Here is a 1,116,699-nt window from a genome sequence, read left to right as displayed (position 1 = left end):
GAAGGTGGAGAGGGGGGAGTGTGTGGGGAGAGATTAATCAAAGAACTTACATGTTTATAAGCATAACCCATGGACACAGACATGGGTATGGGGAAGGCCTGGGGGTGGGGTGGATGCGGGATGGAGGGGATCAGTGGGGATAAAAAAGACATCTGTAATATTCTCAACAATAAAGATAAAGAAACAAAAAATAAAATAAAATAAAAGCAAAAAAATTTAAAAAATGAAAGGACAGATAGGTAGATAAGCTGCTTTGAACATATATAACATTGATATTTGTTACCATCTCTGATTATTATCTTAAGGAAAATTCCTAGAATTAAAATTACTGGATCAAAAGTCTTTTTTAATATGTTTTATTTTATTTTTTTAAATTAATTGGGGTGACATTGGTTAATAAAAGTTTCAAGAGTTCGATTCTATAACACTTCATCTGTATATTGCATTGTGTGCTCAAACCCAAAGTCAAGTCTCCTTCCGTCACTATATATTTGACCCCCTTTCCCCTCTTCAACCTCCTCCCCACTCCTTTCCCCCCACCCCTTTCACCCTATGAGTTTTTTTGTTTGTTCATTTGTTGCTTTCTGTTTTATATCCCGCATGAGTGGAATCATAAGGTTCTTGTTTTTTTCCATCTGGCTTATTTCACTTAGCATGATACTCTCAAGATCCATCCATGTTGGTACAAGTGGCAGTATTTCACCTTTTTAACGGCTGAGTAGTATTCCATTGTGTACATGTCCCACATCTTCTTTATCCAGTCCTACACTGAAGGACACTTAGGTTGTTTCCATGTCTTCGCTACAGTGAAAAATGCTGCAGTGAACATAGGGGTATATACATCTTTACGAATAAATGTTTTCAAGTTTTTAAGGTAGATACTCAAAAGAGAGATGGCTGGGTCATACGGTAGCTCTCAATTTTTTGAGGAGCCTCCATATGTTTTCCATAGTGGCTGCACTAATTTACATTCCCATCAGCAGTGAATGAGGGTCCCCTTTTCTCCACAACCTCTCCCACACTTGTTATTGCTTGTCTTGTTGGTAACAGTCACTCTAATAGGTGTGAGGTGGCATCTCATTGTATTTGCATTTCCCTTATAGCTACTGAAGTTGAGCATCTTTTCATATATCTGCTGGCCATTAGCGATGAAAAGTCATTTTCTCCAGTGATTTTGTTGAGTGAAACACTGAGGGACTGTAATTATCCAGTCGTGCTTCCTAGAGCTACAGCCACATTCGTGCATGTGCAGCAGGGGTAACTACGGCATGACTGTTACCTAGCCTACAGTGACCGTAGAATGTCATCAATTTTAAGGCACATTCCAATTTTAGAAATGAAAAACTGAGAGAAGCCTTGCTGGGCGTGGCTCAGCGGTTGAGCATTGACCTAGGATCCAGGCGATCGGGATTCGATTTCTGGTCAGGGCACATGCCCGGGTTGCGGGCTCAGTCCCCAGCAGGGGGCGTGCGGGAGGCAGCCGATCAATGACTCTCTCATCATTGGTGTTTCTCCCTCTGTCTCCCTCTCCTTTCCTCTCTCTGAAATCAATAAAGATATATTAAAAAAAAGAAAAACTGAGAGAAAAAGTTTTCGAACTAATGAAATATGGTAACACATTATTTTGATTAAAAAATTTTTTCCTGACAAGTGAGTTTAGCATATTTACACTGTTGAGGGATCATTTATTCTTTTGTCATCTGCTTTTGTTACATCCTTTGTCATTTTTCTATTGAGGCGTTTTCTTTTCCTTCTTACTGTGTAATAGTTCTTATATATAACAGATATTAACTCTTTGTCATCCTCAGTACCACAGTTCTCCAAAATCTATAATTTGTCTGTTGACCTATTGGATCTTTCTCATACCAAGTATTTTTACTTTTATATAGTAAAATACTTTTACTTTTTTAAAAAAAATATTTTTATTGATTCTAGAGAGAGAGGAAAGGAGAGGGAGAGAGAGAGAAACATCAATGATGAGAGAGTCATTGATCGGCTGCCTCCCGCAGGCCCCCGACTGGGGATCGAGCCCACAACCCGGGCCTGTGCCCTGACCAGGAATCGAACCCCGATCTCCTGGATTCTAGGTCGATGCTCAACCGCTGAGCCACGCTGGCCGGGCTGTTTTATTTTTCAATTACAGTTTTGCATTCAACATTATATGACATGGTTTTGATTGAGAGTGTGTTGCATGTATAGATTTATCTCTCCATAAAGATATACTTCCTATAATATGTTTCTCCATTTACTAAAGTCTTATTTTATGTCTTTAATAGAGTTTTGTAGTTCTCTTAATTTAGTCATGCATATTTTTGTTAATTTTATTATTTAATATTTTTCTTAGTATTATGAAGTTTTTTTCCATTTTATTATCAAATGAATCATTGCTGAAATATAAGAAATGCATTGATTTTAGTATATTAATGTCATAGTTTTGTACAGATGCTCCTCAACATATGATGGGGTTACATCCGATAAACCCATTATAAGGTAAAAATATCGTTAAGTCAAAAATGCATTTAATTCACCTAACCTACTGAACATCATAGCTTAGTCTAGTCTACCTTAAAGATATGCAGGACATTTACATTAGCCTACAGTTGGGCAAAATCATCTAACCCAAATCCCATTTTATAATAAAGTGTTTGAATATCTCATGTAATTTATGCAATTATGACTTGCTGCCTTCATGCTGGGCAATTAACTTGAGTTTCATCTCAAGAGTAATTGCCTTCCTCTTCTCACCAGAAACAGGAGATACACATGTTGCAGACATGAAAGGATGTGAAAACACAAAACTCAATATCCAAAAAACGCTGGCAACCCAGGAAACTGGAGAGTATGGGTCGTTTACTATTGTGAGAGAGTCTTGTACCACATACAGCTAGCCTGGGAAAGGATCAAAATTCAAAATTTGAAATACAGGGTCTACTAAATGTGTATTGCTTTCACACCATTGAAAAGTCAAAAAATTATAACTCAAACCACCTGAAGTCCAGGACTCTCTGTACTTCATTCTCCAGGGGTTTGTAGACAGAGAATTACACCACCTATAAGTAATAAAATTTTCCTATTTTTTATTTATATTTGATTTGTATATTTATATTTTATAAACTCATTGACAAACATTCATATTATGTTTAATAATAGAGATAATGGTAACGAATCTTATATATATTTTCTTTTTTTAAAAAAGTATATCTTTATTGATTTCAGAGAGAGGAAGGGAGAGGGAGAGAGGGAGAGAGAAACATCAATGATGAGAGAGTCATTGATCGGCTGCCTCCCGCACGCCCCCTGCTGGGGATCGAGCCCGAGACCCAGGCCTGTGACCTGACCGGGAATCGAACCGCGATCGCCTGGATCCTAGGTCGATGCTCAACTGCTGAGCCACACCCAGCTGGGCTTATTCTATATTTTAATGGGAATGTTTCGAGTTTTTCTTCATTAAGTATGATGCCAGTGTTAGTTTTCAACCAGTGTTCTATACAAATGTCTGTTGAATTTTCCCTCCAAAAAGGATATATAAGCATATGTTGAAGTATTTTTATCTTGATGTGTTATTATGAATTATTATTAGCTTCTTAATATTGAGCCATCTGTGCATTAGTGGTATAACATTTACTTAATCAGCAAATATTATTCTTTGATTATGTTACTGGATTCAGTTTGCTTTGTCATTTAGAATTTTTTGCACCAATTTATACAATTGGTGCTAGACAGTTGTTTTTTATTTTTGTGATGTCAAATTTTGGCAACAGATTCATATTAGCTTTGTAAAATGATATATGGAAGCTTTCTCTGTTTCTCTATGATCTGTTATTTGGAGGTTTGAAATAACTTACTCCAAAATTGTCTTGGCAGTTGGTTTCTACAAGATGTTTTTTGTGGCAATTCTCAATTACAATCAAGTTTTCTACCTCTACTTGGGTTGATTTTAATAATTAGTATTTCCCAAAATGCTCACCCATTATATTGAGATTTTCAGATTTTTTAATAGTTTTTTTAAAAAGCATATTTTTATCTGTAGTTACACCATTTCTTTACTTTCAACAATCACATTGCTGTTTCTTTTTTTCTCTTTTGGCCTTGCTAAAAGTTTGTCCATTTTATCCCTGTCTCTGAAAAAATAGCTCTTATACTTGTTTATCAACAAAACTGTATATTTTATTGAATAAATTTTTGCTTTGAATTCATTTATCCAGTTTTTTTCCGTTTTTATTTTCTTGCAATCTTTTCTGAGGGTAAGGAAGATTGCTCTTTTTTCTAACCTCTTAAGATAAATGTTATTTTCATTCTTTTCTGTTGAATAGTAAATGCACTGAAAACTAGTAATTTTTCTCTGAATGCACTTTTGGTCTCATAAAATTCGATTGTATTGTTTTCACTGTATTATTTTCTAAATAGTGATTTTGGGGAAGCTTGATATTCTCTTAGATCCAGTAGTTATAGGAAAATTATTTTTAGTTGCTTAATGGTTCAAATTTTTCTATTTATAACTCTGCTATAAATATATGGTTTTATGCATTCTTGTCAAAGAATGTGGTTTGCACAATCTCCAGTTTGAGGAAAGTAGTAAGGTCCTCTATGACTAATTTTGGTAACTGTTCTGTAGATATTTGGGGGGAAAAAGTGTATTTTCTATAGTATAAATGTGTGTCAGGTTGATAGTATTAATCTTCCTTTACTTCTATTTCTATTTAATTTGTCAGATTAGGAGAGATGTGCAACTTTCCCTTATAGTCTAACAACTTCTGCATTATATATTTGATGTTATTTTAGAGACAGAAACATTGTCTCATCCATAAAAATTGGTCTTCTTAGTGTAGTTTTGTCTTCTTTGCTTTTAATTGTACTTTGCCTGGTGTTGAATTTGTAAATCATTTTTCCTCTCATTTTCATTTGCCTGGTATAGCTTTGTTCTTTGCTTCATTTTTTGAAAAATAATTTTTAATTTTTCAATTACAGTTGATGTACAATATTATATTAGTTTCAGGTGGACAACCCAATGATTAGACAGTTGTATAACTTATGAAATGATTACCCCCATAAATCTAGTACCCAGCTGATAACATATGTAGTTCTTACAATATTACTGACTATATTCCCTATGCTGTATTTTACATCCCATGACTATTCTGTAGCTACCAATTTGTACTTCTCAATCCCTTCACCTTTTTCACCCAACCTCCCCCCCATCCCCTTTCCATCTGGCAACTGTCAAAATGTTCTCTGTATTTATGAGTCTGTTTCTGTTCTGCTTGTTTGATTATTTTGTTAGTTAGATTCCACATATAAGAGAAATCATATTGCATTTTCTTCCTCTGTCTGACTTATTTCACTCAGCACAATACCCCTATGCACCCCTATGATGCGAATGTTGGTACACTTGATGTTGTCACAGAGGTCCCCTAAACTATCCTCATTTTTTAAAAATTCTTTTTGCTGTTCTGATTGGGTGTTTTCTGCTATCTTATCTTCCAAAGCACAGATTCGATTCTCTGCTTCATCTACTCTACTGTTGAGTCCCTCTCATGTATTCTGTATTTCAGTTACTTTATTCTTCATTTCTGACTGGTTCTTTTTTATTGTTCCTGTGTCTCTTTTATGCTCTTGAAGTTCTCACCATGTATCTTGAGCATCCTTATAACCATTGCTTTGAACTCTGTATCTGGTATTTTGCTTGCCTCCATTTAATATAGTTGTTTATCAGGAGATTTCTCCTGTTCTTTCATTTGGTACATGTTTCTTTGCCTCCATTTTGGCTACTTCTCTGTGTTTGTTTCTATATATTAGGTAGAGCTTCTATGTCTCCCAGTCTTGGTAGAGTGGCTTTATGTAATAGGTGTCCTGTAGGGCCTAGTGGCACAGCTTCCCTGGTTACCCCAGCCAGGTGCTCCAGGTGCACTCCTCCTTTGTGTGCATTGTGTGCATTCTCATGTTGTAGTTGAGCCTTGATAGCTGTTGGTGTGTCAATGGGAGGGATTTACCACAAAGCCAGTCAGCTATGAGAACTGGCCAAGACCACAGCAGAGGAGCTGCTGTGCAGAGTCCAACCCTATGGAGCAGGACCCGCTACAGTGCAGTTCTGGTGCTCACCACATCTGCCTTAAGTGTGTTCCTCGTGAAGCTAGTTGGATGGTGCTTCGGCACAGTCTGAAGCTGTTCACTGGGCATGCTGGCTCTGGGGCTCCAAGTAAGTGCAGGCCAAGGCAGCCACTGTACTCTACCTGAGGCTACCTGGCATGAACTACAGAGTGATCTGTAGATGGCTGCTACTTGTATTGGGCTTGGAGGTGTCTGGGAGAGGTAAGCTGTGAACCTAGGCTAACTGCTACTAGTTCTATGCCTGGGTCCACTTAGCAAGAGGTATGGGACATCCTGAGGCCAGATGCAGTTTGTTTGGGGTTTGTGAACCTTTGAAAGATTTTAGGAAAGTCTGCAGCATGAGCCAAGACAGGCCATTTGTACAGAAACGCCACTGGAAGCAGCTTGAGTGGGCTGGCAAGTTGGGTGGAGCAGGGTCTCAGGGAATCACCAGCGTGGGGCAAAAAGTGTGAGCTAGGTTGATGGAGACTCAGATATGGCACCTGCCTGCTGGTTCTGCTGGGGGAGGGCTCAGTAAAGGAACAATGGCTTCTGCCAGCACTTCTCTCTGGGAGAAAACTGCCCTTCCAGACCTTGCCCCAAAGCCAGACAATTCAGTTCCTCCCCTATGGCCCTGGTGCCTTTCGAGCTGCTGCCCCAACGCTGGAGCTCAGAGTGAGAATGTCAACAAGTAAGTGTGTGTGTGGGCCCTGTAAGAGGGATGCCTGGGTCTCCAGTAGTCCTCCATCTCAACTGGACAGAATCCCGCCTGGTTTTCACAACCAGAATTTATGGGAACTTCTCTTCCCAGCCCTAGAACCTTGGGCTGGGTGACCTGGTGTGTGGCTGGGAGTCCCTCACTCCTCAGGGGGGATGTCTGCAGCCAAGATATCCCTCTTGATTTTTAACCACCACACGCGAATGTGGGGCCAGCCTGTTCTACATCTCCGTCACTCCTATCAGTCTTGGCATGGCTTCTCCTGTATATCCTTAGTTGTAGGACTTCTGTTCAGCTAGATTTCAAGAGGTACGGAATGATGGTTGTTCTGTAGTTTAGTTGTAATTTTGATGTGGTTGTGGGAGGATGTGAGCACTGCATTTACCTATGCCGCCATCTTAATTGGAATCCTCTTTACTTCATTTTTAATCTTTCTCCAACGTAGTCTTAGAATATTGGTCTTGTATTGGAGGGGTTTAGTCCATTTACATTTATCATAATACTGTAAATGATATATTTGGTCTTAATTTTGGCATGCTATTTGATGTTTCAGTATTTAATATGTCCAGATTTAATGTACCATTGATTTTTTTGTGTTTTTAAAATATGTTTTTATTGATTTCAGAGAGAGGAAGGGAGAGGAGAGAGAGATAGAAACATCAATGATGAGTCATTGATCCATTGATTGGCTGCCTCCTGCACACTCCCCACTGGGGATTGAGGCTGCAACCTGAGCATGTGCCCTGACTGGGAATCAAACCGTGACCTCCAGGTTCATGGGCTGACACTCAACTGCTGAGCCACCCTGGCCAGACCGTACCATTTATTTTTTAAATGTTTCCTCATTTTCTCCAGTTTTCCTTGTGCTCAATTTCTGTCTTTCTCCTTTTCATTTAGTGATATAAAAGTTGTATATGATAGTATTACATGGTTTTCCAGTAAATTGGTCATTCCAAAAAGCTGTGATTTGTAGTGTTTTTGTGATGTTTACAAATTGCTGATTTTGGTGGTGTAAATACTGACACCATGGCCAATTTCAAGTTACCAACATGGTATAACTGAATTTAGAGAGAGCCCCATAATACCGTTGGATTTAGTCTACAAATGCTTATGTTTATATTTTAAAAGTTGATCATCTATATCTCCACAAACATCAAAAATATGTTAGTTACTCGCCCCTATATAGGATGGGAGGCTTATATGCTTTTATTCTTTGTTACCACTGATTTCCACTAAACTTTGAGTTTTATTGAAATAACCTGATCTCTTAAATTGAAATTATGAAATCTTTTTTATTATATAATTTATTCTTTAGTAATTATTTTGAAATTACTTATATTTTATAACCACACCAATAATAATAATTTATATATTAGCTATATGGTTTTCTGATTAAAGCACTCATAACCATATTTTATGATATTCTTGGGGAATTATTCAAATGGTACTAAGATTTCTTTTCTGGATATTTTAAATTCTACTCTTGTATTAAGCTAGACTATCTGGACAGTATGTCTATGCCTTATACTACCTTAGACCTTCAGAAATAACCTTCATCAAGTCAAATGTGTGTTAACATCAGGGTAATTTTCAAAGGCCAACACAGCAACAATAAAAATTTCGCTATAGACTTTGCTGCAGATTGAAATGGTTTTCCAATATATCACTCAATATTCTTCATAGAAAGCTCCATGTGTGGAATTTCCTTTGGAATCCAATTGGTACTTGAAAAGCTTCCCTGAAGATCATTAAAACGACTGGGATTTTTTCTCCTTTGATTTCCAGGAATCTCAGCTAAATTCAAAGCTCAACTTCAGGAGTTAGTAAACTCTTGTGCCCTGATTTTCCCTGATCTTGACTTTCTGCTCATAATTTTATTTTGGCTTGCCCTGCGAATTCCCTCAAAAGGCCACTTTATGTTCTTTGCAGACAAGGAGAGGAAAAAATGAATCAACAGAAACTCTATGGAAATTACATATTTTTGTTTTTTGGTTCCTGAGTATTAAAATGGAATTTAACACTGTTTATATTTGTTCAAGGTCCTTATATAAGACAAAAGCTACAGTTTGGGGCTTTTTTTTTTTTTTTGGTTTATGAATACTTGTGTGTTCATCCATCAACTGATTTCTTCAGATCAGTGGTCAAAAAGAGACAAAATAGGCTCTCCACTCCTTATCTAATGTGTTCTCTGTTTCAAATAAAGTTAAATTTAAATTAATTTTGTTTTTGTTTCCATGATGATGTTATAGTAGTTTGCCTCATAAGCTCCACTGAATTTGATAAAAACCTCATGGGTGATCCTGAGGATATCTTATTTTTAGTGATTTGAGTAGTGGCACAATATAGTAGAAAGATCTCTGAAATAAGAGGCAGGCGTGTTGGTTCCAGTTCTAGTTAAGGTTGAGCTACAGATTCACCTTTTCATTGGTGGTAAATCACTTTACCTGTCTGAGCCATTAAAAGAGGGGATAAAATGATATGCATTTTAAGGTCTCATCCAGTTCTAATGTCTTATTATTTGATTTATGAAAAAAAAAAAGTTAGTGAATACTTACTGATAAAATATGTCCCTTACACCTTTATCAAATCTACCATATTCCATCTTTGGCCATGCCTTAAATTTATATGAGTAAGTGTGCTTACTAATATAGTTAAAATAAGAGGCAATAAAATAATGAATATCTCATTTATGCATGCATAATTCTTATTCTGATGACATTTTTGAAACCCATGGCATTACTATAAGCACTCTTCTTCCTGTTTCCATAATGACAAAATAACATTAATAGTACATGCCCTGAATATTAGCTATGTTGTGCTAATGAGGACTTTAATAGCCTAAAACCCTCTAACAAATAACTCATGATTGTGTTTTCTGAGTAGTTCATTCACTTTTGTTGCTCAGATCATCCCTGCAATGCCATGGGATCCTAATGATGTGACTCCAATGTGTAAAATTATTATTCCTGGGAACACCTCAGAGGAAAACAGGCTTGTCGAGTTGGAAGGATCCTTAGAGGTTATTGTCTCTTATACTGAACACAGATGCGTCCTTTCACTAAGTAGTGTCAGAAATGTTCACATGACAAGAAGTACTCCCTACGGTATATAAAGTGTGAATTGATTTTGAAAACAGAGGTTTCCATTGATATTGTCCTATGCAGGAGCTTACCACAAGGAAGGAAATTGCATTGTTTGTAAGATCAGTGATAGAAATGATAAATCCATTTAATTCTGGTTTACTGCCAATATAAGCAACCAGCCACCAAAGTAGTCCCCAATGATGCTCACCTTCTGGTATTCACACTCCCCTCCCAGATTGTACCAGAGTTGGTCCGTGTGACCCATACTATATGACAGAAGTGATGATACGTAAATTTTAAGATCAGGTAACAAAAGACTGCGACTTTGGTGTTAGCCCCTTCTTCCTCAGAACACACACACTGGGAAAGCCAGGCCATGCTGGGAGCAGCCCTTTGGAGAGTTCCAGGTGGCAAGGAACTGAAGCCTCCTGCCAACAGCCACGTGAGTGAAACTCTTGGAAGACAATCGTACAGCCCTAGTCAAGTGTCCAGGAACTGCGGGCCTGGCCGACAGCTTGACTGCAACCTCATGAGAGATTTTTTTTTTTTAAATATATCTTTATTGATTTCAGAGAGAAAGGGAGAGGGAGAGAGAGAGAGAGAAACATCAATGATGAGAGAGTCATTGATCGGCTGCAGCCCGCAACCCGGGCCTGTGCCCTGACCGGGAATTGAACCCCGATCTCCTGGATCCTAGGTCAACACTCAACCCCTGAGTCACGCCCGGCCGGGCATCATGAGAGATCTTGAGCAACCGCCCAGCTGAACTGCTTCCAAATTTCTGGCCCTCAGAAACTGTGAGATAATAAATGCTCACTGTTTTACCTGCTAAGGTTTAGAATAATTTGATACACAACAATATGCGACTAATACAGAACATTCTACTTTAATATTAAACGATATATTTAAATATAGTTTTCAGAGTGCTTCTAGATCTTTCTCAACTTGTCTGCATATAAAATAACACTAAGCTTATTCTAGAAAAAATGTAATTGTTTCTAACTAATTTTGCAAATAAAATTACTATGTAACCGACTCAGATTTATCAACAAATAAATAGAGTGGGGGGAAAAACGTTAAGAGGAAACTATTTTGACTAAAATAGATTTAAGAGACACCTCGATTGGATCCTTACTCAAACAAGCCAAATGTCAAAAGAGATGTTTGAGCCTGGCCAGGTGGCTCAGTTGGCTGAGCATTGTCTCATACACCAAAAAGTTTGTGGTTTGATTTCTGGTCAAGGCACATATCTACATTTTGGGTTCAATCCCAGGTAGGGGTGCACAAGGGAGGCAACCGATGGCTGTTTCTCTCGCACATCGACATTTCTCTCTCTCTCTCTCTCTCTCTCTCTCTCTCTCAAATCAATGGAAAATATATTCAGGTGAGGCTTAAAACAAAAACGAAAACAAAAAACAAAAAAAGAGATGTTTGAGATCATTGAACACAATTGCTCTTACTTTTCTTGGGATGATAATAATATTGTGGTAATCATTTTTAAAGTCTTATCTGTTAGAGATATATAATGAGGTAAATACGGTTGCAAGGACATCATAGCTGAGATTTTTCACATGCTCCAACACAAACAAACAGAATGAAATGTAGATGGAGAGGGATAGAGGAACCAAGCATGGCAAAATGGTGATAATAGTTGAAGTTGGGTGGTAGATACGTGAGGATTCATTGTACTATCATGTTTAACTTTTCTATCTGAAAATTTCCGTAATAAAAAGTTTTAAGAACACTGAGCATCATATACTTTATTTAAAAGTTACATGAGAGCCTTGGCCAGTGTGGTTCAGTGGTTAGAGCGTCGGCCTGAGCACCAAAGGGTGTCTGGTTCCATTCCTAGTCAAGAGCATGTACCTGGGTTGCAGGTTTGATCCCACCCTGGGGGGGGGGGGGGGAGGCAACCAATCAAGGTATCTCTCATTTCTCTCTCCCCTTCCCTCTCTCCCTTCCACTCTCTCTAAAAACCAATGGAAAAATCTCCTAGGGTGAGGATTAACCAAAAAAATAAAAATAAAAGTAATATGGGAATATGAAATTTTAATGTTTATGGTTGGAAAATATGACACATTTCCAAAAATTTCTCCTAATGAAAACTTCATCTTAAGATATTTTAAGGGCCAACAATTTTACAGTGGTCATCCAAAGTTCAAGAGGTTTTCTTTTACACCATAAATAATTTTATTTATTTATTTTGGGGGGAAAAAGTATAATTACAAATCGTCGAAAAAATAAGAGGCTTAAGGTGATATGGCATAGGGAAAGTCACAACTGTCATTATATCCCCTGTTTTAAACACTTTGCAATTCTAGATAAACTATATAAAGATAAAAGTAAGAAGACAACTAAACTAGATCAAAAGCAAGAAAAACATCTCTGTCAATTCAAAATTAAACAGAAATAAAAATGACAGGGACATACCCTTTGAAACAGTATGGAGGGACCTGGAGAGTATTATGCTAAGTGAAATAAGCCAGGCAGAGAAAGACAAACATCACATGATCTCACTTATATGTGGAATCTAAAGAACTTAATAAACTGATGAACAGAACAGATTCAGTGACATGGAAGCATAGATGAGACTGACGAATGTCAGAGGGATGGAGGAGGGCGGGTGGGTGGAGGGGGAGAGAGTAACCAAAGAATTTATATGCATATATGCACAGCCCAAGGACACGGACAATGGTGGGGAGAGGGACTGGGGAGGGGGGTGGGACGGGGTGGAAGGGTCATTGGGGAGAAAAAGGGACATCTGTAATATTTTAAACAAAACAAAACAAAAAAATGACAAGTAGTCCCAGAGCCACTGGCCTGCTAGTTCTAGGTCTTGGAAGCAAAGTAGGAATGGGCAAAAGTTTGCCTCCAGTGGGGTAACATGGCCTGAAAGAGCTGTATGAGAAGAGAAATGAGCAAGGTTAATTGCTTAAAGCCAAGATTTGGGATGGATTTATCATGCTCTAGAAAGAAGGCTAAAGAAAATAAACAACTGCCTGCAGATACAGCTAAAAGAAACTACAAATCTAGTGAGGTGAGAGGCCAATGTACAGACTCTTTTTGTTTGTTTATACAAAAGACTTTTGCTTTTTGGCCAGTAATTTTAGAGACTCATCTGCCAAAGATTTTTAGTATGTTTAGAATCCTTACCAAAAAAAAAAAAGAAATCATATTTATCAAAAACAGTAAATTAGGGAATAAAAATAAGCAGTACTGAAATATGAAAAGGCAAATAAATGTGTAAAAGAATCAACCGGAGCTCGGCCAGTGTGGTTCAGTGGCTGAGGTCAACTCATGAACCTGGAGGTCACGGTTCCATTCCCGCTCCGGGCATGTGCCCGGGTTGCGGGCCCAAACCCTGGTGGGGGCATGCGGGAGGCAGCCGATCAATGACTCTCTCATCATTGATGTTTCTCTCTCTCTCTCCCTCTCCCTTCCTCTCTCTGAAATCAGTAAAAACATATTTTTTACAAAAAGGAATCAACCAGAAATCCTAGAAATGAAACATCTAATCTTTAAAAAAAATAAAGATAAGTCAATGGATAAACAGTAGGATAATTTAGTGAATTAGAAAGTGATACTGAAAAATTCACCTGGTATGAAGCACAGACACAAAAAGAAGAACATATGGCCAAGATATGGAGAAAGCATTGGGAGATCACAACATCCCTTTAATAGAAGTTCTGGGGGGCGGGGTGGGGGGGAAGGAGAGAATTGTGTAGAATTAATATTTGTAGAGTTTATGACTGAAGTTTTTCCAGAATCTAAAGACACAAATGTTTAGATGGAAAGTATACTCTGAGTACTGAGTAAGACAGGTATAAATAAACCTACATATAGACAAATAGTAATTAAAAAGCATAACATAAAATATAAAAATAAAGTAATAAAAGTTACCAGTAAAAAAGACCTATTACCTTAAATAGGAACAAAAATTAGGCTGAGCAACTTATTCCTTAGCAATAATAAAGGCCACTTAAACTGTCATTCAAAAATGATAGCGAAGGAGGGAGGGAAGGAAGCATGGCAAGAAAGAGGAAAGAAAAAGAACCCAGAAGGAAAGCACTGGATAGCAAAACACAAGGCCGAACAAAGAAGTGGTTAGTAAAACAAATTATAAAAATAAAATATACCTATTTTTGAGTTTTAGAAAAACACTTGCTATGACAAGAGTAAAAATGGGTTAATGCATGTTAGGGTCCTTATCATCAAGAAGAGAAAACCTGAATTACTTGTTGGAAAAAATATTGAAAAATGTAAGGTTTAATGTACATTTCTACAAATGTGGTGGACAGACTAGAGAACCCGAAAATTCCCCAACCACTAAACAGCTGGGAATGCTGGCAAAAATATAGCAGACATCCTTTTTGTTGTTGTTGTTAATCATCACCCAGGGATATTTTATCCATTGAGTTTTAGAAAAAGTAGGAGGGAAGGAGACAGAGAAAAAGAGAGAAACATTGATGTCAGAGCAAATCACTGATTGGTTGCCTCCCTCAGGCCCCCTGGGCCGGGGATCGAACCTGCAACCCAGTTATGTGACCTTGGCCAGAATTGAACCTGGGACCCTTCAGTGCTCAGGCCGATGCTCTAACAACTGAGCCACACCAGCCAGGGAAACAGACATCCTTTTTTTAAAAAAAAATTATCTTTATTGTTGAAAGTATTACAGATGTCCCCCTTTTCTTCCCCATTGACCCCCTCAACCTTGCACCTGCCTGCCGCCCCAGGCCTTCAGTGCACTATTGTCTGTGTCCAGCGGTTATGCGTATATGTATATAAGTTCTTTGGTTAATCTCTTCCTGCCCCCTCTCCGCCTTCCCTCTGAGCTCCCTCAGTCTGTTCCATGCTTCTATGTCTCCGGATCTATTTTGTTCATCAATTTATTTTGTTCATTAGATTCCACATATGAGTGAGATCATGTGATACTTGTCTTTCTCTGCCTGGCTTATTTCACTTAGCATAATACTCTCCAGGTCCCTCCATGCTGTCCCAAAGGGTTAGAGATCCTCCTTTTTTATAGCTGCATAGTATTCCATCATGTAATTTGACAAAGGAGGCAAGAGCATACAATGGAGTAAAGACAGTCTCTTCAGTAAGTGGTGTTGGGAAAATTGAACAGGTACATGCAAAAAAATGAAACTACACCACCAACTTACATCATACACGAGAATAGACTCACCCGGCCGGGCGTGGCTCAGCGGTTGAGCAGTGACCTAGAATCCAGGAGGTCGCGGTTCGATTCCCGGTCAGGGCACAGGCCCGGGTTGCGGGCTCGATCCCCAGCAGGGGGCTTGCAGGAGGCAGCCGATCAGTGACTCTCTCATCATTGATGTTTCTCTCTCCCTCTCCCTCTCCTTTCCTCAATCTGAAATCAATAAAGATATATTAAAAATAAATAAACTCAAAATGGATAAAAGACTTAAATGCAAGCCTTGAAACCGTAACAATCCTAGATGAAACCATAGGCAGCAAAATCTCAGACATCCCTCATAGCAATATATTTGCTGATACATCTCCTTGGGCAAGGGAAACAAAGGAGAAAATGAACAAATGGGACTACATCAAACTAAAAAGCTTCTGCACAGCAAAAGAAACCATCAGCAAAATGAAAAGGGAGCCCACAGTATGGGAGAACATATTTGCCAACGACACATCTGATAAGGGGTTAAATTCCAAAATATATAAGGAACTCATACAACTTAACAAAAGGAAGACAATCCAATTAAAAAATGGGCAAAGGACCTGAATAGACACTTCTCCAGAGAGGACATGGAGATGGCCAAGAGACACATGAGAAAATGCTCAACGTCGCTAATCATCAGAGAGATGCAGATTAAAACCACAATGAGGTGTCACCTCACACCTGTCAGAATGGCTCCATCAACAAATTGAGAACAAGTGTTGGCGAGGGTGTGGAGAAAGGGGAGCCCTAGTGCAGTGCTGGTGGGAATGCAGACTGGGGCAGCCACTATGGAAAACAGTGTGGAGATTCCTCAAAAAATTAAAAATAGAACTGCCTTTTGACCCAGTGATCCCACTTCTGGGAATATATCCTAAGAAACCCAAAACACCAATCAGAAAGAATCTGTGCCGCCCTCTGTTCATAGCAGCGCAATTTACAGCAGCTAAGGTCTGGACACAGCCCAAGTGCCCATCAGCAGATGAGTGGGTAAAAGAGCTGTGGTGCAACAGGCACCCTTTTAAAAGCGTAGCTGTGCTCCAGTGAAAGGAAAGGAAATCACCAGTGGCAATGAATGAAGAGAAAACGGAAAGCCAGAAGTTGTGGTTTTAATTCATGTTACCTGTTTGGTCTATTTTAAGGAATTGACTCACATAATTATGGAGGGTGGCAAGTTGAAAATCTCCAGCGTGATCTTGTAGGCTGGAGAATCGGTGAAGAGCTGATGCTGCAATTCGAGTCCAAAGCTCAATAGGCTGGAGACCCCGAAAAGAGCCAATGTTACAATTCAAGTACGGAGGCCACCTGCTGCAGAATTCCCTCTTGCCCAGGGGAGGCCAGTGTTTGTGCTAGTCGGGGCTTCACCTGATTGGACAAGGCCCACCTACATCAGGGAGGGTGATCTGCCTTACTCAAAGGGCACTAAGTTAAGGGCTAATCTCATCCAAAAACACCCTCAGAGAAACATCTAGAACGTTTGACCACATATCTGGGCACTGCGGTCCAGCCTTATGAGAAACCTTGAGGCAGAGACACCCAGGTGAGCTGCACACCAATTCCTGACTCACAGAAACGGAGATAATACATGTTTGTTGTAAGGCTTTGAGGGCTGGGGAAATTTGTTAAGCGGCAATAGGTGACTGATATAGCGTGAAAAATAAATAACATCTCCCACACAATTAGCTACAAAATAAACTATTAGGATCCCCTACTTTTAAAATTGAACCAGCACAATGGGAGAGAGGGAGAGAGAGAAAAAGGAGAACTAATTTACTTTGAAGATTTGGGGGACATGCTCTTACTTTCTGCAAAACTATAATTCTTCAGAAACAGACGAGGGGAGAGGAGCTTGGCTCAGTCTTTATTCCTCTCTTCTAGTTTTGGGGGTGACCATCAGCCATTATGAGCCCCTTGTTGACTTAAGATAGAAATATTCAATACTAACCTTATCTCATGATCACCCTAATTTCCTCACATCTTCCAAGACTAACCAGTCACATTACAGGCAATGTCCTGGAAAATACTAGCATTTTACTTCGCCAGTTTCCATCCCTTTAAACAGAGGTGGTACAGCGCTGAGCCACAGTTTCCTTACTGTTGTCATGACAACACTCCTCATTTTCAATACATTATGCTGTATAAAGCCATTTATACGATGCCGTACAACGGGTTTAGGGTTAAGCAATTTAGAACACTGCGTACACAGTTCCCACCCTTCCATAAAGGGTGTGTGAACCTATGTGTACGTACATGTTAAAATTTCACTACATAGTGATAAATAGAAAAGGAATTGCCATGTGGTATGGTGGAAAAGAGCAAATTTTTAACTATTTTTCAAAATCCATGTTTTCTACATTCAAGCATATCATTTAGAAAGCACAATAGAAATGATAGTACATATCATGCAAAGTATTCATGAAAAATTGACCAGCATCAACTACATTACCTACCAGTACAACATCATCAATATTTGGCATTCAGTTTCAGACCAAGATTGATTCCTTTCATGTGCTTTAACTTTTTTTTTTTTTTAATGCTCACCCAAAGATATCTTTCCAGTGATTTTTAGATAGAGTGGAAAGGAGGGGTGGAGGGAGAAAGAGAGAGAGAAACATCGATGTGAGAAAGACACATCTATTGGTTGCCTCCTGCACGCTTCCTGACCAGGGTGGAGATTGAACCTGCAACCCAGGTACCTGTCAGGAATCGAACCCGGGACCCTTTGGCACACAGGCCAACGCTCTAACCACTGTACCACACCGGCCAGAGCTGCTTTAAGTTTTTGATACTGTGGTTAGATAAACTACTGAATTCTGGCTCCCCTTAATCTTTAGTTACACCTTAAAGTTAGAAGTGGAAGAAATTTTGTATTTTTTTCCTCGATAAAAATTATGCCGAGGCCAAATTAGTATAAAGTTTACATTTTAAGTGATGTTTTACTAGCAGATGTGATCTGAAAGTCCTCCCACACGAACTGATTGTGTTAAGCTTCATCTGCTTTCTTTTTTTCCCTTAATATACATTTTTGATTGATTGATTTAAATATGTCTTTATTGATTTCAGAGAGAGGAAGGGAGAGAGAGAGAGAAACATCAATGATGAGAGTCATTGATCGGCTGCCTCCCGCAAGCCCCCTGCTGGGGATCGAGCCTGCAACCCGGGCCTGTGCCCTGACCCGGAATCGAACCCCAATCTCCTGGATCCAAAGTCTATGCTCAACCACTGAGCCACTCCGGCTGGGCTGGTTTTGCACAAGTTTTGTGTCCTTACCCAGCACTGCTGTTTCACCATCTCCTTCTACTGCATGCAATTTAAGGGAGTGATTTTTTCCATTATTAAGAATTATATCTAAACTGAATTTTTTTTTGTATTGCAGATACTCCTAGTGAATTATGCATGGGTCTGCCAAGGAAGTTATAATTCTGTCGTTCCAAATCCATTGTTCAACCCGGAGACCTGGACTGATTTAGAAGGACGCTGTGATTGTAAACCACTTCGGAATCCTCTGGGAGGGAGCACAATGTGTAATAATGTTACATCATATGGGAACAGGTCGGAACAGGAAGGACAAACCTATGAGGTGTTAATCATTCAATATTATTTCTAAATTATTCAGAGTGATTCCCAAGACAAATGTTATCTTCATTTTGGCATCGAATCCACGGAGAACTGACAGGTGGAAAGCATACTGTGGCTTTATATCTCCCTGCCTTTTTTCTTCAGATTCATAAGTTGGCTCGCTTCTTTGCAAAAGACACAACTACATCAAATGATAGCATCCATGAAATAAAACTTAGATCGCACCCCAGGGAAGCAGATTTCCCCCCAGATACTCTTAAAATCCCCACAGTGGTCAACACACTGTGCCACCCTCTCCGTCTTCTGCCTGGACAGGAATTGCTTTCTTTCTTTAATTCAATGGAGATTTGGCATTTTCCAAGGCAGCCCTCTGGGACATTCTGAAAGCTTTCTCAAGATTGTATCATTTATTTGTGGGCCACAAAGAAATGCAAGCAAAAAGCCAGGCCGTAGGTAACAGCTACACATTCCGTGGGAAGGCCCCCTCCCCTCGCGTCGGCTCCGGGCCTGGCTGTTCGGTTTCCATGCACAGAAGGAGTTACTGTTACCGTTTGGCAGAGGGGAGCAAACCGAGGGAAAGCGAGGCAAGGCTTTCAGGGGAGGGCCGCCCAACTGCCGGCCTTCGTGGGCTGCAGAAGCGGCTTTCATCTTTCCTTTCAATCAAGTCAATGAAAATTGCCCTAATGTTGCTACGAGCGTTCTGAAGACATTTCCAAATGAATTTTGCCATCGTTTTTTTACGAGGAAAGGAAATACGTTTAAATGAAAGTTGGGAAGGTTGCAGCAAAAATCATCAAAACGAAATTCAGCATTGCAGCTTAGGAGGCATCTCGTGTCGGTAGATTAAAGGCTATTTTTTAAAATATGTCTTAATTGATTTCAGAGAGAGGAAGGGAGAGGACGGAGAGAAACATCAATGATGAGAGAGTCATTGATCGGCTGCCTCCTGCGCGCCCCCTGCTGGGGATGGAGCCTGAAACCCGGGCCTGTGGCCTGACCAGGAATCGAACCTCGATCTCCTGGATCCTAGGTCGATGCTCAACCGCTGAGCCATGCCGGTTGGGCAAGACAATTTTACGTCCTGTCTATTATAAAAACTACCAACTCTATAAAAGGTTTGTTTCAAATACTCAGTGAGGCTTCAAAGAACATAGCACCCAGCACAACACAGGCAACCCACCTTACTGGATGACTCAATGAATCAAGAACGCCACATTTTAGTGTTTCACGAATACATTAAGTGATACTTTGCCTCAAACATGTGTATAAATCTGGGTCTGTCTGCAAACTAATATACACTAATGGCATGTCTGTACAATTGAATTCTATATGAACCGTAGGTATTTCTTCTCTTTACAACTGCATATGTTTCCAGGAAAACTCCACTTCTTTCTCTGACTGCTTTCTTTTTTTATATATATATATATATCTTTATTGATTTCAGAGAGAGAGAGAGAGAAACATCAATGATGAGAGAGTCACTGATTGGCTCCCTCCTGCACGTCCCCAACCAGGGACAGAGCCCGCAACCCTGTCATGTGCCCTGACCGGGAATCGAACTGTGATCTCCTGGATCCTGGGTCGATGCTCAACCCCTGAGCCACACCGGCTGGGCTTGCCTTCCTTTTCAAAGGTGATTTCTCATCTTCTTCGTTAAGGTTTTGAACATGATAGAGACTGGGCTCTCTATATGTATGTGGGGTAGGAGAGGAAAACTTGGGCCGTCTTCCCTTCTAGGTTCTCGGGCACACGTAGTAATTAAGTTGAGACAGATTAACAGGAGACAAAAACAAATGCAATTTTGTACCTATGGGAGCTCGTAGAAATATGAGACTCAAGGAAGTGACTAAAGCAGGCAGCTTTTATACCATTTAGACAAAGAAACAATAAATTTGTGAAAAATTGGCAAGACAAAGGGGTTTGGGTGCCGGGTAATAAATTCATGAAAAAGTAACAAAATTAGTTTATACAGCCTTCTTGGCCCTAAATTCCCTGCCTTTGGTGATAAGGATGCTTATTACCCTTCCGGTAAGGGCAGGTGCCTTTCATATGGGAAATTTACTTCCTGCTTTCAGGGAGGCGAAGGAGGGTAAATGTTCTTTTTTGCATTGGCTGCTTCTTAAGTAACTTTAATTCAAAATTATCAACATGCCAAAGTGGCATATTTTACTCCCACTCAATGTCTCCCACTATACTAGAAACTTTTCAAAGAAAGGGTACATTTATTTCAAATATATAAATTTTTAAATATATCTTTATTGATTTCAGAGAGAGGAAAGGAGAGGGAGAGAGAGAGAAACATCAATGATGAGAATCATTGATCGGCTGCCTCCTGCACGGCCCTGATTGGGGATCGAGCCCGCAACCCGGGCCTGGGCCCTGACCAGGAATCAAACCCCAATCGCCTGGATCCTAGGTCGACGCTCAACCACTGAGCCACACCTGGCCAGGCTAAAATATGTTTTTATTGATTTCAGAGAGGAAGGGAGAGCGAGAAAGAGAAAGAAATGTCAATGATGAGAGTCATTGATCGGCTGCCTCCTGCACGCCCCCTGCTGGGGATCGAGCCCCAAACCCGGGCATGTGCCCTGACCGGGAATCGCAGGGTGATCTCTTGGTTCATAGGTCAACGTTCAACCACTGAGCTATGCTGGCCAGGCAAGAAAGAGTACATTTTATTTTGTTTTCTATTCTTGTCACTTCTGCTCTAGCATAGCACCCTGTGCTTAACTCTATCATTGTGTATTTGTTTGTTTTGATTTTTTTTTTTTTTTTTTTTGAAAGAGAGGAAGGGATGGAGGGAGGGAGGGAGAGAGAGAGAGATTCGTTTTTCCACTTATTTATGCGTTCACTGGTTGAATGTGCCCTGACTGGGGGTTGAACCCACAACCTTGGCGTATCGGGATGACACTCTAACCAACTGGGCTGCCCAGGCAGGGCCTCATTCTGTATTTCAATTGCTCATTTGCTTAGAGAGGGGCAGCACTCTTACGATTTGAACCTTTGTATTCAACCATTTTGGAAAGTCTTCATTATGTGAGTCAATAATTGCAAACAAGTTTGAATTGAGTTTCCGTCCCTTGCAACACAAATACCCCTCATAAGCTTGATATTGATATCCAGAAGAGAGGTATTGGAAAGTAACAAATCCCAAAAGTAGAACCGCTGATTGCAATCGGAACGTGGGACACTAGATTCTCCTGCCTCCGGCTGTGAAAGTGGCAAGCTCTGCTGCACAGGAGCTCATTAAACAGCCCCTGTTGCATCTTAGGATTCAGACTGTGGGCTGGCCAAAGTGTAGGAACTTGATATGACTACTTCGGGATATTGGATTTGCACTGACTACTGCTTTTGACCTTGAGTAACTGCCTATCAGGGGGATGAAAGCTGTGGTCGAAGGTGGTGTGTCTGAAAGCAGACAGGGAAGAAAAAAGAGACACTTTCTGCTTGTGGCCAGCAATACAAAAGGGTTGACAGGCAGATAATCATGAATCTTACCGGGTTGGAAGTGCTGTATACTTTGCTCCAAGCTCAACAGTGCGAAAGCACTTGGGAGCACAGCACTCCATTAGGATTCTGCCTTGGGCAGGGGGCAGATCAACTGTACCTGCACCACACCCTAGCCTGCTAGAGTAGCCCCCCCTTATCCACGGTGTATCTCTGTTCCAAGGCCCCAGTGGATGCCTGGGATCGCAGGTAGTACCAAACCCCTATACATACTATGTTTTTTCCTATACATACACACCTACGGTAAAGGTTAATTTATAAATTAGCACAGTAAGAAATTAACAACAGTAACTAATAATAAAATGGAACAATTATAATAATATGCTGTCATAAAAGTTATGTGAATGTCCATGTGGTCTCTCTCTGAAAATATTGTACCGTACTCACCTTTTCACTTAAAGGAAGCGCTTTACGACTTCTCTTCGGCAAATATGAGTTGCCAGCAGCTCTACTCTAGCGCTTCGGGGCCTTTATTAAGTAAAACACAAGCACTGTGACACCTCGACAGTCAATCTAATAACCCAGATGGCTACTGAGTGACTGACGGGAGCGGAGGGTGTACAGTGTGGATCCACTGGGCGAAGGGACGATTCATGCCCGGGCAGCACAGAGCAGGACAGCACTAGACTTCATCACACGCCTCAGAATGATATGCAATGTAAAACTTATGAATTGTTTATTTCTAGAAGTTTCCATTTAATTTTTTTGGACCATGGTTGACTGTGGGTAACTGAAACTGTGGAGGGGGGGGGGGCTATTATATTACTTGTATTGTCCCAAGAAATAGCAAGACGGAGATGCCATTTAACATCTGGGTTGGTCAATGGGCAGTGCAGCTTGGTGTGTTGCTTAAAGGCAGAAACTTTAAGGCCCAGAGTCAAGGACTGTGACTTAAAGAGATATGTATCCTTGGTTACCAGCCCATGAAGCTGACCAGATGCAAATTAGCAAAAAGCCAATTAAAATTTTAAAAGGAATGGATGGATAGTCTGCCTGAAAATAAGCCAAAACAGTGGAAAGCAGTGCCAAGAGATAAAAAGACATTCAAATAGCATTGATGGAACCCCCTGAATTCTCCAGTTAAATGAACGAACATATTCCTTTTTTTAAAAAAAAAATCCTGTTTGATGTAGATTTCCATCACTTGAAAGTATGAGTCCTAACTAACACAGGCTAAGGGGAGTGGGAAGGAAATTAAACAGTATTGAGAAGCTATGATATGCCAGAAACTGTGCTAGGTGCTTTCTAATTAGTCTTTTTTTTTCCTTTAAATATATCTTTATTGATTTCAGAGAGAGGAAGGGAGAGGGAGAGGGAGAGAGAGAAACATCAATGATGAGAGAGTCACTGATCGGCTGCCTCCTACACGCCCCCTGCTGGGGATCGAGCCCGCAACCCGGGCCTGTGCCCTGACCGGGAATCGAACCCCGATCTCCTGGATCATAGGCCGATGCTCAACCGCTGGGCCATGACAGCGCGGCTCCAATATTCTTAATGCTCCCAATAACCTGGTGAGGTACATAGTATCTCCCCTCATTCTGTTTAAAGGAAATTGAGGTTCAGAGACATAAGTATACATTAAGTGCCCATGGCCACATGGTTAGTAAGTGGTGCATTAAAGATTTAACCTGTTTGATGCTAAAACCAATCCTATTTTTACTATGCCACACTCTTCAATAGAATGGGTATCACAACAGTGCTTGCTTCATAGGATTATTGTAAATGCTTAGAATATTGTTGGGCACATAGTAAGTGCTAAATAGTTAAATGAAATGCAAAAGAATACAATAAATTAATAAACAGTGGATCAAGGGGTCCCTACGTGACATGAGAATTTAATATAATCTATGAATGACATGCTGTTTGATCCTGGCAAATCCTACAATGTCTAATGGCCTCCATTATTTAGAATCTGTAATTAGAAGATGGTTATATTCCCTCAATAGCTTAAAAACACTTACAATTGCTGTAAACTTTTAAATACAAAAGCTACATATAGTCAGAGTATATTTATTTGCCCTTTTCTCGGCAAGGCTAAAAAAATTAAAATATGTGAATTATAAAAAAATATTATTTGGACATTGTAATTATTTTGCAGTCCCAAGCTGAGGATTTTTAGCATGAATATTATCAACTAAGAAGCATTAAATGCATGACTTTTGTAATGAGATTTCTTGCTTAATGTACAGTAGCCCCCCCACTCCTTCTCCACAAGGGATACCTTCCAAGACAGCCAATGGATGCCTGAATCTACAGATAGTACCAAGTCCTGTATATGCTATGCTTTTTCCTATACATACATACCTATAATAAAGTTTAATTTATAAATTAGGTACAATAAAAGATTAACAATAATAACTAATAATAAAATAGAACAACTATAACAATATATTATAATAAAATTTATGTAAATATGCTCTCTCTCCCCCTCCCTCTATCTCTGCTTAGTAATATATATATATGTGTATATATATATATATATATATATATATATATTTTTTTTTTTTTTTTAAGATGCCCCTGAAGCTTTTTTTAATTTATTTTTTTATCCTCACCTGAGGATATTTTTTTCCATTGCTCTTCAGAGAGAGGGAAATGGGGAGAGAGAGAGAAACATCAATGGGAGAGACGCGTTTATTGGCTGCCTCCGCATGCCCCAGCTGGGGACAGGGACTGCGCCTGCACTGAGGTATGTGGCCTTGGCCAGAATCGAACCTGGGACCCTTCAGTCCACAGGCCGATGCTCCATCCACTGATTCAAACCGGTCAGGGTGATTTTGATATTTTTCAGTGCAAACCTGTTCCTGATAACCACCCCTTACTTGCAGTCAATGGCTTGGTGTCACTTGTCTCGGGGATCCCTTCCTGAAGTCCCCCTATAGGCTCAATGCTTTCTGTGGCAACACGTTGCTGTCAATCGAAACACGTTTTCTGTTCGTGTCTTCCACCCACAATTTAACGCCTTTTCCATCTTAACCAAGCCCTCATCACTCACTGTGGCCCTAACTTTTGCAGTTTAAGGCACAACAGCAAAACCAGCAAAGCTTTCTTTTCCTTCTTCATAATTTCGTGGATGTGCTGGACAAAGGGACAATTCAAGTCCCAGGCGGGCCGAGCAGGTCACTGGGAGATTTCATCGTGCTACTCAGAGCAGCATGCGATTTATACTTTATGAATTGTTTATTTCTGGAACTTTCCATCTAATATTTTTGGACCATGGTTGACTGCAGTAACTAAAACCACAGAAAACAAAACCACGGAGATGGGCAGACTCCTGTGTAATACCAGGCATTTGACTTGAACCGACAGCTGCCTCAACCGTAATCTGAAAATTTAAGCAACATTAACTTTGCTTGGCACAGAGTTTCAAGCTAAAAAATAAATTATTCATAATGAGTTAATTATCATCTCAGTGTACCATCATTCCTATTTTCAAAATGATATTCAAAAGATTAAATACCCAGCAATTTAATCATAATTTGCATACACTGGTTTTGAAATTAAGTAACAGTCTCTTGATCAATGCAAAATTACAAAATCTTCCAGATGAAAGATAACCTTGACACCACGATCAGACAGAAAAACAATTTCCCTATTAAGAAAGGCTAACGACCACCCCCAATTGCTTGAGGACATTTTACAACTTATTTTAATAAATCCCCTCGCATTCCCTCTTCCTATGAAAAGAGGGACATTATGACTCGAATTCCGTGTGAGCCTTTGATTTTCAGCACATGGAGGCCTGAGCTCAAATAATTGTCTGAGTTCATGCCTCTGCTCTCTTATCCCCTCAATATATAGGTGCTCGCTAATTACTGAATCTTCTAGACACAAAACACTGACTGATGTGCAGTGCTCCCCTCCGAATTACTTAGACTGGTATAGATAAGAAACTACCAGATCATCGCAATAATTATTATTTCCTCCCTGAAGCCACTGTGAAACATAATGGCTGAACAGTAGAATATAAACCCAGGCATCTGTCACCAATGAGCCTTTGTGACAACCAAGCCCCACTCCAAAGCAAGAAGCAAGGACCAAACGCTAGCAAGTAGGAGACATAACATCCCTTTCACTTTGAAAACAAGGGATATATACATTGATGTGAAAACTTTGTTTAGGTTAGTAACAGATTATATTTTGCTCTAGTACATCTTCCTGCACAGAAATGCACATAATTATAACATCCTGAGAAATTATACAGAATTAAACCTGTTAATTTTACAAGCATATTTATTCCTTCGTTGAACACGTGACAGATCACAAACAAGCCTACCTGTTATAATTTACCACTTAACCCAAGAAATGTATTTAACCAAAATTTATTACAAATTCAAAGTGTTAGTGTCTGAAGATTCTGATATTTTCCTATTCCTATTTTATATTTTATCATAGTGTTGACAAAATATCCCAATTTTTCAAAACCAAAACATGTTTGCTATGATTCTAATCAAATAGTGTCTAGACAGCAAAAGAAAAGTTTTTTCCTAATCTTTCCACTTTTTGAAATACTCAGAGAATTTACTGGAGAGGAAGAGAAGACTAGATCAGAAGTTTAACATTTTTAAAGCTGTATGTTCCCATTTCTTGACAGATAAAGAGACAATAAATAAGATCTGCATCCTGTGATCAATAGAAATATAGAGGTTAGAGCTTTACTATTTTTCTCTTGCCTTTAAAAATAAACAGAGCTTGCCAATGACTTCATTACACACAGCCCTTCAAGGTAAACAGAATAGAATTCTACTTTACTGGCACTTTGCGATGGCACGTTCTTCGAGGTAAGTAAAATATGACATTGAATTAAAGAACTTATTCCTTCATAGGAACTCAATTGTAGTCTTCTCTGGTGTTTTCCTGAATCAAATCCAGTGCTTGAGTTAAAATTCTCATACACTCCCTTGGAGCAGAGGTACAGAAAGGTTTCTCTGCCCTCCTCTTTGATTTTCCTCTCCAACCAGGTCAAAAATCCAACCCAGGATTTTTAAACAAAGGCAGCTATATATGAAACAATAATTGCTGAAATAAATAAATAAATAGTAAATAAATAATAATTGCTAGAATATCCATATGTTGCCAAGTCCTCCAGTCTTCTGAAGCCACCGTTTCGTTTACTATCCAACTATAAAATGACTTAAATGGCCACTGCTCATACAATAAGTCCAGCGCCCTCCCTAAAATCCAGGGGTTCCTGGGGTGGGGGTTGGTGGCTGCAGAATGCAATCTCATCCCAAAATATGGCCCCCCCCAAGATTTCTCAGTCCCCTTATCCTACTTCTGAAAGCTGCTGACCTCTTATCTCCCCACATTGCAAGGCTTCCATCTCTCCCAGATAGCACTGCTCCTCCTTGATCCCCAAAAGGGACACTGACACGTACAGTATGGAGTTCAAGGAAGGTTTGGGTTAGGGAACTAAAAAAAAAATCAAACAGGAGAAATGTCAAACCAGAAGCCTAAAAAAAGTGACAATGAAGACAGAGGCGTAGCTCAGAATGTAAGAGAGACGGCCTTGGCCTTCAGGCAGCACCTATGCAGCCCACTGGGGCATTCTGAGGCATGCCTGAGCACGGCTGAGGCTCCAGCCGGGACCTTTGTTATCTATTTTATGTATTTTCAGGATGGTGTTTTTTCCCTTTAATAAACCCGGTGATCAGAGATCTGTCAAAGTAAATAGGAAACCGGAGAGCAACCAGGTAGCACGTGCTGTGCTTTATACCCGGCCGGGTGACTGCAGACCTGTCTGCAGTGAGCCACTGAACGGGCACTGGGCAGGGAGGGATAACACTGTCAGAAGGCCTCCCTGGGGGGCACTGTAGGTTCCCATTGTCCAGCCCGATGGCCATTATCTGCCAATCATCACAAGGAGTCAGTAAGAAGAAAGGATTGGTCAGCCGGATCGATGCACCGGTGTGATGATAATAATTCGGATTTCTGATCAGAATTCAGTGGCTCCGTAAGAAGCCATTTCCAAATGAAGTGTTACTGTTTCATCTTGCTGATTTTTTTATTCCTTGCTCTTTAGAGCCAAAGAAATGCTTGCTACAAGGGTAAAAATTTCTTAAATATTGTTAGCTGAGAATTCAAATAAGTGCTGGATCCTAATTGTAAATAGAACAAGTGGTAAAGAAAGGGCATCTTATCATTGGAAAGTAGAAATATGTAATCAGAGTTGGGAATATAGATATAGAAATAGGCGAGACTGTTAAAAAAGGGGGGAAAAAAGAATATTTCAGGCACTCTTGTAATCTACTTAGATATTTCAGTGTTTGACCTTGAAGCAACTTCTGGCAAGTTAGATGGCATAATTTCCTAGAATATCATAGTGGATAAATCCATTAGCCTGATGACCCTCACTTGGCATTTTCAAAGAAATTTACTGCTGGTAGTGATAAGGTTGTGAACACTAAAGCTGCCTGGCTGATGAAAATCCTGTTTGGAAAAAAAAAAAAATTCTAGGCATTTCACTTAGGAGGTCCACCAAATACACTCACACACCCATACTGTTACAATGTATAGATTTCAAAAATATGTATTAAGGTCTGAGGATATCGTGGGCATTACAAATTCTATTTCATCTTTGACATTACTTTCAATCCACCAAAAATGTTTCGAGACCTACTACGTGCAAGCCACATGCTAGATGCTGAGGGGAAAATAAAGATGACTAAGAGAGTCCCTCCTTCTGTCCTGAACCAGAAATAAGACAATTAGGCAAACAACTAAAGCAGGATAATGAAGTACTAAATCAAGGTACAAATATCCAATTGGAAGGGCACAGGGAAAGAAGTGATTGATTCTGACCAACAAGGATTAGGGGAGGCTTAATTGAGGCGAGAATTGACTCATAGAAACCAAATTAAGACGCACCCTTTCTGGGATCAAACAAGAATCCTCATTCTTTAGCTGGATTTAATACACAATGGGAAACCTGCTCAGAGACTGCGAGTTCTAGAAAAGGAGAGCTGTTACTAATGGAACAAAAAAAGAACTTTGGGGCCATGTCATCATGCATCATGCAACCTAAAATGCTATCAGTGAATAATACCTGTTCTCATGGGAACTGCAACGTGTTACAAAAGTATAAAATATTTGCCTGGCCCGGCGTGGCTCAGCGGTCAAGCCTTGACCTGGGATCCAGGAGATCGCGGTTCGATTCCCGGTCAGGGCACAGGCCCGGGTAGCGGGCTCGGTCCCCAGCAGGGGGCGTGCGGGAGGCAGCCGATCCATGACTCTCTCATCACTGATGTTTCTCTTTCTCTCCCTTTCCCTTCTTCTCTCTGAGATCAATAAAGACATATTTATATATTTTTTTTAAAGTATAAAATATTTAATTCAAAATGAACGGTCATGGCTCTTAGTTGTAGAAAAATAACATTTGAACACTGTTTAAAGGAGCAGGAAGACATAAATATTCTGCTGGAAAACTGTACTAAAGAGTGAAACAGGAGTGGCTTGCTTGGCTCAAGCATAACTGAAATGCACTCTTCTCCCAAGACTACCAATTATCTTGTTCTTATTCCATAATTACCTAGTAACCTTTTGATTACTAATGCAATCATTTGCCCTAATATCAGAACAGAAATTATTTTAAGGATAATCTTTGAACTTCTTGGGGGCAGGGACTATATACTGGTGGGCATAGATCGATAGGACAGTGCTTGATGACTGGCAAAATTGCAAATTCAGGAAACTGTCAAAATCACAATTCTAAGTACTAGCAAGGTACGATTGACTCTTGATTGTCAGTTAACTCTTACACATCTCAACAGACTTACAAATCTAGCGATATTATATCCTTATTTCCCAAATAAAAGAAAGCCGGTAGAAAATTATAGAAGAAACCCACATAAATAATCTGATATATATATCATGAGCCTATATTTTCATTTGGCTACAAGTATTTGATATCAGAGTGAAGTAGAAGGCCAGATGGTCAAGGATATATATCAATGTAAAAAAAAATTATATCAGGAATATTTTAATAATAAATATGATGAGAGAACATAAACTATTTTTCAAGCACATCAAAACTAGAGCACAAATTAACTTAGGGAAAAATTGAATGAAATTATTATATCTTGACTCAGTTAAAATTATTTTGAAGACTTTTATGGCTCAAATATTTAGAAATACTTCTTGTTTAGCAAAAATTTAATCCATTTATTCATTTGAGAACTATTTATTAAACATATACTGAATATTAGGCATTGAGTGCACAGTGATGACCAAGACAGGTACCACCCCCTGTCTTTTTGAAGCCAATTTATCCATTAGGCATGGTAAACACAGTGCCTAGGTCCTATAATATTTTTAGGGGTCCATGAAAAACTGTCATAATTTCTTTTAAAATGAGAAAGAAAGAAAAAAATCCTGGCTCAATTGTATTAGTCTTTATACCAATGCAGTCTAAAATATAATTTTAATATTTTTATGAAGAAAGAGGCCCATGAATGTTGCTAGGGCTCATTAAAAACATAATGTGGGCCCGGCTGGTGGGGTTCAATGCTTGAGCATCGACCCATGAACCTAGAGGTCACGGTTCAATTCCTGGTCAGGGCACATGCCCGGGTTGAGGGTCCGATCCTCAGCAGGGGGCGTGCAGGAGGCAGCCGACCAATGACTTTCTCATCATTGATGTTTTTATCTCTCCCTCTTCATTCCTTTCTCTGAAATCAATAAAAAACCCCACAATATTAAAAAAAATACGCCATAATGTGGGCATGTTTGGAGTTTACCTTCTATTAGAAAAGACTGGTAAATAGAGAAAATATAATCCAGTGTAAAAAGTACTGAGATCAAGGTAAATGCAGGGTGCTATGGGAACCCATCCTGAGGGATTGTGTAGGGTTTCTCGAAAGCCTCAGAAGAAACATGGAGGGTGTTAAGAGTAGGAAAGAAAATCACTGGAGCGAGAATATGCATAGATCTGAAAGTAACTGAGATCAGGGTGAGTGGGGAAAGTGCCAAGTACTTCATACCCTTAGAGCAGTGGTTCTCAACTCCAGGAGATTTTGCCTCCCAGAGGACCTGTGGCAATGCCTGGAGACCCTTTTAGTTGTCACAAAAGGAAAAGAATGCAACTGGCATCTAGTGGGTAGAGGCCAGGAATGCTGCTAAACATCCTACAATGCACAGGACAGCCCCCCACATCAAGGAATTATCCTGCCCCAAATGTCAATAGTGCCAAGGTTGAGAAATCCGCGTTAGAGAATTAGAACTGGATCTCTTAAATTGTGAGATTTTTTGCAATTTGACAGCTAGAGGTGATAGCTTCTTGCTTAGATGTGCATTTCCTTGATTTCTAGTGAGCTTAAACATTTAAATATACTTATTAGCTATTGTATTTCTTCTTTAGCACATTTCCTATTCGTATCCTTTGGAGATTTTTAACTGGTTATTGATCTGTTGCTTAGTGTCCTGGAAGAACTCTTTACATATTACAGATAGAAAACCTGTGTGTCATATATGTTGCAAATATTTCCCCTACTTTATAATTTTCCTTGATATTTTGTTTTTCTTCCTGTGCAGTTTCCAACTTTCATGTAATCAATATTGTTTCATTTTTCACATTTTCTGCCTTTATAGTATAAAAACTGTTTTCAACCCAAATTGCCTAAGCAGATTATTTTAATACAGTGTGATAAACAGGACAGTACAACAGCATGTCCCATGTCAACAGTGTGGAGGCACAAAAAAGCAGTCAATTAAAATGGGCAGAAGAGGCAGGATTCATTTATTATTTTCTATTGTCCTATGTATTCTAAGTACCTAGAAAAGTGACTGATACATAATAGGCTACCAATAAATATTCATTAAATACTGAATGAATAAATAAGTGGTATTGAATTGGTCATATAATTGCAGTTCATGAAATAGTATAAAATATTTATACTTACAAACGTCCTTCGCAGAATTGGATAACGAGTGGAAGAGCTTATATAGTTTTCCATTACTTCTAGTTCATCCACTTCAAAGCTATATCTGAATCTAGGGCTTCCAGGTGCTCAAAGTTATCCTAGGAACATGCATCAGGCTTAGGACTGATCCAGATGACCTTGGAGATAGCCATGCGTCTCCAGCTCCTCTTCTCAACCCAAATGGACTTGTGTGTTTGTTTTGAAAGGAAAAGACTATTCTCCTTCTCCCTCAGATACACACACATGCCCATATATTTTAAATAAAAAGTGGAAGCTCCTCTAGCCCCCATTCCACTTCCCAGAGGCTTGATGTATCTATCCTTTCATTTTAACATGATCTCACTTCTATGTGGAATCTAATGAACAAAATAAACTGAACAAAATAGATCCAGAGACATGGAAGCATGGAACAGACTGAGGGATCTCAGAGGGAATGGGGGGAGAGATTAACCAAAGAACTTACAAGCATATATGCATAACACAGGGACACAGACAAAAGTGCTTTAGGCCTGGGGGGGCGTGGTGGAGGAAGTCAGTGGGGAAAAGGAGACATCTATAATACTTTCAACAATAAAAATAAATTTAAAAAAAAATATTTGTGAGCCTGGCAAGGTGTGGCTCAGCAGCTGAGCATTGACCTAGGATCCAGGAGATCACGGTTTGATTCCCCCTCAGGGCACATGCCCTGGTTTCGGGCTTGATCCCCAGCAGGGGGCGTGCAGGAGGCAGCCGATCCATGACTCTCATCATTGATGTTTCTCTCTCTCTCTCTCTCTCTCTCTCCCCCTTCCTCTCTCTGAAACCAATAAAGATATATTTAAAAATTTATATTTGTGATAGACATGAATTTGTTCCCCTTGGTTCTGAGCCTTCACATTGCTCGCTGATAGGACACTCACTATAGTCATTATTACAGTGTCCTTCTCTATCACATCCTACAGGAATCCCAGAGCTTCCTAAGTCACAGGGAAAGGAGAGAGAAGGGGCTAATCCTTCACAGTTGGGGGTCACCATCATTACTGATGATTGTGCTACCCAACGATGCCCTTGAATTCTGGTTCTCTGCCATCTGCCAGGCCCCAGTGCTTTGTAGTACGTACGGCAGGAAGCAGGATGATGCATCGATTTACCCAGGGATATCCTCACTGGTCCTCTTAAGGAAAGACACAGGTCGTTTTGATCAGTCCCTAGCATATACCTCCCCCAACAGTTGTACTACCACCCGCCTGACTACAGTCTCAAGGTAACTCTTCCTCTCCAGCAATAACCACACACCAAGAGGATAGCAAGTATGCACCTTTACCCACCCTTGCCCTCTAGGGCAACTCCAGGCTTTCCCAATAAAGACCCGGATGGGTGGTACTGTTTGTTTTAGGAGTGGTTTTAGTTTATGATTTTTTCTTCTAGAGCTGCTCCTATTACAGAAAGAAAAGGAGGGAGAGAAAAAAGAGAAAGAAAGGGAGGGGGAGGGAGGGAGAGAGGAAGGAAAGAAACAAGGAGGGAAGGAAAGATAGGTGAATGGAAGATTGAAGGGAAGGAAGAAAGAAAAAGCTGTTAATTTTACTTACCCTTCCACTTCCCATCTCCAAGAAAGAGATTCAGTCCTAGAAATGAATTGGCTTTGGGACAAGCAAGATAGGTTTAGGACTCTAGGAGCTGTACTCGTCAATAAGTCAATAAACAACAAGTGTTGGTGATGATGTGGAGAGAAGGGAACCCTAATGCACTGTTGGTAAGATTGAAAATTGGTGCAGCCACTATGGAAAACAGTATGGAGGTTCCCCAAAAAATTAAAAATAGAGCTGCCTTATAACCCAGCAATCCCACTACCAGATATTTATCCAAAGAAATAGAAAACACTAATTCAAAAAGCTATTATGTGCCCCTATGTTCATTGCAGCAGTATTTACAATAGCCAAGATATGGAAGGAACCTAAGCGTCCACCAATAGACAAATAGGTAAAGAAGATGTGGTACATATATGCAATGGAATATTACTCAGCCATAAAAAGAGTGGACTCTTCCCATTAACTGCAACATGGATGGACCTAGGGGGTATTATGCTCAGTGAAATAAGTCAGTCAGAGAAAGACAAATACCATATAATTTCACTTAGATGTGGAACCTAAAAAACAAAATAAGTAACAAACAAAACAGAAACAAACTCAAAGATACAGAGAACAAATTGGTAGTCTCCAGGTGGGAGGGTACTGGGAGGGCAGGGTGAAAAAAATGAGGGGATTAAGAAATACAAACTGGCAGTTACAAAATAGTCACAGGGGTGTAAAATACAGCATAGGGAATATAGTCAATCACATTGCAATAACTATGTATGGTGTCAGATGGGGGTACTAGACTTACTGAGATGATCACCTCATAAGATACATAAATGTCTAATCACTATGCTGTACACCTGAAGCTAATATAAGATTGTATGCTAACTGTAATTGAAAAATAAATTTTTAAAAAGTACAATATATTATAATTCACCAAAAAATTCCTCCTGTAACATATTTAAACTCTATTCAAAGTAAAGGGCTCAGAAGTTAACAAAATATTTCCATCTACTCACCAAGTCCTCGAGATACAAAGCTTACTAATTTTGACAGGACATCACAATCACTTCTCTTTTCTCTCTCATGCTGGCAATGACCCAAATACTTTTTGATTGCTGAAAAGGATAAGATCATGTGGCCTGCTAGGAGATTTTCAATCAATGAAAAAAGAGCAGCAAGCACAAATGTATGGAGTTTATCAAACACTGGAGCAGCAACTTAAGATTTGATTAGAGTGGATTTCGACTTAAAATGACAACATCAAGCTACTGTATTATTGGAAAACCATTACAAGTAAGGATGAAGCAAAGCATGAGCTGCTTTAGGAATGGTCTACTTTAGAACCCTTTTGCAATAAGTGGAAAAAGTTATTTTATGTTATCTTCACAAGGCTTCACTTTTCTGAAAATATTCAGAGTTCCAGTCAACTTTAACATGAACTAAAATATTTTTCCAAGAATATTCTGATGCTAATTTTGCATCAAACTCATTGGCATGGTTTTTGAGCCTCAGTGTATTAGCTCTATAATCCCATTGCCATGTAGACTGTCAACTGTGGATTGATTGCACCAAAAGTTATGATCGGAAAAGATGGGCAAGTATTCTGTCGCCTTAAAGCAGAAAGGCCCCGTTTCAGGGAAATGAATCAAGTACCTTATTTAGGTTAGTTGGTGAATCACAAAGATTGAGGGAAAGAATTATTAAACATTAGATTATTAAACATTAGATGATATCTAATCAGTCCTCACATCTTTGAAGGAGCTAAAAGAATCTCAACACACACACACACACACACACACACACACACACACACACTCAAAAATATGTCTGAGGAAAAAGTACTTGCCAACACCCATATGCAACTACAGCAACTTCCTTTTCTCTGTTTGAGTGGGAGCAGACCTCCTCATGGCCCATTCTTAAGGACACTTACTGACTCATAGATGAGCTCCCTTGCCCAGTCTGTCACTAAATAGTTTTAGTAAGTTAAATTTAGTAAATTAACTCATCGCTCTAGATCTTGGTCTTCTCATCTATAGAATGGTGGTAATAATAAACTACCTTATCCACGAGTCCACAAAGCTCATGAAAGGCTGAAATGCGATGGGGTACACAACACTCATTCACCAAATATAAAGCTGTTCGTTTGTCTAGTCCACATTCCTTTAGCCAGGAATGTGTATAACTCAAGATATACAAATGAGTTTCCCAGAGTCACTGTTCTCATGGATCTATAACACAAGGTGCTAAGTCAATCGGCTGACCTATTTGAGTACCTGATATTACGGTAGTCACTGCGCTAAGTGAGAAGGTTATAAAGATGAAAGACAGGGTCCTTACTTTCAAGAAGCACAGGGTCCAAGCAAGAGGGATGCCCAAAAGAGGAAAGGCTTCCATTCATTTCCAAGGTACTCTGCCTACAATTTGGGGACACCACCGCTGAGTCATCGGCGCTGACTTGTATATGCTCTTTTGACTTGAACTGTCGTGTTCCCCACATGGGCAGTTAACTGAGAAAGAAATTATCATACTTTACACTCAACTATCCATTTTATGATGAAAACAACAGAAATTTTTATTAAACTAGGTTAAGCGTAGACATTAAAAAGTAAAACAGATAGTCATCCAAGGCAAGATTTTAAAAAGACATTAACTCCTAAGTACGATTTGTTTTCTCTCCCTAATGGTTACAAGCGCAGTGTATGTTGGATCCACAATTTTTGCACTGTAGTCCTCAAGCCCAGAGTATCTGTTTTATTGTTGGAAAACATCTAAGAGTAGAACTGCTCTTATTAATTACATAATTTAATCTTCCTTGAAATATTTAAAGCAAAATAAATTTAAAACTCCAACTAGAAGCATACAAGATTCATCAAGGAAACTTCTACCCTAAGCACGTTAACTGACATGAGATACTGTTGTGCATGAGCTTTTTTTTTTAATAAAGTATTAAGTTTTCCCAAGATAACATCCCATGGGAGCTGGGAAATTTATTTTTAAAGGGTATAATTTTTTTCTTTAATATGCCGCTATAATTCTAGGACAGCAGTCTCTCTCTGGGAAAGAAAAAAAAAAGGCATTCGAGTGGCTGCCATCTGTATAGCCCCATCCCAAATGATAGGGGCAAGCTGGTTCAGAGGCTGAATGACAGATATTATGAATCTCAAACAAACCTAAACCTGCCATTCTTTTCAGCTCGGATGCTCAAGAAATCATTTAAAACATTTGCTAACCGTGTCATCGCATAGCTTGAGAGGTGGTTTGATTTCAGGGATTACAATTACCTGAGAAACACAGAACCATTTGCCTCACGGAAGCGATTTCAGTTTGCAGATCTCTTCATCACAGCCCAGGAACTTCATCTTACATCATCTCCCGACGCGGGCTGACTGCATTATGCGGGGAGCTGCCGCGGGAGCCGCGGCGCGACCCTTACTGCGGGTTTGTTTCGCTGACAAGTCTTGCAGGCAGCGTCAGTGTGATCGGCTGTGGCACATACAGAAACTTTCGAGAAGGGAGGTTAAATCCTACAGGGAGCAGGGTTTGGGGAACAAATGATTTCGCAACAGGAAGAAATCAGTTAGCCGGCAAAGCAGCAGGACTTGAACAGGTATTTAGCTCTTCAGGGAAACAGCCAGCTATGTATCAAGGTCAAGAAAAAACAGGAGATCAATTAGAGTAGATATTTAAAGGCGCTTAATATTTCATGATGCTGATATTTAAAGAGAAAGGACAAAGAATTCATCTTTTCTGTGTGCCATTAATTTATAAATCTCCTGCATTTAAAATAAAGTTTTTCAGAGAAACGATGCCCTTTTATCATCTTTCTTTTTGGAAGCATATTTCTTGTCGGATTTGTTTTCAATAATTGAACTACATTAGAGCACACCATTTAAAATGCTTCTTCATTTAACCCCAAAGTAATTAAATCAGCAATAGGCATGTATTATGAATAACTTGATCAATCAATGTCAGCGTTTCAAATGTTTGAAATTGTGCAGTAATATCCAAGAGAGTGATTTCAGAAATACAGGAGAGACATCGTGATTTTTAACGTGTATTATGACATTTATGAAATGTTAAGGAGGAAAAGGGTGAGAAAGGGAAAAATGGAAAATGAGCTATTAAAGGTACGCATGTCAATTTCATGAAGTGGTTCAAGATTAGCATTTTATTCAGAATGAGCTAATTTTATTATTATTTTATAATCCTCAGACCAATAGACCGGTCTCCACTTCAGAGATGTTCAGATAACATTTTTCTAATTTAAGGTTTCTCTCTGCTTAAAGTTTACCTATCTGAAAAATAAGACTTGAAACAATTACAAGTCTTTATCTATTTTTACCTCACCAGTAATAGGCTCCAAAGATTTCTTGCCTTCAAGGGCTTGATTGTTTTTTCCAAGACTTGAGTTATAAAAGTTTTAAATTGTTCCCTGGGATGTGTGGGGATAATTAGATTACTCCCTCCCCTCAAAATCTGAATTCAACGGCAATGATTTTATTTCAAGTTTTAAAAGAAGTAAGACAGCAGTTATTTCATTAGAAGTTCATTGGATATGTCTTTACCCCAAAACAAGTTGTTTCAGGGGTCATTTTATTTTTTATTACAAGCCTAATAGATTTATTCTAAAATCCAAAAAGTATAAATCTATACCCTTCCAAATTCTCAAATATATTTGTTAGAAAAAAAACTTTTTTGTGTTGAATTGGTTTCAGCATAAGAATCCTCGTTTTAGAAAATTCTCCCCCTGCCCAGCCGGTGTGGCTCAGGGGTTGAACGTTGACACATGCACCAGGAGGTCACTGGTTCAATTCCCTGTCACAGCACATGGCTGGGTTTTGGGCTCGAGCCTCAGCAGGGTGCGTGCAGGAAGCAGCCAAGGGATGTTGATGTTTCTCTCTCATCCATGTTTCTATCTCTTTCCTTCTCCCTTCCTCTCTCTCTAAAATCAATAAAAACACATTTGGAAAAAAGAAAAGAAAATCCTCCCCTGTGTCTTGTATATACAATTACATTTTGCAAAGATGATACATGCAGTCATCTTTGCATATATCTGTGTATCATCTTTCTATACATTGTGTTATTACTATAAACTTGGGACGTCAAGGGTATTTTCAGTCTTTAAAGCACTTTGTTGATCTCTTGAATAATAAAGTGAAACTGAGGTTAATATTATTTCATCACCGCCCCCTTTTTTCTATTTCCGTACTCCACATGAATCATTTATTCAATAACCATTTTTGCTAAACATTGTGGGTAACACGAAAGAAGCGTAATGCATAGTCTTTGCCCTCAAAGACACACACACTCTCTAGAAAGTCAAGACACATATACCATTTAGGAGGGGAAAAAAATTATTAAGTGCCAACGCACATAATATAGCAGGAGTTAGAAATTTTTTTTCTTAAAAATGAGATTCATGTTTACTGAAAGGTATGTAGACGATTTCACAGAGGTGGTGGGATTTGAACTGGGTCTTAGGGGATGTTGGATGAAACTGAAATGAAGGGAGAGGGTTTGCACAAGGAAGAGGAAAGAAACAAAAGAATGAACGTGGCCAAGAGAGGGCGTGGAGACTGGTTTACATATATGGAAAGGCCTTGATGGGCAGTAGGGAGAGATGAAGTTGGAAATAAATTGGGGTCCAGTTATGGAGGACCTTAAATACTAAAGGGGGGAGTTTAGATTTGATATTATTTGGCTTGGGCTGGGCTAAGAGTGAGAATGGGATTAAAGGTTGGGCATAAGTAGCCTAGGGGAGGAAGCGTCTGGAGGGCTTTTATCCCTTTTTTTAGCAAGCATTTGTTGAGTACCGTTTACTTGGCAGAATGAGTAAAGAATTCTAAGATGGCTTTACGCTTTGAGATTTCAAAAAAGAAGTGTTTATATTAACAGAAATTTTACTATACCCTCTGGGCCCTTTAGAAATAAGACTCTAACCCCCACGCTGAGCCACCAGGAAGGGTGGTGAAACAGGTGAACCAAATTTGCGTAACTGGTTCCTGAACTGGCCTTCAACTCTGTTGGGCTTTCCCTTGCCTTTGAATCTTTCCATTTCCAAACCGTCCTGCTTCCAGCCCCTTTCCAGCCTCACCTCTTCAGCCTCCCAGGCTTCAGCTAGTTACTTCCTTTCCAGATTTTGCTCCCAATCTTGGACACTTAGATGGACTCAGGCAAAGCCTAAGTCATCTTTCTTAGTCAAGGTCAACTAATAATGTGCCAAGTCTTATCTCATTAGGTCTTTGCAACAACTCTATGAGGTAGGAAGGTCAGACAGATTATGTATAATTTCTCATTAGGATTCTTTTTTTCTCATCTGATCAAGAATTTGATTCACATTAAGAATTATATATATATTTATCCCAGACTGATTTCTTCTAAGGCCCTATGCACATAGACCAATCCTTATTTTCATGACTGGTCTAATTATTCCTAAAATCGGCTGATTCTGCTGTCTTTCCTATCAGCATGCACAGTCTTGCTCTCATAAATAACTGTGATTAGAAAAATTGCATATGTTACAAAGAAAGCTAGATTGAGGAAACTTTGGTCTATAACACACAGATCCTCTATTCAGCTAAAAATAAAGCAAATATGTAAGGGAAAGCGTGAAGGAGGAAAAGGCTTGTTATGTTTTGAGGGATAAGTTTTGAAACCATTGGTAACTGTGCCTGGAAAAACAACAGGTTGTGGGGAAAAAATCTACCTTTTTATTCTTTATATACTAATTTTCTACTGAACATACCACACTGTATTTGAGTTCTTTAAAAAAAAAAAAAAAAAAAAAATTCACCCAGCCGTTCACGGTTCAGCGGTTGAGCGTCGGCCTAGAATCCAGGAGATCGGGGTTCGATTCCCGGTCAGGGCACATGCCCAGGGTGCAGGCTCGATCCCCGGTCGGGGGAATGCAGGATGCAGCCGACCAATGGCTCTCTCATCATTGGTGTTTCTATCTCTCTCTCTACCTCTCCTTTCCTCTCTCTGAAATCAATAAAGATATATTAAAATATATATATATATATCTCGCCTGGCTGTCAGTGGCTCAGTGGTTGAGTGTCGGCCTAGGATCCAGGAGATCGCCGTTCGATTCCTGGTCAGGGCACGTGCCCAGGTTGTGGGCTCAATCAATGACTCTCTCATCATTGATGTGTGTCTCTCTCTCTTCCTCTCTCTGAGATCAATAAAGATATATAAAAAAATAAATAAAAAATTTTTAAAAGTCACTTTGTAGGCCCTGCCCATGTGGCTCAATTGTTTAGAGCACTGTCCCGATACTCCAAGGTCATAGGTTCAACCCCAGGTCAGGGCACCTACAAGAAGCAGCCAATGAGTGCATCAATAAATGGAACAACAAATCGATGTTTCTCTCTCTCTCTCTCTCACCCTTTCTCTCAAATCAAACAATAAAAAATTTTTAAAAAATCATCATGCTGTAGATCATCAACCAGAGCCATAGATATACGTTCCAGAGGCTGACAGAACATTCAGTACCTATACGGCGTGGATGGAAAATTAGGCACATAGAGGACTCTAATTCACTCCTGCGGATTACCGAATCATAGAATTGAAAGGAATTTGAAAAAAAAACAGGTAGCTGAGGCACCTCTGTTTTAAAGAAGACACTGAAAGACTATGCAAAGTTCAAGGTCATGCAGCGAGCCGCTGGCAGGGCTCAGCCTGGAAGCCAGTCCGCCCGACTTGTGGCTCAGCGCTCATTCCACGGCTTGCGGTCCCCACGCCTGGCTGGCCGAGCGACCCCAGGGGTGATCGCTGAGTTCTTACTCCACGCTGACCGGTGTGGCCTGTTAAAGGGGGAGCTAAAGTTTGAGGAACAACAACACGGCTTTTAAATGTGAAGCCTTCGACCCTGCGGCCGGGAGCTTTAAAACTGATGGGAGGTCAGCACACAAGGAGAAGTTAACAAGCAGCGTCAGAACTGATCTCTAATGAAGTGCTGGGTGGCAGCAGGGCGTGGACCAGGGGAGAGGAAAGGGGCGGGGGGAGGAAAGCGCAGGCCAGGGAAGCCCGGACCGTCTGCTCCCACGCTGCTGGACACGGCCCTCAGAGCCATTGTTCCACAAGGCCTGTGTCGTCAGCACTACCCCGGAGGGAATGGACACTCTATAGCCACTTTCCTCGCAGGGCACATAGAGAAGAGTGGATGAGAGCTGAAGTTTGCTAAGGAATTTTCAATCCTGCCTCCCAAAATAGGCTGTGTTTACTCTCACTGGGAAATTATTAAAATCCCTGCCAAAGTATTAAAAAGTCGTTTGCTCAGCTTTAAGATCTCAGATCTCACTAACATTGGATAAATATTACAGTTTCCTTTTTATGGCGAACAGCATGTAACTCCAGAAAAATGTCAAGTAAATTTTGAACAGAAGCCCTCGCTGAGGCGGAAGTATTCAGTGCCCCAAATTGCTTTAAATTGATAGTTACTACCAAAAGGCGAAGGTAAAAATGTATACTTAGCAAATAATTGGAGGCGACCAAAAGAGAGAAAGAAAATATAGGCAAGTTTGATTTAACATCACTTAAAATAAAATTATTATACTGCAGATATTAAGCCTACCAATGTATATAACCTGCTTCAAGAAAAATTTACATCATCTATTGAGGAACTTTAAAATGCATTTTTAAATTGCCATTGAATCAGTTTTTAGTAGAAATACACCCTTTTTTGTCTTTACTTTTTCCATCTGTTTCATTCACGGCTGTGTTCCCCTTGGGCCTACTATGCTGGCACGTAGTAGGCACTCCATAAATATTAGTTTAATTTTTCTATATCAGGCTCTTTTCTCTCACTAACTGTAGTAACATTTAATCATGATTGTTGCTTAGGCCACTGGGGCTACACAAAGACACTAACAGCAATTTGAAAACATACTTTCAAAGTCATTGCATAAACAACGCTAAAATTAGATACAGTCCCCTGGAAAAATAAAGCCATTTCTCTTCTTGTGGAAAAATTAGGAATTAAAACTGGTGAGACCTTTCAGAGCCTCAGTGTGAGAGAATAGCCAAGAAGAGGAAAGAAGGAAGGAAGGAAGGAAGGAAGGAAGGAAGGAAGGAAGGAAGGAAGGAAGGAAGGAAGGAAGGAAGGAAGGAAGGAGGGAGGGAGGGAGGGAGGGAGGGAGGGAGGGAGGGAGGGAGGGAGGGAGGGAGGGAAAGAAAGGGGGGAGGGGAAGAGAGAGAGGGAGAGGGAGAGAGGGGGAGAGAGAGAGAGAGAGAGAGAGAGAGAGAGAGAGAGAGAGTGAGTCACCATGAAACAAAATAAGAGGGTCAAGAACCATTCCTATCACTAACCCCCAGAAAAAATGTGAATTAACAGAACCAAAAAAAGAAAGTTAAATACTGTTCCCCAACAACAGAAAACTGAAATTGTATGAGGCGGCTCCCAGCGGCTACCCCTTACCTGCTTGACTGGGAACAAATTAGAGGCAGTTGAGGGCATTGGTTTTGCAGTCAGACCAGGATGTGCATTCCAGTTCTGTACCCTCACAGGTGTGAGGCTTTCGGGGTGACTGTGACATTGGAGGCCATGTCAGTAAATAGCAGCTATCAGTAAGTATAGCCTTTTCAACTTCCTAAGTTACAATTAGTATTTAGATTATAGACAACTGTGCTGCATTTAGTCCTAATAAGGCCATTTCTTCTGCCTAAAACAAATATCCACACCATAGGCGACATGAATGTGTCAGTAAAACCTTGTTAGCATATTTCTAAGCAAAACTTTTATCACACTAATAATATCCCTCAAGTCAGTGCAAACAAAAATTGTTGCTAAAGTCCAATCGGTTGTTCAAAAAATAAATATGAAACGAGTGCCTACTATGTGTCAAGTGCTTTGCAAGACACTGAAGATGCCACAATAGGTGAGGTTTAATCCTTGTCCTAATATTTTGGTGAGAAGGCTCATAAACATTTATAAAATGGTAATGAGAAAGTCCACTGTTTTAAGCTCACTGTGTCATTTGGCAGAAAAAAGCTCGAGATCAGAAATGGGTCTGCAGATCCTCGGTCCCACTTCTCATAGCCCTGCTCACCACTGTTCGAGATGTCAAGTAGGTCGCCGCTAAAATGTGGACCATCTGAACTCACTGAAAACAATCACATTTAGAAAACAGAGCAGAGTCCATATGTCCAACTAATGAACTCGATTACTCTTTAAAAGATTAAAGGTAAGAGCTAACATTAAAATTAACATTTTTATAGAGGATACAATTTACAAAGGACCTTACTTTATATAATTTCATTTGACACTCTAAATCCATGAGTTAAGCAGACATTGGCACATTTTATAGGTAAGGAAACAGGTTTTAAAAAGTGAGGGGGGCAAATGACTCAGCACACTGGGAAATAAGAGCAGGTGCCCTTGAGGACTGGAAAAATAAATGCCCAAAAGACAGAAGGCAGATGGGATCAAATTAAAGAGAGAAAAAAAACAAAACTGGAAGGAAAGATGGAAGAGAGGGAAAGGGAGGGGGGGATGGGGGTGCACAGGAGAGGCTCCTAATAAGTGAGTAGAGCTTCAGGCGTGCTTCTAGCACAAAGATCTCAGACTCTGGGCAACCAAATGATAACAGGTTTGAGCCCTACAGAATAAGCAGCCAGGACCTTTGACTGCCAAGTAATGCACCTACCATGATCTGGGGCCAAAGAGCAAACAACAAAGTTGCCTATATTTCCTGTCTCCCTCTTCTCTCCTCCTCGCTCTGTGGGCTGCTCTAATCAGCTTCTAGCCCTCCCATCAACTCCCCCAACCTTGCTGTCATCAAAGCGACTAATGAGCTCCAAATTGCTAAATCCAACGCTTAATTTACCATTCTCATCTCACTTGACCTACGCTATGGTCTGAATGTTTGCGTCCCCTAAAATTCATGTGTTGAAATCCTAACACCCAATGTGATATTAGGAAGTGGGGTCTTTGGGAAGTGCTTAGGTCATGAAGGTGGAGCCCCCATGAAAGGGAATAGTAGCCCTACAAAAGAGGCTCACAGAGCTCCCTAGCCCCGTCCACAGTGGGAGAATACAGCAAGAAGTCAATAGTTGGTGACCAGGAAGAGGGCTCTATAAAAATTCTATGAACTGCCTGGCCTGTGTGGCTCAGCAGTTGAGCGTCGACCTATGATCCAGGAGATCGCGGTTCGATTCCCAGTCAGGGCACAAGCCCGGGTTGCGGGCTCGATCCCCAGCAGGGGGCGTGCAGGAGGCAGCCAATCAATGACTCTCTCATCATTGATGTTTCTCTCTCTCTCTCCCTCTCCCTTCCTCTCTCTGAAATCAATAAAGACATACTTAAAAAGAAACACACACACAAAAAAATTCTATAAACTGAGACACTGTAAACTGGAGTCAGAGCTGTCATCCCTAAGGAACTACCTTGCATGTCTCAAACCTTCAGAATGTTAAAACAGGGTAAATGAATCTTTGGACTGAGCCTAAAGCAACGTTGTGTCCCAAAGAACTGTTTGCAGGGATACCAAGCTAGTAGATATGACTACGAGACAGAAAATTGAAAACACTGTTGAGAATTAAAACCACTATGTTAGCTAAGTGCCCCAATAAAAATGCCTTCCTTCTACTGATATAGCTCCTCCCACTTCCCCTTCTGACAAATACCCATTCCTTTTGTTTCCAAACTAGAATTGCATTCGGGCTTCTTTCTGCCTGAATCAGTGTTTCCAGAATAGCAGTTCTTTTTTATCTCACATAAATGCTTGTTGCCTCTCACTTTGGCCTTTTATTTTTAGGTTAACAGCTCTCACCCGGCCATGCTGTCCCTCTGGTCTCAGACTTCCAGTCTCCAGAATTGTGAGAAATACATTTCTGTTGTTTTTAAACCACCCAGTCTGGGATTTTGTTATAGCAGACAACCTATTAGAAGGATTGAGCACAATAATTGACATCCCTTCCTGCATACCTAAGAGACAGCTCAAACTCAACACGTTCAAACCCGAACTCCTGTTCTTCTCCCCAAACCTACTCTACCTGCAGCCTCCTTCATTTCAACGGATGGCAAGTCCATCCTTTATCAGGCCCCAAACCTTGAAGTTATTATTTAAAAATTCTTTATTGAAATAAGTATTTATATCAGGAATATAATGCTTCAAGAATTTTCACATATTCAGCAAACTCATGTTACCAGCCTGGGATCAAGAAACAAGACTTTGATACCCCAGATGCCATCCTTAGACTGTCCCCTTCAGGTCACTAGCACTCCTTGATAAAATGAATGTGTCTCTCAGGATGCAATGCAGGGGAACAAGGAGGGAAAGAGAGGAGGCAGAGTATATATACCCAGAAGTTACAGCATTCACCTACTCTCAGGGCCAAAGGAAAAAGAGGAAACTAGAAACAAAACAATAATAGAAGAAAATTTCCCAGAACCAAAGAAAGACTTGAGATTTAAGAGGCCCATCAGGTGTCAAGCAGGATGTATGAATAAAGACCCATACCAAGTCACACTGTGGTAAAATTTCAGGACAAAACAAAGAAAAAAACTCTCAACAGTTTCCAGAGAGTAAAACATTGTGCTCATAGAGCAAGCATCAGTGACATCTGAATCAATGACATCACTGACATCTGAATCAGTGAAACCTGATTGCAGGTAATACTGTACAGGAAGAAGATGGAATAATATTCAAAATAAGAAAATAAGATTTTCTTGAAGGTTCTTGATCATCTTTATATTTGTGTACATTATGGAAAAAATATATTAAAATGGCTGTATCCCAAAACAGAAGTTGTCCATAATGCCATCACCTAACCAAGCCTATGTTTTCACTTAGCCAGGTTTCCTTCTAGTCCTTGTTTATATGCATATTCAAATTTTACATATTTGTAATAGTATTAAAGGTAGAAATTATATTCTACAGATTTACTTTATAATATGTCATGGGAATTGTTCTGTTTGGTAGCCTTTCTTTATTTCTTCTCTTCCCCAATACCTCCCTCCATTACTCATGGTAACATCACTCCTTCTGTTTCTGTTACTTTTTTCCCCCAAAAATTTCTTAACTCTTCTCACTTATTTTCTATACCTCTTAAAAAATTGGAGTCAGCCTGCCACACTCCATAACAAATTTCTGTCAGGCTTTAATTGGAACTACATGGGACTTATGGATTAATTTGATGAGAACTGCCATCTTTTAAAAATTAACTTTTCCATCTGGGAACATGGCATATCTCTCCATTTATTCAAGTTGCCTTTTGTGGGGAGAAACTACTAGTGTCACTGTTGTAGATATTTGTGAAGACAGTTTGCCCATGTCTATTACACAAAAAATGCATGCATCCTGTGGACCTGCTGGAGAAATATCCATATTCACACATGTCCTACAGTATTCTCTATAGTACAAAAACAAAGAAAGAAAGAAAAAAGAAAATAATATAAGTGTTCATTAATAGGGAAATGAATAAAGAACATATTACTTGACAACCTACTGAATGGGAGAAGATATTTGCAAATTATATATTCAGTAAGGGGTTAATATCCAATATATATAAATAACTCAAGCAACTCAACACACACACAAACACACACAAATCTGATTTAAAAATGGGCACAGGACATCAACAAACATTTCTTCAAAGAAGACATACAGATGGCCAACAGACATATGGAAAGATGTTCATCATCACTAATCATCAGGGAAATGCAAAAGAGCCACAATGAGATATCACCTCACACCGATCAGAATGGCTATATCAAGAAGTCAACAAATAAATATTCTTGAGGCTATGGAGAAAAGAGAAACTTGTACACTCTTGGTGGGATCGTAAATTGGTGCAGCCAACATGGAAAACAGTATGGAGATTCCTCAAAAAATTAAGAATAGAGCTACCATATGACCCAGGAATTCCACTTGTGGGTTTTTATCTTAAGGAAACAAAAACACTAATTTGAAAAGATATCTGCACCCCTATGTTAACTGCAGCATTATTTACAATAGCCAAGATATGGAAGCAACCTAGGTGCCCATCAATAGATGAGTGGTGTATAGATATATACAATGGAATATTACTCAGCCATAAAAAAGAATGAGATCTTGCCTTTGCAACAACACGGATGGACATAGAGGGCATTATGCAAAGTGAAATCAGTCAGACAGAGGAAGACACGTGTGGAATCTAAAAAAGAATGAAACAGATTGGAGAAACAAGATAGCAGCGCAGGTACCAGCTGCACCCGCCGCCTCCCGCAACCACATCAAAATTACAATTAAAATCCAGAACCACCATCACTCAGAGCCTCCTGGGATTCGGCCGCACAGACGCCCCGCAACCAGGGAGCTGAGGCGGCCCCGAGAGCGGGAGGAGGGGCGGGGACGGGGCGGGCGGGGCCGGATCCCGGAGACAGGCCGCGGGCCACACCCGGGGCCGCGGGGAAACCCGGAGGGAATCTCGGGGTGGAGGTTTCCCGGAGGAGGGAGGGTCCCAGCCCCACAGCAGCCCCCAGCCCAGGGCTCCAGGCCGGGAAGAGACGTCCCCACAACTCCGGGCTGTGACACCAGCGGGACTGTCCCTGAGGGTCGCGGAGGCTGCGGGAGCCCCAGCAGCTCCTCTAAAGGGCCCGGCACCGACTCACTCGGACGCTCCCTCTGAGCCCAGCGCCCGGCAGCGGCCTGAAAGGACCCGGGACACTCGGGGAGGAACTAACCTGCCTGAGATCCGGGTGAGAGGCGGAGGGCGGCTTCCTCCCAGGCAGAAGGGCTGGCGGGGGCCATGGCTCCTGTGGCGAGTCCTCCCCGCACACAGCCGGTAGGCAGGCGCCATGTTTGAGTCGCCAGCACCTGACTCCCACCTTTGGCCCCGCCCCGTGATTCCCGGAGGCCCCGCCCCTCCCCACCTGCAGCTCATCCAGGCCCTTTCCAGGGGCTTTTCTGTGCAAGTGGCCTCTCGAGCCTCACGCTTAGGACTTTCCTAAAATCTCTCAAACAAGCAGCAGCGGGCCCCATACGGCTTGATAAGCGGCCCCAGGCCTGGCACTAGCGGCAGCCTGCACTGGCTCATAGCTGGGCCTCTCCTGGGCACCTCCAAGCCCAGCACAAGTAGCAGCCACTACGGTTTGCGGTGTAGCTCATGCTGGGGGGCCCTGGGCAAGGCACTGGCACAGGCTGACTTTGCACCACCTCCCAGGAAGGGAGGCCCCAGAGACAGTGCACCTGGTGGTCAGACTCAACCACACTGGATTCCAACCCTACCACATCCACGAGTGACACACTCAAGGGGTGCACTTGGTGAACACCAGAGCTCCACTGAAGTCAATCCTGCTTCATAGGGGTATCTCCAGCACAGCAGCCCTTTGGCTGTAGTTGCAGCTGGTCCTCACAGCTGATTGGCCTGGGGGTCAGTTCCTCCCAGGGACACCAACAGCAACCAAGGCTCAACTACAACAGGACAGTGCACACAGCCCACACAGGGGAGCACCTAGAAGGCCCAGCTCAGGTGACTGGGGAGGCTGAGCCACTGGACCCTACAGGACACCTACTACACAAAGCCACTCTACAAATTCCAGGACACATAGCAGCTCTACCTAATACATAGAAACAAACACCTGGAAGCAGCCAAAATGTGGAGGCAAAGAAACATGTCACAAAGGAAAGAACAGAAGAAATCTCTAGAAGAGGAACTAAATGAAATAGATCCAAGCAAGCTAACATATACAGAGTTTAGAATTTTGTTTATAAGGATATTTAAGCAGACTATTAGGGAAATAACTGAGAAAATCGATAACATAATAAAGTACCAATTTGAAATGAAGGCTACACGAACTGAAATGAAGAATAATTTACAGGGAATCAACAGTAGTCTAGAGGACGCTGAGAGTCAAATCAGCAATTTGGAACATGACGAAACAAAAATACCCAACCAGAAGAGCAAAAAGAAAAAAGAATCCAGAAATATGAAGATAGCATGAGGAGCCTCTGGGACAACTTCAAGAGGCCCAACATTTGTATTATTGAGGTGCCAGAAGGGGAAGAAAGAGACCAAGAAATTGAAAACCTATTTGAAAAAATAATGACAGAAAACTTCCCCTACCTGGGGAAAGAAATAGACTTACAAGTCCAGGAAGCACAGAGGGTCCCAAACAAGAGGAACCCAAAGAGGCCCACAGCGAGACACATCATAATTAAAATGCCAAAGGTTAAAGACAAAGAGAGAATCCTAAAAGCAGAGAGAGAAAAGCAGTTAGTTACCTACAAGGGAGCCCCCATATGACTGTCAGCTGATTTCTCAACAGAAACCTTGCAGGCCAGACGGAGTGGCAAGAAATATTCAAAGTGATGAAAAACATGGAATTACAACCAAGATTGCTCTACCCACCAAAGTTTTCATTCAGAACTGAAGGTCAGATAAAAAGCTTCACAGATAAGAAAAAGCTAAAGGAGTTCATCACCACCAAACCAGTATTACAGGAAATGTTGAAGGGTCTTCTTTAAGAAGAAGCTAATGAACAAAAGAATCTGACAAACTAAATAGATCCAGAGACATCGACGCATGCAACAGTCAATCATATTTCAGAGTAAAGAGGGAAGGGGGGTGGAGGGTGAGAAGAGATTAACCAAAGAAGTTATATACATATATGCATAACCGATGCACACAGTCAATAACGGGGTGAAGGCTTGGGGAGGGGCGGGAGCGAAGTGGATGGGGTCAATTGGGAGGGAAAATGGGACACCTGTAATATTCTCAACAATAAAGATAAATTTAAAAAATAAAATAAAATAAAATAAACCAAAATGAAACAAACAAACAAAATAAAATGGAAACAGACTCATAGATACAGAGAACAAACTGATGGTTGCTGGAAGACCAGGGGTGGGGAGATGGGTGAGAAAGGTAAAGGGGAGTAAGAGGTACCAACTTCCAGTTATAAAATAAATATGTCACAAGGATGTTATGTACAGCTCAGGAAATATAGCCAGTAATATTATAATAACATTGTATAGTGACAGATGGGTACTAGACATACCAAATGGTGAGTACATTGTAAAGTATATGTGTCAAATCACCTTGTTGCACATTGGAAACTAATATAATATTGTATTTCAACTATACTCTAATAAAAAATATATTGCCATCTACGCTTCTGCGGCAGGTAAATAGAATGAGGTATATCTGCATGTTTTGGCATGGAGCAATAACTAGGACATTAGAGAATATATATGTTTATGTAAAGCACACACACATACACACAAATCAAAAACACGTATTTCTACAAGTACATATATGCATAGAAGTACAAAGGAAAATATTTGGAAGGATACACACCAAACGAATAAAATGGTTAATGACATACAAAGGATTGAAGGGGAGATATATTGTTTTTACTTTTTTACAATGAAAATTTATTCATGTATTATACTGTAATAAAAAATTTGGAGCCCGGCCAGGCGTGGCTCAGCGGTTGAGCATCAACCTAGGATCCAGGAGATCGGGGTTCGATTCCCGGTCAGAGCACATGCCCGGGTTGCGGGCTCAATCAATGACTCTCTCATCATTGATGTTTCTGTCTCTCTCTCTCCCACTCCTTTCCTCTCTCTGAAATCAATAAAGATATGTTTTAAAAATAAATAAATAAATAAATAAATAAGGTATTCAGAAATTAAAAAAAAAAATTGGACAAGTTGGGGGGATGGGGGGAAGGAAAAAGATTAACCAAAGAACTCATATACACACATGCATAGCCCCTGGGCTCAGACAACAGTGTGGTGCAGGCCTGGGGTAGGGCAGGGGCTGGGAGTGGGGTTGGAAGGGGAGGGGAATGGGGAACATCTGTAATACTGTCAACAATAATAAATAAATAAGTTTTTATGCTCAAATGATTTGAAAATATTTTCATTAGACCACATCTGTTCTCGCATATTGCCCCATAAAAAGGTGCAAGATATCCATGCACAAAACCCACATCTTAATTCAATGTATCTGCTGTTCCGATTCAAAGCAAAAAGAAGGCAACCTCATAAGTATACGCAAAAGTGAAACAACATCTTAAAAAGCAAAACGTTGGAATAGAACATAACGGCTGAACTCCAAGAGCAAGGAACTTCTTTTCTTGGCCAATCAGGATCTGTCTTCAGGTAATTACGTGTTTTTTTTGTCCAGGCTATCTTGTAAAACAAAATATTTCTTTCGCCTAATAATATATATAGGTGATCCTAGTGGTTAAGGCTCTGGAGTGGCGAGTTTGAATCCTGCCACTTGCCAGCCTCACAATCTTGAACACACGTGATTTGCATAAATTTGAATAGGCGTGTGGGGAGGGTGAAATGAATGAGCCCTTCTCAAGTCCTTAAAGCAGGGCTTGGTACAAAGTGACTGCACTCCGTGTTAGCTGTGATTGTTATGAACGTGACGAGTCTTAGTTCAAGTCAACAAATGCTCATTAACTCGCCTCCAGGAGTCAGAGGCTCCGCTAGTCATTGTCGATCCAGAGGCGACTGAGAATCGGTCCCCACCAGGGCGAAAGCTTACACAAGGCAGAGCAAATAGACACATCCATTCACAATGTCAACACCGTGTGGAAACAAGCACACTGAGAAGGATCGCGGGGTGCTGTGAGCCTGCTGAGGGGGCTCACTCAGCACAGTCTTGGGAGGGGACGGGAAGGGACAGGAAGGGTGGGAGAGGGGGGCACTTTGACATGGAAATCTGGAATAAGAACTTTCTCTCCATTCCCTTTGCTCATGAAAGGAAAGTCTCTGGAAGCTTCTTTCTGTCTCTGCACACTTAAAGGTGACCCACCAAAAACTGTCACCACGAGATTTTCTGATTACAGCTCAAGGCTGGCAACCAAGAGTAACCACTGAGACGTGACAAGGCTGTTCCGCAGAACAAGTTGCTAAAAACTACAGCTCGTGCTGTAAACCTCCCAGGGAATCGACTCTGTTCCACAGGGTGCCAGCCTTTCATAACATAGTTTCCACACTCAGAGAGCATTTCATGGGAAGTTTCCAAAGACTGTTTCACAACAAACATCTAAATCCCCGCCAAGGACTCAAGATTGTATAAACTCGAGATACACATGAGTCAGCACGGCGTCTCTATCTAAAAAAAAAAAAAAAGAAAAGGCATGGTGATGGCTTGTATGAACTAGAGTGTATTATCTAGGAACTATTAATTAGGTAGCTTGCTAACTGCAGTTCCCAATCTTACATGGTTCAGACCGAATATTCAAGAGAGAGAAAATCTGATACTGATTAAAACACCAGCCTATAAGATTGCAGCGGGTTCAAGGAATCAGGAATGCTTTCTGGTGAGGTCAGTAACAACTGCCCACTCCAGGACAAGCAAAAGGAGGGGATCTCCTGCCCATAGAGCTTCTGATTTAGTCAGAAAAACAAAGAGCACCTATAGAGAATAGAATTCTGTCCAGTCTTATATAATATAACTTTAAGTATAGCTTTGAGCCTGGCCGGTGTGGCTCAGTGGTTGAGCATCGACCTAGGATCAGGGAGGTCGCGGTTCGATTCCTGGTCAGGGCACAGGCCCGGGTTGCAGGCTCGATCCCCAGCAGGGGACGTGCGGGAGGCAGCCGATCAATGATTCTCATCATTGATGTTTCTCTCTCTCTCCCTCTCCCTTCCTCTCTCTGAAATCAATAAAAACATTTAAATAAAATAAATAAATATAGCTTTGAGCAAGTGGAATTTTAGCTGGATTTTGAGCAAGGATTACATATCCCTTATGAAAAACTTGTGATGGCTTCTCGTTGCCGCCAGGATAAATCTGTTCTTCTCACTTTAACCCACACACCATATCCCAACGGTAATCCTCTTGTCCAGCTAGAATGGCTTAAGGAGCATGCTTCGAGTTTCCCATCTGGAATATTTTTCTGTACAAACCCTAACCATAGGTAGCCAGAGGAATCCCACCTCTCCCATGAAACCTTCCCAGTCCCAGCCCCTGTGCCTTCTTCCTCTAACCACTTGCGGCCTGCAGTCTGACATCTCCAGGCAACCTCTACCTCCAGCTCTACCACAAGAACTTGGCCGTGAATGAGGGAAATTTATAAACAGGTCAGAACAGAAATACACAAAGTCACCTTGTACGGTCAAAATGACTCACAGGCTTCCAACAGGGGACTGCATCCTAAGTGAATTAGTTTAAGTCTGGAAGGAAAGCAAGGCTGGAGCGAAAAAAGGCTAACAAATCTCAAATGCTAGACCGGCTTTGTCCAGACAGCACTTTCCTGGGGAGGGGGAAGCTTGAGCCCTGGACTTGGCTATTTCTATTTCCTAAGGTGAGGCATCGTTCACGTGGAGACACTGCAGGAGCTTCCAGACAAGGGACTTCGCATATTTCTAACCCCACCGGTGCCAGCATTCCCCACCCACTGAATGAGAAACTCCAGTGAAAGGTGTCCTATCATCTGCATTGTTTACAATCAGCTTTATCCTGGGATAATTTCCCTACTGTAAAAATCCCTCCTTTTAAGGCTATAATTCTAGGAGTTTTGACAAGTGCATATGGTTGTATAACTACCACCACAATCAAAATATAGGATATATGACAACTTCTTGTTGACAAGGGGAAAAAATGCACTGTTCATGAAGACATGCCTATAACAATTATTTTTCACACACACAAAAAAAACAAACCCCAAAAAACAAAAAAAGCTGTCCTGTTAGCTTGGCTAGAATGAGTCTATTTTTAATTTATTAAAAATAAGAGAAAGACAATTGCCCATTCAGACATAAATTGTATCAACACAATGTATCAGATCAGAATGACAGAAAGTTCCCTTAAAGAGATACAGGCCTGCAAGCGTTGTTGATCATGACCTGATTGCAAATTTTGTATTAATCTAGTGTGTCAAACAAAAGAGGTTGCTTTAGTCAGACGTTTCCTAGACAAGTGTTTCTCAAAGTATGATCCTTAAGCTGGTGCCCCTTACGCGAATGGTTCGTTATGGGTTCATGATGGATCTTTTATTGCAACTTGACAAAGTAATTTGATATTGGTTGAACTAATAGTAAAAACTTTGTCCTAGCCTGTTTGGCTCAGTGGTTAGAGCTTTGGCCTGCAGACTAAGGGATCCCAGTTTGATTCCTTTGCAGGCTCAATCCCGGGCCAAGTGCGGGAAGCAACTAATCGGTGTGTCTCTCTCGCATTGATGTTTCTCTCTCTCTCTCTCTCTCACTCCCTTCCACTCTCTCTCAAAAGCAATGGAAAAAATATCCTGGGGTGAGGGTTTAAAAAAAAACACTAAAACCTTTGGGCTGCATTGTGTATATCTTTGTTTCATTTTTTTCAGTTATTTATTTTTATTGTATTTTTAAAAGGTATTGGTCCATGATGGATGAGGGGCAAAAAAAACAACAACCCTGGTCCTTCTTTACACAGATTGAGAAGCACTTTTTAGTTGAGGCCCCTGCCACTTCCTGCTAATAGCTAGTCAAGTTTGACCACTCAATTAACCCTTAGTCATTTACTGCCTTAAATCAAGGGGCAGCAAACTGTTTCCATAAAGGGTCAGATACTAAAAATTTCCGGCTTTGCAGGCCGTACAGTTTCAATCATAACTCCTCTACTCTGCTGTTGTAGACTAAAAGTAGCCGTTGAAAATATGCGAATGAATAAGCTTGACTGTGTTCCAATAAAACTTTATCATAATGGGGACAGGCTGGATTTGGGCCACTTCTTACCTTATGTTATTACTTAATTTTGTCAGATTAGATTACGAAGTCTTCATCAATAATTAAATGTTTTACAATTCAAGCAGTGACTACAAATGCCAACAATCATTTTGGAATAAATGAAAAAATGGTGACTAATAAATGAGAAGGGTGGGAGAGAGTATTCTAGGCAGTGGGGACAGAAAAAGCAAAGGCAGAGAGTTAGGAATAGAGGAGAAGGCAGATGCGGCAAAGCCAAGAAGCCTGAGGGTCATTTCCATGCTCCCATCAACGGTATGGAGTGTCTTACAAAGGACATTTCCCTTTCTGTCTTCACTGAAGGTAGAAAAGAGGAAACAAGCTGGATTTTCTCAGAAGGGTTTTTCATGACCCATAAAGAACTTCTGGTAAACTTTAGACCGGGTTACCAAAGGAACTTGCTCAGCAGGGAGATCTCTCAAAATAATATTAACACAAACTAGCCTGAACTGTTTGAAGAGATTATGGTGGGTGTCTAAGAAATATCCCAGATAATCCCTCAAGGTTGTTTTCCAGCCTATGAATTCACCAGATGACCCATTTCTTTCCCAGCTATAAGCTCCATGCTTCTCTTAAAGAGGTTCAAAAAGGAAGCATAATATTATGTTTAAAAATAATTAATACTTCAAATTATATGATAGAGGCTAATTATATGTTTTTGTGCCCAGTAAGAACAAATTGTCGAAAAGAAAAGATTTTTAAAAAATTATTCACTGTAATGGATGCCTAAGATTTAATCTAAATTTGATGGCTTTCGCCTCGGGTCATATAAATTTCCATTTGGGCATTAATACTTAAAGAATTGAAGGAAGGAGAGTAGGTTATAAATACTGCAGAGGTGGAATATGAAGAGTGCTAAATAAGGGAATTGTCAGCTTTCATTACAGCAGCAAAACCGTAATGCAATGGCACATTCACTTAGTGTCATCTGAGCACCAAGGGTGCCACGAGTCGTGATGCATCAGTCAGGGCCCTGCCTTCAGGAAGCGTGTCCTCTGGGCAAAGTGCAAACCATGAATGAAGTAGTAGGACTGAGAAGTCAAACTTTATTCCCATTGCACACACTGTATTGGTGTTTTCCCAAAGCTGTCAACAAAGTCCTTCAGAAACTACTCAAGTAACTTTATTTACACATTTTATTGGGGCTTTTTTGTTTGTTTGTTTTTAAATATATCTTTATTGATTTCAGAGAGAGGAAAGGAGAGGGAGAGAGAGAGACAGAAACATCAATGATGAGAGAGTCATTTATCGGGCCTGCAACCCGGGCCTGTGCCCTGACCGGGAATCGAACCCCGATCGCCTGGATCCCAGGTCAACGCTCAACCGCTGAGCCCCGCCCGGCCGGGCTGCACATTTTATTGTTGCTGTATCTTCCCAGAGTAGAAGAGCGGTTGTCTTGGCAAAAGGAAACAAACAAACAAAGGACCACAAAAAACAACAAACCACACCCAGGCTTTTTGGAGCAACAGAAAGTTGATTGAGCCAATGTGATTGCCTAAAAAAGCGTGTCTAGTGGAAGAAATGTAACGGGAGAGCAAAATAAGAAAGTTTCAGACCTAAGAAACTCATTCCAACGCCTTCTGATCTATGCCTCACGTCCACAGTTATTTTTAAAAATCGTTTAAGATTCCTAAAAGTCACACTACTCATAGCAAAATTCCTGGCAGCTGAAATATTTACAAATGTAAAGCGAGTCATGCTGTGAAAGACCAATCTGCAGCTTCCTTAATTAAATCAATTGTCTATTGATTTCTACATTAAAGCTAAAATGTAATGTATATGATAAGGTCACTCCTTGGGGGTACGGAATGGCTTTATTAACCATGAAAATCATCATTAAAAAGAACCTTTTAAAAGGCAATTGAATATGACAATTTTGATTTTTTTTAACCACATGTTGCATTATGCTCAGTTTTCACAAATAAGAGCACTTCGAGCTGATCCTCCTGTAGCAAAGCTGAATGCTGATCCTCCCATAGCAAAGCTGAATGCAAATATGGTGACCCCGGTGTAGCAGCCAACTGCACCTGCCAGCTCTCTAGATCTAACTCAGTCTCTCAGATTCTACCTGTCCCAGTGCTTGTCCTGTGTGAGGCCCAGAAAACAGGCTTCATACAGCCTTTGGACATTGCCACTCAAGCCGAAGGGCCTTGACTGTTTCACCAACAATAGCCTCCGTGTATTTGAAGGGACCCAAGTTTTGCCACCCTGAAGCTGCCTTTTTGAGATACTGATTTTAAGCTGTTTATTAAGAAATGAAAGACTCAGAAGGAAGCTTTGACCTTCCTCCCTCGCCTGCCCTAGAGATTCAGACAGAGAAGCCGGGCTCAGGAAGATCTTAGGACGCAGCCTTAGCCTAATTTGAATGAAGCGTGGGAAACAAGAGGGCATCAGGGAGGGGCCTGTCAGCTGCAGACCCCCTGTGGCCCATTGAAACTGAGTCTCCTAGCAAGGATTTTCCTGCCAGAATGTTCTGCTCATCCTCAGCTGCCTGCAAGTCGCCCATCCTCACATCTGGAGGCTGACACCCTGGACCCTGCCTTCTCCAATGTTCAGGAATGTCTTAGATCCCCAACGTTGCCTCGCTGTCTTTGGAATTTTCATGCACATGTATTTTTCTCCTGTGAATCTGTTTCTGTTAACTTGGTTGTTAAACCAGCCTAGAAGAATTTAGAAGGTGGGAAAAAAGGTATTAATCTTTTCTGTAGTCCCCCCGCCCCCCCACACACACACACATTGTCTCCATATTTTGGTACTCACAGTCTTAACCTTGTTCAGATTAAATATTTACTCTGGTTTGTGATCTTGGCTTTTCTGTTCTATGTCCCTAGGCTGTTAATCCCGTATCCTGGGCCTTAATCACATCACACTGTGTTTCTTTTTACCTTGTCTTGTCTGATACTTCGATTCTAGTAAATTACTTTTCTTTCCTAACTTTGAACCTCAGTCTCTGGGTTATTACATATGTTCCAATTTCTGCAGGGTGGTATACTGGCCAGAGTCTTAATGATGCAATTTATATCCATTTGTTCCTTTAACAAGCATGTATTTACCTGTGCCAAGCTTTGGTGATACAGGGATGGATGAGATAAAGTCCTCAGGGAGCTTACAGTGTAGAGGAGGGTACAGAGAAGTTAATCGACAACTGTAATAGAGTGTTATATGAGTGTTACATCAAGGGAGTCCTGCAAACACAAAGGGGGCTATTCAGGAAGGCTTCCTGGAGGAGGTGATACTTAGACTGAGTCTTGAAGGCTACATAGGAGTTCGTAAGGCAGAGGAACTGAGTAAGTAAGAAGGCAGGAAGGGTATTCCAAGAAGGAACACCATATGCAAGCAAGAGACAGCATGGCACGTTAGAGAAACCACAAGCACTCTAGTATGGCTGAAACATATTTGCTGCAAAGTGGTGAAATATGAGGCTGAAAGCAGCCAGATCATGAAAAGCCTACCTAGTAGGCAATAGGAACCCACTGAAAGGGATCAGCCAGAGGAGTGCCATAATCAGAAGTGCGTTTCAGATCACTCTCCAGCACAGTGGAAGGCAAATTAGAGGCAGGTGAAAGCGGGAGGGCAGAGAGGCCTAGTACAATCCAGGTAACATGTAAGGAAGGACCAAACTAAGATGGATGCAAGCGGCATGGAAAGGAATAAGAGGAAGAGATGCAGCATTTGATCATTCAGAACTTGACAAATCATTGGGCACAGGATAGAAAAAAAATCTAAACTCACCCTGCGGTTTCATATTTGAGGTATTAGTTGTAGTTGAAAGTTTGGTGCAGAAGGTGATCACTTCTTTAATGATGCTGAGTGTGTTGGTGTACACAGGATGGGGCAAAAGTAAGTTTGTAGTTGTTCACATGAAAAGAATACAATAGTTATATTTTCCAAGGATGTATCTGATAAGGGGCTAATTTCCAAAGTGTACAAAGAACTCATACTACTCAGCTAGAGGAAGGCAAACAACCCAATTAAGAAATGGGCAAAGGACTTGAATAGACACTTCTCCAAAGAGGACACACAGATGGCCAACAGACACAAGAGAAAATGCTCAACACTAATCATCAGAGATGCAAATTAAAACCACAATGAGGTCTCACTTCCCACCTGTCAGAATGGCACCATCAACAAATCAACAAGCGACATGTGCTGGCGAGGGTGTGGAGAAAGGGGAACCCTGGTACACTGCTGGTGGGAATGCAGACTGGGGCAGCCACTGTGGAAAACAGTATGGAGGTTCCTCAAAAAATTAGAAATGGAGCTGCCTTTTGACCCAGTGATTCCACTTCTAGGAATGTATCCTAAGAATCCTGAAACATGAATCAGGAAAAAAATCTATGCACCCCGATGTTCATAGCAGCCCAGTTTACAATAGCTAAGATCTGGGAACAGCCCAAGTGTCCATCAGTAGCTGAGTGGATAAAAAAGCTGTGAGACATTTACACCATGGAATACTACGCAGCTGTAAAGAAGGATCTCGTACTCTTTGGGACAGTCTGGATGGACCTGGAGAATATTATGCTAAGTGAAATAAGCCAGGCAGCGAAAGACAAACATCACATGATCTCGCTTATATGTGGAATCTAAAGAACTTAATAAACTGATGAACAGAATAGATTCAATGACATGGAAGCATGGATCAGACTGACGAATCTCAGAGGGATGGAGGGGGGCGGGTGGGTGGAGGGGGAGAGAATAACCAAAGAATTTATATGCTTATATGCACAACCCAAGGACACAGACAATGGTGGGGAGAGGGACTGGGGAGGGGGGTAGGACGGGGTGGGACAGGTCATTGGGGAGAAAAAGGGACATCTGTAATATTTTAAACAAAAATAAAATTTAAAAATATTAAAAAATAAATAAATAAATAAAGGTCACATTGATCAGCAAAAAAAAAAAAAAAAAAGAATGCAATAGTTAAATAATAACACAAGAATAAACTCTGTTTCAAGTACTCACAACTGTAAACCTACTTTTGACCCGCCCTGGCTGAGGATCCAAGCAGAGATAACCCACAGGCAGGTGGCTCAGCGGTTGAGCATCCACCTAGGAGCCAGGAGATCGCGGTTCGATTCCCGGTCAGGGCACAGCAGGGGGCGCGCAGGAGGCAGCCGATCAATGACTCTCTCATCATTGATGTTTCTCTCTCTCCCTCTCCCTTCCTCTCTCTGAAATCAATAAAGATATGTGTGTGGTTTTTTTTAAAGTTATGGTTGGGATCGATTTGAGGGTTGTCTGCACAGAAGTGATAGCTTCTAGGAATGAATACATAACAAAAATCTGGACAGGTCTTCAAACGAAAAATGAAATCCTAGATGACGCTGGAGTTTCCAGGAAGTTAGCACTGTTGATGTACGGCTCGTACACTGTCACAAGGAGAGTCATTCTCTTACCTCTTCTTTTCAAGAGTTGCAACGAATTCTTTCAAAGTACTGCCTCGTACTGTGGCCCTCTTTGTGGGGGTCACTCTTCTGCGCCTCTCTTCACAAGTGCCCAAGGAAGAAAGAAGGATGGCGGACCTCATGTCTAGAGCTCTTGGTGCTACATTTTATGATGAACTTTCCAGGAATCCATCTAGTTCACAGAGCAAAGCAAAAAATAGTGGTAACGTGGCCGGTGTGGCTCAGTGGTTGAGCGTCGCCCCATGAACCAAGAGGTCACGGGTTTCCGGCTCGATCCCCAGCAGGGAGCGTCTGGGAGGCAGCGATGGATGTTGATGTCTCTCTCTCATCGATGTTTATCTCTCCATCCCTCTCTTTTCCTCTCTCTAAAATCAATAAAATATATGTATTTTTAAAAGAACACTGGTGCCAGGCTGGGAGTGGCTCAGCGGTTGAGCGTCGACCTGGGATCCAGGAGATCGGGGTTCGATTCCGGGTCAGGGCTTGATCAATGACTCTCTCCTCATTGATGTTTCTATCTCTCTCTCTCGCTCTCCTTTCCTCTCTCTGAAATCAATAAAGATATATATATTTTAAAAAAATTATTAAAAGAACACTGGTAATATTAAATTTGAATATACGTGTATGGTTCCAAAAAACTTATGAATTATATACACATGAGCGAAGGTGGAAAATTTTAAACACGTCACAACTAAGATTTCTTTTCACTTTTTTACTAACCATGTTTTACTTTCCACTTGAAATCAGTTCCCACATGGAAATCTCTTTCTCGCCCCCTCTCAGTAGAAAAATATGGTGAAGTTCCTAGCATTTAAGGACTTAAAAATTCCTGTTCAAGTGACCTAGCATACCCTAAAAATAACCAGGGGATTTTCACAAAAACGCAAAAGGCAGAAACTACAAAAGAGAGAACTCCCGTCTAAAACATAATGAGGTAAGGTTTCTGCGTATTGCAGACCGCACGTGGAAGAAAGGGGGACCTGGGTAGAGCCCACAGTGAGACACCTTCTACAAACTCGAAAATTCTTTCATCATCCAAGAGTCAAAAGGATAAAATCAGGGCCTAAGGGGCCGTGATAGGTAGGCAAACACAAGCTAAAGAAAGCGAGTGGCCCGCAGGCTAGATGGAGACAAACAAAATATATTAGCATATTTAAAGAAAGAAGGGTCCCTGCCAAAGCCTGCTGGCAGACAGGAATTTAGGAAGAGAGTGACAAAGGCCATGGGGATGCTGCCCTGGGGAGAGAGCGCCAGGGCCAGAGGGCGCTTCAGGCCCCTTAGCAGTTGTGTGCGCCTGTTCCAGAAATAAACACATTGGCCCTTCACAGTTAGTTGTCATTACACTTAGATTTCATCCCACCAATACTCTTTGCAGGCTCCTCAAGCTGTCCTCTGGGGACAGAGCACTTTGGCCACCTCGACGTGCTCATTCCTCCCCCATGAGAGTTGCATTTTGTGCTGTCAATCAATTGCTGGCTTTCTGAAAAGCTGCTTATGGATTCAGTCAATGCGAGCTCATTTGGGGGCCACGGAGCTAACCTCCAGGTGCAGACGAATCACGTTTCGGAGGCTACCCTGCGAACTTGACCAGCAGCAAGCTTGGCAAGTGCCTTTTATTCCCAGTCGAAGGGGAAGAGATGGGCCTCATCAAGGCCTTGGTGATTGCTCTGTGGCCTGCTCGAAAAGTCTGGGTGCCCGGCCGGGCGTGGCTCAGCGGTTGAGCGTCGACCTAGGATCCAGGCGATCGGGGTTTGATTCCCGGTCGGGGCACAGGCCCGGGTTGCGGGCTTGATCAATAACTCTCTCATCATTAATGTTTCTATCTCTCTCTCTCCCTCTCCTTTCCTCTCTCTGAAATCAATAAAGATATATTTTTTTCAAAAAAGAAAAAAAAGTCTGGGTAACGAGTGAAATCTGTGTGTGCCATTGACAGAAACGTGGTGCTGAGAATTGAGAATGGTTTTTAGATGGTTAGGTTTCAAAAAATATGAGTGCTCAGGTACAGTCATGTCTTTGGGCTGGATCCGATCACGTCGCATCTACCGCAGATACACAGGTACTGGCCGTGCAGCCCAAGCCCTGTATGTAGCACGGTATGGATGACAGGTTCACGCACTGTCCTTTCCTCTCCTCCCCTTCTTTCTGAAAAGCAGATTAGTGGGACAGACAGAATTTTGCAGGCACAAAGATCTGGGTTTTTATCTCCGTCCCACTAGTTTTCAGTTTGTTTTCTCTGGGCCTCAGCTTCTTCCTGGCTAAAATGTAGATAATAAATACGTATCTCATAGAATTGTTGTGGAAATGAATTAATATGTGTACAAGTACTTAAATTTTGGTTCAATTCTTGTTCCTTTCCCTGCATCGGCTTCTTCATTTTAAAGGCACACACACACACACACACACACACACATTCCACATGACTGTGAGCTTCATGAGAGCAAAGATCACAAGGAATTGTTGTTTATCACTCTATCTCTAGTGTATGGCTTTTTAGGGGGTCCTCAAATCTATTTTGAATTATAAAACCAGGTTGATTAAGAAGCTGACGTTTCGTTTAACTGAAGTTTCCAGGCAGTTTAGGGATCTCTCTTAGTTAAACTTAAAAAATCTACCATATACCCTAAAGGCCGTATCATGTGTCGCTTCTGTAGTCTGTTTTATGACTGTTGATTAATCAATGTAATGTGTATTTAAGTGACTTTTTACGCTATTTGTTTTTAATGAAACTTCAGAAGGGCAAGTGTATTCATTTGGTAGGGCTGCCGTAACAAAGTACCACAAACGGAGTTGCTTGAATAAGAGAAATTGACTGTCACAGTTCTGGAGGGCAGAAACTCAAGGTCAAGGTGTCAGCAGGGTCGGTTCCTTCGGAGAGCTATGAGTGAAGGACCAGTTCCAGGCCTGTCCCCCGGCTCATATGTGACTGTCTTCTCCCTGTGTGCCTTCACATGATCTTCTCTCTATGCATGTCTGTCTCTGTGTCCAAATTTCCCCTTTCCATAAAAACACAGTCTTATTGGATTAAGGCCCGCCTGATGACCTCATCCTCACTAATTCCAAGTGCAATGACCCTATTTTCCAATAAGGTCACATTCTGAGATAGTGAGTTAAGATTTCGACACATGAATTATTGCGGATACATAATTCAACCCATGGGAGCAACTTCGGAGTGATTATCTTTAAAGCTTCTGGGCATAGCCTTGTCCCTGGACTGCTTTTTTCCTTTCTGCATACAGAGAAAAACACTTGACATTTACCGAATTACATTTTAGGATGTTTTGACTATTTTCAAATAATCTTAAAATGCACGCAGTAGCGTGAGCCACTAAACGCGTGAGGGTATCTAGCTATCTGCAAGCAACTGTGTCTTAATTGACTTCGCTGTTTTCTACTCCTGAGAACACTGTGCGTTAAATGGCACAGACAGGAGAGACGGTCATCAAGCTAGGAAAAAATTGTAGTGAATTTTGAAAAGCCAGTATATGAGGATATGCCAAAGAAATAGAAATACTCAAGAGAAATGAAAGGAAGTGTAAAAACATGAAAACATGGTCATGAACTTGGGAATAGGTGAATTTCTGAGGACCGTCAAGGACCTTCTGGACATAGGACAAGATTAAGCCTCAGTCATGATTATATATTTTCCCTAAAATGAATCAAAGTGGAGTTGTTCCAATAATTTTGGTCATCTTCCCAATGGATTTGGATGCAGGTGAATTGACACAAATATTGATCTTTAAAATGGTTAAAGTCATTGCTTTTTTAAAGCTACAAAAGAATTTCATTGACTAAAATTGAAAGAGTTTCATTGAGCACGTGTCCTGTTCCCCATCAGGTCATCCAGATCGAAATAAGGAAAGTGTTTGCTTTGCTTGATTTGGGAGAACAGGGGAGGAATTGATGCAATGGCCTTATGAAGGATAGATTTTTATTATTTTTTTTAATAATCATGCCTCATTGCCCATCAGTATAAGGGGAGCACTTTGTGTTTGGCATTCTGGAAATTGTCATCTTTATGCTTAACTTGACTTCTAAAAATCTGGAGTGCTTTGTAAAATTGCACTTTTGTCTCAAATGCAGAGCAATATGTTACAGAGGAATGAGTTTTGGACCAGGAGAGAGAAAAATCTAGATTCCAGTCCAAGCTCTGTCTGTGGCCTTGGCAAAGTCACACAGAGTTTTTGCTCTGTCTCAGCAAACTAAAGGGTTCAGTCAGATGATATTCAAGGTCCCCTTCAACTCAGAGGGTCTATAATTCTGTTATATAAAATTATCATATCTCTAATACAATATGTCCACTCAGATGCCAAGTATATCAACATAAAAGAGGACTTTTTGCTTTGCTGGGTGTAGGGTGTGGAAATAGAGGCTATTTCACTTGAGAACTTAGATCAGTTTTTAAGTCAGATTATTTTCATATTGTACTTCGTAAGGTCTACCCACATAAAATGCTACATGCTTTGGAATATTTTTGTCTTTTCCTCCAAAAGATTAAACTCCCTTTGTTATGTCAACATTACCCCACCAAGATGCCACGTAATTTTATTTCCCATAAATCTTGGCAGAAATTACCTTGCTCGTTTTGTCTTGGCCAAGAACCAGGTACATTTGTACTGAATATATACCAACTGCTCCTTTTATTTTAAAACTTTACACACGTCCTATATAATTGATTTTCCCACCTATCTAATTAGCCTTGATGATATTATAATTCTTTTAAATAATTAAATGGGCTCTGACTAATTTCAATACTGATAACAAAATTTTAACTCCATCCTGCAATTTTAATATTGGCTGTGCAATACCTGGAATGTAAATGCATTTAGCCTGCATTCCAAAGGTTTCATTTGTGACACTTATATTGAATAATAAAGTGTTCAATATAATACAACATTTATAAATCTAGCTCTTTAATAAAAATGGGGCCATATATTGATTAGTTTATGAGCAGAGTTGTAATTTTTGAGATACACTATTTAAAACTGAAGATTAAATTTGTATAACTTAATTCATAAAGAAATCCGTTCTATTACTATAGATCTTATTGTCTCTTAATCTGATAACCCAAATTAAATACTTTCATTTTGTTTTCTTTGTTGCCTAATATAATAGCCAATGACCTCTTTGAAACAGAATTTTATTTTCATTTCTTAATGTGTTTCTCTTACATTCCCTGTTTGTTTTAGCGGCACTCAAATATTTTGTCATATTTTAAAATACTCATTGGATAGGTTTAGTTTATTGCAACATCTTCTCCAATTCAAATGTACATGAAACTACATGGATTCAATCCATTTTCCTTAATTTTGAACTGAAAGAAATCTATGCAACTTTCTCCATCATATGCAATAATGACCCCCCCCCCCCAAAAAAACTTTCGATACTTTGGCCAAAGTTTCTTGTGCTGCCGCTGCTCCCCCCACCCGGCTTTATAGAGCATTTACACAACGTGTGTAGTTTGGTTTTCTTTCCTTTAGAAACGAGTTGCCTCTGGAGAAATTTTTTTTTTTAACTTCATCTCTACTACTGTGTCTCAGGACTTTAAGTCATAAACCAAGTGTTTTTGTTTTTTAAAATATGTTTTTATTGATTTTTTTTTTTTTTTTAAGAGAGAGGGGAAGGGAGAGGGAGAGAGAGAGAAACATCAATGATGAGAGTCATGGATCGGCTGCCTCCTGCGCGCCCCCTGCTGGGGATCGAGCCCGCAGCCCGGGCCTGTGCCCTGACCGGGAATCCAACCGTGACCTCCTGGTTCATGGGTCGGCGTTCAACCGCTGAGCCACACCAGCCGGGCGTAAAACCAAGGTTTAAGATGTCTTGTGAAACTGGGAAAGTCGCAGTCCATATTCTTACCTATTTTCCTCATGAGTAAAACGGTGAGAATTATCCTCACCTTGCCTACTTCATAGAGTTTTCCTGAGGTTCAAATGATACAATATACACAAGGCCCCTGAGCATACCTAGTTAAAATGCTATGCAAATATATGGGCTGATGTCGTCGTTGTCAGCACTGTTGTTCTATTATTATTTAATTATTAAGATGTCTGAGTGGGAAAGGGAAATAACTTGGTTAGCAAATAATTCTATCTGGTTTTACCCATATGTCATGGGTATATTTTATGAAATATTTTATTTCAACGAATAATAATATCTTGTGATTATGAGTTTCCTATATAACATCGTATTGGCTCAAAGATTTTTGGAGCATGACTTAAACTAAAGAGGAAAAGTTGCAATAGGGACAGGCTTAGGGGAGAAAGGACCACGCCAAGCCTTCAGCACCAGGAGCCCGTGGGGAACAGGGTAGACAAGAGGCCGCCTCCACGAGTCTCCCTCCGCACGTGCTTTAAGACAGATCCAGGGACCTCCTCCTCCGGGAAGCCTTCCCTAATCAGCATGCAGACTGCGTCTGAGCCATTCGTCTGTGCTCCTATGCTTCGTGCCCACCCACACCACACACTGCAGTGACTCAGCCATTCGTTCAGTATCTATGAAGCAGCCACTGTACACCAGGCATCGTATTAGGAGCCGGGGATACAACAGCGAAACGAAACCAAGCCCCTGCCCCTGTGGAGCTTACACGCTAATGAAAGGAAAGGACGCAGGCAGTTAGAAATAAAAAGTAAAGCCCGGCCCGGCGGGGCTCAGCGGTTGAGCATCGACCTAGGATCCAGGCGATCGGGGTTCGATTCCCGGTCAGGGCACAGGCCCGGGTTGCGGGCTCGATCAATGGCTCTCTCATCATTGATGTTTCTCTCTCTCTCTCTCCCTCTCCTTTCCTCTCCCTGAAATCAATAAAGATATATTTTAAAAAAAGAAAGAAAGAAAGAAAGAAAGAAAGAAAGAAAGAAAGAAAGAAAGAAAGAAAGAAAGAAAGAAAGAGAAAGTAAATATCAAGTAGGCCGTGGTGATAAGTACTGTTAGAGAAAATGATACAAGATAGGGGGGATAGAAAGTGCGGGGGAGTTGCTGCTTTTATGTGTTATACTTTCATGTAATCTTCTTTGTAAAGTTAGCTTTACCTTTGTCAAGAAATACAGTGATCACTCTAAAACATTGCTGCTCTGCCTGCGTATGCCTTCCCTTACGTGGGTGTGGGCAGCACACCTGCCTAACTGTCCCCTGCTTGTCGGGCCTTTAGCTTTTTTCTCTGGAGGAAGCAACGTTGAGCAGAGCGTGCTGAAAGCTGCCTCTTGGGGCACATCCTTGGTTATGTCCACAGGGTAAGTTCCTGAAAACAGAGAGGTTGTTCCTCAGCTGCTGCCTTGCCCAGCAAAGTCCGTGTCATCCCCAGCCCTTCGGGCACCGGTACTGGCACCCAGGGCCACCTTCTGTCGCCGTCGATGCCACAGCTTCGTTACTCCCCCTGATCCCGCCCCCACCCACTCCCCTTTCTTTCCCCAGTGACCCACAAAAAAAGCATCAAGCAACTTAGTGCTGGAAGCCAGGAAAATGAGGATACTGAAGCCAGCTGAAACTCCCCTGAACTTAGGGAGACCGCCTCAATCTAAAGGTCTTGGTGCTTTCGAGCCTAAAATTTTATTTTTTTAAAAAATATATCTTTATTGACTTCAGAGAGAGGAAAGGAGAGGGAGAGAGAGAGAGAGAAACATCAATGATGAGAGAGTCATTGATCGAACCCACAACCCGTGCCTGTGCCCTGACGGGGAATCGAACCCCTATCGCCTGGATCCCAGGTCGACGCTCAACCGCTGAGCCCCGCCCGGCCGGGCTCGAGCCTAAAATTTCTGCTGCAGGTACGGATGGTGTTGAACATCAAAGCCGACTGCCAGCGTCTCCAGCTTGGCTTCAGCTGCATCTTCAGTTCCATGCGGGGCAAACGCAGGTTCTGGGAAGCATTTTAGAGTCTGCCTTGAAGCGATTGGCATTTAATTACTCTAACCTTGATCAAACAGTATTTCCTGACCTTCGCCTCCCAGAACGTGTCACTTGCCTTTCTGTTCATCTTCCCTGGACCTCGACCTTCCTCCTCTCCAGTCCCCTGGCTGACCTCCTGGCTCTGGGCCCTAAGCTATACCTTGGCCACCCATTCTTTTCATCTTCCATTAACAGGTGAGTAACCTAGGTACTGGCCCAGCAGTGACGACCATGGCCCTTGGTCCTGGAGGCCAGAATGAAATAACAGGCCGCTCCCTTTCCTCTTTACTCACTGCCACCTCCTTAGTGGGCACTGTTGTGCTGAAGAGCTGCAGGAGATTGCGACCGTGTCAGCGCTCTCAGTACACATGTTCCCCTAAAGCTTCAAGAAGTGGCCGCGAGTGTGCAGATGAAAGACTAGAATTACTAGTCAGCTTAGCTATTTATTGGCAGCTTTTTGAAGAACGAACAACTTGATGATTAAGGAGGTCAAGCTAATGATGAAAATAGTTTGAGAGCAGAGTTTGTGTTTGTCGTCTGTCCGTGACTTCATTTTTTCTTATAATGGTTAAAGGATTACGAATTGTCTCTGGCCCAGCCAGCTTGGCTCAGCGGTTGAGCAGCGGCCTAGGATCCAGGCGATCGGGGTTCGATTCCCAGTCAGGGCACAGGCCCTGGTTTCAGGCTCCATCCCCAGCAGGGGGCGTGCAGGAGGCAGCTGATCAATGGCTCTCTCATCATTGATGTTTCTCTCTCTCCCTCTCCCTTCCTCTCTCTGAAATCAATAAAGATATATTTTTTAAAAATTGTCTCTAAACTATTCTATTTTTCTAACAGAGTTTGAGTAACCCTAACTTAGACTTTCGGAGAACTATCAGTCATGTTAGCATAAAAAACTACTGGAAAGGAAATAAAAAGACCAGTCAAGTGAAAAGAATTAATTGGATTTTAAACATATGGACCCTATTGCATACACTGGTTCAGTTTGATCAACTCAACTTTAAGAACCAGAGCTTAAGAAGTCACACCAAAAATGCAAGACCATCCAGGCACGAGAACTCCCGTACCCTGGAGGAAATGTGTCTACCTTAGATAAATAGATTCACTTTTCTTAATCTGACTTTTCAGTGGGTGATGCTACTATTTTCTTTTTCTCGTCTAAATTGAAGAATACACAAAGCTACCCATCTTCAGCTGGTTTTCTCAAGGTGATAACGGGGAAATTGGAAGCCACAGAGCCACCCGCAGGTGTGGCTTTCCCACTGGTTGGTGTCTCTTCCCTTCATCACTGCCTTTATCAGGCGATGGTCCTCAAGCACCACCACCATGCTGGACACAACAAGCTCGCATTTTCACTTTCAACCTCCCGGATTGAGAACAGAAGTTACCGGCCCCTGAGTTATCTGTGAACATCTTTTATTATTTTCCTACTTTCATGGACACACAGAACAAAGAAACAACTTTAATAGGAATGTGAGATTTACCTGACCTGGAAAACAATATACTACACAGCATGAGCAAAGCCAGTAGGTGTAGCAGATCTTCCCAGAGATGATAAGTGGTGTCTTCCCGCCTATAAATCATGGGTCACACTATCCAATCTCCTCTATTCCTTGAGTGATGGATTTCACAGGGTGTTGTCCATCATATAATCTATACACTGCTATTCCTTTCACTTTCACCTGAAAATGGAGCTGACAAGACCATCTAACTTTGGTACTGGGAAAAGTGAGTGTAGAAAATACACTGAGAGAACCAAGTCGCTGTGTTCACATTAGCTGGGAAGCATTTTCGAGTCTGCCTTGAAGTGATTGTCATATACTTACTCTAACCTTGATCAAATGTGACAGGTTTCCGTTGAAAGCAAGACAAGTCCAAATTGGAGTTGACCAAGGATCAGGAGACAGGACTGATTCATGAGGAAATAACGGAGATCCAAAAAACAAGCCACAGAAGGTAATGCAGATACATGGACAGGTAATGTCAGGAAGAGCCAGAGGGTAATAATAAATAAGATTCCTGAAAACACGAGAAGTATGACATTAGGAATATATGAATTAGAAATTATATTCTGCGGTTAGTATTACAGGCCTAAAACTATTGGCTTATATGAGGGTGCTTTTGTTTCTTTTATGTCACTAAAAATCTGGAGATTTTTACATCAGGGCTTGTATGACAATTTTCTATGTCATCAGTTTCCCCTATTGTCTTCATTTATCATCCATAGGATGAGTCACCTTCATCTTCATGGTTTCATAATGGTTGCTGACACTCCAGCCATTACATCTGCCTTCACGTAGGAAGAAAAGACCAAGTGGGGAGGGACACAGCAAACTCTTTAAAAGAGATTTTCAAAAGATCCTGACTACTTCTGCTTATATGTCTGCTTATAGCAATTTGATCTGTAAAGGAGACCAGAGACCAGAACATATAATTTTTCATCTTGATATATGGATATTCTCAAGTGTATAGAAATTCTGTTTGCAAGGATGAAGGAGAGAATAGATACTGAGTAGAGAACTAGCAGTCTCTACAACAGTCCAATCCAGTATTCGGTGGGAGGCTTTCATTCAGTGATTCAAGGACCCAGGCTCCTTCCTTCTTACAAGCTATTTTCATCACATGGCTTCAGTGGTTATTGCAGACAGGATATGATAAGGTAGAGAACACATGTCTGCTGGGCAACAGAAAGCAGGAGCCCAGCCACAGGTACAGGTTCCAAGAGCAGGACACTCCTCCACGAAAGGACTAGAGGAGTGCTTTCACAGCTTGGCTGCAAATTAGAATTAGTAGACACAGTAGGGCTTTTAACCCATGTCAGTGCCCAAGCCCAAGCCAAATGGAGTGGAAATAGGTAGGCATCAGTACTTTTTAATGTCTTCCCAAATGGTTCTCTCTCGTTCATCTAAAGGTGAGAACCATGTTCCTAGAAGAACACAGCTGGACCTGAGACCCAGAAGAACTGAATGCTGGCTAAAGATCGAAGATAGAGACTTAGTTCATTCATCTTATATACAAATTCACGGAACCACGCAGCGAAACAAACTTGATATTTGAGTCTGAGAACTTGAGCCTTGGTCTACTCAGACAGTTGTATCCAAATGTCTGAGGTGCGGCTAATATAAATAGAGGGCTCGGGGCCAAGGAGCCAATCACACCTCACACACACACACACACACACACACATACACACACATCAGCCTCCTGGAATTTTTGGAGCATATGCTACACAAAGGAAGGGCTTTAACAATTTCACTTATTAGGCTATCCTCAGGGCCTAGAACAGACCCTGACACAGAGCCATTACACAGCAAATATTTTTTTAATTAACGAACTAACAAGTATTTAGACAGACTATTCTATATACTCAGAGGGTTATTATTTTTAAAAATGTAGAGGTATAGAAAAATACAAAAATGATAATTACCCTCAAATGATGAGATTAGATAGACAGATAAGATGATAGATGATAGAAGATAGATGATAGATAGATGATTGATAGATGATTGATGATAGATAGATAGATAGATGATAGATGATAGATAGATAGATAGATAGATAGATAGATAGATAGATAGACAGATAGATAGTAGAGTCAAAATTTAACACACAGTGACAGAAATCAGACAAATGGTTGCCTGCTGGGGTTCAGATTGATGGTACAGGAGCATGCGGGAATCGGGGGCACTATATTAATGTTCTATAGCTTAATTGTGGTAGTGTAAGCGTTTGTCACAACACATCAAACTATAAACTTAAAACGGGTGAATTTTATTATGTGTAAAGTGTATCTTATATTAGTCTTCCACTGCTACATAACAAATATAGTGGCTGCAAACAACACTTATTTATGAGGTCACAGTCCTGTGGGTCATGAATCTGGGCGCCTCATGGCTGAGTTCTGCGCACAGGGTGGGTCTTCTCAGGCTAAAATCAAGGTGTCCGCTGGGCTCTGTTCACACCTAGATCTCAGGATCCCCTTCCAACTTCACACGATTGTGGCATATTTCACTTCCCTGCGACCGTATGACTGCAGTCCCAGCCTCCTTGCCTGCTGAACGCCGGGCCCTGCTCTCCTCTAGAGCTCACGTCGCTGGCTGCGTGGATCTTGAAATCCAGCAAAGGCTGGGCCTCTCTCGCATCCAATCCTGAGATCAGCCAATTCCATCTGCACAATCCCTTTTCCTATGAAGTATGACAATCACAGGAGTGCTGCCACACATTCACGGGTCCCGCCCAGACTGGAGGGGAGGAGATTGTAAAGGCGTCCCTGTGGTCCTCTTGGCATTGTGCCTGCCGCCTACCCAAACACGTTCATCATAAAAGTAAATCAGCACATAGGAAGCTGAGGCTACTCGGCTGTTGACTGTTAACCACTCCCTCCCATGCCCACATCTTGGAGCCGATCACCATCCAGAATTGCTCCCCTTCTCAAATCTTAATCAGCTTCTGAGACGTAAAAAGCAGACAGACATACAGCTTGTCGATGGCAATGGAGCAGCTACCCGAGGGGCAGGGCCCGGTGACAGGAAAGCTGAGCTACCCCTTGGAGCGTTCATTTTCCTCTCGTTACAGTTGACACATGTGCTTCTTTTTCGTTCAGCTGGGATCCCATTCCAGCTGTCAGGAGGGCCCTTGGGGGGGGGTGGGGGGGTGATTCAGCAGCGCCCCCTGACTACCTCTTGCTTCTGCCACCGGGGACGGATCGCTGGCCAATGCTTTTCAGCTGTGGAGAAATTCTGGCTCTTCGTGTGCGTGTGCGTGTGCAAGCGTGCACACGCGCGGGGTGCAAAGAGATGCCTCCTTGGATTTATGACTCCGTGCTCATGCGGGTCCCGCTTTTTCTGGCAGGGAAAAGACACACTATATAATATTTATTGTATAGTCACGGATTCGAGGAACCGACCTTTGGGGCAACTGTCTAGCCCTGCGATTGTCACTCGGCTCCTTTGAATTTATGCTCAGCAACCACTACACAAAAGCAGGCGCTATATTACTGCCTGGACGTTATCAGGGAGCATGTGTTATGGGGCTCTGCTCACTTCACAATAGTTGTCTGTTTGAGGGAAATGATCGCCTCTTCTATCCCGAGCCATGAAAGATTAATTGCATTTCAGTATTTTTATTAGAAAGAACGAGAAGCCGTAAGCGCACTTGACTTCTCGCAACTTAAAAACTCCAACTTCATCACTAGGCATTTTTAAACCCTCAGAAATATTTTTCCCTCAAAATACACCATGATGAGCTCATTCTCAACGCTTTAGGTTAAATTACAGTAGTATTTATATTTAGTAAATTACATGGCAGCTCGGGATGCTATCATAGTTTCAGAAATGAATCTTGATCAGTGATTTGTGCTTTTTATACATCCCTCCATTTTATTAAATATAATTAGACTGTGTTCAAATATGAAGATGATATTAAGACTCCGGATAAGTGACATGCCTTTCCCATTAGCATATTATTCTAATGATACAGGGCCTACTGCTTTTCTGGTCAGAATGATAAATAATGAGTTTGTACGAGCTAATTTGGAATTTGATCCTTAATTTTCATTCATTTAATTACAAAGCAGCATTATAAAATCCCTACTAAAATAGTTCACATAGCAGTCTGCAACGAGGAAGCTTTTGTGTGAAAGCGCATTGTATAAGCTTGGGCAGTGGCCAGAAGTGGTAGGATTGTGCTGAGTAAGTCGGGGCATTATTAGAGGATGCTGGCATAAACAGAAATGCAGATCAGTAAATGAAATGGAGAGAAAGAAACCAATAAAGATGGTGTATTAAAAAAGTTGAATGTAGCTTATTGGCCTCGGCGTTTCATAGTTCAGTGTGAGTAAAGACCTGAGGAAATGACCTTTCCCTTCGGTATAAAAGAAATGTAATTATAATTTATTCCAACTGTGCTCTTTTACAATAATACGGGATCATTTAGACTTGCCCGTGAAAATGGTTTTATTGATAGGCCGGCGCTAATGATAAATTAACTCTTCATAACACGCTGCGTGTTGACTGGTAGAGAGGTTCGGAGAAATGAAGAGCAGACTTTTAAGAAGAGCTGCGTCCTCAGCAGGATAAAACAATGAGGAGCTTATACTAGGAAAAAACAATCCGGCTTTTTATGATGTTTATATCTATTGCAAAACTCAGGCTTCCAGCCCTGGCTGGTGTGGCTCAGTGGTTAGAGCATCAGCCCTCAGACTGAAGGGTCTCGAGTTTGATTCTGACCCAGGCCACGTACCTGGGTTGCAGGCTGGATGGCAGCCCCCAGTTGGGGCTTGTGTGGGAGGCAACTAATCGATCGATCTCTCTCTCTCTCTCTCTCTCTCTCTCTTCCTTCCACTCCCTGTGAAAGGCAATGGAAACAATATCCTCCAGTGAGAATTAAAAAAACAAAACAACAACAAAAATAAAACTCAGGCTTACAGAAATAGCATGACAGTCAAAATTCCTTTTAAAAGATAAAATGAGCCCTGGCCAGTGTGGCTCAGTGGGTTAGAGAGGCATCCTGTATTCAGATCACCGGTTGGATTCCCGGTCAGGGCACATACCCAGGTTATGGGTTCGATCCCTGGTCAGGGTTCAGATAGGAGGCAACCATTCTATGTTTCTCTCTCACATCGATGTTTCTCTCTCTCCCTCTCCCTCTCCCACTGTCTCTAAAATCAATAAAAGCATGTCCTTCTGTGAGGATTACAAAAAAAAAAAGATAAAAAATGAATCTTAGGAACAACTTACCTGTTCAATTAATATAGTGGTATTATTTCATTTTCTAAAAGAATTTATGTATTAAGGTGTTATAATCAGATCCTTTGCATGAAACAGGCTTCATCCCTATATAATCGAATGTAAAATATGTCACATATGTTAGTCCTAACACTGATGGGAAGAGATGATGGGAATCTTCAGGTTCCATCATGCTTCTTGCTCCTTTATAAGGCTCCTGAGGAGTGTATGTAGCACATAGGAGACCATGGACACACACACGCCTCACTGTAGCTAGAGCTATGGCCTCAGATCTTTATGTGCTCAGGTTAAACTGGGCTGGACCATAAGTGAAGGAAGGTGACTATCTACTTGACCCCCATCCTAACCTAGGGCCTAGACTAGCGCTTTCTCCAGGGACCAGTTCCTGGTCTTGACCCCTCCCCTCCCTCCACTTTCAGGTCTTGCCCTCTGATGACGAGAGGATGGGCAAAGAGAAAATCTTCCCAGGAAAACCTGGAGTAGAATTTACTTAAACTGCTCCCTGTGTCCCAGACACTAACTTTACACACACTTGGCTTTACAGGAAAGAGTACGGGGTGGGTCTCATCACACCACACCCGAAACCTTGATGTATCAGGAGGAAGCACTAACCTACAGAGCTGCCTGGCCAGGACCTAATTGTTTCTATAAAATACATCAATTTATTTTTTCAATATGGAAATATCCATATTATGATACATATTTGGAGAAATATCAATCTATTAATTGGTATGTTCCTTTTTAAAGATCTACTTCTACAGCTAATCAGGTATTCAAGATAAACACATTACATAAAAAACTTATAAATACGAAAGACTGTGATAAATATTGTAAGAGATGCAGAGAGGATATGAGATATGAAATACATGTTAAAAAGAAGAGCTATTATTCTGAGGGAGAAAAAATTGCTATATGGAAGAGGTAGGATTTAAGGAGAGACTTGAAATACACTGTATATGTAATCTTTCATCAGTTCAAATTCACAAATATAGTTTAATCCAGTAATTATCATATGTGGTTTGGGGACCAGCAATATCAGGATCACCTGGGAACTTGTTAGAAATGCAAATTATCAAGCCCCACCCCAGGCTGAATGAATTCTAAACTCTAGGGCTAGGGCCCAGCAATCTATGATTTTTCAATCCTGATTCATGCTAGAGTTTGAAGACCGCTGGGCTAATTAATCAATAAGCCTACGTATATTGATTGGCTTATGTGCAAAGTGCTAAATAGGCACTTGGGGAATAGAGATAATTATAAAATACAGTTCTTATTATTTAAAATGTTCCGATTGAATTAGAATAGTCACCTTAACAGGAACACTGCAAGAGAAAGCTAAAGCACAAAGTTGTCGATAGGCCCAAAGCACTCACAGTGAAAGGCAGAGACTGCGGAGACCGTCTACCCCAGTGGAAAGTTCCAAGGTACACAAAGCGGGATTAGAGTCCTAGGCAACCCCTCCCTCTCGTCAACATGGACTTTATCATTCCCTTGGTCCAGATGGCAATCAGTTTTGAGAAACCAGAAAAGATCCTAGATCAGGGAGCTGGAAACAAGCTAAAAAGGAGCTAAAGGGCCAGAATACAATTCAGTTCACACGTCAGGATTCAGGGGACAATCAAACACACACAAATGGCCACTTAATCCTGCTTTGAGGTTGTTGAGCTCCTTAGATGTGTACATTTATAGTTTTCATCAATTTTGGAAAACGTTCGGCCATTATTTCTTCAAAAAAGTTATTCCTTCCCCCTCAGCCTCTTAGGATCCCAATTACAAGTATGCTAGGCTGCTTGGTATTGTCACTGCTCGAGGAGGCCACTGAGACCCCTTTCCCTCCTTTAGTCTTTTTAGTCTCACTCCAGGCTTCAGTTTGCGTAGTTTCTATTACTGTGTCTTCAAGTTTACTGCTCTGTTCTTCTGAAATATCTGATGTTGTTCATTCCACCCAATGAAAACTTCATTTCAGATACTGTATTTTTCATCCCTAGAAGTTCCATTTGGTCTTTATTACATCTTCCATTTCTCTTTTCATGATGTTTATTTTTTCCTTTATGTTGTTAAGTGTATGGAATATAAATATTATAGATGTTTTAACATCTTGTCTGCAAATTCCATCATGTGTCATTTCAGCATCTGCTTTCCTTCTGCTTATGGGTTACATTTCCCATTTTCTTCACATGTTATTATTTTAAAAGTTTTAATAATAACTAAACACTTTAAATATTTAAATAATTAAGTAGCAATTATTTTACTGAGTGCTGGACATTTTTAATTTTAGGTTGTTGGGTAATAGATTTTTTTTTAATTTTATTATTGTTTAAAATATTACAGATGTCCCTTTTTCTCCCCAATGACCCGTTCCACCCCGTTCCTTCCCCCTCCCCAGACCCTTTCCCCACCATTGTCCGTGTCCTTGGGTTGTGCATATATGCACATAAATTCTTTGGTTACTCTCTCCCCCTCCACGCACCCGCCCTCCTCCATCCCTCTGACATTCATCAGTCTCATCTATGCTTCCATGTCATTGAATCTATTCTGTTCATCAGTTTATTAAGTTCTTTAGATTCCATGTATAAGCGAGATCATGATGGACTTGGAGAATATCATGCTAAGTGAAATAAGCCAGGCAGCAAAAGACAAATATCACATGATCTCGCTTATACGGGTAATAGATTTTATAGCATTCCTTTAAAGAGCATAAGACTTTTTTCTGTCAGGCAGTTAAGCAACATGAAGATTACTTTCAATGTTTTTGAAGCTTGTTTTTAAGCTTCTTTCAGCTCCACTACTCAGGTATGATCTTCTGAGAACACTACTAAATGCCCTGGACATGCAACAATGTCTCTCCATTCTGGTCAGTTGGAACCAAAGTGATTCCCAGCCCTGTGTTAACTCTGGAAACTGCCTGGCTTACAGTAATTGTTCTTTCGCTAAGTTTTTCTTTGCCCAGCTTGATGGAGTTTCACCCTACATATGCATAGGCTGATTTTAGCCAAAGACTTAAGGAGACTCCTGTGCAGATTTCCAGAGCTGTTTCTCCATGTAGCACTGCTCCAGTACTCACAAATTCTAGTTGCGTTGGCCTCCCTGAATTCAGATCTCCTCAGTTCGGTCAGATTCCCTTTCCTTGTGCTACTGTCTAGGAAGTGTCTTCACCACAAAGCCAAGGTCATTGTAGGGCTCACTCCATCTATTTCCCTCTTCCCAGCCTATTGCCCAATGTCTGAAAACAGTTGTTTCATCTATTTTGTGAATCTTTCTAGTTTATGGCAGGAAGGCAAGTCCCACAGGAGATATCCTTCATGGGTGGATGCAGAAGTCCTCAAAATGCCTACTCTAAAACACGTAGGAAAAATATAGCCATAAACAAAAAGGTCTTAAGGATGGGGAGCTGAGAAAGATGCACTAAAATGTATTTGGTAAACATCTTTTGGCATAGATCAATTGTTTCCCGCAGAACCTGGTTCGTTTTAAAGGTGTCCTGACCCCAAGTGACTGGGCACTCCATAAGCACGGACATTAATAATTGCTGCTGTACACATTAAGTGCTTCTGAAGCATTGCCTAATTTATTCTCCTTATCAAGTCAAATAAAATGCAACATTTGCATTATCTAGTAGATTTTTCTGTTCCTTTTGAGAGTGGCCTTTTCAGTATATTAATAGGGTATACTTATAAAAAATTTCAAACAATTCAGAAATATATAAAAAGAGTAAAACCAGCCAGGCCGGTGTGGCTCAGCAGTTGAGTGTGGACCTATGATCCAGGAGATCGAGGTTCGATTCCCGGTCAGGGCACAGGCCCGAGTTTCAGGCTCGATCCCCAGCAGGGGGCGTGCAGGAGGCAGCCGATCAGTGACTCATCACTGATGTTTCTCTCTCTCTCCCTCTCCTTTCCTCTTTCTGAAATCAATAAAGATATACAGTATTTTTTAAAAAGAGAGAGAGAGAATAAAAACAAAAATCTCTCCACTCTCTTATTGACTGCTGACAGTTTGGTGTATATATCTATACCTATATCACCTTATCACAAAAGTGGATTTTTCTACCATTGTCTAGTCCCACTGAAGAACAAGTGACAGGACTTCCCCTACTTCACCACCATCACCCCTCTGTTTTGGAAGACTTACCAGAGTCTTGGGCTATTGCTAAGGAGAAGTATTTACAAGACACAGCTTGGATGGCACTCAGAAAAGCTCAGAGTCTACTCCTGTTGGATGAGCAACAGTGAGGACCACAGGCAGACCTTAAAGGGCAGTTTTATCTCACAGCTGAAAGGTGACATGGCTCCTTGACATGGTGATGTGCTTTCTTGACTGGTGATGAATGTTTGCTGGTATCAGTTTAGCCTTCACTTGCCTCCCTGACGGAGGTTACCAGTAGAGTCCTGGGTACCCTTCAATGCCGATTCCCTGCCCTCACCCGTATCCCCCTAGGTCTGGTCTTTTTGTCTCTAGCTTATGACCACCTTCAAGGACTTTTCCTTTACTCCCTGCAAACATACTCACTCCTACACTCTAGTCTCTTCCCAGGACTGGCGTGCAGTGGGTAGATAGGGTCCTTTCTTCTAGGATTTTCTTTGTAAGCTTCGAACATCACCAACTCTGTGTTCTGTTTTCCAGAGGGCCTTCCTTTTTGTTTCTCCGAAGACTTGTTTGGAAGTAAAAACAAAATGAAAGAAAACAAATAGTGTATGTCAACTCCTTCCCTTTTAATTCTTACTATAATATGCATATTTACCGCCAAGCCATGTAGGTGACTATGACTGACCAAGGCAAGGGTCAGGAAGTTTAGAAAGTAAAAGAAAGGAACTAAAACACAAATATAAAGTTCAAGGTTATATTCTGCATCCTGACAAGCCACTGCATATAGAAATGCTGCATAATATTAATATATCATTATACTGTGTAAATTACTATAATAGAGTGAACCAGTCTCTTACTAATGCACACAATGAAAAAAAACCACACCTCGAATCTGCTCAAGCTTTAAATAGCACTTACTTGTTTATTTCTGCAGGAAAAACTCCTGAAAGTAGAAATGCTGGATCAAAGGGTATGTATTATTTAAATTTCAAAGAAAATATCAGATTGCTTTCCAGAAAGATTGCACCAATCTATACTTTTATCAAAGTATATAAGATTGTCAACACTAGATATTAATAATCATGTCATTATTTGCCAATGTAATGGGTCTAAATTAGATAAAAATACCTATTTTAAAAAAATTCTATTCTTATGATTAGCAGGTTGAAGATATTTTCATATGTGGAGGAGTTCATTGTACTTCTTCCCTGAATTGTCTGTTCATGTCCTTTGTGCATACTTGATTTTGATGTTATACTTTTATTTATTAATATGTAGCAGCTCTCTGTATGTACTGTACAGACATCAACTCTTGAGTTGTTGTAATGAGCCCATAGATCGCACATTTGTTTCTAGTTTGACATTTGCATTTTAGCATTATTTGCAAAGTGGTTTTTGTTTTGTTTTTTTTTTTGTTTTGTTTTTTGCTATGCAGAGATTAACCCATTCAAGAAATATTTGCAGAGAGCCTATTATGTGCTAACCACCAGTCTGATTTATAGGGACATAGCGATGCTCAAGACAGACAAGGTCCCTGCACTCAGGGCACTTACATTCTAACGGAGAAGCAGGAATATAAGTAAACAGGAGATGTACAGTTGTATGGTAATGAAATGAAAATAAACAGGGGGCCAAAAAGTAAATAGGAGAGCCGGGCCGGTGTGGCTCAGTGGTTGAGCATCCACCTAGGATCCAGGAGATTTTGGTTTGATTCCCGGTTGGGGCACATGCCCCCCAACAGGGGGCGTACAGGAGGCAGGCGATCCACGACTCTCTCATCATTGATGTTTCTCTCTCTCTCTCTCCCTCTCCCTTCCTCTCTCTCTAAAATCAATACAAACATATATTTTTTAAAAAGTAAACGGGAGAGAATGGACAGTTAAGTTCTTCCTGATATGACATTCGAGGTAAGACCCGAGAGATGAAAGTGAGACAAGCAAGTGAAGCATATGCGCAGCGGAGGGGGGCTGCGGGGTTAGGGAAAAGCTTGTGTGGGGTGGGAACAGCGACCCAAAGGCCCAGGGGCAGGAAAGGATCCCCGGTGCTCAAGCACAGGAAGAGAAGCAGGGTCGCTTAGCCTCACGAGGGACTCGGCCAGCGACATGAATGGGGCCGGGGGGGGGGAGGGGGGGGGCCGGGGGGGGGGCGGGGGGCGGGGGGCGGGGGGGGGGGCTGGGCCAGAGGAGGTGCGATCTTACCTTAGTCCAAGGGGGCAGCAGGTGGCCAGTGAAGAGACCGAGGTACCGAGAGGCAGGATTGGGTTTCTGTTCTTAGAGCCCATGTGTTGGAGCTACGCAGAGAATCAACTGGAAAGGAGAAAATGCACAAACAGAAAGGAGGCAGCTCTTGCACTAGCCTAGACCAGAGATTATAGCGCCTTAGATTATGGCGGCGGTGGAGAGGAAATAAAGTAAAGGCGGGAGGGGAGTTTTTAGGCAATCCAGTTAGCTCTTTTATCCTGTCTTCCCACGCGTGACATTATCTTCATCTCCTCCTCTCCTCCTTTGTGTCCATCTCTTTTTTAAGACCAGCCTCTCAAGACACAGCACAGATCACCTCTTCAAGTTTTTCTCCAACCTTTTGACTGTGCCGAGAGTCACTAATGCGTGCAAACCTCTACCGAAGCATTTAACATTATATTTTAGTTATGTTCATTTGTCTTTCTTTTCATTTCACCATAGGCTTCAAAATGTAGGTGATTATATCTTTTTTAAATTTATTTTTAATATTTATTGATTTCAGAGAGAAGAAGGGAGAGGAAGAGAGAGAGAGAGAAACATCAATGATGAGTCATGGATCGGCTGCCTCCTGCACGCCCCCTGCTGGGGATCGAGCCCCCAACCCGGGCCTGTGCCCTGACCGGGAATCAAACCGCGATCTCCCGGATCCTAGGTCGGTGCTCAACCGCTGAGCCATGCTGGCCAGGCTAGGTGATTATATCTTATTCCACTATATAACACAGTTCCTGGGTCAGTACCTGGTACCTAGTAGGTACTTAGTTATTAATTATCTTTGAATTGAAGAAGCGGATATTAAATTTTACCTAAGATGCATATGGAGATACTAATTAATTGTAATCTATTGGTGTTACATATAAATAGCTTATCTTGAAAGAAGCCCTATATAACTATGATAGATTGTTATTTCCATGTAATACCAAATATGATCGACTAATATTTTATATAGTTATTTTTCATCTATAATTTGAATTTGGTATACCTTGTTCACATTTTGGGACCAGAATTATGCTGACTATAAAATATATTGAGTAGGTGTACAGTTAGGGGGCTATTACTTTCAAACAGCAGAAAATGACACTGGTTAATACAAACAAAGATGGAGTTTATTGGCAGAATGCTGGATATTTCACAGAATGTATAGGAAGGTTGAAGGAATAGGATCAGTATGAAGCTGGAACCACAGGAGTCAGCACTACAGCTGACATCATGCTTCTAGAACAGTCTGGTGAACACACCACTGGGATTGCTACCATTGGATACAGGATATTGTGGCCAATAGCCAAGGTCAGAAGTCTTCCCTGTTCCTGCTTCTTTGGTTTAGATGTCTCATCCCCGGTAGGAGAATCTGATAGGTTTAGCCTAAGTCTTGCATCTATAAGTTAGGGTTTGGAGGTAGAGATAGTGATAGTGAGTATCTGGCCTTTTTCGTTTCTGTGGTAGAAGGCAAGTAAGTCCTGCCTTCTCCCAATGCTCTGTGGGGAATTCCTCAAACCTAAAAAGGAGGTTCAGATGTTGGGCAGCCACAGAACATATGCAAGAAACTCATCCCCCAAAGCAAAACAAAAACTAAAGTTCACTCCAGATGATTTTAATTATTTTTGATGATCTGAGTAGACTACATTATATGAGAGATGGTCTATAAACCTGCCAAGGCCCAGAAGTTTTCCTGGGAGAAATTCTTGGATAGTTGTTTTTGTTTTGTGTATGGTTATTGCTTTTTTCAAGTTGTCTATGATTTTTAAAAATTATCTCCTAAATGTACAAAAATAAAATACAAGCACACAGGTGTAAAATGCAAACTATTTACATATGGAGAGAGTAAAAAGGGGAGTTTCTTATTTCTTCCTCCTGAGGTAACCACTTTTGACAGGCGTTTCTCTATGTATTTACACAGAGAATGTGTATATACATTCTATGTAGTTTTGCCTTTTTTATTTTTATTTATTTTTTAATTTTTTAATATATCTTTATGGATTCCAGAGAGAGGAAAGGAGAGGGAGAGAGAGAGAGAGACACCAATGATGAGAGAGTCATTGATCGAGCCCACCACCTGGGCATGTGCCCTGACCGGGAATCGAACCCCGATCGCCTGGATCCTAGGTTGACCTGGATCCTAGGCTCAACTGCCGAGCCATGCCCGGCCGGGCAGTTCTGCCTTTTAAAAAAAGTAGCATTATCCTGCCCTAGCTCAGTGGTTAGAGTATCAGACTGTGAACTGAAGGGTCCTGGGTTCGACTCCAGCCAAAGGCACATACCTTGGTTGCAGGTTCGATCTCTGGCCCCAGTTGGGGCAGGTGTGGGAGGCAACCAATCGATGTCTCTCTCACATCGATGTCTCTCTGTCTCTGTCTCCCTCCCACTCTCTCTGAAAAGCAATGGAAAAAATATCCTCGGGTGAGGGTTAAAAAAAATTTTTTTTAAGTAGCGTTATCTTAAACATATTACCCTGATTTCTTTTCACTTGATAACATAACAAAATCTTTCTGTACCATTGTATAGAGACATCACATTTTTAAAGGGCTTTATGATGGTCCATTGTAGGTATTAGCATAATAATACTCAGCCAATAGTCTCTTGATGGACATTTAGGTTTCCAATTTCTTGATATTACATGTTATAATACAGTGAATATTCTTGTACCCTATATTTCTCTATTTGTAATCTGCTTTAAAGTTAGAGGCTAATGATGGTATGTTAAGCTTTTGTAATTCTGTTTCTGTCCATTTCTCTTTTTATGTTTAACATCGTCATTGTATGCTTAATGAATTTTGATATTACTTTTTTAGTGTGTAAAATTCATAACTAAAATACCTTCGTTTTGGATATTTTAAATGAATATAAACTTATTCTGCCCCTGGAAATGTTTGTTCTTAAATTGTCTCTTATCCGACACCAATATTAACAGAAGTTTTCCTTTTGGATGTGATCGCCCACATGTATTCACTCACCCATGTATTTGTGACGTTCCTAGATGGCCAAGTTTTAGGGGTCTCTCTGAGAAACAGCATGTGGGCAGGAGAGCATTGCTTTCAGTATTTTCATCCTGTGTGATCTTGTCTCCCAGAAGTTGGAAGAGAGGGCCAGGCCAGTAAGACAGTCCTATTCTGAAAGAAGTCTGTGTGGAGTGCACATACCACTTCTTGTTATTTAAATGAGCCCAATAAAACACTTTTAAAATCAGTTGGCCAAGCTGCAGGAAAGAATAGTCACATAGATTGAATTTGATCAGGCTCAGGGAGGCAGTAACTCCTTTGCTACCCACAGATGAGGTCCTAGATGCCACACAAAATGTTGCTGCCTCTATATCCTAACACACAAGGGTGAGATTTCCTGGAACCTTTCCCTTATCCTGCCTCTCAGCATGCTTCCTCCTTGTCAGCCTTCTGATTGCAGTCACATTGTTTAATTCTTGCCTTTTTTTTTTTAAATATATCTTCATTGATTTCAAAGAGAGGAAAGAAGAGGGAGGGAGAGAGATAGAAACATCAATGATAAGAGAGTCATTGATCGGCTGCCTCCTGCACGCCCCCTGCTGGGGATGGAGCTTGCAACCTGGGCATGTGCCCTGACCAGGAATCAAACCTTGATCTCCTGGATCCCAGGTCAATGCTCAACCGCTGAGCCACCCCAGCTGGGCTGCTTTTTCTTTTTTAAACCTCTCTTCCCTGCCCCGTTGTCTTAGCTCTCTATATGACTTACTTGCTCTGCTCCCATGGCTTCATGCTCTATAGGCCAGAGGCCAGATCTAAACTTCTACTATGCCCAGAGAGAGCTTAAAAAGGGCTCTTTGGGTCTACAATCTTCAGCATGAAGATGATCTGAGAGCAAAAATTCTGAAGTTTGTAAGTATGAGAGATTTGAAAAACCAAGTAATCATTTGTCTCTCTTGCTCTCCAATCCAGGCAGGAATAGTACTGAATGTGCCACTAGACTGGAATACAAAAATGGCCCGTCCACTAACTTGAGAACACGAGTGATATGAGGTCCAGCCATTACTCAGTACTATTCCTGAAGGTCTCCGTCTTTTGGATGCTGTTTTATATTTTGTGGCTATGTCTGGCTCCTTTACTAGGCTGAAAGTGCCTTTGTCTTATATACCTTTTTGTATTCCCCACCTGGCCTACTAGAACACTGTACATGTATAGGCACTCAATAAGTGTGTAAAATAAAGAAGGAAATAATAAAATAAACTATGAGAAAAAAAGAGAAGAAAATCAATAATGAATGGAAGCATGATTATTTAAGAACTGTGTTTACGTAAAATCGGGATGTGATCAATTGAGTGAGGATTTGTCTAGATTGGTTGGTTTGCGTAATGACAGAAAAATAATTGTAAATATCTATAACATGTGTGTCACCTTAGTTTCTTTAGACTCTGTAATGAAGCTGGGATAAGAGCATCTAGTGGTAAAATCCTATCAATCGCAGCCTCCAAGAGCTGTATCCCTGGAATCCATTCCCCCTTCCAATTCAAGGGGGTAGAGCAGGATCAAGGAGTGGCTCATAAGGTTTATGATAATGGTGATGGTTTTCCTCCCCTTTATGGCATTTGTCATCTCTGCCTCTGCTGCTCCAGGCCTGTTCCCTAGTGGAAACTACTGCTTCTGTCATACTTCTGGGTGCCAGCCATGATGTTGTAGCCTTAGTTGCCTTTCCATTCCATTCCAACAGTCATTTCTGCCCTTACTTGTACATCAGTGCATTACTAAGCCACAAATAGCACTGCTTTGTACTTCCAAGCTCTTTTTTTTTTTAATTTTATCTTTATTGTTGAAAGTATTACAGGTATTCCATTTTTTTCCCCCATTGACTCCTCCCACCTCACTCCCACCCCCTCCCCAGGCCTTCACCCCATTATTGTCTGTGCCCATGGGTTATGCATATATGCACATAACTTCTTTGGTTAATCTCTCCCCACCCCTCTTCCCTCTTCCCTCTGAGATACCACCGTCTGTCGCATGCTTCAATGTCTCTGGGTCTATTTTGATTGTCAGATTATTTTGTTCATTAGCTTCTTCTTAAAGAAGACCCTTCAACATTTCCTGTAATACTGGTTTGGTGGTGATGAACTCCTTTAGCTTTTTCTTATCTGTGAAGCTCTTTCTCTGACCTTCAGTTCTAAATGATAGCTTTGCTGGGTAGAGCAATCTTGGTTGTAGTTCCCTGTTTTTCGTCACTCTGAATATTTCTTGCCACTCCCTTCTCACCTGCAAGGTTTCTGTTGAGAAATCAGCTGACAGTCGTATGGGTGCTCCCTTGTATGTGATTAATTGCTTTTCTCTTGCTGCTTTTAAGATTCTCTCTTTGTCTTTAACTTTTGGCATTTTAATTATGATGTGTCTTGCTGTGGGCCTCTTTGGGTTCCTCTTGTTTGGGACCCTCTGTGCTTCCTGGACTTGTAAGTCTATTTCTTTCCCCAGGTAGGGGAAGTTTTCTGTCATTATTTTTTCAAATAGGTTTTCTATTTCTGGCTCTCTTTCTTCTCCTTCTGGCATCCCTATAATACGAATGTTGGGCCTCTTGAAGATGTCCCAGAGACTCCTTACACTATCTTCATATTTCTGGATTATTTTTTCTTTTTTCTCTTCTGGTTGGGTGTTTTTTGTTCCCTCATGTTCCAAATTGTTACTTTGATTCTCAGCGTCCTCTACTCTACTGTTGATTCCCTGTAAATTATTCTTACTTTCAGTAAGTGTAAGCTTCATTTCTGATTGGTACTTTATTATGTCATTGATGGTCTCACTAGTTTCCTTAATAGTCTTACTAAGATCCTTGAGCATCCTTATAACCATTATTTTGAACTCTTTATCTAGTAGCTTGCTTGGCTACATTTCAATTAGTTCTTTTTCTGGAGATTTCTTGTTTGTTCTTTACTTTGTGACATGTTTCTTTGCTTCTACATTTTGGCTGCTTCCTGGTGTTTGTTTCTATGCATTAGAAAGTGCTGCTATGTCTCCTGGAATTTGTAGAGTGGCTTTGTGTAGTAGGTGTCCTGTAGGGTCCAGTGGCTCAGCCTCCCCAGTCACCTGAGCTGGGCCTTCTAGGGGCTCCCGTGTGGGCTGTGTGCACTGTCCTGTTGTAGTAGCCTTGGTTGCTATTGGTGTGACTGGGAGAAATTGACCCCAGGCCAATTGGCTGTGAGGACCAGCTGCAACTACAGCCAAAGAGCTGCTGTGCTGGAGACACCCCTATGGAGCAGGATTTACTTCAGTGGAGCTTTGCTGTTCACCAAGTGGGTCCCTTGAGTGTCACTCGTGGATGTGGTAGGGTTGTAATCCAGCGTGGTAGAGTCTGACCACCAGGTGCACTGTCTCTGGGGCCTCCCATCCCGGGAGGTGCAAAGTCAGCCTCTGCCAGTGCCTTGCCCAGGGCCACCCAGCATGAGCTACACAGCAAACCGCAGTTGGCTGCTACTTGTGCTGGGCTTGGAGGTGCCCAGGAGAGGCCAGCTATGAGCCAGTGCAGGCTGCCGCTAGTGCCAGGCCTGGGGCCATTTATCAAGCCATATGGGGCATGCTGCTGCTTGTTTGAGAGATTTTAGGAAAGTCCTAAGCATGAGGCTCCAGAGGCCACTTGCACAGAAAAGCCCCTGGAAATGGCCTGGATGAGCGGCAGGTGGGGAGGGGCGGGGCCTCCGGGAATCACGGGGCGGGGCCAACGGTGTGAGTCAGGCTCTGGCGATTCAAACATGGCGCCTGCCTTCGGGCTGTGTGCGGGGAGGACTCGCCACAGGAGCCATGGCCTCTGCCAGCTCTTCTGGGAGGAAGCTGCCCCTCCAGTTCTCGCTCCGACTTCAGGCAGGTTAGTTTCCCCACAAGTGTCCCAGGTCCTCTCCGGCTGCTGCCCGGCGCTGGGCTCAGAGGGAGCGTCCGAGTGAGTCCGTGCCGGGCCCTTTAAGAGGAGCTGCTGGGCCTCCCTTATCCTCCGCGACTCTCAGGGACAGTCCCGCTGGTTTCACAGCCCGGAGTTGTGGGGACGCCTCTTCCCGGCCCTGATGCCCTGGGCTGCGGGCTGCTGTGGGGCTGGGACCCCCTCCCTCCTCCGGGAAACCCCCACCCCGAGATTCCCTCCGGGTTTGCCCGCGGCCCCGGGTGTGGCCCGCGGCCTGTCTCCCGGATCCGGCCCCGCCCGCCCCGTCCCCGCCCCTCCTCCCGCTCTCGGTGCTGCTTTACCTCCCTGGTTGCGGGGCTTCTGTGCAGCCAGATCTCAGGAGGCTCTGAGCGATGATGTTCTGTATTTTAATTATAATTTTGATGTCGTTGCGGGAGGCGGCAGGGACCACGGTTACCTGCGCCACAGTCTTGTTCCCTCCTCGAGTTCTTACCGTGACCCCCAGGCTAGAACTCTTCTATTTGCCCTATTATCTAGGGGAGCCAGCACCACCCCTCCACCCTGAGCCTGCAGCACAGCACAGATCCACATGTGCCCTATGCAACCAACCCTTCCCCCCTAACACACACCATCTCTTTTCCTGATCAAACCAGTTCGGCTCAAGAATAACTCCCCTCAAAGTTGGTTCTTTCCCATCTCTTAAACTGAATTCTTGTTCAAAGGTCTGTTCCTATTTTCCAAAACTCAGGGAGGGGTCTTAGTGCTTGGGGCAGATACCAGTTTCAACTTTCCCAGTTATTATAACTCTAGGACTCCTGCCACACTTGAGAAGCTTTTATAATTAAAAAATAACAAACTTCTGAGAACAAAATGAGAGCAAGCATGTGAAAGAGCTTTGCAAATGCAATGTATTCTAATTAGTTCATTATTGTTTGTTTGTTTGTTTAATAGAAATCTATGTCCATGGGGAAACTGAAGGCATCAAATAGGGAAGGTTAAAAAAAGAAAAAAAAAGACAGGAATGATTAATTGAGGGAGAAATCAAGTCGATAAACACATGGATAGTAATTCAAAATTTATGTACTAAATAGAATTTCTCTGAGCCTATTTGAATGCAGTAGACACTTGGCAAATGAACAGAGATAAAAGTTGAAGGATGAGTCTGGAGTGCCTAAGTGTGCAGTCCTACTCAGCCTACATACTTTAGGTAACAGAAGCCTAAGTGAAGCCATATAGCATGGGGAACGACAAAGCCTCACCCCAGAGCTCAATTACTTGGGTTTAAATCTGAGCCCTACCACTTATGAACTCTGAGTGAATTTTGACAAATTACCTCATCTCAGTTTTTCATCTGTAATAAATTAGAGATATAACAGTACCATCTCCCCCGTGGGTTTTTGCAAGTATTACATGAGTCAATACATAGAAAGCACTTGCTATCACATCAGACACATCACAAGTGCTCAATAGAAAATTTTACAATTTATCTACTCATGCCATCGTATTTCACAAAAGTAAATTGAGCTAGAGTTAATGCAAATTTTCACCAAAACAGAAATTTAGAGGCTTGTATTTTTTAGTTAGGTAGAATTTGATGAACGTATTACCTGCAATTAAATTGAAAAGTATTTCTTTACTTGTGGTTTTTTTTTTAATGTTTTTATTGATTTCAGAGAGAGGAAAGGGGAGGGAGAGAGAGCTAGAAACATCAATGATGACAGAGAATCATTTATTGTCTGCCTCCCGCCCCCCCCACCAGGGATGAAGCCCACAGCCCAGGCCTGTGCCCTGACCGGGAATTGAATGATGACCTCCCGGTTCATAGGTTGACATTCAACCACTGAGCCATGCCTTCCAGGCTACTTCTTTAATTTTAAGCAAAAGTTAGGGAGTAGTCCAGAATATTCAAGTGGCTTAAATAACTCACATTATATAACCCTAGTTCATTGTCCCTTTTGCTCATAATATGGGCGAAGAGACACACTATCCTAGGACAAGATCAAGAAATAACAGTTGATATTAAAATGATTAAAAATCTCATTTACTCAAAATGACTGCTATAAATGGAGATTACCCTCAGCATTGCTATCGAAAACATAATTAACATTCATGTGCAGATAGTTTTATTTACAAATATCAGATAGTTTACAATGTATTTTGTTTTAAATGACTGCCATAAATGGAAATCGCTTCCACTGCCGATATAGAGAGCTCCATGAACAGTCACATGCAGATATAGTTCAGGCTCCGAATAGGAGTGAGTGTATCAAGTGATTTGTCCTAAAGTACAGCCTTATAAAGGGAAATTACTTTCCTAACCATTTGAGAGCTTAATTACTAATCAAACACAGATACAGTTTCAGTTACAAATATTAGAGTTTATTGTGTAATGCTTGAAAATAATTGCACTCGAAAAACATTTATTTTCAACAATTCTCGAAAGCCAAATGCTTAACCTAAACCCCAAAACGATCACCATAACAATACTTTCAAAACGCTGTTTACTAAAACATGAATGTGAAGCAATAATTAAAAAAATAAAAGATTTTGGATACCGGCGGTGCTCAGACTCTCTCCCAGAAAGGCGTGGGAGCGAGCCAATAACACTGCCCTTGGCCTAAGAGCGGGGCTGTCTGCCAGAGTCCTGACTCATAAGCAGCCTGTTGGCCGTATTTAGCAACGGAGCCTGCAGTTGATTAGCTGTGCTCTGGACGAGAAGTATCCTACCACTGCCACCCGTGGAAATCACCACAGTAGAGAGAATTTCTAAGACGATACCATAATCCACACCGACCAAGGTAGCCTGGGCACCCCATGTGGAGACCTGGTTTCCCAACATACATCCTCATGGAGCTTCGTTAAGCAGATATTTAATAGGCGATCCTCACTGCAGCCAACTCGACCACTTTGGGGCTGATTACTCAGTGTCTGGGTTAGTGTGTCCTGCTTTTGCTCCTACCTTTTCCTCTGGCTGACAGCCTTTTGACCATGTCGCTGTGCCCCAGCGCCTGTAAAGAGGAATTGAGAGCCGATGGGCTCCAAGCACTCAGTGACGCTGCTCATTAGCAGCTCTGCTGCGGGGTTCTGTCCAGGGGGTGGTTGCAACTATTAGGTAGACTCAGGTTTCCGGATTATCAGTGGATTTTAATTACCCACGTTGTTTCTGCCCCCCACGCCCCTGCATAATCTAGAGGTGGCCGTATATGCCTTATTGGCCTTGCCCTGTAGAAGAAAAAGTGGATCTTTAATGGGAAAAAGAAAGGCCCTGGCGATCTGTTCTCCTGTTTCCATTGAGAATTTCTCCCCAGTCCCTTTCAGTGGAGCGAACTAAAAAGCACCTAAGGGCCTGTGAGAATTCATACTAATCGTTATTTGTTTAAATTATTGCTGTCATTGGTAAAACCCTGAAAGTGATCTTATAGGCCTGTGAGTATTTAGCAACATTCCTTACATCTGAAGGGCTCTTTGCGAGGGTTTTAAATGCTTAATTTGGCGACTCATTACTTACACTAATCTGAGCAATATCGTCAGCCAGGGAGTGGCAGGAATAATACGCTGCTGAAGGTTTAGCCTATGATGCGTGAGCAAGGGTGTGTCTCCAGGAAAAACATGACTCGGGTGTCTTTCTAAATCACGGCAGACTGCGGTCGATGGGAATCTTTGCTGTTCCATGCATTTGAACATTTTTATTATAAAAGTATCACAGGTGGTTTTTTTTAGAAAATAGAAATAACCATAAAAGTTGCCCATAATCCCACTAGTGAGAACCAGTTACTATTTTGTAGTATACACTTGCAGAATTTTTCTGTTCATAAGTAGATTAATCCACCAGCCTTCGAGTGCAGAGGTGTCACATTGTTTCCTAACTTGCTTTGTTCACTCAATGTGTCAGGCAGGTTTCTCTGTACCAAATACACTTGAATGACATTCTTTAAATTGGCTGCATAGTAATCCACTTTATGAGTGTGCATAATTTATTTAAATACTCTAGATTTGGATATTTAAATGGTCTTCAATTTTTGTCAGTATAACAAAGCCATAAGAAACACTCTGGGGTGTAAATCTTTGTGCACAGTCTTAATAATACCTCAAGAAAAATTAGTAGAAGTGGAATTCTGGATCAAAGGATATGGGCGTCTCTCCATTATTATGGTTTTTTTGCTTAACAAATGTCCTATATTAGCCATACTGAGATTGTACGGATTTTTCACAAGAGTGAAATCAGTAATATACTGCTTAGAATTTAACATTCAGAAAGCAGTGTAACTTCTGAGTTGTGTAACTTGTTTTATTGAATTTTTTTTTTTTCTGAGACAGAGAAATATAGATGTGAGAGATAGAGAAACATTTTTTCGGTTGCCTCCTGCATGTGCCCTGACTGGGAATCGAACCCGCAACCTTTTGTTGTATGAGATGACACTCTGAGCAACCGAGACACTGGGCCAGGGTGTGTGTAATCCGTTTTAGTTTAATCTAGTGTGGCTGATTGTCACCCTGATCTTGTTTTTGCTACTGGTTCCCCCTTGTGCATGCGCGCACACACACACACACACACACACACACACACATTTGACCCTTACAGTTTACTGGTTTCAATCAACTTAAGAGGACAGGTAAGCACCAAAATTACGTAATTTCTCTTGGTGAATTATCACAATACAACATTAAATGAACTTATTTTAATGTGCTCATAAATCTACGGTAATAAAAATCTATTCCTGCCCGGCTGGTGTGGCTCAGCGGTGGAGCGTCCACCCAGGAACCAATCGGTCCCGGTTCGATTCTGGGTCAGGGCAGGTGCCCAGGTTTCGGGCTCAACCCCCAGCAGGGGGCGCTCAGGAGGCAGCCGGTGGATGATGCTTCTCTCTCATCAATGTTTCTCTCTCTCTCTCTCCCTCTCCCTTCCTCTCTCTCTAAAAAACAAATCAATAAAACATATATATTTTTTAAAAATCTATTTCTTCCTTGATATTCTGAATATTCTTTGTACTGCATCATTTCAATCTCAGAAGTAAAACCAAAAAACAACACCCCCCCCCAAGTCCCTACCAACAGCCTTGTTTACTTAGCTAAATAACCAACAGTGAAATGACCGCCACCACCCTGCCCCCTGAAACACATTATCTGAAAATATATTGAAATCTCCAACATATTTTTATCCCCAATCTTCCAACCTCGCAAGTTGTTTCCATCTCAGTAAATGGAGCTCCATCCTGCCATTTGCTCTGGCCAAGGCATTGGTGTCACCCTTGCCTCCTCCTCTCATGCGCCATATGGGACTCATCAATCCCATTGGCTATATTTTCGGAATATCGCCTGGATCAGGCCAGTCCTCAAAACCTCCAATGCTACCTCCCAGGCCCGAGCCACCATCACCTGTGCTTTGAATTATTGTAGTAGAGTCTTTTTTTTTTTTTTAAATATATCTTTATTGATTTCAGAGAGTGGAAAGGAGAGGGAGAGAGAGATAGAAATATCAATGATGAGAGAGTCATTGATCAGCTGCAGCCCGCAACCCGGGCCTGTGCCCTGACCGGGAATCGAACCCCGATCTCCTGGATCCTAGGTCGATGCTCAACCACTGAGCCACTCCCGGCCGGCCCTACCCATTTTTTAACCTCACTCACCTCATTCATTCGGTCAGCAAATATTTATTGAGAGCCTTTATGTTCCTGACACTATTGTACATGGTAGGCACACATCAATATACGAAACAGACAAAACTTTCCACCTTAGTAGTTTCCATTCTATAGGGAGAGAGCGAGTACATAATAAGTGAACTGTGATGTATGTTAGAAAGCGAGAATGCAATAGAAAATATATAGAACAGAGCTGTGGGGTTGGGAGTGTGTGCGTGTGTGCCTGTGTAAGTGCTGTGTGTGTGTGCAGTTGTACTGTGGTTGCTACCACAGTGGCATGCTTGGATTTCACAGATTTCTTGGGTTGTGTTCTGTATAGGTCCCAGATTCTCTCTCTATCAATATCCTGGTTTCTGACATGGTTCCCCCATAAATTGGCTCTTATATGTGGTGATCTTCCCGAACTTTCCAGCATAACCTGTTCCTTGAATTTATTCTTGCTCAGTCTATTGTTTTAACAGCTAGTGCATTTATCTCCCTGCCCTCTGGGCCATTGGTAGAAATTACGGATGACATCTTAAGAACTCGTAATGTTCTACCACTTCTTCCTCTCTATTTGGCTCTCTCTCTTGTTTATGCCTCAGGCCCCTGCCAGTGGCAGGCAGTGACATCCACATGCATTCCTTAACCCCAAAAGTTTGATGGAAACTGCCACAGTCAGAAATGAATTATTGACCGGCAAGAAATTAGACGTGGTGAGTCCACTGGTTATTTTCTTAGCAATCTGTCCAATTTTAGTGAGAACCAGTGTATTTAGGTTTATATCAGTCCATCGCTGATCCTGAAGATGTAGGAGTAACCAGGATCGTTCTGGGCTTCCTTGATTTCTCAGTTCTGACGTTTTTAACTTACTGGAGGACAATGTTTTGGGTTATCCCTAAGGGTTTTGGGTAAAAGTGAATTTCTTAATCTACTGAACAGCCTGACTGTTCAGATAAGAGGAATTTAATTGACATCTATTTAGGAGATTCTGCCTGGAGATGAGCAATGGCAAAATATAACTCCATTAGAAACTTTTTACTTTTCTTGCCTCAAACCTGGTTTTCTCCTAGTCCAGCCATGCTCACAGGGGTTTTAAGCGGATTAATTAGTGCTTGAAAAGCACCTTTATAAATGAAAGGTAGCTAAGTACTAATATAATCTTTTAAACTCTGGATGTTTGCCTTTTTCAATTCACATTACGGTTCTAATTTCATACTTTTTTCCATAGTGTCACCAGATTGTAGGTGAGCTCCCAAAATAGACAGCTACTAGGACTAAAACTGTTACATGACCCAATATGCAAAATAGCTGTGGGAAAGGAATGCTGTGATGGACTTGACTAAAGCAATGGCCTATTCTTTTAAAAGGAGTTTTGTTTCTTCAATGTCATCACAAATAGTTTTTCAGGGATTTGGAAATGAGAGCATTTTGTACTTGGTGTAGTACAAAAAAAGCTATTTATGTAGCAGTCATTGCAGATTAGCCTATAAGGCCGTAGAAAGTTTCTTTCCGAACTCAGACCTGGAACTTGAATCTAGCAATAGGTTCAGGTTCATTTCCATGCAAATCTAGGTACCATAAGTCTCTCTCTTCCTCCTTCCTTAAACTTGTCGTTACATTTTCACGAGTAAAGCTTAACAGGTTGTGGGGAGATATTTCTCTTCCAAGACTGATTAAAAATATTCCTTTGGATGTATAAGCAAGTGTCTGTGAGAGAAACAAGTCAAAATATTAAACCTACAGGGCAATGCAGAAATACCATTACATTGTAATGATTTTGTATCTTTTCTCACCTCTCCCAAGTATCTTGCAGGGGGAAAAAAGTCCAAGCTAATAATATGAGCTGAAGCTCCCAAGGTTTGAAGCAGGCAGGTTCCTGAAAGGTGGCTGAAAGAGCATGTGGGTGTCTCATTGTTTCTAGCTTTGCACACGTTTCAGCTCCGGTAGCTCCTGTGTAATTAGCACCTAGACGTTATAATAAAGGAAGATTTGTTGGTTTGTTGCATCTACCTGAATGGAAAGAAGATCTACTGTTCTACATAAGACAGATTATGATCGCTTAATGGTCTTCCGGGCTGGCTCTGTGCATTACAATGCTAGGACACCAGAATTTAACTCCCCTGTCATATTAATGTATTAATTTTGCAGACCTTTCCTGAGGAAACAATGCTTTCTTTGTTTTTGTACTTTTAGGAATGCTGTAGTACAGCCTCTGAAAAATTAAGTGAAGAAAATTGGTATGCTTTATCACAACCAAAGATGAATACCTGAAATCCTGATCTAGTTTTCTAAACTATGGCTACATGAAAAAAAAAATGAGGCCCACATTTATTTACACCATCAAGTGCATTATGACTATGTCTTCAAGATGAATGCGTCAGATACATTTAGGCAAGTAAAGCAACAATAGCAAATACGTGAGCGGAGCTGGAATACTGGACAAACTCTTCTTAATGGCAAAAGTCAGAGAATGATCTCTATGACATTCAGTGGATAAATAAATGGCTGACCTCTAAGAAAAGAGGCGTTTGCATCTATGAAAATGCTACTATTCTCACATCCTTTGGTGCTTATGTATTATAGGTAGTAACTAAAGGGTGAACATGTGCTACTTTAAGGAGGGATTATAAAGTGCTTAAGAGGTGGAAAGCGAATTATAAGAATGAACGACCACCATTCAGTGCATAGAAAGACTAACAGGGAGGTGCCCAGCCCTTTGTATGGCCGGTGGGGCTGCAGTTTTATCAGTTTACTAAGAACCAGAAGAAGGATGACTATCAGAGCTCGTCAAGATGAGACGAGAATTACAAAACACTCCTGGGGAACTAAGCAAATGTTATCAGCAGGCAACAGATGAACAGTGGCAGATACAATTTAATATCTCTGTGTACAAGTCAATGCGCATTGGAAAAAATTAAACTGCTCGCATACCCTCAAAGCTCCCGAAGTAGTTAGCACCTCTTGAGAGGGAAACTAAACACAAAACCCTTAAGTGTCCAACACGGACAGTTGGGTGAGATTGGCGCGGCTCAGGGTTCAGCTGTGCTTGGAAACAAAGACTTATTCAAAAGGTATAGTGATCTGCCACAGAACATATGTCTAAGCTTTGCGATCACAGCACATGCACAAAATGATACATGCGTACATGCAAACACGTGTTTCCCAACTTTATTTTGGTATCGTGAAAGACAGTTAAGGATATGCTTAGTCTTTCACGTGGTGTCATAAAATAAACTACAAAAAGAAAATATACAGAACCACAGGGGTTTAGTGTAAGTAGGTGAGGAAGAGAGGATCTAATCATCACGGAAGGTAAGGCCAGAGAGTGGCTACGAGCACGGCCTTTGAAATCAGACTCAGCAAAGGTCCAGTCCCACCTCGCCTCTACAACAGCTCTCCTCAGCTCCCGAGGTTGATCCCAGTGTGGTTTATGATACCCAAGCAGTGAGAGTTAGAAACAAATGTAGACTCCCTGTCATAGATATTCTGATAGCTCTTACAGATCTCAGGAGGTCCCCCTGACTTGCTTATAAGTTTCTTTAATCAATATTTGGACTGAAATATAAGGTACAGAAATCGCAAGCAGACAGCTCAATGAATTTTCACAGAATGAAAAGATCTGTGTAACCATCACCCAACCCAAAAAGCAGAGCATTACTCAAACTCAGAATCTCCCTCTTTCCCCTCTCCAATTACTATTCCCCTTCTCTCCAAAGCTAATCACTGTTTATGACCATAGATTAGGTTTGTGTTTTTGAACTTCATGTAACTGTCATCAGAGAGTATGGAGTCTTTTGAGCCTGGCAACTCTCACTCAATATTACGTTTGTGAGATTCATCCATGCTATTGCCTCTGGCAGTTGTCTGTTCATTTTCATAACCATGAAGCCTGACTATACCTTAGTTTATGTACCCATTTTCCAGTTGACAAACATTTATTTTCTGGCTCTGAGCAATGCTGCTGTGAAATGTCTCGTATATGCTTCTGGTGAATATATGTATGCATTTATTGGGAGTGGAACTTCTGGGTCATAAGTTAAGCATATATTCAGCTTTATTCAAGACAGAGAAGCAGTTTTCCAAAGGGGTTACACCAATTTACACTTCCACCAGCAGTGTGTAAGAATTCCAGTTGCTCCACATCCTAGCCAGCAATTAATTTTGAAAGGTGGTTTGTTGTCTTTATTTTTGTTTAATTTAGTAAGTCTGCTCGGTATCATCATTTGCTAGTAAATCATGTTTCTTGTTTTATAAAGGGCAAACAATGGTGGGAGACCTTGGTTATCCAGATTAAGCAAAATTCGGCATGCTAAGTAGCATTTGTTGAATATACCTCTACTGCCCATTCCATTTCTCAGGCTCAAGTTTCATAATTGAAAATTTTCAAAGTAAAGTAAACCCCAGCAAATATTTTGTGGATATCAACAAACTGATGATAAAGTTTTTAAGGAGAAGCAAAAGACCCAGAATAGCCAACACGGTAATATTCACGGAGAAGAAAAAAGCCAGAGGACTGATACTACCTGACTTCAAAATTAACTATAAAGCTACCTTAATCAAAACAGTGTGGTATTGTGGAAAAAATAAGCAAATAATTGGTGGAACAGAAGAGAGAGCCCAGAATTAGACCCACACAAATATAGTCAGCTGATCTTTAACAAAGGGTCAAAGGCAATCTGATGGAGAAATGACAGTCTTTTCAACCAATGGTGCTGAAACAACTGGACAGGCAGATGCAGAGAAATGAATCTAGATACAGACCTTACACTTTTCACAAAAATTGCCTCAAAATAAATCATAAACACAAATGTAAAAAGAAAAACTATAAAATTTCTACAAAATAACTCAGGAGAAAATCTAGGTGACTTTTGGTTTGGCAATGACTTTTTACCCACACTGAGGCTTGATCCATGAGAGAAATCATTGATATTAAGATGAACAACTTCTGGTTTGCAAAAGACACTCTCTAAGAGATTAAGAAGACAAACTGGAGACTGGAAGAAAATATTTGCAAAACATATATGATAAAGGACTGTCACCCCCAAATATAAAGAACTCTTAAAACTCAATAATAAGAAAACAACACGATTAATAAAATGGGGAAAAGATCTGAACAGACATCTCACCGAAGATTACAGATGGCAGATAAGCCTATGAAAACATGATCAACATCATATGTAATTAGGGAACTGTGAATTAAAACAACAATGGAAATACCACCACACGTCTATTAGAGCGACCAAAATGCAGAGCACTGGCACCACCAAATGCTGATGGGGGCGTGGAGCAACAGGAACGCTCACTCATTGCTGATGGCACGGTATTTTGGAAGACAGTTTGATAGTTTTTTTATAAAATGAAACATATTCTTACCATACAACCCAGTCATCCCGCTCCTGGCATTTACCCAAATGAGTTGAAACTGTGTCCACCTAAAAACCTGCACAAAAATGTTTTATAGCAGCTTTATACACAATTGGCAAAATTTGGAAGCAACCAGAATGTCCTTCAGTAGGTAAATGTATAAACAAACAGATATATCCAGATAATGGAACATCATTTAGTGCCAGGAAGAAATGAGCTATTAAGTCATGAAAAGACTGGAGGAAACTTAAATGCATATTACTAAATAAAAAGCTCATCTGAAAAGGCTACATACTGTATGATTCCAACTGTTTGGCATTCTGAAAAAGGCAAATCTATGGAGACAGTAATGAGATTGGCGGTTGCCTGGGGCTGGCGGGGAGGGAGAGATGTAGGAGGGGCATGGAGGATTTTTAGGGCGGTGAAACTATTCCGTATGAAACTACAATGGTTAATACAGGTCATTATACTTTTGCCAAAACCCACAGAATGTACAACACCAAGAGTGCACCTTAATGTAAACTTATGGACTTTGGGTGATCATCATGTGTCAATGTCAGGTCATCGACTGTCACCAATGTGCCACCCTGGTACAGGATGTTGGTAGTAGGGGAGGCTATGCATGTGCGGGGGCACGGGGTAGATGGGAAAACTCTGTATATTCCATTCGGTATTTCAAAAAATAAAGTCTATCAAAAAAAAGTGAAGCAAAGGCTAATGGTTCCTGGGGGTAATGCTAAGGAAGTAGCCGTTAGTGGGCTTTGTCATTAGAACATCGAAAGGCCAAGCATTGCAGGACTTTTTCAAAGCATGCAAGCTTTTATTCAGACCTATCAACCTCTCGATTAAAATTATGTTTTTGTTGTCTTCATTATCTGAGAATGAAGGGGGAAAACTGGGAAGACATTTCTAGGCCTCTATTTATTTTCTACCATGTGGAGTAGGGGTGGTCTTTATGTAGGTGGTAATAATTTACATGGTAGGATATGAGAGATGCTTAAAGGCTACATTTGGCCTAAAATCTCACCAAACCTCTGTCATGGTGTCTCTTAGATTGAAATATATATTGCCTGCTTCTCATTTTTAACATGTCTAGTAAGTAGCCCACCACCAAATGACACACATGAGGTATTCAATCATTAATTGTCGATTCTGGTTTTTCTTTTCTATCGAATTTATTGGGGTGACATTGGTTAATAAAATTACACAGGTTTCAGGGGTACAATTGTATAATGCATCATCTATATATTGTATTGTGTGTTCACCACCACAAGTCGTCTCCTTCCATCAGATTCTGATTTTTAAAAGAATATTATAAACACCCCCTAGACAATGTAAAAAAAAAAAAAGTTGAATACTCTTTTTACCTCTTGAACTTGTCAAATTCTTAAAGCTTGAATATCTCACAACTTCCTTTTAAACTCCTTTGCTTTTTTTTTTTTTTTTTCTTACAAAGGCAAATAACATGACTTTGAAACAAATAGGCTCTTTCAAGGTGAGTTCACAGTCCAGTCGATCCCGAATTCACTGAAGTTGTAAGCGCGCTCAGTCTCAGATGGGCTGCTTTCCATGTTTGGGGTATAAAGTGTACCTATAAATGAAAATTATTCATACTTTTTATTTACCATTTCTTCTGGTAGAAATGTCAGCCCAGCCGGGCGTGGCTCAGCGGTTGAGCATCGACCTAGGATCCAGGGGATCGGGGTTCGATTCCCGGTCAGGGCACAGGCCCGGGTTGCGGGCTCGATCCCCAGCAGGGGGCGCCCGGGAGGCAGCCGATCCTTGACTCTCTCATCATGGATGTTTCTCTCTCTCTCTCCCTTTCCCTTCCTCTCTCTGAAATCAATAAAGATATATTAAAAAAAAAAAAAAAATCTTCCATCTTTAAAAAAAAGAAAACAAAAGAAATGTCAGATGGCACTGTGGAGCCTTTACATATAATGAAAGGCAAATTAGAGGCCATTTCTATGAGCTCAGCTTCATTTCTGCTCTTTTCCTTTCCGTGACACTCCTCCGAAGTCATCATTGCCTCTCCCTGGCCTTCCCGCTTCCATACAAAGTGTCAAGAGCGCGCATCTTCTGACATTACGGCCGCTGCCTGACCACCTGGTCTGGCCCCAAATCACTAAAATGCCTTCATAGCCAGACACCCACTTCACTCCCACCTTTCTGATGGGCGAGCCTTTCATTCTGCACTGATATATAACGAACCTGCTTTGGCGCTAAAACAGTCTGAGATTCCACAAAGTACCCGAGGAAGTGACAGGTAGAAACAATAATTGAGGTAAATCAAATAAAGATCACGCACTTGTCTGAAAACCATCTGTGCCGAGGTTGTGGTTGCGCAAGAGGAGAGCTGAATGCGAAGGGGTCCTTGGCGTTTTGGGTGGCAGGTGAATGTGTGGGATCAGGAGACAAATCCCCTTGGAGTGTTTTATTGTCCAGTCCCCGGGGGTGGGATTCATGCTTCCCCTCGGTGGTGGGCGCCGGGGCAGAAAAATGCGAATTCAACAGGTAACTAAAAATACCTTCGATGCCTCGGGCTCCAGGCCTTGAAATGATCGTTTAGCAAATACTATCCTAGCGTCTGACTTCATTTCAAAGGCTGTTTTACAAAGTTGCGAGCGTGGCCTCCAAAAAGAAAAAAATTTTGTCAAGTGCTCCTTTCTTTTTCAGGTTTTCCTGACCCAGCTGGAGCGACCAGTCAACAGCTTCCTAATCCAGATTTCTCAGCTCCTAAGAACCTAGTTATTTCACCAATACCTGTTTTTCTACCATCACCAATATCCTCTCATGTATTAGAAGCAGTCTTCCACTATTTAAGAATAGCAGTAGCGCATCTATGATGACAGCAGCTTTTCTAAGTCTTTTAAGTGTCATTTTTTTAATTGACTTTTTTTAGAGAGAAGAGAGAGAGAGAAACATCGATATGAGAAACATCTATTGGCTTCCTCCTGTATGAGCCCCAAGCAGGGATTGAACCCGCAACCCGGGTATGTGCCCTGACCAGGAATCCAACCAGTCACCCTTTGGTGTAGGAGATGCCACTCCAACCATCTGAGCCACACCGGCCAGGGCTTCCTTAAGTGCCTCCTTTAGGTTCATTTAATTCAGAAGGTAGTTGCTAGAAGCCAGATCCTACGATGGGACAAATGATTAATGGGACGAATGATTACTGTTCTCGAGTGACTTTGTCCAAACACGGGCTCCCGGTTTGTGCAGTCAGGCGCAGGAGTTCAAGCGCCACCAACCCCTTCCAGTCATTGCCACTTGCCTTTGGACAACACCGTGGTCGCCGTGTAGGTAACACGTGCCAGCTTCCTCTGCCCTCTATCCAGACTGGGCCCAACCAAAGAGGACATCTAGGCAGAAAAGAATGGGGGTCGTCTGCATCGCCCCCCCCTGCTCTAGGGCCTTTTAAGGCGAGTGCGCCTTAGGCTGGATCGAAGGAGCACAGACTTTGTGAAAAGAGTTTAATGGAAGAATCAAGTAAAACGCAAAATTGTATCATTACTCAGCAGCGCCTGGAGCGTGCATCTCCCCGCCGCCGTTATCACAGTAAACTCACAAAGGTGTAAAACTATGCAGAGCTATGTCAGACACATTAAAATAACATCTGCTAAATGTCTCTGATGGCACATTTCTCTCCCTCTGACTCTCCCATCGATCATTTTCTCCTTACCGAGCTCCGCGCTGGGCTGAAGGGAAAGAGAGAGACAAACAGAACATGACTGTGGTTCCTCTAGTGCGGCTGTCTTGGCGCTGTTATTTCTGTCGCTTTATTTTGGTTTTTTTTCTCTCACAGTGTTCTAAGAAATATTAAACATAGTATTGTGTCAAGGTAAAATGCCGTTATCTCTGTCTTCTTAGGAATTCTCTGAAGATAGGAAGCTTATTAGAAATGTCATCTTTAGGAGCTGAGGGCCGCAGTGTCACTACTTGTAGGAGATCCCGCTCCAATTGGCAAGAATACTTAAATGTGCTTTGGCAACAGGGCTCCCAGAGCTCGGGTGAGTAACCTTCATCTCCTCCTGTAGCGCCCACCTTGGTGAACCAGCTGGTCACCCAAGACAGAAACCCCAGAATCTTCGTTGAGATGGTCTTCCCTTTAGATTCACACGTCCAGTTTCTGTTGATTCAACCTCCCTGATATATTTTGAATCTCTTCTAGAGACCTAGAATTAGAAACCCCAAGTTTGTCCATCAATTCCCATTTCTACTACCTTAGTTTTGATTTTCAATCACCTTAAGGATTATAAATCTCCTATCTAGTCTCTCCTCTCCCAAACACTCCTAAATAGCCTAACAAAATGTTCCCTTTAAAATGCAAAATAGTAGGTCATTTAAAAATCTATAAGAGACTGTCTCTGCCTTTACAACAAAGCCCACACTCTTTAATTATGGGTTCCAAGGAACTGGTCTTTATTTACCTCTCCAAATTCATCTCTGGCCACTTTTCCTTCATAACTCCAACCAGTTTGGTCTCCTTACAGTTCCTTTTTCTTGAAGGCATCTGTCTCCACACCTCTGTACAAGCCATTGTTTCCTATGTCTGGGAAATTTCTCTTATACTCTCTACGACCAAAGCCCAGTACTCTTTCTATTGTTTAGAATTGTGCTTAAGGGCACAGAATAAAAAAGTGACTACAATAGCTTACACAAAAGTCCACAGGAAATAGAAGTTGCATAATATCATCAGGGACCCAGACTCCTACTATTTTTTATTTTATTCTACCATTATTGTAATGAGGCTCTGGTACTCATGGCTGCCAGATGATGATTCCATCTCTAGGTCCCATACCTGCATTCCAAGCATGAAGAAAGGGAAGAGTGTAAAACCTATCAGTTAAGTTTGTTTTCATCAGGAAAAAATGATTTTCAACAAAGCCCCATCCAATAGACTTTCACTTACATGGTCACTCACACCTGGAACGGTATATGGAAGGGTAAGTAGCTTTTAACTAGATACAATGCTGCCTCAAAAAATACAGGGCCCTGGCCCTAGCTGGTTTGGCTCAGTTTCTGGAGTGTCAGCCCAAAGACTGAAGGGTCCTGGGTTCAATTCCAGCCAAGGGCACATACCTTGGTTGCAGGCTCGAACCCCGGCCGTGGTTGGGGCATGTGTAGGAGGCAACCAATCGATGTGTCTCTTCTCACATTGAAGTTTCTCTATTTCTCTCTGCTTTCCACTCTCTCTGAAAAGCAATAGAAAAAATACCCTTGGGTGAAGATTAAAAAAAAAAAATGGTTCTGTTTGTATGCAAGGAGGAAAGAATGAACACTGCCACGTTATTTTACCTGGTTGCCTCTTATAAGATTCAGATCAAGCTTCCCCTTCTCTTGGAAGCTATTCATGCCACCACAAGTTTAGGCTCAGGGTCTTCCTCTGTGTTCCCAGGCTAGTATCTGGAAAATAGAAGGCACTCAATACATATGGTTGACTGATTGAATGAATGAATGAATGAATGAATGAATGAATGAAAGTTACCTCTATTTCTTACGCTTTTAGCACACTATAATGTGATCATCCGTTTAGATGTTTGCTCCTTCACGAAACTACATTTTTTAAGGCCAATGGCTGTTTTTTTCATCTTGGTACTCCACAGTTTCTGAAATATAGCAGTCATTTAATAAATGCTCGTTAGATGAATATGTAACAGAACTCACTTTAAGATGAGATTGCATGAGCAAGTTGCAACATTTAGGACATAAAGATTAAATTTTCCTCTGTGTTGGGAAATGGCAGTAGGCATCTATCTAAATTAAGTTAGCACAGGAATATACTAATCTTAGTATCTAGCTTAGAACCCCAACAGCTAACTAGTCCTAATAGCTGAAGCCACTGTATTTCTGCCCTTGGGTTCAACTTCATCCCTAATTCTGGACCCATAACCTTTTGTGTGTTTTTTTAAAATATATTTTTATTGATTTCACAGAGAGGAAGGGAGAGGGAGAGAGAGAGAGAAACATCAATGAGAGAGAGTCATTGACCGGCTGCCTCCTGCACGCCCCCTGCTTGGGATCGAGCCCGCAGCCCGGGCCTGTGCCCTGACCGGGAATCGAACCCCGATCTGGTTCATGAGTCAACACTCAACCACTGAGCCATGCCAGCCGGGTGAAACCAAACTATTAAATACAGAATTGCCTCAACTAATTTGCATAATGCTTTCTGTTTCTTAAAAGTCTTAGGAAGTCAACAACTGCATTTTTCTTTTTCATACAAGTGGTGGCTACTAGCAGCCTTTCTACTTCGGATTTATGGTTGTAGCGGCAGGAAAGTGTAAGCTTCATGCTTTTTAGAATAGTCAACTACCTTGTTTTCCCCAGTGGCGATTATTAGTAAAGTGGAAGTATCAGTAAGAAGACAAAAAAATGACATTTCCAGAACATTCCACCCCAAAGCTGCAGAATAGACATTCTCCTCAAGTGTATATGGGACATTCTCAAAAATAGAATACATGTTAGGACACAAAACAAGTCTCTACAAGTTCAAGAAGATTGAAATCGTATCAAGCATATTCTCAGACTTTTACACCATGGAATACTATGCAGCTGTAAAAAAGGATCCCTTACCCTTTGAGACAGCATAGTGGGACCTACAGAGTATTATGCTAAGTGAAAATAAGTCTGTCAGAAAAAGACAAGTGTCACATGATCTTACTCATAGGTGGAATCTAATGAACAAAATAAACCAATGAACAAAATTGATCCAGAGACATAGAAGCATGGAACAGACTGAGGAATTTCAGAGGGAAGGCGGGGGTGGGTGGGTGGGGAGAGATTAATATAAGAGTTTATATGCATATGTGCATAACCCATGGACACAGTAGTGTGGTGAAGGCCTGGGGGGAGGGGTACAGGGTGGAAGGGATCAATAGGGAAAAAAGGGGAACATTTGTAATACTTTCAACAGTAAAGATAAATTTAAGAAGACAAAAAATCTAACATATCTGCTTTTTTATGAAATACCAACATATGTAAAGTCAAATTCTTTTCTTTACATATGGATGGCTCCACCTCTCTGCCCTACTGTCTCTACAGGGAACAATTTCTCCTTACTCCTAGGATGCTTATACACAGATTCCCCTGAAAAAATATGTGTACAGGTAGGTAGCAGATAATTCATGTCTAACAAATATTGTGGAAGTGGGCAGATTCATTCTCATTCAAGTTTCTATGCCTCACACACTGGGGCCTAGACACTAGTTTTATCATTACACAGCCCAAGGATGATTTCTTCTCTTCAACTCTTGTGAATGAGACCTGCTAATGTTCTTAGCACTCCACCCATTTTGCTAATAACGATTCAACTATAATCAACTCTAAATATCACAGCTTGCCCAGCCGGGCATGGCTCAGCGGTTGAGCGTTGACCTAGGATCCAGGAGATCAGGGTTCGATTCCCAGTCAGGGCACAGGCCCCGGGTTGCGGGCTAGGCAGCCGATCAATGACTCTCTCATTGATGTTTCTATCTCCTCTCTCTCTCCCTCTCCTTTCCTCTGTCTGAAATCAATAAAGATATATTTATAAAATAAAAAAAAAATCACAGCTTAAGGGTGCATAATATAAATAGCAAGTGCTGGGGCAGATTTGCCAAAATTGTACCATCCCTTATCCTATGCTGCTCTGTCTTAGAATACAACTAAACACAGTGGAGTGGACCTGTGAGATCCTTTCATTCCTCTCACATCAGTTAAATCTTTACTGAGAGCCTGCTAAATGCAACATCCTGTGCTAGATAGAGAAATCTGAGATAAGGCGTCTGCCCTCAGGAAGCTTATTATATAGTTGCCTGAAGGGGAGACAACAGTCTCAGTAATAATTACCAGTCAAAGGCTTAAATAACAATAGAAAACCACAGTAAATGGGAAATCTCAAACTCAATTTCTTTTTTTTTAAGTACAAGTTAGAGATATATTTTATTTTTATTTATTTATTTTTTAAATATATCTTTATTGATTTCAGAGAGAGGAAGGGAGAGGAGAGGGAGAGAGAAACATCAGTGATGAGTCATGGATCGGCTGCCTCCCGGGCGCCCCCTGCTGGGGATGGAGCCCGCAACCCGGGCATGTGCCCTGACCGGGAATCGAACCCCGATCGCCTGGATCCTAGGTCAGTGCGCAACCTCTGAGCCATGCCCGGCCAGGCTCAAACTCAGTTTCAACTGCCAGTAGGAGCTATGCCCTGTGGCTACCCCATTAATAGAAAAGCAACCAGTCCTACCTTACCTGGCTTTCCGCAGGTGACGGACACTTCCTATAAAATAATGCCATGGTTTCACAAAACACACAGTATGACAAATAGAAACATTTCCTTCATTTTTCAACTATCACTGAAAAAATATTCCTCCCTCACTTAAAAAAACGCCTAAGTGCCTTTGCAAACAGTGTCCACATTGTACACCTTGTTCTTGCATTTCAAATGCATTCCTGACATAATTTAACGATGAATAATATCCAGGAGTTACTGTTACAGAGGAAACTACTTAAGCCCAGAGAGAAATAAACAAGAAGAGGGGCTTGAAGAAGTCAAAGGAGAAGTGCTTATATTTCAGATCTTTCCTATCCCTCCCATTCATATTTACCAACTAAAAAAAGAACTCGTGCCTGCCGGCTAGGGGCCTGACCTTGGACCGAGTTGAATTAATTAGCTGTCTTCTCCAGCTGTCATCTGGCCTCATTTACCTAGGCTGGAACCACAGCTGAGGACATTACTGAAGCTGAGACTCCAACCATGACCTTTTTGGTCCACTGAACTGCTGATCGAATCTACCTCCTCTTTCCACTGTGCGGCAAACCGCCTCACTCCTGCCAACAGAGGCCAACTTGAACGTCCTCAAAGTGTGGTTTATGGATTAGTGCACTGCCAGTAACTGTGTTGTTTGTAAAGTGGCAGGTCCCAGGGGCCCTGTTCCCGGAGAGTCCGATAGAGTAGCTATGGGATGGGGCCTGAGAATAAGCATTTTAACATGGTCTTCTTTGTGAATCTCTTGCTACACTAAATTGATGGATGTGCTGATACAATTAGGGTAAAAGTCCTAAAGCCTGTAGGAGCCAAATGGATATGAATAATTATATTTGCTCGTAACACATTTAATGTGAATAAGAATAACTCAGGCCCGGCTGGGCATGGCTCAGTGGTGGAGCATGGGCCTAGGATCCTGGAGATTGCGGTTCGATTCTGGGTCAGGGCACATGCCAGGGTTGTGGGCTTGATCCCTGGTCAGGGGCGTGCAGGAGGCAGCCAATCAGTGACTCTCTCGTCATTGATGTTTCTCTCTCTCTCTTCCTCTCCCTTCCTCTCTCTGAAATCAATAGAGATATATATATATTTTTTTAATTAAAAAAAAGAATCACTCAGGGAACTTGTTAAACATGCAAGGGTCCCACTGCCAAAACCAAAGGAATTATAAAGGGGGCCTGGACATCTGTATACTTGAAAGCCTCTCCTAGGCCATTCGGATGCATTTTAACAGTTGAGACCCACTGCACTAGATCAACTGCTTTAAGGTATCCAGCAGCCAGCAGAGTGAAACAGAAGATCCAGCCACCTGTTCCCCATTTCTGGAGTCTACAGGTTTTAAAGAACAAAGCTGCACACATTTTTTTAAAAAATAGATATTTATTGATTTCAGAGAGAGGAAAGGAGAGGGAGAGAGAAAGAGAGAGATAGAAACATCAATGATGAGAGAGTCATTGACTAAGCCCACAACCTGGACATGTGCCCTCACCGGGAATTGAAACCCCGATCGCCTGGATCCTAGGTCGACGCTCAGCCACTGAGCCACGCCCGGCCGGGCTGCACACATTTTTTTATGTGCATAAGGGATACTTTCCACTGAATGTGGTTGGAGTAAACACTCTACAGGTCTTGGGGATGGAGAGAAGCAAACGTTTGCAACATTATGGAAGAAAGGCGGAGGGAATGAAAAGATACCATGGTGAAAGGCAGGTGATGACAAGTCCTGAGATAAGCAAGTGTTTCTGTATCTGGCCTCGCGCCCTCTATATTCACAGCAAATCACACCCCTACCCCAGCCCCGGGTTATGAAGGGCTGAGGAAGAAGTAATTACCCATGTGGAGGCAGTAGGATTCTGTCCTCAGTCATTTTAACTAGTCTGTCAGTTCTGTAAAATGTATCAGAATACACCCTAGCCGGGTGGCTCAGTTGGCTAGAGCATTGCCCAGTACACTAAAAGGCCGAAGGTTTGATTCATGGTCAGGGCACATACCAAGGTTGCGGGTTTCGTCCCCAGTCTGGGTGAAACCTGACACAATGGGTCTGAGGCCGCCTGTCACTACTTGAGCCAAATTAAGCAGAGACAGGGTTGAATCATATATGGGCGTTTATTCCAATAATGTCAGCAGTATGAGGAGAGCAGTCGATCACCGTGGAAATTCTGCTCTGACCCCCCTCGCCAGTTGGCTGATTATATACCAGTGAGGGAGAAGATGACTACATGCAGCTTCAAGCTACAAGTGTAGCAGGGAAAGGGGAGGGCAGGGTCTGTAGTCTGGCCTTCAGGAGCTCAAAGTGTGATAACCAGGTGGCTAATCTCCTACGATGTTACAAACAGATCAGCCTGTTCCTGGGACCAGAGAATGGTCAGTGTTCCTGAGGCAAACTCCCGAAGGGAGACAGGGTCCAGGCACAGCAACCAAATCAAAGCATGTCCTGTCCTTGGCCTGTTCTCAAAATGTATTTCTTTTTACAGCCTTGTTTTCCTTCTTGCAACACATCCCTCAGTTTCCCAGGGTCTGTAAACAATTGTGGCTCTATTTCTTTTACGTGCCCTCTGCCACTATCAGGGGCGCATATGAGAGGCAACCGATCGATGATTCTCTCTCTCTCTCTCTCCCTCCCTCCTGCTTCCTAGCTCTCTAAAAATCAATTTAAAAAAACACACAACATATCGTCAGGTGAGGATTTTTTTTAAAAAATCATCAGAATACCCTCTTCCAAGCTCCAGGAGCAAAGTAGGACAGCATGAATAGACACAGAGCCATCTCACGTTGTCACAAGTATTCTCACACCATCTGCTGATTACTCTGTGCTTATCAGTTGGAGTAACCCATCTAGGCAGGGAGGTGCCATGCTCTCCTAGGAAAAAGAGAACACATCATCTCATGCCACTGACTATATCTCATGACTGTCTATTCCCCTTCTCTTTTCCCTCTGGGTCTAGAAGGGTGTCTTTGCCCGGCTGGGCGTGGCTCAGCGGTTGAGCGTTGACCTAGGATCCAGGAGATTGCGGTTCGATTCCTGATCAGGGCACATGCCCAGGTTGCAGGCTCGATCCCCAGTCAGGGGTGTGCGGGAAGCAGCTGATCAATGACTCTCTCATCATTGATGTTTCTCTCTCTCTCTCTCCTTCTCCTTTCCTCTCTCTGAAATCAATAAAGATATATTTAAAAAAGAAAAAAAAGAAGGGTGTCTTTGGAGTGGAAGTGACAATCAAGTAGAAGGGCAAAACTAATTTAAATCTGCTACTGAGAATCACGATATCTTAACACATGGTTCCAGAGGCTAACTGAAAAAGAACTCAGGGTTAAAAGGAAATGTATAAGAACTCTGCCCACAGAGCCCATTTCAGTGAATCTCCCGGAACACATCAAAATTCACCTCCAGGCTTTCTAGCACCAAACTCGCTCCAAATGTCCAGATCCACAATGCAATCACCTCCTGGACATCACTGAAATATTGCACTAGCATCTCTAACACTACATATCAAAAACTAAACCTACCTCCTCCAAACCAATTTCTGTTAATGACATTACCATCCTCCCAATTAGAAATCTACAGGTTGTCTTCAGATCCTCCCTGGAATTTATCTTCTACCTTTAATCAAGACTGTAGACTATTACTGATTGAGCAGTAATGACTAGGACACTGGGGGACAGAGAGGGAGAGATGTTCAGGTGACAGTTGATGGGACCCACCTCCTGAAACAGTCTATACTTCTTCACTTCCAGGTTCCTAACCCCCTCCTCTTAATTCTTCCCATCCACAAACTGGTTAGTCCCTTACCCCAAATCCCTCACTTGCCCCCGGCTACCTTTAACCACTCTTCCTGCACACAAAATGACTTTTTTGCTTTCTCTCACTATTCCCCTACCATTCTTTCTTTCCTGAACGTGCCTCTTGTTTCCCTTGCTCCAAGTTTTTGCTAGTGCCCTTCCTATTGCTTGAAAATATCTTCCCCTTCCTTCTGTTAAATCCTATTCATCCTTCAGAGTCCAGATCCACTGCTGCAACCCCCCACCCCCAGCCTCCAATTCAATACATTCTTTCCTTCCCTGGACTAAGAAGCACTTTGCATTTTTCGTGACCCTTATCAGATTCTGCCTTACCGCACTCTTCCCCCACCTAAGGGATGGGAGGCTTGTAGTGCCACACAAGGCCTAGCAGCACCTTTGCCATAGTAATTACTTTAAAATTATGTTGAATAAATGAATTTGCCCTTAACTTCTAGGGAAATTCCCTAAATTAAACCTACTTTTATTAATAAAAGAGAAGCATCCATTCTAGCACTTGTCTTATTCTCTTTATCTTTCTATCTGTGCTTGTCTTTCTCTATGTCTAGCTCTCCCTGTAGCTTTCTCTTTGTCTCTCTGCGCCTCCTAGTCCCTCCTCTTCCTCTATCTGGCACCATCTATCTGTTTGTCTCTTTTTCACGATCCTTTCCTTGTTATTGTCAGTATGTCTTTGATGTTTGCCCTGCATAGTCTTCCTCTATCTATTTCTGTTTCTCTGACACTGCCCCCCTTCTTACCTGGAAGTCAGTCTCTGAAGCTCTTTCGAGGCCTTGCTTCAACTGTAACTCAAAGTAGGGTGTTATTGGGCCTTTTCAAGTTGGAACTCAACTTTCTAGGGACAGGTGGCATCAGTTCCCATAGTTAAGGGTTTGAATAGCAATCTTCAGATACTCCAAATTCTTAATTTCCATGGTAAGACATAAAGGTATACAAGGTGACTCAACAGCTAATCATAATAACAATGTTAATTTCTCTAACTCTGGCTTCAAAGATAAGAATATATTAGAAAGCAAATGAAAAGTTCTATAAAATCATTTACCATTTTGGCACCTTGCCCAGGAGACTCTAAGGATTCACATATAAGTATAAATGAAATGGAACTAAAGACACGTAATAATAACAACGCCAACTGTCTTTTCAGTGTCTACTGTGAGACACATGTCTTGTAGGCATGAATGTATTTAATCTCCAAACATTTTATGGAGATAGAAACCAAGGTTTCGGGTGGTTGATTAACTTCAGGATCAGTCATCCCTAAGGAGAGAGTTACGATTTGAACCTAGGTGTTGTCTGATTCCAAAGCCTGGGCTCCTGAGCTCTCCAGCTTTTTTCAAACATGCCAGGTCTTAAGAATCCCCTGGATGCTGATGAACCCTTCAGATTCCTTAACTCCTCGCTAAAATTACCAAATCCCAGGGCACAGCCTAGGAGTCTGGTTTGTTTAACAAGTGACCCAGATGATTCTTTTCTTTCTTTTTTGTTCTTGTTTGGTTGGTTGGTTAACCCTCACCTGAGGATATTTTTTCCATTTATTTTTAGAGAGTGGAAGGGAGGGAGGGAAGGAGAGGGAGAGAGAGAAACATGTATGGGAGAGAGACACAGGAGTTGCCTCCCGCACATACCCCCAACCCCTGGCTGAGGATCAAACCTGCAACCCAGATTATGTGCCCTTGACCAGGAATCAAACCCGAGACCTTTTGGTGCATGCACGGGCCAACACTCTAACCATGAAGTCATACCGGCCAGGGCCAATCAATGGTTTTATTGAGTGAATTTTTTTATTTTTTTACAGTGAAATTCTTTTTTCTTTCAATTACAGTTTACATTCAATATTATTTTGTACTGGTTTCAAGTGTACAGCATAGTAGTTAGACAACTATATACTTTACAAAGTGATTCCCCCCGCTCGGTATTTCCAACACCCACCTGGCTCCATCCATAGTTATTACAATATTATTGACTATATTCCCTATGCTGTACTTTACATCCCCATGACTACTTTATAACTACCAATCTGTACTTCTCAGTTTCTTCACCTTTTTCTCTTGGTCCACCAACCCCCTCCCCTCTAGCAACCATCAGTCTGTTCTTCGTGTCTATGAGCCAGTTTCAATTTTGTTTGTTTCTTTTGTTCTTTAGATTCCACATATAAGTGAAATCATATGGCATTTGTCTTTCTCTGACTGGCTTATTTCACTTAGCACAATACCCTCTAGGTCCATCCATGCTGTCACAATGTAAACTATCATTCTTTCTCATGGCCTAGTAATATTCCATTGTATATTTGTATGACCCAGATGATTCTTATCAGCAGGCCTGTTGAGGAGAGTGCACTTCACTAACTGCTTCCCTAGCCATGACAGAAAGGAGGGGAGGGTTCTAGTTCCCTGGTAGTTACTCGTATTCCCTGCCTCACTCTCCTCCATTCAGTGCCTTTCCTAGTCACTCCTGCCCAGAGAATCACAGTTAGCCTTAGATTCTTCATTCGGTCTATTGTTGAAACGTACAAAAATATCCACCCTGACAACCCCTGAATTTTGACAAAAGTCAATAAAAAAAAATGGAGCTTTATTGGTGGAATGAAAGTGGGTAGAAGAGCCGGCTGTGTTTATGTGGAGGGAGGGAGAGCCAGGGGGTTGGAATCTTTCTGACACTCTTAAAGTCATACCATGTAGGTGATCAAATAATTCACCTTTTTAAAGCTCAGCCCTGATTATGAAAAACAAATTTTCTTTTAATTAACAGAATGGACTTGATACAAATGATAGAAAACACTAAGAAATCGTGCAGGCTGAAAATTCAAAATAACAATGAGTTACTATGCAGTGATTGTCAGGCCCTATGCTTAATGATTTGCATGAATCCTCTCATTGAATACTCACAGTACATTTCTGAAGAGCTACTTTAGTTATCTGCATTTTACAGATGACAAGAATGAAGTTCAGAAAAATTACTTGTCCAAGATCTAAGATTCCAACCCACGGTTGTTTGACTGCAGCTTGTGCCCTTAGCACTCTGCACAGCCTCCACTCCAAATAGGTCAAAGCAAGATTTAGGAACACTCATTGATTGCCGATCACTAATGACACCTCAAGGGCTATTTTAGGATATTCAGGGTGTTATAAAAATTATTTTGAGGCTATTACTTTGGAGGAAAAACACAGCATTCTTCCACCAAAATATTCCTTGGTATCTTGGAGTCACTGACTTGACCCAATATGGCATTTCCTGTGTTCTTCTTAGGTTTACCAGCAACTAATTCCTTTAGTCCATTAGGGTACCATTTGGAGCAATCTTCTCAAATTCACTATGAATTCAGGACCCTTTTCTGAATTCTCAGAACCTCAAGTTTCCCAAACTTATGGACTTTAAAACATATATTTTTTAAATTTCCTTCACAGACAATAGACAGGTGAAGGCCTGGGGTGGGGTGGGAGAGGAGTAAAGGATGGGAAATGGGGGACATCTGTAATACTCTCAACAATAAAACAAATTTAAAAGAAACTTCTCACACACACACACAAAATTTCCTTTACAGTGTTCAAAGTTTCCCCCAAAGTAGAGTCATAAGGAGAGAGAGTATAAAGATATTCTTTTTCCTTTTTTGAATTCCCTCCTGTTCTGAAATTTTTCTTGCATTATGTAAGGAAGGAAAATAGTAATGTAGAATATAATAAAAACACTTCTCAACTAGAAGTACAAGATATTTGATATATATGTATAAGGAACTTATCAACAATTCTTTTTATCTCATGAAACCCAACCAAAATTACACATTCTTAAGGAAAAGTCTAACAGCTTTCAAATATCTGAGTACTTATCTCTAAATTTAGACTCCTTTTCTTCTACCAAAATTGTAAAAATAAGAATAAATCAGAAATTTTAAAAAAACAAAACTTCAGCTTTCAAAAATCAAGTGATTATTAAAATGGCTAAATTTACTGCATGAATCATTAACTGATTTGTACAACTCGGTAACTTCACATAATGAAAAAACACTTTTTTACATATGCCTGATGTTGGCTTTCTGCAAAATTGTTTTTATTTTTAACAAAGCAATACACAAGCTGGGTACAAATTTAATAAGTAAAGAATGGCTGCCCCTTTTTTCCACAGTTCCATTCCCAGTAGGCAACCATTTTTATTATTATTTTTCTCATTTTCATTTTAATTTTTTAAAAATTCACCTTTATTGTTGACAGTATTACAGGTGTCCCAGTGTCCCCGCCCCCCCCCCAATTGACCCCATCCACTTCGTTCCCACCACCTCCCTAGGCCTTCACCCTGTTATTGACTGTGTCCATGGGTTATGCATACATGCATATAACTTCTTGGTTAATCTCCTCCCACCCTCCACCCCCCTTCCCTCTTTCCTCTGAAATATGACCATCTGTTACATGCGTCAATGTCTCTGGATCTATTTAGTTCATCAGATTCTTTTGTTCATTAGATTCTTGTTAAAGAAGACCCTTCAACTTTTCCTGTAGTGCTGGTCTGGTGGTGATGAACTCCTTTAGCTTTTCCTTGTCTGAGAAGCTCTTTATCTGACCTTCAATTCTAAATGATAGCTTTGCCGGGTAGAGTAATCTTGGTTGTAATTTCATGTTTTTCATCACTTTGAATATTTCTTGCTACTCCCTTCTGGCCTGCAAGGTTTCTGTTGAGAAATCAGCTGACAGTCCTATGGGTGCTCTCTTGTATGTAATTAACTGCTTTTCTCTTGCTGCTTTTAAGATTCTCTCCTTGTCTTTAACCTTTGGCATTTTAATTATGATGTGTCTTATTGTGAGCCTCTTTGGGTTCCTCTTGTTTGGGACCCTCTGTGCTTCCTGGACTTGTAAGTCTATTTCTTTCCTCAGGTAGGGGAAGTTTTCTGTAATTATTTTTTCAAATAGGTTTTCAATTTCTTGCTCTCTTTCCTCTACTTCTGGCATCCCAATAATATGAATGCTGGGCCTCTTGAAGTTGTTCCAGAGGCTCCTTATGCTATCTTCATATATCTGGATTATTTTTTCTTTTTGCTCTTCTGGTTGGGTGTTTTTTGTTTCCTCATGTTCCAAATTGCTGATTTGATTCTCAGCATCCTCAACTCTACTGTTGATTCCCTGTAAATTATTCTTCATTTCAGTTCCTGTAGCCTTCATTTCACATTGGTACTTTATTATGTCATCGATTTTCTCAGTTATTTTTTTCATACTCTTACTAATATCCTTGAGCATCCTTATAACCATTATTCTGAGCTCTGTATCTGTTAGCTTGCTTGGATCTATTTCATTTAGTTCCTCTTCTAGAGATTTCTTCTGTTCTTTCCTTTGTGACATGTTTCTTTGCCTCCACATTTTGGCTGCTTCCAGGCATTTGTTTCTATGTATTAGGTAGAGCTGCTATGTCTCCTGGAATTTGTAGAGTGGCTTTGTGTAGTAGGTGTCCTGTAGGGTCCAGTGGCTCAGCCTCCCAGTCACCTGAGCTGGGCCTTCTAGGTGCTCCCCTGTGGGCTGTGTGCACTGTCCTGCTGTAGTTGAGCCTTGGTTGCTGTTGGTGTCACTGGGAGGAACTGACCCCCAGACCAATCAGCTGTGAGGACCAGCTGCAACTACAGCCAAAGAGTTGCTGTGCTGGAGACACCCCCATGGAGCAGGATTGACTTCAGTGGGGCTTTGGTGTTCACCTCGTGGATGTGGTAGGGTTGGAATCCAGCGTGGTCGAGTCTGACCACCAGGTGCACTGTCCCTGGGGCTCCAGGGAGGTGCAAAGTCAGCCTGTGCAAGGGCCCTGCCCAGGGCCACCCAGCATGAGTGACACAGCAAACCGTAGTTCACTGCTCCTTGTGCTGGGCTTGGAGGTGCCCAGGAGAGGCCCAGCTATGAGCCAGTTCAGGCTGCCGCTAGTGCCAGGCCTGGGGCCTCTTATCGAGCTGTATGGGTCCTGCTGCTGCTTTTTTGAGAGATTTTAGGAAAGTCCTAAGCATGAGGCTGGAGAGGCCACTTGCACAGAAAAGCCCCTGGAAAGGGCCTGGATGAGCTGCAGGTGGGGGGGCGGGGCCTCCGGGAATCACGGGGCGGGGCCAAAGGTGAGAGTCAGGTGCTGGCGACTCAAATATGGCGCCTGCCTGCGGGCTGTGTTCGGGAGGACTCGCCACAGGAGCCATGGCCTCCGCCAGCCCTTCTGCCGGGAGGAAGCCGCCCTCCGCCTCTCGCCCGGATCTCAGGCAGGTTAGTTCCTCCCCGAGTGTCCCGGGTCCTCTCAGGCCGCTGCCCGGCGCTGGGCTCAGAGGGAGCGTCCGAGTGAGTCCGTGCCGGGAGTTGTGGGCTCCTGGAGCCCTGGGCTGGGGGCTGCTGTGGGGCTGGGACCCCCCCTCCTCCGGGAAACCCCCACCCCGAGATTCCCTCCGGGTTTCCCCGCGGCCCCGGGTGTGGCCCGCGGCCTGTCTCCGGGATCCAGCCCCGCCCGCCCCGCCCCCGCCCCTCCTCCCGCTCTCGGGGCCGCCTCAGCTCCCTGGTTGCGGGGCTTCTGTGCCGCCGGATCTCAGGAGGCTCTGAGGGACGGTGGTTTTGTGTTTTAGTTGTGATTTTGATGTGGTTGCGGGAAGCGGCAGGTGCAGCTGTTTCCTACGGGCCATCTTGTTTCAAAAATAAATCGGCAACCCATTTTAAATGTATTTAGTTCTTCTGTTAACTCATATGCTAAGCTAATAACATGTTTTCTATAATAAATCTCATATCCCATCAGCTACAAGCATTATGAACATTTTGCCAATATTATTCCATCTAGAACCCATCTCCCTGTTTTTCCTCGAGTTTCTTTGTGTTTCAGGTTTTATCTCCCTGGCTAACCAGTCCTGGGGCAGGGGTCAGCTCTAACTTTTAGCTCCAACATCCAGCTCCTGAGCCTTGCTCAACATCTGGAAACTATGCCTTTGCTCTACTGGTTACAAAGCAAACAATTGAGGTTGCTCAGAACACAGAGGATAAGGTAGAATCTGGGATGCTGGGCCACTCTTTTTTTTCATAAATGGCATTTATTCTTTTTATAATTTTTGTATAATTGATGCAACGAATTGCATATATTTAAAGTGTACAATTTGATAAATTTTAAAATATTTATACCCCTGGGAAACCATCACCGCAAAGTCATAAAAACACCCCTTATCCCATAATGGTTTTTAATATCCTGCCTCTCCCCACACCCCTTCCCCAATCAGGAACCACTGATCCGCTTTTGACACTACAGATTAGTTGACATTCTCTAGTATTCTAAGCAAGTGGAATCATACAACATGTACTTCTTTCGTTTGGCTTCCTTCATTCAGTATAATTATTTTGAGATTTATCCATATTGTGTGGATCCATAGTTCTTTCATTTTAGTTGATGAGTAGTTGTCCATTGAATGGATAAACAACTATTAGGTTCTCCATTCACCTGCTGATGGACATTTGGATTGTTTCTGGGTTTTAGCTATCACAAAAAAAGCTGTTATGAACATTCATGTGTAAGTTTTCTTTCTTCTTGGGTAAATACCTAGGAGTGGAAAGTCTGAATTGTGTGATAGATCTCTGTATAACTTTTTAAGAAACTACCAAACTGTTTTTCCAAAGTGATTGTACCATTTTGTGTTTATACATGCAGTGTCTGAGTGTTTCAATTCCTCTACATTCTTGCACTTGGTATAATCAATCTTTTTCATTTTAGTCATTCTCCTAGGTAAAAAATAGCATTTCAGTGTGGTTTATTTTGCATTTCTCAGATGACTAATGTTATGAAGCAGCTATTCATGTGCTTATTTGCCACCCTTATATCTTCTTTGGTGACATTTCTGGTTAAATTCTTTTCCTATCACGTCAGGGGTCTCAAGACCACCCTCAAGTTTGCTAATTCACTAGAAGGAGTCACAAGAATCAAAATAGGTTTTACTCATGGCTAATATTTGTTACAGAAAAAGTATAAAGAGCAAGAGAAATAGGAACAAGATATCCATTGTGTGGATTCCAGAGTGGTTGGACACAGGCTTGTATGTCCTTTCCCGTCTGGAGTCACATAGGATGTACATTTTTTCTGGCTGTGAGCTTCAGGGACATACGTGAAGACTCTGTGTATAGCCCGTTCACGTCTCAAAGTCCAAGGTTTTTATGGAGGGCTGGGGACCGAGGCATATTGTGTTAGGCAGCTAGCTATGGCAACCTGAACTCAGGACCCCAACAATGCAATCAGCTGCATATCACCAATCTTGAGTTTTGTGCAGAGTAATTCTGGCAAGATAGTATAATGTGATCCATTGTTCCAGGTGTACACAATAAAACCCTCACTCCTTAATGTAAAGAACCATCCAAGTACCACATTTTCAGAAGTCATCCAATGATCAGTAATACTCCAGGTTGTCTTGTAGATGTATGAGGAGTAGGCAATAAGACCTACCATGTTAACTCTTTTTTCACACTCATTTTATTATCAAATTGTTTGTTTACTTATTATTGAATTTTAAGAGTTCTTTATATATTCTGCATACAATCCTTTATCAACTATATGCTTTGCAAAGATTTTTCTCCCAGTCTTTGGTTTGTCCTTTTACTTTCCTAACAATATCTTTTGAATAGCAGAACATTTTAATGCTGATGAGGTCCAATTTACTGATTTGTTATTTTATGTATTCTGTTTTAGGTATCATAGCTAAAGAATCTTTGCCAAACCTGATTTTAAATAATTTTCCTATGTTTTCTTCTAGCACTTTTATGGTTTAGGTTTTTACATTTAGGTCTACTATCCATTTTGAATTAATTTTTGTATATGGTTTGACCTGGAGTGTTTTAAAGTACATCTTTGACACCAGATCTTTTTACTCATAAATAATTAGGTATGTATCTGTGTCAGATGAGAAGAATTTCTAAAACATAATCCCGATACTTTTATAACAATAATTTAATAGCATCCAGTACCCAATTCGTGTTCAATTTCCTCAGAGTATCTTCTTTTTTTTTTTATTTGAATTAGGATCTAAAGAAAATCAGCATATTGCATTATATTGAAATTGTTTCTTTAATCTCTAGCAATTGGTAACATTCTCCTTGTCTCATTTTCTGATGCCATTTATTTATTTATTTTCATAATCTTGGTCATTTGTGCCAAAGAATTTCCCACATCCTGGATTTGGTTGATTGTATCCTTGTGGCATTTTTTAACATGTTGCTCTGCCATTCCCTGATTTATTGATCTTCAACATTAGATAATTTATGCTATGAAAGGTGACGGTTTGACTAACAGACTATTCTCTACATCCCTCTCTCTAGTGATCCCTTCATGGAAGATTTTCAAAGAATCAATACCTATGATTATTTGCCTTTAGCAAGTAATACGTTTATTTAAGACTCGGCTCTACCATAATAGAGATGTGCGAAATATCTCAAAATATCTGATAGTGTTGAATGAGGGAAGGACTGTAGAATGACTGCTCAGTTTCTGGTTTCAACGCCTGAGTACCTGGTGGCGCCATTTAGAAGTAAAGAAAAGAAGGAACAGGTTGGGGAGAGGGGTTGGGGACACAGGAAGTTTCTGACACTGAGATCCAGGGTAGCTTTAAACGATCAAGCAAGGGCGTGCTACGGGCCACTGGAATTCCGGACCTGGAGATTAGGAGAGAGATGTGGGCTAGAGCTGCGCATTTGAAAGCCATCAGTTTTATGGGTGACAGTGATAGCTGAAGCCATGGGTATGGGTGACATTGCACGGGGAATATGGAAGGAGGAAGGAAAGGGGAAGGCAAACAACAAAATCTCAAGAAACTCGAACGTGTAAGGAGAGAGACACAATTGTAACAATGCGTGATAAATACCATAATAAACACGCACGACAGATTCCCTGGTGATTCAAAATAAGATTGATCTTCTGGATGCGGAGAAGTTATAAAAGGTTTTACTTTGGTTTGGATGCTGAAGGATGTCCCGAAGTGTGCCAATTGGACGAGGGGTGGGAAAGCAGACAAACTCACCCGTTTTCCAAGGACAACAGAAGTCTTCGCTGCCTCAACCTCGCCGCACCCGGAGACGCTTGTGTCTAGAGCAGCGCTCCTTGAAGTGGGGTCAGCAATTCACTTGCGTGAGGATCACACGGGGGCTTTATCAAAATGAATATTATTGGGTTCTACCTTAAATCTGCGGAATCAGAATCATGGGGGTGGTGCTGAGAAATCCTCATTTTAAACAAGTTTCCTGATCCTGAAGCAGACGGTTTGCCAGCTCAGTTTTGGACATACTGAGGCCCGATCATTGGAAAGTTCAGCTAAAGTGTAATGGAGATCAAAGGCTTTGGGCTTGATGAAGTCAAAGAATTGTGACCTTCAAGTTGCTGCTCTCTTCTTGCCGGCTTTAGAAGGAAGGCCTAGTGGGAAAACAGGGGACGGAGAGGTTTTGCAAGAGTATAATTTACTCCGCCTGTTTTCTTTCATTAGCAAGGAAAAATGATCCAGATGACACTAAGAGCAGAGCAGTTTTTTGTGTTTTTTTAATATATGTTTTTTATTATAGATTTTTAGAGAGAGAGGAAAGGAGAGGGATAGATAGAAATATCGATGAGAGAGAAACATCATCGATCAGCTGCCTCCTGCAGCCCCTGCTGGGGATCAAGGCTGAAACCGGGGCATGTGCCTTGACCAGGAATCGAACCTCTTGGTTCCTGGGTCGACGCTCAACCGCTGAGCCACACGGGCCAGGCAGAGAAGAGCAGTTTTCCACTGAGCTGGTCCCGAGTCAGTGAGAAAGTACATACAGGCACCTCGATGGAAAAGAAATTGGTTCAGTTCATTGAATTTGGTTGTTAACCAATAACAACGATACCACACCCACGAATTCCCCTGATTTTATTTTATCTGGCATTTTATACTCAGCTTTTTCTAGTGAATGCATCTTACCTGAAGTCACCAAATGTTTAGTCTTTCGCTTGCTCAATAATTCCAGGGATAAAAATTTCCATGTTTCCCATAATTTTTATCCTAAAATGAGAAAAATCTCAAATCAAGTCATTGTCTATCATTCAATCAGAAAATGTTTCTATCTGTGTCTTCATAAAAAAGATAACTACATGTTTGGGAATACATTACTTGAAGTTCATTGTGAAATCGATTACTCTTGAGAGTTAATTCATTTGTATCCGTATGGAATCCCAGGGATGTACTCTCAAACTGAATTTCACGGCATATGAATATTCTGCTATGGCCAGAAATATTCTTCTGAGAAATCAGCTAACGTGTTTTGTTACTTGGTCAAAGCAACTCTCTACATGGCTCTCCAGAGTTGGGTCTATCTTGCTAGGAATATGCTATCTAACTCCCAAAGATTGTAACATATTACTTCATTTCGAGAACATTTTTATTCATTCCTTGTCATTTTTCCAGACCAAAAAATCATATTATAAAAACAATTGCTTCCTTTGAAAAGGCTGCTGTGTTAGGCCCTTCCCTGTGATAAAATTGTCAATTCTGATTACAGAATTAAACATGAAGAATGATGAGATTTCATAAGAGAACTAACTCTTTCTGTATTTGCTATCTCCACCTATCAGTCGGAGTTTTCTAAGATACATTTCCTGGCTCACATGTTGTGCTAGTAAGTTAGTAACACGTGAGAAGCAGATGAGAGGCCCTGGTTACACAAGAGTTAGAAGGCCCTTTAGGACGTGTAAGAGGCGTGATGGGGAGATAACCTGTCATCACTTCTACTGCGATTCCACCCAGGAGCTGAGGGATTATGCTGTAAAAAAATGACCCAAAGAACTATGAAACTTAGAGAGCTAGAGAAAAAAAGAACTACTGGGTCACTGTGGAGGCGGAAAGGCTCTAATGGAGTGCGTATAAATATTCCCATAGGAGCACGAGATTTCTGTTTTTTTAAATTCCATACTTAGCAAAACAATTTTTTAGTTTTTGTATGGTTTTTCTAGCTATTACATTAGCTGGTAAGGCTGTCACAGACTGGGTGGCTTAAACAGAAATTTACTGTCTCGCAGTTCTGGAGGGTAGAAGTCTGAGATCAAAGGAGCAGGGCCGGTTGCCTTCTTTTCAGGCTTCTCCTCTCGGCTTGCAGGTGGCTGTCATCTCTCTGTGTCTTCACGTTGTCTTCCTTCTGGGTGGCTCTGTCCTAATTTCTTTTTACAAGAGCAGGGATCATTGGATTAGGGCCTACACTAATGACCTCATTTGAACTTAATTACCTCTTTAAAGACCCTACCTTCAAAGAGTCATATTCTAAGATATTGGTGGTTAGGGTTTCAACATATAAATTTTGCGGAGATACAATTCAGAGCATAACAGTTATTATTTCAGGTTGTGGTTCCATTAATACAAAGAAAGGTCCCTATAAATATATCACCCAATATATATTTAAAAGTTGAATTTTTAGCAAAACCTAGTCAACTGTGAGTTACCTTTCAGAAAGTCTGTTCTGTCTGGGGAGGGAACATCTATTTCCGAAAAACTCCTCTGTTCCAAGTACCGGCACAGGTGCTAGGGCCTGAAAGACAAAGGAAACGCATTTCTTATCCTCGAGAAGTTTGCAGTCCGGGGGACAGGAGACAATATAAACAAGCAGGTATAATAAAATGTGCTAACATCATTACAGAGGAAATGAAATGTTGAAGGAGCAAATTCAGCCAGACCCATGGTGACCTAACCAAGATAAAGGAAAATATTAAGCCCTAGAATATTGCCTAATTAATAATACTGCATAAAGTATTCGAGCTTATGATTTTTGACTTAATTTATTCATGTATTTAGATTTTTTTTGCCTGAAGTCTTAAAACCCTGTTCATGTAGAATAATTAAAAAAAAAAAAAAGCTATACAAAATGCCGCTTATGTTTGTAGAAAAGAATCAACAGAAATGTGTTCACTTTTTTGTCATAATATGATGGCCAGGTCTTTGCAGAGTGGGTTATACAAAATAAAAATCAGTCTTGCCCGTCCAGCATGGCTCAGCGGTTGAGCATCGACCTAAGATCCAGGAGATCAGGGTTCGATTCCCGGTCAGGGCACAGGCCCGGGTTGCGGGCTCGATCCCCAGCAGGGGGCGCGCAGGAGGCAGCCGATCCATGACTCTCTCATCATTGATGTTTCTCTCTCTCTCTTTCTTTTCCTCTCTCTGAAACCAATATATAGGATACTATAAGATAAGCCATCACTGAGCACAAGGCTATCTATAAGAATTCTGAAATCTAAGGACAGTTTAAAAAAAATCAAACTATGCATATATTGTTTGCTAAGAACTACAACAATCCCTAATGATATATAAAAACCAGGGTATCAAAGTAGTGAGATAACCCAACTCATTATCAAGTACTGTATCACTTAGCAGATATCTATCTTATAAAAGCTATCCTGAACTTATGATACACTTCGAGAAGCATTCAGAGCATTTTAAATTATTTTTCATGATACCACCATTTTTCTGATAATCAATGATAAATTGATCACAAATCTCTATACACACCAGTGAATCTTCATCACAGATCTGTTTTTCTCTTTAGTCCTTCAAAGATGCTGTTAGGAGTGAAAAAAGAAGGTTTAGGTCAGCAAATGCCACCAAGAAAAAGTCAGAGAATTCTCTTTGGAGCTGTGTATTTAAAATGGTACCCTAATATAAGTCTAACAAACAAAAAGAAACATGGCATGACAAATGTTAACAACTTAAGGACAAAGTTGTCAAGGTTTGATAAACCCATCCCATGAGAAAACCACTTTTTACTTCCTATTGGCTTTATCACCCTAGGCTTTCCTGAAATAAAATACATAGATATGTTATTTAGCTTTGAAATATGTAAAATGAGAAAGTTGAACTAAATTAATTTTATGGTCATCGTCAATGAAGAATCTAAGATTTTACCCTATGTACACATTAACAAGTTAGTCAGCCACAGTTTCATAATTGCTGGCAGAAGACACAAGACTCCAGGGTCAGAGACAAAGGACAGTTAATTATCAGCAGTAGCAGTTAGAGTATCAGCATTTGTACCAGTTTCCTGAGCCCCAGTTCCCACAGGGTGATGCAAGGAGAGCTAGAAGATACCTGCCCATGCAGTAGGGTGCATTATAAAAGAGGAATTCTGAATTTACTTTTTATAATGGGCAGTAATCTCTGGAGGGAAACACTATCTCTGCTTTCCATGGCTCTTTATTATACAAAAAGTCTTTTTATAAATTGAGATATAATTCACATACCATAACTTTTTCAAAGTATATGAAATAAAATACATAGATATGTTATTTAGCTTTGAAATATGTAAAATGAGAAAGTTCAATGGTTATGAGTATATTCACAAACTTGTGCAACCATCACCACTCTATAATTCCAGGACATTTCCATCATCTGAAAAATAAACCTCATACCAATAAAAGTAAAGTTAAAAAATAAAATAAGTACTGAAAAGATAAAAATAAATGAATAAATAAATACATCTCATACCCATTAGCAGTCACTCCCCATCCTCCCTCCCCCAAACCAGTGGGAGCCACTAATCTACTTTTGTCTCTGTGATTTTATTCTGGACAGTTCATGTAAATGGAATCATATAATATGTGACTTTCTTGTGACAGGCTTGTTTCACTTAGCATAATGCTTTCAAGGTCCATCCATGTTGTAAAAATGAATGAGTTCTTCATTTATTGTGGCTGAATAATATCTATTGAATAGATATAACACACTTTGCTTATCCTTTCATAAGTTGATGGACATTTGTGTTATTTTAATAATCCTTTGACTATTAAGAATAGTGGTGGCATGAATATATATGTACAGGTTTTTGTGAGGGCATATATTTTCTGTTATCTTGGGTATATAATTAAGAGTGAAATTGCTAAGTCATATGGCAACTCTATGTTTAACTTTTTGTAAAACTGCCAAACTGTTTTCCAAAGCAGCTGCACCATTTTATATTCTCACCAGCCCTGAATGACAAGTTTCAATTTCTCCACATCCTTGCCAACATTTGTTATTTCCTGTTTTCTCGATTATAGCCATCATAATGAGTGTGAAATGATATCTCATTGTGGTTTTGATTTGCATTTCCCTAATGGCTAATGATACTGAGCATCTTTTCATGTTTTTATTGGCCATTTTCATATCTTCTTTTGAGAAATGTTTATTATAATCCTTTGCCACCTTTTTAACATTGGATTGTTTGTCTTTTTATTGTTGAGTTATAAGAGTTCTTTATATATTCTAGATACTGAACCCTTATCAGATACATGATTTGCAAATCTTTTCTGTGGGCTATCTTTTCACTTTTTGATGGTGTCCTTTGGGGCACAAAAGTGTTTAATTTTAATGAAGTTCAATTTATCTCTTTTTTTTGGTTGCTTGTCCTTTTGCTATTACACGTAAGAAACCAAAGTCAGAAATATTTACAACTGTTTTCTTCTAAGATTTTTATACATTTAGTTTTTCCATTTAGGTGTTTGATCCATTTTGAGTTAATTTTTATATATGATGTGAGATAGGGATTCAACTTCATTCTTCTTCATGTGTATACCCAGTTGATGCAGCACCACTTGTTGAAATACTATTTCCCATTGAATAGTTCCCTTGTCCAAAATCAATTGACCATAAGTTATTGGCATATTTCTGATTTATTTTTATGAGAGTACCACAAAGCCTTGATTACTATAGCTTTCTACTAAATTTCCAAATCAGAAAGTTGACAAAATTCAACACTCTAGCCACTTTTATTCAGTGTTATTACTAGTAGTTCTAGCTTGTGCTATCCAGCATGATAAAGAAGTAAAATACATCCAGATCGCAAAGGATTAGGTAAAACTGTCTATTTACAGAAGACATCATTGTTTGTGTGGAAAAACCAATTGAATCTAAAACTATACAACTTCTGAAAGAACACAAAAGAGAAAAATTTTGTGAACTTGAGTTAGGCAAAGATTTCTTAGATAGCATACCCAGTGTACAGTCCATAAAATAAAAATCAGTAAATTGGACTTCATCAAAGTTAAAAACCTCTGCTTTTCAAAAGACACTGTTAAGGGAATGAGAAAACAAGACACAGGCTGGAAGAAAATATTTGCAAAACATATATCTGATCAAGGACTTGCATTCAGAATACAAAAAGAATCTCAAAACTCAATAATGAGAAAACCATCAACCCAATTAAAAATAAATATTTGAGCCCGGCCAGTGTGGCTTAGTTGGGTGAGCATGGTCCCATGCACCAAAAGGTCACCAGTTCATTCCGGGTTGGGGCATATACTGGGGTTGTGGGCTCGATCCCTGGTGGGGGGTGTGCAGGAAGCAGCCAATTGATGTTTCTCTCTCATCAATGTTTCTATCTCTCCCTCTCCCTTCCTCTCTCTCTAAAATTAATAAAAACATATTAAATAAATAAGTAAATAAATATTTGAGCAGACACTTCCAGAAGATATTTTGATAGGAAATAAACATGTGAAAAAATGCTCAATATCATTAGTCATTAGGAAAATACAAATTAAAACCATGAGATACCACCACACATCTATCAAAATGGTTAAAATTTAAAAAGAATGGCCTTAACAAGTATTGCCAAGGATGTAGAACAACTGGAACTTTTGTAAATTGTTGCTGGGAATATTATATAACTTCTTTGGAAACAGTTTGGCAGGTGTTTTTTAATATCTACAGAACATTTTTATTCATGACATGCTTTTAACAGCTCTATTGAGGCATTGTTGACATAAAATAAATTGTATATATCTAAAAGTACAATTTGATACCTATGACATATTCACAAGTGAAACTATCCCCACAATCAAGATAATTAACATATACCTCAGCACCAGCAGATTCCTCAGTCTCTCTTTAATCCCTCCCTCAAACCCCCATTCTCCCTTCCCTGATGCCCAGGCAACTACTGATTCCTTTCTGTCACTATAAATTATTTTGCAGTCCCAAGAAAATTATAAAAATGGAACCATATAATATGTACTATTTCCCGTCAGGTTTTTTCACTCAGTATAATTATTTGGAGACGCATTTATGCTTTTTTGCATATTAATTATTCATCCTTTTATTAATGAGTGGTTCTATTTAATGAATTCACCATAATTTTGGTAGTTTTTTAAGTTAAATGTACACCTACCATATGACATGGCCAATTCCACTCCTAGGTATTCTCTCAAAAGAGACAAAAGCCTATGTATACACAAAGATTTATACTTTAGTGCACAAACAGTGGTATGTCCATACAATGGAATACTACTCAGCAATAAAAATGCAACAGCATAGATTAATCTCAAAATAAATATTCTGAATGAAATAAGCCAAATAAAAGAGTATATACCATATAATTCCATTTATATAAAACTGTATAAAATGGAAACTAATCTACAGTGACAGAAAGTGGATCAGTGTTTGCTTGGGAACAAAGCTGGGGTAGGAGGAAGAAGCTACACAGGGGCAGAAAGAAAATCTTGGGGGCTGATGGATATGTTCATTTTATTGACTGAGGTGATAGTTGCACAAGGTTATATACATATGTCTTTTGAAAATACTATTTTATCGTGGTAAGAACATTTAACATGAGATCCACCCTCTTAAAAGATTTTTAAGTATACAATACACTATTATCTGCAGGCACGATGTGGTACAGCAGACCTCTAGAACCTATTAATCTTTCTTTTTTTGTATAGTAGTAAAAATGGTTTACCCACATTTGTTCAGATCAGAACTGAAGTGACATGTAAAAAGAATAAAGCTGTTCTTTCACTACAGTCCATTGTATCATTAATGTTCCACCCCCTGCTTCCAGCTGATCAGGACAAGTGAACTCGACAGAGCAGCTACGTGGACTCAAATCATCTCAACTGGAAGCACTCTCCATTTCAACGTTTCTATTAATCTTGCATAACTGAAATTTTATACCTCTTGATTAGCAACTCCCCTTTGTCTACTTCCTCCAGCCCCTGGCAACCACCATTCTGTTCTTTGCTTCTATGAATTTGACTATTTTGGATACAAATTTTATCAAATTGTACACTTAAATTGACGTAGTTTATTGCATGTCAATTATACCTCAATAAAGCGTTTAGGGAATTACACGTACATTGAGGAATAATTGTAGTTAACATTTATTGAGCATTTACTATGTGCCAGGCACTGTAGTAAGCACTTTATATGCATTAATGAATCTCATTCTGAAAGCAGCCTGTGATGGAGGTATTAATCTTAACCCCATTTTATTTACGAGGAAACTAAGGCCTAGTAAAGTTACTTGGCCAAGGTGACAAAGTCTCATAAAAGGTGGAGTAAACCATATGTGTGCTTCCCCTCACCATAATAGCTGAACTGTATTCAGCACTTTCTGAGGCAGACCCCGAGTCCGTCGTTTCACACGCACCATCCCATTTAGTCTTCATATCGGCGCCATGAAGTAGGTGCTGTTTTACAGATGAGGACACAGGCACCATAGAATTAAGCCACATGTTCCACATTGTATAGTGAGTGGGGATTTGAGGAGGAGCAGAGATCTGAACCAAGGATCTTCATCCATCAGGTGAGTTTCAATGGAAAAAGGCTGAGAACTGTGGTGTATGCTGGTGGATCTGATTTGCCTGATGCTGAACACAGACATTTATTGTGTGGATCGCTCACTGCCTTAACCCACCTTCCCTGTTAGATACTCAGACGCTGACTACAGCTTGCATTGCAGCAGAGCCTTCCAAGCCTTCGTATCTGATTGCCCACCTCCTTGCCCTTCCCCCCCCCCCAAGCCACACTGTGCAGATGAGTTGGTTCCTCCAGGTCCTTGACCTTAAACCCTTGGGCCTCTACCAGCGGCAGTTTCCTCTCCTTACAGGCTTTGTGTTACTGATAACCACAAAGCCTCTCAGCGGAGTAGATCCAAATTAAGATGAAGGCTAGTTCACAAACCATCTTATTCAGATTTAAATATATCTCCTTTCTCATAGGTCCGTGCATTCATGTTGGCGTTAGAGACTCCCTGCTGAAATCCCAAGGGCCTGGCTTACAGGAAATGTCTTGTTTCTTTCCAGCACCCACTCAGATAATTTTGAAACATAAATATATCCCCTCCCCTTAATCTTATCTCTCCTTGGGGCTGCCTGTTCTTGTCTCTGGCAGTACAGAACTGAGTGGCAGGCGCCTCAAGTCTCGCTGAAACCATCAGAAGCAACCAATTCACCTCTTTCGCTCACCTACCACCACTGTGCTTTGCTCTGACAGCTCCTGCTGCTCTGGATTTGATCCAGCTCTTGTACCCCTTTAATCTCAACTCTGTTCTGGCCTTTCATTCAACACTTGCTCTCATTCCCATTGCACTCCATTTATTGCTACATTTTAAGCATGCAGCTCAGCGCTTAAAAAACATCTGAGTAGAAGAGTTGTTCTTAGGAGCTCAGTCTCAATGTTACAATTCAGGGTACAGCTCCTTCAGCACCCTCCCCCCACAATCTACTCCCTCTCTCGCTGCTACCTTGTTTTGCTTTTTCCTTCCGTCTATACACCTCTTGCTCGTGATTTGTTTTCTTCCACCTCAGTGGTTCTCGCCCTGGAGCATGCATCAGCATCGCCTGGAGGGCTTGTTAAAACACATTTGGCCGGATCTCACCACCGAGTTTCCGATCCAGTCGGTCTGGGTTGGTGCCGGAGAACTTTTAGTTCTAATGAGTTTCCAGGTGATGCTGATGCCCTTGGGCTGGGGGCTACACTTTGAGAACTAGCTCAGCGCTGTTCATGTTGCCCACCTGCCCACCTCTCTGGCTTGTGCTCTAGGCCCTTTCTTGTGAACTGCCTTGGTGTGCAAAGCTGGCACGTGTGGCTAAGAATCCTGACCTCTGCCCAGCCGGGGTGGCTCAGCGATTGAGCATTGACCTAGGATCCAGAAGATCGCGGTTTGATTCCTGGTCAGGGCACATGCCCCTGTTGCGGGTTCAATCCCCAGCAGGGGGCGCGCAGGAGGCAGCCGGTCCATGACTCTCTCATCATTGATGTTTCTCTCTCTCCCCTTCTCCCTTCCTCTCTCTGAAATCAATAAAAAAGATAAAGAAAAAAAAAAGAAAAAAAGAATCCTGACCTCTGAGGCCCATGTGTTGAACCCTTGGATAAGGCCAGAGGCAAGTCTTGAAATTAGAGCCAATGATTTTGGGTTACCCTAAACGTAGAAATTTAATGTGCTCTCTAGAGGTAAGAACTCAGACTCAAGATGTTGGATTTATGTTCTAAAGCTCTTGAAAAAAATCTTTCCAAAGTGTAGTTCACTGTCCAAATTAAGCTAGTTCTGCTTTCTAGAAGTACCAGAGAAAGAAGAATAAATTTAGAAAATGAAATGCAATCTATTCCTGAATAACTAAAATAAATCTGGTCTCTCCATATCCATATCCATATCCTCCCTCCCTCTCTCTTTCTCTCTCTCTCTTTCTCTCCTCTCTCTCTCTCTCTCGCACACACACACACAACAGCTATTAAAATGCTGTTCCCTCTCCCTCAAATGCTCTTTCCTCTAATTTCCAACTTTTGGGATCCTACTTATACTTAAAGGCCCAACTCTTCCATGAAACCCTTCCCTGCCTTCTTCCTCTTTGACGTTTCTGTAACATTCTTCTGCAGTTGGATGTGTACTTGCCCGTTGCCTTGACAACATTCTAAGCCTGTTGTTTGAGATCGTGGTAGACTCTGAAGTTTCAGTAACGCGTGACAGGGAGGGCAGTGAGACCATGATACTAGAATGTAGATTGGGGATCTAGGAAGAGAAACATTTTTGATATTGGATGGCTGGATACTAAGGAAACAATTTAGACAGGTAGGATGGGATCCAGGTGAATGCAATAACCCACACGACGTACATTAACTTTAAAAAGATGGTAGCCGGCCCTGGCCGGTGTGGTCACTGGTTCAAGCCCTGGTCAGGGCACATACCTAGGTTGCAGGTTCCATCACCGGTCAGGGTGCATACTGGAGGCAACCGATAGATGTTTCTCTCTCAAAAAAAAAAAAAATCAAAAAAATCAATAAAAACATTTTTTAAAAAAGGAAATAGATGGTAGCCAGCAGAGAAGTTAGAAAGTTTGAAGTCTTTGGTGACCTTAAGGAAGAAATTAAGAAACTGATGAGAAGGTTTCTTTTTGGAAACAATATACACTTGGAAGACTAGACACATTAAAATCAAGCTAATGTTGCTCAGAACTGCACTTCTGAGAATGCTTTGGGAGATAGTTCAGCCTAGAAGGACAGTGTCTCCATAGTCCCAGCGTGCTCCCTCTTGACCTACACACGCGACTGTCGGTTTCTTGCTCTTTCGCTCTCTTACCTTCTCTCCTTTGCTGCGCTTCATTCATTATTCTCTCCCTCCTGCCAGATGCAGTAGTTTGAACCCCTCGCTCCCTGTCCCATGGGAGTCTCTGCTGGTGTTGGCCTGTGACCAGACACAGGGAAGAGGGGCTGTCTCGGGTGGAGGCCAGGTCCAAAGAGCCAAGTTGAAGCTAAGCGCCAGGAAGGGCAGTGCTCGGAATGTGTCAGAAAGTAGACTGACTGCCATAATTTTTTTTGTATGCTGGGAGCCTGCTCTAAGTGCTAGAGGTTTATAACATGCAAATTACAGTAAGTAAATGATTGCCCAGGCATATCCTTATATATTAAAAAGCATACACAAAGCACACAAATAAACACATAGATCATTCTTAATTTATCATGTGAATGTATATGCATACAAACATGTCTATAAATACTGTATTCATATAGCCTTAGCACCATGGCCTGGGCATAGTTACTACTCAACATTTGTTAATATAGTATTAACTAAAATCATATGCATAAGTTCTAATATTCTAGCTACAATATAATCGAATTACTTTATAGTCCTACATTATGTTAAATATCAAAAATAGTGTAAAAGGCTCTCTCATCATTGATGTTGCTCTCTCTCTCTCCCTCTCCTTTCCTCTCGCTGAAATCAATAAAGATATATTTAAAAAAAAAAAAAAGCAGCCCGGCCGGGCGTGGCTCAGCGGTTGAGCGTCGACCTGGGATCCAGGCGATCGGGTTCGATGCCCGGTCAGGGCACAGGCCCGGGTTCCGGGCTGCAGCCGATCAATGACTCTCTCATCATTGATGTTTCTCTCTCTCTCTCCCTCTCCTTTCCTCTCGCTGAAATCAATAAAGATATATTTAAAAAAAAATAGTGTAAAAGGAAAAAAAACCCTCACTCCTCTAATAATAGTTATGTAATTGTCACAGGGCCATATATGGGGCTGTGCCTGCAGCGGAAAAGCTTTATTCTATAGATTTGTGATTAAGCTCAGCCCCGCGCATCTTTGAGTTTGGCCACTAATGAAGCCAAGGCTTTGAGGCATTTTGATGGTGCAAAAGCAACAACACGGTGAGGGATGAAAAGATGATGAGAAGTTTCCTGCAAATCAGGGTTGGCTCGCAGGGTTGAGAGGCAGGTCTGCCTTTGTAAATATTAGGGTGCGAGATAGAGCTGCCAGTGCTGAGGAGACGACAGCGCGCCGTAGCCTGAAGCCCATGTTACAGAGCTACCAGAAAAAAATAAATAAAATAAAAGCATCAGCAAATAGATATCCTTGCACCTAGTTCTCAAGAAATCATCCGGTGACCAAAAGCCTTTCCCCCAAATTTTCTTAAACATTCATGTGCAGCCCCTGCCGGATGGCTCAGTTGGTTGGAGCTCCGTCCCCTACACCAAAAAGGTTGTGGGTTCGATTTAAGCCTCCCACGCCAACATTATGAGAAGCTAAAATATACATCTACATTGGCATCAAATTTTTTTGTGGGGTCGGGGCTTGTTCAGGAGGTGGCTAGTCCATGTTTCTCTCTCACATTGATGTTCCTCTCTCTCTCTCTCTCTCTTTCTCAATTCTTCTCTCTCTCAAGTTGATAAAAAAAAAAAAAAAATCCTCAGGTGAGGATTCAAAATAAAAGAAAAAAAATCCATGTGCAAATCTCAAAGAAGGCCTTCTGAAAGAATTTGATGCTAATGTACATGTATATTTTAGCTTCTCATAATGTTGGAGTGGGAGACTTAAAAATAAGTAAGACAAGACCTATATATTCTCTGCTACTGTATTACATAAAATATAATTTAATGTAATTGGTTTCTGTGTTGACCTGTTTAATTAATATAAACTTCTAAGCGTCGTTCTGGTACATGATGTATACTTGGTTTAATATGGTGGTTGTGGTCGTTTCCATAAAACATCAGACATCAGGCCTGGGGCAGAAAGAAATTCTTCTGTTATATTATTGTATAGGAAAATCAAACCCTAAATCTCTTGCTTTTGCCAGGAGAGGAGGGACAAGATTGGTGTTCACATGAGAATATCAACTCTTTGGAACTGTAAGTAGGTATATGTTTGTCACTGTGTATATAGTAGGGGAGGTGGCTTAAATAACTGATCTGTGTCCAAGAAACAAACATGTAATAACAAACACATAAAAATTGATGTGGAACAGATGAGACTTGAAAATATTATTCTCAGTGGAAGCAGCCAGTCACAAAACATCATATATTGTATGATTCGATTTAAGTGAAATGTCCAGAATAGGCAAATCTACAGACATAGAGTGGATTAGGGGTTGCCCAGGGTTGGGGAAGGGGTAATGGCTAAGAAAGGGATTCCTTTTGGTGTGAGGAAAATATTCTAAAATTGACTGCAGCTGTGGTCGAATATACTAAAACTGATGAATCGTACACTTTAAAAGGTGAATTGTATCATATGTGAGTTATATCTCAATAAAGCCATTAGAATTTACGTGGGAGAATATATAAAACAAAAATAATCCTACTTCTTTCTTTTTTTAAAGAATCCTTACCCAAGGATATTTTTTCCATTGCTTTTCAGAGAGAGTGGAAGGGTGGGGGAAGGGAGAGAGAGAGAAACATCGATGTGAGAGAGACACATGGGACCCGCCGTCCAGGGGCTGGAGCCTGCAACTGAGGTACGTGCCCTTGGCCAGAATCGAACCCAGGACCCTTCAGTCCATGGGTGGACACTCTGACCACTGAGCCAAACTGGCTAGGGCAAAATAAACCTATTTCTAAGACTTACCTAACTACTGATGCCCAGATATGAAAATCGGTTTTTATTATTCCCAGATGTCAAACACGTGTTCCTATATTTTCATGTAATTAATTATATTTTGAAAAGGTCAGAAAATAAACACAAACCACAAAGTAAAAGAGACAATAAATTTAATTGCATAATTGTAGCCTACTTTTGAACTATATTCATCTTCGAGAGACTGTTTATACTGATTATAAAAAACCCTCCACTTCATAAAATAAATAGCATCCCTATCAACACTCATGTGTGTTTCTTTATTGATCCACATACTTTAATAAGCAAGTTAAAAGTTTTTCTCTCACCGTTTATTACTACGCCTATGTCTTAGTAACGTACAGATTGGACAATTACCATTCATAATCTGTTAAGTCACTTTAAAAATATATATATCCTTATTGATTTCAGAGAGAGGAAGGGAGAGGGAGAGAGAGAGAGAAACATCAATGATGAGAGAGTCATTGATCGAGCCCGCAACCCGGGCCTGTGCCCTGACCGGGAATCGAACCCCGATCGCCTGGATCCTGGGTCGATGCTCAGCCACTGAGTGCGCCCGGCTGGCCTGTTAAGTCACTCTTGAAAATCACTTTGGGGCTTTGGTTAATCTAGAAGAGGGAAGACTGTTCTTTGTTAGAAGCATATCTTGCAGATAAAATTCCAGGGTTGGTTGTCACATACTGTATAAAACTCTAGGTGGCGTGAACCTGGGAATTCTCAGTCTCCGTCAGTCTCAGCACTTTTGCCAAAAGGATAAATGGGCATTAGTGTCTCTGGGGCTAACTCTTGTAGGGCTGTGCTTTAGCTGCTTGGCAGCCTGCTCCCCAAACCCTGTCATTCAGCTGTGACTGAACACATTAACCTTCACCTCCAGGTAAGTGACCATTATTGTCACTTACCTGTTTCCTCGCTGCCCGCCTCTCCCCACGGGGACCAGTCCTGCTCCTGGTCAGAGAGGATTTGAGGGGCGGTATTTCAGGGGCTTAGTCAGCATCGGGTGGATGGACCTATTCTGGCTCTATTCTGATCCCACAGGCCGGTTGGAGTAACGGGGCGTCTCGAGCGCCAGTTTTCTTTGCCCATGTCTGTCCCTCTTCATGGACCGCATCTCATGGGCCGATTCCCCTTGGCCTGGTGTCCCGCCTCGTTAAGCGCTGTCTTGCCAGATCTCTTACGGGATTGCTAATTGGTTTCTTAATCCCACTCCCCATGAGTAGATTCCTGCTACTTGCTGCCCGTGGTTTGCCTCGGGCTGTCCCCATTCTGTCCTATGCCTGCTCCCGGGACTGCACCTGAGAGTGGGGCTGCCCGCCGGCCCACTGCCTCCTGTCACTCGGCCCCTTCTGTTTTACCTGCCTGTCCGGAGTGGTCCTGTGGGTGACGACAGAAACCTTCTTAGCTTCGTTGTCCTGCCCTAATTAGTGTCTTTGCTTTCTGGGTACCAGGCTCCTTGGCAGACTCTGCCTGCCAATGACAAGCACCTGCTGCGATAACATCTCCGTGTACCACTAGGTTTTCATTTCCTTGGGCTAACAATATCAGTAATTGTTTTTCTTCTAGTAATTCTTTTTCCCCCTTTGTTTCCGGTATATAAGGGGTTTTTGTGTGTGTGTGTGTGTGTGTGTTGTTTGTTTTATTTATCTCTTGAATCCTTTTTTTTTTTTTTAAATCCTCGAGGATATCTTTTCCATTGCTTTTCAGAGAGAGTGGAAGCGGGGGGGGGGGGGAGACATTGATGGGAGAGAGACACGTCGATTGGTTGCCTCCTGCATGTGCCCCAAGAGGGGTCAGGGATCGAGCCTGTAATCGAGGTACGTGTCCTTGGCTGGCGAACCCGAGATCCTTCAGTCCACAGGCTGATGCTCTAACCACTGAGCAAAACCGGCCAGGGCTTGGGTTCATTCCTTTTTCCTCTGGGGTCGCTCTAGTTCCAATCCTCACACTTGTCCCGTAGGATTTTATCTAGTCCCAGCCGGAGCTCAGCAGTGGGGCCTCAAAGGCTCACCTCAGAAGACGAGAAAGAAGCCAACTGCACATGACAGGGCTACGGTCTCTGCTCCCACGCTAATTTCAAACAGGTCATTTTGATTTGTATCCGCTGTATATATTGGGGTTCTGTGAAGAGTTTGATCTAGAAAAATATAACCCGTACTAAGGAAGAATACGTTTGAAAATCAGTGTCCAAAGTTATTCTGCCAGACCAGCTCCTTAAAATAACTTCATTTTATAACATTCCTGCTAAAGATCCTTATCAGTGACTACTAAGGTATCTGGCATTCACATCTGATTACACAGCGGGAAAGCGCTATGGGGATAACCATGTTTCCTACTATTATTCAACTTCTGTGTTCCCACCATTCTTGTCAAGCCCCACTGGCCCCTCAACATTACTCCTCGGTATTGTTTCCAGGCCTTTCTGTGTGCTGTCTTTTCCTTACTTCCTTTCTTTGCTTTGCCCATTCAAGTCTGATTTCTGCTTCATAGCTCAGCGGCTCAGGTTTTACCTCTTCCTTAAGAACTTCATTTGTCCTAGGCCCAACTAACCTCACCCCTTCACCATATTCTGTTACCCACATTGGTTTTCTCAACTAGGTTTTATGCCTATGGACGGCAGAGATTTTATATTTGACCACGAATAGCACAGTAGCTATTGGTAAATAGAAGAATGGTGTTAAAGAAGGTGGGAGTCCAGCTGGTTGGTTCATGGATGAATTTTCTCAGCATTTTTCGTTTTGCAGTGATCTGGAGCAAGCTTTCTCACAATTAAGGAGAAGTCTCAGCAATCCATGAAGACTTCCAGAAAATGAGAAGAATTCTGCGTAAAGACTCTGCCCCTTTAGTGTGACTGGTTTATTGGCTTCGACAACTCTAAATTTTCCACAACATTGGACTATCTGATGAAGCCATGAGTACTGACCATGAAGCTGCGAACACTTTTCACCATGTCTTTAAAAAGTTGGGTCTTCCTCGATTAGACTGTTAATTCTGATGAAAATGAAATCTATTAAAAGTGACTGCCCTTGAGGACCCACGCTGGGAAAGAGCAAGCATGCAGACTACCGAGCACTGATGACTGTGATGCTGGGTGCAAAAGCCAGTGGAGATGTAATCTCACGAGTGTTTTATTAGGATAGTTATTGTTTTCATTAGTGCTCTGATTACAAGGCTGCATTGGATTTAAATGATCTTCCCAGACCATATTTCCCCCAGAAGTCCTGTTATTTTTAGTGTGCAGTATTTGCTGAACAAGAGATTTTTTTAGGGCCTGGCCAGCGTGGCTCAGCGGTTGAGCATCGACCTAGGATCCAAGAGATCACGGTTCGATTCCCGATCAGGGCACATGCCCGGGTTGTGGGCTCGATCCCCAGCAGGGGGCGTGCGGGGGGCAGCCGATCAATGACCCTCTCATTATTGAGGTTTCTCTCTCTCTCTCCCTCTCCCTTCCTCTCTCTGAAATCAATAAAGATATATTTGAAAAAAAAAAAGATTTTTTTTTAGGAAGACATACATGACAGTGTCACAGAATGTCTGGTACTTTTTTTATCTGCTGGACATCTAGTGTGGTATTGGCCATATAGTGCATGCTTAATAAATACTGGTTTATTTGTAGGCAACCTTTAATTCATAAATATTTTTCCATGACCCTGAAGGTGGATACTTCTCATATTTTCTTTAACTTCTCCATCGACGACCCACATTGTTTAGATGAGAACAAGCAGCAGAAGGGAGACAGCGGAAGCCAGGGGAAGACTGTAAGGATCATCAGAAACCTCTGGGGTCATGGATGGGTCTAAGGTCAACTTGAAGAAAACTAGAGCCTAGCAGCCTTTTATCTTTCTATTCTCCCAGGGCTGGCTTTTTAGTGTTCACTGGGTGCTAAACTCATGAGAGGCCAGAGGGAGAGACCAAAAGCTCAGTGGCTCTAACATATATGTTTGATATCCCAGCTGATGGTGGTAACCTTCTTTCTTCAGCGTCCGAGAAAAGCTGTCTGTCCATCCACCAGCTTACTTGTGTGTCCCAGAAAAGCAAAAATCAAGAAATGCAGCTGCAGTCAGATCAGCCTGGGGAGTGCACTTGGTGAGGTGCCTGCTTCATAATCAGTGGACAAAGTGTCCTAGCGAGAGAGCAGTGGCTCCTTTGTCTGTTAACTTCCAAGAGAGGCCAATGACCCTGACGCCTGAAAGAAGGGCGTTTGTTTGTGATTACTGTTTACATTAATTGGGGCAAAATGCTGCAAAACAAACATCAAGAATTAAGACAGGGCTGAGATAACCAGCATAAAGTCAAATAAATGTAAGCCATATCAGGGACAGAGTTTTTAGCTTTTTGCAGTAAAGATTATGCATCTTTCACGTGTACCTCTAACTTGATTTTAAATGTAGCTTCGCCTGGCCTGAGGGTGGTGAAACGCAATCTTACATTCAAAATAATGTCGTTCTATTTTAAGTCTATTTACACCCTCCAAACAGAAGTCTTCATACTACAACACCTCCCCGCCTTGTAAAACCACACCAATGTGACCTACAAGTAGGGACCTTCTTGATCTGGAGGTTGCTTATGTGTTCTAAGTGGCAGAAACGATGTCCCCTTCATCTTTCTAACCCACCACACTCTTTCTATCAGCTGGTCTACTCTAAGGAGCTCGAGAAAAGTCTACTGAGTAGATTATAAGCAACATCTGAGCTTGGAAAACCCTCAGCCATGGCCTACACGTACATCTCCCAAACAGGAATTAAGTGAAAGCATTGGACAAACAGGTCAAGCCTTTCTGTAGCATCCATTTTCAAGCAATTTTTCAGGAGAGACATTTAATTTAAATCTTGTGTGTGAACTCACGCACATGTGTAGTGAGTCGAATTCAAGACATACATCCAAATTTAAGTCAAGGAGGAGCTCCAACAAAGCAAATTTACCTTAGGGCTCCTTGTCCACCCTCTCTGGGAGCATATATTCGCTCTTTTCTGCTGTCCCTGGAAAGTTTACCATCTGCATGATTGAAGACAGTTAATGTTGCCCGGCCGGTATGGCTCAATGGTTGAGCATCGACCTAAGACCCAGGCGGTCATAGATCGACTCCGGTCAGCAGGCAGGGCACATGATCCGGTTGGGGGCTCCATCCCCCGGAGGGGGCATGCAGGAGGCAGACAACTGATGATTCTCATCATTGATGTATCTATCTCTCTCCCTCTCCCTTCCTCTCTCTGACATCAATAAAAATATTAAAAAAAAAACAACCCTTTAAAGACAGTTCATGTCAATGCTGGGATTAAAACTGTTTTGATATCTAACGTTCTTTTCACTCTACTGTCCAAGTTCATTGCCTCATCATGCCTATAACCGGGTCAAATTTATTCTAATGCACTCAATAAATATGTTCATAAGCAAATCGGATTCAGCCGAGCTGAATTGAGGTTGAAGGCGAGAAGGGCAAAAGGAGTCACAGCCTGAGGATATCTGAGTAACAGCCATAGGAACATGTTTGGACCTGGTATCTGAACTTACATTTCTCGTAGCTCCCCTTAGCATATGCGCTCTTAGTCTATGACGGTGGTTCATTCAAACCCTGCCCTGCCCCTTGAATGTTCTCAGTGAGAACATTCTTTTAAAGGGCCCTGTTTAAAAAGGATGGAAAAAGTATTGCGTGGGCCACTTCCTGACAACTCAAGGTTTAATGACTAACAATACTGGCAGTGCCCTGCTGCTGCTGCTGCTGCTGCACAAAAACCCCGAGCATTTATCTAGAGGTTTACATTTTAAACAAAGTTTTGACACACATGATCTAATTCACTCCTCACAACATCCCTAAACCCAAAGCAGTTGGGGAAACGCCCAAAGTAGTTGGGGAAACTGAGACTAGCACTCAATCCAATTGTTCGCTCTCTACAGGTGCTGTGGTTCAAAGGCCTTGCCTTCCCCCCCCCCCACGGGGGGGGGGTTAAGTGGCAGGTGTCTGCTGCTTCTACCACCCAGCAGCATGGGAATAAAGGAGAGGCTGTATTTCTTTGGCGCAATGCAATCAGGCAGTAGAAAGCACCCACTCTTTCCACTTTGACCCGTACAGTCAGCCCAGGCAATTAAGCAGCGCTCCCCGTGGGGCTTTTCCAATGGGATGCCAGCTGCCGGCCGAGCGGCCCTCCCCCGGAGCGCGGCGGGGCCACACCCCCAGCGGGGCCTCCGCCCGGGAAGGTGCCCCGGCCTAAGCGAGTGGAAGCTGGCACTCGGGGAGAGCCTCCGGGGAAACGCCCGCGTGAAGCCTCCCGGGCCTCAGTTTCCCCATCTCTAAAATGGGCTCCACCTCCCGTCTCTAGACTAGTTCGCCCCCATTTCACGCAAGGCCCCTTGGAAGTGAAATCGGTGCTGAGCCACAGCTTAAAGTCCTCTCGCCCGGCTCGGGTGGCTGCGCCGGGCATGCTCAGTAGCCGGGGCGGCTCGGCACCGGGAGTAGCGAGCAGTTCTCAGTGCCCAGGCGGCTGACTGCGGGCACTTTGATGAATCACGTGTGTTGAGGTTCCCTTAAAGAGATAGGCACGCACTTTCTCCACCCTAAACACCGCCCTGAGGGCGGTGGCGGCGGTAATTGCAGCTGCTCAGGGGCAGGGCTTGCCCCGGCGCCGAGTAGTGGCAGTGGCAACGGCGTGTGGCGTCAGGGGTGCCTGGGAGCCCCGAGTCCCCGGGGCCTGAGATCCGCAGCTCCCCAAGGCAGACACACGCCCTCCCAGGCAGAGGTGCTCTCGAACCCGCGCGGGGCCCCGGGACCGCCCCGAGGGGCTTCCTCAGTGCAGGGGAGAGGTGGGGTTCCAGGGCACAGGTGACAGGGCCGGAGAAAGATGGAGCAGCCCGGGGCGGCGGCGTCGGTAGCGGGAGGCGGCGGCGAGGAAGCCGGCGGGGGCCGCAGCAACAAGCGGAGCGCGGGGAGCCGGGCCGCCAACGAAGAGGAAACGAAAAACAAACCCAAATTGGTGAGTGCTCCCGCAGCCCCCGCCGGCCTTGGGGACAGCGCGAGCCCCGGGCTCCTCCTGCCGTTGAACGCGGGGGCACCCGGGGCCCCCCTCCCAAGCGTGACCGCGACCTCGCTGTGCAACTCGGGGAGCCGCGGGCGGAGCGGCCGCGCCGAGGCGCGGAGACGGCGTGGGGGCGGAAGAGCACCCCCGCCGCCACTTAACCCCTTTGTCACTCTTGGCAGCCAGGGAGGCATCGCGGGAAGGAGAAAGGCCCCACCCCAACTTGGGGAGACCCCGAGATCTGGGCAGGGTCTGTTGTTTGTCCAACTTGTGGGGCGCGAAGCTTCTTTGCGCGATCCGCTCCCCTCCCAGCCCTGTCGGTTGCAGGGTTTTGCCTCGTCCACGCTTTTAGGGTCCGGGCAGGGAAATCGCTCTTCTTTGCAGCCCAAATACTTAGGAGCCCACCCACAGACTTACCCCTCAAATCCTCTAAAACAACACACAACGTAGCCCCCCCCTTCCCCCCAGTCTTTTTACTTTAGCAGAAATCTAAGGGAGAGACGCCTACGTGCGCCCCCCCCCCCACCTCCCTTGCCTCTCCATGTGCTCTCCCAAGAAACGTTTCTTTGGAAGAGTGGGGGCAGCGTGGGAGTTGGAGGCCGGGGCGAGGTACCACCAACTGTCGTGTGTGAACAGGCGGAGGCAGACGACACTTGCACTTCGTCGGTTCAGAGCTCTCAGGCTTTCTGGCTGCACAAGCCTCACCGCCCGAGACTGTGTGAACCATTTCCCGAGAGTGGCAGCGGTCCATTTCCTGCCACGGGCTTCATGTGCAGAGGAATGAAATCGATGGGGCCCGATATTAGATTGGGAAATACTGGAGTTTCCTCTACTCATCAGTAAAAAGGGTTCCTCTTTTAGGGGAAACTTTCTAATTCGGGTGGCATGAGGGGAAACGGTTTGCCTGCACGAATTCTGCAAACGCTCCCGTCCGAAAGTTCTCGGTCTAGCTCCAAAGCGCAAGCCACGTGTTGCTCATGTAGTTTTCAGTTTGAACCCGCAGCTTGATTATAATTAGGAAGGACGGGGTGACTTAATGAACTGAAGCCGTTTCTCACGGCCCCTGGCCAGTGTGGTATGTACCTGTTGCACTTCTTTCCCTCGCCTCCTATTTGCCTTTCACGTTGGAAAACAGTGGTCAAAAGTGTTACAGTTTCAGGTTGGGCAGAATAAAATGACAAGTTTAAAGTCTCATCAGTTCCACCCGAAGCTGAGGGGAGTTGAGAATTTACTTACTTGCTGTGTCCTGTTACCCCAGTAACTACAGGTGAAGCAACTGAGTCAGGAGGGCTTTGGGAATTGCCCACGCTGGGTTTCATGGGTGCCCCCACCCACCGTCATGAAAGTTAGAAAAGTTCTGTGAGTGTATCACCAAAGTTGAATGTACTTGAACATTCTGATGTAGTGATTTTGAAATTTATCAGTTTGTGGTAAGAGAGTGGTCATATTTCCTTTTACTTTTGACCCAGCACAAAACTGTGGTTTAAGCAGGGATGAAACGTTGAAGCCAAAATTAAAGCGACTTGATAGTTTCCACAACTAGTTTGATACAACCAGCGAGAACCTTTCATGCTCCCAAGAGAAAGCACTTATCTCTACCCCTCGGTAAATAACACTTTGATTACATTCTTGCCTTCCCTTTGGTCCTTTGTCCCGGTCCATCTTTTATGTTTTACCTGCTTTGACAAGGTAACTGGATAGTTATGAGGTGTATCGCTTTCAGTTCCTAGCTGCCACTGTTTGGTGTTGAACATAGCTTGAGATAGTAGAACAGGTATTTGAATCCAAGAGTTTGTTAATGCCAGTGGGAGCTTCTTTCTGTTTCACTCAAGTACAACTTTGGAGCCTTACATGATTTTACAAGCAGGTGTGTCAGAGTTAATAAATACAGATTTCAGAAGACATTTCAGCACTTTTTAAGGCAAGCAAATCGACCAAACAATAAGCCTTGGTAAACTTTTTTTTTTAATAAATGCCTTATCAACTCAGAACTCCTTACCTTGAGTTGTCTTATAGAAGTGCTCAACATTTTCTTCTAAGGCCTTTTAGAGAAAAGTTTATCTGTGATTCTTAAAATATTGCCAGTAAGATAAAGCTTTACCTAGACTAAATTTTATTATTTTGGGTCTTATGTTATTCATCAGTGTAATAGTCCTTAATTGTGTGCATGTGTGCGTGTGGGATTATAAAAGAGCCATATGGTAATAGAAATTATTTGTGTAGGTGATTGTGGGGGAATAGCAGTTCTTAAGCTCCTGAAATTGCATGAAAAAAATTGGTACGTTGGTGCATGCATTTTTCTGGGCCCCATAGCTTTCATCGGTTTCTCAAAGACATCTGTCACCTATAGAAAAATAAGAACTATTGGGTTACCAGAGAGAGACAGAGAGAGAAAAGGAAACACCAGTTGATTCCACTTAAAGCTACTGGGGAGAGGAGGCCAGTGATGAGGGGAATTATCAAAATAGCACTGACTACAGGAGTGATCGATATGGAAGAGAATTCACCTGGGGGTAGAAAGAAATGATACAATATCAATACAGTATTAGCTAAGGGGAAAGTTTCCACTTCCTAGAAAAATTAACTCAGTAGCTGTTGTATAGTGTATTCATAAAATATAAGGCTTGTGATTCAGTTGTTTACATTTAGTTCCTCATTGTTCTAGAAAATTGGAGAAGGAAGGAATGTTTTCTATACCGAAGAACTGTACTTTTTTTTTTTTTTTTTTTAATATCCTCAGCTTTTGATGGGGTGTTAGTGAGATTTTTTTCGGACAGATATTTCAGGACCTTAACCACTTCTGTTTAAGATTAATTCAGTCAAAATTTAACAAAATTCACTTCAATCTTACCCGTGCCTCCTCATAACAATCCTTTTATTTTCATTTTAACGAAGGCAACCCTGTTTGGGACTCATCACACTTTGAATAATGCACTAGTAGTAGAGCTTTGTATTTTATGTAACTGTCTGGTGAGGCCTCGATAGTAGCATCTCATCAAACAGCATGAGTATTAAATTAATTAGTAACTTGATGTCAACCACGGAATGTATTTTGTCAAATCGAGCAGGAGAGAGAGCTCTGGAAGTGTTATGATTGACTCCCACATGTTTAAGGCAGAGCCTTAACTAGTATTAAGGTAGAACTAACACCCCTCACACACACACACACACACACACACACTCTCTCTCTCTCTCTCTCTCTCTCTCTCTCGTAGAGTGGCTTAACATTCTTTGGTGTTTTTGTGTTTTGACTTGTTTCTTTGCGATTCCTGAAGCCTTCGGTTCTTTCGATTGTAGGGTCAAATTAGTAAGTTGAAGCAACAGAAGTTAATTTTGCGGTTGTTAAACAACTTCCCGAGTATCGGTTATTGGATTTTAATTGGATACATCTTGTTTGATTTTAACTGATAAAGTCTGAGCTTTCGGATTGCATTTGTGGAACAAACATTTACTGAGCACCTAGTGTGTGCTAGGCATTATTCTGAGGGTTGGCGATGTAAGGGGAGGAAGAGTGACGGGGACAGGAAAGTTAATTGATGATTCGAGAGCTGTGTGATAAGGAATGATTGGAATACGCGCAGGAGAAAGGTATACAAACAGCCTGGAGAAGCCGCTAAGTCTAATTGGATGCCTGAGTGTGGTCAGGAAAGGCCACTATAGTAGGTGACATTGGCACCAAGGCTTGAGGAATAGGCCATTAGTTGAAGAAGGGGAGGGAAAGACATTTTATGTTGAAAGAGCCACATATGCAAAGGGGGAGAGGAAGGGTGGCCTGTCCAGGAAAGGAACCCTGGGCAGATGTGAACGGCTGAAACAAAGGGTATGGATCCTGATGCATAATTTGTATGCCATGGGAGAGGTTAGGCATCCAAGAGATTGAAGCAGGAGCCTGACTCCATCAGAGTTGTGTTCCAGAAAGAAACAATACAGCGGGGAATTGCCTGGAGAGGGTGCGGGATGGAGGCGAGAAGGCCTGTTAGGAGGAGCAGAAGGGGCCAAAGAGCTGCTGGATGTTTCGCGTTGGGGCCCTGGGTTCCAGTTGCAGCTGCTCCATTTACTCGGCATGTTTCTCTGCGTCTCAGTTTCCTCCTGTCACTTCCTGTCACCCACCCGGATCACCTTCGCCAAATCTGAAATGCCCACCCTGGCCCTCACCTGAGGCTCCCAGCCCAGCTGGTGCCTCAAAATTCATTCTTTCCACTGAACATTCTCTGATCACTTGAGCTTCCTGAAGGCTCTTCCTTAAGCTGAGTTCCTAGCTATCTTGAGTCGGAATGTTCTCTGCTGATCTTGGATCCGCAAAGATTTTCAAGTGCTTCTGGGCAAGGGTCCTGCCGCCTGCCTCTTCTTGAAAACTTTGCAGGCCAGTGCTTGGGTGCAAAACTACACGGTGAATTATTATTAGCTGGGAATTCTTTCCCTGCAGGCCAGACATTTTGAGAGCGTAAATTGTTGAAAAGAGGCTTTAAAAAAAATAAATGTTTACTTTCGTGTGCCGTTTTGTTTCTACTCAGCACACGCGCTCCATCCAATGAACCGATTCTGTACATTCTTCTGTGTCCTTTCTCTAATTTTGAAATTCAAGAAACTTCTTGGCTGGTACAACTCCTTTACCGACCCTTGTTTGTTTGAACTTTTGTGATACCGGAGCCTGAACTTCCGCGCAGGGAAACAGTATCAAAATCGCTGATGACCCAAATAAGATTTTATTGTTATGAGTAGTAGGCTTCATATTATTGGCAAGAGAGCACCGGAGGGCCAGAGGACCTGCGTTCCAGTGTTTGCCCCGCCTCATTTGCCTCTGATCTCTGATGAGCCATTTACCACCAGAAGTTTGAGGCCTTTGATGAACAGCTGCCTGATTTGCTTCACAAAGTGGTTTAGAGCAACACAGGAATCGAATGAGAAAGCATTAGGAAATTCTGTATTGCTTTGCAAATATAGAGCCTTGTTGTTGACCTATTATGTACCTGAGTCAAATGTATTGTGGTCGGACGGTTTAATGGCTTTCTTTGCAGTGATCGTTCTAACGCTATTATTATATAAAGTACCATAATATGGTTGGTTCTATGTTTATTGAGTCCTTATTGGCTCCCCGATTCCGTTTGTCCAGTTGGAGGATTATGCATTCTCTCCTTTTACTACTCAATCCTTTCCACTGAATGAATATAAGATGTGAGCGTAACTTTTTTGTCACTGTAGTTTTTTTTGTGTTTTTTTTTTTTTTTTTTAAGAACCAGGCTACCCTTTTCTTTGAACTTGCAGCATTTAAATTTTTTCTTAAAAAACTTTCCTTAGGTATTTATGATGTTCGTCTTGTTAGGCAGCGTGCTGCTATTGTACAAAGAAGGAAACTGAGCCACTGATGTGTTAAGGGGTCTGATCTAGAGATGTTGAAAAGCTGGCACTTTTATTGTCAAAGTTAGCTATAGCACTGAGTCATGATGCTTCAGGGACTGTGAAAAATTATTCCATCTCTTTTTTTTGGTTCCTTTTGGGAACAATTATAACTGTAATCCACCCGGCTTTCAGTAGCAACATGTCATTGAAGTGAAATCGTATTGTTTTCCAACCTGGCCACAAAGAACACTGTAAGTAACATGATGCTCTGCAAATAGTCCATACATGACACATGCTAATTTACACGAACCAGCACATTGGCCTAAATATTCCTGGGTATCACTGGCACCATAGGGATTGTTATGGAAGACCCAACTCCCTCCTATTCCTATATTCAGTCTGCCATGCGGGAGACACCAGCTCCTTCGGTTAGATTTTGGCTGTTTGGTACCTGATTTTTGTCGCAAGCCTGAGGAAACTAAGATGATGGGCCTGGTGACTTGAACTCTGGTTATATACTTGCTCTCCAAGTGGGCATCTTGTGGAAACACCCATGTGGAACACCGCTCAAAAATGATGCATGCAAAGGAAGGCTCCGATATATTTTCACATAGCTATTTATTATTAACGTAAGTAATAGAAAGAAATCAATTTGTACTAATTTAAAACTTACCTGACCGGGCCGCATCGGTTTCAGTCTAAATGATTTACTCCAGCTGCAGCTTGGACGGACACTCAGCCGAGTCCCGATGCTTGCCTCTGGGAGGTGGCCTGGGGAGAAGGGCCTTGTGCCTTTCTCGTGCAAGAATATAGAAAATAGCCCGGCCGGGCGTGGCTCAGCGGTTGAGCGTCGACCTAGGATCCAGGCGATCAGGGTTCGATTCCTGGTCAGGGCACAGGCCCGGGTTGCGGGCTGTAGCCAATCAGTGACTCTCTCATCATTGATGTTTCTATCTCTCTCTCTCCCCCTCCTTTCCTCTCTCTGAAATCAATAAAGATATATTAAAAAAGAATATAGAAAATAGAAATTCTTACTAATCACCATTTACACAGGCTTCGGCTTAACGAAGCTTTTCCTGCACTGCTTTTGGGAGAGGAAGCTACGTTGCCACCAAATACAGACCAGCAAACTGGCTGCCAGGCTGTCCCCTTAGAGCTCTGACAGTTGTGGTGCCCACTTCAAGTGACAGCGTCGGTAGGAATCCAAGACCTCGGGAGGACTGGATTGTTCCCCAGAGGCTGCTGAATCAATCACCTGGCGATTCTGGTGCTCACCCAAAGGAGAAAAGACATGGGGCCCAGGCCTTTAGAAGAATTCTGATTTCTTGTTTTGTGATAGAGAGCCACACGCTCCGGTTAAGATCTGCTCAGGGTTATGAGGAATTTTTAATCCGCCCTTGACTTGTTAGTCTCTCTCACCCACCGAAAAGTAAAAGAGGTAAAATGAAGTTGCCCCTTTCTTTGTAATAAGGGCTAATTAAGACTTTTTAATAAAACGTATGGGGGGGGGCAGGCAAAAGTAGGTTCACACTTGTTCATGTGGAAAATAGTACAATAATTAATAAGTAATAATATGAGAATAAACTCTCACCTGTAAACCTACTTTTGCCCCACCCTGTACAGTATTTATCTCGATTTTCAACATTAGCTTCAGCCATCTTTTATTTTCTTCTTGCTGAAGTCTTTTAATGCAAATCCCAGATATCATGTCATTTTACTCCTACGTACTTAGTGCGCATCTCTAAAAATGACTGACTTTAAAAAGATTAAAAAAAAAGTAACCACTATGCCACTGTTGCATCTTTAAAAATTAACATATTCCTTGGCATCACCTAACACTCAATTTATAATCAAATATCCCCAATAGCCTCAAGAATAATTAGATTTTAATCTAATGTGTGCCTAATTAATGTACATGTCACTGAGCTCCTTAAGCAAATACAGCTTTAAATTAATGGTAAAATCGTAGTCAAAGTTATTCCACATAAAGTGCTATCATAAAGTATCACATCCAATTAAGTTCTCTTCTGTCTTTAATTCTGTAGAAGTGTCTGGAAAGGTTGGCTGTGTAAGTGTGGAGCGATTCCTTAGAATAGTTACTGTGTACCATAGGAAACAGACTAAATTAAGACTTGGCTCCACTCGCTGGTTGGGTAATCACTCACTCTTCATTTTGCAATTTGTCAAGTGGGGTGGGGTTTCTGTGGAAGAATTTTCCTCCCAGGGAAATGTTGTAGATAGTTGGGCGAAGGAAATGTGTCCTGGAGTTGCCTAGGTAAAGGGTTCACGCACGCACAACACACAGCTAAGGTTATGTTACTAACTCTAGTTTTCATTTCAGTACAAATGCCATTTTGGTACTTGAGGTGCCTTTGTTTTTAGCGACCTTCCTACACTCCAGGTTGCTGAGTCCCAATCAAGAACCCTGAACTGTTAAGGTTCCTTATTTAACCCTTTGCGGTCGTTTGTCTGCTCTCAGCCACCACAGCAAGGAACCATAGGAATCTTAACTCTATTCATTCATGTATCAGTTCATAATTTCTCTGAAAGCTCTTAATTCCCACCAGTACGACACCCATGTCCAAATTTAATACGACCGCAAAGGGTTAAACACTTGTGGGGTTAACATTGAAAACAGGGCTCGAGCAGGGCCTGGGTGGAGGGGGTAAGCATGAGAATTAACTTGAGCCAGCGGCCTACCCTCCACGCAGATTTACCAAAGAAATTGTGTAACCTCTGCCTTCCAGAGAGCAGTTTAGGGCTGTTATTGCGCTGGGAGGCCATAGGCTTAGAATTTCTCAACTTGGTGGATTTAAGTAGACTTAGCTTAGTAATTCATCTCTGCTCTGCAACTTCTAGGCTGCCCTTGACTGACCCAATCAGGTGGGTAGCTTTCCTCAAAACAGGAGATGAGTGATAATTGTTGGGGCTGGACAGGTGGCCTTTCCCCCTCTTGTTTTGTCCCTGGGAGAGAAAGCTGCGGAGGTGTTGTTTTATGTGCTTTGAAATCAATCTCTGATAAAATCTCAAATGCTTAATAGCCTATTATGCTGGCTGAAGCTGTTTAGGAAGATTCTGTATGTAGCAAGAAAGACCTTTTGCAGACCGTCCACTTATATTTTGAACTTTAACAGAGTAGATGTGTAATAGAGACCAGGGCCACTGTGTATGGTGGGTGAGGTCACCTCACTTGTGCCCAGTCACAAGACTGGCTTCAGGAGGCCACTTCTGGTGCACACCAAGGTGCCACATGGGCTGGCTGCTGCACTTGAAAACCAGATGGGTTTTGTTCTGAAACCTGGTAGGAAATTTCACAAGGCACAGGACAGAGTTTAAGTATCTCATTTAGAATAGGTATTTTCCATTTGTCAATGATTCTGAAAAAAAAAAAGAGAACATAAGGCGTGTATCTATGCAACATGTTGTCCTAAACCCGACTACGTTTGCTTTTAAATTATTGCAGCCCTCAAATGTAGAGGCCTGTGTCCTTGAGGACCTAGGCTACAGGTTCGGTATGTTCTTACTTTCTCTTACTTAAGGCTCCTCCCTTTCTGCACTTTCCCAGTAATATTCTTGACGTTACTGTTCCACGGTGCTTCCCATGGTTACAGATGGTGCCAGATAAGACTGCATTTTTGGGAAGTTAGTGTCATAACTTCAGTTTATTTTCATTTACATTGCCCAAGATATAAGGCGAGAACATATAGCAAGTTAAGATGGATTAAAATAAATTTGGCCGAAGCATTTCCTCTAATAATATGCTCTGCAGCTGAGCACCTCGCGTTACAAAATCAATGTTTTCTAGAAGAGTCGGTGTGTACATAAAACATTTGTGAGTAGAAACAATCTTTTCTTAGGCTGACCTCACAGCTTGTTTTTCTTGGGCAGTGCCGCGTTAGCTTACATTTTTCCTCCCCTTTGGTTGAGTAGCTAATGGTCTTTAAACAAGCTATTAAAAGGTAAGAATAATTTTACAATGCGCAAAAGTAAAAATGGCCTGGATTTTAGCCATGCTGGTGGTTTGGCCCTTCATGTATTTGTTTTACCAAAGCAGGGCCAGCCCATGTTCTCTAATCTCTCAATTCTTAGGCTTTCTCAGCAAAGCCTATACTTGCGTCATCAGATGGTCTTGTGAGTTTCTCTTAGATCCAGGGGCTCCGTTTTTATGTAAGCGGAGTAGGTCTGAGACCAAATACTAAGTTTTTAAGTGGCCGTATCTCTGTATAAAACGGAATTGAGGCATTAGTTACACTTTCAAGTCTGAATTGTGCAGGGCTCAGCGCCTGATTTTCCACACTCTTCCTACTAGCTCTGTTGTAGCTAATTGTGGATCAAGATCTGTTCTATCACAAATCCCTGCTTTTGACCCCCTCCCTTTAAATAGTCTCTTATCACTTGCATGTTTCTGACTCTGAAGATCATCCGATTCCTTGTGGTTTTTACTGATTTCGGTGAATATTATTAATGGTGAATACTATTGCCTGGCCACAGAAATAACATGCGGAACGATGGCCGTTGGGTGGGAAATCAGTTACTGAATGTGACAGAGATTTATTTAAAAGCATTTCCCATCCACACCCTTCGCCAACCATGTTGCCATAAACTAGTAGAAACTACATTTTGATCTTAGTACCACTGCTTCATGTTTTCAAGACCCCACATTTTATTTTATAGAATCTCAGAGTATTTCATATGCTATATACAGGGCTCTATAATAGGCTAAATAGGATTTCCAACCGATCCTGTTAAATCTTTTTTTTTTTTTTTAAGAGTTAGTCCCTCTTAAAGAGGTTTATATAGAGGTTTAAAGAGGTTATATAGAGAGTAAGGTGACTACTTTTAAAATGTAACTCTGGGTAAGTCATTTATCTGTCTTCCCTCTGGGTGTCCGTTTGTTCCGTAAAATAAGGGAGTTGAAATAAACAGTTTTCAAGGTTCCATTCAACTCGGACGTACTGGGAATCAAAGGTTATTGAGAGCGGTAATGAATCTGCCCTAGCATAAATACATGGCATCTGGGCTCCAGGTAGACGGAAAGTTGACAGTCATGAAAGATGACCGTTTCATGCCAAATGCTAATGGGTGAAAATCCCAGTTCACTCTGCCTCCCTGCTTCTGGAGTCTGAGTTCGCCTAGTTCAGTGAAGGTCACATCCACGTTGTTTTAACCATGCGCCGCATGCGGGGCCCTGGGGAATGCTGGCCCTGGCCTAGGTCATCCTAATCCTGGGGTGGTTTGCCTGGGTTCACTGACCAAGGCCAGAGGTGCTTCTCAACGAGCAACCTCACGTGTACCGGTCGCTATTGTTAGTGTCTTGAGTGTATTTATCAAGAACTGTGTAAGGTCTGGGATTTAATCCTGCTTCCCCACCTATCGCCGTTTCCTGGATGGTTGCAGAAGACACAAGACTCCTGGGTCAGAGACAAAGCACAGTTTATTATTCATTGCAAAAGCCAGAATGTCAACAGGACACGCTGGTCCACTATGGTCTTAGGCCCCATGACATGGACCAGGATGGATGCTTACACAGGTAGTGAGTCGCATTTCAGGAGAGGAACACTGAGCTTAGGGCATTGGCCACTTTTATAGTAAGCAGACGCAAGCTTGCTCTACGTCTGGGGAGGGGAGATATTATTAATCCCATCTTTAGGATCCCTGGCTACAAACAAAGCCCTAGGAAATGGCCTGGGGAAAGTGCTGTCAGGGCCTTTCATTCTTGGCATCCCCAGCAAGAATGTGCATGTGCGGGGGTGCTCAGGGATTGATTTTAGATATTGTCCCCCATCGACAGTAACTCATTTGATTTTCACAGGTAAGGAGAAAGGCCAGAGCACAGAAGTAGCTTGCCCTAGGATATACAGTGGTGAATTTGGAGTTCAAGACCAGTGTGACTATAAAATCCCTTGTTTTTAATCATGATTTTTTATTGCACCTAAGACCCTAAACTTCAGAGTAGCTTTTCCTTTTGTTTTGTTTTTAATCTTCACCCAAGGATATTTTTTTCTGTTGCTCCTCAGAGAGAGTGGAAAGGAGGGAGGGAGAGAGTGAAACATCAATGTGAGGGACACATCGATTGGTTGCCTCCCTCGTGCACCCCGACCAGGGCCGGGGAGTGAGCCCGCAACCGAGGTACGTGCCCTTGGCCGGCGTCGAACCTGGGACTCCTCAGTCTGAGGGCTGACGCTCTAACCACTGAGCAACCCGGCTAGGGCCTGAGTAGCTTTCAGTTTGACCTGAAGACCTAGTTAGTGGTTCCCTAGACTGGTGACGGTTGGACCTGGCCTAGATTTTGCAGTATGCTTCTGTATAATTTAGAAGACAGAGTTCAGGGCTGTTCATTTTAAAATGTGCCACTGATAATCAAAAGTTAAGATTCTTTGAATCACTGCCATGAAGTGTGGTGGGTGAGAGATGTGACCATTGCTAGAAAAGAGCCATGAGGATAAAAGCGATTGGCCGTGGACTTTAAGGATACATGAACACAGTTCTTAAAAATGCCAGTGTGGCAGTCTGGCCTCTGTTAAACAATGTCACGGTCAACACAAGGCCTGCTCTGCTTGCCTCCTGTCGCATGTTGCATGCAGTTCTCTGTGAGCCACGAAGAGAGTCGCTTCTGATCAGTGCAAGCCCTGCTGCCTGCCTCATCTCTTAGCTTCTCTCGTCCCCTCCCCATTTCCCGTCTGCTTGTTTGTGAAATTGTGTGTGCAGTAAAACTGCTTTGGAAAAGTGAATGCTCTCTCCTGTTACACGAGTACACAATATGCATTATTTCTTGTTTAGAGGAGTCGGTGCCAGTGCCAAGAACCACCTACCTTCTCCTGCTGCTTCCTGTGCCTGCTTTGCCTGAAGATTGGCTGCTATAAAAGTGTGACATATTCAGCCAAGCACTATCTTTTTTTAATTAGGCCGCTGAAAGTGTTGTGACAAACTCTTTTTTGCGCTGACGTGTGACGAGTAATAGAGCCCTAAACTATGGGCTTAAGCGCCAAATAATCTGGAAGTGCGTTAATGTGATTTGAGTTGTCAGTCCGTCAGCCTTAAGCATCATCCCTCCCAACAGGCGAAGAGGGCCTTTAGCTGTGGAAACCGTGACGAGGACAGTAGGTCATGAATTCACCAGTATGTGCCTGGAATCGGGGGATTTCACACTTAGGATCACTAATCTTTTTATTTATTTATATTTTTTTAGAGAGAGAAGAAGGGAGAGAGAGAGAAGCATTGATGGGAGAGGGAAACATTGATCAGCTGCCTCCTGCACGCCCCCTACTGGGGATCGAACCCGCAACCTGGGCCTGTGCCCTGACGGGGAATCCAGCTGGCAACCTCTCGGTGCACAGGATGGCGCCCGACCACTGAGCCACACTGACCAGGGCGGATCACTAATCTTAATGAGTTAAAATTTCTGCATTTGTTCTTTTCGTTGAACTATGTACAATACATATGGAAGGAGGTAAAATATGTCTTAAGCTCTCATAATGATATAAACGTAACTGGGGCCCTGGCCGGTGTGGCTCAGTTAGTTGAGTGTCTTCCAGTGCACCGAGAGGTCGCCGGTTTGATCTTCGGTTGGGGCGCTTGAAGGAGGCAACCGATTGATGTTTCTCTCTCACTCCCTCTCCCTTCCTCTCTTTCTAAAATCAATAACAACATGTTGAAAAACACAAATAAACATAACTAGGAAAGTTGATAATTAAACAGACCAAGTATTTTTTAAAAATTGTATTTTTTAAATCTCTCTCTTACCTATTCTTACAGATCCATATTGTCTCCAGATATGATCCTGGTTGTTGATGTCCTCTTGTTTTTGACCGCATCTAACCCAAAAAGCTTTGTGTTTTCCTCTGTCCCCCAAAACATTTCCTTCTTTTTCTTTACAGCAGTGGTTCTCTGTGGGGGACAGTTCAACCTCCCAGGGGACATTTGGTAATGTCTGGAGACATGTTTGGTTGTCACAAGTGGGGGAGGGTTCTACTGGTATCTAGTGAGTAGAGGTCAGGGATGCTGCTGAACATCCCACAGTGTGCAAGAAGCTCCCCACGACAAAGAATTATTTCATTCCAAATGTCAATAGTGCCAAGGTTGAGAAACCTTGCTTCGGATCCTGTGACTTTTTGTTCCAGGATGAAAAGTTCCTATGGCTCCTTAGCCTTTCTTTACTCTCTGTTCTGCTCTTTCCTCTGTATTGAGATGGGGCCAGATAATCCCTGTCTCCAAGGAAGGCACCGCTTGTTTCATTGACTCCCACCAATTTTATTTTCATTTATTTTCTTTCCACTCCTGGAGATCTGCTGGAAGGGATTGTTTCCAATTTTGTAGTTGTAAACTCTACCTCTTATCACTTAGCTCATTTCTGACCTCCAAAAAAAATTCGTTCTCATCTTAATGCCTTTGAAAGGTGATTTTTCTACCTGCCAATTCCATGATACCGCAGTAGATTTTGATGCTAGTCACTTTTAACTCTTCATCCGTGTGGATTTTAGATTCCATGGTGGAGAATTATCTGGCAGCTTCTGCCTCTTGATTTGTTGACTGCCCAAAGTAACCGCTTTCCTTGCCTCCCGTCTCAAAAATTTCTCACTATTTCTCTGCCCTTCCCCATATACAACTGCAGGCAGTCACAGGCCTTTTCAAAAGCTGCCTGAATGCGGTCAAGGCCAAACCTTTCCAGCTGCTTTGACATCTAAATTCTATACTTGATTGTTGTTTGCTGAGGGGCGTCTCCCAGCCATGATGCAGTTTTACTAAAAACAGCAAAAAGTTCATTCATTTCTCTCACCTCCATCCCGAAACCCAGAATTCTTTATGGCAGTGATTGTTTTAATAATCTCTCTGTTTTCAGGAAAAATAAAAATTAACTTGAATGGCACTCCCCTGAACACACACACACACACACACACACGCACACACACAGAGCGAGACACCCACGCAGACACACACAGACACACGGTATTTATAAAGTTTACTTCAAGATAAGGGTTGCTCTTGCCTGGCTTTATCACCAGACCGTACACTGTGCCATTAGTCACTGAGTGACCTTTATTATTTCTCGTTTAGCTGGATCAAGGTTAACTTCCCTGTTTGACCAGTGAAAGTCAGGGGCTAGTTCTCGCTCAGTTCGACGGGATCAAGTTTATTTTTATATTTAGGGTTACTGTTCGGCTGCCTAATTCTGTCTCCTTTCCTTCTTTCAGTTTGCCCTGTTGTTGAAGGGAGGCCACTAGCTTCCTCGCCCCGTGTGCCTGAAATACCCTCTTACCCTTCTCTGTCTTCGCAGTGAATTCTAAGGACTCTCCTCCTATTTCTTCATATAACTGCTTAAAAGCTGAATTGCCTGTTCGAAGGCGACATGGTCAGCTCATCCCCCTTCAACCTTGAGTGTCCCGCGGAGGGCCTGTGCATTCTGCGGCATGCGTGGCCGTGCTCACACTTAGGCTTCTTGTAACTGTTCCTTACAGCGTGGGATCCTTCCACACACGTCACATCCTCGCTGTGAATGGGGCATCACACCGAGGGTGCAAACACAACTAGACGTGGGTCTTACTCTTGGGGAGTGTGTGGCCTAGCGAAAAAAGAGGGACGTGTGGGTCTAAAGGCAAGTCCTGTAATAATAGGTGTCAGCCGAGGGCTCTTAAAAGGCCACCTACAGTGCTGGGTAGGGAGAGGAGAGGCCTCACAGGGGTCACGCTTGCCTCTGGGTCTTAGAGAACAAAGAATAGTTTGATAAGGTTACAAGAGAGGACAGTCTCGGTAGAGGGATCATCACGTATGCAAGTTTAGAGTTATGTAAAAGCAGGTGGTGGTGTTAAGTGTCATTGATTTAACAGTGTTCTGTCTTGGAGGGAAGGCTGTGACTGGACTTGCTTTGTAACCAAATATGGGTGATCACATGAAGCATTTTTCAGCAACTCAAAAGTGAGGTAAAGAGAGGGTAATGCCATTTACTGAGCGCCTGCAATGTTTCAGGCACTCTTCTGGGAGCTTTACATCACCGTCTTACTTAATTTTTTATCATAAATGTGTATGGGGAGTATAGTTATTTCCCTCGTTTTCCAAATAAAGAGAATGAATCTCAGAGAGGTTAACTGATCCCAATTTCAAAATACATGCTCTTTTGTGGTAGTGTGCTGCCTCATTCTTAGAAATAACAGACTATATTTAAAATTTAAGACTGAACTATCATGTTTTTTCTGTTTAGTTAAAATATACTTCTCATGTTTTATATTTTTATATTTTATTTTTTCCTCCTATCACAAACCTTATTCAGAGTCTAATAAATGCATCCGAGCACATTTCATCGTTGTTGGATTAAGTTAGGGAAAAATAATAGAGATTGAGAATTTGGCTGGGAGTTGTCCACAAACATCTAATTTAGAGCTATCTACAGTGAGTTTACTACTGAGGATTTGGACAAGCTAGCAGTTGGAAAAGTTCTAGCTCTGAAATTCTTCTTGATCTCCTTTAATAAATGTTTTGGAGAAACCCACATCAGTACTGTACTAAGCATTACTAGGGCATTAAAATAAATAGTCCTTGCCCGCCAGGAACACAGCATTGGAGAGCCTGATGTGTACAAAACTCTGGTGTGAGGTGGAATGTGGTAAGTGCTACTGGAGAGGTAAAAAGTGCTGGGAGTGTTAGGGCTGACTTTATGGAAAGACTGGCAATAGAACAGAGTCTTAAAGTACAGGGAATTTTCTTAAACAGTGCTGGAGAGAGGAGAGGGGACATTCCCTGTAGTAAGAGCAGTGTGCCCAACTCCCAGGGGCTAGAAAGTTCGGGCAAGTTTGAGGAATGAAGAGCTAGCCTAACCAACAGTCTGTACATCTTAATCCCTTCCCCTTTTCCACCCACCTCCCCAACCCCCATCCCATCTGGCAACCATCAAAATGTTCTCTATATCTATGGTTTGTTTGTTCATATATTTTGGTGTATTTTAAATTTATTTCACATATAAGTGAAATCATGTGGTATTTGTCTTTCTCTGTCTGACTTATTTCACTCAGCACAATATCCTCTAGGTCCAGCCGTGTTGTTGCAAAGGGCAAGATTTCATTATTTTTTATGGCTGAGTAATAGTCCATCGTATACATGCACCACTCCTTTATCCACTCATCCACTGATGGGCACTTGGGTTGCTTCCAGTTACAAAAACAGTCACGGGGATGTATAGCATGCGGAATATAGTCAATAATACTGTAATAACTGTATGGTGTCAGATGGGCACTAGACTTTGGGGGATCACTTCATAAGTTATATGAATGTCTAGTTACTATGTTGTGCACCTGAAACCAATATAATATTATATGCCAACTGTAATTGAAAAATTTAAGAGAAGAGCTGGCCTAGCGAGGCCCTGATGTACATGTGAGAGCTGTGAAGGTCAGTCTGGAGGGAGATTGCAGCTCCATCATGGTGAGCACCTAATGCTTTTCTAAACAATTGGGACTTCATTCTGCAACCCAGGTAGAGTATCTGAGCAGGGGAGTGATGTTATCAGACCTTACTGTAGACTCTTTATAATTGGAAATATCACAAAGTTTGAAATCTCTTGTCAAAACTTTGTGGTAATTGGCCTGTTTGTAGTGTAAATATAAAGGCATCTTTTAATTCTGATACCTTTTTGCGTGCCTTAATTTGATAGCTCTGAACTTGTGAAATTAAACATGTACTATAAATAGCGTGCACTTTGCTAACTTAGTTTTGTAATGACTTCATCGGCCCTTGCTCCCAGCTACTCTTCTGTAGATCTGTGTCTCTAAGTCTAAAGTTTTTGCTTTTTTCCCTTTTTTGCCAAATAGATACTTCTCCAAAGGTCAGGTAGCTTACTTAGCATGCGAGGCTGCTGTCAAACTGAATGTGTTGTGTCTAGGCTGAATTACAGTCCCCGGAATAGTCCAAGAGAAGCTGCAAGATTTGTGATGTACAAAACTAGGTAGAATTATCCTCATCGAAGTGTTGTCACGATTTGGTTGTTTCCATTCTCACGTATGAATCTCCTGTGACAAAGTAAGAGAGAGACGTTGCTCACAACCATGACAAAGTAGTCTTAGGGTTATGATTTGAACTTGAGTCTCCTACTTACAGCCATTCACTTAAACAAGTGAACTTTGTATTAAGAGATACTGTCAACTTAGTTTTATTACTACAGCTTTTAAAGCCTTTATTACTACAGGGGTCCAAATGAATTCGAGATAAGAGCCAGAGAACTGAAAATTTGTCCATATACAAAGGATTTCATATACCCAGCATATCAAATTCTGTGTTAATCTGTGTTCAAATCTAGTTTTTACACGAAACCGGATTTGTAACATGTGAACGAAATAACATCTGTTATCATTGTTATTATCAATGATTATGTTTATTTGAATGTAAAACTTTAAAATTACATGTAGGGCTTTAAGGTTTAGCTGCTCCCTTAAAAGTAAAAACAAGCTCTTTCTTTTACGGTGTGCAACTGCTATGCAGTGTTTGGTTTAGTGGAAGACCAAGATAATTGACCAAACTTGAATGTTTTCTGATTATTTTCTGTTTCTTGAGTTTAGAGATATTACCTATCACATGGTTTACTGAAAGCTAATGGTTATTATTATTATTTATTTTTAATCCCCACCTGAGGATATTTTTCGATTGATTTTCAGAGAGCGTGGAAGGAGGGGACAGAGAGAGAGAGAAACATCAGTGTGAGAGAGACACCTTGATTGGTTGCCTTCCCCCCACGCACCCCGACTCGGGCGGGAGATTGAGCCTGCAACCGAGGTACGTGCCCTTGGCCTCGGGTGGATGCTGCAACCACTGAGCCAGACGGGCTGGGGCGTGAGTGGTTATTTTTTTTCTGCAGCGGTTCATAGCTTTAGAAACAGGACATGGCCCGGCCGGGCGGGGCTCAGCGGTTGAGCCTCGACCTAGGATCCAGGCGATCGGGGTTCGATTCCCGGTCAGGGCACAGGCCCGGGTTGCGGGCTCGATCCCCAGCAGGGGGCGCGCAGGAGGCGGCTGATCAATGACTCTCATCACTGATGTTTCTATCTCTCTCTCCCTCTCCCTTCCTCTCTCTGAAATCAATAAAGATGTATTTAAAAAAAAAGAAAAAAAAAAAGAAACAGGACATCATTTTGCGAGGTACAGGCTGGGAAAATTTTCAAGCTCCTTGCTGGGTTGCAGAATTATTCGGAAAAGGCATAGGTCTTTAGGACATGAATCATCCCCTGCCAGACAACTTTCTCACGAGAGATCTGGGATTCTTGCAAAATCCCTTTTGAGCCCTCCAAACACGAAGAGTATTACCACCAAAGCAGAGGACAGGAACTGTCTGAGTTATAAATACGTGGCCACACCAGAGGCGCTCAGGCAGGGGCTCCCCTGCTCCGCTCGAGCCAAAAATACTTGCCTGGCCTTTTCCCTCCGCACCGAGGGAGCCTTGGGACTGGGAGGCCCAGGCACGAGTGGAGCAGCCTCTGCTCTGTTTGCTCTCAGTGACCTCCTTAAATGTGACGATTCTGGAAACAGCTCCCCTCGCAGCCCCTCTCCCACTTGCCCTCCCGTCTGACTTCATTGCCAGGGCCTTGGGGCTGCTGCTGGCTGTGAACTCTTCCTGCTGCTGGCCCGCCTCCTTTGTGCTTATTAGTATGGGACACAGTTTCCCATAGCCATCCCTTTATTTGGTACATATTGTAGTTCAGTTTCCTGATCTTCTATTTAGGACTGAAGGATAGAGAGTCATGAAATACAGACACTTGGTATCAAAGGAATTTGCAATATTATAAAGAAAATAAGACGTGTATCCACATCAGTATTTAATTAGTGCCCTACTAATGGCTGGGATTTGGAGACTGGAGAGATTAATAATTTGGGTTAAAATAGGCTAGGAACTGAGTCACTAAGTATTTCTCCCCACCCTTCCTCCCTCCCCTCCCCCCCAACATTCCCCATGGGAAAATGCCTTTAGAAGAGTAAGCTGAATCCATGGATTATAGAATGCTCAGTTTCAGCATTTTTATAGAGACTGGGTCAGTGAAAATATTATTAAAACTACATTTTAAGTAGATTTTTTTTAGTAAACAAGATAAAATGTTTCTGATTTTTTTAGAATACCACCTTGTATTTCAATGATAGGCATTGCTATACTGTTGATGTGATACGTCCAGTACACTGAAAAAAGTAACTTATGAATAAGTCTCACTGGTTTCACATATTACTTGAAAATATGTTTATGAATGCACACTGTTGTTCAAAGTTGAAACAAGTATGATACTAAATTGTATTTCCCTGGGACTGCAAATGAGAATATTTAGTCTTTTAAATGCATTAGAAATAGAGTTTCCATTTTTACCATTCTTCTCATTCCTTTTAATCCCTTAAATTTTTTTTTTTTTTTTTATTGTTGAAAGTATTACAGATGTCCCCCTTTCCCCCCCCACTGATCCCTCCAGCTGCATCCCCCCCCCCCCCCCCCCGGTCTTCTCCACACTATTATCTGTGTCCATAGGTCGTGGATATATGCATCTAAGCTCTGTGATTAATCTCCCCCCCCCCTGCACTCCTCACCCCCACCTTCCCTCTGAAATTCCTAGACTGCTCCATGGTTTTATGTCTCTGTATCTATTTTGTTCATCAGTTTCCTTAAATTTCTTTTCACAGAGACTTAGTTTAGAGTGGTTTTAGGACCACTCGCCTGAAGGCCACATGAAAGCTTGCTAAAAAGCATAGAGTATGATAGATTGTGGAGCCCCAGTGGACCTGCTGAATGAGAATCCTTGTGGTGTGGGGCCCAGGAATCTGCATTAGTTAAGCTGCCTTGATAATTCTGTGCTCTCTGGCCAGAGAACCACAAATCGCACGCACAGTTCGTACAATGGCAGCCCTGCAAGTTATGTCTGGCCCACAGGTTTGTTTGGCTTGGCCTGTAGCATTGGCAGTATGGTTTTTAAAAATTGGATTTGTTTGTCAGCTCTTAAAAAGTGGAAGTTTACACATTCAGATCCAGATTTCTGGTTTCCCTGGAAACAGAGTAGTTTTGCAGTACCGAGCCTGTGTCCCCACGTGGCTGTCCGCAGTCTCCTATACCCACATAACATCTGTCCCGCTGGAATGGGCCAGGTGCTCTTGGCTTTGCCACAGTCCACCCCTTACTGCCTTTCGTCCTGGGGCCGAGCGTTAGTCGACGCTGACTTTCCTACAGTTGAAAGGAATCACTCGATTATATCACCTGCTTAAAATCTGTATACGTTTGAGTGTTTGACTCCAGATCCGAAAGTTAAAACGAGTGAGGAGAAGCTGTTGGAAAGAGGTGAGAGAGGAGGCTGGGAGAAACAAGAGACTTTATGACAAGAGCAAAGGTAATAAGTGAACTTCGGAACTAGGACAGTGATACTGTGGATGGAGGAAAGGAGGGAGCTTCAGACTTCGAAGCTACTAACCTTGATTATTGGCTGGATGGGGATGGGAGCTGGATGGCAGGAGGAGGAACAGGCATGGAGGAGTGGGGGGAGAGAGAGAGTAGGGGGGCAAATAAGTTTTTGGGCACAGTAGCTTGAGGTGATTACGGGACATCATTGCTAGGCACGGAGGTATAGCTTGTCCGGGAGCAGATCTCCCCATCCTGTGTTGGGGGAGACCAGGATGACTTCCTAGAGGAGTGTGTAAAAATCTCCAGGGTGTACATGCTTAGACTGAAAAGCATATTCCAGCCCGGCCGGGCGGGGCTCAGCGGTTGAGCATCGACCTGGGATCCAGGCGATCGGGGTTCGATTCCCAGTCAGGGCACAGGCCCGGGTTGGGGGCTCGATCAATGACTCTCTCATCATTGATGTTTCTATCTCTCTCTCTCCCTCTCCTTTCCTCTCTCTGAAATCAATAAAGATATGTTAAAAAAAGAAAAAAAAAAAAGAAAAGCATATTCCAAAAGCTACCCGCTTTTTCTAATGCAAGCTGGAAAAAAATCCTACTAAATTGTGAGTGGCAGGAATAGACTGGAAATAGCACAGCCTCACCTTAACCTCGCGGGTGGAGGCGCTGCACGCACCGGCCCCGCTGGAGGTGTAGCAGAACCCTCGGGGCGCCTGAGATGGTTACCTAAAGGGGTCAGAGGTTAGCCAAGGCCCACGCTTTGCTGTGGCTCATCACGGTGCCACAGTGATGTAATGACAACCACTTCTTTCTCGCAAATGGTAACTTTGCTTTCTTACTCCCTTTCGATCTTCTCTATTTAAAGTTTCACTCTGTATTTAGTACTGGCTCATACTAGGAACATGCTATATTCCCAAAGGGCTTTGCTGGACATTTTTCCTTTCTTTTTTATCTCTCTGATAACATTGTTTCTTTGGGAACAGGTTATATAAGGAGGCCAGGTTTGCAGGGGTAGCTCCCCTTTTCACACTCGGTGTACATTGTAGATGAGCTGCTTTATTAATAGTATGAGGCCCGGCCGGGGGTGGCTCTGCGGTTGAGCATCGACCTAGGATCTAGGCGATCAGGGTTCGATTCCCGGTCAGGGCACAGGCCCGGGTTGCGGGCTCGATCTCCAGTCGGAGGTGTGCAGGAGGCAGCGGATCAATGACTCTGTCATCATTGGTGTTTCTCTCTCTCTCTCTCTCTCTCTTTCCCTCTCCCTCTCCTTTCCTCTCTCTGAAATCAATAAAGATGTACTATTTTTTTTTTTTTTAAATATGAGTCTGGGCTCTGGGAGCAGTCACCAGCCACGTAGTACAGGAACCATGAAGAGAGAGTTCCTTTCTCTTTTCTAGGTACAGGGCCGATCCTAGGCAATATTTTGGAAGTGGTAGGTTTTACCTTTGGGATTCCCCAGATCCCTTTGTGTACTACCCCTTTTCCATATAATGGTGCCCTCCCTTCAGGTGACACCCGGCCTTCGGTGGCCCTCCTCCCAGATCGTCCCTCTTCCTCGGTGTTCCAAAGTTGCCTACCTCCTGTCCCCTCTTCTCAGACCCTTTCTGCCGTACAGCTTCTCTCTCCCAACTATCAGACGAACTAAGGTGCGCTAAAGCCCTTTCTGGGTTTATTGTTGTCTTCCAAAGGTGGTCGTTAACACAATTAATTGCTCGGTAAAATAGCCAGCAGGTAGCACAGGAAAGTGAATGGAGAATGTTTTGGGGGAGCGGGTAGTCACATGAGCAGCCCCGATGTTAGGTTCTCCCTTGGGCGTAATTGGCTCTAAACTGTTTCTATTCTCCAAGTCTTGCCTTTTTATTTTATATCTTTATTGATTTCAGAGAGAAGAAGGGAGAGGGAGAGAGAGAGAAACATCAGTGATGAGAGAGTCACGGATCGGCTGCCTCCTGCACGCCCCCTGCTGGGGATCGAGCCCGCAACCCGGGCCTGTGCCCTGACCGGGAATCGAACCGCGATCTCCTGGATCCTAGGCCGATGCTCACCCGCTGAGCCAGGCTCAGCCAGGCATCCAAGTCTTGCGTTTATTCACTTACGAACCCATCTCTCTCTCTCACACTCATGACGTCTTCCAGATAGCAACAGAGAGGCTTCTGGAGTTGAGGGTGGGCAAATAGGGTAAAAAGAATGGGTCTCCTAAGTTTGGGACTGGCCTTTTAAGTGAAGGGTACATTCCAAAATGGCTTAATATAAGCAGTAATTAACTAATAAAAAGGCCTGTCATATTTCTTACCCGCAAATGGTGACTCACAATTTCTAAGCTTAGACAATTTGATCATTGAGGCAAATGATGACTATCATTAAAAACATTGGTTTCTAACAATTTATAAACTGCCTTCTGTTCCTGTCTGTTGAGTTGTAATCTTACCAGAGTCCGTTGTATTTGTTCCCAAACCTGTAATCTTAGCTATAATTGCCATTGTAATGATTTGATTTAATTAAACATCATGAAATGGATGAAATGTGAATGTGAGGAGAGAGAGCCTTCTGTGAAAATTAAATAGAAGTCTTTTTCATGAGTTGATAAAGCAGCTAAAAACATTGCCATTGAATTAAGCCTCGGTGAGGCAACTGAAAGCCTAGGAAAAAAATAACAAAAATCTAGAAGGATTCCTATCTGTGGCTTTGCAGGTATCTTCAGGTTCATTCTTTGAAAGAAAATGCAAATCATAGAGAATGCATTAAGGGTGTGGTCTATGAATGGATGGCTGCTCTGAACTTCAGCTAAGAAGCCTATATTAAACGAAAAGGCCTGGCCCTGCCGGGCGTAGCTCAGCAGTTGAGCATCCACCTAGGATCCAGGTGATCAGGGTTCGATTCCCGGTCAGGGCACAGGCCCGGGTTGCGGGCTCGATCCCCAGCAGGGGGCGTGCAGGAGGCAGCCGATCCATGACTCTCTCATCATTGATGTTTCTAGCTCTCTCTCTCCCTTCCTCTCTGAAATCAATAAAAATATACTTAAAAAAAAAAAGGCCTTAGCTCTACATCAAAAGATTTATGAACAAAGATATATGTCTATGTTGTAAGTGACAATAAAATGTTGAAGATAATTTTTACTTTTAATGATTCCTCACTTTAAACAGTCTTTACAAAGTAACCACCTACTGGACCATATCGTATCTGTACAGTGCAAGCTCCTTTTCCATGCTGTGAAATGGAGTGCCAGCTAACACGTGTCTGGCATTTCTAGGCATAGCCAGGGACCAATGTGCCTTCGAAGTGTTCATCCAATGTGCATGGTAGTCGAGCAGATTGTCTTCCCATTCTTTAAAATTTACGAATCCCACATTAATTTATTGTAATATCCTTTCCATGACACCGGAAGGCATTTGTTGAAGGTGGAAATTTAATTTTGTGGAAATGATAAAGTAGGGAATGATTTTAATATATAGTGACTACACTTATCCAGGGATGTACTTTCTGGAACATTCGTGTTCTGCTTAGGCAATCTGGAGGGATTCTATATATTTGTACCTTGACATTTGTCTTCGTATTTGTCATTTTTAAGGGGATTTTTTAGTAGGGAGTTTGCTAAGTTATCATTTACAAGTGAAGTCTGATAGGGGTGTTCTGGAACCATTCTCCTATGACAATAGTTCTTTTAAATGCAGATGAACTGTCTGTCATTCGACTTGACTTCCTAGGCTTACTCTGATCTGGCTCAGGCTGCAGGGTAGGATGAACACAGCAGTTTTGTCCCCAAGGAGCTTGCTGGATTGATTTTTTGTCCCTCCTGTATTGAAAAAAATAACATACTTAGCCACTGACCCTTTATGTATTTTTAATGATCATATGGGTAATAGTGAAGTGGTTAGAATTCACATGCGGAGGGATGGGCCACATCCCAATTTATATTCCAAATTGCTGCTTCCCTGTCCTGTCTGCCACATTCTTCCTGGCGATTTGAAATTGGAGTTGATTGCTTTTAATGAACAAAAAAGAGATTTCCACTTTTCTCTTGCTCCTTTGAGTGGTAATTAGTATGCTGAACTGGAAGGGTTAGTGCTAGTCAGTTTTTGGCTAACGTATATAACACCCCCATGACCCTTCTCATCAACCTTCCACATTAGGATAAGAGGGAAAATTAGCAAGTGCTTAGGATCGTTTGTGTATAAGGTTCACAAACTGCTGCTTAGGAATTTGTGTATAAGGTAAGGATTTTGCTGACCCAAACTGTGCTAGCTGGATAGTTAAATGGGTGAAATATTAGAGAAAGCATATGAGGTAGAGGAGAATGTCTCATTAAAAAAAAAAAAAATTCCCCTCTTCCTCCCTTTCAGAAATAATGTGCTTTTTCTTTTAACTCCACTCCTGCTGTGCTGATCTAGATTCATTCTAGATGGGATGGGCTATTCAGGTGTCATCATATTTGCTAGCACCTTCTGTTCTTGCACTTAAAACAGGGTAGACTTCCTATAGAAAGTAGGTCTGCAGTCAAAACAAAACAAAACAAAATTCGAAATCCAAAACTTTTAAATGAGCAGCATCCTTGGCAAACCGGAGCGATTATCTGGCTAGATAACGAATTCTTAGAATTCGGAACTCTGCTAAATAAGCAGGTTTATTACAAAGAAATTGTAAAAGGGTGGAGCCGGGTACTAGTCTCCACTCTCCTGTGACTTCTGCCACATCATTTCACTGCTCTGGCTCTGTCTTGTTTTCCATATCTGTTATCTTCTCTGTGATTATTATATTATGTTTGTTGCAGTTTTGTTTCATTTGACTTCCTCGAGCCTACCAACCGTGTCCCTAGCTTTCATTTTTAGATGTTTCATCTTATTTATTATTCTTGCTGCTTTTGTGGATTTTATTCCTAATTGTTTCACTCTTTCTTTCCAGAACTCTGCCAGCTTGGTTTTTACTTTCTCTTCTTTCGTCGTTTTTTGTCTTAAAAGGATCTTTATTTGTATCAAAATACTACATACACATAAGTCAGTGGAACAGAAGGGCTTGTAATAAGTAGGAACCATCTCATGCCCCATCTGTCTGTCTCCTTAACGCTGTTCACCGGTGGCAATCCCTTTGAACTGTTTTGTCTGGTAGGTTTCTCCCTATCTCTAAATAATATGCTGATACTACGTCTCACCTTATTTATTTTAGATGTTATCCGTTGACTTCCTGCCCTGATAGAAGAGGGCTCAGAGAAGACAGAGCAGGGCTCACGCCACCCCTCAGCCTCCTACCCCCCTCATCGCAATCCTGTTACCACTAGTTTTAGTTTCTGTGGCCTAAGAATACACTTTCTTTCTCTTTTCACATGATTCCATATAACTTAGTTGAGACAATATCTGAAGTCCATCTAGATTTCTTTTTGCAATTTTTATGCATAGATCCTCTGTTGGTTGTGTTCTGATCACTTACTCTTTGAATTGGCCCGGCTACCCCCGGTGGAGAGGGGCATGATGTGTGTGCATGTGCGTGTGTGTGTGCACATGTTTGTTCATGGGGGCACATGCACACCCTAGTACATGTTTCCAAGCTCATGCATGCCAGAGGGGATGGTGGAGACCAGCCAGCCAGCCACAGCCCCAACTCGAGCTTGTTTCCTCACACACATTCTCTGCTAATTTTGTTTTCCTTTACCCTGAGAGCATGTCTTCCTCAGATTTTGCAATCAGTGGTCTTCGCAGCAGTGTTAAGCTTGCTCCTGCCTCAAGGGTTGTGTATGTTTATTTTATTTTTATTTTTTATGTTTCTTTATCTTTATTGTTGAGACCATTACAGATGTCCCCCTTTGAACCCCACTGATCCCCTCCACCCCACACCCATCCCACCCCCAGGCCCTCCCCACACCAATGTCCACGTCCATGGGCCCTGCCCATAAACATACAAGTTCCCTGATTAATCTCTCCCCACCCACACCCCCCTCCCCGGGGGGCTGATTTTTTTTTAGGGCCATTTTAGGTTCAAAACTGAGCAGAAAGTGCAGAGAGGTCCCATGTATCCTCTGCTGCCACACGTGCACAGCCTCCCCTTGTCAACACCCTGCATCTGGGTGGCGTCTTTACTACAGATGACTCTGCATTGACACATCACTATTGCCCAAAGTCCATACTTTACATTAGCTTCACTCTTGGCGTTGTACATTCTGCGGGCTTTGACAATGTGTGATGACAGTGTCATTATAGTATCCTACAGAACAGTTTCGCTGCCCTAAAAATCCCCTGTTCTCTCCCTAGTCATCTCCAACACCCTAACACCTAGCCACCACTGATGGTTTTTACTGTCCCCATAGTTTTGCTGTTTCCAAGAATGTCATAGAGTTGGAGTCATACAGTATGTAGTCTTTTCAGATTAAGCTGCTTTCACTTCGTAATATGCATTTAAGGTCCCTTCAGTCTTTTCATTGGCTTCATGGCTCATTTCTTCATAGCGCCGCAAACTATTCCATTGTCTGGACAGAACACAGTTTGTTTACCCATTGACCTACTGAAGGAGCTCTTGGTTGCTTTTAAATGTTGGCAGTTATGAATGAAACATCTATAAACATCTGTGTGCAGCTTCTTGCGTGGACATGAGTTTCAACTCCCTTTGGGTAAACACCAAGGAGTGGTAAGAGTGTGTTTAGTTGTGTTTAGTTTTGTAAGAAACTGCCAAACTGTCTTCTAAAGTGACTCCATCAAGGATTTTGCACAGGCTTTTTCCTCTGGCCCCCACTTTTTCTCTAATTAACCTCTACTTTTCTTTAAGGCCTCAGCTCAGTTCTCCCATTGCCTCAGTGAGTCATGAATTTCCTCCCTTGCATGCTCTCATAGCAGAGGCACCTCTCCTGTACAGAATTTATCATAAGTTTGTGTGTGTGACCCTTTCATGTCTGTCTTCCCCACTAGTTTATAAGCTGCACGGGAGCCCGGATCGGGTTTCATTTTTTGCCCCCATTTTCTCTCTGGCACCTGGCACACAGCGCCTGGCATTTTGGTGAATATTTATTAGCTATGTATTAAGTGAACGAATGAATGAATGAATGAGTGGATTAATAAATTGCATCAGTGTTCTTTTCCCATGATGATTGATAATTATGTTTGGATTTGGCAAGTTTCTTTTCCCTGAAGAATTTTGCCTCAAATTCTGCAGAAAAACTAGGCCAAACCTTTTGAAACTGCATGTCAGAAGAGCCGAGCCACAAAAGGTCCCCTAAACGCCACACTCCGTGTATGTCTCTCTGTACACATATGTACACATGTTAGCGTATGTTTACGTTTAGGCATTAAAAATAGTGTGCTTTCAAGTGATTTAATCAATCTGTGGCGACTGCCGACCTAGCAGAGAAAATACTAGGTAACTCTTTTAGACAAATGTGTTGTTAGAAAATAAGAGATAATTAGTGACTTCTCTTAAAGGGAACGGTTTAATAGTGAGGTGGAAAGCTGTGTTTTTTAAACATTAGTACATTAAAACTTCGTTTGCATTCTTAAAAGATAAATGTGTACCGCGCAGTAAAAATACACATGTGATTTAAATCTTAGGACTTGCATGTAGTTTATTTCTGATTATCACTCGATTGCTCATTAATGTGAAGGGAAAAAAGGTCTAGGGAGCAAAGCATTTATTCAGACCGTTCATTTTTGTGCAACACAATAGCCTTGAACTTGAAAGTGAATTGCAGAACAAGGATTGTCAACTTGGGGCAACATTTATTGACTAATGATGCAAGCTATTAATGGAGCCAAATCCCCTTGCAAGTCACACTCTAGGGACACTCACTGCAATACTTCCCTTCTTATGGCTGGCTTGTATATGCTGCCACGTGGCAATATTGATTAGACAGTGAAGATTTATCCTCTGTCATCGCTGGAGTTAAGCAGTCACAGCTAAGAGGAAGTGGGGCGCGCACAAGATGTAAAGTGATGCTTTGCCTCATGCTTGTTTCTCTCTCAAGCGTCACCGAACGAAACTAGAGTATTTTGCAAGGGGTTTTACACGTAATTAAGAATGAGTGTCTTCATGTTTCATTATTGATGAGAAAGGATGGGGGTTGAGGGAGTGGCTGCTACTGAATGTGTATTTAAACATAGCCCAAAGTAGGAGCTGTATTCCAGAATTCTTTCATAAACATGGGAAGAGAATCAGAGGCCTCCATTGTCTTCTTTACTTTTGGATTTACATATATATATATGTGTGTGTGTGAGTGTGTGTGTGTGTGTATATATATATATATATATATATATATGTATTTTGCTCTTGTGCTGTGTCTCCAAAACAAAAGGCATAACCTAGACCCTTTTGTGTATTTTGGGTAACTTTCTCTGATCTGGGTCACCCGTACAACTCTTTCAGTCAATGGTAAGACCTATTGTGCCACGGTGTTAAAATAATCAGATTTCTGCCCGGCCGGCGGGGCTCAGCGGTTGAGCGTCGACCTGGGATCCAGGCGATCGGGGTTCGATTCCCGGTCAGGGCACAGGCCCGGGTTGCGGGCTCGATCAGTGACTCTCTCATCATTGATGTTTCCATCTCTCTCTCCTTTCCTCTCTCTGAAATCAATAAAGATATATTAAAAAAATAATAATAATCAGATTTCAGATGGTAAACTAAAGCTTCAGAATCATAAGCCCACCAATCCTTGTATGTTCAGTTGTCCCTTCGGTATAGTCGCGCTGGGCGCTGGGAGTTTTGTTTTTACTTTGTAATGACGCTGCTGCCATTTCTCAAAATGCTGTTTGGAGTGTCTGGGAATCGAATTCAGAAGTTTATAAGAGACACGAGAAAGCCACTCTCAAGGTCGCATTTCGCTTTGAGTCTAGAGTACATTTGCGTGTCTGCCGGGATAATCAGAGTTTAATGTTTTTGAAAAGAAACAAGTGATTTGATTATGTACATTCTCGCATGTTAAAGAACAAATTCAGTTATTTTGTTTTCGGTTTTGTAAGTGGAGATAAGTTGTTGGTATGTAGTCATGATCTGTCTATTCTATCAATCAGTTTAAACAGCTTTATTGAAGTATAATTGAGATACAACAAAGCATGCATATTTGAAGTGTGCAGCTTGCTGAGTGTTGCATATGTGCACGCCCATGGAACCATCACCACAATCAAGATAATGAACATATCCACACCCCCCCAAAGGGGCTATGCCCCTTGGGAGTTTCTCCCTTCCCCCCCATCTCGACCCCAAACCAAGAATCAGTTTACATTTTCTTCCGTTTTCAGAAAATATTTCTGTAGAGTTGATTTTTGGTATAACACACAAGTGAAGCCATAGTGCTGGGTTCTGTCTCTCCCTCCCTCCCCCTCTCCCCCCCTCCCCTTCCTCAAGGAAACAACTTTTGGTTTTATTGATTTTTCTATATTTTTTTTCTATTTCATTGATTTCCATTTTGACTTTTATGATTTCCTTTTTGCTTGCTTCGGATTTCATTTTCTCTTTTTTCTATTTGCTTAAGGGGCAGCTCAGGTCATTAATGTGAGAACTCTTATTTTCTTTCTTTTTATTTAATTTTTAAAATATATCTTTATTGATTTCAGAGAGAGGAAGGGAGAGGGGGAGAGAGAGAAACATCAGTGATGAGAGAGTCATGGATCGGCTGCCTCTTGCGTGCCCCCTGCTGGGGATCGAGCCCGCAACCCGGGCATGTGCCCTGACCGGGAATCGAACCCGATCACCTGGATCCTAGGTCGACTCTCAACCGCTGAGCCACGCCCGGCCGGGCTAAAATTTATTTTTTGATTACAGTTTGCATTCAACATTTTCTTTTGGTATTAGTCTCAGGTGTACAGCACAGCAGATAGACATTCATGTAGGTTACAGAGTGTTTCCCCTGATAATTCAGTTGCCTGCCCGGCACCGCAGACAGTTATTACCGTACGGTATTGTTAACCATGTGCCCTGGGTTATACTTTACACCCCCGTGACTATTTTGTAACTGCCAATCTGTACTTCCCAGCCCCTTCACCTCTTCACCCCTTCACCCAGCCCCCAACCCCCCCTCCCCTCTGGCCTCCACCAGTTTGTTCTCTGTATTTATAAGTCTGTTTCCATTTTGTTTATTTGTTTATTTTTTGGATTCCATATATACGTGATATATGGTATTTGTCTTTCTCTGTCTGGCTTATTTCAGTTAGTATAACACCCTCTAGGACCAATCCACGCTGTTGCAAATGGTAAGATTTCCTTCTTTTTTATGGCTGAGTAATATTCCATGGTGTGAATGCCCCACAGCTTTTTTAGCCACTCAGCTACTGATGGGCACTGGATTGCTTCCATATCTTGGCTATCGTAAATAAGGCTGCAATGAACATAGGGCTGCATAGATTCTTTTGAATTAGTGTTTTGGGTTTCTTTGGATAAATTCCCAGAAGTGGAATCCCTGGGTCATAAGGCAGCTCCATTTTTAATCTTTTGAGGAACCTCCACACTGTTTCCCACAGTGGCTGCCCCAGTCTGCATTCCCACCAGCAGTGCACCAGGGCTCCCTTTTCTCCACACATTTGTAACACTTTTGCTCATTATGTCTTTAACATATTATTCCCCCCTGCCCCTCTTTTCCTTTGGAACATCAATTACAAATATATTTGGTCAATTGGAAATTTCCCCCATATTACTGAGGCTCTTTTCATTTTCATTTGTTTTTTCCCCCCTGTTTCCTTTTGGATAGCTTCTACAGGATATGTCTTCAAGTGCACTAATCTTTCCTACTGTCTAATTGGCCATGAATCCTACCCAGTGAATTTTTCTGCTCATATAGTATAATTTTCATCTCTAGAAGTTCAGTTTGGGCCTTTTAGTATCTGCCATATCTCTACTTAACTTTTTAATTCTATGGAACACAAGTAAAAAATAACTTTTAACGCCCTCACCTGTTCATTTTAACAATCTGGGCCAGTTCTGGGTCAGTTCTGATGGACCGGCTTTCTTCCGCTCTCCAGTATATGTCATATATTCCTGCTTTTTTGCATGCCTGGCAATCTTTGATCGGATGCCAGATTTTGTGGATTTGACCTTGTTGGGTGGCAGATATTTTTGTAGCGCTATAATTAGTGTGGAGCAGTGTTCCCGGATGCCGTTCTGTTACTCGGGAACAGGTTGATCCTCTTGGGTCTTGCTTTTCAGATTTGTTTGGCAAAACCAGGGCAAGGTTTAGTCTAGGGCTAAGGATTCCCTTACTTTTGAGGCAAGGGCCTTCTGAGAGCTCTGCCCAAAGCCTGGTTGATGAGAGGTTTTCCCGTTTGGCTGGGAGAAACAGGTTTATTCCCAGCTCTGTGTGGGGCCTGACAGTGAGTGCCGCCCCCCCCCCCCACCCCCCTGGACGGCTCTTTCTACCCCGTCCTCTGGTAGTTTCTTTAAGACACGTGCCGAGGGTACAGTTGGGCCCTCCACGGGCCTCCCGAGGTCCCTCTCTGGCTGGCTTTCTGCTTTCTGGGTCTCTGCCGTGTGAACCCCGGCGGCCTGGGGCCGGATTCTCACTCAGCTCCGGCAGCCTGGCTGCAGAGCCCCGCCGGGGCCCTCCCTGGGCAGCCAGCGGGGCGCTCTTGAAGGCGGGGTGCCGGGGCAACCTGGGGCTGGCCTCATCTGTTTACCGTCTTTCAGCGATCACTGGACTTTGTAGCCTGAGGTTCAGTGTCTTGAAAACCATTATTTGAAATACTTGTCTGTTTTTTTCCCGTTTGTATATTTGTTTCTGGCAGTATGGCAAATCTGAGCACAAGCGGAAGTCCTAGACACATTTTGTTTATTTTTTTAATTTATCTTTATTGTTGAAAGTATTACAGATGTCCCCCATTTTCCCCCCCATTGACCCCCTCCACCCCCAATGTGCCCCACCCCCAGGCCTTCCCCACACTATTGTCTGTGTCCTTGGGTGATGCATTTATGCAGAGAAGTTCTCTGATTAGTCTCTCCCCACCCTCTCCCCCACCCCTGGCTTCCCTCTGAGATTCCTCAGACACTTAAAAAAATTTTTTTTTAATTAAAAAACAACCACCAATTTGATAGAGCTCATTGAAGTGAGATTTTTTTATGGTTCCCTTTTGCTATCTCTTCCCCCCTCCTCCACCCCAGCACCTGGCCAGCCTTGGCTGAATGTTAACCAACACCTTGCAAGTTTTCAATTTAGTTTCCAGGTGTAATCTCTCGGATTTAGGTAAACATTACCTGCGTAACCATGATCTTACCCTCCATCTGGTAGGCTCCCTTTATTTTAGTCAATAATCGTTCGGCAGTTCCCCCCTTCGCTGAACTTGGTTGGTTCGTAAATGTTGGGTCCATGTGGCTCCTCCCAGTTGCCACACATCTGTCCTAACTGCTGTCCTGCGGGTCATGCTGTTTGTTACAACGCCCTTCCCAGCCTTGGTCAAAATGTCACCCTTTCGGGTTCACCATCAAAGTCTTCAGCTCAAGCAACGTATATTTTTACTAGAAATATAGCACAGAAGCAGAATTTTCGTGCTAAGGAGAACCTTACTGTTTATCTCTTATACTTTAAAAGGTTGAGAGCATACCCATCTAGGTTTTGCCTTGTCGTGCAATATTTAAGATACTTATTTTCATCTTTGATTATTGTAAAAACTCAGAGAGGGCCTTTTTAGGATATTTTAAATGCATAATATAATTTAGGGATCATTCGATTAGTACAACCTCACATGTTCTTTAAGCTGGAACATTCCCATTGGTCACGCTGGCAGGGCGAGGGGAAGGCAGAAGAAAATCCAAGTCACCAGCCACTGAGGACAAATGTTGCATTTGTGCCGTGGCACAGATTTTGGCAGGAAACTTCCCATCAATTTGACAGATTTTACTCCTGATAAATGTACTTCTAGAGCGCTTGCAACAAACCACTCAGCTATAAATGGATATTTCTGAAGTGATCTTTGCTGATTTGTTTTCAGCTCCAGGTCCCCCCAACCCCCTTTGAAACTGTACCCTATGATTTAGTTAAAATGTATTGGATGTAGAGACTAGGAGCATCTTATACACGTGATCTCATCTTATACTGGTTTCCCCCCTCCTGATTCCATTTGGTAAGACTGTTTGTGGCTCTGCCTTCTTTCTGGAATTCAAGGGAAGCTTCTGTCTGACAGGGCGAGGTCAAAAAGAATGACCTCTTCATTGCCGGCTGTCTCCAAAGCTGATGTCGAAGTCATCAAGTCCCTGAGGGGTTAAATTAATATACTCACTTTGCTATGTTACTGCAGCTAAACTTAGGTAGATGGAAGCAGTAACTGGGAAGGTTTTTAACCTTTATAATAGGATTTATTATGTAAGATGGGAATGCCTCTTTTTTTCCCTGTAATTTAAATAAAGAGAAGAAATATTTTTAATGCAGATCCAAACTGAGACTTCATCTTAGAGAGGTCGTGAACATTTTTTGCACGGCCGTTTTCCTTCTACATCTGTAAAATGCAAATCCCACGGGGAAATCTCCCAGTATATGTTCATGAGAGTGCAGGTCGGTGCTTACTGAGTATTTTGTATTTTACAGTTGGTCGGTCAAGTGCTGACGAGTGAACGCCTGAGAAGGTCTGTGCGTTGTTGGTGTCAGAAAATAAATTTAATAGCTTTTATACACAAGCTAAGTCATACAAGCTAAGTTCAGGTGAGGGATCTGGGAGGCACATGCGTGACCTTTGTGCTTTATAGCTCTTGCCTGAATTCTGAAAGTAAACTATGCAAATAATCTAGGATGTCAGCTGACAAACTTTCTTTGAGTTTCACCCAAGGGAACTCTTGAATACGCTGTGATGACTAGGAGGGGTCACACCGTGCCCCAGTCCTGTGTTCGTTGGCGTGGCGGTGCTGCATACAGGCCAGAGGATGTTATAAAATGGTTCTGTTTAACCTCTGTGTGCCTGAGTTTTCCAGTCAGTACCGTGAGGGTAATGATACATACATAACAGGTTTGTTGTGGGGATTAATTAATTAAACCAGTGCACTAAGAACAGTGCCTGGCATATAGTAGGTGCTTAGTGAATCTTAATTAGTAGTACTAAGAGTAGTGATGATCTCTCTAGCATTTGTTTATTGACCCCCACCCCTTCTATTTTTAATATATAAATCATTATTTAACACCATTCCTTATTAGGTATCCGCCTCTCTGCAATTTGGCAATTTAAGAGATTCTCATTCATTCATTTCCTTCCCCTCTCTGCCTGCCCTTTCCCTTCCTTCCTCCCTCCCTCTCTCCCTCCCTCCAGTCTTCCTTCCTCCCTTTATTGTATTTCTTGGACTTGTTGCTGTCTAGCTGGAGTAGTAATAGGCTCAGGATAGAAATGTTGCTCCATGAATGGTAGCAGTTTGATTAGGAGATAGAATTTGAAGCCATATATCCCAGAAGAGAAGAGACCCAGACATCCCTTTCTTTGGTTTTTAATTCGTGTTTTTTTTAAAAAAAGAATTCAGATTAAAATTTATAGTTCAAATGTATTTAAACATATCTCAGAGGAGAGAGGTGGGTGGAGGGTCCGGGAAGAGATTAACCAAAGAACATAAATGCATAACCCGTGGACACAGCCAGTAGTGTGGGGAAGGCCTGGGGTGGGGCGGGGGCGGGGTGGAGGGGGGCAGAGGGGGCAAACGGGGACACCTGTAATACTGTCCACAATAGAAAAGGCATTTAAACATTGATTTTAAAATAAACTTCCTATTTGTTTCTTGTAATTTTATTACCCTGCCTAAGAAGTAACCCATCAGCTGAGGTGAGGGGGGTGGTGGGAGGTTCCTTTCCAAGCAAACCCCCACGGCTTCTGAATATTTAGGTTCCGGAGGTGTGTGTGTAATCATTCCTTCCTGAAAGATCCCCCCACCCAACACACGTACCTACTTTTGATCAGCCCCATAGGTAGGGATGTGGGTAAACCTAACCAGCTTGTCTGGATGGTTAATGGAAACCATAAAGATTACAGATATTTCTTATAATATGTTTAGGTAAGTGTCATGACCATGTTTTGAAGGTTAACTGTTAACTTCACTTTTGTAAGGGTGACGTTAATTCTTTGCTAATCTGGATTTTTCTCTGTAGATTTCTTTTCTTGATTTTAAAATTCTCCTGTGTCATTTTTTTATTACTAAGTTTCGAACCGCACCCCCTTTCCCTCTCACTGACTTAGCTGTGGTATCCCTAAATGCCTATTATGTGCTCTCTTTTCTAAGATCAGCCCCATTTTTTCTTAGGCTGCTGCTATTTTTTGAGATGTCATCAAGTTCTTGGTTACTTTTACTTCTTTAATATGGACTATTGTTTAAAAGTATTGGCTTTGGCTTGGCTGGTGTGGCTCAGCGGTTGAGCATCGATCGACCTAGGATCCAGGAGATCCGGGTTCGATTCCCGGTCAGGGCACAGGCCCGGGTTGCGGGCTCGATCCCCGGCAGGGGGCGTGCGGGAGGCAGCTGATCACTGACTCATCATTGATGTTTCTCTCTCTCCCTCTCCCTTCCTCTCTCTGAAGTCAATAAAGATACATTAAAAGAAAAAAAAAAAAAAAAAAGTATTGGCTTTGGAGAGTAAGAAACCTGGATTATCTTGCTTCCATCTTTCAACAGCTGTGAGCCGTGATTAAGTTACATTATATCTATGAGCCTCAGGTTCCTCATCTGTAAAATGGGGATAAGTAATGGAGTATACTTAAGGGTTGTTGCATAAAGTAAATCTTAAAATATATGTAAAAGTGCTTAGTATGGTACCAGGAACATAGTTAACCTTCAATCAATAATTATAATTATACTTTTGCTGTTGGCATCTGGGTATGGCTACCTATCCCTTCTCCTCTTTTACCATTTCAGCTCCGTGTCCACCAGCGCTCCGTCTCGAAGGGTCTTTGGGATCGACTGCTCCAGTGGTAGGAAGGGCTCTTGTCAAACCTGAGAGATCCTGTTTAAATTGAGAAATTACCAGCTTCCAATCATTCATTCAGTAAACGCCTGGCTGCTCCAAGGGCCATTCGAGGTTCCGTATATATAGTGAGTTTGAGGGATTTCGGGGCCGTTCACAGGAAAGAGATGTGCCCAGGAGATGAGAGGAGCATGCAATGAGCTTTATTCCAGGGATGCTTTAACAGGTTTGCAGGCGGGGGAAGCTCCTCAGAGCCGGGGACCTTCCGGAGATAGCAGCAGGGGCCTGCGCCCCAGAAGGGGAGGAGGGAACGTACAGGGTGGTGCAAAAGTAGGCTTACAGTTGCTCCTGTGGAAAATAATACAATAATTAATAGAGAATACAAGAATAAACCGGCTTTCGCGTATTCACAACTGTAAACCTACTTCTGCCCCACCCTGGTTACGTCTGGATGATGTCACCCAGCAGCCCAGGGGAGAGCGCTCCGGAGGGCAGTAGCTATTGGGGTCTTTTAGAGCTGTTGGGTTTGTTTTATCTTTGGCTGGCAGATGTTAGGTGGAGTTTCACATTGTATGCAAAGCAGGCTGGCTGGCTCTCAGTGACTGGAAATGTGCTTACTTGAGCTATATTTAAAACAACCGAATGTGTAAAAACTTGAGCTTGGCATCCTGGGGCATTTAATGGGTCTTAGCTGTTATTTCTTTATTTATTTATTTTAAATCTAATATACTTTTTTTAAAAAAAATATATCTTTATTGATTTCAGCAAGAGGGAGGGAGAGGGAGAGAGAGAGAAACATCAATGATGAGAGAGTCATGGATCAGCTGCCTCCTGCAGGCCCCCTGCTGGGGGTCGAGCCCCCAACCCGGGCCTGTGCCCTGACCGGGAATCGAACCCCGATCTCCTGGATCCTAGGCCAATGCTCAACCGCCGAGCCTGTTATAAAGAATAAATAACATGGGGCCAATATACAGAGGCCGTCTTATGCGCATTTCCATACCATCTCCAAGGTATTTAAGACCCAGTCCCCACCTCAGGAAATCCATACTCTCTAGCAGGAAATAATATTTTATGGTAAATGGTATAACCAAGGTTCAAACTAAGAGGGATATCAAGAAGAATACCCTCTGGGAATTAAAAAGAAAAATACCACCACTTTTGTGGTGTTTCCAGGTTCTATGAAGCATCCTCCAGCTGAGGGAAGCATTCAGCCTCGTTGGCTCCTGGTGGCTGACACCATGCTTCATTACTCTTTTTTAGCTCTTGGAAATACGTTTATTTTGCAATTAACGCAAGGTAAGGAGAAGATGAATTTCTTGGATTTCCACCCCCCTCCCCCATCCCATGGGTGCTTTTTAAAAAACAATTTTTTGGATTACCTTTTGCATTCAACACTATTTTGTATTAATTTCAAGTGTCATTCCTTTTTGGGCTTTTTAGAACTTTGCCACCCCGTCGGTTACATGCTCATGTTGAGTCACTGTCTGCAGCTTTGGGCCCACGTAAAGTTTCATTTCTGCATTTCACGTGAAGGAAAATGCCTCTCTGAGCATATTTTATTATGGTATTACTAGAGAGGAAAGAGGCCATTTTAGTACGTTCCTGAAATAAACGGGCACAGTGCAAAGCCTCAACTAGAAAGGTGCTTTGTGTATAGTCTGTGAGCTTCCAGGCACTCAGAACTCAATAGGTATCTGAAAATGGAGAGATTTTTCAACCTGGTAGATCAAGCTTATACTAAAACTTAAAAAAAATAAATAAAAAAAAAATAATTATTATTAAAATTTTTTTTCTCTTTTTATTGTACTAAAACTCTTGAACAGATTCACTGTAAGTACTCTAGAGGCGGTCTTTATGAAGTGGTTTAGTTCCCAGGACAGTTTTTTTTTTAATGGCCGGGGTGAATTGTTCTGTTTCCCAGTTAGGACCCCCCAGGAGCTTGATCCCTTCCTGGGTTAGGCTTTGAAGCCTTGCACTGAAACGCGAGGCCAGTTCCCTGCCAGCTCTGCCAGCCCCTGGCCACAGAAAGGAAAATACCAGGTTTTTGCCATCCTGAGCCCGAATGTATATTTTCTGTAGAAAGTGTTTTAAAGAAGGATGCAGTTGGAATACTGCCAGTGCTAATCTGAAGGTGTATTATTGATGATATTAGAGTCTGTAAGCTGACTGGGGAGTCAGCCGTCATTGAGAACATTGTTATCTCCGTAGCAAAGTATAGTAACAGAACTGAGTCTCCGTGCTGAGCGGGGCTATAGAGGCCCTGTGTGTGTCGAAAACTTCAATAGTATTGATTATGGCCATTAAATGAGTAATTTCGTTTAAAATAAGTGGAATATTATTAGCAAATAGAATGGTGCTTGAAGAGAACTCAATTTAGGAATATTGTGAAAACCTGGCTATGCTTCTGGTGCTGGCTCATTAATTTGGAACTAGAACTCATGACAGCACAGTAGGAGAAATTCTATAAATGTTTAAGCACATCTATATTTGTATTTCAATGATCTACTGATTATAAATCTTTCTGTCAGTTGCATAGTAATGTTTTTCAAACTTTCTAATCCTTAATTGGCTAAACTGTTATAAAACCAAATTACTCAGCAGTGAGGAAAATAGAAATTTGCCCAAATTGCTATTAAAATAAGTTCAGAACTTCTCAGGTTTAGCCTGCAAAACTTCAGCTCCCTGTTACCGGCCTGTTTAAGATGTGCCTAGAGATCTATGCATCTCTCGTTGGTTTTTAGGAACCCCCATGAAAGGACTTGATTTGCTGGTCCGGAGCCTTTGTTGGTGTCAGCAAAGTCAAAGAATTGCAGAAGAGGTTACCAGGCCCTTCATATTTTTCGGCTTTCTGCAAAGTTTTGATCTCTATGTTGATGTATGGGAGAGAGCACTGTTGTCGGAAAGTCTGGTTGGGAAAGAAAAGAAAAGAGCATGTTTTCTATGTAAGAATCTGAAAAATTGATGGGATTTTGTAATATTAAGAAAAAACAAAACAAAACCAGAATCATCTGCTTTGACCTGTATGTGTGTAAGGGCCATTATGTTAGTTCTTGAGTTGCCTGTAGTGGCAAAGGGACATGCAGTTAACCGTTTCTTATATTGTAGATGATACAGTGATCGCACACTACGTAGAAGGCCTGCGTTAAGGAGAGTTAGTTGCTCAGTTAATTCAAATACATGAAGAGTCCGTTGTGGACAAAACAGTGTTAGAGCAGAAGAAATGCGAGTTCTAGCAGAATAAACACTAATACAACTGTTGCTTTGCCTAAATTCGAGAAAAGGTCAAAAATTTAAAACTACCAGTCAGTTTGTTGTGTTAGTGCTTGTAAAACACAGTGACATAAATGAAATGTTTCTGCGGTGTGTTTTTATTTTACTCTGACAGAGTTTGTCACTGTATTTAGATAGAATCCCTTATCCAAATTAAAGCTAAGTGAAAACTCTTTAAGGAACACTATGGGACAAAAGCTTTAAAGGGAGTTATCACTGCTCAGCACAGACTCTGAAGTCAGTGGGGGGAAAGTGAAGGTTACAGAATTTAATAATATTTTGTTAATCCTAAATTCTTTCAAAGATCCTTCTTAAGTTTTCTGCATCATTTGTGCCTAGCTTATGATCATGTTTTGCTTAAGTTTTTAAGTGCTCAATATTTGTTATACTATGTAGTTATTTAAAAAGTTCTTATATGAGTCTAAATGAGCAGTTTTTGTTTTGCACGAGGAGAGGGTTATCTACTTTCACTTTGGAAACCATTTTTATTAGTTTTATCTTTAGAAACGTGTTCCAGGACCTAAACAACTGCCATACAAATGAACTTTCAGACCACAGCCCGTTCCCGAATTGGGAATTATTAGCAAATTCAAGAATATCAGTTAAAGCTACTGATAGTGAAATTAACTTAAATCATTGGTTGGTTTATGCATCTCTTCCTACCAAAAGTATGTTATAATAATACCTTATTCACAACTCGGGTATAATTTTCTGGTTTAGGCGATTCATACTCTTCAGTCTTTAAAGGAGTGAATCATTTTGTTTTGTCAGATTAATTTTGCAGCTACATCAGAAAACTAAATGATGTGGTTATTTATAAAAGCTACTTGAAGTAGATACATCACCTCACAATGATTTGCCATGTATCTCCAGAGAGATAATCATAGCCATTTAGAGGTTATTTGTGTGTTATAAAGATAGTAATCACAACAACAGATATTAAATTACTCTATTTAATACAAACAACAATCATATGTCTGGGTACATTGCTTCAATAACAAGTGTAATTTTAAACAAAATTATATATAGTAACTGCCTTCCCTATTCCTATGCTACTATCCGAGTCTAAGCTCTTATCAGCCCACAACGGGATCTCTCTCTCTCTTCTCCCCCACCCCCCTCCCTCTCCAATTCAGCAAGTCGTGACAGCTTTGAATGCTAACCCTGTGCTAGAAACAGCGCAAAAAACTGAGGACACAGTTGGGACCAAGAGAGACCTAGTACTTACTACACTGAGTTTGCAGTATCGCCAGGAAGACGGGCACTGATAGGGAACTGTAGTTTAATAGCTGGGTGTCACAGAGAGAGAAGCCTGCGACAGTGGGAGATGACACCAGGACCAATTGTAACCTTAGCTGAGATCAGAGCAGAGGAGTGCCAGGGGCCCGAGGAAGAAGGGAGGGGGCGTGGGGTGAGCACTGGAAGCAGAGCAGAGTTTCAGTACAAAGCATGGAAAGGCCAAGGTCGAAAAACATCCGGAGCTCTAATCAGTATTGTTACACTGACAAGACTGTTGCAGACCAGAATGTAGATGGAGGTTTCTGAGTCCGGAGTCTACTCAGATTTAAATGCTAATCCCCATTTAAATGCTAATCCCAGCTGCGCAATTTATTACCTTTGTGACTTCAGGCAAATGACTTAATGACAGTAAACCCTCCATTTCCTGACCTACAGTATTGGGACGGGAAATTCCTGCCTCGCAGGGTAGCTGGGAGGGTTTAACTGGGGCATTGCATGGAAAACTCTTGGGATAGCGCCTGCACATAATAAATGCTCAGAAAACGGTAGCTGGTGTTTAGGTAGAACAGGCCAAAAATCTCTGATCTCTAAGAGCTGCCCTTGAAGCTTTGAGCTCCTCCTGCGATCTATCCTGAATATTACAGCCTGCAACCCTTCTCTGAAACCCTAAAATCTGAAAGCTCTGAATACAGAATTGTAGCATTTCAACCTCCAAACCGGACCTGTCTTGAGGCTGTGCTTGGTCATTGCTTATCCTGTTTCGTGGAATCTTCATGCTCCACTGCTAACCCTGAGTGCGTTTGATTTAGGGTGCTCGCCCGGACCTTGCTGCGTGTATTTTGTGATACTTAGTACCCGTACCATCCCCCTTTCTAAAATACGGGACCCCCTGAGTTGCAAAGCACATCTGGCTTCAAGGGTTCCAGGGAAGGGGTTAGGCCCTGTCTGTACCACCTTGGAGTCCTTCCCCATGCTCGTCGGAATCGGGGGGTCACAAGGACAACCAGGGGCTGTCAGGCTTAGTGTAGACTCCCCTTCTGCTTCTCAAGCTGTCTCACCTGCATGCTCTAAACCGGGGACCCTTCCCCTGGGGCCCTTTGTTTCCTAAGGCTGTTTCCCGAAGGTCCAGTATTAGGGCTGCTGCTCCTGCCCCATTTCCTTCTTTCGGGCTGTTCAGACCCTGCCCAACAACAACTGGGGTACAGTTCTTTATATAGTTTCTTCTTTTTTTAAATACATCTTTATTGATCTCAGAGAGAGGAAGGGAGAGAGGGAGAGAGAGAAACATCACCGATGAGAGTCATTGATCGGCTGCCTCCTGCACGCCCCCTGCTGGGGATGGAGCCCACAACCCGGGCCTGTGCCCTGATGGGGAATCGAACCACGATCTCCTGGATCCTAGGTCGATGCTCAACCGCTGAGCCACGCCCGGCCGGGCTCTTTATATAGTTTCTTTTTTTTTTCTTTTAAGTATATCTTTATTGATTTCAGAGAGAGGAAAGGAGAGGGAGAGAGAGAGGTAGAAACATCAATGATGAGAGAGTCATTGATCGAGCCCGCAACCCGGGCCTTTGCCCTGACCGGGAATCGAACCCCGATCGCCTGGATCCTGGGTCGACGCTCAACCGCTGAGCCACACCGGCCGGGCTCTTTACGTAGTTTCTTAACGAAGCTGCGTTGATCTGTTTCTTCTCGGGATACTTCATTTGTTCCCCAACCATGTGAGCAGCTCTTCCGGGCCAGCGGCTGCTCTGAGTGTCGGAGATGCAAACGTGAGGAAGGCAGGGACCTTCTTTTCTTGAAACTGTCACACAAATAAGTAAAGCAGTAGGCGAACAAGGCAGCTTCCCACGGGGGCGGAGGCTGCGCAAGTGGTGCCGCGGGCCGTGCGCTGGGGCGCGGGGAGCAGGCGCTGCGGACGCAGAGTCGCCTGGCCCAGCATTTGGTGACCTGCTGGTTTTCAGGCGGTTGGCTTTCCTTCCCCAGTTACGGGGTAGATTCCTGAAGGGCAGAATCTTAAACTTCCGTGCGCCTTCAAGTGCTGGGCATATAATGGCTACTCAGACATATTAATGTTTGGTTGAGACATTTGTCTTTTTGTTTTTTTAAACAGAGAAGGTACACATTTCTTTATTAAATACTGAGCCCCACTCGGCTAACTCATTGATCTATGAGTATCTGTTAGCACAGGGTCCTGGGCTGGGCTTTGAAACATTTGTATTTGTATAAAGCCAGCTTTGTTTTCATTCCCGTTGCTCTTTATTTATAGGCTAAGAGAACTTTCACGTCCAAACCGGTTTCCCATTTGAAATGGTTCAGTATAAGGCAAACGAGCAGGATTTCTATGCCTGCAGGGAGAAGTTCCTACTCTTAAAAACCAGGATGATTCCTGCAGTTGTTTCTGATTAATTCAGGCACTAAGTGACTTCCTCCAATTCATTAGTGTTAACATTTTTAAGACCTTAGTGGCAAAAATACGTTTCCGGAGTACTTGGCCCTTAGCCCTGAAACCGAGCATGCGTGTCACACAGGAGAGACTGCTGGATCCCCATATGACAGTCACCTGCATCGGAAGTAAAAGATTGGAGTTCATGTCAGGATAGTCAATTTAAGGTTGAGCGTATCCGTTATGACAGGTTTATGAAACTTATCCAGTGCAGTAACATGGTCTTTTGCATCTGGAAGGAAACAGGCCCTGTACGTTGATGTCATTTGATTTTTGATAGGTACAGATTTTGTTTGTTACAAATTGGAAGAGCATCTTGAGAAGGGAATCCTAAAAGGAATTTTTTTCTTGTCATAAAAATGGTGGAGTTTTGATTTTGTAATAGCAAAAAACTCTGGTGGGTTAAAGTGTGAGGCTTTTGACTGAAATGCTGTCCTTATGGTTACAAGAATATAAAAGTATTGCTTTATTAAAGTGATGAAATGGCCAGTTTTAGATGCTAACAACAGCATTAATAAGGTGGAGAATAGGCGCTTAATGCCTGTAACCTCATCTTAAATTAGGCTTTGCCTTCGGAGGGTGGGGCCGTGTCTCTTTAAATCCCAGTGCCTAGCACACTGCCCATTGATCTGAGTGCCCGAGACTACCCGAGGGTGCCTACAAATGACCTTTACCGTTAGAAAGGAGATGAAAGAAAGTTTTGGAGTAATTTTAAATACAGGCAGTTCAATGCTTTTGAAAGCCAAAATTTGTTTTCCTCTTGTCTTCTTAGAATCAAACCTCTATATTGATCTTATTTCTAAAAAATCAGATTACATATAACTTTCTTGGTGAAATAAACGCAACTGACAAGTACTCAACTACAAAAATCTTTATAATAGAGTATTTGTGTTTTTTTGTGTGTGTAATGTATTATCATCATTGAATGCAATACAAACTTACATTTCTCACTTTAATTTCTAAAACAGTAAATATTGATAGACATAATTCACATAAACAAAAACTCTTTGGGGGAGGAATCTCAATTTTTTTCTCAGTTCTTTTTTAAAAAATCTGTCTTTATTGTTGAAAGTATTACAGATGTCCCCCTTTTTCCCCTATTGACCCCCTCCACCCTGTCCCCTGTCAGACTTACCAGGGGATTCAATGGCTCGATTGGTTTTACTGGTTTATAAAGTTCAGGGTGGGTACAGAATCTGAAAAGTTGGAAGGCAGGTCTTCCTTTTGTTCCTGCCACCGATCTGAATAGGTATTGGGCCAGGCATGTTGTCCAGAAGTCAAACCCTGGATGAGTGATTGATATGGATGGCCTTACTTAAGGGCCCTTCTCACATGGAAATGACATGGAGGTTGTGTTAGGGACCACTCTATCAGAGCTCTCAGAATTTCTCTATTGTGATTTATTCTTTCATTTATCTTATGTTCAGCTAAACTGCAACCTCCTTAAGAACAGCGCGTTATGATTGTATTCCTAGTGCCCAGCACTGAACAGGTTCATAGTAGGTGCTCAAGTATTTGTTCAGTTGACTTGAACATGGTTTTCTGTGCCATATTGCCCTGCCCTTCTCAGCAAGAAACTTAAAGCTGGGTAAATAATTGACCCTTCATGTTTACTGTGTTGGCCAAGTTACTTATTTTCTCTAAAAGAGAAGAAAATAGTCGAATAGTGTGACTAAGTTTTTGAGTTGGTGGTGAGACTTTTGAATTATATGCTATTTAGTTGTCCAATTTCTGTGGCACTAGAGTAATTGTACGATGTTTATAAGACATTGTATTACCATGTAACATTAGCCATAAGAGAGTTGAATCTTTACATCTTGCTGTTTTTGTTAATTTCTGCCTGATTGAGAGAATTAAAACTTAATTTTCTTGCAATAATGACTCTTGCATTTCCCTCAGAATTTCAGCATTAGAGCTTATAAGTAAATCAACCATTTCTCTTATTCTTAAGGGGTTGAGACTTTGGAGTGATACTTTTATAATTATACAATACTTATATAATACTGTACTAAGTTATATTTAATATAACTTATTATAAATGAAGTTTAATAAACTCTGATTGCCTTACTAATACACAAGCTTACAGCTTTTCCAGAGTTGATTTAAATGAAAATATATGGTCACTAAACTTATTGGTGTAATATGCCCTCATCCTAATGACCATTATCATTAGATTTCCACAATAAAAACTTACTAAAATGACTTTAATCAGTGCTTTTAAATCAGGGGTGTGACTCAAGTTTTTTTCGTGATTTTTTAGAACTCCACAGTTTGCACCCACGGGTAAAATCCACAATATCTACTTGCATGCGGTGTGAGAGAGAGATGCATGCACATATATAAAATTTGAGAGCTTGTTCCTGTAGAAAATTATTACAAATGAGACTGTATTTTAATACGACCATGTAAAAATACGTTTTAAAGGTCAGTTTACATAAAAATAACAGTGATTTATTCTTGTCAAAGAAACAGCTCTTTACAGTTCTCTGAACTTTTTCTTCTTGGTGTTGGTTTTTGTTATTGTTCTCAATTCCTTTTGTAGCTTTTGTTTTTTTCTTTTAATCCTCACCAGAGGATATATTCTCATTGATTTTAGAGAGAGGGAGAGAGAGAGAGAAACATCCATGTGAGAGAGAAACATCGATCGGCTGCCTCCCGTATGCACCCCAACCAGGGATCGAACTCTCAACCTGGGTATGTGTCCTGACCAGGGATCGAACCAGCGACCTTTTGGCGCCCTGGACGATGCTCCACCCAGCAGAGCCACCTGGCCAGCGTGTACCTTTCATTTTTGACTGCTATAGAAAGTTGTGTAGCAGAAATAATTTATTTTCTATTTTAGATAATTTAATTGTAACTAATACAATAATTTCAGCATATTTTTCATGTCCAGTGGCCCAAAATCACCCCTTCTGAAACTCAAGCTCTTCAAATCCGCTTAAAGATTTTCCTTTTCAATAGACCACATTTCTTTCTTTTTTTCCTGAACAGTTATAAAGAAGAGTTCTAAGTAATGGTATCAAGAAGATATTTATGAAAGCAGATTTTCACATGAGGGAAATCTATGAGGAAATATCCATATTAGCCAAATGTGCAGAGTTATACAAGATACACGCTCTGTAGTTGAATGAAACTTATAAATCAAGAAATCACAAGCAGAATGTTTTTCTTTATGGTTCCCTATCACAAGTAATTGCAATAATTTTTTACATGCCTATAATTTCCTATGTGCCTTAGCGTGCTCTATCATTCTCGAAGATGCCTGTTAGGGACAAAACAAATCTTTAAGAAAACACTAAAAAAAAGCAGAGGCCTTCTCCAGTATTGGTTTTAACTTCTGGTTTATCAATAATCAATCATTAAACTCAAGGGTAGCCCTAGAAATAGAAATTTATCTGGCTAGATGGGCATTTCAGGCAGAGGCAACAATGGGGTCACAAACAGGGCATGCTGGGCCATGCTTTGGGCAAAGGTTTTCCAGATTTCCTTTCTTGTTTTCTGTAGCGTGTGGGTCATGGGGGAAGGATAGTAGAAGAAATAGAACCAGGCCTGAACAATACAGGACTTTGACCGCTGCATTCAGGCTATTAGTCTTTTTTTTTTTTTTTTTTTAATATATCTGTATTGATTTCAGAGAGAGGGAGGTAGAGAGAGAAACATCAGTGATGAGAGAATCATTGATCGGCTGCCTCCCGCGCGCCCCCTGCTGGGGATCGAGCCCGCAACCCGGGCCTGTGCCCTGACCGGGAATCGAACCGCGATCTCCTGGATCCCAGGTCGATGCTCAAACGCTGAGCCACTGGGTCCGGGCCAGACTATTCGTCTTTATCCAGTAGGTGATCAGGAGCCTGTGTATATGAGCAGCCCTGTGACAGTCCTTTGTCATTTCCAGCGTGCCTTTGCCAAGCAGCGCTGTAGGCATTAGGGGTGTAACCCTGAACCAATCAGCTGAATAGCCCTGTTCTCAGGGAGCTCACAGGCAAAAATAATAATAAAGCAAATTATAGGCTGTGTTAAAATGGTACAAGTCCTACTGAAATGGGGCAAAGCAGCTCGCAGGAAGGCAGGCTGGGGGGGTGGGGGGGTTTGCAGAGGAGGTGGGGGTTCCCCTTTCAACAGGAGGACAGTAGGCCTCCCTGAGCAGGCCCTGGAAGGGGAGCGGGGGAGCATCCGGGCAGAGGGGGGAGCTAGTGCACATCGCCTATTGCCTTAGTGGGGGACAGCGTGGTGGCCAGTGTTACCGGGCCAGAGTGGACGGAAGGGACGGGCAGGAGGTGAGGTCAGAGGGAGCTAGGGGGTGAGCAGAGCCGTAGGGCCGCCTCGTAGGCGTTGTGGGGGTGCTGGCTTCCACTCGCAGTGAAAATAGAGAGTCATCGGAAAGCTTTGAGCAGAGGGCCACGATCTGATTTTGTTGTTAACGGTATCACTTTGGTCTGTTCAAAATTAAGTGTAGGTGGGTGAAGGTGGAAGCAGGGAGGCAGATTAGGAGGTGATGAGAATTCTAAGAGGGGGCGGTGGCTTGCATCAGATCTCTGCTTTGAGAAGATGACTTGGGCCTGAGTGGAGAAGGGAAGCCCAGGTGAGTATCAGGGGGCCGCTGCCTGCTGCTGGTTCCAATCTAAACTGGGACAGTTTCCCTGAGGACAGAAGGAAGAGGGCACTGCGGGCAGGTCCCCGAGGGCCTAGCCAGCTGCTTGGCTGCGGTGCAGGGAAGGAAGGAAGGGGAGGAAACCAAGGGGCCATGGGAACCTTAAGCCTGGATAAATGGAATGCAGATGTCACCATTAATAAATGTCACCCTCCCTTTGGAAGGCCCGGCTGACCCTCTGAGACATTTTGCCCACTTTGTGCTCGTGCTGTGTTCCCACTGGGTTATGAATTGTACCCCTGCCCCCCACCTAGAAGTGGTCTTTTAGAACTGTGGCAGTGTTAAGGAATAATTAGGAAGGTAAAATTTAAGAATTATGAAAGACTGACGAGTCTAAATTAGCATATAGTTTGTATAGGGAGCATAATTAATTAGCCACTGGAAGACCGTAAAGTGTAGTGGTCAAATTGAGTTTGGGAGGCGGCCTGGAAGATGTGTATGTGGAGGAAGGCCCGTGGGTGCCAGGGGAGTGCTCTTCGGGATGATGCCTGACCCCCTGCTTACACAAAAAGGGGTGTCTGTGAATTTGAGATGACCACGACCTGTTTCAATTCAGTAATTCAATCCTAACATCCTAGAGCTTAATTACACTCACCGAAAAGGTCATATCTTGACTAAGATTTATTATCAAGTACTAACCAGATCTGTGGTCCTTTGGCAAGTCACTGATCGTCTTCAAGCTTTAGTTTCATCATTTGTAAAATGAGAGCTTTTGACCAGATCTCAAATTCCACCCAACTTTAATAGTCTCTAACTCCATAAGGTGTGATTTAATATGGACAAAAATATGTTAATTTAAAAAAGAAAAAAAAAAAAGCAAGTCTCTTCCTATAGACAAGGTAAAAAGGTTGCTAGCAATACTTTTTTCCTTGTGTCTGTCCCCCCATATTAAACCGTCAACATATATTCAGTTGAGAGAGAGATTTAAAGCATCCCAGACATATGTGTGCCTTACCTTAGAGTATTTCACCAAATCCAATTCTATTTTCCCCTGATTTACATTCTCACTTAGATATAGATCTGTTTCCAGGACTTGCTTGAAGAATGTACAATCCGTCCAATAATAACACAGGTGGACAGGCCCATATCTGGATGGTAACTGGGTAGCTGAGGCACTTTTGAGACTTTGGCACTTTGCACTCTGATTTTACATTACAGGAGATCACGAAGCTTGTTACTGTGTATAAAACACCTTTGGGTAATCCACTGGGAAAATTAAAGAGAAAATACCAGCTAGAGATAGCCCCATGGAGATCTCTCTTAAAATGGCTTCAGTTCTGATATAACACCCCCCCCCCCCCACCCCCCCCCCCGTCTCTTATTTTCCTGGGGCGGTAAAGCTTGATTGGGATCTGTGTCAGCAGGATGCAAGGAAGACACTGCATGAAGATGTACAAGTGTAGATCCCTGAGGGAACCAATGGATCGAAAGTAGAAAATGAAATGTACACGTAATAGAGTGTTTGTCCCAGCCCATCCACGGCAGGGTGATCTGTACCAGCATTTGGTTGGTGGTGTTTCAAGGTGATTTCGTGAGATCCTGAGAGCAAATAATTCTCACTTCCTTAAAACTCATAATGGACTTCTCCCCATCAGCGAGGAGACCGTATTCTTAGTACAAAGGCCCGCGAGCCTGCGTGCCCAAGTCGATGTCTGTGGTTAGTTTATGTTGGAGGGAAGAAAGGGGCAGGATGGAGCAGGAGGTTCCTTGCCATTCCTAACAGGTGATTTAAACAAAACCTCTTCTTTCCTATCATGTCTCTCAGTTGGCCCTTCAACATATTTATAATATAATAAAGACTGCCCTTCATGCTGATCGTATGTCATTGTAAGGTCCAGAAGTATCTTCTGAATCACGAAGGATTACTGAATTGTTAGATATTATTTTGCTTACTTTACCATTGCTGTGTTAATTCTTCAAATCAGGGTGCCCGTGTATGTTACGTGGTAGTTTCTATTAACCACTGTATGTTATGAATTAGAATACACCGTTTCCAATGATTCTCAGTATTAGAAGTAGAAAACCACGTCCAAAAAGTGTTGGAGTTTTGGATAAATGGGCATGTATTAGAAGAATTGCTAAGTTCAGTTTTATCTAGACTATTTATAAAGGTGTCCTTTAAGTATCCATCAGGCGTAACGGAGTTCTAGACTGAGCTGTTTCATTATATTTCATTACTATCAAATGTGGCATTTTCCTGTTTATATATTTTTAAACTTATGTGTTGTAAAAACACGATCGTTCACTCTAAAACTCTGAGAAAACTGGACAGGGCTTGTGACTTCGCTGTATGTTTTCTCATGTTTGAGAGTGGTGATCACCATGTCTGACCCAAATGTGACTTTGGGACCTCGGGCATCATCTTTAAAAACAAATGGACCCCTCCCCCAACCCTTCATTTTTAATCCTGAAAAAGTTGTTTTCCTTTTGTAAAAAATGTACTTGTTTATATATTTAAATGGATTCTTTCTGACTAGTTGTACTTGGTAAAGTAAAAATGAGAATCATTCAATTATTTTCTTGTTTTGTCTATGAATTTCTCTTATTGACAGGTTGTTTTTTTTTTTCTTTTTCGGTTTTAATAGAACATTCAAATAAAAACTTTGGCAGATGATGTGGTAAGGTGGCCTTAGTAGCATGTTATTACATTACTTATGCATGTTGCCTTTTTATTAAAGTGAGTGGACATTAAAGCATTGACATATGTAAAATACAGAAGGGATGTTTACAAAGTACAGTAGAATGGAGGAATTTTCAAGAGAGTGGCTTTTTTGTTTGAATTTTAATATAAACAATTCTATGAAATCCCAACAAAATTTTGATATTATCCTCTTGATATATACCTTAACCAGATTTTAAAAATCTCTATGCAAATATCACTCTGGAAAATCCAGATGTTTCCTTTTTTGATAGCCAGGTAAATTGACTGTGAATATGTTAACTAGTAATATGAATATTGGAAGAAATTAATGTAACATAGAAAGGAAGTTAGGTTCATTATGTTAGTCAGATACTTAAAATCCTTAAATATTTTGGAGCTGAGTCTATCATAGTAAAACTTATTAAAAGTTATGGGCTTTAAAATTGAAATGTGCCTTTTTATAGCTAAACTTTTAAAAGGTATTTTAAGCAATGCCAATTTTTTACTTGGTGAAATTACCTATCTGCAAATAATGTAAAATACTGTTGTGATTTAAGGAGGTGAAAGTATGTGGCTTAACTTCATTTTCTTATCAAGATATAGCTGAAAGCAAAAGCCAGTTTTCTATATATATGTAAATAATGCTACTCAGTAGAAAAGCCAGCACTGCAAAAGTAAATATTAAGTGATATGAAGGGACAGGAACAGAGATATGTTGATTTAATGGTTGATTGCATATTTAAATGCTTTTATGTCCACCATATCTGTTACTGAAATATGACTGTTGGATATGTTACTCAGCTTATTTGGGATTGCTTAATATTTTTTTTTCTTCCGTTGTTGGAAGATATACTACATCAACTTAATTTTCCTCAAAGAGTTAAAAGAAAATTTGAAAACATACTTCAAGATGATTCTGAAAAAGAATCTTAATGTGAACACTGGGACAGGAACCCAGGGACTCGTGCATTTCGCTAGTCACTTTTTCTGTGAAATGACAGTTGGTCGGGACGATTGTTCAAGTTTCTTCCCAGCTGTAAAATATTACAATTGATATCATCTCTTTGTGAGCAACCATGTACTAAAATCATTTCTGTAATCCTAAATAAGCTGCTTAAAACTGCTCCTATTTCTTTCAAAGCACACCTTTTAATTAAAAAAAAAAAAAAAAAAAAAAGGTGTTCTTTGAATCAAAATGAAAAGTACGTGTTTTTAATGGGGGTCAACAGAAACGGTCATAAGGTGCGGTAATAATGTCCCGATGCTTTTTGTGTCGTTGAAGTCATTTCTGAGGACTCGGTGACGTCTGCTTGTTTCACGTGAGCTGACAGTGTGCATGTGCTTCCTAACAGAAACCAGAATAAAACTGTGCCGCATCCAGTTTTACGGTCGTGACTAATTCCTGACGGCTAAGGTTTCGTGGTTTAAAACAGAATGGCCTGTTTACATGCAGCTGGAGTCGTTAACCCACTTTATTTATGTGAAAGAGCAAGCTAATTATTAGAGATTGTACATGGAATCAATGGGTCAGAGTCAATAGCCATTAAATGGCAAGTTCTTCATAATAGTGTTTGTGAAATTAAGGTATTTCTGCTTCTGTTGTGTTTCCAGGAAAGGGAAAAGGTGATGTCTTGTTGGTCCCACTTTTTTAGGGAAGAAAAAGGTAGGGGAAATAATAATAATAAAAATGAGAGTAATAGTAAGAACAACACTAATGAATAGCAGCTAAGTGCACTAAGCGTATCAATTTATTTTAATCTCACAATAACCCTGTGGTGCAGGTAACATTAGTCACTTGCGGAACATACCTTAAGTCTTTATTACTATTTTAGAGCTGAGGAAGCAGAGAGCAGCTGATTTGCACAGGCTGAGCGGGTAGCCTGGCTTCAAGCCTGTGCTCCCAACCATGATTCTCCGCCGCTACCCTGACAGAGTATTCACAGACACTTGTCACAATTTTTGGCACTTTTGAAAAAGAGAAGCATTACTGTAATTTCCCTATAGAATTGGATATCAGAAGCTCTTTTTACTTTCTTTCTCTTTTTCTCATGGTTGGAAAGTTACCAACCAAGACACATTCGCCCTGAAATGACCACATGACTTGGATGCAGGACTTTTTTTTTACCTACTTCCTGTGCAAAACAGAAGTGACAGAGGACTAAGTTTTACTCTTTTATTTATTTTTTTTAAATTGATTTCAGAGAGGAAGGGAGAGGGGGAGAGAGAGAGAGAGAAACATTAATGATGAGAGTCACGGATCGGCTGCCTCCTGAGCGCCCCCTGCTGGGGATCGAGCCCCAACCCGGGCCTGGGCCCTGACCGGGAATCGAACCCCGATCTCCTGGATCCTAGGTCGATGCTCACCCGCTGAGCCACACCAGCCGGGCAAGTTTTACTTTTGAGGAATACTTTTCACCCCCCAGACCACTGAGGCAGAAGAGCTACTTCAGGATTTCACAATAGTACAATCTCTAACTGGAGCTTGCTACTCAAAAGCACATTTTGTCAAAAGGCAATAATGATGTATATCATTACTAAGTGCCATTTTGATGTTTCCGTTCTTTATATTTGTGATTCCTGATCTCTCTCTCTCTCTCTCTTTTTTTTTTTTCTTTAGGGCTTATTTACTTATTTTCTTTTTGTGTTTGCAGCGTGACCGACTTACAAGTTTTAGAAAATCTACCGTCAAAAAAGAAAAACATCTTATCCAACACCCTATTGATTCTCAAGTCTCGATGAGTGAATTCCCAGCGCCTCAGCCATTGTACGATGAACGATCTTTGAATCTGTCAGAAAAGGAAGTACTGGATCTCTTTGAAAAAATGATGGTAAGGTAAACCCCTCATGTTGTTGCAGTTTTAAAATGCGTGTGCCCAGAAGCAGCCTGGGTTTTAAGGAGGGCTGTTTGTATGGCCTGTGTGGACATCCCGTAAAGGAGAGATCAGAAACTTGTTGATGCCGTGGAGCTATTTTCCAAAGTGTCTGTTTTTTGAGTTCAGCTTTCTTACTTCCTCTTTCCAGTGTGAGCTCCTAAAAACAGGGGCTGTCTTATGCACTTTTGTTCTCTAGTGTTTCATAGTCTCCGGCGCAGCGAATCTGTTTCTCAGTGAACTAATTTGGGTTTCTGTTTCTACAAAGCAAAGCAGGCCTAAGTCCCCTTTGCTGCACAAGGCATCTTGTTCGGTGTATGAAACGGAGCGGGGATGGAAAAAGGTATAAAAACAGTGGTGGGGGCAGAGGTCTGGATTCCTCCAAGTCTGTTTTATAGCAACAGTTACACAGCCATCCAGCGGCCTAGCATGTTGCTTCCTATTTTATAGCTTGTGGTCTAGATGATTCCTCCTATCAGATAATAAATATAATATTTTGAGTATTTGGTAGTTTATGGTCGGAGAGGGGAGAGGGGAGGATTTGGGCCATATGACATTGGTTTGCTTGACCAGCAAAGAAGTGGAGATCCCGACTCATGATTCCTTCGTTTGCAATTCTGTCGCACTTAGCGTTGGACGTTTTTCGGGTGCGTGTCTATTTGTCCAGAGTTAGAGTTCACAGGAGTTTCCAGGGTCCGTTCGCCCACGCCCAAATACAAGGCTAAAAATCACTGAAAATCCAGACCCTTCTACGCTGCTGGTTATGGAACAGCTTGTCCCCACCCGCTCCCCCACCCCCACTGTTTCCCTCCTGTGCCTAGAAGAAGAGTTAATAGGCCTTCAGTAAGCATCAGTGGACAGTTGTTGAATGAAGACAGACTAATTCCCTTTATCTTGACACTTTTCCTTGACTATCCCTTCTGTCCAGCTGCAGATGGCATCTGGCTGGGCCCCTGACCCAGTTCCCGACATTGCCGCCCCCGCGGCCCTTCCTCCTGGGCCTGCCCTGCGGCTCTCTCTGCGCCTGCTCCTTCCATGCCATCTCGGAGGCATCTCTCAGCAACCCTTTCTCTTGCCAGGTCTGTCATCTGCTGACCTTCCTTGATGATGAAAGCACCTGGCTACCCTTTTGACGTTTCCCTGGATTTTGGGGATTTCAACTATTATGTTGACAACCCCGTGCTTTTTTGCTCTTAGTTCCTTGATTTCCTAAATCCTGACTTCTGCACCTGTGGATTTAGGTAGTTACTAGCATGCGTACACCTTGGACTGTGTCATTTTTTGGCGTGATTCCATCTGTGTAAGATCTTTAACCCTGACATTCTCCTCAGAAGCTAAAAAAGCTACGCTACCTCTCCCAGGCCCCTAATTTTACGAAGTATGTATTGTGTGGTGGTTATGAACATGGACTTTGGGGTCATCCTGATTTGGATTCGACTTCTGGCTCTGCCATTAATCGCATTACCTTGCAAAGGTTACATAAACCTCTCTGCACTTTATTTTCCTCAACTGTAACAAAGAAATAAAAGGATCTACGTCATCTGGTTATCTTTAGGATTTAAGGAGATGATATTCCTAGAATAGTGCCTGGCATGTAAGCTCTCTGTATAAATAACTTCATAAATGTGTGTTATATTCCCTTTCTTTAGCAAATAAAGGTCTGTTCTTTCTTCAGTTGCCAGTATTTCTAGATCACCCGATTGCCCCTCAATTTACCACTTGGGGGCCTTATCTTAACCACCCAAAACAGTGATGATCAGAACAGAAACAGAAACATTCCTTGATAAACACTTACCATTTTTTTTTAATAGATGATTTTTTTTTTTCTTTTCCCACTTCACTGAAGCCTCACTCAGATTATGTTTACCGCTTTAATCTGCCAACTGGTTACTAATTTTTATAGGATTAAAATCGTTCTTCGAGTTTGCCGGTGGGCCTGCCCTCCTTCAGTGCCCTTCAGCTTGCCATTCCGGGCCACCTCCCACCCCACTGGGGCTGTCACTCGCTTTTGCAGCGGCTCCTACGTCTGTTGCCTCAGTTGTCCTCCAGCTGCCCTTGCCCTGGTGTCGACAGTGTCCCTCTCTGCTTGTTTCCTGTAGGCTGCCAACTGGCCTTCCTCCCGTCCTTCTGGTTGTGCCTGTTTTAATCCACTAAGGCCCTGTTGAGGATTTGGGACCATTGCTTTTCCAAAGCCCCAGGTGGGCCCCGATGTTTTCAGTTCTTTTATAGGTTCCCAGCGCCAGTCCCTCACCTGTGCTCCCGGGGGCCCGTTTCACACCTTTGCTTTGACCTTCAGTCCCCAGAACTCTTACCAGTCTTTATACTCTGCCGATGACCTTGCTGCCGAGTTTACAGAGTAAATCGAAGCGATCAGAAGAAGACTTCCCCCACCATGTGTATCTACCTCACTTTTAGTACCTGCACCCACATAGTTTGTCTTCCTGCCTGTCGCCGTAGATGAACTTTTTACGTCCCAGATCCCTCCCTTTGTGTATAAGGTCCCATTCCTTTTCAACTACTCAGGGACATTGCTCCAATCACTTCTCTCCTCTCTCTTCTTGCCATTCCCGGCAGCACAGAAATAACCGGTCTCATTTTACAAACCCTTTTCTTGACCTCATCTCCCTTGCTAGCTATTGCTCTATTTTTACTCCCCTTTGAAGCAAAACACCTCCCCTCATTTTGTTTCTATTGATTGCTTCTGATTTCTCACCTCTCCCTTTCTCTCCGAAACTCCAGCCAGGCGTCCGTGTGGCCCTTCCATCAACACTGTTATCATTGTCACCAAAGATCTTCATGCCGCTGAACCCCGTGGTCAGCTCTCACCCCGACTTAGCAGCGGCCTTCCATGCAGTTGCTCTTGCTCTTCCATTTGAAACGCTTTCCCCTCTGCCCCCGACATTGATTTCCTTTCCTCCTATGTCTTTGGGACGCTTGACAAGAAATAAGTTACCTTAAACATTGCCGATACAATGCATGATTTGGAATTTCTGGGTAATGAGATATTTCGGTGAAACTTTTGGTGAAAGCTTAAATAATGAAAGGCGATACTCAAATATAACCCTATCTTACTCTGATAATTGAAACTCTTGTGATGCCCGAGGATCATATCTATTAACAGCAGTTCTCATTGTACAGGCTTGTAGATGGAGATGATAGGGGATCCTGGGCTAAAACTTTAATTACTGCAGGGCTTTTTTTTTTTTTTAGTATTAACTTTTGATTATTAGAACTCTTATTTAATTACTAATAGTTCGTTTTAAGAATCACTTGGCTCTTCATAGCTAAGTGAAATCCTGGGATGAGTCCAGTTAACTCAGATCTGCGTGGTTAGGTTTTACTTTACTTAGTGTTTTCGTAGATTACTAATGTTTCATTGATTGACATCTGTTCTGTGCATCGGTATGTCATTTTTCAGATTGTGGACACTCAGTGAAACAATAATAGACCTTCTGCGTAATGGTATCAGTGGCTATTGCTGACAGATTTAAAGCTCCAAATTTGAAACTTTTAGGTGATTGCTTATTTTGTAGAGCACAAGCTATTTAGAAGCAGTGTGTCTTCAATAGTTTCTAAACGTGAATTTTGTAGAGTGTCGTCACTGACTATCGAAAATTAGCAAGTGTTTCTTTGATTAAAACTTTTGCTAATAAAAATCCACTTATTTTTATATGATTTTTATAATTACCTGCATAGAGTAAATTATAATTGCTCTGTGATTCCCGTTCCCCTGCTCCCCCAGAGTCATGTTTTCAAATCCTACACAAGTGGATAAAAGTCGTAGGACCAAAACCACAATACTGCTTCCACATTTTGGGGGGATGACTTTAAATGATGACTGAACAAATCCAAACTGCTATATTACATATTATCTTTAACCCCAAATTCAAATTTGCATAACGTTCATATTAGTAGCCTTCCACGTGTTAATCAGAGGCATTTTGAATGGCCTCTAAGTAGTATTGGTGAAATATCTCCTCCGTGTCACTTTAACTATCCTGAGACTAACTGAACTGGTTTTTGCACACTGAGTATAATGCAGTTAGAGCAAGGAGAGAAATGAGTCTTAATACTTAGCATTTGCTTTTGAATATTGTTGCTCTTTTGTATGCAGTTTTTTTTTTTTTTCTTTTTTGGCTGAGTAATAGGGGATTTCCCTTTTTCTACAAAAATGTTTTTATTGAGTTTTTAGAGAGAGAGGAAGAAAGGAGGAGAGAGAGAAACATTGATGAGAGAGAAACATCGATCGGCTGCCTCCTGCACACCCTCTACCGGGGATTGAGCCCGAAACCTGGGCATGTGCCCTGACCGGGAATCAAACCTGTGACCTCTTGGTGCAGGGGACGGCGCTCAACTAAATGAGCCATACCCACTGGGCGAGGATTTGTATTTTAAGCTTAAAAAAAGTAAACATAGAGACTTCAAGTTGTAATTTAATTTCCATTAGCGGAGGTCCAGCTTGCACTGGTAACATTGGATTCATATAAATATGACAATAAGGACTGTGTTCTAATTCAGGTAATTAAATAGTTTGGTTATATGCAAAAGATGACGCTAGTGATGATTTATGATTAATGATTAATTTCTAGGCACACTTCATTTCAACTTCATTTATTAACGACAATATGTACTATATGATTCCATGTGCAAATTTGATGTTTTATACTTTGTTTCTATTCAGCAATTTATATTAATGTATTTTGCATTTTTGGCGTAATTTAATAAAAGTGTGGTTATATGCGACAAATGCTAAATTATCCCATATTCCATTTGATTGAACTCTTGATAAATAACCCCAAAGCTTTTAATTTTGTTCTCTCACTTTTGCCTTTCATCAGTTAAGAGACTAACTGACACTCAGTGGTTGAGCATCGACCCATGGTCCAAGAGGTCGCTGGTTCGATTCCCGGTCAGGGCACATGCCCTCGATCCCCAGCAGGGGGCGTGCAGGAGGCAGCCGATCAATGACTCTCTCTCTTCACTGATGTTTCTCTCTCTCTCCCTCTCCCTTCCTCTCTCTGAAATCAATTAAGACATATTAAAAAAAAAAAAAAGAGAGAGACTAAGTTTGAACCGCAGGCGTACTTTAGTGTGTGTGCTTATTCACGCCTGACTGCTATCATGGGCCTGTCTCACCCAGCACTAGTTTTTTAGGAGTTGGTTAGCTTGGATGAGACCCTTTTAATGCTTTCAACATAAGTAATTTTAATTAATGGTGAAGTTTCATTGAAACAAATTATTGGTAAAGTAGATCTTCAAATCTATAATAAAGCCATGGAAATCGTTTTCAGAAATGACTAGATCCTTAAAAACTGTCTAGATAGCATAATTTCCATTGGTTCATTTCCATTTCCGATATCCTTACTCCACATCATTACACTGAGAGAACACCAGCATCATTTCTAGTCGACAGAGACTCCTAAAAAAGCTTAGGAAGGAGGAGCAAAGTTTACCCAATATCAGGTCTAAAAGATAACTAAATGTGGGTCCCTTTTTAATGTCCCTACCAAGTATAATTCTCACGAAAGGTTTCACAACTGAGAGAGTAGTAGGCTAGGGGTCCCGTGAAGAGGAATGAAGGGAGCTAATCTGTTCTGATTTTAGTTGCTAAACTTCACAGGTCACCGCCTCTCTTCTTTGTTTGTACATAGAAATGTTTTCCAAAATATTTTTCCTGTTTGAAAGGTTCAGCTAGTATTGATTGCCAGTGCATTTTCACAGCCATTTATTGGTATGTGCGATGTGCCGGGCCCTACGCTACATGCCAGGGGCACAGAGACGAATGCAACGCCTCCCTTTCCTCCATAGAGCTCAGAGCTTCGTCAGGGAGACAGGCAAGTAAACAGGTGATTCCCATGGTCCTGGAACAGCTCGGGGTAGGCCCAGTGCCAGGGGCTCAGGAGGACACAGACAAGACCTGAATATGCTATGAAACCCAGCGCCACTTCTGAATTTTCAGTCTTTATTTCTTTCTTTTTTTTTTTTTTTTTAAATCTTCATTGATTTCAGAGAGAGGAAGGGAGAGGGAGAGGGAGAGAGAAACATCAATGATGAGAGAGTCATTGATCGGCTGCCTCCTGCACGCCCCCTGCTGGGGATCGAGCCCGCAACCCGGGCCTGTGCCCTGACTGGGAATCAAACCGCGATCTCCTGGATCCCAGGTCGATGCTCAACTGCTGAGCCACGCTGGCCGGGCTCAGTCTTTATTTCTTAAAGTGTTAAAGCATCAGTCTCAAGTTTGAACGGTTTAGTTCATCGAAGTCCCCTGCCTCCCGTATGCCAGGCAATGTTCTAAGCTCCGAGGAGAGAGAGCAGAGAGCAGCACAGGGACAATCCCTCCCGTCAAGGAGCCTTTGTTCTAATAGGGGTGACACAGCAGGACACAAGGTGTACTTGTGAGAAAGGAACAGCCAAGGCGAATGTTGTGTCGCGGAGAAGCCTGAGCGCTCTGTGCCGACCGCCAGACGCTTTATTCGGTGCAGGGAACACAGATCACAAAGGCACCATCCCTGCCTCTAGGATTGCATTTTGTACGGCTCGCAGGGTAAGAATGTTGTTATATACTTTAAAAAATTTAAAAATATATGTTTTGATTTTTCGAGAGAGAGGAAGGGAGGGAGGGAGAGAGAGAGAGAGAAACATTGATGGGGGAGGGAAACATCCATCAGCTGCCTCTGCACACCCCCTGCGGGGCATGGAGCCCGCAGCCTGGGCTTGTGCCCTGACTGGGCACCGAACTGGCGGCCTTTCAGTGCCCAGGATGATGCCCAGCCAACTGAACCACACCGGCCAGGGCTCATTTTTTTATATATTTAAATAGTTAGGGGGAAAAACATCAAAAGAAGACTGTTTCAAGGCAGTCGACAATTATATGAAGCTCAGTGTTCGTAAATGAAGTTCTGTTGGACGCAGCTACAACCATTTGTTTACATGCTGTCGATGGCTCCCTTTGAGCTACAACCACACACGGGTGGGCAACAGTGGGTTAACAATCATAATGTATAATCGATAATAAATAAATAATAATACAAGAATAAACTGTTTTGCGTACTCACAACTGTAAACCTACTTTGCCAATCCATGTGTGCGTGTGTGCATTTATACACATATATACACACACACATTTATACACACATATACACACATACATATATATACACACACACATATATATGTGTGTGTGTATATGTGTATGCATATATATGTTTGAGCAAGTAACCCCAATATATTTTATTTAATAATTATATACATATATGTATGTACCAATGCTATGTACATTATAAAATACACAATAAAAAATGAGAAAAGCATGAAATTAACAAGATTTTTAAATGATTTAAAATGAGTTTATTTTATTTATTAATGGCACAGAAGCTTTTCCTGTCATGGTTAATAACTTTTTAGAGAGAAAATGACAGTGTCATTTTTTTATGTCTTGTTAAAAAAAAAAAAAAAAAGACAGTAATTAGGAGGTTTAGTTCCCAGATCATTTTATTTTTGATATTTGGTTTGATGTCTGTTACGGTTGAAACATAAATCTGACAAAGCCGTGGCGGTGCAAGTGGAACAAGCACCTCGCGAGCGGCGCTTATTAGGTCACAGCGCTACCGGCCTGGGCGCGGCTTCCTGCCACCGCCGCCGCTGCATTTCCACCTGCCTTCGTGACACTCAGTTGCTCTCGCAGCTCATCCGGAGTGTTGCATTTTTATAGTTTCATATAAACGGGCTCAACATGGGCCTTACAGATGGGCTTCAGCAGATGCCGTCGGGGACATGGGCTCTTTGCATGTTTTCCTGCTGAATGGGGCGACCCTCACCCCCGTCTGTCTCCTGGCGGCCGCCGCAGGCGCTGCGTCTAATGCCAGGAAGGGGGAGGAAGTGAATCATGCGGGGGTCAAGGGCTCAGGCCTGCAAGTGGGGGGGGGGGGGTGTTTCCCAATGCAGTGCATTTAAATAGTTACATTTTTTACTAATTGTTAAACTATCAAGGGATCACTTGTCTTTTTGTGAGTGGAAATGGCCTAAGTCACGGTAAATTTCAGCAGTTTTTAAAATACTTTGACTTGAGATAACCACAGCTGTCTCCGGAAGGTCCAACATCTTTTCATGCTCACATCCTAGCTCATTTCAAAATATTGTAACTATTCCACTGTATCTGAAATATCTTAACTTTTATCAAAAAAGAGCTACATTCTTGACTCTACCTAGCACTCCGTGTCCCTTTGGTTTCAGCTTCTTTCTTGCAATAGCTTGAATTTCACACGTGGGGTAGCCTCACGTTTTTTCATAAAGCATCTTTTTTATTAAGTAAATCATTTATTTTTGTAATATGTTTTCTCTATTAGATTGTTCCGTTAGTGACTCAAAGAAAAGCAGTGTCTATATTTTGTTATTGAAACAGTCTAGCAAATAATAGAAGCTGAGTTGTGTTTAAAAACAACTATTTTCATTTAACTATTTGATAAACCTTTTACTCAGTTTTTTTTTCTAATACCCGTTTTAGCAAATGTTCAGCAGTGATTTCTAAGTGTCTCTTAACAGTATTTGCTGACACAGGCGTTCGTTCTAGGTTTCTGACATGTTGCTCTGCATGTATTATTTCAGCTGCTTCTACAAGTGTTTGTTGTTAAATGGGTTTTAAATGGTCTGCTAAGTCGAGGTGGCTTCAAGTGGGAGTCATCATTGCTAACTGATAGCCATCCATATTTCAAAGTTAATAATTTTCTATCTGGTGGGATCAGCTTCTTATTAGCCTTAGATTTTCATTATTTTTACCATATTGGATGACTGATGAAAGGCTCAGACTTATGAGTAGGATATAATGGTCTGGCATTTTCTTGTCCCCTCCTGTTTGCATTGTTGGTATTATGCTATTATCCTCAATCTGTTGTCTTCACAGGGAAATTTCAAAACCACTTTTTCATTGTATTGTTTTTTTTGAGGGTTGATTTAATTAAAATGACATAAAACAACCTGAGAATCCACGCAACTAGGTACATGTAAATGCAGTACGTTGCAGTGCACCGACGGTGAGCAAATACACAGTTCGAATGCCCCACCCTTCCCTTCAGATACCTCTTGGCCCGGCTGGTGTGGCTCAGCGGTTGAGCATTGATCTAGGATCCAGGAGATCGGGGTTTGATTCCCGGTCAGGGCACAGGCCCGGGTTGTGCGCTCGATCCCCAGCAGGGGGCGCGCGGGAGGCAGCCGATCAATGACTCTCTCATCACTGATGCTTCTATCTGTCTCTCACCCTCTCCCTTCCTCTCTCTGAGATCAATAAAGACAGATTTATAACAAAAGATACCTCTTGGACCATTTGGACCTATGGATCCATGAGGGCTCCAGTGTTATACTCATGTTAAATATTAAAGCTTATTTTCTTGTAGTTTTTGAATACAAACAAATCTTTCACAAACTGCAGTGGATCCTTTATGTAATCTCGTGACTCTGGAAACCACTGGTTGCAGGTTTAGCTCAGGATTAAGGATTATGGGAAAGTGAAAATAATAATTTTGTTTTCCAATATCTAAATATATGTTCTGAATTTACCCTCATGATGGTAAAGAGATATATGTAGGAATTTAAAGTTGGATCCCTCTAACAGGACCTGAAGCAGAATTAGATGAAGAAGTTTTGTGCCATACTCCGTGACTTTCATTTCATATCATATCATGCTTTTGCTTCCATAACATTTGTAGACATAATGTATTTGGACAATATTTTTCCTTTGACTTTGTTTTCCTTCTGAGCTTCTATATGTTACATGGCTACAGGTCTATATAAGTTAACTGGATCTTTTGAAAACATGAGGTAATTCTTTAATGCCAAGTAGAATTGGCCAGTTATTTAATTATGTAGAAAATCCCTAATACTTTGATTGGAGTTTTAGAAAGAAACGTCCTATCCTTTCCGGTCCATAGAAGCTAGAGGAATTAGGGAACCTATCTTTAGAAAAGAATAAATTAAACAAGTGCTGTAAAAGTTCATTCCTTTATAACCTTGGAGTAATCAAATGTAACTATAATCACTGTTCATGCTAGGGCATATTTTTAGGTACTAGGGTATTATTGCTGCATTCTCTTCAGGTCCCCTAAACATAGAAGTTAAAAAATACCTGAATAATCCCTGTTGAGAAGCAGGAGCAGGGCAAGCATTTGATGGTGATGTCAACTCACATTTTAAAACAGCTGGTGGAAAATCCAGCCTTAAACTGGGATCAAGACTTGTTGCAGAAACAGAAATAATTTATAGGAAATATAGAAATTTTCTTAAAAAAATTTTTTTAATTGATTTCAGAGAGAGGAAGGGAGAGGGAGAGGGAGAGAGAGAAACATCAATGATGAGAGTCATGGATCGGCTGCCTCCTGCGCGCCCCCTGCTGGGGATCGAGCCTGGAACCTGGACATGTGCCCTGACCGGGAATCGAACCACGGTCTCTTGGATCCTAGATCAATGCTCAACCGCTTAGCCACACTGGCCGGGTTGTTCAACTTTTAACTTCCTTTGACTCTAATATGGTTCCTCAGTGGTGACTCCCAAGAATACAAGATTTATTTGCTGAGTAAGTGAAAGAATTGGTCTATAACGGGGAAAATCACATCATGGCATGTGTGGAAGGAGAAAAAATGGTTTAATGCTTACAAATATGGCTTTAAAAATATAAATGGTCAATTATTTAGACTTCAAGCAACATTTTAAAAAAACTACAAGACACTAATTTCTTCTCATGTGTTGTAGAGGCGCTAACTAAATGTTAAACATACCGAAAGTTTGCTTTTGCGTTTTGAGTACTGTACAAACTCAATGTGTTTAGAAGTAGTTTCATATTCGATTACATTGTTTAGAATTAATATTGAGTTATGAGTATTGTTCTATTTAGTTTTATGATTGTATTATAAAACTAGAGATAATGACTTGGAAGTATTAGCTGCCGAATTAGTAGTATATTTCTTATTTCTATAAAAATAAAATGAGTCATTACTATGGTCTTTTCTGTTTAGATGAATGGTACCTATTCCCAATCAACTTATGCAGCAGATTTATAGGTATAAAAAATCGTGGTGGTTATAAAGCAAAAGTATTTAGAGAAAAGGTCCTAAGTATCACATCGATTCAACAAATACTTATTCAGTCCAGGAGCTCTGCTCTTTGCTGGGGGGACACAGATCTAAAAGACGCAATTTTTGCCCTCGCTTAGCTTATAGTTTAGGGGAGATAGATTTCTCAGGTAGTTTGAGCTTAGGCGCTGCAATATCAGAATTAATATGAAGAATAGAATGAAGACAGTCATTTCTCAATGAGGTGATCTGGGGGAGATATGAAGAATTAGTATATGCGTGAGTTATTCGCATATGGATCTGGGTGGGGCGAGCGGGGTGAGATGAGATGGGGTTAATCGCCGGAGAGGGTGGTGGAGAGGACAGTACAGGCGGACAGAACAGCATCACGCGCACAGTCGTGGCAGGGTGTAGGCATCATGTACGTGGGAAAACTACAAATGACCTCGCATTATTGCAACATAAGGGGAAGAGAAAAGTGGTAAAAAAAAAAAGAGACTGAGGAGGTGATACTAAAGCTAAAAGCTAGCATTTTTGAAGGTTAATTAATATAGAGGGCGGGGCCAAAGTAGGTTTACAGCTGTTCATATGGAAAATAATACACTAATAAATAATACCAAGTATAAACTCTGTGGTTCACATACTCACAACTGTAAAACTACTTTTGCCCCACCCTGTGCCCCGGGCTTGAGGTGCGTGAACATGCTTCGTCTTGACAACATTCCTCTGAGGTCTGTGATCTCATCTTCCCCTGTTGCCCTGCCTGCCTCCTTGCAAAGTGATTCGCTCGGATGGTGTGATCTTAGCAGTGCGTGCCATTCAAAATCGAATGGAGGTGCATTGTAGTGTAGAAATGTCGCTGGAAGGAGAGCAGATTCTCTGCCTAGAGACTGCCAAAGGTGGCACTGCCACACTCTGAGGCCTGGCGGCAAAGTTCACAAATCTAGACACTCAATCTTGTGAGCGTCCAGAGTAGATTGTACTTGGGGTATGCAGATTTATGCTGACCCCATTTGCAGGAGACTGTTAATTTAACCAGAATGTTTTGAGACAGTAGAGACATAGCCTAGCATATGTGAGCAGTACTTAGGGGTTTTGATGGAACCGGGCACAATGTGAGTTAGTACAACGAGGTGCTTGCCAATAAGGTAATAAAATCAGAGGCTGAATTAATAGAGGTATAGTATTTCAAGATGAAGGAGGTGGAAGTCCCTTGCTTGCTTGCATTTATCAAACCACAGAATATTTGAGAGAGAGAGAGATGGACACTAAGTCATGTCACATGAAGATAAGTTGAACCTGTAGGTATACTTTATCCTGAAGGACAGAATGCTGCCTTCAAATAATATTTACATGGTCGTTGACTCTGTCCAATCTACCATCTCTCTTAGTTCAGACTCCTATCATTAGTCACTTGAATTACTTTAACAGCCCGAATTATGGAACATAAGAGAATCTGCTCTGGCCATTTTAAATAGAAAAAAAAAAAAAAGCTATTAACATACATTAGGTAGCTCTCTTGAACAAGATAGTTTGCAGAAACAGGCTCCAGATATCATTATAGGAATAACTTCCAGAACCACACATCTGAAATACAGCCCTATTAAGGAGGCTGTTGCTACCCCTGAACCATTTGGTCAAACTGTCATGATTAGAAAGGTATGGCCGCTGCCATCAGTTCCATAACCGCATCACCTCTGTTGCCAACCACACCAGCAAAATGGATGGCTTCCTAGTGGCCACCTCCTTACATAGTTCACTTCTGAATCTGTACCTCCCAGCGATGCATTTCCTTGGTGGAAACTCAGTCACGTGCCTGTACCCTAGTTATAAGGGAGCCCGGCAAATGTAGTTTTTGTAGAGTCTTCCTTGCTGAGGTCGGACTGACACGGTGAGGGTGTAATAAATGTAGCGGGCATGGTTGAAATGCTGCTGGGCAGCCACACGTGACAGCAGACCATTCCGGTCTCCTAGCTGGTCTCCTTGCCTTTGCTTAGATTTTTCTGGTCTTTCAAAACCCAAATCCTGGTGGAGGCTTCTCTGACCATTCCATCCGCCCTCTGTGTTTCCCTAGCATCAGATTGCCTCTATTATAATTATTAGAGGCCTCTATTATAATTATTTCTTTACATATCCATTTCCCTTACTAGGCCGTGAGTTATTACTCTTATTTAATAATGACGCAGTCCTGCCACATTCATACACTGTTAGGATTCGGTTGTACATATTTCATATCCACTCGTCCAAAGAAAACCTTAGCAAAAATTAAACTACCCTAAGATGGGAAGGGTGGCCTGCCCAGGTGGTGGGTTCCCTGTTAGTTGACATGGATGGAGAGCGTAGGTGAGTATCTGTGGATTATTGCATCAAAAGTGCTGTGCAACTTCATTTCTGTGGTTCTACTTTGATTCAATAGGGCGAGATCTAGCCTATGAGGGCGAGAGGGAGGGAAAAGGTGTCTTCTGCCTTTAAGTAAGTCATTAACAAGTACGATACACAAAGGAGATAGGGTCAGATAGGAAAGGTAGGGGTAGAGGCGGTGTTGAAGATGATAGGAGGAGCCATCATGTGGACAGACACTAAATTTATAGGAACCACCCGTGGGAGTCACTGCAGTGGGTGCAAATATAGACCGTGAGAGTCTGGCTGTCAACCAAGTTACTATTCAACAGATAGGTGTGGTTTGAGTACTTTCCATGGATCCTTTGTATGTTTTTTCCCCCTCCCACATTCTCACGTATGAGTCTTTAAAATAATTTTAATATTTTTCTTTGCCCATTAGTTTACTTGATTAAGAAAACATTAATGCCAGGATTACTAAGACAATAAAGGGATCAAAAACCAATTAAAAATAAAGTTGAGATACAATTCACATACCATAAAGTCTACTCTCGAAGTGCTCAGTATGTTTTTTAGTATAGTCAAAGCGTTGTGTCACCATCACAACAGTAAATTTAGAACAGTTTTATCAACCTCTGAAAGAAAGGCCATACCCATCAGCAGTCACACCCCAATCTCCCCATCCCCTCCTTCCTGGCCCCTGGCAACCCCTAACCCTCTGTCCCTACAGAATTGCCTCTTCGGGACATTTAATATAAATGGAATTCTACAATATGTGTCCTCTGCGACTGGCTTCTTTCACTTAGCGTAATGTAATTTCTTGGCGCGTGCATGGGTCAGTATTTCATTCCTGTTTATGGCTAAATAGCATTCCATCGTGTGGACATAACACACTTGTTTATCCACTCATCACCTGGTGGACATTTGCCTTATTTCCACTCTTCGATAGCGCTGCTATAAACATTCACGTACGTACAAGTTTTTCACGTGGACAAATGTTTTTATTTCTCTTGGGCATAGTCTGGGTCAGGCGGTGACTTTTTGAGGACCTGCGAGCCTGTTTTCCAAAGTAGCTGCGTCATATCACAGCCTTCATCGCTCCACATGCAAACTGACATTTGTTGTGGCCTCTCTGCCCCAGCCAGCCTAGGGGGAGTGAAGTGGCCTCTCACTGAGGTTTGGGTTTGCATTTCTCCAATGGCTAGTGATGTTGGGACAGCACGTGCTTTTGGCCAGTTGCAGATCTTTAGAGAAACGTCTGTTCAGGTTCTCTTCCAGTTGGTAATTGGTTACTTATCTTTTTATTGTTGATTTGTGAGAGTTCTTTTTATATTCTGGATGCAAGTCCTTTATCAGACATATGATTGGTAGGCGTTTTCACCCATTCTGTAATTTGTCTTTTCTTTCGATGCTGCTTTTTGAAGTATGGTCATTTCCAATTTGATGATCCCCCAAGAGCGTCTCAATATTTTGCGAGGGTTAACATGAGTTTCAAAATGAAGAAAGATGATTTGTGTGGTGAAAATGGTGTATGTGTGTGTATCCCAAAATAAAGGAAGATTCCCAACAAAATTAAAGCTTATTGAACCTCAAAACAATATGTTCTTGTAACGTAACATTTCCCCCTCCACTGAGGGATTTTTGTTATTCCAATATAGCTAACTATATTTCTACCTTTTTTTTCTTTTTTTTTGCTTTTCCAAATCCAGCAATTTCTTATGAATTTTTCTTCAGTGATAGATTATAGATATATATTTTCTGTTAATTTATAAATCATATTTGGTCCTTTAAGTAACAGTGATCCTCAGGGAGCATACACCAAATAATAAAGTATGTGTTCATTAGTTATTTTATTTATTTTTGCTATCAGGGCAAATAAATAGCCTTGCTAAGGTATATGACGTATATCTGTGCTGTAAATTGCCAATTTATTCTATGGGATAGTTAAAATTTTTCCTTTCTGCCCCTTATTTGACTAGGTAGAGATATGAGCCATGAATATATGGTAGATTTTATTCAAACTTATGGTATCTAGAGTGGAACATAATAGCGAAGGAGCCACAAAAATGATTATTGTTTTTAGTCACAGCATGACTTACTATTTTAAGACAGAACATTAAAGTTTATTAATCACTTTTGAAACTGTTGAGCAGAAATCTGCTAACGCGCCCCCCAAATGTTCTTTCTAACAGGAGGACATGAACCTTAACGAAGAACGAAAAGCTCCTTTACGAAACAAAGATTTTACCACCAAGCACGAGATGGTTGTCCAGTATATTTCTGCTACAGCCAAATCTGTAAGTAGCGAGCCCTTCCCGGCACCGGCTTAATGAGCTTAGCGTTATCTGCTTAAAGATAAACCTCAGATCTTCAAGTTCTTGCCTCATTGTACTTATATGGACTATTCAGAAAAAAATGATACATGTGTTTTTTTGCACATTTAGTATATATTTCAAAAGTGTTCATAATTAGAATTCCGTTATAAACAGGACAGACTAAAGAGAGAAGGCCCTAAGCTAATCCAGTGAGTCTTGGAGTGAAGGTTTTGTGCACTTACTAAAAATGCACAGCAGTTTGCAGGTATTCCACTTAATACACAGTTTGTTACATGAAAATTTTGGATTTTCAGGGCGGACACACAAGCCTAGTCACAAGCTTTAAGTTTACATTAAAGCTACACGTCTGGTGTCTGCTTGTATGAATATTTTAACAATTTTTTAAAAAAATGCATCTTTTATTGATTTCAGAGACAGGAAGGAAAAGGGAGAGAGAGAGAGAGAGAGAGAGAGAGAAACATCAATGATGAGAGAGTCATGGATCGGCTGCCTCCCGCACGCCCCCTGCTGGGGATCGAGCCCAAAACCCGGGCCTGTGCCCTGACCGGGAATCGAACCCCGATCTCCTGGATCCCAGGTTGATGGTCAGCCTCTGAGCCACGCCCGGCCAGGCAACAATATTTTTAATATGCAGTTTTGTTAGCTGTTTTTCACTAGTTTATGTGATACTGACTTTGTAAACTGCCTTCTAATTGTCATTACAGCTTAATTTGATATGAAGAAAGTTGCTTAAAAGGAGCTTGAATCAAATCTGCGAATCTCAAAAGATTTGAGAGTAGGGTTCATTGAAAAGACTTATCAGAAGGAAAAACATAGTGTTTTAATGGAATATGCTGCTTTGTTGACACCTTAAGGTGCTTCCAAAAATAGTCTCCAGGATTGATTTTTTTTTTTGGGGGGGGGGAAGTACTTTTGAAATGGGGAAATGTTTACATTTGTATAAAGAAAAACCTTTTCTTATCTAGAGATGATAAAATCATTATGTATATATTATATATGTGTGTGCCTGCACACACACACACAGTGATTTTATGTATGTGGTATATATATTATATATGTTTATATATATAAATAATGTATATACATACACATTTACATTTAAAACATGCATATTTTAAGTTTAAAAAGCTGACCAGAGAAGAAAATAGTTCTCCTTTGGAAAAATATATTCTAAAATTATTTGGCTATCCTGTTAATGCTATTTCAGTCCAGTAATTGCAGTGGCAATTGCCGATGCATTTTGCCCTGAATTCTACGATTGTATTGATTCCATATTATACTTTAAGCAAGCTAAATCTGAATGCTGAACTATTTAAACATAACGCATTGTAGCTCTGCCAGAGCAGAACAACAGCATGTTTTTTAATTTGCTTCTGGTATCCAAGGGCAGAAATATGTTTCTAGTGATAAGTGAAATTTGCCATGAGCGTCGTTTTCAATAGAATTAGGTGATGCGTAGGGTTTTACTTTGAAATTCTGATGAATCTCTTCTCATTTTTCACTCAAGTTATTCTCAGTAAAATGCTTTAGGAAAATGCAGGGTGTACACTCAGTGTTATTTTTCTAATACCTAAAGGCGAATACAGTAGTAAATCTATATAACCAAATCTGAGTGCGAAGTACAGATAATAATATATGAATAATCATGTCGTATTTTTAATGAGATGATTTTGTTAGTGTTTCTGGCTCATTTCTTGTTGTTTTTGTTTGTGTAAGTGGGGCTGAATGTCATGAAGATTATATGAAGCGCTTCACTTTTTCTGATTTTCACTCTGCCGCTGTGTAGAACTCGTTCCCATTTATTCTCAAATTGTTTCCTTTTCAAATGACCAAAGAAATGCACACGTGAAGTCCTACACTCATTTTTCAGATTAAAATGCTAAAATTTGGGGAAATGTGGGATGAGCTGTCTTGAATTGCTTTGTTAAAAAAGTGGAAATGGAATATTTCTCAGAAGACATTGGAAATTCTATGTTTAAGGCATTTGCCTCAAAGTCAGCACCTTAACTCTTTCTCGTATGGCCTTTGTATCATTCAACACACATAGGAGCACCTGACAGGTGGCCCCCACTTTTTATTAGAGTTTCAAGATTATACATTTTATTTGCTAATATTTTTTATGGAGCAAATATGATGATGAAAGAAAGCCGGTTGATAAGCATGTTTTAAAGCTTTCTCACCTTGGGGAGACATTAATTAGCACTGTGTTTTCTGTTGTTAAAACAAAGAAAACTGCTTATGTGATTTCTTTTTGAAGGCGAGAGGGATGCCGTTCGGTGACACACAGTCCTCTAATCTTTTGACCTCTCCATGATTATGACAATACAATTTGCATAAATTAACAACCTAACCTGTAACTGTTTACCTGTGTGTACCTAAGGTTTCCATCCTGCTCGCATATCTTATACTTTTTTATGCCTACTTTTTCATTAGATTGACACGCTGATTAAAAATGCTCCCTCATTTAAAGTAGATCGGATTGTAACCACTTCTTTACGCAGATGGCTTATAAAGTAGTCAAAACTTTCATCTGGAAGTAAAAAGAGAGTCAAGGGCTAGAGTCCCTGGTGGAAAAAAAAAAAAATGTTTTCTAGTCCCATGCGAAACGTGAGAATTACAGGTAAATTGAAACATAAAATTGTACATTTTCCCCTCTCGCATCTGCAATCAGTCATTTCATGGGTCATTGCCAGACAAACAAAATATGAAATATGAGCTCGGTCAGAAATGCCCATCGCTCCGCTGGGCCCCTGTAAGGACAGGAAAGCAAAAGGAAAGGCCGCAGGTATGTGCGCAGAACCTGCTTCTAAAGCAAACGAGCGCCTGTTGCTTAATTAGCTTTGCTAAGATTAGCCCAGAACAAGAGAACGCAAAGGAAAGGAGAAGATAATAAAGCTATTGCTTAGTGTCCCCGCTTCAAGCCCCGCAGTGGAGAATGGAAGTCGTGCGACCTGGGGGAGCGGGGCCCCCGGGCTGCTCTGCTCAGCTCAGCTCAGCCGCGGGCGTGGTTCTGGGCCTGCCTGAGGCGCCGGGGCCCCTAGATCCTTGGGCCACAACTAATCCCGAAGAGTCTGTGTTTTAAACACCACCGTATGTTTTCAGAAATGGAAAACCAGGCTTCGTTAACATGGCCGCTTCATAATCCTGAAAGAGGGCAGAAGGCACCCGTGGTTTGGAGGGCATCTTGCGCGCTCTGTCAGAGCAGCCGCTCGAGACAGTTTTGAGGAAAAAGTAGCCACTGAAATCCTGGCCGTAGTTTGCCACACGCCAGTGTCCTCCTCGTTAGAATGTTAGGAAACCGGTTTGTTCCTAACTTAAATCACAGTCTTCGAAGTTGAGATTTTAAAATATATAAAAGTGTGTTTTTGAAGACTGTTGAGCCCTTGAGAGGTATGATTGATTGAAAAAAAATCTCAATAGGAAGTAATTTCAAATAATGATACCAAATACATCGATAGATTATTTAATTAATTAATTAATTTATTTATTTTTAAAATATATCTTTATTGATTTCAGAGAGAGGAAGGGAGAGGGAGAGAGAAAGAGAAACATCAATGATGAGAGAGTCATTGATCGAGCCCGCAACCCGGGCCTGTGCCCTGACCGGGAATCGAACCCCGATCGCCTGGATCCCAGGTCGACGCTCAACCGCTGAGCCACGCCCGGCCGGGCAATGTTTTTTTTTTCAGATTGACCCATAAAATAAGCAAAGTTTCAGTATGTCTGTGTGTGTATTTGTATACATGCATCATGGCTTTGCTTTTGCCGTTATCAGATATTTTTTTTCTCAGGTCTTCTTTTCCAGGCATGGTCTGAATTCGGTGAAACAACCGAACCCAAACATGACCAAATCAGTTCTTCTGAGCTTCCCTTTGCCAATCTGATCCGTTTGCTGTATGTGCTTCAGCTAAATGCAGTCATTCTGCAATCTGAATGAATCATTAAATGGGCCATATTCTGGTCATTTCGCTGGGTATAGACCTGCCTTAATTGTTAAGACAGGCTGGCATTCTTTTTTTAGTCTCATGTCTGTGCTAAATAAACAAGGGACAAATAAGACCTCTGTCTTTTTGGAGGGAGGAAATAATTTAGGTCAATAGCATATCTTTCAATTCAGAAGACTGCTAATGGCACCAAAGACGCTTTTATTCAACTAAATAATCATTGCCTGTAAATAGTCTGTCAAGCGAATATTTAAGAAAGCTGCTTCTCTCTTTGGAGATTCATGGATTCCTCTGAAATAATTTACTTGGAAACTGTCATTATCTTTTTGTATCTGGCAGTATCCTGTTCAATTTAGGATTCTTACTGGGATTTCAATTATATTTATTTTTAAAGTACAAGCTGAAAAATAGAACACATTGATAATAACTTCTATCAAATTAATGGTTTTAGATTGTGCATTAGCTTTTTTTGGACATCGCTTGATATTCAAGTGCAGAAATCTGATTACAATGATTTGATTTATATTTGGATTTTGGCATAAAATTACATTTACGACTATATGATTTTACTTCTTGCTTTTTAAAATACAGTTCTGCCTCTCAGAAATTCTCTTATCTCTTATCCATTAGGAAAAGCTCAATCGAAGTTACAATTTTGAACTGCTTCCTCTTTATGAATATCTGCATGTTTAGATATAAAATGCTTCTTTGTCTTTACATTATATGGAAAACTCTGATCTTAAAATAGAAATGCTAGGATGACCTAGAAAACTAGAATCGTATGCAGTTGATCTTCCTTGTAATTTTCAAGTGGAATACAAAATATTATAAACCTTAAATTTATAAAAATATTAAATATTCCAGTTTTCAAACTAATTTTCCTTTCTTAACTTAATACATGACATTGAATGCAACATTTGTATTCTAAAATACCTTATTTCAGCCTTAAGAGCATACTTTTTATAACAGTAAAAGGGAAAAACTAAGCAATATTTGGGGGAAAAATTAATTTTCTATTGACAATTTTTTTTGAGGGGCTGTGGGCTGGTAAAATATCTGATGCCTAATTACACTTAATCTTGCATGACTTGTTTTGATTGCACTATCAGTACATTTTAAAAAAAATCCTCAAATTGTGATCACCTTTCATTTGGGAGACCTCATTCCACAGACTTTATGGTAGAAATATGGTAGAAATGAATAGTGATATATTTGTTTTAGTCTTTAGATCTAAAGTATTAAAAGCACACATAGGGTTAGCTATATACTAATTTACTAAACACTTAACTTGTGTGAAGAGCTTCTAATTACTAATACTGTTGCTGTTTGTTTTTGTTTTTGTTCTACACCGTAACCACTCTCCGTTGACCACTGCATGCAGATAGTTGGAAGTAAAGTTACGGTGAGTACAAAAGACATGTTTTACCCTTAGATGTGAATTTGTGCTTTTTGGAATCGAGTGACTTTTGCTTATGGTATTTTATACGTTCAGTTACTCTTTTGGTGTATATTTGACCAAAGCAGTGAGGTAAATATTAAAATCAGGAGATTAGAATTTGGCCATGATAAGTATTTTTCCTGTGGTTTTGGGAAATGTTTTAGAACTAGAACATGCTTGTGTATTTTGTCTGAGAAAGTGTTACATTTGCTTCTTTGGAACTGTGCCTGTCGGTCTTTATGATCCTGATGAAACTGCACGTTGCACCTCAGTGTCTCAGAATGGCAGGGGGAGACTCCTGAAATGTTGGGATTCTTATTAAAATATCTCACTTTGATTTTAGTATCACTGCGCTCGTAGAGTAATGAAAACAACCCTTGACGTCCAGTCGGGAGGCCTGGGTGCTAGTCTCTGCTGCGTGCTGCTAGTCGGCTGTGTGACTTTGGGAAGATCATAGAATTTCACTTCGGTTCAGTTATTAAATGGATAAATTGAAGCGATTGGCTTATATTATCTTTTAAAAAATAGTTTATTGATTTTTAGAGAGAGAGAGAAACATCGATGTGAGATCGTAACATCAATCAGCTGCCCACTGCTGGGGATCGAACCCGCAACCGGGACACGTGTCCTGACCGGGAATTGAACTGGCGACCTTTTGGTGCAACCACCTGAGGCATACAGGCCAGGGCCTATTATCTTTTAAGACCCCGTTGCTGTCTTTTAAAGGTGTTATATTCAAGGCACTGTATTTCAGTGTTGTAATTACATGATGCTCTATTACATAATACACCAAAATGGCCTGTATCGTAATTGAGAGCTATTTATAACTACCTTGCCTTCGTGACTAAGCCGGCTATAGCAGGGAACATCTTTAACCTCACCAAGTGCCGTGGTATCTAGAGTAGCGAATGCATTTAATATTTGTTTTGCTTTTAAATTTTTATTTCTTCTGTTCTCTTTTTTATTTCCACGTGACATCTGGGGGTGGGGCGTGAAGCCATCGATCTTTCAGGATAATTTTAAAAAATCAGCACATATTTCTTAAGTGCTTATTATGTGCCAAGAACTGTGCTAGGTGCACCGATGACTGGACAGTAAGAATAAGACCTTTCCGTTTCAACAGTATGTGTTGAAACCTTCAGTGGCGCGTGCTGGTTGTAAGCGTACAGCAGGCCCTCGAATAATGTTTCTTCCAGCGTCGTTTCACTGTGACGCTGGTGAGATGCTGTGGCAGCTGGACTCTTGTGTGTATCAGTTAGTCTGTGGGAAGACTGGTTTCGTTACATGTCGTATCGCTTAAAATTGCGGTTCCCAAGAGCCTATGGACAATGTCAAGTGAGGACTTACCCTAATAATAGGGATTTGTATGCAGGAGAGAGAAGTAGGGTTAGAGGAGAGAGAACTCCATGCCAGTTTCTGGACTTAAACTGGGCATTCTGGAATAGTTACGATGGCTGGGATTGGACTAGGGAGAGGAGCCCATGGAGGCTCCCAGATGAGGGAGGTGACATTTAATGCAAAGGCTTGGAGAAAGAGCCAGGTCGTGTGTGATCCCGCTTGCTTGCTTGCCCCTGGAGAGTGGTGGGGAAGCAAGAGATGAGGGTGAGTTTGTTGGAACAAAGACTGCATATTGCAAAGAATTAAAAAAATCAAGTTGAAAGGGGATCTCGAAGTCCAGGCAGAATATTAGACATTAGTTTGAATTACATGAAGCAGGGTTTAAGAAAAAGGAATTTGACAGTAGTAGGTAAGCTGGATTAGTCTAATGGCTCTCAAACTTGAAAGTGTATCAGAATGCAGTTTTTGTGTTTTATGGGGATAGGGCCTGGAACGCTGCATTTCTTATCAAGCACCGCAGGAGATTCTGTTAAGGTGGGCTGAGGAGCACACTTTGAGAAATACAGGATTATGATAGAGAGAGATTTGTTTGGGGGGCTACCTAGGAGGCTTGTGTGGGAGTCAATGAGGACCTGTATTGAACTGGAGGGTAGGTATAGAGGGATGGGGTTAAATCATGGCATTTTGTGCAATAATCTTTTTTTTTTTTTTTTAAATATATTTTTATTGATTTCAGAGAGAGGAGGGGAGAGGGAGAGATAGAAACATCAATGATGAGAGTAATTGATCGGCTGCCTCCTGCAGGCCCCCAACTGGGGATCGAGCCCTCAACCTGGGCCTGTGCCCTGACCGGGAATCGAACCTGCATCTCCTGGATCCTAGGTCGATGCTCATCTGCTGAGCCACGCCCGGCCAGGCCAATAAAGGGATCTTGAGCTTATTTGAATGTGGGCCGGAGCCAGCCTACATTTTTGGTCTTGGCACCATAAGCCATCCAACGGCCTATGCCAGAAACCAGTGAAATACTGCTGATTCCACCGCATCCAGTTACCAGGTTCTATTGATTATTTATCCTAAATAACTCTCAACTCTCTCCCCTAATCACCTCCACCACAGCTCCCTCGGTTCCGGGCCATCAGTTAACAGACCTGTGATTGCCGTGGCCTGTGGGTAGTCTCCTAGTCTGTTCTCTCACCTGGTTCAGGCATGTTCTACACTGTGACCAGAGATCATGTTACCCCCTTAACACTGTCAGGTGGCTCCCTGTTGCCCTTGGTGACCTTATCCCCGCCTCCTTTCTGATTTCATCTCCAGCCCCATTCTTACACGCTTTTCTGTCTGTGCAGGAGCACCGGGCAATTCCTGAACACCCTACTCTTTTACCTCTAAATCAAGCATATTCTATTTCTTTGAGCTGGAATGCCCTTTGATTTTCTAGCTTGCCCAGCAAGCTCCTAAATATCCATCAAGATTAAACTCCATGTCAATCTTCGGAGAAGCTGTCCTAGATAATTCCTTCCTTCCCATGGCGCTGTGTGCATAGCTGTGTTATAATATTGAACATATTTTATTTTAATAAGTCACTTATATGTCTCTCTTCCCCAATGAACATAGCTCCTGCTCGCAAAATAGTAGTTCTAATGGGGAAGGCAGACAGGTAAACACAATAAAGGCAGGGCCTGAAGATGCGGTATTGTAAACGTTGCACTGTGGCAGGCCAGCAGGCTCTATGTGGCTCACGGGAAAGTCTCATTTTGTCAGTGTTTTGAAAGACACTGTAATGAGATGGGTGTTATGATCGATCTGCAGTATAAGCTGTTCCCTACCCATTGTCTTGTCTACGACCTGTTTCTCACGTTGGAGTCTGCGAACCCTACAATAAAGGGAGCAAACCATACGGGTCAGCTTGCAGAGGAACTGATGAGGGATTGGTTCTAGAAGTTTAGGTGGGAGGGGTGCCTAAGTGGAGGAGTTTGTGGTGGTTGTCTTTTTTTTTTTTTTTTAAATATATCTTTATTGATTTCAGAGAGAGGAAGGGGGAGGGAGAGAGAGAGAGACAGAAACATCAATGATGGGAGAGTCATTGATCGGCTGCAGCCCGCAACCCGGGCCTGTGCCCTGACCGGGAATCGAACCCCAATCGCCTGGATCCTAGGTCGACAGTCAACCGCTGAGCCACGCCGGCCGGGCAGTGGTGGTTGTCTTGAGACGAGAGAGAGGAGTGGAAAAACAGTATTTAAAATCACTCTGGTGAAAGTCAGGTCCAAAAGGCCGTATTTTTCATGCTCTCATTCATCAGAGGAAGGGAAGTATCTCTTCATTGATAAAATGGGCAGGTCAGAATTTCACAGAGGTGTCCCAGAGAGGAATTTCCAGAATAACCACTTTAAGGGGCTGCCTAGAAATGACCTACGTTGATCAAAAAATGAGTGACGGAGAAGCCAGATTGAGGTGGGCGAGGCGAGCGGGGTCATGAACCGGGCCTGTGTGACCCTGCCTCTGTTTCGTCTCTTCAGTGCTGATTGGGAGCAGAAATGGAGGCCTTTGAGGCAAATGCCACTTTTCCACGAACCAAACAGAACTACCGTCACTTTTGCTTTCCACGCTTCCCTTTAGAAGTTTTACTTGGAAAACCAGGCTGCCAACGGCCTGTTACCTGAACCAGCCTCTCGGCCCCCTGCAGTCTTGCCTCTGACTCTGCTCAGCTGCTGTGTGTTTTGCGCAGAGCCTTTCCCTTCCTTTGCCAACATTCTGCGCCCCCTCTCCTGTGAATCCTCTCCTGGTCCCCCCATCCCGATTTCTACCTAATAGTTTATCTGAATTTCTGTAGCACTTCCTTTTTCATCTCTTACGGAATCGCTTTCTGCCTCGCCTTATGCTTTCTATTACTTTATATTATATGTTCCTTAAGGGCTGCTCTTATAATACTCCTATTTTACTTTATGGCAGCGATTTTCAGCCTCGTTCAGCTCATGGCACATAAGCTAATTACTCAAATTCTGCGGCACACCAAAGAATGTATTTTTTGCTGATCTGACAAAAAAATAGGTGTAATTGTGATTTATTCACACCAGATAGCTGTGGTTGTGTTGGCTGTCATTTTTTTAACGTTTGACAATATATGGGAAAAGAGGTCAGGGCCCCTGACTAAATAGTCAGGTATTGCATGTTTTAAAAATTCTTGCTGCACAGCGGTTGAAAATCGCTGCTTCATAGTAATATATAAGCCTTGAATAATATTGTCACCCTATATCTGTAGTGTAGACCCTGTGAAGGGATGTAAATTTGAGCAGAGGTCATGGGTTTAGAGGCAAGTAGACCCGGGTTCATTTTCCCACCCTGTTACATACTAGCTGTGTGACCTTGGATAATTTACTTAACCTCTCTGAACCTCAGTCTCCCCATCCATAGAATGAAGATAATACTAAATTCAGAATGGTTTTGGAACTTATTGTTTATATTTACTATATTTACTGTATAAAGAGGTTTGCAAACAGGTCTAAATTATTTTTATTTTTTTAAATAAATATTTATTGACTTCAGAAAGAGGAAGGGAGAGGGAGAGAGAGAGATAGAAACATCAATGATGAGAGAGTCATTGATCGAGCCCGCAACCCGGGCCTGTGCCCTGACCGGGAATCGAACCGCGATCTCCTGGATCCTAGGTTGATGCCCAACTGCTGAGCCACGCCAGCCAGGCTAAATTATATTTTTTGTTAACAAATGTATTCTTCAAAATTTTTGGTATGAAAAAACCTAAAAGCAGGAAGATGACACAGTAAAATTAGGTAAGAGTATGAGCTGCTTTTTTTGATTGGTGAAATATTCAAAGTGTATGCTATTTGCTAGCATTTATTCTGGGTCAGGAGTGGTGGGAAGATGTGTAACTGGATGGAAAAAGAATATTTCACCCATTTATTGGGAACTGTGTGTTATGTCGTGTAGATTATTGTTGGGCTTGAGAAAAAAAATGCGTATGTGGTCTTAAGATAATATTGACAAGGTTATTTTAAAGATTTAGTAAAATAGTTGAAGATCTGTTACGGGTACCATCTCTGCAGGGAAATGATAAAACATCTTTGTGTAGATATCTTAAAATAGCAGAAGAGAGTTTAAGGGAAGGTAGAGATAGAAAAACTGAATGGCTTTTCCAATGGCTTGTAGTTCTAAATAACCGTTGGACAACTTTTTGAACCAAAATAAATTGTTTTCATTATTTAGTAACACATTGCATAAAACAGATTTAGAAAACAGCGAAAATGATTGATTTGATTTCTCTGCAAGCTAGGAATAATTTATCCACAGGTTGAAAAATCACTATTCCTCTGTGGAGACAAAAAAAAAAAAAAAGAGTTCACATGATTACATATAATTGGAAAATAGAATTAGAATGACCAGACCTTTACAGTGTTAAATGTAAGGTAATTTAATGACATAAATAATTGGGTGCCTAGTGCAGCAGTAGGATGCTTTTGGGATAGTGTTTGTTTTGGCATCAGAAAGACCTCAGTATGAATCCCTGATTCACACTCATTCCCTGGGACCGGGTGGACCACTCCAGCCACAGTTTCCTTCCTTCCTTGCAGTTACTGGTTCCCTCTTAAATGCCAGGCCCTATTCGGGGTGCTCAGATGATGAGCCACCCAGTGCAGTTCTTCATGGAGCTCACATGCCAGCTGGGGAGGTGGACAGTAAGACACATGTCAAATATAATGGCAGGTAGTGGCAAGTGCTGTGAAGGGGGGACAACCAGACCAGAAAGCTATGATCAGGGCTGTGCCATGATTTAAGTAGGTGAGCTCTCTGAGCAAGTGGCAGAGACCTGGAGTTGGGGGGAGCCATGCAGATACCTAAGGAAGAGCTTTACAGGCAGAGAAAACGTTAAGTGCCAGGGCCTTGAGGCCAGGAGTGTGGCTTGAGTATTTGAATAGCACAGGTCACCTTGGCTGCAGTGGGGTGAACCATGGGAAATACTGGGGCATTTAATAACCAACCCGAGAGCCAGTTAAGGTGACTAAAAACATAGGTTCATCATGGCTTTGGGTAGTAGATTGGGAAAGGTGGGCTCAGGTCATTTTAGAAGGGCTGTGCCGAGGAGTGGTGAGGAATCCTGGAAGGCCCTGAGCCATGGGATGACACACTCTGAGCTGTATTTGGGGAAGATTAATGGAGCAGTGGAAAGCGGAAAGGTTAGAGAGTGGGGCAGGGAGATCAAGCTGGGGGTTGGTGAAGTAGTTTAAATAATAAGACCCTGAACTGGAGAGTGGTTAGTGAGAGCTTAATGGAGGGTATGGATGAGAGAGAGGGAGATTGTGGCAGTGGAATATCTCAGCCTCGGCAAATGATTAAAAAGGGCAGAGGAGCCGTGTGAATCGGTAATGACTGAAACTTCAAGCATGAGGGACTGAAATGATGGCCACTTGAGCATTCACAGAGAGGTCAGGAGCAGGACTGAGTCTGGAGGAAAGATGACGAGTTCAGTTAGGCGCGCCTATCAGGGAGAAATTAGTAAAATCTGCAAAACAGGCCTAAAGTTACCGCCAGGCGAGACCATTTCATTAGCACTTGTACCATTAAGAGTAGAATTCTAGCCCGGCCGGGCGGGGCTCAGCGGTTAAGCGTCGACCTAGGATCCAGGCGATCGGGGTTCGATTCCCGGTCAGGGCACAGGCCCGGGTTGCGGGCTGCAGCCGATCAATGGCTCTCTCATCATTGATGTTTCTAGCTCTCTCTCTCCCTCTCATTTCCTGTCTCTGAAATCAATAAAGATACATTTAAAAAAAAGAGTAGAATTTTATAGTTTGATTCTCTATTTTGGACTCTGACTTTTACTGTTTTATTTATTTAAAAAAATTTTTTTTAAAAAATATATCTTTATTGATTTCAGAGAGAGGAAAGGAGAGGGAGAGAGAGAGAGTTAGAAACATCAATGATGAGAGAGTCACTGATCGAGCCCGCAACCCGGGCCTGTGCCCTGACCGGGAATCGAACCCCGATCGCCTGGATCCCAGGTCGACGCTCAACCGCTGAGCCACGCCGGCCGGGCCGACTTTTACTGTTTTAAATATGCCCTCTGCACATTGCTTGCCGCTGGACATAATGTTGTTTCTCACCCTAACGCCACTGACCTGTTGATAAACTGAAACCTCAGTGCCTGTCCTAGGCAGCGAAGGCCACGTGTGCTTCTGGTTGGCTCAGTGGACCCGGGGAGAAAAGGGCGAATTAATTTGCCGGCCGCTGGGACTGCTTAGCAGATAAGCCAGTTTACATAACGGGGATGCCACATTTGTGCATTTTGCTGCGCTTCTGAGTCATCTGAGTTAAGAGGACAACCGCATCACAGGTGAAGGTCAGATGCAGATGCGTGGTTTTGGGCCCTAATTGGGGCGTGGGACTCCTGGGCACTGACTGAGCGAACAGTGCAGAACCGTTTTCTCAAAATAGAGCCAGATGGATTCGTTTCCCCTGGCTGCTGAAGAAGGAAGGTCATGCTGAAAGAAAGTTCCTGTTAAAAGTATAAGCTTATGGTCAAGCTCAAAATAATAAATTCAAAATGCTACTGATGTGTGCTCCTTACTGTAAGCCACTAGTAATCATAATATTCATAAAAGACCACGATTGTGACGGTATGCATTTGGGGCTTAAGCTGCTATTGCATTACGGAATTGAAGTTTTATTAGTTTACTGATCGAATAGCGTCTTAATGATTACTTCATGTGATGTTACACTTGTGTCAGGCCAATTATTTGAACAATCCTGTGAAAAAAGAGAAAATCTTCTTTGCCTTTAAAAAAAAAAAAATGTATAGTCCAGAAGGGGGAGACAAAACATTGATTATTGAAGCTTGAAGTAGCTGCTTCATGATAAACCGTGGCTTTCTTGATCTTCAATTTGATTGTTTTTTTCGTAAGGGTTTAGAAATTGTAGGATGGTTGCGACTCTAAAATATTTAGTTTTATGGCGGTAACAATTTTGTTAAAAATCTAAATTCAATCAGAATAAAATAATCAAGGCAATTATTTTTAACTAATATATATATATATATATATATATATATATATAAAGTAGAAAAACTCATTTGGTAATCAGATGAAAATAAGAACTGAGACTGTTTAATGATGGTATATTATAAGTGATCTTTTAAAAATAGCACAAGCACTATTAAAGTTCCAATTTCGCTCTTTTCTAATTTCACATTCATTATGTGCCAGGAGTAGCTACCTTCCCATTTCCTTAGGTTTTACTACTGCAAGCCAGCTTGAATATTATACTTGTTTTGGATAGGAGCATCTGAAAATGTTTTGAAAGGTTTTATTATTTAACTCTCCATTCATTCTTACATCAATTTCTTATCAATCCCTGTCTTTCCAGTGCATTGCCATAAATTACATTATTTCATCATGCCAGATTAAATTCATTGTTTAAGGAATGCTAAGATAGTGTAGATTATAAAATATTAGCAAGTCATCTTGGACTTCTGGAAACATCTGAAAGACAGTATGAATATTGACTTCCTGTTTAGACATATATTTTGTAAATTGATTGCATTAATATTTATGAGTATGGGATAGTTATGTTTTATAATATATCCTGATATTGGAAACAAAAAGATGTACTTTTCATGTAGGATTCTGCACTGTAAGTTTATTTTATATGTACTTTGATTGTGATTGTGTTAGAAATTTCTATTAAGGCTTTTTCTCTGTGTGTGTAATCAGGGAAAAGAATACATTTAAAAGCTGATGCTTGATTTAAGACATTTCAAATGAGTATAGCTATCATTTCATATTGCATCGATTTTTTTTTTTTATGTTTCAACTATGGCAAAAATTTTAATCAGCCATAGAGCATGAGATAATTGTGTGTTTTTTGTTTGTGTGTGTTTGCTTTTGTTGTTAAGTAATATAGTCTCTACATTATGTATCTTTTTAAAGTCTGTGCAATAAAATAAAATAAAATAAAATAAAATAAAATAAAATAAAATAAAATAAAAGCTCTGTGCAAAATTTAATGTTGCCTTTATAAAACTTAAAGTGGCATGCACGCCACCGAGATATTTTTTATGAGGCAATGCTTTCTTGATCCATGTAGTCTTGTCAGCACTGGCAAAAATGAAAACAGTAAGGTAAGCATCAATATTAAAGAGTTCTCTTAACTTACTATGTATCAGATTTGGGGTTTTTTCTTACATATTTGATTCCATTTCCCATTTTAGTTAATCAAGTTTCTTTTATCAGCTTATTGGTTAGGAAAGGACTGTTTGTTTGAATGAAAATTAGCTCCATTGAATGGGATAAGGGCAAATAAGATCATCTTTAAAATGCCACCTTAGATTTATAAAGGGCTTTAGAGTTTTTAAAGCCTTATCATGTATTTTCTCATTTGAGCTACATATGACATGTATTCCTGTAGGTTTGTGCATCAGTTTTTCAGGAAGATATTGCCTCTGTTCTCTGGGGTCTGGCCTTATCCCATGGATTTTTTTATTTTTTATTTTGAGTAGTATATACTTGCCAAGTTGTCAACTGATATTCATAATTTGAATTAGTATCCAGTTTATCTGCTTGTATGTCCTGCTTCATGGGCTTGCATCTCTAAGTGATGGTCATGTGACTAGTAACGTTTAAGGTGATTTTTTTTTTTTTTTCCTGTGGTTCCCATAACTCAGATACCAGGATTACTACATTAATTACATATGCTATTATAGATGCAACCACAATTACCTATCAAAACAATAAAGAAAACAAAAATGAATTTCAAGAGCATCAATCAGATGCACAAAAGGCTTTCTGAGCTCAGTTTTTATGCTGATCTGTTTGTAAATTTTGCTAACCTGTCGTGGTTCCTTTCTTCAATGAACTTGTGATCTAAGGAGGAAGTAATTGCCTGTGCAATGTAATTCTTGTGCTCTGAGTATTGTAACTGCTTTGGATGCTTCAGGTAAATCCTTTCTTTTCATGGAGGATGATGCTTTTTTGGCGGAGCGGTTTTGCAGTGCTCGTTTACAAAGTGTGATTGGCAACTGTATCCTAGATATTGTGTGTGTATGTGTGTGTGAATCTTTTTATCCATCTATCCTCTCAAAGTTAAATTAATGTAGGTTCCTTTATGTTTGAAAACTGAGACATTTTAAGAGAACAGAGACTTTTCCTCAAGATTATTTAAGATTTTCTTCTTGTGTGGAATGCTTTTGCTTAGAATGAGAGAAGGTATACGTTATGGGCTGAGTTGTGTCCCCTAAAATTCATATGTTGAAACCCTAATCCCCACTACCTCAGAATGTCACTGTATTTGGAGATAGGGCCTTTAAAGTGGTGAAGTTAAAATATGGCCATTAGCCTGGCCAGTGTGGCTCAGCGGTTGAGCATCGACCTGGGATCCAGGTGATCAGGGTTCGATTCCCAGTCAGGGCACAGGCCCGAGTAGCGGGCTCGATCCCCAGCAGGGGGCGTGCAGGAGGCAGCCGATCAATGACTCTCTCATCATTGATGTTTCTATCTCTCTCTCCCTCTCCCTTCCTCTCTCTGAAATCAATAAAGATATATTTAAAAAAAATAAAATGAGGCCATTAGGGTATTTAAGAAGAGGAAATCTGGACAAAGGAACACCAGGGGTGGGTAGAACATTTGAGGACACAGAGAGAAGGCAGGCATCTGTAAGCTAAGGAGGGCGGCCTCAGAGAACAACCCTGCTGATACCTCGATCTTGGGCTTGAATCCTCGAGAACTGTGAGGAAATAAATCTTGGTTGTTTCAATCTCTTCTTCTGAGTGGTTTTTGTTTTTGTTTTTGTTTTTTTGTTATGGCAGACCTAGCAAATAATGTACTCTATAATATTCATTCCATTGTAGTGAACACTTCATAATAGCTAACCTCTGTAGCTAACTTTGTGTCCAGAACTGTGCTAAAAACAAATCCCATGGAAAAAGGAACTCCCTTCTTCATAGCAATCATCACCCCCATTTTATAGGCGAGGAAAGCGAGGCATAGAGAAAAGCAAGTGCGCTGTCCGAGGCGGCACAGTGAGTGGGAGAGCCAGGACTCGAATCCAGTCGGACTGACCGCAGAGCTTGGCCTCTTGACCAAAACCTAGGAATTGGGGGATCCCAGGCAGTTGTGGAGAGTGATCACCACCATGGCTGCTTACCTTTCCTAATGTCGTTATTACTTAGCCCTTCACCCATTGCTCAGAGGTGATTGTCACCTTCCAGCAGCTGGAGATGCTCATAGCCACACCCTCAACCGAGAGAGAGAGAGAGAGAGAGAGAGAGAGAGAGAGAGAGAGAGAGAGAGAGAGAGAGAGAGAGAGAGAGAAAGCCCTGCCTGCGGGCAAGCTATTGTCACATGTTGCTCTATGGGGCAGAAATGACTGAGCAGACATGGTCTGTGTGGTCTCAAAGCAGCTGTTCCCAAACAGGTAACATCTACTCAGATGCACAGAACATACTGAGCAACTTAAATGTGAGGAAAGAGACACTGCTGCTTTATGAACCAAACAGAAGGATTAAAAATAATCCCATTTTTAGCAATGGCCTTTAATTCCTCTTAAGCCATTTTCCCTGTTTCTAAAATAGATTAAGCATTGTGTCTCTTCAAGCTTTATATCATTGCTGTTCACCTTTCTTGCGCACTCTTGCCTTTTATAATTAATTTCAATTAAATATTAGTTTTGTTTAATTAATATTATATAATTAAAATGCATATAAGCTCTCGAAAGGGCAGGGACTATGTCTTCATATACCTTAGACACTTAAAAACACACTAGGCTATAGCAGTGATAAAATAATTAAACAGCCTTTTGTTCAGCCTCTACGTATCCGCAGCTCCTCTGACGCTGAACTGGATATAAACTGAAATCTGAAAGCTGCCTTCATAATGCTCGTCAGGAACAGAAATCCCCTTGCCTTGGAAATGCACTCCAGCACCTTAAAGCCTTATTTTTTCCAAGAATAAACTAAATTTCTCCCGTGGCAGTTCAGGCCCCTCTCCTCTTGAGACGTTTCCTTCTTCCACCGAGGACGACTGTCCATCACTCATGCGGTCCCTCTTAGATGGAAGTGGCCCTTCAGCTGCAGCTGCTTCTCCCACTTGCTTTAACTTTTCCATACAGTCCTGCCTGCTTTTTAATTGGCTGGGGACTGGACAGTTTGTGGCCTCAGAACCGCAAGTGCTACTTGATGATACACCCAATCTAAATGCTGTCACTCTCATTTTACTCCGTGTGTGTGCGCGCACGTGCAGTTCCTTAGCTGTAGCGGTGACACTGCTGTTGATAGCGATTGTGATTTTTCTGTACAGACGTGACTAAAAAAATACTGAGAACCCCCCCATCCCCCCATTATCTAGGAGGCTCCAAAAACATCATCACACCAGCTAGAAACGTTCTGGATGTTCACCTGGAGTTTCCCTCCAGTTGTTTTTGCCCACAGCTTGGTGGACAGGGTGAATCACACCCACAGGGGAGCCACCACATGAAATGGTTGCTTATAGCATAAATTGTCACCTGGTGAAAATGACAGTGTTTGGCCTCAGAAGACCTGGGGTTTGGCTCATGGCTCTCTCTCTCAATGGCTGAGCGATTTCGGGATAAAACACTCACCATTTTGCGAGTCCCAGTCTCTTTATTTTTTTCCTCCCCTGCCATCCTAATAGAGTCATGAAGCACTTTGTTTGTAAACTGCAAATCGCACTACACAATGAAATGATTGTCATCGTGGTTCCTAATATACATTTTTGGGGAAGAGAGCGCTGAACCACGACTACTGCCAGCTTGTGGCGCCGCATGCGCGCATGAGCTTCATCACTCAGGGTCCGGCCAGAAGCCAGTTAGTTATAGCCTTTGTGAGAGCCCAGGTCTTCTAAGGAGGCCCCTAGGCCTCAGACTACATTTAAAATTACCTCTTTTTTTTATTTTATATATGTCTTTATTGATTTCAGAGAGAGGAAGGGAGAGGGAGAGAGAGAAACATCAATGATGAGAGAGTCATTGATCGGCTGCCTCCTGCACGCCCCCTGCTGGGGATCAAACCCGCAACCCGGGCCTGTGCCCTGACCGGGAATCGAACCTTGATCGCCTGGATCCTAGGTCGACGCTCAACCGCTGAGCCACACCGGCCAGGCTAAAGTCACCTCTATATGAAAAGAGACAAGCAGCCACGAGGATTAGCCCCAATCCTCCATCTAAATATTAAAATGTCTGCATTTTCAACAGCACAGCCTGGCACCCTTTCCTCATTTTATTTAAACCCTTTTCTCCACTTGAATATTGTATATAACCTACAAATAGATTAAGGTTTTCAATAACTACTTCCAAACTAAGGCCACACAAATGCAGAAATGGGAAAGTGTCGGGAATACTATTTTAAGATTCGTGATAATAGGAGTTTGGCTTTAATTTTTTTTAAAAGTAGTACTAAATGTTTAAATACAAAAAGCTATGTTTCTTTTCAATGTATGTTTTAAGTCATGTGTGCGATTTAAAGCAAACCCTTTTCCAATTTGTTGTTCTCACTCTAAGAGTATACAGTACGTTTCAGAAAATTGGATAATGGATTTAAGGAGAGAGAAGGGAGACACCCTATACCCCAGACCCCTAACATGAAGCGGTTAGGAATTTGGTACTGATATCCACTCACCTCTCTGCTGCCTAGTTATATTTTTAACCTGGCTCCTACCGCCCTTTGTAGCTATATCCCCTTCAGAAATGCATCCCTATGCTATGATGGGGTAAACTGATACAGATAACTTTTGGTAGATTATAGCTTCAGATGGCAAAGTAGTATTTTACTCAATCCTGGCCCCCTTACATCATTTAATTACAGTCTGGGTACTATAAACTCGATCTAGAAGCATTTGATTCCTTGGGTAGTTCTGGCACAATTGTATCTTTAGTAATGTTTGAGCCTGTGAACAGTTAGAGGTCATTTTTACACTTAAAAAATGTAATGAAAACTGTCCGTGATCTATTTCATTATTGAATGAACATAACCCACAATTGCCATCAGGATATGAAACAGCACTAAATGTCAGTCGTCTCCAATAGGTATCTATTTGTAATGATTCATTTTCCATATTTATGAGACATGAATAATTTGGAAAAAATTCTAAAGGTGTTGAATGGATACAAAGCAGCTGAAAAATGTGTCAATAACTCACGAAATTTTGTAAACCTCAATCTTCATGACTTTTGAGGGGGCACTGTTGAATTACTGTTGTGCAGGAAGCAAGACCTTCATTTGGAAAAATTACTTGTATTAAACAGATGACTAGGTTGAAATAGCTGCTAAACAATTTCATGTTTTTGTTTTTATTGTACTCCAATTATAAAATATCACATCAGATTGTAAGTATACAAGTGCACAATTCTAATTTTATTTCTGAGTTAGCACATTCTCGAGAAGTTGATTGAAATCACCCCAAATATTTTAAAGGGTTTCTTATATAACAGTCTAACCATTTGAATTGAGCTAAAGCAAGACTGGCATTTTAGCAGTTAACACCTTTATTAAAGGAATTGATCAATTATTTTATAGTTACCCATCGTGTTTCCACTTTTTATTTCTGAAGGTATAAGGGACTCATTACCACGTTTTGTTATTCGTTCTCATTTCTTATTTTGAGAAATTTCACACCTACAGGGTCATTATAAGAATGTTACCATAGCCACACCCCTCACCTAGATGCCCTACTTGTTACCATGTCATATTTGCCAAATCCTCTCTTTTTCTTTTCCATTTCTTCTCTTTTCTCTTTTCTGAGTCTTAGTTGCCGGTTTGTAACACTTCCCCCCTAAACCCTGGGCGTCTCTTAAGAACAAGGACCTTGGGCACAGGCCCGGGTTGTGGCTCGATCCCCAGCAGGGGGCGGGCAGGAGGCGGCCAGTGAGTGACACTCTCATCATTGATGTTTCTCTCTCTCTCCTTCTCCCTTCCTCTCTCTGAAATCAATAAAGATATATTTAAAAAAACCCAAAAGAACAAGGACCTTCTCCTATATAAGCACAATAGAATTTTAAAACTCAGAGACTTTGTCACTGATACAACGGCCTGTATTCAAATTTCCCCACTGCTACCCCAGTTATGTCCTTTGTGACTTCTTTTCTCTGTGGTCCAGTGAAGGGTCATGTGTTACATTTATTTGTCATATCTTCCAGTGGTCTTTCATCTAGAACAGACCCACCGTAGACTTTAAAAAACTTTATTTCATTAACATTTGGATGAGACCAACCCAGTCGTTTTGCAGAGTGCCCCTCAGTTTGCATTTGCCTGATTGTTTCCCCCTAATCAGATTCAGGGTGAACATTTTTGTCAGGGACGCTCTGCAGGTGCTGTTTGCCCCATTATTGGTGATGTCAAGTGTGATCATTCGGTGGAGAAGGGATCTTGCTTATTTGTCTTTGTAATTAATAGGTAACATGCGAGGGTGTTCTTTGCGATCATGTAAATAACCTGTTCCCAGCAACATTTCACACGGTTTTAACATCTGTTGGTGATTGTTGCCTGAATCAGTTCTCACTGGGGTTTTACAAAACGGTGATTTCGAATTTCATCACTTTTCCACGTTTATCATCTGGCATTCTCTAAAGTAGAACTTTATTTCTCCTTCCTTTTTGAATTTTTAAAGAACACTAGTGTGGACTACTGGATTCTTTCTTTAAATTTAGTTCACTGCCATAGTTTATTGAGGAAAAAATGTGTTAAAACCTTTCAAGTACTTACTGAAAGTAAATAAAGAAGTTAAACAATTCACATCTGTCTGGTTGGAACTTGGTGAGGTAATTACACTCATCCTAATTTATTAACTCTCATCCAGTAGTAGTTATCTTCCCCACTCCCACCCTCCAGGGAAAAAAACCCCAAAAAACATTAAACAGGTATAGTAGAATTTGAAGTAAATGTCTGATGGGATCCATTTCTTCACTGTAGTTGTTAAATTTGGCCTTCTTTACGTTCATTGCCGCATAGCCCTGAATATTCTTAACATTAAAACCTGCTTTTGTATCTTACCAGACGTAAGAGATCTCCTCTCAGATTGCTGTTTGAAATAGAGCGCCTTTAGACATCTTTATTTTCAGAGCTCCACTATCCTCCCAAAGTCATGGCAGTTTATCTTTAACTGTTATCAAGCATGAATCTATAAATACCCACAAATGTGTTTTCTGGAAAAAAAATAAAAAATATGGCATTTGCATATAGAAATGCGGGTTGCCATAGCGTTTGATCCTCCCAGGCAGCGCTCTTCCCCCAGGCCTCTGTAGAGGTGCTTCGTGGGTTCTGCAAAATGCTCCCCCTGTTCCACGTGCAAGGAGAGCTTTACTTATTTGAAAAGGTTACAAAAATAACACCCCTCTCCAGAGACACCCAGCTTAGCAGTAATTTATAAGACCGGATCATCGCTTTTTGTGTATGCCTCGGAGTGTAGCCTCTCTCGGGGTCTTTGGTAAAGTAGCCTAAGATTGCAAGAGATGCTATTTTAAAACTCTTAACATTTACAGGTACTTATTTGTGAAAATCTGGGTTTTCTTTATACAGTGCAATTAAAACAGAATGTCTAAATCATCCGTATGCTTTGTTTAATAGGACTGTAGCTCGTTCATGAAATGCCTGCTGTTAGATGTTTCTGTTTATCCAGTCTTACTGTCCTTCTTGATTGACTTATAGAACCAATTCCTACTGATGGGATACTTCTTTAAATATACTTGAAAAAATGATTAGTCTTTGAAAAAGTTTTTAAATTGCCAATCTTAGAGAAAATATCCATTTCAATATGTAAATTTAATATACCCATTAGTATTTAAAGTGTCTATATATGTGTGTGTGTGTGTGTGTGTGTGTGTGCATTTTAAATGTATTTCCTTTTGTTGGGCATTGAATTAGGACTTTAAAATTAGCTTTCTCTGAGTTTAATATAATGAGATAAAGGGTAGAAATTAGGAATTTTTGTTGCTCCTAAGTAAAAACAATAATTTCAGTGATCTGGATCGGAGGGTCGTGAAAAGCAGCAGTTACACTTAGCTGTAAATCTGCATGGCTGAAGAATATAGATTGTGGCAAAGTGGTCAAGGAGCTACGAGGGGGGCAGCAATGTCATGGCATTACGGTATTGCAGAGCTGACTTTGCATGATCTATAAGAGTTCGCGTAGTCTATAAGATCAAGGCAAAGTTTAGCCAAAAGCTTTATGGGCCTTCATAATCCATTTCCTCCACCCTGATGGAACATTAGCTTTCCAACATAAAGATTTCCCTTCTGATAGAAGGTCCTCCTTATTACCTCTACCACATTCAGCTGTCCATTTTATATCTGTGTCCTGATTTCTGCCCGTCTAAATAGTCTACCTTCAGTAATTAAGGTAAAGCTTTTCTGAGGTTTCATTACAGGAACATTATTTGCTGCCTCTTAGGGAAAAAAGAATTTTCCAGTCACATTTTCCTAATTGCCAAAATTATCTTTGGTTCTACACTCAAACTATTTTCCTAGAAATAGTATATCATGTAAATTAAACAAAAAGGGCTGCTTAAATGTAGATGACCAGTTTGTGGATGAAGGTAGGACAGGAGATCATTTCCTTATGTAAAGGATAATTATGAATAATTATCATTCGTTAAGATCCTGTTTATATAGCTCTCTTATGCAAGGAGAAGAGCTTAGGAAAGCAGCATACCTGGGTAACTAATGTAGAAATAGTGAGAGACAGCTATTACTAAAGTGTGTTAAAACACATGTATTTATAAACTCAGGCCTCTCCTCTTGCTTATAGACTTCAGTTTTAAGAAATAGTTAATACTGTTGAAAATGGAGGTAGGAAAATGATCCTATTTTGCTTTTAAAAGGACAGAAATTTCCCTACTCAAAGGCGTGAAATCTATATTAATGACTTTCTACTGCTATTTAATGCTCTATAAGCCCCACTCTTGATTCTCAATATTTCTTATAGTATTTATTTATTTATTTAAAAATATTTATTGAGGACTTCTTGAATGTGCCCGGTATTTTTCTAGGTGCTGATGGAATAAACAGTAATAGGGGGGAAAAGCCCCATGGAGCTTCAGGTCTAGTTGGGCTACTGTTAGAGTAGATCGTTGATAAATATATTTGTGTTTTAAGCCTCAATTCCTTCATCGTAAGGGGAGCGAGTGTAAATTGATCATATTTTATAAATTTGCAGTTGTATTAATCTTTCATAAACTATTTTGTTTCCCCTCAAGGGCTTATTTAGTATTAAGCATCCAATGCATAAAACCAGACCACAGTGAAATCTTAGTAGTAAAGCAGCAAGTGCCTTTTTGCATAAAGCCACCAGAACAGATAGCATTCTGCAAGGTGGGGTGGGGTGGGGAGGGAATCAACTGTGGTGCTGAGAAAAGCCCTGAATATCTGAGTTATGACTAAAATGGGAAGGAAGGAGGGAGGAGAGAGGGAGAGAGAGGACAAGCATACGAGCAGTGTGCCAGTCAGAGCTGGGGCCAAAGAAGACTTGGGGATTACATTTTACACATTAAGTCACTGGTTTGATGACAGGGGAGAAAGGCATGTTCTGGCTGGTGACTGACTTGAAAAGCCTCGCCTTCTTGCACAGAAGCGAAAGAGCAAAACTAACAAGGGAGAAAAGAGGGGACACGATCACTGACAGCATGAGCGTCAGTGGCTCGCAGATATTAAAACCATCAGCGACAGATGCAAACTAGAGATGGGGATAATGATTTTCCAGTGGACTTTATTTGATTGTGGTAGCTGGATGGCGAGAAATGTAATAAAGACACACATAGAAGAGCTCTGCACAGCAGCAGGTCAGGGGGCAAAGGGGCTCTGAGGCAAAGTCACAAGGCCTCTGGGACTCAGCTACAGACGAGCGGTGGCAGTTTGAGATGCCCGCTTCCCTCCCGCCCGCCCTTGATTCTGAGGATGGACATGTGCCCCTGGAAAAAGTCCCCTCTCTTGCCCTAGTGGGAGTTCCTCCTCTCTTCTGTGTGTTTGTGTCTGCGCAAAAAAACAACAACACCCTGCCGGTACCGTAATAACTTCTAAGGATATTGCATGAATGCGGAGCCTGTGGCACACCCTAGTCAGTCGTTTGGCCTTAGGTGCCATCCATCTGCATCTGAATCTCCCAGTTTTATCTGTGGCATATTGTAACATGTTCATGTCACTGGGAAGTATAATAGTCATCGTAGACAGACAGAGACGTATTTCAACCAAAACACTGATAATGCGTTGGAGTGGAAACTTTCATGACCCTGGAATTCCCTCCCAGAATGTCTCATTCCCTACTGATTCTAGGTCAGGAGGGATTTTGTCTCATTGATCTGCTTTCCAGCTATTTGGGATTTTAATATTCCACATGGGTGCTCCCGTTTTCTTTGTGAATGGCACCGCCAGATTACAGAATTACAGATACAGAATTCTCTCAGTTACTAAAAATAATACTGGGACAGGATGAGTGTGTATACCATCTTAATGAATAAGCCATTTATTTTTATTAAAATATTAAGATTCATATTAAGACCTCATTTAATTTATTTGTTCATTGTCTACTGGTTTGAATGAAAAAACACATTCCGGCCTTTGCTTTCTTATAGTTATAGATTGTACGCAATTGCTCATATTGATTGGAATAGAATCCAGGCCTTTTAACTCTGGTACGTTAGGAGGAGGCTCCTCCATACACTAACATTTCTCAAATATATGCAAAAACAGGACTGTGAATATAAGCATCCGCAATTAAATGGGCGAAATGCAACCCGTCCATTTGACTATCAGGGTTTTAAAAAAGGTGTGCCATTTCAAAAAATTAATCTGGAGGTGGTCACATAGCCAGACAACTTAAACATAATCCTGTTTCCTAATATCCCCGCACCGTGTGTGGCATTTGCTTAATTAGAGAGCGGAAGAGGTGATGGTTTGTGGTCCCTGCGTTTAAAGAGCAGGGAGCAGCACCCGGGCCTGGCTGGTAAAGCTGGACTTCAGCGGAGCCCGTCTGAACTGTCTACACTCTGGGTGGCCGTGGAGCTAGTCACCCGTGCCGATGGAGACCTTGGCGAGCTGGCTAGACCCTGGCTGCGTTTTGGAGAATAGCCGCTTTTGTAGGGTTGGCTAAATCACAGTCAGATCGTCTCAGACACGGTGAGCAGCAGCGGTTAAGGAGACAACTTCCAGAGGCAGGCGGCCTGGCTTTGACTCCTGGCAGAGTGTATATAATGCTGATTTTCTCATCTGGAAAATGGGGTGAGAAAATACAGCATCTACTTCCAAGCTGTGTTGTGAGGATTCAGTGTGAGCCGCTGTTGCTGTTCCTTGGGGAGTGAACCAGATTTGGTTTTGGACACACACAAAAATCAACCTGGCCTGTGCAAGGGGTCAAACACGGGGGGGTGCAAAGCTCAATGGAAATAAGGCAGAAGGGGAGAGCAAGCGTTGCTGTTTTGTGAGTTCTCATTATGGGAGCGTGGTCCAGATGTCAGAAAATTTGGGGCTCTGTTGAGGGGGGAGAGTGGATGGAAAAGAGGAGAGGGACAGAGCCAGGGGAATGCTCATGTTTAGGGAGGGGAGGGATGAACTTGGAGCTGCTGGTTCAAAAAGGAAAGGAGACCAGGGTGTCCTTGAGGAACAGAGGGAGCAGGGAGGTGAGCAAAGTCAAGTAGACTTTCCAAGGTTGAGGAAACCTGTTTGGGTTTGAGGAAGCCCAGGGAGTTAATCCAAAACATGATTGTACCCGCAGGCCCTTTTCCACAGAAAGGTACTAAAAGCACCCTGTCTGCCATCAGTGAAACTTGACACTGTTGCGTAGTAAAAAAAAAAAGTTATTTAGTGCAGCAGTAATCAAGGATTTGGCAGCTGAAATGAACGGACTGGCCCCTCGATAACCTCTGAAGGAGCTAGTACCCTACTGGAAGCGCTCACCCCATTACCAGGGAGTCATTAAGGGCCCTGGAGAATGGGGCTTCGGGTAATTAGAACTCGGAATTAGCCCTGGCCCTGGTGAATGGCTGAGATCCTAAGCAGGTTTTGTGAGACTGTCAAGCAAGGCTGGGAACAGAGACAGCTGAGTTAGGCCGCATGTAATTCCTGCCACAGAAAAGGTAACACATGCATTTAGATCATTTTCTGTGTGTGTGTTTTAAAAAACACACACCCATCAACTATCGATTCCAAGTTGATGAGCATTGACAGTGTCACTTGCGTAGCTGTAGCTGTTTAATAGAGGAAAGAAATAATTAGAACAAGGGAGGGAGCCCCACACTGAAACACCTATTCTGCTCTCCTTTCAGTGATGAGGATTCTAATCCTGTTACTTCAGGAATAATTTCATGTTTTGTTTTGCGGACTAAACTCCTTAGGGTATTAGGAAGACTTCATAAAGGTAAACGAGACCCCTAGTCAATACTGTATATGTTATTGCTAGTAAATTATCTTTCAATATAGCCGGTGCCGAATTTCAGAAAATGTAATAATTGAAGCTAGTATGCAAGCAGTACCTGCTGTAATAAAATAATTTTGTATTATGTACCATGATGTAAGCCTTATTGCTTGCTTTGATGTATATGCAAATATTTCTTTTTCTTACAGTTGACACTGCTTTCAGCTGCTATCTTAGTTTCCGTGCCCTAGACTCTCTCCATTTTTTTCATGATTACCGTAATAAAATAGGCAAGCAGGAAAAATTATGGCTGCCTCCTGCCTCATTCCCTGTATTTGTTTCAGTAGCAGTACCAATCTTTTAGGCAACCAGTGTTGGCGATGGCATGAATTTACAGTAAACCTGTGGCATTTACATATATAAAACATAGATGTCATGCTGGTGAATTCAACTTACAAGCCATGGAATAGAACTCTTGCAGTGAGGCTATTAGTTTCAGGTAATTTAAATCTCAGTGGGAGGCAAGAAATGGATTTTGAACTAATATATTTTTCAAGTCTTCAAAGATAGGAGATTGTAATATTCTATGTAGAGAGAAAAAAAAGTTGCTGATTTTTTTAAGGTAAAGAGGTTTAAATGTAATGAAGTGATTAAAAGTAATTTCAAGATTTATTTCCCCTCTATAAAAATAGCTTTTCGTTGGTTTAAAGGAAATTGGTTAAAAACTTAGGTTCTTTTTCAACATAACGCCTAATAGAACTAAATATACCTTTTAATGCTGGGGACTTTTTGTGACGGAAGGAATGCAGAATTGTATGTTTGTGAGGGCCTGATGCAATTTATTCACCAATGCCATTGTAGACATCACTTTAAAAAAAAAAAAAATTTTATTGATCTTAGAGAGAGGAAGGAAAGGGAGAGAGAGAGAAACATCAATGATATGAGAGTCACTGATGGGCTGCCTCCCGCACGCCCCCTGCTGGGGGTCGAGCCCGCAACCCGGGCCTGTGCCCTGACCGGGAATCGAACCGCGATCTCCTGGATCCTAGCTCGATGCTCAACCGCTGAGCCACGCCGGCCCAGCACAGGCATCACTCTTAAGGACTATTTTATACCGGCTTTTGTGTCAGGTAAAATTATATCTTAATAAGATGTTTTTCTAATTTTAGATCTCGAAGGAAAATGTGTAAGCATTTTAAAGTATAGGTAGTAGTAATGTTATAATTAATGTTAAGACTCTGCCACTCAGGTGTTGTTACCATTGTTAGCTCCTTTTCACACGTTTGTTTTCTAACAATCGTGGTGCCTAATGGTGGAGATCATTAGTTATGCTCCTCATCTGCATTTGTCATTGCCACCTCCTGCAAACTTCTCACACTTGTAACCTGGAATTCTAACAATTTCTTTACCCCTTTGTCTCTTTCAGGAGACTGTGGGATCCTTGAAGTTTGGGGCTGCTTTTATATTTCTATTCCAAGCAAATCTAGCATAGCGCTTGATACTTGGTTGATAGCTGATCAATTTTAGAAAGGCTCCTATAACAAATATCGAAAGGGTCTGGCGAGACTGAGGGCGCACCGTCCTGCCCTTTTGAAATATTTTGAAGAAAATTAGCTAACACCCCTAGTATTACCCGAAGAATCATGTAAACTGCGCAAGTCAAATGATAGGCCAGAGAAAAGGGGACTGTCCATAATGGAATAGTTAACATCTTTTGGTTTCAGACACTTCAGGCAGTGTCATTTCCGAGAGGCCCATTTGTTACTGTGTCAGTTCTGTTAGCACTGTAAGCCCCGTACTACAAAGGCCGTGTTTCATTTGTGTATTTGTTGTGCTTGTTACCTGACATTGCCAGTCGTACAAGAGATGCTCGTTAAAATTTTGAATGAATGATCAGTATTTACTGTTTTTCTGCCAGCGCACCCTCCCAGCACTCCCACTAGATGATCAACAGTTTGAGGGTGGGACCCAAGTATTAGTCATTTTAAAATTCTTCTAAACCATTCAAAGGATTTCCATGTGTGCAGTCCAGGGGTTCCCAAGACCACTCCCACATTTGGAGATTTACTAGAAGGACACAGGACTCGGAATATAGTTCTACTAACATCTAAGGTATATCATGATGACATAGTAAGGATACAGAACCAGATCATCAGGGGGAAAGCACAGGCCGATTCTGGAGGAATCCATGGGCAGGCTTCCCTCTGCTGTCTCCCTCCCGTGAGGGGTCACATGCAGTGCGCTCTCTCTCTCAGTGATGAAAATGCAGCAGTCCCTCTGCAATGTTCCTGCCCGGGGAAGCCCATTAGGGAGCCAGTGCCCAAGGTTTTTTCTTGGGGGCTGGTCATGTAGGCACTCTGTTTAGCAGGTCCCCAAAATCCAGACACCCCAAAGTAAAGCAACTATTCAGTATAATCCACGTTATTTGTAGAAGCAGGCACAGAAGACCATCCTTATCAGTTAGGAAGCAGGGGAAACACTTCCCAAAACTAGTTCCCAGACCCCAGCCAAGGGTCAGCCTTGCTCTGGCGCCTTAGTCTTAGACCTGCTATGTTAACGCTTTTCTGCCCAGCATGGACTTGTATGAATACCACTTTGGGCAGGGAAAGGAAACTGGATGACATTTCTTTTAGTACTTCAAACTAGTCTTACGCTTAATTCGTTACATAGGGAGATTAAGGTTCCTATTCTTTATTAGGGTGCCTCTAATGCCTTGGTGGTTTATTTTTTAAAATATATCTTTATTGATTTCAGAGAGAGGAAGGGAGAGGGAGAGAGAGAAACATCAGTGATGAGAGAGTCATGTATCGGCCGCCTCCTGCACGCCCCCTGCTGGGGATCGAGCCCGCAACCCGGGCCTGTGCCCTGACCGGGAATCGAACCGCGATCTCCTGGGTCAACCTCTGAGCCACGCCCGGCCGGGCTGCCTTGGTGGTTTAGATGCCTGCTCATTAACTTGCATTGTTGCTAAATTCCCTTCTTGAGTTTTATGAAGGCATCCAACATTTTGTCCTGCATTCCCCCCCCACCCCCCCCAAACACAGATCTTGCTACAAGCACAGCTGCTTATATTGTATGTGCCCTTGCAAGTACGGTCAGCTAGGCCATACTCTGTTGATTCCTGTCTGCAGATAGTTGTTAGAGACCCACAAAATGTTACATTGGCTTTTATTCACAGAGTGCTTAATTTTCTTTATTTTGGTTAGTGGGTTGGAGTATTTGTAGGATTGGAGCTAAGAAAACAATAAAACAGAAGTGAGGATTCTAGAAAATCTGGGCATACTGTCGTAGTATCACATGCCCTAAAATGATCAAAGCTTAATTTCGGAGCTGTTTGGATGGGTCCCTGATAGGTGGCATCTCCATGGTGATTGATGGAAAACCCCGTTGATTACTGCTTCATGTAGTTCTCTGTGATAACATGTTATCTGATTTTAAAGGTTTCTATCAATCGCGTCTTACCGTGTTGCTTTTCGAAATACAATTATGGCAGTTTTGCATTCAGTAGAGGCCCCCCTATCAAGAACTCGGTATTCTGACCCGTCTCAACTATTTGTACTAGTGCCTGCATTTCTGCAAATTAAGGCGAAAAAAGACTCTAGTGTGTCTTAGAGAATCGAGGGTGTCAGCTCAGGCTCTCACCTAGTTAATCTCGTGTTTTGAAAAGAAAAAAAAAAAAAGGTGCTATTGACAGTGAGATGTGACAGCTAATAGCAGGAGGAGGAACTATAAAAATCTAGTAGCCTTCAGTTATTTCACAGAGAGAAAAGCCAATCCAGTGCTTGCTCTTCGGTGGTTTTGGAGAGCATCACTGTATTATTGCATAGGGTAGACATTGATTCTGATGAAGTTATCAAGGGAAGATTCACTGTAGTCTTCATCATTGCAGTGTGGGCGTAATATATTTTCAAAAAGTTTCCATCAGGAACAGTTAACTTTTTTTTTCTTCCCCTTTTAGTTATATTTAAAGAAGTATCTTTCAAGTACTCAGGACGCATTCATAGATCACTGATAATGCTGCATGAAGGACTCGGATTTAGCTTCCCTTATGAGAGCTCAGGGGGAAAAATGACTTATTTGACACTCAGTATAATTAAGTATCTTATGGGCGTAACTACAGAGGAACTGCATCTAGCGAAAGAGGGAAGTTTCCAGAAATATTTTTGCATGTCCCTCCCCCTTGCCTCACATTAATTTTTTTGAGATTGATGTCCAAAGAGAGCAATCGGTCACAAATAAAATATATTGTTTTTATAAAACATGTTTCTGGGCCTTGATGAGGCAGCGCAGTTTTAACACTTTGCAGGGAGAGGAAAGGGAATTAAAAAAAAATACTTGAACCCGGTGCCATCTCATGGGGAGGAAAACTCTTTTTCAGACTTCAGGGATGCAGCGCTTTGGAAGCTGGCAGTTTTACTTCTCAACCGGGAGAGGAATTGGGCCAGTCACGTTATAAAAAGGCCCACCCCTGTCCCAGCAGCTTTTCTAGGTAACAACTGTCCAGTAACGTTCCCCGACCCCCTACAGTGTGTGCCAGCCACTGTGCCACGTGCTTTTCGTGGATGACCACGTTGAACCCTTGCTGTGACCCTCTGGGGTGGTCCTTGTTTTGACCCCCAGTGGAGGAGGGGACTGAAATGCAGAGAAGTCAAGTCGCCCAAGGTTAGTTGTCCCCGATGCTAAGCTCGGTGTCCTAACCGCCGTGCTGGTCGCTTCCTACCCAGATGCCGTCCCCGGTGCCACGGCGCGAGGCCCAGCAGGTTTTGCTCAGTCGCTGCGGGCCAACAGGGACAGTTAGAGATGCAAAAATATGCGACACATGGAAAATAGCTCCTATTCTTTCAGGAGTCTCTCATGGGGGAATCGACTTACGGTAAATACAGACCGATCGTTCCTTATTTTTAAGTTTAAAACTGTGAAGGAATGCTTTGTTTGTGGGCCCTTAGTGGTCTCTATGTGGTTTTCTTTTCCTCTGTTGTTTTGATGCTTTCTTACGAGAAGTCCTCCATGACTCATTTTGCACGTACCTTATTTATCCTTTTGAACTTGGGGGCTTGGCCCCCATGATGCTGGCAACTCGCCGTAGTACGTGTAGGGTTTGAGATTATCCGCGGTTTCAGGCATCCACTGTGGGTCTTGAAACATCCCCCTGCAGATGAGGGGGGACTGTTGGACAACCCACTTGTAAATAGGAACTCTTTGCTTTTTGGCCTCTGCTGCTGCCAAAGCTGGGGCGGTGCTCCCCGCCTCCCCAGCGAGCACCTCCTTTTTCAGGGCTTCCTCTCAACCCCATCCCTCCCTGCCACCAGTTGGGAGTTCAGAGCTTAGAACTTCTATTACTGTGATAGTACATTATTTTATGGGTTAACTGTATTTTTCAGAATAAACTTTGCATTTTATTGAAACCTTTTTTTTTTTTTAATTAATATATGCCAGCATTGTTTGCCAGCTGATTTACAAACAGACTTTAGAATACAGTAGTGCCCCCCTTATGGACAGTTATAGTTCCTGTGGTATCCGCAGTCAACTGTGGTCTGAAAGTATTCAATGGAAAATTCTAGAAAGAAACAATTCATAAGTTTTGAATTATGAGCCTTTCTGAGTGGCTTGAAGAAATCTCCAACTGTCCTGCTCCATCCTGCCCAGGACATGAGTCATCTGAGTCTGGTGTATCCATGACATAGATGCTCCCTTTCTGTTAGTCACTTAGTAGCCGTCTTGGTTATCAGATGACTGTTGCAGCATCTCAGTGCTTGTGTGCAAGCAACCCTTATTTCACTTAATAACGTCCACAAAGCACAAGAGTAGTGATGATGAGAGCTCAATATGCCAAAGAGAAGCTCTAAATTGTATGCATGTATAGGAAAAAACATAGTATGTGTAGGGTTTGGTAGTATCCGCGGTTTCAGGCATCCACTGTGGGTCTTGAAACATCCCCCTGCTGATATTGTACAACCCACTTGTAAGTAGGAACTGCTTGTATAACACGTGTAGAGTTGGGGATACTTTTTCTATCAGATTAGATTCAATATTCATGTTAATTCGAGTCCTGTGATATCCATGAAATGGTGTATGCTGCAGTTAATTTAACACCTCAGTTGCTATAAAAGTATAATTTCAATGGTATGTAAGTTTAATGTCACTTTGGAAACTTGGAGTTGGTTTGTTCATCTCAATGTTAATTTATTTAAATTTTAGCTATTTTAAAACAGGTTTGTTTGTGAAGGCCGGTAATGCTTTTATTTATTTATTTCAATATTATTACATTTTGAAATGAAAGATACTTCAAACGAGGCTCTGAGGAGGTGTTAAATTACTAGTAATGAGTTTGTTTGCCTTCGTTTAGTTAATAGACTTTGGAATTTTTGTTCATTATTTTCTTGGGCGTTGCATTTTAGGAGTAACTCTTAATTCAAGGACAGAAATATAATATATATATATAACCACGAAGTAATCCTAGAAGTTTAATCAGTCGTACAGACTTCTCTGTGGGTTGTTTTTTGAATTCCTATATGTACGAGAGACATGCACATGCTGAATTTGTATGTAGTCTGCTTCAACTAAAGAAAATCATTACAATTGTGACCTACTTTTTCCCCATTGCATTTTGTTCACTAATAGCCAAGTGTTTTGATAGAGTATAGAGCAACATTTTATTAGTGTCATAGTGCAGAACATAGAATATGAAAATATAATTGTCCACCCCTCTTAACTGCAATTATAATTTGAATAGTCTCCCAAGATACATTTCTTTTTCCCGAGACATAAGTGAAGCCTCTTTTGAGTTCAGAGCTAAAATTAAGGGCTATTTTAGATTGAGTCCCCAGGACACTCCGTTTTTCATTCTAGGTAGCACTATCTCATTTTTACATTTCCTGCGTTGTCTCTGTAGATGGTTAGAAAAGCAATACTTCATCACGACGATGGGTTACTGCCAGCACCCCTCTGTGAGATGGTTATTAAAAGCATGTCCTTTCCTCTCCAATTCAGAGAGCAAGCTTTTCACTGATGTTATATACTTGAGCTCCTCTGGCACAGGGAGAGGGTGGCCGCAGCAGCTCTCAAACCTGGGTTTATAGCCTTTGGTGCCATTCGGTGTTTCAGTGAACTGGGTGAGGCAGTTCTTCATCTTTCCCTTCCTCTCTCTCGTTAACATGGTTGATCGTCAGTGAGAGCTGCAGTCAAACAAAAATGGAAACTTTGTAATTTATGTATAGCCTTAAAAAGGCAAAGAAATGAAGGATTATTGCAGTTGGTGCAGTCGCCGATACAATTAATATAAAATGCATATAAATCCTATTAGAGATCTGTCATGGGTGAAAAAGGAATATGAAAAATGCGTGACCTATCTTTATTAGATTCAGTTAGAGAGAGACCGTACAGAGCGAAGGAGCTTTCCCAACTGCATATTAATCATAACCAGTCTTCTGAGATAAACCGATTTCTTGTAACTTATCAAAGCTGTACAGTGGATTAGTCATTCCCTTTGGTAAAGGAATGTTTTACATATTGTTCTGAGTTTTGAACATTGCAGCTTTAAAAACTGATTAACAGATATTTTAAGACTAAAATGTGTCCCACTGAATTATATAGTTTAGGCAGTTAGTTATAATCCTGTAATGCCACCTCAACAGGGAGATGGGCTCTTTGTCAAAACCTCCGCATCAGTGTTTTGTTATATATCGAACAAGACACTTAAGGGTGTTGTATTAGAGGCCAGACAAAAGAACTTTCTTACAGCAAGCAATCATTAAATCACGCAGAAATATTTCTTTCTTAAATCTTTACTTTAAGTAACAATTGGGAGATGCCAGCACCATTTTTTTCATGTCACTTTCAATTCCTGAAGTCTTTTATCTCTTTGAAAAGGAGGGGAATTAGCTCTAGGGGACGGTTAGGACCATCATGTTAATGTACAGTGTGACTAAAGAGAGGGGATGTATAACAGCTATAATCTGACAAAGATAATTAAGATCCTGTTTTAAAAACGTGAGAGAAGGTTTTACAAGATATGACACTTTCAGATAAAACATGAAGAGTAATAGGTATAAAGTGTACCTTGGATTGTTGCTTAACAAAACTCAGAGATGGTGGGTGATTTAAGCATTTAGTTTCCAACCGCCTGTTGCCACTTGAGTGCCTACGATATATCAGGTCCTGTCAATAAAAATATAGCACTGTATCGCGATGAAGATATCATGATATCTGTTATTTTATTACTTTGTTTTTAAATTTCTAAAATAATAGGATTTTTTAAAAAGTTAAAAAAAAAAGCAAAAGGATATACATTAAAAATAAAATCATTCTGCCCATCCTGCACGCTAGGGGCAACTATATTAATAATTTGGCGTATGATCCTTCTAAATATGTTTTCAAAACTCATTTATTGAAGGAATACACAGAAAAGTGCACAAATCATAAGCATACAACCCAGATGAACCATCTGAGAGTGAAACAGACCATTATCAGTTCCTGCCAGTTCCTGTTGCCTCCCTCCTCCCCAGAGATAACCAGTGATTTGACTTGCAGCACTGTACAGTAGTGCCCCCTTATCCGCGGTTTCCTTTTCCGCGGTTTGTTACCCATGGACTACCATGGTCCAGACATATCAAATGGAAAGTTCCAGAAATGAGCAATTCTTAAGTTTGAAATTGCGTGCCGTTCTGAGTAGCATCATGAACCCTTGAGTTGTCCTGCTGTCCCCCTGGGACATGAAGGACCCCTTTGTCCAGCGTATTCACACTGTACGCTACTCTCCAGTTAGTCCTTTCAGAGCTCTCTCAGTTTTCAGATCATTTAAAAAAAAAAAAAATATATATATATATATTGATTTCAGGGAGAGGAAAGGAGAGGGAAAGAGAGAGAAACATCAATAATGAGAGAGTCATTGATCGGCTGCCTCCTGCACGCCCCCTGCTGGGGATCGAGCCCGCAACCCGGGCCTGTGCCCTGCCCGGGAATCGAACCCCGATCTCCTGGATCCTAGGTAGATGCTCAACTGCTGAGCCACACCGGCCAGGCCAGATCAATTATCAGAGAGTCTGGGGGTGGGGGATGAGGGGGAGGCCACATTCACGTAACTTTTACTAGAGTATATTGTTATAATTGTTCTATTTTGCTATTAGTTATTGTTAATCTCTTACTGTTCCTAATTTATAAATTATATTTTATCATAGATACGTGTGTGCAGGGAAAAAGCGTAGTATATATACATATAAATGGTTTGGTCCTATCCACAGTTTTAGGCATCCCTGGGGGGGTCTAAGAACCTCTCCCTTGTGTGTAGGGGGGACTACTGTAGTTCAGCACTGCCTATTTTTGAACTTTATATAAGTTGAGTAATAGCGTGTCCGCTTTTCTGTACTGGTTTCTTTCACTCAAACCCATGTTTGTGACAGTCATTTATAGTCGCAGTTGGTCATTTTATTGTTCTGCAGCCGGTTTATTGATCAGTAAACATTTTCTGTAAAGGGCCAGACAGTAAATATTTCAGGCTTTGTGCATCATGCAGTCCCTGTCACAACTGCTCAGTGTGGCCGTTGTATTGCACAAGCAGCCATAGCTAACATGTAAATAGATGAGAGTGGTTGTATTCCAATAAAACTTTATTAGCAAAACTAGGCTGCAGGCTAGATTGGGGTCATGGACCATAGTTTACCAACCCCTGCTCTAGAGTTTTCCATTATATGAATGTATTGCAGTCAACTAACCCATTCAGATATTGATGTGCATTTCAGTCTTTGCTAAGAATACTGTTATATATGTGTTTTTGTATAAATCTGCGTGCATTTCTGTTTGGTATATGAATTTGCCACATTATAGGTTACACGCATAGGTTCAGCTTCGGTTGTAATGCCAAATGGTTGTCTAAAGTGATGGTTTCAATCACACCCCTCCTCGCGGTTACACTCCTCATCAGTTGTTACTGTCATCAGTCTTTTTAAAAGATAGTTTCTTTACTAACTTAAGTTATATATAATAGATGATGATCTTTTCATTTTAAAAATGAAAACATTAGAGACTGCATATATCAATTTATATTTACCTACTTACAGGACTCCATTTAGGATATTTGATATACGTTAGCCTCTAATTTAACCAGTTACTTTCCTTAATCCTGCTGTGCTGAAGGAGCTGCACAGCACACATTATGTGATTGATGGATTATACTGACTTTTATTCTCAACAAATGTCTAACAGTAGCATTGCTGTAGCCGCACAGAACAGAGAATACTTAAATCCTAGATAATCTACTAAGAGCCTTTTCCATGGCTGTCTGTGACCTTCATCTTAGTGTCCAAATCCAGAGGCCTTTCCTCAAATGTCATCTTCAGACGCCTTGCGGCATCCATTCTTTCTTGAAACTCCTGTGTTCTCTACCTATCTGTACCCTGTTTCCATTTCCCAGCTTCCTGCCCCAGTAGTTTTGCCCAATTCTCGAGTTTTTGTTCAAGGCCATGTCTTCCCTGTAAACTTTGCCATGATGACTGTGCACGTACCGTCGGCCTTAACGTAGATGCTCCTAAATGTACATTTTGATCCAGGCCCCTCACCTACTTTCTGGTCTTATAATTCCAGATACCTAGAAGGGATCACTATTTTATCTCGTTTTCTCAAATTTGAATATCTAAAGTGAAACTCAAAACATTCCCATCTATTCCCTCTTCTGTTTATTACCCCCAAAGTCCCCACCTTCCCCATTCAGCGAATCCAGGGAGTAGAAAGAGGTGTTTCATCCAACACCATTAAGTAGCCAGGACTAGAATCATTTCTCTTGTTGAGAAAATAAAAGGGAAGGGAAGGAACAGCACGTTTTATAAAACTCTTATTAGGAAAGATTTGTAGCGGTACTCAAGATAATAGGAAATATTGTTGATTTTAATATTTGCTCTCTAACTATAAATCATTTTCCAGCCATCATTTGGGATGACTCAGCATGTTAATTTTGGAAAACAGTACAAAAGTGGCGCTTGATCACTCAGGTAGAAAAATGGGCACCGTTCAATTCTCTGTAGTGTTCCAAAAATAAAGTTATAAATATATGCTAAAATTTAAAAATAATTTATTCAGCATAAATAAGTGATAACTATCATTTGGAAAAAGGAATTGCTTCTGGGTAGTAAGAAAAAGCATGTCTTTCCAGTGAGGCGCTAATATCCTCCGATTCTAAATGGAGTTAGTTTAAAACTTTCGAGGGAAGCACGTAATTTATCAGAATGTCGTTTCCAAATGTGGAAGCCCTCGATCTCATTGAGAATGAGGGGGAGTCACCGAGGTCCTTCGGTGTCTCTGACGTGCCGCCAGGATGCGGGGCGAGTTCCCCGACGCTCACCCCGGCAGCCTGGTAGAGTGTGACATGGGTAACGCGACACGTTTGGATGCCAGCTGTGTTCCAGGCATTGTTGTAGCAGCTTAGGTGTCAGCGATAGTGAGGACACAGGAAAGAAATACACACACACACACACATCCATGTACACACATATGTGTATGGACACACGCATGTAGATAGGTAGGAAAGTAGATAAAATCAAAGAGCTTGTGCATAAATGCATAAGCCATGGACACAGACAATAGTGTGGAGAAGGCCTGGGGGGGGGGCAGCAGATTCGGGCTGGAGGGGATCAATGGGGGGACATCTGTCATACTTTCAACAATAAAGGTAAATTAAAAAAAAATCTCAGGTGTCAATGCTGTGGTGAAAAGAGCTGAAACAGAGCAGGGTAGACAATATCAGGGGTGAGGGCTACGCTCTCCAATAGGACGGTCAGGACGGGCCTTGTCGTGATATTGCAGCGAAGCCAGGAACAAGGTGAAGAGCGAGCCAGACAAGCAGCGTGGGCATGGTGTTTATTGAGGGGTTTTTATTTATTTCTCATTTCATTCTTGAAAGGGTTCATTCGGTGCCCAGATCATTCAATAGATCAAAACTAAAGAAAAACATGAGGCATTGACTTTTTCTGCCTTTGATAACATAAGGGAACCATGTAGGGAAAACTTAGTCCACTCCGGGGAAGTCCTGGCTGGCTTTTAATTTACTGTCAGCGCTCTCATGGGGGTTCCGTGCAGTCCGCAGCCACGCAGCGCTGGTGTTTCACTGTAATGTTTCCACACCGAGGGAAGTGGACTCAGATTAAAAATATCCCATCAAAGCGCGGCTGGTGTGACTCAGTGGGTGAGTGTCGTCCCGTGCACCGGAGGGTCATGGGTTTTTGTGGGATTTAAAAATGTTTTTTTATTTCAGAGAGAGGAAGGGGAAGGAGAGATGGAAACATCAACGATGAGAGAGTCACTGATCGGCTGCCTCCCGCACGCCCCCTGCTGGGGATCGAGCCCGCAACCCGGGCCTGTGCCCTGACCGGGAATCGAACCGTGATCTCCTGGTTCATGGGTCAATGCTCAACCCCTGAGCCACACTGGCCAGGCAGGGTCAGGGGTTTGATTCCCAATCAGGCCACATACCCAGGTTTCTGGTTCAATTCCCAGTTGGAGTGCGCGTGGGTGGCCGCCGATCGATGCTTCTCTCTCTCTTTCTCTCTCCCTCCTTCGCTCCTCTAAAAAAAATTTTTTTTAAATATCCCATCATTTCAGACCTTAAATCTGGTCCTTTCTGAATGAAGATATTCTAATCTAAAAATCAAATGAGAGGAACTGTGAGAAGGTTTCCTGGAAACAACTACATAACGTGAGGCCTTTGTAACAGCGGCTCTTTGGAAAGAGTTCTTCTGATGTTATTATCTATTGAGGGGAACAGCGGCGGGTATTTCTGGCAGGGAAGGGTGAAGGCAGGTGAGACCTTAGAGTGGTCCTCAAGTCACACGCAGGGGAGGTGACCCATCCCAGTGATGGAGCATCTGCCCAGGTAGCAGGCTTTCCCAGTTTCTCACCTTCACTGTAACTGGGAAACCTGGAAAACCTGGAAAACCTGGAAAACCTGGAAATGAAATTTGCATAGCACTCCTTGTTTGCCATGTTGCTGCTAAATATCTTTGGAATAAATACAGGTGTAGTTTTACAGGATGTTTCGTGGTTACACTGCTTCACAAATTTCTGCCTCGGTGTTCGGAATTCTATAATCCATTGGGGGAATTTTTTTTTTACTTTTATGTAATTTTAAAGATAAATCCTTAGTTTTCCAATATGGCGATGTGTCATTGATACCAAAGTGAGAACACACAGGTTTTGTAATTTGAAAAACTGGAGATTAGAAATGACATTTTATAGGTTCTAACTGTATATGGTTCCATGTACATTTTTTTTTTAATATATTTTTATTGATTTCAGAGAGAGGAAAGGAGAGGGAGAGAGATTAGAAACATCAATGATGAGAAAGTCACTGATCAGCTGCAGCCCACAACCTGGGCATGTGCCCTGACCAGGGATCGAACCCTGATTGCCTGGATCCCAGGTCAACACTCAACCGCTGAGCCCCGCCTGGCCGGGCTACATTTTTTTTTTTTTTAAATATATCTTTATTGATTTCAGAGAGAGGAAGGGAGAGAGAGAGAGAGAAACATCAGTGATGAGAGTGTCATTGATCGAACCCGCAACCCAGGCCTGTGCCCTGACCGGGAATCGAACCCCGATCTCCTGGATCCTAGGCCGACGCTCAACCGCTGAGCCACTCCCGGCCGGGCCCATGTACTTTTGCTTCATTTCCTGGCTTCTGGTTTCTGGTCAACTGGGTGGACATGCTACTTGAACATTAAACGCATTTGTATTTTTGGTCAAACAATCGTATGTTTTCCTGTGGCCACAAGGAAGGAGAGGTACAGACACCCTGGACTCATTGGTGAAGGAAACAGGTCAATAACGATCCAGGTGGGCCAGGGGACAACTTTAAGGAGGGCAGAGAATCTAGGTAAATGATGTCCTTGGTCCAGACACGTAGGTTTCAGTGTTGAAGAGGAATCATTAATAGTCTAGGAAATTGAGAGACAGGGTCCAGGACCCAGGAACAGGGCCTGAGCTAAGGAAAAAGTCCTCAGTAGAGGCCAGAGATGTGATGCAGCAGAAAACAGGCGCCAGGAATTCCCCAAACTGGATATGGAACTAAAGGTTTTATAGACCAGGGGCTTTCCTGTTGAAAGGCACATTAATGCAGAAGGGACACTTAGGGGGAGCCTGGCCCTTGGCGCCCTGACTGGGGAGGGGGTGCTCCTCCGTCTGCTCTCCACCGCAGATGAGATTGGGTGGCGCAGAGAAACAACCAAAAACATCTCCCGTGGACCTTAAAAAAGACGTGAGCCCTTTTGAGGTCCATTTTTCATACTAATTAAAAATAACTAATTATATCTCAAAGAACATTTGGTATAACACTTGTGTATTCTTTGGCCCACTTTTAACTGGGAAGCTTTAGTTTCATGACCCTTCTTATTACATATAACCCTAGTTCCCAGATACTTTAAGAAAGGGGCCTCAGGGGGAGCACTTCGTAAAGTATATGCTTGTCTAACCACTGTGCTGTACACCTGAAACTAAAAAAAATAATATTGAATGAAAACTGTAATTGAAAAAAAATTTAAAATATTTAAAAATAACCCCAGATTTAAAAATATACTATAATTATAGAAAAAAAAACCAGAAAGGAAGGCGCCACCCTTCCCACTGGTGTATCTTCATAATGGGGTTGATTTAACAAATTCTCGGTACATAGACAGAATCCCACACAGCGTTAACTGTTAACTCAAATGAGGCTTAGATGTGGACCACATAAAGAAGAAAATGACACAATTTACAAAATGCCATCGCTTGCACCAGGACCTGTATCACAGACTAATTAGTATTCTGAAATTGCAGGGACAGAAGATTTTCTACTAGGCAGAAGAAAAATGTGCTCTCTTCCCCCATCCCACCTCCTCTTTTCGAACATATCTGCAAGGCCGGTTTAAATCTTGCTTAAAAGTTTACATTAAAAAATGTATGCACTTCACATAGACGTGGTGATGCTTAATTGTCCATTAAAGAAGACATTTCACATTTTCAACATGAATGGTTTCCTACTCTAAACATTTTTATTAAGCCATTTATTCAACAAAGGAAGGCCGGCGCAGCAAGCAATAGTGTAGATGCTTTTCAGCTACTCCCCTGTCAGGGACGTACGTGGAAACACAGTCGAAATACCATGTTGAGGAAGGAACCCTTTAATGGAAATCCAGGTGACATCAAAAAATAATCACCGCCACTGAACTGTAAGATTTGTCTAGAGTTTGATTTTAGGACTTTTTAAGGATATCCACATTTAAGGAGAAGCTCATTATTTTCTCTTAAATTTTCTTCTGTTGGTGATTGTTTTAAATTACACGATGCCAGAGATCTGGATTATCTTTCTCCACTCAAAAGTGGCTCCTTTTACTACCTTGAACAGTGCCATGTATTTTAAAAGTGTTTAAAGATGCACTTGGCAAAGATGCTATTAATTGCTTATGCATAGTTTGTTGATTGGCGTATAAAATAGTAAATTATGAAATTTTTGGACACCCAGTCACAGTTATTTCATAATATTCCACAGTGATTTTGCACACTGCTCAATTAGGTGTTTGTTGTAAAGGAGATCTCTCTCTCTCTCTCTCTGTCTCTCCCTGTTCCACCTTTTATGGAGACTTAATATGATCTCTCTTTTTCTTTCTAGTCCAATAGTAGCTGGAAGAGAACACGTCTTATTCCAAAAAAGTAATCTCCCTATTTCAAAGTAGGAATGAATCAATATGTTTGCACAGACCAACTCTGTTTTATATGCTTGTCTTAAAAAATTACTATTGTGGTAAAAAATATATGAGATACATCATCTTAAACTTTAAAAAAAAAATAGATCTTTATTGATTTCAGAGAGAAGAATGGAGAGAAAGAGAGAGAGAGAGAAACATCAGTGATGAGAGGGTCATTGATCGGCTGCCTCGTGCACGCCCCCTGCTGGGGATCGAGCCCGCAACCCGGGCCTGTGCCCTGACTGGGAATCGAACTGAGATCTCCTGGATCCCAGGTTGATGCTCAACCGCTGAGCCACTCCCAGCTAAGCTATCATCTTAAACTTTTAAGTGTTAACTACAGGCACAGTGTTGTATAACAGATCTCTGAAACTTTTCATCTTGCATGAATGAAATTTTTTATCCATTAAACAGCAATTCCCCATTTCCCTCTCACCTTGGCCCCTAGCAACCACCATTCTCTTTCATGCTTTGGTGAGTTTGACGACTAGAAATACCTTATATAAGTGGAATCATGCAGTATTTATCCTTCTGCTACTGACTTATTTTACTTAGCATAATGCCCTCAGGGTTCAAACATGTTGTAGCATGTGACTGGATTTCCTCCTTTTTTCATGGCCAAATAATATTCCATTGTGTGTATTTACCATATTTCCTGTACCCATTCATTTGTTTGTGTACATTTAGGTTGTTTTCACCTTTTGTTTATTATGAATAATGCTACATGAACATGAGAATGTAGATTTGTCTTTGAGATGCTGATTTCAGGTTTTTTTGTATATATTCCCAAAGTGGGATTTGCTAGATCGTATGGTAGTTCTGTTTTTAATTATTTGAGGAATCCCCATACTGTTTCCCACAGTGGCTGCACTATTTTACGTTCCCATCATAAGTGTTCAAGGATTCCAATTTCTCCACAGCCTTCCTTACCAACACTTACTATTTTCTGTTGTGCATTTTCTTTATAATGGCCATCCTAACAGGTGTGAGGTGATCTCATTGTGATTCTGATTTGAATTTCCCTGATAAGTGATGTTGAGCATCTTTTCATGTACCTGTTGGCCATTAGCGCCATTAGAGAAATGTCTATGCAAGTTCTTTGCCCATTTTTAATGCCAAATATAAGCCATACAATTCTTCCTGTAAGGGAAAGGGTGTGTATATGTAGGAGAAAACATAATGCATATAGGGATCGGTGCTGTCTGTGGTTTTAGGCATCCACTGGGGATCTTGGAACATACCTCCTATAAATAGGGGGCCTACTGTGTTCTCCTTATTTCTTTTTCTTTGTGGCTTAACAGCCGAACCCATTGGTTATTGCTTTACTCTAGATTTCAATCTCTGACTTCCTTGCTTATGAGCACGCAGGGGAAGCTGTGACAGTCCTTGAGCCGGGGGGGGGGGGGGGGGGGGGGGGGGGGAGGAGTATAAAGCTTTTGAATTTGTTGGATGAGCATTTGACCAACAGTGATCACATAAGTGCCTCCCAGGTGATTGAATCAAAATGTTTAACATTTGGAAGTTGTGAAGACCAATTGGAATTAAAGTAAATTCTCTAAAAAAATGTACTAAAAGTTTTCAAAATAAAGATTTTTTTTTTGTTCTTTTAAGTTACTTTTTGGCCAAAGTGCAAGTTTTCAGTCTTAAGTCTAGCACCGGTCCCCCTCCCATAACTTTAAGACTGGGGTATTTATTTGGTTCTATTATATAGTTTTTTATTCCCTTTGAAGGTGAGCACCTGAAAGTAACTCTGATAGTTTGCTGTCACAAATACCGGTATCGAGTCTGACTTTTAGCTCTTAAAAAGGTTATTTTCACTTTGGAAATACTTTAAAGATGCATTGAACTTTTTCTAAAGCTCTATAATCCATTTGTATACATAAGACATAGTAGCATAAGTCTCCCACATACAAGGCTCACAACAGGCAGAATTCTATATGTCTGCTTTAGATTTTCCTGTAGAATACATTGTTTTGTCTGCTTTTAAAGCAACAAAGACGCACCTGGTAGTTTGTGGGGTTTTTTGTCTTGACTTTTGGAAGTTTCTATACTACTCTTTCTTAGGTTACATATAGATTATAAAGTGTATTTAAATCTTATGAACAGTGATCTTTTAGACATTCTGAACATAAGAAACCATCAAATTCACATTAAACTCTATATCCTTGAATTATTTATTTCAGTAATATCAAAATAGCCATTATGCAATGATACAACATTAAAACAAAGGAATATTGGATTTAGTTTCCTGGATAATTCCTCTATTTCCTAACTTCCCAGTACCCACTGGCTTGCTGTTAGATTGTGCATGAAATCGAAGGCAAATTGAATATATAGATGGTACCCTGGTGGTGTTTGAAAGAAAGGGATCATTTTAATTCAAGGGTGGGTTTTGATGCCCTTGAGCACATACATAAAGTGTTTAATCAGATAGATAGGTGGCTAGTATTCACAAATGCTGTTACTGGTATATTTCTGAGAATAAAATGTGTCAGAGAAAGCATTATGGCAGGAGAGTTTAATTTTAGAAATTATATTAGAGGTTTTTCATATCATTAGGGAAAAGTGTTGCTGAATCAATTTACAAATTACTGAAGGGAAAATATGAATTGATTCCCTACCTCACACTATACATTGGAATAAATTTCAGAACAATTAAAGAGTCCAGTGTAATAATATAGAAGCCATAAAAGGAAATGTATTTTTGACTCTGCACAAATTAGAAACTTTTCTACACGAAGAATGTAGTATGAATTATTAAAGGACAAATGATGAATTTGGGACAACTTTATAAAATGTTGATAATGGATTAATACTTTTATATATGAGTATTTTTATTCAGCAACAAGAAAAATAAATATCCTAATAGAAATATGGACAAAGGTAATGACCATAATAATCACATAGCGTAAATGATATAGATGATGTACATAGTATGTATGGCATGTACTGGTGGGCTCATGTGGATATATATCGACATGTGTGGGTGTGCCTGGGTGTGCATATGTTTAGCCTTACTAGTAATAAAAGAAATGCCTATTAAAAGAATGGTGCAATTTAATAGATAAAAAAGATCTAAAATAATGATCTGCTTGGTGAGGGTGCCAAGAAGCATGTACTCTCATTTGAAAAAACAACAACTTGTTTTTATTGATTTCAGAGAGAAGAAGGGAGAGGGAGAGAGATGGAAGCATCAATGATGAGTCATTGATTGGCTGCCTCCTGCACGCCCCCTGCTGGGGACTGAGCCAGCAGTCCCGGCATGTGCCCTGACCAGGAATGGAACTGTGACCTCCTGGTTCATGGGTTGATGCTCAACCACTGAGCCATGCCGACCAGGCTGTACTCTCATTTTTTGATGGTTGATTTATAAAATGGTACAACCTTTCTGGAAGGCAATTTAGCAGAATGAAACACAAACAGTAAAAATGTTTATACAGACATTTTGCAATTGTATTTCTAAAAAAATTTCCTAATGAAGCTAATGTATAAAAAAAAGGAATCTGTATATGGATGTTCACTTCAGCGTTTTTTCTAATAGTGAAAATTTGGAAAGAGCACAGATACCAAATAAGTGTTCGTGAAGTAATTATTCCATGATATTAAAACCAACCTTTGATATATTTAATAATATGAAAGATGCTCATGATACAGTATATTAAGCAGGATATAAAATGTACATACAACATATAGCATGACCACAATTTTGTTTAAGAATATATTGTACATCAGAAAAAAAAGACTGTGCTAAAATATTATTATTATTTTTTAAATATATCTTTATTGATTTCAGAGAGAGGAAAGGAGAGGGAGAGAGAGAGATAGAAACATCAATGATGAGAGAGTCATTGATCGGCTGCCTAGCCAGCAACCCAGGCCTGTTCCCTGACCGGGAATCGAACCCCGATCGTCTGGATCCTAGGTCGACGCTCAACCGCTGAGCCACGGCCGGCCGGGCTGTGTGCTAAAATATTAACAGTGGTCTTGCTAAACGAGAAATTACAGTGATTTTTTTTTTTTCTTCTCTTATGTTAACTGTATTTTCCGAATTTCCCACAGTGAGTTTGTCTTAGTTTTGGAATGAGACAAAAGGAAAAAATGATCAAGAAGGAGAGGTTGGATTGATTACATTATATTTATTCCCTCTTAGTGTTCACAGTGTGGCATTCATTGATAGAATTAATAAACTCTCTATAGCTGCCTTGTTTATCAACTCTCAGTTTAATTCTATTTTGTTTGTAAAGGATAGAGATTATATTTCTGCTCTTGCTTTTTATTTATTGTCGACACTATTACAGATGTCCCCCATCCCTCCCCTTTACTCACCTCCACCCAGCCCCAGCCCCTGCCCGGCTCTCCCTCTGGCCATCACCGCACTGTTGTCTGTGTCCGTGTGCTATGGGTGCATTGTTCTTTGGCCAATCTCTTCACCTTCTTTCATCCAGTCCCCCCCAGTTTCCTTCCCCTCTGACATCTGTCAGTCTGTTCCATGCATCCATGGTTCTGGACCTATTTTGTTTGTTAGCTTCTTTTGTTCGTTAGATTCCACATATAAGTCAGATCACGTGGTATTTGTCTTTCTCTGACTGGCTTATTTCACTTAGCGTAGTACTCTCCAGGTCCATTCAGGATGCAGAGGGTGAAGGAAAGGAACTCACAACAGTTCTTTTACCTACCATTTAAAAAAAAAATTTTTTTTTAAGATATTAAAAAACGCAAACATGTTGTATATCTGTTGATTTGACTAAGGGAAAACAAGAAAATAGATTTCCCTCCACACCCTGATCTTCTAGTCACATGTGGCTTTCAGCTTTTGCCAGGACATTGTATTAGTAATTTATTTTGACCATTTGGGGGGGGAGGGGGCGGTATATATTTGGGTAGGCTGTAATGATAATGGATTTAATGGGAGTTAACATTTAGAAGTAGATTTGGAGCCAGGTTTTGTGTTTTGTTAATAGGCTGGGAAGCTAAAAATAACACCTCGTAAGGGAAAAAATTGCAAACAGATGAAATTTAACTGAGCACCAGACATTCAAAGTTGAAGAGCACACATGGGGGAAATCATACGCCCTTAAATTATCAACTTATTGGAACTGAAATGCTCCGGTGCAGATGTGAAGAGTGGAACAAAAACAAGGCTGATCGTTGATAACGTCTTCCCATCTGCTCTCTGTGTTACAAGTAGGAGCCCCACTGCCCATGCTCATGGCAGTGAGCTCTTATTTTTCAACCAATAAACGCTTGGCGATTTCAGTTTTAGATAATGTATTCAGAAGCAGATGATAACATCATGCATAGTTGTAAGGGACAAATATACTAGTTTAATGCACCTACAGATGTTCATCAGGATGCTTTTCCTTCAAAGGGTTTTTGATTTCCTCCAAAGACCAATCTCCTGAGCTATTTAAGAAGATGCCAGTTGATTTGCATATGTAAACAATGGGGTCCATGGACCATCTGATTTTCTCCCTTAATTATTTATGGAAAGGTTTAAAATGAACAGGCACCCACATATCACAAACCTGTGCAGCATATTATCAAATGCATATTAGCAATTGCTTTGCTTAGGTATTTCTCTGCAGGTGAGACATTGTAGAGAAATGGTTACTTATATGGAACTAAAAGAACCTTTCACTCCTCGCAAGTGTTAAATACTTTTCTAATCAGCTAAAACTTTTTGAAAAACTTCAAAATTTTGATGTAAATTCTTTGATTACTACACTTATTATTATTTTTTTATTTACCATTTTGCTAAAGAATATTGTCAGTTATAAATTGGTACTGTGTATATCTTCATGGAGATGTTTAAGTGGATTTTTGACTGGCCCTGCTTATGTGGGTAGAGAATTATACTAAGTCACAAAAGTAGAAACGAGAGCTAATTCTTGATCCGTAAGCAGGTCTATTAGAAATCTAGATAGCTATAATATTCTCTTAGGTTAATCTTTTTTTCTTATTTTGTTTTCTTTTTTTGTTATATAAGAATATGCTTTATTAGCTATCCCATAAAGATGATTACTTTAACCTATATTGAAATGTTCTACTGGCACCTTATACTTCATATATCTAATATAGACGCCATCATTTTTCCCTAGCCTCCCGTCATCTGCTTTTTCTCTGTGACCCTTGTCACTGTTAGCAGCATCACCGTTCGCCTGTCACCCACACCTGCGCTACCCCTCACTCAGTCCCCTCCCCGTGCTCTCCAGAACCACCCACTGCCCAGAGTCTCTCAGTCTCTGAGACTGGTTCTTGTATTTTCACCTTCACGTTTTCCACCTCTAGTAGCTGATTCGTGCCGCAGAAAGCCTTCAGAATAATTTTTATAAAGCTTAGTATTCTCTCTACCAGTTATTTTACATATAGAATTATTTCAATCGTGTCCAGTGTTCAAATAAATAAAGTACTGCTGAAAAACACTGCTTCTTGAAGTCCTATTTGTCTATATGGCTATTCAACATTTATTTCCATCGCAGTTTTGTATTTAAGTCCCCATATAAACCATCATATCTTAAAGTGAGTTTAAGATATGATGGTTTTAATGGTTAAAGGTCATTGAAAACCTTGATGAAAAGTGAGTAACAGTTTTAACTAGAATAGCATGGAAAGATGCTCTGTCCTGCCAGGTACCTATATGTGGGCTCCCACCATTCTGCATTACCTGTGAGCGTCAGCCACAGCCATTGAGTTGAATTCGCACCCACTTCGCTGTGGGCAGGAATTGTGGCACTGCCCTAGCTTAAGGGTAAGGGGCATCCTGACTTGCAAGGTCAGAAACAGATCATTCAGTCCAGTGCCCTCCTTTAAAAGCAGGAAAGGGAAGGGATTTACCTACCCCAGGTTATATAGCTGGTCATAGAGCTGCGTAGCTGGTAGTAGAGTAGTTGAACTTAGTATATGAAAGAGTTAAAGTTTGGATTATTTGGGGGAAATGATTACTTAAACATTTGAAATAGAATTACATGTAGCAGAGTGACAAATACATATTATTATAAGTTTAAAATATTTTGGAAAGCATATTCCTTTACTTGGATATGCTATCTTGGTTCAATATTAGTGTAGAGCCTAGAATGACCCATTAAAATGAAACATTCTTAGAAAACAAAATGAGGTAATAATTAATAGTTAATAGTTAATCTGCATCCACAGTTGAAGACTAGGTTAGGTCATAATTTTATTTCATTCCTCTGATTTCCAAGCTCTGTCTGTTATTTATATAATACTTTTTAAAGGATCTGAATTTCTTATTGTAAAGGAAGGGAAACGTATTAGCTAAAGATTTAAAGAGAGAAAGCAAACCCAGGGCTTGAAGGTTTTCCTTGAATGGCAGATTGGCAGAGTTAAGGCGGCTATTGCAAAGAAAAAGTATTATGTATCTATTAAGCCAGAGTCCAGGTGAAGAGAGCATGTTAGGTTCAAAACAGAACTAACAACCCAAAAGCTCTGGAGGGCTGCTTTCCAAAAGATAGCACAACCAATTGTGTCAGAGGGACAAAGCACACCTAGAGCAGTACCTTATAATGCCTTTCAGATTATTTGGTCTTTGGGCGCTTTACACTCTTAAAGTCATTGAGGGCCCCCCAAAAGCTTTTAAAATGTGAGTTATATCTATTGCTATTTTCTGATTAGATTTGAGACCGAGGGAAACATTAAAATACTAGAACATACAGGCACACACTTCGTTTGCTATCAGAGGGATGATTTAGCCCGAGTCATGTAGCCTCTGGAATGTCTTAGTATCAAGAGAACAGTGTGCACCTCGCCTCCACCCCTAAAAGGGCCTCCGTGACACCCAGGAGTCCTTTGAGAACTGTCGTCTGTGTGTATGGGACCAGTAGGGCTGAGTGAGGCTTGAGAGAATTAGAGATGAGAATGGTACTAGAATTTCATCTTTTTTTTTTTAAATTTTCCTTTCTCAGTGAGTCAGCCTAATTCTCACCTGCTGGAGAGAGGCTTCTTGACTTGGCAGGTATCTTGGTTATGAGCAGCAATAAGAGCAGACAGATCTGCTGGACAGCCATCCCAGAGTGTATGTTCGAATGCCAGTGCCCACTGAGATGCCATTTGTTTACATGGGAGGTGTCTTGACCAAGTAATTTTGGGAAATCTTGCATGCTATACACGTGCGTCCCTCCTAACTGCGAAGGACCACAGTGCACATTAATCTAGCAAATAATACAAAACGTCCAATAGTGGACAAATTAATTAACCTTCGTTAACTCAGTATTTCTAAATCTTAGGTGAATCCAGGGCATTTATTATCATCTCATGGATACTAGTGTCTCACAAAAGACTTTGTGAAATCTTGATTTGCAGGATATAAAGCTTTGATTCCATTTTTACACTGTAGAGTTTACTATTCCTCCTTGCATAACAGGGAAGTCGGCGTGGTTCATGTTAATAAGGAAGGAACCACAGAAATTTATACGGATACGCCTCATTAGGTGGAAAGGTAGTGCATTGTTGCCAGGGAAAATTGCGCCTAAATCATATGTTTAGATTTTGGGGGGAGTATAAATAGGTAGATAAATGAAACCTGGTGAATGCACTCTACTGAGACTTTTTAAATACCACAGAAGAAAATATTATCTTAATATGTGTTATCAAAAGGTCTTTGATAAAGTTCAGCATGTGTTCTTATTTTTAAAATGTATAATACAGTAGGAAAAGTTACTTATTTCCTTAACATGATGAAAGTATATATCTCAAACCAAATCTCACTGTTACAGTTAATGGTAAAATAGTTGAAGCAGTCCCATTAAAGCCAGGAACACGATAAGGTTGTTCACAATCACTGGTAATTTTTAGCTCTTTGTTCTTTCTTATTTGTGCAGGGGAGGAGGGCAGTGTGTGTTAAGAAATGCAATGAGGCAAGAGAATGAAATATAAAGATTAAAAGGGAATATGTAAAATTATTTGCATATTCTGTGGATATCTGGTAAAATAAATAATCAAAGTTAATAGCATTTCAATATACAAATAGTAAGCTAAATGGTAATTAATGGGAAAAAAGTCCTATTTCTTATAGCAATAAGAAACGTTTAATGACGCACCAATAAAAATTTCAAAAGTTACTTTTAGAAACTGGCAATAGAATGTTACATTTTATTTTGCAGACTAAATATTTGAGAATAGCCTGGAAAACACTTGGACAGACATGCAGGTGAAGGGGAACTAATCCCACAGAATAAGAAAAAATGTTGGAGCTATAGTCATTAAAATAGTTCAATTCCGTTTTAGGAATGGACAGATGGATTACTGGACAGAACAGAGAGTCCAGGAATAGACCTTAATTTATATGGGAATTTATGACATAAGAGGCATGTGAACCCAGTAAAGATGTTATTTAATCTCCAAACTTTATTTGATAAAAAGATCATGAACGCAGTTAAATACTGCATTACAGAGTGAAAAAATACATCAGCAACACATGTGACTAAGGGCTCATACTCTTTTTTAAAAAATCCTCACCAGAGGATATGTTTATTGATTTGAGAGAGAGAGAGAGAAAAAAAAACATCCATGTGGGAGAGAAACACTGATCATTTGCCTCCCATAGGCACCCTGACTGGGGATCCAGCAGTAGTAACATAGTATTTTTTTAAGTCGAACAAAATGAGCAAAGGTCAAAACATCTGATAATGACTTAGGACAGGGTATGGGCAACAAGCGCCAATTTTCCCCCTGTCCTCTTTGTAGAGGTCAGATTTCATGTCATCTGTTAAAATTGGGCCCAGCAATTCTGGCTGATGGGATTTATCCTACACTTTATCCTACACAAACACGCAAAGATTCCTGTACGAGAATGTTGGACGTAGCGTGTCTCGGGGGAGGAATGGGAAAGTAGATCTGCTTCATTCTTTGCCCGGCTCAGTGCGCTCCCAACCCCCCCAGCCTTCTGTTTCTTGAATATACCCAGTCGTTTCTAGGTTATGGCCTCTTCACTAGCTATTCCCTCCACTTGGCAAGCTTTTGTGCCAAGATTTTTTTTTTTTAGCGTGACCCACTCTTTGTTGCCATTCAAGCCTCAGCTTAAGTATTACTCCTCCAAGAAGCCTTTCCTGATACCTCCCATAAGGTTGCTCCCGCTCCCTGTGGTATTCTGGTCTTAGTTTCATCACTGTAGCTCTTGCTATTTGATATTTTCTTGCATGTTGATGTAGTACCTATTTCCCTTGAGTCTGAAAAGGCAGTACGACTGGATGATTAAAAGCACTGACTCTAGAGCCATAGCTGGGTTCGAATTCTGTCTCTGCCTTTTACTGTCTGTGGGCACTTGGGGGGCAATTTTAACTTAATCGTGATGCGTTTCACTTTCCTCATTTGTAAAATGGGGGGGGGGGGGTGAGAATAGAATCTGTCTCACAGACTTGCTGTGGGAATAAATGAACTTGATCATCTAAAGCACTTAACGCAATAGCTAAGGCATGGTAGACGCTCACAAAATACTTGTTGATCCAGTGAATTAAATCAGTCATTCATGCAAAAGAACATTATGCTATCATTTCAGCGACTTGGGTAGATCTGTGTGTGCTGATATCAGTCGATTTCAAGATGTAGTATTGGTGAGGATCGGCTAGTCACCTCGGAGATGTTAACCTCCAGATCTCAGTGTCTTTAAACAGCAAAGGCTTATTTCTGGCTCATGTGTCAGTGAGGGTCTCCACCCCATGTTACTCTCACCCAGGATTCTGGACTCCACCCTCTGACAAAAGGAAGGGGAAGATACGTACATAATGGCCTCTCAGACGCTTCCATCTAGGAGTGCCCTCTTCCGTTCTACTCATTGCATCGGCCAAAATAAGTCATGTAGCCGCAGCCAATTTCAAAGGGTAGGCAAGTACAAGTCTATCATTTTCCTCTAAGGAGGAGAACCCGAAATATCAGTGATCAATCATTATTAATGGGAATATAATAATTGAGAAAAAAGGTACAAAAGAGTAGGTATGGTAAGGACCTATCTTTTCAAAGATGTGTGTGTGTGTGTGTGTGTGTGTGTGTGTGTGTGTGTGTGTGTGTGACACAGAGGGAGGGAGGGAGGGAGGAAGACAGAGAAAGAAAGAGGGAGAAAGAGAGAGAATGAATAAAGTACTTGGATTTGTACTATAAAAATGTATGGCCTGGCCGGCATGGCTCAGCGGTTGAGCATTGACCTAGGATCCAGGCGATCGGGATTCGATTCCCGGTCAGGGCACAGGCCTGGGTTTGGGGCTTGACCCCCAGCGGGGGGCGTGCAGGAGGCAGCCGATCAATGACTCTCTCATCATTGATGTTTCTCTCTCCCTCTCCCTCTCCCTTCCTCTCTCTGAAATCAATAAAGGTATATTTAAAAATAAATAAATAAATAAATAAATGAATAAATAAATAAATAAATAAAATAAAAAATAAAATGTATGGAACAATCCACAAAACACTCTTAACAGTGATTTGCTCTGGGGAGTGGGATGTTCACTTTCCCCAGTATATCTGTGTACTGTTTGATACACTTTTTAACATGCACATGTATTACTTTCATAACTAAAAACCAGTCTTCCAACTTTCCGTCACATATACTTTGACAGTGTGCCATGGCAAATACTATTAATGTCGAGCCAATACGGGATGATTTATATTGTATACATATGGAGATGGACATTGATTTGGCAATGAGAAAAAAAGGGCGGGGGTAAATGGATTATTTTCTGGATAGAAAACGGGGCTCCTCTAGGACCAGTGGCAATACTCAGGCTCTGTAACCTACCCTGTGGAGGGAGTTGCATGGTAACATTTCCAAGCTTCCTAGTAACAAAGTCTTCTGGGTAGTTAAATGCCAAGCAAGTTGGGGCAGGCCACACAAAGATTTTTATATCACTTTGCACTTGGGTAGAAAACATGATCCAGGTAGATAATATATTCCTGATCTCTTAAAGTGGTTGTTGGCAGTCATTCCAGGGCTTTTCACAGCTTGAAAATCCCTAATTTTCATATTCTTAACAAGTAAGACATGACCTTACAAATCATACACTTGTGTATGATTTGTAAACAATGGAAGAAGCATTGACTTCAGTTAAAAATCAGTTCTTTTTAGATTTGTGTTGTTACTTGTAACAATTCAGGTAGATACACATGCCTAATTATTTCCTGTTTTGGTTTTTGTTTTTCGTATTTCTTGGAAATGCGTACTTTTTGTGGGAGAGATACAAATATGGGAGGTTCTGTAAGGAGGCACAGATTTAGCTATAAAGAATATGAAGTGGTAAATTGAAGGAATTTTGAAATTAAAAAATTACTGAATGATTTGCAAAGTAGTATAAGAGACTTGTATAGAGAAAGCACTGAATTTGAAGGAAATTTTTCTGATATCCTTAATCACTCTTTGTAATATATTTAAAAAATTGGTATTATGTATTTATTTTGTCTATATTTAAAACTATAGTTAAGGTAGAAAATTACGATTTAGTATATTTTACATACATATTTGTGTTTCCTTTTCATAGACTTCTGTTAAAATCAGTAGTATAATACATTTTACATACGAAGGCAGACACAATCCAATTCAAGACTGGTCAACATTTTTAAAGGATTAGGTTCAGGTATTACAAAAATCAATATTTCACTATGTGAGTGAGTCCAGAAAAATCAGATAGGTCCACAGGTCTTTCACTTACTCAACCTGGTGACTTTTCAGAGGGTTTGATTGCCATGCAGAGATGTACCCAAGAGCACTGCTTTCTATTCCTATCTGATCCTATGGAAGACAATAGGATTTTCTCAGTGTTACTGAGCACCCCGTATGCCAAGGACTGTTACAATTTAAGTGTCATTTCTTAGGATCAGCTGCATTTAGATTGTGCTGCTCGCCGTATACTTCCCTGCTGGTGATCTGTGCCGACTTAGTGAGACAATATTCCTGCTCAACAACTTGAGAGACATCTTGAAGTGTTTTGAAATAGGTGTCATGCTCTCCCTTTACTTACATTTCTAGTAATGCTAAGCTTTTCCCTTTCCCAATTGCTCATGCATAATTAACGAGTTTAAGAAAATTACCAGATGCGGTATTCCAAATGTATATCAAAAGCAATGTGGTAAAAAATAGGAACACATAACATACAAGCTTTCAGGTTCTTTATATACCTAATACAAAGGGAAACCCTTATTTAAATTTTTATAGTATGCTCCATTAGGAAAAAAAAGACATAATTCAGTAAATTTTACTTTTACCTTTGGGCCATGTTTACAAAAAAAACAAAAAATTCTTAATGGAAACTAAAAAATGGTCATAAATAGCTTTTCTTGCATATTGAGATATAAAGCGCGCCAGGAAGACACAAAGAACACAGGCCTACTGTTCAGCCCACAGTTATTTATTGAGCTCCTATTATTTACTTAGCGCTAACCTTAGGTATGGAGAATATAAGAAAAAAGGGTAAAATATCTTGATTTCAAGGAAGTTAAAATTTCCCCGTTTGATCTGCTGAGAGAGGTTAGAGAATTCATCCAAGGGATTATGGTCGGTCAGTGTCAGAGCGGAGAGAAATTCTTCTGACTCCAGAGGCATTTTTATTACTGTGTTAAATTACCTCTTCAACAGCTGGAAAAACTTCATGTAGTAGATGACAGTCGAATTGGACTTTAAAGTATGTTACTGGGAGAGAAAGGACAAAAATGGAATTTAAAAAAATGGTAATGAGGAAACTGGCCCAAATCTTGAAAGAAGCCATGACTTAGGAAGAAAATATTAATAATAATATAAAAATACTAACGGCAACTAATATTAATTGGACACATATTATGTGCTGAGCACTGTTTGAAGTGCTTTGAATACATGAACTAATTGCACCCTCACGACAGCATGAGGTATAATTATTATTTCCATTTTACAAATGGGGAAACTGAAGTCCAGAGAGGTTAAGTAGCTTGCTCAGAGTTCCACATCTAGTAAGCGGTGGAGCCAGTGTTTGAAGCCTAGGGTAGTCTAGCTTTGGGGTTCATTCTCTCATTTTTATGCTATGCTGCTTCTGTGATGTTTAGTAAGGAGTGGGAAAACCAAGCCATTGTAGCCAGTCGGTGTGGTGAGTCCACTGGGTGTTAAGAGCCCATGGGGCCCGGCCAGGTGTGGCTCAGCAGTTGAGCACTGACCTGGGATCCAGGAGATCACGGTTTGATTCCCAGTCAGGGCACAGGCCCAGGTTGCGGCCTCGATCCCCAGCAGGGGGCGTGCAGGAGGCAGCCGATCAATGACTCTCATCATTGATGTTTCTCTCTCCCTCTCCCTTCCTCTCTCTGAAATCAGTAAAGATATATTTAAAAAAAAAAAAAAAAAAAGCCTATGGGAACTGAGAGCAAGGGCTAGGGCAAGATCTAGTGAGATCCCCCAGTTTCCACTGTTATATGTAGCCAGAGCATGGGCCTGAGCTTTTTTAAAAAATATTTTTAAATTTTTCAAGTACAGTTGCCGTACATTATTACCCAAATTACTAAATTGAAAAGACATAATATACATCCATATGTTTGTTGCAGCATTATTTATAATAGCCAAGGTATGGAAGCAACCCAAGTGCCCATCAATAGACAAGTGCATAAAAATGTTGTGGTACATATATATATAATGGAATATTACTCAGCCATCAAAAAGAATGACCTCTGACCATTTGCGACAGCGTGGATAGACCTAGAGGGTATTGTGCTGAGTGAAATAAGCCCGACAGAGGAAGACACATGGATCTTACCTTTTATCCTCTACTTGCCCCCTTCTAAGTAGAGGAGAAAGATCTCTCCCTTCTGCCATGGCCACCTTGGCTGACCCTACGAGGGCATTAAAAGTACTAAAGATTCCTGGGTTGAATGGAAAATCCACATTTGGTGATTTAAAAGACCTTTCCAAAAGAGAAGGGGCCCAAAAGAGAATGGTCCAGGGGCATTTTCTAGTCACCATTTCACCCCATCTCCTACCTCATCAGGCCTAATGCCAAAGCAGAAGATATTCCTATATTTTATAAATTTTAAATGGTTGTTGCCCTCAAAGTATTTTGTCTCACTAGCTTTTGTTTTAGATTTTATGTTTAAAAGATTTTTTAAAAATTTAGTAGATTTTTGCCTTTATCCAAAAAGAATGTTACTTAGTTATAAATACAGTTATCTACTTAACTACAATAAAGTAAAGTCTTTCTATTGTAGTGTGGTTGTGGTGTCTGAGTAGCACACTTGACCTTAGCCTAACTTTTGCAATAGAACCACTGTAGTTAAGAATGGGATCTTAACTCCGCTGGTGTTAAAGGCCTTGAAAGCTAGGCAGGAATTTATACCCGGAGTCCTTGCCTTATAGGATTATATAATCGAATGATTTAGAGAACTTTTGTTATCTAGAGTTTAAGGTACTCATAAAATGCCATTTGGTTATGGAATGAATTTCCTCTTGATAAATGACTGTTCTCAAAAGTGTATTGATTTCCATATAATTATATAACTAGTTATACTCTAGTTTATTAGCAAAACAGTCTTGGATTTTGCATAATTTTAATGAATATAATTAATGACTAACTATTCTTCTTTCCTCTGATAGGCTAAGTCATCAGGCTGACCTAGACCAATTATTTATACTCATTATAGAATAGAAAAAAAGTGCTGCAAAATGTTTTGCATGATGGCTCTATTTTTCTCAACTTCCTATCCTAGGCACTTGATTAATTTATTTTAAAGTGGCACAGGTATACTTCATATAAGGAATAGAGAGACTCTAGCCAAAATAGTGGTAAAGTAAAAGTCACATGTAACGTAGTCCTTTTCTTGTGTGCCTAAAATTACAGTGATGTCACTGAGAAGACAGGTACTGGTATGTTGGATATTATTTTATCATTTAATGATTAGGTGAGGGTGTTTTATTTTGTGAAGCATGGATATAAAAATCTGAACCATAAGTCATATTAGATAATGACCGGTTCTCAGAGGAACCTTATCAATAGCTTCATGGATCAACATGTTTATACTTTATTAGCAGCTTACTGTGTAAAAGTGTGTGTGTGTGTGTGTGTGTGTGTGAGAGAGAGAGAGAGAGAGAGAGAAAAACATCAATTGGCTGCCTCCTGCACTTGCCACTCCCTGGGATCGACCCTGGGTACGTGCCCTGATCAGGAATCTAACCCCCCACCTCTCGGTGCAGGGAATGATGCTCCAACCAACTGAGCCACACAGGCCAGGGCTCAATTCTTCTTAAGGGTAGAAATTAGATTTTATTCTTCTCCTTAAGTACCTAGAATAGTGCCTAGAAATAGTAAATGCTCAAAGTTTTGATTGTACTGTTGTAAGTAAAATGGAGATTCGGATTTGGGTTATAAAAATGTTTATGCTACTTTCAGGTGTGTATATATTATATCAAATAGGATAATTGTGTAGTTAAAGTGGAGCAGGCCTTTTTGTACTTTTGTACCATTGTCAACACATCTTTGCTAAGCCTTTTCATGTGTGGCTTCTAGAATTAATTTCCCACAGTGTAAATACAGTGTTTTCATCTATCGATCCTTTACTTCTTATTAGGCATCATGCTGGTACTTTTTACAGATGTCATCTTATTTACCAGATTATATGTCTGAGAATAGATATTACAATCTTAATTTTTCCAGTTGGGGGATTCTAACTCAGTATTTAAGTAGTCTGCCCAATAAGTTGCTGGGTAGTAAGCGCTGGGGCTTTTATTTTATTTTTATTTTTGAAATAAATATATATTTTTATTGATTTCATGATTATATATGATGAGTGAGTGATGAGCAATATAGAAAAAAGGGTATATGCAATGGAAGGAGTAGTGTAAGCATTTAGCAGGGTGATACATTTTTAAAAAAGATCTTTTATTGTTTTGAGAGAGAGAGCTGGAAACATCAATGATGAGAGGGAATCGTCGATCGCCTGCCTCCCGCATGTCCCCTACTGGGATAAAGCCCACAACCCAGGCATGTGCCCTGACCGGGAATCAAACTGTGACCGCCAGGTTCCTGGGTCGACACTCAACCCCTGAGCCACACTGGCCGGGCGCTTTTATTTGAATTCAAGCGCTGCTTCTCCTGAATATTCTTGCTAGTAGTACATCTTCTGAGAATGGAAATAATGTTTGGAGATAGCCAAAATTTTGGGCCTTAAATTTGATGCATAAGATGGGCAACGAAATTAATCAAACCCTAGCCTTAAAACATAAAGCAATGAGACATGTTTTATTGTTTGGGTGGTAAACTGTCCCTGAAGGTAATTCCTTCTTCCAAAAAGGAGGCTCCGGGTGTTTTCAGCAGTGGCAGAATAATTATAGCGCGTACACAGCCCCTGAGATAACTGTGATAGACAATACGCATTTGGAAGATTAAGTCGTGTTTGTTAAAGAACCAACCAGGATAGTTATTTTATAGTCACACTTGGTGATGCCAAAGTAAATCACTCCTAGGCTGTTAATTGTATACATTGTTTCAAGAGATGCAAAGAAATATTAGAGTACAAAATTACACCATTTATGTCAGTATGGAACATTCGATCATTTCGAAGGGAAAATTTCCAACTGTTTAGCTCACCTCAGTTTCTATCGCGCAGTCTCTAAAGTCTCATTTCTTTAACAGGGCCTTGTGGGTGTACTGAAGGAATGATTGAAATGAAAAGAAATGAGAGAGTCAAACAGTGTACCGTAATAGATGAAATGGAAAGTAATTATGTTAATGTTGACTCATTATGAAGCTCCAACCATTTTTACCTGCTCATTTCTGTGTGGAAACCTGTGCAGCCGAGATGCTGAATACGAAATTCTTGTACAAATGAGCCTAGAGGCATGTTTCTAATATTGGAGCTAAGCCTATGCAGGATTGTAATGAATTTCCCTAAGTCAGTATTTAAATGTGCTATCAGAAAGGTAGTTCTCCTGCCGGAAAATTTGGAGTCTAATGTTTGTCATCAAAATGTTTAGCTATATACTTGAGTCTTCATAGCTGCATATAACTCTCATTTGTTGATTATGGTGGAAGAAACATAAATCCGTACTACATGTACATCACATACATGGTCATATCTTTCAAGATATGCTCACGGAGGAGAGGTGTTTTAGAGAAATTGTAAGAAAGGGATTTATAAGGAAAAAAATATTAGCGGGGCAAAATGATGCAGATAAATACATCTTGGGAAATACATGCTCAGGAGTATTTTGTCAGGAAGCCATTGCAGATTAATCAGTCAAGAAGTTTGGCCAATAGGTGAAGAGCACATGTATGTGTTTACACACAAATCCATAGTCATTATCATATACATGTATGAAGATATATGAAATACTTAAGAACATGGAATTTCGAGTCAGGCAGAAGAGATTTCAACCAAGTCTGTTTGACTCCCATACTGAAGCTTTTATTCAAAGTCAGAGAAAATTAAAAGTATTGCTCGGCCAGTATGGCTCAGTGGTTGAGAATTGACCTAGGATCCAGGAGACCGTGGTTCGATTCCCGGTCAGGGCACAGGCCCGGGTTGGGGCCTCGATCCCCAGCAGGGGGCGTGCGGGAGGCAGCCGATCAATGACTATCTCATTCTTGATGTGTCTGTCTCTCTCTCCCTCTCCCTTCCTCTCTCTCTCAAATCAATAAAAGATATTAAAAAAAAAGTATCACCCTGCTAAATGCTCACACTAGTCCTTCCATTGCATATACCCTTTTTTCTATATTGCTCATCACTCACTCATCATATATAATCATGTTTAATGCTCTTAACCTCTTATAACTCAAATGTCCTGCCTGTATTCAGGAAAGAAAATATTATAGAGAAATATTTCTATGTTCAATTGCCAGCTATGGTTTAATTACTTCTTAGAAAAATGGTATATTGTCATTTTTAATTTAAAGAGACTTAATTTTTTTAATCTTATGCCAACGAGCGGCTTCTAAAACAAGTTAATTCTTAAAACAATTAAATACCTAATTTTTGTCAAATTATGTTAAACATTAATTTAAGGGTTTAATTAAAATGAATATTTTACCTTGGGCATGAATTTTTCCTTCCTACTGTCAGTGTGCTAATGCTTTTTAGTAATAATCTTAAATTTTATATTCCTTTTCTTTCTTTCTAAATAAGTTTTTTATTGATTTCAGAGAGAGGGAGGGAGAGAGAGAGAAATATCAATGGTGAGAGTCATTGATCAGCTGCCTCCTGCGCGCCCCCTGCTGGGGATCGAACCCACAACCGGGGCATGTGCCTGACCAGGAATCGAACTGTGACCTCCTGGTTCATGGGTCGACACTCAACGTCTGAGCCACGCCAGCTGGACTAAATTTCAGATTCTTAAAATTAATGTTGGTCTTACCATATTCTGTTATATTTGGTGGTATTTAGTGTTGGTTTGGTATTTTATGTCAGCCTTTTGTGTTTGGAAGTTTTTACAAATTTTTTATTATTTCCCACAAAGGTACAAGAAGTACTTATACTTTCTTTTAGCCTTTTCGCAGTGAGGTCATGATAGCATAGAGGAGGCATTGCATCAGGAGAAATGTAAAAAAATCGTCCAGAGCAGAGCTGGCTAGAAGAAATATAATGCAAGATACATGCAATTTGAAATATTCTAGTAGCCACATTTAAAAAATAAAAAGCAAAAGGTGAAATTTATTTTAATATATTTTAAATAATCTAATAGCCCAGCCGGGCGTGGCTCAGTGGTTAAGCGTCGACCTAGGATCCAGGCGATCGGGGTTCGATTCCCGGTCAGGGCACAGGCCCGGGTTGTGGGCTGCAGCCGATCAATGACTGTCTCATCATTGACGTTTCTGGCTCTCTCTCTCTCTCTACTTTCCTCTCTCTGAAATTAATAAAGATATATTTAAAAAAAAATAAATAATCTAATATATTCAGGACTTTATCATTTGAATATGTAATGAATTCAAATTAGTAATGAGATATATTGCATTTGGGGGCACTGACTCTTCAGTCTGGCGTATGTTTCACGGGTACAGCACATCACAATTCTAACTCGCCACGTTTCAAGTGATGGGTTTCCAAGCATGACTAGTGGCTACCCTATCGGACAGTGCAGATCTAGATTCTTGATTTCTTTTCCACCCAAATGTCCCCAGTGACGTGGTACTTGAGAGTAGTGCTAGTGGCTCACCAAGTAGGACATAGCACCCTGAGAAGGCATTATCAGAAAATCCGGGTGAGAGGATCTGTGTTCCGCAGTTTTTCTGTGGTTCGTGCAGGCCGCACGGTCCTGATGTGTCCCCCACCTGAGGGAGGGGACCTTACCCACTCCAACTGAGAATCACAGACCTTATTCGACCTCCTACTTTACCCGTGAGGAAGCAAGGCCCAGATTCATTCCAGGGCTTCTGTTCTGCAATAAAGCTGGCAGTCTCAGATTCCTTTCTACCCGCAGGTACCTTTCCCCATGTCTCTTGGTTCATTTTTGGGTGTAAATCAGTTTTCCTTCTGCTCCAGTCTGGCTGTCTAATGGAATGGCGATATTGGGCCATTAATGATGGTTCTGTGGATGCTTTTTTTTCTTATTAAATATCCATTGCCTCTATTCTCTTTGAGTCTCTACCTGTCATTTAAGCCAAACCCTATTGTAGGCTCAGGAAATGAGAATTAATTGTTTTGCGTTTTGAAAACGAATCGCTGACCTATTCTCTGCCTTGAAACACATCTCTCCTCCCCCTTGTTAATTGGCAACGCCTTTTTATTTCTTTCGAAAGTGTGTTTCCACTACGCCGTTCCCACCCGATAACAGTCACTGATTATATGCCTAGTGCTCTCTTAAGGCCTTTGCCTGGATCATCTCACATGATCTTTGTAACAACCCAAGAAGCTGGCTCGTGCTGTTATCTCTTTTTAAAGGGAAGCACTTGGAGCTCAGAGAGTTTCAGTGACTTGCTTAACTTCATATGGGTCCTGCGGGGCGAGGCCGGGAGCCCATCCAGGAATCAGCCTCCAGAGCCACACTTAACCCGCAGTTTCTGCACAAGCCCTTGCCCTTCATTCTTTCCCGCGCTTGGCGGGCGGCCTGGTGGGGACCGACCCGCGTGGGCCTGGGCTGTACTTTCCGCGCTTTCTTTATCAGAGTGCAATGAGGTACGCTGCCTCTGCGTGGTTCTTTGGTCTCTTCTAAGCCTTTGCAGGGTCCTCTTGCCCTCACGTTCATGCTGGCAGTCCCCTCTTGCGAACCAAGGTGATGCAGAGCCCATCACGTGAGCAGGAATCGAGAAATTCAGAGTGGAGAAATGGAAGGCGGACAGAAAGATCTGGGGAAGCGACCGACCGTGGCTCATTGTGCTCCATTCATCCATAGTTTAAACTCTCACCGATGAAATATCTCTTGAAATAACTGCCTTTTTTTTTTTTTTTTCCATTCCCTCCCCACTTCCATATTTTTTAGCCCAAGACTTTTAGGAGAGCCTCCCAGATAGTACCCCTGACCCCTGGAAAGTACCTCCAGAGTTATCTTTCTGAAAATAAATCTAATCGTGTTGCTTCTCGTTGTCTAGCAATGGTCCAGCGCAGTGTCACCCTCAGGGTCCTTAGCAGGGCCCTGGCTTTCTTCCTGCAATACCTGTCATTCCCTTCCTGCCGCTCCCCATCCCCCTGCAAACCCGAACACCCGGCCCTACCCTGACTGCTACTCAAAATTTCCCAACGCGCTACTCGCTTTTCCGCCTCTGCTCATGATCTTCATTCACAGAATGCCCTCCTCCAGCAAGCCACCCTAAAGGTCCAGTGTCGTCACTGTTTCCATAATGTCCCTCCCCTCCATTGGAATTACCCTTTTCTTTGTAGGCTAATAAGTCTTTTTCACTTACAGGTTTCTTGCTTTTCTTATTGTATGGTAGTTTTATGTTTCTTACTCGTTTGATAGTAAACTCCTTGGTCTGGAAACAAACACACTGACATTTATTGACCGTCTAGATGTCAGGCCCTGTGCTAGCAATGTTTAATTTATAGCTGCAGCCTCAGCACCGGAGTAGAATATAGGAGTTATGTAGTAAATATTTGTGGAGTTAATGTTGTTTACAGCTTTTAAAATCTGTTGTAACACCTTTGGAAATCCCAGCTTAGTACCATATGGGGAGGAAACCGACATGTACCAAATGCCTACTAGGTGCTTCATGTACATAATTTCATTTAGTATTGGCAATAGCGCTGTTGGTGGAGTCTCCCCATTTTCCGAATGAGGAAATTGAAGCTAAGTCAAGTCAGCTAGTTACCCAGATCACTCACCTAGTCAATGCAGAGCTGTGATCCGAATCCAGGTATAGCTAAAGAATGCTTTCTTAGATTTGAAAGTACAGACTCAGCATAAAGAAATCAACATTGGGCCCCAACCGGTTTGGCTCAGTGGTTAGAGCATTGGCCTGTGGACTGAAAGGTCCCAGGTTCGAGTCCAGCCAAGGGCACATACCTCAGTTGCGGGCTCAATGCCCCGCCCTGGTTGGGGTGCGTGTGGGAGGCAACCAGTCAATGTGTCTCTCTCACATCAATGTTTCTCTCTCTGTCTCTCTCCCCCTCCCACTCTCTCTGAAAAGCAATGGAAAAAAAATCCTCAGGTGAGGATTAAAAAAAAAAAATCCACATTGGTGGAGGAAAGAGGTAACAGTCCTGGCTAACTAGATCCACTGACTAAAGCATGATGAATATCATAGTGCTGGCATCTGATCTGCTAACCCTTACCTTCCCCAAGGTACTAGTTTAATCATGTTGCTTATGTTCCATTTCCTCAAGTTGGTGTATGCTAACCTTTGGACAGGTTATTATTAGTTGTGTACTTGTATGAAATGCAAGTTAGTTACACATGCCTGTAGAAGGAAAGACTCTTCTAAATGAGTAAAACGTCTGAATTACAGGAGTTTTCTTTGGAAGAAATACAATGATTGCCTAGTAGAGGGCCTTAGGACACAGGCTTTACTGAATGTATAAAAGCTCTTAGTAATTAATATATCAATTATTTGTCAGTAAGAAGGGGCTTCAGAAGTATTTTGGAAAGGGGTACGAACTGGCATTAGTTGACTAGCATAATTTATGAAATGCTCACATTGCCCTATGAGCTGGGTAACCAGAGATTTGTAAATTGAGACTTGAAGAGGTTAAGTCACTTGCTTAAGTGACAAAGCAAATAAGTGGCGGACTAACATGTAAATATACGTATCTCATACTCCTCCGAAGCACGCTTTCAGATACGCCAGTAACTAATTTCAGTATTCTTTCTGTACCCTTTGTTACTCCATTAATTTTATTAGCAAACATATTTCATAAGTAGTGCAAAGATGAATTTCAAAACTGCTCTATCAGTAGGCACCCAAAATCCACATATATAATTCTTGACTACACATGCTAAATGAAAACATATTGTAACCATTTAAAATGCCATCAATCAATTCCTTCTTTTCTGTTATGCAGAAGCTCTCCTAGGTAAAATGGCTTATTTTTCATTGAACCCACTTGCTTAAATGCACAGTTTAAACGTAATAGTCACTCTGTCACACCTTTTAAATGATATTAATATTCTCCACTAAGTCATTTATTTCAATTTTCCTTTACTTTCAGGAAAGTCAAGTTTTTTTTGATTCAGCTTCAGCCAAAAGAAGATCAAATAAATCTCATCTTTTTTAGTGTAAATAGTAAAATCATCATTGATTTATATATAAACTCTGAAGATCTAAATACTAAATTGTTTTTGGCAATCAAATTTCTTAACCCGCCGTCGTACATGGTGATAGCTCAGTTTCAGATGGTTTTGTGAGTAGCAGTAAACCTGAATGAGTCTGGGAAATTTATGTCGACACACCGATTTTTCAGTGATATTTAGCATATTGCAGAGGAAGTGCCATTTCACATCAATATACTAACCCTCTCTGAGCACCCCCGTTCATTGAAAACACTGAACACACCATTCATTACACAACCCAGGACTCTTAAAAGCTAGCAAGCTTTTAACATTCTCCTTATAATTCAGTCGTGGTTGTGAAATATGAAAAATAATATTTTAAGATTTATTTAAAAAACACTTCGGTAAGGAAAACACATTTCTTCTCAGCCCACCATTAATCTGGTTTTACATATGGGCCGGTCCCACTTATCCTGGAGGCAGTTAATCATTAAACATTTTTAGTGGCAAAAAACCCTCTCCTTATAAAAAGATTTTTGTCTTCCTGTCATAAATTTCTCATTTTTCTTCCCAGACTTTTAAGTTAGAAAGTGCTGTAAATATCTTACGGTAGCATCACAGTTTTTCTGCCGAATTAAAATGATAGCTGCCTACCATTGCTTGGCCTTGTTTATAAGTGGCATATTGTTTACTGGTTGATGACTTGTCTCTTTAGAGACACTTAGATACCCAACCCTTTGCAAACACACGCAGATTACTCCTTCCTAGACACTAGATTGACTACCTGATTAAAACAACGTTAATCCTAGCAGCCAAATCCAAGGCTAACTGCTAGTGAAAAGAGCAAGCTATCAATAAATGAAAGAACATTACCATCTTGGTGGGCTTTCCTTTCAAGTGTGTAGAAAGTCGATTTATTGATGCGGCACCCTTTCTAGTTCAAAAGATAAGGATGTGTTACCCTTTTCTTTAATGAGATGATTAATAATTTCCCCCGTTTCTGTCTCTGTTAAGCCTGATTAACAAATAATTATCCCATGTAGGGAAGCAGGGAAACTGTGCATTTCCAATTACGTATTATTTGGGGGGAATTGTATTCAGTGAAGTTCTTGACACTGATTTGTATATGGGAAGAATGTTTTTTTTTGTGTTTCACCTTTAGTCTTTCTAATTTCACTTAATATAACTTATAAATTAAAGTGAAAGAGCCATTTACAGTTGAATGTGAAAAGTCTTGCAGTGGTTGAAACAAAAAGGATTTGCTTCAAGCAGTGCATTGCTTTGGAGCTCCATAATAGCACTATACTTTATATATATATATGTGTATATATATATACATATATATATACACATATATATACATATATTTTTTAAAGTTCTTTTTAAAAAAATATGTTTTTATTGATTTCTGAGAGAGGAAGGGAGAGGGAGAGAGAGAAACATCAATGATTAGAGAGAATCATCGATCGGCTGCCTCCTGCTGGCGATCGAGCCCGCAATCCAGTCATGTGCCCTGACCGGGAATCGAACCACGATCTCCTGGTTCTTGGGTCGATGCTCAACTACTGAGCAACACCAGCCGGGTGTATTTTATATATTTTTATTTGAGTTTCCTCAATTATGAAGTCTGCAATATCAGGCCAAGTTAAACTTTGAACTGAAAGGAATATATAAATTTACCCAATTATATTTATATTCACTTGGTCCAGTTTCTCATTTGACACATTTAAGGAAGCAATGATCAAATATGCATGTATTGAGTATTATAATTTGCATTTGAAACTCTGCAGAATTTCTAGCCAAATGAATCAATAGTGCAAATATTTTTCTAATTATATATTTAGTGTTCTTTAATAGCATTTTGTAAAGTCTAAAGTGTTATGTAAGATACAGTCTTTCTTTTTAAAGGGAACCTGACAGAGATTTTGGTCCCATGTTTCAAAGTGCAGTATGAAATGAACCCCCTGAAATTTCAGTGGCTTTTGGTATACCTAATTCGAGTTCTGCATTGTACCTGTTTGTTTTTTTTAAATCCTCACCCAAGAATATTTTTCCATTGCTTTTTCGGAGAGAGTGGGAGGGAGGGAGAGAGGGGGAGAGAGAGAGAAACATCGATGTGAGAGAGACGCATTGATTGGTTGCCTCCCACACTTGCCCCAAGGGAGGCCAAGCCTGCAACCGAGGTTCTTGCCCTTGGCTGAAACCGAACCCCGAGCCCTTCAGTCCATGGGCCGACGCTCTAACCACTGAGCCAAACCGGCCAGGGCTGCATTGTACCTGTTTTAATGCTGCCGTCACTGTGACTGCTGGAACATTCTGGTCTAGTAGAATCAATACCTATGTTAATAAGTATTTCTTGAGAGAGAGGATTTCCTGGCTTAGATGCATCCCTTATACATGCATTGCCCCTTACTGCCTTATTGTCATTCTAATTGCTACCACTCCTTTGTCCCCTTTTAGATCCCCATGGCCCTTACCCTTTGCTGCTGCCTCTGTGGGTGGAAAGACAAAATATAAGGAGAAATGGGGGTGGGGTGGGGTGAGGGCTTATAGTTATTTCCAGTATCTAAAGAAGTATGGTGCAGAATTGTTTTTCTGTAGGTCCAGAAGGAATATGCAGAAGCACAGAATAAATTACTCTGAGGCAAGTTTTTCATCAATAAAAGAACTAAGTGTTAACTCAAGATGCCCAGATTTGGCACAGCTGCCTTTAAAAGAGATCCTGAAAGGCGTGCTGGCGAGGCAGTGAGGGGTAATACGGGGAATGCCCGCGAGCTTGGGAATCGGGCGGATCCGCGTTCCGGTTTCAGCCCTACCTCTTCCTAGCTGTGGAGCCATAAGCAGAAGTCGCTGAAGAACAGAGCCTCAGTTTCTTCATCTCTAACGTGGGAGGCAATGCTCGCCTCGTAGGTTGGCGCAAGGGTTAGGAGATGATGCGTGTCAAGGTCCTTAACACTATGCCTGGCATGTAATAGGGGCTCAACTGTTTGATTCATTTTATGAGTGACCGAAGGCCACTCTTTAGAAATGATGTCACTGGGTACGTATGTTGTTTTGGACTGAGGAGAAAGGGAGGGAATGGCATCTTGGACTTCAAAAGCGAGACCAGGAGCCCGGCCGGGCGGGGCTCAGCGGTTGAGCGTTGACCTGGGATCCAGGCGATCGGGGTTTGATTCCCGGTCAGGGCACAGGCCCGGGTTGCGGGCTCGATCAATGACTCTCTCATCATTGATGTTTCTATCTCTCTCTTTCCCTCTCCTTTCCTCTCTCTGAAATCAATAAAGATATATTTAAAAAAAAAAAAAAAAAGCGAGACGAGATTTGCAGGTAGTTGAGGATGAGCAGAAGCCACATGGCCGGTGAATGTTTGCTGGGCAGCCCGGGCAGCAGGGGGCATGGGCGTGGGAAGGGGCACTCAGTGAACAGGCTCCTGCTGGAAGCCTTGCTGTCTGTCTAATGCTAAGGTTCCCTTCCTGAAGCAGGTTTTTCTATTTGAATCTCTTAGGCAGGAAAGGGGGGGAGGGTCAAAGTTCTTTCTGAGTCCCTCTCCCCCCTTAATAACCAGCTTAAAAGCAACATTCCCGAAGGCAAATGTTTGGTCCCCTTGCTAGCAACATGCATGCCCCACCGCAAGCGATATAAATGTTTTTGTTGAATAAATGGTTACAGAAGTTGACCTGTTTGGCAATTTGGTGCATTTTTAGCTTGTTATAACTGAATTGACCATTTTCTCAAAATCAGTTCATATGAAGGTATTAAAGTAATTTTCATGTCTGTAGTGCTGATAATTTTTTTTTTTTTTTTGGAAAAAGTAGGAAATTGAGAATGGTAAATGGTCAAATGCATTTACTTTTATTTTACCTTTTTTTGAAGAGAATCGTAAAGGGCACAAGCCTCTTGTTGGCTGAGAGATTCTAAAGAGATAAATGATAGTGACAGGAGTGGTGATGATTTTTTTCCCATCAGAGTTTTGGGTATCAAGTTATGTCAGTGAGAATGATACCCTAAACCTGAGCTTCATTAAATGCCAACAGAACTGTCATTTGTCTGTGCTTTGGCCGTGAGAGGTATTGTTTAGAACATTATCTACTTAGGACTATACACTGGAGTAATGGATTTTGATTTTATGTAATATACTTCTCTGGCATTGGGTTTTCTTTAGTTGTTGTTTTGTTTCTTTCAATCTGGTATGTAAAGCATGAGCATTATTTTCAAAGTTTTCTCATTTTGAGGTGCTGCTTTCTTCAGGGATGCCTATGGTTTGGGTAGGGCCAATGTTATCAGAGCATCGCCCCGGTGAAATTCCTCTATTGCTAGCGGGAGTGGGTTCTTGTGATATCTTGAGAAAATGAATTTTCTAAGACTCGCACAGGAGGATGAGTGGTTTTTATTTGTGTAGAGTTATATTCCTTGGTTTGCAAAGTCCCATTTCCCTTAACCCAATCCTGGAAAATGTACAGCTGGGGCTTCAGTAGAGCTAGAAGCAAAGCCAGTGTCCAGAGTTTCCGTTCGATGGTGGAGCTGGGTCCGAGGTAGCATCAGGCTAAAGACCATTACTCCATTGTGTGGAGTCCACATGGCTGTGGGCCACGTGGGCAAATGCAGGGCATGCAAACCCCAGGGTCAAGAGAGCCAAAAGAGAGACGACTCCTTTTGTTTAGGAGTTTAAATATCCAATCTTCCCACATTTGCAGTGGCTACGCCTATTCTGGCCTGCGACCTGCTCCCAGGTGTGACTGAATTACCTTCCCATGTCACCCAGACCTTAGTGGGCAGGCGTCTAAATTGCAGCTTCCCTTTGCTCCTTTCCAGTTATTAATTAATAACCAGGTCATTACAACGGTATCACCAAGACTTAATGATATTTCTTCTCCTGACTAATAGTCAAGATATTATTTTTTGTTACTTACTCTAATTTAAAAATTGGCTGCTTTTCCTCTCCATACCTGGTGAAAAATCTTCCCTCGTGAGTGATGAAGTCACCAGAAATTTGTAATACTTTTGGTATGAAAACAGTTACATGGTAAGATATTGCAAAAAGTACCTGAGTGAATGAGTAATGAACCAATACTACTTCTATTCATTTAGAACATAGCTAATAAAGCTCTTCAGAGAATGCAGTAACCTTTAGATAGCTTAATAGCTCGGCCTTCTGTGCCTCCACAAACATAGAATACTTCCTTAAGGAAGCATGGCAGAAAAATCAGAAAAGCCGCTATTGTTCTTAGTTTAGCACTAAAGTGAAATCCCCCCTCCCCCGCAGTTCCATTCTTCCAGTAAAAAAAACCTAGGAAAAATGATTTCTGGACCTTATGATATTTCTGAACTTAGGTTCCTACTGCACTTATTTCAGCAGAGTCCTTCTGGTGCAGTAAATCGCGTGCCCCATGGGACCAGATCCTTATAGTATTTGGGGTTTTTTTGTGTGTGTTAATCTTCACCCTAGGATATTTTTTTCACTGATTTTTAGAGAGGGTGGAAGGGAGGGAGCAAAGGGGAGAAAGAGAGAGAAACATCAATGTGAGAGACACATCCATTGGTTGCCTCCGGCACACACCCTGACCGGGGTGGGATCAAACCTGCCACCCAGGTACGTGCCCTTGACCGGAATCGAACCCATGCCCCTTCTGTGCACGGGGCCGATGCTCTAACCACTGAGCAGCATCGGCCAGGGAGGATCCTTATGGCATTAGCTGTCATAACATAACATGGTGTTTTTATACCTAATTGATCTCATCTCTAAAAAGGCATTTCTCTTCATACTTCATAGATGCGGCCCAGAGGTAGATGAACCGGTGAGAGTGTAACAACAATATAAAATTTTTGCCGAACACCGACGTGCCAGACATTGTCCTCAGTGTCTTAACTCACTTGTCACAATATCCCAATGAAGTAAATAGTATTTTCTTTCCATTTTATAAAGGCCTGAACTGAGGCACAGAGAGGTTAAACAACTTTCCCAAGATTACATAGCTAGTTAAGCGGATCCAGCCCAGGACATTTCACTCAGTTATCTCTTTTCTTAACTATTATTTTGCATGGCTGGTAGATACTCTGAGCGGCTACCGGGCTTCCCGCTTTCCCCCCGTTGCGCGTTCGAGGGGCCCCTGGTTCTCCGGGGAAGCGCAGGAGCCCCTCAGTCTCGGCTCATCGCAGCAGCTCGGCCCGTGGCGTCCGCCTCCGCGCGAGCTGCCCGAGGCCGGTCGGAGCTGTTATTACACCTCGTGTTTCCAATCCCCGCAACTGCTTCGGTCTCGGAGGCTCGCGACATTTGAAGTTATTTTCAAACATATTGATTTTCCACATTTACAAACGCTAGTTTAAATAGCAGTTGAAATAGAAACTAATAAAGCAAACAGTGTTTGCTTGGCATGGAGCCTCTGATCTGAGATTAAGTAATGAGATGCGCGAGGATTTTGCCTCGATCTTACCTTTCTTGCCCCCCTCCCCCCCCCCACTTTACAGCCATAATTGTTATTCGTAATGATGACCCTGAGAAGGCATCGAGATCTTCGTTCCTGAGAATATACTTATAGAAGCAGGAATGTGGAGGCTTCTTTTTAAGAAGTAGTTTTATTAACATGAGTTTAAACAGCAGTAACAACAGCCAAAAAAGGTAGTGCTGGTGTAGTCAGGAACGGTTTAAAGCACATTTACTACAACATACCGTAATTCGTACCGAGCAATCGTTGCGGTTAATCAATATTTGGATCTGGAAAGAAAACGAATTATACACATGCCGTAAGAATCCCGCTGCCGATGAGTCACAGAGCAGATTGCTGCTGCCGATTCAGATTCTTATTTAGTACTGAATGAGTTCACGGTATCTATTACACATATATTACACATCTTTAAAAACCCCCCTAGGTTTCGAATGTCAGCTCTCTGGTCCATTTCATATTTTAAAGCTGAAATGTTAATTGATTTCAATTAAACCTGAACGAGTTCAAACAAAACAGACATCAGATTTTGCTTTTATTTCATTCCCTTTCAGCCTTACGATGGGCCAGGCACCGAGCATTACATTAGGAAGCGGTGCCTGGGCTTCCAGGCTTTCGCGTGCGTCTAGTTGGTCAAATTGATCACATTCACCAAAACGTTGTTTTAACAAACACTTTCCTTGAAATTATTACATGACTGTGTTCTTCATTCTAGTCTCCCATTAATATATTCAAATACATTCACTTCAAAGATACCTACAGTGCTAAACAGATTCACCACCGTGTCTTACTGTCCTCTATTTTAGGACCACGCTTCAGAAATAGCTGCAAAACTTCCTTAAGCTTTTTGAATATATTTCCGAACTCATCTTAAAAACATTTACTATTTACTATATCTGTCATTAGCTGGAGCTTCTAAAATGGATTAATTGCACCGCAAGACTATAGCATTTCATTGCTTTTATTTTTTTCTGCCAGCTGGTTTATGTTTCATAGTGTAATGGAGGCTAAGTCACCAGTCACATGCGATATTGTGCATATGCTGCTAGATTTAAATGTTTAGTGCTTGCTTTGACAACTGAGTAAAGAAGATCTATATACTAGCCCTAGATTTATTTTTGAAATTGAAAAATTGTGCTTTTAAAATTATTGTGAGTAGCTTCAGTTTGTATGATAGCATACCAGCGCTAATACATTGCTGGTGTCACCTTATATGATGTATGAAAATATTAGGTACTACAGTATTGGCAAAGTTCTATTTCCCCCTGTGTTCTTATTTGTTTTAATCCAAAGCTAAGTCTTTTCTACTGGTACTACATATTTCCTTCCCATCACAATGGGAGAGTCTAATAAAATTGTATAAAATTTATATTGAAACGAAGGAAAATACATATAGCCTCATTTATCTTTTCAGCAGTTAAAGGAAATGAACCAAAATGTGCCAAGGAGTGACATGGAGGGTAAAAAACACTCAAACCTTATTTTCTTTGCCTAGCCTAGCTTGTTCTGGTATGGGTTTTATATGAACATACTTTGAAATGAAATGCCATTAGTGAAAAACAAAAAAAATCAAGCCTTAAACAACCAAGTAGCAGGCTTAAAGCTTCATCTTTGGTTTTTAGGTACATCTGAGATGCATCTGAATTGACATTCGAGTTACTGAGTGACTATTTTATAGCAGCTATCTGTCTTTAAATTTAGGCTTCCTTCTTAACTCTAAAATTATTCATCTAATTTGTGTTATGTTCTACACTTTAAGTTTCTAAATTTTTAAATTTTGTATGTTACAATGAGTTCGTCTTTCTGTTGTTTAGAATATCTTTCTGAGGTAATTAGAACTTTCTATCTCCTTTGATTTTCTCTGCAATGTTACAGTATGATAGTTTTTCTTCATTTAATCAATTAGAAAAATTATAGTATTAAATCGAACATATTCTGTCCAAATGAACAGAACCCGGAGGGTCTAGCTTTGGCATTAAAAACCCAAATGTCCCTAACCCTTATTGTAATACCCTTCTTAATTAGGATTGGGCTTATCAGGTAGCTTATGAGAGCAAGGGTTATGTAATTGTCTGGTTTCTAATTAAATACGTTACATATTAAAAAGGGATATATTCTGTTGTTCTTCATTTATTGCATACACTTTTTTTCTGTTGAATATTGCACAGGCGTATGAAGCAGTAACTAAGTATAGCATAGTACCTGTGCACACGAAGACAGGGGAGACAAGACCCATTCAAAACCAACCTTCATTTTAATTATCCTAAGTGCTTAAAGGAGACATCCAGGATATGGGAGGAATGTAGCTTGGCAGACAGGGAAGGCTTCCCGGAGGAATTGATATTTAAGCGAAATCTTTGATGAGTGGGGAGTAGTTAGGCAAAGAAAGTAGGAAGAGCATTTTCCAATGCGTGCAAGTAAGAGTCTATTTAAAAAATATATATATATGAAGAGAATCTGAGATGGAGGAGAAGGAAAGCTAAGAATTCAAGTTGTTTAAACATTGTAAGGCCTAGAACATCATGGAAGTAACAACATGGAGCAGCTTGCTGAGGATTAATGCTAGTGAATGAATCTATGTTGCATTCTGAAATATGCTTTAGTTCAGGGGCCTGTAACTGGAGTATTGGGCTAGAGAGACGGCCTCGAGCCAAATGGCAGTGGCTGCTTTGATTAAGAACAATGTGGGAAAACAAATACTTAAGAAAAGCAATCCATTAATGTGTGTGGGGGTGTGTGTGCATGCAGTGGGGGTGCAGAGGAAAAAATCAGAACAGAAAAGATGTTTGTAAGGAGCCACTGTGGTACAGGGTGCTCCGTGTCATTTAGTAAACAGACCAGCTGTAACTGAGTGTCTGACCTGTTGACCCCAATAATAACTGTCGTGTTTCCTAGATAATTTTCATCCAACAACAGATTTCAATATGTCTAGGCTAGGGAACTATATGCTTAGGCCTCTGGGTGGTAAGAGATGTCTTATTAGCTGTCTCCAGACTCCCCAGTTCTCACAAAGTTGCGTGGCTGCTAAATGAGTTACCAGAAGATTTAAAAATAAGTTTGCATTGTTTTTTCAGCCGCAGAGGTCCTAATTAGTTTGATTTGTATTCTTTGGGAGAGTTGAATATTTGTCCTAATATTTGAAAGAAGAAGAAAAATCTTGTTCAGAGGCAGAGAGGAGAAAACCCACGAAGCTTTCTGATAATTCAAGGCCGCCTGTACCTGTTCATTCACTCCTTCAGCAAGTATTTAGTGCGTATCCCGGGTGTGGGGCGGTGAAGGCATAGCTTTAAGAAACCGAAACAGCCACCACCCAAAAAACCACCAAAAGAAACACCCCCACACGGTCTCTGCACTCGAGGAGTTTTCAATATAACCAGTGAAATGAAAGAGACGCACATTCTCACCAGACCATGAGATGGAAACAGCAAGTATCTTTTTGAGTTCAGGGTCTGTTTTGTTCTGTCTCGTTTTTAAATTAGGGAGAGATTGAAAACACTTGCCTTAGTGTTTTAGTACCAAACAAAATGTGAATGTTCCTGGAGTACACATGTCAGAGCACTTGTTGAAACTTCTGGGGGTTTGTTTACATCCGCTGCAGGTGTGTATTATTTCCTTTTTTTTTTTTTTTTAAATCTTTATTGATTTCAGAGGGGGAAGAGGGAGAGGGAGAGAGAGAAACATCAATGATGAGAGAGAATCATTGATCGGCTGCCTCCTGCACGCCCCCGACTGGGGATCGAGCCCGCAACCCGGGCCTGTGCCCTGACCGGGAATCGAACTGCGATCTCCTGGATCCTAAGTCGATGCTCAACTGCTGAGCCACGCTGGCTGGGCTATTTCCATTTTTATAGTAAAGAGAGAAACAATATACTGAAGAAGAATAGTTAACCTGATTTAAAAAATGTTCAGAAATTGCCAATTACGACTTTAACAATAAGTTAGAATAGGTTTATCATAGTGGCGAGAGTTGGAAAATACCACTTCTAGAGATAATGTCTGTATTTCAAAGAAACATTTAAAATCCATAAATAGACTTCTAAAGTTTTTCCTGCAATATATGTTAAATATCTGTAGAAAAATCTATGTTTCCAGGGCATCACACCAGGAAATCTTAAGTGTATTTCACACATTTATTGAAAATTATGCTCATTTTATTATGTAGATGGAAGTTTATCCCCATTCAAATAAGCAGATTTTTCTTTAGGGTTACAAAGGCTATTACATAATGTAGAAAACACTGAGCCAAGAGTAGCCAGGACACCTGGGTTCTATTGCTTCAAGTGATGTATCCGCAGGAGTTTCAGCAGCACAACTCAGCTTGCTCGGGCCATGTTTTCTCTTCTTTTCAGCCCTGAATATCACACATGCTTATTATGAGGATTAAATAACATGATACATGTGGAGATGTTTATGAGTTATAACTTGCTATGTAATGTAAGGTACACCTATCATATGGAAGCGAAGCTATTATAAGTATTTTTATCCAGTAGAGGGAGTTAACCATATGCATGTTATAAAAACCAGATCTAAATTTCTCTTCCTCTTAAAATGATTCATTTGTATGGCAATGTCAGTTTTTGAATCAAGGTATATGCTTGCAAAAGTCCTTTTTTTTCCTTGATATACCGATGATAAAATCTTTGATGAATATAAAGGGATTTAATAGCACATTAGGTAAAATAGCAGCGCTCATTTATCTCCTTTGAAGTACATATCTAGATAGCTTTAGTTTTGGATTCCAGGGTCCTGGAGAAACTGATTCACAGTGGACACTGGTTATTTATGTTATATATTGAGCTGTTGTAGCCCTTCAGGCCTGCTGTGACCACCTGTGTAATAGCCAGTGGTGAAAAGGGAGTACACTGATAGCCATGAGTCGGAGTTTTGGAAATTGGTTGAATCTCAAGTGGTTTGGCCGTAGATGAAATCAAGGTTCAAAGAGATGTGGGAAGTGGCATTTTATCTGGCCCATTAACATTATTCAAGGAGTCCTCTAACCTAATAATTAGGATGCAGCTACTTGATCTTCTAGGCAGACCTTTGGCGGCATTGTAGTTGCAGGTGATCAGTCTGGGTTTGAGCAAAAACTGCTGCGGAACTTTGGGATTCATAATCTAGGATGCTGCATGCAATTCCTAGGGCAAAAGGTTAGCATGATGCCCAGATAGCTAGGGTTCAGGGCAAGTTCCTGTCCCAGCAGGGGCCGTTTACCGTAAGTATATTGGACTCTAGACTTAGTATTAGGACAGCAAATCAAAATCTAGACTCCACTTACAGGCAATGATGAGGATCCTCAATATTTCGAGTTCCCTGGTCTTAATTGAGCCTCCTGATTGAAGGTGTCATTGCTCGGAAGTAGCATTTATAAACCTGATAGAACATGCCAGCAACATGAAACATGCATCTGTAATGTGTCACGTACGACCACTTCTCGCTGCTTCTGTTGACCGATATGGAGACTGATTGATACAACCAATTGAAATATACCTCGAAAGACAATAAAACCCTGGGCTAGAAATCACAAAGACTGGAGTCTTGTGTGTTGTTTTGTGTCATTTTCCAGTTGAAGGTTGGAATTTTGAGAGTCAGAAGGATAAAGAAAGTCATTTGCTGATTATATGCCCAAATTGAATGTTAACATTTTAATTTTATATTTAGTAAAGAATACAGTGAAATGGCTAAGATGGTAAATTTTTATGTTATGTATATTTTACTATAATTAAAAAAACAATAAAAAAGATCATGTTCATGATAGTAATAAAAGATAAGATGATTTGAATGAACTTAATAGGAGAAATATATAATCTACATAAATAATTCTACATCACTTTGAGAGCTATAGAAAAAGACTAGAATAAATGGAAAGAAAATACAGTTTTAATTGGGATGAATAAAGACCATAAAGATATAAAATTTCTCTTTTTTAACTTATGCACTTAATGCAATTATGATAAAGACAGGCATTTTAATTGACTTTATTAAATTTAACAAGATTATTATATATATGGAAAAGGAAGCTGACAGGAATGGAGTATCAAATACTGTTTGGAGAACCAGGAGCAATATTTTGGTGGTAGGGAACTCTCCCATAAGACAGTAAAGCAAAAATTTTTAAAGGGAGATAGTTGTATTAGCACACACATTCATGTAGATAAGTGAAAGTAAAAAGAAAGTATATGATTGATATGCTGATAAGTAGAAAGAATTAGTATTTTGTAAGGATATAAAAAAGGAGAGGAGATAGGCATCCCAATACCATTTATTAATCTGACTCAAAGTCTGGGGGAGGGGGGAATAGGTCCATAACTCATATACCAAATCCATGTAGAGAGATTAAAAGTAAATTTCAAAGTGAAAACTTTATAAGCTTTGAAGTAACTGAAGTTTGAAAAGAAAAGATTTACTCCTTTGAATAAGTAAAAGCTAAACTGTATGGAAAAGATAAAAAATAAAACACTGAGAAAAATATCTACAAGTTTCTCAAACAAGGGATTAATATTGTTAGTATCTAAAGCACTGCATAGAGCGTGCTGAGAACATTTAGGTTTGGATAGATAAGTGTGCAGAAATCCCAGGCAGTGCACTTAAATCGAAATAAAATCAGTAAAGTGGGGGTAAATTTAACATACCAGATGAGAAATGCAAATGTAAAGAAGTATCATTTTCCATCTATTGAGTAGGAAATAATTAAAATGACATTACCTAATGCAGTGAAATTTGTTCATTATAGTGCTGGTAAGCGTTACATCTGTTTGAAAAGCAATTCGACAGAATATGCAAAATGTTTATACCCTTTGACCCTGTTATATAGTACTTAGGAGAATTATAAAAAAACTTTATTGATTTCAGAGAGAGGAAGGGAGAGGGAGAGAGAAACATCAATGATGAGAGAGTCATTGATCGGCTGCCTCCCACACGCCGCCTGCTGGGGATCGAGCCCGCAACCTGGGCCTGGGCCCTGACCGGGAATCGAACCGAGATCTCCTGGATCATAGGCTCAACCAATGAGCCGTGCCAGGCCAGGCTAGTACTTAGGAAAATTTATCCTAAGGAAATTATCCAAAAGAAAAACAATGATTCTCTGCAGGATTGTTTAGACTCATGGAAAAGTGGGGTGGGTGGTGACCTTAATTCTAAGAGGAAGGGAATGCCTAAATTATGGGCCAAACGCTTAGAATATCAGGTAGGCACTAAAATGATATGTAGGCTGTACAGAAAAATGAAAACATTAATCTGATACAATGGGCAACAGAAATTACATGTGCCATACCGTGAATGCTTTCAATTATGTAAAATGTAAGCATGTAATCCAAGATTAGATGACATTGTAAAAACTACTTGCTGGCGTGGTGGTATTTTTAATGATTTTTTTTTTTTTTTTTACATGCTCCCCAGGCTTATTTTTAAGGGGAGTAGAGAGAATGTGAGAATGGCAAAGACTCCTAAGAACAATGTTAGGAAGGCTGAAGCATGCGGCTAATTAATAATAGTTAACTCGTATGGATCATGTTCTGTGGACCGGGGACAACCTTAATTGTTTTGCATGTGGTCTGTCAGTCTTGAAATGTTTGAAAGCTGAAGAGAGAGGTTTAGGCAGGAGGAGGTACTTGTTGCTGATCACTGAAGGGCTGTGATAGGAAAGCATAGTAAGAATTGTCCTGGCCCGGCCGGGCGTGGCTCAGCGGCTGAGCATCGGCCTAGGATCCAGGCGATCGGGGTTCGATTCCCGGTCAGGGCACAGGCCCGGGTTGCGGGCTCGATCCCCAGCCGGGGGCAGCCGATCACTGACTCTCATCATTGATGTTTCTCTCTCTCTCCGTCTCCCTTCCTCTCTCTGAAATCAATATATATATATATATATATATAAAGGATTGTCCTTTCTTATTCCACTGGGGTAATAACACAAACAAAAACAGCTATTATCAACAGTGTCAAAAATGATAAGAACACAGATTTTTGCTCAGTGCTAACAAAACCAAACAGCAACAGCATACGTGTCCCTCTCCCTGGGGAATGGACACCGCCGCACAGCCCCAAGTCCGAGTCAGAAGCTTGGCCTTCACACTGAGTCCTGGCACTGGGTCATTTTCCGCCTCCGTCCCCGTGATCTGTGGGTTTTAACTGCTAGCGTATTTCCGAGACATCCTTCCCTCCTCATTCCCGCTGTTCCCTCCCAGTTTGGGCCCCCACCCCCTTCACCTAGGTTAGTGACACCCAGCAGCCTCCTAACTGGTTTCTTTTCCTGCAGCCTTGCCCCCCTTTCTGCTACTTTCTGCGCAAATTTAAAGCAAACCTATCCCCCCCCCCCCCCCCCCCAGTTTAAAAATCGTCAGTGATTTCAGTTTGCGGGATAGAATCCAGAGCCTTTAATGGAGCTTTCACAGGACTTCATGCCTTGGCCTACGTTTACTGCACCAGCATCTGCTCCCCTGCAAATAAACGCTCTTTCTTTCCCTCTAGCACACAGGCACACATGCACACACAGACTCACACATATGCGCACACACACACCCCTACCTCCATGTCCAGCCGCTTCTATTTCCATGACCGTTTTATTGTCTCCCATGACTGAGTCTTCACAGGTGCTGTGCCCTCTTCTGGAACACCCTCTCTCGCCTGTCAAACTTCCCGTTTTCCTATATTCCCTAATTCCGGCTTACTCTTTAGTTTTCATCTTAGACACTCCTTCTTCCAGGAAGCCTTCCTGGATTTCTGGGTTGGTTCTTCCTGGGGACTCCCATGTACCCCTTTCCATTCCCTTTCTACTTATGTTACTAGGAAAGAACCACCACCTGAGTAGAGGCCACTGTCTTGCTTTGCCCTCACCTCCCCAGGGTCAGCAGAGGGTCTGGCATGTGGGGGTTACTCAATATGTACTCGCCAAATGAATGTCTCTGGTTTGGGCCTACAGTGAGTATTGTGAACTCTTTAAGATTTATATTTTCATCTTCCAATTTGAGCACTGTCCCCTTAATCATCAATTCATTAACACCAAGCACAAATGCCACACACAGTACATCTTCAGTAATGGTTTGAAATGAATGAGTAACTCGGTATTTGAATGAATGAATCATTGTAATGGTGACACCTCACGGAGGTTAATAAGTATTCCTCCTCTCTTTAAGTTCCTTGAAGGCAAAGACTGTCTCATTTGTCTCTGTTTTACCTGTGGTACCTAACATAGTGACTTATATATAGTAGACACACTGTGAATAATTACCTTGAGCTCCCAAGACCGAATATTAGCTAGAGAGTTCCAGCTAATGCTAGTGTTAATGAGGTGATCTTGATCATGTCTGAATTTGGACTTTAGCTAGATTTCTCTGTATATTTATGAATGTGTGCATGGTCCTGTCAACATACTTTATTTAAAGGTACAAGACTGGTTTCATATTCATTTATGCCAATCAGTGACCATTAAAATGATGCCATCACCGTACAAATAGTCAAACTTTTCATTGTTAGGTTGTTGACTTGTTTTACTGTGGCTGTTGTTGTGTTGATTGTGCAGAGAATTCTGGGTTTCTTTGCATCTTTTAATGCAAAGTCTAGAGCCTGTCCTAATCATTCACTGTGTAATCAATGGGAGGGTATTAGGGCTTAGGAAAGAATTTTTAACTGAAGAGAATAGATGCGGGAAAGGTCTTTTTTTCTTTCTTTTCTGCTTGAGTGTAGAACTTCAGGTGATATGTAATCCATATTCCTTCACCATCCCTCCCCTCATCAATATGTTTTACTTATCAATGTCTGTCTGTAGGATGTGTCTTGAAGCCTGTTTTAACAGACACAAGGTGACGCGTATTTGAATAGGCATCCTGTTTGTGTTCGAAGTTGAAAGGGTACAAATCTCTTTTGGTCAAAGTCAGAGAGCTTGTTCCTGCTTTGTTATGAAGGAAGGGGTTTTCTTACCTGCCCTCATTATTTTTTATCCCTTCCTACATTTTTTTCCTGAACTGTTTTGTGTCCCTCCTTTATTGTTAGCTATTTATTTTATTGTTTCATCCCTTATCTCTTTTATTCTCGCTTTTTCTTTGTTCAAGGCTATACTTACCTATATGAGTAAACTGGACCAAAACAGATGGTAGGCCTTTCGTGTGTGTCTGTGTTGGGTTTCTTTTGCTCAGCTTTTTGCATTTTTGATTTAAGATTATATACATCTTGCCTAACTGCAAGTAGTAGATGCTTTACTTGTTATTTTAGATAAACTTTAATGATAGTCACAGATTGTCAGCAAGTTCACAAGGAGAGAGTGAAGACACACGTATGTATTTAAGAGAAGAGGGAGCCTTCCAGTAATGTATTGGCATTTCACTGAATCCATGCCTTCTTCTGATTATCATAAGGCAGAGTAGCCTACTTCTTTGAAGTTCAGGTTCTGCCATTTGTTAAATCTGCGTGCCTCTGGGTGAGCTGCCTCATCATCCAAATGTGGCTTGGAGGGTTAAGTGGGATGTCAGGGCCCTCTGTAAACTGTAAAAAATGCTCTGCGTATTTCAGGTGTTGGTGATGAGGGGCAGCTTCAGGTGCTGATGATTCTTTGAGTCCTCAGGATAATCTATGGGAGCTCGTGGACTTGGGTAGAAGCTTCCTCAGGTCAAAGGGGACCGTATATATACAGTGTCCCCCCAAAATGTATACACACTTTAACAGCTGATAGCTCAATTTTGAAAATGAAATTATTTTAATAAACACTGCCTTTGTAATTATTCAAAGTGTGTGTATACATTTGGGGGGCATCATATATTTTATAATACATATATACATATGTGTATATGTGTTATATGCGTTGTATGTGTGTATATGTATATACATATGTGAATGTATATACATATGTGAATGTATATACACACACACACACATACATACACTAGCGGGGGGAGGCAGAAAGGTAGGTAATACTGGCCACAGAGATTTGGAAGAGTGGTTATAGCTGTTCTTGGTTCTTTCTTTTTTTAAATATATTTTTATTGATTTCAGAGAGAGGAAGGAAGAGAGAGAGAAAGAGCCATGATGAGAGAGTCATGGATAGGCCGCCTCCCGCACGCCCCCTGCTGGGGATGTGCCCTGACCCGGAATCGAACCGAGGTCTCCTGGATCCAGGGCCAAGGCTTAACCGCTGAGCCACGCCCAGTGGGCGGGGCTTAGCCATTGTCCCATCGCGTGGACATCCGCGAGAGTTCTAAGCTCCAGTTGCCGTGGAGATCAACCGTCATCCTCTCATTCCCCCCGCCTGAAGCGGCCACGTTTGTCGGAGGCGGGCGGGGTGGAGGGGGCGTAGGTCAAACCCTCCAGCCTTGCCGAGGGAGAGGGCGACAGTAGCGAAGAGCCTGGAAGGTCTCGCAGCCGCCATGGCAGCCGAGGACCCAGGCAAAGGAGCAAAGGCTAAGGCCAGTCGCATTTCCAGAATTCCTGTCCGCCAGCGAGTGGTGCCCAGTCGTGGCGCGGCCGCCGCTGGCCTGAAGACAGAGGGAAGCTTGGAGACGAAGGTAGGGGGCAGTGGGGCGGGCTCGGGGGGGGGGAGAGGAGGACTCGGGGGCCCTCGGGGCCCCTCGAGAGCGTTTTGGGGTTGTGGGCGTCTGCCTGCCCACCCGGGGAGCGGGGGTGGTGTGGGGACGCGCCGCAGGGGCCTCCATCTCTGGCCTTGGGCGGCCCAGCCATCACTCCCTAGAGCTTTCTTTTTAAAACAATATTTAAAGTATTTTAATTACAAAAGTAATAACCTTCCATTTAGAACACAGCGGGCTTTAAAGAAGAAGAAATATCTATGTGAAATTCTGTTACTCGGGGGTAATTACCATTAAAATGGCGGCCATGGATTGTCGGGGGTGATTGCCGTTAAAATGGCGGCCATGGGTTGTCGGGGGTGATTGCCGTTAAAATGGCGGCCATGGGTTGTCGGGGGTGATTGCCGTTAAAATGGCGGCCATGGGTTGTCGGGGGTGATTGCCGTTAAAATGGCGGCCATGGGTTGTCGGGGGTGATTGCCGTTAAAATGGCGGCCATGGGTTGTCGGGGGTGATGGCCGTTAAAATGGCCATGGGTTGTCGGGGGTGATGGCCGTTAAAATGGCGGCCATGGGTTGTCGGGGGTGATGGCCGTTAAAATGGCGGCCATGGGTTGTCGGGGGTGATGGCCGTTAAAATGGCGGCCATGGGTTGTCGGGGGTGATGGCCGTTAAAATGGCGGCCATGGGTTGTCGGGGGTGATGGCCGTTAAAATGGCGGCCATGGGTTGTCGGGGGTGATTGCCGTTAAAATGGCGGCCATGGGTTGTCGGGGGTGATTGCCGTTAAAATGGCGGCCATGGGTTGTCGGGGGTGATGGCCTTTAAAATGGCGGCCATGGGTTGTCGGGGGTGATTACTGTTAAAATGGCGGCCATGGGTTGTCGGGGGTGATTACCGTTAAAATGGCGGCCATGGATTGCCGTTAGGGGATAGAAACGCTTTTACATAATCGGAATCATACTGTACGTAGAGTTTTGTATCTCATCACACATAACATGAGCCGAGAGATACATTTCCATATCATGAAGACATTTTAATGGCTGCGTAATATTCTATTTCCAGTAGGTACCACAGTTTACCTCTCCAGGTCCCTACATTTTGTCTCTTGATGGTGTTTACAAATTTCCATGCTAAAAAATGATGTCATAAACACCTTAGTATGTAAATCCCGCGCTACAATTAAAATGCTTTGAAAAATAATTTTTTTATTTGAAAAAAATTTCTATCTCACCACAGGAGCAGGGCTTTTAGTTTCTTTAACTGTATAGTTTCTTTAACTGTATTTTAAGTCAATAAGTGCATAACTTCTGTATAGCTGTGTGTGCTGCATTATTACATTAATCCATTAAACAAAATATGTTATTTTATGTACATATTTGAATTTTACACAACTTATTTGGAAGGCAGTGAGTACAGGGTGCATTTTTTCTATCCTGGGAATATTTTTGTGTGCTGGGTTATTACTCTGTGATATTACACTACTCTGTTAAATCCCCAGACTAAAGCAATAATTTTTTCCCTAAGGTTCTGTATCTTTGTGGCCTTGACCAGTGAGCCAGTGCTTTGGAGAGTAAGCTATCCAGGACTGCATTTTAGGACAATAAGTGCCAAAGGCATGAGAGAAAGACTAATGGGTAGGGCACTGGACCAGAAATCAGATGCTCTAGGTTCTATTCCCAGCTCTATTTGTCATTGTATATCATGGCCAAATTTGATTAAAGGACTTGCCCAATCTGTAAAACGGGGACAGTATATATCCCCTTACAGGGATGCTTCAGGGATTAATGCGATATTTTTTTAAAAATACATTTTGTCTTCTTCCAAAAGAATTCTAACTCTAGAGACCAAAAACTGAAGTCAGTCTAAAATTTCAAAGTAGAAATTAATTTTTACACTTTCAAACTTATACATCTCTAGTGTATTAAATCCTTTATTGGTTACTTATACAAAGTACAGATTGACTACAGGATTTCCCCGAATGTAGGAAAAGGTGATTTTACATATATTCTTTTGTATTTATCATATATTACATTAAAATGTAAGAGGGAGAATCAATTCTTTAAAAAACCCACAATGAGTTAACATGGTGAGTCTAGAAATAGTATGAAAGTGTTTTGCTTTATGAATTTATATTTTCATTTAAGAACTGGCCTGTGAAGCAGTGGCGTGAAAAAGAATTTCTATATCCTCATTGCTCGAATCTGTGTTTTTTCCTGAATGTGGCAAAGTTCTGTCATGAATTGATCTCATTTATTCTTTTTTTTAAAAAATATATTTTTATTGATTTTCAGAGAGAGTGGAAGGGAGGGAGGGAGAGAGAGAGAGAGAAACACCTCGATGTGAGACACATTGACTGGTTGCCTACCACACACCTCCTGACCAGGGCCAGGGATCGAGCCTACAACCGAGGTACATGCCCTTGGCTGGAATAGAACCTGGGACCCTTCAGTCCACAGTCTGATGCTCTAACCACTGAGCAAAACTGGCCAGGGCTCTCACTTATTCTTATCTAGAATGAGTATTTGCTAAAAATACTTTTATCAAAAATTCTTTTGATAAAAAAAATGCTATCCAATCTGACTTTGAGTTCTTTGAGGACAGGAGCTGTGACATAGACATCTTTGTATACCCAGTGTCTAGCACATAGTAGGTGCTTAGTAAATGTTTACTGAAGAAATTAACCTGTTGGTTGAGATAAAAAAATAAAAGCAATGCATCACACTACATATTTCACACATACACCACACTTTTCTAAGAACTCAAGGCATTTACCACCCTTCAAAATTCACATTTTCAGAGATTATGTGAGAAGTAAATGAGTTACAGGTGAGTTTTCATGAGACACAAATATGGTAGAATTTGTGGTACGTTTCCCTGAGATACCACACAGTTTATTTGACACTCATTAACCTGCAATGAGAACAAACTTCTCACCGTTGGTCAAACTGCCTTACTTTTAGAAAGCTAAAATATCTGGGTGCAGATATTTCATATTGGTTATATTTTGACTACTAAGAGCTCATGCCATGCAAGTAACTATTTCCTGGGACAAGAGTAGAACTTTTGCCCTTTAATTTTTGTTTTATTTTTGCTTTCAGGCACTTAGCCAGATTGATACTTGGTCTGTAGCAATTTTTTAGTATTCTAAGAGAAACTCTTTTTTGAATGCTTTGGAATATCAGTAATGTTTCAAAATAGTTTTAATTTGGAGGAGGGGCTCAGTTAGTGGTAATGGCACGTACCATTTTGTTTGAATTGTCGCAAATAAGTTGAGATCGATATCAATATGTTTACTAATGTATGTGATATTTCTCATAAAAATGCTTCCCCTTGTGAAGATTTTTGTGCTTCAGTAAGCGAAAAATATATTGGAGGAAAGAAGTCCCCACTCCCGCCCCTAGGATTTTGTCAAGTTCTAGTAATATAAAGTGTGTCACTCATTGAACAATAGGTATATTCCTAAAGAATTATATGAAACATTACAAAAAATTCACTGCCCTTCAGGAAGTCCGCTGCAAGGGTAAAACTTAGAGCAGCTAGTGGATGCAGTCAAGAACTATGCAGAAAAATGGTGGAGCGGTAAGTAATCTCAGGAGCAAGTAATATGTTTACTCTGGTATCTACACAGGGACAGAGAATCAATTGAAATTTTGGTAAGTCGTATGGGACTCAGGATCCACGGAATATCGCTTCTGGGGAGAGACTTATGTTCTCAGGGATGTGTGTGCTTCTGCCCCATTTTTTGTTTTGATAGTGGTTACTCTTAGAGGCTCCAGGAAGTATCTTTATTCCTTAATTTGTCACAGAACTGGGGAATCTTCAATCTGCAAGTGACCTTAGAGATAGTCTTCTAGTCTAACACCTCATTTCCCGTAAGAGGGGGAAATGGAATCACCCAAGGACCTGTGTGTGTCTCGTGGCACAAAGCACACTGTCACTGAGCAAGGCTTGACATTGAAGTGGTGTAATTTCCACTCCAGTAAGCTTCCCTCTTTAGCACACTGCCTCCTTAGTATTACTGCTGTTGTGTGTTTTTTGTGTTTCTTTAATCCATTGGATACTTTTTTCCATTGCTTTTCAGAGAGAGTGGAAGGGAAAGAGAGAGAGAGAAATATCGATGGAGAGAGAAACATCGATTGGTTGCCTTCCGCATGCACACCCCCTACCGGGGCCAGGGATCGAGCCTGCAACCGAGGTACATGCCTCTGGCTGGAATCAAACCCAGGATCCTTCAGTCCTAGGGCCGACGCTCTAACCACTTAGCCAGACTGGTTTGGGCTGCTGTTGTGTTTTGATCGTCAACCAAGCATAACAAAATCTCTCATACCAAACTCTGCTCATTTGAAATGACATATGTGGGATGTTGACTGGTCAGGAGAGCAGACAGATCAAATGGGCTGATTTCTAGATCCCAATGTGATGAGGAAGGAGGGTCGATCTGTGGGTTTCTGTAAGATCAGGAATCTAGAGTTTTCTTTCCAGGACTCATAGAGGGTATAGGATACAGCTTTCTAAATGTAAGGGAGTTTGACTGAAGGTGAGAAGTTTGTTCTCTTTGCAGGTTAATGAGTATGTCTGATAGACTATGCGATATTTCGGGGAAACATGCCACAGATTCTTTTACCATATTAGTGTCTCATGAAAACTCACCTGTAACTCACCTACTTTCCAAGTCTGGTGTGCATTTGTGCTTATATTTATGTGTATTTAAACTGAGTTAAAATCTCAGGTTGTTCATCCATCCATTCATCCATCCAACGAATATTAAGAGTATCTCCTGTGTTCTAGGCACTGGGGGGGATACAGCTTGTAAGAAGAGAGACAAAGCCTCTGCTGCCATGGGACTTATCTTTTAGTGAAGGGGGACAGATAATCAAAAGATGAGTAAACAAAGAAAATAGCAGCCCTGGCTGGTTTGCCTCAGTAGTTAGAGCACCGGCCCTCGGACTGAAGGGTCGCAAGCTCGATCCCTGGTCCTGGTCTCACATAGATGTCTCTCTCCCCCCCCCCCACCCTTCCATTCTCTCTTAAAAAAAATAAAAAATAAAAAAATCAATGGAAAAAATATCCTCGGTGAGGATTAACAAAACAAAAAAGAAAATACCAAATAGTAATAAGAACCCCCAAAAGACTAAAACAGAGGGATGTGGGTTTCTTTAGAGTGCTGTTTTAATGGCGAGCTGCATCACATAAGATCGTCAGAGAATGCCTCTGTGAGGAGGTAGTATTTGAATAACTCGGAGACAACCATGCAGAAATTCAGGAAAGAGCCTTCAAAGCAGAGGGGAAAACACATTCAAAGGCCCTAATGTGGAAATGGGCCTGGGATGTTCGAGCGCCAGAAAAGAGACCGATGTGGTTGTGATAGACCAGAGAGTAGTGAATAGGAATGGGGGGTGGAGTCCCATGGAGTTGCCGGGGCAGGTAAGGGCAAAGTTACAGAGGGCTTTGCAGGCCCCAGCATGGAGGTCAAACGGACCAGAGTTTTGACCTCTACTACTTACTGGCTCTGTAACCTCAGATAAGTTTCTTAACGTTTGTGAGCTTCAGGTTTTGTCATTCGTGAATTGGGGATAATTATTGCTTTTGCAGAGTGGATTATAAGGATTAGGATAGTAAATGTCAAGTGAGTTTGAAGTGACTGGCACAGAGTACACTCAAGAATTTGGATGTCAACGATGATCAGACAGACAGTAAATATTCATTGTATGTTAACTGTGCATCAAGCATAGTGCTGGCCACTTTGCACTTACTCATATTTCAGTCCCCAAAACAATTCTGTAAGACAAGGAAACTCACAAAAATTGTTACGTTTTCAGTGCAGTAGTCCTAAGTAGCAGATACTGGATTCAAAAACAAATCTCCATGACTCGCGCTATATCAAGTGAGCAGACCAATTATAATGTGTTGGTTGGTTTGTATGTAAACACAGTTTGTGACTCTGCGTGCTTTTAGTGAAGAAATCTATCTTTGATATTACATGAGTACCTCTTGCCAGTCAGGAACTTGAATGCATGTTTGCTTTCCTCTCAAGGCTTAGGGTAATGTCTTGTTCCGCCTAGAATCTCTGATTATATTCTTTGACTGACTGGATCCTGCATAGCAATATTAATACTTGCCAACAACATGCCACAACTTTTGAAGAAACCTATGGATTGTTTAGGTTTTTGGGGTTGTTTTTGGTGAAGATTCCTGGTTTTTTCCCCAGAGACGCACATCATATTAGCAGCCTCTTTGAAAGCGTTTCGCCCTTAATTGTACTAGTTGGCAATGTCACAACAGTGTGCTAACCTACGGAGCTCCAGATGGCTGACTTTCTCTTCTTTTGTTTTGTTTTGTCTTGTTTTGTTTAGAGGCATGCAGAATTGGCTGCAAAGCCCTTTGACTGATTTGGGTGGTGTAAATTGTGTTTGTAAACGTGCACTTAATAAATTGCAAGTTGTGCTTTTCATTCTTTGCTGTGTAAAACCCTCACTGAATATATTTGATAAGTTGAAAGGCTCATTCATTTTGTGAGCAAGTTTATAAAGACATTACTGATTGCTTTATTGAAGATATTTAACGTCGACATTTTACATTTGGTAGTGGAAGGAAATGAAGCCTTTTAGAGAGGTGTTTGTGTGCGTGTGTGTGTGTTGTAGTGTTAGATTATATTAATTTTCTCTCTGAGGAGTGACAGGCTAAAATAATAAGCCATCGAATGTAGACCATGAAGTGATGTTATTTTTAGAATAATTATTTTGATGAATCAGGAATGTGTTGGTTTCTTGATGTTTAGATTCACAATTTAGGTCTTTAGAGGTAAGAATGTTGTCAACAGAAGCAGTGGATAATCTCTGGACGTAATGCCATCAGATTGGGTAGTATTATACTGCTGCTCCTATTGGTATAACCTCTGACCATAGCATGATATATATTCCCTTTTGAGCCAGGACATTGTTTGAACTTTTATTAAAAACCCTATGAAGACTACATGCTCAAGTACTATGTGCTCAGCATTCTTACCAGGTTCTTTCAAGTGAGGCTAGGGCTTTGAGCAAGCAATATTTTGTGCTATTTGTTGTATACTACTTGGGAAGTAGAATTGGTTCTCATGCCGCATAGATGAATTATTTATGACAAAAAAAGCTTGAATAAGCTATAAATCCATCACCACTGTAGAAAATACAAACAAATGTTTGAGTTTGTTAGGTAAAAATCAGTTGACAAATGAAACCAAAAAAGATCAACTTCCAGGTATTCTTAGAGTTTACATGTACTAACCTAAACAAATCATTCCTCTTGCAAACACGAACCAGAAGACTATCCTACTAAAATACTATTTAATCCCAAAGATGTCAGTTTCTTTAATAGAACTGAACATTTATGGACTAGCTGGTTTTATTGTAAATAAATTGTCACTTTTAATGTTGCAATAATTTTTTAGAGGTCAGGTCCCATAAAGGGAAAATTGAGTATTCAGCTGTATATATACAAATTAAAATTTACCCATCTCATTCTTCTATATCTATAAAATATTCTATTTTGTACTTCCTAGTGTCTGCTTCTAAATGTAAACACTGCTCAGATTCTCTTCCTTGGCCTTGTCTTCTTCACTTTCTATATGCTCTGTGGAAATCTTGAACACAACTTTATTGATAAGAATATGGAAGAAATGTTGCTCAGTGGTCAAGCACACGGACCTCAGAGTCAGACACATGTGGGATCAAGTTCAGGCTCTAGCACTTTTAGAAATGGGGCCCTGCTCAGGTTTTGTAAGCCTCAGTTTCCTGATCTGTAAAAATGCAGATAACATCATCGCTTAGCTCAGAGGGCTTGCCTAAAACTGGGAAATATCTTAGTTCCTCCATCTTGCCTAGCCCGGCACCCTCATTCCCATACTAGGTGAAATAAGACTATGTTCTAAAAAACTCCCTCATCCAGTGTTGTCTTTCTAACTGCGACGATTTAAAAAGACTCAATACATCTACTGCTTCCAATCTCTCCCCCAGCTGCTCTTCTACACACCTCCTTGCCCAACCTATCATTTACAATACAGATATATTTGCCACTCCACAGCCCAAATCCTTCCAGTGCCTTTCTCTTACCTACAACAGTTTTTCAAATTTGAGCAAAATACTCTTTTTAAAGGTAAAGCCTTCTCAAAGACTGCTGTTGGCTTAAAATATTTTAATTATACTGTTTAAGTATGTGCCAACACAAAATAAGATACAAACTATGCCAATAATTCTTATATAATTTTTAAAATTACGCACACTAAAGAAAAAGATAAACCAATGAAATTTAATGTGATGTTCTTGTAAGGGATAAACAGTGTTTTGCTGAACCTAACTTGCTGCTTACAATGTGAAGATATTACAGTGCAGGCATTTTTGAGTTCTCTGTGCCCCTCTGTGACTAGAGTGTTATAGGATGACACAGTTGTACCACCACCGGCTTTCTCTATTTCATCTATGGTGAAATTTTGATGAGTACAAATATGCTGAAATGCCAGTTGGTCTTTATTTGATAGAAATACATTGTTTTCATTCTAAGGCCATCTCTGTTTTCATTAGCCTGAGAATATGAAAGTCTTCCCACTAGCAATGAGATTCTAAATGCAAATGTGGATACTGACACTCGATGGCAGGACTTGGTTATAATGTGGTTATCCCGATGATCCATTTAATGCCTAGCTTTATCACATCATCTTAAGAAATGAAACTACAGAATTTTAAAATGACCCTACACAACTCAGAGGCCATTAAGAATATATTTGAGCCTGGCCAGGCGTGGCTCAGCGGTTGAGCATTGACCTAGGATCCAGGAAATTGGGGTTCAATTCCCGGTCAGGGCACAGGCCCGGGTAGCGGCTGATCCCCAGCAGGGGGCGTGCGGGAGGGAGCCGATCCATGAATCTCTCTCATCATTGATGTTTCTCTCTCTCTCCCTCTCCCTCCCTCTCTCTGAAATCAATAAAGATATATTTAAAAAAAGAGACAAGAATATATTTGAGTATCCCAGTTTGAGGAACATTACACTTGACCTCCAGGGTTATTGGTCCACTAACAAATCCCCAAACTGGTGCCTCAATGTTTGTTGTAACTTCTGACTAAAATAAATTTACCTGCTTTGGTGAATATGTCCTCCTCACTTTTTACAACTTACTGGACAGTCTTCCCCCAAAAAGGATCAGACAGTCAATCCTGCAAACCTCCCCTTATCTGCTTCTCTTATCACCTGTCACTGTTAATAAGAGTCTGCCTGTTGCCCCTCTCCCCCACCCTCAAGAGCTCTTTGCTGGCAAGGGCGTGTCTTGGCTTCCCTCTGGCTCCTGTTCCTGGAACCCCACAGGGACTCAGTATTGAGTGGGGCTGTTCTAATATTCAAAGGACACAGTGTGCACAGTAAGAGATAGATGCCTCCTCTCTTTGTGCTACTATACTGAGAGTGATGTGAAGTCTGACTGACCCATGTATGTGCAGAGATCATGGTGGTCAATGAAAGTTTTATACTTTAAAAAAGGCAAGTTTAGTGTGTGAATGGTGGGTATTCTGAAGCAGGTTCAAAAGGGCAGGGCCTTTGAGATCATCTAGCTCAGGGTTTAAAACTACTGAAAATCAGAGCAGTTCATCCCTAAGGAATCATACCTGGAACAGGACTATGTAAAGCAGATGCACATGCAGGTGTCTTCATTTTTGGGGGAGGAGAGGATCTAGAGACTTCCTGATGAGCCTTCCTTTAGCACATCTCCTCCTTGGTCCCCACATAGCCCCCAAAACACCTTAAGGAATTTTCTGATTCTTCAGAATATAGTTTGAAAATAACCTAATCTGCCTAAGGTAGAAATCCTTTCTTATGCATCTCAGAAAGATAAGCAGTCCACCTGAGCACCACCTGAATCATGTAACCAGAAACTAATCATTTCATCACACCAACATTTCTTTCACTAGACCATTTTGAAAGAAAGTACTCATTAAATTAATGATAAAATAATATATGATGGCAGCAAACATTCACCAAGTGCTTATTATTTACCAGGCACTGTCTTTTACTTGGATTCTTCTTTCATTTACAACAACCCTGAGGGTAGATACTTTACTATTCCCATTTTGCACATAAGTAACCTGAGGCCTAGGAGGTCAAGTAAAAACTTGATTAAATTCACACAGCTGTTGAAAGTAAAGAATATTTCTGAAACTTTTGCCCACTTTTCCTCTTCTTGTTATAATTCTACATTGAGAGCAAATTATGCCCGTTCGAAGAGAGTTTTGTACTGTCTTCAGAAAGGAACTCTCTATTTAGGGTCTAGCCTGTTTCTGACATTTGCTAGTTATCTAGTTTCAGACAAGTCATGACTTCTCCATGGCTCAATTTTCACACTGTAAAAAAAGAAAAATGGTTTTAGTAATATTTTCTGCTGCAGGTTAGATTCAGATGAAAGCATACACAGGAAAAGTTGTGAAAGCTGTTGCTGCTAGAGAAATGTAAGACACTTTTGATATCTAAATCTGTGGATCTCATTCAGTGCTGAAAACACCCCCCCATTTATTCACATGTCAGCTAATCACAGGTCTTTTCCTTTTCTTTGTTTTCTTATCCTTTGCATATTTTACTAGTGATGCACTATTCAGACAGGTGAGCAAGGAAATGCATAAAATTCAGTGTATGCATTTTGGCTGATAGCACTAAAGTGTTTGGAAGGCTAGGGGTTTGAAAATAATGGGGTAATTTTTTGTTTGGTGGAAGAAATTTTTCTTTACTTCGTTTACAATTTATAGCTTCATTACGTACTTAAAATATTGTTTCTATCTAGGCTGTAGGAAAAATTTATAATCTGCAAAAGTGTTATTAAACCAGCTTTGTTATAGTGTCTAAACTTATTCTGAGAACTGGATCAAAAAAATTGTAAAGTATGAGGAAAAACATTATATTTAAATATCTTCATTGTCTTTGCCCAAAATAACAAACCCTGATAAAGTTTTCACTATTGTTTTTATCTTTAAGTGGTCCAGTGAAGAAACTGGCTATGCCAAATATTGGACATTATTATTGATCAAATTCTGCTGTTTCTTAAGTCATTATGTTATTGGAAAAATCTGTGGATTGTTTTTCTCCGTTGCTAGTGGGAGTGGGGTCCTTATGATACCTTGAGAAAAAAATTTTTCTAAGACGAGCATTGGAGGATGAGTGATTTTTATTTGCATGGAATTATATCCCTTGATTTCTAAAGTCCCATTTCCCTTAATCCAGTCCTGAAGAGGTGAGGCTGGGGATTCAGTAAAGCTTAAAGCAAAGCCAGTGTCCAGAGTTTGCGTTCCATGGTGGAGCTGGGTCCAGTATAGCATTAGGCCAGTTGCAGTCCATTCGTCCATTGGGTGTGGGGTCCACATGGCCCTGGGCCATGTGGGCGAATGCAGGGGAGCTAAGCGAGTATGCCCCCTGCAACAAGTGTCCCAAGAGAATCGAGAGAGAACTCCCTTGTTTAGGAGTTCACATGTATCAAATCTTCTAGCGCTTGCAGCGGCCACTCCTACTCTGGTCAATGACCTGTTTCCAGGTGTGACTGACAGGTAAGTACCTTTCCCATGTCTCCCAGATTTTACTGGGCACTCATCTAAACACCCTGTCCAATCCCTTCCCCAAGCTATCTGGGGGAATAGACGAGTGGCATTGCAGCTTCCGGGCACAGCTGCACTAATAGCATGCCCATATTTGGCCTTCCCTTTGCTCCTTTCCTCATCAGTAACTGGGTTCATTACAGCGGGATCAGTTATTTGCATAGGTGAGCTTTCTCTATCTAAAATGGGAGCATTCTTTCTCTCCCTTCCCAGGGCAATAGATAGAGTAAATGTCGTGAGATTACAAAATAAAGGAAACGGGCTACTAGAAGGGTCCTTAACTTGCTTTGTGCCATGGGCTCTTTTGGCAGGCTGGTGAACCTATGGGCACCTTCTCAGAATCACCTTTTTCAATGTAAAACATAAAATACATAGGATTAAAAAGGAAACCAATTATATTAGAATATACTTATTAAATTATCTTTTAAAAATTTGACCCCTTTCAGAGAAATAGATTTGGAACAAAAATTGGAAACAATAACGTGCACAACAGGTGAATGGTTAAATAACTGCAGTTCAGCCATACCATGGCATACTACTCAGCAGTGACCAGGAACAAACTCACGATATGTGCAGTAACCTGCGTGAATCTCCAGGCATCATGCTGAGTGAAAACAGCCATGTCAAAAGATTACTACTGCATGATTTCCTATATAGGACATTCTTGAAAAGACAAAATATGTAGACGTGGAGAATAAATTAGCATTGCCAGGGGTGGAGGGTTGTGGGAGGAATTTGAGTATGGTTATGAAAGGGCAACATGAGGGATTCTTGTGGCCATGGAACTGTTTGCTACCTTGATTTTGGTGGTTGGATACCTGAATCTACATATGATCAAATTGCATAGAACTAAACAACTCCCCCCCCCCCCCCCAAGTGCAAGTAAAACTGGGGAACTCTGAATAAAACAGGTGGGATTTCTCAATGTCAGTATTTCAGTTGTGATACTGTAATGTAGTTTTAAGTAAGCTGCTACCATTGGGGGAAACAAAGGATTTCTCTGCATTTTTCTTACATCTGCATGTGTATTTATAATTATCTCAAAATAGAAAATTTAATTAAAAAATTGAGACAGTAATATGCTTCTTTACAGTATTTGGTAAGTAACAAGACAAAGTGGCAGCTTGTATAACAGGTAATTTTGAAGAAATGGTGAGTATACGTGGTATTTTGAAAAACTGCCACAAGTGTGGTATTTGTGGTGTGACAGGAAAAACCTGTGACTCCTATGGGTCCTAGAGACCAGGTTGTAGGTACAGCTTATACCACTGTGGTGTGTTGTCTACATTGAGAATTGAAAGAGATGCTGAATTCAAGTGAGCAGTTACTGGAAATAAAGATGTTGTTTTTCCCCTTTCAAGTTTCCATAGTTCCTGAATTGGGACCCAGGGTTAAGAACCCCTGGGTGAATCTCTGTCTGTTTACATTTCATTATCTGATATATCTCAGGAGCCTCTGTCAAATAAAAGATAAACATACTGCATAAGCTTTCTTTATCAAGTATTGTGGGTGGTGATAAAGGCAAAAAAAAGACTAGTAACACTTAAGTTTTAAAGACTTGGTGTCATTCACACATTATTTACCATAATTGCTTAATATTAATTTTAAAAGGCGAGTATGGGTAGATTTTAAGTATGGTATTGACCACACATTTATTGTGTCTGCTATGACAGAGAAACATGTTAGATTGATTGCTTATTATACAGATTGACTAATTTTGAATATCATTATATATTTTAATTAGCTTTCACTAGCAAATCACTTAACAGTGGCTTAGCTTTTTGTCGTTGATGGGTTTTGAGAAGCATGTAGATCAAATGCAATTATTTTACAAGAAGTGAAGTTCAGTGTTTTGGGATCAACATTCTACTTATGAAAATATTATCCTTTTATTAATGTTAAAAATTAAAACTTATTGTGTATTTAATGAAGTGTTTTCCTTCATACTTTATAAATTATTTTTTTCATACTTCATAAATTAAATATGTGTTTCTTTTTTTTTTTTAATATATCTTTATTGATTTCAGAGAGAGGAAAGGAGAGGGAGAGAGAGAGATAGAAACATCAATGATGAGAGAGTCATTGATCAAGCCCACAACCCGGGCATGTGCCCTGACCGGGAAGCAAACCCCGATCGCCTGGATCCTAGGTTGATGCTCAGCCGCTGAGCCATGCCCAGCCGAGCAAATATGTGTTTCATAACAAAAGAAATACCAATAGGGTGACAGAATTTAAATATATGTTTAGAGTTTCTTTGTGTACTTGATATTTCTAACAGTACATGTGCTGAAAGAATAACTTAAATATTCTTTCTGTGATGGTCTTAGAGTCTGTAATTTGGAGATGAAATGCTCAATCTGGTGTTTAATATTTAGAAGTTTCAGTAAGTAAACAAAAAATGATTTCTCATAGAAAATCTTATACTTTTAAAAAAGCATTGTAGTTCATCATATTTAAATAAACTTAGATCCTTTTGGCACAAGTGGTACGTACAATCTGAAGGATTATGATACATCTACATTGCTATGATTTTTTTTTTTCTGTACTAAAATTTAGGATATACTCTGATTTTGCATATTATGGTGTGTTCTGCAATGGAAAGAACACTATCTAGAGTTATCTCATAATCGTAATTTTCTGTGTAGGTTTCTTTCCTTAGAGACCCTGAATCGATAATGTGTAGTATTTTTGTGCTATATTTTTCATGCAATTTGTAAGAATTTTCACTGCAAATGGCATATACAATAATTTGAAATGTTGTAATATACTTATTTTAAAATACATTTTGTATTTACTGGGTAAATGAATTACTTAACTCTAGTAATCTCCCTTTATAAGATATTTTTCTTATATAACTAGAGAAAAGCCATCTAAGGTTTAGCATTCAGAATTGTAGAGCCCACCAAATGCATCGCTAATGGAACAAATAGGTAGATTGACTTGGATCAGGCACTTCTTTTGTGTTTCCTTCTCCTACTGGAACTGAAGGAACTGATGAAGAGGAAAATGGCTTTTTGAGTTCCTGTGCTTTTAAAGTTTTAGGAGCCTCTCAAAGCACAACACTGGGACCTTTGTAAATATCATTCCAAATTTCTTACTCTCTGACATTGCTTTTCCAATGAGAGATAAACTCCCTAGACTGAAGTAGCCAAAATGACCTGACTACATTAGGGCGTATAAATCATGGTCAATAAGAGTAACAATATGACTGTTTTCATGACAATAATATTGTGCTTACTCTTTGAAGATGACACCACTGGTAGTAATTGCTATTTGTGTACACATTATAGTTGAAAAGATATGTGTATAATCAATAGTTCTTCCCAGCGTCTGCAGCAAGATACCTTCACAGCTTAGAACTATGAAGCCTTTCCTCAAATTGTAAGTAAATATGTATTTACATTAAACAGTGACAGATCGTGGTCAGAGTAAGTCAACCTAAACTCACAAGTGGCATCTCCACTGCAAACTTAAAGTGATCCTTTTAGAATATTGCTTGTCTGGTTTTGATACTAACATTTCATATTAGGGTAGGAGGATGTGATTATTATACTGACCCAAACTACATTTTGGTTCTCTGTGCAGTGTTTTAGAATATACAAGCACAGTCACACTGAGAAGTGTCTCAATCCTAATGATTTTCAAATTAAGAAATGGTTTCAAATTAGGAAAGCTTTTTGTTCACCTAGCTTTGGAGTAGCATGATGTATGCTAATTGCTAACTTTGTCTGCATTATTTTTTAAAGATCAAATGGGCACAGTGGTAATTTTCATTAATCTCATACAGAGCAGCTAATTAAAATTTCCATTATTATCCATCCATTATCTAGTTGTTTCCTTTGTTCAGTATCAGAACAGGGTGTTAATAATAAGCCATTCTTGTATTACAGCCCTATTAAATATAGTGAGAATTAGTTTAATCTATTGAATTGTTTTTTTTTGATGATTTCCTTAATATTATGTTGCACCATATTGATTATGCTGAAGATTCTTGACACTTTATAATAGAGATTTCAGAATGAAATACTTGCTTTAATTTTTTATTCAATATTGGGAAAAAGTGACAGTAGAAAAAGAAGTAAGTGGAGGACAAGAATATTAGGGTTTCATTCTCGAAACCTTACTAATTATGTGAACTTGGGCAATCACCGTGATTCTCTAGTTCTATAATGAGGGTATTAGAATAGCTGATGTTAAAGGGCCAGTCCAGCCTTTATATGCGATTGTGTTTTCATAATTATCAAATATGAACTTATGTTAAAACCCCTAAGTCCTTCTAAGCTTGGTAAAAGGCATTTGTTCTGTAAGGCTATATATTTTTTGTGTTGCTCCATTAGACCGTTTACTTCCACTCCTTATGACCACAGATTATCCTCTTTAAACTTGTTTCTAAGACTTGGGAGAGGGATGAGTCCCAATTTGATGGGCTGGCCCAATTGTTCCATAAATAGTATCTCAGCCAGGACTATAGGAAAACAAGGAACTAATAACATTTTCTGAGCAGCTTACTCTGTCTGTAAGACGACATGTACGAAATGCCTGTTTTAGGCACTTTATATGCATTGTCTTAATTTTCATAACATACATGAGGGCGCTAGGTGTTTATTACCCCTATATCATACATGAGCAAACAGGTTTATAGAGATTAGTTCAACAGCCTGCTCAAAGATTACCTGGAAGGTAAGTGAGTGGGCCATGATTCAAAGCCAGCGGCAGTTTGAGTGGTCCCCAGCATGCCATCATCCACTGCCTCAATTTACCTATTCTACACTAGCGTCTCTGAATATATTTTAATGGAACGTCTCAGAAGTGTAATATTCTGCAGCGAAACTAAACTGAGTTTGGAAGCTTCCACATGTTGAAACTCATCAGTCATTCACCCATTTGTTTTCCATCCACCCGTCTGCCCATCCATCCACCCACCCATCCACCCATCACCCATCCAAGAAATATGTACAGTGGTGCCTCGGTTTTTGAACATCTCCGTTGACAAGCATTTTGGTTTACGAACGCCATAAACCCAGAAGAAAATGCTTTGGTTTTTGGACACACCTTGGAAGTCGAACATGCCATGTGGCTTCCACTGAGGGCAAGATCCTGAGGCCTAGCTGTCCGCTGTGGATCCCTCAGTTTGCGAACATTTCAGAACTTGAACAGTCTTCTGGAACGGATCACATTCGAAAACCGAGGTACCACTGTATTGAGTAATTATTACATGCCAAGCACAGTGTTAATTAAGATCTGGAGATACAGCGGTGAAAAAGGCAGGCACGATTCCTGCCTCATAGAGCTTGTTTGTAATGAGGAAGACACGGTAAACAAAGGAAGTGCTAAACAAGATCAACTTATGTAAAGCTACCACTATAAATGAGGTTTACAATGGCGGTGTGATGATAATTGGTGTGTGCAGGGGAGAAGACTGTTGGGCTGAATCTTAAATGATGAGAGTCAGCAATGGAGTGATTAGGGGTCAGAGTCTTCTGGGCAGAGAAAACAGCAAATACTAAGTTCATTCTACAGGAATAAGCTTTATATAAAAGCATCCAGGGGGATCAGTAAAGCCTTCTTATCCATTAATTAAGAAAAAAGTTTGGGGATCATGTGAAAGTGGTACGGCCCAGCCAGGTGTGGCTCAGCAGTTGAGCATTGACCTAGGATCCAGGAGATCGGGATTCAATTCCCAGTCAGGGCACATTCCCGGGTTGCGGGCTCGATCCCCAGTAGGGGACGTGCAGGAGGCAGGTTGATCAATGACTCTCTCATCATTGATGTTTCTATCTCTCTCTCCCCCTCTCTTTTCCTCTCTCTGAAATCAATAAAGATATACTTAAAAAAAAATATGTAGCAGTAAACTGGCACAATTTTATGCTATAAATGTTTACTTGTGGAATTCCTTGTGAATTTGTAGCCTTAAGAGGTGGGTAAATAAGTTACAGAAATGTGGAAATGATTTCACGGTGATGGTTTTACTTTTACTGTGGCATATATGCAGTGATTTATCTAGTAGACTTCTTGAACATCTGTGTATCCTAACAAAGCAAGGAAAATCAGGTCAGTGGTCAGTAGACAAAATATGGGTGCTAAAAGTCTGAAATTGTATTCCTTGTTCTGTAATTGTTATGGACAGATTCAGTAACAGCGTACTTCTGTTGAGGCTTATTAAATTCAGTTGCTGTGTTAGGTACTTTGCATACATGGACTTCACAGTCTAGAAGAGAAACACACAAATGATCTCTGCCCTAACGTCTTAAGTGCTATAGGAGTGATAGCGCCACAGTGCTATAAGGGAATAGAGTTTCCATACATAAGACTTTGTCAGACTTTAAATGTTTACTATTTCATGGGATTTTGAAAAATTCAGACATTAGGAATGATTGACAATTTCTATATTGAAAAAGTATTCTCAATGAAGAGCCAATAGTTTGAAACCCTAGGGAACCCATTTTTCATTATTAACACATTGTTTTTTTGTAAAACATCCTCTAATAATATGACTTCTACCAAATGGGAGAAAAATTCCTTTCCTTATTATAGTTTAGATACTTAGCAGAAACTGAGTATCATTTGTACTTAGAAAATGGGAATCAAGTTTTCATTCAGAGGGATATGCTTGTAATATAGGAAAGGTGCAGTTATGATTACATGTGTCTAGAAAGTCAAACAATGAGTTAGTAGTACAATGAGTGTTGATACTTTCCTCCCAGCCTTTTCCCCAAACTACTTACGTAGTTATGGCAAGGTGATGAAGCTAAAGAGCTGTGATACGATCATGAGTTCTAGAAATAAAAATAACCCCATGTATATTGGAATTTAAGCTAAAAACTAGTCTTTATCAGATAAATGCATTTAGTGACTTTTTAAGATTCATCTACAACAAAGGTGGAAATAAATACTTGGGAATTGAATGTTTTTTACTAACTTGATTAGCTAATGTGCTAATTGGAGACTTTTACATTTTAATAACCATTTTCACTTGTTTGTTGAGTTAGGCTGATAACTCTGATATTTCAATAAATGTGAGTTATGTATAATGTTTTATATTAAATTTCGCTCACTGTATTTTGTGGAATAAAATATAAATCTCTTAGCTAGGAAAATTAATAAAATGATTGCTAAATGTTCAACCTGTGGGTTAAGGACCGGCTAATGTTAATCCTAGTGCCTGGATTATAAATTTAAGCATTCCTGTCACTGATAGATACTTTATGCAACTGAAGTCCATATTCTATTCAGGTCATGGTCACCAGCAGTGTCATTTTCTTTTAAATAAGGCTGAAGAGAGAGTGTTAAGATATAGACAACATGATTTTACTACTTCAATTCTATGATCATGAATTTTTAAGTGCCTAGCATTCTGCACACATTTTTATACAGCAAAATCTTAGCATGTTCTATGCATTATTTTATTTTAAATGTTTTACAAAAATCCCGCTGTTTGTCCTAAATGGTATCTTTTTTTTTTTTTTCCCATAGGGAGGGCTGAAAAACAGCAAACATGAGTGCACCCTGTCTTCGCAAGAGTATGTTCACGAATTACGATCTGGTATTTCAGATGAGAAACTTCTTAATTGCCTAGAATCTCTGAGGGTTTCTTTAACCAGCAATCCTGTCAGGTAGGTGGTTCTTAAGTTGTTATGGTATGATTCATACAATTTGTACTGTATATAATTGTTGGGAATATAATCAGTCACATCATTTGAACCTCAAGATTTTTCTGACCAGAAATCTGATATTAGCTAATAAAACAGCAATGTCTGATTATGAGGTGGTAAGCATTTAAAAAATGGAGTTAATCTGATCTCTAATAATGTGTAATTTTAAGAATACAAATATTACTTCGATGTTTGATTCCTCTTTGAGTATATAAACATGGATACAGAAGTTAAATATGCACATTTACATGTAAATCTGTGTACTTAGATAATGATTATTATATATTTATTTGTTAAACAAATTTAGTATATTTGCTCTATGATACTCCTTTTTTAACTTGAGAAGTAAATGTAACTTTACATTCTATAAGTTTTAGATATACGACTCATACATTTCTGTAATTTGGGATAGCAAACATGTAATTATTTTAACCAATAAAAGAAATAAGAGAAAGTATTAATATACTCTTCAAAATTGTTTAAAAGGATTTTTAAACAAGTTCCTTGCCAATGGTGTATTCTAGTAACTGATGTTCCTATATTAACCATAAAAAGCCTTTAAATTAATTACACCAAAATTAAAATGTTTTTACAAGGAAAATAGATTTTCAGTGTAATATGAAACTATTTTGGGATCTACTTACATAATTGCTAGACTCAAGTTCCGAAATTAATGCACAAGGGTATATAGAAATTGTATTTTAATTTTATCCATGTTTTTCTTAATACATAATGGGGTCACACGTCTTGTACTTCTCCGACCTAGCCATAGAGCCTTGAAAATAACTTAGAGCTCAGTCATTCTGTTTTTGGATTTATGTATGAATTGAAGTAGACCATTGCCAGTTGACCCTTGAACAACATGGGGGGTAGGGGCGCCCGCCGCCCATCGGCTTGCAACGTGCTAGCTCTCGGCCTAACGTGGCCTCCCAGCACCAGCTAACCCTTGAACAACGCAGGTTTGAACTACACGGGTATCCGTAAACCCGCATCGTCAACTATATTTCTATCTATAATGCATTTGGCGGAGAAAACTGGAAAATTATAATTCTACAATAACAATTTTTAAAAAGAAAGCAGTAAGATATTAACTTCCATTTCAGTACAATCATTCAAAGGTCGCTCTCTTGCTATTTCTTCCCGAATGCTTCCGGCTTTAGTGATTAGTGATGTGAACAGGGTGTGAGTTCTTTGAGGCCAGTAACCCTGGTGGTGATTCCCCCCCCCATGCCAACCCCGCCTCCCCCTGGATGTGGGCCCCCCCCCGCAGCTGCCCCTCAGCCCCTAGCCCCCCTCATGCCCTGCCTCTTCCTTCCCCACGTAACTCCAGCACTCCGCCATGGTTCACTTCAGTGCTCCAAAATTTCCCTTGAGTGGCTGGCAGAATGACTGAATAAATGATTCTTTAAGAAGTGATCACAGAAGAAGCATGCTGCCGGTTTTAATGATTTGAAGGAAGACTTGCGCTCTTTCAGAACAGGAACTATGGTGGTGGTTCCCCCCCTCCCCCGCCCCCCAGTCACTCCTGAGCTCGCGTCCCCTCAGGTAACCTATGGCACTCAGCCACAGTGCACTCGTGTGTCCCCAAAGTTTCTTTGAATGGTTACTGATTGAAAGGATAAATGATTCTTTAAGAAGTGACTATGGAAGAAGTGTGCTTCTAGTTGTAATGATTTCAACCAAAAATGGAGTCCTTTCAGAACAGTAACCATGATGGTGGTTTGCCCGTCGTCCCTGCTGCCCTCTTCGATCCCCCCCCGCCGCCCGGTCACCTGCAGCTCTCTACCACAGTGCACTTATGGGTTCCGAAGTTTCTCCGGAACGGTTAACTGAATCAGCGAGTCAGTAAATTAACCTTTAAGAAGCGACTGTGGAAGGAGTTGTGAAATTTCGGAATGGAGGGGCTGGGGGGAGTAAGCAAAACTGTCTTTCTATTAGATGGTAGGAAAAGGCCTGAAACTATCCACGGGCCCTCTAGAATGTAGCCCAGCAAATACCAGACGGCTCCAAAGAATTATGGGATCAGACGTAAAGCTGGCAGGTCCTGATTGGCTGGAGGCAGCTGCATTCTGGTAGTTGATTGGCTCCACGGGTGAGGCGAGGCTGCGTACGGCGTCAGAAGCCACGCACTTGCGGGCAGCGCTCGGTGGAAGCCGGAGCTCTCTTGAGGACCTCGCTGACGAGAACCAAATTCCGCCGACTCGTCCACCCGCGTTGATAAGATGAGTGAGTTTGGGAGCCATGGTGGGTTCTCTGCCACGAGTGGCGCCAGCGGCAGCCATGACAGACCCTCTCAGGGCGGCACAGCTCCTGTTCTGAGGGCACCAAGATCCAGGGCTCGAATCGAGACCATTATACCTTGTTGCGTAAACCAGCTGCTCACAGCCACTCTGGTCGACAATGTTTTCAAGGTTCGGGGAATAGTGGTCTCCCAGGTTTCGATCGTGGGGCTCATCAGGAAGGCAGAGAGAGCGCCAAGCCACATTCTTTACAAGATCGATGATATGACCACCAAGCCTATGGATGCCCGTCTCTGGCTTGGCAGAGGCAGAGCAAAGCAGGAGCTGACTCCCTGCCCCGTGGGAGTATATGCTAAAGTGTTCGGTATCCTCAGAGGCTCTGAGGAGGTGAAGATGCTTGAGGTGTTGCACATCCGGGTCCTGGAAGACATGAATGAGTTCACCTCCCATATTCTGGAAACGGTCAACGCGCACATGATGCTGGCTAAAGCCCTGGAAGCGGCCCGTGGGCAAAGTGCGCCTGCTACTCCATCCTTGGTGGATCAGGCTCCAGCCTATGGCGAGCCCCGCCCCGAGTTAATCCAGGAGGAGGTGCGGCGCTTGATTCATGAGTGTCCTCAACAGGAAGGCAAGAGCATTCGAGAGCTCCAGACCGAGCTTGGCAGCCTGAGCATCAAGGCCATCAAGGAAGCCCTCGAATATCTGATGGTCGAGGGCCACATCTACCCCACTGTGGATGGAGAGCATTTTAAATCTGCTGATTGATGTGGCGAGAAGCTTTTTCATTTTCTGAAGACCCCTGCCTCCAGCTGTGCCTGAGTTTGACCTGTTGACTTTTAGAAAGTAGGTTTATTTTTCAACAAAACTCTTAACTGGCATCCCTTTGGAACCTCACTGCTTTTCCAACTGCTTTGAACTTCTCAGTTTTTCTACCTATATTTGAAGCTCAGAGGGAGATCGCAATGGATAAATTGATTGGACCTTTGTAGGATTTACCAGCAAGCATATGAAAACACGTCCAATCAGATGAATTTGGGGGAGAAGAGTTACAGAAAAAGTTGAAAATTATTATTTAGTTGCGTGGGAGCTTCTTTTTGAAATATCTATGTATTAGGAGAAAATAGATGTAGTCACGGAGCCAGCTGAGAGACCAAAAAAAATATTCTGTTGTTTTTACATTAGACTTATTTTCTATGTTGCAGTCATTGTTATCTTTTGTTAAATACAGTCATGGATTAATTCAAATGTGCTAAAGTTAGCAATTTGTGAATTCAAATGGTAAATCCAAGTGTTTATTGAATAATTTACTTTTATTACCACAAGTTTATTGTTTTAAATAAAGTTATACTGTGTTTAAATAACAGGGTCATCTTTGAATGTTTCTTTTTAAAGTGTTCAATGGATATTTCAAATAAGATGGGGTCATATTTGGATTAAATTACTATGTGGTACATTTATGCCTGACTTTCTGTAAGTTTGATGTTCTAAAGTATTACCTATAGTCGTAAATGTTCTGTTTTACACATAACAAGGTTTTATTCTTACAGGTTAGGCAAACAAAGAAAATGTAATTATAGGAATATTAAGCTTAGTAAATTTAACTGAAACTTATTTGAATGTTTTATTAAAGTACTTTTGTAAAATCTTTATTGTGTGATTTCTCCCCCCCAAAGATGCTTGAAAAAAACCTTTTGTTTTGTTTTAGAGGATAATTTTAATTATCCAAAATTTATGTCTTCTCTGTATAATACCAATAATATATGCTATATCTTTGTTTTATTAATGCTTTTTAATATAGATTATGTTAACTACGTGGGACTTTTAAAAAACAGAATGAAGTAAGCCTTTAATAATACACCAAAGACGGTATCTTCCAAGTTACTAATTTTATTGTGTTAGATTTTTAAAAAGTATATATAGTCATTCAGACGGGTAGAAGAATAAAGCTTCATTTGTTTTAGTTGGATTACAAAAAGAAGGTGCAGAAACAGAGAAAATGCCTTAAACGCACCATTGCCAGTAATCCATACTGTCAGGAAACTATCAGAATATGCCTTCTCATTGTCAGCCTTTACAGTCATATCACCAATTCTTTCTTAAGCATTCTGAGGCATAGACTTCACTTTTCTTCCCCTCAAAAGAAAGAAATGGCACCCTTTTGAAAAACTACCAATGGTTAACATACTATAAACCTGTTTTAATACTCTGTTGATAAAGGTTGCCTGCTTTGGGGAAAATCATACTGGGGGAGAAGCAATGAGGGGCATATTTCTTCCTCAAAATCTCAGTGCAGAAATAGTCTAGGAGATACAATGTTTTTGTGTGATATTACCTATAAAAATGCTGGAACCCCGAGATTAAAATCTAATATTTTTATGACTTCATAGTCACTCTCATAAAAGTCCAAGTTTATTCAATTGGCCATTGGATGGGTAGCCACTTTTTCCCTCCTACTCTAGAAATACTCATCCAGAAGTAGGAAAACGGCAACTAACGAAAGCTTTTTGGGGTTGCCTTTGTACCTGGGAACTGATGTTGTGATATGTACACCTGAATTTAAGGCCCAGGACCACCCCCTCTCCCTCCCAATCCTCTGAGGGGAATGGTCCATCTATGTTCCTTAGGTATGGTATTAGGTCTGTTAATTATTCCAGTACCCCTCCTCCCCTTACTCTTCTGAATGGAATCAGGTGCCTTGATGGGATCGTGCTGCAGGTAAGGGACTGCAGTGAAAAAATAGTAAGTAGGGCTAACGCTATGTGGGTTGAAATCAACAAACATTTTTAAGCAGAATATAATTGCTAGACTATCTTATACATGTCAATTTGGTGCATGTTAGGGATAGAAGATTTTAAAAAATTCATTGTAATAAACCATCTACCTGCACTGTATATTTCTTTTTCAGCTTTGGTTAGATGGTGAATGACTCGACCTGTGCTCCCCTTCCTCCCCAGTCTTGCTCTGTATGTGAGCCAAGCCTTTGAGGATAAGATACAAATACTGGGGAAATGCTATCAACTATTTTGGGCAGAGACATTTAAGCCTAAGGAATCTGAATAACTTAAATGATGATTATAGTCTACTTGGGGTTTTTCTATTGCTCATAGGCATATGAAATATATGCATTTATATTGTAGCTGATTCAAAATTAATGGAATAAATAAATTTGAAAATGTTTTCAACTCAAAGCTAATATTATTACTATTGTCATAAGTGTTAGTAATTGTTTTACTACTTTTACCTGCTAAATTTAGATTTAGGTTTTGAGTATAATCGGAGAAATATTCTTGTGGGTTTTTCCCAATTTCAGTCTACTTTTTATTATGATGAATCAAAAAAGGTAACCACCAAGAGTTACTTACATTCATCAAACCTTTAATGAGCCTACTATATGCATTTAAGTGTTAACTTTCATTTTAATAAGCTTAAATTCAATTGACTTCTAAAATGGTAATTAAAATAACAATAATTGGATAATATTAAAATAATAACATTAGCATTTACATAGTACTTATCTGCCAGCACTGTTTTAAGTGCGTGTGTATGTGTCTGTGTGTCCATCCATCCCTCCCTCCCACTGAAGCCTAGATTTATATTCCCAGCTCAGACCTCTCTTAAAATTCAAACTCTGTCTCCAAATGCCTTCCCGGATATCCTACAGACTTCTTTAAAAACATTAAAAAAATAATAACAAGGAACACTATGTAGCTTTTACTATCCCCCAGGAAATGTTCTCAGAACTTGAAATATACACATCCAACCAGGTTATCTTTATTATTAGTATTAGTATTGTTCTCATTTTATAGATGAGAAAATTGAGGTTCAGAAAGGTTAGGTAATTTTTTCCATTTTAATGTTACATGGCTAGTAAGTGTCAGAGCTAAGATTGCATTTCAGACAGTGTGTCTCCAGAGCCTGGACCGTTAACCACTTTTTTATACTACCTCACAGTAAGGACCATCTTTCAAAATACCTCCTTTTATTCTTGTCACATACTATATATTTTGACATTATTTCTTTCGTTAAAATTTACCTGACTTAATTAAAAAAACTACTATGAAATCTTTCAGCCAAAGTATGAAGAATATAATAAAAACAGCTGTGAACTCATTACCAGTTTAATAAATAAAACTTTATTGTGTTGTAGAGAACTTAGCCATATAACTCAGATTAATTTTAATGATACTAGAATACCTCTTGAGCCTGTATTTGCAATCTGATTAAACAATCTGAAAAGTCTATATGTTCTATAAACTATTGCATTAATTTTTTTGAAGTGTAATATCTTAAGAATATATATTATTGCATTGAAAAGCTGCTTCTGATGACCAGATGGCTCTGTATAGTGAAATTTGGGACTTATTTGCCCTTAGGGATGATACCTGTAGTAATTCAAATGCCATTCATATGATGTTTATTTTACATTATTGCATGATAAATTAAGAAAACTTTTTTTTTTTTTTTTTTACTATTGTACTATTGAGTTAATTTTCTTTGGTAATACCATAAAGTTGGAATAGGTCAATGAGTAGCACTTAATGTTATGCGCTTTGTTTTTCCATAGCAGAGTTATATCCCAAAAAGGAGTAACAAAAAGAAATTATTCTTGCCCATGTGGAGCTTACATTCTAGTAAGCTTGGACTGTTCCCTCAGAAGATGACACTGGGGAGTGTTCCCCTAAGAAGGGGATATAAGCTTGTCAGGCACCGGCCAGTAGAGCAACTTTAGTAAGATGAGAAGGAAAGTTACTGTATGGAAATACCCTGAAGGTCAAGGGTTATTTTATTCATCCCCTATGTCCAGCATTTAGTGTTGTTCCTCAGGGCCTTGCGAGTTGAATGAATGAGAGAAAGTACTTGCTAATGCGAGTGCCTCTAGTGTTCTTGCATATGTATGTGCGGGTTTCGGAAAGAGGAGAAAGAAACAAAGGAGCACCAGTGTCCCTGTTTTTCCTTTGTGTGGCCCTAGAATTCTTGCTGAATGTCTAGTAAGCCACCTCCAAGCAGTGATCTCTCCTTGGACTTTTATCTACCATTAATGTCTGTCCAAAAATCTGTCTTTCTGATACGGGGATATTCTCAATCTACCCTCAGAAAACCTGAAAAATGATGGTGGTAGGATTTGTGTCTACATCACACCGCTAAATAAATTCTGGAAGTGCAGTGCATTTTCCTCTCTTGGGGACTCACAGTGAACATGAGCATTTTTTTTTAAAGCTTTTAAATGTCCTGCAGGCTTAGAAATGCTTATAGCCATTTCATAGTCGAAACCATACCTTCTTTTCCACCAGATTTAAACCCACCAACAGCTATAAGACCTTTGTTAACCTAACCACCTCCTACTTTAAAATCTCCCTCACAGAAACCAAAAAATAGGTCATCAAACCAACACAGCAAACAACTAAACAATCTTCCTTTTGGACAGAAACGAGTAAGCAGATGAGAACAGTGAAACAAAAACAACAACATGAAACAACAACAAATCAGAAAAAGGGGAAACCAGTGTAAGAATAGACCCAAGAATAATTTGTATAACAAGAAGGAAGTTACAGAAAACAAGAAAACTAATCTATGAAAGGATAAATCACCTTGAATGCATAGTGTTTTATATAGTAAATAACCCTTGCAAATCAACAGGAATCATTTAGTATTGTTTTAGTTTCCCAGGACTTCCATAACAGTTACCAAAAACTGGGTAACTTCAAAACAGAAATGTATTCTCTCTCCAATCAGGTGGCCAGAAGTCTGATGTCAAGGTTTTGGCAGGAAACTCCCTCCTAAAGCTCTAGGGGAGGATCTTTCTGGCTTCTTCCAGATTCTGGCATTCCTTGGCCTGGGGCAGTGTAACTCTAAGCCTGTGTCTCTTGTCACATCTCCTTCTCTGTGTCTCTGTGTGTCTTTCCTGTGTCTTGGCATAAGAACACTCTTAATGGATTTAGGGCCCCCCCTAATCCAGTATGATGTTATTTCTACCCTTAATTTGCAGATACGGATACCCTATTTCCAAATAAGATGATATTCTGAGTTCTAGATAGTTTTCAACCCGCGACAATCATGCAAAGGACAATTGTCCTTAAAACCCTTGAATAACAAAATTAAGCTAAGTTCTGTCTGGGTATCTAGGTAAAAACATAAACTAGTTCAGGATATCCAAGAAAGTAGAGCCAGGTACTACTTCTAGATTTCTTTTAGGTATAATTATTCTTAATGAACTTAAATTTTGTTGGCCTCATTTCATTTATGAAGAAAATGTTCTGTAGTACTAAATTCTAGAGACAACATGTTATAAGATAGTCACACTAGAATGCCAGTCATGTGATCTGGTTTCTAGTCTTAGATCTCTCTCTCTGTGACCTTAGTCTAGTCAGCGAGTGACCTCTTGGAGCCACAGTTTCACCATATCTAAATGAGGTTGGAGTCTTCTAGCTCTAAACTTCTATGTTTTATGTTGTCATTTGATTAGTTCCAATTTATTACGTTTGCTGTTGGAACTACATTAGTGTTCAACAATGATTTTGCTTCCTTAAGACTGAAAGATTTCTTAGCATTCCATTATTTTCTTGCCTTTCTAAATATTCTATTTAACCAATGCCAGACAGGTATTTATCATTTTCTTTAAAATATCGAAGAAAGCAGTTTCCAAATATGTTACATAACTATTTTCTAAACCTGATGTTTGTTAGAATCCGGGCATTTGCCCTCTCACAGCTGGTTTCCTTCCATACTACAGTTTTCACTGGTTCTTTTCATTCAGCCCCTACTAAAATAATAAATAAATATAAATACACAAACACACGCTAATAGCTTTACTAAACATTCTCAAAGCACAGTCATATCAGAATATTAAATGGAGTCATGAATTTTAAATTCATATGGTATTTAATCACTCAGATGATAAAGGCTCTAAGAGAGTCATTTTATTGTATTGTATTCTGCTAAAGGCAAGTATTTTAAAATTCCTTTTATAAACCATTAACTGGCTATATCCCAAATCACTCCCTTACTACAGATTCCTTCAGCATTTATTTTGTACTCTGTATGTTCACCTGCACCTGCTTATGCCCTATAATAGTTTCATGCATGCATGTCTGTTTTTCTCATTTAGATTTTAGACTCCTCTGGGGATGGGGTACTCTTGCCCTCATATTGTTTCATGATGGCAGGTATAGTGCAGTTTGTATACAGTAGTGTGTGATTTGATGTGGATATTGACCCACCATCAATAACAACCTCTGGTTCTCCAGCAGTGAGAATGCATTAGCATTAATCAGGCGCTATTTTGTGGCCATGCATTTTTAGATGTAATCAGAGAAAAAGAATGGAGCTAACTTTCTCCACACAGGAGTGGAAGCTCTTGGTTTGATTCAAACCATTTTCAGAAGCTACAGACAATATAGCATGCTTTTTGCAATGGTCTTTTTACCATTGCATGATGAATTAATCAAATTGAATGTTTAGAACTCTATTTGACACCCTAAAAGTTCGTGAGTTTTGACTATGAAATAAATCTCAGCCTGCCATCACAAATTGTGTTAGACTCTGCACATACCCTGATCCGTGTGTTTTAGAATGAGAAGTATGTTATTTACAGATTTTTGTTCATATTTCTTTACTAAAGTTTATGAAGGGAAGCAGTGCCTGCTGAGAAATGACCAATGAGTTTGGACAATTTTATTCCCAGCCAACCCATTACAGGATGTATAAGTATTTGGTGCAGTACATTTTATGAAGATCCAAAGAAATGTGTATCAATAAATCATTGTGACTAAAGTTTCTCAACACATGACAAAAACAGCAAATACTGGTTTGAAGAATAGTATCAGAGAGTCGTGATTGTGTAGGATTCTTTGCAGAGTTGTTGCAGAAATTGCCTTACAGCTTGAGGGGTATTTTTACCCCACTAGGAAATTGCTTTCTTTTTTGCTGAGAATCTTAGTGATTGATCTGCCAAACTCATGGCATAGGGTGTAGATTCACTTTCTGGGCTTGTAATTTCTGCAGCCAACGCTTTTAAGGATGTGAAAACAGATAAAATATCTTCTAGAGTTTACATATGTATAATTATTTGCATTACCTCTAGAATATTTGTTTTTACCTGATACTTTCTAACTTCCCTTTAGATTTTTTTGGTATTAACTAATGTGCATTTTAACATAATCATAATGAAAATAGCTGACTCTTGACAGTAATACAAATTAGGAATAGAAAGCACTTTCCAAATTATGGGTGTTAATAACTATTTAAACAGCTTGTATTAAACTTATTAAAAGCTTGGCAAAGGAGCTAACACTATTTAGAAAGTTAATATAAAGGTAGGTACAGATCAATACTCTTAGAACGTTTTGCATTGATGCAGAAATGTGAGCAAGACTTAAAATAGTGAGCTCATCTTATAAGGCGGTATGACTAAAGCATGGTTGTTTAATATTGGTATTTTAAGTTTGTTTGCTTTAACTTTCAAGTGCATAAATTATTAGAAGATCCTAGTACATTTTTACATAGGAGAAAAATAGTAAATTCAATGCACTAATGTTAAATTTATGCTTTCTTTTAAAATCTTGGCCAATATTTTGAATTAACAGCAACCATATCCATGTTCACTTAGTTAAGTTGGTACCATATATATTGACATTGAATATTTATATAATTTTAGCTTCAGAACACACCTTTAAGTTAAGGCAGATCCAATATTACTTCTCATAATAGAAGCAAACTACTAATTAAATGGATTCCTTAATGGAATATTAACTTCCTTTCATTTGAAAACATTTAATGTACATTTTATTACATTTCCATATGTTCATAATTTGTCTTGGGAAGAAAATGCTTATAAATATGTGGCATTTGAAATATTTTTATTTTGATTTATATGAATTAATTTAAAGGTTTTGGACACATACTTGAGTTTTACATACTTCTCTTATTATTATGGAACTATTATTAAAAGCACTTGCGTCTTACAATAAGAGGTGCAGTTATCCCATCACCATTAATATGAGGGTCAAAATACAACTCCCAGTAAATGAGGAGGGAATGTGGTACTTTTCAAAAAGCCTAGGACAATGCCAGGTAATGATTCGAGTATAAAACAGTTCCAGTTTTTTTTGTTGCCAAGGGGAGAAAAAAGGCAGAGTATTGAGAGACACAGCTGTTATCTGATGAAGGACAGTGCATCTATTTTTCAGGAAGGCCACTCCTAATTCTGAGCTCAGAGAATTTTATTTTGTGGTTTCTTAAATGAAGGATATTGCACAAAACAGTACAGTGAGTCTTTGATGGTTTTCCATACAGTGCGGTTGATTTCTATGCATGTCAATTTCCTACATGGGGCCTTGAGTTAGGGAAAAAAAAAATCAGGGTCATGATGTTTCTGCAAAGACCCAGAGTAAGTACTGGTATGTAGCTTCCAGTAATCCAACCAGATACCAAGATGTCCTTGAGAAATGTCCCTGAGGCTCTTCCCCTGGAATATCTATCATTCTCAGCTGGACTTTTGATAGGAGCTAGATAGCTGACAATTCACAATTAAGGTGCTACCTAGCCCCTGGAGTGCAGGTACGCTGTGTGGTCGATTGAAAGATCCTTGTGCACTGGATAACAGTGTTTGCTCTATGACCCCAGCTGTTCAACTGGTGTTAGATAATGGACAGCTAATTTGGGGAGATTTCCCACCTGGGCAGTAAAGCTGTAGGTGTACAGCCTGTCACATCAGGCAGTTTAAACCTGAAAGTCTCCTGTTGAGAGAGAATCCATGAAGGCAGAATATAGAAGGCATTATAAACTTAATGTGCTTTGGAAATCTGAAGCAACTTCAGGTGAGATGCTTAGTGGTCTAAATGCTTGAATCTCAAGCCTGCATATACTCAGAATCAGCCCACTCCTGTTTGTCAGGTCTGTTCTGCAGCATCGAGTGTTACTGAAAATATGCAGGATGAATACAGTCCTGTCTATTTCGGAGGATACTGCTTGAGTAGAGTGCTGCTCTGGATATTTTATGGGGCAAGTCTATAGTACCATACCACCCTTGGTAACAGTTTCTAAAAGAGTTTTCTGGAGATCATTTGTTAAATTGGTGCATTCAACATCTACCAAAAAGTAGTGAAGACCAAGTGCTAAAATGGATTGTTAAACAGATTTTTTAAAAATTGGGTTATCATAAATCTCCATATGTGAATTCGCATTGTCAGAGAATCAGAATGCCCGAAATGGATCCAGGACTATAACTATATGAAGCATTAATGAATTTTTTATATAGAAAATGCTTAAGAATTTTGTAGTGTCATTGAGGTCACCATTATAAACATCAATTAAAATGGCAAAATAATTTTATAATGTAAATGGTATGGGACATGTACCTGCAGATATTCTCTGACCTTATGATATATTTCATACTGTAGAAAAACCCCTTTCCTGTCAGTTTATTTACTCATTTTCTCCCAGGACTAGAATGCAGTCTGTGCTATGTCAAGTTGTTGTTATGTGAGCTTTTTGTCAGTTTTGGTTATTTTTGTATTGATATAAGTTACAGTGATGTGTTCACATGTTGAAATCATGTGTCTTAATTTGCTGATGACAATTGTTTCATGCAATCATTCACCTTACTGCATTTTTTAACTCTTCCAAATGATCTTGGAAAATTGGAGTAATAAACATAGCAGACAGGTATAGAGGATTAATTTTGAGGAGTAAGAACAAATTATATGCATATTTAATTTTCAAATATGTGGCTGGAAATTTCTGGAACTATTGATATGAGAGATACTAGATACTGTGGAGCTATAAGCAACATGCTGGATACATACTGTAGAGCTATATGTAACATGATACTGGACTTTTTAGTTTGTGAGCTCAAACAGATTTGAGATTATATAATAGTAGTCAATCATTTTTGACTATGTATTATTATTTGTGTTAGAGAACTTATCGATGGTTTTGGCTCAGATACCTGTGTGTGTGATTTGGAGTCATCTTTGACACTCCTTGTTCATTAAATTTGCCTGTTTTCTTTTCAAGGGAAGAATTTGTTTTATTTATGTTTTTAGAAATTTTTAACAAGAATTATTAGCTGTTTTTGAAAATATTTTACTGAGAGCAATGCATTTTTGAAATTCAGTTCACCAATATGTCACTTGTAGGTGCAAACATCAGCTGTTCAACTAAGTCCTTTAGTATGTATAGTCATGTCCAGGCATTTAGACATAGAAATACTTACTACAGTCATACATCAGTTGGTTTTTCTAACACCATTTATGGAAGAGACTGTCCTTTCCCCATAGTATATTTTTTGCTCCCTTATTGTGAATGAATTGACCATATATGCATGGGTTTATTTCTGGGTTCTCTATTCTGTTCCATTGATCTGTACATCGGTTTTTTTAATGCCAATACCATACTGTTTTGATTTCTGTAGCTTTGTAATATAGTTTGAAATAAGGAAGCATGGTGCCTTGAGCTTTGTTCTCTCTTTTCAAGACTGCTTTGGCTAGTCAGAGTCTTTTATGGTTTCATACAACATTTAGGATTATTTGTTCTATTTCTGTGAAAAATGCCCTTGGAATTTTGATGGGAATGGCATTGTATAGATTGCTTTGGGTAGTAAGGATATTTTAACAATACTAATTTATCTAACGCATGAGCATGAAATATCTTTCCATTTATTTGTGTCTTCAGTTTTTTTCATTTATGTCTGTAGTTTTCAATATGCAGGTCTTTCATCTTCTTGGTGAAATTTGTTCCTGGGTATTTGATTTGATGCCGTTGTAAATGGGGCTGTTCTCCTAGTTTCTCTCTCTGATAGTGTTAATATATAGAAATGCGAAAGATTTTTGCATTTTTTTGAAAGTGAGAGATTTTGGCGTTAATTCATCTTTTAATGTTTGATAGTATATACTAGTGAAGCTGTCTAATCCTGGACTTTTGTTTGTTGGGAGGTTTTTGATTACTGATTCAATCTCCTTACTAATAATAGGTCCGTTGAGATTTTCTGTTTCATCATGATTCAATTTGGTAGGTTGTATGATTCTAGGAATTTATCCAGTCTAGTTTGTCCAGTTTGTTAGTGTAAAATTGTTTATATTAGTCTCTTACTATTATTTGTATTTCTGTGCTATCAATTATAACATATTCAATCTTATTTCTGATTTTATTTACTTCTATCTTTTTTTTGGTGAAACCAGCTATAGTTTTGTTAATTTTATCTTTCAAAGGAACTAGCTCTTAGTTTTATTGATCTTTTCTGTTGTCTTTTAAGTCTCTATTTTATTTAATTTTGCTCTAATTTTTATTTTCTTGCTTCTACCAACTTTTTGGGCTTTGCTCTTTCTCCAGTTTTGTGAGGTGTAAAGTTAGGTTGTTTATTTGAGACCTTTATTGATTTTTGTGTTAGGTATTTATCAGTGTGAATTGCCCTCTTAGAGCTCCTTTTGCTGTATCCCATAAATTTTGGTATGTTATATTTCTATTTTGATTTTTCCCATGATATTTTTTTGAGTTCTCTCTTGATTTCTTCCTAGACTCTTTGGTTGTTCATAACATGCTATTTAATCTTTATATATTTGTAACCCCCAGACTGTTATTCCCAAATTAAGGTTGAATGGCTCTATTTTTGAACAGGTGCTTCCTAATACTTGAATTTTGTATCAGGCCATATATCAACTAACAATTGATACATATTTTTTGAAGTGGATGTTTATAGATCTGTGCTTCATTGATACAGTCTACAATCCATAATAATGAATTGCAGTATGATAGGGCTCTGTATCTGTGCTGAACAAGTAACTTTTATTTATTGGTAAATGGGAAGCAGAAAGAAAGTATATTTTTGGACATCTCCAATGTTTTTAGTATTTAAAGTTTCCCTTACCTTGATGTTGGAATCAATAATAAATAATAAAAATACCTCCCTGGCATTGCTTTCACTGCTGAATATACACATTAGTGATATTTTTATAAATTGTATGTTTCTTCCAGTATTTCTTTATGAACAAAAAATAACCAAACCACTTGTAACCACTAATTGATGATTTTTTTTGTTAGTTGTTGAAAGTATAGTTGAATGGGAGCTGTGTAAGGATTGAGGAGTGGTGAATTTCAATCATAGTTTTGCCATTAACAGACTCTATGATCTAAGACAAGTCACTAAAATTCTCTAGTTTCTTCATCTGTAAGATGAAAGAACCAACATGGGGTAACTTACTTTGATTTCACAACCAGTAAAGCTACTGTGTTCAGTGCATGTTCTTTCAGTGAGGTTTGCTTATAAGTGACGACAAAACCATGTTGTCAATTTATGTGTTAGTGTCATTTTTAGTTTTTAACTATTCCAATTGAAAAGAAAGTTCTTGCAATTTTGAAGAAGGCCAAAGATACTTGAGCAATTAAAACGTTATGCTTTCTTTAAAAAGCATTTGTATGTTTTGAAAGACTTACATATAAACATGTATCTTTTAGGAGTAGCTATGTTTCTAGATTTTTCTGAAAATGAGTGCCAGCCGGGTTGAATATAGTTGAGGGCTAATATCTCTTTCTTAGGGACTTTTTACTGCATTGTAGTCCTATAAAGATTTTTTCTATAAGTCCTGTAACTGTTTTGTTGTTATTTTGCTTTAAATGGTTTTATATTACTGTGCAAGAGAAAACTAATGAGCATGTTTGGCTTAATTTTTCTTAGGTAAGCCTTAATATTTCCCAAGTTGTGTAATGTGGGGTTATTAAAAATGTTGACTCTTCATTGTTCAATAATTACGTTTTGAAAAAAATGTATTAAACGTGAATGCATTAAGATATTTGACTAGGTTGAGAGTGCATATATGCGTACACAGCTGTATATACTTTCCAAAGTACCTTTCTCAGTTTTAGGGGGAAGGGGCTTTACATTTTTATATAAAAATAAACCAGAAAAACCCCCACAACAATTGCCATTACAGATCACATTCTGAGACAGTAAAACAGTTGGACTTGCTGAGATTTTCTTTGACATCCACAATGGGGACACAAAGAAATGGTTCTTTTTGGTTTGGTTGCAGTTATCCTGTGCTAAAAATATTCCTGAACATTAAATTTCTTTGATCTTTGTCTCTGTATTTATCACACTCTATAATGAGTCTTTAATTATATGTTTTTGAAATTGCACCTGCTAGGTGAGAAGGATGTATGCATTTCTGTTTAGTCATCAAGTAGTAATTACCCTTCAACTCTCCTTACCTGTTACCATGAAGGAAAATTCATTTAACTTTTCCACTGCCCACCAGAATCAGATAGTATAACGTACAAATTGGTGCAGCAAAAAAGGAAAGGGCCGGGGTGGTATGTTCTTCTGCCTCTGTTTTCTTCCTTGCGTTCAAAGACCTTCTTACATTATACAGATAAACGTGATGTCAGCTCCGTTTCGTTTTTAGGATTTACAGATTAGGAATGTGATTTCGTGGAGTAGGTTCATTTGAACACAATTCCACCAAATTGAAAGAAATTGAATGTCCTGTGGAGTGTGTGATAACTTAGGAAAATGAACCAGTGCATTTTTCTTACGGAAGTTAACATTTCATTATAAGTTTGACTAGTTATGTTACTAAGGCAACCTTAGTGTCCTAACATAATTATATTCATAATTTCAAACCTATGAAGAAAATGTAAAAATATGACTAGGACCATCTCTCAAACTTTTCTAACAATTTTTAAAGGAGCGCAGGAGAGGAAAATATTTTTTCTGTAGCTTGTTGGGTATTTTAAATGATTTGGACTTGAGCCATTTTCGACTGTCTCCAAAGTAGTTTTGAGAGCTTAAGAAATTGATTTTAATGAACAAGGAACTGTATCCTTTGAGAGAGCATTTTTACTTAAACTATTGCCCTCAGGAGATTTTTACATGTAACTCCAGCATTTGCAGCTTGTTGTGAATAGAGAAGAGGAATTTGTTTTTATATTATATGAGCAACTAGAAGGAACACACATTTCTTCTTTTGTGAGGAAGTCTTAAAAAACCTGTGAGTAGAATGAAGCAGAGCAGGATGGTCCTGGGAAGAACTGATTGGGGGGGTAAATGTAGCTAGATAAGACCCTCTGAAGCAAATAACGGCGCATAGAGAGAAAGATGGAATTTCCTCTGGTGTTTGCTAGGACATTTTCATCTATCTCAGCACTGAAGTAAAAACCACTGAGAGGCGGAGCTGGAAAAGTGCATAGTCCTGCTTTCTGTGAGTTGGGTGGAGTAACTGGAAAGTGAATGTTGTGCTTCAGAGGAATGTATTCAGATGTCTGGAAATGGCAGTGTTACACCTAATAGATACCTTTGATTGGTAAGAATTAGCTCATGCATTAATTTACCATGATGAATAGTCCCCCAGGGCATTCAGATGCTCTTGCGTTTACTTTCATGTAGACAAACCTGAGTAGATAGATGTATTTAGTTTTATTGGACTAAGACCATGGCAGTCATAGCATATACAAATCCATGTGGTTGTTTTTAACATTGCATTTTTTCAGTGATGGTATATATTGATAGTGGAATTATCTAAGAAGTTGATTTAGCTGAAGAAATTTTTTTTTTAAAAGGCTGATAAAATACTAAGTTTTTTTCGGCTGCTGTTTGGAGATACCAATCCAAGGACTGAATGTGTGATAGTATTATATTAGCATTGGGCTGTACATTGGTTTGAATCACCTGGGACCCCTTCTTTCCCCATAAGTGCATATAACTAAGGTTTGGTTTTAATTGCATTTGAAAACATTACATTGTCAACATTAGTATTAAAATGAGATGTTTTCCTGCTATGAAGTGAAACATGTAAACACCATTTACAGTCATCTTTAAAGTCTTTTCAACCCTTTGAATTAGTTGTTTCATGTCTTATAATTTTACCAATTTTCTGATTGCCCCAAGAAACTCGGAACTATCATTTGTTTTATTTGATATTCCAGTGATTTGGGTTGCAGTGTGAGATTACACGAGCATAGAACACCATTAGAGGGAAATAAAATTCTTTGTACAGAACACATAACCCTCTATGCCAGCCTTTATCGCTGTGCAAACACTGAGAGAGGGATGACATGACTAATTATTGGCCTCCTGCACCTGAGACCAATTGCCTTTACAGCTTATGGGACTCAGGATAGAACTTTCTAATTTTAGCTTTAACCTTTTTGAAAGATGGTTATGAATTCAGCCAATCAAATCATAAATGTGCGTGCAGTCACTCCTTCCCGTTATGTCTATATTGTGTATAGTGTACTGAACTCACCGTCCACAATATCTTTGATTTTAACTTATATTTACACGAACTGTAACTAAATAATTCAGAATCTGAATCTCCAATTTATGATGAAAAGTTGAAGTTTTGGGAAACCGTGAAGGGTTTTCCTTTAGATGTGTACGTGAGGGAGCAGAATCTCATCCCCTGTTCAATAGGTCCATTCATAGAGCTTCCCTCACTTCGTTTTCCCCTGGAGAACTAGAGAGGAGAGAATCCTGCTTTTCATGGATTTAGGGTTCATTGACTCCTCTGCTACTTTAATTAAACATAAGATTTTCTTTCCTTTGATTATGGCAATCAGTATAAGTGGGCCCTTTAAAAACAGTGACCTCTTTGAGGAAGGCACAGTTGTAACTGCAGCAAAGTCCATCCTGCCCGCTGCTCACCTCTGTTCACTCGCCCCAAGGAACAGGCCTGTCGGAAGCCTGGCTGCGGCCAAGGCTTTTAAAGGTTCTGGAAAGACACTCGTGGAACCAGAGGTGGCGATGACTCACCGAATTAGAGTTACTCTAACCAGCCAGGGAAAGTCTTTGGAGAAGGTGTGTGTTGACTTCATCAGCGGCACAAAGGAAAAGAATCTCCAAGTGAAAGGAGCAGTTCGGATGCCTAACAAGACTCTGAGAATCACTACAAGAAAATCTCCCTGTGGGGGGGTGTCTTAAGACTTGGGATCGTTTTTTTTTTTCCAGATGAGGATCTATAAGTGACTCATTGACTCGCACAGCCCTTTTGAGATTGTTAAGATGACAACTTCCATCAGCATCGAGCCAGGAGTCAAGGTTGAAGTCACCATTGCAGAGGCTTAAATCAACCTATTAAATAAATATCAATTAAAAAAATGACCTCAGGAGTTCTGAAGGCTCAGGATAGATTTATGTTTTAAACCTTAATTTTTATATAATTGTGATATTATTTTCTCTGTCAGGATTATGCATGAACTATAAATAGACTCTCTCTGCACCATCCCCTAGCTCCCCCCCACTGCAACTTCTGTCTCTATTCCAATGTGAATTGGCAAGCTCTAAATATAGTGAAAAAAATGTATTAATTAAAACGATGTTCAATAAATGAATGATAAAATGTTATTAAGTATTAATATTATTGAAAAATAGTCTTTATGCCTAAAATTCATACTTTATTTTGGACTTAATGATTCAAAGAGCATTCAAGTTCTTGGTTTCTAATATTTTCACAAAATTTTAGTACAGGCTTCACTGTGCTATTTCATAGGCATTTTATTTAGTAGTCACAAAGACATTATGGGCTATAGGTACTGTTCTCCTTCCTATTTTGAAGATGAGAAAACAAGCTTAAAGACTTCAAATAACTGAGCAAAAGAAACACAGCTAGAAGATGGTTGCAATGGGATTGGAACCTAGATCTGTCTTCTTCTAAAGCACATGCACTTAACCATGCCCCTTTGTGGCCTCACAACATACTCCGTTGATGGATGGAGTGGTATTTTCATGACCTTTGAGTAAACTTGGGGAAGGTCTTTAATTTTTAACTTCTTGAGCAGTGTACCAAGCATCGAACTGCCTGGGAGACATAGCCAAGCCATTTATACCTAAGTTCAGACAACACCATCTCACTATGGGTCAGTTCCTCTATCCCCTAGATGATCTTCCTGGCGGCTCCAGTCTTGAGGCCTAATCCTGGCTTCATGCTCACCCATGCATTAGTCATCCTGACTGATCTTTCTGTTGGTTTTGTTTGGCTGGTTTATTTGTTCTACCTGCTCGCCTGACAGGTGATGGCTACAAATATGTCCATGCTCGTGTATCATGTCAAGACAGCTCTTTCAGTGAGGTAACTTGATAGCAGAAAATCGCCAATATGTTAATACCTAAAAATGAAATTGTGGATTATATAGCCCTTAAAAAAAAAAAAAAAGTGTAAGCTACATTCTGGCTCTGTTCTGATAAGGTGCCTTACCTAAATCTTGATTGGAAGTTTTAGGTGAAGTTTCCAGATATCTTTTCTTAACATTATTTGGTAGATTTGTTATGAAGTTTAGGACTTTAAAAGATGATAGAAACATAGATTGAATTGTATTTATCACACCTAAATGAATGAAGTAAACTGTCAAATAATACAAAGCATATATTAGTGTGTCTTTATATAGACATGAAGTTATAAGTTCAGTGCAGTTCTGAACAACCAGTGATTCTTTTTCAATGAATTATTGGTGGAGCCATTCATTAGCCAGATGCTGTTTTAGAACTTTGTATACTGGTCCTGTTATTAATTTCTAATGGGGTGATTCAGATAAACATGAGCTTTGGAGTCAGACCTGGGTGCGAGTCCTAGAAATGATAATCGTTGAGTGAGGTTTGGGAAGTTACTTGACTACTTTGCTTCTCAGTTTCTTTGTCTGAAAACAGTTTTCAGAATGGCTCAGGTTAAAAAGATGGACAGTACGAAGTGCCTGGAAGGGTTTGGAGCAATTGGAACTGTTATACTTTGCTGAAGGAGTGCCACTTTGGAAAGTGGTTTTGTAAAAAAGTTAAACATATGTCTACAATTCCACTCCTAATTATTTTCCCAAGCCAGTGAAAACATGCTTACACAAATGCTTACGTGCGAAACTTTCAGCAGCTTTGTTCATCATCAAAACCTGGAGACAGTCTAGATGTTCATCAGCTGATGAGTGTGTAAGCTGTGGTGTAGCCATACAATAAAAAGAACTAGCTTACTGATGCATGCACCCAGTTGTTGAATATCATCATATTTACGCAAAGTTAAAGAAGCCAGACTCAAAATCCTGCACACTGTTTGATTCAATTTCTAGTGACATTCTGGAAACAGCAAAACTATAGGAACACGAATCAGATAAGTAGTTGCCAGGGAGCTGCGAGTGGGAAAAGGGATTGACGGCAAAGGAAAAGGAAGAAATATTTTAGAGTGATGGAAATGTTGCATATTTTGTTTATGTCGGAGGTTGCATGACTGTACCTTTGTCAAAATGATTAATTTTACTCTATGTAAATCATATATCAGAAAAAAAGGAAACACCTTGTGTTTCAGAGTGGTTATGGAAATCATGAGAGCTCATTTTCCTCCCCCATATTTTCTCCTGTTCGGTTCATTATCCCCTGGCTCCTTCTGTGGCTCTTATAAATGTAGAGACCATAATAAATTGCAATTTCTTGTTTCAGAGTTGAGACACTACAGAAAATTTATGTCTTTATCTGTACCTATCTGCAGTCTTGGAGTCAGATTTTAAATTGAGTCACCAACTGTATTTTCATATTTCTAGGTATTCCAATTAGTACTGAATAACTCAGAGCTGGAATTTGCATGCTCTGTAAAATATACCGAGGACACTTGCTTTGACTGGATTCTGGATCTCTGTCCTGGGGCGGTGGAAGCTCTCACTATGGTCGGGAGGGCCTGTGAAGAAGCCTTGAGTTTCTGGCCTCAGTGCTCCCTGGGAAGGGCTCTTCCGCTTGTTAACAAACCATTGCTCTCTACCGCTGGTTCTCAAACCTGAACAGGCATCAGAATCGGCCGGGGTAGTTAAAACACAAATTGCTGGGCCCCACCCCCAGTTACTGATTCCATATGTCTAAGTTGGGGTCCAAGAATTGCATTTCTAATGAGTTCCCAAGATGACGTTGATGCTGCTGGTTTGGGGCGCACACGTTGAGAACCACCGATTTATGCTCTTTGTGTTAAGTATCAAGATTCCTGCCTAACTGGAGTAGCCAACGTTTTGTTTTTAAACAGCTTATGGGACATGGGGAGGAGGAGAAAGTGAGAGAAAATAGTGTTTGGCCAGAGGCCACAAAGTGTCTGATGCCTGAAAGACACAGAAATGGTGCTGGCAAGAGAAAAGGGTAAAAAGGTGTGTCTAGGTTTCTTTTAACCTCTAGAATGTCTTCATGCTACGTCGGAATTATTTTATGCCCCTAGCAACAGGCTCCTTTTGGACTCCCGTTCTAAAAGTTCTGAGGATTCTTATTAGGCCTCCTCTGCCCGTTGGCCTAAAATGTTCTCAGTTAAGCCTTTTCACTGCCTAGTTTGTAATAAATTGGCCCTCCTCCTCACACTTAAGTTTTGTGATTGTGCTCTGTTTATTTCAGACCAATAGTAATTTTCACTGAATGAGATCAGAGTACCATAAACTGCACAATTTGAAGCAGTCTGGGGTGTGTAGGTGGGTGACTGATTTCAAGTGAACAGATATAAATCATGTTCTTGTATCAAACAGTTCCCTAGACCCAGGAAGAAAAAACCCTAATAATTGTAATAGCACTGGATATAAAAAGAATACAAGTAAAATTTAGAACCCTAAAAACAGTTTGTAAGTGTTAAATGTAAGGAAGTCAGAAATCATTTTATCTTTCCCAAATGCCAAAGCAGATCTGAGGGCTGAATAGATAAATTTGGTCAGAATTCCTTTTATTTTTAAGGTTGCTGTAGAGTATATTGTGCAGTAATGATATCTGCTGATTTCTCTATGATAGATTAAATACAATGTATTATGCTTAGAGCTGATGTCCTTTTGTCCTTCCACCTCTACCCCACTGATTAGCAAGAGTCTTTTAGAGAAAATAGCTCATTGTACTGGTTGATTACATGCCTCAATTGAATAGTAGCTTGCTGCCAATTATCATTACAATGCCATATTGATTTTTTTTTTTTTTTTATCTCCGATATGAAAATTAAAGCAGAATTTGTTTAAAATGAGCTTCCTGTATATTGTGGATGTGATTGGTTTGGAATATTTGTGCTATTTTTAAAATATCTTTTCAGTGATCTGATGTTTTTTACTGATATTTTCTTAGAAATTTAGGTCTCTATTTTGTTGATAAGCTTTACCTTAGGTAGACATGAAATGTAGTTGAAAGACCTTGAAATAGGAATATAGTCATGGTTTAAATATGTATAGATTTTTAAGTTTTGCTTCATAAGAGTCTGCTATATATTTAAGTTTGCCAAGTTCTTGGGCAATATGAGACTGCTGATTCACTTAATCACACAAGCCAGTAAGTTTATTTAGAAAAAAATTTTAATATATCTTTATTGATTTCAGAGAGAGGAAAGGAGAGAGAGAGAGAGAGGGAGGGAGAGGGAGAGAAACATCAGTGATGAGAGTCATTGATCGGCTGCCTCCTGCAACCCCCCCTGCTGAGGATTGACCCCGAAACCCGGGCATGTGCCCTGACTGGGAATTGAACCTCAATCTCCTGGATCCTAGGCCACGATGCTCAACCGCTGAGCCACTCCGGCCAGGCAAAATTTGAATTAGCAAATATTTATTTAGTGTTGACTGTATATAAGCTACTCCACTAAGTAATATAACTGTCTTCAGAGAATTTTTAATCCGGAAAGGAGTGTGAGACATGTGTGGAAAGAATCGCATTACCAAGCAATAAGAGGTAAAGATACATGGGTGTTCCAAGGAAAACGAACTCATATTTGGATGGAACACGTGTGGGGGGAAAAAACATTAATGGAGGAATTGACAGTCACTTTGAGCCTCAACGGTTTGGAGAGGTGGAATTGGGGTTGCCTTCTGGAAAGAAACACAAATGAAGAGACGCAGGGAAGTGCAGGGAGGACTCCAGGAAGGTGACTTTGATTTTTACTGGAACATGTGGTACCAGGCCTGAGGCTGTAAAGGAAGGGTGACACTAGATCAGGATCAGGATCAGGATCAGGATTTGAGGTGTGTTAGTTAGGTAGTCCAGAGGAAAATTTCAGACAGAAGCTCAATCAAATTCTGTATTTTATAAAATGAGTAAAAGAAACTGCAGAGGCCCCAGTTGGGAGGCTCCTGGCATAGTAAGGTGACTAGGGCTAAACTAGAATGTTAGCAGCAGCGAAGGAAAGGAGGGCCGGGCCTGGGTGGCAGCCGTTCTAGGAGAGTATTCATGGCCAGGTAACAGAAAGTCAAAGGAAACTCTCCATGATCAGTCTTCCAGCCTCGTACCACACATGGGACTTCAGCTCCTGCTGCTCACCCAAGCCCGCTTACTGGGCCTAGCCGCTCACATCCCTCACAGCTCCTGGAATTTCTAAGCACACTGGCTACTGCCCCAGTACCCGGTTGCACTTATTCCCTCTACTGGTGAAAGTCCTCCCTTCCTTCCAGGCTCTGCTCAAACACCACCTCATCAAAGACTTTTCCCCTGACCACACATTAAAAGAGAACATTCTGGCACTCCTTATTCCATTTAGCAAGGTTTATTTTTGTTCATAGCACCAAAATATATATATTTATCTGCTTGTCATCTGTCAGCCTCCTTTGAGATGCTGCACTATCTGAGGGTAAGGATTTCGTTTTGTTGCCTGTTAACAGCTGTCACCTGGGGCACGCTGGTACTTCATAAGCACTCAATAAATATTTATTGAATGAACAAGCTGTATAAGTGCAAAGGTCAGAGAGATGGGGGATCACAAAGTATGCCAGTATTTCAAGTCCAAATGATTAAAAGGACAGTGGTGTAATTAGCAGACTATGGAAGAAAGGAGGAGGAGGGGTTGATTTCGGAAAGCAGCAACAGAGGAAGATAATCTTGGCTTACAAATTCAGGCTGAAGTACATGTCGCTGGTGAAACAACCAAGGCAGGGCTGTGGAAGGGACAGTCATTATGAAGACATGTCTGAGATCGAGGTAAAGATCTAGAGTCATCCTCACAGAGGATGCTTGAAGCAACTGGAGTAGAAAGGATAAGCAATATAAAGATAGGATTATCATATTTGAAAATCACAATTTCATTTTAGATACTTCGTGTTTTCAATATACATACTTATTTACACTTTTTTCCGGTTTATTTCCTAGCTGGGTTAACAACTTTGGCCATGAAGGACTTGGACTCTTATTGGATGTATTGGAAAAGCTTCTGGACAAGAAACAGTAAGACTATAAACATGAAAAAAATCACTGAAGGGGACATGTTTAAGCACAGAGTAATATGTTTCTTTCTTTCATTCAGGCAAGAAAATATTGACAAGAAGAACCAGTATAAACTTATTCAGTGCCTCAAAGCATTTATGAATAATAAGGTAAGTAATGTTTATTTTGGCCTCTGTCACAAAAGGTGAGAACTTGCCCAACAGTAGGAAAGGCTGAGAGACGAAACTGTGCACACATTCAGTTTACAAACAGGTCTTTATGATGCAAATCATGGTTCATCTAAGCAGTATTTAAAATATATTTGGGGGAAAAAAAATATATATATATATATATTTGGCTTCACAAAATACTTATTGGTAGGTTTTTACAGTCATGCAAACACACAAGTCTTGTTCTCAAATTAGATAATACTTTATTTTTTCTTTTATGGTAGTAGGAAAATTGAAATGTCATAAGTTGAATACCATTTTCTTAATGTTTTTATGCCTTTGAAAAGGAAAATTCAGGGCCATGGTTTGACTTGTTTGCTAAGAACATTGTAAGGTTAAGATTTCTCTTCCTTTTATGTGCAATTAATGTCAGTTAACATACGTAAAAGACATTTCTGGAAAATTGTGGGTTTTCTTGCATTATGAGGGACTCAGTGAAATAATCTAGACAAGGGTTTTTCTTCTGAAAGTAGTCTTTGCTCAGGTTATGAAGTCATAGCTATTTTTTCTATAAGCTATTTTGTTACTGTCTTAGAAATGATTTGCTCTGTGTTTCTATAAGTAAACTACCACTGCTTAATTCACTAATTACATAATTCCCTTTAGGTGGTGTTTTAATAATCTCAAATATTAATAGAGATAAATAATTATAACAGTAAACAAAAACTTGCCCAATGTGAAATATAGCTATTAATAACCAATGCAATAAGATTGCTTAAGCAATCTGCAGAGGCTTTCTTAAGTATATGGGATTACATGTAAGTGTGTATATACAGGGTGGGGCAAAAGTAGGTTTACAGTTGTGAGTATGCGAAACAAGAGTTTATTCTTGTATTATTTTGTTTTAATTATTGTATTATTTTCCATACAAACATGATGCTTTGACTTAGATTTTTCTAAACTAAGGTTAAGCTTTAGTTAGGGCACCTTAATGTCTTGCACATAGGGGTTGAGAACATGAATAAATGGTGGATCTTTTAAATTATAGGCACATGAAACAATAGGCCTAAAGTATGCATTCAAAATAAAAAATATACAGTGATATATCCATTTCATGTTTGGATAAATTGTCATAATCAAGGAATCAAACTTTCATCTGAAATAACTTAAACATCAAATTTCTTAACCCCGAGGAGTTTATATTACCTACCTCAAAAACTCTTTCCTTATACAGCGCATGTCTGCATAGGATCATAAAAAGCCACCTATCACTTCTTAACTTCCTTTGCTGTAATATTGCCCTGAGGTTTAGATTTATGGATTTTCACCATTAGTCCTATCTTCATTTTTATTTTCAATATTAGAAAATACTTTTTAAAAAAATATGTCTTTATTGATTTCAGAGAGAGGAAGGGAGAGGGAGAGAGAGATATAGAAACATCATTGATGAGAGAGTCATGGATTGGCTGCCTCCCACACGCCCCCTGCTGGGGAGCGAGCCCGAAACCCCAGCATGTGCCCTGACTGGGAATCAAACCACAATCTCCTGGATCGTGGGCTGATGCTGAACTGCTGAGCCATGCCTGCTGGGCTTAGAAAATACTTAAAAAAATTAGTGGAAATTTGAAAATTTTAATGATTTCACTTTCTGTCTTACTTTTAAAGTTGTCTTTTTAAGTTTGGTAATTGCATGGTAATCATCTCTCAGTTTTACACCTGTGTTTTTCACTTATTTTTCTTACTATTTAGTATTAGTATCTGTTGGCCACCTTTATGCATACATATCCCTTCTGTTTTCTTTGCTTCTTTTATATCTTGTCTCTTCCATTCCTGTTGTTTTGTTTTTTCTCTGTGTATTTCCTTATTTATTTCAACCTCTGGTACAGTCACATTTAAGAGCTTTAACTATTTCCCCCCATGAATTCTTTTAGAAGGTAAATTAGCAACCATGAAAGTCTTCATATGCTTGGTACTTAACTAAAGGTTAGCTTGAAATGGTAATTTTGTTCCAATGAAATGTTGTCAGATTTTACTGTTAGACTAAAAAGCAGCAAACATTTCATAAGAAATCTGAGAAACACTTTGTAGGACAAGAATCAAAGAAAATACTGCCTTCTTAATGTAGTGAAAACCCAAGTTTTGGGCTTTCTTTAGAATTTCTTTACCCATTCATTCTTATAATGCGTACTTGTGTACACATATTCAAGACTAGAAAATAAATGAAAATGGAATATTCTCTGCCTGGTTGAATGTGACACTTACTGAAATCCAGGTGCCATTTCTCTGGGCTCCTAGCTTTTGGAAGGTGGCACCGCTGCCTGACAGTGAGAGGATAAGAGACAGAAGGTATAGGCAGCTCTGTACAGGGGTTTAATGCTGTACCTGGCACACAGTATACAAAGAGCTTTTCAACATTTTACCCTTTTTGTTCAACTTAATTTTCCATACAAACATACTGGAGAATTTAACAATGAATTCCAGATATCTCCAGGGAGACCCAGTGACATCAGTCAAATTACTTTAGAAAATCATATCAGTGTGTGCTTTATGGGTTCTTCTTTGTTGAAAAAATGCTGATTGTTCCCATATTTCCCCCAAATCTTTATGGAATTTTTAGGCAGGCTAATGGAGATCATATCTGATCAAGGGCCCAAAACTCCCAAGATGCAGTCATTTTAAATAAAAAACAAAGACTAATAACTGCTTGTTTGAAGAACATTCATAGAATTAGGTAGAACCTCATTGTGGAGGGATGGGTTTTTAGAAAATAAAATAATTGTTAAGTTTTTTAAAATTGAAGATATGTTCCGAAGACATTTTGAATGAAAGTTCTTTTTTTCTTTTTTTTTTTTTAAGTTTGGATTGCAAAGGATTTTAGGAGATGAAAGAAGTCTTTTACTATTGGCAAGAGCAATTGACCCCAAACAACCCAACATGATGACTGAAATAGTAAAAATACTTTCTGCTCTCTGCATTGTTGGAGAAGATAACATGTAAGTATTGCTGTGTTATTATATTAACTGCATGGAAAATGACACTTGAGAAATTAACAGGTCCTACTTTTGTGCTTTTTATTTAGATAACTTGCATGAAAAATAATATGAAATGTTAGAAAAAAATTAGTAGCTTTCTTATCTCATCTATTTACATTTTAGCTCTGTTTGATTCTTTGAAAAATAGGTTTAAACAGATAGACTCCTAATGGGAAATTCTTCAAAGTTGAATTCAGAGTGAAAGAATAGAATTTTGTCTAGCTGAAGGTAAAGCAATTACTAGAAATATAGGGAAAGAATCTGAGAGTAATTTTGACTGCACACACACACACCCTACCCCTGCACACACAGCCCCTACACACATGCACATCACAAAATTTAACTTCTTTAACTAACTGAATCAACTAGATGCTTTAATCTTATACTATTATTTTATAGTAGTATTTTACTTTATCTGCCTATAGTGAAAAGATAAAGTAACTATTCATAGAATGAAATAAACTAACCTGTTAAAAAGAACAAAAAGGCTGTTGGTAATTTTTCAAAGTGCCAGTTTCAGCAGGTTGTTGCTGACTATGCATTAGATCATTTCTTCTTATGGAAATACTGAATCAGGAGGAAAATTTGAGATTTGCTGTCATTAATATGTCCAGCTGATGAGAAACCATTGTGATAAAGAATGAAATACTGCTGAGGACATGGACTAAAAAGTTTCATCTAAACCCTTTGTGTGCCAGCAATGATTTCAGTTTGAATCAGAACAGGGCTATAGAAAGATTTAAGGATATTCTAATATGTTGATTATTTCATATCTGCTAGAATAAAATGAGATGTTGCTCAGTGCTGGCTACTGCCCTTCGAAGCCAAAGGGCAAACACTGAACAAAAATATTATCATATAGCATTAAGTCTTATCTCAGCAAGAGCAAACTGTAAATGACATATATGAAAAAGTAAGGTTTCCTTAGGTTTTATAGAAACATGAGTTTATACGTGAGTAAGAAATATTTGTCTAGTCAAGTAGATTTTTCAGTACTTAATTCATATAATACAACCTACACGGCTATACTTTTTATGATTTGATTAGAATTTCAGATATAGTTTTGTAAGAGTAGTATACTACACAGAGTTTAATTTGATTCAGACACTGTACAGATAGTCTTCATTATTTTTCTTTAGGTAACTAAGTTTCTTGTGCTAGGTAATTATAGATGCTTCTCTAAATTACCTAGGCTTTCTCTTTCAGGTATTATTTTTTCGTTCCATTTTCAAAAAATGTTAATGTTTTTAAGTTATCTTAAAAAAGTTTTACTCTTTTCGGCACTTTATTATAAAATTACAGTCGGGAGAGCATTCAAGATCTTGCTCCCCAACATATGTCGTCAGTTTGGTTCAAATAAACTCACACATAAAAAAATTAAAATTACAGTCAGGTTACAGTTGAATAAACTTTTAAAAATTGTAGATGCCATTTTGTGTTGAAGGGATATTAATTATAATATCGATTACATGAAATATCAACACCTGAAATTTAAAATTTCAGTGTTTTTCAATTAAGTATCTTTTAAAAAATGTCACCCAGAAAAAATACTTTCCTCAAGATTTTTAAATTGCATTTTCATTTTGATGCCCTAAAAGTTATTTACCACTATCAATATCTGGCATGTCGAAACAGGCAGACAGGAACACAGTTCTTTAATTGCAATGGTCTTTATAATGATCAAGCACTGAAAAGAGAACAGGGCAATCTGAAAGGGAAAACCCATATTCACAGTTTGTGTATGAGATACATTTGTCATTCCTTTTCTATTTTCTTTTCTCTACAGCCTAGAGAAACTTCTAGGGGCTATAACTACAGCAGCAGAAAAAAATAACAGAGAAAGATTTTCACCAATTGTGGAAGGATTAGAAAATCACGAAGCTTTGCAATTACAGGTGAGTTTAGTTTTGTCTTAAATTGCACCTAGGGTTATATTTAGAGGGTACTCATTTTGTGCGACACCAGCTCCAGTTGAGCTAACACTTAAATTGAATGGAACATAAAGAAAATGAAATTCTTCCTGCTGCTTGGTGGTTCATAAAAGCGAGAAGTTTTGTCTGTGAGGATAACAGTTGGTTTAAAATTAGAAAAAAGTACTTTGGATTATTATAAATATGGTGATTATGCTTATCATGATTATTTGGGTAGAAATTTAGTAACTAATGCAATGAACTGCAGAAATTAAAGCCTTAGCAGTAATTAGGGCAAGAGGGCAGGTAGTTCAGCCAGTGTCATTATCCTAACAAGTGTTCACGATGTCTGTGGGCCTGTAGAAATTTAGGAAAACTAAACGCATCTCTCTTGGAGCCATACACACAGCATTCAGAAGTCTCACTCACCAGATAGTGAGGCTTAAGCTGCAACTCTTAGGACAGGGTTTATCCCAGAGCCCTGTGTAGACCCAGCCTAAATGCTTTCTTTAGAACATGACACAACTCAGTATCTTTTCTTACATGAGTTCAGGAAATGACCCATTTTATGAATGATAACTCTGTTGTTGACTGGCGAGAACTCATATATATATTTAAAGATATCTTTATTGATTTCAGAGAGAGGAAGGGAGAGGGGAAGAGAGAGAGAAATATCAATGATGAGAGTCATTGATCGGCTGCCTCCTGCACGCCCCCTGTTGGAGACTGAGCTTGCAACCAGGGCATGTGCCCTGATCGGGAATCGAATGGTGATCTCCTGGATCCTAGGTTGGTGCTCAACCACTGAGCCACACCTGGCTGGGCAACTCATATTTTATTGATACTTGTAGCAAGGCTGGACTCAATCTTTTAATTTACGTCTATTATCTGATTTAACTCTCACAACACCCCAGCTATGTAGGTACTATTATTTAATATTGAGTGTTTAAATATTAAGATTTCTTACATGATATAAAAGAGACATTTTCTTTCCCTCCTTCCTGTTGTATTATGAATTATTGGTATCTTTTTTCACCAGAGTTTGAAGCTACAGCAGGTTGATAAATGGCTTGCCCAAAGAGAAGACTGTAGTGTTACAAAGCTATAGTCTCCAAATATTTAAGGAAGTTGGTTCATTGTTAGCTCTGCTCCAGCTATAGTGAGCAGTTTGGATAAACTTCTATGGTGTTGCTTGTATGTCCAGGGTATTACATTTTTTTAATAATTAGAGTATTTACTTCCAGTGTTTTCCTTTTTGTAGTACACATCTTATTATAAAATGTGTCTCAGTAAAACTTAATATCTCCTGAAAGGTTTGCAATCTCTCCTTTTAAATGACGTCCTGAAACCTTTGTCCTTGTTCCTCTGGCTTGCCTAACAAAATTTCTTTGACTTTCAGTCACATGTAGGAGTTTGTACTTGTCTTGCAAAGTTCGTTGAGGAGGAACTAGGTGTTTTAGATATATTGAAATTTTTCATTACATCACTCACTCAGAATCACACAGCTGTTGAGAGGTAGAGCTGTGATTTGAAGCCAGGTCTTTGTGGTGTCAGCATTGATGTACTGAATTGCCTGACCTTGAAAAGGACACCTCCGCCAGAGAGTAGTTCACCCCAAACCATGAGAAAAGAATGGCATTTTCTAGCCTTCAGGACACTGAGCTGAATGGAATGATTGATAAAATGGCAAGTTCTTAACAGGTAAACATACACAAGAATCATAGACATCTTGGTAGATATTCAAGAAATTGTTGAATACTTACTACAAATGCAAACATATGCAAGTCACAATTTGAAATTTCCTATTCTAATGAGCTACAAAAATCAGTAATATGTTGTATACAGAGCCTGTTACTCTCACAAGAATTGCAGAGTGGGTTTGTTTATTTGGACTAGTTCATGTGAATGAAAAAATATCATCTAGAAGTTCAAAAATATATGCCGAATGCAGAATGAAACCAAGTTTAAATCTATTGTTTAAAAAAATATAATTAGTGCTGTATTTTAACAGGATGACTTTTCTATTTTGGTAGTATCCTGAGACTTCTCAAAATGTTATTACAGTCTCAGGAAGTAATTCTGTTAAAATACAGGACTAATTATATTTTTAAATAACAACTATATACCTTTTTCCCCCTTTTTTGTGTTTTAAAACAGGTTATTAACTTCTCACAGAGGTTTTCGAGCTCATCTTTAAAGTGGAACTTTATACCTGTGATAGGATTCTCATTATCTTTAGTACTTCAAAAAATAGATAACACAGTAAATCACACACCATCATATACTCTCTTCATTGACTTCCCTTAGGCTTAGTGGATTCTCGTTTCCCTCATGCGACACCTTCTTCTGATCCAACTGATCCTTGAACTAGCTTCTCATCTTCCTTTCTCATTTTATAGTTTAAATCTCTAAAAGAATCATCGATACTTGTTTTCTCTGTTTCCTAAATTACCTTTCACAGCTTAGCTTTTTCACAGTTCACAAAAAGGTCAACAGTGATCCTCTGGTTTCCAAATCCAGTGGCCTATTTCCAGTCCCGATCAGTTGGCACTCTTGATCCCCTCCCTCCTTGAAAATTTTACTGCCTTTGGCTTTTCAGGCACCGTGCTCTCTGTTCTTTGACTACCTTTAACTATTCTTCCATTACCCTCTTTGTGTGTTTCTCTTCTTGGGTATTTTGTTTTCTGTGCTCTGTCTTTGGTCCTCTTCTGTGATCATTTTTGTATAGACATACCTAAATGTACATACATATATGCACACACATATATACTCATGTACACACATATCTTTTATTTTCCTCATGAATGTTCTTAATTGCTTCTGTAGCTTTAATATCCACTAGGTTCTAGTGATTCCCCAGATTTAAAATTCCAGCTCATCTCTCTCTCTATTCAAACCCACACGTCTAATTGCCTAACTAGATGTCTTGTAGGCATCATAAAAACAAGAAAGGAAAAATAGCGTTTATAAGCCATGTGCCAGTGTTCTAAACCCTTTACATATGCTGCCTCATTTTGAAACATCACAGCAATTCTATGAGAGTGGTAATAGTGTTCCTATTTTAGAGATGAGTAAACTGAGGCTCACAGAGGTTATGTAACTTGCTCAGGATCACCAAGTGAATTGGAGGCAAAGCCCAGATTAGACCCTGGGGTGTCTGGCTCCAGAGCACATGCTCTCAGCCACCACACAGCACCTCCTGAGCTCACGCTCTCTGCCTCTTAACCTGATTGCCCCCAAAGAAGTCTACTCCTCGGCCTGTCCTTCTCAGTCTAGATTATAGAGTAATCATCATCTGCCTAATCTTTAATTTTCTTCAATCCTTTGTTGTTCTGTGGCTTGCATCCAGTCAATCATCAAGTTTCATAGGACAGACTAGGAATCTATCCTAGTCTCTCTATCCCTATTGCCTTTGCCTTCTGCCACCAACATTAGTCCAACAATTCTTTAATTAGTACCCCACTGATACATTTGTCCCCGCCATACAGATATTCTGTACTGTTTGTCAGTTATCCTTAAGGAGTAAATCCAAGTCTAACATAGAAAGCCGCGCTTAGGACCATTTGCTACCTTGATAGAGGTGAAAAGCTACAGAAGCAATTAAAAAAGGTCATGATGTATGACCTTTTTCAGTGTGGCCTCAACTTTGAGCCTGTCACTTTCCTAAATGTACCATATTTTTTAGCCATACTAAACCTGGTGCTTCCCAAATATGCTGTAGACCTTTAAATGGCCTCAAATATTTTATAATGTTGAACATTTTACTTGAAATACCAACCCTCCCACACCCATATCCCTTTCCTCCTGGAAAGGTTTAATGAGAGCACAAAGGAAGGCACTTTTAGGCATGTCCTGCATAAATCTGGGAAGGCTTCAATGAGGAGGTGATGCTATAACTAGGTCCTGAAAGATAAATAGGAACCAGTATTATGGTAGGATGGGAGACGGGGGAAGGGCTTCCAGAAGGTAAAAATTGAGACCAGAGTAGTCTGCCAATCACTTCACAAAAGAGAACAGAGTGAGGTAATATCAACATACAGCTGAAACTGATTTCTGCATAGCCCAGCAGGAGAAGCTAGGGTACACCGAACATTAATAATAGTTGTTTATGGAAAGAGAGAGTAGAATAGTTAACCTCCAGTGATGCATTATAAAAAGAGCCCAGTCTTTACAGGCTGAAAGGTGCCGTGTCTTAACATTTTTCAGGAGCTGTATGCAGAAGTGTGTTTAGCATGACTTAAAACATTTTAAAAATGTTTTCTAACATGCCAAAAATAATAATAAAAAATGTGTGTGTTGTCATTAGATATGGTACACAAAAACACAGCCATAAATACATACTTCACTAGTGTGTAATAAGTTCGCTTATCCTGACTACCTATTGGAGAGGTTGATCATTTTGGAATATAACTGAGAGCCAAAAAAGAAATAAAACAAAAATAAAGTAAAACAATCATCAGCCTACAGAATTTCACCACATCCATCAAGTTAGCCCTGTGACGACAAAGACCTTTTGGCCTTTAATTGGAGCCTGTTGACTGTTTCTTTCTGCTGTGCCTCAGTGAGCCCAGTGACCTGTTTTCTGTCCACAACAGACTGGAAGCAGAGGTTGGGAGGGGGTTTATTTCAGGCTGGTGCACTGAGATAATCAAGAAGAGAGAACTGATAGACTAAAAGCAAGGGAGGAGGAGATGGAAACATAATAAAGGACTGGAACTAGAGTGCAAAAATTGTAACGTTTGATTTCATTGAGTGTCAGAGCAAGTTGCCCTAAACACCTCAATACCGTATCCTGAGGGTATCTCTATGTTATACCATAGCTCACTAAGTCACATATTTCATCATGTCGCTGAGTCAGCAAGAAAATAAGTTATATTTAGGATATTTCGTTTAAGAATGTGGCAGCCCCAGCCAGGTGTCCCAGTTGGAGCATCTTCCAGGACACCAAAAAGGTTGTAGGTTCCATCTCAGTCAGGGCACATACCTAGGTTGCGGGTCTCTCTCTCTCCCTCACTCCCTCCCTCCCCCCCTCCCCCCCTCCCTCCCCCTCCCCCCTCCCTCTTTCTTCCTCTCTCTCCCTCTCTCTTCCTCTTTCTTCCTCTTTCTCCCTCTCTCTCCCTCTCTCTCCCTCTCTCTTCCTCTTTCTTCCTCTCTCTCCCTCTCTTTTCCTCTCTCTCTTCCTCTCTCCCTCCCTCCCTCCCTCCCTCCCTCCCTCCCTCCCTCCCTCCCTCCCTCCCTCCCTTCATCCCTCGCCTTTTCTCTCTCTCTAAAGTCAATAAACATATCCTCAGGTGAGGATTAAAAAAATGTGACAATTGTATAATTTATTTTAGAAAGAGTTTAATGTAAAAGCACATGATGCTTAAGTGGACAAATCATCAGATATGTGCACTGATCCTTTGTAGCTCAATGCTTTCCACGGTGGCTCTCGAGTTGAGATTTTACGTAAGCATGCTTGTCAGTCAGCTCTTAGTGCACTCAGACCATCACGTACGAGGACAAGGCTTTGGATAAGCCATTGATCATGTGTCCGTAAAGGTACATTTATAATAAAACATGACACTGTAGCTTATGAATAAGGAGAATATTTGGGAAAAAATAAATACATACGTTAAATATCATGCGGAAGGAATGCCCGATATTACTTACGAAGCTTGTTCTGCGGATTGACAGCTGTATATTATTACCATTTTAAAAGTAGAATTAATACAGTGCAGGGATTGTATAGGGATATTTGTACAGTGCATTTTTCAAGTTGTGTTGACTTCTCCATCACCATGTGACGGTATTTGATCTCTCCCTCGACTTCTATGATACTAAGCTCTCCTGGGTTTTCTTTTACCTTATGTTGCATTTAAAATCTCCTGTCTCTGTGCTTGGCCTTGAAACATACTGATTCCTAGAGCTTGGGCCTAAGTCCCTGGGTCCTTTGCTTCGCTCATTCTGTATGCTGTCCTTAGGCAGCCACATCCACCCTTATGACTTTAACTAACGCCCCTGTAGGATGCATCTCTCGGGACTCTTTATTCCAAATTCCCGCTGGCCTGCAGACCCCATATGCTCAGCTGCCTCTCGACTGGGTTTCCAATTCAATATTGCCCTTTGCTGTCCATACCTTCCTTTCCTTTACTTTTCTTCCTACTCCAGATCCCTATTGAACCTTACCCTGAATTTTCTGGTGTTCCCAATCCTTAGCATACTCCAGAGTAGCATAAGCCAGAAACGTAATAGTCATCTTCAAATTGACTCCTGTTTTGTCTACCATTTCCTTGGTCATCGACCCCTACCAACCCTGTCCTTAGTGTTGTCCTTCCCTTCCTGGATATGGTTGGCCTCCTCTATTCCTGCTGCCACTTCTTTGTTTCAGGGCACTCTTTTATCCACTATTTTATCATTTCCCTGGACTCTTAAATATCGTCTGCCCTTCATGTGAGCCCCTTTGAAATCGTCTTCCACAAAGTTATACTTCTGAAGGGCAATTCTTGTATCACTGCTTAAAATCCTGCAAAGGCTTCCCATAGCCTCCAGGGTTAAAGCCTAGTCCTAGTCCACACAGACGGTTTCATCACATGACAGTTTGTTGCCTTCTCTCCAGCCTGGTATTCCATTACCCTTCTGCAAAAACTTTTGGATCCAGTCCTACTGTGCTCAGATTCCTGAATATTTTATGCTGCTGCATGCCTCTGCCTCCACACCTCTGTCCATGGTCTTGTCCTGCCTGTAACCCCTCTCCATTTCCTGACTTAATTAACTTGCTCGGCACATTCATATTTTTCTTGTTTGGTACTTATTTTGACTTAAACCATCTTTTTTCCCTACCTCCTGCTGGGCGGGGATAAAGAAAGACCTTGTTAATTTCGACAAAGTACTTAATAAGGTCAAATGTGTGACAGTGTCAATAAAATTTTAAAAGGGCTGTTTGTCACAGCCAATGGCTACTCTGTCTGAGAATGCCCTGCAGTTGGAAATTATTGTACTCCACAGCTCTACGAATTGTGATCAAACTGGTAGATGTTTGTATAGTTTTCAGAGCCGATAAGTTAAATAAAAAGGTCTAGCATTTTCCCAGTAATTTTGTGAAGATGTTTCATGTTTGAGTATTTCCCCTCTCTACCGCTTAGGGAAGAAACTGAATGCAATTTCTTTTTAAAATGATATCTCTCTTGCCAATACAATTTCAAATATTCAAATCCTAGTCACCCATTATATTTAAACCAATTTATTGCGGGCAGTTAGGGGTGTGGCATCCTGTGATTAAAGAATGGAGGTGATTATTGTAGAAAGATCATATACTGTTACAGTAAAGGAAGGATCATGTGGGAGGAAAACTGATAGTACTGCAGTTTAGTATATAATTATTCATGGCACAAATTACTGGATGTTTTATCACATGCACAAAGTTGGTGGTTTTTGTCTATATTTGTGCATCCATTCAGGAGCTAATATAGATATCATATAGAAATCTCCTTATGATGTGAGGAGGTTACTGAATAAAAATACAAATGCGCAAACTAGTTTTCACTGGTTTAAAATCGGAATTGTGGTCCTAGCCTAGCATATTTATTAGCAATGGAGGAAATTCACTGATTTCCTGTTATTTTTAAATTTTAATGATCATGGAAACTGTATTTAAAACAAATAGATATGGCAGACCATTTTGAACGTAAAGCCTTTATAAAGAAACTAAGCAACAGAAGGAGCCTGGACAAAGGGATCTGTGATGGTCAGTGCAAGGGTACTTGATTTCTTTCTCTAGTACAAGAAGAGGTGCTGTTCTGCAGTGCAGATGGGGCACCGTGGTGCGGTGGACAGAATCCCAGAGGAAGAGTTAGGGAGGCCCGAGTTCCATTCCAGTCTTCGTGGTTTATTATTAGCTCTATGATCTTGAGCAAATTATCTAATCTCTCTAGGTTTTCAGCTTCTTTATCTCTAAATGAGATATTGGACCAAAGTATTTTATGTTCTCTCTAGCTTTAAAATCCCATGATTCTTTAATTTCTCTCTCTGGAGTTGATTTTTTTTTTTTTTCAAAATATATTGAGAGGTTCAGTCATCCTCTTAAAGATTTATATACTTGAAAGTTGAGCATACCAGTTTTGAAACTTTCATTACTTAGTTTTGTACTTTGTAGCTCAGGTTTTAGAGATGTGGACAGAAGCCTTTTTCTTTCAAGTTCCCTGTGCAGTGCTACCCAATGGAACTTTCTGCAGTGTTCTGTATGCAGGCTCTGCAGGATGGTAGCCACGAGTCACATGTGGCTCTTGAACCCTTGAGCTGTGAGCAACTGGATTTTTACTTTTATTTAATTGCAGTTAAGTTACATTTATTTATTTTATTTTTATAATTTTTATTTTTGTTTAAAGTATTACAGATGTCCCTTTTTCTCCCCAATGACCCCCCCCCCCCCGTTCCTTCCCCCTCCCCAGTCACTCTCCCCACCATTGTCCGTGTCCTTGGGTTGTGCATATATGCATATAAACTCTTTGGTTACTCTCTCCCCCTCCACTTCCTCTCCCCCTTCCTTCTGATATTTCGTGAGTCTCATCTATGCTTCCATGTCATTGAATCTATTCTGCTCGTCAGTTTATTAAGTTCTTTAGATTCCACGTATAAGCAAGATCATGTGATATTTTTCTTTCTCTGCCTGGCTTATTTCACTTAGCATAATATTCTCTAGGACAATCCATACTGTCCCAAAGGGTATGAGATTCTTCTTTACATTGTGACTCATGTCTCCCTATTGAGCAGCACAGCTCGTGTGTGTGTGTGTGTGTGTGTGTGTGTGTGTGTGTGTGTGTTTGCATGCACCTATATGCATGTATGTAAATAAGGAGCAGGGTGACAGTAAGTAAATGAGAGTGAGAGACCATTACTTTGGATGCTGGTATGCTGCCCATACTTCACTGTTTATGATATATAGAGAAAGTGGAATGTAACCCATTTCAGGTACCATTTTCTACCTTTAAAAAAAATTTTTGCATTCCCTTATATATTATGATTACCATTTAATTTTTTATTGAGTTATAATTGACATATAAGATAACCATTTTATATACTAGATAACAGCTTGTTAAAATAATTGTATGTTTTTCTAATTAACCTGTAATTCCAAAGCTAGGTATTCCCAGTGTATTAAACATGATGCACTAGTTAAATTTTATTATCTTACCTGTCCTTAAAATCTTTTGTTGAATGGATCTGTGAATGGAGTTTATGAAGCATCTGGAATGTGCTGAAAGTTATTCTATGTTTGCAGTGAAGTGATGTGGTTTAGAATCATGAGTTTCCTTCTTGCAGTATGACCTTGTGTAAGTTATTTATCAGCTTTAAACCTCAGCTTCATCATCTGTGAAACAAGCATAATAGCAACACTTATATGATTTTTATGAGGATGAAATTAGATGGTGAGTTATGTAAGGCACCTAATATTGTCTGGTAACTAATAATAATAATATTAATAATGATAATAATTTGAGATTTTGTATTTATCTATAAATTCAGAATCTACACAATGAGAATTTCATGTTTATAATTAATAATATTTTCTAATTATATTTTAAAATCTAATTCCATTTTTAAAATTTAATTTTGTAGTTATAAGTAGTGACAATTATTTTGATTTTATTCTAGTCCTGTGAAAAGGGCGGTAATTGTGTGGTACTATAAAAGGAATAGAAATAATTAAGATGACTGTTCTTCACATTTTTACAATGTAAATATTTCTATAAAAGAGCATTATTTTAGCAGATTATGTTGTAAGGTGACATGATAGTATGACTATTATTCATACATTATTTGTAATTAATTAGATATCTATTAGAATTTGAAAAACAACTAATAGTACATTGACAAACCATTGCCATTACCTGTTTACTGAATTCAGTATCTCCTAATTATTTTATACTATAGTCAGTGGATGCAACTTATATTTTATTCAGTTATATATTCACACATTATATGTAAAGTATTTAATAGCATTGCAACACTTATCTTGTTAAATGTAAAGTTATTTTGATGTTGATACATTCATTAATTTCATTGACTTTTACTGTGTTTATCATCTCCTGATCTAAATACTTTTATTTGTTTAAAGGTACAATTTCAAAACTCATTAACTTGTTTCTTATGGAACTGTTCCCTTTACTTGTAGGGTATTAATACAAGCCATTAAGCTAGAATTTCTTCTGGCAAAAACAATCCTAGCAGATGGCAACTCTTCTCTCTATTAATTTTGGATTGGACATGTACTTTGGCTTGTTCAGTCATGTCATAGTTGTAACATAACAAGGATCATTCAAGCAAATACAATAACGATATAGCGATGGTCATGTAGAATATGCAAACTTATATTCCAGCCTATTGTAACTATGAAGACTTCACTTTTTTTTTTATTGTAAATAGGAGGATTATGTAATCTATTAAGGCATAAGTGTAATAATTTGTCTGATACGTCTTTTAAAATGTTTTCAAAACAATATATCTTTATTGATTTCAGAGAGAGGAAGGGGGAGAGAGAGAAGCATCAATGATGAGAGAGTGATTGGCTGCCTCCTGCATGCCCCCTGCTGGGGATTGAGCCTGCAACCTGGGCATGGGCCCTGACCAGGAATCGAACTGCGATTTCCTGGATCCTAGGTCGATGCTCAGCTGCTGAGCCATGCCCGGCCAGGCTGTCCAATATGTCTTTTGTAATGCCAAGTCTATGGCAAATATTTAGTCAGTTGTATAAGTGCTTTCGCTTGACATTTGACCCTTGGTACGAATTAGACTACATTGTTAATTTATCATTTAGATATCTAGTAATGTTAGAAGCAACCCCAGTCGTCCCCTTTAAAGCATGTAACTTGATTTTTGAACCTACATGTGAAGTAAATGGGCTAATCTCCCAAAGAAACATCTTAAATGCATAAGGTTTAGATATAAAAATAAAAGCAATATATCTTAACCTTTTCTCTTCACTTGAGAAAATAACTATCATAATACTAGGTCTGGACAAGTCAAAATACATTTGAAATACATTTTTTGCTAATATTTTTTTTCTGTAGTACTTTTTGTGTGAGTCAATAAAACTTCATTGGTACAAGCAGGCAGCACGCCTGATTAGACCAATGGGCTGCAGTTGGCCCCTGGTCCTTAGCTTGCCAACCCCCCTGTCTCTATGCTCATTTAATCTTGGCAGCCTCAGGAGATCGGTTGTCACTTGGAGGGAAGAAAGGAGGCTTGGGGATTAGCAGGGTTACCTAGTCCGGGGGGGGTCTCTGTGGGACATCCAGGAGCAGGTATATCCAAGTACAGCTGGATTTGTAGGTGGGGAACCTAACAGGGGAGAAGGAGGAGGTCAGGGTCCCAGCCCAGAAGAGGCCCCAGGGTTTTGGGTACATACACAAAGCAAGTAGAGTAGAACCCGCACTAACTATGGATTCACCTGTGTTCCCTTGTATGTGTACTTGACGCCTTGACTCAGTCTGGCGTTTTGTAGTTTTGCAGGAGTCCCCTTGCGCTCAGCTCCTAGAGTGCCCTACTGCTCAATCACATGCTTTCAAAATAACCAATTAAACGTGCAGCCCTTCACTTAAACCATTAGCCAGTTGCCTTCAGCTTGAGCGGTGTTTTCTAAAAATGGTCTTCACAAATAACGTATGGAACACCCGGCAATTCGCATTTTTCGATTCCCTTTAAGCTGGTAATTACCAGAAAATAATTCGCCTTTTATAGTAGAGAGCCTCAATATCAGAAGGTAAGAAAAAGTGAAACCCATTTTCCAGTGGCAATGTAATTAATGAATTACCTTCACCTGAAAAGAAGCCCTTATATTTATTTCATGCACATTAGTATTGGTATCACAGTGCCTTCCAGTTGATCTTCATTCACTTAATTCATTTTATACATAATAAATTAATTCATCTTAATCATGTATTTTAATACTCTCAATTTTGTGCACATCCATCCCATTAGTAAGATAGAGAGTATAAATCGATGTAATGTTTTCTCTAAGTTATCACTGATGCCTGTTTAATATCATGGTACTTTTATAACTTTACTAGATTTATTTTAAAAAAAGTGTTTATAACCATACAGAATTGAGGCTATGTCCACTCTGAGGATAGCTGGATATGCAAGATAAATTTTGTGATCTTTTTAAAGGACTCTCTATGCATACTTTTGAAACTTTGAGTTTCTCAGGAGAGAGTTTCATATTCCTTCATACTGTTTAGCAAAGGATAGAAGTACTTGACCATCCATCATATCTTCATTGGAATTATTCTGCACATAAGAAATTTTATTACTCATTTTGTTGTTTATACTTGAAAATCACCATCGTCCTTAAATTTGTATAAATATTTGTGTTTATTTTTATAGTATATGTATATATGCCTTTAGTAAATGGAAAAAGAATGGTCTGAATGCATTAATGAAATATTTAATTAAAAATTTTTTTAAAAATACGGTTTGCTTTCTATTTGTAGGTGGCCTGCATGCAGTTTATAAACGCCCTTGTTACTTTTCCTTACGAGCTTGATTTTCGAATACATTTACGGAATGAATTCCTCCGTTCAGGACTAAAGACAATGCTACCAGTAAGTTGAGTGTACACATTTATTATGCTGATGACCTTTAACATTTTTCTTTCTTTCAACAAAAGTACTTGCAACAGAGTAAATAAATGTGCCTTGTGATTTTCTTTTGTAAAGTTTGAAACACTTTGTAAGCTTTTTTTATTGCCGTAATATCAGTCTTTGTATGCAAGTGACGATTCAGAATGCAACTGATGCTGTGTCCAGATCTCCAGAAGTGCTGTTTTCCTTCCTAAAATCACAAGGGAACTTCTTTTCTTTGAATGTAAATACTGAGAACATAAAAGAAGACATTTAATTTTTTTTGGTAATTTCAATTTTCATTTAAATTTTTTGCTTTTTTTCTTTGATCGCTTAGATTGATTTCATTTATATTCAGCATAAATATGCATAGAATTTTGATTAGTATATTCTGGACACACTACTTAAGATTGGCATTCTTGTTATAGCACCGTGGGAATTTTTCTAAAGAAAAACAGTTTTATTTCTTGAATATGAACATTTGCTGTAATTATGATATTGTTAAAAAACATGTTTGAAGTAACTTTATAGGCTTGATCTGAGATAAATGAGCACACTTATTCTTTGAGTACAGATACAACTGTGACTTTATATTTTATTTAGTCTTTCAACTGAAGAGGGATTTTGTCCCAGACCATAGCATTGTTAGAGGAGACAAGTAAAATCTCACTAGTCTTTTCATGTAAGCTACTCGTGTCACACTTGAGAAACAAGAATTAAAAAGCAAGGGAGGGAAAACACAAAAACAAAACAAATGTCAGTGAGCCTGCATGTAAGACTTAGGGTACTGGAAATACCCAAACCTGGGACATTCCCTGGTGAGGAACCAGCGTGTAGCTTGCGTCAGCTACTTGTGGCGTGACAGTCTTAACTGGAAGTAGTTGGAACACATCATCATAAAATGGACGATTGAGTCTATTGAAAGCAGTTTTCATCAGATGTATGATTGGCTCTATTTTAGAAATTTCTGTGTCAGTTCCACTTTGAATGGCTCTTTAACCCATGAATTTAAAAACCAAGGAATTGGTTGCAGTGAATCAGAGCAACATTTTAAGTGACCCGTAGAGAGGTTTCAATGTGCAGTTAACATAGGCACATTCTATAACTACTTACAGGGTGTGCAACACATTGATTCCTGCTTTGTCACAAATCTTTCTTCATGGGAAGTCTTTGGCCTTCGGTAGCTGGAGATAATGTTATAGTCTTGATTCTAGTTTGCGTTTGAGTTGCCTCCTCATTGGTTTTCATGCTTGTCCTCCCTGGGTTAGTTGAATGGCTGGTCAAGAAAACTGTGACTCATTTTAATTTATTGCACTTCTGCACTTTTGTCTGGGTCTCTTCATTTATGCCAGGCTCGAGGGTCTCACGGTTTGCTCTTCTTTTGATGACAGGTGACAGTGAAGATTTTGCATCCGTGTTTCTAAGCTACACTTTCCCGTTGGCCTTATGGCCCTATAAAAAGCCTCTTGTGGCACCATGTACTCCTTAGTAGATGTATTCTTAAGATATTCTTCCAGTTACACTTTTGTTTAAGAACCATCTCTCTTTAATGTGGCCTGCTTCTCAGATCTTGGTGATTCTGAAGCTGGAGAAATGTGGAAAGTGTCATGTCTCTGCTCCTGAAAATTTTGGAATAGAGCCTGCAAGGATTCTCAATTTCTTTTCCTCCCTGAAAAGTGGAGTGAAATATGGCTAAATGGGGCTCTGGTTCTCAACCAAGACATTGGCCATGACCTCCTAAGAAGAGACTGTCAAGATCTTATTGAGGGTGGGGAAGAGATGTTTGGCTTGGAAAAAAAAAATCATTCCCAGGTACCTCTGATTAGAAGATGAGAATGGCAGTTCAGCAGACCCTGAGATTAGAGCTTGATTCTTAAATAACGTAGATTTCACTGCTACTGCTGCTGCTCTGACAGTTTTATTATCAAAAATGGAGCAAGGGCCAGAATGGTCATGCTTTAATGTATACTAGACATACCTACCATGGCAACTGTCTTATTAACTCACTATTAATTTAGTAAATATTTAAATTTAAAACCACTAGAATTTATAACATTCAACATCTTTTATGCATGCAGTGAAACTTAATATAATAATAGATGAGTCTTTAAAATCCTTGCAGTTTTATGCTCTTGTTTTATACCCTGTTCTGACAAGAGGAGCTCCCTATGTTTCTAGAACATAGCAGCCAATTAGGTGTGGTTGTGGCTAATAATAGTAGTTGGTATATGGATAAAAAATTACTACCTGCGATCGTTAAGTGATAGGGGAGGAGAGTTCTTAGTAGTTCCGTAACCCCAAGACAGTCATAGTATTATAGTAGAGTAAAACATTTTTTCATATAATTATCAGGCGCCTCAAGGACAATTATTTTAATTATATTCTGTAAAAATTTAATTTCAGAATTCCCCCATCTCTATGGATCAATTGCAGTATTTAAAGGGAGTTTATACCTCATTTATGTAGGAATTCACTTTTCATCAGTTCGCTTTAGTAATTTGCGATAAATGAATCGTTACATACTCTAAAGTGAATTTTCAAATAGTTAACTTACATTGACTTCTTGTGAAGTCCTCTCCTGCCTTTTATTTAGTTGAATAAAGTAGGAAAATATTAGGTAAATCAGATATGAGAAGGAGGAGCATGATAGTAAGAAGTTGTGTCCGTAGGCAGCAGGTGTTTTCTTTTTCTTTTTTTAATACGTCTTTATTGATTTCAGAGAGAGGAAGGGAGAGGGGAAGAGGAGAAACATCAGTGGTGAGAGAGAGTCATTGATTGGCTGCCTCCTGCACGCCCCCTGCTGGGGATCGAGCCCGAAACCCGGGCATGTGCCCTGACGGGGAATCGAACTGCGATCTCCTGGATCCTAGGTCGATGTTCAACCGCTGAGCCATGCCGGCCAGGCCAGGCCAGGCATTCTTAATCTCTTTTAAAAGCCTGACAAACCCTTCCTTATTCGTTTGAAGACTCAAACTTGATTGCTTGACTGGTAATCAGCCATGTATTGGTAATAGACTTTGATTTCCTTAGAAGTACACTGTTTTATAGAGAATTACATGCTTCAGAGGATCTGCCTAAAATGTGCCATGTCTATATAGCAAGTCTGTTTAAAAAATATCCGAAACATGTTTACAACATTTCACACAATTAGTTGTAGTGCAATTCAGTAATTTTAAAGTATTGTACATTTTTATTATTTTTTCTTTTTATTGAATTTATTGGGGTGACACTGGTGAACAAAACTAAACAGGTTTCAGGTACATAATTCTATAACACATCATCTAATATTCTACATTTTTAAACATAAAACTTTAGTTATGCATTTTCATTTACTTTTATAGGATATCCATCACATTTGGGATATATAAAAGCATTATTAATTTATTAAATGATTATTTTATCAAGAATTTATGGATACATATTTCAAGGTTGTACAGTTGACTGAAAGGAAGTTATATATATGTATGTGTGTATGTATGTGTGTATGTATATGTGCATATGTATTTATTTTAATGGATCATTATTAATACACAATACTTATACTGCATTTATACATGTCCATATTTGTATATTGTGCTGTATATGTTCACACACTATATATAATATAAATCATGTGTTGTCCTAATTCAAAACCAAATTAAACAAAACCAATGTCACCAATTATTTTCACTGAAAATGTTTTTTGTCTTATTTATCTTTTATTAAATTTATTGGAGTGACATTGGTTACTTACTGAAAGCATTTAAATCATGAATACCGATTCCATGTTTTATACATTTCTGATGCTAATTAAATGACAGTATTTAAGTTGGATTTTTCTCCTTTTCAAACATTCATTTGAATGTGTTCAAGTTTCATAGTGAACACCTGAGAAAAAGTAGAATGCAACATAAGAATAAAGAAGGGTTATATTCTGAAACTTGCTAAAGTGGTTTCTGCAGTGACCAGCCTCTTGGGTATGTCTGGGGCCTGCTGTTTCCTGAACAGAGTTCAGAGGTCACCTAAGACTATGACCCATCAATGGCAGACAGTTGTGCATTCCAATAAACACCTTCCTTCCCCTTCAAAGTGGAAAACTAGACCCAAAGCAAGTTATTACTGAAAAGGAAACTAGTATAAATACATTTATTTGTTACATCTTTATACGAGATTATATAGATATATATTAATAAGTATTTTCACATGCTATTTAGGTAAATTTTCACTTAATTATTATGTTTGAGAATATTGGGAAAAGAAACATCTAGAAATTGCATAAACTTGTGTTTGGCTTCAATCTGCACCATTACATCTCCATTGATGATTGTTCTGTTGAATAAAAATAGAAACAAGAAATGCATCCTCTTTTGTTTGACTGACCTAATTTGAAGTACACCCTACTTGCATTTCCTTTTAGAGTTCACGCTCAGCTCCGAAAATCCTAGTCCCACTTTTTGGTACCACCCTTGAGCATCCACAGTTGTGATTTTCCATTTGGGTTTTGAAAGCTGCAACTTAATGGACGCATATTAAAAGCTATCCCAGGTGATATATATTAAGCCCAACAATCTCTAGTGTGGCATGCTTCCAAAGATTTTGTTTATATTATTATTTTGAAAATTATCAGAGGTTTGTAATGCATGTGCTTATAATGTATTACAAAAACAAATCTTTGATGCCCAAGTTGGTATTTTGTGATTAGGCTAAACAAAGATGAAAGGTGGGGGAGGAGGCTAGATACGTAGCCTGAGAAAAAGTCCTGATACCTTTTTGCTTCAAATCACAAAATATCATTTAAAATAAATTTGTCTATTCAACTTTTCCAGCCATACTTGGGACTGTTGTGCTTGAGTATATCCTTGTATTTGTTCTTTATTAATACAGTTGATCTATATTTGCATTTTTTGCCAATGGCATATGTGAATGTCCTAACTGCATGAGTTCCTTTGCGATCTTTGATGAGTGTGTTTAGTCAAAACGACATCATTTAATTTGGGTTGTTAGCAATTAGTTGTGTGTTTTTTTCCTTTGTAAAAGTGACTGTTAATTTTTTAATGTCAATAACCAAAATATGGGGCATGAAAAAAATGCACTGAATGCACCGAGGTTCTTTTATTTTAAAATAGAAAAACATAGTACATTTCCTTTCAGGAAACCAAGTGCGCGCGTCGGTATTTGAATTGCTTCTGTGTATATGAATAAATAATGGTGGCTGGCCTTTATTACCAAAATAGGCTGTTGCCAAACTGTTATTCATCTGTTAAATTTTATCTTTAAATATTAGGATCTGAAAGAAAAAGAGAATGATGAGCTCGATATTCAGTTGAAAGTATTCGATGAAAACAAAGAGGACGACCTAACTGAGTTATCACATCGTCTCAATGACATTCGAGCAGAAATGGAATATCCTTTTGACAAGCCAGGCACATCATTTTGTGTGTACTGTGAAAAAGGGATTCGTGGGTGATATTGCGAATCGTTATTAGAATTCTTTTCTGCAAGCCCAGTTTATATCCATTTATTTATATTAGAACCTCACTTTGATGCTGTCCTTGAGACTCATGTCGAGGAACTGTCAGACTGTCCTGATGATTTACACAGGCCCTATTGAAATCTGCACAGTGGCCGTATATTGTGCTCAGTGGTCTCGAAAAGAAAGAGCCTGAGGGAACATACCTCGTGCATAAGGATTTTGGGGGAAAAGTTCACTGAGTTCATATGTGCCTATAGGTAATATACCTTTTCAATTTATTAAGTGGTACTCAGTGGTTTAGAGAGAGAATTCAGTTCAAATAAATGTCTTGTTCTCAATCCAGATATTTTGCTCCCTTAGCAAAACAAAGCACTGTTTAGATGTGGTAGTAGCTGACTGTAACAAAGCTCTGCGCTAGAAGCATCCGAGTCAGATACAGCTGGCATATAATCTTCCTATGGCAGTGATTTAATACAAACGGAAGTGATTTTATGTCTAAGATGGTCTTTACAGCACTGGGCCATTTGTTTCACACCCATTCAGTTTCTCCCTGATGGATTCTAAGGAAATAGAGAAATGCTTCAGAACCAAAATGACCTCTGAGCTGGACTTTGCCCTGTGATGTCCTTTCCTCTTCCTCCTTCCCGCTCAAAACTGGAAGTAGTCCCTTCCTTGAAACTCCTAGAGTGGTTGGTTTGTCCTGGTCTTATGTATGTACCCTTCCGTGCCCCTGTGAGATGAGGCACGAATGTCCTATTGCATTTTTCCCCTCCAGTAGCTCCTCCCCAAGTGTCTTACACGTTGGTACTGGATGGGGAGGTGTGCATCGAATGACAGTTTCGTTACTATGAGGGATAATTGCTCATAATTTTTTATCCATCGTTAGGGACCCTAATCCACAGGGTTTCCATAATATTAAATACTTTTCATGTCAATAAATATCTTGCTTTTTGGCCTTACATAGATTTTTCTCATAATCATACTTCACAAAGCTATATTTGGAGCCATTTTGTAACCACTTAAAGGACCTTACGAGACTTGAACACAACCCTCTTACATGGGGGGCTAAGAAGTGATCTAGCATACACTTAATTCCACTTCAGAGAAAATGTTGACGTTTCCGGTTATTTTTAGGGTGTTGGGATTACATCTCCTCTCCTACGTTTCTTTGACATCAATTTTCCTGATCCATTTTTGCAATCTGTTTTCTAGTTTACTAAAAGCATTTAAACTTCTACCATTCCTCTTACATCCTAAGAAAAATGTTCCAGGTTTCATTCTTTGCTGTCCATGTTTTATTAAATAATGAAACACAAATGAATGCAAACATTAATAATTTCAGATTTTGTTACATATTTCATCCATATAAAATAAAACCAGTTTCATGATCTTTTAATCAGTCCACAAAATGCTCATTTGCCTTTTTTCTATTTTATTTCACTGGGAATATAGAGGAGTACTGGCTTTTGTGACCAATATAGGTCCTCCCTCTCAGAAAGATTAAGAGAAAACCATTTTCATTAATGACATTGCTGTTCCTATGTACCAGCTATAATCTGGGCTTTAAAATATTAACCGAAGAACAGACATGCATATATTCATAACCCATGTACACAGACAATAGTGCCGTGAAGGCCTGGGGAGGGGGAGGGGGTGGAGTGAAGGGGGTCAATGCGGGGGAAAAGGGGATATCTGTAATACTTTCAACAATAAAGATAAATTTAAAAATACATAATGAGTAACAGATCACTTAAGGTTTTGATGGTCAAATGGTCTTGAAAATACTCTTTATTTCTCCTGTCAAAATATAAACATGTTTCCATAGATTATATTTCTATGTGTAAATGTTTAAATGCGGGATCACGAGTTGAAGGTTTAGAAACAGTAGTAGAGACAAGATGATCCATCAGTGAATGAAATTTTCATGAAGAATCTTTGAGTTTTTTCCTTGACTTACTTTTCACTGATATGAATGAAGTATACCATCTTCTGTATAACATGTTGAAGGACACAGCTGCTGAAAATTACTTACTATCGATTCTACAACATTTTTTGCTCATCAGAAATGACTATTATATCAGGTAAGGAGCAGTTCTCAGAGTACTACTTATATAATTTGAATTAGATATTAAAGAAAAGTTAACAATGTAGTGGGGTCCAGGCAGTGCATGCATAACATGTAAGAGCTTGATGACTTATGGTAACACTTTGTAAATGACGTTAATTTATTTTAATTGAGCCAGAAGAATTTATTTGTAGAAATGGGGTACCCCAGCACCAGGATGTTTTTTTGTTTGTTTTTAAAATATATCTTTATTGATTTCAGAGAGAGGAAGGGAGAGGGAGAGAGAGAGAAACATCAATGATGAGAGAGTTTTTGATTGGCTGCCTCCTGCACGCTCCCTGCTGGGGATGGAGCTCGAAACTCGGCCATGTGCCCTGACCGGGAATCGACCGGCGATCTCCTGGATCCTAGGTTGATGCTCAACCGCTGAGCCACACCCGGCTGGGCACACCAGGGCTTTTAATAGCATTGAGCCCACATTTTTTATTGACGCCATGAAGAATTTTTCTTGCTAGATAATGGTTAAACAGAGCCAGCACTAAAGAGTCTATGGTAGAACTTTTAAGTTCTTATTTTAATAAGTAAAGTTTTACCGTTATTTGTTTTATAGTATTTATCTAGCAATAGATGTGTTCTTATCTAAGAAAATAATAATGCTAATATTTCAGCTTTACATTAAACAATGTAGTTCTTCAAAATAAATGATTATGAGAATAACTCATAAGGTTAGAAGTTTTAGTGTCTAGTAACTCAGAATATTATCTGAAAACCAGAAAATTAGAGAAAGGTTTCTGAGCGACTGAAATTAGCCATCAGGTGGTGACCATGTTCTGTTCAACTGTTTAAGAGACTCTTAGGTCTTCTTTAGGGTCAGTATGCATGACATTCTGGCAGCCTAGGCTTTCTGATTTCTCAAAACTTGCTTAACGGGGAAAGGAAGTTTACCATGGGGTGAGGTACAGTTGCAACAAAAATGACAGTTCTAAAGCCATGTAGAAAACTATTATAGTTCAGACCAGTACAATATCTGATGGACATCATGATTTTACAGAGACATAGAAAAGTATTTAAAATATTAAATGTTAAGCTTTTTTTAAAGTCAGGAAGATGGCAATACACTTGAAATTATTGTTGTTTTCTAAAGGAAGTTCTAGTAATTAAACGGGTACTGTAGCCATGTGTACACAGTTACCTGGGAAAATTGTGTAAAGCCATCCATTTCTCAGGAGCTGATGAAATGAGGACTTACTCTAATATGACATCCTTTTCATCCTGAGAACATTCATGTGAGGTAGAAGTGTGACACGCACTTACATTCTACTTAGAGATAATGAGCCTGTTCTCAGGGAGACCAGTTGTGTTTTCCTTATTAACCCAAAGACTCATTGACTAGACTGATTATGAACCCATATTATTTACCTGGGACCAGATGATGACATGAAGAGTCTCAGATTTGTAATGTACAGGGGTGGACAAAAGTAGGTTTACAGTTGTGAGTATATAAAACAGAGTTTATTCTTGTATTATTTATTAGTTATTATATGATTTATTTGTATTAACACAATAAAACTACTTTTGCCCACCCCTGTATATTACTGTTTATTTTTATTGACACCAGCCCTGTGACAAAGGACATATAAGAGCAATTAGAATCTGTTTGGCTTCATTGGCAAACTTTTAGTAGGTTGGCTAGTTATTAGCACACGATTTTAGGGACGTTTATGTCATAATTTGTCTATAAGAGTATTTCTTTCTGATTTTTCTCTGTCGAATTTATTATCCACTGATCAGTACTCAATTTCCCCCAAATATTAATGTAAAACGTGCCTTTTAAAAAAATTTTGAAGTATGCAAGTAGTCATTTTTAAGGCCAGAATTACCTTGGTAGATTATACAATTAGGATATGTTTTAGAACTTTAGACACTTTGAACGAATTGAGGCTCTGCCCGTGCATATTAAGTGTCAGTGTGTCTATAAAATGGATCTTTTAAAATGCGTGCATAAGTAGATCTTCGGAATAGCCTGTAGTATAACTGGCTCAGTCCAGTTTTGTAAGGTGTTACAGCTAATCTCAAGTAAGTGTATTGCAGTAAATTGAAGACATTGCTTGCCACCAAATGCCAAGATACCCACCCCTTATTAAAATTGAGAGCATGGAGAGGCCTAGAATTCTTTCTGTATCCACGGATGTAGGACTAACAGGTCATTTATTTTCATTAACTTTAGGAACAACAGCTTAAGTTTAAGTAGATAAGGTTGATAAGCATTTTTGTACTCAAGCATGAATCCCTGCAAACTAGAGTGTTAAGTCACTAAGTGGTCACAGTTGATTACATCACAGTGGGTTTTGCACTGTAACATCCAGACCATCTTTAAACGTAGGCATATTTCTTCTACGGGAGTGTAATGTCTGGAAGGATTTTTTTAGAAAACAATGCTAGAAAAAGACAGTTCTTATATCACGCTAAATCACCTCTTATGAAAATTGATTTGTATAGGTAGAAAGGGTATTTAAGAATGCTTTCTCTCTCTTTCAGACCACAGTATTACAAAATAATTGAGGAGTGTGTTTCACAGATAGTGCTGCACTGCAGTGGTACCGACCCAGATTTCAAGTATAGACAAAGATTAGACATTGATTTAACTCATCTGATAGGTATGTAATATAATCCTCAGTGTCCATTCATTGTGTTTTACTCTCTTCTGTATGATAAGCACTTTTTAAAAGTAGCTCTCTTACTGAACTTCCTCTATTAATATCTGATAAATCATTGTGTTGCTGGGTACTTAATCACTATAATTGTTAATTATGATGATCATGAGAGTTCTGCCTGTGTGATTAAAACTATGAACCTATTTGATAGGTTTCAGCACTCTTGAATTCAGGTTAAAATTAATACCCCACAGAAAACCATTGTATTATTACAGACGAACGCCCTGCTGTAGAAACAAGACTAAAATCCTTTGATTCAGTTTTTACTGGTACCTTAATGGCTTAATAGAAATCCCATGTACAGTAGGGTCTAGTTAGTAATATGGCTGTGTTATTCATGTTCAAATTTGAAAAAGAAATACAGGATTATTTCAGTAACTTCAGACCATTTAATTCTATCAAAGTAGAACACTTTATAGTTGATAGACTTTAAAGCTAGAAAAGAATTTGAGAAGATCATGGTCATCGACTTGTATGGCTGAGGAAATGCCCTTATATCATCCATACTGGTAATTAGCTGTACTTTCTGGAACAGTCTCTGGATGATGTGAAGCCTCTCTTCTGAAATATGCTCTGCTATCTGACCTTACAGTTAAACAGTTTTATTTATACCTAATGGAAATCACTATTGGTAAGATTCAAGCCTGAATTAATTTGTCTTGTCTTTAAAAGAAGAAAACAGCAGCTGTTGGATGCCAATTACATACTATCCTTTACCCCATAGCACAGGGCAGGCTCATAGTAATATTCAGAGATGAATTCCATTTCATTATTGATCACGTATTATTATTTTTTAAAAATATGTTTTTATTGATATCAGAGAGAGGAAGGGAAAGGGAGAGAGAGAGGGAAACATCAATGATGAGAGAGTCATTGATTGCCTCCTGCACGCCCCCTGCTGGGGATCTAGCCTGCAACCCGGGCATGTGCCCCCACTGGGAATTGAACTGTGACCTCCTGATTCATAGGTTGGCGCTCAACCACTGAGGCACACTGGCGGGGCTATCATGTATTAGTTTTTAAATTTTTTGATGTAAGAGAGAGAGAGAGAGACATCCATTTGTTGTTCCACTTATGCATTCATTGGTTGCCTTTTTTTTTTTTAATATGTCTTTATTGATTTCAGAGAGAGGAAGGGAGAGGGTGAGAGAGAAAGATAGAAACATCAATGATGAGAGAGCCATTGATCAGCTGCCTCCTGCATGCCCCCATGGGATAGAGCCCGCAACCCGGGCATGTGCCCTGACTGGGAATCGAACCTCGATTGCCTGGATCCTAGGTCGATGCTCAACCGCTGAGCCACGCCCAGCCTGGCCATTGGTTGCTTCTTGTATGTGGCCTGACTGGAGATCGAACTCACAACCTTGGAGTATTGGGATAATGCTCTAACCAACTGAGCTACCCAGTCAGGGCTATTCTTTTCTGGTTTTAAATGCCTGCTCCTTTATTCTAGGCAATGTAGAGGCTGATGTGACAGTGTAAACCACCAACATTACTTTTTAGCTTAGTGCATTCTCTCTCTCTCAGGAATTTTCATGGAGCATTTGTATTACAAGAACTTCCATGTTAACCTTTAAACTGGGACTTTGATAATTTTTCCATGTTAACCTTTAAAATGTGACTTTGAATGTCTGCATAACATTCCATTTATGGAATACCATATCATCTTGACTGTTTTTTTTCTTATTGTACATCTAGATTGTTTTTGGGCTTCCACAATTAAAAATGAATCTCATGTGAACATTTTTGTATAAATGTTTAGCTTTTTCTCATTATTTCCTTAGGATTGATTTCTGTAGTGAGGGTATGACTTTTGAAGGTTAAATGCTTTTTACCTTGTGTAGCAATTAATGTGAATGCTGCTATCACTGCATATTTTTCATTGAGCTTGATAAACTCAGTAATTCATTGCACATTTTGTTGAGAGAGTTTTCAGGGACTATTTCCAAATATTTGTATTGGCTTATATTCTATTATAGACCATAGTTGGCACACATACTGTACTGTTGATTTTGGCTAGGTCGTTCAGTGTTCACAGACATTTGTTTTGTGTTCTGTGTGCCAGGTATTTATAATTGTGTACTGTTAATCAAGAGTATTGGGGTGGGGAGGGATGAAGGGATCAAGCGAGAGAGGACAGTCAGCATCATAGACTCATTATTACCTGCCCAAATCACTTCTCTAGGCTTCAGTTCTCATCCTCTAAATTCAGATAAGTCAAATATATGTGTGGTTCTTAATATTTTATGGTCAGAGGCCTTTTGCAGTAGCTGATGAATGCTGTGGAACTTGCACTAGAACATGCGCTTGCACACACACACATACATTCACAAAAATTTGCAGGTTCTTCAGGAACTTCTAGAAAATTTATGGATCTCTATTTTAAGATCACCTGGACTTGAGGAGCATAGAATCTCTTTTGATTTCACAGTTTTGTAAATCTTGTATGTTTTAGAAGTCAGATTCTATTCCTGCCTAATTTCTGATACCTTCCAACTGAAATTTAAATCAAGATTATTACCAACCATTGCCAGCATAGCACCGATCTGGCCCCTCTTCCATCTCATCATTTACCAGTTTCCTCCTTATTTGCCTTGCTCCAGCCAAAAAAAAAAAAAAAAAGCTATATCAAGGTATACTGGACATGAGAAAACTACCCATCTTTAAAGTACACAGTTTGATAAAATCTTGATATTTATGTACACTGAACACCATCATCCCACTCAAGACAGTAAACATCTCTTCCACGCCCAGAAGATCCTAAATTCTCCTTTGTAGTCTCCCCTTCCCATGGCTCTCTGCCTCTGCCATCCTGAGACAATCACTGATCTGCTTTCTCTTAATATAGATTAGTTTCATTTTCTAAAATATTAAATAACTAGAAATGTGCATGTACTCTCTTTCTGCCTCGCTTCTGTCATTCGGCAGAATTATTTTGAGATTCATTTATGTTGTTGTATTATAGGTTTTGATAGTTCATTCCTTTATAGAACTGAGTGGTATTCCCGTATATGCATATAGTGCAATTTGTTTATACATTTACTTGTTGATAGACATTTGGGTTCTTTCTAGTTTTAGGCTATTATAAATAAAGTTGCTATGACATTCATATTCAAGTAGGAGTATAGACATATGTTTTTATTTCTTGGAGATAGATACATAGGTATTGAATGGCTAGGTACAGGAGAGGCTGTATGCATAATAATGAGAATATTGTCCAAAAGAGGCTCTTCAGGTATTTATATTTTAGAGTATTTAATTCAGGTATTTAATTAGATGCGAGTTTAATGTTTATTTCCTTATTTACATAATATATTCTGTCCCCATCAGAAGTTATTTAAGTGATGTCTTTATTTAGGAAACCTGAATTAATGAATGTTATTGTATCTCTCCCTCTCGCTGTATTTTACGGGTTATTTCAAGTCTTAATAATCTTAAGCACAGATTCTTGGAGACCTCTCCACCCATATTAGCTGCAAAACAGTTTTTAAAGAATTCTATGATTGTAAAAGTTGCAAAATAATTGAATACCTTTAAAACAACGATAATTTAGTCAAATATATATTTGGATGTTTAGTTTGTACTTCAACAATACTATCAGTGAATCCAGTTGGTATGCAAAAAAAAAGAAAATTTATGTTAAATTGTTTGTTTTCTGTGTAGTCTATGTCAATTTCCCTTTAATAGCAGTTGACATGCAGATGATTGTCTACATAGTAGAATTACAGGCTGGCAGCCATGTTTTACCTAGAGATCCGATGCAATAATTTCTAATAATTTTTTGGTCAATCTTAATAGATTCTTGTGTGAACAAGGCAAAAGTTGAAGAAAGTGAACAAAAAGCCACGGAATTTTCAAAGAAGGTAAGGCTTATAAAATATTAGCCATAATTGGTAAATTAATAATTTAATCACAATATGTATTCCACTTTGTTTCTTTATGTGAGGCCTTATAAATGTTGCTTCAGTTCCATAGTACTTCATGTTTCTGGATTCAGACATAACCTTTAATCCATAATGGAAGAAAAACACCATATTCTAGTAAAGTGATAAATGAAGGATATAGTTAGAAGTGATCAACCAAAATATATTTCTCCATTGCCTTCCTGCAGCTCTCACAATAGGTATCTCCTTGGAGAACCCCGAGATGTTTAGCTCACCTCATCTGTTGTAAAGTCATTGCTCTTGATAGCAACAGAGTGACGCAATGTTTTCTCTGTATGTGCGTTTCTCTCTGCTTAGACTTGCCTTCTTTGAATTTTACCATCATTTTTTAAGTGATGCTGCTGCTGCTTCCTGTAGTTTTGGTGGAATCTGAGGTTCCCCTTATGCACATGCCAGCTTCATGTATCAATTTTATTTAGATCTTAGATTGTCTCGTTTCATGAAAAGCAGAGTTACCATTTTATTAGTGTCTACCAAAAGTTGCATTTGTTGTTGTTTTAGACCCCAGGAAGTGTTAGCATAGTGTTTCTCTGCTGTTGGTGGCAGGAAGAAGGATCGAGTCTAAAAGCTCTCCAGGTTTCAGCCTCTGACAGCAAGATGAAGTGCTTACATATTGCTGTCTCTTCAAAGTTATGACTTACCTTGGAGATTAGATAATCACTTTTGCTATCACTCCAGAAATTATGGAGTATTACTGAAGTTACTTCAGGGCATCTGAAGAAATGGCTTCGCTCTTTCAGTTACTAGAATAGGTTTTTAAGAGCTGGAGCATAAAATGTTTGTGTGAAGCTGTCATTTTTATTGGTGAAAGAAGATGTACGCTTTTGATTAATAGACCTTTATATTTCTAATGTTCTTGTTTTAAGGAGCACATTTAAAATTCCCTTCGATAATCTTAGAATCTCCTTAATTTTTCCCTGACACTGTGATTAGACACCGCAAGACTGGAGCAAATTATGATGATCTATCCTATGAAATTTTCTGTATGCATATGTTATGGAAAAAGGCGTCCTGAAATAAGAAAAAAAAATTTCAGTGTTCGGTGCTTTGTTATCATCATCATCAGCATTTAGAATGAAAACATGTATGGTCTCCCAGTAGTTGTCTGCATGCCTTCTCTTATTCTGGGTGATTTTAAGAGGCAATATAAAACGGTTAAAAAAAGAGAGTGAGAGAGTAAGGGGGCTAGAATGAGAAGCAGTAGTTACAAGATCTGATCTCTCAACCTTGCCACTAATTAGCTGTGACTTGAAGTAAGCCTCTTACTCTCCTTGGATCATAGTTTCTTTGTCCTTCAAAGGAGTGGATAAGTTTAGTGGATTTGTAAGGTTTTCCAGCTCAAATATCTCAGGCTTCTCGGATTCCTTCTGTGAGTTTATAGATTAAGATCATTTCAAGCAGAAACACTGTGTCCCTCTCTTCAGAAGTACTAACAAACCAACCATTTGTAGAGGAAAACTGTACAGTATGCTTGTGTAGACACTGTGCTTGAGAAGCACACAGGAGAAGCTAACTTTGGGAGGGAGGGAGGGAGTATAGAATCAGATAAATCCTTTTTTTTAATGGAGGTAACATCGGTTAATCAAATGATATAGGTTTCATATGTGCATTTCTATAATACGTCATCTGGATATTGCATTATGTGTTCACCAGCCAGAGCCAAGTCTCCTTCCCCCACCATTTATCCCCCCTTCATGCTCGTCCACAGGGGCAGTAGTGAAGTAGAAAAAGCTCCGTCTTCTCAGTGAGCTAGAAAACAAGGTCATTTGCTGATGAAGGATCTGGAGTGGGTATGAAATGTAAAGAGATTAGAGAGAATTTGGACCAACCTGTGTGGGACATTTTTCTAGGACTCAAGTAGAGATGAACAAATGAATTAACTAAGTAGTATTTCAGGTTTGACCCAAACACTGTGATTTCCAGTTTGCTCACTCATTCTTTCTTCAGATTCAGGGCTGAGTGGCACTTTATGGCTTCCAAAGGTCAAATCTACAGTGGGGATGAATATTTATTATAGCGAACATACTTTATTGTCTCACAATCTCTAAAGACAGTTCTATACCGTAAAAGATCACTTAAAAATAGAAATAACCTCATTGGGATAATGGATAGACCTCTAAAATGACTTGAAGTGATATTGACAATAGTGGGCAAATGTTCTTCAGCTGGATATAAGCAGTGTTCAGTTGGTGCAGGCTTCTTTGGGCTGCTTAGTGGGCTAAGAGCCGGGCAGGATGCAGTCAGTGGGTGTTCACTATTCAGATGGTCTCTGCCTTACACACTGTAGTTTAACCCCTTAATTTCCCTCTTTGAACATTTTGACAAGTGTTTTTGGTTAACTACGTGTGGGAGAATGCCTGTGTCATTGTACTGGCAGATTTCATGGAGCACTACTTTTTGGATGCTAGGCAGTGAAGATTATAATAGGAACTTTTTTTTTTTTTTTTTAATATATCTTTATTGATTTTGGAGAGAGGAAAGGAGAGGAGGGAGGGAGAGAGAGAGACATCAATGATGTGAGAGTCATTGATCGGCTGCCTCCTGGAAGCCCCTGACTGGGGATTGAGCCCGCAACCCGGGCATGTGCCCTGACCTGGAATCGAACCCTGATCGCCTGGATCCTAGGTCAACGCTCAACCGCTGAGCCATGCCCGGCCGGGCAGGAACATTCTCATTTGTGTTAATGCACATCCAAGTGCAGTTTCTTTTCAAGATTAAATACAATTAAGGAGTTGAACGCCTTGATGGCTAATTTTTTGGTTGCATTTTGTAATTGAATAAATGTGGAAATATGGGATGAAACATTAAAAAACATGAATAATTCTAAAACATAACTGAAAAACAGAAAAAAAAGATCCATTACTGATATGAAGAGAGACTTCTCAGTTCACCCTGTTAAACTTTGTTTTGTATTTTCTTTCAGAAGTGAAAATGGGGTTTGTTTACCTTGGGTTGGGGGCATATTTCTTCTTTTCTACCACAACAATACCCCACCCCCACAGGGTGTGGAATTGGCATGAAAATAATCGAGCTCTGATTTTTTGAGTGACCTGAGAATTCAGCGAAGCAAGAGACATTCTACTTATTTAATACCTAATGTTGTTTAAAGCTTTCTCATAACTATATTCTGAAGTGTACATTTATGGTGGTGATCATTGCAGTTTGATGAAGAATTCACAGCTCGACAGGAAGCTCAGGCTGAGCTTCAGAAAAAAGATGAGAAAATCAAAGAGCTTGAAACTGAAATCCAGCAACTTCGAACCCAGGTAATGAAACAAGATATAGACTTTGTGTCATGTCACAGCGAGTTTGATGGTGGAAAATTATCTTGTTAGATGGAAGGAAAAATATGACCAGAAGCAGACTTTTGACAGTTTCACAGTTTTGTTGAAATAACTACAGATTTGATTACCCAGGACAATAAATCATTTTAATGTTTGGATAAAAATAAGGCATTAGTCGCCTGAAATGCCCTGAATATCCGTAATTGTATATATTACACAAGCAAAACTGTTTCTGAGATGAAATTTTCATGATGATTTGAAAAATTAGATGCATGCTATTTCCTTTTAAAACTAACATGAAAATGCTCCTTAATTTTAATTATCCCCAAAACTTTCTGAGATCTTTTTCAATCTTGACTACCATAGTTTCAAAAACTTTCCATTTACACCTACATTCTCTGTGATGAAAAGGTCCCATATACACTAAAATCTTGATCATGGTGTCTACACTTAAGAACTGAATAAGTACTCTCTCAACACATTTCTTTGCTTTAAGTGAATATTCAGAAATGTTAGATAACTTCATAACATAGTGGATGCCCAGGTGTTGGTTGATTGATTAGGTCTGTTGCCATCAGTCTACTGAAAAATGACTTCAGAGTCACCACAGAACTCCCAAGTACCCAAGGCGATGGCCTTTTCCTACCCTTAGCCTGTTTCACTCATTTCATTTCTTTGTACCAGACTGTCTGTCTTTCTCCTTTTTGCTATCATCTGACTTCCCTTTTTCCATCTGTGAGAACTCTGTTTCTCTTGATGTTTTTGACCCCCAAATGGTGACATATCCCAATGTTCTGTCCTCTGCTCTTTTTTCTCTGTATGTCCTTATACTAATATCCCATTCAATATTATAATTCAAATACCACCTTTTAGTAGGTGTCACGCCTCCTGAGTTTTTCTTGTATTTCCAGCTCTCGATTATTTTTCCACATGGATGTTGAAATCAGATGCATTATTTGTGGTCATCTCTATTTCCTCAAACCAGCTTGATCTCCATTCTTATTTGTTTAAATTTTACCACCAATTTTTTTAAATGGAGCTGGAAGGATATTTGCCTTTTCCCTGCCCTGCCACCTGACAGATTTAGCTGGCCACTTTTTTGTGTGTGTTTTTAAAAAAATTTTTTTTAAATGTGTTTTTACTGATTTCAGAGGGAGGAAGGGAGAGGGGGAGAAAGAAACATCAATGATGAGAGTCATTGATCGGCTGCCTCCTACATGCCCCCTGCTGGGGATCGAGCCTGCAACCCGGGCCTGTGCCCTGACCAGGAATTGAACCGTGACCTGGCTCATGGGTCAACACTCAACCACTGTGCCACACCGGCGGGGCAGCTGGCCACTGTTTTACATCTGTCCTTTCTCCATCTTTTTTCCCTTGCATCAAAACCCAGAACCACTCAGGGTCACTCTCATTACATCCTGACTGGAATACTACAATTGTTTTTTAACTTTTTTCCCTGCCTTTAGTCTCTTCCTCCTCAGATTCATTTTTTTTTTTTGTCAGTGGCAAATTAATCTTCCTAAAACACTGCCCTGATTATTGTCACTCTAGGCTTTAATATGTTCAGTGGTTGCCTGTTGCATTCAGGATCAAATAAAAATCTCCTTACCAGGAATTTGAAGGCCTTCTCTCATGGGGTCCCTTATCTCCCCTTCGCAGCCGAGTCTCTGACTGCTCCCCTAACTACAGCCTCTGTTGCAGCTAAGTCACCTTGCCTCCCTTCAAATTTAGAATTTACTGTCTCCACACTTCCTTCCACCAGCATTTCCCAGACATTAGTTACAGAGATGCTAATAGGTCTTTCATGAGGAAACCATTCCATAGTCCAATAAATCTGGGACACTTAAAATGCCTTCTTGGTGAATCAGCCTGCTCATTAGCATATTAAAGGCTCTGAGGTGTCCCACACTGAAGACACCTACCTGCCCACCTCTTTCCTATGGCTTTCCCAAACTCATTCAGACACAGAACCCTTTACCTCAGACCACCTATTAACATCTCCTGGAAAATAGTGTTTTCATGGAACTGAGTTGAGAAATGCCAATTTAATGTTACTCTGTCAGAAATGCCTTCCCTTGTTCATCTGGGCCTGTGAAACATATTCTTTAAGGGTAAGCTCAGTAAAATATCCTTGGGAAAGCATCACCAAAAACTCCCTTAAGGAATTTTCTATTATAACTATATTATAATATAAATTATAATTAAATTATAGTTTCTGTGGACTCCTATATCACTTTCGCAGACCACTCATGCCATATTTGTTTTTTGTTGTTGTTTTTTAAATATATATTGACTTGAGAGAGAGGAAGGGAGAGGGAGAGAGAAACATCACTGAGAGAGTCATTGATTGGCTTCCTCCTGCACTCCCCCTGCTGGGGATCAAGCCCAGAACCCAGGTATGTGCCTTGACTGGGAATCGAACCTCGATCTCCTGGATCCCAGGTCGATGCTCACCCACTGAGACATGCCGGCTGGGCTCATATTTGTTTGTGTGTCTGCTTTGTTTCCTCCCCTGGACCATAAACACCTTGAGGACAGTGTTTTTACTTACTATTCTTACTCAAAGCCCTACTGCACCTAGCACAGGGCTATGCCCTTTAGCAAGTAGTTGCTGATTTATTATTAAAGGCACTAATCTACACATGTGCAGACTCACGCAGTACTTTCTAGTGCACTCAGAATTGTGTCAAATATTATTCATTTGCAGTAGTCAGTTCTCAGTACTCCATCGTAGCCCAATTCAGTTGTTCCATTCCTGATGGTTCATTGGACAGAATAAAAGGGCTGATATGCTTTGATTTTGAAAGGCTGATGGCATTTAATGGAAATATTAGAGATTCTTTATTAAGTTTGTAAAATATGTATTTAACTTGAGTAAAATCCTGTTTTAAATAGTAGTAAAATTGTAGTGGTTGCACACATTTTATATTATAAATACGACCTCTAATAGAGGCAACATTTATATTTACAAACAGGTATTACTTTAATTTTGCTGTCTTGATATAAAAATGGGATACACATTTTACCTTTCAAATTACTTAACAAATAAACTTATACACAAATGTAGGGTAATTTACTAATTTCCTGAATTTTTCAGAAAAATTATTTTAATTTCCCCCACAATTTTTTTGATCTCCATCAAGATGGCAAACATCAGTCTGTTTTCTATAATTTTGCATATTTTAATCCTCTCTTTAATTCTTCCTAACCTCTGGGGAGGGTTGCATTGCTCTAGAGGACTGTCATTTGTTAGGTGTATGAGCACCTACCTCGGTTGTATATATTAGACACACATGTATAAGTTCATATATGAGAATAAATTATATGGACAATGCACATTCGAATTGTATCTACTCATGGTTGTTAATTTTTGATAATCTTGTTAATAGATCAGCCCTTTAAGTTGATTATTCGAAAAATATGCTTCAACTAATTTATTTTATAAAGACATTTCTAAGTTTAATTAGCCCAATTAAGTAGTCCAAGTAGGAAATTCATATTGTTAGTGACGATGATAAGCCTTGGTTTTAAACCTTTCACTCAGTTAATCTAATGTCATATCTTGATTACAAAAGATGGTAGAGCTTCCTAGAATGTTTATAATAAACAACTTCACTTCCATGTTCATTTATTTCGGGAAGTGAATCGCTGTGATCAGTAATTAATCAGCACACCAGCAGACCACATGGAATGCTGTGTTCTCTCTCATCCCTCCCCCCTCCTCCCTCAGGTTAGACAGTGAATTCGAAGCCCCTTTTTGGTAGTAGTAATGAGTTTCACTCTCCCCATAATCCAGTCCTAGTGAATGAATTCCCCTCCTGGCAACAACACCCATTCCTGAGGAGCACAATGAGGGCTGCCTCGGGAATAAGAGGGACCACATTCAAATCTGAATCATGTTTTCGACTCTGCGACCCTTTTTTAGTCGTTGAGCAGTTTTGCAGTTACTGTTTCCTCCTCTGTAAGCAGTGAGATAAAAATGCCCTGCCTGCATCACAGGGTTATAATAACAATGAAAAGAAATAATAGATGTAACAACATTGATAAACGTATTAATATGCAAATTGATGTTACTTAGTATTCATTATTGGTGTTAGAAGACAGCTGAGGTACTGTTGCTCTGAGCTAGACTCTTTGTGTAAAAGCTGGTTGGCCCAAAGGAAATCACATCTGTGACCTTTTAAGTATTAATTATCTCACTCAAACCAACTAGCCTAACGGGCCTGAGCTATATATAATACTACTACTTTGCATATAGTTATAATGAAAGTAAAATTTTTTCATTATTTTGGGGGAGTGTTCCACAAAATCTTTGAGGATGCCAACTTTCCTAGCATTAGTGTGTGAGCAAAAGTAGTCAATGTCCAGAGTTTATAGTGCTTATTGAAAATCTATGCAAGTCTAGCCTGGCCGGCCTGGCTCAGCGGTTGGACATCGACCTATGAGGGGATCACGGTTTGATTCTGGGTCAGGGCACATGCCCAGGTTGTGGGCTTGATCCCCAGTGTGGGGCGTGCAGGAGGCAGCCCATCAATTATTCTCATCATTGATGTTTCTCTCTTTCTCCCTCTCCCTCCCTCTCTCTGAAATCAATAAAAACATATTTAAAAAACAAATCTACGTGAGTCTTTATCATTGTACTGTTAAGCCCTTAGATGTTGCTCAATTAAATAAAGTGCAGGTAATCTTAAACAAAGCACAAGTGTCTCCTGATAAGTTTTCTTTGCTGCTATATTTTACTGTAAGCATTTAAACAATTGGATTATTTACCTTTCAGGGCCCTGGACTCTCAGGCGCATCAGGAATTCCAGCCCCTCCTCCACCACCTCCCCTGCCTGGTGCTGGGCCACCCCCCCCACCCCCCCCACCTCCACTTCCCCCCACAGGAGCCCCCCCGCCTCCCCCTCCTTTGCCTGGAATGGCTGGTGGCATACCACCACCACCACCATTGTTTGGGGGACCTCCTCCGCCACCTCCCCTCGGTGGCATTCCTCCCCTTCCAGGAGCACCCGTTGATCTGCCTTACGGAATGAAGCAGAAAAAACTATATAAACCTGAGGTGTCCATGAAAAGAATTAATTGGTCAAAGGTAATACTACAACTAGAGTTTCTTGGCTTTGTCTGGACCTAGGTGATCATTACTGTGCAAGGAACTGTGTTGCTGCATATGAGTGTTGTGTCACATTTCAGAACACGACTCCTGACTCCGCTTTTCTTCCTGAGTCCACTGTCCCATGTTCATCTTAGGACAAAGTGGAAACTCCACAGATAATTTGAAATTAATGTAGAAGGCAAAAGGAAAATCAAAGTGATAGTGGTATTAGAGAATAAAATATTTGAAAGATATCAGATGAAAAAGAATTTTGATTCTTTTACCGTTCACTTTAAGTACTGTAACAGTAAATACAATCTTTTATATTATTGAACCTTTTTATCTTATTTTGGTTCATAGGGAATTTTTTTTAGTTTTTAGATTGTTTGGGATAGGTGACAGTAGTTGTTTTTTGATAGGATATATGAAGTTTTCTTCTTTTGAATATTATTTTGCTTTATTATTACCAAATAATATGTCTTGTAAAAAGCTTATTATCGAGATTGACCGAGTCCCCATTCACTAGGAACTAATTTTCTAATGAAAATACAATAACCCGAACTACCATTTGGGGAAATGACTCATCTAAGAACATAGTGATACCTGACGGTATCTACATAGTAAATTGGTTTGACTGGAATAATGGTTAAATCTGTTTTAACATTAAGTATATACTTATGCTTTGCTCATAAAAGTAAATGAGGTATAGATGGTTTTAGAATGTAGATTTTTAAAAAAATTAGGCACAATCTGGTAAACTATAGGATCCTGGAGCTGTTGGTTCAGTTATTTGTGTGGGTAAATGTAATGATACATTAATTTAGCATGCAGTGTAATGGTACGTAGGTATCATGAAGCATCATGATGTCCTGGAAAACGCACAGTTGTACACTTGGGTTTCAGTGTAGCGGCTAAGGGCAATTCTCTGGAGGTATACTGCCTCGGTTTAAATCCCATCTTTGCCATTTACTGGCCTAGACAGCCACTTAAGGTCTCTGGGGCTCAGTTTCCTCACCTTTATCGTGGAGATAATAATAGGTCCAGCCTCAAAGAATTATTGTGAGGATTAGATTAGATGAGTTGATCAGACACATGGTAGGAGGCATGTATCAACTATTATTATGGTTATTGCCTTCAGCCTAGTCAGTGAATGTGGGGAATTCACATTTCTGAATCTCAGTTTTCCCATTTTTAAAAATTTAGGAGCAAGAAGATGTGAGTTGTATGTATGTGAGATATATGTGAGTTGGGGAGGGATTTACTAAATTATTGTTAAGATTTCTTCCAGTAGAAGACTTTTTATTTCAGTGGAAGGTTTTTTTAAAATGTAATTTGCGATCTGTCCTATTGCTGTCATGTACCTTTTCTGTATACTAATAGAATTCTGTGCCTTTCCCAATGAATATTTACTTAAAAAGTGTTATTTTGATAGTTCCTAAAATCGATTTAGTAGGTAAATGCATAAAGGAACTATCATTCAATCTTGGTGAAAGTGAATTCTTGAAAAATTAAATATGAAGTAATGTCTTAGAAACTTACCTTTGTTATTTTGTTCCAGATCGAACCCAGAGAATTATCTGAAAACTGTTTCTGGCTAAAGGTTAAGGAGGACAAGTTTGAAAATCCAGATCTTTTCGCAAAATTGGCATTGAACTTCGCTACCCAGATGAAAGGTACATTTTTTTTTTTTAATATAAATTCTTTATTCTGATATATTGAATTCATTCCTTTTCTAAAATTTCTACTACTGTATACATGCATCATCTTTCCACACTGGACAGAGTCAAACGTGAGTAGATTAATACATTAAGTGTAATGACCTAGCAACTAAAGAAAGTAACTCTTTTCCGTTTTAATTTTATTTTGCATAAATGTTATTTGTCTGAAAACCTAGGTTTTATTTTTATTGTTTAATATGTGTTATTCCCTCTCTATTATAAAGTTGTCATTTTTACTGAGAAGCAGAGGAGATGCTAATGGCTTAAAGTTTTCATGATATTGGAATAAGGTTGATGGTCTAGTGCTTAAGTAGTCTTTCCTCTTACATTTGTACTGCTTATCAATTTGGTTTCCTAGGAATTTTATAGTTTCTTTTTATAAGCAGATTTTCTTCGGTAATATCAGAATCTGGTACCTAGTAAGGATATTTTACTGAGTTGATAATAGAGTGCTTTGTTTATGATTAGATCCTTAGGCTCTTGTGAGTGTCCCACCCCACATAATTTTGGTGCTATAGAGGTGATTTCTCAATCTTATAATTAAACATTGTGGTTTGTGAATTTTAGAATTTATATTAATATTATTATTTTGCTCATTATTGCAGACTTGATAGTTTAGTTAAGCATAGGATTTTTTCAGTCTGAATGAGTCTTTACAACGAAGAAATTGGTATTCCATATTCCCATGCCCTTAGAATTAGCACCTTTACCATTCATTAGTCACAGCTTTCCCTAGCATGTGGAAATGTGACTTTTGTAAGATTCAGTGTCCTGGGGTATTATTCTATAATAGCTTATTTTCATCTCCTGAGTTCTTTTCATATACTGCATAGAATACTTTGGTCTGGGCTTGTTTGAATTTATTTAACCATTCCCCTAGTAATGGATATTTAGGTTAGTTCCGGTCTTTTGTGATTTCAAGTGATGTTTCAGTGAACATGTACCCACACATACCTTTGTGCACACAGGATCTATCTGTAAGATAAATTCTAGAAGGGAAATTCCTGATAAAATGCTGTGTACATTTATAATTTTGATGGATATTGCCAAATGGCCTTCCAAAGAGTTTGCGTTCTTTTATACTGCCACCTAAAACATATGAGTATCTGTTTCCCTCAACCTTTGCTCATCGCAGAGGTGAAAATGGAAAATCACCCATGTTATAATTTTTACTTAGAAATTAGGAGTGAAGTTGAGCAGCTTTTCTTCTATTCAGAAGCAATTTTATTTTATTTTTTCTGTGAACTTTTCCCTGCAGTTCTCTGCACATTCTGTATTGAGCACTTGATCTTTTACTTATTGATGTATTTGTATTGAGTCCCACAAGAATCATAGGTTTCATAAAATTTTAGCATTAGTCTGGACCTTAGAAGTGACTATTTTATCAATGAAGGAAATTAAGTTTGAAACATAGAGGTAACTAGAAAACCCATTGGAGAGTTTCTAAAAGTAGTGTGGCATAGTGGGGGAAGCCAGGGAAAATGGAGTTACAAATATTTGCATTCCAGCTGTGATACCTGTAACCTCTAAGACTGAATTTTCTCATCCATAAAATGAGTAGACTAATGTTTACTTAGTAGTGTTGTGAGAATTAAGTAAGGTTATGTATTTTTAAAGCACCCAGCACAGTGCTTAGCATAGCAGGCACTCAATAAATATTAATTCCCCTTTCCCTTTCATTTAACATGGTGTGTGCGTGTGTGTGTGTGTATTTCGTTTTAGTTATTGACACTTAATACAACTGTTAATTCAGCAAGAGAATTTCCTGTTCTTCAGAGCAGCATTTGGTAGAGCCAATCAGTTACAATAGAAGCAATTCTTACTGCGACTTCTAAAATCTAATCGAACCAAAGTAAAACTTAACAAAAATCATGTAAAGGCTCCCATGTACTCACTGTTGAGAATACTGCATTTCCTTTCCTCATAACTCCAAGTTTCTGAATTTTCTAAGCAATGGTGCTACTATTTCTGTCCTAATTTTGAGTATCCGAGTACAGATCAGACCAGGCACACCTTTCAGTACCATCACTTCTACTAAGATTTATTTCTGAAGGGACCTTTAAGGGAACAATTAAGCATCATAGCATATTCCAGACAAATATAATGTAGCCAAAACATATGTTCATGATACAAAACTGCCATTTCTTTTAATAACACTTAATAACTATTGATTGATTTTACCGTAATCGCTGAAGTTCCTTGTCATTTGCAAGGCCTTGATTTATAATTTGGTCAGCAGGTGGCAGGATCAGTAAGAAGTCAGTAGGAGTCTCTAGCTCCAGGGACCCCCCTCTGCCCTGGCATTCTTAGCTGCAGTTTACCAGTCACTCAGCTGCAGTCAGGACTGAGCCACACACTCATTGTTTCTAAGACCTATTTCCAAAGCTCTTAGACCCACTGTTCTAAAACCTGAGAATTTCCTCCTACTGCAAGGGGCTTGGAGAGCTCACGTCTGTTTCCTAAATGCATTGGAAAGCATTACTGATTGTTTTAAGAACATGTTTAATTTAGGCATTTAAAGTTGCTTAATCTGGATTGCTAAATAGAAGTGGTAAAATATGCTAGTTCTGATACCTATAATATTTAAATGTGTAAATATTTAATATAGGAAAGTACCATTAAATTATACTTTCTATTTGAATTACTTATCTTAGAGTTGTAGGGGAACTTATTTTTAATTTTCTATTATAAACCAAATTATGTTTATTTTAGGAGAGAATGGATCTCTCATTTTATTCAATTTCTATTTGTAAAGTCCCCAATATGTGCAAGGAGGGAGAGACAAGAATATATCTTGTTCTTTTACCGGGGAACTCATCAGCTAGCCAGGGGGAGAGGAAGAGGTGCACTACATTTAATCAAGTTGTTTGAAATATCAACATAGATCTTTTTAAAAAGCCATAGCAGCACAAATCGGAAATAGTTAATTATGTGTAGGGCTAGGGAGGTCCCAGAGGTGGTATCATTTCACCTGGGCCTTGATGTTTTAAGTAGAATTTCACTAGGGGGAGGAGGAAAGAAGGCCTTCTAGGCATAGAACACTATTAGCAAAATAATGGAGGGGGGAGAGGGGGCCCATACTGGGTTGAAAGCACAGTCTGTTGGGTCAGGACTTGGCTGCCCTGTAGATGGTAAAGTGACCTTCACATTGAGGAAATGGAGTTTTGTTTCTTAAGTGTTAGGGGCCCTATAATTTGATGATTAACGATTGAGCAGGTGTTTGGCAGACATATGGGTGATGGGAATTCACAGATAGATGAAGGAGCATTGATGTGAATAGGCTAGGCAAGATATGATGGCCACTACAAATCCTTGGCCTCTAATGTGTTTCCCAGTTCCCAAATCCTGTGTTCCCACGCTTATAATATTTGGGTGCTCCTTACAAGCCATAATTATGCTTTATGGCAAGGTATATCTCAAAATGATCTCTGGATTAGTGAAAAAAATTATGTATCTCTATATATGGGAGACAGCTGGAAAAGGCCCTGTTAGTACTTTTGAATGTACATCATATATGCAGCTCTTGGGGTTTGTATATGTGTTCTAGTTTCATTATTTGATTTGATGATATTTGGCAACACAGAAACATCAAGGCTATAATAAGTGTCATTTTCCTTAAAAATTTATAGTAATTAATGATAATAGTGATATTATGTAAGAATTAAAGCAATGATTAACTAAATTTGAAATAATAATAAAATATGTAGGTTATAACTGCTAATTCTAATTAGAATTTCTACGGTTCTCTAGAGGCATTAGGAAGAACAAAGACTGTGTGGAAGTGGTAAGCAATTTCTTGGCTTTAATGTCGCTTCGAGGAAATATAAGAAACAAACATGAGAGGTTAATAAAATTTAGTTTCTTCAATAAAACATTTCTGTAGGACAGTTTTGCTTTAATAACAGAAAGTTGAGGTCTTTATATAATAGCACTTTTCCTCTAGGATCATATTTTAAATTGTGTTTCTGCATTTCGGAGTCCGCTGGCTGCTTTTGAGGATACCTGCTTTTCTTTGGTTGCTTAATGCAGCCTTCTGTATTTAGTAAAGCAATGCAGAGACAAAAGAGGTAAAATCCAGTTCATCTCTGTGTTTGCAATATAGGAATTCTTGGAATTGACTTGAAAATAGTGAGATGTCATTCTCAGAGTACACACCCCCTAGAAGATGGTGCTAACGTGTCCTGAGAGACCTGGCGTCCTAATAAATAGTTTGTCATCTTAATGATGCTCTGTAGTGTAAGCTTTCCTACGGAGAGAACAAACCGAGAAGACAGTTCTTTCAGGCAGCCAACTAAAAACCACATATACCTGTTCATAATCGTGTCATTTTATTACATCTAAATTCTTTGGGTTTCTATATATAAACTAACTGATTAGCTTTGTCTACCACCTTACCAAAGCTTTTAAAAATTAAGGACATTTTAAGTGTTTTAACTTATGCTGACACATTACATTCATTTCCAGCTGTCCTGTTCTAGCATTGATCAGTCGCTTTCTTTCTGTAAAGAAGGAACAAGGAATTTGTGAGCCAGAGATACATGTCATTGTTTAATTATAAGTCGCTAATTGAAGAGAGAAGTTGAGCCAGTGCATCTTCAGCCTTCTAAATGAGTAGGCTTCAAAATGGCTCTGTCTTTACATATTGATGATGCTGTGGTGATTGTACCACTTCTACTAGCACAACCACTATTAATAACAGTAAGAGCAATCATAATAACAATAATAGCAATAATAGCACTTTTATTAAGCGCTTATTCTGCTGGGGATCGAGCCCGCGACCCGGGCATGGCCCTGACCGGGAATCGAACCTTGATCTCCTGGATCCTAGGCCGATGCTCAACTGCTGGGCCATGCTGGCCAGGCCATGATAAGTATTTTAAATCCATATCATTTAGTCCTCACACCAACCCTAGATTCTATTAGTATTGTTTTATAGGTGCAGAAACTGAGGCTATGGGAGATTAAGCAGTGTGTCTTGTTTACATAGTAAGTGGCAAAGCTGAGGTTTGTCGAGCACTTACTATATGCCAGCTACTTTTTAAAGTGTTTTACATGGATTATTTCATTTAATTTTTTTAATCTAGTCTATGCTGTAGGTACTAAATTTTGCAGATGAGCAAGTGGAGGTGGAAATCCAACTCAAAGTGTAATTGCACAGCCTGCGTGCTTTACCACTTTGCTGTGATTCCTGTGTGAGCAGAGGCATGGAAACAGGGTGCCTTAGAACAAGCCTGAATCTGCAGCCTGTGCTTTTGACAGAACTGAATGAATCAGTTTTCTCACTAAGTAATTCTTTACAGTCTGTTGAAAAACATATCTCCCAATATAAAATGAATCTGGAAAGAGTGAAAATATATTGAAGTTGCTAGCAACCCTTGGCTAAGTGCTCCACGTTTGTGTGGTCTGCCTTTGGCTCATCCATGGCCAAATATATATAGATATATTTTAATCCTCACCCAAGGACATTTTTTCCATTGCTTTTCAGAGAGAGTGGAAGGGAGAGAACGAGAGAGAGAGAAACATCAGTGTGAGAGACATATCGATTGGTTGCCTCCTGCACAAGTCCCGACCAGGGCCAGGATTGAGCCTGCAGCTGAAGTACATGCCCTTGGCCGGAATCGAACCTGGGGCCCTTCAATCATAGGGCCGGTGCTCTAACCACTTAGCCAAACGGGATAGAGCCATGGCCAAATATTAACACTAGTCTGATTTCTCCCTGCCTCCCCAGCATCATTTTTTCATGTTCTTTGTCATCTGTTGCTAGTGGCTTAAGGATTATACTTTTAATTTAAATTAATTTTATAGGAGCCTAAACAAGCTGTGTGTTGCATTCAAATGGCAAATATAACTATTGGGAATTATCAATATTCCCTGCATTCAGATGGTTCACTGAGGTTTGACTGTGTCTGGCTTCATGTGATAAGAATAGACTGATAACATGCTCCTGGCAATGTGAGAGCAACATGCTTTTCGTAGCATGTAATTGTTTTTAATAGAAGGCAACAAAAGCAACTACTCTGTCATATGTGATGCTACTAGGATATTTGTAATTGTCTTTGAAATGAGAAGCTGGGGTGATTAGGTACCTTTTGTTCCATTAACAGCAATAATAAAGATGCTATCACTGCTCTCCTAGCTTTCACCTATGATTTGTTTTTACAGTATCAGTCACATCACATTCTTGTTAATTATTGGCATTTTTAGTCTATTTCACATGCTGCTGTTTTCTCAATGCTGAGAACTTAAGTCTTTTAATAATTTAGTGTATTATTAAACGTTAATACGATATATCTACATGGTAGATCAGACTATGGTCCTAAAATCCTTGTATCATCGTTTATAGACCTTCATTTTATTAATAATATCACTTGGCATTACACAGTTTCTTAACTCATTTCAGGGCATATACTGATGAACACATCCCATATAAAGTAAAATCATAGGAAATTAATTTCTTAGGTTTGAAACAGAATTTAAGGACACAAGTCTAGTCCTTTTTTACTATTTCAGACTGAGGCATAATTTAGCTAAGGGATTCCTTTAGAATTTAAAAATTTTTTAGAAATTTCGAATTCTTGACCCTTTCCTGAGATGGCTTCTGAGCGGCCATATTTCTCATGTTCCCTTATATATAACCAATGGAGGCAGTGAGATTTTTCATATTTTCTCTTTGAAATTTATTCGGTTTACTGATGTTGTCCATCATCATTATGTAAAGATGATACTACCCACCGTAATTAATTGAACATGAGAATATTTTGAATAATACGCGTTTATGACGACAGTGGGTTAGGGGTAGAGTTTGTGTCCATGGTACAGAACCAAGGTGTCTGACTCAGTAAGCATCGAGCTCATGACCTTGGTGTGGTGTGTTAGCCAGTTTAAATAATTGGCCACAGGTAGATATATAGGATGACAGAGATCACTGTCAGCTGTTTACAACAGCGTTTGCTAGAGTAGATATAAACTTGATAATATTTGCTTTCTGTAATAGTGGTGCCTAAGAACAGCTTTAATACTATAGGGCTCTAAATTGTTTAATATTTAAGACTTTTTGAAGAGCTTTTTAAATTTAGTATCTTACCAGATCAGGATGTAACAGAATATCATTAATCTCACAGAACAAAAAGACAAGTCAACAACTTCTTAAATTTGCTATTTCCAGGGACAACCTGAATATATTCTAATTAAGCTTTATTGAGAGAAATAGTTACTTGTACAAAGCCTCTTCATCATTAGCCTGATATCATGGTGTCATTTTCTCTGTTGCAATGATTGTCTACATTTCTTTATACCTTCGGAGACATTGAAGCAATTAATTATTATTATCAGCTCTCTCAGATGTAATGCTTTTAAGAACACCATTGTCAGTTTTCCTGGTGGGCAGGTTACATTTGTGCTTCAGCATTTATATATTGTATAATACTTGCTTGAGAATAATTAACAATCAATGAGTTTAATTAATTTGACTGGACCCTAGTTAGCACTTAATAAAGTAGTAGCCTTAAGGGCTTGCTCTGATTTTTATGAACATTCCAAGTGGCTATATGGGTGATCTCTTTTTATAATTTAGTACTTATGTGATATATATAGCAGCTCTCAGTTATCTGCTTTGGTGGAGTAGAGTGAGTGTATGGAACATTTGGGGGTATATGTGGAAGGTAAAGACAATTATGGTAGTCCCCCCTTATCTATGGTTTCACATTCCACAGTTTTAATTACCCTTGGACAAACATGTTCTGAAAATGGAAAATTCCAGAAATAAACAATTTATAAGTTTTAAGTTGTGTTTCATTCTTAGTAGCATGAGGAAATCTCGTGCTTTGTGTTCTGTCCTGCTTTGTCTAGCTCCATCCCACCCCAGACGTGACTCATCCTTTTGTCCAACTCTACCCGCCCTGGAGTGGCTCAGTAGTTGTCTCAGTTACCAGATCTACTCTTAATGGTATCACAGTACTTGTGTACAAGTGACCCTTATTTTACCTAATAATGTCCCATTCCCATAACTTTTATTACAGTATATTGTTAAAATTGTCCTATTTCATTATTAGTTATTGCTGTTAATCTTTTACTCTGCCTAATTAATAGATGAAACATTATCATAGGTATATGTGTATAGGAAAGTCATAGTCTGTATGGGGTCTAGTACTGTCACGGTTTCAAGCATCTGCTGGGGGCTCTTGGAACTTATCCCAGATGAATGACAGAGGACCTACTCTAAATGTTTTCATAGCAGTTTCTTTCCTTGTATCTCACTTTCTTTAGCGCTGGTCTTTTGTTTTCTCTTGGACCAGGAATAGCAAAAGTGGTGAAAAGAACCTTCGTGTGGCCAGATGTAGTAGGGCTTGTTTAATGCTTTTTTTCAAAGATAATCTTAAACCTTTGTCAGCAGAGAGGAAATGGGCTCTTGTCCTTTAGGAAACATGCCGCATAGGCACTCTCATGCCTTAAGATTCTCTTGCGCCACATTATAGCAAATCCTATACCTACCATTGAATCCCTTCATGTTCATAAGAATTGCAATGGGCTTATGCTGTTTTGAGTGTTATTTTAAGTTGTAAGACTCTTTTTTTCCCCTTTTTAAAAAACATATGTTTTTATTGATTTTCAGAGAGAGAGAAACATCAGTGATGAGAGAGTCATTGATAGGCTGCCTCCTGCTCGCCCCTTGCTGGGGATCAAGCCCGCAACCCAGGGCATGTGCCCTGACTGGGAATCGAACTGAGATATGGATCTTAGGTCAGTGCTCAACTGCTGAGCCATGCTGGCCAGGCAAGACTCTCCTTTCGTAGATTGTTTAATTCCTCCACCCCCATTTTTCGTCTCTTGCAGCAACAGTGATATCCTTGGTGAGAGTCCAACCAAAACCTCAGGACTGATCTGGTTAGAGTTGCAGTAAACATGAAATCATCCGTGAACTGTGCTAGATTCAGCTTGGTTTTCGAGCATTCTGTTGGCTGGTTACCGAGGGTACGCTACATTCCTTAGCCACTAAGCTAGAGAGTTTCAACCTTTTTCATCTCATGGCACATAAACTAATCACTAAAATCCTGTGGCACACCAACAAGTATATTTTATTGCTGATCTGACAAAAAAATAGGTATAATTTTGTTCATTCACCCCAGACGGCTATTGTTGTGTTGGCTGCTGTCATTTTTTTATTTGACAGTCTAAGGGGAAAGAGGTCAGTGCCCCTGACTAGACAGGTATTGCATGTTTTAAAAATTCCTTTGGCGTACCGGTTGAAAATCGCTGCACTAAGTAACTGACCACCAGGAATGTACATATGAACTGGAAATTCAGCTTTTATTAGGAGAGTAGACACAGAGACAGAAAAGGGTTGACTCATAAAGCATACCACACATTGTTCTGACCTTTTTACATATGTTCAATCATTCAATTAATCCTCATAAAAGAAAACTGAGCTAATGCTATCTCCATTTTTAAACATTAGATGACTGGGTCACAGGGAGATCAAGTGACCTGGCCAGAGGTCGCAAGGGTAGTCAGGTAGCAAAGCTGAGTTTAACCCAGTGCTTTTAATTGCTATACAAACAGCCAGGCTCCAGTTCATTTACATGGTGTAAATCTAGTTGGTAATCTAGTTCCCTTTTGCATATTTATGAAGCATATATCGAAGAAGCCGCAGTCCTGTTGCACGGGCCTGATACATGCCCAGGCAGGCAGTTCTGGGGTTTATCTGAAAGCCAGCATGGGTGTGACAGCCGGAAAGAGAATGGCCCAGTGACATCCTTGGGCTGAGGGAGAATTTCTGGACTATCCACATTTCTGTCTGAGTTGTTTTTGAGTCTGAACACCTGGTATCTAAGCGTACTTATTTTAGAATCAAATCTTGAGGGTGACACTTGCAGTTTGAGAAGGACACGAAAAAGCTTTAAAAGAAGTTGCCGTTGTTGTTTGAACCCCTCCGATTGTGTAGTGATTCTTACCCAAAAGTCTTTCCTATTGAAACTGCTGTCGCAGGGGTTTCAGAATTCTTTTTTAAGGAAATGCTACAAGATGTTTTGCAGGTTTATTTCACTGCTATATTAAAAGCTGAAGATTCTAAGCTGATATCACCATGTCTTGATCTGTATCTATATAGATATATATAGATGTAGATATATATTTTGCTTTATCCCCTACCATCCACTCTAACAGGAGGGGCCACATAGGGTTAGATTCTTTCAGACATATTCTTCTACCTTCTTGAAGGAATCCAGTTTGTGTGACTCCTAGAAATGCTGTAATCTAACTACCTAAATTACTCTTCACAGCTGTTATGCAAATATTAATGCTTTCTTAATAGTGTGGGGCTTTGAGATCCAAGGTCATTTCCACATGTCCGCGGGGAGGTGACTGTGTGTGGCAGTTGCAGGCGTGCCAGCCTGCTTGTTTGACTGAAAGGAATCAATATGCCAACTTATCTAAGTCAGTCAGAGAAAGACAAGTATCACATGATCTCACTTATATGTGGAATTTAATGAACAAAATAAACTGATGAACACAACAGATCCGGAGACATAGAAGCATGGAACAGACTGGGGGAATCTCAGAGGGAAGGCAGGGGTAGGTGAGGAGAGATTAACATAAGAATTTATATGCATATATGCATAATCCATGGACACAGACAATAGTGTGGTGAAGGTCTGGGGGGGTTCAAGGTGGAGGGGATCAATGTGGGGGAAAAGAGGACATTTGTAATACTTTCAACAATAAAGATAAATTGAAGGAAAAAAGAATTCTAAAAAACAATATGTCAACTTAGCGTCCATCTTTTTATACTGTTTCAAATAGATTGCTTTAAAAAGTTGGGGAAAGCTTAATTTTCTAACGGTTGTCAAATTAGTTATTAAATAGAAATCATGCTATGTCACTTTTGTTTTTTTTATAAGAAGCACCTGATCATTTATAAGAATCACTGTTTAATGGCCATCAGTACTAGCTCACTAAAGTGGTTGGTATCCATATGCATTCCCTTTACATTTTCTATAGTTTCCAATTTTGAATCAAGGTCAGACAAGAGGGTTTACATAAAATATTTTAAATGTGAGCCATCAAAAGAGGTTATATAAATGAGATTTGATATGTGGTGATATTAATAATATGTGCATTTGCAATATATTAATAGTTACACATTAATAATTAAATCTATCATAATTACCCAGAATGAGCTTGCTTTGAGTATTTCTGAGCAAATTTTAGCTTGAACACTTCCATTAAGGAAATTTACCTTGGAACCAAGACATTCCATGTAGAAAACAAGAGTTGCTAGGACATTGGAGTTTGTGGAATGGCTGCTTATGGACATCAGTACTTACCGTATTAAAATTCATCGTTGTGATGTTTGGGAAGGAAATGAAAATATGCCCTGCTTTATTACTTATATTATGTATACTTGCATCATAGAAATACAAAAATAGAAGTACAAAAGTACAAATGGATCTATTAACAATACTTTTACTCTTAAAGACGCATACCCTGAAATTTATAGAATTAAAGCAACCTGTTTTCCTTACCATGTAGAAGTAGGCAACTGGGGCACATGTAATAATAGACAATTCTTTACCAGTCAAAATAGACAATATTTTGATGCACTAATACCTTTTAGTGAAGGCAACAGCTTCACGTGAAATAAACCATATAGTAATAGGCTAACTGCTCTACAGAGTTTGCTGGTGTGGACAATGCATTTCTAAAGAGATGTTCAATACTGATCTCCATTACTAAGTAGTGGAGATTTTTTTTGAGACTAAGTTTTAATGAAAGAGAAAACTTTTTATCAACCTTGCAGATAGTGTAATAAGTCTAAATTCAGTAATCCTGAACTTTGTAATATAGTCCCCCTTCCTCCTGTTTCCCTCAGACATCTCCTTTTCCTCAGTGGACCCAGATACCTGCATCATCAACATAGTGACTCGTTCACATTTCACAAATCTTGGATCAACCAATGCTCAGGTCTTGGGAGCTACATTGCCTTGGATTCATATTAATAAATAATGATGGCCTATGTAGAGACTAATTTACTGTAGAACTGAGATAGCAGCATTTTTCTAGCAGTGCTTCCAAACTGCCATTCACGCTTTCCTCCTTGTCTCATTTGCTCATTCAAGAAATAGGTATTGAATTTCTATCAGATGCTATATACTACTAGTTTTCACAGATTGCTTATTGCTCCATTAGGCCTGTGACCCACAGAATGAGGAAGTGTGAACTCTCCAAGTGGAAAGGGATTTGTTTATCTTGTTTTATCCTGACAGCATCTCTGTATTTCTGTAGTTTAGGCCCTTACTTAGACTCAAGATAACTATTTCTTCAACTACCTTCCCGAATTTCCTAGGATCTCAATTATTTTGATGTTGTTATTTAGACCTGCTTACACTGTTGTATGTTAACTGAGCCACTATATGTACAATAGAGAATATTTTCCAGAAACCTTCTATTTTGCTATTCTCTTATTTCTGCCCCATTTCTATCCCAGGGCGCTCGTCGCTTCCTGTTACTTAGTATGATCAAAAAGGTTCCAGTGGACTTTGGGGTCGATCCGTATTTTGAAGTTTGGAAATGGGAGTGGAGAGGACAGCAATTAGAGTATCCAATAAAGGGAAAACTTGGATTGTGATAAAGACTGTTAAGGGTGGTGTACTATGCTTGCTACTATACTAGGCATTTGTTCACAGAATTAGTAATGGATTTTTTTGAGGGAGCCCCTTATATTTTCTCAGAAATGTATGTAATAAATAGCCTAGAAACTCTGAGTCCCTTAATAGTAATCAGTAAATTTATTATCTATGCATTCTTATATTTATGAGTGTATATATTAAGCACCTACTCTGTGCTAGATGCCAGTCTAGGCCTTGAGTGGGGAGAGGCTATAGTTGTAATTAAGGCAGATGTGATCTTGATTCCCTTAGAAATTACAGTCTAACAGAAAAGATGTAATAATAGCATATAATTAAATTAATATGAATTTCAGATAGCATTAAGTATTCTAAAGAATATAAAATACAGTAATATGATAGAGAATTATTTAGGTGGAAGATTAAGTGTGATGGTTATGGAAAGTAATTTGAAAAGCAATATGAGTAGGGGAATTTAAAACACGAGTCTTCAGAAGCAGAGACCTACAGGACTTAATGGGTTGAGTGCAGGGGATAAGAAAAACACAGGGAAATCAGCGATCACTTGTAGGTTTGAGGCTCCACCAAATAAAGTGCTGGCCAGTAAACATCCTCTTTTAGCCACTGAATCAGAAAAGGCCTAGGGCAGTAGTGTTGACGGAAGAATGGGCAGAGGCTCAAAGCCATGTGATAATCGACATAAAACCACCTTTGGCTGTAATATGCTAATATTTCCAAAGGTATTAAGGGCAGTGCAGCTTGAGTTAGCTCAGTGCTGATGCACGGAAATAAAACGTGTCACCTTAGCATTAACCTTTGCTCGAACTCTAGGGGCTTGTGCCTCTTTCGATTTGAACGTAAAGACAACCTTGACTTTTTGCTCTGTGTTTAACTATTTGGTCAAGTGAACATTGCACCTCATTTGACCAAAGTGTTTCTTTTGATTTACTCTAGGCTGAGGTCACACTGTGTCCCAGGTGTGAATTAATTAGGAAGAGACCAATTTTGTTCTGGTGAAGAGAGAATTTTATTCTTATTCCGCCTAAATCTGTGATCTAAGGAAGAGCTTTCCATTCTTTGTGTGCCTCAGGGGCACTGAAGGTGTACTGATAGAAAGCCCATCAAGTTCAGAAAGAAGTGCACCTTATTTCTTTTGGTGTGTCCACTAAATGACTTGAAGCTCCATATTGCGAAGTCTTCTCTGCAGCTAGAAATAATACCCTTTCTCCAGGGAATTTTTAAAGATTATTCATTATCTTGTTCTAGGAGTTGAGAGTAAATTTAGCATTTATTAATAATTGAGAAATAGCTCAAACGGATTATACATATGTGACAAAGACATTCGTGTAAACTTGGAAGTATATTCTTGCTGTGGCTGCATTATTATTTGTGATAGATACCAAAGGGCCCTCTCACTCATTTCTTGGTGCTCCCATGTCTACGCAGCCATGTCTCTGATAACTTCGTCCTAAGAAATGGAGTTGGTAAAGCAGCTGTGATTGTTGGTTACTTCTCTTTTATAGCCTAGAAAACTGAGCACCAAATCGGAATCCTTTCTTGGGTTGGTGGAGATTTCTAAAGCTGTCAGTCACCATTGAAATCCAGTTGTAATATTTTGTTTCATTTCACTTTGGCAGAGAGGTATTTTAGCACCAGTACAACAACTTCATTGGTGAAAGCATTGGAGATGTGCATGGAGAAGATAATGTAACTTCTCTGTACGATGTTCTCAAACAGCATTCTAGAGCTTGTGGAAAGTATATTGCCGTTGCGATGTGCTAACTTGCATCTGAGATAGCTCAGTTTGTTTGATGAGTCAATGCCAAAGAAATTCTTTTGGAAGGCCTCTGGAAAGTACATAAGAAAGTTTCAAACCAACTCTTTTAGGTAACTGGTCTCCTTTGTTTCCAGTGTTTGCTTATCATTTGCAATTAGTAATTAATATATGAAAGGAATCACACAATTCTAGGAGTTGTGTGGGTTTTGGGGGGTTTTAGAAATGGTATCATAATGGAGATTTTAAAACATATATATGTTTTATATATATATACGTGCACGATTATGGATATATACGATATATATGATATATATAGTTATATATATACACATACATATATATAATCATGCATGTGTATATGTATTTGGAAGGGTAGCCAACATGTTTTATCATCTTGTGTAAGTTGCCCACACAAACACATTCTTAAATTTATATAACTTGTCTACAATTCTACATCAAATCTCAGTTGTTCTTGCATACTTTAGTTTAAAGCGGATTTTGAGCTGCTCAGTAATTTTCTCATGCTGGGACTTTAACAAAGGGAAAAAGCCAAGCTCAACCTAGGGCAAGTGGAAAGCTGAGCAGTAGAAAAAGTGATTAGTGGCAGTCTCAGAAGATCACAGTCTTCCCATTTCTAGATTCCCCAAAAGCTCCTGCTAGGGGTGTGGCACTGAAGGTCCAGGGCTTCCGTTATGGTTGTTCATTGAGCAAGGGTGTCCTGCTGAGCATCCCACTAGGGGCTACAATTTGGCATAGACCCTATTTGACAAACTGTACCCACAGGTCTGCATCCTGCCAGAGACCGCGCTTCTCTAATTTGCACAATAGTGTCATAGCTCCAGAGAGCCCAGTCAGGCCATACAGTGGGCGGCCCCAGCACATGGCTCCACTGGCCTTTACTCCTCATGCTCCCCTTGAAGTGTTTTCTCTTGTGCTTCCTACACTGTGCTTCATTCGCTACCTGTCCTTTGCTTGCAGGAAGCTAATTCCACAGAGGGCGTTTAATTTCTCTTCGTTGGGAATGAGGCAGATGTTACCCTGGAGAGTTCTATTTGCTATAATTACTATGTCAATATCATTGGGATCTGGAATATATCTCAGCATCTTCTCTCTTTTCTCAGCAGCCCCTTCAAAATGCAACAACTTGAATTGCAATTTGCATACCTTCTGACCCCTGGGGAATGATCATAGTCTTGTACATTACAAAGAAAATCCAATTTTAAATAAATAAATTTACAAGAGGAGGCTGGGAGAGAGGTGAAAAGAACGACTTATGCTTACCTAGCACTTACTCTGTGCCAAGAGTCCTTATGATTGCCTGATATGCGTGACCTCGCTCTACCTTCCCAGTAACTCTTCCAGGTTACTATTATAGTCCCCTTTTATAGACGAGGAATAGAGGGAACAGAGAACTTACATAACTCGCCCAAGATCCACACAGATAATAAAGGGAAGGATGACGATTCAAACCAAGGCATTCTGTCTCATGGCCTCCTTTCTTTTTTTTTTTTTAACTATAATTTATGAATTTGCTAATTGCCTCGGTATCATTTTCCCTTTAACATTCCATCAGGCTCTGCAATAAATCATCACTTAGTTTTTTCTTCCTCTTCACTGGGGAGAAAGTAACACCATAGCAGTAGCTGTAAGAGGTTTTCTGTTTAACCAATGTAGTGCTCTTAGAAGTCAGTACGTTACAAAAACTCCATTTCCATAATGGACGACTGGGGGAAACAACTCATTGTGTGTAAGTGAGCACATACACAACCAACAGTTTGTTTTCTCCATCTCTGAAGTACTGGGGTGGTACAAACGTCAGTGTACCTTAAGTGCAGTTACTGTGCTTTGACTTACAAGTATTTCTTTAGAAAGAAGACTCCTTTGACTTACAAGCATTTCTTTAGAAAGAAGATTCCAAAGGATCTAGAGCACAGCAAGGGAGTAATGAAAATCCTGGTCTGTGATGTCTTTCCAAAGAGTTGCCCTCACTGTCTTTTCCCCTGGAAGATATATATATGCATCGCCAGGTGGTCATGCGCATTAAGACCCACATCCTGCCTAAATGTTCGTAATTCCTGAGGTTTGCAATGCTAATTGAAAGTTCCTAGCTATATGCTTCACAAGGACAGGGGGGTATCCTGGTGAGCATGCTGCTAGGCCACTGTTTAGCCTGAAATGTTAAGTGATGAGTACAGGGGACTTGGATCCATTTGGACCTATCAAACAAGGCAGATTATTGATGATGGTGTCCTGATTGGTTAGTTGGCATTAAACCTCCATAGAACTGTCAAACGGTTATTAGATAAAGAGCAGTGATAACCAAGATAAAGAAAGCATAGTGGAGACAGATATCTATACTTTCTCTTTTTACCAGCAGCCATATTATCTGCCATATTCCTTTTGATGCTCTAATTGAAAGTATTTTCGGTAGGAGATTTAGAGAAGAATTCGCCACACAAAACTCAGATAATGGGTAACATTTTATAACAGTGTGCATGTTATATTTCAGACCAGTACGCTTCTTTCCCTTTTTGGCCATGGTCATGGTACAGAATGACCCGCCTGCCCATCCTTTCCCTACTGTGCCCCCAAATGTCAGTAGTTTTTGCATTCCTTTTATGTGAGGTTTTATTAGTGTTTTTTGTTATCAGACAGTCTGCTTTTGCTTTGCATTTTTTACGTCCATAGTTATCCATGTGTGATGGTCACAACTGGTTGCAGCTCAGGGGATGGTACTGGGTAGTGATATGACCAGTGCATACAGGCAGAATTAATGCAGGAGACTTATGTGGAAGGTAGTATAAGGGCAGAACACTGGCAGTGTCTCTATGTGGGGAATCAGAAAAAAGGTCTAGAGCCCTGCCAGTGTGGCTCAGCAGTTGAGCATCGATCCAGGAACCAAGAGGTCACCGGTATGATTCCTGGTCAGGGCACATGCCCAGTTGTGGGCTGGATCCCCATTAGGGGTGTGCAGGAGGCAGCTGATCTATGATGTTTCTCCCTCATTGATGTTTCTCTCTCTCCCTCTCCCTTCCTCCCTTTCTCTAAAAATCAACGTATTTACAAAAAAGAGGCCTAGAAATTTCCCCCTAGTAGAAAAGATGTATGGAAGAAGATCCAGAGCAGATCCTGGCCTAACAGTTGAGTTTATAAATAACCATATCATGAGTGCTTCCATGGTCCTATACAAAGTGTTAGGCAGTTACTCCTGTGCTAGCAACAACTCCTATGTTCTTTCTCAAAAGACATGTTGGAATGAGCAATGTTAGAATGACTTTATGATAGAGAAAACATGGAATCTATTTCGTTTTTCTTTGATTTACAAATATCAATAAAGTATTTATAAAAATAAAAACTCTTTGCCTTTTTCCTTGGAACTGATAACCACACTATTGTGACAAGACACTCTGGTTGTGGTCTATTAGAGGGTGCTCGATGCTAATCCAGGGGAGAAGCGCCTCCTATTATAGGTTTATTGGTGAAGACAGGCAATAGCCAATACCTCAGCTCTCTCACCACCTTGCTTTTTACAGTTAGGCATACGGTAAGATGAGCAAGATACGGCATGCATCCTCAAGGAGTATATTATTTTTCAAAAGAAAGGCAGATACATAAAAGATCTGCTATAAATAAAGCAATTGCTATAATACAGTGTGATCACTGCCATAAAAGGGCCATGAAAGGGTGATATTCTTATTACTGAACAATAATTAAAGCTGTGTCACAAAAGACTTTGAATTGGGACTTGAGGTATATGTACATTTTTTCTAAAAAGAGAAGGGCATTCAGGGTAGATGGAACTATGTAAATAAGCGTAGGTACGAAAAAGCATCTCATGCTGGGGAGCAAGGTATAAAATGGTTGGTTGGAGAAAGTGGTGTGAAGGACAGGAGGGAGATGGCAGCTTAGAGTTTGGTGGCAAAGCACCTTTTTCCTGTGGCCTATGGTTGACCTTCAGTGGATTTATAATTAGGGTTTTGTGATGGTATGATTAAATTGTGTTTTAGAATGGAAAGTGAAAGATTTGGGAGAGCATTTGGGAGGTTTTTTATTTATTTACTTTTTGCTTTTATTTGTCTTGGATTTATTGAGGTGATAGTACTTAATAACATTATACAGGTTTCAGGTGTATAATTCTATAATATATCATCTGTATATTGTATTGTGTGTTCACTACCCCAGGTCAAGTCTCCTTGTATTGCCATTTATCCCCCCTTTATTCTTTCTTACCTCCGCATACCCCCCTTTCCCTCTAGTAATCACCATACTGTTGTCTGTGTCCAGGAAATTTTTTTTTCTTAATCCCTTCACCATTTTCACCCAGCCCGCCATCCCCCCCTCCCCTCTGACAGCTGTTTGTCTGTTCTCTATCTTTGAGTCTGTTTCTATTTTGTTAGTTTATTTAGTTTATTAGATTCTACATATAAGTGAAAACATATGGTACTTGTCTTTTTCTGCCTGGCTTATTTCACTTAGCATAATACTCTCCAGGTCCCTCCATGCTATGCCAAAGGGTAAGAGATCCTTCTTCTTTACAGCTGCATAGTATTCCATGGCGTAAATGTCCCACAGCTTTTTAATCCACTCATCTACTGATGGGCGCTTGGGCTGTGTCCAGATCTTAGCTATTGTAAATTGCTCTGCTATGAACATAGGGGTGCATAGATTCTTTCGAATTAGTGTTTTGGGCTTCTTTGAACATATTCCCAGAAGTGGAATCACTGGGTCATAAGGCATTCCATTTTAAATTTTTTGAGGAGACTCTCCATGCTGTTTTCCATGGTAGCTGCACCAGTTTGCATTCCCATCAACAGTACATGAGGGTCCCTTTTTTCCACATCCTTGGCAGGGAGATTTTAAAATAATAGTTGAATTGAGGGATTCTAATTACTTGAACTAAAGCAGTGGCAGTGGGAATGTAAAGGAGGAAGCCAGATATTTAGAAAGTGAAATTAACCCTTATTAATGACATTAACCCTGGGGAGGTGAGACGGGGAAGAAGGCAGTAAAGGAAGATCTGTTTTGCAGGTGGTGGATAATAGTGCTAATTATAGAGAAAGGGAAAAAGGAAAGTCAGGTTTCTACCAAGTGTGAGCTATAAGATAAGTGGCTCCATCTCATGGGCAGTTGTATATGGATAATTGGGGCTCAGAAGCATACCTGGGTTTGAGAGAGACATTCATCTACGTGTATATGAAATTTAATACCGTGAGAATGGATGCAATTACTGAAAGGGACACAAGTTTTGTCACCCTAAAACCGCTCTTTGCGATAATGATTTTAAGCTGGTTATTAAGAAACAAACAACTCAGAAAGAACCTTGGACCCTCCCCCTTTCCTGCCCTAGAGGTTCAGATGGAAAGGCTGCACCAGGAAGGAAAGCTTGGGGTATCCACTTAGCCTGATTAGAACTGAGAACTGAGGATGGGAGTGCTTCCGGCAAGGGCTGGGTCACCCTTGTGTCCCATTGTTTCTGTGTCACCAAGTGGGAATTTTTTTTGCCACACTCAACTGCCTATAAATTGCCCATTTTAAGTCTGAGATCCAGCTCTCCCCTTTTTTCCTTATTCCAAAGCGTCATACCTGCCTAATTTTACCTTACTTTCTTTGGGATTTTCGTGCTTACGTGAATTCCCCTTGTACATGCATTAAAATTGGATTTTTTCTTGTTAATCTGCTCTCTGTCATTTGAATTATTAGCCCAGCTAGAAGAACTTAGAAGGTGGGAGGAAAAGGTATTAGTTTAGCCTCCACGTTACCCAAAGAAGAATTGTATTGAGATAAAAGAGAGGGCCCAGGATTAATCCCTGGGAAGCACCCACGTTTCAAGGGCCAGTGGAAGAGAAGCCAGCACAGGAAGTGCCAGCAAAAGAAGTGGCAGAACAACAAAAATGTGCATCGCAAAAGCCAAGAGAGGAAAATATTTCAGGAAGAAAGAAGAGACAGGGTTTCATCATGTAGAATATTGCCGAGAAGTTAGATGAGGACCACAGAAAATCTTTTAGATTTGGCAGCCTGGAGCATGTTAGTGAGACTAACATTAGGACTTTCCAAGGGTTGGCTTGGATGGAAGCCAGATTGGAATTCTTTGGAGTTTAGGACCATTGCCGTTACCTGGGGTCCCGGTCATTAGGAATGTAAGGAAGGGATCCAAGCTTTGGTAGGAGAAAGAAGGACTGAACTGTGGATCCTGTTTAGTATGATACTCAGGTGGAGATGTTCAGCATCTAGAAAAGCGTGTGGTCTGGAACTCCCAGAGCAATCTGGCCTGGAGATGAGGATTTGGGAGGTTGTTTAGTAGTTGAACCCTCACTGGATATTCTCAGCCACACTTTGGAATATAATTCATTATGGCCAATTGCCACATTTTATTAATGCAGAATCCATTATAGCTATGCACACGTACATCACAAGTTGCAAAGGTGACAGTCGACAAATAAATGGCATGTGTTAGCTTGGCCTCCTCTAGAGATGAAATATTCGAATGTGTTCTTATATTGGTTAAGGCAGTTAATACCTGAAGAATATATTTTTTGAATCTAGGACTTTAGTTAATGAAAAATATTGTAAAAATCTGGCATTCTCAGAAACCCAAACCTAATCTAAGCAGACAGTCCTGTTTACGTGACCAACCTTGAAAAAAAGAGAAAAGCTTAAAAACCCAAATCACTCTTTTGTTTCCATTGTACTTATACCCTAGATTTTTATGAAGTGCCTTCTCAAGTTATATGCTTATTTATCTCTACTAGTTACATAGAGATAAAAATACAGTCAGACAAATAGCTGAGAACCTGTGAAATTCAAAGTAGTTCTTTTGGAAGTTAGTTCTTCAGTAAAAGATCCAGCCTTAGACTACTTCATTCACACTTGAATACAATGGTCAGATGCGGAAATGGCCATTTTTGATTTAAATTATTTTTGTCACATAGTTTTTGATGCCAGTAAAGAAAACATTGAATATGATTGACCTTATTAATTTTAATTTTGTAGAATTTAATAAAAGTTCTGTTAGTGATTTTACAGAATGGAACCTTTATCCATTTATGTTTCTGAAAAATGACCTTGTAAAATGTCAAAATTGCTGTTGTATGCTTTTGAAAAATACTTAATGATTTGTGCTTCATGCATTTAAACTCTTTATTGAAGGTCAAGGATTCTATTAGGGCATTTTTGTCAGTAAAATGTTGACAGAAATTAACTAGGTAGTTGAATTCTCCCTGACGATACTGTCACATTTTTTAAGAAATTGTCTAATGATAAGGCCAGATTTTGCTCATTATTTTTCTTAGTAACAACCACTAGTTCATTAAATATTGCCTTAATTAGAGTGTGTAAGTGTCAAAACTTAGTGGTCACAGTTACAGTTCTTACTTAATAGATATTTAATTTAAATTGCTATAGATACGTCATCCTCAGTGACTATGTATATATGCCATGTGTTTTGATGAGACGTAGTTGTGTAGATATTCCAGAAGCATTGGTAATTATTGACCATAATGTGTTCTTGATATTTGATGTTGAATTTAGCCATCTATAATTTTATTTACAAAGTCACACTTCAAACTAGTAAAGTCTCAAAACAAAGGCAATAAAGAAAAGCTGTTTTATATATATATATATATATATACACACACACACATATATTTAAATATATATATGTTTTTAATCCTCACCTGAGGATATGTTTTTTAATTGATTTTTAGAGAGAGAGGAAGAGAGAGCAAGAGAAACACTGATTGGTTGTTTCCCATATGTGCCCGTACCGGGGATTGAACCTGCAACTTGGGTATGTTCCCTGACTGGGAATCGAACCCTCATCCTTTTGGTTAAAGGGTGACACTCCAACCAACTGAGTCAGGGCTGGAATATATTTTTATTTTCTTGTTCAAAATTTCCCTGTCACCTATTTACTACAGTAAATTTTGTCAGCAGATAGATTCGTCACCTACCACCTAAACAAGGATGATGTTATGTGGTGATGTGTTGTTGTTTTTTTTCCATCCTGATCCTTTTTAAGGAGATGGTTATACTAAACATAATAGTTTCAAAAGGCCTAATACTGAAATATAATGAGTATATGGTGTAAGGGAGGAAAAATAATTTTCCCTCTACCATTCTAGGTTCTTCTTGGTTGAGACCCTCTAATAAAAGGCAGATTAACAAAAGAAAAACAAACGAGCTTACTAACATGGGTAGATACCTCTGAGGTGGCCCAAGTACCACTTTGCATACCATCTTCAGCTAAAGACAAAAGATGTTGAGTGGGGTGGGGAACCAGTGGAAGGTGCCCAGGAAAAGCCTGGTAAACAAGGGCAAGGTTGTCAGGCAGATTTAAGTCTTAGCCGCCTTCTTTGATAAGTTTGTAGAGTTTTAGGCATCCTCTCTTTCCTGATACAGAGAGGCAGACACCTTTACAAATGGAGATTTCCCTGATTAATGTATATTTCTCTTACAAAAGGGTAACTTCTACTTGGTTTTTGGAGCATCTCCTGTGTCTGCAGTTCTCAGAAAATAACAGCCCAAAATAACCAATATTCCAGAGAGGTGTATTGTAGGGTGGACATGAATATAGGGGACATGTGAATATAGTGGCAACAGATCTAGGATTGCCTCTTTTACTTATATCAGTAAATTACTTGAATAGAAAATTCTTAGGTTAATCTATATAAAGATCACTTTCTCTGTAGGTCTTTCTCCGTACTTGTTTGCAAATGTATGTCCTGGTGATGTAGCATATGGAGAAGTATTTTAAATTCATGCATCCTTGAAGATGCATTGATTGTGGTGTTAATGGTGGGGACAGGACCATGTCCCCATCTGTTGGTCATGGGAGTGGGTTTCTTGCAATATCCCGAGAAAAAGAATTTTCTGAGACTCGCACAGGGGGATGAGTAATTTTTATTTGTGTGGAATGAAATCCTTGAGTTTACAAAGTCCCATTTCCCTTAGTCCAGTTATAGAAGTGTAGCTGGGGCTTCAGTAGGGCTGGAATCAGAGCCAGTGTCCAAAGTTTCTGTGACATGTTAGGCCATAGTCCAGTCCAGCATCAGGCTAGCTTAGTTTGTGTTTCTTGCTGCAGTCAATCAGTCCATTGTGTGTGGGGTCTGCAGAGCCACATGACTATGAAGGAAACATGGGCAAATGCAAGGAAGCCAAAAGCAAGCCACAGGACCAGAGTCATAAGAGAGTGAACTCCTTTATTTAGGGGATTATGTATTCCCCAATTTTACTGGGCTTTCATTGGCTCTATCCATTCTGGCTAATCCATGGTTCCCCAGGCTTGACTGATAGGTACCTAACTTCACTGTGCATGAATCTGTCTCCCCTTTGTTGGACCCCTTCCCCCAGTGATGTGCAGGGAATGGGCCAGTGGTTCCCTGGGGAGTGCAAAGTTGCAGCTTCCTAGCAAAGGTGCCCAAATAACATGCCTGTAATGTCTGGCCTTCCCTTTGTTCCTTTCCTATTATTAATAGATAGCTAATTACAACAGTATCAGCGGTACCTGGAAGTTATATAAGTATTATGAAATTACCCCTCAGAATTCTTTGTCCTCAGTGTGTGAGAGAGGCTTGGATGGTAAGTACAACATCATATTTCCTCATCCCTGCAGTTCCATGGTGTAAATGACCTTTTAACTTAGGTTTTGGATGCATACCCTATGGCTCGCCAGTATCTTGGTTTTTAGTCAAGGTTGTCATTGCAGTATTAAATCCTATTAAACTTTGTATAGCATATAGGAATTTCATGACTCTTTTGGTTACTATTGGTTATTGATGCATCTCAGAGTCTCCAAAGTTTGCACAGAGATGTTCTTTATTTTCTGAGAGGTTGTGAGTTTCATGGGTCTTCAGAAGACCTTGAGCCATCATTGCCCTTTCTCTAGGCAAGGCTGTATTTATACCCCCATCTCCATATCATCTCCATTTTCTTAACAATCTTCAATGTCTTATGTACTTTGTTGGATCTTCTCATTTCATCTGATGATTGTGATTATTTTGATTATATTAAATGTCATGCTTTTAATATTCCTGCCTCGAATAGATATTTCAATAGATAGCATAAACATTAAAGGTAAGATGGGGAACTTAGTGCTGCAGTGTCTAAGGTAGGCAACAGCTATCATTTGTGTAATTCATGCTTTTATGACAAATGTCATTGTCCACTAAGGCTGGCTTATTTTTATCAGATTAAATTGTGGGAGGCTATATTCATAGTTAAATGACAGCACTTTACAGAGGAAGGAAATGCTTTTTCCTTAAAGGGCATTCTTAGCTTCTAGTTCCTGTGATTTCAGCTGCGTGTCTTGCCAGTCAATAAAGATAGTTATGCACTGAAGAAAATTTTATACTGTACCTAAATAAAGGTAGTAATTAATATATATTAGCCTTTAAACATTGTAATATTTCTGTTCAGAATATGCGAATAGACTGTGGTGTTATCACGAAAGAAGAAAAAACACTAAAATTTATTTTATGCCCATTTTTTGCCATAGTTTTCTGAGAATATGTTTGATTTTGGGGCGGGGGAGTGACAGTGTGTTAGAGAGAACCAACTCATATTAATGATTCCCCCCATAAAGAAAAGAAATGCTCAGTTTATGGAAGACACATTAATCATTCTTGGTGTGGAAAACTATATCCCTTTAGTATTTGTAATAGTTTTTATTGTTGTTGAATAAAGCCAAGCTCATATATTAGTTTTCTAATTGTCTTTAATGATAAAAATGAAACAGTGAATAGACGCGTTTCTCTGGCCAAGGTAGCCCCCTTTATGATAGAATAAAAATCAGTGACCTTCACTTAGGTTTTTTTGTACTTTATGTTCATCAGCAGGTGGTCATGAGAAAAAGGGAAGTAAAGACCCACCAACAGATAGAACTGGGTTGGTTAGAGAAGCAGAGTTAGGAAAGGAGGCTCTGGAGCCAGACTCCCTGGGTTCAAAACCCACTTCTACCACTTTGTAACTGGTGTGATCTTGGGTAAGGTACTTAATCTGTCAGTCTCTTTGTCTCTAAGATGGAGGTAATTATGAATCTACCCCTTAGGCTTATGGTGGCCATTGATTTAATATTTTGCAGTGTTTGAAATAGTGCTTGCCACATGCAAGACGTGATCATTTTTCTCTCTGTCAATAACGTTTGCCTATCGTAGCAGCAGGCATTCTTTTTGGTCCAGGGGCGCAGTCAGTTCTTTGTCATCTGTTTGCAAAGAATATGTTCCACACCACGGACACCATGGCTACCTGATCAGCCTCCCTGCAGAGTCTGTTACCTGGCTAGCACTTACTACAGCAATCCTATTTTGCAGGCAGAGAAACTGGGGGCCAGAAAATGATTTTGCCTGTTGCCCTTCTGAAGGATGGCCCGGCGCCGCTCGTTCTTTATGGTTTGTTTGTGTTTTTCTCCATTTTCGAAGAATGAATTCTTTCGGTCTAAGCACCATGTAGTAAATACAAGAGATGTTAGTGTGGGTATCAGTTGTTCTGGTTTTTCCACGCAAAATGTGAACTTTAAAATGCGATTTATGGAATCATCTTTCTGTGGGTATCTGTTATAAAACTGTTTATTTGTGCCCTAATGCGCGATGAAAGGTACACTTGAGAATGGGGGGGGGGGGGATAAGTTAATGACAAATTAAAGAAGGCAGTGACTCAGGGATTGGCTTTGACTGCTGTGAGGAGGAGACATAGGCTACAAAAGAAATCAGTGATAACAATGTAATATTTTCTAACAGTTCATTTTCAAAATAAAGGTGGAAGGTAGTATTTCTAAATTGTCCACTTTTAAAGAAAAGATCTGACCACTGTGGAGGGGAAAATTCTTTCATTTCCAGTAAACAGAGATTGCTAAGAGTTTCACGATTCATTCAGTCCTGCAGCTTCCAAGTGGAATATTATTGATTCTTCTGTCTCAGCTCTTAATTTAGAGGCTCAGGTCTCCATGAACAAACGTTTCCATAAAACATTTAAAATATAGGCCTATTTTATACATTTTATAAAATTATAATATTTGTTTTAGATGAAAAATAGCCATAGCACTGTTGATTATGACAAAAATTAGTAATTCCTCACATGTTTCTGTTGTTTGCCATGGTTACCTAGAAGTTCACTGTCTGACCCCCATTGTTTTCATACTCAGTGTTCAGTGAATTTGAACTGTACTTTGATTTGAGCCAGGCCAGTCTGGTTGTCCTCACTTGTGCACAGAGTTACATAGTCTGTTAATGTGCCTGTCACATACTACTTCCCCAAATGGAATACCTGATGCCTCTGACTCAACTAATCACAGCACTTACCTCCTTCACAATCTTGTTTACTGTTTCTAATTATTCCTGATACCAGCTTTGAGAATACTGAAGAGAGCTCACATGCCTGAGCTCTTTCATTTTCTTAATATGCATTTTATTAAGGTCTGCATTTTGCTTTCTAAATGCTCTTGACTTATTTTTAAATGTTCTCTTTGGTGTCCTCAACCTGTTTCCAGCTTCCTGAGGTTAGGAAACAGATAATATATTTGTTTTGTTTCCTTAACAACATCATTGGGTGTTAGTTCAAGCTATTTCCTGACTACCTTCCTCAGTGGGGAAATGCTCAAGGTGTAAGGATTTATTTTAAATTAGCTTACACAATACAAAACTAGGTAAGTGCGGGAGTTGAGAAGATTTATGATCTCTTTAAAATTCCCAAGCCAAATGTATTCGTTATTAGTATAGAGCATCTCATTGTTGCACTCTACCTTTGCCTATCCCTCATTTTTGACCCTAAAAATGGGAGCAGTCCTAGAAATTTTAGGCAATGAAGATTGTGTCTGTAGCCTTGATTTTTTTTTTTTTTTTTGATTTTTTTTCCCCCCTCCATCTTTTTTGGCAAAGGTAGTCCGATTTGGCTACATGTTTTAGTAGTCCTGTATTTGGAAGAATGTTGATTTTCCCGATTTGGTTCAATATTTTATGCAAGTTATTTTTTTCTTGAAGTCAGAATGAACATTCCAAGATCAGAGAGAGGAATACTTCATAGATATAATTAGCTTTTCTGTAAAAGGAAAGGCTGATGAACAAAACACTGTCTTGGTAATTCAAGTCGTTAATCCATGAATGTGTATGAGTCTCACTGGCTGAGTCTGTTGTCACTCAGTAGGTCAAATCTAATCCATGTATCTATAGTCTTAACTGCTCATTTGCACATTGGCTTAACTCTGTGTATTTAAGCATTACGTGTTTTTATAGATCTAAGCTTGAGTGTGTTATTAAAAGTTTTATCCACTTTCTTTACTTTCCAATGACAAGAAGTGATAACTTGTAATGAATACATGTACATTTGCATTAGTGTAGTGTGGCCCACCCCTGTGCAGACTGTATCAAGGACAATCAAAATACCAGGGAGAGCCTGGCTCGGGTGGCTCAGCAGTTGAACATTGACCTAGGATCCAGGGGATTGTGTTTTGATTCCCAGTCAGGGCACATGCCCGGGTTGCGGGCTTATTCCCCAGTCGGGGGCCTGCAGGAGGCAGCCCATCAATGACTCTCATCATTGATGTTTCTCTCTCTCTCTCCCCCTCCTTTTCTCTCTCTGAAATAAATAAAGATATGTATAAAAAAAAAAAAATTTTCCCCCTTATGTATCTTTATTGATTTTCAGAGAGAGGAAAGGAGAGGGGGGGGGAGAGAGAGAGAGAGAGAGAGAGAGAGACATCAATGATGAGAGAGTCAATGATTGGCTGCCTAGACCGCAACTGGGGCATGTGCCCTGACCGGGAATCGAATCCCGATCTCCTGGATCCTAGGTTGATGCTCAACCGCTGAGCCATGCCTGGTAGGGCAAAAAAAATGTTAAAAAAATACATATATTTGGAAGAGAAGCTACAGTTTCTTTTACACCTATTGCAATGCCTTGTGTGAGTATAGCCAACAAATAAAGCTGACATTTCCCTGAAGCATTACCACATTGATTCCATAGAAGATTTTAATTGTGAATTGTTAGTTCAAGATCTCAATATCCTCCTCTTTTCACTATATAATTATTTATGAGATGGGACAAAAATAAACTATGTTCTAAGTTCTCTTAACATTTCTAGTTCTTGTGTTACTATATTTGTTTCAGTGTCACCAAGTAATGGGAGAGGGAAATAGCAGAGAGTGATTTTTCTCAAAGGCAAATATTAAGGACATTATTTTCATTGTTATAAACTAAATTTAATACTTGTGAAAACTGTCAGGCTGTCCAGTCTTAGATCAAAGCCAGGCAACTCTGTAGTCCAAATTCGAGATGACCTGTAGATCTTTCCCATTGTAGTTTTGGAATGCAAACCATGTTCCTTTCTTGATTTTATCTTCGTGTCTGCATTTGTCTTCCCCTTTGCTTCCCATTTCCAGCCTCCTTCCTATGCTCTCTCTCTTGCCTCTAGAAGTGTGCACTGAGAGGAAAACTATAGCCTGCACTCCAGGAGGGAGCAATCGAAATCTCTGTCTGTTTTTAAAATCTATCCCCATGGAATATTATTTATGATGATGGTGAAATGATCCAATGGTTCTGATTTCTAAACAGCTTAAGACAAGAAACAAAACTTTATTTGCCCCAACTCCAGGTGTCTACCTACATATATACTTTCTTGTAATCCCTTCAACCTGAAATGATGCCTGAAGACCCATTCTCAAAATACCTGGCTCTATACTATAGGAGTCACAACAATTCATGCCTGGTGACCCGAAGCCTGGTTAGTTCATAATACTTCAAATTCCACTGAACGAGTATGTTATGTGTTGTTTAGCCCCTGCTCCCTTCGTTTGTTCATCAGTCATTCATGCAAACAGAAGGTTCTTGAGCATCTGCCATATGTTCTGTTCTACATGGGCCGGGCCTAAAACAAGGAATAGAATGGGATTTCTGACACGGAAGAGCCCACAGTCTAGTTAGAGAGACAAGGGTATAGATGAGTAAATAAAACGATGGTGAGGTAAGTACAATGGTCGAGGTGTGGAGAAACTGCTCTGGGAATTGCAACTGCCCGAGACAGCGAGGGGGCCTCCGGTTGGAGTGGTAGTTTCTTGCTGAGGGATGAACGGGATTGCCGCAGTAGAGGAGAGAATAAAGGGTATCCCAGGCGGGGGCTTATGCGCGCATGGGAGGCACGGTAGATGATGCTGGGAATGTCTCTTGCAGCCTGGGAGATAGACACTGAAACCTGCCATTTTGTGTAGCGATAATGGGGGTTCAGATGTAGTAGGAGCATGGGGGAGAGATTCCTAATTATGCTTCATCTGGGAATGCTTTGCAGGACAGCCAGCCATAGCGCCGAAAGAAGTCCTTCCTGAGCTGAATGACCTCACCGATAACAGTAAGAGCCACTCATTTTAGCAAAAGGTTTATTTTGTGCTAGCCGTGTCACCTGCTTTCTCAATGAATCCTCACAGCCCTCGGAAGTACATACTACTACTGAAGTCTAAATTTATTAAAAAAAAAAAAAAAAAAAAAGAGTAAAGTTCCTAGTAGTTACATAACTCTCCTAAGCTCTCAGGGAAATGGCAGAACTGGGGCTTGAGCCCAGCCATCTGACTCCAGATCCTTTGTCCACATGTACATCCCATGCCGTGGGCCATCTGGTACATTACAGCGGAGATGAAAAGTGTAAATATTAAATTTGACACCATCTCTCTCCTTGAGGATTTCACACTCTAGGACTTGTGCAAGACAACTCAGCAATAATTATAGAGGGAAATGATGTATGTAAGCTGTGCTGGAGATACTTTTAAGGTCCTGGGGGCGGATTTCTAATTGCGAGGAAACCACCACCAGATTTAATGCAAAAGATATAGGTGTAAACCCTGCTTTTGTTACTTATTACCTCTGTGACTTTCAGCAAATTATCTAGGTTCTTTGATGCTCAAAATGCTATAAATTGCGTTTAATAATACCTGTCTTACAGGGCTGTTAGGAATTATAAATAAGATAAACAAATGAGTTATACAAAGCACTGAGTGACTGTTGAATGGAATATCTTAAAATAATAACAAATAGAAGTTCTTTGGGAAAACATCCTAGTGTTGGTGTTCAGTGTTGGTCTCAGCCTATGCATAGTGATACTATTGGATAGAAATGCCTGGGGGCACTCACCTGGACCCTGAAGGGAGATCCCCCCACAGACATTGCCCCTTTAGGAGCTGATGTTGTGGCTGGACCAGCTCTTGTGGTTCATACTATGATTCTAAGAAGCATCTCAGCAACAACCATCAGGGAACTTTGAAAAAAACAAGGTTTATTACTCACAGGTCCTGGAGGGTACATTCCTGAGTCCCTCACAACAAGGGGGAGGGGTAAGGAGAGAAAAGGAGGGACAGGCCTGGGATTCTGCCTTTATTGGGGGTTGAGGGTAGGGTACCTAGGGTTTTAGAGGTTCCTTCTTTATTGGTGAATTTAAAAGGTAAGAACAGGAATTAAAGCTCAGGAAGGGAAAATTAAGAAATCAAACAGTAATCTAAGTCCAGCAGACCTCTCCAAAAAGCACTTCCTGGGGAGGGTGGCCTGGTTCCTTATCTAGTCCGTAGCCGACAAGGCAATGTGTTTATTGAGATGGATGTTATTGAAGCAAATTCCTGGGCAGTCAGAAGCTCCATGTCAGGCCTTATGTTGACATCAAAGAAGTGAATTGTCAGGAGCTTACACTACACTTGGGAAGAACTTGGCATTTGAAGTGAGAGAGAACTTGAAAGCTCTTGACCTTGGAAACCTGGAGTCCAAGTAGCCTCAGCTGTTAAATGGGTAGTGCCACCAGCTTCTTGGGGTGAGTGCGCATCTCCTGATCTACATTCCCTTGGGCTTCTGGGAAAGCATTGGAGGAGAGGCGGCCTTGGGCCTTGAAGTGTGTATAAGAGTTCACTGCAGAAAAATAGTGAAAGAACAGGCCGATGCCTTAGGAGGCCTCCTGAAAAACACATGACATTTGTTAAGAATTGCTGATTGCGGAGCGTTGCCTTGGTGTGTTACATGGACATCTTTACAAGCAAAGGGAGACAGTCATGGACTGATACAGACAAAACTGAAGGGACCAGAAGAAAATGCTCCCCCCTTCCCTTCATGTGTTTGAGCAGAAAATAGGAAGAGCAGGGGGCTGTGTTTGTGCTTACAGTGCTCCCTTGAAGAAGAATGCACAGAGAAAATAGCAGAGGCTCATGCTCCTAGGCCACTGTCATTTAATAGCTTCCGTGTCTGCTTTTTATAGGTATCTGGTCGTCTTCCTGCTGTCAGCTGTCACTTTGTGCACTTGTCAGCGTGATGGCCGTACCTCAGTAGTCAGGGTCCCAGCGCTGGCGTTAGAGAAATTAAAGGCTACAACACCTTTGTTTCTAAGTTACTGAGTTTGCCTGGATGCCCGAAGCTTCCAAAATCCGCGGGCAGACAACGGCTACAGTGAGGAAGGGACGCGGCTGAGTTCAGAGGGGCAGCGAGATTTCCTTTGGCTTCCAAATGGGTTGAGAGATGGACTGTGCCAAGGAAGAGACTTAGGAAAAGCAGTTGGCATGAACTTTGGACCTAGAGTCTGCTCTGTGAACTTAGACAAATGGTTTAATGCCACCATTTGTTGTGAGGGATAAAATGGCTTAATAATACTTGCTCTGCAGTAGTGAGGTGAAGCCTAACCTAGCTAGCACAGGTTCCTTCTTTCACTTGGGCACACGTTCAGTAGATGTGAAATTTTCTCCAGTCCCACACCCCATAAATAAATATGAGTGGTTAACTATTCAAAATACCCAAGGTCTTGATATTTTAAGTTGTTTACTATTGAAGGCACAGAGGTAAGGGGTCCACAAAGATGAGAGATGGGAGTGCACAATTTAGTCACTTTGACGGGATTAGGAAATGCTTCTTGAAGAATAGTGAGAAATGCACTTGAGGTAGCCAGTGGTAATGAGGGTGGGAAAACTGTTTAGGTGGTTCTTTGCAAATAAATTCTGGAGGTTAAGGTTGTATCCACCCGGCATTGGGGAGCCTTGGGCGGATCTTGCAGGGCGATGTTCCAGATGAGCTGATCTGGCAGTTGGACATGGGCACAGGAGAGGGAGAAGCTTTGGGCAGGCGCATGAGCTATGCAACTGTTCTAGCAATTGGGGCAGGTGGTGAAAGCTTCGAAGCTGTGTTTATAGCAGTGGGCATAGGAAGGAAGGGGCATATCTTAAAGGATCAGTGAGCATTGACTGTGGATGGAACTAAAGGGTCCACTGGCCCATTCACCGAAGGCAGGAGAGAATGGCCCTGATGATGGAGAGGTGGGAAGGAGCCTTTTCCTGATGCAGTGTGCTATTTCTGCTTTTTCTCCGTTTACTTTTATGAAACGTTGCGATGTATTAGAGATAAATTTTTGGCAACTAAAAACATAGATGTGGAAAGTCAAGCTTTCTAAGATTGTCACTGAGGAAGGGAAACCAGAAATTCAGTGTGGAATCATGGGAAGTAGCCTCGGTTCATGGCCAAGAGAGAAAACGAGCTAGAAAAGCAAAGATGATGACCAGTGGTTGAAGTTAGATAATAGCCCAGGAAGAGAATGGAAAAGAATTTTGGGGAAATTTATGGGCAAAACTAGCAGCTTCAGGGAAGCAGTGTTTCTGAGAACTGGTTTGTTGGGGGTTAAAGGTGGAGTGCGGTGTGTTTCTCGACTTTGTTTCTTAGAGTAACTTTATTTTTTTGAAAAAAAAATTCCTTCTATTTTTGTTTCACATTTTCAGACTTGTTTCTTTGTTGTGTACTTTCCTTTGCCTCCATCTCTCCCCACACTTATTTCCTCATGAAAAATCATATTCTTATCTTTTGTTTTTCCTAATCCTGTCACACATCCTGAGCATCCAGCTTTTGAACAACTTGAACCTTACTCCTCTGAAAACTAGTTGTAGATATTTGTGAGTTAAAAATGCCTTTGTGAGATACCCCCAGCTTTTTCACAGTGGGTAGGAGATGGTGCAACTTCAGTGGAGTGCTTGAAGGGTTCACTCAGGAGTCAGAGTGCTTGCTTGGAACCTGGCTCTGCCACTTACTAGCCAGGTGACCCTGGACTCGGCAGGTTACCTAGCTTCTTACATCTCAGTTTCTTCATCTGTAAAACAGACAGAGCAGTAATCGTCCCTCATAGGATTTCATGAGGGCTGAAAGGATTAAAATATTTAGAATAGTTGCCTGGTCCATAGTAAATGTTATGTGTTGGGTTCATTAGTTTCTTGTTGTTATTTTGATTTATTATTATCTGGACTTGAAGTATGGGTATGAGTTAGGAACATAGCCCCCATTTGGACTATTCTATTCTATTCTATATTCTATTCTATTCTATTCTATTCTATTCTATTCTATTCTATTCTATTCTATTCTATTCTATTCTATTCTATTCTATTCTATTCATTCTATATTGGAGAAATTTATTCTCAAAAGTAATTGATTTTATTTTACTTTTTTAAATAAGATGTTTAATTCAGTCTCTTTTAAGATCGGATAGTGAGCACATTAAAGAAACACTTCAGGAAGAATGGGGATAAATAGCACTTTTATTTACCTAAAAATTATATAAATAACATGAAAGTTACACAGAAATGAGACTATATACAGCATCTTCCAGTCATCAAAATGACCATATTTAACTTAAACTATTTTTTTTAATATAACTTTATTGATCTCAGAGAGGAAGGGAGAGGGAGACAGAGAGAAACATCAGTGATGAGAGAGTCATTGATCGGCTGCCTCCCACACGCCCCCCTCTGGGGATCAAGCCTGCAACCTGGGCATGTGCCCTGACTGGGAATCAAACCCCGATCTCCTGGATCCTAGGTCGGTGCTCAGCTGCTGAGCCATGCTGGCTGGGCAACTTAAACTATTTTCTAATACCAACTTTTATATGTGAGCCAGTGAGCATTTTTAATGAACATTGTTTTTAAAGGGGCACTTGGATATGTCATTTCTTACTTTGTAAATGTGTTGCCCTACACAACTCCTCCAGTGTTTCATTTTAGGGAAGGCATCATTTTGATTTTCAAGAATGCCCAATAAAAAGTGACCAAATTCAATGGTTCCCACAGGGCCTTTCCTAGCTGCATTCACTATTTGTTCTTTAAGTGACCTGGCTTCTGGCAAACCTTGCAAGCTTCACAGGGTAACAAATATCATCTGGTTTGCTGATCTTATGTCAAACTTACTTTTTTTTCTTCCTATTTAAATTTTTTTAAAATCCATGCATCATGACTCACATGCAAATACGTGCCCATGTATATGTTAACATGGCATGTTAAAAAATACCTGGTGGCTTTGTAACATCTTTCTCACTTAGAGCAAATACCCATTTAAAAAAAAAAATCTCTTTTATAAAAAGTCCTCTTCATCTGGGAAGTTCGCAGCAGACGATTGGTGGAAGAACATGAGTAGCTGTAGTTATAGTGGCCTGACTTCAGACGCGAGCGCTGAAACTGGGCATTGATCAATTCCTGTATGCTTGCTTTTGATCTGAGCGAATTATATCTAAATAGTTCTGTTGCTAGGGCTGTCTTAGAAAGCTACTCGGCCTTTGTGTTCAGAAGTAAGTAAGACACTTCTGTCAGTTCCTACTGTTCACTGGGTGTGGTGGGGATATGCTATCCTCAGACTAGGATCCGGGTGAAAAGGTGTGTCTCGAAAGAAATCACAAGCTGTCAATATGTTGGCCATGGATTTCTTCATGTTTTCATCTGGATCAGTAGGTGGGGCAGTTCACCAAGTGTGAAATTGACATTTAATTTTTCTTTTTATGAAAGGCAAGCCCACCGGTGGCTAATTCATGAAAAATTGATGCTCGGCTTTTCTTAAGGTTAAGTTCTCGTTTGTCTCGGAGAGCATCTCACTTAGCCCATGCTTTTATATAATTTGGCAGAAAGTGAAAAGGTATTTTGAAGTATTAAAATTAATGCATTCTTGACCTTTTATTTTGGAATGGTAATTTTAGTGTCATTAGCATGTCTTTAGGAAAAATTAAAATGAGAAGAAATAGACAATCAGCTTTCATTATATTGATAGATGTGCTATGTATCATAGGTTACTTATCATTACTGTGTAAGGAATTGGTCATATTTATGGCTTTGATTCTTTCTCTAAGTAGGTGTTTTCTTTCTTAAAGATCAGGATATAATCTTTAAGAGGATCCTTTATTTTTCTTCTTTATAATTTGAGACTGCAGCCACTGCTTATAGAATGGGGTGCTGTGTATACCTTTAAGTTGCTTCCATCTCTTCCCAAAGAAAATTGTTCAAAAGGAGCCACACCCAGTTGTTAGCTGCTACATATTTCGCTGTGGCCACTGTTCCTCTGGTTTCCAGACTGCCTACCACAATGGAGTTTGCTTTCATCTCTTAACTGGTAGCCTTTGCATTCGTCTACTTTGATTACAGTTGTCTTGGCTCCCAACACAGGTCTTCAGGGGAGATAATATAACCATTTCCTAGCAGAAATTTGTTAGCGATCTTGTCTTACTGGCTAATGTTAAATGTGACCGGTTTTTGTATGTGGGGAGGATGGGAGTCTATGGGGTCTGTCACCGGCTCCCATCATGAAGCTGGGTATGAAGTTGTGCATCTCTTCTGCTTTTAAGGCTTTTTTTGGAGCTGCCTGAGGTCAGTTGCAGGGACTTCTTAGGTATGTCTATTGGGACCTGCTTAATTAAAGATTTGTCAAATGTAATTACCATAATACCTTAACCCTAAGGTGTGTCGCTCAACACAGACTTGGTAATTGCTAAACCTTTTTAAGGTAGCCAGTTGAGGAAAGGGTTATAAACAGTTCCCATTAGTCTGTTTTTTTTTTTCTTTTAAAGATAACTTTTTTTTTTTTTTTTAAATATATCAGAGAGGAAGGGGGCAGAGGGAGAGAGAGAGAGAGAGAAACATCATTGATGAGAGAGTTATTGATCAGCTGCCTCCTGCATGCCCCCTGCTGGGGATGGAGCCCCAAGGGGGTTGATGCTCAGCTGCTGAGCCACACCAGCCGGGCCTATTAGTCTTTTCATTCTGCTGTAAGAATTTTACCTACTGGATGCCAGCAGTTTAGAACTTTTACCTTTGGTTGATGGTGGTAAGGAAACAAACTCATTTTTCAAGGATTATAAATAGTATATTTAGTCACAGGTCAAGCGTATAATAAACCTGTGAGAAAGCACTGCATAGCTTGAATTCTGATGTTACCCAAATGGGGTAGGAGGCGTTATGAAGTGGCTACAGCTCAGGTTAATTTGGGATCTTAGTTCACTTTACAGTCATATATGTTCAAGGTAAACTTCACTGAATTTGTTTTAGTGCTTTTTTTTGAGACAGTCAAGATGGATTGAAATATACGGTTTTTAGTTAAATTCGTAACATGACCCTCCATTTAATGTAATTTATTTTTAACCACACCTGTGAGCTCATGATGCAGCTTAATAGTAGTTGGAGATACAGGTAGTTCTTAGTAATGAGTTCCTTTAGCATTTCCTTTTCAAATGTTTCAGTGATGATGAGATAAAACAAATAGAAAGTCACAGTGCTGTGACTTATAATTACATGACTTCCTCCTCTCTAGATTACTGGTAGATCTTTATGAAACCCAAATAAACTTAATATGTGGAGGAAAAGCCATGTGAGCGGATCTGATGAGCTACAAATTAATTGTACTTAGCACTTCATGCTAAAATGACATGACCTGAGAGCCAGGAATGGAGAAAAATACATAAATGCAGCAGAATCTTAGTTGCCTAGGAATTAGGAGCAAGGAAACTGCTGTGTGCAAAACCTGTTGGAAGTTATTAGATGTTTTAGTATTTGCATTTATTAATCTGATTTATGCATTTATGGTATGTTTCTATATTTTGAACACAAGATCAGATCTAGAGGAGGCTAAATGCCCCAAGTTTTCCTTATCACCAACATCATATGCTCAAATATTTTCAGTTGATTAATAATTAAAAAATTTTTTTAAAAATATATTTTTATTGATTTCAGGGAGAGGAAGGGAGGAGGGGGGAGAGAGAGAAACATCAATGATGAGAGAGTAAGTGATCTGCTGCCTCCTGCATGCCCCCTACTGGGGATTGAGCCCACAACCCGGGCATGTGCCCTGACCGGGAATTGAACCCCGATCTCCTGAATCCTAGGTCATGCTCAACCACTGAGCCACACTGGCCTGGCGATTAATAATTTTAAAGTATAGCTTTCTTGCCATGTTAATAAGCCTCTAATTTTATTTGCCTGTTCATATGCAACTTAGAACTTTAGTATGCAAGTTTGTATGTATATATGTTTATTTTAAGAAGCTTTAGGGTTGTTTTTTAAAACATATCCTCCAATCATTGCAAAGTTTGATGGTAAAGGAAGATTCAGTTATTACTGGTTCTTAGTTTTTATTTTTATGAGAAGCACTGTATTTACTTTGCTGCTGTTTTGACCGTAGTACCATTATAGCAACATATTTCATATATTATACTTTTCCATCATGCTTAACATACATCAACTTTAATAGAGAGAAATTAGTCATATATTATAAACCCCTGTGGTTCATTAGGCATTCATAAATGGCTAGTGTTATTTTTATTTTTTATTGTTTTAATTAATAGACTCTCCTTTGGACTAGTTTTAGGTTTATAAAGAAAGTTGAACAGAAAGTACAGAGTTCCCCATGTATTCCCTCACTCCACCCTAGTTTCCCATGTTATTAACATCTTGCATTAATGAGGTACATTTGTTCCAGCTGATCGGCCAATATTGATATGTTATTATCAAGTAAAGTGCATAGTTTACCTTAGGATTACCTCTTTGTGTGGTTACAGTCTATGGGTTTTCCCAAATGTGTGAAGCCATCGTTCCACCAGTGCAGTGCCACAGGGAACGGTTTCACTGCCCTAAACATCACCTGTATTCCACTTGTTCTTCCTTCCCCCCTGCTTCCCCCTGATCAGTTTACTTTCTCCATAGTTTTGTCTAAGCTTTTCAGATTGACGTCTTACACTCAGCGATATGCATTTAAAGATTGTTCCATGTCTTTTCGTGGCCTGAGAGCTTATTTCTTTCCTCACTGAGTACTATTGTCTTGTATGGATCTACCAGCGTTTGCTTATCCATTCATCTATTGAAGTTCAGCTTTGTTGCTTCCAGGTGTAGACAGTTATGAATGAAGCTGCTGTAGACATTGGTGTGCAGGTTTGTTTTGTAGATATAACTTGTCACCTAACTTGAGTAAATACCAAGGAACATGAGAGCGAGACCATATGGTAATAATGTGTTTAGTTTTCTATGGCTGGTGCTATTTCATTCCTCCAATACACAAAATTAGACTAATCTCAGCCCCTTAGTGCACACCCCCTCATCATTGATTTGTGGGTGACTCACTTTTAATTTATTCATTTATTAAGTTAATAAGTTGTTTTTGCTAATACAGTAAGTTCCACTGGCCTCCCCATCCAAAACAAAATCTATTGTCTTGATAATAACCTATTATTTGACTATGTGTATCCATTTCCCAGTCCATCATTTGCCTTTCCCAACTGTGCCATGTGCTCTTTTAGTATTAGATTTAAGCATGGTTCACTGTGTGTTTTCAGTGTTTAAAAGTTAATTGGTTATTTAGGACACACTTCTCAGGAATAATCAGCCAGATGATTTTAACCAGTTTTATCCCTCTGAATCTGTAATAGGCATTAATTGATTTTCTCTTGAACTGTCTTATATTAATTGTATCCATTTTGACACCGTTCTAAGTATTAATACATTTTCCATTGGCAATGCAAAAAGAAAGCATTTTCTGCTAAGAAAACGAAGGCCATTAGTGAAGTTATAAAAATCAGCAAGGACTGGGATTGTCACATCATTATGTGGAACAGACCCTTGGGGGCACTCCTCAAATCGTTAATGCCAGGACTCCTGTATTTTAAATCTACCTGCTCCCTAACGCTAATGGGAATGACGCCAGGTGAACTGAAACAGCTGCTGGATGAGTAGAAATCCCGAAGAGCAAGGGAAATGGAAGCTTTTGCCCCTGCGGTGCTGTGGTTGGCCCACCCGCTTCTCTTTTCAGGCACTCCAGTTAACACAAGCTTCAGGATCAACACATTTTCTCCAGGGATGGTTAATGTCACCTTATAAAACCCTTTCTAGCGAGAGTCAACCTGACTCGTACTTTAAATTAACTGTTGCTTGTGCTGATTTGGGAACACAATTTCTAATTTACTTTGTGTTCTCTGCACACATGTGCGTATGCAGCTACAATATACGGGGTTTCCTGATTAACAGTGGTTAACTTTTGGATGTGTATTTGTAGCAGCAAAGCGATTTTCAGTTGTACCCATTATCACTACCTGAAAAATGTTATTATACGTAAGATTATTTGAGTCATCAAAAAGGTAGTTGCAGGTATGAGGATAATAACTCTTGCTTTGTTATGATGGCCTTAATTCTGACAATCAAATTGTCTTTCTTTCTGTCAGGAGGTTAAATCTTCATGGGTGGAGACCATCTTTTATTCGTGTTCTTAGGAACTTGCACAGAGAAAGTCGTTTTGAATTTTTTTAACATATGGCTTTATCGACTTCAGAGAGAGGAAGGGAGAGGGGGAGAGAGAAACATCAATGATGAGAGTCACTGATCGGCTGCCTCCTGCACGCCCCCTGCTGGGGATTGAGCCAGCAACCGGGGCATGTGCCCTGACCAGGAATCGAACTAGCTGAGCCAGAGAAAGTCTTAAAAATTATTGTCATATGAATGGATATTGAGAGCCCTGAGTAATGTGTTCAGAGTAAAGGTTACACAGGAATCTCCCAAGGCCCAAAGAATATAGTTCAAACAGTGTTAAGGTCTAGAAATAAAATGAATAATGTTCAGTGATACTGAAATATAACTAAGTAGAATCTGAATTGATTAGGGAAATAGTTAATAGGTAACTAGTCAGTCGTTACTTCGTCAGTCCTCTGAGGCAGGGTGAGTAGAATATGTTGTATGCATGTAAACTACAGAGTAGTCATTCAGAAAGTATTGACCAAGAGCTTCCTTTGTGGAGTACTTTCCCGTGTTTTGGAGGAATGAAGATGAAATGACATAATTACTATGATCAGGGAGCTCATAGTGTAGTGGGAAAAGCTGCTTGTATAGTCAGATAGTTCTAATGGAGGCAAGCACTAAGCATAAGAGTAATGCCTCCATAAGTGTTAGAGGCACTGCACTAAGCATAAGAGTAATGGGGACAATTGGGAAAGAACACATACGTCGACATGACTGGAGGTGTAAGGACTTACAGCTAGATTGTTAAATGCTCTGGATGACGTGGAATGTGATGGAGAGTAGTATCTGTTACCGGACTGGGAAGGAAAAGACCCAGGATGGACATAATCCCAGCTTTGTACCTTTCCAGCCCTGGCACCAAGTGAGTCAATTTACCTGTCTGCAACTGTCTCCTCCAATATAAAGTGAGGATAATGATACTGAGTCTACCTAGTTTTAGGGTTATTTTAAGGGTAATGGGTAACTGCGAAAATGGTTCTCCTATAAAGGCTGTAGACATTTGCACATGCATTGGTGTCATCGTTGACATTGTGTGGTGGTGTCTATCCCGAACATCTGTGTTTGGAGTATGTGCAATACTGTTTTCCTCCTGGTAGGTGAGACAGAGAAAGTTCAGCAAGGTGGCTTTTACGATGAGCTTCAGTGGAAGAAAACCTCTGTTTATGCTCTAGGTAGATGTCTGTAGGTATGTGATTTAAAAAAAAAAAATTGCAGTTTATTTATATTGTTACCTTTTTCTCTGAAAATAATGCTTTTACAACTATCGAAGAGCAATTCATTTTTAGTAAAGCTATTTTATGATAAAATTAATGCTTGTGGAAAATCAGGAAAAATCATTGGCAAATTTAGAAAAAATATATAAATAAAAAAATAATGTCATCTGCCATTCTGGCATTCCAAGATAATGATTTTTAACTTTTAAATAATATTCTGAAAAACCTATCTTTTCAGACAAATATATATTTCTTAAAATATTACATACGTGCATGTGTGTTATAGGGATGTGGTAGATATTTGGCAATCACAGATTTCATTCACATGAGTATACTATTTTATACATTTTTATTATTTTATTATTTGAGTTTTGATTCACAGTTATTAGTTTGAAATTATTCATAGTACTGTGTTGCTGTTACTAATGATGCAGATTTTATTTTCAGATTTTAATTGCTTTATGTTGAATATTAGACTTGCTATTTTTCTCATTCCTTCATCGTTTCCAACATTTTCTTTGTTTACTTTTGTTGAAAATGTCATGGTTTTAGTATTTTTCTGTGTACCTGCTGATTGATTTAAATTACTGTAAAGGCTCTGACAATAACAGCCAACACTTATCTTGCACTTGCTGTGTGCCTTGCATTGCTCTATACATAGCAACTCATTTAATTCTCACAATAACCCAATGAAAGCTGATTATATCCCCATTTTATAAATGATAAAAGTGAAGCACAAAGAGATTAAGCCAACAAGCTGAGGTCACATAGCCGGTAAGGGAGAGAGCTGGAGTTGAAACCCATGCTGTCAGGCTCCGAGGCTCATAATGTTAACTCCTTTATCACCTGGACCTCTGGGATATTATGTCAAGTGAAGAGCATTACCAGTGCAAGCAGCTCATTTTTTGTTTTCTATTGTTATTACATGACAGATGTAGCTGTGCATTTTCGCCTCTATAAGTATTAACTGTTTTTGAGGATGACATATATCGGAAGCATTTTTGGATTGATGCCTATGGAATTAAGAATGTAATCATTAAGAGAAAAGATTACAGTGTGTTTGTGTAGATAAGATTTTTTGATTCAACATTTTCTTAGCAATTTACTTTGTACCTGATAAATTAACAGTTTAAATTTATCTTGGCAGTGACACTATGCATAAAACATTTTCCACTGAAACATAGCTAAAGATGATAAATCTACTTCACTATTACTAAAAGGAAGTCAGATTTCAGTTGGAATGAGCACCAATCTATAAGCAGGCATTTAAAAAATATACACACGCTATTTGTTCTTATACATTATATTCTATTGAAAAGTGTATAAGTACTAGTCTAGGAGGAAATATTAGCCATCTGAAATACAGTGAGATACTAGAGGTTTTCTTATGTACCTACTTATATGAAAAGATAGACATTGTTTCTTTACATAAGGGCTAAGCGAAGTGGATTAGAAAACTTCACATTTATATTTAGGCAATTTTATCTGGAAAAATATTGCTGCCATCTGCATAGATTTTGCTAAAAGTGTGATATGGCCCTTAATGTTAATATTGTCAAACTCTTGGAGATGGAGACATTTGTAAGATCCTTGGGTGCCTGTGAAACTTGGTAATTATCTTCAAATGAACACCCAAGAGTAGTAATTCATATCTGTGCGTATTCCAGAGCCAGTGTCTCTAAAAGAGATACAGGTTCAGGCTGCTCCCACATCAGAGCCATCCTTTGGCGTGTGTAGGCTCCAGAGGCAAGAGTAGCTGTCTGTGTGCCAGTACTTTCTACTCCTCCCTCCAAATGACGCCCTGCTCCCTGCCGCCCCCCCCCCCCCCACTGTAGTGTTTGGGAGTTTGTGTTCAAACACAAATTTACCAAAGCTATACTTGGTAAATTTATATATACTAAGTTTGAATATTTTCACATATATTTCCATTTCTCCCGAGTATGATCTGATGAAAAGAGGTAAAGGAACCAAGCAACCAGCCAATGCGAAAGCTGGACAGTCACTTTCTGGACCAGATCTGATTATGCTTAATTCCTGTCTCAAAATAGCTGATTTATTTCTCAATAAATTGATTGACTTATTTCTCTGTTATAGATTGGTCAGTTCTTTACCTCTGACTACATCTTTTAAAAGCCAGTAGGCTCCTGTTGACTTGACTCTATTTCCTGTATTTATTTTTCTAATATCCTGGATTGAGTAGGGGGTGTTTTTCCTCCTGAGAAAGCGGGCTTATGGTTATATGAGGAAGCTTTGCTCATGGTGGCAACAGTCTTGATGCTCTATCAGGTTAGGTTTCAGAGCTATTGACAGCTTCAGCTCCTAGCCTGTTTTCCCCAAGTGTTGATATCGTTAGATTCTGGGATCCAGAAGAGGCTTAGTTGCCCACACTAGTGTGGCATTACCTCTTAATACTCCAAGCAGACTCATGATTCCTAATAGCCTATGCCCTTACCTGACAACTTTGTGTGTTAACTGGGATACATTTGTTTGAGGGTGTATTTGGTCCAAGCCACGAGGACATTATGTGTGGTACCCAACTAGAGATAGAGGGAATAAAAGCGTTTGAGAATCATTATAAGGAACTTGAAAATGGAAAGTGCACTTTAAAAAGACATGGTAAATTTGTGTTTTGATAGCGTCCCCCGGACTTGAAGGTCATTCTTGTGAGGAACAATTATGGTTGCATAGAGGATAGGAACATATCCCTTATACAAATCCAGTTGCCACTTATTTAGAAAATAAGTAATTAATGTAGTAGGTGCTCAATAAATGTTTCAAGTCTTTGTTGACTACATTAAACATACAGTTGTAAATTTTAGAAAAAGGATTTAGGTTGAAATAATTATACAATTTAAAATGTGAATTTTTTTTACAGCATATGTGGGTTCTATTGTGTTGTGCTTTTCTAACCAAGTCCAACTTAATCAGATGCTCCTGGAGTATCATTCCCTTAATCAATGTTTCTAAATAGAAGGTCAGGGAAATTTTCATATTTCTGGACTTCAAGCTGCAGGTGGCTCTCTTGATCTTTTGAGTTGTAAGTTTAAGTTAAGAACCACTGCTCTACCTTTTTCCTGACCCCTAACTGCTTAGAAAAATATTTTTGCCCAGATTATCAGACCTCCTCTTGAAACTTTCTGATAATTGTCTTGTTATTGGATTGTAAGCAACATGGCTTTGTTTTCTCACTGTAGAAGATGCCTTTTTTTATTTTTCAATTACAGTTTACATTCAGTATTATTTTGTATTAGTTTCAAGTGTACAGCATAGTAGACAATCATATGCTTTATAAAGTGATTCCGCTGATATTTCCAGTACCCACCTGGCACCATGCATAGTTATTAGAATATTATTGACTGTTTCCTATGCTGTACTTTACATCCCAGTGACTAATTCTGTAATTACCAATTTGTACTTCTTACTCCCTTCACCTTTTTCACCCAGCCCCCTCCCCCTAGAAGATATATGTATTTTTAAAATATGTTTTTATTGATTTTAGAGAGAGGAAGGAAGAGGAAGAGAGAAACGTCGATGATGAGAGAGTGTCATTGATCGACTGCCTCCTGCACACCCCCTACTAGGAATGGAGCCCCCTGCCCGGGCAAGTGCCCTGACTGGGAATCGAACCATGACCTCCTTGTTCATGGGTCAGTGCTCACCCACTGAGCCACGCTGGCCAGGCTAGAAGATGGTTTTTGAAAAACAAATTGGTCAGCCTTTCTTTAGAACACATTTGATTTTCCTTTGCGTATCTTATATGTGGATTTTCTAAATATCAATTATAGTGTTGATAATGCTTCTAAATGACTATACTCGTATTCTAACATTATTTTTAAATAATCTTTTCATTTTTTCCTTCTCAGTTTCAGAGTAGCATTGCTCTTTTATGCCATAATTTACTTTGAACACACTTGTTACTGTAGGAATTTTACAAGGATCAAAATAATTGGATATAAAAACCTGTTGCTACAACTTCAGGTAGAAACATAAGCCTCATCTGTACTTTCTTTCATTCTGATGTTTATTTTAGCGACATTGAAACCATGAAGGTTTTGGCAATACAAATATTTATGCAAATTATGCACAGAAGTAAATTAGAAATAACATAGCCCTTAGCGTGGATTGTTGAATTTTCATTAATAATAACATCACTTTACACTTTTATAAGCTGCAAACCTAATTCTCCCTTTTGCAAAATAGGTAACGTATATGCAGTGGCTACTTTTTAAGACAATAGATTAGTCTAAAATACGATAGGTGATAGAGAAAGTGCTATAAAGCTGTTTCTTGCCAATACTTAATTGTGTTAAAGCTGTAAGCACCAACCGTCAAAAACTTGTTTGCAATAAAAGTCTTATACCAAGACATTCATTGAGCAGTGAAATATAACCCCAAATGTCAGCTTCTGCGTGATGTGTGCATTAGAAATATGCTTGTAGTAGTGCTACAAAAAAAGGCACCAATACCAGACTGACCTGAAGAATGACACATGTGGCATTACTGCAGCTGGGCTATATCTAGGAGATTCACAGAGGAGGCCTCCCAGGAATTATTTGTATGTTCCTTTTTGTGTAAAGTTTTTCCCCCCGGAAGTCACTGTGCAAACAGTAGCTGCTCCATAGCACCTGTTTCTGTTAAGGGAGAGGTAGTCTTTTATTTAGAGAGCATCAGTAGCCAGTTCATTCATCACTGTACAAAGGACCCACATAAAGAGTAGTGTCCTGGTGATGCCAAAGGAAACTAGTTCCAGCAGGCGTGGCGTTTGTAAACACTGAGTCTGTCTGTTTCTTTTTTTACTTTTCATGGAATTACACCCAGGTCTTTATTTCCAGGAAAGAAATAATTGATTCAGAACAATAATGGGGAAAGTTCTAAAATGCAATTTTAAATTTAAAAAACCGTATTAGGTGAGATGCTGTGGCAGTGTCATATATAAGCTTGGTCATTTGCATAAATATTACTTTAATCTTCTTAAGGTATTAGGAAATCAGTTGTATTATAGAAGTAACAATGCCAAGATATTCCATAGAATGTCTTTGAAAAAATGTTATGGGATTGTTTTCAATGTGCCTACTATCCTAGCATCTAAATGGTGTTTTTGTATTTCTTTCATGGCTAATCATCTTCAATAATGTTGTCTCCATCCAGTGCCCCCCTCCTTCCCAGCTGTCACTGGCCCCTGGCAGTATGCTGACTGTGTTTGCTGCTTTGTTAAAACTACCCTCTCTGTGGCCTCTAGTTATTACCTCCCAACCTTCTCTGTTAGCACACTCTTTCTTTCTCTCTCTTCACTGGAGGATATATTTTCCCTTTGCTTTTTAGAGAGAATGGGAGGCAGGGAAGGTGGGTGGGTTGAGAGAGGCAGACAGACAGACAGACATCAGTGTGAGAGAGACACATCTACTGGCTGCCTCCTGCACGTGAATCGATCGGGGGTTGGGGATGGAACCTGCAACCCAGGTATGTACCCTTGATCGGGAATCGAACCCACAACCCTTTGGTACGAGGGCCGACACTCTAACCATTGAGCCACACAGGCCAGGGCTCTGTTAGCTATTTCTTATCATTCTTCAACATTGTTATTTTTAATAATTCAGAGGTTTTAGTATATACACAGAGCTGTGCAGCCATCATGACAATCTGATTTTTAAAAAAAATATGTTTTTATTGATTTCAAAGAGAGGAAGGGAGAGAGGGAGAGAGAGAAACATCAATGATGAGAGTCATTGATTGGCCGCCCCCCCATACCTCCCCATTGGGGATTGAGTCCGCAACCTGGGCATGTGCCCTGACCTGGAATCGAACCTCGATCTCCTGGATCCTAGGTCGATGCTCAACCGCTTAGCCATGTCCGGCTGGGCAGTCTGATTTTAGAACATTGTCGTCACCCGAAAAGAAACCCCATGCCTGACAGCAGTCACTCCTCGCCTCCCATCCCAGATCCTCTGCCCTCATTCCCTGATCTACTTTCTGTGGGAACTTTCTTACCCTGGACGTTTCCTGAAAGTAGAATCCTATTATCTGTGGCCCATTGTGTGTGGCTTCTTTCACTTGGCATGTTTTGTCCAGGTTCATCCATGCCGCAGCATACATCAGGACTTCATTCTTTGTTCCAGCTGAGTAATATTCCATTGTCTAACCACCATGTAAGAAACCTGCTTCTCAGCCCATGGGCACTGGGGTCCTTTCCACCTTTGGGCTCTTGTGAGGAACGCTGCTGTTGAAATCCATGCACAAGTATTCGTGCAGATGCTTGTGTTAGGTTCTTTGTGTATGTAACCGGGAGTCGGACTTTCTGGGCCACATGGCGATTCTTTGTTTAACCTTTCGAGGAACTGCCAAACTCATTTCCAAAGAGGCCGTGCTATTTTACATCCCCACCAGCAGCTTCCTTAATGCTTGTCATTGTCTGGTTTTGGGTTGTAGCCACCCTGAGAGGCTTGCGATGCTGTACTGCTGCGGGTTTCATTTAAATTCTCCTGTGGCTGACGATGTCAAGCAGCTTTTCCTGGACTTGTTGGCTATTTGTATATATATACATTTTGCAGATACCTATTCAGATCCTTTGCCCAGTTTTAATTGTGTTGTCTGCTACTCTGTGGATTGTCTTTTCATTTTCATGATAGTGTCTTTCAAAATACAATAGTTTTAAACTTTCATAAAGGCCAATTTATTCATATTTTCATTTGTGGTTTGTGCTTTTTGGTAGCATATTTATGAAACCATTGCCTAATCCAAGGCCACAAAGATCGCGCCCGTTGCCTTCTAAGAATTTTACTGTTGAACTAACTTTATTATTTTCCTTGCGACTATCTGGTTGTCCCAGGGCCATTTGTTGAGACTGTTCTTTCCCATAATTTTCTTGGCAGCTTTGTCCAAAATCCCTTGACCATAAGTATAAAGAGTTATTTCTGAGTTTTCAGTTTTTTTCCTTTGATCTACATCTTTATGCGAGTGCATCATTGTCTTGATTTCTGTAGCTTTGTAGTAAGCTTCAAAGTTGGTAAGTGTGAGTCCTCCTTTGTCTCTTTCTTTTGATACATACTGTCTTACCCTTCTGCTCTCTGGTTTTTTTTTTGTTTTTAATTTTATTTCAGGTGTACAGCATAGTGGTTAGACTTTTTTTTTTAAGTGACTTCTTTTTTTTTAAATATATCTTTATTGATTTCAGAGAGGAGGGGAGAGAGATATAGAAACATCAATAATGAGAGAGGCATTGATCGGCTGCCTCCCACAACCCCCCTGCTGGGGATCGAGCCCGCAACCTGGGCCTGTGCCCTGACCAGGAATTGAACCTTGATATCCTGCATCCTAGATCGATGTTCAACCTCTGAGCCACGCCTGGCCTGGCTAGACTCTTTTTTGATGGTCACGTTTGTGACCACTGAGTCTTTTCTCAAGTTCCTCTTTAACATCCTTCATTGGTCCCCGTCACACCAAGTACCTACCGTTCTCTCCTCCTCTGATGATTTTGTATAATCCCATTTTCTTCACATAGGCACAAATCTTACCTGATTATTTCCTGTGGGCTGAGGAGTAGGAGATAGAGGGGCAAGACAAATATCTCAGTACCATGTTTAACCACCCCTGGATTTCCCAGTTCACATGACCCAGAGCTGAAGGGAGTCGCAGTGGAGGAGCCGAAGGTTGCAGGAATGGAGAGAAGTTACTGGGAAATTCTTACAGGTTAGATGAGCCAGACTGTTGTCGATAGAGGAATAATTGGATACTTGAGAGAGAACGGGAAAAAAAGTCAGGGTTTGCTCTATATTAACAAAAATCACAATCACCACTATTTTCACTTTTTCTGCCATTAGTCTGACACTTAGTTATGTTTGAGTGCAACATGACAATATTATTTCAGTGTAATGGGCTAAAGCACGATATGAAATTTGGCTTTGTTCTGCTTACTAGTACTTTAATATTATGATGCTACTCTGTATGTACCATGCATACCCGGAATCTATAAACTATATTTGGTAACATGGAGAAATATACAAATCACAGGAACGAAGAGCTCATATTTTCACATTCAATTTTAGTTTTACAGTGACTTTAGTGTCTCCCCTCATGTTGTCCATGTGTGTTTGAAATCGCCTTATTGAATTTTACTACATCTGATTCCGATAAAATGTACTGTACGTGTAATAGCTCCGATTTCATTTTTAGAGAGAAAATGACATTAACCCATTTTGGTGTTTAGTGCAGTGGTTTTTCATGGCACTGTAAAACCCCAGCAGTTTCAGTTGTATCACAGTGGTACAGCTAATGATTCTAAACTGAGTCATGGCTTAAATTTTAGCGAGTAGAGAGACATACAATTAAAATAATTTTAATATATGAAAGTATACTTTAGAGACATCTTATTTCCTATTTCCTGCTTTATTCAGGAGTTTAAGATATTTGTCCAGCTCAGTAGTTGATACTTCTTTTACCCTCTTCATGCATCCATCTTGACTTTTTGGGGATTGTCAGGGCCTGCTGATGATCCACCCCTTGTGGTATTTCTGGTGTGTGAGTTTGAGTCGCCCTACTTAGGAGGACATTAGGTATGTGCTGCAGCTGGTATGTCTACAGTTTACCCCATTTATGCTTGGAGGTCATTGACTGTTAGCACTCCACAAGAGATCTTCACATGTAGTTTTCACCGTAATGTGAAATGATAAAATGTTGAGGAATGACCTTATGATGTCTTCATTACAGCTTGTGGGAGAGAAGAGAACCCAAAATCTGATGACACTATATAGAAAGTTAAAGAAATTATGAACCCCTGCATAATTTCATAAACCTTTCATATCTCCCCAAAGGATGTTTTTAACAGCATAATGTATTCCTGTCTTTTGTTCCAGCATCATTCTTTTTGGGGGCAGCCTTCCTATATCCAGTCTTGTTAATAGGATTTTCCTGCAAATGCTAGTTGTGTTCGCTGCTTTCTTTAGTCAATACACGTTTGTTAAATGCCTACCTTTTTCTAGGCACTGTGCTGAATGCTGGGGATGCAGAAATATGACTCTGTGTCCTCAGGGAATTCTAGTGGAGATGATAGACAGTCAAACAGATTGTTATCATAACACGTGATCAGCCCCGGAATAGAGACGAGGAGGGGGTACTGCAGGACTGCAGAGGAGGGAGACCACCGAACTCAGATGAAGGGAAGGCAGTGAGACTTCCCGGTGGACACTGATGTCAGGTCTGCATTTTAGAGGCCTAATAAGGATTAGCCAAAGGAAACTCGAGATTGCAGCATCAAGGAATCCTAGACAGTGCAAGTACACATTGAAGCATGTGTCAAAGTACGAGAAATTGTCCTGTATTCAGGAAGCTAAGTTGTTTGTTATAGCTGATGGATAGTGTGCTTCTAGGGAATCTAGGGAAAGTGGTAAGAAAGGAGTGTATAGAAGCAAGAAGGGACCAACTCATGAGCGGTCTACTATGAAATATTTAGGAGTTTGGGTTTTTATCCTAAAGGCAACATTGAATATGAACTTGGAGCCGAGAAGGGACATTTTCAGATTAAAACAGTGGAAAGATCACTCTGATTATGGTATGAGAGATCATTGGGACATGGTTGATGGTGTGGAGGGGACATTTGGACTCGAGGCACATAGACATGCCTGGCACTTACCAATAGAAATCTAGGCAAGACAGTGCACATGTCTAAATAAAATTGTGGGAATAAAGACTGGTACAGATTCTATAGATGTAGAAAGTATAGCATTTAATTCTAACAACTTGATAAGGGCTATTATGTTATATTACTCAATTTACTAAATTATAGTTCCCTTTCCTGAGGTTATCCCTGTCATTTTGATTTGAATTTTGAGTGGTAGTTGGGTAATTTACTGCACAAATCTTAGAACTAATCCTTAGTTTTATGTCACTAAATAGCTAATAATAGCTATTATGTATAGATTTTTTTCTTTTACTAGACTTATTTCCTTAATTTTTAAGCTCTTGGGGGCTGGTGGGGTATCTCATTCTTGTCTCCTTTTACATCTCCTATTACTGGCATATTACACTTACGAAAGCACTCAAATGTACAAATTTTAGTGTCAGAAAAAAGGATTTGGAAGAGATTATCTCAATTACCACAAGGACTTGCTTGTTTCCTAGAACATTTTGAAAAGAGTATAGTATAAAACTTTATTTTATCTTTACCCTTTCAGTTTCTTTTTAAGGATGGAACTCCTATATTTAAAAGTCTAACATGCACGAGACCGTTAAGAAAATCTGAACACTGACTGGATATTAGATCATATCCAGGAACCACTGTTGATTTTGTTCGGTGGGATAATGGTATTGTGGTTATATTTTTAAAAATCTTTTTCTGTTAGCTACTTATACTGAAGTATTTATGAGTAAAACATGTCTGGAATTTTTTTTAAATACTATAGTGAGAGAAAGAGATGAGGGAGGAGAGGGGAGAGGGAAGAAGATGGGAAGGAGATCAGATGACAAATAAGGCTGTTAAAGGACTAATAATTGCTGGAAATGAGCGATACCTCATTATTCCTTTCTCTGCGGTTATGTATGTTGATATTTTCCATAATAAAAACATTTAATGAATGGATCAGACTAGAATGACTGTTAATATTCTTTCCAGCTCTCAAGTTTAGGGTTCTGTATTTAATTTCCTAAAATATATCCCCTGCATGCTTGAGACTACATATGTGTAACAAAATATCAGGGCTATTTCTTTAAAAATATTACACAACCACAGTGATTACTGGGTGATAAATGTGTTATCTACAACAAAAAGTCTAAGAATCAGGCTATATTTTTCTGTGGAAAACATGGAGAATTCCATAAATGCTTCTAAATACATAAGAAATAAATGAGTCTGACTTATATGACTTGACTACCTAGTTTGGTTGTTTTATGGTTTTCCTGAAACAATTCAGTAAATCTATTTTGGGTCAAAATAATTTAATTTCACTCACTAGCATCTCTGTTGGGATGATTCATTATGTCACACAACCATTTACTGTGTTCAAAGGGCTGTAAATGCTACATGAGAAACCATGATGCTCTTGAAACATATGTGTAAACCATTGGTATCCTTTCCAAAGGTCCTGGATTCTGTATTTTAGAAAGCCTCAAACCCACTGCCACCCATCCGTAGAGACTTTTTTCTCTAATATAAAAACAATTACTAGGATGCTGTTAAAATATGTTACAAATAATCGATCTTCAGACATGGTTATGTTTCCAGAGACAATCTAGATTAGACATTCATTCCCTGTCAAGAAATGAAAATGTGAGATTACTTGTGAGCAAAATTAGAAAACAATTAAAAGCAGTTAGCAGCTTTCAATATGTAGGCTCCTCACATTCAAAATGTGCTTATCTTCCAAAGGAAGAGAATAGCATTGGACCAGATGACTAGACCAGAAAGATGCCAGGTCTCATAAACGGAGTAAGTTGTGTGAGAGTGCTAGTAAATGTCTTTTTGAAAGGTCATCTCCATTAGTTACTGTTTCCATACTGGTTTTTTTTCTCCCTCTCTTCTTTTTTCTTTTCTTTTTAAAATGATCATTAGTGTACCATAACTGACTTTTAACGAAATAGAGAACTTTATGAATTATTTAAACCCTTTGTGTATAAGCAACATAAAGTAATAGAGAATGTCTGAATAGTAAAACAACATGAGTAAACACATGGTTTTTTCAAAGATGTTAGAAAGAAGAGCTGGAAAACTAAAATCACTGTCACAAAGATTAGCAAATTCCCTTAGGATCAGTTTACTCTGTGCTACATATGAATATATATATTTTTAAGAGTTGATGGATGAAGTTAACTTGAAATTTAAAGAACTATAAATGTTGCATAAGTACATATATTGATGATTATGAAGTTATAAGTAGGTATTAAACATAATGACCCCCAATAGAAAATATACACAGGTTTAAAGGGCCAAAGTGATTTAACTTGTGATTTTGATAACAACTTACTTTTTATGTCTACATTGCTGTAGTAGTTAGCCTGCAGGGAACTGCTCTTCCAGCAGGGACTGTCTTTTTTAAAAAAAAAATTATTGAATTTATTGGGGTGATATTGGTTAATAAAATTATATAGGTTTCAGGTGTACAGTTCTGTAATGCATCATAGGTATATTGTATTGTGCGTTCACCACGCCAAGTCAAGTCTCCTTTTTATGGTTTCGAGTCTAACATTTAAGTTTTTAATCTGATTTGAGTTTATTCTTGTTTATGGTAAAAGAAGATGGTCTAGTTTAATTTTTTTGCACATATCTGTCTAAATTTTCCCAACACTGTTTATCGAATAGACTATCCTGACCCCATTGTATGTTTTTGCCTCTTTTGTCAAATATTAATTGCCCATAAAGGCATACATTTATTTCTGAGCTCTCTGTCTATATGTCTGTTTTTATGCCAGTACCATGCTGTTTTGATTACTGTGGCCTTGTAGTGTAGTTTGATATCAGGTAGGCTGATTCCTCCAACTTTGTTCTTCTTCCTTAAGATTGCTTTGTCTGTTTGGATTCTTACTTGGTTCCATATAAATTTTTGGAATATTTGTTCTGGTTCTGTGAAACACACCATTGTTGTCTTGATAGGAATTGTGTTGACTCTATAGATTGCTTTGGAGGGGGGGGGTTAGTATGGACATTTTAATGATGTTAATTTTTCCTATCCATGAATATGGTATATGCTTCCACTTAATTTGTATCTTCTTTAATTTCTTCCCCAGTGTCTTATAATTTTCTGAGTACATGTGTTTTATATCCTTGGTTAAATTTATTCCTAGGTATTTTGTTTTTATTTTTTTGATGCAACTGTACATGGGATTATTTTCTTGGTTTCCCTTTCTAATAGTTCATTATTGGTGTATAAACTGCAACTGATTTCGGGATACCTATTTTGTATCCTGCTACTTTACTGAATTCATTGATTAGTTCTAGTAGTTTTTTGGTGGATTTTTTGGGTTCTCTATATACAGTATCATGTCATCTGCAAATAATAACAGTTTAACTTCTTCTTTTCCAATTTGGATGCCTTTTATTTCTTCTTCTTGCCTGATTGCTGTTGCTAGGACTTCCAGTACTGTGTTGAATAGGAGTGGTGAAAGCAGACATCCCTGTCTTGTTCCCTATCTTGAACAAAACCCTTGTAGTTTTTGCCCATTGAGTATGAAGTTGGCTGTGGGTTTGTCATGTGTGTCCCGTATTTATTTGGGTCCTCTCTCTCTTTTTCTTAATGAGTTTGGTTAAAGGCTCGTCAGTCTTGTTTATCTTTTCAAAGAACCAGTTCTTGGTTTCATTGATTTTTTGTTTTGTTTTTTAGACTGTATTTTGTTATTTATGCTCTCATTTTTGTTATTTCCTATCTTCTGCTGACATTGGGCTTTGTTTGTTATTCTTTTTTCAGTTCCTTTAAGTATAAAGTTCGGTTATTTATTGGAGATGTTTCTTGTTTATTGAGGTGCACCTCTAATGCTATGAATTTCCCTCTCAGGACTGCTTTCTCCGTGTCCCATAGATTTTGAGTTGTTGTGTTTTCATTTTTATTTGTTTCAAGGTGTCTTTTGATTTCTTTCTTGATCTCATCATTAACCCCTTCATTGTTTAGTAACATGTTATTTAGCCACTATGTGTTGGTGTTTTTCAGTTTTTTATTGTAATTCTATTTTCATACAATTATAGTCAGAGAAGATGCATCATATGACTTCAGTTTTGTTAAATTTATTGAGAGTTGTTTTGTATCCCAACGTGTGGTCTTTCCTAGAAAATGTTCCGTGTACACTTGAAAAGAATGTATATTCTGCTGCTTTGGGGTGAAAAGCTCTGAAGATATCAATTAAATACATCTGATCAAGTGTCATTTAAGTTCACTGTTCCCTTGTTGATTTTCTGCCTGAAAGATCTATCCATTGATGTCAGTGGGGTTTTAAATCCCCCCTTATGACTGTATTACTGTCAGTCTCTCCCTTTATGTCCATCAAGATTTGCTTTACATATTTAGGTTCTTTTATGTTGAGTGCATAAATGTTTACAAGGGTTTTATCTTCTTGTTGGATTGCTCCCTTTATCATTATGTAGTGTCCTTCTTTGTCTCTTAGTGTAGCCTTTGTTTTAAAGTTTATTTTGTCATGTGTAAATATTGCTACCCCAGCTGGGAATGTCTTAAGTCATCTTCTTACTGCCTTCTATGAAATGTTGTCAGTAATTTAATCGGGATTTCAAATTTAAATTACACAAGTTCTGAAGTCATTATTTTTTAAAATTTGTGTAGTGTAGGCATTTTTAGTGTGTGCATTTCTTAGATTGTAATATTATTTTGTGAATTAAACTCAGTAATGCCACATGCTTTTATTACTGGTAGAAATGTAAAATAAAGGAGTATAGATATTGCCAGATCAAATTTGGTCAGTATTGTTTGTATATAGAAATTACAATTTTAAAAGTCCATGAAAAATAGAATAGAATTATTCCAATAATCATTGCTATTTACTTTTGTTATTGATAGATAGATAATTAGCAGTTACAAACCTATTCTGAGTACAAACCCATAGGTGACATAGATTGGTCTTTAAAACAATCTATGTGGTGTGTTCAGGACAATTTTTTTAATGTTGTTAGCCTACAGTTCTAAAAAACAGGAGAGTGAAAATCAATGTGGAATTGTCAAGTCTGCAAAATATCTTACCTTGGGATTGTACAAAATTGTTTCTGAAACAAAAGTCAAAAACTTCATCCTTCAGCAGTGTTCTTTCATAACGTAGGAGTAGAAAAAAGGTAGAAATCAAACTATCACCATGTAACGATTTAAAAATTAATACATACTTGAGACCCTGCACTACTGTGTTAACATAACCTCTTTCTGTCACTTACAGAGAACTAGATTCAGAACATTATAGTTCAGGCAGGAGGAATATATTACCATTGTAACCACTGAACATTCTCTACTACTTAATTAAAGAGAGAGAGAGACAGACAAGAGAGTGTGAGTGAGTGTATGTGGCCTGGATATACAGTAATCTAGGAAAAGTCTCTGTGTAACAGTGAGCAAGGTATTTTTCTAGACCTTGTTGGTCTCAGAGGTCCCCATTAAAAAGAATAAGGATTGCTACTTCTCAGACCTTGTCAGAGACTGGGCATATTACCTACGTGCACAATGGAGGTATTGAGGATGGCAGTCTACCTTTGTGATAACCTTGTTTGTACACTTACAGAACATATCGACTACTGTGTGCATTACTTCTACAACACTACTGGAGCTTTGCTTGTAAGATTTTGTAAGAAATGCACAAGAGGAAGGAATCATAGGCCTTAGATTCTGAATTGTCTAAGTCACAGTGATGCAGTGCTCAAATGAACTATAGCAGATTTAATGAGCAATCTAGGACAGAGACACATGTACTGGACACACCAGGGAAAGAGATTACGTGTACAGGGACTAATTAGCATGAAATATGAATACATTCATATAAGTAGTCTTGATCTATGGGACCCCTTCATTATTGGGAATGATTTTTGCATGAAGTTAATGAAGAGAAATTCAGGAGTTATGCTGTATAAAGAATTTTAAAATAGGATTTTAACTTTTTGATTCTGCAAAGTCTCAATTTCTGAAGTAAAAAAAGAAATTGCATATAATGAAATCATATGATCAAATGAAATGGGTCTACTTTTTTTTTTTTTTTTTTTACAAAGTCTCCAGTGTACAAGTTGGGAAATAGTAGCTATCTTTCATGTAACCAATTAACTTAATTAACAAGTAGTTTCATTTCAGTTTCTTGAATTAGAGATGCTCTGATATTGAGTATCACCTTAATATTTTCAACATGGTGGTCTCGGCACATTATATTCTAGAATATGTACCTCTAGGCAGAGAGTTGAAAAGCTTGGATTCAGTTCTTTGGGGGTTCTAAGATGTCTTTATGAAAGAACTTATCAATCTTGAGGAAGGATATTTAGTGAGAGAATGGAATTAATTTGCTTTAAGTTTGTTTAGGCCCTTGATAAAGGGGAACCAAAGAAGTCGTCTGAGGAACAGTATTAAAAAATAGATTGAATTCCCATTGAAAAAAATCAGGGGTATAATATCCATTTGAATATTAGACATCTCAGTTAATTTAAGCAGTACTTTTATTCTTAATTTAAGGTTTGAAGTTTAGTTTATGAACACTTAGAATTTAAAACTACTTTTGATAATAAAACATTCAAGTTTGAGAAATGAAGCTTATTTTCACCACATCCCTACATTAGATTGCGTAGTTAAATATATGGCTTGATTTTATGTAAAATAGACAATGTTAATATTTCATTTTATATCTGACTTCAAAAACCTTTTCATGTGCAAACATCTCAGAAACTGCCACAGGAGTCAATATTTTTGAAGGAAAGTCAGTGTTTTTGAGATGGGAAACTCGAACAGAAACACCTAAGATAGCCTATACATTTATTTTATAGAATATTTGCAAGAAACAGATCGTTTGCATGGAGGGTCATAGGGCTGTGTGCCATCTAGTAGAAAAACAGGCTCTGTATGGTGCTTACCAAGTTCGGTGCTCCAATGGTTGCCCTAGATACTAACTCATACCTTTATGCAAATGCAGTAGGTACAAACGGAGCAGGGGGTTGGTGATAACAGAATAGCAAGAGAAATAAATTTAGAAATAACCAGCATTCTCTCAGTCCCAGGTTTGACCAAGTCAAAAGCACATGACTTCCTTTCATTTCCTTATTAGGGCATGTTTGAGGAGAGAGTTGACTGATCAGACATGGGTCCTGAGTCAGACTAATTCTTTGTGTAACTGCTCTTTACTTTATCGAAACATGTTTAACTTTAGGTACATTCCCTTTAGGGGGGAGTGCAGTAGATCCATGGCAATCTTCAAAACAGCAAGAGGACGCTTGCTGAGTGTCAAGCATTCAGGTTGTGCTACTAATGTGTTAGGTGAGTTTACCTCACTCCCTTTGAATTCTAGCAGATTCCATGTGAGTTATAAGTAGTAGGCATTTTAATCTCAAGTTTCCAGTTGAAGAAACAGAAGTTTAAAGAGCTAGGTGTTTGGCTTGAAGTTAAATCTGTTAAGTGTAGATCCAGAATTCAAATCCAAGTTGTATACCTCACTTTTTTTGTTTTGTTTATAATTAAACATTGATGAACAAAAGTTCTCTTGAATCAGCTTTGCATTAACTGGGCAATAGATGACCTTGTTCCACCTTTCGTGTACTGTACTGAATTACTGCTGGTAGGAAATCATGCTGGGCTTTCTGGTGCTTAGATCTCAGTACTGTATATGAATTCCCTGCTGCTTCTCCAGGCACCTTTTGCTCTCGCAGATACTTGTAATCTGGCTTATGTGTCTTGACACTGTAGTTGCTACAACATAGGGTCACTTTCCCCCAAGAGTTACCTTGGGGAATATTTTCACATTTTCCTTCGTGTCCATTTCTATCATATATATGTTCATTTTATACCATTTAGAAAGTATAGAAGAGACCTTTTTTAAAAAAAAATCTCTTGAATTTATATCACCCGACTGTGATAGCCAATTTACCATTTTGTTATATATTCTCTCAGTGATAGTTCTCTTTTTTTAAATTTTTTATTTATTTTTTTAATATATCTTTATTGATTTCAGAGAGAGGAAGGAAGAGGGAGAGAGAGAGATAGAAACATCAATGATGAGAGTCATTGATCGGCTGCCTCCTGCACGCCCCCCCCCCCACCGGGGATTGAGCCCACAACCTGGGGATGTGCCCTGATTGGGAATCAAACCCTGATCTCCTGGATCCTAGACTGACACTCAACCGCTGAGCCACGCCCAGCCGGGTGTTCTCTTTTTTTTTTTTTTTAAATATATGTTTATATCCTTATTTTCTTATAAAATAGCATCTTACTGTATATATAGCACAGTATATACTATTTCCTGCTTTTTTTGACCTAGTATATTCTTGGGTATAAACTAATATTTTGCAAATACATGATTTTAATGACTATATAAAACTCTTGTAAGGCTATACCATGATTTATTTAACTGTTCCCCTGTTCAGTATTTAGATAATTTCCAATTATTTGAGCTAACTATGTCACATGGAATCATTTTGTATATATTAATCTTTTTGTAAATCTCTTAGTGAAATTAATGGAAGGGTCTGAGTTATTTTAAACGCTTGTTATATATTCCTAAATTGTTTCTAGAATGGCTATTCAAATTTTCATTCCTACTAGCCGTAAATGAGTAGCAAGCAATCATTTAGAACCATCACTAGCCCTGAGTATCATAATTAAAAACTATTTGCCAAGTTGAGTGAAAAACTGTATATTGTTTTTGTTTGTGTGTATTTGCTTAACAGTTTTACTACATATTGACCTTTTGTGTTTCTTTGTCCATACTTTTTACTCAATTTTTTATATTACAGGGATAGTATTTTTATTATTTTTTGTAAAGATCTTGTTATATGTTTACATTAACCCCTTGTCAACTTTGTTACAATTTGCAATTTTTTCCCAAAGTTTCCAGTTGCTTTTTAATTTTGTTTTGAAATATATTAAGATGAGCTAAACTTTTATCATTTATTTGTTTTTGTGGAAAGTTGGTAGATCCATTGAAACTAGAATTTCCCATTAGATAGAAAAGTTTTACTTTAGCCACTCCAGAGACACAGAGGGGAGAATCTAATTATTGTAACATAGACTCCAGAGAAATTATACAAGTAGAGCTACCTATTCATTATCCCTGGCTTCCATTCAAATGGAGCTAGCTTTGTTATTTTCATATTCAGCTTCCTGAGTCTCCATGTGTGACAGTCTTTTGGCGAGATTTCAATCCACTTTTATCTTTTATATTTGTGGTTGGAGCTGATCCAGCTTCTGCTGTTTTCTTGAGGGAGTTCCCTGTCGTCGTACGTGCACTGTTGGAGCTCTTATAATGGTGGACCAGTGCATGCCCACATGTAGGACATTTATGTTTCCTAACACTCAGGTGGGTCATATCCATGTCATCAAACCAAAGCATATTAAATCTGAAAGTGACCTTAAAGATCATGGTCTAAAAATCTCACTGCGCAGATAAGTCAAATCCAGAGACGCTGCTCTCGCTTTCTTGCTCAGGCACACAGAGCTTATTGAACGATGAGGAACTTGGGTGATTCCCCTACAGTCACATTATATTGTAGAGACTTTGTTGCTATTGATCTCATTACACGTTTACTTTCTACTGGATATATGGGAGTATAATATTTTCTTAATCTAGTAAACCAGGCTATAATAGAGTGTGATTTCTTCTTGTCATAAACTCTGTATGACGAGACTTGGCCCATAACCTAGCCATCTGAGCTTTTTTCCAGAACGTGGTGTGTCTGTGGTGGTGTTCTGTCTACGGCATTATTATGAAAAGCATTTATTAAACACATTATATGTTTGTTAACATTACCGAGATAGAAGAAACTGTTTTTCACAGTTTACATAACTTAACAAATTTACCACAGTCCATTCGGGTGCTACTTCCAGGTCTCCCAGCAGTTAGGACTAGCCGTGATTTCCCAGCTTGGATTGTTGTAGATGTTGTAGGCTAGAAATATGTTGGTCCCTCAGGTGAAATATATTGTCCTCTTCTGACCTGACAGGACTAGAGCTCATATAATCAGATGTCAGGGCTTTGAGCAAACCCGCCTCTGGGTGGTTTATCTCTTCCAGGGATTTGAGACATGTACTTGTATTGAATGGGCTCGAATTTCCTGTATGTGTCCGCTTTATTAGTCTCTGTTTGGGTTGTTTTGAAGGGTTTTCATTCTAATATGTAGATTGACACATTTTTATACATGTTGCTGGAGGCGCTTTGGCACCGCTACACTTTCGAAATAAAAATAATAAATAATCCATATGGTGCTCATTGTTTTCTCCTCTTTGTTGTCTTATTTTTTATGACTCTAACCTTTCATTGGAACTGTTAGTAACATTGTTTAACTTTTTGTCTTCTCACTTTTTTTTCCCCAGTTTTAAAATAATAAGAAAGGGATAGCTTTTCAGATAGGCCTGACATTTCCTAATTTGAAAATATATACTGTACCTTTTTTCACAGACTGTCTTTTTTAGAGCAGTTTTAGACTCATAGAAAAATTAAGAAAATTCAGAGTTCTCATATACCCCTTCCCTTCCCACACAGAATTTCCCCTAATTAACATCTTGCATTAATGTGGTACGTTTGTCACAAATGATGAACCAGTATTGATAATGTTATTTTTAACTGAAGTCCATAGTTTACATCAGGGTTTTTGTTGTACAGCTTTGTGGGTTTTGATAAATGCATAATGCCCTGTATACTGTAAACTGATACTTCACTTTTCCTTTGATGATGGTACTGTCCTTTCTTGGTTCGTTCGTTCGTTCGTTCGTTCATTCATTCATTCATTCACCATTTCCATCATATCTGTCTCCTGTAACTACTCACTGCGTGCCCTCTGTGTTAGCACACTGGCAGGTGCTGCCGGCCCTTGACCGCCTCTGCATCTCCAGGGATGAAGTGAGGTCATGTGTGAGACAGGCTTTCAAAGGGAAGCCTTTTGCGGACAGAATGTTGTCATAATGAACTGATTACTGATTTCAGATTTCTGCTTCTGAAGTATTTTCCTAAGTTAAAACAGGGGGAACTCGTTCCAATTATGTTTTAGACATTTATTTGCAAGGAAGTGGGGGACTGTTTTGACTGTGTCTGTTGTGGGCATTTCCCTGTTAGTAACGGATATTTATTTCTTTGGATCTTCCCTATTAAAAGCTAGTGAGGCAGTAGGAAAAGCAGTGCTTTTTCTTTGGAACTGATTATTTGTTGATTCTGGGAAAGTGTAACTTAGTGGGAAATTTTGACTTCACTAAATGGATTTCCCTTTGTAAATTTTCTGAAATAAATCTGTTGATTAGTGGGAAAAATTTATATGTACATTCCCTGGGTGGGTCAACAGTGAATGGATGGGTCATTTTTGTTATTGGACCAAAGCGTTCCAAATAAATAAATGAATATGAGCAGAAATAAAAACTATAAATATAGACTTTTTGGAGTTAATTCATCTTCTAGTACTTTCCTTCTTTGTCTCTTTAGTTCTAAGGTTCTACATTGACTAAGCTGGCCGTGATGCCTCCAGGCTAGGCGTTAGCATGATTTCTTGGTAAATTCTTATATAATCTGCTGACTGTTGCTCTTACAGAGGTTAGTTGTTGCTGTTCTTAGAAGTTTAATTGGCAGCATATGATTTGAAATCAGGAAGTCTGAGTTTGAGTCTTAGGTGCTTAGGAGCCAGGGGCAAGTACCTTAACCTCTCTGAATCTCAATTTCTTCTGATTCATGATAATAATACCTTTCTCATATGGTTGTTAGTGTGAGTAAATGGAATTATGTACATAAAAAACATTGCCATTAATCATTACTTACAACTTGTGGTGACAGTAATGACTATATATATATATATTTAATTTAAAAAAAATTTATTAATTTGAGAGGGAGGGAGGGAGAGAGAGATTTGTCATTCCACTTAATTATATATCATTGGTTGCTTTCTGTATGTGCCCTGACTGGGGATTGAACCCACAACCTTGGCCTATGGGGGCCATGCTCTTAACCAACTGAGCTATCCAGGCAGGGCTTGACTATTATATTGTAATACACCAGGTTGAAGTTCTTTTTGATCCGTGAATACATTTCTGATGTTTATTTTATGAATTTATTGAATATGGAAGAGCTTTCTCTTCAGGTTAATTAATGTCTATGCTTTGGAAAAATATCCTATGAACTGTAGAACTACAGTAATCCTTCTGTGTGAATTGGGAGGCTCATAATTTATCTTCTCCCTCTCAGGCTTCTGAGTTATATGTTTTCATCGAGTTAATGCCGGACCATTACCAATATCATGAAATAAAATCCAAAAAATAGACAAGTCATTTATTGAAAATAAAGTCTAGTCAGAATTCCTTCAGCAGTATCACATTTTCAAATAAGAATGCTTGGTCTTTGAGTTGTACTGTCACAATAACAGCTTTTCTTTTTGCGTATGTTTATTTGAAACTAAAGCGACTGAAATGCTATTTCTGATTTTTGTTTTGTGAGGTCAATTCAACTTTGATAGTCCCATAAGATAAGAGAAATGGAACCATTGTTATCACTAAACTGGAGAAACCAGTGCTTCTTATGGTCTTGCTTATTTTGTTTGCTACTTAAATTGACATGTAGGCAAAATTTAAGTGAATTTATGTTGGAAAACACTGCTGAAATTTGTAACTTCCCATAGTCCGTTAAGATATATCAGAAACAGCCCTGGCTGGTGTTGCTCAGTGGTTAGAGGGTCGGCCTGCACATGGAAGGGTTGCTGGTTTGATTCCTGGTCAAGGGCATGTGCCTGGGTTGCCCCGCCCTAGTTGGTGCGCATGGGAGAGGCAACCAGTTGATGTCTCTGTCTGTCCCCCTCCCACTCATCCCCCACCTTCCTCTCTTCTACTCTCCCTAAAAATCACTGGGGGAAAAAAAAAAATATATCAATTAATCAGTTACTTTTAAGTAGGTATAAAATCCATTGAAGATGCTTTTAGTTTTGAAACAACCTTAAATTTTGAATTTTTAAAACATGCTTGTCTGGCAGTATCTATAGGTTAAAATACATGAACACTAGTTCTGATCTTTCAGTTGTCCTTATTTAGGTGTTTAAAGGAGATTTATTTTATCAAAGTAAAAACTGGCAAAGTCAAGTGGACATTGTTGTTTTGATTATAAAGTTCACAAATGTATGGCTGCAAATATGACTGGGATTAGAACTGCTGTCCCTGTTGGTAGTTTCTCAAATGAGTGAATATGCTTTTTTTTGTGTGAATGGGAGCAAGCTTCGCCAGTTTTAGCATTTCCGCTTTGGAGAACCTAAGATGAGTCATTTTGCACCAAAGGCTTTATCTCTTTGAACTCCTTCACTACCTTCCCTTGACAGAGAGAAAGGATTTGGTGCTTTTTTGCCAACTCCCACCTGCGGCTTAGCCCCATTGTGTTTCAGTTGTCCTGTAATAAAAATGGCGCAGAGAATTGAAAGGCCAAAGCAGAAGGAGTTCTATAGCTTTGGATATTTTAAGTTTCCTGAATTTATTCTGTATTTAAATACTGTAGGGTGGGGGCAGGGGAGGGGAGGAGCGAAGGAAAAATTTCTGATACTGCTCATTTTTTTCTGTTGGGATAATCAGTTCACAATATCAGTTTACTTCTTTATATAAAAATAGTAGTCTTTTGCCTTTTTTTGGAGGATGATTTTAATTCTACATTGCAGATATTTAGCAGGAGGGAATTGTAGGCATACTTTTTAATATTTATAAAGTATTTTAAGGGCCATGCATGAAGGCTGTATGTAAATATACTACTAATAAAATAACACCACTAATACAATTGAGATATTATAAAAAGGAAAAAAATCTACTTACAATCTAGTGAGCAGAGACTTTCTTTCCCTAATTTGCATTTAGAAAGCTCTAAATTAAAATGCTAAAAGGAAGGCAAACAATTTCAGCCAGTGCTGCTGGTATTGTAAATATAACTTGCTCACTTGATGTAATTTTAAATAAATACTCTTGACATTAAGACATCATGCTTTCTGATCATGTAACGGTAAACCACAGAATAATAGAAACATGTTGGAAATGGGCCTCGTTTTTACCGCAGTGCTATATTAATTGCATGCTTCTGTATCGTCAAATTAATTTGTGACATCTCCATACAGAAATAGACTTGCATGAAGAAAAACAAATAACTTGGTTCTCTACAAGAGTGTCATTTCTTTTGTGAGCCATTATAACAGTTTTCTATTTGAGCATACAACAAAGAAAATATGCAGTGTTGTTTTATCTTCCAAAAATACTTTGCTGTATAATAAAAAATTGTAATTTTGCAATAAAAGAAAATAAAAAACCTGCTAACCTGCGCTCTCTCTCTTTCTCTCTCTCTCTCTCTAGTTTGTTCAAATCCTACACATGACCAAATGGGTAGTATTGTCTTGTAAATTTCCTAATATACCCTCTTTAACACAGCTAATTCATACCTTTTCTCTTCTTCAGCTTTTTTCATGCCCCACTCGTCAATCCCCAGTGCACACCCCACCCAGACACATGGACACACAGGCATACACGTGCTGAGACCTCCCTCATAATTCATTGACAAATGCAGAAGTGCTCAATTAGGAATCTTTTCAGCTTTCTCTGCAAAACCTACCAAATTGCCCTGCCTCTGTGCCTGTGTTTCCTGTTCGTACTATGGATAAAGAGAGTCCCTGCGCCTGCGGAAGAGAAAGCTGTCCACTTGGGCAGCAGTCCCCACCCCTTAGTAATTTCTCTTCTTTCCTCGCGCTATAGTTATGTTTTCCGCACAGTCCATCATTTTCAGCTGCACGCTAACATGCTCTACTGTCTCCTCTCTTGAAAAAAAGAACCACTCGTGCCCTCTTAGCCTCTCTAGTCCCCATTTCTCTGCTTTCCAGAGCTGAAAGCCCTTGAAAGACTTCTCTATTAGTCTTTACATTCTCGCCTCGCTCTGTCCTCAGTCCACTCCAGATAGATTTATATCCCCATCACTCCACAGAGTCTGTTATTCTCAGGATTGCCAGTGACCTTCAGTGTTTGCTTCTCCATTATTGTTTTAACCTCTCAGCAGCGTTGGCTGTAGTTGACCACTCCCTCTATGGTACAGGGAGTTTTGTTGCCTTGAGGGACTCCACACTTGCCTGGGTTTTCTCCCTCACCGGCCTGCTCTTTCTCAGTTTGCTTTGTTCACTGTTTTGGTGGCTTTTGAGGTATGTTTTGGGCCTGGAGTTAACAAGACTTGCTGATAAATTGGATATGTGGGATAGAAGATAGAAAGGAATAAAGAAAGGCTCCTGATTGTTTGGCCGGAGCAGTTGGATGATGGCGACATTTATTGAGAAGGGGAGGACTTGGGTAATGGTAGGGACAGGGGTAAGGATAAAGAGTTTTGCTTTGGCCATGCTATCTTTAAGATACCTGTTAGACAGATATAATGAAGATCTCAGGTAAGTAGTGGGATTTTGAGTCTGGAATTTCAGACAAAAATTAGTCATAGCTAAATATGTCAATTTGAGATAATTGTCACATAGATGACATTAAAATAATGTGTCTGGACGAAGTCATTTTGTGAAAGTGTGTACATGGAGAAGACAAAGAAGTGCGGGACCAAGCCCTGGTGTATTCTATCAGAGATTGGAGAAAGGAGGAAGATTTAGCAAAGCAAATTGAGGAAAGCATGACCAGGAAAAGTGGAACAGTGCACTGTCATGGAATCAAGATAAGAAAATGTTCCAAGAAGGAGGGTATGATCCGAGAGATTTCGGTAGAAAGACTATGACATATGCATTGAGTTGGCAACATTGAAGCCATTGATACCGTTATGGAGTTTCAGAAGAGAGTTTGACCTAGATGCCAAGTGGGATTGAGATAAAAAGTGAACTAGGAGGTGAGAGAATGTGTGCACAGTGGCTATACCGCTCTTGAGAAGCTTGGCTCTGGAAGAGCACAGAAAGGATGGTGTCTGCAGGGTGCATGGTATTAGGGGGTTGCGTTGTTTTGTTAGGGTGAGAAACACTAAAGCAACTCGGGACACTGATGGGAATGATAGAGTTGGGAAGGATGGGTTGAAGTTGTAGGAAAGACATAAGAAAATAAAAAATGCAAAAAAGGAAAAAAAAAGAAAATGTAAGACCTATATGTGGAAGCACTTAGCTTTCACAGGAGGGTCCTTTTCTCCTTAGTGATAGGAAAGGAGATGCTGTAAATACAGCTGTTTTCTGGTGACATGATTAAGGTGTTTCTATTCCATGGTTTCTTTTCCTCATGAGTTAGGCAGCAGGGTCATCACCAAACACTTTAGCAACAGGGTATATTGGTTTGATGAGTAGACCATTTGAAAAAAAATTTGAAATAATTCTTGGGATATTATTGCCATTATTGCTGGGCGATATTGAGTGTTCATTTGAACTTGATGATAATTACTTTAGAGTGATATGACTCTTCCCAGCTATGTTCCCCCCCCCCCCCCAGAAAAGCTCAGCTGTACAAATGTAGGCCTGAAGAATGTAGTAGAAGCATCAAGAGGAAAGTGTGTTGAGTGTGTGTGTTAGACAGTGATCACTAACGCTTAGTAATACTTACTTGGCCATGGAATTTAAACTAGATGCTGAGGGAAGTGAGGACATGACAGATGGTATGTCAAAAGATTTGTGGTCTTGATGACAGTTAAAGATTGATTCAGCAGGGTTATTTGATCGATTAAGGTGGGAACTATAGGAGATAAGGTAATCAGATATTGTGAGTGAATTGGGATTTGGGAGGTTGAGTTGTTTTTGGTGACTGCTCTGTGACCATAGGATTGAATGGCTATGGCTGAATTCAGGAATAGCTAGAGATGGAGAAACACAAGGAAGTGAGAGTCTAGACAGTTCCTGGATGTGTCTGATGAAGTCAGTGAAAACAACAACAGAAGGTAGAGTGGACAGAAAGATTGAATCAGTTGCTAAAGTCCTCAGTAAATGAGCGGGAGTGACTACAAGATGTGAAGATAAAATGGAAAAAGTGGTATAGCTGGGTTATGTCAGCTACTACCTGTTTATCTCACAAGTGTAGTATGAAAATTACATATTGGCAAACCAGTTACCTCATAAATGGAGTGAATGCAAATCACTCCGTGTATTCATTGTTAGGTGTAGCCCAGTGAAGATGGATTCCGTTGCGTTCATCTAGCTCAGATGGTATATTTAATGAGGACTGTTTAAGTGCAATGACATTAATGATTGCTAGCTAAGATTATAATGAATTTTTGAAGCATAATCATTTAGATTTACATAATACCCTTTATCTAAAAAAGCATGTTGTAAAGAAAATAAACGTATAAGTGCAAACTATTTTAAAATAACCACTTCAAATATATAATAGTTATTATCATTTCCTTGATAAAATATGCTTCGTACTCTGTTTCATAGGAACAGTCCATACAGGATTTACTTGAAACATTTCAGATTGTTCAAGTTAGCCAAGTATTTACATTTTGGAAGGCAACAAGGCTCGAGAGGAATTCTGGTGGTTTAGTTTTGGTTCTCTGTGACCTGGTCACCTCAGTCCCATACACAGAAAAATTGAGGAGGTTGTAGTAACATATTTTGAAAGGATCCTCCGATTCTGTTCTGTGTTCAATTAGAAATATTTCAAATATTTGTATCTTAGCTTTCAGTGTAGACAAAAATATATGCCATGTTTATTTCTACCCCATTGATGCAGGATTCCAAGCTATTTGTCATGGCCTGATCTAATGCTTTTGGCTTTCCTCTTAATCTGTAACATCATTCAAGCAGTCACTTCAATAATTTTCTCTAAGACCAGGAACATGCATAACATAGTAAACTAAGAAAATTAAGAAAACACAAGCTATGTTTAGGTTTATTGGAGGAAATCATTTCAAACCTATAGAAATCGCCAGAATCAGAATACAGTGGTACCTTGTTTTCCAATGTAATCCGCTCCGGGAGCCCGTTTGAGCTCTGAAATGATTGGAAACCGAGGGATCCACAGCTGACAGCTGGGCCTCAGGCTCTTGCCCTGAGCAGGAGCCGCGGGGCATGTTCCACTTCCAAGGCCTGTTGGAAACCGAAGCGTTTCCTCCTGGTTTACGGCGTTTGTAACCCGACAGGGAGACGTTCCAAAACCGAAGCGCCGCTGTAGTATAGAGAACACTTGTATACATCCTTTATCATCCAGGCTCGCCCACCATGGACACCATTCATTCTCATTCATTCTTTCTCCCTCCTTCCCTCCCTCTGCCTGCAAGAGCTCATGCCTGCACACACACACCTCCCCCCCCCCGCCTCTCTCTCCCTCCCCCCTCTCTCCTCCCCCCCCCCCAAATCTCTGTCTCTGTTTATCTCACAAGTGTAGTATGAAAATTACATATAGGCTGTTTCCCTCCTTCCCTCCACCCCCACCCCCGCCCCCATCTCTGGGTCCATTTCTTATTCTTTAGCTTCCTTTAATCTGGTGGAACATTTCCCCAGGCATTCTTTGTCTTTTATGACATGCACATTTTTGAACAATATAAATCTCATTTTCTTTAATAGAATGTTGTTTTTTTCATCCTGTGGATGTCTAATGTCTCCTCAGGATTAGATTCAGGACACGCATTCTTGGCCAAGATTACACATAGGCGATGCTGTGTCAGATGTCACGTTCTGGAGGCACAATATCTGTCTGCCCCTTATTGGTGATATTAATTTTGACCACTTGGTTCAAGGTTATTATACAATTTTTCCCGTGTGTAATCATCATTTTCCCACTGAAATTAATAAGCAGTCTGTGGGGAGACACTTTAAGGCCATGCAGATACCCTGCTCTTCATCAAAATGTTCCCCTGGGTTGTCCAATACTTACTCTAATGGTTGTAAAATGATGATTTTTCCAATTCCAGTCTTCCCTTGACACAGTTAACACTCAGCATTCTACTGCATGCAAGACTCCTTCTTTCTCATCGATTGATCAATTGATCTATCTACTTACTGATTGATTTGTGATCAATATGGACTCTTAAATTTCTATTTTCCAGTGGTTTATAATTCATTACTGTACTGAATTATTTTGCTGCTAAATTTATACCAGATTTGGCCATAGAGACCCCTTAAGCTATTCTTGTGACATACCTCCCTTCCCTTATCTTTTCTCAGCACTACCTTGCTTTTCCATATAATGACATTTTAGTTTCATCTTTTACCTACCCTTCTATAGCCCCAGGATCAGCTGTGTTTCTAAGGAACCTGGTTTCTTTTAGTGGGGAATTGTATGACAGGTCAATATCTAGATACTAGATGTGTATTTCTTGTTACTGGGATACAAGAAAAGACAAGTTACTTTTAAATTAACAGAGTACAAAGTGTTAAAAATGTCATTAGAATATGTAATTGGCTAAATCATGGGACTTCACTTCTACATACATCCCATTGGTGTGATAGAGGCATGAAATGATTTCAAACGGACATATGGCAGCCTAGTTATAATTAATAATCTTAATTTTAAAAATAATAGTGTGTGAGGTGAGAACGTAGCAAATATTTGACTGTCCTAACATAAAGAAAACACTGCTAACATATGTAATAGCCATATATTCTTACTCTAGTTGAGTTGCTTCTGTGACACAGTTAATTAAATAAGAAATTAAAATGTCACACACAACTGGAGCAGAGATTTTAGTGAGAAAACAGAATCTACTTGCACCTCAATTAGCAATTATTGTTAATTGTTCCACCTTAAACAATAGTTTTAATAATCCACTGTGGGGCACTGTAAATGGACAAAACTCTTCTTGAATTTATTTATATTTTCAGCTTTAAAAATCTCTGATTATGTGGTTACATAGAGTTCTATGTGTAAATATTTCTTTGCTTTTTTTGAACATATCTTTATTTTAGTTGGAAAATAACATTTGATGAAACAAACTCCTACACATTCATTGAATTGAATAATTCAGTTTAAAATTCAATTCAAAACTCCTACCTTTAATGTTCTACATCATTTTATGAAATCACTCTATTTTCATTCCTCTTCTCTTAAGCTTCTAAATTTTTCCCTTTCACTTTTGCATTGCTTGATAATTGACCTTTCTAGAAATCAGCATAAACTGAGCTATAGCAACAGAAACCTATTAACACACTTAGGTACTTTTTACTATACTCAAGATATTAATGATATTAATGAAGTACCCTACTATATGCAAGTCACTGTCCAGGGAACTGATTTTTTAACAAGTTGTTTCAGTTAAAGTTGGTAGTAGAGTCTGCTCTGTCCCTGACAAACTGCATCAGACCAGCTTGTCAGATGTGGTACTCATTAGGCTGCCAAGGCGTAAGGCCAGACCTTGAGGTTTACAGCATGATGACATTTGATGGTTTTCTTCTATTCATTATCTGGTACTGAAAAAGGTATACTTTTAATCTCTTTTTTCTCAAAATAGATTTTTCCTAAAATCCCATATTTTTAAGCTATTACCTTTTCTCTAAAACATATCTTGGAACTGATGGTGTACTGTTTCCCCCTTTACTATGACAGTGATAATCAAATGTTTGCGTTTTGAAATATTTTCCTGACATGTCTGAACTGTTGTGTGGTGTGTTTTTTCTCTCATTCTCTTTTCCTCTTACTGCCTCTTGCCTTGTGAACAATCATGTATTCTCACTTGGTTCATTAAGTAGTAGTAGTAGTATAATTATGAGAGTATGTGAAATGAATTTCTTTTAGATTGACCCAACCTGTATGAGAAGTCAACAACTTACAAATAATTGCACCATGTTTGTTTTTACCCCCCTCTGGAAAGGAAATACTCTTATTAACATTGAAACAGGAGTCATTGGACGTTATTCCAATATGTCAGCTTTGTGAAACCGCACAAAGATGTTCACTTAGCTTAAGTGAGCAGAACTGTGTTATGCTCTTTGAGTGTTACATTAAACTTGATCACTGCCTCAGGATCCTATTTAATATGTCCATCTTATTTATGATTTTTTTGTAGTCCTTTTTCTTTGATTTGTTTCCTCTTTGGAAAACTTGGAATTTATTTCTGTTTTATTTTTTATACTGTCTCAATGGTTATCTATGCATTCATTACTCTCAATGGTATTATTTGCTGAATTTAAATCAGATTATGTAGAATATTGTATTTTCAATTTACAATCATGTGGCATGAAGGAGGAAACAAGGTTTGTAGGTACACAGAAGGATTTTTTTTTTAAAGTGTCAATTTCTATAAATTCTTAAAACACACTGTGTTTATGAACTTCCCTCTCAGGACTGCTGTCCCTGTGTCCCATAGATTTGGGGTTGTTGTGTGTTCAATTTCATTTGTTTCCAGGAAGTGTTTGATTTCTTTCTTGATCTTACTGGTAACCCATTTGTTGTTTAATAACATGCTATTTAGCCTCCATGTGTTTGAACAACCCCAAATCTGTGGGACACAGCGACAGCAGTCCTAAGAGGGAAGTTCATAGCACTGCAGGCCTACCTCAAAAAGCAAGAAAAATTTTTAGTAAGTTATCTAACCCTGCAACTTAAAGAACTAGAAACCTCCCCTGTGAAGCCGTCCAGACCAGAGCTTTTGTTTGCTGGGAATTTTTTTTTTACTGCTTCAATTTCATCAGTTGTTATTGGCCTATTCAGGTTTTCTGACTCTTCCTGATTCAGTTTTAGATGATCTCACTTTTATATGTGGAATCTAATAAACAACATAGACTGAGGAACAAAATAGATCCAGAGATACAGAGGCATGAAACAGACTGAGGGATCTCAGTGGCAAGGCGGGTAGGGGTGGGAGAGATTGACCAAAGAACTTATATCATAAATGCATAAGCTGTGGACACAGACAACAGTGTGGGGAAGGCCTGGGAGTGGGATGCAGGGTGGAGGGGATCAGTGGGGGGAAAAAAGGGGAAATATCTGTAATACTTTCAACAATAAAGATAAATTTAAAAACAAACAAACAAAAGCACTGTATTTAGTTTGGGGGTCTTATGTAATACCTAGAACAATATGAATGTTAAATATACTTTCATTCTTTATTATTAACTTAAAGAGACTAATTTCTACAGCAGATCACGTTTCTCCCTTTCTGGCCATCTATCGTATAATTAAGATGATATCAAAGACTGATTAGTATTTAAGTCATTAAGATTTTAATTCTTAATTATACAATCTCTCTTCGCAGGGTTGTTAACGTTCATGATGGGAGCATCATGAATGGGATGGGATGGGGTGGGGTAGGGTAGAAAATCAGCAGAGACATTTATTTATTTTCTTTTAAGAGCATGGCTGTACAATTTGCATTTTGCCAGGTGGTACTGGGAATATGTTAATAGATCACACAGCTGCTGGCTTGGTAGGTTGGGGGATATGTTTGGCAGATGCTTGTGGAATCTGGAATTTCAAGTATTTTCAAATATATCTACAGACACATATATCTGTTCTCTGGTTTAACATTTCATATAATGTCTCTGTCTTTGGTATCTCAGCGGTATTTAACTGTCTTGCTTTGTTTCTGTTTTTTTTCATTCCCTACCCACCAAATATATTTTAATGACTTAGGGGCTAGGTCTACCATAACCTTTGGATTAGATGGACATTCCTATTAAATAGCTGAATATATTTTTAGGATAAAGCGGGATTTCTATGATTAGCTAAGTAGTTTACCTCTTGAAAATGAAAACTGCAGCCAGCTTCCTTTCCATGGCTCATTTCTATAGTAAAATCACCTATAGAAGCACTGTTTTCCCCATTTCATCTGACATGAGACAGCCTGAGAAGAATTTGGGTCAACCTGATATTTTTATCATTTACCTCATTAGCTGCATATGTGCCCTGACCTGGAATCCAACCGGGTGACTGGTGCATGGGACGACAGTGCAACCGAGCTACGACGGCCAGGGCTGAGCATCTTTTCATGTCTCTTGGACATCTGTATGTTCTCCTTGAAGAAGTGTCTATTTAGGTCCTTTGCTTATTTCTTAATTCGGTTGTTTGTCTTCTTGGTTTTGAATTGTAGTTATTTATATGTTTTGGAAATTAACCCCTTATCAGATGTATCATTGGCGAATATGTTCTCCCACACAGTGGGTTCGATGGTTTTTTTGCTGTGGTAAAGCTTTTTATTTTGATGTAGTCTCATTTGTTTATTTTTTTCCTTTGTTACCCTTGCCTGAGGAGATATATCGACAAGAATATGGCTATGAGAAATGTCTGAAATATTACTGCCTATATTTTCTTCTAAGATTTTTATGGTTTCACTTCTTACATTTACATCTCTAATCCATTTTGAGTTTATTCTTGTGTATGGTGTAAGTTGGTGGTCTAGTTTCATTTTTTTGCACCTATCTGCCCAGTTTTCCCAGTGCCATTTATTGCAGACTGTCTTTACTTCATTGTATGTCCTTGCCTCCTTTGTCTAATTGACCATAAATGGGTGGGTTTATTTCTGTGCTCTTTGTTCGTTCCATTGATCTATGTGTCTGTCCTTGTGTCAATACCATGCTGTTTTGATTACTATGACCTTTTGGTATAGTTTGATATCAGGTAGTGTGATACCCCCAACTTTGTTCTTTCTCAAGATTGCTGAGGCTATTTGGGGTCTTTTGTGGTTCCATGTAAATTTTTGGAATATTTGTCCTACATCTGTGAGACATGCCATTGGTATCTTGATGGGAATTGCATTGAATCTGTAGATTGCTTTGGGTAGTATGAACATTTTAATGATGCTAATTCTTACAATCCATGAACATGGTATATGCTCCCACTTATTTGTATCTTCCTCAGTTTCTTTCTTCAGTATCTTATAATTTTCCGAGTAGAGGTCTTTTACCTCCATGGTTAAATTTATTCCTAGGTGCCTTATTTATCTTTTTTGTCCCAATAGTAAGTGGGATTGTTTCCTTAGTTTCTCTTTATGATTGTTCAGTATTGGTGTATAAAAATGCCACTGATTTCTCAGTATTACTTTTGTATCCTGCTACTTTGCCAAATTCATTTATTAGACCTTTGTATTTCTGTGATGTCAGTTGTTACTTCTCTTTCATTTTTTATTTTATTTAATTTATTTGGGTCCTCTTTTTTTCTTGATGAGTCTGGTTAAAGGTTCATGAATGTTTATCTTTTCAAAGAAGCAGTTCTTAGTTTTGTTGATTTTTTTTTTTTTTTTTTGGTATTTGTTTTTAGTCTTTTATATCATTTACTTTGGCTCTAATCTTTATTTCCTTCCTTCTATTTATTCTGGGCTTTGTTTTTCTTTTTCTAGTTCTTTTAGGTATAGGGTTAGATTGTTTACTTGAGATTATTCTTGCTTCTTGAGGTAGGCCTGTAATGCTATGAAATCCCCTCTCAGGACTGCTTTTGCTGTGTCCCATAGATTTGGGGTTGTGTGTTCATTTTCATTTAGTTTAGTCTTGTGCAAAAATTCTTTTAAAGTATATTCCTGGGAGTGAAATTGCTGGGTCATAGGATAGACACAACATCAACAAAAGTAGTGTTGTTGTATTGTTTTATGAATTATTTGTTTAGATTTTCTGACTTTTTCCTTCTTTCTTTGCTCAACGTGGCTTTGTGTATTTTTGACATTCCTTCTACCGTCATTTCCTTTATGGAAGTATGTCCTTTAAATTTTCTTCTACTGAGGCTCTCTTGGTGGCAAACTTTCAGTTTTTTAAAAAAATGCCTTTGTTTTGATCGTTTTTTGAAAAACATTTTCTTTGTCTACTCTAGGTTATTATTTTCTTTTAACACATTGAATATATCATTCATCAATTTTGGCTTCTGCTGTTGTTGATAAATAAGCTCTCTATATTTTTCCTTTTAAAGTAATGTCTCTTCTATGTATTTGATCTTCAGATCATCTATTACCTTTGGTATGAAAGAGTTTGTATCACTACGTTTAAGTGTTGATTTCTTTTAATTTAACCTTCTTGGGATTTTTTAGCTACCTGAATCTGTGTATTTGTATCTTTCTAAAATACTTGAAAATTATCAGCCGTTATCTCCTCAAATATTGCCTCTGCCTCATTCTTTCTTTCTTTGTTTAATTTTTTTTTCCATTGACTGTTAGAGAGACAAAGGGAGGAGAGGGGGAGAGAGAGTGAAACATTGATCAGCTGCCGCCTGCATGCCCCCTACCAGGGATCGAACCAGAAACCTGGGCTTGTGCACTGACCGGGAATCGAACCACTGGCAACCTTCCAGTGCACAGGAAGACACCCAGCCAACTGAGCCACACTGGCCAGGCTGCCTCATTGTTTCTTTTGTGACCTACTGAAAACTGGGTTTTAGAAGTTACACCTTGTCACTCTATGCTACATTTATCTTAACCTTTCTTTCATATTTTCTATTTATCTCTAAATGATACATTCTGGAAATTTTCTTTAGTTCTGGATTCTACTTCATGAATCTTTCTTAAGCTCTGTTTTATCTGCTGCAAAACACCCCCCTTCCCCAAGTTAAAATTTTTAATTACCTTTTATTTTAGCTTTTAAGAAATTTTATTTGGTAGTTTTCTAGATTTTGCTTAATCATTTTAATAGTTTCTTGCTCTTTACTAATAATGTCAGTCTTTTTTATTTCTTTAAACATATTAAACCTGCTTATTTTTTGTCCTTTTAATGCCTTATGTGAAGGTTAATATCCTACAGAGTTGATTTATGTTTGCATTTGCTAGGTTGCTACCAACCGAGGATTGTGCCAGAATTTTGGCTTCAGGTTTCTTTAGACTATTGAGGAAGTGTGAATCCTGGCTGCATGAGGACTGGCTTTTCACTAGGAATTTTCCAAGGATATTTACCTTCTCCATTTAGCACCAAGGTTTGATATGGACAGTTTTTTTCTCAGGCCTCTTGGGAGAACAGCAAGTTTCTTTCCAATTTACTGTTAAACTGCATTGCAGCCCTTTGGGGTTCACAGAGCCTTTTGGTGTCACTCTTTCCTCTTTGATCAGGCCCTAGGCTTGGTTTCCATTCCCCTGTACTTGACGCCTTGAAAACTGAAGCTCAGGTTCAGAGCTGGCTCTACCGATGTTTAGCTCTCCGAGTTCGCCTTTTACTTAGTCTTTGGCCTCTGCGTATTCCTTACTTTCTTGACAGAATATCTATGCGTTTAAAATTATTTAAAAAATATTTATTACATTTAATTTTTTTCAGTGGGTGGTGGGTAAGTCAGGGTATGTAATCTACCTTACATTCAGACACAGAAGGTTTTTTTCCCCCCTTTATTTTATTTATTTATTGTTCCCATCACCATTTATCCCCCCTATACCCTCTTCCACCCCCACCCACCCCCTCCCATTTTTATGTGGGCATGTGACATCTCAAAATGACTTTCTTCTTATGTTGCATTTTCCTAAACACGAGACATCGGCTCTTGAGTACAGACATCATGGTGCCCAGTCTTTTTCTCATCCAACTTAGTTACTAATATTCATTTTTAGAACAGGGAAAATTATAAACACCTACTGAAGAATCAGATGATTCAAGGGTGATTTCATGAGTAAGAACTGTGTTCTGTCAATAGTTGTAGCTTCTAGTCACTCTTTCACAAAATTCTCCCCTTCCCCATGCACAAAATACATTTTTAAAAGGTTTGTGTGTAGGGGGGAGACCAAGTAAAAAAATCAATGCAGTCTACAGAGAGCAGCATCTTCCTAATGGGCCCTTAACAATGAATGCACGCCTGCTTCCTTATGTGTGTGGCTTCCAATTTACCAGCTCAGGACTGGAGGGCATGGAGTGAAAGCTCCCTGTGTACCATTGCTCCAGGCTCTGGAAGTACTCATAGAGGCTCTGCTTATCATGTAGAGTGACTTGACACTAGGATTTTGCCCTAGGAAAATCTTAGTTGTTATCTGCCTCTAATAGCGGGTTTTACCAGGGAAGCTCATGTGCCAGCTCTTAAGTTCCGTGCTAGTGGTAGAAATAGGAAATATAAATGAAACATAGAATCACAATTATTGAATGCAGTATGTAGCAATGAGTGACTGTGGCATCTTTAATGCAATTTAATTATGGGTATAAGGGTTGATGTCCAATAACTATGAAAAGGTGGCTTTGCATTTTTTAAAAATATATCTTTTCTGAATCAGGTGGATTGCTCTAGCCTAGAAAGGGACATATACGATCACTTCTCTGCTTCTCTGTTGTTGTTGTTTTTTAAAAATATGTCTTTATTGATTTCAGACAGGAAGGGAGAGGGAGAGAGAGAGAAAAACATCAATGATGAGAGAGTCATTGATCGGCTGCCTCCTGCACGCCCCCCACCAGAGATCAAGCCCGCAACCCGGGCATGTACCCTGACCTGAAATCGAACCTCGATCTCCTGGATCCTAGGTCGATGCTCAAACCACTGAGCCATGTCAGCCAGGCTGCATTTTTAAATTAGAATGCATTTTATTTTCTAATGCATAGAATTTAAAAGTATTTTTATAGTTTGGCAAAATAGTATTTTTATTCAGTTTAGCAATAAAAAGATTTTTAATGTCCATTATGTACCAAATTGGTACTAGTTACTGGTGATACAAGTTTGGTCAATATATGGCTGATGACTTTAAGAAGCTCACACTTAACTGGGGAGCTGCATGTCTGAACTAATGATAAGTCAGTATGTTAACTTCTACATCCATGATAGGAACAAAAAGCTATAGAGGCCCAGAAGAAGAAGTGATTAATGCTGCTTGGAAGAGTATAGGAAGGCACCCCAGAGGAGAAGGTATTTTAGCTCAGCCAAACGTTTTTAGGCTGAGGAGTGGGATTATAAAGAGCTTTCAGCAAAGACATACAGGCTTGAGATTTCCTGACTTTCTCAGGGATGTGCTGGAGCATTGGGATACCAGGGGGCTATTACTTTAACCTCTAGCCAGGTTTCAAAAGGCCCTGCGTGCCATGATTATTGCTTAAGCTTTGTCCTATAGGTAGTGAAAAAGGCAAGTATAAATCAAACATCATAATAGTTTTTAAAAGTAACCCCAGGAGTGAATATGTAGGAGAAATGAGAGTAGAGTGAAAAAAAATGCGAAACAGAAATCCCGGAGACTACTGCATATTCACAGCTTTTCCGTTCATCTCAATGCTTGTCATGGTCGTTCACCTGTTCCCTGTCAAGACAGAGGTTCTGCTTTAGTCATTTTTGCATCCACATTGCCTACCACAGTGCATAGCTGTATGAACGAACGAACGAACGAATGAATGGCCTAAGCAATAATTGTTGAAGACTAAAGTAGGGAGTGGAAATGGAGGCAGACTTGCGGGGGCCAGGCAGGCTTAGGGAGAGAGGGACCCACAGTGACTTGATAGCTTCTTACCTGTGTGATATATATTGGGTTACAATGCCTTTAACCAACGTAGGGAACAGGCAAACCACTTTTCATTTGACTGGATGTGAGTTCATTTTGGAGCTGCTTTATTTGAAGTTCCTGTGGTAAAAAATTGGGTTTGTGACTCTGAAGCTCAGGGGAAAGGCCCGTATCAGTGCTTTCCTATATTGTTGTGTGCGATATTATGGGTATATACGTAACACACGTATATTAATATAGATTTGGAAGCTAGCAAGATCACCCATATCTGCTGTTAAATAATTTCAGATTACAGCAATGGGACAGTTTCTAGGAAGGATTAAAGAGAACAAAGAGCATACACTTCTTGATTCATGTTTCATCTAACAGAATGGTGCTCTCACTTTTCAAGTGATCAGCTAGAAGTAGTTTTTAGTTTTTTTTTTCATTATGTGTGTTTATGCATTTTCGTTTCATTGATTACGTGCTTTTAAAGGTTTTAATGTGGCCAAGTATTGAGGATGTAGCTGTAAGAGCCTTTATGTGGTGGTAAACTGCAGCATTTAATAACTGCTGAAAATGCACTGTCTTCTCTCTTATTGTATTTGACAGGTGTTTTGTTATTATTTTGATACTCTTTATTTTGCCAGGAGGTAACTCATTCCCAAAGGTATTTCATGCCAGGGAAGTTTTATTTTACTTTGTATAGAAAGTGAGGTTTTATACTATCTTTTGAGTGTGCATTTTTACTGCCGATTATAAATTACTGGAATTACTTAAGCAGAATTCATACTGAGAGTCTTTATTTTCAATCTGATAATGACCAAATGCATTAGAAAGCTAGTCCAGAAAACTGCCTGCAAATAATCAGCCTTGTGTTTGGGACATAGTTAAGTTGGTACATCATGCTTCAATTACCATTAAATATATCAGTGGATATACTTATCGTTTCATTTCTGTTCTTTTTGTTAAACCAGATTTTTCCTTTATCATATTTAGCAATGGAATTTGGTATGTCTGATATGCTTACCTATAACTTTACAGAACCCCATTTCTTTGTATAACTCACTTGGTTAGACTGCATGTGTTCAGCATTTGCAGAATGATTGTTGGGGGGCATTGAATAGGAATCAGCATTGACTGAGGTTCCTAAGTGCTGACCACTGTGCTTCATGTTTTACTCGTGATAATCTACTTAGTGAAATGACAGGCAGACACACCAAGTGAGGCATCCTGCTCTAGTGGAGGGAATGTGGACTGTATAGCTCTGCTTCTTTGAGTTTGAATCCCCAAATTATTGCTCATTAGATGGACAAAGCTACTTCACTTCCCTGAGCCTAAGATTTTATCTAGTAAAAATGGGGTATTTACTTTGAAGAGTTATGATGATAATTAAGGGATGGAGATGTATAATCTTAGGCACTCATTAAATAGGAGATAATAGAGTAATCAACATCATTAATAATAACTGATATTAGAGAGGAAATTAAATGTTTGATTTTCTTTGGGTATTATTACTAAATGATAATTCATGCAGGGAGTGCATGCAGAGACATGGGAGGGTATAAGCAATGGCCTTTTAAATGAAACTTAAAACAAACATTTAATTGAAATGTTAATTTGGCAATTAAGTTGGGTACCATGGCTTTCTTAAGGCAGTGAGTATTTCTTGGAACTCTTTTACTTCCTAGGTAACCCCTTGCCCCCTGCTAGGAACTTAACTATTTCTTTAATTATATTGCATTGAAATTGTTGGAGATAGCACACATTTGTCACTAAATTGACCCAGAAAATTTCATTTTCTCCTTGGATATTTTCTCTTAAGACTACAAATGCAGCCAGTAGATCGAGAAAGCCACCTGCTGTCTTGTTGTTACGCCACCTCGCTGGTCCATCTGTGCTCGGCATAGAGGGGAGCTTTAATATCTACCATCAGGTCTGCATATGGTCAGATTTTGCATTTTCAGGACACCATGGGTAATTGGGTGACAGCCAGTCTCTTTCCTTCAGCTAATGGTGTAGATAAACACTTTATATCTTAGTTTAGCCCTGATATGACACATTTAAAGAGTGTTCTAATGTTCATTCAGTAACTTGTAATTCAATAAAAATGGCAAAGGCTGATGCTTGTGGAGCATTTTCCATTGAACATACCAGTTTTGTTCATTTGTTGACTAATGTAGATGGAGTTGTTTGTTTTTTGCCATAGATATCGACAGGGCTTAAATATAAACATTTCGTTCTCTAAACAGTAATTAATTTTGAGCCTAGTTTTGTTAGTACTGCTGCATACTACTTTCCTATTCCTGTAACACTGGGAAATGGTATTTTGTTGTCAGTAAAAAGAGGGCGTGGTACTTACTTCCTCTGTGGACTTCGTGTTCTTGCCTGATTTCGTTAAGGAGCAATTCCAGGACGCTTCGGGCCATTGTATCACCTCGTCTCATTCCGTTACAGATATTGACGCAACATGGATCGCTGAACAGCATAATCTCTTTTGCACGGTTTTTATTGATCTTGTCTAGTAAGTCATCATATCCTGGGTTTGTTCTGAAATCATTTGGGGAATAAAAAGTGTTGTTGAATTTGACAATCAGGCACCTTTTTGTAATAGGCAAACTTACAGAAACCTGGGACTCAATCCCATCGTTTCTGTCTCCTTCATACTATGCAGTTATTTTCCTACTAAACTTGTCCAGTGAGTGGTCCTGACTCACATCCTGTAATACGGCCTCTGTTGTCATTGCTCTTGAAATTGCTCTATATGGTCTGAAATATTTTCTGTGTGGTCTGTATAGAAAATTCTATTTTTAGAATTTAATATAAAATATATTTCTATATTGCTCTATGTGGTCTCTATATTTTCTTCTGGTCTTTTTTCCCCCCAGGACTTAGACTATGCTTGACCTTCCTTCTGTGTTTGACACTGTTGATGACTTTCTCTTATTGAAACATTTTTCTTTCTCACTGTGGGGACAGCGTGCTGCCCTGTTTCTCACACCCTTTCGGTTGCTCTTTTAGTCCCCTTCAGTGGCTGTTCATTCCCCTGTGTGTCCATGACCTCCCCAGGGTGCCCTCCAGGGTCTGATCTTATGTCAGTTGGGCTCTTTTAGACTGACCATTCCCTGCTTAAGCTTTAGTTACATCCCGAAGACAGGCAATCATCAAGCTCTCCTTTCCCCTTCTGCACCCTCATCAGTTTTCTGCGCCAACATTTCACATTTTATCCACATGATATTTCGTGAATATTATTTTCTAGGTTCTGTGGCAAGTGCGATGGAGGCGAAAGCACGGTGGTCATTTTCCCTGTGAACTTGTCACTTAGGAAAGGCAATAAAATGCCTCTTGAAACTTAACCCTTTGCGGTCGTTTGTCTGCTCTCAGCCACCAAAGCTTTTTTACCGTTCCGGTTGTATGTCTGCTCTCAGCCACCACAGCAAGGAACCGTAGGAATCTTAACTCTATTCATTCATGTATCAGTTCATAATTTCTCTTGTTTATCCTTCATAATCTTGCATGTTATGTATCACTGCTCTTTCAATGGAAATTAATTCCGACCAGTACGACACCCATGTCCAAATTTAATACGACCGCAAAGGGTTAAGGAAGCAGAGCAGCATGTGGAAAATGCTTTATCAGTGATGTCCATAGGCAAAGCCTATACTGGTCATTGGAGAACGTTCTAGAGAAAGCGGTATTTTATTTGGGTCTTAATCGAGAGATCTGGGTTTGACAGCAAAGATGTGTGGGGAGGCGAGCTTCAAGTCTTTTGCAAATATTCAGTAGTCCTGTCATACCTTTTCTATCTTTCGGTGGACTTGTCCTAGGTAGACAGTAGGCAAAGTCACTTAAAACTAGAACCTGGAACCATTTCTTAATAGTCAGCACAGAGAATCACCATATTTGCAGTAACTCATGTCATACCCATAATATATTAAAATATATATATTTTGGATGCAAAACTTCAAGTGCGATTTTAAATAAGTATAACCTCCCCCCCCCGTATTCACTTATTCCTATTGTATCTTGTATGCCTCGTTTAAAAAAAAAATACTGCACCAGATATCAGGTATAATCTCTGCCCTTTTAAATGTCTTATCAGATTTATTTCCGTGAGATCAAGTGGAAAGCTTCTTCATGGATTGTCACACCCAGCTTTGCTGTTCATGTTTCTTACCTGATATTTTAGTACGATTTTCCAGCAAGAAATAGGAATCCATCATTTCTTATTAGCCAATTTGAAGCTTTTAATATGATTATATTTCTTTATGACTCTTCTGTTCCCAATTTTATGTATTGACTTCCTGCTCTCTCTGTAGTTATAAGCAGTGCTTAAGTTCAGATTCAGAGCATGCTAGGCTACAAGCTGAGGGAGGTTTGGTGGCAGCCGTGAGGAAAGCAGTGATGAGCCCCCCCCTGCGATAGGACCGAAGTGGTCGGGTGAAGGAGAGGCCAGCCCAATGGCAAGCACAGCAGGCTTGAAATAGTTTGCTGGGAAAAGGACTCAGCAGGTTGCTGTCCTGATCCAGTAAAATTTATTTGCTGTCTGAGACTATTAGCAGCTGCTTCTTACCTGGGTTACTGTTTCTTTTAAATTTCCAGTAAAACCTTCAATTCAAGGGATGTCTGATTTTTTTATTTTACATAGTGCAGGTTTCATTGTAATCTTTATGAGGTGTGTTTTACTTTCTATGGTAATAGGTCCATCTCATTCTACCGCTTTCAGAGGATTTGGGAAACTGTATGTTGAGGTTGCAGTGGGCATTTGAGTTTGTTTTGGCCTGAGATTTAGTGTTTAATTTTAAACATTGTTTTTAGCTTATATATGCCTTTATAAACAATACAGTACCCTCTCTTATGTACCTCTTGAGCTAAAAAAAATTAATAAAAGGTACACAATATGTAATTACCAATTATTCTACAATAAATGACTAGGCTTATGTTCCTGTTTTATAGTATATCTTTTGCAGTATATTAAACATGCTCTACACCACTGAAGATAATATTATTAAGTGATAGTTCTCACCGGAGACAGTTTCTCATAGCTGGGCCCTCATCCAAGAACGTTTTTTTAAACTTCTTAAGAGCTGCAACCCAAATTGTTTCTGGCATGTGTAGAATAAAGTACCTCTTGGAAGCTCGTTGTTAAACTGAAGCCACCCAACTGTGATATATTTAATCACACACACACACACCCCCCAGTTATGCTCATCAGTGACTCAACCTCAAACCACGTGCAGCTACTGAATAGGTTTCCTAGAATTTGACTTAATTTACTTTGATAAATAGCTTACATGTTGAACTCAGGTTATTTTCATTCTCATTGTTGGGAGCATAACGGAAATTGGCCTTGACATAAACAGAGCACTGTATTTAGACATATGAACTTTCACTAGAATTTGGTTCTTGAGATCTACTGTTTGAAGACATACAAACTTGAAAATGGCTACATGGTTTCCAAAAGCAATGAAAGGAAGCTACGGGTGTGCTTGCTTAGTATTTTGTGTAGCTCACCTGGATTTTGGTTAGATTGCATTTTTTCTTTTTTGAAGACCCCAGTTTTGATGGAAAATATTTAGTCTTTCCCTAATTTGCATCTTCCAAGTCCTTACCTTATTGGTTGTTTTCAGTGACTTGGTCCAATGGGAGCATGTTTACATGCAGCAAGGGTCAATCCATCTTCAACTACCTTTCGCTTTTCTTTTCAACAGCAAATTATTGGATCCTTCCCTTTCCTTCTCTGCTAGCATGGTGATAACTACATCTATAAACAGGAGAGAAAAAAAAAGCAGTGTCTGTTATTAATTTTAGTATCTATTACGTGCATAGGTGTTTTTAATTAATGCATAAAATGCATTCTTATTCCTAAAACGTCTATGTACTTAGCACAGTGATAGATTATAGAAATATATGACAAGGTCCTTTCTGTCAAGTTGGTAATTGATTTAAAAATAAACAGAATGTGCCTTGTGTATCCTTCGCTTTCTCTTAAAATCTCAATTACTTCTCATTAATTGTTGACCAAGGGTTGCCTTCCGTGTTACATTTTGACCTTTAGAAGAAATTACAAGCAGGACTTCCATTGGTTACTTTTGATGATATTTGCATATTCAATTTGGGAAGTATTTATTGAGCTATTAGAGTGTTGAGCCTTAAAGCAGTTGTTCCAAGCCTTCCTAATATCCAGAATTTCCTGGGGAGTTTCTAAGAGAGAGGTCCTGAGGCCCTGCCTACAGGCATTCTGCCATCCTGATTCCATGGTTATGGGTGGGTTCAAATCCAGATCCAAGCAGATGAGAGAATGGGGAAGGTCAGGGATGTGGCATCCTACATTCTTGGTACTGTAACAGAGAGGGTGACAAACTGGGAAGGAAGAGGGTCATGAGTCCGTCCTAAAAACGATAACTTTAAGCTTCTTCAAATGTTGTTCTTAATATGTTTTTCCACATTTTCAATATAGTCTCAAATGTTGTTTACAGCTTTCAAATAGAAAGTCCCCAACAGACTAAATTTGACTTAAAAGAAAGTAAGAAAGAAGTGAAAAGTTCAGGTACTTCCTCTCCTACCCTTCTCAGTTGTTCTAATGCTTCGATTGCCTTCAACAGAATACACTGATGTGGTTTTGTGAACTAAAGAAAATTTACTGCTGGAAAGATAAAATTGAAACCAGTTGGAATCCAAAAGAGAAAACAGACCAATGTAACTATGGTTGTTTCCCATTGAGCTCAGCCAGCAACAAACCAAATTGAAATACTCAGTAATATTTTTATGTACATAGAGTAAGAGAGCTGTATTACATGCAATTCAGTGGCCTGATTTATGTTTGTTTCTTATAGAGCTCAGATTTTCATCTTATCATAAACCAGCATATCCCAAGTGCAGCATTACCAAACATTGTAGCCCCTGATGAGCTCTCATTCTACCTACCTACTGATGGGATGGTAGAACCTAATTTTATAATTTTATTAGGGTAGATTTGTTTTTATGGTCATTTTGTATGTAGACATGTAATAAAATCGTATGAGACTGTATGGTGAGGAAATACACTTTGGGATCAAGTCATTGATCCCTGTAGGATTGACTCATTTAAACAGCATGAGGAGTAGAACTGCATTTGATTATGTGAACTCTATTGGGAGAACCAAATTATCAATCAGCAGTTACAGTGAGGCACTTCTACACGCCATGATGTAAGGAACAGGTTGGACATTTTCAAAGGCTGAAACAAGAATGAATTGTCCTCAGTTTCAAAGGGAGAAAGATGATGGGCCAGGCGCTTACTGAGCATCTGTGATGTCAGGGGTTGGCAAACTGCGAAGGCCATCTGGCCTGCCACCTATTTTTGTATATAAGGTGTTACTGGATTGCTGCCATGTTCATTTGTTACTTAATGTCAGTGGCTGCCTTCATGGGACAATGCCAGAGTTAAACAGAGCTGCAACATAGACTGTATGCCCTGCAAAGCCTAAAGTATTGACTGTCTGGCCCTATCCAGAACTCCCACTTACACAATTCCTAGAATTTGCCTTAATTGTTTTTCAAAGGATCTCCTAGTTCCTTCCAGGGCCCTGCAGGGTGGAGGTGATCACCACGTATCAGCTAATGTTCTTTGGCTTGGGCTTCCCCACCAAGCCTATGCCTCTTATGAGCATATTGATCCATCCTGCACAACCATTTTTTTTCTTTAAAATCTGGTGACTTCCCTGAACCCTTGGGTCCCTGACATAATCTCTAAGCCTCTCTCTCTAGTTCCTCATCCACAAATTACATGAAAACCGATTTATAAGCCTGGACCAGGTAGGAGCACATACCCCAAGCCAGGGCTCTGTTCCTGGTCCTGTTTTTTTACCTTCCCCTGTCAAACATTATAAAATGTTTGATCGCTATAGGGATCATTGACCCCTAAAGAATTCCAGCTTGGGCAAGTGAGGATGCCAAGCCATGCATAGGAAAAGAAACCACAGCTTTGATTGAGTAGTCTAGAAAGCACAGCAAAACATTTTGGTTAGACTACAAGAAAGAACTCTGTGAGGAATTTTAAACCGTGGGGTATTTTCAGCATCTCCATTGAACCCTCTTTTCTTGAATTATTTAGTAAGTTATGGGAGGCAACCGTGAATCTCCTCCTCTGTTCATGGAGAATGGTGGAGCCTTGTGGCAACATCGTGAACTTTGGGTCAGACAGCCTGGGATTGAGTCCCAGCTCTATCATTTAACTTTTCTCTCAGATCTTTTGCAAGTTTCTGGGGACGTCAGTTTCCTTATTTGTAAAATTGGAATAATAATACTCTTATGGAATGAATGTTTGTTTCCCAAATTGTATATATTGAAGCCCTAACCCCCACTGTGGCTGTATTTGGAGATGGGGCCTCTAAGGATGTAATTAAGGTTCATTGAGGTAAAAAAACATGAGGCCCTGATCCAGTAGAATTAGTGTCCTTATAAGAAGAGACCACAGAGCTGGTTCACTCTCCCTTTCCCTGCGCATGCACCAAGAAAAGGCCATGGAGCACAAAGTGAGATCATAGGCACCTATAAGCCAAGAGAGAGTAGGCCTCCCAATGAAACTGACCTTGCCACCACCTTGATCTTGAACTTCCCAGGCTTCAGAACAGTGAAAAGTTTCTGGTGTTTAAGCCACCTAGTCTGGTACTTGTTACGGCATTCTGAGCAGACTAGTACAAATATCTACCTTGCACGGTTGCTGGGAAAATCCATTTGGTGCAGTGTCTGGTGATGGTTGTATGTAGACTCTTAATCATTATGGATAGCCAGTATTTTCCCAGGCCATCAGAGTCTGGGGATGGAAATAAAATGACAGAAACTATTGTGGGAGTAATGTACCCGAATTGGCCTTGCAGGAAGTAGTTGTCTCCAGTTCTCCCCAGCTGGTTTAGGAATTCCCCAGGGGACGCCTATTTGTTTATATAATGTCTAGGTAGCCCTTCACTTTTATATATTTAATCTCCAGAGTATCTTTTGCTGATATTATAATTCATTGCAACTCTTAAATTGCCCTCGATACAATGAATTCAGGCATTTTTACAGACAGGATAGTGCTTTATACCAAGCAATAGTTCAGTGTTTGTAGTATTGCTGTTTTTGCCTGTATAGGAAATATTTGTGCAGGTATTTTAATATTTTATTGGACTTTGATTTCCTTTGATAAATCATAGGTGGTGAATAAGAAAATGAATGTGGCCCAGCCAGTGTGGCTCAGTGGGTGAGCATCGACCTGGGATCCAGGAGATCGTGGTTTGATTCCTGGTCAGGGCACATGCCTGGGTTGAGGGCTCAATCCCCAGCAGGGGGTGTGCGGGAGGCAGCCGATCCATGACTCTCTCATCATTGATGTTTCTCTCTTTTTTCCCCCCCTCCCTTCCTCTCTCTGAAATCCTTTTGTTTCTTTCTTGGTTTGTTTTCCTGTTCATTTTTGAATTGATAATATATTTACATGGTTTAAAATTTAAGAGGCACAGAGATAGCATAGAGTGAAATTTCTTCCTCTCACTTCTGTCTCCCAGTTACTGTTTCCTCCCTAGAATTAACTAATGTAGTACATTTCCTATAAATCTTCCCATAAGCATTTTATGTATATGCCAGCCAATACATAAAAATATACTTCCCTCTTTTTTTCCATAAATGATAGCATGTGCTGTATAGTCTTGTATACCTTGTTTGCTTCATTTAACAGTATTTATTGAAGATCATGTCATATCATTCTGTAAAGAGCTTCCTTGGTCATGGCTAGAACCACTGCCTAGGCCATTGAGTGGGCATACTATAGTTTAATCAAGCAGCCTTCTAATGATGAGCTTTTAGGCCATTTCAAATCTTTGCTTTTATAAATTATGCCCAATATACCATAATTTATTAAATTTACTTCCCGTTAATGAACACTTATAATCCTTTGCTATTAATAATACTGGAGTACATAGCCTCATACATCAATCATTGTGCACAAATGAGAATATATATGTAGGATAAATGCCAAAATAATTGCAGGGCCTGTTCTTTTCCAGGCACAATTCTAGGCGCGAGTATGTAACGGTGAACAAAACAGCCACCAATCCCTCTTTTTAACAGAACTTACATCAAAGTGGAAGGCGTGGGAAGTGAACAGATAAGACAGGCATTTTGTCAGGCCGAGATGATTGCTAGGGAGAGAAATGAAGCGGCCAAAGGGAAAAGGGGTGCCAAGTGGGAGGAGCTGCGAGTTTGAAGCCCATCACCAGGAAAGGTCTCCATGAGAAAGCAAAATTGAACCGAGATGTGAAAGAAGTGCGGGCAAGGGTTAGACCTGCAGAGGAGAGAGCATCCAGGGCCCAGGCCCTGCTGTGCGGGTGGGTCTGGTCTGTTTGAAAACGGCGAGGAAGCTGGTGTGGCTGGAATAGAGGGAATGAGAGGGAAGATGGAGGCAATGAGGGCAGGGGAGCCAAGGAGACTACCTGAAAGATACGGCAGCATGTGTGAGGCTGTTGTAAAGACTTTGGTTTTTACTCTGAATAAGACAGGAAGCCATCGGAGGGTTTTGAACAGAGGACAAACGTGAATTAATTGACAGAGGGCAAAGGCAGGATGGCGACTGCTCATTAGGCTACTGCCCTAACCTAGGCTAGAAGTCACGGCGGTTTGGAACCCTTAGTAGAAGTGGAGGTGATGACAAATGATAAAATACTGGATTTGCCCTAGAGTGGGATGTGACCCTGCCTGGGACAGACAACAGTAAATGTTGATGCCTCTTTTTGTGTGTGTGTTTTTTGTTTTTGCTTGAACAATTAGGATTGAGTTGCCATTTGTTGAGAAGGAGAAGACCGAACAGCGGTTTGGGAGTAAGATGAGGAATTTGGTTTGGGTTGGGCTAAATCTGAGACTGTCATTAGACAACCAAGTAGAAACAATCAGAAGGTGAGAAAGTTGCTTTTATGAGACATATTTTCCCAGTGGTCTTTCTTTGGGAAAAAAATCTCTGGGGAGATCTACAACACTGACTTTATTCTAGACATGCTCAGGTATTATCTCCAACACAGACTGAAAAATCCTACGTTGTCAAGTTGAGACCCTGGCTACAAATATTTTGGGGTGTTATTTCTTTCAGTCCTGCTAAGCAAGGTTAAACTAAATTGTGTGCAGAATCGTACCAGTCTTTGATGGACCACATTAAATAGAAAAGCCTAGGTCTAATGAATATCCACATTATATTCTCGACAAGCTATGCCCCATCAGTCTAGTGGTACTGGGTTTTGTCTCCCTGACTTCTCCTGTTAGGTTTTTCTTAGTATTGCTCTTTGACACACGTAGCCCTTGGGGTTCTTTGCTGGACTTAGGATTTGTGACTTGAATTAGAAAATTTAACAGTAATGGCAGGTTCTCTGAGAGCATGAGATAGCCAGAAAAACATCAATCCATTCTGACAAAGCCAGAGCCAACTTGCCAATAAAGGAAATAAGTCTAGTCGAGTAAGGTACTTCACATAGGTTCAAGGTTAACAGGGGAACTCCCACAACCTCATTTGTCAACCTCATAGGTTGAGGTTACAACCATATCAGTTTTGGTATTTAAATTGTCACTTCAAACAAAGGACGTTCTCTCCAAAACCTCTAAGCCAACTTTATTTGTCCTTTCTACAATATACATTACCTGCTGAGCCATCGAGGCCCAATTGGAAATATACATTAGCTATTGCATGTTGTTAAACATAGCATTCCGGTGACATTTAGCGGTGTTCAGTAATTGGCTTAATGAACAGGTGTATAAGCATATTAGTTATGCAGATGTTAATTTGCAGTAACATGTGCTGCCTGATTTGGGGAGTTCTTGTCTAAACTACAACCAGTAAGATTTGTTCCTTAATTAGGAAATCATTACGAAGTATGTGTGTGTGATTCCCACCGTTAGAACCATTCCTCTTGTTTAATGTGCTCTAAACTTCGGGAACACTTCCGGTACCTGCTGCAGGTACGATGCAAGTGTCTGGAGGAAACCCACCTTTCCGTGGAACGCCTTCCGAGTGCACAGCTGTAGGCAGCATGGAGTGCGGACGCTTCACAGCTGCACTCTGCCGCTCGCTGGGGGAGGCGGCAACGCAGTGTCCTGCCGCACAGCACATCAGCTTTTCTTCCCAGCCTTTGGTAGATAAATGTGTTATTCCTCACAAAATGCATTCAAAGCCAATTGGAAAGAAAATTGTGCTTGCTTACCAAGTGGATTGATCTCTCCCTGTATTTTTTATCATTCTCTTGCCTATTTCTGATTGCTATGAACACTTGGTCCTCGGGATTGCCAAAGCTAACAGTTTCTACACTATGGAAAGGGGTGGGTTATGCACTGCAGGTCTTTGCTTTTAAAGAACTAAAACATTAGAGATAAAGGGGAAGTTTCATATCACTTTGCTCCCCCAAGATAAGCCCTGTCAACAATCTACTATCTCCCGTCTTTTTATAATTTTGTTACATGTATGCCTATACTCATCTTAAAAGCCTTATAGTACATAAGACTAGTCTGTGTTTGACTTCTCCACGGATTCCTCATAAGATGATGGAACACAGTATTCTCTAATGTGGAACTGTGGCTCTCAATAACAGAAAGCAATTTGCTTAGTGATAGGCATGTATTCTTTTAAGCTATATTGTTATTGATAAGAAAATTACAAATGTTAGATATCTTTTGGAGATACTTCCGTAATTAGTAGTTCACATATAACCATGTATTTAAGAGTATGAGTAGAATCCTGGCCGGTGTTGCTCAGTGCTTAGAGCGTTGCCCAGTGCACCGAAGGGTCACGGGTTCAATTCCCAGTAAAGAGCTTGTACCTGGGTTGCAGGTTCCATCCCTGGCCCAGGTAAGGGGGCGTGCAGGAGGCAACCAATCGATGTGTCTCTCTCACATCAATGTTTCTCTCTCTCTCTCTCCTCCTCTCCCCCTCCCTCCCTCCTCCTCTCTCCTTTCCACTCTCCCTTCCACTCTCTAAAAATCAATGGAAAAAAGATCCTCAGGTGAGAAGTAAAAAAAAAAAAAAAAGACTATGAGTAGACATTTCAGTCTTGTGTACCATTGTACACTCATGCTAGGCTAACACATTGTGTAGGTGACCAACAAGTATTTGTTGGATGGTTGGCTGAATGAATGAATAGTATTGGTGCTGACTTTAGGAATCAATCTTTCTCTGGAATTTTGAAATAACTTATAATGGTCATAAAAATTTTATTATGATTTATGGTTATCACTATGTAGATCATTCAGTGTTACCCATTTATAATATCTTAATATTTGCTACAAATTACACATATTTTGTCACATGTTCTCTGTGTCCCCTGGGATAGTGGAAAGTAATAGGAGAGTTCTGAACATTGCCTAAATTAGATTGGGGAAAGAATATAACCATGTTTACTTGGTTTATGCTGTTAAGGAATAAATTTATACTACAATTGCATGTAAAAGTCCATGTATTAAAGGAAACATAAGAATACTCAGTGGGCATTTTATCTTAGATGATTAGTATCTCCATGTTAGCATATCTTTAAAAATAATACAGATGTCTTTATCATTACATTATCTTCCTACAGACAGTATTTTATGATGATTCATTATATTGTTTGGTCCATTAGCAGTGCCAATTTATGCACTTACTTCAGTCCATTGGACTCAAACCTAGTGGCTGTATGGTTTACATATGCACAGGGAGAGATCGCATTTGACTGGAGGCTTCATTTTGAGCCCGAGGGCCATAGAGCCATTGATGACAAAATCAGTTCTTGAAGTTTTTGTGTTGAGACTTAAAATCTCTTCAGTCCCCTCAAAGTAATTTCAAATAATTATAGAATCTCTATAATTTATTTTAAGTTTTTAAATTAATTTACATTTTATTGTTATAAGCACATTTAACAAGAGAGATACTCTCATAAATTTTTAAGTGCACAGTACAGTACTGACAGCTGTAGGCACAGTGTTGTCCCGCAGATCTCTAGAACTTACCCATCTTGTATAATTGAACCTTTACTCCATTCCCCCCACTCTCCAACCCCTGGCAACCACCGTTCTACTCTTTGTTTCTGTGAGTTTGTAATCTGAAGCATTTACATAAAGCATTTAGATTACTTACATAGGCATTTATATAATCATTTATATCAGCATTTATTCTTCTGTGATTCGCTTATTACACTTAAAATAATGTCCTCCAGGTTCACCCAGGTTGTTGCATATTGTGGGATTTCCTTCTTTTTAAAGGCCGAATAATATTCCTGTGTGTGTGTGTCTGTGTGTGTGTGTGTGTGTGTGTGTGTGTGTGTGTGTGACATTTTCTTTATTCATTCATTCCTTAATGGACATTTAGGTGGTTTCCATATCTTGGCTGCTATGGATAATGCTGCAGTGAACATGGGACTGCAGATATATCTTTGAGATCCTAATTACAGTTCTTTTGAATATGTACCCAGAAGTGGGATGGCTGGGTCATATTTTTAATTATTTTTCATTATTTGAGGAATCGTCATTACCTTTTTCCAGAGAAGTTGCACCATTTTATATTCCTACCAACAATGTACAAGGGTTTCAGTTTCTCCACACCCACACTAACAATTATCTTTCAAAAAAAAGAACAGCCATCCTAATAGAAGTGAGGTGGTATCTTATTGTGATTTTGGTTTCCGTTTTCCTGATGATTAGTGATGTTGAACATCTCTTCATATACCTGTTGGTCAGTTGTATGTCTTTGGAGAAATGTCCATTCAAGTTTTAATCAGGTTATATCATTGTTGATTTTTTAATCAACTTGTGGAATATTAAAGTTTTGTGAGCATTAGAAACATATATGGAATAAAAGCCTATTAGGACAAGTGGCATTTTGTAGTCATTATGAAAGCAAGGAATTTTTAATATATAAAGCCTTTAATACTATTTAGGTAATTTTTATATATCATTGCCTTTCTTCAAATTCTCTATCTAAGCCTGTGGTTGTGATTGCTAAGGAATGCTTTTAAAGACAAGAAAGCCAAAGGCAATAAACTAGCTTTTCTCTGGTAATTCTCACAACAGCAGTGCATACTCATGGAATTCTTACCATTTCTTGAACCCAGGATAATGCCAAATTGCATACATAATACAAGGAAAGTATATTAGGATTCAAAAAACAAAACTGTGAACTCTAGATATTTGAGATATCTAATCTTAATTTTAAATAACTTGTTCATTTAAAGAGAAGAGAGGTTGAAATGTATTTTAATGCAAAAATGCAAAAATAAGGCATACAAAATGAACATTATGTATATCTGAGTTAATCAGAAGGCTGTTAGTTTGCAGAATAATCTTAATATATTCTTCATACTACAGCATTTTTATTCTGTGTATACTTGGTTAACCAGCCTCCCATCCTGGGGGTTAAGGCATATAGAGAGATCAGGACAGTTTTCTTGACTATTACTTTGGGTTAAAATTACTTAATGATTCTAGAAATAATTTCAATATGATTCAGATAATTTTTTTATTGACAGAGGGAATGACTCTTGGACTGTCACTTCTCTATATAGAGTTGCCTTAAGCTGGGGGTGGCTTGAAAGTTAGAATAAATTAAAATGCTGATTATTGCATAGGAAAGACACTGTGCTCTTAGAAAGATCCTTTGAGGAACATATGTGATGATTTTAAAAGAAACACATTAAAAGTCATTTTTTCTTCCACTACTAGCAATAACTCTATTGTGTTGAGTAAACATGGCAAACTACTTGTCATTGCTGAAAAGATTATGATTTTCAAGTGGAATTCCTATCTAGTCTGCTTAGACTTTGTGTCATTTTACGTTGACGATATTGGTAAAGATGTAAACTAACTGTTAGGACTTAATTATTCTGAGGATTTTACTTTATCTGTTATTTTATAGTAAGTTTGTTTCATGTTCATACACTTTGCTCCATTAAAACAGAGGTGGTGTTAATGGACTGGCATTATTTTGATGCCTTTTGTTAGGTGTAGAAAGTGTTCCAGATGCGAACATCTTTGAGCATATAGCTTAGCAAAAATGTACTGTGGTTGTGTTGATTTTCCTCTAATGAAAATCAATAACTCCTTCGTGATCTCCTCAACAAAGATTAGATAAATTAAAATACTAAAAATAATTATTGCCTCGAACTTTAAAGTAGCAAACAAAGAGCAGGATTATGGCCATTTGATTCCGTGAGGAAGTTTAGGAGCATGAGTTTGGAGGCAAACTGATCGAAAAAAAATGTTGCTGTATTTTACTCATATTTTCTTATGGTTTTATTGCCTGCAAGCTTATTTTTATATTGGAAGAGGTAAACTGGCAACACATGGGCTCTAGAATTTAGAATTTCTGTATAGGAGGGGTTAGTGGATTTGGCATAAGGCTTCATTTTCATAGCAGCCAGCCTGCCAAGTTGTTTTTGACTTTGGTTTTTGGCATGGTTTATTTGGGGGAGGGCTGATGGAGGTCACGGGGAACTGAGGCCTCTCCTTGGAACTGCCACTCGTAACAGTTTCAGGTTAGTTAAATTGTTTTTGAACTACAGGACTACCTTCTGAATACAGCATAAGTATATCTTTTGTTCTAAGAAAGCAAATAGTGCTAAAAAAATGGTGAGGGACACAAAGCTAACTTAACTCAGAAGACCCTGCCTCTGAGGTTTGTTAATTAGGTATATGCAAATAGTGCTACTGTTGGGCAACTTGCAAATGGTTCATATCTATTCCTCAAAGCAGTCTCAGCAGGAATTTTTATATGGCAACCTGTTTAGCAGTTCAAGTTACCTTAGGTATTTCAAAGCAGTTTCACTGAATTAAAGACATGCCTAAATTTTAACATGTTAGGATAAATGCATGTCTTTTTCCTCAATTAGTCCAAATTAGGGAGATTTTCTATATATTTAATTCCAGTGCTGCTTGGAGGTACCTGGTAAAGGAGTAATTAATGTTGCACATTAGTTAAGAAGCAGCAATTGATTTTTGGTTCTATTTGGCTTATCTTTTCTGCCTAAGTGCTGATATTTAATTTGTAGGGAAACCTCTAAACAGGTCTATATTTTTATGTGTATCCTCTTCATCGAACTAATGAAATAAACACATTTATTGATTTTGGCCCGCACTGTATTAATGTAGTTAATATGCCTTCCTAATGTTACTCCGTGCATTTGGATTTGTGCCATTATTGTTTATGAATCAACATCTTTCTTTCAGTTCAAAAGAGCGCAGATGCCTTGGAGGAGAAGCCCCAGCCTGCGAAGAAGAGAGTGAAGGAGTTGAGAGTTTTGGATCCCAAAACAGCCCAAAATCTGTGTACGTGTCACTCCCTGCGTGGGGGGCGGTGGTAAGAGGGTGGTGGTTGAAGGTATTCAGACAAAGTTGTAACTTCTTTGAACACCTATATTTAGCATCCACTAGAACCAAAATACCAAAGGTGATTAGGTTTCCCTCTTTGCCATTCAGCCAGAATGGGTGCCATCATGGTTTAGGCTTCCCCGGGCTCGGTGCATTTTATGAGCGATGAAGCTTCAGCAAGTGCTGATAGAAAACCCGGCATGGTCCGCACGCAGCGAGCCCCAAGGCCGAGCTGGAAAGTCCAGCGGGAGTTGGTTTCCTCCGGCCTGCCCTTGGCCGTGACAGGCAAACCCTTGTCTGCCCATCCTTTGCATTTGAAGTAACTGTGGCGGGAGCTAGTTAAAGTGTTAACCACTGCACTTTAAAACTGGTTACTGAACCTGAAAGCCTTTAACAAACCAGCCAGCCCTGAAGTATCCTGTCCAGACTACCACAGCCATCGTCATTTAGGTGGGCCTGAGGTTTTACTCTGACCAATTTTCCCCTCAGCCTGGAATCTAGTGTTCTTTTTTCCCCACAGTAGACTATGTTTATATTCCAAGGATAGTAAAACACTATGCATGAGAAATTGCGACACATCAAGCATTTCTAATTACGCACAGAGATACCCTAGGAGTTTCTTTTGTGGAAGAGCTTGCTGTAGGAAATCAGATGAAAATAAACAGCTCGCCATCCTCCTGTCAGTCGGAATGTTGCTGACACAAAATTGGTCTCCTAATAGCTGTTGTGAATGTGTACTTTGTTTATCTGACAGTACATTTTCTTTATTTTTCTCCTAAATATGTTATTGATTTTTTTTTTTTTTTTTTTTTGAGAGAGAGAGAGAGAGAGAGAGAGAGAGAGAGAGATTGATTGATTGATTGATCGGCTGCCTGCCGCAGGCCCCCATTGGGGATCAGCCCACAACCGGGATATGTGCCCTGACCAGGAATTGAACCTGCCTCCTCCTGGTGTATGGGATGATGCTCAACCAACTGAGCCACACCAGCCAGGGCAGGCAATACATTTTCTTTATAAAGTGGATGTTCAGAACTTTTGTAAAAAAAACACAGTATGATCTTGGCCCAGCCGGTGTGGCTCAGTGGTTGGGCATCCACCCATGCACCAAGAGGTCTCGAGTTGGGTTCCCGGGTCAGGGCACATCACTGGGTTGCGGGCTCGATCCCCAGCAGGGGGGGCATGTAGGAGGCAGCTGATGGATGTGGATGCAGCGTTTCTATCTCTCCCTCTCCCTTCCTCTCTCTCTAAAATCAATAGAAACATATTTAAATAAAAAATAAAAAACACACTATGATCTTAATTGCTAGTTGATATCTGTCAACATTATTAATTTTAATTATGGAGATCTCATTTGATGTTTACATCTAGGTAATCATATGCCTAGACAGTTAGACAGTGACGATTTTTTTTTTTAACTGTCAGTGAAGTCATGTGGAGCTTTTCATGAAAAAAAAAAAAAAAATTCTTAGGAATATATTCCTGTTCTGATGATAAGAACTCACAAATGTTTTTTCAAAGGTATGTTTAGTGGAGGCTAAAGTATAATGTATTATTGAAAAATACTTTCTGAGTAAGCATAAGCTTTTTAAGATATAATTTGTGGATTATTTCAATAGGAAAGAATATATATTTAATTAAGAAGAAGTTGGCAAGGTAAATAGTGATTCAACATATAAAGCAACTGATAGTGTAGCACGTGAATGTCAGCAGAATGCAGAGAGCAATGATGGTTTCAACACTTTAATTCTTTCCTACGTGGAGGAGCTGCAGGGTAGATTGATATGCTTCCCTTGTATTTGGTTACTCTATTGTCATTCCTGAGAAGTGCTGTGTTGGATGCATCTGACAATTCCCATTGTACTTTGAATTAAAAGGCCCACTTGAAATCAAATCTTTAACTTTTCATGGGTCATTTTGTATCAGCTCAATCTAAAATGCTTAAACGTGTAGTCATCACTGCTATTAGTAGGAGTTTTATTTTGTATATAAAAATGTGTTAGCTGTAAACATTAGGGCCTGGGATAATAGGCCATTTTACCTAGATGAGTAGTGTAGTCCATCGAATGAGAAGTACTTTTGTTTGTTCATAACTCTGTAAATTAATATTAGTGACGGAAGTTGCATATTTCAAGTATGAAGTGGGAACCAGGTATTTATTAGGATGCTAAATTTTTGATGCTGCTGTATTTTTAATAAACTCAATTTTTATTTTAGCTATCTTCTTAGGATCATATCGTATGCCATATGAGGATATAAAAAACATTATTTTGGAGGTCAATGAAGAAATGTTGACTGAGGCTTTAATTCAGGTAACTTGCATATTTTCCTTTTAAAATTCATTTTCCCAGGTATTCCCTGGAGCTGTTAGAAAATGGCCTTCTGTATTTGGAGACTAGAATCAGGAGTATCTAGCCGTGTTGATAGAGGACTCAACATAGAAGATCTAGGTTCTATTTCCATTTCTACCATTGATTAGAGTTGTGTGTTTTTTAGTTTGTTTATGCATATGTAGACATATCATTCCCTCTTATTTATTGTAAAGAAAATTGCACATATTTCATCATCATAATGACTCTGTAAAGTAGATATTGTTACCATTTTATGGATGTAAAAGAGGAGTGGCCATCAGGTTAAATAGCATGCTCAGGATCAGTGGGCAAATGGTGAAGTGATCCTTTGTTGGGTACTTAACCATATGCTGGGGATTGTCCAAGTACTTGATATGTTTCATCTCATTGAATCCTACAACAATCCTATGAGATAAGTACTAATATCCTCATTGTCTGATTAGGGGAACTGAAGCTTAGAGAGATCGCCCAATGTCACATGGCTGGTAAGGGCCAGAGTAGCAGAGCTGGGCTTCAGAACAAGGTCTATCATGGCTCTAAAACTGTTGCTCTTTCTAACCTATTCTGTCTCCTATGGGCAAACTTTCAGCTGGCTATACCTCTGTGTTTTCATGAAATCACAGGGCCACTATGACAATTAAACCCAATGAAGTGCTTTCTAGAGTAAAGCTGTATACAAGATCTAACATATTATTAGAATTTTTGGTATGTCGGCCCCTGTCTGGTTTAGTTTCTAGGAGGAAACACTGCAGAGATTTTTCCAAGAACAGTCATAGTTTTTTTGTTTGTTTGTTTCAAAGTTTGCTTTGATTTTTAAGAAGACTGACAATTTATGCTGTAATAATTTTGCCATATTTTCCTCAAACTGTCTCTAAATCTCAGAGAACCAGTGTTTGTCATTTGAGCAGACTGTGTGTATATGGGATTTCTGTTAACCTAAAGGTAAAAAGCCTTTTAAAGTGAGAGGCAAACAAGTGTTTATTTGAGATCAATAAAAACTCCTATTCTGGAGACACTGATTCAGGCAGAAGCCCAAATGGTCTTCTGGTTTGGAGACAAAGGCAAAGGGTATTTAAGAGGAAGGGAAGGCGGAACAATTGCATTAGTAGAAGGAAGGCATCTCTGTTGGTGCAGATAACATAACAAACATAGTGGTATTAATTCTAAACGGTGTTTTTAATTTTTAATCCTGTAGTCCTCAGCCCAGTAGTCATAATAATTGCTTTCTTGTTATCTTTGCAAACAGGTCTTTTGCAAGGCACAAGATTGCTCAGGTCAAGTCCAAAGGTTATTCTGCCCTGTTTTAACATCCTGAGGATTTAGGGCATTAGATGTGCAAGGCAGTTTCTCTGGCATGGCAGCTCTGGCTCCATTTTAAAGTGGCTCCATTTAGATTATTGTGTACAGTTCCTTCATTTCATGGTGGAGGCGTGCAGTACAGTTTACCTCACGTATATGTTTTAAATATACATATAATCACTTTCTGTAGGATTAAGACTTAATCATTTGATACAGGCTCTGTTTTATCATGACAAGCTTATATTAATCTCAGTGAGTTACACTTTGATAAGAAATCCCCTTGTGGTAAAGTTTTTAGAGAAAAGTTTTCCTCTGTGCAGCCAGTAAGTCTGTAGTTCCCTGAGTTAAAATGGAGAGCTGATCACATCTTTCCTGTCCCTCTTGGTCCCACGATTCTTTGTGCAATAGTCAGAATGAGCAGTGCATTAAGCCTAAATTTGATTTAGGCTTCCCCCCCCCCCCCAATTGGGCAGTTTAAATTTAAATTACAAAAAGCAAACAAATTTCTGACTCCTACTTAATAATTAAAGCTTTGTAGTCTTTTCTGTCTAATCAAATTATAGTAAAATAGAATCATATTTTGTAGAATTAATCAATGTCATTTATTTTACCCATTAAAACTGCAGTGCTTCCTTTATATGCTTTCCAATATGCAGAATGCTACTGTGCTATTTATTTCCCAGTAACATTCAAAACATTTAAGTCTGTTTTCAATTCTTTAGGGAATGTAGGAAGAGAAAGATTGTCCCTATGAATGTCCCTCGACTACGCAACAAGGTTTTAACACACACATATAGAAGTGCATTACCTGGGAATTTTGTTAATGTTTCACTTTGTTTTGTAGCATAAACAATATATATTTGTTTCCCTCTTTAAATCAGGTAATCCTGGTCCAGTTGGGAGGAATGAATTGCTTACAATTTAGAAATGGCAGTAAATTATGTCTAAATTGTTGAATTTGTGGGCTTAATCTTATCCACCCTGACAAAACAACTGCTTGTTAAATCACATTATTGTGCTAAATTTTGGGTCATGCTCTGGGAAGGGGAGTGAAGGGAAAATCACAGAGGGCAGGCCCTCCCAGGCTCCATTTGTGCATCTCCTACCTTATGTGTCCCTGCATCTCCGGTTTGCTGCATGTCGCCCCACCTGGGCCTGTCCTGTCTCCCTCTTTTCTAGACCTCCCTTCCCTTTCTAAGCCTTTTATCTCTCAGCTTTTTTCCCACATGGGTGCCTTTTACCCCTTGCATCTTTTGCCACACCAATTTTGTGCCTGCTTTTTGTCGAGGCCTTCCCCCCTCCCCACCCCAGCCTGCTTTCCTTCTCAATGCCAGATACTCTACAGTTTTCTCTCATTTCTTACCCTTCTCAATCAAAACTCATTGTCTCAGTTCTGATGGCAGGAGAAAACAGTTTAATGTGCAATTTACGAGTATGCATGATTGGAATTGTGCCGCTTGGATACATCCAAGGCACAACTGGTGAGTATCGCACCAGAGTTATTGAAGTTAATATCGTGTTACTCCAGACCAAGCAAACTTCTCAGTATCTCCTGGGACGGCGGAGGGTCCCAGGTTGAAGCAGTTATTTCCTTTTCCAGCTCCCAAAACACTGCCTGCACCCTCAGCAAAGAAAAAACAACTAGAATCACCAGTGCCTCCTTCTCCATCCCTTCACAGAAGCATTCGCTTCAGTGATGCAAAAGTAACATCAGTTTGCCATTCACAGGAGCTGCTTGCCATTTATGTCTAATTACCATGTAGCACATCGATAATGCATATCATTAAATATGTAACATCAGATTAACTTTGTTGTAAGCTCTATTTGATTACAGTGCTCAAGTCCATCCATGCATAAACATAGTTTGTTGCTTATGTGGCATGGTTGTCTCCTCATAACAACAAAACAACAAAAAACAATTAAGGGCACATTGCTTTCCAGGGATTTGAATTAACACCAGTACTCTCTGTCTTGGTATGGGCCAGTAGGCTCTTCCTGCCAGACAACTAATAGATCTTAGTTATCTGGCAGGTTAAATGTCTTACTAAAATAAATAAAAGAGTCATCAGCAAGATCAAGCTCAGATTTTAAGGTTATTCATAAATAAAAATACTAATATCTCCTCTATTTCAAAATATCTAAATCTAAACTAGAAACTGAGTTTACTATGTGGAGGGAGTTGAAATGTACTAAACTACTTTAAAAAGTAATCATATCTTGAAATTGAGGGACTTTTAATATATGCAATAATAAGTTCCAGAGACTGTGTACTAAATTTAGGTGATTCTTGGAGTCATTATTTCATCTTTGAAAATCTGCTTCAGTGTAATTTAATTTTATTTATTAAGAGAAAAATCTAAGACCAGTGAGTGTTTTTAGGGTTTCAGTGGTAAAAATGAAGTATTTATAGACACGCTTACCTATAGAACATTGACAAAGAAATGAAACCAAGAGTTTCACAAGTTTAATTCTAGTCTTAAGGAAAAAAAATGAAAGTGTGTTCTATTTTAGAACATTAGTACCTGCGTAGGATACTTAGGTGCTGTGGAAATTCATGTTGGTAGGGATTTTATGGTGACATTCATAAAGCACATGCAGAAAAAAGGTGATTAACATAGAAGGCAGTATAATATTACTGCAGAGTAACTTGCAAAGATACTTATAAAGCAGATGTTGATAACCCCCGAGATTCAGAGTCCCCTTTGGGGACCCATTAGGAAAATTCAGGGGCTCCTGAACTTGGATATGAACAGTATTGCATCTTGTTTTCTTTAACTTCGAACTAATATTTGATATTTCATTTGATTAACAATGTGAGCAACAGGCCAAAGTAGTATTAACAGTATCTCTAACTTTGTCACTAATAGAAATAATACATTTTTTCATATCACATTGAATTTGTGGTAGATATCTTAAAATACTGTTTGTAGTCACTGCTATTTCAAAATTATACTAGTTACTGAAGCTGCCACTAGATCTTATTTTTGAATGTTTTAACCAAGAAGCACATCCACGATATCACAATGTTTTTTGTGAATATGTTGATAACTATTTCAATGTAATTGTTTGTTTTTGTATTTTTATGTATTTATTCTGAGCAGGGATCCATAAACTGGTATAAAGGGTTCATGGCACAAAGAAAAAGGCTAGAAACTAGTACAGAAAAGTTTCCCAATCAAGATGGTGGACCTAGGTCATTTTCAACTTCAGTTCCCCCTCATAGCTGTCCATAGAAAGGACACCAATGTAAAAATCCCAGAGCCAGGCTTTATTCTAAAGCACCCTGCTAAACCAGAGAGACCGAGAAGGGCCACATTAGCAGGATAAGAGGAACAGCTACATTCTGACCATATTGCCCTTCCCAGCCTGGCGCAGTGCTGCATGGAGGGTCCCCTCAGGCCTGTGGCTGCTCCAGTGCAGAGAGCCCTAGGTGGACGTCCAGCTATCGCAGCAACCCAGGCACGTGCCCTTGACCGGGAATCAAACCCACGACCCTTCAGTGTGTGAGCCGACACTGTAACCACTGAGTCACACCAACCAGGGCAAGGAAAGCATTTTTCAAAAAGAAAGGTTTCCCAGTTAAAGGCCTTAGAAGAGTCCCTTAAAAATATTGCAAGACAGTGAAGTGATCAGTGGTTGCCAGGCATTAGTGGGGAGGGAGGGCTGAATCGGCAAAGCACAGAGAATTTTTAGGGCAGTGAAACTACTGTGTGTGTCACTATAATGGTGGGTACATGTTCATAGAATCTATTACAGGGGAGCGAACCCTAATGTGAACTGTGGCCATTGGGCAATATGGACATGTCACTGTTGTTACCAATGTGCCACTGTAGTGGGGGGTGTTGATGGTGAGGGATGCTCTACATGGATAGGGGCAGGAGCTACATGGGAACTCTCTGTACTTGCTGCTTAACTCTGCTGTGAGCCAAAACTGCTCTAAAAAAAATAAAGGCTAGGATGGGCTGTGGTTAGGCTGTCTTCCTGGAACAAGTAGAACCTGATTTGGACTTTGAAGCAGTAATAAGATTCAGCTAGAGGGCTAGGAAAGGGTCTTGTGGGCAAAGGCAGGGACATGTAAAGGAAAATATTCATATTCTGGTATAGCTCAGAAGTCATGTACATTGGCAATAATGAGAAAGCATATAAAAATCGATTGGGGTCATATTGTAGAAGCATAGAAATCACAAATTACCCATAATATGTTTTCTTTGGCCTTTGTAGTGCTTAAACGGTGGAATTTAAATGTTGCATTCTGTCCCGTTTGCCAGAGGCCCTTCCATCCCCCAGTGCACTTTACCCACTCTGATTCATTCCTGGCCCCCATAAGCATCAGACCTTTTGATCCCCAATGGACAACTTGGATACCAAGCTGCTGAGTTTGTACATGGTCAGATGTATGTCTAGGAAGATTACTGTAGCTGCAATATGCCACATGGCTTGGCGAAAAGGGATTACAGATAGGGAGATGATTGTAACATCCAGTATAATTACAGTGAAGCATCGACATATATTTAGGGGTAGAGAAAACAAGTGAAGGTGGGTAATTAAGTTTAAAAAACCCGACTCATTGAAAAAGATCTTGGTGATAGATTGGTTGGTTGTACTACTAACAAAAAGCGGCAAATCAGGTGGAGAGAAAGTCCTTCCTGGCAGAGGAGAAACATTTTCTGGATACATTACGTTAAGGTTATGTATTGGAGCAGGACTGAGTCATTTGCAAAGAAGTGATTGTTGGAGTAGAGAAACCAAAGAAATTCTTGAGGTTGCTTGTGAAAAAAGTGACAGATGGAAGGTAGAGTGCCACATTTCTGTGTGGTGGAGCGATGCCACACAGGTCAAGGGGTAGATGGCGGTAGATAAAACAGAATAAAGGGAGCCAATGTCAGGGAGAGTGCCGGGCGTGGGGTGTGTCACAAAAACCAGCACAGGAGAGAGTTTTAAGGAGGGATGAATGCGAAAACAAGACCAGAGGAAATGATATTTTTGATGTTCTGAATTGCAGTGAGTTAATTTTCTTGTACTGTAGTTCTTTCTTAAAACAAACCACACTACATACCAGACACCTGTGTTCCTTAAGCAAATTTTATTGTTTTTGGTGCCTCTCTTTTTTTATGTATATGTATTTTTTAATTGATTTTACAGAGAGGAAGGGAGAGGGAGAGAGGGAGAAACATCAATCAGAAAGAAACATCGATCTGCTTCCTCCTGCTTGCCCCCTACTGGAGATCAAGCCCACAACCCTGGTGCATGCCCTGACTGGGAATCCAATCTGCATCCTCTGGGTGCATGGGATACCTACCACCCAACCAACTGAGCCACACCGGCCAGAGCTGTCTCCCTTATTTTTAAGGGACAGATGCATCTGCTGGTCATGCAACTGCCTAGTGTCCTATTTTCTGTTCCTCCTCAACCTGCTTCATTTTCTCTGACCTTTCTTTTCTCTTTCCCTCCCTCCCTCCCTGCTTTTCATCCCTCCTTCTTTCCTTTGTTGTTAACTTCCCTTCCACTTTAAATAATTTTTAAACAAAGGACACTGATCTTTCTTAATAATAACCCCTCGGTGAAATACAGCTCTAGGGTATTTCCTTCAGAGCTGGAAACGACAGAAATAGCTCATAGATGTCTTTCTGCAGTACCCGCATGAGGATTGTTTAGCTTATGCTCCCCCCACCCGTTAATTTCCACTGAGAGTGGCGGTATTACTTTTCTGAAACCCTTTCAAGTATCCAGCACTGAACCCAACGTGTGGGGTCTGCCAGTAGCCACAGGATTGTGTTTTTCGGAATGTTATTTTACATCTCAAAATAGATTTATATGGTCTCAGTAACTTATTACTGGGCTCTGACAAAATGACTCAAATGAAGCAAAGGTCATTGAATCCATTCCCTTGATTCCAGACAAGGCTACTCCGAAGCCATCAAAGATAGATGGGTATCTATCGATTCTGCAGGGAAAAGAGATTCTTCAACTTCCCTCAATTAACCAGTTCTAGAGTATAATTATTCTTATAGTCAGGAAGTTCATGCATGTGTAATAGTAGAGCTCGTTTTTGTCTCTTCAATCCATCTTTGTAATCATTGATCTTTGTGCACGGCTATCGACCCTCTGCGTCTTATGCAGGCTGTGCGTCTGCCTGCGCTCGTGCCCTAGGAGAACACAAGTGTAGCAGTCAGAGCTATAAAGGCATTAGTATTGGAGAATTTGGAGACATTTTTTCTCTTGAATAACAACTCGTATTCTCCACGCTCATTTTCATAATTCTCTAGGGAACATGAAGCATTAGCAGTGACAGCAACAATCATAGGACGTTTCTCACCCATTTCTCATCACAATGGGATAAGTAATTTTGTGGCATGCGTGTTGCAGCCTAAACATACTTTTGTCCATGAGCCACTCTTTTGTTTTCATCTTTTGCTTGTACCTGGTTGGTTGAATGATTTTATTTTCTGTTACCTTTCTTCACTGAAGATTTCTTTTGCTCTCATTTGCTGCTTTCAGTCTGTTGCTCAGATCAGACCTATTCCAAGCAAATGTGATGACAGCTGAGTTTTACCCCCTCTGTGTCTTGTCGATCAATACTGAAAGTTCACTTGTCACCATCACTGGTTGTGGTGTTGTCCACGCGCAGCTCCACAAGCTTAACAAAGAAAGGAAAGATACCTTTGAACAAAGAATTTTTCTTGTACCAGTAGGATTATAAAACATACTTTGAAAATGTAAAACATTTAGCCAACTTACACTTGGAACAAAACCTAAGTCTTATCAATAGCTGAGCAAGATGTGACTTGAAAAGATCACGTTTTATGCTGCCTTGTAGACTTTAAGCCACAGTCGTACTGCCTTAAAATTCTAGTTCTTTCCTACTGTCTGGATTCATTGGGTCTATAGAAGTGAGCTGATGTTTTGGGTAGACCAGGAATTCCTTTGCAATTGTAGAGCTTGGAAAATGGCCTCAGTTTCCTCACACGGACTCCCAGAGCCCTGAACTAGAAAGTGAGAAGCAAGGTTAGACCCAAACTCCTGCTCTGACTTGTAGGTGTGTGGCTACCTCTGGACAAAATGCAGAAGTCCCTGGGCCTGAGAGAAACGGAGGGCAGAGTGTCTAGGCTTTAATGCCCTTGATGAAACAAAATGCGATGGAGAATCACTCCACTTTTTTCCTAGGCTTTTTTTGGTATTATATAAATTTGCTTTGAATCCAAAGATCATTGGCTAGTTACATAAAGTATAAGTCTTTTGCAATCAGTTATATCTTTAAACCACTTCCTCTCTGATATGTATCCAGGGGGTTAAGTAATGAAAACATTCCTTCTTATATACAAGGAATAGGTATTTACTTGCCAGATGGTCCTTGCAAAGTTCTCTTCTAATTCTAGATATCCTATGTCAAGTAGAAATGTGCCTAGTCTCAAATCTGTTAAAGTCATACGATACTTATAGTATAATTTAACATAAAATTCTGTAGTTAACAAGCTATGGCATACTTTAACATAGTATAATATCATTATAACATGATGAGATATTTTAACTCATTTCTTTAAAACATATTTTAGAGAGAGGCAGCGAGGAAGGAATACACAACAGGGATTGAAAGCTTTTTACTTATTAAGCTCAGTAGTGGGCACAGAGAGTCATTGTCTTAGTATATAGTTTTGCATGTTTTAAATATTACACAATATCTAAATTTTAAAGGATTTGACAAATACTGAAAGCACATGCTGAAGGTAGGGTCCCTCAGCTTTGGCAGTATTGACGGTTTGCACCCACTAATTCTTTTTCGTGTGCAGCGCTGTCCTGTTCATTGTGGGAAGTTTAGCCGTATCCTTGGCCTCTACCCACTAGATGCCAGTAGCAGCCTCTCATAACCAGTTGTGACAACCAAAAACACCTTTAGATATTGACAAATGTCCCGTAGCAGGCAAAGGTGTCCCTGGTTGAGAACCTCTGTCTTAAGAATTACTCTTATTTCTGAAATATAAGTAGTAAAGTTTCTGAATTTAATTTTCAGATTTAATGAAAATTAAATGAATCATTTTAATGATTCAGAATTCCAATCATTTGCTTTTATTTTCTGTGTTAGAAACTCCATGACAGGGTTCTGGACATTTGATTAGTATTGGCAAAAACAAATCCAAACTCGATTTCCTGGGTTTAAAAAAATCTTTTTCCCAGAAACAGAAAGAACGTATGTTAAGTTGAAATTGCAAATGCCCCTCATCAAGCATTATTGAAAATATAGACCATAATTATTTTTCAGTTGTGAATGCAGGCAGTCATAGTAGTGTGAATTGACTTTTATCCTTTATCACATAGTAGGTGTGTTTTTGTTTTTTTACATTAACAACTTAGTAGTGTTGAACAATTCACTTTACATCATTTACAAAACCTTGTGTCATTTTAGGTGAGTCAAATAATGTAGTGATAACTTGCAGTTTGCAGTCAGAAAGTTGGGTCTGAGTCCAACTCTGCCACTTATACACCTTGTGAACGTTGATCACGGTGTTGGTCACATGGTAGGCACAACACAAAGTGTCTCTGGGAATGAGTAGCATCAGTTCAGTTAGGGTGGGTACTTTTTTGATATTTTCTTGGAAACTTTTAGTTGAATAGTCAGCCATCCAGTTTTCTATGGTAATGGAAAGCATTATCAGCTAGGTGACAATTCTCCTGGGGCTTCTCCTTTCTCTACACTGTCTGCAATCCCAGAAATAGAGATATCAGCTGGGGGCAAAGGAATGGGAGGACGGTCTAGAAATACTCTACTATTTTTGAGAGGCTAATTCAGAAACCTCATTTTGGGGGACTTTGATAGATGAAAATGCGAACTTTCCAATGTTACCAAAACCTTTTAATATTTTTAAAACATGTTTTGTAGGTTTTGAATATTCCACTCGAATAAGTGAAACAATGATATCCATCAATTGTTTTCCCACAATTTTTAATGTTGTTGAATTTATATTATTGTAAGTTACTCATGTCTTCTTTTTAGCATTGTAAAATTTAGCTTTTGACGTTCATGCCATTACTAAGCATGAAATCTGTCATAATTTGAGGTCCTTAGAGCATATGATCTGAAAATGTTTTATTGAGGTACCTGACATTTTTGTATTTTCATGTGATTCCTTTAGGATTGTTTTATTTTAGTATGTTGGGTAATATTAGAGTCACATATTTTTATACTGAGGTCATTTAGAATCTGTGACAACATATATGAAATCATGGATTTATAAAATTGCTAACATTTATTATGGATGAAATTCATATTTTAGTCTGACTATTAGTGAACAGTATTTTGTACAAATCAGAGTACTGGGACTTGAGAATGTGACTTTGTCTGAAGGTTTGGTGGTAGGAGAATTTGTCATATTAAATAAAGAGTCAATCAGAAATGGTGTGATCCATTCTGAATAGTTATGATATAATATCTATATCGGGTATTTGTTCTAATAAAGAATCACAAAAGATAGTCAATAGGGCTAGTAAACTTAGATGACAGTGCTAAAATGTGGCTTCCAGAGCAATTTTGGTTCGCCCAAAATAGAAGGATGGGATTGCTATACGACAGCAAAGAAAGGGGACACTTGTGAGAGGGGTGTAACCTGCAGAGGTGTGGCTTTACGTGAAAGATTACAAGCAGGATAACTCTCAGGAATGGTAAGAAAGCATATGGAAGAAGGCAGATATGACTCCTGGTGGAATATTTAAAGTACCTTATTTTTCTTCGTCTTCCAGTTGTGGTAACCTGTCCTCTATGAGGTATTCGTAGGGTATGACCATTCTCTCCCAAACTACTCGTTATGCTCAAATTTAATTTTATCTTTGTATCTTGATTGTAAAATTAGAGACCATCAAAAGTTAAGACTATCCCTGGCCAGTGTTGCTAAGTGGTTAGAACATTGGCCAAGCACTGAAGAGTCGCGGGTTCAATTTCCAGACAAGGGCGAGAATGTGGGTTGCGGGTTCAATCCTGGGCCCCGGTGGGGCACATGTGGGAGACAGCCAATCCATGTGTCTCTCTCACATCAGTGGTTCCCCCCCCCCCTCCCTCCCTTCCTTCCTCTCTCTCTAATAAAAGGAAATAATGGAAAAAATATCCTCCAGTGAGGATTAACAACAAAAAATGTTGCCCAGTTGGAATGGTTCAGCAGGTGAGCATCAACCTAGGATCCAGGAGATCGAGGTTCGATTCCCCGTCAGGGCACATGCCTGGGTTGTGGGCTCGATCCCCAGCAGGGGTTGTGCAGGAGGCAGCCGATCAATGACTCTCTCTCAGCATTGATGTTTTTCTCTCTCCCTCTCCCTTCCTCTCTCTGCAATCAATAAAGACATATTTAAAAAAAAGAAAAAGTTAAGGCTAAAATAAAATTTATAAAGTATCCTATTTGTTTCCCTGATTCCATGGAAAGAGAAACTGAGGCTTAAAGAGGATTATGTTGCACAGCCAATATGGGATCACAGGTCACCTCATAGGAAGCCCAGTTCATGGATTTCTTTTTTTACTCCTATTGTCTGACCTGTTTTTCGCTGCTGTTTTATGCTGATGGGTGAATAGGTTCTGGATTCCCTGCTGGACAGGAATAAAAAAGTGGCCACGAAGTGTTTCCTAATTAAACAGTTTGTGAAATGCCTGTCATCGGAAGTCAGGGAAGAAATTACATTACCCTTTTAAAATATCTTCTTCTAGTATTAGACAGCAACACAAATGTCTTAAATGCCATTCATTATTGTTTGTGCTGTGAAATATATAATGAGGTGCCAAGAAGTAGACTTAATTTTACTTAATGCTATATAAGGGACATTGGATTCCATTTCTGCATTAATAAGCAGCACTTTAGTAAAATGAAAGTATAGTTCAAGCACTAATAAGATCATCATTTGTTTTATCCATTACAAAGAATGAGGAGTGATGGGCCCTTTTAATGAAATCAAGTCTTTCAGCATTGTAAGAAAAACAGGAGGAAATATTTTGGCCTTCCTTTTATAATTTCTCTTTGATGCATATAGCTGAACAGAGTTGAAAAATTAGTTGCTTCTCAGGAAAAGCAAATAAGGTGTCTGCTTTTATTCCTGGAGTGCTGTGACTAATTGCTACATCGTCTCTTTGGAGTTTCCACTCTTTAGTGGTTTGTTCTTAAAATACCACTGTCAGCATTGTGTTGGGGTTTCAGTCTCTCATACCCTGTGCGGTCTTGGGAAGTTGCTTACCTTAGCCTTAAAGTTCTTGCCTATAAAAGTGATGGTGGTAGCACTGGCCAGTGTGGCTCAGTTGGTTGGGCATCATCCCATGCACTGAAAGGTTGCCATTCGGCTCCCGGTCAGGGCACATGCCCGGGCTGCGGGCCTGATCCCAGGTGGGGGGTGTGCAGGAGGCAGCCGATCGATGTTTCCCTCTCACATCGATGTTTCTCTCTCTCTCCCTCTCCTTTTCTCTCTCTAAAAATAAAAAAAAATCTTAAAGTTGTGACGGTATACTGACCCCACTGGGTTATTATAAAAATTAAATATGAGCAGTCTTGAAATCACTTGCAAACTGTAAAATGCTAAACAAATAGAACACAAATATAAATGAGTCCCTTAGAGATCTTCTTAGCCCTAACCTCTCACCTTTTCTAGTTGTTTAATAAAGATAATTAACTCTCCACTTGAACATTCAACCATCACTTGAAAGAGTATCCCAAAAAGAACTCATATTGTTGTTCCTTCCCCCAAATAAAGACCTACCTTCCTTATCTCCTGAAGTCCTTTTCTTTTTTTAAAAAATATATCTTTATTGATTTCAGAGAGACGAAGGGAGAGAGATAGATAGCAACATCAATGATGAGAGTCATTGATCAACTACCTCCTGCATGCCCCCTGCTGGAGATCGAGCCCCCAACCTGGGCATGTGCCCTGACTGAGAATGGAACCGTGATCTCCTCTATCCTAGGTTGATGCTCAACCCCTGAGCCACGCCTGGCCGGGCTATTTTAGTCATTTTTAAAGTTCTTTTAGAACTAGTCAGATACATGATATAGTGTTCTATTTGAGAAATATTACCATATCATATGATTTGGTGATATTTTAAATTAGGAATCGTGGAATTGTTAAACTGACCCTTTCTGTAGGACCCTATTGAGAGGTTGAGCATCCATGCTAAGCTTAGTGTCAGGTCTGCGATTTCCTCTTTTTGACTATTTAGATCTGTGTTATCTCTCAAGGATCTCTGAGAATTACAAGAGCCACCCCAATCTCTGTTATAGAACTAAAGGTCTTTATGAAGATAACAATGATTCCATATAGTATCAAAGCAGTACTTACATAGAATCATGATTAGTGGTGGGTATTTCTGCTGGTCCCAAACATTTCTGTCATAGGTTATTCTGCTCTGAAAGATCTTGAGCACTGGAAGCTGAAAACTACACAGTTTCCCTGGGCCTAAACTGCCTGTTTTGGGGATTGTGTTTCAGCCACTGGAATATTGGTGGTCTCCATTAGCCAAGGTTCATGCAAGCAGTGTTTTTGGCCCACTAGATCCAAAGGGAGTAGCCGCTAGGTCCAGGATATCTTAGTTTTATGTTGTATATAATTTTAGAAACCATATTGGGACTACTTCTAGATGAAGAGATTTTCTGTTGGTGACCAAGAGTAGCACACATAGGGAAGCTTTTGTTATTAGTTGCTATAAATCCACGAAGATCATCTGAACTTATATAAAGACAGCAGATGCTGCATGGGATGTGCACAGAGGGAAGGTATGCTTCCCTATTGGACAGGGGACATGCCACAGGTCTAGGAAAGGGTTTAGCTTGCCTGAACAGCAGTTTGGCAGTATTTACCAGTTATCTGCCTTAGACCTGAACATGTGGACTGCCCTTATCTTATGCCCAGGTTTCCTCAGAAGGACAGACAGGCCAGGTGTCGTAAAAAAAGGCCAACCTTCAGAGGATGGATAGTTAGTTGATGATGGAGTGAGTAGCTCTATAGGAGTGGCTGGTTGGAGGGGGGCTGCATCTGAAATGAAGCCAAGATTCCCCAAAGCTCTAAACTCTACCTAACCAAGCAAAAACAAGTTATGAGATAACAAATGTATTTGGTCACTGAATATTGAAATGTTGTGTTATATTTATGATAATTAATACTCATTTTATTTTTGTGGAATTTGGCATTGGCGTATATTCCACATTCTGTGTATACATAATCTAATTCATTGCTCTTATTTGATGGTAGAGTAGTGGTAAAATTTGCTCAATGAATGTTTATAAATAAACATTAACACATGTTGCTAGTTGGGAAAACAATCAATTTTGGAGGATTGCAGGGAAGACTGTTATGGTTTTATATCTGTTACAAATTCAGTGCCCCGAGCCAAATATACTTTATGAGCTATTTTCATAGATAACTTGAATACTGCTTCGAGGGGAAAATATTTCAAACAAAATTTGTGATTTGTTGTAGGACTTGTTCAATTTTTGTTTGACTAACTCCTCTTAATTTATGGTACACATGAATACCTAAGCATAAGAGCTGTCCAGGATTATCGGATTGTCACTTACCTCATCTGTTTAAACTCAACTGACAGTTCTTCATGGGATATTTGGAAAGGGTCCACAAAATGTCAACAATTATTTTTCCTTAAGAAAAGTCTGAAATAGTTGAGTTTAAGCCTTGGGGATTATTGCTTCGCCTGTGGAGGAAAAGGGAACTGAAGAGTATGTCTAGACATTGGACAGGTGAAGAGTTGTTATCTAGATGATGATGACCAGCTGAAAAATGGCCCTGACTGGCTCGACAGAAGGAATCAATATTGAACTGAGTCAGATGAGTAGAAGCCTAAGGCCCAGACTGTAAAGTTTTAAGGCAACAATGGGAACTCTCCCAGAGGGATCAAGAACACCTGAGGACAAAAGATTGCATTAAGTTTCACAAAAGGATCCTTTGGGATACTTCTCTAATATATGACTGTATGTGTACAGTTCAAAATATAGCATGAGTCAAATGTAGCTGTATGTGCCCACACCACCAATATCTATGTAGCCCGTTGTTTAACCTTTTCCCCCCGGAAGAAACCACTGTTGGGAATCTTGAGCTTATTTCCCCCATGCTTTTCTTTATAATTTTATCACATATGGATGTATCCCTAAGATATATGTTTAGCGTTTGCCTCTCTTGAAACACTGTATGAGTGGAATCATATTGCATACGTGTTCTATTACTAAACTATTCACTATTTTGGAGATTCATTTATTTTGATGTGAAGGGTTTCTGAAGGCTCCCTCTTTGTAACACACAATTGTTATATTCCAAGGTTAAATTTTTTCATCAGGCTTTCAGTGCTTGTGTGTGTTTGTTTATTTATTTATTTAGAGAGACAGACATACACAGAGACAAACATCGATTTGTTGTTCCATTTATTTATGCATTCATTGGTTGATTGTTTTATGTGCCCTGACCTGGGATTGAACCCATAACCTTAGCGTATCAGGACAATGCTCTAACCGACAGAACTACCTAGCCAGGGCCTGTGTGTCCTTTTATCAACTAATATATCTTTTTTAATGAAATATATCTTTATTGATTTCAGACAGAGGAAGGGAGAGGGAAAGAGATAGAAACATTAATGATGAGAGTCATTGATCTGCCACCTCCTGCACGCTCCCCCCCACTGGGGATTGATCCTGCAACCAGGGCTCATGCCCTGACCGGGAATCGAACTGTGATCTCCTGGATCATGGGTCGATGCTCAACCACTAAGCCATGCTGGCTGGGCTATAAATAATAAATTTTAAAAAGAATTATTGGCCCCAATCTGTCAAGGGGGTCTCTGGCCGGAGATAATCCCTGGTCAGAGACAGTACTGTGCCCACAGTTCTTGTCTTGCTTGTAGGAATGAATTTAAACAAGAGACAACCAATAGTAGTGAAAGCAGGCGAGGATTTATTTGTAGGAAAGCAATACACTCAGGTAGGACCTGAGTGGGCAACTCAGCTGGCCAAAACCGAACCTCCTGCCTTGAGTGGGCAGCTCAGCTGGCTGAGACTGAACCAAGTGCCCTGATTTGGAAGTTTAGAGGATTTATACCCCTAAGCTGGAACACCCCTAGGCAAGGAACAAGTCACCCTCTCCCTCATGTCTCCCAAAAAATATATCTTTAAGCTATAAGGCTCCTTCATCTAGGTGTTAATGCCACCAGTTAGACCATGTCCTGGAGGGCTCTGAAGTTTTCCTGCTCACATAGGGGCCTGTCACCTCCATTGTCTATTTTCACACCCATTTCCTCCAAACCCCAGCTGCCTCTCCCAGTCTCTCCCAGCCATATCTTTCTCTCTGCCTTTCTAACAAACCCATGTATGTGGGGAATGATAGACTTAATCACAGTGAACCTATTTCGGCTCTCCTACTACTAAAATGACTTAATGAGATATAAGACAAAAAAGAAAGGTTATGTTTTGGCAAGAAGGAAAGGGCATTATGGTTCAATACCTTTACTTAACTAACCTTTAAGTGTGCAATTAACATTTAAAGGAAATAAAGTTTTGGAAGTATTATAGAGTAATTGCAGAAATGTAAAAAGTAGTTAAAAGCCCATGGTCTGTTAGGAGAAATTCCTTTAGATAACAGTGACAGTCATCAAAAAGTGAATTTGTGATGCATAAAAGATGAAGAAAAATCTGCTCATTTGGTGGCATAGTTACTGCTTTCCCCTTTGTTGTTTTCTTCACAATTTCAGCTCATTGACATTTTTAAGGTTGAAATTTTCATACTGACCCAGAATTGATCATTCTAACACAAATCCTGAAATATTTGAAAGAAACTGCTCAGTAGTAAGCAGAAGCAGTGGGAGGGAGAAATGGAAGCGCATGTTTGCCTATTAACTCAGTTTGTTAAACTGTTAGTTGTATTTAAAAACTTACAATTTCTAGCCTCTGCCATTATGCAGTTTTTCCCTTACAGTGTAGAGGGCATCTGAACTCATCTTTGCTGTTTATTTAGAGAATATATGTGTGCATATATATATGTAGTGGTAGTATCAATAAGGTACCTGAAATCAAAAGGTATTTAAAACTTTTAAAGTACAGAGTCCTGTCCTGGCTGGTGTGGCTCGGTTGGGCATCATCCCGGGAGGTCACCAGTTCGATTCCTGGTCAGGGCACAAGTGCAGGTTGTCAGCTCAGGCCCCAGTAGGGGGCAGCCCATTGATGGTTTTCTCTCATTGATGTTTCTCTTTCTCTCTCTCTGTCTACCTTCCTCTCTCTTGCTCTAAAAAAAAAATCCGTAAAAAGCATACTTAAAAAAAATAGAGAGTCCTTGGGCAATATAAATTTTAAACACTGGCCCAGTCCACATAATTTCACCTCTATTTTTCTTGCTCTTGCACGACCTTAACTCTTTTCAAAGCTCCTATAGTAGATGTTTCTAGGTATGTCAGAGAGTGACTTACACATCCCAAGGTTTGTGTCAGCTTCCGAGTCATAGGTGAGGGTAATTTCCTTCATTTCCCGTTCTGAACCCTCCCCTAGGGCAGTTGTGGGGAGAGGGGTGGAGTTTCCCCATGGGGCACAGCTGGTGTGGGCTGAATCCCTCTAGGTGCCAAGGATGTGTGCTGTTCTGTGGCAAAGAGTAGAAACGGGTTTCTTCCCTTGTCTCCTTTTTAAACATACTTGATTAGAGAGCATTAAAGCAGTGCTTGTCACATGGATCTCCTTTCCACAGCACCCAGACACAGGACTGTGCAGGTAAACCAGACCTAGATACACATCCATGAAATAAATATGCTGCACTGAGAATCGCCCCAGCCCTTCCCAAAATGCAAGGTTTTTTACTGGGCCCAGCCCGGCCCTCTGATCCAATCTGCCCTTCCCTTAGGCAGGAGGTTTCTCTCCTAGGAGGCCCCTTAGCCCACCACACAAATAGACTGCGAGCTGATTTCTCACACTGTCCACATTAGTCTCAGACTGCCTTGAACACCTATATTCTTTCCTTTTCTCTCTTGACATGCTTTTGATTAGCAGCTGAAGGAGAGTAGGGCGAAATGAGGAGCACTATGTCTCTCCTTTGTCTCTCTTCCATTCAGGAATTGATGGGCATGAAAACATATGAATGCCCCATCTTATACATCTTTGTCTATAAAGTTCAGTCTGTATGTAAAAATTAGGTATATTTAAGCATTGGCTACGATGCCACTTGTAACATGGGATTCTACAGGTAGCCGACTCACTCAGCACTAAGTAGTGTAATACTACTCAGTGTCTGTTACAGGCCAAACCTAATTTGCAAATGGAACCTACTAAGCACTGGCAGTTAAGTAAGCTTGTGACTCAGGCATAAAATGGTATCCAGAATCAGACTGCGTCTAAACGCACTAAATGTGTTAAATATTTCATACAGCTGAACAGAGAAAGAAAAGATGGAGCTTGCATCCTGAAGATGAGTTAACAGGTTACCCGTAGCTAGCAGAGAAACAAGATAACTCATTTCACATTCTGAGCTAAAATTTTATTTCCAGCTTGATTCATGCTAAACTTCTCTTCACAGTTAAAACTTAAAAAAAGTAAAATAAAATTGAGATGGAATATTCAAAATATAGGGAATTGATTTTTTTGGTAATTTTAATAATGGTCTTCATCTTTCTAATTTAGTTTCCCTGTAGTAAAAATTATGCAAGTTGCCAAACTGATTCTGTATGCTCCTTAATGACATACTTAAGGAAAAATCCCATTAACAGAGAAATAGCTTACAAAACAATTGAATAATTGGCATACATCAAAAATATTCAGGAAAAAATGGAAATAAAACCTTGGTATTTACTTAAATTTTTATTCTATAAAAGATAATGATATTAGTGATGAAAAACAATGGATGTTCTTAATTTCATTTGATTATAGGTGTATGTTGTTATATCAATATCAGTATTTCTTTTAAGTCAGAGAACATGACATTTTAAATCTTTAGTCTCATCAGTTACACAATGGGTACCATTGTAGGTCTAGAGCTTAATGGAAATGCAGAATTGAGTGGGAGGAGAGAAAAGACAAATCAAGAAAACAAAAGAGCACTTAGAGTAGAACATGATACAGGTGTTTCCCTTGGCTTGGGACTCATATATGTTGTCTACTCTTTTTTTTAAATATGGAAAAATCTATTACATAAAATTTACCATTTACTCATTTTAAAAAAAATAAATCTTGATTTCAGAGAGAGGAGGGAGAGAGAGAGAGATAGAAATATCAGTGGTGAGAGAGTCATTGATTGGCTGCCTCCCGCACGCCCCCTACTGGGGATCGAGCCCAAAACCCTGGCATGTTCCCTCACTGGGAATCGAACCTGGGTCTCCTAGATCCTAGGTCAATGCTCAACCGCTGAGCCACGCCCAGCTGGGCACCATTTACTCATTTTTAAGTGTACAATTAATTGGCATTAAGTATATTTCCATTGTTGGTCAACCATCACCGCTATTTCCAGGCGTTGTCATCATCACAAACAGAAACAGTATGCTTGTTAAGCTGTTACTCCCAATTTCCCTCTGTCCCCAGGCCCTGAACCTCTGTTCTACTGTCCTAAGAATTCATCTCTTCTAGATACCACATATAAGTGGATTCATATAGTATTTGTCCTTTTGTGTCTATCTTTCATGGTTCACGCATGATTTAGCATCATGTAACAAACTTCAGTTTTTTGGGCTGAATAATATTTCTTTTATGCACCACATATTATTAATTTATATGTTGATGGACAAACAGGTTGTTTCTATGTTCCGGCTATTGAATAATGATGCTATGAACATTTGTGTACAAGTATCTGTTTGAGACCCTGTTTTCAGTTCTTTTGGTATATACCTAGGGATTGAATTGTGGGGTCATATGGTAATTCTGTGTTTAATTTCTGAGAAACCATCAAACTCTTTTCCACAGTGGCTGAATGACTTTACATTCCAGTCCTCAGTGCATGAGGGCTCCTGTCTTTCCACATACTCACCAATACTTGTTATCCCCCCTCCACCTTTTTGATAATGGCCATTCTAGTGGGTATGAAATGGCACCACATTGTGGGTGCTTGTAAAAATGTTATTGTAAATGGAATTGTTTTCTTAATTTCCTTTTAGATTGTTCATTGCTAGTGCATAAAAATGCAACTGACTGATTTTTGTGTGCTGGTTGTGTATCCTCAAACTTCGTTGCATAGATTTATTAGCTCTAATAGGGGGGTTTTTTGGTGGATTATTTAGTGTTTTCTACATATAAAATCATGTCATTTGCTAACAGAGACAGTTTTTTTCTTTTCCAACTTGGATGCCTTTTATTTCTTTTACTTGCCTAATTGCTCTGGTTAGAACTTCCAAGACTATCATGAATAGAGGTGGTGAAAGCAGGCATCCTTGCCTTGTTGCTAATCTTAGCAGATAAGCTTTCAGCCATCACTCTTGAGTATGATGTTAACTGAGTTTATCATATGTGACCTTTATCATGTTGAGAAAGTTTCCTTTTATTCCTAGTTTAAGGAGTCATTTCTCAGAAATATGTGTTAGATTTTGTCAAATGCTTTTTGTCAGAGTTTTTATGTATCAGTTGAAATGATCATGTGCTTTTTTTTCTTCCTTTGTTCTATTCAAGTGGTGTATTACATTGATTGGCTTTTGTATGTTGACCCACCCTGAATACTGGGGTGAATCCCTCTTGGTTGTGGAGTGCAATCCTTTTAATACGCTAATGAATTTTTGCCTGTGGTTTCTTGTAGTTTCTTATACCAGCTTTGGTATCAGGTTAATAATAGCTTCATAGAATCAGTGAGGAAGTTTCCCTCATCTTAATATTTTTGGAAGAGTTTAAAATGCATTGCTGCTAATATTTTAAATATTTGGTGGAATCAACTAGTGAATCTATCAGGTTGTGAGCTTATCTTTGTTCGGAAGTGTTTGATTACTGATTTAATCTCCTTACTTGTTATAGGTATACTCAAATTCTCAATTTTTTTGGACTCAGTTTTGGTAGTTTGTGTGGTTCTAAGAATCTGTCCATTTTTCTAGGTTGGCATCTGTTAGCCTACAATTGATTATTCCTAGTGGCCTCTTTTAATACTTTGTTTCCATAAAATATTTTATTTCCAAAAATTATTTTATTTTATTTTATTTTATTTCTATAAAATTGTGTGTTTCTAGGAATTTGGACATTTCTTCTAGGTTAGCATTTGTTAGCATACAACTATTCCTAGTAGCCTCTTATAATCCTTTTTATTTCTATAAACTCAGTAATAATGTCCCAACTTTTATTTCTGTTTAGTTATTAGTAACACAATATATTTATATATTTATTCACATTCAGTTTTAGTTCATGTTTTGGTTAAGGTTTTAGGAAGAAGGGGTAGAAACACTGGTACTAGAACACAACCACAATCAGAAATTTATCTACTATTCTATTTTATCACTTTTAGAGTTATTAGTGCAGGTTTAATAATTCTAATAATAAAATACTAACCATTTATACTTTTATTGTTTTAGAATCTTATTAAACATCTTCCAGAGCAGAAGACACTCAATGAATTAGCACAGCTGAAGAGCGAGTACGATGACCTTTGTGAGCCTGAGCAATTTGGAGTTGTGGTACGTATCCAGCATAAGGGCCCACAAGCTCAACTTGGAGGTAACACCAGATACAGTGAAAAGAAAGACATTTCAATAGCTGACTTTCATTTAACTGTATAGCTGCATAATTGATATAAAATTGGCTGTCAGGCAAAAGAACTCCTTGTTTATTATTATTTGCCATGGTATTGAAAAATAAAGAAATTAATATGTTGTTTTAAAAATGTATTTCTTTATTTTTAATTGATTCTAGAGAGTGGAAGGGAGAGAGTGAAAATGAGAGAGAGAGAAATATCAGTGCATCAGTGCAAGAGAAAAACACTGATCTATTGCCTCCTGCATGCACCCCAACCTGGGATCAAACTCATACCCTGGCCTGGCCAGGTGTGGCTCAGCGGGTGAGCATCGGCCTAGGACCCAGGAGATCACGGTTCGATTTCCGGTCAGGGCCCAGGCCCAGGTTGCGGGCTTGATCCCCAGCAGGGGGCGTGCAGGAGGCAGCCAATCAATGACTCTCTCATTGCTGGCGTTTCCATCTCTTTCTCTTTCTCTCCCTCTCCCTTCCTCTCTCTGAAATCAATAAAGATATATTTAAAAAAACACACAGAAAAACAAAACCCCACAACCTGGGTATGTTCCCTGACTGGAAATTGAACCTGCCACCTTTTGGTGTATGGGGCAACACTCCAACTTACTGAGCCACACTGACCAGGGCTTAATCTTTATATCTTTATATCTTATAAAATATTTCAAATATCTCATGGGAATAACTCCATCCAGTGCTGATATTTAATTCTATTAATATATGGAAAATGGTGTATATATTATTTTATTAGATTTTTTTTTTCTATTTAGATCTTGAGGATGGAATCCTCCCCAAATTTAGGCTAGTAAAAAAAAGGGTACAAATTACATAATTAGCAATATTCTACACTTTTTGTGGTATATATTATGTTAGAAAAAGCACAAGAATTTTTAGATTTCCTATCAAGTGCCATTAATTGATTAAAGGTTTTAAATATACTGTTTCAAGTGGAGGGCGAACCTCATGAATATTCATCGTGCTTCAGTGTGGTTAAGTCACTGTGGAAATGCATTATGTTTCCTTATTTCCTCTTCATTTTAAGGGGTACAAAAGACGACTAGTTATAAATTATGTATTAAAGAATACAGTTACATGTTTTAAGTACTCCCCAAACCCAGTATTCAAATAATTGCAACCAAAAAATGATTGGAAAGAGGGCATGATGATTTCTTTCATTTCTCAAAGGAAGAGCTGTTTTTGACATAGGTGTGCAATGCAAGTTTGTTGGCTCTAGGAATAAACAGTTCTAGTACAGCTGCCAGCTTTCCCCTGGCTCCCTGAATATTTTCCATCTGCCTACTAAGACTTAAAATTACCTTCAGACCTAATAATCCAACACAGTGTCCGCTTCATCCAAAATATTCTATACCCTTTTTAATAGTAATATATTTGAATTGACGTGATTTGGTACTTTGCAATTTACAAATCCTGTTTAAAGTCAAAATGGGAGAGACGGGATAGAGAATGTTCCTTTTGAACATGAGCATTAACTGCTTGCCCATATTCAGAGTTTATTAATTCTCAGATACGGCACTGCATACGCTGATCTAGGATGGTTCTTTCCAGTCCTTGCAAAGCGAATCAGGACTGTATATTTGGGCTGAGCTAGAGCATGTAAATGTACCTGAGGAAGATATTTCTCTCATTTTTGATTTAGGTCAATCTGAACTGGCAAGATATTATTTATTAAAATAGCAGCACTTTAGTGTGGTATTAAATAGTAAAGTTTACTAGACCAAAGTCCACACTTAAAACCTAAGCTGCTTCAATTCATATTGTAATTGAAGCCGGGCTGTGTACCATCTGAGAATTCAGCTGTGTCATGATGGTGATGAGTTTTACAGTAGGTACACTACACAATTTCTCTGAAGCCATTTTTTTTCTGAATGTAGTTTATCTTGGAAGATGTATTAGTTTGCCAAGCAAGTCCTTCAAGAGGAATATCCTTGGTACCACAGTGTGGAAATGAAGTTTGGGGACATAAAAAGCAATATACCTTCTGAACTTAAAGCAAAATAGGAGATGGAAGAGATTTCTTGTTTATTCACATAACCATAAATAATTCTGGCACTGTGTACATGGAGTCACCTGGTCCTCTTATTTACTCTCCCTGTGCTCAGCTACATGCCTGGTGGACAAAACTCCAAGGACATCACTAAGTAGTTTGTGCTGTGTGTATTTTCTAAGGTGGTATCAGTCAGTATTTGCCAAATAAAGTTTAGGTAATCTTATATATTGCAAAGAGGTATTTGAAACAGTGATATGCCTCAGTCTTCTAAGTATACTTTGCATTGCTCAGGACAAATCTTATAATAGATGATGGGTAAATGTTTATTGAATTGAGTTATAGGACAGTTATTCAACCCAAGAGGGAGCCTGAGATTAAAAATAGCGTATTTTAGATCTGTAAAAATGAAAATTACGCTAAAACATATTTGTCCTGGTCAGTGCCGAAATTCAATTCACTTCGGCGTGGATCTACCCAAATAGTCTTTAACCCTCAAATTTTATCAGCAGCCTACATTTAGGACAAGTTTGGAGATGTGTAGAATCATCTGCACTAACGAGAGAGGCTCCAAACTGGTTGTCTTGCTTCTGCTCTCTTCCCCCCATCAAAACAATTAGTGTTGTCGTCTAAAAATCTCTAGTCATCATGGGACATCTGTATCCAAAACCTCCGGTGTTTCCCAGGATTTATAGAATAAAACCCGAGCTCCTCAGCATTCTCATGCCGCCTCTGACTCCGGCTTTCTAGCTCCCTGTTCTCTCTGGTGCACGCAACGAATTGGTTTCTTTATGACATTTTAGCTTTTACTCAGCAGGACTTTCATTGCCATTTCAGCAGTTATTTTACTTGTTTCTATTCAGTGGTCTTTCATTTTTTCATAGCGGCTGTATCATTTCTGAGCTCTCCCCTCCCCCTCCCCTTCCCCTCCCCTCTCCCTCCCCTCTCCCCTCCCCCCTCTCCCCTCCCCCCTCCCTCCCCTCTCCCCTCCCCCCTCCCTCCCCCCTCCCCTCCCCTCTCCTTTCACTTAACTACAAACAACCTAATCTCTCAGGAGCCCTTTGGCTTCAGAATCTCCAGTATCCCTTCTACCTACAGTGTCATCTCTGCCTATGTCTTTTATTGACTCATGCTCTGTCAAGCCTCAGAAAGAGGGATATTTTATTATGACCAATGGTATAATTAGTGATAGAAACCAAAATGTATTGGGGGAGTTCCTGTGTCAGCACGCTGAGCAAATTTCACACAGCATCTCGCATGTTCCTCACAACCCTATGAGACTGGGACTGTTGCTCCATAATACGGATTAGGAAGCTGAGGCCAGGGAAGGCTGGGAAGCTTGCCCGAGGTCACACAGTAAGTAGTAGATCCATAATTCAAACCCAGGCATCCTGATGCCACGGACAGTGCTTTTAACCACTGTTCTGTACTGGTGCATGTGTGTAAGATGCTTTCCTAAGTGCTTTTTTTTTTTTTTTTTTTAAAATATTACAGATGTCCCTTTTCCTCCTCAATGACCCGTCTCACCGCCCTCCCCAGTGCCTCTCCCCACCATTGTCCGTGTCCTTGGGCTGTGCATATATGCATATAAGTTCTTTGGTTACTCTATCCCACTCCACGCACCCGCCCTCCTCCATCCCTCTGACATTCGTCAGTCTCATCTATGCTTCCATGTCACTGAATCTGTTCTGTTCATCAGTTTATTAAGTTCTATAGCTTCCACATATAAGCGAGATCATGTGATGTTTGTCTTTCTCTGCCTTGCTTATTTCACTTAGCATAATATTCTCCAGGTCCATACATACTGTCCCAGATGGTATGAGATCCTTCTTCTTTACAGCTGCATAGTATTCCACGGTGTGAATGTCCCACAGCTTTTTTATCCACTCATCTACTGATGGACACTTGGGCTGTTAACAGATCTTAGCTATTGTAAACTGCGCTGCTGTGAACATAGGGGGGCATATATTCTTTCTGATTAATGTTTCAGGATTCTTAGGGTATATTCTTAATTTATTTATCTCTGCTTGGGGGCATTATTATCACCTGACTACTTTAGTTCTGTTATTTTATTACTTGTTCAGTTTTTCAGACTCCACCCTGCTCTTCTTTCCACGAAAAAAACAAATAAAAATACTTCCTCAGTCACTCAATGTCTGAAAATGAATGAATGGCTAGCTGGGTAGCTGGATGAATAAAAATCCTTCATTGGTTGGCCCCGAGGGTCCCTGATACCTGCTCCCCTCTCTTCTTTTCCTAGCATCAGTTTTTTTCAAAGATTAGCCTTTGGCTCTCCACTTCCTCACCTTCAATGAACAGCAGTCAGAAGCCTCCCATAAATAATGCACTGAAAGGGATCTACGAGAGTCCCTTAATTACCTCTCAATTGCATGGAAAATACACATCAGATCTACTCGCTTCCCATTATCTGTGCCATTGCCACGGTAGCCCAAGCCAGCATTATCCTTTCCTTTAACCATTACGATACACTTGTAGCTTGTTTTCCCCCTGGCACTTTCGCCCTTCTCCAAATCAGTCTGGGCGAAGCTGTCGATGTGACATGTTTAGAATGCGTTTGTGTTGCCCCGTCATTTATTTATCTGTTTGAAGTGTCAATGTGCCCGATGGTGCTAAGGCTACAGTATAAACTCTCCACTTACCACCTCTCTCAACTTACCACCTCTCCTACTTTCATCTCCTATTGTTTGGTTTCTTGCTCATTATGCCTCAGCCACATTGTATTTTTCGTTGTTTTTTTTCATTTGTTTGTTTATGTGTGTTTTTTAATTTACCTGCTCTTTCCTGCCTCTGGCCCGTGGCGCTTGCTGCTCCCTGCTACTCTCACTGGCTTCCTGCCGCTCTCTAGTTTAAATTGCGTTCTCCCAGTGACACCTTCATTTACCTATCAATCAAAATTAGGTCCCCCTATTAAATTCTCTCACAGCACGTTTTTTCTCTCCCTTTCTAGAAATTATGGTTTTTAATTAAGTGTTTATTTGCAAGGTTTTTTAATCTAAAGTCTGTAAACCCCCACCTGATTGCAAGAAGTGCATGTGCCATATTTATTCACATGTTACATCCTTAATCAATGTTTCTTGAATATATTAGCATAAAGGCAAAATCTAGTGGACCCTTTCAGGTCTAATTCCCTATCCATGTTGCCCTTGATAACACTGACGGATTTAGTCGTCGTCTTTTCTTGCATTTTCTAACAATAAATGTTCTTTCCTGATTTTATTTGTATAACCCTTGCCAGTGCCCTGTAGAGTTTTCATTTTTATATAATTTCCTGGATGATAAAACATCAGTTAGGGATATGCCAGAAGTGAGATTATTCCTGCCAGATTCATTAAAATCATCACCATCAAACAAACAAACAAACAAAAAAACCAATAAAATTGGCAGCATGGGGTAGGGGGCAGGATCTGGCTTTGACTTTTTGAAAGAAATATACTCATCTGAGACAGCGACTAGGCTGCTTTCTCTAAACTTTTTGGGATTTTCTTAGCAGCCATATCATTGGGCTTGCTTGTATTTCACACGTACAAAGTTAAAAAAAAAACGCCCAGAAAGAGAGGAAGAAAAAACAAAACAAATAAAAAACCCAGGGACCTTTCCTCTGTCTGGAGGCAGACCTCCTGGTAAGAAGGATATGCTGGTTCCCACACCTTCTATGATCAATAATTCTTTTCTTTAGGGGTTCGTATTGGCTGCATAGCTTCCCACTGGTACACCGTTGTAATTGTGCTGTACCTTTACCAGGAAGAAAAGCACAGATCTTTGAAAGCTCTGCCAGTTAGAACCCCCAGCAGGAGCTTTTAGACTCTTCGCAGTGTGTTTGTAGCTCAGCTGTTCTCCAACCTGAGAGCTATGGAAATTCCCACTTGTCTTGCACTGAGTATAGACCCATACTGTGTGTATCTATTAAACTAACACATCTTCTGAAAAAAAGAAGGCAATAATTAGTTCTCTTAGTAATCACTACTTTGTTTCTCTGACTTAAAAATTACCCATATTTTTTCAATTAAAATATTCTAAAGCTATAATCTAACAAAAAGATATTGAGATAGCCTTGTGCATAAAAACATTTATAATGAAAAGCACAGATTATGTGATATTGCTGACAGCACACTTCATTTTTTTTCCTCCTCTTTCTACACAAATATATTAAGGCGGGAGGAGTGGATTTATGCCCATAGATGGAAGTGCAGCTATAAAGTCTGTGCGCTTTTTAATTTTTTTAAAGCCCCATAAGAGCTTATGAGCTCTATTCAAGAGAGCTTAACCAGGTGAAAAGGAAATTCTTAAAAGCTTTTTTTTTTCCTTCTGCATATCATCAAAGGCAATTACTTTGGATGGCAAATTGTAGCTCCTCTGTTCCATTAATATTAAATCATTATTCAGGGTCACATATTCATTGGGAAAATCGCAGTTTTCTTTATTTTATCTGCGTGCATTCAGTGCTCAGCATTTTGATATGTAATGCCTTGGTTGTTTCTCTCTCCGTTCGTTCTGTCACTGTGAATGCTAGCTCTTACTTCTAATGTGCATTCGTCTTATCTGAGAAAAAGCTTGTTTAATCATTTCTGAGATCCTCTGAAAGAACACTCACGGTGATTCATTGGGAAATCCACGCATTCCTATCCTTGTTCATTTCATTAAGTTCTCATAATAATCCATTTGTTACGGGATTAACTTACTTGCATCAGCTTTCGCAAAAAAATAAGCTTTAAAAAGCATCTGAAAACTGAATATTCATATTAATCCTGTGTATGCCAATCAATTTTGCTATTGATTGTGTTTCATTAAGTTTAAAAAATCGAAAGTTTCCCCCTTCCGCCCATATGTCAGTAGTCCCTAATTCAGCAGCGTAGCAACACGGTATATGTTTGGATGGCCATTCTTGGCCTCAGACAGTTATTTTCAAAAGGATGTTTTGAAATTCTTGCTCAAATTCTTAGTATGAGTCTTCTGAGTTGACAGTGTCTTTTGGGACAGACACTGTTACTGTGCTCTGTTTCAGACCAGATGCGTAGATGTTTGTTGATGCATCATTTCCACATATCACTATCTTTGGGGAAAATATTTTTTATCAACACAGCATTGTTTTTCTGGTAGAGAGTCAGTTTCCAACACTCTGTTTTTCCAAAGCCTGGTTTTACAGATTAACTATTGCTCTTATCTCTCCTGACAGTTAATATACAAACATTTGCCATTGAGTCTAGGTAGCAGGCACACTAGGATTATTTTGTCCAGGCCACGTACTAGGTGTACTGCAGAAAGCGCAGCGAGGAGCAGGAGAAACCTTGCCCTTGAGGAGGTGGTTGTTACAAGAGGGTAAGAACCTTATTTATTGAGCAGCGAATCACAGATGTTCCTGCTCTGTTTCCATACTATACTAGCAGGCAGAGTTTTGCTCAGTCATTGAGTCTGGATCTCACAACTTTCTTTTGTTTAATAATACTTTATTAAATTTATTGGGGTGACATTGGTTAATATGAACATATAAGTTTCAGGTGTGGGTTTCTATGTTACAAGATCTGTATGTTGCTCTTTGTGCCCACCACCCAAAGTCATATCTTCTCCCGTCACCATATATTAGGACCCCTTTCACCCCCCACCCCCTTCCCTCTGGCAACCACCATTCTGCTGTTCATGTCCACCAGTTTCAGTTTTATATCCAACATATGAGTGAAATCTTATGGTTCTTAGCTTTTTCTGTCTGACTTATTTCACTTAGGATAATACTCTCAAGGTCCATCTATGTTGTTGCAAATGGCAGTATGTCATCATTTCTTATGGCTGAGTAGTATCCACTGTGTACATGTCCCACATCTTCTCTATCCAGTCCTCTATCGCAGGACACTTTGGTTATTTCTATACTGAAGTGAACATAGAGGTGCGTATATCTTTGTGAACACATGTTTTCTAGTTTTTCAGGTACATACCCAGGAGAGGAATTGCTGCGTTGGATGGTAGCTCTATTCTTAATTTCTTGAGGAATCGCCAGACTGCTTTCTATAGTGGCTGTACCAGTCTGCATTCCTACCAGCAGTGAAGGAGGGCTCACAACTTTTATAGGCAGTTTTGCCTCCTGAGTAACTTACATCCACCAGACTATGTGACTTCATCATTATGACCTTTAGGATAATCACTGATACAAAATTATTCCGTATATTCAATGCTCAGTGGGTCGTAATATTTAACTCTTTGGGGAAAACACCTTATAATGCATGTGGATTAGTTGCAAATGTATCTGTTCATTCTAATGAGGTCTTAACATTATATTTTGAAGAGACTGGAGGATCAGTTAGGCTGAGATATGATGGTAGTTGGAGAAGTGCTTAGCAGTGTAAAAGGAATAGAAATAGCCTTAAAGGTGAGCAACAGGTGACTGCAGGAGTGGTGTGTGGTCCCCTCCTCCCCCCTCGCATGTGCCTGTTATACTTGTGCCTCTTCAGTTTCTCTCTGGCTTCTTTTGGTACTTTGGCAGTAGATCAGTATTCAGAAGCTCTATAGGTGGCAAAGTGTATAAAATTCAAATTATGTATAAACTGTGTCCAACTCTTTGGGGAAATAACCCACTTGTAGCTGCTCTCACTAAAGCTGTCAATGCACATTTTTTTAATATAGTGCCTATCAGCTAAAGAAATGATAGCTGCTTGATGCGATTTGATGGACAAGTATCTTGTCACCCACATAAATCCCCTACATAAGACGATACCATGGTCAGCATCCCTCAGCACTTGAAGGACTGAATTATAAAACAATGGCTGCCAGTCAAATAAAATGCTGCCAGGGACCACAACTAAAGGCAAACATACATTTCAGCTGAGTTTTTGTTTTATTTACCTATATCAGTTAGGTGCACTCAAGTGCCTTTTCTGAGACACGAGCCTTTTAATAATATTATCTGTGGCTGGGGATGTCACTCAGTGCTTTCTGTTATTTCAAAGCTTAGTTATCCAGGACATTTCCGTATGCACCCAAATCCTCTAATGGAGATTCAGCTGTTGTCTATGAACGAACCCTGGTCTGTTCATAAAAATTCACACTTATGATTGCACCAAATCCTGTTAGTACGATCCATGTGTGCTGGTTCGATGCCCCTGTTAAGAGATGCACCCAATATAGCTTCACCTCCTCCAGAGGGTCTTGATTTCGCAGTAACACATTTTCAGTGATAACATTTCTAATAGAAAGTGTGTATTTAAATAGCTAAAGGGAGCAGAGCACAACATGTACAGTGTATTCAGTAGATAATGAGCACTGATCTTCACTACGCCTTGGAAACACAGGTTCCTCACCTGTTCCTTGGGCCATTTGAAGACTTAACCAGTGGTGTCCCTGCCAGTCATCTCTGTTGCAGTTACTCATGCGTACTGCTCCCAGTAGGACTCCAGAGGCAGTGTGCTGCAGTGGTTGAGAGTCTGGGTTCCATGGCCTAACTGTTTTAGTTCAAATCTCTAGGTCTTCAATATGCTATTTGACATTGTGCAAGTTACTTAGTGTTTCTGTGCCTTACTCTTCTCATCGTTAGAATGAAACTAATGCTAATAATCTTTCCCAGTTATTTTCAGAATCAATTATATATATAATATAACATATATAAAATAAAATACACTCTAGAAAAATGTCTGGCGCAAAGCACTCAATACCCATCACTGTTATTATTATTATTCAAGTATATTTTTTGGTCACGTTATTTCCGTTGGAGCTGGTATTAAAAAAAACATAAATTCGTGCTCTCTGGTTTTGTGGGCCAAGGATTGAACTACAAAGGCCCAAAAGGATAAAAATATGAATGAAGACTAGTGGTATCTGAACTGAAGTGACACTGAAAATCTGTGTCAGCCTCAGGTTTACATTTCTTGTTGATCGGGGCCCAAGGCCCTCCTGGTGAGCCAGCTCAGCACATGCTGACTAGCACCTGATAAAAGTAGCTCTGGCTTTTATTTTAACCATCAGGAACACTGAAAATCTATTCCTTAAATATCTAAAATGTATGGAAAACGTGCTTCTGTGCTAATGACTGCCAGTTACCAGTGAAAGGGAAGGAAAAATAAAGTGGGGAGGGATTTGAAGACAGTGGTAGAGGCATAAGTGAAGGCAGAGAAATATGGAAAAACTTAGTGAAATTCCCCCACAAACACACATGAGGAGATTAACACTTTTTAAAATTTTATTTATTTATTTTAAATACATCTTTATTGATTCAAGAGAGAGGAAGGGGGCGGAGAGAGAGAGAGAGAGAAATATTAATGACGAGAGAGTCATTGATGGGCTGCCTCCTGCACACCCCCGGCTGGGGATCGAGTCCCCAACCCGGGCATGTGCCCTGACCAGGAATCAAACCGCAATCTCCTGGTTCATGGGTCGATGCTCAACCGCTGAGCCAGGCCAGCCAGGCAGGAGATTTTCACTTTCATGGAGACATAGACTTTAGTGTGGTTAGCTTCTCATTCCGTGGCCTTTACATAGAATCTTCAGGTACTTTGGTCCAAATTCTACCCCTAGTATATACCTCATATATTCTTAACCTATAATAAGCCTTTTTTCACAGCCTTTTGTTCTCTCTAAACCTTTCTCTTGGTCCCAGTTTGTTCTCTCTATCTTTATCTTTATCTCTATCTCTGTCTCTGTCTCTATTTCTATCTCTGCATCTATCCCTATCTCTTTCTCTATCTCTGTCTTTATCTCTGTCTCTATGTCTGTCTCTGTGTTTATTTTATCCATTTGTATTCCTCTGTTGTGAAGCCTTAATTAAACATGGTAGTCGTAAGAACTTCAAGCTTCCTGTTCCTTCAGTGAGCATCTTTAGCACTTAATTTCTGCTTACCCACTTAGAGTCATCTGCTGCTTTTATCACTAGCTGTAGTTTTCAAGTGACTGGGTTATGAGTTTTAGGCAATATTGGGAACTTTTTTGAGAAGGTGGTGCGTCTTATACCTGCCATCTGAGCACTAAAGAAACAGTAGGCTGATTTGAATATTACCCTGATCATATAAAAAAGCAAGTGATAAGTGATAAGACCTACATAAGTATAGAAACAGGTAGATATTCCCAGCATACTTTGATACATCTGCCTATAAAATCATGAAAGCATATAGGGGGATTACTAGAAGGCAAAGGTTAATCTTTGGAGAGGCAGACACCATGGTTAATGGGCAAGTTCATTTCAAAGAAGAAAAGCGATGGGCTATGCCTTGCTTCCATATTAGAGCAGATACGGTCTATTCCACAGCTCATTTGATGCTTCTGAAGGGTACTTTGTGGCTTAAGGACTTTTATGTTGCATATTATTTCCTGTTATCTACAGATACCTTAGTGCCTATTGAGTGCCTGGCATTTGTATTCAAGAAACTAAGCTACATGTGCACAAAATAAATAAAATTAGGATCGTTAATAATTTCTTTTCATTGTGTGTGTGCTTGTGTACGTTCATGTGTGTCTACTTTCCTCTTACCTCTCTCCCAGAATTCATTTGGTGATTGAGTGAAAACTAGTTTAAACACTTGGAGTTATTGCCTGGCTGGCGTGACTCAGTGGTTGAGCATAGAGCTGGGATCCAGGAGATCGCAGTTTGATTCCGGGTCAGGGCATATGCCTGGGTTGCAGGCTTGATCCCCAGCAGGGGGTGTGCAGGAGGCAGCCGATCAGTGTCTCTCATTGATGTTTCTCTCTTTCTCCCCCTCTCCCTTCCTCTTTCTGAAATCAATAAAAACATTTCAAAAAAAAAAAAAAGACTTGGAGTTACAGAAAATAAAAGACTAAAAAAAGTTATTATTGTAGGAGCTATACCAAAGGCACTAGAAAATGTGCACCAATACTACGAAACAAATAATTAACCTAAGTTGGAATGTTTTGAAGAAAACCAATATAGAATTCTTGAATAATGTACTGAAAAGTAAGTTCATATGATTTTACCATAACCTAATCATTTAACATCAACATTCTGTGAAATAGGTGAAATTCTTTAGAGCATATATCAGTGTTTTAATATATTTCATGAATAGAAAGTATAGGTTTAAAAATTACTAAATGCTTTATAAGAGCTAGTCCTCTGATTTCAAGCAGCATGTTAATAGGTGATATTTTAGGAAATGTGGTTCTATTCATATTTTCTGTCATTATGTACATTTTTTATCTGTGACCCAACTATTCACTCGACTCAATTTCATATTTGTAAATTTTCATAGTTTACCTCAGGGACAGAGTTTTGGCAGTTTAAATGCTATTGATGACTAATACAGTCAGCTATTGATGATTATACAGTCAACATGCAAGTTTAGCTTCAATAATATCTTAATGCTCCATGGATGACTTAACTTGTTTCAAATGGAACAGCTGGTTTTTAAACTTTCATACAAATATTCTTTTGAAATGCCTAAATCAAGCAAAAAGAATATTTTTTAAAACCCAGGGAAAACTCATTTTATGCAGAAACTTTGTAGTATTGTCTATAAAATTATCCCCACTAGAGAGAGAAATACCAGGCTTTAAATATATTCTTATAGACCCTTCTTTATCTTACAGATTAGCTCGGTGAAAATGTTGCAGCCTCGTCTCAACAGCATTCTTTTCAAGCTCACATTTGAAGAACATATAAACAACATCAAACCAAGCATCATAGCGGTAACTCTTGCCTGTGAAGAACTGAAGAAAAGTGAAAGCTTTAACAGGCTTTTAGAGTTAGTTCTTTTAGTTGGGAACTATATGAACTCGGGCTCCAGAAATGCGCAGTCTCTGGGCTTTAAGATCAATTTTCTTTGCAAGGTAAGATAACATTTTTATTTCTTTATTACATTTTATAATGCTTCTTTACAACAGTCTCTTCTGTGAAGGGTCTGTTCTGAATAGCAATAGTATACAATCCATAAAAGTATGCTTTAAAAAGTGAATTTTACATGTGAATGATATCTCAATTAAAACAGGTAAGTAATTCTTCAGTTGCAGTAAAATCTCAGTGGCTGTGCAGATGCCTTTGTGGTATGGTACTAGACTCTTTCCGATCAGGTATTACTGAGTTGAGTTTATAGATCAAGAAAATTTGCTTTTCTAATATAGATGCAATCTTGAATTTCAATCTCTTTCTACTTATTTTACGCCTCTCCAAAAAGTATTTGATGAATGAAATTCAGTGAACAGCCAGAAATTTTTTCTTGAATGTGCTTGGCTTATTCTAAGAAAATAATACTTTTTATAGTTGAGTAGTGTTGAATTACTAAGCTTATATGATGTGTCTAGTGCATTTACTAAAAGTTTTTAAAAATCAAGTGATAATTATCTTCTTGTTTGGATCAGGCCATTCCATAGTATTTATTATTTTTGAGATTTCAATTCTTATGAAAAGTAAACAAAGAAACAGAGAAGTACAGCCTGGCTGGCGTGTCTCAGCGGTTGAGCACTGACCTAGAAGCCAGGAGATCGCGGTTGGATTCCCGGTCAGGGCACAGGCCCGGGTTGCGAGCTCCATCCCCAGCAGGGGGCGTGTGGGGGGCAGCCGATCAATGACTCTCTCATCATTGATGTTTTTCTCTTTCTCCCTCTCCCTCTCCATCCCTCTCTCTGAAATCAATAAAGACATATTTAAAAAAAAACCAACAACAACAACAAGAGAGAAGCACAGAAGTGATCGTATATGTCCCTTTCTAGGCTAGAGCAATCCACCTTATTCAGAAAAGATCTGTCTGTTGCAGAGAGAAAGCTGAACAGACTGAGGGGAAGGCCTGCAAGAAAGCCAGAGACGAAAATAAATCTGAAAACAAGCAATCTATCTTTGACATTTCACCATTCTCTTTTTTCTCTCACATCTGAAAACATTGCAGAACTTTGCTTGGTTCTTGAAGTATATTATAACAAGAATCCCAGATCTAGGAATGGATATAAATTTCTTCTCTCTTCATGCATTAAATAGATACGTATTACATCTACACGGACAAGCATTTTAATATGTATCAAAAATGATCTGCTTCTGGTAGTTCCAGCTCAGGCAAAGAATAGCATTTGTAGGTAATAGGACATATAATGGAATTCTGTCGTTTTGCTTCTGCTTTATTTTTGAGGGATATAAGGAAAGAGAGAAAGGAGACTGTCCAGAATGTTAAATTTGTCAAAAACATTTTTACTCCTCCTCCTTGTGATAATTAGGGGACTCGTGAAATTATTTTACAGTGCTGGGGAGTATAAGGCAACGCTTGCAATAAGCTGGAATAAATCAGAGCCAGACTTGTAGGACAAAACCAAATATTTAAGACTTTTTCATTGTACTTCATATCATATATTCATAATAAAATTACCTTTTACCAAGATGCTACTTGTTTAGAGTACATGCTACATGTACAATGAGTGAATCTTAAAGTTTTCTTGGCTGGCAATTATAGAAATATTCGAAATTAAAAGAATGTAATTGGAAGATTGTATTGTATACCTATTTCACATTTAATTCATATAAAGCGATATTTAAAATAATCTGTCCTAATTTGGATAAACACCTACCTTTTTTAAGTGTCTTAACTTCACACCATTGAAATTAATTACACAAACAGATTTTCTTGAAGCAAGAACGAGTAAGTCATTTATACACAGGAACAAAAGATAATCTCACAGAAAGATTTTACAGTTACATCTCAGAGTTGGGGGAGAGGCTCCTTCCTGTCATCTCCCTGTCAAATACAAGTTCTTCTACACAGCGCTGCACTGACATCTATCACTGGAGGGACGCTCAAAGGATTTGGCACAGAGATTTTTGCCAACTTCAAATGAAATAAAAAACAATCTTGTGGGAAATGCTATCATGTAGTAATTGGTGTTCTCAAAGAGAAAGAGGTGAAAGTTTTACAGCCTCACCCCTCCACCCCCCATTTTTTCAGCAGGATTTCTATCGTGTTATTAAGAAAGAGAGCTAGCATATGTATGCGTGATATTCCCATAATGTCTAGGATTAAAAGGATGTTCCTGGGGTACAAAGGATTCGGAGTAGATGTAAATGTCTAAAATGACAGAAATTTACTGAAGTACATAGAAATAGCTTAGGTTTGTAATCTGTTCGAAACGGAATTAACTAACTACTGATGTGTGATTAGCTAGAATTGCTGTTGAATTCTAGTTATATTATAAAAGATTACTTGATTGATTTTTCTCAGTGTTAGTTTTTTTCTTAAAAAGTAGCTCAGGGAACTTTCTTTGTAGAGCACTGATTAGGCTTTAAATATGATACCATTCAACTACCTCAATTATTCTAATGATGACTTTCTTTCTCAGTGAATTTAAAACTGCAATCCAACATTTTTTCACGAGAAGCTATAGAGTATATTAAAATATTCACCTAGTTTCAAAGGAGCCATGGCCAAAGCAGTTCACCTTATTAGCTGGATCTTGTAGTAAAGTTGTATTAAAAATTTAGATGGTCACAGTTGGCTCCTGTAATATTTAGGGGGAAAAGGAAAACAGATGGGTGAACCTAAATGTCACTAAAGGTGATCCTTACTTTAAGTCCTACCCTCACCACAAAATGCTTTGTTAATTTTCAGCAATGAATTATCACCTTGTGTGAGTCACCAAACCAGGGTGCTGAACTGGAGTAAAAATCATTTCCATGCAGATGAGTTCCCAGTGTCAGCTTGTCCCACGCTTGCCTGTTGGTTATTAATGTTCTAACCAATAGCAGTGTCACACCGCAGGTTCATTTGTTGTTTATGTTTTCGCTATATAATAACGTATATAGTCTGCATAAAAGCAGAGCATTTAAAAATACTCAGCACTCCCTGGGCGCTAAGTTTTGTGGGTACTGCATCAGATCGGGTTCTTTGCAAGCAACAGAAAGTGACGCTGCCTGATGTAAGCAAAAAGTGGTATTGATCCGGGAGGCTATCAGGGAGCTCAGCCAGGAACTGAGGACAGGGTGAAGAACTTGGCCTTTAAAAGAACAACTGTGGCAGCTTTGAGAACGCAGGGAGTAAGAATTAATCGAAAGTCTTTTCAGGAAGTTGCCTTTTGGGTGTATTAGCTCCAAGTATTTTCTCTTTCTTTCCCTGCCTTTGATTCAAATTCTAATTAGGAAAAGAAACTAATTGGCCTACTGTGGGTTCCAGGAACACCCCTTGTCCAAGGGGGGGGGCGGGCAAAATTCCTTGATTGACAGTGCTGCTGGACGACCTGAGATGGAAGCTTGGCCATGCCCCAAAGGCTACTGTGAACCAAGGGAGGGGTACCCAAGGTTAGGGGCAGGTGAAGGGACACCAGGCGGGCTGAAACTAAGGCAAAACAAAAGAGATGGTCGGTTTTGACAGCCAGGGGGATGTTACAATACAGAAGACACCCAGAGACTTCAGGAAGCTTGCAGTGCAGAGGAGTAGCCAGAAAATATACATAGAGTATTATGTAACATCACAAGATCCACTGTCAATGATTACAGAAAGCAATGGCCATTGAGATGACAGCGATATTGGCGGGACCCCAGAGGAGGGAAGAATTTTTGATGATGGGGGTGGAGGTTGGTAGTAAGGTAATTTGGAACAGAAGGATCTTGAAGAATAGTTAGAATTCCGCTACATGAAGGGCTGAAGCCATGCAATACAGGGTGACCCTGGGCTCAGAACCTACATGCTGGCTTCCATTTTGCTAATTACTAGCCAAGTGCTCAAGGCTAAATCACTTCTGCTGCCTGAACCTCAGTTTCCTCATCTGTGAGTGAGGAAATACTGTGACCTTTGTCTTTTTTGATAGGGCTGTTTTCAGAGTCCAATAAAATGATCTTTGTCAGAGTTCCTTGAAAAATTGTAACATTAAACAAATGCTAGTAGTTCTTTTTAATGAGGGTGTACAACTAGGGATACTCATGTGTCTGAGAACAAATGAGGAAACCTCACTGCCTGGAATTTTGGGTGTAATTTGGAAACAAGTGATAACACTAGTAGGCAGGTTGTGAAAAGAGTTATATACTAGTTTGCATACCTTATCTCCATGACTATATATATATACACACACACACACACACACACGCATGAAAATCATTTACAGCCCATTTCATAGCTTCTGAAGACCAAAAGCCTTTCTTTTTCTGCTTTGAGTTAATATCTCCTTTGCCTGTACTGTGATTTTCTAGTGATTCTAGTTAGAGATAACAAATTATAATACAGTGGGATGATGTGCTTTTGTATAGATGTGACATCATGTCATACAAAGAACCTGAAGGAAACATTTAGGTTTACTGTAAAGAAAATTTTAAATATCTTTAGGTCACTGGGAGTAACATGATTATGTAATTGTGCTACTTTTTTCTAAGAGTCACCATTTATATGAAGTATAAGTGACACATGACAGGCCTCATTTCCTCGAGGTCACTCCATGGTAGAAATGACAGAATGTTACAGGCACCGTCCTAGTATACAAAGGACAGCATCCACCTCTGCTATAGAAGTTGTAAGAAGGAAGACTAAATAGGTTCACTTTCATTGTGACATAGAAGAAAACGAACCAGATGATGTGATTTGGGAGGAAAATGACTTCTGTCAGTGGAAGCAAGACTGAAAATATGTCAGGCAAGAGAAAATCTACAAAAGACCTAAGAAAAAAGCCATATCTATGCACTCTAAAAATTTCAGTCTGTGTAATCATTTTTAGCTGAAATCATGTGGATTGTGTTCATATAAACTTAGAATCTCAACATCAGAAGGTATCTAGTCCAGCCTCTTTAGTCTGCAGGTGAGAAAACTGATGCTCAGAACAGTGGAATACTTTGCTTAGTATATTGGTCATCTCAGGTTGTCATAACAATACCACAGGTTGATGGTTTAAACAACAGAAATTTATTTTCTCACAGCTTTGGAGACTGGACAACCAAGATCAAGGTGCTAGCCTAGGGGGATTTTGGTGAGGCCTCTCTTCTGCCTTGCAGACAGACATCATCTTGCCCAGTTCTCATATTGCCTTTTATGGGGAGGGGGAGGGATCTAGGTCTCTTCTTATAAGGATATTAATCCTATCAGATTAGGACCTACCTTTATGACCTTATTTAACCCTATAATTGTCCTGGTTAGTCCAAGACTGAGGGCTTTCCTAAGTATCAGAATTTTCAGTGCTAAACTTGGGACAGCCCCAGGCAAACCAGGTTGGTCACTTTAGTTATGAAACTAGAGTTAGGGCCGTGGCTGCCACATTACACTCCATTACCTTTTCTCTCTCTCTATTAAACATGCAACCAAAACAGCTTGCCTTTTGCATTTTTATCATGTCCTTTGCTTCTCTTCACCTAGCTTTTGCCCTTTTGCTCTTCTTTGCTTCCAGTGCACATTGTGAGGACAATTACCATAGACCTGTCCACCCTTTAATTATTTCGTTTCTCTTTGTCTTCCAAGACTCAGAATGTGTGGCGTTTCGGTGTTTATTTTATTCCACATTACATCCCCTGTGTCGGTTGTATATGAAGCCTTCATAAATTACCACTGAATGAAAGCCAGGCAGTTTGACTAAATAAAGGATTTGTTGTGAATGTTCAGAATAAGCATTAATGTTTCTTAAGTGAGAAAATTTAGTACCTCTCAGATATAAAGGATATGTTTTTACCAGCAATTATTGAATATATAATTGTAACACTTTGCTACAATTTATTTGTAAAAACATAAAAATGTATTGTTTGCTACAAATAAGAACTAGCAATTGATTCTCAAATATGAGTTGAGAAATAAATATGGGACAATTATTTTAAAACCAAAGATATTTTAGAAAATAACCACTATAGGATATGCTAAAAGGCACCCTAGCAAAGATCAGTGGTTCCTGGTCAGTACTCCACACATTTGGTTGGTGTGTTTTTAGTTTTCTAAAGTGCTTTCTTTGCCATTCAGGAAGGTTAGTTGTTATTAACTGCAATTTGCAAATTAGAAAACTAAAGCCCAATGAGGTTATATGATTTTTCAGGATTAAAAATCTAGTAAATGTTCAAATTCAGGCTTAAAGCTAGGTTTTCTGTGTTCAAATCCTTGCAGCAAACTGCCTCTCATTGCATTAGAACGGAGTGCTTGGTTATTGTAGCTCATTTCCAGGAAGCATTACAGAACCAACTGCCACTTGCAGTGTTCTGGAAATAGGAAAAATCACGTGTGGATTTTCCTGACTCTGGTAGCTTGAGGAATCAAGCTCTCTTTTATAATTCCAATTGAATTGGAAATAATCCTAGGCATATTAATAGAACTTTTCTCTTCCTTGAATAAATTTTAATGTATACAGGCAATGGAGCCTATATATTTGTAATAAAAAAGCACAGAATAGCCTGGATGGAATGGCTCAGTGGTTGAGTGTCGACCTAGCATCCAGGAGATCGCTGTTCCATTCCCGGTGAGGGCACATGCCCAGGTTACGGGCTCGATCCCCAGCGGGGGGCGTGCAGGAGGCAGCCGATCAATGACTCATCCTTGGTGTTTCTCTCTCTCCCTCTCCCTCTCTCTCTGAAATCAATAAAAACATGTTTTAAAAGTACAGAATAATCTGAATAGTGACAGAGCTGCTGCTTGGCTTTATAGGCATAGGCTCCCAGAGCATATATGGCTTGTGTAGGCAAGGTTGGCTGCTGCTCTCAACATCTTACAAATGAGGATCTGTTCTCCAGAGAGGCAGCTTACTCAGGGTCACAGGCAGAGTGGAATCAAATGATTCAGTGGCTTGAGCTATTTTTAGAACTTGATGGTCTCTTGGTTCACTGAAATACGTTTTTCCCAATCAGACAGTGTTTAGTATTATTTGAATTCGGGGGAGATGTGATTGATAATTGGCTGAGAAGAAATTTTCTTTGAGGGATAGAATTTGTTTTGGAAAAATTCTGTGTAAGGGGAGATTAGACAGACTACCAAGTATGGGTTGGATGGGATGCTGGGTCCTCTTTCCGAAGTTTCTTTTTTCTCCCTGTGGGCCTTTTAAACTTGCCTTCCTGTGGGGCCGTTTGCAGGAGAGTTTTCAATGGGTAATCTCTCATCTAAGATCCCATTCCACAGCAAAATGCACGGGAGGTCATTCATGGTACTTTGCATTTTAAAATAGCATCATGTAATGTAGTGACACACCGTACGGTTTGTTCCTAATTCATGAGCAGTAGACACAAACCTCTCGAGTTAAGGGTTTGTCTGTGCCTCATTATATTACATCAAAGCAAGGACATTCACCATTTTTTGACCTCTGCAATAACTGAGCACCCCAGAATGACATAAGGACAGAATATCATTCTTAATTTTAAATGGTTTCCTTTGTTCAACTTATTTAATGGTTGACCTTTATTTAAGACCATTGTGTTTTATTGTATTGTGCTTAATGGGCTCTCATCATTGAGAATCACTGAATAGTTTCTTGAGCTTAAAGATGAATGTTGCACCATTGTGGTACAATGTCAGTGGTGACATTTTAGATTCAGTTGCTGTAGTTGTGTCATGGGGTTATTGCTCCCTGCAGTTCTTCATGTAAATCAATATACCAAAATTTGTAATTTTCAAGCAGCAAGCATCAATATTACTTAAGTCAATAAATCTGGGGGTTTTTAAATTTATAGAACACTAAATTAATTTTTAAAGAAACAATTCTCCATAAGATCTTTTAATTCCCATATGTTACTCGTTATATATCCTGGAGCGTGTATTATTAATCAGTGGATGTGGACTTGTGCATATAGGCAAATGTTAGTAGTAAAATATTGCTTCAGTCGTCTCATTTCCCCAGCAATCAAGATGCTTGGATACCAGCTCGGAAATCCAATCCAAAGTTCTCACCTTTAGTGCCCTTCATGTCATTTAAAGTCTGAACGAAACACAGGCTTCTTCTGATTTTCTTTCCCTTTTTAAAAAGTGCAGCCCTCTAAGCAGGCAGACAGTGCTGGGGGGGGGGGGCGGGGTTGTGGGAGGTGAAAGGATTGAGCAGAAAAGAAAAAAAGAGAACTCATGGAGATGGACAACAGTGTGATGATGGTGGGGGTCGGGGGTAGGTGGAGGTGGAAGAGGGCATAGAGGGGATATATAGTGATGGAAAAAGTAAAATAAATTTTCAAAAGTTGCAGCCCTCCTTTTCAGATTTTCTCTTTTATTTAAATCCTCACCCAAGGATATATTTATTGATTTAAGAGAGAGAGGAGGGGGAGTGGAGAGAGAAACATCGACATGAGAGAAAAACATTGATTGGTTACCTCCTTTGCCTGCCCTGACTAGGGATCGAACCCGAAACCTAGGTATGTGCCCTGACTGGAAATCGAACCCACAGCCTTTTGCTGTGCAGGACAACTCTCCAACCAACTGAGCCACTCAGCCAGGGTAGATTTTCTGTTCTTTCCTTCATCAGTTGGTTAGTTGTTCTGTATCTGTCAAAGAATTTGTCCATTTCATCAAAATCGTGAAATTTATTGGAATAAATTGTTTATAATATTCTTTTAATGTCTGTAGTATATCTACTACTGTCTTTTGTTTTATTCCTAAAATTGATATTTGTGCCTTTTAAAAATTGATCAACCTAGGCTACAGTTTTATCAATTATATTGATTTTTCAAAAAAAAAAAATTTCAGCCCTCTAAAAATTGGATACTTCTGATCATGGCTCCCTGTGTTTATAATCCAATGAACCATGTGCTCTGTCATTCAGTTAGAAAAATTAGCTCTTTTTCTGGTACTAAGATGGAGGGTGGCTGCCCCCCCTTCTCTCTCTCATATAGTGATCTGCACATACAGATTGACTCCTTAAGTAGGAAGAAAACTTAATGAAGGTAGTGTGTGTGTTTGTCTTTAGAAGCGCTTTCTTCTAAGGTAGCTTTCTCCATTTTTCCAAATGGTCACCTAATTTTCTAGATTTGTGCTAATGTGGAGATGCAGTATGTCTTTCCGATTATGCTCTGCGGCCCTCATTATGGAACCGAGACGGAGAGAAGGCTCACGGGGGCGCCAGCAGGGGTGAAACTAGACGAGCGCCTTGTGCACAGAAATGAGCCAGCTTGCTGGATGTACTGCTTCAAGTCGGTGTTGTTACGAAAGAGTGCGTCCCTCAGAATACCTTTCTTTGCAAACTGGAGTTCTGGTTAAAAGAAACAAACACACCTTTCCTGTCCTCCTTGCCTCTAAAAATACAGATATCCCACGAGCTAATTTAAAGATTTTTCTCTAAGATGAAGTAGTCATTAATTTACATTCATTGGTGCAAATTACTCAGCTAATACTTTAAATGCAGCACTTGTTTGTTTTCTCAGAATTTGATTATATCTGTTTAGATATTATCACATTTACAACACCATAGGTTGTGCGAAAACTTCATTACACCCCCGATTTCCAGTTTATTAAATTCCCTGGAGAACAGTAGTTTGTAAATGTAATTTGCCTGATGCAGACTCCATTAGCATTCCCTGTCAATACTGAATGCTTTGGAGACGGTTTTTTCCCCTCAACATTTTTTCCATTTTACCTATATATGTGAAAATGCTCTGTCCTCTAAGCAGACACACACACAAGCCTCACGCCCTTAACTGTGATTATCAATATTGTCAGTCCTGTGCCGCTACCCCTGGGGTTCACTCTGTGTCACAGTCAGATGGGCGCCCCGTGTGCCCAGAGAGCTTGCTGGGGGCTAATAGGACTGTGCAGCGCACGCTGCCTTGTGTGCTTGCTGTGCCTGGCTCTCGGCCCCGTGCAGATGCCTGAACCTTTTGCATGCGGAAGACTTTCTAGTTTTTGAATATTTTACATTAGGGAAAGGACCAAGGAAAAGGAATTGAAAGCCAGACCAAGCCCAGAAGTGTTGTGTGTGTGTGTAGAAAGAAAGACACAGAGACTTAGAATAAGAGAGAGAGCAAATGAAAGAGTGAGAAATAATCAGGAATGATTTTCAGCATTGGATGATCAGAGAGAAGCAGGACTGAATTAAATATGTCGTCTTATACGTAAATTGACTAACTTATCAGAAGCATTTAAAAAAGCAAAGTAAAGAGTTGCCAAGTTATAGTCCTTATCTTCTGACTAGAATAATTAAAACCCCCACAATATATATTTGTCACTAAAACTAGTGAGGGGTTGGTTTATGACTCATTAAATCCAGTTGCATTTCAAGGAAACAAAAAGGATGAATACATCTGTATTTTCTTCCATTTAAAGTAATTCTATCCTCACACTGATATAAAAAAACACAACTTACGCCCTGGCCTCTCGGTTGGGTGTTGTCCCATGCACTGAAAGGTCACAAATTTGATTGCTGGTCAGGGCACGTGGCCCGGGTTTGGGCTCCATCTCTGGTAGGGGGCGTGTAGGAGGCAGCCAATCGAGGTCTCACTCTCACATCAATGTTTCTCTCCTTCTCCCTCTCCCTCTCCCTCTCCCCCTCCCTCTCCCCCTTTCCCCCCTTCCCCTCCCTTTCCCTCTCTAAAAACCAATTTAAGAAATCTTTAAAAAACCACACCCCATAACTTAATATTTTGCCATAACTATACTTGTTGATGTCATTGGGACTAAGTAAACAATGGATACAGTTAACTGTTTTGTTGGGTTAGTATGGCTAGGAGAGATGAGTAATTCTCTAGTTTACAAAAAACCGTCCCATTTTTTTTTTTTTTTTGGTTCTTGATGAGTTCTCCATATATCAGGAGTAGCAATAAACAATTTCAGCACTGGAGCAGACAAAAAAAAAATGATTTATGGGACTAGCTGTAGGTCTTCCTTGGTTCGCCACAAAGTGTTTCCATCGAGGATTTAAATGAACCCAGCTGGCTTAGTATTCTGTGAATTGCCGTAGTCATTTTCTGAGTTTAATCTTATGGCTGATTTTGTAATTCTCACAGTGGGGGAAAGTTGACAACATGAGCAGCATTTAGTGAATATAATTAGTAAGTTTGAAAACAAATGCCTTTTTACTCTATGAAAGCTCTGTTTGAAGAGGATTTCGACCCTGTATGAGACTGTTGTTCAAAAAATGTGGCTACTGTTACCAAATGTGACTGATCATCTTAGAAAGGGATTCTCCTGTCACAGGAAGCCATACTGGTGAAGGCCTGGCATAACTTTAAGAAGCAGGGCTGAGAGCCAGGGAAGGGGGTTTATAAAGCAGCAGTTAATATTCAGATAAAACTCTGAACATCCAGTTATCTCTGTGACAATTTTAGGGTATCTAAGAACTGTTTATGTACAACTGACCCTTGAACAACGAGGGGGTTGTTGGTGCAGATACTTTTACAGTAGAAAATTTGCATATATCTTTTGGCTCTAAAGTCAGCCCTTAGCATCCGCGGATTCAACCAACCACGTATCAAAAAGTGTATTATTGATCTGTGGCTGGGAAACCAGAGTTTAGGCCGACTGTATTTTTTGAGAAAAATCTGCATCTAAGTGGACCCACACAGTTGAAACCCATGTTGTCAAAGGAAGGATCAACTGTACATATAAATACTCTCTAGCTTGGAATCGGGCAGCAAGTGGGCCATATTTATTGAGCACTTACTTTCTGTGGAAACCTGTGCTAGATAATTTGCAGGTAGAAAGAGAAATAAAACATACATCTTCAGTCCTTGAGGGCCTTAGAGGAATACATGGTGAATGGACGGAGACTTGCCTTGGGGTGGAGAACACACAATACAGTGTAGAGATGCTGTGTTGTATAATTGTGCACCTGAAACCTGTATAATTTTGTTGACCAGTGTCACCCCAATAAGCTCAAGTAAAACATAAAATTAAATAGGCAAATAAATGGGATATGACAGTGAGTATTTTAGAAAGAATCTGTGGCAAATAAATGCCCTTAAAGAAGGTCAAGAAATGGCCTACAGTTTGAATATAATTTACTCAAGTTCTGGGCCACAGAAACAAACAAAACCTCCACAAAAACACACACACAAGAGGCAGGGAGGGAAATAGGGGAAGTCCGGCAGGGTTTGGAGGTGTGCAGATGACTTTTATGTAATAGCATACTCAAACCCAATCTATGTTGCTATATAAATGCTGGTTACCTAGCTGCAAGATAATAGCACACTCTGTTCCACGGTAGCCCATGCTGGAAGGCTGCCGCACATCTTTACAAAGGAAAAGCACACCGCCAGCCCCATGTATGTGTCCCCCAAACAGCCGCTTAGATTTTGCTTTTTCTGACTCTGTCATGGGGACAAACACAAAGCCTTGCCATTTTTCTCTCTTTTTTGTGTGTACTTTTTAGTATTTTATTTTGTTTTACTTTTTCCATCACCATTTATGTCCTCAATGCCCTCTTCTACCTCCACCCCCTCCCCCAGTCACCACACTGCTATTTTTTTAGTATCTGCATTCTCAGGATACTCTCCTCCCTTTTCATGCTATACTAAAGTATCTTCTCATAAGTTCCTACCTACTTTGTACTACAATTAGATGTTATTATTTTTAATTTTGGACAAACTTAATCAGTACCTATTCACAAACAGTAAGATAATGGTACTACTGTGTGACTCTTGTATGTTTGAACCTTTCCTGATTCACTAATTGGGCACCAAAAAAAAAAAAAAAAAATCAAATAATATTTCCTTTAGTAAGAGGATGTCATGAGATTTTACAGATAAGTTAAATAAGTATGAAGAAAGTCACTACTTATGCTCTAGGAGCCAAGCAACTTGCTACAAGGAAATACAAGCTATTCAGAGGCTGTTTGGAGGAAGGAATTCCATTTTAAAATTCAAGGAAATAGCTACTTATCTTTTTTTTTTTTTTTTTTTAGCTACTTATCTTAAAACAGAATATTTTACTAGGAAACCTATGCTGAGGAAAGTGGAAAAGCATTTGGGGAGAGATGTGGAGGCAAAATGCCAAGGGTTTTCCATCAATCATAGCTCAGTCCGTTCTGATCCCTCTGTGTTTGCTAATTTCAGGCTTCAGGGAGTCAGTGAGAGGCCAGTGTAGTCATCCACTCCTGAAAGCATCTCCTTAGGACTTTGTTGTGTTGTCATTTTCAGAAGTAAAATATGTTCATGACCGAGAGAGATTTGAAATTAACCTGTAATTTTTAGAAGTGATTTTACCAAAGTGTAACTGACATAATCAGATGTGCTTGTTTTTAGGGATACAGTTTGATGAACTCTGTTATTTGTGTACAGCTCTGTAGCCTTCACCACAATCAAGATACGAAACAGTTCCATAAACCTGTGCAGTTTCCTCATGACCGTTTGCAATCAGTTCCCGCTCCCTGCTCTAGGAAACTACTAATTTGCTTTCTGTTAGTATAGTTTTGCCTTTTTTCTAGAATTTCATAGGAATGGAATCATCCAGTAATGCTGTCTTTTGTGTTACTTTGTGTTTGGTATGATTTTCACTTAGTATAATGTTTCATATATCAGTAGTTCATTTTTATTGCTGTATAATATTCCACTGTATGGATATATCACATTTGTTTCCATTCATCGGTTGATGGACATTTGGGTTGTTTCTACTTTTTGGCTGTTACAAATAATGCTACTATTAATATTCATGTATAAACAAATTTCATTTATCTTGGATAAGTACGTAGGAATTGGACTACTGGGTCACATGGAAAGCATAGATTTAATTTTAAAAGATACCATTTTCCAAAGTGCCTGTACCATTCTACATTAAGACCTAGCTTGGCAAAATTTTAAAAACCTGGTAATATCAGGTATGTAATAATATCAGTTCTATAAAATTATTTATATTCATATGGTAGAATAGTACACAGTAGTACAAATGAGTGAATGGAAATAGCTACAAACATCAGCATAGTCGTGTAACTCACCCCTGAATCGCTGCTCCTCAGTGCTAAATTCTAATTATGCTTTACCAAATATTAGGTGTCTTAGACCTTCAGAGTTCTTAAATAACTTACATCATTAATGTTGAACCACCAACTGTGATTTATTTACAGTATATATACCTAGCAAGATCAGCTTTTTTAAAAAAAAAGTCTTTATTGAATTCAGAGAGAGAAACATCAATGCTGAGAGAGTCATTAATTGGCTGCTCCCTGCACGCCCTCTACTTGGGTACTGAGCCCACAACCCAGGCATGTGCCCTGACCAGGAATCGAACTTCGATTTCGTGGTTCATGTGTCGACTCTCAACCACTGAGCCACGCAGGCCGGGCGCTAAGATCAGTTTTATACACCTTTTTGGTAGTGGTGATAATCTTTAAAGCTATATACAGAAAAAAACAAACCCAAAAACTATTCCTCCCACTCTGAAACCTCATACATATAAAACAGTTTTGTTAAGTAAAATACTCATGACAATACAAAAAGTTTCAGTTAAATGCTGAAACCATTTCTGAGAAGAAACCACTTAACACCTTAGAGATATTCATGCTTGCAAACTATTTCTATATCAATTTAAAATAATTTGATTTTTGTTAAAACTGTTCTCAGAGGACCTTCTCTCTGGTAAGCCCACTATAGACAGGTTGATTAACTAAGAGCACTTTAAAGTACCAGTCCAGCGTTTCCTTTTAAAGTATAGACATAATTCATTAATTCTCTCCGGCCTTTCCTAAAATAAGAACAAATGGTTGTTGATTTGCCACTGCGCCTGGCTCTTTCAGGCTAATGCATATATGCAGGGCATTCTTCTTGAATAAGTGGAGCTAGAAGGGAAAATACTGAGAGGTGGAGCAGGGAGAGCAAGAAAGCAACATTTCTCTTCTCTGGGAAACTAGCCTCCCGAATGCCCTGCTGGGCCCAAAGGTGACCATCGAGATGAATCCTTATGCTATATAATGTTGTCATGGTTTCAAGTTTAAGCTCTCCTTTCACAGATCGCTACTATTAATTAAGCTAACAAGTGTAAAAACCTTAAATGACTTGACTTTTACACAATTGATATCATCTGTTCCCGTTTTGTTGGTAATCTCATTATAATACCAACATCAAGAGTGTGAAACAGGCGATCAAGCCTATGTAAAGAATTAAGACATCTTTCCACCGTAAATTACCTTTGTCTGAATTAGCGTCAGCCCTGGTCATGTAGAGCCCAGAAAGCCATTTTTGGTGACAGATTTAGAAATAAAACCAGGAAAGCATGTATTAAACCTGGCTGGTCGGAGCTACAGAGCTAATGTCTTTATGGTAATTGCAATCCTTAAAAATGCATTATCATTTTCAATGTTATTGCAGTATGTGGTGGTGTTGAAAAAAGCAATAATTTGTAAACAACCCTTGGCAGAGAGCACAGACTTCATTTTGTTTAAATAAAAGAGACTAACATTAGAATTCATGTGCTGTATCAAGACTGGCAAGCAGTAGTCGTTGTTTTGATATATGCACTGGAGCATTGATGATTGCTTAAATATTAACTGTTCCATGAATATACAGATATAATAGGGAGAAAAGAGGCCATGATTAGGGAAAAATTTTTATTGAAAAGAAATGAAATTGAATAATCTGATCATATTGGTAGTTTAGACAGGCTCATTCCGATGGCTCAAGCAGATTCCTTCGCTGCATTTCACTCCTTTCTCTCCAAGGACAAGCCAACATAAATGCATATTGGTCGTGTCGCTGTCTGTCAGATGCTTTCCTGGACACAGAGGGATTAGGCCCTGAAGTTAGTGGTGAAATGTATTTGCAATGCACGATTTCTATGGAAAGCATTGCAACCTGATGTCTGCAACTAAAATTTGATATTCTCGTTCAAAATTCTCCAGTAGATCTTTAAGCAGCAACCAGATTTGCCAGTAGGAAGTGAGTCTGTAGCCCTGGCCCATTTGGCTCAGTGGTTAGAGCGTCAGCCTGCGGACCGAAGGGTCCTGGGTTCAATTTCAGCCAAGGGCACGTACCTCAGTTGCAGGCTCGATCCTTGGGCCCAGTCAGGGCACGTTTGTGGCGGGAAGGGGGGGCAACCAATCAATGTGTGTCTCTCACATCAATGTTTCTCTCTCTCTCCCTCCCTCCCTTCCTTCCACTCCACTCTCTGAAAAGTAATGGAGAAAATATCCTCAGATTAGGATTTAAAACAAAAAGTGAGTCTGTAGCTTGACTTACAGTTGAAAAGCACAAATGATCTGCTGGGTTCTCTAGTTCATCACTACTTATACCGAGTAGACAAGACACTCTAGAGCATCATGGAAGTGCATTTTCAATAGTGTCCTAGGTGAGGGATGAGGAACAGTTTTGAAGACTTACGAATGTGTTCGAATTGTCACAGCATGGATCATATTGTTTGGGTCATCTGCTCTTGGATAACTACACGGTAAATTATGCTACCAATCAGTGTCATTTTCATGTAAATTAATTATAAGAACATTCACAGTGATTCTGTCCTTCAGATGCCACAATTTGCTAGACAGTTCTTCTCTAGTTTTAAATTGACACTACGCTTTGAAATTATGTCGACACTTTCACTTGTTATATGTAAAGGGAATTAATTATAAGAGGGCCCAGGTGAGCTGTGGGCAGTTGCCAAGCATCTTTTTGACTGGAAATTTCCTTCAAGGAAGTCTCAGTGGTTCTCAAAATATAGCCTTCATCAGAATCACCTGGAGGTGATGCCAGACTTGTTTTGCAGTATGTTAAAAGCACAGGTGGATAGACACCAACCTCAGTTTCTGATTTAGTGGATTTGGTATTTGGCCCCCAAATTTGCATGTCTACCAAGTTCCCAGGTGATGCTGATACTGCTGGTTCAAGGACCATGGTTTGAGAGCAGTGAGGTGGTCATTGCCCATCCAGTCATCCTTCTCAGGGTTTTTAATTCTTAGCTCTTCCATTGCTTCATCCCCTCAGGCCTAATTATGCTGAACTTATCCTGGAGAATTAGTTGTAATAACATTTGTCACTAGCCTCACTATTTTCTAGCTGTTGGCTTGGCTGCCCCCTCTAACTATGGCCTAGTTGTATTATCTACAGTCAGTATTTTGAGTGAATTAACTTACACATTTCCTCCCCTTTCTGGCTGTCCATTCTTTTTAATTTTGCACCCCGGCACTGTATTGAAACTGTGCTTGAAGGTCACTGAAGGTTTCTCTAATCCTCAAATTCGTCCTTATTATCTTTGGCCTCTCTCACACATTTACTCATTCAGTGGACATCTATGGAACAGAAATGATACCGTTCTCATTTTTAAGGAGTTCGTAATCTGGTAGGTGAGACCTATTGCATGAACGCAATTATACATTGCAGGACAATGTTGTAACTGGAGTATATATAAATCACTGTGGGAAAACAAAATCAGAATTTATTAATTCGGTTCCAGGAAGTTGAGGAAGGCTCATTAGCACCCCTCCAGAACCCCTCCCCTACTTCTGTCTCTCTCCACACGCCTTCATCAGCCGTGCCACTTAATTCTGCCCTGTACCTATCAAACACTCAGCGTGCTTCAGTTACATAAGATTGTACCATGCCATGCTCTGGCACCAACTCCACTTAACTGTATGACCTGTATGGTCAAGCAACTTAAGTACTCCGTGCCTAGTCCCTTATCTCTAAAATGGGCATATTCATAACTAATTCACTAAATTGTTTTGAGAATTTTTAAAAAGTGATGCACATAAGGTACTTATGGAAGCGCCTGGCCCATGGGCACATGGTATGTGGGTAGCAAATGTTGGTCCCCTCCCCGCTAAAGGGGGAGTAGGACACTACCACCTGGTGAAGGAAGACGGACATCTAAGGTGAGGAGAGCATTAGCAAATGGAGAGAAGTCCTCATCCATTTTGTGCATTCATCTAATATGTATGACGGTATTAAGTGCTGACTATGTGCCAGCCATTGTTCTGGGTGCTGGGTATGTAAAAGTGAGCAGAGAAGACCCTCCCCAAAAAGCTGTGTACTATGTAGCTGACATTCTAGTGGAAAGAGATGTTCAATAAATAAGTAAACAGAGTGTACAGTATATTTGAGATAATTGCTATGAAAAGAAAGAAAAGAGGGAGGAAGTAAGAGGTGTTTGGAGAGTGGATTACAATTTTAGATAGAGTGGCCATGAAAGACCAGATGAGAAAGTGACTTTTAAGAACTGATCTTGACCAAAGGGGAAGCGTACAGGTGAGTAAAAGCGAAACCTTCCAGGCAGAGAAAAAGCACTCGTAAAGGCTCAGGGTGACATACATGCCTGGTGAACCCAAGGACCAGCAGCTAGGAGGCCAGCGTGGCTGAAGGGGGGTGGTGAGATAATAGCCAGAGCTAGAGATACGATCATGGTGTCAGCAGGGGCCCAGAGCACAGAGGGGCTTTTGAGGTTATGCTAATGACTTGCTCTGTGTGAGGATGGGAAGCTAAAGCAGGCTCACATCGCTTCTAACCTGGATAATCATATTTTATATGGTCATAATAAAATATTGTCTTACTCGGTTGTACAAGTCTGTGAGCACAAGTATTATTTCATGCCCATTTTATAGATGGGAAAGCTGAGGTATATAGTGTTTAGGTAACTTGCCCAAGGTCGCACACCTAGTGAATGATACAATCAGGGTGCAAACTCAGTTCTGTCTGAATTGAAAATCTGTGCTAATAACTATTCTGATTAGAAAGTTGAACTTTATTATATGAGTTGCAGAGAACCATTGAGTTTTTTGAAGGAAGAGAGTGGCATGGTCATTTGGGTGTTTAAAAAGCATAATTAGGCTAAATCACATAGGGTAAAGTGAAGCAGAGAGTGTGGAATGGCCATGACCACCTCATAGACTATCTCCATGTAGCTGCCACTTATATGTAAAAGATGAGCTGTTAACTCTTTCCTAAAGCCAGCTCACTCTAGAGTCGTAGCTTTCCTTGTTACCGACATGCTACAGCCATTCTTTTAACCACCACAACTTAAAAGAGTGATTTGTCCCTTTTCCTCATTCCAAATATTTCTTTGCACTGACTTAATCACGTTTGTCTGCACAATGTGTCTTGAATTTGTCTTTGTCTTTCTTACATATACCCTAGTTATCATTTCAGTTATACCATTTGCTGTCAAGTTACTTTTTTACATTGCCTCTCTTTATAATTTCGTGTTTTATCCTAAATTCTGACCACCTTGAGATTTATCGCATCCCTAGTTTCCAGCACAGCCCCAAACCCACAGTAGATCATTGACTGTGGATCATTCATAATTGCTTTGCTCCTAACATGCCTCCCCTTACAAACGTATGGTGCTCCACTTCCTGTGGGGCACATTACAACTTTATTCTGGAATTCACTGCCACCTCTCAACAAATAGGTTGTCCTTGAAAAATCTAGCTCTGTAGTCAACCTCTTTGTGTATATGTTGGTATGCACACACACACATGCACGCACACAAGTAGAGTTTAATTTAGAAGTATTGCCCTATAGCTCACACAGGTGAGCTTATGTGGAGGAAAATCTTCATTCACAAACATTGACCACCTACCTCGTATGTTCCAGCATTCTCCTTGGTACGGTGGATTGAAAAAAAATCAGTGAAACTGAGCTTCTGCAATTAAAAGGGTGTATATTGACTGGAAGAAGTGACTATTGAAAGGTATATAGTGAAGGAGCTTTGCAAACATAGGTCCAGATTACTCCTGATAGACTTCTTCAGAAAGGAGGTGGTGGTTGAATGGTCTTGAAATATGAGTAGGAATTCACAAAAGAGGCAGAAGGAAGGGGAATCTAGAAAGAGAACAGGATGTGCAGAGCACAGTGCTAGACTCTGCCTGGTCTGTCCAGCAGCTGCAGGCCGCCTGAAGAGAAGTATGCAGCAGGGACAGGCTAGAAGGGCAGGCCAGGACCAGCTCGCCAAGGGCCTTCTGAGCAAAACCGAGACGTTCGCATGCTTTCCTAATAGATGATGGGAGCCCTGCAATGGAAACTTGGAGTGGATTCTAATTATTCATACATATATGCTATAATCTATCCCATTCTTAAAAATATAGAGTGTAGAATATTCCATTCATATGTGTTCCATGATATATAAGCTATAATTAATTTATAAGTCTAAAATTAATGTATTATTAAAGTTAGTTCATTGCAAAAATGAAAATGAAATGTTTCACAAACACTTGAAAACTAACATCTCTATGGAGAGGTTAAAAGAACTTCAATTGTTTGGTTTAGAGCAGTGACTTTTAACCGCTGTGCAGCAAGAATTTTGAAAACATGCAATAATGCAATACCTGACTATTTAGTCGGGGGCACTGGCCTCTTTTCCTTTAGACTGTTAAATAAAAAAACGACAACAGCTAATGCAGCAGTAGCCGTCTGGTGTGAATGAACCAAAATTATATAGATATTTTTTGTCAGATCGACAGAAAATATACTATTTTTCGGCGTGCTGCAGAATTGTAGTAATTAGTTTGTATGTGCCACGAGATGACAGAGGTGAAAATCGCTGGTTTAGAGAACAGGACACATGAGAAGGGAACTTGCACTCTATGAAAGGTGGTTTATACGGAGGCTAGCGGTCAGTTCTTTTCTGTCCCCACTGATGCCAGAGCAAGAAGAAATAGGCTTAAATCTCAGCAGAAGGGAAAATTACCGACAGAAGGGGTCCTTCACGGAAAGATTGAGTGTGACTGACGGTGATGATTAAAATGTTGTTTCCTCAGGCTCTCTGGCAGTGTGCTGGCTGCTGTGTGCTCAAACCCCTGATTTCAAAGACAGGGTGAAGTACTCACATTTTCAGGCTTGAATGAGAGTATTTAAAATTTTTTAAATACATTTTACATGGCAGTTAGTTGTTCAGATATTTTGCTATCTGCCTAACTAAAGTTTTGGAAATGGCCTGACCTAGTGGTTGAGCATCTTACCCAGGAACCAAGTGGTCACCTGTTGATTCCCATTGATGCCCCGGTTGCAGGCTCAACTCCCAGTAGGGGGCATGCAGGAGGCAGCCATTCGATGATGTTTCTCTCTCATCCATGTTTCTATCTCTCTATCCCTCTCTCTCTCTCAAAAAAAATCAATAAAGTCTTGGAAATGTATTGAACAAGTCAATATAAATATTATCTTTCATAACATAGCACTCATTTATTAGAAAAGAGAGAAATGATCGGAATGCAGTACAGAAATAGGTGTTATTCTGTTAAAGCTATTTTGTATTCATGTACCATTTCAGGAAGTTATTAAAGATTAGGTAGCTACAGTTAGTATAAATTCAGTTATTAATCTTTATGTATAACATTTATTGGTCAGATGATTACAATTAAAACCGCTGCATGGTTTATTAACTGATGGCACTTTATCAGTGAAGGCAGTGAATTACTCTCTTACTTTTATTGTTCTCATTTGTTGATAACTCAGCTCATTAAAATCTTATAAACCGTTTTGAACTCTTTCAGATATTTCTGATTTCTGGAACTATTGATGTTTTTACTGTTTGGAAATCTATCCAAGACAGAGTACTGTAGGGTGACCGTTTTGTTCATTCTTTTTATCGTATAAAGAAAAGCGCTGTGTCCCTCATTCCTGTCTCTCTCTGGCTGGTGAGAGGGAAAGAGGGAAGCACAGGCACTGATGCAGAAAGGCATTGGGCTCCTGTGCAGCAAACCTTGCCATGTGTGCAGTCACCGCTGAGACTTAGGCAGTCTGGGCAACTCTTATTGGAATATTTGATGTTCATGTGAAATTAACATAATTTCTAGTTAACCAGATATCAAATGGAGATCAGTTTTATTTCTTGATATACAAACCCAAATACTTTGGAAGTAATTTTGCACAAACTCAGATTAGGTTACTTTTTTTTTTTTTTTTCAATATATCTTTATTGATCTCAGAGAGAGGAAAGGAGAGGGAGAAAGAGAGAGAGAGAAAATCAATGATGAGAATGATGAGAGAGTCATTGATCGGCTGCCTCCTGCATGCCCCTCACTGGGGATCGAGCCCGAAACCCGGGCATGTGCCCTGACCAGAAATTGAACCCTCGATCGCCTGTATCCTAGGTCGACGCTCAACCCCTGAGCCACCCCTGGCTGGGCTGGTTACTTTTATACTACCCCAAGAGATGTATATATCCAACTAGTCCACTTGGAAGAGCAAATTATTGGGTAAATGCCATTAGCCATTAGAATTGATGGAGGCAAATGTTCTTTTTTGCCTTCCATGCTGACGTTGAACACCGTAGGTCCTGAGAGACAGAGACAGCGGCTAATGTGCGAATGGGGTATTCGTGGTAAGAGAGACTGAAGATATGATAATACAAAGTAAATATATGTTCGTAGGAAAAACTTCTTTCCCCTTAAATTTTAATATTAAAATTTTATTTTAAAGTGATTGGTCTAAGGCTCATATACATAAAGAAAAATAAACAAGACCACGTATTTGATAGGATTAGTCCCTTCCGGTTTGAAGCCCTAAAACGAACTCTGTATGAGGTTTTTCAAAAAAAATAAATATTGCAATACAGATTTAGCAATTTGTCTCTTGTACCAACTAAGGTACTTCTTAGCTTGAAAGACAGGCCCTTGGCCATGTTTGCCCATGCTTCAAAGGGAATATTATAGTTCTAAAAAAGTATGTGCAGCCCTGGCTGGTATGGCTCAGTTGGTTGGAGCGTAGTTCCGTGCACCCAAAGGTTTCTGGTTCGATTCCCAGTCAGGGCGCATACCTAGGTTGTGGGTTTGATCCCAGTGGGGGGCTGTACTGGAGTATGGGAGGCAACTGATGAATGTGTCTCTCTCTCTCTCCCCCCCTTCCTTTCCCTCTCTCTAAAATCCTCAGTAAAATATATCCTCAGGCAAGTTAAAAAAAAGTACATGCATACTCTATCTGTAGCTCTTTCTGATTTTGACCAAGATACCAAGATATTTACTAAACTGAAATGTTACGCTTTATTTATCTTTTTAAAATGTAACCGTTGTTTCCACTAAATTTCTTAACAGAAATTAACATAATGGACCTGATTCTGATTAAATAGTCAACAGTTAAAAAGTTTTTGAAAATCAAGCACTTATAAGTATGTATGTCAACACCAGAGTTTTAAATCGCCCATAAAATTGACCTATCAGCACAACACTTTTATCATTTTTGTTTTACTTTCTAGTGTTGGCCATGTGCATTTAAAAAAATTATAATATACTTGTACAATTTAGTGTCCTGAAAAATTAGGTGGGTTTTTGTTGTCTGTGTGTATTTGTCATCACAGAGTTCTTAAAATATAGATCAATTTCTGTTCCCTTTGGAAGATGTACCTTCATTTTCCCTAAGCACCTGATCTTTTTAGGATTTACGAATTCATGTAATTTGTATGATAAAAAGGAAATGTTAATTTTCTTATTATTTGGAATATCCAATATCCTCTGAAAACGATGCCCTTTGGGAACATATAACACAGTAATCCCAGGTAAAGACCTCTCTTTAGGAAAGTGAGGCCTCCCATTGATTCCTCTGTAGCCATAAGCCTTATTTAAGACAAACTGCCCTGAAGGTTTTTAGTGCTTTTTGTTCTTACAGCTTGTCCTTGAATTGTGTCATTTCAACCTTGTAGCACTTTAAGGTGTTTGGTAAGAGCAGCATGATAATGCCAAGTTTTAAATATTTTTCCTACGTGGGAGAAGGTAATCCCAGAAATTCTAAAAGAAATAATTGTGACCACTTGAACTTTCAACATCACGCCTCCCGTGGCTCACTCTCTCTTTTGAGCCCTGAGACTAATATTTCTTTGAAGTTTTTCATAGCATTGGGCTGTAAACAGTTGTTAAAAAGCTGTAGCATGAAAGAGACTCAATGTGGGCCTGATTGACTTTTGGGTCTGAGTCATTAAAACAGGAAGATTAAATTACTCTGTAATTACCTAAATATCCTCCAAACCTTTTCATAAACCTGTTTGTGAAGCATACTCATTTATTCTAAACAGAGTAACCCTTAACACTAAAAACCCCGAATCAGTATGAACATCAGCTGACAAACCCATCATCTAAGGATTGAAGAATTAAAACATCCAGTCGAATGAGAAAACTTGATACTTTATGCCATATTTATCCTTTGTTTTTCAGTAAATCCTCGATTTCATTTGCAGCTTAGTGTAGTATGAGAGCTATATTAAGGAAAACACTTAGATTCTCATCATAGAATTTTTGTATCCTATCTTTAAAGATTTTTATCATTCTAACCGTAGCATCTTTTTCTAGTGTCTCTGCAAAGGAAATACAATATGTAAGCAGACAAATGAACTTTGTCATATTAACATGATTGCGCTCAGATTCTGTTTATAAATCCACATAAGAAGTTGTCAGTTATTATTTTTTGATGGCCTGTGCAAGTAAAGAAGGGTAAAATGTGTTTACTCTTTTACATTAATTTGCATCAACGATAGCTAGAAATAAATATATCCTCACAAACAAATCTTGCTTTCAAGAATATTTCTGTGATAAAGCAAAGAACAGAATGCTGATAACATAAGCACACATTAACTTGGACTGCTATTATCAATACTTAAATGCAAATTGTTTCCTCATGAAAAGAATCATTTGGCCATAATAATTTAGACATTTAAAAAAATGTAGATTTAAGTTTAATTTTTCGCTTTTTTGTGGTCATCCTTTTCCCTTTTAAAATACGGAGATCATTTTAAAATCCAGTGCATTGTTACTAGAGCCCACTGGAGCCTACCCCAAACTTACTTTTTAATTAGTTATGATGAATCGAGTTTATTCATTCCACTTAAAAAAGAATCTATATTTATGTTACTAAAAAAAAAAATGCTACAATTTTTGTTATTTCATTCTAGATCAGAGATACTAAATCAGCAGATCAAAAAACAACTCTCCTGCATTTCATTGCTGAAATCTGTGAGGAAAAGTACCGCGATATTCTGAAATTTCCTGAAGAACTGGAACATATCGAAAGTGCAAGTAAAGGTAATTGATGGGTAACTGCCTTGAGACTGTTCCTTGCTTAATTAAGTATTATACTTTAAATGGCAGGACGAAGTAAGCTATAAACATTAACCATATTTTTTCTGTTTCTTTTCTGATATAAGAAAAACAGGCAGATGGTTTCTGTTGGGTTTTATTTGACAGCATGGTGTGTTTTAATGGCCTGCTTTGGACTGACTTTATTTTGTAATGCTGCTAGGTTATTGAAGCTTTCATATCTCCGATCAGATAGTATGTTCGTTCACACATTTTGTAAACCCTGAAGTGTATATTGTTTACAAAGGATCCGTAATATGGGGCTTTTGGTGATAGCAAAGTGATTGTGAGACTTTTCCTGCTTGAGTATCTAGGAGCTAAGAAAAGGCATACATACAGATGCTTTATGAAAGGAGGGTGACTGTGAGAAGCGTCACACGAAAGGATAAGGTGCTGTAGTTCAGACGAGAGAGAAGGTGATTTGGGATGGGTAGATATGAGAAGGTTTTCATGCACGAGGCCCAAAGGGTGAAGCATGACCACAGGATGCTTACAGCCACGGAGAGCGCACACTTTCCAGAGCGCGGACGGTGCAACCAAGGCCCAGCGGCGGTGTGCGTTAGGGCAGCTGAGGGTGTGGTGACTCCAAGGTTGGGGCAGTACGGTGGCCACCTCAGAGGTTTCAGCATCATTCTGAGCTTGGCACCAGGGAGGAACAGGAGAGGGGGGACAAAGATTGTAATTGGAGCTAGTTAGCTTTGTTGGTTAAGCAAGTACTGTCCACTCTAGTAAGAAGTTGAAAAGTGAAAGAGAGAAGAATTAAGGAGACTTTTTTGCAGGTGAGATTATATATGTGGGGAAGCACACTGTCCCCTTTACGTATGCCATAAATCTTGTATTTTAAATTGTACTGTAGTAAATACATTTCTCTATAACTCTGAGGATTTTCAGTAAGGGCTCGAAAGCAGGTACATTTCCCAAGTTTATTACAATCCATATAAACCAGTTAGTGTCCTTCAAAGGGGAAAAGGGTATGTTTATAAAGCTCAAAATATTTTTTGTGTAAAATTGTTTAGTGGTTGCCTCTGCTGGTCTGGTATTGTCAATCAGACCTTCAACATGTTTCTTTAATTTAATCCAATATGTTGCATTTTGTGGTTCAAGGACCAGAATAACACAAGGAGACAGACTATGACTCCATAGCACTATTTATTTGCTTTCTTTTTTATAAAATGAACTTTATAATATGATGGAAAATTATACTTACTACAACTATAATAGCAGCTTTCTGGCAATTGCTTTTTTGAAGAATTTCTATATTTTGGTCCTTGAATTTAAAAACACACTTTCGTGACTAGAGGCGTATTGACTAATATATAACTAACATGGAATAATAGCAATATTTAGAAATTTTGTATTATAATTTAAAACATGAGAAATGCCACAAATAAGACCAATTCTAAAATTAGATCATTTCAGGGCTATTATTAATTTTTTATTGCCTTCTACCAGAATCTTTTTCTAAATTTTATTTCTTTAATATGTAGATTCAGTTTCAGAAAGATTTTGAGTGGAAGCATATCAAGTATATGTTTAAATAAAATTTTACAGTAGCACTCTAGCCAGTTTTGCTCAGTGGTTAGAGTGTGGAGCATTGGCCCATGGACTGAAGGGTCTGAAGTTCAATTCTAGTCAAGGGCATGTACCTGTGTCGCAGGCTTGATCCCCGGTCCCCGTAGGGATGCGTGGGGGAGGCGACAGATCAGTGCGTCTCTCTCCCCTCCCCTCCACTCTCTCTAAAATGAACAATGGAAAAAATAGCCTTGAAGGAGGATTAACAACAACAACAACAAATTTTACAGTGGTGATTTTTAACTCTTACATTAAGTATACCTTACATGAATATATCTGATAAACGTATTTTTAGCCAAAATAATCTGGAACAACTCTAATGAAATCTGGAAGGTAGTGTATATCAGCTTTGATTAAGTCTAAATACCTGTTTATCTATATCTATGTCTATATGTATATCATATCATATCATACACACTTTTAGCTACTACTGCAGTAGGTGAAGGTAGCCTATAGAGCACAGCCTTTTGAGTTACATTTTATAGAGCTGTAATCCCAGCTCTATTACTTATCAGTTCTATAACCTTGAACTAGTGATTTAAACTTTCAAGTTTTTATTTCCTCATCTGTAAAATGGAAATGATAGTAACAATAAGATAAAATGAATTAACGTGTTCAAAGTATGTAGTAAAGAGCTTGGCAAGAGTAAATACTCAGCTGTTGCTGGGCCGCTGTCTTTATCATTAGTCATAGCAGTGGCAGTAATTGACATGCTACTCTGAATCTTCTCGCCCTTTCTATTGCCTTGTTAGAAGGGAATGATTAGAATCATAAGGGTACCTATGGTTCCAGTCTCAGCTAAGCATGTACTCTAGTCAGTGCTATTTGTTCGTTTCTCGTGTCTGGGCTTTTGGTAAATCCTTTCATGCTTTTGTTTTACAACATAACCAACTTCTTCCTCCCAATCCATTTCAGGGCAAAATATTTCTGCTATGTTTTGATGATTTCTGCTTTCGCGCATTCTCCCTGCTAGTGTATTCAAAAGACTGTTTGTTGCCAGGAAGCCTCTTCCTACCACAGTGTTTGGGCCACAGCAATCCCCATTCTCAAGTTATTTTCACTGGTTCTTTTTCTGTCCCTATGAAATTCTGACTGAGAGTCCTCAACTGAAGAAGTTCTTAAGCACATTCTGCCTGCTCACATCATCTTTCATTCCCTCCTGGTTTTCATTTCCGCGGGCCCAGGCATATTTTCCCTGGGCTGTTCTTATTCCTTTCTCTCTCTGATTTCATGCTGCATCCCACGCCTGGAAATCTCACCTGCCCTGTCCTCTACCACAACTGCCTATCACTTTTCAAATCACTGTTCAGCATCTCTTTCCTTTTCTTTTTTTCCCCCCTAAGATTTTGCTACTAAAGCCTTAGGAGGAAATACTTTTGAATTTTGTCTGCAGAAAAAAACCCAAAACATGGTAAAAGGTCAAGCACTTTCCCTTTTATTTATAGTTAAATACTTTTCCTTGGTATTTGAGTCTAACTTACCTTGTTTGCTTCATGTATAGTTCAGTCCTGTTGGAATTTCATTCTGTCACCTTCAGCGCTGTGTATAGCACATATATATTCCCAGTCCACCAGCAAAAACAAAAAGAGATCAACACTGTATAATTCATTTTACTTGATGGACTATCTCCTTGTGAAATGATCACTTTCACAAAGGAAACCAAAAAACAGTAACCATTTTTAAGCTGAAGGTTATCTAGATAAGATAAAACTAATTTAATTAGTGATTCAATTATGTAACTCCAATGTAAAGAACAATTGTATGGCTACTAGTACCTTTTTTTATGGTTTTGGAGTTTTAGAACCCGAGTTTTTATTTTCATAGAGTAAGGATACTTCCTGTTATGGCAAATAACACATTTATTTCAGTTCAGCACTGAAGTCATAGGTCTCAAATTAACTGACAAAGAAAAAAAATTACACTGAAGTGAAAGGAAAACTGAAGGAAGGAAGTATGTGAGTTCCATGGAAAGTTTTATTTTAGGATTGCCTTTATTCCTTGTAAAGCTAAGCCTCTAAAGTTGTGTGTGTCTTGGAAGATGCAGAGTTGTGGCCTAAACTTAGGCTATTTTCCTAGAGCTCTGCAATTCACAGATATTGGGAGAAAACACATCATTTTTACATTAAAACAGATATATATTATGGAGCAGAATGCAAAATTCACATGAATTTTTAAAATAAAACAGATGACTTCAAAGAAATTTCAAACTAGCAGTAGATTCCTAGGGGCACGTATTCAATCTCCTCTTCCATTAGGGGTACTTGGGTGGGAAACACTGATGCAGCATCGCCTAAGGAGTTAGAGTGGTTTTGTTTTGCTTTGACTCCACTTGTTTATCTGTTTAGTTATTATTTCAGGGAGGGGGTGGCAAGCTGGCTGGGTGAGGGAGGAGAATGCCTGACTTCTTTCTAGACAGATATTCTCATAGTCCTTATGAAGTTCAGAATGAAACAGTACAATGTAATTTTATTACCAGTGTCATTAATAAAATAATCTTGCTCTGGTCCTTTTATTCTAGGTTAAATTATAAATCTGCAGGTCCTCTCACTCCTGTTCGACATACTAATGAGTCTTTAGAGAGAAAAAACTGGTTGCTATAGGGACCCCGATGCCTTTAAATATTGAAAGTATTTTTGATAAACCACAATTACCTTTTCCCCAATGATTAATTTTTAAGATTATATATACACATGTGTGTATAATTGTACATGATAGATATACAGATGTATCTTGCCTAAAGCATGACTCATTTTCTAGACATATTTTATAAATCCTTTATTGTCCCCCCACCCCCTGTGGCTATCACTTTAACTTTCAGCTTTGAATATTTTTATAGTTTGATTTAAAACCTCTAGTGTTTTATAAGTTGCCTCCAGGGATTAAACCAAAGGGGTTAGTAAAGTTTAATTAAAACTAGTCTACTCATCAGGGAAAAATTATATTAATGTATTTGAAGGCACTATTAATCCTAAGGTTTTGCATAAATCCAAAATGGGTTTCACTTCGGTTAAATTAGTGCCATCCTACAAAATAAAAACTGGTTAAGTTTCTTATGAACAGTGTTAATTTCTTTTGAATCAAATCAATTATTATAAATTTTAATGACCTACTATATCTTTTGATATCTGCCATCTTTTCATTTCATAATAAGTAACTCTGATTACCTATTTATCTGCTCTGACTTAGTCATAGGATTGATAGTGATAAAAGTTCAGATTACAGGAAATACTGTAGGGAAAAAAAAAATCTATGAAATAAAGAAAAATTTAGAAGTAATATAATTGCAGAGTAAAAAACTGGGGGGAATGAAAAAAAACACCCAAAAGAACTTTTTCTGAAACTCCAGAGATGGCGGAAACTTTAGAGATCATCAAATCGGCATTTAGTCCCAACTCATCAGTTTATTTTATTTTATATTTGATTTGATTTGATTTGATTGATTTATTGATTGATTCAGAGAGAGGAGGGAAGAGGGAGAGAGAGAGAGAGAAACATCAATAAGAGTCATTGATTGGCTGCCTCCTGCACGCCCCCTGCTGGGAATCGAGCCCGCAACCTGGGCATGTGCGCTGACCGGGAATCGAACCCTGATCGCCTGGTTGAAGTAACTGAGGCCCAGAATGAGGAAGGAATCACACAACTGGGTGGAGAGTCCGTGAGAGTTCACAGACCTTGTCTGGAATTATTTCATTACATATATTGCAGCTCCATTTTTGCTTCCTTTGTGGTCCAGAATATACAACAGAGAACTGATGCTCACATATTGGAAAACATGGAAAGTAAATGCTGACCACATGAAGGGCTCACTGGGTGTAGTGGCCTGATCTCTTTTGCCCCATTGTGACAAAATCACCCTCCTTTCTTTCTTTCTGTCACAGCAGCATGGTAGCCTTATTGGTAACCTAGCACATACCCCCTCGGCATTGTGTATCTCACTCTTTGCTTCTCTGTGTACCTCGTAGATTGAGTTCCTCAGTGGCAAGGAATGTGCCCCATGTGTCTCTCTAGTCTCAGGTCTAGCGCAGCACGTCAGGGAGAAGTAGATGCTCACTCAGTGTTTATTAAGCTGAATCCTGCATATCATTACAGTATAGCAGGCATGTTTCAAAAGAAGGCCTTGTGGGAAGTTCACAAATCGAGAATAGCCATCGGCAAATTACTGTTTGTTGTAAATCCGGGAGGAAAAGCAAGGTAAGTTAGAATGTGCGGGACACCGGGACTTAACAGTATTTCCTGGTCCAGTTTTTACTTCGTTCAAGGAGAAAGTTCAAATTGGAAACCATCGAGGTAATGGAGAGCACCCCAACTTACGGAGGCCGCCAAACCGTAAGATTTAGGGTTAACAGTGAGGACTGAGCCTCAGGGAACTGATGGCAGCCAACCATCTCAGTGTAATCTCTCTCTAACAGCTGAAACTTCTCTCTTTCATTCTGATGCCTGGAAAAAATTACTTTCAGGTTGTCCACTGTTAGCTTTATTGAAAAAATCTTTGAGTTATGGAACAGAATCCTACTGTTTCTAGAGCATTTAATGTACAGTGACTCATGGGACCCAGGATGTGAGAAGGGGTCAAACTGTGGAATATCCTAGCACATTTAAATTTTTAGTGGAACTTTTTAGAAGCACCGCGTGATAATATACTGAGGTGACAAAATATCACTAGACTCCACCTTACTTCAGTGTTAGCAGTCTGACTTAAACTGAGTACAGATCATACCATTACATCATTTTAATAAAAAATTTCAATGGTTGTTGCCCTAGCTGGTGTTGCTTAGTGGTTAAAGTGGCGGCTCATGGACTGAAAGGTCTCGGGGTTGCTTCTGGTCAAGGGCACGTACCTTGGTTGCAGGCTCCATCCCCAGCCTTAGTCCAGGTTCTTGGGGGAGGCAACTAATCATTGTTTCTCTCACATCCATGTTTCTCTCTCTCTCCCCCTTTCTCTCTCTCTCCCCTCCCCCCCTTCCCTCTCCTTCTCTCTGAAAAAGCAGTGGAAAAAATATCCTTGGGTGAGGATTTAAAAAAAAAAATTATTTATTTAGTTTCCTTTGGACATTTTTATACATACTGTTTAAAATAACTTAGAATGTAATTCATATCAATACCATAAATATCTTATAAAATTTAAAGAGATATTAAGTTTTAGGGAATGAAAGCCATACATTTTCCAGTTTGTTATACTTCTTTCTTCCTTACTCTCACCTAGTCACCGCTATTTTTTTTTTTTTTAACACAGTGAATTGTTTAAAAATAGTAAAAACAGTAAGAGATCTAGAACATGTATAGAAAATGTCTTTTCAACCTGAAATGTCCAAAGGACCCAGGAAAGAAAGTCATGTTTTCTTGCTGGTTAGTAATCAAGTTATTACCAACCAGTGTTTTTCATTCATAATGTATAAAAACACTATGATTCATTTTCATTTCTAGAGGAAACTGTTGAAAACACTAATGTCTTCAGTTAGCAATGAAAGGAAGCAGAGACCTCGGCCATTTGGATTTGAGTAAAATGTTTCAACATAAATCAACATTTTTTTACAGTATAAAGAACGTTTTTCCCCCTCTGAACCATTTAAAAATAAGTTGCTGACATGATGCTCCATCACCCCTGAATATGTTAGTGTTTTTTCCTACAAAGACATTTTCCTATACAACCATAATACATCCAACCAAATTAGGAAAATAACATTGATATATTACTGTTTTTGATTGCTACCATTCACGATTTACCAGTTGGCCCCAAAATGTCCAAAATGATCGAGTCCAGTGTCAAGTTTCACACATTTACTTTTCATAACCCTTTAGTCTCTTTCAATCTGGAAATATCACAGAAGTCATGCTGTTATTCTCATTACATCTCATCTAATGTCACTGTTTCAATTTGTTCCATTACTGGTGATATTAACTTTGGTCACTCAATTAAGGTGGCATTTGCCATTCTCCTTCACTCTAGAGTTATCTAATTTCTCTTTATAATTTAAAAAAATTAAACAGGTTTAATAAGATATAATTGTATCAACAATTTTTATAGATTTATATAGGCATTTGTCAGGGTACCTTAGCTTTTGCATTCCAGGATCTTTTTCTGCTAGACATTTGTTTGCATAGTTTATTTGTCTCACTTCATTGCCCTGCCTGTCTCAGAGCCTAGGCTTCTGCTCTTTTCCAAACTGAAATACCACCTCCTTCCCTCAACCTTTTTAAGCCCTAAGTATCTTTAAAAAAATTTTTCATTAAATTTATTGGGATGAAATTGGCTTATAAGATTATATAAGTTTCAATGTCCAATTCCATAATACATCATTTGTATATTGTATTGTGTGACCATCACCCGAAGTCAAGTCTCCTTCTGTCACCATATATTTGACCCCCTTTCTCTTCTACCGCCCCACACCCACGTCCCCTTTGGTATCCATCGTACTGATGTCTGTGCCTATCAGGGTTTTTTGGGTTTGTTTGTTGCTTTCTGTTTTAAATCTCACATATGAAAGAAATCACATGATCCTTATTTTTTTTCTGTCTGGCTTATTTTGCTTAGGTTGATACTCTCAAGATCCATCCATGTTGTTGCAAGTGGCAGTAGTTCATCTTTTTTATGACTGAGTAGAATTCCATTGTATACATGTATCACATTTTCTTTATCCAGTCTTCCATGGAAGGACACTTAGGTAGTTTCCATGTTTTGTCCACCGTGAACATAAAGGTATATATATGTGAACATATACACACACACACACACACACACACACACACCCACACACACCCCTTTATGAATAAATGTTTTCAAATTTTTAGGGTAGATACCTAAAAGAGGGATTGCTGGGTCATGTGGTAGCTCTATTCTGAATTCTTTGAGGCACCTCCATACTGTTTTCCCTGGTGGCTGAACCAATACACATTCCCACCAGCAGCTACGTGGGTTCCTTTTTTGCTACAACCTCTCCCACACTTGTTATTGCCTGTCTTGTTGATGGTAGCCATTCTAACTGCTGCGAGGTGATATTTCATTCTGGTTTTAAATTTGAATTTCTCTTAAGCTAGTGAAGTGAATCATCTTTTCAAATGTAAATATATATATATGACCCTGAGTACCTTTTCGAAGTCCCAGCTTAAGGCTCACCCCTCCACAATGACTTCTCAGCTGTTTTGGCTTTGCGTTTTCTCTCTCTTCCCTCCTCTGCCATGGTACTTATTTCAGTGTCCTAGTTTAGTACTCGATCCTGCACTCTCTTGCATTACAGTCTAAGGGTTTCCATGTTTATGGCTGCTTTCTGAAATCATGTATGTTGTCATTTGTCTCGTCTTTTAGTGCAAAGCCCAGCACAGGACTGGGAGAGTAAATTCAACTCAGTGAGTGCTTATTGGACATCAGCCTCACCCTTGTCACTGTCTTTAACTCCACAAGGGGAACTTAAAGGAACTAACATACATTTGTAGATACTTCATTTCAACTTCTTATACATTAAGCAACTAGTAGAAAACCCAATCTTCAAAACGTATTCTTTAAAACTAATCTATGGTGTTAGAAATCATGATATTGGTCACTCAGGGTGTGGATTTGTGAGTAGAAGGAGTTGTGTGCGGGCTCATGGGGTGCCAGTCATGTGCTGTTCTTGATATAGATTCTGGTATGTTTAGTTGGTGAAAATCTGTTCAGCTGGTCACCTGTGTGCAGAATATATGTACGGTTCAACAAAGCATTTTTAAAAGCCAGTTATTCGAATTTTTAAAATATGCAATGTCTTATGAAAAGTCAGAAAGGCACTGCATTTTCATTCAAAAGGTTTTCATGTTTTACCTTGTGCTTAGTTATAATGATCCCATTCATTGTATAAATATTTGCTCTCAGAGTTGATCTGATGTTATTGTAAATAATAATTTTTCAGCAAGTCATATGTCACTTAAGGGTTTTATCAAAGTGTCTTTGGGTGTAAGACTAGATGGAACACTCTAGTATCTAAATAAATGAAGGAAAAAACCCCTCCAAGCACATTATATACCATGTAAGCATCCAGGGTGATCTTTCCGTAGTCGTTATCAGTATTGTGTTGTCTTGTATAGCATTGAATCCCACCATGGCCTGAGCACATTGGAGTTAAAATTTTCACCAAGAGCCTGTCACCGCTGTCATCATTATCACTGTGGCTTTGCTTCAATGTCAGGAACTAGGATACATGTGAATATTACTTAGTTTTATCTCATTGTGGATTCAAGCTCGTTAGTTGAAAAGTGACTATTTGTACATCAAATGGTATAACTGGATTGACTCCTAAAGTTGATATAGTTGGATTGACTCCTCAGGTAAAACTCAGGGACATATTTGATGCAAGAAATTAAAGGACTGATGTTGAGTAGTAATGTCAAGGTGGAGAGGGGAGAGGGAAGAAAGAGGGAAGAAGAGAAATGGAGAAAGAACCCGCCGCCTGCGGCCACAGCAGTCATAGGAAGAGGCAGCTCCTGCTCCAAGCGGAGCTGCCTTGTACCCTTGGGGGGAAAAATGGGTGGAATCTGGCAATCAGCTTAGTTACTGTTACTGCAGTTTTCCCTACTACCAACCTCTTGATGGCGTCATCAGTAAGGATCAGCAAAGTTTAGGGATACAGGGGCTAGGGATTTCAGGAAATTGCCAGAACAGTATCACAGCACCTTAAGCAATTGCTCCTGCTTGCCACTTTTTACACATTTCTAACGTGACTTGACTACAAGAACCAAGTCATGGGCGGGGGGAGGCTGCACTGCTGGTGTGATTTCTTGAATTTAATTGGGGCCTTTTTCCAGAATTAGGATTCCTCAAGGTGGTGAGATAAATTAGTAAGTAGCAAACATAATATTGACTGGTGCCAATTTCATATGGCTCAAACTCCTTAATGGTATTTTCATGTAAAACAGTCGGACTGGAGCTGGCATTTTTATTAGAAGATTTATTGAAATAATAAGGGGAAAAACCCTGAGTCCTATTGGAAGCGAATAGCTCTATGGCAAAGGATTCTGGTGTAGTCATATCTGAAAGAAACACATGCTGGAAATAATATGTGCAAAGATGAGAATCGGAACATATGCATTCTCGTTTCACTCTGGTTACTACCTCCTTGTTGGATCGTAGTTTGGCCATTTAACCTCTCAGTGCCTGTTTCCTGTTTTGTACAATAACGTTTCTTAATTGGAAAAATAGAAATGGTCATACTTAGCTTGCTTATTCCCTCCAGGTGATTATAATAATAAAATTAGATAGTCAATGTGGAAATGCCTTAAGGAGAAAGGTGCTGAAGATAAATAATGGTTTATTGTTCAAGCTAACATGATGTTCATTCCAGATGATTTTGACCAGGTTTGTTTTTCGTTCAGTCTCTTTTTTAAAATGAACATCAAAATTTGCTTGTTAAATCATACAGCTCTCTGAAAGAATGCATGATGTCATTAATTTTATTTTCTTTACATATTCTTTTACTTTTACCATCTTGTAGACTTTTAGAAATAAGACTCTAAAACATGATCAGAAAAACTCCTCTTATTTTGAGTGACATCTGTAAGCTTTGATGAAGACTTACCATTCCATATTCAAGGGTTGATCCTAAAACTTCCAGGGTCTTATTTTGTTAGGTTATCCTTGTCCTTACTTTCCATAAACATGGAAGAAAAGGAAAAGCATGTAGCTTTTAATGGAATATTCTAAGTAATTAATAGTAAATGTTTACGGGAAAATAAAAGAGGCATGAATTTTGAATATTATCATAACTAATAAAAATGATAATAAAGCATTTTTTGATGTGCATTTTAAAGAAATGAATTCTGCTCGCATTTGTAGCAGAAAACCAAAGGCTAATGTTTATGCTCACTATTGTTTATCACTTGATTATGCAGTTTTCCTAATACCTAATAGTGAAAATAATGACCATTACCATTTATAAAGAGCTTGCTAATTGCCAGGCACTGTTTTAAGCATGGTTTTATGGAAAAGGAGCCTGAGTCTCAGAAACAGTAAGTAAAGTGCTCAAGGTCACACAATTGATAAGAGCTAAGCTTTTGGCTATTTCTGTATTCCTTTCTCTTTTCTCTGTACCAACACTGGTAATATCAAAAACAGAGTTGAAAATGCCATAAAATATGAAAGTTGTGTTCATCAATTTAAGAGAAACTGAGAAAGCAGTGTAAACCTTGGTAAGTTCTGTATTTTAATGGGAACATTGATTACTATATTTAGAAACACCCAGTGACCTCATTACAAATACTAACACTTACTGGTTTACTCTAAAGCTACAGTAAACTGCTAAATATATGAAAATGGTATTGTTAGAGTTAAGGGTTTTTTAGTTTTGTCTTTTTAAATATGTTTTTATTGATCTCAGAGAGAGGAAAGGAGAGAGGGAGAGAGAGAAACACCAATGCTGAGAGTCATTGATCGGCTGCCTCCCTCACGCCCCCTGCTGGGGATTGAGCCCAAAACCCAGGCATGTGTCCTGACCAGGAATCGAACTGCGATCTCCTGGATCCCAGGTCAATGCTCACCCGCTGAGCCATGCCCGGCCGGGCTAGGATTAAGGGTTTTATTCCATTGATACTTGCTTCTACACGTCCACAGAGAATAGTAACACACCCTGTGATGATGAACAAAGAATAAATATCTCCACCGCCTACCCTTCTTGAAGTACACTGTCATCAGCCACGAACGTTTATTTAACTCAAATAGGATAAGGGCTTGCATTCTCTGAGTTGTACATTTGTAGCCCTTTTTTAATAATATGTCACTTTTCTTCAGTAACCTGTTATGTGGGAGGTATGGGTATTCTTCAGATTAACTGGTGCAGTTATCCATGCATCTTTTACTCTTAGAAACCACCCTGACTAGGTGTTATTGAAAGGGAAATGAGTTGTCTCCAACATGCCTATTAATTGCCTCCCTTTTTATCCCAGCTTGCTTAGAAACTTATTAGAAACCATTCCTAACCCTTCCATGGGCAAACGGCCCGTGGACAGAACATCCTCAGAAGAAAAGCTTACCAAAAATATCCAACCTCATCAGTAATGGAAGAAATGCACAGAGAACAATAAGATGCGATTTTTCAGCTCTCAAATTGGCAGAGGTTAAAAACAAACCATGTCATATGCTTAGGGCTGGTACGTGTGGGGTAAGGGACGCACTCGGGTATTGATGGTCCACGTTCATGATGACTTAAACTCTGTGGAAAGCAAAACATATCTAGAGCCTCCAACTAATTGCAGACCTTTAGTTTATCTTAAAAAGATGATCAGAGATGGGCACTAAGTTTTATGCACAAGAATTTCATTGTGACATTATTTATAACAGTGAATAATTATAAATATTCCAAATAGGGAAAGCATTAAAGGAGGTAATAAAGTGAATCAGAGAATGTACATATAAAGTAATATATTTTGAACAAAATCAAGCCTTAATGAACTTTAATGACTTGGCAAATGCACATATAATGAATTTAAATAAAATTATATACAATAAGATCACATTAATCATAATATACTTAACAGTAACATTTGCCGTCGGTAATATCCTCATATGTTTTATATTTTCTCTGTGGTATATACAGCTGACTGTTGTCATTTGCGGTGCTTCCATTCTATAAAGTCTCTCTGAACACTCCGCTAGCGAATGCTGAGTCATTGTTCCTGGGGGAAGTGCAGGGTTAGGCTCCTGCGAGTCTCTGGTCTCAATATTTTCATCAACCAATCAAAACATAACCTTGTCTTATGTCTGTTTCTGCTTAAAGACACCTTATTTAATATACACGGTTGATTCATTAGCATGGAACTCACAGCCAGCAGCAGAATGACTCATGCCTGAATGAAGTCTGTTTAGCACACATCTCTCAGTGAGGCACGTCACAACCTTCTTGCTCACAGGAACACTAGGCAGCACTTCAGTGTTCTACTTGAGGGTCGTTTGCAAAAGTAAGATCACCAAAAAAAGCACCCAAATAAGAAAAACATGGCACTAAATAGATGGCAAAGGGCCAGTTAGCTAAAACAAGAAGTCAGAGTGTCACCTTGTTTGACCTCAGCTGGAGACACATGCCTGGGACAACTCAAGTTTTTCACCACTCTGCACATGCGCACCTGCTAATGACCACAGAATCATGGTGAGTTTTTGCCAGGGTTACAGATCCATTTCAGCAAGTAGGCAAATTCACAAATATGGACTGTTTTCATAATGAAGATCCACTGTGGATTTATATTTATAAACATAAAATAAATTTAAGATATAACTCATCATGCAGTTCATTCATTTATTTACTCATTTCCCAAACAAATAATTATTGAGGACTTATCATATGCTTGGCACCATTCTTTACACTTGGGCTACAGTGGAATAAAACAAAGTTCTCATTTTCATGGGTGGATTCAGTCATAAGTGTTATAAAGAAAAATAAAGCAAGATAAGAGAATAGAGAATGTCAGGGGGGGTGTGCTGTAGTACAAATAGTGGTCAGGGAGGCCTGTTTATGGAGATGTTTGGGCAGAAACTTGATTAAACTGAGGAAACGAACCACATTTGTATCAGTAAAGGACATTCCAAGCAATGGAAACAGGAATTGCAAAAGACCCTGAGTCTTCTATGTGCATAATGTATTTGAGGGACCTAGTGTGCCTAGACCAAAGTGAGTGAAGCAGAGTGTGATAAGAAAAGAGGTTGGAGGTGTAGCCAGGGACAAGAGTATGTATGATCTAAAGGCTCTGCAATGGACATTGGCTTTTATTCAGAGTTTTTTGGGAAGCCATTAGCAGGTTGAGATTATGGGAGTAGTGAGATCTGACTTATATTTAAAAGAATCATTCAGGCTGCCATGTGGAGAAATGGATTGCAATGGGGCAAGAGTAGAGGGAGATCAGGTGATTATCGAAGTCGATCAAGTGAGGAAAGATGTTAGTGTCAATTAGGGTGACAGTGGTGGAGGTTATGAGACGTAGACTTACTATTCTTTTTTTTGAAGATAATGCCAGCTGCATTTGCTGAGAAAGAGGATAAGAAGTATAACAGTGTGACTTCTTCAACAGTGACTCCAAAGGTTGTAATCAGAGCAACTGAAAAAAGATGGATTTGCCATCAATTGAAGTGGGGCATACAGTAGAAGGACCAGGTTTAGGAGTTGGGAGTATTTTGTAAATTTTTAGTTCTAATATCTTCTAATCAGAACACTGACCATATTGAAATTCTTAAGAAAAATGCATTGAGGGAAAGAGACACCATTTTTGTGGCTTTAAGACACTACCTCCATGTGCCCCTCACTATATATGTAACTATAGTCACCTTGCTGTCATTAGGTTTCCAGAACTTACTCATTTTATAGCTGAAAGTTTGTACACTTTTATCATTGTCTTCCCTTTTTCTTTATTCTCCAGACTCTGGTAACCACTCTATTCTACTCTCTTACTATGAGTTTAACATTTTTAGAGTCCACATTTAAGTAAGATCATGCAGTATTTGTCTTTCTGTGTCTGGCTTATTTCACTTAGCGTAACATCCTCTAGGTTTGTCCATGTTGTTGCAAATGGCAGGATTTAATTCTCTTTTAAGAATGAATACTATTCCATCTTATATAATTTTCTTTTGTTTTAATTTTTCTTTATTGATTTTAGAGAATAGAAGGGGGAAGAGAGAGAGAGAGATTTGTTGTTCCACTTATTTATGCATTCATTGGATGATTCTTATATGTACCCTGATCAGGTATTGAACCCACAGCCTTGGTGTATCAGGATAATGCTCTAACCAACTCAGCTACCTGGCCAGGGCTATATAATTTTCCACTCATCTGTCAGTGAACACTTAGCTTCTTTCCATATCTTGATTACTGTGAACAGTATCGCAGTGCAAGTGGGGGTGCAGATATCTCTAGGAGATGATGATGTCATTTTCTTCAGGTGAATAAATACCCAGAAGCTGGGTCAGATGCTAATTCTATTTTTAATTTTTTGAGGAACCTCCATGCTGTTTTTCTGTAGTGGTTGTACCAATTTATGTTCCTACCAAAAGCGTACAAGATTTCATATTTTCCCACATCCTTGGCAACACTTGGTATATTTTGACTTTTTTATGATAGTCATCACAGCAGGTGTGAGCTGGTATCTAATTGTGGTTTTGATTTGTATTTCCTGATGGTCAGTGATGTTAAGTGCTTTTTCCTATTCCAGTTGGCCATTTTATGTCTTCTTTGGAGGAATGTTTGTTTGGGTCCATTGCCCATTTTTTAGTTGGATTGTTTGATTTTTTGCTCTTGAATTATATGCATTTCTTATATATTTCTGATGTTAACCCCTTATCCAATATATCATCATTTGCAAATATTTTATAAGTTTCCTCTCTTGTGCAGAAGCTTTTAAATTTGATGTAGTCACACTTGTTTATTTTTACTTTTATTGCCTGTGCTTTTGGTGTCAAATCCAAAAATATCATTGCCAAGTGTAGTGTCAGGGAGCTTTTCCCCTGTGTTTTTTTCTAAGAGTTTTATGGCTTTAATTCCTCACCTTATTTTTTAATATTAAAAGTCCCTTCAACACTCAAAACACCTACTTGTAACCAGTAGCTTTTCTTAAAGGGAAGACTGATGTGTGTGATTGTATTTTGATTATATTTGCATGCACTGAAATATTCTGATGGGAATTAAAACAGGCAGGTAATTTCCAGAAATGGATGCAGTTTAAATGTAGGTACAGATCATGTAGATACTAAGCAAGGGTTTTGTGGTAATGATTGGTGTAACATCAAACCTGACACCATTGCCATGTGGCAGAGAGCAACACATTTCCGACACTGTTGCATTATTAACCATGAAGTTAGACAACTGTTCTTCCGGAAAACAGTGAGCCAAATGCCTGCCCAGCTAGTTGCTTTCCTTGAGAAATACTGTTTACCAAAAATAAACCCAGAAAACTGAAATTCAAGTATGTGCCTAGTAAACTCCATCTGGATGTAGATAACCAATTAATCTTGAATTACAGTTGGTCCAGCACCAGAACTATTATATGGCTTATACTGGTCCTCTCCTAGAGAGGATTATATGACAAGTGATCACTGACATTTACATTTTTATGTCTTTATGACTGTTTAACATAAGCACCAATGTAGGTTACAGAATTTTCCACATTGTCATATTATCAATAAGGAAATGAATAGACTTGGAACTAACACCCAGACAGAAACGTATTTCTTAGCCTTGAGGATTTAAAAGAAAAAGGTTCACAAACACAATTTGAACTCTTTCATGATTTACTCATATCTTATAATAATATCAAGTCGTTCATGATCTGGGACCTCTTTATTTTTTTAAAATGTGTCTTTATTGATTTCAGAGAGAGGGAGAGGGAAGAATAGAAACATCAGTGACGAGAATCACTGATCGGCCACCTCCTGAACGCCCCCCACCGGGGATCAAGCCTGCAACCCGGGCATGTGCCCTGACCGGGAATCAAACCGTGATCTCTTGGATTCTAGGTCCATGCTCAACCGCTGAGCCATGTCGGGTGGGCTGGGATCTCTTTTTAGTAGCTGAAAAGCCATAGCAATGAGACTAGAAAGGAAAGGAGAAATTTGGGGAAAATGAAGGGCTTAAATATTCCTTGGATTTGGGGTGTGATGTGAGTGCTAGATGAGGAAACCACAGTGGGTAGAAAGGCTGCAAAAAACAGAAGGAATATATGTACGCAGATACTGCACCTAAACAGTGTATGTGATAATTTGAAATTACCTGTATCTAGTTTTGAAAACACACATGATTCCCTGAATGGATTTCTCTTCTAGCATCAGCAGTGTCAAACCACTAACACTTCAAAGTAAATAAGAGTTCTAGAAAAAACTGGGATTTCAATTCAGTATCATCAATTAAGTTTGGACAGAAATACAAAGAAATGTTTATTCTGCCTGATCAAATTTCAAAACAAGTGTATAGCAGGGTCAAACATTTAGCATTTTGTAGTTTGTGTTCTATCTGCATTTCTATTTTCAAAACTAATTTATTTCTCTAAGATTTACTGTCATTTAAAATAGCACATAAAAGTATATGCTGAGCCTTAATGTGATGTTAAAGGCTTGTGATGTTCAAATATTTTGCAAAATATAATTTAATTTTCTATGGCTATTAATCACAGCAGAATCGCCTCTCTCCAAATATAGTCTTGCACACAGTAAATCACATTCACAATTTATTACATATGAAAAGAAATATAAATCTGTGAACAGCCTTTTCTCTCTTCTCTAACAAACATAATCAGTTAATCATCTTCATTCTATGCCTTCCTCTGGTCTTCCAGGGTCTTAAAACAATGGGAAATGATTGTGATTGGTGAAGACACTTGCAAGATGATGTTTAGGACCATAATCATGTTGAAATGTTATAATGTTTAAATTATAACCCAATATCTGAGATTCGAAGAAACAAAGAGCTCTATCTCCCATAAGTAATTTCCAAATTCAGCTAGAAACAGTTAACATGAGATAAATCAATTTTACACCATTCTCCAGATTCTTGAATTCTAAGTTTGTGCCAAGTGGACTTGAGGGAGCATCTGCAGACAAGAACAGCGACTTTGTCACTTGTCAGCGTAGTTCCCTTCAGCAGTGCTCACTGCCAGCTATCCAAGTGTGGAGTGTGCGCCTGGCTGTGAGCGCTCAAGGACTGGAGCACCTTAATTAAAAAATAAACAGTGACTCTTGCTGTTGCTTCTGCTAGAGCTTTTTGACTCATGTGCATGATTTCCTGTGTATTTTTTTCTTTTTATTTGCATGAAAGAAAAAAGAAATCACTCCTTTGACATTTGGGGGGAAAGCGTGCTAATTAAAATGTTGTGGAACAACATTATCCTCTTTAGTTTTATACTCACAATTTTCATGCGGAGTCGCTTTAACAGGCTTCGCAAATCAGAATTTGCTGGGCCCTTTATCATTCCCCTGAATTCCCTGAACAAGTCCATTCCCGGGGATATTGCAAATGCAAAGCAAGGCCTGACAAAAATAACATTTATTTCATGAAAGTTTCATTAGAACTCGCACTAGCTGAAGATAAAGGGGGGAAATGTTTCACAGGGAGTCATATGAGATATTAGTATATACAGATTTTTTAGAAACAAAACACTGAAGTCTGAAAAGCCATCAGGTATTGCTTTGAAAGGAATTCAGAATTATATGGATTTCGAATATGTTGAAAAATGGCTTAAGTGTACTGAGCTGTTGTTCACAGCCCTTGGCTTTTACTTTTTATGTGAGTTATATCTGAACAAGGATTTTATTATAGTCAGTGTTGTTCATGCTGCTATAGTTAAGGTTGTCAGCATTTCCATTACGACCCCACTATTTCAGTTGGGGTTCATAACTCAGCTTTAGAAGTCACCCTGGGCTAAAGGTTGGCATGTATATTTGCAACTCTTGGTGGTAGTGGTGGATATGAGCGTGATCAAATATGTAGTAAACAGTGAAATTAACATATACTACTTTTTCTGCTGTGAAATATTTTTTGGAGTCATATATTGTGGTTCCTTAATTATAGAAACTGCCTGACAAATGTTAGCTCTGTCAATATAACTGATTAACAGAGTTAAAGAAAAGTTTTTTCAATCTAATTAGTCCTCATAGCCAAGAAACTCTGAGTTTGTCTTAGAGCCATGAGCCCAAACACTTCCTTTATCAATTGAGTAATGGCTTCCAAAAGCACTCCGTAATATATCAACATTACAGCCAAACAACTGGTTAATTCCATCCAAAAATTAGTGAGTGCCATGGGGATCGAAAGGTTAAACTAACAGTTTGAGATTTTACATATATCCACAGCCCTATAGGCAGGTACCTAAAAGATCTTCAAAAATGAAACTGTATTTCTTTTAAATTTGTCTCATTGTTCTGGCTATAAAATTTTCTGGTTAAGAAAACTAAAATGTTATAGAGGAGTTAGTAAATACAGAAAAATGAAAGACATAAAATAATAAAAAATAATCTAAATTACCCCTAATCCTTCAAACCAGGGAAAACCACTGGTTCTGTATTAATATATATCCTTCAAATCTTTATTGATCTGAATATAAAGATTTGAAGGATATATACCTATAATGATTGAGGACTAGAAAAGGGACAAATTTTGTTACAAATAACATTTCTGTCTTTAAGTCATTTTTTTGTTTGTTTTGAGGAGCAAGGCATTCACAGTAGGAGTAAGACGTTATTTTATATGAAGAGTTCTGTTATGTGACGTTTAGGTTTCCCAAGTGGGGTGATATCAAGGACAGTGGGGCCCAACACAGACAGAATCTAATATGTTCTAGGACCTGAAGAGTGAGCGTGGCTTAGAAAATAGTGTAGAAAGGAGAGAGGGATATAAGATGAGGCTGGAAAGGGACGCATGGGCCAGGTCATGGCAGAACTGAGTGCCCAGCACAGTGCCTGGCAGACAGGAGGCCCTCAACAAGCAGGCATGTTTCCTTCCTTCTGGGCTTTAAAGATGCAGTAGTCTTTTCCAAGAGTTTGGGGTCCAGTTATCTAAATGCATAGGTTGTGTAAATGTTTCCTCTCGAATCTGCTTCATCATCGTGATGCTCCTAAATGAGCTCAGCCTCACCTCTGATTGTTGCATAGGTGCCTCTTTTTCTGCCCTTCAGCGCATCTTTCCGGTACTCCTTCCGTCCACACCACCTCACTTAGCCATGCGCAAGCAGATCAGCTCCCTGCTGCGCCGCCTTTCCAGCTTTTCCCTACTGTCTTATGTCCCTCTCACCAGCCCATTTGGGGCATTTTCCTCCACCTGGATTCATCTTCTCTTCCCTTTCTGACTCTTTTGCAGCTCATGATTAGTGCTTGTTGTACAAATACTGCAAATCAGTGAGAGGTCAGAAAAACAGCAAGACTCGCGCATAGAAATTTCTCAAGACGATGAATCATTAAAATGAAATCTTTCTACCAGAAAGGTTACCTACTCTCCATGGAACTAATAAATAAACCTTGTGCAGACTTATGCCAGTAAAAACAGGTCTATTAAAGTAACCAGCAGAATTCCTGCCTCAGATATCTTTGTATTAAGTGAGAGTAAGGGGCACACATTTAACAGGATTATAACAAAAATAGCACTGGCATTAGTGAAAGTTGAGTTGTTTCTTTAGGTGGAACAAAAAAAGGAAACGCCACACAGACAGGAAGTTCGTGTGCCTATAGCCCAAGAATATGTGATCTGGGCATATGCTCTATATGTGCAGATAGGAGTGCTTTACTACTGGCAGTAATTAATCCTAGAGTGCCAATTTTGATTGTCTTTACTTTTCTTAAATAGTTGCCTCAAAAGTTTTAAGTTTTATTTCTGTTATTATCAGTAAGTTATATTTGCTATGCAACCATTATGTTTAAAAAATTAATATATATATTTTTCTAGTAATTGTTAATGTTTTCTTTGAATACATCCTAGTGGATTTATTTTTTTCTAGTATGAGAGCTTGTTTAAAAATTAGTTAATAAAATTTGCCATTTCAAAGTCTCCCTGCGAAATACTTTTTATTACATGTATCTGTTATAGCAGTGATTTTCCAACTGATGTGCCGCAGGAATTTTGAAAACATGCAGTACCTGACTGTTTAGTCAGGGGCAATGACCTCTTTCCCCTTAGATTGTCAAATAAAAAAATGACAACAGCCAACAACAATAGCCATCAGGTGTGAATGAACCAAAATTGTACCCACTTTTTGTCAGATTGGCAAAAAATATAATGTATTTTTTGGTGTGCCGCAATATTTTAGTAATTAGTTTATGTGTGCCATGAGATGGAAAAGGTTGAAAATCGCTGTTAGAGGGAAGCAGAAGCTATTTCTATCTTTCTAGGCTCTGTGGCTGAGGCCCTGTAAATTATACTGAGAAGAGACAGATTAACAAGAGAAAAAAAAAACAAGTTTATTAATGCATGTACATGCATGGGAGTGTACTCAGTGAGGAATAGATCCAAGGGCTTAGAAATTGGGCTTAGTATCTTAACAAAAGAACACTGAGTTTTGTTGAGAAGTGGTCTTAGAGCTTCTAGGGGCAGCATATTGTGGAAAGGTAAATAATATATGGAGAAAATTAATGGATGGCAAGGACTATTTAGTAAGGTTTGTTATGTTGGTTCTGGTGTTGTCTCTGGGCTGGTAATAGTTTAGGGTTGTGGCCAATAATTAAGACTCATGCTCCCCTTCTGTGTAGAGAGATGGAGGGGGAAGAGTGTTCCTTATGCCTCCTTTTTAATTGCCTTCAGCTCAAAATAGTCCTTATGTCAAAGTGGCGTAATTGGGGGTGCATATTCTACTACCTTTCACTGTCATGTATACTCTAGCACATTGTTGTGGAAGTGGGCGAAAAAGAGGGGTCATTCTTACAATGCACACAGATCCCATCATTGTTTTATTTTAACTAAATACCCATATCTTTAACATCATTTATCATGTTTTAATAAAAATATAATATATAATTTAAGGCCTGCCATTAAGAATGGTTTCCTGCCCTGGCCCATGTGGCTCAGTTAGTTGGGCGTCATCCTGTGCACTAAAGGGTTGCCAATTCGATTCCTGGTCAGAGCTTATGCCCAGGTTGCAAGCTCGACCCGCAGTAGGGGGCATGCAGGAGGCAGCTGATCAGTGTTTCAATCTCACATCAATGCCTCCTCTCCCTCTCCCCATCTCCCTTCCTCTCTCTCTAAAAATTAAAAAAAAAATGCTTAAAAAGTAAAAAGAATGGTTTCCTCTTGAGCATTTTTTCTTAAGATTAGAAGCATTAGAATATGGGCATAGAGTATAATTCAGTTAAATTAACAAAGTGTACTGTGCATAATTCTCTATGTTAGATACTATGAGATGGCACAAAGATGAGTGAGACTCAATCTACTATAGGAAGGAGCTACATTACACCACCCCCCAAAGCAGAAGGAACACACTAACAGGCTGTCATAGTAAATGCTTTTTTTTTTTTTTTTTAACATATGTTGGCTCTTTTAAAATTTGCCACATTCCTATGGATTTCCCCTCTTTTTCAGGAGGGGAACCAAACTCAGAAAGGTTAAGAAATTTGCCTAAAAGTCAAATAGGTGCAGTGTGAAGTCCATACTGATTTTGTAGAATTACAGGAATATACAGAGTCCTGTAATTGTAGTTCCTTAAAATCATAATATTCTGTAACCAAGTTCTAAGGCTATACATTACCAGAACCACAGCACTAAACCTCAAGCCTTATTGTCCTGAAATCCATATTACTCAACTAAGACTGATTCTAGGATTTCAGTTAAGGTAGCAATTATTTTGGGCTAGAGCTTTCAGAGGAGCTAACACTTAAATTTCTCTATGGATACAGGTATTCAGCAGCAGAGAGAAGTAAAGGCAAGAAAAACAGTGCTGTTAAATGCATAGGCAGAGGAACAGTTTATCTGCAGATGGAAGTGACACAATCGCCTTGATTGGCACATGATTGAGTCTAGTTAGGTCCAGTTAGGAGATAGAACTATGTCATATGGGAATTGAAAAGTTAAATTGAGTTGAAATTCATGCATTAAGACTAGGTGGACATTATGCAACCCTAAGCAGGAGAATGGTTTAATAAAAGTGCTACTGTAGGAAAATGATTCCAGCCCTGGTACCAAAATCTTTGAAACGTGAGCACTAAATGGGAGTGCATTTCATTTCAATCTTTCTCTAAAATTGATCAGTATAATAAAGAAAACCTGTCTTGTTACTTCTATTTTAGTTTAGAAGCAGCTAAATGTTTAGCAGTATTCTGCATTTTTCAGTCTTGAGGACTCATCTTCAATTTTGTGACATTGTAGTCTCTTAATCTGCAATTTTTATGATATATTTGCTAATTTCCTATTCTGTCCTCCAAGTTTATTCTTTCATAGTATCCACCTCTTAATATATCTTCTTAATACCTATTTGTAATAGCCCTTTTTGAACTCTTCATAGTTTTCTTCTTACTATTACCTTAATATTATAAATTTCCTTGATTTATCTTCCATTTCACTAATTCTCTTTTCAGCTGTATCTAGTAAACTTTTCAAGTCATCTGTTAAGAAGCAGTATAGTGTGGTAGTTACAAGTAAAGACTTTGAAGACAGAATTCCTAGATTCAGGTTCTTTCTCTGCCACTCACTAGCTGAGTCATGTTGGGCTAGTTTCTTAACTTTGTGCCACAGTTTCATCATTTGTAAAATGGAGATAAGAATAGCATCTGTCTTATAGGTTTATTTTAGTGTTAAATGAATGAATGTATGGAATGAGCTTAGAACAGCACCAATGAATTTTTCTATTTTTATTATTACTATTTCATAATTATATCTATTTTCCATTTTCTCTATGCTTATTTCTATTTTCTAATCCATTTCTTTATTTGGGAGCTCACCTTCAGCAGAATTTTTTTTTTTTTTTTTTTTAGAAGTTCCAGATGCTCTGGGTTATGAAGGTACCATATGGAATGGTTTTTATTTTTCTGTCTCTGCTAAATTTTACAAGTTTTATATTAATTTCTCCGTACAGTGTTCTCACACAGATTGGTAGGCCATGACATCTCACTTTTCTGCCCACAGCTTGACATGGTTAGCTTGCTTTCCTGCCATATCCGTCAGCAAGTGGTTGAAATTTTTCTAGACCAGTTTTCCAGATGGGACCACCTTTCCCGGCTCCTAGCAATACTCAGGGAGCTCATTCCAGTTCTTCATGTACAGGAGACTTTGACATAAATTATCTCCCTTATGCAGATACTGAAACCCTAGTCTTTATGCTTTTCTTAAGTTCCATATTTTTCTTGGCCTAGCCATTAGTTCCTTATCAGAGGTTTGGCTTTGAATTTCTTTTTTCTTTGTAGCCCCTGGGAATTTTCCAATTTTAATTTGGAGATTCGCCTTTTTAAAAAAATTTTATACAGAATAACTTGAACAGCATTAGTAGCCTTTCACATTAGCTTGTGCTTTCATTTTGTTTGATAAAATACTGTCAGAAGTGACAATGCAAATTAACCAGTCATATTTCTTTAATAAGTAAAGTGTTGCATTACTTGATTCCTAAGCTTTTCTCCCCAGCCTTATTGAGATAGTATTGCCATATAACATATGTAAATTTAAGGAATTCAGTGCAGTGATTTGGTACACTATATATTGAAAAATGATTACCACAATAAGGTTATTTAACACATCCATCTTCTCACATAATTCCCTTTTTTATGTGTGTGTGATGATATTTACGGTCTATGATTGCAAGTAAGCAAGCAAGATTCATTAAAATCATAGTTTATTGAGAACCTATTGTAATACATTTTAAGGGCATTACTGTGTTATTTCCATTTCAGAGGTGTTCTCAACATTTAGTGTAGTTACAGTCTAGTTAGAGACAAGGAATAAATAAATGAAGCATAATGAAAAGCGCTAAGTGACAATGTAAAACATCCATTCCATAATCCTGTAGATCAGACACATCTGGGCTAGTAGGTTGCACAACTGTACTTATGTATGCCTAAGGCATGCTTATCTTTCCTACTTTCCAAAAAGAGATTGTATAACATGCCCCTCACCCATCTTTATTTTCTGTTAGCAAAAGTAAGGCAGACTAATGGTTCTGAGTTTATACTACAATTTTTTTAATCAAAAAAGACCTGGTTGCCTTAGTTAAACTGAAATTGTCAACTCGGAGCCAAAGCATATGCATTAAATTTAGAAATGTATGCTTTTTATACACTGGCTTTCCTATTTTAACATGAATGACTTTAACTTTTCAGATAATGTGTACCTATTACTATTTTTCTTTTGCTAAGTAATTTTTTTTGCATTCTTGACCATTAATTCTTAGAAGTCATTGTTCCTATTTTTGGCATTTAAGAATAAATTAAGCCCTGACTAGGTGGCTCAGTTGGTTGGAGTGTTGTCCTGTACACCAAAGGGTTGCGGGTTCAGTTCCCGGTCAGAGCACATACCTAGGTTGCGGGTTCCATCCCCAGTTGAGGCATGTGCCGGAGGCAACAGATTGATGTTTCTCTCTCACATCTGTTTTTCTCTCTCCCTTCCTCCCTCCGTCCCTGCCTCCCTCCCTCCGTCCCTGCCTCCCTCCCTCCCTCCCTCTCTAAAATTAATAAACATATCCTTGGGTAAGGATGTAAAAAAATAAGATTATCTTCTTTATTCCTTCACCACTTCTGTGAACATGAATGATGGGTTAGGATTTTATACAGTGATTGATATAGAAGACAGTGAGAATATTTACGTCATGGGATTTGCTGTATGGTCTTCTGTCAAATACCTGTGCTCATGATACCCCAAGGCATCATAAAAACAAAATGGAAACTGCAACAGAGGGCCAAGAGAGAAATATGTTAGAATAAATAGTAAAGCAGGAAGAGGGCACATTACATATATTATATCTCATTCTTTCCACAAACATGTATTGAATGCTGAATATGTGCCAGGGATTATATTAGGCAGAGGCCATGGTGATCAAGGCAGATGTTGTCACTGCCTTCCTGGTGCCCACAGTCTAACAGGTAAGACGGTTAATAGCAATAATATAATTATAGCCTTTGATATGTGCTGTTAAAGAAACATACTGGCTGCATCAATGGACAGTAATACTGTGGGGTCCATGCAACAGAAGGGCTATTTCTGATAATGTGCGCAGAGATGGCTTTTCTGAAGAGTTGCCATTTAGATGGGGGCTGAAAGGCTGAGAGAGGGGTTGTAGTATTTTCTGTTAGCAGGGTTAGCATTTCATGGGAGGCGTACAGAGAAACATGATCAAAATAATGCTCTTTAAATTTTAATGTGTGAATTGTGTTTTATTTTTGTGTGAATATTTTATTTCACATCCATCCTTCATAAACTGATACAATTCCAGAACAAGTAGAGGCAGCAAACACGAGATATTCTGCATATTAAAACTGTGTTAATCCTGTATTGCATATTTGAATATTGCTAAGAGTAAATCTTAAAAGTTCTCATCACAAGGAAAAAATTCTGTAGCTATTTGTGGTGATGGATATTAATTAGACTTATTGTGGTGATCATTTCACATTTTATAAAAATGTCAAAACAGGGTGTTTTACACCTGAAACTGATACAATGTTATATGTCAATTATACCTCAATTTTAAAAAAAAGAGAAAAAAACTGTAGCTCCTTATAAAGCCTCCCTCCCTACCTCCCCCTCCTGACTTGAGGAATATTAAAGTTGTTTCCACATTTCTTGACTGTCCCTTCCTGCAATTTAAGAAAGATATTTATACTATGAGTTATTTGAGAATAACCAAGAAGATATTATTGTTCATTGATTTCTAAATATTTCATTTGATTTTTTTCTTAACAAAACAATACATTGGTCAAAAATTCCTCTATACTATTTTTTTTTAATATTTCTTTATTGATTTCAGAGAGAGGAAGGGGGAGAGAAAATCATCAATCATGAGAGTTATTGGTCAACTGCCTCCTGCACGACCCCTGCTGGGGATTGAGCCCCCAACCCTGGCGTGTGCCCTGACTGGGAATTGAACCCTGATCTCTCCTGGTTGATGCCCAACCCCTGAGCCACGCCCTGCCGAGCAACACTAATTTTTTAATTGGCTTTTGCCTTATGTATTGTATACTGACTGATTATACAATGTGGGAAAAAGGCAAGATACCATTGCACAATGCTGTTTTATGGAAAAGGGGGGCCTTTGGCATCGTATAATACATACTGCTGCCTAGTCATGCCTTGAATATCATCCTGTGATATACAATAATGTCAATAAAATGGTCAATTATTATTGACAGTATTCTGATACATTCAAGATGATGGAATAATTAAGTATGTAGCAAAGGCTGAGAGATGTGCGTATCACTGCTTTTGAAAGCAGGTTAGAAAGTAATACAGAAATGGGCAAATGAAAATAAAAACATAAACGAAGGGAGTGCCACAGGGGCTGTTGAGTAGTGCCTGGCTCAACTCCCTTCCTGAAAGACTAGAAAGAAACTAGGCAAATAGCGGTCTTTAATATTTTTAAAAGTTAGTAAAGACATTTAAAAAACATTACAAAATATTTCATGTACACATACACTCAACATGTAAATTACAAAGAGTAATAACTTAAAAATCTGTGAACCTACCAAGGAGATGACACTGTCGGTGCCATGGGAGTGCCTCCCGTTTTCTGGTGGGTCCCACCCTCCTCCTCCCAGCCCCGAGCCAGCCACTGTCCTGGACCATGTATGCCAATCCCTGTTTCTCTTATCGTTTTCCCAGGAGATATCCCTAAACACTGTATCGTCTGCTTTTGCTCAGTTCTGAACTATTATATAAAGGGGATCATAAAATATGCATTGTTCTGCAATTAGGTTTGTGTGTTTTTTTCAATTAAACATTTTGTTCCTGACCTTTATGGACGTTTGCGGATGAGCCTCAATTTCAGCTCCCCTGCCACGCCCGCAGCTTTCCGCTGGATGAATATTCCGCAATTTACTTAGTAATTCTTCTCTCAACATGCATGTGGTTGCCCCCCACCCCCCACCATGAAGTCCTTTGTTAATACAAACAAAGCTAATGTGATCAATGTTTTGTCCTCTGGTTGCACATTTTCAAAGAGTTACCTCCGGGGCAACCTTCCTCGAACATTTAGATCTCAGAAAAAGACTGTACACTCCTAAGAAAGGAGGGCTCTAAGCAGTTTTGCTTATGTGGGTTAAATGTATCAATTTTTATTAGCTTAGAAATGAAAACTGAGCTGGTTTTGTGACATAAACATAAGAAGGCACCCGCTCCACCAGCCCTCAAAGTGGTGATGTTATTGCACGTCATGCTGAGCCTGCAGGCCCACCGCATGCACTTCCCTTCAGGATCGCAGCAATGTCTTAGTATGTTTATGAAAGTAGTTTTCACCTCAGGCACCTACTGAAGGGGCCTCAGAGACCCCTAGTGTCCCTTGACCACACATCAGGAGCTGTTGCTCCAGTGTGAACAACCTAGGATTAGGATGATCAGGCCATGAGTGTGTGTGTGTGTGTGTGTGTGTGTCTGTCTTTAAATTTACCATATAATTCCAACTATTTTTTCCCAAAGCAGCTGTAACTATTTATACTTTCAATAACAGGGTATAAGTATTTCTTTTGCTACACATTCTGGGTAAATTTAATATTGTCAAACTTTTAAATTTTGTCAACCTAGTGGGTGTAAAATGGCGTCTTGCTGTGGTTTCAGATTGCATTTCTGTGATCGCTAATGAGGCTGAAGATTTTTATTGGCTATTCAAAAAAATTATTAGTTTTTTTTTCTCATTTTCTTTTGTGTTTTTTCCCCTCTCAAATCTATTAATAAATTCTTTAAATATTGGAGATACTAATCCACTGTCAGTAATATGTGATGCAAATATCTGGTCACAGCTGAGGCTTCAATTTTTACTTTTTTTTAATACTCTGCCTTTTAATGAACAGAATTTTAAAAGTTTTATTATAATCAGTTTTTATCAAGCATTCCCTTTCTGGCTTAGACTCTTTGTGTTTTGTTTAAGAAACTCTTTCTGCCCTGGCTGGTGTGGCTCAGTTGGTTGGAGCTTCATCCTGTGCCCCAGGAGGTCCCGGGTTCAATTCCTGGTCAGGGCACATACCGAGCTTGCAGGCCCAGGCAGGAGGCAACCAATTGATGTTTCTCTCTCACATGGATGTTTCCCCTCCCTCCCTCCCTAAAATAAAAAAAAAATAAAAACACCACCATGAAAACAAAAAACAAAAATAATAGTGCTTATTATAGAGAATTTAGGAAAGTCTTAAAAAGAAGAAAATTAGTATTTACTATGATCCAGCTATAAACACTGTCAATATTTTGGTTTATAGCTCCTAGGTTTATTTTTTTCCGTGCACTTGAATAAATTGGTTACCTAAACCAAAAAAGAAAATATAGTGTTCATATGTTTGCTGTAGTTTTCTTGCATACCAATCTATCATGTTCATGTTTCCTTTTCACTAAACATTTTCACGATTTTTAATGGTAGTGTAGCATTTTATTAGGTTATTTCCAGTTTTCAATATCGAACTTGGGGACACTGGCCTCCGTTCCCACAAACAGCCAAAGACAGAGTATCAAGTTTTGAAATGAAGTCTTAGGACCCAGAAGGGAAACTGAGAGAAAACGTCCCTGGGTCTTAGGATTGTATTCCCATGCCTGTTAGGGAGGCGGACACCACTGGAAGAATTGTTGATGGGTACACGTTGTGACTTTGTTCTGGAAAGGGCTCCTAACCACAGTAGGAACTTAGATGAATATATCTTTAGGTGTCTTAGATATAAATGGGGGGAACGTATTCACAAACTCTTCATAAGATAATGTGATTCCTTTATGCTTCTAAAGCTGTTTTCCCATGAAACATTAAGATGTTTACAAATGAGTTACCCAATGTGGGATCTTCAGCAACCTAATTCCTTAAGTTAGGTTTCTAAGACCCTGTATCTGTTTAAGAGCAATTACTAAAACTGCATATATTTTATTCCATTGCTTTGCTTTTAATTATTTTCCATTGATCCTGCTTTTTAAGTCCTAAACTAGAACAACTTCTTTAAAACATTTATTTAGGAGAGGTACCTGAACCAGTTTGACCTGACATTTGCAGACACCATCTCTGGGCTCCCCCTCTCCCCCCTTTAGAGAATAGTGAGTTAGCAAGGACTATACCAGTTAGGATATGCTACTTGTTATCCTAGCATGTATTTCTGGGAGGGAGGGAAGTGGAAGGAAGAATTTATTTTGAATATCCTGAAGAAGTGTAGCCAAGGGATGATAGTAACCATTATCACAGCTTTTGGCCACTTGGCTGAAAGAATGTTGTTAATACCCAAAGTCCTACTGCTACTCAAGACAGTCATGTGCACACTCCGCATTATGAACCTATTTCCAGAAGATTAAAAACAAGTTGGAACAAGTTTAAGGCTTCTGTTTTGCAACCACCTTTTATGTCGTTATGGAAAGGAATCATTTACATTTCCTTGAACACCACATTTCTTGCTCTATTTCTCTTGTATCTAATGGGCTGTCGTTTGATGTCAGCATTTAAGTAATGTCACAACAGGTGGTGGTGCCATAGCTCTATACTGACTGACGTTATAGGAAACTAGAAAGTGTTTTTGACTGGTGAAATCAAAAGGGGAGAAAGAAATATAAAAAGTCTTCTGAGCCACCTTTTAGGAAATTCATGAACAATGAAAACTGTTTTGAAGGGCAGCAGTTCTGTTCTCTGTTAGCAAAGTACCTTGACTGCCTTCCTGATTCTGCTGGCAGACAGGACTGCAGTGTGCTGGGGCCTGCATGGCAAATGGTATTATTTGTAACACTGCTGTCGGCCTGCATGGAGATTAATTACTATGTTTGTATTAAAGTGCTGGTTGGGTTGGAATCACTGCCTTTTTCAACTTTCCCCCCCAACTTTGGTCATTTCTACTGACGATTTACAGGAAAAGAGCTGACAACTGCCTATGATTAGTTTAGCCAGATGCTCCTTGCTCTGGTAAATTCATTTTCAGCATTTGACAAGACTGCACAGATTAGTGCCAGCTTAACTAAAAATATTTTTACAGAAGGAAGGTGTGTGAAAAGTCCGTTACTTTCCAGGTATATGATGACTATGCAAATTAACTGACAACATATCTTCTTTGGTGTTTATTTGGGAATAATTTGTCTACTTTATAGAACAATTGCTGGAGGTATCTTTCAAAGGTATGTTTGGAAGATGTCACCAAACCAAGTGCTTACTGGCTTTTGTATGTTATTACGTTGCTCTGTGAATTACCTGCACCTCAAGACTTGGGAGTTGCAGGGAAAAATTGGGAACCTCTGGGTTAGAAAGTGCCTATAAAAATGAGAGGTTCTTTCTCAAGCTATGCCTACCATTCAACATCCAGAAGGAAGCTCTTTTCTTACTCTGGACACACTGTTCTTAAGAAGGGCTTAAGTGTCTTAGCTCCAAGTATGATTGGCCAATGATGACTAGTGTGTGTGTGTGTGTTTTATTTCAGAGAGAGGAAGGGAAAGGGAGAGAGAGATAGAAACATCAATGATGAGTCATTGATCAGCTGCCTCCTGCAGGCCCCCTGCTGGGGATCAAGCCCGAAACCCGGGCCTGTGCCCTGACCGGGAATCGAACCTCGATCTCTTGGATCCTAGGTCGACGCTGAAACCACTGAGCCACGCTGTTGTGTGTGGTTTTTTTCCAGAGTGTTTTCTCATCCATTTCCCCCTTTATCTTCACACTCTCCTTTCTGTTAGCATACATTATACTATAGAAATGTCTCTTGCTAGTGATTATTATGCTGAGTTAGGTTAGTTAAATAGAACTGAATTTAGATTCTAGATTACACTTACTCCTTGTTATCTGATAGCACTGCCCAATATACCCACTTTTATAGGCTTCGGGCAGTTTCCTGTCTTCCTTCACAAAACTTGGTGTGACCCTGTCTATTGGAATCCTGTATCGTATATGGGCTATTAGCTCTGGAACGGGCTGGGGATACCGTGCTGCGGAAACTTGTTTTACAAAGGAGGAACCTGAGGCCTTGGGGTGTCAATACCTTGTCAATTACCACCTGGTGGCGAAGTGGCTTGGGCACCATTAAACCTCGATCTCATCATATTCCAGTGTTCTGTCCACTTGGTTATTCTGTAGCCTCCCAACTGGCTCAACTTCGTACTCCTGGATTTCTTTGTACTTTGCCGGCTTCAGTGTTCTCACCAAACTTACTGACTTACCTGACTTTGAAATTCCCGTTTCCCCCACTTTCTTCCGTCTCGCCCTCCAGGAAGACCTTCCTCTCCCCTTCATTACTTCACTTTCAGAAATCGTAGTAGAATCGATCATTTCCCTCTGGAATTTACTGTTTGTTTCTCTTTCCTGCATCCCCTTTTGGTTATACCTCTGAGAAGCCTACTTAAAGAAAAGAAACCTCGCCCTGCTAATCGCCCTTTCTTACCGGTCTACTGGCTGAAGCACTCAACTGGGAGTAAGAAAACCTTCATCTTTTTCTTACCCTGACCAGTGATGTAAACACCCTGGGCTCCAGTTTTCTACCCGTAAAGTGGAGTTTCTCAGGACTGCAGAGTAATCAGCCAAATTTCATGTAAAGGTCTAGATATGTTCAGGGCTTTCTCAGAGAACGGTGCACAGAAAATATACCATGGTACTGCTATGTTTTAAGATTGGGGAAAGAAAGACTATTGTTGTGGTATCGGTGGTTATTATTAATTTTTAAATACTAGTGTATTCATAGCTTTCCAGGACAGTGATTTAGCAAGGCTGTGACAACACTGTATTTCTCTTTGTCCCTATTTCACTTCAGGGTGCTTTAGATGAACCCAGCCTCTACTGTGTACCTAGTAAAGTGGAAGCTAGTGGTGCTAGTGGGGTTACTTATGTATGTGTGTTAAATATTTATTGGTTGCATGGGGAACTATAACTTTGTGGTGATGCCAAGCTCTGTGTGTATGCTTTTAACAAAGGCCTTCCCTGCCATAGTCTCATCCCAATCCTCGTTTCAGTTAATATGACAATGGTAGTCTTTTACGAGTTTAAATATGTAAGTAGGCAACTATTTTGGCATTGCATGTAATACACAGATTGCTACCAATAATGTGCTATAAATTTATTTTTATAAAAAATCATGGTACGTTAATAAGTAATATTCTGTAGGATAACTGTAGAAAACTTATAAACACTCTTTTAAGGACATGAGTCAGCCATCAGCCATTTGCTTTACCTCTCAGTATTTGCTGTCATTTGTCTTTATCCTTAACAATAAAAATGGACCCTGAAATGCAGAACATAATACTTTGGGAGGTCAGAGAAGGTAGGGGCAACTTCTAGCGGGGGGTGTGGGAAAGCTTCATAGAAGTGGTGGTGTTCTTTGGCGGGCTTGCAGCAGGTTGAGATCTCGGTGTAGCCTGTGGGGGTTCGGCAAGATAGGGGGAAGAAAAATTAGAATTCAAGGTAGAAAGGGCAGATTATACCAGGATGCAAGCTGAAGAAAGTGCAGTGTGTCAGGAGTAGTGAGCAGTCTGTGTTGGCCAAGCATAGGCTATGTTTATAGTAATTAGAGAAGTTCCACGGAGAGGAAGTTTGAGACTATATCAGGAACAGCATTGAATGCAAATTGTAAGGAGCTTGATTTTGTTTATAAGGCAGTAGGAGAGCCACTGAAGAATTTTAAGTAACATTGGAATATTATCAGAGGTGGTTCTGGGAAGACTGAGCTGACAGATACAAATAAAGTGGATGGAGGGAAAACTGAAGGAGAATCTCGTTACTCGTTTATCACAATAGTCTGAGCAAACAGCTTCATCCAGGAAAATGGCTCAACATACCTGATTCTTTCAAATGTGGGCAGGAAAACATCAAAGACAATTCTGAGCCTGAATAACTTGTTGAATGTTGATACCTATTTATTTATTTATTTAGTAAAAGAGTAGTAAATTCAAAGGAAGGATCCTGTTTGGGGAGAAGTTGTTTGTGAACTTCTCTGATTTGAGGTATAGATCGAGTATATAGCTACAGTTGCCTAATAGAGAGATGAACATATGTGGTTTGAATGGGTATTAGTAATTACCTGTATTTTTACAGGTGTCCCCAGAAAGGAAATAATTTAAGTTCTGAGATTAAAAGAGATCACTAGGGAAGCGTGTGTAAGAAAGACAGCCAACCAAGGAAAGAATTCTGATGGGAACCTCATCCAAGTGTAGAACTAAGAATTGCTAGAGAAGAGAAAGGTAGAGAAGCCGGGTGGGGGAATCATACTAAAGCAGTGTTTAGAAAGCCCAGGAGAAAATTTCAGAAAGGTGGGATTTAATCAAAGATCTAAATTTATAGAGAGGAAACAAGTGAGTTGAGGATGAAAAAGCAGGTCGTTGGATTTGTTGGCCTTGGTCATATTGCTGATGCTGCAAGGACAATTTCAGGAGAGTGGAAAGGACAGAGATCAGATTGTAGGGGTTTCAGTAGGTCTTAGGTGATGATAAAGTGAAGTCACATTTGTGTAGATCGCAGTCTTTTCAAAAGGTGTGAACACTGCTTATTTTTGCTTTCATAATGTTAAACTAGGTGTATTATATATTTTAATATGACACGCAAGGAGCACTTTTATCATTTTGTAGCAGATTTTTAAAGCCATAATTTCAGATTTTGAACGGATCAGCATGAGGCAGATTCTCTTCAGCTCCATTTTAGTTCTGGACAAATTTCAAGCTGGATATTTCTGATTACTCTGAAATGCAAATAGTGCTATTTTGTTTTACAGCTATCATTTAAAAAGCCATGTACTCATTAAGATAAATATGTGCTGCATGAACAACAAAAAAAATGAGAAAGAAAATGGACATTATTTGTATTTTGTAGGTTCTCCGGTATGGAACCGAATGCACTAATCTTCCAATACTAATGAGAAGCAAACTGCAATTTGCCAATGCACAATTAACTTCTCGCTGGCTTCTGTTGATTTGTAGTGCTATAACCCCTTCCCAGGTGAAACTTCCCAGCTTTAGAGATTTTATTTCACCAATATTTTTAATAGTGGCCCAATAACGAGATGATTATCGTGAAAAAATGTTATGTTGGAATAAATCACAATTCCACGGAGCTCAGATTATAGCCTCTCTGTTGAGTTGTCTACCACCAGGGCCATGGGCTTTTATTTCCCTCTTTTCCCTTCTGCTCTTGCCTTTTGCCCATCAATGGCAAATGAGGGCTTTCCTCTCATTTGCATTTGGAAACCTGCTAGGAGCTTGTCTTAGTTGCAGACAGTGTTTTATATCTCATACGGTTATGTTGTCAATTCTCTCCTCTTTCCCTTCACCTTTCTTCTATTACTGTGTCATGTCACTTATATATACTTGCACACATGCATCCATATATGCATCCATACATTCATATCACAGATTAGTGGGAGAAAGGTTCTAAAGCAGAAAGTTTAGTTGTTTAGCTCATAGTCTAATGAGGCTGGTTTTGTTCCTCAGCTCCACAGGAGAAAATCTCTACTCCATGGTCGTCAGCTGAAATTCTGAATCCAGCCAGCCATTTACAAAGGTGCCTCTGGGACCTGGGAGGCTGGGTTAAAGCATATAAGGCTCAGCGAGACCAATCATCGTGATTGGCAAATGAACTCAAAGCACTGTCTTAGTAATGTTAGGGCAGTCAGGAATTTTATTTGCACAGCATCCAAACTGAAATACTCTGAATGACTAGCAGATTGAAAAATGGTAGAAAACTCTGAAGTTGTGATTCTCTTCTGATTTGGGGTAACACTTGTTTCACAGAATAATGAAATCTTGTTTGTCGGAAGGGGCCTTAGAGGATCATCTAATTTAATCTCTTTTTCGAATGCAGCAGTACTTTCTAGAACACCCCTGAGAGAGAAATGTTCAGTGGCATAGAATTCTTTACTTTCTGTGGTCTCCTGTTCCATTAATGATATATTCTTAGCACTGAGTTGTGATGTCCTCCTGGTAGCTCTCACTCAGTCCTGCCCTGAGGGAAGGATATAGAATCTAAGACTTACCTGTCCTTCGTAACAGTTATCGAAATAGCCGAAGCTTTTTTTTATTTTGTTCACTTTTCCAAGGTACTTTCCTATGGTACCTAATCCTAGTTTTATCAACCATTCCTTATTTATTGACCCCTCCAGAATATTGGTTCCTCCCTTTCTCATTTGTTATAATTTGTCAATGACCCTCCCAGAATGCCATATTACATTATTTAACCTGACAGTCCAAATAGAGGCTGATCTTTGCAGAATGCAATTGAACAATGCCTTATACATTATAGGTTTGAAGGTCAGATCTTTATTTTTGTATCTTATTATTTTTTAAGCACTCACTTGTCTGAATATTTCCTTAGAATACGTTTCAGAAAAAATGGAAATTTGGTGCCAAAGAAAATGTACTTTTCCAAGATTATTTGTATAATTTGTCAGATTGTTTTTGAGTAAGGGTGTATCTATGGAAACTACTATTAACAGTGTCATAAGGCAAGAACTGTTCATACCCTTGCAACACTGAGCCCTGTATTGTCATTCTTTTAAATCTTTGCTAATCTGACAAATATAAAATTATACTTCATTGTTACTTTAATATGCTTTTCTTTTACTTTTTTCCACCTATCCCCTACCCCCACGGTCAAATCTTTAGGGTAGATTTTAGCTTTTATATTAATTTCATCTTGATGGGGGCACAGGTTGATTCTGTGGTCAGGTAGCATACTCTCACTTTATTGTTATTATTATTATTATTATTATTATTATTAGGCATATGTCCGTCTTCCCTTTGTTGGATCCCTTCCCCCAGTGTTTTGCAGGGAACGTGCCTATAATATCTGGCCTTCCCTTTGCTCCTTTCCTGTTATTAATAACTAGTTAATTACAACGGTATCACTACCTATTACAAAAACTTTGAATCTCAATTCTGTCATCTGTCATATTAGAATCCCTTCAGGTGTTGTGTCATTTGCACATTTAACAAGTGTACTTCAAACATCTTCTGTGTCACTGATATGTTTAAGAAGGCAGGAACAAGGAGAAATGCCTGAGACTAACTGCCAGGAGCCTCCAAATGGGTTGACACCAATCTAATAATTAATAGACTTTAAATTTAATTTTTCAACCAAATTAAAATCTACCCAACTGTACTGTTATCCCTCCTGTATGCCTTTTTCTTTCTCACAGTGGTATGGAGAGAATTTGCTCAAAGACATCAGGACATAAATATATTCTATGTATGTACCTTCCAGTTGATTTTCTCTAAAAAAGAGTTGCCAGTAATTTGGCATCAGTTATTTTACATAATCCATGCTCCTTCCTGTTTTTTAGCATGATGTTTTATAAGTTCGTGGAAACCTTTTGTTTGGTATACCTGAGCATGGGGCAGGGCTGGGGCTGCTTTATTTTCTTTAACACAATTGAGAAACATGGATACTTTAATCGAGGCTTTTGTTCAGCGAGAAACGGAAGGTATAAGAAATCTAAACCAACTGGCTTGCAAAGCATAGGATTCTAATACCCCTGTCCCTAAGGACCCATTCCACATGAATGGGAGGCTTTGCCTTAACTCCTCACTCGTACTATTTTGGTCTGCTCCCAGGTTTTGAGTGCCATTTGATATTTATCATCCAGGACAGTCATCCTGGATTTTATGATGCTTGAATAGAGAACAAAAGGAACTGTGACCTCTTGCCTGTCTACCTAAGGCCCACTCTCTCAGTTTCTGTTTCTGGAGAGAAAGACATCTAAGGCGATCGTTACCAGGAATGACTTCATCCTGTCTATGAGATCCCGGTCTAGTTACATTTTTGTGGCTTTTTTCCATACAGATTTGATAGAATAGTAACTTTATGGAACATGACGACCTTGATACCTTAGCATTTGTGGGGGCTAAAAAATAATAGTTTTGTTACTGGACTAAAGGTGTCCATTTGCCTGCACACATCAAAGCCCAATCAAACACCATCAGGAGCTTGCAGCCAAGAAAGTAAAGGTATTTTTGTAAGGAAATAACACCACGCCCAGAGTCACAGGTGAGCTTGTACTTCAAGACCTGGCTCCCCAGTGGCTTCTAGGGAATGGGCTCTATAAGGGGGGAAATCAGTAATTCTGGTGGAGTTAGAGGTGTGGTCTGTATTGATTGGTTGACACTAGGGTTGGGGGGAGCTGATCAGTGTACCTCGTCCCAGTGCCAGCCATGTCATATTGCTTCATCTGGTTTCACAAGGGCGTGGTCTGTGGGGTCTGTTCACTTTACTGGGCCTGGAGCTGAAACACAACTGGGACTTAGATGTTCTCTTTAGTTGGACTGAAACTCTGTCTTTGTGATCCATAGACCCAAGGCTTTGTTCCTAGGATTGTTTAATGCTGACCAAGGCCTCATTGTCCTGGGGGCTTAATGATTAAGGGCGTGGGCCTGCATGGGAGAAGGAGGCAGGTGAGTCAGGGGGCTAGACGGGGCCAGTTTGCATCAAAAGTAATTGCCCCAGCCGGTGTTGGTCAGTGGTTAGAGCATCAACCTGTGAACCAAAGGGTCACAGGTTCGATTCTCAGTCAATGGCATGTACCTGGGTTGCAGGTTTGAGCCCCTGCCCCTATTGGGGCTTGTGTAGGAGGCAACCAATTGATATCTCTCTTCCTCTCCCTCTCTCTTTCTCTTTCTCTCTCTCTCCCCCCCCTCCACTCTCTCTAAAAATCAATTGAAAAAATATCCTCAGGTGAGGATTAACCAAAAAAAGAAAAAAGAAATGAAAGGAGAAAAGGTCAGATTAAAGAAATGAAGTTTCTTCGTGGTTACATTTTTCCTCCCACCTTCTAAATTCTGGCTGGGTTAATAATCAAATTAACAGGGACGGATTAACAGGAAAAAATAAAATATTTAATACATGTGCATAGGGAATTCACATAGACATGAAAATTCCAAAGGCAGCGAAGCAATATTGGGTATATATGACATTTTAGATTTCAGAAGTGAGAATGGGTGATTTACAGGTAGTGGGGGAAGAGCAGAACACACGTGGCAGGAAAATCCTGGGTAGATGACTTAGAAACAATGGGCCTCAGGGGGTATCTAGCTAACAAGCCCCGGCCTGAAACCCTCCTATTTATCATACTTAATTCAGATAAGGGTAAGGCAGCATCCTAAAACCTCCTTCCTGAAGCAGATTTTTCTGTCTGAATCTCTTAGACAAGAAGAGGAGGGTCAGAGGTTCTGAGTCTTTTGTTTCATTTAAAACACACACACAAAAAACAGCTTAAAATCAATATCCCTAAAAGGCACCTTCAGAGTAGTAAAACTTTGGTTCCCTTTCACATTCATAGAGCAGAGATTACCGCTCTGCAATGCTGGGCGGGAGTCTGATCATCAACGGCCACTTCATCTGGTAGAAATGTGGGAACCCTCTCAGAGAAAGGGGTGGGGATTGAAAATCAATTAAGTAGCTATTATTGCCTTCCATGTGAGATGTGATGAGTACCTTAACTCCTTTGTGGCAATGTGAACGAAGTAAACAGACCAGCCGTTAGAATGGGAAATTCACAAAATAGGAGACAAGGGAGAAAGAGAACCAGATAATAAGGACGGGCTTTGCTCCAAGACAGTTGAAAATTGATACTCCTTTTGGAAACAAGGAAGTTAGTGCTGTCTGCGGGGTTAGGGGGCAGGGTGAAAATGATGGCTTTATAAAGGTGTTAATACCTTAAGTGAGTTTAAGCATACAGTCAGAAATAATGCCTGGAGAGATCCTTGGTAGGTGTCAGAAGATAATAGGCGAATCCAAAGCAGAGTCTTTGGAGCCCAAGAGGATGGGCGTGCAGATAAAATCTCCGAGACTGGTGCCTCCATGTAGGGTGGGGGTTGACAAGAACTTGCCAAGAGAGTGTTAAGAAAAGTAAAGGATATAAACAAAACTCATGCTGTGCCTCAGGAGCCAAGGAAAGAAAGTGTTTTTTCAGAACAGCAGGGAGTAAAGCAATACCATTAACTTCCACAGAAGTTACAAAGTGTCAGGCCTTCAAGTTGGGTGATGACATGCTTATTGGAGACCTTCCCCAGGACAGGTGCAGGAGCATGTTGAAGGCACCTCGGGAGGCTGCATAACCTGAGCAGAAAGGGAGGACTGGGAAGCCGTGGACTGCTGGTCCGTGCAGCGTGCGGAGCTGCAAATGTCAGAGAAGGCTTTATGGTGCCTTCCTCCTGTGTAGCCAATAGTTTTGTGGATGAATGGGAAGGGGCATTGGATGGACTTTTATATGTTGAAAGATTACTGGAAGCTGGCTATCCCGTTTTAACTGATTTTTAACCTCAGACTGTTCAGTGAGACTTCATAGCCTAACCACCACGGGGTTGAAACTAATTGAGTTGTTTGCTCTGCATAACTTTAATAACAGACAGATGTTAGTTTTTCAGTAAAAGCAACCAAGGTTGTTGTCTAAATTACTCTGGATTTACAATGCTACAGAGCATTTTAATGACGTTCATATGTGCATACTTTAAAAAAATAATTTCAAATGTTTTATGATGGTAATAGAAGCACATTTATGCCACACCATGCAGCACGGGAAGCACTCGCTCTGTGGCATGGTGTAAAACGATGGTAGCTTTTGCAGTTTTGTGTGTCTTGTTTTGAAACTGCCACCATCGTTCACATTTCCTAGGAATCCAGTTTTGAATTCCGTGGGCTGGACAGGGTGCCCGTGGAAAGCTTAGACTGGAGAACAGCTGGGGGGGGGGGTCCGGCAAGATTCCCTTCCCTTTACTGTGCCAAGAAGGCTATTTTAGCTGAAAATAAGGGGGGAGGGATGCGCACTAATGTCAACTTTCGGTAGCGATAGAGAAAAGCTGGGCAAATAATTCGGGTATGTGAGCAGGTTCAAGAGATGCAAAAAGACATTACTTTGACTGTTGAGGAAGGAAAGTCGAGAGAAAGGTTGACTAGCAAAACGTCATTTGGGAACCCAGAATCATCAGTAACGGGCTGACCAGAGGGCTCGTAGCAGTCTTATTTGGAGGAATCGGGAAAGACGTGGCTCCCTGTGGCGCATTAACCAGAGAGAGGGCTCTGGGGAACACGACACAGAAGAGATGGGTGTCTGAAAGTTTTCCTTTGTCAAGATCTTCCACTTGAATTTTCTCTCTCTCTTTTCCTCCCTCCCCCTCTCAATGCTAAATAATGGCTGGATACTATAAAAGAACTGTATATCCCCAGGTTTATGGATAGTGAGTTATAAATGATATTTAAAACTACCCATTGCCGTTCCTATCTCAATAAAATTGTTTGGTTCATTAGAAATTGCCAGTTCCAGATGGCCAAAAATACAAAATTAAAGCCTCAGGTAAATGAAAAAAAAAATAAGTAAGAGAAAGCAACTATTAAAATAAATAAATAAATAAAATGCTGCCCTTTGCCTAGCCCAAAAGGAAAAGTAAACAAAAAAGTGAGTAGGATTTATTGTTAGAAAATGTAACATTTAAAGCTATCATGCAGTCGGTTTCCTGCCTCTATAGGGCAAGGCCCTTGAGAAATGCTTAACAAGGCAAGTAGGACGGTTACAGAGTTCTTAGGGTAAGAACAGAGGCCAGTATTGTCAACGTGTGGGCAACAAAGGCTGCCTACTCAAATTGGGCACTTTGTCGAGCTGTGTGCTGTGTGCAAAAGTGTTTTGGCCCAAGAGAAAAACTCCAGTGCTGTTAGAAAATGCCTGGCACGGCCGACGTGGCTCAGCAGTTGAGCATCGACCTAGGATCCAGGAGATCAAGCAGTTGAGCATCGACCTAGGATCCAGGAGATCGAGGTTCGGTTTCCTGTCAGGAAATTGAACCCGGGTTGCAGGCTCGATCCCCAGCAGGGAGTGTGCAGGAGGCAGCCGATCAATGACGACTCTCTCATCGTTGATGTTTCCCTCTCTCTCTCTCTTCTCCCTTCCTCTCTCTGAAATCAATAAAGATATATATATTTTTAAAAAGGCCTATTTTCCGTAGACAGTATCAAAATGGCTCAGCGATCTTAGAGAAGTAGCAGGAACAGGTTTAGGAATTTAATCCCTTGCTCTGTAGTCATTTGCTTAACCACTGATGATGTGCTGTGCTTCTCAAGCAAATTCCTTGTGCGTTCACAGGATCTGCATCCCAGTTTTTGTGTTGATGCATTGGTCTCCGAGGCACACATATCTTAACAGATTCAGGCTTTTAGTTCTGCTGGCATAGTCCATCACAAGGGGGAATGGAGAAATTTGTGATTCTAGGATGTTGCGCTAGCCCCAACTGGGAAAAGATTTTAAAGATTTTTCTGTGGACCATCTTTTGTTTCAGTAGAATGGTGGGAATTCAAAAACAAGCACATTAGTGCTACAAGTAGAGTTTAGACTTTATATATATTGCGTGAGTTTTAGAAAATGTTCAGTTTCAAAAGGATGACATGAGGATGAGCCTGACTGGGGAAGTCTTCCTAGCAAGAGAGGACAGTCAAAGGGGAGCTGAATGAACTGGGTGAGCTGGAACCCAGAATATGACCACCTCCAGTCCTTGCCCCACTCCATTATCTCAAGTCCAAAGGCAGTGTTTTTGGTCCTAGTGTCACAAAGTCCTCTTTTATTCTGCCTCATTCTCTGTGTGGTAATCCCCTCTTTCTAATGCTAAGTGGACTGGGATCCCAGACAGAGATAAAAAGTTACATATTTGTTGGATTGGTTCCTTCAAGCAATTTGAGTGAAGTTCTTACTTTCAAAATCTCAGGCCAGAATGGGTACTGAGAAAGCACTTTGTCTTCACAGCGAAGCAGGGCCAAGGAGTACAGACTGGGAGCCCAAGGCAGGCCATAGACTGGCTTGTTTCAATGAATAATGCCCACAGGGCCCATCCATGTTGTCACATATTACAGAATTGCCTTCTTTTAAAAGGCTGGAACGTGTTTCATTGTATGTATTCACCGTGTTTTCTTTGTCATTCATCTGCCAATGGACACTTAAGTTGTTTCCGTAACTTGGCTTCAGTGAACACAGGAGTGCAGGCATCTTTTTAAGGTCCTGATGTCAATTTTTTTTTTTAACTTTTATATAAGTACCCATAAGTGGGATTGCTAAATTCTACAGTAAGGAAATGACAAATACTATGTGATTCCACTTTTTTGAGGCATCTAAAATAGTCAAATTCGTAGAATCAGAATGTCGAATGGTGGTTGCGGGGGTGGAGTGGAATGAGGTGTTACTAATAACACGAAATTTGGGTTAAGCAAGATGAGTAAGTTCTAGAGATCTATTGTACAGCATTGTGTCTGTAGTCAACAGAACTACACTGTACACTCATACATTTTGTTAAGAGGGTAGATCTTGTTAAGGTTTCTTACCACAGCAAAATAAATTTATTTAAAAGGAGTATATAGGCTATGGGCTGCTCAAAGTGTAACTATATTTATGTTTGTATTAGCACGCTAGCTCAATTTTTACTAAGTATGGGAATAGCCCTAAAGAAACCTACTATTCATTCATAGCATTCTATGGTACGTGGTCCCTAGTGTAAAACAAACAGGGCACTTTTTCATGAACCTTTGAGCTTTGAGGCCTTTCAACTTTCCATTTTCTTTTTCTTTTATCTTTTTTAAAAAATATATCTTTATTGATTTGAGAGAGAGGAAGGGAGAGGGAGAGAAGAGAGAGAAACATCAGTGATGAGAGAGTTATTGATCCGCTGCCTCCTGCATGCCCCCAACTGGGAATCGGGCCTGCAACCAGGGCATGTGCCCTGACCAGGAATCGAACCTTGATTTCCTGGATCCTAGGTCGCTGCTCAACTGCTGAGCCACACCGGCTAGGCTCCATTTTCATTATATCATCAATATGTAATGACATCTTAGGTTGATTAAGGAAGAAAAGAGACAGTGATGGGATAGTAGCATGAGCCTTGTTGCCTCCAAGTCAGTGTTGAAAAGATGACTATGAACCTACTACTCTCATTATCTCAAAAGGAAGCAATAAAAAAACTAAATATTAATACGTCCAATAAACCTTATATGAAAATGGCCACATGGCCAAAAAGAGTGTGCCCCCGACCAGACTTTGCCTGGGCACAGTGGAAAAGAAGTGCTTTTCCAGAAAAAGTAGACTCCTCTCCCCTCACCCCTAGCCCCCAACACTAATTCATGTTTTCTAAACATGCATATACCAGTTTTGTAAATTAAAAAGTGTACAGAAGAGAGTCGTGGAATGTAAGACCTAGAGGTGGTGCCCTTAGGCCCCATTGCCCCGTTGGTTCTGAAACACTGGTCCATGGACCAGTGTTGATCTCAGAGAGTTAAGCCAAACAAATTCAATATACAGAACTGCTCTGAGATTATTTCTTTTCTACCATGTTTCAAGATAAAATATCCTATTTTTATGAGAAAGATAGTGATGATAAATGGTAAGGGCTTTGCTTTTAAAATAATAGCCTAATTTGGCAGTTTAGAAAGTTAGTCCTCATTTTTTGCATTCCAGAAGGGACATGCCTTCTGGAATCCTAACACCTGGGGACTATTGATCTAGTTTAATCTCTGTATTTCACAGTTGAGAAAAGTGAGGCCTAGAGAAGTTGAGAGTTACCCAAGATTCAATACCAGGAAATTATGGAATTGAAACTAGAACTTAAGTATCCATATTCCTAGCCCAGAGCTCTGAATAAAGCAGTGAGTCACCTCTTTTTCCTAAATAACACACTTATATCGTTAAATTAACTTGAACTTTGTCACCTTTATTTTTCTTCTTTTACCAGATACATACTCCCTGTATTTTGATGACAGTGCCGTGCCGCCTTTGGTTACCTGCATTATGCATTTGTTAGCCAAGCACTTTTTAGTTCTTGACTTATCTCTTATTTTATTAAAGCAAATTAAAGGTACATTTGTCCTGTCAAAAATGTAAGGCTTTTATTGCTCTTGTGCTAGGACTAAGTTTCCTCCCCACTGGTATCATGTAAGGAAGACGTTGATTGCACTCTGTATGGCAGCCTTCTGGTGCTGGAAAAGCTGTTTTATTTTCTGATGAAGTTTATGCTGATGAGTGGAATGGGTGCTGGTATTATGCATTTAATTATATGTTATGTTCCTTTATTTTATTTTGCTAATTATCAAGTAGGATTTTAGCATCCTCACAAATTATAACCTGACCCAAGGAAATACCTCATCAGTTTGTTTTCTCTGCTGGAATTAGGATATCAAACCAGGTGGAAAATTTAAATCCATGTATGATGGGTTCTACCTCCTGGTGTGTAAATGAGTTTGTATTGATGATGATAATTTATATTTGTGTAATACTTTATATAATAAATGTGTGTTGAGTTCTTTGTAGGTTTTAGTGCATCTTTTACATTCATTATCAGACTTTTTTTTTCTTAATAACACTGAGAACACAGATACTGTTATTCCGATTTTTTGGGTGATATAACTGGAGCTCAAATATCTAAGTAATGTAAACTACACAATTTTTTTAGCTAGTAAGTGGCAGAGTGAGGACTAGAACCTCAGGTCACATTGACTCCAAGTCTTGCATTTGTTCCTTATCTCAGCTCCATGCTAGTGCTTCTCTTTGCATATTATTCTTAAAATATATCTTCCTCCCTCCCTGAAAGTGATGCCGTTCTTAGTCAAGTATCCTATTCCCATTTTAATATCCTAGAAATGTTTTCCAATTGTGAAATTTTTTTAGTGGTTTCACCTTCTGGGGCAACTTGCCTCAAACACCATGATGAGAGGGGAGGGAAGAGAATAGTATTACAGAGTTTAAACCTGGATTAAGTATAAAATTGTAGACTCAATTAAATGTGATTAAATGAGCCATTTTATAGCTTACCACTATTCAGGAGCATATTAATGATGATAGCAAGAGAAAGATTCCACATTCAGGTTTTCAAAGCCCATTTTTATTTTAGATACATCAAAATCGCCTTCCAGACTTTATAGCTACCTTTCTCAAGGATACATTACTTAATAGTTCTGTGATAATTGGTTAAACTATTTGGATGGGAGGAAGTTAGATCCCAACCTCACATCATATCCTAAAAGAAATTCCTACAATCTAGGTTAAAAAGCATAAATTAACAAAATAAGTTTATAAAGAAAACAAAACGTAGGTGATTATTGCCTGACCTTAGGGTAGGGCGGGGCTTGCTAGGCATGAAGTCTTAAGGAACAAGCCCAGATGAAGTTTGCTAATTATGTGTTTGTGTGTCACATGCCATTGAGTTGGCTACAATTTCCGGCAACCCTATGTATGAGTGATGTCGACAATGCTCTGTCCTCAACAACCCTGCTCTCAGCTCTGTAGACTCATGCCTATGACTTCTTTATGGAGTCAGTCCATCTCATATTTGGTCTTCCTCTTTTCCAGCTGCAGTCTGTTTTTACCAGCATTATTTTCTTTTCCAAAGAACCCTTCCTTCTCATGATTTGCCCCACGTAGAAGAGCTTCAGTTTCATCATTTTTTGCCTCCAGCAATGATTCAGGTCTAATTTGCTCTAGGACCCACTTGTTCATTTTTCTGGTGGTCCTGGATATCCGTAGAGCTCTCCTCCAACATCATATTTCAAATGAATCCATTTTTTTCTTACTAGCCTCCTTCCCTGTCCAGCTTTAGCATCTATACATAGTAACTGGGAACCCAAGTGTGGATGATCGTAGCCTTGGTCTCTAGTGACCCACCTTTGCTCTTGGTGAGCTTTCCTAACTCTTCCATTGCTGCCCTTATGAGTCTCAGCCTTCAGTTGACTTCTTGGTTGCAGTCTCCATTTGAATTGATGACTGAACCAAGGTAAGTAAAATCTTCAACAACTTCAGTGTCTTCATTGTCTATGGAAAAGTTGTGTATTTCTTCTGTAGTCATGATTTCTGGCTGCTGGATATTCAAATGCAGACCTGCTTTGGCACTTCCTTCTTCCACTTGCATCAGAAATCCTTTCAAATCATTGCTACGTGCTGCCAGTAGGATGGTGTCATCTGCATATCTTAGATTATTGATACCTCTTCCACCAAGTTTCTCTTCTCCTTCCTCTGAGTCTAGCCCACTCTTTGTATGATATGTTCTGTGTACAGATTAAATACAGAGATAACATGCACCTTTGTCTGACACCTTTGCCTATAGGAAACCATTCTATCTGCATATGTATCAGTTAGAAATACTGAGATCCCAAAAAAAGGTATAAACAAAATTAAAAGGCAAGTTATAGACTTTGATAAATAGTTAAAAGGTATGTAATACCAAGATGTGTTTAAAACAGTACATAAATTATGGATGTCATAGTAAATTTCTACTTTACTGGTAAGCATCCATAGGGTGTGTTTTGGATGTTGAAATTGACTAGCCTCCTTGGTAAGTTGGGAAATGATTAAAAGCAGATAGATTGCTGGTAAATAGAAAGTAGTGCAAACCCTAAGATAGCCATTTTGCAAATCCTTCCTGTTGAAATATTGTTATATATATTAATGCCATAGGAAGGAAGCTAATAACATTATATTGTAAAAAAAAGAGTAGTCATCATCGGGCAGTGATTAACATGATTGTCTGTTTATAAGCTGAAGAGCCTTAGCTACATAGTAAACTTAGAGGCAAATAAAAGAAATGCACATGTAAGTAAAACACATTTGGTATGATGTCATTATTTTATTTAGAAATTTTATTTGGAGAAACAAGCAATCCTGGAAGGATTTGATTGCATTTAATTAAAAACTATGGGATAAAACATAGGAAAGAATATGCCACTGATGTCTTAAGAAACTATTAGTCATCTGAAAGCCATGTTGACAGTTGCACAGGAGAGCAAAGCTTGGTAGCTTCCCTGGAACTCAGACTTGGAGTTACAGCCGTACACGTAGAAAAATCTGCATGCACAAACCTATGTGTGTGTGGGGGGGGTGTGGAGTTTTGTTATATTGCAGTGCATGGACAAAGAGCAATAAAAAAGGGGATTTTCAGTATTATATTTTACCTTTAATTCAGTTCTGGTGTTACTGCCGCCTTATCTGTTTTGAAGCTAAGCAGGATATAACAAGATTGTAGGCATTAGGATATCATCAGATACTAACAGAAATTTGTTGTAGGAAAATATGGCTCTTGTGGTGTGAAATTCACAAAACTGATGTCTTCAAATGTTAATAAATGGAGAAGTGGTAGAGTGACCAAGAAAGGGATAACATGAAATCCTTCGATTATGAGCTAGTACTGGATGTTTATTACAGAGAAAGGGACAATATATACTATTCCCTTCACCAACAGCTTCTTTCAAGATTAAAATATGGAGCCTGGCCTGCATGGCTCAGCGGCTGAGCATCGACCTAGGATCCAGGGGATCGTGGTTCGATTCCCGGTCAGGGCACATACCCGGGTTGCGGGCTTGGTCTCCAGCAAGGGGGCGTGCAGGAGGCAGCTGATCAATGACTCTCTCATCATTGATGTTTCCCTCTCTCCCCTCTCCCTTCCTCTCTGTCTTAAAAAAAAAAAAAAAAAAATCAATAAAAACATTTTCAAAATAAAAAATAATAATATTCCTTCTCCAATTACACATTATTATTATTTTTAATATTTCCTCAGAACTTTCTAAAACCACCAAATGTATATGTTTAAATTTGTATATATGCCTCATTTTAAGATTAGAATAATCTAGGTCCAAAAAAAGAGAAACATTTGGGTGTTTCTTCATATCTTATAAGGTTACAGTGTAAGTTATACTCGTAAACTTTAGGTATCTAACAATCGATTCAATGTTTAAGAAACTTTAAGTACCCACCTTTTTTTCAAGAGAATTCTGTAGTAGAAAATGAGTTCTATCTGCGTTTAAAAATACATGTAAGGTGCTTTACTATTGATGACATTGTTTCTGTTCTTTTGTTTACCAGGGGGAGGGTGATATTCACATATACAAATCACAGAATTAGTAGCTTCCATTTAATGATTGCTGCCCTTCATTCAGCCATCTCCCTACATTAAATGTGATTTGATGAGGTCAATTTATGATCTTAACCACAACCAAGTTGACTGTCAAGGACTTGCAAATGCCATTTACCAGGTTCTTTCAAAACCAGTTTTCTTTCTTTTCTGTATTTCCCAGGGCTTGTGTATTTCTCGTTGAATCACAATAAGAGAGACAAGAAACCACTACTCAGTATTCTGATGAAAGCCAGTTATGTTTGCATCACTTAGAGAGCTTTATAGGACTCAGACTGAGAGGCAGTCAGATTAATGAGAATCAGCTGAACACCAGTTGTTTCCTCAAAAGACAATGGATGGGAATGAGGCTGCTGCATGTGTCCTGAATGTTGAGAAGCTCATCTCATGGTTGAAAAGAAACCACACCTCATTGGATGAGTCTAAACCAGGGATGGACAACCTTTTTTCTGCAAAGGGCAATTTGAATATTTATAACATCATTCTCGAACCGTACAAAATTATCAACTTAAAAGTTAGCTATGAAAGAAGCTCCTAGATTTATTGACTTTCGAGTTCCACCTGTGGTTGCCTGATCTAAACAGTCACCCCATAGGGTTGTTTTTGGTGATTAAATGTGTGTGTGTATACACACATATATATGTAATGATGTGTATTCATATAATTAGCACAAAAACTGATAATATTGGACTTATAAAAAATAACTTGCTTTTTCATGATCTATCATTTAAGTGGCTTTTATTTCATATATACATGTGGAATATATGTACATATGTATATGTGCATACACATATATTCCATGCACATATGTGTGTATTTATAATATAGACTAATATTCGCCACTGGCATAATTCTACATTCCAGTCTCCCAAGCAAGCATTTATGGAAAGCTTGTTCTAGGGAGATTTCCTCCTTCACATCATGCCCCTTGCCCCTTTATTGAAACTGTGTCTATTTTTCCTTCTCCCAGAATGTTCTAGTTCTTGTGAAATATTAGTCTTCTCAGCTCTGAAGCTGGGACCTTGCATACCAACCACTGTTTTCTGGTCTGTCATGGACCAGGGCTGGGTAGGGGTCTGGGGAAGGAAGACTTCTTTAAACCGTGTTGATATTAATAGCAGCTTAATGCTTTGGCTTTTACTCGAATTTCTGTGGAATTGAATTCTTTGAAACTTTTTCAGCCATGAAGAAATCTGAATATATGGTCTCTCACATTTTCTTTCTTGACTTAAGTACTTTTTAAAGGTTAGCTACTTTAAAAAGAGCTAGACCAGGTATAATAAAAATATACACCTCTTTATTGGCATTCTTCAACTCGGCCTCTTCTGGACTACTTCTAGAAACGAAATGTTATAAAAAGACCAGCCTATTTAAATATTGGAATGGTGGTGGATATGCTTATTATGGAGTCCTAAAACGCTGTTTCATACTCACTGTGGAGTTGAATAGGAAAATGGATACTTGCATCATGAAATCTTCTAAATAGGCACATTGAAAGCCTTGGATCCTACATAAAAAATGTAGAAACATTTATTATGCATATATTCAGATGATTGATTTGTAATATCCATATGTCTTAGTTGTATCTACTCTAATGCTGGGCAGTAATTACACATTCCTTTAGCATTTGACCCATTTTATGCTCTGCTGAGATTATGCTAAAACAAATTTTTTAAGATTAGTGACCCTAAGGTAGTATATTTGACAAAAAGAAATCAAGAGAGTCGTACCTTTGAAGAGTCAGGCATTGCTTTTAAGATGCTATGAATCAGGCATAATCAGTGTGATGGGTACTTATGACATATTAAAAGCATCCTTGGCAGGAATGTTACCATTTTGCAGTTATTTTAATGGCTTGTGACCTTGGTGCTATGTCTCTATTACCGGGTAACTTGACTGTTTTCTGAACATGCTCTGTATTTTGAATTTTGGCATTTCCCTCGTTCTGATCTCAGTATCTCATAGTGACCTCCAGTTATCTCTGTACTGCCTCTTTGTATTTGTCACTGTCAGTCTCTTGGACCATGAATCAAACCTATTGTCACTTTATTCAGTTTTGGCACTGCTCCTAACCAATCCTTCATCATGCTAGTAGTATCTTCATTGGTGTTTTTGAAAAAAATTAGTAACTGAACTGGATATCTGCCTATTTAATTTAATCACTTTTAAAGAAAATACTGACTTAGTAAAAAATATCATCAGTCATATAGTATAGATACCATATAATTGTATACAAAGTTCAATGAAAATACTTTAACATTATACACATAATAGAACCCAAGGTAGTTGAAAGCTACTCATTCAGAAGGCACTTGTGGGCATCCTTTAAAATTGTCTACTGTTATTATTTATAACAATAATATGACAAGCCTGGCCAGCCTGGCTCAGAGGTTGAGCATCAACCTAGGATCCAGGAGATCGTGGTTCGATTCCCGGTCAGGGCGCATGCCTGGGTTGCGGGCTCGGTCCCCAGCAAACGGTGTGCAAGAGGCAGCTGATCAGTGGCTCTCTCATCATTGATGTTTCTCTCTCTCACCCTCTTCCTTCCTCTCTCTGAAATCAATAAAGACATTTAAAAAAAATAATAATGACAAGAATGGTAATGAAGATAGCATTTCACATTTATTGAGTGTGTAGTATATGTCAGCGCTATTCTAAGCACTTTATATGAATGTATTTAACCCTTACAATAACCTTATGAGGTAAGAACCATTTTCATCCCATTTTATAGGTGAGAAAGCTGAGAAGGTATCATGCCCAACGTTAAAGCTAGGAAGTGTAAGAGCCAGCATTTGCCTATTTTTTTCATATATCCAATTGACATAGTAAGATTTGTCTTACCTTCTACCCAGTACTTTATTAATAAACTTCAAGGAGAGACACAAAGGTAATGCTTTCAGGAAGGAATGCTTATTGGTCATGACCCATATATGTAGTTGACTAACCCATGTGCAGCAGCGATTTTCCTACTGAATTTCGTGTTTTAATATGTAAAAGGAAGAACTTTGCCCCCAGGGCAAATCATCATGGACATGAAAATTCTAGTGTATTTTCCTAGAAATAGTCTTTATATCCCTCCCTCCCTCCCTCCCTCCCTCCCTCCCTCCCTCCCTCCTCTTTCCGGCCAGAATTTATTGTGTGACCAATGCTATAAGTGATAAGAATATAATAGGAAACAAGAAATGGTCTCTTTTCAAAAACTTAATTGAGCTCAAAAAGAGAATAGAAACCCATTATTTTTGTTTTGGTTTTTTCAAATATATCTTTATTGATTTCAGAGCGAGGAAAGGAAAGGGAGAGGGAGACAGAAACATCAGTGATAAGCGAGTTATGGATCAGCTGCCTCCTGCATGCCCCCTACTGGGGATCGATTGCGGGCATGTGCCCTCAACGGGAATCAAACCATGATCTCCTGGATCCTAGGTCAATGCTCAACTGCTGAGCCATGTCGGCCTGCGAAACCCATTAGTTTTTGTTGATTATATACTTTCCTGCCTGAAGGCACATTCACTCAAGGAGTCAACCAGTTCTGTTATTTAGATTTTTAGAAGAAATTTTGCTTACACATAGAATTTAATTTGCTTAATTTGTTTCAGTCTGTTTTCACATTAGTTTGGATCAAATTAATCCATTAGCTGCTATAAGGTAAGGGTTGCTTTTCTCTGTTTGCTACTTTTGGCAAAAAGGGAATGCTTGACAAAATTCTGTATAAATTCAATGAGCAGAATAGTCTTTTCTGTGGCAATATATATTTAGGGAGAAATGTGTAGAATTTCTGGGTGTTTAAAGATAATAAAATATTCTAACGAATGTTCTTACAAAAAATACCTTTTGAGTAGGATGTGCATTCTGTTGGCCCAGAATTAAGTGGATTATTATATAAGGCTTTTTATTATTTTAATTTTTATTGTGTATATATATTTTAAACAACATTAAGGAAACAAAAGGACATTTTGAATTTTCTAACTCTCAAGAATAGAAGACATTGGTCAGATTTTTTGTCTCCATTTTAAAGTTGTTTTCCCAGTCTTTGTCCATAGGAAATGTTTATAGAATTACATGGTCTTTATTTGCATTTATTACACTTAATAGTTTTAAAGCATGGTTTTCTTTCTGTCATGCTACCTTTCCATCATTATTTTTATTCTGTAATCTTGACTCAGATTGCTGTCCCCAGCTTCATCGAATCAGTACTGTACATAGGACACAAAAAACTCAACTTTTAAAAAATATAATTAAAAATTTTTTTTCAATTATAGTTGACATACAACATTATATTAGTTTCAGGTGTACAGCATACTGATTAGACATTTATGTAGTGATCTATTAGACTAATGTAGTGATCACCCCAATAAGTCTGGTACCCACCTAGCACCACACATAACTATTTATTCCCTATCCTGTACTTTATATCCCTGGGACTGTTTTATAACTGGCAGTTTGTACTCCTTAATCATTTCCCCTTTCACCCATCCCCCCAAACCTCCTCCCATCTGGCAGCCATCAAAGTGTTCTCTGTATCTATGAGTTTGTTTCTGTTCTGTTTGTTCAATTTGTTTTTCAGATTCTACATATAAGTGAAATCATATGGTATTTGTATTTCTGTCTCTCCTATTTCACTTAACATACCTTTCACTATTAAAAAGAACTTTATACTTTCTCTCTTTAACTATATATACCTTTCTTTGATTTGATTATTTCCTTTAGTTATGCCAATTCTGCTCTTGAATTTTCTAGAAAATTTGTCTTCTAGGAAGATTGTGTCAGTGTATACAGTCATCAGGAACAAATAAATATGAGTTTCACCACAACCTCAAAAGTAGTGGTTTTTATCTATGCATTGTATTCATACTTTCAAAGAGGGTTTGAGACAGATGATAAGTGAAAAGAAATGAACACAAAATCAGTATAAATGTAAAAATAAAACTTTTAAAAAATTGTGCCAGTAAATATAGAGTGGTAGTCTGATTTTCACAAGCAGATGTTATATGAGCACCTCTGCCTGGCTCTGATGCTCTGGCCTAGGGAGCCCAGCTTGGGGTGGGAACCCCAAATGTCTCAGGAGGAACCTTTGCAGCTGAGATATCCCCCAGAATCTCAGCCACCAGCCCTTTTCACATTTCCACCCTTCCTACCGGGCTCTATGTGGCTTCTGTAAATCCTGGTTATAAGACTTCTGTTCAGCTAGTCTTCAGTTGGTGATTTGGATTGCTTGCTCTATAATTTAATTGTAGTTCTAGTTTGGTCCTGGGAGGAGGTGAGTGGAACTTCCACCCACTCTGCTGCCATCTTGGATCTCTTCTTAGAAATTCTTTAATCCATATTTGCTCTAAATGTTTTCCCATTCTCTGTTTCATTTTAGTTATATGATTATAATTTTCAAAAATCAAATCAAGAATTATAAGTATGACTTAGTATACTTGTATTTGTAAATAGTGATATCCTTTAAATTTATGTTCACTTAATTTTTAAGTGAAATAGCTTGTTGATTTGGAGTCGTAGATGCCAGTTGAGTTTGTGAGTCTATCAGAACTGTCATTACAGGTTAACTGCATCCTGTTGCTAGGACCACTTATTGTACTCTTTTCTGTAGAATTTGAACAGAAGTTTCTTCTTAGCTAGTATGGCTCTTAGTATTTGTTTTAGACATGCCACATTTACCTTAATTTCATTTCTTTTATGGGAAAATTTCACTATTTCCTACTTTACTTTTCCAACAATGTACTTGGCTGGCTTTATTCCTTCTGGAGTTTCACACACAGTGTTTGTTTTTATGTGGTTATGACAAATATGAGACAGTGACTCACGGAATTAACATAGACATGTGCAAACTATTTTATGGTACTGACATAATAAGAAACCAGGTCTGGGCCATGACTGTGACCAGGAGCTACTGAGGTTCAACAGTTTCTATTCCATGGAGTGCCATTTTGTCCCAAATGATTGATGACATTCTCCTGCCCTGCTCTCCACAGATTCTAAGACCACTATTGCAATCTAGAGCTTCTGTAGGTACCCGCTTCATTAAGCATGAGCCCAAAATGTCATTTAATTTATTTCTTAGATTGAATGTCTCATTAAACTCTGATGAGGCCAGGAGCTGCTTTGGGTTGGACTTGTTATGAAGTTCTCTTATCTTAAAATTTTGTTCTGTCCCTATTGGCAAAGGAAATGGACAAGACAGTGAAGTCAATGCACAGTGCACTTTGTCTTTGACAAACTGAAATATTGTTTTGCTAAAATAAAAGAGGTCCATGGGGTAGAGAGATTAAAATCAGACACAAAGTAGATTAGCATAAAGTGGGACTCTACAAACGTATGCATTAAGGGTATTATTTTATTTTGTTACAATCCTATTTTTTCTTATTTTGGACAAACAAAACATATTTGCTTAAATAAGATACTGACCTCCACCTAGCTCCATTTACAAAGTAGTATTCTTATTTTTTTGAGTTACACAAGATGAGCTTAGTATTTGGGTAATGTTCTGTCCCTTTTCAGTAGAAGGGATATCTCAGTGGCTGTTTTTATTACCTTATGGAACTGATGTGCACCAAAACAACCTTGCAGCAATTGTTTTTCCCATTGTAGAATTAGGGGCATGGTCGTTGGCTGGTATGGGTGAGAGGTGGAGAAAAGAGGTGAATCCTTCAGTAGAGCAAATTAAAAACACTTTGTGAGCAAGAAATGAAGCTGTTCGCTAGCCCTGGGTCATGCTGACCATTGGGTGCAACTTTTGGATGCTTCCTTAGGGTTGGGATTTCCATCAACATCTGAATTCTTTTTCCTGACTCCTGACTCCTGCATCCTGCCACCAAGCCACTGCCATACTGCATACTCAGAACGTATGAATTCCACCCCGTGTACCATTCCCCTAACAGCAGAATTTGTACAGCTCCGTCTTTCCTCTGTGTTTACACAGCATATTAGAGAACTTTTGTGCCATCTAACACTGCAGATATGTAGTGTCATCTAGCATATTGCACACTGTTGCCTAAAGTGCCTTGGGTTTGAAGCTTTTCGCTTTGTAATTTGTGTTAGTTTGCAACCTAACCAAATTGGAAATTTTGAAAACTTGCCCTTGTGTCCAGATAAAACTGTCAGAAGATGAGTGGGCAGTGTGACAATTATTTAATGAAAATTATGAGTGTATTTCAGAGCATGTATTACAATAAATGTGGTCTTAATTCTCTATATTTTAGGTTATTCAAAAAAAGGTATATTAGAACATTTGGTTTGGGGTTTTGCTTAATTCATTAGCTTCATGGCTAGGGAAACTTGGTTTTGGTTTTGCTTGTTTAAATAGCCCTGTGTTTTTTTTAATACTAATTTTAAGGTAGCCTCAATCAAGATTCTAGTTTTTCCTTTCTCATTAAAAAGAAAGAAAGAAAACCTGTGTCATATGAAATAATATGAATCCTTTTTTTTTCAAATTTGGGTTATTGATGAAAGCAGTGTTGGGTAGGTGGGAGGGAGGGGGAGTCTACAGGATTTAGAGTCAGAGGACCTGACTTTGAGTCCTCACTCTGCAAGTGCATGGTTGTGTGATATTAGGCATGTTTATGACTCCTCCCAATATAAGTCAACTCCTACAAAATACCTGTAATTGTCACATTTGCTTCATTGAGGTTGTTGCTAAAATTAACTGCTATAACCTACAGGAGCATCTGATGTATTATATTATGTAACTTTTCAAATTTGTAAGAAGTCGTTGGTTAAATAGTTGACAGAAAGGTTTAGCTATTTTCAGCATTATGCGGCCATTGTTCAGATGAGTTTTGTGTGTATACTTTACAGGAATGGTTGAAGTGTGTAGCAAATGAGGTTTTGGTTGGTGATGTTCAGAATTTTTTTTCAAATTTGGAATTCACATGAAATTTTGATAATAGATCAATGTTCTGTTCTCTATAGAAATTACCTTTACTCTAGAGAAAGGAATTGCACGAGTTTTTCTTGTTGGGATATATGAACTTTAACAAGGCAACCTGAGACTAATTACTAAGATATGGAATGAGAAGGTGTTAAAATAATGAAATAATAGACACATTTCAGGCTCTAGCTTCAGTTGAAAACATTGATCACATTTTGATTTCTCCAAAGGAGGCAAGATTTTTTCCTTTTTATGCTTCCTCCCTTCTGTGCTGTTCATCATACTCTAAGAGTGCTTCTGTTTTCACTTGCTCTCAAAATTAAGAAATGCATTTTTATTGAAATGTTAAAATGTGCACACTGTTTGGCATTAAGGTGTTAATATTGTCAAGACTAACACCTAAGCCAGTTCTTTAATTTCCTATCAAATTGCTGTTAGTTACCAAAGCCATCTAAACACTCTGTATCATATTTTAGAACTTTGCTTTGCATTAACACATGCAGTGATGCAGCAGATATTGGTTTGCATCTTTAAAAGAAATGATTCCATTAATTCTTAACTAAATTAAATATTAGTGAAGGGTTGAATGCACTTAGGCAGTATGCAAATATGCTCTTCATTTACTGTAGAGAATCATTTTGTGAATGTAGTTTTATTTTCAATAAAATAAACAGTTTCAATAAAATAAACTAATTCATTCAATAAACAGTTATTAAATATCTGTATATCAGACACCTCAAGGGTACAAAGATAAATACAGTGTAGTACCTGCCATCCAGAATCCCACACTGTAGTAAGAGAAGCAGATATCTAAGCAAGTACCTTACAGCACAGCATGTTATCTCATATGTACCAGTAGCAGCCTCAATGCTATGGAGCACAGTGGACATAACAACCAGCTCTGCCTGTTAAAGTCCAAGAAAGCTTTACCTAATGGCAGGCTTTTGATCTTGATCTTAGAGGACAAGTAATAGGTTGCTCAGTAAAAAGGAAGAAACTAGTGCAGAGAATTGCTTGTGCAGAGAAATGGAGTCAGGGAAGGATCTAACATCCATAGACTAGGGAGTTGCTAGTCATAGGAGCGTGGGATGAAATCTGTGCTGCTTGATTCGTAAAAGGCCAGTCTTCCATTTTGACATTCCATAGGCCAAACTATATTAATTGTAGAATTTGAATATAACACGTTACCTGAAAAGTGAGAACAAAAGTTTTTAGAGAGAGTGTGTCTGTGGTAAAAGCATAATGTCTTTAACATTTATGACTTTCCTAGAAACTTCTCTTTAAAATAATCTTAAATTTTAAGATGCATATTATAAACTTGGATATTGAGTTTCTGTTTTTCTTGAGTTTCTTAAGTTTTTGCCTATAATAATAGGCACAGCTTAGATAAGACATGCTTAACTTTGTTCAAATTTTTGATACTTCTATATCTCACCTAAAAACATATCTCCAATGTTCAGTGTCTGTGTCCCGCATGATCTGATGAATAGGTTTAGTTTTTGTTTTGTCTTTAATTAAACAATTTGCATAAAGGAAATATAATGACCTCATTAAATCTGTCTCCTACTGAGAGACGGGGCCTACTGTTCTTCCTCTCAGGATCGTTGTAATATGGTTTTCTTGGATATTAGGTGGTTTTGTTTCATTGAATCTTAGCAGTTGATTGCTTTAAAAGCCTTTTACTGAGTTGGGTCAACATCTCTCATTGAGGAGATTTTTTTTCCCCTGGTCATGCAAGAATTCAACTTGTTATTAACAATGATATGCATCATTCATGTCCACTAAGAGAGACATAGGTTCCAGTTGTTTCAAAAACTGTAATTTTTAGTTCTGACCATGGGTAGCTCTGTGAAGTGAATCATGTGGAAAGAGAAATGGGAATCGAGTTCTAAACTCACCATCAGCCCTGTAATCATTGAAGATGAAAGCTAAGGAGAGAAATCCTCCACTGAGTCTTGTGTCACTTATCCTGTAGGCCTTCATGGGCCCTTTAAGTCATGAGATTGCACAGGAAGGGACCACAAGGTAGTGCGTGAACCCTCATATTTTATATTAAAGTCTGTTAGATAAATACTGGGAGTTTGGCCACTTGTTTGTGCTATTGCAGCTGCTACCCTCTGCTGCCTAAGTTAATGGCGTTCCCATTTGGGGGAAAAGTATATTTATCTATGCAGACACGCATGTATATATATGATTCATACACTTATATAGAACACACATATCCAGTTGACAGTAAGGAAAAATTGTAATTTATTTTCATTTATAGCTCACATACTTTACAGTGTTTTGTCCCTAAAAATATAAGTATGAAATTGATGCAATAGGTTCAGCAATCAAACTTTGAGACCAAAGTTATACTAGTTTCTGTTATTTGTGTGGTGATTTACCCCCTTTTTTATTAATCCTCACCCGAAGACATTTTTTCCATTGCTTTTTCAAAGACAGTGGAAGGGGGAGAGAGAGAGAAACATCGATATGAGAGAGACACATCGATTGGTTGCCTCCTGCAAGCACCCCGAAGGTGCCGGGGATCGAGCCTGCAACCGAGGTACAAGTCCTTGGCCAGAATCGAACCCAGGACCCTTCAGTCTGCGGGCTGACGCTCTAACCACTATGTCAAAGACTTATTCACTGGACTCATCTGTTGAAAGATTTTTTTAACAGCTGGATCAGTCTGAGAACTGCTAGATTTATTTGCGAGATGTTATGTATAGTGTTTCTTAGCAGGGCATGCCTTATACCAATGCAGATACTGTGAGTCCTCAATTAACGAATCTTCTGCTGGAAAGCTCTTTTTTTTTCTTTTTAGTTTTCAATTTTTTTAGCTTTGTTAAGATACAGTTGGCATACAACATTGTGTAGGCTTAAGGCGCACAATGTGTTGATTTGATCTACTTACATGTTGCAGTATGGTTAACGCTATAGTGTTAGCGAACACCTCTATCACGTCTCATAGTTACCATTTCTTTTTTGTAGTGAAAACATTTCAGATCTACTCTCTTAGCAATTTTCAGGTTACAATAGACTATTGTTAACTATAATCACAATACTATGCATTAGATCCCCAGAACTTACTAATTTTCTCTAATTGGAAGTTTGTACCCTTTGACCAGTATCTCCCCAATTCTCTGCCCCCCCCCCCCCCCAGCCCTTGGTAACCACCATTCTACTCTCTAGGGAACCTCTTCTAAGATGCTGTTGACTGATGAAAGATATTTCATAATCATACAGAGGCGTCTCATGGGTTATAGATAAAATGTTTTGCTCATGCTATAAATTTTCTTAAAGCAATAAGTGTTTGTTAAGAGAACAAAGGGGAAGTAGGTAGAAGAGGAATTAGGCTGTCATACATGTGACCCTGGCAGAAGAATTCATGTTATAAATAGAATATACCCATTCTTTGAGCCCCATCTCAAATGCTTTCTCTTAGGTAGCAGTACCCCCACTGTAGATCATGGTGGCTTCCTTTGGACAGGCAAGCATTTTCTTGTCATTCTCTGTGGCATTCATGACTTTCTTCCTTGAACCATATGTTTGATTGCCTTGTCTCAACTACTAGACTAAATCGTGGAAGTGGGGACTGGGGTGGGGATATGTAAGATAGAGACTTCTGCCCTACCTAACACAGCATTTCTCTCATATAATAATGACTTAGTGAGTACGTTAGGAATTGAGTTTAATAATATCAATCCTTTTGACACTAGAGGATTTATACCAGAGCGTGCCTGTGCTGGGTACTCACCCTACTGCCCACCTGATCACATTGCAAAGCTGTTCTGCTGTGGTTACTGTGCTCTGCTCTGTCTGCTGGCGACCCCACCACTGACTGCTCCACACTCAGCCCATTCTCCTGAAAGCTCCTGCTCTGTCTCCACCCACAGGGATGGAGATTCTTTCCCATCACTTTATGCTATCCCTAACTCATCAGGTATTCGCTCACGATTTCACTTAGGTGTTCATTAATTTTTTTTAACTTTTTTTTTTTTTTTAATACTCACCCGAGGATATTTTTTCCATTGCCTTTATGGACAGAGGGAGGGAGGTAGAGAGAAACAGAAACAGAAACAGAAACATCGATGTGAGAGAGACACATTGATGGGTTCCGTCCCGTACGTGCCCCGACCAGGGCCGAGCCTGCAACTGAGGTGTGTGCCCTTGACCGGAATCGAACCTGGGACCCTTCAGTCTGCAGGCCGACACTCAAACCACTGAGCCAGACTGGCTAGGGCTCATTTTTTTTTTTTTTTTTTTGGTTGCCGTTTGTTAATTCAACCACATTGCACACTTACTTTTAGAAAAAGAAATGTAGGATTTCTGAAAAATTAGAGCTAAAGTGTGCTCTTGGAATAGAAAGCACAGAACTCTCAGTTTCCATTTTGAGGAATTAAGAAGAGTTTTTCTTGTGAGATGACGTTTGAGCTGATTCTTGAAGGTAACAATATAAAATGTGCATGTAATAAGTTACACTAATGATCTCAGCTATTATTGCTATATCTCACATGCATATCTGTTTTATTCCACTGGTTGTATCAACTTTAGTATGGCGACCAAGCAGGGAAAATCAAATACTGCCTGCCAGTAGAAGAAAAAAAATTCAAACCCTGTATATATTCTAATAAAGTTCCTTATCTATGGAATACTTAGAGATAAATAACATACTTGAAACAATGTTACTTATTAAAGTCAGAATAGGATATCTTAGGCCCCTTCCAAATATAGTCTTGTGATAGAGAGTCTTTACAGAAATTATTAAACCTTCATAATAATACTCTAAGTGTATAATGAATATGTTTTGCATGTATGGAATTAGCAGGCTGGTGTAGGCCAGGTTATGCATGAAAAAGATTTCCTATATTTTGCAAGCTCTTCTGAAAGCAAGTCATGGAGAAAGGGACATAATTATTTATAGAGTAAGTAGAGTAAAATTTAAAAGTTCATGCTGTATTTTAATATTTTAGTATCTGCTGTATAGATGATAAGCATTACTAAGTATGTTACACTATTTGACTATCTTCTGATAGGATACTATATGGGAACATTAAATGTAACTCTTGCTTGTTAACTCTTTGAAGTTAATGTCAGAATTATTTTCTTAGTCATTGTTTGGAGAAAAACATAAATAAAAGCGGGGCAGCAGGTTTTCTTCCATGATACTTCAGAAGGTTTGAAAAATAAAGGTAAAAAATGAAACCCGTACCCATAGTCTGATAGGTCTTATAAGTGGTGGCGGTGTCATTTTTTTATTCCTAGGGATTTACAGCAGAAATTACAGTGAAATCCTTTGAATAAATATAAGCAAATATACATATCCTGGTTATATGGGGCCTTTAAAAGAATATTAAGAATACAGGAATGGAAGTAGAGCTCTAAAGAGAAACTACCCTGGTGAAAGTCCATGGGCACCCATAGTTGCAGCCTTATTATTACCCCAAGATAGCCTTTATATTTCTGCACCATCGTTTTTCATCTTGCTCACCAACTAAATATCTTTTATAGATGTCAGAATGATTAGATTTACCGTCTGCAAAATACTTATCATTGGGAATTATAGGCCACTTAGAAGATTGGCAAGGACAAGCTAGAACTGAAAATAGGTCTCTCAACAGGCATGCAAAATCATAGCCGCAGTCAATAAATTCTCGGGAATATATTCCTTTCAGGGCAGGGAGGGAGGGCAGCTTAGATTTTGAGATTGTTTGCAGAATAAACACTGGCGTAGAAAAGTACACCTATATTTATCGTCAAGCCACATTTGTTATATAATGCATTTTCCTCCCACCCAGATGCACCTTGCCTTCTGTCAGCACAGGATTTCCTTTGCTAGCCTTTGTTAAAAGTGGTTCTGCTCGAGCCTTACTCCTAGGATCCTGGCGCTTTTGTGCTGCCCAGCTGGACAAGTGGGAGTTTGGTTTTGAAATAACCCTGAGTGCACAGAAGTTTCATTCTGACAAGGCCTGTTTTTTCAGGATGACCGTGGCAGTGCTTACAAATCTTTGAAGGAAAGGCAGAAATCTAAGCTGACCTTCAGTGTCATGACTTAACTGGGTTCTTGAGGAGAGCAAATAGAGCAGCCAGCCGAAGGTGCGGGTTTACTGATAAACACTTCGGGGTGCTCTGTCTGCTCCCCCAGGTGGAATGACATAACAGGGAGGGACGGGAGGGGGCACGGGACAGCGGGGATGAGGCGAGAGTGGGGGAGGCGGTGAGGGAGCAGGTGGCAGCTGGGAAGAGCGGCGCTCTGCGCACCGTTGGCATGGTTACACAGAGGTGGATGTGCTAACAAGCTGTGCCAGCATCTCAGTGTTTCAAAACTCTACTTTGTGGCTTGTGGCCTCAAACCTTACACATTTGCTGTCACCCTATAGCTTCCCGTATTGCAGACAGTTCCTATAAAAGCATTCTTTTCCTTACACCGTGTAAATGCTGTGTGTGCTGTAATTAATCTACTGCTCTGTAGAAAAAAGTGTTCACTGTTTCTGGTCTCCAGGTGAATAATAATTAGTACATGTAACAACTCATGATGATGATGATGGTGATATATGTGTATGCATATTATAGATAAAAGTTAATGCATGTAACAATCCTGATAGTCACACACACACACGTCATCATAAACAGCTTTGCCACGCAATCTATTTATGTATCAGAATCAAATACTGTTAAAAATCAGTTCACTGGATTTTTTTTTTCTTATTTTGCATTCAGTTGTAGGACTCATACGAGTATTTGTTGGTCTCTCTACTTGAAATTCTGGTTGCCATTAAAAAAGAAAAGCAAATGGCCTAATTTAAGTTGAAATCGGTCCTTGACTAAGGTCTTATTTTTCTGTAAAAATGGACCCATTGCAAATGTTACTGCCATTTCCAAAGCCTAAAGAGCCCTCGGAGGATATGCCTAGTGCACTGATTTCAAGTTTTCAGCCATTTGGCATGGTTGAGGCAAAACTATATTGTACTAGGTCAAACCATGTGTAATTGCTGATATGCAACCTTTCTGGAACTATAAAATATCAGTTTGGTATGGTTCAGCCTCATCTATATATTTTTTATTCCTTATGTTGAGTTTAGGTAGGATAAATACTGAATTATAAGCCACATGTATGTATATTTCGTCTTGCAGCTAAATAAAGATGAAATACAATTTCCCAAACCTTCAGAGAGTCTAGCTCAATTAAAAATCCTGTTTGCACAGGTGTTGAGATTTGTCTCCATAGAAGTTCTCTGAGAGGGTTTGGTTGGTGTGTAATCTATTGACCAAAGCTGCTTTTGCTAATACAGCTACTCAGAGGTAACTCTGCTCTGCACCAAAATATTTGATGTAGCAGAGAGGCAGCTAAATAACATGCATTTTGTTTTAAAATAAAGGAATTAATTCTTAGGGTGATCCCTGGAATTTCTTGTTCAAAATTTTGTCCAAAGTAATAGTATGAAACTTCTCCCCCAATTTAACAAAATGATTGTGCTTTTTGCCTTACTTTTGTTTCTGACACAGTTTTTGGATTGTAATGAACTGACTCTGTAAAATGCACAAACGGTAGCTATTAAATTTCTGTGTCTTTATTCTAAAAGTGCTTAGTTTATTTTAACTGACATGAAAATTGAATTGGGCTTTGTACCAAAGGATATATATTTAGATGAAGTTATTCCAACACCATCAGACTGTTACTTACATTTCTTTAGCAAATCTCATAGAACTACACTGACGTGAACATCATTTTTGAGAGTCATCTCAACCACATCCAGGCTTGTTCCTTCATTTTTTGTTTGTTTGTTTATTTTGGTACTTAAAAAATAAAAGTCTGCTTTACTGAACAGAAAAACACCTGTTCATGAATGATAAAATGGTTCCAAAACAGTACATTAACCCATATACAGAAACTAAAGTTGATTTTTAATAAGAGCACATCTTAAATATAAATCACCTCTTGGATTTTTCCTAAATTCACTCTGACACATATAATATTGCGGAATAATATTTTAAAGGACGGCGTAAGGGTCATAATATCAGTCTTCATTAATTTACAAGCTTGAAATAAGCACAGTGTTAGTATCAGATGACTCCTGAATTCTGAGAGAATTGTCTGGAAATTATACTTTGTTTTGTGGGGTTTGTTTGGTTAAAGTGAAAAACAATCTTAGTTTTTGCTTTTGCCCTTGTGTTTTCTTTAGTTTTGAGTCCAAAGTGAATTTTTCTTCTTTTTATGTTCACTATTTTAAATGAAGAAACGTTATTCTTATACATATGGTTTAGTTTTTACTTTAATTTCGAGATGGTTTAGCTCAATGGCCTCTTGCTCTAGTTATAGATTCACTTACAAGTCTTTCTCCCTAAATTTCAGCCCACTAGTGCTTTTCTGATTTTCTCATACAGCAGTGATTCACGTTGACTTACATGAATTATGGTTGCTTTTTTTTTTGATGTTTTAGCTCCCCCCCCATCATCACCACCACCACCACCACCACCGTCTTTTGGGGTAGAAAATGGTAGATGGTTTATTTTCTAACTACTAAAACATGTAGGCTAATTGATATTTATCCACTTTCCCTGAGATGTAGAAAACGTGTATTGCTCCTGCATTAGATTAGTCGTGTCTGAGTGCTCGTGACAACTTGAAGCCAGCACTCAGCATTTTGTAGCTCACGTGGTTTGACCTGCAGTGTCACGTAGGTATGGAGGGAAAGATTCCAGCATTAGCAGTTCAGGAAGCAGCAGGTACATATTTCTGAAGGTTTTTTTGTTTGGGGCTCTTTTGTTGTTTGTTGTTCAGAAACAGATGGTGGGTTCAGCTCCAAGTAAAGAAAATTACTGGAAACGGTAACTGCTATCCTTTTTAGTCTAAAAAGAAATAAAAGCCACAAGGATAGATTAGTCTTGAATGCTGACTGGAATAGCATGTACTCATTTCCTGACCAAGTTAGACCCTTATTAACAATAAAAACATGATGGCAGTTAATTTATTTGGGTTGAACTGTTACCTTAATAGTTAGTTGTCAGTTTCTGAAAATACCGGTTTTCAGCATTTCAAGGTTTTCAATTAAACTATAGTGACAAATGCCAGTCTCGCTAATCACCAGGTAGTAAAATTATGATGTGGTCTCTTCAGGTCACTTAGTATCTCCTTAATGCTTTTATGCTTTAATAAACTAAGGGAAAGATTGAGATCATTACATATCCAACTGTAATTTAGCACTGTCAAGATTAAGGAGGGGATTATGGTTGTTAGAAGCAAAATGGTTTCATTTATGGACCGACGACAATGAGGCTCATCCATAAACTGCCTCTAACGATCCTACTTCTCTCTAATTGTGTGCAAATCTAACAACAAACTCATTTCCTTCTTTCATTCTTGAGGGGAAGATTGTTAAGCAGACATGCTTTGTTTATGCGTTGTTTTTACTCCCTTGAATTTTGGTATGTGTTCACGAATGCAATAAATAATTTCCAGGTGAACCAGTATGTCTTTTAAGGGAAATTTGCTGCTCTCTCGCTCTCTGTTTTTCAATAGATATTTGACAGAGGAATAGATTTCCTGAGATTAGATGAGCTCCAGCATCAGTGGCATCTTCATCTTTACGGGAGGCATTCTCTTAGAAAGATGCCTGTCTTATAGCTCCCAGTTCAAAATACTTGACTATTCTGAGAATTGAAAATGATTGCAGTAAGGGGTTTCCAAAGGACACTTCTCTTTTTGGGCTCTCTGTCATTCCCTCCCCTTTATGGTAGAGATTCTCTCTATCTCATGGAAACCAAGTTGCCTGAAAACTCAGTGTGATACTTCACTGGATGTAAGGTGCTGGCTGATGCCCAGGGCACTCCGACTGCTTGCAGCTACTGGGCGATTCCCAAGGACACCGTGGCGCTTCTGCCCCTGACACTGGAGATCTTGGATGTGCTTGAGTCTATTGTGCGCCATCGCCCAACCTTCCATATATTCCAGTCATACTTGTTAGTGTAGTTATGTCCTTCAGTTTCCTACTGTGCGACTAAGAAACACTGTTTTTTTAAAAAAGGTATGCCATCTTTTATGAAAACTATATTTGAATACTTTAGAAATGCTTCATAAAGTCATTTTAAACTTGCTCTTTAGTCAGGTGTCAGGGAAGCACTCTTCAATGATAGGATACCGATTCCAAAAGCTTTCTTTTTACTTATTTTTTTATTACATGTATTGGGGTGACATTGGTTAATATGATCATACAGGTTTCAGGTGTGGGTTTCTGTGTTACAGGATCTGTATATTCTTTACTCAGATTGCTTCATGAAGGTATGTAAGTGCTAGAAACTTAAATCCAGAAACCAATCTAGAGATGGTTTAGAGAGTGTGTTTTGTGAGCTGGTTATATACAAACAAGCCTCTGCAGAAGGCCAATCAGAGGATCCTTACTCAAACAGAGTATCTTAGCTCTACATGAAAAAGATTGCCAAATGAATATTATTTGTACTTTTTTGGTTGAAATCTTTTAAGATGTACATCCTGTTTTATGAATACCTACTTTAACTGAACTCTTTGATCAGTTGATCTTGCCTGATTTTCTAATTATCTTTCCTGTTCATGTCTACTCTATTAAAAACTTTATTGCTGCTCACTCATATTTACTAGAAATGTTAACTTCACATTCTAAGTCCATCACTTTTTTCCCTTATTACAGTGTAAAAATGGGCCACTGTGTGCTCTGCCTTGAATATCCTCTCCCCTCCCCCAAGACAAACTCAACTCCCATAGGCTGTTGTCATTTTACCCAGTCAGGTATAAAACAAACAAAACCCTAAGGTATCTGTCTTGTTTCTCTCTATTTTGAATAGTATGTTACCAGTAACCCACAGATTATCTGCAAAGGAGAAGCTAATGGTGGACTGAGGATAATTTTGTTGGTAATCTCAATTCTAACATCAGAGATAAATTGAGTTTCCAGTGGGGCCTATAGTAGACCCTGTGAGAGAAACGTGATGTCCCTCCTCTGGAGGAACTTATATTCTTACTGAAGAGATAGGATTTACAGTAAAGAAACACTTAGAGAGCAATAGAAGAGACTCAAATGCCCATGGTGCAGGACAGATTATACAATTTCTAGGAACTAAGAGATAGAAGAGCTAAAAGTGTATTATGGTACCAATCTCACAGTGTTTACTTATGTCTAATAATTGAATAAAAGAATGGCTCAGGAAGACTCAGAAAGTCGGTTGGTGTTATCAGTGGAATGTCCTGTCCACTGTAAGTTGGAAAATAGTTGATAAAATGTAAGGCTATAAAAATAAATACTGTTAGGAATTACATTATATAATTAGAAACATGCTAAGACCTGTTCCTGAAGGGTGAAGAGTGAATGTATTTTTATAAGCATGTAATGTAAATATTCAGGTAGTCAAGTCAAAATAATTCTGCTGCCCAGCCGGCGTGGCTCAGCAGTTAAGTATCAACCTAGGATCCAGGAGATCACTGTTCGATTCCCGGTCTGGGCGCATGCAGGTTCCATCCCCAGTCGGGGGCGTGCAGAAGGCAGCTGATCAATGACTCTCTCATCATTGATGTTTCTCTCTCTCTCTCCCTCTCCTTTCCTCTCTCTGAAATCAATAAAGACATATTTTTGAGGGGGAAAAAATTCTTTTTAGGATAGGATTAGAACTTGTTCTGTCATATATACCTTGGCGTGTATACATGGACCTACAAAAATGGCAGTTTCATATGGTTCAACCATTACATTTATATTTAAAATTCCCTCAAGGATATTAATCAGTGGAAATATATATATATATATTCATTCTAGTGATAACATTAAATGTGTGTTAGCATGCCATAAAAATATGGAAATTAATATGTTAATATTAAAATTTATATCACCTTTATTCACCTAATATGACCAGAATTAACAAAATACCTTAGATATTCATGGCACTCAAGTGTTCTGAGCACAGTACAAGACTTAAAAAAATTATCGAGGCATTGTAGGTAACATGATACACAAATAACTAAGGATATTTCCCCATTCTGGTCATTTATTATTTGGGACTTGATGTAGTTCATTCTTTGCTGACTAACAGGCCTTTGGATAGTCGCCTGCTTGTTCATTTCACCCAATATCTATTTAATCTTACTACGTGTGAGTCACTTTGCCAGTCCCAGTGAGGAGACCAAAAAGTACCCCTTACCTTCAAGAAGTTGGCAGGAATATAATTTCTCTGATAAAATGATTGCAAAGGATTTAATCGAGTTGATTCGGACTTAGAGAAAGTTTTGAAAGACATTTCAAAAAGCTCTTAGTTTATTCCAAATCTTAAAAAGTTAAAGTTGCACGTGGTAGCAAATACTAAAGCCAGAGGAGTTTCTTCAGCTCACTCAAGAAGAGGCAATAATCAGGAAACCAAACCCATTTGTTGTGTTCAGATTAGTGACCACAAGGCATAATTAAACAAAAGTGTCTGCAAAATTGAGATCCAGTTTTTAAAATTCAGACTTATTCCTAGGCCAATGTTTAAATCCTTAAACTATTTAATTCTTAACTCTTGCCCTGGAATTTTTATAAGAAAACCCAGCAGGTGCATGGAACAAATCTTGGGGTGAGGTGAATGGTAGTTTTCCTGCCTAATACTTCAACTTTTGACTTCAAATAATGTGAGGTTGTGAGTCCTGAAATGATTGGGCTCATATGCTGTGTTCTGTGTTTATAGTGGAAAATTTGAAAATATTCTTTTTGTGAGGAGAGAATCCACGTAGAAAGTGAAATCTCAATGCATGGTAAGACAAGCGAAAAAGGAAGTATTTCCCATCTTTGCTGCTTGCTCTAGTGCTACTCATTAGTGTATGTTCCCTTTTTTCTTTCTAAGATCATACCCTTTATTAGGCAGCAATATTCTGTTAATGGAGAAAAGAAAATGAGCAGTTTACAATTATGTAAATAAGACGTAGTTTTTCTATTTTTGAAAAGTAATAGAGAGAACTTTCTCCCCCTAAATGAATGAAATCTCAAATAAAATTAAAATCTCTGTACTTTGCTCCTCGTTAAAGGGTGACACCACCAGCAATTTGCAAAGAGGAAACTGTAGAAATGCAATAAAACAAGATTATCTTGGGAAAATTGAGATTTCTCTCTTTGTGTCATGCTCAAAATGTAGCTGAGAGCTGGTCTTTGCAAGATCAATGAGGGATATCTGCATGAAATGTGATCAGCATATTTAAAGAATTGATTTAAATTGTAGCTTATAACCCACAGCACAGAGAGAAAGCAGGAACGTAACACGATGCAGCGGTGTCCATCTATGTATAGCAGAGCCCACGTGTTTACCCAGAGGGCACTGGTGCATTTTTAATTCCCAAAGACAATAAGGCTGGTGTATGAAGTTTACAAAAGCAATTTCATTTTATGTCCACCATGGAGATTATAACTATTTTTCTATTTGGGGTAGCGCTGTAGTCTCCTATTAATTTGTATTACTTTAATACATTCGATCCTAAAAAACGTCTTGATTTGTGCTCAGGATATTAGTCAGATTCATTAGTTTCTAATTGCATTCTGTAACCTATGGTAGCTTTTGGGACTTACGATGTAATTGAAGGGTTTAATTTTAACTCATAGGATCAAACAGTGATATGGTGGCATCAGTGTTCTAAGAAGAAACTTCTTTTCCACTGGAGGCATTTGTGAGATAGATTGAAAGTGTGACCGGATGCTAAAAGGCATTCCGAAAAGTGACTATTGAGATTGATGAGAGCTAATGAGTGGCTGGATGTGGTTAATAAATGATAAAGAGTTAAAACTCTGTGGTTTAAAGCAGTGGCGACTGAAAGAAGGGGGTACCATTGGCGAGTACAGGGTAAGGAGTAGGTTTCGGTTTCTGGGGGCATGGGGTTGCTCAGGTTTGGATATGTTGCCCTTGAAGACGTGGGCACTCAATTGGATGTTTCGAATTAGTTCCTGTGTGAGAATAGAAGACTTTCTTAGATAAGAGGTTGGGACTTGAATATAGAGATTTGGGAATCCTGACTCTCTGTATGATAACAAAAATCTTCATGTAAAAGCAATACATCAGGCGCAGCCAGCATGGCTCAGCGGTTGAGCGTCGACCTAGGATCCAGGAGCTCTCGGTTCAATTCCAGGTCAGGGCACAGGCTCGGGTTGTGGGCTTGATCCCCAGCAGGGGGCATGCAGGAGGCAGCCCATCCATGACTCTCATCATTGATGTTTCTATCTCTCTCTCTCCCTCTCCTTTCCTCTCTCTGAAGTCAGTAAAGACATAATTAAAAAAAAAAAGCAATGCATTAGGATAAAGAGTTTATAGAGAAAAAAGCGGAAGGTCTTGAGAAGGCTCCCATCTAGGTGGTGAGAAGCATAGACGGCAGCAGAGGAAAGGAGACGAAAGGTCCATTGCTCTGTAGAACAGAGAGGTTTATAGTTGGAGTTTCCTATGAAAAATCTCTCCCATGCTCTGTGCCTTGCTTTCTAAGTATGACCTTTAAACATAGCATCGTGAAAGAGCCTGGGAGCTGTTTTGGCCCCATTCTGCTGCCCAGCACAATCTCCCTATAACCACGCTTTTAATATCATCAACTCAAGGTTTTTGAGGTCACAAACACTACTTATAATGAGTTTTCCCGACTCATTCATATCTTTATAACCACCTTACGAGGTAAGCAAGGCAGGTGGATTATTCCGGTTTTCAGCTAAGAAAATAGATACTCAAAGAGGTTTAAGTGTGTCGTCCAAAGTCATATGGAAAGTAAGCGGGACTCAGGACTTCTGATTCCAAGACAAACTTTCCTTTCATTGTCATCATGTCGTCCACATTTATTATACATTTCCTGAAGTCTCCTGCAAGTGAAACTTGAGAATTTCATCCAAACAAATCCCAAAGGGACATGATGGATTTTCTCTCTGCTTTACTGAGCAAAAATCCATTTCGAGAGTATTACATACGATAGGTCAGAGGTCTGAAGTGACTGTTTACTGGGCTCTTTTGGACATATTTTGAGGCATACTAATTCTTCCTGGCTTTTTCAGTAAATTACTCTTGAAAGGGTTCTTACTGGTATTCTGCAGAGGCCAACGAGAGTTAATTGGTTTACAAAACATATGTGGATTACACTAGGGAAATAGTTCACTCATCTCTTAACATCTGGATGTACTGGTTTTTGTGTGTGTTTGGGTTGTTGTTTTTTTACCATTATGTATTCATGTCTGAATACTGTGGCCATTTAAAAATAAATATGGTAAGTAAACAGCATGTATATAATTAAGAATAATATACCGTAGCTCCATGGTACTTTATAAAAATGTTTCACAAAAAGAAAAAGCCTTCATGTTTAGAGCACCATGTTAAAAATATCCCAGTGTATCTAGGTAACTTATAACTTCAATGTAATTTAAAAAGCTAAAAGATACTTTTATAGTAACACTTCATACTCATTTTGAAAGATTTTTTTATATTATCTATTTTGAAAATATGGGAATATTGTTCAAACTGTTTGTGTGCCTGTTACTCTCTGAACAAAAACACGGTTTGTTTCAATGTGCATTTCTCCAGGGAGATCATAAACTACTGCTCTGCTCAAATCTGACTTTCACCTGCTAATCACGCTCTCTCCCTCCGACTCCTCCTCCCTTCTAAACATAACCCTCAATCAAAACAAGAAGCAGAACAAAAACATCCTCTAAGGAAGAAAATTACAAAAACACAAAAGCAATACAAAGTCTGAGAAATAAATATGTTTATTTAGTAGCCAGGTAGGAGATGAATGTTGATAACTCTGCCATCGAAAATGAGTCTCTTCTACAGCTCGGCCTTGGGTTCCGTTGCCTCCAGTACATCAGCGTGAGTGTTTCCGCCCATTTCAGCTCTCCCATGTGCATGGAGAACTCAGACTTTGTCATCACATAGAATACGGGCACCTCCAGGATCCCCAGGGTGCCTTTCTACCCACAGCCATCCTCACGCAGCCCTTGCCTCTGGACTTGAGCTTCCCCCTTCATTAGCCTCCGCCTTTCCTTCCAACCCTGTGTCCCTCCAGCAGCATTCGCCATAGGAGCTGGCTGGTGCGTTTTAAGCACACACTGTCTAGCACTGTAGACTCTTCATGTCCTTACTGTTCCTCGAGCCCTCCCTCCTTTAGCCTCCTGTCATTCACATTCTGCTGTTCCTCTTGCTTATTCCAGTTCCAAGTCCTGCTTAGATGACCGGAGTTGCGCAGTCCCCCTGATGAGATCCACTATCCCATGATTCTAACCTTAACTTCATTATGGGGCCAGGATAGCCTTCCATTTAACTCGAATCCTCTCATTTTCCCCCCACAAAAGCAATTGTGGACTGTTTGGTCTCCTTAAGCCCCTGACTCTGCCCTCCTTTGGCCCAGAAGATCATCTTTTCTCATTCGTGACTGAGAAGATGGAAACTGTGGCCTCATTTACAGTCGCGTTGCAAGGAATGCCTTGAACCCTCTCCCGTTTACAAATGTCCTGACTTCCTATGCACTTGCGTGTGCCTTATAAGCTGACCGATGGCTCTCATCAGTTTCTCCATTCGCCTGTGTACTTCTTTCACCCTCCCTACAAAATGACAAACTCCGTGAGGGCAGAGGCTGTGCTTTGCTCCGCCGGTACAGCCTTGCCCTTGGCCGTTGCACTGCTGTTTCTTTAACAGACATTAAAGAACTACATGTGCAGGTAAGGGCTTGAAAGAGCTTCAGGTACTGGGTTCAGTGTGTACTCCTCACACTTGGAAATGCTGCTGAACTAAAACTTGCCTCTGCTTATGCCCGAGAGGCGGAAGAGCACACTGCTTAAGAGCACAGACTCGACTACATAACTTCAGAGAATGGCTCTGCCACTTGCTAGGTTTATGACCTTGAGGAAACTGTTTAAGCTCTCTTTGCCTCAGATTTCTTATATGTAAAATTGAGATAAGAACAGTGTATATCTCATAAGTGGTTTTGAGGATGAAATGAGCATGTGTGACACTGGGATGTATATCAACAGCCTCTTGAAGTGTATTGGAGTAGTGTTATAAAGCCCATGTTAACTACAAACCAGGTCAATTATATAGGATAGTGCTTGGTCAACTTTTAGGTCTTTAGAAAAAGTCCAAAAGGAAGTATAAGGTGGGATGCTGGAGAATTTGATTTGGAGCACTCTGTGTTATTTTGAAAAGTGATAATTTGGACATTGAGATTGAATTTCCTGTTGCTATATACTGGCTGATTTTTTTCCCCTTACACTGACTAGCTTACAGGACCTTGCTTTGAGTTTTTGCATATATCTGTTGCTTTTATATTTTATTTACTTAATTTGAGATTTTAAAAAAGATTTTAAAAATAACTTTTGCAGGAGTGTCTTGATCCTGTCTGTGGCATCGTGCTAACTCTATAAAAATGCTTGTTGTAGTTCTGTTAAATAAGTATTCTATTGATGCATTTGGCAGAATAAACTTGTATAGTCAACTTCACCTCATGGAATTTACTGTATACTACCCCCAGAAGGGTGAAAACAGTCATTGCAAAGAGAACTCAGTTGCGTTGTGATTGTAGAGGAACCCAAAATCCAGAGACCTGGCTGTATATACATGGTCAATCACTTCTGTTTTCTCTCTGTTCCTATATCCTCATGAGAGATCTGGACTAGGATATTGCTGATGTTTCTCCCAAGAGTGTGTTTCTATTAATCTAGAGACAGCAGTGGTTGCCAGAGGTGGGGGTCGGGAGGTAAAATGAGAGAAGGGCGTCAAAAGGTACAAACTTCCAGCTATAAGATAGGTAAGTCCTGGGGATGTGATGTACAGCACGGTGACTATAGTTGATAATACTGTTTTGTGTATTTGAAAGCTGCTAAGAGAGTAGATCTTAAAAGTTGTCATCACCCACAAGAAAAACTGTAACTATGTAAGGTGTTGGATGTTGACTAAACTTACTGAGGGTAATCATTTTGTAATATACATACATTTGACCCTTGCACAACACAGGTCTGAACTGTGTAAGTCCACTTATGAGGGGATTTTTTTTTTTCAATAAATAGGGAAATGTATTTTCTCTTCCTTATGATCTTCTTAATAACATTCTTTTTTCTTGTTTACTTTATTGGAAGAATATAGCATATAACACATATACAAGATTTGTGTTAATCGACTTTATGTTTTCAGCTTAACAGTACACTGTTAGTGAAATTTTGAGTGAGTCAAAAGTTATAGATGGGCCTGGGTGGTGTGGCTCAGTGGTTGAGTGTCGACCTATGATCCAGGAGGTCACGGTTAGGTTCGCAATCAGATCATATGCCTGGGGATCGGGCTCAATCCCCAGTGAGGGGTGTGCAGGAGGCAGCTGATCAGTGATTCTCTCTAATCACTCATGCTTCTATCTCTCTTTCCCTCTCCCTTCCTCTCTCTGAAATCAATTAAAAAAACCATATTTTTTTTAAAAAAGTTATAGATGGATTTTTGGCTGTGTGTGGGGGTGGAAGAGTCAGCATCCCTAACCCCTGCATTGTTCAAGGCTCAACTGTATGTCAAATCATTATGCTGTACGCCTTGAACCAATACAGTGGTGTCATATGTCAATTACATCTCAATAAAAAATACAGAACTCAGGTCAGCAAACTTTTTCCATAAGAGCCAGACATTAAATATTTTAAGCTTTGCAGTCACAGGGCCCAGCACTGCCACTCTAGTATAAAAGCAGCCATGGGCAATATGTCAATAACAGGGCCTGGCCACGTTCCAGCGAAACTTGACTTGTGGACACTGAAATTTGAATTTCATACAATTTCTGTGTGTCACAAAGTATTATTCTTTCCCCTTTTTTCCAACCACTTATAAATGTAAAAAGCATTCTTAGCTTGCAGGCCATACAGAAACAGGCAGTGAGTGGGACCTGGCCTGTGAGCAGCAGTTGGCCAACCCCTGATCTAGACTAGCCAAACAACGTATAGGTGTACATATGAGAATGTGGGGTATGTAAGATATTATCTCATAGTATTGAGGTCATCACCCCTTTTACTTTACTTTCCCTTATTTCATAAATGATCACGAGGCATTGGAAAAATTTGAAGGACCTTTGACCAGGTTGTGTGCGTATATGTGGCTGTATATATTTTTTGCCAGAATACTTCAGAGTCTCTGGGCTTTGTACTCGTCTTGACTTTGCCTAATGTTTTCCCACCTGTGTAGATGAATGAAACTTTTCACCAGCTTTTCTTTGCATGACTTGGGAGACCAGTTGCTATTTGCGTGACACAGAAGTTCCTGTAGCCCTTCCTTGTGTGTTTGATGAGTCCCTTTTCTCCAGGGTGGAGGGACTTTTCAGGGTCATATTTGAATAGATTGAGAATTTGAGTAACACAGTTCAGATATTTATTTGACTCTTATGGAAGAAGACAGATTTAAAGCAACCCCTGTGCCTCTTAGGTAGTTCATTTATCAAAAGCTCTAGGCATATCGAATGATTTGGGGGAATGGGGTAGGTGCCGGTTCAGAGAATATCCCTGTATACTTAAACAGATTCATTTCCCTCTTTGTTAGCTATCAGCTCACGGTAAGTCCTGGCAATTATTGCCTATAAACTGCATAAAGAAGAGCATGTGAGTGATAATGGGAGTACCATTCAAAGTTAAGGAGTTTCTTTTCAAGAGAGGTTATTAAAACAAAAGATATCACTCGGTTAAGATCAAATTATATATAAACTTTCATGTGATGATTTTTCGTTTGACATGAAAGAAGTCATAAGTATTTTTCTGTTATTAAAAAGTTTTCATGGATTTCACATTAGTGACTATGTAATTAGCATTCATATCATTGCACTAAGGTTTTTAATCATTCCCTTATTTCCCATCATCTAGGTTATGTCATATTTCTGCCTCTTTATATAGGACTATGATTTTCCTTGGCTCCAAACCCTTTCCCTTTCAGACTTTTTCCTAAAGACAGTTTACAACAGCTGGTATCACTACATCAAAGGTTATGAATATTTGTAAGCCCCTTTCTAATTCTTTTCCAGAAAAGTTGTGACTTTTTTTTCCTATTAGCATCATATGTAACTGTCTTCTCAGTGGTACACGTTAATCTACATTTTAAAAACCCTGTTTGCTAACTGAATACATGAGAGAAATGGTGTTTCAGTTCAAACAAAATTCATTAAGCAGGTGCACTGTTAGAGGCTGAGAATTAGGAGATATTTTTTAAAGTCTCAGTCTGCTTTCAAGGAACTAAAATTTTCTTGGGAGAAGCAGCCATATAAACTAGTGGTGCTTCAGTTTTTGAACAGGCCTTGGAAGTCGAACATGCCCCGTGCAACTTCTGCTCAGGGCAAGATCCTGAGGCCCAGCTGTTGGTTGTGGATCCCTTGGTTTGCAAATGTTTCCGAACTCGAACAGGCTTCTGGAACGGATCACATTTGAAAACCAAGGTACCACTGTGTTAGACTGCAGTGAAAAAATCCTAAAAAAAAAAGTCAGAAATACTATGAGAGCATTGAGAGAGGAATTGCTGCACCTAGAGAGGTCATGAAAAGCTTTCTAGAAGAGTTGACCTTGAGACAAATGGGAGATCTAGACAGAGAGTAAGGTGTGGTTACCAGGGGATGGCACAGGAGAAACGAGATACTGGTCAAAGGCTACAAACTTCCAGTTATAAATCAGCAAGTGCTGGGGATCTGAAGGCGAGCATGGTGACTATAGTTAATAATACTGCATTATATACTTAAAAGTTGCTAAGAGAATAGATCTTAAATGTTGTCACCAGAAAAGTGAAATGAGAAGTGTGTGATGGGGTGGAGGTGGTAGCTATTGCTATGGTGGTAATTACTTTGCATTATGTAAATGTATGAAATCAGCATGTGTATCTCAATAAAACGGGATAGAAATGAAACAAAAATAAAGAGCGAGCAACATTATCATTTATTTTCAACTTGGAGGGCAATTTTTTAAAATTTTAAAAAAATATATATTGATTTCAGAGAGAGGGAGAGGGAGAGAGAGAGAGAAACATCAGTGATGAGAGAGTCATTTATAGGCTGCCCTCTGCTGGGGATCAGGCCCGAAACCCAGGCATGTGCCCTGACCAGGAACTGAACCGTGATCTCCTGGATCCCAGGTTGATCCTCAAGCGCTGAGCCACGCCGGCCGGGCAGGGCAAATATTTCTTAAAATCAGCTAAAAGAAAGCAAGTGCCTCTGGGGAATGGGAAATAGGGGTTAGGAGTTAGCAAGTGCTGCTTTCACAACCAGACTTACAGAGTGATTTGACTCTCTGAACTATATACATGTATAACTTACATAAAAATAGTAACTACATTTAAAACTTCGACAAAGAAATAAATTAAAAGTTGTTATATCCTTTTAGAAGGAGGGGGAGGAGTGAGAGAAGGAAGGGGCTGGAATGAGGCCACAGTAGCGGGAAAAGACCTCTGAGGCCAAGGAAATGGGAGCCAAGGAGGGAGGCATGAAAGAGCAGCTCAGCATGGGCTTCGGGGGCAGAAAGTAGGAGAGTGGCCTTACATGCTAATCAGCGTTAGGGCAATAACAGCCATATACCGAAGGGCTGTTGGTATTGATCCTATGGACGACAGGAGCACAAAAATAACCATCATGTCTGGTTCTATAATGCGTTGGTATATGGTTAGAGCTTTGTCTACATAATTCATGTCATCATCGTGACAACTTTATGAGGTGAAAATTGGTTTCTCCATTTCACAGATCAGGAAAGGAAGGTTCAGGAAGGTTAAGTAACTTACCCAGAATCACAAAGTAAGTAGTGGCAAAGGAATTTGAAGTAGGTGTGTCTGACTCCAAAATCCATGGGTGTGTTTTTTTCTGCCATAACATAGCACAGCCACTGGCTTACTGAAAGATTTTAAGCCTCGTGGTGAAGGAATCAGGTTTCAGTTTTTAAAAGAAAAGTCTGGCATAGTGTGGAACCTGATTTTATGGTGCCATTATCGACTAATTTAGCTGTGTGTTTCTAGGAGGACTATTTTGTACGACATACTGTTCATTCGGGCTCCACTTCTGAGTCAGCTAACATTTAGTCCGCACCTTCTCTGTGCTGGGCACTCTGCTACTCACGTTTTACCACATTGTCTAAGTTTTTAAAATATCAAAACAGGTTTTATCATTTTTGGCTAGTTTGAGCTACTAGCAAAACCGTTTTGGGCCTGGCATGGCTCAGTGGTTGAGCATCTATCTATGAACCAGGAGGTCATGGTTCAATTCCCGGTCAGGGCACATGCCCAAGTTGCAGGCTTGATCCCCAGCTGGAAGCATGCAGGAGGCAGCCGATCAGTGACTTTCTCATCATTGATGTTTTTATCTCCCCCTCTCCCTTCTTCTCTCTGAAATCAATAAAAATATAAACACACACATACACACACACACACAAACAAAAACACAGTTTTGGAAGAACATATGTGATGTCTGGTGCTAAATCTATTTTGTCAGTTAGTAATACCAGTGTGCCATTTGCCTGTGTGTCATGGATGGACTTTTCTGTGATCACCTCTTAGAAAATGTTATTCTGCAACTTATAAGCAGCCAGCAGTGTTTGATACTGAAACAGTATCAATTTGAATTTGGTGGGAAATTGATATACCTACTTAATGAATGTTAATTTCTAGTTGTCCTGGGTTAAAAGTAATGAGCTTTGGGTAGATTTCTAATTTTGAGTTTTCTTATCCATTACTGGCCCCATAGAACACATTCATATCCTTTATAAGTTGACAAAATAGTTTGGGTAAAAGAACCGTAATTGTTAAACCTTTATTTTAGAATACTAAAGGCTAGAGATTACAGTTACAAATGCAACATGCTGATTAACTGGAAGGATGAAATTGACAGAAAGTTAGATTCATTAAAACCAAATTATAGGGGGGAGCTTCTATAGGGACTTGATCACATCCAGGGCGGCAGCAGCAGAATTACTGGCTTGGGAACCGAAGCAGATGTGTGCAGCTTCCCCATCCACTCAGTACACTCAGAAGTAGTAATTATTTTGGTCCATTCTAATTAAAATACAGATAAGCATTGCTGCTGGTCTTAAAAGAATAGCTCAGTGATAAGAAAATCAGCAATTAATTACAATGATCATTCAAAGAAAAACAACCAACAGTGGAAACTAGAAATATATATACCCTAAAAGAAAATCGTAGAGGTGATTTACTGTAAATTCCTCCAGTGGAGCCAATGGGAGAAAGGGACCAACAGGACGCAGCCTACATTGTTTTGTACTGGCTGCACCACCCTAAACTCTTCCCCTTGTACTGGTGTTAGCTGCCCATAATGTGCATTGTGAAGGAAAAAACAATCAAGTCTTCCATATTTGTCCTTTTGTGTTGCTAATTCTGGCAGATATTTGCATGGCTGTGTGCTCTAAAGCCCTGCAGCTTTTTGATTAGATGTACTCCCCCACCTCTAAATGCAATTAGCTGTGTGGTTGTTATTGGCAACATTTGTTTTAAGAGAAGTATAACAGCACGGCTTGGAAAACAAATATGTCTTAATAGGAATATCCATGGTACCTGTGCAAGTTTAGAGTCACTCACAGAAACACAGAATAAAGAGAAAGAATAGGAATAAATTATAGGCATGGCCCAGAGGAAAATGCCCTTAACCAACATCTAGAAATGCTTGTACTTGGAATGAGTCAGAGATGCAGGAATTATTACCTAGATTTATTCAGACAGAAAACTAACTGTAGACTAAATTATATTATAGCAATGTAATGAGACAATGTAAATATCCTGAAATGGGATCTGTATGAAAATGCCTTTTTTTTTCATGTGTCCACTTCAGGCCTCTCTTGTGAGTTCTAGATCCATATATCAGCCTGTTTGCATGGCAACGTGGATGCTTCATACAGTTGAAACTCAGGAGGTCCAAAGCTAAACCCTTGATCTTTCCCCACAAATCTCCCTTCCAAACATCTCCACTTTCATTGTTCATGCCAGAAACCCAGGAGTCATTCTTAACAATTCCCTCTTCCTTGCCTCTCACATTTCATACACCCCAAGCCAAGTGCTACCTCTGAAAGACGCACCACAACTATCTTGGCCCCCTATTCCAAGCCACCTTCATCTCCTGAGCATAGTAACTGTTTCCTAACTCCTGCCCTTTTCCATTCGTGACTCTCCCACCACTCCGTTTGCCATGTAGCTGCCCGAGTTATCTTTTTAAGGGGTAAATTTCATGGACCTCTTCTGCTTATAAGCCCTTCAGTCTTTTCCCACTACTCTTGGGGTGAAACCTAAACTCCTTTTCTAGAAGGCCTTGCCTATGAACTTCACCCCCTCTTTTAAGTCATTGTTTGGTTATTAGGCAAAAATACTTACGTTATAACAGACTTATGAGATAATAATGCCCAGATAAAGCCCTGGTGCTTTTTATGGACTGATGCCAGTGGTGGAGACCTTGGTTATTACCATCACATCCTCTAATTGCTTCAGTTGGCATTGCCAGTCTTTTATCTGTGGGTGTAGCAATCCTGTTAGCGTCTATAGTCAGTGAATGAATAATCTAACCGTCAGGTTACTCTGCCCCCGCCAAGCACCTTGTCTCTCTCCTGGAACCCTATTGCCAAGCAGAAGAGCTGCTAAGCTAGGCAGCTAAGTCCCGGAACGGACTCCACGACTCCAGCATTGTGTCCTCAGCTCAGACACCGATCCCATGACAGCCTCATTCGGCTTGGCTGAAAGTCGATGGCTTTGTATATATGTATATCAGTGGACTTCACACACTAGACTCATCCTGGAAAAACCTGGTCAGGTGCAAGCATTGCTATGACGAATCATATAGGCCCATTAAGTTTAGGAGTACGGTTCATGGAAAATTGGTCCACAGTCTCAAAAATCTTAACTCAAGAAGGCTATCGCTCCTTTAATGTAACTTTAGGACAACACAACCTCCATGTATTTAATGAAAGTTGTTTACCAATCATATAATCTTTCTCCACCTTGTTAAGGAGATACGTGTATACCAAGAGTAAGGGCATGTTAGCAAGGTTGCCATGAGGGATTGCTCACATGTGGCATTTTGGATGCTGGTTCAAGAAGCAGGTAGTTGTCTCCTTGTGAAATAAACAGTGCTCATTTCTCACACCAGGTTTTGCAGAACTTCGGCAATAATATGAGTACAGTTGTGTTCCAAGTGCTCTTTCTTTGTGATTTAAAAAACTATTTATTACCATAGCTCAAAATTGAACACACATATAAACACATACTCAAAATTCCAAATTTTACAAATTTTTAACTCCAGAGTAAGATTAACACTTCATCCTTTCTAGTCTTAATCAACAAGTCTGCCTCTTCCATAGCCCTTATTTTTTTCATAAATGCACTAATTTCCTTTGAAGGCTTCCTATTGTAATATTAAGCAGCCTCCTTTTACAAGGTCCTTTTTGGCCACTAGAGTTCTAACTCCAAGGTGAAAATGCGTTACATAGATTTGACAGGTGAAGACATGAGTGTAGGATTGTCTTGAAGGACTGATCAGCATGGGAAGGCTCTGGCAAGCTTTTTTGTTGAGGATAATACCTGTTCCAGCCATTTACATAAGATCTTCAGGGGAGGACAGTTTTGCACAGCCCAACGTCATGTCAGTGAAAACGTGACTTGACCCATGAGAATCATTCCAGCTCAAGGTGTGGCTGAGCGAGGGTTCTTTTATTGCAAGCAAAACAAATGAGCTGAAATAAAAGATTCTTCGTGATGAGAACAAAGCATTGCAGCCAGCCTATATCCAGCGTGGCTTTATAGGAGCTTCAGCTTGCATATGTACTTCCCAATCCTGGCCTTGAGCTAAGCCTGTCAACAAGAGTAAGAGATTTCAGTTTGTTTTTTAGCCTTTGATTTAAGAATTCACACATACTATTTGCTGCAGGCAGGATAACAGTTGCCGGAGAGACAGCAGGTGAAAGAGGCGTGATTGTTCCTGGTGGTTTGACTGGCCGCTGCTGGTGGTTCTCTGGTCAGGCTACAGAGTTGTTTCAGTGCAAATCCTTTTTCGGAGGATTTCAAACTTTGCCTTCCTCCTCCTTTACCCCAGCTGTCTTTTGTGTCATACTCTCCATAGTTAGTAGTGAGTTTTTTAAAAAGAAGGCTCCATTTTTTTATTTTTAAAACATGCATTCAGAATATGGTTTTCAGGCTGAAAACTTGTGCAAATGTGAACCCAGACATTGAAATATGCTTACTGAGGTATTTAGAGTTAAATGTTGATATGATTTGTAAAGCAGTTTTTTCATGATTTTTAATGGAAGTTCCTCTGCTCTCAGCATCAGTTGGGGCCATATTATGAATCTAATCTAGAAACACTGCCCCTTGCCCGGCCGGGCGTGGCTCAGTGGTTGAGCATCGACCTAGGATCCAGGAGACCTTGGTTGGATTCCCTGTCAGGGCACATGCCCAGGTTGTAGGCTCGATCCCCAACAGGGGGCTGTGCAGGAGGCAGCCGATCAGTGACTCTCTCATCATTGATGTTTCTCTCTCTCTCTCTCTCTCTCTCTCTCTCTCTTTCTCTCTCTCTCTTTCTTTCTCTCTCTCCCCCTCTCCCTCTCCCCCCTCCCTTCCTCTCTCTGAAGTAAATAAAAACATTTTTTTTTTTTAAAGGAAAAGAAACGCTTCCCCAATATCTCCAAAGGCACCTGTTAAAGGGGCAAGTGATGACGCTTTTGAACACATATTGTAGATGGATACTTTTAAATTTCATTTAATAACTATTCTAGTTAAGTTGTTTTCTTTTTAACAGTTTTTTTTTTTTTTTCTTCTAAGAATGAGTCACTTTCTAACAGATTTTTCTTTTCATTATAGGAATTTCTAATTTGGGTGCCATTATCACTTATTTTTTTCAAAGGCCTAAGAAGCCCACAGTGATGAGCTTTTGCTATTGTTATATAAACACATTTGCTTCATTTACATGCACAGCATTCATATAGAAAAAAACTATTAACTTATAAATGCACTTCAGAAAGAATACAACTGTGCATGTTGTTCAGGCTGCTTGTAATGTCCTTTCCTTTTTACATATGCTTTCTGCATGAGTCCCTTTAATGCTGTGTGCCTCAGCTGATAGTAATTCTTCAACTAAATATATTCAGTTAAAGAAAATTACAGGGTACTTATAATCATGTTTGGGCCTATTCACATACAGGCTTGCCGGAGTAAATTTTTACTTGGCCTGTAGGAAGTGCTCGGTTACTTTGTCAATGAGTAAAATTAATAGAAATATTTAATTTCGAGAGAAAAATCCTCAAGTTCCTGGAAAAGCTTTTATATTTACATAAAATTACACAGTCTGCACATGGTCTGGAGAATGTCATCAGAATATATTTTTCCCCTTAAATGCATTTCAGTTCTCTTAAATACTATGTAATTAAAGAATCTTTCCATTTCAAAATATCACTTAAAATATTTTTTAAATCCTCACGCAAGGATATGTTCTTGTTGATTTTTAGAGAGAGAGAGTGAGAGATGAGAGAGAAACATTGATAAGAGAAGCATTGATTGATTGTCTCCCATACGTGCCCAGACCCAGGATCAAACTTGTAACCTATGTGCCCTGGTGGGGAATCGAATCCACAACCTTTTGGTGTACTGGATGATGCTCCAACCAACTGAACCACCTGGCCAGGGCATATATTATACCTTAATTTCTTTAAAATTATGTATTAGAGCAATTCTGTCATTTAAAATCTTTTCAGTGAGGGTCAGGCAACTGTCAAATATTTCTTTGAAGCCAGGAAAAATGTACAGTCGATTGAAAGTCTCCCATCTCAATTTGATTCTTGACCAAGTTTTTCAGGGAGGGGAGTGTGTCTTGGTTGTCAACCCTACAACCGTTTCATGCCGAATCCTGTATGATCAGTCACAAGTCCCTCATGGGTGACAGACAAAGGAGAGAATGTGTGAGTATGAGTCAGTTTACCACCAAACCTTGAGTTGTTAATATCTCAGGAAATTGAACTGTGAATATTTTGGTGGGTTTTTTTTGTTTGTTTTTTGGCTTTTAAGGGTCTGGAACAGATTAATTTCATTTACATTATTTCTAGTGGGAAAAAATAATTCTGTGTTCGTACAAATTGCTTCTTGAACAACCTTCCAGAACGAATTAAGTTCAAGAACGGAGGTTCCCCTGGATGTGTATATTTTTCAAATGAAATAAGTAGATAAATAAGATTTGTGGGGAAAGTTTCTCCCCATATATAGCTCAAGAGTATACTGAACTTAAAAGGTTATTTATGGAGTACAGCGAAGAAAATTATAATAAAGAACGTGATAGCTATAATTTAATTTTTTAGTGTTATAATTTAGATTCAGTAATTCAGTAGCAAATGTAAAAAATGAAATGAGGGGGGAAAAATTAAAGTGCCACCAGAATGACTAATCAGTCATTGAAAATGCCTGTAGTGGGAATTTACTCAGATAGAAAATGTTTGCACTGTCATTAAAGACTCCCTAATTTATATTAGTGAACTAATAGAATGACAGGCACAGAAATATGCTCTGAGGCTGAGGCTATACAGGAGACAAGCATTTTTAACCCCTCTGGTATTTCAATATTCTTAGAACTCCATGTACCCTACACACCTCCCCGCTCGTAAAAATCTCTCTCTCCCCCCCCGCCTCTCTCTCTCTCTCTCTCTCCCTCCCTCCCTCCCTCACACACACACACACACACAAAGAAATATTAGAAGTAATGTAGGTTAGGACCTAATTAAATAGTTAACTAATCAGCATTCATTGACTCCCAACTCTTGAGATTGAACCAAATATATTCAAGGCAAATAATCAGGCATGTTAATTCTTTTGTAACATTTGAAAAAACCTCTTACCTTTTAGACAAGTCTAGAAAGCCAAAATAAATAACTTATAAATGTCTCTATAGAAATACAGACTACGGGTTTTCATTTCCAGAAATGTTCTTTAAGTTTGGAACTTGCTAGTATCTCTGATAAAGTGGCTGTTCATTATATAATTGTCACTGGTTCCCAGACCTAAAATTCCATGTACTCTGTAAAACCTACAAAGAGAACACAATCTAAATCTAGTTCTCTTGATTAGAAAGAAGACCGATATTAAATTAAATCAGACCGTAGAAGGGTAGCAAGTAGGGACTGACTTTTCTTTTGTTGCTCAGGGGCATCTAAGTTGTTGCTTAATTCTTGGTGGCACATAAACATTAGGGATTTGTCTGTTGTGAAGTAGGGTATGGGGGGACGACAGTGAAATATGAAATGCACATTTATAGATTATATTATATACAAGGTAGCACAACAGAAACTTTGTTTATCAAATCATTGAACTCAAATGCCTGCCTTTTAAGGAAGGTATTATTATCTTCATTTTGGAAATCGGGAAATGACAACCCACATTGGCTAAGTGACTGGCTCAGGGTAACCCAACTAGTAGTTTAGTAGTTGGTACGGCAGAAATTAGAATCCAGTTCCACCTGGCTCCTAAGACCATACCTATTCCCCAGTTATAAGTATTATGCCTTTGTACCAATGGATAGTGACTTTATTTCAACTGTGTAGCATTCCAGGTATTAGAAACACTATTTTACATTTACAATTTCCTGAGAAGACATCATTTGGCTCATATCACAGCCCCCTCATAGAGTTTTGGTGGGTATTAAATGAGTTAATACATAAAACTACTTAGAATAATGTGTAGCACAAAGTAAGTACTCAGGAAATGTCTGTCACAACTTGGGAGCCTATGTCATGACCAACCCTACCTTTGGAGAGCTAGTCGAAGGAACTGGGTGTTTGTAGCCTGGGAACATTAAGATGCTAGTGACTCCTTTTCCTGTAAGGCAGGGAGTAGACTTGATCAGTACGGCTGCAAGGCAAAATAAGGTCTGATCTGATGGGTAAGAAAAATTTAAGTAGGCTAACACTGATTATAAGTGACTTTTTTTTTTTTTAAGTTATATCAACTGTCAAAAAGGGAGTAAGCCACTTAAGATAGAGTGAATCCTCTGTTCTGGACCTATACGCCACCTTAGATTCACTGGGCACGCCTTGTGTGCCACCCTGCACCTCCACGCCTGGGACACTTGTCTCGCTCCCCAGCCAGAGCCAGAAATTAACACCCCTTGAAAGAGACTTTCACCAGGGAGAGAAAAGGAAATGAGAAGGAGCCAGCCTGTGAACTGCTCACGCCCTCTAACCAGCTCTTTCAAGTTAGAGTTGTTTCATTTGTCTTATATGGAGACCAGAACCTCCTGCATGGTTAGTGGGGCCCAACGCAGGATGGAAATGCAGGGCCCCATTTAATAAGTGATTGAGGATTTCAAAATGGTGACAACAGAGCATTAAGCAAAGTACAGAGCCCTTCTAAGCACTGGGGGGTCCTGTGCCACCGCACAGGTCACATGCCCATTAGTTTGGCCTTGATGGAGACAACCTGAGATACTGAGCAACCAGCTGTATTTTTTGTAAAGCTGTGGCCAGTTCAGTATTTGCTTTCTTCCCTTTTCCCTCATGCGTATGTCCCTGGGATTGCACTGCACCCTCACCCCCAGTAAGGTCTTAATGGCATCGGAGAAACGTGTGGAAGGTCTTTGTCTGTTGCTAGTGGGATTGGGGTACTCGGGGTACCGCTGGAATAAATATTTCTGGATGCCCCCACAGGAGGATGAGAGGTGGTAGGAAGCTTCATTTGCATGGAATTATCTCTCTCAGTTTCCAAAGTCCCATTTCCCTTCATCTAGTCCTGGAAGAGGTGCAGCTGGGTCCGGCACAGCATTAGGCTAGTTGCAGTCCATCAGTCCACTGTGCGGGGCCCATGTGGCCCACAGGTGAGTGCAGGGGCAGGAGAGCCCCACAAGCCAGGAGTCAGGCGGGAGCTAGAGGCAAGAAAACAAAGTCCTTTGTTTAGGAGCTTAAAACTCTCAAATCTTCCCGTGGTCGCAGTGGCCAAGCCTACTCTGGCCAATCACCTGTTCCCAGGTGTGACCGACAGCCAAGTACCTTCCCTATGTCACCCAGATTTTACTGGGCACGCGTTGTTCTTTCTTTGTCCAGTCCCTGCTCACAGGGATCTAGGGGGAACAGACCTGGGGAGTGTCAAACTGCAGCTTCCTGCAAAGCTGCACAAAAGGCATGCCTATACTACCTGGCCTTCCCTTTTCTCCTTTCCAGTTAAATAATAACCAAGATAGTTACAGTGGTATCATTAACATGCAAGCTGTGTCTTAGGCTCTGTTTTCTAGTGTGGGGACTGAAAAAAAATTGATATTTTTTCTCCCACCTTTAAATTCTTATTGCTGGGCTAATAAATTAACAGCGACAGACTAACAGGAGAAAGGCAGACATGAGCATGGGGAAGTCACATAAGCATGAAAATTCCCAAGACAGTAAGGCACATTGGGTATCTGAGACATTTTGGACAAAGGTGAGAAGGAGAGGAGGTGGGGTCCTAGATTTCAGAAGTGAGAAATTTACAGGTAGTTGAGGATGAGCAAAACATACCTGGCAGGAGAATTCTTCTAACCTGAAGCCCTCTTGTCTACCTTCCTGAATTCAAATTGGGCTAAGGCAGCACCCCAAGATTCCCATCCTGAAGCAGGTTTCCCTGCCTGTCTCTCCCGGGCAGGAACCAGGGGAGGGTCGAAGGTTCTTTTTGAGCCTTGTTTCTTAATAAACACTTTAAAGTTAGTATCCCAAAAAGGCAGCCTCTGGGTGGCAAAACTGGTTCCCTTCAGTAGACTGTGACACTGTGTAACCTGAGTTTTTAAAGCTGGGAAGGCTTGTCCAAATCCCCTTTAATGTCACTTCTAACTCTAAGATACCATAATTCCACCAATGGAAGGGCATACGTTTCCTACAATGGTATTGTTGGCTTAATGCAGCCACAGATATGCATGTGGGCGAAAACCCTTGGGTTACTACAGCTCCAGTATTTTATTCTTTTATTGTTCAGCAGAATATTAATAATTCATTAGAGCCCGGCTGGGTGTGGCTCAGCGGTTGAGCGTTGGGATAGGATCCAGGAGATCAAGGTTCGATTCCCAGTCAGGGCACATGCCTGGGTTGCAGGCTCGATCCCCAGTTAGGGGGCTTGCAGGAGGCAGCCGATCAGTGACTCTCATCATTGATGTTTCTCTCTCTCTCTCTCCCTTCCTCTCTCTGAAATCAATACAGACATATTTAAAAAATAATAATTCATTAGAGGGGAGCAATAAAGGAGCCTAGTAAAGAAAGGTATTCCTCACTTCTTTAGTATCTCAGTTCTTCGTTTATCTAAGCATCTCCCGCGACCTGCTGCCTCTAGTAGGATTGTACAGGCGGTGCTCTGCCCCCTCTCCGCGCTCAGGTCCTAACGGAACCGGCGGCTGACCGCCCCTGCCCCGGCCTCTGCGCGGTTCTGTTGCAGAAACGTGCAAGCATTTAAACCCGAACCGCAACCCCTCGAAATCCACCTATTCACTCAACAAACATTTATTGAGGACCATGTGTGTCAGGTACTGAGGGAAACGCAAAGAATTAGTTACGGATCTTACCATTAAGTAGCTGGAGGTTTTACAGCAGAGACTGTGTTTGCGTGCTGGAGACAAAAGTGATTCCTGCTCAAAACGGCAGGTAGCTCGGAAGGTCACTTAAAAGTGCCTGTAACTGCTGGGGAACTGGGGCTAGAGCTCTGGAGGGATTTATAGAGGACTTGAGGATTTGACATGTGAAATTGAGGAAGACAGGGATCCAGAAAGTAGGGTTTTATTCAGAATTTAATTTTAGGGTAAAAAGCAGTTTCACTGGACTAAAAATATTGTCACATGTTACTTGAGATTAGTAGGCTTTTGTGCTCATTGCAGCTTGCGTGCACTGTCCCTGTATGGAGCAATGGAAGATGAGCCCTCCTCGGGCCTCACTACTAGAGTCACTATTGCTTTCAGTAGGAGGATCACTCTTGTGACCCATATCTGGCCTTCCGGCACATACTGTTTATTGCAGAGTTATCATGAGTTTATTTCTTCCATGCAACCTAAATGATATAAACAACTTGTCAATTTTACATCTTCAGTTTTTTCAATCAAGCATATGGGTAAAGAGCAACCTTTTGAATAATTAGCAAAAATTAAGCAAAAAAAAAAAGTCAGTTTTAAAGTCCGAGCATGATTTCCTCCTGAGCAAACTTACCCTTTAAATGCAGCGAGCAATGATTGCTAAGCCATTAGCAAAGTTTCGGCAAGACAAAACTCCTTTAGGATTCTCCAATAAAGAATAACTTCCAAGCTTTTGGGATCTAAACAAATGGAAATAAATTGGACAGAGCTACTTGAACTGACAAATTAATGAGGAAAAAAATTTGTCTTTAGTGTTGGTGCTTGATTTGTCAGTCTCCTGAACTTCCCTGTGTATTTAAGGCAATTTTCCCTTATTGAGTCATGAAGGTATGCAGTCATTCTGAGGGTTTTGTATCAGGAGAGTTTGACCAACATTTGCCAGGGGATTAATTTTGATAGTATCATTGACTTTTTCATTCGAATTCTGATATGCCTCAGAATGAGCTGAAATTTACTTAAAAAAAAGAATTTTCATATTTTTCTATTTCTCTTTTCTAGTTCTTTAAGTAAAGAAGTGTTCAGAGGTCTGGAATTTTTTTTTAAATATGTTTTACTGATTTCAGAGAGGAAGGGAGAGGGGAGAGAGAGAGAAACATCAGTGATGAGAGAGTCATGGATCGGCTGCCTCCCATACGCCCCCTGCTGGGGATCGAGCCCACAACCCGGGCATGTGCCCTGACCGGGAATTGAACCGCTATCTCCTGGATCCTAGGTTGATGCTCAGCTGTTGAGCCACGCTGGCCGGGCCAGAGGTCTGGATTTTAAGAACCAATGTCACAGGCGATGTAAGAAATTCTAATACCTACCTTGTCTTTTCTGCCGGAACCTTGCCAAATGCAGTTGATATTGATAGAAATGTCTTTGTACATCATTGGTTGTCATGCAATAATAGAGTGACTATAAAATAGTATTAGTTGTTTTAAAAGGCACCTCTGTGAAAAGAAGGCATCATGAGAGACCTGGAAAGTGTATTTAGGAACAGTTTTTTTTTTGTTTTGTTTTTTTTTTTGTTTTGTTTTTAATATATTTTTATTGATTTCAGAGAGAAGAAAGGAGGGGGAGAGAGAGAGATAGAAACATCAATGATGAGAGAGTCATTGATCGGCTGCAGCCCGCAACCCGGGCATGTGCCTTGACCGGGAATCTAACCCCGATCGCCTAGGATCCTAGGTCGACGCTCAACCGCTGAGCCACACCCGGCCGGGCAGGAACAGTTTGAATACAACACTTAAAATAATTGGTTGTCAATGAGGAGAGGGAAAAAAAAGTACAGAGGATGTTAGGGGTAATTAAAGCAACTGATGATAGTGTTTGAAGGCATGTTGAAGGTTTGTGGGTATGTATGTGCAAATGTGTTTGCTGGGTTTTGCTCTAAATTCTCTTAATGTATCAACAGTTACTTTTTACATCTCTATGAGGATGGAATTTTTACCATAGATGTTGGTTTAAAAAATCTAGGATATTTCAAGGAAAGAAAAATATTTGATCCCTTTGTATAATTTAACCTTAAATCATTTATATAGCCAAGAACATACATTAATAAAATAATACCTCTTTGAACCTTAGTTTCTCTTTAATCTTCAAATTAGATTTTAAAGAATGAAATATTAGGAATTCCATCAATAAATTTAAATAGAAATAGATTCATTTGAGGTAATGGCTGAATATAACGGTGGCATTCTCATATTAAACCTGATGATTTGGTATATTATATTCCATATTTTCTCTTACTTCATGGAGAGTAGAATTTTTATGAGCAGTATTTCAGAAAAATGTGTGTTGACTACATGGAACTCTTTTTCCACATTAAAAAAAAATATTTTAACTGATACTGTTTACTTTTAGTCTTTTTCTGGAATACCTGGGAAAATATTCTGAAGGCTTTGTATGTTCTTCAGTTTCAGCTCAAATTCTCAAGGGCAACCTTGCGGCAATGGAACAACAGATTGTTCATCTGGAGCGTGACATCAAGAAATTCCCCCAAACAGAAGATCAACATGATAAATTCGTGGAAAAGATGACGATATCCTTTATTTAAGCATTTTGTTTATTTGTTAGTTTAAGAGTGTGTGTGTGTGTGTGTGTGTGTCTGTCTGTCTGTATATTTGCTATGTGGATAGTTTTAAACTTAGTCTATCCACACTGTCCGGATGAATTTGTGTATGGGCTGTTTTTATATTAGCAGCATAAATTTTAGTTCATGATGTTTTGAACCAGGTAGAGTAGCCAAGGGAACAATTATATAAGAAAACACTGCCATTTCTCAAAGAAGAATTTCATTCGAAGGCCCACAAGATATGCAAGGTAAGTCTTATGAGGCTTGATTAAACCTAAAACAAAACAAAGAATCTCCTTATGTAACGCTTGCTTAAAAGAAATGACCAGCAGTAGGAAATGTGTTTTGGTCAGACCTTTTTTGCTTTCTTTGTTACGTGTGCAGGTCTTTTTCTGAGGGCACACGTGCATTTTCAAGGGCAACCAGAGAATGCGCGGCTGGAGGAATTGATGAACTGATCAGTAGATTACATATTTAAATAAACTGTAGTAGCTATCTCTGTAACATTAAGCATTTCCTGATAAATAAATGGTTTTAAACTTCCATTTTATATACGGTATATTCATATAAATTACAGAAATATATGAAAGGAGAACTTGAGAAATAGCATTTAGCTGGAATTGTTTAATGTGAAATCTGGTGTCTAAAGATAAACTACATTAGAGCTGGGTTGTTGTTTTTTTCTGATTTGGTTTTCAAAAGTTAAAGCCATCTCCTCCTCCTCTGGGTTTAAGTAAATATCTTGAACTGCAGATTGATTCACTATTTTATATCTCTAGAGGGAATAAATACTGTAAGTTCTTTATCTGATAATAAGTAAATTCCTTCAACAACTATATGGCAGTCACCTTGTTTCAAGGTTAAATCTCTTGCCTTTTTCTTTTCTCTGATATGCTTTCTTTCCTGCCCAGTTTGTAAATTATGGTACTGAACATGAATTACTAGAGAATGGCAATTTAGATTTATGTGGAGAAAAAATTTTTTTTTCATTCTCAGTTTTTTTGGTTCATGGATTAATACTGTGGTTTGTGCGGTCCTTTAGCGATGCTGAAAACATTCATAAATAGAAATGTTGTAAACAAGTTTTGGGTGATTGGAGGCAGGAAATCCTCAAAAATAACGTTGGATTACATAACTGCCCACGTTGCAGTACTTGATGTGAAGATTTAATTTTATTGCTGATTAGATTACTCTTTGTAAGTATGTTGTATTGTCCTGTAGCTAAATACACCCACCTACATTTTTCAACTTTTGATTTTGGTTCTTGCATCATACATTTCAATTTCACTCCTGATCCCCTGGGTCTTTTCAACATTTTCTTCTACAGTTGGCTTGTGGCCACATAACAGCTTGCACCGTTGAGGAGTCTTTGTTGCTCGTTTAGAGAAAGAAAAGTAATTTCAAACCCTCATGAACTTGGCCTGGACTCTTTCTTTTATTTCTCTCTTTATGCAGGTAATTAAGCACTTTAAAGGGAAAATCTAGAGCCTTCTGTATCTGCATGTTACAGACGAATGGTTATTCCTCATTTAAGGGACACTCAAGTGTGACTATTTGTCTACAAGGCGATTGAAAACTATATTAAAATGTATGGGGCTGGAACTTTGCATATTGTATTAAGAAAATCAAATGAAATATACAGCAATTTATTTTAGAGAAAAAGTTAAAATATTGAGTTGGTTAAAAACTCCAAATTAATCGATTACAAAGATAGAATTATTACTCAAATTATTCTGCTTTTGGAAGACACTGTAGTCTACCATGGAGAGTTGTGAACATCCAGAACGTGACAAACAAAATGCATAATCATCGTATGTATGTGTGTTGTGTGACTTCTAGTGCCTACTTAATATTTTTCTACTGTTCTGGCAGATTCAAAAGAGAGAAGGTTATTTTATGGTGAGATATCTGATTCTGTTTTAAAATTAGAACCATGATTCCATTTCAAGTACAGGACTCTTTGTACTGGATCATCTTGCCATTGTTTCTGTCCACTGCCAATAAATTGTGTCGCTTCAGGTCACTGTCCCTTTAAATTGGAAAACTAGAAGCACAGGTAGGGGAGTGGCTTCCCTTGAAAGTGATCTTACCTACTTAAGCAGTAATCTCTTTATAAGTGCTGTGAGTTCAAAAACTGAACAACAATGCCATGCCTCTGGGCTTTTAGAAGAGCATTGGTGCTGTGGTTAGCAACAATAGCACGAGGGCCAGAGAACATACAGATTGAATGTATAAATTGAATCTTCACCAGATCTCCAGGTTGGGCTAAGTCTCATAGCCCCCTGTGTTCGCCGTGACTTTTTCAATATTGATTAAACATTTATAATATGCTAGGCTTTCCAGGCCATGAAAATATGACATTGCACAATATAGAAACCCTGACCTCTAGCTGCTGACATTTCCACACTTTTGTGGTGTTGTCCCCATGGCCGAGTTCACGTGTGGCGTGTTAATTTCTCTGCGCCCCTCACAGTATGTGAGGCCTAGAAACGTGTAGACACTGAGTAGGTGTGTGTTGAGTCACAAATGCTATAGCCAAAGACCATGGAGATCATCATGTCCAAGCTCTTACTTTTACTTAGTACTTCTAAAGGGATATTGTTAAAGAGTAGTAGGTTGTGCTTATAGTTATAAAATTTGTCTTCATATAAGTCTTCTCAGGAACTTGAGTAACACCAATTAGCTTTTTTTCGACCATGCAGGTAAAGTCTAATCAGTTTTAGAAGGGATAATCCCCACCTTTATAAAGTAAATGTCAAAAAAGTTGCACAACAACAACAAAGGAATGAAAGGTCTCCTGTGAATGGAGCGGGCCACGCTGTTTCCTGCCCCCTGAAGAGTAGCCAGTGGCTTTAGAAGGAAGTCTATCACCTCTGCCTCCCCTTCTGTACCCCAAGTTGGTTGCTTGTTCCAAAAGTGGGGGAGGAAGAAATTTTCCTCTACCCTTCTAGGTTCTCCCAGCTGGTCTAATAAATAAATCAGCATGAGATAGGTTAACAAAAGAACCAAATTTAATTTCATACGTGCATATGGGAACCCCACGTAATAAAGCATGTATGGCGTCATGAGCCAAGGTGTGAGGTGACATGCCCTGGGGCTTTAGAGGGGAGGAATGTCATCCAGAGAATAAGAAGAACGATGTTTTGTAATTAGAAGTTTGCCTTGCCCTATATATAGGTCTGAAAAAGTTATCTCTGGTAATGATTCTTATTATCGCACACCCCCAATTTAAATTCTTTAAGGGAGAGGAAAAAGTTTCTTGTGAGCCTGCAGGGTCTTGATTGCCTTCAGCTCAAAATAATCCACATGGCAAAGTGGCACATCTTGGGGAGGTCTCTTCTGAACCCCTTAATGACTCAAGAAATAGATGGAATGGGTAAAATTAGCAAAACTAATTGTATAAGACTACAAAACATGGAGAAATGGGGAAAATTCTCTTATACTTCATTCTAGGATCAAAGGGGATTGTCTATCATGGATATAATAGCTCTATATATATACATATATATATACACACACACACACATACATCTACACACACACACTGTTCAAAAATCTTGATAAAATTTGTGAGGAAGTTATTCCTGTTTTCCTATTTTTCTAAAAAGAAAAGCAAAGTTCTTAGTATTCATGCATTAGCTCATCATAACAGTATCAGAATCTTTTAGCTCAACTGCTTATGTGGTGGATTGAAATAGAATCTATATTCTTTTTTTGTAAGTTATAAAAATGATAGTATTTCATTTATTGATTGTTTATACTATGTATCAGACATTGCCCAATTTCATATACTTGAGCTTTTAAAAATGTTTCTGTTTATTGTTTTCTATGTCTGATGATAAAATTGACCACAGTTGTTTCTGTGCCATTGTCGTGAGCTCAAGTTGGGCCAGGATAACTTCAACAACTCATCATTTGCCATAGATCCCTTTGTTTCTTATCACTAATTTCGAGGGGTCATCTCTTTTTATTTTTTAAGGTTACTAGGAATTATGTAGTGTGTGTTAGTGTTTGGTAAGTATTGCAGATATTGGTAGGGCGAGGTTCAGAATCCCATCTAATTTCAAAGTTTTGCAAAAGAACCCATGCTTCAGAGACCTGACAGGGAGCTCTGTGAATGGACCACTTGTCAATCCTTAGGCTGTTCTCTTTGACTTGACATTGTATGTGGATTTCAATTTTTACAGGTTTTGTCTTCTTGAGAGTTTGTCTTCTAAATCAAAGCATCACTTTTATTTACTGCTGCTTTTTCCGACAGGAAAGAGCATTGTTAATAGAGAGCTTCCTAGACTTTTAAATATTTGTCGTGATCCATTCTTAACATCTACTGTCTAAAAAGCACATTAAACACAATGTTGACCTTCCTGCTTATATCCTGTTGACAAATTTCTTACCACATTTACTCACATAGATTTTGTCAATGGCAGGGCTGTCTGTTGCACCAAATCAGCTTAGCTTTTTGATTGACTGCTGGCTAAATCATTTCACCAACTGGAGGACAGGGAGTGACTGAGCAGCAGGGGCACCATTAACACATTGACAGGAAGAGCTGACAGAACGTTAATGACATTAACACCCTGTCAACTAATATCAACACCTGGGATTTCCTCATGGTAGGAGGGAGAGTCATTTAAAGTGGTTAAAAATCTACTTACTGAGGAAACACTTTGTCCTTACCAGACAATTCAAAACAGATCTGGGGTCTGCACTGCACTGCAATTGTTAATTTTTCCACTATTCTTTAGTAAGGGAATCAGTTCTTAAAAAATGAAAAAATTCACGTTATTCAACCAGAGTAACATTAATCACCCTTGAGAACATGCCAGTAATAGGTTTTAGTGAAATGATGAGCCGCACTTTGTAATGTAAATGCCACATAAAATTGACCATAGTAAAAAAAAAAAAAAACAACCCTCAAGAACAAAGCCTTTTTATTTTGTGTATGAAAATAGTGAGTCAGGGTATTTTCTAACTCTTTAAGAAGCATGGAGAACCAGACTGAATTGGAGGGAAGCTCGCTGGTTCTGACTCTTACCTTCAGTTGCCTGCTGATCTCAAACTCAGAAACTTAGTAAGTTCAAAGCTAAACTTTTTAAAATGAGAGTGGTCATGGAGATAGGGTTCAGGATTGAAAAAAAGCAAAACAAACACCAAAAAAATGCATGATCAGTAATGGAGAGCATGCGTGCATTGAAAAGCAAAATGTTATAGAAAACCACATGGGTAAAATGCTGATTTTTTTTAAAAAGGAAGATTCTTAGCATTCTTTGAAATTTACACTCTTCATAATGGTATTAGGAGTTTTTTAGTTCAGTGATTTGTGCATTGATTTGAGATAGATGATATAATTGTTTATAATAATAATAAAAGTAAAAGTGATAAAATAGTTATAGTAACAACTGTTCAGTCAATGTAATGTGGCAGTCACAGTGCAAGGAGTATATATATATATCACACACACATATATACACACATATATACAGGGTGGGGTAAAAGGAGGTTTACAGTTGTGAGTACGTGAAATGCAGAGTTCATTCTTGTATTATTTATTAATTATGTTATTTTTCCATACAAATAACTGTAAATGTACTTTTGCCCCACCCTGTATACAAATGTATATATATAAATGTATATGTATAGTGTTATTTTCCATACAAACAACTGTAAACCTACTTTTGCCCCTCCCTTTATATTAATTATGTATACATATGTACATATATATAGTATTTTCCATACAAACCTACTTTTACTACACCCTGTATTTAAATGTACATGTAAATGTATATGTGTAGTATTATTTTCCATGCAAACAACTGTACGCTTTTTTGCCACCCTGTATATAAATGTATATATGTATACATATATGTGTGTGTGTATAGAGTGTTCCCAAAAAAATGTACACACACTTTACAGCTGGTAGCTCAATTGATGTTTCTTTCTTTTTAGATTTAACTCATTGGAATTAATAATCATTCAAAGTGTGTATACATTGTGGGGGGACATCCCATATATGCATGTATGTATGTATGTGTGTATATGTATACACACACACACAAACACACACATGTATATAAAATCTCAAGTGATTTTTAAAGCAGTCCTATGAGGTGTAGGCACTATTTTTAACCCCATTTTAAATAAGTGACTATTGAAGCCACAGAGGGTTATAGTTCAACCACATACGTGAGATCATGTACATAATAAGTCTGGCTAATGAGGGTATGGGGGAGAAACAAACTGTTCTCTACTAGCCTCCTAGTTCCTTTGGCTGGTCTAATAATTAAATCTATATGAGATAGATAAACAAGAGAAAATAACCAAATTTAATACATACGCACGCCTGGGAACCCCACATACTCCAGAGAGTCGAAAAGGGCAGGTGGAGCAGAGACCGCACTCTGAGCCAAGGAGCACCCTGAGGCATCAGAGGGCAGGAGGGTCACTGCAGGCCGATAAGAACACCTATTAAGTAATTAGAAGCCTCCCGACCCTGTACATAGGCCATAAAGCATTACTTCTGGTGGTAACTGTCGTTATGGGTAAGGTCCCTAATTTAAATTCTTTAAGGGAGAGGTGAAAGTATCTCGTGAACCTGCACATTTGGGGGAGGCCTGTTCTGAGCCCCTACAAGGGCCCGGGTTGTAGCCTTGGTCTTTCAGACTCCCAGTCTTGTGTGCTTCACCATGGTATTGTGCTGCCTCTGTGGTCAGAAGGCTTTGTAAATCTGAGATGAATTCCACATTTGTTGCCTATAAAACTATTGCTTCCTTTCCAGTCTCCCTCAAATGGGAAACTTTTTCTTTTTGAAAGGTTTGTAAGCTAATTTTAAAATTAGCTGCTCATTTATTCCATCTCCTCCAGAAAGCCTTTTCTAATCATAGCAATCAAAATTAATTTCCCTATCCCCTGTGTTCTCATAATATTTTAATACTTTGATTATTGTACTTGCAGACTTGCCTGTTCTCTGCTTATGTGTAAGTCTGCTTTGCACACTGGGCCATAAAATCTTTCGAGATACAGATTCTTACTCATCTCTGAGTTCCAAACAAGAAACACAGCACAGTGCTTTCTAGCAAGTTGTCTTAATTCATGTTTATTGAAATAGGTTAGAGTTCATTGTATAATGATTAATGTTGAACAACTTCCTGGCAAGTAAAGAGAAAACATTAGCTATATGTTATCCTGGCATAACTGCAGTGTGACAAAAGGAAGGAGTCTAACATATTTCCAGTGTGAGTCCTTTGTTATGTTTTGATTTAAGATGTGGGTATTTGTTAAGAATTATCTCTTCAACTCTTCGCTAGAAATCATGTTCTAAGAAACTGTCTGAATGCAGCATATATTTTCTTAGGATCAGTCAGCACAGAAATATTCTATTTGGGGAGACTTGCTTGTTTGAACTTCAGCCTGAAATTACATAGACTGCGAGCTGGATGTTTCAAACTCTGTTTGGGGAATTGATAGACATTTTGCACTTGATGCTAATGATGAGAAGGGGATCTATTACTCAGTTAAAGGGCGCGTAAAACCCTTTCAGGTCACTGGAGGCTCATCTGGAAAATCATCTTTTTCAGAACATAAAACGGGACAATTTGTCTGAAAGATGACAAATCCTCATCTTTCCCACCAGAAGCTAAGTTTTAAGTGATTAACACATTTTTCTGTGATTTATTTATATTGAATAGAAATGGTATTAAAAAAGGAGCTTGAAAAAGGTAAATGACCCAGTATGGTTATGCTTTCGCATATGCTTGTGTCCCAGAGAAACTGTAGCATATACCCATATCTGTGTATAGAAACAGACATAATTTAAAGCCCTTTTGGTATTTGCAAGAGCATAAATTGGGTATTGTAGCAAGGAATCCATGAGTTTGTTTCCTTTTGCTTTGATATGAAATTTACTGAGACGCTTTATTTTCAATTATGAAGGACATGCATGGGATGTTAAATACACACAGTTTATAGCAATGATAATGATGTCAGTATAACTATTCAAGTCATACACTCTTGCAGCAAAATCTGAATCGTGTACTATTTTCATAATGTAGAAAATATATCAGTATCATTTGCTATAATGGAAATCTGTTTAGTTATTTCTAGTTAGAATCTGTTTGAGATACAGCTTATGAAAATCATAGCAAACTGACAGCTTTTCATTGAATATTCCCTCTTTTTTTCTGGTTTTAAACTTTAATATATTGCAAGTGAATTAGCTTTATAAGGCTCAGACTGGGGGGAAAAAATTTTTAATGTAAGTCAGAAAAGAAAGTCATTATCTTTAGTAATGATGTAATGCTACTTTCCTGTATATAATAATCTATTACATTGTTTCAATTCATGAGTGAAGTTAGAAGTAAAAGGAAATATATAACAAACATCACCGAAATTATCTAATTGAACTTGATGGTGGATATACACACACACACACACACACACAATTCATAAGACAAACCTTTAGAATTACTGTCAACTTGAGATGATTACATCTCAGTTACTCATTTAAAGCTAAGGCCCTCACTAGTGGTGAGAATGGAAAATAAAGGGGGGGGGACTATAGAAAAGCTTTCCCACGGTCATCATGAGAAGTAGAATATGATTGGTACTGTTTGTGTAAGAAAAAGTATGAGTCAGTTGGAAATGGTTCCAAGCGATGAAGGAATCAACCCCTCTTTACCTTATGAAAAACAAACATTTAATAAATGGCATTTTCTTATCTGCTAAGGCATTATCAAATTTGTGCACAGCAACTACGTTCAGTTACTGGTCTCTCAATTCCTGTGTTTTGGACATGACTCAAAACTTAAAGAGATCCATCCCGTTTCATTTTGCACACTGATGGAAAGTACTCTCTCCAGTTTATTTGACCCATATATACAAAAGTACTTTCGAACTTTAGTGTTCTGTACAAATGCAAAACATTTTTATTAGTCCCTTCGAATGGAAAGATATTTGTTCTGAGTATCGATAGACCTAAGCTCTAGCCTTGGTCTTAGGAAAGATGCTCTGTTTCCCTCTATGTGCAAGTGAAACAATAATACAGTTGAGCCTTGAACAATGCAGAGGTTAGGGGCACTGACCTCCCTATACAGCCACAATTTTGCATGTAACTTTTGACTCCCCCAAAACTCAGTGGTCCCTTGGTATCCAAGGGGATTGGTTCCAGGACCTTCCCACTGATACCACAATCTGTCAGTGCTGAAGCAACCTTATATAAAATGCCATTGAACAATGCATACAGTTGGCCCTCTGCATTCATGGACTCCCAACTGAGGCTCAAAAATACTGTTTGAGACCCTGGGATACAGAGGGCCGACTATATACTTATTGTAACAAAATCTGCATATAAGTAGACCACACAAGTTCAGATCCATGTTGTTCAAGGGTCAACTATACTTGCCTGCCTCACATATGTTGCTATTAGGACTAGGTATAATAATGACTTTGAACATGCTAAATGGGAAATAATATGCCCCAGGGAATATGTTCTTTCTAAATAATCATAACCTGTGTTTGTCCATTTTCATTTTATATAACTTATTCTTTCTTTAGATCTAAACTCTTCTGAGTTTTGGTTTTTTTTTTAGACTGAAATGAAAAGGCACATTCTTTAAAATGTAGTAAATGCCTATGGAGGAAGCAGGATGCTTCCGCCTCATTATTCCAGGGGTATCCAGATGTTGGGTATTAAACAAATCCCTGCCTTTTTCACTTCAGAAGAGAGGAAGAAACAACACATGGAATTTGAAGATAATTGCATACTCCATGCAAGCTGATATTGTGAGCACTAGGACACCTATAAAGTACGATTAACATATGTTTCCTGCTTTCAAGAAGGAGTGTCAGGGAGGTGAAACTGACAATACAAAATGATTTCATTGCCAAGTGAGCATAGTGCGGGCTAAAAATGCAATCGGCAGTTTGACCACAGTTGGGAATTAAGTTTGCAATTTCCTTTTTTGTTGAAAATATATTCTCAAACCAAGCAAGAGACCCAAATGAGAAGTTAAGTATGGAAATGCATTCCAGAGCCTAATGGAAACAACTTGTATATCACCCTTTGTTTTGCATTAGTTATCTCCCTTAGCATAGATCATTAAGAACCTGAGCTGTACCAACAATTTCTCTAGGTTCAAAGCTAAGTTTCTTTCCATGTTTTATCAGTCAATCAGCATATCTTTATGAAGCAGCTACTGCAGAACTTAGCCCTATACTAGTTACCATGGGATTGAAGCATTAAAATGAAGCACAAAATATTCTCTTGCTTTCAAGAACCTTACCGTTTAATTCAGAGCATGCCTATGAGAAATAAGTCACTAAAAGGATAGTGTTTAATAAGTTCAGTTGTGTGGCATTGGTTATAAAAGTGTTAAGGGTTAACCAGGTAGTGGAAGGGGTTTGGAGCAACTTCCTGGAGGAGATAAGATTCAACTCTTGATGAAACCTAACCTCTCTGTGCGGAGGAAGTTTAGTATGTTGGTTTTGTGGTGATCATCTTTTGTAGTCCCAGTGCCTGACACGTAGTTGGGCTCAATATATGCCTGGTGAATGAATGCAGGCATGATTTGCTCTCTGCTGACATTTTATCTCAAGGATATTGGAGTATTTTATAGAGTTGGTGGTTAAGAATAGTTTGCTACATCTTCTCACAGGTCATTCAAAATGTGATTCTGTCTGACTTTGAAATTCATTTAATGTCTTTATTTAAACAAACACCCCTAAAGCCCCTCACTAATTATGTCTGGTTAGATAAATATTAAAATGACCTTGCGTTCCAATAACTTGCCCAAATTGGACTGTATTCTAGGATTGGATTGAAGGAGAATCAGAATTTGAGATCTGAAGTGATCAACTAGAAATTATAGGCTGCTTTGCATTCACAAACAGTACTTTATTACTAAACTTTATTTTGTTCGTTGATTCTCATTGTAGAATTAAATAGCTTAAATTCACAGTTCATGTTAAAAATAATTAATTGGTTATGGGCATTGAGATGCCACATGATGAGGCATATGTGATACGCTTCTAAAAACTCAGATATCAACACGCAGTTGACACAGAGAATTTGCCCTCTGTTCTCAGTTGCATCTCCCCTTTGCCCAGACATCTATTTCATCATTCTTTTAACGTGGGAATGTGCCTTGTGAACAAAGCGTTGGGACTGTTTGGTTTAGAAAAATGAATGAGACATGGGCCTTTCATTTCAGAAACGTGTAAGTTTGTAAACAGAACCAACAATATACCCAAGTGATTCTAAGACAACATGGGTGTGATAAATGCAATATAGATGATGGGAAATTCATTCCGTAAAATAATAAAACCTAGTACATCCATAGAGGTTTGTGGTCTGTATAGTACCCCTTAACATCATCTTAGTAGTAGTTCAGAGCAGTGCAAGATCACTTCCGACTGAAAGCTCAGGGGAAGGTTTTATGGAGCGTTACAGACCAAACACAAAGACTCAATCAGTAAAGACCAAAAATGTGTTGAAAGAATATCATGCAGATGTGTGTGACTGGCATAATGAAAGTTATTACTAGGAAAGAGTAAAAAATCAAATTGCAAATATCAGGAATACTGACCTGAAGAGTTTGAGCAGTGTTTATTTGGTGGGTTGTACAGAGCTGAAAGGCAAATAATTCGTGTTCCCCTTCTTCTTCTTCTTCTGTTTCCAACTACACGTGGTATCTGCCTGAATGGGGTGATGCTCACCACCTGCCAACTACTGAGCGAAGCAAGCAATAAAGTCAGAACTGAGTATAATATGAGAAAGGTGTGTACATGCATGCGTGTGTTTACCCATACACATGAGTGACACTGATGGGGCAGATTGTGTTCTTTCTGTGTGTGTTTTCTTTATCTGTAGTAATGCATTTAAAACAACCCTATAGTTTGGATTTGTGATAACACATATGTTTAGTATTTTTCAGTTTCAAAAAGCTCTTTTATCTTAGAATGTCTCCCCTGAAATATTCCGTAACAGAAGCTGTCATTTTAAGTCTTGGGCCTAGTGGATGTATTTTAAGATTCATTCATTCCACAAATTTTATTTAGCGATTCTCGCTATGTGCTAGGCATCATGTTAGGTACTTGGAATATAGCGATGAACAGAAAAGAGACATGACATAATACTTACCCTCAGGGAGGTTTTAGTCTGATGGAAGAGGTAGACATCTCCACAAGCGAGCATGGCTTCAAAGTGGCATGGAAGAGATTTATAATGCCATACCAAACAGCAACCTGGTTAAGCAGGGCTCCCTTGAGAAGGGAATGCTTGAGCTGAGATGCTGAGGATGGATAAGAATTCAGGGAGGAGGTACAGATAAATCTTTTTTTTTTAATATCTTTATTGATTTCAGAGAGAGGAAGGGGGAGGGAGAGAGAGAGAGAGAAACATCAATGGTGAGAGTCATCTGTCGGCTGCCCCCTGCACGCCCCCTGCTGGGGATCGAGCCCGCAACCCGGGCCTGTGCCCTGACCGGGAATTGAACTGCGATCTCCTGGATCCTAGGTCGATGCTCAGCCGCTGAGCCATGCTGGCCAGGTGGTGCAGATGAATCTTTACTTCTGCTTTTTATCTACAGGTGACAAAAATGTTTTGACAGTTTGCTACCTCAGCGATGATACGGTTACTTGCATATTCAGTGCATATCATTTCTGGTCCACGGCCTTCCTGGATTTGTGCTTTTAGTGGAGTTTTAAAGTTGGAATTAGAAATCTCTCAAATTGAACCAAATACTGAGGACATTTTATGTTGCAAAAGCTCTGTTAACTTTTTTTCCCCAATATGCCTTTTACTATTGGCCAGAGATTGAATGTGGGTATTTTTGAAAAGCTATGTGAGATTCTGTTGAAAACCTAATGCTCTACTAACCTTTAGCTGGAGTTTCAGCTAAAGAGGTTCGAATAGATTTAGATATTTATCCAAACCGAACTTTGAAATCATCAGAGATTTACCCATTACTCGTTTACATAGAGCTTAACTACAATGGTTTCCTCTTTCAACATTTACTTTTTTTTTATTTAAACAGCTTAATCGAGAGCTATAAAAACACTGCATCAGTCTTTTCAAATAAAAATGAAATAAAGCTATCATGGGTTAGTCCTACAGAAGACACCCTGCTGCCTGCAGGAAGTTTAGGTGTTAATATGATGGGTTTTTTTAAATACCAAAAGATCTAGTTTGGGATTGCAAGGTCATATCTCTGAATTGCAAGTTCATAAAAACCTAGCAATTCTTTGGATTTTCGTGTGTATGTGTGTGTGTGTGCAGATATGTGAGTGTGAAATGCCAAAGGAGTAATGAGATTAACATTATTGGTATGTTAATTAAAGGAAGATTTCTGTAATTTTATTAACTCAATCACACCACACAGGGGACATATGCCTCACTATTTGTTGTTCTGCACATATTTTATATGTTGTTATTTATGTTTTTCATAACCTAAAATGCCAGGATATGCTTAGGCTAATAATACTAATATTGACCCCAAACTCTTTGGACTTATGAATGATTGTTACCTACTTTCCTCTTCTATAAGTCATCACTTTGCATTTAAATCTTAATGTTATTAAGAATAAAGTGTGTTAATACTCATTCCCTCTACAGGAAATAAAATTCTTAGCTTTTAATAAATTTGCCTGAACCCAGAAATTCAGGGAAATGAAATGATAAATCCCAGTTAGACAAATAAATATCTAAGTACAAAGGGATTGTGCTAGATAATCTTGCCTGTCCCTTTCAGCTCTAAAAAGTTCTTACATTCCTAATTCTATGTAGTGGATCATCCTTGTTCCACTCAAACATTAAGTGCGTATATGTTGAATTAATTTTCTCCCTGATTCATTTTACCAGTATCGATAGTATAATCCTATAACATCATTCCTACTGGTTGTTCCTACTCTGGTAAAAATTCATCTAGTCATTTAGCACATATTTATGAAATGCCTACTGTATGCCAAGCCTTGTGTTTTTCACTGCGGATTCATTGATGTGAAACTTAATATATATTTATATATCAATATTTGAGCATTGCAGTAGACAGACAAAAAAATGTGTACTATAATGCCAGATAGTGATAAATGATAAGAAAAATACAGGTGGACAAAGGATTAAGAATGATAATGGTGCTTTTTTTAAAAAGATAAATGAAATGGGCCAGGAAGGGCCTCTCGGTGGGAGTGACATTTAAACAGAGATTTGAATCGAGAACATGATTTGTGTGAGTAACTGAGTGAAGAGCTTTCCATACAGAGGGAGAGCAATTGGTGCAAAGGCGCTAGGGCCTGAATGTGAGCATGCCTCAGAGTGCAAGGAACGGCGAAAGACCAGTGTGGCTAGTTTGCCGTGGGGGGGGAGAAATAAAGATGGAGCAAAGGGGGAATCCTGGAAGACGCTGTCATATGATGGAAAGCCTTTTGAGGATAGAAGAGAGGAGCATGACAGTTTCAGACACAAGGAAAAGGGGGTAGTTCTGGCAGCAGCGAATCAAGCATTTGATTTCAGATCTGCTAAGTTTGAGACATTATTAGGCATCCAAGTAGAAATGTAGAGCCTAGATTATTGAATAGTTGAGCCTAGACTATAGGGAAAGATACAGGCTAAATATAAATATTTTGGAGCCATCAGCATGTCAATGGCATTTGAAGCTATTAGAGTAGAAAAAGATGATCTACCTAGAGAGCATAGACAGAGGAGAGGTCCAAGGACTAAGGTCTGGGCCACCCCAACCTGTAGAAGTTAGGAAGGTGATACGCCTGACTAATACAAAGTAATATTGAATGGAAACTATAATGGAAAAAAATTTAAAAAGTTAGGAAGATGAGAAGAATTTTAACAAAAGAGGTGGGGAATTAAAATGTACAATTAGTGTGGTAGGAGGATACCAGAAAACTGTCCTCGACTAGACGTCAAGAGACAAAAACATTAAAGAAAAGCCCGGCTGGTATGGCTCAGTGGTTGAGCATCGACCTAGGATCCAGGAGATCCAGGTTCGATTGCTGATCTGGGCACAGGCCCGGGCTGCGGGCTTGATCCCGAGCAGGGGGCGTGCATGAGGCAGCAGTCAGTGACTTATCATTGATATTTCTCTCTCCCTCTCCTTTCCTCTCTCTCTAAAAATTCAATAAAAACATATTTAAAAGAAAGAAGAAATACTTTCCTACCCTAAAAAATAATGTTAAAGAAGGCTCCTTTTGCCTGGCCCCTTTATTCTCTGTATTGATTGAAAAGGTATTGTTGTGACTTTTGTTCAGTTGACATTTGTTAAGTAGAGCCCTGGGTGTCAGATGACAAGCCAGTTCAAGGAAAGACCACAAGGGAAGTTTATTACTCATAGGTCCTGGGGGACGTACACAGCAAGCATCAAGGGGTCACTTGGGGAGGTCACGGCAGAATGCAGGCAGAGAGAGCTGCAGGACCCGGAGCACACGCCTTTATTAGGTTTTGTGGGTAGAGTGCTTTGGGGTTCCTGGGCTAGATTGGTGAATTCAAGCCAAAAAGAGTGAAGCTTTGGTAAGCTCTGCAGGGGTCTTATCTAAGGGCGCACTAGGGGAGGCCCTGGGAAGCAGGGAGACTGTTGCTCATAAGGGCTGCAGGGGAAGTCATATCAGGAATTTATATTTGCTTGTGACTCTGTGGGCACTTACCTAGGCTGTGCTTTTGGGGAGGGCCTAGTGTCAGTTTAAGGCCCCTGCGGGCCACTTGGCCACACACAGTAGATGCTGAGGCAGCAATACCATGGAGTAGTTTGGCTAAACTCTCCAACAGGTATTATGTGGAAGGCACTGGACACAGACAGCAGAGAGGAGCCAGTGACTTTAGAACACTCCAAGTATTTTATTGACAAAATGTAGACTCAGATCATGCATCTCTTCTTCTACTTTGTGATTTGTTCAAATAACTCACATGGAGAGTTAAGTTAGAGTCTTTTCCTTCTATTGTAGCTGACTCTGTATTTCCAGATCAGTCAGAGTACCCCCATTAACTTGTCAGTCAAATCACAAATAATTGCCATAAGCCGTTCATTTCGTGTTTTTAGGATCCGCTGCATTAAAGGCTATGAAATGCTTTGACCAAGTATTCAGTGGAATCTCAGTTATCTGGAATTCCAGCAGTGTATATCCCCTTATAAATAACCAGGATTTCTCAAGTTTGAGCATTAACCATTTGAATGCTGGAATCAAACCCCCTCCCCTATATTGGGCACCAGCCATGTGCTAGGCATTTTATTAGGCACAGTAACTACTCTTATCTGCCTTCATAAACAGTGTTCCAAGCACACTTGAACCACATCCTAATGATCTTGGATTGTCAATCCTTGCGAAGTGCTTTAGAAATAAAGGGCATCCCCAAAAATGTAGACAAACACTTTGAATATTTATAAAGGCAGTGTTTATTAAAATACATTTCATTTTCAGAATTGTGCTATCTGCTAAATGTTATCAGCTGTTGGTTAAAGGGTGTATACATTTTTTTGGGACACCCTGTGTTTGTCCTGGTGATGCTGCTTCCTATTTCTCCACCCACCTTAGGTCTGAAACTTTATTTCATTTGTTGCTTTACCAATGCCACGTTGTTTTTGAGGCATAGATCGTTGCCGCCTTGCATGTGAATACATGCACTTATGTCTGTGTCTTAACGTTTTCAGTTTCTCTACATGCATGTGTGTCTCAGAAATACACACACACAGAGAATGTGCCACATTTAAAGGCACCATGTTGAAGCAAAAGTGGCTATTGATGTCCTGCTCGCTTATGCACACATGCGCACAAGACTTTGATGCCATTGGGGCAACCTGGTCAGGTGGTTACATACATTTTAGAGCAGTTCCCTGGCTTCTGGGCTATGTTGCTTTTTGTCTTCCTCAGCTCCTACCCTCTAGGAATTCAGGGATGGTCAGTCTTCTGTCTCTTGAGAAATGACTTTACTCTCTGTTGTCAGTGTATACTACCTCTGTTAGTGATCTTGATTTCTGCAAGTGTTATTCTACCATTTTTTAATATGTTATTTTGATATTAGAGAGGAAGGGAGAGGGAGAGAGAGAGAAGCATTGATGAGAGAGAGAAACATAAGTTGACTCTCTCCTCCACACCCCCTACTGGGGATTGAGCCCGCCACCTGGGAATGTGCCCTGACCTTTTGGTGTGTAGGAAGACACTCAACCAACTGAGCCGCACCTGCCAGGGCATTCTACCATTATTTTGTTCCAGTTCCTCATCAGTCTAGATCATTACAGAGTAAGAATATCAAAGCTGGAGGCAGCTGACAGTAGTAGAGATGAGAGACACACTCAAAACCTGCTCCAGTCTCTTGGTAGAGAGCTGGGGCATTGCGTGCCTAGAGAACAGTGGTACTTTTTGATAAGATCCATCTGCCAGTGGCATGTAGAATGATTAAGAAAAGGGAGAGACTGAAAACAGGAATATCAGTTAAGAAAGTGAAATATTTCCTGTGTGCCAGGCACTGTCTGGGACCCTCAGGTAGAGATATTAATGAGACAGACAAGTTTCCCGTTTTCATGAGGCTTCACTTTTTGTTGGGGTGGAGCTGGAGGGGAGATTGGGGATTCAGTGCTATGTAGTGCTAAGTGCTACTGAAGGAAATAAAAGTTATGCAGTAGTGACTGGGATGCTACTTTAGATTGGGAGGGCAGACAACGCCTTTCTGTCAAGGTGACATTTGAACCAAGGCTTGAAATATACAAAGGTTCCAGCCATGCGAAAATGTGGGTAATAGCATTTGGGGATGGAGAAGGGCATGCTCAAAATTGTGAAAAGGAACATAAGTTTAGAATACTCAAGGAACAGAAAGAAAGCTAATATGGCTCTTTAACAAAGGGAACGTTGATGTAAGATGAAAACTGAGAAATAGGTAGGAAATCTATCACGTAGGTCTTCCTTGGCCAGGATAAGAAGTTTGGACATAACCTTACCAATCTAGGTGCTGTGTAATATTATTGCTATTGAGCTGGATTTCAACTAGCCAGTCCTCTAAATGAGTTAGTACTGAGGATTAACCTTAGCTTGGTGCTCGAGATCTCATGGGGAATGACTCATAAGGAGTTTACAATATAAATCATCTGTTCTTTTGACTTAGAAAAACAAGAATTTTGCCTACAACTTTGGGAGAACAGATACTGGTTATTTTCTTTTTTCATTCTATACAAATGATTTTGTCTCCTAAAACCCTGTTCCCAGCATTTATTTTGCTGATGGACTTGGAGAGTGTGAGTTGCATTCACTCTCAGTTTGGACACTGTTAACTTAATGTGCAGTGCCCGAGAATGAGGGCAGTGACTGTCATTGTGCCTGTTGGAACAGTGCCAGCATGCCTGGCCCAAATGTCTGATATAAAGCAGCTATGCTGTCTCCCTCCAAACCAGTGCTGCTTTGGTGGTTGGAGATCTTGTAACTTCTTTGCTTATGTAATTGTCTGCTATAATCTCATTTGTAAAGTGGAGTGGGAGAAAATGGGAAAATTTAGAAAGAAACATAACACATCAACCCTTTATCCTGCTAAAGCATTTCAAGTCTCAATTTGTGTTGTGTCAGTAAAGTGTATATATATATATACACACACACACACATATATACATATTATAAATCAAATTTTGTTTTTATTACTCATGCTAGGAATTTTTTTTTTATCAACACATGTTTTGTGTATTTGTCAGAAATGACAGGCTCATTCTTTGAGCCAAAGCCATGTATGTGAAATATGATTTTTGTTGATTTTCTGGAGTGTAGCACAGCTTCTTTTTTGAAACATCCTTTGCTGTGGTTAAGATTCCCATGGCATAGAACAAACTGCTGTTTGGAGGTTGTACAGTACAAGGATAAGATTTCTAATATCTACTATCAAACCAAGAAATGATGTGTTGCACGGAAAATGTGCACATAGAAAAGAAATGATTTTCTTACACAGGATGCTGCCCCTTGGACTGTACATAGAGTTGATTTGTAATATAAATTAACTCTCCAATTATCGATCGTTCCATCTGACTTCGTACACATTAAGAATCTGCAAAGAGTTTCCGCGTTATCAATAATAGGAGTGCTGTGTATGAAATGTAATGGGGTGCGTCAGCTGGATCCCAGTGAGATATTGCAGTAAATGTTGCTCAGCGTTACCATCTGTCGCATATCCTTTTTTCATAATATTTTAATCCATTAAAATGTCTTTTTGTTCTTTTAAAACATTAACCTACTGAAGTTATGGCGAAAAACCTTTAAGAACTAGTCTCTGACCACTGACCTTCCCAGGGTCCTAAGATTTTTTTGTGGGACATTGTTTTTGGTCCTTGTGCCCTCAATAAGGTAGAGTGGCAATCCCTAGAAATAGAACATGCCAAGCTCCCAGTTGCACTGCTGACAACTAGTAAGCCCCATTCACTTCTTAACTTCTCAACTTCTCAGACAAGAGCTAAACTCGGCCATGAGATAGTTTCTGAAACGACTCGCTCTCAGGAGCCGTGATGGAATGAACTTAGGACTTGGTTTCGCTTAGTGGGATGGAAGACTCGTGTCACAGCGTGTCAGTTCCTGCTTAGTAAATAAAGATATTCACCAGGGCATTAATTAGGCACCTTACAGACATAGCTCTTTTAGGTCACCTGGACCCCATTGATTTTCTTGTGACCTCAGCATGCAGAAGAGCACCCATGTGACTTAAAAGACTTCATGTACCACCGAGCTGTCCAACTTTGACCCCCAAAATAGTTTAAGCACCTGGGAGGGTCTGACTCCCAATGGTCTCCTCCCTCGAATGAGAAAGTGAACTCTTTGCACCCTGCTGGCGTGGTGCTCTCAGGCCACCGAAGTAGAGGAACTTGCACGTCATTTAGAGCCATTTACCAGATGAACCACTGTGGCCTGAAAAAGTTAAGCCGTTTTGGGCCTGGCAAGTTACCATAATCGCAGAGTTCCGGCAGGAAATATACAGGTTCTGATTTCTAGCCAATTTGAGTTTGCGCAGTGCTGCTGGTTGGAGTCGCCTCCTCTTCTCTCCCTACCCTTGTTACTAATTTGTAAAAGGAAACAAATTACTGACCCTCAAATTGTGCTATTACATATGCTCGAGTAATTTCATTTCATTTACAAAGAACTTCATTTCATTTGTTATTTACAGTCTACCTACTTCCAGAACAATGTGTACTGGCCTATTTTCACATCACTCTAATTCAAATCAACCGAGTATTTATTTCCCCAAGTCCTACACTAAAGAGGACTGTGTCGTCATCCATTATGTCACATTTACTGTGCTATGGTGATACGTCGAGGTTGTAGCATTTGTCCACTTAAATTGGCTATATTAACAAAACGGTGTGCCTAGGGTTTAAGATCACTTCTTTTGAGGTGGTATTGTCTATTGGGGAAAAACAAGAAACTTAGGTTAGAGTTCTATGCCTAGTTCTACCAATTATGTGACCTTTTATTGCTCAGAGTTACTCAGTTTTAAAAGTAATGGTTAATGTTTACCCCTCCAACCTTAAAAGGTTATAATAATCAATGCAATAGATATCAATTGCAGATAAAGTGTTTAAGTCCCATGTTTCTCCCATTGTTAGTAATAAGTAAAATAACTATCAGTTGAATTGAAATTATCAAGCACCTCCCATGTGTTCAGGCAACTGGAGGAGAGAGGTGGTGAGACAGGGAGCCTGCACTTAGTAATTTGCATTGTGTGTGGGCGTGAGCCAAGCGTATAACAATTCTGATAAAATTCCTGATGGAATCAGTGCCGCAAATAAGGTACATAAAAGTATCGTAGCTGGCAGGAAGTTGAAGTAATGAACTCAGATCAGGGGTTTGGAGGATAGGTGAAAAATTACGATAAAAGAAAATGTGTGGGAAATTCCTTCAAAAATTCTTTGTAGATACTAAGACACAATCTTATTATCAATGTCATTTGTTGAACAGAAATTTATATAGTATTTGCTGTATGCCGGACACTGATGTAAATGTTCTGTTTTTTTTAATGTTTTTATTGATTTCAGAGAGAGGAAGGGAGAGGGGGAGAGAGAGAGAGAAACATCAATGATGAGAGAGTCATTGATCAGCTGCCTCCTGCACGCCCCCTGCTGGGGATTGAGCCCACAACCCAGGCCTGTGCCCTGACTGGGAATCGAACCGTGACCTCCTGGTTCATGGGTCAAGGTTCAGACCACTGAGCCATGTTGGCAGGGTATAAATATTTTACAGTAATAAATCATTTAATCCTTTGAGCAACCTCAGTGAGGTAGATGTTACTAACTTCAGTGTTCAGGAGAGTATTGGTACACAGGGGCTAAATTTCCCAAGGTTACCTAGTAACTAAGTGGCCGAGCTGATTTTGAACCCAAGCAGTGGGGCGCTAGAGGTGGTACTCTTAATCAGGTTTGCTATACTGCTTCTCCATTACCCACTGACACAGAAGGTGACACCTTTTCTTGAATCCTGTGCTCGAATCCCTTCTATGACATTTTGACAAGTGGTCATTTTGATCTCTGTTTAAGCACCTAGAGAAAATGACAAGGACCTAACTCGCTCTTGAAATAGTTAGCTACATTTTTTGGACAGCTGTAATTACTAGAGAGTTCTGAATTTGAGCCAAAGTCTGCTTTTCCTGTAACTTCCACCCATTGATCCTATGTCTTTCTGACACTACACAGACTGATTCTGTGCCTTCTTCCACATGATGACTGTTAGGGGAAATATTGGAAAACATTTCCCATGCCTCCTGCTTGAATTCTGCATTGTCTCTTGCATTTGTTGGGCACCAACATCTAAAGAAAAAAGTATTTTATGAAAGTAATTAGCAAACTCCATTGTTTCATTGAGCATTTATCTGTGGTGTTCCTACTTTGTGCAAAATGTTGTACCAGGTGTTACCAATTGGAGAGAGAGATGAATAGCAAAATATGTATTCTGCACTGAGCTGTTCAGTTTCTACCCAAGATGTTGCAATTATCGTTTAATATACAAACTGATGAAAAGGAATATTGTCTGCACTTATTGAAGTAAGGGTTTAAATAAGCCGTCTTTTGTAGGTGCACCTGTACACATGCCTTAATTACACACAGGATTGCAGACTTGAGGGCAGACACTGCCAATCCAGCCTTGTATTCCCCACAATGCCTAGCACCAGGCCTTGTGTAGATTCAAGGAACAAGAAATATTTTTGAGTAAACGAGTGAGTCATGCTGTATTCTTCAACGCTGTGCTTCAGATCATTGTTCTTACGCTGTTCACGTGCTATAATCACAATAGGAAGACAGTTTTACTTCGGTGTGTTAACTTCTTTCAAAATTTCACTTGCCAAGTTAAATAACAGTGCTAGAGAAGCAAAGCTGCACAGGAGAAAGGTCTGAGTGAAATGGTTGAAAGACAGCAAAGTGATTCAGGAGCCAGAAGCAGAGGACTTGAATAGTGTCGAACAGGCCTCAGCTCTATTTGAAAACATTCCCCGTTACCATCCGAGGAGCGCTCTGCCACCATGTGAGCTCAGTAGAGGCATTTTCTAGGTTGCCGTCGGGGTGCTTCGGTGGTGCCAGTTGGTCTGGCTAACATTGCTCCCACTGTGGAGGATTCAGCAAAACCGTACAGCACGCACTCTGAGCGTTCGGCTGGCATTTGTATAGAGCATCACAGAAGTCATGTCCGCTCAACAGTCAAGTTCAGGTCGGCTTTGAACCCCAAAGAATTGCTATTTGCTGTGCTTTTTGAGGAAGATGGGCTGTCTATAGAAATACAGATGTGACTATATAGATAAAGGTATTTCCCATTGTAGCCTATGAAAACATATGAGTGGCAGGATTCTGTAAATAATAAGTTTGTGAACAAAATATTATCCTTTCTGCTGTCTCATTCGGCATAACCTTAACATCATGTATTTATTTGTGTTACCTTACTGATAATTAACTGATAGAGAACTTTAGCATAATTTTTAAATCATTCTATGAATAAATCGATATTGTACCGGACAGGACCTCTGTGGAATGACTCTAGGATGTAAATATAATGGGATAGGAGATGTTCTTTCATTACATTAGAAATTTTGATAGTACTAAGCCTGTAATTAATTAACATTTTCATTAATGATCTGTAAGGAATACTAGTAAACAACAGTTTAATTAAGTTCATGGATAATAAATTAATAGGTGCAGAAAATGCCAATGAAAATAATTCAAATAGACTAGAGAATTTAAAAGACACAGGAATTCCATTGGCCACATGTAATCCCCTACTCCAACAAATCAAAGGCAATACCTGCATTCGTGGGGTAGAGAAAATAAGAAAAAAACAAAAGAAATAAGTATTGTTGTTAACAATATGATGGCTACAAGAAGCAACAACAGCCTTGGCTAGGTGGCTCAGTTGGTTGCAGCGTCATCCCATGCACCAAAAGGTTGAGGGTTTGATTCCAGGTCAGGGCACGTACCTAGGTTGTGGTGTGTGTGGGAGGCAACCAATCAATGTTTGTCACATTGATGTTCCTCTCTCCCTTCAATCAATAAGGAAACATAACCTCAAGTGAGGATTAAAACAAAAAAGAAGCAACAGCTTTTGTTTGTGATGGCTCTCTCAATATATTTCTACACAAAAGTATTTTAGCTCTGTATCTTAGAAACAAACAAAATAATTATATCATGTGAATGGCAGGGCTTGTTGAGAAGCTGACATTTCTTGAAACAAACTATTAGCCAGTCACTTCGTTGAGACACTTTAAATACCTTGTTTTTTTAAGCTGGTCACATTTTATAGGCTCAGAGACAGAAAAATTCCCGCTATCTCACATCCACTTAGTGTAGAGCTGGGTTTGAACCTAGATCTTTCTATGCTGTTTCCAGTAATGATATGAAAGATCATGTAAAGTGTGTGTGTGTGTGTGTGTGTGTGTGTGTGTGTGTGTGTGTGTGTGTAAGATAGGTTTGGAAACATTTACCATCAGCTAAATGATATACTATTCAGTGATACTCAGATATTTTCCACTAGGCTTATGTTTAAGGGGGAATTTTTACATTTAAAATGGCCCCAAAGGTCTGCTGACTAATTAGGCCACCTGGGGGCCAGGATAATAGTTATTTTAAGTTTCCACTGAGTCAGTGCCCTGTTTCACATGTAATTTGACATTGGCCATTTTAATGAATACTTGGGCCTTTGGAATCTTGATCCACTGTGGCAATAATTCCACATATTTACTCTTGGCCTTGACATCATTACCAGCAAGAGGTAGAAGTGGTCATCCTCGGTCTCCTTTTAATAACTTAAACCAAATGAAACCTTGAAACTTTCACAGCTAATCAAACTAGTGGGGTGTGTGTGTGTGTGTGTAGGGAGAGAAAGAGACAGAGAGCAGGAGAGAGAGCGAGTGTGAGCCTGGAAACAGCTTTAAAGAAGGCTCGAGTGGATAGAGTGGCTTCAGCCGGGATAAGGAAGCTCATGGTGTAGAGCCCAAGACCCCAGCTGAGTTAAGAGCACCCAGAACGTCCACTTATGCCCTCTCCCAGCATCCCTCCCACTGGATTTTGGATCTATCCTTCCCCTCCCACCCATTCCCCGGCCCCTCAGGTTGAACGCTGCCTGTCAGAGACTTTGCTATCACCCCAGTTGGAAACGATTTGCAGAAATGACTTTAGCCAGTTGGATAATTCCATTCCAAAAATATGGATTTAGGATCATGCTTCTCTCTTGTTAGAATTCCTCATTCTGACTCCTTGAAAAGAAGAGCTTTTTAAAAACTAGCCCTTTTTTTTTACTTATAGACTTTTCTATTTTATAGCAGTGTTAGGTTTATAAAAATCTGAGCAGGTAGTAGAGCGAGTTCCCAGATGCCCTCTCCATCCCTCACTTTTTCCCCTGTAATTAACATTTGGCGTTAGTGTGGTGCTTCTGTTGATGAACAAATACTGATAAATTATTATTAACTAAAGTCCACAGTTTACATTAAGGTTCATTCTTGTTTTATACAGTCTGTGGGTTCTGAGCAATTTATCAGACATACATCCACCATTACAGTATCATACAGAATGTTTTTGCTGCCCTACCATCTCCTGTGCTCCTCCTGTTCTCTCCCCTGCCTCCCCCAGAACCTCTAGCAACCTCGCTACGCAGTCGTACAGCACACAGCCTTTTCAGATTGGCTTCTTTCACTTGCATTTAAGGTCCCTCCATGTCTTTCCAAGGCTTGCTGGCTCATTTCATTTTATTGCTGAATAATATTCCATTGTCTGAATGCCTAAAAATAGCCTTGACTTTGGAAAACACTTCCAAGGCATGTCCTTATCTGGCTTTGCTGTGTATCAGCGTGGTGGACTCTACTGTCACAGCCCTAGAATCACAGCCACTGAGATGGGGAAGGGTTCTGTCTGCAGCCTTGGTTTGCTGGACAGAACTACATGTGTAGGAAGATCCAAGCCAGGCTTTCAGGCACCTGGAGTTCACGTTCGTGCTTCGCGCCTTGCTGAGTGCGGAAAGCAGAGCAGGTCACCTCTCTGGACATCGCTTTCCTAATCTAGAAAACAAAGGAGGTACACGATGAACTCTCAGGTTCCTCTAAATTCTGAAATCTGATTATCTGGTCTCATTTTCCAGTTGTGAAGGCTAGAAAAGAAAGCACAAGGGAAATCACTAATTCAAAGGAGATAATGTAACAAATTATTGGCACTGCTTGGACTATAAATTTAATCTCTAGATTCAGTCTGGCATTCTTTTTTTTCTCATTTCACACTTTGCTTACTTATTTTTCATGTAAAAACCTGTCTTTCTTGTTTTAGAGCCACTGATTACATAAAGTAAATTGCTGGAAAAAATTAAAAAAAAAAGATTAAGAGGAACTGAATGGTTTTTCTTTGAGCTTTGACTGTTGAAAATGTCCACATAGGCTTCTGTTTCTAAACCATGTAATTCTATAATGTTCTGGAGATGGGTAATTTTTATAACATTTTCCTCACTGGTGGTGGTGGTCCCCCTTCTCATGCCAGATTTAAAAGGATACTGAATATTTCTTTATATCTCTAATGGCATCGCAGGCTGTAAGTAGTGGACATCAATGGAAGAATACACTTCGCAGGGGGTCTTTCACTGTCCCTGTCAGGCTGGGACACTGATACCACTGTCATTACCCATGACCATGTTCACTAGCAAGAGTTGGCCTTTCTAGTAACTTGGTTGTAGTTCAAGTAGGGACCCAGATCGCCCATTCTCTATGTCATAATCATATTGAGAGAGATGTGGATGTTGACATATAGAAAGGGATTTTTTTCCTGCTTTCAGTTCTAACCCAAAATAAAATCCTGGACTTTTCTTTTCCCCTAATCACAAGCTAGCTTAGTCTCAGTCCTTTTTAAAAAAAATATATGTGTGTGTGTGTGTGTGTGTGTGTATTTATGTCTTTCTTGATTTTAGGGAGAGAGAGAGAGAAACATCAATGATGAGTCATTGATCAGTTGCCTCCTGCACGCCCCCTGCTGGGGACCGAGTCCAAAACCCGGGCCTGTGCCCTGACCAGGAATCGAACCTCGATCTCCTGGATCCTAGGTCGATGCTCAACCGCTGAGCCACACTGGCCGGGCTTGTCTCAGTCCTTTTTAATGTTGTGCCTGTCAGATTGGAGAGGTAAATAGGTCTCTACCAGATTAGAATTACATTACAATAGCTATAATTACGGACTAGAATGGAGAGAACTTTAATAGATTTGCTAACACTAAAGTTTTAAGTGAACATTTTTAGTAATCAGTCAGAGTTTAAATATTTGTTCAATATGTTAGTCAATGAAAAACATTTTTTCAATATAAGCCCGGTTTACTGAAACCATTATGTTTTCAGGTGGCCTTCAAAAGGTGGTGAGACGCTCAACGTTCCGTCACTTATTCTTGCAATCATAGAGTTTTGATTTAATTAACTTAGGAAGCCTGCATGTACAATAGGGGATAGAGTGTGGATTTTACTTCTTTAATAGTTTGACAAGCAGATTGCAACAAACAAGGCATTTGGAAGCTTGTTAGGATCCCAGAGGCCTTATAAATATGCAGAGTACTTCTCTGCATTTCCCCAGGTCCCCAAGGTGGAGACGTGGATGAAATTACAACCACAAGATGCTTTCGTATAGCTTTCAGCTACCACTAATTTAAACCAAGTAATGACTGTTTTGCAGGTATACCTTCAGTAGTTTAAAAGGGGAAGCGAAATGTACAAATGTGTTTTGACTTTGTAGTCAGTTCTTAAATTGAAAGATGTTCCACTTTTCTGTATCCCGATACATTTGTTTTAAACCGTGTTCCAAGAGCCAAATTCTTAGGATTGTTTTATATTTAATAGTGCCATTGAGACTCATATAGGACAAAACATGCAGATAAAGGATTTCTTAGAGAAGTGGTATATGTTTATGTATAAACACATCATTGCAATAGCATAATCCATCTGGAACAAGTTCGTTCTTCTTTGAAATTTGATTTTAATAAATTAGCACCCTTGCTACCCTTACTATTTACTATATCGATAACTATTCATGATTGAACAGATCTCTCTGGTCCCTTTTCAAGGACTTCTTGAAACTTCGTGAAGTTCACGGATAGATCATTTCAGGCTCTGGATGCCGTTAATATATTACCTAGAAGTAGAAGAATATTTTAGAAGACCTATGAGAAAGGTTAAGGTAAAGAACGATTCATTGTAAATATATATATTTGCAACAACATTCATCGAAGTGTGGGGAAAATGTATAATGCAAAGCTTCCCAGCTTGCTGTATAAGAGCACGAAATGTAAACATTGCGTTCATATCAAATACACTTAGCAATAAGGGCACTGACTCTATGCTTCTTGAAAGGCTAGCCTTTTCTAGTGTTACCTGAGAAAAAGGGGAGTCTATTGATAACCCACATTAGTATGTTTTGTTTAAGAAAACAGCACTGGTGAGGAAATGAAATTTTTACTTACTAAGAACTCAGTTGTGGCAGTTGTGACGTTTGGGAAGTGGGAAAACTAATTTGTCAAATTATGCCCTCAGAGTTCAACAGTAAACTTGATGAAGTCTCCCGGGCTTATATATAGAAGAAGGCATCTGTAATTTGTCTTAATGTGCCTGTGCCTTCGCACTGCAACTGATCACACCCAGAAGTATTAAATTGCAATTCCCAGTAGCCACTTTTAGTGCATGTTTAAAAGAATGTATCCAAATAACAGACCAATTGAATTAAGACGAGCACAGTATTTTATTGAATTCATCCTTAATCCTTTCTTTTTATTGTCCTCTCGATAGATGTGCTTTATGTTTTTGCTTTTGATAGTTTCAACCACAGGCATGGTGTATCTAAAATGAGGTGAGAAACAATTCGAACATGATAGTAGTAGCTTTCTGAATTAATTTATGCTTGGAGTTTCATCTGTTTTGTTCTGCCTTCCCCAAAAATACTCTTTTCAATATTACAGAACAAAATAAAAAAATCCTGACTTGTGATTTACACAGTAAATTTCATGTCCTGTCATATTTCAGGTTCCATCACATTCCTGGCATTTTTCCCCGGTGAGATACTAGGATGCCATAGTACAATTGGATGTCCAGATACAGGTTTAGGAATGAAGGGTAGTTCTACATGGTGGCTGACAGATACCTTCTAGATCCAATTTAAAAGGACTGAGTGTTCCTAAGCCAGCTGTGTAATTTATTAGCATGTGGTCACAAAGCCAGTTGATAGCCAAATGAGGGGTAGCACGTGTGTGTGAATATCTATCATTTATCTATCATGTATCTTCTTATTGATAGTGAAGCCTATGTTTGTTTTATATAAGTGATTTCCCTTTTATTTTGTGGTGACTCTTTTAGCCCCTCTCATAAGGGAAGCTATTCATGGATGGCCTACCTGTCTGATCATAATCATGATGATGACAGTGATGATATCAGCCTATTCATTAGCCACTATTCAGGTTTAAAGAGGTACAGTCATTTGTCCAAGGTCACATAGATAATAGATTTGTAGAGCTAGGAATCATACTGAGTTCCATCTGACTCTCTCTTTAAACACTTTATGCTTCTAACAGCGGTTAACGAGTATTTTAAGAGAAAGACTATGCCCTGTACATGAATGTCTTGGCACCTAATTCCATTTCTGTACATTTTTACGCAAATGAGGACCTCATCTACTTGGCCTATTTTAACATTTCTTTGTACTCATGGGAAATATTTAACAAAAGATATGTCATAGGAACTGACCAATCAGAGTGGATGCAATCATAGTCCGGAGTAGGACCCAGGAGGCCCATACTTTACCAGGTTACCCTTTAGTTGCTGGATCACGGGTTTATCTGGGAAATCATGGGATGAGGGACTAGGGCAGCTAGGGCAGCAGTGTTTACCAACTGGTATGAAAGTAGTTTTAATTTTTTTAATAACCAGCATGGCCATTCCAGGATAAAATGGCTGAATATCGATCAGCACAGTGTGTTGTCCAACAGGCCAAGATAGTTGACACTGGTGGTTGTCACATTTATAAGGACATCTCTTATTGATGTTTCTGCGTTCAATACATAAGAGTGGCAAGATTCCTGGTAAGTGAATGAGCATGCCCTGAGGCTTTGCGGAAAGGCAGGCTGCATGCATCAGCCCAGTTCCTCCTCGCATCAGCCCCCAGGAAATTCTCAGACTGAATATATGGAATCACAGCGAAAGAAAGCGGAGGGTGGGCAGGAATACTCAGTGTGCCGTATCTGTCTTACTCATGTATCTTTCTCTAGTCTGCCGCTAATGCCTAGCACAGGACTTGGCGCAGAGCAGGTGCTCAGTTATTGAACAAATGAAAGCATTGAGCTCCACTAATGAAAAACCATTCTATTGCTAATCAGGAGGCATAAATTAAGGAAATAAGCTCACTAGTGTTGCCAGAGTCATTAACCTAGCTGTAAGATCACCTCTCTGTCTCTAAAAGAGAAAAAAGTACAATATCTTCATTGCACAAAGTGTGAAGGAAACTAGCAAATATTTATAACGATCAGATTGGCAGTGAAAGAAATCTGGAAGTGAACCCAGTTATTTAAATTAATTATTCCCCTTCCTCCTTGTAATTAATTCATTGCATCGTAACATGAACCTTTTAAATTCAGCTCTCTAGACTGCCTGTTAGATTGACTCATGGTCACGCTGGCATTCTGTATGGTTGCTTCAAAGGCTGTGTTGCACCATTTAGTAATAGTACATCAAGATGTCAGGATAGATACTACAAACTTGGTTATTGCTTTCATCTTGTAACTTGTAACCTAGGTGTTGAGCAAGCACAACCCATAGAAAGTGGCCAAAATGCAAGTGTGTGTCTTCTGCTGTCTCCTTTAACATTTCTCCCTGGGGATTACCTTGCCCTGCACCTGGCCACAGAGGAAAATTTAGGCAGTCCCCATGGCTTTTAGGTCTCTAAAGTCTCTTGAAATTGCAAACACAGTCTCAATCCCGAAATTAGAATGCTAGCCTCTAGCATGCTAGCAGTGCTAGCAATCTAAACTGACACATTTAAAGTTGAAATTAAAATCTTTTCTGCTTCCCAAGCTGGACTACTGCAATGCTTAGGGAGCAAGATGCTTCTCCTGTTTGGGGAGCCTCGCCTGCACCTCCCTTGATGTGGTGAATGCATTTCCTTCAACCTGCCACTTCCCCCATTTTCTACTTCTTCTATAAATTCTCACCTTAGGATATGTTTCTTGAATTTTTTTTTTTTTTAAGAGAGAGAGATTGATTGATGTGAGAAACATTGATTGATTGCCTCCCATATGCGCCATGACGGGGATCAAACCCGCAACCTCCTGGTGTATGGACAATGCTCCGGCCAACTGAGCCACCCGGCCAGGGCCCCTCTTCCTTCCTTTCTCAGAGCTCCATGCCACAAATATTACAGCAGGAATTCTCTGTGCACCCTCACTCTCTCAGATGTTCCTCTTGGAGAGGACTTCAGTAAGGGCCCCAGATCATCTCTCTTCCACAGGGCTCACTTCTAGTCCACGGAAAACCCTCATGCAGGATTTTGCCCTGAAAAACTCGATGAGCATAGGGATTGAGACCTAGCTGTCTCGATGTCACCAGCCCACGCCTCTTTAGCTTCTGCAGAAATGAGTCAGGTATCCCTCTACTGTGTCCCCTTACTTCAGGGAACACATTCATGTTCTGAATAGTCTGATGGGAGCCCTCTCGCTAAGTTTGAATTGAAGGATGCAGCATCTCCAGGCACATACACATAGCCGGCAGGTGTCACGGCAACAGCATTTTCCAAAGAATCTCTTACAAATTCTTTTCTCCTCCACTGTATTGACCCTTTTATGTTTGTGAACTGGGTGGTAGGTGGCCCCCAACCAGAGGGAATATGAAAGTCATGAAACCGATTTTAAGAAATTTTTCTGAAAATTCTGCATATGAAAGTGTATAGATATTTTTCTATCTAATGTTTATCTGACATTAGCATATCAGTCAAAAATGGGAAAAGAAGAGTCCAGTTTCAGTATCTGGGTACCCGTAAGGGATATTTTGTTGTTTTCTTACACCCTAAGGCTTCACAGGCCTGTAGGCCATATGAGGTTGTGAAAGGCATTTCTGTACTTGTGGCATGTGGTGCTTTTTTCACTCGCCACCACAAGCATGCAGATCGCCACAATCCAAGTGTAGATGACAGTGTTCAGTGTGCAAAATTAAGCTCTCCTCTTTTTAAAAAAAATATGTCTTTATTGATTTCAGAGAGAGGAAGGGAGAGGGGGAGACATCAATGATGAGAGTGTCATTGATAGGCTGCCTCCTGCACGCCCCCTGCTGGGGATCGAACCTGAAACCAGGCATGTGCCCTGACCAGGAATCGAACCGTGGTCTCCTGGATCCTTGGTTGATGCTCAACCACTAAGCCACGCCAGCTGGGCAAGCTCTCCTCTTTTGAAGTTGCTACCTGACCTTTGTCAAAAGAGGTTCAGAAAGTCAATCTACCTTCAAAAAGCTGAACATCTTGTCTGTGGGCAGGAAGACTTAATTTAGCATATCTAAGATTTCTACTTGGCCGCTAGAGTCTAGTTATGGGACTTCAGGAAGGTGGTTGGTTTGGAACATTAGCTGTGCAGAATAGGACGAAACGCTGAACACATACAAACAAAAGTGGCTCATAGATGATGCTGAGGGCTTGGCTGACATTGGAGATTATGAATTTGTATTGTTGCTACTTTGTAGTTGTGTGACTTTAGTCTCTGGCAGTCCCCCTAGTATCACAGCAGAGCTGGTACCTGTTGTGTTGGTCCAGAGTTGGGGCTTTGCTTGGCAGCTAAGGAAGCAGAAAGGAAATTGACAGGGCTAGTGATCACATAGTTTAAGTGATAAGCCAAGGGGCCATGCTGGGTAGTGAGGGCCAGGAGGCCGGGAGCCAGCTAATAGATGGCTTAACTGAAAGGATCTCTGCAGGTGATGAGCAGGCATACTGGGAATGAGCTGGCTCAATGGCTGTGCGGTTGCAATCACAAAATAGGACGTTGTGCTTGGAGATTTCTAAGTAGTCAGATAACGTGGGTGAATTTAACAAGGGGCGGAAATTCTCTGTAAAATTAAATGAAGGATGTTGTGGAGAAAGAGTGCACATGAGGGTAGAAGGTCTTGAGACTGTCGTAGAGGGGGGATTTTGAGTTTAAGATTTCTGAGGTGGACCTGCTATGTCATATGGCAGTTCTGTTTTTAATGTTTTGAGGAACCTCCGTACTATTTTCCACGGTGGCTGTGTTACCCGAGAATCAACCTTCTTTGTCACTGGTGGGAGCGAGATTCTTTGGGGTGCCGCTGAAATAAGAATTTCCAGAAACCCCCACAGGAGGATGGGATGTGGAAAAAGGCTTTATTTGCTTGAAGTTAATGTTTCTCAGGTGGCAAAGTCTCCTGCCCCTTAAGCCAGTCCTGGAAAAGGTGCAGCTGAGGATCCAGCAGAGCCAGAAGCAAGGCCAGTGTCCAGAGCTTCCGTTTCATGTTGCAGCCAGGGGTGGTTGGCATGCAAACGAGTTAAAATCCATCAGTCCATTGTGGGTGCCCCACATGGCCACTGGCCACACGGGCGTAGGGGAGCACAGCCCCTGCAGTGGGGCTCCCAGGAGCCCGCGTGCTAGAGATTAAAGACAAAGAGAGCGCGTTTCTTTGTCTAAAAGTTTAAATGTTCAGGTTTTGCATACTTGCAGTGGCTATGCCCATCCTGGCCACTAATTTGTTCCCAGGTGTGATTGGCTGACAAGCAGGTACCTTTCTGTGACACTCAGACCTTACTGGGCATGTGTCTAAACTGCCTTTGTCCAGTCCCTTCCTCCATCAGTCAGCAGGGAACAGACAGACTTGGACAGTGTTCAGTGCAGCTTTCTGGCCAAACTGTGGAAATGTCATGCCTGTATTATCTAGCCTTCCCTGTCCCCCTTTCCTGTTAAATAATAACCAGCTTATCACAACGGTATCTGCTGCACCAATCTGCATTCTCACCAACAGGGCATGAGGGTTCTCTTTTCTCCACATCTTCACCAAAAGTTGGTGTGTGTTGGCTTTTTGATAACAGCCATTCTGACAGATGTGAGGTGACATCTCATGGTGGTTTTGATTTGCATTTTCCTGATGAGGGGATGTGTAGGGTACAGCACAGGGGATATCGTCAATAACACCATAATAACTTTAGTAAGGTGGTGATCATATCGTAAGGTATATAAATGTTGAATCACTGTGTCGTACACCTGAAACTAATACAATATTGTATACCAGCTACCCATTGATAAAAATTTTAAAAAATATTTCAGAGGTGGAATAAACATTTACTTGTCATCCAGGTGATGGCAAAATACCAATACGTGGTGGTGAGAGAAAGGAAAACTACTGAAGTCACACAGAATAATTTTGGTAGGATTTGCTGTCCTGTCCCAAAGACCCAAGTAATGAAGCAGGGTTAAGTTTCGTGTAGGTAGCATTAATGTGATGATAGCAGAGTGGTGTTACTTAAAGAGTAGGCCATAAGAAACAAGAATGAGAGTGGAGAAGTGAGAGAATGGAAGCAATGGGGGAAAAATACCAGTTTGTTTATTGTCTACAATGGATCGGGCTCCTCACCTTTATTTTTAATCTTTACCCTAACCCAGCAAGATACATATTATTTTTAACTTGTTCATTATGGAAAATATTGAGCATACACAATAGTAGAGAAAATGACATCATGCGCCCCTGTGATCATTAATGGTTTACCAATTAATCACTTTTTCATTTAGGGAAAACTGAAATCCAGAGTTTAAGTGATTTGCCCACGATTTCATGGTTAGTCTATAAGAGACTGTCAACTCTAACTCAGATCTATGTCTCTTCAAAGCCTTTGTTCTTTCCAGGACACCATGCTCTTTCCCTATAACCATCGTTCTCTCTTTTTAAGAACATCTTGTGCTCTGGGAGCATTTTCCTGCAGCATTGGAAAGCCAACCAGTTGAAACTGGCTAATCTCTCTGTCCTCAATTACTTAGCACCCCCACATACTTAACAAGGCATTTCCTTGAGGTCGATTGTGAGCAACATTTCTTCTTGTAATAACTTTATTATTTCATCTTCTTGGTTACCTAATGTTTTGGGGTTTTCCCCTTTTTTTAAATATAGTTTTTAGTTTTATTTTTTCCATCATCGTTTATCCTCTCTATGTTTTTATATTGAAGGATTCTTCCCAGATATTTTCTGAGCATAACAACCTGTTTTGTCCAGGGTGCTACAGCTCTCATGGTTATTTCGTAGCTGAACATATTAGTTTTTGTACAATTGAATGGTGGAGTCTATCAGCCAAGTACAGGATACATGCTGTAATGTCTCTAATCTTTTCGATTTGAATTGCTTTCGATGGTGATCTGTTATGTCTTCATTTACATCGCCCATTTAATAGACTTCCCCAGCAGTCCTGCTCTGGTAATTAGTTGGCTTATTTATACCTCAACACCTTGAGCTGCTACATCTCATTTAACTTATTGCTCTTTAAAGTTCTTGTAACTCAGTGGTTCTCAACCCTAGGTACACGTTAGAATCACCTGGGGAACATTTAAAAAATACTGATGCCTGGGCACCATCCCAGACCAATTAAATCAGAATCTCTGAGGGCTGGAGCTCTGAGAACCATGGCGATAGTTCTCTGACCAATGCCACTCAGAACACTGTTCCACTGTTCAGTGTGAAGTTGAGGCAATGAAAGCAACAACAGGCCAGCTCTCTACCTCCCCCCTCTATTTATATTGTTTTTCATTTGGCAGTAGCTTTTTTATAAATATTATAAGGTACCATCACATTCACAGGTTATCAGAGCTTTGTATTTCTCCACCTGCTGCAGATGTCATTGCACAATGCAGGAGGACTCTAGGAGTAAGATTGTACTTGTAGATTTTAAAGGAGATCCATTGGCTGGCACTCATGATACTGTATTACAGGTAGAAGGGCAAGCAGAGACAATGGACACTGAAAGGGCAGGGGAGATGTGGGGAGTGAACAGTTACTATGACTGAATCTTACAATAGCTGATGATATAAGTAGGAAACATTTTCCTGAGGACTTTGGATCTCATCTCAAGGGATTTGATCAGGACCAGCTACAGGCAAACCTCAGAGATATTGCAGGTTCGGTTCCAGACCACTGCAATAAAGCAAACCTCACAATAAAGTGAGTCATAATCTTTTTGGAGGGTCTTGCCTTCAATTTGTAAAAAAAAAAAAAAATTTAAATGCAGCATCTATGAAGTGCAATAAAGCGGAGCGCAATAAAATGAGGCATGGCTGTACATAATTTGTGGGACTAGTGCAAAATGGCAATGCAGGGGCCCTGTTCATAAATCAGTAAGGATTTCAAGGTGGCAGCCGGAGAGCGTTAGATCAAGCACAGAGCCCTTCTAAGCGTGAGCCCCTGTGTGACTGTGCAGGTCTCATTCCCAAGAAGCTGGCCCTGAGTTTAACTTTATCCTGAAGGCAGTGGGGGATGGGAAAGATTTAGGCAAAGAAATGACTTAAGGTTTATTATAAAGAAGGTTCTGACCTCCAGGTAGAAAAATGGATTGTTGAGCCGAGAGACAAGGTACTACCAATGGCTTTTATGAAACCTGGTGTGTCTATCTCCATATTTTTCCTGTGATGTTTAACTCTTATGGGTGATAGTAGTGATGGTACGAGTAATAGCTTCCATTAGTACAGCACTTAAACCCTGTCATACACAATATTGTCATTTGATCCTTCAGCCATCTGGTGTCAGGCAAGGCATATGTTGTCATCCTTGGTTTATAGACCAGAAAACAGTAAGTGACTTGCCCAAAATTATGTGACTGGTGATTGATGTATAAAGGATTTGAATCAGCCTTTCTGACATTTACACTTCTATTTCTACTCTATTAACACTGCTAGTTTTATTATTAATAGCTATTTGTAAAAGCCATTTTAAAGCATCATTTATACAGTATTGCAGTGGATTTTATTAATTTTTAGTTGAAGTCATTGTCTACTGTGTTTTCAAAGCCCCTCATACAAAGTTCCACATGATGGAGTCTTTAGTTGAATGCCAGTGAGATTTTTTTTTGTAGAAAGGTGTCTGTTTTCTTTTGATCAGACTTTAAAAAATGTTGCAGCCCAGCTGGTGTTGCTCAGTGGATTGAGAGTCATCTCGTGCACCAGTTCGATTCCAGTCAGGGCACTTGCCGGGGTTGTAGGCTCGATCCCCAGCGGGGGGCGTGCAGGAGGCAGCCTGTCCACGTTTGTTTCTCATCAATGTTTCTATCTCTCCCTCTCCCTTCCTCTCTATCTAAAAAAATCAATAAATATATAAATATAAATATATATATTTTTTAATTTTTATTTTTTTAAATGTTACATGCCCGAGTCTTTAGCCTAGCTGTCGGGGAACTTATTTTCAAATTCAACACCCACAGTTTTCAAAATTAGCTTATCCAGTCTCTCAACTCCCTCTAGATGGCATCCACTCTTTTTATCCTTGCCAATGCTATTTTCACATTATATTAAAAATTTTTATATTAAATTTTATAAGTCATTTCAAATACATTTGGAAGCAGAGAGGATATAAATCCATACTTAATAAATGAAATAAAAACCATTTAGAAATATATGCAAAAAGAACTCAAAGGAATGTTTAAGTGGCTGAGCAGTGGTCCGTGGACGTACTGGTTCAAGCTTGTTAAGGCAGGAAGCGGCCCACGAATCAGACAGGCATTCCCTAATTAAATGAGAGGGAAGATTGAGTGATGGCAGGAGAGGTAAAACGCTCCTGTGAACCTACGAATGCCTTAGGCCAGCACATCTACTCTTAGAGATTGTATAATGTCACTATAAATTCCAGTAGTTCCGTGTCCTACCCAACATCTCTCAGTGTTTGATAGTCTCTCATGCCCAGAGCTTAGAAATTTTATTTTTGCTCTCTCTTTCGTTGCCATCTCTTTCTTTCTTTTGTGCATTGGAAAATCTCCTCTTTTATAGTAGGTAAAACAATTAAATTTTGGAAATGTATGTTTTACAAATATTTGAGTATTTTTCAAGAATCACTATGTTTGGGTTGTTTTAGGAGTTTGTTTCTTTGTTATAATTTAAGCAGTTGGACTTAATTACACCCCAGGGAAAAACAACATTCTTTTAATAGTCTTGGTTTCACATTTTCTTGATTTTCTGATCTTTTTTAGTTTGTTCCTAATTTGTACATAAATAGTGACTATAATTCACAGTGGCTACTACAAGAGATAATATTTGAATTTCAAAAACTACTTTATTCCTTTTATGATAATACGTTAGGAGTATATAAGGTAATATTTTAGCGTCTGTGACCAAGTAAAGTGCAAGCTTCTGTGTACATAGGAGATCCTATAAAAACAGCTTAAAGGAAGCTATTTAGCAGAATCTATTGGCTGGATCTGATCTGTAGTCTACCAGCCACCCCTATACCCGAATGGATTCCTTGTTTTCTTATCCTCGGTAGGCTCACAGTTGATCTTGTCACACAGCAGCCCTGGACTTGACCTCTCAAGTCACAGACAGGCCCTGACTTTGACTCATAAATTATCTGATGGTGACCTGGCCTGCCTCCTGTTTTCTTTCACTACCCAGTGCCAGACAATCCAACAAGATTTTTATAAAGATTATATCTTTCTTTATTAGGATTGGAAAGTAATTCAGAAATATTCTAGTCCATTGGTCTTCATTTATGGATGAGGAAGCTGAGACTCAGAAAGAAGAGGTGACTTATGTCTGCATTAAATAATATTTTGTAACCTCTTTATTGGATTCTGAACATAGAGGTTATTTCGGTAGAGCTTTGTGGAGTTTTATAAGGAATTATATTTTCCTTTAGTTCAAGTTGTATATGTGCATGTTAGTTACAGAAGGCAGACTAGTTTTTGTTATATTTTTTCACATAGATAATTATAGGGATGTAGAGCAAGCAGGAGAGAAAAAAAATCGATAGTACTTAACAATTTAGATCCATCATTTTCTATTGAACCTTGAAACTATTTGTTATACCCTCTCATCATTATATTATTTTCTCCAGGAAATATGTAGGTCATAGAATTGAATTATAAAATTGAGAGTAGTTTTGTAATTTAGGAAATTTCCAACTAATGTCTATGAAGTCCTAAGTACATGACATTATTTTGTATTTTATTTCCTCCTTTATCACAGTAGGTCTTGCCGTTGTGTATGAAACACTTCATCCGCTTTTATCATTTCTCTGTCTCCCCTTTTCCTCTCACCATCCCTTGGCAAGTGTTCCCGAGCCCCAGAGCTTTACTCAGTCAATCCTTTAACGTACGGAACTGTTCAGTTTATATCTCCCTTTTTTGCTCACCATCCCACACTCCAGACTTAATTTTCTAATGATTAGCTGCATATTTTCACCTAGATATATATCCCCACCCGCAAACTCAGTGTAATTGTTACTCATCTTTTCCGCCTCCCTCTGGCACCTTTCCTTGACTGTTACCACCACCCTCCTTAGTTATATGGCTCAGCCACTAGTCGTATTTTCCACTCCTCTCTCTCCCTTGCCTCCCACATCCATTTAATGATGATGATAATTTTGACATATTTAACACCATGTGCCAGGCCCTGTGCTAGGCACTTAACATTTCATTCCCCGAGCAGTCTATGAATTGAGTTGTCATGATTCCCATTTTGCATGGGAACAGCCATGTGCAGAGAAACGAGGTAGCTTCTTTAGGTCAGAAGACTTGTAAATGGAAGAACCGGGATTCAGATCCACGCAATCCGGCTCCATAATCCAGGTTCGTATTTACTGCATTAGGCAGGCCCCTTACTTAATTGATACGTGTTACAATTTCTGCTTCTACAAGAGATTTGTATCTGTCTGGTCACCTGCTGTTAATACCTCAGTTCAAGCTCTGGGGACCTCTCGCTGGGACTATTGCAGTAGTGGTCGAACCAGTTTTTCTCGACTCTCCCTCCGCCCAGTCTACTTCATATGCTGTCCTGAGATAAACCTCCCCTAAGCATGGTGGCCAGGTACATTTAACTGTCCCCAGCCCAAAGGAAAAAGGAGTGACCCCAAACTCACTAGGTCTTACAGGAATTCTCCCTCTCCTCTTTCATGAATCCTGCGCTGTAAGCAGACCTAATCACTTGCTGAAATACCCTTATCTTTAAATATTGCTTGACATATGATTGAAGTTGTCAGCTTTTTGTTCTCACTTATGTATAAGATTTTGTAATTATCCATATTATATACCATCCTGGGTACGTGTATCTCCGGATCCTGTAACAGGCATCATATATACTGCTTGTTTCCCGAGACCTTCAACGTTTTCTCATACATGAGCACGTGTTGTAGATGTATTCCGAAAATGTTTCCAATGTGTAGTCGACATGATTGTGGTTTTACAACATAATCCCCAGTGTTTATGTGAACATTATGGGGTTTGCATGTGAAAAAAAAATCCCTTCACTTGCTGCACTTAGGATGATGTGCTTGAGGGTGTCTTTACATCCCTGTCTAAATTTTCTTTTGTTCCTTTTGTTTGTTAATCCTCTCCCGAGGATATTTTTTTCGCCTTGCTGTTTCAGAGAGAGTGGAAGGGGAGGGAGAAACATCGATGTGAGAGAAACTCATGGATTGGTTGCCTTCCGCACACACCCGCACCCACACCCCAGCCAGGGCGGGGGCCAACACTCTAACCACTGAGCCACACCAGCCAGGGCTCCGGTTCCTCTTTTTACCAATAACATGAATTCGCACCCTGGCTGGCTGTCATGCAGGTACTTGCTATAGAACTTTTTTTTGTTCCCTTTACAAAGCTAACTGGCTCATACAGGAACCCGTGACCATGGTGGCCTCATTAGGACCATGAGCTAACTAGCTCTTACGTATAGAAATTACACCCCAAAAAATCATAAGAGAAAACAGAAGTAACTATAAGACGGCCTGTTGGGAAATAATTTTCTTAAAGAGTGTATCCAAATAGAGACCCGCATTTAGTAGCTTGTGCCAGATCTTGATCCCACAGAGTTGCTTGTTTTCAGAATTAAAAAAACATGCCAGTAGCTGTAGAGATTGACAGCAAGGAAGTCACCCCGACATACTATTTTCTTTCTTGTATGATGCAGATTTATATAGAAATGGGGGCTCTAACTACCTGTCAGTAATATGTTTTTGTCAATTTTCCTGTAGATTTTTATTCATGAAAATAGCACTGGTGGAAAACATGAGCTGGTGAGTGAAAGTATCCCACACAATTCCCCAAACTACTCTGCCACTTGATTTCAGTAATTTGTAGCTCAGTGATTTTTATTTTTTTTTCCTACGGTGTTGGACGGAAAGCAGAGAACAGTGAAGATCGCTATGTTGTCATGGTGGTTTGGATAAATGACAGGTGCCAAAGGTTACCATGGGAGTGACTTTTCCCCCCAAAATAACCATTACTATCGCTATTTCTATTTGGTTTCCATCTTACAACATATCGGGTAGAATTTGATAGTTTTTCTTGTGGAAAGTAAGGCCTATTTCTGATTCTCTTCTGAATTTCATGACTTTGGGGAAATCCTTTAGTTTGTATACCACAGTTACCCCTTCCATGATAAAGAGATACCAAGATACTGGTGTGATGTGAAAATTAACAAGTTTTGGAGTCAGTCTCCTAGACAAACAGAAATGGAACACATTTGCACAGCTCAGGTCATCTCAGAGGTCAAGAGCAAGTGTTAAATCCCATAGACTTCTCATCATTTTGAGGGCTTTGGGCATGTTTCTTCAATGATAACTAATAATGTATTTCTTGACTCTCTGGTTGTTCCCCTAACTAAATTAATTTTATCCTCAGACCCTGATGTTAGGCATTTGGCATTTAGTAAGCAGTTGAAGTTTGAATAAATAGAGAACATGATAAAATGAATTTTCTTTTGAAATGGCTAAAATGGAAACGTGGATTGGACATGATATCTGACATTGCTACACTGATTAATAACAAGGACCAGTCAGCAGAGTCTTACAGTTTCCTTCTTTTTGTCAATATGGAAGTAAAATCTATTATGATAAATACAACGTAGCTTATCTAACTCGAGTTACATTGAAAAAGAAATGAAAATTAAATGATAAGCTTTTAAGAAATCATGTTTGCAAAATCATTTGAACAAGTTCAGAAGTGTAGAAATTCATCATCAGGCAACCCATGATGTAGACTTTGTTATTTAAACAACCTAGGAAATTACAGGTTGGATGAATGTTATTTTCACATTTACCCCCAAGGAACTCTCAGTTCTTTTCTTCCCTCCCTGCTTTATGCCTGCCACATAAACTAGGAAGAACGTTAATTTGCTGGCCTACCTCCCTTGATCTGATAACCACGTTTTTGAGGTAGAACAGAAAAGGAGCTATAAAGAGGGGGAAATGTCAGTTCCTAACTGAGAGAACTAAATGAGACAGAGATATAAATGTAGCCCATAGTGCCTTATATATAGTAGTAATAATGCCCATTATTACTGTCGATAAGGCCTCGAACTAAATTAAGCTGGAGGCCTTGAATTATTAGCATTAATAATAGTTGATAATATTATAGTAATGTTGATACAAGTCTTGCTAATACTATATATTCTGAGGTGACAAGGGGTATACCTGAAAGCATAGCGATTCGGGCTTAATATGCCAAAGTCGCCAATGAGGGTTGCCATCAACCTATCTGAATAGTGTTGCATTTTGGAGAGTGTTGGTCGCAGATGCTAGGAGGGTAAGTGAGAGGATCCTGTGTTACAGACTACATAGCTTGAACTTTATCTTATAAAGCGCATTGATGGAGAAACACTTTAGGAAGATCTAACTCATATGTTTGAATGTCAGGACTCAAAACATCACTGAGGGCAGTCGTCCTCATTTCTGAGCTCCTATGAGGCTTGGCTGATTTGTCCAGGGTCACACTGTTTGTTAGTGGCACAGCAAGGTCTGGAACCTCGGACACCTGACATGAAGTTAGCGTGCCGCACTTTTCATTTAAACAACTTGACGACGTTCAGGATGGATATTGTAAATGTCACTCTAAAGCAAAATATTTTTTGTATTTCAATTAGAGAATGAAGAGTTATGCCTATACATGGCGGTCAATGTAACTGTAGTGACCAAAATAAACAGACTTTTAAAATTTCAATTAAGATCGTTTCATCAAAGCTGCATAATAAATGCCACTGGTAGTTAATTCATTCCATGTGACGTATATTTGAAATGCACTCAAAATCAAACCTCAAGACTGAACTGTACTCCAATTTAAAAAGCCATGGCAAGTTTCGATTTGTTCAAGCACTAGTTGAAATTTGTTTACTGTACCTCTTTCTTTTAGAACAATAGAAGCTTGAGAATTATGCTTGGTAAATAACAAGAAAGCGTGATCATAGATATAAGTGATGTAAGAGAATCTATCCCACTTGTGTGTTGTTAGACAGACAGCCATTGGATGAATGTTGACTAGGTAATTTGCAGTTTTCTGTTGTTTGCAGAGATGTCATATTTTGCTGTTCTTAGGAACTTTCATATGTTTGTTTTGGAGGTCTTCTGATACCTGAATGACTTTAAAAATGGCAGAATGTCTTTTCAGTGATTCATGGAATAAATTGTAAGTTTTTCTTCCCAGAGTACGTTACTGTCTACGTTGTCTGTATGGCGAAATAGCTTTTTAGGGTGGCTAATGACTCATAAGATACAGACAAAGAGATGTATTCAATGGTGAAGTTTCCATTTGAATTTGGTAACAGATTGTGATTGATAATGACCAACAGTGAAAAGGATTTGAATGGCATCTTGATTCGTTTCCTGGTTAACAAATGGTCACACTCCAGAGCATACTACCAAGATTTATGTTAGTCAGACACCTTGTCATGCGGGTTTCTGAAGAAAATGTCTGCCAAGAGAATAGTAGAGATTGAGACTCAGGGACATGACTAAGACAAGATGCCTTATTCCACAAGTCAGAGAATCAGACTGTTTCCAGACGTATTCCGTGAATAAAGACCTCAAGCGTCAGCTCTTTTGCAGAGAGAAATAACATTTTCTTCTTTTGATATTGAATACAGACTATTGATAGGGAAATGTGTACCTATAATAATTATAGATAGTTATATATAGATAACAATTCAGTGAGGCTTTTCAACTTTACCATGACCTAACACCTATACCATACCAAGGCCAAAATGACTGACTATACTAATAACTGGTATTTTAGCTTTTTATTTTATTTTATTTTATTTTATTTATTTATTTATTTTTAAATATATATCTTTATTGATTTCAGAGAGAGGAAGGGAGAGGGAGAGAGAGAGATAGAAACATCAATGATGAGAGAGTCATTGATGGCTGCCTCCCACATGTCCCCTGCTGGAGATAGAGCCCGCAACCCGGGCCTGTGCCCTGACTGGGAATCGAACCTTGATCGGCTGGATCCAAGGTCGATGCTCAACGGCTGAGCCATGCCAGCTGGGCAGCTTATTTTTTTAAAATATGCAAGAAGAATTACCCCATACTTATTGATAACATAACAACTGTAAAAATTTAAGTAATTTGATAAGTAGCTTTTATATCAAATTAATGCATATATTAGATGTCTTCATGGTATTCAGAGGGCTAAGATATTTATGCAGTTAGATACGAGTTGTGCCCTCTGTGAAGGGCTTAAACATTTAAATAAAATAGTTGTTATATTATACCTTAAGGATGTTATATTCTAAGTTTGATCATGAAAAGTGAGTTTTATAACAACTTAAAAAAGCGAAGTATTCAGAGCTTCTTGGAGGAGGGCTATGAGGTCAGTGAAGGACTATCAGATTGTTCCTTCATTTTTTATTTTTTTTTAATACTCACGCAAGGATAGGTCCTCATTGATTTTAGAGAGAGTGCAAGGAAGAGAGGGAGGGAGAGAGAAATATCGATTCGTTGTTCCACTTATTTATGCATCATTGGTTGATTCTTGTATGTGCCCTGACCGGGAATTGAACCTGCAACCTTGGTGTATCGGGATGATGCTCTAACCAACTGAGCTACCCGGCCAGGGCTTTTCATACCAGTCTTGGTAAGCTGGTATTCTCAAGAAAGAAGGTTGTGATACGTTGTTCTGAGATACTGAAATCAGTTAAATTATACATGGGGGATATTATTTATTTATTGAGGTTGCTGCTTCCAAACTGTATTCTATGGAATATTGTTCCATGAGATGTTAAAATAAATTTTAGAAAGAAAAGTGTGGGAGGTGGTAGGCAGGGGATTGTCTGTGGGAAATAAGTTGTGAATATACAAGGTTAAACAAAGATCAACAAGTCTGTTTAGTCCAGAATTTCTCACGACTTAATATACTACTTTTATTGTAAATTTCTAAGAGGAACGATGGCGTGAAATGTTTCCCAACTTATTTAGCCATGCTGTGTGTGTGTGTATTTAATACCTTTTAACATCTCAAGTGTACAGTTTGGGAAAAAGTAGCCTACCTATTTATTCTTGTATGAATAAGGCATAGGTAAAATGGACACAGGACAGAGTTGCTAAAATTTTCTTATACACCATACCTTAAATGCCTAGATTTATTAGCTTATTAGCAAAGCTTCCTGATTTTAGGAAATCCTCTTTGAAGTGTTCAGGAGGAGAAAAAATCAGATAGCATGACTTTAAAAAATGCATTGGCAGTACCCTTGGTGTTTGAATATAGGCAATAATAGAAGACTTTTAGATGCTAAATAAACAACATGGGTTATATTATACCTAGGACGTCAGAATGTTGTAAGGCTCTGTATGAGTGCAAGCCTGATTATTGTTAATTAGTAAGAAAGATGTTGCTTTTAGAACACAGGATCCATTTACACCCGCACACTATAAACACCGTCCAAGGATTTTCTGTGCGTAACCATATTATTTGCGGTGTGAGTTACTTACAGCATTAAAAAGGTATTTAACAGCAGAATTAGCGGATCCGAAAATAAATCACTTGAATACTTAGAATAGCAGTATTGGAAACCTGGAGCTGCAGTGGAGCTGTGCCCCTGAAAGACCTCATGTTATCGGATAGCACCCTCTGTGAACCATTACGGAGAACAGAACAGCACCGAGAACAAGCTCAGATAGATGTGCTGCTGGAAACAGTCGCCCTAGTTCTGTAGTTTCAAATTAAAGTGGCAGTGGCTCCCGCACGGGAAAAGCACTTGTACATATCTCGGTGATGTCTGATTCCACTTTGATGGGTTTGTTGACAGCGTGATTCCTGCTGTCGCTCTGATTTGTGTTTATTATAGCTGTTTTCTTTCTAATAAAGGGTGCTGTTGCATATAAACACTGACACGAAGCTGGCTTTCCCGAAATGACATTCTCTATGCTGCCATAGTCATCGCACCGTTGTAAAGTGAGGATTTTGCTTCCGAGACAGTGGGATTCTATTTTTCAATGTGTCGATTTCCATGTTTTGTTGTTTCATTATGAGAAAGGATCTGTGGTTATTTTTACTTTGGGTTTGTTTGTAAGCGGTGTGCGCTTTCAAGGTAGGCAGTGTGACGTAGCTGAGGCATCCTGGATAGAAGATCTACAGAGGCGTGGGCAGAGGGGAAATGTGTGGGCCTCAGGCGGGAGCGCAGCGGGTTCTCCCTAGTCCAGGAGTTGCGGGCGGAGAACATCCAAAGCCAACAGGCATCGTCTCTCCTAAGGCGAGCTGAGGCTGCGACTAATGCCACAGCCAAGGTAGGAGCTCAGACATCCCAGGCTGAGAAAATAGCCAAAGAATAGGTGGCAAGAAGGCAGCGAGCTGTCACCAGGGCAGGTCAGCCAGTTGGACTGGGCAGTTTTTCTTACCTGCAGCTGCTTTGAACAACCTCATGCCCAGTGGCATTTCAGTGTTGCTGTCTGGCCCCAGAGAGGTTTGTGTGTAAAATAAATTGAACAAGGGCGAATGGAAAGTATATTAAAAAGGCGCTTCCAGAAACCTGGTGTAATTAATTTACAGTGCTCTAGCCGAGTGTCACCGAAGGCATTTCAGATCAGGTACGAACTGGCAGGACAGTCAACTCCACGACTTGCCCTCCCCTTCCCTCTTTCCCTCCATTGCTCTTTCTCGGGGGGGTGGGGGTAGGCTCAGTGATAGGTAGCAATCCGGCTGGCTGTCACCAGATCTGGAAAGTTCAAGTCCTGCTGTACCACTGCTCTTCTCCACACATACCTGTCGTTACCTTTCCTACAATATTTCTACAATCTGTACATTCTCATTTAATGGGATGTTTCCACACACTGGGCGTTCCTTCTCCCTGAACCAATTCTACATCACCAAGACCATGGGAGCGGGGAAAGGCGTCAAGGCCAGGAGTTCTGCAACAACGCACCTCCCTCCATTCCCAGCAGTGGGCTTACCACTCCCCACCCCCTCTCTGTGCACATACACCCTCTGATTTTCTGGGTGTTTGGGGAGGAATACAGCCAGAAACTGTTTCCCCTAGGTACTTCTGTATTTATCAGCACAGCTTCCGGGGCACTTGAGTAGTAAACACTGGTCCTGGAACTTTGTCCCCCCACCTCAAAGAAACCAACATTCAACTAAATAGCTCAAGTAGGAATGGAGATAAGACTTTCCATACCAGAGGGACAGTTAAGAAAGGCTGAGAGGTGGGCAAATCTAATGGTTAAAGAGCAGAAGGTTGGTCGCTTTAATTGGATCATGGGGTAGATAATTCATTGTGTCTGACATAGGACAAGGTTGGAAGTGTCCACTGAGACCAGCCCCCTCGGAGGCCTGAGTGCCTAAGGAAGACGCTTTTATCGTATGTGTAAATTAGGTTTTTGAGCTGGGCCTTACTGTGAGGGGGGCAGACATGAAGGAAAAGCCAGTACTAATTGCAAGAATGTTCCTGTCAGTTATAAATCCCTTGCTATGGGAAGCTAGAAATTTATTCCTATGAGATAGAAATAGTCGTAGCTGACCATAGAGAGAAAGGGAAGTGAAAACCACATTTGTGTAAAAGCTAGGAGCTGTCCTTCAGCTCTCATCCTTCTGTCTATTTGGCGAACCAGCTTTGCCCCAAGTCTGAAAGAGCTTTGCCTTTTATTGTAGAGGGAATCCCTTCTGTGAAAGACTGATAGTGATCTTTTAGGAGAATTGACGGTTCAGTTGATTGGAAGAAAGCTATAATTGAATGTGACTTATAAGCAACCGATTTTGCTTGAGGAGATTTTGAAGCCATGTAAAGGTTTTCTTTTACCTTTTCTTAATATTTATTACGCTTTTATAGATTTCTGATTCCATCTAAAAAATAGAACAAGCATTGGTTGTATAAGTTTGATTAGCACATACTGTTAATTGTAAGAACACATCATCAAAGACTAGGTTGGTAGGACTCAACCTCAGTACACAGAACAGTTAACATTTTCTGTAGCTTATATACTAGTAAGGGAAAGAGACAATTTTTTTTTTTTAATTGTAAAATATATTAGAAGGTGATAAAGGCCATGGAAAAAAGAAAAAGGCCATGGAAAAAAGAAAGCAAAGGCGAGGGAGTTGGGGGTATGTTGGTATTTGGGGTAGGGTAGCCAGTTAAAGCTTCATTGACATGGTGACTCCTAATTAAGGCTTTCAGGGAAGTAAGTCATGAGATATATGGAAAAAGGAGCATTCCGGGAGTGTTGTATATTCATAAAAGTGGAAGTAAAAGATTTGACAGCGTATTTTCTATAGGTAAGTTCATGTATTTTCTATAGGTAAGAGCCAAGTTCACCAGAGTAAAATATAGTATTATGGAAAATCTGAACTGCTGAGTTACATTTAAGTCAGAAATTAGCACACATTGATAGCTATTTGTCGAGAGTGCTGATAATATACTTTTAAAAGGGGTCACAGTGTTTTTCTAGGACAAGTTAAAGATAAGAGTCTATCAGTTGGCCTGACGTTATCTTTTTGCCTGACTTGCAGCCTCAGTGAGGCATATCTTCATCTCTGTGGGCGCTGATTTCTTCTCCCGCATTTGAATTTCTAAGGGAGAAATTAGAATGGGACTGAAAAGGTGTTAGAGGATTCAGAGGCCACTTAAATGTATCATTCAGCTTGCGCAGATTTAGAAACCACAACGGCTGTTTAGTCCAGCTACTATTTTCAGGACCGCGTGCTGTGCAGGTTGTCAGTGGTGCCCCAAGTCCTGGGGAGGGAGGCTGGCTTTCTTTTCTGGGAAATGTCTCAGTTGAATCGCCCTTAGGAGCAAATCGGTCCCTGTTAATAACATTGTCCTCTCCTAGTCATACTCCTGGTGAGACAGCACGGGATGGCGAGAAGCAAGAGCCTGCTTTCCATATGTGGCTTTCGGCTGCACACGTAGCTTTGTTTATTACCCGTCTTTTTATTAGGCCAGTGTTCTTCCCTCTGCAGTTAGAGACCGAGTAAGGGAGATGAAACAAGCATACAAAAAAAACCACACAGAACCTGAGGCATGATGTGGTGTAACAGAGATACACGTATTTCAAGTCCTATTTTTACTGTAGATCAACATGTGCGATGTGAATTTTACCGTTATAGCGTCCGATGCAGTCGTTTCTCAAAGTGTGTTCCAAGGTACCCTAGGTGTCGATTTCCCTCAGGATGTATCAGAGATTGTTGATGGTGTGGGAGCCTTACCTCCACCCCCTATGCTCCTGCTCATACTCATACTCATACTCATACTCATACTCATACTCATACTCATACTCATACTCATACTCATACAGAGCAGCTCCATTTCCATCTGCTTCACAAATTCAGTTCTTGTGGTAGAATTTGTGAACACAAAGCATTCTTTAGATTTTAAAAAAATTTCTAAATCCCAGCTTTAGTAGAAAGCTTTGGAGAGTGGGCTGGGTTGCAATTCCAGCTCTGCCCTTAGATGATGCTCCCTTCATCCATCACCATCACCATCACCCCTCTCCTGAGGTCTCCCAGTTGTGAGGGTAAATGAGAGAGATGTGTAGAGTGCCCATGGCCGGGGCCGACCACACATGCCTGTTGCATTAGAAGATTGTGAGTTGTAATTTGTATTGAATTACAAGAATGTGAACGGGAAGGTATTATTTTAAAACCTTGGAAAAAGCTACTTCACATATTTATCAAGGTGATGATTATTGATTTCACGTCTATTCTAAGTTTCTTCATGTAATTTTGCCTAAATCACCATATTTCGCAACCGTTAAGTTAGAAATATGTGTATTTGTTTATGCTCCCCACAAAACAGATAAGCACTTCAATTATATTTGATCGGGTGGTGCTTTCGCCTCGCTGCACTGAGATATCAGACCCCTTAGCCCTTGGGGTGGCCGTGGTCTCCAGCCTGGTGCCTTAGGTCATGAGCATCCTCATCTGTTTGCCCTGGGGTGCCACACAAAGGTTACCCTTTCTTTGAGGGAGATGGTGTACAGATGCATAGATGGTCCTTCTCTTTCCTTCTCTTTTCCTTCCTTCCCTCTGTTTCCCCGTTTCTTACTTTCTTGTCTTCAACCCCCCCCCGATTTATAAAGGCCAACGAAGCACATAAACCAGGGATAGGGAACATAGGCCTTTCAATGAAGGGAAGACAGTTCCCTTCTTCTGTATCTCAGACCCTATTTAGACAAACTTCATTTACACATTAAGAAAAAAATAGGTTCTTACAAGTTGATTAGTCTCCCTCTGGTTTTCCATTTGCCTCGGGCAAAATTCGCAACAGTCTTGTGTAGACGGGCCATGTGTTTATGTGTTGGGGTCCAAGCCAAATGAAACAGTTAGATGGGCACTAGCTTCCGTAATAGGGAGCAGCCTGGATTGAAGCAGAAGGTAATAGAAACCAGCGCAAGGTGTCCAGGCAAAACGAGAAAGCAAATTGCCTGGAATATGAATTGCATGATGACTATTGTAATGCTCCTATTATTTTCTGAAAATTCAGGATGACTCAATATTGAGCTTGAACCAGAGGATTACTGTGTCCATTCTGGGTGCAATCTGTAAGAAATGAACTAAAGCAGGTGAACACTGAAAATGTTAAAACATCATCATTTGTTCGATGGCCCAACCACCATTTTTCTGATTGCAAAGTAAGTTCTCTGGTCCTGTCCAGTGTCAGTAGTTCTTATGCTTAACTGTTTGAAAGTCAAACAAGTTTGTAAGAATGCTTTAAAATTTGAAGTTCAAGGACTTTTTTTTTTTTCCGATGCCTCACCTTCTCTTGCCTAGGGAATGCCAGGCAGAATTCAGAAGTGAAATGTCATTTTTCTTTCTTACAAATGACTTGTTCATGGTTTAGTTTATAAACAGGCATTGCTCACATAGTTATTATTACCCGATGATAATTCAAGTTAAATCAGCCAGGTGTTAGAACTCATACTTTGATTTGATGGAAGAAATATTAGTATTAACACCAAACCATGTTGAACTTGATCCTAAAGATTTGAGCCCTTTTGTGAGAGCTTATTTTGTGACTAATAATGCTGGAGAGAAATTCATAGAATTGTGGAATCTTACACTTTGCATTTGCAAAAGAATGTGATGATGGTCCTACCGTTCATGTGACTGAAGTGAACAGTAATTATCTCTACCCCTCCCCTTTCTTCTTTAACAAGTAGATCCTGACTTTGTCAGTGATTACAGTCATAATCACTGTAACTTGATTACAGTTTTTAACATGTCAAATCATCACCAATGTGTTAAACACCACCCACATTTGGAGAAAGGATAGTGGTAAAAGTATAGAAACATTAAACCTAGATAAAGCTTCTCAATTATACTATTAACACAATCAGAAATACAGAATGCTTTCTCATAAGCTCTCAAACACAAAAGAATCCTCGAGAAACAACAGTAAATGTATGGGTATTTTTTTCCTGAGGCAAAGATCAAATTAGAAATACTGTATTTTGATACACTCTTGAAGACTTTTTTTTTCATTATTTAAACATAGAATGTTGCACATGACTGTTTTCCATTCATAATCTTGAGAATTTCCTAAAATTGATAAGTAAACAGGTTATACAATAAAAAAAAAAATTGTAGAGAAATTAATAAGGAATTTGCTTAGCTCTCCCTGATGCTTTGTGTTCTACCTCTTCAATAAATAAGAAGTTTTAGTCTGTATGTCCATTGTCCTCTCCTTGGCAATATAGAAATGTTAGGGTATATTCACACAAAAAAACAATTATTAAGCAAGTTTGGAAAATGATCATTTTTCTATTCTAATTGGAGGGATTTAACTCTTTTATAGGGCACCAGAATTTTAAAGTATCTGTAATATAAAATTTTCATAACATTGTTCCTGAAAGGAATTGGTGTCTAGTGTAGCACTTGGTACTGAGGAGGGACTCAAGACATTATAAATGCTATTGGTAATAAATATTTAAATATATGCTTTAAAAGTTACTATTATTGTTATTATTATTGTTGTTTTTTTGCCTAGAGACACATTACTTTCTAACAACAACAACAAAAAAGCCTATTGTTTTTGTGAGATATTCAGACCATAAATTGTTAAACAGCCTAAGGACCATATGTTGAGTATTACCTCTGGAGTAACCAATCTTGCAGATTTCGCCAAGCACCAAAGAGTTTCCATGGACACAGGACTCTCCATGCTAAAAATGTGAAAGTCCCAGGCAAATTGGAACAAATTGGTCACCCTCAAAATTATTTCTGAAGTTGAGGTTGCATTGTATGTGGGGAAATCTGAGCTTTTGGATAATTTCTTACATTACAACCTAAGAAGCAAACAAAGGATCTATGCTTTGACTTGAAATATGCAACATTATATTCAGCATAGAAGGAATAAAAGGAAAAGTATGAAAAGTTATTTTCATTAAAGGCTATATCTTTAATTGCATTTGGTATTAGTAGAGATTTTATTACTGATTCATTTAATATTTATGAGTCCACTATGGTTGTCAGTTACCCTTTATGACATCATTTATAAGTTGAACTATTGAGAGGAGCATTATGCAATTTTTTAATAGCTGCAAATTGGAAGAGAGAGTGCTGGATGGACAGTTAACCTCGGAATCAAGTTATGTACTGGGAAATTAGGAATCTATTTGCTGTAGTAGGGAAACAAGTTTAAGGATAAAGTGTTTAGTAGAACTTCATAACGTGACTCATTTTGTACATGTCAGAGATCAAAGTTTGCCATGTGCAGCACAGCATTACTGTGCAGTAAAAGTGCAAACTAATGCGATAAGGGCATTATCGTAGCCCCTAGCGTGCAGCCATACATGTTCAGTTATCATGACCATAATTTTCCCCCTAAGGTTTTCCTTCCTTTTTGAATATTATCATTGCAGAATAAGAAGTAATGTAAATTAAATGAACTTAAGTATCTTTACACTCATATCCACATACATATATGCATGCACGTATATCACATGCATTCACATTCATATGTGTTTTAAAAGGCCATTTGCCAGATCTTTCAAGCTGCCTTCCAATCTTGGTTAAAAATCATATAGGAAATCATTTTGAATTTAGGCATATTTAAACAAATGCCATGCTAATTTCTATCTTTAGAAATATACTTGCATGGGGTTTAATTTGGAAAGACACAATTTTACTAAAACATTTGGATAAACAAATGTAAGTGTCAAATGCAAAAACCCACAGCAGTAGAGCTGAAATTTTAATGGTGACTAAATTTTAATGTAGTCCTCAAATACATGCCCCAGCATATTTAATGAAAACGCATTGTTTATGCTTCTCACTTTAAAGATAGTAAAAAAAAAAAACACGCTTTCGGGACAGAAAATAGCCTACATATAGTTTGTGATGGGCAGACAAATGTTCTCCTGAATTTATTCTTATTAGTTTTAATGCAATTAAAAATAAAATGTATTTCAAAGCCTGATCACATTACTCATGACACGTTTTTTAAGTTTAAGGGTACAATTCTTGGGGGCAGAGTGCAAAAGAAAGATGTATTTCGTGAGTTAGAGGGAAGCTGCGCAGAGGGTGTAGGAGGGGCAGTGCCAAAAGGGAAGGGAATGAGCGCAGGGAAAGGCCATATTTTTAATTACTTCCAAAGGGCACTGGTATATGTTTTATAACTGCTCATCCTGTTTTTATGAAGTGCTAACCCCTTGAAGCACAAAATTACATGTGTGCGCCTGAAGGCATATGGAAACAAAACACACCACAAACCATCGCGGACTCCTAGGCACTGGTTTAATGTGGCCGGCGCTGGACAGGTTTGGGAGTCCCGTGGAATCCACTGATTTCGATCCGTTTTTCCAGAAGGAGGGAAAAACAACTTTTTAATTGAAAAGTGGCAGCACTCAAAATTGATGTTAGATTAGAGATGGTGCTTGGAGATTTTCTTTCTGCCTAAAAAATAGGTGCTTGATAGCAGAAGGTCTTTCGCAACATTAGTATTTGCTGTAAACTATAATACATCTTTGCAAATAGAAATCTTTTAACATTGATTCTTAAGTTTTTCCCCGTCTTTCAAAAGCAAGCACAGAAAAGAGAGGCTCTTTATAGGCCAAACCAAATAACTTATGGGACCTAATTCTAAAATGTGGCCCTCATTTGTGTGTTGAGAATCTAAGTGCTATCATTTGACTCTACTGATAACCAGCTTTAAGGGAAACAATCACCATTTGGTACATAAAGATGACTCTGCTTTTTTAAAAATGTATTGGGGTGACACTGGTTAATAGGATCATATATAGCTCTGCTTTTAATAAAACATATTTAAAGAGATAACTAGTGTTTTACTGGTAATTCAGAGGCTTCCATGGTTTTTCCATTGGGAAGCCGCTTTCTCTAATGGCTCTGGCAAGTCTTCAGCAGGGGGTGATGTGGGACTCAGGAGCAAGGGTACACTGTTTGCTTCTATGTAGAAAGCTATAAATGAGGAACAAATAAATGCCTCATGCAGCTAAAAGTCAGATGTACCACTTAATATTTTCAGGTGCACACTGCAACTGTCATTTCATATAAAATTCCTTTCATTAGGTGTAAAAAAAAAATGCCTGCCTGCCAGGCTTTGAATGTCCTTCTTTTAACTATAAAAGTAAACAGTAGAGAAATCACACACTTCCAGTGCTTTTTAAGATAGATTTGCAAAAAGAAAAAGAGAAACCCCTTTCTAGTTTCTTTTATAGTTTTCTAAGGTAACATCTTCGAGAAGAATGCCATAGTGATTGGAAGGCATCATAAGATCAGTAAAATGACAAAACAGCCAACCCCCACATTCACAGTAGATACAATCAACTCATCAAATAATAAATTTTTAAAATCTGTCTTTTACAAAAACATTTTTTGCTTTTCATCTCTTGTGTTTTTTAATGATGGCGTCTCAGTGTTTGTTCTCGCTGTTTTTCTGTCGGATCTGACATGTTTTGATAGTGTGTACTCAGACACAAAGGTGTGTGTGAGATCTGGAGGGACTTCCATGCAGCGCAGTATAAAAGGCCTGTGTGCACCTAAAGACTCCAATTTATAGATGTCCAGAGGAAAGCAGCACTGATCGGCTCTTTCTGTAGTCTCTCTTCAGGCAGTGATAACCGTTTATAAGAGACTGCCGGAAAGCTATAAAAGTAAATTGTTTTTCTTAAACATATATCACTCATCTGAGAGTTTAAAAACAGTGACCCTAGTGATGATCGCTGTTTGTGCACAGGGCTGTGGATGGAGAGGTAAACGGACCATCTCCACTGTCGGCCGCGTGTGTGTGAGCAGTGGGCAGGCTCTTCTCTGGTGGACAACATGCCTCCTAGTGCACCATCTGCCTCTGCAACTCTGCTTCTTGCAGACGTAATGTACTTCATAGCATTGTTCAAGGAGAGAAAATACATACACCCATCTTTGGAAATATAGGAGCATCTGGTTAGAATTACTTTAATGGCCACATTGAATATTAGTAGTTGATTGGGAGCACAGAGAGCAGGAGGGATGCTAGATTGCAGGGCACAGCAGTGGTCCAGGCTGGGCAGTCACTTGGATATCTTAGGCAAGAGTAAGTTTTCCATTGCTTAGGTTTTCTTCCTAATGTTACTTTAGGTATTTTAGTCCCTTGCAGAGTCGTTTCTGTTGTTTAATTTACTCAAGGGAGAGTTAATTATTGTACTCTTTGGATTTGAAAAGGCTTTGTGGATTAAAATGCACATTATATAGAAGTCTAGTAAAATATTCCTTTTTAAATATGGTCCAGTACAAATTGCAAGCAGCTACCATCCATAGAAAATTTTTCGTATAAATCATTGAAGGAACAAAAGCATGTCAGTGTACATAGCAACCTTTCTTTACGCATTATCCAATAAAGTGACATTTCAAAAGATTCACAGTGGGTAGCATATGGAATACTCCATAAACACTGATTAGATCTAATAATGTTTGTATCACTGTTTGGGAACATGTACAAGGAATGCGACAGCCATATATTATTAGCATCAAAATAACTCAGAAGAAAAGCTCCTAATTAAAGCAGGACTGATTTAGAAACTTAGCAAAATTGCAGCCAGAAATAACCACCTACCCACCTGCCCGGGACTTGGGACTTTCTTTTATGCATACAAAACAGACCTGCTTCCTAGGGCTGCGAGATGGCTGCTATGAAAATTATAATGAGCTGTGACAATACCATTTTCAGCTTGTCCACAGCGGCACAAAACCTAGTCCCCAAAGGACAACACTGCTGCTGGAGTTAAGGTTTCAGCCAAGTGGCATCAAAGGGAAGCAAGATACGGGCTGCCGTTGTGCCGAGCTGCACTGGGCGACTCTCGGCGACTGATTAATATCCCCTTGCTTGGCAGATGTGCGTGGATTAAGCTCAGCGTCGCAGTAGTGGAGCTCGGCTCTCAGCCTGCCTTAGTAACTGATGCGCACCTGTCCTGGGGAGCAGTGTATGTGGCGCTTTTGTGTTTTCGTAGGGAGGCGTCTCGGTGGCATTTGTATGTGGTCCTTTCGAGGAGAGAGAAACAGGAGCAGATTGAACAGGAGAAGGGGGTTGTTTAATTGGACAGTTTGAAAAACGGGTTGAGAAGGATTCCCCACCACTTACAAACAGTAGTTATTCTATAAACAATTTCCGTGCCTGCAGTCTAAAATAGAAAATGTTCAACAGGTCTTGTGTTTATGGACAGGCATCCGCAGGCTTAGGAAATTTCTTTGTTAGCTATTTAATCCCTTTTCAAAGTTGACATTTCCCTAATACTTACATTGCGTTTTTAAATAGTAGTTTTCATACCATTCCCTGCAATCCACTGAATTAATTCCTCCTTAATTCATCTAAAAGCAAAGAAGCCCCTCCAGGAGCCATCACTTTTCTTCCCTGCTGTTGTTAGCTTAGGGCATGTTTGTATTTGTTTTGTAATAATATCAAAACATGTGGGTATATAGTATTTTGCAGTCTAGTTTAATCATATTATTTTGCTCTAAAAATACACTAGTACCTCCTTAAGTATTAGGTTATCTTATTGCTTTTTCTAGATCTAGCACCTTCATTTCTCTTGTTTACTTTACGAATCTCACTTTCAACCTAATTTAAATAAAATGTCATTCTTATTTGCTGAAAATCCTGTCAGTAGTAAATGTGCAAGTATTTTAATTCTTTCCCACATGCCCTTTTGAGACACATAGCTTTATTTTCTACTTGTATTTAAAGCTTAATCATGTTAAAATATATTAACATTCTATTAATTTGATTCTGAAAATGAGCTGAAGACACTCTCATACAGGTGTCCCCCCAAAAAATGTATACACACTTTAACAGCTGATGGCTCAATTTTGAAAATGAGATGTATTTTAATAAACACTGCCTTTATAATTAGTCAAAGTGTGCGTATAGATTTTGGGGATACCCTATATGTTAGACTGTATATGTGTGTGTGTGTGTGTGTGTGTGTATATATGTTAGACTATATATGCATCATTTTTCATTAATGCATTAGTATTTTATCTAAGTTAATTTTTAGCCACTAATGAATATTAGGAAACATTGTACGTCATTAAAAGTCTTTTATTCCTAGAGTATTTCTCAAGATGTATTACTATATAAACACATTTTTTCCACCCCCCCTTTTACATCAAACTGTAGCTTTAAGTCATCATGATAAAAATGATAATGTATTTATAGAGACAGGATGAGTCAAAAGCAGTAAAGACAAGAGAACCAGATTGGATATTCCATTTGCTTACTCAATATGGTGTCTCTTAAGCCCAGGTTTCCAACTTTACAGAACTTATTGAGTATGTTTCACCCACACTGCAAACTAACTGATTTTTTCTCTCTGCCATCTGCTGTTCAGTTAATATGTGTTTGGATGTGTGTCTTATGCAAAATAACTAACAGCCTAACATTTTGGCACACTTTGCTCTTGTGTCTTGACAATCCCTGGGCATTTGTGGATAAAAGAGATGTATTTTTGTTTGTACATATAAATAAGTGAAATTCATCCCCCCCCACCTACTCCCCTCCCAGTAAAATGAGAATACATTGAGATGCTAAAAGGAAAGTGTCCACTTTAAAAAGGAAAACAGTAAACTTAGAGTGAGTCAAGTATTGATATACAATAGAAGAATATGTTAGCAATTGTTTAAGTGTTAGGATTTTTTTGAGACTATTTCACAAATCTGGGCACTGGTATATGTAACCTGTTGTATCACTTGTTTGCAGCTTATCTCAATATCTGAATTTCCTTAAATCGGCCAGTGACCTCTTTCAGTATTCTCAGGCAGCCACCTATCTTCCAGGGCACCTGGGTTTTACAAAGGGGAGCACCCACAGGAGGGAGCCAGCCAGGCACTCTACTTACGGTCAGCTTAATCATAGAAAGCTGCTGTTGTCGCTGCACCCTAATCGATTGCTGTTCCCTGGGTAATTCTACTAACACTTAGAAGCCTTCCCTTGGCGTTGTCATAGAGCAGCTCTGAAATGTAAATCTCAAGATCTGTCTGTCTAGGCACACCCACTGGCATTTTTTCTTCCCGCCCTCCATTCCTGCACACACACATACGCACACACATCCACACACACACACGCAACACACTCCCTCTGGGCTCCAGAGCCAGGGGAGAAGGGAGAGGAGGAAGTCCCTGGCCCCTCTGCCTTGAACTTGCAAGAACCCTGAGACTACTCAGGCTTACAAGTAGAAATCTGGATTCATTGTGTGTGCTCGCATGCTTGTGTAGAGTAAGTGACCTAAATAGAAGGTTGCCTTTTTTTAAATTGTGTTCCAAAAACCCACATAATATGAAATCTACCCTCTTAATAGATTTTTACATGTATACAATACAGTGTTTTTAACTATAAGCACAATGTAATACCATGTATCTCTGGAACTTTTTCACCTTGGGTGACTGAAGCTGGACTCATTGGACAGCAGCACTCCACTTCCCCTCCCCCTGCCCCTGGCGACGCCACGCTGCTCTCTGCTTCTATGAGTTTGACTACTTTAGGTACCTCATGTGAGTGGTATCATGAAGTGTTTGTCCTGTGCCTGGCTTATTTCACTTATCGTGATATCTTTCAGGTCCATTCCTGTTGTAGCACGACACTTTTCCTTCTTCTGTGTGATTGGATAATATTCTGTTGTATGTATGTTCCACGTTTCCTTTACCCGCTCATCTGTCTACAGACACTTAGATTTCTTCCCACCTCTTGGCTATTGTGAATGATGCAGCAGTGAACATGGGAGTGCAGATATCTCTTTGAGATCCTACCTTTTTCTTTTCTGTGGGTTTTTTTTTCTTTTTGTACAAGCGCTGGCTTTGAATAACACATTGACATTGAAACATATATGATTCCTAAGATCATGTAATTTTTTGAGATGTCAGAAACACCTAGAGACAGCCAACACATTAAAGATAGATTTACAGTCCTCGTTTATATCCTTGTCACACACTGAACGCTGCTGAAGCTATTTTGTTATTGTTTGTTTTCCCCAAGCAGAGAAATTTCACAGGGCACAGTTTTGCCTTTCCAGCAAAGGAAAGGAAGGAAAAAGAAGGCATTATTTGAAAGCGAAGGCACTGCTTTTGAATAACTTCTTCTACATAAAGCACCTAACAACGTCTTTTAGAATTAAATGCAATTTCATATTTAAGACATACATTAAACTGATACTAGAAAAAACACAGCATTCATTAGTGACACAGTAAAATTAATAAATTCATACATATGTGTATATATATTCATAGGTACGTACATAAATGCATATGTGTTTGGAGAAACTAAAAAAATAGGTGAGTTGCTAAAAAGCATAAGAAATGTGCAAAAGAACAGGTTTTTCAGACAGAGTTTGACTGTAGCAAGAATAAAATTTTCCTAGTGGAAATTCTGGCCCGGGGTTGGCCTGGAACAGCTATTACCATGTTGAGTAAGCGCGGGGAAGTGTTCTGCAGTGTTTGGCTGCCTTGACTGAGATATCAATATTCTTTATATCCTAAAATGCATCTGTTTGCTACCTTGCAAAAAATTTTAGTAAGGGAAGAGATTAGTATTAGGTTCGGGTTACCTGATCAGCTAAAGGAAATTTACCTAAGGTGATGGCATGAATGGATACTGATAAGTGACCAGAGATCTTGAAAGCTTAGAGAACTAGCAGTTGGAAGCTTAATGTCAGGGGTGGCCAGCAGCCCAGATTGAAAACAAATGAGTCCTCAATAAGCAGTTGTGTTAGGAATACAAAGTTGTGTTCCAGTGTTGTTGTTACTTGTTTCAGAGTAACGTGTCTGTCTTTGAGATATTTTATTGTGGATTAAGTTCAGGATGAAGTTGCCGTGTACTTACTAGGCCCTCCCCCCGTTTTAGAGCTCATAGGGCGTACAGAAAATGCGCAGAATATATTTTACCTTCGGTCTCGAATAGGAAGATAATATAAAACTAAGCAACTAGCTCATACAATCAAGTATTTTCATGAAAGAAATCTGAGCACTGGCATCTCTGTTTCTCGAGATGCTAGAGTTTGCGTTTGACCTGAATACTTGTAGAAATCCAGCATTTTACAGCCAAAAGGAACCTTACAGAATTTCCATGCTAGTTACTCTGTTTTTCTTTTCTCTGAGAAGTGAATCCTGCAGACCACCCTGTCCATGCCCAAAAGGGATTCAATCTCGTGCCTCAGTTTATAGGCTATTAGAATACACAAGTATGTCTCTTAGTTATATGAGTTAACTTGGTTTGGAAGAGTGTTCCCTTTCTGTTATCTCATTGGTGTTTTTAGTTAAGGGGTGATAAGCATGAAACAATGAAGCATCATCAGCAGAATTTGAAACAACTACTTGGATTGAAAATGCATGATCGGAAACTATAATTCAGTGTAATAATTCCCAAACCTGAAATGGGCATTCGAAAACAAATGTAGGAAACCTAGAGAAATAACATGCCCAAAGAATGTGGAGAATCATTTTACAATAAATAATTAATTCCAAATACCTAGACATTTATTCCAAAGCAGCAGACATAGCAGAAGAATCCGGCGTAGGAAAAATTAAAAAATAAAACCGACAAAGATTGCACACAATGATGAGAAACTGCTTCTCGGACCCTTGGCATAAACATTTCTAATTTCAGAACCGTATACAGTTATTCTTGAATATATAGTAATATGTCTTAAACGCCTTCATCCCCTAACTCTGTCACTACCCAAAACAATAAAACCTAATCCCCCAGGGACATGCCCTTTGGCAAAATTCACACTGACTATTTTCCTTCACTGGCATTTGTAGTAAATGATCTTTTATGATCATTGGAAACTGTTATCACAGGCTGTGGGATCTGATATTTTGTTGTCTTAGCTAAAGTTTGATTTCCAGAATATTCCATATTTGGGGGGAACTAATCAAGACCAAACATCTTCAGACAAAGGGGACATTCCTTGGAGCAGTTCTCACTGTTGCCTCCCAAGCTGCTCTCCAGGGTATCAAGGAGCCCACGTATTTCCAACCGTCTGTTAGACACAACCATCCTGATATTTCATAAATATCTCAGACTCAGTGTGTTTAGAATTAGTTGTTGTCCCCACCCCCCAGTAATCTTCCCTATCTTGTCTCCTAAGTTTTGTTAAAAAAATAAGTATATACAAAACATACTCTGAGTCACACGGGCTAGAAAACTCAAGTGGCATCCTCACATTCTTCCCTCTCTCTAACTGCTGATACCCAGTCAGTCACCATGTCCCATGGACTCGACTTTTTCTGTGTGTCACACTGATCCCTTCCTTTCTAGTCACAGTGCAGCTCTGTTGAACAGCTTCCTAGGTCCTCTCCCAGGGTTCAGTGTCTCATTTCCCCACACCGTCCTTCCCACTGTCTCCAGAGTTAGATTCCTACAAACAGGTCAGATCATATCATCTCTCTGTATAAAAAAGCATTGATTACTCATTGCCTACAGAGGAAACTTGACTTTAACATGCATTCAACAGCCTTGCAGGTGTAGGGAAGTAAAGGCTCGCCCTCTGTGTTCCTAGGTTTGGCAGCTGGGTCTGTGCAACAAACTGACAGTAGGCAGGCAAACAGGAGAAAAAGTATGCAGATTTATGCATTTTTAATAATATGTGCATGGGGACATCACAGGGAAATAAGCGAATGGCCACACAGTGAGATTTGAAAACTCAGATACCGTCTCAATAGGGAAAGGGAAGAGGGGATGTAGGTCGATCAGAGGAGAGAGTAAAGGATTTTTAGGAAAGATGAATGGGCCCCGAGAAGAACAGATGAAGATACGATAGTGTGTGATGAAGTGTCTGGGTGTGGTGTCAACTTCTAGTCTCCTCTCCTTTGACAGGAGTCAAACCTTTGCTGATTGATGAAGCGCCCAGGGAGGAGATTTATGACCATTGAGTTCCTGTTGGTGGATCTGTCTTTAAGCAAATGAGGGGAGTTCAGAGAAAGCCTCTGCCCGCATTTGCTGTTTTCTCAAGTGCCTTCAATTCAAAATAACCCTCATGCCAAAGAGGCATGTTTTAGGGGGGTCCATTCTGCCACCCATCACAGGCTCATCCTCAGCATCTCCCTGCGTACCCAAACCATGTTAGCCCAGAAGAGTAAACAGCCCTTGATAGCTCCAGATCCATGTACACCTTTGCTCTTTCTATTTTCATTGCCTGGAGTGTCTTCTCTGTGGGTCGAAAGATCCTTTTCCTACCTCCAGATGGAACTGGAAAATTACTTCCTTCTGATGCCTTTCCTGATCATCTCAGAGCCACTCTTTTTTGTGGGTCCACACCTTTCTTGAATTCCTTTGTGGAGCTTGCTTTATTTTACCACGTACTTCTATTTACTTACTTTTTAAAACAGGACAGAGTATGGCACGCTGGTTAAATGCATGGTTTTGTACTGTGGAGGAGTGGGGAAGTGTACCCAGGTTCATATCCCGAATCCACCACTTACTATGGAGATGGCACTGAGAAAGTCAGTTGACTTCCCTGAGGCTAATTTCATTCTGTGTAAAATGGAGTTACTAATAGCATATATGTGTCATAGGACCATTGGGAGGGTTAAATAAGACAAGGCTTGTAAAGCATTTAGCTCAGTGTCTGGTTCAGTGTAAGAGTTCAGTAAACATTAGTTCCCGCTACTGCTGCTCTGCTATTATTTATCTGTCTCCCAACACTAGTTTATAAATTCAGTGAGGGTTAGGAGCCATGTCTTATCACTTTACTTTTTTTCTTTCTACTTAGTCTCTCGGTTTCTTCTACATTGTCGCCACATGATAAATGATGCTGAGAACTGTTGCGAGGTAGGGCTGGCAGTCGGACTTGATCTAATTAACGTCTGTGTGTGCATTACCATGAATATTAAATAATAATACTGATGTTCCAAAATACAGATATCAATCTCGAAATTTTATAGTCCTAACTCTTCTGTTACTCTAAATACAACTGTCAGTCTCAGTAGTTATGTATTGCCTAATACCTGCTGTTTTTTAACTGCCTTTGATTCTGTATTCTTACTAATTTATCAAATATACTTTAATTGGATATTTATATAATATATACTCTTCTTATCAGTAGTTAGGAACTAGCAAGTAGACTTACTATCGTTTGGACAGAATACTATATTCCCTTAGTCCTAGGATTTTGTTGTTGTTGTTAGCGTATGTTGTAGGTATGTGTGTGTATTTTTAATTAATTTTATTTATTTATTTTTAATCCTTACCTGAGGATACATTTTCATTGTTTTTCTTTAGAGAGAGAGAGAGAAACATCAATGTAAGAGAGAAATGTCGATGAGTTGCCTCCTATATGTAACAACTTCTACTCATCACAATGTGTGATCTTACTGTAAGTAAGTTTCAGCTTCTTTATAATATGCCCTCTTATTTTTAAGGTAAGATTTTTGAAATATCAATAACTTTTTACTAAAATGACATACTCAAAAGGAAAAATTGCTATTTTGTTTTTAGCATTTAGAGAAATCTTTCCTGAGAGGTTATGGAAAGAGGAAATGCTGTCTATATTCTTCAATAAATTATGTATTTGTGACTTCCTTTTATTTAAATGAATAATTATGCCATGTTGCTAACTAGAGCTTGTGTGAAGGTTAAGTGCATCTCAAGTTGATTTTTCTTTCCATGTTCTCAATAATCCAGCAGTAATGATATTTAAAATTTTAAGTTTTTATTAAAATCATAGCTAATGTACTGTCTACAAAGATGAGAAAATGTAAAACTGATTTCACTCAATTAGCTGTGAGATACATATAACAATTCCTCTTTACATCAAAATTAAGTACAGCGATAAATAGTTTTCTCCGCCTAGTATTTGATGAAGTAATACTATGCAGGGGAGGAAAACATTTTCATCAACCCTCTTAGGGCCCCTGGCTGGGTCTAAAAATTAAACCGACAAAGATAGATTAACAGGAAAAAAACATACAAATGTATTGAATGTAACTTCCACGTGACATGGTAGTCTTTATTAGGAAATTAAGACCCAAAGAAATGGTTAAACCTGTGTATTTTTATGCTAGGATTGATAAAGCTGGAAGTCATGGAAAGATAAGATAGGTCAAAGAATAGGAGGTAAGTGTAGTAAACTGGGGGGAACTTAGCAAGGCCTGTTCATTTGGATTCTTCTGGATTTCTCTCCATCTTGGAGATAAGTATGGTCCTTTTCTCCCGATACAAGGAAGCCACTTCTCCTATGAAGGCCTTATGACTTGACTTCAGGAGAGAAGGGTCAAGAGAAGGTCAGAGTGACCTTCCTGCTGCTTCCCTTCTCTCAAACTCCTTCACTTTAAAATATTCAGTATGCCACAGTGCCATATTTGGGGGTGGCATGCTCTGAGCCCCATCAGCTGTTTTGCCAGTTAGAAGGCAAGTGTTACATCCTACCTTCAACCAATTTGTGAACAGGTATGTACAGTTACCAAAAATAGTCAAAAACAATATTTAATTTATCTAAAAGTATAAAGGAAATAATTTGGTTTCTATTTGAATACATGCCTATAGCTATCTCAGGTTGAGTTTTTTAAAACTGCAGCATAATTGACATATATATAACACTATATTTCAGGTGTACAACATACTAATTCAACATTTGTATACACTGCAACGTGATCACAACAATAAGTCTAGACACCGTCTCTCACCATACAAAGTTACATATTTCTTTCTGGTCGTGAGAACTTTTGAGATTTACTTTCTCAGCAACTTTCAAAGTTGCAATATAGTATTATTGGCTGTAGTCACCATACTATGCATTACATCCCTATGACCTATTTATTTTATATATGGAACTTTGTACCTCTTGATCCCCTTTACCTCTTTCACCCAATCCCAATCCCCTTCCCCTCCATTCTCTGTATCTGTGAGTTTTGTTTTGTTTGTTCATTTATTTTGTTTTTAGATAGCACATATAAATGAGATCATACATTATAGTCTTTCATTCTTGTTTATGACTGAGTAGTAGTCCATTGTATGTATATATACATATATACTATATGTGTATATATATATACACAGACCACATCATATGCATATATATATATCTTTATTCATTCGTCAGTGGACATTTCAACTGATTCTATATTTTGGTTATTGGAAAGAAAGTTGCAATGGACATAGGGGTGCATATATCTCTTCTTTTTAAATTTTTAATTTTTTAATTACAGTTTACATTCACTATTATTTTGTATTAGTTTCAGGTGTGCAGCATAGTGGTTAGACAATCATATATACTTTATGAGGTGTTTCTCCTGATATTTCCAGTACCCACCTGGCATCACACATAGTTACAACAATATTATTGGCTCTATTCTCTGTGCTGTACTTTAAACCTTATGACTGTTTTGTAACTACCGATTTGTTCTTCTTAATCCCTTTACCTTTTTCATTCATCCCCTCAATCCCCCTTTGCTCTGGCAACCATCAGTCTGATTTCTGTATCTATGAGTCTGTTTCTGTTCTGTTTGTTTATTTTGCTCTTTAGATTCTACATATAAATTAAATCATATGGTATTTATCTTTCTCTATCTGACTTATTTCACTTAGCATAATACCCTCTAGGTTTATCCGTTTTGTGACAAGTGATAAGATTTCATTCTTGTTTATGGCTGAGTAATATTCCATTGTATATATGTACCACAACTCTTTATCTACTCATCTACTGATGGGCACTTGGGTTGCTTCCATATCTTAGCTATTGTAAATAATGCTGCAGTGAACATAGAGGTACATACATTCTTTCAAATTAGTGTTTTTGTTTGCTTTGGATAAATACTCAGAAGTGGAATTGCTTGATCATATGGCAGTTTTATTTTTAATTTTTTGAGGAACCTCCATACTGTTTTCCATAGTGGCTGCACCAATTTATATTTCCACCAACAGTAGACAAAGGGTCACTTTTCTTTACATCCTCAGGGGTGAGGTGATATCTCACTGTAGGTTTAATTTGTGATGATTGGTGATGCTGAGCATCTTTTCATATGTTTGGTGGCCATCAGTATGTCTTCTTTGGAAAAAATATCTAGTCTTTCATTCAGTAGTTTGCCTTTTTATTTTGTTTCTGGTTTCCTTCACTGTGCAGAAGCTTTTTAGTTTGATGTAGTCCCATTTGTTTGTTCTTGCTTTTTTCTGTTGTCATTACCATTGGAGTCAGATGCAAAACAAAAATATCACCAAAAATGAAGACAAGAAATTTACCATTTATGTTTTCTTCTAGGAATTGTCAGGATGGAAAATAATTTTCTTTAGCCCTTCAAAGTTCTTCTGACAGAACAAAAGTATTTTAATAACCAAATTAATATGAGACAGATTAACAGGAGAAAATAACCAAATTTATTACATATGTACATGCAGCAGTCTGATAAGAAAATGGAACCCAAGGATACATTGGTCATTTGTGGCTTATGTGCCTTTCTGGTCTAAGGAGAGGCAGAAAGGGATCTGGGATTTAAGAAGGAATGATGGCCATTCAGAGGTAGATGAGAAGAAGCGAACATTTTGTAAACAAATTTTTGCTGGGCCACCCAGAAACAATGGAACACAGAAGGCAGTCTAACAAGCACAGTTCTGCTTGGATCCCTGTCTGCCACTTAATTCATATGTGCTGAGGTGAATATACTGAGGCTGTCTTCCTGAAGCAGGCTTTTCTATCTGAATTCCTTTAGGTAGGAAAGGAGGAGGTAAAAACAAACAAACCAACCAGCAAAAACTCTTCCTGAGTTCCTTGGGCTTTAATTGTTTTCAACTTGAAATAGTTTGCCTTCTGTGGTGGCACATTCTGGGGATACTCATTCTGGTTCCATACACTATACTATGGTTTTCTGGCCTTAAATTGAAGTCATTATCCCATTTTTAGTTAAGTTTTGTGTATGGCATAAGGTAGTATCCAGCTTCATTCTTTTGCATGTGGCTGTCCCGTTTTCCCCACCACCATTCTTTTGCATGTGGCTGTCCACCACCATTTATTGAATAGGCTGTCCTTTTCTCGTTGTATACTCTTGCCTTCTTTGTGCTAAATTAATTGACCATATATGTGTGAGTTTATTTCTGGGTGCTCTATTCTGTTCCATTGATCTGTGTGGCTATTTTTATGCCAATCTCATACTGTTTGGATTACTAAAGCTTTGAAATATAGTTTAAAATCAGGTAGCATGATGCTTTGTTCTTTTTTCTCAAGATTTCTTCGGTTCCATACAAAGTTTAGGATTGTTCTATTTTTGTGAAAAATGCCATTGGAATTTTGGTAGAGAATGCATCGAATCTGTGAATTGCTTTGGGTAATACGGATATTTTTACAATATTCTTCCAGTCCATGATCATGGGATATATTTCCATTTATTTGTGTCTTCTTCAGTTTCTTTGATCAATGTCTTATAGTTTTTCATGTATAGGTCTTTTGCGTCCTTGATTAAATTTATTTCTAGTTATTTTATTCTTCTTGATACAACTATAAATGGAATTGTTTTCTTAATTTCTCTAGTGTATAAAAATGCACTGGATTTCTGTATATTGATTTTTGTACCTTGCAAATTTGCTGAATTTGTTTTTTCCAAGTTTTTTTTTGGTGGAATATATAGGGTTTTCTCTATATAAAATCATGTCATCCACAAATAATGACAGTTTTACATGTTCCTTTCTAATTTAGATGATTTTATTTTTACCCCTGCAATAAAAGGCATATTAACAAAACAATACTAAACAAAAATTTGTTAACATGTATACCTCATATATACATGGGAGATACCCAGATAAGAATGAGTAACTCCCTGAGGTGGCCTAAGCTACTAGTTTAAAGACCATCTTCAACTAAAGACAAAAGAGAGGTGTGAGGACGCCATTTAGGGGGGAGAGAAGTTACCAGGAAAAGCACCATAAACTAGGGTCAAGTTTGTTGTACAGATCTAAATCTGCAAGTTTGTCATCAATACTCTTGATCCATTGATTCATACTTCTCTTCCTCCTACAGAGAGGGAGACACCCTTACAAATGGAGATTTCCTTTATAAATATAAATCTTCTTTTCAAAGGGGTAACTTTTACTCTTTTCAGAGATTTTTCTGTCTCTGCTGTTTCTCAATTAGCTCAAAATACTCTTTGCCAAAGTGGCATATTTGGGGATGGCATATTCTGCAACACTTCACTACATTCTAACTCTAGATGGATGAGTGCCTTTAATCTAGTTTTCACAACTCTAAAATCTGAATAGTGGTATTTTTCTGCCTCTTTGATAAGGGTGTGTTGGCAGCAAAACGGCACCAGGTGTTAGACCAGTGGAGTCAGACTGGACCTCGGTTCAGCAACCTTGGTACTTGAGTTCTGGCTAAGAAAGAATTCAGAGCCAAGACTCCAACTGTAAGAGAAAGTTTATTTAGAAAGTTACAGAGGTAGAAGAAGTGAGCTGTAGAAGAAATGGGATAAGGAAACAAGTCCCAGAAGCAAAAGAAGGGGTTTTGGAGCCTAGGAGAAAGGAGGCGGCAAGGAAAACACCCTGGGGGGAGGGCCTGGGGAAAGGTTTTGGCATCCTCCACAGAGAGAGCAGCACTGGGTCCTCTGTCTTGAGGGCTTTTATCTGGAGGTCTCAGGGGAGGGTCTCAATAGAATATTATCAGCTATCCAGATGTGTCCTTTCAGAGTCTTGGTCTCTACTGATTGGTTGGCACCAGGGCAGGAAGTCATTAGTCTGTGCACCTGTTCCTTAGGTCAGCTGTGGTGTTGCTTGTTTGGTTTTGCTACTTTTCTGGGCCTGGAGCTGAAACACAACTGAGGCCTAGATGTATTTGATGTCGGTCAGAACCTCATTGTCCTGGGGGCTTAATGCTTAAGGGCTATTCTCTGTCCCCCCCTTTCATTTCCCCTCTAAGGGGGTCTAACCCGCATGACTAGCAACATGCCAGGGAAGGAAAGGCCAGAGAGTCTGAACCTCATGACCAGTGCTATGTTAGGGGAGGAAAGGTTACCTTGGGGGCGAGTTTTCCCAGTTTTGCCCATTGCTAGGCACCTGGGGCTTTCTCCCCTGGTGACCTTCTGTACCTGGCCTACCATCCTTGCTCTGGTCATGTCTGTCTAACTGCCTACTACAGTTGTTAGCAGGAATATGGGACATAATAGAAGGAAAAATATATCTTAAATGGTAAAGTCCTATACAAATGCAGATTGATGATGGTAGAATTATTTGTAATGTTAGGTTATAAACTTCTTTAGAGTCTGGATTAGACTTTTATCATTGTATCCATCATGATGCTTAGCATAGCACTAAACAGTATCTTGTATTTGGTGGCTTCTCAAAAAACGACACTGAAATAAAAAATTTCTAACTGACCTAAGGGCTGAAAGGAATGGTGTCTAGTCTTTTTTCCCCTGTGTCCCAAGTGGGATTTGGTGAGATGGTTGCAGTTGAGAAAGGCTTCCATGCTGACTCATGCCCACTCTCCCTTGTACAAAGTCATCACTTGGAAGATCAGTGAAGGACTTGGAAACTGGGCTGCTTTCCATGTGTGATTTCTAAGGTAAACCATTCCTAGGATTTTTCACATTGTCTCACCTGGGTATACAGACAGAATTTCTGAAATCAGTTTTTGTTGCAGGAGAACAGATTTATGAAATCGTGTATCACTACATGGACATACCTTAGCTGGTGAAGACTTGTGTTAGGATAAATGGGAATCATGCAGTTTCTTGCCTTTTTTTATCTTTTGCTTGTTCTGTGTGTTGTACAGATGTTGAGTCTTCTGAGATATATAGTTTCGTATTTTGCATTGCAAATTGAGTACAAGTGAGTGACCTTTGGAAAGTGTTCCCGTGTAGAAAGTCTCTGGCATGAGTCTGTTTTATTCAGGAAAGAGAGACTAGAAAACAAAAACCTCATTTTCATTCTGTGCTACGAAATGACCAGTATTGTCATCTCTGCAACTGTTAAAGAGGATGTTGAACACGTTCTTAAAAATAGAAAAAATACACGGTGATATTCTCAGAGGTGAAACCAGAATGTGTGTGTTGCGGTACCTGTAACCCTTTGTTGATCAAAAGGAAGTAGCATAAGTCAGAAATGCATTAATTCTTTCAGGCCTGTTGACATCAAAATGGACTCGAGGCTTGAAAGATTTAATGCCACTTCTTAGCAGGGAGGTTGTTGGGTTGCTAATGTGAATGCTAAGACTTAAGTAGCATAAGAAAGATCCCGGGTAGGGGGCCTCTCACTTTGGAAATCATGTGGTGGCCCATAAGTGTCAGCTGCAAAGTAATTTTCCAGAAATGGTCAGGTTTTCCCATTGACTTCCATTGTAAAACTAGAGCTCTGTTCCCATGGAAAGTAAATTTGGCCCCAGGTTATAACAAAACGCACTGAAAATTTCAGAAAATCTTATAAAATAAAGTGTTTCAAGACACAATCATCAGTACCTGATAAAATAATACAGGCACAAAATATTAATACACTGCAGTGGATTTTTAAAATAGCATGCCCCCAAACTGTGCTGTTCTTCTTGTGCAATTTCAAGTCTATTACCTTTCCATTTAAAGATGTTTTACTTCTGTTATCACTATTGATTTTCAATAGATTTAACTCAGATTTTAGAAGGTGGATTTGGTTTCCTATATTCTTTATGGTTAGCCTGCTTGCCTTTCACCGAAGCCTTCTACCAGTTAACATTCAAAGGTTATTAGCCATAGAAGCAAGACCAGAAGGAAATGCTCCAGCATGTTCACAGTGCTTGCTTCTGTGTTGTTGAAAATTTGTTCACTTATTTATGATTTTGTATTTTGAAGTCCCCTAAAGAGATAGTTTTCTATAAATATGTCTTCTACAAATAAAATCAGGAAAAAAGTATTATAATTTCTTTTTTTAAGTATACATTTAGATATAATGAGATACCTTTTAGTTTGACACATTTAAATATATGGTTTCTTTAATGCTTTGATAGAGGTTGTGGTTCTCATTTTTTGATGAAATTTGTAAAACGATGATGTAATTAATTTCTAGATAAGTAGCTTTTCCGGAGTGTACTACTCAGAGTGTAATCCTGGGCTGGCAGCCTCAGCATCACCTGGGAACTTGTTAGAGATTATAATGCTCAGGCCCCTGGGCTCAGGCTCAGCAAACAGCAAGCTGGGTTTTAATAAGCCCTTGGAGTGGTTAAGGTTATAGAACTACAGCAGAACCTCTCTCTTATTTTCCCTCCCCTCTCTCCCCCTTGCTCCCACTCCCTCTCCCTTCCACTCCTCATGAGGGACATATATACACACTTTAACAGCTAATAGCTGTAGATTCAATTACATTTTGAAACTGAAATGTATTTTAATAAACACTGCCTTTATAATGTATATACATTTTTTGGGAACACTGAATAATTATTCCAATTGGTTCAAAAAAAGAAAGAGAGAAAGAAGCATCAGTTGAGCTATCAGCTGTTGAGTATGTATACATTTTTGGGGCACCCTGTACACATACACACACACAACACATACACACATATAACATAACCCATATATATAATTCTATAACCTTTCTATCTATATGAAAAATGTGTATTAATAAAGGGTAATCTATACTTTTTTCTGTTTTTTGTTGGTATTTATTTTTACTGTACCTTGTTCATAAAAAGATATGAGGCAGTTTGTGGGTATTTATATTTATATGTTTTGATTTAGCAAACATGTTCTGCACAATTATACATTAAATACTTCTGCATAATTTATAGATTTTCAAAACTCACTAAGTGATATAATGACATGAGCAACTTGTAAGGGACTGAATTGTGTCTGGCCAGAAATACGATGTTGAAGCCCTAATCTCCAGAACCTCAGAATGTGACTATTTGGAGATAGGCCTTCAAAGAAGTCATTTAGTTCAAATGAGGTTCTAAGGGTGGGCCCTAATCCCATGTGACTGGTGTCTTCATAAGAAGAGATTAGGACACAGGCAACATGGAGGGACCACCATGTGACGAGATAGCAAGAAGATCTCTATCTACAACAAGCCAAGGAGCGAGGCCACCGAAGAAACCAAACTCGCCAACACCTTGATATTGGACTTCCAGCCTCCGGAATTGTGAGAAAATAAATTTCTGTAGTTTAAGCTACTCAGTCTGTGGCATTTTGTCATGGCAACCCTAGCGAACTATTCCTTAAGTATTTATAGAAATGGTAGTATAACTCAATCTTAACATCTAATGATTGCCTTTGAGGCACTATTGGGTCACATTCCTTAACAGAAACCCACAGCTTTACAAAGAGTGCCAGAGAGCAGTATGACAAACTGTCCACCATGCACAGCAACATGGTCAAGCTGTACGAGAATCTTGGAGAATACTTTATCTTTGACTCTAAGACAGTGAGCATAGAAGAGTTTTTTGGTGATCTCAACAACTTCCGAACTTTGTTTCTGGTGAGTAATACATCTTAAAGCATTTCAAGGCCTGCTGCTTTTGTTTTTAAATAATTTCTTCTATTGGCATCTTATATAACTATTGACCATATTGATTTCATGTTATAGCCCTTTAACAGGAATTGACAGCTATTTTATACCTGTGACATGGATGAAAATTGTTGGCTGGCTTAATGTATAATGGAAACCTAAGTGAATTATCTTCCACTTTAGGTATACATGGGAATTTTTCTGCCGAAATTTTATAGAAAATAAATGAATTGATACTTAAATGACCCTGATTTTTTTACAGCATAGTATTATCATTTGACCTAGCTTAAAAATTCCTATCTAAAATAATCTTTCACTTAATGCATTAAAATGCTGTGATTGATGAACAAGTTTCTTTCATAGTCTAGATGAGAAACTGATTCCAGATTGGACTATATAAATGACCTTGAATACCTGAAGTTTCTTCCAGAACGTGGGCTGTTGTTTCCACCTGTAACACTTGGGGATAACAGTAAATGTTAGCATTAATTGGAGGGGCATGATCAAGGTGCCAGTTACGATGCCTGAGGGAAACAAATGCTTTGCTCTACAAATGCTGTGGAACTAGTCTGCATCCAGCTAAGGAGCAGAAGCTCACGGACTCTGATTATGATAGTAGAGAAAGTTACGCACAACAGTGGATATCACACAGGTAAAGGTCCATCTATTTTAAAGAAGGAATTCTAGCAATTATCCCCAGCAGGAAGACCAATTAGCAAACCAATTATTGCAGTTCAATGTATGTTTCTTTCTCTAAAACAGTTCTTTGCTAAATAAGGCTTCCTCTCTTAATTGATGGTGTTGCCCCATGAAATCATTTGATTTTGGTGTGACCTGCACAACCTGTGAAATACAAAGATGTTTGTGGAATGCATTTGCTTTCATCTACTGACTTAGAACATTGGACCCCAAGCTCCCCCACCTTTGCTAATAGAAGCTAAACCAAAAACTTTTATAAGTAGGATCATTTGTCTTCCTTTTTGCTAAGAAGATTAGTTTATTTTGGCCTTTGATCTTTGCCCCTTAATAGACACACATTTTTAACTCTTTAGCTGGCCAATGAGTAATAAAATGTGCTCTACTGGTAATGAGTGGTCAAACTATTTTCGAAACTTAAAAGTCATAAATTTGAAATGGACACCCAGGTTATATCTACGTAGATTATTTTCAAAAAGAAAAAGCATGTTGCAAAGGAATGGGGACTAGAAAAGATACTTCAGCTGACACACTGAAAAGATAAAGCCAATGGATTATTTGTATACCATCAATGTCTGTGGGTGAATGGAGAGAAGTAAATATAATTAATACTGTCAAGTGCCTTGTTTTAACATGGATTGAATCTTAAAACACTGTCTGTGTGTACCTCCCCAACGCACAGGCACAGAGTAGGGTTTGGTACGTTTCTCCCATGTTGCAGCATGTGATGGAAGACGATTTCTGTGTGACAGTCTGCTTAGTCATGTTAGCCAGATGCTTAGACGACTTGCTAAGAATTATACCCGTAGCACTTTTCATTCATAACTTGTTTAAAAAATGTAAGGATATCATTGTTAACAAGACTTGATTCTGTGCCCATATGCTGTAAGGAGCAAGCTACGTGACTGTAGGTAAGTCATTTATCCTTTCTAGCTCTTTATTTATTTGTTTATTCATTCCTTTAGTAAAATGAAGCGATTATACTACTTATCTCTAAGAACTGCCTCTTGTTTAGGAGTCCATGAGTCTTGGTCAGAATTTCAGAGAGAGAGTCAAGTGTGTGTGTCATATATAGCTACTGGCTTCACTTTGCATGTAGCTTGAGTACAAGGATATAACTTGTCACAGATCGTTCTCGTAAATAAGTTGACATTCTGTGTGCATGTCACTTCTTGAGAACCTGCTAAGATTGAGTTCGGAGCTTCAAAGCAGGTAAGCAGCTAAGCAGCTCCTACCCTGTGTCCTGGCCAGCCATTGCCATCTCTCCGGCAGAATACTACTGCTGCCACACCTATCTACAAATCTTAATTAACTGGCTCATGTAAGAACTAGGTATGCAGCCCTAGCGGGTTTGGTTCAGTGGTTAGAGTATCACCCGTGAACTGAAGGGTCCTGGGTTTGAGTCCAGCCAAGGGCATGTACCTCAGTTGCAGGCTCAATCCCCAACCCCATTTGGAGCACATGCTGGGGACAACCAATCTGTGTGTGTCTCGCACAAATTAGCCGTTTTTGAACTTGTACTTGGGTTGGTCATGTAACCTCTCTGGGTATCGGTTTTCTCATCTACAAAATAGTGGTGATAATTCCTGCCATGGCTTAGTCACCATTATGTGAGGAGACCATGTACCGTATGCTGTGTAGATGAAGGGTAATATTAACCATTCGCTGTCCATCCAGTCGATTATTATGTATTGAGAACCAGCCCGATTTTGGTAGTACTTTAGTCTAGAGATAAAAGGAAGCCAATAGACTCCCTATGTACATGAGTAGAGGGAGACCGACAAGTAAATGCAATACAACTTGATAAGAGCTGCCATAGGAATATGTTAGGGCTCTATAGTAATACTAAGGAGGAACTGCCTAACCCTGCCTGAGCTGGCCCAGGAAACCTTCATAGAAAGTGACATTTGGGCATAGTCTGGAACAATCCATAGGAGTTTGACAAGCAGATTTAAGGGCTTTACACCTGACCTATAAGCCGAACACTCCTGAATCAACATCACCAACTTCAGTCAGTCATTTGTGCCCACCATGTTCCTGTTCCGTAGTGAGCTTAAAGTGATTTCCCTCTCCCAGGGGAGGGCAGAACCCTGAAACAGAGACAAAAATTGTAATCGTCAGAAGTTCCCATTTTCTTAGGGCTTTGTGTGTTTGGCCTCAGGGGTCTCAGCGCTAAAAGCATATTGGGCTGTAGATGGAAGCAATAAAATGCCAGTAGTGCTGAGAAGAAAATAAGAGTTCCTGATTCATGTGCTACCAAAAATTACTTCCAAATGAGCTCCGAGTTTCACTTTGGGAGATCTATTTGGCATGTATAGCATAAACAAAATGCACATACCAAAAAATCTTCCTCAAAGAAATATCCTCGAAAGAGTGGAGGAAATGGAATGGAACACAAGGGGTTGACAGGATGGATTAAGAGCTTTTTCAAAACAATCACATTCAAATTAATGAAAGCAAAATTGGGTGATCTCCATGAGATGTTGCTCTATTAATTATTCATATCATTAATATTATTCAACTAATGAGGATATGAAAGATACTCAAGATGAATGTCCTATATATTGGCATGAAGATATATCTAATTGGAAACGTTTCTCAATTCAGAATTAAGACTCTTTCCAGTTAGCTTCTCTGAGATCATCGGAGTTGAAAAAACTGCTTATAATATAGACAAGATTAATTACGAATCCCTAAATTTAGACTGAATATTTTGTGGAAGAAAATAAAATTCCATATTTATGTAATGTTTAAACATCTTCTTTGCTATTTATGCTTCAGTCATTCCACTAGTTCAAATAGTTGACTGCACAGTCTTTCTTCTTTTGAGATATTTTGAATAGAATATTCAGAATCAGTGAACCTTATATGTTTTGCCACCATGCAGTATCTTGCTTGGGCGTAAAAATTAATTTCACCTATTGGGAAAGTGTTCGAGGCAAGTATTATGCTTTAATAACTTCGAAATAAATTATAGAAAATATATTTTTTCTTTTTTAATTCCGTAAGTTTCCTGCTGCTTCTGTGTATTTATTATTTATGTATTTATTTATTTATTTATTGTTAAATATAGCTTTATTGATTTCAGAGAGAGGAAGGGAGAGGGAAAGAGAGAGAGAGAAACATCAATGATGAGAGAGTCATGGATCGGCTGACTCCCACACGCCCCCTGCTGGGGATGGAGCCCGCAATCTGGGCATATGCCCTAACCGGGAATCGAACTACGATCTCCTGGATCCCAGGTCAACGCTCAACCACTGAGCCACGCCCAGCAGGGCTTGTTTTGTTTTTTAAAGAGCAATACGTTACCTAGGCACTCAATAAATATTCGTTGTGTGTGTTCTCGTTCTATATCACACACACTAGAAATATATGAATAAGGCTTTATAGAATTCGATTCATTGGCATCACTTAAGAAGAAAATGTTACCATTGCTGTTAATCATACTAGATGATTTCCCCTCAACAAAATAAGTATTTGCTACTGCTCATTTGACCAACTTTAATATTTTTTCATCGGGACTTTAACAATTTTTGAACTACTCTAAGAGGAGCATTAAAATGGCTGACTGTTAGGAGGCTAAGGGATATCTATAAATCATGGCATTTTATGCCATTGTTCAGTCTTGTTGCTTTTACCTCCTAAATACCCTTGGAATCTCTCCATTTCTCTGCAAGCCCGCGGACGCTCTTTCAGTTCTGGGCCTCCACCGTCTCTCACCTGGACTATTACAACCGTGTCCTGACTGGTATCTGTGTCTACTTCTCTTACCATTTCTAACGGGATCCATTCACCACATTTTATAGTCAGAGTAAGAGATTAGCCACAGAGCTTATATGCATATACACATAGCCCATGGACACAGACAAGAGTGCAGTGAAGGCCTGTGGGGGGCAGGGGCTGGGCAGAGGGGGGCAAAGGGGAGAAAATTGGGGACATCTGTAATACTGTCAACAATAAAAATAAATTTTAAAAAATAAAAACAAAACTAATAAGTTAACATTAATTTCTTGATTTAAAATTCTTTAATGACTTCCCTGTAGCCTCAGGATAAAAATCTAAACTGTTTAAAATTAAAGTGGTTTACAAGAATCAGGAGAACCGTGCTTACCTAAAGGCTAGAGCATCTGAGGTTGGCTGAATGAGCCATTATCACTTCGCATGACCTCGCCTCCCAGACTGGGACCAGTCAAGTAAAGTATGGAAAGTGGAAGCCACAGAACAGCACAGCAGCAAGCGCCCAAGAGGGCTTGAGCCTCTCAGAATAGAGAGAAACTTTGGGAGCGCGGTACCAAAATTAAGTGACGTCTCAAAGGCAAATCTGTGATTGTCACTGTTCCTTAATTGCTCCCATAGCTAGTATGGCGTAGGGAGTTATGACATCCGAGGTCACTCTTAATTCTCAGGGATGTGCTTCCTTCCACCTTAAGTAATTGTTCTTTTAAAAATCTAAACTTGCCTGAGAGCTCCTTGTATTGGCTTATGGAGGTACTTAATTTTGAGAAACTCTCATCTCTCTCAAGCCATCTTCCTCTTTATAAGGCCTCAATCATGTCTAAATCGAAACTATAATTGGAAAGCCGAAGTGAGCATCTGCGTTTAGTTAGACTCAGAAGACTAAATTGATAATATACAGAGCATTTTATTCATTCATTGAATGCAATTTGCTTTTTAAGAAATGAGGATGAATTTTTGCATTAAAAGATTGCATATATAATTCCTGATCCAAAAAAACGAAGCTATTTTGACACATTTTAAACCTTCAGTTCACAAAGCACTTGACATTTAAAGGAAACTTTAGTGCAATATTGTAAAAATTGTGGACTTACATAAGAACCAAATATATTCTTTAACAAAGAAGAGACTTAATCAATCATATAAACTCTGCTATCTAGAATTCCATCACCCAAAATCTCTGTTAGGTTCCTCATAAACTGATACATCTCTGCTTTGCCAATAACATGGTCATTAATATGACGATGCCTTGAGAAACTGCAAGGACCCCAGTGTGCCTCTTAAGTAGTATACTTTTATTTATAAGGTAAATATCTCCAGGTCTCATCACCTGTGAATTCAGATTGGGGGGGGGTTCACCTTAATAACAATAATCCAAATATCCCAAACTACCTCTGCTTTATCCCCACTGGCAGGACTTAAGCTCCCTGCAAAGTGTCAAAAACATGTCATCGATAGTCACCACCTGGTATTTTCCCACAAATATTTGAGAGCCTGGTATTTCGGGGTGATGAGAATATAACATTGAACAAAACAGACAAAGCCCTGCCTTCCTTTCCCTTTGTTGCTCTAGCTCCTCTTTGCTAAATGCCTTTTGCAGACAAAGTTGCTTGCGTGGCCCTCAATGGAAGTGCCTATATCTGGCCAGAGGTTGCAGTCTCCTGTTGCTCCAATTTTGCCACCAATCCTCACAGTACCATGGTGGGGTTACGCTCAGTGCAGAGGGAGCCACGTTTCACAAGACCCTTCATGAGAACAGTTCCTTTCTCCTCTCCTCATCCCTTTTCTCCTTGGAGGCTTAAAAAATTTTTTTTCAAGTCCTAGAGACTGAAGGGGATCCTAAGACCATAAACCCCACCATTGCTCCCCTTCCTTTAATTTGTTCAGGCACCTAGGCATGTATCTTCCTTTTCCTAGAAGCCAGGGGTAAATAAAATGCCAGCTTAAATCCTTTCATGCAAATAAGAGCCCCTAAGGGCCCACCAGCTTCCTCTATTTAATCACAGGCACCCAGACAATTCCCTTCAAGTTCAGCTGGGACCACCCAGGCTACATAGCCTTAGGTTTATTTTGATCGATCGCAACTCTTTGAAAAATAGACAATTCATATAAAATACAGGGTAAGTCTGTTAAGCAGAATATTGGCTGAGAATGCTTCATCCCCCGCCGTGCCAGGGAACCAGAGGTTCCTGTGTTATGCAGACATCATTGGATTCTTCTTTAGACAAAGATGTCACCTATCAACTCTTGTACTCTGTTTGGCTGTTTACTTGGGGCCAGGACTAGATGTCCCCTTTTTCTGATACAATTGTTCCTTGTATAAAAAAGCTAAACATTATAAGGAACTAAAAGAATATGTACCAACAGCATACATGGTTTAAAGAAAACCCCAATTCACCAACATGATAAAAGTTCCTACTGGTATGAAGTTTTTAAGTATGTATCCATTTTGGGGTAATATTATAAAATTGTAAAATGTTTCTAAAAATATTTCTAAAAGTTGTCAGAATTATGGCAAGCTGAATATTGCCCTTTGAAAATATATGATAAAAAAATAAAAACATTAAAATATACGACAATTTGGCGTTCCATGGGGGGGCACTAGATAATTGCCAGCAAGCCATTTTTTAAAAATTAGACCATATATTTCTTTTTTAATATAATTGTCTGAAAGATATTTTCAAAATAAATGAATAAATAAAAATAAAAATATATGACAATGTAATCGTTAACACTGAAAATATTAACAAAATCAGTTCAATGCCTAGTTTCTTATTAAAGTCTAGTAAGAACTAGAACCAGGAAACAAAATGCATTATCTTCAGTTCTAGCAACAATACCTCAAAGAGAATTTTTCAAGGACGTGCTCCCTATAAATAAGTTATTGTTGAATTATGTCCAAACACCAGGATGTAGAAAAGCCATGCGATAAGCAGTGGCGTATACAAGCTGACCTTTCCCAGTGGCCTTGAGATTGGCCCAAGCTGTTGGTTATCATCAGCCTGCGGGTGACAGCCGGAGCGAGGAAGATCCAGAGGCTAATGCTGCCAGTACCGCCCTCTCAGCTTGCTGAGCTTTCCTTCATTGGCTTCATCCTAATTTGTTTGTCCTTTTGCTGATCAATTTTTTTATCAGAAAAGACGCCCTAGGCCCCATACAAGGTAGTAGGAGGCAGGACTCTCCCTGGAACCCTGCCCGTGGAGCTCCTTTTGCCTGCTCTGCCCACTCCCACCTCCCTTCACCACACGCTTCCTCCCCAGTTGCTTTACCAACTTGTTCAAGCCACTTCATCTAGGAAGCCCCCCTGATGCTCCCATTTTGGCCTTGCAACCTTTCTGTGTGTAGTGGGTTTATCTTTATAGCCTCCGTGGTGACCCAGCCTTTTCTGGGTCAAGCACGGTGCTAATCACTAAGGACATATAGGAATGACTTAATGAGTTGATAAAACAATGAATGAATTAAATGTTCAAAGATGAAAAAAATAAAAATGTTGGCCTCCAGAGCTCACATTCTTGTGGGAAAGGCCGTCAAAGGAACAAATACTGATAATGAAATATGATACATATATACAAAGAGCTTGCGAGCACGGGGGTGGGGGGGTATCCTTCTGGATTTAAGGAAGGCCTTAAAGAGGAGGTGACACATCTACTGGGTCCAGTCACTGTTTTTCTACTGTAAGGCCTTTCACATTTAAAGTTCTTTCCTTTTTGTTCTTTACCACCTTATTTGGTGTTTATGTTTAGTTCTAAACATATATTGTTTCCTAGTTTCCCATGTATGCTGAGTTCAAAGTGGAGAAACAGCTTTTTCATTGCCAGGGAAGCAGCTCTCAGGTCATTATTGTGATTAATGGATGTACATCATATGCTTGGACAAGCAGTAACCTACCTTCAGTTACTTCTTATGACTGACAGCTGTCCTTCGCAACAGGCCAATCAATGTAGATCATCTAAGGCAAGGTCAATTGCTTGCTTAGACTGACTTGTCTGATATTACTTTAGGCCAGTGGTCCTAACCTAGGGGTGGTTTTGCCCCCTAGGTGACATTGGGCAAGGTCTAGAGACATTTTTGGTTGTCTCCAACCAAGGAAGGGTTGCTTCTAGTACTTAGTGGGTAAAGCCAGGGATGCTGCTAAACATCCTACAGTGTACAGGAGAGCCCCCCATAACAAGGAAATATCTGGTCCAAAATGCCAGGACTGAGAAACCCTGCTTACAGTTATCTGCTAAAGATTTTTTTTTTTAATTTTCATTTGGAAACAATGTGAGATGATTCAAATTAGTATGCAAAATTTGTACTAGATAAGTTAATAATGCATCTATCTGTCTCATCAATTTAACATTATAATGATAATTTCAACTATCAACTTGATCACCGTAAGGTATTGTTTTGGTTGCTAATATTTTCTCTATCATTGAAAGATGTCCTGGTTCGTAATGATTTATAAAATTTTTAAATCATGCATGTAAATTGGAGAAAAATTGAAAACCAGTTAGATGATTTTCATACGAACCGTTAACTATTTCATAAGTTGTGTATCCTTATGAAGTAGAGAAGTAAAAATGAACTCTGCCCCACTTGAGACAAAGAGTCTTGCCAAGGGCTTGATCATTTCAGTGAAGTCACTGTAACATCATCTTTGGGAAGATGGTGGATATACAGAGATCTCTATCGAGAGGCATGGCACCTTGACCACTTTTAGACACAGGTCAAATTCAAAACTTAAAAGAGGAAATTCATGAGAAAATATCTATTCTTTTCCCAGTATTATTTCTAAAGCCATGGCTCTTGCCCTTATTAATGAACACCTGCCCCTTTTCAAGAGAAAACAAACCAGAGCAAAACAGAACTTCAGACAAATACTAATTCAGCCTCAGTGGCTGCTGCTTCCCCAAGGGTAACTCAAGATGCCTTATTTTGGAAGATAGACGTTACTGTTCCAAAATGAGTCTCTAGACAGGAAGCTCTGATAAAACATGGCATGTAGAACAAATCACGTAGTGGAGTCAAAGCATATTTTTAGTGTCAAATATATGAAAAATTATAAGGAACTTGCAAAGACAGTTCATCTTGGATTCCATTTGCCCCGTTCCTTGTTCTTTGCTAGCTGTCATCTAGTTGATCTGATTAAACTAATCAGTACTAATGTGTCACTCATTCTGTGCTACAGACATGCCCTGTAAGTTCAGGATAATGCCTTGATCCAGCAGAACAATTCTACTGGCAAGAACTTCTTGCAGCGTGGTTAGCTGGTAGAGGAAACATTTGGGGAAAGGCAGCCTTGGGCCAATGGAAGAACATCACGTACACGGCTGCCTAGTCTTCGTGGTTCTAGGACTCCCCCCCCCCCCCCCAATCAAGGACATTCCCCAACTTAACCTGTCTCTTGCGATCTCATAATCGAGCTTTATGATCTTGGCTTTCCCGATGGGCATCCCCTGGTAATGGCCTCCCCCATGATAAAGGTCAGGGATCAGCCATCTGGGACCCAGGGGCCAAATCCAGCCTACCCTCTGCCTCTTTAAGTAAGTTGTATTGGCACATGCCATGCTCATCTATTTATACATTGTCTATGGCTGCTTTCACTCTAAAATAGCAGTGCTGAGTGGTTGAGACAGTCAAACGACCCATAAGGCTAAAAATATTTCCTGTCTGGCCCTTTATGAAAAGAGCTTGTGGACTTTTCACATAGAGCATGCAAACAAGGGAGGCGAAGAGAGGTTCTGTCTGGGGAATCACAGAAAACATACAGTCTCTTGCTTTGTAACTTTCAAATGCACTCCCTCCTTAAGGGGGTATAGCTTCGGAGAAGACAGGAATTTGGAGTTTCATTGGAAGAGACATGGTATCATCTTGGCTGTTGATTTCCCCTTTCCTTTCCAGGTGACATTCACTTCTTTATATACTGTTGCTGGGGCAGAAATATTGCACTCCTCTTGCATGCTACGCCGGATGCCTGCAGAGGCTGAACCCAGCCTTAGTTTCTGAAACCCAAGTCATGCTTAGCCAGTAGTCCTGGCCTCACTTACACATGCCTGGAGACAAAAGACACGTAGTGCCTGTATTATATTAGGGACATACTGTATGCTTTATATCCCAGACTTCCCCCCACTCTACCTTATAGTCTATACACACATAGCCTCGTCAGGAGGACAGTCCTTTGTCAGAATGAGGCAAGGATTTCTTGGCTTTGATTTTCAGTAGAAATCGCTCTGCAGTCTCTTTCTTTGGATCCCTACCCTTCATTCTTAAATGTGAGCATTCCCAAAGGTCTACCCTTGGTCCTACAAAATTCTTCCTGGGCAATTCATCTCTCTTCTCATGGTTTCTACTCTTTCCTGAGTTGTGATTTTGTTTTTTAGTTCTAGACTCCAGTTTATTGCTTGTTGGATGCCTTGAACTGTATTTCCCACAACTGTCTCAGGCTCAGCATATTCAACATGGAACCCATGGCCTCTTTTGCCAACTCTCTCCCTCATCCTCTGCTTGGGTTAATGACACAGCTTGGAATCTTCCTCACCATTCATATCTGTTCACTCCCAAGTTGATGTCAATTCTGCCTAAAACATCCTCACTTTGGCTGCCCGAGTGTCTCTCCCCTGGACTACTGCAATAATCTTCTCAGTCATCCGACTTCAGGCTTAGCACCTTCACAACTGTCCCTATACCACTGCCAGGTATTTATTTCTAAAACATAGATCTCACTTGGACACCTACCTTCTCAGAAACTTTGAATGGCCTCCCATGGGTGACAATGAAGTCCAGACTAGCATTTGGAAACTGTTGGCCATCTAGCTACCCCCAACTACTATCACTTTTCTCTGTGTGAAATGCAGCCATGCTCACAATCTTCCTTCCACCGGCAAAGTAATTTCCATCCTTCGAGACTCCATTCAGTGGCTGCTTTCTGCATTGCATCTTTCCCAATACCTCCTCCCCCAACCCCAGGGAGAGTTCATTGCTCCCTATTTTGTTTTGTTTTTTTTTCCAGTTTGTTTTTTAAATATATCTTTATTGATTTCAGAGAGACGAAGGGAGAGGGAGAGAGAGAGAGAGAAACATCAGTGATGAGAGAGTCATGGATAGGCTGCCTCCTGCACGCCCCCTGCTGGGGATCGAGCCCGCAACCCGGGCATGTGCCCTGACGGGGAATCGAACCGTGTTCTCCTGGATCCTAGGTCAATGCTCAACCGCTGAGCCACACCCACCGGTGCTCCCTATTTTGTATGCTCATATCACCTTACTCATGCGATGCCGTACCTCTCCACTCATTGTCATTGGGGACTTGCAGACTCACTGCCTTGTCGGGGGGGGGGGGGGGGGGGGGGCGCATTCCTGTGGAGTAAATGTATCTCACTTGAATTTTTGTCACACAGCAGAGTTTGTGGCACATAGAAGTAGCCAACAAATAGTGACTGATCGGGCTCCATATTTGTAACTGGTAACTGTGCTCCTCTTGTGCTGGAAATCGAAGAATGAATGGCCTTGTAGTAAACATTTTGAAGCCCTCTAGCTGCGCGCTCTCCTCCTTACCCATTCTCTCAGCCAGTTTTTCAGAAACCTTATATTATTTCAATGACTCCTTTCACTGTTCATCAACATTGATTCAGCAAATATTTAACTAAAGTATTTAAACTTGTCTACATTCGCCACATCACTCTGAGTTGTGAAATCCCAAAATGAACTCCATTTTCCATGCATAACTCTTAAGTAGTGCTTTCAGTGGGCACAGGAAGCACCGGGTTGGCTCCGTGTTATTTGTGCATTTGGGTGAGTGTACAGCCCGTCATTTGTCAGCATCACTTTCTCATTTCCTATTCCCTTGTGCCTGACTCTGACCCCTTAGATCTTCATTATTTATCCTTAGCCAGCGACTACCCTGCGTATTGCCTAGGATTTTTTTCTCTTTATGATAAAAATCATTACAGAAGGACTCCTCTTCAAACATACACCTGATCTTTCCACCTTCTCTAAGTCTTGCCATCTTCAAAGACCTTTTGAAGAGAGGAAAAAACCTTTAATTTCTCTCTTTTTGGGGAGCTGTTGCACTTTAAAAGAAGAGAAAATAGTCATACATGGTGTAAAATTGAGTCACATTAAATTTGTTAATTGTATTATAGTGTCATTTACCTTCGTAAGTACTTAAGTATAAACACTCGATATGCAGAAAGTAACATTGCATTGTACTTGAGAACCTATGAGTCAAAAAGGCATTCTACAGAAGTTCGCATTGAAAGAAGTCAAATCTGGAACATGGCGTTTCTTTTTGCAGAGTTTTGTACAGGAAATAAAATTCGGTGTGTCTGTAAACTCCCTAAATCCCTTAGCAAGTTATTTGTCCAACATGTCAAGCCTAATGGCAAAATCCCTCTATACCAATAAATAAGGCAACTTAAACGGACGATTCATGATGAAGCCAGAAAACTCCTCTATAAATAATGGCAGAGTACCCAGGGGGAAAGGAGGTAAAGGAGAGGGCAGTCGATCATTAGCATTGTAAGGAAAGGATATTCCCATCAGTAAGTAAGCGGTGATATTTGACCAAATCTCGGTCACGATCAAGGATATAGTCATAAGCGAGATGGGTTCTGCATTGCAGAGTGGAGCCGCAGTGCTCACATACAGATGGAGTGGCTCGCTTCCCAGAATGCAATCACCACTATATAACAAAGTCCTTATCATTTTTAGTTTTGAAAAGGGGATCTTGACACAGAATAACTCTAGTTTCAACCTCTGTCCTATCCAAACCCAATTTTGCAGTGATCTACATTATAATATTGTTTTCAGATATTTTCAAAGATCAACTCTTTCTGGCTATAGTAACCCAGGTTCGTGGTGTCAAGAGAGACATGAAATTGCATATTCACTTTGTCCAGTTTTCTAAACTAATGACTCAGACACATTTACCTATACAGCCAAAATACCCTAGAATAGAAACTGAGGAATTCACGTGGACTTCTTACCCAGCTCAGGCTCCTGACATGCTTTCCTGACCCTTTTAGCAGCTAACTAGCTAATCTTTCAAGTACATTTGTAGAGAAAGCAGTTGCATAATTTCACTTGCTCCCACTGCTTTCCCATCCTTGCTGTAAAGTTCTTTTTAATTCTCAGAGTTTCTTTTCTTAGATTTCAGATGCAGGCCCTATTATTTTGCCTTCTGGACATATGGACGATACCTGATAAGCTTTATCCTATAAATGAGTATCCAGTTCATGTCCATGTATATAGTTATATTTCTCAGCCCCACCTTCCCTCAGCTTAATTACCCATCTTTTGGTCAGAGTTTGGCATTTCCCAAACTTTTAGCCCTTGTCTTAATTCTTCATCAGACTTCTTTTTCAGGCTTTTATGTATCCCTTCAACAAAGGAGGATCCAGATTTGGGAGGTCTGCATTTATACATTTGGGGAGGAGCCATTAAAAAAAAGGAATATAAAAATATCTTTCTATCGCAAATTTTATAAAAATATATGGCCAGGTGAACACATTGCCAGCGCCCCTCCCATGCAAGTGACGGGTCCTGATGCTTTGCTTTGTTAGCTTCATGGTAAATCTGTCTCTGCCCTTAGAGTTGTTCTGCCATAAATTAAGCACAGCTCTTTTAAAAAGAGGCCAACCTGAATAGGCACTTCTCCAAAGAGGACATACAGATGGCCAATAGGCATATGAAAAGATGCTCAACATCACTAAGCATCAGAGAGATGCAAATTAAAACTATAATGAGATACCACCTCGCACCTGCCAGAATGGCTGTCATCAACAAGTCAGCAAACAAGTGCCGGCGAGGGTGTGGAGAAAGGGGAGCCCTAGTACACTGCTGGTGGGAATGCAGACTGGGGCAGCCACTATGGAAAACAGTATGGAGGTCCCAGTGATCCCACCTCTAGGAATATATCCTAAAAAACCCGAAACACCAATCAGAAAGAACTTATGCAGCCCTATGTTCATAGCAGCGCAATTTACAATAGCTAAGGTCTGGAAGCAGCCCAAGTGCCCATCAGTAGATGAGTGGATAAAAAAGCTGTGGCACATTTACACCATGGAATACTATGAGGCCAGAAAAAAAGAAGGAACTTTTACCATTTGCAATAGCCTGGATGGACCTGGAGAGTATTATGCTAAGTGAAATAAGCCAGGCAGAGAAAGACAAGTATCATATGATCTCACTCATATGTAGAATCTAACAAAAATAAACTGACAAGCAAAATAGAAACAGAGGCATGGATACAGGGAACAGACTGACAGTTGTCAGAGCGGCGGGAGAAGGGGGGGACTGGATGAAAGAAGGTGAAGACAGTTGCCAAAGAACATATGTGCATAACCCATGGACACAGACAATAGTGTCGTCATGGCCAGAGGGAAGTGAGGGTGGGAGCTGATTGGAGGTGGGCAAATCGGGTCACTGTAATAGTGTCAATGATAAAAATAAAGTTAAAAAACATAAAAGCTAGTATTCATATGAAATTCATCATCACTGCCATTAATTTAGAGATAACCATTGCGTATCTCCATTGTATAGGTGCTGTGTTCAGCTTCTATTTAGGATCGCCTATCTGAATATAATATACACATAGTTACACGTGATACAAACTAAACCAGCACAGCACCTGCCCTTTCAGGGGTGGTTAAAATGAGCCAAGACTGAAGCAAAAACACATGAAGGAAATATATGTATGTCTGAATGCATGTTAAATATTTAACAGGTATATTAACATCATATACAAGAAAGAATGAGTGCATCTTGTAGTGATGGTGAGTGAAGCAGTCCTTGGGGTTTCTAATTTAATCTCAGGGAGGAGAGGTTTAAAGGTGTGTTCTCTCTCTCCGAACTAATGAAAATGGCATTTCCCTTACCAGCAGCATAGCATGGAAGTGGCAGATTAACTTCAGGACCACTGTCACCTGTAGGGGCTGTTGCCATTTTCTCCCAGGTGTCAGCAGTGCTCCCCTTTTATTTGTGTTGTTTCTGCCTTCCACTAGTTGTTTAGTGTTATATGTATTTCTCTACATATGAAAATGACTCTGATTGTTCATGCAGCATCAATAAAGGGAAAGGTGCTACCCCATAATTACTGGAAGGACATCTTGCTGTCAATATCCTGGCAGGCAGGCTAACGACTCATCAAATAATCACTTTCTACTTAGAAGAGCACACAGTTCTGACTGGCAATCAGGGTGGCTTTGTAAAAAGCAAATTGAGTGAAACCATTTTAACTTACTTCTGTGAAAGAATTGGTAACTTCTAGTCCAAGATAAAGAAATCTCTCTTTGCTAAGATTTTGATTCCCTCCCATGTGACATTCATTCTTTTTTTTTTTTTTAAATCCTCACTGGACGATATTTTTTTCATTGCCTTTCAGAGAGAGTGGAAGGGAGAAAGAGAGAGAGAGAGAGAAACATCGATGTGAGAGAGACACATCAATTGGTTGCCTCCCGTATGCACCCTGATCGGGGCCAGGGATCGAGCCTGCAACCAAGGTACGTGCCCTTGGCTGGTATCGAACCCGGGACCCTTCATTCTGTGGGCCGATGCTCTAACCACTGAGAAAGCCGGCCAGGGCAGGAAGTATTTTCTTGTAGAGGTGATTAACTATCAGCACAGGTTCCTGCGGGAGGTCAGGGAGCCCCGTTCACAGGCAGAAGACTAGAGCCAGCATTTCTCGAGGGCCCTTCGTGTCTGACCCCACATTTCTATCTGTCGAGGTAACTTGATAGCCTTTTCCAAGTCTCCAGGTGCTTCCCAGCTCACCCAAATTGGTCTCATCAAAAACCTTATTGATCGTGCAGCCTCTCTTCCATCTTCTAGGGTGGTGACAGTAGTCAGGCAGGAACTCAGCTCTCAGACCCGTAAGGAACCATTGTTTTGTCCTTTCCCCCGACCCATCTCTCTCCAAGACATTTTCCCATTAAAGTATTGTATTAGTCACTTCAGAGTTTCATTCTGTGCCTTTGTTTCAAGATAAAATTAATATAGATTAACTTCCTGCAGGCGCTCAAAGCGTTTTGTAGACTTGAATCAAGTAGAAGTCCATAAAGGCATGTGGTTCTCAATTGTTTTGCTTTCCCAGATGGAAAGAGGGATGCTCAGATACCGGCTAAGAAAAATGTGTCTGCAGAAAAACTGCAGCATCTGAAACCCTCTCCATGCTACAGATTGTAGATTAGCTTCTAGCTAATGAGAGTTCAGCATCCTAATAGACTGTGATGGGGGAGGCAGTTTTTCCTCTAACTTCAGATCCCACGTTTTTGCAGTTGGAAGGCAAATTTTAAAAGAAGGCCTTGGGGATCACAACCAGCCTTCATTATCGGTGCATGACTGCTTTGTAACCAACTGCAAGTTTAATATCCAAAAAGATTTGCACACAGTCTTTTTTTCTTCTCACTTTTAATAATTTGCCTTTGTGATTCTCTTCACAACCACGATGATGTGCAAAGATCTATTTGTCTGTCAGGCCTGCAGATATGTACAGCATGTGAAAGACATTAATTTTTTGTTTCCTGAGGAGGCTGAATGGGAAGCTGGTTGGGCTGAACTCAGGAGGGCTACTTCAGTGAGCATGCACTAGAATGTCCTTAACTGGCTCCTTTACCTGTAGCTGATCAGTTTCTTCTGCCAAAAAGGGAGTCATTTATACAAATAAACTCAAGGAAATTTTCATATAAACCTTCCTCCTGAACCTGAGACAGTTTTGTCTTTAAAACAAAAGCTCACTGGGAAAGCTATGTACTACTGATGTTTGTGGATCCTAAAAATACCTCATTCAAAACAAAGACTCCCTTTCAAAATTGGGACACATCTTTCCTTTTAACCTTGGAGGTTCTCTGTAAACACTAATCTCTGCATTAGTGAATTTTCACTGCAGAGTGTTGAGCTCTGTAAGTGGGGCAAATGGCATGGATATCAGTCCTCAGAAACGCTGAGCATTGGCATATTTAAGAAAATAACTGTAATTGTCAGTGAACCATGGCCTAATGATGATTAGGCAGAAACCTGCCATTCAAAGGTGAGTAATGCTTATTTCGAGGCCTCTAATGTTTTTCACAGTGAAGAAATCGGAGGTGTGCAAGGAACTATATGTCGAGATGTTCTTGGTAATTTAATGCTTTGAGAGTCCCCAAGCTGAAAACTGTTGTTACATGGATGGACTTGCCCTGGCTGCTAAGGCTCAGAAAATGTAAAGGAGTGTCTGAAGTGTCATTAAGTTGGACTTTTTCTGTTGTGGAGACTACAGTAGGGAGGAAGGAGCTAGGGAGTTTGTGGGTGGTTATTTTCTGTAAGGTGGTCAGAGGGGGCCTCACTGATAAGGGAACATTTAAGCAGAGACTTGCTGGAGCTGAGAGCAGAGGGAACACTAGTATAAAGGCGCTGAGGGAAGGAGACAAGTGGCCTGGGACAGAATGGTGAAGATGAGGTCACAGCGGAGAGTATTACACTAAGCGAAAGAAGCCAGGCAGAGAAAGACAAGTGTCACATGATCCCACTCATATGTGGAATCTAATGAACAGAATAAACTGACAAACAAGATAGATCCAGAGACATAGAAGCATGGAACAGACTGAGGGATTTCAGAGGGAGTGGGGGGCGGGGCAGGAAGAGATCAACTAAGGAATTTCTATGCATATATGCATTGCCCATGGACACAGACAATAGTGTGGGGAAGGCCTGGAGGGGGGATGTGGGGTTGGAGGGGATCAGTAGGGGGAAAAGTGACATCTGTAATACTTTCAACAATATAGGTAAATTAAATTAAAATAAAAAGATGACATCACAGAAGCAGTAGGAGCCAGATCATGTGAGTCCTTGTAGGCTACTGGAGGGGCTTTCTCTTCTTTAGCTCTGAGTAGGAATAGATGGATTCCCTGACAGACAGAGAGAGAAAGGAGGTAGAAGGAAAGGGGAGAAAGCGGTAAGAGGGGAAGGCAGACATGAAAGGGTGGGAGGGGGCAGTGTAGTCGAGAAAGGAGATGGAGAGAGAGTGGTCTGGTCTATAGAAAGGAAGGGACTCAGTGTCTCAGGAATCTAGAGGGCAGGAAATGGGTTATTTTGTTTGATTTGGTTTATCAGGTTACCTGTGGTCCATTGTACCTCCATGATTCATACCATGTTCACGTAGGTTAATAAGCACAACTTTAATCCCCATCTGGCTACAGTATCAACACATGTGTTCAGTGTCTGTTACTTGAGCAAGTACTTGTCTAGTACTTGAGCAAGCTAATCAAGGCTTCAATTACCCCAGTGAGAAAGTTCTACCTCTCATTTGCAATCACAGTTGATTGGTTGGTGAAATATTCATGAGATCTTGCATAAGAGGAACCTTATAGGTCACTTGTACCATAATAAGTGGAAATCTCTGGGAAAGAAAAAGTTTAGCAGAATTAAAGTGCAGATAATTCTTTAGAGGATCTGATTCTCATAGCGTAGTTGCTGCAGCTGCAAAGTCTTTGTCACAAGCACTTATCATGACTCCTTCAATCCAATATGTCCTTTAAACATAGTCAACTATGGAAAAGGAATATCTAATGTTGTTTGATGTTAATTAAAGCAGGGGGTTCTTTTCTTTCTTTAATGGAAAGCCTTAATTTGTCCCTAACTTGCAGTTGAAAAGTATAATGAATTATTGCCACCATCTTGCGTAGGTTTGTTTTTTCTCAAGTCACCTGGCTGTTCATTTCTTTGTTCAAATGCTGGAAAATTCATCTCTGCTCACATCTTCCCATTTGTAACCTGAGGCCATCGTTCTAAAATGGACGTGAGAAAGGTGAGGAAGAGTGTATGAGTCCTGGTGTGCCTTTGAAATTCTTTAGGTTCTTCATCAATTTCCACCGACAAATATGGGACTCAGCCCATGTTACACATCAGGTAGTGGTAACATACATTGGGATCTGTGTTTCCCAGCAGCTCGTTACTCTTGATTGCAGGCATGTGCAGCAAATTGCAAAAAAAATGTCACTAGCTGCCAAAACAGTTCAAGCAAAGAATGTGTTAGGTATCTCTCTGTATGAAGAACAGTAGAAGGAGAGGAAGGAGAGTTTTTTGTAAAGAAATTTTGGGGTAAAATGATGAAAAGGCATCATCTATAGAATTGCCTTTTCTATTCATTGTCATGCTCAGGACATCTTGGGACAGGGCAAGGACAATGCTGCTGTAAGCCTAGTTCCCTGGTCTGGACAACCTTTCCATCTCAATCTGTTTTACCTCCTTTTGTGCTTGGAATTAAATGAGAACCCACCAACAAGCAAAAAGCCTGTACCATTCAGGTTGTGTTCTACTTGAAATCCTTCAGTAGATGGTTTTCCAGCAAGACTGGCAGCCTCCTATGGGTAAAGCTGGCCAGAGCAAGTATAAGAAAGCTTAGCAAGGCCTGGGGCAGAGGACTGAGCCGGAGCCCTCCGTAAACCTTGAGGCACACCAAGTGAATCCTGCATTCTGAGATAAATGCTCCCCAAGAAATACAAACAAACTTCTTATTTCCAAATCAAATCACCTCCCCCCCCCCCAGCTTCATTTTCTCAGGGAGATGAGAAACCTAACTCCAGATGTTTAAAAACAAACAACCGCAAAACAAAACTCCGCCTTCTTCCAGGAAACTTGATCCCTCGGTTCACACAGATAGTCCCCTGAGGTGTGTTGAACCTTAAGGAAGATGATGTGTGAATTTCATTATTGGTCCACAGAACAAAATATTCAGTGGTGTTTTCGTGTCTTAGATTTGTCCAATGTGGTAAGTTAAAGCAAGAATATTCCCCGCACACTTCTGTTCCTTCTCTCTCTTTGTTCTCATGGCTTCCGGAAGGCAAGTCCTATTGTTGGTTTCAAGTTTGTAGCTTTGAGAGGGAATATGTGTTTTGTTAGTTGGTATTTTACCTGGTCCTGCAAAATTGCCATATCCTGAAGGACTGCTGCTTCCTTCCTCCCAGGGAGCATGCACATCTGTGGGCACGCTCCTGGGTTGAGGGAAATGGTATGTGGAGCCCGAATTGCATGGGGCACTGGCACTGCCCAGCTGTGGAATAATGTAATAATGGTAACCCACCACCACTCACTGAACACTTTCTATGTACCAGGCACTGTGCTTAATGGTTTTATATGCAGTTTCTCATTAAATTGTAAACCGGCACTCTGAAGTGCAGGTATTTCATAGATCAGGAAAGGAGACTTAGCTCAGCAAAGTAAAGGCCTGAGGGGGTAAAGCCTGGTAGTCACTAGACAGCTGCATTTTACCAGATCCTTCAGCCCCAAAAGGCCATCCTGTGTTCACAAGGATGTGCTGTTCTACTCAGAATGTTTGCGTTATGGGCCCTGACTTCAGAGGAACAAAATAAATGGGCCTTTTTCCCATTATTTTTACTCTGGTCATAAAATTGTAGGTCAGAAATTTTTAGCAGTCTTATCAATGAGATGCATAAAAAAATGCAGCCATGCAGTCATCATACTTACCTGGGAAAATTAGAAACTTACAGTAGCCACGTCTGCAGTTCTTTAATATAAATTCTGTTTTCTACGTTATTTTAAAAAGAGCTGATTAAAAGAAGCATTTTGAAATTCTGAGGTGGTTAGCATAAAACAAAGAAAATTAAAAAAAAAAAAAATCCCTCTAAAAGCCCAGTTTGATTAAAGCTAAGAGAGAGTCCGGTGCTAGGACAGTTCAGGATTAAAAATGTGGAGAGAATTTCACCTGTTTCCTTGAGTTGTCTTGAAAATAATATCTCGATGACACATGTTTAGTGTGTAAGAAGATTTTTGATATAATACATACCAGGTTTCTTTATATTGTTGCCAAATGATTTGACCGGGTATCGCTTGCAACTGCTACCAGCCTCGATGAATGAAGAAATGCTCAGCAGTGTGCTCAGTTTGCCTCTGGCACCAGAGCTATCAGTGTGTTCTCCAGGACATTTCCAATTTACATTCTTTTAAGGTTATGGGACTCTGCTCTCATACATCTCCCGATGCTGTAATGAATTGCAAGTCTTTCCAAGTATTTTCACACAGGTTCCCAGGATGATCTAGAACCCCAAAGAGAAGCAAACACATTTCTAGTCTCTTACGAGGGTAGACCGCACAAGGTGCTACATTTCCAGCCAGAGATCCCATCCTGACTTCCAAACAAGAGGCGGCGGCTTGTGCAGAGTAAACATGTGGCCATTTGTGTCTCAATGACCAAATTCTTGCTCTTGGAACTTTCAGATGTTTCTGTTACACACGATAGTCAGCATCACTGTGTATTGAGCATTTCTTCTGTACCAGGCATTGTCTTCAGTGTTTTATGTAAACACGGTTTCCCTTAATCTCTTTAACATCCAAGTGCTTTGAGTGTCTCCATTCTGCAGATGTGGAGGCCAAAGCTCAACAAGATGAAATAACTAACTTATCCAGGGTCACACAGCTTTTAGGATAAATGATGGGAGCTTGGATTTGAAACCAGGTTTGCCTGACTCCAGGATCCACTTTCCTTACTAATTTCTCCCCGTCTCTATCCCTCAGAAATATCCCAGTGCTTGCCAAGTGCTTCTGTGGTCAGCACTGGGATAGTAGGCCATAGAGACTATGGAAGGAAGGAATGGTTTCCGGTGGGGGTGGTTTTTGTTTCCAAATAATCACATTATGGTTAGAAGATGCTTCCTTCACATAGCCCTGGCGTGAATGAGGCTGGAGTTTTCTGAACCAGTTTCATCCATTTCTTGAAGCTTAATTGGAATAAATGAGAGGTCCTAGTATTTACATGAACACGTGTGTGTGTGTGTGTGTGTGTGTGTGTGTGTGTGTGTGGCATTTTTAGTCCCCATAGCTCTCATTTGTTAATTCTGTACAGCAAGGGAAATAAGATTTTTAATTTATTCATATTTTTCCGCAAGGCAAGAGAGATGTCAGTGAGAGATTTTAAATGATATATTTTGAAGTAAATCCTAGCGACATTATCTGTTATATTTTGCTCCTTTTGTACTTCTTACTGGCTCTTGAAAAATAGATATGCCAGTAAAACTGAGGCTTTTTTTCTGTAAATATTTCTTATCTTGTTTGAGGTTACAACCAAAACACTTTCTCAATTAGCATCCTTTTAACAGAACACAGTCCTGTACATTGACAGGACCCACTCAGTTGGCATTCCTAGCCTCAGAAATAATGATTAATGCTTACTCGAGGACAATAGTACTCATAAGTTAGTGTTTAAAAATGTTTAGTGTGGCTCGACAAATATAAAGTGTTGTTAATCACAGCCAACTATTTAAGGTTGTTTTTTTAAAAAAATCTGAGCTTAAATTTGCTCCTGTTGCTTTTATTTGGGTTTTGTTTATGGGAATTAGGACAAAAAGAAAATATCTCATCCCTCAAGAGAGTTCCCTCCCATCACATCCCACATTTTTAGGAGAGTTAAACCAAGTTTTGAACTGTCTTATACTCTAGTAAAAGTCAAGATTGATGATCTGAAACGTAGTTAAGATTTGCCTTTCTCTTTCAAAATTTTTTCTGAAGGAGAGAGAATTAAACAGGCATGTGGTTCCCACCCCTAATTTTTTTAAGTCAGAGCCAAAGAGTAAAAACACCAAGAGTAATAGGGTTTTCTGTTAAGCATGAGGCCTCTTCATGAAGACAGAGCTGGTGACATCAGGACCAGAATCATACTTCGCAGTCTGTGTGGCTTGAAAAAAGATGTGTCGTTTTAGATGCTTTCATTCATGTTCATTACTGCCAAACCACAGAAAGTACTTTGCTCTTCTCTTTCCGTCTCTTTAGGATCACACAGGCCATTTCAAACCGTGTGCTTGTTTTGTAGTTCAATCTATTCCTGAAACATTTAAGATGTAAACTAATGGACCCATTCCTTGGTCTGTTTCATCGTTTACTATATCTGTGGTTTATGTTGTTTTTGTAGTATCAGTTGCAAGCCTCCATTTCATGTAGAAATCTAACCGATCCACGTCTGCCAGATTTCTTCATTAGCGAGTCTTTGATATTGGTTGACTTATTTCCTTCTGCCCCAAGTGTATCAGTTTAGATAGATATAAATAGTTTTTTTTTTAGGTTTACTCTATTTTCAAGAAATAAAAAGGAAAGGAATATTTGGAGAATGCTACCGAAATGACATGATTCAAGTCCATGAGCCTCGGAATGCCTATCAGTAATCTATATCAACACTGCTGTTCTCAAAATATCGCTTAGGTTTGGGCTTTTTGTGTTTTGGTAATCATTCTACTGTTTTCATTAGATGATCTGAGTCTGTGAAAAGATGCCTGTAAAAAAATTAACAGTCTTGGGAATAGGATTGCCAGATTTAGCAAATAAAAATAGATGCCCATTTAAATTTGAATTTCAGATAAACCATAAATATTTTTTTAGTATCAAGGTGTCCCAAATATTACATGAATTTTTTAGTATAAGTATATCCCAAGTATTGTATGTGCAATGAATAGTTTTCACCTAAGTGTGTCCCAAACATTACATGAATTTTTTAAAGTATGGCGTAAGTATAGTATCGGATATACTTATGCTAAAAAAAAAAAAAAAAAAAAATTCATGGTTTAACTGAAAGTAAAATTTAACTTAGTGTCCTGTATTTTATTTGGCAACTCTACTTGGAAGGCATCGTGGTAGTGTAAGTGAACACACGTGGTTCTGGTACTTAAGTAACTGGGTCGCCTTGGGCATCTCACTTAACCTACCTGAACCTAAGTTTCATCATCTCTAAAAAGAGAACAAATAAGTTTCATCATCTGTAAAAAGAGAACAAATAATAGATAGTTTGCAATCTTTCTGTAAAGACCTGAAATTTAAACACCTGGCACATAATAGATTTTCATGAAAGAGTAGCTATTATTATCAGAACAAGGAAGAAATACCAATGGAAGCTACCAGTTTTTTTTAGCTTTATAATAACTAATAGCAGTCAGCAGTTCAACAGCCCATTCAATGAATAATAGACGAGTCCACCAAGACGTTGATGACTATTTACCAGATTTGAGATTTGACCAGTAATAAAATATACACAAGCAGTAACCTCCCTCCTTTCTTCTATTACTTTCCTGTTACATTACTTACCAAAGGTCATATGACTTGTTAGTCTCAGAGCCTGAATATATGTGGCTTTTATACATTATACATATATATATTTTTGCTAAGTCACAATTTTATTTCAATCCTGCCTTTCTCTATCATCAATTTTTAAAATTTTTTATTAATTTTTATTGGGATATAATTTACATATAAAATGCCCCACTTTGAAGTATATACAATTCAGTAGTTTTTATTATATTCACAAGGTTGTACAACCAACACCATTACTAATTCCAGAACATTTTCACCAGCCCCAAAAGAACCCAAATTCATTAGTAGTTACCCCCATTTCCCCCTCTCCCATGCCCTGGCAGCCACTAATCTACTTTCTGTCTCTATGGGTTTGCCTATTCTGGATCTTACATATAAGTGGAAACATACCATATGTGGCCTTTTGTGCCTGACTTCTTTCACTTAGCATAATGTTTTAAGGTTCATCCATGTCGCAGCATATGTCAGCACTTCATCCATTTATCAATTGATGGATACTTGGGTTGTTTCCATTTCTTGGCTATTAGGAATAGTGCTGCTGCGAATATTCTGGTACAGGTTTTTGTATGAACATGTGTTTGTTATTTCCTTGGGTCGGTACCTAGGAATAGAATTACTGGGTCATATTGTAACTCTTTGTTTAACATTTTAAGCAACTCTTTTTCCAAAATGACTCACCATTTTACATTCACACCAGTAATGCAAAGAGTTCCAATTGCTCCACGTCCTCACTTGTTATTACCTGCCTTGTATTATTATTATAGCCATCCAAGTGGGTGTGAAGTGGTACCTCGTTGTGATTTTGATTTGCAATTTCCTAGTGATTAATGACATCAAACATCTTTTCATGTACTTGTTGGCTATATGTATATTTTCTTGCAGAAAGATCTATTCAAATTCTTTGCCCATATTTAATAGGGTTATTTGTCTTTTTGTTGTGGAGCTGTAAGAGTTTCTATATATTCTTATTGGAAAAATGATTTGCAAATATTTTCTCCCATTCTGTGGGCTATCTCTTCACTTTCTTGACAGTGTCCTGTGATGGATACAAGTTTTCAGTTTTGATGAAGTCTTATTTATCTGTTTTTTCTTTGGTTGCTTGTGCTTTTGGTATCATATCACATTCTCTTTTCTTCCTTGAAAAATAAAACAAACTAAACCAGGAGTAGAGAGACATGAGCTCTTCTCCCATCCTTGCAATTACAGAAATGTGTGAGCTTAGGCAAGGTCTTAACCTCATTGGGAACTCAGTTTCCACATCTGTGAAAAGAAGCTGGGTTCAGCAGAGCAGGCACTTTGCCATTTTCTGTGAATAAATTATCACTATGAAACCCCCTAGGTTAGTAGTTCTCAGTGTGACATACATTTGGCAGTGTCTGGAGACATTCCTGGTTGTCACAACTGGGTATGGTTGCTCCTGGCATCTAGCGATTAGAGGTCAGGGGTGCCAGTAAACACATTATAATGCATAGGACGGCTCCTACAACAGAGATCATCCAGAGCAAAATGACAGTAGTGCTGAGGTGGAGACACCTTGCTCTAAAATTCTGTTTCTGCTATTCCAGCTTCTTTTCAGTGCTAGTCTTTGAGTCTGTCTGCAGGAGCCAGATCATCCTGTGCTCATAACCTGCCTGACGGGGGCAGCGGAAGGGAGAGGTACCAATAATTCTTGCAAGTCAGGAGATTTTTTTGAAAGTGTTTTCAGGGCTCACTAATCAGAAAGAATCTATGCCCCCCTATGTTCATAGCAGCTCAGTTTACAATAGCTAAGATCTGGAAATAGCCCAAATGCCCATCAGTAGCTGAGTGGATAAAAAAAGCTGTGGGACATTCATACCATGGAATACTACACAGCTGTAAAGAAGGATCTCGTACCCTTTGGGACAGTCTGGATGGACCTGGAGAATATTATGCTAAGTGAAATAAGCCAGGCAGAGAAAGACAAGCATCACATGATCTCGCTTATACGTGGCATCTAAAGAACTTAATAAACTGATAAACAGAATAGACTCAATGACATGGAAGCATGGATCAGACTGAGGAATCTCAGAAGGATGGAGGGGGGCAGGTGGATGGAGGGGGAGAGAGTAACCAAAGAATTTATATGCATATATGCACAACCCAAGGACACAGACAATGGTGGCGAGAGGGGCTGAGGAGGGGGATGGGACAGGGTGGAAGGGTCATTGGGGAGAAAAAGGGACATCTGTAATATTTTGAACAAAAATAAAATTAAAAAAAAAAAAAGTATTTTCAGGGCTTTTAAGAACTATTGTCTTCTAATATGAAGAGAAATATTTCGATACAGACACCTCCAGGCAGTCTTGTAGATGTGTTCTTGTTATTGAGTCCTTTTCTTTAGGGTTTCGGGAACAAAATAGTTTTTGTGAAATGGTACATGCTGTGAAGTATATCTAATCAATCATAATGGGAAAAAAGAGACAGAACAGCTGGATGGAGGAAACTTGCAGTTGATGTGTCTGTGTATTAGTGAATTCTCTGACCACAGAGGAAGTTAATGTTATTATTCCAGCTGACCGGTTCTCTTCAACTTGATCCCATACCATCTACTGGAATGTTTGATTCACTTGAGTTCCATAAAAAAATCTATCTAAAGTAAAACAGACAATAGCTTGAAATATGTTTCAGCATTTCTAAAGATCTTGACATGTACTAAGCTATTGAACTTGCAGGTATTTCTTTCCTGTGATAAAGTGGCTGATTATTTCATGCCTTGCACTGTTAGATCTCCTGGATCATAGGTTGATGCTCAACCACTGAGCCATAATTGTTACCACCACAGTCATCACCATCATCACCATAGACTATGTGTGTTCTAAGCACTTTATAAGTTTATCTCATTTTTCCTCACAAAAATCGTATGAGATAGTCGTGTTTTTTAATCCCCATTTTGCAAGTAAGGGCAAAAGGTACTGTAAAGTTGTAAAATACTAAGCTGTATTTCCATATTACACCTTTTCTTGTATATCAAAGCTGTAAACATTCATGTCCCAGATTTTCTGGCACTAGGTGATGTCAACTAAAGCCCGAGTTATTTCTAAATTGTTTTCAATGTCTTAGGATGATGGGTTTTTCTCAAAAGTGTATGTATGCACCTTGAAGCTGCTATAATACTTTTCCATCTACGCACCCACGTGCATGTGTCATTTTAAAATTGTACAGCTTCTCCACTATATAAGTAATGAAAGGGTTTTTAACTTTGTTTGTATGTACAGGAAGCAGTAAAAGAAAACAATAAAAGAAAAGAAATGGAAGAGAAGAGTAGGAGGGCAAAACTAGCAAAAGAAAAAGCCGAACAAGAAAAATTGGAACGTCAGAAGAAAAAGAAACAGCTCATTGATATGAACAAAGGTATGCAGTACTTCGATTTTTTTAATGATCTCTAAAGTGAAAAACCAATTGCACTAAATTAATTTTGAATTATAAAGTGAACTGTGTTCTTGGTAGAAAATTTCACAATTTTATTAGTTACTTGTGTCAAATTCACCAAATTACCTGTATTTGTTGTCCCCTTTCACTGAGCACTCAGGCTTTTTGGTAACCAACTCAAGGTGATCTGTTGTTGAAACAGTCTTTTTCTCTTTGTGTTTTTTGTTTTTACCGACTTATATTATGTTCTGGATGAGGCAGTGGTGAGGGAAGAAGAGGGGGCGAGATAAAGAGAGAAAACCTAGAATTGGGGAGATGAGCCTTAGAGCTCTGATTTTCATTTTGTTGACACACAGCAGCCACAATTAACACTCTTCCTTGGGGGTTTGTACATTTCAAGCCATAAAGGATACTGACAGCACTATTATAAATGGAAAAATGAGGGGGAAAGCACCCTGCTCAGCTGTGAGCCTAGGAACAAAAGGCTAGTATGTCCATGCAGTATAGAGTAGTTGTTTTGTTGGTTAGCAAGAAGGACCGTAGATTAAAGGTAGGGTCTTTGGTTTTGTTTGTTTTCTTTCTAAAGAAGAGAGGGTAAATGAAGTGATTGGCACCAGATAGCTGCCCCCTAAAAATTTAAGAATGACAAAGCATAGCCTTTGCCACTGAGGGTTAGAGAATTTAAAAACAAAGCAAAATCAGAACTAGATACAAAATAATATGGTCAATATGGACCCCCTGTTTCTAAAGATAGCGATAGTCAAAATTGTAAGCACTGTGTAATGTTGAGCATCTGCTGGTCTAAGACTTTCCCATGGTTGAAGTCAATTAATCCTCATAACATCTCTATGAGGTAGGTATTATTATTGTCTCATTTTACAGATAAGGAAACTGAGGCTCATAGAAATTAAGGAGCTTGCCCAAGGTCACACAAATAGAAAATACTAGCACCAAGATTAGAATCCAAGTAGTCTGGCTGTGGAATCTTTGCATTTGTGAATGCATTGTCAAATAATAATAATAACAAAAAACCATGTAGCACTTACCATGTACCAGCAACTTTACTGGGAGATTTGTATATAGGGTATCCCACAAAAAATGTATGCATACACTTTGAATAATTATAAAGACAGTGTTTTTTGTTTTTTTAAATATTTTTTAATTGATTTTTTTTTTTTTTTTAACGACAGGAAGGGAGAGGGAGAGAGAGAGAGAGAGTTAGAAACATCAATGATGAGAGAGTCATTGATCGGCTGCCTCCTACACACCCCCTGCTGGGGATCGAGCCCACAACCCAGGCCTGTGCCCTGACCGGGAATCGAACCTCTATCTCCTGGTTCCTGGGTTGATGCTCAGCCGCTGAGCCACACCAGCCAAGCTAATTGTAGTAATTGTTTCTCATGAGCCCCTTTCCAAATTGTAACATTGGCAGAGGTTCTACCAATGCCTTGTTTCTGGGAGTCTTGGGTATTATGGGTATTATTGTGGTGACGTCTAAGAGGAAGACACAAAAGTTGTTCGTTCTGAGATGCAGTCCTCACAGATTTAGTGGTAATTGTATTTGAGGCTCTGTGACCCTTCACCATTTCACTGCTGGTGTTTATAAGCTGAGGTTTTGCAGCGTGAGAGAGACTAGTTGAAAGTTTCTTTGTCGTTGCAGAGCTCTCATCTTCGACATGTACAGATTTTCTAAATGAACTAACCTCACAGTGAACAATTTGGATATGATAAGATCCAAACATAGGTTTCTTGAGCATGTTAGTATCTTGCTTTGGTTTTGCTGTGGTCACTGGTTTCCTTTTCATGATTGTTTTTAATGTGAAACGCTTGGCTTAATGTCATAAGTTGACCTTGGGGCTCATCTTTTTTTTTTTTTAATATGTCTTTATTGGTTTCAGAGAGAGAAAGGGAGAGGGAGAGAGAGAGAGAAACATCAAAGATGAGAGAGTCGTTGATCGGCTGCCTCCTGCACGCCCCCTGCTGGGGATCAAGCCCGCAACCCGGGCCTGTGCCCTGACCGGGAATCGAACCACGATCTCTTGGATCCTAGGTTGGTGCTCAACCCCTGAGCCACGCTGGCCAGGCTTGGGGCTTATCTTTAATTGGTGACAACTGCAGAGTTTGATGATGATTCTCCAAATTATGTGTATCAATTGCTGTAGTTGAATCAGTTAATTCATTCAAAGATTTTAAAGGAATACAGTTTTTCCCATTATAGTATTATTTTTGCTCCTTGTAGGTGTAGGGGCACTTTCTTTATCAGCTGTTTTTGTCTTTGGTTTTAGAACTTTTGTCTCTTCTTGGCCCTGACCCTCATATGTCATCACTGTCTGGGTTCTACTGGATAATATATGATTTTCCTGTTTGTATGCAAGAAAAGTTTTTATTTTTAACAGATGTTCCTTGAGTTTTTGTTTTCTTTGCTCTCTGAACACGAACTGGGCCCTGTGACTCAGGGGAAGCTGCAGGTCAAGTGGCACCGCTGGGGTGCTCATTCCCGGGGCGAGGTCGCCTGTAGTCCTAATTAAGGTGAAAAGATGCTAAAAGGAAATAACAAGAGGAACAGCATTGCATGTCAAGGTGGAACTCGGTGTCAGTGAGCCTCTCCAGACAGTGTCTCATAAAAGATGCTATTGTTAACTAGGTGTAAGTGAATTACAGACATTCTGAGAGCCTGGGAGGAAGCATGGCAGAGCTGCACAAAGTGTGAATCCATGGGAGATGTGGGAATGAGGTGCAGTCCGAAAGTGATTTAAAGAACTTTAAGTGTGTCCAATGAGAACAGTGTATTCCGCTTTCCACTGATGGAACACTATAGTCTTCCTTCCCACTGAACGCAAGGTGATAGAGAATATTTGACTGCCATTGTGAGATGTGTATTATGTACAGCAGTGATTTTCAACCTTTTTCATCTCCTGGCACACCTAAACCAATTACTAAAATTCTGCGGTACACACAAAAATATATTTTTTTGCCGATCTCACCAGAAAAATAGATATACTTTTGATTCATTGGCACCGGACACCTATCGTTGCATTGGCTATTGTCATGTTTTTATTTGACAGTCTAAGGGGAAAGAGGTCAGTACCCCTGACTAAACAGGTACTGCATGTTGTAAAAATTCTTGTGGTACAGCGACTGAAAATCACTGATGTAGAGTGTAGAAGTATTTCATGCACATGTGACTAGAGATGCACACCATCGGAACCAAGGATCTTACCTTTAACCAAGAAACTCAAGCAAAGAGTCCCTTGGGTAAAGAAAGTTCCCCTGAAAATTACAATTTAAAAAAACACATCTACTCTTTCTGTAAATTTCAATTTCAGATCAACTTCGCAAATTGCAAATCTCTCTCCCGTTTACAATCTCTTCTGTGATCCTGTATAGTTGATAAGTAACAGTAGTAAGATAATGTTTATCTGGCATGCAAAATTATGTCCATCCGTCAGGGAAAACTATTTCATAATTTAATTACTCAGAAGCATAGTAGAATGAAGCAAGCACAAGAGGTTATTTATGTAATCTAGGTGTGGTCGGCTGAGCTCAGAATTAAGTCAAGATATCATGCCAGCCAAGCAGCCGGAGAATTACATCTTTCAGCTTAAATCTGTAAAAAATACCACATGCAAGGATCCATTTTGAGAGACTTGGGGATCAGGAGGCAGAGGCCAGGATAAGAAATAGTGTATTTTTAATGGTAAAGGAGACAAAAGGCATGATGATATGTTAAAAAGATCGGCCCTGGCTTGTCCATCTACTCTCCTTATGCCAGTTCTGCTCCTTCATCCCTTCATCCCCGGTTCCTCACCTGTAGTGCAGGGTAATGGCATTTACCTCCTCTAACGCAGTTCTCGTGAAGACTAAAGGAGATCATTAAGTACAGTGTATAACACAGGGCCTAGAATATACTTGTAGCTACTGATAATGAGTCATTTTGTGCAATTGAAGAATCTCAAGAGAGTTCAAGACCTGCTCCCCACCCTTATGTGGTTTAGTTTTATCTGAGAGATGCGTAGGGGCTGAACACTGTTTTCCAGCTGCCCGTCTTAGGTTTACTGCCTATAAATCAGACTGACAAAGGATGGATTAACCAGAAAGAAAAGTTTATTTAAAGCATGCATTATACCTACAGGTGGGAGCGCTCGACCATGAGTACCTCAAAGGGGTGATGAGAACTTCAGCTTATGTAACGTCTTCACAACAGAACAATTCATTTTGAGAAAATTTTAGATAAGACAAGGGAGAAGGCTTTTGAGTTCTTAGAGGGGCAAATCGTTAGATGGTAAATGTATGGGGGAACTAATGGGGGTAAGGGCTAGTTAGTAAGGTTTTGTATATAGGGCCTCTGGTGCTATCTCTGGACTAATCAGGGTCTATCGGAGTTGTTTCTCGTGATTAACCTCTGTCCTTCCTGGTACAGAGGAGATGAGGGACACCTTTACAAGTATATGGCCCGCTTGTAGGCAAATAGGGGGAGTGCAGAGAGCTTTTCTTGTATTTCCTTCTTTAATTGCCTTCAGCTTAGAATAATCCTTATGCCAAAGTGGCACATTTGGGGTGACATATTCTGCTCTCCTTCAGGTGGAATAAACCCGAACCAGCGCGAACTATAAACTGTGTACTGATAGATAACAGATTATTTAGAACTATCTTAAAGGAGAAATCAATGAAGTCTGGTAAAATAATGTAAGGCTTCATGGAAAAGGCCAAATACAGTCTCAGGGCCTATCAGTAGAACTAGACACTGAAGGATGGGCAGTATTCGGCTAAGCAGAGGTGAAAGCGGTCAAGTAACATGTCAGCATGTAAGGCAGCAGGCCTGATGCAGGGTATGTTGAGTGGCCCACAGGAAAGCACATCAAAATGATTAAGAGGATATGTCTTAAGTTCAAGTCCCAGATGCACAACTGACTAGCCATATAATCTTTAATAAGGTATTTCATCACTCTGTGCCTCAATTTCCTCATCTATAAAATGGAATAATAGTACCTTCCTTGTTATTGTGATGGCGAAATGAGGTAATCCACAGAGACTGGTGTTATTTATACTCTAGTCTATCAGTTATGTTGATGTCTTTGGTCTCTGATAAATAGTTCAATGTTCAGTAAATATTTTCTGACATCGTCACTGTTTGCATTGTCATTGCAGGGAAGGGTTTAAATTGGAAAACTGTCGCAAAGGTAGGAAGATTATTGGGAAAACTGTGAAGAGCCTTTCAAGTCAGACAGGGCAGTGGTGATGAGGTGGGAGAGCCAAGGTGATTGTACGAATGAATCTGTTCCGAGGTTCCCAGGGTAGTGAACCAGAAGCACCAGAAAGGAGAGGTGAAGACAAGGTAGATGTAGCCAGAAAAGGACAGTGAAAGGTGAGAAGAAAAAAAAACGAAGAATTAGCTCATACCTTATTCTGTCTTCGAAGAAGGCGTTTAAACCTGAGGCAGTTTAAGAAGGTAGTAACAGGAAGGAAATTTTCATAAAAGAGATGGAGGGAAAGGCAGCGGGAGTTGCAAGCAACGGGTTCACTAATAGCCAAGACTTTAAAAAAAGAACAGCTTGTTTTACCAATATATAATTATGCATTGATGTTTTTTGACATAGTAGGTTATTTCATTCATTCATCCAGCATTTATTGCACCATTTCCCAAATAATTATAATTAGAACATGCACAGTAATACACTATTTATTTAAATGTAAAATTGAAAAAGCTAATTTAAATGCAGCAAGAAATATGCTAAATCAATAAATGTACTCTAAAGTGTGTAATATATAAACTATGCAAAGTACTTGGTATAATCTATGTTCTCCAACCTTTGATTATGTTAGTATAGATGATAATTAACTTAGGGACTACCAAAAATAAATTAATTAATTCTGTAGGTAGAGTAAGGAGGCTTACCACATATTTGTAATATTTGTGAGTAAATCTCTTTTCATGTTTATGGAAGTCAGCAAATTAATTACAAGGACTGGGAAGAAGCAATAAAAAGAAATACATTTAAAAAAGGTTGTTTTGAGATTGGAAACTGCAGTGTGTTTTGTATGCAAATATTATTTAATCAGGAACAGGTTTGCTCCTCCTCCTGTAAGATTATATGGAAATTAGAATTGCCTATTTACTTCTAGGGTGATGATAAAGAATGATCTACTTTAGTGAGATCTGATGATAAATCTGTCTTCTGAGAGTGAATTAGCAAATTTTAACCAATAAACCTAAATAATTAAACTATGATTAGTGGTGGAGAGCAATTTTTTTCCTCTGTTTTCTAAGTTTTAAAATAATTACATCTTGTAAGTAAATGAGTTCATTGTACGTTACATTGTTTTAAGCTGGATAGGTCAAAACTGTGTTTCCTAATGTCATGCCCCAGACATTAAATTACAGTAACCAAAGTTATAGATTACTACCCATAATTAATGGAATCGATCCCAGTGGTATTAAAGCTCTCCTGAGAATATAAATTACTGAGACAATATAGGCGCCATCAATCTGGCCTATTTCACAAATGCTTATGAATGGCTCATAGATGCAATTGCAAAAGCTAAACAAAGTGTGTACGCTTTGTGGACCTAGAAAAGAACCATTAACCTAATAAAGCCTTACCTATGAAGGAAAAAGAATATCTGGTTGATATTTCATTTATTTAAATTGCCTTGCTGGCTCAGCCGGTGTGGCTCAGTGGTTGAGCATCAACCTATGAACCAGGAGGTCACAATTTGATTCCCGGTCAGGGTACATGCCCTGGTTGCAGGCTCAATCCCCAGCAGGGGGTGTGCAGGAGGCAGCCGATCAGTGACTCTCTCATCATTGATGTTTCTCTCCCCTTTCCCCTCTCCCTCTCCCTCTCCCTCTGCCTCTGCCTCTGCCTCTCCCCCCCTTCCACTCCCTGAAATCAATAAAAACATATTTTTAAAAAATAAATAAAAATAAATTGCCTTGCTCCCTACATTAGCAAACATTTCAAGAAATATATGTTTATTCACACTCAGAATTTTTTCTTTGTTCTCTAGGTTTGTTTTCTCAGTGGGGATTTATGGGGCTTTTTCCCAAATAAAATTATTCAGCACGGTAAGGATTTGCCCAGGTCTTTAGAGCTAAGATATTTAGTATAAATGTGGGGCTTTGTTATTTTAATGAAACACCCTTTGCCCCGCCTGTTTTAGGCAACATCATGCCATAGTGCTGCCAGTTCATTCAATAAACACTTCTTGAATTTCTGAGGTTAAGTACTGGGGTAAGGGATTGAGGTGTAAGAGGAGCTCCCACAATAGCAGCCATCTGTGATAAATCACACCCTGCTGCGTGATTCTGATCACCCCTGTGACATGCTATGTCAGACACATCTTTCAGTGGGTTAGCATTCAGTTGAGATGAGTTCAACCCTTTTCCTCTTGGAGCCAAACAAGCCTGAGTTCAAATTCTGACTCTACACCCTAAACTGTGTAACTTTGGGCAATTCACCTAACCTCCGTGACCCTCAGCTTCTTTGTCTATAAAAATAGGGGAAAGAATGACACCTGCCTCCTAGGATTTCTATAAGAATTAAATGAGCAAATACACACGAACCTCTTAGCACTTGCCTGGCACATGGTTAGCATTTAAGTGTTAAATGTTGTTAGCCCATTAATAATAATAGTTATTTTAGTGAACACATCAAGGAAATCTATTAATGGCAATAATCGCTACAATAAAATCTTGGCTGACTAGAATGCCTGGGGAAGAGATGTTTTGATTAATTGGATTTCGTAATTATATAGAAAGCTATGTGCATATCAGTCTTCATTATCTGTAATCTTTCTGAACTCTATCAGTCTGAACCCCCCCTCTCACCTTCCCCACCCCCTCCCAGTATTTCTGGCTTTACATTTTACACAGATGAAAATGTGCAGCATATAGTGCTTAAATTTAATTGTGTACAGATCACCTGCATACAGGGTATAGATCACTGGTAGATCACTAGGACTTTATTATGGTCTCTGGACCATTCTCAGAGCACCGGCAATGGTTGCGCACAGGCACCTTTACATATGGATGTATATGGGCGTCATCTGTACTAGTTCCAGAATGCCCTCTAGGTTAACTGAAGGTGCTAGTTATTTTTTCCTGTAGCCTATTTGAGCCACTTACCACTAGTAATCTTTTCCTGACCTCATACTGAAATTAATTAAATTTCTGGCATCAGCTCACTGGAAGTAAGTGCTAAACTCTCACTCTGTCTGCGTTAGCAGGAAAACATTTTTCTACATCGACTAAAAATATTCTTTTAAATAGGAGACAAAAATAAATATGTGAAACGAGATAGGTAATACACTTTAGATCTCATTAAGAGTTCTTACATTCTAAATTCAGAAACTCAGATTTGCAAGCTCGATCAGAGCCGTCTTCGGTGTATTGAGCATTTAACAAGGTTCCATCAGTTCGCCTGTGGAGGGTGAGTGGTGCTGGCGGCTCCGGATGGGGCTGTCCTCTGCAGAATGGGCTCGTCGCCATGCTCGCCTTATGCAACCTCCCTAGGCAGAGAGAGGCCCGTGAAAATACTGGAGCGGCTGGGTGAAAACAATCAAATCAGCTCCATAAGAAACGGCCAAAACACACTGTAGGTGGCCTCATCATTTATTAGAAACATGCTTTGGTTCCATATTTTAATATTCTAATTCTTACTAGAGAGAAATGTCAAATACCAACACACAAAGCTGTTATGTACCAACATCGCAATTAATTTGGCACCGTTCTCAGTCAGATGCGTTGAGATTCATGTCAGTAATTACACCTAACGGATTCATAGAACCAACAAACTGCATTGAACCCAACTGCGTCTCTAATGATTTTTTTTTGGATTTTTTTTTTTTTAGAAAATTGTATTCGTTCCACCCACATTGAATCCCTGAGCCCCTGGGCTGCTTCAGAATCAGCGCAAAATCTATTGTTACACTAAATATGCAAAAGGCTTATTATGGAAGAAAACCTTTCAGTGATTTTTAATTTAATTCTACACGTATTTATTGAGTACCCACAGCGGCTGAGCAGGGGGGACACACCCTAATCACAGTATTGTGGTCTGACAACTCAGCACTATTAACCTACTTAAGGGGTTACTGCCAGCCTTTCTCCCCCTCTGTGTGTCCCTTTTGTGGGAAGTAATGGCTCTTGCTGCATATGTATGTACGTGTGCATGTTTCCATTCACACAGGACTGTGTGCAGCATAGAACATCTATCTTTGAATTTTTCCCCATATTTTTATATATGAAAATTATTTTTTTTATGTCTAGTCAATCCTCAGTTGCTCCCTTCACACATGATCTATAACTGTAACAGACTGTCTTGACTAATCAGTGGGAATAAATAGGGGGAAAAATCCCATATCTTAGTTTAAGTAAGCAGTTATGCCTTTGTTATAATGCTGTTTGAAAAGCATTATAACCTAATCCTGGAGTATTGATTGTCATCTAAATGAACACTGGATTTCATATGCTATTTCCTAATAGCTCAGAAGATGATGGTATGATTCATTTGGGAAGCAAAAAAATAATAATCCTTTTAAATGTGCAATTAACTATGGATGGCATAATACTTTTATTTGTTTGAACCAGTGTTGGAATCTACTTTAAGTGCACATTGTGTTAAAAAAAAATTCTCTTTTCATCAGAGGAGATATTTCAGAGCTCCTGAATTTGATTGAGCCTTTTCTGTTTGCCGAGCCCTGGGCAGGCCTGCCTAGGAATTACTTGGAGCATCGATAAACAGGATGGAGGTGGGGAGGCTCAGGGAGCCACAGGCACAGCCCTGCTGGGTGGGCCCAGGTGCTAGGGTGCCCTTTTCAGATCCACATGATTCCGTGGTAGAACTGCATTCTCACAGTATGCTGTGTTAGACTGTGTTGTAATCTGAAAGTCAAAATACATTGTTTCGTTTGAGTGTTTAGTCTCGCATTTTTATATCATAACCCCCATCTCAGTTTTTAAGCTAATAATTGATGTAGTTGAGTGTCTGAAGTTGAGGAAGTTTTCCAAATTCCCCGGTTATCTCACCAATACCTGCGCATTCCTGGTTTGAGTCGTTACCTCCTTTGATTTTCTAGAACAGTATTTCTGTGGAAGGAAAATGTGTTCCCTCTAGTCCTCTTTTGTCAAAAACCCTTTGCACTTGCTTTCTTTTGCCAATTGAACCTTTTTTGAAATGCATCAGTAGGGAGAGCTTGCCTAGCCTTTGCTAGACAGGAGTAGCTGTAGGTGCATTTAAACAATCCAACTGGAAAAGGGGATTTTTTTTTCTCTTTTTATTTGAAAACAATTGAAAATGAAAGGTGTGTGTCTCAGGACAGAGTGTTTAACCAACCTAGTTCTACTGAAATTCAGTATGGTATGTGAAACTGCCTCCCCTGTGTCTTCCCCCATGCTTAAAAAGAAGCTTTCCTCGTTTGAGGCAATGGGTTCTGAGTCAGAGCTCTAGCTGGCGGAACCAGGATCCATTATGTTGTTAGGCCTTGTTGTATTTTTCTTTGCATCTCTTTTTTTTTCATTCAGAGAGTCAGTGCAGCCTTGTTCTAAGGGCTATCTGATCATATCATTTTTCAAATATTTTTTTTTCTTGATTTTAGAGACAGAGAGAGGAAGGGAAAGGGAGGGTGAGAAACATCAATCGGCTGCCTCCTGCATGCCCCCTACTAGGGATCCAGCCCACAACCTGGGCGTATGCCCTGACTGGGAATCAAACTGGCAACCTCTCGGTGCACAGGATGATGCTCCAACCAAGTGAGCTATCCGGCCAGGGCAGTATCTGAGGGGATATGGAAATCGAGCTATAGAGATGGACTATGGCTACATTGAGCTTTAAGTGTAACTGCACTCCATCCCCTACAGTATATACATCCTGTACTTTTAAGTAATCTAGGGTAAACTATTTGTGGCTCAAGCATGTTGAAAAATAGCCATTTTCACTTGAGCCATCATTACAGTCGAAATGAAACCCCCAAAACGTACCTCTTTCCTTGCTAGTAGACAAGAGGGTGGTGGTGAGGGGTTGCAGTGCAGTGCCCAGCCTATCTGCCCTTGTCCCCTGCCTCATTTTAAAACCCCAGAGGAACAAAGTAAGCATCTTTATAAGGAAATGTATGGGTTCTCTCTTTTAAAATCATAGATAATTATAATCTTAGGAAAAGATATCTTGTGCTCTGGACTTCAGTAGTTAACACTTCTGAAGGATGCGGCTCTTTAAAGACAAAGCAACTAGGGAAAACCACAAGTCTGTACTCTTGAGGCGCCATCGCAAACATTTACGCAGACAGTAGTATGTCTTAAAGAAAAATGTGTTACTTATACAGAAAACAAGGCCATATGCAGGGTTTTGCTTTGTTTTGAGGGGGGAGTATAAAGCTACCATAGTTGCTTGTCTCACAAATACGGTAGGAAAGCAAATCTGTGTGGGGAAGCTGACTATCTCTAAATCTCTGATATGCAAGAAATACCAAGTTTCAGTTCACAAAATGTAAGTCCTTTGTTATAAGCTTCTTTTTTCCTGGCCTGTGGGCAGTTTCTGAAGCTAGTTTCTGATTGCCCGGTAATGCTTTCCTGCGATTTTATCCATAAAACCATTCGGGATTGTCGCACTGTCACACTCTTCCTGGTGGGTGACATCATGGTTTGTGAGCAATCTGATATATAAATAAGGTGGTGAGAACTGCCTCAGCAATTCAGTTTCTATTTGAAAGGAATTAAGCAGTCTCTCTGTTTTCTTACATTTCCATCTACTTTGTGTTTTCACAACTATATTAGGCACTATAGGGGGGCCTCATTTTGCTTTCACTTCATTTCTAAAAAAAAACCATTTAGTCGATTCAAAATCTACTTGGAACTGCAATACCCTGTGCATTATAATAGACCCTCCTACCGTATATGTTTTTGTCACACCAGAATGTGCTTGCTGTTCGGTGATAGCTACTAACTACTAATTTTCTGGGAGCAGTCCAGGAATGCTTCAGTGGGATGTCTTTATTTTCACTGAGAGTAAAGGAGTGTTTCTCTAGGAAGAGTGATAGGAAAGAATATGTCTGACTTTGACCTTAATTCTTGGCTATGTAGACACGATGTATTCAGAGGTGTCTGGTGGGCTTTGGGAGGTATGGAAATACATGTGAGGTCAATGAAACTTTACTTCTGTTCAAAAGTGAGTGTGGTATGGTCTTATTAGATGAACGCATTAGCAAAGATGCCTTTTAAGTATACCAAAGGTTACAGTGTATGTATAGTGCGTGTGCATACGGACACACGCATACTTCTTATTACATGGACTCCCACAAGTAAATGGCTATTGGTATGTCTGCGTAATAATCCAATTGATTATCATAACTTATTTGTTTACTTTCGTAAAGTGTTTAAAACTAGCTAGAAAGTTGCATCGTTTTGATATCAGGGTCTTGCGTGATCCACCTTAGAACAAGGCAGTCCGACAGCTACAGTGGGGCCTCAGTTTTCGAACGTCTCCGTGGGCGAGCATTTCAGGTTACGAACGCCGTAAACTGGGAGGAAACACTTCAGTTTCGAACAGGCCTTGGAAGTCGAACATGCCCCTTGGCTTCCGCTCAGAGCAAAATCCCTGAGGCCCAGCTGTTGGCTGTGGATCCCTCGGTTTGCAAACGTTTCCGAACTCGAACGGGCTTCTGGAACGGATCACATTAGAAAACCGAGGCACCACTGTGTTTTCAGACAGTGTTCATTTACACATACTCAGGTATTGCACTACAGACCACCCATCTAGAATTACTCTTTCTGCCAGAAATACACCCTTTAGACTTTCCAGTGGGTGACGATGGCAAACGATTTGGGCAAAGCTTCTTTAGGAACTTTCTGGATCTAGAGAGAATCAAGCCTTGTCCCACCCCTACCCCCAGGGCGTGGGACCTTTGGCCGTCATGCTGACCTCCCAGGAGCTTTCATTGCTAGAGCTCCATCTCACCAAAGCTCTTCCTCCTATGGCCACACTCATTGCTCTGTGATTCCCATCCCCAAGTTTATGGCCAGCCAGAGTGTTTCATTAGCATGTCGTGCTCTACCTGGTTTTATTTTCTGATTTAAGGCTTTACATAGTCTTCTTAGACTCACTTTAAGGTCACAACTTTCTGAATTTTATCCTGGATCACACACCCTCTCTGCCCCCTACCCTGTTCCTATGGCTACCTGCCCCTGTGGCTGCCTGCCCCTGTGCCTACCTGCCCCTGTGGCTGCCTGCCAGGCCGATGCACTGCCATCATCAGCTTGAGTCTTCATTAGGAAGGACACTGCTGTTCTCTGCAGATACCTTGTGACACTGCGGCAGGTGCCTCAGAAACCCTACCAAGGTGGGTGGGTTCCTGCACTTCAGATTCGTGGTGTTCTCCTAGGGCAGTGGTTCTCAAAGTGTGGCCCTGGGGCCAGCAGCTTCAGTATAACTACTGAATAAGAAACTGGGTGAGAGTCAGGAAAGCAATCCGTGTTTTAACATGCTCTCTGGGTGATTCTAGATGCACATTGAAGGTAAGAACCCTAAAGTCCAATGACTCAACTCACCTTTTACAGCTGAGACACTAATAGCATTTGCTCAAGGGCATGGAGCTAAGTTCCATTCTAAATAGTAGAGCCTGTCTCCGCCCACTGCTCTACTACACTACTGCACATTGCTAGTGCTTAAACTTGTTTTCAGTCATTCAAATTTGGTCATGACACATTATTGTGCATATGAAAGCAAGTGGCTTATCTGCCAAGCTTTGTATTCCTATCATTTTTGAACCTACTGCCAGTGACGGGGTCAGTCAGAATCGAGTCGTTTTCAGCAACAAGGTGGTAGGATGTCCTTGGCATTGGAACTTTCCAGGGAACTCAGCAGTGTCTTTGTGTTGTCCAGAGTGGCTTTGATAGACGGATATCGCCGTGTTTTTGAAACTACAACATACAAAAATGAACTCAAGCAACTGATTAACTACGGAATGCTCATTTGCATTCTGTGTGTTTGTGTTTAGTTTGTAAAAATGAATTACCAAAAAATTTCTTAAGGAGCAGTGTCCCTGGTATGTTAAAATAGAATTAGTTGCCCTGGCTGGTGTGGCTCAGTTGTTTGGACATCGCCCCATGCACCAAAAGGGTTGCGGGCGCAGGAGGCAGACCATCGATGTTTCGCTCTAATATTGATGTTTCGCTCTCTCTCTCTCCCTCTCCCTTCCTCTCTCTAAAAATCAATAAAAATATGTTTTAAAAGAAATATATAAAATAGAATAGAATTACTTGTGGGGAGGAAGTAGGTGATGAGTTACATGACTCGTTAGGAACACATCTATCGAACAGCAGGTTTACCTCGTATTAGTTATTATTTATTAGTATAATTGTTCTATAATTATCCTTACTTGAATGTACTTTAAGGCCTTCTGTTCCCTCTGGATGGATGTTCTCGTATATTCTCCGGATAGTAAATCAACATGTCTGAGTTTTCATTTGTTCCAGTTTGATGTCTTTGCCCCACATACCCTCATGGACCTGAACTTAGAGGAAAGGCGATCCAAAGCTAGTATTTCAGTTTTTTAACGTTTTCAGTTTTATTTTCAACAGCCAAACAGTTCTTTTCAATGATAATTGGAGCATTGAGACAATTATCTTACTAAATCACGCTTGAGTGGATTTAAAAAGTTAGCTCAGCCTCTGAAGGAAGCGACTTAACCACTGGGAAATTCTTCTTTGATATAATTTTGTGAATGTTAAAGAAAAGAAAAGAGCATTAAGAAATTATCAGGAATAGTAACTACTACATCATTTGAAGACATTGTAATCTGTTTCAAATGTTAATAAGAAACTCGTGACAAATGGGCAATCAAGACAGTTTATTATGTTGCAGATGGATTTTATTTTTACCAGCATTGGCTACATAATTTGCAGGGCTCACTGCAAAATGAAAATATGGGCCTCTTGTTCAAAGACTGTTAATTTCAAGGTGGCAGTAGCAGAGCATTAAACCAACTCCCGTGCCCTTCTGGGCTGGGGCCCTGTGTGATTGCGCAGCTCACAAGCCCTGTGTTTTGCTTAAGTGACACAGTTAATGAAAGAAGCAAAATCCACACCCCTTCCTTCACGGAACAAAATGAACGTTTTAACTTGAATAAAAGTGAGAATCTCTTAATAGGAATCTACGTCTAAAAATATATATATCTTCCTGCAAGTGACCTCTTTTATTTATTTCAAAATGTCTATCTTTTCCCATCAATTCCAGCATGATTTCTGTAGCAAATAAAAAGAGGAGCTTCTCCCTCGAGAACTTCTGTCAAGAAACTATCTTACTCAGCTCTCTTCTGATATATTAAGAAATAGTTCTCATCTCTCTTAAAGGAGATTTGAACGTTTTCCTCTGATGAGTACTTTACATACTCTGAGCAAACAGCTTCAAATTTCTCACATATTTCGCGGAAGAGTTTCCTATTTCTCTTTTTTAATCCCCAGCGGCTTCAGGTATCATATCTACAGAGAGTTTACATAATAGGGCTTAGACTGTTTCATTCTGCAGCATTATCTGTTTTCAACTGATGCTGAGTTCACTTAGAGTTACAGCAGTCCTTTGAAATGTGTTTTCTGTCATATGGGTTTCGTAAAGCATTAGGGTGCTCTCGAGATGATCCCGGCCAGTTCCCTGCCTCAGGGTATGCTCATCCGTGACTCCGTGAGACAGATGGTTAGATGGCATGTTTCTAAATGTCCCAGGAGAGGGCATGTGTGGTAGCACCAATAACCCTTACATGGGGAGGGGTGTCCAGGGAGATACCAGCTGCGCCTGTGGTCCTCACCAGCCCCGTTGTCCTCGAACACAATCATTATTCTTCGTTTTATTTGAATTACTTGATGTGTCTTATTTCTTGACTTCAGGCAAAGTGTTTTATTTCTAAACCTACCCTTAGTTATATTCTTGTTGAGAAAATACAAAGCAGAAATATACTTTTCTAACCAGTATATGCCATCATGTAAAACTCTTGAAAACTGTCATCACATTTGGTTCATTTGTCAGTCCTTTTCGATACATAGACATATCTTGTTTAATCGTTATTGTAGCATATGTTTCTCCTTTTTAATGAAAAACTATAGAATTATGCAGTTTTTCTTAAAAGTTCACCGATTTTTACATTTCGGATGCTCTTTAGTATTCAGTATATTCACAGCATGCGCAGAGTTCCCCTCACCGGTCCACTGGCTCTAAAATTTATTAGAATAATTTTATTTACCGTATGTTTATGTCATATTGGAAATGTTAGGAGAAAAATTGAATTTTGAATGTGAAAGGTTCTTTCTTCTTTTATCAAAAGGAAAAAATGCATTCTCTGACATTAATAAAAGTCAGGCTGGCGTTCTCTTTCAAGAAAGCCACTTAAATGACAAAGAGCATGAAAAATGTAATTAGATATTTGGATGAACAGAGTTGGTTGGTTTTCTTATCTGATAAATTCTAATGCACAAAAATAAAATAACAATTAATAAGAAGTGCCAATGTGGCAGATATATTGATATTTGAAGCAACCGTCATTATTTCATGTGTTAAATAAATTAGACATTTTTGCAAATATTGCTGAAGTTTTCTCTGAAAAATACTCTAATGAGTGGATGTGTTTATTCAAGTCTCAGTGAGGCACTGGCTGTATCAAGGTTTTGGAAAAACAAACATGTATTCTCTCTCAGTATATTAACTAATCTATAAAGGCTTGACATTCATTAATGCTTGCCAAGGGGGGAAAAATGAGTTCTAGAGATTGCTTTTTGCTCAGTACTGCATAACTTACTTTCACCAGTCCTGCTTAAGCTTTGATTTCTAAATCTCTCCCCAGTGAAATCATACCTCAAAGATGTTTCATTAAAACGACAAGATAAGCTGCCTTGCGTTCCTGTGCTGAGTGTGGGGGCAAGGGACAGAGTTCTGGGAGATCTTGCGAAACCATTCCTAAGCTTTAGGGGAAACAAGCACAAATTATTGACTTCAGTGAAAAATTGGCAGCATCTCCATCTAGAAGATAATAGGCAAAAGGACGTGCCAACTATGTGCCAAGCGCTAGCTTGTCTTCATCTTGTGTTGATGACTCACACAGAGTGAGAATGTGGAGGCTGGGCCTATGGAATGTATGCGCTGTTAGGAGGACTGTGCCTTTCAAGTTGGGCATTTTCGAAAATATTTTCAAATGCATATTTTCAATAGCATAGCTTTCTGCATCGTGCAATCCTCCACTCTTGTCTACCCCTCTTCTATTTTTTTAATTGATGTAACATGGGTTTATAATGTTACAGAAAGTTTCAGATATACTACATTATAATTACACATTGGTGTTATATAAAGAACCCCTCTTTTATTTAGTTAGTAATTTTTTTTCTCAGAGAGCTGGTAACAGTTCACATGGCTTCACTATATCCCTAAATATTAGTTGGAACCATATGAAATTGTTCTGTAGGCCACTTTTCAGCCTATAAAAATGGTAACTTCACATGATTCCATCTAATAAAAAAATATGTAATTCCCCAAACAGAAAGGTAATACCCTACTATGATTTAACCATTTTTTGTTGTGTATGAAATTCAAACTCTTCCTTAGATGATCATTTACTGGCTAAGTTTGACATTTAAGAGAATTTTCTAGCAGAATATTTGGCATTAAAAAAGATTTCAAAGAGGAAAACCTTGTCCCTGTTCATGCAGAGCCTCCCTGGGAAACAGGCCTTAATGAAGTCACCTAATCAGTAGCCTGGTCTCCTGTAGATACAGTTCTGTTTTGCAACTATTTCTTCAGAGAAAATGCAGTGTGGTTGGTTAATGCCTCATTTTGTTTGTTTTTGTTCTAAATGAATATGCCCTGGTCATTCTAATGAGATTTAGAGACACCGTCTCATATCAGAGCTGCACATTGACAAGTTTCCCTGAGCAAGTTTCCCTAAACAAGGATGGTGAGTCCATCCAAGTCTGACCCTGAGGTGAAGTGACCATTACCTCAGTTTACTCCCAGGTTCAGGGTGCATCTTAAATAGCTTCCTCTAGGCTGGCCACAAAGAAGATTTCAGCAGTGAATAGATTCTCTAAACATACTTTTCCTTTTCTGTTGAAGGCAGTGCTGATGTGAGTGCTTAGTTGCTAAAACAAATAGAATAACACCTCCCAAGGTAGGTAATTGCTTTAAGAAATCATGGTACATTCCTTAATTCCTTTTCCTGAAATAGAAAATCCTAGTCCCGTTGAAGACCCAGATTCTGTACATTGTAAGGCATAGGTAGTGTATCCCTTCAGAGGATAAGGGTACATTTCCCTTGTACTGCAAATCACCGGCTGCCACAGAAGTACGGTGAAAAACCTGTCCTTACCATCTCTTTGTGGACTGCAGTTTCCCTTGTTGGTACAGGCTATAAATAGGAAATAAACAGTCAAATGAAATCAGGTAGTATGCAAAGATTTCACTGGTGGCTTTAGGTGAGCAAATCATAAAATGAACAAAATATTACCTGATCTTAAATCTTTGCCAAGAACCGTTTAGTAAGCTCTTCATGCTCCACCCTTTTGGCAGATGCCATTTTCTAACGCCATTTCTGAAGAGTAACAGATATTTGATTTTGAATATGTTTTTAATAATCCTTTTAAAGGAGGAAAAAATAATTAAGGATATTAAAAAATACTGCTGTTGAGTGGACAAGCAAAAAACCATAGTCTTCAACATCCTTTTTATTTAATAAAAATCAGCAGTTCCTCCTTTTATAACATATTTATCTGAGGTAATTTATCAGGATATGGACTGTACAAAAATAACTTGCTTTTCTAGCGTGGCCAGGCATGGCTCAGCGGTTGAGCACTGATCTAGGATCCAGGAGATCGCGGTTTGATTCCCAGTCATGGCACAGGCCCGGGTTGTGGGCTCGATCCCCAGCAGGGGGCGTGCGGGAGGCAGCTGATCAATGACTCTCTCATCAATGATGTTTCTCTCTCTCTGCCTTTCTCTTCCTCTCTGAAATCAATAAACATATATTTAAAAAAACAACTGCAATAAAAATAACTTGCTTTTCTAAATGGGAGATTTGGGGCTTCAGCAAACACTTAAGCCATTCCCAAAGTATAACATAGAAAGTAGGATGTTCTAAGAGCCAAAAAATCTGCAGTATTTTTTCGTTCTGCCCTGCAGATATATTACATATCAAACAAGTACAGATTTTCAGAGAGTATTTCTTTTTACTTGGATTGACCAGCAAGGTTTTTTATTAGCGAAAACGTCTCTTCATTTTCAAATTAGACTACATAGAGAAAGAAATACACAATTTACTTTTTTGCAGCAATGCAACCTTTAGAGGATGCCTCACAGTTCTCGGTTTCTCACCGTGCTGCCCACCAAGTAATCACCCAGTGGTTGTGTGTTGAAAGCCTGAAGGGATAAATTAAAAACTAAGTAAGGAATGTGCCGAGGGTATGGCCAAAGCAGTGCTGGTTAACTGTGTCTAATCCTCCCTGCTTTCCTCTCTGGAGCCTGCTGTCCCAAGATGAGAGGTTGTTGAACAAATTTGAAATTGTAAATCTTTTCTCCTTAAACCTAAGCCAGAAATTAGGTGCCTGTTCACAAGTCAGCCTCTTGCTGCAGCTCTAGCCATTTCAATAAAAACATAACAATATTTACAACCTTAGTGACTCAGTAGTAGCTAGATAACGACATGGTTACTTCATAAAATAATATATGATATAAACCATGGAAGTTTATTTTAATTAATTAAAAATTTTTCCCCATCACCATTTCTTCCCCTCTCTGCCCTCTTCCACCTCTACCCCCCCTGCAATCACCATATTGTTGTCTATGTTCATGGGTTCTCTGTCTCCCCTCCCTCCCCCCCCCTCTCCCCCCAGCCCCCCTCTTGCTCAATCCCTCTTTAAAAAGAAAAATCAAAGAAATGCTGAGGTCAAGCATTCACATCAACTTGAAATAACGCACTTATGAAGTTACACTCCTGAGAATGGGTCTTTAAGTGCAAGTATTTTCTCTGGTTTTACCAGCTTTTAGCAGGTTATTTAAACACAATTATCGTTTGTGGTTTTATATTAAAAGAACCACATAATGTTCAGAAATTGACATAATTATATCTCTTAGGTATTAGTGCCTAATTTTGTAATTCTCTAACATTTTCTACTAACTGGTCAACTCCCATGTAATTCAATGGCATCCCTATTATTTATTCGATAATCTGTAATTACAGACTTCCTCTAATGAAGCACCCTATGCTTTATTGCCCTGTGTTCCTGGGAGCTTTGTGGGTTTCAATTTTAGAAAATTTGAACTTAGAGGAGCTATTTCTTTCCCCAGATGAACATTATAAAGTAACAAAGAGGTTAATCACTGTTGCCTTGATTGTTTGAAACACCAAAAGGCTGTACCACCTAATATACAATTACCATATTACTTTTAATATGGCTTCTTTTTTAATTTAAAGGTTGGATTCAATTAAATGGTAGTAGCAGTCTGTTAAATTTATTATGAGTATCCGCCTTAGGGAGTTATTTATTTATTTATTTTGAAATTAAATTTTTCTATTGGAGACCAACTTCCTTTTATTTAATAAAACGTATAATTAAGGTCTATCTAAATTTTAATTATTTAACATAGCAGAATATTGTTGATATATCTTTGTATAAATTGTCTGAATTACCAGAATTTAGATCATTTGTATTTCCAAAGCACTCACTCTAGGAATTTGACCCCTTAAGTAGATCTAGTGAGCTAAAGTATATTTATATAATACTATCTTTCCAAAAGCTATATCCATTTAAAGTTGAAAGTGTATAGTATTTATAGTATTTGACTTTTTTGTTTACTTTTGTATTTTAGAATTTACATTAATCTTTGATTTATTAATTAGGCACATGAGGGAAGACATATAGGTGTGAACACTCAGGAAATACACAAAATGACAAAGAGAAGTAGCCTGGTCAGTGTGGTTGGAGGAGCCAAAGAAAAATCTGGAAACAGTTAATGAGACCTTTGGAGTTTGGATTTGATCTGATGAGAAGGGGGTGATGTGGTTAAAGTTATAGTTTAGTAATGTAGGAGACTGGAAACAGAGAATTCAACAATTGAGTCATGTGGTGGCAATGCAGATTAAGAGATGAGTGATAGACCTGGGGATGAAACTGGCTCTGTGACAGATTGCCTGGGAAGAAGTGGGCTAGCTTAGTCATTCTTTGAATTTGGAGATGAAGAAAACATACCAGAGGTCATTCTCTTCCAAGCCAGAGGGATAATCAGATAGGAGAAAATTGTGATGAGAAGTCATTAGGGGTGTGGTTGGGTTGGGAAGTCTGTGGATGAGTAAATCAATCTTAGACATGTGGAGTCGTGAGATGATAGGAAATTTTGTAAATAACATTACTCGGGGCCAGCTGATGATTTGGGCCTGAAATAGGAATGGGAGTTAATAGCAGGGATGCAAATGAAGGCATCTCAACCATAGAAGGAACTAGAAGCCTTGAAACTGAGATTATTTCCCAGAGTCCAAGAAATAAAGGCCACAGACTGTCCAGGGACACTTCGGTCAGCTTTCTAAATAACCTTTCAGCAACTTGTTTCAATTCCATCAGCAGACTGCAGTGAGATTGCTAGGAAGACAAATCCATTCCAGTTGATGGAGAAAGAATCCAGGTGTGTTCAGAGTCAAACTGGCTCTCTCCTGGAGCAGAGTATTGAACTCCTCTGAAGGAATTACTGAGGGATTTAGATCAAGGCTTAAAGGTAAATCCTTCCCTCTCCCATTTTGAAACATCAATCTAAATTACACTATTGAGTTACGATAATGCCTAGCAGAAGTACATGCCTTCGACTCCTTATCTGAGGCAAGTGGCAACAGGCGGCCTCTTAAACACTGCTGACCATGCTTTGTACCAGGCTCTCCTCCACTCCGTTCAGATTGGGCCAGAAATCTACTCTTGCCCCACGGACAGCCATCCGTAGGCTGGCGTATTTTGTTAGAGATGGCCTGTCATGAACACTCCTCCCAAAAGGCTCTTCTCTACTGGTTGAATCAGTTTGGTTCTTTCTCTTGGGGACTTTGGGCTCGAAGACTCAAAGAGGGATAATTAGTTTGCAGATGTCAGGAGGGAAAATAACAGATAGTAAGAGGAGGTGTGCTTGGGTAGAATACATGGGTAGGTGAGAATGGACATCGAAGCACTAAGGTAGTAACGTCAGTGGATGACTAGGCCTGTTGAAGCTGGAGGGAAGGAGTCTCGGTTGCACCTGGAATGGTGTTTCAGGTCTCCGTGAGGCCCATACAGCTGCTGGGGCCCGGGGCCTGTTCCCCCTTCCTTCTGCACACGTCCTTACATTCAACCCGCACCTCCTTGCAAGCCATGTACCATGGTTATCAAGAGGGTTAGAACAGTAGCCAGCTAACAGACATTCCCTCTTTCCTTTTCCACCCTCAGTGCCCCAACCCACTGGGCTATCTAAGAGCCCCAAGAGAGAGGGCTGGGAGGGGGAGTGAATGAGGGATCAGATTCTGCCACTCACTGTGTCCCTCAGGTGCGTGGGCCCCGAAGACTAACCAGCAACAGGGGAAGGAAACACCCTGAAGCAAAGATAAGATTAATATGTCAATTAGAACCAGAAAATTATGGCATCTTCCCAAGATGTCAGTAAGGGACATGAAAGGGGCATGTGACATTGCATGTCTCAGGGCAGTGATGAAGAAAATGAGAAACAGTTTTATGTTTATACCTTTACTGAGTTGAGACTGCTTAATAAACTGGTTATATATGCTTGTTTTCAATCTGCTTTTGCAAAAAAAGCAAAAGCGTATAGTATCACCACGGTGAAAGAAAGATATGCTCCGGACTGTGAAAGGGGTAGCTGTAATAAGGATACATAAGTTGGCAGCCGTGTGTCTTTTCTCGACATTCAAAAAGCAAGGTGGTCAGCCCTGGCTGGTGTAGCTCAATTGGTTGGGCATTGTCCCGTGCACCCAAAGGTGGCAGGTTCGATCCCCAGTTGGGTGCATAAGGGAGGCAACCCATTGATGTTTCTATCTCACATAGATGTCTCTCCCCCCTCCCTCTCCCCTCTCCCCCCTCCCTCCCTCTCTCTCTCCCCTTCCTCTCTCCTCTCTCCCTCTCCCTCTCCCTCTCTCTCTCTCTCTCTCTCCTTCTTCTCCCCCCTCTCCCTCTCTCTCTCCCCTTCCTCTCTCTCTAAAATCAATCAAAACATATCCTTGGGTGAGGATTACAAAAATAAATAAGGTGGTCATGCGTGCATGCATACATGAGACTTATGCATTTTAAAAATAGATAAACAGCAGTTAAGTTCCGTGCAGAAAGCGGAGTTAGGTGGTTACTGCCTGCCTGTAGTTGTGCAGGAGCCCGCCGAGAGGAGAGCTGGCCCACTGCGGAACCGGTGAGCAGAAAGAACGCTGATGGGTGTGACAGCTGGGCTAGCACATGGTGCACGGCCCACTTGTTTCCTGCACTCGGAGCATCAGCCCATTTAGAGTACCGGTTTTGCGATTTACATTTTTATACTTGGTGGTGGGCTGCCGTTTTTTTTCTGTGGTGTGTGATAGTTGCTAAAACCCCCTGACTTCACTCTCGTGGGGGCCGTTCTTGAAAAGCTGCTTCCGCTCCGACACCTACCCCAGGCCTGTGCTGGGCGCCCAGGAAAGTACAAGGAGAAGGCAAAACCACCCCTTTCCCTCTCCTCCCCGCCGCTAGGCCGTGCTGGTGTTTCTTATGAAGATGGGAGGCCATGGTGTTATATTCTGATGTGGCAGCGCAGTTGAAGTCCATGGGGAAGGGGCTAGGTCTTCTGCAAAGCTGCTGAATTGGCTCCATGCCCCTCGGAGGCTGGTTCTCAGGCAGGAAATCTGAGCTTGGAAAGCAGGTACCCCACTGGCCTTGGAAAAACCTCTCTACTCTTTCTGTAGCTGTTCTTTAGGCACCGGACCTCGAGGACTCCTGAACGTAAACCCAGGTAGAAGTGCTTGTGTAACCGTTGCCTCGTCATTCTTGGCTTCGCCCCTCTAAATGGAAGCATCTCAGTTTCCAGGGGCCTTGCAGGGACTGCTCACGTCCTTTGCCACCTGCCAGGGCGAGCCCTTGCTTTACCCATACTGAGGCTGCCTAGGCCCTTCCGCACGGCAGGGGCAGGTGGTGAGCTCCCTTGTGTCCCTACCTCGCGCGACGTTGATATTGACAGTGTGCTCTAGATCAGGGTCCGCAAACTTCCTTCTGTAAAGGGTCAGATAGTAAGTATTGTAGGCCTCAGAGGCCAGAAGGTCTCTGTTGCAACTCCTCAACCCTGCCGTTGCAGCGTGAAAGCGGCACAGGCAGTGCGTAATGAACCGAGCATGGCCCTCCCTGTTCCAGTCAGACCAGGCCTTCGGTAAAGGAGCCCAACTTTTTCCATGGACTGCAATTTGAATTTTGTGAAATTTTTCACGTAGCACACAATATTCTTACGATGTTTTAGACACCTTTGGAAATCGGAAAACCATTGTTAGCACGTAGGCCATACAAAAACAGGTGGTGGTCTGGATTTAACCACTAGGGCTCTAGTTTGTCAACCCCTGCTCTAGAGATACGCTCCCTAGGTTCTAATGCTGGTCTGTCACCTCCCAACTATGTGACCCTGAGCGAGTTGCTTTGCCTAAATATGCCTGTCTCTTTGCCCAGAAAATAGGTTGATGTGAGGCTTCTCTTAGGACAGGGCCTGACATAAATAGTATGTTCTCAATAAATGACAGATATTCTTTATATATATATATATATGTTGTTATTGATTTCAGAGAGAGGAAGGGAGAGGGAGAGAGAGAGAAACATCAATGAGAGAGAGTCATTGATCGGCTGCCTCCTGCACACCCCCTTCTGGGGATCGAGCCCGCAACCGGGCCCTGTGCCCTGACTGGGAATTGAACCATGATCTCCTGGATCCTAGGTCGACGCCCAACTGCTGAACACTGGCCAGGCCATGGCAGATATTCTTAATATTCCTACAAAACATCTTTGTCTTGTTTTTCAGACAGTAACTTAGATTTACTTTGGTGGATGGTTCTGAATTGAGTTAAATTTGTTCTTTCTCCAAGTTTGTTTTTGCTTAGTTTTCCCTTCACAAGTGTTCTATGCCCTTAGTAAATGATTGATTCTGATAAGACACACGAAGTATTTCAAAGGTCTCTTTGAAATATTAATTACTTAAAATATTGAATGTGAGATATTTTACCAGAGGCATCAACAGTGGTTCTCTGGTAAGCGTTAACATTCAGGTTTATTGGGTGTTTGCTTATTTATAGAATGTGTAATTTCTTGTCCCAATCTTCTAGCATATAGATAAACTGGGAGAAAAAAAATGAAGACGCATAAACATTATTTTTTAACTACCATTACTATCAAGCTGTCTTACCTTAGGCAAGCTGCCAAAAATGTGCCTCTGGCCAAAAAAGTTTCTTCACGAAAACTCTTTTGTGTTAGCAAGCTCCTTTTTAAAGTGCAAATACATCAGGGAAAGTTACTCACCAATTCAGTTCCCCTGACAAACTTGGAGGTAGTACCTATCATGTAGATATTTGGGGAGATACCACCTTATCCGGCACTGTTCATCACTTTGGAGTGGAATATCCATTTTATCCTGTGACCCTAGTACAGTACCTTTTCCATGACAATGTACCTAAAACATTAACCTTAAAATTATTATGGAGGAGTAGTATTCACGATGAAGTTTATCAGGGTTCTGATGAGTTATTTCACTGTAGGAAACTATTAATTACCTGTTCTGGCAAGGAGATAACAGGATGAATGAGCTCTCTAACCAACATTTCCCCCTATAGTTTTAACTTTGATTGCTCTGAGATTAATTTTGCTTTTTGGTGCGCACCACTGTGCAAGGCCTCAACCTGGGAGTGTAATGTTTTTCTGTTTTGTTTTACAAATTTTCAACTGCTGCATAATGTAATTGCTACACTGCCCCTAGCTCATCCTGTGGTTTCTGGTAATTTCTTCTAAGTTCCTGTTTCCTCGTTTCCCTCTTGGAAGTTTTCCTCTTTTGAATAGGAGCGTCTGCCTTCATTATTTCCCTTTGAACTTTATACCCTCTTTATACTTAGGCCCCCTTTCAGCCTCTTTTGAATAATATCTTGATTTTCTTAAACACTTTCCATGGCCATAAATAGCTTCATAGACTATTATCCTAGTTGCCATCTAGGATGGCAACTAGTTGGTTTTCCAAGTCCTTCTCCATTCTTCACTCACATCTAGTGAAACTGCAAACTACCAAAACCCTCCCATCAGGTAGAGGCCTTCTAGATACTTGTGGGCTGTAGTACAAGCTGCTTAGGTTTTGGTCATGTCTGTTGATACAGTGCTTTGCCTCATGGTTTGATTTCATTTATTTCTGACTCATTTATGGTTTACTATTGCCCTTAGATATTAAGGTCCTGCAGTACAATGTGTTATCTCCATCATATTATGGCTGCCTTTTGCTCGGTCTATTACTATTTATTGTTCCATGTTGAATTATAAAAGCTATTTGTCAGCCCTGTGCCTTCATTTTTTTTCAATTCCCAGAGAAGGGATTTTGACCCCCTCTTCTTTGATAACTGAGCAGCCTTCTAGCTTTGTTTCATCTACAAATCCATACATCTTGCAGCATGGTCTTAATCTGGACCATAATAGACAGCATAGAAAAGATTGAATCCAGCAGTGGTCCTATCCTCTCTGGTCCAGTTGTGTCTTAGGTTCTCTGTCATGGATACGTCCACAATTAACCATTTTATTTTGCCCAGGGTTATAGGCAGAATAATATTTGTCACTGCCAATTAAATTGTGTTCTATGTATAATTCATTTCTCTCCCACCCTGGTCCATTTTGAGACTGATCTGAAATGTCACCTTTATCATGTCCCTATCTTGCTGAAGATCTACCAGTGACTTTTAGAGCCCCTTGAAGCACGTTCAGACTTCTCTCTTTGATATCCAAGTCTCTTTAAAGAGACCTTTGCTCTGACCTTACCTATCCTACTATAACTCCTGTAGCTTTCAACTCTGTTGCTCTCCTCATGGTTTATCAGGCACACCACACATATTTAATATCAGGTAGCTACACTGACTCAAAATGACCTCAACATGGTTTTCCCTTTCAAAATTATATGGTATGAACAGGCAAAACTAATATATGGTGGTAAAAATCAGAGCAGAGGTTGCCTCTGAATAGTGTGGGCAAGAGGGAACTTACTGGAGGTGATGGAAATGTTCAATATCTTGATTGTGGTGGCGATTACATGGGTGTAGCATACGCCTTCTCAGCAGGGGCAATATCACCCCCACGGGGATGAATGTTGGCTCTTGGGGAGGTGGGCAGAAAAAAATCTTAGATATTACAATAGTTTGCAGCTCTCTGAAGAGCCATAGTACATAAACAGATATGTAGTATATCTGTGGTATTAAATTTTAATGATGGGAAATTAGGCAAAAGATGTCTAAAAAGGTTCCTTGGGGGGAGGGGGCATGATAATGAGAGAAAGAGTTCAGAAACATGATCTCACATAATATTTTGATCAGTGTTGTCAGATGGCAACCACTATAAAATAAATGGGATTTATTTTTTGATTCCTCTCTATGTTGTATTTGTTTTCCATCTTTTTATCTACACAATATGACAGCATTAAAGAATTTTATTGAAATGGTATCTATGATGTCATTATGTTACAGATTTTTTTCACTTTTGCATATTATTTATGTAAAATCATAAATACATACTGTTTTGTATTCTGTTGTTTTCACTTGTATACATTATATTCATTTTTCTACATAATCTTTATAATGACTTTTTATAAGGACACGTCAAATTCAGTTGTATTGTGGCTCTCTTCTGGTTGTACTTCTCTAACTCTAAAATTCTTCCCATGTCGTCTTTGCAGTTCTGCTTGTCCTGACTTCCTATTAAAATTGGGGTCCCCAGGAACTGCATGTTCTGCCCCCTCCTCTTTTCACACGCTGTCTCATCCATCTTCCAGCAGCACTCAGACCTTTTTAGTTCCAGCCCAGATTTCACTCCTGGGTTCCAGGCTCATATTTCCAACTTTTTACTGGCTATCGCTACTAAGATATTCCTTAAAAAATAATCTCAAAGAAATCATCACATTTTCTCAAACTTGTTTATCCCTGGTCATCTAGACTCCTTCCCTTCCCCTTGATCTCATCAACCCAGCCGGGTCCTATTGACAGCATTAAGAACTTCACAATATCTATCTTCTCCATTCACTCTGCTATCCTATCCCCTTAGTTCAGTCCTTTATCTCTTACTGAGACAATTACCCTAAACTCCTAAATACCTCCCTGCCTTCTGTCATGCTGTCTTTTCCACCACAGTGCTGTTTGACAAGTCTTTATAGAGTAAATCTGATCAAGTCCCTTCCTATTGCTTATGGCGACACTGCCCAATACAGTAGCCACGGGCCACATATAGCTGCTGAGCACTCGAAATGTAGCTAATCTGGAGTGAAATGTGATGAAATAAAAACATTACATTTTGAACACTTAGTCTGATAAAATGAATGTAAAATATATAATTGTATATATTAACTATTTATGTAATATATTCAAATTAACTTCATCTGGTTTTTTTTTTAATATGGCTACTAGAAAATTTAAACCATGTGGCTCACATTTGTGGCATGCATCATAGATCTGTTGGACAGTGCTGGGTTACAGGATAATGCCCAAACTGTATCATAAAATTATGGTCTTTCATCGTCTGGCCACCATATGCCTAGTCCTTTTCATCTTCGGCTAGCTATCTTGCCAAGAGGACTGGTCTTGGTGTCAGATCCATCTGGGTTCATTGCTGGGCCCTTCTACATGCCAGCGGTGTGAGCTGGAGCAAGAAGCTTAACCTCTCCAAGTTTTAGGATCCCCAGCTGAGAAACAGAGAATGCCCATTTCGCTGTGTTGCTGGGCGGATTAAAAGACACAACAAATGTCAAGCGCCTCCTGCATGAAATCTAATTTTCCTAGATTCGTTCCAGCCACGCCCAACGACTTTCAGTTCCTCTTTTCTTTCTGTTGTAAAGAGCAGGTGTTTGTTCAGATGCCTGCAGCCTTCATGTTCCTAAAAGGGCACAACCCCCTTTATGTCTTTGGTCACTAGGGTTCTACTTCCCTTATATTTTTCCTGTTTTCACCAAGCATTAGACCTGAGGACCTCTGTTTACCTGTATTATTTTTTTTTAATCATTCAGTATCCTCTCCTAGAGAATTCATTTTAGAATAAATGTAATGTGGGAGAAATCTCAAGTCAAATGAACAGTGTAATCATAAAGATTTTAGCTTGTTCTTGCCCCATAAGAGAATATTTTCCTTCTGTGATCTGACACCCCATAGTCCATTCTTTAAACAAAGTGGGATTTAAATTTAACTTGAGAATAGCATTAGAAACAATTTCCTCTTCCTCAAGCCTCCCTCTGACTTTCCGTCACCCTCCTGCCTCCAAATGCCCCCTGCCCCAGACCCACACATTAGCTGCCACTCGCACTAGCCATCTCGTTAGGGCCCTTGTCCTCGGCTGGGCCAGTGCCTTACCCACAGTCTAGGAGAGAGTTTCTGGCAATTGACACCTTGAGACAGACGCTCTAACAAACCTGAAAGTGTTTTTGATGGCCAGAGTTTTCAGAGGCGAAATGTTCTATATGTTTCCATTAGGAATCTCCATAAACATTGAGTCCTCGCTTGTGGATCCTTAACAGTTCTTTCCCATAGGAAGAGCTTAGAAACACAGCAGCATCCTAAAAGCAATGATGAGACTCTGGCTAATGTTTCTCGAATGTAAAATGTGGCCTTTCAGATGATGTGGTCACCTTTTTTTTTTTTAACAATGTCAGCATTTCTAAATGGGAATAGGATGCGGGTTAGGTAGGAATTGAATGCAAATGTGTTTCACAGATAGTGTCCTTTGAGATCATGGCAGATGACGGCTGAATGCTGAAGGTATTAATACAATCAGTATTTAACCTCGTGTAACTCTGCTCCATCAAATCACACCCTGTGCATTGATTGCATTAAGCCGGGTCAGTGGGTTCTTGCTCAGGAATATCTTATAAGAATCTTAACAGGAAGGCAGCAGTAGCTGATCAGCTACTGTTTATTTGCATACTGAGCATGTCATCAATAATACAAAAGACAAGGTCTTTAAGTTGAAAGAACAGTGGGATTGGCATGAATTTTGCTTAATGGTGCGTAATAAGCAAAGTAGTCTGTGGTGCCAGAAACTGACAGGATCCATTATGTTAAAACAGATATATGTCTTTAATTTAGGGGTATTATGTAAATCTGACAGGAGTTTTTTCCCTTTATTTTCCTGTAGTTTAACTTTAATTGCTCCAAGATTAATTCCGATTTCTCCTTCCCTCCAGAGGGTGATGAGACTGGCGTGATGGATAATCTTCTCGAAGCCCTACAATCAGGAGCAGCATTCCGAGACCGCAGAAAGCGGATTCCCAGGAATCCAGGTAAGACCCCTTCCAGCTCACTGGTACTGTAAAACCTGAATGTTCAGAGCCAAGGCACACCACCTCCCCCAAAAAAATACAACATAAACTTTCCCCGCGAAGATATTTTTTAACACTTGATCTCAGCTCATGTGTGAAATCTCAGCAGGCTTCTCCATCTACATGATTGCAAATTTCAACCTGGTAAAAGTATCTTCAAATAACTGTAGACTTTGCCAAAAAAAAAAAAATCAGAAACAAGGACTCCCACTGTGTTTAATATTAAATATTTTAATTGTTATTTTATGAGCATGTGGTTTGGGTGGAAGGTGTGGTTTAAAACCATAAATGTAATTAAATCATTAAAGTAATTGGCCCTGAGGCTGGAGCATTAGCTGTTCGCAGGTAAGTAAACTGAGATAACATTTCTTTCTAAACGCCGTTTTCACTTTGCTGTATAGTCCATTCTCCATGTTAACAGGGAGAGGGGGGAGGCACAGATAACCTACGATCCCCCAAAGTCCCAGGCATTGGGACACATGTTTGTGTGTGTTTTTGATCAGTGACAAAGCCACACAATGAAAGCTGATCTCAAGGGAATTAGAAACGTGAAAAGAACCTCCCTCACTCAAGGGTAACTAGACAGTTGTCCACTTTCCCTGTTTGTTCCCTGTGGCCAAGGGAAATAGGAGTCCCCTCGGGATAATCCAAATAGGCTGAGCTTTCCACCTCCTCTAAGTAAGTTCTTATATTTTTTAGTTCATATCTTTCTTAAAGTAGAGGAAGAAATGAGGTGTGTTGATTTTTAATGTCCTCTTCATGGGCTGTGAAGCTATACAGAGAAGTAAATAAAAAAGGAAAAATTAATAGTAAATATGTAAACTGTACTTCATTTAGAGTTATAAGATTGGCCTTGAATAGCCTGCAGTTTAAAAAATATTCTGTATTTGGACTGTAAACTATCGTATGTCATCAGAATGCAAATTGGTGGCTCTCAAAACCATTGTATAACCAACCCGTGAAAGAAATGGAGCCCAGCGCAGAGCTGTCCGGGAAGCTCTGGGCAGTGGTGAGATGTATGGCAGAAAGCACTATAAGCTCTGTTCATCTGTGCACATGTGGGTGAATTCTGATGGGTGGTTTAGCCTGAAGGTAAGATGTGGTTGAGAGGAGAGAAGTATTCTGGCTGGGGCATGAGACTGCTCCGTGCGTATGAAGACGTTGAAGATGGCCCGCAGAAAGAGTGCGGGCCTGGAGGAAAAAACTGTAAACTCCCTAGTTAGCTGTTGCCGGTAATTTCTCAAGGTGATGCTGCCTGGCAGAACGTCAGGAGCGCTGCTGCTCTGGGACTGAGGTGGCAGCCCGCCTGGCCTCAGTTTTTGTGAAGGGACAGCGTCCCGCCACGCTATCAGGGAAACAGAAACCTTCACTGCTCTTTCTTGAACTGTCAAAACATGAATAGGCAGTGGGAAGCAAACTGAAATAATTTTTAGATCCATTGAGTTCACTGTTAAGTGGCTGATAAGTAAAAGTTATTCTGCTCCTTGAAAGAACTGCCGTCATCCCTCTAGTCTGTTTATTTTAAAAATACATTTGCTAAGGCCTCTGTCTGATTAGTCTCACACCTCAGACTGACTCTAGAAAGCCTCCTGGGAGGGAGAGATCATTCCATGGGGTTTCTGTGAGTTTGGCACTCAAGGGAATACAGTGTTGTCAACTGTGAAACACCAAGAATATATTCAGAAACTGCATAAATGTATAGTATTGATTCCAAGTAATCTAAATTGAGCTCTGCTTTGGTTTGTAGCTGGAGTGCCTCCGTGAACACATAGAGTCAAAAATGTCAGCCTATTTAGCCCTGGCAGTCATTCCAAGTGGCAGCAGCCAACGCAAGTGTCCAGCGGTAAAAAGAAACTAGAGGGCAGACAGTGGCAGTGATTGGTGAAGCATCTTGGACATCAGTGGAAGGGCTTGGAGAGAGGGAGAGTGGAAGGCAGGCACAGAGTGGACAAGTCTGCCAAAAACTCTCCCGCCTGCTTGCCTCTTTTTATGAGCAACAGAACCGAGGACTCTTCCAGATTTCCTCCTTGTTCCTGCCTTTCCTAGCTAGATCATCTTTTCCCGCTGGCCCCTTTTTGTGTTGACTTTCTTAGGCACCTCATTTGGTTCCTTTCCAAGATCCCACTGACTTTATATTGTTACAGTTTTCCTGTTCAACACTGGCATCCTCGTGCATCCAACAATCACCGCTTCAACTTGATGAGATACAAGCAGTAAAACCAAATTATAAAAAATGGCTTATTTTCTCCAAGCAAAGTAAAATAAGGGGAAATAGCCAAAAATCTGAAATCATGGTCAACCACAGACAGCAAAGATGTGTAGGGCACTTCTCGCCATCTCCGTTAGCATCGCTTACAGATGGGAGTAGCGGTGTGTAAAATACAGAGCTCTACAGTTCTGCTTCTCATTGCAGTGTTTTCAGTTTTCACATTTAAACAAAATGAGGTGAGAATTTGTATTCTTCATTAGAAAATTAAAATGTTAATAAATGGGATGATTAGTTGCCTAAATTACAGATCTTCCACACTGAGCCTCTGTCCCCTCCCCAAGAGTAACCCACATTAGGTAACTCAGAAGGAGCTCCCAAATATTGCCACCAGCAAATTCAGCTGAGTGCGCTGTTTCTATTAAGGGCACCGAAAGACATTTTAAGGGAGACTATCATATCAGGAGTGATATTTAAATATTAATAACTGGTGTAACGCAGGTCCCAACCAGTCAGAATATACACAGGCAATAGATGGCCACAGTGGTTATACTAATTCAGACTGGCCAAATAGCAACCCGGATTACAGCTTTGCTGAAGTCCAACTCTGAGATTAGGAAATGAGCCCTGAAACATTCATTAATTTATCATACATCTGTTCTATGAAAGGTACTATACTACAAATGATAGAAGATGCAGAAATAATTAAAATAAGATATCCTTAGTTATAAGACACTTGTGTCTTGTAGGAAAGACTGCAGAGCGAGGCCGACGATAATAGGAATTATGCAAAAGGCGCTAATAACACACTTTGTGAGTTCAGGGAAGGGAAATATCATGACTTAATGGATAGATCAGGGGAAAAAAATCATGGCAAAAAAGGCTTGGAAGGGTGAGAAGGGATTTCAGCAATAGGAGTTGGAGGTGGGGATAGTAAGCATTTCAATCCAGTGAAATGTCATTAAGAAAAATACGGAGGTAAGAAAATGCAAAATATTTTGGGAGAATGGCAAATAGTACAGCCTGTAGTTCTATAAAGTGTAAAAGTTTGGAGATGATTCTGGAAAAGTAGGTTGGTGCCACATCATAGGGTGCTTGAATAAGGTACTAAGGTGTTAGCATATAAGCCTTTGGGCCACGGGGATATACTGAAGGCTCTTAAGCAGTGGGGGATCATGATCAAAGCTATCTATTAGGACATCTCATTTCTAGAAGAGCGAGTGATGAGCGAGGGCAATGCTGTCATGTTCTCAGAGGAGAGAATGTAGGGGGAGGAGGAGTAACCAGAAGTCCAGGGTGATTGCAGGGTTTTGGGTGTGGTTAGTTGGGAGGACAGTTGGGTTACAAGAAAAAACTGTTAAGATCAGGAAGGTGAGTGCTGATGGGAGATCAATTCCGACTGGGGTACGTGAAACTGAAGGTGGTAGCAATGCACTGAGGTCAAGATGTTCGGAAGCTTCTTGAAAATACGGGGATAGATTTCATCACAACGTGGTTGAGTTCGTGAGCTTCCTGGAAATGGAAGAGAGACTGTTAGTGGGATTATGAAGAGAGAAGCGATCCGAAACCAGAACCTTGAAAATGCCTGCACTTAGGAGCTAAAAATAGAACTAGCAAAGGAGAGACAAGGAGCAGTTGGGCAGGTAGGAGGAGAATAAAGACACTATTGTTCTAGAAGCAAAGGAAGAGGCAAGTGTTAAGAAGGCAAGAAAGTTGCCCTGCTGGGTGCCTCAGTAGGTTGGAGCGTCGTCCCACACACCAAAAGGCTGCAGGTTCCACTCCCAGGCAGGGCACCTGTGGGAGGCGACCGATCAATGTTTCTCTTTCACATCGATGTTTCCCTCCCTCTCTCCCCTTTCCTCTCTCTTTAAAATCAATAAAAAACATATCCTTGGGTGACGATTTTAAAGGGGGGGAGTGCAGAAAGTTGGGCATATTCAACAATGGCATATACTACAGGGGAATCAAAAAGGAGAAGACTAATGCTTCGCCACTTGGGAGCTTTCTAGTAACTTTTCAAGAGCGTTTTTTCAATATTGAGACAGAACTGGGAGCTGAATTCAGGAACTAAGCAATGAGTAGATAGTGAGGCTGTAGGGATAGATAGTATTCATTCAATGATTGAGCCATCTGTTGAATGCCTCCTGGGTGTCCTGTACTGGGTTAGGTACTGAGGATGCGGCACCAAATAGGCCACTTGCCTCAAGGAGTTTCACACTGTCTGGGAAACATGAATGTAAGCCATGGGATACAATTGCAACACAGTCTTACATGTGCCGTAATGAGACAGGAATTGCATGCTGGGGCAGCACAGGACTTAGAGTAACTCCCCCACCCCCTCACCTCTCGAGAGCCTTTGCATCCCTAGAATGTGGACTGTGCTTTCTAGAAGCTTAGCGAGTAGAAGGACCATCTCAGCTTTCCTTAATAACCTAGCATGGATCTATCCTTTATGAATTTTGCTAAATCTTTCTGTAGCCTCTTTGGATAAATTTAATTTTTTTAAAAATATATATCTTTATTGATTTCAGAGAGAGGAAGGGAGAGGGGGAGAGAGAGAGAAACATCAATGGTGAGCGTCATTGATCGGCTGCCTCCTGCACGGCCCCGACCAGGGATCTAGCCCACAACCCGGGCATGTGCCCTGACCGGGAATCGAACCGCGATCTCCTGGATCCTAGGTCGATGCTCAACTGCTGAGCCACGCCAGGCCGGGCTGTGCCCTCTTGTTACAGCCTTCATTAGCACTCGAGGTACTAAGTTCCATACGTTTACAATCCACTTTGTAACGAATAGTCCATCAGTATTCCTGACTTTGTCATTATAAGATCAAAGGTAAGCTTTGGAGGGGTTGAAAAACGCACAGAGTAAAACCTTGTAGGAGTGAAAAGCACACTTAAATATAAGTACACAGCACCGCCTCTGTTTCGTTACTGAAGAGGTATCGGTACTTGGCACTTGCTTCCCCTCCTTTAACCACCTGGCCGCCTTCTTTCTTTGTCCACTGCAGGCTTCTCAGCAATAGGTAGATATCTAATTTCGCTATTCTGGCTGTGACTAGATTTTGATATATAGTTCTAGACATTAAAAAAACACACAAAAGAAGCATTAGAACGAAATGAAACCAGGAAACAGAATAAATGTAATTTGGTTTTAGAACCACACAGGGCAACCAAGAAAACTACATTTGAAAAAACAGGAGAAACTCAGGAGATACATGATCCTAGTTTTATGGATCAGCAAGATAACAATATAAATGAGAAGGCGTGATTTACCATTTGAGAGCAGATAGGGGACAAGAAACAATGATATTCAACAGAGAACAAAGGCAAACTCTAAGTATTAGGGAAAGATCTTTTACAGCAAAACAAAAGGCACATTTTCTTAGGCCTGCCTACCTCACATCAGTGATAAAACACAAACTTTCCCGGCTCTTGTCTCCACATACACATTCAGGACCTCAGCTGCCCATAAGGGATCTGAAGCATTTCTAGAAGTTCTCAGGGGCCAGTTCACAAACACAGTTACCTCCTACTGTTCCTCTGCCTTCGCCTAGAACACCAGGCATTTCTGCACCTGCTGTTGGCTGTAGAAGGCCAGAGCTTGACAGTGGTCAGTGGCGGAGTGGGGGGAACGCAGCTCTCTTCCTTCAGGGTGGCATTCCACCAGTGTACCAAGCAGCACTACTTATGTCTCAGAGTCTTCCAGACACCTTTAGAGAAACAGCCTTCAGGTTTATTAGCTCTCTTGCTCTCCATGGGATTGGATCTCATACAGCAAGGCCCAGAGACAAGCCCACAGCAGTGCACGAAGTACTCGATATTACCTTCCTTTTTCGATGACCAAGGTCTGTTGGGCTTTTATGTTTATTTTTGTTGTATTATTAGTAGGTCAAGTGGGCCATTCATTCCAAGTTTTTTACTTACTTATTTCTCCCTCAGGATGGGTTCTTTTCCATGAGGTTCCTCGGACTTTGTTTTGTGAGTGTTAGAATCTTAGATTGGCCAACTAGATTCCATTTTGTATATATTACAGTTACTACAATTTCATGTGTAATTCAAATCTAGTAAAAAATAGCATAATGGAAGCAAACAAAGAAAAACATGGCAACCATCCAAATAATACTTATTGATTAGACAGCAGGGTCCAGGCAACAGTGCTAGGGCCCTGGAGTGCAAAGAACTCAGAGTCTCATGGTGACGACAGGTATATACACAGTGGAAACGCTACAGTATAAGTATGAACGAAGAGCTAAAAGAGCAGCTGACTGCCCAGATAATTCAAGAAAGATTTCATGATGAAAATGGCATTTGAGCAGTGTTTTGAAGGATGAATAGCAGTTTTGTCTGGAGAACAGGAGAAATAGGCATTTTAAGTAAAGGAAATGGCAAATACATGCAATGGAGATGCAGGAGGGTACAGTGGCAGTGACGACAAATTTGTTGTAGCAGCAAGGGGCCAGCAGCGGTTTTTGAGTGGAGGATTATATAATTACACATACACAAGCAAGAGGGGTTGAGATTCTGGAGACATCTGCATGTATATGGTTATAGAAACCTTGGGATCACCCAGGAAGAGTATGTCCAATGAGAGGCAAAGAAGCCAAGATTAGTGAGCTTGGGGATTATAATATTTAAGAGGCAATGGAAGAATCAGCAAAGGACACTGAGGATAAAAATGGTCAGAAAGGGAGAAGTAGCCACAGTGGTACCTGGAAGACTGAGGGTAGAGGAGATTTCAGAATGGAGAAAGCCAACAGGCTGACACCCTGCCGAAAGTTGAGTAGAATGCCAACTGAGAGTAGACGAGTGGCTTTGTCAGCTAGCAGGTAACAGTTGACCTTTCCCTGAGCAGTTTTAGTAGAATAGCAAGGGCCAAGAGCCAGGTTCTAATGGATTAAAGAAGGAATATCTTTTGTCCCTTACATATTGGGGCTTGAAGGAAAGGGAGTTAGAGAATAAAAGATAAATTGTGTCTCTTCCAGAGATTTTGACAGGGAACTCTAGACACTTTCAAGTGTCTTGAATGGAGTCGCCAATCAGATATTAGTATGCCTGGTTTTACTTCCACGCGTGTGCCTTTTTCCCCCCTCTTAATTCAGTTGTTTATTAAGCATGTACTGTGTGATATAGTTAAAATCCTTTCGCCTGCCTAGTTCTTTGCAGTTAACAAAGCACTTTCTCATCTATTGTGTGATACGTGATTCATAACCATCTAATGCTGAGTTCTATTCTCACAAGTTAAAATGAAGGACATTTGTGACTCATACAGAGAGAGAATGGACTGGGGGTGGAGGAGAGACATTCTTGAGTTAATTGGGTAGAAGCAGGGGGAGAGTTGGGGGAAGAGAAAAAGAAAGGGGCCATTTTCAGAAAATCTTTGTCAACTTCAGAATTAACCAGTATGCAGGGGCTGAGAGTCAGGGGTGGGTGGGTCATAGGATATGTGTGATTCCTTGGAGAGGAGGGGACGAGGTGATTTGGACGAAGCAAATCAGATACTCCTTAGGCCAGCCACTAGTGTTCTCAGTGGCGTTAGTTTAGCCTGGTTACCTCTGGGCAATAACTAGAGGGTGAATATTGGGAATCTTGGAGAATCGATCATCATTCATGGGACAGTTAAAAATACAAGAGTGGGTAAGATAACCTGGGGAACATTAATAGAGCAGTGGGCAAAGGAGAAAACAGACATTTGTGGTTCTCTCAGCTCTACCTGCACATTGGAATCACTTTGAGGTATGTCTATGAAATACCTACGTCTGGTTCCTCTCTGAACCAATCAAATCCAAATCTATGGAGTCAGAGCCTGGACAATCGTATATTCTTCAAAGTGAATTGAACCAGACATTTCAACTTACTGTCTGTAAATGGTACTGAATGAAAACAGCTAACATTTTAAAAAAGTGATTTAGGTGATTTTAATGTGCCACATAAATTGAGAACCACCAGTTGATGGGACTAGCTTGGGCGGTGGAGCTCGTGAAGGAAAGCATGAAGGGGTTGGTTAGGGAGATGTGGGAGGAAAAAAAGCTAGTGTGGTATCACAGAGGCCAAAGGAATAGAGCTTTTCAGAGCGAAAGTGCTGAATAGCATCAGATGTAGCTGAGAGGACCAATAAAGTCAAGATTGGAAAGAATCCACTGGATTTAACTATTAAGAACTCACTGTGACTTTAGCAAAGACAATTTTAGGAGAGTGTTTGGAGGGGTGTGAGAGTGGGGTAGAAGCTAGATTGTACTGAGTTCTCAAATGTGATAAATTTTTAAGACTGCTTAATTTAGGGTCTGTTTTCTTCATCACTTCATATGAATATTATGATGAAGTATGTACCTATATTAGTTACATAATTTTTGTTTGTTTTTTCTTTTTATTTATGGAAATTAAATTTTACTTTTGGGACAGGCACATACATGTATTGATTAACAAGATCTAGGTTTGCATTAGGGAAGCTAAAAACAGAAGATTGGTATGTAGCCTGTCCTTGATTATTTTTTTTGACAACTAGAGAACAAATTGCACACAGACCATTTATGCCCTATTTATATGCAAAATTGTTCTAAGCAAGCACTGTTGATGTGCTCTATAGAAATTTCAATCACTTTGGCTTGTCTCTTCTCCTACACAATATAATCAGCTCGGCTGCACATTTCTTCATTGGTGATCGCTGCAGGCCAGTAGGAGATAAGGTCAATTTCAGTTGATTTTTATAAGAATATGAATTGAGCAGGCTTCCTTCAGATATTGGAATATGGGAGAAGTTAAGACAAGCAATTATTATGCAGCAATAAATTCCTCTTGGTAGTTTTAATTCCATGTCAAACATTCACAGACATGCTAATGTTGGTAGCTAAGCTCACAACCACCTGCTTATTTACAAACCTTCAATTCAGGAATAAATGGCTGGGACCCTGTATGTCAGTTGCATGATTCCACTCTAATGTGAGCAGACACCATATGAATGTACTGCCTCCCATCTTTGTACACACCTCTCCTCTGTATTACAATTTGAACCTTGCTCCTGGTAGTTCCTTTCCTGTGTCAATTAAATTGAGAGGAGTGGAAGGTGATGGAAGGAAGGAAGAGGGCAGTGGGCATCTTCAGCTCCACAGTACCCTTTTGAAATTCAATTTCTTGTCTTATTCGTTGGTATTTTTTGCTTTTGCAAAAACATGAGCCCGGATGCCTTGCACCTAATACAGTGCTTCACCTAACCCAGGAAGCCTGTGAAGGTTATGCTCAGTGTCAGCTCTCTTAAAGACAAAGATAATACAAATTGTTAAAATACTGCAAGGCTTATAAATGTATTTCACTACTAAAAGATTGTGATTTCTTTTTAGCGCCTAGGCCGTAGCTCAGTATAATATAGTATATGCTCTTGATAACTACTTGTTGGATACTTTGCAATTATCAAAAGAAATGGAATCTACACGAAAGCCTTTTCAATATATTGTGCCTAAAGCTATTTCTCAGGTTTGAAATTTGGGGGCTGAAGGAAGTAGAAATTTCATTTGACATCACTGTAAATGGAATTCCATTAAAGTTGAGTTTTTTCTGTGGGCAAACTTGAATGTCCTATGTATGTTACCTTCACATGACCTTTCCACACAGTAGTGTTTAGGCTTGACAAGTGAAGAAAAATACCGAATTTATATAAAAAACAAAATATAACTATATGCCATTACTCCTATTCTTGTGTCTATTGTGCTTGCATTTGACTGCTACCGCTTTGTCATTCTCAGCTCAAATCGCAATTCCTTCTTCTCCTACCACTTAAAGGGGAAAATTCCTAAACACTGCTACAGAAAATACAGGAAAAAAGAGATTGGCAGTAGCAGCCTGTGGCTGGAGTTCTGCTTATCTTCTCATCAGTCTTTGCAAATATGTGCTGTAAGATGGGAAGTCGACAGGAGTTGGTGAATCTCTTTAGAATAACATTAAGTAATTAATTGCTTTTCCAGCTTTCTCACAGATTCACCCAGGAGAACAGATCTTTCTGAAGTTCAAGGGCTTTTATCTAGTACAGAGGAGTATTCTGAGGATTTGAACTGTTTGGTTGAGGGACTTCTAGAATCCGGGATGATATTTTCCCTTTCCACTTGGGAAGGTTTTAGCTTGAGATTTCTGGGTTTACCAGCCTGTTCTATTGTTTGTCTTGCGTAGATGTACCATACAGCAAGCAGTACAGTTCTCCCTGGGCAATGAACAGAGATTTTTTTATTTTATTTCATACATTATTCACATCCCTGCAGTAGTTTCAGAAAGTCAATGTATATCCTGGACACAAAGAAATGAAAAAACGCCAGAACAAGGATATTATTTTCATATTGTTGTTTGGAAAGTTAATATTATTATACATGGATTCGTCTTTAGTGCCCAGTTATAATACCTGTTAGATTTTTAGCAGCCTTAGAGCCATTAATCAGAAGTGTATGTGTTTATCTTATTTCCTAATAAACTGATAAATTATCTTCAAATATTTGGAGCTAACCTGTGAAGGGAAGTTTGTACCTGGAGGGATACGCAGTATGACTCTGTATGAATATTATGGTGCTTGTTTTAGTTCCGTCTGTGACATTGTCTTGGGTATTTTTGTTAGTACTCCTTTAAGGGCAGAGATAATGAGAGATGACTGTGCTTGCTACATATGTGTGGGTTTCATTTTGTCGTATCAACAGATAATCGGAATGAAACATTCTTGAACTGAAAGGAAAAAGGACTTTTAAAAAAATTTTTTTTCTAGTATGTAGTTTTTATTTTATGGTTCACATTTAAATGAACTCCCATGTACCTATAGAGAGCATTAAAACAAGTTCAGTTAATAGTCCCCAAAACCTACAACATGGAGGCACCAAGATGATTACCATTGTTAGTGACGGGGGTGCAATGGTCTTGGGCAGAAATGAATAGAGAAATGAAGTTCCAACATAATGGGTTTCTAGGAAATTATTAGAGGATGTTTTAAACGTTGAATTCAGGTGGGATCAGATAGGGAAAGACAAATGGGAAGAAAAATATCACATCTAGCAATTTAAATACTTTTTTCAGTTGCCAGAAATAGTATCGATCAGCGTGCATGGCTCATTTAGAGCTGAAACTTGCTGGCAGAGGGAGATGCAGAGCGCTGAAGGAGGGGTTCTGGTCCAGTTGAATGCTATCCACACACATTCTGTGCATTACAGAGATCCTTAGGCTTCCAGTTTCTTAACTGCTTCCTGCTTACCGTGCTCTGTGGTCCTGGGGCCCTTTGTGCACCACTTTCCTCTATCCGTTCTGTTCTTTCAGAAGAGTCCTCTGTTACCTGTTTAGCTCCCTCACAGCACTGTTGCCCACCTCCATTGTCCCAATCTGGTATTCCTCACATTAGCTGTGGGAAAGAAAAAATAGGGAAATATACTGTGTGAGCATTGTCTGAAGTCTTTTCTTTCTTTTTTTAATATGTCTTTACTGATCTCAGAGAGAGGAAAGGGGCGGGGGGGAGAGAGAGAAGCATCAATGGTGAGAGAGGCATTGATCGGCTGCCTCCCACACGCCCCCTGCTGGGTATCGAGCCCCCAACCTGGGCATGTGCCCTGACCGGGAATCGAACCTCGATCTCTCGGATCATAGCTCGATGCTCAACCGCTGAGCCACGCCGGCCCAGCATGAAGTCCATTTTCTTAATAGACTTCATAGACTTCTCTTAAACTCAGCATTCTCTTTTAGGGTAACAAACAAACAATAAGACTGATACTACTTACTGCTCCCAATGACACCTCTCTTGCTTTAGGCAAAATTCTTCTGGTCTTGGTGGCAGGGAGGGGGGCAATTAAAGACATTTCAGAGAGACAGAGGACACTTCCTAGATGGACCCTGGGCTCCCAGCCTCTTTGGAATTACAATGTTATCACTGCTGGCATTTCTAGGTGCTCCTAGTCATGAGTGAAGCAGCACATAGATGATAAACCTGTTGTATAGCTACATAAATTATTTTAGCAATTAGTAGGGGTGTGGTTTTTTTTGCTCTCAGAAAGTATACACTCTAAAAAAAACTTAAAGGAGAAAATACCTCTTCATAAGAGTTCCTTTCCCAGCCGGCTTGGCTCAGTGGTTGGGCATCGGCCTATGAACCAGGAGGTCACCGTTCGATTCCCAGTCGGGGCACATGCCCAGGTTGCGCGGGCTCGATCCTCAGCAGGGGGCGCGCAGGAGGGGCCTATCGATGACTCTCATCATTGATGTTTCTCTCTCTCTCCCCCCCTCTCCTTTCCTCTCTCTGAAATCAATAAAAACATTTTTTTTTAAAAAAAAAAAAGTTCTTCAAACCACAACAAACAGTTATTTAAAGCTTTACAGGCCAGAACGAATTCAATGGAAAGGAAAAAATTCCCGATTCAGTAGGTACAGTAGTTTGGCAGGTTTAACATTTTTAAAATTTGTCTTTCTAAATTCATTCAAGTAAAATATTAGGTCGTTCAAGAATAGGCCATAATTAGGAGAGTTCTTTATTACTAAGGCATGTAAAACAAATTTTTTTTAAAAAAGCACCTTTTTTATAATCTAATTGGTAGGTTATTTTTTCTCTAATATTTTGAAAACATACACCTCTGTTCATTCAGTATTTTAAAATATTTTTTTCATTGATTTTTAGAGTGGAAGGGAGAGGGAGAGAGAAAGAGAAACATCAGTGTGAGAGTGGAACATCCATCAGCTGCCTCCTGCTCGCCCGCCACTGGGAATCGAGCCTGCAACCTAGGCTTGTGCCCTAACTGGGAATTGAACCGGCGAGCTTTCATTCACCATCTTTTAATTTTTAATTTTATTTATTTTTAAAACTCCTTTTATTTCTTTATTTTGCCTCTTTGTTAATCACTCTTCCTAAAATAGTTTTGTTTGTTTTTTTGCGTTGGTTTCAAATGTACAGCTTTGTGGTTAGACAATCATATAATTTACATAGTCCTCCCCTCAATATTTCTAGAACCCACCTTACAGGCTACCTCCAGTCAAAGTGAGACTCTGCAGTGTTTGCCCTTTTCTGTTTACTAAAACTGAAGCATGGCCCTAGGAAAGTAGCCTCTTTCATCTGTAGTGATTTTTTTAATCAAATCATGCAAAAACATTTTTATTATGCATTATGCATCACTTTTTAAACTACTATTTAGCTTCCATTCTTGACCATCAAATAGGTTTTGTTCCCCTAGTTGATTTGGCTATAAAAGTTAAATGTGGCATTTTTGTAAATGGAAAAGAAGCTTAATTTTGAATTATGGCTTCCTTTGGTGTCTTTTCTCGGCTCTAGAATATGTGGTACGTGTCCTGGCATAATTGAAGGTAAAAAGGGTAGTGGTTGGGTTGAATTCATCACAGAATTTCACTTCCTAATTGTGTGTCCAAAGCTGCTCGTGTACCAATTAGCAATGACCTTTTATTCTAGCCTTAGGGTATGAGATTATTAGAGGCAACTGTTTCTGAAATCTTTTCTAATATTAGTTTAAGCAAATTTCCTTGCAGTGCTGACTCTTCTTTCATGGCTGGGGCTTGGTTTTGTTTTGTTTTTCTGTGCTGCTTCTTGCCACTTAGCTGCTAAATCTTTGGCAGAGGAATGGAATGGAATGTTTCTAGAAACATGAATAGCTTGTGCCCTTTTCTGCGTGTCCTACTTCTGAAATACTGCAGCTGCAGTGGTTACCTGCCCTCGCTTCTTCCCAGGTCTGCAGGGAAGTCCCTGCTGTAAGGTAGACCCAAGCTCTTTCCTTTCTGGGCGTTTCCTTGGCTGAAGAATGTGAAAGCACATGGTTCCTTTGTCAGCTTATTTCACATCAGTCGCCTCTGCAGCGTGTAGAAATTGTGGGGACTGGGCAAGAGAGTATAAATGAGTATTTACAAGTCAATCTTTCCTATTAGAAAAAAACAACCCAAAGCAAGGACTCTAGGGGTATGGTCACAGCGAGTTGACCTTTAGAGATTGGTACCTGTGTGTGTGATACAGGCGGGGATCATCTCCACAGGCCATAAAACGTCCAAAAATACAGCTAAAATGAAAACAAGCCACTGGTACATTTTTTATGGTGCTTTGGTCATCGGAATACATTGTCGCCAAATGAAAAGGTCTTATCTGAGTTGCATTTGGGGCAGAGAAGCAGAGGATTTTGCTGAGGGTTGCCTTGTTAAATAAGCCCCTGCCTCCAAAGCATTTCTTTTATGTGATTCTTCCATTTTCCTTCCCCATCCACTTGTCATTTGATTTGTTTCAACTTGAGTGTCACACTGTTTAGGGAGTGGCCAGTGCTTTTGAAATTCATTTTGCAGTGCTCTAATTTTGTGAAGAAAAAAATAGACAGGGTTATCGAACAAATTAGTTAAATGCCATTAAAATAATGGGAGGCAAACTCGACTTACTCAACTTTGACATCTAATTTGAATCTTTTGCACAGGCTGTCTAAAAGCTGCTACCACTTGTTACATTTGAATAGGCGAGAACAAAACCGAGATAGTAGAATATTACTTCTCTTTCACTAGCTTTAAATTAATTTTAGATTACACAGAACCACATCTTCATTATTAAAGTGAGAAATTCAATATGTACTCCAAAGTGCTCTCCTCTTCTAACGCCTTTAATAATGTCAAAATTCTGCATCAGAAGAACAGGGAGATTAATATTTTGTTATGGTATAAATGTTATCCTTTCAAAACTAACAAAGTTAAAAATTCTTTCTTCTTGCGCTTATTATTTTTCTTAAGCTAATTACAACAGAATCCACATAAGCAATTTATATTACTGACTACCTGCCACTTAAACTGGAAGGAAAAATACAGTTTTAAAATAAAAAGAAATAAGCCTGCTTGGAAAAGACTATCTATCATTAAGAATTTTGGTAGTTTATATTTTCCTAAATAAGCTCATTTTGCAACATGAATACATTAAGTTGTAAATGAAGCTTACTTATATGCTAGCACTGGTTATGATTCATGGTTAGCACTGGTGCAAGCTGGTAATTTCAACACCTCATAGATTTTTTTACTGCTTTTTGTGCCCATTGGTGTCAACTGTACAAATGATAAAATAGTAATCAAAGGACTGATGGCTTAATATAATGGCTATTGTGCTCTAAATATCTTTTATGCTGTGACATTAAATGTCTCTGTTGCCTTGGTATCTACTTTTCAAAAATCCACTACCCATTCCTGATATTCTTTAACTGGGGTTATTAGTCCTTTGACAGTACTGCATGCTATTGACAGTATCTTTTAATTTGCTTAATTTCCTGACATTTTGTATGTTAATTTTTTACTTCGGGATTTTTAAATGCCAGATTTGTACTTAAAATAGAAAAACTCTCCACTAATAAGATTTAGTCATATCACCTAAGTACTACAGAGTTGTCCCAGATGTAATAGGGAGAGATAAAGAAGGGATCACAGATAATAAATTTGCCCTGCTTTCTCCACAAAGTTATTACTCCAGGCTTTAAGTCTCAGCTTTTATTGATAAATATAAATATGGGTTATGTAAGGAAAGCCTAGGCCTATTTATAATAGCATTCAAATCTGGTTTTAGTAATTGCTTTAGGCCAAACCGCTCCATAAACAGTCCCAAGGCAATTTGAAAACAGGTATTTGTTTCATAATCTGTTTTTATTACATATGCATTTTATTTTATGATTTTTGTAATTAAAGTAATAAAACTAAATAATATTTCCTGGCTAACTAGCAAGTAAACTACTTTACACAACATAAGTGCATTTTATCTTGTGAAACAACCACTGGTCATTCAAAAAGAAGATTGTTGAGGAGGGGTGGGAGAAGGTAGTATTTTCAGTTGGTTGCCAGGCTTTTAAGAAAACAATTCCTATTATAATCCTAGAGAATGTCATCTGACTAAATCCCCACTGAAATGACAAGCAAGGAGTGAGAGCTATAGTCAGAGGAACAAAGGATGGGTGGACCAGTATCTGAATGATTCCCCTCCCATGGTGCCCTTTAGAAGGACCCATTATGCCATGGCGTTAGCACCTCTCACCATTGCTTGTGAAAATGTCCGGCATTGTTTGGTGCTGTATGTCTTACATTCTTCTTACTAAAATTGCTTATCCCATTTCATTAGGCTGTGGTACTTACCATGTTCTGTCCTCAGCATTATGTTAGCGTGGTTAAGCCTACAAAGCAGCTGCCCTTTTCCTTAAATGGATCAAGTGATTGTTATGTATTGTGTGAATGTAATCAAGTTCAAGTGTCTTGAGTCCTGTGGCATCTAAATGAAGGGTAGTAAATAAATATTAGGCTTAAAAACAAACTTAAAAAATTGATTTATTTTTAAATTTTTTTCTTTGTTCTCATCTTTATTTTTTAATTTTATTTTTTCCATCATTTATATCCCCTCTATGCCCTCTTCCACCTCCACCCACCCCTGTCCCCCCTAACCCCCACTGCAATCACCACACTGTTGTCCATGTCCCTGAGTTCTCTCTTTTTTTTCTTTTTTGTTCAATCCCTCCGCCACCACCCCCAACACCCCCCCCCCCACTACCACCAGAGCTGTCTGCCTGCTCTCTATTTATGAGTCTGTCTCTATTTTGCTTGATGGTTCAGTTTGTTTATTAAATTCCACATATGAATGAAATCATGGTTCTTGGCTTTCTCTGACTGGCTTATTTCACTTAGCACAATGCTCTCTAGGTCCATCCAGGCTGTCACAAAGGGTAAAATTTTCTTCCCTTTATGGCCGAGTAGTAGTCCATGGTGTAAAGGTCCCACAGCTTTTTTATCTACTTACCTACTGATGGGCACCTGGGCTGTTTCCAAATCTTGGCTATTGTAAATAACGCTGCAGTGAACATAGGGATGCATATATTCTTTCAAATTTAGTGTTTCAGGTTTCTTTGGATAAATTCCTAGAAGTGGAAAAAAATTAAAAATCAAAAATAAACTTAAAAAAAAAAAAGACTTTTATGCTATTTTTCAAGTTCTACATTGCCTGGAAATAAATAGTGGCTATAAGACCCTTTTATTTCAATAAAATTTAAATATATATGTCCATTGGTGAGCACCTATAAATCTATGCTTTAATGTTGATGGATGTTACACATGGGTATCTAGAGGTAAAAGTCCTCAAAGATATTATAAAATCATGTGATATTGCTCAGTTTTTACAGTGATTAGAACCAAAGGGGCATCATCTGCATGTACCTTGAATATATACAATTTTCAGCCAACAACACCCTTGAACTAGCTTGGTAGTTTCTTTTAAAGTATGTGGGGTGGGAGATGATGGATTTTAAACTTATAAAAGCCTCTTTGAAAATCTGACTTGGTAAAATGAGCTGTGTTGTATGTATGCTGTATAAAACATGTAGCCCCTTTGGTGTCTGGTAAGAACTAGGTGGCATGCTAGCATTTTTGTCCACACTCATCTTGAGCTGTTTTTTTAGGTCTGAGACTTTTCTCATTCTGCAACCCTCGCCTCCCCACGACTTCTCCCCTGATCCCTTCAACTGCATTGTCTCTTCTCTTTCCATCTGGGAGCTCTCCCACAATTTACTAAAGTGCTATAATTACAGCCTGTATCTTTTATTACCGTATCTCCATGCTGTGCTTTTCTGTGGAAGTACAGAATATTAATGCGATTAGTGCCATTCATTACGATGTACTGCCCATTTTGGGTGACAGCCTTGTCATAGGATAAGCTTCCTACGCAGTGATCTACCTTTTTCTTTTTTCTTTTGAAGGAAGAAGGGAAATTTTGTAATTTAAAAAAATTGAAAACTTCTCAGAAAACCTACCATTGCTAGTCCACCCCCCCCCCAAAGAGAGAAAGTTTTGACACTAAAACTTGGGGAATCTTCATCGTGATAGCACATTTTCTATACTTTAGTAAGTTAATCCAAATGTCAATCACAAATGAGAATACCTTGTTTATTTCCTTCAGTGGTTGTGAAGACACAATGAGATCCTAGATGTGAGAATTTAATGGAATTTTTAGACTTTATTTAAAACTTGAACAAAGTTTTAAAGTGTTTAAAGATTATTATCATTACTATAGGTATTAAGCCAGGGCCATTTATTTCAGTGGCTTCCCCTTACTTCTTAGTAAATCAAAATTTTTACAGTAGCTCAAAAGGCTCTGTGTGATCCAACTTGTACCTATATTACCTGTCTCGTCTTAAATAGTTCAAGGCTATGAGGAAATGAGGCTCTCAGCTATAGAACTGTTATTGTATTAAAAAGAGAAGCATTGTTTTGGATGCAGAAATATTCCAGTATTCACCCCAGAAACTGGGGCTTTTAAGTAAAATTTGATGGTTCAGAAGTTGCGATGGCAGGTAAGTTTTATTATGATTGTTTGGTCATTACTAGGAAAATAGGTAAAATATTATTGGTCTCATGTGTCTCTATAATTGACTGAGGTAATGAACAATTAAAACATAAGCCAGAATTTATGAGGTATTGAAATAATACCAGGAAATATATTTTATTGAACTTTCAGTTGTATTGTCTCCTGGACTCTTTCAATATAAAGTCATATTTTCTCAATGGAACAATTAGAATAAATCTTATTTTAAAGTATCCATCACCTCATACTCTAGGTTCTAAATAATTATAATGAAACCTAATGCTTCTATTACAAGTTTACAATGCAATGAAAATATTGCCTGTACCTTAGGCATTATAGTTCAAACTTAGACTTACTTTTTGTGGTTATATTTATAATATTGAAAATGGTTTATTTTCTTAGCTAAGCTATTCTAGTGCAGTAAAATTTTGGAAAGAAAAATTATTTGGATCAAGGACAGGCAACTCCAGAAGTTAAAATTGTAATTTTTTTCTTATTATTTTTTAATATAGGGAAAAAATTTAAATATATGGCACCAATATTTTGCTTTGATAGATTGGAGATTCAAGCATAGTAATTATAAGTGGACTGCAAAAGTAGTAGCTCTTTCCTAAGAAACCAATATAGTTGAATATGCACCTAAGAAATACAACTTGTTCATTTTTTTATTTTATTATATATTTATTGATTTTAGAGAGAGGAAGGGAGAGGGAGAGAGAGAGAGAGAGAAAGAAACATCAATGATGAGAGTCATTGATTGGCTGCCTCCTGCACGCCCCCTGCTGGGGATCGAGCCCGAAACCCGGGCCTGTGCCCTGATTGGGAATTGGACCGGGAATTGAACCGCAATCACCCGGATCCTAGGTTGATGCTCAACTGCTGAGCCACGCCTGGCCGGGCAACTTGTTCATACTTTTAATACTATCTCTAAAGATTTTTATGTTGTTACTCTGATTTTTAGCCATTACTGGAGACAGATATATATTTAAGTCTCATGATGAGAGGGGCCATAGCCATCATAGCTCTCTCAGAAGCAGAAACATAATAATATTTTAGCTTTCCACTTGCTTTCCTGAAACTTATGCACAGAAGTTATCAGTGTCTAGGGGTTGTCTTCAAGTTAAAAATTCAGCAGGCTATAAAAGTGATAGTAGGATTTCCTGCTGAGGTCATCCAGAATTTGGCCATCCTGAGAAATGATTGGGGGTGGATACGTCTTCTCAAACGCTATAGGCTCTTGTTCTGTTATTATATTTGATTACGATGGTAAAGAATATGACTGTGAAAAGGAATGATGCTACATAAAGAGGGACATCACTTACAGAATTACAAATTGGTCAGTGTCCCCTTGCCAGTATTTCAGAATCGTCTGACTAAAATGATATGATTTGGTTCTATTTTCAAAGAGATAAAACACAAAACAGAATGGAAATGGACTTCTGCAGTATTCTGAGTCATTCATATGAAAAGTAATGGCTAAGATTGTTTATGTTCCTGGCACATAGTATGTTAACAAAGATTTATTGAATGAATGAATAAATTATTTAAATAAATATATGCTCTATTTTAATTTATTATATTTCCCTTTTGCCTTTTCTCTTTCCAAACTTTATCAAATAATTTCAAATATGTATCATCATATTTTTTCTCTATTAAAGTGTTTTACAATATAAAAGATAATATTTGCTCTTTGTACAAAACCTGGAAATACGTAATATATAAAGACAAAGAAAATTTCATCTACAGTCTTAATATCCAGAAGGAACCACCATTAACATTTGGTATAGTTCTTTCTATCTTACATTTCTATGTATATTTTATATTATTCATATTATACTTTATACACAGTTGTGTGTTTTACTTTTTCACTTAACTATGTAAGCATTTTCATATAATAACAAATCTCTTTAATAATTCACCTCTTTTAAAAAAAACATTTTTTATTGATTTTTAGAGAGAGGAAGGGAGAGGGGGAAAGAGATAGAAACATCAATGATGAGAGAGAAACATCAATTGGCTGCCTCCTGCACACCCCCTGCCAGGGATCAAGCACGCAATCTGAGCATGTGCCCTGACTGGGAATCAAACTGGCAACCCTTCAGTGCATGAGGCGATGCCCAACCAACTGTGCCACACCAACCAGGGCAATAATTCACCTTTTAATAGTTGCATATTAAAGTATCCGGATATGTATTTATTCATTTATTCAGTCCCTTAAGTTGGATGCTGAACTTGTTTCTATTTTTTGCTGCTATAAATAATGCTGTAGTAAACATTTTTCTACATATAGTGCATATACTTAGAAATCAGCACAACTTTATCCTAGAAGGGATTCAGAAAGTAAATGCAGAGGAGTGACATCAGCAAGATTGTGGAATAGGAGGTCCTTTGCTTGTCTTTCCCCCTCAGTAACAATAATTTGGCATCTGTCTACAGACAAAAGTGCCCTGGTGGGAGCTTTGGATTCAGGTAGGAGATTGTGAAACCCTGGTTAAGTCTAAGACCAAGGAAGGCTGTTTAAAGGAGGCAGGCTTGCACCTGGGTGGCTGACTCACTGACTGTGGTCCTAGCTACAGACCCAGAAATAGCTCTGTACCCCAGAAGATTCATCTACAGCCCCATATGGCCTGGGTCTGCCACCAGCACTAGGTACCAAGGGACCTGGGAGGAGTCACGCCCACCCATGCCTGGGGTGGTAAGTAAGGTCTTATCAGTAATTACTTTAAACATAAATGGATTAAATTTTCCAGTTAAAAGGTACAGAGTGGCTTAATGGATAGAAAATATCCAACAATATGCTGTGTTTGTGAGACTCACTTTAGCTTGAAGGACACACATAGGCTGAAAATGAAGGGATGGAAAAGGTATTCCATGCAATGTAAATGGTATCTAAAGGAGAGCAGGAGTAACTATATTTATATCGGATAAAACAGACTTTCGATCAAAATCAGTCACAAGAGACAAGGCCACTATATAGTGATAAAGGGGTCAACTTATCAAGAGGATATTAACAAGTATAAATATATATGCATCTAACATTAGAGCACCTAAGTATTTAAAGTAAATATTAACATAACTGAGGGAAGATGTAGACAGCAATACAATAATAGTAGGGGACTACAATACCCCACTTTCAACATCGAATAGATTATCTGGACAGAAAATCAATAAGGAAATAGTGGACCTGAATAACACTATAGACCAAATGGAGGACATTATACTAAGTGAAATAAGTCAGAGAAAGACAAATACTGTATGATCTCACTTATAGGAGGAATATTAAAAAGCTGAACTCATAGAAACAAAGAGTAGATTGGTGTTTGCCAGGGTCTAGGGAGAGGGAGTGGCAGAAATGGAGAGATATTGGTCAAAGAGTAAACACTTTCATTTAGAAGATGAATAAGTTCTGTGGATCTAATGTACAGCGTATTGACTGTAGTTAACAATACTGTATGGTGTACTTGAAAATTGTTAAGAGACTGAATCTTAAATGTTTCCACAAAAAATGTAACTATATGAGTTGATGGATCATTTCACAATATATACACATATCAAATCATCATGTACACCTCAAACTTACATCATGTTTTAGGTCAGTTATATCTCAATAAAGCTGGGGGGGGCGGGAAGGTTTATGAGAAGAACAGCTCCAGGCAGTAGACATGAAAACAAGGGATTAGACGGAGGAGTAAAGTTGAGCTACCACATTGTCTGAAAAAGTAAATTAAGTGAAATGAGAAATCTTTATTACTTCCCACATCCAAAGAAAGCATTGTTTACCTGGGTCAAATCAAATCTGTAATTGCTGATTTTGGATAGATAGATAGATCTAGCTGTCTAAATCTAAATCTATATATTGTTCATATTCTTTAAACATTTTCAATATTTATTATAGTCAGACCCTGAGGACACAAAGATGGACCTTCCCCCAAAGGCATTTACTATCTACTGTGGAAAAGAGAGACATGAAATTAACTATTATGTTGAGCCATATGAAATTCTCAATTTTTGTCAATTTCACATGCTTCTTCCTGGTGTAATGCAATATAATAAGGGTTAATATGCTAACAAGTACACGATGGCCTGGGGACACAGATTTGTAAGCTGTTTGTTCTTCTGACAAGCGACAATACACATTGTTGGTACTTCTTCAGCAGGAATGAATTTAAGGGAGGAGGGGCCATCTTGTCTGTGTAGGTGTGTGCTGAAAAGGTGCTAGGCTAGACTCAGGCATCCGATTTATGGTATTTGATAGCGTTGCAGCACAAAGTAACACCTCACTTCTCTGGAAGTCAGCTTTTCGAGCAATCATGCCTACCTGCCATCTATCTCTTCAAAATATGGCCATAAGCCTGTTAAGTATGCAAAACCCAAAATATCTCAGAATAGGCAAAAGATGGAAAGTCCCTGAAAAACAGCTCATGGGATTCATCTGAAGAGAGCCTTCCCTGTCCCTCACTCAGATCTGTCTCCTCTTCTGTTAGACACAGTTCTGTCAAATTTGGTTTTCTGTCCCCCACCCCCACCCCCACCCCAGCAAGTGGGAAACAGTGTAGTAGTATTGGTAGGGGTGGATATGTTAGGGCCCACTGGCAGCAATAAGAAGTGACATAGCTAATATGCTGCACCAGTGGAGATGAACTAATTCTCGAAGCAGGTAGCATCTTACAGAGCAAAAGCACAAGATACAAAACTGGTTATAACTGATCTGAGCTATGGAAAATACCTATATATAGTTGCTTAAAAAATCAGAATGAAATACTTCAAAATATTAACAGTCTTTGTAGCACTATCATGGTACTATGGATGATTTTCACTTCCTATTTGTCCTAATATTCTTTTGTGACCACATGCTGATTATATCATTAGAATAAATAAAATGATAATTTAAACATAAATTGCTAAGATGGAAAAGAACTTTAAACACAGAGTGGTTCTGGTCTATTTAAAGAAAAAACAAATAGACACACCTCAGAGGCGCCCTGAGGACCTCGTTGGATTTAAAGCACAGCACAGTATTTGATGGGCATGATAATTATGTGACACAGCAGATGTATTTTCAGTAGATTCTCTTTACGAAGACGGCAAAGTGTGTAATGCCTCTTCGAAACTTCCCTATACAAAGGGACTAAGATTAAAAAAAATGTTGCTATTTAAAAATTGTAAACCCTCGCCCTGGCCGAGTGGCTCAGTTGGTTGGAGTGTCGTCCTGTACACTAAAGGGTTGCGGGTTCGATTCCAGGTCAGGGCACATACCTAGGTTGCGGGTTCGATCCCTGGTCGGGGTGCGTATGGAAGACAACTGATCATTGCTGATGATCAATGCTTCTCTCCCACATCAGTGTTTCTCTCTCCCTCTCTCTCTAAAATCAATAAAAATCATATCCTTGGGTGAGGATTAAAATATATCTGTATTTTCTTGCCTGTCCAAATCACCTCATTCTCTGAGGTTTCTGGGTAGCTGAGATTCCATTTTAGGTTTTTGCATTTTAAAATGAAACTTCTCTACAGCTATTTGGCCTCTCAACTCATGCAATATTATATCCAAGTTTCCCCTTCTAAGGGTCCATAACTGTTCATTGAGGCATTATCTTCAGATGGCCGTGGAAACAAACATTTAAGTGATTATCTTTATTCTTTTGTAAATGGCCCAATTAGATGTTAAAATATATCTTCTCTCCTCCAATGTGAGGTTTTTACGATTCGACGTTGCCCTTGTTGGTTGACCCTTGGTTTTGCAGACTTTCACAAAGTAAGAGAAGAAATATTTACATATTTCCAAACTATTGCAGAGTATTAAAATCAAGTCATAAATTATTCAGGCTATTTGGAGAGTTTCCTGAGAAGAAATATACAACCTAAAGAATATAGTATTTAGAAGCATCTCTCCCTGTTAGTTGTGCTACAGTTGAAGCACAGTTGCTACTCAGCCCTGTCCTCTTAAAAAATAAAAGTCAAACAATAACAACAAAACAAAATAAATACTAAAAATGAATTCATTGCCCTTGTGGAAGAATCTCAAATATTACCTTCATATTTTATGTATGAAGTACACTGGTGGCATTAGCTGAGCCCTCACTGCTGCCTAGCCGTCGCCTCATTCAATCCTCGCTGAATTCCATGCCTCAGTGTTTGTTCCAGATTTACTCCACTGTCCTCAGTCCCCCAAACTGAAACTCACACCCATCACTCTCAGTAAATGACCTAATTTTGTGTGTCTTGGGCAAGTTACTTAACCTCTGAATTTCAGTTTCAGGATCTGTACAATGAACATAACAGTAATACCTACCTCATAGGTGATTATGAGGATTAAATGAATTAATCCTTGCAGAGTGCCTAACATGGCACCTGGTACCTAATGAGCACTTCGTATGTACTAGCTAGTCGTTATTACTGTCATTGATTATTATCGATCATCTTAAATGGTTTGGGTTTAAAGAGAAGGCAGCAGTTAAGAGGGAGTGGCCGAAGGTGCTGATGAGAAAGGGAATAAACATAGGAGACTGGCCTTCGGGAGAGGGGGGTGGGAAGTGGCTTCCGCCACAGGGACGGACAGACAGACGGGATAGAGGCCGACTGACATGTCGGCAAAGGCGGTTGGCAGAACTCGTGGGAGGCAGGCTCAGTTTTACACAGTAGAAAGCGAGATCATTCTTTCGGAGCGGGGAAAGAGCAAGCTGGAAGCCTGTGCAGGCAAGGGGAATTTGGACACCCTCGGGGAGTATGCCAGGGAGCACATGGTAGACAGAACCAAGTTGCATTTTGTCAATCCTCAATCATAGCTCGGTTCTTCGAGGCTAAGAAAATGAATGTTGCGGGGGAGGGCGTCATCCCAGGTAATCGCAGGGGTAGCTCAGCAACCTGGTGGTTGGGTGGGATGGTTATGACGGTAAAGAGAAGTGAAGGACCATTGAGCAGGAAATCAGGAGGCTGGGATTCATTTCTCAACTCTACTATCACCTTGCTCATATGACCCTCGAATAGGTCACTTACCTTTGCATCTCAGTTAATTCTGTCTTGAAATGAGAAAGCTACATCGGTTTATCTCTACCTTTCCTTCTAACTCCAGAATGTGTGACCCTAAGGGGCTGATTCTAGAGTCTAGCAGTAGAAGAAAGGGATCGATTAAAATGCCAAAAGCAGGGAAGTGATGGGAAGGCTCAGGGAGGTTGGGATGCAGGGTCAGTACAAGTGGAGGCAGATGAGGGAACTCACGCTAGTCAGGCTCAATCTTTCCATCTTTTCTGCCTTTAAAATTTGTTTCTGTGTCCAAAAAAAAGTTTCAGATTGCTTTGTCACTTTTTATAGCAGATAATGTGGATGAAATAGGCTATGTTAGATGCACACAAAAGTTAATTCTACTTATTTTCATTTACGTATATAAAATGTTCATGAGCACATCAAAAATAAAGCATTTTTACTGTTAGGGAGTTATACTGTATAGGGGAGATAACAAAAGAATCTTTTCTGCTTTTCCGTGCCCATAATAACAGTAAGTAGCTAACTAGGTTGCTTGAACACTGCTACGGAACTGGTTAATCCATAATTCAGCAGGTTCTTGGCTCCCAAGTTGCCGTATTGACAAGCCTGAAGAAAGTGGATGGAACTAATTAGCACTCAGCATTAAAAAATAGGAAGAATTAAATAAAGCAGCTTCAATATTAAACTCAGACCCCTATGAAGATATTCCCTTTAGTTATGGGGATTTTGAAATGATGGACAGGCTAAACCCAAACTTATAATCCTATTACAGTCTCCGACACCCACCTAATAAGCTTCAGGAGCCGTTTCCTTCGAGTCTGGGAGATTGCCACCTTCCTCAAGGCTTTTCTGTATATAGCTTATAAATTCTTTACTGTTCCCACTAAATACTTTGTTATTTAAAATAGCATAAAAGAGAGTATATAAGTATATATACATATTGATGCAGTTTGACTGTAATAATAACCTTGGCCTGTAGGGAACTTCAAATTATTAATAATTCCAAAGGAAAGCTTTTTAAGAAAAAAGCTGCAGGCGTAGCTGTAATGAGGCATTTGAAGAGGAGGAGGGGTATGTTTGTGTGCATAATGAAAATATTGAGCCCTTTGGGATGTTATGAACCATGGTGTACTAATAAATGATCTTTCCAACTCAGTGTTCCCGCAGACATCTTTGTACCCCCCGAACGTACCCTGGCAAAATGCCCGTAGCTCACATTTTCTTTTAAATATTTCTTTCTCCTGACATTTGCGACTGGGGGTGGGGGTGCAACAGGGTGAGTCTGACAGAGGAAGGAGGACAGTACTAAGGCGCAGACAAAGTTGGTGGCTTAGAATAATGAGCCCATTTTCAGCTGAGCTGTGCGGTTCAGATGAATTAATTAACCCCTTACAAGCATTCGTCTGACAATCCTAATTCTCATTCAGTTCAATGAGTTTTATAATGATCATTTAACTAAATAGCAGTAAAAACTGTTTATACCCTGACATTAAGGAAGCTTTGTCGAGCTCTCGTCCTATAAATCATTGGAAGTTGTTTACAATTTGCAGCAGTCCTGTTTTTGTGCTCAGGTTGCTGTGCTAAAAAATATTTTCAGGGTGCCGATTACAGAACACGCTCTCGGGTTTGGTTAGCCGCGTCGGGGTCAAGGACCTCGGCAAAGAACATTTTCCCATTTTAATTGGAAGAAAGTAGGCTTCAACTGTTATCCATCATGTTAAACAAAATGAGTCCAATGGTGCTAAATGGATATGGGATGATTAATTGCTCATTCCCAAGACCTGTGCCATTTAGTTCTTGGTGATAAGATGGTGATAGAGCACTTCTACCCGGAAAGAGAGAAGTGAGAGCATCGTGCTGATGATGCTGGGAGCAGTGTGAGAGCGCCAGGGAGACCTGTTGGCGATGGGAAGCGTCTGGGCCATTCCCTGCCACCCAAGCCCTGTATTTGTAATGGAGGTTCATGTTCATACTACAAGTTAAGGCAATATTGATAAACACTTTACTTAATTGCATCTCTTTTGATTGCCAAGGAACAGAAAACTATTTAAACTGAGAGTTTATTGAAGAGATACAAGGAGGCTCATGGGAAATTAGGGCAAGAAAGATCTAGACCTAGATCCCTGAAAATGGGGTCTTTGTTCTACTTTCAAGGCCCCCTCTACCTCCTGACAAAGTCTCTTGGGTACCAATTCCACATTCCTGTCAGAAGAATATTATTTAGTGCCCCACCCCCTATTTTTCACCAGGCCCAGGTGCACCAGAGCTTAGGATGGCTGCCTTTTTGGTCAGGTTTCTACCCAGGTTCAATCAGCTGTTACTGTTTGTGTCCTATGGTGACTAATATAATTCTCACAACAACCTTTTGGCTAGATTCAGCACTGTTATCACACCCCCTTTTATAGAGGGGAGGGCAGAGGCAAGGAGGGTTAACTAACATTTCCAAGGTCATGTAGCACCTGGGTCTGTGCTCTGAACCAGCAAACTGCTGATGGATGCTGTGTGCTGAGTTGGGAGGTCTGGCTGCTAGTCCTTGACCTGCCACTATGAGAATGACTTGGAGGGACTCACTTAATCTCCCTGGGCATTCAGCTATTCCATGAAGAGTTTCAAACTTCTTTTTAAAATGTATTTATTAAAAAGCTAAAAGGTAGAATAGAAGCCTGACAACACATTGTCTTTGGATTTGCTTCTTTACAAGGAATGGAAATGTACTCAGGCTGGCTTGAATGAAGGGGGACTTAGGGATATGCTTGGTGACCTTTTGGATATCCAAGGACTGGAACCAAAACTGAGAAGTTAGAATCTAAGTCGCTTTCTCTGTCCTTGAATGGTCTCACTCCTTTCTGTTCTGTCCCCTCTTTTTCTTCATTGGTTTTCTTTGTTTGAACATGACCACGACAGCTGTGAGACAGTATGACCCTTACTTCAAGTGCCTCTGTATGTGACAACTAGTCTCTTTGGGTTTAGATTCTTGTGACAGAATCTAACTAGCCCAGCGTAGCCTATGGATGTGCTCCCCTTGGGTCAGGAGTCCAGCCTGTGTCCGGTCAGCCAGGGCAGGGGTATCACATGGGGCACAGGGTTGCTGCCTCTTCCGGCAACTATGGAAGAGCAGGTTCTCTGGGAAAGAAGTAGGGTAGGCAGGCAGATGGACTGGTGTTTGCCACACCTATAATCCTAGCACTATAACACTGTTTTAAAATATATTGTACATTTCTCCATAGACCATCGTTTTGCCTACATAGAAAATATTTTACCATATAATAAGCACTTTACTGTACACCAGGTGTTTTACTAGGAGTATATGTGGTGCTGGGCCTCCCTTGCTTTTTCTGTAAAATTAATTATCCAGCTATAGAATTGTGCCACGCACACAGAGTACATACATATTTATGCACTTTTTTATATTGAAAGATTATATTGCCTTTATTACCAAACCAACAAGAATTTATTTATCCCAGTAAATGTTCTTCAGGGTCCCATGATTAGAGCTAAAGAAGAAATTTAGTATCGTTTCTGTATAGTTGAACCTAGTTTTTAACCAAACATTAGTATTACGCAGCTTAATTGCTGAGCTTATTTATTCTATTTGGCTCTGAAATTATTATCTGTTTTTCAAAACTCAAATCTACTATTAAAGATCAAAGGTTTGCTGTCATTAGAGACTACTCAAAAGAATGTGAAACTGACTCTAAAGATATACCAAAGAGACGCTTCTCAAATGTCTCGCACAGGGACAGAATCGCTGCTTGATTCTGCAGCCCCGAAAGCGACTACATTGATGAGGCTAGATCTCACTGACCAACACAAGTAGGTTATTTACAAATCATTCACATTACTTCTGGCATCAAAGTTATAAGAAAGATAACCAAATACAAATGGCCAGTTCAATCTGTAGTTAGCCATTATGAGACTTAAAAATAATTTGATTGGACTCTTACTGAAGTGTTAGAGAAAAAAAAAGAATGGTCTCCCATTTACTTCAACTACCCTGACCCCATAATCAGTATCCTTTTCTGAGGCCCTCCTATTAAAAAATATAGATTGAAATCCTTTCGACACATTGAAAACTAAGCAGACAAATGTGCTTTCAGGAGAATGAGAACCCTTGGCCACAGACCTCCTGAAACAGCCAGTTTAATTCACCCTTTGCTTGTTTGTTTGTTGTTTGGCCATAGTTACGCAAAATCAGTGCTACAGGTACAGGCAAAAGCCCCAGAGGAGCAAAATTGATTTAGGAAATCTGCGGGTGCTTGCCTGGCTTCACGGTGGTGGTTAGGCACGGTCTTACTGTGACAGCTGTGCAGCTGTGTGTGTGTGTGTGTGTGTGTGTGTGTGTGTGTGTGTGCGCGTGTGTGTGTGTATGTGTGTAGGTATGTTTGTATGTATTTCTGCTGCTACGTTCAGAATCCTTGGGTCGAATATACTTTATTTATGAAGCGATTTGAGAAAAGTATATCTTTTTCTCCTTTCCTGTGGATTAAAGTATGTTTATTTCTGTTTTTTTAAGTCTTTCTAGATTGGTTATTCTGACGCCCAAGAGGACTAGAAGACAATTTTAAAGCTAAGATTAGAATTCTATGTAAGCAGTATGATCTCATGAATACACCCTTTATCTAAGATGTAGAAGATTTACTTAATTTAAGAATAGCTGATAGGCAGAGTCCATCATAAATGTGGTTTCAGCTTCCATGCTCTAAAGTCCCATGATCCTCATTTGATTACAAAGTAAATCACTTGTTATTTTTAGAAAACTACTCAGAGCTAGGCTAATTCCTTTCTGTTACAAAGATTTGAAGCCAGTGCACTTTCTCCTAATAGACTAGTATCCTGATATCCTCACTTTTTCTGTGGAATATACTTTAAGGTCTAAGATGCACAGTGTAGAAGAATCCTTCTGAATGTGACCCAGAGACTCCCTTTGTGCAGGACAAGTTTTTAGTATTAATCGCAGTCGTGACTAAGTCCTGTCCTACCTTATGTCTCATCTTCCCTGTTGTACAGGTAAGCTGACTCTGTTGGCTAAGGGGGAAACCCAAAAATAAAATAACTATAGGATGAACGGGAGATTTTTTTAACTTTAAAATATAGTTCACAGTATACAGGGAAATAAGCAGTTAATTTACTTATATACTGGGGCCTGGGGTTTCCATGTACCATACTTTACCCCTTTGGAAAATCTAGCAGAGCCCATGCCTTTTCTACTGTAAGACACAATTAGATGCTTCATCTAAACTTGGAACAGTGTCATTTGAGCTGATTTGCAGAGGGACCATAAAAGCTGAAAAGTCAGTTTGACAACATTCTTGCTGAGATTGGCCGTCAATATTCGTTGGCGGTGGTATTTGGAGACCATGGCACTTTAGTCAGATCACTGGGGCTTAGGAGATGACGCCTACAGTAAAACTCGAGTTCACTGCTTATCAGGGAAAGTGCGAAGGCTCCCAGGCTGAGGGTTCATTAGGCCAGTCTGTAAGAGCTGTCAGTCAGACCAAGCTGGCAGGGGGATACTTTTTTGAAGAAAAAAAAAAGATAGAAGCAACATTTTCCCACTTAAGATTTTTCCACATTGTATCCCTACTGCCATCACAGTGTCCACACCAGGGAGTAGAATACTTAGGCCATTTTAATGTTCAAATGTCAGCCTCTGGCCACTATCACTTATGAGATGGCTGCTGCTGTCCTTTTCGTAATCATCATGGTCACCTCTGGTGAACAGGGTAGAATGGTTCTCGAAATCCATAAGACTGTGGGGAGATAGGGACTTGTATCATATCATTAGCCCCAGTATCTTAGCACAATATAATGTGAATATCTAATAAAATGTAAATTAAGTCATTTTTGTTTAACTCTTGTTTTAATCAGCACCAAATTAGGCTAGAGCTGTGTTTGTGAATCCATGCTCATTTCTAATATGCAGAATTAATTACTTCTTCGTGAAACAACACCCTTCTCAGAGTGGAGATTTAGAAGACCTATTCCATTAAACATGAGTTGATTTTATTTCCAGGTGGCATCCATTAGGACAAACATCATGAAAAGGCCACTGACCAAAATGTTGATTCCCTGGCTGACACCTGGAAGAAAAATAAACTTATGTTTAATGGAGTAGACTGTCTGAATCCCTGTTTTGAGAAGAGCGCACCTTCATGAATATGTATTCAGTGCTGAATTCAATAGATTGTAATAGTGAAGGACATCCGTATCATAGAAAGTAGCATCTATTCATTAACTTACTACTTTCCAAAGAAAGAAGCAAGAGTGTGGCTTGGGATGGAATGCTCGCAGTAACCAGTTCACTCCTTTATTGTGTGACACAAAATTCATCATGACCTGCATGATAACCAATGAAATACAAATGTGGTTTGCGAGCAAGCTGGAGTCTAATTTTTATCCTGAGCCAATATTATAAATGTACTGTGCGTGATTCTGTTTTATTCAGTGTTCTGGGTGCAGTATAAGACCTATTTATTTATTTGCACATTTCAAAGCATTTTTCTGTTGATTTCTTTTCTGCAATAGTAGGTCACCCCTGCGCAGCAAGGGCTAATCCAGGTTCAGCTACATAAATGGCCTGAGTGCTGTGTTAAGCGAGATTGGGTGGTTGTATAACATGATTCTTTAAGATAATCAAACGGTGAAAGTTTTCAGTAGAAACAAAATATCCATTTTACTGAGTCTCCTTTTCTCTCTGCCTAGGCACTGCCTAGGTCCTATCGTAACCATCTCACTGCGTTTTCACAAAATTCCTGAACATCAGCCTTTATTTTCCCAAGATTACAGGAGAAAGGATGGAGGGCTAGAGAGTGAAGTAGCTTGGCCAAGGTCACAGCTAGTGAGCAGTTGAATCGGAATCCGAACATGAATTTGTCTAATTGCAAACCACATGCTCTGCTCTTTCCTCGCAATGTTGCCTTGCACTCGGGCTCATGCATAAGATTGCTGAGATCTCTCAGATTTTCCTCGGTCATACTCCTAGGAGGACTTGTAGCTGAATTTTCAGTTCTTGCCTCCAAAAAGACTAGTAAGGCCACTGCATTGTAAAAGAATGAGTGATTCATTTGTGGAAATATTCACTGGAATACTTTTAAGAGTTTTCAAGTCATAGAGTGGAAAACATGCTGTGCTCCAGGCGTTATTGATCCTGAGCCATCTCACGCAGGTAGATATAAATCCTTTTCTTAAAGATCTCCGGTGAAAAACACTTCAGGCTCTTCCACAGTAATTTACCTCACTACTACAGAGGCTTACACATGGGCCTGTGCACATTGTTAGGGCCAGTGACATAATGCCCAGTTCCAATCAAGCCAATAAAATAATAATCCCTTTTAAAATTATAATCTTCAAAGGGTCCCTGGAAATTACTTACAGGAAGTTTATGCGATTTTGCCATTTCTCTAGGAGAGGCAGTTAAGTCTGAACATTTAAATGATCAGGCCTTGGGTGAGCCACAGAGAGATTTTCATTTTGCATTTGGATCCTCTTTATGGCTTAAAGCACAGATTTCTACCTTGAATGGCAATGAGTGGAATGTTGAGAATTGACATAATTTGTTAGATTTTCCCAGTTGTTTTCAGATAGCTTTACTCTGTAGTTTTAGTATCTTATCCCATATCCTCTCCTGCGTTGTAACTGTTTGCGTATTGGCCTTTGTAACAAGACTGTGAGCAATTGGAGGACAGAAATTGTGTTTTACTCATCACACCATCTCTGGTATTTAGCCTAATGCTTGACACAGAAGTGATCAATAGTTATCTACTGAATAAATGAATGAATTTCTCCAGCTGATCCAGCTCACACAGGCCTTTCTCCTACTTCCCCACAAATGCATCCTGAGAATTCATGTTTCTCTGTCTCAGTTCATATTATTTCTCTCACCTGGAGTTATCTTTCCCTCTCTCCTCTGCCTGTGCAAACCCAGGTAGTTCTTCTTGGTGCACTTAGTCCTGTTCTAACTGTCACACAGTCGTGTCTTCCATACCCTCACTCTCTGAGCCCCCGTGAGCTTTCCCACACATTGTAGTCTTTGGTCATATTTTTTGCCAATCTTGGAATACTTTTGTCCTCGTTTCTCCAACCATTATGAAAATGTTTCTCCAACCATTATGTTTCTCCAACCATTATGAAAAGTGGCCATGTTTCACAGTTTCCCTTCCCCTCCTTACTGACTTAAGTAGAGACTAGGACAGAAGATGATGGACTGTGGCTAACAGGCCAAATCCAGCCCCAAGTCTAAGAATGATTTTTACATTTTTAAATGGTTGCAAACAATCACAAGAAGAAGAAGGCTTGGTGACATGAAAATTATATGAACCCCAGCTAGACGGCTCAGCTGGTTAGAGAGAGGTTCAGAAGCACCAAAGTTGTGGGCTCAATCCCCAGTCAGGGCACATACAAGAATCCACGGATGAACGCATAAGTAAGCGGAACAACAAATTGATGTTTCTCGCCCTCTCCCCTCCCCCCTCTCTCCCCCCTCTTCCTCCCTCTCTCCCTCTTTTCCTTCCTCTCTAAAGTCAATAAATAAAACAAATTTTTAAAGAAGAAAATTTTATGAAATTTACCTTTCATAAATAAAGGTCTCTGGAACATAGGCTCGTTCATTCATTTATGTATTGTCCACGGCTGCTTTGGGGCTGCAGCAGCAGAGTTGAGCAGTTGTGACAAAGCCCCTTATGCCCCACAAAGCCTGAACTACTTACTACCTGTCCCTTTATAGGGGACGTTTGGCAACTGCTGGAATAGACCATCCATGAGGAGTACTTATGGTTAAATAATTCAATATCTTATGACTATTCCATTATGAAATAAGACCCTCTGAAAGGACTGGTAATTCTGTTATCTTACCTTAAGGGGAAGGGGTTGGGGAAATGGGAAGAGATTAACCAAAGAACTATTGTATATATATGCATAGCCCATAGACACACATGATTGTGTGGGGAAGGGCTGGGGTGAGGCAGGGGCTGGGAGAAGGGGCACAGAGGTGGGGGAATGGGGAACATCTGTAATACTGTAAAAAATTATATATATATATATATATAAAATAATATGCCCCGTATGGCTCAGTTGATTGGGTGTCACCCTGTGCATGCACTGAAAGGTTGTGGGTTCAGTTCCCAGTCAGGGCACATGCCCAGGTTGCGGGCTAGATCCCCAGTAGGGGGCGTGCAGGAGGCAGCCGATCAATGTTTCGCTGTCACATCAATGTTTCTCTCTTTTCTTCCTCTCTCTAAAAATCAACTTTTAAATATCTTAAAAAGAAAAGAAAAATAATAATAAAAGCAGGTCTCGGAGCGCAGATCACTCTTGTCTGTTAGTTGATGAAGTACAGAAGTTTGCATTACTTCATGTTGGGTAATAGTGCCCTTCTCAACACGTGCAGAACCTCTTCCTGCAGGGATTCTGAAGGACAGAGAGGCTGGCTGTCATCCTGGGACGGACTAGAGGACCTCTAGTAGGCGCAGCCCACTAGCTCCCGAGCTGCCTCTGTGTGTAAACCGGCTTTATTAGAAAGGACAGCTTTGATCTGTGAGAAGGAAGTCTCCTCATCCCTGCCAACTCCCTGACTCTCCTCTGCCAGAGCCCCCACTCCTCCACTTTTGGTTTAATCTAGTTCTTTTAATTAAATCTGAGATAATTAAAGTTCACAGAGTTTAAACCCAGCAGGTTTGATTTAGTGATAAAAATCTGTGGTTTGTCAGCTTTTCAAGGCATAATCCTGGCTTCAGCCTTATCTGACAGGTAGTCAGCCTAGCAGGTTCGGGATGAAAACCCGAGCATCTCATCTTTTCAGGCCTGGCTTGCTATTTATCTTCTGAGGCATAATTTACAATTGCCCTATAGAAAACAGGGAGGGTTAAATAAGTAGAAAAGGCCCCTTTTTGCGTCAGCACGATTAATTCATTTAGTATGCAGTTGTCCGTGACTAGGCCTGCAGTGTGCGCAGGTATATTTCAAATGAGGGAGGGGGGAATCCCCCAAACATAGCTTATTTGATTAATGTAAATTATTCCTTTACTCACTGAATATGTAAAGTATGTAAATTTAGTCCTGCTGTCAAAAGGTAGCTGTGTGCCATTAGTTTCTGCAGCAGACAAGGCCTACTGCATCCTGTACTGAGTTTTCAGAAAGGTAATGCTAATGACAGCTTGAGCAATTGCCTTAATGAGCCAGAAAGGTGTTCTTTTTTCTTCGTGTTTAGCTACTTAGAGTCATCTGAGATCGAGATCATCTGTAGATGTTAAAGAGTGAAAAAAGGCACAGGTTATCTTATTAATGTGTTTCTCCAGGCATGTGAAGAATGAATGAGCCATCAGCCCTGGCCGGCTTGGCTCAGTGGTTAGAACATAGGCCTGTGGACTGAAGGGTCCCAGGTTCGATTCCAGCCAAGGACATGTACCTGGGTTGCAGGCTCCATCCCCGCCCAGGTCAGGGCATGTGCTAGCGGCAGCCAATCAATATGTCTCTCTCACACTGATGTTTCTCCCCCCCCCCCCCCCCCCCCAACTCTCTCTGAAAAGCAATGGAAAAAATATCCTCGGGCGAGGATTAAAAAAAAATTTTTTTTTAAATAAGAATGAACCATCAATCAGTTGTTCGCCAAGAAAATGGTCTGTTGTCAGTGCTATATAGGCAATAGGCAGTCTTGAAATGCAAGTTTTAGATTCTGATCGTCATGCTAGCTAAGTAAACACAGTTGTCAAGCTGTACCTCTTAGCCATTTTGGTAAAGGTTGTAGGACTTTCCAAATTGATGACAAAATAGCATTAGCATTATAAACCTGAGCGCACAGCATGACCCATGCATCATCGGGAAGAGGTTAGAAATCCACCTAGATGTACCACAGTATATGTAAAATTCAGCTCAATTGTAGCTGTACTTTGTGCTCTTAGAACCCAACACACTAATGTTTAAGATGAATTTCTTGTCATGTGAGTCTTTCCTGCCATATTTTCTCATTAATTTCAGTCTGTTCAGAGGTAAGTCATACCACATTAACACGAAGACTGAGAAAGGCATGTTCAAATTTTGGTTTAAGTCATGAAGTATGTACAGTGACTGTAATTTTTCTGTTGTTTTTTTTTTTTTTTAATTTGGAAAAAGTAACTTTTTCACATGGAGTCAAGTGTAGTGGTTTAACATATTAGTATTGTGAAAGCATGTTTACACTTAAACTACACCCCTTAGCCAAGCATTTGCATAAACTGTCAAAGTTTAGCTTGGGCTTGTGATAGAAGTGAAATAGCAATGATATAAACACTCTAAGCTAAAGTCCCTTTTTGGCACTGTTGTGTACAGTCCATGTCTTCATCTGGCCTAATCTTAATTAAACTGTATGTCTCCTGGGTCCGAGAAATGAAATTCTGAAATTCAACCAATATTTAAGAGCTTAAAAGTGCTTTTTGTACAGAACTTGTACTCTGAAATTCAACTTCAAAAAACCTGGGCTGTAGAAGTTTTTGGTGTTTTTTTTTTCAATTGAATGAGCAGTACTGGTTTAAAAACATAGATCCTTTTCAGATTAAATAATCTATTGTGTTAGAAGAAGTTATGCAAGGGACTCATCTGTATAGTTTTCAGAAGGTGAATGAAATAATTACCAAATTGAAGTACTTTCAGACTTCAACTATCATGTGGAATTTTATTTCCCTATAAATGTCTCATTGAACTCTTGCATTGATTTGTGTGTATATTTGACCACTGAAGTAAAGTGTGGGGACTATTATAGAATTTAGATTTAATGCCGAGATAATGGGTACTTTTCCAATTACAGATCTTCATGAAGTTTCTAATGAAAAAGCACTAAAAAGCTCCTCATCTCAGCTGCATCATAAATGACAAAAACCCAGTTCTCTAGGCATAAGTCAGCGATAAGTGGAAGAGTGACTTTTCTGGTTACTTACTCACTTGTGCGGTTTTCCAAAGTTAGCTTGTATCGTAACTTTCTTATAAGGAGAAACATTTCATGAAAGTTAATCTGCTGTATTGTCACAATTGTGTCATGATCCCCGAAGAAGGATGCATACACTTAAGAAGAAGAGTGCATACACTTAAAGCGTTCAATCTGTAATACTTTTTACTAGTTGAGCCCAAAATTCTATTCCACAGTTACACTTCCGTGGAGATCCTAATTATAAGGCATTATTTGTCAAATTTTATTCTTTTTTCAAAATCCCAAAGAAAATGTAAATCCGATTATGTAAATCTGTTTATACTCATCTATAACACATCACTTGGTTTCTCCGCAGTTATGTTCTCGAGCTGATGGTACTAACATTTGTTTTAATTCACATGCAGGCATATAGGTGTACTTGAAATCACCTAATTTGAAATTGCAGTTCTCAGGGTTAGCTCTAAGAAATGCAATTATGTAAAAAATATTTTGAGTGAAATATTGAATAAATCAGTAGAAACATAGTTAATTTTTCCGCGCATCCCCAAATAGTCGGCTTGGAAAGTGGTGCCCTTCTCCTTTAATTAAAAATCTTGTACATTTTATGGATTAGAAGCAAGCTTATCCTTATATTAGGCAAGTCAGATTAAATGCTAGTGCCATTAATTCAGAGAAAGTAGGCTAAATTTATGATGATTTAATGCTGGTTAAAAAATAACAAGTTAAGAAAATTCTGGGTTCACCCCTGTGATTTCCTATCATTTCCCCCCCCAGATTTTTCTTGTTTTGTGAAATCTTCAGTTAGGTTATAATAGAATGTCATGGGACCTCCTTGCTCTTTAATGCCAGTGATTAATGGTTTTAAATTTCATTCCCAGTCGTCATTTTTTAAAAAATATTTTCTATTGATTTTAGAGAGGAAGGGAGAAGTAGAGAGGGAGAAAAAAAACACATTGATGTGAGAGTGCAACATTGACCGGCTGCCTCCTGCGTGCCCCCTACTGGGGATCGAGCCCGCAACCCGGGCATGTGCCCTGGCCGGGAATCGAACCCCAGTAGCCTTTCGGTGCACAGGATGACGCTCAACCTCAGCCAACTGAGCAGCACCGGCCAGGGCCCCAGTGGTCGTTTTTTAAATAGCAAACTTTTTCTGGAAAAGGAGAAAGGGAAGAAGAGCTTTGACTTACAAAGTGACTTGCAAGCTATTCCAACGATTGCTTATATCTAAAGTAGGTAACACAGCCTTTTTTTCTGCTTCCAAAATCAGTTAGCATATTGCTTATATCATTTTTGAAGCAGGAAAGAATGAACCGTGTATTAAAACTCTCTTAACTATGGCAAATCTGTAGTTCCTGAATCCTTCCTCCTGGCCTCTACCTCCTTGGGAGCTACTTCTCCTCCCTGATTAAATTGTGGTCATCAGAGAATTACAGCAGGCAGAAGAGCACAGCGATGACAGTCTGCCTGTCTGTCTTAAACCTTTCTCCTGGAAAGGTGTTTCTTTGCCTGACAACTGCAACTTGAGCTAAACCCATGCCCCTGGAAAAGAAAGGTCAGGGAGTCATTTTGCTTTCTGGGAGGCTTCAGAGATCAGGACAAAGGAGAGAAGGGAGTGTCTTAGCATCTGCTCCAGAATTGGGCTTGACTGCTAAACTTCTGTCTAATCTCTCTCCTGCACATCATCAGCACGCAGGGCATACCTCGTACATGAAAGCAAAATACTACCCGTTGCAGGGTTTCTTTAAAATTGTGCCCTTCATTAGTTTCCTTTGCATGTTCTATTTCCCCAATTAACTTTGGGAGCCCTGGGCAAGTTAGTTAACCTCTCTGGGCCTCAAAGGCCTCATCTATAAAACGAGAGGTTTAGAATAGATGATCTTTATGATCCCTTCCATTTTGAACCTTCTATGCTGCAAAACCTCAAGGCTGTAAACTACATGAGAGTAGGAGCCAATTTTTTTTTTTATCTCCCCACAGGGCCTAATGTAACTGAGTTCGCTACCTTGCTCCCGTTATGTGAAGTAGAGAATAGATTTTTGAAGACAGCTCTAATATGTACTGAACTAGGTTAGAAATCAGACATTCCTTTTTAATTGAAAGTCTCATTATTTATTAGGTGTAAGTGTCATATGAACTTGCATGTTTCAAAAGAAGAAAGTGTGGGAAGTGAATCATTGAGATGGGATTATGTAATCCCACTCAAAGGACTAATACTTTAATAATTGGCTGTGAGCCCTGGCCGGTGTGGCTCAGTTGGTTGGATTGTTGTCCCGTGCACCAGAGGGTCCCGGGTTTGATTCCCAGTCAGGGCACATAGCCAGGTTGCAGGTTCAAACCCCAGTCCAGGCTGGTACAGGGGCAACTGATCGACGTTTCTCTCTCACATCGACGTCCCTCCCTCCCTCCCCCCCCCTCCTCTCTCTAGAATCAGTGAAAGGCATGTCCTTGGGTGAGGATTACAACAATAATAACAATAATAATAATTGGCTATGAAAGGGTTGTAGGTTGAATTGTGTCCCTCCCAAAAGATATGTTGATGTCCTAGCCCCCCAGTACCTGTAAACGTGATTTTCTTGGAAAATAGGGTCTTTGTAGATGTAGTGAAGTTAAAATGAGGTTGGACTGAATTAGAGTGAGCCCCAAATCTAATGACTGGTATCCTTATAAGAAGGCCATGTGGACACCCAGGGACACAGAGACCCCTGGGGAGAATGCCATATGATGATGGAAGCAGAGATGGGAGTGATTAGCCACTAGCCAAGGGATGCTGAGGATTGATGGCAACCAAGAGAAGCCAGGAGAGAGGACTGGACCCATTCTCCCTTTAAGCCTCTGGAAAGAACCAACCCTGCCAGCACCTTATTTCATACGTCTAGCCTCCAGAGCTGTGAGGGAACACACTTCTGTTGTTTTAAGCCACCCAGTTTGTGGTAATTCATTATGACAGCCCTAGAAAACTCACACAGAAGGTTTGGAGACCAGCCTAGGAAGAGTCAGTAAGGTATACAGCTCTGTCCTGGACCAGTCATAGATCTCAACCACTGTAGGACATCCAACCTCAGCCTAGGACATCTTTAGAAATCTGAATGGAAATCGACTTTTATGATCTCTTTTGGAGCACCTCAGAATTCCTTAAGAAATCAGGAACTATCTTATAAAAACTCTAATCAGCCTGAACTAGAATCCTATTTGTTAGAGCTACTGCCAGTCCCTTAGAAGCTACCTTTGACCCAGCATTTCATTCCCTCAAGCCTAAGGGTAATCTGCAGAAAGACTGTTCCTTGGAGTGAGCATCCACTTGCCGATAGACCTTTTCCTACCATATGCAGGTTTCCTTTGTGTGTGTTTAGTTAACCATTTATACAGTTAGGCACTGAAGACCTTTGAGCTCCATATCAGTTTCAGCCGTTTGCCTGCCCACTGGGAATCGCATCTCTCCTCCTCACTACCTATGCAAACCCCATCCCTGCTTCCACCGTGCATAGCTCAGGTCTCACCTACCTCATGAACGCGCCGGCCACCCTATGTTGGAGTAATTGGCTTCCCACAATTACATAATTTTTGCTTTCTATGCAGTCCCCTTGACGCTTAGCAAGTGGTATCCTTTATTATAGTTTTGCTTTTATATGTGTGTGACTCTAGTCACTGAGGTTGTTCTTAGAAGATAGGAATTATAATTTGTGTCCTTCTGTATCCCTGCTCCGCATTTGCAATACACAAAGAGCAGCGCATGCGGGTCATAAAGTAAATTGTGATGAGCATTTTGCAGTTATGGAGGACTCATTGTGACAGAGTCAACAGTTTAAGCCAACAGTTAGCTGGTTCTAGGCATAGCCTTACACAGCCCATCATTATTTAGCTAAATCAAGACCATCAATATTCTAAGAGTCTGGCACAGAATTTCTGGTTAACAGTGGTTGGCATAATTTATTCTCTTGCCTGTTACTTTCAAGTTATGTTACTGCTTTGAACTCATTTTTAAAAGCAATATTTATAAATATCATTGATAAAAGTATGGCATCGTTGGCCAATGAAAAGAATTGCTGCCAGTTTCAGAAGAGAAACTAAAGCACTCTAGTGTTCTAGAAATTGCAGACCTCCTCACAAAAGTGATGGATTAATGGCCACATCCCGTGTTATGAAAGCTAGTTATAGTTTGCTTGAACCCGTCTCTCTCTCTCTCTCTCTCTCTCTCTCTCTGGCGTTCTCAGTCTTTTTAAACAGCCAGTATATAACAACATTTTAAAAATTAAAGTATTTCACATAACCAAGAACTTGATGTGAAATGAGCAACATGAAGCACAGAACAATTGAAGCTTCAGATACTGGAGCAGGCAGGGATTTTGAACAGGCCAAACGAGTAATGAAGCAGCACTGTTGCGCCTCCTCGGGTGCAGGAGTAAGTGGGCCCCGAGGTGAGCCAGGTGAGATTTTATCGCAATAATGCCTCCCAGGACCATTTTTCTCTTGCGACTGACTCACAAAGGTGAAGCTTTTTATTTGAAGATTTGCTACAATGCAGCTGCAAACAGCAGGGGGGGAGAGTTTGGCCAACAGGGCTGCACCCTCTCAAACTTGTGTGGGGGAGGGAGAGATTGAGAGGGAGAGACTGGGAGAAACTGAGTGACAGAGAGAAAAGGACAGGAGGGGACTACACGCGCGCGCACACACACACACACACACACACACAAAAGAGAGATTTACATTACCAATGACAAATCAAAGCTGAAAGTTTGCTGTGCCCCGTTGTCATTCATTGCCATTCATATTTAGAAAGCAGACTGCTGTGATAATTGATGTGATGGTCCAGCTTGAGTGGAAGCACTTCTGGGCATAGCAGGCCTCAGAGATGCCAAAAGAGAAAAGGTGGGAATGAAATAATGCACTCCTTTCCCCTCTGAGGCATGTGGCCCAGTTTTTAAGGACAGAAAAACAGGCTCTGGGGTGGGGAGAGCAGAATGGAGAGGAAACCTAAAGAACTTAGTAACAAATACATAAATGACCATATAGCTCCACTCAGATAAAAACAGGCATTCAAGCCGAGACAATGAGAGAACATATTTCACTGACAGGTGAATAATAGGGGAGTGCGGTGGCAATAATCTGATTTTGAACGGACTCTGTCCTTGGGAGTACCTCTTCTGCTCTTCTTTTGTACAGGGACAAAAGTGATTCCCTTTCTAAAAAGGCCTTTCAATTTTTTTAAGCTTTTTCATAGTAGATTAATAGTTCAGAAAGAGGGAAAGGAAACAATAATTGAGACTGAAAAGCTGTATATGCGCCTGGATTATGGCAACTTCATTGAAGCAAAAGGTGATAATGACGCTTGTCCTTCAATGGGTGAGTGGAGGGTGGTGCTCGGCCATCGTGTCCTGCTGATGTAAGTTAGGAGACTAAAGCGCAGGTCCGAGGGGGTGGGGCGGGGGAGGAGAGAGAGGGATTTTCTTTTTCTTTTTTTTAATATATCTTTATTGATTTCAGAGAGAGGAAGGGAGAGGGAGAGAGATACAGAAACATCAGTGATGAGAGTCACTGATCGGCTGCCTCCCGCACGCCCCCTGCTGGGGATCGTGCCCGCAACCCGGGCCTGTGCCCTGACCGGGAATCGAACCGCGATCTCCTGGATCCTAGGTCGATGCGCAACCACTGAGCCAAGCCCGGCCAAGTGAGAGATTTTTTTAAAGTACTGAATTCACTGCCTGACCCATTAATCACAACTGCCAATTGAATTGTGTGCCCTGTGATCAATTTGAGGACCTAAGCAAAACTAGGTAAAAAGACGCATCTGTCAAAACACAAATTTTAATCAGAAACTTTTTGTCTTTTGAAAGAAATATAATTATTTAGGTTCAAAAATAGCTTAGTCCTTTACTTTGCTCCCCTTCTCTCTTTTCTTCCCTGTCTCCCTTCATTTCTCCTTTCTCTCTCCTACTTACCTAGCTACCTCCCTACAGTGAAAGCCTGTTGTCTGGCCTCAATGAATCAGATCAAATCTATTTCATACATATGTAGCCATTATGCAGATATCAGTACCCTCACATCACATCATGATTTCTGTTCTCCTGGTAAGTTTCTCAATTACAGAGAGACAGTAAGCATGAGTCACAGAAAGAAGAAAAACAGCCCCAAATATATGACTTGTTTTAAAAAGATTCATGAAATTAAATGTGGAGAAAGTACTGTTAGCTATGTCAGTGTAATGTATGTCAGTATTTCTCAAAGTTGTTTAAAAAAAATCATCAGCTTGAGAATTACCTGGGGAGCTTGTTAAAATTGAGATTCTCAGACCCTATCCCAGGTCTAGTGAATCACAGTGTATGGCGCCCAGGAATCTATATTTTAACAAGAGCACAAGATCATTCTTCTGCATACTACTAAAACTCGAACACCAGAGACATAAGGGTTAAAAAGAGCAGTGTTTAATCAGATAAACTGGGTTCTGATCCATTTTCCACCCTTGCTGGTCATGTGAACTTAGGCAGATTACCTAGATAAAATTTTATCTAAAATTCAGCTTTCTCACCCATCAAATGTACATAATAATAGGGTTGTTCTGAGGATTAAATGTACTAATATAAAACACTTAGCACAGTAGCAAGTGATTATAATACCAAAATATAGTCAATATTGTTTATCTCTTATGATTTAGAAATAGATTCTTTTCTATGGGTTATTTCTGTTGTCTCCACTTAAAGTAAATATTAGGTTCTACATCAATATTATATTTTCCTGCACAGTACTTTTTCATGCCTCAAAGAGTTTATAAGATTAATCAAACCCATCACTTCATCTTACCCAGTGGGGAAACAAAACTATCTTAGACTCAAATAACGACACACGTTTATTCTCAGAGTAGAATATCCTTATTAACATCAACTATATGTAGGCAGCTAGAATTACACGTTGTTCATATGTCAATTTGTAATTAAAGAGCGTTAAGGTGCTGAACTTACTGATGGGGGAAAGCTGCCCAGGGTATCGCTGTGATACTGGAAATACCAAAAGCAATTGACGGTCTGACAGCAGCATTACCCGGCTCACACCCAGAGATAATCGAATATTACTGTGTCTAAATAGAGACAGTCTTTGACCTCATAGCCTGGAACAGATCGTGAGATTTATATATATATATATTTAGTTCTGTACCTTAGTCAGTTTGGGCTGCTCTAACAGAAATACCATCGACTGGGTGGCTTCAACAATAAACATTTATTATTTATTTCTGTACTTCTTTCTCACATTTCTGGAGTCTCAGAAGTCCAAGATCAAGGTGCCAGTAGATCCCCTGTCTGGGGGGGGATCCACTTCCTGGCTTGTAGGCAACCCGCTCTCTCGCTGTGCCTTCACACGACTCAGAGAGAGATCATCTCTCTCATGTATCTCATTATGTGGACACCAATCCCATTTCTGAGGGCTCCACTCTTAGGACCTAATCAGTTTGCAAAGGCCTCTGCTCCAGATACCACACACTGGGGACTAGGCTGCAACCTATGAATTTGCAGGGGGGTAACACAAACGTGCATTTCATAATCCTCTGTCACCTTAGATAAATCTCTTACCCTCTGTGCCTCCGCGTATAAAACGAGGGTAAATCCTACTTGCCCTGTCTCAGAGCCTCTAAGTGGGTAGGAAATGTGGTAATGGATGTAAGAACCATTTATAAACTAAGTTTTATACAAATTTATGGCATTATTTCACACCTTCTCAAATGGCCCGAAAGTCCATTTCGAAAATGCCGTTAGCATTTGACAGTGATTGCCTTCTCATTTTCCTGGGAAGTGCAAAGAATAGAAGAAATTAGAATTCTTCATTCATCAAACCCTTGTTGTGAAGCGATGATTTTTGCCTGAGGTGATTAAATTTCATTGATGCCTGTTTATGCAGCTTCTGTTGAATATTCCTTGGTCCAACCGCTTTCAGCTCTGTGGCTTCGAAGCTCCAAGTCCCTGATCAATGTCTGAACTTGTGAAGCTTGAAATGTACCATTTGGCATTGACTTATGTGTAAATTTGAGTCAAAACTCAGTGTCCTTTAAACATCTCAGAGCAGACTTTCAGCGTGGCCTCATTTTGACTGATACGGTTCTGTATTTGTAAGTACAAATGGCCACTTTTGTTCTCAGGAGAGCACAAAGTGGTCATTGCACCTGCCATGAGGTAATTGAAGGTGCGAGAAAACACTTCTACAGAAAGGTCTTTATTATAACACTCCCTTCCCCCCAGACCCCTCCCCTCCTTCCCTCTGTGTAGAGAAAGAGAAGAAATAATGCTATTAGCAGGCTCTGAATAGAGGTCAGCATTTCTTTTCAAGAAAAATAAATTGCATCTATGTGTGCTTTTTTTAAAAAAAAAGAGATGCCTGAGACACTCTGCATAATTTAAAACAAAAAGTTGATGGGAATGGCAATGTCTTTCACAATTCTCGTTTTGCTGCACTGTTATATCCCCTTTAACTTAAGCAAATGAGTTAATTTTGACTATTGGAAAATAGCTATTGAAGGCCAATTATGGAACTTGCAGTACAGCTATACTTTTAGTTGGCTGACACTGTCTCCTCTGCAGTTAGTCTAGACCAAGAGAGGAACATTTGGTTTGAATATGTCCGTCATTGCTCCAGTCTTCTCTGGGTCCTTTTTTTTTTTTAAAAAAAAAATGTTTTTATTGATTTCAGAGAGAGGAAGGGAGAGGGAGAGAGAGATAGAAGCATCAAGCATCAATGATGAGAGATTCATTGATCGGCTGCCTCCTGCACGCCCCCTGCTGGGGATCGAGCCCGCAACCGGGGCCTGTGCCCTGACCGGGAATCGAACCGCGATCTCCTGGCTCCTAGGTTGATGCTCAACCGCTGAGCCACGCCAGGAAGGCTCTGGGTCCTTTTTGGATTCTAGAACTAGAACAAAGTGAGAGAGTTATAAGAAATGAAGCTAAGCTCAACGTATAGCTTAACTGTTACCTGAACAGTATGTATATTACAACAGGCTTATAAAATTATCGAAGTCAGCAATTTTCAACTGGTGTGCCGCAAGAATTTTTAAAACATGTGGTACCTGACTGTTTAGTCAGGGGCACTGACCTCTTTTCTCTTAGACTGTCAGATAAAAACATGGTAACAGCCAACACAATAGCCGTCTGGTGAAAATGAATGAAAATTATACCTTTTTTTTTTGCCAGATCGGCAAAAATTACATTCTTTGGTGTGCCGCAGAGTTTTAGTAATTAGTTTATGTGTGCCAGGAGATGAAAAAGGTGAAAATCGCTGATCTAGGCTGTGGGAAAACTAGCCATTTCCTGGTGCATTGCTTGTGGCCGTTGTAAGCATTGACTGGAGATTATTTGTAGAGCTTGATTTTACATATACTGTTTAGCCTGGCCTACTCCCATACCACATGTGTGCCTAGCCCAGTGCCAGCAGGCAGTCACTTTTCCCCCTCAGAAACAGCAGACTGTTGTTTAGAAGGGCAGCTTCCTTTATTTAGGTGAGCAATACAATTTAATGCAGGTGGGTGAATGCATTTTCCCTTGCGTGACTAAATTTTCAAAGGCCATCTCTGTTTCTCCCCTCCACTCTGGCACTGTTAAAGCAAAAAAAATTTTAAGTGATACCTACATAACTGACAGGATCCCTGCAGGCAGCATGAGACCTAATATAAAGCCACATACTCCTTATAGGCCACCATTCTAAGGGATAAGAGTCAGGAATTTATTTATTTATGTTTTCAATCCTCACCCAAGGATATGTTTTTACTGATATTAGAGAGAAAGGTACAGAGAAGGAGAGAGAAAGAAACATCGATGTGAGAGAGACGCATCGATTGGTTGCCTTCTGCACGCACCCCGACTAGGGATTGAGCCTGCAACCTAGGTATATGCCCTGACCGGGAATTGAACCTGTGACCCTTCGGTGGTGCATGGGACAATGCTCTTACCAACTAAGCCACACTGGCCAGGGCATCAATTAAGTTTTATTAATAAATTTGATGGAAAGTTAAGTTCTTAGAAAGTGACTAAAAATGTATTCAACATGATGAGATGGTAAGAAAGAGAGAGATGGGGTAGTATTCATAAGCATGTTTTCAAAGGAATGCTGTCACATATTAAATATACAGTTTGAACTCTTTCTTGTCCTGGTGACAAATGCATGTCCAAGCCAAGATTACCATTTTGTTTCATTTTATACCTTCCCCTACACATTCATATCCACAGCGATGACCAGTCCTAAAGAGTGTCACTCCCTTATGTTAGGAAATCCTTGCCTGTTAGGTAACCAAAATGTAGAGAATTACAGCTCACTCCATATTGTCAAACCACAAGCCAGCAACAAAGACACCCAAATGAAACAAGCTCTGGTCTTTTCAAAACCAAAGAAGTGCAAGAAAACCATTGACTTTAAGAGGCAGAAACTATCCCAGAAGGTTATTGGTAGAATTCAGATGCTCAAGGCAGTAATAGAATTACACTTGTACAAAGATTGAGAGTAGCAAATTGGGTTTGAATCCCTGCCCTTTCCAGTCTTAAATGCATTCACATGGTAAAGCGAAAGGAAAGCATAACCATGTTCCGGTTCGCAACCTTCGCAGGTGGTAAGACAATGGATGAAAATAGCTCTGTGTCCAAAACCCTCATGCAAATTGGTACATTCCCTTGGGTAATTAGTTCCTCGCCACCCCGAATTCGAAGCTTTCAATCGATAGTTTTCTCTGGGAAGGGAGAAAATAATTCTCGTAATTTGTATCCCATAAGTGAAAGTTTAAAACTGATACTTTTTCATATTTAAAACCCCCAAAATGGAGCTAAAAATGCCACGTTGAATTGTCATTTCTTTCGGTCCTCAATCTGAAGAGCTCGGACCCATTTAAGGTATGTTGGACAGGAAGACAAGACCCTAATCAATGTTGGCTTAACTGGATTCATTCAAATAATCATGGGAATATTGTTAGATCAGTTGGCTGGAAAGAAGCCCGGGTTTGATTAGTCCAAGGTGATTTGGGGAAGGGAGGCAAGCCAAGGAGGGAGGGTGAGCGCCAAATGTGAGGATCTGGCCAGGGTCCAATAAGAGACTGTCACTGCAAAGAAACTGTTGCTTGTGGTCACGCTCCTTGAGAGAGTCAAAAGAAGAGACAGAATGGACTTGGCCCTTCACTGCCGGCCTGCCCGCACCCCGCAAGTTTCCGAGCTCCTCCAGGCCAACCTCCTCCACCTTTCGCTGGCCCAGCCACTTTGTAACCCTTACCACTCTCCTTCCCATGTTCTCTTTGTACTTTTACTTTCTCGCGGTTGTTTAATATTGGGAGAAACAGAGACATGTGGAGGTTTTCTTAGGCGATATAACGTTAAGGAAACATGGGGAAGAAATAACGCCGTGGTTGCCCAGCTGTACCTCATAGAAACTGGAATGTCCCAGTGACAGCAGTGGCTCTGGCGGTCAGCTCTGGTGACACAATGACCACTGTGCTAAGTCTTTTGGAACAGGAGTCTGTGGTGTGAACTCCACCCGTGTCTTACTAATCCATCTACTCTCGTGCATTGCCTTTAGGGTGACTCAGCTACTGCATTTTTGTTTTACTGTCTAATTCTTCTTCATGCTCCCTGACGATGAATGGACTCTGTCCTTTCTGCATCAAGGTGTCTGCTTACTCATGGCTTCTACTGCCCTGTCACTTTTGCTTAACATCCTCTGTCTGTCAGCTTCCACTGCTGCCTACCATTTATGTTCCTTTCTCCATCTGTCTCATTAAATGTCCCCAAGAAGAATTTAGTTGGTTTGGTTCAGAACAGAGGGTTCCTGCCCGAAAGAGCTCTCCCGGTCGTCTATAGATACTTTGCTTTGGCACTTAGCCGTCATGTAACCTGCTTTGATTGGGGTCATGTTGTTACTGGAGCAGGTCTGCCTCAGGCCAGCCAGTAGCGTGTGGGGCCTTGACTTCGTGCAGGAAAGATTTCGCAGCACAAGTCCTGATAGGTTTGAGAGTATGTTTATTAATGCTGGGGGCAGGGAAACAAAGGAAGACATTAGGGTAGAAGAGACAACAGGGGAGAGCCTAGGCAGTGAGTGCTCTGCTTTGGCTCCCTAGAAACATTATAGGAAAGAAGTGAGCCTGGGCAGGGCTGCTTTAGCTCACTGGGAAGTAAGGGTCACAGTGACAGAAGTGAGCCAAAGTGGGGCTGCTTTAGCTCACTGGGAATCAGAGAAAAAGGGGGTCTCGGAGACAGGATCAGAAGGTGAGCCCAGGTCAAGCTGCTGCTGCTGCTCACTGCTTCCCTGGCTGCCAATCTCATGGGGACCCTTACAAATTAGAAGAAATAAAAAGTTCATGCCTGGGAAGGGGCATGGGTGTGCTCTAGAGGGAGCCTGCATTGGGTCCTTGTCCTGAGGGCTTTTTATCTTTTTTTTTTTTTTCTGCAGGTGAGGTTCTTAGGGGAGGGTTTCAGTAGAATATTCATCAGCTTTCCAGGTGCATTTTTAATATGCTGATGTAATTAAAATGAGTGTTTAGGGGAGTTTTGGATAATTCTTTGGTCTGTTTTACTGTGTTACTTTTACCTTGGGTCTGCCTGGCTTTAATGGGGTTTTTGTTATCTCTACCCCAACTTCTTCTGTCCTTGGGTTTAGCAGGCACAAGTGGCATTAACTGGGTCTTTGTTCCCTATTTTCCCAGGCCAGGGTGATTTTTAAACTATGATTTTCTAGTTGGGCAGGAGAGGTAGAAATGATTTGCTCTTAAGTGTCCTTGGTTGGGAAAGGTAAGGTCTTGCAATTCACAAGCTGGCTGCAAGCTGTTTGGCCTTGTTTAACTTCCCTGTCTCAGTTTCCCCATTCCACTTGCCCAGGGATTTTCCTAACTTCTTACTGTCCTGCTACACAGTGATACCAAGCATTGTGGCCTTGTATGTAAGGTACCTTTTTTGAAGGGACCTCTAATTTATATCTGAAGACAGTGTAACCTACAGGCATCATGCACAGAATATTCTTTATTGAGCCATCTCAGCAGGGGACTTGGGGTATAAGATTTTTACTCTTATACCATCTGTCACTGAATCTAAGATATTATCAATTGTAAGGTATATATTAGTTTAGGTACCATTAAGAAAGAAATGCTGCCAATTGAACCATAGCACAACATTGTTAGATGCATCCCAGTCTCAGAGCTGTTAAAAAGTGTGCGTTTTACCAAAGGTGTCTATCGTGTATCTGAGATCGTCATGGGGTGAACGTGGGTTAAGTGAGCCTTAAGAGTAGGTCCCTGAGGATTGACCCATAGAGTGCAGTAAATGCTGAAGGCTAAGAGTCAGGTCGTAAATCTGGGAGACCAGAAGGTAATGTCTAGAGAAGAGACAGCCAGACACCTGTCTGCAAGTGAGGAGCTGGCTAATCACTGGTCCCAAGTGTGGTTTGGGTCAAGGATCTGACAAATATCAGAAGGCGGATCCAAGGGGAGAAAAGAGTATGTTTCCACATTTGTTAAACGACATGGGTACATCAGGGAGGTCTGTTTCTCTTAAATTCCCACTTACACTCTGCAGTCAATTCAGCTGTTTCTTTTGTCTTCTAAAGCACCTTTGTTTATAACTTGTATACATTAACTAGATCTCTGGAAGTAGGGTCATTTAGTAAAACAAATGCTGTATTTTGGCTGTGAGGCGCCTAAAATAGCATAGCCAGGGACAGTTAAGCACACAATTATAATACATAAATGAATAACCTCTAGTTGTTGACTCTTTTTTTGTTACTGGGAGGGTAATATAGCTGGAATCATAATTATGAATCAACATGGCTCTCTTTCAGTCTCCACTGAGTTAATAGAGCGAAGTCTCACATTAATGTGATTAGCATGGGAGAAAGTCCTTACCCGGTTCCCCCTGCACCCCTGCCAACTGGGTGGCTACCTAAGGAGAGCGTTCCCCGGAAACCTTCACAGCATTCAGGGAGCCGTTTACTCTGGGTCTGGAGATGTGAGATGCGAGACAGCAGTTTGTTAGGACCACATTTCCTGCTGTGTTTCCCCTGAACACTTGTTTTTATCAGATGTTGCTACATGTCTTGTGTAAAAAGAATTGGATAAAAATGCTGGATGAAATGAAGTTGGTTAAATTATGAGTTGAGAACTGTCTTGCTGAATCTCTGGGTACCACTCATTGGTTCCACAGCTGTTTTAACCCAACACAGTTAGTGTGATTTTCAGGTTGGACTCTCGGGGTCCCCTTTCACCTTCTGAGACCCCGATACCTAAGATAACTAATGTTTCCTATACGCTTCAAGGCTACTGTGGGCCCTCCCAGACGGTATGGCTCAGCTGCTGAGCATCAACCTAGAGTCCAGAAGATCGCGGTTCGATTCCCGGTCAGGGCACAGGCCTGGGTTGCGGGCTCGATCCCCAGCAGGGGGCGTGCAGGAGGCAGGCGATCAATGACTCTCTCATCATTGATGTTTCTCTCTCTCCCTCTCCCTTCCTCTCTCTGAAATCAATAAAGACATATTTTTTTTAAAAAACTATTTAAAAAAAAAAAAAGACTACTCTGGTCCCAAGCTTAGTCCCTAAAGGGACTCCTTTGAAACTATGAACAAGAGCAGGCCTGGCTCAGAAGGATAGCAAAGTACCTAGTTAGGTGTGTCACTGCCCCAGACACTTCATGAGAAGAATTCCAAAGGGGACTAGTTTGGTTTTTAAGACCAAACTAGACTCTCAGCTATGCTCTGGGGGAAAGAATCCAAGTCTCCAATATTGTCCTTACCACACAGCTGAAGGGCCAGACTGATTATCCGGGACTTTACCTAGCTGAACAGTGAGCTTAGCTTAATGATAAAAAAGCTCTCTCCTCTTTGACACAGCACCTTTCTACCCATTATTTTAATACCACTTGTACATATTCTAGACTAAGATAACAGTGTCTATAAGTGCGCTTGGATTCCATTGTGGCCACTCAATGATATGTTTTTGGCAGACTAGGATTAAAGTCCTGTTAAACAGTTTGCAGGTGACTGCAGTGGCCTGCATGAGCCCCTTGGTGAGGTCAGTAAGTCAGTCCTTGCAGGTGCCTTCTGGGGATCCCGGGACAAGTGTTCCTAAAGGCCCTCCTTCCACTCTTGCGCATATGCCAGGTCTCCTTGACCCCCCTCTTCTATTCCTTTCTCCCCTCTGCCTTTTACTCCAACCTTCTATTTTCTACCACAAGAAAGAAAATGGCTGAGGCACAGGAAATGCTGCAGGCTGCTGTTGTCTGAAACTAATTTAGCAGACACTCCCCCGCCGCGCCCCCTCCCCAAATCGAGCATCAGAAATAAAAGGTCTCCTGGGTCCTTTCGGCAGCACTTAAGTGACTGCTCCCCTATGGCTTTGTGCCTGTTAATTTGGGTTCTCCTTCTGTAGAGCAAGGCGCATTGACAGGCCACTGTACAAAGACGAATACTATTCTTTGGAGTTGTGGATTTTCTAAATAAACTGAGAACAGCGGCTGAAACTCAGATTACCTGGAAGCCTAGAAGGAAGAGTTATTGAATGACTTCATTCAGCCCCTTTTCAAAAGCGCTGTCTAGTTTTCAAGTTTCAGGGTTTGTAGAGACAATTAGCAGATGGTAGTTGCAAGAAAAAGCAGAACTTTCATGAGATGTGGAAGCTGTATGACCTGTGTTCACGCATACCTAAAAGTTTAGGCAACATACATTGTTTTTAAAAGGCAAATATGTGTTAAGGAGTTTGTCTTGTACATAGGGACACATATCAAAATGAAGTATGTGGCCTTTTGGGGTTTTTCTTAGTATATACGAAAATGTTGTTTTATGTTGGAAGATGGTAATTTATTTCCATGAATCAAATTCTGTACTTAAAGCTGACTTCTATTTATTTATATTGTGTTGTGCGATAGAGTTTTTTCTTGGGGGGGAAGCAATAGAAATGTTTTCTGGCTTTTAATAAATGTTGGTTTATAAAATAATTATTTTAGTTCAACGGTTTGCCTTTTATAACATAACATTTTTGAGCTGAGATCTTTTCTTCTTTTTCTTATTGTAAAGCTCCCCAAATCTGTCAGTTTTGTATAGAAATAAATGAATGCATGGAGTTGCTTTCTTCGCAGCATGAGGGGCTAACAGCTAGAATAAAAACAACCAACCTAATATTTCTTGTTACTGGAAAATAATTATGAGAATATTACACAGAGGAAGCCGTGCTTAAAATAAAGGCTTCATATTGCATTTAAAACTCAAGTGGGACTTTCAAGTATTCTGTTTAGTAGAATAATATATTGATGAACCCTTGGAGAACTAATTATGTTGTTTCACATGAATTACAAATGCATCATTTAGCTGCATTACAGTCTTACATGTGTCCTTTACAATTAATCATTGTTAAATGTTAGAAATGTAAGATTTAAGATGCAAAGAAAGCATACTTTTGAAACAAAGCGGTCCAAACAAATACCAGTATTTAAACTTGACACCTATAACTGGTCTACAGATTTTTCTATCCTCTTTTTACAAGATCAACGAATGACTCTGAGAACTTCTTTTGATAGAGTTCCCTCACAAAAATCCTATTATTGATGTTAAGTGTAAGTTATGACAGTAATTTTTATCATAGCACTTTAGGCTTACTTCTAGAATCGGAGCAGCAGAAACGTGTTATTAAAACTTTTTATTATTTCTGGAGCTGCCTTTTCAAATGCATTTCCAAAAGTCATGAAGTTTTTTAAGCTTTTTATTCTGAAAATCACAATTTCAAGTAGGAACTGAAATTCTAGGAACATAAGTAGTATCCCAGGGCAGAGTCCTAGCGGTAAGTTTTAGTGAATTATTTAGGAGGTGAACACTGATTCCCTTATGAGTCAGTCCAGTCTCTTTCAGAAAATAGTGTTATTCCCATTAGCCCTGCCATTTTACAGGAAAATGTTATATTCCAAAGAACTGGATGTTGGTAACTAAGTAGACAGAAAACATAGACACTGAATAGTTTAAGTTAATTGTGATAAACTAATGCAAACATTTATGGACAGAAAATGCTGTAAAATAAGGAAACACCAAATAGAAGGAATATTTTTTTTACTTTTTATTGAATTTATTGGGGTGACACTGGTTAACAAAATTATACAGGTTTCAGGGGCACAGTTCTACAACACATCGTCTGTGCACTGTATTGTGTGTTCACTACCCCAAGTCAAGTCTCCATCCATCACCATCGATCCCCCCCATACCCTCCCCCCTCCCAGCAGTCACCACACTTTTTTGTTCAGTCCCTCTGCCCCTTCCCAACAGCTGTCAGCCTGCTCCCTATGTGTCTGTCTCAGTTTTGCTTGTTAGCCCATTTTGTTGGAACAGAAGGAATATTTATTAAGTCTTAGTTACTGAGGATCCAGCACTGATCTAAGTGCTAAGGATACTGCCAGGAGTAAGAAGTGTCCCCTTTCCTCAAGAAAGTATACATTGAGTAGAAACACTCCAAAGGGCCAACAGGGAAGGAATTGACAAGGAGTTGACATATTAATGGTCTAAGCAGATCTACTTCAGACTGAGGTCTATGGGCAAAGTCTCTGTATTTGAGCTGCCCCTGCCTAACTGTTATCCTGTGTAATTGCTGATAAATTCACATGGGGAATGGTAGAGCCGGAAGGGCTCTTGGAGATCAGCTAGTCCAAATCTCTCATTTTCAGAGGAGGCAAACTAGGCCCAGAGAGCTCCGGAGAAGTGATCTGCTCCAGGTCACACAGCAAATTAATGACGGTGGCAACTACAACTCAGGTCTCTTGCTTCTCAGTCCAGTCTTTCAAGAGGGGACAAACCCTTTTTGCTTTTCACTCTCTCGCACTCTCCCCTTTACTTTAATGGTAAAAGCAATCGCTTAAGTATATGGAGAAGCGAAATTCCTCAAATAAGGAAAGAAGCGTTTGGTAGAATGCTCATGAGGTCAATTAAGAAATTGGAAAACAGGGTGAAAAATTGTTTAAAAGAAGATAAGGATGCTGGGTGTGGCTCAGCAGTTGAGCATCGACCTAGGATCCAGGAGATCGCAGTTCAATTCCAGGTCAGGGCACAGGCCCAGGTTGCGGGCTCGATCCCCATTTGGGGACACACAGGAGGTAGCCAGTCAATGACTCTCTCTCATCATTGATGTTTCTCTCTCTCTCCCTTACTCTCTGTAATCAATAAAGATATATATATATATATATATATATATATATATATATATATATATATATATTTCAAAAAGGAAGTAAGGAACAAATACAGAGCAGAAAGAAAATTAAGAGAAACCCAACAGCAAGAAAATCACAAAGAAAGGATTGAAATAATTCTCTATTAGCAATTATTTTTCTGGAAAAACAGGCTAAACTGTCATAGGTCTATTTTTATTCATTCAGTCTGCTTCCAAATGTTTCCTTTTTGAAAATAAATAGAGCCAGCTAAGTTTGGTAGCCTCTTATTAAACCGAAGAGCTCTCTTTACCCAGCACGTTTGTACAGCTGCAGAATAGTGATGACGGATGTGCATAATGATGACCCGAGGCAGTGTCATGCCCCAGAGTACCTTTTGAACCATCAAAAAAATGTATTTCTGTTATGTTCAGCCTACTTTCATTGTTAACTACACCTTATATTTAAATTCTTGGAAAATGGGGAATATGTTTATGTTAATATCTCCGGTAACTATCTGCGCAATCATCTTAAGTTCATCACAGCCCTTCATATCTTAGCTAAGCCACATAGAGCTTTTACTGGAATGAGCAAGAGCCTGTGTTAGCCAACTTGTCTCCCCAGGTGTTTTTTCTTAGGCTTTTGATCTTTTTTTACTTTCCTTGCTCCTTTTCTGAAGAAATGCGGAATATATAACCTGTAACAATTTTAGGATGCCCTGGCCCATTGTTGTCCATCTAGATCCAATGATGCTTTTGAAAGACGATATTGTGTAAATAGATGATTTTACTTTCCCCTTCCTTACAAATCTTTTTGTATGGTAGTAAAGGAAGACTGTAATGTTTTCATTGGCTCTCACATGTCCTTTTCATGTAAGTCAGCTTCCAGGCAAGCAACCTGGATCTGTTTTCTAGCTTCCATCTTAATGGCTGTGCTAAATAAGTCATTGCTCACCAGAGCTGCCTTTGTGGAGCTGATGCTGCACTTACTGTTTCTTTCACATACACAATGACAGCAGTCAACCTAATTGACTATTACTTGGTCAGTTTCTGTGTCGGAAGTGATGCCAGGTAAAATAGAAAAGAGAAATCCAAATTCAATGCATTTCTGTTGAAACCCAGGCAGATTTAGTAACAAAAAAAACTACACTGATGTGAAGTTTTGCAGGGAGTAGTGTTCCCCCAAAATGAGCTTGAGATCCACCCTTAATCAGATTATGTGGATCTCTGAGAGTAAATCACTAATAGGTACATTGACGTAGTATAAAATGTATCCCGTGACTATAACAGATGTAGGTCAGGCCTGGCTGGTGTGGTTGAGTTGGTTGAGCATCATCCTGTGCACTGAAGGGTTGCCCATTCAATTCCCAATCAGGCCACATGCCTGGTTCTTGGATTTGCTCCCTGGTCAGGGCATGTACGGAAGGCAACCGATCAATGTTTCTTTCTCTCTCTCTCTCTCTCTTCTTCTTCTCTCTCTCTTCCTCTCTCTAAGCATGTTCTCTGGTGAGAATTAAAAAAAATAAAAATAATAAAAAACATGCCCGGCTGGGCGTGGCTCATCAGTTGAGCATCGACCTAGGACCAGGAGATCACTGCTCAATTCCTGGTCAGGGCACATACCCAGGTTGCAGATGCGATCCCCAGTCGGGCGTGCAGGAGGCAGCCGATCAATGACTCTCTCATCATTGAAGTTTCTATTTCTCTCTCCCTCTCTCTTCCTTTCTCTGAGATCAATAAAGACATATTTTTTAAAAAATTAATTAAAAAATAATAATAGTAATAAATAATATAAACATAGATCAGAATTGCAGTTCATTTAGTCAAACACTAGGAATCTTTTCCTATATTGTCTTTCCTAATTTGAAACGTAGACGATCGGGTATGAAATGGTCAGCCTCATCACTTAAAGCATCTCAAAGGACAATTATGTCTTCACAAGTCCTAGTTATATTTTGCAGTTAAGCAGCTTGCGATGCCTACATTGCAGAATAGGCCTCCTGTTCGGTGGCTGCTGCTGTTCTTTCTTTCCTGTTTCATGTCTGCTTTGGATTCATAGTCATTGTGGAGTAAGACACTAGTCATGTTAGGCCAAGCGGCTGACAGTGGTGACTTCCAATGGGGACAAGTAGTCAGGGAAAAGCCATCCATCATCATGCAGCATAGGGTGAAAACCCAAGACTCAGAAGCAGGATTAGCAAAGACAACCGGATGCAAGGGACCACCTGAGGAAGTCTACAAACATCCTGGGTTGTGCAGATTAGCCCGGGATTGAGGGAAAATGGGAATCTAATGGCCTCCTTTGTGTAAATGAGCATCCCGCAGTTGGCAGTCGTTGTGCCAATAGCCTCGCTGCATTTGGAACCCATTCGGATGCCATGTAAAGGATGAACATATGCAGTACTTAATAAAGAAAAGTCAATCCTGCCCTAGTGCTCACCGAAGCATAATGCAGCAAATGAGGTACGGGGTTTTTTCCTTTTTAACTCATCAATCCTAGAACATTCAAACTTATCTTTTTAGGAACTTGCTGCTTTTTAAAAAAATCTCCTGCAACCATTATAACCAGAACGAACAGCCGTTTAAAGCCAACTCCACGCCTGTGCTACCATATTAAAAATGTCAAATAATTTGTATGTAAATACCGATGTGCAGTTTCACTAACGGGGTCTCTGATTTGTCACTGTCCTTCCTGTTACCGGACTCTGGATTGCTAAGTTGGTGTGGCTCTGTGTATCTCCTGATTGTCTCTTATTTTATGGAAGGTACTGCTTTGATTATAGTTAACAAGCAGCCGGGCCGGGTTTGCTGTGGCTACAGTGCTTTGTTCACCTCGGAGCATTAGCAGCGGCGTTCGGATGTTACCCAAAGTACAATATTGAATTCCTTGTCCTCCCCCAAAGAAAAAGCTTCCTGTATTTTCAGCATAATGGTTCTGGCTACCCAGTGGCAGTGTTTGCAGGTGGCGAACTAGAAAGGAATAAAATTGTAACCCCAGCATGTGCCATAACTCCTGGTTCACACTTTCTGAGGTGCAGAAATGATTCTGTGTCTTCATCCATGACTTCCAAAAGCATCAGAAGTGATTTACACCTAGAACACATCTGAGTTCATTTTCACTGAAATCCTATTCAAGGGTCCGTTCACATGTCACGTTCTTCGGTCATTCCAGCTCTCCTCCGCCCAGGCTTCTAACCCTGACTGTCATTAGTTCTGTATAGATTTCTGTCCAGTGTCCCTTTTCCTTACCCATTAGCTCTTGAAGGGCATCAACCATACGATGTTTGTCATTTTTCCTTTGCCTATAAGTCATTCATTGAATACATTCATTCATTTTTTTAACAAATACTCTACGTGCTCTTGCTAGTGCTGAGCAATGATCTGACACCAGAGGTCGGCAAACTATAGTTAGTGGGCCAAATCCAGACTCTGGGACCAGAGTTAAGAATGATTTTTGTACTTTTACACTTTATGACCCATTTACAAACAAACAAGAATATGCGGTAGAGACCATCTGTAGCTAGCAAAGCCTAGAATATTTACTGTCTGGCCCTTTAGAAGGAAAAGGTTGCTGTGTTGCTGGCCCTTGATCTTGGTGCTGGGGATACAAAAATGAAAAAAAAAACATCAGACGAAAAATTCCTACTTTCAGGGAGCCTAAATTCTATTTATGCATCTATTTTACGTGTCTTTGTTATCTCCGCAGTACTTACATATACAGTTGACACCTGAACAACATAACTTTGAACTACATGGGTCAATGGGTCAACTTATATGTGGGTTTTTAAAAAAAATAAATACCTGTAGTGTTTTGTATCTGTAGTTGGGAATCCACGTGGATACAGAGGGCTGACTATATGCTTTGTTCTACACCATTTTACATAAGGGACTTGAGCATCTTCAGATTTTGCTATCTGCAGGGGGTCTTGGAGCCACTCCCCAGTGGATACTGAAGGAAGACAAGTTTTGGGAGAATCAAAAGCTACATGCAGATTTTTTACTATGTGGGGGCAGTTCTGCGCCCCTAACCCCCACATTGTTCAAGGGTCAGTGGTAATACATACTCAGTGAATATTTATGAAATGAATGAGTGAGGCATACATGGAATCTCTCCTCTGACACAGACAAATAGAGACAAACATTTCTATATAATGTAATTAAATGTATTTTTTACAGTCTTTATAGTAAGAGTCTTTTTCTAGATAGTTTTTAGAGGAAAAAAAAAAACTGAAACATTACTTCCTTGTCAAAGACATTTTATTCTGATACTTAATAAAATGGTCTCCCATCTTAATGTAACTATTATTCCTGATGAGGCCCTGATTATCTAGCCTTCTTATGAAAGGTAATCATAATTATATTTGATTCTGAAAGCTTTCTAAAATGGTGGCTGTTTCATAAGAGATCATTTTGCATACGTGACAGTTAAAACAATGAGTTCATTTTCCAGGGAGTCTCTAGCCTTAAAATCTTCAAGTTTGTGGTATCACAGAGCTGGAATTCAGCTGAAACCATTTTACTTACATTAAAAAAGACAATCACTTGCTTTTGATTCAGAGTTGACTAATATTACAGCAACTTTTCATAAAGCTGGGCTAGAGATGCCACTGCTTCTCTAACAGAGCGCGCAGCCCTTAGAAACCAAAGGTTGGATCCTGGGGATGAGCTGAGTGCTGAGAGGTGAGAGGAGGGGACAAAAGAGCTGGTGAAAGGAAGCCGGACGTGGAAAGGGTGGGATTTGTGGCTCCAGCAGATAATTTGATGGCTGAAGGGATTATGTAACTGCCTTTTCCTGCCCTTCACGGCCAAGTTTTCCACTCAGCACCATTTCTCCATCCCAGTGCCCCCATGTGATCAGTTACCTGTTGTAACACCCACCTACCCCCACCCCAAACCATCACTACCCCAAGTAATTTCCTGTCCTCTCCTCTGTCTTTTAAACACTTCAAAAGTAGATAAGGTACCAGATCAAAAAAGAAATCTCATGACCTCTTATATAAATCTTGACTCCCATTGGCTCTTTAATCTGAACTGCTCTTACTCCTAGTATACTGCACAGTTCCTCTTAGAACCACGCTACTGTAAATCTAAATACTTTGCTTTATTAAGAAATTGCTCATTCCTTGCATAGATTTAGAGTTGACAAAATAAGAGTTTAAAATGCTCTAATGGGGAATCTTAATTATAAATGAAATTGAAGCATACTACTGGATGTACTGATTTACTTTTAGTTTCTTAACCTTAGTCAAGACTAATGAGATTACATCTCTGGTAGAGAGAATGGATAAAAGTTGTGATAGACTGCCTAATTTGCACTGTTAGGAATTCAGTGAAACGGAGAGTTCTGCGGCAGCCCGGCATGTGCTGTCACTGTAATCACACCTACTGCTCCCCACCACCGGCCCGCCCTGTCTTCTCGTATCTGTGGTTAACACATATGAAGTCATTACGTTATGAGGTAACAAAACAGGAAACCATAGATTTGTTCTCTAAATGCAGATAGCTCATACCCAGCACATTTTATAATTAAGGGAGCTTAAACTTCCTTTGGAGGGGGCTAGAATGCTGGATAATGATGGAAAAGCAACATTTGTTCAATCCAGTTTGGGCACAGAACTTGTGTCTGTGCCAAGCAGCCTTTCATTGAATACCAATTTTAATTTGATTCCCTCATGTAGCAAAACAAAGAAGGGACCTCTCTGGAAAGGTTCTAGATCGTTGAACTCTGCTCCTAAAGGGTCATACTCATGCATTTAAAATCACCCATCAGACCATGAATGTATTCAATCAATGGTATTTAATGAGGAAATATTATGCACTTAGTATTGTGGGAGGTATAAAAGTAGAAGGTATGTTCCCTTTCCTGGGGAATGAAGACTTCCCAAAAAAACACACAAGTATACACATTAATAAACGCGTAGTAAAATGTTTTGTATAGGTTCTGGTATATCCTAGATTTTCCAAAAGCATCTCAATTCATTATCACATCGTGTGTTCACATACATTTTTAGCGCAAAGAAATAGCCACTAAGGCAGTAGAACCTCAGGGAAGGACAAGATCACTGCAGTTTGAAATATCCCAAGGCGGCTTCACAGAGGAGGCAGGGCAATTTATCTACAAATATCACGTCCTTTCTTTTCAGATCATTTTCTAATTAAACATTTTGCTATTTGCCCTTGAATTTCTCACTACTAGATTGTTTCTCTTTTGTCTTCCTTTTCACTCATTCGTAGTAACCCAAAATTGGAAGCAGTACCATATCTTTCGGATTAATTCGTATGTCATTTCAGCACCGCTGCCCCCAGAGTCCCCATTCAGACACAGTCCCCTGTGCTACCTCACAGTGACATGCAGGACATTCTTGCAGAGCGTTCAGACTCAGTAAACGCAGCATTCGAACCCATTCATTGTGGTCAGGCGGCGAGGCCAATTCTGTTGTCATTTGAAAAACGTTTGTTCCATGGTTTGAAGAAGGAAATTACTTAAAAGACCTGGGCAGTTTATCTCGATTTTTTGTGGGGGGTTTTTTTGGGGGGTTTTTTGTTGCTTTCCAATGAAATAGTAAAAACGAGCGATTCAAAAACCATCTCCCTCACAACTTTCAGAAAGCACAGCAATGATGTATAATTTATGTATCTTTCATCTGTAAGGCTGAGCATCACTGACAGGACCAAACGGAAGGGGAAAAAAGGACAACTTTCTAGATAAAGTGATGCTAGTTTTCTCTAGCATTTTCAAAAAAATTTATATGCAAGAATTTTATTTTTGGGGGGGGATAATAGCATTTTTATAAATTGTTATTAAAATGTAACGCTAATAAAAATTCGAACGGCTAAGGCTTTAGTCAGACCTAGTCTTAGATTCTCACAAACCAGTATCTTTTATGATTTTTTAAAAAATCTATTTACGAACATCATCTCCACACTCTTCTAGCTCTGTTTTTATTAAAGGAAACCCTACAGGCAAAAATGTAATTTTTCCAAGGTTGGACATATGGCCAGTGTCAGAACTGGCAAAATAATGTTATATAGCGGCAAGTGCTGAATTAAGACTCCCGGTGCTGATGCTCATCAGGCAGACCCCTGAATAGTAGGTGCGTGTTACAAGGTTAGCAAATGTTAGCCACAGAAGTGGAACTCAGTGGAGACAGAACTGCTCACCTGCGAAATCAGGTAGCTGGGAAGATGAGCGGCGCTGCAGTGTGGGGCCACTGCCCGCTGACCCTGGCACGGGGAGTGCAGCCTTGCGCGGCAAGTCTAATGAGCAGAAGCTCTTCCTAAACTTCAGATGGATGCGGAGACCTGCTCATTGCCCTGGGAACTGGCATGGATTCTAAGGGCCCGGTGGGCAGTTTTCTTTTGTTTCATTCTGTTCTGTCTTATTTTTGGTAAGCAGGACTGGCAGTCAGAGCTGAACCTACATAAACGGCGAGTTCTTGGTTCTCATATTTATTTCTCTCACACATCTAAAGTCAGTAGCTTATTTACAGGATGGGGGCTAATCCCCAGAACAGCTTCACATTTTATTCATTCTCGCTGGAAAATGTGCAGAATTTAATCAAAAGTCATTCCAGTTGTTTCGAAGTCATATATGTATATGTATATGTATATGTATATGTATATGTATATGTATATGTTCCATTTGGTTTTCTCTCAGTCGTGTCCATTTCATCAGGCTTATTTCCCAAGTCAGGATCTCACCATGCTTTAGATTCTATGTATTAGAGGACCCGTGAAACCAGCTTCCGTCCTCAGCTGAGCTAGGTAACCTCCCACATGAGAAAATACGCAATTTTCCAAGAAACTTGTTTTTTGCTTTCGTCTTCTAGGACCCTTCCTATTATTGAGCTTTTCTCTGTAGCCGAGCATAATAGCTACACACCCTCTAGCCCCCCCACTTCTAGAAGCAGGAGTAAGAAAGCCCTGAGGAGCCACAGAGAAGGCTCGCTCAGCCCTCAGGATTCCTGACGGCAGCTCAGTATCTAGTCTTTCTGAATGGTGACTCATACCTCAAAGGCAATTTGGGAAGTAAGGCGGCTTTCTAAATCTACCTAAGTAATTTCTAGATTATTTGCTGTTCTCAATTAGCCATGCCTCTGTTCCTCTCCATTAGCCTAGATAATTGAGAGTTGGCTATAGATTGCCTGATACCTATAACAAGAACTGAGCATTCTGAACAGTGCATTTTAATGGCTACTTCATTTTTGCTCACAGCAGTATACAGATGTGTCCTTATTTAAGCAAGCTCAATAAATGAAAATATTATTTTACAAAATTGATAAGCTAAGGTGATTTTCCTTCAGGGATTTCTTACTTTAAAAAGAGATTCATCGTATGTGGTGATTGCAGGGTGGGGAGGGGAATGGGGGGAGGTGGAAGGAGGGTATAGGGGGGAAAAATGGTGATGGAAAAAAATAAAAAGAAACAAAAACAATAAAAGAAAGATTCACTGTAGGGTTACTTTAGTCAGTGATTTCCTTGATTGCATTTAAAACATCTCTGTTTTAAAGAAAGAAAAAAGTAATTGATGTCTAACTTTCCTGAAACAAGCATATTGTAAGTTACCTGGATGTGCAAGAACTTGCAACGGGATAGTCATTTGCTACGTACCTCTCACCAGCTAAATGTTCTTTAAAACTGCTTAGATGCCTTTAAAATGGTTTTTAAATGTTTAAGGGAATAGTAGCCTGTGCATAGCCCTCTGTGAACCTAAGAAGATGAAGTATACTTGTGACTGTGATTGATAAGGCTGCCAGTAATTTTCAACAGAGGTTACTGTTTAAAAGGTGGCCCAGATATCCATCTGTCAATCTTTGTCAGATAGTTTGTTACTCATTTTTCTTCAGCCCTTTAGGTTGTTTTTCTTCTTTCCACACATTCCTCCTCCCCCTTTCCCCAGTGTTCCAGGCTAAAAGCAAATCAAGAAATTCACCTACCCAATGTGGATAACAAGAATGTTATTTAGTTTTACTTTAATCTGAGCTATCCTTAGACCTCCAATTGAAATAAAAAGGAGTTTTGATGTATGTAGGAACTAATGGTTTTTCTTTTTTTTCTTTTTTTTTTCTTTTTTCAAGGGAGACTGTTAAAATTGTACAACTTCAAAGCATTGCCAAATGTTGCATTTTCAAAAATGTTTTATCCGGTTTTTTTTTAAACTTCCTGTTGCTCTGTGTGGTCCCAGTGATGGCTGAAGGCACTGCATTTTACATTCTATATCCGTCTCTGTGTTCCACATCTAGTTAGCAGTTATCGCAGTGCTTTTATGGAATTAATTACTCAAAGCTGATTTATTTCTAATGAATTTTTTCAGACCGTGATTTTAAAGCATACTTGAATTTCCACATATATAAGTGTTTTCCCCCTCTGGATACAACGGAGATACATGTTGATTGCATCCTAAGCAGGTAGCTACCTTTGGTCCATTTTGCCAAGTAACTATCTGGGATTTAAATTCTAGAAGGTCTAGTTACTCATCCTCCCTCCTCCCATCTAAATTGACCTTCCTTCCTCCCTTCCTTTTCTGTATGCATTAATGTATTTATCCCTCATCTACTTCCCAGAAAGATTTCAGGTAGTTTACAACAAAAGTCAATTAAAATAACATTAAAAGTTAGAAGGAAACTTGTAGACAATTACTCCAGATACCTAAACTAAGGATGGTTACTATTATTGAGCACCAAATTTATCTCTTAGCTTCCTAGAAGCCAAGACAGAAAGAAAAGCAGGATATGTCTTATAGATCTCATTATGACAAAATGAAAAAATTTCAAATGGAAAACAAAGAGCAACGTTGTCTTCAGTAGCAGTTAGAGATACAAACTAGAGACGGGACACAAAATCATCTCTAAAATAGACATGGTAGCAAAGTATTCTTCATGGTCATTTGTTTCATCTGCAAGCCACTTTCGTACTACCTTTGACTATTCACTTACGAAGCACAATTAAATGTCTTTGCATTTGTGGAATATATTTGAAAGATGTTGTAGAAAGTACTTATTCTATAACAAGTCCTCCTCACTCTTTCCCCATATACACATTCCTTACCTTTCCTCACCCCCAAAGTCATGTGACTGGTCATAGTTCTGGGACAGGAAAAACTTCATTTATTTGTAAGAAGTTATAAAATCTTAATTCCACTTGCAAGCATTTATTGAGCACCAACTTTGGGCATCTCTCCTTTTTCAAGTTGCAAGCCAGTTCAAATGTAGGAGAAACGTTAACAGTAGAAGCATTTAGCCAAACAGCCTTTATGGAAGAAGTTTGTGATTGATAACTATTTGCATATTTGTCCATAGAAGTTATTTGCATATAGGTCCTAGAATCATAGAAATGTAAAGATGGAAATGATCTTCAAGTACATTTACTAATCCCTTCCTTTCACATAAAGGAAAAGACTTGTGCAGCTTCACACACCTCCTTAGTAGAAAAGCTGACCCTAGAACTCATATCCTCTGGTCGACTCATCCAGCACCTTTTCTCCCATAACTATGACATAGAATTGCAGGATTAGATATGCATCCAAATTGCTGTCGCATCCCTACATGTGACAAACCTGAGCCTCGTATTGTTCTTTCCACTCTCTGTAGAGCACTTACATCCCTGATTAGTATGTAGACTCTCAGTTTCTAAGTTTCATAATGGAATTGTTTATATAGCAGAATAATTAATCTTTGGTCCATTCAGTCTACAAATAGACTATGTAGTTTACAATTTGAGGTCCATTTGGTTAAAAAATTGGGACTGCTTTCATGAGCACTTTAATTAGCCTAATTTTGTAATTCCGAGAGGCAAAGCTAGGAACTGGGTTTTACTGATAGTTGATTGACAATATGCCTTTTAGGCAAATGGAACCCTGACTTTTTGCGCTTATGTTCAATGTTAATATTCTGAGGGCTCTTGTTTTCACTAGAAGGAGCACAGTGGCCACATTCCCACAAACACTAAATACATTTCCCCCCCTCCTATGACCCTGTGACCCCTCCGTGCCCTATTTGGGGGACAAGATGAAGATTTTCATCGCTCCTACTTAAAGGCCCCCCTGGGGGCTGTCCATTCACCATCAGCAGTGCTGACCTGAAGGCCCTGGAAAGTGACCCTGGTGATCTCAAGTACCGGAGGAAAGGCTTTTTAACCCTTTACAGAGCAGATTCAGGCAGGACTTGCCTGCTTTATTTTCTAAGGCGGTGCAGTTCCCTTTCATGCCTCTGGAGAGCCCAGAAAAAGGACCTGAGTTGAGGAGGGCTTCCACAAACAATGGCAACTCTCTACAGCCTAGAGGCTAAGAGGATGTCTATTCTTATAAGACTTTTGTTCTTACTGCCCATATGCTTTGAAATCAAATTAGTGGAAAATTGGAATGTTTTCCTTTCTTTGTCCCTATGCACCTCCATACAACATGCCCTTCCCCCGAATTTTTGAGACCAGATGAAGGCCAATAGATTGATGAGGGATTCCTTTGTCCTTGACTCCTCTCTAGAAGCTCTCCCTTCTTAAGACGCATAGAAATGCATTTGAAAGAATTCTAACTAACCTCGAAACAAGCCTGAGATAATGAGCCAGATTAAATGGGCTGAACATCTCATTCATATCAATACCAATTCATAATCCTGTTTTATTTAAGTGGCTGTCTTAGTCCTTTGGAATTCCAATTAGCCAAAGGATGCCAGTGCTGATGATAATACAGCCTGCCAAGGGAAATTCTCCCCTCTGCTTCCCCAACCCCCAGGGTTCACTCTGGGGAAGCTGTGTCTTGACATACTAGCTCTCGCCCACCCCTCACCTTTCAAGGAATATTTAGGAGAAAAAAAGGAAAAAATCTGGGGAAGGGGAGAGCTCATTCAAGTAAAATCGGAGCATTTCCTTTTTTTTTTTTTTTTTTTTAAGTGTGTCTTTATTGATTGCAGAGAGAGGAAGGGAGAGGGAGAGAGAGAGAGAAACATCAATGATGAGAGAGTCATTGAGCGGCTGCCTCCTGCATGCCCACTTCTGAGGATCGAGCCCGCAACCCAGGCCTGTGCCCTCACCCGGAATCGAACCGAGATCTCCTGGCTCCTAGGTTGATGCTCAACCACTGAGCCACACCGTCCAGGCGATTTAGAGCAATTTCAAAACCAGATTTCCTCATTAAAATTATTACTTGAGCCCTGGCCAGTGTGGCTGAATTGGTTGGAGCATTATCCTGTACACTGAAAAGTTGCGGGTTCAATTCCCGGTCAGGGTATATACCCAGGTTGTGCGTTTGATCTCCGGTTGGGGCGCATATGGGAGGCAACCAGTTAATGTTTCTCTCTCACATGGATGTTTCTCTCTGTCTCTCTCTTTCTCTCTCTCTAAAATCAATAAAAGCACGTCCTCAGGTGAGGATTTTATATATATATACATATATATATGAAAAAATATTTAACTTGAAAGAGATAGGTGGTGTTACCTTTTGCAGTTTTTTTATGACCCATCTCATTTCTGTTTTCTAAGTCACAAACATTTTAAACTACTACTGGTGTTACAATTTCCCAGACATTATTTGGTTCTTAAATTCATTTTCCAGAGTTTTCCATAACATTTCTGATCATCTTTATGTTGGAAATAAGCAACAGCTATTGGCCCCGCTCTTCACCCCCTTAGCCTATTCATTTCTCTTAGTGGTGTTTCTCGTCACCTGCCGTCTAGTTATTTGTTCACTGTCTCTTCCTCCCCCGCTGCACTGTAAGTTCCCGTTATCCAAAGACTCCCCAGTGCCTAGAACAGTGTCTGGTAAATATTTATATTGGTTTTCTAATATTTGTTGAATTAGTGCCTGAGCTGTACAGCTTGTTCACTGCAAGCTCGGTGATGAACATCTCCCGCTCCTGAGGAATCTGCCCCCAGACTGGATCCTTACCATGATCTTCAGTTGCCACTCAGTGGCCAATAAGTTAGTAACCCCAGGTGCCATAAAAATGGCTCACGTGCTTTCCTTGTCCCTGTGCCTTTATATTTCTTGTAACAATATACAGTCTTCACATTAACAGACATTCCTTCCTTCATTCATTCAATAAATATTCATTGAGAACTTACAGTGAGCCAGACGCTCGCCCGGAAAGACACACACGCAGGTCATAAAAATACTGCACCCTTGCTGTAACTCCTTTAGACCACAACCCCAGGACAATTTTTCAGAATCCCTGCCATCTCCACAGTTGTTTGTGGATTTCTCTACAAAATTGTATGTGAGTGTTGTTTTTGCGACACCACCCTTTCCCTGATATCTTTCTATGGCTCCTCCGTCACCCACGTTTCCTTTGCTTCCTGCACGTTAAATGCCCTCGGTGTCTAAGTTTCTACCCTCAGTCCTCGCTCCTCTTACTCTACATGTCTCTCTGGTGGCCCTACCCACCCCCATGCACATGGCTCCCAGCTCTGGAGCTGTAGCCCACAGTTCTCCCTGGAACTGCAGACGTGCGTAGCCAGATGCCTGTTGGGCAATTCTGCCTGGGTGTCTCACAGACACCTTCAATTCAACATGTCAAAATCTTTTTCTTTTTTTTTCCTACATGTAGTTTATTTTATTTTAGGTATTTTTATTTTATTTTACTTTCTTCAGTTACAGTTCATGTTCGGTATATTTTATGTTTTAGGTGTACAGCATAGTGATTAGACATTTATATAATCTAAGAAGTGATCCCATGATAAGTCTAGTACCCACCTGGCACCATACATAGTTATCAAAATATTATTGACTATATTCCCTGTGATCTATTTTACATCCCTATGACTGTTCTGAAACTACCAATTTGTACTTCTTAATCCCTTCACCTTTTCCACCCAGCTCCCAACCCCCTCACCTCTGCAACCATCAGTTCTGTGTATCTGTGAGTGTCCTTCAGTTTTGTTTATTTTGTTCTTTGGATTCCATATGTAGGTGAAATCATATGGTAGTTGGCTTTCTCTGACTGATTTATTTCACTTAGCGTAATACTCCCTAGGTCCATCCATGCTGTTGCAGATAGTAAGAGTTCATTCTTTTTATGGCCGAGTAATAGTCCATTTCAACATGTCAAAATCTTAATTCTGCTTTTTCCTCTAAAATATCATTCTTCTGTGATTCTTCATTGGCAGCACCACCATCTAGCCAGTCTCTCTGGCTAGGAACTGGGCATGAGCCTGACTCCTTTTCTGTAAGCTTCCATATTGCCACATCCTGCCTGTTTTTCCTCCTAAATGTGTCACCCCCATGCCATCCTAACTGCCATTGCCCTGTTTCCACCTCTCACCACTTTCTGCCGAGGCTACTGCAGCGATCTTCTAAGTGGCATTTCAGCTTTAAGTCCCGTGCACTGCTTCTCCCACCCCTCCTTTCGTAACTTTGCTCAGTGTGTGTGCCCTCTGCCTAGACTGCCTTCCCTCATTTTTTCCACCTGATTTACCCCTGTTCATCTGCTAAAACCCAGTTTGGCCCTGCCACCAGGAGGGCTGAATATACCTCCTCAGCCTTTCCATGATACTTCCATCACATTGCCCTCACTGAACTCCCACGCTGCTGGATGTTGGTTCCCTTCCCTACCTGTCTCTCTTATTAGAGTGTGAGCTCTTTGGGGATACAGTGTCTTATTCCTTTTTTGTAGATCCAGCGGGTAAGCATGTCACTTGGGACTTAATAGGCCCTTCGGAAGTGTTTGAATAAATGAAGAATGAATGAACAAAAGAGCGAACAGGCAAACGAAGAGTGGCTTTGAGGTGCAATATTAGGATGTGAAAGAATATAAAGTTACATTCTTTCTACTTTAGACATCAGTCTTGAAAATTGGTCAGGAAAAATGCAAACATTAAAAGGGCTAGAATCTACCAGAATTTGAGACATACCTTCTTATACTCACTACTGTTTCATCTGACTTGGCCTTTTTGAGACTGACGTTACAGGGAAGGCCGGGGCCTGCAGAAACCGCTAGTGCTCTCAAATATATGTTGAATATTTTGATAGAAACTCTTTTGCCCATGGCTCGGCTCCATGTAAGCGCCTTGACTGTAGACCAATTTGCATGACTGATGTAAATGAAAAAATGTTTCATAGTTCCTACTTCCAACACATAACTCTGACCTTGATCAGTGTCAGCAAACCAGGCCTCTGGCAATCACTTCACAGTTTTGACTGTCCTGAGAAGTTCATCATCATCTTTAGATGACTATACCCTGGCGTGGCAGTTTGAGTTAGTATCAGTGGAGCCTTGTCAGACCTGTTTCTTAACAAAAATGACCTCAAGCAGGAGTGTGTAGTTTTTTCTGTGGAAGCTTTTCTTCCCCTGAGCAGATTGTAGCCTCCACAAATGTCTTTGAAGCAGTCACGCAGAGGTTGCTTTATACAGATGATTGTGACACTGAGCATGAGGGATCTGAATGGCCATTTGAGAAGGAATCCAAAGCAGCAATCGGTGTTGTCATAGCCATTTGTCCCTCATTAACAAAAAGCTACAAATAGGCATTTGATATTGTACCAGTTTTAGTATCTATCCCAGCGCAGTGCTGAATGTGTCTTCCCTCCAAAGCACAGTACTCCTCTACCTGCTCCATCTCTAACGTTGATGAACCAGTCACCTAGCGTCCAACCCTTGGAATCAACTTTGACTCGCCTTTATTTCACTGATCCCCTAGATCTAGTGATCAGCAATTTGGATTTTGTCCCTTGAAACTGTTGTGCCTCTAGCTACCCTAAATTTCTCTTATTTGAACACAGCCACTTTGTCCTTCCACCTTTCCTAGTCCATCAAACCCACTGCACCTGTGCTTCTCCATGGGATTCTCTTCAAGCCTCCGTCCCATTTCAGTTTCTCCTCACTTCTGCATCTACCCAACTATAACTCTGTTGTCAGCCACTTTACCTCAAGAGCACTCCTCATTCACTCCCTACCCAATTCTTCAGTTGCTACTGGCCTTACAGTCCCCAGCCTGGAAATATCCCTTCACCATTTTCTCTTGCCCCCAGACGGATTTATGCTGTAGGCAATAACATTCAATGGTAGTATGTTGATGGGGCCCATTGCTCATGAAAGAAAATTGTAAATCCATTAGATAGAATTTTGAAAAACAAAACATCTGTCTTAGTATATCTACTTGGTTCTGCAAAACTGTGATTCCTGTAATTATTGGGAGGTTTCTGTAACCTGCATGCCTAACTAGTGTTTTACATGCTAAAAATTATTCTGAAAAGATGAAAACCAGAGCACCTGTTATACTGACAAAATTTTCTTTAGGATTTACATGAATCTAATCGGATAGGATGGAAGAATATAATTGAAAACTAGGACGAAAAATTCAGGGCTAGAATCTCATCATCTGAATGTTTCTCCCCCCGATTCAGAGCAACATACCAGCATGTGTTTTTCCAATACAGGCAGTCCCGTTCTTACAAATGGCTTGAACACAGATGTAGGACATATTATTGTTTGAATCCTGATTACTCAGGTGGGAAAACTTTGTTTAGATGTCAGTTGTTTGGAATCCAGAAAACATTTTCCCACAGAAGCAGTGTTATAAATGATGGCTGGTCTCCCCCAGGATAGCCAATAATGTCACTGAAATCCTATACATTCGCAGTGGAACAGTAGCAGACACATTTGTGATACTAATAATTAAACAGAAGCAATAGCACTGAATAAGAGAATTTCATATTTCTGCCTTGAATGGTGCTACTGGAGGAAAAACGGGTTTCCTCATAAGCTGATGAAGTGGATCGAGACTGTGTGAAGTCTCAGAAGAGGCCTCAGGAGCATTTTTGAAGACCTTAAATGATGCGTGTTCTTCAGCAAGCCTAATTGAATTTAAAACTTGTGAACTTTTGCTTCCCCCTTTTTTTAGGTTATAGGAGTTTGATACTAAGATTACTGTACTGTGATTGAGGTCAGTGACTGACTAGAGATCACACCAAGGGGGGAGAATGGAGGTATGGTGCCACAGGAAAATTTTGAAAGAGGAGACACATAGAAATACATAAGATAAAAAGAAAACTATATACTTTTGCCCGGCCAGTGTGGCTTAGTGGTTTAGCATTGACCTGTTCTTGCTGTGTGGTCAGTTCTCAGGCCATCCTTTATATATGTGCTGATAGATGGACAGACAAGTTGAAGTATGTTTGAGAGGCTAAGTTGGGTTGGCCCACATCATGAAGAGATGATATAGGAAGAGATCTGGGGTAGGGAGAGAGCTATTTGTTTGACTTTTTTTTTTTTTCCCCAGCTTTATAGGATACATGTTGGAATGGGGGAGGAAACTTTGGGAATGTGCTGCCTTTACTGTCAAATGTGGAGTGAGAGAGAGAGAGAATTTCTTTTCACTCTTGTTGCACATTATAAATGGAACCCTCCTTTGGTGTCCTTGAGGAAAATTCAGGAACTATTTACATTGTTTTCCGATCATGTTTTATTCTGATTGACTTTTACTTGCATGCAGCTCCATGCCAATAGGGAAAGGTGGGGTAGCTTGGCTTTATTTAAATTATACAAGTGTGATAGATTTCCCGAAATCTCATTAATTGAGCTGTCGGTGAGGAAAAGGAGATGAGGAGCTCCCCATAGCATGATTAATCTGAGGAGAGAGAGCAAAGGTGATAAAGGAGGGACATCGGGCCACGTAGTTCTCTGTGCTGCTCAGCAGCTGATTGGCAGATGTTTCATTCGACAAATCTTTGTTGTGCTATGTGCTGGGCACTGCGCTGTGCATTTGGAGGTACAATGGAAAAAGCTCTGAGAATACGGTGATAAATATGACATTGTCTCTGCCCTCACATAGGAAACTAGAACGAATTGCATTAAGGGCATATATAGAAGGGTGATCTCAGATTTGACAGTTAGGAAGCACTTCCTAGAGCATTCTAAGATGATACCTAAAAGATGAATAGGGGTGAAACAGGAAAAGAGGAGATGACAGACAGATGTTCCTGGCAGAAGAAATAACATTTAAGACTCCATCCTATGGCAAGGAGTCTGGAGAGGGGACTTAAAAAAAAGCCAAAGAAAGATTTCCACCTCTGGCAATGATGTAGTAACTTGAGCCAGAACAGTGCTCTACCAAGAACATCTCTATAAGCCAGCTGAAAGACAAACGTTCTACTTGAAAGCATGGAAAAGCTGCCAAGGGAGCCAGGACTTAAGTTAAAATCTTGAATAAGGGCCCAGCTGGCGTGGCTCAGCGGTCGAGCATCCACCCATGAACCAGGAGGTCGCGGTTCGATTCCCGGTCAGGGCACATGCAGGGTTGCGGGCTCGATCCCCAGCAGGGGGCATGCGGGAGGCAGCCGATCCGTGACTCTCTCATCACTGATGTTTCTCTCTCTCTCTCCCCCTCTCCCTTCCTCTCTCTGAAATCAATAAAATTTTTTAAAATCTTGAGTAAGGAAAACTAGAGCAAAGGTAGCCGTATTTCCCTCTGGGTCCTTTGCCAGTTTTAAGTGTGTGATAAAAAGTAGTCATCAGAGGTCTCAGCTGTCCCATAGGGCTGGGGAGAGAAAAAAAGTGGGTACTGTCCATGCAGCTAGCACTAGAGGGGCCAGAATCTTGACGAGAAGGGATGAGTAAAGAGGTGAACTTGGTACTCAGTACTTTTTTATCTCTAGTCACTTGCCAAATTCTTAAGCTGTTCCTGGCGTGAGAAAGTCTGATTGAGCAGAAAGTAGCTGAAAGGCAAAGTAGAGTTTCCCCTCGTTTCGTAGTTACTGAAGAAATAGCAATTAACGTTCACAACATCCATGGGTAAGGAATAACCATGGAGGCTGTGTGGGGTATTGACCATACAAGTAGAAAAAATTCTCCAGAAATATAAAATATTCATTTAGATTTCATTGCCCGGCCGGGCGTGGCTCAGCAGTTGAGCATCGACCTAGGACCCAGGAGATCACGGTTAAATTCCCAGTCAGGGCACAGGCCCGGGTTGCGGGCTCGATCCCCAGCAGGGGGTGTGCAGGAGGCAGCCGATCAATGATGAGAGAGTCCTGCACGCCCCCTGCTGGGGATCCAGCCGGCAATGACGGGAATCGAACTGTGACGTCCTGGTTCATAGGGCAACGGTCAAACACTGAGCCACACCAGCCTGGCGCTTTCCTTCATTTCTTTGTTTCTAATAGTGGAAATAATGATAAATTTTATAGGCTGAGAGAAGGGAACCTGTATACAGGGACCTACTTAGACCCAAACCATGCCATACAAATCTGAGATGGTTTTTAGAAGTGATGTGTATTTTAGTAAAATCTAGTAAAATCTGCCATACCTGAATTTTTACAGACATAGCATCCATTACAATTAAAATGCCTTTTAGAGTCTCATTCAGTTTTATAAGACCATAATGACACAGAGTGGGGCAAAAGGAGGTTTACAGTTGTTTGTATGGAAAATAATACAGTAATTAATAAATAGGAATACACTCTGTGTTTTGCATACTCACATCTGTAAACCTACTTTTGCCCACCCCTGTACATGTCAATACTATTTATCTGTTATGTGTATGAATCTGTATGCATCCACGTATATGCCAGCCCAGTACTTCAATGAAGTAAATTTCCAGGGTTGGAAAAAAAAAGTAGACTTCTCTAGTCATATAGACTGCTTATTAAAACATCGCAATCCAATTTTTAGGGAGGTGATTATTACAATTTATTAGTCCATCACCATCATTTGCAACAATAGCTGTTCTAATGTAATTAACCATTGAAAGAAATACATTTTAAGTGTTCTAAATTACATTTCTAATTACTGGTAACAAAAACTCTCCAGAATTTTAAAGTCCATTTTATCTTAGGAAGGGCTTCAGTGCTTATCCCTGTTGTTGCGGTATTACTTTAGATTAGAGTAACTTCATTTTAAAATTACATGTCAGATATAATTTGCTAGTCGTAACGTGAAATGTATGGCTTCACTCGGAGGGAAAAAGCCCATTCAGCATTTTTGAATATCCTGTACCTAAACAGAACTTCCAGAGTGATTAGATCACAGCTGGCCCAATGTAGATCTATTTGTACTTGCATAATACATGTACATGTGCACACTGTTATATTTTATTACTATTTGGGTGCATTGATTTTTCTATAAAGAGAACTATTATCCACATCTTTTTGCACAGAAGTACACTTAAACATTGGCATAGGTAAACAACTTACTAAAATAAAACCCATGCTTGGCACAGCGATTACTGGTGTCACAGATTTTACAACTGCAATATTTCTGAAAATCCAGCCTGAACACTTTTTCTGGGTGAATGCAGAGGCAGTTTGGTGAGTTGTAAAAGTTCCACAATTCATTTTGCATTCCACTCTAGGCCAAATCTTAAGTGTCACTAAATCTGATTCTATCTTGAATGATGGCCCAGTTTCATCTCCAGAAAGAGGTTTTCCTCCCCCACACTGGGCAAGTGGGCAGTTTGAAACAAAGGAAGTGGCTTTGCCAACAGGCAAATGTTAAGATTGAGAAACAGTTCGAAATAGGTTAGCAAAATCCAAAAAGTACATCTAAAATCCAAAAATATAGGCAGCTTTCACTCTGCAGTTTTTCTCTTGTGATCCTGTTTGAAGAAATATATCAATTTATTACAAGTAAAGTAAAACTTGCTAGCATACTGTAGCAACAATCTTGAACTGGTATCTATCCCTTCCCCTTGCTTAGCATAAAATAAAATGCATCTTAAGACATTAGTTCCTCCTCACTGCAGAGTGAGCTAGCCCAGTGACTTGAAAGTGACATGGAAAAGGCTGTACACTTTCAGGAGAGATTATTCTATAACTTGTTGGTAAGCATATATACATTTGTATTAATTCTAAAACACAACTCATCTGGTTTTAATTTCTGCTCATTTTAACTGAGTCAGATTGAATAGACTACTCTGTTTTCTAAAAACAAGATTATTGCCTGGCTGGTGTGGCTCAGTGGTTGAGCATTGACCCAGGACCCAGGCGATCGGGGTTCGATTCTCAGTCAGGGCGCAGGCCCGGGTTGCGGGCTTGACCCCCAGCAAGGGGCGTGTGGGAGGCAGCCGATCAATGACTCTCATCATTGATGTTTCTTTCTCTCTCTCTCTCTCTCCCCCCCCTTCACCTCTGAAATCAATAAAAACCTATTTTTAAAAAATCAAATCAAAAATAAAAACAAGGTGATTCTTTTAGGTAACCACAGTAAAATTATCAAACTCAGGAAATGTATCATTAATATAATACTTTCATGTGATGAACAGCCCAGAGTCTATATTCCAGTTGTGTCATGCGTCCCAATTATATCTTTTTGTAGCCTTTCCCCTCCAGTCCAGGATCACATATTGCATTTAGTTGTCTCGTCTTTTTCGTCCCCTTTACTGTGGGAACAGTCCCTCATGACATTGCATCACCTCGTTGAGTAGGAGGCACACCGGTGTTAGCGTATAGAGCGCTCCTCAGCTTGGGTGTCTCTCGTGATGACCGGTGATGCGGTCCCAGGCGGGATGCTACACACGCCAGGCGTGTCCTGCTTCGGGCTTCCCTCCTGGAGGCACACAGTGTCTCTCTGCTCCTCACTGGTGATGTTCATTATTTGCTGGTCAACGTATTACCTGGTGTCTCTGCTTAGTAGGTATTCGTTTTCTCGTTTCAACTAATAAGCATTTAATGGGGAGACAGTTCAAGACCACTAGATTTAATAACTATTGATGAGTTATTATCAATATATACTCATCAAGGTATAGCCTGAACCAGGCTTTACCACAATGGTTATAACTCATCTTGTGTGAATTTCTTCTGCAACAAGAAAAAAAACAAATTTTTAGAAGAACCCAATTGATTTCTTTTGACAATGTTCTAATATAGGCTGTTGCTCTTTATGGAGTCTCAGAGTAGTCTGTTCAGCCTGACTCAGTTAAAATGAGCAGAAATTAAAACCAGATGAGTTGTGTTTTAGAATTAATATAAATATATATATGCTTACCAAAAATAACCTCTCCTAAAAGTGTACTCCAGGTATATATGAACACAATTTTATTGCTTCTTGAAAGAAAGCGTTTTTAATTGATTTATTGGCAGAACTCTGTGATTTCCAACTACCTTAGTTTTTCTAGAATTTGTTTTATGTACTTTTCAAATGTTCAGCCTTTGCTTTTCCAAAATTATCACCTCATCCCTTTAGTCATACTCCATCATCGAATTAATGTATTTTTATTCTCGCTTCCTTCTGCCCTAAAGCCTTTGTGGTTGATCCTACTTAAATTTTCAACCTGTTTTTAATTGATACCTATTCTTATAAATTATGCATATCATTTATTTAATGAATATTTTGGTCATGTTCTACAATTGGATGGGAGACCTTTCAGGCATCACAGTGAAAGAGGTTAAAGTTATATCAATATTATATTATAAAATGGTTATATAATAGTTGCTAATTGGTGTTTTGTATATTTAGGGAACTGTACAAAAGGCAAATTCTATTCAGTGTATCAACTCTAATTTAAATTTTTTAATCTCAAATTTATTTAAAATTTTAATTTTTTCTATTTAGCATTCCCCATAAATATGCAGCAGTTTTAGTGTTACAATGAAAAACAATTTCAACATCCCCATGAACCCTGACTACTTAGTATATACATATGTGATTGAAATAGGTAAATTAAATTATTTACCTGACAACTTTCTAGTTCCTTCCTTAAGTCTCTGATACATTTTGGATAAGTAAAAATGATGAAAATTAGGTTCATTGGATACCTCAACCAGATGATCAAAGTCAGCATCATTAGTGATGAGACATGTAGATAATATATTCCCCAAAACACACGACCCAGTCTAATCATGAGGAAAACACAAGACAATCTCAAATTGAAGGAAATTCTACTTGGCCTTACTCCTGAATACTGTCACAGTGATCCAAAACAAAGTCTGAGTAATTGGCACAGTCTAGAGGACTTAAAAAGATATGAAGACTAAATGGGATGTGGTATCCTGAATGAGATCCTGGGACAGGAGGACATTAAATAACAAGTAAGGAAATCCAAACAAAATATGAATTTTACCTAATGTTAAAGTATCAGTGTTGGGTCATTAGTTGTGACAACCATACCACACTAATGTGACATAGTAACAATAGGGCAAAGTGGACACGGGGTCTATGGAAACTCTGTACTATCTTTGCAATTTTTCTGTAAATCAAAAGTTATTTTAAACAGTTTATGTAAAAAATAGGTTCCTATTTGATATAAGATGTGAAGTTAGAAATTCTAAAATCAACAGAAAGTTCCCGAATATATAAAATGCTATAGATATGTTTTTTATACTTGATAAAGAATAGATATTACCCAAGGTCACTACCATCTAGCTTTATATTTTAAACAGGGGGTGGGGAACCTTTTTCCTGCCAAGTGCCATTTGGATATTTATAACATCATTCACAGGCCATACAAAATTATCAACTTAAAATTTAGCTATAAATAAAAGTCCTGGATTTATTGAATTTTGAGTCCCACCTGTGGTTGCCTTGGCAGGGCCAGACCAAATGATTTCGAGGCCCACGGGCCAGACGTTCCCTATCCCTGTTTTAAAATAACAAAGTGTGCAAATTTAATTTGACAGTTGCTGATACAGCAATTATTATTAATCAGAATTTCAAGTTTTATATGTTTCAGAAAATGTGAAAATAATAGAAAATGATTAAAAGACTATGGTCCCTGTACATAGCAATATAGGTGAACATAAATTATACACACAACAGAGAACAGAGTGTTCATCCCAGTCTCTTGTGCATCCTTAGGGAAAGCACTATCTCAGTGAGATAATTGCTTTATACTTCATGGAGATGCCATACAAACAAAACACCTGTAGTACCAAGGAATTCTAAGAATTTCAAGAAGTTCACTAAATGGGAAATGAGAGGAAAATGCAGTTAAGTGAATCATAAAGAGCATAAGTTTTGGAATGTATCAGTGGAAACTCAGGCTCAGCTATTAGAATATGTGGCATTTTAAGGACAAAAACAAAATGAATTTCTTTGAAAACGTAGTACCCTTTTTTACCTTGATTACTCAATGTAAAATTTTCAATGAATAAGAACCCCAGCAATCAGATTACTCAGATGTAATATTGACCATATGAAGCCACACTAGCTCTTCCGGCTCTTTAGAATGAAAACATTTTATGAGTCAGCTTTTAATTTTTTTTTTAAATTATCTTGGACTAATCTTAACACATTATAACTCCATGAAAATTATCTTCAACATTTTGATAAGATGTTTTTATATAGGATATTGTGGAGGTATGACAGATATCCTATAAGGTAAATAGCCATTTAATATTTGTACCACCAGAGTATATTCAGTTGCCAAGGCCTTCAAATATTTCACACTCATACCTATTTGTAGAGTTTCTCCACTGGATTAGTTACATCGTCTTTCAATGGCATTTTGGCTCCACACCCTCTGCCCCATAAATCCAATGGCCTAGCTGCACTCTTTTCAAGTATGTTTCAATATTGGGTAGAGAATCATATACTCTGCAACCTCATAAAATACTGTTGCCAAAGAATATGTCATCAGATTGAGTGGTATCCAATAGAGGCCTGCATTACACAAAAATTATACAAAATTAAATTTAAAAATTTTTTAAAGGCCCAGCCAGCATGGCTCAGTGGTTGAGCATCAACCCATGAACCAGGAGATCACAGTTCAATTTGGGGTCAGGGCACATGCCCAGGTTGTGGGCTTGATTCCCAGTAGGGGGCGTGCAGGAGGCAGCCAATCAATGACTCTCATCACTGATGTTTCTCTCTCTCTCTCTCCTTCTCCCTTCCTCTCTCTGAAATCAATAAAAACATATAAATTTTTTTTTTAATTATACGAAATTATCCACACGTGATTCAGTCTAAAATACTTGTATTTACTGCTGAGACACTATGTGAGATGCTGCAAAGGTTGACACATAAAGCTGAACAAGCCATGATCCCTGTCTTCAAGGAGCATACCGTTCATTGGAGGAGACAAATACGGTACATATTCATAATTCTATAATAGAGGAAAAATCTAAATTATATGGAAATGTGGAGGAAGGGCTTGAATTTTATTAGGAAGCATTCGTGGCAGAAAACGTATTTGGAATGGGTCCTGAATGAATGGGTTAAACTTCGACAGGTAAAAATAGAATTGGAGAGAGAAGTAAGTGCTGGTGGGGGGTGTTTCAGAGGGACCATGAAAGTGAAAAAGTGTCCAGTGTTTGCAGTGAGACTAGAGCAAGAAGCCAGATCATGGAAGACCAAGTAGATGCCTGGGGAGTTTGAACAGCATTCTGTATGCAGGAGGGAACCATTAAAGGTTTCTGAGCAGTAGAATTTCAAAATCACACCTGTATTTGAATGATCTATCGGCAATAATATGAAGGATTGATTGGAAGGGACAGAGACCACTTAGGCGATGTAATAATAAGGCTCCAGTTTATTTAAGTAGAGTTCTTAGCTTGATTTTAACAGGTTAATGTGTGTGATAAGCAGCCTCTGAGATGGTCCCTCAAGGTCCCTCCTTCTCGTGTTCATGCCCATTGATTGTGGGTTGGGCCTTGTGTCTTGCTTCTGATGGGATGTCACTTCTAAGATGACGTTACAAAACGACCTGGCTTCCATCCTGGATGCTCTTTCACGGGTCACCAGCTGCCATGTTGTGAAGACAGCTGGGCAGTCTAAGGAGAGGTCCACATGTCCAGGGATCGCTGGCTGCCAGCAACCGTGTGAGTGAATTTGGAAGAATATCCTGCCTCACTCTCTCGCCCTGGTTGAGCCTTCAGATAAAATCAAAGCCCTGGCCACTGGCTTGACTGCAGCCACATGAAAGGGCTTGTGCTGGAGGCACCACCTGAACTAAGCCCAGATTCTCAACATAGGAAACTGTGAAACTAGATAATAACTGTTTATTTTGTGCTACTAAATTTTGGAATAATTTGTTAGGAAGCAGTAGTAGGTCAAATCCAATATCTAGCCTCTCTTGTTTTTGTGCTAAATTATCAAACATTTCATTTCTCTAATTTATATACTTAGTATACCTTAAAGATTACTGGGTTATTGACATCCAGAATATTCTCCATATTGCTTTGTATAATCTTAACTATTTGCTGAGAAAGTCCAGCCCCTCCTCCCCCCCTTGACAATTACAGCTTTTTGAGAAATGAAAGATACAGGATTTATATGGAAAAGAGGTCTTAGGAACCTATTTTGAAATTAGACATTTCTCATATTTTCTGTTCATCCCTTTTAGGGACACAAATTTGTTTCTAAAGTTTTTAGAGTACCATCGTTAGAGGACAGCAACTTTATTCACTACAGCTTTGATAATGGGGGGGGAACCTACTGGAAATAATTACAGAAGTTGCTAATCAGTTCATTAATCAAGGGTATCTGCTGCACATTATACTGAAACAAATTGAAAGGATGCTGTGCTAGCCAGAAACTCCTACGCAAGTCAAAACGAAGATAAACTAAATTGGCTTTTCCTTTGTGGTTGGTTCCTATCTGAGGAGATCTGTCTCTAAAGCACAATAAAGGAAGTTGCACCTCTGCATAGATTCCAGCCTCCACGAAGATCCTACACCATATCCCATCGGTCTGTCTCTAGTTTTGGCCTTTTGGGTTTGTTTGCATTTACTACCCCCACTGACCATGTTCATTTTCTCAATGCTGAACATACTTAGAAAAAAAGAGAGAGAGAGAAATACTACCTTGCTCATTGCATTAAGACACCTGGTTTTGTAACCCAATTAAAAAGATCCAATAGCTTTATATATGTTACCCGAAAAATCTAACAATGGTCAGAACTGTTTGTCAATAGTCAGAGCGATGCCAGCCCTGCCCACCCTCTGTGGCGCTGGAGCCTGGGAGGAACGCCAGCCGATTTTCAATTATGATTGGAGTAGATCTTCCAGAGAGGTCTCTGCAGAAGGTGCAAGGTGTCCTAAAGGGTAAAAGGAGCGACTGAGTTCTGACCTAAGACAATATAGTTCTTCCCCTCCTTTCTTGATACTGCCCTTCACATGTATTGGGGTTTTTAAAAGCCAAATCCTGGAAGAATTTGCAGGTTCCAAATTGGAATTTGCTTTGAGTTTCATTAGGTTTGAGCCACACACACCAGTCTGTGGGATTTTTCCGAAAACAGAATAATTTAGATTTAAAGCAATAGCCTCAGAAGAAGGAACAGGTGACCTGGCAGGCACATTGACTTCTTTGGTATGGACAGGCATATGCCATCGCTTCTTTTGCTAGGTTATTTCATTTATTTATTCCTTGAATTTTGGCACTTGCTTTAAAAAGAGCCCAGAAATCATAGAATATGTGTGTGTGTGTGTGTGTGTGTGTGTAGGTGTGTAGGGTGTCCCAAAAAATCTATACACACTTTAACAGCTGATAGCTCAACTTTGAAAATGAAATATAGTTTAATAAACACCGCCTTTATAATCATTCAAAGTGTGTGTAATACATTTGGGGGGATACCCTCTCTATATACATTTTTTTGTATGTATGAGTCTGAAATTCACAAACTCGGGTACATAAGAAAGGTAATTTTCTTTATTTTTTGAAACAACTGAATTTTAGTTTAACACCCTATTCTAGTGGGTGGGACTATGGAAGATGAGAAAACAAAATAGAAAAAATATACAGGAATTTGTACTTCATACAGTATCCCCACCATATTATAAGGATACAATATTCATTCATTGAGAAGTGGACTACATGTTGACTCTATTATAGATATTTAGGATTATGCTGAATTTACAGATGAAAAAAAAAAAAAATGAGCAAAGAAATGCCACTGGATACAAAGTATTTTGCTTTCCAAAAGCATTAATTTAAGCAATTGGCCCATGATTATCCATCTGCTCTAGCAGTGAAAGATCCCTAAAGACAATGCTTGTCTTCTGTCCTTGTCATACTCAGTACGCTGTTGGCATTAACAAATATTTGCCCCAAATGGCTTAACTCAGCATCCAGAAGAGAGAAATATATGAACTGCAATGCATCACTGATAGGATCTGAGTGAAAAATCTTTACATTTCTTTAAGGCTTAGACGAATGGACACAATTTCCTATTCTTTTGTTTATCTTTGTCCTGTCTCCCACTCCCGTGTGTGTGTGTGTGTGTGTGTGTCTATGTGTGTGTGTGTGTGTGTGTGTCTGTGTGTGTGTGTGTGTCTGTGTGTCATTAAACAAAGAGTTCTAGAAGTTGGAAATGTCAACTGGAAATGGACACCTTTTCAGGAGTTGAGATAAAATAGCCTATCCTTTACCCTTGTGCAAAAATGCAAACCAGATTTGAACGGTTTTTAATTGATTTGTAAAATCTGCAGAAGAATTTTCTGGTAATTAGCACCTTGCTGAGATTAAGTGAAACAATAGTCAACTTCAGAATGGTTTAATGGAACATATTTCATTCTTTTGCATGTTTTAAAAAATAAGGTGTTAAAGATACAAAGAAAAATTTAAATAACAATATCACCAAGTTATTAATAGAGAATTGATCATCATTATGCAACTGATTAGAAGATATAAATATTTAAACCCATCATGTATAAAATGATAGGCACTACAGAATATGAAAGCTGTGGAGGCGAGTGCTTGACAAATTATAATTAGCTGTAAAAATAATCTAGAAGCAAAGTAGTGCTTTAGCAGCCTGGTTGCAAACTTTTCTGTAGAAGTGAAGATGCATGACCTTCAGAGCCTTCGCTAACTGTCAGTCACAGATACTTAAAGTTTTATATTTATAACAATTCTGTAACTTTGTTAGTAATTGTTCAGACAGCTGCATTGAACTTACTAGAGCAGATATATACATATGTTCCTGTGTCACTCTTGAAAGAACATGAGCAGGGTGGTAGGAAAAATAAACTACCTCATAGGCATAGTAAAAATTGCATTCCTCACTCCCCAAATGACCGTGACATGTCCTCCCAAATATGAAATGCCCAACTAGAATTCTGTTTGTGAAGCAAAGGAAATTAAAGAAAAATTGAGTCAAGAAGGTAAAGAGACGAGAAGAGAATTAATTATATTTAGCCAGGGTCCCAATCCATTTAGACATTTAGCAGGGTACTCAGCACCCTTCACTGGGGCATTTGCGTTTAGCACTTTGGAAATCGGGATGAAGTGGGTTGTATAGACGCTGGAGGAGTCATCGTGAGGTCACAGAGAAGTGCGGGAATGCCATAACTGAAGCTGGGGGAAGGGAAGGCGAGTCTGACACAGAGGAAAGCAAACTTTCTTTCTCTCAAGTTATCTTGCCAGTGAACGTTGCCTGCCTGTCACATGCAGTGTGAAAACTGGGGCAGATCACTGAAGTGAGTGCTCAACAGGAAGACATAATGATCTAAAATAATTTTTTGCAACTCTAGATATAATTCTGTGCATTTCTCCCGTATCCCGAGGGAATGCAAATGTGCCATGATACACTTGAGCTGGGAGGGGGAGGACAGTCCCCGAGCGATGGTCCCCTTTTCCTGTGTCCATACAGGCTTGTGTGCACACGTGCACACGCCCAGACGACCCGGCTTCACTGGTTGCTTTGGGGAATCTTCTCTCCATTATATGCCCTGGACTAGAAGGCAGACAAGGAACATAATCACAAAAACAAAGATAAATGTGGTTCTGTAATTTTAAAGAGGGGGTGTTTTTCTGTTTCCTCTTAGGAGAAAGAAATTGCATCATGTTTAAATTGCCAGTTAAGATCATGTTGGGCTTTAAACATTGTTTTGCTCTATAAGGACTGCGAAAGGGGGTTGCAAGGGGAGATTGTGAAGTCCCCTAGAACGTGTCGAGACAATAGTTGGTGATGGCTTTTTCTGGTAGTTCTGGCACGTAAGCTGACTGGGAAGCATGATGTGGGCCTAAATGACTTCATCCAAATCAGCAGAGAGCTGATTAGAAATGTGTTCTTTTATCTGATAGGCATGAGATTAAGCAGATTGCTAGGCATCTTGGAGCTGCTGCCACGGCATTATCAATTTTTAACATAGTCATATGGTAACTAGTTATGCCAGCCTCCCAGTCGGAAGGCCCTCAGCAAGTTTTTCAGGCTCCAAGTAGAGGGTTGGGGAAGGAGAAGACTAGACCCTCACTGAGGTTTATGTGATAATTTAATTAGTGGTGGGTGCTAGAGGCCCAGAATATCCGGCTAAATCGTGTGTGTGGAGGACCCCAGTGTATTATGGATATTTTACTTATGTTATAGGTCAGTAAATATAGACATGGGTTTGGTAGCTTAATTAATCCCATGTTCTGATTTGGTTCTAAGCAAAGGCAGTTCTTTCTGGGTATCAGCTCAGAAAAGGGTGATTCACTTTTATCTGGTGAGTGTGAAGAAACAGAGGCCTCCTCAGTGGATCTTTCTTTTTTTTCTTTTTTTCTGTTTTCTTTTTGTGAATCCGCACGCGAGGATATTTTTTCCATTGATTTCTACAGAGAGCAGAAGGGATGGGGGGAGGGAGGAGGAGAGAGACATCGATGTGAGACAGACACATCGATTGGTTGCCTCCTGCATGTGCCCCAACTGGGGCCAGGGATCAAAGTTACAACCCAGGTACATGCCCTTGACCGGGAATGGAACCCTTGACCCTTCGGTATACAGGCCGACGACGCTCTAACCACTGAGCAACACCGGCCGGGGCGGTGCGTCTTTCTTGATGTTACTGTGTTTTACATTCAAAGCTGACAGTTCAGCCCGTTGCCCTTTCCACATGGTCTCGCGTATCCGCCGTGAGTCTCACCCAAGGTCACTCAGGCAGCTGCACTTATCGCAAGGCTCTGCTGGGGCTGGATGGTCCAGGGTGGACTCTCATGCCTGGTGGTTAGTTGGGGCTGTCAGCGCCCAGCACTTATAATGCCGTGGACTCTCCAGAAGGAAGTTCAGGCTTCTTCCATGGCCAGTGCAGTGTTCCAAGAGACTGAGAATGCAAACGACACAGTCTCAGGAGGCCTGGCTCAGAAGTCCCACAGTATGGCTTGTACTGCATTCTGATGGTCAAAGCCAGTCACAGAGCCAGCCGAGATCGAAGGGGTGGGGAAAGATCCCTCCTCTAGCTGAAAGAAGCTGCACATAATAAGTGTCCGCATTTAATCTATCACAGGCTTTAAAGGACTATGAAAATAAACATCGTGGCGAGTCTAGTGTATTCTGAAGTGGAATCATTTTTAATGTCCACTATTTTACAGTACTTCTCGTGGAGCCTCTGTTTAACATGTTTTAAACATCTCTACATATTTTATTCTTGAATCTCTTGAAAGCTAATAGTCCTGAGAAATATTTTTCTTTTACTCATTCAATAAACATTGAGTGCCTGTTGGTGTCCGGCACTCTGATTTATCTGTCACTCTCAGATTTCTCAGCAGCCTTAGATGAAAATTGATTCTTTGCTGCTTTATCATCATAATTGTTGAACTTTCTTTGTAAGTGCTTTGCTGACCGTTGATAGAAAAAAGATTAATTCATATTATAATAACTCATCAAGAACATAAGAGGTCCCTACCCTTCCCTATGGAACAACTTCAGTTTTCACCCCTCTACCGTCCCAGAGATTCTAATAGGATCACATGAAATTATAACTGGAAGGGAAGGGAAGAAAACTAGCCAGGCTTATTCAGTGTGCATTCCGGGTATATAAAACATATCCTCTTCCCAGGAAATGAAAGCTAGTAGAATATTAAATCAATCATATGCACACTTAAATGAATATTTTTATGTGATAGTTAACGATTATGTAGTGTTTAAAACCAAAGCGATTCTATTGTCATTACAGTTGGCAAGATGAAATTTACAAACGGGTTGTTACAAGTTTCTTTTCGGTTTGCTGTAGAGTGTTCCTCTGAGGAGAAAGGAGAGCAGAAATAAAATCAGTGTACAAAATGCACGGTTTCTGTATCTCCATTTTCCACACCAATTTTAGCGTTGATGTTATTTCCCTATGGAGGCTATCTGAAAGCTAAAATCTTAAGTAAAAATCACTTAGGCTGTGTCATTTTTACTGACTAGAAGTCCGTTTTCCTATAAAATGTACCACAAGTTATTACTTTAATGGTTCTGGTTCAAGGGGCACCAGGCTGTGCACATGCCCTGAGCTTCAGCAGCAGCATTCTTTTAGGTGGGACTCAAATAGCTGTGTGAATCATTGGCCTAACATTCTGTTCGTGTTTTCATCTTAGAAAAGCAATTTCAAGTCTATTTTTTAAAAGTAGGTTTAAAAAGAAGACTTCAGAAACAGTAAAATTTGAAAATCCATTGAAAACTAATTTTACAACCCATTCAATTCCCTGAGGATTTCATGCAGACCTACTCTGTACCTGCCTGCTATGGGAACAGCAAAGACACACTGAAACATTTTCTGCACCTGAGGTGCTTAGAATCTACTGGTGAGACAAACATGGGCACTTAATTATGGACTCAACTTGGTATTCAAGGCCTTCCATGCTATAGCCTTCAAAGGACCTTTTCTGTCTGTCTGCCACTACTTCCCTCATCGACCCTGTACTCCAGCCCAACTAAATGATTCCTTTCTCCCTGACTATACCTTACCTTTCCCACCATCATTTTCACCCTACCTACTCACTCTTTAAGGCTCATGTCAAACACAAATTCCTTCATGAAGACTTTCTTCCCAAACACACACATGGCTACCACCCACTCCCCCCCAAATCATATGTTCCTCTCCTTTTATCTCCTGGTCCCTCTGTCATTGTACTCAGTTCTTTGTGTAACAGTTGTCTCTGTATCCTATCTCAATCACCTACTGGATTTGAAATCCTGAAAGTGGAAACACTGTTTTGCTCTATCTCCTCCAGTACCTAGTACTTAGTAAGGGCAAAATAGCTGTGCAGTTGAATTAAAAATGAAGGCAAGAAAATACTGTAGTCATCTGCCAAAATGTGTAACAATGTTGGAGTAAAAGTAGCTTTTTCCTTGGAAATTTGATAAAAATATATATTCCCATAAAATTAATCACTTGTCCAGAATTTAACAGCTAAACTAATATTTATCATATGTTCATTACTCTGCATAATGTGTTTCTCATATATGTAAAAGCACATTATTTAGTCAACACTATTGTATTAAATTTTCCCAGTAATTCCTAAGGGCTGTCAGCTACTCATTAAATCTTGATTTTCTGTCAGGAGGAATTAATAATCTTGCCTTTGAGTGAATTTAGAAGCAATGAGGGATTGAGCAGAAATATTTGACTACTCTCTCAGTGGTAAATTGGATATCCAATTTTCAACTTAGTCTTAATAGGAAAAAATAATAAATTGAATTCAGAAGCTGGGTTTTTTTCTTTTTAATATTTCCCCCCCTTTTTAGCTGAGTTAAAATGAAAAGGTATAGTTCTTTCTCAGTGGTGGGGGAAATCTATTTTCACTCATTTTAGAGAGGTTTCTCAAATTTGAATGAGACTTACTGTATGGGCAATCCATATAGCTAAGTCTATGAGGTGATCCTCTGAAAATCAAAGAAAATTTCAGTACAATAACACAGAAATTGATTTGCATAAGATTTAAATAGTGTTTTTCTAAAAGCAATGCATCCCTCTCCTCCCCCCTCAAATGAATTTTATTGTCAAATACTGGTACTAACAATTATTGAAGTCACAATTCAGTCTCTAAAAGCAAACTGCGCTGTTATCGTCACCCAAATGCTAATATACATCAAACTAATAAAATAGAGCTCTTAATTTTTAGTTTCAGCTACACATGTCTGTACCTGACCTTAGACTGAAAGTTCATTACAATTACAAAAGGTTGAGAGACATTGATAAATAGGCTTGTGGGTTTTATTTTTTTTTCCCTCCAGTCACTTTTTTCCTAACCCAGGTTGCATCATGTACCATCCAGCGGTAGATTTAGGTGTCATAAGGCTGCTGACAGATGTCCATCCATTAGGCAGTACAGAATCATAGACACAATCTCAGCAAGGCAATAAGGCGAATGTATTTCTGTCTGTAATGTGACTGTATGACCTCGTGCGTGTCACTCACTTTCACTTTTTTTCAAATACCCGGTAGCAGTTTGCTTGAAGTTAACTGTTTGTTCATGCTAGTTAAGAGGAAATAGTAACGCACACAACTCCAAATTCTTTCTGTCCGCAACTCCGCTCCATGCTAGGCATTTGCATGTAGATATGGCTCAGGTTCATGACAGTCATTCTGCTCCATGTGAAAGAGCCAGATGCCTGTGGGCGCCTCACTCTTTCTCCCTGCTCCCCCTGCTCTCCTGGGGATCAGTATCACCTGTCAGACCCCTGGTAAACCTTTACAAGAAATTGTCTTCTTTCTAGCTAAGATCATTACTTTTCTCTGGTTAAGTTGAATAGACTTAACTGTTCTAGATTTTGCTGTCTGAGAACAAGACAGTACAAATGTCAACAAGCAGAATGAGTTTAGTGTAGCAAGTAGAAAGAAGCCAGGGAGGGTAGGCCAAAATCTAGAAAATCACCTGCGAATAATTGAGAGCTCTTCGCAAATTTCTAAGCTTTTACTTCAAAAGATGTTGAAGCGTGACCAGCAAGCTCTGACTCTGTATAGGTGCTGCTGATTCGAGGAATTCTCCCCAAGCCTGTGCTTAAAGTCTGCCTTCAGATTGGATGCCGACAACCCTTTTTTTCTTAGACGTAACGCCAACTCCAGCACCGCCCTTGAGGGGGCTTCGGTTTTTCCAGGCCTCACGTCAATTTGCAGCATTGAAACCTTTGCACCCACACAACTAACATGTCTGTACCAATGTGGGCAAGAACTGTCCCTCATTGAATCCTCAAAGAATCTTTTCAGGTTAGATAGCCTTACCCCCATTTTACAGGCGAAGCAATATAGAGGCCCAGAGAAGTTAAGTAAGTTGCCTAAGGTCATACAGCTGCTCAGTTATAGTTAGGAGTTGGCCCCAGATCTGCCTAACTCTGAATCCTTTTGTCTGATGAGCTCTATGTCGTCTCCCTATTTAGGAATCTTATTTATATAATTGTCCTTCACAGATGTTTATCCTATTTGATTGAAGTTGCAGTAAGTTTACCGTCAATTCTTGTGAATGGGTCTCGGCTAAACTGCTGCTGGAAATGTTCAAGTAGCCGCTGCAATAGCTCTAAATTCAAACCCACGCCCTAGTACCTGACCGCAGAAACCACTCTCTTCCAGGAAAAAGAACCCACCTGAAGCCGCCAGAGTGCTTTGTGCAATCCAAAGCCAAACTCCCTAGTCATTCATTCATTCGTTCATTCATTCATTCATTCATAGCCTCTTTCTCTCTCTCTCCCTCTTCCCCCCTCCCACAGTTTTTGGTGGATACACAATTTTAAGTTCATTGTTAATCTGGAAAACTTGTTTCTCCTTTCCTGATTACATGGTGATACAACCTGCCCGCAACAGTAGGACTCACTCTGCGGGCCTCTTCTTGAGCCCGTTTGTTGTGAATTCTTATTTTTGGGCCTTTTGGAATACACTCTAATGAGCAGGGATGGCCTGTGGCTAGAAATCATGGCATGTCCAGAGGGCTCTGTGAGCCACGGTGCTTTTCTTAATCATGAAAAGGCATCACTACTTAGTAGCATGGCCCAGTTTTCTAAGCCAATTTAATTGAATGTACACTGGTATGGGCGTTGGGAATTAAAGACAAGTCCTGCTGTCCAAAGTTCACATGCCTTTAAAGCAAAGTGATAATATTTTGCTCATTTCTTGTGGATGGTTTTTTCTGTCTGCCATGTAGAATTTTGCTTGTAGTCTCTATGCAAGATGATTTCTTAAAAAGAAGAAATATCTGAGAAAAAGATGACTGTAACTTAGTCTTCTGGAATGTGGTCTGATTTAATTAACCACAATGACTCTAAACCTTTATGTTGCTTTGGAAGGTTTTTCTTGTCACAATAAGAACTTGAAACATTCCCAAGCAAAGTACTAACTTACCTGCACCTGAAATCAAGTAAATTCATGTTTGTTATTTTTAAAGGGAATCTATTTTGGAAATTTGCTGAGTTATTTGTACATTAAAGCCTATATCAAGAAACCTGCCAACTTATAAAATGATAGGTAGAGATTTCCCTAAGTGCTGAGAAATTATCTAAATTTTAAAAGAAAAAGAAAAGACACTCATTGAAAACGACGTCTAACATTATATTTTGTGATTTTTAACTTGCTTTTTATCCCATTTGTTTGCTTCTAGTCACCTTACTAGGATCCAATTTGTTGATAGGCTAGTTTGCTCAATGCCTTCAGTATTTGAGTTTAATTTACTATAAAGTAGATCTTAGAAATTGAAGTTTCAAGTTAAAACTTGCCTTTCAGGTCTTCTTGCCTAAGTATATATGTAAATGAGAAAATAACATGCATAAACACATTCAAAATATTCTAAAGCTTTTAATTTTTTCATTTTGAAATAAGTTTAGACTTACAAAATAGTTACAAAAATAGTCCAAAGATTTTTATATGCCCTTTACCCAGATTCCCCAAATTTAATATTCGATCACATTAGCTTTATGGTTCTTTCTCTCTGTGCACACACATGCTCGCATGGGTTATTTTTTCGGAACGTTTGAAAGTAAGTTGCAACATGATGCCACTCTATCCCTAAGCACTTAAGTGTGTATTTCTCAAAAATTAAAACATCCTTTTATATAACATCAGTAAATTTATTAACATCAGGAAGTTAACATTGATAAAATCCTATCTAATTTATAGACTTTATTCAAATTTCATCAGTTATTCCATTAATATCCTTTATAGCAAAAGAAAACATCCAAAAGCACACGTTGTAATTTGTTATGTCTTTTTAACCTGCTTTAATATAGAACAGTTTCCAGGCCCAAAGTGCATAACTTGAATCTAATCATGAGGAGACAGCAAACAAATCCACATCCTGCAAGATGATTTACCTGTGCTCTTCAGACAGTACAGTTTTATAAGCTGTGGTACCTCTCCAAGGAAGTACATATGCATATTTTCTTTTTTAATTTTCTTAAGAAGGAAGAAAATCTCAATGTAATGCGTAAGCATGTTTATAAGGTTCGGTACTATCCACGGTTTCAGCATCCACTGGGGTCTTGAAACGTGTCCTCCCTAAGGGGAAACTACTGTACAGGAATTTACAAAGCCACTTAATGGGAAAAAATGTCATTCATTTATTGATGAAATATTTATTGAGTTCCTACCATATACCACATTCCATAGAAATGCAAAAGCTGGAACCCTTAACCCTACCAAGGTCTTTTGTTTGTACATATCTAGAGAAAAGAATGAGACATTTACACGTCAAATCCGGAAGTCAACACTGGAAATAAATAGTTAATAAATGGAATCCGTAGTTGAACAGTGGACTTCCAAATGGATGGAATCATAGCATTCAGGGTTAAATTATATTGGAGAATTACTACTCTTAGTTCCAGAGCATAAAGACCTATTACCACCTCTAAATATGGCATCTAATCCATTTCAGTCCTTACTCATTACGATTTTCTTTTTGAAAGTACAAGGAAATCTCAAGAAGGCTAGAGTTTGTTTGTTTTAATGGTAATGCAGCTCCACATGGAAAAGCAGCGTGTAAGTTCCTACCTGAACCCGAAAGAAAAACAGCTTCGAAGTCATGGAATTTCGAAAGGCTAGAAATAGTGGTTGACTTTATTTATAATCATTCTTATGTGTATTAGTTTGGCGAGGTTGCCATAACAAAAGCACAGACTGCGTAGTGTAAACAACAGAAATGTGCTTCCTCAAAATTCTGGAGGCGTAGAGTCCAAGATCAGGGTGTTGGCGGGTGTGGGTTCTTCCATTGACTCTCTCCTTGGCTTTCCAATGGTCGCCTTCTTGCTGTGTCCTCACATGGTCACTCCTTGTCCTGTGTGGCCTGTGTTGCCTGTGTCCTAATTTCCTCTTCTGATAAGAAACCAGTCAATCTGGCTTAGGGCCCACCCTAAAAACCTCATTTTCATTTAATTACTTCTTGGAAGGCCCTGTCTCTAAATAGAGCCTCATTCTGGGATACTTGGGGTCAGGGCTTTAACATAGGAATTTGAAGGAGCACAATTCAGCTCATAACTCTGGGCTTATTTGTGTAATAATTAACATGGACTTATGTTATTCTTACCACTGTTTTGTGCACTGAATAATTTCATTTTTATTGTACAGTTGCCTGTCACATGTGTCAGCTTATCACAGTGTGCCAAGGATGCGAAATTTATTGCTTCAAAATATAGCCTAATTAAGATAATTAAATATTCACAACATTTTCATAGCATTTGATTTTTTTTTTCCTCGTTAAACATAACAGAGAATTGGATGTTGTTCAGATATTACAGATCAGCCAATAACCCAGACGTGTTTATCATACTCGGCGCAGATAAGGATTTGGGGGGCGGGACATGGCACTGATACATTGTGTTGCCTTTAATTCAAAGACGCCCTTAAATACGAACACAGTGGCCTTTTTACTAGTCACATTATACATGCAGCAGGGTTTGAAGCTAAAATAAAAATCCTGAGAGGGAAAGGATTCAAGTCCATTGTGGCCCAGTACTGAAATACAAAATTGCAAGTTTCGGCGTTGCACCAAATCCTTGATTCTACTTTCTGGATGACTTTAAAATATTTTATGTAATGAGTAAGTTTAAAAAAATGGTTGGGCCCAGCCAGGTGTGGCTCAGCGGGTGAGCATCGACCTAGGATCCAGGAGGTCACGATTTGATTCCCGGTCAGGGCACAGGCCCGGGTTTCGGGCTCAATGCCCAGCAGGGGGCGCGCAGGAGGAAGCCGATCAATGACTCTCATCATTGATGTTTCTCTCTCTCTCCCTCTCCCTTCCTCTCTGAAATCAACAAAAATATATTTTTAGGAATAAAATGGTTGGGAAGATGTAGAAGTAAACGAGTTTTAAGAAAGTAAGTATATTATATGGCTCTGGTGCCAGACAGCCTGGCTTTGTATCTTGACAATTCCCACTAACTAGCTTACCGTACTTCTTTGTACCTCAGTTTTCTCATCTGTAAAAGGGGGTGAATAATGATATCTTTATTACATTCTTGATGTGATGATTAATAACATAATTTATATAAGGCATTGAGCGCAGAGCCTGCCTATAGTAAATTCTCAACAATTTCTAGTTACATATTTAAATCTGTATATTCTCCAGACTCCCTTTGGCACACTACTAGGTGGTACATAGTCCAACTAAGGGCTAGTTCTCTTTTCATAGTGGAAAACTAGTAGAGACCTAGGCAGCTGGTGAAATCAGTCTCAAATGGAGCATCTTTCTGTAATTAGCCATACAGGGTCCATAGCGGCATGTCTAGTGACTAATTGCCTCACAGACACTACTTCTAACCTATGGGGGAATCATTGCACAGAATCCAAATCCCTTCCTTCCGCTCCTCTCAGTACTTGAGCAATCCTTTGATACGTATGAAGCTATGTAAATGTCCCTAAGTTTTTCTTTGGTCTACATATGACCCTTATATTTAACTCATTTTTAAGCTCTCAGAAGGCAAAGCCTATATACCTTCCTTATACAACTTCAACAGTACCTGCTATAAGGTTTCTCACACCATAGACACTGAGGGAATTAAGAAGTCTAATAGGAACCTGACACTAACCCATAAATCAGGAAACTGAGGAAGGGTAAGATGTTCCTTACTCTGGACGCACATTAGTCTAAAAGGCTCAAGAAATCACTGAAAGGCAGGATAGAATAGTGGTTTTTACATGGCCTACAGGGAACAGGCCACCTGGGTTTGAATCCTAGCTCTGCAATTTAATAATCATATGACTTGGGCAAGTTGACTGCTCTGTGCCACATTTTCTTATTAAAAAACAGAGATAATCTATTTCATAAAGTTATGAAGTTAAGTACATTTATATTTGCAACATGCTTAACTTAGTTCCTGGCACAAAGTAAGTGATAGCACTTACTCTTAAGTGTATGTGACATAAATAAAATCAAATGTTTGGCATCTCCCAGCTCCTTAAAACAGTAATCCCAAAACTAGTGTATCCCACACAGGTCTTCCAGATCAAGAGCTGCTGTAAACCTAGTTGAGATCCCCCGACAAGGCCGCTGTAGATCTTTTAGCATTTTTGTTGGGGTTCATGACCAGAGTATTATCAGCCAAAATTTTCCTGAAGAGGCTTACAAAACAGACTGGTGGGACATTTGGTATGTGTTTCTTTGATGCTTTACAATCTGTGTTTCTAGTGTCTGCATCACTAATGTATGCCTCTTCCTGGGCTTACACTCTTGTCATTACTCATCTCTGTCTGTTCTGACTTAAACTTGTCAATGGAAGAGAGGAGGAATGTGGGTCCCCTTGAGTCCCAGGGCTGCTTTATGCTCCTAGCTTTAGGGTCATTCCTTAGCCAACAAGGAAATCGCCGCATGTCCATTGGATCTGAATTCTTCAGCAAAGATCTTTCCATTCTGTTTTTGGTCTCTCTTTGATTTCTTTTCACTCTGATCTTTAAATTTCCATCTTTCTTGTCCTTTGGTGGTGGTTCTTTTTCTAGTTCCTCTAGATGTAAGGTTAGAGGATTTATTTGAGATTTTTCTTGTGTCTTGAGGTAGGCCTCTATCACTGTAAACTTATCTCTTATAACTGCTTTTGACATATCCCATAGATTTCGGGATGTAGTGTTTCCATTTTTACTGTCTGAAGGGATTTCTTGATTTCTTCTTTGATTTCTCTGTTGACCCACTGGTTGTTTAGTAGCATGTTGTTTAACTTTACATGTATGTGTTTTCTTCTTGTAATTGATTTCTAATTTCACAGCAAAAATCATGCCTGATAAGATTTCAGTCTTCTTAAATTTCTTGAGATGTGTTTTGTGGTCCAACGTGTGATCTATTCTGGAGAGTGGTTCACGTGCACTTGAAAACAACCTGTATTCTACTGGTTTTGGATAGAATGATCTATTAAGTACATGCAATGGAGTATTACTCAGCCATGAAAAAGGGTGAAACCTTGCCATTTGCGGCAACATGGATGGACCTAAAGGGTGTTACGCTAAGTGAGATAAGTCAGACAGAGAAAGCAAATGCTGCATGATTTCACTTCTATGTGGAATCTAAAAAACAAAACAAATAAACAAGAAAACAAAATAGAAACAGATTCATAGACACAGAGGACAAACTGTTAAGTGCCAGAAGGGAGGGGAGTGGGTGAAGGGTGAAATAAGTAAAGGGGATTAAGAGGTACAAAGTTCCAGTTATAAAATAATAAGCCATGGGGATGTGTAATGTACAGCATAAGGAATATAGTCAATAATAGTGTAGTAACTTTGTATGGTGACAGATAATTAGACTTATCATGATTATTTTGTAAGGTATATAAATATGAAATCACTGTGTTGTACACCTAAAACTAATATAGTCAACTGTACTTTAATAAATAAGAAAAGCAAATGCAGTCTTCCTTTACCTTCAATTTTGTTTTATTTCACTCTACAGTTCTTAAGTGAGGGAGATAAGAAGAGAGAGCTAACTACAAACATGAGAGTTGAAATATGTTTAGGAAAAGCTATTATAATGAATGTGATAGACCTATTTTAAATAGGGTGAGCAGGAGAACGCCTTATTAAGGAAATGACAAACAGATGAAGAAATGACTTCAGGTAAAAAACTAGCAAATCAGTGTCAGTGTCAGAATAAGTCAGTAAGGGAGGAAAGGAATTTTTTAATGATAAACATGAATAAAAGGTCATTTTATTTTGATTTCAAATAAGACCACATACCAAAGTGTGTCATAAACGATAAAATTTTAAATGACTGCAAGCGATTATGTTTGTATGGCAAAGGCCATGTTAATGAAATGACTAGAGAAGTAATATCTTACCTGGGTTTATGTATGGATCCACTGTGCATTACTGTAAGTTTGTTGGAAACTTACCCTAAAATAGGTTTTGTAAGCAACAGCAGTAATAATAACAATCCCCCTTACTCTACCATTCTACCATAGACTCAGGGACATTTATATGTGGGTTCCTGCATTATATTGCACATTTTAGAGCACAAAACACCAGCTGAAACTTCCAAGGCAGTTTCTCACCATGGACAAGCAATTTCATTGGTTCCTTCATGATTCTAAATCTTTCAACTGTGGCTTTGAGATCTCTGCTCTGTTCCCAGTGGCAATGATGAGAGAGAGAAGCAGTGATTTTCCCATGAGTTTATGTCTGCCCCCGTCCCTCTAGCCAGAATCATCTTGGAATTTAACATGTATGGAAGCTGTAAAGAGACTTCATATACTGACTGAGAGTCTTCCTTGGCAGAAAAGGATAGATGTTTTAGAGAATTCATTGGACATAGATCTTTTTCCAAGTAAAAATATCTCATTAAGAGGATGAATGTTAAGTCATTCATCATCCATTTATTTATTCATTCAATAAAAATGTATTGGATGCTGTACTAGTCTTCTAGGGCTGGCATGATATATTACCATAAACTGGGTTGCTTAAAACTACAGAAATTCATTCTCGCTAGAGGCTAGAAGTTTGAAATCAGGGCATCAGCAGAGTTGGTTCCTTTGGGGGCTTTGAGGGAGAATCTGTTCCATGTTTGGTGGTTGCCAGCATTCCTTGGCTTGCAGCTGTATTTCTGCCTCTCTTGTCCCATGACCTTCTTCCCTCTCTCTGTCCTCTGTGTCACTAAATCTCTCCTAATAAGGACACCAGCCATTGGATTTAAGACCCACTCACATCCAGTATGACCTCATCCTGATTTGATTACATCTGCAGAGAATTGATTTCCAAATCGGGTCACATTCAAAGGTACTACAGGTTAGGACAACAGCATATCATTTTAGAGGTCACAGTTCAACCCACAATAGGTTCCTTCTTTTTACCAGATGTGATGCTAGATGCTGGGGATAGAAAAGACTTCACTCTGGGGGTAGACATAAGTATATCATTATAATACAGTGTCATAAGTAATATATGTCTCAACAAAATGCTATGGGAACACAGAAAGGGGTGACTGAGTGTCTTAGTTGACCAGAAAAGTTTTATTATAGAGCTGTCTTTTGAGGCATAGGATAAAAGATATTGGAGTTCTTAAGTGAATTCATGGTTGTGAGAGTATGAAGGACATTCAAGAGAAAAGCAATAATATGTATAAAAATATGATGTCATGAAAAGACCTAGCTAGCATCCTAAAGGAAAGCAAAGAGTTGGTGTAATTGGACTACAGGTTCTGTCGGGGGGGGGGAGTAGAATGCACAAGAGAAAACGAGTAGGGTGGCCTTCTGTTTCATGCCAAAGAATTTGACCTTTATAATAGTATATAATGGAAAGCCTCTACCAATACCCTTGTGGATATTTTTTTTAAATCATTAAAGTAAGAAAGAATGGATTTAAGTATCATAAAATGATATGAAACAGTAGTTAATAAAAGCATCTTGCAAAATTGAAAAGCCCATTCTGACTCAGAGAAAATTATTTGAATTACAGAATAATGTTATGGAAATGCATTTTTATTTATCTCTGAGTATGTTCAGGAACTCCAACTAAGTTAACAAGATTCAGTCATTCAAACCATTGCCTCGTAGAGGTCCTTAAGGACCCGGTTTTAATGAACTAATATGGCTAAATTGTAATTAGCATATCAATTGCTTCTGTGGAGATTGGTGCTTATAAAGTACTTGAGGGGATTTGAAAAGTTTGTTCTCTTAAGCATTTTAAATATTCTCCTTATAATCTTATTTATACTATTAATTTTAGATTATCTATGGGGAAGGAGTTTGCTAAACAACGGTAAACATCAACCCTAGTTCCTGGGCCACTGTTTATTCAACAAGTATGTATTACTTAACGTCTTTGAACCAGATTTGTTCTAAGTAGCCGGGGTTCAAAGACATGACAGGACACATCAGTGTCCTTCTCTAACTGTCTAGTTGGGGAGACCAAGGTGGAAACAAGTAATCACATTAAAACTTGAGCTGGGTAATGGGCGAATACAAGTAGGAGAAAGGCCCAGTTCTTCGTGGAGAAGAGAAGCAGGCTGTCAGAGGCAGCCTGTAGTTGGGCTGAACTCTGAAGGGTGAAAGTGTTTTACCCGGGAGACAAGGCCTCCAGACTGCGTAGTCAGTATCCCAGTGTTGGGTTCAGCTCTTTAACAAGCTGGGAGAAAGGAAGAACAAGACATTAAAGTAGATGGCTTGGCACGCAGCTTTGAAAGGGCAAGGTGAGAGACGAGTCTAGGGAGTTGAACAGCAGCCAATTCTGATACCAAGGCATTTGAATTTTTATGTTTCAGGATCCACTTTTTTATATGTTACAGGTTTGTGGAGTTTTTTTAATAACAGCTTTATTGAGATATAACTAACATACCATACGATTCACCCATCTAGGGCCATGATCAAATTTGGGTTTTAGAAAGAGACCTCTGGGAATAGTTTGGGAGAAGAGACCAGAGCAGTGGTTTTCAAACACTTTTGCTTTTGTGCAGAGAAAGCTTTTCCAAACAAAATCTTACCTCTAACCAAGATAGATAAAAGACGAGAGTTGGGTTTTATCAGAATAAATGTGTATGTTCAAATGTAGAACATCTATTTACCATGAGGTCAGTGACTAAAGACTGCTTCAGACTAAGAAGTGTGAAATTGGGGGTTACCGATTACAGCTCCTGTGTTAGTTACAGCAGATCCAGCTTCAGAATTCCATCTGATTTAGTGCTTTACCGTATAGAGACAATTCTGATTTGCACTGATAAGTTGTTGGCAATAATAAGTTTTAAACAGCTGTTCTTGTCATGTCAGGGTACTCTTTAGTTGAGCTGATCTAGAAATACTAAAAAAAAAAAAAAAAAAAGATTGATAATGAGGGAAAAATCCCTAACAACAGTCAGGACAGCTCACATTCTGTACCATAAATATAGGCACTCAAACCTACGTCTCTATTTTATGTACTCACTTTTTTTGTTTCCACATGCATGGTAGACACAGTAAATATCTGCTGAATTAAGATGATGAAAAACAAAGTAAAAATTTAACCAACAAAATACATAAATAGAATTAAACCACAGGGCTATAAAGTCAGAAGGAGCTCTAATCCTACAGCAAGGCAGATCTTCCCTGGTATTTGTCATCTGGTCCAACTTCTAACTCCCATTTATGCAATCCTGACCTACCAGAAAATTGGGGTAGGTTTCCCTTCATGGAAAAGAGGTCATGCTTTAGGACAGACGAGATTCATACAAATTTGTATGGGGTTAGAGGAGGGGCATCCCTCTCTAGTTTTATTAGAAACTGCTGCTAAGAAGGGTTGGCAACAAACCTTTTCAAATCCTACCCACCTCTCAAGACCTAGATCAGATTTCACCTGGATGAGACGTTGATATCTCAGTGTTGGCTGAGGACTTGCCCCGACTTGCCCACATGCCAGGAACAGCACTGGGTGCCACAGATGCAAACATGACAAAGAGTCTATTCTAGCGTCTTATTTTCTCTCACTTGGTATTATTATTTTTTCTACGTACAGGACTCTAAGGCCCATGAGAACAAAGGTTCTATACATAAAAATCAACATACTTTTGTTGGCCACAAGTTTTGTGGCAGGCGCTATGCTAGGCGTCGAAGATACAAAGATGTAGACAGTCCCCAAGTAGCCTGCGGTCTAACCTGGATGAACCCCAGAGGGCCCCTCTATCATGGGCATGAATATCCAGCTAGCTGTGAGGCTAAATCTTCCAATGCTCTGACCAGACTAATTATACTCACAGAAAATGATATGCTAGAACATATAGAAATGAATGATATCATCTATTAAATGAAGGGTTAGACTTGACTTAATAATCCACAATTAATTAAAAGGTATATTCTCTTTTTCAAATGTGTCATTTTCAATTTCGCCTTCTTTTTGAGACCTTGATGATGCCCTATGATAAACCCTTAGATCCAACTCCAATTACACCTTATATACTAGAGTAGATCATTACACTAAAGGATTTCATGATGCCATCCATTGCAACCAGCGCTTTTTATTATGAATGCGTAGGCCTAACTTTCCCACACCATCATATCTCGGCATTCCTTATAGGTATTTGAAGCAGATGAGGGGGAGAAAGCCCTTTCATTTTCTATTTCTGGGAATATTTTGGTGGTGGTGGTATTGGGATATTGTTATGGAAGATTTTTTTTTTTAAATAGATCTTTATTGATTTCAGAGAGGGGAAGGGAGAGGGGGGAGAGAGAGAGAAACATCAATGATGAGTCATTGATCGGCTACCTCCTTCGAGCCCCCTGCTGGGGATCGAGCCCGCAACTGGGGCCTGTGCCCTGACCGGGAATCGAACCGTGATCTCCTGGATCCTAGGTCAGTGCTCAGCCGCTGAGCCACGCCGGCCGGGCATTATGGGAGATTTTTGGCCACCTTCTTTTAGTGCTTATTACTATGCAACTTCCATATTTGATGATACGCATGGTCATTTAGTATCACTGACTTGGATCACTTCCTCTCCCAGTTTTCTGCATTGCCTTGATGAGTGTATTTGTTTAGCTGTAAAAGAAAAATGAGCCATTGAATTGCCAGTGATAGGCACACCATTCTTAATGGCTGTGTAAAGATAATTTCTCTTTCCTAAAGTCTGTAAGTTATTCTGTACTATGATGCCTTTTAAATGCGACTCGGTCACAGAAGACTACTGACTACCGAACAGTTGACTGCTGCCTACGATGTGTGTTCATTTGTTGGCTTTTCTAAGTAATTACTTGTCAGAGAGGCAGGGGAATGGATGAAAATACCTGGTCTGACACCTTCTGAAATGGAAGTGTTAGTTGACTATCCGTGACATCACCCTGCACCCATTCGGCGTTGCTAATCACGATGTTAAGTGACCTTTTACTGTACTTGGCATTAAACTCGTGCCGCTTGACCTTTGAGCCTAAAGCAGGCCTTTGCCAGCACCCAGCCGCATCTCAGTGCAGTACTGAACTCTCGGATCGTTATCCGTCCTGAGGATCTGCCTTGCCTTAGAGGGGCTCTGACATTTGCTGAGACTTCCCATTGGACTTAGCAGACATTTCCAGATCCTGACAGTGTCATTTGATATCTTGGTTTTAAACATCATCAGAGCGGCTCCTGCTGAAGAACCTGAACTAAAAAGAAAATGGTAAAATAAAAACAGCAAGGCTGCTGCTGCTGAGCTTGGTGAGATGGCTTGGAAAATACTTGGATTTTTTTTTTTCATTATGAATACATTAGTAAAACCATGAATGTTTTCCAAGGATCATTATATAAAATAGAGAGCCAACAGTAGAAAAGATTCAGAGTGAACCATTTGAAAGAGTCTGTCTTTAGAGAGGCCTTGCAGTTCATAAAGCCCAGTGTAGTTACGCTTTACTGTTGCCGGGTAAGCTCTTGTTTAGTAAGTGCTTTAATGTCACAGTACCTTGTGTCATCATCACAAGAAACATGTGAACGTAGTAAGATAGGGTTACTTCCCTTGCTTGCAGGCGAGGAAACAGCGTTAGAAAGGTTAAGTGACTCACTCCTAGTTTCTTGGCTTGAACAAAGCTGAGCAAAATTAGAGCCTGTAGTCCTGGGCGGGTGGCTCAGTTGGTTGGAGCGGCATCCTGTACACAGAAATGTTGCGGGTTCGAATCCCAGTCAGGGCACATACTCAGGTCATGAGTTTGATCCCCAGTTGGAGTATGGGAGGCAACCAATTGATGTTTCTCTCTCTTTCTCTCTCTCTCTCCAATAAAAAATAAAAAATCAATAAAAACATATCCTCGGGTGATATGTTTTAAAAAAATAAAAATTTGAGCCTAGGATCTCTCAGTCCAAATTCCCTGCTTTTTCTCTATATCATGCTGTGTGGACTTATATAGCATGGGATTGGGGCAGCTCATTCAGAAACTGTAATACAAAGCAATCTGTGTTCATGACAGAACATAAAACTAAGGCAGATATTAAGACACCTCTATGATTATTCAATTCATGTTTGTTGAGATTGCAGTTGAGGGGAACACCTAGGTTACGGTTACCTACTCCAACACTACCATTTTGTAGTATACATTCACACAAACGCCCCCAAAAGCAAGTATGTTCAATTATGCAAATTAATTTTATATTCCCCCCCCCCCCAAAAAAAAACAAACCTTAGAATAATGTTTCCTTCATGTACTAAATTAACTGCAACAGAAGATTTTTAAAGAAATCTTGTCTGCATTCTTTTCTGTTGAAATGTCTGTGGGAAAATTAGAATTCTGCTAATTGATTTTTTAAATTCCTAATAAGCCCTCCTACAATTGAGGCATATCTGAGAAGACTAGAAATCTATTTTATTTATCTTACAATCTGAAAGGGAGTATTATAAAAATTAATAAGGCTTCCCAGAGTAGGAAATAAAAGTTTTTAAAATGAAGTAATGATAAACATTAAGCTTTTTAAATATGTAAGAGGCATACAGAATTACCAAGCAACCTGGGGGAGCCAACTGGAAGGATTTATGACAATGAAAGCAGATGCATTTTAGGATATTTGGCAGATTAATCCTTTGGTTTTATGCCTTCCGAAATATGAGGCCAGTAGCATGTCTAAATCTAGGCTTTTATTACAATCTACTTTTCATCATCAATGTGGAGAAAGGTGAACTTTTTTTTTTTTTTTTTTTTTTTTAAAGCAACTATTACTGTGTGAAGCAATTTTTTAAATTGGGGGATAATTTTACACTTAACATTTCTCCTTCGGTTTCAAACATTATCGCTTTGCTTTGAGGAAGTAGTTTATTCTATGAAAAGTTCAGGAACCTGAGGTAGGAGGGTTTGCAGTTGTTCTGAGTTCAGTGAAAGTGAAATGCCAAGCTGCCAGGGATAAACTGCAGGGAGCTCTCTTGAGGCTCATGAGTGGGCAGAGAAGTGGCAGATGAGCTTCCGTGTGGGTAAGGTAATGCATTTGGGGGGGGGGGGGGAATGAAGGTAAAATAAGCCAGGCTGCATTCACCAGCTGCCAGACTCTGACTTCTCAGTTCCAGTCTTGAAAAGGGACCAAGGAGTGAGTAACTGTTCCCTGAAAAATTTCGCTCAGGAAGGTGCTGTTGCCACAAAGGTCAACATTCTGCTGATCAACCTCCAAGGAAAGAGAGACATAGCATCCAAACAGAAGATGTTTGACCCCCTTAGTACAAGATTAGTACTTCATGAAAGATTGCGAGTAATTCTGGTTGCTGCTCCTTTTTAAAAAGCTGCTGCTGCTGCATCCAACCAGAGAAGGCATTTATAACGAACCAGCTAATGGTGAGCATTCCTGGTTATGAACCGCTAAAACAATTAGGGCTCTTCCGTTAGAAAACAGTTGAGTGAAGCTGTGCTCAGAGCCCAGCAAATCATGAAACCTTACTAGGTTTGGATGGGATATATGCAAAACTGTCTACTAAACCCAAGAAGATTGGAAATAAGGAGTATGGGAGGTGAATGGTGGAATAGGTTACCCCAGAAGCTATAAAGAACTTTTAAAAAGTACAGTGATCCAGGTCAGTTAATCACTGTAGATACATGGTTAGTAAAGAGAAGGTTAGAGAAGCAAAAGAGGACAAGCCATGTCTTTCTATAGGGCATCCCTTGGTGCCTCTCACCAGAAATAGAATCGTGAGGCTAAATAGATCATGAATGTGGTGTTCTTTGGGTTTTTAGTTGAAAAATGTATTAAAAATAAAAAAGGTTTTAAAAGGGTTACTATTGAAGATGGTAATGCATTTATGGATTACAAAGCTGCTTGTTCTTGCCCTACTTTTGACTTCCCCTTTGTGTATATAAAGCATCATCCTGTCAGAGTCATGGACCTAGAAATCCAGGCTCAGTGCTTGTGGAGTCATACAGTGTGGGGGTTCAGGTTATGGACTTCAAAACTTCACAGATGTCCACCACTTACGAACTGTGTGATCTTGAGCAGGGTTTTTAAATTCCTGGAAGCACTCTCTCCTCATTTGCAAAATGGCTTCATAATACCTATCCTATAGGATTGTTTGAAGAATCGTTGACATATAATATATGCAAGTCACTTACGAGGTACCCAGCAAGTGCTAAAGAAGTAAATGGCAGCTCTTAGTACTATTGTGGGCCAAACGAGCCATGTGTGCCACCCTGGAGTCGAAAGTTTGTAACAGCCCGGCCGACGTGGCCCAGTGGTTGAGCATCGACCTAAGATCCAGGAGATCAAGGTTCGATTACCGGTCAGGGCACATGCCCGGGTTGCAAGCTCGATCCCCAGTGGGGGTGTGCAGGAAGCAGCCAATCAATGACTCATCATTGATGTTTCTCTCTCCCCTCTCCCTTCCTCTCAGAAATCAATAAAAACATATTTAAAAGAAAAAAGCTTATAATAAATATGATGGATAACATGTGCCCCCAATTTTCGTAATATGCTTTTTGAAAAGTTTTTTTTTTACCATTTTGGATATAGATATTCTTTTAGAAATACAGGTGAAAGAATAAAATGTCTAACTATGAGATCAAATTTATTTGATTATACAGATGTATTCAAGTAGCATATGGTATGAAATAATATCTTCCTGCAGAAATATAGCTCCCCCTCCCACTATCTCATTTTGAAAAACAATTTTATTCAACATCTTCACATGTAGCTCTGACATCAGTGTTTCTATAACCATGAGGGCCAAGCTTTGAGTTCCCTAACAGTTTTCTGGAACACATTGCATTCATATCCTTCTCAGTTGTTAGAGTTACAACACTTTAACTGGTGTATGATAGCATGACTGTCACTTTATCCCAAGCCATAAATATCCATCTGCATAACACTAGGTCAGTTGATTATTTATTTTAAATATATATTTTTTATTTAAAAATTTTTTTTAATGTTTACACTATGGCAGATGTTCTCCATCCCCCCCTTTGCTAAATGTATATATTTTTTGTTGTCTCTAGGTATTTACTGCATTGCAATTTTAAGTACTCTTTCAAAGGCTTTTTTATACTTGATACTGTGCGGTCATACCCTGTAAATAATTCTTAGGTCTGTGCTACATTTCTTTGTCTCCAACCCCTTCCCCCAATTCTGTAAATTTACCTCCATAATCACCCAAAACTCATATTTATTGAGGTTATTCCAGACTAATTTGTGTTCTCCAAAGAGTACCTTAAAAGCAATATTTAAAATAATTTAGAAAAGGCCCTTTATAATGAAAGATTTTGTAATGACTTGAACATTAGACAGTTTCCTTTTTTCCTAAGACATAACTGGGAGTAGGGAGGGATGCGTCACATTTAGGAAAATAGGAATAAAAAATTTTTTGAAAGATTTACCCAATTACATGGCTTTAAAAGCACTCAAGTTTCTTATTTTTATTCATTCCTCATGTTAAGTGCTGGGATGATCCAAATATGCAGAAGACATGGTTATTGCTATTATAGGAATGTTCAGACCTTGGAGAATATTCTGTTCAAGCAAAATGTATGGAACACCTACTATGTGCAAAGCATTAAGAGAGAGAGATGTGAGTTGCAGCCCCTGTCCCCAGTAGCTTGCAAGCTATTCCAGGGGGTTCAAACAAATGTACAAATAATTCATACACCTAAGGAAACTTAAGAACACCATAAACTGTTCTGGGGGTTCACAGACAGGAGAAGCCATGTCCAGTTGAGGAACATCAGAAAGGGCTTCAGGAAGGCAATGACATTTGAGATGGAACCTGAAAGATTTGTAACCTATTCCCAGGTATTTAGAGCAAGCAGAGTAGTGAGAAAGGGAACCAGAGCCTACAGGAGAGCAAATCGCATGAGCAAAGGCCTGGAAGAAGAAAAGTGAGAAGGATATTCAGGAACAAGGAGTCATCAGTGCATTTCCATGTCACGTAGAATTTATCGGAACTATGGGAAAACGAGGCTGGGCTGTAAGTGAGGTTAGACCGGATTGCGAAGGACTTACAGGCTATGCGCAAAAAGTTTGTTTTTATCCTGTAAGCAATAAAGACAGATTTATTAACTGGAAACAGTTTTGCATTTTAGTTCTTTCTCAGTTGATTTGTAAAAATAACTGTGAGGAGACAGAAGAATAGATTGAAACACTTTAGAGAGTTTTCAGAGGAATTGAGACCATTAGGATATTAGGTTTCAAAGCATAGGATTGACAATGATTAGGTTTATACTGTTTAGTCGGACAGGTTTGGAGGAGTCATCCAGAAATTTGGTTATGTTGCTATTGGACAGGATATGTGAGGGGCCTGCAGATAAAGTTCACAAGGCAGTTCACATAGGAAGGATACGAGGTAAAAAGAGAAAGGTTACATGTAAAAAAACATACCCAGTAAGTCATCACATGGAAACACACGCTTTTCACCACCAGCAAGTAAAGAAATTCAAATTAAGATAACAGTAGGTAGCAACATATAGCTACCAGAAGGTCCAGGCACAAAGTAAGGTGTTGGAGGTGGTGTAGGGAAACTGGTACAGTTTGATGGTGGCGCCATTGCATGACAACTCCAAGAAGTATATACACGAAACAATGTTAAGTGAAAGAATTAGGTCGCAAGAGAGTATATAAATACTGATTATATCTATAATAATGTGTGTATGTTGACACATATTGCAAGAGAATTTGAAGGAATGTAAGTAGTTTAATGTTCATTTGCATTTTCTTTCTAGTACAGTTATTTAAGTGCATTCTAATTTGAAAAGTGGGATGAAAAATGATTCCCCATCACACCCCTAAAACACGTACACATACACACATCTTCACAAATATGATGTTCATTGTTTGTGATGTTGCAACATTATCTATAAATCAGGGATGTAATTGAAGCTGTAGTTCCTTCGTTATCTACCATAAGTCTGATGAGGCATTTTTTTTATCACTGTTTATTATAGCAACAAGGAAAAGGAAATCTTTTCCTCATAAATCCTGACAATCTGCATTTTAAATCCTTTCACAATATGAATGCTTTGCCCCCACTAAGTAAATACAGGAAGTATAGCTCATTCTGCCTTCCTCTCAGTGCTTAGGAGCTCATTCTTAGCCTTTACCTGCCAGTTGATAGCTGTTTTTCCTCTCCAAGGTTGATACATTGAAATGTGTTCACTAAACACACACAGCCAACGATCAGATTTACATTCACCTAAGAAACTGAATGGATTTGATGCCTACCATGTGCCACCCGTTGTTGCCCGGCACTCTATAGAGAAGATTTCACTTAATCTTGATAGGAAGCGTCTGAGGTCTGAATTATTTTCTCTATTCTTGCATGACAAAAAGTAGGCCTCAGTTCAGTAGGCGGTTCTCTTCAGAGCCTAGGTCAGCACTCGCTCTTTTCTGCCATGCAGACTTTTTAAGTGGCTACTTCCCAACAGAAAGAAGGCACACTGTATGTTATGGCTCGTGGTATAGTTTTAACATGTACAATTAACTTTTTAGAGAACAGCATATTTTAAAAGATCTATTTATTATTTATATTTTTATTTTTTTAAATATATTTTTATTGATTTCAGAGAGAGGAAGGGAGAGAGAGAGAAACATCAATGATGAGGGAGGCATTGATGGGCTGCCTCCCGCACGCCCCCTGCTGGGGATCCAGCCCGCATCCCAGGCCTGTGCCCTGACCGGGAATCGAACCCTGACCTCCTGTTCATAGGTCGACACTCAACCACTGATCCATGCTGGCCAGGCAGAAGATCTGTATTTTTTAAAAGTGTGGTGCTTTTCCTCATTTAAGAAAATGTATACTTTCACTATAAAATTCCTTTATAAGGGCATTTGGAAAATTTAATACAAAGCAATTCCAAATGATACCAGCAACTTAAGTGGAACCCAAACATGAAGCAAGATTCTCTACTACTTTAATGATTTCAATTAAATAAAATGTATGAGCTGATAAAAAACGAAGTTTTATTTAAAGAAGTGCATGAGGTTGGCATGCTGACCAGTTATAACAGGAAATTAGCATAGCATTACATAATGCAGTACAGAATGCGAGCCAGGCAAGTGTTGAAGGAAGGTGAGGAAAATCATAAACAAACTAGGGCTAAACAGAAGCACCAAGTGCTGATCGCTACAGTGCAGTGTATTAACTATGAGACTGTTTTCTGACTCATCGTATAACATTATTAAGACTGCTTTGGGATGACTGAAGTGCTAGCTTCTGGGTTACTGCTGGAATACTATCGAGAGTGGAAATGCACACCAGATGATAACCGATATGTTAAGATGGCAACCGGAGTGGGGGCTGGTATGAGTCCTGTAAAAAGATGAATTGGGAAAACTGTCTTGTTTAGCAGAAGGAAAGGAGGAGTCTGGCAGGAAAGGTAAAGAGTTTAGAAATAGGGAATGTGGCTGTGATGTAACGAGGTTCATATACAGACTGGGGCAAAAGTAGGTTTACAGTTTATATGGAAAATAACACAGTAAATAATAAATAATAATACAATATAAACTCGGTTTCTCGTACTCACAACTGTAACCCTCCTTTGGCCCCGCCCTGTACATGCACCACATATTCACAAGCAGCCGCCTCCTTTTGCTCCAGTCACTACATTTGTGGCTTGCAGGAGCGAGGAGCCTCGCGGAGGTGAGTGTTCAGAAAGAGAATTAGAGTTGGAATCGGTGAGAGGAACAGCATTTGATAGCATGTTAAAAACAAATATACAATACTAAGTGGCATGAAGAGTGAATGCAAAAACAGATGTTGCTTTCTAGTCAAGTTCTAAACATCTCTATTGGCAATGCACAGCTCATTCAGATTCTGGGGAATAATTGGAAACAGGGACTTTATGAAAGAGGGCTCTCATTTAACTCGTTCACCTAGCAGTTGGCTTCAAATTGTGTTTTAGTACCAATCAATGTATAAATGAAAATACCCAGCTCATAGCAAAACCCCACAGATAGTATCTCAAATACTAAAACACATACTGTATGTAAATAACATTAAGCTCGGGACAAAGATTGACAAAAACAATGACAGTGAACGTGCATGTGATACCAGTAGCTTTGAGCTCCTTCCATCATCAATGTGGAACATGATGAAATTACCAGAAACAGCAGTGCAGTGACTTTTCTGACTTGCACTCACAACTAGAAGTCCTTAAGGCCTTTTTCAGTCTTAACTATGCATAAGCCTAGTGCCTTTTAATAAAGACATGGTGCCAAACGTCATATAGCTACATTTCTGTGTGTGTGTCCATTGCCGTCTATTCATCACAGAGTGCATCTCACCAAGGCACTAGCCCAGATGACTGTGTTCTCAGGTCTTTGTATAAATGTGTACTTAAGGACTTGTGGACAATGCACGATGTAAATATGTTTTAGGTCCACCAAAATGCAGAATATAGGAGATAGATATTTTTTCCAGTGAACTTTTCCTTACCAAATAGCTGAATTACTGAATGTTGTATTATAGAATTATAGGAGTTTTAAGCATATTATTACTCTCTAATTACGTTGGATTAGTTTTTATACGGGATCTTCAGAAGATCATAGTCTGTCATGTTATTGCTATCTTTCATTATGAATATACATTTTATAAAAACTCACTCATATATTATCCGCTAAATGAACAATGGAACAGTTACGGTTATATGGTTTATTACCTTATATCCCTCTCCCTGCTTTAAGCCTCTCCGTTTCATGTCTTTATTGTGTAGGGTATTTATGATAAATCAATTCTCCTCTGTGGAAGTCAGTATCATCATCTATAAAAAGAAGGGTTAGATTTCAATTAAGTAATCCATAAATTCTCTTCCAGCTCTAAAAATCTATGTTCCATCGACTATGCCCAAACTATTATAGAAGTTCATAGGTCTCTTTTTAAAAATAGGTATCTTTTATAAAACACTTTCTTGACCTGCATGAATTGAGATCTGATGTGGTATCAAAAGTCCTTTCGGCATAAAACAAATACTTTGTGATATCAATTATATGTGGAATCTAAAGAAAACTGAACTCATGAAAACAGAGTGAAATGGTGGTTACCAGGGGATGGGGCGATGGGGATAGGAGAGATGTTGTTTAAAGGTACAGACTTGTGACTAGTAGATAAGTCCTGGAGATCTAATGCACAGCATAGTGATTATAGTCAACAATACTGTATTATAAACTTCAAACTTGCTAAGAGACAAGAAATATAATTTTGTGACTTGATAGAGATGCTAGCTAAGGCTATAATGGCAACCATATGGCAATATATAAATGTATCAAATCAACATGTTGTACACCTTAAACTTACATAATGTTATATATCAAACATATTTCTTTTAATTTTTTTTATTTTGCTTTTATTGATTTTAGAGAGAGAGGAAGGGAAAAGGAGAGAGAAAGAGAGAGAGAGAAGCATGGATATGAGAGAGAAACACTGGTCGGCTGCCCCCTGTACGCACCCCAGCTGGGGACTAAACCAGCAAACCGGGCTTGTTCCCTGCCCGGGAATCACACCGGTGCAAGGGCCGACACTCCAACCAGCTGAGCCACGCCAGGCCGTATTTCCTTTTTAAGAAACAGCAACAAGAAACCTCTTGTGCTTGAATCCATGATGAGAGATAGATGTCCCGAAAAAGAGAAGATATGGGGATAATCAGTCTTTGGGTTTCTGATGAAACAGTGACGAGTTTTCACTCTCTTGGTAAAGGATAGACTAAGAGGGAACAAACTACCAAATGCCAGAGTGGCTGATGTATTGGTGCGTCAAAAAATGCTGTACAAGCTGGAGAGGTTTAGAGAAAGGAACCATTTGATGCAAAACATCAGCTAACTTCCTCTCTAGTGTGCTTTAAATCCAAGGAGTCTCAACATGAGGGGGTATGAAGCAGGGCTGGAGCTATTTCTCACAGTGCAACAAGAAGGCACGTTATATATTTACTTATATATTTATTTTTTTAATTACTTATTTTTCTGAGCTATTTTTCGTAAGAGAAAACCTCATACCTAAGCTATAGAAAATTAGCATTTAAAGATCCAGACATCATCATTGCACCCAAAGGTAATTTGTATGCACAAATTTATATGTAGTTAAGTTTGTATGTGTCAAGATGTAATGACAGAACCCGATCCCACCCCTCCCTCCACACGAATTAATTTACAGTCTGAATGTGAGAGGAGACAAGGGGCAAAGGGGGGGACCATTTTGCTGTCACTTTCATTCTTTTTAAGGACAGATTCATTCACTGATGAGAAACAAACCTGCATCTGTAAAATTTCAGAGCCATGTAATAGTTTTATGCTTTCTTTTCCTGTAGGTAAACATAGAACTTTTTAATAGTCATTAATATAAACTGAAAGAATGGGTGATGTTGGAGTTGCTGTTAAGGGTGCTAATTATAAAGCAACTGGGACTCTTCAGAATCAGTATATTCACAGTCAGAAGGTTGTAAATTATGTTGTATCTATTAATCTTGTAATTGCAGCACATTGGGTAAAAATAGCCATCCTTTCTTTCTAAATAATCATTAAATATAAAAGTTCAGAATTGACGAAGTCACAGTCAGTGGGCACAAGAGACACAGCTAACAGGTAATAATGGGCTCATCCAGCTAACGTCAAGGCTGAGTTTTTCTTTGCTGTTATATGATGAAGGTCATGGATGAGCAGTAAAGATGACAACCCACTCAGCAAAGAACCAGTCTTCAAGTTTGCTCTTTTTTTTCTTCTTTTTCTTTTAAGTTTTCCCATAACATATTCAATTCCACTTAAATATTACAAAAAGCTGAATTGCAAATGTTAACCTAAACATGAATTAAAAAGGTTAATATTTTATGTAACCTAAAAATAGTAATTATGGATAGGCTGCTTTTACGATGATCATATTTAAGAGATATCGTTTTACATTGGGAATTCAGGGGCATTGTCACTGTGATGGTATAGGAAGAGAATTTGTTTGGAGTGCATTAAAAATACAGCAGGTGATTATTGCAATATAAGGGGGAGAGTTGTTTGCTTTTGACAGTCTGTCAGGAGATGTTGCTGAGGAAGAAAAGTATGGGAGCTGCTTTATATAAAGCAGTGGAAGGACACAAGCGTGGAGAAATTTTCCCCAGCTGCTGTTATTAAAGAAATTCTTTTATAGAAGGGAGGCTGCTTCCATCTCTGAATCCTTTGCTTTCATGTGGCAGCCTGTGCGTCTTGTTACTTAAACTGCCAACTGTTCAAATGGATTGAGTCAAACCAGAGGAGGAGACTAGCCCCACCGAGGCAAATGCATTTGTACACCCCCTCTTTAATAAAATATTGTAAGGAATAGCTAGAAAGTTTCCCCTCAGACTTTCATCTAAAATTGTTAGATTGTCGCTGTGTGAAAGAATCATTATTGACGCCTGTCAGGCAGTTTGGGCGAGGAGATGAAGGGCCTTGTCTCCTGCCTCGCTGTGCGCTTTGTCACATCAGGCTCTCGGAGTGGCAGTGTGAAGTGAAGGCTGATGCCGGGGTAATGCCTTGAAGCGGGAACTTGCTCTGTCTCCTGTGACTCCCTTTTTTTTTCCAAGGAAAAAAAAAAGTCAGATTGCATTGTAAAATGATGGGAATGTGACTGGACACAAACACGTCTGTTGCGGGCTCAGTGGCCGTTACGTATCGTTAGTGAGCGGAGACAAGGGGCAAAGGGGACTGTTTTTATGTCACTTTCATTCTTTTTAAGGACAGATTCATTCACTAATGAGAAATAAACCGGCATCCCTAAAATTCTGCAGACCAGTAATACTTTCATGCCTGCTTTTCCTGTAGGTAAACATAGAACGTTTTAATAGTCATTAATATAAACTGAAAGAATGGGTGATGTTGGAGTTGCTGTTAAGGGTGCTAATTATAAAGCAACTGGGACTCAACAGAATCAGTATATTTCTATATCAAAGTAGTGAATCTTTTTCTTATGGAAGTATATACTATTGCTAATGTACCACTTTGGCTTAATGTCAAAATTCAGTATTTCAAGAGTGAAACATTTTTTTATTAAGAGATAGAGTTTGACCTTAACTTTCCACCTATCAAAGGCCATATTCCTTACACATCAGCTCTAATATTAGTCCCGTTTTCTGACTCTTCCTGTTTTCACTCACCTGCCCAAAGGATCTCCATGGTTGGCTTGCTCTGCAAAATGTCTTGTTTGCCCTTCTGAACATTAACTGTTTTTAGACTCAATGTATTATGTCAGGGAGCACAAGGGTTAACTTCAACCACCTCTGTGCCCCTACCCCCACCCCCACGCCACCGCCAAATTAATGCTCCTGTTTCTAGGACTCCAGGAAAGAGGCAATTGCTGGGGTGTAACTGGTCCCAAGAAGCAATCCAAACAAAGGAGCCATTCCAGGGAGGCAGTAGCTGTGTGCCTGGCATGGATCTTGGCCCTGCCCTACTTCTTTCTAAAGCATCTGACATCCTTGTAGTCAGTTTCTTCTGTATTGTGATTTTTTTTTAAGTGAAGCACTTTTAGATGTCCCATATGGTTTAAAACAAATCAGAAATTCATGTCCTAAATGTTTCGTTAGTCAGAATAATTAAGTTGATCAGTTCTGGGAGCGGTGGAAGCAAAATAATGGGGTCATTGAAGCAGTCAGGCTCTAATGGGAACCTGAGCTCATTCAGATATCAAATCTAATAACTGTTCTACACCTGTACGCACGGTCCCATTGAGCAAATTCACATTAAAGGTTCGGTGGAACACTTTCAACGCTGTGCTCCAAAGGGACTTGCTACTGTTTTCACAAGAAAGCACCGACTATTTTTTAAGCAGTATGTTTTTTTATGATGTGTTAACTAAGCTCTGTGTGTTTATGTTGGTGCCCTGTCCCTACCCAGAGAGGAAGAAAGGGGAGATATGTATAGCTAGGAATGATTTTCTTACCATTTAAAGATAACAGAAGTGCACTCGAGCATTTGCCACCTGGAGGCAGTCAATATATGAGATGACTGAATTCACTGGATTGGGGGTGGGGGGCATTAAACAACCTGTGCAACCTACTAGAAATGATCACTTAACCCTTCATAAAATATAGTGTAAAGCATGATTTCGGTTATTGAAGTACAAAGTAGCAATTAGGCATTCTGTAGAAATACAGTGCGAGTTTATAACTGTAACAGCAAATTCACTGCTTTTGATTCTCCTATAAGCTATCTAAGGAGAGTTGACAGACCCAAAGTTTTTTTTAAGGATCTAAGGAGTGGAAAGATTAATTTAATTCTGCCCTATAATGACCGCTGAACTAACAGATCTTCAATAGAACGCTCTTATTCGAAGCTTCAAAGCACCCAGGAAAATTAAAAGATTGGCAGTATATCCTGAATGACTATGAAAGGCAGATCTGGCCCAGCTGGGCGTGGCTCAGCGGTTGAGCATCGGCCTAGGATCCAGGAGATCATGGTTCGATTCCCAGTCAGGGCACAGGCCCGGGTTGCGGGCTCGATCCCCAGCAGGGGGTGTGCAGGAGGCAGCCAATCAATGACTCTCTCATCATTGTTTCTCTTTCTCTCTCTCTCTCCCTCTCCCTTCCTCTCTCTGAAATCAGTAAAGATATATTTTTAAAAAACAGACAGATCTGGCCAGCTCTCTTTGCCAAAACAGGCTGTCAAGGATGAATGAACTTACCTAAAGAACAGTTGATACATACACACAAACTTATTCATGAATATTGTGCTCTAGTGTTTTTGCTTTCTTTGTGGGTAAACAGAAGGACGTGTTCATTTGTGTATTCATTCAAAAACCACTTATTGAGTGCCTGTTGTATTCCAGGCACCAAGGAAACAGATGCAACTGGAAGTTTCTGCCTTTCCAGAGCTCACAGTACAGTGGGGGAGACACATAGCACAGGGACAGTCACAGTGTACAGCTCAGGCTGAATCTTAACAGATGAGTAGGAGTTTCTTGGGTAGGAAAAGAGAAAGAGAAGCCTGTTTCTGGAAAGGGAACGGTGTTTATGGACGCAGTAGGAGGAACAGCATGATAGTCAAGGAAGAGAAAGGACTTGAATGTTGCTGACGTTATAGGTAGGAGAAGCTGGTAAAAGGAGTTGTCGAGAGAGGTCTTGGCTAAGAGGAGGTTAGATTCTTTTCACTGCATGGGTGATGAGCTATTTCCAGCTTCTTCTAGCAACACAGAAGGTGGACTGGGAGGGTGTGAGGCTAGAAGCAGGAGAGAGTCGATAGGGGTCTGTTGTAAGAGCCTAGGCTGTGGCAGAAGGCCCTGCACTAAAGCAGTGGCAGCGGAGATGATGATGAAATAGATCCAAGAGTGATTCTGGAGTCAGAATTGACTGAACTTGTTGAGCAAGTGGCTGGGAGGGTGAAAAAAGGGGAGGAGTCTAGGGTGATGGTTTGTTTTTTGTCTCTTGCTTTTATGACTTGGTGTATGATGGCTGTGTTCCTTCGCCAGGCCTGCTATAACCAAGTACCACAAACTGAGTGGCTTAAACAGTAGAATATATTGCCTCATAGTTCTGGAGAATAGAGGTCCAAGATCAAGGCATCAGCAGGGCTGTGCTCCCTATGAACGTGCTAGGGGGTGATCTGCTCCAGGTCCCTCAGCTCCCGGTGGTTCGCTGGCAATCTTTGGCTTTCTTTGGTTTCCAGAGTCATCACCTTTTTCTGACATTAGTCATACTGGATTAGAACCCATCCTAATGACTTCATTTTAAGTCGATTACCTCCGTAAAGATCCTATTCCAAATAAAGCCACCTTCTGAGGTCATGGGGAGTTAGGACTTCAACATAAGAAATTGGGGGGGGGGGGGTGCAGTGCAGTTCAACCCATATCATTCACCAAAATAAGGAAACATGAAAAGGAGTAAATAGCAGCAAAGGAAAGGATCTTGAATGGGAGGTAGCTTTGGAACAATCAGGAGAAACATTTAGAAGGTGATTGAAGCTGTACCTAGAGCCTAGGAAATGTAGAAATGGGATTCATTAGCATAAAGGAAAGTAGAGGAGTTGTAATTTCACAATTGAATGAATATACCCCTGGAGAGTAGTTCATGCACTATGTAGAATAATATGGGGAAGGGCAAAGACTAAAACCCTGAAGATTACTAACACATCAGGGGCAAGGAAAAGAATGGTGGCTAATAAAAACACACACACACAAGAATCATGTAAAGAGGTGACTTGAAAATTAAGAAAGAGTGACAATATATACAAGCTAGGAGAGGGGAGAGTTACATGGGAAGGATCATTGTCACCAGGATCATGTGCTACAGAGAGGTCAAGGAAAAGAAGAAGTGAAAAGAATAGAAAAATTCTAATTCTTAAGGCAGGAATGTGATAATGATTCAGAACAGACCTATTCATAAATACAATCACCATGGTACATACCCTGATTTTTAATAGAATTTCATTTGGTGTATTAGTAGAGAAAAGAAAAGAATATATTTATACAGTATAACATTTTCTACTTATAGAAATGATGGGGATTTTTTACATGATCTAGTTTTTTTATTCTATAAGAAAGCATTCACTACTGGAGTGAATCCTTTTCTTTAACTATCACAACGTAGTGAAATAATCCTAATAGAGACCCTTTTGGAAGCAATACATACAAAATTTTGCCTTGGTCTTGAAATTCTGATATTTACGGTTATTGTATTTTGTGACTAGTGCTCAGAGTGAGACTGTCGTATGATTGGTCAGAACAGAGCCTTCTATGGAAGTATGGTTCCCTTCAAGTCATCGTCCGTTTTTATGTGGTCACCATTGGCGCTCTCAGGACTGCTAAGTGTCATTTTACGATCTAACTACTCTAACAAATGTACTTCACAATCCAACCATACACATTTTCCTTTCCCCTCAATTCCCCTAAAAACACAAACCTATCTCCAGAACTCATTTCAAAGATTCACAATTTAGACCCATAGTAAAAGAAAGTATTGAAAAGATAGGGTAGAGTTTGTAAACTATTGTCCCATTCCAATATGTGTATATGGGAACAAATGACAGTTATGTCTATAAATCCTCAGAAAAGTTTCGTTCATAGAAAGAGAAACAATAGGTATATATTAAATTGCTGTTTAGTATTGAGAAGGCTAATAAAGAAATAGAATAGCCCAGCCAGCATGGCTCAGTGGTTGAGCATTGACCCATGAACCAGGAGGTCAGGGTTCGATTCCCGGTCAGGGCACAGGCCCGGGTTTCGGGCTCGATCCCCAGCAGGGGGCGTGCGGGAGGCAGCCGATCAATGACTCTCATCATTGATGTTGCTCTCCTCCCCCCCCCCCCCCAAAATCAGTAAAGACATATTTATAAAAAAGAAATAGAAGAGTGTATTCCCTGTTCTCTTAGAAAGGCAATACATAAAATGATAGTGAAACTGGCTAAAATTAAAAGCTAAATAGTGTGATGCAAGCTAAGTTTGTGCTATTGGATTCCAGAGGAGAGAAAGATAAATGAAAGCCAGAGAGGGCAGGGAGGGAGGATTTGAACTGGACTCTAAAGGGTGAGTAGACTTTAATAGACAAGGGGAGGGAGAAGGCAGAAGTGGGCACACAGCAAAATTCTGGGAGACGCATAGGTGTGTTCATGGAACAGTTATGAAGCCAACGTAACTGGACTCAAGGGTGAGTAGTAGGGAATAGGGAAAATCTGATTGGCTAGAATGGGGTTTGTGTAAAAAAAAAAACACACAAAGTGGGTAATCCATAAATTTCTTTTACTTTTTTTAGCTGCCACAAACTTGAGAGCCAAATTTATTACACATATATTCTCATCTCCCTGAACTACTTCCTTTACACTGAATCTGTTCACTTGTCTTTATATGCCTTATCTTGCAGTGAATTTTAATCTACGAGCCCTCCAAAGTCCTTTTGGAAGTTAGCTGATTACAGTTTTTATTGTTTTCTTTTTTTTAACCACTTGAAATTATAGTTGAGTCATGTGATCCTCATGATAAGTCTAATAATCATCTATTACCACACGAAGTTGTTACATTATTGAGTATATTCCCTGTGCTGTGCATTGCACTCCCATGACTTACTGATTTTATTACAAAGTTTGTACTTCTTCCCCTTTACCTTCTTCACCCATCTTCCCAACCCCATAGCAACCATCAGTTCTCTGTGTCTGAGTCTTTGTTTCATTTTGTTTTGCTCTTTTAAGTTCCACATATAAGCGAAATCATATAGCATTTGTCTTTCTCTGTCTTATTTCACTTAGCATAATACGCTCCAGGTCCATCCATGTTGTCACAAATGGCAAGATTTTATTTTTTTATGTCTAAGTAATATTCCATTGTGTGTGGGGGGGGGGGGCGTGATTTACATCTTTTTTATCCATTCACCTATTGCTTCCATATCTTGGCTATTGTAAATAATGCCACATTGAACATAGGGGTGCATATATCTTTTCAAATTAGTGTTTTTGTTTTCTCCAGATAAATACCCAGAAGTGTAATTGCTGGATCACATGGTAGTTCTATTTTTAATTTTTGTTGTTGTTACTCCTCACTCCAGGATATTTTTTTCCACTGATTTTTAGAGAGAGTAGAAGGGAGAGAGGGGAGGGGAGAGGGAGAGACACATCGATTGGTTGCCTCCCCCACAGGCCCCCACCAGGGCCAGGGATCAAACCCGCCACTCTTAGGTGCACGGGCCGATCAATGCTCTATCCACTGAGACACAGCAGCCAGGGCCTATTTTTAATTTTTTGAGGAATCCGGAACCCTCTTGCACTGTTGGTGGGATTGCAAATTAGTGCAGCCACTATGGAAGTTAGTCTTGTTTTAAATCCATTGCAGCCTTTTTGAGCTGGGGAATAAGGTTTCTTTGGGAAGACTGCTCTGCTCGGAAGGCAGGTTGGAGGATGCCTTGAATGGAGGAAACTCTAGGCATAGTGGTTAGTCTAGCCAGTGCCTTGTTGCTCAAATTTTAGTGGTAGTAAAAGGGATCTACAGATTCATTTTAATGGGAATCTAATTCCTTGGGGTCTCTGGTCATTGATTTAAACTATTATCAATATAATGTTTCTTAAATATCCACAAATGTAAAAATAGGCATAAACTCCTTATGCTTTACCAATTTTAGTAAAACTTTTAAAAACAGTAATGTGTTTATGAATGCTAGATTTAATAGTAGAAAGACTTAGCTTTGGATCCAGTTATATATTCTGACCTTATTGATACTAATGCAGAGAATCTGTTGTGTAAGTAGACTGGACAAAATGGTATTAACAACTTCAAGGTGTTGCCATCTAACTCACTGCCATCAGATTCCTCATTGAATGGAAACTCTGATATTGAGCAGCTCTCAAATTTCAGTTTTAATAGGGCATCGCCTCAATAATTTTGTAAAGTTGCCTTGCTTACATAAAGATAAGGCTGGAATTGAGATCTTCATAATGTAGATATCTGATGCATTTGTTGCTGGAATCAGGAACAAAAAAAACCCATTCAGTGTATATCTATTCCTCTATTTATAGCTAATGAACAGTTGCAAGTTGGTCCATAAAGACTGTCTTCTCATTGTACATCTGCTCACGCCATGCAGATGGTACTGGCTTCTTTGTCACAGGTCATTATATGTCCAGCTTACCTATGCTATGGTGTGACTCAACTCTGAAAAATGTCTTTGTTTATTTTACTGTGAAACTGTCTTTATTCTAGTACACCTTGATGTCACACTCTGGGGTGACTCAACTCTCCGAAAATTTTTCTTTATTTACATTATTATGAAACTTTATTTCAGTACACCGAGATGTTGCTTGACGTTTTAAATTAATTGGGGTTACATCGGTTAATAAGATTGTATACGTTCCAAGTGTACAACTCAATATTGTATCATCTATACACTGCATCGTGTGCCCACCACCCATAGTCTAGCCTCCCACTGTCACCATATATTTTATTAGGCTGCTTGGCTTTCATATTGTGTGTGTGTGTGTGTGTATCCGTGAGCAATACACTATTTACTTATAAGGTGATAACATAGATTATGCTCATGTCAACATTTTTTGCATAAAAATGAAAGCACAAAACTTTAAATATACCCTGCTTTAAGAAATCATGGCATAGTGAGCTTCATTGACTATTTTCAGTGCAGTTGGCTCCGACCTTAGGAACTGAATCATGTAATTCATGCCTTTGTTATACTGGGCTCTTTCAGAACAGAAACTTACTCAGGACACCGTACGAAACAAGGGGTTTCACTTCCTTCTGTGTATCTGCTGCTCCTTTGTTATTTCTCTCTGCTGGTCTGTTACCCCATGAATAGTGCTTCTATCGCGGGGCTCGTCATGTGTTGCCAGCCAGCCTGTGAATTGGCTGCCCTTGAGGGGGACAGAGGACCATCATAGTCCAGTCAGTGGCCTCTGCTGAGGGGAGGGGACCTGTTCGGTGCTGGTTCCCTAAATAAAAAACTGCCGGTGTGTTGGGCATGCCAGACAGAGTGACCTGACATAACTGTTTTCGGTCTATGAAAATATCACCTCTTTCAGGGTCATGGGAAATGCAAGTATAAGTTATAGTCATTGCCTCCACCTACTCCTCAACCTTCGGCACTCTGGCTTCTGCTCCTCTTATTTTACTGAAATTGTTCTCATCAAGGCCTCCAATGACCTTCATGTTTCTAAAGCCGATCGTTTTCTGTCTTTATTTCACTACATCTTTCTATAGGATGCTATGGTTTTGCCTATTCCATTTTCCATAATATTTCCTCCCCCAATTCTGCAGCGTGCGCCCTAATGTTTCACTCGGTGCCTCTCTGAATGTCTGTCTGTCTGTCCGTGTCCTTGGCGGCCCCCCCATCCTCTGCTCACCGTGTGGATGCCAGTGCTTCCCAGGACTGAGCATCAGCCCCCTGCTCTGCCCCCTCTGCACACTTGCCTGCATCGTGGCCTCGGTTACGGTCCGTGCGATTAAGTCCCCAGCGTGCCTCGTACTCTTCCCACTCCTCTCCCTTGAGCCTCAGTCTTGGAATATTTCATTTCCTGCTGTAAAGCTCCACCTGGATAGCTTAAAGGTATCTCCAAATTGGAAAATCCCAAACCGAGCTCCCCTTCTCTGTGAATGCAACTCCTCCTCTTCTTATAAACTCTGTCTTGATTGATGGAGCCTCCGTTCTCCCAAATGTATAAGCCAGTAAGTTTAGATTATAGTTAACTCTTTCTCTGTCCTCTGGGTCCAGTTGTCTTGTTCCCTTTAAGTCCCTCCACTCCATGAGCACCAAATTGAACCATCTTAACAACTTCACTCCCTAGCGAACATCTAAAGCCCCAGAGCTCGAAAATGACACATGATCTGAGCCCCTGTTTTTAATCAACACTGATTGGCTTATAGCCACACACACTTTTTTCCCTCGTCTCTGGTCTCCCCATCGTCAGTGTCTGCTTTATCTGGAATATACTTTTCCTCCAGGCTAATTCATATGCACCCTTTGAGAATCAACCAGAGCTGTTTCCCCTAAGGCTTGGCTAACTCTCCCTTTTCTGTGCTCCTGAAGAGTATACCTTTAATCATAGTACTCACTGTGACTATATTCTCACTGATTCCATGCTACCCTCATTCAAGGGAGAATATCTTGAGAAGTGGGACTCACTGAGGACTTTGTAGCAAACTGCGGAAGCACTAACACATCTCATCAGACTATCTCTTTAACCAAAAGGCCCCAATCACTACATAGTACCTGCCTGGCAAGGAGAGACTGGCTCCTTTATCTCCAGTACTATGTGCGGCACAGAGTTGGTATTCATGAAAGGACTGTTGAAATAAATTGCAGGCCGGATTTTGGACAGAGGGGAATATACCTGACATGGTAACAGACCCCGGTTATGACTTCAAGGAAGGCTTCCTCTTTCCAGAGAATGGGTCTGCTGGAAACCAAACTCAAGGTCAGCGGGTTGCCTGGTAAATCTGCTGTCCTATGAGGGGGAAAAGAAAGTGACCGGTTTTACTAGATGCATCATTCAAGCCAGGCTAGAATCTCTAGACATCTCTTCCTACCCTAAGGAACAAATATGTCTGGACAACTGGAATCCTAAAGCAGAGGATGCGTGTCTTCTGAAAATGGGTCAATATTGTTTACCATCAAAGGACAGCCTGGCAACATTTCTCTACCCACTGGATGACAATGAGAAAAAATAAATAAATTTCCCTAAAAGATATTCATTGCTTCCCAAGGGCATAAAAACACCCTAGCCCATGATGCCTTGTGAAATAAATCAAAAGTCAGAACATGATAAATTCTGATTTCCTAACTGTATTTTCTAAGTCTTTGTTTTTATAGGCTAATCTGTAAAAGACTTCTATAAACATATGTTAGCATCTAATCCCATTGTCCCCAAAGTGGCTAAAACATGCACAACGTTGCACTTGTACAAGTGGTGGTAAGAAAAGGTATAATGCCTTGTGCCAAGACTCCCCTCTCCGTGACCACACCGCCTGCATTAACCAGGAAGAATACCCCATATGCGTGTCTTCTGAAAATGGGTCAATATTGTTTACCATCAAAGGACAGACTATTTGTCATGTGTAGGTAGCATGTTGCTGCAAAACAATTTTTCAGTCTCATTAGGTTTTTACCATTGAAGTAAAGCTCTCCAGATGATGACATGACACACACCTCCTTATCTTTATGAATTTTTACCCATCTTTTTGGAGAGAGACAATGTCTGGATTCACTTCGTAAGACTAGAACTGTGAGAATTTAGAATCTAAGAATAATGAAATACTTTTAAATATATATATTTCTTTATTGACTTCAGAAAGAGGAAGAGAGAGAGAGAGAGAGAGAAACATCAATGATGAGAGAGTCATTGATCGGCTGCACACCCCCTGCTAGGGATCGAGCCCACAACCCGGGCCTGTGCCCTGACCGGGAATCGAACCGCGATCTCCTGGATCCCAGGTCGACGCTAAACCGCTGAGCCACGCCCAGCCGGGCATGAAATATGGTTATAATTGACAGCAGAATAGGAAGACAATATTAGTTGTGTTCTAAAACCAGTCAACTTGTAAGGCATTCTTTTCTTTTTTCTTTTTCAATTATAATATTCATACAATATGTATTAGTTTCAGGTGTACAACAGTGATTAGACATTTATATAACTTGCAAAGTGATCACCCCAATAAGTCTATTACCTGACACCATACATAGTTATACAATATTATTGACTACATTCCTTATGCTGTACTTTATATCCCCTTGACTATTTTTTCTAAATGCCAATTTGTACTTAATCCCTTTGCCCTTTTCCTCCAACCCCTACCATCTAGCAACCATCAATTTGTTCTTTGCATCTATGACTTTGTTTTGTTTGTTGATTTTGTTTTCTAGATTCCACATATAAGTGAAATTATGTGGTATTTGTCTTTCTCTGACTGACTTATTTCACTGAGCATAATACCCTCTAGGTCAGTCCATGCTGTCGCAAATGGCAAGATTTCACTCTTTTTTTTATAGCTCAATAATGTTCCATTGTAAATATCTACCACTTCTTAATCCATTCATCTATCAATGGACACTTAGGTTGCCTCCATATCTTGGCTATTGCAAATAATGCTGCAATGGACATAGGGGTGTATATGTTTTTGAATTAGTGTTTTGGATTTCTTCTGATAGATACCCAGAAGTGGGATTGCTGGATCATAGGATAGTTTAATTTTTGATTTTTTGAGGAACCGCCATACTGTTTTCTGTAGTGGCTGCACCAGTTTGCAATCCCACCAACAGTACACTAGGAATCGCTCCTTTTTCTCCACACCCTCATAATACTTGTTAGTACTTGTCATTCGTTGACTTGTTGATGGCAGCCATCCTGGCTGGTGTGAAGTGATACCTCATTGTGGTTTTAATTTGCATCTCTCGGATGATTAGTGACTTTGAGCATTTTTTCATGTCTCTTGGCCACCTGTATGTCCTCTTTCGAGAAGTGTCTATTCAGGTCCTTCGCCCATTTTTTAATTGGATTGTTTTCCTTTTGTTAAGCTGTATGAGCTCCTTATATATTTTGGAAATTAGCCCCTTATCAGATATGTCATTGGCATATATGTTCTCCCATACCTTGGGCTCCCTTTTCATTTTGTAAGTGCTTTTAATTTGAAGACAGAAAATTTTACTTTTTACCTAGGTTGTTTCCCTAATTTGCCAAGTTAATCATGCTCAATGCCAAAAATTCAGACATGAAAAAATATAAAAAAGAAAAAAATTATGACCCTACCATTAGAGATAAGCACTGTTTTTATTGGTATATATCCTTCCAAACTTCTAAAAATTATATTTAAAAAAATAAGAATATGGTACTCTTTTGTAACTTGCCTTTTTTACTTTCTGTCAAGCACATGTAGATCTATATAATAATTCAGAATCGCTGCACTGTATCCCAGTGCATGTGGCTCCCATCTTTTATTAATGTAATTCCATGATGGGCATCTAAGCTATTTACAATTTTCACTAGTATAAAGAACTCCGGAAAGAACATCAATGTACAGCCATCCATATTGATACACTTGTCTAATAATGTGAGGACTGACTCTGTTCCAGTAGATGTAAAAACCAGGACAGGTTTTGGAGACATATGATGGATAAGTTGCTAGTTAGTAGCTATTATATTTACCCACATATAGGCTTGGCCTGCACTCAGGTTGTGCACAGCTTGCCTTAGAAACTAATGTTACAAAGGAACTTCTGTCCGTTTTGAATATGACATTGAGAAGCTGTGTTTTAACTCCGTCCTAATTACTCATATTTAAAACAACTGCTGACTGGCTCCTACCTTAAGGGACAGTTTATACTTTAAAACAATGGCACTGGCAGCTGCTAAAGTGCCTGTGATATTAACCATACAGGCTGCCTTTGTCCATACAACTGGTTAAGTCATTAAATACAGGGCAGCATGGGGAACGCTACTAATGGGAAGCACCTGTTTATAGGCTCGCACATTGTAACGTGTAGATTAATATCTTCTCTACTCAAAATCGCAGCCAGGGGTACATTTGTGTGATCTGGTCCTTTGGGGAACAGAGGCATCAGGCAGGGGAAAGCCTGCCATTTCTGCATTACTACACAACCAAGTAGCTTATTTCTATAACCCAGAGCACCTGGGGGTACTGAAGCTGTAGAATTGGGCTGAGGACTCTGAAACGTCCACAATCAGCAAGAACTAGGTAGCCCAGACCCAAGAGATGGGTTGCACATGCTGAAAACAAAAAGAGTAGGTCTATAGTCTTAGAGTGATTCAGAAACAAAAGCAGATGACAAGTGAGTATATTCTGGGTCAGCATATCAGCAACAAAGCTCAAGCAGATCACAAACAGCTGCCACGAAAAATGACAGAGGATTGTTCATCATATGATCAAAGTTAGAGAAATGGCTGATGCCTAATATTCTTAGTCATAGGGATCTATGTCACTTATAGAGTAGAAAGGCACAGAGATGACAGGTGGTAGCACTGAATTGACCCTGTATCCACACTGTCATCTAACAGCTGGTTTATCTGCACCAACCCAAGTGGTTGCTCAAGCTCTCATCTTGCCAAGTGCTCTTGGCCCAGGTCACTGCGATCTACTCGTGCCCTGATCAGCTGTTCTCCTGCCACCCTCAGCGCTGTCCAGGCTTCAGCGACGGGACCTAACCAGAGGGCCCCGTCTCTGCTAGGTGGTTTTGTTTGCTTTGTTTTCTTTCTGAAACAGACTGCTGTCTTCTCTGTAAATCATTCAGGACTTTATATCTCATTAAAGTTAAAATCACATGTTTATGGAAATAGCAATCACCATGAATCTGGTCAATCCCGTGCATTTCCTTTCATTATTTTCTTTCTTTTCCTAGAAAAAAAGGTCAAATATGTATAGATACTCTGCTCCTTCCTTTATGTCTCCATTGCTTTTCATGCCCCCCAAATGGGGGGGGGGGAGAATTGGTAATTAAATAGCAATATAAGGAACTCACTTTTTTGAACCAAAAATTAACAGTTATATTTCTATTTTCTCTTGTTGAAATTCCACCTCTCTTTTAAGGCTGAATTGGGGTTGTTCCTGACCCCTAACTCGTGCACTCAAGGGATATGACTGTCCTCTGTTCTGAACCTCCATCATCTTACGCTGTGATGCTCTGAGACACGGTTTCGCGCTGTAGTTGTTTGTACGTTTACCCTTTCCTCCCTGATAACTCATGAGGGTGGTGCCTGTTAGGTCCTCCGCAGACACTTTGTGCAGTAAAGTCTGTGGGTGGGTGACAGGATGGAAGGGAAGGAGGGAGAGGGGAAGGAAGTATGGGTTTCCTTTCCTTTGCTTAAAGTCACGGCAAATTATATTCCGCGTGGAAGCAGTGCAGCGGCAGGTGGATCGGAGGGTCAGTTCCTACTCGCTGCTGCTGACTGGGTGATGAATCAGCGGGCAGTTTTTGAGAAACTGCTGCCTGTGATCCACTGTGATAGACATCTAGCAGCTCTGTTCTAGTTTCTATGGTCTCTCTATCGGTGCTCTTTCATGCAAGTTTCACATGTATAATTTACTTGGGAGCCTTTCCAATGCTTTTCTAACATTATTCATCTTTTTATTTGTTGCCTTTTCCATATTTTCCAGATGTGCAGGCATCATCATCAGACTTTCAGCCACAGAGAGAGAAAATTTGTTTTAGGGCCCAATTGCATTCCTAGCACAGAAGCAAACACAGTGCACGGCTAATACACAAAACCAAGGACATTTTTAAATAAATCTATTCACTAGCTTTGGCATTGTGTCCAAAGATAATCAATAGCAAGGTCTGTGACAGTTGAAATACTGAACAATACACTGATTTTAGTTTTTTCCTGAGCCATGCTTTTCTAAAATTTTTTTAAATACTCAAGTTACCAATTATGTAAATGCTAGTCATTTACAATCCCAAGAGGTTGACTGTACATGTTATAAAAATATCATGTTTATGATAGATAAAAGTAAGTATTGCATATTTTCTACATTTGTAGCTTAATATGGATTAAGTTTTTAGTGCCTTGAAGTAATATTATTATTGTACTATGTGGTTGTACTTTTATCACGTATTTCAATCTTCCTAAACTTGCTATAATTGAGTTTGCTTGATAATGTACCTTTATATTACTACAAGACTTGATAGTTTGCAAAATATGAGGTTCATAATAGAGATAGAGAGTAGAGTTACTACCTGGCAGGGAGGGTAAGAAGAAAGTGAAATATAGAAAAGTGATTTCATCTCACTACTGCAGTTTTGTCAAATATAATTTGTTTTTCCCCTGGCACAGCAGAGTTTCATGCTGATAACAAGCTACTGAATTAATAAATCCATCGCAACTATTGAGATTTTTCCTTTAATAACATAATGAATGCTGAGCATTAAGAAGAGAAAAGGAAAGGCATCCTTTGTACAGACATCACCTCTAGCAGATCTACTTCCCTAAGCACAGGAAAAACACCAACATCATACCCTGAGCAGTATCAATGTGAAACTAATTTGTGCATCTCAATTACGATATTGTATTTTCCACACAAAAGCACGCTGTTTCCTGGAACATATTTGCTTATTTTCCAATTGGAAAGACATTTAGGGGTCTATTTTGTTATCATTACATGTGCTTAACTCCAATTACAGTTAATGGGAGTTGTGTGTCTATAGTCACAGTAGCCTCTGAACTACTTTAACATTATTGCTTTCCATTACCATCCTCGTTAAAATACTTTCATCTCTTCTGCCAACCTGAACTACCATGGTAATCTGGGTTTCTGTTTTCTTTGCATGGATTTATTTGCAGATAATGAAGGGTATAGATTATACAACATGGCCTGCTTCTAGTTTGAAGAATATTATGCCACAGATTCGAAAAGGGCTAGAGCTGTTCGTTAGGTGGAGGTAACTGAATGGCTTCTAGACGTGCATTTTTGCAAGCACCCTTGAATGCAGTTCTGTTGGAATTAAATGTTTGATACAGTTTCATACTCGTGGTTTCTAGTGGAAGCCAATTTTGTAAAACATGGGAGAAAATTAGATTTACAGGCAAGAAACACTAGACTTTATCATCAACCAACAAAACTATACATTTAATTCCAGTTATTCATATTTTTGACAAGGCAAAAACAATGAGAATACGAGTATTATAAAACCTCTAGGTAGGATTGCTGATGCTCTTTTTCTCAGTGCTGGCCTCTGCTCTGTTTCCAGAAGAAAAGTGGTCAGCTGGTAGAAAAAGTGAGCAGAGGACACTTTTTCAAGCTGTGTTGTTTTTATGTGTTTTTCCAGGATATTTTGTGATGATAGCATGATGTAGACATCCAAAATGTGCCCTAAAAATACATGTTCGTAATGAAAATATAAATTATGGAGAATTGTCTCCACCGGATATTAAAACATATCATGAGGCTGATATAACGCAGTCAGAAGGTATTGGCACCAAAAGAGTAGTCGGAAAAATACTTAGGTCAATGGAACAGAAATGTGCCCAAGTGTAGATAACTTATGATGAAAGAGGTATCATGAATCCGTGTAGATATTCATGATTATTCAACAAATCGTGCTGGGACAACCCATTTCCTCTTGGCAAGAAAAACAAAGCAAGTGAGGGAGCAAGCAAAGTGGAAACTAATCTGACACTGTACAACAAAATAAGTTCTAAATAACTTAATATTTAAAAAAATCAAAGCTTAAAGAAGAAGAGAGATAATTGTGTATCAGATGTCCTTGGCTAGAGAAAGACTCATTTGCATACTTAACAAGCCACTTCCACACGTGGTATATATAAAGATATAACTGGAAGGATGTACATTGTGAGGCTTTTAATAATGGAAAAAATTGGGAGCAACTTAAATGTCCAGCAGAAGAGAGATGGTTAAGCAAGTTGTGGTATATTTATGCCACATAAAAGAAAGTGGCCATTAAAAATCATGTTTTCAATATCATGTTTCAGAGATGGAAAATTTCTGCAACAAAATGTTAAATGAAAAATTAGAACACCAAGTTGTTGATGAAGTTGGAGCTCAACATACTTTTTTCTTTGAAAAAGTCACTGTTCTGGTAAGAGTGAGGACAGTGAACCAACAGAGCAGCTGGCTGTCCTGCACCAGGGATTAGCCTAAACCTAATTCAGCTGCCATCTTCTAGTCATTTCCTAAAATCACAGAAAAAGAAACAAACATTTTTGGAATCACGGGACGCAAGGGGGGAAAGTGTCAGTTCATGTGAGAAGATTTCAGTATAATTTTTGTTTTTTTCACCCTCACCCAAGGACATTTTTTCCATTGCTTTTTAGAGAGAATGGAAGGGAGGGGGGGGGAAACATCAGTGTGAGAGAGGCAGATCAATTGGTTGCCTCCCACATGCACCCCAGCTGGGGCCTAAGGATGAACCTGCTTCCCAGGCACATGCCCTTGACCAGGAATCGAACCCGAGACCCTTCAGTGCACAGGCCGACGCTCTTACCACTGAGCCACACCGGCCATGGTTAAAATGATCTTTCTTTGTGAGTGTTGGAAAGCAAACAGCTACTCAATAGACATTTCCTGCAGCAACCTAAAATTTTCCTGGTTTTCTTAGCCTAAACCCAGTTGTCTGTCTGCTCAGTTTACTGGAAGCAGTGCCCACCCAGTGATGGTCCTGAAGAGCTTTGGAGAAAACAAGACTCACAGTAAACTACAGAGGGTTTCTTTTACTTTGTTTTCTAGCCAACTAATTTGCATTAAAATGGGATATTCTGTAACACAATGTGCAGCATATACCAGGCACGCGTGTTTTATGTCGCTCTGCTGGGAGTGTACAGGCATGGTGTTAGGTGGCCATTGGTACGCGTCTGCATGCCTATGGAGCCCCAGGAAGGAAACTCTTCCACAGGCAGCAGATGGACACCTAACCTGGGGGGAAATGAATAATGGATGTGGCCGTGGCCTTTTTTATCACTGCTTCTCAGTTTCCACCTGACTTACTCATGCCATATACAAGTTGCAGCCTCGCATCCCTGACACGCTCACTCTCTTACAGGATTAATTGCCCTTTCCCACATTACACACCCCAGGCCTGAGTCCTTTGATCTCGCTCGCAGCGCGTTTTGTTTCAGCCCTGCCCATGCCCCGCTCAGTTACTGCACTTGACAGTTTTCAGTGAGAAGGAAATTGGTGTCGATTTAGCTATGGATCAGAAACGTCGTTACATTCAGCTATTTCATGGATGATGGGCTTTGTATATAGTTGCTGAATAAATGATTGAATGAATGAATTTTAGAGCAATACAATAATGGGTTTAATTCATTCACTGCAGGACTTGGGTGGGGAAATGTTGAGATGAATGCCAAATCAGTCTGTGCTCCGACAAAGCCTAAAGCTTCTTGCTCCTAAGAAAGGAGGGAAGGCCTTGACAGTGGTCTGCGCCGGTCACCCAGGTATTCAGAACACGCAGAAGCACGTTCAGGCCGGGCCGTGTGCTCACGGTCTCTTTTGGTGGCAGATTGGGACATTGTTTCCGCTTGAGCCGCCCGCCCTCCACAGAACGCGTGTTTTCATGTAACTACATCCCTCCCTTCGACCTCATGCTCTGACCAGGCCACCCACTGTCAGAGCAGAGCCCTTTCACCCTTACCTTCATATATATATATTTAATATATCTTTATTGATTTCGGAGAGAGAAAGAGAGAGAGAAACATCAATGATGAGAGAGTCACTGATCGAGCCCGCAACCCGGGCCTGTGCCCTGACCAGGAATTGAACCCCGATCGCCTGGATCCCAGGTCGACGCTCAGCCGCTGAGCCCCGCCCGGCCGGGCCCTTCCCTTCCTATTTTATGAAGACGAGCCTTTGATGACCTAAGAGACCTGTTAGGGTGGCAGGCGATCCCAGCCGCGGTGCATTTGGAAGGTAACTCCTGGGACTGCCCCGTCAGGCTTTCCCGCTGTGTTAATCCCTGTGTTTGCAAACAGCAGAACTCCTAGACCCTGAGGGTATACTAGAATCTCCAGGCTTTCTCTTCACCGTAATATGTTGCCTTATGTATTAATAAAATGGAAGCAGAGGGCGATTTTGACAAATCATGCCCCCCCCCCGAAATGTTTCTGCCCGTATCTTGCTGCACAATATCCCCAACACGTGTACAAACACAGGCAGGTGCTTCTCCCCATCCTCCGCTCTCTGATTTCCAAAAAGACAACAGGCACATTGGAAAGGAAAGCTACTAACAAGGCCCTGCCCATCATCTCAGGTAAATACGCACGTCTATCGACTCTTTGGAGGAGAGGCTCTGTTTTCACCACGTAAACCACCCTAGTCTCAGTGTTGCTGGGAGAATCAGGCTGGTTAGAAAAGTGAACTGGGTTCAGTCTGGGTCTCCTGGAGCCCTCCGCTCACATCGCACACACACCCGCGCCTTCCACCTCTGTGTCCACAACAGAGATGCAGTCACCAAACTCCAGTAGCTCTGGCAGCAGTAGTATCAGACATTCGTTCCTTTCTCCTAAAGGCGATGCCGACTGTGTGCCCTGACCGTACGAGGGCCAGGCCACTGATTTTTACTTATTAGCATTTAATACTATCAATACAGAAGCTCACAAGTCAGTGACTCACAGTCTGTGCTTCAAAGAAGCCATGAATCTAAGTATAAAACGCTCTCATCATTAGATTGCAAGCTATTAGAATGTGAACAGAGGTGAATATATATATTCCTGTTTTTATATATACATATATCTGTATAAATATATATATAAATATAAATATATATGTGTATATATACATATATATGTACACATATATATATAAAAAACATGCTATCCTCTCAATTACACTGTGCCTTGATCCATACAACTCTAGGGTATAAATATGTATTTTGTACCTAAAATAGTTTTAACATAGAGAATTGTAAGTAAATCACAAAATCTAGATCAGTCATTGCTGTCATTGTTTCTAATGGCATTTTTTTCATAAGGTTGTACGTTGACATTTTAAAAACACACGCGGTGACCTTTACAGAATTGCTGCTTCTTATAAGTATCTCATAAACATAGGAGACTGATTAGATACCAAAAAATTGAGAGAGACAAAAAGGAAAGGAAGGGAGCAAATGTAGAATACTTGTCTTTTGTGCATGCCAGGAGCTGGATCTGGACCCTGAACCAGTGTTTATCTTGCCTTCCAAAAGCTTCAGTGTCCTTTCCTCGGTTCACTTTGACCTGAAAGTTTTATTTTCTCAAACCAAGTGCTAACCAATAGGTTTCAGGTCGACATGAATCCTCACATCACATCATTTAATGTTGCGAGGCTGGGTTTTGCATGTGGTTCTTTCCTTGAATCCAGTGGTCAGTGAGTGATGTTGTGGGTGCCAGGGGCACTCCTGGGGTGCGTGTGAATGCCAGTTTGACTTTCGTGTGTAAGACCACCAAGGAGCCAGCCTCTTTTTGAGCTGGGACAGTCCTCTGTGATTGGTACCATCATTCTCATACCTGATGGCTTTAACAGGGAATGCTTACATGCTAGCAACGCAATGGTAACCGTTACATTATAATCTCACTTTTAAATGTTTTCTAACAAGTCCCAAACCAATCTGTATGCAAAGCAGTGACATCTCAGTAATAAGCCCTTTATCTAGGAATGTTATCTTCACATTTTTAGCTGAATGGTGATCCATATCACAAACTAAATATTGGATTTTTTAAATAGTATCATCTTTAAAAGGATACCCAAATAATCCATCACTCAGATATATCTCTGAAAAGAGAAAATGCCCCTTTCTTTCTCACCTCTCAGCGATATTATTGCATATAAGGCACTTTAAGCGTAGAGCTGGTTGGTTCCTTGCACTCACACAGGGTGTTAATGAGGCCAAGGTCATGGAGGCCAGCTAGCTTTCTTTGCTCTGTGTACTGACCACAGACCACTGGGAGCCAGACAAGAGACACCAGCACAGATGAAAACGATGCCCTAGCAAAATCTCAGCCCTTCTCAAAGCCCATCCTTCTCCTGGGACAGGCAGGGTGTCCTCCTTTCATAACCATCATCATAGGGAAGAAATGAGTGGTAGCTTGGGAGGCCCCAACATTTACCTCTGAACAAAGCAGGCCTGACATTTAGGCATTAACTTTGCATTATGATCCCCCATCATACCATTGATTTGCTGTGTAACCTTCATCAGTAAAGCGGAGATAATAGCATAGAATGAAATGGGCTTACCTCCCGAGGATGTTGTGGGAATTAGCAAATTAACGAGTGTAAAGTGTTAGCATTTATGTAAGTGCTGGTGGTTGTCATTATCTGTGGGGACCTAGTCTCATTCTAAATAGAGAATCTAAGTATTTTATGCTTTTGTCAGAAAGGGATTTTCACCCACATCGATTGCATTTAAGCCGAGCATAAAACAGAGGTGATAATAACACAGCAGTGATCATCTCAGTGCAGAGCTGTAAACCTTTTTCCGATTAAAGCTGAAACTATTTTCTGCCACTTTCAGTACTTTAAAACTTTGCTTTTCAAGCTTTGTGCCAACAGGCATCTCACCCGTGATTATTTTTCCTGTGACGGTCGAGGGGAATGGGGCCTGTTCGTTGCTCGCCCCCATTGTGACTATATAATGTATTGAATTTGTTTACATCATACAACCAGGCGAAGCCTCGCAGCTGGTCTGACTGCCACACGTTGCGGCCAGTGGGCAAAATCCAACCGGCCTGCTCTGCCCGCGCCGGTGCCCGCTAGAGGCAGCAGCACAGACTGAAAACGCCACGGGCGCTAAGGAGCTTCCCAGCAAAAGGCCCTGTTCATAGAGCCTTTCCGTTTAACATGTTGCCCAGGACGTTTTGTCGTCGCCTGCCACTTCCAAGGGGATAGTGCCTGAGGAAATGTTTCCATTTCCTGCATCGCTCTGACTTCACTAACCAAGCAAAGTCACTGGGCGCTGACCGCAGGACTCTTGAACCCGCCTGGCAGCTGCAGCGCGAGCTCCTCAGATCGCGGCTCCTAGGCGGTTATTTCCATATTCATTCCAAGTGATTTTTCAGGACTGTCGGAAACCCTCTCTCGCCCCGCCACCCTGCGAGAGCCGAGATCTGAAGCTCACCCGGTTTTGGTTGTCTTTCTCTTTGTCTTCCAGATACCAGACGAGTGCCTTTGGAAAGGTCACGCTCCCGCCACAGCGGAGCTATCTCGGCAAAGTGATTCCCGATACCAAAGAATATAAAAAGGTCCCGATAACCAACATCATCCATTTTGAGGAGGAAGAACAAAACATGCACTCGAGGGGTGGAGAGGAAGTAAGTGCATTTCTGCAAAGATCACGCTAAGCCGAAGAACCAGCCTGCATTCGCAAAGCGATTGCAAGACTCCTCCCACAGTTATACTAACACAGTTATCGGGATTATAAAATGTGTGCTCCATTTCAGTGTCAAGATGTGTATTATTTGTTGTTGTGTGTGACCTGACAGCGGTGGTGACAAGTGTAAGAAATTGTAAGAAGTTTTGAAGTGTTCTAAGGTTTTCTAAACATTCTGTCAAAAATGTACAATGTTGCTCTAATGCGCAGGTCACGCCCCACCCCACCCCCACCCCCGGAAAAGGGTAGAAAGAATGACCCAGTGTCTGCTTTTCATTCTTGTTACGTTGGAAAGGAAGGCCAGGGAGGAGCTGTGTGGGGGTGCTTTGCAGAGGCAGGGATCACAGCCTGGAAGAGAAGGCATTTGGGAAGCTCCCAACTCAGTACCGCTTCACCCCTGCAAGGGGCTCCCACTCTTCTCTCAAGTGAAGGCCGACCACCCACCTGCTCTGGCTGAGCCTGATCCTTAAGCTAGAGCTTCGGCCTGAGACTGCAGGCACCTCTCCTAGCTAAAAACAAGCCAAAGTGCAACAGGAAGTTCAAGCGATTTACACTTGATTTAAAGCAGTGTTTTCTAATGATGCACATAGATCTACTTTATACAAATACTTTATATGGCTATTTTTGAGAAAAACTTCACATTTTAATGTTTGTGCGAGGGATGAACCTGAAACTTCTATGACCTTGATTTAGATTTTTAAGGGTAAATATTGATTCCTAATCTCTGTGGTTCATTTCTTCTATCGCTTCTTGCACCCCTGACCCCCTTGAAAGCAGGGAAGGGAGTTCTAGGAGCCCTGACAGGCAAAAGATTTCTCTCTGCAGGAAGCAGCAGAAAACTGAAAGGTCAAGTGTTTTATCTGCCTTCCTACTCTGCTTTCCAGTTCTGCCTTGGTGGTCTAAAGAAAAAATACTTTTATGTATGTACGTGTACATATGTGTATATATTTATATCTTCTACAGTAATTCCACGTCCCAGTGACTAAGTGAACTTCTCAGTCATCATACTTACTTACCTATACTAACTAACTAAAATCGTACCTCCATCAACAACCCTAGGAGGAAAATAGGCTCTACGTTTTTCTTAAATCCAGGAGAGTGTAACGATTATACTTAAATTGTCTATTATTTTAAAACATGCATTGAAGTAATGTATAACTTCGCTGGAGTGCAATTTTAAGACTAATCCATGCAGGTGATTATTGTACGAGATTTCCTATGTGCACATATCTTATATGGAGAATCCTGTTTGTTCTCCAGAGCACACTGCAGACAGTCAGAAAGAACAAAGGACCGACTTGGCAAGTCACCACCTGAGAGAAAGGAAACTAGTGACCAGTAGCTCACACTTTCCTTTATATAGATGTGCAATGATTCAGACTGCTGCCTTTTCCTCCAGTGCGTTCTTACTGGGCTATTATACTTTAAAAAGCTCGGAAGCTGCACCAATAGAGAGATCAAAAAGAATTACAGTATCTGAGATGTTACAGTTTTATCTAAAGAGACACACATATGCATACACTGACAAATTGAAGGAACATGCCAATTCCACACCGTTTTTTCCAACAGCAACAAAGATATGGGTTCTACTAATTTATGTAAATAGTTAATGTGTGTATTTTTGACTGCACCAGGTCATTTCTGAAATCTTCATGGTAGGCCTTCTTTGAGTCCTTTGATAGCTTTTTAAGCTGTAGGGAAATGATACTTTGAAAAATTAACCCTGACTAAACTGTAAGGGCATTTGCCATGCCATATTATCAAGCTGGTCCAGGTAGAAATACTGATGTATATCACCTTTTCCAGATGTGAACTTGCCTTATTTTATAGTGGGGGAAAAATGAAGTACTGTTATTGATAAAGTATATATTTGTATTTAGAGTAATCTCACATGCTTTTCACAAATACTATGAAGCCTTTTCAGGGTCTTTCATGAAGTTCCAATAATTGAGTGCAGGGGATTGCTTCCCAGATTTATAATGGTCCTGCTCTTAACTATTTTCTATCTAGCTGGGTTAGATAGAAAAGTATCACCAAAAAAGTACATCATAACATTTTCAGTATAGAACCAGATTATACAAAGTCTTTTTTTGGATTTATCACCACTACATGTGAGAAGCACCAGTTTATGAAGATTTTCTTCAGAATGTTTTCAAAAATGACAAAACCCTTAAAATGTTAACAAGTTGTATTAGTTTCCTTTTACTATTATAACAAGTCATCACAAACTCAGTTGCTTAACCCATCAGAAATTCATTCTCTCACAGTTCTAATGACCAGATATCTAGAACCAAGGGCCATGCCCCCTCCAGAGGCTCTAAAGGAAAACCTTCCCTTGCCTCTCCCAGCTTCTGGCCACATCTCTCTGCTCCAATTTCACATCACCTCCTCTGTGTACCTAATCTCCCTCTGCCTCTCTCTTGTAAGAACACACTTAGGTTGGCATTTAAGGCCCACTCAGATAATCCAGAATAATTTCATCTGATGATTTTCAAAATTCAGCCAGCAAAATCCCCTTAGGTTTCAAGGCCTGACGATAATAATCCTGGCCTCGGGGCTCCTCCCATGCTTGGGCCTCTGCCTCGGTACCTGCAGCTCTGCCCTAGGACTGATCCTTTGCATTGAAGGGTAGCACATGTTTGCAGTTTTACCAGCCTGTTTGCTGCCCGTAAAATTTTGGTAGTCTGACAACCTTCTCTCATTTTGTCCTATCTCTGTCAGGCCAGCGTAGAAGTGTTTCTGCTGGTATAACATTTTCAAAACCTCTGTGGGCCTCTCATGTATGTCACATTGATTCAATAGTGAGACAAGAGTCCTCACAGATTTTTGCCAGATAACCCCATCTCGACTCCTGGTTTCTATTGAGATGGTTGAGTCAATGCCTAATCTCTCCAGCACTAGCCAAAGGTTGTCCACCCTTGGCTTTATGTCCAGAGCACACTATCCTGGCAGTGAGTCTCTTAATTTTAGCATCTTTTGCCATCTGAATAGGCTCAAAATTTTCTGAATCGTCAAATGTTGTTTCCTTTCTGTTTAATAGTTCTTTCTTCATTTTCTCTCTTTCCTCATATTTTAATATAAGCTCAAGAAGAAACTAGGCCATACCTCCAATGCTTTGCTTGGAAATCTCAGTTAAATAAATACCCGTGTTCATCACTTACAAATCCTACTTTCCAGGCAACTGTTGGAGACAATTCAGATAAGACTTACACTGCTATATATAAGGATCACAGTTCCTCTAGTTTCCAATAAAACGTTCCTCAGTTCCTTCTGAGCCCTTATCAGAAGCACCTTTAACATTCATATCTTTACCAACAGTCTGTTTAAGGCAATCTGTGCATTTTCTATTACGTGCATCAAAATTTTTCCAGCCTCCACTCATTATCCATCGCCAAAGCCACTTTCACATTTTTAGTTATTTGATATATAGCAGGACCTTACTCCCTGGTACCAAAATCTGTGTTAGGTTCCTGTGGCTGCTCTAACAGATTACTGCAAATGTGGTAGCTTAAATTAACAGCTATTATCTTACTGTTTGGGAGGCCAGAAGTCCTAAATTGAGGTGTTGGCAGGGCTGCACTCCCTCTGGAAGCTCTAGGGGAAATTTGTTCCTTACCTTTTCCAGTTTCTTGTGACTCACCATTCCTCGGCTTGTAGCCAAATCACTCTAGGCTCCGTCTTTCACTCAGTGTATCTAATCTACTGCCTCTCTCTCATAAGGACACTCATGATGGCACCTAGGGCCCACCAGGTTTATCCATGATACTCTCCTCGTCTCAAGATCCTTAACTTCATTACATTTGCGAAGACCTTTTTTCTAATTAAGGTAACATCACAGGTTCTGAGAATTAGGACATGGACACACCCTTGGGGAGCCACCATTCCACTCACTACACTAGTCATTGCACATAAAAGTACTTTTCACTTTCTAAAATGCATCCTGGGTGCTCAAGCCAAATTCAAGGTTGTCTCAAAAAGCTGCTGTCTACACAGGCTACTGCATGCTTTGATGTTAAATGGCTGACCAGGTTATTCTCAAATGTGGGTGAGACTTTTGCTACTATGGCCAATGTGCTTGAAAAATAATTGATTCCAACTCAGCTCTAATGTATCTCTTCTATCCCTTTTACGAAGTCTTTGACCAAATGTCTTCTATGATTCATGACGCAGGCATAAAACTACCTCTGATACAGAAGGGTTTAGATACCACTCAGCTGAAGGGAGAGGTGACAGCAAAGCCTGCTTTGAATGGTATTGAGGGAGACTGTGCCCATACTAGGGCACCCGAAGCATCCCAGTAGCGGTAGATCTGTTGATTCATGCGCTCATTTTGCCTCAGAATAAACACCTGTCTCTTTGTTGCAGGACCAAGAATGACTTGCATTGTAGATGTAATGCATATTTACTTGTTCAATAAAGTTCAGATAAGCATCAAATGTGTGTTGCCTGTGATCATTGATATTAAGGACGCGTGAAAAGGCACAAACCGAAGGATCAAGACAGGATGTAAGAACATTCTGGAATGAGAAGCTTCAACTGAACAGAAATACAAGAGTCAGAAGGGTGATTTACAACCTTTTCTACAGGAAAGGGTTTGGGGGGTTGTTTGGTTTTGTCTTGATTATAGAATGAAAGCAAATGGGCTTCAAATGCTCAGAGGAGTAAAAATCTGGAACGAGTATAAAGGATTGTAGGTAATTATTCTCTGAAGGGCTTTCAAAAGAATCTCTCCTCATAGGTGTGCTGACGAAGATGGAGGGTTGGACAAGGGAATTGCCAGGCCTGTAAATGAAACAACCTGGCAAGACGGTTTCCCTTGCAGTGGTTTGCTCCAAGAGTCAAATGCACTGGCCTTTTCTCCCCCAGACACCCAAGTAGGCACATTCCTTAGTGTCCACAACTAGGGGGATTGGAGCTTAGATAGGAGCCAAGAGCTCGAAGGGAAGTGCAATCTGAAAATTGATATACATGCAATGCACGTAACATGCAGTATAGTTTTGATTTATAATACAAAGAAAGCTATAGCCAAAGATCCCATTTACAGACTGAATTTATTTAGATGTCTATAGTCCCAATAGCCACAAATAAAATATTATTACAGTTAGCATCCATTGCAGGGAAAAACAATTTGCAATTTCATGAATTATGCAAATCATGACTTTGTTCCTAGTTCTTGGAGATTGGCCAGAGTTCAGTTTTTAGCCATGATGGCCTTGTATCTTGACTAACAGAGGCTCAGCCAACATTTCCACCTATATTTTGGCTAATTGAGATCCAAACAACATTTTCACCTTTTGATGTTTAGGAGCAGAGCACAAGAGCTATTATCATATGATTAGAAATAGTAATAAGCTTCAGCTTCCTCTACTTTGCTAGAGCCTCCAGTGTGGCTGTTCGAATCACTGAGTGTCCATTCAGGGAGTGGGGGTTGTTTTTCAGGACACATTTGTGAATTAAACATAGCCCATGCCTTCAGGGATTCCACGGTCTAGAGGGAGATGGCACAGGTACAAAAAGAATTACAATTCCAAGTGCAGAGAAAGAAGTATCGATAAAGCCTATGAGGGTGCAGAAAAAACACACACACATCACTTAGCTTTGTAGAGGTGAGGTGAGCTGAGGTAGGCATTAAGATGGGAAGCAGGTATCAGTATGGATTTTTTTGGCAGGAGTGGCATTTCAACTGAATTTTAAAGGGTTAGTTGGTTTGGAAATGTGAAGCTTTTATTCATTCAGTCAATATTTAATGAGCACCTACTGTGTGCTTACCACAATGCTAGGCTCTGAGAGCATAACAGTGAACCAGACAGATGTGGTCCCCATTCTCACGGAGCTTACATCTTGAGGGAGGGAGGGAAGGAAGGCGTGAGCAGAAGGACAAACTGACATGCAGATGCAAGGACCGCTGAACAATTCCGTTTAACTGGAGTGTCGGCCCATGAAAGGCAGCAGCGGTCGTGTGGTTTGGGCTTGATTTTACAAATCGGAGGGAAATGCTGGGGAGTTTTGAGGAAAGAAATGATACGGAGCACTGCAGGAAGGACGACACCGGACACTCTATATATATAGGACAGAGAGGGGGGAAGGTCACAAAAGGCCAACTTTGTGGGGGGCTGTTGCAAAAATACCTTGATAAATAATGAGGGCCTACACAGTGGGCCAGATCCAAGCGGCATCTAAAGAACTGACGATCAATTAGACGTTGAGAGTATAAAGAGAGGAAGAATGCAAATGCGACACCAAGGTGTCAGACCCGAGTGACTGATAGGCTACTTTGAACAGAAACATGGAGCACGGGAAGAGCTCATCTTCGCAGGGGCGATGCCCGGGGCGTGCTCAGCTGCAGCCCTGACGCTTGGTACGATCCTATTACCCTGTGGAACGGTTCATACGAGTTTTATATACAAGGGACATCAAGTCCTAAAGACAGAGCAGGCAGAACATGACTCTGCACGAGAACTTGCTCGGTGACACTGCGGTGATTACGGCAGTGAGGGCAAAGGGCATTGCTCTAGGTTGCTTTTCTTTGGTCTCTCCTTTCCTCTTCATTCCTTTTCTCCCTTCCCCATTCCCTTCCTTTCCCTTTTTAATGCTGCTGAAAGGCAAGGCATTGGCTGGCTGGTCACAGAAACAAAAAACTGCCCAAGACGGAGCGCGCATTAAATGCCCTCATTCAGTGTCGGCCTCACGCCGACGGGACGGGCACTGCGATGAAGTGTAATTTATGGGCGTTCTAATTAGTTCAAAGCCAGGACTTCTTAAGTGTCTGGTTAATATTTTAAGCCATACATTTAAGAGGTTCTTGGGCAATTATTACTCCCTAGAAGAAGAGCAAATGCTCGAGTTTTATGATTTTCCCAGGAACCTCTCTGAATCCTAGACTGTGCCCCGGTCCAGTCCCTTTAGGGTAAATGCCTTTCTATTTAAAGAGCCATAAGGCCGCCCTTCTCGATGCATTCGGCTGCCGTGTACCTGTGAATCTGAATGGAGACCTGTGACATACAATAGCCGAGTGGCCTAGACTTGCTGACAGAAACCAAGCACAGAAGTGTTTTACCTGATTGAGCAATTGGTAGCTCGGAGGCTGGTACTTGGGGGATGGGGGAAAGAGCAGGATTCGGTATAATGATATAAATGAAAGGGCCTTTTAGCCTGGCCGGGGTGGCTCAGCGGTTGAGCGTCAACCTAGGATCCAGGAGATCACGGTTCGATTCCTGGTCAGGGCACAGGCCCGGGTTGCGGGCTTGATCCCCAGCAGGGGGCGTGCGGGAGGCAGCCGATCAATGACTCTCTCATCATTGATGTTTCTCTCTCTCTCTGTCCCTCTCCCTCCCTCTCTCTGAAATCAATAAAGATATATTTTAAAAAAAAAAGAAAGTGCCTTTTAGATGTCAATGGCCTTTTGACCCCAGAGCATCTGGGATAGAAAGTTGACTTGCTGTGACCTTACGTAGGTGCAACGCTTTGTACTTTCAAAAGAACTTTCGCTTTTCATATCCATTATTCCATCATCTCATTCCCTCCCCCCGATGAAACAACAGTGAGCTCCCTGTGAGGGTCTCTTGCAAGGCAACCAGCCACCACCTAAGGGCCCAACTCCATCAGTCCCTCTGAGTCCTCACCCTGCTGACTCGCCCCCACTCTTCCCAAAGTACACCCAGCCCCGTCTGCTCCCGCCACCCGGAAGGTCCCTCAGTCCCCCTCATTAGTGGCTGTCTCCACATGACCCCTAAATCCAGCTGGTATCTCCTGTGTTCATTTGTGTTCCCACCACCAAGGTCGCCTTAGCCAGTTCCACGGCTTGGACAATTTCCCACCTGCAGATGACTCTGAGATCCCTCCTGACCCCAGAACCACTAAACTCAGTATATTTCCAACCAAATATGTTCTCCAGCAAACTGACCCCTTTATCCAGGTTGTCCGTCTCATCATGGGCACTACACTTTTTCCCAGTTTTTTTTGGTGGTGGTGGTGGTTTGTTTTTTGGGTTTTTTGGTTTTTTGTTTGGTTGGGTTTTTTAAAAAATATATCTTTTCATTAACTTAAGGGAGAGGGAGAGGGAGAAGCATCAATGATGAGAGAGTCATTGATCCACTGCCTCCTGCACGCCCCCTGCTGGGGATCGAGCCCGCAACCCGGGCCTGTGCCCTGACCGGGAATCGAACCGCGATCTCCTGGATTCTTGGTTGATGCTCAACCTCCGAGCCACGCTGGCCGGGCCTTTTCCCAGCTTTTAAGGCTAGAAATGACAGAAGCAATCTTGTATTACCTCTTCCTAATGCCCAGTTGGGGCACGGAAGTTGGTCCCCCCGTTTCAGTCCCTTACCTCGTCAACCCATCCTCACGCTGCTCGACCTTGCTTCCCAAAACGCCTTTCCTGGCTTCCTTCAAAAGTTTTCATTACTGCCCTTAATGAACAAAACCAGCGTGGGCTTCAGAAGTCCCGGGAGCAGAGTCAACCACAGCTTTCCAGCCTCTTCACCATCCCCCCAGCCCCGCTGCGCTGGATTTCTCCCTGGAACTTGCCAACGATACACCAACAGACATGATCACGTCCCCAGCAGGTATGTGCCTCTCATGCCATTTCACGCACATAGTTTACCCCGGGATGACCTCACCGCCCAGCTTCCCTCCTCTCCTCCCATTAATCCTTCAGGGCGCCTTTCGGAAGCCTGCCTTAATTCTCTAGCCCTCATTAAAATAAATTGTGTCATCTCCGCTCCCACAGCAATTTGTTCCCACTCCTATTATGGCCCTTATTTCATTCTGCCTTCCACTCGAGTTAGTTGTCTGTGTCCTTGACTAAAGTGTGAGTTTCCTGATGGCAGTGACCGTCTCATTCATCTCTGGGCCTTTACACAAAGCGATTGCTCAATGAATTAATGTGTAGTGTCAACTCGAGGTGAATTAAACAAATGAAAAGGAATGTTTGGGACAGGTAATGGAAAATCATAGCTAATTTCCTCACGCAGGTGAGAACACGGCCTTCATCACTGTCCCGGGAGCCGAGGGCCGGCCTGAGGTCAGCGCCGAGGACAAGCTCCCCCGGCTGCGCACGACCAGGAGCCGCTTCCAGGGCCCGCTTTCGGGAGCCGATGGCTGATCGAAGACAAGACGGAAGGGTTTTCCTCCAAGGTCAAGCTTTTAACAAGTATCTGCAATGTACACTGAGGGATTTGGCTGTGCTCCAATTATGCTAATATGTCTTATATATGGGCCTCCAGCATCCAGGAACCACCTCCCTAAACAATTTAATAAGTGTAAATATCAAGGCAGAGTTGTAAATGCGGAACTTATTTGTAATGTACCAACCTTGTTATTATCAAATGTCACGGGGTGTAAGTCATGGCAATTACGCTGGCCGCTTTTTACAACATTTCATTTACTTTGTAAAAAGTGCAGTCTATTCCTAGAAGCCTCTAGCCCGGCCGTGTGTTCCCGAGTCACAGACGGCAAGCACTTTAGGGTCACAGGATCAGCGGGCTCCCCTCCCAGACAAGGGGCCTCCCGGGTCGTTGACTCCACCCACTGACACGACATACTCAGCATTACGCTTCGCTGTGTGTTTCGACAATTCAGGTCGTGGGACCCCGTGGGTTTCTCTACACAGGACATTTCGTGATCTAGAAAACAGAATTGTGGCTCCCCTCCCCCCCCCCGGTCCCGGTCCCATCGCCCAAGCGTGTGTGTCTCTGTCACGAGAAAGCTGACGATTTTGCACGGAGCCTTCAAACTCCTGCTCGCCGGCTGGGTGGGAGGTGGTTCCGGAGCCACTTGTGAAGCGGTTTCTTGGCAGGTGGAAGGGAGGGCAAGTAGGCCCGATTTTTCTGGTTTAGACCAGAAAGGCATTCACCACACCCAGCCCATTATTCCCTTTCCCCACTTGGCGCCAGCCGCTCAGGAGGGAAAGGGCAGGTGTCTCCCTTACTCCACATAACTAAGCGTTCAATGGCAACAGTCCTGCTTTCTTCCAAAGGAGTCCTTCTGGTCTATCTGCAGGCTTCCCTGGCATCAGGCAGGAAATCTGCCGGGCCACAGACATCTGTTGGCCAGTGAATGTGTTAAGGGTTTTGAAAAGCACCACTACTTCCAAATTTTCCTTGAAAGACGAGCAAAAAGAATAAGAGAGCATTTAATCCTTGCACTCAGGAGCTTCTTCAGGAGCGTTACCTCCCTAATGGCAGCATCCCCCTACCTTTTTGGTTTTAACCATGTCAACAATAAGCTATGCATTTGTTCATCACAAATAACCACTGAGCAACAACTGTGTGACAGGTGCCATTTAATGTGAGCTGAAATAGACATGATTCGGCTCTTCGTGAGCTTACAGTCAAGTGGAGCATGTCAGCGATCAAGAAATCTATCTATGACTACAACTGCGTTAAGTGCCTAGGAAGGAAATACAGATACTATAGAAGAAAGTAACGGTGTATGTGTGTATGGCGGGGAGGGAGGCCTAAAGTAGACCAGGTGATCAAGCAAGTCCTCTTTGAAAAAGCGATAAAAAATGGGAGACCTAAATGATGAGAAGTTAACCAGGTGAAAAGCAAGCATTTGTGTCGAATCAATGTAATACAGTTAAGCCCATAGGATGGGGTAGTGTATTAGTCAGCTTTGGCTAGGTTGTACTATGGTTACAGACAATCCCCAAACCTCAGTAACCACAGTAACCACAGTAAAGGTCCATGTGGCAGCTATAGGTCACCTGAGGCTCTGTTTCACATACCTTCTTCATTCCAGGACCCTGGCTGAAGGAGGGGTCCTTATTTGGGACATGCCACTCTTATGACCCAGGGAAAAGACCAAAAAGGCTGCCCCTGTGCCATGGCTCTTAACTGTTAATGATCATATGTGGCAGATGTCGCTTTGGCTCACATTCCATTAGCCAAAGCAAGTTCTATGACCAAGTCCACTTGGCAGGGCTCATGGCAGGAGGCAGGGACAAGCTCTTCGACAGGGAGGGAAAATTAATATCTGGAAATAATAATGCAATGGACCACAGGCCCTTGTCTGAGTTCCACCTTATCTCTCTTACTGATCGATATTTTTAACATTTTACTTCTCAGGGCCTCAGTTTCTTTCATCTCTACAAACGATGTTTAAGATTACCGGAGATGCTTTTTCCAGGATTGGGTCCAGCCCTCAATTTAGGCAGCAGCATGGGAAACTGAAATTTTATAGTCCAGAGTCTAAGGTTTCTCTACATTTTCCCTTGGCATTTTTAAAATTTTCAATTACAAAGATAGAGAGTTTTAGCGCGTTACCTTGGCCACTAAGTAGCTATGTGACCTTGGGCAAGTTACTTACTCTTTGAGACTCAGGCTGTTGTAAGAATTATGTAAAATAATCTATGTGAGCCCTTTTTGTCTATTATAATGCCAAACAAATACAAATCATTATTATAATTATTTGATCACCATGATCACCCCTACTAGAACCCAAAAATCTGTTTCTCTCATACCCTTAATCCCGTATTTCAGCCAGTCACCTCAGGCTCACCAGGTCAAAAACCAAAATTATCTCTCCTAGGTAATTCCCATCCAACTCCCTCTCCAGGCTGGCTTGCTCGCTCTATCTATCTATCATCTATCTATCATCTATCTATCATCTATCTATCTATCTATCTATCTATCTATCTATCTATCTATCTATCTATCTATCTATCTATCTATCTATCATCTATCATCTATCACTGGCACTGATAATGCTTTTAATCACCAAAGATCTTTTTCTGATTTCAAAGGCACCACCCAACTCCAGACCCTAGCACCTCACTCCTCGGTTACCGTCATTACTACTCTTTCTGTTCAAGGGTCAGCTGTACTTTCAGCCCTGTCCAAAGCGGCCACTTGATCACCTGATTCCCACCCTCAAAGCCCTGTGGTGGCTCACAAGGTTAAAGTCCCAACTCTTCAGCTGAGTAGACAACACTCTGCACAATTTGGCCTGAGCCGCTTGTTCCAACCTTCCGTCCCACTTTTACCGATACTCCCTCCCCTGCAGCCGTCCAAACTTCACTCACCCTTCTCTGAAAGTCCCCATTATCTAGATGAGCAGGGCCCAGTAGAAACCTAATGCAAGCCACAGACATAATTTTAAATTATCTAGCAGCTCCATTTGAAAAAATAAATACAAACAAGTGACATGAATTTTAATACGGCAAGTCCTCACTTCCCATCGTTAGGTTCTTGGAAACTGCGACTCCAAGTGAAAGGATGCTTAACAAAACCAATCTGACCATAGGCTAACTGATATAAACAAAAGTTGCTATGGCATATGTCTGGTCACAAAAACTTCTAAATAAAGACCCAAAACACTTCGAATATTAAACACTGAAATACATGTGAGCTATGCCTACATTTAAGAAAGATGAAGATCACTGTTTTTCAACCTGCTTATTCCAGTTTAGGGTCCCAGGTGGCCAGAACCTCTCCCAGCAGCTCAGGACCCACCTTGGACAAGACGCCCTTCCATCACAGGGCCACTCGCACGCACCCCCACACTCAGGCTGCGACAATGGAGGCTCGCCAGGTCACCTAACGGGCACATCTTTGAGATGTGGGGGGAATCAGAAGTCCCTGGAGAAAACCCACGCAGAGAGGGACAGGATGTGCAAACTCCACATAGAAAGTAGCCCCACCTGGGCATCGATTTTTTCTTTTCCTTAATGTTATAACGAAAGGGCATTGAACAAAACAACATTATTTGAGGACCTGCTGTATATTTCATTGAACCCCCTATATCCAAAATACTAACCTTTCAACATGTAACCACTATAAAAATTATTACTGAAACACTACACTCTTTTTCATACTATGGCTTCAAAACCCCACAAGCATTTTACAGTTACAGCATGTCTTAATTCACACGCACCAGCCACATTTCCAGTGCTCAAGAGCCACAGTAGCTCATGGCTACCGCACCGGACGGCACAGGCCCAGTCCTCACCCTGTGGCTCAGGGCGAGCTCTGTGCTGCGCCTGAAATGCCTCCCACTCCCGCCACCGCCTGTGGAAATGCTCCTCCAAAGACCCGGCCTCACAGCCCACACACTAAAAAGTCTTCCTAGAGGCCCTCAACCGAAACTCATCTTTTCCTTCTTCCATCCTACCACACACATCATTTTATTATATATCTTTTTTTTTTTTAATATATCTTTATTGAGTGCAGAGAGAGGAAGGGAGAGGGAGAGAGAGAGAGAAACATTAGTCATGAGAGAGTCATCGATCGGCTGCCTCCCGCGCGCCCCCTGCTGGGGATCGAGCCCGCAACCTGGGCCTGTGCCCTGACCGGGAATCGAACCTCGATCACCTGGATCCTAGGTCAATGCTCAACCGCTGAGCCACGCTGGCCCGGCTTCATTATTCATCTTTAAGATTTGTGAGTAGATGATTACAATCATATTGTTTCAAAACTCAGAGGGTACCAAGGGGTCTACAAGCAATACCTTCCCCCACCAGCCAGTGAGACTCCTTCCCCTGGAGGCCAGTGTTATTAGACTTCTGTGCACCCTCACAGACACACTGTACACACACACAAACACATATGTAAACATCCCTTTCTTCCCTCCATTCTTTTTAAACAAATGGCAGCATACTAAACGTACTGTGCCATACCTTACATTTTTATATTTGACCGTCTATATTAGTACATGAAGCATACCTGCCTCCCCGACAAGGCTTTTAATTCTTAGAGCCTGTAGATTTTATCTTTTTTTTTTTTTTTTTCCTGTATACTTGCATAGCTCTGTACCTTGGACTCTGCTGCTCTACTCGTTACTCAGTAAATGTCGGTTAAACTGAATTGCTTCAACTATTACCAGATGAATCCTCCTAAAACGCTCTTGCGCATGATATCCATCACCCCCATCAAAACATCGTTAACTTCTGATCGCCCGCAGGACACGTTTCGCACCGAAGGACCTTCACAGTCTGACCCAGCATTGCCTTCTAGACGCTTCTTTATTCCCCGGAGACATGTCCTTGGCTTTAACCAACAGGTGTCCTCGCTGGAGCTCTGCCCCAGGCCAGCGTGTAGGGTTGCCTGTGTGTGTGTATTTGTGTGCGCGGACGCGCACATGCATTTTACTCCAGTGTCTCCCAGCGAGCCCGGACCCCCCGAAACAGGCCGCGCCCCACGCCCTCGCTGACCCGGGCCAGCCCCTGGAGCTCTGCGCCTCCCGTGCACGCGATGGGCTTGGCAATGCCTTTCTTCAGGCCTCGCCTCTCCCTTTCCTTCCCTTGCACCTGGACTGCCCCAGGCGGGATGCTAATTGCCCAGATGCCACACGTCCTCCTGCCAGAGACAGCGGACAGCTTGTGTCTCTAACCCATTTTTATTTTTCTCACTGTTTCATCTTTCAAGTGACTCTCAAGCCCAAGAAGTAGGCAGAAGCCGTGGCAAGGGTCAAAGCACAAAGGCAGCGTAGCTCCCCCCAGGGAGTTTTTCTTCCCATTTTCACACTTTTGTCCAGAAGCCCGTTTATTGAAATCTGAAGTCACCAACTCTCCTTAAGCCTCAAAGACCCGAAGCTGCGCGGAGAGGCGCGTGGGAAGCGGGCCTCCCGCCGCCGCTGCCACCAGCTCAGAGACGGCGAGCCCGCCAACACGCACCAGTTGTCACTGGCGCTCTGTGGCAGGTGCCACCCTAAGGCTGTGTGCTCTTTATCCCACTGAAGCCCCACAACCATCCTGAGGCAGGTTCTCTTATCCCAACTTCGCAGAAGTGGCAGCAGAGGCCCAGGGGGTAAGGTGGCGAGGTGACATGCTCAGGGTCTTTCCTGGGAAGCGATGGGGGCGGACCTTGAACCCAGGGAATATGACTCCGGAACACATATCCTGAACCGCTGGGCATATTACCCCCCTTTCCGGCGTGTGCTGCGTGAACCCCATCTCCCGGACCCCCCGAGGAGCCATCGGCCTCCTATCTGCCTCCCTGTGGTTTTCTTTGCCCTTCACTCGGTCCAGATAGAAAGGTGTCACTTTCCCACGGAGCCCTCCACGCTGTCACTGCTTGCTAGACAGAGGGCTCAGGGTCTAGACTCTGCACCTAGACTGTCCCTTGTGACTCAAAAATCGGCCCCATGGACAAGCAGCACCAGCATCCCCAGAGAACTTGTGGGAAATAAAACGTCCCAGGCATCCCTCCAGCCTCCTGAATCTGAACCTGCGTTTCTAACAGATTCTCGGGTGATCTGGGTGCCCGTGAAAGCTGGAGGAGCACTCACTGCTCCCCATCTTCGGGAGTACCCCCTTAGTGATTCCTTGGAGTGCTCCAGGAACAGACGTCTGAAATCTATGGCTTGCAAGGGAGGGAATTATTTGAGTCAGTCAGAGCCCATGCCGGGTGTAGAGTGTCCTGTCTTCAGAATAAAATAAAATAAAATTTAAAAATGTGTGTAAAACGAAAAGACAGCCACACCTTAGCCATAGTTTCCTTCCCACGTTTCTTTCATGCTCTCCTGGTGTCTCGCACTGCCACGACACAGACCCTTTCCTTTATATAATGAGGAAATTTTTAATTAAGAGCATTAGAATGTTTGAGGACAGATAATCCTTTAAAAATTAAGTTTATCTGTATTTACAAGCTTCCATTTATTTGGTGGTGACAAAAGGAGAGGAAAAAAAAAAACTCTGCCTCTGAAGACACGGGGAGGAATGATTAAGCTAATTTACAATAATTGCTTTAATCTTGGTCACTGAGTTGTGGTGTCTAGCTCTCCGTTCTCCGGGGCTAAGGTAAAGGAGAGATGTATCACCACGTTCTACATTGTTCCTCTGCGTGGCGTTATCCACGCAGTAGCTGGACTGAGATCCCAGGAGCAGCTCCTGACTCCACCCCAACACCTAATTGCTGCTCTGCTCACTACTCCTTTCATTTAAAACACAAAGTCCATGCTCAGAAACAAAGTTGTTAGCAGCTATTAATTTCTTAGCTTTAGTGAAGTGACCAGACCAGAGCTGGCTTAGGGAGGGCGCTCAGGAACAGGACACAGGACACAGGACAAGGGGATCTGAAGGAGAAGAGGGAATGGGATGCAACCTGGGCAGCCGGTGAGGCCAGGAGAGGGCCCAGGATGGGGGGACGGTAGCTGAGGTAGATACACAGAGGTCAGCGTTGAGTGCCTTCTGATCATGGCCCAGGGCAGTCCTGCTGGCTGCCACCTCTAACTTTTCTACGGATTCACCGCTACACATCTGCAGGAAGCATCTGGACTAGGAAGAGCAGTGCTACTTAGGGTGCTCCCAAATATTTCTTCTTGTCCCCGGCGCCCTTTGCCCACCCTGCCTGCTTTGAGGTTGCCCACCCTTCTCCTTGGAGGGACTGGTGGGGTCAGGCCTGCTTGTGCTTTTTCAATGACCCAGATGTGAGCCATTCATCAAGAGGAGTGGACCCTAGGGACAGGAGCAGCCCTTTCAAGTCAGAAGAGTGGAACTGCATTGTAAGGGACCATCGTCAGCATTCCCAGGCATGGGGCAGAGAGTGATTGGTCCATGATTTTACTTTCAGAAAAACCACGCTTCATTTTTGCACCCAGGGAGCTCTGCTCCACCACTGAGTTCAAGCTCAAGCCTTCCTGAAGGCTTCTGCCAGATGTGACCAGTAGCTCACCATGTTCTGATGTCTAGTCTATGGCCTCAAGCAATAGGGAGATGGTGACCATTGTGTGCACACAACATTTATAAAAGTATCTGTGTCCAGATTTTGGCAAGAAGCCTTGAGGTTTACAGAGCACATTTCTTTGGAATTGGAAACTGGGTACTTGGCAGCTAACACCAGGCAGTGCAGCTCACTTTCAGGAGGAGAGGGCAGGCTGTGTGGGTTCTCCTGGTTGCCGAGCCTCTGGAGAAAGGAATTATCAGCAAAAAGCAGAGGTGGGTCATCAGTATTAATATTTCCATACACCGACTTCCTTCTGATGGGCTTGGTGCCTTCAACATTCACCATCTCCCTTAACCGTGAGGCGTGATCCACGGCGCGTGAACACACTGCACATAGCTCCCGGGGAGCTCGCCAAAGGCTTCCACACCTAGCATCTTGCTTGGGGCCCACAACAGGCCTGGAGGTACGTGGAGGTTGGCAGAAAAGCAGCATTTGAAAGCCAGAGCCTCCAGCTCCAAAGGTGCTGCACCCCAGGCCTCGAGGATGGGGGCGGGGGGCTGTGCGCCTGGGAAGGCGGGTGTCAGGGGCCCCTTCTGCCTCGGCCTCGCGCACTATTTTGTCACTCGGACTCCTTACTGAAAGATCGTGACCTAAGATGCACTGTTTCTATACCTGTCGTCTTCCCACCAACCCCCGGTAATATTTTAGCCTCTGTGGTTCCCATACGTCTTTCTTTTTTTTTAAATAATTTTTTAAAATTTTTTATTTTTTAAAAATATATTTTTATTGATTTCAGAGAGAGAGAAACATCAATGATGAGAGTCACTGATCTGCTGCCTCCCGCACGCCCCCTGCTGGAGATTGAGCCCACAACCCGGGCCTGTGCCCTGACCGGGAATGGAACCCCGATCGCCTGGATCCTAGGCCGATGCTCAACCGCTGAGCCACGCCCGGCCGGGCCCCATACGTCTTTCTTTATACCTGGATTCTAAAGGGTTTCTCGACGTTTTAAACCTTCGCCCCTTTCTGGTAAACGGCCTGCATGCCCCGCCACCCCCCCCTCCCCTGCTCTTTGCAAAGACGCCGGTGTCCCCATTCACAGCTGAGAGCTTGGACTCTTGGTTTGGGTCATCACCATCTTATATGTCTACCAGCGGCCAAGTTGTTACTGATCTTTATTTTCCTTCCTAAGAGACCAACATGCTTATCTGTGCCCTTCTTTCAAACGATTCCTCCCCCACCCCGGGTCTGGAACACGCAGCGCCCAGCCTGCTCTGTAACTTACGTATCAAGCTTTGCTACATTTGTAACAGTTTCCGCGTCTGTCCCACTAGACTGTGGCCTCCTCGAGGGCGGGGTGGAAGCCGCTTGTTCTCTGTATCCTTAAGCACCAAGCGGAGGGACGGGCCAGAGGTGCAATGCTGGGTGAAGGAGCGAGCGAGGGAGCGGCGGCGGAAGGCGGCTCACTCGGGGCTGCCGCCTAATCCTCCCGGTGTCTTGCTCTGTTTTTAGCAAAAGGACAAATTGGAAGTGTTTCCGATTCTTTCGCATCGGGCTCTGTGAAATGTCAATGAAACTGACAAGGCTCCCCTCCGTCCCTCCCCCCCCATCCTGTCCATTACCCCCTCCAAGCTTACCGCTCAGGTTCCGGGCGCCGCCTGATTAATTATACACGCCCTGCTTTCATCGGGAATGTTTTAAACTGACAGTAATTGCCCGGAATTGAATGCATGACCTCTAAAAATCCAAGCCTACGAAAAAAGGGCTGGTTTCTCACCGTGATCTGTCATAACGAGCCTCAAGAGGGGCGATTTTGTAACTTAAAAGAGCCCGCCGGGTCCAAATAAAGGTGCAGATCAGCTCCACTGGTCAGCCCGCCGCCCACACCTGAACTTGAAAATGCCTTTGCACGCTCGCTGTTTACACGTCCCTCAGACCCACTGGACCGCGAGCCATTTGGAGCGAAGAAGAACGGCGGTTTGCTTTTTGTTGTGATTTGTTTTGAATTTTCAATGTATAGATGCTTTGCTAAAATATAATAAAATAAATTACTGGAAAAATATAAATAAAACAAAATAAATTACTGGAAAAATAAAATAAAACAAAATAAATTACTGGAAAAATAAAATAAAATAATAAAATAAAATAATAAAATAAATAAAATAAATAAAATTAAAATAAAATAAAAAAATAAAATAAAATAAAATAAATAAAATAATAAAATTAAATAAAATTAAATAAAATTAAATAAAATTAAATAAAATAAAAAAATAAAATAAAATAATAAAATAAAATAATAAAATAAAATAAAATAATAAAATAAAATAAATTACTGGAAAAATATAAGAAAAAGGCATGAAAAATAAAAGCCCACGTTTATTTACTTTTTGCTAGCATCAACAGATATAAAAAGCACTCGGACAAATTGCTGTAAGGCTCTCACATGCTTCCTCTCAACAGCTACACCTAAGTCATCACGGCCCATCATCAGTGTGCAAAGCAAGATGTGTGGAGCCCTGCACGAGACCGTGTGCGTATCCAGGCCTTGGCCAAGCCTTACTGTGGCCTGAATCGCCTTTGCATGCCCAGGGGCAAATCTCTATCATGCGTAATGATTGGAGATGACTTTCTGAAAGAACGACTATGCCCTGATTTAGAGGGCTAGCAACCCTTGTGAGCATAAGTTAGAAATGATGTGAGCGATCCGACACTGTAACTAAAGGTACGATCTTTGAGAGAGAGACGGGTTAGAATTCTGAATTAGCCACTTACCAGCTATGTCTGCAAGCAAGTTATTTTACCTCTCTGGGCCTCAGTTTATTCATCTGTTAAATGGAGATAATTACAGTCTATCTCATACGGATACTGTGAGGATTAAATGATGTGATGCATTTAAAATACTTGGCAAAATGCCTGACAAATAGTACAAACTCAGCAAAGTTGGCTATTGTTGCTATGTACCCAATAAATGGTATTAGAGTTCCCTTCACTTCATGGGAGAGGAAAATTCTGAATCTGCCATCCCCTAGACCCCTCATCTGCTGATTCTGGGATAGCCTCCATAAGCAGTTCTCAAACTTGAATGTTCATCAGAAACACCCGGGGAGCCTGTTAAGCATGCCCGTTCCTGAACTTCACCCCAAATTCTGATTTTTGTAGGTCTGGGGTAGGGCCAGGAATGTGACTTGTTATATGGCCTCCCCCTCCCCACTCCTCCAACCCCCAGGGGACTCTGAGACACTCACTTTTGGGGCCACAGATTGAGAAATAGTATTCGATACAAGAACACTAGTTAACAGCACTTGAATCAATTCTCCAGATTTCCTTAAATGCTACTACTTTTAATAAAGTAACACCTTATTAACTCAGCTCCATTAAATTGGAATTCTTGATAATTGGACAGAAGTGAGTCTGCCAGAAAGAGAGGTGGGAGGCCGCAGATGAATCTCCCTTCAAGATGATGGGTAGAGCTAGCCGTGCATATTTAGATGGGTGCCCAGCAATTCCTTGCTGATTTATTCATGGACCGAAAGTTCCCTGATTAGTCCATTCAGGACCTCATCTACGATTTTCTCTTACTTGGATTATGCCCTAGACTCTTACCTGGTTTTCCCACTTCTACTCCTGCTGTCGAATAATAGTCCAATCTCCATGTATATACCTGTGTGGACTTAAAACTAAAATTGTGGTTGTATCACCTGCCTGAGTAAAACCTTTCAATGGTTTCCTGTTGATCTTAGGACAGAGACCAAACTCCTTACCAGGGTCCACAAGGCTCTGTATGGTCTGGCCCTGCCCCGCTCTCTAGCGTTATCTCATATGACAACCCCCCCCCCCCCCCCCCGTGCTCTACACACACTAGCTTTCTTCCAGTTCTGTGACCAGACCCCACTTCCCCCTGCTACCGAGCCTGTGCATATGCTCTTTCATGGATTTAGAATGTTCTTCCCAGCATCCATCCCCTTCCCACCCCACACAGCCACGCACATACACACTTAGTTAACCCCTACTCATCTTTGGGTCTTGGCTTAAATGCCTCAGCCACAGACAAACCTCCTGAGCTCCCTGCTCTGGGTCAGTTTCCTTTGCTAGATGCTTTCAGAGAATCGTTTTCTTTCCCTCAAAATACTTGTCTCAGTTTGTGATGATACAATCACCGCTACCGGTGTAATTGTTTTATTAAAGCCCATCTCATCTTCTAGACTGTAAGCTCCCTGGGGGCCCAAAGCATATCACTATATCCGCAGCATGTAGCGTAGTGACCAGCATATAGAGTAAGCACTTAATATTTAACCCTTTGCGGTCATATTAAATTTGGACATGGGTGTCATACTGGTCGGAATTAATTTCCATTGAAAGAGCAGTGATACATAACATGCAAGATTATGAAGGATAAACAAGAGAAATTATGAACTGATGCATGAATGAATAGAGTTAAGATTCGTACGGTTCCTTGCTGTGGTGGCTGAGAGCAGACATACAACCGGAACGGTAAAAAAGCTTTGGTGGCTGAGAGCAGACAAACGACCGCAAAGGGTTAAGTCAATGGGCAGGATGAATCTCTTCTGTTCCTTCCCAGTGCAGAGCACAACTATCCAAACTTCTCTACTTTCCTCCCAAAGCAACACTCTCTTGACTCTGTGTGTAGGAATATGTGAGTCACGTGAGTCCAAACTCTTCTAGAGGGAAGACCCCAATCAATCCTTAAGCTTTAGGTCAGCTCCCTCAGCCAGGGGACCAGACAAGCATGGCACTGGATACCCCTGCCTATAGGCCTCTGTACTAAACAGTTCACTTGCTCCTAGAAGCCACCTAGGCATCAGATGGTAACGATGGGATCCCTGTTCAACTCATTAAGTGGCAGTTCAGCATGGTCAACTCTTGTTAGCTATCACCTTAACCAGCAAATGCCTGCTACACTGAACAACTGTATTGCAATTAAGTTATCCATCCCACTCTTTCTGGTATGTATGTAATTACAGCTCTTAAAAGTGAAATTAAGGAGCAGTAGCAAGAATCTGCTGGGGATGGGGAGAAAGGATGAGTGGCTAGTGTAGTGTGTTATGTGCCATTTCTTTGCACCAGATGCCACTCAGCATTTCGCATGAGTGGAGCCAGCATTGGACAGAAGAGCCACTTTAACAACCTGGAAGGCTTCAGCTCAAATCACATCTAGGTCCAAGAGTTGAAAATGATTAACTTCTTATCTCTAGGTTTCTGAGTGAACCAGAAAAATCATAGACACACAAAAATTCAGGACATTTGGGCTAGGGGATCACTGTAGACCTAGATTCAGATTTTAAAAAACTCAGATTGAGTCAGTGGGTTGCCTTAGGAGTCTCAGCAGAGGTAAAATCCCTGTAGAATCCTGGCACTGAATGCAGGCGTAACATGCTAATACTTCTGCCCATGAAAACCTGAACTGCAGAGCAACTAGACAATTCAAATGATTTTGTAATTGGTCATAATTCTCCAGACATTCTAATATCACAAGCTGTCCCTGTAGTCCAGCTGAGAAGAGGCACACCACAGGGGTTGCTCAATAGTGACCGGCCTCACAGTTACCCTATGTGCTCAACTATTCTGCTATTTGGATTTTTTTATTTTTTATTTTTTTGAAATTGTGGCCATTTTAACTGTCCTTTTAACTGATGCTAGAAGGGATATTCTTCAACATCTGAGATGCTCTTGGCAGGGCCTGTTGTCCTGAGTAATTTGGGTCGCTTTCGGGAGGGTTTGCAAAGCCATTTTAATGCAACGATTTTTCAAATGAGTGTGCTTGTGTGTGCATGTGCTATGACTTCCTTTTTAGTTCCAACTGGAAAGTGGAATAAAAGCCAAACAAAAGTAGGGTTAATCTGAAAATGTAAAAAGGAAATATCCTGTTAAAGTGCTATACTTTTCAGATAATCTTAACTCATCCTCTGTACATATTGCCATTCGTTTCTATGATTAGAAAGCCTATTGGAAAAAGTCCTTCTTTGGTGATACTCAAAGTTTTTATTCAATATGTAATTTTAAGTTTCTCAATAAAACCATCTGTTGTACAAAGTAATCTCCCTGTTTGCTAAAAATTCATTTGGGAAATGTTTGGAAAGTGTCCACTATGTATAATTATTCCTTGCCAACTCTCTTTCCCCAATTTCCATTGAAAGCATGTGTGAAGATTTTTTTAAAAGTGTGGTAATAATAGCCCGGCCGGGCGTGGCTCAGCGGTTGAGCGTCGACCTAGGATCCAGGCGATCGGGGTTCGATTCCCGGTCAGGGCACAGGCCCGGGTTGCGGGCTCGATCAATGACTCTCTCATCATTGATGTTTCTGTCTCTCTCTCTCCCTCTCCTTTCCTCTCTCTGAAATCAATAAAGATATTTTAAAAAAAAAAAAAAAAGTGTGGTAAGAAGTGAGATCAGATGAGTTACAATATGATCTAGCGACTTTGCTACATTGATAACTGGACTGTGGATCAACACTAGACCCAAAGGCAGTATATATGGGCTGACCAGCGGCCTGTGAGGTGAACTGGTATAAGGATTGTAACCAGATCCTTACTCACGGGGAGTTTGAATTTGAGACTCAAAGAGAGTCAGCCCAGCCCTGGCTGGTGGTGGCTCAGTTGGTTGGAGTTTCATCTCATACACCAAAAAGGTTGCGGGTTCAATTCCAATAAGGGCACATACCTAGGTTGCAGGTTTGATCCCTGGTCAGGACGCGTATGGGAGCAACAGATAGATGTTTCTCTCACATCAATGATTCTCTCTCTCTCTCCCCCTCCCTCCCTCCCTCCGTCAAATCAATAAAAATATATCCTCAGGTGAGAATTAAAAAGAAATTCAGTCCATTCATTGGTCATTAGTAGGGGAAGTAGAAGTAGAGACATTAGCTGCGCTAACCTCACAGCAGAGCCATAGAAGATGGAGAGCTTACTGTTATCTGATGAACAATAGTCAAGTTCTTTGGGAGGCATGTGTGGCTTATTTATAATACACTTTCCTTAACTGAGATATGCTGAGCAACCTGTGTCTTTGTAACCTGTGTCTAACACACAGGTCAACTTTCAAATTTTTCTGAAGTTGTCACTGTAGATCAAAGAGAACTCAACTAACATAACAACTCAGGTCTCCTCAGTCCCAGTCAAATGATACTTGCAAGGCCAACTTTCCTTCTTATCAGAAAAGTTTTAGCCGTCAGTTAATTGAAAAGTTCATTCATAGTTGAGATAGTGTCCTTCAGACTTGCTGCTATCAACTGATCAACGCTATGATGCTGTCTTATGTGTAGGAATGGCTCGTAACAATTCTGTGAGATGACAGGTAAATCTCCTGGTTGATATGTATAAAATATTTGATTGCCAAATGGCTCTCCTAGGAATTAGTTGAAGGGCACCGTGTGGTCATTCAAAACCCCGGTGAGGGAAACCCACACTCAACACCACACTTCACTCTTAACCTTCAAATGGGAAATATTTTTTCTCAAATATTTCAAAAGAAGCCTTTAAACATGCTTTGTATGTTCAGATCTCATTAGATGTACCTCTCCTGGATGAAAATGCCTCTCTGCTAGATCTGCCCTAAGTTCTGGATCGGTGCCACTGTTTCCCTCACTTCTTAGGATAGTACCCAAGACTCAACCTTCTAGCAGTTATTATTCCAAGACACAGAAGCTTTATCTTTATTAACCAAAGGAATCTAATATCTGATGCGGATTTTGCAAACTCAACACCCTCCAACCCAGTAAAAAATTTTTGTATACTACCAAGAGTCTCGGAAACCTATTTTAAGATTTTGCAAATACTGATAGGATCAACTAATCTAAAGAATCAAAGCAGCTTAAAAGAAACTTGGACTCAACTTCTTTGAACCTTCGTGGCCAAACTTGTAAAATGAGAATGATAAAACCTGCCATGCCAACACAACCCCCTGGAATCCTAGAATATTAAAGTTGGAAATGCCTCTCCCAAGTTATCTCATTTGGCTCCTCCTCTAGCTCAGGAGTGAGGTATGAGCTCCAAATGGACAACGCAGATGCATTTAGGAAGATGCTACAAGGTACTGACATCATTACTCTTTGTTTTTATTCCAATGGTGCTGTTCTGTTTCAAAGGAGCCTCTTGGCTGTTTACTTACTAATTACCTTGGTTGGAAAGACTTCTGTTTTTCAAACCCACTCCTGAAAAAAAGAAACCACTTTCTGTATTGGGCTTCAGCTCTGTGCAGAATATCAGCCAGTATGTAACTCTTTTCCATGTGTCATCTTCTATGTTTGTTGGTTACATCTAAATTTATCCCCAGAAAAACCAACATATATCCCCAACCAAGAAGGCACTTCCCGTGTCATTCACTTGTCATTCTCCTTGTACGAAACAGTATGTCTTATCTGGAAAAGCTTTCAGAGATAATCTGACCTAAACATCAGTTGGCAAAACGAGCTACATATGAATCACCTAGGAGGCCTTTGACAAATATAGGCTCTTTTATTTTCATTTTATTAAAATTTCTATTAAGAAAAAATTGAACATATAAAAAAATGAGACTATCAAAAACAACTCCCAAATCACCATCACCAGGATTCCACAAGTAACCACCCATAATTAATCTTATTTCACTTATATCTCATTTAACCATCTCCTGGATTATTTTAAAGTAGATTTCACCCATAGGTATTTCAAAATGGAAATATATTTTCAAATACAAATTCCTGAGACTGATTCACTGGGTTTGGAACTGGGCCCAGGAACCTGGATTTGTAATAGCTGACCCTGATACACGAAGTTAGCAACCGCTGCATTTGTTTCACCTCTTAATACAGAGAAAGGTAGAACCTAGACAGAAGTCGCCAGCTGAAGGTTACTCCATTGCTCTGTCCCAGAGACAGGCTACTGTTTTAAATAAAGAGATATTCTGAAGCCCATTTGAAAAAGATACTATTTGAGTGGTAAGTGCTTTGAAAATAATGGGCCAGACACCAGGAGGCAAGGAAGCAACTTTCTGAGGTGTCAACTAAGCAATGAAGCCTTCCCAGTCCACACTGAAGTCTCATGCCTTTGAGCTCAGCCTTCATTGACTGAACTACTCATTTGGAAGTTAATCACAGACAGCCTTGTGACAGCTCATGTATTATGGAATTGATTTTGCTCTTAAATTGCCTTAACTCTTCAACTAAATTGTAAACTTATGAAGGGTAGGGACCTTACCTGATCCGGCTTTGCACCACTATCCTCCCTACCCCCTGCACGGTGTCCCGTCACGTGTGATCATTTACTACAGTACATTCATTACTTCTTATTTACCCACACTACTGAGAGGTTCATTCACCACATTTCTATACCAATGAGCTAAATGTAGGGAAGCCATGATTGCGCCTTACAATGTCCCTAAGTACAAGGACCCCCATGTGTTGTGATTCCAAAAGTCCTGTTGAAATGTCCTGGGCCAGAAATATTTCTTCAGTGCCTTGTCATATTGCCGGAAATTGTCACTCCTATTTACTTAAATGACTGGATTGAAACCCTAAGGTTCAAACAGGAAAGTTAATCCAGGAACTCCTCAGCATAAGTGAGCTGACAGGGATGATGGCATTTGCGACGCAGATCTTTCTAATGTCATAAAGGGAACATGGGCCTTGCTTCAGTTGGTTCTCTAGTGGAACTCTTGGGGCTGTTGAGTACCCAAGGGGTGGGAGTGGACTTACTGAAAAGGGGGCACCATATAGCACAGTGGCCAAGAATGCGGGTTTCGAAGTGAGATGGATCTACCACTTAATAGTGTGACATTGGGAGAGCCACTTAACTTCTCTGGCCCTCACTTCGTTCATTTGTAAAACAAGGAGTTAATAACAGAACCCACTTCATTGATTCATTTAACAAATTTGACGGCCTCTTATGTGTTAAGTTCTGTGCTGGCACTGGGGGTCCCACAGAAAACAAGCCAGACAGGGTCTCTGTACCCCTGACCTTAAATTCTACATGTCAGGATTGTACTGAGGCTTCAAATGAGATAATGCACGTGGAGAGCTCAGCATGGTGGGGCTGGATCTGGGAAACAATGCAGACTTAGTTATTTTATGTCTGTTATTATCCAGGAAGGAGGGTGGATAGCACCCCAAAAGACACTTCACAATTTGCACACGAGTCATGCTATGTTATATAACAGTAAAGAAAACTATGGCTTGGGTCCCCGAGCCTATGTGGAGGCTAGAAGCAACCTACAAAAAGGACATCTGGGGCATGGACAAAACCTTCCCCAGCCAAGAAGTGATAGTCTCATTTCTGCTTAAAACCACAGCTGACCAAAAGAAGCTCTCTTACTATAGCAGCAAATGCCATGTCAGGGTCTACTCAAGCCAGAGTGTTCACATCACACAGATTCGTGTAGTAACTAGAGCAACAGAGGTATGACGAGTGAGCTTTCTGAACCTGAGGCAAAAAGCCCATGTACTTTAAGGACTAACATTTGCACAATTGTGGGGAGAGAGGGTGAGAACTCTCTGCAATGAGCATCAACAGGCCTGGGATTGGCAAATGATCATCTAGTAAGAACTAGAAAGAAATTCAATACACAGAAAATGAAGACTGGCTACAAGATGCTAAAGAAATACACGATAATGGAAGCAGAGGGTACAGGGCTTACCTCTGAATGTAGCAGGATAGTAAGAAGCTAGGAAAATCCCTGGGCAAGTGGAATGGGGAAACTGAGGCAAGAAAATTAAACAAGGCCAAACACTTTGGGCAGCTTGCAGCCAGCTTGTGAACTGCAAGAACTTATCGTCCCCAACCAAGGGCACTTGAAAGCAAATGGTTTATACCCTCCTCCCTAACCAGAGAACACATAGCTTAAATCGCCCTGGCCTGGGAAAATAGGGAACAAAGGCTCAATTAATGCCATTTGTGCCCGCTACACTGAAGGACAGAAGTTGGGGAACAAATAACAAAAACCCCCCAATGCCAGACAGGCCCAAGATAAAAGTAAAACAGTAAAACAGACCAAAGAATTATCTAAGACTCCCCTATACACTCATTTTAATGCATCAGCATATTTAAAATGCACCTGGAAAGCTGATGAATATTCTACTGAAACCCTCCCCTAAGAATCTCGCCTGCAGGAAAAAAATGGATAAAAAGCCCTCAGGACAAAGACTCAGTGCAGGCTCCCTCTAGAGCACACCCATGCCCCTTCCCAGGCATGAACTTTTTATTTCTTCCTAATTTCTAAGAGTCCCCTTGAGATTTGCAGCCAGGGGAGTGGTGAGCAGCAGCAGCTCGACCCGGGCTCACCCCCGATCTTGTCTCCAAGACCCCCTTTTTCTCTGATTCCCAGTGAGCTAAAGCAGCCCCACCCAGGCTCACTTCTGTCACTGTGACCTTCACTTCCCAGTGAGCTAAAGCAGCCCTGCCCAGGCTCACTTCTTTCCTGTCACATTTCTAGGGAGCCAAAGCAGAGCATCTCCTAAGTTCTCCCCTGTTGTCTCTTCTACCCTAGTTCCTTCCTTTGTTTCCCTGTCCTCAGCTTTAAAAAACATACTCTCAAATCCATCTGGACTCGCACTGTGAAATCTTTCCTACACGAAGTCAAGGACCCACACGCTACAGGCCGGCCTAAGGCAGACCTGCTCCTGGCCGGTAACATAAAGACAATAGTTGAGAATCCGATGTAAAACATCCAGGGAGGAAAGGTGACCTTGGGCGTGATGCAGCAGGAACTGACAGTGAAGAGGCCTAATCTGAAAGGTGGGGCTAGGGAAGCAGCACCCAAAAGCCCAAAGGTCATGCTTGGCACAAAAGACAATGGGTCCAGGGCATCAGCGCTCCATGTGGCCCTCGCCGATTAGTATGGCCCAAACTTTCTCTTTATCTTCTGATGTTCTGTATTTTCTGCCCTGGGGCTCAGGTCTAGCTTAATAATTTGACTGGGCTGAACCTGAAGAAAACTTATATTAGTGACTCAGGCTGGACAGGCCTGACATCAGGCGTCTTTGTTTTATCTGTACTGTAATAGACGAGAGAGCGAGCTCACAAGCAGGTACGTATAGGAACATCTGAACACACACGCAAACAGCATTGTCATTCAAAGGCCCAGGTATCTATCCTCAGACTCATATCCATATCCACATTCCACAGTCAATGTGCAATCATCTTTCAAGTGACTGCTTATTCTTAGGTTCCCTTAATTTATTTAGAAAGCTAATACTTATGCATAGCCGCTATTTGTGGCTTAAAATAAAGGGCCATTGAACAAATCCAAAGATGAGTTTTGAACAGGTCTTTTGCCTATGGTCTCTTTCTCTTCCCGAAACTGACTAATGCTCGATTCCAAAGGTCACTTGTCTTTAGCAATTACTCTGAAGCACTACATCCTACCTGCAGCCTTTTAAGCATTCTAGCCTAAAGAGGATTCATTGTCTTTTCTTGGAAATAAATGTGACCTGTCAATCAAAGACCTCTAATAAATGTTTCTAATTGATGTTTGAGGTGAGGCAATTTTTTCCCCCTCAGGCATGCTGCCTTTTATCTTGGTCAGTGGCCCTGTTGTTTGTAAAAAAACCTTATTTGTGCATTCATAAAGCATAGGATGAGGGTTGAAGGGTAATGCTTCACTTTTCCTTCTGTCAAACTGGATAAAGGCGCCATTAGTACTGAAGGGTTTTTCTTTTTCTCGGGATTTAAGGCTAGGGTATTAGAAATTTGGCCAAATCAGACACAGATTTTGATGTTTCACTATAATACCTGCCCCAATCAAAGGCCTGAGGCCAAGTCATGTGATGGGAAGTGTGAATTTCGCTCCTTCCATTTCCTACTTCAGGGCCCCATCATTTTTAAAACTTTAAAATGGGATTACAGCACCTACCTTGCAGAGATACCGTTAAGATGAAAGTAAATAAAATAACCATTGTGGTGGTCGGGGGAGGAAATAATATCTGATTACAAAGCCAACTGAGAAATAAGGCACAGGCTTAAGGCAGATGAGGATAAAAATACCAGCTGTATTACTGATAATGCTGAACTCAAGGATATAACTTTGATATGCAGCCAAATGGTCTTAACAGTTCTCTCCTCCCTGCCTCCAGCCATTGAGATGGTTTAACTGAAGAAGTGTTTGGGTCTGGAGACAAATTTACCCAGAATGTCCTCTTAGTTCTACGGAATTGAAAAACATGGGCCAATGTGTCTATTCCGATAATTAACCCCCTCTCCCACTGGTAGGATTGTCAAATTTAGCATATGAAAATATAAAAAACACAGTAAAATTTGAATTTCAGATATACAATGAATAACTTTTTGAAACAATATGTTTTTATTGATTTGAGAGAGGGAGGGAGAGGGAGAGAGAGAAACATTGATGAGAGAGAGAACCATTGGTCGGCTACCTTCTGCATGCACCCCGAACAGGGATTGACCCAAAACCCAGGTATGTGCCCCGAATGGGAATCGAACCGAGGACCCTAGTGTGTGCGGGATGACACTCACCCAACTGAGCCACACTGGCCAGGACAGTGAATAACTTAATACAAGTATGTCCCATGCAGTGTTTGGGATATACTTATACTACTAACATTATCCATTGTTAATCTGAAATTCAAATTGAATGGAGCATCGTGTATTTTACCTGGCAACCCTATCCATGGGATGAAAATGAGTAAGGGTGGGGAGAGAATTCAGGAGTGTAGCTCTAGTAAGAAGGAGCATTACCCATAAGGCCATGGGAATGGAAGGTTCTTCTAACGGCGATGCAGTGCAGAGCACAGTGCAGAGCACACAGAGTGTGCTGAATACATGTCATTACTTTCCTTCATGCCTGTAAGACCCTCGTGGTAAACTCATTTATACCAAGGCATTTGTTTCTTACTGTGTGGCTCTCCTAGAATTTATTTTTACTTTAAATGAGGTCCAGGAGGAGATCAATGCTTAACCTACAGAAATACTTCTCTAATGATTGATTTTCAACCTTGACTGAGCATCGGAATGCCCTGGGGAGCTTATTATAAATACAAATACCCAGCATCTCCCTCCCCAACTTTGATTCTGGGGTAGGATCTAGGCATTTGTATTTTTAACAAGCCTCCCCAGGGAATGCTGATACAGCAAAGTTTAAGGCACATCATTCTAACATGTAAGTGCAGTGTCAGGGAGCAGGGAATGGGTGTACTCAGGGAAAGGCATATGCTTCTACCCAACAAGTTACCAGAGAAACTATTATGCCATCACATGGACCACTGGGTTAGAGCCATCATTCAAGACCATGCACAGAAAGAAACACACCTTCCTTCGCATTTCAGTAGCAGTGGGCTTAGGCTCCATCGGTAAAACTATGAGTATTGAAGTACTGGAGTAGAGGTTATTTTAATCAGGGGTTCCTTCCAGTACACATCAACCTCATTAAACATTTTATGGGACTGGCTCTGAGAGCAGACCTGGGTCAACCACACTGCCCTTCTCAGTGCAAACTACAGTCCAGTGTGAAAGGGCTATAAGAGAGGCAAGTAAAGGGAGCAGGAGTTTAGGGAGGAGCCGGGAGGAAGGGCCATGGAAAGCCTTACAGAGGAGGTGAGCTATCCTTCAGTTCTCAAAGGGTGAGTAGAAATTTCCCAGGAAGAGAGACAGAAAGAAGATGAATGCGTAGAGGCTAGCAGACAAGAGACTGAGATAGCCAGAGAAAGACTGAGACAGCTATATACTCTCAGGGAAAGTTTCAGAATAAGACAGAAGAGACAGCTACAAGGGGGAGTAGGAAAAGAGACACACACAGTTACATTAACAAAGGGAGATTATGAGAAGACAGAGGAGGCAGAAAAGGCACAGAGAGGGATATGCAAATCCACATTACAAAACAGTTACAACCCCCCCACGGCATCGTGGCGAAATGAAACGCCCAATATACGTATACTTTCTCAGAAGACGAGCTCATGGCTGCAGGGAAGCTGGATGTATAGGAAATGAGCACCACATGTGCTCGTTCTTGATGACATTTGCTACTTACGAATGGCTGTTTTTCAGGGGAAATATTGATTACAGTTCTAAAAGTAGACAGATACATCATTAATATATTTAATTATTAAGGGCAGAATCATAATACAGTATTGAGAAGCAAGGCAGCCTTTCTTCCTGAATTCAATCTAAAAGCAGAACCTCAAATGGCTGCCCCTGCAGTTCTCCAGAACTACAATGTGTCCCTCTCCCCTCCACTTTTGGTTATTATTTGAACGCACTTCGTTTTTCATGAAACTTTTGGAGAGGCCTTTGCAGCTGATGAGCCCAACCGCTAAGTGTAGGTGATTTGGCTTCTGCTCTGGGCGACGTTGCTGAGCATCCTGGAAGATATGGTAGAGGGAGATCAATTTTGTTTCGTGGTGCTTAATATCACTTCCAGGTCTTTCCCCTTCTGTTTCTCTTTCCTCTTGCCTTGGAATCGCGCATTCAAATAGCCACAGGTGTGAATATTCAAAGGCACACATCTCAGCACGTCTTTGTAAAGGTACAGGAGACAGGAGGCATCACACATGCTCAGTACGCTCGTTTGAATTCTCTAGGACTTTGTTGCTCCAAAATCAAATATCTTCAGATGAAGGAAAAATGTGTCGCTCCGTCAGAAACCTGTAGGTGCCAAGTTTGGTTTCTCTCCTGTATCTTTACAACGTTCAGCATCTATTTTGCAACCCCAAGGGGTCTTTTTTGTTTTGTTTTCTTTTTTTCCACTTGCAGTTCAGAAAGCAAGCAGCAGGTGAGGAATTACTGAATGGGGGGGGGGGGGAGGTAGTGCAGGAGTTCTCTCTGAAAAGCTGGCGTTAGCTACAGACGCAAAGCTGGGATGGGAAGGGAGTGGGTGACAGCTGGCATATACGTGACAGCTCAATGGAAGGAGAGTAGGCGAGCAAGGAGGGCTTCCCGTCTTCCTCCCTCTCTTGCATTCCAAGGTTCCCCACCATCCTTTTGGCTCAATGTTCCAGCTCTGCTTAATTTTTTTTTTGGTTCAGTTTTTCAAAATTGCCAGGTTCCCTCTTTCTCCTGGACTGTCACACCTGCTATCTGGGGACAATCTCTACTTCCACCCCACCTCTTCCCCTCCTAGCAAACGCCTTCGTGGTTTATCTGAAGTGTCATTCACTCCGAGGGGCTCTTATGTTCTACAGCAAAATCTGCTTCCCCCTGCATAACACAGACAGTGGTGCCTCAATTTTTGGGGTGTGTGGGTGGGGTGTGTGTGTGTGTGTGTGTAATGGAACTCAGGCTGCCCTACTCCAGTCTCCTCCTGCTCCCCACCACAAAACCAAACTTCTCCCTCCAGGATGCAAGCAGTTCTAAAGATCAGCAGCCCTGTTCCAAAGGCTCCTAGTAGCTTATAGTTTCTGCTGCACTGACATTAGCATCTGCGATTCCTGTTTCTGACGCTGATCGAGCTCACCGTGGATTTCTCTGCTACCGCTACAGCTTCCTTGCCGCGCTACAGAGGCACCCACTGGTGCCCTTAAACCCCCCCCCCCATGATCTACTCTCTGGAAGCGTCTTTCTACCACTTGGCCATGGCATTTTCAAATGTCCTTAGGTGGCCTGGCTAATCAGTTATCACAGTGACTCTGTATCCCCAACCCAGAGTAGACTTGCTCCTTCAGGCTTGTAGTTCTCGAAGTACTAGAACAATTTCCCCTAGAAAGGACCGTGAACTATTTGAGTGACTCCTGTCATTTCTCACTGACTGGTAACCACTCTGCGAAGGTAACAAATATGTAAGGAGATCTCTCCTACCTCCTTTCCTGTAATTCCTCCACGCACAATAAATCGATCGTCCACCAAATGCTCTTTGAGCACGTGTGCTAGGTACTGGGGATAAATCGATGACCAAGACATATGAGGTTCCCACTCTCAGAGAGGTTCCAGGTTAGCAGAAGAGCAAGCAAGTCATTATAGGAAAGCGAAACACAGTGGGGCCTCGGTTTTTGAACGTGTCCGTGGGCGAGCATTTTGGGTTAGGAACGCTGTAAGCCGGGAAGGAAATGCTTCGGTTTTCGAACACGCCTCGGAAGTCAAACAGGCCCCGCGGCTCCCACCGAGGGTAAGAGCCTGAGGCCCGGCTGTTGGCTGCGGATCCCTCGGTTTGCGAACATTTCCGAGCTCGAACGGGCTTCTGGAACGGATCACATTTAAAAACCGAGGCACCGCTTCCTGTGTTATGCAGGGGGAAGCAGATTTTGCTGTAGAACATAAGAGCCCCTCGGAGTGAAAGGCACTTCAGATGAACCACGAAGGCAATTGCTAGGAGGGGAAGAAGAGGCAGGGTGGAGGTAGAGATTGTCCCCAGATAGCAGGTGTGACAGTCCAGGAGAAAGAGGGAACGTGGCAATTTTGAAAAACTGAACCAAAACAAAATTAAGCAGAGCTGGAGCATCAAGCCGAAAGGATGGTGGGGAACCTTGGAATGCATCCTAAAAACTTGAGACTATCATGTAGTCACAGGAAGCCGTGTATGGGATACAGACAAGGGAGTGACACGATCAGGGTTGCAATTGGGAAAGACAGCTCTCGCTGCAGCGGCGCAGAGCCAGTTGGAAAAGGGCAAGGAGGGGTGGAGGGCAAAGGGTTAGGAGCGTTGCTGTAGGAGGCGGGCTACAGGTGTTGGTGGCCTGAGCTCTGCTGGTGGCATGGGACAGAGCAGACTGGGCAGATTTGAGAGGTAGACTATATTCAATTAAGACACAGAAAAACAGGAAAAAGGGGGAATCGAGGATGGCATGTGGGTTCTGGGTTAGGTAAGTAACTGGGGGGACAGTGGTGATGTAAGTTGTTAGGGTAAGAGGCACAAGACAAGTGGCTGGTTTGGGGAGAAAGATGATTTCGATGTTAGAGTGTGGAGTTTGGGGCACCATTAAGACATCCAAGTGGAGAGGCCAACGAGACAGCCACATACAGGGAACCGAAGCCCAAGAGAGGCCAGGCGTGAAGCCCGACTGGTGAGCATCCCAGCTAGCCCACGGAAAGCATGGGCAGGAAGGCCTAGAAGCTCGCTTTTAGGAAGGCCTGCCTTTAGAGGCCGGGCGGAGGAAGGGGAGCTTGCAGAAAGCCTGGGAAGGGGTGGCCAGATTAGTAGAAATCCCCTGAGCAGAGAGCAGTGTAACATGAAGCAACAGAGAACTTGAAGGAGGGAGGCCCAATGTCAAGTGCTGATGGGGGAGCAAACCAGAGAGAACGAGACTAAAAATTGCACCTGAATTATCTGACACGCGGGCCACCGGCCACCACGCTTAGGGCATCCTCGATGGGGTCCCCATGGCTGGGTGGGTGTTGGGGTCGGTTGTAGGGGCTGGAAGGGAAATCAGAAAGCAGTGGGCTGAGAAGTGACAGGGAAGCAGGCCAATGGAGACAGTGAATCTCACCTAGACCGCTCTTCTGAGGACTTTGGTTGAGAGGAGAAATGCGGAATGGGGTATGTCGACTCCAGCAACAGAGGAAGAAGAGAGACTTCAGCGCATTTTCAAATTCAAGTCTTTGTAACCTCATTTCCCAGAAGACGCCGAGTCCTGAAACGCCTTCCTCATCTCTCCCAAGGGACCAAGGGACCTGGCTGCCAACAGCAATTTCGGTGACAGTCCCTGCCCTCTGAGTCCCCGCGGTGAGTAAATGGATGAAGCCCCACCAGGCCTCCTGCAGCGCTATTCTTTTAGAGATAGTCCCAGCAATCTCCTTTCTCCTACTGGGAGGAAAGCCATTCACATCACTGTTCCCCTTGCTGGTAGTCACACTTTCCAGGAAGCTGAAGACACATTTTGCTTTTATTCCTGTACGACCTTAGGTTTGACTTCTCTAATCAGGAATTCACAGTCAACATTCATTCCAGGTCACAGTCGATGATTAGAAATCGAGGTATCTACTTCCATCCCAGAGCCCTGCAGAGGTTAACTCTCCCTGTCAAAACCCTAATTAGAAAACTATTTTTGAGTTAACAAAATGCAAACATGTTTCTCATCAGCATATTATCTTTCCTCTGATCTCTCTGTCGATTTTAAGACATTTTTTATCATCTATATCCTAACTAGGCATAGCAATTAGCCCTCCATAAAGATTTGAAATGTGCCAAATTTCAGGCTTTCAGGGGTTTAGAGTTTAATTATGACAATCAATCGGGGGAAAAAAAATCTACTTGCTTAGTGTTAACCTTTTCTATAGACTCAAATTGCTGACTGACTTTGCCTTAGGAATTTTAATATTAAAAAATAAACAAAAATGATCTCCAGTTTCACTCCAAGCATGGACAGTTTACCCCCTAAAGAATTCCTCATTTGGCCTCATTTGTTAGGAAATGGAATAATATGTTTCTTCTCTGGCTTTTCCAGAGACTCTAAGCCCCTTCACATAAAGAGGAACAGGGGAGAGGGGTAGGGAGAGGGCGATGGCACTCAAAGACAGCAATTGCTTTGTTTGGTGGTCTCAGCACGAGTTTTCCATCACCTTCCAAGTATTTCCTACCCACCAAATGGACCACGCATGCTACAGCTCCATTCCCCACAGACTCCCAGGCCTGGGCTGGAGCATGGGACAGAGAGAAAGCAGCAGCTACCCCGGCTACTGAATAAGTAGGGTGTTGAAGAGAGTCGTGATAAGCTGCAAAGGCCTCCTGCCTGCCTCCCCTTCAGACCTGGACTCCCCCCTGCACCCCTGCCCTCCACACAGTTGACAGGCCCGCAGGCTTGTGCCTGGGCACTGACCCCCTTCCTTGGAATAACCTTGCCTCTCCAAAAAAAAAAGCCCTTTTGTATTACCTTTCCCTTCATGTGATCAACAGGATACCCACATACAATCTATCACACATGCTGACCCCCTTATGTCCAAGTAGGAATGGGGTGTCATGCAGTTCAGATCCTGGGACTATGGTGAAGAGGCCCTACCTGCCGCTCACAGGGCACAGTCAGTGTTGGTTCTGGTGGTAAAACCCACTCTCCTGGATGGATAGAAAATCGCCACCCCAGGAGATATCTGTGAGCCTTACTAAGGAGCTTGAATTCTAATATAAAGCAGTTCATTCTTATGCTGCAGAATGTGAAATCTTTTTTTTTTTTAAAATATATCTTTATTGATTTCAGAGAGAGGAAGGGAGAGGGAGAGGGAGAGATAGAAACATCAATGCTGAGAGAGTCATGGATCGGCTGCCTCCCGCACGCCCCCTGCTGGGGGTCGAGCCCGCAACCCGGGCCTGTGCCCTGACTGGGAATCGAACCGCGATCTCCTGGCTCCTAGGTCGACGCTCATCTGCTGAGCCACGCCGGCCAGGCCAGAATGTGCAATCGGAATGCTCTCCCTGTTCAAACTCATCGTATTTCACAACATGATTTACTGCAGCTCTAAAGAGCCAGCAGAAGGGGGAAAAAATGGGAGGTGGGAGAGAAAAGATAGTTGGGAGTGGAAACACTGATGAGCCCAGCTTTGTGAGCAAATTTCATTGCCACTGATAATGTACTAGTTGGCTTTGATTAAAGCTCCATCTTCCTGAATGTGTACAGTGTTCCAAGCACTGTACAGGGTTCTTCAGCCCAGTCGCTGATATCTTTGCAGATTTCACTCTCAGGACCAGCACTGTGCTGCGTGCAAACCTGGGGACAAGGGAAGGAGGGAGCCACCACACGAGAGGTATGCTTTTGTCAAAAGACAGGCTGAAAATGTTTGCTTTGCTAGGCTCATTTTCTCGTGTCGGAAATTTCCAAACAGATGGTGGAGAAATTGATGTTTGACCAGACAGTTGGGCAATCAACAATAGAAACTAACTGTCATAGAATTCTGCTAATGGGACCTATGCTGATACTGGGCACAACATAAGTTTGGGGGGACTAGTATCCAGTATTCTCTTTGGTGAGAATACGTTAAAAAAAAAGCTAATTAGGCAAATGCTTCTAGGAAACAGACTTCCTGCAGGAAGACTCCGTTTCAAATACAGTCCAAAGTGTGTGTAGACAGCCCACTCTGCGTCAGGAGGCTGGCATGCCTGCTGGTAGCATCTACTTAGGATAAAATGTGGGCCTTGCAAAGTTATTCTGTGATCATTACACCGAGATCATTTCTACCCTCGGTTCCTGGGATGAATCTGAATGAAAAAAACAACACAACAACAACTACGACAAAACCCCAAGGAGTCAAAATACAAATTTTTCAGGTTGAATGATGCGCTGGGAACTCGTCTGCCTTTGCAGAGCCTGTCAGAATTTTGGATTTAGCCTGGAGTCAAGTTTAGTGGCTCGGTCCCTGCACCTAAATCCCAGGTGCCTATCTGCTTGTGGCTATCAAACTGAGCTGAGGGAAGAAACTTCTGGCAGGTGGTTAGGTAGCATTTTCCAGAAGCTTTCCTACCATGGTCATGAGTGGAAATGTGGTTAGCTTTGAAGACAAAGAGAAAAACGTTGACACAATTGTTTTTCAGATTTGGGCCAAAATGAAAGGCAAGGTTGCGGGGTAGGGGCCCTGACAGGACTTTTCTTTTATAAAAGCCCCACTTGGTTTGGAAAGTAATGTCCTTCTACACACTTAGATGGCAGAAAGAAACTCTTTAGAAAATCACATCTCTCCCACCTGGCCGGTGTGGCTCAGTGGTTGAGCATCGACCTGGGATCCAGGAGATCGAGGCTCAATTCCCGGTCAGGGCACAGGCCCGGGTTGCGGGCTCGATCCCCAGCAGGGGGCGTGCAGGAGGCAGCCGATCCATGACTCTCTCAGCATTGATGTTTCTCTCTCTCTCCCTCCCTGAAATCAATAACATATATATATATATTTTAAAAATCACACCCTTCCCAGCTGCCACACTCTGAACAGCAATGGCTCGGACTGTATCAGCCTTGGTATCTGGACTCTCTTGAAAGATTAACCAGAAATTGTCCTTCCCACTTTTGTGTCTCTAGACGTGACAAAGAAAACTCACTATGCCTCGTTTGTCACTTCAGACAGCTGACAGACACTTTGCCGGTGTCAAATTATTTCTCTCTCTCTATTTGTACAAACTGGATGAAGGAGACATTTCAGAAGGTGGCAAATGAGATGCCTGTAATCTTTGCACGGGGCCATTCTATGGATGACTGGTTCACCTGGCTGGGCAGTCGGGTGTGTGTGTGTGTGTGTGGGTGTGGGTGTGTGTGGGGGTGTGTGTGTGTGTGTGCGCGCGTACCCCTTACATTAGGATGTGACTGTTCAGGAAGCACTGCGGGATAATCTGATTTCCATAGATAATCAGAACTGGCTAAATCCTTTCTATTGACTGGTAAGTGTTCATTATGTGCTTTATCGGGGTTATAATACTATGGAACGCACTTTAAAATAAAACGTAAAAAAAATAAAAATAAAAAAAATTTAAAAATAAAATAAAACGGTAGTATATCGCACAATGAGAAAGGCAATATCCCACGCAAATGTTACTATAAGTATTTGGTGCAAGCATTTATATCGGGTTATGTTGAAAACACAGTTTTGCATTTACAAGTAAGAACATTAGCAAGCGTTTCATTTTAATTCCGAGGAATCCTAGAACAATTAATAGCGGTCTGCATTCCAACCGGATCTGTGCCATGGGCGGCCTTTCTATTAGTCACCTTATAGCTTCCTTTTGAATAGCGGGACCCAAACTAATGTGTTATTTGTCCCTGGCGAATGTAGCAGCACTAGAACCTGGGATACAATGTTAATAACTCAACAGGAATCCTGTTGGAAACTCCTTCCGTTTCTCGTGGCCTCTCAGAAGCCTGCCACGGGCCCATCGGCTTCTTGCCATGAGCAAGCAGAGCGCTTCGCCTTGATGACGGCGCTTGAACAGCCATGGAGAGGCTACCTTTTTGCGTTTATGTCGCTCCTCCTGAGCCCGAACAAAAGCAGCTGGCTGTGCTAGCGAACACAGACTGTTTGCCAAGGGGGAGGGGACCGTGGTCCAGAAGACAGTGGCATCAAGGGACGTCTGCTGCCGCCAGCGGATTCACCTGCAGCGCTGGCAACCTCGGGTCAGCTGGGGGCTTCCCAGCGAGTAACAACATCACAGCAAAGGGGGGGAAGTAGCTGAGGCTGGAACTGCAATGGTACAGCTGAAAAAAACCCCTAAAAACAGCCAGGATCTACAGGACACTTAGGATTTCGCCTCGGGTTTGTTATCACAACCAGTTTCCTGAGACGTGTCACCAGTGAGATGAAATTCTTCTTCAGGGGCAGCTACCACAAGTCTTATCTGTCCTAACTGTCGCAGCCGCCACAGCGGGGACGTCTGGCCCACACTGTGGGGCACCTTATGGTGAGTTTGGAGGAGCCAGCAGCAGAGAGGCCTTCTTTTGGTTCTCAGCTCTGCTACCTGTTTATTATGAGATGAAAGCCATGTGGCTAAGAGTATGGATGATGCTGTCAGAAAGCCCTGGGTTCCCATCCGAACTTGTTCACTTCCCCTTGGGCAAATTGCTCAGCTCCTCTGAGTGTCTTTTTTCTCACCTGAATAATGTTTAAAATCCTCATGGGATGAAAAAAAAATTAAATTCAAAAAATTATGAAAATACTTTGCATGGTGACTACCCCATACTAGGAACTCAATAAATGGTACTTGTTAGTATGAATGGAAAAATGATCTCTTCTCTATGAACTGGGGTTAGTACTATTATTCTAATTCAATATCATGCTTAAAGGAACGGTCAGTTCTTTCTAGAGAGGAACTTCAAGGCCAACATGCCGACCCATCTTTCCTTCTCTGGGAATCTGAGACCTCTAACGGGGACATAATCAGAGAGTTCTCAGGGATCCCAAGACACCTGGGAAGCTTTCTAAACATGCATATTCCTGGGACTCACCCTCCAGAGAATCTAACACAAAATCAGACCAAGGGATCTCCGTTTGTAAGAAGTTCTGCTTAGCGATCCTGACACACAGCGAGGATGGAGAACCACTGGTGGACAGTTGCCTTCCAAGGATTTCCAATGTCACACGAAAGACAACCGACTGTGATAAGAAACTTGATGTCAGCCCAAGAATGGGCCGTGGTAAAGATGGCACACAGTAAAAGGGAGGCTGGCAAGATTCGGGGAAGGGTGGAGGTGGAAGGCAGGTACCTGGGTGGTGACCTCAGAGGTAAGCAAGAAGGCTGCCAGCTAGCTCTGTCCAGGTCCCAGGGACTCTGGAGAGTGGGCAGAGCAGGATCAGCCAGACCACTCAGACACCTACTGCACACCGAGGCTCATGAGATAAATCGTGCACATACCTCCTCCAGAAACTAAAGGCCTTCAGAGGATTGCATTTTGGTTTCTCTTATTTAGCTAGCCTAGACTTAAAGGCCTATTGCCCCTTTATTAATGGCAGTCTTATATGGGTCCTAAAAGAGGGGGGAAAGCCACCATGGCCGAAGATGAATCATGAGAGAAATCAGCAGACTTGTTACTTTTTTTTTGGGTTTAGGAGAAAGGATCATTACGTTTCCTTTACTTACACCTAAGACAATTGACTTTCGACAGATTTCCATCCCAATAGTTAGATATTTGCCTATCAGACTCCTTGGGATATCCGCCCCGTGAATTGCCCTTGGCGATTTCGCAGAGCCAAGTGCTAGGTTCAATAGCATCTATTCAATATTTAGAATTTCTTCATTGAGTGTATTATACATATTGAGGTGGTGCTTATTTTCTGTACACTAGAGGCTATTTTAGTGGGATATGTCTGTTTTCTGCACAGTGCACGGTCAATATCTTTTGTTGATTGACTGATGCTAAGATGACATGAGGCACCTTGATCAACTGTTTTTACAGAATCAATCAGTGGTTTTTATCCTGTATACACAACCTGGACCTGTGTCTGTGCTTGAGGCCTGGCTTGGCCACTTCCTATGGGGCTTTTGGCGTGTCCCACAGCTTTAACCCCGGCTAAACAGCTGAACTCCCAGGAAGATCTATTTTACTTAACAAATATGTGTAGTGAGGCGCAAACTTTTCATTGCACAAAAACTTTGCTGTCTCCTATGTTAGAGGATAGAGTCTGTGGCTGCCATAGGGCCTGGATGGGGGGAGCTTGCAACTCTCCCCTTTCTCCCAGTGATGTCCAGGCTAGGAATTGGTCTCAGGGGAAATGATATACAAAGGTGATCCTCAAACAGTATGACTTCCTTTTGTCAAGAATCACAGAACTCTACAATTTCTGAAGACTTTGCTCTCTCCCCAGTTCCTTCAAATAGCAGTCATGTCTACATTTTTCCAGAGGTTATCATTGTTATCTGTAGAAGTTTTAGGTGATACAAGCCACTCTTCCATCACCAGAACTCACCAGACTCATTTTTAATTAAGTATTTAATTAAATTAATTAATTTAATTAATGAATTACAATAAAGCAGATGATAAAACAGGCAAATTAATGGCCATTAACACTCAGTTTGTCCATGCAGGTGTTTTGTTATAGAGCTCTGGCTACACCTTGTCGCTTTACCTAAGGCAGCATCTTCTAATTCACACAATGTATGGAAAAAAACTATTAAAATCATCAGGATCATACTATGCCCCAGATATTCATATTTAATAATTCTACCTTCAAATCATAGAATAGACCGTTGGAAGAGGCCTCAGAAGATACACCCAATGCAGAAATCTCCCGCACAGCTGATGGGTGGGCATTCAGACTCTGATTAAATTTCCCAAATTAAAAGCTTTGCATTTTTTATATTTTCTATATATCAATGCCTTTTGACTCCAAGTACTTCTTCCACATCATGAACTGGTCGATATAATTAGACTCAAGATTTAATAACCGCTGAGCTGTGGATCAAAGCCAGTCTTTTCCCACCTCTGCTGGAACTGGGTTAGTTCTAGCCCTCAGACTATGGAGGCAGCTTTTTTTTCTTTCTTTTTTCTTTTTTTTAAAATGCGAATGGTACCCAGGAACTCATGGACATGATTTGAGGGCTATTTTATGTTCTTAAACTCCTTCAAGTAATTTTTAGACTGAGGAAGCAGCTCACACTGGACTCCCAGGGAAGGCAATAGAAGCAATACTTTTCTGATGTACCTAACAGTTGGCAGAAGCGCTTGTGACATGTGGAAAGCCAGAGATCCCCACTTATAAAAACATTCTGCAGCAAACATACCAGCCCCGCTGTGGCAGATGCACCCTTCAAGGATGTTCACAAGACGGCTCTGATCTTCCTTTTTAGTCAACTGCATTTTGCATACATGAAGAGATTCAAATGAAAATAACTGCTGAAATGACAGCATGAATCGGTCCCTTCAATGGGAATCTTTGAACCACTGGACAAGACGCAGGTGATGGGCTTTAGTTATCCTGCATTTCTACCTACCTTCTGCTCCCCGTGTAATTTAACTGGGGGAAATGGATATCGAGTAATAACTCGTGGCCATAATTTCATGTACAGCTTCATGCTGTTGCTCTGGTATAATTTTATAGATAAATAAAAACTACATCTTAATATTTGTTCTCTAATTTCATTGCAAGGCACAGGAAAGCCGTTAGTCATATGAAGATTTACAACTTGAAGATATAGTTTCCAGCTAAGGCAATTTATCATGCGCAAGAATTCTAGGGGAAGATATGAACCATTTTCATCTGTGTTAATTACTGTGCTATCTTACTTTTATTTTCCATTTATGTCCTTGAAATATTTGCTTGCCCACAATCTCACTCCGTTTTCTGTATCAACAAATAAGATCTCTCAGGGATATCCAGGCCCTATGTTCCCCCAAGTGAACAATTTAAAGATAAGAGAGTCTTTGGTTAAAAAGAGACACCGAACCCATATTTTTGGGGTGGGGGAGACAGAATTCCATCATAGATGTTAGATTTATAATATCTTAAGTCTACCATTTCTAGGTTACATACCACAGAAACTTTTATGCTTCACGTGTGGCGGGGGGCGGCTAGCAAGAAAGATTTTTGTGTCTTGCTAAACGCCATACTGAAGGTATAAATGCTAAAACCACAAACGTTTTTAAAAAATCCTTTTTCTAAAGTGGGAGGAAATGCCTACTGGAACCTACTGCCGGGAAGAGGAGCGGGGAGAGGCCTGCATGTGTTTGGGCGCGGAAAGAAGTGGGTGTCAGGGCCCGATCCGAGAGAGAGGTGACTCACTTCTCTCATTGAAACTCAAACTCGTACAATGATCTAGGAGCAAAAGGGGAAAAAAACCCAAATGCTCCTCCTCTTCTGAGAGTCAAAGCGCCCCTCACAGCACTACCGCTCCAGCCTCTGTCTGCATTTCAAGGGTGGGAGGGGTGGGGAGGGGCAGGTTCCAGATCCCAATGGCAACTCCCCCCCCCCACACACAAAATATTGATTTTAACAGCTACCAAAATACAATACCAGCATCTTTGAAAATGTGTCCTCAATGCTCAATTTCACTCTGACTTGGCTCCTCTGTGAGAGCTTTAGAAGATTCATTCGCTTTGTGTCCGAAGTTCAGGGAGCGGTGGTGGAGTTTTCTTGGGGACTGTTTCCCAGCTGTCGTGATATGGGACAGTCTCTCCCAGCCGCACACACTGACCCTCCTCCCACCCTCCCGTGCTCCCCAGGAATCGGGAAGGGGAGCTGGGTGTGTGAGGACGGTGCCATTGGCGGACAAGCTCCTCGAACCTGATGGAAAGAGCTGTTTCCTAAGCAGCCCCTTGTAGGAGCTCAGGCCCAGAGGTCGACCTGGACGCCTGGTTTTTGGTTCCCTACACAATGATCCCAAGTTCCATTAATCCTCCAAAGAATATGTGCAGAGAACTGCCAAGAACTGTCAAAACTTCACTGAACACATTACTGATGGCCACTAAACATTATGCCTATAGGAGTGCCCCCAAAATATCAGTCACCTGGAAAGTCGCCCCTTAGTGAGCTTTATCCGAATGTCCTAGTCTAGCTTAATATGTTGGGCACAACCTAAGTGCTCTCGTCTCCCTAAGGAAATATTTCTTCCTTTCCCTTCATGCACAGGCACGTGTAAGAACCAGGTCATACTTGCATTGCAGGGTGTAAGAGGGACTAGACATCTATTTACCCTTTAGTGAAAAAGAACACGGATTTCTTTTTTTTTTTTTTTTTGCTTGAGTTCTAGAATATTTTAGCTAGGATGACCCCTAACTTAACAACAAGAATGTTGATTCATGCCATTTTAATGAGAATCTTCAGCTGAATGGCCCTCTGATATGAACCACTCACAGGTTGGCTGGCATTTAAAATAAGATGGACAATAAATGGACCTTAATATTATTTTTTCAAGGGTGTGGATAAAACTAAACGCTTGGGGGGCATTTCTGCACAAACAGTTCAGCGCATCTCGTAGCATTATTAACATAGGAGGCCCTCAGGCCCTGCCTCCTCAATACAATGTGCGCTGCTTTTCACTGCAGGCACTGAAAAATCTGCTACATTTTTATAGACCAGGCAAACGTCGAAACGGTAGCAATACATTGTTTCTTCTATTTGGGTTGCATTTGTGTGTCCCTCATCTGTAATAAGAACTTACCCACTAATATCTATTTTCATTGCCTATAGATTTCTTTCTGCAGCTGCTCAACCCAACGTAGTTAATCAAACGATTTTTACAGTTCGACAACGCTAGGTTTCAAAACAAGCGTTGTAATTTAGTGATCAGATGTGAAAAGCAAATCCGCCCGCCCATTTTTAAAAGGATTCAGTTAATGCTTTTAAGACACCTGAGTTATTTAATTTATATAGCTCTCACCCTGATATTCAAGGTCTAATCATCCTAAGAAAATAATCATGGTTGCGCACAAAATATCTCCAGAAAGTGCTCATCTCGGTGCTATGTTTAATATCACAACATTGAAAACAAGCTAAATGCCTCAGAACACGGCATTGGGATTAAAGACATAAAGGTGCAAGCACATGATATGTGCGTAAACACATACACACGACATATAAATTCACGATTGGGACTAAGTGCATGAATTTTGAGTGACTGCTGTTTTGCTTTATTTCCCCCCTCTCCCCCAAGCAATGACAATTTATTTTGCTGAAAAATATGCAAGCCAACAATATGGGCTGTTTTCTGCTGGGTGCTTCTGCAGATCCGGATTAGGCTCAACTAACTGATCTTTGCTGTGGCTCATGACTGTGTCTGTGATTGGGGGCTGGGGGGCTGGTGACTGGTTAGCTGCCTGCTGAGATGTGGTCGTGTATCCTCGAGGAGACTAGCCCAGATTCACTCACATCTTGGTAACGTTCCAGGCTCAGCCAAGTCTGTAACCTCACACAGAAGTGCTTTTCAAGCTTTTTATTTCTTCCTTCTTCTAAAATTTTTAATTGTGGTTAAAAAACACAGAAAATTTACCATCTTAACCTTTTTTTTTTTTTTTTTTTAAATATCTTTACTGATTTCAGAGAGAGGAAGGGAGAGGGAGAGAGAGAAACATCAATGATGAGAGAGTCATGGATCGGCTGCCTCCCGCACGCCCCCTGCTGGGGATCGAGCACACAACCAGAGCATGTGCCCTGACCGGGAATTGAACCGCGACCTCCTGGATTCTAGGTCGATGCTCAACCACTGAGCCACACCAGCTGGGCCATCTTCACCATTTTTAAGTGTACAGTTCAGTAGCATCAACTGTATTCACACCGTTACGCAACAGATCTCCAGGACATCTTCATCTTGTGAAACTAAACCTCTGTACTCACTGAACAACTCCCCTTTCCTTTTCCCCTCCCCTCCCAGCCCCTGGCAACCCCCATTTTATTTTGTTCCTATGAGTTTGACTACTTTAGATATTTTGTATAAGTAAAATCATACAATATTTGTCTTTGTTACTGGGTTATCTCGCTTAAAATAACAACCTCAAGTTGTATCCATGTGGTAGGAGTGGTAAGATTTCCTTTTTTAAGGCTAAATGATATTCCACTGGATGTATAGACCACATTTTCTTTATTGATTCATACACTCATAGACATTTGGGTCGCTTCCACCTCTTGGGTATTAAGGATAATATTGCAATAAACACTGTTGTGCAAATATCTCTTTGAGCTCCTGCTTTCAGTTCTTTTGCATATATACTCAGAAAAGGGATCGCTGGGTCATATGGTAACTCCATTTTTAATTGTTTAAGGAACTGCCACGCTGCTTTCCATAGCACTGCACCATTTTACATTCTCACTGACGGCGCACAAGGGTTCCGATTTCTCCACATCCTCCCCACCACTTGCTTTTGTTTTTTTATAGTAGCCACCCTAATGGGTATGAGGTGATATCTCACTATAGTTTTGATCTGTATTTCCCTGCTGATCGGTGATACTGAGCATCTTTTCATATGCTTCTTGGCCATTTGCATGAGTTCTATGGAGACATGTCTATTCAGGGCCTTTCTTTTTGTGGTTTTCTGTATATTGAATTTTCCACGGTATTTATTAACTTTTATATTAAGAAGTTATTGAGAACAATAATGAACGTAGCAAGCAAGTTGTTGCAATAAATAGATGGGTCAATGTTGAGTGTCTAGTTGACATAACTTATGGGTGGGGCCAGAACTGAACACTTGAAGAACACTTACAGAAGCAACTTTATTCCAAACCAAGGCCCCTCTATATTTTGTGAACCAAGTAGCTCGAGTAACATAAAGCAGGGCAGGCAGAGGAGTAAATCAGTGAAGCTGAGCTGGCAATGCAGCCATGAAGCTGTCAGTAACAGCCTGTGCCCCAAGCCCATGTGGGGTACTTGGTGGTCTTGCACACAAAGTCTTGGTCTGGACACTGCAAACGATTGTTCTCTTAGGGGTTTTGATATTTGGAAGGAAACTTTATTATGTAATTAAGGTTTATGGCTTTTATCTAGCCAATTCAGAAGAGGTAACTAGATAAATCACCAATAATTCTGTAATCTGGGTTTTAAGAAATGCCCATTAAGCATTTCTGGGTCCAATGTGGTATAAAATAAAGATAAGCGAAGAAAAGCTCATAACAAGGTTGTACCTTTGAAATTCCAGTCCAAAAGTTAAAGCTTGAGTTAAATGACTGATGGCGATGAAGAGGATTTCCCAAAGGTCTGGACTGGTGGCTGTAACCAGCAAACTTGCTGGATGGAATTACTGCCCTGAAAGGAAATAATGGCCAATGGTGGCATTTGAACCTCTTAATTGGGTATGCAAGCTGTGACTGTTATTTTCTTAGAGGACAGGCTAATATGAGAGCAGAGTGTTCCGAGCAGGTGTACACATTCATTCTGCAGAAGCACATGCAAGCTGGACATCCAAGGTAATTATGGGGAAGAGATACTGGGGTTCAGTGAGCCAACCATACATATGAATAGTGCTATTCCTGCTTCTGGACTCCTTTACTGAAAGACTAGAGAGCGTGCATGTCTATGACCTATACTGAGTCTTATTACACTACCAATCTCTCCCTGTAATGTCCTAACCCCTCACCCTCACTCAGTCCCATCGAATTTTCAGTACCTCTTTGTGTTTTTGTACCATTTCTCTTTTCTTCCATATTCTAATACCTGGCTGAGACTGCACTTTGGACCTCCTTCTGTCATCTCCCCCACCTCCTCAGCATTTCACTGTGCTCTTTTCAAGCTGATCAGCAGCACTTTATGACTGGCTTATTATTTTCCAGCTATAAAATTTCGATCTCATTTTCAATCATTCCCTGCTGTTTTGACTACATCACGTCTGCTCCTATGTTTTGGATCAGCAACCTTGGTTTGGGATTATATTGTCCATCTGCCTACAACATTAATATCACCTACCTCTTCCTCCTGACTTATTTCCTCTGGGACGAGCCCATCTGATTATCCAGTCTTGTCTCTCTCTTTCTGCACCACAATGCTCTCTGCCTCCTAAGATCAGTGTCCTATTTCCTTTCTTGAAAGATTAGCGTTTTGGGGGGTTTTGTTTCTAGCCACAGATCCTCGCTTTCCATTATTACATGGTTCACCCTCATCCTCACTCAGCCTCCCATCTCTAGTCACTGGTTATGGATCACAGTCTTCTATTAGCTTCTGATGATTTTTTAACCTTATACTCAACTCCCTTCAGCTTACGTAAGGCAATATGCACCTTAAGGACATTTTCTTTTTATTGTTCCAAAGTAAGAATGAACCAACACTCAATAATCTATTTTTTTTTTTTAAATATATCTTTATTGATTTCAGAGAGAGGAAGGGAAGGGAGAGGGAGAGAGAGAAACGTCAGTGATGAATCATTGATTGGCTGCCTCCCGAGCGCCCCCTGCTGGGGATCGAGCCCCAACCCGGGCCTGTGCCCTGACTGGGAATCGAACCCGGATCGCCTGGATCCTAGGTCGATGCTCAACTGCTGAGCCACAGCCGGCGGGGCAATAATCTATTTCTATAACTGTTCCTCACCTCCCTTCACCCCCCAATTCAGGTCTCTCTTCTCCTCTGATGAGTTCAATCTGCCATATGTTTACTTAGCGCATTTTCACATTCAAAGCATTTAAGAAACTAATTAATCCCTGGAGTACCCTTCTGGGACACGCACCCAGGCTACAGAGATAGTTGACATTAAGGCTGGGAGCAAAGCCCAAGAATTTCTGTTTTCCAAATCACTGTTGAGACCATGTTTTCTTTCACTCTGTCTCTCCACAACTGAAACAGATACCATCACGCATAAATGACTTGGATTTAGTTTACAAGAAAGCCGCCAGAAATTGTGTGACCTTCCCCACACCCCAGATTTCTCTAATCAAACCCATGTTAGTTCTCTGTGAGCTGCTCAGGAGCAGCTGGGAGTCAAACCACAGGACAAGACTAATGCATGCCATATGTTTTCTTTCTCTTTCATCCAGAAAGACAGAAATATGCACCCAAATCTGTCATTACAACAAGTCACTTTCAAGAATACAGTGAGGAGACCAAGTGTGGGGATAGATGTACAAGTCTGGAAAGGTGGGGGGAAACAAGGCGAGGTCTAAATCATCTCAGAGATTTGGGTTGCTCGGGCTGACCACATTATTAGAAAGATACAATGGGGGTCCGGCCGGTGTGGTTCAGCGGCTGAGCAACGACCTAGGATCCAGGCGATCCGGGTTCGATTCCCTGTCAGGGCACAGGCCCGGGTTGCGGGCTCGATCCCCAGCAGGGGGCGCGCAGGAGGCAGCCGATCAATGACTCTCATCATTGATGTTTCTCTCTCTCTCTCTCTCCCTTCCTCTCTCTGAAACCAATAAAGATTATATATATACACACACACACACACATATATATATATATATACACACATATATATATAATTTAAAAAAAAAAGATACAATGTGAAAGGAGAAACAGCTCCCTTATCTCAACTCTTGCCCAAATCCTTTTACTTTGTTCTTTAAAAAATATTGAAAATATACTCTTTTCAACCCTATGCTTATAAGCTATATGAGGTCATTTGTGATTTAATAGTTTGGCTTTTAAAGAGAAAAATGAGTTATTGTGTGCCAGATCAGTGTTTTATCTGGCTGTTATTATTATGCCACTGAGAAGTAAGGAAGGGCCTTTGTATAATGAAGAAAAATTACTAGCAATTAAATGACTTTCTTCCTTTTTCAGTTCAAATGCAAAAGGTAATTGTCTGATCATTGCCTCTAAATTGTGGAGGCCATTGACGATCATTAATAAATGAAACTGTAAGTGCAACTGCACACTGCGGAAGCTAGTTGAGTCAACACTTTCTTGATCAAGTGAAAAAATACAACACACAACCTTAAACGTAATGGACTCTTCTTAATTCCTATCGCCTTGCCCTGTATGTGATGGACACTGTTGTTCAACCTTAGCTGAAATACAGTAATGGTTGAAAGAAAAGCTAGGTTAACTGAAACTTTTCCTGTTCACAAATACTATTCACAGAAGACTAGACCATTTCCCTTGGTGAGGTGAAGGACTTACTGTGGTCCTTACTGAAAGATGTGGAGATTAAGTGACTTGACAAAAATTATCTACCTAGGAAAAGGTGGAGCTGGAAAGTAACGTCAGAGAGCTTGTTCGTGACTACTTTCTTTGTTTGGGTTTCTCTAACAAAATACTAGAGACTTGAGTGGCTTATAAACATCAGAAATTTATTTTCCCCCCGTTTTAGAAACTGAGAAGTTCAAGATCCAGGGGCTGGTAGATTTGGTGCCTGGTGAGGGCCTGCCTTCTGGTTCACAGGTGGCACTCTCTCTCTCTGCTCTGACATGGTGGAAGGGCAAAGGAGTTCCCTGGGGCCTCTTTCATAAGGACACTAACCACCTCCTACAGGTCCCACCTCCTAATATCATCAGCTTGGGGGTTGGGATTTCAACCTATGAATTCTGAGAGACACAGACATTCAGACCATAGCAAGTACTCTATTTTATCATCTCATCTTAGGTTCAGGCATGGACCCAGAGTTTTCTTTTAAAACCTTACTTCCTAATGAAGCTTTCTTTGAAGCATACCATTTAATGGTTTTCTTTTTTTAGGACGCATTAAAATGTCCCTAAGTAAAACAAACACACAGAATAGCAAAAACACACAATGTCATTTCCAATGGCCATGAAGCCTTATGTATTCGTCTCTTTCTCAAGGTTTAGATCTTTACCTCTACCTGGTAATGATTAGAAAACAGATGCAGTTTAAGAAATGCTCCTCAATGAAAGTATTACCTTGTTAGAAGACTACTACTTGTAAACTCAGTAAGATAGTAGTGATTCACTTATGGTTCACTATCTATCTAGATGGAATGAATATGTTCTATTTCCTATCACCCTGGGGTGAGTTCTAGAAGTCTCACTTTCTCTCTAACAATAACAATGCAAAACTGAAATAAAACAGATCCCCATATTACAGTGATGAAGAAAGCAATGCCAGCTTCCACGAAATTCTGCAGGCCTGGAGCACAGCTTCCAAGGTTACGCTCTCATCTCCTCCAGCCCTTTTCATTTCCCTAACCCTAGCATTCCTTAATTTCTGAGTTTGCTCAACAATGCCATTTGTGTGTGTGTGTGTGTTTAATCATAAGTGAGTTAGTTGTCCTGGAAGTAAGAAATATGCAGAGAAGGTGAAAAACCAAAACAAAAACAGGAAGCCAGAGAAGTCAGCTCGCTTTTGCTTGGAGGGCATTAATAAAACGGAATTTGAGCTTTCGTTTTTTTATGACTTTATGGCATGTGGGGGGCCAGAGATAAAGACCAGGGCTGATGAGATGAGAAATCTACTATAAGATCCCTATTCTCATGTAAAACTAGGACTCCAAAAGGCTATGTCCCCAGTACCAAGGTGAACTGGAAATAAAAATAGTCCTGCTCATCCACTAAGGGATTCTAAAGAAAACTGCCTAGCTCGAAACTTGGTGTTAGCTGATTCTGGGTAGTGCTACCTCTGAGGGGTTGAAGCAAAGAAAGGCTTTCAGGAGACTAAGTTAGTGGTTATATTTTAAATTAGGTGGGTAGTAGAAGCACAAGTTTATTGCATTACTATTATTTATAACATTAGTATTTTATATGTATTATTTTATATTTTGATATTAAATGTATATATATTTTAAAGATGTGGGATTAACATTATTAAAATGGGCAGAACCAATCCAAACTGTGTGGGCCAAAATATTTTGAAATGGAACTTGTGATGCTGATTTCTTCCTTTATTTAAGAGTGCTCTCTTTCTCTGCAACACAACCCCCCAGCCATAATATTCAAGCATGAAGAACACAGCATCCTTGCTGATCCGATGTTCTACCCATTGGGAACAGTAGAAAGCTGAGCTTGTGATTATTGCAGGGGTATGAGGGCCTTAGGCATCCATAGGTGGAAGACTACACGTATATTCTGAAAAGTAGAATATTGAATTGGGGCTTATTTAGACCTGGAAGTTCCCATTGTAGGTTTGCTAACTGCATTTCCAGACTGAACTCGCAGCGTCCATTCCTCTACCTTTTCCACCCTGACCTCCAGCCTCGACCTCAGGCCCACACTGTTTCATCAGAGTGCCCTTTTATTTACCATTCGTGTCCAACAGATTGCTGAAGAGCAAATACCAAACCAACGAACAGGCACCAATCTCAACAGTCGATGACAGATTGAGCAGAAAGGCATAGAGAACCCGAAGAACTATTTCTGAATTGCACATTTGCCATGAAAACTGAAAAGAAAAAAAAAAATGACTGGCTCCCTCTGATATATTTGTATCGTTGGCAATGATAAATGAAGCATGGATTCCATTATACATTGTTTTAAGTGAAATTTGTTTACCACTGCTTGACACTTATTTAACCCCTTTAAAAAGTGCTAATTTAATAGCCCTCGAAACCCATCAATAAAAAGGGATGTCAATGTTATCTAACCCATCTCATAAGTGGAGAAACTTAAACTCCTACAGATGGGCATTATTATATGGTGAGAATATGAGTGGGGAGCAGGGTCGAGGGGGGGGTAGGTGGAGATGTCACTCGACATTTCTGTGTTTGAGCTGCACCATTTACCGAAGAGAACTTCTATCATTTTTGTCCGAAACTTTCCTTTCCTCAACATGATATAAGTTGTCGGGCAACTGTGAGTTCAACATCGCATCTCTTTGCGGGTCCGTAAGCATCGCAAGAACACATGGCTCTACACGGAAAGGAGGCATACAAAAGGGATGGAATCTGGAATTTTTATGTTCTGATTGGTAATAAGTAAATCCTAAGACTCAAGCCCAGATATCGCGTCTGTCTCTAGACCTGAAGGGGTTGGGGTGGCTGAGGGAGGGAGGGTGAGGGAACACAGTGAAATGAGGGGCTGTTGGCAAGACAAGGCCCGGGGGCAGCAGGCGCCTTCGAGTGCACACCAGCCAGCGGTGAATCACTTTCTTTGCCAGCTGCGACACACAGGACAGAGGAGGCTGTCTAGTCACCTGCCTTTGCTGTGTGTGACTCTGCCCCTTTAGCTGCCACTCAGGAAGGCACCAAGGGGGTGTAAGAAGTAAAGGCAACTGATGCGATGAGAAGGGTCACTTTGATTTCGCTTTCTTTCTAAAGAAGTTAAATCATGGCCAACTATCAGGATGTTATTGTTTTCTTTTTTTTTTTTCTTTTTTGATAAATATATCTTTATTGATTTCAGAGAGAGAAAGGGAGAGGGAGGGAGAAAGAGAAACATCCATGATGAGAGAGTCATGGATCGGCTGCCTCCCGCGCGCCCCCTGCTGGGGATCGAACCCGCAACCCGGGCCTGTGCCCTGACCGGGAATCGAACCTCGATCTCCTGGATCCTAGGTCATCGTCAAACCTCTGAGCCACGCCCAGCCGGGCAGGATTTCCTTATTTTCATCACATCACTTGTGACATGCTTAGCTGCTCCCAGTTCCCCTCTTTCCCAGCTGACCGAGTCAGCCTCTCCATTTGCGTGGCTAGGGCCTGAGGAAGGGCCATCTCACTATTTCAATCCCTCACGTGCACCTGGGCCTGGGCCTGTCGGTAATGTCACGATAAATCCTTCTGAAGGCACAGAGAGGGGCGACCGGTTCATACAGCGTCGTTAGTTTAAGACGCCGGGGAGGGACAGACACACTGCTCTTTGAAAGGTTGGCCATTCAGTCAGAGGCCGCAAAGGATGGGCTTCAGTGACCGACTCTAGACAGACTTTCGCTCACGCTGCTGTTTTGTTCTAGTCACCTGAGGCCGTGTGCAGCTTTTCTGTTGGGCGACCGTGATCTATGAGTATGTCACCAAGATCGCTGAAATGCAGCGAGCCTGGGAATTCCTCACGTGTATACAATATGCCGTGGCATATGGAGAGACTAGGTGGCCGGCAATTTGGACAGTGGCCACCCTCACTAATCAGAGGACAGACCGCACACGTGCTTAGTTTGGAAGGCACTATTGATCCCGAAGTGACTTTTTCAGTTCCACTCACACACGGTTCATAATGGGTTCCCGAGAACCGTCAGTGTAGAGAGAGGTTAACTGAGGCTTAAAAAGGCCAAGAGCTGCGGGGCCTCACCGGCTGAGCCTGTTGCAACTACCAACCAATGGCACCGTCTGTCCCCTTTAAAGTTCTTCAGGGCTGTAACCTTGCTGCATACATTCAGCAAATATTACCACTAATATTAATGACAGCAATAATGATGCTATTTCCCAGGCACTTTGCTAAGCCCTAAGGTGGGGACTATATCCCCCATTGTACAAGTGAGGAGCCTGACTAACAACGCTCAAGGTAAAAGCAGAGAAACTGGGGCTGAACTGTGTTGTCTTGTGCTCTTAACTAAAATGAAACACTGCTTCCCCAGTGAACCTATTTGCTAAGGGACTAAGTCTTGAGATTTTAAGAGGAAATCAACTGGTTGGATTACATGATCTGCTTTACCAAAAAGCCACCGATATATTCTAAAGTGTTGTAAGTGATAGTTTGTTATTTCTAGTTGTTTTAAACATACCCAGTTATGTGATTTGTACCCGGGTTCATGAGATGGACTAAAATGAGAAAAAAACTGTCAGTGCCATTCCAGTACTTTCTAGATCATCGGCTGTGAGTTGGTGTAATTGGATTAGAATCAAAGCCTAAACGTCTGACCAGTGCCCTCACTGAACCTGTTCAGAGCTGGCAAATATTTCAGGTACTTTTAAATGATCCTGAATGTTTTTCTCAGGTGGGCAGGGCTCGTTGGCCCATTTGCAGAAATAGTCACTAATTTTTTTTTCCCCACTGCTTTTTCAGAGAAAGTGGAAAGGAGAGAGAGAGAGAGAGAGAGAAAAATCGATATGAGGGAGACACATTGATTGGTTGCCTCCCGCACGCACCCAGACAGGGGCTGGGGATCAAGCTGTAACCCAGGTATGTGCCCTTGGCCGGAATCGAACCCAGGACCCTTCAGTCCACAGGCCAAGGCTCTAACCACTGAGCCAAACGTCACAAATTTATAAATGGGTTAGTTTCAGCCTATGGCCAGCTAAATGTATCTCCATACATACAGGGAAACTTCAATGATACAAGCCAAATACAGGGAAGGTGCATCTCAATTTATGAAGCGTCTGAAGTTACATATTTTTAAAAATTAGATATCGTTTTATTAGTTGCCATAATACATAGTAAGAAACTAACTGGTAACCAAATGTTTCCAAATGAAGTTCTGAGTTTTAATGACTATATAAGACTTATTTGTAATGAGCAGCAGTTATTTGCATGCAAATGATTAATGTGTCAAAGTCCTTAAAACGAGATCAATCCCTCCTAGGTGCAACATGCCCCTTTGCAATCTTGTTTACACTATTACTTTGCTTAGCTAACCATTCATTCAGAGAGAGTGCAATGGTAATTTGAGCAGGAACTGGGCAGAAATTTAATCACAAATCCTGAATTACTGGGACCCAAAATAATGAAGCTTTACTGTATAGTCATTTCTTGATTATCCACATCAATGAATGCAACACTGATAATTTTTAAATCATTTCTATTTTACCTTGTATATTATTTCAGGGAGAGGTACCTTCTCAATTAGATTTTGCTGAGGCTCCTGTTAAACTTAAATTTGCATTCCCTCAGCACACGTAAACGGGCAAAGAGAGTCAAGCAGCATATAATAGAGAGGGGTGTGCAAAGCCTGGGTGGGATGGGTCAGTAAGCACAGCTGATCCACAGGGTGAGAACCTGCCTGGTTAGAGATTTCTGAAGGTGTGTTCAGTAAACCTTTCCAAACAAATAGAAATTCGCAGCTCCTCATAACAAATCCCCAAGAAAAAGACTCCAGAGAGAGTCTAGATTCCATCCCAGGGGAACCAGGTGACCCTGAACTGGGTTTGGAACCCCAGGTACATGATTCAGGGACACCCTTGAGGCTTCAAGTTGTCCATGGGACTCTCATGGACAGTTGGGACACCTGGAATGGTAGCCATCAAAGGTAGAAAGCTGCCTTCTGGTGTATCCCAAATGACAGGTCAAGTTAGTTTTATTTCAAAGCTGTCACGGTTGCGGCGGGTCTGAGCAGCTTGGGTGGCGGGAGGGGGCCGCGCTGCCCGAGGGGAGGGGCCGCTCCGCAGACGGAGCGAGGCTGGCGGCCGGGCCTGCTCCTGCAAAAGGGGAACCGGCGCCCCAAAAGGCGGCAGGAAAGGATAAACCTGCAGACCAGAAAGTGCAAACGTGAGGGAAATGGGGAGCAAAGGCGATCCAGGCCCAAGCGGCGGACCAGGAACCTAAAGATCTACCTGCGGGAAACCGAGAACCTAAAAGGGAAGAGGGTCTCATCAGTGTCCCTGTCCCCCTTCTCCTACGATCCAGAGGAATATTTTTATCAACTCCTTTGTAAATGCAAGTTTTTTAGTAGCTCTAGAAGCATTTTTAAGGAGGAGGGATTTCTGTGCCTCATCCCATTTTTTTTACATGTAAATGATTTTTTTTTTTAAGAGGTGACATCATTTGCTGGTGATTTTTTTCGGTACAACCAGAAAAGACTGGGACACTGAATATGGGAGGCTGTGATTGTCCTGGTACCAGCTTAACCTCCCATAGATGGGGGTTAGTTTTTATATCCTGTAACACAGAGCATACGAAATGGCAATTTGGAGTCAGCCGTGCATTTAATATGTCTGGAACATTTTAAATTACTTCTGTTCCCATGTCTTTGGTAGAAGCGTTTCCTAAAGAAAACCACTCCTTGGGCTTGGCTCTCCCTGTGAGAATGCCGTGCCCTCTGTGACATCTTCGGTGTGGCAGTCCCGTTTCCCTCGTGACTTTGTTAACGTGCTGGGAAAGAGTGACAATTGGACTGTGTAGTATATATATTAAATTGTGAATTAGTGGGACTTTGATGTAACAGTGGATCAACATTTGAAGATACTGGTACTTGATACTCTATGAAGGGAAATTAGCCTCCACATTTGGAGCTGGAAAGTCACCGGAATAACTGTTTAGAAAAGAATCACAACTACATGACTTGGCATTTTTGGTACGTATGTTAAGAGCTGTGTACAAATTGAAATGTCTGTGTACTTATTCTCAGAACAAACGATAAAATCGCAATTATGAAATAAATAAATACAAACTTTCACAGTTTAACTGGTGCGGTTTAATGAGAGTTGCAATTGCACTATAAAAAAACAAAAAATCACATTCTTAGCTTAGCAGAGTAAAAATGAGACAGCTGATGCCCAGACCATGCCATACAAAGTGAGCAAGTGAAGGGAAATGCTTTGAAATCATTTGAGGGAGAAATGCTGATGTTACATGTGCCCTTTCCCCTTCTCTTGGGCCTTTCTGGATGCTTTTCCATTTTGTTTAGGTTGCTATAAACTTTTCAGATCGGTTGAGGGGAGGGGAAAAGGAGAGTTGTTGATACATGATGGCAGGGGAAAAAGAAAAAAGCTTAACTCAGTCACTCTCTTTCCACCTCCAGCACACCCAGCACCAGGGACAGGGATAGCTAGTTGACCTTCAATATCTCTTCTCTCCATTTCCAAGAGAAGTTTGAGTTTTAGCGGAATCCATGCTTAATACTATCCTTCCCAGCCTCCCTTGTGCCACAGTATGGCCACGTGGCTAAGTTCTGGCCATTGGTGTATAAGTGAAAGCTTCATGTGTGACTCCTAAAACGTGTCCTAAGAATCCTGAAACATTCATCAGAAAGGATATATGTACCCCGATGTTCATAGCGGCACAGTTTACAATAGCTAAGATCTGGAAACAGCCCAAGTGCCCATCAGTAGATGAGTGGATGAAAAAGCTCATGGTGGGACATTTACCCCATGGAATACTATGCAGCTGTAAAGAAGAAGAATCTCGTACCCTTTGGGACAGTCTGGAGGGACCTGGAGAATATTATGCTGAGTGAAATAAGCCAGGCAGCGAAAGACAAGCATCACATGATCTCGCTTATACGTGGAATCTAAAGAACTTAATAAACTGATGAACAGAATAGGTTCAATGACATGGAAGCATAGATGAGACTGAGGAATGTCAGAGGGATGGAGGAGGGCGGGTGGGTGGAGGGGGAGAGAGTAACCAAAGAATTTATATGCATATATGCACAACCCAAGGACACGGACAATGGGTGGGGAGAGGCACTGGGGAGGGGGAGGGAACGGGGTGGAACGGGTCATTGGGGAGAAAAAGGGACATCTGTAATATTTTAAACAATAATAAAAAAATAATAAATAAATAAATAAATAAATAGAAAGTGTCCTTGCCTGGCCAGTGTGGCTCAGCGGTTGAGCGTCGGCCTAGGATCCAGGCGATCGGGGTTCGATTCCCGGTCAGGGCACAGGCCCAGGCTGCGGGCTCGATCCCCAGCAGGGGATGCGCAGGAGGCAGCCGATCAATGACTCTCATCATTGATGTTTCTCTCTCTCCCTCTCCCTTCCTCTCTCTGAAATCAATAAAGATATATTTAAAAAAATAATAAAAATAATAAAATAAAATAAAAAGCGTCCTTAAGGGAAAATGGTGCACTGTCCTTTGCCCTTTTTCTTTCTACTGTCTGGAAAGGTGACATGATAGCCAGAGTTTAAGCAATCATCTTCGGCCACAAGCATGAGAGGACCACCCTAGAGACAGATGATGGATCTAGAAGCTGGAAGGAGCCTATGTCCCGGGAGATTCACAGAACTGCCCACCCTGACCCGGATCGTCAGCCTTGAGATGTCTCACATGAAAGGATTCAGTCTTGTGTATTTAAGCCACTGTTAATTGGGGCTTCCCGTCCCTCACAGTTGCTCCTAACCCTACCTGATAGAGCATTTAATCAAGTTCTTCCCCTATAGAGGGTATCTATTGCGTGGGCAAAGGGCAGAGAAAGCCCTTTGGGAGGAATTATTTCTTGCTGATTTAGTTGCCACCATGTGAAAGCGGCCCTGTGCCCAAGAACCATCTCCTGGGCTGTGGAAATCACTGTGCCCTTAGCCTCAGTGCGTCAGTAGCTTCATGCTGGTAGCAGTTTGCGTTTGTGTTTCTCTCTTGTTGGTCTGCAATAACAGATGCCACTATTAATCCTTCCCTACCTGAATACTAACTGCCCGAATGCTAACTTGATATAAATCTGCTCCTTCTCTCATGATTGCAGTCAAGATGCAATGAGGGGGGAAGAGCAGATTCTCGGTAAGGCAGCCTATGGCTATGCCAGTGACCCCAGCATTGCCTAGTTCAGTAGCAGAGGCAGGAAACAGCCTGCAAGGGGATGCTGGCTCTACTTTGTGTGGAAATAAACTCGCCTCCTAATGCCACCATTCTGGAAATGTTGGATTCTAAATTCAGACTGTACGCTATGGGTTAATGGGGTTGACAATTGACTGTGCTTAATGGTATTAAGGTAATGCATTTAAACATCAAAAGTTTACAACCCAAAATTGATCACCTTGGCCAATTTACACAAGAAGGATCAATATAATCAGCTCCCCCTCTTTAAATGTTAACAAATGCTTTAACACAACACGCCTGACCATGGGATGCAGATTAAAATTAGATACGGAATTAAGTTCCTTCTACACAGTAGAAGAGTCAATTTGAAAATCCTGATAATCAGCCCGAGCTGCCCACAAGGCTCGGCTTTATAGCATTTAACAAGAAAGGAAGCTTGCTCCCCACAACTCTAATGATTTTTTAAAAATTCAACAATAGGAAACACAGGGGCAATAATAGGGCTTGGGATTTTTCAGCAATGGTTACCATTTAGTCCAGAGAAAGAAGAGCTCTGAGCTGGGCGTGGAGAATCGCTGCCCCCACCCCCTGGGAAATGCCTGTGAAGGGCAGCAGAAAGGTTTCCACTCCCCCTCCCGGCTCACATCGCCCAGAGCAAGCTTGACCGGCCCCACCTAGAAAGTCCCCCTTCCCGCCCGGCCGGGCCTGGCTCAGCGGTTGAGCGTCGACCTGGGATCCAGGCGATCAGGGTTCGATTCCCGGGCAGGGCACAGGCCCGGGTTGCGGGCTCGATCAATGACTCTCTCATCATTGATGTTTCTCTCTCTCTCCCTGGCCTTTCCTCTCTCTGAAATCAATAAAGATATATTTAAAAAAGCAAAAACAAAAACCTGCCGACTGATGAAGCTCTCAGAACCTAGCCCCACTGTTAAACATGCCTGACTATAGGAGGTACTATGAAGTTACCTAGAGATGATTGAATGTCCATGGAAGGATGTGCATAGGTTATATGCAAACACCACACCGATTTATATTAAGGGACTTGCTTCTGCTATCCGAGGGGTTCCTGGAACCGCAGATAAGACACGACTATATTTCAAGGCAGAACAGACTTATGGGAAAACTGTACAGCAGTGCCCTCCCCCCCTTCTTCCCTTGTGAGGTTTCTACCGAGAGCCCCCATCTCTCCTCCTCCCTTCATTGCGCTCATGCTTTCTGTGAACGGTGATGCTGGATAGTCAGATACAAATGAACTTACCCTCATTATAGTCACATCTGTATACATGATCTTTTCTAGAAATATTTACATTTTTGGAAGGGTCCAAGCCTAAAACCAAAGACTCTTTATTTTGTTATTGTTATTTTAAATGTATCTTTATTGCTGAACGTATTACAGATGTCCCCCTTTTCCCCACTGACCCCTCTACCCTGCCCCTGGCCTCCTGCCCCACCCCCAGGCCTTCACCACAGTATTGTCTGTGTCCTTAGGTTGTGCATATATGCATAGAAATTCTTGGTTAATCTCTCCCCACCCACCCACCCACCGACCCCTGCCTTCCCTCTGAGATCCCTCAGTCTGCTCCCTGCTTCTGTGTCTCCGGATCTATTTTGTTCATCAGTTTATTTTGTATTATTTTTTGTTAATCCTCACTAGAGGATATTTTTTCCATTGATTTTTTTTTTTTTTTTACAGAAAGTACAAGGGAGAGAGGGAGGGGGAGAGAGAGAGAAACACTGATGTGACAGAGACACATTGATTAGTTGCCTCCCACACGAGCCCCGACCCGGGCCAGGAATTGAACCTGCAACCCTTTGGTGAGCGGGCCAAGGCTCTAACCACTGAGACACACTGGCCAGGGCACCAAAGAATCTTTAATGGTGACATTTCAAGTTATCGATTCTCCAGTTTATCAATAGCCAGGGAAGCTTGCCATGATTGCAGATTCCTGGGTCCCATCAAGAGAGAATCTGCTTCGATGGATCTGGGTTGGGAGGGAACCCAGAAATCCAGTTGCTAAATGCACCCTCCTTTCAGGTGATTCCAAAGCAGCTGAGCCACAGGCCGCTCTGGTCTAGGTGGTTGCCCGTGCCTGCGGTTCATTCTGCAAAATATTGACACTTCAAAGGCAATTCTTAAAACGAATACTGTTTTTAGGTTTTGTCAAAATAAGCTTCCCGTATTTAGAACCAGCCTTGGTCCAGCTGTTTGGCATTTGTTTCTGTAAATAGTTACGTGGTTGGCTATCACCAGGTTTGTTCTGCTGGGCAGGCACAAATTCTCGAGGGGGTATGTATGTGGGGCCCGTAACATAACTGTCACCCACGGTCATAATCAGAGAGTAACTGAGTAAGGTTATTGAATGTCGCTTCCTCTTCGTGTCCCCCGGCCTTCCTGCTGGGCACAGGAAAAAAGAGCAAAACCTCCTAAATGAGTCACAAAGGTGGGAAGGCAGATTGGTGCTGGGGACACTGGTAGTAATAAATGACAATTACTTTCTGGATTACAAAAGGCAAGGATACAAAGAATTCTATACCTTTGCAGCCCTTGCACCGATACCTGGTTATATCTGCTCTCCTTCACCAGCCTTCCTCTGGCTATAGCCTGCATTTCCTTTCAGTTTCTCTTTTCAACAAACCACCCCCATTTACTGCACATAAACGTCATGCCAGGAACTCTGCTGTGCTTTACATACGTATGTACATATTCCATTTTGGCAGCCCATGAACCCTGATAAAGTTAATGTGTATATCAGGACCCGCGAAATGGAGGCCACCTCAGTGGCCCGGCCCATGTCACAAACCTAAACCTAAGTCAGCCGGCACTTACAGGAAACGCTTCACTGTCAAGGAAACCTAACACCAATCACAACCCCCCAACTCAGCTTCAGCTGGCTTACCTTACCCTAGAAAGCAGGGCCTGCTGCCCGGCTGGTGTGGCTCAGAGGTTGAACATTGACCTAGGATCCAGGAGATCTCGGTTCGATTCCCGGTCAGGGCACAGGCCCGGGTTGCGGGCTCGATCCCCAGCAGGGGGCATGCAGGAGGCAGCTGATCCATGACTCTCTCATCATGGATGTTTCTCTCTCTCTCTCCCTCTCCCTTCCTCTCTCTGAAATCAATAAAGACAGATTTTTTTAAAAAGAAAGAAAAAGAAAGTAAGGGAGGGAGGGGAGGGGAGGGGAGGGGAGGGGAGGGGAGGGGAGGGGAGGGGAGGGGAGGGGAGGGGAGGGAAGGGAAGGGGAGGGAAGGGAAGGGAAGGGAAGGGAAGGGAAGGGAAGGGAAGGGAAGGGAAGGGAAGGGAAGGGAAGGGAAGGGAAGGGAAGGGAAGGGAAGGGAAGGGAAGGGAAGGGAGTGGGGGGGGGAGAGAGCGAGCGAGAGAGAGAGAGAGAGAGAGAGAAAGAAAGAAAGAAAGAAAGAAAGAAAGAAAGAAAGAAAGAAAGAAAGAAAGAAAGAAAGAAAGAAAGAGAGAAAGAGAGAAAGAGAGAAAGAGAGAAAGAAAGAAAGAAAGAAAATAGGACCTGCTGGCCAATCCTGCCGTTTTCATGTTACTTCTAATGCTCTATAAAACTCACTCTTGCCAGGAAGGATGCTTCACTGCTCATGAGGCTCTGCCCTCCCCCAACCAATGGATTGTTTTCCCTCGAATGAAAGACATCAGACTCATTATGAAACTGGTCTCATTGAGCCATTTGACAACCCAAATGAGATGGGTGCTATTTTATCTCCTTTTCCCAAATAGGAAGGCTGAGAAAAGAGAGGCGAGGCAAGTTAGGCAAATACACGCCACACTAAAATAGGAACTCTGCAAGGGCAGGGGCTTTCGCTTGTTTTTTTCACAACTATATTTTGAGCAAGCAGAACAAGGTTTGCAACATAACAGCCGGCCAATAAATGTTATATATACCAATAAGAAGTACCTATCTATATTTCTGTCTAGAGTCAATTATTTATAGAAAACGTAAATCCACTCAGGCTAGGGTAGGCAAAAGGGATTTGGGTTAAGAAATAGAGAAAAATCTCACAGGCCCCATATGACAGGAAATACAGGCAGACCACATGGGTACTAAAAAATGCAGAGAAAGAGCGTCTGTTTCTGTTTCTTCAGGGCCTTGAGGTTTTTCAGCCGAGCTACGTGTCTGCTCTCAATTTCCTTTCCGCAGATAGCAGCTTCACCGCAAGTTTTACAGCTCCTCTCGCCTTGCCACAGAGGTTGGCACATTAATCTGCTTTGCCATAATCGTGGCTCCGACTTTGACTTCACAGGTGCCAGGTAAGACAGTTTCTCTTGCCAATTTTCATGGGCAACTGGACCAGCTTTCCATCACGGGTCCCATTAGCTGTGATCAGAAGGTGGCGTCACGTGAGCTACCCCTTCCATCTAGCGGCTGGGTCACATTTCCTAAAGCAGCTATGCAGGCAAGGAGGGTGTGACCGCCACCTCTAGGCTAGGCAGGGAGCCAGGGAGCCAGAGCGGCGTTAGAGGAGCTCTGCTCCCTGCGGGGGCTGCTGGGACAGAGGTCAGCACGCTCTTTCTGTAAAAGGCCAGGTGGTAACTATTTCAGTCTTTGAGGGCCAGACAGTCTATATGGGCAACTATGTAACTCTGTGATCATAGGAATAAAGCGGCCCTAGACAGTAAATAAAAGAACGAGGGTGGCGGTGTTCCACTACAAGATAAAATACGAAAAGCAGCAGCTGGCTGCCTTTGGCCTGAAGGCTGTAGTTTGAAGACCCCTCTCCTAGGACAAAGGCCTCACCAGGAAACATGACACTTGTCCGTATTCCCACCAACCCAGCTTCTGGTTCTCTGGATCAATGCTCTCTTGTTTTTGCTGATTTCTTCTCTTTTTTTAGCCATGATTTGCAATGGCCTACTTATTAAGATGCAGTACATCCTGTTCAACGGGGGATGCAAGTGCTTTGCTCAACTACCTCAAGGACCAAGTCACACTTATCTGAACAGTTTAAATGAGGGAGTGATTGTGCTAGGGCAGTGCAATTATTCAAGCTCAAAGGGCCATTTTATTTTATTTTTTAAATTTATCTTTAGTGTTGAAAGCATTACAGATGTCCCCCTTTTTCCCCATTGACCCCTTCTACCCTGTGCCCACCCCCTGCCTCAGGCCTTCACCACACTATTGTCTGTGTCCGTGGGTTATGCACATACGTTCTTTGGTTAATCTCTTTCCACCCACCTATCCCCACCTTCCCTCTGAGATTGCTCAGTCTGTTCCATGCTTCTATGTCTCTGGGTCTATTCTGTGCATCAGTTTATTTTATTTTTTAGATTCCACATATGAGTGAGATCATGTGGTACTTGTCTTTCCCCGGCTGGCTTATTTCGCTTAGCGTAATACTCTCCAGGTTCCTCCATGCTGTTCAAAGGGCCATTTTCACAGCAACCATTTGTGTGCTCCTCCCCCCACCCTGCCAACCCCGGGCCAGCATCTTAACTGGGAAAGATTGGAGTGGGTGCTGCATTCTGTCCCTCTTCACGTGACACCTTTTCCACAGCTTCTTAATATAGCATGCAAAATAAAATAAGGGTCCAAGAAAGGATGGGGACTGGAACCAATGTGTGTCATCGCAGACTGCACGGATTATTTGTCAAGTTAGAAAGGCAGAGAGTTTTAAATGTAGTTTTATTTTAAAGAGTCAGTGTTTGTAGATGCAGCCCATGTGGCCAGGGCTAAGCTTGTAATAGTTTCGCAAGTGCTGTGGAGAAGCCCCAATTTCTCTCTGAAAGTGGTTTTGTCATACTGTAATATAAAAGGGTAAGGGAGTAATCTGACCGTGTGTGGCTGGGTGGATGCTGCTGCCTGCAGTTTATTATATTTAGGTAATGCTTAACTGCACACTTGATAGACATTACTTTTATGTTGTGGCTCCTGGACTGTTTTATGCTCCCCGGTCATTATGCTAAGAAATGAGACTCTCTTACCTTTCAGAGTTAAAGTCCCCTGCTCTTCGCCCATGTCCTAATAAAAGATTCTGACACTGTAACTATCAAGCTAAGTTCCCTCTTTCTCAGCTGAAAAGAGAGTGAGCCTACTCTGAACAGGCTCAGGGCCCTGAAAATGGATGGATTTGCCAGTGAGACAGCAAGGTACCTGTTGAGCTGACGCATGAATTAAGTGCTGTTAAACAGGGTTGTCCCCAAAGCGTGGGGCAATTGCGCAGCCACGGGGAGGGGGGGAGAAGGCAATTTGGGCAGCTGTGGGAAGCACGAGGTCCCGCTCATCTCTCTTCAAAGCCAAGTTTGCGCCACCCTCTTGCACCCAGCTCCTTGCTCAGGCAGCCAGGGTCATGCTTTCCCGTGACCTCCTATGACCTCTCCTTGATAATGAGTATGCCATGGGTAACTTAGCCCAAGAGAAGAAAGATTAGGATAAATGATAGAACTAGACTTTCTAAGGCACAGCCAAAGCAGTCACTGCAGTCTGATTCTCAGAAGTTATATGGCACAGGATGGCATTTTATGCACGCAGAGAACAGCTCCCTTATAAATTGACTTAAGGTTTCTTGTTCTTTCTTTTTAATAAGCTCAAACTTACAGGAAAGTTGTACTACATTGCAAATAACTTTTTTTGCCCTGAACCATTTAAGAGTAAGTTTATGCCCCACGCCCCCCATAATACTAGTTTAGCGCATATTTCCTACAAACAAGGACATTCTCCTACATAACCACAATAAACACAATATTGCCACCCAAATCGGGACATTCATTACTAACGTCACTTCCTAATAGCCCATTCAAGCTTTGCCAGTCGTCCCAGTAATGTCTCCTAGAGCAAGAAGAACCAGTTCAAAATAAGGCATTTCATTTACTTGTCATGACTCTTAACCCTTTCTGAGTCTGGGACAGTTCCTATGACTTTGACTATCTTAACCTTGATACTTTCCCAGATTACAGGTCAGTTATTTTGTAGTTTCTCCCTCAATTTGGGTTGCTGATCTTTTGCTCTAATGGGGAACAGGTTATGAGCCTTGGGCAGGAATATCACAGAAGCGATGCTGCGTCTTCTCGCTGCATCCTGTCATGAGCCATGTGACGTGTTTGTTCCATTACCGGTGGTCTTCATTTTGATCACTTGATTAAACTAACGTCTGCCAGGTATCTTTGTTGTAAATTTAATCTTTTCCACCTTAGCACCTTTTGAAATTTACTTTAAAATAATTTTAGATTTACAGCAAATATACAGTGTGGCAAGTCTCAGGTATTCACCACCCACTTTCCCCTAAAGTATCTTCATTGACCATATTTACATTTTATGAGGAGGCACATTGAAGCCATGTAGAAATCCATTCCCCACCAAACTTTCAATTGATTCATTTTTAAAATTATATCACAATGGGCTCACGATTTCCTTTTTTACTCAATGGATAATAATCCATTACTACCAATAGCTATTTATATGTTGATTTCTATTGAGATGAAATTCATATAACATAAATTTGACTACTGCAAAGTGAACAGCCCAATGGCATTTGTCCAGTCACAATGTTGCACAGCCATCACCTCTATCTAGTTCTAGAACACTTCCATGATCCCCAGATAAAATCCTGCATTATTTTTCACAGTGGCCGAACCATTTTACATTGTCACCAGTAATATATGTGGGTTTCAATTTATCCACATTCTAACACTGGCTGTTTTCTGTTGGTTTGATTCTAGCCATCCTAGTGAGTATAAAGTGATATCTCATTGAGGTTTTGACTTGCGTTTCCCTAATGACTAATGATATTGAGCATCTTTTTATGAGCTTGTTGACTATTTGAATATCTTATGTATAGAAATGTCTATTCAAGTCCTTAGCCCATTTTTAAATTGGATTGCTTGTCCTTTTAGAGGTTGAGTGCTTTATATATTCTGTAAGAGAACTATGTGGGAGTTCTTGGTATATTCAGATATATAACTTGCAAACATCCCCCCCTTTCTGTAGGCTGTCTTTTGACTTTTCTGATAATGTCCTTTGATGTAAAACTATTTTTAATTTTGATGCATCCCAGCTTATGTTTTTTTTTGTTGTTCATGCTTTTGAGTTTATATTTAAGAATCCCTTATTAAATACAGAGTTATGAAGATTTACCCTTATGTTTATTTATATGAGTTTTATAGTTTTAGTTCTTTATTTAGGCTGTTGATCCATTTGGGGTTAATTTTTGTATGTGGTGTAAGGTAGGGGTCCAACTTCATTCTTTTGGACGTCGATATCCAATTGTCCCAGAATCATTTATTGAAAAGACTATCTCTTTCCCCATCAAATGGTCTTGGCAGCTTTGTTGAAAATCAGTAGGCCATGAAGTACGGTTTTACTGCTGGACTCTCAATTCTATCCTGTTGGTCTATATAGTTATTATAATGCCAGCAGCACAATATTTTGATTACTGTATGTTTGTATGTAAGTTTTGAAATTGGAGAGTGTGAATCTTACCACTTGGTTTTCTTTTTACTTATTTATTTTGGCTATTCTGGGCCCTTGCGGTTCCAAATGAATTTTAAGATAGGATTTTCTATTTCTTCCAAAAAAAAAAAAAAAATAGCCCTTTGGGGATTTGAAAGAAAACATACATATTCAGTCTAAAGATTGCTTTGAGGAGTATTACCATCTTAACAATATTAAGCTTTTCAATCCATGGACATGAGATGTATTTCCATTTACTTACGTCTTCTTTAATATCTTTCAACAATATTGTATTATTTTTAGTATACAGGTCTTGCTCCTTATTGGTTAAATTTATTCGTAGGTAGTTGATTCTTTTGGATATTATTGTAAATGAGACTGCTTTTATTAAATTCCTTTTTGGATTGTTCATTGCTATTTTATTTAAAAACCTGTTTTTAGTGAGTTCATCTGGAATGCTGCCACAATGCTGAGTTCCTTTATTAGCCCTAGTAGGTTTTTTGCCGGTTCATTGGCATTATCTGCATATAGGATCATGTCATCTATAAATTCACTATTTATTTTGACGCTTCAATTGTCCCAGATTTGGCCAGTGGGAGACTCATTCAAACAGGAGGCTCCTCTATCCCTTTGACACATCCTCATGATTACTTTCTAGCACAAGATGTTCTCTGATCACTTTGCATTTTCCCTACCCTAGCCCCCAAGTCAGCTATTTCTCCAAAGAGTCATGGTTCCTTTTAGAGAAGGGTATTGATGAATCAAGATCCAAGTGGTAGATGTGGTCCTTGTCCCTGTTCCCAGGCCTTCTCCATGAATAGAACTAGGGAACATATGTGTGCATATACTATATACACATATACACGCAAATGAACATTTGTATTTGATTTATGTATATTGATGGCCATGAAATCACACCAATAACTCTAATTGTCATCCAACACCACAGGCCTCATTCTAGTTTTCTCCATTTCCATATCTTACCTTTTCCCAGACAGTGAAAAACCTTAATCCCATTATTTTTAATGTATTGGCTTATCTGATAAATCCCTTCGCATGTACTAATCTCCCATTGTTGGTGCTATGTCCTCCTGTGAGCCAATATTCTTAGCCCACTCAGGCTCTGAACTCCACGCTACATTGCTGTCGCTGTCCCCACTGTGGGTTCCTTCTAATCCTGCTTATGCTCTCATAGGCCTTACTAGACTGTCTCCCATATGGCCTCAGGCCCTGACACTCCTGTCTAGGCCACCTCTTGCTGGGCTGTCCCACCACAGGGCAACCTCTTCACTCTCTTTTGCTCTGGCACCCCTTATTTGGTGACCCATATACATGGATGCTCCTCTCATCCTGTTTTGCTTCCAACACCCTTCTCTAGGCCCCTTAGCTGTCCCTGTGCCTCACAGTATATGCCTACCCTGCTTGAACCCTTCTAATGAACTTAGGACCAAAGACTCGAGGAAGGAAAGGGAAAGGAAGTGGAACAGTTTGTTTGTGTGTGTGTTTGTTTGTTTTGTTGAGGTAAACAAGCCTAACAGTTAAGATGCTCTGATTTCTAAATCTGTCTCTATTGACACACCTAAGTTGAAAGTAGGGATGGGGCTATTCAGTCCCATTTACTACCCAATATTGAATTCCTTGGATAGCATCTCTGACAAGGAGTTATCTCCCTACTGCTTGAACACCTCATAACTGTCGTAATAGAAAAGAGCTACACTATGTGAATATTTAACACAGGCAAATTTAACTACAAGCACTTAGATCAGAATGGAGAAAAGAGAGGGTGAGGAGGGAGAGGGAGAGGGAGGGAAAGGAAAAGAGAAAGAAAAAGAGGGAGAAAGAGAAAACACCATGAAAACAGTGCTGTTGATTTTATTCCCCTTTGTACTCAATGGGTACATGCCCTAGACCGAACATTTAATCATCATAGCATTCCTATAAGGCAGCCACTATAAACCCCATTTTATATATGAGAAAATGGAGGCTTGAAGAGATTACATCATGCCCCAGGCCACACAGCTAATATGTATTCTGGCTTGTCTGGCTCAAGAGCTATGCATTCCTGCACCCAATCTTGGATCGCCTTGACAATTAGAATGTTTTACCCGTTTATAGAATTGAAAATCTGTCTCCATAAAGTTTTTCCACCCATTGGTCTTGGTTTCACCCCTTGGGGATGTAAAAAACAATTCTAATTGCTCTTCCACATGACAGCCTTTAAAATATTTGTAGACAGCTATCATATCCCCTGAGTTTTCTGCTCTCTAGGCTAGACATTTCTAGTTCCTTCAACCATTTCTCTTATGAATGAGAAAATGCCTTTCTTATTGCTTGTTGCACTGCACTAATCTAAAGTAAGAAGGATTCAATTCATACCTCAAACATATTCCATTGTATCCAGGGCAAAAGGGAAATTAGACATTTGCTTTTGAACTGAAATGGCAAATATGGAATTCAGTCTGCCTTCCACTGCAGATGTTGATTAGATTCTGAGACGGAAGTGCTACATTCTCTTTTTCACTTATATCTTTCTATATATAAGGCCAAGTCATGGTCTAGACTCCATTCTTCTTTTTTATTTAAAAAATATGATTTATTAGAGAGAGAGGGGGAGGGAGGAAGAGAGAGATTGAGATGGATGTGAGAGAGAAACATCCATGAGAAAAAGAAAGAGAGAGAGAGTCTGAGATAGATGTGAGAGAGAAATATTAGGACTAGCTCAGTACATTTCAAAATTACCTGGAGCTCATATATCTGATAAAGGTCTAGTGTCCAGATATGTAAAGAGCTCTTATAACTCAACAACAAAGAGACAGACAACTCATTTAAAAAACTGACAAAGGACTTGAATAGAGTAGACATTTCTCCAAAGAAGATATGCAAGTGGCCAATTAGCACATGAAAAAATACTCAACATCTTGAGTCATTAGGGAAATGCAAACCAAAACAACAAAGCAGATACCACCTCACACTCATTAGGATAGCTAGAATAAAAATACAAAAAGTGTTGGTGAGGATGTTGAGAAATTAGAACCCTCCCACATTGCTGGTAGAAATGTAAAATGGTTCAGTCACTGTGAAAACAGTTTGGCGGTTACTCAAACAATAAACATGAAAATACCGTATGACTTAGCAATTCCACTACTAGGTATATATCCAAAGGGATTGAAAATAGGTATTCAAACAAATACTTGTACGCAAATGTTCATAGCATCACTGTTGTCAATAGACAAAAGGCATAAACAACCCAAGTATCCATCAACAAATGAGTGGATAAACAAAGATATATCATACAATGCAGTATTATGCAGACTTAAATGTAATGAAGTACTGATACATGCTACAATGTAGATAAACTTTGAAAACATTATGCTAAGTGAAAGAAGCCAGGCACAAAAGACTGCATGTTGTCTGATTCCATTTATATAAAATATCCAGAATAGGTAAATCCATAGTCAGAAAGTAGATTAGTGGTTGCTGTGGGCTAGAAGGAAGGGGTAATGGGGAATTCCAGCTTAAAGGATATGGAGTTTCCTTTCAGAGCAATGAAAATATTTTGGAACTAAATGGAAGTGATAGTTGTACAACATTGTGAATGTACTAAATGCAACTTAATTTTACACTTTAAAATGCTCAATTTTTGTTATGTGAATTTCACCTCATTAAGATGGTGGGGAGGGCAAGCACAGTGTTTTTCCCCATTTCTGTCACTCAAGGCTAAGTTATTTGTTTCAAAAGATGTTCTAAGGAAATAAATGAAACTGAAACTGAAGCTGAAAAGAAGTCAGCTAGCTTAGGGATATGGTAACTATACATTAGCATGTATTTCCTAGCCAGGTTGTTCTGAAAATTATGCTACTTCAGTAAAATGATGACAATTAGATTGAAATGGCCACAGACATCAGGCTTCATGGAGGAAAATATTTGTCACTTAAATATATAGTTGTTAAGTCAGGGCATTTCTCCATTACGTACTATTTTGGATGGAACCAATCCTTATTTTCTGGAAGAAATCAGTTTTAACTACAACCACTGCATTTTAAATTTCCATGCAGTGCAAGACTAACTTAGTATTCACCAATATTTGCCATACATACTTTCACTCACAAGGTGTTTTCTTCCTGGATTCAATGGTCTATCAGAGAGTTGTGAAAAGGGAACATCAGAGACAATTTTCAAACTCCCTCCAGAAGAGTCAGATTTGACTTCTGCTCCACACTCATTGAGTGAACCTCACATATCTTTCATTGTTAATGAGCCAAATTCTCCAAGGGCTCCCACTCCTGCCAGGGAGGAAGCTAGACACTTGGAGGAGCTGCATCAACTTCAGACCACAAGGGTGCCAATGGGAAAATTACAGGTCCCATGTTCTGGGACTCTAGAGAAAAGTAATACAGTTTCCTAAATGATCAAAGTTTCTCTCACATGTAGTTGGGGAAAAATAATGAAAATATTGAGTAAAACTTATATGTACTACATAAATATGCTGAGTTGAACAGTGAAAACTAAATTGCTGTCCAGGAAATTAGTGGAAAAGATAACTTTCTCTGAATGCTAAGGTTAGGGTAGGTAACTACATGTTCATTTCTAAAGTATCAGGAGGAAATACTTTTTTTCTTCCTAAAGTTGGAAGGTTGCGTGGGAATTCTTTTAACTCTTGCTTAGTATCACCTACAGCAAAACAACCATTTCATGCACAAATCCCACCACGTGTGTTTCTCTAGACCTTCACTTTCCTCTGGCTATACAGGGCACATTACATGATGCCCTACCAAGTGGATGAAAATGAACTCCATGGGCAATCTGCTATCTGAATCAATCATTTTCTGAGGGGCATATGAGTATCAGAAGAACTTACAGTAACTATTAAGTCAGTTAGCAAATTAGCAGGATAAGCCATTATATCTAAATTGATTTTTCTCTCCTTCCTTTTCCTTCCCTTCAGTTGTCTATAAGCATATTTTTGTGATTATACATCACTACAGACTGACAATCATTGAGTAACAAAAACAATTTCATCACCAAATCTATCATCTGGCTCATTACTACCACATTTCACATATGGGAGAAATGGATACAGAATGCATGAAATAAAATGGTGTTGCTCAAAAAAAAAAAAAAAAAGGCCAGATTTATTTATTTTTAAGAAAAGCTAGATTTATTTTTAAGGAAAAAAAATATGGCTAAAAAGAATGCATTTTCTCATCTCCTTGGCTTTGCGGTTTTATCCTCAAATGTTTTTGTTGCCTTGTTTGTCAATAACCCTTAAATGACTGTAGAATGGTACCAATATCAGTTAGGGTAGATTTGCTTCTGTGCTTCCCATCTATAATCTGTTCATCATGCTTTTCCATCCTGCTATCTTGATGGAGAGATGGAGAAACAGAATTCCACTAGAGGCCTGCTATTCTTCAAGATTACTCATGCAGTTCATATTCAAAGTCCCCTACTGCAGATTTTGATGTTATGCTTCCTGTTCTAGTTACTATTGCTTCATAACAAATCACTTCAAAATGTAGAGGCTGAAAACATCAACAACCATGTCAGCACCTCCCCCAGATTCTGTGAGCCAGAAAGCATTCACCTGGGAGACTTGAGCTTGGAGACTTGCCTGCAATTGCAGTCAGACAGTGGCTGGAGCCAGACAGTGGTGGGCTGGAGCAGAGAGCGCTGGCCAGGTCTCTCTCTCTTCCTGCAAGTTCAGTGCCTCTCCACGTGCAGAACTAGCATAGGCTAACTTGGGCTTCCTCAGAGTATGGCAGCCATGGGGCTATTGGAGTGCTTATGGGGTCTCTGAAAGCTTTAAGGGTGATTATTCCAGCAAGCAAGGCAGAAGATATATCATCTTTTAAGGCCTACCCTCATAAAGCCCGCTGCATTGTTTCTACCTCATATGGATTGCAAGCAAGTCACAGAACCAGCCAGATTTAAAGGGGGGAGGAACTAGACTGCTCATCTTGAGGGGGGAACTAGACTGCTCATCTTGAAGGGGGAGCGGCAACTTTCCAGAGAGCATATGGGATGGGAGCTATCGCTGCAGCCATCTTTGAAAAATATAATCTACCAAATCTTCTTTGATCAGAGCTTTTCCTCCGTTTTGTTCTTCTCTAAGTCCACAGTCAACTGAAGTTTCCCCCTTTCTAATCCAAGGCCACATCAGGATGAAGTATTTATTAGGTTCTGTCATGCATGTGGTGCCATGCTAGACACTTTTGGCCTGATGCAAAAAATATCGTGGCCTTTCCCCTCTAAGAGTTTATCTTTAAACGCAATGTAAACAGATAAAAGAAAATGTGAAAGAACAATAAAATAAACTTATCACATTCTTTTTCTGTCATCGTTTTCATTTTATTTTTTAAATAATTTTCTTACCACAGTCTTAACATCACACCCCAAGAGACCCTTCCCTTTGAGACAGGGACTCTAAATGCATGTAATGAATATCATATTACTAAATTTTCCACTTAGGAATTAGGGAATATCATCAGTAATATTGTAATAACTATGTATGGAGTCAGATGGATACTAGACTTATTGGAGTGATCATTTCGTTAGTTATATATATGTCTAATCACTATATTGTACACCTGAAACTATTATGTTGTATGCCAACTGTAACTGAAAAATAAAATCAATATTTTAAAAACTCACACATAAAAAACTAATGGAATACCAACTCGATGTAGCTTAAGAAAAACAAAGAGGGGGATTATAACAAGTATAAAGGAGTGTCTCAGAGAACTCACGAACAGAAATGCAATTGGGCTTCAAGAAGAAACTAAAATGAGAACTCAGATATCATCTGAGATGTCTTTATTTTCCTCTGCAGTCCAGGTTTTGCTGCTGCTTTGATCTACATCATAAAAAACACGGTAACCTCGGTGCTCAGGATTCCACATTCTCGTCTAGCCACCCAGAAAGACACTGGTTTCCTTGTCATCTCCACGTCCAAATTGGTTCAGTTCACCCTTGTTGTTGGTTCAACAACAAGCCTGGCTAGGGGCTGCGGTTACAGTGTCTAACTCTGACAGCTTTGGCTACAATCATATAGATCTAACAGGGGCCAACCCTTCTAAAGGTGTGCTGGGTAATCAATGCAACAGATGTCAACTGAACCAAGAGTAAGGGAAAGTACAAAGCACTGATGCTGTGCATTGGCAGAGCAAGAAACTGACCGCCTAATCCTATTGAAAAGCTAGTGGTAAAAGGCCTTATCGGGTCCAAACATCTCTCCCAATAATCTATCAAAAATTTACTGTGTCCCTTCTCCTGTCACCATAGTTATCTTGAAGGGTAGAGGGAAGCCAGCTCAACATTCTCAGCCATGTCTGATCCTCAGACTGGTTGACACATTGTGTGTCATGACCGGTACAGTGTACTGAAGTGTCTTGACGTATTGTTGGGTCACAGTCATTTGGGAAATATCAAAAGTACTAGGGCAGATTAAAAAATTCTGAAGTTCAAAAGATTCATCTAAAGAGTAAAATAAAATTAGAGCACATTTAAGGATAGCCCTATAATATCACCACCTCTGCTTCTTTGCCCTCGAAATTGTCTCCTGGAGTGGGCAAGAATTAAAGATTGCACATAAGGAATTCCAGAAACCCTGCTACATTTTGGGAGCAGAGTAATGTATGTGGGCATCGTCCGACACAAGCATTGCAATGGAGAGGAGGCTGGAAACTCCTGCATTAAGAATCCTGAGGAGCTTGAGAGAAGACACAGGACAAATGAATTTCGGTTTGACTGTGGGGCTTAGGGAAATGTGGCGAGAGAAGCCCTGGGCAGGCTCTAGGGTGAGAAGCTGTATTCTGGACAGAAAGGAGAAAACCAGAACAGGCCCCTGGAGAAAGAAGGCTGCTGAAGGACATCTAAGGTGCTGGAAAAGGGGGGAGAAGGCAGGGCGCTGAAGACAAGCTACACATATCTCATAATTTTGCCCCCAACATGCCCTGTTTGTGCAATCTCATTATTGTATACTTGAGATAATTTTCATGCGGACAAACTTTCATATAATGAGATTCCACCTGTCTCATTAACAAGTTAATCAAAGCGTTCATAAGCCATACACACAAAACCCACAAGCTCATCTCCAACACTTGGCAATCTGTAGAGTACTTGAAAAAAAAAAAAAAAAAGCATGATTCAGTACATGTGCCAAAGCCAAATGATCTCAAATTAGCAACCAAGAAGATAAATGTACAAGTAAATGGCAGAAAGGGATCACTACAGTCTATTTCTATAGGGAGGCGAACTAATAATTGCCCCCAAATGGGCTCTAAGTGTCTGGATAAGTATGTGTGATAGTTTTTGTCCTTCATAGTTCTAGTTTTGCAGCGTTGCCCTTCAAGGGAATATTCACATTGTTAGAAAGAAAAAAAAGGAAGGAAGACAGGAAAGAAGGAGGGAGGGAGGGAGGCAGGGAGGGAGGGAGGGAGGGAGGAAGGAAGGAGGGAAGGAGGGAAAAGAAAAGAAAAATGTTGCAGATTCTTAATTTAGGTATGCTACGGCACAGTCATATAGTCCAAGCAATAAGGCATGAACTATAAACATGTGTTTAAAGGAAAAGATTAACAAAATTATTCCCATCCTCTATTTAAAAACAAAAACAAAAAACTGTGACCCAAAACCTTTGCTTAAACCTAAAAAGAAGTTACTTGTTTGTAGCTTTTACAGTATGGAGTTTCCTCAAAAAATTAAAAATGGAGCTGCGATTTGACCCAGTGATCCCACTCCTAGGAATAGATCCTACGAAACCCAAAACACCAACCAGAAAGAACTTATGCAGCCCTATGTTCATAGCAGCGCAGTTTACAATAGCTAAGGCCTGGAAACAGCCCAAGTGCCCATGAGTAGCTGAGTGGATAGAAAAGCTGTGGGACATTCACACCCTGGAATACTACGCAGCTGTAAAGAGGAAGGACCTTTTATCCTTTGGGGCGGCATGGAGGGACCTGGAGAGTATTATGCTAAGTGCAATAAGCCAGGCAGAGAAAGACAAGTACCACATGATCCCATTCATATGTGGAGTCTAATAAACAAAATAAACTGATGAACAAAATAGACCCAGAGACACAGAAGCATGGAACAGACTGAGGGAGCTCAGAGGGAAGGCGGGGGTGGGGGAGGGGGTGGGGAGAGATTAACCAAAGACCTTAGATGCATAAATGCGTAACCCATGGACACAGACATAGTGTGGGGAAGACCTGGGGTGGGTGCGAAGTCGAAGGGTCAATGGGGAAAAAAGGGGACATCTGTAATACTTTCAACATAAAGATAAATTTAGAAAAAATATTTTCTTTTGTTTCAGTTTTGTCGTTTTAGAATATGTACACCTATGTACAATTTAGTATTGGTTTTACTAATCTTTAACATTATGATATCGTTCTGAACTATAGCTTCTAGTAAAACAGCCATCCTACAAGTGTGGCCTTAACTGCCAGGAAGTTATACTGCAGGTCACCTGACCAATACTCCTCTCTCAGGGAAGACCTCTTTTTGTAGGCATCCAATTCACCTTGCCTGGCTAGTCTGGAATAAGTTCCTCCTGACACTCCAGCTTATAAAAGCTCTACTTTTTTTTATCCAAATCGACCCAAAGACGAAGAGAAGTACATCTTGCTATCTGGGGCAACAGCTTGTCTTCTGCACAATTTTATTTGCCTTCATTCTCAATAACATTTACTAACACTTTCTCTCCCTCTCCCTCTTTTAGCGGGAAAAGGTAGAAATGCACCCACGCATTACATGACACATCCCAACTGGAGGTGCCTTAAAAAGGGTTAAGATACATATAATGTTAGAATTTATAAAATAAAGCAGTATGTCCATCTAATAGACTAATTAAATAATTGCTTTGGCTAAAACTCCAGTTCCTTTGATTTACACAAAAAGCCCCCCTGATTTTGTTTTTAGCTATTTAGCATAATGCTTTTAGTTATTTGGTTGAGAGAGTGGCCAGAATGATGTTTCCAAAGCTGAATTTTTTGAAAGGTCAGTATTCCATACATAAAACAAACAATTCTGCATTAAAAAAATAGACTGGCTGGAAAAGTTATATTGATTACATCATAATAGGGCCAAGTCTTACGGTTGCATTATGCGAGACTAACAGCACCACCATCACCACCGCCCACCATTCTCCGTTACTTGTTGAGTCATTAGTGCCCCCCAGGCTCTGTGCTAGGTGCCACCTTCTTTTGTTATAACAGAACTCAGCCCTAGACATGCTGTCTGTCGCTCACGGGGCCCTTTCTGGCACAACCTTGTTCATGCTGCAGGCCGCACACAGTGGGCTTTCACTACAGCTTCCCAGGCCCAACAGCAGATGCTACAAGGATTCCCCGAAGGTGGATGGAAGGGTCCGAGTCTACTGCAGCGTGCCCTGTAGGAGCACACTCAGGACTCTGGATTTGCTCATGGGAATTCCATTTGGGGTGAACCAAATGTGTCTGGAGGCTTGGCTTACCTGTACTCTGATTTTTTTTTGCATTTTTTTATGTATCTTGTAGAAGCAATTTAGGTAAAAGGCCCCCCTTTCCTGATGTGGCATGTGTTACAAAGACCAGTTCTCACTGTGGCATACAGCGTGATGGTGTCGTGTTCATCGGTTTTGGTATTGATCTAAACACCATGGACCAGTCCCAGTTTATTCCAAAGCAATGGCTTCTCCCCTCCAGACACTTGTGTGTTCTTCAAGGGGAGCTTTGCAAGGAATGATACTACAGCAAAAAACAAAGTATGTCCATGACTTTTAGAGCAAGTCCTTTAGCAGGCAGACGAGGATTACCTGGGCCTTATTATTGGAGTTCTCGGTCATTTGGGTTCTGACAACCAGACAAAAGCAAAGTGAACCTCGGGAAAGCCAATCAAGCAGTTGCTGTGGGACTTCCTGCTTGAACTGCAATTTTTCAGTCGTCAACCTTTAGAAATCTTAGCTCTTTGTTTTTGCTATCAAAAAATATTCAAGTGTGGTCGGTATGTAATATCCAATGTTAAAAGTATTTTTTTTTTTTTAAACATATCACAGGTAGAACATATGCCTCTCTGTTCCAATCTCACGAATTGCAATCTTTGAAGGCAACTTTGGCTACTGCTGAAAAGCAGCAGCAGAATTCAAGAATCCAGTCTGCATTTCTTCCAGGAAATGAACCCTCACCATCCGCTACTACTGCAAACCTCCAACCTCCAAGTCTTGCTATGACTACCTAGAGGTGGGGGTCAAGTTGGACGTGTGATTAAACTTTTGAAAGACTTCCTATGTATCAGCTCACTTATGGAAACTAGCTCCCTTTAGTAGGTCCATGAACATGACACCTAAGTCACACCTGCTGTTGATTCTGACACAGCTAAACAGAACAGCCAATGCGCCAAGTGCACAGTGACTTGGGTTGGAAACATTACTGTTCTTGTGAATTCTTCAAATCTGATATGGACCAACAATTCCTTTGAAACCAATATAGAAATATACCCCTAGGGTTAGCATAGCATTCATGAAAGCTTTCAAAACAGATCACTATTACTGCAGATGCGTTTCAGACATTCCACGAAAAATGGTTTACTTCTACTTGAGGTTAAATCTTTACCTACTGGTTATAAGAAATGTTGGACATCCTATGGTTGGTTTCTGGAGCTCTTGATCAGCACCAGACTCTCTCTCCGATAATATTTGACAACTCAAATAATTTTAGACAAATAGTGGCAGTATTAGTTCATCTTTCCACCTTGAATTTTAGGTTGTATGTAAGAGGATGGGGCTTAGTTCGGTGGTTAATTATACTCTTTACTGAAGCGATCAGCTAAAGTCCACAGCATCGAGGTATAGTGGCAAATAACACACTGGACTCATCTGAATACGTTACAGTCTCCCTTGAAGATGTAGCAGGCGGAGTTTATGGGGAAGGCATCAAACAGACCATTGTAGAATAAGAAAATAAAAATTACCTAGCTTTAGGAACAACAAGGTTTGGAATTATACAAGACGAATGGGGGATGGTGCAAAGACAAATCAGGCTCTCAACAGATTCACTCTTTCCACAGTCTAAAGTAGGCAAGAAAAATGATGTTATCCACCATCGCACCTAAATGCTGGTGCAGTTCTCGAGAGTTACTAAGGTAGAGCTTGTTGGTGACATTTTGAAAATTATGTAGGATAAAAATAAATTAAAAGTGCTCACTTCAGAACACGGCAATTAGAGCAACTTTAGCATCTGTCATTGCTTTCCCCCTCCCAGCCTAACATGTTTTGATAGATAGAGAGAGAGGAACTCAGTGCAATAATGAGAATCACTTAATTCTGTCTAGTATCACTTATGTACACAAGAGGGTTTGGCCATCTTTTCTTACCCAGGAATTGTTGCCTCACTATGCACCACAACTATAAGGATGGGATGGTAGATGTTACTGAGGCAGCTTGGTATTTGCAGGAAATTTTCTCACACACACACAGGTTAGGGATTCAGGGAAGGAAGGGTTTCATACAGTATGTGTACTAGGGAAATTGATGATGTTTCCAAAAACACACAAAAGGATGGCAAGTAGGATTTCAAATTAAAGATGGTAGATTTAAAATTAGCCTTTGATATACCCTACAAATTAAAGGGATATTTTAAAAAGCATAAACCTACAATAAAAAGTAAACATGAAAGGTGATCAGAGCGGTAAAATTTGGAAGCTGGAAAGCTTATGGACAAGCAATACCTGATTGAAAACCCCCCAAAATCCTAATCCTAAGCTGGCAAGGGGGAAAGAGAAACACTCAGTTTATATCATCGAATTTACATTAAGAAACAATTAGATCTACCAAGTCCCCTTTTGCTCTCAGTGCACTGAAGATCCAGCCTTCCCATCCCTTAACAGAAGATTGGGAATTTATTCTCTGTAGAGGGTTAAACAGAAGCTCTGGGCAGGGGTCACCAGTCCTAACTGAGGAAAAAAGAGTATTAGTTAAATATTGAGACAGCCAGTGCTCTCTCCCCACTCATCTTTCACAACATCATTATCTAGGCAGCAAATCTGAAGCATTTTCTTTGGTGAATATAAACAACATAATAGGAAAGGCCTAAAAATACTGAAATCAGGGGTTCCCCCAAAGAAATGACTCAGCTAGAATCCACTATAATGAAACATGCAGGCTCAGAGCTTATAAATTGGCTTTTCAGTTTCGCATCCTTCAATATAAACAGATAGCCAAGGATGACCAGACATTTGAGGAGAGTCTTTAGTAGGACAGAGACCAAAACAACAAACAAACATAGGTACAGAAATTAAACAAAAGAAACTGGGGAGAAACTAAGCAGTGAGATATACAGTAGAAAAAAAAAGATCCACGAAACAAAAACAAGTTTTACACCTACACACACACACACACACCATTCAGGAAATAAGAAAAATATCTCAGAAATGATAAAATATAGCAGAAATTAAAACCCTCAAAAGAATAGAATGTTTTAAGACAAAGTCCTTGGGAATCTTTCAGAATGTAGAGTAAAAAAGACAAAGTGATAGAAAATGGGAACCAGCATAGGAAGTCCAACATTAGATTATGAAGGAATTTCAGAAAAAGAACAGAGAAAATGTGGAGAAAATCAAAGAAATAATTCAAGAAAAAATCATACCCCTAAAAGACAACAATCTTTGGGTTGAAAGGGCCCATTGCCAAAGCTCATCGCTACGAAATTTCAGGTTACCTGGGACAAAGCGAAGATCCTACAAGCTTTCAGGGATAATGAACTGAACTCAGAATAGCAAAAAATTCCTCAGTTGCCATATTGGAAGCTAGAAGGCAATGGAACAAACCTTCAAAATGTTAAAAGGAAATTATTTTCAACCTAAAATGCTATATCCAACCGAATCATTAATCAAATGTGAGGGTAGAACAAACACATTTTCAAACTTGAAAATTCTCAAAAACAACAACAACAGAAACAACTTCTCCCGTGTACTTTTCCAGAAAATAAATAGGGCATATCTCCCATTGAAATGGAAGAGAAAGCCAAGAAAGGGGAAGGCTGATCCTAAAAGTCACATGGGCTCCGTCCAAGAGAGGCAAAGGGAGTCCCCAGGATGGTGGGGACAGCAGCCTGGGCATGCTCCACTCGAGAGACTATGGGAGATGTTTTCGCCAAGATGATGAAATTGATAGAATATTTGATATCTCTGAATGAATTAAGGGAGATTTTTTACATGGCAAAGAATAAATATATCGTAAGTTAAGGGGGAAAAAGGCAACTATTCACTATAAATGTTGATTTCATAAAATGATGGCATTATTAGGGAAAGATGGAAAGATAGGAACAGAATATGCTTACATGTTTGAGTGAGGTTGGGAATGATAAAAGAGTTGAATTTTATTTTCAGTAGTGAGATGTTAGTAGATTCTGTAGAAGACTAAACCCTAACAAAGAAACAATATAATATTATTTCGACCTGCACTGTACAATACAATGGGCACTATCCACATACGGGTATGGAGCCCTTGAAGGGTGCCTTGTTCAATGGGGGAACTGAATTTTTCAATTGATTTCATTTGACTAATTAAAATGTAAAGATCTTGCCCGGCCGGGCATGGCTCAGTGGTTGAGCATCGACCTAGGATCCAGGAGATCGGGGTTCGATTCCCGGTCAGGGCACAGGCCCGGGTTGCGGGCTGCAGCTGATCAATGACTCTCATCATTGATGTTTCTATCTCTCTCTCTCTCTCCCTCTCCTTTCCTCTCTCTGAAATCAATAAAGATATATTTTAAATAAATAAATAAATGTAAAGATCTTATAAGCAATTCAGCTACTGGAAAGCTTTTAAGTGCCTCTAGAACAACTTGGGTATATGAATTTCCTTTTCTTTCTTTCTTTTCTTTTCTTTCTTTCTTTTCTTTCTTTTCTTCCTTCCTTCCTTCCTTCCTTCCTTCCTTCCTTCCTTCCTTCCTTCCTTCCTTCCTTCCTTCCTTCCTTCCTTTCTTTCCCTTCCTCCCTTCCTTCCTTCCTTCCTCCCTCCCTCCCTCCCCTTCCCTTCCCTCCTCCCTCCCTCCCTCCCTCCCTCCCTCCCTCCCTCCCTCCCTCCCTTCTTTTTCTCTCTTTTTTTTTTTTTTTTAAGTATATATCTTTATTGATACCAGAGAGAGGAAGGGACAGGGAGAGAGAGAGAGAACATTAATGATGACAGAATCATTGATCGAGCCCGCGACCCGGGCCTGTGCCCTGGCCGGGAATCGAACCCCGATCGCCTGGATCCTAGGCCGACGCTCAACCGCTGAGCCACGCCCGGCCGGGCTCCTTTTCAAACTATAGGGAATCTAAATACATATCAAACATTTCCGATGAAAATTTAATGTCCAAATTGAGGTGTGCTGCGAATGTTAACTACACACTAGATTTCAAAAGCTTAGATTGAAAAAAAAGTAAAATCTTTTTTCTTTTCTTTACATTGAGTACATTTTGAAATATCTTGGATGTACTGGGGTGAGTGTAATATTTTTACCAGGTTTTTAAATTTTAAATGTCGCTAATGGAACATTTCCAATTCATATATGTTCTCACTGTATTTCTACCGGTCAACACCAATTCAGACTAAGGGCATTAAATATCAAAGGGATCACTAAAAATAGATGAAAGTTATTTCCAGTGAGCAAGATATAAGAAGGGAGGAGGTAAAGAAACCACTGTTTTTCATATTATAGAATCCTATTATATAACTATTATTTTATTATTATAGAATTATGTTGTGTTATTTGCCTTTTAATCTTTGCGCAGATGTAATTTTGGAGAAGAACAGAGCGGAAAACCAATTTCTTAATATTTTTGCAGCTTCACGGGATTACACTTTTTTTCCCCCCCACTCCGTGTTATTCTTTGGAGACAGGGAACCATCAGAAATAATGTTTTCAGAAGAACTAAGACGCCAGGAAACTAGCCAGTACGACAGCCCATGTGTCCACCCTGCCGTCTCAGCGTGTGCCTTCGCCAGCAAGCTGTGCTTTATGCAAGATCCTTTCCCCACAGGAATGGGTCGAGGCGCAGCAACTAGAGCTACAAAACCATAATAAAAATTCAATTTTCTGAAGCATCCAAGCTGTATAAATAAACAAAGCCCCATGACGGTTTATTATTAAGGTATGCAACTGCCTTAATCATCTCTGCCAATTTACCCACGATCTACAATCCTGCTCTGGAAACCATAGCATTGTCTTAAAAAAAAAATCAACCCCCTGCTGCTAATCGAGAAAGCAGCCAGCAACTTTGAGACTCTCGTGAAAAATAAGGTTGGATTCTGGATGTTTCTGGTCAGCTTCGGTCCTGCAGTAATTAGAAATGATTTTCTAGATTTTTCTTCAGTCTTAGTAGGCAGTAGCACTCCCGGGAGGGAGGGAGAGGTGACAATTTGCAGTTCAGCTAACAGGCACGACAATGCATTTGAAATAGCAGGCTCCTAGAGAATTGTCAAGCGTAGCCTGTAAGAGGGACTGAAAAAAATTCACGTGGGGAAAACAACATAAGAAAAACAATCTCTCCTCTTGGCTCTCCCCTACTTGCCAAACCCAGCTTGCAAAAAAAAAAAAAAAAGCTTTTCCTTATCATTTATGGGCGTATTTGCATTTGAAATAGATTTTATCTAAAACCCATTTACATTTTGTAATTATTTTAATATTTGACCTCTGCACATTCCAAGTGATTTTAGTAGTTAAGGGGGATGAGAAAAATTCCAAGGTCCTAGAGGAGAGAAACAAGGAGATGACTAAAAGGTCAAAGTGGTAAAGATTACTCAAGCTAGAGAAAGAGGTGACACAGGGGCAACTGAACATCGGCCTTCAGAGGAGAAATGGGCTTGGGAATAGAGAATCGATTAGAGATTGCTGATCAGTGAAGGTGACTAGAGTTTGGAATACTTTACCACAGGATAAATATGTATTTTTGTAAAGGATTTAATATGGCTTTTAAGAAGTTAGGGAAATTAATCATAGGGCCTTTCTTAAGGTCTTTTTCAGCCATAGGGGTCCCTAACCATTTCCCCGTCTGAAACTACTTATTGAATATCTGTCACAGGCCAAACATTGTGCTAGGCACTGGAGAGACAGCAGTGAACACGAAAAACCATCCCCAAACCCCTGGAGCTTTAAATGTTCCTCAATGTCTTACAAAGGAGTTAGGCTAAGTAATCTCTAATATTCTTTCAGCTTGAAAATTCAAAAATGGATTAGCAAGGTCATTTCTCACCAGTGGCAGAGGGAGAAGCACGACCCGGAAGAGCCAGTTCTGAGGCTAAACATTAGGTAGATTTGATTCATTGTAATTTCTTAATTTCTCGACTTCTTTGTCCCAGAAAGTCAATGTTTGAAAACTTGGCCATTTTAAAATTGTTCATGTGTAACACTTAGAAATCTAAAAGAATTACCATTTCCAAGCACTTCATGATCATAGATTTATCTCGCAAACCTGGAAATATGTGGCCCTTGGAAGCCGCTGATAAATATTTCTCACCACCACCTCATCAGTGCTGGAAAACCTGCATAAAGCAGGCTTCTTACAGTTATGACATATGCAAATTTCATCCTGGGAACCCTATCCTCTTCAAAACCCCCTGCTTCTATTTTGGAAAAGAAACGATTCTGTTTAAAGCAGTTATTCAGAGATCTGCACCCCTCTGCTCATTGCAGCACTATTTCCAAGGGCCAAGACATGGAGCCAACCTAAGCTTCCACCGATGGATGAACGGATATAGAAAATGTTCATATATACAAGAGGGAATCTTGCCATTTGATGGTGGACCTTGAGGGTATTACGCTAAGTGAAATAAGTCAGACAGAGAAAGACAAACACACTGTGATCTCATTGAAATGGGAACTATAATAAATAGAGAGAACAGATTGGTAGTTGCCAAAATTGGAGGGGGCTGGGGGTGGGGTGGGGTGTGGTGGGGTGGAGTTGGAGTGGGTGAAATTGGTAAAGGTAATCAAAATGTACAAACTTACAGTTCTAATAGAAATAAGCCCTGGGGAGGTAACGTATGGCATGGTGGCTACAGTTAACAATACTGTATTGTATATTTGAAAGTTGCTGAAAGTAATCTTAAAAGTTCTCATCACAATGAAAAACTGTTGTATCTATATGTGGCGATGAATGGTAACTAGATTTATTGTGGTGATCATTTCACAAGATATACATATATCGAATCATTATGTTGTACGCCTGAAACTCATATACTGTTACATGTCAGTTACATCTCAATTTGAAACACACACACACACACACACACACAGAGCAGCAGCTCCTCAGAAACATGGAAGGCAGCAAAGTTAGTAACGATCGGCTTGATCCACTCAGAACAAGCAGATGAGGTGTGAGCTGTTCAGGAATGAGACAGGTCTCCACGATGCCCCCTCTAAAGCAGCTCTCAGGGGGCCCAGGCCACCTCCGCCGTCCGCTCTGATGAAGCCTGTCCTCGCCTTTCCCTTCTTCTTTCCCACTGAGAACCAAAAGGGAGCGCGATGCAGGCCATAGCCAGCCACCGAGCGGTTTTTAGGGGACCTGAGAGAGAGGCCAAGGTTCCCTGGCCCTGCCCTTCTCAGGATTTGTTGCATTCCAGATGGAGGCATTCCGGTGCGACAGAGATGAGGCTGTCCCTCCGAGATGCCCTCTTCCAGGGAATGTTCCCTCGGTCCAAACTGTTCCTCGGGTAAACGAATGCTATCGTGTGTCCCCATCCCCCAAGTTCAAAGCCATAAGAAAATTCAGTTAGTAATGCTGTCCTGAGTTTGCCTCCGTCCTACACAGCATGAGACACTGCAGAGAAACCAGACCCCGAAGGGGTATTCGAGGAGGGGGACAGGGAACCCCACCTTTCTGGAACACAAGGTACTCTAGGGTAGTGAGCAAAAATGTGTTAGCTCAGGAGCCGAATTGCTTGGGTGCAATTCTCAGCTCTGCCGCTTATTAGTGTACAGTCTGGGGTAAGATGCCTAATCCCCTGGTGCCTCGGTGTCTTCACTTTAATTTTATTTCCATTTTTATTTTTTAAAGCCTCATTGGAGGATGTGTTTTCATTGATTTGAGAGAGGAGGGGGTGGGGGAGGGGGAGGGAGAGGGAGAGGGAAACATCGATGTGAAAGAGAACCACTGATCAGCTGCCTCCCCTAGGCGCCCCGAAGAGGGGGGGATCGAACGGGCAACGTAGGTATGTGTCCTGACCCGGAATCGAACCCCAAACTATATGCCAGCTATTAAGTGCAACAACAAAAGAGACGATCTTCGCCAAAGACCTGGATGAAAGTAGACCCCAGATTCTGCCCTGAAGGGGACTCTGGATTCTGGGGGTCCTGATAGAAACATTGTGACTGGCTCTCCGGTGGGCACAGGAGATTATTTCACTAACAAGTTTTTTTGTTTGTTTTTTTTTTTTGTCCCAGGGCTGTGAATCGTTCCTGTGAACGTTGGTTTAACTTTATTATGCACGATCACAACCTATCAGTTTGTAATAACACACGGTTTATAGATTCTATATATCAGGCAGCGTTGAATATAAAAATGTAATGATTTGAGCACATGTGAGTTAATTTTTTTCTAACTCTATTAGATTAAAAATGCACCGGGCTAAGCAAAAACCAGGCTAGAGCTCTACAGGAGCGGATTCCCTGTCATGAACGAGCGCGGCCTACTCTTGGGGAGCGGGTGCTAGTGCACCCCCTCGGCGAACCTAATGAGTTGCTTTATACCTGTTGCATTTAGTATTGCTGATCCCCTGCGACGACGCCTTCTTTGTCGAGACCATTAAAATACTTGCTTCATACACCTCTGGAAGCCTGGAAAGGGGACAGCAGGCCCTGCTCTGATTTGAACAGTGTAAAATGCTTGCCTGCCCCCAAATCCCCTGGTCTTCGGGCCGCCAACCCCCCCTGAAACACAGCATTGCTGGGAGAACCCCCCAACTGCAGACGGGCAAGCTGAGCGAGCTGGCCACACCCTGAGTGACCCAACGGGCTGCCACCTCTCTCAATCTCAGCGACCTTACCTGAAGAATAGGCCCCATGACCCCCACCCTCTACAATGCAATGGGTCGTTAACAAGGAGACAGTGGAATCAGGGCCAACCGCACACCAATCTCTGTTGGGCTCCTGGTTCCGTACAGAGTTTGGTGAGCAATTCTCTGCCTGCATTAGCTCATTTCCACCCTCAAAATAGCCCCATGGGGTGAATACCATTATCAGGCTACTACAGCTAACCCATGTTTTACAGACGAATAAACTAATCCTTAAAGCAGTTAACTGCCTTGCCTGAGGTACACAGAGCTGGCAAATGGCACAGCTCCAGGACCAGACTTCAATTCTCAGCTCAAAGGTCACCTTCCCTGAGTCATCCTGGTTCCTCTAAGGTAGGTAGCGCCCTGCAGGAGTCATTCCGTCATATGGCCCATCATTCTGTTTTATTTTCTTTGCAGGGCTCCTATTCCTTTATTTTATTCTCTCCCTTCCCCCAATGGAATGTAAGCTCAACAGAGTAGAGACTTTGCCTGTCTCGTGTACCAATGTGTCCCCAGCGTCTAGAACAGTACCGAGCACTAAGTAGGATGAAATATGTGTTCAATGAATTGATACTTTCCTGGACACGAAGCTGCATGGTAACCTGGAAGATTCCAGTTAACTGCAAAGTATTGTCATCATGACCTGAGCCTGCTTAGTTAATTATAGTAGCCGGGCCTGGGAAACCCAGGGAGTGTTTTACTTACTGAGGAGGGGTTGGGTGTCCTACTCTAGTAGAATTTTGCAGTCAGGGGCAAGAGGGTTCCTAAGAGAGGTGTTGAAAATAAATATTTGACTATAATTCAATTTTACCTGAGAAGGCCTTTTATTTTGGTGAGAAACATGATCATGGGACAAATCATAACCTCTCTGAACCTCAGAAATTGCTTAATTGGGGGAAAAATCGCTGGCCTGCAGAAGTTCACAGAATCAATATGAAGATCAAATGAGATAATGCATAGGAAAGTGCTTTGTAAAATTTAAAGTCCTGTGATACAAGGGGAAGGTGGCATTATGATGTTAATTTGATCTACTTAAGCTTCCATTTCAAATGGCTAACATACAATTTATTTCCTGGAAAGTCTTTCCATAATAATGTGATTATGGAAACTCTCCAAATGGCATTGGCTTGTTGCATCAAACCCAAAGCTGGAAACTACAGTCTTTGCAAAAAGTGAGGCTTAACTGCGGTGGTTTCTGTGTAGGGAACCTGAGAAGGCTGGCGGGTGGATAACCTAGGGTAGGAGGCAGACTTTTCATTATATGCAGTTTTGTACGGTTAGAGATTCTTTGAAAAATTAGCCATTTGTATCTTTATAGGAAACGAATGAAACAAAGAAGAAATGCGACGACATATGAGTGTGATCGTAGCTATCTAAGCCAAGAAGCCCTCAACTGAAGGGAGGTACCAAGTCCTGCTTGGGGCTCCTGTCTGCCTGCCTGCCCCACGCTCATTTTCGCCCTGGCCCTTATAGCAGACGTTTCATACAGCAGCTGCCTAGCTCAGACTTTTCCCTTCTCTGAAAATGACCCTGGATTATCAAGTAGAAATTCCTATCTCCTTCTTTCCAAAGCTGATTGTTTTAGGGATAAATGTTACCACTGAAAAGCACTGTTCTAGAAGGCAGATTTCATGAAATGCACCTGATTTTTCTCTCTAGCTACCTTGGTTCCTGGCGTCCTTCAGTTGGTTCTTCAATGATTTCAAGAAGCGTTCCAGCGACGATTCCATAAACACACCACTTCACTGCCCACTAAGTAAGGGAGCTTCAGGTCAATGGGAGTGAGATCCTGTTTTGTGTGTGTGTGTTTTTTTAAGTTTCCCACAGGATCCCGATGTGAAAATTAAATACAAAATGAAGACCAGACTTGAGAATTCCCTGAGCATACAAAACCACCTAAGCTGCTTAAGCAAAACTAAATCTATCTTATTTCATAAACATAAGCGAAACTTAACAGGTTATTTCTTATAAGTGCCTCTGACAATCATTAAAGAAATTTAAGTCATCTTCCTAAAAATGGTATGAGATAATCACTTTTAACCCATCCCCTGCTGCTGGAAACCTCCGTTGTAATATCCAATCATTGTAAAGAATAAGTAGTTCCTTCCTCATTTTCACTTTATAAGCCATCTTAGAGTTTCATGCCCCTGAGCTTCCTATCATTCTGAATTTGAAAGCTCCCAGTTCACAAACTGTTCTTATATGCACAATCAACTCTTCTTAAACATTACTTATTGATCTGGTGTTTTGAATTTAGCTCTTTCTGGATTTTTGATGCCAATATGCAGCCAAGGCTGTGAGCAGTTACCCTACTCCATTGCTAGGCAAACTTTAAAGTGCATCTGACTCACCTGAAGGTCTTGGTAAACTGTACATTCTGATTCGGTAGGTCCAAGAGGCTTCATTTCCAACAATTTCCCAGAATATGTCACTGGTCTAGGGCAGACATTTGAGTAGCAAAGCTGTGCGTGGCTTCTGTTGCCTGAAACCAAAAGAACCTTCATTAAAACAATACCTTTTCTCAGGTTGCAGCTTCATCCTGTAAGGCCTTTGCACTTTTCCACCTATTCAGATCCCACCCATCATTCAGAAGCAAATGATAACCTTAAATCCTTGCTGAAGTCCTCCCGAAATCATTACAACCCTCTCTTTCCTTGGAGATGGCCCATGGTTCAAACAAACTCCATTACATAATATGACATTCCGTTGTCTTGGATATAGTCCACTTACAAATATTGACCCATGTACAATTATTTCCTGTGTAAATCTCATTTCTCCTCCAAGGAGTGTTTATGTTCTTTGAGATTTTTATATACACACACACACACATATATATATGTATACATTCATATATATATGTGTCTATATTATATATAATATAGTATATATTTTTAACCCACCATGACCTCCATTTCAATAGTGGGAACTTGGTAGTTATTTAATTAATACATGTTGAATTGAAGGCATATGAAAAAAGAAAGTGTAACCACCACCATTACTTGGTCAAAAAAAAATTAAAAAAAATACAAGAGCCTGGCCGGGCGTGGCTCAGCGCTTGAGCATCGACCTAGGATCCAGGCGATCAGGGTTCGATTCTCGGTCAGGGCACATGCCCAGGTTGCGGGCTCGATCAATGACTCTCTCATCATTGATGTTTCTCTCTCTCTCTCTCTCTCTCTCCCTCTCCTTTCCTCTCTCTGAAATCAATAAAGATATAATAAAAAAAAAAAATACAAGAGATCATAAAGCGGAACGAAAGAATGACCTAACATGGCTTGCAGCCCTAGGTCCCAGAAGACAGACACATTTACATGGAGTTCTGGCGAGGATGGCAATGGTTCATTGCCTAGAAAATAAAGTTGGATCTGGCCACATGTATGTTCAGGTCACACGTGTAGAGCTCCAATGCTTTGTATAGCCCAGAGGTCTTTTTTTTAATCCTCATGCAAGGATATGTTTTTCATTGATTCTAGAGAGAAAGGAAGGGGGAGAGAGAGAGAGAGAGAGCAAGAGAGCGAAACATTGATCAGTTGTCTCCCATACATGCCCTGCAACCTGGGTATGTGCCTTGATCGGGTGGGAATGGGACCCGAGAGCCTTCAGTGCATGGGACGACGCTCTAACCAACTGAGCCACACCATCCAGGGCTGGCCCAAATGTCTTTTGACAGAGGCAATGAACCCGACAGTCCACTGCACTCAGTTGTTTGCTTCAAACCAAAGGAGAAATAATATGAGAAGAAGGGAAATAAAGTGCTAGAGCTCAAAGCTACCTCAAGATCAATTTTTAGTCCAGCCGGCCTGGCTCAGCGGTTGAGCATCGACCTCGGATCCAGGAGATCGCGGTTTGATTCCCGGTCAGGGCACAGGCCCGGGTTGCAGGCTCGATCTCCAGCAGGGGGCGTGCAGGAGGCAGCTGATCAATGACTCTCATCATCTCATCATTGATGTCTCTCTCTCTCTCTCTCTCTCCCTCCCTCCCTCTCCCTTCCTCTCTCTGAAATCAATAAAGGTATCTTTTTAAAAAAGATCAATTTTTTAATCCTTTATTATTCTCTTTTTAAAAAATAATTTTTCATCTTTTTCTATTAAAGTTTACATTCAATATTATTTTGTATTAGTTTCAGGAGTACAGCATAGTAGTTAGACAAGCATATACTTTACACAGTGATTCCCCTGATATTTTCAATACCTACCTGGCACCATACATAGATACTACAATATTATTGACTATGTTCCCTATGCTATACTTTACCTCCCCTTGAGTATTTTGTAACTACCAATTTATACTTCTTAATCCCTTCACTTTTTTCACCCAATCCCCTAACCCACCTCCCCTCTGGCCTCCATCAGTCTGTTCAGAGACCATCTTTGGCCCAAACGTCTCATTTCAAATATGAGGAAGCTGAGACTCAAGAAATCCCCAGGTTAGAGACGAACAAATCTTGACCTAGAACTCAGGTCTCCAATTTGCAGGACAATGCTGTTCCAGGGCATTTATCAATCAGGTAAGAATTCTTAATCTATATAGGAACCCGCAGGCCTATAGTACCTCCTTTGTTGCCTCTGTCAGGGCTGGAAAAGCCTGGCCTCTTGTGAAAGAGCCATGAAATGGGAGAGGTCGCAGGACCCGGGTGTGTGGAGTGCTGTGCAGCACAAACCAATGTGGCCCACTGCCTGCCGCCCTCGCTTCTCCTCACTCCGGTTCCCTTTGGTCTCAGTGGAGCCCCCTGACCTAAAGAAGATTCAGTTCCACATGACTGCTCTGCTATGCTCTAGTTTGATATGAGTAACAGATTTTCAATGACAAAAGCTTGGATAAATGAAAAATAAGCAAATTCCTCTCGAATGGTGAGGCCCTCCTTCCAGGGATCCCCAAGTCCCAGGGATCCCCAAGTCCTTTCACAATGTAGAGGTAAGTGGGTGTGGGAGCCTGAGGCTGCATCATGACTCCAAGGGGTCTCAGAACAACCGGTTCCAGTTCCTTGTGAGGCAGGTAAACAAAGCCCTTCGAGAAGGTATTTTTGCCTGTGGAGTAGAATACCTGACAATTAAGAGATGGCCATCTTGTTGTAGAGAGAATCGAGAATATTCTGTCTGGAGCCATCCTGCATTCTATTTTCGCAGGATAAAGTAAAAGGGAAATTGAGCAGAAGGACTCGAAGAGAAATACAATTTTGATTTCTCAAACAGACACGAGTCAAATGATAAGAGGCCAACAGACTTTCTCTTCCAACCCTTTAATCTGTTTTTCTTTCATCTGAAGGCACGTGGTGCTGTGTTCTAGCTTGAACCCCACAATAAATAGCACCGATGCTTATCGACACAACAGTGATTTTCGTGGAAAAACAAGAGTCATTGGGGTAAGCTAGCTTGATAGGAGTGACAGCCGATTCAATTTTCCTAAAATTGGCACCGAGTCTCCTCCTTTAAAAAAGGATTCTGAATGAGTTAGCGTAAACAGTTTTGCTATAGTGCAGCATCACTCGAAAAAGATGGCATGCAGGTTTAAACCCCAGGTGAGTCTTATACTGTCTTTATATGTGCTTTTTTAACCCTTTGCAGTCGTTTGTCTACTCTCAGCCACCAAAGCTTTTTTACCGTTCCGGTCGTATGTCTGCTCTCAGCCACCACAGCAAGGAACCGTATGAATCTTAACTCTATTCATTCATGTATCGGTTCATAATTTCTCTTGTTTATCCTTCATAATCTTGCATGTTATGTATCACTGCTCTTTCAATGGAAATTAATTCCAACCAGTACGACACCCATGTCCAAATTTAATACGACCGCAAAGGGTTAAATTGATTTTGAGAGAGAGAGAGAGAGATGAAGGGAAAGAGAAACATCAATCGGTTGCCTCCTGTACATGCCCTGACCTTTTGGTGCACGAGACTACCCTCCAACCATCCGAGCCACATGGGCCAGGGCATACTCTGTCTTTATTAAAACAAAATGAAACAAAAACAAACAAAAACCCTGCTGTCCTTTGCAATGGTTATTTATGCAGTAAACACACCTTTGCCACAGTGGGGCTCTTTAGAGAATAATTAAACTCGCTGGGTCATCTCCATTTTGAAGCCACCTTGATTTAGTGCTGCACAGGGAAGTAATTGGAAACCTTAGTCTCAGGCAAGAAAAATAGGGCGGAATGTATTCCAAGGAGGGACTGCAGGCAGCCTCAGCTACCACCCTGACACGGAGAGGAATCTAAAAATAAAAATGGAGAGAAGGCTGTGGAATACTTTGTACTCAGTCGCTCACAGGCTGGCTTGTCAGTCTAGCGTTTCTGCTGGCATATTCTAGGAATTCTCTCCCCTCAGACCACGAAGTGCTTTGTCAAAAGCCTAATACTAACTTTCCGCAGCTGAGAGGGGTTGTAAACTTAGCTTTGCAGGGCCAGGGGGCTTTAATCTCTTTGCACAGCCTTTCCACTCTCCCCTGTGCCCACTGGAAAGTTCTTTCACAAATGAGCAAAACTCGAAATGTATGGACATAGCAACAGTATAGTCATTAAGAGTTCAGATCCTGTAATCAAATAAACCTGAGTTCGAGTCCCCCCCCCCCCCCCCCTTTCTGTGTGCTGCTTGGAGTTAGCTCCCAGTTCAGCTCATGTCTAAGCCCCGTGGAAAGCAGGGGCTGGGCTATAAGAACCACAAGCACCTTTTTGCTGAAAAAGCTGACATGACTGGCACAGAGCCTGAAGTGCCTACATCAGCAGGTGGGAGTGAGCAGCAGAGAGCCAGGTCATGGCCATCAAGTGGCCTCATCCGTACTCGCAGTTCCTGAGACTGGGGACAACTGAAACTGGGGAAACAGGCCTTGACAGCTTTCTCCCCTCTTTAAGGGCAGGGGCTGTGTCTAATTACCTTCTGCAGCCTTGGAGGTGCCTTACTGTAGGCCTGGCTCATGATGGGCCCTCGGCAGGTGACTGAATGGACCACAGCATACAAGGCAGAGAGGTAGGATATCCCAGGAAAGAGATCCGGGCTATGTTACTTATGTCTCCCAGACAACGACTGAGGGCTGCGGGGCAGAGTGATGGTGGGGAAATAGTCTGAGAGGTCAACACAGGATAAAACTGGACATAAAAATGCAGTGGCGTGCCCCAGCCAGTTTGGCTCAGTGGCTAGCGTGTCAGCCTGCGGACTGCAGGGTCCCAGGCTCCATCCTGGCCTAGCTCGGGGCGCGTGTGGGGGCAACCAATCCATGTGTCTCTCTCACATCGATGTTTCTCTCTCCCTCCCTCCCTCCCCTCCTCTGTGTCCCTTCCACTCTCTCTGAAAAGCAATGGAAAAAGTATCCTCAGGCAAGGATTTAAAAAAGCAAATGCGGTGGAGCGATGCTACTGGCCAGTAATGCATGCACTCACGACTCAAGTAAACTGCATTTCCTGCTCGTGGGACGAAGTTCGATGTGTTTATCTGGAACATGAGGGAAAGACACGGGCCTCCCCATCTGACCCACTCTTCCCTCCCGGGGCATTTTCTTCGAGCCCCTGGAAGGGCCTTCTGTGTGCACTGCTTCCCGGGCCCTGGGGAGAGTAGCTTGGCGACCTGCAAAGTCTCCCTGCCCCGGAGCCTCTGGACGCCTCTGAGGATAATTGTCCTTCAAAGGGCAGGCGCTGTGGCAATCTTGGCATGCCGGGGTAGAATCAGCGAGGGCAGCCATCAAGGATGGGCCTGTGCAGGAAAAGCGGGGTTTCTTTTAATGGTTTTGTGCACCTGCTAGCAACCACTTATTCACCTGCTCATTGGCGTGTTGGCTGGATTTCTTAAAATGAGCCTTTCACTAGGTGTTTTTGGCAAACGATGTATAGAAGCTGTTTATTCTCTGCCTCCCATGGACCCTCAGGCTCCTCTCAAATTATCCAGGCCTTTGCTGTTTCCTTCCTTATTTCTTGCCACCTGGTGTCCTATCACGCCAATTTCTGACTGCAATGGTTTTTTATCTGCTAGATTGTGCCTGGCAGACTGGCCTCTCCCAGCACAGCCATGCTCTAGAGACAGTGACATGGCCATTTAGGCAGTGGACTGCAGGGCCACAACCCTGGGTTTGAATGCCCTGCATAGCCACTGGGGGCTGGCAGCTCGAGTGCTGCAGAGCATGCTGGGACAGTCTTTAGCACCCCAAGTCCTGCACAAGTGGCCCCTCAGCTAGATCTCCTACACCCTACACACAGACAGTGTCCTGTAGGGGTTAAGAACATGGATTCTGGTGGTTGACTCTTTGACTCCAAATTCAAATTCCATCCCTTATTACCTCTGAGACCTTGGGCGAGTCACTTCACTTCCCTCCACTGGAGTTTCCCTGTTGCGAGCATGCGAGAAAATAACAACGTCTACCACCTCAACTGTTGTGGGGATTAAATTAGATAATCCATGTAAAGCACTTGGCACGGTGGCTGGCACACAAGAAGTGCTGTGCAAATGTTAACTCTTATTTTAAAATTCACAGAAGCGTTTTTAGATCTTTTGGGATTTCATTTCTGTTGCTTTGACTCCGGGCTTCCCCATTTGGTTTTCTTGGCCTAGGCTCCTGGTGCATGGGGCATTTCAGGCAGAGGTTTGGGAGAAGTGAGGCGAAGCTACAAGAACCTACTTGGAGGCCTGAAATAAAACGCCCCCAAGCTTGAGGCAGAACATTGGGGGATTAGGCTGCTTACAAGCGAGGAAATGATGGTCTCTAGGCTCTGCCAGCATCTCCTGGAGTCTGAGTACTCTGTTCTGCCTAAGGCCTCCCCTGACTGTTCAAGCATCTGCTTAGACTGTATTTGTTTGTCTAACTGCCAGATCCTGGGGCACTCGGATGCTTATGTTCATCTTGAAGCTGTTTTAGTATTTACTAGCTTAAAAAAAAATCATTGAAATTTAAATATGAAAACCAACAGTAAAACAAGGGTAATGATCCAAAATCAGGCATGCAAAATCAGGAAGTATCGAACCTATAACTGTGTACCCGAACAAATATTTAGAAGTTAAGGTAGCAATAGAAAGTTCTATAGAATGAGTCAATTAACTTCGCCATGGGCAGCAAATTGGAATTGTTGACATGGCTCTAGCATAGTTTTATGAGCAATATCAATACAGTGCTTTTAAATGTGAAGTTTCATGGAGAATGGGCAGATGTAGAACTATTTCCTTTCTTGGGAGTGAATCAGAAGCTCTCTTGGGTCACTGTTTCTGAAAAACGTATTAAGAATGGATGTTTCACCCGGTCGGGCGTGGCTCAGCAGCTGAGCATCGACAAAGGATCCCGGAGATCGCGGTTCGATTCCCGGTCAGGGCACAGGCCCGGGCTGCGGGCTCGATCCCCAGCAGGGGGCGTGCGGGAGGCAGCCGATGGAAGTTTTGCTCTCACATGGATGTTTCCTTCTCTCTCTCCCCCTCTCCCTTCCTCTCTCTAAAAATCAATAAAAAATCTTAAAAAAAAAAAAAAGAGTGGATATTACAAGTAAGACAAATTAATACCTTAAAAAATAAGGCTTCACTTTAAATACTCAATGATCTAAAAATTTCCCAATAAATTCAATTAAAAAATGCAAACAAAAATAAAAGTTTTCTAGATTCAAAGATATTGTCTGGATCACTCTTAGGGAGTGAAGAGGCTCTAGAGAATGTTTTGCAGTTCCCCAAAGAATATGAAAAAAGAGCCCATCACTCTGTCACCTGCTTCAATGACACACACTGGTGACTCCCAGGCTGCACAAGCCTTTAAGATGGAGGCAGGCTCTAAGGTAGCACAGCCTGAAGAGTGAAGAGAGTGGTAGGCCAAGCCTAGAACCTTCTTAGGAAGTCCAAAATAACTCCAGATGACCCCAAGGGTATCTACTTTCAGAAAGTCGGGTGACACAGTCACTCTAACTGGAAAGAGATGTCCAAGAATATTGGACACCTAGAGACGATCAAGATTTATTGGAAGGGGTTTAGAAATTAAACAGCATGAGTCTGGATGCTCCTCAGATGACGCTTGTAGGAGGCCCCAGGCGGAGTGAAGCAGGCTTAGCTCATTGGGAAGCCACCTCCACCTCCACCTTCACTCTTATAACGCCTGAGCTGATCTCCAGTGGCTTCCACACAGCTTAGCAAGACCTGTTTCAAGTCACATTACTATGCAGGCAGACCTCATTTTATTGCACTTTGCTTGTGTGTGCGTCACAGGTGTGTTTTACACACTGAAGGCAAGACCCCCGCACCAGCAAAAAGACTGCATCTAGCTCTACTGTGTTACTTGCTTTATTACTGTAGTCTGGACCCAAACCTGCAATATCTGCAAGGTATGTCTGTGGGTCCATTTCCAAGAAGGTGAGCTCACTCTTGACTATCACTTTAACTCTAAATGTTGACCCTCAGGCCACCTAGAAACTTCAAAAAAGCAATGTTTTATTTTATTTATTTTTAAAGTATTTTAAAAATTTATTTATTATTTATTTTTAATCCTCACCTGAGGATATTTTTCCCACTGCTTTTCAGAGAGAGTGGAAGGGAGGGAGGGGGAAGGAGAAGGAGAGAGGGGGAGAGGGGGAGAGAGGGAGAGAGGGAGAGAGGGAGAGAGGGAGAGAGAGAGAGAGAGAGACATCGATGTGAAAGAGACACATCAACTAGTTGCCTGTCACATGTGCCCCGACCAGGGCCAGGGATTGAGCCTGCAACCCAGGTACATGCCCTTGGCTGAAATCGAACCCAGGACACTTTCTGCAGGCTGAAGCTCTAACCACTGAGCCAAACCTGCTAAGGTTAAAGTTATTTATTGATGAAAGAGAGAGAGGGGGAGAGAGAGGGAGAGAGAGAGGGAGGGAGAGAGGGGGAGAGGGTGAGAGAGAGAGAGAGAGAGAGAGAGAGAGAGAGAGAGAGAGAGAGAGAGAGAGAGAGAAACATCGATGTGAAAGAGACACATTGATTGGTTGCCTGCAACCCAGGTACATGCCCTTGGCTGAAATCAAACCCAGGACACTTTCTGCAGCCTGAAGTTCTAACCACTGAGCCAAACCTGCTAAGGTTAAAGTTATTTATTGATTAGAGAGACAGAGAGAGAGGGAGATTTGTTGTTCCACTTATTTATGCATTCATTGACCGACTCTTATATGTGCCCTGACTGGGCATCAAACTTGTAACCTTGGCATATGGGTATGACATTCTCACTAACTGAACTACCCAGCCAGGGCCAAAAAGCAATGTTTTAACCACCACCCAGTCCAAACCTCTGAAGGGTTGCCAGTTTGATTCCCGCTCAGGGCACATGCCTGGTTAGGTGCCGTAACTCCCATTCACCCAAAAAGTGAGATGTGGGAGCCTTACTGGCTCAGACTCTTGCTTAGATCATATGCAAACAAAGCAGGTTTTAAGGGTTTTGACGAGCTTTAGAGAGTACTGAGCACACTGCAGTGTGAAAATGATTTCTACAGTATTTTGATAAAGTTGCCACTTCTGTTTTTTCACTAAGGATTTGCCTCTGGAACCCTCTCAAGGAGTTAAAATTCTCTACAGTTGTCAGTAATTGTGTGTATGCATAAACAGGTAGTATAATTCAATAGAGGAGTTAAATATGTGATTAAGAGATATCTTGAAATCAATGGGAAATTGTCTTAGCATAAAGAAGGGTGTTTTTTGTTGTTGGAGAGGGAGACTCGTTTTCCTTAAGTCTTCTGATGCTTTATTAATTGCCATAAGGATGGTTAAAATGATATTTTCCTCATAGGAATGGCATAGTCTTAGAAAATCCCAGCTTGCTCAACACCTGAGGATTTTAAGAATATTACATACAACAATGAGATTCAGATTTTCTTAGTCTCATAACCTTGATATAAAGTCCAAGTCCAGTAATGACTCTATCACTGTGCTGTTGCTAGAGTATGATCCTAGAAAAATCTCAGAAACAAGATGCCTTTTTTTCAAGACCAAAAAAAAAAAAAAAGAAAAAGGAAAGGGAATAGAGGGTGGGTCCTTAGGAAATCAGATATTTCTTAAGCCAAGCAGGAGAGAGCAGTGGTTCTTAAACTTTAGCAGCTAAGAGAAAACACAGATTGCTGGGCCCCTCTCCCAGAGTGTCTGACCTAACAAGTTTCCAGGTGATGTTGATGCCACTGGTCCAAGGACCACACTGTGAGAATCCCTAGTGTAGATCATTAAAAAAAAAAAAAAATAGTACTTCTCCTTTACAGAGTCCCTAGAGAATCACACACCACATTTCCCTGTCTATAAAACATGGAGGTTTGGACTGGGTGTTGTTTAAAAACATATTGCTTCTTTGAAGTTTCTAGGTGGCCTGAAGGTCAAGATTTAAGAGTTCAAGTGTTAGTCAAAGCTGAGCTCTCCTTCTTGCAAATGGAGCTGATGCAAATACATGGCCAGGAGCCAAAGGAAGGAGATCCCAGGATGCAGTGAACCCAGGCCCATGACCTAGACCACAGACTCAAGCAGTGGGTTCCAAGCAGGGACCACACTTTGAGAACAACCGTATAGAGACTACAGAGGCAAAGAGCTCCTCAGGGAGCCCCTAGCCCTGCAAAGGACATGGGTAAGGAAACAGATGGTTGCAATACAGTCTGATGATAAGGTGATACATTGGGTCTAGACTTTAGGTATAGATGATATTATAAAGATAGCATAAAAAAATAGCTCCTGTTTTGAGCGTTTTTTAAAAATTATATATCACAGTATATGCTCTCTGCACTGTGTTAAGTATTTTATATGGATAAACTCATTTGATTCTCACAACAATCCTGAGGTAGGCACGATTATTGCCATTTTAGAGATGAAGACACTGAGGCTCAGAGAGGTTAAGTAACTTGTTCAAGGCCATACAGCTAGTAAGGAACAGAGGTAGGTTGAGAATTCAATTCCAGTCCTGTGCTCTTAGACGCTACATTCTCAGAAGAAGAGTATGATCTATCTTTTGCGATGGAAGAGGGATAGTAAGAAAGAGATAAAGCAGAGGGAGAAGGGGAGAGGGAGGTGGGGGGGGAGAGAGGGGGAGAGGGAGAAAGAGAGGGAGAGAGGGAGGGGGGAGGGAGGGAGGGAGAGGGAGGGAGAGGGAAAGAGAGAGAGAGAGAGAGAGGGAGGGAGGGAGGGAGGGAGGGGTGATCAGGGAAGGGTTTCTAAAGATGACATTTGAGCCAGGTATTGATGAAAAGTAAAAATAGAAAACATTTGTGTTAGAGAGGAGAGACGGCATTCTAGATGTAGGCTGTGATCACTGGGAAGTACTCGGTGATTGGGGCTAGCAGATGGAGAAGATAAGGGTGGAGATAATAGAGAAGAAACAAAGACATTTTTAAAGGTCCAGTACAGCCTGGCAAGGCAAGGGGTTCCTCGGTGCTGAAGACAATAGCACCAAAGTACCTGGGGCAGGGTCAAGGCACTACTAAGATGGACTCTCTGGAGACAATTAATTTGCATCTCTGCCACTTATAATGGGGAGTTGGCCAATTTCCCCAACTCCTTTGGGTGTTTGTTCTTCATCTGTGATCAGGTCCTGGTCACAGTGCCTTCTTCAGAATTGTGGTGCTTCAGTGAGGCAATACATATAAAATCTCCGAAGTGCCTGGCATACCACAAATGCTTAATACACTGTAGTTGTTGTAATTTTATAAAACAGTTGCTCCTAACTTACCACAGGCTGAGCATTATTCTAACCGAGTGGTCTACAAAGTGTGGTTCCCTAGGGCGGTGGCAACAGAATCTTCTGGGAACTTGTTAGAAATTCACAGTCTAGAGCCCCAGCCCAGACCCACTGAATCAGAAACTCAAGGGGTGCGAGCCAGCACTGTTTCAGCAAGTCCCTCCAGGTGACTATGATCCGCGCAAAAGTTGGAGAACCACTCTTCTAAGCATCTCACATGAATTCATGTATTCCTCATATCAACCCAATGAGTTAGGGACTATCATCTCTATTTCATAGATGAGGCACAGAAAGGTAGAGTGGCTGTGCAAGGTCATAAGCTAATACAGGAGTGGAAACAGGATTTTGAACCCATTTAAAAATTTTCAAAATTTCAAAAATTTCTAAGGACTTGCCTTTCTTTCTTTCACTTCTTTCCCCTTGCTGATCCTGTCATAGGCTATTCCCAGCTAGCCTCATGCTTTTACTATCCTGCATTTAAAAAATCACCACCTATTGCTTTATCTACATACTCTTGGACCCATGGTTCTCAAACATCCATAATGCTTTGCATGAGATGAAAGAGCAGGTATTGCACAGGCCATACAAATGAATGTTTGATTCTCTGGATGTCACTTGATGAGGTAGACACATCTGATATAGAAAACACCATTGTCAGCAGTGTCCAATATCAAAGGACAGTGACTGTTTGGGGAACCATTAGACAAATTATTTTGACCTGCTCTAACAATTTAGGTAACTTTCATTTTATTTTTCCAAATAAAAAAAAATTGAATTTCATGACTTGACCACACCACCAAATCATCTCTGGGCAGAAAGTACAATCCCGACTGACCTTGGGTGATCAGACTTTTATCAATATGCTCTTCATCAGCAAGAATATTAAGGTCTGAATAGCATGAAATGGTCTACAGCCTGAAATGGTAATGGTGCCTGTTCTCCTTGCCTTAGTAAGCATACCTAACCTTCTTTATTTCTTAGCTATTTGATGGCTTCTTTTCAGGACTGGCTAATATGTCATTAAAAAACACAGAGTAAGCACTTTGAGCCAGGTCGAGGATTTGATAATTTTGACCCCTACTAAAAGCTAGCTCCTTCTGAAAAATTATAACAAATGCTTTGCTAAGTTTGACTCTTAAATATTCAGATGGCAATCATGCCTGGTCTCTATACAAAGGGACAAGGGACAACCTAATGATCTTCAGGTATACTTGGTCAAAGTATATTGCTAATTATGATATTTGAGGAGAGAAATTTAAAATATATGTGTAGGAAGATATCTGATGTTGTCATAGGAGGCAACAGAACTACAAAGGAAGATGGGAATTATGGTTATAATAGTCCCCAAAGTCACATTATATTCTAAATTTTATTTATACCTTAAATGAACATTTCAAAATATTCTATAGTTGCCTCGTGACAGATTTTCAGAGAGAGATATGATAGTCATTAGTTCTCGTCATAGATAATGTTTTTTATTAAGGTGAAATCCATGTGATATCAAATTAATCACTTTAAACTGAATAATTCAGTGGCATTTAGTACTTTAGACCTTTCATGTTTTTATTGGCCTTTTGTATATCCTCTTTAGAGAAATGTTTATTTAAGTCCTATGCCCATATTTTAATAGGGTGTTTTTTGTTGTTGTTGAGTGTTAATTATTTATATATTCTGGATACTAGACTCTTTTCGAATATATGATTTGCAAATAGTTCTCATTCTATAGGATGTCTTTTAGTCATAAACACTTTTGTTCCGCTCTTTATCAGTCATATTATAGGACTAGATTCATCATCACTCCTCAGTGTACAAAAAAGTGGTGTGCCCCACTTATACGTGAAGCCTCTAGGAGCTAGTGTGCTCTTTGACTCAGGTAATCCCAAGTCAATTCCCAGCCATGGGGAGCACTATAGACCATGGCTTCTCTGTCAGCTTGAGTCCTGGAATGATGATATGAAACAGGGTCTACCAGTTGACCCTAGATGAACATGTATCACAAGCAAAAAACACTTTTGTTGTTTTAAGTCATAGAAATTTGTTTTGCTGTGGTGGTGGTGGTGGTTACTGCAGCATTACAGCCTTCCTTGACAAATTCAAAGGATCGGATAAGTCACTAACTGGCTTATCATAGGTATGGCAGTTATCACACTGCACAATGCTCCCTACAAATGAAAGCATGGGGAAGGAAAGCAGTGGATTGTATCCCAACTGGGCAACTTGCCTTTGCTCTATCTATTTTCCTGGGTTTCTATACAATAACGTGTTTGTTGTTGTTGTTATTTTAAGAAAACCTAGATCTGATCATGCTATTACCTTGCTCAAAATCCTTTTGTGACTTTTCATTGCTCTAAAATCATTAACAAGGTCCAAAACATTTAGCATAATCAATAAAACTGTTCATGATGTCACCCCTGCCTACCCCTTAAGCCTAATCTCATGTCAGTCATGCTATTTTTAAAATTGTTTTTTGGTAAATACACATTTTTCTAAAAAAGAAAAACAACAACATCCCTTCCATCCAAAATTTCAATTTTTTCCTTCCAACTGTTTCTACCTCAGGACCTTTGCGTTTGCTGTTTCCTTTCCCTGGGATGTTCTTCATCACTACTGTCACCAACTCTCCATCTACCTCTCTATTGAGTCAACTTCAACTCATTGTATAGGTGTATATATTAGTGTAATTTCTCAGGGAGAGCTTTCTTGCTCCTTTACTCTGGTTGTAATATTGCTCATCTGTGCTCTCATAGCACCCAGTACTTCACCTGGCCTGTCACTTATTGTATGGTCATTATATTGCAGTACATCTTATTACTGATGTCTTGCCCCAATAGAATATAAACTTCCAGAGGGCACAGACTTTGGTATTACACTTGTAGTACCTTGTACAGTGTCTGGCACACGGTAAGAAGAATAACTATATCCATCTTTCAGCCTTATGTCTTTTGCAAATGAGTTAGGAACCAAGGTAGAACTAGGGCTCCATACTCAATCATGGAGATGACATTATGCTAGCTTTACTACCTGCCATGAATCAATCTTGTAGACCAGAATCACAACTCACCTTTGGTTCTAAGTGTTTTTGAATTTATGAAAAGTCTGCATCTTTCTGAGTAATTGAAATTTGAGCCTTCTGATATTGAAAGGCTTGATATATTTTTTTTTTTTTTAACATGCCATTTGTAAGAAATAGAGAGCAGAGTTGCCTTACTCATCTAGGGCAGATCAAGCAAGCTTAAGGCCCTGAGCCTTTCATGAATAGGACTATGACTATAGAGCAAGGGTACAGTCTACCATGTAGTCCTTACGTGTGCTTTTAACAGCACATACACCATTCTCCTTCCACTTATTTTGGGTTTATTACTATTTCACTTATATCTTTTATAGAAGAAAACACACAAAATTGTAAGATGTAGGAAGTGTTCTGAAATTTTCCTTCCTTAAAACAATGAATTAGCCAAACATTCGATCTTGCGTGATTGCCCATCTAGACTGTGCTGTTTTTATTACACATTCACAAGCATTTATTGAGCAGCCTAGCACTTAATCTTCTTCTAGGTGAGACATACGAAGCAGTATAAAATATGGTCCCTATCTTCAGCAAGTTCACCATTTGGAAAAAGAAATCGGGTACAACTTTCTAAGTAAATACCTTATATCCACATAAGACCTTTAGCCATCAATATAGACCGACAAATCTGCTGGTACACTTAGTCCGGTAATGTGATTGATGGTTGCATATGTATAGTTTAAGGATGTTAAGTCTGTTTAAGGAAACAGATATAGAAACCCATCTATTTAGAGACTCCTGCATAAAACAGACGATAAAGCAGCATGAACCAGGATGTATGTGTGCACTTCCCAGTTCTCCACAGTGACTTACAACTGCTGAAGATAGCATGGTATGAGGAATCTGTGAAGTGTGAGCCGCTCATCTTTGTCAATCTCATAGGTGTTTATATGCACTCTAGTCCCACCCACTCCCTGCCTCTCCTATTGATTATTATAGAGACTATGGTTATTTGTCTGAATGCTCACCAAGTGCAAGTAAAATGGAGCAAAAGGACCCCACTGCATTCCTATTTGCAGTGAGGATAGGTAATCTCAAGTCAATTCCCCAGGTGTAGCAACTCTCAGCAAGACAAGGCCTAGAAAAGGTCCCTCTGTATTGTCCAAGTCAGGGGATGGCATCTTTCTTTTCTATAAAGGGACACATAGTAAATATTTTTAGCTTTGTAAGCCACACATAAATAAAAGCGGTTGTGCTCAAATAACACTTTACAAAACGAGATGGTAGACTGGCTTTGGCTTATTGGCCATAGTTTGCAGATCCCTTGGCCCTAGTCAAGGGGGTATCATTCAATTGCAGTACCCAGCCTGTAAAGCTGTAGAGTACAGTGCTGCCTAAAACCCGAGATTTGTTCTAGAAACAACTATTTCTAAGACAATTGAGTTATCCTAACCCCATCCACAAAATTGGATTTAATACACAAAACCTATAGAGGCCCCAACATCTTTAATGTAGTTTGCATGGGTCAGGAAATTACACTTAAGATGAGAGCTGAAACATATGCAAAAGTAAGCTAAGTAAAGAGGGAGGCAAGGAGCATTCCAGACAGACGAAAGAGCACATGCAAAGATAAGTATTAGAGGAAGGTGGTGGCAGCCATGGTAGACAGTGGACATCACCTCGACATCCATTTACCCTTTTCTTACTCTAAATGTGATTGCAATTTTTTTCAGATGTCCAATCCCATCTCTGGATGGTCAGGAGAATCTGATTAGTTCAAGCTCATCAGTGTGTGGCATTCCTTTGGAGACTAATATTTGTCCAGCAGATGCCACCTGACCTAAGTTAGCTCAATAAAACTTAAAGGAAAAGACCTGGTCCATGACTCAAGGAGAAATTTTCCTCTCTCTTTCCTGTTGGACATGATCAAAACAAGCTCGTATCCCTCATTTCCATTGGTAATCATTTTAATGTGAAACCAAACTTTGGAGAGCTTAGCACAGAACTGGAAGAAGCTAGAGTGTTTCATAACAATACTTGAGTAACTAATGATTTCTATTACCTCTAGAGTCTGCCATACTTTTGGATCTCGAGTTTTGAATTAATAATTCCCTTATTAATTGAGCTAATTCGAGTTAGTGTTTTCTGTTACCTAGAGTCAAAAGGATGCTAACTATAGAGCATTTGACAGGGTGAAAGAAATTCAGTATGACATGATTGTGGAGTGAAACAAGATAAAGTTGGAGAAGCAAGTAAGCAGAGGCAAAGTTGTGTGCTGGCAACACACACGGAGTTCAGAGCTTCCATACAAGAGTCCGTCCACCCAACGGCAGGCAATAAAGGATAGAAAGAAAGGCATGCTCAGGCCACTTAGAACTTCATTCTCATAAGCACCATAGCTCAGTCCACTTAGGATCTATATAGTGGAGTCAGTGTTTATTATGGTTTGATTAGTTCCAATCTCTACATATGCTCCATATCAGAGTTAAATTATATTTTTTGGTGAAGGGTGAGCAAATGCCTTTTGAGGGGATAAGGAGAATCATATTGAAGGGGTTGGTGTGTGTAGGTGTCAGGGTCAAGTCCTGAAACACTTTAAAAAGATTCCAGAATGAAAAAAATGTAAAAAGATATGGAGAACAGATCTAGGAGACCCAAACTTTCCAATCACATGAAGAACAGAACAAGTAAATAAAAAAACCAAAGTTTAGAAGAAAACTTTAAGCTGAAAAAGGTCAATATAATACAAACTAAATGACGCAAGCAAGACCAGACATTTTCTGGTTGAAATTTTTAAAATTTAAAGTTTATAAGTAAGTCTTATGAACATTTAGCTATGTAAAACATTGCTCTGTTTACACTAAAATTGTGTCAGGAGAAAGGGAGACATTAAAAAATACTGTTGCATACTTAACCTTGATAAGAAAAATATAGGTACAACTTTTAAATACAAAGGTAGCCCGGCCTGTGTGGCTCAGCGGTTGAGCATCAGCCTATGAACCAGGAGGTCATAGTTCGATTCCTGGTCAGGGCACAGGCTGGGGTTGGGGGCTCGATCCCCAGCAGGGGGCGTGCAGGAGGCAGCCAGTCAATGACTCTTTCACCATTGATGTTTCTCTCTCTCTCCCTCTCCCTTCCTCTCTCTGAAATCAATAAAAACGTATTTTAAAAAATAATAAAAGAGCACAGGATCTATTAAAAACAAATAATAACAAAAAATTAAAAAGATGGTTAATTTGTTCCAAATACCTAAACAATAAAGCAAAGAAACATGTAGTATATAAACCAAAGTAAACAGCATGAAAATATATTAAAGCAAAGGAGCTTTTATAAGACAAAGCTAATATAAGTGAAATGAATTAATTCTCCTAATAAGAGGTTCAGACTGAATCGACAAAACAAAAACAACTATTTGCAACTTATAAGATATCTAAAATAAAGTGCCTTAAAAGTTAAAGATATTTTGTAAATGGACAAAAAGATAACAGAAAATTAAAATGTAGATGTGGCCCTTAAAATCAAAATAGAATTCAATAAATGAGCCCTGGCTGGTGTGGCTCAGTGGGTTGAGCATTGTCCCATGCACCAAAAGGTCGCCAGAAGCACGCAGGAGGCAGCCAATTGATGTTTCTCTCCTTCTCCCTTCCTATCTCTCTAAAATCAATAAAAACCTATTTAAAAAAAAATAAAATAAATGAGGCAGAGTTATTTTACATTGATAAAATAGCAGATGGTCAATGGAAATAAGAGGCCTGGGCCTTTATATAATAATAAATAATGTGGCCAGGTACTGAGCTACAATTTTTACTTACATTAGCTAATTTAATTTTCAGAGCAACACTATGTGGTAGACACGATTATTATTCTCATTTTACAGATGATACAGCTAAGCACAGAGAAGTTCAATAACTTGTTCAAGGTGCTCACTGTTGAGGACCTAACTGGGATTTGGACCCTGGTCTTTAAGACTTGAGAACCTCTAAGACACTACATTAGTGTATCTGAAAGGTTAATCCTTACATTACCTGCATCGAAATGCTTGCTAAAAATGCAAACTCCTGGCATCACCTCAGATAAATTCTAGAGCTCGGGAATTTGCATTTTAACAAGTACTCCAGTTCATTCTTATGCATGCTAAAATTTGAGAACCACTATACTACATGCGCTGCCTCCAAGAAAATGTGAGAAACACAGCTGAAGTGGAAATCTTTAATCCGCCCTTTCTATCTGAGAGAGATTAAATAGAAAAAAACAACAAATGACTTAAATATTAATCAGGCTGTCAGAGCAAACTTAAAACACTCCAGAGAATCTATATTACTTTCACACAGGCCTTATACAATTACCAAACTGATCACACAGATTCTAAAAGAAAACAAATTTCAAAAGGCAGAGGTAATAAAGACCCCATGAGTTGATCACAATGTGCCCAAACTAAAATTTAACACTAATTTAAAGAAAAGGAATCAACTACTTGTAATTTTAAAAACCACTTTCCTGAAGAGCTATTTAATCAACAAAGAAAACCTATAGCTGCAGTTATAGAACTACACTGAGGATAATATATATAAAAATTTATGAGCCTACCCATCAAAATGTCTAAAATGAGAAAGAGAAAATAAATGTTGACAAGGGTACAGAGCAAGCAGAGCTCCCACTCATTGGTGGTGGGAACGAAATGGGCATGATCACCTCCGAAGATGGCTTGGCCGTGTCTGCTTAAGCTAAAGATGTATATACCCTATGACACAGCAATTCCTCTTCTAGTTTTATAACCAACAAACAAATGTTCATAGGCTCCCCAGCCCTCAAATGGAAACTCCCTAAATATCCAACGTGGAATGGATAAATGATATACAGTAGAAGAACAATTTACAAACATATGAAACGATATAAATGAATCTTATAATGTTGCCTGAAAGAAACCAGATACAAACGCATGTATTCTAGGCATTCAAAAGTAATCTATGCTGTTTGACCCAGCGATCCCACTTCTGGGAATATATCCAAAGAAATCCAAAACACTAATTCGAAAGAATCTATGCACCCCTAAGTTCATAGGAGCGCAATTTACAGTAGCGAAGATCTGGACACAGCCCAAGTGCCCGTCAGTAGCTGAGTGGATAAAAAAGCTGTGGGACATTCACACCGTGGAATACTACGCAGCTGTAAAGAAGAAGGATCTCGTACCATTTGGAACAGTATGGAAGGACCTGGAGAGTATTACGCTAAGTGAAATAAGCCAGACAGAGAAAGACAAACATCACATGATCTCACTTATTTGTGGAATCTAATGAACAAACTAAACTAATGAACAAAATAGGTCCAGAGGCTTGGAAGCATGGAATAGACTGAGGGATCTCAGAGGGAAGGAGGGGTGGAGGGAAGATATTAACCAAAGAACATATATGCATATGCGTATAACCCATGGACACAGACAATAGTGTGGGGAAGGCCTGGGTAGGGAGAGGGGCAAATGGGGGGGACACGGGGGACATCTGTCATACTATCAACAATAATACATACATACATACATACATAAAAATAAAATGTTTTTGAGATGCTAAAACCCAAATCAAACCAAACAAAAAAACATAATCTATGCTGTTTATAAGTCAGGATAGAGGTTACTTTGGTGGTAGTGACTAGGGGCTATCATGAGGGGGCTCTGGAGTGCTGGTAATGTTTCTTGATCTGGAAGCTGATGACAAGTGTGTTGGTAAATAGAGAAGCATTTCATAGTTGGCAATGTGGGGATGGAGAGGGGGGTACAGAGGGATAGGGTCATATCTACATTTCAGAAGAACCACTCTAATAGGTATCTAAGAGCGGAATGGAGTGTAACAAAACTAGAGAGAAAGAAATTTGTTTTGTAGGTATTGTAATTATTTTATCCAGAGATGACACGAGCCCCGGCAGGACTGGTCAAGATGAAGGGAGAGTGCACAAGCCAAACTGTCAGGTGTTTGCCAAATCCTGATGGAAAGAACGAGTATGATTCTCTCAAGAGGTGTCACCCTAATTATTCATCGAATAATTCCACTTCTAGGAATTTATCTTAAGGTTAATTATAATTATCCACAAAGATTTATGTAGAAAGGAAGCATACATCAAGCCCCGCCAACAGCTTGATTTTAGCCCAGTAAGACTTGCAGTGGACTTGTGACCTGCAGATCTGTAAGATAATAAATTTGTGTTGTTTTAAGCCACTAAGTTTGTGGTAATTTGTTAAGGCCTCAAATAGAAAACACAATTTGGAAGAAAATAACACCAAGGAGAGTGTAATTACAGTGATTGTCCCCGGGTAGTGGAATTACAGGTGATTCTTATGATCATGATCATGTTTTTCTGCAGTTACTAAATCATCTATAATGGAAGGAAAGGGAGAGAGAGAATATTGCTAGTCTTTTCTAATTTCGTTTCTAAAACCTTGCATACATTTGATTATTTCCTTACGATTTCTTGAAGTGGAATGAGCGAGTCAAAGGCTACAAATATTTTTAAGGGCCGTGAAAGTCAATGCCAATTCCCTTCAAAAAGGTTGTAACAATTTCTACTCCTACCCAATATTTCTCCCCACTAAAACATCGGGTGAACTAGTTATGCTAGTTTTTGTCTACTCACTTTATGAACCCCAAGTAAATAAATTAAACACCACAAAAAATAGAGCCACGAAAAAAGCAGCAAAATTGAAATACAAGTCAAATATTCAATTTTCATGTTACCTTGTAACAAGTATTTGGGGCAAAGTCACCCTATAGAGCATGCTAAGGGGTGGCTCTTAAGCCACTCAAGGGCAAGACTCCAGTGTAATCTTATTTTCTCACCATTCTGTTGAAATCCAGAAGGGCCAGCCTCTTCTTCAAGTTCTCAGAATAGTCTCTTCCTGGAACATCCTGAAGTGCCCATCCTTTCAAAAAGCCATTACTTTGGAATATAACCTGCTTTCTAACCCTATCTCTTTCTCTCCCACACCCTGCCTCTCTCCCTCCGGAGATTCTCTCTGCCACCGGTTTCCAAGCAAGTCTGTAAGTGCCTGGGCTCCTACCCAGGCCTGTAGGGCTGTGGGCGGGGCCTGTAGGGCTGTGGGCGGGGCCTGTAGGGCTGGGGGCGGGGCCTGTAGGGCTGGGGGCGGGGGCACCGCCCTTCAGCTGCTTCCAATCAAAACACTCAGGCTGGCAAATCACTTTAAGGTGTAGATTTGAGAACAAAACTTTTGAAATAGAAACAAAATATATGTGATTCTCATTGACTGTGTTCCTAAGAAGTATCATAAAATGAATTAAAATTTCCACAGGAACAATGATTCTTGGAGTTCAGTAGCTTCACTAAGGAATCAATAGCAAAAAAAAAAAGTGACAGCTTTAAGCAGTGATACATAATATTTATGCTCTCTACATATTTTTGAAGACATGCATTACCATGTAAAAAAAAAAAGCAGCTATCGCTAATCTCTCCTATCTAAATCAAAGGTTTGAAAAAGTACAATGCATATTCCACATTAAATTACTATATTTTCTTGGCCTCTTAGAATTTAGAAGACACATGTGGGAATGGTTCAGATAATCCAGTTGTCTTTTAAAAAGCCATCCACACAATTTCCAACTGATGTCTTTTTCTCTTGATAAATCTCCCAACACTAAGCAGTGACATTTAAAATCATTCCTCTGACCTTAGAACAACTCGCAAAGCACCAAGTACCCAACAAATGTTTGTTGTTGTTGATGATGGAATTTTTCAGACCAAAAAACCATTTTCAAATCTAAGGGCTGACCCTGACCCACCATTTCTTCCCTTCACCCTCTCCTACATCTCTCAGAGTATTTATAAGTTTTGGGGTTTTTAAAAAAATATATCTTTATTGATTTCAGAGAGAGGAAGGGAGAGGGAGAGAGAGAGAAACATCAATGATGAGAGAGTCATTGATCGGCTGCCTCCCACACGCCCCCTGCTGGGGATCGAGCCCACAACCCGGGCATGTGCCCTGACCGGGAATCGAACCCCGATCTCCTGGATCCTAGATCGATGCTCAACCCATGAGCCACGCCCTGCTGGGCCGTCGGTGTATTTAAAGCTACAAATAGAACTAGTCAAACATGGGAATGAAGTAATGATACCAGGAAGCACTAAGTGCTGATAAGTCACTCTTTTAAGCAACCTTCGCTGCACACTCTATTCAATGTGATGATTTCAGTATGACTACCCTACTGTAGAGGATTTGAGCAGCCCACCTGATACCCTTTGCCCTTGACCCTCTCTCAATCTCAACCCCGAAGAACCCTTTCTTTGATTATACTTTTTCTCAAAAAGATATTCCCAGCCTCTATGCTTTCCGACCTCACTCATTACCTTCTGGCAACGATTTCTGCTTCCACAATGGCCTTACAACTACTCTATCAAATAATCTTCTAATCACCAAGTTTGACCTTTCCTTTCCCCTGTCCCCTTCCCAGTCTCACCTTCTTCTGCCTTCCTACAGCATTTGTCACAGAGGATCCTACCATTGCTTTTCATGTCTTTTTTCCTCTTGACCACAGTAACACCGCACAATCCTAGTTCTAATGCGACCTCTCCAAAGATTCAATTGTTCATTCATTCTTTCATCTCTTCATTCACTCAATAAATATTTATTGAGTATCCATCAGTAACATCCATCAAGAACAATTTTAGGCCTTGTTTTATGCTCTGGGGATAACACCATGAACCGAACAAAGCTCCTGCCCTCAGTGAGCTTACATTTTGGTGGAGGGTGAGACGCAATAATTTTTTTTTTTTTTAAATCCTCACCTGATGATATTTTTTCCATTGCTTTTCAGAGAGAGTGGGAGGGAGGAATGGAGGAAGGGGAGAGAGAAATAGAAAGAGAGAGAGAGAAACACTGACTGAGTCAAACCAGCCAGGGTAATACATTTTTTTAAAAAGAGTAACACATATAACATGTTATTACAAAAAAAGAGGTAAATCTGGGGAAGGAGACTTCAGGCAGAGGAACAGCAAGAAGAAAGGCTTCAAGTCCTAACCAGTTTGGCTCAGTGGCTCAGTGGTTAGAGTGTCAGCCCATGGACTGAAGGGTCCTGGGTTTGATTCTGGCCAAAGGCACATATCTCGGTTGCAGGCTCCATCCCTGGCCCTGGTAGGGGTGTGTACAAGAGGCAATTAATCGATGCATCTCTCTCACATCGATCTCTCTCCTCTCTCTCCCCCCCCTTCCACTCTCTCTTAAAAGCAATGGAAAAAATATCCTCGAGTGAGGATTCAAAAAAAAAAAAAAGAAAGAAAGAAAGGCTTCAAGGTAGGAACAGCATGGAAGCCATGGTTGCACAGCACAGGGAACAGGAGAGAGGTAGGTGTGGGGGCAGAGAGTTAGTCAGGGGCCAAGTCATGTAGGGCTTTATCAACAGCAAGAAGACACCAGGAGTCACCTTCGACTTGGCTTAGGGTAAGACAGAAAGTCATAGGAGGATTTGATCAAAATAGTAACATATGACTTTTATTTTTAAATAACCACTTTTCTGTGTTGCAAATAGACTATGGGAGAACAAAGATAGAAGCAGGAAGACCAAGTAAGAGGCTATTGCAGTAACCCCTGTGAGAGAAAATTTTGATTTGAAGAAGCATAGTAACAGTAGAGGTCGTAATATGTGAATGACTTGGGGATACATTTTGAAGGTAGACCTAATAGGATGTACTAATAGACCAACTACGGTGTATGAGACAAAGAGAAAAGTCAACAGATCCCTGGTGGGAGGTGTGGCTGAGCTGGTTCAAGGGTTGTCCGGCACACGAAAAGGTGGCAGGTTTGATTCTGGGTCAGGGCACATACCCAGGTTACCGATTTGATCTCTGGTTGGGGCATGTGCGGGAGGCAACCAGTCAATGTTTCTCTCTTACATCGATGTTTCTCTCTCTCTCTCTTTCCCTTCCTCTCTGTAAAACCAGTTTAAAAATTTATTTATAAATATATATTTATTAATTTCAGAGAGAGGAAAGGAGAGGAAGAGAGAGAGAGAGAAACATCAATCATGAGAGAGTCATTGATCAAGCCCGCAACCAGGGCATGTGCCCTGACTGGGAATCAAACACCGATCACCTGGATCCCAGGTCGACGCTCAACCGCTGAGCCACACCCTGCCGGGCCAGTTTAAAACTTTTTTAAACAGAGTTATTGGAGATCCAAGTGCTGTGGAAATGAAAAATTATACGTGTAATAAATATAAAATTACAAATGAAAATAAGTTGTGATGGTAAGCATTTATTTTGAATGTGTTGTGGCCTGCTTCCTATATGGTTCCAGGTGATCTTGACTGCATCTGCTAATATCTTGACTGCAATGTCATAGACATCCTGAGCCAGAACCACCCAGCTAAGCCACTCCTGACCCACAGAAACTGTTCAAGATAAATGTTTATTATTTTAAGACACTATGTTTTGGGCAAATTCGTTTTGCAGGAAAAGATACGTAATACGGCTTTTGGTGCCAGGAGTGGAGTGCTACCAATAACAAAACCCTAAAATATGGAGAAGCTTTGAAACTAGGTAATGAGCAGAAGCTAGAAGGATATTGAGATGTTAGAGAAAGCCTAAAGACCATTAACGAGACTGTTAGTAGAATCCTGATGGGCTTTAAGGAAGCTGCAGATGGCTTAAAAGAAAGTGAGAAAATGTTATTGGAAACTGGAGGAAAGGGATCCTTGTTATACAGGGCTTGAAAGTTTAACAACACTGTCACCTGAGTTAATAAGGAGAGTAGGAAATATACCGGAGGAACTGGGTGATGTAGCTATGGAGATTTTTAGGCAGAGTGTTGAAGGTGCCTCCTGGTGTCTTCTTGTAGTTGATAATAAAATGTGACAAGAGAGCCAGGCCGGGCGTGGCTCAGCGGTTGAGCATCAACCTAGGATCCAGGAGATCACGGTTCGATTCCCGGTCAGGGCACAGGCCCGGGTTGCGGGCTCCATCCCCAGCAGGGGGCGTGCGGGAGGCAGCCGATCAATGACTCTCTCATCACTGATGTTTCTCTCTCCCTGTCCCTCTCCCTTCCTCTCTCTGAAAGCAATAAAGATATATTTTTTTAAAATGTGACAAGAGAATGGTAAGCTGAAGGAAGGACTGTTAAAAAAAAAGATCCAGTCTTAAAGCTTGAAAGTTCCTAAGAGAGTAAACTTAAAAGTTCTTATCATGAGAAAAAAAATTGTAACTATGTAAAGTGATTGATGTTAACTAAACTTATTGTAATCATTTCATAATATATACATATATGAAATCTTATGTTATACACCTTGGATTCATATAATGGTATATGTCAATTCTATCTCAATAAAACTGGGGGAAATATTAAAAAACAGGAGCCAGTCTTGCATTTGTTGAAATGTGTTGTGCCATCTCCACACCGGCCAGGGTGGATCTCCAATAACTGTTGACTTTTTCCCTTGTCTCATATGCCATAGTTGGTCTGTTGAAAATGTTGAAAATCTCAACATCTCCAGATGGCAGACATTGCTAAACTTAAGGAATGGCTCAGGGACAAGGATCACATCCAGGTCACTGTCAGAAAAACAGAGTATAAAGACAGAGATCAGACTGTGGCTATAAAATTAAGACCTCAGAAAAATGCAAAACAGTGCTTCCCAGATCCATTTAGTTAAAAAATAAGACTTGTAAGAAGCTTAGGAATGCTGCTCCTCATCAGCTTCAGCAAAACCCCAGGTTAGAAAACTGCTTATCTCAAGATTTTATCTAACGGTGTGAACTTCCAATAAGATTGGTAGGATATTCACCAAGTTTTTAAAAGAATTATATCAGAAAAAATACTGCTTGCTTGTATTGAAAAGGACACAAAGTACAAAATGAAAAGAGGACTTTGAACTCCAAAACTTTTCCAGGCAGGAAGGAGGTTGAGAAAACTATGGAACTTCAAAAGGGCTTCAAAGGGTAGAACCAAGAGCACAGGAGGCAGAGCCAAGGATGGTGCAGAATAATTCCTGGGCAGGAGGAAGACTTGGAACTAATCAAGAAATTTCCATTTGCCTGGCTAATTTTCAGAATTTCTTAGGACCAGGCTGCCTCCCATTTCCCCCCCTCTTGAGTGAGAGTGCCTATGATGGTTATCATAGCTATGCCTTTCCCACTACTGTGTATTGGGTGTGCCGAGAGCAGGTAGGTTATCTCTCTGGTTGATAGGTCTTTGGAGCTAGAAGAACTGTTCTTGAGGAATTCTGCTTATAGAACTATACTAGAGGAACCTCATCCAGAACATGATTAAGATGAGGAGATTCTAGACTCTGAGCTAATGCTTGAATGCTATTAAACTTTTGGATACCTGGGAGAGAGTGAGTATATTTTTCATATGGGAAGGGCATGAATCTTTGGTGGCCAGAGGAAGGACTGTGGCAGAAAACGTCCAAGACACCCTTTAATGATTCTTGCTTCCTGATATTTATAATCTTGAGTGGTCCCTTCACACACTAAACAGGGCTGACCTGTGTAATCAGTAAAATAGTGCCAAAATGAAGGTATGTGGTTCCTGAGGCCAAATGATAAAAACAAAACAAAACCATTGTGGCATTTACCTTGCTCTTTCTTGGATCACTTATCCTAGCGGAAATCAGCTATAATGTTGTAAGAAACCCTACTGAGAGGTCCACGTGGGGAGAAACTCAGGCTTCCCACCAACAGCTAACATAATTGGTTGTGAGCCATCTTGGAAGTAGATCCTCCGGCCTCAGTCAAGCCTTCACATGAGTGCTGCCCCAGCTGCCATCTAAACTGCAGCCTCGTGAAACACCCTGAGTGAGAACTCCCAAGTTAAGACACTTCTGAATTCTTGATTCACAGTTGTGAAATAATATGTGTTATTATTTAAGTTTTAGGATAATTTGTTATATAACAATAGATAGTAACACTTGTTACAGAATGGGCAAAGGTTTCACAATAAATCATTTACTTTTTTAAAAGCTGACAAATATCACAAATAGGACACAAATCCAGGAAAATAACATAATATGCATTAAATGGACTGCCTGGTACACTGCTATACCATCTTTTTGCCTATAGTTTTGTGTGTGTTTTTTGGTCTGCAAACACTTTGAGAAGAAGTCGATCTTCTCTAGCATAATTGATTTTTTTAAAATTGCTGATAGCTTTTACATCTGTCACCTTCTCAATATATTATTGGTAATGTCATATACAGTTGTAGGATTTTTGTCAAATCTGAGTAACTTCTATTGTTTATTTCATTTGTGAGCTGTAAGACTTCAGAGTATTTCAAATTTTCTTATACAGTGACTAATGTTAAATACTATTTGAATTGATGATACTCATTAACTGCTTTGGCGTCATTGTGCTCATTGTAGTGGCATTATTATGAGTTTTATGTTATCTTCATCAGTGTCAGTATTTTGTATCAAATCAGCAAAAATTTTAAAATTTTCCCAGATACATCATATGATTCACTTCTCTTCACTATTTGGAGTCTTAAACAATCCAAGAGCCTACTCATTACTTCTGCTCAAAATTTATATCTTTCTCTTAATGAATTACTGCTTTTGGCATAATCCGGAAAAAATGTTTCAATTCACTTCTCTCAATGTCAGAATAATTTCTATTGATTCAATCACTCATCTTTATCACTTTTGCTTTATATTTCATTAATTTTTTATCTGAATTTTCTCTCTCTGCTTTAATAAATAAATTTAAAGATGACAAAAGGAGTACCTTTCATAGTCAGCCAAATCAGGAGTCTGTAAATTTTCATTTGTTTTACAGAACCTTTCCAAAGCATCTTTTTCAAATTTGCTTCTTAACATCAGAATAATTTATTTCTTACTTCATAAATTTTATAAAACCATATAAGAAGGCATACCGGCTCTTAGGGTCTTAGCAGGACCCATGAAAGTAAGGAGACCTGAAGCCTTTATTAACTACACAGTAAGTCAGCCTCTGGTTCTAAGAAACTACATGAGCAGTGATGTCCTTCACTGAGATCAAGAAGAGTGTGGAAGGCATGGGAGAAAACAAGGAGCTCATTTTTGAACATGTTCAATTTGAGATATCTAGGTAGGGTGACCATGTAATTTATTGTACAAACCATTACACTTTTGAGTGTGAAAGAGTACACTATAAACAATAGGTATAAATCAGGACTCTCTGAGACAAACTGAGAGTCATTCTACCTATGGAACATCCAAGTAGATATACAGGGTGGGGCAAAAGTAGGTTCATAGTTGTGAGTACGCAAAACCCAGAGTTTACTCTTGTATTATTTATTAATTATTGTATTATTTTCTGTGCCAACAACTATAAACCTACCTTTGCTCTACCCCATATTGAGTAAAAAATTGCTTAGAGAAACTTAGAGTTCAGGAGAGAGTTCTGGCTTAGAGATGTAAATGTGTGTGATATGCATTAGTATTTAAGTGCTATTTAATATCATGAAATTAAATAAAATCACTGAGAAAAGAAATGTAGATAGAGAAGGGAAAACACCAAGATCTGAACTCTGGAATACTCAGCACTTCAGAGGTCAGGAAGATGAGAACTAACCAAGTAAGGAGAACCATAGAAATAGGAGAACCGGCCCGGCCAGACGTGGCTCAGCGGTTGAGTGTCGACCTAGAATCCAGGCGATCAGGATTCGATTCCCTGTCAGGGCACATGCCTGGGTTGTGGGCTTGATCAATGACTTTCTCATCATTGATTTTTCTATCTCTCTCTCTCCCTCTCCTTTCCTCTCTTTGAAATCAATAAAGACATATTTAAAAAAAAAAAGAAATAGGAGAACCAAAAGCATGGTGTTCATGAAGTCATGTAAACAAAGGGTTTCAAGAAGCGTGTAATCAGTTGAAGCAAAAGCTGCTCAGGAGAAAAATGAGAACTCAGAATGACTTTTGGATAGGACCAGTAATATAATTTTCTGGGTCCAGTGAAAAAATTAAAATGTGGGGTCCCTCGTTGAAAAGCTATTAAGAATTTCAGGATGGCAACAGCAGAGCATTAAGCCAAGTACTGTGCTCTTCTGAGCATGTGACCCAGTGCATGCCCATAGGTGGCATGCTATGAAACTGGCCCTGTCTTTGGATTTTATAACCTAGGGGTCATTGGTGACAATGACCAGAGAAGTTTTGGTAGACTTGTGAGGACAAAAACCTAACTGGATTGGTTTCTAGGGAGAATACAAAGAGAGGAAGTCTGGATATCAAGGTAGATAACTATTTGAAGGTGTTTTTGTTTTTTTGTTTTGTTTTTCTTTTTTAAATTTTAGCAGAGAAATGGAGGTGGTGGCTAGAGGGAGCGTTGAGCTCAAGGGAATGTTTGATTAAGATGGGAAAATAACATTATTCCTGTGCTGATTAAAATGATCCACTAGAGGGGGAAATTTTGATGGTGCAAAATAGTTGGGTATTTATGAGAGTGACGTCCTTGAGGAGGTGACAGGGGATGAGATTCAGGACATACATGAAGGGGTGGACAGGTCTTCCATTTTAACAGGAGGAAAGGCAGCATATATGGTATAGGGTATAGAGCTATTAGTAGATTTGGAGGTGGGATTGTGAATAAGTTCTCTTCTGATTGCTTCCATTTTCCCAGACAGTCAGTTGAGAGTGAGGAATGAGTGAGGTTGTGTTGGAGGTTTTAGGAATGAGGAGAAGGAAGGTGTGTTTTGTTTACTGTTGTGCATTCTACACTAGCACACTATCTAGTACATATTAGGCATAACTACACATGAAAAGTCATCAAGTTCTGTCCATTATATTCTCAAGATATCTCTTGACTTTGTTCCTTTCTTTGCATTCTCACACTAACCACCCTGTTCTAGGCATGTAGCTTTCCTTGCCTGACTGGTCTCCCATCTTTAGATTTCCCTCCTCCAAACCATCCCCCACACTAAGGTAATATTGTTCTTCAATAAGAGCGTGTTGAGTAAATACATGAACAAATAAATAACTAAACAAACATTTAACATTTGACAATTATAAACACATTGGCTCTCTTTGCAGAGAAAAGCTAGTCATAATGTGAAACGGTAGTTTTCAAGCTTGGGTTTACAGATCTCTCTAGTATAAGGGTCACATACCTTGACAGAGAGAGAGCAATAGAAAGGCCATTGTTGTTCCACTTATTTGGTTGCTTCTTGTATGTGCCCTGACTGGGGATCCAACCCACAACCTTGGCATATCAAGACAACGCTCTCACCAACTGAGCTTCCTGGCCAGGGCTAGAAAGACTATTAAAAGTAAAATCCTTTCACTCTTGCCCTTATATCAGAGTAACTTTTGCCTCCAGGAAAATAAAAATAAGTCATTGTATGTTACTCATCTGAAAAGAAATGGAAATTTTTAACTTTAGGACTTTAAAAAATGTGTATTTGTTTTCTAATAGAAAAACAAATATATGTTCATTGTAGGATGTTTGAGGGTTATAGAAATGTATAAAAGATCAAATAACATCACCACCAGAGATAGTCATTAACCTGAATGTTTCTTTCTTTCCTAGTTATATATTTTAATTGAGTTCATATTGTTACCATTGTAATTAGCTAGTTATTAATAATAGGAAAGGAACAAAAGGAAGGCCAGACATTATAAGCATGGCCATCTGGGCAGCTTCACCAGGAAGCTGCAGTTTCACACTCCTCAGGGAATCCCTGGTTCATTCTCTGTAGATCACTGGGGGAAGGGGTCCAACAAAGGGGAGATGGGCACATGTGTAGTGAAGTAGGGGTGACACAGGGAAAGTGCCTGTCAGTCTAACCTGGAAACAAAGTGCCACTGCAAGTATGTAAGATCCTGAAGGCAAAATTGGTTATGCTCCCAGTTAAAATCCCTCAGACAAAGGAATTCTTGTTCTCTGGTTCCTCTCTTATTCCTCTGGTTTCACTCCTCCTTCTTTGCATTCACCCGTGTTCCTAGGAACATGGCCGTGGGCCATGCAGACCCCACACACAATGGACTGACGGACTGCAGCTGGGAACAAAAGCTAAGCTAGCCTGACGCTGGACTAGACTGTGCAGATATGGAATGGAAACTCTGGGCAACAGCTTCAGTCCTAGCTCAGCTGAAGATACAGCTAGACACAGCTCCACTTCTTCCATGGCAGACGGAGGGAGAGGGGACCTTGGAGACTCAGGAATTTAACTCTACAGAAATGAATGCCACTCATTTTCCCACGCAAGTCTCAGAAAATGCCTTTTCTCATGACATTACAAGAAACCTACTTCCCCTGGCAACCGGTGGGGACACGGAGAGCTCCCCACTGATAACGATACTGTTGTTACAGTTTTGAATTTCGTTATTTTTATTCACTTATAGTATAAAAGCTCTCTGTTATTAAATGTTCTTCTAAAACATTTGTTGTAATGGCTGCAGCATATTCTATCATACGGGCATTCCTAATTGAAGCATTTCTTCATTGTTGGTCATTTATGTTCAGACTTTCCTTTTAGATAAGCTAAAAATATCATGAGATAAAAGTACAGTCATGAGAATTATCTTTCCATCAAATGATGATTTCATGAGTTCAGAGGAATGGAATTAAGTGGGCAGTTTCCAGCTTCTTTTTTTTTTCTTCTTCTTCATCTTTGTCACATCACCTTATATCTTCTATCTAAAATACAGTCGATACCCTTCCTTCTGAAAAATAATCCCAGGGAAGCAGTCTACATTTTTAAAAACTGTCTGCGCTCTGAAGCAGACACAGGTTTGCTATCTCCCTTTTCTTTTTATTTTTTTAATCCTTTAAGATAACACAGCAGGAACAAAACTACTTGAAAGAAACATACCGGTATAAAAGCTACACAATCTTTTTTAGATAACGCTGCTACATCCCTTTTGAAATTGGACTCTACTTGTAGTTTACATTTTGTTATAACTGAATTTATTAAGATCACATGAAGATGGAAGTAATGTGGGAGCTGGGAATAGATAGCCCCTACTTTCTTTGTCTGTGGTCCTCTTTGCAAGTGATTTGGAAATCCCCAAAATTAGAGAATAAAAAAAACCTTTTCATTATAGAGGTTCTGAATTCCCAGAACACCTGTTTTAAAGGCATGCTGCTCTGTTGATGAATCACCCGAGCTTTATAAAATGATTCATCATTAATCATGATAAAAAATAGGCTTAACAATTCATAAGCTCAAAATAATACTATTTTATCAGCTCCATATTTATTAAAACTGTAGTACTTTGACTATGCCTGGAAACAAAGAAAACTCAAAAAGTTTACTCCTGCAAATGACAGACCTTCGCATTCCTTCAATGCTCTATTTAGCCATATCCATCAAGGTGACATTTATTAGCAGAGGGAAAACTTGGTAAATGGCTTTTCTTTTCCCCTAAAGGGGAATAGGTCTTTTGTCCATGTTTCTGCATAGAGCATATATTAACTCCATACTGAACGATGTGTGGTTGTACATCAAGTGTGACTATGTAGATTCTTAAAATTTCCTGTCACCGTGGGTCTGTTTCGAAGTATTCCATGTCTCCATTTCGAAGGCGCAGATGAGAAAACTGAGGCCAGCATGGTTCATTAGTGAGATCAAGGTCACATCTGTGCTCAAACAAAGCTTTGAGGAGAGCTAGCAGCCCCTGGGTTTCCAATCTGTTGCTAAGCCAGCCAGTGACTGTGTTTTCCAGGCACAGAATATTTCAACTCTGCTCTCCGACACCTGCCTGGGGCTCTTTCTAATCAGTGTCAGACCAGGAGTTTGAATGCTAATGCCCACAGATTGGCATATGTCTTTACTTCTGTGCCTTAGCAGCATGCCATCTTCAGGGACAGCCGTATACTGTGATGGATACATGGAATTCCATGAGCTCTGTAACCACTTTGGAGCAGCTTCACCATTTCATGGGGCAAACCACCTCCGTGAGCCTCAGTGGCCTCCTATTTACAATGGGAATGTTGAAGTACCTATGTCTGAGGGTGTTTGTAGTATTTAACGAGTTAACTTATGTGTGACACTTAGCACCATGCCTGGCACATAATAAGCACTTTATGTTTGCTCTGTAGGAATTTGCATACCACTGTGCTGGCAAAGTCTGAGATTGCAGATCCATCCTTTTTGTTGTTGTTCTGTGAATGAACTTATGAAGGCTGTTTTGGTGTTTTCTAGCATATGAATGAGTGAAGCACTTAATTCTAGGATTAACATGATAGGAATAAGACTCCTAAATGTAGTTATGTTCCAGAAGCCTAAATAACATTGTAATTTTTTTTTTTTTAAATGACTTCAAAATTTCCCCAGGAAAAAAACCAGTAATGCAGTAATGGGCAGAATTTCTTTCTTATGCTTCTGTTTCATTAAGCATGAAACTAGAAATATAAGAAATGCTAAGAGAAATCATCCACTCATTTTATTGAAACTTGCCACCGCCCTTCCACCACAGGATGGCATCTAATTGCTTCTTGAATAGTTCCAGTGAGTTGCTTTTAAAAAATGTGACTTTAGGTTTCAAAAAGCATTTTCCATGTCTCTGACTGGGAAGGATATGAGGTTACACAAAATTTACACTTGCTCTTTGGCTTAAAACATGTGCTCTGCACAGAACAGACTAACATACATTGAAACAAATAACAGGTCCCAAATCAGAGCGAACTCAACCACTTTATCACTGCACCTTGCTGTTAGCTGCCTTGGACCCTGGGTAATTTCTCTTAAGGGGGAAAACATTGTAGCTGCAAGACATAGGATTAATTACTTTAACCCACTTCTGCTTACAAATGTACAATTCCCGTGGATTAGTCTCAACCCCACTGCTTCTGAAGAACATAACAGCATAATTTAGGCTCACCCACTAAGGTCCTGTCCTCATTACTGCAAACTAGACCAAGAACTAGCCCTTTCGTGATGATGGCATTTTCCTGGCCACTTTGGTAATGTTTCAAGACCATATTAAGACAGTTTTTCACTAATTACAAAAAAAGGACCCCAGCCCAAATCCTTTATTGTTGTTTCAAATTTTAGACCATATCAAACTCTTCAGTGAAAAGAAACCCTAGAACGTATACAGGTATGCCTAGTTTTATTGTGCTTCGCTTTAATGTGCTCTTCAGATTTTGTATATTTTTTTCACCAGTTGGAGGTTTGTGGCAACCTTGTGAGCAAGTCTGTTGGTGCCATTTTTCTAACAGTATTTGCTCACTCTGTGTCTCTGTCACATTTTGGTAACTGTCACAATATTTTCAAAAAATTCCATTATTATTATACTTGTATGGTGATCTGTGATTAGTGATCCCCAATGTTACTATTGTAATTGTTTTGGGGCTCCACGAATGGCACCCATATAAGATGGCAAACTCAATTGATAAATGTATGTGAGTTCTGACTGCTTCGCTGACCTGCTGTTCCCCCATCTCTCTCTCTCTCTCTCTCTCTCTCTCCTCCCCTTCAGGCTTTCCTATTCCCCGAGATACAACAGTATTGAAATTAGGCTAATTAATAATTCTACCACGAACTCTAAGTGTTCAAGAAAGGGAGAGTTGTATGTCTCTCACTTTAAATCAAAAGCTAAAAATAATTAACCTTAGTGAGGAAGGCATGTTGAAAGCTGAGGGAGGCCAAAAGTTAGACCTCTTACACCAAACATTTAGCCAAGTTGTGAATGCAAAGGAAAAGTTCTTGAAGGAAATTAAAAGTGCTACTCCGGTGAACACACATATGATATGAGAGCAAAACAGCCTTATTACTGATATGGAGAAAATTTTAGAGGTCTGGATAGAAGACCAAACCTGCAACCACATTCCCTTTTTTAAGACAAAGCAAAATCCAGAGCAAAGCCCTAACTCTTCAATTCTATGAAGGCTGAGTGAGGTGAGGAAGCTGCAGGAGAAAAGCTTGAAGCTAGAAAAGGTCGATTCATAAGGTTTAAGGAAAGAATGGTTTCTTTCCTTAAAAGAATATAAGGTGAAAGTGCAAGGTGAAGCAGTGAGTGCTGATGTAGAAGCTGTAGCCAGTTATTCAGAAGATCTAGCCCAGATAATTAAGGGAGGTGGCTACACTAAACAACAGATTTCCAGTGTAGATGAAACAGCCTTATATTAGAAAAAGATGCCATCTAGAACTTTCATAGCTAGAGAGGTGAAGTCAATGCCTGGCTTCGAAGCTTTAAGGGACAGTCTGACTCTCTTGTTAGGGGATAATGCAGCCTGTGACTCTAAGTCGAAGCCAATCTTCATTTACCATCCTGAAAACCTTAGGGCCCTTAAGAATTATGCTAAATCTACTCTGCCTGTGCTCTATAAATGGAACAACAAAGCTTGGATGCAGCACATCTGTTTACAACATGGTTTATTGAATATTTTAAGCCCAGTGTTGAGACCTACTGCTCAAGAAGAAAATTTCTTTCAAAATATCACTGCTCGTTGACAATGTACCTGATACCATTGTAATAACCTGGTCATTTAACAGGAAAGGAGTAAAAGGGGAGACCAAAAGATATAGGCATACTATTTATACAGCTTTGCCAAAAAGCTACACTTAACACTGTCTAAGTCTGTTCCCTGCTCATCCATAGACAAAGGCAGTTTAGACACATGCCCAGTAAGGTCTGAGTGATGTGGGAAAATAGCTGCCCATCAGTCACACCTGGAAATAGGTAATTGGCCAAAATGAGCGTGGCCACAGCAAGCTCTCAAAATCTAAACATATAAACTTCTAGACAAAAAGCCACATTCTCTCTCTTGGCTCCAGGGTGCTGGGCTTTCTTGGGATTCCTGCTGCAGGGGGCTGAGCTTCCCTGTGTGCACCTGGCTCTTGGCCATGTGGGGCTCCACACATAAACTAATGGACTTTAATCTGGCGTAACTGCTGAACCACATCTGGCTACAACATGGAACAGAAACTCTGAACACTGGCCCTGTTTCTGACTCTGCTGAACTCCCAGCTGCACCTTTTCCAGGACTGGCTTAAGGGGCAAGGGACTTTGGAACCCGAGAAATGTAACTTTATACAAATAAAGCCTTTTTCCACATCCCATCCTCCCATGGGGGCTTCTGAAAATGCTTCTCTCAGCAGTGCCCCAAGAACCTCGCTCCCCCAAACAACAGGGGAGTTTCATCCACCGGCAACATACCTGCTCACCTAAGAACTCTGATGGACATGGACATGTACAATGAGATTAATGTTGTGTTCATGCCTGCTAGCACACCCATTCTGCAGCCCATGGATCAAAGAGTAATTTCAACTTTCAAGTCTTATTTACAAAATACATTTCATAAGGCTATATCTGCCATAGATAGTGATTTTTCTGATGGATATGGACACACTCAATTGAAAACCTTCTGGAAAGGATTCACCATTTTATTTTATTATTTATTTATTTATTTTTAATCCTCACCTGAGGATACCTGAGTATATTTTTTTCCATTGCTTTTCAGAGAGAGTGGAAGAGAGAGAGAGAGAGAGAGAGAGAAACATCAATGTGAGAGAGACACATCAATTGGTTGCCTCCAGCATGCACCCTGACCAGGGGACCAGAGATTGAGCCTGCAACTGAGGTCCATGCCCTTGGCTGGAATTGAACCTAGGACCCTTCAGTCCAAGGGACGGATGACATTCTAACCACTGAGCCAAACCAGCTAGGGCAAGGGTTCACCATTTTAGATGCCATTAAGAACATTTATGATTCACGGGAAAAGTTCAAAACACCAACATTAAGAGGAGTTTAGGAGAAGTTGATTCCAACGCTCATAGATGATTCTGAGGGGGCGCAAGACTTCAGTGGAGGGAGTGACTGCAGATGTGGTAGAAACAGCACAAGAACTAGAATGAGAAGTGGAGCCTGAAGATGCGACTGAATTGCTGCAATCTCCCGATAGAACCGTAACGGATGAGGAGTGGTTTCTTATGGATGAGCAAAGAAAGTGGTTTCTTGAGATGGAAACTACTCCTAGTAAAAATGTTGTGAAGATTATTGAAATGACAACAAAGGACTTGGAATATTACATAAACTTAGTTGATAATACAGTGGCAGGGCTTGAGAGAATTGACCGTAGTTTTGAAAGAATTTTCTACCATGGGTAAATGCTATCAAATACCATTGCATGCTGCAAAGAAATTGTTTGTGAAGGGAAGAGTCAGTCAACGTGGCAAACTTCATGGCTGTCTTATTTTAAGAAATTGCCACAGCCACCCCACCTTTAGCAACCACCACCCTGATCAGTCAGCAGCCAGCAACATCAAGGAAGACCCCTCCAGCGTAAAGGTTACTACTTGCTGAAGGCTCAGATGATAGTTAGCATTTTTCAGCAATAAAGTCTTTTTAATTAAGGTAGATACACTACATTTTTAAAGATACAATGCTATTGAACATGTAATAGACTATAGTACAGTGTAAACGTAACTTTTATATGCACTGGGAAACCAAAAGGTTTGTGCGATTTGCTTTGTTGTGATACTCACTTTATTGCAGTTGTCTGGAATCAAACCTGTAATATCTTTGAGGTGCACCTACAGTAAAATCTTTGAGGTACACCTACAGCTACTGAAGATATAAATTAGTAACTACATAAGGTGACAAGAAAAATTCCCTAACCAAGAAGATCAATTGTCTTTTCATCTTACATAAAGTATGTGTTTACTCCCTTTGCCTAGAAAACAATCAGGATCAGCAGAATCTAGACTTTATTGTGTTCATTGGAAAGTGCTTATCTCCCAGAAAAACTTGGGAGAGATGTGTGAAAAAATAAAATTCAAGAAAAGATGCAGGGGAAGAGTGGGTGTGTGGATTTGCAGTCCTGAGGCTTAGTACCAAAATGAAGGACTCTACTCCAACCTAAACTAGGCCATTGTTAAGTGGTAGAATTTGCTTCAAGTTCCACTCTCCACACAAACTTTTCAGTAAGTCTCAAATTGCTTCAGGTGTAATTAATTTCTTTTGTTTGGAGGATTACCCATTATTAAAATGTAAATCCCCTGGGGGATTAAACTCAAAGAAGCCTTTTGTTCCTAGAGCTGTTTTGCCACCAGGCACTTCCCAGCAGGGAGGTGGAGGGGGTAGAAAGAAGACCGAAGGACACACCTGGAAGAGGAACTGGTCATTGTAAGGAATGAAATGAGCTTTGGGAGGTGCGAAAAACAACCCGAGAGATTGAATGGTGGCTTTTCTTCCTGCAGGCAACAGGAGGCCTTGAAGCAAAGGCCCAACTTTGTAGAAGAACCCGAATGTTTCAAAAAAACCCAAGTGCACTTTGTCCTGGGGGTGGGGGTGCAGACTGACCATAGAGCCTGGGGAACTGCTTTTAAATGAAATACGATTTAGATGTGTGTGCACATGTGTTTTGGTTGAGTGTTGGGGGTGGGGTATGAGTTCCTTAAGGAGTGGCTGAAGAGTTTTCCATTTCTAGAGATGTGGTTGGTTAGCGGGCTACAATTTTTTGAGGCCAGAGCATTACAATGTTGATTTGTAGCTCCCTATACCTTGTGCATTGTATGCTAGTGCAGACAAAATTTAACTGACTAAAATTTGAAGACCTTGTTGGCTTTTTTGAACTGTTCATTAATTGGGTAGCCTCCCATCTAGCAATAGAAAGGCACTCCTAGGAGTTCTACAAAACGGAAGACTTTTATAGGCAGAAGGCGGTGGGGCAAGGAAGTTATTGTAGCAAAGAATGGAGTGTTTCAGGCAAGGTCACCTGGGGTAAGGCAGGGGTCTATCTGGCAGAGAACCTCACTAGTGCTGACCAGGTAATTCCAGATGGACTGATTAAAGGTTACATTCCTGCGAGAGGCTGAAACTGAAATTAGGTTAAGTATTAAGTCTTGCTTTGAGGACATGGGGCTTAGCACAAGTGACTCCATTGTGGGCCTGTCGTTTCTCTTTCTTTCCCTCCCTTCCTTCCTTCCTTCCTTCCTTCCTTCCTTCCTTCCTTCCTTCCTTCCTTCCTTCCCTCCCTCCCTCCCTCCCTCCCTTTTTTTCCTTTCTTTTCTTTTTTTTTTTTTTTAAAACTAGTATGGGAAAGTGTTACCAACTGTAACCCAGATATTCAATGACTTGCTAACTTCTAACTGTGTAGAAGCAGGGTCTCAGTCTTACAATGTGCAAATGTTCCCCCAGTTGTTTCTAAAAGTCCCCTGAGGAGCACTTCACATGAACCTACAAAAGAGTGTCAGTTACTTTCATGAGTGGGGTCTTCTATATTCTTCCTCTCTGGTCCTATTTGTTTGTATCTCCTGTGCTTAAAATATCCTGGTGGGACCTCACTACTGTTATGGACCGTAATGATGAAGGGGAGCAGAAAATGCCACCCCAAAACATGCCTCTTTGGCATAAAGATTATTTTGATCTGATTATTCTTGACAAGCAGCAGACAGAGTCACTGGAACCAGAGTAGAAGTTACTCTTTTGTAAGGGATATTTACATTTTATAAAGGAAATCTCCATTTATAATGGTCTCTCACTATACCAGGAAGAAAATGTTGACTCTAAATCACAAGAGAATTTTATCAATGGAGAAGGCACTGACTTAAATCTGCATAACAACCCTACCCTTGTTTACTGTGCTTTTCTTGGTCACACCCCAAAGCTGACCCCCACCCCCCATATGATGTTTTGTCTTTAGCTGAAGATGGTATTTTAATGCTGTGGCTTGGGCCATCTCTGGCTGTTCATTTATTTTTCCCTGGGTATCTCCCATGTATACATGAGGTACATATGTTAATAAACTTCTTTGTTTTTCTCTTGTTAATCTGTCTTTTATTGCCTGGAGTCTTAGACAAGGACTCAAGAGTAGAGTGAAAATTATTTTTTCTCCCCTACAAAGATAAGCTGTCATCTATGTCAAAGATGTTGTCTCTGGGTAGCAGCACTGTGTTTTGTTTCTCAGCTTCTCCCTCTAGCCTGCTCTATATATAGGAGCACCGACCCCAGTCTAAAAGACTCAGCGCACATGGAGCTCATTCCATCCCCTTGGGCCTTCACTCTAGTCTTCCTTGACCCCCTCCCTCAACCAAACCTTTTTCTTCCTTCACCTAACAAAACAAAAGTTCCACCACAGGAGACTAGAAACCATTCCCTTTATTTTTGTGAAGGGTAGCAGAATATGTCACCTCGAAATACACCACTTTGGCATACTGGCTATTTTAAATGAAAGGTTCTTAAGAAACAGCTGGTGGAAACAGGACACTCTGGCCCTCCTTTGTCATCCTGAAAGCAGGAGATAAATCTCCCGTGTGAAAGGTACCCTCCCTGTCCCAGGATAGAAGACATGCTAAACAGTAGAGATACGAAATTTAGGGCCTCAGCAGGCTATATAGGCAAACCTAGTTACTTCTTTACCATTTACTACCCATGGCCCATACCCCTTTGTCTCATCAATTCTTCACAAATTTATTGTATCTTTGTCTGAAAGGTACAATAAAAGCTTCCTGTTCTGGTTACTTCTTCGGGTCTTCATTCTATTGGGAAGACTCCCATGTGCATGTAAATACTCAATAAAATTTGTCTGTTTTTCTCCTGTTAATCTGTTTAATTCTTAGGGTCAGCCAGAGACCAAAGAGTGTAGAGGAAAATTTTTCCTGCCCTGCATTGGCAAAAAGTGGGTGTATATGTATTCATGGTAGGCGTGAGTGGAAGTGTGATGGCCTGTGAAGGAGAGAAGATGCCAGTGAATAGGAACCACCTGTTTGATATTATCGGCAGAAGGGGGTGGGGTAAGGAACTGATTCTAGCAAAAAAGGGATTATTTCCAGCAAAGTCACCTGGGGTAAGACAGGGGTCTTACCCCATTGACTGCCTGAGTTATTTCAAATAAGCAAATGACTGTGGTGGATAATTCATAGGTTCTACATCTCAGCAGGGGAACACCTTCCACACGTTTATCTAAAGTTGGGTGACAGGTCTACCAGGGAGAAGGTAGTCAGGAAACACCAGCATTTTCACGTTCATTTGATTATGTTTCCTAAAGTAGCTCACAGGTCTTTTGTGGCTTTCTGTGCTCTCCTCCCCAAGTGTTGGAAATCTTTGTGAACCAAAAGATATAGGTTACATTAAGATAGACTTTTCAGAGGTTTCTAAAGGTTTGAAAAAGTTTCAGCAACTTCTGGGTTTTCTAGGTGAGTACATTGGGGCCCCAACTTTTCCCTCTCTTCTTCATCAATATTGAAATATCCTCTAGAAATCATGGTGTCCGTGTGTTCCACTAGGGACACATAGTAGGCACTCAATAAATACCTGTTGAACCCAATTGAATTGGAGGCTGGCATTTTATCTTTGGTTGCTTTTGTTTCAGGATATGAATCAAAACAATTCATCAGTTCAGGGTATGAATACTATACATGCAATTATCCCATTTGCCTAACAGCTGAAAATGTTAAAGATATAGACTTGCCCAAGACAATATCGCAGAAATGCTGTCGGGACATGGAAGATTGTATTGTATCTTCTGAGTATACTCAATTATCTGGGAGGTGGTCCTTTACTAAATGCTAGAAGCAGGAGGTGATATTTGTAATGTCTCTTTTAACTCTGTCACCAGAGGAGGTGTGTGCTTCAAATCACTAATGGAAATATTGACACAATCTCTACTTTTCAAGTGATTTCATGACTGATGTCTTAAGTTGGTTTTAATACAGACAGGAAAAACTACCTTGTAAAATAAAGAAACAAAATAAAAGTCTCTTAAAATCTATAAGAGCTTTTTAAGGGATTCCCTACCACCACCACAAAAAAAGCCATAAGTGCCAGAAATCACTATTTTTTAATATAATCAAGTTTACATAGCCAAAGCAATTGAGTAGGAGGAATAAGCCAGGGTGTGTGTAGTGATACTCAGAGGTTAAGTAAAAACTAACAGAGCTAGACTCCAAATGGACCAAGAATAACTAAATGTGTGGGTGTGGAAGAAAAGCTTTAAAATGATGAAATCTCAGTAAAAGTTCAGGTCAAGAAGATTGAGTCCAAAGTATTAACACCTATTTAAAAAGATAATGAAGTCATGTGCACTAAACTGGAAACTAGAAAATAAGGATTTTACTAACACTGTCTCCTGAAGGGGAGAAAAGCTGTTTCCAACTTTTAGAAAACAAAGAAAAAAATTTTATAAAGATACTAGTGGGACTGTATGGATGCACCACGTTGGTACTACTTAACTAGGAGAAACATATGAAGCAAAGCATATGATAAAGGGAACAGCTAGGAAATGGTTGCTATTGATTTCATTTTTATAACTAATCCTATTGCTGCTAAGGGAACAAAAGCTTTTGGGAGAAAATGCCATGAAGGCTGATGGGAAGAAATGGGCAGAATTGCCTGTCATGCCACTTAGGGAAAAACACAACGTTACAAATGCAACTCAAGAGACAAGCAATGTTATTCAGAAATGTTTTCTATAAATAAATATAACAAAAGGAAAAACTAATAATTGGACCACTGTTTCAATGCAAGCCAACATATGGTGCTAATGTGAGAAAGAGGGTGAATCTGGGCACGTGGAGATGGATGGCTAACTAGGGCCCTGGAGGATGGATGCAGTAATATTTGCTGAGCCCTGGGGCAATCTCCTAGGCCCTTTACCTACATGAGCTTATCTTACTTTTGACAACCACCCAAGGAGGTGGTGGTGAAGTGACCTGCCCAAACAGAGCTACAACTCAGCCCAAGATGTTCTGGCTATAAAGCCTGTGTTCTTTTCATCAAACTGTGATCTATCTAGAAAGCACCAGATCATCTTTTTGAGGTAGGCAGCTAACAGACATGAGCAGAGCAAGGACAATGGGCCAGGTACAGGAGGCCACCAGGGTGGAAAGCCCCAGGTGCCTAGCAAAGGACAACTGTAGGGTGGGACTTCACCCCCTGGGGGACCTTTCCACCCCTAGCATATGGATGGTCATCTGTTTTGGATCTCCTGACCTTTCCTCCCTAGAGATAACATCTAGGCCTCAGTTGTATTTCAGCTCCAGGCCCAGAAAAGCAGCAAAATTAGACCAGTGACCCCATGGTTGACCTCAGGACCTGCTGGATTGGATAATGATTCCCAGCCCTGGTGCAGACCATTCAACCAGTGGAGACCCAGACCCTGAAAGGACACACCTAGAAAGCTGCTGAATATACTATTGAGATCTTCCTCTGAGACCTCCCTTAAAATCTCAACTCTTAAAACCCTTAGGAAGGATGACACAGCAAGCTCTCCCTCTTGGGAGCATGCCCGCTCCTTTCCCTGTCCCTGTCCCTGTCCCCCCTCCTCCAGGCATGTTACTATTACCTTCCTCATTCCCAAGCTCCTAGGGCCCTTCCTTCACCTCTATAACTGGTTTCCTCAGTCCATTTCTTCTACTAATTACTTCTTCCACCTCTGATTTTATAAATAAATTTTCTCTTATAGTTGGAGTCTTGGCTCTGAATTCTTTCTTAGCCAGAACTCAAGTGCCAAGGCTGCTGAACCCAGGTCCGGTCCGACCCCACCAGTCTAACAGCTGATGCTGGTCCCGCTGCCTGCAACACTTTCAGTATATTCAGTACAAAGTGCAGTCTTCAGAAGGTTTATTTTCTCAGCTCCACAATCACAATGCTATTAAGGACAAGAGATGTTAAAGGAGTTCAGAATGAGTTGCCCCAAAATGTGCCATACTCTGGCATACAGATTATTTCAACCTGAAAACAACCAAGGCCTAGAAGGCTCAGGAAGAACCTTTGAGCTTCCCCCTAACTGCCTCAAAGAATTTAAGATAGAGGGCCAGTTTCATCTGAACTAGGTGCGGTTGACAGGGAGGAACCTAGCAAGGCCCCTTCGATCAAAGTCCTCTCGGTGGGTGTCCCATTGTTTCAAAATGGCCCAGCAAACAATTGTTGACTAAACATTAACTTTTTTCATCTCCCTGTGGTTGCTTTATTTCCCTTTGAAGTCCCAGATCCCGCCTCTTCCTTAGTCCACAATGACATATATACCTCAATGTGCCTCACTGCCTTTGGAATTTTCACGCTTATGTGAATTCCCTGTGTGCACATGTTAAACTTTGATTTTCTCTTGTTAATCTGCCTTATGTCGTTTTAATTATTCCACCAGCCATAAGAATCCAGAGCAGAAGGGAGGGCATTTTCCCCTCCCCTGCAGTGTGTTAGGAGTGCCTGAAATCTGAAAACAAAACAGTGAAAAGTAATAAATAAATTCCTATTTACTTAGGAGAAAAGATAGATCTGGGGGTGTCCATAAAGAAGTCGAAATACTCCATCTCCACACACCCAATAGTTTAATAGATGAGGGAGATGGAATGTTCTTAATTGCTAAAGTAGACTGAAGGAAAAACTGATTTCAATATAGGACATTACAAAGAATATCATTATAAAGAAGAGATCTGTATAACAAAGTGATTTTTCTTTTCCATAGGGTAGTTCAAACTAATTTAGTGTGGTAATGAGAAATTGTCTACTATAAATAATCCCAAGCAACAAATGTTTTTTCTACTCCTTAAATTTGTATTAATTATCCTTGTAAAAAAGAGATTATATTGTGTTTGCATATTATATTTTGTTGAGCTGACATATAACAAACACTAACCCTTCCATTCACCTCCCACACCTTCAACACTCTCCTGAATAGTTTCCTTCACTCCAATCTAGACCTCCTCAGTTATGCCCTTCATTCTGCTGCCAGAATGAGAACACAAATGTGTAAAACACACATCTGACAATCTCAGTTCTTTGCTTAGAAGTTGTCAATGACACCCCAGTGCTAGAGCCTGCCTTCCCAGACTCACCTCGTGTCGCTCCCCTCCAGCAGTCTTCACTTTAACTGCACTAAATTACTCACTATTCTCCGTGTCCAAATGTCTTTTCCCAACTTTTTGAAACCTGACAATGCCATCTTTCCATTAGCTCAAATGACATGTGCCTGGTGAACCCTTCCAGAACCCATCAGGCAGAATTATCATTCATTTTTATATATTTTTTCAGATTAATATTTCTGAACTCTGGATGTGTCTTATCATCATCAGTATGTATATTTATTATAGTGGTGATTACCCACCCTGCTAAAAATCTGTTATTCATTAGAGTACATGTTAGGATTAAGGAACTACTACAGTTGTTCCCTCATCTTTTTTTTAAAAATTTTTTTTTACCATAGTACTGGCATTCATTCATTTAACAACTCTAACTGCCTCTGAAGTAGCAGGCACTATGCCCAGTGCTGGGAATACAATAGTGGAAAACACAAGCATGATCATTGTCCTCAGTATATTCTTGTTGGGGAGACAAACAAAACAAAACAACAGGTAAACCTCAAGTTAATCAATAAATAAAGTAATGGCATTTTGTGATGTGTTACAAAGTCAACAAACAAGGTCCTCTGAAGGCACATCATTTTGGAATGTGTTTATTGTTGGGGTTGTTTCAGGTACAACCCATCTCCTTCCCTTTCTTGGGCATATCACATTTCCTAGTGCTCCTGCATCTAGGTGGGGTTATGTGACTGTTTCTCACCAATGGAATATGAGTGGAGGCCATGCATGGCATGGCTCCACTAAGGCTGTTGAAAACAGGAGAAAATAAACATTCTCTCTCTTCCCTTGTCGCCCAGACAGAAGCAGAGGATCCAATGAGGACTCTGAGGCACTAGGGGATGGCAGACCACACCAGGAGAGAAATCTGGGGCCCCGAATGGTTTCTAGAAGGCTTCTCACTCATCACCTAATTGGACTAGGTGGCAGATGAGAATGAAACCTTTATTCTGTATAGTCACTCAGATATTGAAATTCGTTGTTACAAGAGTTAGGCTGCCTTGATTCATAGGGTGACCATGGCCTGTCATGGGCCAGGGTCAACAAGGATTTGAGACAGTGGTATGAGTACCTCAGACAGCATTTATTCCCTCCTGGGAGCTGTCACAAAGAATCTTAATCTCACAATTCAGGAATTGCTTTGTAGGACACACTCCTTCCACTGTATGTCCATTGCTCTATCAAGGATGTGACATTAACAACCCTGCCAAAGCAAAAAGAACCCAGACCTGCCCCAGAGCAAAGCTTAGCAGTTAGGTAAGCAAACTTTCTGAGTGTCTTTTGTCATTCTGATGCATAGTTAGCTAATTATTGCCATAGACACTTTTTATAGAGCTTTAATCATTCTTGTAACTACTAAGTGGTATCATATGTCAATTGGAAACTTGAAGCAAAACAAGATGAAAGATTTGCCCTCTGCCTTGGTGTGATGACCCATTTGAACGCACACTGCTCCAATAGGAACTAGGATGTGGAGAAAGACATATTCTACCTGTCCATTAATTAAGCTCAGGGTTTTTTCAGTAGTCTTGGTTCATGACATACAGGCTAATTTGGTCAAGCATTACCAATTACAGAGAAACATTTGCTGAGACTGGGGCAGAGATAATGTGATTGCCTCCAAGTTGAGCCAAACATGTTCTAGAAATAAAGAGCCCAGAATATTGCCTTTAGCCCACTGTGCCTAGGCTGGATGATTTCTGCTAGATGAGAAATAAAGGATAATTTCATTAAGTACCCATGTACCTACATAGATATGTTAAAATAAAAATGGGAGAGTTTAGTAAATTTAATGAACATTGTTCGACTTAATATTGGAGACTGTGGATGGGAGTGATGAGGGCTTAAAGAGAAGAGGGAGGCCGTGTGAACTATTCCTGTGCAAGAGGCCGAAACAGCATTGAAACTTGCACATTCTTAGTGCAGTTGAGGATATAATATTTAAAAACTTAATTAAAAACTCTCAAAACGAACATCTGTAAGGCTGATGAAAAATTGATGAATAGAGATGTGATTGTGTTTTATGCATTACTTTTCTTGGGAATAAAGTGTTGCTTGGAGCACTCTAGGAATTTATCCAAAGGAAGCCAAGCAATGGGATCTGACTGCAGGTGAAGGGGAAAGGGCAGGACCTGGCGGCCTAACTGCACAGGGCGTCTGTGGCTCTGAGCTGCAAAGGAGTGAGTTGATAGATTCTTCCAGAAATTCTTCCAGACACTTAACAAAAAACCAAATTTCTAATGGACTCAGTATACAAAGAATTATAGGTCCTAGCCTAGTCATTCCAGACATCTAAATCAAAGGCAGCGAACTGCTGAATACCAGTCTGAATGCTGAAATAAAAGACACTCGTTTGAATGTTGGCTAAATCAGTTCCAACAATGTGACCACGGACATATTACTCAACCTGTCTGAGCTTTACTTTTCTTATCTGTGAAATGGGGAGCAAAACACCTTGTGGTGAATATTAAATGACATGATATATGAACAGCGTTTTACTTAGCGCAGTGACTTGCACATTTCAAGAGTTCGGTAAATGGCAGATATTAATCACACTGCCTTCCCAAACGAACTGCCTCCACTCCCCTTCTTAACCCTCCGCTGCATTCTCAGTACGCGTGGGATACGCTTGAGTAATTTGGGCAAATTTAAGTTATAGCAATTTCAAAATATTTTAAATCAACACCAGAAAGGGAAATAGACATGTTAGTAATTATGATACGGTAAGATTTTGTTGATAAGTAAATTGTCTTCTTTCATGAAAAGTAAACCTGTCATTTTGGTCTTGAAAAAAAATCACAGATGTGATTAAAAACCTCAGAGAATTAGTGGAATTATTTAAATTAGATTCCAGAACTCTATATTTCATAATTATGAGAAGCTGCTTATTCAAAATTATGTGTAACGGCATGATGGTGGAATTTCCTTGCTAATAAGGATAAAATACTAATAAAAATCCATTTTTCATCAGTTCCATGCTGCTTATCATAGTAACCAATCTCAGTGGCATTATTTCATTAATACTAATTGAAAGAGGAACAAAACTTTTATAGCTCAGGTTTAAATTATGTGGGGGAGTTTAAAAATAACATCTATAGAAAACACACTGCTCTTCTGTTTGTCATCACTGGATGAACTACTTCTCTCATTGGCAGACCCTGCAAAGGGTATAGCCAACATTTCTTGTGCACCCCTTGAAATCCTCTGGTTTCATCTCCTACCCAGTCACATGTGGGCAACCGAGTAGGCTTTGACCAGTCTCAATGCAAGGGGCCACTTGGTAGTGCCTTGTCTTTGGCCAGCCACAAATGACTCTCACTTCTGAGCCCAGGGCTTCTCTGATTCCTTGCCAAGGGGTGCTCCAAGAAGGCATTCGGCATTCAAATGGGAGCAACTTGGAAGCAGGGTGGGGAAAGTTAATACCCTGTAGGGCAACCTTTAGCCAATGGGAAACACAGCTGATGGTTAAACACTTTTCTCTTTTAGGTGGTTGGTCTTCAATTGCATTTCATAAGGTAAATTTAAATTAGATGGTCCTACAATGATTGAGAACTCATAGTGGTGGCCCACCTGGTAACGCATCATTGAATTGGTTCTCTTTTCTTCCTGTTTCATGTCCTCTGTCTCTCATTTCTGGTTTATCCTATAAACCAACTCTGGATGTGCGGGAGTAGGCCTGGTTAAAGGATGCTGGTACTCAATGAGAAAGAACCCATGATCCATTACCCTACTGAGTGTTTTGCATCCTTGATTTAGGGTATGAGGTTGTCATCTGAGGGATCTCCTTACTGAAATCTCCAATTCATGAAAATCTTATATAACTTTGACACCTGACAAACCCTAGCAGGTTCAGCATCACAAAAACCCAAGTAGGATGTGTTTTCTGAAAAAAGGGTCTTGCTAAAGTTGGGGTCATCTTCAGGGAACATGCCTTGCTATAGAAATCAGATATTCACCACTCTGAAGTGTATTCCAAGTTCTGGTCCAGAGAACCCCAGAACAGTTTGAGTTACTAAATGAACTTTAGTATAACCCAATGTGAGTCTGTCAAGTGATTTTTTAAAAAATCAACTTTTAAATAAGTTATATTATTTAACCAGATCTACTCATTAGAAAAGCTGAAAATTTAGAGGAACAATTTTACATTTGGTATCTTTTAACACATGAGCACCCCCTAAATCTCAGAGAAAAACACAAAATTAAATCAAACTTGAGTTACATCAAATTATAGTCTTTTCATCCACCTCAACCTATATCACTTGAATCAAATAGAATACAAGTGGCATAACTTCAAGCCTATAGTGCTCTAAGTATTTTAGATATTCAACATAAATTATCTTTATTGCAAATTTAAATATTGGGAAAATTTGCAGTACAGATGGACGATGTAGTGAATCGTTCTCATCTCTTAAGAGCTGAGAAAGGCTGATCTAAATGTTTTCTCATATGAGAAAACAATTTTAATACAAGTAAAACTGTTTAGTAAAACAATTTTAATACAAGTTCCTTGTGGGGAGGCTAAAGTCTCTGCACAATTCATGACATGTTCACTGCTTTTTTTTTTTTTTTCCTTTTGATGGACATGTCTACACTGCAAGAGACATAAGATCCTGGGTATTTGAAAATTAAAGAACAGCAGCAAAGGGCCAGATGCTATAGTTATAAAAGTTGCAAAAGTATCATAAACACCAGGTGTGCCATATAAATGCACAGGTTTTTTTACCCTGCCACACTATTATCATATGGTTCCAACATCTGCTCATTTCTGTCCAGGCTTCCCACAGATAGCATTTATTAAAATCAAATACGACTAACTCTCACTTATGTGCCTTGAGCACGAAGTGCCACAGTGGCCTTATTATGGAGTATAAGTGAGCCAATAAAAATTGATTTTTATCAGTAAACTCCCAATTATCCTTACAAGCCAAAATAGTGTCGTCTGCCTTTGGTGTGCCTTCTCCTTGCTAATTACTCTGTGGTTTTCTGTGAGAGTGGGGCCAGTACAAAAAAATTTTACACTAATTCCAAATAATTAGAGGTTGAGAAGAGAGGGCAGTTGAGCTTTCTGAAGAGTTTATATTAGAGAATATTATTTTTTTAAATACAGTTTTATTGTTTTCAACTGGAGGACATATTAGAAAGTATAAATGAATATAAACAAATATTATAATAAAGGTATTAAAAAGTCTCAAAGGCCTATATTATAAAATGATATATTATATACTATATATTTTTATATAATCATATATATCATAATTATAATCATTTATAATGATATAAATATATATTATATATTATATTTACATATTATATATATTATTTTCTATATTATAATTATTTTATATTATAAAATGATATATTAGAAGCAGCCAACCAGGTACAGAGAAATTAACACTGGTCTGGAAACCAAGACCCTTATGTTCTGGGCCTTAATCTATTCCTATCCTTCTTTGGACCTTTGTTTTCTCTGCTGGAAGATGAGGACACTGGAAATATGTACTATGTCCCCTTAAGGTTTTAATGGTTTATGACTTTAATGATAAAAAAAACCTTCAATGACAGAGAACCCTTCTTTTCTGTAGCCCTTGATTAGCTACATTCCTCCGTTTGTAAATTATTAGTATGGACTGCACGTTTGTGCCCCTACCCCCACCCACCCTCCACCTGCAACATTTATGCTGAAACCTTAACTCCCAATAGGATGGTATTAGGAGGCAGGGCCTTTGGAAGAAGGTATTTAGGTCCTGAGGGTGGAGTGGTCATGATGGGATTCGTGTCCTTATAAGTGGAGGAAGAGAGCTAGCCCTCTCTTCATGCCATGTGAGGATACAAAGAGAAGCGGGGGACAGTCTGCAGCCTAGAAGAGAGCCGTCATCAGAACCCAACCATGCAAGCACCCTGATCTTGGACTTCCATCCTCCAGAACTGTAAGAAATAAATGTCTGTTGTTAAAAACCACCCAGTTTATGGTACTTTGTTATAGCAGCCTGAACTAAGAGAGTTATTTTAGTCTAACTTAATAGGAAATCCTCACACTGTATCTGAGTTATTAAAAACACCAAACAAGCCTGGCCGGCGTGGCTCAGCGGTTGAGCATCAACCTAGGATCCAGGAGATCGCGGTTCGATTCCCAGTCAGACCATGTGCCTGGATTGAGGGCTCGATCCCCAGCAGGGGGCGTGCAGGAGGCAGCCGATCAATGACTCTCATCATTGATGTTTCTCTCTCTCTTTCTGCCTTTCTATCTCTGAAATCAATAAAGATATATTAAAAAACAAAACAAAACACCAAACAAGTAGATTTCAAATTAATGAGTGTTTTGACCCAGTATTAAAAAATGACTTCAAAGTTTAATAAGAAACAATGAACTATCAAGTGTCGGAAGAATTAGCTATCAATTTAAATAGGAAAATCAGAACCTCTGTCTACCTCATATCATATGCAAAAATAAATTCCAGATGATTAAAGACTCTAAACCATACCCATATGTAGTAGACACTATGAAGTATTGCCCAGATGTCCCTTCAATGAAGGACCTACTGTGCCAGCTGCTGAGTGCTGTCAGTAGACAGTCTTCAAATGCTGACCCCTTTAGTAATTGTCTCAGCTGCAAAGAGCTGCCTCACCCAGGGTCACATCTCTTCCCAGGGCCGCCCACATCCAGTGACTGGCGAAAGGCAAGAAAATATAGGCCTGGCCATCTCAGCCCAATTCAAGAAAATTTTGAAGGGCCATTCGAGCCCCAGAGCTGCCCATGGGTGAGGCCAACATTGCCATTGGCCCAGCATGACACATTAGCTTCTTCTTCTGACCACTTTTGCTTCCTTGCCCTCCATTTCCCATGGGTGTTGGTCCCAAGAGCATTCCTAATAAATATCCAAAAGGCTAAATTCCATCTCAGATTCCACACCCTGGGGAACTCTACCTGCAACAATACATTAGAAGAAACTAGAAAAGAATATTTATTTTTAAAATAATCTTGAGTGTGGCAGTGTCTTTTCTATGCAGAACATAAAAGGCAGAAGCTATAAAGGAAGAAATGGAAAGATGTGACTATGTGAAAATTTAAAAACTCTATATTACGAAAGGCTTCCTAAACAAAGTTAAAAGACAGACATTCCATTTGGAGAAAAATTTCTTAATATACATAATAGACAAAGAGTTCATAGCCACAATATATAAAGAACTCCTACAAATCATTAAGAAGAAGGCAATCTTTCCCCCAAAAGGCTAATGTATATGAAGAGGAAATTCAAGAAAAAGAGATGGTGCCAATAAATAGCCTTATTTGAAATCAAAGAAGCCTTACTTAAAATCAAATTGATGCGAATAAAAAGAGTAAACTAACTTGTAAAATGAAAAAGATTCACAATACACACACAACTAGCAAGAGAGTGGGGGAAATGAACACTTTATATTTGTGGAAATGTAAATTTTTTGAAGGACATGGTCAATAATCTATCAACATTTTAAATATGTATATCCTTTGATCTAGCAATTCTCCTTTTAGGAATATATGCTACAGAAATATTAACACATGCACACAAAAATAGGTGCACAAGGAAGTTTATGAAAAAATTATTTTTATAAAAGGAAGAAATTTGAAACAAACATCCAAAAAAGGGGCATATATTTAAAAACATTATACATCCATACTATGAAATGCTATCAGATGCTAAAAAGAATGAGGTTGATCCGTATGTACTGGTATAGAAAGATATTTTTGATATACTGCTAACACAAAGAAAAACTGTAGAAAAATACATAATATATACAGGGTTGGGCAAAAGTAGGTTTACAGTTGTGAGTATATGAAACCCAGAGTTTCTTCTTGTATTATTATTTATTAATTATTGTATTATTTTCCATAGGAACAACTGTAGACTCACTTTTGCCCCACCCGGTATATATGCACATATGTTTTTATAAATGCATAGGAAAACATCTGGACAGAGGTACACACTTGGGGAGGGGTGTTGGGAGTGGTGCTATGGAAAGACAACCTTTACTTTTACTCTGGATACCTCTGAATTATTTGATACTTTTACACAGAGCTTGCATTACTTTTATAATGAAAGCAATTAGAAAGATAATAAAATATACTAGACGAACAAGACTTGTGCTCTTCATTTATTTGCAATGTTTCATTACATACACTACTATTCCTACTAGTGCTAGAGACAGTCACTTGGAACTTCCTTTAGTCCAAATGCTCCACTGTATTCTACAGAAGTCCATTTTTTTTCTTCTGAAAATGATCTAATTTACATGATCTAATAACACTCCATCCTAATCCTCTTTCACATAAATATCTTGAAAACCAGCTATAAGAAGTGAGCTACTGAACCTTATAGAACATAATTCATATTTTAAAATTTCTGGATTCAAGTCCACAGGATTCACTTTATTCCCCCCAGGAGCTATGGTCATCGAAAAGTGAATGAAATATCTAAAAGATGGCAATGAGCTCTGAAAAGTGGAAAGTAGAGCTTCAGAATATGAGAACATCCCTGAAGCCATTTCTTCACAGAATAAAGTGCAGTAGAAATTTGGAAATGCCAAGGGTGAAGTGGAGATGAGCTAACAGCTTTGTGCTGTGTGAACCAGGTTAAAGGGAGTCAGTGTTGGGAGGTGAGATTTACACCATCACCCTTTGCTCTCTGGTGCTGAGTTAAATCCTTCACCCTTCAGTAAAAACCCCTGCTCCTTTGAATTTCTTGCCCTCTGGCTACACCACAGTCGGTTCCTCTCCCCGTTTCTTACTCTGGCTGCTCACTACCTCACATTCAGCAAAGACTTCGTTTTCCATCCCTACAGAAATTGCTGTCATCTGGAGATTCAGGGTTTGTATGGATACCCCATCCAACATCAGCTCAGGAGTTACCAATTTAGCTTCCACATTAGAAACATCTGCAGAAGTTTTTTTAAGTGCATATGCCTGACTTCTACCTACTATATCAGAATCTCTGTGCATGGGGGGAACCTAGCTTGTGTGACTTTTAAAACCACTGCCCATGATTCTGATACACAATCAGAACTGGGAATCTCTTGTAGCCTTGACTTTGTCTGCTTCTACCCTGACCTCTGCGTTCAACTTCCATGGCTACACTGCAGGCATTTTTATTACAGTACAGTTCTGCACCCAATACCAATATGTGCTTTTCCCCCACACCAAGCGGTCCTTTGAAACCCGCTGGGTAGACTACAATCCAACTCAATTCTGAGACCGTCTACCTGGAGATAGCATCACATGCCACAGATTAAGTGCTCAGTCCCACAAAACTGCCCTCACTTCGGATGGCAGTCACAAGAGCAGGCTGCCACCTGCAATTCTGACCTGCTGGCTGTAGATCAGGGTTCCCATGACCCTCTCCTTGGGTTCAATTAACGTGCTAGAGCTACTCACAGAGCTCAGGAAACCAGTTTACTCACCACATTCCCGGTTTGGTACGAAGAATATCAAAGGAGAGGAATCAACAGCCCCATGAAGAGATGCATAGGACAAGTTCCTGAACGCGGGACCATCTGTCCCTGTGGAGTTTGAGGCTCCGTGTGGCGGCACATGGATGTGTTCTGGTTCACCAACCTGGAAGCTCTCTGAACTCTGTCCTTTTGGGGTTTTTTGGAGGCTTCCTTATGGGGCCATGATTGATGAAATCATTAGCCATTGCTGATTAATTCAACCTGCAGGCCTCTCCCCTCCCTGGAAATCAGCTGTGGGACTGAAAGTTCCAACCCCCTAATCAGGTTGGTTCCCTCGGCAACCAGCACCCTCCTCCCCCATTTGTAGGGGATTTCCAAAAGTCACCCCATTAGCATAAACTCAGTTGCTGTGGAAAGGGGCTTGTTGTAAATAACAAGCTCTGAACTGAGGACAAAAGACTGAATATAACGAAAGTTACTCCGATTGCTCTTCTTACTTAGGAAATGCCAACGGTTTGGGAGGTCTGAGTCAGGAACCTTGGACTGAAGACCAAAATATGTATTTATTATTAATCACAATATCACACATACTTTGAACCACACCGCCTAGGAAATCTTAAACTCTGAGAATTCATTATCTGGTTATAACCTCCCAAGTTTGTACCTCACTCTTTCCCCAGTCCCATTCCAACTGCTCTTTCCTCTAACGAGACATTGACTACACTGACAACTCTAATTTCCTCCAGTCTGTTTGCCCCTTACTGGCCTCTTAAAACTCATGTAACCTGTTCCTTCTGCTGTTCCAGTCCCACAAAATTCCAGATCTCAGGTATTCAAAACTCCCTTCACTTCCTGCCTCCGCCCGATCCAGTTCATTCTTCAAGCTGCAACCGGAGTCGCCTTTTTAAATGCAAACTAGAGCACAGGACCAAGCCCCCCTCCCTGGCTTGCCTTGCTTAAGTCTTTATTTTTTTTTTTACTGTGAAAATTTTTTATATTTAGAATTAGCCAGCTGGACTCAGTGTAGATGATCCCAATTTTGTTGGCAACATCCAAAGTGTCATAGTCGGGAGCCAATCAAACATATGCCTTTTCCTCCATCAGGCCTGACCAGGGTGTTGACCTTGGCCACGTCAATGTCAGAGCTTCTCCACCGCCTGTTTGACCTGGTGCTTGTTGGCCTGGACATCGGCAATGAACAGAAGCGTGTCGTCTTCTGTCTTCTCATGGCTGACTCAGTAGTCGGGGGGAACTCGAGGATGGCACGGTGGCCGAGCTTGCTTCTCCTGGGGCGCTCTTCTCAGGATATTTAAGCTGCCTAGGGAGCCACAGCGTCTTGACCCATTGGAAGGTGGGTGGCGTGCAGATCTTCTTTTATTTTTCTGGCTGTGGACGCCTTCCAGCCCTGCTTTCTTTGCCTTTAAAAGCCTTTGCTTTGGCTTCGGCTTTGGTGGGGACAGGAGCTTCCTTCTTCACTTTTGTTGCCATCTTCGAGAAAAGGCACCTGGCTTAAGTCTTAGGATCCAGTCCAAACTCCATACGTGGCATACAAGACCAGCTACAATTTGCGACCGGTGTACATTTCTGGTTTCACCTTCTCCTTCTCTCCGCCCACACCCATCATGATGTTTCTTTCTTTCTTTTTTTTAAAATATATCTATATATCTTTATTGATTCCAGAGAGAGGAAAGGAAAGGGAGAGGGAGAGAGAGAGAAACATCAATGATGAGAGAGTCACTGATCGAGCCCGCAACCCGGGCATGTGCCCTGACCGGGGATCGAACCCTGATCGCCTGGATCCCAGGTCGATGCTCAACCGCTGAGCCATGCCGGCCGGGCATCATGATGTTTCTTATTAATGAGTGTTACCCCCCACCCCGGTCCCCTGTCCGGAGAGTCCCCATGGACCCTTGGCAGGCCTAACTCCTCTTTATACTTTCAGAAGGTAACTCCTCCAGATTGAGTCTCAAAGGTGACATAACTTTTGAAACTCAAATTCCCTTATTTGGGGGGCAGGGGGCAGTTCTTCAAATTTTAAATTTCCTTTTTTTTAAAAAAAAAAAAATCGCAGTAAGAACATTTAACGTGAGATCTACCCTGTTAACAACCTTTTAAGTGCACAATCCGCTCCTGTTATCTACGTTAATTCATCTTGTATAACTGAAACTTTATACCCATTAAACAACAGCTCCCCCCGCTCCCGACAGCACCTCCTAATGACCCTTCTCTCCGTTTCTGTGCATTTGACTATTTTAGACACTTGATATAAGTGGAATGATGCAGTATTTGCACTTCTGGGTCTGGCTTATTTCACTTAGCATAAGGTCCTCTGTATTCACCCATGTTGTCACATATGGCAGGATTTCCTATTTTTTAGAGACTGAATAATATTCCGCTGATGTATATATCACATTCTCTTTCAATTCTCTGTGCATTTTATATAATAAACTTGGTACCTAGCCCCAGGATGATATTAAAAGAGTGAGCAGTCAGAACAGATGCCTAACCAATGTATGCTGCTTGTATAGCATCCCATTTATTAGACCATAAAATACCTTGATATTGAAAGAGTTTTTCTCCTTTCCTGTCTTCCCTTCCCCTCATAGGCCATACTCATCAGCAAAACCATAGGTGAGCGAGCCGGGGCAGAACCCGCAGCTGAAACCCTCACTGTGCACTAAGAAATACAGGGTGGAGCAGAAGTAAGTTTACAGTTGTTCGTATGGAAAAGAAGACAATAATAAATAATAACACGAGAATAAAGTCTGGTTTTGCATACTTGCAACTGTAAACCTCCTTTTGCCCCATCCTGTATGTCAATAGAAATCGGAGGGCTGGATTTTTCCACCCTCACACACCATTGCTAACCTCAGCCCACTTCCACTTTGCTGCCTGCACCATCCTGGTGGGCAGTGCCCTACACACAATGGCAGGTTCTGGTTTATTAATCATTTTTTTTTTTTTTGCCAAGAAAGATGACTGAAAAGAGGAATTTCTCAGAGATACACATAAATAAAACACAAGGTCAATGTGTTATACAGTGATGAAAAGGAGACTGATATATTGAAATAAAAATCTCAAATTAAGGACTTATTTCTCTTTCTCTTTTTATATAACTAGTTTCCATATATGTCTTTCATACCTCTTAGGGATGTAATTTTCAATGGGTTTATGCCACATTTATTTTTCTGTTCCCGGTGTTGAAGATTGTCCTAGCCACATAAGAGTTCTTCAATGAATGTTTGTTGAATACCTGAATGAATGAAAAGATTGATGGACTATTTTTTAGTAGACAGGAGCAAATATTTGGTGGCAGAAACCAGAAGCTAAGGAGGGCGTTATACTGCTAAGAAAACTAGAGCAGTGGGAAGGAGCGATTTCGAGTTGAGCTGAAATTCTTTTAGCATTGTTATCTCAAGTGTCACAATAAGGAAATTCATTCTTTTGTGCTGTGAGAACTCACTTGTGTGATACCTGGCATGGAATCCCAAACTGTTTGCATGCTGTTCAAAGAATTGTTCTGCATATAGATTGGTTTGTGTGCCCATATGTTCAAAAATTCAATTTAAAGGAACAGCTGAATTTTAGTCAATGAGATTGAAGCTTCTTTTCAACATTCCGTTTTGGTGAAAGGGGAGGTAGCCCATATTCATTGATATCTTTAGGGAGAGCTGCTCGGGGATACCTGATGCGTGTCTTGTGAGGGAGAAACCGAATATGTACATTTTCCCTGTTTATCATTGTTTTCTCTCTGTATTGCAGATGTTGTGGCTATTTCTTGATGGTTGTCAGGCTCCAGTTCCTTAAGATCACTGCAAGTGATGCCTCTGCTAGCAGGCCCATGGCCAGGTGAGTGTGCTTCTAAATCACATCTATGCTTACTTCAAAATTGTAACGGCTAGATTCTCTGACTCTCTCCTGTCTCTCTTCTCAAATCAATAAATTAACTCCTAAATCTCTTCAGGAAGCAAAGCCCAAATCAGTGTTTCTAACAAATTTCAAAAGGCTTCCCCTCCCCCCCCTTAATGTTTCGTTTGTAAGCAGGGTAAAAATCCTGAATTAAAAATATTGGAAAAAATATTAGGTATACTCAGCCATGAAATAAAAACGGTTTTATAGTTCCCCGTAGCTCTCTTTCCACATGCAGCGGAGGTCTCTCTTCATTGATCAGCTCCCTTTTATTGCATGGTGTTCTGGGGGAAGCAAAGCAATCTCGGGCACCACCAGGGTCAAAGAAACTGTGAACTTGTGGATTAAACTGGCAAAAAATGCTGCATTGATGAAGACTGTTTGTCTTCCCTGGCTTCTGGTAAATCTCAATTTGCAAATTAAAACAGAACCTTTAAGGCCTTTCTCAGATCAGCTTGAATTCATAATAGGATACGACCCCCAGCTTCCTTTATCTGACATTCTAACTCATTGCAGCCCTGCTCAGAGCTGCCAGGACTTGTCTTTCATTGGACCACATGAAACTCCTTTGTAAGTGTCAACCAAGCCCTTAATCCCCTTTAGATTGGTTAAATAAGTCAGTGTGACAAGCGGTGTCATGGGAAGGACTATCATGGACTTGGAACTAAACAGATTTAGGGGGAATTAGTTAGCTTCCCCTCCCTTCCCCCCAGAGGGCAGGGCTGCTTTCCGAACGGGCCACTCCTCTGGCCAGGACCCGCAGAGAATGGAAAAGCCAACCGTCTCCGACTGTCTCAGTCTCCATTTCTTTAGGCAACTGAGCTCAGTCTTAACTCATGGGCTTGTTTATCTCCATTATTAGAGCCAAAGAAGAATACGTAGGGTGTGAATTTTCCTTCAGAATCAGATGGAGAAAGATAAACAGAATAGAATAGAGCTTTGCCTTTACACAAGGACAGAGGAGGAAAGAAGTAGAAATGGGGAGGGGGAAAAAAGACATATTTGTGCAAATGCGCCTTTCTTACTTTCAACACTTTGTCCACACAAGTGTCTGGATCATATTTCTTGGCTTGTATTGAACAAAGAAGATCCATATGGGTTCCTGCATTAAAAAGAGGGCACATCCATGTGAACTGGAGCAATATTTACCTGGAGGAAGTCCAAGAGGGGACCCTGGCTTCTCGTGATCCAGAATCTTCTACCTCGGAGCCAGCCAACCGTGGCCTGGCTGTATTGGTAGAGAAAGCTTTCAGGGAACACGGGCATGCTCGTTTTCACATCGGCTTGCCTATTTTTATGGCTGTTTTGAAGTAGTTGTGACAGAGAACTATATGACACGCAGGGCCTAAAATATTGACTGTCTGGACCTTTAGAGCAAGTTCGCCAACTCTGTTTTACCCAACAGAAAATCAGGGAGCGGCAAGGGTTCCCAGGAGGGGCCAATGGACTTGATCACCTTGGGGAAACAGTGATAGTTTATAGTAGAAAGCCAGTGCAGGATATTATTTAGCAATTGTGACAGTATATCAGTTGTTAATTGATTTGTTAACATTCATATCATATATACTGTTTATCAATGTAAATCATCTATGTCATGGATTCGCTTTGTAGTGTTACACAGATTTTGTGGTAACTGAAAAGGTATAGGAGCAGGGGCACTATCTAAAATGCTATTGATAATTAGTGTCAGTCAATGGCCGTGGTTGGGCCCCCATGCGATAAAGAGCTCTGTTTCAGGCTCAGTGGGAGGGCGAAAGAGGCCAAAGGAAGCAGGCCTTGTTGTAACTAAGGGTCTTACCAAATGGTCTAGTTTAAGAAGTTACTGTCTATTCCTGCAGTGACTTCGGAAAACTCACAAAATGATATAAACCCATAGAACAAATGAAAAGAGCTCAGAATTTATTTTTTATTTTATTTATTTATTAATTAATTAATTTTATTTTTGTTTAAAATATTACAGATGTCCCTTTTTCTCCCCAGTGACCCGTTCCACCCCGTTCCTTCCCCCTCCCCAGTCCCTCTCCCCACCATTGTCCGTGTCCTTGGGTTGTGTATATATGCATATGAATTCTTTGGTTACTCTCTCCCCCTCCACCCACCTGCCCTCCTCCATCCCTCTGACATTCATCAGTCTGATCCATGCTTCCATGTCATTAAATCTATTTTGTTCATCAGTTTATTAAGTTCTTTAGATTCCACGTATAAGCGAGATCATGTGATGTTTGTCTTTCTCTGCCTGGCTTATTTCACTTAGTATAATATTCTCCAGGTCCTTCCATACTGTCCAAAGGGTACAAGATTCTTCTTTACAGCTGCATAGTATTCCATGGTGTAAATGTCCCACAGCTTTTCTATCCACTCAGCTACTGATGGGCACTTGGGCTGTTTCCAGATCTTAGCTATTGTAAACTGTAAGAGCTCAGAATTTAGGACAGGAGGAAAAGACATGTATTGCCTGTGTGTCAGTCACCTGAAAGCTTTTGTAAGCCGTATCCTGCGAATTTGCCTGATTCCTTTGTTTGAGAATCTGCCTGAACATAGGTTTCATACTTTCGCTTTTGAATTTCAATCTTGCTGATTTTTGCCTAGCCTTCAGTGTGTTGAGATTAGTCTGGAGCTTGCATCTGGAGTTTAATGTAGAGCTGTTTTATGCTGCCATTTTATTTCCTGAAAAATATTAGAAACATGATTTGTGTGTCTTCATCAGGTCGTGATAGAGGCCTAGAATCCTAGAGTTAACTGCGGCCTTAGAGGTGATCTAGAGCAAAGCCTTCTCAAATTTTAATTTCTATATGAATAACCCAAGGTTCTTAGTAAAATGCAGGTTCTGATTCAGTAAGCTTGGGCTGGGGCTGGAGAAGTCTGCAGAGTACCAGCTAGGGAGAATTCACTCAATTTACACAAAGAACTCACCAGCCCAGCCGGCGTGGCTCAGAAGTTGAGCATCGACTTATGATCCAGGAGATCGGGTTGCGGGCTCGATCCCCAGCAGGAGGTGTGCAGGAGGCAGCCGATCAATGACTCTCTCATCACTGATGTTTCTGTCTCTCTCTCCCTCTCCCTTCCTCTCTCTGAAATCAATAAAAACATATTTTTTTAAAAAAAGGACTCACCAGTTTTCAATGTAACCTACTTCATCATGGAAAACTTAAAACAGTTCAAAAATCTTTATGGTGTCAATATCATAACTTGTAAAGGTTTTTCTGAGGGAACTGTACTGCCACTTTGGAGATCATCAGCCAATTCTTTTTTAGGGGCCAAAATTACACCCACTAGGAGAATGTATCATAAATGGTTGCAAAGGCTATTGTCTGAGGGAGCTGAGCTGTGGTGGGAGGTTGGGTTTGGAGCTTCACTCAGTTGCTGGCAGATTACCTCCCTTTCCCCACATATTTCCCTTTACTTTTCCTTTTTTTCTGTCTCCTAAACCCAAAACACATCACATGTACATCTTTATGTGCACATTAAAACACTTAGAGGGATTCAAGGCCCAGGATAGGATGTTATCTGACCTCAGATAGTGAGCTGGTAAATGTTAAACAGCTGTCCTGAAGGTGGTGGGGTGGGGGGGAGTCTTATGTGCAGAATTTTCACATTTGCCAATTTCCATGGTGTAAATACTCCCACCGCAGGCTACTTCGAACTACCCATAATTTAACAACCCGCTTGCAAAATTCCTAAACATTTAATAGCCACTAGGAATCTGCTCCAGTTCATTTCCATCTGACAGCATTATAGCAGCTACAGTTAACATTCACTGAACACTTACTTTGTGAGAGGCACAGTGTTAAGAGTTTTATATGTGTGTGGCCTCTAACAAAATTAAAATAAGACCCTATTCATTTATTCAACAACAATTTACTGAATTCCTTTCATGCTAGATGCCAGAGAAATAAAGATGAATGGGAAACAACCTCTACCCTCAAGCAGTTCATGGAGTCTAGTGGGGGAGATAGATAGACAAATAAATAAGTTACAGTGTAACATAATAAATAATAGAACAGATGGAGATGGTAACTGATTTAGTATGTCTTCTGGGCCCAGCTGGGGGTAAGGGCTGCTGAAGAAAGCCTTTTTTTTTTTTTTTTTTAATATATTTTTATTGATTTCAGAGAGAGGAATGGAGAGAGAGAGACACACACACACATCAATGATGAGAGAGTCATTGATCGGCTGCCTCTTGCACGCCCCCTGCTGGGGATCGAGACCACAACCCGGGCCTGTGCCCTGACCGGGAATCGAACCGCGATCTCCTGGATACCAGGTCGATGCTCAACCGCTGAGCCACACTGGCCAGGCGAAAGCCCTTTTCTTTATTTCTTAGCAAAAGTCCATGCTGCCCATGTCAAAGCGTCTTCTGTGGATAAAGTCTATGTAGATGTCTTTTAGACTTAATGGAATTGAAGAACATATCAGTTCCTTTAAAAAGAAAATGTTTGACATGCACGTTACATGTTATACTTAGAATCGGGTCTAAATTATGTGTCATATAGGCTTTAAAATGAGACCACGGGATACAGAGAAGGAACCTTTGGAGAACTGACAATTTACAGACCTCAGGAGTGCTACCCTTATTCAAATTCAATTTCATTTTAGAAAGCTTGAAGGCATCAGACTATTACAGAGATAAAAGAGCCAAGTATTAATCTTTTGAGTTAGTATGTTATTCAAGCTGTTGAACCTGTGAAGAGTTTGCAGGACTCTCCATTTGTTTTCAAACTAAAGATCAAGCAGAAAAAGTTATAAAAAAAAAAAAAGGCATCATAGTGGCAACTCCTCTTATGATTATTGCTAACAATGATTGTAATTCATTACAACTGCTTATTTATTTCATTTCTTTATATCCTTTATGGAAGTAGGATGGGTAGAAATAATAAAATTCGATTTTGGTTTCCTTCCGATCCTCTTTGCCTCAGTACTCTATTTGCCCGTCACTTTTATATTGGCTTACACAGGCCGGAATTCTATTTTAGCTTTATGGTCAGAGTGTGAAAACAGGGTTTGAGGTGTATCAAAAACCAATTTTGATGTGACAGAACAGTGCGCCACAAAACAAAGTTGTTATGCTTCTTTCTCTTCTGTCTGCCCTGTGTGGACCTAGCATGAGCGAGGTGATGATTTAGTGCAGAATTCTTGATATTTCACAGGGAGCCCTACTGAGTAAGCTTGCTTGGGCTTCTCACAGGATCGCACAAGACAGGATGAAGGATGACTCTTTGAAAGGAGAACAGTCAGGGACCTAGCAACCAGTCACAACCTCCTAATTTCCTTCAAGGCCTTGGGGCACTCAGTTGAAATTTTTAAGTAACAAGGGATAGTGTGGCTTTCAATTTTACAGAAAATGTAGCACACAGGGAGAAAAAGTAAATGGGGAGAACTGAATAATTATTTGAGGATCAAGTCCGTTAGTTGTGTCTGTTTATATGTCATTAAATGATTACATCGATGCTCAGTGTTATCTAGATTTCCATTCCCTGTTTTACTTTTCTATGGACTTTTTTTTTTCCTTTTAAATATATCTTCATCTATTTCAGAGAGAGGAAGGGAGAGGGAGAGAGAGAAACATCAATGATGAAAGAGTCATTGACTGGCTGCCTCCTGCACGCCCCCTGCTGGGGATCGAGCCTGCAACCCGGGCCTGTGCCCTGACCGGGAATCGAACCCTGATTTTCTGGATCCTAGGTCGATGCTCAACCGCTGAGCCATGCCTGGCCGGGCTCTATAGACTTTTGTAAATGAACAAATCTCTCTTGGTTTATATTCAAAAGGTGAATTTATCAATATTTTTATGTTTGTTTTTCTTCCCCCTGGTATCTTTCTTTTGCTTTGCTTTTTAGTTAAATGGGGAAGCTATTTTAAATTAAGGTGACCATAAAATTTACCATCCAAACCAGGGCACTTTTGAGAATGAAAGGAGGCTATTATTAATATGCTAAAATAATTATGCCTGGCAATCAGTAGTAAATGGGGTCTATCTCTTTGCAAAATGGAATATATGGTCATCCCAACTATAAGTCATTTATTCACTGTTATTTGGCTGCCATCTGGATTTTGTAGAAAAACATCTGAAAAACACGTGAGGCCATGTACTTAAAAAATTGCCTGGAATTCATATGTGTTCATATCATGGACATTAGAGTAGGGCCCAGAAGCACTGATTCTGTCCCTTCTGACTGAAACAAGATAGTGAGAAGAATGTTCTTGGAAGCTCTCCAAAGTTAAAAGATCCTTTGCTGAGGTCATTACTTCCCTTCCAGCTCTCTTGAGCTTATGGACCTGTACTCCACAGGGCTTAGAAACCTACTTTGCATTCCCACTGTAACTGACAGAGCTCAGAATTTTTTCATAGCTCACTTGGAGAACAGTAAACACCTTCTAACTGCTCTCCCTGCTCTCTTTCTACATGTTCAATCCTTTGTCTATATCACAGCCAGGCTGGTTTATCTAAAATGTAAAGCTGACCGTATTGCTCTCTTTCTCAAAATCACTCAATAGCTCCCAGGCCCTGCGGTACAGCCAGCAAGGCCTCCACACAGTTATCCATCACTCCTTAGCAGTAACACATTTTTTCTATTTCTCTAAACACAGCTTTGTATCTCTTGCTTTACTTTTATTTGTCCTTGAATCTATCTCTACCTTTAGAAAACTAGGCAAGTGATTTTTAGGGGGAAGGATGGTGTGTGGATATCTAAATCCATCAATTTTTTATCATCTTTTTTTTTTTTAAATCCTCACCTGAGGATATTTTTTTTCTATCGCTTTTCAGAGAGAGTGGAAGCCGGAGAGAGAGAGAGAGAGAGGGAGAAACATCAATGTGAGAGAGACACATCGATTGGTTGCCTCCTGCATGAGGGCTGGGGATCAAACCTGCAACCGAGGAATGTGCCCTTGGATGGAATCGAACCCGGGACCCTTCAGTCCACGGGCCGATGCTCTGATAACTAAGCCAAACCAGCTAGGGCTATGGTCACAGCAGAGGCGACTGTTCTATGAGTTTGGACAAATATACAGACTTAGGTTACCACTAGCACTCTATTCCAGATACAGAACAGTTTCATCACTGCCCCCCCCCCCCCATCTCTTGCTTGTTACCTTTGTAGTCAGACTTTATCCCCTGGCAACCACTGATCTGTTCTATATTCTTATAGCTTTGCCTTTTCTAGAATAACACGTAAATGGAATCACACATTATATGTCTATCACTCAGTGTAATGAATTTGAGACTCATCTAATTTGTGGCAGGTTTCAGAAGTTTATTTCCTTTCAGTGTCCAGTAGTGTTCCACTGTATGGATGTACCACAGTCTGTTTAGCCATTCCCCTGGTGAGGGACTTTGGATTGTTTCCAGTTGTGGGTAATCATGAATAAAGCTACTATGAACATTCTCTTATAGGTCTTACTGTGAACATAGGTTTTCATTCTACTTGGACATAAGGCCAAGGGTGGGATTACTCTGACCTATAGTAAGTGTATGTTTGTAAGGAAACAGCATTTGGTATGGTCAGTTTTTAATGTGAGCCATTCTAATCCGTGTGTAGAGGTAGCTCATTGTGGTTTTAACTTGCATTTTCAAAATGAATAATTACGTCAAACACCTTTTCATATGCTTTAACGCTATCTGTATATCTTTGGTAAAGTTTCTCTTCAAATCTTTTGCACATTTCTTTGTTGGGTTTTTAGTTTTCTTCTGTCAAGTTTTTAGAGTTCTTTATATATTTCTAATAAAATTCCTTGATCAGGTATACAAATATTTTCTTCCATTTTGTGGCTTCCTTTTTAGTTTCTTACTAGTATCTTTTGCAGAGCAAACATTTTATTTTTTTATTTTATTTTATTTTATTTTATTTTATTTTATTTTATTTTATATTTTATTTTATTTTATTTATTTTATTTTATTTTATTTTATTTATTTTATTTTATTTTATTATTTTTTTAAGAGAAAGGTAACATTATTTCTTTTTTTCTTTTTTTTAAATATGTGTTTATTGATTTCAGAGAGAGATACATAGAAACATCAATGATGAGAGAGCCATTGATTGTCTGCCTCCCGCACGCCCCCTGCTGGGGATCGAGCCCACAACCTGGGCATGTGCCCTGACTGGAAATCGAACCATGATCTCATGGGTCATAGATCGATGCTCAACCGCTGAGCCACACCAGCCAGGCCAGATCAAACATTTTAAATTTAAGTTTAGTTTCTGAATTTTATCTTTTACACATTATGTTTTTGCTGTCATATCTAAAAGTTATTTGCCTAACCCAAGGTGTATTCATTTGCTAGGGCTACCATGACAAAATATCACGTACTAAGTGGCTTAAATGACAGAAATTGATTTTCTCCCAGCTCTGGAGGCTACAAGTCCAAGTTGAAGATTTGGTTTCTTCTGAGGCCTTTCCCCTTGCCTTGCAGATAGCTCTGCTTCCCTGTGCCCTCTTGTTCTTGCCTTGGTGCACACACATGCCTGTGTTCTAAATTCCCCTTCTTACTCTTGTAAGGATACCAATCGGATTAGATTAGGGCACAGTCATATGACCTCATTTTATCTTAATTTCTTCTTTAGATCTTATCTCCAAATACAGTCACATTTTGAAGTCCTAGGGGTTAGGACTTCAACATATGATCTGGGGGGTGGGGATGGATAATTTATCCCATAATACAAGGCCACAAAGATTTTCTTCTATGTTTTCTGCTAAATGTAAATTATTTCAATAGAGGGAATTGGAAAGTTATTTGGTGAAAACGGAGACTGCGTTGCTCAATGCGGTACTGCCAAAACCTAATACAGTCCTTGACATCTTAAATTGCTCACCCAAAGCTGTTGAATAAATGTGAATCACATCCACTATTCTACTCATGCTCCTTGAAACTCAAAGAAGAACCGTAGTAGTTTTGCTGAAGAATTAGTATGGTATTTATCAGCTCCACATCATTCCCTAAAAACCTACTAATAACCATTCAAAATTGCCCAGATAGTGATATCTACTAAAGACAAAAATGAGAATACGCTATTACTCAGCAATTTCATTCCTAGGTATGTACCCTATAGATTAGTGCTCATGTTCACCAAAAGCCACACATAAAAATGTTCACATTAAAAAGCATTCATAAAAGACAAAACTGGGTGCATCCAAAATGTTCGATAGTAAAATTAATACATTCTGGCATATTAAAACAATGAAATACTATACAGCAGTGACAATGAACATATTATTTGTAAATGTAACAACATATTACTTGTAAATGTCACAAAAATATTGAGCAAGAGATGTTAGACAAAAAGAATACACATTTATTACTTTATTTATATAAAAGTCAAAAACAGGCAAAACTTACCTATGGTGATAGAACTCTCTATAGTATTTACCTTTAGGGAGGAGGAAATTTGGAAGAGGGGGCCTCTGTGAAGTTGGTAACGTTATGTGGGTGGTGGGCACATAGGTTGGTTCACTTTGTAAAATATCATAATTTATTATTTGTGCTTACTTAAAAAGATTACTCCATGTGGACATGGCATTGTTATTTCTATATAAACTGCAGGATATCTTGGGAAGGTATTTTACCGAGCTTTATTGAAAAAGATACAGCAAAATAAAATATAGATTATTTTTCTATTATTTTTCTATTTTAAAATATTAGCTATTTCTTTTCCCCATTCTAATTTCCCTTTACATGGCTTCATTATTGAAATTCTTTGGCTGTGTGAAGAAAAACTCTGAGAAAGAAACAACACAACAGGGAAAGTTCTTTTTGCAGAAGTCTTGAGGAAACAGAGGGATCAGGAAAAGCTTATATGGTCTGATCCTTTGACTGCCCATAGTATGGCTACATATGGCAAATATGGTCCTTACATAAAGTTGAATTTGTCGTATCAGTTGCCTTTCTTATTAATAGTGAAGGAATTGAGCCAAATGGTTCTTTACTGTTGGTCTATTTGTAATCTACACTGAAATTTCAATAGTGCAAGACATTCTTTGTAAAGAGGTGCTAAGCATTATGTACCTGAAATGTGAAAGAATGATCTTTGCAATTGCTACCTGCCTGGAGAGGTGACACTTGCTTATTTCTTTCATGGTGTTCTTACACACAAGTGGAATCAATGACTTTGAAAAGCAGAGTTGCTGAACATGAAGAGATGTTCTGTGTGTGTGTGTGTGTGTGTGTGTGTGTGTATTTGTGACAGGGACACTTATAATTTCCATAGATGGAGCTCCTGAATTAATCTGAAATATAATGATATAACTTACTTATGTGAACAGGGGTTGAAGTTTCTTTTTCCTAAAGTTTCTTTCTCCTAGGCCTTTACTCCCGTATACTCCCCTTGACGCCGGACAAAGCAATTAAGGAGGTGACGCAGCTATGGACCATGTATAATTGAACAGGCATGGTCAGGCCAGCCCAGCCAGGAGTCAACATATCACCTTATCGAGACATCACCAGATGACCAAGAACAATAGCTGAAGCCTGTGGACCTCTGAGGCTGCACAATAGCTGCATTCTGTTCCCAGCCTCAGTTTACCCCATTTCCCTATATAACCCTATCCCTCAGGCCACTCCTTAAGACAGGTTTTGGATGCTCATAGGCTCCCTGTCTTCTTGGTTGGCGGCCTTCTCAATAAACGCCTTAGATGATTCAACCTTGCCTCCGTTGAGTTGGACACAGCGACAGGCAGCCCGAGCCCCACCGGGGTTTCCTGGTAACATTTGCATGTGTGAGGACACACACATGCATGTTTTAAAAAATACACACATTAAAATTAATGTCTGTTCTAAGAGTACCTCACTTTGATATATACATCTGGAAGTATTAAAGGGATTTTTTTCCCTCCTAAATTAAAATATTTTCTCAATTAGCTTTCTAAATTAATCCACATTTTTGTAAGAAAGAAAGAAAAGTATAAAATACCACTCTCAACTTCTAAGAAAATCATCTTTTCAACCCAGTCTTGTAAAGTAGAATATTACATTGGTATATAATCTTCTCTATTCATAGACCAAAAATTGGTAGAATTCAGTCAAGTTAATATATTTCAAATTGGCTAATAAGCTGCTGAATCATATCATAGCTTCTTGGCATACACAGTGTGCTTTAATAAATCATATTTTGATTGATTGAATACATCAACCCTTTTTCATAAGATAGGGGATTTCTACCTTCTTAATATCCATGAGATTGTCTCTGGGATGATCTAATCAATGGTTTAGCAACTGCCTATTTCTGTGGCTGTGGGGGGAGGAGGAAATCAAACATAGACTTGACATTCTGTCCATGTGATGCCAATAAGTGAAAAGGGAAAAAAAGTTCAATCATCAAATTTGCAATCAAAATTCCTAATGACTACATTGAGCCCACAAATTCCTTTTAGATTCTTTTCAAAGTACTGTTTTATTGAAACACTTCCATTAATGACAGCAAAGTGAAGTGGTTATGCGAAACCTTGTGCCATTAATAATTATGAAATCTAGAATATATATTCCCAACATTCTAAAGTACTGGAAGTCATCCAAGAGCGGACAAGCGTAGGAAAGTTTATTCTTGAAAAACTGCAATCAGAGGAGGAAGAATTACAAGTTTTTGGCTTTCTTTCCTAAAGATTCTTTCTAACACCATAATTATAGCAGCAAAAACTCACAGCATTATGATAGCAGAGGAGAGTCCAAAACTGGACAAGCAGCTGTAAATTTAAGGGGAACTTTTGGAAGTAAGAGAATCACACAGTGAGTGAGATACAAAACCTGAGGATAAACTCTTCCCTGTGCTGGTTGATTGCTGAACTATGTGTGTGTGTGGGAAACATTGGGGCATCTGGTGAGAAAACAGTGAGGGCGCCGGGAGGAATCTACCCTTGAAATACAGCTGTGCTAGGTGCACTAGGAGATTTATGAATTTACTGCTTTCTTCTTCTTCTTTTTCTTTCTTTTTTTAAATCTGAGTGGGTTCCTCAAGCTGCTCAGGTGGGCAGAAAACTGAAATGTTACTGGCTTGAGGTATCAGAGGACAGAGCCTGAAACCGGTAGAGAAATTTAGGGGCAAAATCTCATAAGAAAAATACCTACAGAGAAGATGAAACCCAATATATGAATATAAATTGTGCCCAAGTCCTTGGCTGACCACCAAGATAAGCAGGTGCAGGTGAAATTCCCAGGAAGCCAGGGTAGAAACAGCAGCAGCAAGAAGAGGTAGAAACTGAGCAAATATGTCAGGGTTATACACCATGGGGGAGACAGAGTTTATGTTTTAAATCCTTGCAAGTTAATTGGCTATAAGGGCAATGGAAAACCATCTTCAGAATATAACATAATCCTGTATTGTCATAATGTATTATCTGCAATGACAAAAATTACAGATGTGCAAAGAAACAGGAAAGCAGAACTCACAGTCAGGAATAATGCAATCAATAGAAGATGTTTCACAATGTTGAGTATAACTGACAAGGCTTCAAAGGTACTATTATAAATGTATTCAAAGAATTAAAAGAGAAATAGAATTAATGAGTGAACAGAGTGAGAATCTCAACAGAGAAATAAAAACTATTTAAAAAACAGAAATTCAAGAATGAAATTGGAATTATGAAGTCACAATTTTGCATATAAAAATACTAAAGAATCCACAAAATGCAATAATGGAAATAAAAATCACTTGATAAGCTTAATAACAGGTCAGAGATAGCAAAAACCAAAAATAGTGAACTTGAAGATAGATCAGTTAAAATGACACAATTCAAAAGAGAGAGAGAAAAATTAAATAAAAATAAATGGAGATTCAGACCTGTGGGACAAAATAAAAAAGGAGTGAGAGAAAGGGGAAAAACATATGAAAAAATTGCCAAAACCTTCCCAAATGTGGTTAAAAAAATAACTTTCATTTCCAAGAAATTCAATGAAAGTTAGTAAGAAAAACATAAAGAAACTACATTTAAGAACATTCAACATTCGGGTTGCTTAAAGTCAAATATGAAGTGACAATCTTGATATTTGAGAATATTGATACATTAGACAAAGGGGAACACAAACTTGATTATGACTGATTTTCTCACAGACACCATGGAGACCAGAAACATTGGAACAATGTATTAAAAGTGCTAGAAGTGGCCTTGACCAGGTAGCTCAGTCGGTTAGATAGTGCTCCTTTTACACCAAGGTTGCAGGTTTGATCCATGGTCAGGGCACAAAAAGAATCAACCAATGATGCTCTGGTTGCTGTGGCTCAGTGGGTTGAGGTGTTGTCCCATGCACTGAAATGTCACTGGTTCAGTCCCTGGTCAGGGCACATGCCCAGGTTGCAGGCTTGGGAGGCAGCCTATCCAAAGTTTCCCTCTCACGTTGATGTTTCCTTCCCCCCCCTCCCTCCCCACTCTTTTCTCTCTAAAAATCAATAAAAAATCTTTAAAAAAAAAAAGAATCGACCAATGAATGCATAACTAAGTGGAACAACAAAATCGATGTCTTTCTCTGTCTGTCTCTCTTTCTTGCTCTCTCTTACTCTCTCTCTCTAAAATCAATCAATAAAAATTTTTTTTTTAAAGTGCTAGAAGTACAAAAACAAACAGAATTTAAAAAAAACACCCAAATACTATTGGCCAAGAATTCTATATTCAGCAAAAATAACTTTCAAAAATTAAGGCAAAATAAATACATTTTCAGGTAAACAAAAACTGACAGAATTTGTTGCCAGCAGACCTGAACTATACGAAATGCTAACAGAAATTATTTAGGCTGAAAGAAAATGACAACAGAGGGCAGCTCCAAAGTATAGGATTGAAAAGAAATCCAAAACTATGTAATTTTTCTTTTCTTCTCTTAAAGTGTTTCAAAGCCATATGACTATTTGAAGCAAAACTTATAAAAATGTATTATTGGGCTTATAATGTTTATAGACTATATATATATGTGTATATATATATATATATATATATATATATATATATATATATATAGTAACTATAACACTAATAATGTGCAATAATAATTAGAAATATATCATTGGAAGGTTAATATGTTTTACCTGAGGTAATTCAATATTCACTCTGAGGAGATTTTGATGGGTTAATATGTAAAACCTGATCTCCAGAGCAACTGCTAAAAAAAATTGTGCAAAAAGATATCTCTTGCAAGGGAATAGAATTAAAATAAAAGATTTACTAACAAAACAAAAAAAAATTCAGGAAAAGAAGAACAAAAATCAGGTATAACTAATTGAAAAAAAAAAAAGGAAAATGGCAGACTTAAATACAACCATATCAATAACTAGTTTAAATGTAAATGGACTAAACATTTCTATTAAAGAGCAGAAATTGTGAAATGGATACAAGAAACACTATATACTGTCTACAAGAGCTACACATTAAATATAAAGATACAAATAGGTTGAAAATTAAAGGACGGAATATGGTATATAATGCAAAAACATTAAGCATAAGAAAACTTGCATGAGATTAAATTAGTAAATCAAAAATCTTCTCACATGAAAAGTCCAGGGCCAGATTGCTTTACTGATGGATTCTAATTAATTGTTTAAGAATTAAGATCAAATCTTCAAAAGCTCATTCAAAACTTCGAAGAGGAACAAACATTTCTTAACTCTCTTTAAGATGCCAGTGTTCCCCTGCTATCAAAGCTAGACAAAGACATCACAAGAAAAGAAAACTGCAGATCAATAGCTTTTATGAATGTGGACACAAAAATCCTTAATAAAATACTAGTAAACAGTATCTAGCAGTAGATCAAAAGGATTATACATCATGACCAAGTGGGGTTTATCCCAGGCTGCAGAGGTAGTTAAGTATGTAAAAAGCAATATAATACATCATATTAATAGAAAAAAAGGACAGAAACCACATGAGCATCTCAACAGATGTGGGAAAACTTCTGACAAAATTTAGCACACTTTCATGGTTCAACACCTAGGAACAGAAGGGAAATTTTTCCACCTGATAAAGGGTATCTGAAAATCCCACAGATAACAACATACTTAATGATGAAAGGTTGGCTTCTTATCCACTAAGATTAGGAAGGTGTCAAGGATGTCCATTCTCACTACTTCTATTCAACATTGTACTGGAGGTTCTAGCCAGGGAAATTCAGTAAGAAAAGGAAATAAAAGCTATCCAGATTGGAAAGAAAACTACCTCTATTTTTAAGAAGACACTATGTTGCATATAAAAATGCTAAGGAACTCACAAAAAATATATTGGAGCTAATGAGTTCAGTAAGGTTGCAGGATACAAGATCAATATACAAAAATCAATTGTATTTCTGTCCATTAGCAATAAAAAATCTGAAAATGAAATTCAGAATATAATTTCACTCATAATAGCATTAAAAATAATAAAATACTTAAGAATGAATTTAATCAAAGTGGTGCAAGACTTGTATGTTGAAAACTAAAAAGCATCATTAAAATCAATTTAAGAAGACGTAAATTAATGGAAAGACATGTTCATGGATTGGAAGATTTAATATTGTTAAGATGGAAATACTCCCTAAATTAAGCCCCAGAGTCAATGCAATCTCTATCAAAAGCCAAGCTGTGTTTTTTAGAGACATCGACAAGCAGATACTAAAAGCCATATGGAATTATAAGAAATCTAGAATAGCTAAAACAAATTGAAAAAGAATAAAGTAGGAAGAATCATACTTCCTCATTTTAAAATTCACTGCACAGCTCCAGTAACCAAGACTGTGTGGCACTAGCATAAAGATAGACATATAAATCAGTGGGATAGAATTGAGATTCCAGAAGTAAACCTTCACATATATTGTCAAATAATTTTCAACAAGGGTGCCAAGGCAATTCAATTAAGAAATAGTCTTTTCCAGAAATGAGGCTGGGTCAACTGGATAGCCATCTGGAAAAGTAAAACTAAACTTGTATACAAAACTCGCATACCACACGTCATATACAAAAACTTACGATGGATTAACAACCTAAATGTAAGAGCTAAAACTGTAAAAGTCTCTGAAGAAAGTTATACATGTAAATCTTTGTGGCTTGGGTTTAGACAATGGTTTCTCAGCTATGGCCTGAAAAGCACAAGCAGCAAAATAAAACAGATAAATCAGACTTTAAAAAAAAATGTTTTATGCTGCAAATGTAACTAACAAGAAAGGGAGAAGACACTTCACGGAATGGGAGAATATAGTTACGAATTCTATATTGGATAAGGGTCTAATCCATCAGCATAAAGAGAGAACCCTTACAATTCTACAACACAAAAGCTAAAAACCCAGATGGCAAGGGCCTTGGAGAGACCTTTCTCCAAAGAAGACGTGCAAAGGCCGGTATGGCCCGTGCATACATGCTCAACACCGTTAGTCCTTAGGGAAACGCAAATCAAAGCCTCGGTGATATAATACCACTTCGCACCTATTAGTATAATACAGCAAAAAGGAGGCGAGCCTGGCCTGGCCTGTGTGGCTCAGTGGTTGGAGAGTTGTCTCAGGGCCTGGAAGGTCATGGGCTCCGTTCCTGGCCAGGCCAGCACTGGGCTTGCAGTTCAGTCCCCAGTCAGGTGCCTAGGAAGGCAACTGATCCACATGTCTCTTTCACATCAATGTTTCTCTCTCTCTCTTTCTCTCACCCTTCCTCTCTCTCTTATAAGAAAAAAAAAAAAAATCTTAAGAAAAATAATATACAATTGTTTAAAAAAGATTGATTGAAATAAATATTCTTAACTGACCATCTGATCACGGGCTTATTAATAGGGTGGTTGTTTCTGTGTGACCAGCAGCCCCTCACTCTTCGTTTAATAGCAACGGTCCCGTTTTCCTTTGATTAACTACCCCTGTACCGCTTTCAGCTTTGTCACTTTATCAGGACAGTCTTCACCCTCCAGATTTCAGATTTACAAAACGGGATCCTGTGGGCCTCGAAAGTCAGAGGCAAAGGGATTGGGTCAGGAATGTGCACACGACATAAGGACGTGATCAATTTTATTTTATTTTTTTAAATATCTCTTTATTGATTTCAGAGAGACGAAAGGAGAGGGAGAGAGAGATAGAAACATCAATGATGAGAGAGTCATTGATCGAGCCCGCAACCCGGGCCTGTGCCCTGACGGGGAATCGAACCCCGATCGCCTGGATCCTAGGTCGACCCTCAGCCGCTGAGCCACGCCCGGCCGGGCAACGTGATCAATTTTAGTAGCATTATTGGGAGCACGTGATTCTTTTTTCTCCTGGAGCTGTGGATGGCCATTTTTGGTCCCCTGCAAAAAGAAAGTACAACTGAGTAACTGGAAGAAACTGAGGCTCGATAGTATTTTCTGAAGCTCTGATGTTAGCCACTCTTACAGCAAGATACTCCTTGCAAGATTCTCTAGTTACGTGAGCCAGTCAATTCCTTTCCTTCCTTAAAGTTATTTTTAAGCCGTTGCTGTCATTTGCAAGAGCTAATAAAAAAATAAAACCGATTCGACCAGTTTTGACATTTGTCACAGTTGTAAATTGTCACATTTTACAGAGATGACCTAAATCATACTGACAAAATAATCTCCCCTCCCACTATCTGGCAAAGATGATGAAGTTAAGGAATTTGTAAGTCTACCAAAAAAAAAAAAAAAAAAAAAAAAAAAGTTGGGGAACCATGGTGACCTATAAACATGATTTTGTGAAAATTCATAAAAATAAAATTAGAAATATACTAAAGAGTACGTCAATGATATTTTACATTATCTAGTAAAGAATTTTTCCTCGCCCAAAGAGAGGTCCAGTTTTTGTCCCTGGCTCCGGGGAGGTAACCTCTAAACCTTTTGAATTTCCTGAGTAATAGGAGAGTCTTTGTTATTTATGGGGGGCCCCTTGACCATACCTGATAGTTTATGCTAATGAGGTGACTAATAGTAAGCCAATCATAACATGTGGTATATCAATCAGCCTGATTTCTGGGGAAAGGCGGAGGTTGCTGGAAGCTGAGTTCAACCACATAGATAATCAATCAATCAATCAATCATCAATCAACATACCTATGCAATGAAGCCTCAGTGAAATCTCTAGGTGCAAGCTCATGTACACTGCCCTGGCTGGCAACACTTCATGTATATTGTCACACCTGGACCCTGGAGGGCAATGCATCCAGAGGACAATGAAAACCTTGCATTTGGAGCCCCCCACGGCCTACCCTATGAGCCTCTTCTTTTGGATCTGTGCTCCTTTCCCGTAATAAACCGTAACTGTGAGTACAATGGCTTTCAGGGAGTTCTGTGACTCTTCATAGTGAACGATCACATTTGAGGAAGGTTTTGGAAATTCCCCTGAACTCCTAGTTGGTGCCAACAGTAAGGGCAGTTTTGTGGACTTTGTAGTTAGACCCTAAATCCTTGCAGTTGATGTCATAAGTCTTGGGCCGACTTGGCGATCTGAAGGACTGTGCTCTCAACCCTCAGAGTTTGGCTAACTCTGGGCATACACACTTGGTAATGAATGATTAAGTATAGTTAATTTTTTATAGTTATGTATAGTTAATTTTGTATAATTATGTATAGTTAATTTTTATCTGTCATTCCTGCCATGAGCCACTTAATGCCGGGGATACGTTCTGAGAAATCATCACAGAGCCCACTTACACAACCTAGATGGCATAGCCTACTACACACCTAGGCCACAAGTCTGTGCAGCATGTTACTGCTTCACAAAACGACATGAGATTAAATGAAGCACTAGAAAATAGAAGGCAATCAGGGAACGTAAACTTGAGACGTATGAGGCTGCTGCTGGTGTAAACTTGCGAGTATGTGGCCCATCACTGATGGAAATGTCATTATGTGGCACTTGACTGTACTTAACTTTCTGGACCTGTAAAGGATTACTTTCCTCCAAGGCGAATTTACCATGAAGCTACTGAAGCTTATGCTTCAAAGTCCCTCTTTTGCAGGAGCATCTTCCAAATCCTCGAAGGACCATAGCCATGTGCTTGTCACATGGCTGTGTTTCTGTAAACTTTATAAATGTAGCCTATTTATTTGTATTTGGTTCGGACTGCTGTGCATTTTGTATCGAATTTTGTATTAATAATTCTGTGTTCTTTTTCTAAAACAGGTACCTCCAAACCTAAGGCCAATAAAATTTGGTTCCACCCCTGGCCTTTTTTCAAAGTTATCAGAGGCTTGTAAATTCATTTTGCTTTGTTGTGGATAATGTACCTACTACATGACATTTTGATGTGTGAGTATGTGTGTGTATTGCCCCTCAACTAAATGTGATGTGCTTTTCTGATTTTAAGACTCTTAAGAATTAGTGTAGCTGCCTCCCTACGCCTGGACATCATCGTGGTCCTAGAGAAAATTTTCACACATCTTTTTCTTAAAAATCCTCACCCAAGGATATGTTTTTATTGGTTTTTAGAGAGAGAGGAAGAGACAGAGAGAGAGAGAGACATTGATCGGCTGCCTCCTGCACGCCCCCCAATGGGGATCGAGCCCACAACCTGGGCATGTGCCCTGACTGGGAATCGAACCCATGACCTTTGGGTGTACTGGACAACGCTCCAACCAACTGAGCCCCCGGGCCAGGGCAATTTTTACACATCTTAGCTCTGCCTTACTAACTGAGGCAGCTCCAAGGTCAGGATTCAGGTCTTCTCTCTTAGAGCTGCATTGTAAAACCCTTACTCTTTTTCAAATAACCATTTCCAGAAGTAACTAGTATAATTCAGGCTAAGTCCTTGTGGCTCTAGAAGTTATGCAAAAGTAAATTCTTATATGGTAGACTTTTGCTTCAGAAAGTTTTGTGGTTGGTGAGTGATTATATTCCATAAGGAACACATCCTATATATATATATATATATATAAATTTAATAGTCTTAATTTAATCTCATTTTATTCTTTTAAATAAAGGGAAATTATTTTATTTTTATGCTTTTGCAAGGCTTCTGACATAAATACACTCAGGGACTGGAGAAGAATCTTTTCTCAGACTATATGACCAAATTTATAGTTGAAAAATATGGTCGTCTTAACACAACTTCTTTGTAGGTAAGTAATGTTCCACATAAATAATTTTTTCAACAGATACAAACACACTCAAATTGTCAGTTCGTAAGCATGGTCTCCACAAGAAAGCGAAATGGATTTATAACTACCTGATATATATATAGCTACTACCATATGCCAAGAACTGTGTTGTTATAACTGAAGTATATTACATTGAAAGCTACAGCTTAATTCTTAAGAAATACTTCCAAAATATATAGTGTAATTATATATCTTCTTTATATATATATATATATATATTTTTTTTTTTTAATTAATTTCAGAAAGAGGAAAGGGAGGGAGAGAGCTGCTGGGGATCGAGCCCGCAACCGGGCCTGTGCCCTGACCGGGAATCGAACCGCGATCTCCTGGATCCTAGGTCGGTGCTCAACCGCTGAGCCACACTGGCTGGGCTATATGTCTTCTTAAATAAAACCTATCAAACATAATTTCACTTTCAGCTTCATCAGGAATACCAGCAATTGTAATACCCTATACATGTTGCCGGATTGTTTTCAGAGAGTTTTTGTATTTCAGCTTCTGTGGCTCAATAACGCTGTGGTTTTTGAGTCTCTCTTTGTGTCTTTCTCTCCCTTCCTCTCAGTGTCTACTCCTAAGAACACTGCTTCAGCACACACTTCTGATTTACTACTTCTAAATTTTTATGCCCCCCCCCCCATCAGGTTTGTCTGAATTCTGTACAAAATAAGAATAAACAGCTCTAAGGACCTGAGGAGGGGAAGTGGTCCTCTGACTGAAGCTATGAACATTCTTGCAAGAACTTCATTATGTGTAGTGGGGCTTTCTGGAATAATAATTTATCTAAGGAATTATTATTTGTCAACTCTAGCAATCTGAAATACATAAAAATAAGAAAGAGATTAAAACAATTTGAATATATTTTTTTCTAAAGAATTATTATTTGCCAACTCTAATCATCTGAAATACATAAATAGGAAAGAAATTAAAAGAGCTTTTGCCCTGGCCCAGCGGCTCAGTTGGTCAGCACGTCGTCCTGTACCCCAAAAGATTGTGGGTTCAATTCCTGATCAGGGCCCATGCCCAGGGTGCGGGTTCAGTTCCCATCAGGGTCTGTATATGAGGCAACCGATGAATGTTTCTCTCTTGCATGGATGTTCTCTCTCTCTTTTCCTTCCTCTCTCTCTAAAACTCAATAAAAAAAAATCAGTGGGTGAAGATTAAAAAAATAATTTAAAAAAAGAGCTTTCTATAAAGCCCATTATACATAAGTAGCTCAGTTGGTTAGAGCGTCATCCTGATACACAAAGGTTGCGGGTTTGACCCCTGGTCAGGGCACATGCAAGAATCAACCAATGATGCAGAAATAAATGGAACAATAAATGGATGTTTTTTTCCTCTCTCTCTAAATATATTCCTGGATTTTAAAATATCCTGTGTAATTTCATTACATGCCAATGTCATATATGTCCCTTTTATTCACAGTACATGAGTAAGCCTATAAAATATCTTACACAAACCTTGAAAATTGGGGTAATAGAGTAGACCTCAAATCTTAAATCTTTCTAAGAAGACTGTGACAAGCCATGTATGGGCCAAGTAAGAAGTTGCCTGTGAGAGCTAAAGAGTTTGGGAACATCAAAAAATCTAATCCAAGCAAACTAGGTACAATCTCATGAAGTTGGTACTAAAAGTGGGATTCAGTTAGTGAACCCTAATTTTATTCTATCTTGTAGCTGATAGTAGTAATCCTCAGCTTATTTTCCCTCAGGATTTCTAAGGGATTTTGGCATTGCTTGGGGAAAAAATACTTTTCCCATATCAGAATACTTTTTTGTGGCAAATCACCTATAGAGGGGGGAAAATAATAATCCCTCCATCATTCTAGGTTCTTGGCTGAGACCTCCACCCCCATAAAAAAAAGACAGATTAACAGGAGAAAAGCAGAAGTTTAATACCTCCCACATTAGAGATTTAATTATCTAAAAAGTCTGGTACAGAGTGGGAGACATTCTTACAAGTGGAGATTTTCCTTATAAGTGTAAATTTCCCTAACCAAGTGCAACTTCTGTTTCTAGAGATTCTCCTGTGTCTGTAACCCCTCAAAAATAACCATCCCCAAATAATCTTTATGCCAAAAAGACATATTTTGGTGTAGCATATTCTGCTCTGCTTTATATCCAACTCAAACTGGTTTAAATAATGATGCCTTTGTACCTGAAAATTCTTCTGTACCTTTAGGTGAGGCTTGATCCTGCAGCTCTATCAAGTCCCAAAGGACCCTATTTATTTTGGTGTCTTTGCTGTCTCCTGTAAGATTTGCTTCCTTTATAGTCCCAGGATGGCTGTCAGCAACACCGAGACATACATGCCTCCTTATTCATGTGCAACAGAAAAAAATAGTGAGCTTCTTGGTCCCAGCATTTCCAGCAAAACTCCTGAGATTCCGTCTAATTACATTGGGTTTGCTCACATTCCCACTGTTGAACCAACCCATGTGGTTAGGGAAAAAGAATGAGCTTATTGGCTTCACATGTAGCTTTCTTTTCTAAATGTGTCAAACTCAACTGCCTGCATAGGCCAGGATGGGATATAAATGAAGAAAATGGGACTGATGGGGACTCTAGTATATTAGAGAATCCATGTCATACAAAGAGCTCAAGCCCTATTCAGATACAAGCAATTGATGCCATAATAGGAGGAACCAGTGTTAGTAGGTATTCTGATTTTTCAAGAGAAGTTGTAAATCCAGATTTTTATGTGACATTCCCTTGATACTGTTGTAATTAGCTAGCTATTTGTCATAGGAAAGGAACAAAGGGAAGGCCAGACAGACATGTCATTTGGGTAGCTTCACCAGGAAGGTGCAATTTTGCACTCCCCAGGGAACCACATAAGCAAGATAGATACATGCCCAGTAAAGCTGAGGTGATATAGGGAAGGTACTTGCCTGTCAATCACACCTGGGGACAGGGGTGTTTGGACAGAATGGGCATGGCCACTGCAAGCACTTGAACATTTGGGAATACATAATCCCCTAAACAAAGGCGGTCACTCTCTTGGGACTCCTGTTCTTGTTGTTCCCCGCTCATATGCTCCTGGCTCCCTCTTGGCTTCCTTGCACTCATCCCTGTGGGCCCCTGGTCATGTGGACCCCACATGCAAGGGACTAATGGACTGCAGTGAGAAACACAAGCCTGATGCTGGACTGGACCCAGCTCCGACATGGAAAGGAAACTCTGGACGCTGGCTCTGATTTTAGCTCCACTGAAACCCCAGCTACACTTCTTTTATGACTGGACTGAGGGAAATTGGACTTTGGAAATCCAGGGGTGTAATTCCACAGGAATAAAGCTTTCTACCATATTACATCTTCCCTCGGGGGCCTCTAGAAATGCTTATTCCAGTGGTACGCCAAGAGCCCCACTTCCATGAGCAACCGGGGGAGATGAGGCCCTCTCCCCTCCAGTAACACCATGACTTGAGAACATTGACATCTAATTCCAAGCGTTATATATACTATACCACACACCTAGGAAAGGCATATATAGGCTGAATCAATATGATCAGGATGAAACTTCTGTCCTAAAGTACAGAATGCAAAGACCTGCTGATGAAGGATTCTGGTCCAATGGATGATTGTCTTCTTGTCCATGAATCAATTGGCATTTTGGTTTTCTATTTTAGTCTCTGTGAGCTTGCTTAATGTGAATCCTTTCTTGAGGGACATCTTATTGCACCAACTAAATCACATTTCTAAACCTGCAAGGGTGAGAATTAAAACCAGAAAGTAATGAAGTCACTAAAGCCATTGCTATCTTTCTGAGATCATGAAAGCCAGCTGAGCAGCACTCCCAGAATGGCTATGAGTTACCTGCACCTTTCCATTTGGTTTGTAATGCCTTTGCTTAAAAAAAAAAAAAAAAAATTGGTAATATAATAGATCCCAACAGGTCTCCTTTTAACAATGTATTATTCTTGATGGTATGTGTACGGGAGAAAAAATAATTTTTTCTTCACCTTCTAGGTTCTTGGCTGAGACCCCCTTCCATTCACAAAATGACAGATGAACAGAAGAAAAAACCAATTTAAACATATATACATATGTATGTATGGGAACCCCACAAAGATATATGACTCTAAGGGCGGCCAGGCAATTGGGGCTTATATACCATCCTGAGCTAAGGAAAGAGATAGAGGTCTGAGGTTTCAAAGAGGGGAAAGCAATTCACAGGGAGGTCAGAGAAAACTATGTTAAACAAAGGTTGCCCTGCTATGCAGAGAAGCCTCTCAGGTGAAAAAGTGTGGTCAGGTAATAGCTCTCTTCCTGCTACAGGCCCCCTTTCTAATGTAAATGCCCCTTAGAGGTGGGTAATTTCCACTCCATTTTCAGAGCCTCTGCATGTCTTCAGTTTTTCTAAATAATCAGCCAAAAATGATCCTCCTGTGAAAGAGGCCCATTTTGGGATTGCCTATTCTGCCACCCTTCATCTGAGGTGATTCACAAAATTTATTGACCCCCATCTTCTGAAATAGACACCAATTACATAAAGCAAGGTATTTCCTTATAGTTAATTCAGTTTTCCCGAAGTAAACCATGAAAGTGTGCTATTTTGAAATATTTTGGTTGCAAGTGTCAGAAGCTCAATACAAATTAACGTTAAGTAAAAAAAAAAGAGAGAGAATGTATTGGCTCATGTACCTGTGAAGTGGAAGGGGGGTTTCAATTAGCTCCAGGCACAGCTAGATCAAGGAGTCCCCACTCTCTCCACCCATCGCTGCTGCTGGCTTTCATTCTCACACAGCCCCTCCCCACAGAGGCCCAGGCGTGGCAGGGTGACAATCGGCCACCAGCAATGTCAGCTGAAGCACTTGGAAAGCCTCATTTCATGCGCTCATCCCTGGACCGGTCACTGGGGCCAGAGAGAAGTATTCTGATCGGCCAGCCCTGGGTCATAATGTTTTTGGAGAAATGCATGAACGGTCTTTCTCCATTGCTAGTGGGAGTGGAGTTCTTGAGACACCCCTGGAATAAGCATTTCTGGAGGCCCCCCCCCCCATGGGAGAATGAGATGTGGCAGGAAGCTTTCTTTTCGTGGAATTACACCCCTGCATTTCCAAAGTCCCATTTCCCTTCATCCAGTCCTGGAAGGGGTGCAGCTGGGTCCGGCACAGCATCAGGCTAGTTGCAGTCATCAGTCCACTGCGCGGGGCCCACGTGGCGGTGGGCCATGCGGGCGACTGCGGGGGCAGGAGAGCGTGTCCCCTGCAACAAGAGTCCCGAGAGAGTAAATGAGCAAACGCCTTTGTTTCGGAGATTAAATATTTTAGACCTTCTCTGGCTCGCAGTGGCCACACCTACTCTGGCCAATGACCTGTTCCCAGGTGTGACCGACAGCCAAGTACCTTCCCTATGTCACCCAGGCTTTACTGGGCACGCAGCCGTACTGCAGCTTGCTGGCAAAGCTGCACAAGTGGCATGCCCATAATATCTGTCCTTTCGTTTGCTCCTTTCCAGTTATCCATAACTAGCTTAAATTACAATGGTTTCAATAAGACCACTCCTATGCCATGAGACCATCCCTGTGGCCAAGGCAGGATTAAAACCACATGAACTGTGTTTCCCCACAGGAAAGAAGGGTTCTTTTCCCAAGTGAAGGAGGCAAGAGGTAGGTACCGGACAGACAAACAGACAAAAGCAACAGAGGTCCCTTACAGCAACTCCCAGCCTCAGGTGTCAATCCTTTATCTGCTTCTGGTAGAAACGCCAGGCAACTGATGAAGAGGAGATTCATCCATGTTCTGTATTAAACCCCAATTAAAATACAATGAAAGACACTCTTCTACGGTCATGTGAAATTCTTTGGAAAGTACAGCGCTTCTTTATTATATCAAACACATAGATGGAAGAGACCCAGCAAAGACTCAGGCCATCCATCAAGGGGTGTATTTTAAGCCCTTCCTCTGCATTTTGCTTTTCAGTCCAGTCTAGCTGGAGTCTCAAATTATTCCACTTATGCCACATTTCTTAACTTAATAATTCTCTCAGCCAGGAAATATTTGGCTGATTGAACAGCATTCTAAGCTCACGTGAGTCCACAGTTAAGTGAGCCATCGAGAAACTGTAAAAGGATCGGGAGGGAAAATGCAGGTGGTATATGTGGAGGCTTACATAAATCTGAATAAAATTGAGACTCTAAAGTTACAAACTGCTCTGCTGTGATGACAGGCCTTCAGTAAGTGGTCTCTGTGAAGTGCTGACAGGTTAATGTCCCCGAGTTGTCAGGGCACAGAGAGGGTGAGCAGAGGGCATTGTTCTAACATCCAGGTTCTCTGGGGGTCACTGATCAGTTCAGAGTTGGGGGGAAGCAGCTTAGAGCCGCTAGTGTGGTGCAGGGGAGCAGAACATGCCATCCCAAAGCACACCTCTTTGGCGTGAGATTCATTTGGGGCTGATTATTTTAGAAGCTGCAGACACAGGAGAATCTCTGACAACAAAGTAGAAGTTGCCCTTTTGTGAGGGAAATTTACATTTTATAAGGGAAATCCCCATTTGTAAGGGTGTCTCCCTTTATCAGGAAGTTGGAGAAGGCCCCGATTTTAATCTTCACAACAACCTCATTCTTGCTTAATGTGCTTTTCCTAGTAACCTCCCGTCACTGCCCTCCCCAGTCCCCATTTCCTCTTGTCTTTAGCTGAAAATGGTATTTAAGGTGGTGGCTTGGGCCATCTTAGCTCAGGGAGTTGCTGGGTTTTCCTCAGTATCTGCCAGGTTTAGCTGAGGCATACATGTTATTAAACTCCTGTTTTTCTCTTGTTAATGTCTTTTATTATGGGGGTGAGGGAGGTCTCAACCAAGAACATAGAATGGAATAGGGAAATTTTTTTTCTCCCATAGAGTCACTAATGTGATAAACTGAGGCCTACTGATGGTGTTCCTCTTTCCCCCCAAAGCTCAGCGCCCAGATGACCCAGGGTCTAAAATTCTAACTTTAGAGTTCTTGTATTTATTTAAGCATTGTCCTTTCTCCACAGGGCTCCTTTCCAGTGATCACCATCCCTGCTCCCACAGGTACCATGGTCCATACATGACCAACGTCTCTGATCTCTTTCTCCTCTTACAGGAGTGACACCTACTTATATATTTTGAGATGTCTGGGAATGGAGCTGGGGTTGGTACCAAAAGTGCACTAAAGACAAATTTTACAACTGGTCAGTTTTGCCCTAATCTGGCCCCGCTGCCAAGCTATGTCTCAGCTTCTTAAAGTGGAGGCCTCCTGAGCTCCAGTGCAGACCCTCCTGTGACGCTCTCTGCAGGCTTTGCGCTGGGGATCTGGAGTTCAGGCGGTGATTTGGGAAGGAGTGCGGGGTCATGACAGCCTCAGTGGCCTGGGAATCAGGAGGCGGAGGGGAGGAAATATAGTCGCCCCTCTATGCCTCCAGGTTTTTAGCTGAGACCCCTCCCCTAAGAAAAGACAGATTAAAAGGATTCTGGGTCTCTCCCTCCTACATACCTGGGAGAGACCCAGAAAAACTGAATAAACTCCCCCAAATGGCCCAAGCCCTAACCTTAAAACTTCATTTTTAGCTAAAGACAAAAGAATGATATTGGGGGCCAGGGGGGTCAGTTATGGGGGGTGACCAGGAAAAGCACAGTGGCCAGGGGTAAGGTTGTTATGCAGATTTAAGTCGGTGCCTTCTCCACTGATAAAATTCTTTTGTGATTTACAGTCATCCTTTTTTTCCTGGTACATAGAGGGAGACACTCTTACAAGTAGATTTTTTTCCATATAAAATGTAAATTTTGCCCTGGCTGGTGTGGCTCAGTTTGTTAGGCATCATCCAACGGGCCAAGAGGTTGCCAGTTCCATTCCCTGTAGGGGCGCATGGCCTGGTTTTGGGGTTCGATCCCCGGTAGGGGGCGTGCAGGAGGCAGCCACTCGATGTTTCGCTCTCTACCTCTCCCTTCCTCTCTATGTAAAAATCAATAAACTTTTTTTTTTTTTAACCCTCACTTGAGGATATTTTTTCCATTGCCTTTCAGAGAGAATGGAAGGGAGGGAGAGAGAGAGAGAAACATCTATGTGAGAGCGAGACACATCGATTGGTTGCCTCCTGCACACACCCCAACAGGGCCCCAGGAATCGAGCCTGCGACCAAGGTATGTGCCCTTGGCTAGAATCGAACCCGGGACCCTTCAGTCCTCAGGCTGACTCTCTAAGCACTGAGCCAAACCAGCTAGGGCTGCTAAAAAAAAAATAATTAAAAAATAAATAAATAAATAATCTTTTTTAAAAAAGTAAATTTCCCTCAGGAAAGGGCAATTCCTACTTTGCTTTCAGAGATTGCCCTGTGTCTGGAGCCTCTCCAAAATAATCAGCTCACAATAATCCTACGCCAAAGAGGCATATTTTGGGGTGGCATAATCTGCTCACCTTCAGAGGAGGGTGCTCGAACAAAGGCACAGACACCCCGGAGTGGTGCTCGGGCTTGTTTGGGGAGGGAGACAGAGCATATCCCTCCGGGCAGGAGCTGGACACTGCAGAGCAGGAAGGCTGGGGCTGAGTGCCATCCAATGAGAATTTGGTCCATTACGTTCCCTCAATGTCTAATTATCCCTCCTTGCTCTTACTTAACAAATCCCTCCTCCTCTTTTTAGTGTACGGTTCCAACATTTGTAAACTGTTATCACACCCCTGCTTAGTGATCACTTAGCAAAGCCACATTTTAAATTCCTTTCATCTTTTCTTGTAAATCAATCCCTCTCCTCCATGAATCTTTTTGTTCTCTTATTGCTGCATTGCTGGACACTTTTCTTTCCTTTTTTTCCTCTCTTTTTTTTTTTTTTTTTACCTCTTTTGGTATTAGAATACTCCAATTAAATGCTTACCTCCTAGGCTGTATGTAGTCTTGCTCTTTCAGGCAGGGGTAGATTGCCTCCTTTAGCTAAACTTTCCTGTCTTTTTTCTCTCCCCTCCCGCAGCTTGTCTGTAGCCATAGAGCTGGTGTAGGGGTGGGTTCTGCCTTCCTCGGTAATTGTTATAATATAGCTCTGTTTTTCAAATTTTATTGTGTATCAAAAATCACCTGAAGGCGTTCTTTAATAATGTAATAATATTCTGGGTGCCAGTCGCCAGATTAAGTAGTGATTCATTAGTTACTTGCCTTTTTTTTTTTTTTTTTAATTTATAAAAAACATCCACAGGTGATTCTGATGCAGATAATTCAAGGGCTGCATCTTAAGAGACACTGCTGCCCTGGAGTCAGGGGAGCCACCAACCGCTCCTCATTGATCAAATGCCAGCATTTTGTGAAATCGCACAGTGATTTCGGGTGGCCCACAGAATATATAGACGTTAGATACTACTGAATCACAGGGTAGGGAAGCTTTCCCTTTCGAATTCATTTTCAGTTCTCACTTTGGTGCATGTCTGTCTCGAACATTGCTCTGACACATTCTAATCAAACTTTTTTTTAAAAAAGAATATATCTTTATTGATTTCAGAGAGAGGAAGGGAGGGAGAGAGAGAGATAGAAACATCAATGATGAGAGAGTCACTGATCGGCTGCCTCCTGCGCGCCCCCTGCTGGGGATCGAGCCCGCAAGCCGGGCCTGTGCCCTGACCGGGAATCAAACCTCGATCTCCTGGATCCTACGTCGATGCTCAACTGCTGAGCCACACCGGCCGGGCCTAATCAAACTTTTTAACAAAGAAAAAGCAGGTTTCAAAGCCACAGACTCAGGGGCCTCTGCCAGGCAACGATATTTAGCTATATGTTAAGAACATTGTTTTGTTTTTGTTATAGATCTTTTTTAGCCTTGCCTTCTATTTATGACAAATGATACTGGTTCCCATTTAATGTAATGACATAAACTCTACTTTTCAAAGCAATAAGTAAAAACAATTTAAGTTAATTTAAAGAAAAACGATATTAAGTAAATAATAGTAAAGTGGTATGTGTATCGAGGACAAACTGTGAAGGAAGTTTTTAGTGATATATGGATGTAATGCAATTCGTTAGGTGATTCACAGAAATTTCAAGTGTGAGAGTTACCTTCCAGCTATGTCTATGTAACACCATTAGTTTGACCTTTTTTTATTTTGCTGAATCATCTATTACAGTCATCAATATTTTCCAGTGAAGGGTAGCAGAATATGCCACCTCAGAATATGCCTATTATAAAGATTATTTTGAGAAAGTGCAGACATGGGAAAAGCTCTGAAAATAGAGCAGAAGTTACCCTTTTGGAAACTTCTGCTCTAAGTTGCCCTTACATTTATAAAGTAAATTGCCATTAGAAAGAGGGCTGTACCAGACACCTCTTACCAGTGATCACTTTTTAAAAAAAAATACTTTTATTGATTTCAGAGAAAGGAAGGGAGAGAGAGAGATAGAAACATCAATGATGAGAGAGTCATACATTGATCGGCTGCCTCCTGCATGCCCCCTCCTGGGGATCAAGCCCACAACCCAGGCATATGCCCTGACCGGGAATCGAACCGAGATCTTCTGGATCAAAGGTGGCTCCTCAACTGCTGAGCCTGCCCGGCTAGGCAGTGATCACTTTTTTACTTGAGAGAATGGCCTGCATGTCAGGGCAGCCTTTGCTCTTCCCCGCTTCCAGTGAATTGACTTTCCTGCTTTATAGCTCCAGACCCCTATCCCTTCTCTTAGTACCAATTGTCTGGCTGTCTTTGAGTGTCATATCTTTTGGGGACTCCCATACATACGTTGTACACATAAGTAATTAAAATTTTTTTTCTCTCCTGTGAATTTGCCTTTTATTATGGGCAGGGGAGGGGGGTCTCTCTGCCAAGAACTCAGAAGGGTAGAGGAAAAATTATTTTCCCTCCCCTACACAAGTAAGATCTCAAACACCAAATTGTCTCTTGATAATATTTATAATTTTCCAAAAATCAGTTATGCTGTTTGACCTGTACCATCGATTTTTAATAAATCCAATCTTTTCATGGCTTATGAGTCCACAGTTTTGATATTTGAGTTTTTAGTTTTGTATGAGGATTTGTTACTTTACTCTTTCTGTTGGCTATAGTAGAATCATTCTTACTTGTATGTAACACAGTACTGGACATTATAGTATCATGAGAAAAATATAAGACCTGTCCTCTATGAACTTAAAAGCTAGTCAAAGAGTCAAAAGGAAAACATATAACAAAAGCTAGCATTTATTGAGCACTTACTATACTGAGCTTAAAAGCTTTTCATTAATTTTCCTATTACATTCTCTCAATAACCTTCTGAGGTAGTACTAGTGACTTGTATTTACTGAGCTCTTACCAGGTGTTTTACATGTATTCTACAATTTTCAAAATGACTCTGTGAAGTCCTGACAATCAGTTGGCCCCATTTTATTGAGGAGGGAACTGAGCCATAGAGAAGTTAGGCAATTTGCTCCTGATCATAGTGCCAGTAAGTGGTGGAGCTGAGAGTTTGAACCCAGGCAGTTTGGCTTCAAAGCCTAGGCCCTTACTGCCTTGCTGTTATCCCAATTTTACAACTGAGGACACTGAGGCTTAGAAAGAAAAAAGTAACCTGCCTGACACTGCATGGCTAGTAAGTGATGGAACTGGAATTTAGTTTGCATCCAGGGCCCGTGCCCTTAGCCCTTAAGCTACACTGTCTCATGAAACGATGGGTTAACAGTTTGAAAGAACAGTAAAGCACAACAAGTGATAACAAATTTAGCAGAATTTCCGCATTTTACCATCCTTTCCAGGAAGAAAGCTTTTGTTACTTGCACTGTCCCCAATTTCCTTGTTGTATTTACTTTTATACTTTGACTTTTTTCCAACAATAAGGGTAACTAGTTTAACACCCAGGCCCTTCCGTGCTCTGCGCTTGCTGCCCTGATGATATGGACGTGTTCGATTTTCTTGTGTCCCATTTGCTGTTTCAGCGACACAGTTATTGATAAAAGAAAACTCCTTGCCCAGATATATTCTTTGGCCTTAAATTGGCTTGACCGGTGGACATTACCTTTGGACAATAGCCACCTTGGTAGCAAAAACCTTTCCAGACCAGCAGTGCTCACGGTCTATGGATGCTAACATCTCAAATGCCTCTGAGTTCATCTTTTCTCCAGCTTTCCAGGGTAGCAGCTCTTTGGTTTTATATTTGCTGGAGAGGGTCCACGTTTACCTGCTGTTGTGGCTTTCTTCAATTAATCCATTTTGCCGGTTCCCTCCAAGCAAACAAATAAACAAACAAACCTGTGTCAGACATAGCCCAGAAAGCAGTTTAGGCCACATAAGATGAAGAACATTTTGACTTGTGGGTGCGGTGGCTGTGGTGGCAGTGGCGTAGGGATGTATGTGTGACAGGGAGAATTGCGAATGAGAAATAAAAGAAGCTCTTGCCCTTGGAGCACGCAGCAGCGACAGCTTGTGCAGCCAGGGCCAAGATTAAGGCTTGAGGCCTTTGCAGCCTGAAGGAAGAGATGCTGAAAGAGCCGGATGACCTGAAGGTGGAGCCGGCCCAGCTGCCTGTCACCAAAGTGACAGGCGACATGGTGTCCAAGTTCTCTGAGATGCGAGTTCTTTGCAAATCCATTGCCTGTGTTCTTGCTCTTATTAACCAGACTCAGAAAGAGAGCCTCAGGAGATTCTTCTAGGGCAAGAAATACAAGTCCCTGGATCTGTGGCTCAAGAAAATGCGTGCCATGTGTCCGGCTCAGCAAGCACGAGAAGCTGAAGACAAGCAGCAGCAGTGGGAGGAATGGCTATACCTCCTGCAGATATTTCCAATTAAGGCCTGAGCATCACGGTGTCAATAAAACACAAACAAACTGGCCAACAACACCACCAACAAAGAAGTGCAATGGCACAGAAAACAAGGAGAGAAAAATCTATTGTAGTTTTGTTTGCTACGGTTCTCTCCTTCCATAGGCTCCCCAAGCTAATACTCCCTTGAGCAGGATCGCCGTGCCTCTGTCCATCAGCGCTATGGGAAGGAGAGGAATCCAGGCACAGTATTCTAACTGAGCATCAAAGGAAGACAGTGCTTGCTTTCCAGCCCAGAAAGAAAGTTTTAGATCCCTGCTCTGCTTGGAAAGAAAGCGTATATTCCCCATTTTTGTAATAGGCTATGTAAATCTTCTTAATGAAACTTAAAGTACCAGTCGAATGCTGGTGACAGCGTTCCTTTAAAAATGTTCCCGCGGAGTCACAAAGGACAGGATAATTAAAACTCCTTGCAGAGTCTAGTTCTTTGACCTCTCATTAGTTTCAGCATTATAAATTGCCATTTGTTAGCAGCTTAATTTGATTATTAGCGCCTCTGAGCTTACGGCACGCATTCTGAAGAGTGGACCCGGCGTGACGCGGGAGCCACGCTGCTGCTGCACACGCGGGACGCAGGCAGGAGAGCAAATTGCCTCGCTCCTGCGTGTCCACGAGTTACTGATACCCAAGCGGTTAAGCAAAGGGGGAGCAGCCCTTTCCAGCATCCATGGCTACGAGCTTGATAAAAGGCACCCAGCGTGCGGTGTGGCTGGTTCATTCTGGAAGCAGCTTTATGAGGTGCCATGGAGGGAGGGAGAGAGAGAGGGGATTTTGGTTCTCACAGTTTTATCATTAAAAAAAAAAAAAATTGGTATGTCATATCACCTTTTGTCACCCCGCATAGTGAAATAAAACCTGACTCACTTCCTCAAGCTATTTCAACGAATGATTGCAGAAACTTCGAGCTGGGGACGACCAGCGCACTCATTCTGTCTCTCTGGGTAAGGTACTCTGGTCTCAGCATTTTAATTAATTCCTCGATATTGCTATGAGGAGGCTTAGCAAGTGTAATCAGGCTCCTTGCCAAAGCCGGTGTCTGTGAAGCAACTTCACTTCTAATTTTTGAAGTGAGCAAGCTGAAGCAGAGAGTTGTGGGAAAGCAGAGGAAGACAATAATAAACATATGGAAATGGAACACCCCCACTGCTTTTGCTTGCTAACTCTACGTAATTGAAAAAATCGGGTGCTCTGCCTCTGCTAGGCTCGGGAAGATCATCTGAGGCAAGCGTAAAATCTTCGACCGCCCCAAGTAGGAGATCACAAAAGAAGATTAATTGAAGTTAGAATTTAACTTGGAGCCCGGCTGGTATGGCTCAGCGGTTGAGCATCGACCTAGGATCCCGGAGATCAGGGTTCGATTCCCGGTCAGGGCACAGGCCCGGGTTGTGGGCTCGATCCCCAGCAGGGGGCGCGCAGGAGGCAGCCGATCAATGACTCTCTCATCATTGATGTTTCTCTCTGAAATAAATAAAGATATATTAAAAGAAAAAGAATTTAACTTGGAAAAATGTAAGACATATTATAATAACAACAGGACAGTCCATTCTCTCCTAGTGAACTTCCACTTAATCAGCTTGCTAGATTAAGTGACACTCAGGAAGACCCAGTGACCAATGGCCATGATATGCTGTGTGTGGCCAGTAGTGAGGTCAGAAGTAGTGTGGTTCGAAGTGTCTATGTTGCCCAGGTACTTCTGCTTCAACCATTTGAGTTGTATGCTTGTTGAAAATTAGTTGAGTTTGTTCCAAATTTATGCCAGTTGTACATAATAATGCAATTACGTGATTTAATTAAATATTATGTAAACTGATGAAATAGAAATGCAAAGTGAGTAGTTGCTGCAGTGAAATTTCGTCTGGATGCTTTTGTAAGACTCAGGAAAGGCAGGGTGCTAAAAAAAAACCTGTCAAATTAGGTGTGGGTGAGAAAAGAGTACAAGATGAGGGAAATTGTAATAATTAAGAAGACTCTACATTCAGATTGCTTTGTATGTTTTGTTTTTTACTTAACTTTATGGAAAATTTCAACACGTCTAAAATTAGAGAGTCTAGTATAATTAACATGATATTCTCAGCACCCAGTTGCAACAATTATCCATACATGTTCTGTCTTGTTCCAGCTCTATCCCCCCCACTCCCCCACCACAATTATTTTGAAGCAAATCTCAGATATCATATCACTTCCTCTCATAGGTCTTTTGAAGTTCTCCTTCCACTTTAAAGGAATCCAAACTGGAAATTATTATGGATTTGGCTTGTGTAAGCAAGAAAGTACAAAACACCAAAAGTTAACCCATACCTAAGGAAGGGGCCCGGGGTAGGAAAAAAAAGTCATGAAGTCCATGTATTTTGTTATCAGAAATATTTGTTAAACTAAAAGATCTAAGCTATACAACATATTTTAATGATTGGTTATTTCAATCACTTTGACTAACCGATGAATTACTATGTCCTACATATAGAATTAGAGTCAGTCTAAAACTGATACTGATGATGTCATATAATTGGCACGCCGAGGATGATTTACCTGTCAAGGTTAGCATGAACCAATACTTGTGTCATGCTGTATTTTCTGGGCTTATTTCATCTGGAAAAAGGAAAACTCGTGGCTTTCGGGTTTGTTTCCTCTGAAAAGTCATGACTTCGAGAGCAGCAAAGATGTTAGGCTAATTGAGTTGTTTGCCCAAATCCAGCTCCTCCTTTTAGCACAGCCAGTCCCTTTTACATGGATGGGCTACTTTAGTGATTTGCGCTCCACACCCCAGGCCCAGGCACACCCCAAGATGTCAAGCCACTGGCTAACCACTGCTCTTTCTCAAGAATTTGAAATAAGATGCATAGATCTAGCCAGAAAATAGGCAGATGATTGAAATGAATGGCTGTTTTCACCAAATTGGGCCTTATGAAAGCAGAGGACCCGAGCTGAAAGAGAGAGAGAGAGAGAGGAGGGACGACCATGGTTTTTGACTTAACAGGTGACTTTCCAGTTTCTGAGATCCTGACTGGGCTTTGTCGGTTGCCCTTGGACTTCCATGAGATTGTTGCAGCCTTATATTAAATTCCTTCCTCTTTAAGCTTGCTTCACTAGGTAGGTTCCTATCCCTTGAAACCCAAAATCACCGACTGGGAAATAGGATAGCTCTGATATAGAGGGTGCAAGTAGAGACCCAAGACGCACACACAATAAAACACCTCTCAGTTTAAACCAAATGTAGCATCAGGCTGGGGTTCTCGTGGCAAGCCCCTATGCATGCGTGTATATGCGTGTATGCACCTGAGTGCATGGACATGTATGTATGACTTTAATATCCACTAATACCCATGCTATCTATCTAAAAAGCACCCAGGGCTGTGCCAGCTTAAGATACTTGATTCGCATATAACCTTATATAGGCAGAAGTAATTATCTAGTGCTAAAGCCCGGCCTATGGAACAGGGCAGGGTTACATTATTTTATTTATGGTTTTACTACTATGCTCATCCATTGTTTTAAAGTTGCTTATGAGCCTGAAAAAGAGCATTTTCCGTTTTATTCTCCATGGGCCTATTCCAGGTTGGTGTTAGAATGTACTGCTTTCCCAAATATGCGTATTCAACTATTGTAGATATTCGACACCTACTACGTGACAAGCATTTTTGCTTAATGATCCTATATTTGACTCTTTCTGTGAACCGTGTTTTATACACGAGGAAACTGAAACTCAGAGAAATTAAGCATGTCGTCCAAAGTTGCACAGCTAGTGAGCGGCAGGATGCGGTGCTCTTTCTATGGAGCGACAGGCTGTTTGTCCTGCAACTGTTCGCTCAGTGGTACTGAGCGTGAAAGCAGAATGGAATATTTAGCTTTAAATAAGGCTAGGGGTGCCATTCTTCCATGATGAAGAAATCATTAGTATCACAGCTGAAATTCCTTTAATTTAGCACTCTGTTAATTCATCACTTGGGCTATTAAAAGAGAATATTGCTATCGAGCAAAATATTCTTTATAAAAGACAGAAGGGAGATGCTCACAGCCCGATGCTCCAACGGGAAGAGCACACCTTGGTTCATAGGTTTAGGTCATAAGTAAATTTGAATCACCCCTGATTTGATCTTAGCTTTTTTTTTTTTTTTTTGTATTTATCACCAGTACCTACAATATCCACTTTGCTCTCCTCATGAAATGCCCTGAGTGGGAATGTCAGGGATTATTTTGTATTGTGAATATGAATTATGAGGTTCCCTGCGGAGGAAAAGCTGGAAAAACCATTCAAGAAGGCTGGTTGGAACATTTTTTAATTTATTGATTTCAGAGAGAGGAAGGGAGAGGGAGAGAGAAACATCAATGATGAGAGAGTCATGGATCGGCTGCCTCCCGCACGCCCCCTGCTGGGGATCGAGCCCGCAACCCGGGCCTGTGCCCTGACCGGGAATCGAACCCAGATCTCCTGGCTCCTAGGTGGATGCTCAACCGCTGAGCCACACCAGCTGGGCTCCTTGGAACATTTTGCAAGCGACTCTACCCAAGCGTATGTAGATCCCGCACTGGTCAGGTAGGTCTTTGCTTTTCTATGCACCTTCCTAGAGAAAATCACTTCCCTTACCTGGGTCTCAGTTTACCCATTTGTAAATTGAGCCACTTTGTCTAAATTATCTCTACAAATCTCCACTGACTTGATCATTTTGCTCACCATGAAACACACGTTCTAACAACAATGGCTCACTGGAACCGACTATTTTATTATTTTGCCATTTAGAAAGTCACTTAACTGGACGGTAATGCATTTCCCGGAAGCTGGTGAATCTAATAGTTGATGGACACCAGCCTAGTTTGTACTGACGTCTCATGTGGCATCCCCTAGACATTACACAATCTGACATGACTCTTCCATATAGCTCATCTGGCCCAGAGGTTAAACGTGTTCATTTGTTTTTGTTGTTGTTGTTTTTTTAAATTTATCTTTATTGTTTAAAGCATAACAGATGTCCCCTTTTTTTCCCATTGACCCCCTCCACCCCTTCCATCCCCCCTCAGGTCTTCCCCACACTATTGTCTGTGTCCGTGGGTTACGCATATATGCATCTAAATTCTTTGGTTAATCTCTTCCCACCCCTCCCCCCTCCCCGCCTTTCCTCTGAGACTCCTCAGTCTGTTCCATGCTTCTATGTCTCCGGATCTCTTTTGTTCATTTGTATATTATCAGGGCCCTGCATGCACATGTCTGCCAACACTTCTAGCACTTGGAGAGAAAAAAAAGAATTGTAGAGAGGATGAGCATTTTACCTTTCTCTTTGTTCTTGGCAGGGTTGTTGTTTTCCCTTGCAATTTCATGAGCACTGTATGGTCTTTATCGAATTACTAAAATGCATTTGTTTTTGGAGTATGACAGAGAACTGTCATACTTTAAAAACATCTTTGAGTTATAGCCTTCAATTTCTAAAGCTGTCATTCATTCAAAGCTATTAAGTGTATTCAAAACAGAAGAATTCTTTGTCAGAAAATGAAGGCAACTTCTAGACAATTCCACATGGCCAACTTCTAGTTTCCTTTAGGAAATACCCAGCCAGCTCTCCTTCAACTCTACCTTAATCATCCAGTCCAGGGCTTCCCCAGGAACCCGTTCACTGTAGCTTTGCTCAGTCTCTTGTCTCTCTTCTCCTAAATCTACATTCAGTGTTAAGGACAGAACTGAAGGAGAGAGAGCTCAGGCAGAGTCATTCAGACGTGCACATTCCTTCTTGGAGCTTTTACACACCAACGGTTCATTTCCTGAGTTCTGGGATGAGTCAAAACAATGCATTTTCTTATCCATGGCATCTTTATGTCCAGGGATAACACTTTTGGTTTCTGAAACATTCAAATTGATGTTCCTACTTCCAAAGTGCTTCCCCTCTTTGTTTTCACATGAGTTGTCTTTTCTCACGCCAGTTTTTCTTGAATAAACCCTTGATGTGACTTACACGCTGTCTAACAGTACACATTCAATTATTTTATTACACGACATCGGAAGACTATATGGCTAACCCCAGTGCTACTCATATTCTGGAAAAAGTGTTCATCTTTCTAACTGGTTGCTGAAGCAACAAGACCAAGGGGAAAGTGGTTCTGATTTCATTCAGGTGTAGCTTTCTTGCCTTGAATAATTTTCTTAGACATTCCTGTGCTGTGAGCTGTGATTTTTTTCCCTTATAATAGCAAGCAGCTAATAAATAATGTTTCACTGTTTACCGAGGTCTCCGGTTCGATTCCCAATCAGGGCGCATGCCTAGGTTTTGGGCTCGATCCCTGGTGGGGGTCATGCAGGAGGCCTATCCTCACTTTTTAAGATGAGAGTTTTGAATGAGGGAGTACTCTGGTTTATTTGCCATATATATTGAAAAATTTTTGTTACTAAGAGATTGCAACCTCGGAATCCTGTAGGGGATGGTGACATTTGGGACATGTATGGATGTGCTTTAGGTTACATTTCTGACATTTTGATCCACATGTTTGTTTTAGTTATTGAGAACTTTAATATGTTTTGAAAGGGCTAGAGTGTCACCTGTGACTTCAAAATTCTTTCGGCCTTTTCCAACTTATATCACATTCTAGACAATAGTAGAAATGACAGCGGAGGAAATAGCAGAGTAAAAGAATAGGTGACCTTCTGAGTTTCTGTTATTTAGGAGTCTATGGAAAAACTTAGCATATTTTCATGAAGAGTTTATGAAGTGTATACTATCAAGAACTGTCAAGAATGTACAGAGTCTATCAGAAACACTACATATTAGAAAAAGTACATATAAAAGTATCTTGGGGAGCAAAGTTGCCTTTCCAACACCTGTAATTACACAGATTGTTAGAAAGAACCAAGGCTTTACCCGCTTGGAATGGAAGAGTCACTGACCAGATGTTGGACTGAATTGACCAGTTATTTCCATTAAGACAGGTCAACGGACACCTGGTTTTTCTACTGAGTTAGGATGGCCACCTCTGTATGTTATTTCTAACGTCTGAAGAGTCACCATGCTGTGTATTGCTCCCAACTTTTCCCATTTTTGCTATAAGCAGAGTAACAATGTCCATTAATGACCGCAGTGCAGGCAACGCCTTTAATGTGGCCGAATGGGGCCAGCGGAATACCTACCTCTGGGGCACAACATTGCATGAAACAAAATGCTTGAGATTGTTGTTCTTTCCCCAGGTGAAAGGACCTCAGCATTCAAATACAAACTTGGGCATGACCCAAGCTTCCGCCACAGCACATCCCTTGTTGAAACTCACATAGGAAGACCCCTGGCCCTTGACTACTGCGTCCTCCTGGCAAGCAATTCTCTGGCATGGATAAAACAACTTGCTCAACTTGAGTGCGAGAGCTCATTTGATGGTTCCTGTAGACCCTGGGGCCCCTTGGCAGGAAGAGTCCAGACAACCCCTCCATAGGAAGTATAAGACCTGCATGGCCAGCCCAGCCATGTGGGCGGTTTAGGGAGAGGAGCTCTGGGATGCTGGCTCTTTCTTTTTCCTCATGTACTCATTGGTAATAGTCTCTGGTCTGAATCCATCATTCTGACCTATCAGATCAGAAGGGTGTGCAGACTGAAGTACACCCCAGACCTCATAGTGGGTGGGGAAGGTTTTAATATATACGCACAGACCCAGGGTTCTTCCCACAAACCATGAAATTGCGCCTGTGGATGTAGATGTTTCTTTCACAGAGCTTTTTCTCTGCATGTGGCTGCAGCATCCTTTCTAAACCATTCTGACCTCAACTTTCAGTCAAACTGATCAGCTATTGTTCTGCCCAGTGACAGGAACAGATTTTTCCATGTCTCTGCTGTTGTGGGACAGGAGCTCAGTTAATTAGTTCTGCCCAAAGTTACAACTGATGCGGCTCTATAATGATTTTGTGTTTATGTGTATAGAAATAGCCTATTTTCTTTGTGTTCTCTCTTTTAAAAAAATATTTTCATTGCCTTTAGAGAGAGAGGAAGGGAGAGGGAGAGATAGAAGCATTGATGAGAGAGAAACATCAATGGATCAGCTGCCTCCTGCACAACCCCCACCAAGGATCAAGCCTGAAACCTAGCCACGTGCCCTGACTGGGAATCGAACCGGTGACCTCTTGGTTCATGGGTCGACGCTCAACCGCTGAACCACTCCGGAAGGGCAGTTTTGTGTTATCTCTTATATCACAAGATTCTAAGCTTCACAACATTTGTCTTTTATTTGAATCATGGACTGCACCTCTTTTATGATTATAACTATACCTATTATTGGTTGTGTATCACAACAAATCTAATATTAGTATTTGTATTGTTTAAGCTACTGTTTGTGGTAATATGTTACAGCAGCAGTAGAACACTAATACACCTTCTAATTCTCATACCAGGTAGTCAAAGTATCCTACAACAACTTCGTTGCTTTTGAGGAGTATCACTCTGGTATCTACTAGTTAATTCAGGCTGGACCTTGAGCTTTCTGAACCTTAGAGGACACCTTTCTTATCCTTTTGAATTCATATCACATTGCACATACTCATGAATTTTTGCATAATGTCCTGGGTATATTTAGTCCCATTTTACAGATGACTGACCTTAAACACTGATATTAGGAATTAGAACCACTGCCCTCATTTCCCCAGCTTGTTGCTTAATATTCTGAGTCATGCTTTCCCTCTGTCATAAAACTCTACCGTGAACAAAGATTTTGATGGAAAAATTATCTAAGAGATTGAAGATGCAAAAATTTTTTTTAGAGGACCTGCTAGTGTACAAAGTGCTGTGTATATCTTATGTATACCAACTAACTACCATTCATTTTCTCTTTGGTATTTAATCCTGCTTGTTTCATAAATGGCATAAAATTTAAAGAGAAGATAAAAACTTAGAGAACATTATGATTTTAATGAGAACAAGACTCAATAGATGAAATGATAGAATTTGTGTTTCGGTATCTGATATATTTACACGAGCATTGATTTACAAGTCAGTTGTGCCACAAATCTACAAGTCCGAAAATAGCTAGTCAGCAGCCCGGAGCTGTTGCCCTATCTTGCCATATCCCGGGAATAAAGATTCAGCAGTCATAATCTGACAAAATTGTTGCTGCTCAAGGCGAAATACAATTCAGTTCCACGCTCTCATAGGAAGATGGGTTCAGTGGAGCTAATAGGAAGAAAAAAAATGTATTTGTCAGTAAATGAAAGAGATAGGTCTCAACAGTACACAGGAATGATCCAGAGGGTAAATGAGATTTGTTTCCTATGTTGTCACTCTCCGGAGCAACACCATGATTACTTGGAGAATTTCAGACACGAGAAGCAAAATGGCCCTAATATGTACAATCTAGAATTTCTTGCAACTGATTGTTAAGAATTTACTACTCTTGAAAGCACTTTGTCAAATTCCTTTTAGGAATATATAACTCTTATAGACAAGCTCTACCCTAAAGGAAGGTCAGATTAAACAGAAAGACAAGTACTTGAGCAAGTCCAACACTTACTACCAGGTGTATCTGCAGAGAGCCTGTATGCCCCTGAATCTATCATTATCTCCAGCATATTGAGGGGAGAGCTGAAGTTAAAGAGTTATACCTATGTGATTAGCAAGTGACAGAGCTGGGACTTGAACCCAGGTCTCCTTGGTTCACCAGTCTACTGCTCTGCTTGCTCTTCTACAGGGAAGGTGTTAATAGAGTTTAGCCAGGTGGTGACTTTAATTGAGGGGAAAAAAGTTAATAACATGATACACAAATAGATTGTGTGTGTGTGTGTGTGTGTGTGTGTGTGCACATGCAGGAACAAAACGCTGTGGTTTATATCCTTTGAGCGAGTATGAATTTTTACCTTAGTATTTATTTATTTATTTATTTATTTATTTATTTATTTATTTATTCATTCATTCATTCATTCATTCATTCATTCATTCATTCATTTATATTTATTTTTATTTATCTTTATTGTTGAAAGTATTACAGGAATCCCATTTTTCCCCCACAACTGACCCCCTCCACCTCGCTCCTACCCCCTCCCCAGGCCTTCACCCTGTCATTGTGTCCTTGGGTTATGCATATATGCATATAACTTCTTTGGTTAATCTCTTCCCACCCTCCACCTCCCTTCCCTCTTCCCTCTGAAATATGATGGTCTGTTGCATGTGTCAATGTCTCTGAACCTATTTAGTTTGTCAGATTCGTCTGTTCATTAGCTTCTTCTTAAAGGAGACCCCTCAACATTTCCTGTTGTGCTGTTCTGGTGGTGATGAACTCCTTTAGCTTTTTCTTATCTGTAAAACTCTTTATTTGACCTTCAATTCTAAATGATGGCTTTGCTGGGTAGAGCAATCTTGGTTGTACTTCCATGTTTTTCATCACTTTGAATATTTCTTTCCACTCCCTTCTGGCCTGCGAAGTTTCTGTTGAGAAATCAGCTGACAGTCGTATGGGTGCTCCCTTGTAGGTAACTAACTTCTTTTCTCTTGCTGCTTTTAAGATTCTCTCTTTGTCTTTAACCTTTGGCATTTTAATTATGATGTGTCTTGCTGTGGGCCTCTTTGGGTTCCTCTTGTTTGGGACCCTCTGTGCTTCCTAGACTTGTAAGTCTATTTCTTTCCTCAGGTAGGGGAAGTTTTCTGTAATTGCTTTTTCAAGTAGGTTTTCAATTTTTTACTCTCTTCTCCTTCTGGCATCCCAATAATACAAATGTTGAGCCCCTTGAAGTTGTCCCAGAGGCTCCTTATACTATCTTCATATTTCTGGATTCTTTTTTCTTTTTGCTCTTCTGGTTGGGTGTTTTTTGTTTCCTCATGTTCCAACTTCCTGATTTGATTCTCAGCATCCTCTACTCTACCATTGATTCCCTGTAAATTATTCTTCATTTCAGTTCCTGTAGCCTCCATTTCTGACTGGTACTTTATTAAGTCATCAATGGTCTCACCTGTTTTCTTAATAGTCTTACTAATATCCTTGAGCATCCTTATAACCATAATTCTGAACTCTGTGTCTAGTAGCTTGCTTGGTTCTATTTCATTTAGTTCCTTTTCTGGAGATTTCTTCTATTCTTTCCTTTGTGACATGTTTCTTTGCCTCCACATTTTGGCTGCTTCCAGGTGTTTGTTTCTGTGTATTAGGTAGAGCTGCTATGTCTCCTGGAATTTGTAGAGTGGCTTTGTGTAGTAGGTGTCCTGTAGGGTCCAGTGGCTCAGCCTCCCCAGTCACCGGAGCTGGGCTTTCCAGGTGCTCCCCTGTGTGGGCTGTGTGCTCTGACTTGTAGTTGAGCCTTGGTTGCTGTTGGCATCACTGGGAGGAACTGACCGCCAGGCCAATCAGCTGTGAGGACCCGCTGCAACTACAGCCAAAGAGCTGCTGTGCTGGAGACACCCCTATGGAGCAGGATTTACTTCAGTGGAGCTTTGGTGTTCACCAAGTGTGCCCCTTGAGTGTTACTCGTGGATGTGGTAGGGTTGTAATCCAGTGTGGTCAAGTCTGACCACCGGGTGCACTGTCTCTGGGGCCTCCCAGGAGGTGCAAAGTCAGCCTGTGCCAGTGCCTTGCCCAGGGCCACCCAGCATGAGCTACACAGCAAACCGTAGTTGGCTGCTCCTTGTGCTGGGCTTGGAGGTGTCCAGGAGAGGCCAAGCCATGAACCAGTGCAGGCTGCCGCTAGTGCCAGGCCTGGGCCGCTTATCAAGCCCTATGGGGCCCGCTGCTGCTTGTTTGAGAGATTTTAGGAAAGTCCTAAGCGTGAGGTTCCAGAGGCGACTTGCATAGAAAAGCCCCTGGAAATGGCCCGGATGAGCTGCAGGTGGGGAGGGGCGGGGCCTCCGGGAATCACGGGGCGGGGCCAAAGGTGGGAGTCAGGTGCTGGCGACTCAAACATGGCGCCTGCCTGCCGGCTGTGTGGGGGGGGGACTTGCCAAAGCTGCCATGGCCTCCGCCAGCCCTTCTGCCTGGGAGGAAGCCGCCCCTCCAGCTCTCGCCCCGACTTCAGGCAGGTTAGTTCCTCCCCGAGTGTCCCGGGTCCTCTCAGGCCGCTGCCCGGCGCTGGGCTCAGAGGGAGCGTCCGGGTGAGTCCGTGCGCGGGCCCTTTAGAGGAGCTGCTGGGGCTCCCGCAGCCTCCGTGACCCTCAGGGACAGTCCCCGCTGGTGTCACAGCCCGGAGTTTTGGGGGCGTTTCTTCCCTGCCCTGGAGCCCTGGGCTGGGGGCTGCTGGGGGGCTGGGACCCCCTCCCTCCTCCGGGAAACCCCCACCCCGAGATTCCCTCCGGGTTTCCCCGCGGCCCCGGGTGTGGCCCGCGGCCTGTCTCCGGGATCCGGCCCCGCCCGCCCCGTCCCCGCCCTCCTCCCGCTCTCGGGGCCGCCTCAGCTCCCTGGTTGCGGGGCTTCTGTGCAGCCGGGTCCCATGAGATTCTGAGGGACGGTGGTTCTGCATTTTAGTTGTCATTTTGATGTGGTTGCGGGAGGCGGCGGGTGCAGCTGTTACCTGCGCCTCCATCTTGTTTGTCCCCCTCTACCTTAGCTTTTAAAGGCTTGCTTCAAAGTTGGTGGCTATGCCCTGGCCAGTTTGTACAGTGGTTAGAGCATCAGCCCGCAGACCGAAGGGTCCCAGGTTCGATTCCTGCCTAAGGGCAGATACTTCGGTTGCAGGCTTGGCCCCGGCTGAGGCTGCCAGCAGGAGGCAACCACTTGATGTGCCTCTCTCACATCGATGTTTCTCTCTCTCCCCTCCCTTCCGCTCTCTCTGAAAATGCAACGGAAAAAATATCCTCTGATGATTAAAATAATAATAATAAATAAGTAAATAAAGCGGGTTGCTATGTTTTCAGTGTTCCACACATTTCACATCATCATTCTTCTCACTGCAAAGAAAATGAACACATTTGAGTCAAAAGCCTTTCCCAGTAAATTATTTTCCTGGGCAAGAAAGTTTTAAAGATATTCTATTTATCATTTGAAATTAGGGTGAATATCAGCACCAGTCAATTAAAAAATTATTTCTTTTGAAATAATGTCAAACTTACAGGAAAGTTGCATGGACAATATAAGAAGACTTCTGATTGGTCTTCACCCAGCTTCACCAGTCACTAATGTTTAATAATGTGCCACATTTGTTCTTTTTCTTTTTCTTTTTAAATTTATCTTTGTTGTTGAAAGTATTACAGATGTCCCCCTTTTTCCCCATTGCCCCCCACCAACCTGCACCCACTTCCCACCCCAGGCCTTCATCACACTATTGTCTGTGTCCATGGGTTATGCATCTATGTATATAAATTATTTGGTTAATCTCTCCCCCCTCACCCCCCCCTTGTTCCCTCTGAGATTCTACAGTCTTATCCATGCTTCCGTGTCATTGAATCGTTTCTGTTCACCAGTTTATTAAGTTCTTTAGATTCCACATATAAGTGAGATCATGTGATATTTGTCTTCCTGTGCCTGGCTTATTTCACTAAGCATAATATTCTCCAGGTCCATCCGTACTGCCCCAAAGGGTACAAGATCCTTCTTCACAGCTGCATAGTATTCCAGGGTGTGAATGTCCCACAGATTTTTTATCCACTCAGCTACTGATGGGCACTTGGGCTGTTTCCAGATCTTAGCTATTGTAAACTGCGCTGCTATGAACATAGGGCTGCATAGATTCTTCCTGATTAGTGTTTCAGGATTCTTAGGATACATTCCTAGGAGTGGAATCACTGGGTCGAACGGCAGCTCCATTTTTAATTTTTTGAGGAACCTCCATACTGTTTTCCATAGTGGCTGTCCCAGTCTGCATTCCCACCAGCAGTGTACCAGGGTTCCCCTTTCTCCACAGCCTCTGTCTCTGTGTCTGTCTGTCTGTCTGTCTGTCTCTCTCTCTCTCTATATATTTATACACACACATTTATTTAAACATTTTTTGAACTATTTGAGAATATGCCTCACAAACCTTTCACTATTTTATGTCTTTCCTAAAAACAGAAATTTTTTTACAGAAGCACAGTGCAGTTATCAAATTCAGGAAATTTAGTATTGATGAATTATTTCATCTAACCTATGGTCTATATTCTACTTTTGTCTGTTACTCATTTATGTCCATTTACAGCATTTCCCGCCTCTTGTACAGAACTTAATCCAATCTCATGTATTACATTTAGTTGTCAGGTCTCTTTAGCCTTTAATCTGGAACAGTTCTTGAGCCTTACTTTGTTTTCACGATATTGGCATTTTTTTCAAAGATTGCAGTTCGGTTTTTTTATGCAATGCACTTCAATTTAAGTCTCTCTGATGTTTCCTTATAATTAGATTCAAGTGAGACCTCTCTACATACTACAAGGGTGATATTGAATCCGTTTCAGGAAAGCACATCCAAAGCACATGTTTTCCATCTGCCCTTCACTGATGAGGTTAATTTTGTTCAACTGGTCAATATATCATCTGTTTTCTCCACTGTATAATTACTATTTTCCTCTTGCAACTAATAAGAAAACAGTGGGGAGACATTTTAAAACCATGCAAATATCCTGTTTCGCATCCATCCCGCTACCTCGCATTTAGTATCAGTTGATGCTTCTTGCCTTATCCAGTCTTTACTGTGATGGTTACAAAATGGGGCTTTTCTAAATCCATCACTCCCTCCATATTTATTCACTGACATTCTGTCTGTCCATTATCCTCTCTTTGTCTGTCTGTCTGTCTGACTCTATTATCACGATAGACTAATGGATTCTTATTTTTTTCAATGGGTTATTATTTATTACCTCCCTTATTTATTTTGATGCTCAAATTGTTCCAGATTTGCTCAGAGGTGGGGGTTTCTTTCGAGCTTGCTATTTCAAAACCTGTCAAATTACTATTTTTTAAATAACTTCCTTACTTTTTAGTAAAACAAAATATTCCTGGCTCATGTTGTGTTTCCTCCCCTAACCCTGGAATCGGCCATTTCTCCAGGGAGTCATAATTCCTTTTAATGGGGAATGGCATTTAGAAACCAAGATTTAGGCACTAAATATGCTCATTGCTAATGTGATATCATTGCTAAGGCATCGTATTGATACCCCCAATACCTAATATTATTGTCTTTCCCCATTCCTTAATTTTATTTCCCTTCTTCCACGGTAAAAACTCTGACTCCCTACAACATCAATGCATTCACTTACTTGCTCAATCCTGCAGTGCACAGAAATGAAGTTTTACTACAATAAATAAACATCCTAAGGAGAATTCCAGTTGAATTTTGATTCCACATGTCAGGTATGGGTATTCCACAAGAACTCTGAAAATGGCTGGGAGAAAAGAGTTGAGTCTAAATCATCACCTAGGTTAGGCCAATATCAAGCCTCCCATCTCTGCTTTATTAAAGGAGCAGGCCCATGGGGAAAGGAGTCACTGATGTGCCAATTAGTGGAATTTCATGCCAGTCCTTTACTTCATAAAAGTTTCATCATACACTTAAAAATTTGTTAAGAGGGTAGATATCATGGTAAGTATTCTTACCACAATAAAATAAAAATTTTTAAAATCCTTATATCATATAGCAAAGAAACTTTGGGATATATTGTACTTCTTAAGCACCATTTGGATCTCTATTTTAAATGATGCAAAATATTGCAGTAAATGAATGTAAAGTAAAACAACAAAACAAAACAGACAAAAAAATACCTAAAGGCTTCATTACCATATGACTACTCCAGTTTTGCATGACATTTCAGAGGGGTTTCAGAATCCCTGGTATAGAGTCCTAAGAATGCCTCAGATTGTATTTCTTTGGATTGCTGGTTGTATGAAATACAAAGCAGGTTTCATGATCTGCTTTCTGGATCAGATTCCTATATGTTCTTAGTACTATTGAATCACATTTTTATGGTGTGAAAGACCTTTTTACAGATGGAGAAACTGAAGTCTTGTCCAAGAGCAGAAAGGCTATTGAGGAAAGAGCCTGGAGGCTTCTTGTTATAGAAGGGAATTCAACTACAGGGTGGATGGTTGGATTGAACTATTTTATGTTCCATTTCTTCCCTGGGAGTCTATGAATCTGTTTTCTGATAACCAGAACAGAAATCTTCCTACTCTACCCTCAGGGGTCATTAGATTTAGGAGATCGGAAGGGAACTAGGGAGAGCAGCTCTTTTTTGTTTGTTTGTTTGTTTTTGCTGTTTTATATATTAATCTTCTAAGAAAGGTTTTTCTGGAAGAAAGGGGTTTGGGAACCATAATATGATTCAGTTGTAATGCTGTCCAGGACTATATTACAGTCAAAAGTGATTGCCATATGTGAGTGCATCTTTCAAAACATTGAAGTATTTTTACAGCTAAGAAACTTGATGAGGACCAGAACTTGGCTAAGAGTGCCTGTCAATTTTGGCAGCCCTGTCACTGCTGGCCTAGTATGCTTCTCTCTATGGCCAACTGACTCTGGTCAGACAGCCTGCAATTTTTAATAATTTCTGAAATTCTTCTGAGCAGAAGAATTACTCTCTTTTACAATGGTGTGCAGAGCCATGCAAGCGCTTCTTCAACCAGATGGAGTACAGCTAGGGGTCTACGTTAGAGTGTGATGCCAACTCTCAGACTACATGATAGCTGTTTCTCAACAATTCAACTAGCATGAATTACTCATGGGTCTTTATTCAAAATAGCCTTCCTATTATTATAAAGCAGAACGACAGTGTGTGTATAATTACAAGTTCAAGTCATAGCTGCTAAGATGTCTTCTGCACATATTACCCACTCTCTGTTTTCCAAGGGTACAAATGTTCCAGATGATGACCGAGACGCTAGAGACATATTGGCTTATAGAACGTAACATACAAATGTGACCACAAGTTTACTGGTAAGAACACCCTTTCCCACCCACCCTCTCCCAAAATTGGCAGTATGGCCAAAGAATCCTTGTGGCCTCTAGTAATTTACTTATTTCCTTTCACAAATATTTATTTAATGTCCACATGTTATCAGGCATTGTGTTTGACACTGGGGCAACAGTGGTAAACAAGACCTACAGACCCCCTCATCTTGTGGTGTTTTGAGTGAATTGGGGTATACATATGTAAACAGGTAAAATACAAGTGGTCTAAGGTAAAGGGAAAGTTAAGAAATAAGGGGGAGCTAATTCAGTTATGGAACTCTTAGAAGTGACATTTAAACTGAGATCTGAAGAATGAAGAGTTAAACAGTGAGAGAGGACTTAAAGAGAATGTTTTCTGAAACAGGAAGAGCGTAATTAAATGCCCAGAGGAGGAAAAAAAAGTATGAAAATTCAACATATAATGGGACTACAATAGTATAATTTAGAGTGTAACTTTGTGAGAGGTAAAGAGTGTGGCTAGATTTTAAATCAGCTCCCCTGAGGGCAGTAACCTTGTCTATTTTGTTCAAAATAGCTTTGCCATTATCTACCATGGTTACTGTCATGGTAAAAATTAAAAAAAATACTTGTTGAGTAATAACAATAACATAACAACAAAAAAGATAGCAGTCATTTATTTAATGTTGAGACAGAAAGCAAAGAAAATTGCTATTTTCATGTGCAATTTTATTAAATCCTCACAACTACAAGGAGGCAATTATTATTATTTAATTATTATTTAACTATTATTATTATTATTATTTTACAGATAAGGAAACAGAAGCTCAGCAAGGTTAACCCCATAGCCCAAGATCACTTAGCTAGTGATTGACAGAGCCAAGGTTTAAGCCCAGGCAATTTCAGATTACCCTGATTCCAAGTGTCTAGATTCTGCATTAAAGAGCTTTGAATATCCCCTAATGCAATGGGAAACCACTGAAAGGTTTAATGCTTTAAAACTTACCAAGGTATCTCTGGCAGCGATGTGAAGAATGACTTAAGTGGGAGCAAAAGTAAAGGTAAGGAGACAAGCTATGATGGTATCGTGATGATAGTGGCTTGGGCTACGATGGTGGCTGTGCAGATAGAGAGAAATAGCCAGATGAGAGAGTGGGAGTGAGAGCGAGAGCGAGAGAATGGATAGGGCTTGGTGACTGAATGGAGGTGTCAGTGAGAGAGACAAAGGAATCAAGATTTTCAGGTTTCTGACCATTGCGCAATTGCAGTTGGGTATTTGCAACTCACTGAGACAGAGACCAGGAGGAGGAGAAGCCCGTTTGAGGTGTTAGGTGAGACGATGGCAATTTTTGACATGATGAGTGTGAGCTTTTTGGAAGGGGGGGGTATTTAAGTGGACATGCCCAATAGATATTTTATTTTATTTTATTTTATTTTATTTTATTTTATTTATTTTATTTTATTTATTTTATTTTATTTTATTTTATTTATTTATTTTATTTTTTAAATAAATCTTTATTGATTTCAGAGAGAGGAAAGGAGAGGGAGAGGGAGAGAGAAACATCAATGATGAGAGAGTCATGGATCGGCTGCCTCCTGCCCACCCCCTGCTGGGGATCGAGCCCGCAACCCGGGCCTGTGCCCTGACCGGGAATCGAACCCCGATTGTCTGGATCCTAGGTTGACGCTCAACCGCTGAGCCACGCCCGGCTGGGCCCAATAGATATTTTAATAGACTTGCATCAAACTTGGAGAAGAGGTGAAGAATGGAGACAGAGATGCGAGAGATACCAACATATAGCTGGTATTTGCAGCTAATGGGGGCAATTGTTGCCCTATTTGAAAATTACGTACACCGACAAAAGCAGAAAGGGATAGTCAACAGTATCATTACTGATATATGAGGACCAAAAATTTTCCACTGTTTAGCAACTTGGAGGTCTTTTTTGACTCTGTGAGGGGGTGTTTGGGGGTTAGGAGGCAAGTGAAACATATTTCAGTGTGGTAGAGGGTAAGTTATAGGTAAAGAAATCAAATAAAAGTCACAGAAGCAAATGCTAGTTGTTACCACAGAAACAAGATCCAGGAACACTGGGGGATTTGGGGTGAAAAGAGAAATCAGAAGTCCTAGGATGGTTGTTAATTAGTTTAACAGAATGGACTTATGAGTAACCAGATGTAAAGATGTAACCAGAGGTAGTATAAGGATGGGGGAAGAGGGCCAAGAAATAGCAGGGAATCTCTGTATCCATGAGGTTTATTGATTAAATTGGATTCAGACCAACGATCAATCAGTGGATACTCGGTGCTCTGAAAGAATCTCACCGTTCTAATTTAACTTGAGCTAAACTGTCTGGATATCTCCAGAAGCAATGACTAGAGTCAGACTGGTGTTGCTGTAGGGTCAATACGGTTTTCTCTAGTTCATGTTCTCCTGAATCCTAAAGAGAAAATCCACACCATCAACATCTGCGTCCTGGTTACAGAACTTCACATCATTCCTTGGCTATGGGATCCTAAGTCATCCCCAAGGATAGGAGCCGTCCTTTGTGTTATTAGATTCTTCAGGCCTTTCAGGACTCTTGGGATTTCTTATGCGGGAACGTGGAGTTTTCTTTTTTGCGGACTTCCTGTGCAGTCAGATCTCTCTGCCCAAGATTAAGAGCATGAATCTCGTGGAGGAGGGAAACTAGGAGGTAGCACAATGGCTGTACAAATGGGCTTCGGAGTTAGTCCTGGATAAGAGTCACAGCCACACCCCTCAGAGAAGCACAGAAAACAGCCTGATCCATAAGGGCAAAGACTGATAAATCATACTTCATTAAAATAAATATTTCACATAATCGTGAATACGATTGCACTCAGGTCTACCATTTTATCATTTTCTATTGGGTCCTCCCTGTTATTGGTGCCTCTGTCCCCTCTTTCCTGCCTTCTTTTGGATTATTTAAATATTTTCAAACTCCATTTCAATCTAGCTATTGTTTTTTTAGCTATATCTCTCGCTGTTGTTTTCATGGTTATCCCAGAGATCGCAGTACACATCCTTAACTTCTCAGGCCATTTAGAGTTAATATTGTACCACTTCATGAAAAATGTAGAACCTTTAAACCACATAAATCCATTAACCTCCCCTCTACCATCCTTTGTGTTATAGCTGTCATAAGTATTACATTTACATAAATTATAAACCCCACAAGACAATGCTATAATTTGCGCTTTAAGTAGTCACATGTATTTTAAATAAGTTAAGAGAAAAATATGGCCTTTTATACTTACCTAGGTATATGTACTAGTCTTGAGAAACCTATAATGCCTGGTAGAGGAGAAGGGGTTGCCAAGGGGACAGGAAAAGCAGCTAGACGTGTAGGCAGGACACCAGAACGTGGCCTCAGAGGAGCCAGGGCAAGAGACCATTTCAAGAAGAAAGGAGGGTTCAGCAGTGTCAAAAGGTACTTAAAGGTCAAATAAAAACTGTGCTACATTTAGATGGAGGTCATTGGCGATAGTAAAGCTGGGTTGGTAGAGTAAGATGAGTAAGACTCAGATTGGAGGGAATCGAGTGAGCGAGTGACAGGGGAGAGGAAACAGGAACTGGGAAGACAGAGGACTTTTGAGAAATCGTAAGGAGAGAGAGCTTCATAGCTGAAGGGGGAAGCGGGGCCTAGTGAATGTGTTAGTTGTTTTAATGAGACAGGCTGAGAATATATGGAAATCAGTAGAGAGGATTCAGTCGAAAGGATGGGCTTCAATATATAGAATAGAAAAGGTGTGGTTGATGCTGTAAGACTCCCATGAAGATGGGGAGAGTTAGGATACAAAACACAGGAGAGGGTCAGTTCTGAAAGGTCACAACACACCAAGAGGCAGGGCGGTATATCTAATGGTGGGAAGATGTGGGATTTGACGCATGATGGCTTTTTTCCCCTCTGAAAGTCAGAGGTGATGCCCTCCTCTGAGTGACAGGAGAGGCGAGAATGTTGGAGGTTGAAGGGAAATGGGTAAGGTCTGGAACAGTAGTTGCGAATAGAGAAGGAGCTGACCAGAGAGATGCGATAACCTCTTAGACCCCGTTAAAGATGTTTTACTATGTAAGTTATTAGGAGACACACTGTTGTTTTGGCTTCAGTTTTAGAAGCAGCTGGGTGATTGATCACTTTACAGAAAGCAGCATAACCATCAAGTGGCCTGCATGCTTGCAGTGGCGCGGTGGCGTAACAGACACTATGGGCCTGGTGCCAGATTGCTTGAGGTTGAATCCAGTGTTACCACTTACTATGTGACCTTGGAAAAGTTACTTAAACTCTGCAGACCTCAATTTCTTCATCTGTTAAATAAGGGCAATGATGCTATTCCCTACCTGATAGGGTTGCTGTGAGAATTAAAGTGAGTTGATATGTATAAACTACTTAGTGGTGCACATAGTACGCATGCAATAGCTCAGTAATTGGTAGGAATTATTATCTGATGATCAGCCTACTCTCATTCTATTAGCAACTCTATAAGGGACACGAAATTACAGTCAAAAAGTTGGTTGCTTCGTGGCTCGAAATCAGGATATGGAGAGTTAATTGGCTGATTAGACTCCCTGGTGTCCTCAAGCTACGATAACCTGGTGTTTCCGTCTCTACTATAATACCTGCAGCTCCTGTTACTCATATTTGTGGCTCCGAGCCCTTAGGACTTTGTAGAATACTGTATGTAAATGAGTGCTTAATCATTGACTGATGTGATGAATTTGGAGAGAGACAAGTTGACATATAGCTGAGGGCAGATGGAAGGCAGAATGTCTACATAATTTCATCTGGTGATAGCCAAAGTCATGAAATTGAATCATCAAAATTAAATCAGAGAATTAGAGGATCTTGTATTTGGAAGGGCCCTTTAAGGCCATCTGGTCCAACCTTCCACTCAGCATTGCAATCCTCCCTTCATCATCAGTAAGAGAGAATATCAGACCAGTTGGGAAAGAGATTATGGCAGACCACGTAAAGCCAATTCTCATTTCAAATGAAATGTGGAGACCTAGGCTCTGGGTGGTTTGGTTTTAAACCAGCTCCACAGAAGAACACAGCGCCAGGAAGAGTCCAAGTCCAGTTGTAAAACTGTTTCTTTTCAGATATAGAGAGCAAAGGCAGAAGCCTCACTTGTCATTCTGTTGTTAACTTTTGCTTGCTAGGTGATAATGGTGCTACAGTTTGAATCATGTTACCCATCTGTGAAAAAGATATATTCTGTTCCAATCTTCTATGGATGTTTTTTTAAAAATGAGCTTAATAAAAAGACAGACATCATGCCCGGCCGGGTGTGGCTCAGCGGCCGAGCATCGAACCAGGATCCAGGAGATCGGGGTTCGATTCCCGGTCAGGGCACAGGCCCGGGTTGCGGGCTCGATCCCCAGCACGGGGCGTGCAGGAGGCAGCCGATCAATGACCCTCTCATCATTGATGTTTCTTTCTCCTTTCCTCTCTCTGAAATCTATAAAAATATATTTGAAAAAATAAATAAATAAAAGACAGACATCCTAAGATGGAAGATGTTATGTAAATGTAAGTTAACTGAAAGTCTTTGTATGTCTACAGCCAAAGTGGCTTTGGGCTAAGAAGCTAGGCCGCCAACTTGAATAATTTAACCTTAGGATGAGTTTTGAGTTTAGGGTGGAAAGAAAGTATTTCTGACATTTTGGTTGACGAGATTAGGGCTGGTCCTACATAGACGTGTGTGACATCAGATGTATTGGATGGACCCAGGACCACTGTCTCCCTCCTTTCTCATGATATCTCTTTCATCTGCTGTCAGATGCCTGAAATCTACCATTGGAATTTTAGCTTTTTGGCTTAAGGTATTGATATCTGTAAAATCTTAATGATCCTATGAGGGGGAACTCACTGAATTTGTATCAGTCATTTACCTCTTAGCGGGAATGAAGAATGTTATAAAAGTTGGGGTAGAAGGAAAGAGAAAGAGAACACAATGCCCGGGGAGGAGGGAAAGTTGAGGGCGTCGAAAGAAAAATTTGCATAGTTCACAATTTATCCTATGATTAGCCCTGTTCTGGGGGTAAAACAGAACAACTTGGTTCCACTGAAACTTCCATTCCCTCATTCACCTCATTCCATCCCCACCCCCAGCTATTTCCAAATTAAGAGGTGAATATGGGTGCTGTTTTTAGCTTTTTTTTTTTTTTTCACTTTTATAAGTATTTTAAAGCATTTTGTCTTTCCAAATAGTCTTCCTCCTTAAATACAGAAATTGTGTAGTCTGTGTTGGTCTAAAGGAACTGTTCAGTTTCATTAATCTTCAGCCACCTGATTTATTTTAAGGGTGTGAATGGTCCAAAGGCATGGGTTAGGATGCCCTCAATAGTGAGAAGTCCTAAAAGTTCATAGGGGTAGCAGGAAGACGCCTCAAGAATGGGAGAGGTGATTAAGTTTATATTTTGATTTTCACTTTGAAAGTTACATTTCTACCTAAATGAAGAGATGATATGGGCTAATGCAAAATTAATACCAAGACAGTATGAAAAGGGCGACGACTAGGCCTGGTTCTTGTGATTGGGGCCAATCTAGCAGCACCTTCCTGTGGGCCTTTCATAGTCCCCATACTAAGGACACGAAACAAAGAACAACGGGAAAGATAGGCTGCAGAAAAATTTAATCCAAACTATTCTGACAATGAGAATTCCTTTTTTATGCCTCACTTCCTTAAACTTGTAAGAGATCCTGATAATCCAGACCTAAAGCTTCTTGGCAGTGGGATACACTCATTTAACATTTTTTATTTTTACATTTTTAAACATTTTATTCTGATCTAATTTCAAACTTATAGAGAAGCTGCAAAAATAGTACAAACAATTTCCACATTCCCTTCACCCCGATGCTCAGATTGCTTACATTACCTTTTACTGCCTTTGTAGTCTCTGTCTATAAAAGTATGGCATGTGTAAAAATTTTATATATAGACATGTGTGTGTATCAATATATCATTTAAATTTTTCTGAATGGTTTAAAAATATTGCAGATCTGCTGTTCCTTTACTCCTAACTATTTCAATGTATATTTCTTAAAAATAAGGTTAGCCTTGGGTGGGCGAGGAGAGATTAACCAAAGAACTTATATGCATATATGCATAACCCATGGGCACAGACATAGTGTGGGGAAAGCCTGGGGGGGGGGGCTGAGTGGAGGAGATCAGTGGGGGAAAAGGGGGACATCTGTAATACTTTCAACAATAAAGATAAATTTAAAAAAGTAGGGATAGTCTTATATATCTATCTTACAACCATCAAAATCAGGAAACTAACTTTGATATAATATTATTCTATAATCTAAGCCTTATTCAAATTTTGTTAGTTGTCCCACTAATGTCTTTGATAGCAAAATAAAAAGAAATTAATCTTAGAACCTGATCTAGAGTCACCCCATTGAATTTACTTGTTATCTCTCTTTAGTCTCTAATCTGGAATAGCTCTCAACCTTTCTTTGTCTTTCATGACCTTGATATCTTTGAAGAGAATGGACCATTATTTGTAGAATGTTTCTCAATTCGTATTTATCTGCTGTTTATTAGACTATGGTTACGAGTTATTTTCTCCCCCCTAAGAATATCACAGAAGTGAGGGTGTGCAGTTTTCAATACATCATATTATTCCTTCTACATTAATTCGCTTGAATTCCACTGCAAGAAAAAACTTTCTTCTCTTTCCTCTATATTTATTCAAACATTTATTTCTATTACTTTTGACTCATGTATTCTCATTTTATTCTATGGGTTAATCCATTATCAAGTATTTTGCTATTTTAGATTTTCTGCCACTACAAATAGTTTCGAGGCTCATTTTCTTCTTTCTTTGCCCCAACTCTGGAATCAGCTTCGAGAAGCTCTGGTTCCTTTTAGTAGAAAGGAACCAGTAGGTTGAGCACAGTTCAAGCCTGTGTTGTTCAAGGGTCGATTCCACCCCATTCCCACACATCTCCTGTAGATAACCAATTGCATTATTATATGTTTTGTCTTTCCTATGTTTCTTTTTGCACAAATAAGCACATTCATGTGCAATCGACTCTTGAACAACACAGGCTTGAACTGTGCTGGTCCACTTTACATGCAGATTTTTTCAATAAATACTGTAAATGTATTTTCTCTTATGATTTTCTTAATAACATTTTCTGTTCTGTGGTTTACTTTATTGTAAGAATACAGTATATGATACATATAACATACAAAATGTGTGTTCATCAACTGTTTATGTTCTGGGTGAGGCATCCAGTCAACAGTAGGCTATTAGTAGTTAATTTTTCCTGGAGTCAAAAGCTACACTCAGACTTTGAGTGCATGGGAGTTGGCATACCTAATCCCAGCATTGTTTAAGGGTCAGCTGTGTATACATATATATATATTTTAAATATTTTTATAGATTTCAGAGAGAGGAAGAGAGACTGAGAGAGAGAGAAACATCCTAGGTCGATGCTCAACTGCTGAGCCACGTTGGCTGGGCAGTCAACTGTATATTTTACCTCATGTGCATAGAATAGATAGTGAAAACTTGCTTCTTATTTTCTAATTTAAAGGACTTGGTTACTCTCTTAAATAAACTCTGCCTGATTTTCAGCAGTCCCTTTCTTCCCGGTTACCTTTAGGGCTTGATCACATGGGTATCTCCTAATCTGCTTACTACAGAGAGCTTAAGCAGCCGTGTGGCTTTCCATTTTGGCCTTGCTTAAGGTTAATGTTCTCAATACGGGCGTACAGAGGCCAGCAAAGATTTGTTTGAGGCAGAAATTGCTCAAATTACGAGAGCTAAGCAGAATAAAAAATAAAAATCCAACTTTAACTTCATTCATAAAGAGATAAAATTATATAAAGCAAATAAAATAAACCGTAAAAAATGAAACTGCGATAGACACATGTCAATTTTCTTCTATTGAAATAAATCATTTATTTTAGCAGTGGAAGCACTTATTTCAATATTAGAAAAATAATGCTATTTGTTTTCATCATAAAATAACCCTCAGGTGGAATAGATGTATTGATTTTTAAAAAATGGATTTCAAATAAATCCAATGTCTTCATAATGAAAACTTACAACGTTCACCAGAATATAGTAGTTACATAAGCCAGTGGTTTCCCAAGGAAAGAGAAAATTGCATTCCCTTCTCTTTCATTGGTATTTGTTAAACACAATTTGTCCATTCTGTTTGACTGACCAATTTGATTGCAGTGTTCTAAAACCCAGCTAGGTACAATATAGACCCAACAAGCCTGATTTAGGAAAACCAAGCTGCTATAGCACAGTAATTAGATCCACACATTAATTAGATCCAGAGATACCTTGGCTTGTTGTCACTCGGCTTCTGGGCTGAAGGAATCTAGAAATAGGATGCTTTGATGTTCTGATTGATTGTGTGCGATATTTGGTACCAAAGATCACGTTAGGAGAAAGCAGAACAGCTAACCAACAGCTATAATCAAATGCAAATGTCTAGGAGTCTCCACAGTGAAATAACAAAGAGCAGAATGATGCCCATTTTGATCAATAATAACCAGTCTTCTACTCCTGAAAATTTTCACACACAATAAACCCTATTAAAGCTGTTTTCTTTTTGCTAAACTGAAACATTCAGTGCATAGGTGTGTTGCCTGATGGCATGCAAGCTCTTGATAAAGTATTAATCATGCTGCTAAAGGACCCAAGTCCCCAAGGAAATCATGCAAAATAGCATCATGTCCTTAGAATTAATTCAATGAAAGAACCTTTAAAAAAAGATGTGGGGAACAAAGAAGTTTATGCTGCTACACTGAGACCCTGTTAGAACTGTTTCACGCTAGGGCAGTATAAAATATACATAATGCTGCCGGTGGTAGAAATATTCTAGAGAGTTACCAGGTATCTAAGTGTGCATCCAATTCCTTAGTTAATAGTTGCATCTATCCCTTATTTTTCTGCCTCCATGTTAACCCTTTTTTTTTTTTTTCCAATAAATATCTGCTGAGGGCCTACTATGTGCCAGCAGGCTGTACTATGTACCCTTCTGACTGACATCTTTCCTCCACCATTGCATTCTAGACCTGGCGTCTATGCCAATATTGTCAAAACACACTTTGATTGTTTCAACATCAGGCTCAAAAGCTTGTTGACACCCCGTTGCCTACCAATATCATCCCCAGACCGTCTCTTGACATGGAGATCCCTCTGCAATACGTTTCTTTCCAGCTTTAACTTCCCACGTGTTTCCCACTAGACTGTAAGCCCCTTGGTTTCAGTTCAGTATTTACCATGACTAATGACTGTGTTAGGTATCAGGGTAACGTGGCGGATAAGACAGGGAGAGTTCCTGTTAGAGTGGAGCAACCTGACACAAGAAACAAATGCTTTCAGTCTAATGTGGTTTAAGTGCAGTAACAAGACTGAGCGGGGGGTACCCTGGAAGCACCAGAAGTGTTTGTCACTTAGCCTGGAAGCTGAGGGAGGGTTTCTTAAAGGAATGGAGACCCCACGCCTTATTCAAACTTATACTCCCGGTATCTAGCATAATTCTTGGCACATAGTAGCTTGAATACATATATAATCTTTCTCCTATGGTCAACCTGGAAGACTCATCTTTCCCAGTCACTTACTACTTTTGCCTCTCCGCTCTTTGCCTAGAAAGCCCTCTTTTCATCACCATCTTTGCCTTTCAGGGGTCCAGATCAATTGCCACCTTCTCCATAAAGCTTTCTTGATTACTGAAACCAGCACATAAACACGGAATAAAATTATCCTCGATGAGAGACAATGACTACAATCAGCACAAATAGATGATATTAGCGATCTGTAGAAGTAATTGAAGAGACTGTAATTAGTGTGGCATGTCTCTCAAACAGAGATCACTAGCCTAGCCCTCCACCCGAGAGTGAAGATCTGCTTATTCAACTGCCAGCTTGGCCTTGCCACTTGGATGTCACACAAGCAACCGAAGCTCACCCTGCTCCAAATAGCACCCCCCGTCCCTCCCATCCCGCTAGGCCTTGCTTGTTCTGCTGTTTGCCACCCCGCTTGGTAGCATCACCATCTACCAGGTGCCCAAACCCTGCACGTGGGAGTGATCAATCCCTGTTCAATCATTTGCCAAGTTTTACGGATTCTCCCACCTAAATATTTCTCGCCATATTTCCTGTCACTGTGCACTGTCGCTTCTTGCCTGGAATACTGCAAAAGCCTCCTGACTTGTCTCTTTGCCTCCACTCCTGTTTATTCCCAAATACCGCTCCAAGCAATCTCAAAATGAAAGCTTGATTAAGTCAGGCCCATCTTTATAATATTTCAGTTGCCTTTTTATTTATTTATTTATTTATTTATTTATTATTTATTTATTTATTTATTTATTTATTTATTTATTTAAAGTGTATCTTTATTGATTTCAGAGAGAGGAAAGGAGACGGGGAGAGAGAGAGAAACATCAATGATGAGAGAGTCATTGATCGGCTCCCTCCTGCATGCCCCGTGCTGGGGATCGAGCCCACAACCCGGGCCTGTGCCCTGATCGGGAATCCAACCGCGATCCCCTGGATCCTAGGTCGATGCTCAACCGCTGAGCCACACCGGGCCGGGCTGCAGTTGCCTTTAGAGTGAAGCCCAAAATCTTGCAGTGGCTTACAAGACTTTTCAGGTTCAGTCCCATCTCTCCCCGCTCTCCCCATCACTCTCTCCTCCTTGGCGGTATGTTAGACTTCTTTTCAGTTCACACTGAGCTGTTTATCATGCCATGGCCTTCAACTGTTCTGTCTCCTCTGCCCGGCACACTCTCTCCCTTGAACTTGGTGGGGCTGGTTCTCATTTGTCCTCTCGATCTCGTGGCTCAGGAAGGCTTTCTGAAACTTTAAATATAGTAGCTGTCTTAGTCTGTCCGGGCTGCTATAACAAAATGCCAGGGATTGGGTGGCTTATAAGCAGCGGAAATTTCTTGGTCGCAGTTCTGGAGGTTGGGAGTTTCAGAATAGGGTGCCAGCGTGGGCAGGTTTGGGTGACTGTCTTGCTCAGGTCGCAGACTTCTTGTGTGGCCTGACTTGGTGGAAGGGCTGAATTAGCTCTCTGAGGCCTCTTTTAAGAGAGGGCTAATCTGATTTGGGAGGTCTCTGCCTTTGTGTCCCAACCACCCCCGAAAGGCTCCACTTCCTAACACCATCGCCTTGGCCATTAGGTTTTCAGTATATAAATTTTGGGGGGACACACAAACATTCAGACTAGTAAGACTGACCTGTTAATTCTCCTGATTTTCGCTCCTTACTCACCTAGCAACCTCCTGGTAATAATAACTAGCTTACCTTGCTATGTGTTTCTTAATTAGAGAGACGAAGATATTGTTTAAATGTACAGGAATATTTCTGATATCAAAAAAGAGAGTTTTTTCCAAACCCTGACGTTGTGGTTAGTGCATCAGCCCGTGTAAACTAAGTTAGACAACGCCTTCCGCCTTGCGCCTCGCGAACCCGCCGGATCACCCCAGCCAGCAGCGACGCTGCCTCCCTCGCCACCGCCGCCCTCTCTCACCCCCGAGGCTGTCGCGCATGTCTCCGCTCCCCCGTTAGCAAGCAGAGACATGGTGCCTTGTTCGTTTCTGTAGAAAGGGAATGCAGAGGTGCCCACAGAATTTGTTAGCCGTGCTAAAACACAGAAAGAATCAGGAATGCCATAGCTAACCTTGCTGGGTCACTTTCGAGCTCTACTCAGTGTGCTGTCTGCCTCCTAAGGCCACGGCCAGGACTTTCCGGCCTCCGCCGCCCTCCCTCCCGGTTACTGCGATGGCCTCTCTAGTGCTATGAACGTCTATGTCTATCACTTTGCCTCCCAACACTGCAATTCTGTCCCCCTGATATCAAGGTGCTTAAATCACTTCAAAATTTCCTATTTTTTTTTCAGAATGTTAAACTCATTTAAAACCAAAGAATTTACATGCATATATGCACAACCCAAGGACACGGACAATGGTGGGGAGAGGGACTGGGGAGGGGGAAGGAACGGGGGGGGGGGAGAACGGGTCATTGGGGAGAAAAAGGGACATCTGTAATACTTTAAACAAAAATAAAAATTATACATATTAAAAAATAATAAAAATAAAATAAAATACATAAATCTTTCAGAAAAAAATAAATAAATAAAATAGTTTCTAAGGACATTCATGATCTGGCCTCCTCTCAGGTCCTGCTCTCTCTCCCTCTCTCCCCTATTTCCCTTTTCTTAAGTCATACTTATCTGCTTGCTATTTTTTATGCGCTCTGGCCTTACATAGCCCACATCTTTGCACATTTTGCTAGATCTGTCCGGAATAGCTTGCCCCCCTCTCTCTCTCCATAATTTCTCTCCATAATTTCAGACATTGGTCTAGAGACAATTACTCTGGAAATACTTTTCTGACATTGTCACTTCACCCAGACTGTCCTGTGACCTTACTTTCTTAGCACCTGCTGCTAATTTCTCTCGTAGCACTTACTATATCCATCTCTGTCTCTATTCACATCACCCCTCCTCCTAATAAACAAAACCAACCCTGGGAACACTTCAAGGATGGGGACCGTGTCCATCCTGTTTGCAGTCGTATGTTCAGGGCATAGCACAATACCCAGCATATATTGCAGGTGTTCAAGACACATCTAATGAATGAATGTTCTAGGTCTCTGGTGCTCTGGGCAAGAGATAAGTAGTTTCCTGGAAACTAGAACAGAACAGAACCTGATGTATGACATGGGGACAACAAATCAACAGCCCTACTAGGCTCAATAGTTGATTATAAGATGTATCCTCTACATGGAACAGACTGACAAATGTCAGAGAGGGGGAAGGAGGGACTGGATCAAGGAAGGTAAGGGATTAGCTAAAGAACATATATACATAACCCGTGGACACAAACAATAGTGTGGTGATGGCCGGTGGGGGGGGTTGGCGATGGGTGGAGGTGGGCAAAGGGGTGGAAAATGGGGGACATCTGCAGTAGTGTCAACAGTAAAGAATTAAAAAAATAAATAAATCCTCTAATAAGTCAGGAACTTTTATTACCTGCCCTTCCAACACACTGGGGAGAGGACTGGAAAAAGAGGCATCTTTTATGTTCCTAGTGACTAAGAGAATTAAAACAGTAATAATAACAACAGCAGCAACCACAGCAGCAATAACAATCATTTATTAGGTGCCGACTTTGGGCCCATACATACTCTATAGGGATTATATCATTTAAAAGTCACAGTAATTCTATGAGGTGGGTATTACGGTTGGTGACAGTTCACAGAAGAGGGGTTAGGTGCTTCCTGTGAGCTACACAGTTAATACATGGTAGAGCTTGGGCCCAATCCCATTTCTGTCTGACTTAGAACCACAGCTTCTTAATTGGTATCCTGTGTTTTCTAGAAAAGGGTTAAACTTCAAAACACAAAAACAGACACAGGGACACACATGGATACATGCAACAGCACTGCTGAGAATGCTGTAAAGAAAATCCAGACCTTAACTTTCCCAACCGGTCTGCGGCCTCCCGCTCCTTCCTTTGACTCGGAGTGAAGTCTGTACGGAGAGCAACTCGAATGGTCAATGTGCAGTTGCTTTTCTACCATTTGAAACACTGAAAATGTGCTGCTATTTCCTTTTATGTTTTTTCACTGACATCAATTGCAGGCTCTTGTGGCCAAGCAAGCGGGGGCACTAGCTAGAGAGGTGGAGGGGGTTGCCCGCGTCCCCCTGGGAGTTGGGCATGAGATATGGATGAGAGAAGCATGGGTGGGGGGAAAGTTCAGAGTATTAAGCTCTTTCTTCAAAGCAGCTGTTCTCCTGGCTGCTCCTTAAATAAGTCTTAGCTTAGAAACCTGGCAAGGAAACTGCAGTCAGATCTCTCTCTCTGTCTCTCTCTCTGATTCCAAGCAGAGGCCATCTAGCCAGGGTAGATGGGGCAGTGCTGCGTGTCAGGGTGGCCACAAACTTTGTCCCCTCTCCCCCATTCGGATCATGCCCCCTCCTTCATATTGAATCGCCATCTCCCTGTACTCTTTTAATTTTTCCACTTTCCTTTGTGATTGCTCACTTTTGTATGTCCGCAATATCCCAGAGATTAGGTATTTAGGCCATCGCTTGGGCTACAGGATTTATTGTAGGGGGATGCATCTGGATGTAGGGAGGATTGCAAGACGACTGTAGTCACCCGGGAGAAAGGTGACCAGAATTCGAAATAAAGATTTGATTCTGGAGAAGGAGAGGGGGAAATGGTTGCAAAGGGCATTTCCTAGAAATCTTGCTTCTGTCTTCGATACCGTTTATTTTTATAGGCTATTACAGTTGTAAAATAAGATGACCTTAATTGAGAAGGGGCCGCTATTGTCTGAATTGACAGGGAAACCTGGATGCACAGAAAATCCTGCTGCAGCAGATGAGGCGAGGCAGCCTGCTGTTAGACTCCAGCAGTGGGGAGTCCAGCTTGCCAGGGGCCCGCAGCCGCAGATTGGCCATCTTTGTTTGTCTCTCTGTAGAGATGGTGTTTTAATAGTATTTATTGTAACAAGAATTGCCCCGAAGCAATCAGAATGTATCTGGTGTTTCTGGGTTTGCACTTTATAGTCTGTGCCTTCATTAGGATCATTCATTTATTAATGTGCTAAAGAGGAAAGACTTTCCCATTAACAGAAGAAGATGGCCAGAAAGGGTTGTGACACCGGGCAATCAGGCCTTTAATGGAGATGTGAAATCATCAAAAAAAACCTCCTTTCGTGTGTCAGAAATGAATTCATTTTCAAATACATGCTGCTTGCTCCTACTTACAGGTACTGAAATGATGGCATTTCTTACAGACCGTTTTAAGCCCTAATTGCATTTATACATTGGGGATGAAATCACTTAACCTGAACCGTGTTTGTAGACAATGTGTAGACACATTTCCTCCCCCCCAAAAATATAAAAAGGAAAATATATCTAATGATTATTTTTTATCATATTGGGGACTGGTGACTGAAAGGAAGAAACATAATCGCAAAGATCAATCTAAAGGAATAGAGAGGAGAGAGAATTAAACCTTAAATAGCTGAATTGTTGGACTCAGAATTTCCTGTTTCAGAAAGATCCGTTCAGCTACCAAATGCTAATAATTCTCTATCTGCCGGCTCATGGTTCTGTGGCTACCTGTGACCAATCGTTATTCATGTGGAGACATAGTCAGGTCTTAGCTTTGCCCTCTTGGCTGTCTTAAGCAAATTACTGGCAAAGTAGGAATGCGGGGACTGCAAATGACTGGAAGAGATGACTGGGGAATGATAACTCAGAAGGGGGTGGGATAATCACAAGGAAAGAGAGAGGAAACATGGCAACGTTTCTTCTTTAAAAATGTCTCCACTGGCCAGGGCTTTACCTTTGGGCTCAAATTAAGAGACACAGTGAACAGAAATCCAAAGTAGCTTGGGGTGGCCCGGCCGGTGTGGCTCAGCGGTTGAGCATCCACCTAGGATCCAGGCGATCAGGGTTCAATTCCTGGTCAGGGTACAGGCCCTGGTTTCGGGCTCGATCCCCAGCAGGGAGCGCACAGGAGGCAGCCGATCCGTGACGCTCATCATTGATGTTTCTCTCTCTCCCTCTCCCTTCCTCTCTCTGAAATCAATGAAGATATATTAAAAAAAAAAAAAAAGTAGCTTGGGATAGGGGTGGTGGTGGGGTGATGGTAGAGGGTTTGAGCGGAAAAAGAAAGAAAACTCAGGGACATGGGCAACAGTGCAGTGATTGTGGGTAGAGGTGGAAGAGGGCACAGAGCGGATAAATGCTGATGGAAAAAAAAGTAGCTTAGTCAGTTAGCGCGTTGTCCGGATCCTCCAAGGTTGTGCGTTCACTCCCTGGTCAGGACACATACAAGAAGCAACCAATGAGTGCACAGGTAAGTGAAACAACGAATCGATGTTTCTCTCCCTCTCTCTAAAATCAATCAATAAAAAATATATTAGATAAAAAAAGACTTCAACATGTGCATGCCCTTTGATCCGTAAGCTCCGCTTTAGTAATTTTTGTCAAGTAAATGAATAAAGATGTGGGCAAAAAACAGTTGTGATGAAGTTCACTGCAGTATGATCCGTTTCAGCAAAACATTGGAAACAGCTTAAAAGTATATAAACAAAGGAAACTGATTAAATAAAGTATGGCATATCAATAAGATGGAAAATTAGGCAGCCCTTAAAATTATGAGCTAGTCTATTTTTATTGGCATAAAATATGATCCTAATTGTTAGTTGAGGAAATAGGATTATGAAACTACCCACGGTGTGACCCCTTAAGAATATACATAGAAAAAATCCCTAAAAGACATATAGCAAGGCATCACCTCTAAAGGACTCTTCTTTTGGCCACTTTTCACCTTTTTTCCCTCCTTTTCTCTTTTTCTTCTTTCTATGTGAAGAGACTTCTGTCACGAATATGCACTGCTTTTGTGATAATATGCAAGGAATACAGCATATTATTTAGGAGACTGATAGAGTTGCCAAGGCAACAATAACTCTGGAAGCTTGGGATGTCCCTTTGTACGTCGATGCATCAGTTACATGGCTCATGTGACTCGTTCACATGAGCTTCAGTTTACTCATCTGTGATATGGAGTCATGTCTATTTCACAAAGCTGTGGACAAGATGAACTAAGGCAAAGTGTGTAAAAGTGCCTGACACCCTGATCTGCACATTGACAGCAGGTCAATATATACTGAATCTGCATCTGGATGGTCGGTCAACCATCTGGATTTCACACAGGGCCTAATAGACTGGAAGATGTGCTGGCTCATACCATCCTGATAGAGAAATCTGTTCTCCAAACCGAAATGAGGGAGACCCCTCTAGAAGGCTGCTGGGGGTTGATCGAATGGGAAGATTGGAAAGGCCTTATCAGCCAAGCTGAGGCTGATTCAGACCCCCACCTGGCCAGCAGACACCAGAGCCCACAACCTCCCTGATGTGCGTGCAAAGACACAGTAGTGCAACAAACAACACGTGGCTTTCTCATTCGTTGCTAAAATGGAAAATGCCAACTAAAAATAATTGTTTTTAAATACTACCATTAACAAAACTCTAGAGTTTTGAGCAAACAGATGTCTAAAAAGAAATTTATTTTCTAAAGCTTAACTGGGACAATGCAACCCACCAAATTGCTATGTATTCAGTTTCCAAGATACAAGTTCTACCTTGTTTTCTGTTGGTTGTTGGAAGAAACTCCAGACAATGTTTGAGAAAAGCCAATGGCACTTCTAACCCTGGGCAGAGTGGTTTACTCGGCTGTTGAACAAATATTTACTGAGCAGGCACTATGTGGCATGCTCTGTGGCAGGTACTAATGGCAATGGGACAGGAGCCCTGCCATCATGGGGTTTTCCATAATGGTGAACCAAGGTACAATAGATATCAAGAAATTTCAGTTCCATTTCATGTTCTGTTCTGAGTGACTCTTATATGCTACATAATAACAGTGCCTCGGTTCCTCAATTTTAAAATATGGAAAGCAATGTCTTTCTTGATGATTAAATACATATATGAATAATGTGAAATTGCTTTAAACTTTTGTTGGAAAAAGCTCTTTTTGGAAAATCCTGGGATGTGTCTCAGGAAATATTGTAAAAAAAATATTTATCTTTGTTTCTTTCCCTGAGAAAAATCAACAAATCCAAATGCTCCTATTTTTAAGTCTATTTATCTTCATTCGAAGCTTTGGAATTTTGGAATGTGTTTTCTTTACTTTTCTCTCTCTCTCTCTTTTTGTTTACAGTCTGCTAATCTTTAGCCCCTGTGCATATGTTTAAATACATCATCATTGTGGAATTGCAAATATGTAATTTGTTTATTTCTCTTTGCTCCTAAGGTGTTCCTCAATTGACTTTATTTTTCAAAAACAATTTGAAGCAGCATC

General features: G+C 40.2%; 2 protein-coding genes and 3 pseudogenes across 5 annotated transcripts; 3 read left to right on the top strand and 2 right to left on the bottom strand.

The window, feature by feature from the left end:
• The first annotated feature begins 142,025 nt into the window (after window positions 1–142,025).
• DIAPH2 (diaphanous related formin 2) lies at window positions 142,026–899,621 on the top strand. Its single transcript, XM_081126081.1, has 30 exons — window positions 142,026–142,512; window positions 193,251–193,283; window positions 195,958–196,134; window positions 211,769–211,873; window positions 217,238–217,258; window positions 315,289–315,428; window positions 340,746–340,820; window positions 340,900–340,969; window positions 343,826–343,962; window positions 345,788–345,896; window positions 358,379–358,489; window positions 363,771–363,889; window positions 365,924–366,040; window positions 368,563–368,681; window positions 372,537–372,601; window positions 375,844–375,948; window positions 380,744–381,055; window positions 382,617–382,731; window positions 408,480–408,557; window positions 412,445–412,504; window positions 478,907–479,005; window positions 481,262–481,356; window positions 503,165–503,266; window positions 515,875–516,114; window positions 540,915–541,044; window positions 632,830–632,955; window positions 705,531–705,694; window positions 733,435–733,570; window positions 763,981–764,076; window positions 899,461–899,621. The coding sequence occupies exons 1-30, from the start codon at window positions 142,381–142,383 to the stop codon at window positions 899,523–899,525; spliced, it is 3,453 nt and encodes a 1,150-aa protein (XP_080982207.1). The 5' UTR covers window positions 142,026–142,380; the 3' UTR covers window positions 899,526–899,621.
• Window positions 317,690–318,472, top strand: RPA4 (replication protein A4; the record flags this gene model as incomplete). Its single annotated transcript, XM_081126332.1, has 1 exon — window positions 317,690–318,472. One exon carries the CDS (start codon window positions 317,690–317,692, stop codon window positions 318,470–318,472), a length of 783 nt encoding a protein of 260 aa, XP_080982458.1.
• LOC308551635 (small ribosomal subunit protein uS10 pseudogene) lies at window positions 334,245–334,760 on the top strand (annotated as a pseudogene). The gene has a single exon. The product of its transcript is annotated as a small ribosomal subunit protein uS10 pseudogene (transcript).
• On the bottom strand, window positions 734,941–742,076 carry LOC308551634 (cytoskeleton-associated protein 2 pseudogene; annotated as a pseudogene). The gene is made up of 2 exons: window positions 741,923–742,076; window positions 734,941–735,450 (listed from the first exon to the last, which is right to left on the bottom strand). The product of its transcript is annotated as a cytoskeleton-associated protein 2 pseudogene (transcript).
• A 145,880-nt stretch (window positions 899,622–1,045,501) lies between the features above and the next one.
• LOC308550736 (large ribosomal subunit protein uL23 pseudogene) lies at window positions 1,045,502–1,045,912 on the bottom strand (annotated as a pseudogene). Its single transcript has one exon. The product of its transcript is annotated as a large ribosomal subunit protein uL23 pseudogene (transcript).
• Window positions 1,045,913–1,116,699: the final 70,787 nt, after the last annotated feature.

The sequence above is a fragment of the Miniopterus schreibersii genome, assembly GCF_964146895.1.
Source record: "Miniopterus schreibersii genome assembly, chromosome: X".
NCBI classification, from domain to species: Eukaryota; Metazoa; Chordata; class Mammalia; order Chiroptera; family Miniopteridae; genus Miniopterus; species Miniopterus schreibersii.
This window is presented reverse-complemented; position numbering and strand designations above follow the sequence as displayed.

What these genes read in the sequence shown, in the direction of transcription:
- DIAPH2 (XM_081126081.1), top strand. Translation starts at nt 142,381, where the DNA reads ATGGAGCAGCCCGGGGCGGCGGCGTCGGTAGCGGGAGGCGGCGGCGAG. An exon ending in TTAACCAGCAATCCTGTCAG is followed by an intron (nt 315,429 to 340,745) that starts GTAGGTGGTTCT and finishes TTTATTTCCTAG; the next exon opens with CTGGGTTAACAACTTTGGCC. An exon ending in TGATTTAACTCATCTGATAG is followed by an intron (nt 368,682 to 372,536) that starts GTATGTAATATA and finishes CAATCTTAATAG; the next exon opens with ATTCTTGTGTGAACAAGGCA.